General features: G+C 45.2%; 1 protein-coding gene across 1 annotated transcript; it reads right to left on the bottom strand.

Annotated features, from left to right (window-relative positions):
* Nucleotides 1-302,730: 302,730 nt before the first annotated feature.
* On the bottom strand, nucleotides 302,731-950,826 carry LOC146859999 (cysteine repeat modular protein 2-like). Its single transcript, XM_085643761.1, has 16 exons — nucleotides 950,513-950,826; nucleotides 938,420-938,623; nucleotides 920,234-920,302; nucleotides 895,192-895,234; nucleotides 856,091-856,236; nucleotides 843,496-843,690; nucleotides 835,759-835,845; nucleotides 832,823-833,021; nucleotides 823,303-823,526; nucleotides 764,049-764,291; nucleotides 629,188-629,433; nucleotides 625,278-625,473; nucleotides 543,746-543,951; nucleotides 484,087-484,187; nucleotides 425,874-426,045; nucleotides 302,731-304,743 (listed from the first exon to the last, which is right to left on the bottom strand). The coding sequence occupies exons 1-16, from the start codon at nucleotides 950,694-950,696 to the stop codon at nucleotides 304,313-304,315; spliced, it is 2,946 nt and encodes a 981-aa protein (XP_085499887.1). The 5' UTR covers nucleotides 950,697-950,826; the 3' UTR covers nucleotides 302,731-304,312.
* Between the last annotated feature and the right edge of the window lie 202,607 nt (nucleotides 950,827-1,153,433).

Raw genomic sequence — 1,153,433 nt, 5'->3', positions numbered from 1 at the left:
CGGACGTGGTTTCCAGTTTACTACAAATCTATCGGACCCAATGCCTTCCAACTGGCACATACGGTGCTGAAGTCTGGGGGTTCACGAACTGTTCCGAATTACAGAGAGAAGAGAACAGATTTTGCCGGAAAATCTTGGGGGGAGTAATTAGTGCACCAACCACTGTATGCCATAACGAATTAAAACTACACTATGTTGAGGATTTTATAAGAGCCAGACCCGCATTGTTTTGGCTAAGGGACTGGAAAAACCCGGCAGCTTCCCTGTCCCGTGAGATCATCATGGATTGCCTGAATAGCGAGAATGTCGGTTTAATTCCATGGATTAATGCGGTAGAAAAGAGCCTCGTGAGTGTCAACTATGGTCACCTTTTCACACACCCCGATCAGATCGATGGCTCCCACAAAAATCTGGTGAGAAGGGCACTCTATCAGCATTTCCACAAAGAGAGGGAAAGAGTAGATTCCGCGAAATATTCTACAATTAATTACTTACAAATTCAGGAATCATCCCCCGAATTCCCGATGCTACCACAGCCCTATTTACGTAAAAAACTGGGCAGGTGGAATAGGACCTTACTATTCAGATTTAGGGACCGGAGTATTGTAAATCTCATCTGCTTTCCACTGGGTTACGTTAAAAATCTGGAAAAATTAAATTGCCCTTGTGACCATGGTGGAACCCAGAGTATGTTACATTTTATTTTTGGCTGTGGTTTCTACAAGAAATTTACAAGGCATTATTTAATCCCCTACTGTAGAAAATACGACATGACCGATCACAATTATGCTTATAGACACTTTTTAATGCTGGGATCAGATGAATTGATTTTTAGAGTCAGTAATTTTCTTAATGCTATTGTACGTTCACGCAGGTCTCTGGGAATTGATTAATTTTATATTGAGATATGCATTTTCTTGCATTTTAATACACGACTTGCACTAACCTAATGCAATGTAATGTATTTGTCTTGTTTTCATAATATTGAAAGTTATCCTTTCTCTGTGTACCGCCATATATCGTATTCAAGGTGGTTTTGTGCATTGCACAGCAAAAACGGTCATTTGAGTTTTCATTGTTGCTTTTATAAATTATATTTGTAAATGATGAATTGTGGCCCAAAACTGTAGTATTATACGTGTATTTTAACAATTTATTTTGTGCTTTTATGGATGGTTTTTGAAATCCGAATAAAGTCTATTTGAAATTGAATTGAATAGTTCCACCACAAGAAGAAACTGTGCTGCTTTGTTGGCCACATACTAATAAGTACTTCTGTGCAAACCTTGACACGTAGCCTAGCAATCTCTCATTAGTATTAAAGCAAGACAGAACTCTGACTTCATTGACTGATTATTATACAGCTCAAGAGTCACACAGAGTAACACAGGTGATGCTACTCTGAGTGTTTCTCACACTTAAGGTTAGCCACGAAGGGGTTAATAAATACTTTTAAATGCTCTTCAGGAACAGCTTCATAGACTTTAACATAATTTACATCCAGTCTGGCAAGGCTCGGATGCTTCGTGTTGATGAAGGAATGTTTATTGTGATTTTGCTCTCGAAGAAATTGAGACACAGAAAGCTAAAGCGTTGTTTCAGTGTGAGTCAAAGAAAAAAGAAGAATGGGTTTTGATACTGACTCAAAAAAGTGATGGATGAATAAAACTGAATATCAGTATTGAACAGAAAGAAACAGGCAATGTTTGCATCCACAGCCCAATTTGGCGCTCAATATTTCACTGAAAAATTAACACCAAGAAGAACCGATTGTTCTAAAGGGCTGAGTGAAAAACATTCTACATGTTTGAAAAACCCAAATGAAGTGAAGTAAATTCTAGGGCTAACGCTTAGATTTACATAACACTTAAATTACACATAATGGTGCCTATTAACATGTGTGTCTACTAGGTTTAACTCTACACTTTTCAAAAGGAAAACTGCTTCCATATAGAAATGTAAAACATTCACATAAAGCCATTCACTAAAGTCAATAGGTGTAGAAAATAGTAAATGCTGATTGAATCATTCTCATCCTGATATATGAAGTGGATTTCATGGTGAATTATATTTTGACTTAACTCGAATCGAATTACTTTTATAACTTGCCAGTGTTTTAAAGTGGTGTCAAAACCTGCACAGGGTTTTTTTGTAATATGCACTTAACCATATTGGATCTGTGACTAAAGATGTTTCAAGCAGAGTCTTTGTTGTGTATATTTCAGATGCTTGGTAAAGTCGACTAAAAAAACAAAGGTTTTACACCCACTGGAGCAAGGAACGGTATTTCGTCGCTAACTTATAGTGGACTGTGTATTTTTGTGCAGCAAAGTATGTTCCCCTCTTGCATAGTGAAGTTTCAGAAGAGTATTTAGGCAAAAGGGAGTCACAATGCATTTTAAGACGTAAGCCGAGAGAATACTGGCCGTGACTATAGGATACAGGTTTATTGGAGGAGAAAAAGCAGCAGCTAGAACTGGCCTCAGACAAACAGCGATGGCTGATGGAACAATGACCGCCACAACAACGACACTCTTCACAACGACGGCTTAACAACAAATTAGTCTTAACGACAAAAGGTTTTACAAATATATGCCTTTACCACGTTTCCCTTGCCCACGAAAATGTATGCATTTTATAGGTAAGTATAACTATATATATATATATAGGTATTTCATAGGTAAGTACAACTATATATATATATATCCCACACGAAATGAATATGTCGAAGCCCCGATCTGAAGAACACCAGCATTTATTGAAATTTTTAATCGGCAGCATTGATTTCTCTTCCTTACGGATTTCTGCTGTCCCAGCAGGCTTGGTCACAGGTGCGCTAAATTGTACTGCTTAGCGCTGGAGGCTTTAAAACCAAATTAGCACGTGACCTATAGAACAAACATCAGTTCCCCACAATGCTGCCTGTTTACTATTGCAATAAACACTGGTGTTCCCAGATTGGGGCTTCGACATTTCTTTTTATGTGGCATTTGTTAGGCAGGAAGCTCCACACCTGTCTTCACGAAGCCACCCTGCAGGGATGGGGGCCCCCAACTATGGAGCAGTGGCGGCTGGTGATGTTTCAAAGTGGTAGGGCGGCAGGGGAAGGGGCTCAGGGACACATTAAAAAAATCAACACAACCGCATACAAACTCACAAAAGCACACTAACCATAGATCTGTTAAACATAAAATCTCACTATGAACATATTAAACAAAGCCAGACCTAAAAACAGCTACACATGGAAAACAAGCACAGGGACATGCTGTCCTTCACAATCACACTATGGGTGAAGTGTCCCCAGTCACTTAAGCCAGCACTTTCAAAAATATACCTGCCTTGTGTCATAGCAAACACACCAACAGCCCTCTCACAAACATACAAGATTAAGCCATACACACAGTACCCCTAGTCTTTACACGCAACCTTTGTCTCTCAGATGCACATATCCAACACTGCAGTTACTCCAAGAAACGGTAATACACTTAAGCCCTCTTATGGCAGAAATGTTCATGTATTCCACACCCTCCCTCATCTGCACCCAACTTGTGAGTCTGTAGGGCATCAGTTCATGTTCCCCATCGTGAACAAGGGGAAAAATATTCTTCCCTGACAAGAAGCGGTCACAATCTCTAATATAATTCCTAGGAATCATCAGTGGCTTTATCTTTCCATGGCTGTAGCTGTCCTCCAGTGCAGGAGGTGCAGTGACACAGAGGTTCGGACCCTACTGCACGCCAATTGACCACCACATCTTGAATAATTAAAACAGTTGAGTGATAAATTACATAAACCCGAAAAACATTTTACCACTAAATCGCTCCCTCTCTATCCTTTCCTGTGTGGCCTTCTCCGACAACACAACTCAGCACCCTACAGATATGCAGATATACAGATATGAAGCTGAACTTCCCGACTGATATCTGTTTTTAAACTGAAGGTTACATTTTCTCGCTTGACTCAGCCTTTTATTATCCCAAGGTCAATAAATTAAGTTCAATTAATTTGCATAATGCCATTAATCCTGCGACGAAACTTCCTACAGAGTGGGAGCAAGTGTTATAGCAAAACAAATCATTATTTATTCTTATAACACATATTGGTGATGTAGTAACCAGACGAAAATGAATGCATTTAAATAACATTGAAAAAGTATGATTAACTAAAAGAAAATACGGAATGTACATAACTTTCCTAGGGCATAACGCAGTAGTAATATCCCGTGAACCATGTTTAATATTTAATTCTAATAATGCATATTAAGGACATTGTTAACATGCCGACGTCAGCATCTTCAAATCACGGTTCTGACTTCACATTTTTGTCTTTGAATAATACGCAATTAATTTCTATATGGCCTAATTTTCTCGCTGGCAATCAAGGGATTGGTACAATTAATTCCAACACGCACGACGGTCCATGCACTACTTTCCTTGCTGCTCGGTGCAGATCATGAAATCATTTACAATGTGCCAGAAAATGTCTCCTTTCTACCTTCGTATAGGGAATGGTTCAGTCTTTGACCCGTTCCACAGACATGCCCCTTCTATCAGTTCAGTTGGATGTCTCTTCTATGTTTATTGCCTGTGGAATGTATCCCTCGCTATCGTGTATTGGTAGAATATTATTTCTATTGCGCCCTTTCGGTGGAATTTTCCCCATGCTTTGCATTGAGGCCAAGACAACTGTACTTGATTATGGCTTTACTCATACAACTTGGAAAACTCTAGCTATAAAACACAGCGGCAGCCGGCATGCTCGAGGGAAGGGGAGGGGGGTTCGCGGGGGGGGGGGGGGAATAAGGTAACAATAAAATTATAAAATCAAAGATTAAACCTACCTACCTGAGTGGGTGCCGGGGTACCACACCGCCTCCGCTCCAGGCCGGTCACTGGTGAGTCCTCGTGTTCCTGCTGCAGGAAGCAGGCAGCTTCCTGCTTCCCTCCGCTACGCAACGGACGCACTACGCACACCAATCTAAATGCCGATAGGCGCAGCAGGCGAGCGCCCCGGCCGGAACCTTTTCTCTGCATAGAGAAAAAGGGAGAGTGGGTGGTCCTGCTCGAGGGCAGGGGGGGGAGTGGCTTAGCCACTATTGTGGGTATTGACTGTTTGTTCGGCTCAGGGCCGACGGCCAAACAGTCAGTACCCACAACAGTGGGTAAGCCACTCCCCCCCTGCCCGCGAGAAGGACCGCCCACCCTCGCGCCCCCAACCAAGCACAGAGGCACTTCTGCTTTCTCGCAATGCGAGAAGGCAGAAACATAAATAGTCGTTTTTACCGTTTATGTTTCTGTCTTCTCGCACTGCGAGAAAGCAGTGGGGCGACGCCCCCACGCCCTAATGGGGGAGCCGCCACTGCTATGGAGGAATTTCTGTGGGAGGTTCTGCGGTTCTGCACATTAAAAGTATTTGACACAAATTTCCGTGAGTGCTCTCCTTCGTGTCGGCTGACACTGGATCGGTGTGCTGCTGTGGAGTTATATATATATATATATATATATTCAAAAACAAGCGCTCAGCACACGAGGGTGCACTCGGGGGACCACTATTCACCAGCAGGCAGCACGCAGCACTCCAACCCAATGAGTCATGCCTGACGCGTTTCGGTTTGTACCTTAATCATAGGCTGGACTCCGATATCTTGCATTCATGTTGACACTTTATTTAAATGTTTGCCCACCGATAGGCTCCATGGTGAAAAATCCCAAAGCCTGATGGGAAATGTAGTGCCACACAATCTGCCTCGTTGCCCAAATGGGATCAGGTAAGTGTCTGTCCTTCAGCCCTGGGTGGGCCGTGAAGCGCCGCATGTGTCCGCAATCCACGGTATCAGTCTCCCCACTTCTGGCACTAGTCCATTGATGCGCCCGTGGCCCCTCAGCAATTCGAGGGTGGTGCACCCTCCACGCCCGGAGCCGGCGTGAATATCTTCAAAAACAAGCGCTCAGCACACGAGGGTGCACTCAGGGGACCACTATTCACCAGCAGGCAGCACGCAGCACTCCAACCCAATGAGTCGTGCCTGACGCGTTTCGGTTTGTACCTTAATCATAGGCTGGACTCCGATATCTTGCATTCATGTTGACACTTTATTTAAATGTTTGCCCACCGATAGGCTCCATGGTGAAAAATCCCAAAGCCTGATGGGAAATGTAGTGCCACACAATCTGCCTCGTTGCCCAAATGGGATCAGGTAAGTGTCTGTCCTTCAGCCCTGGGTGGGCCGTGAAGCGCCGCATGTGTCCGCAATCCACGGTATCAGTCTCCCCACTTCTGGCGCTAGTCCATTGATGCGCCCGTGGCCCCTCAGCAATTCGAGGGTGGTGCACCCTCCGCGCCCGGAGCCGGCGTGAATATCTTCAAAAACAAGCGCTCAGCACACGAGGGTGCACTCGGGGGACCACTATTCACCAGCAGGCAGCACCCAGCACTCCAACCCAATGAGTCGTGCCTGACGCGTTTCGGTTTGTACCTTAATCATAGGCTGGACTCCGATATCTTGCATTCATGTTGACACTTTATTTAAATGTTTGCCCACCGATAGGCTCCATGGTGAAAAATCCCAAAGCCTGATGGGAAATGTAGTGCCACACAATCTGCCTCGTTGCCCAAATGGGATCAGGTAAGTGTCTGTCCTTCAGCCCAGGGTGGGCCGTGAAGCGCCGCATGTGTCCGCAATCCACGGTATCAGTCTCCCCACTTCTGGCGCTAGTCCATTGATGCGCCCGTGGCCCCTCAGCAATTCGAGGGTGGTGAACCCTCCACGCCCGGAGCCGGCGTGAATATCTTCAAAAACAAGCGCTCAGCACACGAGGGTGCACTCGGGGGACCACTATTCACCAGCAGGCAGCACGCAGCACTCCAACCCAATGAGTCGTGCCTGACGCGTTTCGGTTTGTACCTTAATCATAGGCTGGACTCCGATATCTTGCATTCATGTTGACACTTTATTTAAATGTTTGCCCACCGATAGGCTCCATGGTGAAAAATCCCAAAGCCTGATGGGAAATGTAGTGCCACACAATCTGCCTCGTTGCCCAAATGGGATCAGGTAAGTGTCTGTCCTTCAGCCCTGGGTGGGCCGTGAAGCGCCGCATGTGTCCGCAATCCACGGTATCAGTCTCCCCACTTCTGGCGCTAGTCCATTGATGAGCCCGTGGCCCCTCAGCAATTCGAGGGTGGTGCACCCTCCACGCCCGGAGCCGGCGTGAATATCTTCAAAAACAAGCGCTCAGCACACGAGGGTGCACTCGGGGGACCACTATTCACCAGCAGGCAGCACGCGCACTCCAACCCAATGAGTCGTGCCTGACGCGTTTCGGTTTGTACCTTAATCATAGGCTGGACTCCGATATCTTGCATTCATGTTGACACTTTATTTAAATGTTTGCCCACCGATAGGCTCCATGGTGAAAAATCCCAAAGCCTGATGGGAAATGTAGTGCCACACAATCTGCCTCGTTGCCCAAATGGGATCAGGTAAGTGTCTGTCCTTCAGCCCAGGGTGGGCCGTGAAGCGCCGCATGTGTCCGCAATCCACGGTATCAGTCTCCCCACTTCTGGCGCTAGTCCATTGATGCGCCCGTGGCCCCTCAGCAATTCGAGGGTGGTGCACCCTCCACGCCTGGAGCCGGCGTGAATATCTTCAAAAACAAGCGCTCAGCACACGAGGGTGCACTCGGGGGACCACTATTCACCAGCAGGCAGCACGCAGCACTCCAACCCAATGAGTCGTGCCTGGCGCGTTTCGGTTTGTACCTTAATCATAGGCTGGACTCCGATAACTTGCATTCATGTTGACACTTTATTTAAATGTTTGCCCACCGATAGGCTCCACGGTGAAAATATATATATATATATATTCAATGAAAAAACCAAAGGTTTCACACATGTTATAGTTAGCTGCACATTTCACTCGTAAAAAACCAATGAAATTCCCCCGTTATAGTTAGTTCAGCTAACTATAACTCGCGCGCCCGCAATGCACTACTGATGACGTCACATATTACATCACTCATGACATGGTCACTGACATCACTCATGACATCACTGATGACATCTCAAATGACATCACTGATGACATCACTGATGACATCATCCAGTGATTGTGTGTTTTTCTGAAAATTAAATATGTTTTATATTTATGTATATCTCAAGGTCAATGGAAGAATAAATGGGTATATAAGTGTCTAAATGGATGCTTTTTTTAAAAAAAATTTTTGTGTAACTGACTAATTAAGTGTATCATAGTGAATACATGGCTTACTGAGTAATCTTTAAATATGAAATTATCTGTATCAGTTTCTTACTTTGTGTATAAGTGGCTGCATGGGTTGGTGAGTAGCTACATGAGTGTCTATATAGGTTATTAGTTGGTTTTTTATCAGTATGAGTGTCTGAGTTTCTGTATGGTTCGGTGGGGGGTATTACTTAGTGCATAGGTGCATGAATGAGTGACTCACTGTTTGTATGTGTTGAATACAGCATGTGTGCAGGACTGTATGGGTGGATGAGTGTGTGCATGGGTGTGTTAGTGAGTGAATGACTGTCTCTATAGTGTCTTTATGAGTAACTACATATGTTTTAAACTAGTATATGTGACTATTGGTGTATATAAGTGAGTATATGTGAGAGTGAGAGATTGGAAGAGTTCCTGTATGAATAAGTATGTATTTCTATAAGTTATTGTTTAAAAGAGTAAGTATATGTAAGTTTCTGTAGAAGTAAGTGTGGTGGTGTGTGTATAACTGTATATGCAAGTAAATGGGTGTTTGATTCTTTATTAGCATGAGTGACTATGTGTGTGAGTAACTCTATGGATGAGTGGCGTTGTGTAACAGGATGTATAGGTGTATGAATACATATGATGAGTGAGTACATGTATGAGTGACTGTAGAGGACTGTTGGTGAATGACTGTATGTGTATGTTGTTCTTAGAATTACTGAATAGGTTGTTGTAACTGATATTGATATGTTCATTATTTTGAACATTTTAGTTTCTATTTTTGAATGTGTGTTTCAATGGTTATATTAGGGGAAGAGGAGGTCTGCCACTCTATCACAAGGATGATGTCATCAGTGATGTCATCAGTGATGTCATTTGAGATGTCATCAGTGATGTCATGAGTGATGTCAGTGACCATGTCATGAGTGATGTAATATGTGACGTCATCAGTAGTGCATTGCGGGCGCGCGAGTTATAGTTAGCTGAACTAACTATAACGGGGGAATTTCATTGTTTTTTTACGAGTGAAATGTGCAGCTAACTATAACATGTGTGAAACCTTTGGTTTTTTCATTGAATTTCTAAGGTTTTTTAAATGCTAATTCCTAACTATAACGTGTGTGAAACCCATGGTTTTTTCAGTGAATTTGCAAGGTTTTTTAAATGCTAATTCCTAACTATAACGTGAGTGAAACCCATGGTTTTTTCAGTGAATTTGCAAGGTTTTTTAAATGCTAATTTATTTATTTTTTTTCTTTTTTTTTTACATATTTTTCTTTTAATTTTCTATCCTTTTTTAAAGACTACGGTTAAATTTTAAAAATTCTACAATATGTTTTTTTTTACCATTTTTATAAAATAAACAGGTAAGATTTATTAGTATAAAATTTTTTTTTTTTCCTTTTTTTGAAAAAAAATTTTTTAACGTGCGCGTACGGTAAGCGCACGTCTTGCGTTAATTACGTTAGATTTCTACGCTGTTTGCGTTCATTTACGCAATTTGCGTAGACGCACGTCACACGCGCACAGCGCGTAACGCGTACGCTGCACGCGCACGTTACGCGGAAGTGAAGGGGCGTGCCTGTTTTGCGCATGCGCGCGTGCGTGTGTCTTTTTTACGCGCATGTGTACTTTTGCCGTAAGCGCTCCGTAAGCGCACCGTAAGCGTAACGTACGCGCACGGTAGATCATGTGATCAAGAAACAAGACTTTTGATTGGTTTTTACAACTTTCAGTTCTAGAACTCTCCTACACCACACCCATTCCCCTCATTTCTGCTTGTGATCCCTTAGGAGAAGGAGCTGGGTTGTCTTTGTGATACGATGGCAGAACAGCAGAACTCTTCTGAGAGTGAGGCTAGCAGCACTACCTTGAGGCAGAGAAGGAGGAAACAAAAGACCTCTTTCATATGGGAGTATTTTACTTTTCCAGAGGGCAAGAAAAAGGTAAATGCACCCTTAGTGACTTGTAAGCTGTGTAAGCGTGTACTTTCAAGAGGGAATCCCAACAAGAAGTATTCCTTCGGGAATCACACCATGTTGAGACACCTTAAGGATGTACACAGAAGGACACATGCTCGACATACTGAAGGTAACCCTTCAGTAAGTCAACCAAGCACATCCACAGCAGCTCAGCCTGGACCATCATCTGCAGGGCTGAGTCCATCTTCGGCAGGTCAGGTGAGCCCTTCATCTGTGGGGGGAGCATCTCCTTTTTCTCGTCCTCTGGAAATTAACCCTCGGTTTCTGAGGGTTGAAATACGGTGCGCCACTTGTCATGATCTAATTTGTCATAGGGAGACCAGTATTTCCCTAGTGAACAATAAAATAGATCAGCACATTTGTCGTACCGACTAATATTCCCATTCTTTCTTTCCTCTGTCCCTGCATGAACACAACGGCTCTTTTAAGAGCCAACCTTACCTTTCAACTTTTTTTTATATATTTTGTAAAACTTTTTTTTGATTTTTTTTTTTACCGTACGCGTAATTATTATTTAAAAAAAAACACTAATAATCAATTATCACATTACAAGGTCCTTGAGAGACTACAATGAAAAACTGAAAATGTGATTGTGGAGAAGTGGAAAAAAGGGACCATGAAATTTTTGACTTACCATACCCACTCAAAAAAATATTTATTCATTTAAATTGTTTTTTAATTGCTTTAAAAATGGTTCTAGTTTTCGAAAATGTTCTATCTCAATCTGAAAAAAAAGAAAAAAGTATTAATATTTAATAAAACATTTTATAATACAGTACACATATTTACATATTTTTCCCCAAAAATTTTTGCCTTTTTTTTGCTGTTTTCAGAATATATTGCATTTCACTATAAATTGTGAAAGCAATTGCATTCATCATTTAACAGCGGGCAAAAAAAAAATTAACAATCTCAAAGATTGTTTTAAAAAAGCCCACAATCTCTTTTTGCATAAACATAACTTTATAGAAATGCATAATATTCTTAAAAAATATCATCTAATATCAATACTTATTTCTTTAAAATACCGTCTGACATTTTTGTTTCAGAAGTATAATCACAAAAATATATCTCAAATAACTCCACAATACATCTGGTTCCATTTCCTTTAGGCCAAATAGTAATTTTAAAATTATTTTTTGATTAAATTTCCAATGGTAATCCAATAAAAATCTAAAGTTTAAATTGTACAGATCTCACCGATTGTCTGTAACATTTTGGTTTCCGAAAGATTAATTAATAATTAAATAAGCCCACAATAGAATTGTTTACCTTTCCGCATGGCCAAATAGTAATTTTAAAAATCTTTTTTGAATAAATTTCCAATGGCAATCCAATAACATTCCAAAATTTTAATTGTGCAGATGTTACCGATTTTTTCAAAATTTTTGGTTTTCCAACGTTTCATTAAAAATTGAAAAAGTCCACATTACAATTGGTTACCTTTCCATTAGGCCAAATGATAATTTGTAAAATCATTTTTTTTGAAAATTCCAATGGTAATCCAATAAAATGGTAAAATTGTTTTGTACAGATGTTGCCAAATCTCTCTAAAATTTAGGTTTCAGGAAGATTAGATAGGAATTTGCTAAATCAAAAGGCAAACGTTGCTTAAAAATCAATTGGGAATCATTACACAGTGTCCAGCCTTTTTCACATTTAAAATAAACTGTGTAATGACCAGAAGTTACAGTAGGTCCATCATGGAAAATTATTGCAACTGTTACAAAAGTTTTTCCTGAAATTGATAATTGCTGTCCTGTAAACTTCTTTATTAAAGTATCTAATTTTGAACCATCAGCTTTACAGCGTTGCATCATTAAAATTACATACTGTCCGTATTCCTTTAAAATTAACGTTGAAAACATGTCAGATTGACACTCACTGCATTCCATGCTATGATTAGCATCTTTAACTAATTTAGCAAAAGTGACTGTTTTACTTTCTGGCAATGTTAAATAAATAAACCTTTCAGAATCAACATTAGAGCCACATATATTATAACAGTTTTCACAACTATGTTCCCATTTATAAGAGAGACCAAATACATTTTCAATGGGAACCCCTTCTTCTTCCAGTACCTGAAGAAAAAACATCAAGAATTCCTGTGCGTCTTGCTGTACATTTTGAGAAAACTGTGTTCGTCCTGGACATACATCTAAAAGTTTTCTAATTTCAGTAGCACTTTCTATTTGAGTTTTATCATTACTCAGCTTTTGAAAAAGGAGACTCAACTCAGAACATAATCTTTTTCCCTGATTTACTATTATCTGCTCTTGCACACTTTCCAGATAAAATGCAACATTCAGCACTACATTAGCGTAGCAGTTGACACCAGAGCTATTTTCAAAATGACATCCTATAACCTGTTCTTCATTTTCCTTTTTCTTTTTGCTTGCAATTACATCACTCCTCTTTTTTTTCCTCCTCTCTACATCTTCATTACAGATATTCTCATTTCTCCTTTTACGAGAAACTACACGTTTCTCCAACACAGGATACTGACCTAAATGAGGAGCTTAGCTTCTTCGTAATCTATTATACTCCTTTACACAATTTGTATCAGCACTAACTTTTGAGTCATCAAAGTCTATCATGAATAAACCTGATAATGTTTTCACTCGTGACAAAGCAACATATGCCATACCTTCTTTGAACACAGTTGAACCAATGTTCACAAATGCACAATCTACAGTCAATCCTTGAGACTTGTGAATAGTTACAGCATATGCTAGAGAAAACGGAAACTGCTTCCTACGTACATATAAGTCTTTCACAAGCATGAAACGAACTGAACTACGACAAATGTCTTTAACTTCTTCTATCTGATCAAATTTTATTTTTAAACATTCAATTCCATCTTTTTTTCTGATAATTAATAAAACCCACAACTCTTCCCATAGCTCCATTAACTAAACCTTTTTCAACATCCAAATTTCTCCTTAAAAATACTCTACAGTTCATGCAAACATATAGATTTTTTTCTAATCCAGCTGTTTTGGAAATGTTCTTCTCTAGTGAATCCAATTTATTTTTCAGTGTGCCTGTTAATGTGACAGTAATTCTTCCATCCTCAATTTTGTCCACTGCTTCCAATTTCCTGATATCTTCCTTTTCCAATTTCAAAAGCTCCTCATTGAATATTGAGCATTCACGTAGAGTTGGCATTAAGCAGATGACACTTTTCTTTTCTGCAATGTTCTTGTATATCTTCTCTGCAACTATTTCTTCCTTTGGAAATAAATTATGTAGCAGCCGACTCTGTAATGCTTTCGTGCCAGCTTCAGTGAGTAGTCCAATTCTGATATCTTTCAGAATACTTCCATATTCTTCATCGTTTGCTTGCCTCATATTAGTAGTAAGTTCCTTGTACTCAAAGAAGGACCAAATATTTGCATTACCGATGCTTCCCAATGACTTCTTCGTGTCTTCATGTGTCACAGTATTAAACACTGGTTGTCCTTTAACTGGAGTAAGTTGCAAAAGATCTCCAAAAACTATGATGTGTTTTCCTCCAAATAACACGTCATAGTCTGTCTTCAGAATTTGCTGCATTCTTAAATGCACAAAGGCAAGCATTAAGTTTGATACCATGCTCACCTCATCAATAATGAGAACTTGCATCTTCTTCAATACTCTTGAAACTTCCAAGCATGCTTCTCCAGTTAGCTTGTTGTATTGTATTTTGTTCTCATGCTCCACTGGTAACATTAGCAAACGATGTAAAGTAATTCCTTTTATGTTATATGCTGCTAACCCAGTTGGAGCAGTAACCACACAAGACAAAGTAGAATCCGTTTTTTGCTGTAGGTAGCTTCTGATGACTTTTATAAGGAAACTTTTTCCAGTTCCAGCTTGTCCGCTTACATACATCCTGATTGGATGAAATGATGTGCATGAGCACTCTTTTTTTTCATGTAGAAATCCGTGATCAATTTTGTTTCTGATCTCTTCATAAATTTGTTGCTGCTCTTCGTTCAGTTGTCTTTCCAAATTTTGTAAGTCTATAAATTCTTCTTGAGCTTGATTCATAGCCGTTTCCACTTCATTCATGGCTATTGATGCTTCATTTTCAACGATTGGTTGTCCTAGGGGATCTTGACTGAGTGTTCCTGAACTTTGGCTGTCCTGAGAACTGTCTCTAGCTATTTCTGCTGCAATTGTAGTTTCCTGTTCAATTTCTTCATTTAACATTTGCAGATAAGTTGAGAATGTACTGCATTGTATGCTGTCTTTGCAAGCATTAAAAGAATCTTCATAGCTTTGAAATTCTCCCAGTAGTTCATCCTCTGTACGCCATGGTTTAAACAGCTGTAAAAGAGCCAAGTAGTAAAATTCCTTTTTGTCAGTACTGTCGCAACTCAGCTTCCTGTGATTTATCAAACTTCCTTTTGTTTGCTTCACCAAACATCCTTCCTCACCAATGACTTTATATTTTCCATTGTTGATGTCTTCTGCGGCTTTCCGTGAATAAATGTAGTTCTGCAGCACTTCATAGAGACACATGTTCTCCAGATGATGACTTCTCTTGGGATAATATGTGTCCAACATGTTTGATTTCAAAATATCTGTACTTTCTGGGTCATTCTCGGCCAAATATTCAATTTCTCCAACAGATTTCAGTACCCGATTTCTCATTGCTGCAAGGCCTAAACTTGCCCAAATTATTCTTCTTGATTTCGAGTAGAGACTTGCAGAAGATAACCTATCTGAACATTCGTAGGATCCAATTTCTCGATGCGATAACATCTTCAAACTGAAACTGTACAGCTTCTTACTGACAGTTTTCTCGTGAGAAATCTCTTCCCACATTTCCTTCAATTCTGTTTTTTCTGATTTCGTAATGTAAGACGTTACATATCGAGCAACAGCAATGGAATTGTCAGCTACATACTGTATATCCATGTTAGCATTCCACATGGATAAAATGACTGGGTTGTAGTCATGTATATTTTTTGATTCTTCTTTTCTTTTAAGGTTGTAGGTATTCTTAGGTGATTTTCTTGTGATAGTATGTCTCACAGATGACATAAAACTGTTTACTCTTCCATTTGAAAGAACAGGTCTAGGAAATCCAAATCAACATTTAGTGTAGTATTTATCTTTGCTCTTGTATTTCCGTCGACAGTATTTTCCACACCGATGACTTTGGAAATGTAAAACTTGCTCCTTTAACTTTTTCTCTTCTGTGCTTTTTGGTATAGCACATGTTGCATATTCTTCAATGTAAGATAACACTGCTTCATCAGCATCTGTTCCAAACTTTGGGGCATCCTTGATCCACAACAGCATATGAATATGAGGAGCACCTCTTGCCTGGTACTCTTTTCTCCAAAAGAAATCCACTACTTCTCCTAGAGGTGGATTTATTTTATTGCAGATGAAGGACATCATAGCCTCAAATCTATGATTGAAATATCTGCAAACATTAACCGGATCCAATGAGCACAGTTCTCCTGCTGTCTTGTATTCGATGTTTTTAATGTTTGAATTTGCCTCTCGTAGACAATCCAGTAAATCATCCCAAGCGTACTCAGCACAGCTTAGGGTAACGAACCATGTTGGTGTTCCTAAATTCCGTAACATGCATTTTAATTCACCATGGCGTCTGTACCAATATTCATTTGTCCCACGCTGACAAGCCATCAGATTGATCAGTTGTGTTTCCAAATGATCATCTCAGTGCTGCACTTTCTCCATAAAATCCTTAGCAGACACATTTTGTAAATGTACTCCACTTTTTAAAATGTGATTTACTGCATAAGACAGTGCAGACAAGTCGCTTTCAAATAAAAGATGGAACAAATAAGGAATACTTTGTCGAAATCTGAGATCTTCAGCATATAGTCTTGTAGTCCGATACTCAGAAGCTGGAATCTGTTCCGGACGTTCATCGTATCGTCCTCCTTTTCCTTTAGGAAACAGCTGGGGAAAACATTGAGCTTCCAAGCTCTCCTCCCATACACTCACGGGAGTTCCTTTTGCTTTCTTCATCTGAAACAGATCAATATTGTCTCCCATAACTTCTTTTGAATGAAGAGGATGTATGCTAAAATGTTCATAAATTTCTTCTTCCTTTGACTTGTCCACTTTTTCAATTTGTCCAGTTGGTGTTTCTGTGTCTTCTTGTAAATCTTCTTCTTCTTCTATATAAATTGATTCATACCATTTGTTATTCCTTTTCAAATACAAATTTGCTCTTTGTACTTTCCGTACATCTACCAGCTCCTGCCAAATCTTCTTATTCTTTGTAGGTACACCATTAACCAGAATAATTAATGGTTCAGTTTCCAAAGTATCCGCATCAATAGTTTCCATATTTTTTTTCAAATCCAAGGGCAAATACACCACTCTACCTTTTAAACCTCTCAGTAAATCTGAAGGAGGTAATTTACCAGTTTTGGGCTCCATACGTACTATGGTCTGGAACGGATGAACACATTGAATGAGTATAGACTCATATGTATTTAATTCAGAAAGTTCAGCAGGAATAGCATCCAATTCTAAATTATTATGTACAGCTCTGGTCGGCATTCTATTTTCCTCTAACTTGTTGTAACAGTATTTACAAATACGCTGATCTTCACCCAATTCAAAACAATTTTCAAGAAATATATATGTGGCAAAATCCTTCCACTTATAATTATCTTCATTTTCACTCTTTCTGTAGAGATCAACATTCCTAGTTTGTTTTCTATAATGAGTTCTGCGGCAACAAATACAAGTAATATTTGGTCTTTCATTAGAGATTATTGCAAATTTTGTTATGTGATCATTAAATGTCTTACTTACAGAGGGTTCTACATTCTCTTCCACTTCTTCCTCATTTACTGTGTCCTTTTCTGCACTGTTTTGTTCAGGACCAAAGTAACAAAACTGAATTTCATCAACAACCTTCTCTACATCTGATACCGATCCACGGAACAGAGCCCTATTCAATTCATATAACTTTATTGCTGGACTTTTAGCAAAATACAACCGTCTCACAAACTTTCTCATTTCAGTATGATGAACAGCCAGCATCCTAAAATGATGGAAAACACTATTACACACTTTTCTAGATAGACAAGCCAGAGAATGACCCTGCAAACCAGTATTCTCTCTCACTCTGCATGGATCTAGACTTTGAAGCACCTTAATCTTCTGTTTTACACTTTTTTTACTATATTCTCTTAGAAACTCACGAAATTTATCAATAGATTCCTGACGCACAGTGCAGATACTACTACAATTCCAAGTGTACACTGGGGCTTTAGGACGTCTCCCCATAGCCTCATCCGCCATCACTTGTACCTCATCTCTTGGAACCATTATCTCCTTCTCCATTATGCAACCATTTTTCACTTCGTAAGCACGACCTCTGGTGTCAACTGCATGCAGCAAACTATTACTTTGAAAATAGCTCTCTTCATTAAAAAAAGGTTCACTACTTGAACTATGCATCCATTTTCCTAAAAACACTTTACAAAAGTTTGTTCTGTTCACTACTCTTTTCCTTTTGCTTTGTGATTTCAGTACATTAACCATTTTATCTAATGTACGCATCCTATTCAAAATTAAAATGAATAGTTTCCTTTTTAATTCTAATGCCTTTGCTGCAATGGCTTCAATTTCTTTTTTTCTCTTATAAAACTTAGCCTTTTGCTTATATTTCTTCACATCCTTTATCAAATTGGACTTAACTCTTCTCTGAAACAATTTTCTACGTATCTCTTTAAACGCTGTTTTTCTGTTTAAGTTAATCTTTTCAGTTGCAGAAGCTATATTTGCATTAACTAAATTCTCAATTTTTTCCTCTCCTTTTCTATTGAAAACATTCTTTCCAGTACAGACATTTTGTACATTTTTCCTTTTTTTGAATATGTTCTTTAAAAAAAATTTTGTCTGCTTACCAGAAGATTTTTTCTTTTTCCCAACATGAGCATCTCCAACTAACTTAGGTCCTCCAGTTGTCTTCAAATATAGGTTTTTTTGTGGTCTTTCTTTACTCTGGATTTTGTAGGCATCTTAAATTTTGTTCACTGCTCTTCAGCAATACCTGAAAAAAACTAAAAAAAATTCCTTTATTTTATTTAAATATATTACTACATTTTTTATGTTCTTTAGAAATCTTAAAATACTATAAACCCCTTTCCTATAAATGAATCACAATAACACCTTCACCAATTAAATATCTAAAAACAATTCCTGTGTGCACACAGAGTCATGCTTTGAAATTAGGCAGAAAACGAAATTTCTTTGCCAATTGCAAAGCATACTTTCTACTACTTTTTAGGCAAGTGAAAAGTACTTTTACAGACTGACACATTATGGTTCCACTTTTTAGATTCTTAAAAAAGCACATGTCCAAACTGCTTTTTCAGACCAGCACCATGTGTAACCTGGGTAACTGACTACACTCCAGCAAGGGCAACCAGCCTTAGTGATGCTGAATGTATTTGCATTACTGACTGAAACCTCAAACCCCACTCGCTTGTGAATACTGTGCATGATTCCACAGGGTAAGCAGCTGGGTGTGTGCTAAGAGTGTGCTTCTGCACAAAAAAAATGGCTCCCCCTTTCCATCTAATGCAACTGTGAAATCACCAGAGCAATACGCAATAAATCGCTGCCTGTAATTCCTATTTGCACACAGAGTCATGTTTTCACATTAGTCACAAAATGAAATTTCTTTGCCAATTTGAAAGCATACTTACTACTCTTTTTTTTGGCAAGTGATAAACACTTTTACAGACTGACACATTTTAAACCAACTTTTCAGATTCTTAAAAAAGCACATGTCCAAACTGCTTTTTCAGACCAGCACCATGTGTAACCTGGGTGACTGACTACACTCCAGCAAGGGCAACCAGCCTTAGTGATGCTGAATGTTTTCGCATTACTAACTGAAACCTCAAACCCCACTCGCTTGTGAATACTGTGCATGATTCCACAGGGTAAGCAGCTGGGTGTGTGCTAAGAGTCTGCTTCTGCACCAAAAAATGGCTCCCCCTTTCGATCTAATGCAACTGTGAAATCACCAGAGCAATACGCAATAAATCTCTGCCTGTAATTCCTCTTTGCACACAGAGTCATGTTTTCATATTAGTCACAAAACGAAATTTCTTTGCCATTTTGAAAGCACACTTACTACTCTTTTTTTTGGCAAGTGATAAACACTTTTACAGACTGACACATTTTAAACCAACTTTTCAGATTCTTAAAAAAGCACATGTCCAAACAGCTTTTTCAGACCAGCACCATGTGTAACCTGGGTGACTGACTACACTCCAGCAAGGGCAACCAGCCTTAGTGATGCTGAATGTATTTGCATTACTGACTGAAACCTCAAACCCCACTCGCTTGTGAATACTGTGCATGATTCCACAGGGTAAGCAGCTGAGTGTGTGCTAAGAGTCTGCTTCTGCACCAAAAAATGGCTCCCCCTTTCCATCTAATGCAACTGTGAAATCACCAGAGCAATACGCAATAAATCTCTGCCTGTAATTCCTATTTGCACACAGAGTCATGTTTTCACATTAGTCACAAAACGAAATTTCTTTGCCAATTTGAAAGCACACTTACTACTCTTTTTTTTGGCAAGTGATAAACACTTTTACAGACTGACACATTATGAATCCACTTTTTAGATTCTTAAAAAAGCACATGTCCAAACTGCTTTTTCAGACCAGCACCATGTGTAACCTGGGTAACTGACTACACTCCAGCAAGGGCAACCAGCCTTAGTGATGCTGAATGTATTTGCATTACTGACTGAAACCTCAAACCCCACTCGCTTGTGAATACTGTGCATGATTCCACAGGGTAAGCAGCTGGGTGTGTGCTAAGAGTGTGCTTCTGCACCAAAAAATGACTCCCCCTTTCCATCTAATGCAACTGTGAAATCACCAGAGCAATACGCAATAAATCTCTGCCTGTAATTCCTATTTGCACACAGAGTCATGTTTTCACATTAGTCACAAAACGAAATTTCTTTGCCAATTTGAAAGCACACTTACTACTCTTTTTTTTGGCAAGTGATAAACACTTTTACAGACTGACACATTATGAATCCACTTTTTAGATTCTTAAAAAAGCACATGTCCAAACTGCTTTTTCAGACCAGCACCATGTGTAACCTGGGTAACTGACTACACTCCAGCAAGGGCAACCAGCCTTAGTGATGCTGAATGTATTTGCATTACTGACTGAAACCTCAAACCCCACTCGCTTGTGAATACTGTGCATGATTCCACAGGGTAAGCAGCTGGGTGTGTGCTAAGAGTCTGCTTCTGCACCAAAAAATGGCTCCCCCTTTCCATCTAATGCAACTGTGAAATCACCAGAGCAATACGCAATAAATCTCTGCCTGTAATTCCTATATGCACACAGAGTCATGTTTTCACATTAGTCACAAAACGAAATTTCTTTGCCAATTTGAAAGCACACTTACTACTCTTTTTTTTGGCAAGTGATAAACACTTTTACAGACTGACACATTTTAAACCAACTTTTCAGATTCTTAAAAAAGCACATGTCCAAACAGCTTTTTCAGACCAGCACCATGTGTAACCTGGGTGACTGACTACACTCCAGCAAGGGCAACCAGCCTTAGTGATGCTGAATGTATTTGCATTACTGACTGAAACCTCAAACCCCACTCGCTTGTGAATACTGTGCATGATTCCACAGGGTAAGCAGCTGGGTGTGTGCTAAGAGTCTGCTTCTGCACCAAAAAATGGCTCCCCCTTTCCATCTAATGCAACTGTGAAATCACCAGAGCAATACGCAATAAATCTCTGCCTGTAATTCCTATTTGCACACAGAGTCATGTTTTCACATTAGTCACAAAACGAAATTTCTTTGCCATTTTGAAAGCACACTTACTACTCTTTTTTTTGGCAAGTGATAAACACTTTTACAGTCTGTCACATTTTAAATCCACTTTTCAGATTCTTAAAAAAGCACATGTCCAAACTGCTTTTTCAGACCAGCACCATGTGTAACCTGGGTGACTGCCTACACTCCAGCAAGGGCAACCAGCCTTACTGATGCTGTATGTATTTGCATTACTGAGTCCAACCTCAAACCCTTAAAGTATTCTTTATTTTTACCAGTACACCTTAATTTATCGTGAAAACATAGTCCATATTATTTTACATGTTCCTCACATTTAAATTTCTCCCAAAACAGAAAATAATAAACACAACTTCAACAAAAGGAATTCCATTTCTATTATTCATTTCTTAATTTACCATATACATCCCCTCTCAAACTCTAAACTCACCTTTAAAATTAGTTAGCTGTGAAAGAAATGTGGCACTCAAACAGCAGATTATCAGAGCCAGGATCTCTGTTCTTTACACCTCTCTCCTCTCAGCAGAACCAGATAATGGCAAACTTTCCCTCTCTTTTTCCACACATATACATGTTAATTTCAAATCTCAGTGCTTCCCCCTTTTTTTCAAATGTAATCACACATTTCTATTGGTTGAAAACCAACCCTTTTCCAAAAGTACCCTTCCCCCAACTTGACTTCTGCCTAGTACCCTTCCCCCAACTTGACTTCTGCCTGCTACCATAGCAACAGCTCATTGAACACTGCTGTGTGGAGTTAGGTCAGAAGTTCACCAAACAATGTTTCAATTCCACAGAGCAAGAGTGCTTGACTTTTCAAACCTAACAGCAAATCCATAGTACTGTTCTTTGGTAACACATTTTTCTGTACCAATACAAAACATGCTTCTATTAATTTACACATACAGCCTAGTTTGTATTCTAGAATGGTATGAAACAGCCAATCAGTTCTTTTTTTTATGAAAAAATATGTATGCCTCCATTTCCAAACTGTCTTTCATTTCTTTTTACCATTCTACTGAATTACACCTCCTGAGTGCATCCAGTTCTCCTTTGAAGATGTTCACAGTGTGGATTGTAGGGCACAGCTACGTCTTCTGGAGTGAAAAGTATGCAGAGAAAACAGATATGGTGAGAGACCTTGCTTTGCCAAATGTAGACATTAAATGGATTGGTCAGAGAGGGTTAAAGTGGCACCAATTGATGCCATTGGTGAAATCCTTCATGCAAATCCAACACCCTGACCTCATAATAGTGCACTGTGGTGGCAATGACCTAGGCACTTTGACTGGGGTAGGTCTGGAAATGCTTATGAAGGACACCTTTGCACAACTGTTTTCACTTTTCCCTAAAACTGCCTTTGTGTTTTCTAACATATGCCAAAGGCAAAAATGGAACTGGTCCAATCATTTCTGTCCGCAGATTGACAAAGCAAGAAAGCACGTCAACAAATCTGTTTCTGCTTTCCTCCGTGACTATGGTATGGGTTCCATTTACCACAACAACTTGCGTTACGACATGCAAGACATTTATAGAGGAGATGGTGTGCACTTCAATGATGAAGGGAACAGAGTCTTCCTCTTGAACCTTAGACTCTGCATCGGTACTTACTTGTAGGTACCACTAAAAAATCACTTCATAAACACAACGGCTCTTTTTAGAGCCCCCTAATATCTAAACTTTTAAATCTGCATTTCATTTCTTTTATTTTATTTTTTTTCTACCGTACGCGTACGTTGAGCTTACCGTACGCGTACCCCGCGATTTTTTTTAAAATCAATTTTTTTCTTTGTACTTTTCTGTCCTTCTTTGACCCCCTTACAAATGTTAGGGGGTCTGTAACTCTCTCCCTTGCCCCCTTTTCAAGATATCACTCTTTTTTTTCTGAGTGAAACACACGAAATGGCGGCCGCCGCTTCCTGGTTTCGACCGATTCGAATGTTTACTAAGATCTAAGAGCCAATCAGAATCGCGCTCGCGCACGCCACCGTACGCGTACGGTAAGCGCACCGTAAGCGCACCGTAAGCTGGCTCAGATATATATATTGATTTAAAGGCTATTTTCTCAGAATCTACTGAACAGATTTACACCAAACCTACAAAAGGCACTTCCTTGACCTGAGGACTACCTCTCTGCCAATTTTCAAGTAATTCTGTTCAGCCGTTCGGGCTGTAGCTGTGTCTAAAGGTCCTATGGAAAAATGCATGGGAAAAACGCGTTTTGGGACCCCCCTTTTATCTCAGCCCCCGCTTGACGAATCCCCCCGAGACTTTCAGGGTAGGAGCGGAGCGTAGCGCACCACCTATTTTGAAAAATTCGCGAGGATTCATCGACCGGCGCCAAAGTTATTCAAAATAGAATGTTGCGGATTTCCTATGGAAACGTGGTCCTAACTATAACTACCTACTGGCGACCGCCAGTAGGTAATATATATATATTACCTACATTCTATTTTGAATAACTTTGGCGCCGGTCGACGAATCCTCGCAAATTTTTCAAAATAGGTGGGGCGCTACGCTCCGCTCCTACCCTGAAAGTCTCGGGGGATTCGTCAAGCGGGGGCTGAGATAAAAGAGGGGTCCCAAAACGCGTTTTTCCCATGCATTTTTCCATAGGACCTTTAGACAGGGCTACAGCCCGAACGGCTGAACAGAATTTAATGAAATTTGGCAGAGAGGTAGTCCCCAGGTCAAGGAAGTGCCTTTTGTAGGTTTGGTGTAAATCTGTTCAGTAGATTCTGAGAAAATAGCCTTTAAATCAATATATATATCTGTGGCAGCTTACGGTGCGCTTACCATGCGCTTACCGTAAGCTTACCGTACGCGTACGGTGGCGTGCGCGAGCGCGATTCTGATTGGCTCTTAGATCTTAGTAAACATTCGAGTCGGTCGAAACCAGGAAGCGGCGGCCGCCATTTTCTCTCTCGCTTCCTGAGTTGGGCAGCAAAAACGTACCCCAAATATATGTAAAGAGGCAGTTTCATAAGATCCTAACCACCCAGCATTGATACAGGGGTCCCCAAACCACCCCCAAGCCCAAAAAAAAAAAATTTTTTTTTCGGAAAATCGCCGATTACGCTTACCGTACGCGCACGGTAAAAAATTATAAAAAAAAAAACTATCCACATTCTCCCCACCCCATGTGCAAATGGTGCCCGAAGAATACATTTCACAAAGATGCGCAAAATATGTCCCCCATGTGCGCACGGTGCGCGAAGCGCATCGTGCGTACATGGCCCATCCCGCTTAACGTGGGCACGCGGTGCGCGCAGCGCACCGCGTGACCACTGTGCGTGCACGGCACTAACTGCGTAAAGTGGGTGCGCGGTGCGCGAAGCGCACCGCGTGCTCACTGTGCGCGCACGGTGCGCGAAGCGCACCGTGCGCGCACGGAACGAACTGCGTTAACTGGGCGCGCATGCCACGAATGGCATAAAGTAACTTAGCATTTAAAAAACCTTGCAAATTCACTGAAAAAACCATAGGTTTCACACATGTTATAGTTAGCTGGACATTTTACTGATAAAAAACCAATGAAATTCCCCCGTTATAGTTACTTCAGGCAACTATAACTCACGCGACCGCAATCTTCTGCTGATGACATATGTGTCTTTATGAAAAAAAAATATTTGTAATATATGTAAAGCTAAAATTTAATGGAAGAAGACATGGGCAAATAAGTGTCTAAATACAGTATTAGCATCAGCAGAGGATTGCGGTCGTGTGAGTTATAGTTGCCTGCAGTAACTATAACGGGGGAATTTCATTGGTTTTTTTATCAGTAAAATGTCCAGCTAACTATAACATGTGTGAAACCTATGGTTTTTTCAGTGAATATATATATATATATATATACACACATATGTATTCGCTTCCTTGATGACTTGTCATCTGGAAGGGGTCAGAACAGTCAGCTACTAAGTTTATCAATCAAATAAACCAGAATGAGCTGAATTTACATTTCAGTGGTACCATCAGTAAGGAGCAGGTGGAATTACAAGATCTACAGGTGTTTGAAAGGCAGGGTAAGTTGCAAACACAATTATTTAGAAAATCAACTGCAGGAAATTCCACACTGCATGCTGGCAGTTTTCATCCATCCCAAGTAAAGGCTAGCATCCCCTATGGGGAGCTAGTTAGGCTGAGCAGAAATAGCCTAATTGAAGACTGGAACGTGGGAAAAAACGAGATGTTATACCGTTTCAAAAAACAAGTTTATTCTGACAACATTTTTTAAAACAGCTCTTCAAAAAGTGCAGGCCAAGAATAGGGAAACCATTCTGTTCCAAAAAGAAAATAAAGAACATAGAAAACAACCTAGAGTTAACAGAAAAATCATGCAATGACACTGGTATCTAGTGAGAGGAGATACTAAATTCCCAAATGGGTTGACTGCAGAAGATAATTTATACGCGTTCCTTTAAAGTAAGATGAAATTGATAGAGCTTCCCTCTCTAAGTGATCAACTTGTTGCGTAGCCCATCCCACAGAACTGTTCATCTGCGCAGTTCCCCAGAGACTATTATATTTCTCATATGTTAAGCATGTTAAGCAAGCGAAACGGACTTTACCGTCTGAGCGAGGGAATTGTTTAGGATCAAGTCTGTGCATTTTGGAGTTCTGCGTAGCAGGCGGGGAAACACTCAAGGTGGTCCTTGTATAGACCTGCAGTGGCGACATTTTTAAAGTCCGATTAATAGTGCCGATTGGAAAATTGTTTCCAACTTAGGCCCGTGACGTGTTTTCCTTGTACCCATGCGGCTTGTGGCGCACTGCTGGTGGGACGATGAGGTCCTCTTGTGTCCTGAGGACCTCAGGACCCAAGTGGACTTCATTTTCCGAGCAGTAGTGTGCCAGAAGATTTGATGAGTGGTGTAAAAAGGGGCATAGCCTCGGAACACCTCTCTGCTTAGAAATTAGCATTTAAAAAACCTTTGAAATTCACTGAAAAAACCATAGGTTTCAGTGACGTTATAGTTAGAAATTAGCATTTAAAAAAACATTGAAATTCACTGAAAAATCAATAGGTTTCAGGGACATTATAGTTAGTTGGAACTTTCACTCGTACAAAACCAGAGAAATTCTGCTGTTATACTTAGTTCAGCTAACTAGAACTCACGCCCCCGCAATGCATTGCTGATGACGTTACATATTGCTTCATTCATGACATGGTCAGTGACATCTCTGATGACATCACTGATGACATCTCAAATGACATCACTGGTGACATCATCCAGTGACTGTGTGTTTCTTTAAAGTTTAAATATGTATTATATATATGTCAAGGTGTGTTGAAGAATGTGTGGGTGTATAAGTGTCTGGATGGAGGATTTAGTGAGTGATTACATGTGTCTTACTGAATGCATAAGTTAGTGACTAAACTGTGTGAATGTCTGTATCAGTCTGTCTGTTGTATAAGTTGCTGCATGGGTTGGTCAGTAGCTACATGAGTGTCTATATGGGTTATCGATTGGTTGCCTGTGTGTACTTGTATGGGTGCCTGAGTGTGTGTGTGGGTGGGAGGAAGGTGTGTGACTCTGTGCATAGATGTTTGAGTGGTTGATTCACTGGGTGTATGGGTTCAAGAGTGCATGTGGAAACAGCTGTATGGGTGGGTGAGTGTGTGTATGGGTGTGTTGGTGAGTGAATGGATGTCTCAGTGGTGCATGTCCAAGTAACTACATATGTAAAAGTCAGTGTATGTGAGAGTTGGAGTATATAAATGACTATGCGTGAGAGTCAGTGATTTTGAGAGTGGCTTTATGGATGAGTGTGTACTTGTATCAGTGATTATATAAGAGAGTAAGTATGCGTTTGTTTCTGTTTGAATAAGTGATGTGGTGTGTGTATAACTGTATAGGTGAGTAAAGGGAAATGTGATTGATTCTTTGCATGACTGACTAGGTGCGTGAGTAACTCTGGATGAGTGGTGGTGTGTGAGTGTCTGTATATGTGTATGAGTGCATATGATAGTGTTGTATTGATGAGTGACTGCATGTATGTATGAGTGATTGTATGGGTGAATGAGTGGATGTGTGTGTAGACCTAAGAATTAGTGAGTGCGTATGTAGTAACTGGTATTGGTGTGTCGATGGTTTCGAAAATGGTAGTCTGTATTTTACAGTTGGTGTATCAAAGGTTACATTAGGGTGTGAGGAGATGCATCAGATTTTCACATGGATGATGTCATCAGTGATGTCATTTGAGATATCATCAGTGATGTCATCATTGATGTCACTGACCATGTCATGAATGATGTAATATGTGATGTCATCAGCAGTGCATTGCGGGGGTGCGAGTTATAGTTAGCTGAAATAACTATAACGGCGGAATTTCTCTGGTTTTGTAAGAGTGAAATGTCCAACTAACTATAACGTCCCTGAAACCTATGTTTTTTTCTGTGAATATATATATATACATACACATACATATATATGTGTGTGTGTGTGTGTGTGTGTGTGTGTGTATATATATATATATGTATGGTCATATATATATATATCAATTCACTGAAAAAACCATAGGGGCGTTATAGTTAGCTGGACTTTTCACTCGTACAAAACCATTGAAATTCCCCCGTTATACTTAGTTCAGCATGAGTGACTATGTGTGTGAGTAACTCTATGGATGAGTGGCGTTGTGTAACAGGATGTAAAGGTGTATGAGTACATATGATGAGTGAGTACATGTATGAGTGACTGTATAGGACTGTTGGTGAATGAGTGGATATGTATGTGGATCTTAGAATTACTGAATAGGTTGTTGGAACTGGTATTGGTATGTCCATTGTTTTGAAAATGTTAGTTTCTATTTTTGAATGTGTGTGTCAAAGGTTATGTTAGGGTGAGAAAAGTTCTGCAGCTCTATCACAAGGATGATGTCATCAGTGATGTCATTTGAGATGTCATCAGTGATGTCATGAGTGATGTTACTGACCATGTCATGAGTGATGTAATATGTGATGTCATCAGCAGTGCATTGCGGGCGCGTGAGTTAAAGTTAGCTGAACTAACTATAACGGGGGAATTTCAATGGTTTTGTACGAGTGAAAAGTCCAGCTAACTATAACGCCCCTGAAACCTATGGTTTTTCAGTGAATTTCTAAGGTTTTTTAAATGCTAATTCCTAACTATAACGTGCTTGAAACCTATGGATTTTTCAGTGAATTTCAAAGGTTTTTTAAATGCTAATTTCTAACTATGCCTACAGAGATAGGACATGTGAAGAAAGAAGAAAAAATGCACAGAAAGAAAAAAAAAGAAATGCAGAAAGAAGCAACAGAAGTCCTAAAAGAAGAAGAAAAGTGAAGGAAGAAAGATAACGTGCAGAAAGAACAAACAGAAGAGCAGAAAGAAGCCTTGTTGCAAAATCATCCTGTACCCTCAACTTTTTCAGACGGATACTGGTGGTAACTGAGTCTGACTAACCAGTCCTAGAGCCAGTGCTATGTTAAAAGAAACTTAGAATACAGTGAAAATACCTACGTACACTAGGGAACACTATGTGTTGGGGTCCCACTGTGATTAGCATGACCTCCTTTGTAAGCCCCTAGTATAGAATACGGCAGGGGGATTAAAAATACCTCTTAAAACGCGCCACAGGGCGTGTTTGCACACGTCACCTCAGGCCCCGTCCCCTCCCTTCCCCACGGTGTAAACACGCCCTATGGCCGTTTTTAGTTGGGCGATTAAAGTTCATTTGAATGCTGAGGGTCCCTAGGGTCCAACTAGCCCACTAGGTACCTCCAGTAAGCGCCACAGAGCTGCGTTGCAGAGAGGTGTAAATAGTGGCACGGCCTGGACCACCTCTCTGCAACGCAGCGCAGTGGCGCTTGCTGGAAGCACCTGGTGAGCTAGTTAGCCCCCAGGGGCCCTCAGGATTGAAGGGGAATTATTTCCCCAACTTAAAACCCACCTTAGGGTGTGTTTGCACACGTCACCTCAGGCCCCATCCCCTCCATTCCCCACTGTGTATACACGCCCTGTGGCCATTTTAAGTTGGGAGATTAAGTCCTCTTGAATCCTGAGGGTCCCTAGGGGCAAAATAGCCCACTAGGTACGTCCAGTAAGCGCCATTGCAGAGAGGTGTAAAAAGGGGCACGGCCTGCACCACCTCTCTGCAACGCAGCGCAGTGGCGCTTACTGGAAGCACCTGGTGGGCTAGTTGGCCCCCAGGATCCTTCAGGATTGAAAGGGAATTATTTCCCCAACTTAAAACTCGCCACAGGGCGTGTTTGCACACACCTCAGGCCCCGTCCCCTCCCTTCACCACTGTCTTAAGAGGTACAAGGTCCATAGCGTTGTTGTTTAGTCCTCTATTTCTTACTGTTGAATCTTCAAAAGTGATGAGTCTCTCAGTTTGAATCTCTTGGATTGTAGTTAGAGGAGTACGTCTGCTACATTGGTGGAGTCCACTTGGCCTACTATTCAGTATCGGCCACATAGTGTGGTTTGATCAGGTCGATGGACACAACTCTTTTCTCCTTTTTACCAGCAAGGGGCGGCAAAAGAACTGTTCTTGATCCGTGGATTGCTAGGACAGGTACTGGTTGTCTGTACAAAAGCCCAAACTCCTTCTTATCCTTTTCTCTGACTAGATCCCCAAGCTTTGGGATCCAGACAGGCCTTGCTGGGACGGCCGGATTTTTCTCGTGGTGGTTGGCTTCAGGACCACGTTGCTTTGTTGTTTTCTCAAGTCATTTAAGTCCTGTAAAACAGCCAAACAATCTTTGATATCAAATTGTTTGTTTTCCACCACTGTGCCTTTCATATCTAAGTCCTGAACCAACATTCTAGTCCCAAACAGGACCTCATATGGAGTGACATCCCCTAGAGAACTTCTTGGCAAGTTGTTTAGTGCTCGTTGGACCCCATATAGATGTTTGACCCACCCATCACCTGAACCTAATACCCTAGCTGTTATAGACTGCTTTATGTCCCGTCTTTTTCTTTCCACAACAGAATTTCCCTCAGGATTGAATGGAGAAGAATACCGCAATGCTACGCCCAGACTGGCCATGGCTTCTTTGTAAGCGCTAGAGCTAAACGCAGGACCCTGGTCAGAATGTAGTGTGCCTAATGCGTATGTGCCGATAAAGACTCGCAAATCTTTAATAACAGTTCGAGCGTCAGCCGAGCGCTGAGACCATATCGATAGAATCCTAGACTCAGTGTTTCTGGGATTGCATTCGTCCATGAGGACGCATGTATATCATTAGTCTGATGCTATCTAACAATGGTGTCTGTACTGGGCTGACTACATTGTAGTCAGGTATCTGGTGGCGTTCTATACTGCGATCTCTATTGCATGCTATACTGTTATTGATGAAAATGTGAATGTGAGTATTCATCCCTGGCCACCAGTATATCTCTTTTAACTCTAATATCGTTTTAGAGATCCCTTGATGTATCAGATCCTCTCCCAGATGTGCTTCGTATATCAAAGCTGCTCTACATTCCCTGTTTGGAATTACTTTCTCCCCCACTCCAGAGATTCGAGCAAACGGAACACCATTCGCATCAATTATGTATGAGTGGAAACTTTATAGGTAATGCCGCACCGCTGCCTTTGCTTGTTGCATTGACAGCCAGCAATATTTTGCTGTCTATTTTTGTTTTTGAACGAGTGATTGCAGCTACGGAAGCCGTTTGCACAGCCCCTTTCGTGGCATCATCAGCCAATGAATTCCCTTCAACATGAACGCCATCACGTTGGTGACTCAGCGTGTGTATCACATGAGTGTTTTGTAGTCAGTTTCGCAACTGAACTACTTGTTCCCAAAGCAATTTGTGCTTAATTGTGCCACCTTTTGCATCTTTGAAACCATTTTGAATCCAATTCTGTAAATATTAATTGTAAGATTGAACACAGTAAAAAGAATCGCACACTATTGATGTGGGGAATGCGCGATCCGTGTTTTCAAGTGCCATCTTAAATGCTTGTAGTTCAGCGCGCTGAGCTGTACAGTCTCCTAGAGATTGGGTTTTTGTGACCATTGGTCTGAATTTGCCATCTCGCACGCGACCTTTAACGATAGCACACGCTGCCCTGTAAGCTTGTTTACTCCCCGTAGCGGGTTGTGCAGATCCGTCAGTATAAATTATGAATTCATACTGGTCAAGAGGGAGAATTTCAGTAGGCAGAGGACATTCGTGTTCATATTGCAGGAATGCTTGTGTTTTCAAATATGGATCAAAAACGTATTCAACATCAGTTGCAGCAAGAAAATTAACCCATTGTATCCATCTCGGATGTAAAGCTTTTGCATTTGGAATGCTAGCCTTTGCCACTGCCTCCAGAGCTGGTACAGGAGTCACTATCATAATACGTTTCCCTTGTGCTAGGACTCTTTCTTTTGCTACAGCGGTTTGAACTGCTGTCAGAATTTTTTCTGTAGAAGTGAATTTCATTTCTGCTTGTGTATACAAGTGTGATTTGTATGCAATGGGTACGTTTTCACCTTTGTTAAAAGTTAAATAGGTGAATCCGCACTGACCCGGAATTATTCGGATCACTAAGTTGCATACGTTTACGCATGTTTGCAAGTGTTTCGTTGCTAACATATCTGTTTGGGGTGAACACAAAATTTCAATGTGTTTTTGTGTCCAATGTGTGATTTTAAAAGCAGGTTTGATTAATTCATATAGAGGTTTAACCCTTTCTGCGTAATTTAAAATGTAAGTTCTTCCAAAATTCAGGAAACCTAGAATCAACTGTAAATTCTTCATTGTTTTTGGAGGTTGGAGCAGCGCACACTTTTCTAAAAAGTTGTCTGCCAGGCTTTTGCCTTCACTTGATAGTTCATATCCTAGGAATAGGACATTGAGGTGGGCAATTCTTGACTTTTTAAAGTTGAATTTGTAACCCTCTGAGGCGAAGCCCAATATTATGGTGCTCACCCTGTTCAAGTGAATATCCAGGTCATCGTCTGTTAGATATATGTCATCGACATACGACAATGCCTCGTCATCATAAGTTTGTAGTAACTCTGTTACCCTTGCTGAGAATAACCCCGGGCTGTTTTTGAACCCCTGGGGCATTCGACAGAATTGACGCTGAGTCCCTATTATTGAGAAAGCGGTCAAATATCTGCTTTGTGGTGCAATATTTTGACAAAAGAAACCATTTGAAATGTCTAATGTGGTTTTATATTTTTTACGCACAATGTTATTCAAATCAAATCAAATCAAAATAAGCTTTATTCGGAAAGTTAATTTCAATCCATAAAAGCATATACATTATAGCATAACATACTAAATACATAAAACACAAAGAAGATTTATTCTTTAATGCTGTACTGTGTGCATTTTGCACTGCAAATGTTTTGCAACAAGAATTTAAGTGTCTGTAATCCAAAACTAGACAATAGGAAACAAAGGATTGTTCAATGACGAGGTGCATGTTTCAATCACCCCCTGATATTCAAGTTGATCTAAAATCTCCCTGACCTGTTTTTTAGCTTCTTGCTTAACTGGGTACTGCCTTTGTGCAGTTGGTTGACTTTTTAACTGGATTTTATGGTGAGGTGAGTCCTCATCCCATCCTACATGATTTTTATACAGTGCTGGGGCTTGGGCTACTACCCATTTCCTGGCTAATGTATATTTTAAATGGACTGGAACATGGTTGGAGAAGGCAGGCATAATGATGGCCTTGCCATGTGGGCACTCCCTGACAAATTCTGCAAGAAGTATATCATAACCCCTTGAAAGATGCTCCCAAAAGAGTGCTTTCACTTTTCTTGGTATATGTTTCCCCATCCGGAGTGTTATTTCATATAACCTATGTGGAGAACTAACCCTGGTGTCTACAGTCTCAACTTGTATGTCTTCACTCCACTGTCTCCAGACGTCCCTTCAGGTGAGCTATTGTAACTTCTGCTGCACTGTCCAGCATGGTCTGGGCCCATTCTCCGTTCTGTAGTTGAGTTCTCAGTATTCTCGGCATATCTGACCTTCAGACCTGCTACCTTTTTCTTGGAGAATTGAGGTTTTGCTTTATTTTTCTGAACGTGTTGACCGTCTTTGGACTTCACGCTTTCTTCCTTGTTTTCTGACCGTCCTCTTCTTTCGGATGTCTGTGACAATATATCTGAAAGGTATGAGAGGGACGTGTATCATTATCTTGATATCTGTCAGGTTTTCTCAAATTATCCCTATTCCTGAGGTTGTACCTCCTTTCAGAGGGCTCCTTTTGTGTAGGGATGGGCGGAATTTGCGAAATTGCCTTTCGCTTAATTTCGTGAAACTGCAAAAAATCTCAGCGAACACGCGAAATTTCGCATAGTCGCAGAGATTTTGTGCTGATTAATGCGTTACTGAATTTGACCTTCAACTCGGGCACCTACTTTATTTATATCTGTAAGTGCTTCCTGTTGAGGTTTAATTTTTGTGACAGGAGCATCGTGCCAGAAGGAATCCTGCCCTGCATATTTATCCAAGAAGATGCCACCGTTTTACTTTCTACTGGCTAATCAGTAAGTGCTACCTCGGTGAGTAAATGTTTAGTGCTTTTCCTACACTACAGCTGCGTAAAGGGCCAGAAGAGTTGTCTCCAGCGACCATGTGTGTCTGTAACTTTTGCCACCGCGCCGATGGGCGCCGGGGTCCCTCGAGTGAGCTGTCCATCATAGTGGGGAAAGGGTGGGAAGATGTTGCACACCGCTGGTGTGTGGGCTGGGGCCAAACGGGCAGGGCTTCTATGCAGTTCACATGCCTCTTGTTTATAAAGGTTCAAAGACCGATCAGAGCAGCAGATGAGGAGACAGAACCCCCTGGTTTCAGGAACTACACGGGGATTGCGCTCGAGAAACTCATGGATGCACAGACCTCCATCAAGGATTACAGCAAACTGTTGACGGTAGATATGGGGAAAAAGCACACATGCCTAGCCTCCACCATGCTCACGAATCTTTTGTGCTGATTAATGCGTTACTGAATTTGACCTTCAACTCGTGCACCTGCTTTATTTATATCTGTAAGTGCTTCCTGTTGAGGTTTAATGACAGGAGCATCGTGCAAGAATGAATCCTGCCCTGCATATTTCCGTTCCACCGCGGATCTTAGAAATTTTGACATTTTCGCGTTCCGCGCGGAAAGCGAAAATGTCAAAATTTCGCAATATCCGCGAGCGGAACGGAAATTGTCGCCCACCCTTACTTTTGTGGAGGAGACCTGCCTCGGAAATGAGAACGCTTCTCTTTGGAATTCTGTTTGCTATTTTCCCACTTCTTTTTAGAAGAGGTAGGAGTGTTTTTAGTAAAGGACCTATCAGGACTTTCAGACAGTTGTGGTTTTACTGGTTTCCCTCCCAGACTGTCACTGCCCAATTTCTCATAGGATTTGTCAATTATTCTGGCTAGTTCTTGAGGTTGTTCTTTTACATCAAATTCCCTTAGTTTCTGGCGGATCGCCACCGATGCTGCTTCTCCTTTAATATTAGATAATATTATTGCTGACACCTGGTCGAAATTTTTAAGTAACTTCATACCTAAATTCAGAACAGGCTCTGCCCCGTATTCATTTTGAATCTGTTTCAGGACATCAGGCATTACCGCCATTGACGGAACACCATGTGTTTTTGTGTAGATTGCAGCAAAGACTGTGCCCCAAGACGGGAAGTCTTCCAGATGTGGTGTGTTCCCCATTGGTAAACAAATTGTTAAAATTCTGTGTTTTTTAAAAGGGGTAGTATTAGGAAATACTGCTCCGATGTGAGTTATTTTCTGAGCTAACCAGAATGGAGTTTGTTCGCGTTTTGCAGGTAATTTACCCATGACTGAATGTAAAGTCTGTGGAGTAATTTTTAGTGTATTCCCTTGATAAGGGGCTGGATTTGGAATTGTTAATGGTTGTTGGACTGTGAAAGTCCGCATGACATATTGAACCAATTGTCTATATATCTTGATCAACTCCTTGAGTTGAGCAAGTAAATCTATGTCTGACATAGTTTCAATGTCAGGATGAGGTGTGTAGCCGGCTAATGTAATGTTTTAGGGCGCCTTTAAACCAGAGCTCATGCTCCTGGTATGTGAGTGGAATTTCAATATCCTTGAAAGAAATATATTCCTCAGGTGGTTCATCTTCATTGTAGAAGTGAAACAAGTGTGTTACTGGATTTGATTCTGAGAATACTATCCGTGAATAGAATACCTCTGTTTGGTGAGATTCATGTGCCTCTATCACAAAAACTGCTCTGCCACCACTTGGTGTCAGACCATGTTTTATAAGTTTTAGAGTGATGGCTCTCCTTAAACTTGGTGGGATGTGTATAACACCCAACTCGTCTTCATTAAGACCTGTAAGGTCAGCCATAGCTTGAACGTTGTCGACGACAGCATCTCCGGTGTCGGACATTGTTTATGAAAAATTGCAGAGCAAGTTTCATGGAAACAAAGATAAGGTGCACAATATTTTGGAACTCTGAACCCTTCAATGTTGAACAAAACCAAACAGCTAATACATAGGACTTTCGCCCTACTCAGCTATGGCGGATATTATCTCTACACACTCCAGACGTCTTCTGGAGTTTTATAGTAGTGGGTCTCTGAGAAAAGCACGACTGAGTTACTTCAGTCTCTAGCATTAAATTAGTGCCTTACCAAACCGTTGGGCGCCATGTAGTGTAGTTCCTATATCCCTGATAGGCTCTGTGCATTGAAATAACATACACTATAGATTTGACATAGGACTAAGGTCAGTATGTCTCTATCGAGTATATTAAACTTAATTACTTGTGTGTACCAGCTAACTCAGGGGTCACTAGAAACTTGTCAAATATACAAGAAGGGATTAGTCTCTGACAACCGCATAAACATGACAACTTTGTTTCCCTTTAGAATCGGAACAGTCTCAGAATCGTGGAAACAATAGATAACAGTTTCACTCAGTCAATCATGCATGCTTCGTTTCTACAGAGTTGCACAGAAATAGAGAGGCGGGTGTTTCAATAAAAGGGTTTATTGAACAGTCTTATTTCTCATGCAAGAGATATGAATTGCTTTAATCGTAAGACAGGCTGCGACGTACAATATGTACGAGGTTAGCAGTAAGATAAAATAATACTGCAATGGCATGGTTTATAGCTATGACATATATTAATCAAAATACATACATAAATAACATAATGCTCAAATGTGATACTCATCTGATGCTTCTAAATTGTTCTACCTCAGTGTACCTAACACAAGTGCAGTACAAGGTTTGAAGTAGGTGCTACTTCTAAAGTATAGCTAGCTATATTTTAGTTTAGCCAAGAGTTGCCAAAAGTTTCTCTAAGTTCTAGTCAGCTCCATACCTGAGAATGAGAGATGTTGGAATCTCTTTTCTAGACTCAATAGTCTAACCCCCTGCAAGGGAAGTCAGAGAGCACTGGAGCTGGATTCTCTGCGAGGAGGATGACAGCGTCTGGTCAGTGCATCAGGCTGGAACTCGATCTCCTTCCGAACTTGCCGTGGCAAACCGTGTAGTCTAGGTTGGATCGAATCCTCCGGGAACCGCAATTTGCCAAGGCAAGTGCTGGTATATTTATACCTTGAAGGTGTCTAGGAATGCCAGGATTGACGTAAAAGTCGGGCAGAGGAACGTCATGATTGAACCCCTAAGGAATAGATGTTCATGCATACTTAATGATTTCTTGGAGAAATCAATATTCAAGCTGGGGGAAATTCCTTAAGGCTTAAGGGTCTGGTTTTCCAAGAAATCGTTGTGACGTGGATGGACGGATGTAGGTGGCCATGCCTGTATTTGGTTTGTACGGACAATGTCTAAATAAGGGCCAGATTTCTATGTCCAAATAAGGGCAATGTTAATTGTACCTATATAAGGGCATAAATCGATATACCTATAAACGGAATCTAAATCTACAAACAACAAAACGACCTGCTACACCCACCTTTCATCACCATGCTGAAATCAGTACGCTGTCGGGCATGTCACAGACAGTACTTTGTGGCCCCCGGGGAAATGTTTGCAAGGACCCATGTGCTAATGTCTAATGAGAACTCTTCAGCGGTTTACATAGGAGTGATGGTTTACAGGGGTTATATGAGTGCGCTGCACAGTGCTGTCCGTGTATCTTAGTCTGAACAGATTTCACAATTTATTTGCTTTATTTTGCTAAATGGGACTTACAATCTTTCAGAGTTTTCAATGATTTATTTATTATAGGTCAGCTGCCTGTATGTGTGCTGTTGTGCAGAATGATTCAGTGCCAGTCAGAGCGGAAGACTCCCTTGATGTCATTATTCAAATCTTGGAGGTGGTACTGAGATGAAGAGAACATTTGTTGGTTAGGAGTAAGAGGCGGAGAGTTCAGAGCTGAAGAGAGAAGGGATAGAGCTTTGGAGCTGTATACAAATGTAGGTGACCCACAGCATAGGTTTGAGTTACCTTCCCTGGGGCCTCTGTCAGTCGTAAGCTGAGAAAGGGCACAGGCTTCTACAAACAGCCTTCGGGTGAACCAAACGCCCTTACGTATTTGGACACTGCTGGTTAAACGTTGTGGTGTGCGATTGCGAAATTATGAGAAAACTACAGGTACCACAGCAAATGTGGCTGGTTGGCATTGGCGTGTGTGGCCTGGCTTTTTTGGATTTGGTTAAATGTGAATGTGATGTTACATGTGACATGGGCCTTTATACACATGTTATAATTACTACTGTTGGTGCATATAGTGTGTTGGGGTGTATGGCAGAAGTTTAAAGCCTATCTGCCAGACCAGTTTAACAATAACAGAGACCTTGCAGAACACAGGCTATGAGCCTTGCAGAACACTGATCTATCAACTTTCAGATTATGTCTGGTTAATTGTCACGTATTTCCTGCCCTTTTCTGTATCACACGTGAACAATGTAGAGAAAGGAATTTCCACTCCCTGCAGAGGCTCAACAACAAACATCCTCACTCATTTCCATATCAGAGAACTTGCAAGATAAGGTAACGGTGACGCAGACCCCTCCTTGCTGCGGCGACTTCTGTGTAAATAAAAAGTATCAAAGATCCCAGTAACTTGAGTGGGGTAAGGCAGATGGCCTCCTTGATGGAGGGGCGTTGAGAGCTGAAGTTCTGACCTAAGGCCTTATGGCATGAAGGCATGCGTGGTTAAACATTTCTGATGTCAGTGTCTCTTATAAACTACACTGTAATTCTGCTAGGGGTAACATAGATAGGAGTTGTACTAACTGAAATCGCAGACCAAGGAGCAGTCACTTTATTTCTAGCATGTTATTATCTTAAAGATTTCCTATTTACAAGTGACATAATTATGCAAACAATATACTCTAGTTTTACAAGGATCAAGGAACTCATAGCTCTAAGAGTACACTTACACAATTATTAACATGTCCCTTACTATTAATCCTTTCATTCCAAATTGTATCATTCAGATAACAATGAATGCATCTAAAGGGACATGCATTCGGCATTTGCATAGAAATTAATGTCATAAAAGATTTGAAAATGGAGTTATATGCCCCCTAGTTAGTAATGTGGATCCTAAGTAGGATAAGGTTCATGTTAAGCTTGTAGTAAGGGGATACTCTGTCAAAGATTGTATGATTATTCCCTCAATAGAACAATTTCAAGAGACTATAAATGTGAGTGACTTCCTTAATGGGCCTCAAAAATGAGATCGAAATGTGATTTGTCAACACTTCAGTGAGCACTTATGCCGAAATCATCATATTCTGCAAATTATGAAGCCAAATGCTTCAGGGAGATCGAAATTGATATTATGAAAGGTATATTTAGAATAATCAATTGGGACCTTAGAATTTTTAAAGAAAACATGTCTGCATTTAAAATTGTGAAAGAAACATTACAAATTTAAAAAACAAACAGAAATAGTTCAAAGCTATATTTGCAATGCAATCGTTTTACAAGTGCTATAAACCCACAAAGTGCTTTGATAATATGCGAGTCTTATTGTATGAACTGTAAACAATGGGCCAACATTAAAAGAGATTTAGGGCCAGATCTACGACCATTAGATTTAACGCCTCGTAATTTGCAACTGATTGCGAGGCGCTAAATCCAATGTACAACAGTGTCAGAGACACTGTTAGCGATTCAAAATGGGGTCGCAAAATGCGAGGTTCATCAAGATTCATGAGCCACTCGCAATTTGCGACCCCATTGGGAATGGCCAACCTCAGAGGGATGGTGGCCTGCTGGGGTCAGCAGACCACCATGTCTGTAACTGCTTTTCAAAAAAGCTGTTTTTTTTTTTAAATGCAACCCGTTTTCCTTAAAGGAAAACGGGATGCATTTAAAAAAGAAGAAATGAAACGTTTTCGTTTAATTTTCTAAGGGCAGGTAGTGGTCCCTGGGAACACTGCCTGCCCTTAAAAAATATTTTCCCCTGCATTCACAAAGGGGAAGGGGTCCCCTGGGGACTCCCTTCCTGTTTGCAGGTGCTTTACCACCCTTCTGAGAAGGGTGGTAAACTGCGACTGTTTTGCGACCGTAAATGTGGTTGCAAAAGAGTCATACATACCTGGAGGACTCGCTATTGGGAAGGGACACCCTCGGAACCGCCCCTTCCTAATAACGACTCGTTATTCCTATTTTGCGAGTCGCAAATATTTTGCGACTCGCAAAATAGGAATAGTACATGGCCAACTTGTTTTGTGCTGCCACAAAGGGGTCTGAAACCCTTCTGCGACCGCAAAAAATGGTAGAACATCTGGCCCTTAGTGCCATATTTATGACCCGGTTTGCATCGCTCCTGCACAAAGCAAGTGGTGCATGCATTTTTGTGGACCGGCACGCATTTTTCCTCAGCACACTCTGACCAAAGCGAGAGAGAGAGAATAGTACACACGGGGGAAAGAAGGAGAAAGAGAAAGACAGAAAAACCATGGCAAAGGGAGGAAGCAGGGATAAAAAATGAACCAGCAAGAGTGATTTAGAGGCAGAGAGTGTCTGTGGTGGATGAAAGAGGCTTGAGGTGGAATCATGACAACGCAGCCTTGATGTTCAGCAATTCTGACATTCGTCAGTTCCAGGTGTGGGTTTCTGAGAAAAAACTTTGACCTCCAGCACTCTTTGTTTTACAAATTAAGCACTAAACTCTATATCATTTAGTCTTGAAATAGGAATTTGAGTTGTCTCCAATTACACTATTTGAAAGGCCTGGTATCATATATCTTATTTACTGAATGTTTTCTCCTCCCATAAATGGTTTACGCTTCGAGGGGTTGATCAATAAAAAGAGAAATGGGTTGGTGTAGGATTCCATAGTATCTACACTGTCCATTAACAAATGAACCAATATTCCTAAGCAGAGGCAGTGGGATACCTCCTTCGCATGTAAGCAGATTAAATGTAGATATGAATTAGTTCCACCACAAGAAGAAACTTTGCTGCTTTGTTGGCCACATACTAATAAGTACTTCTGTGCAAACCTTGACACGCAGGCTAGCAATCTCTCATTAGTATTAAAGCAAGACAGAACTCTGACTTCAGTGACTGATTATTATACAGCTGAAGAGTCACACAGAGTAACACAGGTGATGCTACTCTGAGTGTTTCTCACACTTAAGGTTAGCCACGAAGGGGTTAATAAATACTTTTAAATGCTCTTCAGGAACAGCTTCATAGACTTTAACATAATTTACATCCAGTCTGGCAAGGCTCGGATGCTTCGTGTTGATGAAGGAATGTTTATTGTGATTTTGCTCTCGAAGAAATTGAGACACAGAAAGCTAAAGCGTTGTTTCAGTGTGAGTCAAAGAAAAAGAAGAAGAATGGGTTTTGATACTGACTCAAAAAAGTGATGGATGAATAAAACTGAATATCAGTATTGAACAGAAAGAAACAGGCAATGTTTGCATCCACAGCCCAATTTGTCGCTCAATATTTCACTGAAAAATTAACACCAAGAAGAACCGATTGTTCTAAAGGGCTGAGGGAAAAACATTCTACATGTTTGAAAAACCCAAATGAAGTGAAGTAAATTCTAGGGCTAACGCTTAGATTTACATAACACTTAAATTACACATAATGGTGCCTATTAACATGTGTGTCTACTAGGTTTAACTCTGCACTTTTCAAAAGGAAAACTGCTTCCATATAGAAATGTAAAACATTCACATAAAGCCATTCACTAAAGTCAATAGGTGTAGAAAATAGTAAATGCTGATTGAATCATTCTCATCCTGATATATGAAGTGGATTTCATGGTGAATTATATTTTGACTTAACTCGAATCGAATTACTCTTATAACTTGCCAGTGTTTTAAAGTGGTGTCAAAACCTGCACAGGGTTTTTTTGTAATTTGCACTTAACCATATTGGATCTGTGACTAAAGATGTTTCAAGCAGAGTCTTTGTTGGGTATATTTCAGATGCTTGGTAAAGTCGACTAAAAAAACAAAAGTTGTACACCCACTGGAGCAAGGAACGGTATTTCGTCGCTAACTTGTAGTGGACTGTGTATTTTTGTGCAGCAAAGTATGTTCCCCTCTTGCATAGTGAAGTTTCAGAAGAGTATTTAGGCAAAAGGGAGTCACAATGCATTTTAAGACATTACCCGAGAGAATACTGGCCGTGACTATAGGATACAGGTTTATTGGAGGAGAAAAAGCAGCAGCTAGAACTGGCCTCAGACAAACAGCGATGGATAATGGAACAATGACCGCCACAACAACGACACTCTTCACAACGACGGCTTAACAACAAATTAGTCTTAACGACAAAAGGTTTTACAACTATATGCCTTTACCACGAATGCCTTTACCACGAAAATGTATGTATTTTATAGGTAAGTATAACAATATATATATATATTCACTGAAAAAACCATAGGTTTCAGGCACGTTATAGTTAGAAATTAGCAGTTAAAAAACCTTAGAATCTCACTGAAAAATCCACTAACCTATGCATTCAGTAAGACACATGTAATCACTCACTTAAACAGTCAGTCACACACCCACTAAATCCTCCTTCCAGACACTTATACACCCACTCATTCTTCAATACACCTTGGCATATATATACTACATATTTAAACTTTAAAGAAGCACACAGTCACTGGATGATGTCACCAGTGATGTCATTTGAGATGTCATCAGTGATGTCATCAGAGATGTCACTGACCATGTCATGAATGATGTAATATGTGATGTCATCAGCAGTGCATTGCGGGGGCGCGAGTTATAGTTAGCTGAAATAACTATAACGGCGGAATTTCTCTGGTTTTGAACGAGTGAAATGTCCAACTAACTATAACGTCCCTGAAACCTATGTTTTTTTCTGTGTATATATATATATATATACATACACATACATATATATGTGTGTGTGTGTGTATATATATATGTATGTATATATATATGTATAAATTCACTGAAAAATACATAGGTTTCAGGGGCATTACAGTTAGCTGGACTTTTCACTCATACAAAACCATTGAAATTCCCCCGTTATAGTTTGTTCAGCTAACTATCCCTTGCGTGCCCGCAATGCACTGCTGATGACATCACATATAACATCACTCATGACATGGCCAGTGACATCACTCATGACATCACTGATGACATCACTGATGAGATCATCCAGTGAATGTGTGTTTTCTGAAAATTAAATATGTGTTATATATGTATATCACAAGGTCGATGGAAGAATAAATGGGCATATAAGTGTCTAAATGGATGATGTTTTAAAACAAATTGATTGTATAGCTGACTGATTAAGTGCATCTTAGTGAATACATGGCTTAGTGAGTAATGTTTAAATATGTAAATCTATGTATCAGTCTCTCACTTTGTGTATAAGTGGCTGCATGGGTTGGTGAGTAGCTACATGAGTGTCTATATAGGTTATTAGTTGGTTTTTTGAGTATCAGTATGAGTGTCTGAGTGTCTGTATGGTTCGGTGGGGGTATTACGAAGTGCATAGATGCATGAATGAGTGACTCACTGTTTGTATATGTTGAAGACAGCATATGTGCAGGACTGTATGGGTGGATGAGTGTGTGGGTGTGTTAGTGAGTGAATGACTGTCTCAATAGTGTCTTTATGAGTAACTACATATGTTTTAAACTAGTATATGTGACTATTGGTGTATGTAAGTGAGTATATGTGAGAGTGAGAGATTGGAAGAGTTCCTGTGTGAATAAGTATGTGTTTCTTTAAGTGATTGTTTAAAAGACTAAGTATGTGTAAGTTTCTGTAGAAGTAAGTGTGGTGGTGTGTGTATTACTGTATATGCAAGTAAATGGATGTTTGATTCTTTATTAGCATGAGTGAATATGTGTGTGAGTAACTCTATGGATGAGTGGCGTTGTGTAACAGGATGTAAAGGTGTATGAGTATATATGAAGAGTGAGTACATGTATGAGTGACAGTATAGGACTGTTGGTGAATGAGTGGATGTGTATATGGATCTTAGAATTACTGAATAGGTTGTTGGAACTGGTATTGGTATGTCCACTGTTTTAGAAATTTTAGTTTCTATTTTTGAATGTGTGTATCAAAGGTTATGTTAAGGTGAGAGGAGGTCTGTCACTCTATCACAAGGATGATGTCATCAGTGATGTCATTTGAGATGTCATCACTGATGTCATGAGTGATGTCACTGACCATGTCATGAGTGATGTAATATGTGACGTCATCAGCAGTGCATTGCGGGCGCGCGAGTTATAGTTAGCTGAACTAACTATAACGGGGGAATTTCAATGGTTTTGTACGAGTGAAAAGTCCAGCTAACTATAACGCCCCTGAAACCTATGTTTTTTTCAGTGAATTTCTAAGGTTTTTTAAATGCTAATTCCTAACTATAACGTGCCTGAAACCTATGGATTTTTCAGTGAATTTCAAAGGTTTTTTAAATGCCGATTTCTAACTATGCCTACAGAGATAGGACATGTGAAGAAAGAAGAAAAAAAGCACAGAAAGAAAAAAAAGAAATGCAGAAAGAAGCAACAGAAGTCCTCAAAGACGAAGAAAAGTGCAGGAAGAAGGATAACGTGCAGAAAGAACAAACAGAAGAGCAGAAAGAAGCCTTGTTGCAAAATCATCCTGTACCCTCAACTTTTTCAGACAGATACTGGTGGTAACTGAGTCTGACTAACCAGTCCTAGAGCCAGTGCTATGTTAAAAGACACTTAGAATACAGTGAAAACACCTACGTACACTAGGGAACACTATGTGTTGGCGTCCCCCTGTGATTAGCATGACCTCCTTTGTAAGCCCCTACTATATAATACGGCAGGGGGATTAAAAATACCTCTTAAAATGCGCCACAGGGCGTGTTTGCACACATCACCTCAGGCCCCGTCCCCTCCCTGCCCCACTGTGTAAACACGCCCTGTGGTCGTTTTTAGTTGGGAGATTAAGTTCATTTGAATCCTGAGGGTCCCTAGGGTCCAACTAGCCCACTAGGTACCTCCAGTAAGCGCCACAGAGCTGCGTTGCAGAGAGGTGTAAAAAGTGGCACGGCCTGGACCACCTCTCTGCAACGCAGCGCAGTGGCGCTTACTGGAAGCACCTGGTGGGCTAGTTAGCCCCCAGGGGCCCTCAGGATTGAAGGGGAATTATTTCCCCAACTTAAAACGCACCATAGGGCGTGTTTGCACACGTCACCTCAGGCCCCGTCCCCTCCCTTCCCCACTGTGTAAACACGCCCTGTGGCCGTTTTAAGTTGGGAGATTAAGTCCCCTTGAATCCTGAGGGTGCCTAGGGGCAAAATAGCCCACTAGTTACGTTCAGTAAGCGCCATTGCATAGAGGTGTAAAAAGGGGCACGGCCTGCACCACCTCTCTGCAACGCAGCGCAGTGGCGCTTACTGGAAGCACCTGGTGGGCTAGTTGGCCCCAGGGTCCCTCAGGATTGAAAGGGAATTATTTCCCCAACTTAAAACGCGCCACAGGGCGTGTTTGCACACGTCACCTCAGGCCCCATCCCCTCCCTTCACCACTGTGTAAACACACCCTGTGGCCGTTCTAAGTTGAGAGATTAAGTCCCCTTGAATCCTAAGGGTCCCTAGGGTACAACTAGCCCACTAGGTACCTCCAGTAAGCACCACAGAGCTGCGTTGCAGAGAGGTGTAAAAAGTGGCACGGCCTGGACCACCTCTCTGCAACGCAGCTCAGTGGTGCTTACTGGAAGCACCTGGTGGGCTAGTTAGCCCCCAGGGACCCTCAGTATTGAAGGGGAATTAATTCCCTAACTTACAACTCGCCAGGGGGCGCGTTTGCAGAGTGCTGCAAGGAGGGGGCGTGGCCTCCGGCGCAATGCCAGTTTTTTATTTATTTTATTTTTTTAAGAAGGGGGGCTGTGTGGCCCTCCTTCTTTTTCTAATTTATTGGCCCTGGGGACCCCATCCCCCAGGGCCTGCCCCCTAATTTCAATTTGGAAGGGGGCCGCGTGGCCCCCCTCCCGAGGCCTTAATCGGCCCCGGGGACCCCAAAACTGGGCATGGCTTTTTTTTTATTTTATTCTTTAGGAGGGGGGCTGCATTGCCCCCCTCCTCAGGCCACTTATGCCCCGGGGCCGGCCTTTGCTTTTTTTTTCTTTAAAAAAAAAAAAATATTTATAGAAACACCTAGGACATGCTGGACAAACCGTACGTACCTATCACCATGACGATTTGCATGATATTCATTAAAAGGTGACTATGCATACAATGAATCCATGTGGAATGTATTTACACCGCTATTGAAGCTCTGACGTGTCTGACGCCCTACCGTGCCTAATCCCGGCCCCCCCGACGGTGGGTACTCTCCAAGTAGACACCTTTGTCGTTTATTTAAACAAACATGGGTAGCTATTGACGGGCACATTTAATACACACGCACACCAAGCCATTCAAAGGGGATTCGACAAAATTCGACCAAAACTATGCAAGAAACCCCCCTCACGGTTAATAAAACACACATCCACCGCCGGATGTGTAATACTTTTTATTCTACTCTCTGGAAAGGAGACGAACCTCACTTTAGAGTCACAGCGTGCTCCTGGCTGAGCCCAATGCTGTGTTACACCCACCAGTTCCCGCCGAGTGCCACACACCTCTGTGTTGTATTCCACCAGCTAGTGCGTATGCTATGACACTCTCTAGCCCATGTGCACTGTAACACCACCCCGTGAATATGTCATACCACACTTGCCTACGCACAGGTTATATTGCCCCATCTAACGTGCCTTCCTTGATGCCTATGTTATAACGCACAGCGCTATGCCATACATATTACAATCTGGGATCCATATCTTTGTCACAGTGCATTTGCAACGTTACACTCCCCAGCACATATTTTATATTACAACTAATACAATGTATTGCATATTATATTTCACGCACCGGTTCATCTTATATCACACTTTTTGGTGCATAGTTTATACCATACACTATATCTAGTTTTCATTTTCAATCGTGCTCTCAGGACTATATTCTATATAACACTGCGTTCACCTACCCTTTTCACGGGCATTACATTTTGCGATGGGGGTGCAGAGTCAGGGGGTGTATCTGCCAAGTGAGCCCGGAGTCACAGTCACAAACGTCCTCTTCTTCCTGAATAAAAGTGAGATTATGCTGCATACTTGTTCATATTTTAAGTAGTTCGCACAGACACACATTTTAAAAACAATAACGTTCCTAATACCTGCCTTCTCTGTACAGTTAGCTTGCTGCCCCATCCACCTTCTCCCTATCCTCTGTTGTCTGAATCCATGGACTAGCCTCCTCCCTCCTGCCATGCATGGTCTGATGTGCTGCCACTGCCCTCCATTTAGCATGATGTACCAGTCCACTCCTGCTGCCCTCCATTGCCCATTTCTATGCCCCATCATTGACCTCCTGCTTAGCCCCTGTACTTAGCTTGCTGCCCCTATTCTCCTTTCCCCTGCCCTCCGATGTCTTTGTGCATGCCCCTGCTCCATCCTTTTTGCCCACCATGTTCCATGGACCTGCCACTCCTATCTACTCTGAGTGCTCTGTTGAGCTGCCACTCCCCTCCCACCTGCCTAGCATTGTCAGATGACTGTAACCTGTCCCTGCCACTTCCACCCTGCCTGTCCACATTCCATCCCCCTATTCCCTTCCTCCTGTCCTCCATGGTCCATTTTACTGCCACACCCTTCTGCCCTCCCTGGTCTGTTATGATGCAACTGCTCCTCCTGCCTGCCCTGCGTGGTCTGTTGTGAGGCCCCTTTCCCTGAACTCTCTTGTCTGTGCCCAGGTCCTGGCCCTCCCTTCTATCCTCCATGGTCCTTTGTGCATGCCCCTGCACCCTCCTTCTTGCCCATCATAGCCATTGTGCTGCCACTAACCCTCCCGCTTGCCATGCATGGTCTTCTGTGCTGCCATGGCCCCTCCCATCTTCCCTGTTTGATCAGCTAGCTGCCCCTGACCCCCTCCCACCTTCCCTCCATGGTCTGTGTGTATGCCACCAAGATGACAACTCATTTTCTGGAAACGCGACACACACCAAATGACTTCAATTGGGTCATTTTGGAGCACGTCAACAATCACCCCAACATGGAAAAACAACTACACGAAAAAGAACAACGCTGGGTGTTTAAACTTCGCTCAGATAACAAGGGTTTAAATGATGATATACCCTGGAGCCAGTTTGCTTGACTATCCCTCCCCTTTTGGGAAATTCACCTAACATACCATTCATATCTACCCTGTGGGGCCCTGTGATACCATGTCTATCACTGTCATCAATTCTCCTTCACCAACTACAGTCTGGCCTAGTAATAAATCTCATTACTAATTCTGACCTGTTTAACTAATCACCGACGTGCAACTGTCGGATTTTTGAATAAAGTTTTGTAATAACCTTTTTTACATACACAATTTGGTATTGGGAATGCCCTGCTATCAAACATTTTTCGGGTTTTGGTTTTTTGGTGACTAGAGCTGGTGCTATTACCAACACTGGTCTCCATTGAATGATCGTTATATAGTTCTGACACATTCAATAATGTTTTTTACCTCAATTACTCCGTCTCTTATCCCTATCCAAGATGGCGGCTCCACTCGCGTACCGGCACCGGAGCCTTTCTCGCTTTCTCTCACTTTCCTTTACAGACGCGCTGGTTGATAAAACAGCTCGGCAGCGAGGACACGCCAGAATGCGGTCCGTGAGGTTTGGCTCCAAATAGGTATTACCGAATGTGGGGTTCGACGTACAAGTAAGTGCTTGCATAGGAGTTAGATCACGACAGCTGTACTTTATGAGGAAACACTCCTTTCCTCTCCTTTTTTTACCACGCAGGGCGAACCTTCATTACGGTGCGCGCCAGTACCCTAATGATCTCAATTACTACCCTTTCATAGATGTACGAGATCGCCACAGCCCCTCCGTTGACCATGAAGCACAGTGTTGCTCTTTATTAAGTATGTTATATGTTCTTTTTGTTGTGTGTTTGTGTGTATGTTGAGTCAGACTTGTCTGTGTTATGAATTTCATTACACTTTTTTAGCACTTCGCCGGCATGGAGTGAATAATTATATCTCTTCTTCACATAGCGGCACATTAGAAAGAGAAGTGTGCGGACACTTGGGTGTAGTGTGCTCACGGTTAAACATTGATTACAGTATTTATAATCAGATATTTTTCCTTATTAATTTTTGTTTCATATCCTACAGACCATTTTCTGACGTACATTACGTATGTATTTTAAAACGCATGCCTTACAATTACGGCATTACACTTTATTGCACCTGATTCAGGTTAACTAGGAGTGGCAAGTTTCTCGACACTGGGCTGGTCCCAGTGTAGTCCTGACGAAGAGCTGGGGAAGCTCGAAACTAGTTGACCAGATCATATGCTAGGCACACCTTTCCATTATAGTTAGGTCTCCTCGGCATATTACCCCGTTTTTAATCTTTTTCAGCTTAGAGCACTAATAAAGTCTATTCTTAGCCCACTAGCTGATTATTTTAATTATCCCACTCCACCACTTTTTCACTCACACTACACATAGTCCACAATTTTTAAGTGCTCCTACGTAACATCGCAAGTCGTAGCACGCCCCAGTCCGTAGAGGACTGGGAGGACCCCTATGATGAAGCATGTCACTGTGGGGAAACCCTGGTGAGTGAGGGGACTAAAGAAAGAGATAATTCTTCCCTTTCTTTCCATTCGCTGTTTTTCAGGATCAAATTGACTTCTGGAACACCTGAGTGTTCTTTCTGGTTAGGTTTTTTGTCTACTTGACTTGTTCAGGTAGTTGTTTTTTAGAAATTGTATTTGTGGAGGGTAAACCTAACCTATAACCTCTACTTCCCCCTTGTTTTTTGACTATGCCATCATAGTCTCACTGTTGCTCTCCATGGTGTGTCTTGCTTCTAGTGCCCATCCTGCCTGACCTCCATGGTCATCTTGCTGCTCCTGTCCTGCCCCCTTGCCCCCAGCCCTCTGTTTCCATGTGCAGACCCCGATTCCCTCCCTCCTGGCTTGTCTGTTCCATTGTAATGCCCCTGATCCGTCCCCCCTGCCCTTTATGGTCTGTTATGCTGCAGCTTTCTCTCCTCTCTGTCCATTATGGTCAGCTAGCTACCATTGCCTCTTTGCTCAAATTGTTTGGACACTAAACGGAGGAGCTTAGCACTGCCAACTGCCGGCTCACCTGTCTCTCACTCGGCGCCCTTCCACCTCTCGGCGCACCCGCTTCGCGGGTGCCCCTTCGCCCGTCTTGAGGAGAGGATCACACCTGACGTTTGCGAGGAGTACTGAGGAGGAAAAGCGGCATCAGGCGTGTGGCTGCAGCAGGGCTGCGAGCGTGCGGGGACTTCAATTCCCAGAAGTCCCTGCTAGACCGACGGAGAGCTTCCGGTCCGCTCTCCCTGCTGGCCCGCCCCCCGCCCTCCTGAGGATTCAAAACACCTGTTTGCCCCATCTAACGTGCCTTCAAAATTATGGTTAGTGCTTTAAAAAACTAAAATGAGGACATAGTTTTGGAGTTTTCAAATAGCGACAAAGAACTTTTAAATTATTTGTAATCTTTATGTTTTTTTATCCAGTTGACCACTTGATTAAATGTTGCACCTAGGGGAGAGGATGTGGTGTTACTTCCAGAGCTGCAGACTTTGCAACTGGGGAACCAGGTTGGAGTTTCTGCTTCAGCTCAACATTCTGTGATTCTGGTCAAATCACTTAATCTCCCCATGTCTACAACCAAAATGAATGTGATCTTGTGTGATGTAACCAATGCTCATTTAAAGCCCTCCAATACCTGACAAGTCTGCACTATATAAAACTGCAAATACAGAAAAAATAAGTGTTTTGCACACTTCTGTCATTGGGCTACATGTGGCCTACATCTGGAAGATATTTGTGCTGCATTTGGGCTCTTTTGTCTCTGGTGGCCATCTTGGGAGATTTATTTGTTATGAAGTTTCCTAATTTCCTCATTTACTGCAGTCTCCTCAGTAGGAAATACTTTCAGTTTTTTACTTTAGTTCCATCAAGAAGGCATTCAGATGTGTCACACATTTGCCGTAAATTCTGAATGTTAGCACTCTAGTTGCTCATTAGATCACTGTAGTAAAGCTACTGCTCACCAGGGAAGTCTGCTGCTGGTATCCAAAGTGCATGTTTCAGTCTGCATATCAGAAGTTTTTAATGAAAAAGAAGAGGATTTGAGAAGTCACTCAAAATGTGCCCTAATTTTTCTTTTTTCAGGACTAATCATCATTTCTATGGCAAAATGAACCCCCTCATTGTGTTCCTTTTTAAATTAAATGTTTTAAGTGTTACCAGTTTATTCCAATCATGATGGCTTCAGGTGTGCCATACTTTTGTCATAAGTAAGACAGTAAGCGCTCTAGTTGTTCTTAAGAACACTCTGGGACATTCTGTCGTAGGGCTATACTTGGGCTACATCTGGGTGATATTTGGGTTACATTTGGGCTCTTTTGTCTCTGGTGGCCATCTTGGGAGATTTATTTGTTATGAAGTTTCCTAATTTCCTCATTTACTGCAGTCTCCTCAGTAGGAAATACTTTCAGTTTTTTACTTTGGTTCCATCAAGAAGGCATTCAGATGTGTCACACATTTGCCATAAATTCTGAATGTTAGCACTCTAGTTGCTCATTAGATCACTGTAGTAAAGCTACTGCTCACCAGGGAAGTCTGCTGCTGGTATTCAAAGTGCATGTTTCAGTCTGCATGTCAGATTTTTTTATGAAATAGAAGAGGATTTGAGAAGTCAAAATGTGCCTTAATTTTTCTTTCTGCAGCACTAATCATAATTTCTATGGCAAAATGAATCCCCTCATTTTGTTCCTTTGTAAATTAAATGTTTTAAGTGTTACCACTTTATTCCAATCAAGATGGCTTCAGGTGTGCCACACGTTTGTCATAAGTAAGAATGTTAGCGCTCTAGTTGTTCGTTAGAACACTCTGGGACATTATGTCTTTGGGCTATACTTGGGCTACATCTGGGTGATATTTGGGCTACATTTGGGCTCTTTTGACTCTGGTGGCCATCTTGGGAGATTTATTTGTTATGAAGTATCCTAATTTCCTCATTTACTGCAGTCTCCTCAGTAGGAAATACTTTCAGTTTTTTACTTTTGTTCCATCAAGAAGACATTCAGATGTGTCACACATTTGCCATAAATTCTGAATGTTAGCTCTCTAGTTGCTCATTAGATCACTGTAGTAAAGCTACTGCTCACCAGGGAAGTCTGCTGCTGGTATCCAAAGTGCATGTTTCAGTCTGCATATCAGAAGTTTTTAATGAAATAGAAAAGGATTTGAGAAGTCACTCAAAATGTGCCCTAATTTTTCTTTTTTCAGCACTAATCATAATTTCTATGGCAAAATGAACCCCCTCATTGTGTTCCTTTTTAAATTAAATGTTTTAAGTGTTACCAGTTTATTCCAATCAAGATGGCTTCAGGTGTGCCATACTTTTGTCATAAGTAAGACAGTAAGCGCTCTAGTTGTTCTTAAGAACACTCTGGGACATTCTGTCGTTGGGCTATACTTGGGCTACATCTGGGTGATATTTGGGTTACATTTGGGCTCTTTTGTCTCTGGTGGCCATCTTGGGAGATTTATTTGTTATGAAGTTTCCTAATTTCCTCCTTTACTGCAGTCTCCTCAGTAGGAAATACTTTCCGTTTTTTACTTTGGTTCCATCAAGAAGGCATTCAGATGTGTCACACATTTGCCATAAATTCTGAATGTTAGCACTCTAGTTGCTCATTAGATCACTGTAGTAAAGCTACTGCTCACCAGGGAAGTCTGCTGCTGGTATTCAAAGTGCATGTTTCAGTCTGCATGTCAGATATTTTTATGAAATAGAAGAGGATTTGAGAAGTCAAAATGTGCCCTAATTTTTCTTTCTGCAGCGCTAATCATAATTTCTATGGCAAAATGACCCCCCTCATTTTGTTCCTTTGTAAATTAAATGTTTTAAGTGTTACCACTTTATTCCAATCAAGATGGCTTCAGGTGTGCCACACTTTTGTCATAAGTAAGACTGTTAGCGCTCTAGTTGTTCGTTAGAACACTCTGGGACATTCTGTCATTGGGCTATACTTGGGCTACATCTGGGTGATATTTGGGCTACATTTGGGCTCTTTTGACTCTGGTGGCCATCTTGGGAGATTTATTTGTTATGAAGTTTCCTAATTTCCTCATTTACTGCAGTCTCCTCAGTAGGAAATACTTTCAGTTTTTGACTTTGGTTCCATCAAGAAGAGAATTCAGATGTGTCACACATTTGCCATAAATTCTGAATGTTAGCTCTCTAGTTGCTCATTAGATCACTGTAGTAAAGCTACTGCTCACCAGGGAAGTCTTCTGCTGGTATCCAAAGTGCATGTTTCAGTCTGCATATCAGAAGTTTTTAATGAAATAGAAGAGGATTTGAGAAGTCACTCAAAATGTGCCCTAATTTTGCTTTTTTCAGCACTAATCATAATTTCTATGGCAAAATGAACCCCCTCTTTGTGTTCCTTTTTAAATTAAATGTTTTAAGAGTTACCACTTTATTCCAATCAAGATGGCTTCAGGTGTGCAATACGTTTGTCATAAGTAGGACTGTTAGCGCTCTAGTTGTTCTTTAGAACACTCTGGGAAGCTGCAGTAGAACACAAAGGATTCAACTGACAGAAAATATGCTCTCAGTTTAGCTTATAGATCACCTTCCAAACCTCTGTGGGAAAAGCATGAGAAAATAGTTTTCTCTCAAACATGATTCATGATATCACAGCAGAAGGCTTTTTCACATGGTAAAATCACCTTAGAAAACACCACAATTCCTAAAATGAGAATGGTACCATCAACAAATGATTTATAATGTAACTAAAGTCTTAAAACCTTCTATTAACTGCAAAGCTTTTTAATGAGGTGCTATCATGTATATTGGTCCCGAGATGGCTGCCAACACTTCTTGGATGAAGTACTGACAGCCAATCAGATCTCACGATGAGATGTGTGGTTAGGCTCCGCCCAGATATATATATCTTTTTAACTCTAATTTTCTCAGGAACTACTGAACGGATTTACACCATTTAAGCAAAAGGCACGAGTCTGAACTGAGGACTACCTCTTTGCCAAATTTGGTGTAATTCCGTTCAGCAGTTCGGACTGTAGCTGCGTCAACAGGTCCTATGGGAAAATGCATGGGGAAAATGCGTTTTGGGCCCCCCGCTTTTTTCTCGGCCCCCGCTTGACGAATCACCGTGAAATTTTCAGGATAGGAACAGACCGGAGCTGGCCAAAAGTTTGGAAAATTCCGCGAAGATTCGTCAATTGGTGCCAACGTTATTCCAAATAGAATGTTGCAGATTTCCTATGGAAAATAGGTTCTAACTATAACTACCTACTGGCGACTGCCAGTAGGTAACAAAGATATATATATATGTAGTACTTACCTGTAAAATGCTTACATTTTCATGGTAGAGGCATGCATGGTAAAGACATATGGGTGGTAAAAATATTGTTTATATAGGTTTTGGGTGAGTATGGGTATCTACACAGAGAGAGATAAAATACACTTAATACTTAGCTTTTTAATACCTACCAACATACTTACATTTACATGTATTTTGTTTTACAACGACTATTCCTTTACCATTCATGCTTTTACAACAAAAGGCATTCCTGGTAAAGGCTAACTCGTAAAAGAATATCAGTGTAAAAACTTGCGTTGTAAAGACATTGTTATAATGGCTTTGTTGTAAAGGCATCTCGTTGTATGGCCTTCGTTGTAAAGGCATCTCGTTGTATGACCTTCGTTGTAAAGGCATCGCGTTGTTCGGCCTTCGTTGTAAAGGCATCTCGTTGTTCGGCCTCCCTTGTAAAGGCAGCCTTCGTTGTAAAGGCATCTCGTTGTTCGGCCTTCCTTGTAAAGGCACCTCGTTGTTTGGCATCCCTTGTAAAGGCATCTCATTGTTCGGCCTTCCTTGTAAAGGCATCTTGTTGTTCGGCCTTCGTTGTAAAGGCATCTCGTTGTTCAGCCTTCGTTGTAAAGGCATCTTGTTGTTCGGCCTCCCTTGTAAAGGCATCTCATTGTTTGGCCTTCCTTGTAAAGGCATCTCATTGTTCGGCCTTCCTTGTAAAGGCATCTCGTTGTTTGGCCTCCCTTGTAAAGGCATCTCATTGTTCGGCCTTCCTTGTAAAGGCATCTCATTGTTCGGCCTTCCTTGTAAAGGCATCTCTTTGTTCAGCCTTCGTTGTAAAGGCATCTCGTTGTTCGGCCTCTCTTGTAAAGGCATCTCGTTGTTCGGCCTTCCTTGTAAAAGCATCTCGTTGTTTGGCCTCCCTTGTAAAGGCATCTCGTTGTTCGGCCTTCCTTGTAAAGGCATCTCGTTGTTCGGCCTTCCTTGTAAAGGCAGCTCGTTGTTCAGCCTTCGTTGTAAAGTCATCTCGTTGTTCAGCCTTCCTTGTAAAGGCATTTCGTTGTTCGGCCTACCTTGTAAAGGCATCTCGTTGTTCGGCCTTCCTTCTAAAGGCATCTCGTTGTCTTGTAAAGGCATCTCGTTGTTCAGCCTTCCTTGTAAAGGCAGCTCGTTGCTTGGCCTTCCTTGTAAAGGCATCTCGTTGTTCTGCCTTCATTGTAAAGGCATCTTGTTGTTCAGCCTTCCTTGTAAAGGCTGTTTCCCGACAAACAGAGACTGAAACCCGATCTCCTGTTGAGAACTAAAATGGGAAGGAATCTCCACGTCCTGCGAGAGCAGTAAGTTTAAAGTATCATTGGTGGTAAGTTGGGGCATGAGATGAGGAATCGCATATTTCTAGCTCCCTATCCTAGTGTTCAACATAGTGCCCAGGAAGAGGGAAAGGGCACGCTACCCCAGCTGCAGGTACTCTTATAACCAGAATTGCCGTCTTGTTCTTGCCAGATGGCCATAATAAAATATTTTAATACTAGGTAATACTGTCTATACCATCAATTACAGGAGAAGGAAACATATTGTTACCCATCATCTGTAGTCTTACACCTTTGCTTTCAGCTCAGTGCAATTATTTCAGTTGTATTAATCTGGGCTTTGCTTTCGTTGCTCCTCCTGCAGGGCTCTCAATGCCTCGCTCCAATGCCTCCCTCACAAGAAATATCTATTCTGAAGACGTAATGTAACCAATGTTGACACTGTCTTGGAATCTTTCATCCCTTTATTAATAGATGCAACGCATTTGTAAAAATTAACTCTACCCTCGGTTTTTGTTGCAAGAGCCCAGGATCTTCCTAGACCTTCTGAAGATTCCGCAACCTCTGAAAGTAAGGTCTCGCAGAATCATGCCCACCTCTCCTCTCTCCGGGTACAGCCAGAGTCATGCTTACTCCGGTATCTGCAGTGCACAAACCTGCACGGTGGAGACGTTAGTCCAGAATTGCTGCCAATGATTACTGAATTAAAACCGGGGTGCAGGGAAGCGGTGACAGGAAGGAGGCACCCAGAGCGAGCCCTGCTCCGTGATGCGGGCCACCACGGAGGAATGTTCCTTTCTACGAGGCTCGCGGCGTGGCTGTGATTGATGCCATTCGAGGGATAAATTCCAAGCCCAAGAGCATACCTCAGAGAAACGTGTGACTGGGTAGGGCGGCTGCCCTTCATTTCTGTACTGGCACGAATAAACAAGCACTGGTAGCTCTAATCGCTCGTGCTATGTCTAGGTGAAAGAGCTTTCTCACTGATTGGCACGCTTGTGAGTTTTTGCATGGACGGGAGAGTGGATGAAAATGAGAAAGCATCAACATCGATTATTAGCAAGAGCAGAAAAAAAAAATTTGTGAGTACGTGCAAGGATAATTAAGAGATGGGTGCGTGGATAAACGTTTTGATCACTGAGTGGATAGATAAATGGTTAAATACATGAGCCGGCTGAGTTTATGAATGCATGATGGATCAGTAAATGAGTGAGTGCTTAGAATGATGCAGCCAGGTTCAGCACTATGACAGGCTGAGGTCACAGAGAGTAGTGGTGACAATAATACAGAAATGCCAAGAATTGACAACATTATACCAATGGAAAGGTTTTTACATAAGTCACCCTGAGATTTGTTGTCGAGAGAAATAGCCACGTTCGACAAATGTTGCTTGAGGTGGCAAATACAATTATGGTATTTATAAATGTAGGTATTAAGATACAAATTCAAATTAATTTACGAGCCAGAATATAGGCCCCTAAAGCAAAATTATGATAACAACTGATGTTTTGGAAATTAAAGTTGAATGTCCTGGGATAGTAGCCCCTGAGAATGGATATAATTGTGACTGAGGGACATATTTTGAAAATTCCCAGGTATTCAGTGACAACAAAATAGAGCTTAAAAGGGAAGATGGTTTTGCCACAGTTTGAAACACCACCAAATTATAGGTGTGAGGGATCCCTACCCTCTGGCAGTCCAGCTCTTACCATCTCTGGGTCGTTCTTGAAAACCTCCCTTGTCTCTTTGAGACTGCAAAACACCTCAATGTGTTTGCCCTGGAGGTGGCGCTGTTTGGTCTCACCATATATTGGTTGGCACTCCATTGCTGAGGGCGCATAAACCTAGCAACTTCCCTGAGTGGGACAACAGCAGCTATGAACAAAGAAATAATGGTGTCAGCCACACACAATATAGCACCAAAAAGCAAGACTCATTTCACAGACTATTATTTCTCCTGCCCTCCAAATTTTAGGACAGACTCTAACTCAGCTAGCCACTTCTTATGGTCTTAAACAAATTGATAAAGGCTCTCAAATGTATAGACACCATAAAGCCCACACACCATATAGCAATCTAACACTTAGTACATGCCCACTGGCAAGGGCCCAATTTACTTTAATGGTTTACCAATGTGTAGGAAACTGGACTTCTTTCCTGATGCCCCCCTTTTTTTGCCACCATTTGAACTACAAGATGCTGCTTTTTTGACTCTGACAGTGCACTGAAGCCTGCTAACCAGACTCCAGTGCCAGTGTTCCTTCCCTGAAAAACAACATTTCTAATTGTAACCCAACTGACAAGAGCTTTAGCACCCTTGTAAGTCCCTGGTAAATGGTACCTCTGGTACCAAGGGCCTTGGTACCAAAGAGGGTCCCTAAGGGCTGCAACATGTCTTATGCGACCCTAAGGGTCCCATACAAAAATCACATGCAGACTGCCATTGCAGAATGCGTGAAAGAGTGCAAACCCTTCTGAAAACACAACTTTGGACACTGCCTGTGTGCAATGCCCATGGACTGCATGCACTATATGGAAGTCACCCCTACAGCAGGACTTAAAAACGCTAAGGCAGGGCGCATTATATTACATGTGAAGACATATCTGCATGAGCTGATGTGCCCCTGTGATGTCTGGTTCTATTACTAGATATTGCAAGTGGGCAGGAAAGCCATCTTAAGTATAAACTGGGCACTGGTCATTACGAGTTCCCCAGCTACATAATAGCTTCATGGAAAATAATGGTGTTTGGCATCAAAAACCTTTTCTTAACAAACCCACATTGATGCCAGTGTTGGACTTACTATACCATGCACCCAAAGGCACCTTAGGTGTGCCCCCTGAAAGCCTACCAGTCCTTTAGTGGGCTGGCTGACTGGTATTGACCAGCCTACCACCACAGATGTTTTTCTGACCCACCTGGAAGTGAGAGCCCACTTTCTCAGAGGATAGAAACAACAGCTGCTCCGAGGGGAAGGTGTTCGCAACTCCTCCAGAAGCATGTCTAGTGTATTAGCATACGAAGCCCAGAAGCTTCAAAGCATCTGCCGCCTTTAATATGTGATCTCGTCTTCCCCCTGACCTGGGAGATGCAATCCCCTGCTCTGGGGCCCATTTGGTACCACAGGAGGCTGGACAATTAGCTAGTCAGAAGGTGTTTCACAGTCACAGGCTGAGCACACCCTTAAGGTGGCCAGCCTGAAGCGGACAGTCAAAGAAGGGCTTCACCATCTTGATTTTGGTGGAATTAGTAACTCTTGGACAGGGTTATGCCCACTCCCCACAGGTAATGGTCATATAGGGGTAGTAGTGACCCCAAAGGTAGGAAGCCCATTGGCTACTACCCATCACCCCTAAATGCCCCTCAAAAAGTATTTAGGTGGCCTCCAGACACTAGGAACGCAGATTCATCTGACTGGAAAAATAAGAGGACAAAGAAGAGGCGAAGAAGCGAGATCTGCGGACTGTTGGTGGACTTTGGCTCAAAACATTGCCGGCCTGCCTGCTCCTGTCCCGACAATCATGACAACCTGACTCGTCCTACAGCTGTGCATCTTACAAAACCCTTGGTGGGCCTCCAGCACTTCACCAAATCAAAAAGTGGAGAAGCACTTCCCTGCAGCCAGCAGGCACAACCCTGCATTGTCTGGTTCACCATTCTGCTGTTCATTGGGTCTACTGATGCACCAGCCATCCAGGAGGAGGTTACTGTGCTCCAGGGGTGCAGATCCATCTCCCCACCAAGTGTGAAGATGCCAGAACCAACCGGAGCCGTCCTGCACCAATTCCTGGGGTACCAGAACCCTTGCAACAATCAAAGCTTGCTTGAGTCCAATCCGGACTCTAACACCAAAACGACTGAACAGCCAACCAGAGACATCAGCATCACAGGGGCCAGCACTGAGAGCGGCCCAACTGTCCTATTTTGTCGCCTTTCTTCTAACCCGACTGAGATCTGTGAGTGCCAGGCTCCACCAACCAAAATCCTCTGCATCCATGTTCCTGAGCCCACAACAACTGATAGTGCCCCTCTGCCCCTCGGTTCCCAGGACACTCACAAACTAAGCCCTCCGTTGAGAGCTCCCGGACTTGTCCTCAAGTCCCCCTCTGCAGCCTGTTTATCGGGGCTCCCTATTTGCCTACGGTATAGCACGCAAGGCTACAAACGTGGCCAGCACCTCTGCACCCAGACACTCCAGGGCAGGTAAGCTCAAAATGCTGGTGGCACTTTAGACCTTGGACCCCTAGCACCTTATGTCCCTAGGGAGAGCCTTGGAATACAATTGCAAATACCTGTATGCAGTGCGTGCCTTTTTCTCCATAGGAAAGCTTCACAGCATAAAAATGCATTTGTGCTACAATTTCTCAATCACCTGTAAAAAGTAATATTTTAAAAAGTACTTACCCAGTTACAAAGTTCTTGGTGTTAAAATATTTCAATAAAAATACTAACTTGTTATTTTTCTAAATTGGTCTCGAATTTCTTCTTGAGAAGTGTGTTTCATATATTGAATCTGTGTGTTCAACAAATGCTTAACACTACCCTCTGATAAGACTAAACTGCGTGTCCATGCTATCAAAAAAGAGAGCATTTGAGATTATTCATTTTTGCCCTGTAAGTCAATAAGGGTTGTGTGAACTTCCTATATAGTGTACTTCGTTTTGGTACACTACATAAAAAGCCTGTTTCCCACACCATGGAATAATTCTTAAAGGACACTCCCCCCTCACTGGACATGGGTATCTATGGATATGTGGTAAATCTCATGTGAAACATATATGCCCTTGGTTATCTGGAAACTAAACAACCAAGGCTTTTGTTTTAATGTTTGATTTTCTATCAGGAAAACCTGATAATAACAAAATTCCCTCCACCTACTGTATGTTTCGCAGGTTGATGAAGACTCTGCCTATTTATTCTGAGCAGGACCAGAGACAAGAATTATGCTTATCTTACTTCCTTTTTAAATTTCCAGCACCAGTTCCAAACATCAATTGTAACCAAAACGAACTACAGTTACAGTGAGAACTCTAGAAAATGGTAAGAAAAAAAAGTAACAATAAACTAATTCGAGCCCTTATTGTCCTTAAAGAGTGGGTGTAAATTCTTTATCCTCCTCTTTCTTTGCTGCTCCTACAGCAGATAAGCACCCTTGCTAGCCTTTTCTGTGAATAATTGAAGTGTTTTATGATCTGTCAAATTATACTACTGCAAAGTGACCCCTTTTTGGGTTGACAGGCTCATGTTACTTTTTGTTGAGACTCAACAGCTGATTACCTCTAAAACTGGGAAACTGCTATCCAGTGACCAGTGTATGTAGCCTCTAAAACCTACTTGAAACCTGATTTGCACTTTTAACCTTCTTATAAAGCCAGAGTATATGGAGCAGAAAAATACCGCTGGCATGGAAAGTTAAGTACCACCTGATGGCCTATTCTGCCAACCAATATAGTGGCAGTGAAAATATGATTTCAGGCATACGCTATACAGCCTGAAATCAGCGGTTTGAACGCTGCTGCCCTAACCTCTCAAAATCACCCTTTTGACAGGTGGAAAAACCTGATTTTAAATATAAAATAAGTCACCTAAGCACACCTTGCTGCCCACATTGTTGAGTGCATAATATTTAAGAGTGGAGTATGTGTGACATTAAGAATAGCATGTTTCCCCAATTACTGGGCGTAGGAAGCTGGTTTTTTATTTAGTATACCAAGAAGAGGTATGTTGTGTAAAGAGCCCAGGTATCCTTTATAAGTGGACAAATGCTCTCTTTAACAATCTCAAGGTGCTCTATTTGTGGTAGTGTGGACGAGCAGCCTTAGGCTTATCAGAGGTGAGTGTTAGACATGTGTTCCATACACAGAGTCAATAAATGATACACACACTCACAAAGGAGATCCACATCAGTTTAGAAAAATAGCATGTATTTTTATATATATATCTATATTAACACCAAGAACTTCGCAATTGGGTAGGTACATTTCAAATTATCATTTTTACAGTTTTTAGCAATGTTAGCAAACTGTGTTTTCACACGGTAAACCTTTCTTATGGAGAGAAGAACATTTACTTCATACAGGTATTTGCTAACAGATTGCAAGGGTCCTCTTTAGGTCGTGAGGTGGTAAAGGGCCAAGGTCCCAAGTTCTACAAGCAGTTTGGTTTTAACTGCCCTGTTGTGTCCAGATGTGAAGGTGAAGAACAGGTTGGTAGCCTTGCGCGCTACACCCTAGGCAAAGTTGAGTGGGGCACCTAGAAATAGGCTGCAAAGGGGATTTAGGGACAAGTCCGGGAGCTTCCAATGGGGGTCCCAGTTTGTGAGGGTTCTGAGAGGAAGTTGGAGAAGTCAGTGTTTGTGGACCCGGGCCAGGAAACTCGGGTGCAGAGAGTTTTAGTTGACTGGCCCTCATGCATCATAGGCAGTCACGGTTCTCGGCCTGGACCTGCAAAGGGGGACAAAGCAGGCAGCTGGGTCACTCTTGGTGCTGGCTTCTGCATAGCTAAAGTCTCTTATCGACTGGTCAGTCTTCGGATTGATAGAGTATGGATTGGAATCTAAACAAGCATTGGTCGCTGCAAGGGGTCCGGTACCCTGGGTATTGGGGCAGGGAGGCTCGTAGGAGTCCTTCCATCTCCAAACTTGGTAAGGAAACAGATCTGACCACTTTCAGTATGCTGCCCTCCTCCTGGGTGGCTACTGTGTTGGTGGATCTGGTAGTCAGCAGCTTCTTGGAACTGGATTTTGTGGTCTATGTCCACAAGATGCGGGGAAGTGGCTCCTCTACTCCAAGCGTGATTACGGTGTGTTTTTGAAGTGCTGGCAACCTTCTGAGGCTTTTTGAGGATGCACAGCTGCAGGGTGAGTCGGGTCTTTGCAATTGATGAGTCTGGAGCGGGAAGGCAGGGTTCTCACATTTTTTGGCTCTTCAGTGTCCTCTTTTTTTGTAGTCAGGAGAATCTGATGCTCTGGTGTCAGGGGTTGGCCTAATTATCAATTTAGGAGTGTTAGGGGAGTAGCAGCTAAGGGGCTCCTTACCTTTGGGATCACTGTGCCCCATTTCCCAGTGTTACTAATTCTACAATAACCTAGATGGCAGAATTTTTCTAGAGTGGGAGACATCAGGCAGCTCACCTCAGAGGTGTGTCTGACCTGAGTGTGCCCCACGCTTCCTTACATAACTAATTTCCCACCTCTCCTGGTGCCAAATTGGCCCCAGGGCAGGGGCTGACATCTCCCAGGTCTGGGGGATGCCAGGGTCGCATATCAAGGTGGCAGAGGCTTTGAAGCCTCTGGACTTGGTATTCTGATTTACACCACCTGCCAGAGCAGGCATTGTTCTGACCTCTGATAGTGGGGCTCTCACCTCATAGGGGTGTCAGAAGCGCATCTGTGGTGTCAGGCTGGACTGTACCAGTCACCCAGCACACAAGAGGACTGGAAGGGTTCAAGGGGTACCTCTAAGGTACCCTCTTGGTGCATGCATTATTAACTCCATCCCTGGAATCAGTGTGGGTTTATTAATATGAGGTGTTTGATACACCTTTGGTTTCAGTGAAGCCATCATGTAGCTGGGGAACTCGTAATCACCAGTTCCCAGTGCATATATTCAAGATGGCTTCCCAGGTCAGTTGCAATGTCCAAGAATTGACTTATATGAAAAAAAGGGGTAGTACGCGCACTTCCTAAAATTTCATAAAGATTTCGAGGTTGTGCCGTGCTCACGGGGTATCACTCTCCGAGATGGAGTGAAAATAAGAACATTGAAAAGCACCCCCACTGATATGGGGTGTGTCCCCCAGGCACTGGCTGATTGCCGCTAATGCGGTTTTTTAATTTCTCCTGGTTAGGTGAAGATGGTTCATCACGAGTTGAGATATTTTCAAGGTAAAGTTTTTATTGTTTTCTATTCATTCATAGAAAAACGGACATCATTGTTATTCCTTGACTGACAAAAGTTCCATTGTAATTCACAATAATCTGATCATTCCCATAATCGATCCCAATGCATTTCGGCAGAGTTTGCCTTCATCAGGGGAGATCTACAAACAATTATATATATAATGAATATACAATATACAACGCTTTTGTTAAACGAGGATATAATACAATATATGTGATTGGATAAATGAAAAAAATGGACAGACGTGAGTTGTTAGACAAGGGTCTAGTGACGATAAAAACATAACATGAAAATATAATAACGGTAAAGTTGAGTGGCTACTGTGATAGTTGTAAAGAGGTATAACCGAGTGCCCGTAAGTAGACGGTAGAAGGTAACAAAGATGGGGTGTGACTAGCGCGTTTGTGATGTTAACAGATAGCAGAAAATAGTTGAGTGTCTTGGGTTGTTATTTCAAAATGATCGCGTCGTAGCGGGTTGTGCCGGTGCTGCGAGTGAGGTGTCGTTCGGTTAATGCGAAGCTGTTAGAGTTACCGTATGGATACAATGTTGCTGGACGTACGAGAAATTAAATTGCATTACGCGCCGATGGTTAAGTGTGTATTCCCCTACTGGGTGTGCCGGTAGAGTTAACGTGTGAAAACTATGTTACTAAACACGCTAGAAAGTTAGTTACATTATGCACCAAGGTTTAAATGCGTATTATCTTACCGTGTATACGGAATTCAGGGGCGTGGATTCAATAGTGAAGTGGTGCTCTGGATTGGTGCGTGGACTTTTAAAAAACGCAGATGTGATCACATGATTCGGGTTAATGGGTCAAAGAGTGAAAACAGACTATATGTTGGTGGTCAATGGTGGTGTGACCTAGAAGAAGGACTGAAAATGTAATGTAGAGGTTAAGATATGTAAAGAAATTACCGTAATTGGAAAAATTAAGAAATGGTAATTAAAACGAGGTAACATGCAATGAAAAAAACGTAAAGTAAGTTTATATCCAGAATTGAGTTTAAGAAAAATATGGGGGGTTGAGAGTGAAAAGGTGAAAACGAAGAAAGAGATTGAATGAAGAAAAAATGTGACATGTTTAAGGGCAGTGACAACATTTCAGAACAGAGCATGGTTTAGGTGAAACAATGTAAATGGATAATGTTACTCTGGATGCTGACATGTTAAAGGTAACAAGAAAATTCTGTGCGATCATTCATTCCTTTAGGCTTCAAGGAGTTCAATAGGTAAATCCAATGGTTTTCTCGTTGTAGGAGGAAGTTGTGGTTGTCTCTCCCTTCTTTTTTCTCGATAGTTTCCAAGATGCAGAATTTTAATTGGCTTACTGAGTGTTTAGCTTCGGTGAAATGTTGGGCAACTGTAGACTTCATTTGTCTGTTTCTTATGTTGGATTTATGTTCGTTTAATCTAACTTTGATTTTTCGTTCGGTTTGACCAACATAAACCATGCCGCATGGGCATTTGAGCATGTATATGACGTTGTTGGTGTCACAGGTGGCTGTTGTTCTGATTTTGATTTTGTGTCCTTTCAGGGGATGTGTTATGTGTGTACCTTTGATGATGTTATGACAGTTATTGCAGTTTAGGCATGGAATTGTGCCTTTTGCTATTTGTTGAATGGTTGGTTGCGTTTGTTGTAAAAGTTCCCCCAAGTTCTTATTTCTTGTAAAAGCGAATATGGGAGTTTCATCAAAAATGTGATTGAAGTCTTGTTCCAATGTGAGGAGTTGCCAATGTTTGCGAATAATTCGTTTGTATGAATTACTCAGAGTTGAATATTTGGAAACTATGGTGATTTGGTTTTTAGGATCTTTGATTTGGGGCTTCAAAAGTTCACTGCGGGTCTTCGTGGATGATCGTTTCCGTGCTTCATGTAATACCTGATCAGGGTATCCTCGAGATTTGAATCTGTTGATTAGGATATCCGTTTGTGTGTTAGATTTGGTTGGGTTGGAAACAATTCTTTTAATCCTGAGCATTTGTGAGTATGGAAGATGTTGTTTGAGGGGTAGAGGGTGGAAGCTGTAAAAGTGAAGAGTATTGTTCCTGTCTGTGGGTTTACGGAAAAGATCTGTTTCAAAGTTAGTGGAAGTTCTGGTGATGTTAACATCCAAAAAGGTGATGGAGTGGGTGCTGGTATGATAGGTGAACTGTATGCGCTGGTCGATGTAGTTAAGTTGTTTCAGTTGCTTTTCGAGGATATCATTAGGGCCGTTCCATATTATGAATATATCGTCTATGAATCTTAGGTAGAGTTTCAGGTGATCTGTCCAGGTTTTTGTGCTCAGGATGTGATCTTCTTCGAACCGATTCATAAAGATATTGGCGTACGCCGGGGCTGCGCAATTACCCATAGAAGTGCCCGTTAGTTGCTGAAACCACTCATTATTGTATTGAAAATAGCTGTGTAGAAGGGTGAATTGCATCAATTCCATTAGAAAAACTTTTAGATCCTGTGGATAGTTAGTTTGTAATAATGCGTGTTCTATTGCTTCCAAACCGGATGAGTGGGGAATGGATGTGTACAGAGTATTCACGTCTACTGTGCATAAGATGATGTTTTCATCATTGTTGATGGTGGTTTGATGTAATTTGGTTAGAAAATCGGTTGTATCCTTGATGAAGGATCTCATGGTGTAGACGCTGGGTTGTAGGTGGCTTCCAACTCAACCACCTTGCCGACCCATCGTAACTACACGAGGAAGCATTCATGAACCAGTGGGCAAATACCTTGACCGCCACCTACAACCCAGCGTCTACACCATGAGATCCTTCATCAAGGATACAACCGATTTTCTAACCAAATTACATCAAACCACCATCAACAATGATGAAAACATCATCTTATGCACAGTAGACGTGAATTCTCTGTACACATCCATTCCCCACTCATCCGGTTTGGAAGCAATAGAACACGCATTATTACAAACTAACTATCCACAGGATCTAAAAGTTTTTCTAATGGAATTGATGCAATTCACCCTTCTACACAGCTATTTTCAATACAATAATGAGTGGTTTCAGCAACTAACGGGCACTTCTATGGGTAATTGCGCAGCCCCGGCGTACGCCAATATCTTTATGAATCGGTTCGAAGAAGATCACATCCTGAGCACAAAAACCTGGACAGATCACCTGAAACTCTACCTAAGATTCATAGACGATATATTCATAATATGGAACGGCCCTAATGATATCCTCGAAAAGCAACTGAAACAACTTAACTACATCGACCAGCGCATACAGTTCACCTATCATACCAGCACCCACTCCATCACCTTTTTGGATGTTAACATCACCAGAACTTCCACTAACTTTGAAACAGATCTTTTCCGTAAACCCACAGACAGGAACAATACTCTTCACTTTTACAGCTTCCACCCTCTACCCCTCAAACAACATCTTCCATACTCACAAATGCTCAGGATTAAAAGAATTGTTTCCAACCCAACCAAATCTAACACACAAACGGATATCCTAATCAACAGATTCAAATCTCGAGGATACCCTGATCAGGTATTACATGAAGCACGGAAACGATCATCCACGAAGACCCGCAGTGAACTTTTGAAGCCCCAAATCAAAGATCCTAAAAACCAAATCACCATAGTTTCCAAATATTCAACTCTGAGTAATTCATACAAACGAATTATTCGCAAACATTGGCAACTCCTCACATTGGAACAAGACTTCAATCACATTTTTGATGAAACTCCCATATTCGCTTTTACAAGAAATAAGAACTTGGGGGAACTTTTACAACAAACGCAACCAACCATTCAACAAATAGCAAAAGGCACAATTCCATGCCTAAACTGCAATAACTGTCATAACATCATCAAAGGTACACACATAACACATCCCCTGAAAGGACACAAAATCAAAATCAGAACAACAGCCACCTGTGACACCAACAACGTCATATACATGCTCAAATGCCCATGCGGCATGGTTTATGTTGGTCAAACCGAACGAAAAATCAAAGTTAGATTAAACGAACATAAATCCAACATAAGAAACAGACAAATGAAGTCTACAGTTGCCCAACATTTCACCGAAGCTAAACACTCAGTAAGCCAATTAAAATTCTGCATCTTGGAAACTATCGAGAAAAAAGAAGGGAGAGACAACCACAACTTCCTCCTACAACGAGAAAACCATTGGATTTACCTATTGAACTCCTTGAAGCCTAAAGGAATGAATGATCGCACAGAATTTTCTTGTTACCTTTAACATGTCAGCATCCAGAGTAACATTATCCATTTACATTGTTTCACCTAAACCATGCTCTGTTCTGAAATGTTGTCACTGCCCTTAAACATGTCACATTTTTTCTTCATTCAATCTCTTTCTTCGTTTTCACCTTTTCACTCTCAACCCCCCATATTTTTCTTAAACTCAATTCTGGATATAAACTTACTTTACGTTTTTTTCATTGCATGTTACCTCGTTTTAATTACCATTTCTTAATTTTTCCAATTACGGTAATTTCTTTACATATCTTAACCTCTACATTACATTTTCAGTCCTTCTTCTAGGTCACACCACCATTGACCACCAACATATAGTCTGTTTTCACTCTTTGACCCATTAACCCGAATCATGTGATCACATCTGCGTTTTTTAAAAGTCCACGCACCAATCCAGAGCACCACTTCACTATTGAATCCACGCCCCTGAATTCCGTATACACGGTAAGATAATACGCATTTAAACCTTGGTGCATAATGTAACTAACTTTCTAGCGTGTTTAGTAACATAGTTTTCACACGTTAACTCTACCGGCACACCCAGTAGGGGAATACACACTTAACCATCGGCGCGTAATGCAATTTAATTTCTCGTACGTCCAGCAACATTGTATCCATACGGTAACTCTAACAGCTTCGCATTAACCGAACGACACCTCACTCGCAGCACCGGCACAACCCGCTACGACGCGATCATTTTGAAATAACAACCCAAGACACTCAACTATTTTCTGCTATCTGTTAACATCACAAACGCGCTAGTCACACCCCATCTTTGTTACCTTCTACCGTCTACTTACGGGCACTCGGTTATACCTCTTTACAACTATCACAGTAGCCACTCAACTTTACCGTTATTATTTTTTCATGTTATGTTTTTATCGTCACTAGACCCTTGTCTAACAACTCACGTCTGTCCATTTTTTTCATTTATCCAATCACATATATTGTATTATATCCTCGTTTAACAAAAGCGTTGTATATTGTATATTCATTATATATATAATTGTTTGTAGATCTCCCCTGATGAAGGCAAACTCTGCCGAAATGCATTGGGATCGATTATGGGAATGATCAGATTATTGTGAATTACAATGGAACTTTTGTCAGTCAAGGAATAACAATGATGTCCGTTTTTCTATGAATGAATAGAAAACAATAAAAACTTTACCTTGAAAATATCTCAACTCGTGATGAACCATCTTCACCTAACCAGGAGAAATTAAAAAACCGCATTAGCGGCAATCAGCCAGTGCCTGGGGGACACACCCCATATCAGTGGGGGTGCTTTTCAAGAATTGACTTAAACATCACATGGGCATATCTACCCATGCAGATATGTCCACACATGTATTATAGTGCATGCCTTATGGCTGTAGGACCTTCTGTAGGGGTGACTTACAAATATTGTATGCAGTGTCTGCGGGCATGGCAAACAGCATGTGTACCAAGTCGTGTTTTCACTTTTGTCTACACCATTTCAAGCAGTCCGCAATAGCAATCTGCATGATTGTGGTTAGGGTAGCACAATACATGCTGCAGCCTCTAAGGACACTCTTTGGGTACTCAAGCCCTAGGTACCAGGGGTACCATTTACTAGGGACTAACAGCCGTGGTAAAGGTTCTTGCAATTGTGAAACAATTTGCAGTTTTAGGAAAAGATATTTGGCACTGGAGACCTGGATAGCAGGAATACCGTGCACTTCTGTCAAAATTACAGAAGATGCCAGGCATAAAATTGGGGGAGACCATGTCAAAAAGGGGCACTTTGCTCCAATGGGCACAAAACTACATTGTCAGTGGTTAAGCTGTGACTATTGGACAGAAAAACTCATAGCATAGATTATGTACTCAAATCTATAACTTTTGACCTTTACAAGCTACAGATGCTATTCAAAGACAAAGGCCCACATGCATCAAAGCAAAAACCGGTCGTAAACGGGCAGATTCTCAGAACCTGCCCCTTTGCGACCGGTATTTTTGCATTTGGGATGCATCATCCCAAATGCAAAAATCGCAATTTAAGTAATCTCTAAATTGCGATTACTTAAATTGCGATTGCATTTAAGGAATCTCAAATTGAGATTCTTTAAATGCAATGCATTAAAGTTAAATTATTAGCGATTTCGCTAATAGGGGGAGCAAATTACCATGAAGTTGAACTTCATGGTAATTTGCAAAAACTTTGAAAAATGCACTAAAGTGCATTTTTCAAAGTTCCATTTTACACACACACATGCCCTTGGGGCATGTGAGTGTGCAAGATGTACTCATATGCAGATTTCAGGGGTGCAACAGGGTGTCCTTTTGACACCCTGGCACCCTTGAAATTGCATGAGCAATTTGCGATTCTCTAATTGAGAATCGCAAATTGAGAAAGTCTTCTCATTCATACCTATGGGCCTCTAGGCCCATAGGAATAAATGGGGAGGTATTCCTTAATTGCGACTCGTAATTTGCGAGTCGCAATTAAGGAATGTTTAGAAATCGCTATTTTGTAAGCGATTTCTACATGCATAGCCTTTTGCTATTCCTTATTAGCGAATCCTTATTTTTCGCTAATAAGGAATCGCAAATGGCATTGTTGATGCATGTGCCAGTTAGTTTTATATCTACTAAATATCCAAACTAATAGGAAATCAGATTTGTAATAAATATATGAGAAATAGAACTTTTAGCAAGTTACCTCTACCATGCCTGAAGCTGCTGGATGCTACTTTGTATTAGCTCTCCAGCAGCTGGCCAGACTGAATTAGGTGTGACAACTGCTACCAGAGCAGAGGCAATGGCCTGGGAGTGGGGAGGTACTTTCTTTCCCTGTCAGGAAGACCAGTAGGGGTGAGTGCAGGAACCTAATTAACTTCACAGGTACCTTCCCTATCACAAGCTAATGTTAGCTTTTGCTCCCATAGTAAGGCTGGTACTAAACATAGTGGGAGGAAAGGTACCCTCAGAACTAGGTCTAAGTAACCACAGAGGAGTTGGCTGCTCATTACCCTGACAACATCTCTAGGTGGGTGCACAGGCTCTGAAAGCTGAGAAAAGAGTTTTCTCATTCTGAATTTTGAAAGTGAGGGGTACTGTGGGATTACTTGCAGTGGGGCAAACAGGAACTGCTGAAAAGTGGGTAGGATTGCCTTCAGGAACTTTTGCCCCATTGGCTCGGGAGCGCCCTAGAATCATCTCCACCCACTAGCCAATGTCAGGCATAGATTTGTCACCCCTAAGGAACCTCCTCAGCATACTCTTTGGACCGGTAGAAGATCAGAAGATAAATGGAACTGCTGCCTGTGACTGAGAGGTACCCTGAAGGACTGGACCTGTTCTCTCTTGTACCCAAGAGAAAGAAGTGGAATCCAAGGGTCTGTTTGCTGACCACTAGTGTGACAGCAGAAACAAATCAAGCTACAAGAGGCCTTTTCCTGCAAATGACCAGTAACAACTGGTCCCTGGGTGGGAAATTGTCTTGTAGTCTCTACCTAAGACCCTGAGAGTCTCTAAGTGCCCCCTGGAGTCCCAGTACCGTAGAAGCATACTGCTGTGGTTGTTTGGGCACCACAGCAAAGCTTGGAAACTTTGAAATACTCATCTTCCAATGCTCAAGAGCTTAAGGTAGACCTGCGGGAAAAAGTATGCCACTGGTAGTTCAACAGCATCAGATTTAACTTCATCCCAGTCAAGCTCCCAGCACCTTGGAAAAAATGACTAAGTCCCATTCTGTGCCAAAACTTAAAACAATTTCAGTGAGAAATCTCAAAAGCTCCAGAAGTCCAGCGGGAACACCATGCTTCAAGTATCTCACCTTCAATTCCACAGCAGTGGCTACAATTTCAGCAGCGGCAAACTGAGGGAAGATTTTTCTTCTCCAATAGTCACTCTCTACATTGGGACTTGGAAAATCTAAACCTTTTGACTTTTAAGCTTTTACTGGGATAAATCCACTTGTTGTGCCTAGCCAATGCTCCTTCGCAGCTAGCCTCAAATCACACCAATGTCCCAGTGTGCCGCCTCCGTAGACTATTATTGCTTTAAGCCTGACTGCTTTGTGTCATATTGCCAGAGATTGAAAAGAGGTTTCTTTTATTTAATTTGTGTGCCATTTAGCAGGTTGTGGCCTTACACATTCATGTAGACACTTGTCCACTCAAAATAATAATCCACTTTCCTGCAGATATATTATATGCTGTCTCTTTATCATGCACGAGCATTCCAAATTGCTTTTTGTCTGGATCCTCCCATAGTGCTGGCACATACCGACCCCCACACCCTGTTCCAGCAGAGGGGAGATGTTGTCAGTCTCTGTGCTTAGCCCATCACTTAGAAAGGTTGTGCACATATACTGAATGGCCACGAAGAAAGCAATTTACTTTCGCTTTCCCATGTGGTGTTTGAATGGGGCACAAAAAACTATACAAGTGGCTATTTTCATTGCACATTTGGCCTTTGAAAAGCAACTTACAAAGCATTAATGTTGGCGCACCTCACTCAAAGATAGTGGTGAGAAATTGGGTTGTTGGTTGACTGTAGTGTGAGCCCTGGTCAAGCAACAGACACAATCGCTTGCAGGGTGAACTACAAAAAGTCACTAAATTAACCTGTTCCTAACCCTGGGTAGCTTGGCACTAAAAGCAGTCAGGCTTAACTTAGAGGTGATGTGTAAAGTACTTACACACAGTAATAAAGTGAAAACACAACACAAGAAAAGTACCCAAAAAATTTAGAAAAATAGAGTACATTTTAATAAATTATTTGACACCAAAACACCAAATTCCAATCAGTGTGACCAGAGTTATGATTTTTTTAAGTTTTAGGGAAAACTAGTGTCTAAAAGATCAAAGCGCCAACCGTGGACATCGAGTCACACGAGCCCAGATCAAAGTTGAAAAATATGGTCAACCACAATGGAGAGCGGTTAGGATACAAAAAGTGGATTCGGCCAGGTCAGCGCTTACCTTCGGACTTAAAAATTCTTGATCAAAATGTTCCTAGACGCAAGTACAGTTCGGATGACAAGCTGTGTCCAAAGATGATGCTTAGGTGTTGTGCATCACCCGTGCTCTAATCTTTCTCAACATGTTGCTGTATTTGTATGTATGGCTTTCCACCTGTGCCCACTTGTGTTTTGTACAGCAGCTTCTCTGGGTGCTGGTGTGAGAGAATGGTGTAACTCACTTCTTGCTCAAAACTGTAAGGTACCTACTGCCGGTTACGCACTGACTGCCCGTTGCATGTATACCAGGCATTAGGAAATACCCCCTCTGAACTACAACTCCCGGCATGCAAAAGCGAGTCACGCCTCACGTGACTCGGACGCGAAGCCGGTTGCAGGGATAAGGGCGGCGGAAGGAAACACCCGCTGCCGATAATTTTGATGGATTGCCCGGAGCAGACTTCTCCTACGGACACTAGGCTTCTGGTCGGTAAGAGTGCGAAAGCACAGGTTTTCGAACCGTCATCTTTGAGGGAGGTTGAGGTGTTCACTAACCTCGCTGACTCTTCCACTTTTGTGATTCCTCTGTGTGCCGAGACCAACCCTGGCGGTCTCTTGCAGAGGAGTAACCGTGTTTCCGGTGCGCTTTTCGAATAGCATACCCCTCTGTTGGAGAGACAAACAACCATAGGTCTCATGCGGGGAGGTACAAGGCGCCTTTCTATATTGCGGGCGTTTGGGGTCATTGGTTTTGAGAGACCTGGAATCCTCAAACCACAGACTGTAAGCGGATTTGTGCAATGTAGTAGCAAAAAAGGAAGACCCGGATTGTTTATATATGACTTGCTGGTGGTATTGTGTTTCTAATAACAAGCACAAGCATAACACAGACTGGATCAGGGCAAGACTGTTATTGTTACTTGGTCCATATTCACTCCTTCACGTTTTCGGTGTCTTTGTTCTCATTATGTGTTTTCTAGGAGAGAGATACCTGAGACGGTGTGCCGCTGCCACGGCCTTGCGTACTTCATGTGCCTGCTTGGTAGGTGTTACAGAGGGAACTAGTGCAAGCATAGTACAGTGTCAGAAATAGCGGGGATTATTTGCCAACATGTGTTCTCTTTTGTTACACTAGTTACATGTCGTGAACCTGCCACCACCGTCTGCTCTCTTCTGTAATTAGGCCTACACCTTCTTTTTCTTTCAGGTGGGTGTGATGGGCTTTGTGCATTATGTATGTTATTGCCTCTTTCCATTGAGTCATACATTGTATTACGCTGTGCTCACGTTGTGCTCTTGTATGCTTCTCTGATCTCCTTCTACGCAGTCCCTACCCTTTCCTTCCCCCGCTCGACTACCCCAACAGTCTGTGTGTCGTTATATGCCAGACTTGGGGCCGTCCAGAGGTGGGCCGCTTTTGAGCATTAACACGATCCTGAGGATTCAGAACGGAGGAGCCTGACAAGAACACAGTGAGAGAACAAAATAAGCATTGGTAATACTAGTAATTGGTGTTTACACAATGAAAATATTTTGGCACTACTCAGAAGAGGGAGAACTTGGGCAGCAGTGTATCTCTCAGAGAGCGAATCTTTCAATGTACCACACTTGATCTACCAGGTTTGTGTGTAGTTTTGTGCGGCATTGATAGAAACTGCGTCTCTAGTTGGCAGAGGTTTGCACCCTGTCCCAGTATGGACTACAATCCTAGTCAGGGTAAGTTAGATACACAACCTAAATTAATCTGTGCTCACCCTCTGGTAGCTTGTTACAGAGCAGGCAGGCATAACGTAAGAGGCAATGTGTAAAGTATTTGTACAACACTTAAATTACAGTAACACAGTGAAAACAAAACAAAAAGACTCACCAGTTTAGACCATTAGAGAATATTTATCTGAGTCAAACAAGACAAAACTTACAAAAATGCAATAAGTAGAAGTCGAGGTACAGATTTTTAAAGATTAAAGCAAAAAACAGTGCTTAGAAGTCAATTGTGCAAAAAGGTTATTTGAGGTCACGCTAGACCGGGGTAAATCCAAACTTCAGGCTGACTGCGATGGAGGGTAGGCTGGCTACAGTACCCACTCAGGGCCTGCTGAAAAAGTACTATTGTATGGAGCAAGCGTCAACGTCAAAGACTCGATGCATGGGTTCCGATTTAGGCAGTCGGGTCAATGTATTGGAGTCGAGCTTCGCAGTTGGTATCACATTGTCGGTGCTGTGTCGAAGCCGGGCCTTGCAGCAGCGACTTCAGATTGGCTTTTTAGTCGTTGTTGAATCTCGCAGTCAGGACCTGTGTCGTTATTGAATCTGCACTGCGTCGCCATCAGAAGCCACTGCATCCGTTCCAATCAGTGCAAAGGCGTGACTGCGTCGATTTTCACAGAAACCCACTTCTGAGCCCCAGGACTGGAGGGGGGCAGCTCAGGCAAAGGTAGAACTCACAGATGGCAGAGTCCATCAGAGTTGCAAGAAGTATTTTGTGACCCTGAGACTTCAGAGAGCAGGAGGCAAGCCAACAAGCCCTTGGAGAAACTTGGTTTCAAGTATGTAGAGAACAGGTCCAGACCTTCTCACTCCTAGGCAAGAGTCAGCAGGGAGCAGGTCAACACAGAAGAACAGGTAGCAAAGTGGCAGTCCCTTCTACAGCACAGCAATCAGCAGGCAGCAAGTCAACACAGCAATGCAGGTAGCAAAGTGGCAGCACCTCCTTCAGCACAGCAGCACTTCTTCCTGGCAGAAAGTCCTTGGTTCCAGCAGAGTTCTCATTTATTGGTATCAGCGGTCCAGTATTTATACCCAAATGAGCATTTGAAGTGGGGGAGACTTCAAAGAGGCCTTTGAAGATCACAAGGTCCTTGCCTATCCTGCCCTGGCTCCAGACTCACTACACGGGGGTATGTAACTCTTTGTGTGGGGACAGGCACAACCTTATACAGGTGCAAGTGTCAGCTCCTCCCTCCCAATCTACCTCAGGAAGGCCCAACAGACTGGTTATGTCTACCAGGATGCAAATGTCACACTCCAGCTCCCTTTGTGTGACTGTCTAAAGGGAATGCACAAAGCCCAGCTGCCACACAGCAACAGATGCGTATTCATAGACTGGCAGAGGCACAGAATGGTTAAAGTAAGAAATTGCCAACTTTTTAAAAGTGGCATTTTCAGACTTACAATTGAAAATATGACTTCACCATCAATTGAGATTTTAAATAGTGAGTCCAGAGACACTCCGAATCTCTATTTTTTCCCAATTGGACATTACACTTAGAAGATGTTTTAAGGCAATCCAGATGTTAACCTATGGGAGAGATAGGCCTAGCAATAGTGTAAAACAAATTTAGAAGTTTCACTACCAAGACATGTCAAACTCAAAAGTACATGTACTACATGTTAAATAAACTGCGGCTGACTTTAGGGATGATTTATATGTAATAAAAGGGAAGGTTTGGGCCTGGAAAGTAGGCTAACTTGCCAGGCTGAATGACAATTTGAACTGACCACACAGGCTCGGCTGTGGCAGGCCTGAGACATGTTTAAAGGCTTCTGAAGTGGGTGGCACAATTAGTGCTACAAGCCCATTACTACAATTTAATTTACAGACCCCGGGCACATATAGGGCACTTTACTAGGGACTTACAAGTAAACTAAATATGCCGATTGTGGATAAGCCAATGTCACCATGTTAAGAATACAGAGCGTATGCACTTTAGCACTGGTTAGCAGTGGTAAAGTGCCCTGACTCCTAAAACCAGCAAAAGTGAAGTCGGCAAAACAGGAGGTCAGAAGGCAAAAAGTCAGGAGAACCACACCAAGGATGCCGGGCCTAACATGCAAGCGCTCATGCTACCTCTCCTGTAAGTGCCCTCTGCATTATAGAAAATGACATTACTGCTGCACACATTATATCAATGTCGTATATAAGTTGCTTGGTAACACCTAGTGGTACTGGCAAGTGCGATTGTGCTGCTGTGACTTTTTCTGCATATTAATGGATTTACCTTATTTGCCACCTATTCCACCCTCTACTGTATAATTTGCTGATTTCTAAAAAACATTTTTTTCAAGCATACTAAAAAAACTCTCGTCACATATGGTGCAGCACAGGGACAGACCATTTGCAAAGGTTAACTGGTCATGCTTTAGTTTTTGATTGGTGTATAGAGGTGTTATAATATTGCTAATGAGAAGTCTTTATCATGACATTGCTGATGTCGCTTTTTGAGGGACTGAGGATGAGTACTTGTTGTTAGCATGAATAAACCTGACATATTTTAAAATTAATTCTGACAGGGTGGAAATGATCAGTCCTTTTTTTGCTAATATTGAGTCCGTTTTGCTTCATCATTTGTGCAAATTCAATGTACAGTACATACAGCTATTGATACAGCAGATCTTTCAAGAGGGCACTGACAGTTCCGAAAATTCCGCTAAATTTCTACTATCCTTTTACGTCAGATCTCTTAAATATTACATTGCCACCTAGGGGCATATGTATGAAAGGAAAAATTAGTCGCAAACGCTGCGAATCGCTAAAAACAGCGTTTGCGGCTGATTTTTCGCAATTTCATATGTATGACACACTTCCACACAGAAAACTAAGAAATCGCTAAATTAGCGATTTCTTAGGCTGCGAAACATGTAAACTGTGATTTTCCGTGCGAATACTCAATTTGCGATTTCTTAGCTTAGCGAAAATCGCTAACAAGAAATCGCAAACTAAGAAATCGCAAGCACATGTATGAAAAAGTCGCAAATTGCGATTTTACGAAATTCGCAATTTAAGAAATCGCTATTAACACCAATTGCATGCAGGTGGTAAACTGGTGCAAGGTACTTAAACCACCCCACAATGCAACAGACCCACCCACAATGGCAGCAATGTTCGTGATAGCCAGGAGGCTGCGTATTCGGGCCCTTGCTCAGAGGAGAATGAGACAGGAACGTATATTCAGGCTGTGCATCACTCTGTTCCAGCACACTGAAGAGGACATCTGTGACAAGTACAGACTGCACCTACAGACCATAATGGACCTGATTGAGGAGCTGAAACCCTACTTGGAGCACCCTACACGCAGGACACAAACAATTCCCACACATGTGCAGGTCCTGTGCTCCCTGCACCTCCTGGCATCAGGGAGTTTTCAACGGGTAATAGCGGAGGTTGGTGGGGTGTCACAGAGTGCACTTTCGCGTTTCTTCCATGCCTTCCTAGATGCAATGCTACAGAGGCTCTCACATCACATTTACTTCCCCACTACCCAACAGGCATTACAGCAAACAAAGCTGGACTTCTACCAGATTGCACGTTTCCCCCACGTCATTGGCTGCATCGACGGGACCCATGTGGCCATCACACCCCCAGCAGCAACTGAATATGTCTACAGGAATCGGAAATGCTACCATTCCCTCAATATACAGATTGTGTGCAACGCAAAGTATCTCATCACAGACATCATACCCAAATACCCCGGCAGTACACATGACTCGTTCATCTTCAGACACAGTGGAATACACAGACGTCTGAGTGCTGGAGAGTTTGGGGAGGGGTACCTGCTAGGTAAATACATGGGACACATCAATACATCCACTACATCACTTGAGGAGGGGGACATTGACTTACCTACTGTGTTTGTGCATGCAGGTGACAGTGCCTATGCAGTGCGCGACTTCATCCTGACCCCATATCTGGATCCTGCAAATGCAAGTGAGAGGAGCTACAACAGGGCACACAGATCTACACGCTGCGTCATTGAGCGTACCTTTGGAATCCTGAAGAGCCGCTTCAGGTGCCTGCATAAAAGTGGAGGCGCACTGCAATACAGCCCTGAGACCTGCTGTAAAATCGTGGCAAGCTGTGCAATGCTACATACCATAACATGGCAATGAGGAAAGGCACGACAATTGATGTGACCGATACAGACACATCGGATGACGAGCGCCCTGCTCCCCCTGCCAGACCTGCAGCAGGAGTTGGGGCAGCTGCTGGATGCCAGAGACGGACAGAGAACACACAAAACTACTTCTAGGTGAGTAATGATGAAATGAGACAACAAAGCTTGATGATGTGTGAAGTGTTTATTCACACTTCACATTAAAGAAATAGCAGCTGTCCCCAGCACATGTTGTGCACACAGTGCAGGTAAGGCACAAGTAATTGTGCAAACAGCATTTTCGGGTTCATGCACCCGTGTTGCAGTGAGTGTCCCCGCACATGTTCACCTCCTTCGGTGACGTCCAGGCTGAGTGCCCACCATGGTGTTCCCTTGGCCTGCACCCTGTCTGGCACTGCGCCGTCTTTCCCCTGGCAAGGTGGGAATGAGGCTGCTCCGACTTGAGGTGTCCTCCCTCTCGGCAGAGGCCATGAGTGCGCTGCCACCAGCATTGGCTGTCTGCAGCTGCTCCACAGCAGTGGTTACCTGCGCAAGCCCTCGGGCAATATCCTGGCAGCAGTGTGCCATCTCGACCTGCATTGTTACGCTTCTGCGTGTGAGGGTGCTGGTGGTGGTGCAGAGGCGGTTCACGGCCTTTGTGTAATTGTGTAGGCGTGCATTGGCACGTCGGCCAGCCCTGTCATTGGCGGCTTGGGTGTGCCTCAAAGTGTCACAGAGCTCATGGATCGCCCCTGCCATGGCCACGAAGCCCTCCCCCATGTTCTTCTGGTCCCTGTGTATGCGGCATAGCTGCCGATTAATTGACCGCAGTGCTTTGCTTTGCAGGCGCTGTTCCTGCAGCATGCTCTGTTCCAGGCCTGAGAACACGGACCCTTCTGCTTCAGTCGCAGTGCTGCTCCTGGGCCTTGATCTGGATGTCTCCTGTGGTCTACTCCTTGGCGTTTGTGTGTCATGAATGGGCATGTGTGACACACCCTGACTCCCCTCTCTCCTGTCGGTGTCATCCCCTGTGGCAGGTAATTCGTCCTCAAATGGAGGCAGTGGGGGCACATGTGCGCGCTTCCTGCGTTGGATTGGCTGCTGCTCAGTGTCATCGCTTGAGTCCGCAGGGTGTGCAGGTTCCTCTCCCTCTGCGCTGTCTTCTTGTGCCATGCCATGTGCTGTGGATGTAAAGGGGACTACATGAGTTTGTGTTATTGTCTGCATGTGGCAATCAATAAAGTTCCTACCGTTTTTTTTGGCTAACCTCTGACACTGTATCATTCACTTATCCCCAACCCACAAGTTGCATTTAATTTCCTTAGTCTCATGGACACACAGTCAGACACAGTACTACGAATCCCATGATGCATTGCTGGGTGTGCTGTAAGACCTGGCCTGGATTGACATTTTGGGAGTTTACTATGCGCATTTGGGGAAGTGTGCATGGGATGGGGAGGAGTGCAGATTGATTTTGCATGCATCTTACCTTGACTGCTGGATGCAGGGTCGGAGCTATCTATGTCAGCCACACCACCAACGCTCTCAGGCAGGAGAGTAGACTCCACGAGCTCCTCATGGGGGGTTGGCTGCTCTGCAGTGGATGGTCCACCTCCAGTCTGATTTGCGTCCTTCAGTCTGGCTGCCACCCTCTCCTTGGACCTCTGGCGCATGTCGTACCACCGCTTGCGCAGCTCTTCGATGGTACGTGTGGTGACTCCCACTGCATTCACCTTATTCTGTATTTCTAGCCAGATTTTCCTCTTCCTCGCCTCGGGGACACGCAGTGCCTTCTTGCCGAAGAGGAGCTCATGGCTGCAGACCATCTCCTCAATGAGGACCTCCTGCTCCTTTTCAGAGAACTTATGTTTTCTCTTCCTTTTCTCTACATCCTTACCCTGCTGTTGTTTGGTGGAATCCATTGCTGGTTGCACTCTCCTGGGATGCCTCCTCACACTCCCCAAGTAGCCTCTGGGTGTGGCTCAGGTGAGCAGGTGCAGGAAATCACTCCAGTTTCCTGTTTGTGATGTCATCAGGCTGCACCTTGCTAGCAGATTCCCGTTTTTGCGATTTCTTAATTAGCGAATTTCGCTATTAAGAAGTCGCAAAACGGGTGTCTGAGAATTATTTGCGATTTTTAAGAAATCGCAATCGCTTTGCAATTCATTTTTTACATCCCGTTTAGCGAATCTGAATTTGCGAATCGCAAAATATCGCAAATTAGGATTCGCTAAACGGGAGTTTGATACATATGCCCCCAAGTGAGGCCCCTCCCCTACACATTTGCAAGGTGAAATACTGTTCTGAAAGCATGTATCTTAGTGGAAAGAAGTGCTACTTCCTGAGGAACATAATCCACCTACCTCACACACACATACCATGTGACCCTCAGCAGTGCAGTCTCTCTTCGCACACAACCAACAGATTGCTTTTACATATGTATGAAACACAAATTGCGATTTAGTAACACGTTACAGAATCACACTTTGTGTTTGCGATTCGGTATTTGGATGGGGCTTGTTTAGGCTGTCCCTTCCAAATACAGAATCCGAATGGGATGAATGAATGTTTGGCGACCAGATTACAGTCACAAAACATTAATAATTTACCGACTCCTTGAAGGAGGTGGTAACCCATTTGCAAATGGGAAGGAGTCCCCAGGGTGCCCCTTCCCCTGCAAGAATGGAAAGCATTTTTTTTAAGAGTAGGCAGTGGTCCCACTGCCAAGTTTCAAAAATGAAAATGCAAAGTTTCATTTTTTCTTTTTAAATGCATCCCGTTTTCCTTTGAGGAAAACAGGCTGCATTTAAAAACAAAAAAGACTGGTTTATTTAAAAGCAATCCCTTCAGCAGGCCACCATCCCTGTGATGGTGTGGATTCCTAATGGCTCGCAAATTGGGACCTACCTCATACATATGCATGTGGTAGGTCTATTTGCGATCCATTAAGAAACGCTAATGAAACTGAAAAGAGTTTCATACATTAAGATAAGTGATTACCTAATTGCGATTCGGAGAAAATCGCAATTAGGTCATCGCTACTTGTAATGATGATACATGTGGCCCCTGATGTTGTGGGGGCAAGGGGTGAGCCAGTATCCCGGTGGGGTTAAGATGGACAGGGGATCTGGAAAGGAAGAGATCTGGAGCACATATGGGCTGGGACTCGGAAAAGAGAGTGAGATTCAGGCCACCAGAGTGGAAAGATGATGGTCATCGCTGAAGATGCTTCAGGGGCCTGGTCTTAGGAGAAGGGACAATACAGCAGGCGTTCCATGCCCACAGTTTTAAAGGCAGCCTGTGCCCACAGTCCCATGGGCCAGAGGTACTAAGCCATCTTGTGATCAAAAACAGGGCAATTTGAAAAATTATCGAATTATCTACCATAAAATGGCTTTTTGATGTTCTCTAAACCATTTTGCAATTCAGTGAAGGCTTGCCAGATCATAAAATGGGTTTAAAAATGGATAGGGATTCACAGCATGGAATGGGTGAATTGATGGTGTCGCTTTCAAATAGTTACTCAGCATCAAAGGAACACCAATGAACGCACGGATGGAGACCTGTTATGGACAAAAGGTCTGAATTCTGATCGTCACATTCCCTGCCTATCAATCAACATTGTGTTTACACTGCTTGTCTCCCTTAAAGGGGCAGTTACTGCTTTTAAAAATAAAACTTTTCTTAGTGAATCCATGGGGCGGAGCATGCAGTGGTCCCCTTGTCCACTCACTAGCGTAGTAAGGATGCCATGGACCCTGGCCCAAGGCAGGAAAGAAAATGGTCCTTTTGAGTGCAGTTGGGATTGTATAGTACAGCAATTAGCAGGGCTCAATGCTCCCTCAGAGCTCTGCACCTGCTGCGCCAGTAGTAGCTACACCTCTGTGTCCAGTGTCTGCTTGTTTCTATGCCATCCAACAGGATTCTAAATGTGGAAGGTGCCAGGTAGCGAAGCTTGCCCTTTGCCAACCAGTTACCAATGCCAATTCAGGGTTTTCCATACACACCTTAGTAACACTTGCAAGTGAAAGCAGCAGCAGCTCGGCCGCTATGGCGGAGGAGCGTTGCCTTGGGGGCGGGGCCTGGAGTGGTGACGGCACTGAGGGGAGTGGTAGTGCACTCCCTTCACTGTGCATGATGGTTTGACCGGCCGTCTCAGGCCGGCCTAATCCCACATGCGCAGGGAACCTCTCTCCAACCCCAGATGCATTGCTGGGGTTGGAGAGAGCAGGCACAGACTCCCAGTCTGTCCTGGAGCGCTAATCCAGGGCGCTAATCCAGGGTGCTCAGTCTAATCCTGAAGCTGCTCTCATGTGAGAGCAGCTTCAGGATTGGCCGCAGGGCATTCTGGGAGCCTGTGCCTGAAGTAGAGGAGTGCAATCAGGGATGCGCCCATCTGAAGGTAAGTTGTTTTTTTTATTATTTTTTATTTTGACACCCCTCCCATCACAACCCCAATGGGGGCCGCAGCTGGGTGAAAGGGATGGCTCATGCTGTGCTAAATGGCGGAGTGTCAGTCAATCATTAGTGCCCAGGCCAGTGCTTAGTTTGCAAAAACCATAAGTGCCAGGGCTCTAGTCAGCAGACCACTGCTGCTTGCACTACCCACTGCGACTGTCAATTACAGTAACAGCATAACTGATAAGTCACACTCCTACAAGTGTGACGATTTTGACATTTTCAGGACCCCAAAGTTTAAAGAATGGCTTTGGCAGCTGGTGTTAGTCCTTCCTAATGTAAATTGAATTAATAAACAACAGTTGTTGTGCTCATCTCTGAATTAAAAAAACAGCACCACCATGTGGCAGACTGAAATAGGTACTGGGGTTGACGATTAAGTGCCAGTGCGAGCACCAGAAACCACCGGCTCAAATTAAAAGCAGCAATGACTGAAAACCTAATCAAGGCTTGTGTCAATTTCTGTAAATAAACATTTCACTCATTACAGCGCAAGTTGCTGAACAGTAGAGAAGAAGGCTTCTACAGTTTGGGTGTTCCTTCTTTGTTACTTGATGGCGGGAAAGAAGTCAAGACAGGCAATGAGACACCTATACATTGGACCCTGCTTCTTACAGCACGTGACACTTCTGCCATTCTAAGCACCGTAAATAATAGGTGTCACTATGCCCCCCAGTGTTATTAGACTCAGTACTGGTACTCTGAGTCCATAAAATCAGTCAGTCTTTAGAATGATGGAAGACTGAGCTACCTTTACTAGAATTCCAACTTGTGTAACGTGCAGATCACAGCAGATGTCAGCAGTGAGCATTAACTCATGAAGCAGCTTTAAAAAAAATGTATTTTAGCTCAGCTGCCTGATGTTGAGATCTGAACCAAACCTGTAAAGAATTCTGCCACAGGGGTTAGGCGGAATGTCTCAGGAACTCCACGTTACAAAAATAACCTTGAGTCGCCACATTCCACCTGCGTAATGAAACATTCAGCCTACTCTTACCTTTGAGGCCGATTACTCGTGTCATAAATGCTAATTACAGTATCTCTGAAAAGCTGAACCATTATGTGATTTCGGCACGCAATTTTCAAAAGGAACCCACTATGCATGCAAATGCCAAGATGAAAGTATATGGTATCCAGGTGCATGGGGGTACAAACCGGCAAAAGTTAACACACACAAAGACTACTTTTATACCTCCTCCTGCTGGATTCACCTCAGAGCGTTTAACTCCGACAAGTAGTCAGTTACTGGGACTCATAACACCATTGAGGGAATACTTTTTCAACAAATGTGAACGTTTCTGAATATTGAGGCTTACTGTTGAGCAAGTGCTTAAAGGTTTTCCTTATCTATCTGAAGCACGAGTTAGGACCCGGGCCGGGGAGGCATACCCGGACCCCATAGAGGCACGGGCAAACCGCCGTCCGGGGGCGGGAGGCCCTCTCCCACCCTCCCCCACATTAGCATGTTTGGCTAGGCCGAAGTGGGGGGCCAGGATTAGCCCCCTTCGGAAAAACAAGTCCCCCCCCAATCAGGGGGCAAGCTAAGGAGTAAGGGGGGGATAAAAGGGGGCACATGGCCCACTGGAGTCACACATCCCTCTCCTCCTTCGGACAAAGGAAGACGAATCCCACCCACACCTAAGAGACGGGCATCGCAGCCACATGGTGGAGGGGTAGCAGAGCAAACCCAACTAAAGTAGGGAAAAAATTAGAAGAACTGACTAGAAGATAGATGGAAGGCTCTCACAGTGTCGTTGGGATGCCGCACGGCAGGGGCACTGAGGGAGCCAAAGGGCTGCAGGCCGCCACAAAATATTAGAGGTAATGCTCCCGCAGGACCCTTGGGATGCCTCACTGCAGAGGTTCAGAAGGAGCAGAAAGCAAAGGACTCAGCCGCAAGAAAGTAGTGTAGAGGCTCAAGAAAGGTCCTTGGGATGCCACACGGCAGGGACCTCTGGGAGAAGGGAGGGCCCACGAAAGGGTACAGGGCGAGCGGGACGGCACTTGCGGCCCGGATAGGTCCAGGCGGACATCCTCCAAATCGGTAGCAAGCTGAAGCCTAGGCCCGTAAATCAGATGCCCCAAAAGGGGTCCCTCTCCTCCCAGGTTATTGAGAGGCTGGGTCAAAAAAATGCGAGTCAATGCTAAAGAGCAAATAAGCAAAGAAGTGACATGGTCTAATAATGCAATATGTACATAACCAGGAACAATGTGATGTAAATACACAAATTGTTGTTTTTTAATAAACTGCGACCTTTTCAGGCACCCAAGAAAGTTGTCCATGGTGTTTTAAGGTAAAAGCACCCAGTTTGGATTGAAAGGATGGGGAAAGCGCGGAAGGGAGAATCGCCACCTGGAGGGGGTTTAGGAACAATGTTGTAATCGGATAATGTGCCAGGATTTCACTTTAAATATTTGCTACGCTTTATCTGTGGCTAGGACACATTCTCCTTCTTCAATCATCTCACGGACCTTTCTTCATTCGCGATTTTGAGTCACACATTTCCAGGATGTGTTCTCAAACATTTATTCAGAAAATAAGACAGGGCAATACCATCCTGATAATATGCGGGCACAAAAACCCCTGACGTGATGGGAGTGTAAGACTTGCTCAAGGCCCATGTGACACATGTTAAGATTTAACAAATAGCTTTTTGAAACAAATGCAGGTCTACGGAACAGGAAAACTACGTTTTTACATATAACTCAATGTCCACAAACTGCTTCAGTCTAGGATTCATGGAAACTTCACATAGGCTACTGTTGGGCTTGGCCCTTTTGCAGGGTTATCCTCAAACCTTTTGCCTTCTTCCTCCTATTTTTCTTGACCTGTTTTTGTTGGCTCTAGTACTCTGGGCACTTTACCAGAGCTAATCAGTGCTAAAGTGCATATGCTCTCCGTGTAATTTGTGATTCTGATCGATTAGCCATGATTGGCATATTTGATTTACTGGTAAGTCCCTAGTAAAGTGCACTGTGTGTGCCCAGGGCCTATAATCAAATGCTTCTAGTGGGCCTGGAGCACTGATTGTGCCACCCACATGATAGCCTGTAAATGTAACTCAGGCCTGCCACTGCAGTGTCTGCAAGGGTAGTTTTACACTGCCATGTCAACCTGGCAAGTGCACCCGCTTGCCAAACCCAAACGTTCCCTTTTACTCCATGTAAAGCACCCCGAGGTAGCCTCAGGGGAAACATGTGGTGTATGTGAAAGGTAGGACATGTGCAAGTGTGTTTTACATGTCCAGATAGTGAAATACTGCCAATTTCGTTTTTTAATATTGCAAGGAATATCTCTCCCATAGGTTATCATGCCTTGTAACATATTACAAGTGCAACTTTCAATTGGGAAGAGATAGAGATTTGGAGCTTGGGCTCTCTGAGCTCAGAATTTTAAATCACATCTGTTAGTGAAGGTGTTTTTTAAACTGTGTGTTTGCAAATGGCACTTTTAGAAAGAGGCCATTTTCTTGCTTTATCATCCTCTGCCTACCTGTGAAATCAACGTTGGTTTAGACTGACAGTGCATTCACTCTAGGCAGTCACACAAAGTGATCTGAGGTATGCCCTGCATATCCTGATTGCCCATCACCAGGCTGATGGGCCTTCCTGAGCTAGAGTGGTGGGAGGAGTTGTCACTGACACCTGAATAGGGCTGTGCCTGGCCTCTCACAATTCTGTTGCCCACCCCCCTGTAGTATGTCTGGAGCCAGGGCAGGGCAAGGCAGGATCTGTGCACTACAAAGACTATCCTTTGAATTATGCCTACTTAAAAGGCCAAAATAGGGATAAGAATTGGGCCTATAACCCCAGACTTTTGGAACACTTCTGATTCAAAAGGAAACTGCAGAGAGGAAGAGCTGGAGTGCAGTCAGGAGGAGAAATGTCCCTTTGCTGTGTTTGCTTTGCTGGGTTGGGTTGGCATGCAGTTGCTGCTTTTGCCTTGGAGAGACTAAGGGACTGGACGTTTGTTTGTGTATCCTGCTTGAGAATATTCTCCAAGGGCGTGTGTGTGCTTGCCTCCTGTTAAAAAGTCTCAGGGCCATCAAAGATGTCACCTGCAGCCCCTGAACTCCTCTCCTGAACTGACTTGCCAAGTGGTGCCAATTCTAGTTTTGGGCCCTTGGAGATGGCCTCTACTGCAGAAAGAGCTGAAAACCCATGCATCGCCCTTCCAGTGCCATGCGGTTAAAAAACGAATACATCTCCACAATGCGGCTGAAAAACACGGCGCAGTGCCTGTTCGCGACCAGAAGAACTGCCACAGCCAAAGTTCGAGCACCGTGTCTCCGACGACCGAGACCCCTGGTTCGACGCAAGCTCTGCTGTACAGATGGAATCGCTGCATCACCGGTCCGTGGCTGGAAGAATCAATGCAGCGCCTGTCTCGCTGCCACTGCATCAACCCCAGCGTGTCCAGACTTCCACGCATGGCACCTGTGCACCAAGTTTCCAACGCATCACCTCCCAGACGAGAACCGTCTTCAGATTTCGACGCATCGCTTCTCCTGTGTGCAACAGAACTGACGCCTCCCTTCCCCTGTTATTCCAGAACTGACACATCGCTGTGTTGTCCGATGCTTCTCTCCATTGCAGCTGTTTTCCATCTTAGAATTTGACGCATTAAAGGTACTTTGTACTAAAATCACCACATTCACAGAGCTTTATGGACAGAATTGCTTAAACCTTTAAAAAGTGAAATTTGAGTTCTGTATGTTGGATTTTGTCATTTTTATCTTGTTTGGTTTAAATAAAGATTGGTTATTTTTCGAAATTGGTGTGGTGTCCGTTTGTAGTGTTTTCACTGTGTTACTCTGTGTAATGTACGCCTGACTAATTGTGCCAAGCTACAAAGGGGATCAGCAGGGGTTATCTTGGTTGTGTAGAGGACCTAGCAACAGGAATTACCACTGGGAATAGAGACGCAGTTGCAGTAATGCCTAGAGGACTAAGAATAAGGAATTGCCACTGGGACCAGAGAAGCAACTGCAGCACTATCTATAAGACTAAGAATGAGGGATTACCACTGGGAACAGAGAAGCTGCTGCAGCACTGTCTAGAGGACTAAGAATGAGGAATTGCCAGTGGAACCAGAGAAGCAGCTGCAGCATTGTCTAAAGGACTTAGAAAGAGGAATTACCACTGGGATCAGAGAAGCAGTTGGAAGCACATTAAAAAAGTAAGGGAGCTATGATGCTGTGCACAATGGGGGAGGGGCAAGTAAGTGTAACCGTCCCAGGACGGTTATCTTTTTACAGAAAGTAGGGGAACTGTTACCCTTAAATTAAAAAAAGTGTGGGCACCTTGAGCCCCTCCTATACTGCCCCCTGGAAGTAAGAAAGCGCTATACACATGTCTTTTAGGTGGTAGTATCGGACAGTAAACAATCCAGCAAAAAAGCTTCCTTCCAAAGCTGCAAACCTAATTGACTGACTACACCAACCTCGAACACAACTAGCAACCCACATGCATAAGTTCACACACTAGGCCACTTAACAGCACCAAGTGGCAATGCAACCGTCAAAGATGTGCTATACCAAAAACAGAATTACATAAGACAAACGTTTGCTAACCAAGCATGCCTGGCCGTTACAAGTTGAAAACTAGTAAATATGCTACAATACCAAACAAGATGTGAAAAATGTCACACAGTTATCCTAATGAATGGTTGGCTGAGAGGAAGCCAGTGATTACATGTTAATTTTAGTTTCTGTTGTGGCTGCAGTCCGTAAACACGAGAACATCTTCAGGCAGCATTGTCTGTCGTCTTCTTTGTATGTGATTAATTCTGCATCCTCTCCCAGGCAGAAACAGAGCCCTCACCAGACCAGCTGCTATTTGTAAGTTGGGTAAATTGGAAGGAGAGGCTGCCGAATGAATTGGTAACAGCAAATGGCCTGAAATGTGAATGATTTTCAAAAAAGCCAGCTTCCACTCAACACTTCTTCCAACGAGAACAGATGTAAGTTAAACAGCTCGAAGGCACTTAACAGGTTGTGTTTCCTCTCCACCTAGAAGGCAAACAAAGATTAGAGGCAGTCAGTTCAAGTTCACTGAACTAGCAAGGCGAGGGGATTTGCAAAGTGTGCCCTTGAATGTAACAATTTAAGGACAGATTGCATCTCGACTTGTCAGAACACAGACACGTCGCTTTCAGGGGAGCACAATACAAAAGGCACCCGCATGACTGGAGGGTGTGGGAACCAGTTTGTTATGCAATTTGCTCAGTTAACAGAGAATGCCTGCAATGTTTTGTTTTCACGTTGTCAGTGCCAAGGCCCTCAGAAAGGGTCGCCGCCCCCAAAACTCGTGCTGCCCAGGGCGATCTGATCCCCTCCACCACTTGCTAGCCGCTGCATGAATGTCACCACTGCAGCTACTGACCCTGTCCCCGCTGTCTGCCCTGATCAGTGAAAGCAAAGTAGGCATTGAAAAGGGCACGGGGCTTCTATAAAAAAACACAACAAAAAATAGCAGTCCTAATGAGTGGTAGGACCGGTCACCCGTTTAAACAAGAAAGTGCGGCCGCCATTAATTTAGTCGGTAAAACATTAATTAAGACGGAAAAAAAAAGAGAAACCGGAGGTGGGCGCACAAAAAAAAAAGTAAAACAACAATAACCACATCGATGCGAGTGACGGAGCGGGTCCGTCATGCGCGTCGGTTGCGCTGTGCGTATGACGGAACCGCTCTGTTATGGCCCCGCCCGCGTAATAGAACCTTCAGCACAGCGCGGTAATCCGCGCCGCGCTGAAGGGGTTAAGGGGAACGTACATTAAAGCGCATGGCAAAACAAAAGGGAAAGTACAGTCGCCCATTAATTAAGACAGTAAAACATTAATTAAGATGGAAAATAAAAGAGAAACCAGAGGTGGGCGAAAAAAAAGTAAAACGACATTAAGGGGAACTTACATAAAAGTGCATGGCAAAACAGACGGGAAAGCGAGGCCGCCATTAATTGAGATGCTAAAACAGTAATTAAGACTTTGGGACCTTCTAAGTGTTTAGTTATCCAGCACAATATCCTTGGTGCAAAAACATCAACTGTTGCATGGCTAAACACTTATAAGGTGGTGATGCAAACACTTGGGGACTGCCTGAATCCATGTGTTTGCATCACTAAAGGTTTTCAGGTGGTGGTCATCAAGGGATGCGGCGAGGCTGGAGAAACTGGAATCCCTCGTCCCTGCATCGTCCAAGGCTCAACTACACACACTAGTTGGAGATGTGGGTACCTGCATACAGATAAAGGACCTGTGTAAGCTAGAGGTGGATATTTTTATCCGCAATTGCTAGAAGACCAGACTGCAGTTGGTCTCGACAATATACATACATGATATAAGTATGGTTTTTGTTTTTCACTTTTTAGCAGAGTGAGAAGACAGTGGTCCTGATGAATGCCATGAACTTTTGGTCACCTGGCAGAAACATGTTGACCCAGTCAGATAGGAAATATCCTTAACCCTATTGTCACACTACTTTTTATCGCATCCATTAGGAAAGTTATTAAAGTTTGGTTTCCTTTTGAGATGTTTTTAAGACACTTTTGATATTATTTTTTGCACTCTGCCCCTCATTCACTGTTTTCATTGGAGTGAATAAAACACCTCATGCTCCTCTCCAGGAGGAGAGTTGTAGCCCACACAGTGCACCTTGCGGGCACTGTGTGCAAGAGGGAACCCAATGATGAAGCATGTCACCCAAGTGAGGGTTCTCTTCTTTAAAAAGCACATGCTCATTGGAAAATCTCTTGAGCTTACGGTTATACACATGGTGATTCAGATTTTTTGTGATTTTTCCATTAGGTACCTGTTGTGAGCAACAGGCAGGATTAAACCTGTTACCATGGTGTGAAGGGGAATGGTGCACCCCACAAGATGACAGGAAAGGAGTTTCTTCTCCATGAAGAAAAAAATTTTGCCTGTAAAAAAAAAAAACACACAAGGTAACAAAAAAAGAAAACACAGACCCAGCCGTCACCTCCACCAGTGCAACCAACAGCACACAATCGCATTACAAAGCATAATCAGGGAACAACGCTGTGTCCCCATCCGTAAGACGAAATTAAAGAACTAAACACACACATCCAAACACAAAGAAAAAACACTCAAACTGAAAAGTAGGGGCAGATTCCCACACTTCCAAACAACTATAAGTGTTTTATCTAAAACTGTTTTAGTCTAGGAGCATCCTGCAACTACAGTAATATTCTCACTGAAATTCCGTAGAGGTTAGTTTGTCAACCTTGGAAGGATGAACACCCGTTACGCCCCTATAAGGACAGAAACAAATCAGCAGCTAGCACTCAACCCGCTGAGATATCTCGTCATTTAAATTGATACAGTGCCATTCTGCGCGAAGCCCGGTCTCCAAGGAAGTTCCCAGTACTGTGCTCGCCTTACCTTACTCCAGCGCGTTATCCAGCTGTAGGTTCCTGTTGCAGTCTTCGTCCATCACCCCATGCGTGCTCCAGCACTCCATGGCCCCCTTACACTCCGGCCCACCCCCTGTTCAGTTCGGACTCAACGGCGGGCGTATTACAGGGGGAGGTGGGCTATCTTCAGTGCCAGATGGCAATGGTCGCATCTGAGAAATCTGAAGGAGGAAGGGAGGCAAAGAAGGGGAAACGGAGGGCGGAATGCCGAGAGGGATGGGAATGAGCTCACAAGCAAACAGAAGGAGAGAGAAACCGAGAAAGAAAGGGGTGAAGAACCGGATTAACCCACTTACTGGGTCTCGGCGGCGGGGTAACCGCCCAAGTCTTTCATACCCTCGATTCTTAGTAAAAGGAGACACAGGAGCCTTCGTCTGCAGGAGGAACCCAGATTTATCCAAATAGCCCGGGCTATGGAACAGAGTCCCAAGCTAGTCAGAGTCAAAACCCAGGAGGCTGCTGATTTACTCCGCAGCTTACAAGCCTTTTATACTTTTTCATTCCAGTCTTTTGGCTGTTAGTCCATTGTTCAATCAGGGCAGTGTTTGCAGTTGATAACCAGATCCAGACGATGTTTGTAGGTGGTGACCTGGTCAAGGCTTGGTACACAAATCATTGTTCACTCAGTGTGATCAAAGCCCGGTCTTTCAGGTCATTGTTTAATCACCCTGATCAAGGCCCAGCAGACAGACCATTGTCCAGATAACCTGATCACGGTGTCAAGGATGTTTACCAGGCTGGGAGCAGGAGATGGAAAACAAATTATTCACCCAGGGCTTGAGTGTCTCATGGCTTTCTGTTGAACTGCAAAGAACAGGGGGGTTGGGTGTGCGACCGTTTCTGGGCAGAAATGCAGGCTGCAAGATGGTTTTTGTCGTGTCAGTTAGAATTTTCCCACGCATCAGCAGAAACGACCAGGTGGGTTGAGTGGAAGTGTTTGACTTGAGATGGCAATGAAAAAACAATGGAGTCTGGGTACAAATTATGCCTATCAGAAGAACACTTTTCCTCAGACCCTCCTTTTGCCATTGAGTGGCAAATACTTTAAGAAATGTCAATGTTCATAAGGCCTTCTGTTTCTTGTTGGAGCATCATCATCAAATTGGTGTTGTGAATGTTAGAGGGTGGAGGTTTGATGGTCTGGACACACATTGTACAGAGCACTGGCAAGCACTGAAAGCACAAACAGCAGGAGACCAGGACAGCTACTCCCAAGGCAAGGAAGATGAGGACCCTCCACCCCCACTGGGAAAGGAGGCCCCAAATCCAGCCTGTGAGGGACCAGTTGTCTTCATCCAGATGAATTTCAGAAGAAAGGCGATGCAGAGTTGCAGACGTTGGATGGCATCGTATACTGTAGGTGCGTTGTCTGGAATGTACACACAACAGTTGGAGCCGATCAATTTACACACACCACCACGATCAGCAAGGATGACGTCAAGGACCAGGCTGTTTTGGAGCGTTATAAGGCGGTCCGCCTGTAGCTCTGCAGTGATGTTGGAGAGGGCACCAGCTGTTACTGTGATGGTGGCCTCAAGGATCCTGGTCAGTCCTCGTATAGCCCGAATGTTCGCCATGGGGCCCCAGAATGGAAGGAAACCTTTAAAGAAGTCCCCGGCTTCCTGGCCTGCTGTATCCTTGGCTGATATGACGCCCCTAAGTGAACAGCGCAGAACGCCCTTCATCAACAGGTGGTAACCTCCATGGGTAGAATATGTTGGTGGAAGGAGGAAGGCCAAATAGCAGGTACCAGACCAGTTACGGGGGAGCCAAGTGTAAGCGGCTGTGCCACAGATGAAATAGGTGTTGGGGGATGCCACCAGCTTTGGAGGAGATGTAGAGTTTAAAGTTTTAGTGATATCACAAGTACTAGTACCAACTTTCTTAATTCCTAGGCCATGGATACAGATACGGCCCTGCACATTTATGACATTCAGAGTGTTTCGTTCATCAGGCAGTAACCTTTGGTGCGGAATCTAGAAAATGTTCGTCGAGTGGTTGAGTTGAATACTACCATCTCACCGAGTTCATCTGGTGGTAGTAGCAATGTGGATGAGCTGGTCGGGCAAAAAGAAGCATTGGCATTGCCAGATCTGTTCTGCCAGAAGTCATCCCGAAATGTCCCAAGGACAGAATTGACAGTACCATTGACAGTGTAGGCCTCCTGCATCAACATCCACCATGCAAGACAAGACCCAGAGATGGAAAAGGGGTAGGGAAAGAATGGGACAGGGTGTATCATGGAATGCGGCATCAGTCCACAAACCCAGCAGTTGGAAGTGTTCATGATCAGCTGATGGTGATGCAACATTTGGATGAAGGTGTTATTGAAGAATTTTGCACGGCGGGGTAATTCGTGGGCTGGTAGCGTGTAATACTGGTGCTCTGCAGGAGTCGGTGTAGGAGTTGGTGACGTAACAGGATGGTAGATTAGTAACAGCCAACCAAGGATAGACAGGATGAGGGAGACAAACAGCGTCACCACGGTGGCCATGAAGCATTTACTATGTCGGAGACTGACATATTGTTTCTGGATTCGGGTGTTTTGGACGGCAGCCATTGTGCTAAGCCAGGTACCTCTAGTGGCTGTCTGATTGGTGGTTGCTTCACTGGGCGCAGGTGCCAAGGGCCCTATGGCGTACCTTAGTCTGACACACCAGCACTACTCTCAGCCGGGGAAGATCACAGCCCTACAGCCTATAGGCACTTGGCGAAGTCAAGGGTAAGCCTTCCCTCGGGGGCGCAAGTTATATCGGTCGGAAGTAGGGACAGTATGGTCAGGAAACAATTGTTCCTGGTGTTGAGCGGAGTTAAGGGATGGTTCCACCCTTCCTTTCAGTATGCTGTCACTCTCTGCTTCCGTAGATGTAGAATTCAGTCTGGCATCGCTGAATGGGACAAACGTCGGGGCTGTTTCTGTTTCTGAGTCTCCTTGTCCTTCCCTCACCCACTGATCATAGGGGAGGGGCAGAGGCACACGCCTGCAGTGAGACGAATGCACCCAATTCTTCTGACCTTCTACTTTCACGGCGGTGCGGGTGGCCAGCAACACCTGACGGGGCTGTGTCCAGCGGGGCTCGAGGCTCTTGGTCCGTTGAAAATTTCTCACTGAGACCCAATCACCAGGTTGGATGACGTGTCCTGGGCCCTCGCTTTTGTCAGGTATGGCCTCATGCGCCTGGTGATAAAGAGTACGAAAGGTATTAGTTAGACTGTACAGATAATCAGTTAATACAGAGTATTCAACATCAGACAGTTTCTTAGGCCGTGGGACACCCCATACATTGGCAGGCCTCCCAAACACAATCTCATGGGGGGATAGCCCTATCCTGGTGTGGGCCATTGTTCTGGTAGACAGTAGGGCCAAGGGCAGAGCATCAACCCAAGGGACACCCGTCTCGGCTACTATTTTGGCCATTTTAGTTTTTAGGATGCCATTGTACACCTCCACTAGACCTGCTGACTGGGCGTGGTTAGCTGCATGACATTTTTGTTTTATACCCAATGCTGTACAGACATACTCCATTATTTGAGCCGTAAAGTGTGTCCCGTTTGTCACTCCAGATCAAGCGGGGCAAACCGAATCGTGGGAGTTTCTCCTTTCATAGCACTTTGGCGGTAGTGATAGCGGTGCAGTCTTCGACGGGGTAGGCCTCCACCCATTGGCTGAAGGTACAGACCACCACCAGGATATACTTCAAATTGTTACACCTGTCCATCTGGATGTAATCCATTTGGAGGACTTCAAAAGGGAAGGTAGGAGGAGAGAATCCTCCCTTAGGAGTAACTGTGCCTTTTCCCAGGTTATACGTAAGGCAAATCATGCATGTTTTGACCAGCCTCTCAGCATATGCTGGTATCTTCCAGTTATACCAGGTAGGTTCCAACAGCTTACATATCCCTTTTGCACTAATGTGAGCAGGACCATGGCCATCGTAACTACTGGTAGCACATGACTGTCAGGTAACATCCATTGTCTTTCCATAGTTGTGCGGACCCAGCAACCATCAATTCCCTCCTTTGCTAATTGCTCCTTCCACACCCTTAGTTCCTCAGGAGTAGAATGGGACTGAATATCAATCACACTCTGTACTGTGTTTTCAACCATGCCCTTGACTGTCACCCACCTAGCAGGACCTCCTACATACATTCCTTCCCTTTTCTTAAGAGCTGTTTGTCTGGCCATCTGGTCAGCCAGGGCATTGCCTTTCCCAACATCATCTGTCACTTTCTTATGGGCCTTACATTTTATGATGGCCACCTTCCTGGGGAGTGTCAGGGAGTCTAACAATCGGTGAATTAGGGGGCCATGTTGAATCTTGGTCCCATGGGAAGTAAGGAAATTCCTTTCTTTCCATCACCTCCCAAAGTTGTGAGCCACTCCAAAGGCATACTGGCTGTCAGTATAAATATTAACTGTTATTTCCTTGCTTAACTCACAGGCTCTAGTGAGGGCCACTAATTCTGCTGCCTGAGCAGAGCACTGCGGAATCTGAGCTGTTTCTACTACTTGCTCCAATGTCGTGAGGGCGTAGGCGGCTGAGGTGTTACCATCTGGCCCTCTGAGACATGATCCATCCACATACAGTGTACCTTCTGGTCTGCTATCGGGGTATCCTGTAAGTCAACCCGTCCCTTCCTCTCCTCCGTCCTCAATATGCAGTCATGTGGGTCTAAGCGGGCATCCTGAGTATCCAGTGGGAGTAATATGGCGGGGTTTAGTACAGTGCATCTCTTGATGTTAATGTGGCTGGCAAAGAGTGTCAATTCATATCCTGTGAGTCGTGCGCTAGTGAGGTACTGTGTCTTGGTGTTATTAAGGAGGGTATCTACAGAATGGGGGACCATCAGAGTCAGGGGGGAGTTTGTGACGATCCCCGCACTCTGACGGACCATGAGGGCGGCCGAAGCGGTCGCCCGTAGTTATCCTGGGAGAGCCCTTGCAACAGGGTTTAAGGTAGCTGAGAAATAGGCACATGGCCGATGGTGACCACCGAACATCTGGGTCAAGACAGCGCATGCACAGCCGTCTGTCTCATGTACAAAAAGAAAAAATTGTTTGCTATAATCAGGAGTTCCGAGGACTGGAGCAGTACACAGAGCCCTCTTCAAATCTTGGAAGGCCTGCGCATGCTCTCTAGTCCATGGAAAGGAACTGTCTGATATGTCTTTAGTCGGGAAGGCAAGAAGAGGTTTGACCATGGCCGAAAAATTAGAAATCCACTGTCTACAGTATGAGGTTAGGCCTATGAAGGCTCGCACCTGCTTTTGTGTTCGTGGGGCCGTCATAGCATTGATAATGGCTACACGATCAGCGGTGAGCTGCCTTCCCTCCTTCGAGAGGAGATGACCTAAATAGGTCACCTTCTCTTGACAAAACTGAAGCTTTTTCAAAGAGACTTTGTGGTTATAGAGGGCAAGGTGGCGTAACAAACAGAGAGTAGCTTCTTTACATGTTGGGGCAGAATTTGCAGCAATGAGGAGGTCATCAACATATTGTAATAGTGTGGAATTATCAGGGAGTTCCAGGGAATCTAGTTGGCTTTTGAGGGCTTGACTATAGATACTGGGGCTCTCAGTGAAACCTTGAGGGGCGCGGCAAAATCTAAAGCTCCGCCCACCAAGGGAGAAACCAAAAAAATGTCTGCTGTCATGATGTATAGGAATACTGAAAAAGGCGTTCTTTAGGTCAATGACAGAGAAATGCGTGGCGTCAGAAGAGACCATCCTTAAGAGGGCTGTAATGTCGGGGACAACAGGGTATTGGAAGATTGTTATTTTGTTAAGGGCTCTCAGGTCAATCACAAATCTGTATATTTTAGGGGGGAGAGCATCTCCATTGGTCTTTTTAAGAACGGGAATAATGGGACTGTTACAGATATTGCCACGTGTTTCCTCCACTACGCCCTTGTCCATCAATTCAGATATTATTGTCAAAAGGGCCATTCCTCCTTCCGCGGGTAGTCGATACTGCTGGAGGCGGGGGAGAAGTGCACCTGGCTGGATGCGTACCACATGAGGGTATTTGTTGAGACACCCCACATCAGTGTCTGATGATGCCGAGAGGGAGGAAGGTAAAGACTGCAACTCTGGCGGGAGGGGACCGGACAGGTACATATAGGAAGCTGCGGTGGGAGAGATTGTTAGGGATACACCTTGGGGACTCCATGATATTGTCGCATACAGAGCTTTCAGTAAATCCATGCCTAACAAGTTTTCACTGCAACCTGTAGTAAGGACCAAGGGAGCGTCAACATGTGCAGGGCCAATATCGAGAAGGAGGGGTTCAGAGACACAGGTGTTCCTGCAAAACCCATGGAGACATTCGTATTGCCAGAAAGGGGTGCCTCCGGGACTGACAGACGTGCAATAGAAGACCTGGTGGCCCCAGTATCCAAAAGAAAATTCTGATCGTTCCCCACAACTGACATTTTAACATACGGGCCCCTTTGATCCATTGGAATTTGCACTCTGGTAATACCCCTTTCCTGGCTGTCCTATGCTTGGTAGGACCCTGTCTCATCAACTTCGTCATAATCATCATTGTAATAAGTGCGTGTGGCTTCGTACCCATCAAACCTATTGACCGGACGCTGCCGGACGGGAGCATCATCCCTGGGCCTGCGTTCTTTATCCTGTGGATGGGGCGGGCCATGGTACCTAGTCAGCCTCCCCTCCCTGGGAGCGCGAGGCCGAGTCTTCCCTGTTCGGATGTTTTCAGCTAACACGGGACACTCATCTATCCAATGGCCGTACCCCTTAGAATAAGCACACTGATCTGTTTGGAGGGCTCCCATATGTTGAGGGCTGGAGGGGGTAGACTGGCGAGCCCTCGGAGGGTGTTGGGGTTGAGATCTGAAATTCCCGCGGGCATCGGGACCTCGGGGAGGGTAAGCCTGCTGCATAAGTGCCTTAGTCTTAAGATCCTTGACCTTCTTACTTTCCTTGTCTCTATCTTCATTCTCCCTATTCTTGTGATATTGTGCCATAACCAAGATACCAGTCATAGTTCGGGCAGACCACGTAATTTCAACTTTCTTAAGCCTGGCGGAGATCTCAGGAAGCAAGTTGCTGACAAACTTATCAACAAACACTGGGCCAGAACCTGGGGTCCGGGGGTCCAAACTACTATGTCACTTGTATTCTGTCTTTAAACGGGTAAAGAAGTCAGCCACATTCTCATCTTTTCGTTGCCTACAGGCGTTTATTTTATCCCAGTTAATGACAGTTTCCGGCAAAAGTGTTTTCATAAACGTTGTTATTTTACCGGGCAAAGTCAGGATGGCAGCTTCTGGTTTAGTCCCTCCTACACTTGGTCAGCCCATTTACCTCCCAATGCCACTTCATGGTCAGTATGTCGAATCTTGTCCCAAATTTCAGTGGGGACAACCGTACCAAAAAGTAAATCTATATCCTCAAGAACGAGAGTACCTGCAGATATCATCTGACCTAATTCTCTGTAAAAGGCAGCCGGATTCTTCCGGGGATCTGGTAGTTGTCCTTTTAACTGCATTACTTCTGACCTTTTCCAGGGAACATGATCCCAAAGCCTGCGCCAGTGTGCCTCAACAGCCCCTCGGCCATTATTTTGGGCATCGGTAAGTGCGTTAACAAAGACAGGGGCTCTCTCATTGGCATAGCTGTTTCTAGAGGGGTGTTGGGAAAAGCAGTCATATCACGGTAAGCCATTAAAGTAGACATGGCGCCAAACATTCCCTCTCCCTGAACATCGCCTCTTTTTATTTGCGACCTAAGGTCCATTAATCCGGTGGGTATCTGCATAAGCGCATTCTCAAATCTTTGCATGACCAGGGTACACATGTATTCAGCCCAGGTGGTCTGTTCCATAATTGTCCACTGAGAAAAGGTGGACCATATTTCTATAAAGGCATAAATATTCCTGTTATTTATCTAACATTCACACTGTTGCCTCTGTAGGTCATTTTCTCGAAGGGACGAAAAGCTGACTGCAGAGCGCAAGGAGGCCAGTCGGGGGGAATTCAACAATTTATATAAATCCTGCTTAACTGTAGACCACGGGGAAATAGGAAAAGGGCGGGTAGGGGTAAAGCCGCAGGGGTTGAGCGGATGGGGACTTGTTGTCATTCCCGCAGCGAGTACAGGGTTAACGGGCGTGGTTGGTGTCATAGGAAAAGTCGGAAGGGTCGGTGTGACAGGGAGAACAGTAAGAGGGGCAGTGGGGGCAGGAGTGGGCGGTGGCAGGGGGACATGCGCGGTGTGAGGCGTCAGGGCAGGGTACATTGGGGCATATGCAGGAGGGCTTTCTAGCATGGTATCAAGCAAGGAATCACCTTCTTCTTCCCCTTCCACATGACCCTTTCCCTTCTCTTCACGAGCTGGATAACACTTTTGTACCCGAGCCCCGTGCTCCCTATCGGCTATTTCTACCGATTTTGTCATTTGATTTTGTAAATTTTCTCTGGCGTGGTCGGCCATTGACATACGCTCCTGTTTTCTTTCTTGAGCCTTCTGCTTTCTAGCTCTCTGCTCTATCTCTTTCCTCCAAAATCGGACAGATTCAAACATAGACGGGCGCGTTTTTCTTTTCATTAATTGTTCCTCTAAATTGGCGAGAACTTGGGAATTAAAGGAGCCATAAAGTGGCCACTGTAATTCCGTGTTACTTTGTTTCGTATATTTTACCCAGAATGAGGAAAACATTATGGCAGAAGGACCATGTTTAACATACATTGTATGGCCAGGGGTCCCTTCTGGAGGAAGCGGACAAGCCGCCTCCAGCTGGGAGTCCTGCGTACACATACAACAACATAATTTCTTGAACTTACTACTGACTGGCATGCTTGTAAACAGATAACAGACACCAGCGGGTTTTAAAAAACTCACCTCGCTTGCTTGGCTTTTGCAAAAGTCAATAACAGCAGAATCATACAGACACCAGCGGGTTTTTAAAAATTCACCTCGCTTGCTTGGCTTTTGCAAAAGTCAATAACAGCTTGGCTTTTGCAAAAGTCAATAACAGAATCATACAGACTTGGTGGATGATCAGTCCACCTTTACCTTACAGGGGTAGTTCTCTTCTGCAGACGTAGGGCTGTGTCCTGCTCCAGAAATTATTTGCTAGGGGACTCCAGCAAATAATGTGGGGCAAGTCGTTCGGCTTACCGGATTGCAAGAATCCCTTGGGTAGGGCGCCTCTGTCGGAGTCTCTCCGTGCACCTCCTCACATCCACCGGGCCTGACCTTCGTGCTCGTGGAGTCCCTGTTCGGGCGCCATTTGAAGAACCTTATTAACCCACTTACTGGGTCTCGGCGGCGGGGAACCGCCCAAGTCTTCCATACCCTCCATACTTAGTAAAAGGAGTCACAGGAGCCTTCGTCTGCAGGAGGAACCCAGATTTATTCAAATAGCCTGGGCTATGGAACAGAGTCCCAAGCTAGTCAGAGTCAAAACCCAGGAGGCTGCTGCTTTACTTCACAGCTTACAAGTCTTTTATACTTTTTCATTCCAGTCTTTTGGCTGTTAGTCCATTGTTCAATCAGGGCAGTGTTTGCAGTTGATAAACAGATCCAGACGATGTTTGTAGGTGGTGACCTGGTCAAGGCTTGGTGCACAAATCATTGTTCACTCAGTGTGATCAAAGCTGGTCTTTCAGGTCATTGTTCACTCAGCTTAATCAAAGCCCGGTCTTTCAGGTCATTGTTTAATCACCCTGATCAAGGCCCAGCAGACAGACCATTGTCCAGATAACCTGATCACGGTGTCAAGGATGTTTACCAGGCTGGGAGCGGGAGATGGAAAACAAATCATTTACCCAGGGCTTGAGTGTCTCATGGCTTTCTGTTGAACTGCAAAGAACAGGGGGGTTGGGTGTGCGACAGTTCCTGGGCAGAAATGCAGGCTGCAAGATGGTTTTTGTCGTGTCAGTTAGAATTTTCCCAGGCATCAGCAGAAACGACCAGGTGCGTCGTGTGGAAGTGTTTGACACAAGATGACAATGAAAAAACAATGGAGTCTCGGTACAAATTATGCCGATCAGAAGAACACTTTTCCTCAGGGGTGTACAAGGACTCCAAGAGAACGGATGAAGGAAGAAGGCAGGAGTGGCGGGGAGGAAACTAAGTGAGCCATGCGAGAATTGTTGGGGGGGAAAGAAGGGTTAGGAAGTAAATAAAAGTAGGGGGAAGGCTGAGAGGGAAATAGGAAATAATAAAGAGGGAAACAAAGAGTCAGAGGAGAAAGTAGCGAGGAAACATGGATTGGGAAAGGTGGGGCAAGTGCCAAAACCATAACTGGGAGAGAGAAACAAATGAAACAATGGCGATAGAAGCAAAAGAAATGAGAATATGAAGGAGCAAGGAAAAATAAATCATGGATAAAGTTAAATAGGAACGCAAAGACGGGGCTAGAAAGGGGGAGATGTCAGAAAGGATGGGGCAATGAGCAAAATACATTGGGAAGGACTGAAAAGGAGGATATAAGAGCTTAGGAAAAAGGAGCACGGGTGGAACATGAAACAAGCATAGGACACGAAAGTCATTGCGTTCTCGATCGCTGTGAAAGCAAAAGTGATCGCGATGACGCAGAAAGGCGTTCCTGTGTGCTGCTGGCTGGCCTAGCACATGGCGGCTGCGCGCGAAGCGCTAGGCCAGCCAGCAGCACTTAAAAACTCACATACGCTGACTCAGCGAGACCTAAAAAACGGGAGGTGTCCTCAGCCTGAGCCCGACACTCACGAGACCGGCCCACCAGAGGAGGGGATGGACAAATATTGCTTCGTGACGGCACATTCTAACAACACCGACATCAGCCTGAAGAGGAAGCAGAAGGAATAAACGGTAATGCAGCATAACAAAAAGAGTTCCACAAACAACAAATAAATACTGAAGGCGTAAGGAAAGGGTACTTTACCGGTGCACCTTAGCCTTCAAAGGAAGTCACATGCCGGCTATTGCAACAAGTTAGGATGCACCAAAGAAGAGCAGCACAAGAATCAACCAATCGTAAGCAGGAGGCTGGAAAAATGTCGGAATATCGATCACAGCAGGTCTTGCAGACAGCACATGTGCTGTAGCTCGACCTAAAAAGGCCAGCGGCAGCTCCCCCTTCCAGCAAGCTAAATAAAAGAAAAACAAAACGATAATAAACCGTTGTTTATTATTGTTTAATATTTTGTCCTGGTGTTTTGGGCGCGGGGCTAGGGTGATAACAGGCACCATAGGAAGTGGTATGCACTGTTACCAGTGCATATGATAGTTTGGCCGGCCGTCTCAGGCCGGGCCAGCCAAACCGTCATGCGCACTTTGCATGTTCTCCATGCAGACTGCATTACAACCTGGGTGGAGAATATCCCATGGCTTTCATTCTCTGGCTGAGTATTAAGTAGCACACATTGGGGAATATTCTCAAGATTGTGCGATAATCATGCCAAAGTCGGTTAACGCAATGTCTCATATCGCCGTCTATGGCGGGAAAATAACTCAGTGTGAACGTCCAATTCACAACACGTCAGTAACATGCGATAGTCTCCCGATAACGCGTCAAATGTCCGCGATAAAGTCACCAAGATGGCTATAAAAATCTAAACCCCAAAGGGAAAAAACTTGCGATGGGCCCAACCGCGATAAAAAAATCAGCGTTAAGCTGCGCCAGGCCTGCAATCCACACACGTCAGACTGGAACAATCACTATAAAAGTAGAAAAAACAATACAAACAAAAGCAACACAACTGCTAAGCACAATGGAGGAAGCTGGAGCAAGTACAGAGGACAACCAGAACCCCACAAGCCCCCTGGAGGCCCAGGCCAGGACCTCGGATCAGGGAAAGGCAAGGACAAGAAGAAGAGGAAGACGCGGTTCAGTCCACAGGAAAACAGGATCCTGATAACGGAGGTGATAGAACACCATCAACTACTGTTCGTCACCTCCACTGTGTCATTAGCAACAAAAAATGGGATATGGCAGTCCATCGTGGACAAGGTGAATGCAGTCGGAGTGCTGAAGAGGACAATGGAAGAGGTCAAGAGGTGCTGGAATGATGTGAAGCGCAAAACCAAGCAGAAACTCGCAAACAACCAGAAGGCAGCAATGCAGACTGGAGGTGGCAGTCCAGCGCCACAGGAGAAGCTGGATGAGATGGAGGAAATGGTGTCCACAGTAAGCAGTGGGGAGACGGTGGCAGGAGTTGGGGGACCGGACACTGCTCAACATGACCTGACACAACAGCAACAGGGTGAGCAACGACCAGGGACTGGGGGAACAGGGGGAGATGTGCAAAATGGCACACATGCACAATTAAGTAGAGCACACTTCACACCCACAATGACTCTGGAGCATGTCCCTGATCCCCTTGGCACACTGCAGCACACCTAAGAACAGCAACTAGGCCCCCGTCGACTATGTGCCTCGAGGGGGCCCATCTCACACACCACCAATCTCACCACCAAACCATGCACATAGGTCAAACCCAGCAATGCGGCGTGTCTGAGAGCAACACTGACAATGCAAGTGACACTGCTTGACGAATAGCATTGCTGCAGTCAATATACCATGAAATGCTGCAAGCAACGACACTGAGGTGGCCCACATCCGTAAAGGAGCGGGTCACACTCTGACACATCCACGTGCACAGACAACACCTGACGTCAACAACACATCTGCGGACAAACCATGCCCCAGATCCCCAACTCCCACCAAGAGACCAGTGTACCCAAGTATGCCACATCTCTGCACTGTAGAAGCACAGAAGTCAAAGGCACACCACATGAAAGGGATAAGGGGCAGCAAATTCAGAGCTGCAGGGGCGACTCTCCCAAGATGCCAAACATACACATAACATGCAGAGCACATCAACATTGACAACAATGTGGTACAAACCGCAACATGTCCAAAACAGAACGGGGACACAACTGGGGCCGCTTGTCTGTAGAAAGGGGCCAGTCACATTTGGCATAGCAGGGAAATGTGATTTGATAATGCACAAGTACAAACACACATCCGTGATGTTGTCGAAATGTCCACTGTCCCGCATCAAATAGGCAGCTCCTCCCAAACAGTCACAATGTACATTGTCATGCAGTCTGTATGCAAACATGTACAATGCGTCAACATACATATGAACACAATGTTAACCTGCATCTCCCCTTCACATTGCAGGGGGAAAGCCAACAACTCCTGCTGAGCAGACCGGACCTCTCTTTTCTGATGATGAAGAGGACCTCCACACCTTCGACACCGACGCCCTACACAAGTACATCAACAGCTACGTCAACTCACCTCCAGGAGCAGGGCAGCCCAGCTGCATCGCTGAGACCCCTCCCCCTGCACCGATCACACAGCAGGCAGCACCCACCACCATGGCTGCCTCCCAGGACCCCCAAGAACAACACATGGCCTTCCAACGCCGTGTGTTGGGGTGCCAGGAGAAGATGGCTGAACTGGTGCGGGTGGGGTTCGACCGCATGGCAGCCAAACTGGATGCCATACGTGGGTGTCTATGTCCCATTAGGGACCACTCACAGTCCGTTACAGACACCCACAGTCCACTCCATGGTCTCCAACAATCCATGGCTGACATCGCTGGAGTACTGACTCAGAGACAAGAACAACTGTCTAGTCAGAGTGGCTCCAGCGATGTCAACAGGGAGTTTGGACACATGCGGAGGATCATGGGAGACATGGAGCGGACGCAGGCGGAAAGAGAAGCTGCGACGGTTGCACACCAGTCAGAGGTAGCTGGGTTCCTGAATGCCCTGAAGACCCTCCTCATGGCATTGCTGCCACAAGGCCTGGCGCGGATATATGCTGCTGCTACCACTCCATCCACATCTACGCCCCCTAAAGTGTCAGTGCCGCACAGTGTGGCAGACATTCCTACTCATGCCCCTGAGGTGTCATTGCCACACAGTGCTGGGGACAGACCACCACCATCCACATGTTTGGCACATGAAACATCAGAGGAAAAAGATGCGGATGAATCTGCCTTGGAATCCGCCATATGGCCTGTTTCTGCTTAGTTCTACCCTCTGTATCATCACCTTCCACTGCCCCGATACACTCTGCGACACTCAACTTGGACCTCGACAGGGACTGACATATTCTGTTTCATTACCAATGACACAGCAATCAGACTTCGAACTGGATTCTTTCTCTTCTGATGAACTTGTCATTCCCTAAAGGACTTTGGCTGGCCCTCCACGCGCCAACAATGTAAAGTGGGGTTTGCATGGCCATATACTGCTCCAGCTACAACACTCCACTGAATGTGCATTAAACATTCATTTTCACACAGATGTGTCATGTCTATGATCATTCAAGTGTGTAAGTATGGATGGATGTAGGGTCAGTGAGTCCCCCTTACGTCCATATTGCTCATGTTGTGGGACTTGAGTCACAGGGTGCAACATTGCCGATTGCGGTCCGTGTGGCGCCGACACTACAACAGAGGCACACACATGAGTTACTTCCTTGTCCAGGCCAGGACGGGACCACGCCCAGTGCCCCGGGGTCATTGTTCACACCCCTACCCTGGACTGGCATACGCCAGGACAGCCCACTCTGCTCACGCTCACAGGGGGGGGGACAACACTACATGTCCCAGGTCTTCCCTGTAGTGATCCGCTGATCACATGTCTAGTTGTCAGCATGCCACAGCCACTCCCTCACGGCTGGTTCACACCCACGCCACACCCATCCAGCACATGCGTCACAGGACATGTGACCCTGCCAATAAAAAGGGATGGGCGCACATGCTGGATGCCATTTCCACTCTCTAGCTGGGTGTATGCATGTGGTTACTATTTATGCATGAGGGACTAGGGCACTACCACATCACATTCCCCACTGCCAGAGGTGACATTATGGCGTCCGCACCACGAGACTCAATCATAAAGGGCCCATGACTTGCATTAAACAAACTTGGTGGCACAGAATACACTGCGGACGGCACGGGCCTACCGCCACAGGACGGTGACTTTCGGTGCACTGAGGTAGCGGCACCTTAAGTGCTGAGTGGGTGTGCAGTCCGCGATGATGCGCTGTCCTGGCGGTCCGGACTGGTAAGGATTTGTGTGTGCCCTGCTGGACCACAGTGTAGGCCTGAGCCAGAGGGCTGCGTGTGCCGACCGCCACGTGGCGTGGCCTCGCGGTTCACAGAGTTCGTGGCACCTATAGGGCTGAGCGGCTGTGCAGCCTGCGATGATGCCGTGTGCACTTATATGTTCTCTGCCATTGCGAAATAAAGACCCAGAATCACGTGTGTGACCTTGTGGCCTGCGGTACAGGGCTGCATGATGTGTAGGCTGCCAAGGTCACGGGCCCCGGGCTTGGAGATTTCACTGGCACGTGGTGAGCCATCTTGGAGACACGCCGGTGGCGGAAGGTGAGCAGTGAGGCCTGTATCCGCCGGGGCGGCACTCTCTCTCCTTCTCTTCCTCTCTCTCTCTCTCCCTCCCTTTCTTTCTCTCTCTCTTTTTCTCTCCCTTGCTCTCTCCCTCTCACTCACTGTCTCTTTCTTTCTCCCTTTCTTTCTTTCTTTCTCTTTCTTTCTTTCTCCCTTTCTTTCTTTCTCTTTCTTTCTCCCTTTCTTTTTCTCTTTTCTTTCTCCCTTTCTTTCTCTCTTTATTTCTCTCTTTATTTCTCTCTTTATTTCTCTCTCTCTCTTTCTCTCTCTCTTTTTCTTTCTCTCTCCCTCTCCCTCTCTTCCTCTCACTCACTCTCACTCTCTCTCTCTCCCTTTCTTTCTCTCTCTCTTTCTCTCTCTGTCTGTCCTTTGATGGGCGCATGACACACCTTCTTATCTTGGATTTTGTCTTGCAGGCTGTGAATTACAGATTGTCCAGAGAAGAACCACCAATACTTCTCCAAATATTTGTTTTGAGTTTATTTGAATAAAATGATTAATATTTGAGTGAATGGTTCTCCTTATTCTGACCACACATGAATGTTGCTTTTTTTCATTGTGCGACATCATGTGAATTGTTTTGTTCATGATTCCATAAGGTTGATGTGAAATATCTTTGTCCGGGGGAGGGGGGGGGGGGGAAGGGGGGGGGGTCATGTGGGTGGTGGCGGTGGGTGTTGTGGCCCTCTTGGGTGTCCGAGCTGCATGATCAGTAGCTCCATGGCATCTGTTGTTCTTCAGGTGTGGCTCTGGGCTGGGCCCCCTTTCATGGTGCAGGTTGTCATCCGACTTCACACCAGGTCAGAGCAGGTGTTACATCCCAGCTGCTAACGCACATTATAGCTTGTTTTGGGATCTTATCGCCAATCTGGCTGGTCGTTAAGAATGTTGCGAAGTAGTGTTGTCGCAGCTTTTTGCATGGGAACGCCTACTCTGCATCTCATTACCGTTAGTTTCCGGTGTCATCTGTGGCGATGTTTTTTGCGGCTACTATCGCAGGGAAACTGGTGATATCAGCTGTTAGCATAGGTTTGTGAATGGGGCGATAACTTTATCGCCACTTTGGCTGCAATAAGGTGCCGATAACTCGGCGATAAGTCCTTGAGAATATGCCCCATAGAACTTACAAAACACCATTTAAAGATTGTTTATGTGTAGGAAGGATACCTTCCTGCACATAAAAAATCTTCCCCTACAACACAGGCACCCTTGCACTATGGTGCATGCGTTGAGGCTAGGCAGCTAAATTTAGCACCAGAGCAGGGGGAAATGCAGGGCTGCACCATATTGTTGTAAATATGGTGCAGCCTTGCGTTTCAGAAGTGGTAGAGTGCAACGTTAAGCTAAGGAGGCTAATGCCGTGCTACGACACTTCTATTGTAAATATGCCCCAAAGGGCCGGAATTATTATCATCACCAAGATATTGTCTCCTGACAGAACTGAAGACCCCCTGTAACATTTCAGTCTGAAAGCAGCTAGTCTGCATCACAGTAAAACATCAACAGTGAGACATAAAAGAGAATCAGCCCAAAGGCAGCTGACGTACAACATAAAATGTCAGCGCTTAATTTAAAAAAATAATAATAATAATAAGTGCTGGGTCCCAAAGTTGTGCTCAGAAACCCGCGGCTGGCGTGTATGGACGGTTGGGGTGCAAAATACCAAGGCTGCATAGTCTTGATTCCACCTCATGCTTATTTAATCCACCACCAAACAGTTTCTGCCTCCTTATCTCACTCTTGCAAGCTCTTTTTCATTACAGTTCTCCGCCTTCACAGTTTTTCCGTCTTTCTCTTCCTCCATCTTCCACCTTTAGTGTTTTTCTTTCGTATTGGGATAAGTTAAGTGCAATTACCAAAAGTGGCTAGGACAGCCAATTCAGATGAAGTAGGTTGATATAGACAGATGAGGGGAAGAGGTGGAATGGGGAGCACATGCATAAATGAAGGAGGGTTTCTGTGTATTTTTTTCCCGTGTGCATCCATACAAGGCATCAGGCACTCTGCAAATCTGAAGAGTGGACGTACAAAATATCGACCTAACGCAATATCGTAGCCAAAATATTGAGAACCAAAACAGCCACAGGTAATTACATATAGGTATGTGTAGGTTTCCTATACTTAACTCCATATCTACCTACCTTGACGAGGTATAAATCGTCAAGGTACGTAGATATGGAGTTAAGAATAGTAAACCTATACTTACCTATATCCAGTTAACTCCTCAATATTTTGCTCCTCTGTATGTTGACTATGATATTCTGGTTGTTGCAATTCCCTACTTGATATTCCAGACTACAACCAGTCTGAAATACACAAATAAAAACAGGCTCCAAGGCTATGGCCAAAAGTTGAAGGTTACATTTTATAACGTAAACACAAGGAGATGATGGACGGGGTGCTGAAACTTTTCAAAAAGAACAATTGATGGACAGACTTGAGAACAATGTCATACATTCACCCCAGTACAGAGATCTGGGCCTAAATTCATCCTTTTTTTGCTCACCATGCCGTTCCAGTTTTCACCCAGCCATATGCAAATCAGTCTTCACCCTGTGCCCAATGGGAACAGTCCAGCCCGAACTGCTAGGCCCGGTCTTTCCATTTTCAGACACTCACCCCCAGTCACTATTAAATCTGGGTAGAATCCATCATTGTTCTTTAGCTCACTTCGCCACACCAGTTCAGACCCAGCCATTTGCAAATCAGTCTTGACCCTGTTCCTCGGGGGAACAATCCAGCCAGAACTGCTAAGCCTGAGACCCCTCATCTGCCAGGCTAGCTTTAATCCAGTGGCAAAGTGAGCAAGGGACCCACGTCTTTATAACGTGTTTGGGTATTTCATTGGGCACCAACATCCAGAAAGGTCTTGTCGCTTTATCCTACCTCCAGTAGCATCATAAAAATACTTTATCAATTGTAATAGATCAGAATACATTGCATAAGGTTTCATTTGACTCTAACATTATATGTTCCATTGAAATTTCATTACCATCTCTCTCACTTGACTTGGCACCACCAATCTCAACAACTCATTCATATCTTCTCAATTCTGTCTTTATGCTTCCAACACCCCTCAGGGAACTTTAAGGGATTCTCACAAATTATGAGAAGCTGGAGTGACAATAGGGGCACAGGAAGCATTAACTCTGTTTGATATTAAAGCCACTCATGAGTCTACATCATCCCGTGGACTTGCGCATATTCTCTTTCTCATACCAATTAAGAAACACTGACTATTGTTTTACACCCATCGTATTTTTAGAATCCTTTAGCTGTTTTCTAAAATAAGGTAAGCACTGTAAATCAGAGGTACCACTTTCTTGTGGTGATAAAAATAACAGGGATCACAAGTGGGAACCTGAGGGTCACCTTAGTAATAAGGAATAAACTGGGGGATCAGTAATTTGGTTCCCATTTCTTCCCAGTATTTGACATTAGGCTCCCTCTGCTTTCACTGGGCAGAGTCTTTGAGAGAGCGTTAAGCGGTAATAAGGAGCTTGAAGGGTTCATGAAAGGATAGCATGAAGGGGTAGTAAAGGGCTTTTAGGGTTCCAAGGAGTTTGTAGGGTTCAGGGTAAGGATAGCGTTAAGGGATGCTAAGGGGTTTTTTGGATTCAGAGAACAGTCATTTGAAATTACAGTTTAAAAAAAAAGTAAATAAGTTATTTTAACTAAGCAAAATATTAGATTTGAAGTAAATTACATATAATATTAGGAAAGTAAAAGAAATAATACATTAAAATTAATTAAATTAGGTTTTGGGCGATGAGGAGCTTAAAATTAAAGTCTCCATGGCCCTGAAACTAGGAATTAGAAAGAAAAACCACTTTTCTCAGAAGGAGTGCCAGGTTAAGGTATTTCTGAAGTTGTTAAAGGAAAGGGATTGAGGAGGTGACTGTAACTGCAATAAAGTAACATATTTCTCCTTACTGCCCTCCTCCCATCTGCGCTTCTGCCAGAGATAACCAACACTACACGCATCTAATTATGAAGGACACATATAGCATTGCAGTTGCATGGGCTTGACTACAGCTCTGTTGTAACACATTATCTAGATTTGATAAAGAACTCTGGCTCACGCAACTTGATAAACAGATAATTACAGCTCCTGAAAGGTAAGCACTTTTTCTCTGGAAGAGCACAACTTCTGCCCAATCAAAACCCCTATGTAGTTCTCCTGATAGATCATTTTTTAGGTTGATCACATAAGGTCTGGCGACAACTGCGCTGCACAGCCAGAATTAAAAATAAGCACTCAGTGAGACAGTGCTTTGCCAAACAAGAAAATGAGCAATGCACTGATAACTCCTCCCGTGATTTACTCACTTTTACACACTTTCAACCCATATTCAGCAATGAAATGACAAGTGTGATCCAGACCATGGGAGTTTCATCAGGTGTTGGCCTTTCTCATGAGAAGCACACAAAAAATATTGATAATATAAATTACTTATTCGCTGAGATAGTCATTTGTGAATCAATACTTACTAGTGCCAATATGAAAGGAAGGCGAGTGAGTACAGTGAAGCCCTAAATATTACATGGCCATTCAAAAGGGCTATGATTAAACAGCATAGCCCTTTCATTAAATGCATTATAAATTACCATTCTTCAGTGAAAAAGGTCACAACAAGTTCACACTCTCTCCAAGAAGACATGCATGCTGCATTTCATGTTGACTAGGAGATTTATCTTTGTTTTATGGTGATGTTAATATGTCTTCTATTTCTTCTATTTCAACAGTGACATTGACAAGACTTGCATATTTGGAAGATAATTATAATCATAATAGCCAACGAAAGCCAAGCCCAGGAGCATCAGTACACCCCATTAGATCGAAACCTTCAGTACAGTAGTTCACAGACATTCATAACAGGACCTAGCTAGCCACTGCTATGGAGAAACCCTCCATCCAGGTCAATACAAACACTTCTCCAGTCCTGCACCTTTGTGCAATAGCCTAATGCATTCTAAGTGCTGTAGTCTTCTTTTGCTTCCATAGAATTACTTAGACTACCATATCTGAAATCAAATATTTGTAGGTGAAAAGTAATGAAATGAAGACAGTGTCCCTAATGTCCTGAAAAGATGTGGTCACCCTAATTGCTACCCAATATAATCTCTCACTAAATATTGCACTTGCCTATCTAACCTTGACAGCCACTATCCAATATCAAATATGACTCACTTCTAAACATATGAAATAAAAACAAATACAATGCCAAGAGTCCATTTTAACTCCAGTCAACAAGTACCAAAGAACCATTCATGTCTATTGTTAGACCTTTCGGCCTTAGGGTGGTCTTTCCTCCAACGTTTTGCCTTCCTCTTTCCATTTTGTGTCACCCACTTAAGTAGCCCTTTAAACTTTTCTCAGACCTGCTAGTGCAGAGCATATTTATGAAGATAAACTGCCACTTCGACCTGGCCCAAGTCTTTCTTTTTAATACATGTAAGACACCCCTAAGGTAGACCCTAAACAGCCCATAGGGCAGGGTGTGTTATCTTTAAAAAGTAGAACATGTACTTTTAGGTTTTACATGTCCTGGTAGTAAATAACTCTCAAATTCATGTTTTACTACAGCAAGGCATATGTCTTAGATAGGATAACATCGGAGTTGCATTATTACATTTTATAAGTGTAAAATGGATATAACTGATTCATGTTCGGTGTCTCTGGAATCCTCCTAATTTAAAATCCTAAAATTGCCATTCTGAAAATTTAAACTGTAGAAAGTTGCCATTTTCTTGCCTTAGCCATTTGGTTCCTGCAGCCTGTCTTTGGTCATGTGACTGGGTGTAGTTGGCAGTTGGGCCTTTGTGTATTCCTCCTATACAGACACACACACACAATGAGAGCTTAGTTGAGACTGGGTGGGCTATTACTAGCAGGATAAGAAGGAAGAGCTGGACCCAGACTCACTTACACCTTAATAGGTGTCTCCACACAAAGGGCCTAAAGACCCTGCTTTGTCACTTCAGCCAACTTAGAGCCAAAGCAGGGGAGGTAGGCATTTCCTGGTACTTCAGAGACACTGTCTAAAAGCTTCTCCAACTTTCCAGAACCAGGCACCAGGGTAAAAAAGGGGACCTCAGACACCAACTCTTCAGTACACTTCTGGACCTGTGCATACTCTGCCAGGAAGAAGAACTGCTGAGCTGCTGAAGGACTGCCACTTTGCTGGACTGCACTCTGCTGGACTACAGCTCTGCTGTGCTGACCTACTGCCCTCTTGGCTGGGTGAGAGGGACTGGACCTGCATCACTTGAACCCAGAGTGACTCCAAGGGCTAGTTGACCGGCCTCCTGATCTGAAGCGTCAGGGACATAACAGCCTTCTGACAACCTTGCACCTGCACCTAGACTCTGCCATCTGTGAGTCTACCCTGCTAAGTGGTGCCACTCCAGTCCTGGACCCTAGGAAGTAGGCCTAAGGTGCTTTCCAGTGGAACCCACAGCGCCACTGCATTCCATGGAACCGACACAACGCCCCGAAGGTGTGGTGCATCCACAGCGCAGATGCTCGCACCGCTCATCGACAGCAGCCTCACTGATGACGGCAGACTCAGCATTGCAGCCTCACAGGTCCTCGGAACCGACACAGCAATCCGACTGTGCATCGCATCCTCAATTCTGAACTTCGCATCGCAAGCCAAGTCAACGGGATTCTCGATGACAACATGAAAGGACCTTGTACTACTGCCTCACCACATCCTGGAACCGACACATCGCTTAGGCTGCGCGACGTAGGTCCTCGCAATGCTCCAGAACCAGGATTTAAGATACTTTTTTCAGCAAGCCTAGCTATGTCCCTGCAGCCGGCCTGCCCTCCATTGCAGTTGGCCTGAACTTGTGACTTTCTACCAGTCGAGCGCAACTAGATATCCACAGTTTGGGCTTTGTGTTTTTGGGCGATATTTTCACTAAAGTCTTTTTAATTGAATATCTCCGTTACCGCTGATTGGATTTTTGTTGTTATGGTCTTCTTTTATTTGTTAAATTTTACACATTTCTCTAATTATGTGTGAACTCCTTTTGTGGTGTATATTACTGTTTTACTGTTTGAAGTGTTGCACAAATAATTTACACATTGCCTCTAAGCAAAGACTGCCTGCTCTGTGCCAAGCTACAAAGGGGGTTGAATGCAGGTTGATTTGGGGTTTGCTTGTGCCTTACCCTGCCAAGGATTGTGGTTGCTGCTTGATCAGGGCTCACAATCCAGGCAAGCAACAACCCGATTTCATACATTCATTTATGGCTCCCAGGACCATACAAATTATAGTGAATCACTAATTCGGATGCACATAATGAACAAGTTACTTACCTTTGGTAATGACTTATCTGATAGACACTCTCTCTACCTGCAGATTCCTTACCATAGAATTATCCCTGGGCGTCAGAATGGATCTTGAACTTTTTTCGTGAGCAGTACCCCTGTGCACCTGTAGGTGGCATCATTCGGAGCTGTGTGTCATAGTGCGCATATTCAGTGCCCAAAGTGATGTGCGCAGTGCCTATACAAGCGACACCCCAGTGCGCTAACGTCAGTTTCTTTTCGTGACTTTCCATGCCAGAATTGTGTAGACACGAAGCGTACTGACCACTGGTGTGTGAAAACTTTGGCCCTGAAAGGGAAAAAGCCTTAAGTCTTTAAATCCATTTGCAGACTAGGGAAGATGGATGGGTTAGTAAGGAATCTGCAGCTAGAGTCTCTACCAGATAAGGTATTACCAAAGGTAAGTAACTTGTTCATTTGATAGAGACTTCTAGCCGATGATTTCTTACATTAGGATTAATACCCAAGCAATACCTCGCCGGAGGTTGGTCTGTGAAAGGATTTCATAGTAAAAATTCCAGCAAAATGCCCATCCCTATGGACCTGACTATATAGGCAGAACTGTGGTAAATGTGTGTGGAGATGCCCATGTTGCTGCCTGGCAGATGTCCAGGACCGCAACTCCACAGCTAATGCAATGATGGCAGCCTTGGCTCTGGTGGAATAAGCACCCAAACTCTCAGGGGGTTGCTTCTTGGCCAGTGCATATCAGATTTTGATACACAGCACGATCCATCAGGAGATGGTCTCCATTTTCTGTATCACCTTCCCATTCTTGGCTCCAGCACACCCCACAAAGAGGTGGTCATCCACCCGGCACTCTTTTGTGCTGTCAAGGTTAGAACGACAACTCTCTTTTCGGGGCCTGCCAGTGGAGTCACTCCTCTTCCTTGGAGGGATGAGGCAGAGTGTAAAAGGTAGGTAGGGTGGTGGACAGTCCTATATAAAATGGAGTGACCCCCTTTGGTAGGAAGGAAGCTCTAGTGCGAAGGACCAGCTTGTTGGGAAAAATGTTGAGGTACGGAGGCTTAGATGACAAAGTCTGGAGCTCACTAAACCTCTGGCCAAAAGTTATTGCCACTAGAAAGGCTGTCTTAATAGTAAGGAGCCTGATAAGACAGTTGTGTAGCGACTCGAAGGGAGCCAATGTAGGCCCTCCTGAGCCATGATGAAGAGTGAAGTTGGGAACAAGTTTTGGAAACCTGTTGAAACATCGACATTAGGGGACTTGACAAATGATGGCTGATCTGGCACCGCCACAAATGCTGAGATAGCAGAAAGATAGCCTTTTAAGGTGCCCAAAGCAGAGCCCTGCTGGGCAAGAGAAAGAATAAATAGAAGTACCTGAGAAAGAAGAGCAGAAAGGGGGTCGACCTGTTTTTCTGCGCACTATGCTACAAACTTTCCCCAATGGTGGCCGTATACCGTGTTGATGGAGGAGTGCCTGGCTGTCAAGCTGAAGTTACAGACTTCGGACGTAGAATCGAAAGCTGTCAACTGTCACTGCTCAATTTTCACATATGAAGCAGAGTATTGCTAGGTGTGGGTGGACAACCCTCCCCTTCTGGTGTGACAGTAGATCCTCCCGAAGGGGCACACTGATCGGAGGACCGATTGACATGTTTAATAGCTCGGAATACCAGACTCTCCAAACCAAGTCCGAAGCCACAAGGATGACTTGGGCCTGGTTGTTCCTGATCTCGTTGAGAACTCTGGGCAGAAGTGGTGTGGGCAGCAGGTCCAGACTGTGAACCCAAACTAGCCTTGGCAATTTGACTGACCAGCTCCTCCCCTGCATGTTGTTACTGGGGGCCGATATACCAGCACCGCTACTAAACTGGCCCCAAGTAACAAAAACGTCCCTCACCGCTGCAATATAGGCCCCCACCCTTGTAGCCTCCCGGGGAAATGCCCGATGCCCACTATGGCCAGTCTGGCCCTGGTGGGCGGAAAGGTTTACAGAAGGCCTGAACTCCACTCTAGATGAAAAGCGTTTCCGAGCCAGAGCCGCCTTAGAAACTCCAGCATGCAGAACTTCTGACATTGCGCGTTCTCAGCATTGGGGAACAAATCTAACCACGGTTCTTCCCACTGCTGAAGGAGACCTTGCACCACCTCTGGATGGAGACGCCATTCAGAATTTGCTAGGAATCTTTGGCTAAGTTCATCTGCTCTGGTGTTCCGTCATCTCGTGAACCACGTGGGAAATGCCCTGACATTCCAGCTATATCCGGATATGCAGAGTCTCTTGACAAAGAGTCCATGATCCCACCCTGCATGTTTGTTGAAGTATCAGATGGCGGTAGTGTTGTCTGTGTGCACCTGCACTAACATTCCTTCAATGCTGGGTAGAAAGGCTGTCAATGGCAGTCGAATTACTTGGCACTCTAACAGGCTTTTTTTTCGTTTACAGATTGTTGTGTTTTTTACGGCGTTTTATATAGCGCAAACTTGAACCTAAGGTATCGGGTATCAGTGCGCTTTACACGAGCACCAGTTGCGTTTACATGAGGACACATTCATTTTTGTTAGGCATGGGGAGATTAAATCATTTGTCCAGAATCATAGGATGATGGCGTCCTTGCCGAGATTCGAACCCGGTTCCCCAGATTTGAGGTCGACCGCCGTAGCTGTTAGGCCAACTCCTCTCCCCACAGGTTGATGTGGAGTCTGGATTTCACCAGAGAATAGAGCCCTCTGATATCCACCTCTCCCAGGTGGCCACCCCAGCCCAGGAGCGAGGCATTTGTCATTACTGTCAGTTCTGGTTGGGGAAGGGAGCGACCCTTGAGCCCACCAGGTAGGTCGCTCCCCCTCCGCACAGCACCACCTGTGTGTCCCTGCCCCAGCTGCCACTGCTGAGGAAGTTTGAGGCCCTCCACCACCCGTAGGCTACTACCTGTGCCTTATCCCTGGTGGCCAGTGGTAGGCCGTAGATTTGTTCATCTTCCGCTCTATTATTTTATTGTATTGCCTGTATTTCATTGTTGTGTCTGTGACTCCTGTTGTTCTGTCTTCCCCCCGCTGCCTGTTCGTGGTCCGTGCCCGTTTTCCTCCCTCTGTTCCCCTCGCTGTCCCCGTGTCTCTGCCCGGTTTTTACTTCGGTACCCCTCGCTGCCCCCATGTCTCTGCCCGGTTTTTCCTTCTGTACCCCTCGCTGCCCCCGTGTCTCTGCCCAGTTTTTCCTTCTGTACCCCTCGCTACCCCCGTGCCTCTAAGCCCGTTTTTGCCTTCTGTTTCTCAGCTGCCCCTGTATTTCTCTGCCCTTTTTGCCTCTGTGTCACTCGTTTTTCCCGTATTTCTGTGCCCTCTTGCCTTCTGTGCCACTCGTTTGTCCTGTAATTCTCTGCCCTTTTTGCCTTCTGTGCCACTCATTTTTCCTGTATTTCTTTGCCCTTTTTGCCTTCTGTGATACTTGTTTTTCCTATATTTCTCTGCCCTTTTTGGCTTCTTTGCCACTCGTTTTTCCTGTATTTCTCTGCCCTTTTTCCCTTCTGTGACACTCGTGTTTCCTGTATTTCTGTGCCCTCTTGCCTTCTGTGCCACTCGTTTTTCCTGCATTTCTCTGCCCTTTTTGCCTTCTGTGACACTCATGTTTCCTGTATTTCTCTGCCCTTTTTGCCTTCTGTGCCACTCGTTTTCCTGTATTTCTGTGCCCTCTTGCCCTCTGTGACACTCGTTTTCCCTCGTTTTTTGTGCCCTTTTGACTTCTGTTCACTTCATCGTCCCCCACCGCCCCTGCCGCTGCGTCCCCTGTGGCCCCACCCCCTGACTGCCTACTGCCCCTTTGCTGCCCACGCCTCCCCCATCTCAGCTGCTCCTCCCTTCCACCTCCCCATATATGCCGTCCGCTGCGCGGTGAGGAGAGCGACCCTCGACCCCACCAGGTAGGTCGCTCCCCCTCCGCACAGCACCGCCTGTGTGTCCCTGCCCCAGCTGCCGCTGCTGCTGAGGAAGTTCGAGGCCCTCCACCACCCGCAGGCTACCACCTGCGCCTCATCCCTGGTGGCCAGTGGTAGGCCATAGGTTTGTTCATCTTCCGCTCTATTGTTTTATTGTATTGCCTGTATTTCATTGTTGTGTCTGTGACTGCTGTTGTTCTCTCTTCCCCACTGCCTCTTCGTGGTCCGTGCCTGTTTTCCTTCCTCTGTTCCCCTCGCTGTCCCCGTGTGTGAGAAGTTGGCCTGATATGTAGTGCTCACTATTCTAGTGATCACTGTGTATCATTCCAAACGACCCTTATTGATGATTGGTTGTAAGTCAACCTTATAGACCAGCTATCCTAGTAGCGTGGATACGAGCAGTCTTAGGCTAAACTCTAGAGGGCGTGTTAAGCCAGCTGTTTACCATCACATATACCCCTTGAACACCAAGTGAAAGGACACCACACAAGTTGTTATGAAAATAAAGGATATTTATTTATAACAAGACTACCCTGGCTCTTTATGAGTCAGGGAGCTAAGCACAATACAAAACTCTTAGGAAAATACTTCTGGTTGCACAATTCACACAAATGCCCGAGGGCACGAAACCATTACACTGCAAGTGGAAGGGGGGAAGCTTAGGAAGTCTAAAGTTACTGATTCCGGAGTGATCCGATCAGTGGGACTAAACGGAAAAGGAACTGGACACTTGTAAAGCGAACCTGCGATGGAGCACCGAAATGCTCGAGTTACCTAGCCCAGAGGCCGCGGCTGTGGAAGGTTCGGCAAGATGTCGGAAGTCCTCGTTGTAGTCTCAGGAGCCTGAAAGAAGAGTTGCTGGCAGGCGACCAGTGTCGATGTTCAGCGAGATCCAAGCCTGGATCAGTGATGAAGGAAACCTGAAAGCAGAGGGGACTCAGTCCTCAACCGCTAGCCAGCGATCGTGTGGGCACCAGGGGGGTACCGGCTGAAGTCACCTCGACCAGGTGAGTGGATGACGTCGGACTCGGCTGTTCCTCGGACCAGGAGGCGCGGCGGCGACCAGGATGGAGGGCGAGCTGTCCCACGCAGGTGTCTGCTGTCGATGATGCTGGGCCCAGGAATGGGGCAGCGGATCTTGGCAGTGGCAAGCCCACGCGGTGGAGTCAAGATGGCGTCTGGAGTGGACCAGGAGGGTCCGTGGTACTCCTCTGTTGAAGGGGAGCAAGAGCCAGTCTGGAGCAACCAGACTAGTGATGAAAAAAACGTGGTGCGTCGTGAAGAGGGCCACAAGCCGGTCGGCAAGTGGTCGAACAACGCGGTGAACAGCAAGGAGCGGAAGGGTCCCCACGCAGATCTCGGGGATGCTGGGGGGGGCAGACTTCGGTGCTGGAGCTGCTCAGGGTTAGGGCGTCTCAACCCTAGGTGCACTCACTCGAGGGTCCCTCGGTGGGCGTGCTAGATAAGCGTCGTGCAGGTCTTGATGATGGCCGGTCCCGCAGGTCTCGTCACACCTACGGCTCTCAGCTGGGCTGATGAGGTAGGTAAAAGGTCAGAGATGGCAGGGAACTCGGGTCTCGTCGAGCTGGGCAGTCTTGATCCGTAGGAGAGACTTACAGCAAACCGCAAGCGCTTAGGTGGTGCCTGCTGGTGCAGGGTGGCTACTCCTTAGCCACAAGGGAGAGTCTTCAGAAATAGTCAAGAGTTCCTTTCGTGGAAAGTAGTTCAAGATTCGGAGTTATCCGATTATCTGATTATCCAAATTGGGAAGGGGGCTCGCTCCTACCTTTATTCTAAGAAAAGGGGCTGGCCCGTGACTAGGTTCTACCTATGGGTGGAGCCAGGAGGGGGGTGGTTACACCCCTATCCTTTGTCCGGCTTCGCCCCAGCTCAGGGACTGGTGTTCCCCCGAAACTGGTTTGAGCCGGGCTATGCACAGTGAGCACCGGGGTGCCACTGGCAATCACCTTCCTTTCAGCCCTGCCTACCTGGGATACACAAACCCTGTCTGGGATGGTGCGAACACCGCCCTCGACAGGAAACCCTTTGTCCAAGCTCCCCTCGCTGGAAGGTCTCCCAGCAGCAGGAGGTCAGACTTGTGTCTGGTGGCAGCATCCATTTTGTGATGCTGAGGCTTGAGTCAACTTTAACCGGGGTTCAAGGTTACTTCCATGTCGTGCCCCTCTAAAAAGGGGGGAATGCTAACCCCGTCGCCAGAACTGGCGAGGGGTTCGTATTCCCATTCGTATGACACCTTTACTCGACATGTGTAGGTGATGCGATGCCAAAGTTAGCAAATAACCGCGAGGATTATAATGCATTTAAAAGTAGTTGGCCCGCGTCACCATGGAACGGCTATTAGGACTTGGTTCCGCAAGCCGTCGACAGGCTCAGCTCGCGCCAGAGCACCGTCCCACATGATTCCCTGCACTCTGCCTTCAGGATTGATAAGGCCTGCCATAGGAGTGACTGATAGGAATCCATGTGTCCATTTTAGGGTTAGGTATAGGAATACTACACCTACAGCAACGGGTGATTACACCACCTTGCCCCAGCTGTCGTGCAGCCAGTTGTGTCAGATTTGGGCGGCCATTCCAGGGGCGGCATAATACATGCTACAGCCCCTGGTAGGCCCTGGGTACACCGATGCCCTGGATACCTGTGGTATGCTGAGACAGGGACTGACAAGGCGGCCCAGTTCCAATTGGTGGATGCACCTAATGTACTTGTGTTTAATTTCGAGAGAGAACAGCTAGGCTGTGGGTCTGTTTGGCAGGCCCACAGCCGGGGAAAGTCATAAACCAATGAAGCAAAAGCAAAAAATCTGGGTGATCATAGGATTGCAGACCCTACTCTCCTACATGACCCCCCCCCAAACTTTGGGACAATAAGCTAACCTTGACCAGGTGAGTCTTCTTGCTCTAAGTGGAAATACCTGGAGAGCCCATCTGCATTGCCATGATCAGTGCCAGGTCTATGCTCCACTGTGAAGTCCATCCCCTGTAGGGAAATGGACCACCTAAGTAGTTTGGGGTTTTCACCCTTCATTTGATTTAGCCACAAGAGGGGCTTATGGTCGGTCTGAATCTTGAAGTGAGTGCCAAACAAGTATGGCCTCAACTTCTTCAGGGCCCAAACCACAGCAAAGGCCTCCCTCTCAATAGCTGACCAATTCTTCTCTCTGGGGGTCAGCCTCCTGCTAATAAAAGCTATGGGCTGGTCATGACCATCAAAATTCAGTTGAGATAGAACAGCTCCCACACCCAGCTCCGAAGCGTCTGTTTGGACAATGAATGGTTTGGAGTAGTCTGGACTCTTTATGATAGGTTCTGTGCACATGGCCTGCTTTAGGTCATCGAATGCCTTCTGACAGCTTGCTGTCCACTGAACGTTTTTTTGGCATCTTTTTACTTGTCAGGTCGTTTAGCGGGGTCACAATGGATCCATAATTTCTGACAAACTTCCGGTAATAACCAGTCAGGCCCAAGAAAGCTCGAACCTGAGTCTGGGTGGTTGGAGGAGCCCAGTCCTGGATGGCCTGTATTTTGCTCTCCAATGGTTGAACCTGGCCTCCACCTACAAGGTGGCCCAGGTATACAACCTGTGTCTGCCCTATCTGGCACTTAGTGGCCTTGATAGTGAGGCCTGCCTTTTGCAGGGCCTCTAACACTTTCCTCAGGTGGACCAGGTGATCCTCCCAGGTGGAGCTAAAGACAGCGATATCGTCCAGATACGCCGCGCAGAAGTCGTCCAACCCAGTGAGAACTCGATTCACCAGCCTTTGGAAGGTGGCAGGTGCATTTTTCAAACCAAAGGGCATTACCACGAACTGATAGTGCCCACCCGGGGTAGAAAATGCTGTTTTGGGCTTGGCCTCCTCAGCTAACCTGATTTGCCAATACCCAGCTGTCAGGTCAAACGTACTTAAGTAGCTGGCCGAAGCCAACCGGTCGATAAGTTCGTCTGATCTTGGTATTGGGTGGGCGTCAGTCTTAGTGACTGCATTGAGACCTCTGTAGTCCACGCAGAACCTCATCTCTTTCTTACCGCCCTGGGTGTGAGGTTTCGGCACGAGAACTACGGGACTAGCCCAGGGGCTGTCCGAGGGTTCAATGACTCCCAGCTCCAACATTTTCTGCACCTCCGTCTTGATGCAGTCTCTGACATGATCAGGTTGCCGATAGATTTTACTCTTTACGGGCAGACTGTCCCCAGTGTCGACCTCATGGGTACACCAATTGGTCTGACTGGGCGTCAGAGAGAACATATGTCGAAAGGATTGAAGAACCTGTTTACAATCCTTTTGTTGATGTCCAGAGAGGCTGCCACAAAAGACAACACCATCTACTGACCCATCGTCAGGGTTCTGAGAGAGCAGGTCCGGGAGAGGGTCACTCTCCTCCTCCTGTCCCTCGTCTGTGGCCATGAGCAAGCCCATGCCCTCCCTGTCGACATATGCCTTGAGCCTGTTTACATGGAGCACCCTGTGGGGGCTCCGGGGAGTTCCCAGGTCTACCAAGTAGGTGACCTCTCCCTTTTGCTCAATGATCGTGTGGGGCCCAGACCATTTGTCTTTGAGTGCTGCCGGGGCCACTGGCTCCAGCACCCACACCTTCTGTCCAGGCTGGTACACAGTCAGGACAGCCTTTTGGTCGTGCCAAGTTTTCTGTAATTCTTGGCTCGCCTCAAGGTTTTTAGATGCCTTTTCCATGTACTCTGCCATCCGCGAGCGGAGACTGAGTACATAGTCCACAATGTTCGATGCCGGCTTTCTGAGAGGTCTCTCCCATCCTTCCTTTACCAAACAAAGGGGTCCCCTTACAGGATGTCCGAACAGAAGCTCAAAAGGGCTGTAGCCAACCCCCTTCTGCGGGACCTCTCTGTAGGCGAACAAGAGGCAGGGTATCAGGACATCCCATCTCCGCCGAAGCTTTTCAGGTAGTCCGTGAATCATCCCTTTTAGGGTCCTGTTGAATCTCTCAACAAGCCCATTGCATTGTGGGTGATAGGGTGTGGTGAACTTGTAGTTGACACCACACTCCTTCCACATTGCAGTCAGATATCCCGACATGAAGTTTGCACCTCTGTCTGAGACGACCTCCTTAGGGAAGCCCACTCTGGAGAACACTCCAAGTAGGGCCCGTGCCACCACAGGTGCTGTAGTGGTCCTAAGTGGAATAGCTTCAGGATACCTGGTGGCGTGGTCCACCACCACCAGTATAAACTTGTGCCCTGATGCTGTCTGGGGTTCCATTGGTCCGACAATGTCGATCCCCACTCGTTCAAAGGGTACCCCCACCACCGGTAGTGGTATGAGGGGGGCCTTTGTCGTGCCACCTGACTTACCACTGGCTTGGCAAGTGACACAGGAGCGGCAAAACTCTTTTGTATCTTCGGACATGTAGGGCCAGTGAAAGTGTGGAACAATTCTGTCCCAAGTCTTATTCTGGCCTAAGTGACCTGCAAGGGGAATCTCGTGGGCCAAGGTAAGAAGGAAACCTCTCAGAGACAAGGGGATGACCAGCCTCCTGGTCGCACCAGGTTTGGGGTCTCTTGCCTCGGAGTACAGGAGTCCATCGTCCCAGTACACTTTGTGGGTACCTGTGGCGTTCCCTGCAGCCTCAGCAGCAGCCTGCTGTCTGAGGGGTTCAAGGGAGGGGCAGTCTAACTGTGCCTTCCCCAGGTCTTCCCTGGAGGGTCCCCCTGAGCCCAGAAACTCAACCTGACCAGGTTCAAGCTCTTTCGGCTCAGTTTCCCTCAGTTCTTTAAGGTCAGCCTCCTCAGAGACTTGATCCACGACCTGGGGCAAGGGGGAAGGCGAAGCCTTACCCTTACTGCTCCTCTTCTTGGAAGGTGTCTGGTCCGTTCTTCCAGGATCCAGCACCTGTTCAGTGGGGCACCTTTTGGCCTGTGACCTGGTCACAGCAAGGACATGTGCTGGCAAGCCTAACATTTCCATGTGAGTCCTCTGCTCCACTTCTGACCATTGTGACGTTTCCAAATCATTGCCCAACAGACATTCTACGGGGAGGTCTGAACTAACCACAACCTTTTTCGGGCCACTTACCCCTCCCCAGGAGAAATCAACAACTGCCATACTGTGATTGGTAGTGACGTTGCTGGCATTGGTCACTAGGTAACTGGTACCTAGCATGATCTGTCCAGGGTCCACAAAGTTAGGCGTCACCATGGTGACACTGGCACAAGTGTCCCTGTAGGCCTGAGTCACTTTTCCATTAATCAAAGGTGTCTGTCTGTATTTGCCCAAAGTATTGGGACTGGCATCAGGGGACATATCCATATCCCCTGTACAGACAAGGACGGCCTGAGTGAGTGTGCCGACTAAGTCGTCACTCCCCTCGGTTCCCAAGGTTAACCCAACTAATGCCTTGTGGAGGCGCACTACCACTGCTGACTGTACTAGGGGGTGCAGGTGCCTTAGGGGCTGCAGTGGCAGGAGTTTGCCCTCCTTTCTTGGTGCACTCACTAAACCAGTGAGTCTTACTTTTACAGTATTGGCACCACCTTTTTGACTGGCCTTCTTGAGTCTTCTTCTTCTGTGAAGCCTGACCCCCACCCTCTTTGGTTTGTTGGGGACCTGTCGAAGACTTCTGGTCATTTTGTTCATTCTTGTTACTACCCTTCTGGTCTGCTTTCTTCTGACCACCCTGGTTCTGATTCTGGTTCTGCTTGACCCTTGTTCTGACCCATCTGTCTGCCTTCTTTCCCAATTCTTGGGGAGAGGTCAGATCCGAGTCGACAAGGTGCTGATGCAACAATTGGTTCTGACAGTTGTTTAAAATCTGTTCTCGCATGATAAGATTGTACAATCCTGTGTAATCAGTAACCTTGCTACCCAGCAACCAGCCTTCCAAAGCCTTAGTGGCACAATCGACAAAGTCAGCCCAATCCTGAGACTGAATTTTCTGGGTGTCCCGGAACAGCACCCGGTACTGTTCCGTGGTTAAGCCGAACCCATCAATCAGTGTGTTCTTCAGGACTTGGTAGTTGTTAGCATCCTCAGCTCTTGTAGTGAGGAGCTTGTCCCTTCCTTTACCTTCAAAGGAAAGCCACAGTATAGCTGCCCACTGACTCGGGGGGACGCACAGGACAGTGCAGGCCCTCTCCAAGGCAGTTATCCACTTGTGGATGTCGTCCCCTTGTTTAAAGGGGGGCACTATTTTACTCAGGTGTCTAGTGTCTATACCCCTGTCTTTCTCTCTATTGAGAATGCTGCCACCAGTGGGATCTAACCCACTTAATTTCTGCTCTCGGGCCAGGGCAAGTCTTTCTTTGGCGAGGGCAAGTTCTTCCCGCTCGATCCTCAGATTGACTTCCCGCATCTTCGTTTCATGCTCCCTTCTCTGAGGGGACGTCATCCCTCTCTGAGAAGATGCCTGAAAGACATGTGTATGAACCGATCTGCCAGAGCCTCTGGAGAGAGACCTAGCTCGTCCGTTCCCAAGGTTAGGCCTGCTTGAGCGTGGGCCCGGGGTTCCCCCAGTCCCATTCTCATGCCTGCTTAAGTTGGTCCTTGTAAGCCTGCCGACTACCACTGGACCCTTGTCTGCCTCGTCTCCTGATAACTCGTCCTCCTCCTCTGTGTGGAGGTCGAGGTCTGGGTCACCGAGGGTTCCCTCTAAGGGAGGCATGTTCCCATCAGCACTGGGGGACCTGTGTTAGAGGACCTCCTAGCATCGTACGCCTCTAAGAGACCTATCAGTATTGCGATGGTAGGGTTAGAACCCTGGTTTAGCTTCCGGGAGGCACACAGTTGTCTCATCTCCTTGAAGCTAAGAGTTGCATATCGTGACACGACCTGTGGAGGGTCACTGACCACTAAGGGAGTCCCTGCAGACTCTCCGTGGACCGACATACTTTTCTAGCGAGGTGTAAGGGTTGCACCTACCTACACTATGGGTTTACCTACTGATCCCTTGCTAAGAGTTGTAGTCAGGGTGTGCTATGCCCTGTTACACTACAACAGCCGGTTCAGTAGAACTCGGAGTATTCTAAGTTAAGTTATATGTACCTGGGTACTTATGTGATCTTTCACTGTGATATTCTTAGGATACGTGTGTGGTAAAACAACAGCAAGCTCAAATCCCAACCGCTGCTCACCAATGTGAGAAGTTGGCCTGATATGTAGTGCTCACTATTCTAGTGATCACTGTGTATCATTCCAAACGACCCTTATTGATGATTGGTTGTAAGTCAACCTTATAGACCAGCTATCCTAGTAGCGTGGATACGAGCAGTCTTAGGCTAAACTCTAGAGGGCGTGTTAAGCCAGCTGTTTACCATCACATATACCCCTTGAACACCAAGTGAAAGGACACCACACAAGTTGTTATGAAAATAAAGGATATTTATTTATAACAAGACTACCCTGGCTCTTTATGAGTCAGGGAGCTAAGCACAATACAAAACTCTTAGGAAAATACTTCTGGTTGCACAATTCACACAAATGCCCGAGGTCACGAAACCATTACACTGCAAGTGGAAGGGGGGAAGCTTAGGAAGTCTAAAGTTACTGATTCCGGAGTGATCCGATCAGTGGGACTAAACGGAAAAGGAACTGGACACTTGTAAAGCGAACCTGCGATGGAGCACCGAAATGCTCGAGTTACCTAGCCCAGAGGCCGCGGCTGTGGAAGGTTCGGCAAGATGTCGGAAGTCCTCGTTGTAGTCTCAGGAGCCTGAAAGAAGAGTTGCTGGCAGGCGACCAGTGTCGATGTTCAGCGAGATCCAAGCCTGGATCAGTGATGAAGGAAACCTGAAAGCAGAGGGGACTCAGTCCTCAACCGCTAGCCAGCGATCGTGTGGGCACCAGGGGGGTACCGGCTGAAGTCACCTCGACCAGGTGAGTGGATGACGTCGGACTCGGCTGTTCCTCGGACCAGGAGGCGCGGCGGCGACCAGGATGGAGGGCGAGCTGTCCCACGCAGGTGTCTGCTGTCGATGATGCTGGGCCCAGGAATGGGGCAGCGGATCTTGGCAGTGGCAAGCCCACGCGGTGGAGTCAAGATGGCGTCTGGAGTGGACCAGGAGGGTCCGTGGTACTCCTCTGTTGAAGGGGAGCAAGAGCCAGTCTGGAGCAACCAGACTAGTGATGAAAAAAACGTGGTGCGTCGTGAAGAGGGCCACAAGCCGGTCGGCAAGTGGTCGAACAACGCGGTGACCAGCAAGGAGCGGAAGGGTCCCCACGCAGATCTCGGGGATGCTGGGGGGGGCAGACTTCGGTGCTGGAGCTGCTCAGGGTTAGGGCTTCTCAACCCTAGGTGCACTCACTCGAGGGTCCCTCGGTGGGCGTGCTAGATAAGCGTCGTGCAGGTCTTGATGATGGCCGGTCCCGCAGGTCTCGTCACACCTACGGCTCTCAGCTGGGCTGATGAGGTAGGTAAAAGGTCAGAGATGGCAGGGAACTCGGGTCTCGTCGAGCTGAGCAGTCTTGATCCGTAGGAGAGACTTACAGCAAACCGCAAGCGCTTAGGTGGTGCCTGCTGGTGCAGGGTGGCTACTCCTTAGCCACAAGGGAGAGTCTTCAGAAATAGTCAAGAGTTCCTTTCGTGGAAAGTAGTTCAAGATTCGGAGTTATCCGATTATCTGATTATCCAAATTGGGAAGGGGGCTCGCTCCTACCTTTATTCTAAGAAAAGGGGCTGGCCCGTGACTAGGTTCTACCTATGGGTGGAGCCAGGAGGGGGGTGGTTACACCCCTATCCTTTGTCCGGCTTCGCCCCAGCTCAGGGACTGGTGTTCCCCCCGAAACTGGTTTGAGCCGGGCTATGCACAGTGAGCACCGGGGTGCCACTGGCAATCACCTTCCTTTCAGCCCTGCCTACCTGGGATACACAAACCCTGTCTGGGATGGTGCGAACACCGCCCTCGACAGGAAACCCTTTGTCCAAGCTCCCCTCGCTGGAAGGTCTCCCAGCAGCAGGAGGTCAGACTTGTGTCTGGTGGCAGCATCCATTTTGTGATGCTGAGGCTTGAGTCAACTTTAACCGGGGTTCAAGGTTACTTCCATGTCGTGCCCCTCTAAAAAGGGGGGAATGCTAACCCAGTCGCCAGAACTGGCGAGGGGTTCGTATTCCCATTCGTATGACACCTTTACTCGACATGTGTAGGTGATGCGATGCCAAAGTTAGCAAATAACCGCGAGGATTATAATGCATTTAAAAGTAGTTGGGCCGCGTCACCATGGAACGGCTATTAGGACTTGGTTCCGCAAGCCGTCGACGGGCTCAGCTCGCGCCAGAGCACCGTCCCACATGATTCCCTGCACTCTGCCTTCAGGATTGATAAGGCCTGCCATAGGAGTGACTGATAGGAATCCATGTGTCCATTTTAGGGTTAGGTATAGGAATACTACACCTACAGCAACGGGTGATTACACCACCTTGCCCCAGCTGTCGTGCAGCCAGTTGTGTCAGATTTGGGCGGCCATTCCAGGGGCGGCATAATACATGCTGCAGCCCCTGGTAGGCCCTGGGTACACCGATGCCCTGGATACCTGTGGTATGCTGAGACAGGGACTGACAAGGCGGCCCAGTTCCAATTGGTGGATGCACCTAATGTACATGTGTTTAATTTCGAGAGAGAACAGCTAGGCTGTGGGTCTGTTTGGCAGGCCCACAGCCGGGTAAAGTCATAAACCAATGAAGCAAAAGCAAAAAATCTGGGTGATCATAGGATTGCAGACCCTACTCTCCTACACCGTGTCTCTGCCCGGTTTTTCTGTGACTGCTGTTGTTCTCTCTTCCCCCGCTGCCTGTTCGTGGTCTGTGCCTGTTTTCCTCCCTCTGTTCCCCTCGCTGTCCCGTGTCTCTGCCCGGTTTTTCCTTCTGCACCCCTCGCTGCCCCCGTGTCTCTGCCCGGTTTTTCCTTCTGTACCCCTCGCTGCCCCTGTGTCTCTGCCCGGTTTTTCCTTCTGTACCCCTCGCTGCCCCCGTGTCTCTGCCCGGTTTTTCCTTCTTTACCCCTCACTGCCCCCGTGCCTCTCCGCCCGTTTTTCCATTCTGTTTCTCAGCTGCCCCTGTATTTCTGTGCCCTCTTGCCTTCTGTGACACTCGTTTTTCCTGTATTGCTCTGCCCTTTTTGCCTTCTGCGACACTCGTTTTTCCTGTGTTTCTCTGCCCTTTTTGCCTTCTGTGACACTTGTTTTTCCTGTGCTTCTCTGCCCTTTTTGCCTTCTGTGACACTAGTTTTTCCCATATTTCTGTGCCCTCTTGCCTTCTGTGACACTCGTTTTTCCTGTATTTCTCTGCCCTTTTTGCCTTCTGTGACACTCTTTTTTCCTGTATTTCTCTGCCCCTTTTGCCTTCTGTGCCACTCGTTTTTCCTGTATTTCTCTGCCCTTTTTGCCTTCTGTGACACTCATTTTCCTGTATTTCTGTGCCCTCTTGCCCTCTGTGACACTCGTTTTCCCAAATTTTTTGTGCTCTTGTTCACTTCGTCGTCCCTCACCGCCCCCGCCGCTGCGTCCCCTGCGTCCCTGCCCCTCTCCCAGCTGCTCCTCCCTCCCACCTCCCCATATATGCCGGCAGTTGCGCGGCTGTGCCGAAGGCGCACGTAAGGCAAGCCCGTCTGCACCCGTCTGCACCTGGACCATGCCCAGCGCAAGAACCCCTGGCCCCCGCACCCGCCACGATGACCACCACCACTACGACGCCAGCACTTTGCACGCTCTCAACTCCGGATGGACCCACACCTGCTTCAAGACCACCCCGAAACGCACACACGGCCCCTTCACCTGCCGGAACTGCAGCTACACCAGCCTCAGACCGACGAACCATCCGCCAAGAAAGACCCCAACCACCTCCGATGCATACTACTGAACACCCGCTCCGCACGCAAACACGCCGTCGAGCTCTGGGACCTGCTCAACACAACATCCCCAGACGTTGTCTTCCTGACAGAGACCTGGCTGAACGACTCCTCCGCATCCTGCATCCTACATCGCCATAGCCATCCCAGACGGCTACAAGATCACCTGCAGAGACCGCACCAACGGAGTCGGAGGAGGAATCGCCATTGTCCACAAGAACAGCATCAGGGTCTCGACTAGCACCGACGATGCGCTCAGCACCGCCGAATACATGCACTTCCAGATCCACACAGACCCTAACTTCAACTTCAGAGGCACCCTCATCTACCTACCAGCCGGACGCTGTCCTCAGTTCAGCGACTCCATCGCCGACTTCATCAGCACGCACGCCCTGACCTCCACCGACTACATCCTCCTCAGAGACCTGCACTTTCACCTTGAGAACAACAACGACAACAACTCCACAACCCTGAACGATAACCTCGCCAACCTCAGACTGAAGAAACTCGAAAGAACGCCCACCCACTCCGCCGGCCACATGCTCGACCCCGTCTTCTCCTCAAGTCCGCACGTCTTCGTCAGCCACACCACCAAACTCCTCTGGACCGACCACCGCTGCATCCAGAAACCCACCACACACCACCGCACCCAAGAGATCCCCCGCCGCTGCTGGAGCAAAATCACAGAAGACCAACTACATGCAAACCTCGCTCTCAGCCCACCCACCGAACCCTCCAACACCGACGACGCTGCCCACAGCCTCAGACGCTGGATCAAGGACTGCGCCAACACCCTCGCCCCGCTGAAGAAACCCCCCACAAGGACACCAGCAAGAGGGCCAGCTGGTTCACCCCAGAACTCTTTGCCTCCAAGCAAGCCTGCCGGAAACTAGAGAAGGAATGGCACAATGAACAAACTCCGGACAGCCACGCAGCACACAGGGACGCCATCCGCAACCACCACCACCTCATCAGGGCTGCCAAGAGGACCTCCTTCAAATACCGCCTCGACAACAACGCACACAATAGTGAGGAGCTCTTCAACATCGTGAAGGAACTCTCCAACCCCAGCTCCAACACCAACGACATCCTGCCGTCGCAAGCCCTGTGTGACTCCCTCACCACCTTCTTCCACGGCAAGATAGCAGACATCCACGACAGCTTCAACACCCAGACAGCCCCAACAGACAGCAACACAACAGACCCTCCGCACACCATACCCACGACCCCCTCGCAGCCTGGGCCAGCGTGAGCATCGATGACACCATCAAGACCATGAGCACAATCCACTCCAGCTCTCCGTCAGACCCATTCCCGCACCACGTCTTCAACAAAGCAAGCAGCTCCATCGCACCCCACCTGCGCAAGGTCATCAACCTCTCCCTCGAGACCGCGACCTTCCCAGAGAGCTGGAAACACGCCGAGATAAACGCCCTACTCAAAAAACCTAAGAGACCTCAAGAACTACCGGCCCATCTCTCTGCTCCCATTCCCAGCCAGGGTCATTGAGAAAATCGTCAACAGACAGCTAACCCGTTACCTCGAAGAAAACAGAATTCTGGACCCTTCCCAGTCAGGGTTCCGCAGCAACCACAGCACCGAGACTGCCCTCATCGCCGCCACCGACGACATCAGGACCCTGCTGGACAATGGTGTTACCGCAGCACTCATTCTCCTAGACCTCTCCACTGCCTTCGACACCGTCTGCCACCGCACACTACGCGCACACCTCCACGCCGCAGGGTTCCGAGACAAGACTCTGGAATGGACCACCTCCTTCCTCTCTGGCAGAACCCAGAGCGTCCGCCTGCCCCCATTCTGTTCCAAAGCCTCCGAGATCATCTGCGGCGTACCCCAGGGATCCTCCCTCAGCCCGACACTGTTCAACATTTACATGGCCCCACTTGCACACGTCGCCCGACAGCACGACCTCAACATAATCTCCTATGCAGACGACACTCAAATGATCCTCTCCCTCACCAAGGACCCCATCACCGCCAAAGCCAACCTCCACGAAGGAATGAAGGCCATCGCCGACTGGATGAAGATCAGCCGCCTGAAGCTGAACTCGGACAAGACGGAGGTCCTCATCCTCAGCTCCAACCCCTCAGCCTGGGACGACTTCTGGTGGCCGATGGCACTGGGGGCAGCCCAGACACCCACCGACCACGCACGCAACCTGGGAATCATCCTCGACTCAATGCTCTCAATGACCAAGCAAGTCAACGCCGTCTCCTCCTCCTGCTTCAATACCCTCCGCATGCTCCGCAAGATCTACAGATGGATCCCGACAGATACAAGAAAGGCAGTCACCCAGGCCCTCGCCAGCAGCAGACTCGACTACGGAAACGCCCTCTACGCGGGAGCCCCGACCAAGCTCATCAAACAACTACAACGCATCCAAAACGCCTCAGCGCGACTGATCCTCGATGTACCACAACATGGCCACATAACACCCCACTTGAGAAACCTGAACTGGCTCCCCGTCAACAAGAGGATATCCTTCAAGCTCCTAATCCACGCACACAAAGCACTCCACAAGACCGGCCCAGCCTACCTCAACAGTCGGCTCTCCTTCTACATCCCAAACCGCCAGCTACGCTCCGCCGACCTCTCACTCACCACCATCCCACGCATCCGAAGAACAACCACCGGCGGGAGATCCTTCTCCCACCTTGCCGTCAAGACATGGAACACCCTCCCACTGAGCCTACGACAGACCCAAGACATGCTGACCTTCGGGAGGATACTCAAGACCTGGCTGTTCGATCAGTAGCGTCCCCCCCAGCGCCTTGAGACACTCGCAGGTATGTAGTGCGCTTTACAAATGATTGATTGATTGATGTCTGCAACTGACGCAGGGCCAATCACAATTTGTTAACCACCACCACCACTGCAGATCTATTTTAGCTCCCGCCAAGATCTAGACCATGTCAGAGAGATTCCCCTGATGCGACGCCTACTGGAACTTCAGGTCCAATTGCAGAGTCCACATACGCCAGCAGGCATGTGTCACAACAAGCAGGATGCAAGAGGCCATGAGTCCAAGCAGCCTCAGAGTCAGTCTCACCAAAATCCAGGATCGAGGCTGAAACATTGGTATTTTCGCCTGAATATCCTGGACTCACTATTCGGGAGGATAAGACCTAAACTGCACGCTGTAGTACACAACAGCTCTGATGAAAGGGAGTTTCTCAGATGGGGTCAGGTGTGACTTCCGCACATTGATAGTGAACCCCAGTGAGTGAAGGAGGACTGCCATAATTATAAAGGTGGGAGATGACTCCAGGGACGAAACCGCCATGAACAGCCAGTCATCGAAATAGGGGAAAACTAGGTACCCCTGATCTCCACAAATGAGCTGGGGTCATCACCATCACGATGATGAGCACCCGAGGGGCTCTGGTAAGGTCAAAGGGGAGCACAGAGAACTGAAGGTGCTTGTGTCCTACTGTGAACCACAGGCAGGGCGGGAATGTGGAAGTATGCATAATGCAAGTCCACCAAGACCAACACTACCATCCAGTTTCCCGGGCAGAGGGCAGGCAGGACTTGAGGGAGCTTGAGCATTTCGAATTTCTTGTATTTCAAGGAGAAATTAAGAGGGTGAAGATTTAAGAATGGATTAAGGCCTCTGTCCTTCTTGGGCAACAGAAAATAGCTGGAATAGCACCCACAACTCACTTCTGATGCTAACAGCATCTTTATGGCTTTCTTCAACAAAAGAGCCGCCACTTTCTGGCATAGTAAGGGAATATGGTCTCCGTCATCCAGTCACAAGAGGTTGGCATGGGTGGGGCAGCCCTTCGGACAATCTGGGGAACCAAGCGGTCAGATGTTATCAACCTCCAGCGGTGCAGGTAGTGGTTTATCCTGCCACCCACTGGGTGCCCAGGATGGTCGGAGGGCAAACTAAAGAGGCTTTGAAGCTGAAGCTGCCGGGGGACTAGTGGAACGGCCCAACCTCTGGCTACCTGAACCACAGGGTCTGTGGTTTCTGCATCCTAAGCCACGCATGGGCTGGGAAACGTGCATGTTGTGGTGGCTGGGTGGGTAGAGATGAAGCTGTTAGCTGCTTCCATGGCCACAAAAGGAGAGAAAGGTGCATAGGGGTTGGTGACAGGCCATAGAAAGGCGCCAGGACCTGGCAGTAGCTCTGCTGTCCCTAAAGCGCTGCAGCATTGAGCCCTCCTTGTCTCAGAAGAGATGGAAGTGATCAAAGGGCATGTCCAGGGGTGAGTCCTGGACATCCCACAAAGAGCCAGTGGTTCTCAACCAGGTGTGGTGCCTTAGGGTCATGGACGAGGAAACCGTTCTACCTAGTGAGTTGGTCATATCCAGACCAAAGCGTATGCTAAACTAACATGTGTGTCTCCCGTCAGCAGTAGGTTGGGAGAGCATGGCGTGGGTATCCCCCAAGACCATAGGCTGCACCTGTGCAACCGCGTCCCAGAGCAAGTGAGAGTATCAGCCCAAAAGGCACAGAGTGTTTACTGACCGCAGTGCCAGGCTGGTGGAAGAAAACATCTTATCCAGGCTCTTGGATAGCAATGGCGGCAGGCAATTGTCCTATTCACAGTAGCCCCTGCTCAGGTTGTCCATGAGGGCTCTATCAAAAGGGAGAAGCTGTCCAGATGGGGACACTCCTAATTGAAGCACCTCCATCAAGATGAATGTCTGACATCCACAAAGGGTACCGTAAGGTCTAGGACCTCAGCCACTCTTCTCACCACCATAGCAATGGAGGCTCCTTCCTTTGTAGCCACAGTAGGAGGAGGGTTGGACCCGGCCTCATGGCGTGGTCCTGAACCCTCCTACCTGACCAGACGGGGGCAGCCCCCACCCTTCGGGGTCTCCCTGGATTGTACCCCGCTACCCGCACCAGCCTTCGCGACGCGGCCCGCCCCGGCCTCAGTCCCAGCGAAGCCCCGACATCGAGGCGCCAAGATCCGACCAAGTGGGGTCAAGTGGCCACTCCACAGATCCCAGAGGAGGAGAGTTTCGATGGGGCCTCCAGCCGTCCCCCGACGCCTGGCTCCGATCGCCCTCCGGCCTCCCTAGGCGCTGGCTCCCCCCCACCGCTGGGTGTCTGGACTCTCTCATCCCGGCCCCTCCGACTCCCCCATGCGCGAGGGTCCAGACATCAAAGGGCTCCAGCCCTATATCTGGGGCAGCCCAAAACTAGGACGGCAGTTGTATCCTGGAGTCAAGAGCCCTGCTGATCGGATCGCGGCTGACCCTACGGAGAGAGACTCATTGCCTGGAACTTGGAACTCGAGCCCTGCTGACTGCGTCGCGGCTCCCCCTTTCTGAGAAGAAGACCCTCCCGGAACATCGGAGCCCTGCTGACCTCGTCGCGGCTCGACCTCGCTGAACTAACCCTCAGAGCCCTGCTGACCTAGTCGCGGCTTGACCTCGCTGAGCTAAACCATCGGAGCCCTGCTGACCTCGTCGCGGCTCGACCTCGCTGAACTAAACCATCGGAGCCCTGCTGACCTCGTCGCGGCTCGACCTCGCAGAAGTAACCATCCGAGCCTGCGGATGACGTCCCGGCTCCCGGAACCCCCCCAGCTCGAGGATTGAGAGCTGGGCGCAGGGTGCTCCCGTACCAGGTCGGTACTGAGACTGTCCCGCTACCCCGTCCCTGAAAGACCCTGAGACTCTTTTGGATCTCTCGATCCGCCTGTAAATATTGCCACAGAAACCTTTAATATCGATAAAGACTTGTGAGAATTGATACCCTTGTTGTGTCCCTTTGTGGTGGTGGGGTTGCTTGGCTGGTACGATCATAGGAGAAGGGCCTCGCTCAGGAGGCTTCTCAGCGAAGCTCGGCTACTTTCCTACGGAACGGTGGCTCTCGGGGTGGTCCGTCCGACACCATCTGACTCCCCGGAGAGCGCCCTTCTAACATTGGTGGCCAGCGGTGCGATCCGAGCCCGACGCAAATCGTACAGCGAGTAACTCACCCACTACCTACCCAGACACAGAGTAACCATGAACAACCAAGAGACCGCTCCAACCGCGGATTTCCAACAAGAACGATTGGAGGAATATACCCATAAGGAACTAAAACAGACAAAGGCATCGCGACCACCGGATTAAACACAAAAGAGGACCTGCAAAAAGCCCTAAAGGCCTGGGTAGAGTCCGAAACGGCCTCCGCCCAGACCGAAGAAAACCCGGTGCCAAACGTGCACCGGCACCAACCGCAGCACCGGCAGATGTGAGAAGAACCAGCATAGAGACCGGCCTCTCCCCGGAAGAGATACGAGAACGGGAGAGGGTCAGGACCCACGAGTTGGAGCTCGCCCGACTCCGCCTGGACGGCGAACTCCTACTAGCCGAAAAGAAATTGGCCCTAGAGCAACTGCGGCTGCAAGAAGAAATAGAGGAGAAAAAGCGGCACCGAGAACTGGAAGAAAGGAGGTTAACCCTCGAGCATGAGCGGGGCCTTAAAGAACTTGAAATTAAGTCCAAAAATGGAGAGACCGGCACCCCCGGAAACAGGGACACCCATCCGCCGGCCGAGGCGAAAGTACATATCCCCAAGGATGTTGTCAAAGAGTACTACAAGAACGACGACATCCAACAATGGTTCAAGGCCTACGAGGTAGCCATGACCGCCCATCGGGTACCCCGGAAAGATTGGGGTGCCGGCCTATGGGGACGGTTCCTCAGCGAAGGCAGAGACACCCTGCTACAGCTCCCAGACGAGGTGATGACCTCTTACGACCATATGAAGGAGGCCCTGCTCACCCGCTACGGTCTCACCTCAGAGATGTACCGCCAGCGCTTCCGGGACTGCAAGAAGCTCCCCGGTACCACCTGGGTGGAATACGTGGACTTTTTCAGCAGAGCCCTGGAAGGTTGGATCAAGGGCAGCAAGGTCACCTCCTACGAACAGCTGTTCAACCTCATTGTATGGGAGCACCTCTCCAACAACTGCTTCGTCGAGCTGAGACAGCACCTCCTCGACAGCAAGCTGACCGAGCCGCGGAAGCTCGCCGCCGAGGCCGATCGATGGGTGAACACCCGGGTCCCTCGGAACTCGATGGGGGAGTACCAACGGAACACCACGGGCCCCCCCCCGCCAGCGGGGCGGAGGAGGAGGATCGAACAGGAACAGAGACTTTCCAGCAGGGCCGCCCCGGAGTTCTCCCCAGGGACCGCCCCCGAACCGCACGTCCCCGTCGCTCGCCCGAAGAGGGGTCCCCCTAGCCCGACCAGGACCTCGGCCGACGGTAACGTGCTACGACTGCCAACAGCCAGGGCACTATGCCAGTGACCCAACCTGCCCCGTGAACCGACGAGCTGGGACCACCGGGCCACCTCCCCGCCAGTTGGCGGCCGCTGCCCTGGGGGAAAGGGGAGAAGAGGAAGAGAACTACGACGCCGGGCCAACCGAGTGGGAACCCGCCGCCATGACCTTAGTATGCCTGGGCAGCCGAGAAATGGTGCCCCGGGCTCCCATCCCGAGCAACACCCAGAAGTACCAACAGTGGGTCACCATTAATGGACGCCGGGCCGAAGCCCTCCGCGACACCGAAGCCAGCGTGACAGCCGGCCGCTGCCACTTGGTGACCCCCGAACAGATCATGCCTAATGTACTGTGCCCCGTCCGGTCGGCAGACAACACCGAGAGCTTGTGCCAGAGGGCCCGGATCCCCTTCGAGTGGGGGGGAGTGTCGGGCATGCTGAAGGTGACCGTCCGTGACGACTCCCCCGTAGACTGCCTCCTTGGGAACGACCTGGAAAGTTCCCCCTGGGCCCACGTCGAGCGCCGAGAGCATCTGGGAATGCTGGGACTGCCCGAGTGGGTCTGCGCAACCACCCGGTCCATGACCGCCCGGGCCATCCAACCGAGCGGAGCTGCTCCCCCCGAAGAGCCGGAGTGGCCCGAGCCGCCACCTCCCTCCGCAGAAGAAGAAACCGACGCCGAGTCCGGGCCGCCAGAACTCGCCCCGGACGAGGTCGCCGCGCTCGGCGACCACCCCGAACTCGCCCAATGGCGCCAAGAAGGTGGCCCCACAAGGGAGCAGTTCCGCCAAGAACAGAAGACTTGCCCCTCCCTCGAAGGGACCCGACAGCAAGCAGCCGCCCAGGCCGCCGGAGATCAGACAGGGACCCACTGGGTCTATTGGGACAATGACCCCCTCTACAGCGAGCAGAAGACCGCAGAATTGGGGGCCAACCGAGTGCTGGTGGTCCCCCTCCGATTCCGGGACTTCCTCCTCAATCTGGCGCATGATGTGCCCCTCGCCGGGCACCTGGGGCAAGACAAAACATACAGCCGCCTGGTGACTCACTTCTACTGGCCCCGAATGTGGAAGGACGTGGACAATCATTGCCGAACCTGCCCGACCTGCCAAGCCAGCGGGAAGAGTGGGGGAAGGGTCAAAGCCCCTCTCCAGCCCTTTCCAATAGTAAACACCCCGTTCGAGCGAGTGGGGACGACATCGTGGGGCCCCTGGCCCCCGAACCTCCCAAGGACATCGCTTCATCCTCGTCCTGGTCGATCATGCCACCCATACCCCGAGGCCATCCCTCTCCGAACAGTGACGGCTCCCGTGGTGGGCCGGGCCTTGATGGGAATCTTCTCCCAAGTGGGTTTCCCCGGGAGGTTGTGAGCGACCAAGGCACAAACGTTATCTCAAAGTATATGCGGTCCCTGTGGCAACAATGCGGGGTCACCTACAAGTTCACCACCCCGTACCACCCCCAGGGGAACGGACTAGTCGAATGATTTAACCGGACGTTGAAGGGAATGATCAAAGGCCTGGAGGAGCCCCTGAGATGCAAATGGGACGTCCTGCTGCCCTGCCTCCTGTTTGCCTATCGGGAGGCCCCGCAAAAGTCTCTGGGGTTCAGCCCCTTCGAACTCCTGTACGGACACCCTGTCCGAGGCCCCCTCAGCCTGGTCAAAGAAGGCTGGGAGACCACCGTCCAAGACGCTCCTCCCGATGTCTACCGGTACCTCCTGACCCTGCGAAACCAAACCCGGAAGTTCAGGGAACTGGCCGAAGCCAACCTCGAGGCCAGCCAGGAGGAAATGAAACGCTGGTATGACCAGAACGCCTCCTCCATCGAGTTTGAGCCAGGCCAGCCGGTCTGGGTCATGTCGCCCGTCGACCCCTGTGCCCTCCAAGACAAATGGACCGGGCCCTTCAAGGTGGTCGAGAAGAAGAGCCCCGTCACCTACCTGGACGACATAGAGTCCCCCAGGAACCCCCTCCAGGTCCTCCACGCCAACAGGCTCAAACCCCACTTTGCCCGAACGGAACTTAGCCTGCTGATGGCTACAGACGATGGGGCCGAAGACGACTCCGAGCCCCTGTCCGACCTCCTGAAAACCTCCGAAAAGGACGGCTCCGTAGAGGGAGTCATCCTCTCCGCCACCCTGACTCCAGAGCAGCGCCAAGATTGTCAAGGGCTACTGCATCACTTCGCTGCTCTCTTCTCCCTCACTCCCGGAGTCACCCGATGGTGCGTCCACGACGTCGACACCGGGGACAGCCCCCCCGTGCGACACAGAGCCTACCGGGTCCCCGAACGGGTGCGGGCCTGCATCCACGCCGAGGTCGCCAAGATGTTGGCCCTGGGGGTCATCGAACCCTCCGACAGTCCCTGGGCCAGCCCCTGTGGTCCTGGTGCCGAAAGCTGACACCCCCGGCACCACCCCGGAGCTCCGGTTTTGCGTGGACTATCGGGGATTAAATGCCGTCACCAAAACCGATGCCCATCCCATTCCTCGGGCAGATGAACTGATCGACCGCCTAGGAGCCGCCCGCTACCTGAGCACCTTTGACCTCACCGCCGGATACTGGCAGATCGGGCTCACCCCAGGCGCCCCAAGAGCGTTCTGCTTTCTCCACCCCCGATGGCCACTACCACTTCCGAGTGATGCCCTTCGGCATGAAAAATGCCCCGGCGACCTTCCAAAGACTGGTGAACAAAGTACTGGCCGGCCCAGAAGCGTTCAGCGCCGCCTACCTGGACGATATTGCGGTGTTCAGCAGCCACTGGGCCGAGCACCTGAGGCACCTCTGGGAGGTCCTGACTGCCCTCCAAAGGGCCGGACTCACCGTAAAAGCCAGCAAGTGTCAGATAGGCCAAGGGTCCGTAACCTATCTGGGACATCAAGTGGGGAGCGGCCATGTGGCTCCCCTCCAGCCAAAGATCGACGCCATCATGGCCTGGGAGCCCCCAACCACCCAAACCGCGGTGAGGGCCTTCCTGGGTCTCACGGGCTATTACAGGCGGTTCATTCAGAACTATGGAAGCATTGTGGGCCCCCTCACGGAGCTCACATCAAAGAAGCAACCAAAGAAGGTGCACTGGACGCCCCTCTGTCAGGCGTCCTTCGAGACCCTCAAGACAGCGATGTGCGCCGCCCCCGTGCTACAAGCCCCCGACTACAGCAAAGAGTTTGTGGTACAGACGGACGCCTCGGAGTACGGAGTCGGGGCTGTCTTGTCCCAAGTGAACTCTGAGGGGATTGACCAGCCGGTGGCCTTCATCAGCTGGCGCCTGCTGCCCCGGGAGCAGAGATGGAGCACCATTGAACGGGAGGCCTTCGCCGTGGTGTGGGCCCTCAAGAAGCTCCGGCCCTACCTCTTCGGCACCCACTTTCGGGTCCAAACCGACCACCGACCCCTGCGGTGGTTAATGCAGATGAGAGGCGAGAACCCGAAGTTGTTGCGATGGTCCATCTCTCTGCAGGGGATGGACTTCACTGTAGACCATCGGCCCGGCACCGACCACACCAACGCCGACAGCCTGTCCCGCTTCTTCCGCCTCGGCGAGGAGAACACCCAAGACGATGGGTGACTCTCCCTGCCTTCAGCTGAGGGGGACGCCTGTTGGACCAGGCCTTGTGGCGTGGTCCCGAACCCTCCTACCCGACCAGACGGGGGCAGCCCCCACCCTTCGGGGTCCCCCTGGATTGTACCCCGCTACCCGCACCAGCCTTCGCGGCACGGCCCGCCACGGCCTCAGTCCCAGCGAAGCCCCGACATCGAGGCGCCAAGATCCGACCAAGGGGGGTCGAGTGGCCACTCCACAGATCCCGGAGGAGGAGAGTTTCGATGGGGCCTCCAGCCGTCCCCCGACGCCTGGCTCCGATCGCCCTCCGGCCTCCCTAGGCGCTAGCTTCCCCCCCCCGCTGGGTGTCTGGACTCTCTCATCCCGGCCCCTCCGACTCCCCCAGGTGCGAGGGTCCGGACATCAAAGGGCTCCAGCCCTATATCTGGGGCAGCCCAAAACCAGGACGGCAGTTGTATCCTGGAGTCAAGAGCCCTGCTGTTCGGATCACGGCTGACCCTATGGAGAGAGACTCATTGCCTGGAACTTGGAACTCGAGCCCTGCTGACTGCGTCGCGGCTCCCCCTTTCTGGAAAGAAGACCCTCCCGGAACATCGGAGCCCTGCTGACCTCGTCGCGGCTCGACCTCGCTGAACTAACCCTCGGAGCCCTGCTGACCTAGTCGCGGCTCGACCTCGCTGAGCTAAACCATCGGAGCCCTGCTGACCTCGTCGCGGCTCGACCTCGCTGAACTAAACCATCGGAGCCCTGCTGACCTCGTCGCGGCTCGACCTCGCAGAAGTAACCATCCGAGCCTGCGGACGACGTCCCGGCTCCCAGAACCCCCCCAGCTCTAGGATTGAGAGCTGGGCGCAGGGTGCTCCCGTACCAGGCCGGTACTGAGACTGTCCCGCTACCCCGTCCCTGAATGACCCTGAGACTCTTTTGGATCCCTCGATCCGCCTGTAAATATTGCCACAGAAACCTGCCTTTAATACCGATAAAGACTTGTGAGAATTGATACCCTTGTTGTGTCCCTTTGTGGTGGTGGGGTTGCTTGGCTGGTACGATCATAGGAGAAGGACCTCGCCCAGGAGGCTTCTCAGCGGCGCTCGGCAACTTTCCTACGGAACGGTGGCTCTCGGGGTGGTCCGTCCGACACCATCTGACTCCCCGGAGAGCGCCCTTCTAACAAGGAGAGTATCTGGGGAGGTGTCCAGAACTCTGGTATTCGCTAGATTCTCACAACAGTTGTCCTCATTGGGGTCTAGGGCTGCAATTTATAAGGATCCAGTGGCTACTAAATCTTCGTCAAGTGCTAGCCTGTAGGAATAGAGCTCAGGCTGCGGCCAGCTCCAGCTGGAGTCAGCATTGGATTACGCCCATCAGGCTCTGTGTTGTAGTTGGGGATAAGAATGTTGCTGGCACAGCCAGTGAGCCCCGGCAGAGCTGGCAACATCAGTAGTGCAGCTGGCACCGGGGCAGGTTGTGGTAGCTTGACCAGCGTTGGTCCAGATTTGTCCAGAGATCCAATGGACCCGGCTGGAGCCTTGGGTGAACCCGCTGAGCAAAACCCAGCAGGGCCTGGGGGCGCACTATAGGGGTTTGAGGTGCATAGCCTCCTAAAGCTCACGAAGTTGGATGGGGGTCCCTCTGGCTCCAGGAAACTTGGGTAGGCACAGAGTTGGCCCAGACACAGGTTGAGCCGCAGAGGCTGTCGTTCCCTCATCTCGTCGGATGACCTCAATGAATGGAGCAAAGTTAAAGACCTCTTCAGATTCATGTTCTTCATCTTTTATGTGACTTACCCAAACGACTTTGACTGTAACAAAGATCGATGGCTCCACGACTGTTCCCGGAACCTTCCTCTCAACCGGAATCAAGACCACTCCCACAAGGCCTTGGGGTGTTTGGTGCAACGATCGACGCAGGTCTTGGCGTGGTGGTTGCGCCCAAGACACTAGAGGCAGACAAGGTGTGGCTCCATCACTGACATTTGCCGTGACAGGCGCCACAGGGCTTGAAACAGCGTCCCTCATTGACATTCGTGCCACACCAGGAGAAAATGTCTCAAAAAATATTTGACTTAAAGGTCAAAAATGGTGATTCAAAAAGTGACTGGGACTAGCTGTCTTCTTTGGCTCAGCACTGGCTGGCGTGCAAAGAAAATAACTGACGTCAGCGCTATGAGGTGGCGCCTATATAGGCACCGCGCTGTTCACTTCTGGTGTGGGCAATAATATACAAGGGGGAGGGCGCTCCCAGGTAGTTGTTGACTGGGATGGAGTTAGAATGTTAAAGGTGTGAGCAATGTTACATGGAGATCTTTACGTGGGCGCCGTGGAGGCTCTCACCTCTGCTTTTCTAGTCAAATTCTGAGGCCCTCATCTTCCTGGCATGCCTCAGATGCACTTTTTGTTTATTTTGTTTAGAGTTTAATACAGCGCTATCTAGACCCGAGAATCAGAGCGCTCTACACGAGCACCAGTTTCATTGCAGATGGACACATTCGTTTTTGTTCGCACAGGGAGATTGAGTGATTTTGCCCAGAATCACAGGATGTGGCGCTTCGTTGCCGAGACTCCAACCCGGTTCCCCAGCTTCGAGGTCGACTGCTCTAGCGGTAAGGATACATCCTCTCTTACATCACTGCTTACGCTGAATGGGCTCAGTATTTGGTTTTCCTTTCAGAATTAAATTCTCCAAGAGGGGCTTTATTCTGAAAAAGAACCTATGAATGGCCTTAATGCACAGTGGCTATGATCCCTTGTCCACATGGAAATTCAGTCAAGGTGAGCCCACCCTCACGGGGCGGAGCAATCATTGCTATGGCCTGGCGGCCCAGTATGTTGGGCACGCCGTCAGATCAAGGGTTTCTGGCTGCAGAGCCAGGGACGGGCTCAGCCCTTTGAACCTCTGTGGTTCCTTATCAATGTAGCGGCGAGCTGCGTGTTTGGTGGGAGAGGCATCTGGCAACTTTAGAATTATGCCCTTAACGCAACCGCGTGTTATACTTATTACACCTGCCTAGGAATATATGAGTTATGTGTGCAAATGCCAACACACCCTAGGGCTATATTGCACAAACTTGGCAGTAGTACAGAAATGAAGACACTGCTCGTTTTACATCCTGCACGTGATGTGGCATAAAGGGGAGAAGGGGTGACATAACAGCCACAGCTGCCGTCTTTGGACCTGGGCAAGCAGGTTCGAGTCTCTAGTTGGCTCAACACCCTGCGAATCTGGACAAATTGCTGAATCTCACCGTCCCTGCCAAAAATGATTGTGTCCGTCTGTAATGTAACTGGTGCTCGTGTAAAGCGCTGCCTGACACTAAGATCGAATTCGCGCTATAAAAAAAAACTGCAACAGCAAAAAATTAAAATCGAACGAACAGACTTTCCTTTGGCCAGTTTTACATGAACATATTGCTTCACTCGGGTAAATTTGAGAAAATTGATTATAGCTTAAACAAGAATTGGCTTTATTATAAATTAGTTTAAGTATGTAAGATAGCTTCTAGCAAAGAAACAACTGATCCCTGAAGAAACGTTTTTAAATAATAAAGCAAACAGATTTTGTATAATTGACATTGCTTTCAGTAACAATGGTGCAAATTGAGGTTGAAGATAAATGACATATTCTCGATTTTAAGACGTGGAATGCTGTCCGTTTCCTTTCCTTATTCATTTTACACTAGAAACAGGACAGCTTAAGTTTGCTTCAGTTCTGCCCCGGCGCCGAAACTTCTGCAAACTTTGGTTGTTCCATTTACTACTACAGAATCGGCAAACGCATTCGCTCCCTTTTGTATGGATGAAAAAATTGTACAATCTAGTCCGGATCCTGACCTGTAATAGACGTGTTATCTGGAGCGTTCTTACGTCAGAGCAGCAGCGCTTCCGTATTTGTTGAATGACTCCAGCATCCTGGAGAGCGAGGGACCCCGCCTCCTCCTACTACCGTCCGTCCATCGTCTGTCTGGCTTCAGTATGTACACTGTGCTTGCCAGAACGAAAAATAAGATTATAGGAAAGTATTAAGAAATACGCATTACAAAAAAGACAGCCAAATCTAACTTTAAGCGTAGGGATCACTGTACATTTCTACACTGTCCAAATATGACATTTCGTGTATTCTAACATGAAGTGTAGACTATTTTTTCTATAGTCCATCGAGCACTGTGAATTATCCACGGTTGTACACATTTAAACTAGCAGAAGAACAGGAAGTCGGTCAGGTGGACAGCCGAGCCCTCTGATAGCCCAGTATTATTATCTTTGCACTGGGACAGACCACTCCTTAGGGACCCACCGTAAACCACGTGACCAATGTGTTCCCACTCATTGAAAAGGAAGAATGGCTAACCTTTCCTGAATCAGAGGAGTTGATGCTCCAGACAGGATCGAGGGTGGGGCTGGGTGGGGGAGAGGGGTAGGGAGTTAAGGGGGAGATTGGGGATATCTCTACCGTCACGACCCCCAATTCTCACTCTGAAGGTATTATCTGGAGTGACCTGTAGGTATCATCCTGAAGAAAGACCTCAAGTGGAAGAAACAGCTTCAAGAACTCCAGATTCAGATCCAGTCTCTCATCAATGTTCAGGCCCAGATTGTATTTCCTTCCTTAACAGGACTGGGGCCAGGACCCCTAGTTACAGGCCAGGAGACAGCGTCTCAAGGAGAAAGTCTCTCTTGGTGATCAGGGGCTCGGTTATAGGAAGGTAGTTTCTATCCATCATGTACATGGCACCAGGCAGGGGTTAAACAGACTCTGACAAACTGACTGTGCCTTGAAGCTCACATGACAGATTAAAGGCCAACATGCATGCAGACTGACCCCCACTCTGGAGCTGAACGCAGGCCCGGCTCCAGGAATTTTTATTTGGGTGGGCCAAGGGTGCATTTGGGTGGGCCACTGCGGGCTCGATTTGTCGCATATATGTCTAGGCAGGCCTGCTTCAGGGCCCTCCTTTATCTCTCCTTAGTCTTACAAGGCTCAGTAAAACGCACTCTTTTCCAAATCTCTTTCTAAATGTTATCACTCTCAAAAAGTGTATTTTTTCTCCATGTAATGTTCCTTTGATGGGAAGAGGAGGTTTCTAAGGTGGTAGTATCAGGCAAGTGACACTTCTCGGGCTGCCTCTGTGCGAGCCTTCATGGAGGATCCCTCTTCATTACTACCTCCACCTGACCCCGGACTCTGCAACGCACTCCCTTGCAGGCTTGATTATCCACTACTCCTCTCCAGTGCACCTTATCTCACAGCTGACCTTGGGCCCTAGCCCCATATCAGGCACCATCAGGCTCCACTTTCATTTTTTCCGGTAAAAACCTTAGTAAAATCACCTTCAAACTTAAAACATTGGATATAGCAGTGAATCTAATTAGCACACGCTTTAAAGTATGTTCCACAGTAGCCCTTATGACCAGACTGCTAATTAAATCAACAAAAAACAGAAAGGCCATGGAAGGGCCGGGTTTAGAGCTGATGTGATGTGTGTATTTTTTGGCGCCTCACCAATAACCTCTTTCTCTGTAAATACCTTTATACCACCTTCCAACAGTGCCCCTCATCCCTCCATTGCCCCCCCTATTGACCTCCTCCTCGGATTCCCTCACTGCCACACACAACAAGTGCCCCTCATCTCCCCATAGCCCCTCCCCCTCATGACCTCCTCTTCAGACTCCCTCACTACCACCCTCCAGCAATGCCCCTCATCTCTCCCTAGCCCCACCCTCCACCCCATGACCTCTTCCTCGGATTCCCTCACTGTCACCCTCCAACAGTACCCCTCATCGCTCCATAGCCCCTCCCACTACCTCCTCCTCGCATTCCCTCACTGCCACCCTGCAACAGTGCCCCTCATCTTTATGTAGCCCATCTCTCATATGAATTTCATTTGTTGTATAGCGCTACTCATATCAGTAAAGTGTGTGTCAGTACTTTACACCACGCACACATTATACAGAGACAATGAATCATACAAGTATGTAAATCAGTCTACAGGGAATGTCACATAAGCCAATGAGGATTACAAGGTGTAGGTATCACATGTCATCCATACCGGTGGGCAGTATATTTTACGAGGGTTTGGTCTGGGGAAACACAACCTTAGGATTTAAAGAGTATTCCATGGGGGTCAGCTTTACTGATAAAAATGTATATCTGCCCAAACATACTCATTTTAGCAACATTAGAATAGTGAAAGACTGGACAAGTTCTAACTATATCACAAAACAAAAAAAGCGAAGTTCTAACTATACCATTCATGTTTGTATGCAGCTCTTTGATGACAGTTCATTGGTCACTGTCCTATGTTACGATTGTAACTCCTGAACTGCAAGTAACACAAGGATCTCTGTGACAAAGGCAGTAACCCACTGAGCTATCCACATAAAATACAGTTCATCTGCATTTAAAAACTACTAACAGACAAAGGATTGCTCTCCAGCAGGATCATTTCTCACCAGCGTTATCTGGGCATCTTTTATTGTCTTATTGTTGTCCTGCGTTGGCCATGATAATGATAAAAACTGTTCAAATGAAGCGCACACGAAGTGTGTGTCCTGCTGGGCCTGTGCAGATTTTAAAAAGAAAAACAAATAGTAACACATTCTCTTACCTACTCCATGAGTCAAACTTTGTGTCACAGCCTGGTGTGATAAGCAGCTGCAGGGGTCAGGAAAGGTGAATAGGAATAAACAAACTTCTTTTCTCCTGCGCTGCATAGAAAAAGAATATCCACGCAGCAGGACAGTAGGTAAAGGTTACCATTGTCAAAGTAAGGATTTGTCGCCTTTCGCCATGTGGAGATGAAGGGGTGAAAAAAATAAACAAAGCCTCGTTAACATGTTAAAGACCTGTGAAGTACTCGGGTGCGGCTGTGATAATCTCAAAAACTGTCTGTGTGTGCGCCGGGAAGCTGTCTCAGCCCGGCGCACGCACACACAGACAGCCCTTGAGCCCAATGGCGTTGCGTGCCTGCCTTCAAGCCCTCACTGCGAGGGCCAAGATTCCTGTTTGGGTGGGCCAGGCTCATGTTTGGGTGGACCTGGCCCACCCGGGCCACCCGCTAGAACCGGGCCTGGCTGAACGTAGAAATTGCTGGTATGTGGGAGCTCTCAGTGAGAACGACTCTACCCAAAGCCTCTGAATCCAGGCCGCTCTAAGCGATCCGGAAGAAGGGCATCGCCGGCATTGAAGGCTACTGATTGTTCCAAAAGGACCAGCGCCCCAGCACTAGGCCTGGGCAAAATTTCCGTTCCACTCGCGGAAATTGCGATCATTTGACATTTTCGCGTTCCGCGGAGAGCGCGAAAATGTCAAAATTTCCGCATTCCGCAGCTTAGCGATAATTTGTTTCTTGCTCGCGCTGTAAAATAATACATTCTCGCGCGATCACCTTACCTGAATCCCCGCGTTCGCTGACAAGTTTTCCCGATCCGGTCGCGTTCTCCACGAGATGTTGGATTGTTGGTAGCCATTTGCGCTGTCTCGCGACAGTTCGCGCCCGCAGTAATGTCATTGGTCGCACGATCACATCTTTCTTCTCGCGATCATGCACCGCAAGAAGAGTGAAAACAAGATGGCCGCGCCCGCGAGCAACCGCATGGGTAAGTTGGCGAGCGACGACCACGCAGAAAATACCGCGAACGGGCGGGAAAAAAACTTCCGCATCTTCGCGATATTTCCGCGTGTTTGCGGAAATTTTTAACATTTTCGCGATTATTTGCGAAAGTCACTTTCGCAAATTCCGCCCACCCCTACCCAGCACCTGCACCATCTACCTCGCGCCTCCGGTCCCCAGGGACAGATAGCACCACCAGGTTGGTGCAGCAGTATGGAAAGGCTGGGAGCGAATCTAATTCAGCAACGTGCTGGACCTGTTCCATCACCATCTTTTCCATAAATCGAGCAGGATTTGGGATCAAGGTGATAGTGTTATAATTCTTTTTAATTAGACAGGAAGAGAGTAGAGTTTCTCAGCAGAGGCTTTAGTGAAACAATTGTCTATTCCTCCTGGACAAGTCTGGACTGCAGTGGTGAGCTGTGAAGCAAGGCCTACTTTTTGCCAGCAAACAAGCCCCGCTTCCAAGATGCTTGCAGGGCAGCTGTTTCTTTGTTCCTCTGGAAACTGGACATGGCTGCTTCAGGAAGAGTGGTAAATGCAGAATGAGTAGCAATAAAGGGTGGGAGGTTCTGCATTCAAGAAAATATTGGGTGGTTTCATAATGGTCTCCTATGAGGTCCTAAGACATGGTAAGACACACGGAAAGACAAATATTGAAGAGATGGCACACAGGACAATGGGAATGACACAGGGTGATTAATAAGTCTGCATTTTCCAGAGTCGGTCGCAGACTAGAGGACGAGCCCACTCGAGAATCTTGGCCTGACTGACATTGAGCTCCGTTGTCTGCAGCAGTGGTTGTTTTGACTCCTCATTATTCATAATAGTTTGCACCCTGCTTGGTTTATCCCTTCACCATTGTTGTTTTTCCTTGTTCGTTTTCTCTTGGTCCTAATGTTTCTTAACCTGTTGTGACGTGTTATCGACCTCCTTATCATTCTGTTTTGTTTATCTTTCCTGTCCAAACTTCCTCTATCCTGGTGCTGCAATGCTCTTCATTTCTGGCTCCTGTGTTGGTTTCGTAGTACATCAGGAACTAGTTACAGTGTACCATCTGCTTGCAGTGGCTAAGTACCAATCTATGGTGTTTACATTCCTTAATTCCCTCCTCCTGTGTGACCCTTAAGTAGTTTGCGTTCTCTAACACTTAGATGGAGACCTGACCATGATAGTTTAGGCTTGAGATATTTAGCATAAGGACTCTGTTGTATCCTGCCCATGTTAATGTTATGCCACTTTCACCACTTGCTCAGCCAGTGGAATGTTGCAGTGATGATGGGCTTAAGAATGTTGAGAGCCTGTGAGTAGAAGTCCCAGTTGAGATTGGGCTGAGCAGCATGCTGGGTGCTCCTGGTGGGGCTGATCTACAGAACATGTAACTAACTAAAATAAAACATCTTGAACTACATCTACCTGCGCGGACCTCATTAATACAGACTCCGGTCCTGATTTTCCAATTACCCACCTGCAGGAGTGTCTCTCGCTCTCTCTCACTACCTTTCATTACTATCCTTGACTTAATTCGAGGAGGTGAATTGGCCTCTATAGGGAGAGAGGGTTCGAAGCACATAGTCTGTGACATCTCCTGCACAATGTTGGGCCTTATATGGCTGCCTGCTTTTGTTCTGCAAAAGTTATAGAGTTTAAGACAAAGGACATGATTACGAGTTTGGCGGTCTCACCGTCATACCGCTGCGGTGGCACTCGCAAGAAGACCGCCGGCTCGATGGTCTCCCACCCGCCGTATTACAAAATTCCCGATGGGCTGGCTATCTCTTGGCGGCGGTGTCCTGACGGAGTGACGTTTCGCTGCTGGAGAGATAGGTAAGTACAACATGTATATTTCTGCAACACATACATATGTTATGTATGTGCCGTAATAAATAAGTAGGTCATGTGTAGTGTATGCTGCATGTTAATTATAACAAATTGCTAGAATGCACTATATAGGAGTAGTGACGGTGAAGCCTACATTTGTATCTGGTAACAACAGGGTTGCAGAGCATCGTGATCTGGCGGCAGCAGCACAGGAGACACCTGGACAACGGCACCTGACACAGATTCCACAGTGGGACCCTGAAAAGAAGTGAGTTTTCCCCTTTTTTGCGCCGTTCCAGCGACTTGTGCATGGTGGTTTTCCTGCCAGGAAAAGCTCGAATGAAGGGCAGATCGCAATCCAGATGGTGGGAACCTTGGCGGGACTGCCTCCAAGTCCCGCTTCTGGCTTTCCTGCAGTCAACGCAGTAGCGGTGGTGGCGGTCTTGTAGCTGATTTCCCTCCAGGATCATAATCGTGCAGTCAGACTGCCAAGGCAGTGGAAGGGAGGACCACCAAAAAAGCGACAGTGGTGCCTTGCCGCCAAACTCGTAATCAGGCCCAAAGCTGTTTTGGTTGGAAGCAAGCATGCTCAGCAGCATACAGAGAGTTTCATTTGGCAATAACTGTAAACAATTATTTAACAGTGTTCAAGGCCTTCCAGATCCTACCTAAGTGATCTATTTATTAGTTTATAGATATTTAATCATCTGCAAAAAGTAACATAATCAATGTTGATACGTGCTTGCTGCTCTGAAGCAATGGTGTAGCTTCAGGGGGTGTGTTTGGGGTGCCCTAATAAATGCAATGTCCACTTGATTATTGGATCCATGGACTCTGAGTTGGGTTTGGTAGTGTCTGTGCTGAGCTTCCCTTTTGGTTTATAAGTACTCACAGAGCAAGTGGTGCCCCCTTAACCTGTTAAGTACTTGTTTCAACAAGACCATTGCTATATCTCGTAAGCACCACATGGCAAAGACCCCAAAAATGTATTAGGCAGCATTGAGGCCTCATGACCCTAACATGATTTGATGCAGAGAAACCTTTCACATACAAATCTATGATTCTTTCCCTTTCAATCCAAACTTGTTTATTTGATCAGGTACTTGGGGGTCTCATACAAATGTCAAAATATATTTGCTGTGATGAAAGGGCTGCAGCAGGCTAAATACCCTAGGTCCCCTGTTCACAATGGTTTTTCTTTTGAGAGGGGAGGGATATGAAATGGGACTAAGCACACAACATCCCCTCTTCTACATCTATGTTTTAGATCAGAAAGTAGTGAAAAGTGTTGCATGTGCTAAGAATTCGAACCCTTCCACGTATCTGTTGATACTTTCCAGCAGACTTTTTTTAGCTGGAAAATTGGACTCTCAAGCATCAAACTGCAAACGTGCATACATATCCTAGCCTTTTTTTTGATAAAAATCAGTTGGAAGGCATCTTTTTGTTTGTAGGAGAGTTAAGTGATGGAAGAGATAACATGCTAGTTACCAAGTGGTTCCAACAATGTTGCTCTCCTCACCTGTTCATCCCAGTCTATACTTAGACGACACATAAATAATCCTGCGTCAAGAACAAAACCTCAACCTGAGGTGCTCTTGCTGCTATAAAAATATACTGTCCCTTTTAAAGAATTGCACTGCTTCTCAGATTTATGTCAAGTCTATATATCAAATACCTAACAAAACAACGGCTCCATAACATACTGCCACAGACAGAAAGACAGAATGACACACAGACACAAATACACTTAATACTGTACCGATTAGGAGGGAATCGAGGGAAGGGAGCGGGGCAGCCATTATCAAGTTAGTTGTTTTTAGCCGCACGCTACTTAATTGGCACTCTGACGCAACCGTGCAGCGAAGGCGCGCCTAAGGCAAGCCCGTCTGTGCCCGTCCATGCTCGGAACGGGTTCTGGGCCAGTACCCCCGGTTCTTTGAAGCCAGAAATACTGGTTTATTCGAAGGAGGACTTTCTGGCTTTGAACCCATCAGGTGAAAAATCGAGATGGCCCTGCGTAACACTTAGGGCAACTCCTAAGGACCCGGCAGCCATCTGTCCTAACTGCCATCTAAATCACCCCCATATTATGTATCACTCCATCAGTCCTTCTGAACGCAAGATAGGAGGGATAAAAAACAGAGCGGGATCAGTCCCCTTAAGGTGTCTACTGCTAAATGAAAGATCCCTGGTTAAGCATAGCACTGAGTGTGCACTGCTTATTGAAGAATACAATATAAAGCTGGCTTTTATAATGGAGTCTTGGTCCGATAAAGCCTCAGGACCAGACTTGGCCAAAGCCACACCTCCGGGTTTCCGGTGTTTCACTCAAGACAGACTGCTTTGATGAGGGGGGAGGACTGACGGTTATATACCATGACTCCCTGCAGCCCTCCGTCCAAACAGCTTCCAACCCGGCCTGTAAAGCACTTTCTTTAGTCTTCTTACCTCTCATCACAATCCTTTTAAGGGCATTCTTCTCTACTGACCTCCCGGCCCTAGAGGCGGTTTTCTTGAGTCCGTCGGAGCTCTATTAGAGGATGGGCTATGCTCGGACTAATTCACGGTGCTGGGGGATTTTAACTTCCTTCTAGAAGCTCTCATCGACCCAGACACAATTAGCCTGGGACAAGTGATGAGTGGGGGGGAACTTAGGCAACTCGTAGAAGGCCCTACCCATGCTGCAGAGCACACCTCAGACGGGATTTTCACCAGCAACTCAAACTTGACCTGCACCGAGGTGCTATCACTTCCCTGGACAGACCACACCGCTATTCAGTTTGAACTGACATGCGCAAACCCCTATTATCACAAGTTAGAGCCCAAAAAAGAGATATAAAGAAGAGCCTGGAGCGCGCATCCAAGATGGTCGCGTGAGCACAGGGCTCCCCGGACCCTCGCTGCTCCTCGGAATTTATCCTGACTTTATCCTGATATGGTTTACGGAAGCTGGAAGATGAAGGCTGGCTGAACACGGATCTCCTTTCAGAAATCGAATCGGACCTGGGAATCCTGATTTATCGTGGTCTGAACTTTTGAGACCCACCCGACGGCGGTGCCCGGTGCGAGGGTGAACGGTGGAGCCGGGGCGTAATCGAACAACAGCGGCTGCAGAACTGTGCCAGTGGCCGCTCCAACATTTTCGGTTTCACTTTTGGACTTCAAAGGGGCTGGACAGCGGAATCGCTTGGAGTGGCTGGGTGTTTCCTTGGCCTCTGCGTGAGGCCTTTGTCTCCGCCTGCTACTAGTGTACCCATTGCCTTTGGTCCCCTCGCACCGCTATACTGCGGACTCTGTTGAGGCGCCCGTCTGCGGTGCCGGTGCCCATTCGACCCTTGATCGACGGTCCCCTTCGGTGAGCGTGGCCCACATGGGGGGCAAAGGGGGCCCCGAGGGGCGTAAGACTAAGGCTTCTCTCCGCGGGAGACCGGTCCAGGCTAACAACATGGACCGCTACACTCATGGCAGAGGGTCCCCTGGAGCGGCCGGTACCCCCCCAGACGACGCCGGTGGTGGCACATCCGTCTCTCCGGAGCTGTCCCTGCAGGACATCATGGGCGCCATTAACGACATCAGGGAGACCATCGCCACGTAGTACGAGGCCTTGGCCCGTAAAATCGACACAGTGGCTATCGATGTCACATTAATTCGGGCGGATCTCTCTAAAACCAACGAGAGGGTTCAAGCGCTCGATGTGCGGACTTCCACCCTCGGTGCGGATGTGTCGGACCTGCAGACCACTCTTGGCGACATCAAGATGGCCAATGATCAGATGGCCCGGCGGCTGGAGGACTTCGAGGGACGAGCCCGACGCAATAACATCCGTGTCATAGGCGTACCGGAGTCCTCCGACAACCACCCGGTTGACCTCCTGATTGAGGAACTCATCCTCCAACAGCTGGCCCCCGCTGGCCTAAGTAAGTTCTTTGCCGTGGAGCGGGCCCATCGAGTTCCGGGCGGTCGGCCGCGGCCGGGGGCCCCCCCGAGGCCTATTGTAGCCAAACTTTTCTACTACAGAGACCGAGATGCGATTCTGCAGGCCTCACGGGTCCACGGCCCGGTTCGTCATGAGAACTCGTCAATTAACTTTTATCCGGACTTCACCCAACTTGTCCAGAAACAGCGGATGGGTTTCCAGGGGGTGAAGCGTCGTCTCCGTGACCTGGGCCTTAAGTACTCTATGCTCTATCCCGCAAAACTCCGAGTGGAACACGAGGAACGGACTGTCTTTTTTGACTCTCCCGCGACTGTGAGTGACTGGCTGGACTCGCTGCCGGACAGGGGTGACCGGCCGGGGCCCTCTGCCGGTCCCGAAGGTGACGGGTCCCCTTTGGAGTGACTTTTGGTCCTTGACTTTGCCATTTTGCACTGTTCGGCTGGGTTTTACTTCTTTTGTTCATTTTGTCTCACTATGACCTGTGTGGGGGGCGGGCGGGGACGGGTCCCTTTCCTCCTCCGGGGTCTTTTCGTAGAATGGGGTTTGTAGGGCGACAGGCACACTGCAAGTTGGGGTGGTTTTTTGGCCCGCAGGGGTGCAGGGTGGGGGGAGTTGGAGTTGGGGGGGGGTTGGGGGGTGGGAGGGGTTGTTTTGATGTGTGTTTTTTGTTTTCAGGGCGAGGTACTGATTTTTGTCCAGTTTTGGGTGCTGCGCTATTGGCTGGGGGACCTTTGATCTACTGGAGGGGATGGGGGGGGAACGGGTTGAGATTGATGTCATGGAACGTCAATGGGTTGGGGGACCGTATCAAGCGGGGTGTTGTGCTGCAGTATTTGCGTCGTCTGGCTCCTGATGTGGTGTTCTTACAGGAGACGCATCTGGTTGGTAATGTTTGTCATGCAATGAACAGGGGGGGATACCGCCTCGTGGCCCATTCTGGTTTCACCACTGGTTCTAGAGGGGTGGGCATTCTCCTGCGATCCTCACTTCCGTTAGAGATCACCAGGGTAGTCCCGGATGATAGAGGGCGCTATGTGGTTTTGACTGGGAGATGGGAGGGGCAGTCACTTTCCTTGGTCTCAGTTTACGTTCCCCCGGGCCTCCAGAACTCCACCTTCTCGGACTTGGGTCGAATGCTGCTTGAACTTCCGGACAGTCTTTTGCTTATGGGCGGGGACTTCAATTCGGTGGTTTCGGGTGACCTGGATCGTCACCCGCCCAGGGCCCTCCCCGCTGCCCAGGCATGGCTTGGCGGACTCTTGGAGACCTTTGGTCTGGTAGATAGTTGGAGATTAATGCATCCGACACAATGTCAGTACACCTTTCACTCTGGGGCGCATGGGAGTCTTTCCAGATTAGACTATTTTCTTATGCCCGCGGCCCAGACTGCCCGGATTCGAGAGGTTAGGCACCTGGCGCGGGGTATCTCTGATCATTCCCCGCTGTGGCTGCTCTTTGACACCGGGTCGCGATCTGCAGGGCGGATCGCTCCCATTAACCCTTGGTACCTGCGAGACCCCACGATTCGCGACAGCTTGGTCAAGTCGATTGACCAATATTTCCTTGAAAACGAGGGGTCGGTGTCGTCCGCAATGTCCCTGTGGGAAGCCTTTAAAACCGTGCTCCGCGGACAAGCCCTCTCCCAGATAGTGGTGGCTAAGAAGCTCAAGAATGAGGCAGTGGTGAAGCTGGAGACTGACATATCGGGGCTGGAGTCGGCCTTGGAGGCGGGTGTCACTCCGGATGGGCTCCATGCCCTCAGCTTGAAGCAGTTTGAATACAGGTCTCTTGTCACCGATGCTGCCAAGACTATGTATAGGGAGCAGCAGGGTAGATTGTATGACGCCGGAGACAAGGCGGGTAAATTGATTGCTTGGCTGGACAGGAAGGAGAGAGTGAATCGTGTGGTCCCGGAGCTTCGGGTCTCGGATGGAGCGTGTGTGACTGAGCCTGGTGAGATTGTGGAGTGTTTTGCTGACCACCTCCGGGCCGTGTACTCCCCGGTGACTGATAGGGATGAGGAAGACTCTCGCCTTCTGCTGCGGGATATTGCCCTGCCCGGCTTGTCCGTCGAGGACCGTGAACAGCTGGACGCCCCCTTGTCTGTTGACGAAATTGCAACTGCGATCCGCTCCCTTCGCTCTGGCAAGGCTATGGGTCCCAACGGCCTGCCTATTGAGTTGTATAAATTGCGCCCGGATAAAATCGCGCCTTTCCTCCGTCGTATGTTCCAGGAGTCCCTCGAAACGGGTTCCCTTCCCGCCGACCAGCGTCTGGCTACTATAGTCGTGATCCCCAAGGATGGTAAGCCACGAGACCGCTGTGCCTCTTACAGGCCTATTTCTCTATTAAATGCCGAGCCTAAGATACTGGCTAAAGTCCTCGCCACTCGCTTGCTGAGCGTTATCTGTGATCTGATCCATCCGGATCAATGCGGCTTCATCCCTCATCGTAATACCGCTCTTAACCTGCGGCGTCTCCACGGTGCCCTCGCTAGGGCGGAGTACCTCTCCGAACCAGCCGTACTGGTTTCTTTAGATGCCACGATGGCCTTTGATACCATCGAGTGGCCATTCCTCTGGGCTGTCCTGACCAAATTCGGCTTTGGGGAGGGATTTCTTGGCTGGGTGAAGCTTCTTTACGCTGGACCAATGGCTCAGGTGGTCGTCAATGGGCGGGTCTCTCAGCCTTTCGCTCTCGGTAGGGGTACGAGGCAGGGGTGCCCGTTGTCCCCTCTGCTCTTTGCTCTCGCCTTGGAACCGCTCGCGGCCTGGCTCCGCTGGGAGCCCTCGAACAGAGGGATCCGGTGGGCCCCGGGCTTCGAGGACCGGGTCTCGTTGTACGCGGATGACATTCTTTTGTATCTCACCTCGCCGCGGCAGTCGCTTAATGTTCTCTTTGATGTCCTTACTTCCTTAGGGAGAAATTCGGGTCTGATGATTAACTGGTCTAAATCTTGCGTGTATCCTATCTCTGGTGGCCCTCCTCTCTTGCCGCCTCGGCTTCCGATCCAACTATCTCTGTCCGGCTTTAAATACCTGGGGGTGTACGTTTCGTTGGACCCGGCGGTTCGCTATGAGCAGAACCTCCTGCTTCCACTTCGGCGTTTGAGGGAGGATACGGCTCGGTGGTGTAAACTGCCCTTGTCCCCGCTTGGTCGCGCAGCTCTGTTTAAAATGATGTCCCTTCCCAGATTCCTTTATGCACTTCAGAACTCCTTCGATGTCATTCCGGTTATCTACTTTCGGGAGGTGGAGAGCCTGCAGAGGAGACTGGTGTGGGACGGGCGGGCGCGTATCGCTCTGGCAAAGCTCACTCTCCCCTGGTACGACGGGGGCATTGCGCTTCCCGACATTAGAAGGTACTATTGGGCCTCCCAACTATCGGCCATTAACCATGCCACGTATGCGCCCGGCTTGAACCCGGCGTATGAGATGGATCAATTTCTGCTTCCCGGCAGTAACTATAATAGGGCGCTTTACTCCCGCTTGGCTGGAAGGACCCTTACGGGCCCTACTAAGATTGCGGTAAGGATCTGGAAGGCAGCTAATGTAGCCATGGGCTGGAGTGAGCGTTTAACGTGTGCTACTCCTTTATTCGCCTCCGACCGATTGGGTAGCCTCTGGACAACGAAAGGCTTTGAGCACTGGGACACGATCGGTATTAGCAGAGTGGGAGACTTATGGGTTAAGGGCGCGGTTAAAACCTTCGCGGCGCTCCAGAGCGAATACGAGCTTACTGAAAGGGAGTTCTTCCGTTATGCCCAGGTTCGGCATGCCCTGCTCTCTGTCTTTGGGGAAAGGACCACGGTCCCGGCTTCTTCGCCCCTCGAGGACCGCGTACTCGATGGTCACGTGCCCGACAGTACTATCTCTCTAATTTATAAAAAACTGATTAATAATTGGGCTGACCTCTTGGTGCGTCTTCGGGAGGCATGGACGGGAGATGGGGTGGAGTTGGACGACGAGGACTGGCAATCCGCACTGTCGTCCCCTAAGGAGGTGGCCATCCCGGCCCGTCTCCGTCTGGTCCAGCTTAAGATTCTCCACCGGGTTTACGTGACGGGTCCCCGTTTGGTTTCGATGGGATTTTCTGACGACGGGCTCTGTAAGCGGGGTTGTGGGCTTAGTGCCACCTTTCTCCACATCCTATGGGAGTGCCGCGAGGTGGCGTAATACTGGCGCCGGGTGCATGAGGTTATGGGACGAGTCACCGGGGTTGCTCTGTTGCCGGAGGTGCGTCGCTGTGTTCTGAATGTGTGGGAGCCCAATGATTATAACGCGGCCCAGACTCGGTGGGCGGCCCTGGGGAACATGATTGCCAAGAGAGATATAGCGCAGCTTTGGGGTTCCCAGCGGCCTCCCACCCTGTCTGTATGGATGGAGAACATGGACTGGTGCATGTTCAGGGAGAAGACTGTGTATGTGGCTCGTGGTAAACCGGGGGCATGGGGCAGAATCTGGGGGCAATGGAATGAGTATCGGGGGAATATCTGTGCTCCCCCCCTGGTGGACACTTCCGAGGTTGCCTTGTCCCCCTGACCCGTGATGGTTCCTTGCGTATTTGGAATATCCGAGTGTAGACCTGGCTCACCCGTGGACCCCCACTGACCTCTTAGTCCTCCTTCCCCTTGACCGCCATCTGGTGGTCGGATGTGAAGTCCCCCTGCTGTAGTCTGACGCCCACTTCATGTCACTACGCCTCGCCTTTTGTTTTTTTTTTTAGTTGTTATTTATGTTAAATGTATGTATCCTGATTCCTTTATATGTAACCGGAGCTTCTGTAATGGGCTGGGCCCCATGGGCCGGTTAATGACTTTAACACTGTGTGATCCTTTTTGATTCTAGCGGCCGGCCCTGGTGGTTGTAGGCCCATGCTTGTATCCTTTTTACTGTTCAATAAAAACTTTTATAAAAAAAAAAATAAAAAAAAAGAAGAGCCTGGAAGGATATCAAAAGCATGGAGTTAGGAGATCTACTCAAGAAAACGACTCGCCCTTTTCTTTCAATAGTAGAGGACGCCACCTCCGCCTACACTGAATGTGTAGAAGCCGCATGCAATAAATTAGCCCCAGCTAAACTATTGACTCCCAAACGCGCCCAACCATCAGCCCGCTGGTTTTTTGGAAGAACTGAGAAAGCAAAAAACACGCTTGTAAACGTTTGGAGCGCGCCTAGAAAAGAGTCTATAATAATGCAGATAAAGAGACCTATAAGCTAAGCTTCACCCTCTACAAGAAATTATTATTTAATACTAAAAGCACACTCTTTACTGAGCAAATCACTTGGACAAAATCCATCTCAAAAGAACTCTTTAAAACAATAACAAAACTAACCGCCCCCAACACCTCCACGAATCAGAGAGATCCTGAACTATGTAAAAACCTTGCCACCTTCTTTCAGCAGAAGGTGGAAGCAATTTTTTGCTTCATTTACATTCACTCAGACAGAGAACACAAGGGCCTCAGCCTAGTACGTGTCCAGTGAATCCAAGTCAACATCGACATTAGACAGCTTCGCATTACTGGAGGTACAAGACTCTATTAAACTCCTGGCTTCCATTCGATCAGGATCTCCATATGACCCCTGTCATGTGTCTGTGATCAAACAAGTCCCAGAGCTCACTGGTACGGCACTTACCCCTTTGTTCAATGCCAGATTCGAATCTGGACAGTTTCCCAAAAGATGGAAGACAGCATCTATTCTCCCGCTGCTTAAAAAGCAACATTTTGATCCCAAGGACAATAATAATTACAGACCTATCTCTCGCCTCCCCCTTCCCGCTAAAATGATTGAAAAAGCAATGAATGCTCAACTCAGCATGTTCCTCCAAGCAAACAATATACTAGACCCAACACAATATGAATTTAGAACAGAGCACAGCACAAATCTGGCCTTGATAAAATCCACAGAGGAAATAAGAGAGGCCCTGGACCAAGGAGGTAACGCGGAACTGATTATGTTGGATCTCTCAGCCGCCTTCGATACGGTCCATCATAATGTTTTGATGGAACGGTTATCAGAAGGCGGGGTACAGGGCAACACCTGGAACCTCCTGAAATCTTTCCTCCCAGAAAGAGTTCAAATGGTGGACCTAGACAAAGATCGCTCTAATCCTTTTTCCCTTCCATGTGGAGTACCACAGGGCTCGTCCCTCATCCCCACACATTTATGTTTACGTGACACCTTTGGCAGGCCTGATAAGATCTTTTGGGTTCCAATTGACATCTTACGCAGACGACACGCAAATAGTGCTGTCACTCCTGCATGGGCAGGAGGTTGAAACAGGAAAAAGATTCCGTGACTGTATGAAAGCCGTCTAAGTGTAGATGTCTTCAAATTGCTTGAAACTCAACTCAAGCAAAACAGAGGTATTTATATTTGGTAACAATATGAACCTCTGGGCGCCTGACTGGTGGCTGGAGGTATTGGGGACCCTCCCCGAACTGACTAGGAAAGCAAAGAACCTGGGGGTTATAGTGGACAACAGCCTCACTTTCGGGGAACAGATCAATGGGGTTGTCTCAACAAGTTTTTTTCATCTTAGAATCATAAGGAAAATAAAGTATTTTCTACCAGCAGTCTCAGGACAGTGGTCACAGCCCCGCTTATGTTGTGGTTGGACTACTGCAATAATCTTTATCTGAATATCCAAAGAAAACATCTAAACAGACTCCAACTCATGCAAAACGCGGCAGCCAGATTGCTGATTGGGACACCTAAGTTTGTCTCGGTTAAGAAAGAATTAAAACAACTACATTGGCTCCCAGTCAAGCAACGGACTCAATTTAAAGCCCTTTGCACTGTTTTTAAGGCCCTCAAGAGAGTTGGCCCCGACCATCTGAAACAGCGGTTTCAATGGTGTGGCGGTGGGTGTTGTGGCCCTGTTGGAGCTCCAAGCTGCATGATTAGTGGCTTCATGGCATCTGTTGGTCTTCAGGTGGGGCTCTGGGCTGGGCTCCCTTGGCTGCTGCCGGTTGTCGTCCGACAATGCACCAGGTCAGAGCAGGTGTTAATTTCCTGCTGCTAACGCGCCTTATCGCCTGTTTTGTGATCTTATCGCCGATCTGGCTGGTCGTTGAGAATGTTGTGGAGTGGTGTTGTCGCTGCATTTTGCACGGGAACACCTACTCTGCATCTCATTAGCGTTAGTTGCCGGGTAATCTGTGGCGATGTTTTTTGCGACTGCTATCGCAGGTAAACTGGTGATATGGGCTGTTAGCACCAGCTTGTGAATGGGGCGATACATTTATTGCGACTTTGGCTGTGCTAAAGTGCCGATAACTCGGCGATAGATCCTTGAGAATATGCCCCAAAGTCTTTATCCACAGGTTCAACAAACTCAACCACATCGTCATCTTTGATTTCCACATCCTTTCTTAAATGATCACCAGAAGGACACAAGTAGGACACAATGTTGTTCCTGGGCAGGAGAACCAACTAAACCAGCTCCTGTTCCCATACTGGATAAATCAATCAGTCATAATATACTTTATTCGGTTAATTAAAACCAACGGAACAAATACACTAAAATCGAAATACACGTAAAACGTTTTTACCTATAAAAACACTTTAAAAATCATCGCAAGAACATGTACAAGAAATAAGTCACAGCATGTGAGTAATAAAAGCATCTCACCCCGGGCAAGAGCATAGCAAAAAACGATTAACCTGCAATTACACATTGCGCCTCTTCCTATTTCTAACTACGGCTACTAAAAGCTAGCAACATTAAAATATTCCAGAGGACTAGGTAACATTTGGAGATAAGCTGGAGCTGGTCTCACTAGCAAAAAGCCTTTTCTTTTAATAATGGTACTAAATAACGTAGCACTAAGCAATAAAGATGGCAAAACATCATAATATGCTAAATATCCTGCGGGGAAAGGTTATCACAGGTACAGGGACCAAATTCATCCACCGTATGCAGCCCCTGAGGTACACCAAGTAACCAGTGTAGGAGATTATGTCTAAACCCTGTTAGAAGGAAACCGTGGTTGGGTAATGTGGTCTCAAATAAATAGGGCTCTACCGATGGATGGGTTTTTAATGAAATATAGGCCAGTACAGTGGATTTAGTGAGCACCCTTACTCTCTCCCTGCACATGATAGACATAAAAATCACTCTTAGCCCAGTTCAAATCTCTCCTAGTGACCCCAATGGGGACACAAACAATTTGGGGTGAACCAGTTTCTCCACTAAGATCCTAATGTAATGGAGCCAGGGAATACTATTGCACTCTACGAGGACAAACAATCTTTGATTATTTTCTGTTTCAGACCCAGATCAGCATTAACCCAGATCCTAATCAAGTGCAACAATGGAGAGAGAGCCACCAGGTCTGAAATGTACCCTATCCCCAACCGTTCATGGGTGATACAGATTCAGGGGCAGATAGGAAATGTCTCAAGAATGTATTCGCCACTACTTGTATCTGCACAGAATCCTTATATCCCCAGCTGTCACTCCCATATCAGGCGATGAAGATGCATTTCGCTTTGTAAACTTTCAGCAGGGCCTGTACTGGTCTGGCCCTCAATCTTTTATCTAAGTAAAGAATGGCAGCTGCAGCTCTTGACAGAATTTCTTTTTGCTTCTCTTAGCGGGACCCACAAATCCCTATCATCAAACAGGACTCCTAAGAAAGGCAAGGTAAATACCCTAGTTATTTCAAGGCCATCCCATCCCCATACTGACTTCTTTGGTGGTTTCTATTTCTCTGACCCATTACCATTGTGTGAGACTTGGAAAAATTGGTACTCAAACCTAGCAAATTCTATGAACGAATTTAGCAAGTGAGGGAGCCCTGCTGCCATCCTACCTAACAGCACTGTGTCATCTGCATAAAGGAGCGCAGGAAATAGCTGGGAGCCCTCCTGGGGAATATCTCTACATGCTTTATATAAGGTTGGCCCCAGGTTGTTAATATATAAAGCAAATAAAAGTGGACCTAATTTACAGCCCTGTTTGACTACCTTATATACATTTAAAGGCGAGGAAAGACTCCCAGTCTGGTTATATCTCACAGCAGCCGTACGGTCCATGTGGTACTCATGCAAAAAATTTACAATTTTGTGATCCACTGCCAAGTTAATCAACAGAAGCCACAATTTGGATCTTTTGACTTGTCAAAAGCAGATGTTAATTCTATAAAGGCCAAGTGCAGTGTGCCTCTCTTAGCTACAGTATGCTTTCCAATAATCAACTGTAAATTAAGGCACTGATCTATAGCCAATTGTAAGTTGGAGATTACATTATATTGCTCCTAGGAGTCGGTCAGTCTAGAGAGGATCACTCTCCCCAGAACCTTAACTACTGACTCAATATGGGAAATAGGTCTGTAGCATTGTGGATCTGCTCTTGCCCCTTTCTTGAATACTTGTATTATAATAGGTCTTGACCAGGATGATGGTAGGCCTGTCAAGCAAGCTGCATTAAAAACAGGTGCTAAAATGTAAGCCCAAATTGAAAGGTTTGACTTATATAAATCAGCAGGGACAGAGTCTGGGCCAGGCAGGTGCTTTGTCCTTTGACATAGTTATAATGGCCTCACACACTGCTTCCTCCGTAAAAGCAGGGTATAATTGCCTCTGGTGGGTGCCGGTATGGGAGTCTTAGGTGCCTGTGAGGGGTTTCCGTATATATGCCCTGAAAGTGAGTTACCCATGTATCGGCAGATATGGTGCAACCAATCGTGCTATTAACGATATCCACAAAGAAAAAACAGTTAACAGCCTCCCTAAACATGCCACTATTTAAAAAAATATCTGCTTGCAGTATATCATCCCACGCTTTCCCTGTAATTTCTTTTTTGGCAGCTGCCAGGGTTTGCTATAGGTTTTCCTTCTCATGGCTATCTTGTTCTTATCCAGCAGAATTTGATTTAGAGCTTTTATTAACTTTTGGGCGCACACCTGGATAAATCAAAAAGTTATCTGAATGCAAATCTATGGGCCAGATGGATCAATACACTGTTTTGCGATTCCCTAATTGCGAATTATTGCGATTCGCAATTAGGAAATCGCAAACCGGCATGCATGCAAGTGTTTTGAACACTTTCTGCAATTCCTAGGGGTTTGCAATGGACCTACCTCATGACTATTAATGAGGTGGGTTGCAATTTGCGACCCCCTAGGAATCGCAAAAGTCACAGAGATGGTGGCCTACTGGGGTCAGCAGACCACCATGTCCGTGATTGCTTTTAAATAAAGAAATCTTTTTTTTTGGTAAAGCAGCCCGTATTCCTTAAAGGAAAATGGGATGCTTTACAAAAATAAAAATGAAACGTTTTCCTTTCATTTTTTTTGTAAGAGCAGGCAGTTTTCCGTGGTAACACTGCCTGCTTAAAATGCTTTTACAAACATTCAAAAAGGGGAAGTGGTCCCTTCCCATTTGCGAATGGGTTACCACCTACTTTAAGTAAGTGGTAAAATGCGAATGTTTTGCGACTGCATTTCGGTCACAAATCATTCCTACATACCGATGCGATTCGGTATTAGGAAGAGACGTCCTGAACACACTCCTTCCTAATAGGGAATCTCAAACCCATTTTGTGATTAATCACAAAATAGGGTTTGCTGCATCTGAAATGCATATTTTGCTTTCGCAAACGAACCGCTTCTGCGAATCAGCCCATTTATGAAGACAAAACTGCTTGATACATCTGCCCCAAAATTCTTTAAAATTGCAGCTTGCTGCTTATGAATGGCTATAAAACTATGGGCCTGATCCCAATGTGGGTCGGGACACCGTTATGGTGGAGGACCCGCCCTACCATAGGTCGACAGTTCCACACAATGAATTACGATCTGACCATAGAAACTCCCATTTCTCAATGGGAGCTTGTGCGGCAAGCAGAAACCGCCTGCAGCACAAGCTCCTATTGATAAATGGGAGTTTGTGAATATCCCTGGACCGTGTGGCAGGCACCATAAGGTTCAGAGGGCACCTATGGTGCCCCCAGGCCCAGGTGAGTAGGGCCAGGGGGAAAGGGGGCATGGCTAGGGACCCCCAATGTCGCTTTCTGACAGCCTTTCCATGTCATAAAAGCCGACATAGAAAGGCTGTCAGAAACCATCATCATAATCCCGACAGCGGAAACACCGTGTCCATAAGGGATTAAGAGGAGTTTCCGACTGACTGGCAGGCTCCATGAGCTTGTCAGAAAGCGTTGGCCGGTTCCTCAGACTGCTGCCTACGACTGCATGCATCGTAATGTGTCGGTCAGACTGCAGCAGTAAATTCCGTTTGGACCGTAACCGACAAGCCGTCGGTTGCGGTCCAAACGGCATCATAATTAGGCCCAAAGATTGCTCCACTGACTTGTCCCATTTAGTAAAGCAGAATTGCATGTAACTTTCTCTATTTTGGCTTGATCACTGCATTTAGAAAGGTCTTTATAATAACTCTACAATGTACTTTTTATGAAAACTGTATCTCCCACAACAAAAAAACACTTCTTTGGTTCTCTTCATCATGTCCAAATAAACCTTTGAGTGTATTTGCTTACTCTCCACTTTTTCATTTAATTCTACGTGATCTTCTATATCATTGGAGCAACTGTGTTTTACTAAAAACTATTAGGTCAACCTGGCTCTCCCGTTATGACCCTCTAGTAAAACAAAACGTGACAATACTCTAGTAGTAAAACGTGTAATACTTTCCCAAAAAGCATTTTAACATCCAATAAGTGATGGTAATCTGAATAACCTTGATCAAAGATCAAGCCATTCAAAGAGGGACTGTATAAAGTATTTTCCAATTACTTTACACCATGGAAGACCAAAAACAGGTGAAAAAATACGAAATGTGTCCCAATGTCTTGTAGCAAGTACCTTAGAACACCTTTCAATTAAAAGACACTGGAGAAAAACTCACAACCTGCTTCTTTGGTTGCATCTGCCACAAACACATAATCGACCCTTAAGATACCTCATGTATCAGAGAATTACAGTGAATGGACTGGAGGAATCTACAGTCACTTTCTCCCAATGATTGTAAGGTAACTTAATAGTGTGCAGTAGATTATTTCTACGCTTCCAGTGCTTGTCAAAATATAAACACATTTTGCAAAGACTGACATGTCTTTGTACCAGTACATCCATACATGGCCACCAGTACAATTTGCATAATAGGCTCAATGCCAGAAAAACTAGCATGCCCTTCATTCGAGATGGCAATCAAGCTTTCATTTGTTCTCTGGGGTCAAAAACACACACTGACTTAGAACAAACTCACATTCCATAGTAAGTTCTGAAGCAACCTGTGCATAACATTTAAATTCCTTTCTCAAATTCCTGACAGGTGGCCTGCCCTCCACAATGGACTTTTTAGCTCACATAAAACAGGCTTATTAAGGGAAGATTCTGTGCACTCCTCACACAAAATATTGCCTTTGCACTCCCTCAAAGCATCAGTCACTGCTGCAGCACACTCCTGCTACTCATCACGCATACTTTATAGTAAATTTATACTCTAATAGTTTTGAAATGAGTTGTATTAATCAGGACAAAGCTCTACCAATGTAATTCCCACCCATCATGTATACCAAAGGTTTATGATTTCTGTACATGACGACTTGAGGACTAAGTACATTATGGATTTGGCGGCCGTTAAACCCCTGTTATGTTGGGTGAAGATTTGGTCTAATGAGGAGGCAGGTTTTAACAGATTAGTAATCCAGGACTGCATCTCACTTAACCAAGCGCTAAAAATCCCATGGTTAAAATATATTAAGGATACCTTTACCGCCTTAAGCAGAGCAGACATGTTCTCTAGACGTGATAATGTGAAGCCACAGGACAAGAATATTATCAAAGAGTTGTTTTTTAAATATGCTACGACTTACCGAGAGGACAAGTAGCTTAGGAAACCCTTGGTTAGAGCGCACGTCCTAGTAAAGTCTGTGCAGGATATGGAGCCTTATTTATCGAGTTTAACAAGTGCATATGATAGATTTTTAATTACTCGTTTTAGTCTCAATCAACTTCACCACCTATTGGCCTCCCCCTTAGGTTTTGTCTCACACATAGAAGATGCAGGTCCCTGTGGCTGCACCACTAGGTCTCCACAGGATACCCTACATTTTGTCTTTCACTGCAAATATTCTACGTACCCTAGACGATTGTTCCTTAAAGGGTTTTTTAAAAGCACTGCGATTCAGGCATACCCGTGTAGCTATACGGCTATACAGCTTTAACCTGATGAATATACACTTTTTTGTGTCACCAACTTTTTAACATCTGCTTTAAGGTCAAGAAATACTGGAGGAGATTGAAGACGTAAGAATAGCTGCGAGTTTGCACCTTGTCATGCTGCTATAAAGTAAATAAATTTTTGATGATAATCGTGGACTCTTTTGTGGTTTTAATTGTAGCACGCTTATGCTGTCTTTTCGTGTCTAGCATCCCTCAGCCATGGTTTGTACAACTTAGATTTATTGTTATTAACTGTTTTTATGTATCCCAATGAGGTTCAGAAAGTGAGCTGTGATCAGCGACATACCGGACAATTTGCGATTTTGCACACTTGGTTGCCATGTATCTAATGAATGAATTTTTATGTTGCTTTTAAACTGTTTCTTTTTCTGGCTGTATATACTGCCAAATGAAGATTATGTTATGTTATGTTGTATAAATTAAAAAGTGTCCCCAATAAGTAAGTTTTAAATTTCGCTAGAGCCTATGCATAAGATAAGGCCTCTTGTTCAACAGTGCTATAGTGTCTCTCAGTGTTTTAGAAAACAATGGTTCGAAAGAGGCCCAAGAGGGTCCATGGTAAATAGTCTCCGTAAAGGGGACAAGGTAACACAGTCGTGATAGATAATTAATATCTTAGGGAGTGATAAGTAATATGCAAAGGGACATATGAATCAAATTAATGTATGTTATTTATTTGTAAGGAATACTCAAGAAACAGGTGCTCACATAAGTAAGTGACAAAGAGCGTGAGGTGAAAAAGTGAGGGTGACTTTGAAACATAAACATCGCATTGACAACCTCTATGAGAACCCCTTAATAATTTTATACAGATTGTAAGGAGTTCTTGTTGTAGGGGGTCGACGGCGTTTCGATCTCAGTTTCGTGAGATCATCTTTAGGACATAGAAATAGTGAGCAATCTGAATATAAGGCTGGGTAGAGCCAGAAAAGTTCCAAAGTTGAAGTAAAGCCGCCACAGGGGGCTATAGCTGAATCCACATGGTAGTCAGCTTGAGGCGAGCCCGTTTGAAGGGTCTATTTGCGCCAATTAAGGGGGGTCCGTGTGAGCTGGGGCCACTTGGTCTGGCGATAACTAGCCAGCGAAGCGTGTTACAGCTGGTCGGGGCTGAGGACGCTGAGTCTGGAATTCATTAAAATTGTCAAAGGCGAAGGTACTGCCTGTCCAGTTACTTAGGGGAAGCGCTGAATAGATCGTCTGGAAGTGGCTCGGAAGAATGAAATGTGCGTCTGCTGGACCGCATCTAAGGCATGAGTTCATGTGTTCTGGATACATTTTGCTTATAATACGTTGGGTTTAAATAAGTTTGATGTATAATAATATATTGTATTAGTTTAAATCTCTCATTGGAACTCACCTGGTTAACTCCCTCATGTATTTTTGTCCACTTTCTGTCTGTCACAGGTTCGCCTATTTATACGTCCCATCTTGCCTGCACAGGGAGGGGCCCCACTGTCTCTCAATTCCCTGTATATATGTGAGACCAACCTGCGACCTCCCGTCATGTAAAGTATTACCCTTAGCACTGAGATGCTAGAAGGCTCCTATGGGAAGGTGGGCCACAGCTCTCGAGCCACTGCTGTAATCTTCCCATGATATAGGAACTGTCCTCTTCCCAACTCGAAGGTTTGCTCAGCCTCCTCTTCAGTTATAAATTGTTTATTACTGTATAGATCTTCAATTGTAAGACAACCTCCCTCCACCCAATTTTTGACGGACATTGAGTCTGCTAACTTTTTAAAGGGTTTTACTACCCACAGTGGCATATTCGGGCATACGTCACATGGTGGACAACCTTCTAGACAGCCGTCTCCCATACCGCCCCTACATGTTGGATGATATATGGATAAGCCCCGGGCACCCCCGCTCCAAGCCTGAGAAGTTCTGGAAGAGTGGTCACACCATGTGTACCCACCAGAAGCTGTTTCTCCCAATAATCATTCTCATCTAACCAGTGAACTTCATGTTGAAGTTGTGTGCCCATATAGTACAGCTCTAATTGCTGCACTTCCATTCCTCCCGCCTCCCAATTTTGTAGGAGTATGTTAAGTTTTACTCGCTTTCATTTGATTCCCCACAACAGTTCAACTATAAGGCTATCTATCTTTGTAAAGTACTGATTTGGGATTCTGTATAGAGAGTGCTGCCTGGCATACAGACATCTCGGCAGATAACCATTTTTATCAGTGCTATTCTCCCCATCGGAGACAAAGGGAGCTCCTTCCAGAATTTTATAGAGTTATTAATACCCTCCACCACCCTCCCTATCTTATTCTCCAGATATGCATAGACTGTGTGTGTCAGACAGACCCCTAGATATCGGACTTTATCAGGCACCCAGGGCAGGCCCACATCAGGCAGTTCACTCTCAGGTTACCATGCCAGGCTCACCATGGGGAATAATTTTGATTTCCTGAGATTGAGGTGAAGGCTGGATAACGCCCTGAATACCTTTAGTTCTCTCATATGGGCCGGTACCGCTCTGTCTGGACATCACATATACACCATTGTATCGTCTGCGTATAGTAAGACCACATGGTTGGTATCTTCCAGTTGAATTCCCCATCTCCCCAATTTGCCCCTTAATGTTGGAGTCAAGGGCTCCGTTGCTATTGCAAATATGAGTGGCCATAGGGGTCAACCTTGGCGGGTGCCTCTTGTTAGTGTAAAGTGTTCTGATACCATCCCCCAGAGTCTCACCGAGCTGTTGGATTGGTGTAGATTAATTGTACCCATTGGACAAATCCCTGCCCCGCAGCCATCTTTCTGAGGGTCACCTTTACTTATTCACATTCTACGGAGTTGAAGGCTTGTTCAATGTCCGGCATTGCTAGTGCGCACTGGTTAGCCTCCAGGCATGGGGAGTGCCACACATGTGCCTATCTCTGCAGGTTGTACATAGTATTCTGCCTTGGGATAAACCCGACTTGGTCAAGGTGTACAAGCTGGGACATGTATGGCAATAACAAGGTCACCAATATTACGCTCAGTATTTTTGAATCAAGATTTAGGAGGGATATCGGCCTATAGGATTCCGGTAGTAGGGGGTTTATATTTGGTTTTAAAATCATAGTCACCACCACCTCCTGCATAGTCCCAGGCAGGGGTCTACTTTCCAGTGCCTCGTTGTAGACTCACAGCAGCCGGTCAGCCAATAATGGGGCAAACTACTGATAAAAGTCAGCCGGAAGCCCATTGCTTCCAGGGCATTTCTCCGGCTTAAATTCTCTGATAGCTACTACGATTTCTACTTTAGTAATTGGTGCCCCGAGGGTGTCCGCGACTTCCTGCTCCAATCCGGGCATCCAGGTTATCCAAGAAATCCCATACTGTATGTTCAGGTGGGGAGAGTTTGTTTTTGCATCCCACCGCAAGTTGTTTAGCTAATTCACCTAAAACTACCCTCTGTGCGCCAGTGGCGGCTGGTGACATTTGAAAGTGGTGAGGTGTAAAAGGTCTGGGTGAGTGGCTGGTGGAGGGCGAGTGCAGGGAGCAAGCCCGACTGCCATAAGGAAGGTTCAGAGGGTTCCCTGCCAGAGAAAATTTTGAAAAAAGTGTGGGCAAATGGTGGATTTATAAGCAAATCTGAGATAATAAAGCAACTTTGAATGACATCAATAAAGAGATTTCGCATGATAATGAAATGTGGTGTGATGACTATTGGGGCTACATACTCATTACATGATAGTGCCGTGAAGAACACTTCTGACTAATACTCTGAGCACATGATAACTCCATGAAGACACACCAGCACTTGTCCTTGGAAAGGAGTGAAATGTCTCCTCAGCAGTAGCCCAAGGGGTAATGTCTGCAACACACATTGATTTATGAGTATATGGGCGCCATAAAGAAGAAGAGTATGGAAACAGGAGCAGTCAAGCAAACACTCCCCGGGAAGAAGTTTCCATCTCAGCAAAAGGCGCAGGAGTGTTACTCAAAATGTGCTCTGAGGAATACTCCTCCTTTCTTTCAAAGCCCTCCGCCCCCTTTACCTGCTACAGACACAATCACCTTTGTAACATGGCTATCAGTGACACACACAGAAAGACAGATCACAAGCAGGTCAACAGTGGCATAAAACGAAACTTTTAAACACTCTGAAATGCAAGATTCTTTCAGTAAAAAAACATAACTTAATAGGCATAAAATGTGCTGGATTTTAGTTTCTTTGAAAAATAACAATAATGCACTATATGAAAAAGGTGGTTCGGACGGTTCCGCTGCGCAGATAAAAAGCTTGCTGTTCTGTTTGAAAGAAGCTTGCAACTGGCAACAGACTTCCACGGGCACTGAGAGCTATTTACAGGATAGGAAATTACTTCAGCAGTAAAATACGATGTACATATTCAGGCCAGCGATTCCACCGCTTTCTATTCCAGCTGAGTTTGTACTTAAAATTAAAGTCTCTGCCAATCATGGTTAATAACGTTACATTATTTTACAACAGTCCAAAAGCCAGCCTGCGATTTCAAGCTGGGACACATGCGTGGACACTCGGGTTAATGTTTAAATATCTTACATTTTAGACACAATGAAAGAAGGAAGGCATTTAAGTCGACCATTTGGCACACTAATTGGGCCCCAGACAGAAAACCTCTCCGCATATCAACACGTCCCTTCCCCGTGGGCCCTAGAACCAAACCTAACTCTGCCTGCGCACCTCGCACTCGGGCCCCACCAAAAAGAGACCCCTTAAGTGGCGCACCTAATGAGACATCGCACCCAGAGGAAGGTGCGCGCTGCACCAAACTTTATTTAGTTGTAAATTAATGCCAAATAATTAATGAACCATTTTTGACTCACCAGTGGACGCAGCTCAATGTGTTGAGCCGTGGCTTCTGAGGTGCGTGTGCTGCGTGGCAGCCAATGCCTCAGGACTGGGCCGGAGAGCGGAAGAGGCCTGGCAAACGCATATGCCTGTCAGCCAATCCAGACGCTGCTCCAGCAGCGCCAGGATTTGGCTTGAGCAGGGATGCTCCCCAATCATTAGGAGACCGGGGGCTGTGGCATGAAGCAACCCTCGCTCTCCTAATGTGCAGGCTAGTGCGCATGTTCAGGCTGGTCGGAAAAATTACCAGCCCAAAACCGAACATGCGCACTCTGTCTTGCTGCTACTCTAGACCACCCTTGCTAAGACAACATGCATTGCAAGCAAGCCTTGCTTGCAATGCATGAACTTGTCCGTCAAACCTTGCTGCCCCACCCCCTTCAGAGCGTTGTGACTGTTTGCTGCTGACTCTTAGGATTCAAGCAAGCCTGGCTGAAGACGGCTGAAATGCCAGAAACCGGTCCTAGGAAGCTTGTTTCCGTTCCAGGGAAGGCATGGTTTGGCAGTTCGTGCTGGACTGTTCCCATGAGGCACAGGGTCAGACTGATTTGCATTTGGCCATGTCTGAACTGGGGTGGCAGAGTAGGCTAAAGAACGGTGATGGATCAAACCCAGATCTGTTGACTGGGTGTGAGTGTTAGATTGGTTCTGATGCTTCGTCCATCACCACCCCCTTTTGTACCGCCTTGTTCGCCATAAGTTGGCAGGGTATGCTCAGACGTGAGTCCCTTGCTCACTTTGCCACTGGATTCAAGCAAGCCTGGCTGAAGACGGCTGAAATGCCAGAAACCGGTCCTAGGAAGCTTGTTTCCATTCCAGGGAAGGCATGGTTTGGCAGTTCGTGCTGGACTGTTCCCATGAGTGGAATAGAAGTGGCCCCAGAGTATAAATGGAGATTTAAGAAAGATCAACAAAAATTGCAACAATTATAAGGCAAAACCATAGTGTTATTTAATCACACTAGGAACAGGCAAATAAATGCATACAGTAAATCACACTATTTACAAATGTGCAGGGACTGTTCCCATGAGGCACAGGGCCAGACTGATTTGCATATGGCCATGTCTGAACTGGGGTGGCAGAGTGGGCTAAAGAACGGTGATGGATCAAGCCCAGATCTGTTGACTGGTTCTGATGCTCCTTCCATCACCACCCCCTTTTGTACCGCTGACTCTTAGTGGGTCAACGCCCAAGCGCTCTAAAGGACGCACCGCCACTACTGTGCGCATACTGTGTCTTTGTCTTTATTTTTTAATTGGAGTATCGCCTTTACTTTGTTCTCCGTTTGTATTAACCTCTCAAGAAGTGCACACGTCGTATCCCCTTCCATTTAGATTTGTTGCCTATAAGCTGTATATGTACATTTTTCCAATCTACGCCATTTGTCTAATAGCTCCTCTCGGACTGTATTCCATCCAACCCAGTTTTGGGGTGTATCGTGTAGGGTCTCTTCCACTTTCTTCAGCTGTCTTTCCTGTGTTTGGATCTCCCTTTCTAGTTGCTGTCATACCCCATATGTTGTTTTCATGTACACCCCCATACGACTACCTTCATAGCTTCCCACTCCGTTGATCTATTAGATGCTGTTTCCCAATTATCCTCAAAATAGTGTTTTATTTATTTATTTATTTATTTATTTGCAGGTTTTTATAGCGCTAGAATCGACTCCAACTGGAGTATCTCTGCGCTTCTGGCGTGAGGGTCCTGTATCCTGTATCAAGAGTGGAACATGCGGAAGGCATTAGATCGCATTTGTGAACAACAGGGTTTTTAGTTGTTTCCTAAACACCAAGTGTTCAGAACAGGAACGAATAGCTACAGGAAGACAGTTCCACAATTTAGGTCCCAGCACTGAAAGTGCCTTACTTCCGTGCCTGGCCTTCTTGGCACGCGGCACTACCAGTAAGTGCCCATTGCTGGATCTGAGTGTTCTAGATGGAATGTATGGGATAAATTTCTTTTCCAAATAAAGTGGACCCTGTCTGTTTAGGCTCTTGTATATTAAGCAGCAAGTATGGCCTCTGAAAGTACTGCAGCATAGGGTGGGTCTATCAGTGACTCTGCACGGAGTCGCCACAATGGAATCATTGGGCGGTCCTCACCACTCTTTGTGATCAGCAAGATCGGCGAATGATCCAACAGATATTGAGGCAGATAGGATAGTCAATCCACCATGCAGACGGATCGGGGGTAAGACAACAGTGATCTAAGCAGCTGAATGTATTAGACGTTGAGGTGTGACAGGAATATACTTTTTCTAATGGGTTACATGCCCTCCATTCATCTTGCAGATGTATGCCCTGCATTATTGTCATCAGCGATCCCAGCATTTGAGGTTTTGTATTATTTCTCGGGGGTCCCTGTCCAGTGGTTCATCAAAAACACAATTAAAATCTCCAGTGAGGATAACTTCCGCTGTCAGGTATGGTGTTGCTGCCTTTATAAGCGCTGGGAAGAAATCAGGGCAATCCGAGTTAGGGCATATATATTCATAATCAGTGCTTAATTTGAGCCGGTGCTTTCCGGTGCTCAGCACCGACACGTAATTGGTTTCCGGTGCTCGGCACCGGCACCTAAATGTCAAGACAATACTCAGAACAGTCTTCCACATGGTGGCGCTGCTCATCTAATTTAGAGATGAGCAGAAGAACGGTTGTTTAGAAATACATTATACATTAAAATACTGCCAATACCTGCCTCCCCAGCCATTCCTTTAGCTTTGGGGACCTGGAATAGTCAGAACTGTCACATTTACATGCAGGAGAGATGATTAGTAATTGTTTTGGCAGCGATAACAAGGGCAATGGGTAATGCAAGTTGCAGTGACCCCCTTGTCAGAGCCCTGGCACCTAATATTTTACAAATTAAGCACTGTTCATAATGCATAATTCCCGTCCCTCCCATTTTCCATGTAAGATGACATATCTTCCTTCTGGGTCTAGCATGTGATGCATATGTTGGAAAGCACCTCTGTGCAAACCCAGAGTATTAAGTGGCAAAGAGCTGTCCTCTCTATCTTTTGAGCACGCTATGGACCGTGCCTCCCCATACATGTGTCTCTTGTAAGTAGGCTATCTCCGTTTTATAACATTTCAGGAAGACATGTACCCAGGGTCTTTTTTCCAAACCTGCTGTACCCCACACATTCCAAGTTATGACCTTCATTGTTTGTGCAGCCATTTGTCAAATGGTACCCTCCTCGTTCCATCCCCCAGTCATGAGAATGCAGATCTCCTAACTCTGATCCCTCTAAGTTTGACTTTGAGACCAGGTTCTTAGACACGATCATGTTAACTTCTCCCAACAATTTAGAACATAATCAACCAAACACCCCCCTCCTCCTGTACAGTCGCGTATATCCTGTACCTGTGTTTGTAATTGCAACAACAACTGGAACGTGCCGCCCCACTAGCCCCAACCATCAACTTTGTCTTTGATCCTCATCTCTAGTTGTTGAATCATGTGGGTGAACTTATGTGTGTCTCTGTACTTTGGTGCTGTGCCAGTGGTCTGGTATCTGGCAGGGTGCGAGGTGATGCCTCATCCTCCCCCTCCAAAGCCCAGCCTCTGATTGGGGGCACCTCCCACAGGCAGTCTGTCTCAAGCATATTACTTTGGGCATATGAATTGCTCCTCTTCCCCACCACTTTCCCCTCTCTGTGAAGACTTAGTCTTTAGTCACTTATCTGTACTTTTTCACTATGCCTCGTCTCTCTCAGTTCATTTATGATCGCTTCTGGTTCCACCAGGTTCTGCTGTGTGTTCTTGTGATGTCTCTACGGACTTAGGCATCGTCTCATGTTCCGAGGCCTGCAATGTCCCGTCCGGGCAGACCCGGATCGATCCCAGGCTGACAGCTCTCCTTTGCTGTTGTTGTTTCATCCTCTGTCGTTCCTGGGTACGTTCTCCGGTCATCGACATTCTGGTTGATTCCGTGGATGGGACCAGGCAGGTCCTTGACTCATCCCTAGTGTCCAGCCATTCACCCGCTTTATTTTCCAAAGAACAGGGTGCGTCCTGCATTCTCCACTCGTAGGTTTGTTGGAAACATGAGACTGTATGTTAAGTTTAAATCCCAAAGCCTCCGCTTGACTGTTATAAACTTTTTCCTTTGGTCCTGGACTCATTGAGTGTAATCCAGGTATATTGAAATGGGAAGACCCTCTTACAACAGCTGACCTCTGGTTCAGGTGGCCTGCAGGATTGCGTTGTGGTCTCTATAATTAAAAAACCTGGTGATGATGGCCCGAGGAGGCGCGCCACGGCGGTGGGGCCAATGCACTGTGTGCTCTTTCCAAATTGAAGAACTTGGAGAGTCGCTTTGGGGCTACCACCTGAGCTATCCAGTCTTCCAGGAAGAGTTCTGTTGAGGGGCCCACCACCTCTTCTGGGAAACCTATAAATCGCAAATTATTCCATCTCAATCGTACTTCAGAATCTTCCACCTTCTCGTCCAGCTGAATGACTTTCTTTTTAAGCTCGACTACTGTGGCACTGAGGTTGCGTATTTCCATTTGTAATGCATCCACGTTGTGCTCTGTGGTGGTCACTCTGTCCGCCCCTTTCTGTAGGTCACACCCCAATAGGTTCACATTGATGGCAACTGCGTCGATTCTATGGACCATATCATCCCTTGTCGATTGAATTGCTTGCAGTATATCAGTCAGCGAGGGGGGGTCTGTGTTTCCCTGTACTATTGGACCCTAACTCTCATTTGCGCCCTCCTTACCATTCTCAGGTCCATGAAGCAGTGGTTGCATACAGTTGGAAATTGTATTGGTTTGTGGCTAGGGTGCTTTTTCTTTCACCACCTTGCTGTATGGAGTCACTTACCATGCCTGTGGGATGTAAGATGGTGGCCCTCAACTCTGTCTCCTGTATTTCTATTCTGTGTGCAGGTTTTCCAAACTTTGGGTTATTTCCCTTCTTCCTTTTAGAGGGACTTCCCAGTATTTATTGGGCTTCCTCTGAGTTCCCGGTTTCTGTTGTCCCTCAGGGAGGGCAGGTCAGGTTTCCTCCACTAATCCCCAGATCCTTTTATTGTGTAAGTCTCTTTTTTTATTTTCTCTTTTATTTATGGGTGCTGTTCATGCTATTTCCCTTAACGGGGCCTTCTCCTGGAGCCACCTTCCTTTCTTGCTGGTCTTCCTCTGGCTCCCTGGCCAGCCGGTTGATTCCGGGTGCCTGCAGCCATCCCATCCTATTCCTCCTGCTGGCTCCTCCCTCTTCGGTACAGGCGGCTTCCTAGCCCTGCTCGCCTTGGTTTTTCTCCAATGTCCCACGTCTCCAGGCAGTGGTCGGGACCTCTCGTCGTCCAAGGCCGCTCACCGGGGCTAGAAGCGCACCCTCAGGTCCCACTGCACTTCTACTGTAGCGCCCTGGCTGCCGAGCCTGCCCGCTGCAGGCCCGCCTGCAAGCCCGGATCAGAGCGGGACCCCAGGCGTCAAACCCTGGCCAGAACGGGTCCACCCAGAATCCCGCGGCCCAGCAACAGCTTCCAGCGTGGTGGGTAGTTTCAGGCTCCTCCTTGTTCTTCACTGTTCTTACCGGTTCCCTCTTAGGTCCAGAGTCTCCAAGATGGCGCCTTCCCAGATCCTCCCGAGGCGTCCTCACAGAGAATGCCATGCTCCACATTTTCTGCACCTTCCTGCTGTTTGTTCTCGTCCGCAGGGTCAGGCGGTATTGCCCTCCGTATTTGAACGACTTTTATTGGCAGGATAATTCAGGATGTGGACAGATTAACAGGCCTCTGAAGGGAGCTCTGACAATTACGTCTATGCGGACATATTGCTAGGCCACACCCCTCACCTATAACCATTTTACCCCTTTGGACAAGGCACATTCTTGAGAGCACTGTGTAAATCTGCTTTTGGGTGTATGCCTTCTGATGAAAAGGTTGGTCCAATATAATCCACAGACTGAATCATAAATTTGTATTTTCCTTAGCTGTCATGTCCCTTACCCTTAAAATCTTTAAAATACATTAAGTTGTGAATCAGTAAAAACCAGGATATCACCTAAATCGTTGTACTCAATTGGCATCAAACAAAAAGACAAAGTGGTCATTAGTTTTTGAAAAACACTTTGCTGCCGAAGCTAAGCCAAAAGAAATGAACGAAGCAAGTTCTTAAGAATCTTCTGATAAGTACGCCAGATGATAGGCTGACTTCAAGTGGAAGTTAATGACAATCAATCTTAGTGTTCCTAATGAAAGAACGAAGTTCTGCACACAAACTGATCTCCCTCATTGTTTCCCTGCAACAACAACAGTGAAAGACCATTCCGCAGAGTTCATATCATCCATGTACAAATATTCAACTACATCTTGTGCTATGTGGTAGCAGGTCAATGTATTCACAGGGCCTTACATGCTTTGTTTTCTCTCATTACTCACCCCACACCCGCTGCTATCACCTAAAATATAATTCCATGTGAGCATTAGTGTAGTATTTGCTGATATTTAGGCCATATTTATAGCGAAGTGGAGGAGCGCGGCGTTAGCCTCCTTGGCATAACGCCAAGCCCTGCCACTTTAGTAACGCAGGGCTGTACCATATTGGTACAGCCCTGCTCTTCCTCCTGTGCTGGCACTAAACTTAGCAGCCTAGCGCCTACGCAGGCACACTTGCACCATAGTGCCAGGATGTCTGCGTTGAGGGGAAGATTGTTTATTTGCAGGAAGGTCTCCCTTCCTGCACATAAACATTTCTAAGTGGCGTTTTGTAACTCTTAGGTGTCCTGCTTAATGCAGCACACATTGAAGTTGCAAAACGTCATTTTTTTGGGATTGTGTATGTGCAGGAAGGGACACCTTATTCTCGTTTTGCCTGTTTAAGACTAGGTTTTCCCTTGTCTTAATTTTGGCGCTGCCTCCTATTTGAGCCACCCTTGTGAATAGGGGGCAGTGTCAAATTAAATGGGTGTTGCGGTGGAACGCTGCAATACCCATTGCTCTCCCCTTTAACGCTAAGTACAGCATGAAAGGATGCCTTATTTACAAGGCAGCGTTAAGCCAACCTGCCTTGTAAATAATGCGAAGCCCCTATCGCCACCTCAATGTCACTTTTGGTGGCGATAGGGGCTTGTAAAAATGCTCCTTAATTACTAAAAACGACAAACATAATAATCCAACTCAGCACATCATAGTGGGTTTTTAGCGAAAGATCAGTAGGAGCTATTGCAGTCCACCCAAACGTCATAAGCTACACTTCTAAATGATACATTTTACCAACCATAAGCCAATATTAAAAGTGAATCTGTAAGTCCCAGAATGCTGTATAGTGTTTGCTAAAAAGCCAGTACTGACTGAAAATTCCACACATGAGGATGATGGGTTAGTAATATTACTGGTAGATGTATCGAAAAGTAGCTCCTTATGGTCCTACTTTATGTCCAGGTCCATTGTAATTATGTGATTGTGCGGCCGTGGCGATTTTTGCATATAGTCCATTATCTGCAGCATAATTTGCAGATTTGTACAAAATTAAATTTTGTTTCTAGGTCACACACTTCAAAAGTTACTAAAAATGCTACAACACGTGTTACTGCGTACTGCAAAGCCCTGTGCAAAGCTGGACTGGTCACCTTTCTGTTGCTTATTGCTATGTGTGGGTGTTAAACTGGTACTAATAGGAGTGATACCAAGTTTTAGACAAGTATTCGCATAGCCAATAGGTCTCGCCTTTGGGAACTTATAAGTGTTTAGCTATGCAACAATTGCATAACTAGATACTTATAAGGTCCCAAAAGCGAGACCTATTGGCTATGCAAAGCGGCCGCGAAAGTGAAAGTGATCGCGATCACGATCAAACATCAAAGTGGCTGTGCGGCCGCAAAAGTGAAAGTAATCGCGGTAAAGCGTGGCGCGCGCGCCCGCGCACATGCACTGTAGCTCTAGGCTGGCCTGGTAGCACTTTTTGGAGCCCTCTCAATAAGTCTCACCAGACCAGCGCATGCGCTGGGTCAGGCGAGACCTAAAAAACGAAATAATGAAGTAATACCATTACAAAATGTGCTGCATTATGGCACATAATTTGCTTTTTCTTGTCACATAAATTACTCCACCCTGCCACATAATTTGGCTCTCTCCTGCCACATAGTTCCAGTGGCCCTGCTTATGTCACAGACAGCAGCTGCAGCAGTCAAGATTTTAACTACTTGCTCTACAATAATCAGACGTTTCCACGATGATCGAATTTAGGGAATTATATTAGTGACAGTGAATAAGCAATTATGAGCGCTGTGTTTTAGGTCAATTCCGTATATGGGCTCATTTATGAAATGCGTATAATTAGATGGACAGAACTGCTTGGGTCTTCTCATGCGAAAGTGTCACTCAAAGTGTCATACATAATGCAATGAAATGTCACACTTAAGCACACTGAAAACATGTAAATGTCACACTTAAGCAATCTGTAAACTTGGCAGCTATGCATTGTATGTGTTCATTAAAAGAACCTTGGAACGCTTGCTTAGTTCTTCACAGAAGGGGTGTGTCAAACGTCAGAGACGTGCGTGTGCGTCAGAGTGAACGTCTGCTTTAATACACGCAGCCGCATCCTGGAATACAGCTCTCCTGGCGTTGTTTGTCTGGTGGACAGTCTTTAAATGTGTGGCCTTTACCAACTGTCCACAGCTCCCCCTTGGGCAGACAAATACAGATCTACGACCAGGGAAACAGAAGCAACTGCAGCAACAATGTAACCAGTGGCACAAAGAAGTCCTCCTTGAAGTCCTCGGTGAGCTATAATCAGTATTGAGTAAAATGTGTTGCCAATCTGTGGTAAATTAAATCTGCAAGGAAAGGACTGTTGATACTAGAGAAGATTTATTGTAGACTGAAAGACCACAAAGACATAAGCGCACTGCAGAGGTTCGGGCTTCCTATTGGTCATGGTTGGCGCTAGTTACAAGCAGTGTTGGAAGCTTCCCAAGGCCCACACTCAGCCCACCAATATGGGACCCCCACAATTGCAGCACAGCCAGGCCACAGTAGCACACAGTCATCTTGTACCCCCTACAGATCCATTCGAGAGAGAGTTCTCTCATCTACATTGAGCCCTCAGGAGGCCCCCAACATCTGGCCCTCGCAGGTATGGTGTAGCACAGCGAGGCCTATGGGAGGGAGGGGGCTCCTCCATGGTTCCAGTTCCAAGGAGACACATTCTGCAGGTTTGTATTACAATCAGGCTTCCTGTCCAGCTGCCCAGTTGGAAGCACCACAGCACACGCATTGCCCTGTAGTTTAGCTCCCCCCAGTTTTTAAACTCTCATATATCTCACTCGCTCCCAGGAGTCTGGCCCCGAGAGCTCTGAATCCTTGACGTATTTGGAGATGCTTCGGGGCTCCAACTCAACTGGGTCAAATCCTTGGTCATTCCAATGGATGAGGACGTGGAGAGGTATTTCTGGCGGGGCAAGCATCCTGGTGAAGTGACTCAGGTTCCGCTATCTGGGATTTTTTGTAAGTGTGGAACCCACTCTTCCCTGGCATCTCAAGCTGAAGTCCCTGGTGGCACACATGAAGGAGGATTTCCAATTTTGAGTGACCCTCCCGTTAGGGCTTTTTGGAAGAGTTGCGCTCTTTAAGATGAAGGTCCTCCTCGCTTCTGGGTACCTAGTGGCATGGTCCGCCAAGACTAGGACAATCCTATTGCCTAAGCCTTACGAAATTATCCCCTACCCATTCTATCCGGATGGTTACACAGTCTCACCTTGTTCATACAGACTTTTTGTATGTGTAAGTGACCGCCCCACATAGCTTTGGACAAGTGTTGTCAGTCCAACAACAACAGTGGGTTTGGCATGGCTGACATAAGGTAATACTATTGAACCACCCAACTATTAGTGATCAATGACTTACTTTACAGGGGGTGGGGTTACCTAGCCTACAAAGCTGAGCTCTCACTTTTGGGTCTGAACAGTATCCTGCACTTACTGTGAGATGGACCAATCTCAAAAGATCTTTCTCCTCCAACAAGAGTGCCAAGATGGGTTGGCACAAGAGGCCCACCCATCTGACGCCACTCTGGAGAGGTGCCTGGCTGTGTCAGGTCTCCCGGCTGGAGGGGTTTGCCAAATGGGACAGGATTAAGACATCACTGTTGGGAGATGTTTGGGCAATGATGTCCTTTCAGAATATGCAATCAACTTTCTCCTTCTCTAACACACAATTTCATAAATATCTCCAGCTGTCGCATGCCCTGGTCATCTATTCTCCCATCCTACAGGATCTGATGGACTTCAGCCCTTTAAAGGCCAAGCTCTTATTGGGCCCACTGGGGAAAGGAGGGATCTCCCAAATTGACATATCCATGATCCTTAACTCACCGAACAGGGTTTCCCTCCTCAAACTCAAGGGGGAGGAATAGGTAGGAGCCCTGGACGATTCAGACTAAAGAGATGCCTGAAAGGCCACCCGCACCCTGGCATTTTTCCTCATGATTCTGTGTCATACAAAAGAACTATCGCCACACTACATATTACACACCTGCAGACTTTAGCAAGTGATCTGCTTGTCATCTACCAGCTGTCATCAACGTACCTCCTCAGATGCCAACTTCTTCCACATGGTTGCAGTCATGCCCAGTAATTGAACGTTATTGGCGATCTATTGAACGTGAGCTAATTTAACTCCCAGGGTTGCTATTCTGGGGTTCCTAGATGATGTGGGGTTCACACAAGCAGAACGTACTCCGATAGGATTGGCCACACTCCTAGGTAAAAGAGACATTGCCCGCCACTGGTCAATTACACAACCACCCACACTCTTGGAGTGGAGGAGGGCAATGGACTGGTCTATCAAGATGGAAGAGCCGATCTACAGAGCATGGGGCTGCCCTTGTAAACAAGCGAAGATATGTGGGTCCTGGTGGGATTATTTGGGCTGTCAGATGGATATGGGACTCTGAGGTATGCTTTGTGAATTATGGACCATAACAGATTTGCTCTGTCTTATTGTGCATTTTGATGATACGCTAGGCCCCAATTGATGGGGATGGGGGTGATGCTCTGATGGGTTGATTTACCTTGCCAAAAATTCAATAAAGTTAGTGATATAAAAAAACTCTCAGATAAAAGCAACTCCCATACCTTCAGCCCTTTATAAGCTGTAAAAGAGTTGCTTGTAGGTAGCTGAGAGGGAAGAGCTGCAGTCCAGGAGGGATCTGAACGAAGCACCTTCAAGAGCATGGGCTTCAATTGAGAAGCAAACAGCCCTGAATGTGCCATGTTACATGCAAATTAGAGGGGCATCGCACATACCTTTTCTGCCCGTGACCCAAAAATGCTTATGGAACTTCCAACCTTTTCCAAAACAAGGATTATCATACTATCCTCCTGGTGGGACTTTGAAACCTGTGGTTTTCATTGTTATTCACCACCATGTATTTTAGAAATAAAAAAGGGGCCACTCATTGTCTGCGTGGTCTCTTCGTTGGCAACAGATTCTTGCAGGACCTTGGACTTCTGGTGCAGAAATCCACTGGCTTCAATGAACTTCAGCATGAGCACAGTGGGCGGATTCCTAGGGCTCCTGCACTCAACACCAGGCTCTCATTGACAAGCAGAAGACCAAGAGATGTACAACCCCACCCTCTGTCTCTCATTGGCTGGATACACTTTGCAAAAACAATTGATTGGCTGTTGAGATCGTTAGCAGTGACAGGCAGCCTGTGTTAGACTTTGCTGTGTCTTGTTTACATTTTCTCAATTGACATGGAGGACAGCAATTACCGCATTCTTTCCTCACCTTTTAAAAGTCACGGGAAGTCGGGCAGACATTAGTAAGTTCTAAGACTACAGCAAAAGCAGTAACCTACCACCTAAATTAGTAGGTCTGTTTGTCTACTAAGATAAATTGTTTAAGTCATGCTGATGGACCAAGAGTGTTGTTATTCCATAAGGATTTTGTTGCTCCTCCACTAGACCTGTCCCATCAACTTTCTATGAAAATTATAATGTAAACAGTAAAGCTCCTTAGGCTTTATAATGAAAAAAGTACACATAGAATTGAGAAACCATAAAGGTTTTCTACAGATTGAAATCATTACAGAAATGATTAGAAGTCAGTCAATTGTTCATTTAAATCAAATATTTGCATGAAGATCAGATTAAAATACAAGTAATGAAATAGCAGAACAAAATATAGGTCAGCTCAATTAAGATTAAATCGTAATCAGATTGACATAGTGTCACCGTCTAAAGATCAAGGAAGAGTGTGTCCAGCTCCCCCACGAGAGGGTTCATTTTATAATGTAACACCGGAAATACACATTCAATACATTTAGGTAATACATTTTCTAAAATCACATTATTCAGCTCTATCCTAAATATTCACATAATGCACTTCCCATCTCTGGTGCTTATCAGACACTTCAATAGTTAGTACAAATGTTGCTACTTAACAAGGACAAGTTCTCATGAGAAATCACTGTAATCACAAAAGGTGACACATTGAGAACATTCAATCTCAATGAAAAAGTGTTTTACAGAGCTCTAAATAAAAGAAGCATGAGTCTGTATCTGGAAAAGGACATTAGATCCCAAACCAGTGTTTACAAGCATTCTTGCTTAACCCTTTTGGTGCTTGCGTCAGCCAATGGCCGACGCAAGCATACATCCCTGGTGCGGCGCACGTCCATTGGCCGTCACCAGGGAGGGCCCCCTTTAAATCTCCGGTGCAAAGCACGGAGATTGTTTTTTTTAAAATTTCCCCTGGGGGAGACACAGAAAGCTTTTTGTGTGGGAAAGTTGTGGGATCACCAGGCTGACACAAATTTCCTACCACCCACCATTTCCCCAGGTCTCCCGATAAAAATGGTGCCTTACTCGTGTGGGAGGGCCAAGTACCCGCGACAGGCAAGGGCTTAAAACGTATTGAGGAGACATCAATATTGCCTATCACAAAACAACCTGGTTTTGCAAGGGGGGTCACCTGGGTTTTTGGCCCTGTGCTCGGCGGCCAGCTAGGGAAACCTACCAAACCCACACATTTCTGCAAACTAGATACCTGGGGGATTCCAGGGAGGTATGGCTTGCGTGGATCCCACAAATTTATCTTACCCAGAATCCCCTGCAAACCTAAAATTTAGCTGGAAAAGTTGTGGAAAAGTTGTGGGATCACCGGGCTGACACAAATTTCCTACCTCCCAGCGTTCCGCCAGGTCTCCCGATAAAAATGGGGCCTCACTTGTGTGGGAGGCCCAAGTACCCACGATAGGCAAGAGCCAAAAATGTTTTGTGATAGGCAATTTTGATGTCTCCTCAATACGTTTTGGGCCCTTGCCTGTCGTGGGTACTGTACAAGGGCTGTATTTTGGCTAATTTCTGGGTCCCCTCTAGGGGAATCCACAAACCCTGGGTACCTTTAGAATCCCCATGATGTTGGAAGAAAAGGACACACATTTGGTGTGGATACCTTATGTGGTCTACAAGTTACAGAGGCCTAAGCACGAACAATCCCAAATAGCCAAAAAAGGGCTCAACACTGGGGGGGGGGGGGACAGAAGGGGAAAGATGACTCATTAGCTAATGTCAGCATGCACCCAATTCCCTCAACATAATGTCTTTATTTCAACCACATGTTAAATTTCTCTTTGTGTTATTGTTATTATGCATACAATCATAAAACTCGGTTGACTGCCTCAGTGGGCCATGATGTGAAAGAACCCCTAGATTCATCACCCCTTTCTTCAAACTGATAATTAAATTCTCTATCGCGGACCGAGCACAAGGACCTTGTTATGAGTTTCTGTCTCCCGTGTAGCACAATTAGTTTCCGTCAGTCTCCCGGTCTTAGCTGCAAACTTGAGACAAGCGCACCACTGTTGTATGTACTGGGTCTGCACCACAACATTGAATTCATATCTGTTGACAGCTTGTGACTCAATCTTCATCTGATGGACCAGTCAAATCACATGGTAGTGGGGAGAATGGGAGGGAGGGACTGACGTCACGTGCACTGAGTGTAACTAGGCATCAGAGATTTTCTTTATTTATTCTGCTAAACACACTAGTAAAACAGCCACAGTTTATAGGATTGTGCTTCCACTGAACTAAGGACCTAGGCACCAAACAAATACCACTATGCACAAAATGTTGTCAAATGTTCTGTGTTTTGTGGTTGTTCAAGAACCAGACTTAATACCACGAAATGCCAATGATGCTCTAAACTTCCATGAAATTATAAATGTTTCTGAAACCCACAGTGAATCTCTTATGCATCCTAAATCCCACCACAGGCAGATATCACGAGCTTCAGTGGAATATTATTCCCTCAGCCCTATCTGCAGCTTCTCGCAACACCCCAGAGAAGTGACAGGAGCTAAATACTGTCACAGCACTGAGACTCAGTCACCGGCCCAGACAATTTGCTTTGGTTGGCACATTGCTGGTCCCTACAGGTGGAGCTCTGAGACGTTTTGAATTTGACTGACTTTGCTTTCAGTGTGGTATTAAGGGACAAGTCTCAGTATGCATTAGTTTAACCCCTCATGAGTGACTCTTGACAGAGTTGCTTAGGGCACGGATGTCTTTTCAGAGTTCAAACCTTATTCAGTTCCTGAGCACAATCACCAGTGTGTCCAAAGCCTGGCTCTTGCTCTGGCCTCATAAAATGTGGTAGAATAATCCAGATGAATCTGTAGGCAGTGTTGCAGCCAGAAAAGCAGTAGCCCACCGGCAGGGGCATTGCTTAGTTCGTGGGATTCAAAGGGCATGAGTCTGAGATTTCCCAACAAGCACTGTACTGTACCCATCAAAAGAGATGTTACAAATATGTTCCTGTTTTATCAATACCTCTGGCCCACTCCCTGAAGAAGCTTAGTGGGAGCAGCACAGGTTTAGAAGCAGTTTCTTTATCATATATGAAATAAAAACATGCAGCACATTTACAATGTCATATTCAGTATGCATATGAAAAAATGTATAATGGTAAAAACGTTCTTGATCATAGAAGGAAAATAGTTTTATATACACCAATGTGCCCAAAAGTTGTTTTCTATCATCATTTTGCCTACGTTCTCCAGTGTCTATTTTTCTGCCTCCCTAACTTGAGCCAGTGGTTTTGATTACGCCTCCCTGAAATAGGCATAACCAGCATCATTTTAGTAATTTCATTTGTTTCATATTAAAGACACTACACCATCTTACCTCGCCTTGAAAATCTCTAAGGGTTTAACATTGGCCATAATTACACATAAGGGAAATTCTTCGGCTTTGCCAAAGTTTCCTTCTTTCACTCGTGGTGACGCCCTAGTGAGTGGCTATCTTTTTCCTGGCTCTAATGCCACCTGCCAGGAAGCTTGCAAAGGCTCGAATGCCACCTGCCAGGAAGCTTGCAACACCATAACAAACCAAAGAGGACGATAGCATTTGCAGCTATATCAGAGCTGGTTTTCCTTGCAAACATGTATTATCGTTTAGCAGGGGGACGATATAGCTGGACCTCAGTGAGGGATACAAATTGGAAAATAATAAAAAATGCATAGAATCCTGTATTGAGAAATTATCACATTGGCAAAGGTTCAGCTCCTCAATTTTATGAAAACCTTTAGGGAACTGCTAGTCGTCAGGAAGAAACACCAATGCAAATTGATAACAGCCCCCAGGTAGGGCTCTTTTGCTGACTTGCCATTAGTTTGATTTATGACCTGTCATGTGTATGATGCTTGACCCTATCAGACACGACCTATGACACTGTCATTTTCTATTTAATGCCCTGTTATATTGATTTATGACCATGTACTGTGAGTTAAAAAGGCAGGATTCAAAGTATATCACACATGTTCTTTGCAAAGCAGGTGCTTGATTGCTGCTTTGGGGCAGAGGGTCTGGCCTGTGAGGGCTGTGCTCCGCTTACTCCCCCTTCGCCCTACTCACCCTGCCGTAATGCATCCCCAGTTAAGTGGCCTGCCTCCGGCACACCGCCTTGCCGTGGTGCCTCCTTAACCAACAAATGTACCCTTTGTATCCACCTTGTCTGCTGTCCAGCACAGCGACGATGCTCTGATGTGGGTGGGTCGAAATATAAAGTTGAGCTGCTTCCAGAAAGTATCCTGCGCTGGGGCAGCACTGTGTTTAGGACCCCCATTCACCTCTGGCAAGCACTGGCAGTCACTCTGGGGGTACACACAATTATTTGGGCTCTCACTGGCCCACTTCTTTAGTGCCAACTTGGGCACGCACTCTCGGCCTGGGGGAAATGGGGGCAACTCCCCCCTTGTTGTTGAGCACGCTGCAGTGGCCAAGCCATACTGTTAAGGTCCACTGCAGTGGTTATGGAGCCAGCCCGTGAGGACCTCTTCGGGGGCGGCCTCTGCTGATCTACCTGCTTAGGTCGATAACTGTTAACCTGACAGCAGAAGCAAGTGAAGACACCGAATAGTGGCAAAAGCGCTACTGTGCGTCCTTGTCAGCCGAGCATGCCCTTTCTTCCTAATGCTTACAGCAGGTATTTCTGGAATCGAAAATCTGTCCTCAGCATTTCTATGTCAAATGAAGATGGGCTGGCAAATGAACCTTCATTATAGTACTTTCTTTCTTTTTTTTAAAATTGTAGAAACCAAAAACTATAATAAAGGCTCTATTGCCATCTGAAGAGAGCCTTCAAAATAAACAGCCTTTCATTACTTACATATGGCTGGCTTGTATGTGGGTACACTGCATTCCTTAGTAAATTAAATCCAGACATATTAGCTATTGAGAGAAGGAAAAAAAATATGATTAACATATTTTGTATTTCATTTTCAATATGAGGGATATGCTACCTGTTTTTTCAGTCATTTGATAACTTTGTTAGGTTTGAGGTTAGCGAAAACCTTTTCATTTCACTAAAATTATATGTATAATATAATTACTTAAAGGGGAGTTCACCCACCTCTCTTCATCCATTGGTCTGTTGTTGTGTTATTCACATTTTACTTCCACCCATTGCAGCATACAGCATGAGGCAGTCGGTCAGCCTACTTAAGCCACTGGTTAACTTCACTTTGAGTGACTGCATTTTGCTCTCTCACAATGAGCACGTCTGTACACTAGGTAGTTCCTTTCAGTGCCAGGGTTTTAGTTTTTACTTTATAAGTACTTTGCCTTTGTGTTTAAGCCTGATGTGATAACAGGGCACTTTTGATGTACAGTCCACATTCCAGCTTTATCAGTTCCTGCCTCCTGCCAACGCTGTTGTACACTCCTTTCATAGGGCCCTTTCTTTACATGACGGCTATTATTTTACTAGTCTGTAAAACTTGTGGTGAACAAAGCCTTTTGAAAAAAAGATAACAGTAATGCAACAGAAGCTCACACAAACTCTGAATGTAAGCTCATGAGTATGCTCTATCTTTGCAACCCTGTGTGTCTTTCTTTCCTTATTGCTTTCTTTCCTCATTGCTTTGTATCTTTTCCTTTTGCTTTCTTTCTTTCCTTCTGCTGGTGTGCACTCTTTCTTCTTTCTTTCTTTCATTTTTTTCTTACCTACCTTCATTTGTTCTTTTTTCGTTGTTTTTCCCACTTTTCTGCTTTCCTTGCCTTCTTTCACTGCCTTCTTTCCTGTCCATTTTTAGGTTTCTTTCTTCTTTTTCCTTCTTTCTTCAGTTTTCCTTCCTTTTTTTCTACATTTTCCTTCCTTCTTCCTTTCATTCTTTGTTCTTTCTTTTCCCTTCGTTCTCTTTTCACCCTTCTTTCTTGCTTTCTTTCCTTCTTTCTCCTTCCTTCTTTTACCTTTTTTCACTTTCCTTTTTTTCTTTCCCTCATTCTTTTTCATTTTCCCTTCTTCTTTTATTTTCCCTATTTCTTTCTTGCCTTATTTCTTTCCTTCTTGCTTTTTTTTCTACTTTGCTACTTGCCTTACTTATTTCTTTCTTTCCTTCTTTCTTTCTTTACTTCTGCCTTTATTGCTTTCTTACTTTGATGAACGCAGGAGGCTAGCAGCCAATGCCAAATTGGCTTTTTCTAGGTGTATGTTAGCGAAGACCTTTTGACTTTACTAAAATTATGTGTAGAACAATTATGTGTTGAAAATTATAGGCCAGGCTTAAACGATTAGGCTGTGGTTGTGTCATTCACATTTTTCTTCCACTCACTCCGGCATGCATCAAGGAGCAAAATGTCAGCCCACTTCTGCCATTGGCTGATTTCACTATGAGCTACGTCAGAAGGGGCACTTCCACACACAAAGTAGTTCCCTTCAGTGCCAGACAGTGTTATGATAATGTGTGCTTTTTAGGACCACAAAAACATTTCTGCCCCAGCCAATGTCTTTCTTTTCCTTCAATTGATGAAGAGCCGGCAGCTTGCAGAACAATAAAGTTTTTCAAAAGCCATGACAAAACAGAACAAGAATTATCGAAAGGCTGGTGGCCAACACCATACCTATTGGCTTTGCAATGCTTGCTTTAAATTGTTATAACTGTAATACTGTAACTGTTGTTGAACACTGTAATACATAGTTTAATTTTCCTTAACTCTTGACAGTCCAAATTATTTGAGGATAAGAAGGTTTGCCACCCTCCTGCCAGAACAATAATGTTTACACAGGGGTTTATGATCCGCATCTGTTAAAGACTAGACACTGAGAAGATCTGTTGTAAACCCTTCTAAATTGCCTAATGGAAGAGTGTCAACCCCCAGTAGTCATAAAACCACCCTGCAAAGAATATTATGTGCAGGGCCACTGGAAATATGTGATTCTGCAGCAGCTTCATTTTCTGAATAATTATGAATTTGGTGCATCTGCCACATAACTCATCACCTGCTGCATAATATAACATTTCCTAGCTGTCGTAACGGAAAGTTTCAATTCTATTCTTCGCTACTGTGAAAATAAAAGTGGAGAAAGATGAGCATAATCCTCACCTTCGGTAAACACATAGAATCTGCAGACTATAACAATGCAGCGACACGTTGATGTACAGTTGAGAGCAGAAAGTCTATAGCTGCATTACGTTACATATTTTGCCTTTTCTTGCTGCATAATTTAGTCACTCTTAATGCATAATTTGGTGCTTCCTTGTCACACAATTCTAATGTACGTCAGTATATGTCAAAGGTGCCAAATGTCTCTTTTAGAGCATCACAGTATGGAGGAAACACTTACAATATTGAAAACACCTCCTAGGGAAATCTTCATAATTAAAAAAAAAAAAAAGATTAAGGTAGTGCTAAAGAAAGCAGTAAGGCCTCAAACTACTCCTGATATTAGGAAGGAGATAAGAGCTAAGTTAGTCAAGAAAAGATCCAGCCAGCAGAGCCGGACTAGTCGTTGCGGCAACGGGCGTGTCTCCGGGATTCTAGAAGGGTGGGGGCCGGTTTTGTTAGTGGGGGCCGGTTTTGCAGCTGTGCGCAATATCCCCTCTTAACAAAAGCAGCAGTGCTTCAAACTTGCAGCCCCACCCTGGGCAATGAAGGCGCCACCTCAGCGCACTGACATCAATTCTTTTAGTTCTGTGCCTGTTAGCACTGATTCGGAGAAAGAGCTACCCCTCTGGCTGTCTTAGACAGACTTTTTTGACATTTTGCCGAATATTTTTAGGGTAAATACTTCCTTCTGATGTGCCGAGGGATGTCTTTGAGGAAGCTGTTATCTTCCTAGTTCAGCCTGTCAGCCTATTCTACCACTGATGGGCACAGTATTTTCTAGTTCAAATAAACATTTTCTACACAATTTTCTGGTGAACTGAAGTTCTACGTACTATAGTCCTTATATTCCATGTATTTACTTTTACAAGACCCTTGTCCTATTGATTTAAGTATATGCTTTTCCATTACAACATTACTTGTGCAGTATGGGTGCAATGGAGTATCAATTTCTTCTACCCTTTATGGACCAATTGAACTTTAATCCATTAACATTTGCGTTAGTGGTACTAATTATAATTTAATATTGACATAGACTTATCTCCTTGTCTCTCTGCATCTGTGACCTTGGGAGTGTGCGAACCTATCATCCCTAATAGTCAATTATCTTAGGCTATTTGTACACTATGGTTGTATCTAATATGTCTTAACCACCCACATACTTAAATGAGGTGGGGGCACCTAATCTACCTTAGAAGCAATGGATAGAGCTGTTTGAATCTTATTGCTGGGGGGGGAGTTCACCTCACTCTGTAAACAGCATATTTTGCTACACAATTTAGGGGTGGAGGTAGTAAAACCTATGACAACATCACAGTATCTTCCCAGGATGATAAGGAGAGTGATGAAGATGAAAATGTATTTCAAGTTACGATAAACAAATTAGAGAAACATTTTGGTAAAAAAATCAAAGCAGTGTTAGAAAGACATACATTTTTTCTAGAGTGCAAGGAAAGGGTGGAAAAGTGAAATCGTACATTGCTGTATTGAAGGGTTTGTCCAATACTTGTTAGTTTGAATGCATAACAGAGTCCCTGATTAGGGATCAATAGGTCATGTGCACAAATAATTCCAAAATTCAAGACAAATTAATAGGTCTCCACCCTGATCTTAAAGAAGCAATTGACATTGTAGAAAGCCAAGAACATACAGCTGACTGCATCAAAAAAATGAAAGAAGGGATTGGTAATATGGAGAAAATAAATGTAATAAACATGATGCCACAAAACAATCGAAATACCAAAATCAAGTAACCAATAGTAGCAAATTAAAATGTTATAGATGTGGGAGCCTTAATCGTCATGCTAATTATTTATCTTGGCAGGCCAGATCAGCAATATGCCACAAATGTAAAAAGACGGACCATTTGCCCAGAGCATGCAAAAATCTAAGTTCCAAACCGGTGTTGTTTGTGGAACAGGATAAACCAGAGGAAACTAAATTAGTATTCCCATCACAGAATGGTACCGATGTATCAAGTTTTCCGTCCTGAAGAACTACTCTTGATAATAAACCTATTACAGTATTTGCGGACTCATGTTTGCCTTATATCCTGGTTGATAAGGAAATGTTTTTGAGAACGATCCCTGATACGCAAAAGAATGTAGACCCCATACTGTTATTGGAAATGACCACCATGGAGATTGGTTTTAAGGGAAGGAACACCGTAGGAAGAATTCATGTTATGGAAAAGTTTCCAACTTATTAGGATGGAGACATCAAAAAGAACTAGGAACCAAACTAGACACCAACAGTCCTGACCAGGTGCTCCTGGTGGATCCTTCTTTATGTGTTAATGATATCTGCAGTGAATTTCCAGAGGTGTTCACAGAGAGGTTAGGGTTATTGAAAGATATTCAATACCTCAATGTTCCACAGCACGCGGGGACCTCAGAAACAATACTATATACCATGACCTATTGTGTTCCCATCGAGGATTCTCTGGACTTCCATACCTCAATGTTACACAGCATGCTGAGGCCTCCGAAACTATATTATATACCATGACCTATTGTATTATCCTGAGAAAAAAAAATGTTGTAAAGGGCTCCGAAACCCTCGGGTTTTGCCAGCGCTATATAAAACTTCTCAATAAATAAATTCAACATTGCGTTAAACTTAAGCCCAAAGCTAAACCTGAGCACACAGAGTTCAACCTACTCTGCACATGATGCATGATCCATTGATGAAAGAACTGGACAGATTGTTAGAGTTGGGAGTAATTGAGCCCATAGAAAGTTCCTAGTGGTTGGCTTCTGTTGGTTTAGCAACTAAACCATCCAGCAAAGATATAAGATTATGTATAGATTTCAGGGATCTCAACAATATCATATGGGTACACAGACACCCCCTACCACAGATTGATGAAGTACTTACTTTTTTTAAAGGTGCAAGTTATTTTTGTGTTCTGGACTTATCCTCTGCATATCACCATGTGGAGTTACATTCTGAGTCACGCCATCTCACTTCTTTTATAACTTCCTTGGGTGCCTTCCAGTACTTATGGATGCAATTTGGCTTAGAGTCTGCTTTCCAAAGGATCATGCAGCACGTACTAAAAGTCATTCCAGGCACATTATGGTTTCAAGATGACCTTCTCATCCACAACAGGGACAAGGAAAATCATTATGAAATGCTTAGGAAGGTGTTAACAGAACTACATAAGCCGGGGCTCACTCTAAAGAAAGAGAAATGTTGATGGGGTGGGTTCCGTATAATATCTTAGGCACACAATTTTTCAAAATGGTATAAAGCCCAATTGAACTTAGTTGAAGCCATTCAAAATACGGTAGCTCCCACCAATACTGATGAACTTATGTACTTTTTAGGGCTATCAGAATAATATTCCAAATTTGTATAGAATTATGCCAGTATTGTGGAACCTTTGCATAACTTGCTAAGGACTAAAAGTCCCTTCATATGTTGTATATAGTGTCAAAGTGCATTCTCACTTGTAAAAGATAAGCCTGGGCGGAGTTTGCGTATCCGCGCTACGTGAACCTATGCGAAGCGGGAAAAATACTCCGCAACGCTGCACGGAGTTCTGTAAGAATGCTGAATTGCTTGTTCAGCATGTTCGCGCATGCTCCTAAGATATTTCAGATGTTCGGCAATGAGGATTGCGTGTTCGTGGGAAATAGCGCGCAAACTTCACCACGCAGTCGCCAATAGGCGCAGTGTAATATAGTACTTCGATTATATATGTTTCTGTATGCTCAATCTGCATTTCCTTTTGACTGCATGTTTCTCTTTGATTGGCACCATGGAGATGGAATGTTACTGATCTGTGTTTAGTCAGTTGCACCTGACTCCTGCTTGCTGATGGATGGGACATTTTATCCTCTGGATTAAACTCATATAATATTTAATTGCACTGATCCTTGGATTTATTTACTTAATTTTACACTGGCGACGAGGATGATCAACTTAACCCTGTGTTTCCAGATGGAAGAAGATTTGTCCCAACATCGCTTTTAAACCAAACTTATATTATATATGTTTATGTATGCACAATCTGCATTTCCTTTTGCCTGCATGTTTCTCTTTGATTGGCACCATGGAGATGGAATGTTACTGATCTGTGTTTAGTCAGTTGCACCTGACTGCTGCTTGCTGATGGATGGGACATTTTATCCTCTGGATTAAACTCATTTAAGATTTCATTGAACTGATCCTTGGATTTATTTACTTAATTTCACACTGGCGATGCCACACCACCTTTTTTGTCTTCACCTGGTGATCCACCCATGAAGTGGCAAAAATGGAAAAAGGTATTTTAAAGGTATGCAAAGGTATGTGGTACCAACTTGAGTGCAGAAAGGAGAACTGCGCTATTATTACATTGTCTGGGTTCCGAAGGTCAGGAAGTCTTTGACCATCTCCCTGATATTGATAATGCAACTTTAAATGAATATGAGATATGTATTACAAAATTAGATAAACACTACCTACCAAAGGTGAGCACTTTTCTAGAGAGATACCATTTTGGCAGAAGAAGTCAAAATGATGGTGTGACTGTGGAAAATTACATCACTGCATTAAGGAAGTTAGGTTCTTCATGTAAATTTGGTGCCTTAATTGAAGAAAGAATTAGAGATCAATTCATGCTTGGCTGTAACATACAAAAAGTTAGAGACGACATTTGGCAAAAGGATGAACCATCTCTAGATGAAGTAATTACAATTGCCAAACAAATAGAGCATTCTCAAAAATGTGTTGAAATCATTACAAAACATGAAAAGAATGGTGGAGTAGTACATGAAGTTAAGTTGGCCTCTAAAGGAAATACCATGAAGAAAAATGTTAAGCACAAGTCTGAGAGTAGTAGTTTCCGTTCATCTCAGGACAATGCCTTTCAACCTAAATGTTTTCGTTGTGGAAATATTGGTCATTTAGCAAATGACAAAAGTGCCCTGCATTGAAAAGCACTTGTGCGAAATGTAAAAAAGTTGGTCATTTCACGAGTGCCTGTCGAACAAAGAAGGCCAAAGCAAAGATATATTTGGTTACCCAAAGTGACTGCACTGGAGATGATTCTGACTCTGACTTTGATTGTGGACAAATAGTCTTGCAGGTTTCTGGTAAAAGTAAAAAAGGACCTTTCGATGTAGTTATGATTGAGGGTAAAGGGACTCATATGCTATTTGATTCTGGTGCAAAAATTTCCATTATATCAAAACAGTTTTATTCCCAGTGCTTAAAAGAAAAAGTTAAAATTGTTAGAGCAGATATCAAACCTCTTGCTTTTGGAGGCGAGCCCATCAAACTTATAGGTTACTTTGAAGGATTGATAGGGTACAAAGGAAGGTTCACTGCTGTTAAAGGTCTATGTTTCTCACAAAGGTGATAGCATATTAAGTTGGTTTCACTAAGAAGACCTTGGTGTCATGCTAGACCCAAATAGCAATCCCCCAATTCTGCTAAAAGAGAACTTCAAAGTGAATTTAGTTGATACCATTAATGACGATGCAGACTATATTTCCAACCTCAAGGCATCGTTTCCGAGTGTTTTCAGCAGTGAACTGGGTTGTCTTCGAGGCTACACACAAAAAATCAAATTAATTTCGGGGGCTGTGCCTGTTTCAAGTAAAGTTCGCAGTGTACCTTTTTCAGTAAAAGATGAAATGCAAAAACAATTAGACAAGTTGAAGTCTGAAGGCATCATAGAGGAAGTTGAAGGGACTCAATGGTTGGCGCCAGTAGTCGCATCACGCAAATCCGATGGAAGTTTGCGCCTATGCATAGATTTAAGAGCATTGAACAAGCAAGTTATTGTTGATAGGTACCAATTTCCGAAATGCTAATGTTACTTAAAGATGCAAGAGTCTTTTCCACTGTAGACCTTAAATCTGCATACCATCAAATATTGTTAGATAAGGATTCCAAAGATTACACCGCCTTTATCACTCCATTTGGTACCTTCAGATTTGTGAGATTACCTTTTGGTTTGGTTTCGGCAGCGTCAGTTTTTCAAAGGGCATTAGAAAAGGTGTTGCAAGATCAAGCTGGTGTGAAAATCTATCAAGACGACGTCTTCATTTTTGGTATTAGTGATGAAGAACATGATTTGAGAGTGAAACAAGTGTTTGAGAAGTTCAGTCAGTTTAACCTCACTGTCAGACTAGACAAGTGCAAATTCAAAAAATCTTCAATTAATTATTTGGGACATACCATTTCGGAGAAAGGTATTGAACCTAAAAAAGAGTTAATTGAAACCATACATAACTTAGCCTCACCAACTAATAAAGATGAGTTAATGAAATTCCTGGGGATGGCCGAATACTACAGTAAATTTGTGAATGGATTTGCTGAGAAAAGTGTTAACATGAGGACTCTGTTATGCAAAGGAGTTGATTGTGATTGGTCTTCACAATGTGAAGAAGAATTTAATACTTTAAAGGCACATTTAAAGAATACCCCAAAGCTGAGAAGTTTTGATCCCGCGTTAAAGTCTGTTTTAATAACAGATGCATGCATGAAAGGTCTTGGAGCAGTACTCCAACAGGAAAAAGGTGACAAAGTAAATGTGATTTTATTTCTTTCTAGAAGTCTAAAAGGAGCAGAACTCAGGTATTCTGTGATAGAAAGAGACGCGCTAGCCGTACATTGGGCCACAAAGAAATTGAAGAATTTACTTTGGGGTACTAAGTTTAGTGTACGGACGGATCATAAACCCTTATGTGAAGTATTTAATAAAAAAGGTATTGATTCCATATCTAGTCGAATATCCAAATGGGTTGTGGCTCTTCAGGCTTATAATTTTAATGTAGAGTATTTGCCTGGTGCGAGAAACTGCATTGTAGATACCCTGTCAAGACTTGTAAGTACTGAAATGCATGAATCTATGGTGGAGGATGACAAGATGGATGAATGGGTGTGTAACATTGAACATGATGGCATAAAGGAAGGAAAGTGGAGAGAGGAGTGCAGAAATGATGAAATCACTAGAGGTTTGTGCACCTTAATCAATAAGGAGTGGAATAAAAAAATCAATGGTGAGTTAGAGAAATACTGGAATGTCAGAAATGCGTTGTCTGAAGTTGATGGCCCTATTTTCAGGGGGTCAAAATTAATTCCTCCTTTGACTCTTCGAGGAGAATTGATTGGGTTAGCCCATAAAGGTCATCAGGGCATGTCCAAAACAAAAGAGAGGTTGAGGCTTAATTACTGGTGGCCAGGGATTGACCTTCAGGTTGAGCGATCAATTAGGGAATGTATACCTTGCACTCTTAGTGAAAAATGTATGAAGCCCAGGGTTCAACCCATGATTATCAGGGAGCGTCCTGAAGGTCCATGGCATGAGTTAGCTTTGGACATATTAGGTCCAGTCACAGGTGATGGGGGCGAAATGTATGTTTTTGTTCTGATAGACATGTTTTCAAGGTGGCCTAAAATCAAGTTTTCTAAATTCCTTGATTCCAAGCATGTTATTTCTTTCTTAAAAGAAATCTTTGCACAAGAAGGTCTACCCGTTGTTTATTAACAGACAATGGGGTACAATTTGTGTCTGTTGAAATGGAAAAGTTTCTGGAAAAGTGTTCCATAAAGCATAAAAAATGTTCACTCTATCATCCGGAAACAAATGGCATGGTGGAACGCTTTGTTTGTGTACTTAACCCATTCAGCGCGGCGCGGATTTCCGCGCCGCGCTGAAGATTCCGTGCGCGGGCGGGGCCATGACGGAGCGGTTCCGTCATGCGCACAGCGCAACCGACGCACATGACGGAACCGCTCCGTCACAAGCGTCGAACGGGTTAAAGAAACAATTTCTATGTCAAAACAGAATGGGTTGGATTGGAAAAAAGAAGTAGAAAGGAAGGTTGAGGTCTATAGGTTCTCACCTCATGCCACGACTGGACATACACCTTTTGATCTTCTTAAAGGAAGACATCCCAACACTCTTGTGGCGCCCTTTTGGGTCAATGATATGGTTTCCAAAAAGGAGAATGTGTCTGAAGATGGGGTTTGGAAACGGAAAGAAAAAGATAAAATTGAGGCACGCAAACTGAGGTTTGATGTTAGGAAAGCAGTTAAAGCCACAGTTGTGAATGTTGGTGACATGGTTATGATGAAAGCCCCTTTCGGACGCAAAGCTTCTGGTTTATGTCAAAGACCGCATAATGTCATCAAAGTTTTAACTAATGCTATTAAGACCGAAGATTCTCGCATATGGAATCTTAATAGGGTTGTGGTTATCAAGAACACTTCTCTCATAGAAAATGGTTTGGAAAATGGTTCCATTATCCATCCAACCTGTAGTGGGTCTTCTACTCCACCCAATCATCATAAGGAAAGGTGTGCCAGAACCAAAACCATGCCTATGAAATTCAAAGATTACATTATGAATAAATAGCTTTGATATTATAGAAGGAAGGTATGTAATATAGTACTTAAATTATATATGTTTCTGTATGCTCAATCTGCATTTCCTTTTGCCTGCATGTTTCTCTTTGATTGGCACCATGGAGATGGAATGTTACTGATCTGTGTTTAGTCAGTTGCACCAGACTCCTGCTTGCTGATGGATGGGACATTTTATCCTCTGGGTTAAACTCATATAATATTTCATTGAACTGATCCTTGGATTTATTTACTTAATTTTACACGCAGCCATCTTGATTTTCTACTGTTCGCATGGTTCTGGGGTCTGTTTTTCATCCCTCTCCAATCTTTTCAATCCTTTGTTTCTTACACTGTTTTTTTAATCTTTTTATTTATTATCTATCCCTCTCTCTACCTAAGTGTATATTTTGCGTTTTATTTCTACTTTTACTGCATTTTTTGTACTGTTTTTCTATTACTTGCTTTTTATTTTTTTTACTTTCCTACTTCTTCTCCTGAATTTATTTTTTACTTCTACATTTGTTTTCTGCCCCCTGCGCCCCAGAACCATGGGTAAGGCTAGAAGGCCAGGGCGAGTGCGACCAGGAGCCGCATTCCTTGCAGAAGAAGGCGCCCATAAGTGGTGCAGCCCCAGGCCCTGTTCTCCGAGGTGGAGGTGGCCGCACTTGTTTTTTTTGTACAGCGCCACCTCCTCTTAACATTGGCAGCAGGCGGCAGTACTGGCTCCGGCTACGGTACCCAGGAGCGTCAGCTTCGGTGGGCGAGGGTGCGCTGAGCAGTGTTTTGCTGCTCTGATGTCCGGCATACCCACAACCAGCTGACTCACCGTTGGTCCTACATCTTTGACCAGGAGCAGGACCTGCTGGACCGGCTACGTGTTGAGGTCGTGGGGCCTGGTGAGTAGCTAATTATAATACTATTGTGTGTTCTGTTCTGTGTTATTGCAAATATACTTTTTTTCGCAAATAGCAAGAATGCTGCTGCATACATGCAGGTAAGTTATGTTTAAAAATCTTATATTATGTGATTGTTATATTTCTAGACACTAGACAGATGCTCGGCCCTACTAATCTTACTTGTTTGCAACTTTGCGCTCGCTTGGGCTCATTATCTAAGAGAGTTTAGAGAACTCAAGTTAGGTAATGCTAGAGAGAGACTCCTTTCCTTTGTCCTGTCACTAAGATAGTGGTGGTAGGTAGGTTGTTTAGTTACTTAGTATTGGTTGGTAATTTTTTAGCGGTCTGCGTGACACGTCCTCCATCACGTGCTGCTGACTCCAGTCCTCCTTAGTAGAACCTTTTGTAGTTTGTTAGTGAGTGAGTAATATAGCGACTCATCAGCACATCAACAGCACCCACCCAACAATTTGGAGTATGCAATATGCAACGCGTCCATCTATGCATTTTTGAGGACTAAAATAAATGGAAAAGTAGACTTACTGAACTTTGGGCCATCAAAGAGGGTTGATTCATTGATGATTTTGAATGAGATTGAAACTTAGAAGAAGCAAATATATTTTTGGGCAATTCATTTCCATTGTCTTTGGAATAGGCTAGGTGGTACTTAGGTTTAGGATTCTGGAATCAGAATGGAACACTGGATTAATAAATAATATCTAGATGGTCCGCAATACTACTAGTCGATCAGATTAGATAGGTCAATTTTATTGCAATTGTTGTTTCCTGCCCAAAAATGTTTTTAGAGCGTTTTAAAAAATATTTTATTTTTGGTGCACACCAATCAATTTTTGTCTCTTTATTATATCTTCCATGATCAGCATCCAGGGGCAAGAAGATGATGGGGTCTGAGGTGGGAGCTGAAGATGCCTCCCAGGGCCAGGATCGCTCCTCTGCCAAGGGTCTGCTGCTGGCCCCAGTAAGTCCTCCTGTTGTTGATATTAATAATTATATTTCCATAACTCTTACTGCGCCTTATTTTTTCTGAACTATTATTTCCATTTCCTAATTCTATTTTTTACCTAATCTTCTTCGATCTATCTGTTTCTAAATTCTTGATATCCCTGCATTATGTACCTACTTAATTATAGTTTTCTAGTGTCTGTTTTCTTTCTTACATCAATCTAACTGCCTCTGACACTGTACTACTATTAGTCTGCCTGCAGCTGGCCCACTTGGCCACTCTTTATTTTTTTAAAGTTTTAAAATTCAGATTCACCAATAGCTCTAGCCACTGTGTCCATTCCTTTGGGTTGTCCTCTTCTTAATCTTGAGAGGCTTTTCGACAATTGCCACTAACAAAACGGCCAACCAGATGTTTTACTATTTTTGATTGGTAAGGACATACTACTGTCTACTCTACTCTAGTACCCGATTTGTACTAGTGATGTATGTGGTGTATGTATGTATTGTATTTTTAATCTTGCTAGTAAAAAATAAATAAATAGGGGGAGGCGTATATGGCAGCTAAAAAATGTGTATTGTTTTTTCTAGGCATACCGACCAGCAGTGCCGGGGCCAGCGGCGGGGCAGGCAACACCAGCCAGGAGGGAGCAGATGCGGAAGCTGCTCCAGAGGTGGGTGACCCAGCATCAGTGGCGGGCGGTGGTAAGTTATACTTATATTCCTTACTTATTAACAATAGTTACACACTCGCTACAAGGGTGTACACTGTACTGTTGAGAGAGACTAAGTTGTTGTGAACAACGGTTGAAGAAGACACCCTTTGCTTACCATTAGGAATAGCATTAGTGGCGGGAGTTGAGTAACTAATGGCCTCTTCTATCTTACTTAAACTCAGCTGGGAAAGTTTTATGAAGAAGACTAAGAATCAGACAACCTTTCAGGATGGGTTGAACGAAAAGCGAAAGAAGGATTGAAGGAGGAAGGACGGGCGACATGTAATATATGACTAGCTGAGAAGGATGCGTGGGATGCATAGGTGGGTGATAGGAATTGGATGCATGGGTGGTTGAAGGATGGGTGGAAGGTGAAAGAAAGGATGCCTGCCTGGGTGGGTGGGTTTAACTGTATGGGTGATAGGAGGAATCCTCCGGGGGTTTCATGGGTCAGACTCAAAGGCAAGCAAGGAAGGACGCATGGATGGTGGTTTAAAAAATAATCACAAATGTATGTTGTTAGTGAAAGGTTTGTTGAGAGATTAGGAAGAATGATAGCCATGTTTACTTTGAATGGATGGATGCCTGGATGGTGTTCTATCATAATAGCATAGTTGGAGACTGTCACTGGATGAAGACAATGTAAAAGAAAAATAAACCGTGCAGCAAAGCCAAGGTGAATAGAAGAGCAATGCAATGATAAATGGAAGAATCGCTGGGAAGAGAAACAAGGACTGTTTTTTTCAAGGTTTTTGATTCAAGATTGTATTTCAGAATACTCCCTTGACTCACAGTAGTTTTCAAGCACAGCATATATATTGTGTATGTATGTACCCATACCCACCCATTATCAAGCACCTCCCTACGACTCTGAGGCCCACTCCCTACCTATGTCATTTTTGACTGTGTAAGCCTTCCATGAGTGGCCTTTCGGCTGCATGGTTACACAATCAATCAATAGTACCTCACGTTGTCCCGCATATAATCAATGATCATTTGGATCAGATATCATATGCCTTGTTATAGTAGTCAGGATGAAAGTGAAATTGAGCAGTTGTCATTGATGTAACAGAGTATGGCCATAATAGAAAAATAATATAATTGTGTAGTTGTGGACTACAGCTGCCCCACCTGCACACAGTAGTAAATAAAAATAACATGAGTCTGCGACACGAGCATGGCTGTCTAGGGCACAAGCTGACTGAGCTGGCATGCATACAACAAGGTTAATTTAGCTAAACAAGAGAGAGAGAAGAAGAATTGTCTACTCCATAGTGCCTAGTAGTAGTAATGCCTGAAACTCCCACAAATGTTAGAGGCAGAGGAAGTGGGAGGATACCACAAATATTATGTACTGTGCTTGCTAGTGCTACTGTGCCGCTATGTGTAGAATTAATTTTGTGTTACTGTTTTGCTAAGAGTATTGGTTACAATTGTATTTTTTTCTTGATATAGCTACTCCTGCTCAACCAAAAGCACAACCAAACAGGAAGGAGTTAGCAGCCATGGCCCGGCGCCAGAAGCTGGAGGCCATCCTAGTTTATGCAGTCTTTAGCTGGACTCAGAAGGGTGTGGGTGAGTGATTTAATGAATTAATTTCCATATTATTAATTATGCATTGTGGATATATTTATACGGCGCACTAGAGGAGAAATCACGAATAGTGAGTTTGATGCACTTGCAGCTGAAGGAAGTACTTGATCTCATCTCTGTTCATTGCCCTGAAGAAATCCTATATTAGGACGAAACGCGTTGGCTTTACTGTATGTGGAGTCATTAGAACTGGACTCTCCTTTTTTTATCTACGCAAAATGAAACTGGAATAAAAAGAAATAATCAAAGAACTATTTGCTTTGGAAATATTTGTCCTGTTGGATTATACTATGCAATGTGGTGCACCTTTGCTTATATATGAAATTTTTAAGTTCCTGATGGAACAAGCACTGTGACAGTGGGTGCTATTCAGCGTGCGCACAGACCCTTGGAAGTATAGAAAGGGATAATATTACTGGAGTGATATCAGGTTTGGTGCTGGCAGTCAGAAGGTTCCACTGTTGTTTCTTATTGTTTATATATTATTAAATGTATTACCTCAGTTTTAAAAAAACATAACAATACAGTGTAGACATTTGTGAGACTTTGACAAAAACAAGGGCTTTAATGGTTGGTGTACTTGTGTACAGGACACTGAGGAAGGATAGGAAAGAAGAACAACGACAAAAATACAAATGTAACGGGCCCAGTTTGGCATTGTGCATCATTTGAGATTCAGCATTCAGGGATCTGCAGCTGAAAATGGATAGAACAATAAGCCAAGAGGAACACAGGAAAGACATGCAGGCCTAATGCAGAAGCACACTGGCTGCCTTCACAAAATTGCCGCCAGCGACATCGCCCGGCCACAACAACAAGACAGAAAAGACAGACAATGCAGGCCTATGGCAAAAGCACACTGGCTGCCTTCACAAAATGGCCGCCAGCCACATGGTCAGTAACTCACAACAACAAGCAGGAGGCCTGCATAAACAATGAACTCAAGCAGGCCTATATGGACACAGACTTTACAAAATGGCCCCTAGCCACACGGGGAGGCTTAGCCAAGGCAAATGCTGGCCTACTATTACAAACACACTCACACACTGACCAGACAAAAGAGGCATGGTAAACAACACAGCTTTAATACAACAATGTGAAAAATGAAAATCCACAGGGCTAAAAACGGTTTGCAAGTTACACAACAACCACACACATCCAACAAAGGCATTTATTTAACACACATGAAAATAGTGAAATACCCCAAAAAACAAATTTGGCATTCAATCCAATGCCATACATGCCCTAAATGATGTTTAGATTATTATTATTATTATTATTTGGAGTTTTATACCGCGCACGGTTACCCTTGGGCATCCCAGCGCTATCAATAGATCGGAGCAGCACCCAGCGCATGACATCTCAAACCGGGAACAGGTGAGTTTTTAATAGTTTGCGGAAACGCAGAGTGTTGGTTTCTGCCCGCAATCTGAGTGGAAGGGAGTTCCAAGCGGAGGCCGTATTCACTGAGAACCTTCTCCCTACGGTACGGGCTCGCCTTACTCTAAAAGACTGGAGAAGAAATTTATGATCAGAGCGAAGAGCCCTTGCTGCTTTATAAGGTTGGATCATGTTCCTCAGGATCGCTGGGCCCTTCCCCTGCAGACTCTTCTGTGCCATGCAGAGTGCTTTAAAGGTTACTCTTTCCCGCATCGGGAGCCAATGCAGTACCATCAATGCTGGTTTAGCAGACTGCCTTCTGGGGACATTAGTTAGCAGTCTGGCCGCTGCATTTTGCACCTGCTGTAACTTCTTGAATGTGGATTCCGGAGCACCCAAGAAGAGTGCATTGCTGTAATCCAGCCTAGAAATGATGAGCCCCTGTATAAGCAACTTACGAGAGGTCTCAGGGAGGAGTGACAGAATCTTGCAGGCTGACCGGAGCATACCAAAACAAACACCAGCGGTCTTTTTGGCGTGTGTTCTAAACGTCAGGTCTTGCTCCAGCCACACCCCCAGGCTCTTAATCTCCTTCTTTGGGCTGGGAAGAGCTCCCATGCAGTCAGGCCAACTACTGGGAGACAGGGAGAAGGAAGACTGACCTAAAATCATAAGCTCGGTCTTAGAGCCGTTCAATTTCAGGGATGAGTTACACATCCACCCAAACACTGCCTCCAGGCAGGAATGAAGCGCCGCTGGTTGCTTCTCTAACTGAGAAAGCCCCACCACCATCTGCGTGTCGTCCGCATAGCTGATGATGTTGAAGCCGAACGGAGACACCACATCCTCCAGGGAGGCCATATATACATTAAATAATGTAGGGCTCAACGACGAGCCCCGGGGAACCCCACACTGGAGGGCGAAAGGGGGAGACTTCTCATTACCTTCCCAAACTTCAAATGACCGTCCTCCTAAAAAGGAGGCAAGCCATCCCAGAGCCATCCCTGTGACACCCAGCCCTTCCAGTCGTTGGAGTAGTACCTGATGATTCACGGTATCAAAGGCCTCACTCAGGTCCAGGAGGTTCACTGCCACTGACCCTCCTGAATCCAGAATGCATCTGGCCTCCTCCACCACGGCCAGAAGGGCGGTGTCTGTGCCCTGTCCAGGCCGGAATCCCGTCTGGGAGTCCCGTAGCCGGCCATTAGCCTCCAAGAAATTCGAAAGTTGGTAGTTAACCAACCTTTCAGCCACCTTACTCACCCCTGGGAGCAGGGAAATCGGCCGAAAATTATCCAAATCAGTAGGGTCAAGGCTCGGCTTCTTCAGGAGGGCTTTCACGACTGCTCCTTTCCATCCAGGTGGCACCACCCCCTGTGAAAGCGACAGGTTAATCAGCTCAGTCACTGGGGCCACAATAGTCGACGCAACCTGTTTTAGATATCGCATCGGGACAGGGTCCTTGGGAGAGCCACTCTTCAATTTCCCAAGCACACTCAGCACTTCCTCCGCAGTCACGGGGCCAAAAAGGTCCAGCTCAGCTGCTCCTACCCTTTGCTGAGCAATTGGCTCTGCTACTGCAGTTGGCTGAGGGAGTGAGCGTAGGATGGTCTCGATTTTAGAGTTGAAGTAAGTAGCCAACTCCCGACATTTTCCTTGGGGATTGTCGTGTATAACCGGTGGGTCGGGGGTTTTTAGCAACTCTTTCATTACTTTAAAAGATTCTCTCGAGGAACAAGTGGCTTTACAGATTCTTTCATTGAAGTATTTGATCTTAGCCTCCCTTATCGCGTTCTTGTATGATCTCATGGCTGAGCGGTAGTTGTTCCTACTTATTATCCCCCAGTCCTTCCTCCACCCCCGTTCCAGCCTTTTACAGCTCTTTCTCAGAGCCCTCAGCTCAGGAGAGTACCATGGGGCCGAGCCCACTCTCTTATTCCTGATGAGCATCTTTTTCTTTGGGAGAATGGCATCTAAGGAGCTACTCAGCCAGGTCTCTAGGCTGGCGTCCGCCACCACCGGGTCAGAGTCCCCATGGGGGCATGTTGATTCTAAGAGGGTCACCCATTTATCCATAGGGAGCCTCGACCAGGCTCTATCCGTCCTGAACGTCCTAAGTGGGGGAAGATCCCAAATCACAGGGGCCCAGCTGAATAAGACCAGGAAATGGTCTGTCCATGGAAGGGCAAGGGGAGGTGGGGCAGTAAGTTGCTCCATATTGGAGAAAATAGGGTCTAGCAAATGACCCTTTTCATGGGTCGCACCTGAGTTGATTCGTCTCATCTGCATAGCACTCAGGTCGCTTTGCAGGTTAGTGGCCGACACGTCCATTGAGTCCTCAAAATGGAGATTCAGATCTCCTAATAGGACAAAGTTCGTCGTAGAGGAAGCTATACAGGTAACGGATTCCATTAATGAGTCGATGAAACCGGCCACTGCCCCCGGGGGGCGATAAACAAGGAGACCTGAGATAGCGACCGTGGGGGACAGCCGAAGGGAAAATTGACAACTTTTGCAGTCCTTAACCCCGGCCTCCTGCGTTTTACAGGTGATCGTATCACGGTACAGAATGGCCATACCCCCTCCCCGTCCTATGGGCCTGTCAAGATGCAAAATAACAAATCCCGGCGGGAGGGCACGGACCATATCTGGGCCGGATGTGGACGTGGTCCATGTCTCCGTTAAAAATAAGACATCAAGGTCCTGGTCCAGAATTAAAGAGTTAATTTCTGTGAAATGACAGGGAAGTGACCTGCAGTTCAGCAGACCGAATGCTAAGTGTTTTCTAGCCTTATGGGTCCCAGGCCATGGAAGACACATCTTGCAACTGACAAAAGGTTGCCCATCCTTCACAAAGTACCCACATGTATCCACTTTAGGAGGACGTAATGACAGGAGGAAAAATTACTGTCCTTTATCAAAAACTCACTTCCTCACATCACTGGCCAAATATAAAATAGCAATTCTCGCCGCAAAAACCACCCATTTCTCTGCAAAAATAACGTCCGCTGAAAATAAACCCAGGGAAATTTTTGGCATAGTGAATGACCTGGCATTCTCAGATCGAACCTTACCCCAAATCCCCCCCTCCCAGCCTCTTTGTGATCAACTTAACGCCTACTTCCTGGATAAGATTGTTACCATCAAGGCCAACATTCCACCACCTTCACCTGCATTCGTTGATCCTTCCCCTCCCACCGTTCAATGCCCTCTCACCTCCATTCCCCCCCTTTCTCAGGAATCATTTCTGGAGATCCTTCCCAAAGTGAAGTCGGGGTCTCCGGCGGATGTCTGCCTGGCACGTATTCTGCAGCAAATTTACTCCTGCTGTTCTGAACCCCCCATCGCCTTCCTCAACAGCTCCCTAGCACAGGGTGTAGTGCCCCCCGCGCTAAAGGCAGCTACTATAGTACCCATTTTGAAGAAACCTGGCGCGGACCCTTCCATCTCGGCCAACTATCGCCCCATCTCCTTGCTGCCCTTCTTGGGCAAGGTGATGGAACGCCACGTCACCGTGGTACTCAGCGCCCATATTGAGACCAATGGGGGGCTGGCATCTCGCCAGGCCGGTTTCCGTCCCAGACATTCGACTGAATCGGTTGTGGTCTCAGTCCTAGACAACCTCAGAAAGGGTATGGATGATAACAAACACCAGGCACTGGTCCTCCTTGACTTGTCCGCCGCCTTTGACACGGTGGACCATACCATCTTACTGTCCCGTGTCAGGGCGGCTGGAATCGGGGGATCAGCCCTGGTTTGGCTCTCCTCCTTTCTGAGGGACCGCACCCAGGCAGTGCGGCTAGGCGTCTTCTCTGCCACTCCCCTCCCTGTCACTTGCGGCGTTCCCCAGGGATCCTCTCTTTCCCCCCTGCTTTTTAATCTCTATATCTTCCCTCTTATCTTCGCGCTTCAGCAGCTGGAGGTCACCGTGTACAACTACGCGGATGATCTCCAGCTCATCTTTGATCTGTCCTCCTCTCCCCTTTCTGTTTCTAATTTCCAGTCTACCATGACATTCATCAGGGACTGGATGAACCACAACCACCTTAAGCTGAACCCGGATAAAACCGAGTTGGTTCTCACCGGTGGTTCATCCAGCCCCTGGAACTCTCTTTTTTGGCCCCCCTCTCTTGGGCCCGCACCTTCCCCCTCAACCACGGTCAAAACACTGGGTGTCAAAATGAATAATCAGCTCACCCTTCACCCACAAATCAGCTCCGTGGTCTCCTCTTGTTTCCTCACTCTCCGCACCATCCGCTCTGTTTCCCGCTTCTTTTCCCCTCAGGCACTCAAGATCATCATGGCCGCCCTGGTGATATCAAAGCTGGATTATGCCAACGCCCTCTATCATGGCATTCCAGCTTACAGCCTGCGAAGACTTCAGTCGATCCAGAACCAGGCGGCCCGGCTGGTTTACGGCCTCCCACGCTATCACCATTCCACCCCCCTTCTCAGGGAGCTTCACTGGCTTCCCGTAAAAGAACGCTCCCTTTTTAAGACGGGCTGCATGGTCTTCCAGGCCCGCCAAGGCACTGCCCCCGCCTTTATCTCTTCTTTAATAAAACCCTATGTTCCCACAAGAGAGCTCCGGTCTTCCTCTAAGTCCCTTCTTCAGATCCCCCGCTTCACACGTAAAAAGTGGGGTGGGGCCAACTTCTCCACCTTGGCACCAACATTCTGGAACTCCCTTCCTGACCATCTCCGTTCTGCTACCCAGTACCTCTCTTTTCGCAAAGATTTAAAAACCTTCCTCTTCAATCAGGCTTTCCCCGCTTAGCTCTTCATTCTTATCACTCTTGTCTTTTCCCTCAGTTGCCGATCCTGCCTACTAGCGCCAAGAAACCGCATGGTGTACGCTGCGCTTTAGAAATGTTTTAAATTAGAATTAAATTAGAAATTAGCTCAGTTGCAGCGTACCAGAGGCGGTTGCCCTGCAAAGATGTCGCAACGGGCATAGTGGCAGGCCCTAGGCCCGGCTGGGCCCGGACGGGCCCAGACGGGCTTTCCTCTGGCGCTCCTCCGGCGCGACGCTGCGCGCGTGCGCTGCGCGCGACCATTTCCTACCCCTAAATAACGTATGGCGAGGGGCGGCGATCCGATCTAGAGCGCTAATCCCGGAAGCGACGTGGGAGCGCTTCCGACCCACACCTAAGATGACGGTCGGGGGTAGGGCGGCGAAAAACACCCAAATGGTGAGTCTAATGCAATAAGTTTTAAGTGCAAGCAATGCGATCGTAGTGGGGAGGCAGTTGGCAATAAAAACACAATTTACCACAGTTTTTTAAAAGCACGAAGATCAACAATCAATAAACAGTTAAAATGCTAAAATGAGGATAGCCACAGACAATATCACGTTTCTAGAGGCAGTGTTAAGGTGACAGTCCTATCTATTGACCAGCCGGACACCAACTACGCCCCCTAAATAGTGTTTGCCAAGGGGCGACGATCCGATCTAGAGCGCTAATCCCGGAAGCGACGTGGGAGCGCTTCCGACCCACACCTAAGATGGCGGTCGGGGGTAGGGTGGCGAAAAACACCCAAATGGTGAGTCTAATGCAATAAGTTTTAAGTGCAAGCAATGCGATCGTAGTGGGGAGGCAGATGGCAATAAAAACACAATTTACCACAGTTTTTTAAAAGCACGAAGATCAACAATCAATAAACAGTTAAAATGCTAAAATGAGGATAGCCACAGACAATATCACGTTTCTAGAGGCAGCGTTAAGGTGACAGTCCTATCTATTGATATAGATTCAACAGACACCACAGAAACAGTTGTTTCATGCACCCATGAGTAACACTAAGCCTACTGGCTGAAAGGTCTATTGGCAGACTATTGGCCGACTATTGAATTAAATAAATATAGCAAATTAAAGTCGGATAAAATGTAGTGAACTGTGCAACATGTTTCCTTTATAAAAGAAGAACAATTACTTACAAACAAACAACTAGGCCCCAATTGAAACTACAGGCCACCCACCACAATACATTTTTTTAAATGATGAAAAGTACAAAAAAATGTAGGTGCAATGCCCCAATCAAACTAACAACACCTATTTTCAAACTTACTTGTGAAATCTCAAATTCAAAAGTCCTCAAATCCAATGATATATGATGCAGCAGACAGAAAGAGGGATCCTTCCAGCTCCAAATCCAAATGAAAAGGGAACAGGAGATGGACAAAGCACTGGGAGGAGCCTGCTGGACAGGAACAGGAAGTTGGAGACTCTGGGGCACTTCTTTCCTCAGTAAAAAAGAAAAAGACCTCCTTCAACAAAAAAGTACAGCCAAATGTCATTCTGAGGAGTTTTTGTAATCCAAATCATCATTACGAGAAGGTTTTGATGCTGCTCGAGAGAGATTCTTCTCCAGATTGTAAATTCTGCGTGTTTGGGATCGCAATCTTCACAAAACTTCTGCCGGGAGTCTGATGGCGCGCCCAAATGACGTGCTCGCGAACGCACACTCTCATGGGAACGTGCGGCCCGCTACCAAATCTCTTGGCACTCACGAACGGATGGGAAATATCAACGGCGATCGCAGACACCCAGTAAGTCGCTCCCGCATTTTGGGTGCACAAACACAAAAAGAACTCTGCTCTGAGTTTTCGGCAACTCCGCGTTTGAGTTCGTGAAACTGACTCGAGCTGACTGGAACGTGTGGAGCTTTAAGGACATAAAAAAAGATTCCTTTGATACTTACCAGTGTTGTCTTCTCTTCGTAATATCAATCTATGAGGCACTATTCCAATGAGGTATTTTAAATTAGAAATTACATTGTTCCTCAAACAATATAGTGAGCACTTTCACGTCTTAAAGGGTTCTTTCGTGCAAGCTCCTACAAAACTTTATTACTGTTCATAAAACAGAAATATACTATCTAGTGTATTTGGTTTAATAGGGGAATGACGCAACCCAATTTAACAATTGTTAGGAGTATCTCTGAAAATTGGACCTTTGCCCAATTTCTTGCAAGAAATTTGCAACTCTTCTTTTGAGTCAATAAAACTAAAACTAAAAGTGAATCTTCTCTTGATTTCGAGAAGAAAAACATTAATGTCCCTCTTTGGAACCTAATGTCAGTTGGGCTACACCCTTGTTCATGCAGGAGGAGGCCCAAGCATGTGTAGGGCTTGGGAGTTCCTGAAACAGAGGAAAACTTTGTTTTTAGATTCCAGAGTTCTTTTTCTTAAACTCTTTTTTATTGGTATTATTCAAATACACAGTTGGATAATACAGCAATAAACGTCACAGTGATACAGCACATAGTTTACAGTTAGCATTCGCTTTCATGGATTACGCCCTAAAAAATAATTACAGGCCTTCAATATTTCTCCATCTTGCTTCCCTTCTGAAGATCATTCTGTTTCTTTGTGTAGCTGGGGCACACACCAGTCCCCTATGCGCATTCCACTTACTCCAAACCTGATCCCATTTCTTGGCTGCCTCTATTCTCATAAACGGTCTTTTCTGACTCTATTGACCCGTACATATCTTGCTCCCATTCCGCCAGTATAGGTGGTTCGCTTATCTCCCCTTTCCATGACATGTTTCGTTTTGCAATAGCAAAACCAAGGATCACCCAAGTTCGTTCCTTACTGTTGAGGTCCGTCGGTCCCCATATATAGAGCTAGCATAGTTTAGGTGTTTGTTGAAGTTCTTTACCACAAACTACATGCAAGTGCACCCCACCCATCCCCAATATTTTTTAATGGTCGCACATTCCCATAATATGTGTTAGAATCTGCCCTCTGTATTACACTGCCTTCTACATGTGGAATCGTCTTTTCATTTCATTTTTGGCAGGGTGTTGCAGGAAAAATAAGTTATCTGAAGGACTTTAAGTTAGATTAATTTTAGTCTAGAGGTTATGGCCGCTTGTCCGGGGGAAGCTTGTGCCTCCTGCCAGTCTTCTTCTTCTAACTCTCCTATATTATCCTGACAATGCTCTTGTAGCTTCAGGAGGGGATCAGGCATGTTATTTAGTAGTTTTCTACATGTCATAGCTAGCGCTTTGCAGTCCAGATGGTCATTCAGTAGTCTGTCCTCTAGTGGTGATGATTCTGGGAGGTCTGCATCCTGCGGGATGGCTGCCTAATTAGTAGGTACCTATACCTCTTGGATTCTGCCATATCAAATTCTCTTCCTATGTCGTCAAATGGTTTGACTGTCCCTTTTGACCATAGGTCTCCCACCCTATGATAGACCAATAATGTCCCATTTATCAAACCCCAAACATTCAATCAATGTACCTAGCCTTTCTGCATCCCATAGTAGCATGGACTGAGTCACTTTATTTTGCCATCTCAACTTTTTTGTTCCTTTGTGGCAATGATTCACAGTTTGTTGTATTGGGCCCGTTAAAAGCTGATGTTTGGAATTCATATATAATGCCTGCTATAGCCTCTAGGGCCCATTAGTTGTTTATCCATCTGGTATGCGGGGTCGGTATGTGAGCCATGTACCCACTGGTTGACCACTGCTAATTGGGCTACCCAGTAGTTTAGTTGAGTTGGTTACTTATAAAGCGTGGGCTGTCACTCCGGAAGGAGCATCCTGGCGCTGTGCGGACAGAAGTTAAGGTAGACACAAGGTAACCCTGAATGAGAGATGGGCAGAAATCATCTGAGGATGCAAAGGTCTTCAAGGCCTTCCTGAACTGTATTTCTGTTTCGATCATCCTTAGGTGTGTTGGCATGAGATTCCAAGCTTTGGTTCCTAATGGCGCCACCGTTTTTCTACCCTTGGTTTTCTACCTGAAGCAAGGGGGTTTAAGGAAGTTAGCAGACGATGATCTGAGAGTCCTGGCCGTAGTGCAGCAGGTAAATCTGGCTGCGAGATAAGTTGGGCCTAGATTTGATGCTGCTCTAAAAGTGATTAGGAGTATCTTGAAGAGAATTCTCCTATGCAGAGGTAGCCAGTGGAGGGTTTTAAGAGCTGCTGAGGCAGAAGACCTGCATGGTAGTTTTGGGACTAGATGAGCCGCCGCATGTTGTACCACTTGAAATCTTTTTAGTATTTGTTTATTTGCACCTGCTAAAAGGCTATTGCAGTAATCTAGTTGTGACAGGATAAGTGCCACCGCAACTTTTCTAGCAGATAGGAGAATAAGGTCGAATAATTTTTTTAGTGTCTTAATTATGTTAAAACAGGTCCCTGCCACCTTCAAGGCGTGCGGTCGGAAAGAGAGTGAGGTGTCAAATTGCACTCTCAGGTTTTTTGCTAATTCGACCGTGTTCGGCGGTGCAGTTGCGCCTTCAAGACACCACAAACTTGGCTTGAAAGGGTTGTCTTTTCCTATCGGGAGAATCTCAGTTTTATCTGTGTTACACCTGAGATGGTTAAGCTTCATCCACTGAATAACCTCTGTTAGGCATGATTTAAAATTGAATTCTGCGTTAGTTGAATCTTTGTCTAATGATAGGATCATATGTGTGTCATCCGCGTATGAAGTTACTTCAATATCAAAAGAGGATATCAAGGAGATGAGATGTATATATTGAATAAGAGATGAGCCCTGGGGCACCCCTGACATAATTGGGCGTTCCTTGGAAAGGAACGTTCCAAGGGTCACTGCTTGCCTACTATTGGTAAGGAATGATCTAATCCAATCCAAGGCAGTATTTGAGATGCCACCGTTCTTTAGCCGTATGAGGAGAATGCCATGTGATATGGTATCAAATGCGGCTGACAAGTCAAGCAAAATCAAAACTACCTTCCTGCCTTTGTCAGCCGTAAATTTTAATGTGTCAGCTATTTTCAGGAGCGCCGATTCTGTTGAGTGCTTGGGGCAGAAACCTGATTGCCTTGGGTGAGGAATCTTGGCAGTTTCAAGGACGTTAGACAGTTCTCTATTCACTAGTTTTTCTGTGATTTTACCCAGTGTAGGTAGCAGTGATATTGGGTGGAGATTTGAGAGATTGGAGGGGTCATTATTTTGTTTCTTTTTCAATGGTTTCCCTATGGCCAACTTTCCATTCTTCTGGGACTATGCCTGTAGATAATGAGGAGTTGACTATCTGGTTAATCACTGGATTGAGAATGTTTATGATTTGGTGGAGGATCATGGGAGGGCACACATTAAGAGGAGAGCCCAATTTACAAGCCAGGATCAGCGCACGTGTATGTTCAAGCGAGACTGTTTCAAGGACTTGGAGTGAAGGAATGATACCAGTGGTGTCAGGCTCTAACTCGGGGTCCATAGGAATCATAGTGAAGTCTTTTTGAATCCTTTCCTCAAAGAAGATCGAAATCTGATCACATAGGGTCTGTGATTGGGGAATTTCTCTACTCAGTGCTTTAGGGTCGGTAAACGATTTTACAATTGAGAAGATGGTGTTCTGATCTTGATGTGCCTCGAGTATCTTGTTTGAATAGTACTCTCTTTTAGCTAGTTTGATGTGTGTATGGTATTGCTTTCTGCTTATTATAAAGGTTTTTTGGTCTGCTGGGTCAGAGACTCGTCTCCACTTGCGCTCCAATTGCTTGCATAAAAGATGTGCTTGAGCTAAGGTGGACGTGTACCAGGGAGCTTGGTGTGATTTATATTTTACTTTCATTTTAGGTGGTTCCAGAGGGGCTAACTCGTTGCTTATTGTAGGCATCCAATTATGGAAGGGTTGTGAGTCTTTCAGAGTTTTGCCCATTAGGACAGGAGTGCAGGCATGAGCGACAGTGGCCAGCTCTGGATTAGAAGCTAATTGCACCCACATGCGCTTTGGGTGTGAGGGGAGTATTTGCTTGGTAGAGTGTTTCATACTTGGCAACTTCATGTCAAAGGGGATACATTTATGGTCTGACCATATCTGAGAGATAGGAGTGCCAACCTTTATCAAGGAGGAGTTGGAGCAGACTCCATCCAGTGTATGGCCTGCCTGGTGTGTTGGGGTATCGACCAATTGGTGCATTCCGTGTGATTCTATTGTCTCGAGGAAGTTGTCCACTCTCAGTTCATTTCTGCCTTCTAAGTTGAGATTGCAGTCTCCTAGGAGCGTAAAATTGGCATATCTGAGCAGGAAGTGGCTTAAAGTGTCTCCTAGTGAATCTAAAAAGGTAGCGCTAGAGCCAGGTGAGCGGTAAATTAAAGGCTCCTGTGAGGGAGAAGGAAGCATTGGTTGTGATGCAGAAGCCGAGGCTTTTTGCACCCTTCAATGAGTCAATGTCAAAGTTTGTGCATTGTAGTGAGTCACGCTAAATGATTGCCAGCCCCCCTCCTCTGTTTTCCTCTTTATCTTTCCTGCAGATTATGTAATTGGGGGGGGGGGGGGGGGTGCTACCGCAATGTCAGCATGGCACCATTCGCTTAACCAGGTTTCGGTGACAAAGAGGAAGTCCATTTATTTGGGAGGGCTATCTCTCCATCGTACCATCCCGTCATAAGTCTATGTATGGCAATTCGTGTGGGTTTCTCATCGCACAGTAATGATCGCATCTCTTTTCTATAGCGGTAAGTAAGTGTCTTGGACAGGGAAAGGTGTGTTTTGCGATAAGGTTCTCCAATGTCGCGTATCATTTTGCAGTCGTTTTAGGGGGCCAAGTAGATTGTGTGTATAGAAAAGGCCAGGATAATTGCAGCATAGATCCCTAAGTAACGGAAACCTTCCTCGGCCACTGTCGCTGCGTAGTCTGGTGGTTTGGACCAGTTGATGGTGTAACTGGAGTATTTCCGAAAATGTGCATGATCCTATTTATGGAAGAATGTGGCGATGCCACATATTGCAGAATATCATCCGCATACAAGGAGATACACCCTTGGATCAGCAGATCTCCTTTTATCTAAGTTGCTAGGGGTTCCAGCAATAATGCAAAAATCAGTGGCGATAGGGGATACCCCTGCCGTGTTCCTCATTTGAGAGGAAAGTTAGATATGTCGATTCACTACTACTTGTGCAAAAGGTTCCGTGCATAGCAGATTAATCCATGCGATGTATTTGGGGCCAAAGTCTAATCGTTCCAGTACTACAAAGGGGTACGGCCATTCAATGGTGTTGAAAGCCATGCGGGCATCTAGTAACAGTTTAGCAGCCTCTTCCTTGATGCTATCCTTCCTGTCGCTTTATGTCCAAAGCATAGTTAGTCACCTCACTGTCTGAGATGGCTATCTGTGCATCCTTCTCAAGGATGTCTTTTTCTAGTTCAATGAGCGCTATCTTCCTGTCTTTTTTGTGCCCGGTCATTAAAGAAAGTGCCTTTCCTTTGGTAACTGTTTTGAATGCTTCCCAAAGGATCTACAGAGATTTTACAGAACCCTCGTTTTCATTAAAATAGTATTCTGTGGTTCAGATTAGATCATCACATATGGTACCTTAGGTACCAAGGGTTTAGGGTGATCGTTATCCGCATCAGTGTTGTGCTACGTGTGTAATGGGCCCATATCAGTGAGTGGCCTAATTTTCCATGAGCATGATGCCGCACATCCTTAAAATAGGGTACTTGGTCCACTAATGTTAGGATGTAATCTATTCATGATTGACTGTTGTGCGCTCCTGAGTGGAAAGTGAATTGTGAAGTGTCTGGAGTGTGCGCTCTCCAGACGTCTGCAAGGCCCATTACCGCCAGGTAGTCTGCCAGGTTAGTGCTGCTCCCCAGTGTGTACCTCGGGGTTTACTATCTTTATGCCCGCATACAGCCATGTTTAAATCTCCCTCTGGTAATTCAAGGATTAATTTGCTCAGTTTAGGTAGGGCCACTTTCTGTAGTGCTGGTGGGATATAGACCGAAAGGATATTAAGTGGTTTTCCTTCCCATGTACCCGTAATTGCTACAAATCTACCCAGTGAGTCTGTCCATAACCTTCTAATTACAAAGGGGAAGCGGCTGCGTAGGAGAATTCCTGTCCCTCTCGAGCCTGTTGTGAAGCCTACATGTGCAACTAATTTATATCCCCATCTCTTTAATGCTTTACATGTGTTACCTACGAGGTGAGTCTTCGGTAGTTAAACTACATCTGGTGTGTATTGTTTGATAAATTGGAGGACTATCCCCCTTTTCAGCTTATCTCCTAGACCATTAACTTTCGAGGAGAGTAATCCGAGAGTAGGTTCCTTAGTGTCAGACAACATCAGGGTTTGAATGTAAGTATTTCTCCTCCCTCCTTCCCAAGTATGGTAGATAGTATGGCAGTAATGATGAGAACGTGATGCATGCTGTTTCCTTCCAGTGGTCCGATTCCACTGCGTGTCAGTTAGTCATTTCTGTGTATAATGCTCCTTAACTATTGAACACAAATTATCACAATTCCCACTCCAACTGGTATAATCAATGGGGATTGTAATTCCAGTAATAATTTGAAGAGTCCCTTCCCCCCTCCCTGCCTGCCTCATAACGGTTCACCAACTGTCGGCCTTCCCAACATTACAGAGTGCCTCTTGTCACTCCCCAACAGAAACTAAGGGGATCTAGGTCTCCCATAGTCTATAGTCCAGTGAGGTAGAGTTCGAATTCTGTGTTTGTAGTTTTTTGACAGAGTTACAAACATTGTCCCAACCATGTAGGTGTTCTCCCCATTATGCAGTCTCCAAACAGCTCCAGATGTGGTGGCGGATTACAGAAGTTGAGCACAATGTCTGGTTGTAGCAGGGCGTCTGTTCGTATGCTATTCACCCTTGTCTAGTTACGCGTTTACATGTGTGTTCTATTGCTGGGTAGCATCTGTGCATTTCTGCCACTTCTTAAGGAGTCTTGCCCATTTTCCGAAGGGGCTTGTGTTTTCAACTGTTCACCAGCCATCTAACCACTCCCAAGTGTCGTCAGGGTTGGAGAAAAACCAGCCGCTGCAAGTAAGAGGAGTGGGGCGGGGAGCCAGCTGGGGGGATTTCGAGAGACGACCACGAGGGAAAATTAATTATGTCTTCCCCTCTGCCTCCACTTTTAACTTAGCTGGAAATAGCATTGTGTTCTTAGGTTATTTGTCTCTGAGTGCTCTTTTGACCTCGAGAAAGATGCGACTTTGCCTATGCACATTTATGGTGAATCTAAGAAGAATGCAATTGTGCTATTTAGGAATTGAACGGTCTCGGGGGGGGGGGGATTGGCGATTGGCTGGTCTGGGTCTCCATCCCGGAACTCGGTGGGCTCTATCGATGGAGAAGTAGTTCGACAATTCACTGGTTTGTAGGTGTTTCAAGATTAACTCCTCAACAAAGAGATCTGTCGCTGGTCCCTCTACCCCTTCGGGTATTCCAATAATTTGAATGTTGTTTCTCCTAGATATACCTTCATACTCATCTAACTTTGTTTCAAATGCATTCGTCTTAGATTGCAAGTCTTTTACTTGATGTTGAAAGAGCAAAGTGTCCACCTTTAGAGTTTTTGACTTGTCTTCCACTTCTTGAACTCTGTTGCCCAGTTTACGTAAATCTGCTTTCATGTTTCTAAAGAGGTGTGGTCTTTGTTAATAGCGGCCATGATGTTGTGCAGTGTTAGTTCATCTTTTCCTGCTGTGGGTTCGGTTGGGTTGCCCACATCATTCTGGCCGTTATGTAAGATGTATTTATCTAGTTTAGTCTGGGGTGTCTCTCGCCCTCCTTTAGTGCCCAACATGGTGTGTTTCTCTGCGTGGGCTGATTGTGGGAAGATCCGGCTAGTATCATTCACACTGATTTTAGGCTGCAGTGTTTTGAAAATTAATTATCGTACTCCGTAGGTGGGTCACTGTCTACTGAACACCATTAGTGCATTGCCTGCGCAGCGCTGTCTGATTTTAGCTCGGACATTAGCGAATAATGGGCCCAGCTTTTGGGAACTCTGCTAGTGTGCGGCCATTTCCTTTCATTGCTAGCCACGCCCCCTCCAAATTTCAGACTCTTGCTGAAAAAAATACACTTGGTGTATCCGACCCATGCTTCATCGTGGTCAGCATGAAATTGGACCTTGGTCCTGGTCTATCGGGACCACTAGCGCATTTGTTTTTCTTGTCTCATTCTTCTACTTAAATCTTTGAAAATTCGTGATGCCATTTCCGCTTATTGGATTGTTTGTTGTTTCAGTGTAATTTGGCTTATTACATTTTCACTTGTTTTATAAATTGGAGTGGGATTTTTTCTAAATGCTTTATACATTTTCGCTAAGTTAAGCCTGTCTGCTCAGTAAGAAACCTGTAAGTGTGGAGCTCAGGTTTAAATCACTAAAACCTTTGACTGCTCAAAACAATATAGTGGTTTTATTACAAGTGATGGACATCAATACACTCCAACTAATAAACCAATTTTATGCGCGCAATCCAGAGGCCCCACTATGCCGCTAACAAAGCATAAAGTGCTTGTTATCTTCATTCTTAACATGTTAAATTTGGCATAAACCTGATTAGCTCATTTACCTTAAAGGCTAAACCCTACTATATGGTACTAAATGTACCCAGGGACTGTAAATGAAACATCCAACTGTCACCTGAGTACTAATGACTCCTTTTTGGAAAGAAATGTATTGCTCCCAGACAGAGGGAAAAGGCCTCTGGGTGTGGGGAGGAAGTGTACCTCCATGATAGGATGGCCTAGAGGCTGTGCCCAGCCACTTCCTGAGCTTCAAAGGATGCCTATCCTGTCACTTACAGATGAAGCTCACACCTAGGCCCATTTCCCTTTTATCTTTCTAGTCAGGCTGGCTCCAAACCCTGGGGGGGGGGGGGGTTATCCTTTCAAGAACTGGTTTAGATGTTGGACAAGCCATCCTGAAAAAAGAATGGACCTACTTGCCTTGACTCGACTCCAGGACCCCAGAAGTGACTCCAAGGGTCAGCTGGCTTTTCATGCTTTCCAGCTGACCAGTCTCAGCTGGACCTGACCTGATACCTTCTGCTGGCCTCTGTGGGAGTGAGTATTGATTCTGGAGAACTGTTCCCAAGGTGCTGGACCCTTAGATGTGATCAGAATGCACTCCGCCTTGCCTAACTGAAAGTCTCACTGGACTCGATGCCAGGTTGCAAGATCCAAAGTTACAACACTTTAAAACATATAAATCACAATCTAAAAATAAACTTTTAGAAATAAATAAAATACTTTTTATTATATTCTCATTTTCTCATAAGAAATGTTACTCATATTTAAATAGTTTTGTTTGTTGTACATTTTCTATTCTTTACCTTTTCTAAACATTTCCTAAATTGTTTTATATACATATTTTCAACATCATTTTAATCAGTTTTTTCAGTATATATTAAATAATTGCATACATTTTATACTATTATTTAATTTTCACTTTAATTTTTTTTTAAAGAAATTCCATTTTTTTTTACATCTTTATTAAGTTTTTTACATTGTGTAATACATTTATTAAATTTTTTTTAATTATTTCCCAATCATTTCTATGCGGAGATAGTCTTTATTTAACTTAATTTAGCAGCCAATTGTTTACCGTTACCTCATTTTTTGTTGTCTATTTGGGTCAATTTTAGCTTTTTTTCCTGGAGGTCGCGGTATGGTGCTACTATTCATCAGAGCAGGTAAGTTCTCTTAAAGATTTGTTTAAGGGTTTTGAGGGTAGGGTAATATAGTGGGAAGTCTAGAGGTTAGCTATAGTGTAGTTTGTGTGTCTTTGTACATTTAGGGCCTAATTACGAGTCTGGTTGTCCTCGGACAACCAGACTCATGGTAGGGCAGCGGTGGCGGTCTTCCGACTGCCACATTATGACCTTGGCAGTTGTGCCGCCCTGGGACCGCCAACACCACCAGGGAACTGCCATTTCCTGGTGGTGGCATGGTGTTCTTGAGGCAGTAATATGCTTGGCAGAACCGCCGAGGTCTCACCAAGCATATTATGACTTTTCTCACTGCCACTGATTTCATGCAGGTAATGTATTTATATTTTTGGAAATGTAATGTGTTTTGCTGGTTTTCTTGTGTATGTTACGGTTTTTGTCTACGACCATGTCCTATGATCATTGAGAGTTACTGGGTTTTTTTTAAACAAATCCCCCTTAGTTTATAATATACCAATATTTTTAATTATTTTGTTTTGCTTTTTTGGGATTTTCACAAGTGTTTCTTTTTTCAAGCACTTTTTTTTCTGGTTCCTAGGTACTTTGGATTGCTTTCTTTATATGTTTGTATTTTTGGGGGGCTTTTTTGTAAATCTTTTTCTGGTTTTTGGTGGATAATTATTTTTACTAAGTTGATAGAGAGCAAAATCTGCAGTACAGTACTGAAAATCATATTTATTTTATTTGTTTTGGGTGTTGGGTGGGAAATGCTAAATGTTATTGTTTGTATAAATATTATGTTATGTATGTGCTGTATTTATTTTATATGATGGATTGAGTTTGTTCTTTGAGCTTGTTGGTTGCTGAGGTTTAGATTTTTCTTGTAAATAATTTATATTTTATTTCTTATCTCAGTTCTTATTTGACATTGGAGTTTTATTAAACCCTTTCAGTGCTCATGACGGAAGGGTTCCGTCATTAACACCAGTGCTCGCGTGCTCATGATGGAACCATTCCATCATGAGTACATGCGCACTAAAACCCTCTGCAGCAAACAGCAGAGGGATTTTCTTTAAAAAAATGTTTGCCTCCAGGAGAGGGGATCGGCCCCTTGGGCAAGGGTCTTTTCTCCCCCCATTTTATTACTGCCATATTTAGTCCCAGGGGCAGAGAGCCCACTAGGCTCTAGGGCTTATGCTGGTTGTTCTATACATAGGGGTGGGGGCTGCCAGGAATTGGCATGCCAATGCCCCCCAGCAAAAAAGAAAATGCCCACAAGCCTCAAATTCAGCTAACAAAACATAATATTTTCCTTGCATTTCTGGCTGGGGTCACCACACCAGCACAAATGTCCTATCACCCAGTGTACCACTTGGTCTCCTGATAAAAATTATACCTCACTTGTGTGGGTGTCTACTGCAGAGTCAGCCTGAAAATGCATATTAAAAAAAAATAACGCTTAGAGCTTGTTGTGCTATCCACTCAATCCCTATGTTTTTGGCCTTTCCAAGTCGCAGACCCTTGGGGCACGCTGGGTGGTAGCTTTTTGTTGCTGGCACGGTAATTCCAGACAGAAATGTGAGGAAAATGTTATTTGTTTTGGCTAAATTTGAGGTTTGCAGGGGATTCTGGGTAAAACAATTTGGGGGGATCCACGCGAAGAAACACCTGCCTGGAATCTTCGAGGTGTCTAGTTTTCAGAAATGTCTGGGTTTGGTAGGTTTCCCTAGATGCCCATTGAGCCTCTGGACCAAAAATGCAGGTGACTCTCTTGCAAAACCAAGTCTTTTTGTGATCGATAATTTTGAAGTCTCCACGGTACATTTTGGCCATAGGCCTAACCACATAGGGAGACGTGGGAGAATGCTGGGTGACTGTAAGTTTGTGGCTCCATGCCAATTCCAAAACTTTCCATGACATAAATGTGAGGAAATTATTATTATTTTTTTACAAAGTTTGGGATTTGCAAGGGATTCTGGGTAACAGAACCTTGTGAGAGCCACACAAGTCACCCCATCCTGGATTTCCCTGGGTGTCTAGTTTTAACAAATGTACAGGTTTGATAGGTTTCCCTAGATGCAGGCTGAGCTAGAGCCCAAAATCCACAGCTAGGCACATTGCAAAAAAAAAGGGTCAGCTTTCTGAGGAAAAAATGTGATGTGCCAACGTTGCGTTTTGGGACATTTCTCTGGAAACCAACTGAGTTCCATTGTCCAACACCAATTCTTCAGGAAAACCCTCCCTGAGAAACACATCTTGAAATAATTTGATGACAGACAAAGAATTCACGTTATTCACAAACCTGACCTCAGGCCATTTTGACATGTAATCAATGAGGACCAAAGCATGCTTGGGAGAACTCCCAATAAGCCCAAAAGGACTGGCAACATCAAATGCCAGTTTGCACAAGGTTGAGTTTTTTACTGCCACGGGATCAACCGGGGAGGGGTGAGTCAACTGAGACTTATCGCTCACAACACAGACGCAGCAGTCAAGAACATAGTGTTCAACATCTCTTTCTAAACCAGGCCACAAAAAATCCTCCCTAACTCTGTGTTTCATGCCACGAATTCCCAGATGACCTTCATGGACTAAATCCAAAATCCTCTTGCGCATGCACACAGGAACCACCAGTAGACTACCTCTCCTTAACACCCCATCAACCACAGATAGCTCCTCACAATCCTTTTGTAAGGAATCAACTCAGAGGGACAATCCTTGTTGTTAGGCCACACTCCAGCTAAAAAGTCGATAACCATTCTGACCTCCGCATCACTTGACATGGCTTGCAACCATTCTTGTTCAGAAAGTGCACCACCCACTGTGTTCTCAAGGGAGCACAGCGGACAAACCATTTCCAAGTCATCAGACGCCAAAACACATTTACCACATGAGAGAGGTAACCTGGATAAACAATCGGCTACATGGTTCTTTGCACCAGCTACATATTCGAGGAGGTACCTAAACTCTTGCAGTCTATACTGCTACTTCGCAATACGTGGCGTAGCTCTCCCACCACCTTTAGTGGTGAAAAGATCAATCAAGGGTTTATGATCAGTCCTTAAAATAAATTCATTTCCGCACAAAAATTCTTGAAGTGTTGAACACCCCACCACAAGGCTAAAGCTTCCTTTTCAAAGGTGGAATAGGTGCTTTCAGCGCCCCTTAATGTTCTTGAAGTTAAAGCAATCATTTCCTCACAAACATCACCTCTCTATTGCATAAGGACCACCCCAAACCCACATTGCTTGCATCAGTACATATGATGCACTGGTCATTATTATGAAACAGTTTAAGAGGACGAGCATGTACAATTTCGTGCCTAATCGATTCAAAATTGTTATTGCAGTCATCATCCCAGACATACTTGACATTCTTTTTCAAAAGATTCCGCATAGATGCTGTTTTGCTAGAAACACTGCTCACAAATTTGGCGTAGTATTCCACCAATACCAAATAAGAGCGGAGCTGGTCCTTGTTAACAGGTGTGGGTGCATTTTGGATAGCCTCAATAATTTGTAATTTGGGTTCCACACCCCTGTGAGAGATATGGTGACAGAGGTTGTCAACACCCTCTTGAAGGAATTTGCATTTATCTATTCTTAATTTCAAGCCACTAGACCTGATGATGCTTAAAACAGGCTTAAACCTGTCATCATTTTCCGACTTAGTTTTACCATGAATCAGAATGTCATCTAGGAAAAACACGACTCCTACAGCGTCCTTGAATAAATTGTTCATCAATCGCTGAAACACTGCAGAAGCTAAGGCAAGACCAATAGACATACATTTGTAATGATAAGTCCCCTCAGGTGTAACAAATGACGTAGGGTGCCTTCAATCTTTGCAAAGTTCAATTTGGTGGTAAACTGAGTAAATGTCCAGGGAAGTGAAAAACCTGGCATCCTCCAAAGTAGCCAACATCTCATTGATATTCGGAAGGGGTTCGCGATCAACCAAGATATTAGAGTTAAGATCTCTCAAATCCACACACATCTTCAGGGATTTATCGAGTTTGTGTGCTAAAACAATGGGGGGCAACCATTCAGAGCCTTCAAAGGGTTCAATTACCTTGCGGAGATTCAAAGGTACTTTGTGCACTTCATGAGCCACAGCTTTAGCACCTTCCTTGAGCACAATACAATGCTGAAATCCAATTAATTTTCCAAGATCACCATTAAACACTTCAGGATAATTTTGTATCCATTTGTCGCTTGACACATGAGTAACCATGCTCACACTGGTTGAACTTGGTGAAAGCAAATTGTAAAATTGATCAATTGCACTTCGGGACACCACCATGTCAGGATGATTAGGGTCTAATATGATGCAAAGGGTGCCCTGCTCATCCCACCCCAACAAATTTGCACCTTTCTTTACCACGTACACAGTCCCAGTAGCCAGGTCCTCACCAAAGGCAAGATTTGCCATAAACTTTCCTAGAACTTCAACTCTCTTACCCTTGTAAGCGAAAAGTCTGATGTTGGATTGTTGCAATTGAACACTATCCAACCCTTCGAAATCCTTCACATTGATGAGTGTATAGGGGAACCAGAATCAGCTAGAAAGCCAATGCACTTCCCATTGACACTAATCCTACATGCAGGAGACCCTGCCATGGAAGATATTTTAACTACACCTTCAGCATGAGAAGATGAAGAAGATAACATCAATAACTCTCAATTCTCGTTAGAGTCAACCATATCTTCTGCAATGGTCTTCACCATCTTTGCAGGACTTTTCTTCAAAGTAACAGCTTTACATATTCAAGCAAAATGACCCTTTTTGCCACATTTGAAATATGTTTGATTTAAAGCGAAACTAAACTTGGCATAACCTAGTTGTGATTTGCTCCCACAATAGAAGCATACAGCTTCCCTTTGCTCAATTTTAGGTTTGGGGCAATGTGTTACAGGACACACACCATTAGTGTTGGACCCCTTCATAGGTTTGAAGTTGGGTTTTGCATTCAACAATTTAACCTCTTCAATGCCCATGACGAGCTGGTCTCGTCATGGGCGGCGGTTGCGCTGTGCCCATGACGAGACCAGCTCGTCATAAACCCCACCCGCTAATGAAACGGCCGGCACAGGGCGGGGAAAGGGGCGGGCACTGAAGGGGTTAACTTCTCCAGGAGAAACAGTCCCACTAATTTTTTTAACTCAAAACTGAGACTGTTCAATATTCCAAGCTACAGAAAGGGCAGTCTCTAAATCAGGATCATCGGAGGACAATAGTTTCTCTTGCATTTTTCCGTTACACGTTTTTCAAATTAATTGATCCCAAATAATTTCCTCCCTGAATTCCCTGTAGTTGCAGGTGACCGCTAGAGTTCTAAGAGCAGCCACAAAGTCATCAATGGACTCACCAGGAATCTGAGCACGTTGTAAAAACTTGTGATGCTCAAGTACAACATTCCTTTTGGGATTAAATCTTTTTTCCAAAGTTTTGACAATGGAAGCATAGTCATCAACAATGAGTGAATCCCCTTCATCACCACCACTCACGTGAGTGCTTACTAGTTCCAAAGGTAATGTTTTTAATATATTCCTACCCTCAGAACCTAAGTTGTATATTAACAAAGCTTTCTTCTTTTTAGAAGTAAAAGTATCTCCATCAGTGGCCTCCAATTAGGCATCAAACATATCTTTCCATTGCTGCCATTGCAGAGGTGGGGTACCTGGCAATTGCAAAAAAGGTGGCGGTGCCAAAACACGATCCATGGCCTTGCATGGGTGAGTTGCCGCCCAATACCCACTGCACAAAATGGCTCCTTACAGCACAGATTTGTCAAAACAGCATACAAAAGTAATTAAGCTTGTAACAATGCTACTACACAGATGTGTGCATGGGAAAAGAAAAAACATTTCAATTGCTTGTTAACAAAGAAACATTACTTTGCTAAACCGGTGTTCAAATAGATGTGTGCATCACCGGATGCACTAATATGCCCCTAGAAAGCAGACACTGTCAAGTAGCACATGAAGAGAAGAAAAAAAATAATTTCCACAAGTATTACCAGTTGGTGTGCGCATCACCGAGGGCGCAAATGAAATGTAGATGAGGCATATACCTGTGATTCATTTTTAAGGTGTGCGCATCACCGAATGCACAAAGTTAACTGGATTCAGCTCCCAATTGAAGTAAATGGGGTTTGTGCATCACCGGATGCGCAGCGTTGGGCAGTAAACCTTGGTGTGGCCTGATTCAAAATGGCCATCGGTGCGTTAGGCATAATTGTCAGCGTCTGATGATGAAGCAGCCCTTCTCGCAAACTGCGCAGATGCAGAAAAACGTCACACGACTTGTGACGACAGCAACAGTCCTCGTCTAGGCAACAGTGAATGCCTAAACGAACCGTCACAACTCCGTGAGAGCAACCACCTTGAAGACACAGCTGGCGCTCAGAGACCACACACAGGATCGCTTCAAACCCCAAAACCACACTTGGGGTTCACGAAGGACTTGATGCTCCATGCCTTACACCAACCAAGGTGCATAACAAGGCAGGCAGAGGAGGATTTCCAGACTGCGAGAAACTCCAGGCCGAATAAGTCGAAGCGAAGCAGGGATACAACATGGCGCAGCTCCTACGCACACCACAGGAGGGGAAACTGAAGGCACCAGACCAACTCGTCACCACTGAAGAGAAGACCACAGGTAGGTTGGGATCAGCTTTATTCCGTCTGGTGACCTCCAGCTCCCGGCATAAACTGCCACTGGCACCGCACTACACATTCCAAAGCAGAACACCCACAAGCCCCCACGAGATCCCACCCCAACACATTCAAACCAGATCCCAACACCTACCCACACAAGTGAGGTGCCATTTTTTATCAGGAGACTTTGGGGAATGCTGGGTCAGTGGAATTTTGTGGATCCTCACAGATTCCAGAAATTTCCATTACACAAATGTGATGAAAATGTGTGTTTTTTGACAAAGTTTGAGGTTTGCAATAGATTCTGGGTAACGGAACCCAGTGAGAGCCACACAAGTAACCTCACCATGGATTTCCCTGAATATTTAGTTTAAAAAGATGTATAGGTTAGCTAGGTTTCCTTAAGTGCTGGCAGAGCTAGGGTCCAAAATTCACAGCTAGGCACACTGCACAAAAAGGGCCAGAATTCACTGGAAAAATGTGATGTATCCACTTCGCGGTTTGGGCTGTTTCCTGTTGCGGGTACTAGGCCTACCAACACAAGTGAGGTACCATTTTTATTGGGAGACTTTGGAAATGTTAGGTGGGTGGAAGTTTGTGGCTCCCCAGAGATTCCAGAACTTTCTATCACAGAAATGTGAGAACAATTATTTTTTTATAACAAAGTTTGAGGTGTCAAAGGGTTCTGATTCTGTGTAACAGAACGTAGTGAGAGCCACACAAGTCACCCAGTCCAGGATTGCCCATGATGTCTAGTTTAAAAAAATGTATAGGTTTGCTAGGTTTCCTTAGGTGTCGGCTGAGCTGGGGTCCAAAATCCACAGCTAGGCACATTGCAAAAAAAAGTGTCAGTTCTCACTGGAAAAATGTGATGTGTTCATGTTGCGTTTTGGGACGTTTCCTGTCACAGGTACTAGGCCGACCCACCCCGAGGTTCCATGTTTTTTAGGAGACTTAGTGGAACATGGAATAGTAGTATAAGTGTTATTACCAATTGACTTTCTTTGCATTTCTGCCTGTTGAATGTAAGACAATGTGCAAAAAAGAAGTCATTTTGAAATATGTCCTCTAATTCACATGCTTGTATAGGTACCCACAATTTCGGAGATGTACAAATAGCCACTGCTTCTAAACTCTCCTTGGTACCTATTTTTCACTCCTTATATTTTACCAAATGAACTGCTATATATCCGGTACACAATGAAAAACCATTGCAAGATGCAGATCAGTTATTGGCTCTGGGAACCTCGGGTTCTTGGTGAACCAACAAGTCCTATATATCTCCACAACCAGAAGGGTCCAGCGGATGTCACAATGTCTTGATTAAAAAAAAATGCCATACTTAGAAAAAGTTACAGGTTAGAACGTTGGCACAAATGGCTGTTTTTTCCAACTCAATTCCAATATTTTTTATTTCAATTGTTAGCTTTAATAGAAAAAACTAGAATGATTTACACAAATTACCCCTTTCTTTATTCAAATTTGTGTCTGCTTTTCAGAAATGTATAGTTCTTCAGGAACCATTATTGCTTTCATAACCATTTCTACCACTAACTGGAAGGGGGTCGAAAGCACAATCAATAGGCGAAATAGGCAATGTCCCAGTAAAATCCCAAAACTGTGTAGAATATTTTGGTTTTCTGTCAAAAGTCTGCCTTTTCCTGAAAGATGGGAATATGGTGATTGCATCACCACAAACCCTTTGTTGATACATTTTGCAGGGAATAAAACAACCGCTTTCTTCTTCAGTACTTCTTTCCCATTTTTCCTAAAAAACACACATTTGCTTTATTTTGGCAAATTTCTCGGTCCCCTCCAGGGGAATCCACAAACCCTGTACCTTTAGAATCCTCAGGGTGTTGGAATAAAAGGACGCAAATTTGGGGTGAACACCTTATATGGACAAAAAGTTACAGAGGCCTCAGTGCGACCTACTCCAAATAGCCAATCAATTGCTTAGCACGGGGTAGAAAGGCCCAACAGCAAAGGGGTTAAGGGTTAGACTGATGAATTCAAATATTAAGCTTTTTTTTATAGAAAAAATTATTTGTAATATTGGTTATTATTATGCTATAACTTTTGGGGAGTTTTGTAGGTTTGTATTCATTTTATAATATGCTTTTGGCTATTATTGCTAAGCAATCTACTACTTTGTTTTTTGTTTAAAAGAGTTTTACTTTAAATTACAGCATGTCATACATTCTTTTGATTTGTTTGCTAAGGTTAGGTACAATTTGGGTAGCAGATTGCTGCATTCGTAGTTGTTGGTAAATCTTTTTGTTATGCTTCTATAAATTTATAGAGTGTAGGTTGGGTTCTGCTTAGTGTGGATTGGTAGGCTTTGTGCCATTCTTACACTGTGTTGTTTGTTTTGGCTTCCTGTGCCAAGGTGTTGTCATAAACATTCCACCATGGTATCAAATTTGCATTGGTGTCTCTGTCCAGAGAAATGCAGTCAGCCAACCCAAGTGTCATCAAAATAATCCATTAGGGGACTTAGTTTATCTTTGTTTTGTTGAAAGAAAGGGGTTTCTATTAATGAATTGTAGTGGTTAGCTACCTCTGTGACAGGGACATAGATTAGTGCTATCATTCTTTTTATTTCACACGCAAATAGGCTGCTTGTAGCATATTCTACACTTATGGCCTTTCTACGATTACGACGGTCCACAGGACCGCTGTACTCGCAGTGGCGGTCTGCCCACTGCCACCATTGGCAAGTTGGCGGATGGCTTCTTCACCACAGGGTTGATCTCGGCATGTTTCCAGTTGTCAGAGAAGGTGGCAGTTTCAATGGAGCAGTTGATGGTGCAGCGAAACTCTGGGGTAATGGGGGTGGCTGCTCTATGGAAGATATGATACGGGCAAGGGTCCAATGGGGTTCCGGAGAGGATGCTGTTCATGGTCTTGAGTGTGTCGTCTGTCGTAAGCAGAGTCCAGTTCAGCAGGATATGTTGGGGTGTGGTGTGGTTGCGTGCGGTGGTGACGGGCGTTGTAGTTGGATCTCGGGTGTTGAAGCTTTCATAGATTTGCCTGATCTTGTGGTGGAAGAAGGTGCTGAGTTTGTTGCAGAGGTATTGGGAGGGTGGGATGTCTGTGATCTATCTGTTGGGGCTGGTAAACTCATTGAGAGTTTTTTGCTGTTGTGTGTGTTGGTGTTGATTCGGTCTTGGAGTGAAGTACTGGGTTTTTAAAACCCAGCGGTGCAGGGGAACACACCCGAAGACTTCGAGTTCTTCCTGTTTCAGACCCACAGAAACACAGAGTCTTCTAGGTGAAGTCAAAGATCGTATTTATTGGCTGCAGACCAATTACAGGTATCCGAGAAGTACAACACAATGTATGTTCTCAGGAGACTGCTTAAACTTACAGAAACAGCCTTCTCCTTATATACAAAATATCATGCTTCAGGCACACATTCCTCGTTTTACGATATGGTCATTCATATGTATTCATTACAAACGAAAAAGCAGAGTCATGATGACCATCCCACATTCCAGTTCAGCCAGCCCACAATTATTTACCCAGCGAGGCTCAGATCCCACATCAGATATCAGCAGACCCCAATAAACACGGGCACCTCCTGTTTGTAAAACAAGCCATAAAGCAGGAAGAGTCAGGTGTGAAAGAGATTAGCCGGAGGCTTGTGTGGGATTAAAAGGCTTTATGGTGTGTCAAACCCTGATGCTAATCACAGGTGGCCGTAGGACGGGGAGCTCGTGAGACCGGACTGACCTGGGGCGGTGGAGCCAAGTCGCATAGGTCACAGAGAAGTCAATAGAAGGCACATATGTTCTGAAGGCCTGTGCTTGTCCTTAATGTGTAGCCTATGTGAGGACAACCATAAAATGGCTACCGCTCGAAAATGGAACCCACGAAGTCGGTGTGTAACATCATATACAAAGTGAATTCATCGATGAAACGTTATGCAAAACGCTTGTACATACTGCATTGGCCATTCGCGGTTCGCTGATACCGGAATAGGCAGGGTAGAGCCATGCCTCCTACGCGGTCCCATATTTTAAAGTACCACAGACCCTCCTTTTGCCCTTACATAGGCAATAACTATACTCATATTAATCCGAGTCCAGGTCTATATTCATAAAGTCATGGAGATGTTGCTGTAGCATCATCCTATTACTTAGCTCGTCCCTCGATACAGGTTTCCTTACACATAATGTAGCACAGAGGCCACATATCACGGGAGCACACTGTACACACAGACAGAGCAGGAAAAGAATGGCTAAGATCATTCCAATGACCATCAGAATTTTCCATCCCCAGGCAGATATCAGTTCCCAGAACCATCCCATCAGTGACCAATCTCCTTTATCCACGTGAATAGATTCGGATATTTTATGCAGTTTGGAGATGGCTTGATAAACTGTTGGAGCGTTATCTGGTATGAAAATGCAACAGCTAGATTGGATGACCTTACATACCCCACCACGGTCTGCAAGCATGACGTCTAGAACCATACGGTTCTGCAAAGTCATGAGGCGATCCGCTTGGAGCTCAGCTGTCAAATTACCAAGGGCACCAGCCGTTACATTAACAGTGGATTCAACCACACGAGTCAGTTGTCTCAGGTTCCTACTATTGACCATCGGTCCCCAAAACGGCAGGAAACCCAAAAAAAAGTCTCCCGCTTCCTGACCGGCAGTATCCTCCTGACTAAAAACGCCTCTCACAACTCTGGTCTTGTGATAATCAGAGGCAGCAGTAAATGTTGGCGGTAGCAAGTTTGCAATATAACATGTGCCCGAGAAATCAGGGGGCAACCATGTATATGCTCGGTCATTGCAAACAAAATATGTACCCTTGGCAGCCAAAAACGCAGGGGAAAATTGTGATGGAAAAGTGTACGTTTCAGTACAGTCACTTTTCCCCAGTTGAGCTCTTGGATTCTGACCATGACCTTGTATACAGAACCGACCTATGTGGGGTACAACCCAAATTGGGGATGAAATTTTCCACTGCCTTTCACCCAGACTAATGCTATACCCCGTCGCGTTCCAACCTACATAAGCTCGTAATTCATCCTTGGGAATAGATGAGTATGCGTCGATATCTCTGCTCATATCAGCAACTCCTTTCATTAAGGCTTTATTATTTGTGCTAGGTCTGATGGAACGCGGTTGTCGCGGGGAGTAGGCTTCTAACGCAAAAAGAAACATAGTCTGGAATGCCCATGACGATCCATTATAGCTAAACAGCAGCACTAGGTATGGGATACCCTTATTAATGGTATGTGGCATTAAACCACACACCCAGCAATTGGTTGTATTCATAACTAGCTGGTGCTGGTGCAGGAGTTGGATAAACGAGTTGTTTACGAACTCAGACCGTCTAGCTTGTTCGTGTTCAGGCAGAGGGTGGAAAGAGTGCAAGGAGACAGTAGGAGGAGGTATAGGCTGTACAGTGGGTGAAAATGGCACTTGAGAGGAGAAGAGTACATAACCTACAGTAAACACCATCATACTAAATAATATAAACAGACATAATAATACAAAACGTTTGCTCTTCATTATTTTACATATTTTCGTCTTAACTAAAGTTCATTTCCTCATCGGGTCTCTCCATCTTGAAAAACTGCATCCTCTAATCGTGCCGCTCGTGGCGGGTGAGTATCTTCTGCTAAGGAGTACGCCTGTCAGTCCAGGGAACGCCCCAGACCAACCAGAACCGTTGACCTAACGTCTTCGGCCTGTACCCCGAAGTCTTGGCACAGCGACTCTGCGGCTGAACCCGGATGGTGGTTCGAAAAATCAAAAATCAAAAAGTCCTTCAGATGGGAGAGCTATAATATCAAAAAATAGTAAGGGAAGGGAATTTTTATTTGTCCATAGGCCTTGGTCTCAAGTTATAGCGGTTTCTGCCAGGTACTGTCTGGTCTTGGAAAAAGAGTTCAGGCTCTGTGGTGTCTATTCGATTTGACGGTGGCACAGCTTCCTGCAAAATATCATCGCTTTCTCGTTCTGAAGTCGTTCCCTTTACACGTGCATCACTAAATGGCACAAGACGGGGGACAGTGTCAGTTTCAGAATCAGCGATACCCTCCTGGACCCACCGGTCATATGGTAGGGGCAAAGGGATCCATTTGCAGTGGGCGCCGTGTATCCAATTCTTTTTCCCTTTCACTCGAACCGCTGATCTTGTCGATAGAAGTACGAGGTGAGGGCCAATCCAACGGGGCTCATTGTTGCTCTTTCGCTGAAAGTTTTTTATAAGCACCCACGAGCCAGGGTCGATAGGGTGTCCTGGAGCTTCAGAGGCCTGGGGCAGAGTATCATGCACCTGTTGGTGTAAAACACGCAATTTAGCCGTCAATTCATACAGATAGTCAAGCAGTACTGGATGTTCGATTTCACTGAATTTTGTCGGGCTTGGCACACCCCATATGTGGGCTGGCCGGCCAAAAATGATCTCATAGGGACTAAGTCCCACTCGTGAATGCACAGTCATTCTTATTGATAGGAGTGCTAAAGGCAGAGCGTCAGGCCATTTAAGACCGGAGCTCGCCTGGATTTTGGCCAATTTAAGTTTCAGAGTGCCATTGTAGCACTCTACTAATCCAGCTGATTGGGGGTGATTTGCAGCGTGGAACTTCTGCTTAATGCCTAATCCCTCACACACATTCTTCATCACTCGACCTACAAATTCACTCCCATTATCACTCCACACCATTCTTGGCATTCCAAACCTAGGGAAAAATTCTTTCACAAGGGCTTTGGCTGTTGATAAAGCAGTGTTGTCTTTTACGGGATATGCTTCTATCCATATTGAAAAAGCGCAAACAATAACCAGTACATATTTCAAATTGTTGCACCTTTCCATGTGGATAAAATCTAGCTGCAAAACCTCAAATGGATATGATGGAGGCGCAAAATGACCAGCTGGAGTCGGGGTTCCCCTACCAGGATTGTATTTCAAACATACCATACAATTCTTGACCACATTCTCTGCACACTTGGGAATTCCAGCGTTCTGCCATACTGGAGCCAACAACTTACAGATTCCTTTCACACTGATATGTGCCATTCCATGTGCCATCGTAACCACTGGAAGCACATATGCATCAGGTAACAACCATCGCCGATGTTCTGACAAATCCACCCAACAACCATTCTCATCCAATTTACCCTTACTTTCTCTCCACATACTCAATTCTTTCTCTGTGGCTTCAGCTTGAAGGGACTTCACACTCTCTATCGTGTCTTCACACATTCCAACATCACAAACCCATCTTGCAGGGCCTGCAACATACATTCGAGTCTTCAAATCTCTTGCTGTTTCTTTCGCGATTTCGTCAGCAAATGCATTACCATGACCAACATCATCGGTGACCTTCTTGTGCGCACTGCATTTCATAATCGCAACTTGTAACGGTAAGGTCAGTGACTCAAGGAGGTCATTCACCAACTGACCATTCTGAATTTTAGCTCCATGCGAAGTCAGGAACCCACGTTCTTTCCATAAGCGCCCAAAACTATGGGCCACGCCAAAGGCGTACTGACTGTCAGTATATATGTTCACTTTCATTCCTTCAGACAACACGCATGCTCTTGTAAGGGCAATTAATTCTGCTGCTTGAGCTGAATTATGTGGTATGCGTGCAGTCTCAACAATCGTGTGCAAAGTCGTGATAGCATATGCAGCAGTCGCATCACCATTCGGAAGCTTGAAGCACGAACCATCCACCCATAAGGTACCATCACACTCAGTTAGGGGAGTATCTTTAAGATCCACTCTCTCTTTCGTCTCTTCATCTGTTCTGAACAGACAATCATGCTGCTCAATCTCATCTATGTCTGCTGGAATCGGCAATAATGTAGCTGGATTCAACGTGTTGCATCTCTTTATGTGTATATGGTTTGCCAACAGTGTCAATTCATACCCTGACAATCGAGCACTAGTTAAGTGCTGTGTCTTGGTCCGGTTTAACAATGTGTCCACAGCATGTGGAACCATTACAATCAATGTGTTATTCATCACTAGTCCAGCAGACTGTCGAATAGACACAGCTGCTGCGGCTGTAGCTCTCAAACAACTTGGCAATGCCCTCGCTACCGGGTCCAAAGTTGATGAAAAATATGCGCATGGACGCGGTCTGTTGCCAAAAGGCTGTGTTAACACTGATAAAGCGCAACCTTCCTTTTCATGAACATACAATGTAGAAGGCTTGCTGTTGTCAGGGGTACCCAACACAGGAGCTGAACATAATGCATTACGCAATTCCCAAAAACTTTTCTGACACTCTTCAGACCATGGGACAGGATTCGGTGTATTTTTACAGGTCAATGCTAACAAAGGTTTTGCCAGCAAAGAAAAACTCGGGATCCAGTGCCTACAGTATGAAGTAATGCCCAAGAAAGCACGCACTTCTCTCTGTGTTCTTGGCACGCTCAATTTTGCAATGGCTTGAATTCTTTCTGGGGTCAGTTTCCTTCCCTTCTTCGATAAGAGATGACCTAAGTAGGTCACTTCTTGTCGACAATATTGCAGTTTTGAGAGAGACATCAAGCTGCGTCTTTAAAGCCTGACTGTATATTGATGGACTTTCACAGTAGCCCTGTGGAGCGCGTTTAAAACGGAAGCTTCGACCTCCTAAACTGAAGCCAAAAATGTCCCTGCTCTCCTCTGCAATTGGGATGCTAAAGAAAGCATTCTTTAAATCGATCACTGAGAACCATGCAGCGGAGGCTGGAATCATAGTTAACAAGGCAGTTATATCAGGGACAACTGGAAACTGTGGCACAACTATTTTATTGACCTCTCTAAGATCAATCACAAACCTGTAAACAGGTGGCTGAGAAGGGTCCGTACGTTTTAAAACAGGTAAAACAGGACTATTGCAAAGGTTGCCTCTTGTCTCTTCAATTACACCCTTTTTAATCAAATCACTGATAATTGCTAACAACGCTTTCTGACCTTCATTGGAGATCTTGTACTGAGGAATGCGTGGCAATCTGACATTGGCCTTTAAAGTGACCACATATGGCGGTATTTCCAAGAGACCCGCATCATTGGGACCAGTAGCCCAAAGGACATCCGGAAGGGATGACAATTCAGGTGGCAATTTATTCTTCGACAAATACATTGGGGAAATCACTTCCTTACCCAATGTAAGTTGTACTCCCGAGGGAGAACAATATAGTGTTGCATGCAATCTTTTTAACAAATCCAACCCTAACAGATTTTCACCACAACCTGTCGTTAGGATGAGGGGTGCTTTTAGCTCACAAGGTCCAACAGAAAGGGACATAGGACTAGAAATCGGGTTCCTAACTGGGGCGCCAGAAAAACCTATTGAAACATTCATTTCGCCAGACAAAGGCGCGCCAGGGAGTTTTGAATGCATTATTGAACTCTTTGCAGCACCAGTATCCAGCAGAAAGGGCTCTGACACACCCGCTGTAGTCACCTTGACATACGGTCCACTCTGATCCACTGGTACTGAAACAACTCCCTCTCTCTGTCTATGGCTGTCCTAGTAATCATTACTTTCCACATTTTCGTCTTCTGCATAATAGTCATTATTATAGTACTGAGCTGTATTACCAGTTGCATTGGCTTGCTGATCAAAGCTATTTATCGTATTTTGAGGCGGAAGAGGACGCGCGTTCTGGGGAACATTTCCACGCCCTCTACCTCTAGGAGCTTGCTGACCACCTCTACCTCTTGCGCCATACGCATTATTAGTACGCTGCAACAATTTAGGACAACTATACTTAAAATGACCTTCTTCTTTACAATACGAACATTGATTGGGACCTACAGGAACATGCGGTTGGGAATACTCGAACCTTTGCATGTTTCTCTGAAACTGTTGAAGTTGCTGATAATTACTCTGGCCACCACGCGGTGGGTAGGCCTGTTGTAACAGAACCTTCGTCTTCAATTCTTTCGTTTTCTTGTCTGCTCTATCCTTCTCATCATTATCCCTATTTTCGTAATACTGTGCAGTAGCCAGTATTTGCGCTGAAGAGGAAACAGCCCAAGAACTCTCTGAATCTTTTAACTTCTTACACAACTCGGGAAGCAAATTATGCACAAATTTATCAACAAATAACCGTTGGCCACCTTCAGTACTCATGTCTTGACCACTGTGGTCGATAAAGGTTTCTTCAAACCTAGTGAAGAAATCAGACACTGTTTCATCTTTCTTCTGTTTGCATGCCGATAGTTTATCCCAATTCACATGCATCGCGGGCATTAAAGTTTTCATGTAGGTAATAATTCTACCAGGGATTTCTGCTACTAGGGGCTCAGGTTTTGCACCACCAACTTGTCTAGTGTCTGCGGCAATGATATTAGCCCATGTTTTACCCAATTCCGCAACGTGATCTACATTACGAATGGATCCCCATAAAGGCTGTGGAACAACATTCCCGAACAACATATCTATATCAGCTAGATTCATGACACACGATTCTGCAGTCTGTGATAACTCCTTATAATATCCTGCAGGGTTTTTACGGGGGTCAGGCAATGTCTGTTTAAGCGCTAAAACTTCAGAACGCTTCCATGGGACATGTACCCAAACACGCTGAAAATGTGGCAGAACAGGTGGAACAGCATTAGCATCACCAGGTCTCCAAACTGGAGGGACCTCACGCATTGGATATTGGTGCGCTTTTACCTTTTTCCCCACAGGGAATTCCTGTTCGAACAATGATTGTTGACAATCATCATTCCTGAAGGACAGTAACGTCGCAACTGCTTTATCTACGTCGGGACCCACAAGTGTACCTTTTCCAAAATCAAATCGCACTCGACACAACTCCTGCGGGTTTGAGTTTGAACCATAATCTTCCAATTCCTCACAGAGGATTTCACACATTTTCTCAAACACATACCTCTGTTTTGGGGCTTCCCATTGGTGAAAAACGTTAACAACTGACTCCAAATCATAGAGTGAAGAAAAACAATCCACCTACATGCCATATGGTCTAATACCTCTTTCTCTCCAGAATCAGGCAGCTGACTACGCAACTGCTTACGTTGTAAACCAGGGGTAATACTAGATGACCCAAAGAGAGGCGACATTAAACTAGTAACTACATTAGCTATTCGTTGTCGTGCAGAAGTAGAGGTTGAGGCGAAAACGGGGGGAAAGACAGAGGGAAGAAAAACGGGTGCGGATACAGGTACAGGGGCAGTGTCAGGAAGAGCGCCAAGGGAGGCAGCTGATGTACTAGGCAAAGTCGCAGGAAGCGCAGGGGAGACAGGTAACGAAATTGGCGGCCCTTGAGAGGGCTGCGCTGTAGGGATAGGAGCCAGATGAGGGGGAGCTGGCGGCTGTGGGAAGGCTTGCGGCACATTAACTGGAGGCTGCACATTTACGAGCTGTGGAGGCGCTGTGGCATTTTGCGCATACGGGGGTGGCGAACTTAGCAAATGGGACATTAGGGAATCTTTCTCTTTCTCTTTTGTCTCATCTTGTGGAAGGGGTGACAAAACTGGGTAACATTTATCGATCCCTAGTTTGCGCTGTCTATGTAACTGCTCATTCATTTGTTCCTCCTCATTATCTTTAAATTGCACAGCTGCTTGCATCATTGACATACCTTTTTCTCTCTTATTCCTTTTTGCTAGCTTAATTTCCTTCTGTTTGGCTTCCTTTCGCCATAGGCGGAAAGAATCAAACATCGGCGGCCGGGCTTTCTTTTTAAATAATTTAACTTCCAAATTATCTAAGATATCTGTATCGAAACTACCATTTTGGGGCCATTTTAAAACACCGTCCTTTCTGGTGTATCAGATCCATACTTCATTATATGCGATGGGGCCCACGCCATGTTTTACATAAAGCTCATAAGTTGGAGTTCCAATTGGAGGAACCGGACACGAATCCTCTAATTGGGAATCCCTTTTACAACCCAAACAAAACAAACTTCCAAATACACTAGAACCAGGCATCTTCGCTCACTAGTCTAGTTTCAAACTTCAAAGGATTATCGAATACGATAATCTCGTGAATACACGAGTCCTCTGGCTTTGGCACTTGCAAGTTCCAAATCAAAGCGATCCCGAAGGATACCAAAAATCCCGAAGGATACCAAACAAACTGGGAGACGCTCCACTTATACTTAACTGAGGTATCGATGATCGATGGCGTCACCAGAAGACTCTCTCAATTGTTTCGCTCTACCAAATCGTCAAGGGTCCAAAACAGGGCGATTAATCAGGGCAGCAGTCCTTCGTAGCCGTCAGGATGCGGAGAACCTCGCAGAAAAGACTTTAGGACCACGTCAACATGCAGGGGTCGATGAATTTCCACACGAAGCTCCTCACGAACCTCTGGCTTGGACCGGTACCGCTGAAATCGCCCCGAGTTGGGCGCCAACTGAAGTACTGGGTTTTTAAATCCCAGCGGTGCAGGGGAACACACCCGAAGGCTTCGAGTTCTTCCTGTTTCAGACCCACAGAAACACAGAGTCTTCTAGGTGAAGTCAAAGATCGTATTTATTGGCTGCAGACCAATTACAGGTATCCGAGAAGTACAACACGATGTATGTTCTCAGGAGACTGCTTAAACTTACAGAAACGGCCTTCTCCTTATATACAAAATATCATGCTTCAGGCACACATTCCTCGTTTTACGATATGGTCATTCATATGTATTCATTACAAACGAAAAGGCAGAGTCATGATGACCATCCCACATTACAGTTCAGCCAGCCCACAATTATTTACCCAACGAGGCTCAGATCCCACATCAGATATCAGCAGACCCCAATAAACATAGGCACCTCCTGTTTGTAAAACAAGCCATAAAGCAGGAAGAGTCAGGTGTGAAAGAGATTAGCCGGAGGCTTGTGTGGGATGAAAAGGCTTTATGGTGTGTCAAACCCTGATGCTAATCACAGGTGGCCGTAGGACGGGGAGCTCGTGAGACCGGACTGACCTGGGGCGGTGGAGCCAAGTCGCATAGGTCACAGAGAAGTCAATAGAAGGCACATGTGTTCTGAAGGCCTGTGCTTGTCCTTAATGTGTAGCCTATGTGAGGGCAACCATAAAATGGCTACCGCTCCAAAATGGAACCCACGAAGTCGGTGTGTAACATCGTATACTAAGTGAATTCATCGATGAAACGTTATGCAAAACGCTTGTACATACTGCATTGGCCATTCGCGGTTCGCTGATACCAGAATAGGCAGGGTAGAGCCATGCCTCCTACGCGGTCCCAAATTTTAAAGTACCACAGGAGGGCCATTTTATTTGTGGTTTTGAAGACAAGGAGGTGTGCGTTGACGATGATTTTGAAGGGTGCATGGGTTTCCGGAATTTTGTTGTTCCTCCATCTCTTCTCGAGTCATCTGCCGGTGTATCTGCACTCGTGGAGGGCAGGAGTGAACCAGCTGACTTTCTTGGAGTGTTGCTTGCCTGGTGTCTTCTTGGAGGGTGCCAGGGTCTTGACACAGTTGGAGAACCATCGGTGAAGGTTGCGTGCTGAGGTGTTGGCATCTGTTAATGTCGGCAGTGTGGTAGTGCTGAGGAAGGCTGTGAGGTGTTCATTGTTGGCCTTGTTTTTGCCATGACAGGGGGTCAGTGAGCATGGTGTTGTAAGGTGGGCATGGTGAAGGTGTAGTGCACGCAGTGGTAGACGGTCCAGAGGAGTTCAGGGGGGTGGCTTTAGGTGATATTCCCAAAGGCGTTGAAGACAGTGTTGAGCGTGTGTCCGGCTGCGTGGGTTGGGGCAGTGACGAGCTGCTTGAGTCCGATGTTGGCAAGGTTCTCCAGAAGGGATGTGGTGTTCTGGTCACTGGGGTTGTCCAGATGGAAGTTGAGGTAGCCGAGTAGGATGTAATCGGTGGACGCAAGAGCCAGGGTTGCTATGTTGTCTACGATAGTAGCGTCGGTGAAGGACATTCAGGGTCCGGTATGCTTGTAGACGAGGGTACTACGGAGGGTGGTGTTAGGATTGGTCTGCAGCTGGAAGTGGAGGTTTTCCATGGTTGTCGTACGGTCATTCAAGTGAGTGGTCAGATGGAGGGTGTACTTGTTGGCAATGGCGATGCCTCCTCCGGGTCAGTCAGTGTGGTCCTTGTGGTTGAGTTTATAGCCATCAGGAATGGCCGTGGCAATGTCCAGAGCAGGGGTTGGTCCAGGTGAAGAAGGCGATGTCGGAAGAGGTGGCGTTGAGGAGATTCCAGATTTTTGTGGAGTATTTGTGGAGGGAGTGCACATTGAGGAGAATGTAGTCAAGCTGGTTGGGTCCACTGTTGGTCAGCTGGGAGGCGAGAGGACTAGCATGTTGGGGTGGGTGAGGGTGTGGCTGCAGTTCCAGCAGGAGAAGGGTCATTGGGTGTCCTTTGGCGACAGGAGGTGGCAGGCAGTGTGGCATCCTGTGTTGAGGGCGAGGAGGGTGCTGACATCATATCAATGGAAGGTCCGAGAGGCAGGCTCCCTGGTGCTGCGCGCAGTCCAAAAGCGGATGGGCACAAACGGGCTTGCCTTTGGTGTGGGCTTACAGCAGTCGTCATTAAGTAGTGTGCGGGGGCCTGGACATCTGGGAGGTGGGAAGGATCAATGGAGGGGGGCTGGGCCGTGGGGGATCGCAGCGGAAAGGGCGGAGAAGAGTGAAGGGTGCAAAAAAACAGGAAAAAGGCAAAAAGCAGAAAAAAGTTAGAAGCAGAAGAACGGCAAAAGTGGCAGAGAAAAGCAGAAAAAGAGAGACAGAAGGGCAGTCATGCAGCAGAGCAGTGACGTTCTACCATTAGACCACCAGGGATGTAGCACAGGCAGCAGCCTGCAGGTGGAGGATGGCCTCGAACTCCTGACCAGAGGGTCGCAGCGTGGGAAGCAGCAGCTACCAGGCAGAGCTGTGCAGCGAAGAAAGCAGTCCTCTAAAAGGTCAGCCGCCACCATTAAGTAGTGTGCGGGCGTATTGGACAGCTGGGAAGCGGGAAATGCAGGAGCGGGAAGGGTCATTGGAGGGGGCGGGGCCAAGGTGGATCGCAGCGTCAAGGGTGATGAAAGCACAAATAAGTAAAGAGTGCAAAAAAAAGGAAAAAGGCAAAAAAACAGAAGAAAATCAAAAGAGGCAGAGAAAAGCAGAAATAGAGAGATAGAAGGGCAGTCAAACAGCAGAGCAGTGACGCTCTGCCACTAGAACACCAGAGTTGAGGTGCAGGCAGGAGACTGTGGGTGGAGGAGGGCCTCAAACTCCTGACCAGAGAGTCAGCAGTAACAACGGGGGCAGCAGCAGCTACTAGGTGGAGCTGTGCAGTGAAGGGAGCAGTTCACCAGAAAGGTCAGTGGACTGCACTTTCACCACGCAGCAGCCGCCATTATGTAGTGTGCGGTGGGCTGGACAGCTGGGAGGCAAGAAATGCGGGAAGGGTAACTCAAGGGGGTCAGGACGTGGGGATTACAGCGATAAGGGCGACGAAGAGTGCAAAAAAAGTGAAGAGTGCAAAACTCTGGATAAAGGCAAAAAAGCAGAAGAAAAGGCAGACGCAGAAGAAAGGCAAAGGAGGCAGAGAAAACAGAAACAGAGAGACGGAAGGGCAGTCACGCAGCAGAGCAGTGATGCTCTACCACTAGACCTTACTTATATATTTTATTGGGGTGAATTAGAAATATTTGAGTGATGTAATATGTTTATTTTTAAATCGAACATGTCTATACAATGTTTTATGTTTATTTTAAATAATTGTGTTACGTAAAAGTTTTTTTTATTTAAAGATTGTCATTATTTTTTAGATAATATTGAAGCTGATAATGCGTGAATCGATATTTTGATATATTATGTGTTTATTTAAAGGTGATGATATTCTTGTTTCCGACATTTGTGTTTTCGATATTAGTAAACATCAATATTTTTAATTATATTTATGTTCTCAAAATTTGTGGTTTTGTTAGTTAAGTATAGGAGGGTGATATTTTTGTTAACAATATTTTTTTTCTGATATTTGTGTGTTTCGTTATTGTATGCACGGATGTTAGTGATCTGGTGCCACACTGCATATAATAGTATATGTGACACGTGCCACTGTGAAAGATAAACCCATGAAAGAAAAACATTGCCTTGGAAAATTGTGGTAAATGTTGATGAAGGAAGCACTAGATGAAGCAGAAAGGCTCCGTACACCGAATAATGTCAGGAAGGAGAAAAGAGCCAATTGAGTATACGGACGATCCAGAGAGGAAAACAGTCCAATCTACTTGAAGGAAAAACAGGGACACAAACGGAAGAATGGCACGAAGAGTGTAACAAAAATCAAGGAACAAATGCATTGTGGTGTATCTTTTATTTTTAAAGCCTACTAAACATGTGTTTCAAGGAGGATCTGACATCACAGAAAGAAACATCCTGGATTGCGATACTTAGACATCCTTCAATGGGCTTACCACCAGCTTTGAAAAGGCTTATTATAGGGTTGAGTTCTGCTTCTTTTCCAGCTCCAGCATTTCACTCAATCTTGAGGAACAAGCCCTGTTTTCACATCCATGCATGCCACACAGAGTTCTTGAGTTCCACTTCTTCCCTTTAAGCTTCGCACTCCACATGTCTCGCAGGAAACCTCTGTGTCACCTGAAAATCGTGTGAAAAGGTCTTCCTCTTTTCATTATGCCATGCGGTCTCAGGTGGGAGTACTGTCCTCTACACTGCTCCTGGTATGAACGTATCACTAACTGATGGCAGAAATGTAAAAGAAGCATACAATATAAAGAATGCAACTTGTACTGAAAGAATTCAAGAGTGTTTCAGTGTTTGAAGTAAATAGTTACATGACACGGTAACTTTATTATTTCATAGTGTAGAGTTAAGGGGGATAGTACCTTTAAAGTTTGATATCGGATGACCCAAAGGTCCTAGAAACTCTTGGCAAATGGCACTATGCTTAGGCCCTTTCAACCCAAGTGAAACTGACTGGGGTCTGAACTTTGGGGTAGATTCTAGGGGTCCACTGGCACAAAGGGCACACCCAAAGACCATGCATGCCAGAAGGGTACTGGATATCTGCATAGCACAGCACCATCAGGGTATCACCAAGTGTGGCTCAGGCTCATTTCCTTTCTTGCCCCGACCAATGAAGGTGGCGATTGCTCAGTCACACACCAAAAGGATGCTGATGGGTACTCTTCAAGAAGGGAGTGTCTCACAAGAATTAACAAGCAAAAGTGGCAAGAGCAATGACGTGTGCTTGCCAGGCAAGCAGAGGTAGAGAAGGCTTCCTGTTTCTCTGTTTTCTAATACTGCTTGGAACTTCCACACAGGATATATCAGTACCAGAGCAGGTCAACTAAAATTAAACTCCACATTTAGGGACCACCATGAAAGTGACCCCACGGGATTGAGTCAATTGAGATCTTTCCAATGCTGAAGGGTTAACATCCTACGGATTAGGAAAATGGGCAGTAGCCCACTCTGAATCACTTCCAGTGCTTCCAAATATGTAAAAAATCCATTTAGTCAGATTGGGGTTAGGAATGAATATAACCCTAACCACAGGCACAAGAAGGGAGATCGATTGTCTGACATCCTGCCCCTGATCCATCGAGCATCCCTAACCCTCTGAACTCTCAGCCAACATCCAAGACTGCACGCTTAGTAGTCCACCACCAGTGGAAATGTTACAGGAGTATTGTGGCTATGCGCACATTAGCATTAGCCCATAGTCCTGGATGTAGAAAGGAATCCTTTCTTCATCAAAGCGCATCAACTTCCTGTCTGCTGATATGGAACTAGAAGGAAAAGAACACTCTTCTGTGAGTTTTATCTACAGATGTAACAAAAAGAAGCATTGGCATGTTGCAGGGCTTCTGTTTAGAAACAGAACCATGCATGGGATCAAAGGACGTCAGTATTTAGGGACTGAATCACCATATCACGTCACTACCTATAGGCCTGAATTCTGACAAGCTCACAGTGCCTTACTTGCCCTCTTAACCTGCCTAGAGTAACATGTAAGCTGGCACCACAGAACACAACACTCTAATGCCCTCAGGGAACCATGGTAACAGGTCTTTACCTTTCGTTCTCTCATTCATACATGTCCATACAAACAGCTGAAAGACAAGAGAGAAGTTTACAATATTTATTTAAACTATTATGCTCTATCATCAAGCAACTGTGCAGCAATTAGGAAACATATGCAACTTAGTAATGCGATTAGCATTATCAGTAGACTGTACACAATCAAAATCACTACCATTGTAAATTATATAATTGTCTAAGTCTGACCTCATTAGGTGAGCACAAATGATATATCACAGATCTCTGGGATTAGAGCTGGGCTCCATACCTGTCATTTGCCATTAGCTGGTCTGCTCTGATTGCGCAAGGCTTGCAAGCTTGTTCTAGGTTCCTTCCTCTGCGAGAAATTTGTCTCTCTATTTTCAAAATGGCAAGTCTCTGCTTATATAAGACCTGCCATTCTAGAAAACAGCACCTGGGTCTCTCTGTTATGTCTATGTGTCAGGTGTGTTATAGACCGACCATGGAGAAAAATAGGGCACAATGTTATTCGACCTTGTACGAAATGTTCAGACTGAATCCCAGAAGAAGAGCTCAATAACAAAAACATGTGCAGCCTATTTCTAAAACAATAATGTGGCACAAACATAAACATGTAACTTCGTAACTTGTGCAAAAGCAAAAGCGGCCTACAACTGACAGTTAGGCTAACATAGGGGAGAACAACTGTGGGCCCTATTACAAACTCACAACACTCTCCTTTGATCGGGACAGTAACGTAACGACTACTAAATAATGAAAAATTACAGTGCAAGATACGAAAATTCAAAGCTTTGCTAATAATCATGTAATAAAAAGTTAGAATGATGAGAAAAAACATAATTCAATTTTGAACAGGTTGCCAAATTTGTCGGCGGTATTCATGATGTCATTTGCAAGTTCAAAAGCCAGTGAATCCAGAACAGATTCTTTCTCCTCAGATTATTATTGTGCGATAGCCCATTGCACAAACTCCAGAGAACAGACATGATTCTCGGTATCAGCTAATGCTGAGAAAGTGGCTGGGTAACCTGCATCCGTGTTATTAGAGCCAGCATTTAGTGATCCATGTGCTTAGGCACGTGTTTCCGCTGAAAGAAGTGGCTCACAGCTCGCATTCTAAAGATGCTGCAGGCCCAAGGGACAACTTTGAAAGTGGGTCACTAATGGACTCATCAAAAGGTCTATATCCACGGGAACCAGCATTGGCAGAGCCAGGAAAATATCTAGTGCCCGTTCAAAGGGGCACCAGAGGGCAGTGAAACTGGGGTTGCACACAGGTAAACCAGGCAAGCCGGAATGACAATGACAAATTGAGGTCTAGTTCCTGGAGCAAGAGGATTCCAAAGAATAGAAGCATGTGTTCATGGGACAGCTGGAGCGATGGTAGTTTCAGTGGGCTTGCAAATGGAACATCCATTAAGGAGGAGCGAAAATAGGACCAGAATGCCGCAATGAGGAATAACAGCTGCTTAAAGACCCCGAACACACTGGAAAAAGGTATTGCATAAAAGCTGGTACTACGCCAAAGATTCCTGGAAGGAACTGACTAAGCCAGAACCGATAACTTTAAAAAAGTGGGCAAGGCCAGCAGTATTTGATGCATTAAAAATACAGTGAACTAATTTACTGAACTGTAAATGGAGGTTGGTGTTTCACAAGGAATTGTATCTCACAGAATGTCCTTGCAACTTGTAATTCAAAGGTTTCTCAAGCAGATATTAGTGCTACATCTTTTTAAAAGAATAGTGCTATGAGTCTGCTTAGCTTGTTGAAATCTGCCTTCAAGGAGGAGCCTAGCGCGCACCCAAGATGGCCGCGTAGGTGCGAGGCTCCCGAGGACCTCCGCGACCTCCTGCATAAATCCTGACCGAATCCTGTCCTAGATGAGGGGACTGTGTTCGTGAACCCGAGCTGAGGTGACGCCCGTTTTCCGTTTTCAATTCGGACTTCGGACACCGGCGGGAGCACCGATTAAGGTTTGCGGCCTTCTCCACACCGGCCCCCCGTACTGGAGTTGTGGGGCGATCCGGCGACAAAGTGAATAACAGCGGCGGGCAGGGCTGGGCGACTCGCGCACCCCGCACTTTCACTTTCGCTTTTGCGCCCTCCTTGCTGCCAGGCGAGGTAGGGTCGCGAAGCGGTGTGCGGTGGTGTGGCCTCGTTGGGGTGCCCTGCCGGCCCGCCGGCTGCGGTCTGTCCTGCGGAGCGGTGGTCGCCCCCCCCCAGAGCCCTTGAACGGGATTGTCTACCCCCTTTTTGAGGAGATTGGCTCGATTTGGGGACCGCGACCATGGCCACAAAACAAGATGGCGACCGGGCTAAGGTGAAGTCGACCCGTCGTGGCGCGGCCCACCAATCCAACAGCATGGACCGCTACACCCTCCAGAAGGGATCTCCAGAAGCGCTGCGTAGGTCCCCTACGGGCCCGGCTGATGCTCCTGCTCTGCCCACGGACCTGACCCTCCGAGACGTCATGGGCGCCATCGCCGAGATGAAGGCCTCGGTGGACCAGCGCTTTGACACTCTGGCGCAGAAGATCGACTCGGTCCTCGTGGACGTGGGCCTCGTGAGAGCCGATTTGTCAAAAACAAATGACCGGGTCGATTCTTTGGCCCACTCTACCTCGGGCCTCACATCTGACGTGGCGGCCCTCCAACAGGAGGTGCGCAGGCTTGGCCAGGCGAGCGCCCTGATGCATCGTCGACTGGAGGATTCCGAGGGTCGGGCCCGGAGAAACAACGTTCGCATTATCGAGGTGCCAGAGGGACGCGAGGCAGAGGCAGCGGATCTGTTTGTGGAGGACTTGGTCCTCACCCATCTTCAGCCTCGGGGGCTGAGTAAATTCTTTGCAGTGGAGCGTGCCCACAGGGTCCCCGGGGGTAGGCCTAAGGCCGGAGCCCCTCCGAGGCCTCTCATCGCCCGGATTTTAAATTTTCGGGACAGGGACGCTATCCTGCAGACTTCCAGGCTACAAGGGCCGGTCAGACTTGACAATATGGATATAAATTTCTATCCTGACTTTACTCCGGCGGTCCAAAAGCAGAGACTGAGCTTTCTCGGTGTCAAACGTCGCCTACGGGACCTGAATCTCAAATATGCGATGCTTTTTCCGGCTAAGCTGAGGGTGGAGGTGGATGGCCGCACGCACTTTTTTGATCGTCCCGAGGCGGCCGGGGACTGGCTGGACACTTTGCCCGGAGATCGGGGCCGGGGTGGTGGGGGGGAGCGGTTGGTGGGGAGGGCCCGCCGGATCAGGACTGAGGGGCTAATGGTAGGCCTTGCTCTGGACTGTGTTATTGTCACCATTGACTGTTAGGGTAAGTTCCCCTCCTGTGGAGGTCGTGTAGGGTCTCTTGGGGGATCTCCCTCCTCCTCTGGGGGACTAGTTAGTTTTCTTTCTATGGGGCGACAGGCACACTGCACTTTGGGGGGGCTGTTTGGGCTCATGCAGGGGTGCAGGGTGGGAGGAGTTCTGTTGGGTTGGGTGGGTTGGGGTGGGGTGTGGTTCGTTTTTACCGCAAGGCAAACCCTTCATTGTATTGGTGTTTTTGAGATGCTCTCTGGGGGACACATGATGGCTTCTGTATGTGATGGGGGGTAGGGACCTGACTTTGTTGTCCTGGAATGTTAACGGACTGGGGGATAGGATTAAGCGGGGTGTGGTCCTGCAATATCTGAAACGGATTTCGTCTGATGTGGTCTTTTTGCAGGAGACACACCTCATTGGTAACTCCTTTTGTGCCATGAATCGATGTGGCTATCGTTTGGTGGCCCACTCGGGCTTCACATCAGGCTCACGAGGGGTGGGCATTATGGTCAAGACCTCGCTCCCGCTAGAAATAGACGAGGTGCGCCATGATGAAAGGGGACGCTACACTGTCTTGGTGGGGAGAATGGAGGGCAAAGTAGTCGTCTTTGTCTCAGTGTACGTCCCACCGGGGTTACAGTCCACCACCTTTGCGGACCTGGGACGCCTCCTGCTTGACCTTCCGGGGGGGCTTCTGGCGGTTGGGGGGGACTTCAATGCGGTGGCCTCTGGGACTATGGATCGCTATCCCCCTAGGGACCTCCCCCGGGCACAAGCGTGGCTGTCTGGCCTTTTGGACACACTGGGATTGGTGGACTGTTGGCGTCTAAAGCATCCCACTCAGCTGCAATACACCTTCCATTCGGGGGCCCATGGTAGCCTTTCGCGGCTTGATCATGTCCTTGTCCCTGCGGCCTATGCCGGGAGAGTGGGGGAGGTGCGCCATCTGGCGCGGGGTATTTCAGATCATTCCCCACTCCTGTTGCACTTTGATGTCTTCCCGAGGGGGGAGGGCAGGGTAGCTCCAATCAATGCCTGGTACCTGCGCGACCCCACTATTCGTGCTGACTTGATTAAATCCTTGCAACGGTATTTTGAGGAGAATGTGGGGTCTGTCCCGTCGGCCATCTCCCCGTGGGAGGCTTTCAATACAGTGATTAGAGGGGAGGCCCTCTCCTTTATTTCCCATGCCCGGAGGCGCGCACAGGAGGAGGTGACCCGGGTGGAGGCCGAAATTACTGAACTGGAGGGTGATCTGGGGAGTGGGGTGACTGACGCTGCGCTGCACGTTCTACACCTTAAGCAGGCGGCCTATAGGTCCCTCGTCACGGAGGCGGCCAGGGGCCTCAGTAGAGAGCAACAGGGGCGATTGTATGATGTGGGTGATAAGGCTGGCAAGTTGATTGCGTGGTTGGATAAGAAGGAGAGAGCTAGTCGTGTGGTCCCGCTGATTGAGAGAATGGATGGTGTACGTGTTACTGAGCCGGAAGGCATTGTCTCTTGCTTTGCGGATTATTTACGCGAGGTATATTCCCCGGTTTCTCCCTGCCCGGAGGAGGATTCCCATGCCCTGCTGCGTGACATCGCTCTGCCCTCCCTCTCAATGGAGGACAGGGAGTTGATGGATGCCGCCCCCACCTCGGACGAAATTGCCCTCGCCATCCGTTCGGTCGCGTCTGGCAAGGCCATGGGCCCGAACGGCATTCCTATCGAGTTGTATAAACTGCGACCGGATGTACTGGCACCCCACCTCCGCGCAATGTTCCTTGCGGCCCACTCGCGGGGCTCCCTCCCGCCGGACCAGCGTCTGGCTACCATCGTGGTTATCCACAAGGAGGGGAGACCGCGAGACCGGGTTACATCCTACCGGCCTATCTCGCTCTTGAACGCGGAGCCTAAAATCCTCGCCAAGGTGCTAGCCAACCGGCTGGTCGGCGTGGTGGGCGATTTGGTCCACCAGGACCAGTCCGGCTTTATTCCCCATCGCAATACGGCCCTTAATCTGCGGCGCTTGCACGGGGTGCTCGCGCGTGTTCCGTTCGTGCGGGAGCCGGCCATCTTGGCGTCCTTGGACGCCACCATGGCGTTCGACACGCTCGAATGGCCCTACATCTGGGCGATGCTGGCGAAATTTGGATTTGGCCCGGGATTCATCAGTTGGGTCAAATTGTTGTACTCGGACCCATTGGCACAGGTGGTGGTGAATGGTCGAGTCTCGGCCCCATTCGTGCTGGGACGGGGCACGCGACAGGGTTGTCCCCTGTCGCCGCTCCTTTTTGCACTGGCCTTGGAACCCCTGGCGGAGTGGCTGCGGTGTCACCCTTCTATCCGTGGTCTCCGTTGGACCCCCGAGTATGAGGACCGCGTGTCCCTCTACGCTGACGATATCCTTTTGTACTTAGCCTCCCCGCGCAAATCGCTGATTGTCCTGGTCGATGTTCTGCGCTCCTTTGGCCGTAATTCAGGCCTTGTCATCAACTGGGCTAAATCCTGTGTCTATGTGCTTTCCGGGGAGGCTCCTGTCCTCCCTCGGGGCTGTCCGATCCAGATTGCCTCGCAGGGATTTCGATACCTGGGGGTCTATATTACGCTGGACCCGGTGGCCCGCTACGAGCGAAATTTGCTTCCCCCCTCCAGCGCTTGAAGGAGGACGCCGTGCGCTGGCGGCGCTTGCCGCTTTCGCCGCTCGGCCGGGCGGCATTGTTCAAGATGATGTCATTGCCGCGCTTTCTGTACGCTCTCCAGAACACTATGGACTTGGTCCCGGCGCGCTACTTCCGTGAGGTGGAAAGCTTACAGCGCCGTCTGTTTTGGGACGGGAGGCCGCGTATAGCCCTGGCAAAATTGACGCTCCCGTGGTACGACGGAGGGATTGCCCTCCCGGATATTAAGCGGTATTACTGGGCCTCCCAGTTAGCTGCAATTAATCACGGCTTCTATGGGCCCGCCCTAAACCCGGCATTTGAAATGGACAAAATGCTTCTGCCCGGTGGCGACTACAATCGAGCGCTCTACACTAGCGTGCCCGATTCCCGCTTGACGGGACCCACGCGTGTCATGGTGCGAGTATGGCACGCGGCTAATGCAGCTATGGGATGGAAGGACCGTTTGACCCGGGCGTCACCGTTGTATGCGTCGGAGAGGCTGGGCTCTTTGTGGACCTCGAAGGGCTTCGAGAGGTGGGACATGATAGGCATCAGTACAGTGGGAGATCTCTGGACGAGGGGAGGATTCAAAACATTCGAGACGCTGCAGGCGGAATTTCAGCTGCAGGGTAGTGAATACTTTCGCTACCTGCAGGTCCGTCACGCACTGGGCTCCGTCTTCCCAGACGTGGCCTCCATCCCGGAGTCCTCCCCCCTGGAGGATAGAGTGCTAGATGGCCACGTTCCGGACAGCACGATCTCCCTCATTTACAAGAAATTGATAAATGACCGCTCGGGCTTACTGACTGGCCTCCGCGAGGCTTGGGTTGCCGATGGGCTGGAGTTGGACGACGAGGACTGGACTTCCGCGGTGGCCTCTCCGAAGGAGGTGGCCATCCCGGCTCGCCTTCGCTTCGTCCAGCTTAAGATACTTCACCGGGTGTATATGACGGGGCCAAGGCTTCTGCGTATGGGCTATGCAGAGGATGGATTGTGTAAGTGTGGGTGTGGTGCTTTGGCGACTTTTTTGCACATTCTGTGGGAATGTCCGAGGGTGGAGCGATTCTGGCGTGGTGTGCATGAGGTCCTGCGAGCGGTTACGCATGTCGCGCTGTTGCCTGAAGCGAGGAGATGCTTGCTGAATGTGTGGGAACCGACCGATTACTCGGTTCCGCAGACGCGATGGGTGACTCTGGGATATATGATAGCTAAACGTGACATTGCTCAATTGTGGGGATCCCAGAGGCCCCCGGCGGTGTCGGCCTGGAAAGAACACATGGATTGGTGCATGTTCCGAGAAAAGGTGGTGTATGTGGCGCGGGGTAAGCCGGGGGCATGGGTGAAGATATGGGGCCCCTGGAACGCCTACCGCGGGGGTATTTGTGAGCCGCCGTTGTTGCCTCCCGCTTCACCAGCTCCATCCCCCTAGTTGACCCCCTCCCTCAGCCCCGGGCACATTGTTCTCCCAGTCCCGGATCCGTTTCCCTTCCCCTCTCTGGATTTCTTTGGATGGTTGGGGTCCCCCACTTGAGGAGCACGTGTCGTCATTCTCGATCGCGGGTTGCCTTGCGGGTGTGGTTTTATGTTGTTGTGTTGTATAAAACGAAACCGTATTGTGGGCTCAGAGTCATGTGGCCCACGTTGTTGATACCTCCTGCTTTATCGTCTCTGCAAAGCCAAGTGCCTCATTGTATGTATGTCATTTGCTTCTGTCACTTTAGCGGCCGTCCGGAAGGTTGTGGGCCCATACCTGTATATATTTGAGATTGCAATAAACGGTTTCAAAAAAAAAAAAAAAGAAATCTGCCCTCAAAGCTGGAATGGAAGGCCACAATGAGCTATCCATACCCCTTTGCGTGGAAGGGAAAAGGACGTTATTACAACAGGTCACAATCTAGGAAACCGATAAAATGTATGGGATCCCAGCTCTCATTCTGTAACAGTCCTGCTAGCTGAACAATAATAGTTTCCATTAGAAAGGACTGTAATTAGTGGGAGTATTGTAGGGTCTGGTGTTCCTTGGACATAACAGGACAAAAACTGTGCTACTGAAGCATTGCAGGCGCCGTGTATGGTCACATGTTTACAAACTAGTGTATGTCCGACAGAAGAGCTGCACTCCTTACCTGTAAGGAAGACCTCTTTGTTGACACGCTCACACTGATACGAAAATGGGAGGGACCATAAATTATTAATGAAGCGGCCCCTAGGAGTTCATATCTATCGGCAGGGAAATGTTTCATGCAAGCTTTGAACTGAAATGTTGAAATTGAGAAAGATATTACACTGTGTGTTAACTAGACAGCAGAAGGTGTTTCTGCTATTGTGTGAATGGGAGCTGTTCTAACGTCTTGAGATGCAAAAGTGTGTATGTGGCATCTTTTGCAGCCATGAGTTGTGGTTTATGTGTCAGATTAAAAGACAGGAAAAGGTGGCTGGAATTAAGATAATGCCAAGGGATGCGTCCATTCTTAAGAGTTTGAAGTGTCCAGCTTAACTGCATGATTGATCTAAGCTGACTTTGTCCATGATACAATGTAGACATGTCACTCTGCATAATATCAATTACAGATGACACAATGTTATTCAAATTATAAATGCGAGAAGACAGTGCATTTTTTAATTTTTTGCAGAGTTTTATATAGCACGAACTTGACCCGAATACAATCAGATATCAGAGCGCCTTACATAGCACCAGTTACGTTACATGAGGACACACATTCATTTTTTTGTTAGGCACGGGGAGATTAAGTGATTTGCCCAGAATCACAGGATGTTTAGCGTCATTACCGAGACTCGAACCCAGTTCCCCCAGGCCCGAGATCGAGCGCCCTAACAGTTAGGCCAACTGCTCTATTAATAGTATTAATACTATTATCAACCATAGCAAGCACTTTATCCAAATTATCTTGATCAATTTGTCTTAAACGTGCGGCAGCTTCCATTGGTGAATACTTCCAAATGTCATTATATGTAGCATAAATAAATCTTTTTGAACATGGAGACTTGGGACCTAATATGAAATGTGACAAGTCCATTTTTCGGACAGGAGAGATAGATGTTGTTTGACTGCAGTGTGGAATGTTCCAACAATTGTTGACACAATTTCCCCACTGAATAGCTGGTAACAATACCTGAATGTTGTGAGTGGGAATATCAGGTGTCAGGTCTGCTTGTCTTAAACCCTAGTGTAGAGTTAAAAAAAATTACGATGACAACCATTTGTGTCCACTGGCCACAATAACCACCCGTAAGGACCTGAAAGTGTGGAATTAAATGTACCGATCTGCAACATACAATTTTGCTATTCCTCAGTGTAATTTGTTAAGTGGTGCCAAAATTGTTAAAATGGGCTATTAAGGAAATATTTGGTGCACTCATGTCTTTCATTTTCGCCAATCCTAGACAAATAGTCTGTTGGACGGAGTCATTTAGAAAAATCATATGTGTTGAAATTAAACAGGCTCGGAACAAGGGTTCCATCCGTTGAACTTGCCACAATTTTCTACCCCAAATGGTCTTCATGTTAATTGTGTCTTTCCAATAATCATAGGCTTTCACAGCTAATTGGGTAACAAACAGGTCTGTATATATTAGCTTAGTTTGTGTAAGCATATATTTCTTTGGTAGTGTACGGACTAATTTGAAATAATTTGATGTCGGGTTCGATTAATTATACCTAGAAAAGTATGTGAATTTATCCATATATATATTTTTTCTTTATCTTTTTATTATCATAACAGAGCAGAAACACATCTTACATTGTCATTATTGCATAAACAACCAAACATCACCACCTCCCACCACAGGGCATCCCAAATGAGCCTTGCCGGGTCACTGTCCTCTTTAGACACGGTTGTTCCGATAGTTCCATCAAATGGTCTCTGAATGGATCATGGAAAGATTTGTTTTACCCAGAGGAGGCGTACATGGGTTCCCCCAAATTCATTCCATTTCTTCCAAATTTCCCCCCACTTTTTGGGGCATCCTCTTTTTACATAGACAGTTTTCTCCACCACCATGCACCAGTCCATATCTCACTTCCAGTCGGAAAACGTGGGGGGGGGGGGGTAGCTCCCCAGCGCTATATTTCTTTTTGCCAGCATAAGACCCAGAGTAACCCAAGTGTGGTCTGCTTGTGCTAGGTTTGTGTACTCCCACACATTTAACAGACACTATTTGGGCGATAGTGTAAGCTGTCTCCCATCACCCCGACATACATGACACTATCTTACGCCAGTAGTCCTAAATCACCTGATATGTCCATATTATATGATAAAACGACCCGCCTCCCCACACACCCTGTTACAGGTTGCATCTGCCCTACGTCCCATTTTCACAAGTGTAGTGCAGGAAAGGTATACCCTATGCAGTATTTTGAGCTGGACTAGTTTGAACAGGGCCCTAATTGCTACTTCCCTCGGGGAGGCTAATGCTTCAGGCCAGTCCTCCTCTTGTAAGTCAGCTATGTCCACTCCGCTCCTTCAGGACTGTAAGCTTGTTTGGTAAGTTGTTAATCAGCTTTCGATAAGTAAGCAAGATTGCCTTACGGGGCAGGTGTTCCTCTAGGAGTCTACATTCCAGAGGTGACGACTCCGGGAGCTCAGTTCCCCGAGGTACTGCTGCCTGTATTACATGACGGATCTGCAAGTAGAAGAAGTACTCCGTCCTTGCCAGTTCATATGTTTTTTGTAAGTGTTCGAATTATACAATTTTTACCCCTGTGTGGAGGTCTCCCAACCTCGAAATTCCTATTAATTCCCACCTAGCGAAACCTTTCCTCAATTCTGAGGTGCCCAGTTGTTGGGATTCCCAAAGTGGTGTGGCTTTGGTGAGACCATCTTTCCACCCCAGTTTGGAGAGTCGAGTGCCAGTGGCAAACTGTCACCACCTTGATGCCCTAAAACGTTAGTCGCCATGGTTCTGTATAGAGCGCGTGGAGACACCCTCTTGGCTGCAGCACCAGCCGGTCCATCTGGTACGCCTTCTCTGTTGACGGTTGATGAACCCATTGGTTCACTGTTGCGAGTTGAGCTGCCCTATAATATGTTTGGATGTGTGGCAAGGCAATCTCCCCGTCATACCAACTATGGGTCAATTTATTGAGGGCGATTCTGGGAGTGCCGCCATTCCACAGGAGGGAGCACACTTCACTATCTATTGAACTGAAATACGAGTCCTGAACTGGGTGGGGCGTATTTTGTAATACGTATAGAAATCTCGGCAGAGCCATCATTTTAAACAGCGCCTCTCTCCTGAGGAGTGAGAGTGGCAGGACTTGCCAGTGGTGAACATCACCTTTAAGACGTTCCAGAGGAGGTTGTAAATTCCGGGCCTGAAAACTCACCTGATCTACTGTTACAAAGATGCCCAGGTATCGAAATCTGTCTATGGCCACCTATGTCTCGCAATCCACAGGCAACTTCGGCCTCTGCCCAGCTAGGACAAATACTACTGACAGCGTAGCTGATGGCATGTCCTGAGTATAGTCCGAACGTGGCGAAGATGTTTAGTATTCTTGCTATGGAGGCTCTGGGGGACGGTACATATAAAAGTATATCGCCAGTGTACAGCGAAATCCTGTCCCCCCAGCACTCTGACCAGCGCAACCCATGTACTTTTGGGTCTTTCTGGATCCATGCCGCCACTAGTTCGAGAACCAACGTGAAGACCAGCGGGGACAGAGGACATTCCTGTCTTGTGCCACGTTGCAGCAGAAATATATGTAACTTCTCACCATTGACCACTACTTGTGCCTGCGGTTCTGCATATAAAAGTCTGAGCCATGATATAAACCGTGGTCCAACTCCCATTCGTTTGAAGACGGCCATCATGTATGGCCACTCGACAGTACCGAAAGCCATCTGCGCATCTAAAGATAGTACCGAGGCATCCTCTGTGATTCTGTGAGCACGCCCCATGACCCCATGAAGACACCTAAGGTTTAGGGAGGAATTTTGACCTGGCATAGATCCGGATTGTCTGGGTGGACCAGGGTCTGGAGTACAGGGAGAAGTGGCTCAGCCAATAGTTTAGCCAGAATCTTTGCTTCAGCATTAAGCAACGTAATGGGCTGGTAAGACGTACATTGGTCCCTAGGTTTTCCCTCTTTATGTATTACAACTATAGTCCCTAGTCGCTGATCTGATGGAAGTATGCCCTTGGTGTTACTCTCCTCAAACATCGTTAGTAAGTGAGGTGCAATCGTCTGCGCTGTAAGTTTGTATAATTCAATTGGGATACCATTTGGTCCCATAGCTTGACCCGATTTTAGGGCTCCAATTGCTTGAGTTATTTCGGCTACTGTTAGGTCATCCTCCAGAGGCTGACATTCTTCCTTTGTCAATATCGGGAGTGAGATATCCCTCAGGAATTCTAGGGAATCCTGTTCAGAATATTTCGTACTTGCGGCGTAAACCTCAGAATAATGGTCTGCGAAGGCCTCTGCAATCTCTACCGAATTTCTAATCTCCCTGGGTCTAAAGACAATCGATGGAACCCACCTATCCGCTCTTTTCCGCTGGTCCAGCCAGGCAAGAAGTTTGCCTGCTTTATCGCCAGTTTCATATATTCGATGCTTTGCATCCTTAGTTTTAGTTCTGGCCTCTTCTGTAACACAGTCCCTATAGTCTTGTTGTTTACGTTTTAACGTGTGCTGTGCTGCATCGTCGTAATTGCTTACGATTTGAAGCTCCAAGTCTAGGATTTCCTGTTGAAGCTGCACAACTGTCGTCCGTTTTTTTTTGTGTCCGTGTATGCGCGAGAGGGCTTTTCCCCTGACCACTGTCTTATATGCTTCCCATTATATCTGTGGCGATGAAACAGTGTTAAAGTTTTCTTGGAAGTAGAGGCTGGTGGTTTCCGCCAGACCCTTTCTAATTTTGGGAACGTTAATGTACCAAGGATTTATTTCCACCGAGCCCCATCCTCGCCCTCCACCCACCTTGTATGTTGTCCAAATGGGAGAGTGGTCCGAGATGCCTCTCGCTAGGTGTCTGACATCAGAAAAGTGGGGGAGGAGTGTGGGGATAGCCATTAAGAAATCTATTCGCGATTGGCTGCCATGTGCTCCTAAGTGAAATGTGTAGCGGGGTTTAGAGATCTCCAGACATCTTTTAGGCCTAAAGCTGACAGGAACTCCACCAATCGTGTTCGCCTGGGGCTTGGCGCCCTAGGAGGCATATGATCCAGTCAGTCACAGCCCGCCATGTTAAAATCTCCTCCCATGTACAAACTGCCCACTAGGAGTTCCAGTATTTGAGCCCCCAGATCTGCAGTGTCGAGTCTCCCAACGTGGGGGGTAGTAGACAGACTGGATATTGATTACTTTGCCTGCCCAAGCCCCCGAGATTGCCACCACACCTCTCGACCCAGACGTGTAACCTGCATGCACCTTTATTTCGTAGCACCAGTGATTCAAGGCCTTACAGCTATTACCCAAAAGATGCGTCGCCTGTAGGAGGACCACATCCGGGGCGTGCCTTTTTAGGAATTGGAGCACGATGTCTCGTTTAACTTTACTTCCTAGCCCATTTACGTTCCAGGACATCAATTTAAATTCAGCCTGCACTTGTTCTGTCATGCGATCCCTGATCTGTATTTCTTATTGACTGTGCAGCTATACTTCACTGGGCGTCTTCCCTCCCATTGCCCTTTCAGATCCCCCATGTGGGACGCAGCGTTGGAAAATAGTATCTGCTCATTCTCTGTTACATAACAAACTGTCAAATGAAAAAACATTAAACAACCCCCCTCCCAGCCCCTTCCCCTACCTCCCCCTACCCTGCAGCCATGCCAGACTGTGTCTCAATTGCCCGCCCTCCCAACTCAGCAACAACCCTGTTGACCCAACCCAACATACAAAACATAGGGAATGTGTACTTGCCCACCAATTCCCTCCCCACCCCTTTACAGTTTTACAGCTAATCTGATCGCCATCGAGTAAAAGCTGTCTTTCCCAGCCGCGCTTCGGTGGATCAATGTCAGATCTGCCCGGGGCACCAAGTCAGGCCCCCGGTGTGTGTATCTCCTCCTTGTCCGGCCACTGGAAAGAAGATCGCCTGGACTCCCTTTATTTCAACAGTTCGTTCTTCATGCGGTCAGCTAAGATACGATGTGCTTACTCACTTTTCCTTGGTCTCGGCTATCCTTTGTCTTGGGAATTTAACAATATATGTTTTCAAGCTCTCTTGTGGGGGAGTGGGGCAATGTTCCCATTGTGTGTAATTAAGATTGGTGCATTGAACTCTGTGCAAATAATGATGTCCATAATGGTGATAACAGAAAATTTTACCGAAATTAGCAGAATTTAAGTACAGATCCTCAGATTTGAAAACAGCTTAATATTCCAGCTCCGAGAGCATGGAGTTTAAAGTTTCAACATTCCAATCATCTGAATGTAACCCAGGTACAATGACATCCATCATAGAAACCCTAAATACCTATGGTATCTGCAGAATCTCTGTAGGAACGAATATATTGAAAGGAACTTTATCGAAAACAATTCCATCAGTTACTGGAACAGCTGAAATATTCATGTGGGACACGTCTCTTTTTAGCTTATATGAAGATGAGTGGGGGGCCAACAACCAGTCATCCAGTTCTGTAGCAGAGCGTTCTGGAAGATAATGGCCATTAATCATCAAGAAAAACCAGTGACAAACCAATTCCACAGGAATAGGAAAACCAAGGAAAGTGTTATCAAAACATGTATCCAAGATGAGACCAGATAGGTGCATTTCAGTAATGAAATGAAAACACAGACCGTTCAAGTGGGGTGTCCAAAACAGAAGAATCATCAAAAGAATCTAAAGAAAAATTCCCATGACCCACATAATGCACAGAAGCAGTTTGCTGAATAACTGGTGCCTCAGGTACCATAACAGGACTGGAAAAATCCAGAATAGGTGGATTCAAAGAAGGTAGATCTGTATATTCGACATCAGTTGCAGAAGATGGAAAAGTAGCATCAGTTCTCATTTAAGTCATATTGCTGGGATTTGTAGTCGATGCAGAGAATAATTGTAGTGCATTCTCCATCCACTCCCCCCAGCTGTAGAAAAACTGCTTCGTGGTGCTCACTAGCTGTGAGGGATTTCCTGTCTGGTAGCAAGAGGTGTTAGGAAACCACCAAGGACTCCTAGTGGCCTACTGTTCAGAATCGCCCACATGATGCAATTTGATGTGATCAATAGAGACAAAATGACTGTCTTTAGAACCAGGAAGCGGTTGTACCTTGAACTCCAAGGACTGGCATGGATAATTGGTATGAGGGACCAAACTCCTTTTTCACTGCTACCTTCTCTCGCATGAGATCCTCAACTTTCAGAATCCAGCTAGAAGGTTCTGGTTTCCTCTTTATTTCTGCAGAGTTAGACATCTTCAACTTCTCATTGGATTGGTTGTCAGAGATGTTTTCTACATTCTGTAAGACGGCACAACGATCATTTATGTCAAAGGGCGTGGCTTATGCTGCAATGTGTGGACCATCAAGGTCGGTAACGTATATATTGATGCCAAAAAGGACCTGCTATGGGGTCCGGCCACCCAGAGATCTTTTAGGGAGATTCTTAAGTGTTTGCTGCACCACATTAAGTGGTGGATACAACTACGCTCTGTACCTAATACTTTAGCTGTTAAGGACTGCTTTAAGTTATGGTTCGTCCTCTCCACAACAGACTTGCCGTTGGGCCAGTATAAGGATAATGCACCTCTACACCCAGGGATACTACCCTGGTACGCTTCAGTGGTGAAAGCCGGACCCTGGTTGGAGTGGAATGTACTGCATGCACAGGTCCCTATAAAGACTTGCAGGTCTTTAATAACAGGGCGAGCGTCACCTGAAAGCTGTGGAAAAACTCAGTGGAAGCTGCAGCAAAATCAACTGCAACTAAGATAAATTTATACGCAGTATCTGAAATTAATAGACCACAGTGGTCCAAATAACTGCAGCCAAAAAGCTTGTTGGAAATTAACAGGTGTGTCTGTGGTGGATGAGTCATGTTGAAAGCTTTAATTTATTGACAAATGTCACAAAACAGGACATATGTATTTTTGGCCTGTTGGTATAAGCCTTGCCACCAATGTTGCTGTTTTCTTTTTGTTAAAGACAAGGGAACCCTAAAAGTTAACCAAGGACCTAGGGAGTCAATTTTTAAGGGAACAATGGTCCTTCTGAGGAGTAATTTAAGAAACCACAGAATAAATATAGAAAGAAAGCAATTCTATATATAAGCTATCCAGCCGGATAGTACAATTTAATGAAAATGAAACGTCAAGAAACAAAATTAGTAAGTAGTGGGATACAGTCCTGTATCCGATTTTACATAAATAAACACAAGGTTGACAATTGACAATTCACAAGGACAATTTTTGAACCAAAAGAACATGAAGCAAAACAGGCGAAACAAAAGGTTGCTTGTACTTCAATATAAAAATTACAACAAGCGTGATAAGTGGTTACACCCGTAACACATAATGATAAAATTGTTAGTGTGTACGGTGTTTTAAGGTGTCGACGACGTTTCGATCCCTATTTGGAATATTGGGATCATCATCAGTACAGTGGTAATGTTGGCCTGAGCAATTTAGAACAACTGGAGAGTCAAACCGATGCGCTCTTCAATGGAGGTGGGGGCCACTAGGTTCAGAGAAGAACAGGCTCCAGTGTAAGACGTACAAGGCAGTGCTTGGTTTCTCCGCTCCGTTCAGATGCGTCGCTGGGGGCATAAGTGGAGTTGACCCGATGCGGTCTTGTTATGGATGATAATCCATGAGAGTCCGTGGACGAGCAAGGAGCGCGCTGGCTCGATGTGTGATGTAGGAGTCATGTTGAAACAGGACATATTTTTTTTTGGCCTGTTGGTATAAGCCTTGCCACCAATGTTGCTGTAGCAGTGAAATTGTGACTGCCACACCGGCATGTGCAGAAGCAACACTCTCTTGTGCAGCTATCACTAAAGCTAGTCTGCAGTCTTGTTTAGGAATCAAACAATTGCCATCTCCTGGAATAGTAACAAAAAGAATGTTTTGTTCACTTATGTGGTACGTATATTTAGATGGACAGCCCTAAGGCAAATGGGTACTGTTCTTGCTAGCTTTAACAGTATCCAATAGTAACAGTAGCAGTCACAACTACAGATTTGGCTGCTTCATCAGGCAGAGAATTCCCTACAAAGTGTGCACCTACACACTGATGACTCAAAGTATGAATAACATGAGCCAGTGGCAACCTGTCTTTGAGATCTGCCACCTTAACCCAAAGCGTTTTATGGTGGATTATGTTGCCTTTAGAATCTTTGAATCCATTCTGCCATCAATAATGTAAATTATCATTAAAGGACTGTTCACAGTAATACGAATCACACTATAAACGTGGGGAATTCAGGATCCATATGTTCTAGTGCATGAAGCAAAGCTTTCAGTTCAGCCAACTATGCAGTACAGTCTCCTAAGGACCGGGTGCAAGTTTTTTGTGGTCGGAAGTTCCCGTCCAACATAACACCAACAACGGTGGCGCATGCCCCGAATATTTCAGATTAAGAACCTATAGCAGGCTAGGCTGAACCATCAGTGTTAATAATATTCTGAGCTCCTGAATTCCTATTGAGTAGTAGATCGCTTGACGATTAATTCGTTCTTCCCGTTATCCGGCCTCCAGAGTTATTCAACTTCCTCGAAGAGAAGCGCAAAAATTGTTCCGTTCCTTATATGCTGCCCATTGAATCAACGGACCTACGCGATTCCTATTGAGCCCCCTTGAATACGGCCAAGTGCCTTTCGTAGCCCCGCCTTGACCAGTGGTTCCGGTACATAACATTGTGGATATACAAGAATAATCAATAGTCCCCAGATAAACTGTCCTGAAGAGACCCCACATCAAGAGGGGTCGAAACGCCGTCGACACTGACAAAGAGAGGGCAAGAAAGATTCATCGTATTACTGGAAGCCTCTCGGTGTTGTTTTTATGACCTTTGGTTTAATTTCACGTAATTTTCAACTTTTAGGCTATGATCACCTCACTGGGTTGCACTGTTTCACTTTTTTCTATTTTGTGCTTGTAGTATAACAATAAAATTGTTACTGTGGTAAGATTGTTAATCACAGTCTTTGAATATGAAATAAACTATATTTACTTCGGCTGAAGTAAATAATCTTTTCAGGGTTCCTTGAGTATCAATCTACAGCTATCTATGTTAATTGATTTTTACAGATCTCAACGTATCTGGAAAGTTCTGTTGATTTAATCAGATGTGAGTACTTTTTGCTCTCTATTGATAAATGTGATATACTTAATAAGTTCCTTGTGGACATTGTTTCTTGCTTTTCACAGTGCTGGTGAGGGGCACACACAAAATCCTTTTGGAGGGGAACTAGCGTCCCCGGGGAATTGTTGGAGCGCCGTGCATAAAGGAACGGCGTTAAGGAGATTCCATGAACAAGGGGTGAAGAGAGAAGTTTTTTGGATTTTCACTCTACGTACTGCCATCATTGGACTTAATGAATACTGTCCTTGGCAGAATGCTTTACTATGAACTCTCTGGCTTCATTCCCTGTCTCTGCAGGTAGTTACTCTTGCTTTTCATTTTTATTTTTGCGTACCATTTTAGCCTTTATCTCACAGTATGAGAGATGTGTTCTCCCTCTCAGACTAGTTTTCAGTTTTTGGTCTTTAACATTTTTTTAATCTTTTTTCACCCTTTGTTTTATCCGATATCCCAATTTATATTCTTTTCATGTTTATATCCCTATAGCTTTTTTTCTTAGTAGTTTTTATTCGTTCCTTGTATATCTTGGACCACCTGTCCCTTTTCTTTAGTCTGTTTTCTATTTCCATCTTCATTTGTATTTTCATTTTCTTTCTTCTGGGAAATCTTGTTCCTTTGGAACTTCTCAGAATCTATGTGTTTTATTATATAGGACCCCATCTCTGCTTTCGTATTATCTTATCTTACTCGTTAGTTCCTACTTTAGAGATACGAACGTTTCGGGTCTCTCTTCTCTCGCATATTCCCAAGATGGCGGCCAACCTTCTACCTTCTAGACGTTGGACCGCTTACGTCCCCCACGTGGTCCTTCAGGTGTAGGTTATTGAATCAGGGACTTAAAGCCTGCTACAGCGTTTACCTCTCTAGGATCCGTGATCAGGCCGTTGTTTCGTTTGGTTCCATACCGCGTACCATCCACAAGTAAGTTAACTAGCGGGAGTTCTTAAACCTTGGCTGTCCGGGTAGCGGGTTTCACTTCATTTATCTGCTCTATTTTTTCATTAGATTGGTGGGCATCCGTTCGTTACTGACCTCACCTCTGAGGCGATGACAACCTTGCATTTACACCGCTACTAAGCCATTTTTTAATCCAACTACAAGTAAGCTTTATTTTTTTATTTTTTATTTTTACTTTGGGTTTGCTCTATTCTATAACATATCTTAGGACCCCTACTTAGTTTTCTGATTATTCCTGCAGGAGTTTCATGCTCGTAACTTATCAGTTTTGGGGGGCGGCTGATCAAATTTGGATTCATCTGATCCTTTCCAAGTGACGAACATCGCGCATATGTTACATTACTCTACGCCATCTATGAGTAAGCCACATTATTTATTATGACCTCTCCTATGGCCCGTTTTCTTTTGTCTGTCTTCATAGTCATATGTTTTGATACTCATCTAGTCGTTTTTTTTCCGTTTAGGATAGGCTTGCTTGTATCCTTTCCAGGCTCAGCAATTGTTCCCTATTCTTCTTTTTTACATCTTCGTTAAACTTCATTTCCTGTGTTAGTTGTGGTTTTCTTTCATACCCACGTTATCCTGTGATTTCTAACTGATTTACTCTTTTAATTGGTTTATTTTATCTATTCCTGTAACGAAACTGTCTCCTAGGAATATCGCTTGTACTGGCTCTGTTACTTTTTTGTCCTATCTTATTGGTCCATTGGAACACTGATAGCTACTCCTCTACTCAGTAGGTAAATATGTGCTTAACTTGTTATCCTTTATTCCACTTGGTTATTTTATTACCTTCAGGATCTCTATTTCAGTCACTTCACATCCCTTCCATTTTTTTGTCTCCATTTCCTAACACTTGGGTGTATTCCTTGGTTTGGTAGTAATCTTCATGTTGTAAATACTCTTTCTTAACTGACTATCAGTGTGCACTTTTTATTTGTCCATTCTGGCACCTTTATCGAGTTCCCTCGTTTGGTGATGGTCTGCTCCTACAGAAATAGATTATTGTGTTTTTTAATTATTATATATCGGCTTATTGTCTGCCTCATTCATTTCTTTCACAGATTTCGTTTTGAGTATGCTCTGGGTTGCCAAGAAGCCCCGTTTTTAAGCCCTGTTCTCCACGTTGGAATTAGTGGACTCTGTGGTCCACCCCGAAACGCGCGTCGGCGCCTGTGTTGTCTACTACTGGCATGAATAATTTGTGCTACTATTGAGATTTGTTTTTCTTTCCTTTTAGGTGGCTTGTTTTTATGTTGTTTTTTGTATATGTCTCATGTGTAGTATTGCAATATATTAAGTTCATTTTTGTGTCATTTGTATGTATAAAAAATTTATTTTGGTTAAATTATTGTTCTCTGTGGGCGTTACTTGGCTTTTTGTCAATGCAAAATATTGAAACTTTTGTTCATTGTACTAGTCCTATTTTTATATATCTGCTCATATAAAAAAAAAGTGTTTAAAAAGTTATTCCTCTATGTCCCTGTGATTGAATGAGGCACTTACTAATTATTTGTGGGAGTTATTACCGACTAAAAAATTTTTTGTTTTTGGGGGGGAGGTTCTGTTATTTCTTATGAAGACTCCACCGAAAAAAGGCCCTGCTAAGGTTACCAGCTATTTCACTACCTGCAAGAAGAAATCGCCACAGGATTGGGCCGACGACGCCATGGCTCTCACCAAGGAGGATCTAATTGTATCCCTCAGGGATTTCAAGCACGAGCTCCGCACAGAGATTAAAGTGGATATCAAATCCTCCATGGATCAATTGTAAGCCGATCTCTCGGCGGAGCAACTGACAATGCTCCAACAGGACCTGGACTCTGTAGGCACACGAGTTCTAGAGGTGTGTGGAAATGTGGATTTTCCTGATCAGTTATGTCCCCTATCTTGGACCCCAACGGTTCTATATGCATGTTACAAGTACATGTATGTTCCCTCCAGTTCCAGTTTCTAAGACGCAAACATATGTGTGTCTACCGTCGACATGTTCTCTGTCAGATCCGCCATCACAGGGTTGGATATTCGATTCCTAAGTATGAAAGGCCACCGACTTTATATGGCTAAGTTACTTCATTTTTACAGTTCAGGCAAGTAGGCCCGATTCTGTCCTCAAGCCTTTCCCTGCTCTCTGTCTCTGACAGCTTCAGCTTGAGCTCGCATCTGTATCCATGAACTTTGTCCTACTCCCTGTGCAGCTAACGGTGCCTGCCTCGGCCAGTTTTCGCCTGTCTGCCAAAAAGTTGTATTTCACCTTCGAATTATCTATTTTGCTCTCCAGCCGATGCATTCCTGTCCAGTGATTTAGGTAAACATTTCCTTTAGCTCACAAGCAAAGGACTCAGCCTTTCCGTCCTCCTGCAAGTGATTCATAGCCCTGTTACCATGGAAAGTTTTCTATCCCTCGCATCTCATATAGACACTTAGACGCTTGTACACGTACACAGTCAGTATAGAATAGATTCTGTCCGAGAGTCTCTTCCTTGTGGATAACATAGTTCTTTAAACATAGGATGTTAGATATGATTTGGGATTAGGTTGACTTGACCCCCAGACTTCTCGTCTCCACATGTAGAGCTAAATGTCAAGTCCCCTTCACCCCCTAGTTGCACGTCAATTACACGTCATGCTGCCGCGCGCGCATCTATGCCAAGTATTATCTTATAGATCCACCTATGTCTGATAATGCAAACCAATCATGTTTCTTTTATTCCTTATTACGCCTAGTTTCGATTATGTCACTGTTTTGTCACTTTTCTTATCAAATGTTACGCCTTCTACATTCGTTTCATTGTAATGTACTTATTATAAAAATACATGTCTGTTAATAAATTATTGTACTTCACTTCCTGAACCCTCGTGGTGACGGAACCTGAAGGCCGCGACTCGAGTCGGCCATTTTGAATGGAATAAAGCCCATTAGAAAACCTCTTATACCACGGATTCTGCCTCTTGTTATTTTGAGCTATTTACTTTATTTTAAGATTCCGTATGAAATTCAGTCCGGTATTTTTATTTACCACATAATGGCGCCCGAACAGGGACACTTTCTCATCTCACGCGCCGGCGGTGCGTTGCAGGCCCGGTCTCCTGCCACAGCTGGACGGACCATAAACGCGTACCAGCAGGATTTCCTGTAAGCTCCCTCCGGTCAAGCGGGGGCGACTGAGGCTGCGATCAACCCAGACGAGGCGGTGAGAAGTGCGAAGTATCCCGACCAGAGCCTAGCTGAGAGAGCAAGATCCGAGGTATACAGAGGCCCACCAGGTTTTCCGAAATCCCGATGTCGAGAGGGTCCGCTGTCCGCAGTTATCGAGTCCTGTCCATTCTCTGAGGCCTTCCGTTTCAAGGAGCTACTCGGTGAGTACCATCGCCGGGGAGGCGTGTTGACGCGCACATAGGTTGTGCCGGTCAAGACGGATTTGGGTACACAAATCCGGTCTGCACTGTTTAGCAGTGTATATGTACTGTTTAGCAGTATATCAAGTATTCCGAAGTATTCAGTTATTGTCAAGAATTCAGCGTGGTGATTAGTTAGGCAGACTGTCATCATTGTCGATCACTGTTATAATGTTTAATGTTTAATGTTTAAAGTATTCAGAAATGTCTTGCATATTGTGGTACGAATGACTGTTCATTGTTCACTGTTCATTTATTGTGTTTTTCGTATTAAGAAAATTCAAGAGTAAGTATCAGATCAGTTGTAAATATGCCGCTCTTCTCGAAGTTAAGACAGATTACTACCAGAAAAGGGGTGCTTGAAGAAGCAGTTCCTATTCCTCCTAGGGACACTCCAGGGCATTTCATGTACCATAAACATGGCTTAGATGCCATATTGTTTCTTGATCTATGGGTAGATTATACCAAGGGATTACCGGAAAGTCAAAGGTGGCCCATAGCGGGAACCTGGGATGCAGAGTGCATCATGAAAGTGGAGGAAGAGTTATGGAAAAGAAAGGTCAGACAGTCACAGAAAGACGCTGTTGAGTTATGGCGTAAAGAATCTCATAGACGAACAGAAAAAGCACGTAGACAAGAAGAGAGGAGTAAAGAAAGTTCAAATAAAGTTCAAGAAAATCTATTAATTGAGGAAGGTATCCGAGTGAAATCAGAACAAGTGAATAGACAAAGAAATGCTCTTATGAATGGTATGTATCCCCTTCTAGCCGAAGGACTACCTAAGGCTGTTACAGAGATGCCAAAAGACTTGCCACCCCCATTATTTCCAATTAAGGTACATCCAAAGGGGCATCCCAGAACCGCAGAAGATGTTTTTCTTTCCTCATATCTAGACGATGCAGCTCCCGAGTATGCTAACGCCACACCACATAGACCGTCTGGCGGAGGGGTTCAACGTCAGGATCAGGTATCTGTCCCCGTGCAACAGCAAGTTCCGACACAAGCGTCGGCAAGCACATCTGTTTCCGCATCTGTCTCCGCAGTCGATCCTATAGGGGTATCGACACCCATAGTTGCTGTGTCACGTTCAACGAATCCATTCACACCCGACGCCCCAGATGGGGCCACGGGAGGTGCTAGCAGTACCTTTACACCACCCAGAATAAATAAACTTGTTTTTCAAGAGTCAGCACATTCACGTACACCTAAATTCGTAAGTGAACGTACGCTTAAAGAACTCCTTGTAAATTGTAGATATGACCCGGTGGTTGGTAAAGAGGACGAAATGGTCCTGGCATCATTACGTATCAGGCGAGCCGCAGAGTATTTAGCGAGGTTACCAGGGATGACTACGCATCTAGATAACATATATCATTTTGTTCAAACAGGACGAGATCCAGGATGTATTAACAGAGCTATGGAATTCCAGAAAGTAGAGATACAGGGGGAACTGTTACGTTTCCTCATAAACTGTGTAATCAGAAATCAAGATCGTCCGGGGGTAGACCCGAATGCAATGCTTATTCTTACAAGATGGAGTCAGAATATATCAGAAGGGAGACACGATAAGCAAAATTGTATAATAGCCATGTGCCGAAAAATCCGTAAAGAAATAGAGCGTATTCATGAAGAAAGATTGGGAACAGACGAGTTTGAGCAAAATGAAGTGTCCGAATCAGGGAATTCCGTAAAACAGTCAGAGACCATAGCCTATGTAGGCAGAGGAAGATCCTGTGAAAATACTAGATGTTTTCCTGATCCAATACATTCTGTATGCCCAAAAAACAGCAGAACGTATCCGACGCCTGTAATAAATCTGAAGTCTCCTGAACATTCGTTTCAAGCCGCAGATAAAATACTACGAGAACGAAGAGGTTACCACCTCCTCGATTCCATGGATGAGCAAGAATTAGCCAGATCAGCCGTTCACTGGATTGACAGTCCTGAAAAATACGGTGATGAGACCGTAGCACACACGTTTTTTAACCTCAGTACAGATGAACAACGTTTAGCTGGAATATATATGATTCAGCAACTCCTCATATTATATAAGAGCCAACATGCTGACCCTGGTCCTTTACCTGATATATTAACGGAACTACTCACGAACAGATGGAGAGGTTCTAGTAACAAGCTAATTAAAGAGATATTAGTGTCACGTAAGCAGTATGTCCTTTTTGTAAATCCAGATTCTCTCTCCTTGCCCCCCAGAGAAAGAGCACCGTACTACATGGATAGACAAAATCCTTTACGGGAAGTGCACCCAATAAAAGGCGAAGACAATGAGTTTCACCGTGTATTTGTTTACACACCCATATCAAAAATGGAATTATTAGAAATGAAAAAGGTAGTACCTAGTCATGACAAAGACCCAGCGGGTTTCCACCGAGAAATTAAAGACATGTTACTGATGGGAGAGTACACCTTTCCTGATATTATGACGATATTAAAGGTGCTTTTGCCTGCTGGCATATATGAAAAACTGAAAGAAAAAGAGTGGGAAGTGGGAGACCAAAAGATAGACTGGACAGCATTAGCAGAGGAAGAAAGGGGCCGAGCTGCAGGTTCAGGGCTCGGGGATAAAGTTAAACTATTACCAGGTTTACTAGTACAGGTACTGCCACGTTTATTAACTACAAAAAAGGAAGATTGGGGTGCAATCACAGCCTGCAAACAAAAGCAAGATGAAGACACAAGCGATTATTATGCTCGATTTGAAAAATGTTTTGGTATAAATAGTGGTATAAAAGCAAGTAGTGACTCATATCCACATTTATTTGTGACAAAATTGGTGGAAAATGCATTGCCTCCAGTGAAGAATAGAATATTGAAATTCGAGAGTACCTGGCAAAGTAACACTCCGTCGCAAATGCTACAAATGTTACAGTATCATCACAATAGAATTAGGGATGAACAAGAACACGAGCATAGACGCATGAAGGATACAAAAATGAAAATGCTAGTTTCTCAGACAGTACCAGCAGATGGTCACAAAAAGGGTGTGACACATTCTGGTGATTCTGCAGTTCCTGTAAAAGGAACCTGCAATTACTGTAAACAACTAGGCCATTATGTACACGATTGTCCAGTCCTGAAACGTAATATAGCTACAGGTATTGCAAAAGAGAGACCACGATTAGTTAGACAAGATCAGAATGAACATGGAGCTATGCAGCATGGACAGTCCATGCCAGTTCAGCAACAGTCCATGCCAGCCTCACAGCAACCCATACAGTTTGTGCCAGCTGCACCACCGTTGCCTGCTACTGCCACACAAACCACAACACGACAAATGTATCAGACTGCACAGTATGAATACCCTGAGTATCAGCGTTACGCATGAACCAGCCTAGAGAGGGAAGTTGACTTACCGCTTATCGAGATTCCTGTAGATCAAGAAGGACCTTATGTACATAGTGAATTATTAGGTCAAGATAGAAAATTCTTACTCGATACAGGGGCAAGTCGAACAACCATAAAACGTAGTGAAGTTCCAGGGGCACCCCTCTCAGGCTCTCAAAATGTTTCCCTTGGTTTTTCAGGAAAACCTATTGTTAATGAAGTATCACAGCCGCTACCACTTACGATAGGACCTTTGACACGAACTACAGATTTATTGCTTACTAAATCATGCCCAGAAAATCTGTTAGGAATTAAAACTCTGAAAGCACTAGGAGCCATAATATGTTGTTCTCCGGAAGGAGTAAGGTTGTTTTTGCGTGATTTTAAAGGTCACTATGTGTCTAGAGACATGGATCCCCGACTACAGACTTTACCAGTACATCTATGGGCACAAGGCCCTACGGATGTTGGCTGCATGAACATTACACCCTATCGAGTTACATTGAAAGCAGGAGTGGTACTACCACGAATGCGACAATACAAGTTACCGCATGATGCTGTAGTGGCTTTGTTGAAAATCATTGATGAGCTAATTGCCCAGGGAGTAGTTGTAGAAACAGACTCCAATGTATGTAATTCACCGATAATTCCGATTCTCAAACGAACTGATCCTACTGCTCCACCAGTGTACCGATTGGTTATTGATTTGCGTGAACTAAACAAGTGTATTGTACCACAATTCCCTGTGGTCCCTGATATATCATCCTTGTTGACAGCAATTGATTCCGAAGCAACATTCTTTACTGTAATTGATCTCAAGAATGCCTTTTTCAGCGTCCCAATAGATCCGGAAAGCCAATACTTGTTCGGATTCAGTTTAAGTGGGCGCAGTTTTAAATTCTCACGCGCTCCCCAAGGATTCACAGAAAGCCCCAGCATCTACAGCCAAGCATTGAAACGAGAACTTGACAGTATCCACATGCCAGTCAATACTGCACTGCTTCAATATGTCGATGATCTGCTGATCACCGCGAGAAGCGAGCCAGAATGTGAAAAAGCTTCTCTGACAGTTTTACATTTCCTAGCCGACAAGGGGCACAAGGTATCCCCTTCTAAGCTGCAATTCTGTGTTTAGCGAGTTATTTATCTTGGTCACTCGCTGTCCAAGGAGGGAAGGCAGCTTACACCAGATCGCATCCAGTTAATTGCTAACATGTCAATACCCCAGACACAAAAGGAGGTGCGAGCTTTCATAGGCCTCACTTCATATTGTAGGCAGTGGATCCCTCAGTACGCATTTCTAGCAAAACCACTCATTCAGTTAACCACACAGGAGGCAGCCACATCGACTGTTCTCCCTTGGACTCAGGAACATACACAAGCTTTTGAAAGCCTAAAGAAAGCTTTATGTCAAGCACCTGTTTTAGCAACACCATGTTATAACAAACATTTTACACTCTTTGTTACAGAACGCGAAGGTACTGCCTTGTCAGTACTCACTCAGGATCAAGCAGGATCATGCAAGCCATGTGCTTATTTTTCCAGTACATTAGATCCCGTAGCTCAGGCTTTGCCTGCATGCCTGAAATCAGTGGCAGCGACAGCTTTAGCAATCAGACAAAGCGATGCCATAGTATTAGGACACCCATTGACAGTTCAAGTACCACATGCAGTAGAGGTTCTTGTGAACCGAACACAAACACAACACTTGACCATAGCAAGACTTACCGGTTATGAACTGACATTGTTTCAACCACACATAGAGATCCGACGGTGTAATACATTGAATCCTGCTACACTATTACCTGTAATTGGAACAGACCCACTAGCTCATGATTGTGTTGAAATCATTGAAATAAAGACGAAACCTAGACAAGACTTGACAGACGTTCCATTGTTAGATCCAGACCTGACGTTGTATGTAGACGGATCATGCATGAGAGCAAGTACAGGAGATTTAGTGGCCGCGTATGCAGTCACAACAGACACTGAAGTTATTGAGACACATTGTATAGATACTCTGTCAGCCCAAGCAGCAGAACTTATTGCTCTAACGCAAGCCTGTATTCAAGCCACAAATAAGAAAGTTAATGTATACACTGACTCACGTTATGCATTCGGAGTTGTACACGACTTCGGCGTGCTGTGGCGAGAGAGAGGTTATCTAACGTCCCATGGTGCCCACATTCAGCACGGGCCCCTCATTCATGCTTTGTTAGATGCAATACATCTACCCACTGCTATATCGATTATGAAATGTAAAGCACACACGAAGGTTACTGATACCATTTCTCAAGGCAATGATTTAGCTGACAGAACAGCTAAACAGACTGCTCAGAATCGCACATTAGACATGACAAAGCCAATAGTTCAGACCCCAACACAGTGTATGACAATTAAGGATCCCGCACTTGACGTAATTGACATACAGACACATGCCACAGCAGAAGAAATAAAGAAGTGGACTGAACTAGGAGGGATCCAGACAGATCAAGGATGGATGACGAAGGAGAAATCTGTATGGTTTCTCCCTGATTCCATGGTTCAAGCCATTATAGCTACAGTTCACAGTCCAGCACATTTAGGAGAGAAGGCTATGCTAGACAGCATTCAGCACATTTGGTTCAACAAACATTTACGAGCAGCAGCTAAACAAAAAGTTCGTACCTGTATGATATGTTGTCAGTTTAATCCAGGAAAGAGTGTTCCCGTAGAGCAGGGTGGATTTCAGCCTCCTGACCATCCTTTTGAAGTCCTCCAGATGGATTATATTCAGATGGAACGTTGTCGAGGATTCAAATATGTCCTCGTAGTTGTCTGCGCTCTCTCCCGTTGGACAGAGGCGTATCCCGTATCAGATTACACTGCCCCGACTACTGCCAAACAGTTAGTTCGAGAATTCTTCCCACGGTACGGTTTACCACGTGTTGTATATTCAGATAACGGCCAGCCTTTCTCATCCGAATTAATGAAACATGTCTCACTCTTGTTGGGATATCAGTGGAAATTCCACTGTGTCCGACACCCCGAGGCAGCAGGTCTCGTAGAAAGACATAACCAGACACTGAAAATCAGACTGTCCAAAATATGTAGAGAGAAAGGTGTCGACTGGATAGTAGCATTACCAGTTGCACTCTTTTACATGAGAATGGTAGCACACTCTAGAACAGGGCTATCCCCGTATGAGGTGATCTTTGGTAGACCACCGAATATGTGGGGGACGCCTATACCCCGTAAAATAACTGACATTGACTGTAACATGCTGACAGATTACTTGGCTTCCTTGATGTCTGCACTACAATCTTCTCGTTCACAGGTAGCTGCAGCCTTTCCCGACAACACTGAGGCGAAACCCCATGACGTTGTTCCGGGTAATCTTGTCTTTGTGAGAAATTTCGACAGGAAAAGTCAACTGGAGCCCAGGTGGAAAGCACCCAAGTTGGTCCTGTTGACCACAAGAACAGCCGTGAAGATCGAGGGACGCAAAGGGTGGATTCATTCAAGTCACGTCAAAAAATTTCATGGACTACCTTCAGATATAGACACTGTGCCCTGCACTCCCTCACAGACTGATTCAAAACTTCCTTTTGTTGAACAGAATGACTCTCAGTACTATAAATTAAAGCTTAGGCCCAAACAGTCGAGCAATTTGATTGTTTAAGTCCTCTCCAAGGTGAAGCGGTTGAATTGTCTCCGACATGTATCCCTTGGACCTGAGTAGAGAAAATACCCGAGAAATGTTGAAACGACAGGCGTATTGTAAATCACTGCGTAGCTACTGTATGAGGACATTATTAATTTTGTTTTTATTGAGTATTTTAGTAATTATTACGAGTGTGATTTTGCACATATATCATCCTATCTCTAGACATGTTTATAATGTTGCTGCAGAACATTCTTTTAGTGACCTACCGCCACATGAATTGTCCTATAGACTTGCGCTGCGCAATAACACCTTCATTAGTATGTTACATCATTCCCATCAGACTAGTAATGCCACCAATTGTTGGGTGTGTGGCCGACTTCCTCCCTATCAGAATAACAAAGGAGTTCTGCCTTTCTTTCCACATCCATTCACACACAATGGCTCCTGTGGAGCATGGTTTAGTTTATTAAATTCCATAGACCCAGACACAGCAGTTTATCAACAACATTGGATATGGGGAAATCTGAATCTAGTTTTATTCAAAGTCTGTCACCCTAATAAGGAGGGTCACCCCAGTAGAACAGGAACTGATTTAGAAAATGAAGTGTATAAATTAGGTAATTTTACGCCTAATCTTATGATTCTGAATGTCAAATCCGAAGTTGAACTAATTCTGCCCACTATGTCAGTATTTCCAGTTAAGGGTGAATTATGTGTAAGAAAAGTTGGTTCCATACATATGGGCCATAGCCAATGCGTTACTACAGTAGAATATAGTGATCAAGGTAAATCTTCATTTAGAGCTTCTCGCCATTCTTACTTCATATGTGGTCAGACGGCATATATGCGTCTGCCTCTAGATTGGGATGGTACCTGTTACATAGCATTCCTTTTGCCACCTGTTTTCCTAGCTCCCCCTGATTATTATCGAAATGTTCATTTAGTACACAATAGAGAGCAAAGAGATCTCCCAGTTGTCGATTATACTGAGACAGCATGGGACAAGTATGTAGATTTCAATAAAGGTATCTTTCCCTATATAGGTACAATATCAAATAGTAAGCTGATACGCAGACTCACCAAGACTCTTGAAGCTGTAGTAAACGAGACTATAGCCGCCCTAGGCAATCTGACAGAGGAACAATCAGTGATGAGAATTGTTGTTCTCCAGAATCGTCTTGTCCTTGACGTCATCCTGGCCGATAGGGGCGGAGCTTGCAGGGTCATCGGATCCAGCTGCTGCATATTCATACCAGAAAATTCGCCATCTGTATATAAAGCTATAACACACCTTCATAAGATTGTAAGCCAGATACACGAAAATCCAGGCACTTGGACGTGGTCCGGGTGGTTTTGGAGTGTGATATCAGCCTGGGGATGGAGAGTTTTATCCTTCCTAGGTATTGGCCTTCTTATGCTCTTCAGTTGTTGTTTATGCCTGCAAGGTGGACCAGCGATTTGTGGTCTGTGTGCCACATCATGCATTCCACATCACAGGTCCCGTTCAGAATGCCGGAAGGAAGAAGAAATGATGCTCCATGAGCAAATCAATGGAATGATGAAGATTGATGTCTCGTGAAGGGCAAGAAGGGGACAAGGAGGGAATGTGGAAATGTGGATTTTCCTGATCAGTTATGTCCCCTATCTTGGACCCCAACGGTTCTATATGCATGTTACAAGTACATGTATGTTCCCTCCAGTTCCAGTTTCTAAGACGCAAACATATGTGTGTCTACCGTCGACATGTTCTCTGTCAGATCCGCCATCACAGGGTTGGATATTCGATTCCTAAGTATGAAAGGCCACCGACTTTATATGGCTAAGTTACTTCATTTTTACAGTTCAGGCAAGTAGGCCCGATTCTGTCCTCAAGCCTTTCCCTGCTCTCTGTCTCTGACAGCTTCAGCTTGAGCTCGCATCTGTATCCATGAACTTTGTCCTACTCCCTGTGCAGCTAACGGTGCCTGCCTCGGCCAGTTTTCGCCTGTCTGCCAAAAAGTTGTATTTCACCTTCGAATTATCTATTTTGCTCTCCAGCCGATGCATTCCTGTCCAGTGATTTAGGTAAACATTTCCTTTAGCTCACAAGCAAAGGACTCAGCCTTTCCGTCCTCCTGCAAGTGATTCATAGCCCTGTTACCATGGAAAGTTTTCTATCCCTCGCATCTCATATAGACACTTAGACGCTTGTACACGTACACAGTCAGTATAGAATAGATTCTGTCCGAGAGTCTCTTCCTTGTGGATAACATAGTTCTTTAAACATAGGATGTTAGATATGATTTGGGATTAGGTTGACTTGACCCCCAGACTTCTCGTCTCCACATGTAGAGCTAAATGTCAAGTCCCCTTCACCCCCTAGTTGCACGTCAATTACACGTCATGCTGCCGCGCGCGCATCTATGCCAAGTATTATCTTATAGATCCACCTATGTCTGATAATGCAAACCAATCATGTTTCTTTTATTCCTTATTACGCCTAGTTTCGATTATGTCACTGTTTTGTCACTTTTCTTATCAAATGTTACGCCTTCTACATTCGTTTCATTGTAATGTACTTATTATAAAAATACATGTCTGTTAATAAATTATTGTACTTCACTTCCTGAACCCTCGTGGTGACGGAACCTGAAGGCCGCGACTCGAGTCGGCCATTTTGAATGGAATAAAGCCCATTAGAAAACCTCTTATACCACGGATTCTGCCTCTTGTTATTTTGAGCTATTTACTTTATTTTAAGATTCCGTATGAAATTCAGTCCGGTATTTTTATTTACCACAGGTGGAGGCGCAAGCTCAAGAACTAGATAAAAGAATATCTGTATCCCATGATAGAATGCAGGAGCTACATACCCAGTTACAATCAGCGCTGCTAAAGACAGAGGATATGGAAAACAGAGCACGAAGAGATAACATCAGGATTAAGGACCTTGAGGAGGGGGCGGAGGGGCCAGACCTTGAGAGGTTTCTTGAGGGTATCTTCGCAGAAGTCCTGGGGGTGAACCAGGTGAAGATTTAGATCGAGCGGGCAGGTGCAGGTGGAGTGCAACTTCGCACTCACAACATTCTGGTGAAACTTCACTCCTTTAAAGTGGAAAAAAGATGAGATCTCTTTCCAGGGCTTTTGCTGTACCCTCTATCAGGATCTGGCACCCTCAACTCTTCTTCGGTGGCAGCAATTTCAACTCCTCACTACAAAACGGACAAAATTAAATATAGATGGACTTACCCTTTTGGTCCGGCCTTCGAATTAAACAATAAAATGAAGCAAGTTATGGAGCTTGAGGAAGGTCTGAAGCTCGTGGGGCTCCCATTGGGTCCAGAAGATCACACAGGAGGCCCTTCCAGTGGGAAAGATAGCAACAAGTCATCGCAGTGGAACGTGAGTTCTAAGGATCATTATTCCAAAGCCAAGAATAATTAAATCTGGAACTCCTGGTGGTAAGGAAATGATGAAAGGAGTCCAACGTGGTTTACAATCTTTACAGAGAGGAGACCTCACCCAGAGGTCAGTGAGAAGACAGGAATCACTTTGAAGTCCCTACCAGCACCTATACTCGAACTCTGCAGTTCTATAAGATGTTTTGCTGATCGATAATTGTTTTTGAGAAACAGCCGGGGCCCCGGACCTGGGACAGACACCTTACATCATGAACCCTATCTTCCAAGACTTTATGGCCAAGGGAGTACAAGCTGCCCGGTGCAAGTTTTGGTTAATTAGTTATGTTAACTGTTGGGGGGAGTTATACGAGGGGCGAAATTTGGTCTCTTAGGGATAGTGGACACGCATTGTCACTGGCTCAAAAAGCATTTTCGAAATCTGAAAAAGCAATGTTTACTTTTTAAGTAGTAAAGTATGGAGGGTTGGTGATTTTCTGGCTTCAGGTCCTGCTTGGGCAGGTGGGGGTTAAGTTGGGACTATGCCGATTGCAATAGCTTTATGGAACGTGAAGGGCTTGAATTCACCCCTCAAATGCTAAAAAGTATGGGAATATCTTTCGAATCACTCCTTTGAGGTGGTGACCCTACAGGAAACACACCTAAAGCGGGAGGAGGAGCTCAGGCTGCACCATAAATGTTATGCCTTAATCTACAGATCCTCAGCGACTACAAAACACAGGGGGGTAGCTTTACTATTTCACAATTCTTTGAAATTTCAACCTGAAGCCATAAAGTCAGACAAGGAGGGGAGGATTATCATGGTGAAAGGATTTTTGAGGGGAAGGCATATGCCCCTAACACAGGCCAGCAGGCGTTCTTGTCTTTCCTTCTCACTATGTTAGGTGGATTTTCTGAAGATCCGACAATATTGATGGGGGATTTCAATCTCATTTGGCACGCAGACATGAAGAGCACCCATCCACATAGAGCTCCCACAGGCAGTCTCCCCAAATCTTTTAAACACTACATACACTCTATGGGTTTATTAGATGCATGGCGGCAATTACACCCCGATACCAAAGACTATTCATTTTTCTCTCATGTCCATCAAACCTATTCGAGATTGGATTATATTTTTATAAGTCAAGGGCTATTGGGGTCCCTCCAAGATGCAAAAATCCTGTCGATCTCTATATATGATCACAGATTTGTCGCAATTAGTTTGAATTGACGCCAAGATGGTACATTCTGGTCGGAATTCTTTCATATAAACCAACCACAGGATACTTCTCCCCTGAATAATTGGGACGCATTCAAGGCAGTCATAAGGGGGAAATGTATGGAGCTTAACACCGCTCTAAACAAGAGAGGGAAGCTTTGGAGGCGGAGCTGGAGGTTGCTGAGAAGGAACACAAACAGAACCCTTCTTACCCGCTACAACGCAAACTGAGTTCCTCAAGGGGGAAAGTGAAAGCAATCTATGCTAACAGAGCAGAGTATACCCTTTTGTGGATGCATCATGTTTCCTATGCACAGAGCAACAAGATAGGTTCCCACCTCGCACGACAGTTGCGGGAAAAGAGAGAAAAAGAGTACATTCAGGGTATAGCGGACTCCAAGGGAATCCTAACGCATGCCGATGAGGACAAGGCAAAAGCCTTTGGGGACTTCTACAAAGAACTGTACACTAGAGAGCACCTTGATGTGGTGGCACATCACCGCTACTTACAGTTGCTTTAGCTTCCACAGGTCTCCCAGACCCGGAATGAAAGCATTATAACCCCATCACAGAGAAGGAGGTGGGAAAGGTGATTGCGGCACTTAAACCTAATAAATCCCTGGGGCCGGATGGCCTGACGGCCAACTTTTACAATGCATCTAAATTTAAGATACCGGCAGTTGTGGCGGGCCTGGATGATGAGAAAGCAATTGACAGGGTAGATTGGGCGTTTCTCTTTCTCACGCAAGAATACTTTGGGTTCGACAAGCCATTCATAGATATAATCAGGGCTAATTGCGCGCACCCGCGCTCCAGAGTACATGTCAACGGGATTAGCTCGGCCCTCTTCTCCCTAGAGAGGGGGACAAGACAGGGCTGCCCGCTCTCGCCACTACTTTTTGCTCTGAGCATAAAACCTTTGGCGCTTCGAGTCTGGGCGGCGGCAGATATCCAAGGTATTTCCTTTGGGGCCAAGGAACATAAGATATCGCTTTTCGCTGATGACGTGTTGTTATCCCTCACTTCCCCTGCACAATCACTACAAGCACTAGAAGGGGAGCTGCGGCACTTTGAGGCAGTGTCGGGCTTTAAAATAAACTTGACAAAGTCATTCATCCTGAACCTCACACTGCCAGAGGGTGAAACCACCAGGCTGATGGAGCTCACATCGCTGCGATGGGCAGAGCATTCACTAAACTTACTGGGCGTCCATTTACCTTCCAGACTGGAAGGCCTATTCAAAACTAACTGTTCCCCGCTTTTGCTTCAAATCCAACATGACCTCAAACGTTGGAAGTCTCTCTTTATATTGTGGTTGAGACGCATCCATGCTATAAAAATGACTGTTCTACCTAAACTGTTATATCTATTCCAGGCCTTACCAATAGACTTGGAGAAGGAGTTCCTGCCCAGACTACGCACTCTCATGATACGTTTTATATGGCAAAACGGCATAGTGCTGCTTCCCTTTTACACACGACGATGTTCAAGAAGCGAGGGGGGGGGGGGCGCTTCCAGACTTTGATCTATATTTTAAAGCCGCTCAGTTAAGAAGTTTGACAGAATGGTCTTAGAGAGAATCCGAAAAGCATTGGTTACACATGAACAGGACAATAGTGGGTAGAACATCTGGGATGTGATATGGAAGCCTAAGAAAGATAGACCACCAAACACATACCTTAGCACCCCCACATGCATTACACTTAAAGTATGGGATGAAGTTTCCAGGGGACAGGATTGGTCCTCATTTTCCTCACCCTATACCCGATCCATTTTAACCCAGAAATTCCCTCTGGCGCTCCACGAGGGACCATTTGATGTCTGGAGTGAGGGAGGGTACCCGATGCTCTCCGACCTATTTCATAATCATGATATCCTAACGTTTGGCAGTTGCCAGAGGGATTTTAACATTCCGCCAAGTGAACACTTTCATTACCTTCAACTTAAACATTCGGCACTACAACCACATGTCCGGGAGGCTGCAACACGAGCGAAGACACCAATAGAGAAATTCGAACATAGGGCGGGCTCAATGAGGGGAGTGATTTCCTTTCGATACAATCTTCTTCTCACTACCACACACACACCGAGACCCAGATACATGCAGACATGCGACCATAGGGCAGGGAGAGAGATCTCAGAAGTAGAGTGGAAGCAACTGTGGAGGGACATGGCCATAGATAACCATTCACTAGATCTGACAGAAGCACACTATAAGATTCTCTTTGATTGGTACCTATATCCTACCAAAATCAAAAAGATCTTCCCAGAGACTTCAGATATGTGCTGGAGGGGATGCGGTCTCTTAGGGGATTTCTGTCACATTTGGTGGGATTGCCCTATGATACCTTCTTTTTAGGAGGAAATTCCATCGCATATAAAGGATATACTTGGATACCCTACTCCAACAACCATGGAGGGTGCCCTGTTAGGATTGAGAGGGCCAGAGCTAGATTACCAAACCAAAGCAGATAGGGTCATTATGGAGGCCTGCTTGGGAGCAGCTAAGATAGTGATTGCAGTGGCCTGGGAAAAAAGGCAGCACCGGTGCTTCACAGTGGCACTCACGCCTCTGGAAGATTCTGACCATGGAAAGGGTGGCGGATATCTTTAGGGATGAGTATAAAAACTTCAAATATAAATGGGGCCCGCTTGTCGCTTATCTGACAAAGGGCCTCCTCCTAGCGGTCTGCCCACATTCACTATGTGATATGCACCGTTTCAGTTTTAGATGAGAGTCGTGGGAACACCCGGCAGGGCCAGCCAACAACGATGGACACATATATTAGACCTAGAGACAAAATACTCGCCAGTTCTACTATTCACCCACTATATGTTCTTTTGTTTGGGGGAAGCAGGGGGACGGAGGGGTGAGGTGGGTGGGGGACATAATATTTTGGGACTGTTTGATAAATTTATCTTGTAAAGGCAGAGGTCATGTACAGAAGAGGTTGAGCCGATTCCCTCATTTATAGAAACTGTAAATTCTTTAGATTGACCTCTAATCAGGGGATATGGTGCTCTTTCTTTGTTAGTTTGAAATGCAGCCATCCTGTTTTTGACTAAAACGCATAATAAAATGAACTTTGAAAAACAAAAGTGCTATAGATACACCCAAGTGCACTCTGCAAGATCCGGATGACTAGGTTTGTGGTATTTATACTTGTATGTAAGAGAGTAAGTCAGTCAGATTGTAAAATTTTGAGTGTTTCTGTGTGTTCTGATGTTCAACGTGAACTGGAGAAAACAGGAGGAATTAAATCATAAAATGTTTTAATGTGTTGTGCATAATCAGAATGTAGGTTCTGCCAGAAGTATGGAATCCTAAAAAGTATTGCAATTTTTAAAACATATTTGGAATTGTGCACACTTCTCCTATCAATGAGGGGCAAGACTCTTATCCTCAGTTGTAAGTTCATTTCCTAAGAAAAGGTCACTTAGAAATGCGATTTCCTAAAGTTGAATGCAGTGATCCTAAAATTATGCAATCCTCTCTGGCCAAGTGTGCGTTTAACCTAATGTCTGAAAAGCAGATATAATTTACGTTAGATCAGAGGTCTTCAAACTTTGTTGCGCTGAGCCCCCCTAAGCTAAATATTTTGAAGTCAGGCCCCCCTCCATAAATTTATGGCAAGGACAGGAAAAGCTGGAGGAGCAGGGCTAAGCACAGAGGTTTGAGCATGTGACACCATTTCAGGGGTACTTTTTCTGCAGCTCATAACCCACAGGAATGTGAAACTTATAAAAGAGTAAATGCTTGAAACAAAAACAGAAATTGACCAACAAACACTACTCCACATAGTTGGGGGAGTTGTGAGCCCCTCACACTCCTGGTCCCCAGTACAACATCAAATGCTTCACTAATGATATATGCATTCCTTAGTAGCAGGCGGTCACATGTTCCTCTTTCACCCCTTTCCCCACTGTGCCTGGCCATCACTGCAGTCTTGACACAGGCTCTATATACCTTTCAGAAAAAATAGCTCCCACATGGTGTCCCTTCTGCAGCAAGGGTTCCCTATGCACTAATGCTAGCAAGGAATATGAGCCCTGATGTCTCTTTTGCAAAGACACCCATGTGCTACCCATGAAACGAACACTTGATGCAAAGTAATTCAAGGCAGCATGTAGTAAGACTTTGTTACTTTGGGAAACTATCCAATGCAAATCCTGACTTGCTTTGGATAGTAAATCCCAAGAAAACACTTTGCATCAGGTTTGCATCCCAAAAGTAACACAAACCTGTTGCAAAGCATTAGTAAATCTTGTCCCTACAGTGGCGCTGCACAGCATTGTATTACATTTGGGTACAATCCAGTGCAAATTGTGATTTGCACTGGATTGTTAATACCAATACACTTTGCGTTAGGTTTGTTTAAAAAAAGTAACACAAACTTCATGCAAAGTCTTTGTAAATCTGAGCCTAAATCATTGCTGCAGCCTGTCTTAAGCTGTGTGTAGTTATATTTTAAAATAATGACACTCACAGTGCTTCCTGCCAAAAACAGGGACCTTGTAGCATTATAAAACAAAATCACTATTCCCCACTGCACCAAGCAGGATTTAATTCTGACTCTCTCACACACACAGACATCTGCAGCAATTGCATTAACCAACTGAGATTTCATCCTTTATGAGTGCCTTTCCCACTACTAATTAATTTGTGTGTGTATCATTTTAAATGCAGTTAACATAAAGTTGAAAAAAAAACATTTAAAACCAACTACTGAATATTTTTTTGTTCTTTGTAGGCCTGTAATTGACCCTCGCAACACACCGACTAACCTCTACCCCATGCCAATTAAAATCACAGTTCCCATGCTTTTTTTTTTTAGCCCTTTGGCTGAGTGTAAATGAAGAGAGCCTTGAAAACGGACAAATAAATGAATACGTTCACGCTTCCAGGCCATCTTCATTTACACTTCTTTTCTGAGACATTTGCGCCCCCCTGAGAATGCCGCCACGGGCCTCCAGGGGTGCGCGCCCCACAGTTTGAAGACATCTGCATTAGATAAAGCGTCACGGTCAATATTATGTAGAATTGACACAATACTGAAGGCACAAAGTTCTGGACTGTTCTTACAGACCATTGCTAAATGGGTGAAGCAATACTGAAATCCAAGGGCGCAAAACGCTGTCCAATCCCTGGTTCAGGCGCAAGATTTTGGCTGGAAAAACATTGGAAATATCCAAGGTCGGTTTTTATTTTTTACGGAATATATCATTTATTAAAGCGGTGCTATGCTTATTTTGTAGAGCAAAAGTGTACATATGACTATTTAAATGTCTGTAGTCTAAGACTATGCTATATGAATGATCCGGTTTTAAGAAAGGAAAAAGACGATTATTCATCGGAGAGACACAGGGTTCAATTACTCCCTGAGACTCCAATTGGAAGAGAATTTCTCTAACTTGTGGCTTAGCATCACCTTTAATTGGGTATTGTGGTTGCACTTGCGGGCTGGACTGTATGGGTATAACATAAGGATAGTCCTTATCCCAGCCAACTTGATTGCGGTATAAAGCTGGGGCCTGTGCAAGTGCCCATTCTTTAGCAGAAGCTTGTTTGACTTCATCAGGGACAAGAACAGAAAATGAAGGACTTTATACATCCTCACCCCAGAGGGATGTTTAAACAAAGATAGGGGGCTAATGGACCTCTGTTAAAATAATGTCATGAAACAAAGTTACATTTTCCCAGAATATTGCTTTTACGGTGTGCTGTATGTCTCCCTCAATTTGTATATCCAAGTCATATAATCTATCTGAAGGGGCTATGCGCCTATCTTGGGTTTCAACTGAAACAAAGGTATCAGTTGTTCTCTGTGCCAAAATCTCCTGGAGATTCTGGTGTACTATAGGATCTTCTGCGGCACTGTTGAGGAGTGTCACCGCCCCAACTCCTGTTCAGGAAGAAGGTTCTCAGGGTTCGTGGCATATTTTGCAGTTAATAGCTGCTTCATACTGAGGAGGTTTTTCCTCCTTCTTTATCTACACGTCATGTGAGCTTTGTGTTTCCCTTTTTGGTTGCATGTGCTCTTGTCTGCACTCAGATCGCCCTCCTCTTTCATAGTGCCTATCAGACGAGTCCTGTAGGGAACAAGGAGAATGTGTATCAGAAATCTGATACCTGTCTGGAGTCTTCATTTTTGTCCAATCCAGAAACTTGTACTGCCTCTCAGAGGGCTCCAGGGGTGAAAAACCTACTCAAGGTTTACCTTTCTGTGATTTTGTTTTATTTATCCCATGGTTTCTTAACAAACTCTTGGTTCTGCATGGCATCCTAACCTTTCCAGAGTTACAAGTAAGCTGGTATCTGAGAACACAACACTCTAGTCCCCCAGGGAACCGTGATAACAGGTCATCACCTTTCGTTCTCTCACTCACACATGTCCATAACAAACAACTGAAAGACACGAGGTAAGTTTACAATATTTATTGAAACTATCGTGCTCTATCATGAAGCAATTATTCTGCAATTAGGAATAACAGTATTGCCTGCCTCATCATTAATAAACAATCAAAGCGTCTCAGATTGCACAAGGTTTGCAAACACATTCTAGGGCCCTTCCTCTGTGAGGCATTTGACTCTCTACTTTCAAAACAACAAGTCTCTGCTTATACGATAAGAACTGTTGTTCTTATAAACAGCAGCTGGTTCCTTTTGTTATGTTTGTGTGTTAGGTGTGTTATTGAATGACTAGAGAAAAAAGCAGGGCACAGTGTTGCTTGACCTTGCACGAAATTTTCAGACTGAATCCCAGCAGAAGAGCTCAATAACAAAAAACACGTGCAGCCTTTTTCTAAAATAATAATGTGGCACAAAAATAAACGTGTAACTTCTTAATCTGTGCAAAGCAAAAGCGGCCCAACAACCGATAATTAGGCTAACACATCTACATAACTACAGTGAGACCTTTAGGGAACTCACGACAGGAAAAGCCAATAGGTTTGGCTTTAATATGACAACACATGTAAACTCAGGCATGTAGAAATGAGGTTTCCACACAAAAGAACCATTTGACAATGCTTGGTAATGGTGGTTGCAATAGTGTGGTATTGGTGGTAGTGCTTCTGATACATTTATAGCAGTATCTGTGCTAGTTTAGTAATGGAGGTGGTATTGATGATGCCAATTTTGATAGTGGTATAGGTGGTATTTGTAGGAGGGTACTGATTAGGGGTGGACAGTACTCACGGAGTTACACTCTGTCTTATTCCACAGAGTTACATGAAGACTCTGTAAGATTCCATGGAGTTCGGCACACAGACAGAAAACAACAGGTTGTGCTGATTTTTAGTGGCAGGAGATTGTTCTATGCTGAAGAATCAGCATGAACGGCACCACGTGGTGCACCAGAGGGTGCTGCATCTTGAGTTGTTTCCGCTGCCATTCCAGTAGATTTTCTACATGAGCAGAAGCTTTCTCGCCATGAACTATCTCGACTGCCCGCATTGGGAAAATCTCACTGGGTGCCCTCCCTCTTCCAAGACGTGCCAGGGAATGCCAATTCTGGCTCGCACTCACAAGTAGGCGGAATATGGCCAGAACTCCGTGAATGGCCAAAACTCTGCCAACACCACCGGCAGAGCAGAATTTATTACCCACCCCTAGTACTGATGGTGGTGGTGGACGTTAATGCTACGTATGGAAGCATTGGTCGCTGTGGTTGTATATTGGTGGTGGTTTTGGCAGTAGTGGCAATGATGGTGCTATTTTTGATGGTGGTACAGGTCTTGGTATTGGAGGTGGTATTCGTTGTGATGTATTGGTAATGTTATTGATCATATTGGTGATGATTTAAGTGCCATTATTGGTGGTATTGGTGATAGTAATGGTGGTATTGGTGGTGGTGCTCTTTGAGGAATTGGTGGTGGTACTTTAGTGTGGAACATTAGTGGGGATCGCATTGGTGGTAATGGTGTGGTATTGGTGGTGTGTTGGAAATTACCATCGTTTGCGTGGTGCCATCCCAGCTATTGCCTCTGGTGTTTTTGCTGACATTAGAACCTGATACTCAGTGGCAAAGTGCATGTGCTCTTCTTTCAACATGATAAAATTGGCATACCCCTGATTGGCATATTTAACTTACTTGTAAGTCTGATACAAAAGTGTATCCAAGAACAGTAAGTTAAATGTAATAAGTAGGTTGCAGCACCTTCTGTCCCATCCACTGCAGTGACAGTGTAAATATAACTGCAGACCTGCCAACTGTAGCCTGGCTGTGCAGGTTTAAACCCTACTGACAGGTTCAAACATTCCTTTTTATATATTTATGTCACCCCTACGAAGCTCTTACTAACCTAAAGGAAGGGTGCATAGTAATTAAACTTAGAGCATGTAGATGTTTAATACCCCACATGTAATACAGAGAAAAATCCCTAAGATGTCCACAGAAGAAAGGCTGACTACTTCATAGGAAAACACTGTGTGACAATATTACCTTTAATAATTGCTACCTTTGGTTTGGAAGCAGCTAGAAATATAATTCAAGGACTCTTTTTAATAGGTATTTCAGATCATCCAATTAAGTGGTAAAATCGAATTTGCAATAATGATTAAGGAAAAGACACTTTAAGAAACTTATTGTTTCATTGTCTAAAGTCTCTGGAGGCCCCTTTGCATTTTTCTTCCACTTATGCCAGATAGTAATTATCATTTTAATAGTTGCAAATTGTTGTAAAATGCTTCCCAAAAGCAAACAGTAGGCTGATCTGAATGGGCAGAGAAGACGCCTCTGAACCTGATGGAATATGCAAGGTGGGGCTGTGAAGATCCTTTTTGACACTGAGGTGCCAAATACTGCTTGACATGTTTACTGGGATTTTTCATGACACTTGGGGTGCACTTCAAAGAGGCCTTCCTTGTCACAGGCAAATTTTAGCTGACACTTGGGCAAGACCCCTCTTTTATCTCTCAACTAGGCAAGCCCCAATCACAGTGGACTATTTTTGACATTACAGGTTCAAATCCTCTTTGACATGTCTACTGGGTTTACATATTACGCTTGGGGCGCACTTCAAAGAAGGAAAATAGGATTCCAAAATAATTCTTGTGCATGAACTGTCTGGTTGCTGAAATCTCAGCTTTTGGTTTACCAAACATCTGTCTCTGAGGATGTTGTGTGTACAGGGGATGCCTCAACCTGGATGTTAGTGTCAGATGCAGGAAGACACTAGGATTACCATAGTACAGCCCCACACACACACACCAGACCTCAGATCCAAAGTTTAGGGTGATCAAAGACTTTCATAACCTTGGAAATACCCAAAGTAGGTATGGTTAGCCACTGGAATCTTAACCCCATTAGTTAAGGGATCATCTCCACAAACTGGGAATGTGCCAGGCATAATATAGCATCTCCAGGCTCCCACTTCAAAACATTTTTGGGACTGTGGAAGAACAGAAGGAGACTGATCCTGGTGTTTGTGACTGGAGAAGAGCCCTGAAGACTGGACCTTCTCTCACTAATATCTAGGAAAAAACAAAGTGGACTTCTAAGGTCATAAGTCTGGTCTCTTCTTTTTTTTTTTTTTTTTTTTGGTGTAAGAATTTTATTGCACTTTTTTTTCACATACAAAACATGCCGAGAATCACCTATATTGCGCCCGCCTACAACTGCAATGGGCCGGCGTCATGCAATCACAGTTTTCTGCAACAGTGCTAGTTGTACACAGCCCATCAGCCGACATCCAGCGGACCGGCGGCGTGTTATCAGATAGTATCCAGTTGTGTGTCAGTGTTCTGCTCGCTGCCTGGTACATCAGTAGTCTTACATTTTTACAGTTTCTTTTTTTGTGTGTTTTTTTGTGTTTTTAACTGAAACTTATCTTAACATTGCATTCCCCAACTTGTAGTTCTCCCCCTGCATCCTTCCCTCTGCATCACGGCATCCTCCCTCCCAAGTGTCAGTACTGTACAATTGTTCGCCCTGTGCTGTCACTTTCAGTCGTTCATTTTACTCAACGTCCGTTTCTGTGTCTGACGTGCCATGTTCAAGCAAATAGGCTCGTAAGTACCCCCAATAGTCTTTGGGCCTAGAGCCGATTGGCAGCTCCTCTTCGTATGTGACGAGCGTGTCTCGACAATACACCATATCTTCAATCCAGCGTTTTACCTCTGGCGCTCTTTTGCTATTCCAGTGAATCGACACCCTTCTTTTAGCTAGCAGTAGCGCAACAGCACAGAATCTACGCCTCAAAGCTCTCAGGTGTGGAGTAATACCCAACAGACAGATCTTCGCTTCACACAGCACGACAACTCCTAGCATTTCGCTCAAAACCTGTGTGACCTGTTCCCAATATCCCGCCACTTTACGACAGTGCCATGCTAGATGCATGAAGTCCACATCCTCTTGACCACACCTGCAACATCTTGAGTCCTCCCTTAAGCCATGTTTGTAAAGCCTCTGAGGTGTGTGGTACACCTGATGCAAATACTTGTAATGTATAATTTTCAAATTCCCGTTGGGTGTCAGCATACCCGTGAGCATGCAAGAGGAATCCCATTCTACATCCGTCAGGGGTTCTGCTAGTCCAGCGCTCCATCTGTCCCTGGCCTTGTGTGTGTTGTTCCCTACCGCCCCTTGTATACTCGCATACAGTTTGGAAACCAGGTGGGACGCTTTGGGTGTAGTCAAAAGTAGTCGCAGGGGTTCAAGGGTAGGCGGTTCTTCCGGATGTGTCGGGTAGTGTTCCCGCAGTGCTCTCTGCAGCCTATAGAAGTTGAAACTGAACAGTGGAGTTGGGTTACTGATGTATTGTAGCTTATCAAGTGTCTGGAATTCGCCATCTGTGTACAAGTCCCCCAATGTGTCTATTCCGGCCCGCCGGAACAGATCCATGCCAACCTTCTCGTGTGTTACCGAGAGGGCTGGGTGATGCGCTAGTGGGAGTGTGGGTGCGTACAGCGGCAGGCAGCCTGCTTCCCTGCCCAATAGTCTCCATGCCTCTGTGGTCGTGTTAACTGTGTTAATATCACGGTCGTGTAGCCTGGTGCGTTTATGTGTGAGCATATTGGCCAAAGGGATCGGGTCAGTGTCGCCTGCCTCCACCGCCACATGTGTCAGGAAGGGCACTTCGTGGTACCAGAAGTGTGCGTACTGCGCCTGAGCGCATAAGTAATATAAGTAGAAGTCTGGTACTTTGAACCCACCCCTTGCATATGGCAATGTCATGGTGCGCAGTTCCATCCTCGCCTGTTTGCCTGCCCACAGTAAACTAAGGACTAGCGTCTTGATATTGCGGAAGACGGTAGCGGGAGGTTTTATTGGGATGTTGTTCAACAAATATAGGAATTTTGGTAGAAGTACCATTTTTACTATCGCAGCCCTGTCCGCCAAGGAAAGTGGAAGTCTGTTCCATTTTTTAATTTTGTCTTCCAGGGCTGCTATCGCCCGCCCGTAGTTCGTCCTGATGACCAATTCAGGGTCTCTGTGGAACCATATTCCCAGATATTTTGTGGGTTCCTCTTGCCACTCTAATGGATAGTCTAATTTGGTCGGTTGTGTGCTGTCTGTCAGCGCCAGTACAAGGGACTTATCCCAGTTTATCTGTAATCCTGCCTGGCGACCGAACTTTATATACTCTCTCAGGAGCGGATTTAGGTGTTGTTCAGGGTGTTTAACATATATCACCATGTCATCCGCGTATAATGAGATATGTATGGGTCGGGAGGGCATTTGAATCGCAGAGTGATGGTAATGTTGCCGGATTTTGCAGGCTAGTGGCTCCAGCACTAAAGCGAAAAGCATCGGCGAGAGTGGGCACCCTTGTCGAGTGCCTCTGCATATTTGTATGGGTTCTGATATGTATCTGTTTACTCTGATGCGTGCCGTCAAGTTTGTGTAGAGCATTGCTATCCATCTCTGAAATATCCACGGGAATCCCATGCGGACCAATACTGCGTGGATAAAGGGCCAGCCAATAGTATCGAACGCTTTAGCAGCGTCTAGTAGCACTGCCACAGCTTTCGTTTCCGGAGCCAGATAATGCGCTAATGCGAACAGTGTGCGGGTGTTGTGTGTGGTGGCCCTGTCTGGGATAAATCCCGACTGATCAGGCCTGATCAACATCGGCATAAGCGGTTTTAGCCTGTCTGCCAGCAGACTAGCTATAATTTTGGTGTCTACATTTAACAATGATAGGGGACGGTATGAGTCACATTTATCTACTTCTTTGCCCGGTTTCAGCAATGCAATGAGCAAGGCTTCCCTCAGTGACGCCGGCAGTGTCTGGGCCTCATGTGCTGCCCCGTACAAGTTTACTAAGTGCGGGGTGAGTAAGTCAGCGTACGCCTTATAAAATTCCGCTACAAAGCCATCCGGCCCCGGCGCTTTGTTGTTAGGTAAGCGCCTAATGGTGTCTGTGACTTCTTCTACCGTTATGGGGCGTTCTAAGTATTTTCTATGTCCATCCGCCAGCCACGCCATCTCTATATCCTCCATGTACTTCAATAATTCAGCCTGTGACGGAGAGGGGTGTGCCTTGTATAGTGTGCCATATGTGTTCATGAATTCTCGCAGTATACCCTTGGTGTCCGTGACCACCTCCCCGGTGCTGGTAGTTATGGACGTGATATTTTGTGATGATTTGCCTGAGCATATCTTTGCGGCCAGTTCCCTGCCGGGTCTACCTCCTTCCCCATATCGTCTCGCAGTAGCTCGTTTAGTCACATATTGCAGCTCGTCAGTTGCAAGTTTAGCATGCTCCGTCAATAGTACCTGGATATCCCCCAAGATTTTGGTGTCTCCCGTCTGGGTGTATGACTGTTCCAGTTTTTGAATGGCCTGTTCACGTGTGTGCAGTTGCCGTCTGAGAACTCTGAGGATGCCTGAGGTTGTACTGAGACAGACTCCCCGGATTGTAGCCTTAAAGGCCTCCCATAACAAACCCGGGTCTTCCGTTGTTGGGCCGTTAAGATCAAAGTAATCCCCTATTGCCTCATGTATGGTAGTAACGTATACTGGGTCTCTCAGTGCCGCTGCGTTAAAACGCCAGGTGAAAGGTGGTGGGTCGTAGTGTGGGACGTCCACTTCCAAAAGCACTGGACTGTGGTCCGATAGTGTGCGGGGTAAGTGTACAACATCTAACACCCATGAGAGTACATCCTGTGTGCCCAGCCAGTAATCTATCCTGGACCAACTGTTGTTCGCCGCGTTTATGTGTGTCGCCGTCGTCACCCCCGGGTTACGCGCCCTCCACAAATCTACCATGTGTAGGTCTTCCATGGCGTCCCGCAACATTGTCCTGGCATTCCCATGTTGTTCCGTAGTGTGTGCTGCTCTATCGAGTGTGTCTTGCATCGCGACATTGAAGTCCCCTCCCCATAGTACGTGAGGCGCCTGCATGTCCGTGATGGTGTGCCATACCTTTCTAAAAAACCCCGGGTCATCCACATTAGGTGTTCACTAATAGGATCTGTTGCCTTCTAATCCTGCCAGCTATTACCACGCTCCGCCCTGCTGTGTCTCTGTGAACGTCGGTAATGTCAAAGCCCGTACCCTTCCTAATCAATATGCTCACTCCCCTGGAGTAAGATGAGTAGCTAGAGTGAGTGACCGATTCGGCCCATTTAGCACCCAGTTTGGAAGTGCCGTCTCGATCTAAATGTGTTTCCTGCAAGAAGACGATGTTAATTCGCATTCTATCAAAATAAGCAAACAGTCGCTTAATTTTCTTTGGGTTGCCCAGACCTCTCACATTCCATGTGAGTAATTTCAGCGAGTCACTACGCGACATGTGTATGTATAGGGTGATGGATTATCCACTTCAGACGTTTAGTCAGGGTTCCATACCGTGTGTGCACAGTTTTATACCCTATAGTATGGGAACGTGACAACGGCATTCGTTGATTGCAAACATTATATACGTGATCGTACATTACCAAGGAGTTCGCCATGCTTCTCAGACACAGAGGCTGCAGTCGGTTAGAATCTAAGTTCCCCACCCTCCCCCCACCCACTTTAGCACCCAAACTTTGCCAAAGCCATCACTGATTTAACTGTAACTGTAACTTTAGTATAGTTAGACTTGAAGTGGGGCGCACCCTCCTGGGGGTGTCGCCAGGTTCACACATCTCCATCCACGTGGTGGATGTGGACAGAAGCTTAATGCATTAATATTGAATAGCTTGCATGTTGCCTTCCGTCCCCTCCCCCACCCCATGCAAGTCCGCAACCGCAACCCTCGGCCCAGCCGCCGATTCGCAAGTTTGCCATGTCCCGTGTGTCCAGCACCTCGCTTTACACTTGCAAGCTTCAGTTTCTGCTGTCTCTCTCAGCTGGATTTCACCTCCCTCTACCGGTGGATCGCCACCACCCAAGGGGCTAGTGTCACCCAGTGTCTCAGGCTGTTGTGCCAGCCCTCCGCGTGCTGCAAGTGCATTGTGTCCCCCATCTTAGACGCAAGTCCATATCCTCCAACTCCTCATTCCCCATGTATTTACTGTACTCACTGCAAGAGGTGACACCTCCGGTGCAACCGATCAACTGTTCCAGGCATGGGGTTTGTCATAGGTTCTTACTCCCGCACTCAGCGGGAGAACAGGGCCGCCCGTCATCTCACTTGGCGCTCAACGTCGCACTGATCGCAGTCCGCCCTGCGACATTCGGCAGCCGATATACATCCACAGCTGGGTGTAGAGTAGTTCTTACCCTTGTCGTCGCGTGCGGTCCAGTGTGCCTAAGAGTTATTCTACGTCGCTGGTTCGATTGGTCCTTTCCTGAGTTTCCCTTCGCTTTCCCAGCTTCTTGATGTATTCCTGTGCCGCCTGCACTGTTGGGAGTATTACCGGCTTACCCGCTGACATGATCTTGAGTTTTGCTGGGTAGAGCATTGCATACCCTAGCCCCATATCTCGTAATTTTTTCTTCACCGGGGCAAATTCCTTGCGCGCCATCTGTACCGCCATAGTGTGGTCTGGGTAAAATTCCAGGTTATTTCCTTGATGCGTAATTTTGCCCATTTCCCTGGCCATCCTGAGTACTGTATCCCTGTCTCTGTAGTTCAACAACCGTGCTATTATCATGCGTGGGGCTGCTCCCGGTTTAGGTGTTGGTGCCAGTGATCTATGAGCCCGCTCAACAAGGAAGACAGGTGAGAGTTTATCAGCCCCGAAGATTTCTCGTAGCAGTGTTTCCACATAGGTCTCCATCTTACCAGTGTTTGTGGACTCTGGCAGGCCAGATATGCGTACGTTATTTCTCCTGGACCTAGCTTCCTGGTCCTCCACCTTCGCTCGCAGAGTGTCCAGCGCTTTATCCTGACCACTGCACGTTTTCAACGCAGCCCTGGAGTCGTCTTCTGCTTTTGATATCCTTTGCTCCGCTTCCGTCAGCCGTCCATCATGCTTCTCAAGCTTCGCCGCCATGGTATCGACCCTCAGCATCACGTTATCCAGTTTGTTGTTCATTTCTTGTAGGCTCTGCTGGATCGCCTTCAGGACAGTCTCCATTCCCGAGCCTTCAGACGCCTCTCGATCACCCTCGGTGTCTGGGGTGGCCGCGTTATTCTTGCCTTGTTTTCTGGTCTCGAACTGTAGCTTGGACTGTTGCTTGTCCGGTTTACCCATGTCAGCCGCTTGTGTCCGGGAGCTTTGGGTGTGCGAGCCAGTGTGTTTCTGGGCTACTGTCACGGTTGTGGCACGGTGGGCAGGTGTTCGGGGTAACAGCAAGGCAGTGGGTCTACCCATCAGCCATCCGTCGGTTGTTGGCAGTTGTACCACTACACACATCACCGTCAGCACTGGCCTCAGCAGCCGACCCAGGCCCCACGCGCCATTACAGCCTTCCACCTGCCGATCTGAGCATGGAGGCTCCTAGGTCCGCCGCCGCGCCCCGTCTCCTGCGATGCAATGAAGCGCCTCGCTCAGTGCCACGAGGTGATGGACGCGCTCCAGTCCGGGGCCGCTGCTTCAGCGTTCAGCTATTCTGCGCTATTGGTTAATGCTTCAGCAGGGACGGGACGCGCACCACTCGCCGGCCGGGGCCATCCTTTCAGCAACACTGTTTTTGCGCCCGTTTCTCCCTCGTAGCTGACGCCTCCACCCAGCCGTGTTAGTATTTGCACTGACGTTTACTGCCCATGTCACATTCCGCCACCAGCCACCTGCCGTGTGTCTCCCGATCCCGAGACTGCGGTGGTCATCTCACCTCACTCGCTCGTGCCGCCCTTCCTCACGGTACCTCGGGTTTGCAATCGAGCACCTCCGCCATCTTGCGATCGCCGGAACGCACGTTATGCGCTAGCGCTTTTCTCATGTACTAGGGCTCACCGCCAGACTGCTCCAGTGCGCCGTTGTCGGCGCCCCGCTTCTGGCACCACAGCAGGTCCGGGTGGTAGAGGGCCGATTGCTAGACGCTCAGGGGCGGCAGCAGTCCCGAGCGGCGGGCGCGGCCATCTTGTAGTGGCTCACGGGTCCCCGTCCACCTTTGGTCGAAAATGTTTGTTTACGCTGCTGTTCCTGCCCCGCAACTGCACTCCCTTAAGCGCCGAGGTCCCCGACTGCCATATTTGTTGTTTCCGCCGCTGTTGGGGTGGTTTAAGGGGGCGAAAGTCCGCTTATTATCTTCCGCCCGGCGGAGCTGCCTTTCTCAGCCAGCCATCCCGCAGTGCGCCCTCTAGCGCCCCAAGTCTGGTCTCTTCTTAAAGCTACAGAAATATAACAAACTACAAGAGGCCTTTTCAGTAGCAACTGGACTTAGACTTGACTCTCTTGTTCGTTTCTGGCTGCCAACCTGTGAGACACTAAGTGCCTCGCCTGAGGACCTGGGGGCTTTAGTAGACTACTTCTGTGGTGGATTGGGACTTAAAAGACTAAAGTCAGAAGTTAAAATATTTTACCAGGATGAATCTGGTTAGTGCAGTAGACCTCCACTCCATCTGAGTCAGCATCAAGTTGCATATAGTTCCTGTTACACCACAACCATTGAATGCCATTGGTATTTTCGCATCTTGGCGCTATCTCTACATAAACTTTAAAAATCATATCTTTAATTCTCCCCAGCGGAGTTTTGTCATTCTGGTATCATTTGATTCTTAAATTGTACTATGGTTTTGTAATTCATTTTGAGATTTGTATTATTTTGCCTTTGAACTACGGTTTGGTACTGCATAAATATTTGACACACATTGCCTCTAAGTTATGCATGGCTGCGCTCTGCCTCAGCTACAATAGTTTTGAGCTCAGGTTAATTTACTCACTTTAGTAGTTCACTCTGGCAAGTATTGTGATTATTTGAGGTAGTTACTCACCTCCCTCAACTAATACTCCCAATTTCCTACATGGTAGTATGGCATCAGTGATTTTTGGTATTTTGGTATTGGTGGTGGTGTAATATGCAAAAAATAATTATATGGCCATGTTAGTGTCAGACTTGCATTCACGTTATGAAAAAATATCCCTAAAATTCCTGCTGCTGTAAACAAAAGAAAACTACTTTCTGTATACAAAGCATATGTTAGATAAATATTTGAATGCAGGCATATCAGATGTTTCTGCAGGGCCCTGGTCAGATATTTCATGCAGAGCCCCACTTAGCATGAACATATTTCTAAGTCTAAAATATTATCCTCCATGTATATAGAAAATATGGTACCTCTGGCATCTGGTGCCATCTTGTGGAATAACAGTATTGTCTGCCTCATCAATAATAAAAAATAAAAATCTATACATTTGTTTTGCAGTAAAAGTACTGGCCCTGAAAAAGCAAAATGTGTGGGGCCTGAAGAATAGTGCCCTCTTGATCCACCCCATCTCATGGTCCTGCTTGAATCTTGACAAAATGTATGATGATCAAATGTCCTTTTAAGAAGATAATAGTCCGTCATGCATTTAATGCAAGCATTCCATAGAATATTACATCACAGAACCAATAGAATGACTGTAAGAAAACATTCTACTTTAAACTGATTTTAGATGCTGTTGACAATGCCACAAGTCAGTGGCTGTAAAAGGCTGATCCTTGTAAGTTAATGGCTGAAGGATGCTGACCAAAGCCCACTTTATGTTTTTTGTAAGCAATAGGTCATGCATAGATCTGCACTGTCAAACCACACCTAGTGACAGTCTTCATTCCCTTTGCCCAAATGTAACTCCGAAATCTGTACGTACCTCCACAGAAATGAAAAAAGTCTACTAAACAATGAACGTGAAACATATTTTTTCTACGTTTTACTTAACTGTTTAGCAGTGCTGGCTCCTCCGATAAGGCGGTGGAGCGTCGCCCACTGCTTTTTGCAGTGTAAAAGAAGGAAAAATAAAATTATACTAACTCGAGGTTATTAACATTTTGGTTTTCCCCATTGCGGTGTCTTTGTGGGGTGGGGCTGTTCTCAGATCAGGGTGAGGAGTGGTTTACACTCCCTATGTGAGCATGAGTGCTTGACTGGCCGTCATGGGTCGCCCAAAACAGTCATGGACACATACTGTGTTGTCCATGCAGGCTACATTATAGCCTGCGTGGAGAACATGCCCACCCCTCCATCCCCTGGCCGAGCGCCGTGTCACGCCGCTCAGACCAATCACACCACTTCATTGCAGCGTTGTGATTGGCAGCAGGGAGCCTCGGAGCCCTGGTTCTTTCTGCTTCCTGTCTCCCCCAAGAAGCCAGGAAGAGGACGTCAGAGAGACGGCGGCCGGCCAGCTGGGATGTAAGTGATTTTTGTTTTTAACCTATATGACCCCGGGCCCCTACCCCCACTATGGCCCACTGCTGCAAACAAGTAGCAGCCGCCGCTGCTGTTTAATCAATTACAAGAACTTAGGGCCTCATTCCAAGTGCCCTAGGTTATACCTGATTGAGTTGGTAACAGGAGTTACTGGCCCCATCAGGAGTAACAATTTTTGCGTTTCCACTGGGGATTTCGACTTCTCAAAGCAACCAAAATCTCTGTGTGAAACTTCAGATGAAAACATGGGAATTGGACCCAAAACATGTTATGGGGGGGTAAACCTTTAGTGTCTATCCTTCCTGTAATAATAATGGGCAAACAAAGGAAATTGCTCATACGTGCTTCTGGGCCACTGATTTTCGGTTTTTCAATGACAAACTTCCCCTTTGCAGAACATGGCACTTGCTTGGCAAAGCTTCATCTCCTTCAGTCGAGCTACAGCAGCTCCACTAAAGACACATAAATCCATGTCTGCTTGACAGGGATCTTATAAATATGGTGGGTATCACCTTCTCGGGGATCAGAGGCCATAGAGTCCACAGAATTGGAGGGTAGGTAGGCCATCCACCATACACTAAAAAATGTCTGTATAATATGCTGTGCATGAGACAAGACATTCTGCAGCTGCAGCCATATATTTCTTCAGTAAAACAATATCCACAGATCGCAATGCATGTTGACATCAACAGATGTCTTGGTACTTAGGGGTGCTGGCTTTGTAGAAATCCAGATCCAAAATAAAAAATTGGTAAAATGCAAAACCCTATCTGTCCCACAGTGCTGGAATGTTGTTATTGGTTCAGATCTCTTGTGAATATTCCATAATCTTTACCAAAGTATATGTTATTCATAAACATAGGAAACACAAAGAGATGATGGACGGAGCACTGAAACTTTTCAGACACTCACCCCCAGTCACAGATCTAGGTTTAATCCATCATCGTTCTTTAGCTCACTTCGCCACCCCAGTTTAGACCCAGCCACATCCAAATCAGTATTGACCCTGTTCTCTATGGGAATAGTCCAGACCGAACTGCCAAGCCAGGTCTTCCCTGGACAAGAAATAAGCATCCTGGGACCCCTTTCAGATTAACTCCCCTCATCAGCCAGGCTAGCTTGAATCCAGTGCAAAATGAGTAAGGGACCCACGTTTGGGCATACCAGGCCAACTTAGGACGAAAAAAGCAAACACAAGGAGATGATGGACGGAGCACTAAAACTTTTCAGACACTCACCCCCAGTCACAGATCTAGGTTTAATCCATCATCGTTCTTTAGCTCACTTCGCCGCCCCAGTTTAGAACCAGCCATATGCAAATTAGTCTTGACCCTATTCTTTATGGGAACAGTCCAGCCCGAACTGCCACGCCTGGTCTTCACTGGACTGGAAACAAGCATCCTGGGTCCGGCTTTGGGGCAACACCCCTCATCAGCCAGGCTAGCTTAAATCCAGTGGCAAAATGAGCAAGGGCCCACGTCTGGGAATACCCTGCAAATTTAGGGTGAACAAAGCAAACACAAGGAGATAATGGACAGAGCACTGAAAGTTTTAAGACACTCACCCCTAGTCACAGATCATAGGGCCTGATTCACAAACAAGTGTGAAAACAACTTTTAACACTTTTGTTTTACTATTTATGAAACGGATGTAATACTAAACCCAGTAATATGTACAAGTTTGAGATTTCACGGTGTACTATTGCACCTGTCATGTGGCTTTTTGAGAAACGTCTATTTCTCCAGTGCTGGATTGTATGTACCATACTTTTCCATACAGCCGAAAGATTAGTTGAATGTGCAAAGACACATTTTTGGTTTATCAGTTTCTTTCTCCATGGGGAAACATTTTCAGCAATGAGAAAACCCTTTCCCTACACCAAGACCAAAGGGTGTTCCATTCCCTTTCCCATCCTGGAATGAGCATAACTGTAAATCCATGACTATGATCCAGCAGCATTTTCTGGGCCCACTTGCTTACCATTGGTCCTCCGATGGACCGTTTCTCTCTGACTGAGAGGTGATGGGAGATGGCATTAATATCAATCAAATCCAATTAACAGTACAACTCATTTGGCTACACAATGAGGACCAGAAACTTCAAAATCAAGTAAAGGGCCATGACTCTTATAACCATGCTAAAGAAATACAAAATAGCCACAGGCAGTTGTAGCCTGTGGAAGAAATTAAGGCAGACTAATATACGGCAAATAAGCAATTCAGTCACAGCAATGCAATAGCTTAAAGGTAATATTTGGTGCTCAGAGAAGAGTCACAAGTTCCGTTGTTTATGCATGAATTAATCTAGACTATCTATCATAGAGTTTCTACTAAAGGATGGTTCAAAAATCTTAAGAGTGTCTAAATCTGAAATTTCCATATAGGAAATGAATATCAACCTGGGGAAAAGTAAGTAGGGAAGGTGTCAGCATTGCAGAAGCTCAGGCAAGAGTCTTTTATGGGTCAGGAAATGTGTTAGCCTAAGCCACACCCAGAAAGAATCAATGTGAGCACAGAGGGCTAAACCTCTCATAGTCCAGGGAATCTATCTGAAGGGATCAGGAAAGTGTCTATCAAGATCGGAAGGGGCATCTACATCTGAAACGAATCTGGAAGAGTTCTGAACTCTAACGGTGTGAACATTGTATTATAACCCACAAAGTCCTCTAGGTAACACACCCTTTGTATGCATCATCAGAGGTCCATTGTTCTCGTTCATTTCTCATGTTAGACTGCAACATCAAGGAAAGGTCTCATACTGGATATTGGAACGACAACTCCTTCTCACACACAATTTAAATAGCAACATTGCTCAACAGGCCTTTCAGTTGACGCTCTGGTTCCCCATGTTCTTTCATCAAGGTCTTATTCTCAGGGTTCTTTCCCCTATTGCTAGTACAGGAATTTGTCTCTTCTACAACTAACAATGCATGTGAATACCTGCAAGAAATGGTACGTTAGCAGAAACTAGATTACAGCCTTTATGCAGCACGGTGAAATACCTAAAGCATTTCCTTAATGGTGCACATATAATGTGTGTGTGCACATTTAAATACAAATTAATATAAGTTTCTAGTGCATTAGATTCACATTACATGAAACATTCAGTAAGACTTTAAAACAATCATGTGTAAGTTTTGTTAAGAACTACATTTAAATCACATATATAAAATATGAATCCACACATTACAAAACAGCGTTTTAAGTGAAATTGCATTCGACGTCTATGAGGATGGTTTCTATGTAGTTTTCTAATCAATAAATGTAATTCAAGTTATTAAAGCACTCATTAAGAAAGTCGAATTTCATCTATATAGAAAGTGCATTATCTACTAAGTAAGTATAGTTTATTAATTTCTCATTAGATTCAGTTACAACACATAATACGAGTACATTCTCTAATCTTACAGTGAATGCACTCTTTAGTAATGATGTCAAGTTCAACACATATTAATCTGTTAAACCACTCAAGAAACGTGCCAAGTGCACACTCATGCCTTGTATCTGTTAAGTATTAGTGACATATAAAGGGTGGCAATTTTGTGCTGTGCCAACTATTTCCCGGGTGGAAAGTGGTTGTATTTTAGTTTGTGAATACCTATTTTGAAGGCGCTCAGAATCTTCCTAGTCAAACCATGCCTTATAGTAGTAGTTAATCAAGTTACCTGCCAGGAATCCATCTCTGAATTCCTGTAAGTGTAAGTAAGCAGCAAGGTATGTTTACGAAGACCTTGTTTAATGAGCCACCGTGCTTTTTTTTTTAAGTGAGATCGCAACCCTTTTCTAGTTCTACAGAGTTAGTTGATCGACCTCTCAACCTATAATTATCAAACACTTTTCCAAACTTGCGTCTTCCGTCCTCACAGAGTCATTACTTTCCACCACCTGAATATGCACACTCAAATATACTTCCTTCAGTCTCATTGTTAAGTTGATAAAGCTCTAATCCAGCAACTCCACACAGATATTCATTCCCTAGACTCACTCCACCCACACTTTGTTTGTACATTACTTTTATTATCCTAGGCCTCCCTTTGCCTGGAACGTTTACCTCTTGCTAGTACTTGAGAGCACTGAGTTGACATCCCATTTTGGTTTGGAAGCAGCTAGAAATAGTTGCCATCACAGAAATAGAGTGAAAAAAGAGAGTTCACCAGAGTGCAATGTGGGAATCTCACTGCCTTAAATGGTCAGTACCATCTGCCTAAGAAAGTGGTTATAACACATTTGACCCCTAACTGTTTTTCTTCATTACATGCGGAGGACACTAAAAAACCCGCTGCAAATCCATCACAATTCCAAAACAACTAAAGTTACCATCGGCGACCTTATTTTATTTGATTAAAATGATAGCTGAGAAAATACACTCTGAATAATTCTGGAAGAGAATAGGTGATCAATATACAATTAAGCAGTATTGTTTTTAACATGGTTTATTGTTTAAAGTACACAAGTTTAAAGGCTCTGCCTTAAAAACAATGTCTGTTTTTAATGTGATTTACATCCCTGGTGCATCCAGTTCCATTATCGGTGTTTCCAGGTTTACAGCCGCCCGCATAATAAAGGGATTCTCTGAACTATTTAAAAATTACAACAGTTTCTCAAGAAAGCTTCACTGAGATTTGGAGGCATTTGTCATAATTATTTAGAAAGATGTGCAGCGGTTCTGCTAATGTCACACAGGCAACAAAGTAATCTGATCTGATGGAGTAAAATCGAAACTTTTTATCCACATAACAACGTAAGACCTCACAAAAGATTGTCTTTTTATAATGCTTCACATTAAACTCGTAATATAGTGCCCCCAAGAGCTACATTTCTCTGCTTAAAATTTCAGAATCTATCAAGTTTAACCTCTTGTGACTGTCATATTTGTATTTATTTAGTTCAGTGCTGTCTAATAAGAGCTGTGCAGCTACTTCATGGCATAGTGAAGGGTGACACTACTTACATTTCATGGTAGGCACAAACTTCGTTTTTATTGTAGTAGTATAATCTCCCATACATTCTAATTTGGCTACGTGTAGCTCACGTAATTTACATTTTTTTATATTCAGAATACATAGCTTTCTCTCAAGGGAGAGTTGGTTTGGCTGGAAATATCCCAATATCGCATGGGAACTGAGCATACCGCGCGCCTTGCACAAGCAATGTTCACCGCGTGACTCACAGAAACTGGACAGTGGATGGTCAAAGCGGAGAGGTAGGTGAGATCAATTTCGCTCGTAAATAAATGGTGAGAATGGAGCTCTTGCTTGTAAAGCACTACAAGAGTCCAAGAGGTTTCAACCCTTGAGGGAATTACATGTGCTACATGAGAAAATGTACATATCATCCCCCTACTACCACTTCAGAGGACTTTCCTATGCTTCCACAAGCTGGTCTGATAAAAAGGCTCTCTTTAATAAATCTTTGGCTTTCAAGTCTCCAGCCCTTTAAATTGTTCCTGCAAAATTGATCTTAATGATGTTATAATAGTTTTTTGTGAATATGTTTATGAATCTGTGGGTTAATCAGAACTTGTTAACTCCGATACTAGTCTGGGTCATAGCATGATATAGTAATTGAGATGAGATTATGACCCTCATAGGATCAAGAATCATCTTGAAATGGGTAGAGATCTGCTATCGAATACGATCAAGTGGTCCAGCAGAAAATGGAAGGAGGCAGCTCTTTCTAAATGATTCCCTTCATTAACAATGGCCTGCATGTAAGAGGTTAAAATCAAGTGTATTTAAGATTAGTATTTAGGTGTAAAATCCTTTTACAGTCTCTCTCTTCGGAGTTGGTTGGGAACGTATTCCCAATACAGTAATATGCGCAACAAAACTATGCCAAAATGGATATTCAAACTAAAACTAGTGTGTATAACACTACAACTGTGTATCATAGGGACCTAAGTGACCCTGGTGATCATGTGTTTCCATTGCTCCAGCTCTTTACAGTCATTCAATGGAGAGCAGTGTGTCAGCAGCAAATTGAGTATATGTGCTAGTAGACTAACATTTTGCCTTATTCAAACATGTGCGCTCATCCTCATTGCCGTCTTCATCATCATTTACTTTGAAACAGTATTTTCTGAACACTCTACCATCTCTGCTACTGTACACTACATCACATTCATCTGGGCTTTCGTCCCCGGCATCATTTCCTTGTGTCATGACCACCTGGTCTTCAACATGTTCGTAGACCGGGATCACTCGCGAATTGCCGTTCAATCTGTCGTAACTCTGATTCCAGCAAAACTTCTTTTTAGATCTGGCTTTCTGTAAAATGAGCCCTCCCATCACCAAAACAAGAAACAAGGTCCCGAGAACTGGTAATATGGTTGAGAAATCTAGCGGTGGTATGGTAGTTTTTGACGTCGGCATGTAACTCTTTTCCAAGGCTGCCTTTTTCGTTTCAGTCTGAGAGACATTCGGACATAATGCTGAAAAGGACCAAAGGAGAAAAAACAGTATTATTTACAGAGCAAAGGCTACATCAAGAGACACTGGTGATAATATAAAAATGCATTTGTAGAGTTGAAAAACTCATGGTTGAAGAAGTTGAGTCTTGATAAAAAGCCTTAGTTTTTAATAATGCTCACACGTATTAGTAGAAGTCTACTCCAATTCAATCAGAAATTGAAATGCCCTCTTAAGGCTCTCTTTTGCCCCATTAAAAGGCTCCAATCATAGTTTGTGCATGAGGATAGCATGCACTCTTTCTTTAGTGCACATAACAGTGAAAATATCAGCTACGCAAATTAGCTTGTTTCTTTATGTTCCTGCTCATCTATGTTATTATATCAAGGAATGCTGAGTTGTGTTTATAGCATGTCCTACTTAACACCACAGTATATGAAGGGCAAAAAATGCGACGGTATTACAGGATAGATGTTTCCTGTCAATATACACTTGTTGACTTTCACAGAGAAAAGGTTAGGTTTGAGAACCTGAATCCATGAACAGAATTTCATGGTGCTCAGTCTTATCAAGCCCAGAGACTTGAAGATGATTTCAGGTCACCTGAGCTAAAAAAAACAGTGACTACAGAAAGTCAAGTCTTCTAGGTGCCTTGGAATCCAAACACAACACTATTTTCTTAGTGATAAAGATATGGTATTCCAGAGAATGAACATCTGTAATTAGCCTTACAGAATATTGGTGTATGAAAGAACCGATTTAAATGAAGGATTTGTTAATGGCTCCACGGGATGTTTTGGTTTCATAATTTATTCAGGGAGTATGACTCAAATTTATCAAGCCACAAGTTATCAGAAGACTTTGTGAATCGGACAGTAGAATAATACCGGCTGCCTTACTTTAAGTGAGTTGTAGAACCGTTCAAATAGTTCAATGTGAGTACAAAAATGTGGACAGAGTAACAGCCCTATTTAATGTGCAATAGTGGGAAGGTGAAGGAGATTGAGCATCATATCATGCCACACAATATTTTAGATGATTAGGAGCATGTATTCTCAAGACATTATCCAATGAAAGAGTATACCAAAGCTGCAAGTGAGATTAATTTAGCCAATAAAAGGAAAGACCTGCAGTTGAAGAGGCTACTGCTAGCTACACTTTCTTTGCAATTTTTGGGGCAGGTGAAATGAGGAGACAAAATTGCAAATAGACTCTTAAGAGAGAATGAAAGAGACCAAGATTTTGAGAACCAGTTGGAGTCACCGGTTGGTGAAACTTTTAACAAAAATTGCCAAAGCCAATAGATTTGTGGTTTGTATTGCATGTGGATTGAGCATGAGCACGTTCTACAAATGTCAAACTATTGGTTTGGCAAAGGCTTGTTTTCCACGGGGCACTGGAAAAATCATGCAGTAAAAAAATAAAAAATGGACGCTGCAGTAAAAAAAGCTTGCTTTCACATCTGTACTTTCTATTTTTCAGTTGGTTTTGTCAGCACTCAATCCCAAGTGATGCAAGGCATCATAGTTGAACAGTAAGTCAACAATAATGTTTCAAGTTAGTTATCATGTTTGCATAAATGGGGTTGTGTTATCTGTGGATGTTGTGCATTTGATGGGTTCCTTGTAGATTATAGCAAGATATATATATATATATAATATATATATATAGATATATATCTATATATAGATATATATATCTATATATAGATATATATATCCAAAAACCAAGTTGCCCTGATGCAAGAACGCCTCCAACTGCAAAGTGCTTTAAAGCCTTTTAATGTCAAACCGGGAAATACAGCTCCGAAACAAATGTTCTCCTTACGCGTTTCAGAGCTCAGAGGCTCCTTCGTCAGAGGATGGCAGCGGATAAAACTGAATTACTCGCAATTACCATTGACTGCATGCAATCTTTTTAAGGCCCCTCCTGGGTCTCTCAGGTGAGTTTCCGGTTTCAGCATGCTGGTTCATGTAGTTCAATACATCGAGTTGTATTACCACAGTGGGCTCAGTTTGATTCAGTGTCCTTTTTAAAATATTAACATCAGCCCCAGTGGGCTCCGGAACAGAGTCTCCGGTTTTATTATGTGACCTTTGCTGTGCCAGAGGCTCCGAAGCCTCCGAAACCTCTGAAACCCCCTTCTCAGCTCCAGGGGTGTGTCGTCCTTCACGGCCAGGCTGCCGTGCATTTAATCCAAAAACCAAGTTGCCCTGATGCAAGAACGCCTCCTCCAACTGCAAAGTACTTTAAAGCCTTTTAATGTCAATCCGGCAAATACAGCTCCAAATTTTTTTCTCTCCTTCGTTTCAGAGCTCGGAGGCTCCTTCGTCAGAGGATGGCAGCTGATAGAACTTAATTACTCGCAAGTACCATTGACTGCATGCAATGTTTTCAAGGCCCCTCCTGGGTCTCTCAGGTGAGTTTCCGGTTTCAGCATGCTGGTACGTGTAGTTCAATACAGATTGCATGCAGTCATTGGCAGTGCTTTAAATGGGGAAAAAAAAGTGCAGGTACTCATCAGATCGAGCTGGGGGCGTGGCAAGGAGGCGGGGCTAGAGGCGGGACTAAGGGTGGGTCTAATGAAAAACATTTGAAGGGCTCAAGAATTTTTGAATGATGACAAATTGCTTCCCTCTGCAATTTATTGTTGATGCCCTTGCATGTATTAAGTTGTACTAGTTGACAGACTATTGAAAGGTATCTATCAGGTTTCCCTTTTTGTCAGAGGCACCTGTATATTAAACAAAACATTAAAAGGTGCAGAGACTTGTTTTAATGAAAATTAATTAAAGGAAAAAAGACTACATCCTAAAATGCAACTTTGACTCGCATCGGATGAAAGGAAGCCATCAGTTGTCATGCTAGTGATCCTGGGAGAAGAAAGTTATCTGGGTTACAGAGCAATAATATTTCACCCTTTCATTCACTTTCAGATACTGTGCCACCCAGATAAATCTAGTCCAAAATTCTGAGGGGCTAGTAAAGGGATGGAGGCACATATAACCATGTACATATGACCACAGTGTCACTGATGATGGTGGTCAGCAGGCCTGCTGTAGCCACGGTTTCTGATATGGGAGGCACCCTGTACCCACATGTGTTTGATGCTCAAACCTTCCCTTAGGCCTGCTCCTTCACCTCAAGTCCAAGGCTTGGCTTCCTCAATAGGGTGCTTTGGGTTCCCTGGTGCTCCCACTCCTACTACGTGGCTCACTTTTTTCATGAATACCAGATACAGCCAGCAGTTGTGTCAACTGGTGATGACCAGTCTGGTGCACCTCATAGCGCAGCGGAACCCTACAGATTTCTAAGCTGCTGTAGTGGAAATTGGGAGGGGCATTGGGAGGGGCAGACATTTGGCACTTCTCGTTCATATCTCTGTACTGCTCACAGCCGCACACTTATGGATGCCTCCGCAGCATTGCAGCAGGAAACACATGCCTGCGATTCCCCGGCTAACCACGATCCTTCCTTCTTTTGACTTCTCTGCTTGATCCCTCCGTCCAGTGCGGGAACATGTGTCCTGGCATGTAGTAGTGTGGGTGGTTCTTAAGCTCCATGCCTGGCCTGAGGGGTCTAGCCCTCTGGCCACATCTGAAATGACAACTACATTCTTGGGACAATATTTACAGTTGTCTGTGTACGACTTTGCCAATTCACTAATTTTACATGGATGGAAATCCATTTTCATATTATACTTTTGTCACAACACACTAGTGGCACTCTGTGGTTGCAGAACTCCCAAGCGGGAGTGCTGGGTGTGCATCCAGAAGAAGGCAGCAAATGAAAGATAAACCACACCTAAAATAGATGGTTTTACTTTATTTAGCTGAAAACTGCAGTTATTTTCCCCAGAAAGTTATGCGAATTTGCATCAATTCGCTATAAAAGGAGGTGAAGGGCTGGATGTAAGTGTCCCTCCCCGAAGGCAGAGAGTCTTTGACATGCAGAAATAAAACAGAAATTCCCCGTTTGTGATTATTGTAGGATGTTAGTAACATTCACTGTTTGGGGAATCTAGTAATTTCTGCATCTGTGGCAGGTAACTGGATATGGGCCTGTCCCGGTATTGTAAGAGCTCTGCCTCCAGACATCCTTCCTTCCAGATGTCGGTGTCAGTCGAAGCCCTGGTCCTCACCCACCTGAATGGAGGCAACTCTCTGCCCATTAGCCTCCTTAACAATATTCAGAAACCCCCAAAAAAACACCTTAACCACTGTAACACTTCCCATCAAGTGCTTGTAGAAGTTGGCCAAATCCACCCACACTGAAGGTATTGTATTGTATTGTAATTGCATTTATATAGCGCTTACTACCCCTGACGAGGCGTCAAAGCGCTTTTTCAGCGAGTAGTGCACTACTCCGGAACCCAAGAAGGATTAGTGTTGCATTAGTATAGTGAAAATCTGAAAGTAATTTGAGTGGTGGATAGGTTAGTCAGTTATTTGGATTCAGATGGATAGCAGAGAGATAGAAGAGGGAAAAAGGTTTGAATTTATATAGCGCTTGTTACCCCTGATGGGGTGTTGAAGCGCTTTTGTTTGGAGAGTAGTACTTATCGGGTTTAAACAACAAAGAAATACCAAAAAGTGTGACTGAGCATGTGTATGACAGCAAAAAAGCGTACTTGACAATCTGGAATAGGCCTCGTTTCTGAGAAATGCTTGATATCAGACACAAGCATTCTGGAAGCAAATCAAAGTGTGATCTTACATCATAGAAATGAATGAGAAACGTTCACCAAGCCATGGGATGTCATGTCTTAGTCGTGTTTGAATGCTTATATTGTTAGCTACATTCAGTGTTTTCTGGTAAATGCGTATTTTTAACTCCGTGCACATTATTCTTCCCCTTCCAGTGTGCCCTAGTAAGGTCTATACTGTGTTTAAGTATTTTGCTAAATCCATTCTTCCTCCAAGTATGCGATCTGAATTCTTATGATTGTTTGTTGAGCCTTTCATTGTTTAACTTTCTTACAAAAAAATGAGTCACATTATGGTAAACTTTATATTAGCTGCTAAAAAAAAAAACACGACTTAAAAATACCACTTTCCCCATAAAATTATTTTTCTATTCAGCTGCCGCCCCGCTGTAGATAACACTCTTTTGGATGACGAGATACTCTCCTACCTCTACCCTCTGATGTCCCTAGCCCTTACTTACTTAGCCCCATGTCCCCTCTGATGCCCCATTTGTCTCTTTACATTTTCAGGTGGTCATGCCACCTTTCATCTTAAATGTCCCCTTGTTCATCTCATCAAATTCCTTCTCTTGCTTTTCTGGGATACCCCTCCCCCATTTAAAATACCAGTCTCTGCCACTGTAGCTGTCGCTCTGTCCTCACACAACAGGCCCCTTCCACCGACCTGTGTCATTCTCGAAAGCCTTGGCTTTCTTGGGACACCTACCCACCCCCGACTCTCATCAGATGATCCCCATCTCATCCATCAGGTGCTTTATTTTAAACCCACTGCCCAGGGCCGGCTTTAGTGCTGGTGGCGCCCTGTGCGACAATGTTTGTTGGCGCCCCCCCCCCCCAATGACCACCTCCACCACGGATTCTCTCACAAGCACCCTTTAACAGTGACCAAGTCACCATAACCACACTCTTTCAGATGCATTGAATTAGTTGTATAGCGCCACTCATACCAGTGTAGGGAGTCCGAGCACTTTGCATCACACACACATTACACAGAGACAATCAATCATACGAGTGTAAATCAGTGTATAGGAAATGTTACTTAAGCCAAAGGACTGAAAGTGTAGGAGTCACATGTCACTCATACTGGTAGGCAGTATAGTTTAAGAGTGCTTGGTGTGGAGAAGCACAAACGCAGAGTCGAAAAAGAAATAGCATAGTTGGGAGTTTTCTTTAATAATAAGAATCGATTTCTAGCCAAATTAACCCTTTTTGCAACATTAATCGATGTTCTAATAATGTATACTTTGCAGTGTGTATGCAGTTCTGGGATGAAAGTTAATAGCTCACTATCCTATATTAGGACTTTAAGTTATAAATTGCAAGTAACAAAAGGATGTCTCTTTTCAAAGCAGTAACCTGCTGATCTGTGTACATCATACGCACTCTGTAATCTATTTGGTACACGTTCTTTGCAGCAGGCACATTAACCCTCTGCACTAACTTCACATAAGTCAAAACCTCAACTATACAAAATACTGATCTCTCTCCAGGAAGATAATTAATCACACGAGTTTTCTTGACATTTATGTAAGGCCTGGTAATTGCAGGCCGAAAGAAACGCTGCAGCAGGTGCTTCAAAACCATAATAAACTTTCAAACAGGGCGCCCCCAGGAAGCCAGCACCCGGTGCGGTGGCACCGGTCGCACCGCCCTAAAGCCGGCCCTGCCACTGCCCCACGCCTGCAGTGTATTCTCAAATATCTTTGCTTGCCCCTTTCTTCTTTCTCAGATAACCCCTCGATTTACTTAGCTGACTGTGCTTATACCCCTTCACTTCTGAAAGCTCTCCTCAGTTGTCCCCTTTTTCACCCGCCAGCTGCTATGCTATCCTCTCCGTCTTTTTCGCACAGAAGAAAGGGAAAGCCAGAGCAAATTGGGATTTTTAAAGAGCTTCCCTTTCTTCCCGCCGCATAGCTTCCTGGCGGGGGAGGTCACACCTGAGGCACAACTAGAGGCAAATTTCGTGTGGGGTGGGGTGTCTGATTCTTCAAGCAAAAGGTAGAGTGGAGGTGCAGGGGCTCTAAGGAGTGAAAAACATCAAAGCCTCGTTAACGAGCAAAAGGTCTTTTAAAGACCTGTGAAGTACTCGGGTGCCGCTCTGTTTGTACCCGGGAAACTGTCTCATCCCGGGCTGCAACACACGAGGGGGGGTGGGGGTGGCGAAGGCCTTTGAGTCCAATGGGCGTTGTGCGCCTGGGTCACACGTTGCTCTGCTTTGGCGCCATGGCGTCACTGCTCTCCTTGTGAAATCACCAATATGGGAGCATGCGCCGCAGTGTAGAAATGCGATGCATGCTCACATGACTTTGTGTGACAGTGAGTACCGGTACTCTATTTAATAACGGAGAAGTGCCGGTACTCTTGGAGGGGGGGGAATAAGTGCCGGTACTCAGTACCGGTGAGTACTGGCCCATTTAAAGCACTGGCATTGGTACTTGCAAGTAATTCAGTTTTTCCAGCTGCCATCCTCTGACGAAGGAGCCTCCGAGCTCTGAAACGTGTAAGGAGAACATTTTTTTTGGAGCTGTATTTGCCGGTCTGACATTAAAAGGCAAATACACTTTGCAGTTGGAGGGGTTTACAACTTGAGGACAGGCTACAACATGTCCCTGTCAGATTTAAGGACAATTTAACTAGGGTTAGGTTTGTAAAGATCAGTGGTAACAGCTTTATAGAAACAATCAATCATATTGTCCGGTGATAATATGGGTGTGATATTTGTGTTTAGACATTTATTACAACAGTGCAATGGTCAAATGTCATGTTTGTACTACTCACACTATGAATCTATTAAATGAAACAGCTCTGGTTCTGATGAAATACCTTTGCATATCCCCAATACACAGAAGGTCTGTATGGCATAAACAATGCATACAGATATGCAGGAACATCACAAGCCACATTAGGGATTCCACCTTCTGTGAGTCAATAATCCTTCCTTATATTTAACCATGGTAATAGATAACTAGGGCTCCCAGTTTTATGTTATTTATAATTTTGTCATTTCCGTCTGTATTTGTCCATATTTATTTTTTGATAATTTTACCTGTATTTATCCATATTTTTTTAAGGTTTTGTGAAAAATTGACCTAAAATGTGTATATTTCTGCATTTATTTAACCAGTTAATGTGCACTCGTGCCTGAACATCTGACAGGTTTAAATGATATATGCACACTCAGTTGTGACTTGTAAGAAAACATGTTAATTTTAGTATCAAGGTTATGCAAATCTACTGCTTTACTAAAATCCCTATTTTTTTAATCCCCTTGCCTGTCAATCCACATAGCTATTGTCCTGGCTGTAATGATTGACAGCATATAGAATCACTCAAAAACAACCCAATGTCCATATTTATCCACATTCAAAAATAAATACAGACAGGATAATAAATGGTTTTCTGTCTGTATTTATCTGTAACAATCAGTAAAAACGGAAAACAGGGAGCCTTATAAATAACATATTACGCCCTGCACAATATTCTATTTACTTTTATGGAGAATGGAGGTCTTGACAAGTTGTTGATACCATAGGGTACAACCATCAAGGTCTCAGGATAACAAACACTTAAAATATTTACAGACCTATTCTTCAACAAATTTAATAGACAGTGGTATAGTTATAGGTTATACGGCGCCTTAGGAACAATTGCACATCTATCAGTTCAGGATAGTATTGAGTTACGGTGTTGTAAGGTGAGGAGAACCACCAACCTCCCCTCAAAGTTGTGGCCAAAGCAAACATAGAAATTCACAAAATCCTCAGCACACGTCTATAGAGTGATATTAAATATCAATGCAAGTATACACAAATAATACACACAGTTTCAGAAATCTTCTCTTTCCTTTATTCTTTCTTTCTGATCAGCCAACACATGTTTTGTCACACAAACTGGGAAATCGTACCGCGACTTTCTCAAGGCTGAGTAAACAATAAATAAACAATGGCCATTGTGACACCATACATACAACTGGTGTGCACAAGCCCAATTTAAATATAAACGTGACGCAATGTGCAAGTGCAAAGGCATGCACATGGTGGACCTATAGTCAATGATGGTGACTTCGTGAGCATCAATTCGTGAAGATAAAACAAACTATTGTGCAAGCATATTTCAAGAGGATCAATTTTGACAGGCTCCTAACTGTACTTTTTGTTGAAGGTACCCCCCTTGGAAGAAATATCACTATGGTGATGCATGTATTTGGCTAGATGTGTGAGATAGTAGTCACCCCTTTGGTCTTTGAGGGCTTTACTTAAGTACTGACGGCAATGAGAGAAGGGTTTGACATACACGGCCCAGGTGTTTCTTTATGGTTTCGATCTTGTGTATTTGTGGCTTGGTCTAGATGCCCTTATACAGTTTCGGGCTTTGTGAGCTTTTTTATTATTAGGTTTTTCTCCATCACCTTGATTTAAAGTTTTTTTTATATGAAATATGCTCGCCCGATAGTTTGTTTTATCTTCGCAAATTGATGCTCACGATATTAAATATCACTCTACAGACGTGCCCTGAGGATTTTGTGAATTTCTATTCCTAAACAACTTACAAGGGTTTGGTTAATGCTTGGCTAATTTGAATAACTTCACGAATCCCTGTGGGTCCATTCAGCCTTGTATCCTTCCTAAGTTGATAAAATCAGTACCAATGAGTTCGGTAACAATAAACCCCTAATTTCCATGGCAGTGAGCTTTACAAATGCATGCCTAATGTTATGCTATAATTACAACTCGTTTACAAGCATTTTAAGGGTATTATGCATGTCCCAGGCCCGGGATGGACCTACTCTGGCCTGAGATAATACATTGTCTGTGCCCCCTATTCCCACCACTTAACAGAAGTATATCCATGCAGTTCCCAGACAGAGATGCTTTAGACCCCTCTCAGGATATCCACATCCCTCGAGCTGTGTGGGATTGTATTGACGTCCGATTAGAGATAACAATGCTCATTTAGATGGAAGGGTGTAGTAGTAAAAAAAAATCTAAAATACCAGATTCTCATCACATTGATAAAGTCATAGAAAGATATCTTTTCCCAAAAAGCACAATATATTGTGCAGGCAGACCAAGGGTAGGGTGGGAAGTCCTAGAGGGGAGATAAGGAAATTACAGCAATAAGATTTTGACTGAGCCTCCCATCTTACCTCCTAGGCCCCTTGAATTCCTTATTTCAATGCTATGAAATTTGTAAAGCGCATAGCTGCCCCAGCAAAGGGGCTTCCCAGCGCCTAGTCCAAAGGACAAGCAGACTGCAACTCTCGGCTTTAAAACAGCAAAGAGAAAAGGGATCCGCATTAGAAAAAAAAGGGTCTTCAGAGTTTACCTGAGCAGAGTGAATGGTTTCTCTATCGAGGGTGTTTGGTGAAACTGCAGGTGCTGGGAACAGTCAGGCTCAGGTAGGTGTGCCAGCTATCACTCTGCAAAGCACTCATTCACAAAATGTTAAGAATGATGCCGCTTTATGGTGGAGGTTCAGTGTTATTACATATTTCTTGAGCAGTAAGCACTCCATTGCTTGCTATTTCTGTCTGTGTAATTGCGGGTTATAATAATGTCATGGCTGGTTCTGGCGCCTACCTTTCACCATGCTGCACGGCCCTCGCACGATGGAGGCGGGGTAAAGACCATTGCGAGCTGCCCCGAGTTTCGAGGGAGGAGAGTTTGACGGATATGAAAATGCCATTTTCCCATTTACAAGACATGTACAAAGCGGATTTTCAAGGTGTGGGCTGGTTATGAGTTAGGTGAGGGCCATGACCCCAGCTGCCGTCTCTTTTTGTTACTTCTGTCAGCAAGTCATGCTTTTGTTAGCTTTTTCGTGTAGGACAGTAGAAAAGACAATTGTATGAACCGCAGGGATGGGCGGGCCTTCATCCTCCAAGTGCCGGGCAATGCCGGAACTTTGAGTGGCGGCCTGGGCGCGGGCTTGTGTGGGGTTTACTTAGTGTTGGATAAAGTAAAGAGATAATATCTACTGGTAACGTCACAACTACGGAAGCCCGTGGAGAGACCCCCGCGGGGTTAACAGTGAGGTAACAAAACGTGAGGGGCCTCCCTGCGACTTACGGAGCTCTCTTTACAAGAGTGCTGATGGCAGGAGCCTGGAACTCCCTCTCTCTCGATCAACTTTGCAGTGAACCCCTTGACAAAGAGACCCTTCCTTGCCTCACAGAAGTAGCATTTCCGGTGCAGTGAGTGGCGCATCAGTTCTACATTAGATCTGGGTGTGGGGCACAGTCCTTCTGGCTGCGGGTGTTTGAGAGTGGATTAAATGGGATCTTGTAGAGCACAAAGATGTAATAGAGCCAGCAGTCTAGTAGCTGGTGAGGGCGGAGCCAGAGGGCAGGGGAAGAGGAGGAGTTACGAGGGGATAGGGCAGTTAGTGAAGGGACCAGATAGGGACAAGAGGTTAGAGAATAAAGCTCCTGGTAAACCATAAAGGTGTCTGTGCTTCTTTGTAGCGCGATGCTACAACTGGCGACGAGGGTGGGATGAATAAGCCCACGCCATTATAGAGCCCAGGAGTGTGGTGAGGAATCGGACCTGCTTGAAGTGATCGATCACCTTGCAGTGTGATCCACGCTGGACGCGTGTCATCCGAATACCACCGGTGAACACAGGAGTCGGGAGCCCACCCCGACCCTGCCTCGTGTCCCAGAGCCAAGAAAAGGTGCCTCGACGTTGGAGACGCTGTCTCTAGAAGCCTGCCAGCAAGCGCCGTTGAGCGCGGTAAAACGGGAGCTGAGAATCGTTGTTGCCGGCTAATCTCACGCCCGATGCGTGAGTTTTGGCATGCTCGGCGCAACAGAAAAGCGGGAAGCTGCAGACGGAGGCGGGAGCCCACCCCGACCTCACCTGAGTGGTCGCTGCGAGGGAGGAGCAGAATTTGAGGTGTGCCACCTGCCACAGATGCCCGCTGGTGAGTCCAGAATGATGAGGGCTGAATGAGTTACGAGAAGAAACCTCGTGTGTCTGCAGTGACGGCGGCCATCTTGGAGTCAGGCAGGCTCTTGAGACAGATCCCTTGATTTTAGGAGAGCGGCCATCTTGGAGTCAGGCACACAGGAGCCTAAACAAGCATTGGCGAGAGCAAGTAAGCACTGGCAAACACAAATAAACAAGCATTGATAAAATGAAATAAACAGGCACTGGCAAGAGGAAATAAACAAGCATTGACAAGAGCAAGCTAGCAGTGGCACGTACAAACGAGCAAGCAGTGACAAGGAGGAATAAACAAGCATTGGCACGAATAAATAAACAAGCATTGGCACGAATAAATAAACAAGCATTGGCGAGAGCACATCACGGAACTAGACTCATCAAGGAAGTGGAAAGAAGACAACGAGGAAATGGCAACATCACCACGACGGAAGCCCCTGGCTGTGGGAGGATCGCACCTGCGAGCCCCGGAATATCTGACCGTGACCACAGGAGGGAGCATGGGCCCCAAGTGGCAGGAGTGGTTAGAGGATTTCGAGGACTATATTGAGGGATCCAAGGTGACGGAAGACGAAGAGAAGTTAATTGCCCTTCGTAATCTCGCAGGCCGAGAAATAAGCAGAATAATAAAGGATCTTCCGCCTGCTGAAACAGGGACGTATGACGATGTGCGGGACGCACTGAACAAAAAATTCCTTCACAAAAGAAATGTCGATTATGAGCGCCATGCATTCCATCAAGCTCGCCAAGGAAAGGAGGAGACGATGTGTGCGTTCATCACTAGGTTGCGACGGCTGTCGAGATACTGCGAGTTCGAAACGTTCTCGCCTGACGCTGCCATCAAATCGCAAATTATAACAGGTTGTCACTCAGAGACACTTAGGCGGCGGTTACTGAGGAAACCCCATGAGTTAGAAGAGATTGAAGACATGACCCGCATATATGATCAAGCGGAGGAACACGCTGCCACCATTGAAACAGGTCACAACATCAGCCATGAGCAAGCGCACCGCGTGCAAGAATGCCCGAGTGGCAGAAGGAAATATTCGTCAGAGAACAACTGGAGGCATAGCACGTCATCTCATCAACGGCGTCCGGAGGATGGGAGAAGGGAGCTCAGGCGTAGAGATGGGAAGACAGAAAGGACGAAGCGATGTTACCGGTGTGGACGTGACTACCCCCATGTGGACACCTGTCCGGCCATAGGCCAACGGTGCAGGAAATGTGGGCGGTCCAATCACTTCGAGGCAATGTGTGGGGACTACCACCGACACAGGCGGAGTGAACCGACGAGGTCATCCCGCTCAGACACTCGGAAACATCACGCACGAGCTGTTCAAGGAGAACTTATGCGGTCCTCAGGCTCATCACATTCCAGCCGGGAATCATGCCGGTCACGTTGGGGACGCCGATCCCCATCGTGGGACTCGAGATCATCTTCCTCCAAAGACTCGATCTACACGGTGGAACACTTGAACCTGATTGCAGACCCTGAGCAACTGAAGAAGTATCCACGCCTAGATATTAGAGTGGGGAATCACGACACCAAATTCATATGGGATAGCGGAGCCTCGCTGAACTATATTCCAAGTACGGAATATGAGAAAATGGTCCCGAAGCCCTCACTAACTTTCGCACCGGTCCGTGTTTTCACGTGGATGTCCAAAACACCACTCCCCTGTCTGGGCAAATTCCACACAACCCTCACCCGTGATGGCATCACCATACCGGCAGTCATACATGTCATCAAAGGGCCGGAAGCCGACTGCCTACTTAGCCTCCCCACTGCGGAGCGTCTGCATCTGGTGGAAGTCTTATTCACAGTCAATAACAGTAAGAACTGTGCTAGCAAGCCTCCCAAATCACCTCCCAAACCGGGGAAGGCGGAGAACACGACTGACCACACGTCCCGCCACCCTCTGCCGTCGTCAGGATCCAAACAATTGATTGATGGGAAGTACATGGACGCCATTCAGGAAGTCACCGCCAAAGACACCATCTTGAAAGATTGCCACCCCTGTCAGTTGACTAGCAAAAGCGATCCACCGGCACCACTACAAATGACCACCCTACCCAGTGGAGCGTGGCAAGAAGTTACCCTAGACTTCCATGGACCGCTGCAGTCTGGAACATATGTGGTCGTCATCATTGACGAATATTCACAATTTCCCATTGCACAAATAACATCGTCTACAAGTGCTTCCTGCACCCTCAAGGTGTTATACGAGATATTTGCAACATGGGGTATTCCCAAGGAAGTCAAAACTGACAATGGGTCGCCATTCAATGGTCACTAGTTCAGTGCTTTCGCGAAATACATGGACTTTGAGCACCGCACAGTGTCACCACTTTGGCCACAAGCGAATGGCCCCATGGAAAGGTTTGTGACTACGCTCAAAATGACATTGCAGCAAGTCACTGCAGGGAGGGGAGAAATGCAAGCAGCTCTGAACGAAGCTCTCAGAGCCTACAGGACAACTCCCCACTCAACCACCGGACAATGTCCTGCGACCCTCATGCTAGGGCGGACAGTGGGAAATCAGTTCCTGAGAAGGGAAGGTGCTCTGCAAGCGGTATCGCCAAATCACATGCACCAGGAACTAGCTGGGACTGACAAGCCTGACAAGGATAGACTGAAACCGTATGCCAAGGCCAAGAGGAGGGCGAGGTCTCCATCCTTGCATGAATGTGATCATGTCTGTGCGAGCCAGGAGCAGCAGGAAAAAACTAATCCTCAAGTCCATGACGAGCCATTAGCAACCATTCAGCACAAAGACACGATGCTGACGGCGGAATCCGAACGATGCAGAATCCCCTGGAACATATCTCACGTCAAGAGGTATTTGCGAGACACAAAAGGACCTGAGGTGAGTCTGACTGACACTTCAGCACCTGAAGAACCTGATCCTAGTGATACGGGGGGCAGAGGTCAGCAGAGTGAGTCCGTGCCGAGCGTGTCCACTGGGAACACATTGTTGCGGACACGGCGCGATATCCAGCCACCCAAGAGACTCATCGAAGAGATGGACTAGAGCACTGTTGCTCTGTTCTTTTATGAAGAAAAGGGGAGATGTAATAGAGCCAGCAGTCTAGTAGCTGGTGAGGGCGGAGCCAGAGGGCAGGGGAAGAGGAGGAGTTACGAGGGGATAGGGCAGTTAGTGAAGGGACCAGATAGGGACAAGAGGTTAGAGAATAAAGCTCCTGGTAAACCATAAAGGTGTCTGTGCTTCTTTGTAGCGCGATGCTACAAAACTAACGCCCGGAGGCTTCAGGGCTTTAGAAGTGACGAGCAGCTGCAACAAAGAACTCATCCAAAGTCATGGGTCTTAAGTGCCTTTCTGAAAGAATACCAGCCCACCATGAGGCTAACAGTCAGAGGGCCCAAAAGTGCTGGTGCAACACTGGAGAATGCACTCACCCGCCCTGTACATCGTGGTGCAGCAGAGAAAGAGAGCCAGGCAGCTGTACCCTGGAATGCACCTAAGCAACAGATTCTGCAGAAGCGTAGGGTCAGTCTCACAGAAAGCTCTTTGACAAAAACAGAGCCTTCTCTTGAATTCGCCTTGAGACCGGTGGCTCCTGCAGTCTACACCGGTCTCTAAGACCATATCATATTGAAGATAGTCAAGGTTAGCTTGATAGGGTCGTGAGGGGAGCAGTATGGTGCTCCCTAGACCTCTGTTTAGGGACAGCTTACACAGTGGTTCAGACATCAGTACCCTATGCTTCTCTGAGCTCCAATTATGACATATATATGATGGCCCACTAATTTATCCCTTTAAGAATAATTGCAAATTACACTATGTACCTGAGTACTACAATCACCCAAAAAGTCACACAAAAAACAACATCCCTTCTAGTAATGCTTTTATACAGCTTTGAAGAGCAACACTGAGCTTTGCTCACTATGGCCATGGTACCTCTGATCTTTATGACGCCGTAGAAGGGATGATGGAGTTGTTGCAGTTTCTAGTTATTATAGATTAGAGCTTGAGATTGGTTGGTTATAGACAGTTCAAATAGAAGAACCCGGAGAACAAGGGTCAGAGCAACAAAGGCTTACACTGGGAATGTTAAGTGGAACCTAGAGGGAAATAAAAAAATGCATAATAGCTGCTCATGGTAGCAAAGGCCCTAATCAAATCAGAAAAAAGTAATAGGATGCTAATGCCCCATACACAGAGAGGTGTAAAATCCCTTCGGAACATGTGAGGGTGGGGATTCTCTTTGGTGCAATGCCCTTCTGCCTTAGTTACTGGCCAACAACCTCCATAACTAACCCTTTTCTAATGAGTGAGAGGGAAACAAAATTACCTGATTCAATACCACCAGAAATAGCAGTTTCTGCAGGCAAAAGTCATTATGCATGCGTAGAATCGAAGGAGGAGGCATGAGGTGGAAGTGGAATGTACCCACAGCAGCAATATGAATGAACGTGTACTGAAAATTATACCTCACAAATATACCTGCAGTAGAGCATTTTAGACCACCACCTGTACAACGCCACTAACTTCTACATCTTTCAGACATGCCAACATCCCCAGCTCAAACCAGGCACATCCTGTGGCAGGAAGTACCGGAATGGGTGAACCCCGCTGACAAGCATGGTGAATATTCTACATAAAGGTGAGTTGACCACAGGTTTAGGGTAAAATGCACCTTGAGTGACTAGGAGATGGAGTCCTTTCTCAGAAGATGAGAACCTGTCTGGTACTGCTGCTTTGACCCTGGAATTGGCTGGCCAGGTCATCATAAATGTCTTCACTGTGGTTGGGCTTAAAGGTGCTAAGACTGGAAGAGCAGAAAGCGTAGGCCGAGGTTAGCATTGACCCTGAGCGTTAGCATTGTTCCCTTACGCCTGGTGAGGCAAGCATGTGATGCACCAGTATTGTGATGAAAGTGAACACAAACGCCTGGACAACCTCTGCAGGGTTATGGAAAGTCAAAATGGGCATTACACATTCCTAAGAATATATCGGCACCCAACGGTAGATTTCTAGATGTTTAGAAACTACAAAAAATTGTTAGCATATTTGCAGCTGTCTCTCCTGTCCAAAATGTGGAGTAGACAGATTTGAAATGCAATACTGTTGCATCACTAGTGCTTTCTGGACTACACATCTTTACCCTGATGCGAGCTGTGTGTGTGATGTCGTTAATCCATATATTAATCGCATTGGGATTTTTAACTGAGGCTGATGTTCCAATGTAGAGCAGTCAAGGGTAACTGTTCCTAAAGGGGAATCCGGCCTATATGGCTACAGGCTCAATGGAGGAAGGAAAAGAGAGAAGAAATTGTGATTATGAAAATAAGTGGGGAAATCCTCAGTTTTGAACAGTTGCCCGCACACAGCTGTGAAGGTGTCATGCATCATCATTGGGAGTTTTTGCTCCTAGTGGGGTCGGCGCTGCAATCCTCACAGGCCCCGCGAGAGGGCTCTTTGGAGGAGATCATATTTTGTTGAACGCAGTAGCGGTGAGTGCGGGTGTGTGGAGTTGGTGCAGAGAGTTAAAAATACCTTGGTATTCCCCAAAAATGTATTTTTATTACTGGGTCCACCATGTATAATACAAACAGCAATCAAACTGTGACCATCCATAAAGGAAGAAGTCAAGTTTGGTTCAAATAGTTTGAATAGTGATAAAAGTCATGGTGTCGACATGCTTCACGCTTTGTTGGTCCGGAAAGGATCCTTGGTATTTCATCAGGACCAGGTTGAATTCAGAAAAGTGTTGATGTGCAAAAGTGATATTATCCCACAAAGTCAGGGAGGAAAAAGCCCTGAATATCAAGTCTTAATCATACTGTTGTAACAGTGCCGAAAAATATTGTTTCAACAATCACCTAAGATTAAGAATCCAACCTTGAAGAGACAGAAAGGAGAGAAAAATCACAACTTAGATAATTCTTAAAGTGCAACTGACATAAGAGATCGATATCCAACAGTAAAAAGAATCCGAGGTTATCTTAAATACGGTCAGTCACTCTCCTCTCAATGTACTAAATAACCTGGGTATGTGAGTGAGGATGTGACATAGGTTATCTCGCTTATTCTTAAATAGTGAAAGAGAGGGTCTCAACTGAGGTAGCAGGCATACGCAGGGTAACCTGAAAGGTGAAGTAAAATGGTAAGGTATTAGGGGCATGGGTAGGAAGATAGTGGTAGACGGGCAAAGTGGAAAAAGGAAGCGTGTTTACCGTAAATAAGAGTTATAAAAGTGCTCACAATGACCCTTAGGAGCATGAGGCAATCCCATCTACCTGCGCCTGCTACAGCTGGAGGAGTCAGACATGTAGTGGTAGTGTGTATTTATCGAGGTGAAGCTTGTTAATTCAGAGGCCGACATCGTCCGGGAAACGGACCAGGGGTCGGATGTGACGTAACCCTCAACGGTGTGTCTATGACACGCTAGGATTTTGTTATGATGGGTGGCAGCCATCTTTGAATGGCGAAGGAGTCCTCAGAAAAGTAGGAATATTTCATAGCTCCATCAAGTTGTAACAAATATACTCTACATAAATTCACTCCAAGTTGAGGAGTCTACTCAAATGGCAGGAGGGAATCACCGGGTTCCTTGTTGATATATTGGGTTCCAATAAGGTCGAGGGGACTCTGGGGGTATATAGAATAATTCAGAGGAGATACAGTGGAGTGCCCAGCCAAATGGAAGTGTTTTGCTAAATGGCATGAGGGACATGCCAGGGCCATAGTTTAAAGACTGAGGTCCTACGAGACTATGAGCGTAGAAACGTGGGGACTCTAGGGGCTAATGTTGGGCTGCAGAGTATAGCAATGTCACTTGGTGTTGTGCAGCCAGGTCACAGAGGGAAAGAAAGAGTATGGGACCTAAAAGGAGATGTCGGAGTCATCGTGACATTTAGTGTATGTTGGAGGTCAAATAAAGGCGTGAGGGTGTACTCAACATAGTTCTGCAAAAGACGGGCTTGAGGAGTGTGGTTCAGGAGGAAAAGACACATGGGAATCACAGGACTGGTGCATTTCAGTGGTGTGCATTCAGACCAAGGAATGTTATCATTCAATCCATGGATGTGTGTTTTAAGTCTAAACACCTATCAGTATTCTCTTGCAAAGAGGGAGATGGAATTCCATTTATCGTCTGCATTAATGATGGTCCACTTCAGGCTATCCACCGTGTTGTTGAACCCAAGAAAGTGAGAACACAACTTTGTGTTGGCCCTTCTGAAGTGGAGTTTTACTATTCTTGTGGTCATCCCTCCATATTTTATACCACAGGGGCATGTAATGAGGTAAATACAGTTTTTTGTATTATAGTTGGTGTTACTTCTCTGCTCCCATGGCCTTTGTAGCCCAATGTGAATAGTCTTTGGTGTTTGGGTAAGGGGACAAACTGTGCAGAACCCACATGTATAATGTCCCTTGACATACGGTTGACTCCATAAAGTGGTCTGGTCTCCCGTGGTGCACTCTGACGTGTATCTACAAGCAGGTCTCGCAAATTGTTTGTGCGCTTGTATGCAAAAAGTGTGTGGGGGGGTGCCTGCCTCAAAGGTGTCCGGAATGGCCCAATGTTTTAAAATGATTTTATGTATTCTATTGGATGCAGGTGTGAAGGTGGTCACACATGTGAGCTTATCCGTGGGTGGTCTGTTTTTAGTCTCCACCAGGCTATCTCTTTGGTCATTCTTGGCTCCTTTGTATGGCTGTTGTATAATTCTGTGACAAAAGTGGCATTCCAAAATGTTAGATATGAGAGTAGAGGCCTGTAGTTCATATTCTTTCATGGTATTACAATTCCTCAGGAGGCAGAGGAATTGGTCGCCTGGTAGGTTATCACGTACAGTCTTCGGATGATGGCTCTCATAGAGTTGTAAGCTATTCCTGTCGTTGGGTTTCATATAGTTAATTGTGAATAACCTGCCTCCTTCTCTTGAAATAAGTAAATCCAGGAAGGGTACAGATTGCTCTGAGATTGTGCTGGTAAACATCAGAAAGGGATTCACCGTGTTAAACCAGTTGCAGAATACCGTGCAGGTATTTTGCTCCCCATGCCAGAAGATGAGGATATTGTCTAAATACCTCCGCCAGGTAAGAGTATTACCTCAGTATGGATTTTCTCCACTGAGGATATGGTTACCCTTAAAAACTGACCTATAAAGGCAGGCATGCCAGACTTGGAGCAAAGGTACTCCCCATAAAAGTGCTCAGCCATTGATGGTAAAGTTTTCCTTTGAACTCGAAGAAATTCTCCTTGAGAGCCAGATCGGCACATTCCATAATTAAGCTGGTCGCTGTCTTGGATGTCCATGACTGGAAGTGCACACAGGACTGGCTAGGCCTTACTATTAATACAGCAAACTTATTTTCATAATCGCAATTTCTTCTCTCTTTTCCTTCCTCCATTGAGCCCGTAGCCAATAGGCCGGATTCCCCTTTAGGAACAGGTACCCTTGAGTAATCTACATATATGTTCTTGGGAGCATGGGAACTGGACCTCTTTTTAATGCTCCCTGCCCTTACTTCTGTGATTTGTAATGATGTTCCAATGCCTATTTATTTACTCATTAAATTTAATGTTTATATTTCAGAAGAAACGCATGAACACACTGGCTCCAAGATCTTCATCTGAGCTGACACAGCAGAAGCACTAAGCTCCACTTTCACCTATCAAAGTTCCATTAAAGGTATCACGAGAACGGTACCCAGGTGATGTGCTGTGGTGTGTGTTTCCCTGGAGAAGATGCAGTACCTAGCGGTAGTGAGCATTCCACCTGCGTAACATTGAAAATGAGCATACTGCCATTTCTTATAACATAGTACTCAATTTGTGTAAGATGAAAATTAGCCCAGCGCTTGACTCCCCAATCCCTGGTAACCCAACCAGTGTTGTATATATGTCCATATGAAATTGAATCCTTGCGATATAAGGAAACACATATTCTCCAACATAATCAAAAGTAGTGTTCGATTGGAAGATTTTTATCCAAATTTGGGCATCAGTCATCACGTAAAATGAGTCAAAATTTCATTTATCAGTTAATTTCTCCAAAGTTCCTGATGACAATTATGTCATCGAAAGAGACAACATTTCTTTTGCGACAACACTGCCTCTTCAAGACCAAAAAACGAGTTTATGGAGCGACTCCGTATAAATCACTCTTCAGTTGCTCCACCCTCATGATACAGGAATCTTACAAAAGTGAATTTTAGAACATCTCTTTTTATACGAAAGATAGATGACCTCAGCCAAATTGTACGGGAATCCGTCTGTGTGATGTGATTGGTCGCTGTGATCCACCTCTGGCTGGATGCCATCTTTCACACACGGTCTCACAGAGACATCATTTATTGGACTTAGGCTAGATCTATAGAACGGCTTTCAGGTCATGCTTAAAAGGTACCAGATTTTCTGTTTCCATTTAAAAAGTAGTACATATGTCACAGTCTGTCCACTCACAAGCCCCACTGCTTTATAGGACAGCTCCACAGGTAAAAGCTGCATCAAAGATTATTCAGTCCACACTGAGATCACAGACCTCTGACTCGTGGGCTCTAGCCAAATAATCGAGGCAGCCACAACACAGGAAACTCCTATGTCATTGCATTAATCTGCTGGAGGAGATTTCCCTGAAGAGGGGCACTGTGGATGGGATGGGTGGCTGGCCCGACCAGTTGTGGTTGCCCACCTACCATTGGACGAGGCTCAACACCACCAGATGTTGCTGCCACTGGAGCTGAATCCACTGCTTGGCCTGAAAGCGGCTATGGCAGTTGGGTCTCGGAGCGGAGCGGAGTGTTCTGGCCTGCCGTATACCAGACCAGCGCAGGGCTTGCAACAATGACTCGTGGGCTCTGGGCGTTGTTCAGGCCATATCCGGACAAGGAAGTGACTGATGCGTGGGTCTCTGTTGTAGTGTCCACGGGACAATGTCAACAAAACGCAATGTCGCACCCTCTGAATTGCATCCCGCAGGTTGAACATCACTGACACAAGGGAAAGCACTGTCCACACATCCATCCACCCATCCATACATGAATGATGTAAGACATGACAAAGTAGTGCGTCACTAGATGTTTATTGGCACATGCAGTGCATTTCTGCAGCTGGAGCGGTACAGGGCAACACCGAGCACACCACACAATATGGGCCCGTGGAGGGCCAGCCAGAGTCCATTCGGCGATGACATGTACTGCAGTAGAGGAAGGGTACAGTCCGCAGTCTGTCCGCCGTGTCATTGTTCGTTGGACAGGATAAGTCAGTCCATGTTGCTGTCCAAGGTGAGTGCATCTGAGTGTATTGGGGACAGTGGAAGGTCATGAGGTGATGTTCGGGACCAAGCAGCAACAAGCCTATTGGCGGGAATGAATGCTATTGCATCCTTCTGATCACAAACCCATCCACGTCCTCGTCCCCGGATGTGTTGCATGCCCCACCTGTGGGTGTTGCTGTTCTGGCTGCGGCACTGTGTGCCACTGACACATCATGGGTGGATAGGCCTGCCGCACTGGGAGGCACTGAAACACCAGGGGGTTGAGATGTGGATGGTGTGGGGGCAGCAGCATTCATCAGTGCCACGCCTTGTAGCGGCGATGCCATGATGTAGACCTGCAGGGCCTGATAGATCCCAGCTACATTTCGCTGATATGCAGCGGTGTCTGCCATCCTTTCCACCTCCATCCGCACCATGTCCTTCATGAGCCTCCGTATGTGAGCCAACTCACGGCTGGCATCGCTGGAGCCACTTTGAGCGGACAGGTGTTCTTCCCTCCGCGTCATGACTCCATCGATGTCAGTCATAGCTCGTTGGAGACCATGGGTCGGACCTAGACACCCAAGGATGGCGTCCAGTTTGGTAGCCATGAGGTCAAAGCCCACCCACACCTGCTCAGTGGGATGGGTATGCCCAGACGTGGATCCCTTGCACACTGTGCCACTGGATTCAAGCTAGCCTGGCTGAAGAATGGTGACATACCCTGAAACTGGTCCCAGGATGCTTGTTTCTGGTCCAGGGAAGACATGGCCTGGCAGTTCGGTCTGGACTGTCCCCATTGGGCACAGGGTTAAGACTGATTTGCATATGGCTGGGTCTAAACTGGGGTGGCGTAGTGGGCAAAAGAACAATGGATTTAACCCAGATCTTTTGAATGGGGGAAAATGTTTGCATTGTCAGCATTCCGTCCATCATTTGTTTGCTGTAACGCTTTTCGCCCTAAGTGGGATGGGTATGCCCAGATGTGGATCCCTTGCTCACTGTGCCGCTGGATTCAAGCTAGCCTGGCCGAAGAAGGGTGACATACCCTGAAACCGGTCCCAGGATGCTTGTTTCCGGTCCAGGGAAGACATGGCCTGGCAGTTCGGTCTGGACTGTCCCCATTGGGCACAGGGTTAAGACTGAGTTGCATATGGCTGGGTCTAAACTGGGGTGGCGTAGTGGGCAAAAGAACGATGGATTTAACCCAGATCTTTTAACTGGGGCAGAATGTTTGCATTGTCAGCATTCCGTCCATCATTTGTTTGCTGTAACGCTGTTCTGGCTGCGGCACTGTGTGCCACTGACACATCAGGTGCTTGGGTGGATAGGCCTGCCGCACTGGGAGGCACTGACACACTAGGGGGCTGAGATGTGGGGGCATTAACATTCATCAGCGCCACGCCTTGTAGCGGCGATGCCATGATGTAGACCTGCAGAGCCTGATAGATCCCAGCTACATTTCGCTGATGGTGGCTGCCATCCTTTCCGCCTCCATCCGCACCATTTCCTCCATGAGCCTCAGTATGTGAGCCAGCTCACGGCTGGCATCGCTGGAGCCACTCTGAGCGGACAAGTGTTCTTCCCTCCGTGTCATGACTCCATCGATGTCAGTCATGGCTCGTTGGAGACCATGGTTCGGGCCTAGACACCCAAAGATGGCGTCCAGTTTGGTAGCCATGAGGTCGAAGCCCACCCGCACCTGCTCAGCCATCTCCCTCTGGCCCTCCAGCACACAGCGTTGCAAGGCCATGTGTTGTTCCTGGGGGTCTTGGGAGAGTGCCGGGGCTGTGGGTGCCTCTTGCTAGGGGGTTTGGGTGGTGGGTGGGATCTCATCAATGTAGCTGGGCTGCCTTGATCCTGGTGGTGACTGGCGGATGAGGTCAATGATGTCTTGGATTGTTTGGGTGTTGATGCTTGTGTTGTCCTCCTCATCATCAGTGAGGAGTGGCTCGGACTGCTCTGCAGGGGGAGTTGACTGTGGCCCAGCGATATGAATGGGAGATGGTGTATTACAATGTGTCCACATGTATGTAGCCGCATGGTACATATTGACACTCAGACAGCATGGCATTGTACATTGTGACAGTTTGTAGATCTGGGCGATGACCCAGGGTCATTGTGGGTGTGCACTGTGCTCTGCTTAAGTGTGCATGTGTGCCAATGTGGCCATCTCCACCCGTCCCCCCAGTACCTGTTGGTCACCCTGTTGCGGTTGTGTTGTGTCCTGTCGAGCAGTGTCCGGTTCCCCCACTTCGGCCAAAGTCTCCACACTGATGACTGTGGACACCAGCTCCTCCATGTCATCCAGCTCCAGCTGTGGCACTGGTCCCCCACCTCCGGTCTGCGTTGCTGCCTTCTGGTTGGCGGAGAGTTTCTCCTTGGTCTTCCGCTTGATGTCATTCCATCGCCTCTTGACCTAATCCATTGCCTGCTTGTGCTCTCCGATGGCATTCACCTTGTCGACTATGTCCTGCCATATTGGTTCCCAGTGACACGTTGGAGGTGACGAAGAGTCGTTGATGGTGTTCCATCACCTTCGTGACTATGATCCTGTTTGCCTGCGGACTGAACTTTGTCTGCCTCGTCTTCTTGTCCTTGCCCTTCCCTGCCCCCGTGGTCCCGGGCTGGTCGTCCGAGGTACTTGTGGGGTTGCGCTTGTCCTCTGCGCCTGCTCCGACTGCCTCTATGGTGCTTGGGTGTGGGTTAGTTTGTGTGTGGGTGTTTTCTCTGCTTTTATGGAGATTTTTCCCACCTACCAGGTGTGTGTTGCAGGCCCAGCGCTGCTTATCGCTGATTTCCTCATCGCGCTTTGGCCCATCGCAGGTTTTTTGGTGTTGTGGTTTGTGTTTGCATCTCCATCGGAGTGGTTTTATAGCAGATATTGTCAGCGGTTTCGGCAGACTATCGCATGCTACCGCCTTGTTGTGAATCCCACGTTGTCACGAGGTTATTTTCCCGCGATGGGCGGCGATATTGAAAGTTGCGTTACGCTACTCTTGCAGTAGTTATCACACGTTCTTGTGAATATACCCCTGAGTTTTAAGTGCCTCTGACAATCCCCACTCCTCTCCCTTACCACTGCTCTTAAGCCCCCCTCATGCCATGCTTCTTATATAATTTATTTTAACATAATATGCCAACCTGATTGTTGCAAAATCTGAAGCCCTGCCTACTTCCCTATCCCCATTTAACTGACCAAGCCGCACCCCTGTTTGGTTGACTGATTAATAGGTGTGGCAATGTGCGGTATTTGTTTACTTTTTCTGTGTCTCATCCCGGCACAATCAACAGCTGTGGTGGTGAGGCCTAAATAGGGGCAGGGGACTCGGATAAATATATTTGGGACACCGACACCATCTTCACCCCTTCCCCTCTAGTAACACCGGTGATTCCCAGTAGAAGAATAGAGCGCCAAGCTTTTATCTGCCTGATAATAGTTTTCAAGGGACAATTGGATTCTTCTGCAAGAGGTATAGAAGTTATTGATGAAAGCAACCTTTTTAAAATACCAGATACTATTCATTCTTGGTCTAGTTCAAAAACAAACAATAAGAAATACAGACCAGCTTTACAATTTAATCTCTTGATTAGGAAGATATCTTTCAAGATGGTGACACTAAAACAAAATATTTGAAAGTGATGACAGGAAACCTCTTTGGCAACCACCCTCACGGATGTCTACGTTTAAATCCAGTCTGTGAGAGAGATCAATCATTCCTGAGGATTGGTTTCACTGGGGCGCGGTGACAAGTATTTTCACCCAAAAAGTTTTTAAACTTGGGGTTTTTATCGACATAGAAAACTTTGGCCTACAAGGCGTTACAGGACTATTAGTGGGCAAGAAACCGTGACAAGTCACACCCTCTGCCATCATCCTCATAAACTTTATTCCACTGATATTTCAGTCATAAAAGAACAGAGCATGAAATACATTAGGGCAATGGTCATAAAAATAAAGCGTACAAGACTAGGAAACATAAACTGCTCTACATGTTCAAAAGGCACACCTTTATAGTAAATGACCATTATATTTCTGAGGATTGGCCATATCTCTTCTCAACAGCTAAAGCACATTTAATAAAATTAGTTACAGAAATAATTATTATAAATTTGGTGCTTGGCAATATATTCTCCTTGTAGCGAAGGCACATTTACTAAAATTACCTTGACCTCTGAGCCAAGGCCAGCACCCTCCCCAGCAGCTCCGCCTTACTGATCACCGCACCAGCACAGCACAGAGACCTTCGGCCGAGCAGGGTTCGAGGCAGCAGTCCGTCCCAGTGCATCACGTCACCTGTGTGCCATCCGTCATCTCCTGCTCCCGCGCTCTCTCTTCAATCCCTCTGCTTCCCCTTCTGAACTGTGTTTTCCTTCTGTTCATTTAATAACGTTTCTCCTCGCTACTGTTTATTTTTTTCCCCTTGCTACTGCCCCTTTTGTCCCGCCGCTGCTGACGCTGCGGCCCCGTCCCCTACTCAGCCCCGCTTCCGTCGCCTGACCTCTGCTCCCACCCCCACCCCTACTTATTGTGACCGGTGCGCAGTCGTGCCTCTGATGCACCTAAGGCAAGCCCGTCCGCACCTGGACCGCACCCAGCGCCAGACCCCTTGGCCCCCGCAAGCACCACAACAACCGATGCCCCTACGACACCAACACCCTCCACGCATTCAATGCCGGCCGATCCTCCACCTGCTTCCAGGCTACCCCGAAGCTCACCCACGGACCCTTCACCTGCTGAAACTGCAGTTACACCAGCCAGCACACACCAGCATGATCTGCCCCTCCCACCAGGGCAGGCCACAACCATCTCAGATGCATACTACTCTGCACCCGCTCAGTCCACAAGCACGCCATCGAACTCTGGGACCTTCTCGACTCATCCTCCCCGGACATCGCCTTCCTGACGGAAACCTGGATGAACGTCTCCTCGGCACCCGACATAGCCATAGCCATCCCGGACTGCTACAAGATCACCCGCAGGGACCGAAACAACAAACCAGGAGGCGGAATCACCATCGTTCACAGAAACACGATCAGAATTTCGACCAACCCCGAAGACTCCCTCAGCATGGCCGAACACCTACACTTCCAGATCCACATCGATCACAACACCACCCTCAGAGGAACCCTCGTCTACAGACATCCGGGACCCCGACCGCAGTTCAGCGACTCCCTCTCCGACCTCATCCAGCACGCACGCCCTCACCTCCACAGACTACATCCTCCTCAGAGACCTGAACTTCCACCTCGAGAATGCCAACAACAGCAACTCCACAACCTGATTGACAACCTCGCCAACCTCAGACTCAAACAGCTCGTTACGACACCCACCCAGTCTGCAGGACACACGCTCGACCCCATCTTCTCCGCCAGCAACCACATCACATTCATCCACACCACTTAACTCCACTGGACCTTCCACCACGGAATCCGCTTCTCTTCTGAGAAACACACCGCGCACAACCATTCGCAACGAATCCCACACTGCAGCTGGAACAAAGTCACCGAAGACCAGCTCATCACCACTAGGGGTGGGCGGAATTTGCAAAATCCACTTTCGCAAATTATCGCGAAAATGTTAAAAATTATCGCAAACACGCGGAAATATCGCGAAGATGCAGAAGTTTTTTTCCCGCATGTTCGCGAGATTTTCTGCATGGTTGCTGTTCGCCAACTTACCCATGTGGTTGCTCGTGGGCGCGGCCATCTTGTTTTCAGTTGTCTCGCGGTGCATGATCGCGAGAAGAAAGACGTGATCGCGCGACGCATGACGTCACTGCGGGCGCGAACTGTCGCGAGACAGCGCAAATGGCTAAAAACAATACAACATCTCATGGAGAACGCGACCGGATCAAGAAAACTTGTCGGCGAACACAGGGATTCAGGTAAGGCGATCGCACGCGCGCGAGAATGTATTATTTTACAGAGCGAGCAAGAAACAAATTATCGCCAAGCTGCGGATAGCGGAAATTTTGACATTATCGCGCTTTCCGCGGAACGCGAAAATGTCAAATTATCGCAATTTCCGTGAACGGAACAAAATTTTAGCCCAGGCCTAATCACCACCCTCGCCCGAGACCATCCATCTGAGCCCACTGACACCAACGCAGTGGCCCACAATTTTAGATAATGGATCGACGACTGCGCCAACACCCTAGCCTCGATCAGGAAACCCTCTAACAGGCGCACCGACACGAGAGCCATCTGGTTCAACGCCAACCTCCAAACTTCCAAGCAGAACTGCCGAAGACTCGAGAAGCAGTGGCGCCACGACTAGACACCAAACAACCACGCAGCCCTCAAGAACGCCAGACACAAGCACCAGCAACTCATTTGATCCGCCAAATGGACCTCCTTCAAGGAACGCATCGACAACAACACACACAACTGCAAAGAGCTCTTCCACATCGTGAAAGGAATCGCCACCACAAGCTCCATCTCCAATGACATTCCGCCGTCGCAAGAACTCTGCGACTCCCTGGCCACCTTCTTCCACCACAAGATCGCAGACCTCCACGACAGCTTCGACACCCAGACACCGATGACAGATGTCAACATCCCCGACCCAACGCCCACCAAACACACCTACCTCTCTCTCCTGGAACAACATCAATGACGAAGACACCATCAAAATCATGAACACCATCCACTCCGGCTCACCTTCCGACCCCTGCCCCCACCACATCTTCAACAAAGCAAGCCCCATCATCACACCCCAACTCCGGAAGATCATCAACAGCTCCTTCAAGACCGCTACCTTCCCAGAGAGCTGGAAAAACGCAGAGATCAACGCCCTACTCAAGAAACCCAAGGCGGACCCAAAGGACCTCAAGAACTTTCGACCTATCTTCCTACTCCCGTTCCCAGCGAAAATCATTGAGAAAATCGCCAACAGACAACTGATCCACTTCCTCGAGGAGAACAACATCCTGGACCCCTCCCAATCCCGTTTCCGCAGCAATCACAGCACCGAAACCGCCCTCATCGCCGCCACCGACGACATGAGGGCCCTGCTAGACAACAGCGACCCTCATCCTCCTGGACCTTTCGGCCACCTTCGACACCGTCTGCCACCAAACCCTGCGCACACGCCTCCACGACACAGAGATCCATGACAAAACCCTGAACTAGATCACCTCCTTCCTCACCGGCAGAACCAAGAGAGTCCGCCTCTCCCTTTCCAATCCAAAGCCACAAGGATCACCTGCGGCGTACCCCAAGGATCATCCCTCAGCCCGACCCTTTTCATCATCTACATAGCACCACTCGCCAATATTGTCCGATCGCACCACCTCAACATCATCTCGCACGCCGACGACACCAAGCTGATCCTCTCTCTCACCAAGGACCCGACCACCGCCAAATTCAACCTCTACGAGGGAATGAAGGCCATCACAGAGTCGATGAAGACCAGCCGTCTGAAACTGAACTCTGACAAGATGGAGGTCCTCATCCTCAGCTCCACCCCCTCTACATGAGGTGACTCCTGGTGGCCAGCCATGCTGGGACCTGCCCCGACACCAACCAACCACGCATTCAACCTGGGGTTCATCCTGGACTCAACGCACTCTATGACCCAGCAAGTCAACGTTATCTCCTCCTCCTGCTTCAAGACCCTCTGCATGCTCCGCAAGATCTACAGATGGATCCTCACTGAAACCAGAAGAACGGTCACCCAAGCCCTTGTCAGCAGCAGGCTGGACTACCTCAACGCCCTCTACGCGGCAACCACTGCTAAACTCCAGAAAAGACTTCAATGCATACAAAACGCCTCCACATGCCTCATCCTCAAAATCCCTCGCCACAGCCACATCACCGCCCACCTAAGAGACCTGCACTGGCTCCCGGTCGACAAGAGGATCACCTTCAAGCTCCTCACCCATGCTCACAAAGCACTCCACAACGCCCAACCAGCATAACTCAACGAACGACTCACCTTCTACACCCTAAACCGCCAGCTTCGCTCCACTGACATCGCCCTCGCCGCTGTCCCATGCATCCGCCGAACGACCACCGGCAGAAGTTCTTTCTCCCACCTCGCGGCCAAGACATGGAACACCCTCCCCATCCACCTGCGACAGACCCAGGACCTACTGACCTTCAGGAGACTCCTCAAGACCTGGCCGTGCGATCAGTAGCTGCTCAACCCCCACCCCCTCTAGCGCCTTGAGACCCTCATGGGTGAGTAGCGTGCTCTACAAATGGATTGATTGATTGATCGTCAAACCAATTTGATGGGTATCCAGTTTTTGCAGTTTGTTTAAAGCTGTCCTATATTGTCTATAATTTGCTGCATGAGAATTGGAACAAGGAAACGCTTCCTAAGAGAAGAGTACAAACTACAAAACAGCGTTAAGGGGGGTTGCAGGGACAGTGAGGGAGATTAGAAATCCAGGAACCCTGACAGGGAACGCTACAAGGAAATGAATTAAATTAAAGCAAAAGCTGGTAAGATAATATCTGTACTCTCCATTGTGAGTTAGTGACAGATAAAACGACAACCCCTTTTAGAAATTCATGGGAAGGTAGTTTAGAGCTGCCTGAGATTGATAAAAACTCTCTGACCGCCTGCTTCTTTCCATTTGTAAAACAGCTCTTTCACCAGTAATAGAGTCTGGATTTAAATAATACCCCTCAATTCCTAAAATACTAAAAATGGATTTGACACACCTGGTGTCTACTCGACAGCTACATTCTGATTGTGCGTTCTGTTGTACATACCTAGTTTGTTTTGTTGCTCACAGAGGATCACACAGCCTTTCGTGCATGGAGACAGTCACAGCCTTTTCTCTGGGAGCACATAATGTTGTACATAGTGCTTGCCCGTTATACTGCTTGTACATAAACCCCTTGACTGCTTCATCTAGATACATGCGTATCATAAAAAGTGTATACTGTAGGATCTTATGACAATAAATATGCACACACAACCTGGGCACAGAATAAAAAGTCAAGAGTACCCCTGGAATGGCTGTAAATATGGCGGATGCATCAAAAAAAGTTTGACGCAGTATTGTGCAGACACCGCGCAGCAAAGGGATTAGGGTATGGATTTTATAGTTTGACATTGTTCTGAATGACGTAGGTTTTCAGTTGGATTCCAGGTAATTCTCATCTGCAGAGACATCTAGCATGGTGATTGGGCCTCAAACCCTTTAGAAACAGGCCCTGACTACGTTTTACTACAGATATCAGACACCAAGTCTTCAGGACACCTCTGGCGTTACAGTATGCTCTGGGTCTTTGGGTGGAGTTCAGTTCAGGTAGTTTCTTTATCCGGCTGGATATTTTGCAAGATCTGTGACCTGGCCTAGACAATTAGCAGCAGTGACCAGTTGCCACTCCCCGAGGTATCTGGCCCAAGAGAATAAACAATGGCAAAAAAATCCTTGAAGGCCTGGGAAGAATTGTACCTTTTAAGGAGGCCACCATCATGTTACAGTTACTCAGAAAGATATTTCTATCATCCCTGATGTCCTGTCTGTACACTACAATATTTCATCCACATTTGAATTCTTGATTATGGTTTGTCAAGTTGTTGGCCATGTTTTTTTCTCAGGTTAATCACAGCTCCCAGGGCTTCTACCCTTCCCAGTCTGTGAATGAAACTCATGTGCTCTGAGGCTTTGGGTACTTGTTTTATTAAAGAAAGTGTCCAAGGCATTCTCATTCCTGTTTGGTACCCCTAATCTTTCTTCTCCCAAGAAGAAGCTAGGCATCCGTTGGGAGTTTATATGGAGCAGAGAGAGAGTCCTAGCTGCAGATGGCAACAGTAAAAATAGAGAATTCTGCTGCTAAAAGGGCCCTGAGGAAAAGAAGTTGGCTATGGAGGAAAGGAGAAAGGCCCATGAACTAAGTCTCAGAGAGCTGCACGTCAGAGACCAGCAACAAGAGTCCAGCAACAATGGTGGAGCAATATGCCAGTGTCAACTGGAAAGAAGAGCGTTCACATGCACAAGGATCTGATTTCTAACTTTATTTAGGGGAGGTAATATAGATTAGTGGTTTGAAGCCTATGAGGTTGTTGTGGAGATGCACAGAGTCCCTGAAGAGGATTGGGGAGCGAGTCTCTGGAGATACAAACCAAGTGAAGGGAGGGATGCCCCGCTGGCCCTAGGAAAGGGGACAGGATGAAGTACCTCTCAACCCCCATGAAGGACACCCTTATCAAAAAGTATGGGCTACCCAGAGAAGTATAAGCAGACGTTTAGGCGCAAGGAGAAGTTGCCCCAATAGTCCTGGGTGGATTATGTAGAATACATATGCAAGGCACTGGATGGTTGGGTGAAAGGCAGTGATTTGAATGATTACTAAGGGCTGTACAATTTATTTGCCAGGGAGCCCATGTTCAACAAACGTTTTACAGAGCTGCACCAACACCCAGTGGATAGTAAGCTCAATGGCCCCAGGGTGCTTGCTAGGCAGGCGGACCACTGGCTCGGCACCAGTATCCACAAGAAGGGAACTGGGAGGGCACCAAGAAGGTTGGTTCAGGTTCCCCCAAAAGAGTGAGGGGAGGTACAGAGTGACACAGACAAGTCCCAGAGTAAGGTGGAGGGAAAGGGATCCAATGTGTCATCTGAAGAAGGAAGAGGGAGGTTCTGGTGGGTGGTGGCCCAGGGCACCCCATTTCCAGCTCCACTGCTTTGATTGTTCCAATTTAGGACACAAGCAAGGGGACTCTATCTGTCCTAAGAAACCACCCACTGGGGGGAATTCTACAGGGGTGGCCAATGTGGCCTGAGGGGAGAAATAGTTCCTGGGAGAGATGGTATAGAATGCCCTAGTTTTCTTCAGATAGGAGACATACTTACAGGGTAGACTTATAATCCCTAAGGGTGGGAGTCATCACTTCCACCAGGTCTTGGTGAATGGGATACCTGTCACTCCTATGAGGGATACTGTTGCCAGTCAGTTGTATGAGAAAATGCTTAGTCAACTATGCTTTAATGTATTTTATTTATAATGGGGGCATCAAAATGTAAATTCTGAAACCCTGATCTAAACTAAATTTGATCATTTTATTGTATCAAACAAAGGAAAATGACCACAAATACATTAATTTCAGTCTATATACAGTTCAATTAGTTTAAAATGTTTTGTCATTGTTGTATAGCAAAACAACCCTAACATTCATTCAACCTACCTCATTCATCCTTCACTATATTTTTAATTATATAGTGTTTCAATATGACATCTTGATTATGGTAAGTTCTTCCTTATTTAATGTACTGAAATTTCAAAATTTGGATCGAACATGGATGATATGTTCTTCTATTGTTCATATGGTGACAATATTGTTCACTTTGATACATTTTTAAACATTTTTTAGCATTATTAAATCAAGTTGTTTTTCCAACTGTGATAATTGTTTAAATTACTTTGTCACATCCGTCATGGCTTTGTGTTCCCATCCCCTACGCGTGTTTCGGCTTAATAGCGTTCCAGGTGGACCACCTTAAGTCCCATTTATATAAATAGATAATCTATGTCTATAGATAGGTTCAAACTCATGTTATGTTACTAATGTGCCACTTATATTCCATATTTACAATAAAACAATTCACATCCATGGGTAAATTCAAATCCATGAGCGTGGAAGATGAAAATAAAAACAAGAACTCAAAGAAATAACCTGGGGAGCCTAAAGGATTAGAAAAAGAGATTAGAAAAAAGTAGCAAAGCTTTCACAACAGTCAAAGACAAATATGATGTATTTTTATTTTTGTTCACCTATGCGGTGACAACTAAGAATAACATAGGGATAGGTGTGTGGCTGTAGATAAGTGAGTGTGGCAGTAGAATCACACGGCCATCACTGACAGCTACCAAATCTTGTAGACTTAAGATAAAATGTTTACCTGATGAATATGGGCAATTCAGGAGTTAGACAATCTCTGATGGGAAGTCTATGAAATACAGTGCCAATGCTCTAATAGGAGAAAACAAATATAACATTAAGGACTTCCTCCACGGATGGGATAAAGATGTAGGGGCATGACCCGCTATGTAGACACCACCTTGTTCCCACTAGCTAGTGTGTATACACTTACCCTAAGAAGATAACAGGCAGAATAAATTCACAATGGGGCCTAATGCGATGGTGTGGAATACGCTCCTGAATAGTGAGAATAAAGTGAGATTTTGGGAGTTGATTTAGTTTCCATCCTACTTTACATGAAGCATGGAGCGTTTAAGTCTCTTACCTGAAAATCAAATGGGGTGGTAAAATAAGGTCTTCTTTGTGAAAATTTGCTCCACTGGCTTGCAAGGAACTATTTTGGGCGTCTCGACGGTTGGGGGCGTGTGCCACAAATACACTAGTGAGTAAGCACCACGTCCCTATTAGGTCACTGGTATGCTAGTTTCACATCGCGTTAATGCATCCAAGATTAAATCTTTCTATTTTTCAGACACACTAGTAAATAGATAGCATGTCACCATCAGGAAATAGGTATAATTACTGCATCCGTCTTGTACTGACTGAAATTGGTGCAAAAGCTAACTTGGCGGCCGCAATTCTTAAGTGCCAGGTGCATCGTATATTATCAGCAGGGTACTGGATTCAAGAATCTCTTCCAGGTTGCCCTCAAAGATGTGTTTATGTTGGCCATGTTTGTTTGGTCTCGTATTTTTAGTAAAAACTTCTAAAGATGACTTAATATTAAAGATGTGATACATGTAAGGGGTGATAGTAGAAAAGCCAGTTGTTCTATTTTCTATTTCTAAAGGGTGATTATTAATATAATGGCTTGATTCAAACTTTGACCTGACCGTAACACTGAAATGAGGAACCGTCAATCAAACACTCAATGATGGCAGCCATGTTGGAGACGAAAAGCTTCATTGACAACCAAGAACATTTAAGGTACCCCGTGGACTAAAGAAGTATATGTGTAAGTCAGATGTATATTACAGGGTATTGGCAATGAGGCATAGTAATAGTTCAGACATGCTGGGGAGAAATATATAGTTTATGTAAAAGAGGATACGTAATGGCTCTTAATTCTTATTAGAACTTTAATGACGATTGCATCTGAATGTCATGGAGCTATGCAGCAAGTCAAACTGTGAGGAAGCCCACATTACATATGTAGCATAATATCATGTCTGAGTAATCTAGGGGCTGCAACACAAGCACTCCATAGTGCAAGTGCAAGATGAAATATTACCAGAGGTTTCCCAGGTATTGTAAATGCTTGTTTATAGTACAATCTGAAGACTGGCTACCTAAAAATGCTGGGTCTCCCTGATTGGGAGGAAAAAGAGGTGATGGCGGATAAAAGTGGGATCAGAGAAATCATATGGTATTATATCTGGTTGCCGGATCCCATGGAATTTCACTATTCATGCCTCTTTTATAAGTATCCAATATAAAAATCCAGAAAACTTCTCTGTTTTTCCTGATTTCTGTACTTAAACAATCTGCCTTCGCATGGATTTTTTCCAAGATTATTCATTGAATATTATTGGGTGTATGTTGCGCCTCTGTGTAATGCTTTACCAGTGGTGCCACTAATTCTTTTGTACATGTGTCTGACCTGTGTTACATCAGCCTGGCAGCCATGGTCTTTGAAGTTTCCACCACATATCCCAATTTGCAGGGGCACAGCAGCAAACATACGATATTGCTAGTTTTGCAGTTTGTGAGTCTTTTCAATGTAACATTGTATCCATTGATGCTCCACTTAGTTGTTTCAATGGCAAAATCACATGCTTTACACACAGTGCATTTGAAGTTTCCTATGGGGAGAGTACTGCTATTTATGGTAGTTTGGATGGCAGGCTTCCTTTGTGTCACACGTGACCTAATGATGTAGTTGTTGAGATTTGTATTCCTCCTATGTGCAAACCCCGGTCTAGGTATATGCTGTTCTCTTTCTCCCTTTGCATTTAGGATATGTCAATGGGTGTTGATTATTTGGCATATCTCCTCATTCATGGTGGGGTAGCTTGTGACAAAAAACAAATTGGGGTGTATGTTTAGGATCACGGTTTCTTAATAAATGCTGTCTATTATAATACCGTATGAATCATGTATTAATCTTTTCGGGTATCTCTCGCTATGAACGACTCTCATCTTGATGGCCCGCAGATCAAAATCAGATAAATTGGTGCAATTCCTGCAGAGATGCAGGAATTGTCCAAATGGGATACTGTTTTTTTTAGATTGTGGGCGGAACTCTCAAAATGTAGTAGTGTATTTCTAGATATGGATTACTGTGTTTGATAGTAATGTCTAGAAATTCTACTTGGTCATTACTGGTAGTTTTGGTGAAATGCATGCTGGTATCGCATAAATTGAGCCACATCACAAATTTGGGAACATCTTCTGGGTTTCCTGTCCATATGAAAAAAATATCATCTATATATCTAGACCAGTGGGTGAAGGATTCATAGAAGTGAGCGATTTCATTATATATGTATTTGGACTCAAATTTGGCCATATATATATTGGCTATAGTGAGGGCACAAGATGCCCCCATACTTACACCTTTGGTCTGCTTAGATAATAGGCCATTGAATTCAAATGTATTTTAATGTAAGATTATACATAGAAAATCTATAATGAATTCTTTGGGACATTCTATGTGGAACTCTTGAATAAACCATTCCACTTCATCAATGGCATCTTCTTGGGGAATGTTACTATATAAGGCCTCCATGTCCATAGTGACCATAGTATCTCTTACTGCATTGAATGTCAGTTGCTCTACCTTTTTGTTCGAGCAAAACAGCGCTTGCGCTGTTGCTTAGCAACTTATTGTATATGCTTTGAAAGTTGGACTCTGACCATTTCTTACCCATTGCTTTCCATTTGTCTCTGTCCACGTCCTTTGCAAATCCTTGGTTGCTACTGGGCAGTTGCTCCTCTTTGTTCCGCCTTTATATTTCCTGTTTCCTCCTAAGAAGCACCAACTAAGTACTGTGTTTTTACACTTACAATATTCATGTCATCCTTCAGGCACTATTTTTCTTCTTGTGTTCCCAGACTCAGCGCAGCACAGCTTCACGTCGGCCACACTTTCCATTGTCCAAACTGTATTTATTTAAAAAAACGATCAGCCTTCCCAAGCTGGAAAACACCAGCTGTTGTTTTCCATCGCTGTAACGCCGCCGGTCGCAAGGTCAATGATTATTTTTTTTAAATATCTTCGGTCAGTTGTTAGGCAAAGCTGCGTTCACGCGAATACAGATAAACACAACAATCAGAAAACTAGCTAGCATTGTTATTGAGAAAACTTTCAAGTTCCACGCCTAGCCAGACCGCTCTGATATTAGAATATTAAAAAACAAGCATTTGCAATGCAATAGGTCTCGCATTTACGCAAGTTTTATCTATTGGCATTGTAAATGACGATGCCTTTTATTTACGTCTTGTTTTTTAAAACATAAATAAAAGGCATTGTCATTTACAATGCTAATAGCTTAAACTCTCGCAAATGTGAGACCTATTGCATTGCAAATGCTTGTCTATCAATCGCAATGAAAATCTGATAAGCAGAAGCTTGCAGACTTGCTTAGTGACCCACTTCTACTTACCAGGGATTTAAAAATAAGTCACTCAGATCTACATGAAGTCTAAGAGAGTGAGGTCTGTAAGGCCAGAGGGTGGGGTTTGTTATGTTCATACGGAGAAAAGGACAGTAGAGGAATCAATGTTTATTATTTTCGTGTTTACACCATGTTTAAATTTTAAAGCTATGAAACAGGGAGTGCAGAAAATATGATCTTTCTCCATCCTTGATTAAATGCAATTTAAAAAAACAATCAAAAGGACTCGATCGATATTTGTGTGGAGTTGTCATTTCAACGAGAACAAGAATCTGTAATTTATTTCAGGTACAGTCAGCAAAGGGGTTCTAACGACTCGGTTTTGGGTTTGTAAAAGTACTGCAGTAGCAAAATGCAACAGACTGCTTTTGCCACTTTTTCTGTACTCCCAATGGAGCGGTAGGGGTAAATTCAGGACTAGGCTTGGCTACTTAAAACAAAGTAAACTGGGAGAGAGGGACTAGGAGAGGGGCAAGGATCGGCTGAAAACACAAGCTGCAAGTGCTTGTGTTTTCAGCCAATCCTTGTTAGTTTGCAAGCACTTAACTGCTGAAAACACAAGTGCTATTTAAATAAACACACACCTTTTCCCCTGCAAGAGTGAAAGTGGCGAAGGCGGGTCTGGGACAGTTGCAGGAGCAACCAGAGGACATGCGCGGCCATGTGTGCTACAGAGGGGGGGACGAAATAAAGGAGGGGATGGGTTGACTAATATGGGGGAAAACAAAAATGCAAACACCATGAAGCCGACGTGCCGCCCAAAGCTAAAAAAATGAAGCATGGCAGCAGAAACCAGGAGAAGTAGTTCATACATTAAAACAGGAGGTGTGGCACATCAATATGCTGACTAGCGGGGTAAACAAAGGTAGAGCAGCTCATGGGAAGGGGAGAGCCCACTGCTGCTACATCTGAGATCCAAAGGAAGAGAGCAAGGTTTAAGAAGTTGAGAGCTGGAGAAGCGGGAGACGCGGGAGGGGGTGGGGGATGGCATGGGAAGATGACATGATTTATTACAAGCGTGCGTTCGGCGGCTGGGATACTTTTTGCGCATGCGTATAATGTAAGGTAGCGCACGCATGTTAATGAGCACTATTTTAAAAAAAAAAACAATTACACTGTGCAAGCGTAACGTGACTGTAGTTAGGCGGTGCTGCTTCCTGAATAAGCGAAAGTTACGTTTTGGGTGAAGAGCCAATAATAAGCCCGCTAACAAAAAATTCCAAAGTTAACTAATGGCAAGCGGCGAAAAATTACCAAGCAATAGGCGGAGTTTCACCATGCATATAGATTACTAAATGTCTCGGAGAGACAGCGCATGTGCGCTGCCTATTCGAGACCTTAAATACAGCACTTAGAAGACGCCCACTTGCGACCTTATTTCCTACCTGGCCACTCATTTCTTAACTAGCCGGATAAAGTTTATCTACTTAGAACATTGTCCATCGATGTCTGGCCATATAGGACAGACGACCCCTGCCCTATACAACCTGCGCAGCCATGTTAGAACGAAAACTTGTGCTTTGCTTTTTGTTTACCTTTTCCACCAATCGGGGCACCAATCTATAAATGAGCTTGCACAACTTACTTCGTTTCTGAGTGACGACTTTAAGAATTACTCTGGGTCGCATACGGTCTTTTTGGGGGAGTTCAGGACTCTCAAAGATATGAGCCATGTCACTGTGTGTTCCTCCGGGTTCATGGCAGCAGATTAGGCTGTAAAACAGATGCAGGGTTTGGTGCTGTATAACCCACATTTGTTCTTGCCTCTGCCTCATTTCTTCTTTTTTTCCCAACAACTTCTGGTTTGTGGCCTGAGCCAGATCGCATAGATATATAAAAAGTTATAAAGCCATAGAAACGTCTAGATGAGGAATAATTTATTTCAAATGCTCGGGTTTAACATGTAGATGAAGCTCAAAACAACGGTTAAATGTTTTCTCGAGAGTGTGCGCTAACAGTAACTTTCACTGTAATAAATAACTCCATGCTGAAAAAATATGATCCTTTAGAAAAAAAAGGTTTAGCCAACTAGCATAGACATGAGCTTTATTTATTTACATGTTTGAAGTAACTTTAATTTTGAAAATGTCCAATCCCACAATGCAATAGGTCTCGCATTTGCAAGAGTTTAAGTGATTGGCATTGTAAATAACAATTCCATTGTATTTATTGGTTTTGAAAATCAACACATCAATAAAAAGCATTGTCATTAACAATGCCAATAGCTCAAACTCTAGCAAATGTGGGACCTATTGCATTGCAAATGCTTGTTTATAATGCCCTGTGTGTCCTGAACATATGACTTGATATTAGGGACATATGGGCAGAGTATAGAGTCCACATATTTTGATAGGGGTTCAGTAAACAACACTATGGTGGGAACTAGAGGTCGGTATGGTGGGTCTTCGCTTTTTTTATGGATTTTTTTAACCGCATACATAGCTGCCATTTTAGGGTTTTGGACATCAAGAATTGCCATTCCTTGTCAGATATGTTGTATTGTCTCAACTCTATTGATGTGATTTCTCCATGGTTTTCTTAGTGCGTGTTGTAGAGTCCATGGCAAGTTCTACATATTGTTCTGGATTATGAAGCATCTCATGCATTTTGGCTACATACTGGGAGGTATCCATGATGACAATGTCTCCACCCTTATCACAGTTTTTGATCGTGCGAGATTTGTTTTACCTTAGCTCTTGTAACGCTGTATCTTCTAATTGATTTAGGTTATAAGTGGGATTAGGGATAAAGCTCATTGTTGTCTTCAGTTTTTTTTTTAAATACCAGATGTTCAAAGATAGTGACTTCAGGGCCCACTTGGTCAAGAGAAGGTACAACACTCGAGGGTGGAGCTAGCCCTGATCTTTTGATGGGCATAATATGATAGTCAGACTGAACCTCAAAAAATGCACGTAACTTGATCTTCCTAAAAAAATCCATAAGGTCTTGAAATATCTCAAATGTATTCAGCCTTGTGTGTAGAATAAAGGATAAGCCTTTCGTGAATAGGTATTGTGTAGAAGAATCCAGTGTATGTGAACTTAAGTTGAAAATAGGTATTAGTTTTAATTCCATCAGTATAGCAGGAGCGCCATTTCAGACGCAGGTCAATCCGGTGGAGCAGGAGCCCCTGTCCATGCTCTTTTGCTTTGAGCCCTTGTCGCCAGCGAACCTGCACTTTCGCCCAGGTCCCTACCAGCTGGCCCCGCGGGAGGAGTCAAGAGCGCAGGAGCGCCATTTCAGACGCGGGTGAAACCGCTGCGCGGTGATGCGCGCACGGACGCCGAGCGGGAGAAGACCGGGCCAAGACGGGCCCGTCTGAGCCCGTCAGAGGACGTTGGAGGACGGGCCCTTTCTCTTGATTCTTTGCTAAATTCCAATGGATTCTGTGCGTATCGAACCGGATCTGATATTCTAGAAGATCTAGAGGTACTGTACTGTTTCTGAATCTGACATTTGAATGACTTAGAGAAACACACGGGGAGCAAATTAGTGGGAAAATGGGGAAAAGGAAAATGCAAACGAGTCAGGCACTACATACGAAAAAAGCAGCAGGAGATGCCCAGCAAACATTACTTTCATACTTGACAGGGGCAATGGGGGCAATCGAGAGGCAGATATCTTCTGTAGAGGAGTCCCTAGAAATTAATACACAAACTGCCTGCGAAATAAATGAAGCAAATGAAACTCAGGCTGTGGTGGTTGTGGCGGAGAGTGATAAAGTTAATAAAACACATAAAAAAGTCCTCAACTCTAATCCACAAGAAAACGGTTCAATACAGCATGTGATAGAGCCGATAGATCAAATCCTATCTAGTGATCAGGATTCCCTCATCCAGCCCCCTCAAAAGCGAACAAAGATGCCATCTAAAAGAACTGAAGTAATAGCAATATCAGACCCTGTAAACGCCACCGTAAATAATACCCCACAGAGAGTAAAAACAACCAAAAGAGTGGTATTGGGGGAAAAAATAACTTTAAAGGTGCCTACAGAAAGAATTGCAGAAAATCTCAGCGGGAGAAAAAATCAATGGCCAAATTAAAAGAACCAGATATTAGAAACCTAACCATCGTAGTACAAAATTTAGACCTCTTTCTTAGAGACTCAATCACAAACATAGAGGGAAGAGTAAAAATGATAGACCATACCCTAGCTAGCCTCTTAGATAGAGTAGCCCCAAATCAATGTCCAATCACCGAGGACGAACGACAAATTGGGATACATAATACAGTAGGGAGTAGTACAACAAAAAATAAGCAGGGCCAACACTCTCAAGATATAGTCGGGCAAATCTAAGTAGGACCCAAGGGAACGAAGGGGATTATCAACGGAGCGTTATCCCCAAGAAAAGTAACAGAAAACCAGAAACAGAAATGGAAACTCACCATACTAGGCAGAATTCTGCCCATAGACAACAGGATATCGAACATATAAAAGAGGCACCTATGGATCACTTATATTTAGATTTACCACCAGCCTGTACCCCTATACAGTAATATTAGCAAATGTCCCCAAATTGCGATTAAATGAAAGCGAAACCTGGGATAGCCTGAGAAATATATCGCTCAACTGGTTAAGTAGCAGAGTAGGTCTAACCCAAGAACTCTTTCTGGAATTTAAAACTGCGAGAAGGATAAAATGGGTAGGGAAAAAGCAGAAATCCCTTCCCGGGGACTGTAACTTCCTAACTTTTAGATCACCAGAACTAGTAAAGAGGATTCTATGGATGGGGGGAACCAGTTCCTTAAACATAGCCATTATAAATATTCTACCATTGGGCTATTTCTATAAGCCAGTAAATATACCCAGGAGAGACGAGACAGGCCAAAATAGAGGGAAAGTCTAGATTACCCCCAAAACAGTTTGACGCAAAATCGCTATGCTCCATTGACCTCCTTAGAGGAGTTAGATTGACTGAGCAAACGCACTAGTGATTTTAGAGATATTGCGATGCTTGTTTCCCCCCCCCTCACCCCCCCACCCCCAAACTGTCAAATCTTAGCCAGGTCCAAGGTAGGAGAAAATAAGATATCCCTATTAGAGGGTTCCAAAACAAACAGCTCTCTTGCTGAGACTACGTTGGTTATAAATGTGATCCCTGAGAAAAATATTAACCCCGATCTAGTAGTACAAGAAAGCAGACAAGGTCTGAGAGAAACGCATAGAGCAGGAAATAAAAAAAGCGTGGAAGTGTTAGTCCCTTCACTAAATGTAATACACACCAGGCTAGTATCCGCAAACGTATCTATTCCGGTGTATAATGACAATCCAATTCAGGGAACTGATATTACACATAGTGTCGCAGTACTTTTCTGGAATATTGCAGGACTTCAGTCTAAACTATCGAATCAGGTCTGGATAAATTTTGTGAAGAAATTTAACATTTTATTTCTACAGGAAACATGGTCCAGGGAAGAACTACACATTGCAGGTTATAAAACTTTTCATACACCAGCCCTTCCATCAACTAGTGGGAGATCAAAGGGCGTATTATGTATCTACGTGTCAATTTTGTTAAGGTTTAACAAAGTATTGTTGACTATTTCCAAACCTAATTATCAAGTACTGAACCTGAAAATGGAAAAGTGTGATACCATAAGCTTGGTCAATTTCTATAATAATGTAAAGAGGGAAAATGTGATAGAGATAATGAAACAGCTTAGAGATGAAATGTTGAACATTTTGAATGATAATAGGGAAGAGATGCTACTAGTTTGGGGGGGTGATTTTAACACTGCTTTATGCCCACATAGCGATGAAGTACTGAGTGGATTAGTAGATGTAAGAGAATGCAACATCTCTCACTTTTCCCATAATTTTACAGGGGGATGCCCTGAATGAAATTTTATTTTTTTCCTAGATATGGGGTTTGTAAACGATATGACCTCCGCACCCACCCCGTTTTCGCAAACGTTTCATGGGAGGGGGCAAACACAATTATAGATTTCATAATAACCCCCAATAGGTCAGCCTCAAGGGTACAAAGCTTTAAAACACATAAAAATGTTATAAGCGATCACTTTCGTCAAAGCGTGGTGATATTGGTGCCAACAAAAGTAAGAAATGTACACTTTGAAAGGACCCTGAAACTACAAGGTTTAGAAATAAACGGTTACTCATTAAAATGGGACCAGGTAGATCCTTCTGTAATAATGAAAGTAGTGATTGAAAATAGTATGGACGACATCCTTATGTGTCTTGAAGAGAATACACCGTCTGAAGACATATTAACGGCATATATGCATATAGCAGACATTATTAGGGATTCATTGAGAAGGGAAATGAAAAAAGGGAAGAGTAAGAAAGAAGGCTGGTTCGATAAGAAATTTACGAGAGCCTATACAAATCTTAAGAATGCCCTACATAGGAAGGAACGGGATAGAAGGAAAATAATTAAATCAAGAAAAATATATAACCAAGTATTAAAATTAAGAAGGAGAGAATTAAAAAGAAAAGCATGGGTTGAGTAAAATAAGGCCAGTATAGAAGGGGGACAGCATAGCCTTTTGGCGGGTGGTAAACTCACCTTTTATGAGACCTGAGACGCCGCCGAGACTGGAAATAGCTATAACTGAAGGCAAATGGGTAGACCATTTCTCCAAAATGTATGCAAAGAAAAATTAACATAGCCACCAGTTAGACTGCCCTGCTGCTTCTAGTCCTACAAATGTGTCCCTCCCGATAAAAATACATTTTGCATTGGAAGAAGTCGAACTTGCATTAAAAGCCAGTGAGGGCGTGAAAGCACCAGGACCTGATGGGGTGCCCATAGACATATTCAAACAAAGCCTGGAGCTCTGGGCACCCCTAATAAAACAGGTACTTGCAGCAGCGTGCAAAATTGGACTAGTGGACTCCTGGTCCGAATCATTAATGGTCCCAATCTTCAAGAAAGGCGATAGACAAAATCCCACAGCATATCGGCCGATTTCCTTATTAGATTCGGTGGGAAAGGTGTTGGGCCGTATTATTATAAACCGCCTCCAGGAATGGGCTGAAGATAATAATGTACTGACCGACTTGCAATATGGATTTAGGGAAGGTTTGGGGACTATAGAACAGGCCCTAAACCTAACAATTTTGATAGAAAAATATACAAAGATAAAAAAAGGGAATCTGTACCTGGCTTTTGTCGAACTCTCCACCGCTTTCGATTGTGTATCCCACAAGAGTTTGTGGTAGATCCTCGAAGCGATGGGAGTCGAACCAGCGCTAATCCAAGTTATAAGGGAGCTATATTCCAATGGCAGAGCGAGGGTAAGGTTTGGACCAAAGAGGAACATACAGTTTCTTTTGCATTAGAGAGGGGGGTGAGACAGGGCTGTGTCCTGAAAGTTGAAAATGCTTGTATCCGCTATGTACTGGCGGTCCCACGATCCACTTCAACCTTTGTTTGCCATACAGAGCTGGGGCTGCAATATTTAACGGACAAAATAAGGGTCGAGCCACTTTTATTGTGGCAACGTATTTGGACTTCATTAAAAACAACCTTTAATCAGAGTGTTCTAAGAGATTCCCTAAAATTGGAGCAAGCCTTAGTTATCAGATGGCTGAAGTACATTAAAGATTTTATGATGGACTTAGGACACCCCGAATTTTTTAACGGCCTGTTAAAGATGAATAATATTTCTAGGAAGGATTTTAAAAAACAATGTATGGCACATCTGGAAGAACTTAGATTTGAAAGCAAAGCCCTTAAGTTGTCGGTCCGCCAAAATCAGATGATTTTATTGTCCGCAAAAATTCAACCGTATCTGACTTACCGCGGATCTGGTTATGATGGATTTGTACTGGTACGCTTCAGACTAGATTCCTTCTACCGCCTAGTCTCATTCCCCACAACAAATGATTTGTCGAAAAATTTAGGACCCTGCCCCTGTGATGGAGTAGCACCCCAATCGACAATCCATATTGTTTTATTCTGTAAATACTATGGGGAATATAGAAAAAGGTGGATCCTTCCAATCTTAAAAATTTGGGGTTTGAGGCAATGTCGCTCGGCCTACCTTGCACTCCAATTTTTGGAAAATGATTGTTATGCAAGAAATATTGCACTATTTTTAAAAGCTGTAATTAAATCTAAGAAACATATATGATTTTTAGGAATGTACTTAAATTATATAAACTGTTTTTAGAATGTAATTTTTATATGGAGAAAGTTTTTTAATGGGAATACGTGAAATACGTGAAAATGAAATAGAATATAATATGACGGGTGCACTTTATAATGAATTGATTTAAAAAAGTGTATTATATATCTGTGTATCTTGCTTTTATGGTTTTTTTACTCGAAAACCGAATAAAGTGAAATTTGAATTTGACAAAAAAATAAAAAACCATCAGTATTGGGCATTTCTCGTGACTCCGCACTGGTTGTGGTTCTGGTATTGGTTGTGAGCCTGTCGGTATTTATTAGGATTCTGTTGATAATTCCCTCTGTATCTGGGTTGAGATCGCGATATCCATTGATTTCTCTGGTTCCCTTGCCTGGCCAAAAAAGGCTGATCTCCACTTGGTCTTGGGAGCATAGCTCTATTGCCTCCCTGATCATTGCAATATGAATTACCCTCGTTATCTGATTCTGAGGTGTCAGAAAAGGTAGTGACTTTAACATGGTTGTCTACTGTAAGATGGTCTATCTCATATAGTTTCTCTCCCTGGTCATAGTAATTTTCTGTTAAGTAAGGATATACTTTTTCTTTGGTGGCAAACCTAATTAGATAATCATAATAGGAGGCCATTTATTTTTCTACTTCTTGAAGTGCCTGACTATTTTTGATCTTATTCTCTATCTCCGGTGCAAGTGAGACCATGGTAGTATAAAGTCTGGGTTCCTAGATCAGTACAACGGGCAGGTGCGTAGGCTAATGCAGACCCAGGGGCAAAACATTATCCTCCCCTTGGCTCTGGTATCCCTAGAATGGGGTGGGGATGTGATCCAGAGGAGGGTCACAGTTAATTCCCAGATGTCGTTTAACTGAATTCTGGGAAATTAGTTTCCACAGGTATAAGAAGAGCTGGTAGGGAGAGCCATCCATGGTGCCCTGAAAGCTCAGGCATCCTGGGGTACTACTCCCACAGGGAGAGTACTGATGCCCTGAGGGAGGGGTAGAGGGAGCAGAGGCTCACCCCTGAATACCGGTCAGCCTCAAGGTGCAGACCCTGGGTTGGAGAACCAGCCTCAGGATACCACCCCTGGACTGGTGGGAAGGAGAGTGGAAGAAGAGTGCCTAACACCTGGGACCGTTGTCCTCCACTCTCAGCATACAGAGCAGACATCAGCCACTGAAGCCCATGGGTGTGAAATGCTGTACAGGTAAAAATGGAATGATATAGCACTTCAACCAATATTGAATGGAGAGGGGTTTATGACTGAGTTAGACACTTTGGCACTCTCAAGTCTGTGGGCTAGGCACCAGGAGTCAGCACTTCTGTATTAACATGAATGATGCTAATGAGGGAATGCTTTTTCCTGTGCACCCACAGGACTTTCAAATCAGAAGCACAATCCCGGTCTGTGCTAGGTCAATGTGAGGTGCCGTGAAATAAAATTTCAATAACTTCATCACCTCATCCGCCTTGTCATGTCTCTCCTTGTCCTTCTGCTCCGGAACATGTAGCACGCAGGCTCCCCTGAGCCAATCACAACACTGCAATGCAGAGTTGTGATCCATCTGTGTGCCATGGTTCGGTGCTCAGACAGGGAATGGGAGCCTGGGCAGGTTCTCCAACTAGGATGTAATGCAGCCTGGGTGGAGGACATGCTAAGTGCGCATGAATGTTTGACCAGCCCGAGGCGGCCAATAAACATTCATGCGCACTTAGGGAGTGTCACAACAGGAATAAATAAAATGATATTTAACATTGAGTTATTATTTTATTTTTCTATACACTGATGAAAAGTAGTGGGGCGACGCTCCTCCGCCTCTGGAAACAAAACTACCCCAGGAATACCTGAACGCCATCATCTCGCAAAAGGCAAATAAATGAACCGGTTTATCACACACATGCAGAACACGAGCTGTCCCTCTCCCAGATGACCCCTCCAAGCTAGTCAAGGATTGAAAAAACATGAAGATCCCACTCCACCCTAAGATGTGATCACATCAGAGATCTACAAACATATCCCGTTGTACAGTTACCATTGAGGTCCTTTTACATAGCGCACACTTGGTCCGAAGGCATTATAGAGTTCCACAGAAGAATAGGTAGTGATACAGTGAAAGACTTACGTCAACAAAATCCAGAGCAGTATTCATATAGCAGAGACTAATGTCATCATAAGCAAAAGGAATGGGGAAATTATAAATTTATATGAATAGTACAGTGCTCAATTACTTAAGCCAGGTGCAGATTTTAGGACATTGTTGGGATAAGCAGAAGAATCTAGGCAAGGAAAGTTGTGAGGGATGCACACCCAAGGGAGGGTATAGGGTGAGCAGAAAACGCAAGAGATGGAGAGGCGGGGAGACTGGGTTAGGAGATGCGGGTAAGGACAAGGAATGAGAAAGAACAGAAAGCATGGAACCAGGTATAAAGTTGTCATACAATGAAGCTAACTGGGTACATGCAGTAGATGTCTCTGAAAGAAGGGTTTTGGCCAGTGTCTGGGATCTTAGAGCCACGCCAGAGCCCCAGCTTGCCACACAAGGAGCTGGTCTGCCTGCCACATATGCCACATCATCTCCAGAGTGTGAGCAGCTGTGTGTGCCATGCAACACTCTGATAAACAGAAGTAGCTTCTGGGATGGGAGTTAGCTGGGTGTTCCCAGGCTGATACAGCTGTGCAATAACATTTTAATTCTTCACGACACAGCCATGAATCACCTATCAGCATGACCAGTTACATCAACGAACGAGCCGTTTTAAGAATGAGATTGGCGTCATTCATATTCATATCTAATGGCTCACCTCGCTTTCCCCCGACTTTGTTTGTGCTGTGACATGCTTGATATCATTGTGCAATCATCTCACACAATGGGCTTATGGCTTGAATTTACGTTGTGGTTTTTAAACTATTTACATTTCAGATAGCGCACTGTGTTGTAATGGACAGAAAAAGCACTGCTTGGAATGTTCTGTTTGTGCAGGTCATAACCATAGATAAGTTCTAAGTAAAAGTACACGAATAAAGGCAACTAAGTGTGTAAGGTTGACTTCTTTTCAACACAAAGTGCGCAGTGCACTGAGCAATGCTTAGCCGCATCACCTGTGTGTTTTGTAGTATATCAAACTGGATACAAGCATCTTGGTTACTTATACCCTGAAGGCTGTGAATTCACTAAAATGCTGGGGCAGGGGGGGACAGTGAACAATAATAGCTGGTATGCATCACACATTTTGACAACTGATGAATCTCTCCCTGTCCCGCTATTTGACCCTCAACAGCATACTATCTGCTACAAAGTCAAGAAGTGGATCACACAGAAAATAATCATACATTAACGTTTTTTGGGGGGTATGTAGAGTTGGAGAGATGTGGAGCATCTACCAACAATTTGTGGATGCCTTTTAGACCTGTTGGCCTTAGGGTGGTCTTCCCCCAAACTTGCGTGCCTCTACCACTACTATTTTTACAGATCTTGTTTTTGCTGGCCTTACGAATTTATGCACTTTATCACTGTTACCTAGTGATAAAGTGCATGTGCTCCATCCTTAAAACAGTAACATTGCCTTATACCCAATTAGCATATTTAATTTACTTTAAAGTCCCTAGTAAAGGAGCACTATCTGAGCTCAGGAACTGTAAATTAAAGGCTACTAGTGGGCCTGCAGCACGGATTGTGCCACCCACTCAAAAAGCACTTTAAACATGTCTCAGGCTGCCATTGCAGCCTGTGTGTGCAGTTTTAAACTGCCATCTTCACTTGGCAAAATTTTGCAGGGCCCAAACCTTCCTCTAAATACTAATAGGTCACGCCTAGGGTAGACCGTGGACACCCCAGAGGGCCTGGTGCCATGTATGTAAAATGATTGGTTGAGGTATAGTGGATATGCTTATATCAATCTGCACATCAATAGTGTCTCCTTATAATTGTATTATGTTAACTCAGATTACTTTGATCAGACGATTAATCGGTGCAACATTGGTGTCTGATGCTCATCCACCCAGAACATCGAATCCTAAATACACAGCAGTGATATAGGTTACAAACAAAACAATGACACCAGAGCACAGCATGTACATATTACTATCATCCTCTATTGTACTGGGACAAAACACAGATGAATCCACATCACTGAGCAGCAAGAGTAGTTATCCATCTTTTCCAATTTATTATTTTCTTTTTGAAAGACAACAGCCGACGCGCGTTTCGCCCCAAAGGGGCTTCCTCAAGGCTCTATTCACGTCTTGTATTATTTGTATAGGATCAGTCAAAAAAGTCGATATATCCTATATTAGATCAGTATAGATGTGTTGAAATCCGAGAAATGCTAAAATTTAAGTCCATGCGCTAAGTTACTCGCAGACATATTTGTATACCAACTTCTTGTTGTTTTTAGACGTAAGCCTTTTCAAAGAGAACCATGATAAGTCCCATCCAAGTATTGTTTGAATATAAAGTCTCTCGTCAAACCAACGACGTATCCACTATACAAATAATACAAGACGTGAATAGAGCCTTGAGGAAGCCCGAAACGCGCGTCGGCTGTTGTCTTTGAAAAAGAAAATAATAAATTGGAAAAGATGGACAACTACTCTTGCTGCTCAGTGATGTGGATTCATCTGTGTTTTGTCCCAATACAATAGAGGATGATAGTAATATGTACATGCTGTGCTCTGGTGCCATGTATGTAAAATGTAGGACATGTACTTTTACGTTTTACATGTCCTCTTATCTTCCTAAATTTGTTCTTCACTACTGCAGGGCCTACTTCTCTCATAGTCTAACATTGGAGTCACCTTATTCCATTTAATAAACTGCAATTTACAAATGAAACAGGTAACCAGTTCCTGTGTTGTGTCTTTGGAGTTGAAATGAAAACATCCTCTCTTATGGTAAAGTCGGATTTTAAATTACAATTTTGAAAATGCCACTTTTAGAAAGTTGACATTTTCCTGTAGTAGCCTGCAGCCTGTTTCTAGGTCACATGACTGGGTGTAGCTGACAGTTGGGTTGTGTGTACTCCTCCTAGACAGCAACACATAATAGGGTGCTTAGGTGTGCCTGGATTGGCAATCCCTGGTTGGATGAGAGGGAGGAGCTTGGTAGAGTCCTACTTACACTGACTAGTCCTGCCTCCACACAAGGGGCTGAATACTCTCTGTAGTTAGTCTGGAGACAGGACAGGGAAGGCAGGGCACCTGTGCACTTAAAAAAAGGAAGCCTTTAGTAGCTTCTCCCTCACTTTAAAGGCATAACTGGGTATACATATTGGCCCTCAGACATCAACCTCAGACAACAACCCTTCAGTACACTTCTGGACCTGTGGATACTCTGCCAGAAAGAAAAACTGCTGTGCTGCTGAAAGGACTGTCACTTTGCTGGACTGCTTGTCTAAAGGACTGCTGCCCTGATGTGGTGACCTGCTGCTTGCTGCCCTCTTGCCTTGGTGAGAAGGACTGGACCTGCATCGCTTGAACCCAGAACCCCAGAGTGACTTTCAACAACCATTCACCTGCACTTGGTCTCTGCTATCTATGAGTTTACTCTGCTTAGTGGTACCACACCAGTCCTGGACCCTCTGAAGAGGGCTTAAGGTGATCTGCTAGCCTCCGTGGATCCAGTTGAACTGATACAGCTCTTCTGCTGCATGGTGCAACCTCAAGCAGAATGGACACATCGTCGCTGCTGCATAGATCGAAACTGTCACAAAGACCTGCATCACCTCCACAGCTTCTTCTGTGCCGCTGCTGCATGATGCATCCTCAGTGTAGGCCCTTGCATCTCTTGTCAACTGCAGCCTCAATGATAAGGCTGGACTCCACATTGCAACCTTACAGCTCCTCAGAACTGACCCTTTGCCTCGACAGTGCGACGCAACCTTGATGTCAGACTTCGCATCGCAAGCCCTCATTGATGGGATCTTTGATGATGACGCAGGACCTTGCATCGCAGCATCACCACACCCTGGAACCGACAAGTCATTTCGGAATCAAAACGCATCTTCGACACAGATCCTCACTCTACTCTGCAACCAGGATTTAAGGAATTTTGTTTAGTGACCCTGTAGTCGGCCCGTGTTCTGTCGTGGTTCACCTGAACATGGGACTTTGTCCTGATCTGGCATGCCCAGATATTCACAGTTGGCGCTTTGTACATTTTGGCACTATTTTCACTAAAATCACTAAACTTGAATTTCTCTGGTTCTACGGATTGGATTTTTGTCATTTTGGTTTTGTTTTAGTTATTAAAAATGACTCTATGTTTCTAATGTCGTATTGTATCCTTTTTTAGTGTGTTTTTACTGTGTTACTGTGTGAAGTGTTGCACAAATACTTTACACAGTGCCGCTAAGTTTAGCCCGACTGCTCAGTGCCAAGCTGCCAAGGGACTGAGCAAAGGTTAATTTGGGGTTTGCTTTTGCCTTACCCTGACAAGGATTGTGGTTGCTGCTTGACCAGGGCTCACACTCCAGTCAACCAACAACCCAATTTCTTACAATGCAACATCCACCATATTTAGCATACCTTCTATTACCACCATGGCACTACTCAGCACTTTAAAGGAAAAGTTCAAAAGCAGGTATCATGCTAAATCTAAATACAGACTGGGGTGGTGCTCGCCTTACCGTCTCCTGTGATGTACACTAGGCACCTCAGAGAGACCTCATCAGGAATTTGCCATGCATTGTGGTTTCCAAGGACACTGTTTTATCTACATAGTGAAGCACAAATGCCATGGCAGCTCCTTATTCATTCACTTTATAATCCCATGCTCAATATGTCATCAAATGGAGTTGCCTAAGTATATGGTTGCCACCCGCTGTACTTTTGCCCTTTTTCCCCTGTCATTTGGCTACTCATTGCTACTGAATGACTGTGCCTTCTCAAACCACTTATTCCCCCTGAAAAGCTGCCAGACATCTGGATGGATGGTTGGCCAACATCCCAATATAGCGAGACAAGTCTTACTGACAATGACACTAGGAGAAGAAACTGTTTTAGACCAATCGTTAGCATTACATAAGGGAACGTGATAGATATGTACGAGTAGAGGGGCGTCAATAGCTATGATATGAGGTATAGAGCTGACAAGAAAACTATGTTCAAGCAGCTTATCATTTGTGCAGGTAGCAAAGGCTTAGATGTTGCAGAGGTGTAGTTTGCAAGCAGTTGGATCAAAGAAGCTCAGGACTATGGTTAATGACTTGAAGTCTCAAGTCGCCATACACTAAGTGATAAGTGGTTGGGGAGGGGAATAAATGAATATACTATGCTAATCAAGTAAAGTTCCAAGATATAAGAAATAAAGTACCCCCTTACCGTACATGATAAGGATATTGCAAGTCTCAGAAGCATCCCATGAACATATAGAGGAATGAGGACCCCAATGTACAGCAGAGGGTACTTTACTCCTTATAATACAGAGTCACAACATAACCCCAACTTCCTACAAACTCCTAAAGACTAATGAATGTGAGAATCACCCAAAATCCAAAACAAGCTTTTGTGGTGGTTCCTGTACGCTTGCTCTTTTCACTTAATAGATACATTCATTATAGTGTCTTCCATATGTCTGCTCCCTCAGTGCTTATGAGCATCTCTGTTTTCTGTGTGTCGACAAGAGTTGCATCCAAATCACGTCTTTTCTGGCATGCAAAGCTTTCTTGCAGAATATATTAATTGAAGGGTGGTTATTGTGGCTTAAGATAATTGCAAAGACTAATCCGTCTTCCCAGTCTGCCTTATTTTCAGCTGGTTGGGATTCTCATAATACTTGTAGGGAATATGACAGCATATGCCTAATCAGGTTTCAAGGCATCAGAACTCCCTGACGGCAGCGGCATGTATTAGATTTACCAATGGTGTAATGCTTGCAAAAGGCATGAAGAGTGTCTCATGCTGCTGCCCTACAAATGTCTGTAATGGGAACTCATCTTTGGAATGCCACCAATGCTGCCTTTGCCTTAGTGGAAAGATCATGAAGCCTCTAAGGAACAGAACTTCTTTAATTTTGGAAGACTTCAAAATGTAAAACACTAGACACCTAGAAATAGTGGCATAAGCCACTTTCCTGCCTGACAAAAGATAGTCATAGTCCATAAATTGATTTTGCCCTTTAGATGTAAATTGTGTGTGTTTTGGAGGAATCTATGTGTACACTTTCTTCAATGAAAAGCATGTGGCGAAGCCTAGAATACACAAAAGATAATTTCTTTACTTAAATTAAACTCAGGACTTTTGGAATGAAGGAAAAATTATCTAAAGCACAATGTTGGCTTTGTGAAGTCAATGGTAGGTTTTTGGATGAAAGATCTTAAAGCTGGCTGATCCTCTTAATGGAGGTGATTAACAACAACAATGCTGGTTTCATGTCAATAAACCTACGTGGCTGGAAGGTATAGGGTTCAAAAGTGTTGTGTCTGAGATAAGTCCTGATGAGTAGGGACTGGTGCTTAGGTTAGCCTAAGTGCCAACTCTTGGAATCTGTGGTTTATTGCATGCTCACATGTTCAGAACCAGGTAGGTAACTCATACTTAATTTTCAACTTTCTAAAGTTGATAAAAATGAGTATCATTTGGCCTGCATATGGAACATTCTCATCAAGGTAAACATTTTAATGGGATTTCGAGTGAATTTAACATTGTTTATTCCCTTGGCAAGCTTATTGCCTCTACTGTACTAGAGAGAAACCTCACCTTTACAGGGGGGGAGGAGGGGAGTGACATAATGATTGATTTTATCTTTGTTCCAACGCTCATTTTCCTCAACATCGCAGACATCACAATACTGCAGAGCTGCTTTAGGAAACATAATCCATTTGTCTAGCCCTATCTGGAACACATGCCATGTGAGAGAACCTGCTAGTGGTTAGCAGCACATGTAAGGTAACTAGGCAGGGAAGAAGGCTCAGGTAGTTCCCGAAAGCTTTAATAGGTCCCCTTATTCTAGCTGTGAAACCAAGTTCCTAATCTGTTTGAGTAGTAAATCCAATCCTTGAGAGATTCTGGTGGTCCTTTATCTCTCATACATTGTATATCCTCCTGGTAGTCTCTGAGCCCAGCTGTGCAATATGGCACCTAAATGGTTTGATAGGGGGTATTACCTGGAAACTGGGAGATGCAAGAACGCAGTAAGAGACGGTGTAGGAAAATGTATTAGAGGCGAGCAGACTAAAATGCAGCGCTAATTTTTGGAGGGAGCCTTATTAAGAACCCACTTTGTGTATCAGATGACACAGTCTAACTTGGCTCACATGTCACTGAATTTTCCATTTCAAGGGAACTCACAGCAGCATTTCCCCTGCAAATGATGGCAGCTTGGAGGAATGTACCTCAAGCTGTTATTAACATTTAACGAAGTTAAGGAGGGCATACAAGGTTTATCCAAGAATGAGGCCCCAGACCTATACATTAATGATATTGAGGTTTGGGCCCTAGTACTGACTCCAACTTTTAATGTGGCAGTCTTGTAGGGTCCTCTACAGTCATGGGCCACCTCCATCATTGCTTCTGTATTTACAAAGGGTGACAGGGGCACCCTCTAATTTTATAGGCCCATTTCACTGATTGACTCTCCTATTTGTTTGGGCTGATATTGCAGTTTTTTCTTTCACTTTATGCACCGGGACTCTGCTAACCAGGCTCCAGTGCATGTGCTATGACCCCTAAAAGTTATAGAAATTGGCTACACCCCTAATAGGCAGATTTAATTCGCCTCTAAGTCCCTAGTACATGAAACACATTGTACACAGGGCCTTAAGTTAAATGTCCCTAGTGGACTTCAGCACAAACTGTGCCATCACTAAAGTAATAATGACAAAAATGACTACACGCCTACCACCAGTAACATAGCTGTACAGGTTTAAACTTTAAATTCGACCTGCCAAAATAACCCCTTTCGACAGGCCTTACCATCCTTTTAAATATTAGTAAGTTATCACAAGTGGGCCATAAATGATCGAAAGGCAGGGTGCATGATATTTAAGAGTACGATATGTAAAAGTTTAATGTTAAACGTCCTTACAATAACAATGCCCGAAAAGCTATTTTCACTGAAGCATGATTACCTATTGCATAGTAAAGCATTGTGATACATGTTTAAGTTAATAAAGCTCCGCCCAGGAAGCAGATACAAAATTAATTCTTGAACTTTAAAAATATTTTTTTACAAATCCAATTGATTGTTAAAGTCAGATTTATAACAAATATTTTACAAAAGGTATTTTTAAAATGTCACCTTCAACCTACCCAAGGCCTCTAGAAGGCAATTTGAATGACCATCCAACTTTCACTTAGGAGCTGTATTGTTCCTTGATGAGATATGAGCTGGTTCCCAGAGCTGATAAAAAGGCATTGGGTATGGGGAGGTATATTGTTCCTCTAACAGGATGACCTGGATGATCTGGGCTGTGGCCATGAACTTAATTAGATTCAAAGTATGCCCACCCTGTCACTGGCAGAAGTAGATCACACCTGGGCTATCCTCCCTTTAGTCTTCCTATTCAGTCAGGCCCCACATCCAGTGGAAAAGGAGCTGCCCCCAGAACTGATTTTGAGTGACCACAGAGGAGGTGTTGCTAATTTCCCTGGCCATACCACTAGGGTGGGCACAGGACTACTGAAAAGGGGAAGTAAGGTTCTGCCATGTCAGATTTAGGTGGAGAGGGGGCTCTGAGATCGTTTGCAGCAGGGCACACAGGAACTGCTGCAAAAGTGGGTAAGGTTATTTCTGGGAAGTTATTTCCCTATTGGTTAGGAAGGGACCAGGAGTCACCCACACCCAAAGACTAGTGCAGGCATAAATGTTGCACCCTCTAGGCACCCGCTTGAGAACACTACTATAACTCTGAAAGACAGAAAAGGACCAACCTGGTCTTCGAATCTAACCTGCGCTTAATCGCAGTCATCCTTAAACATTTCCCTTGTCCCCGTCTAGCATGACCAGTTGTTCACGGTTTGCACTTTTTTGTGCTTTTACGTATAACTTTAAACAATCATAACTTCCTTTATTGGATTTTTGCTGTTTTGGTGTTGTTTTGTTCATTAGAATAGTCTCTGTTTTTATAAATTGGAGTGGCATTTTTGTTGTGATCTGTTGTTGACTCTTAACTGTTTTGGTACTTTTTCACTTTGCATATTTACTTAAGTACATCCAGTCTACTTTGTGCCATAGCCACCAGAGGGTGACTGTAATAGAGCACCCAAATTCAGCGTGAGGTGTAAGTAGGTTCTTTACTTGATGTCCTAGCCTTAGTTGAATCTGTGAAGTGGCCTCGGGTTAGGACAGAGGAAGCAGCAATCAAATATTTAGATGTTGAGACGCTCTTCTCTGCTCATCACCAGTGTAATAAAGCACCCAAATTCAGCTTAGGGTGTGAGTAGATTCCTTATTTGAAGAGCATCCCACCCATAGGTCAGGCAACAATGAGGTCCAGCTACAACTGACTTATAGAACACCTAACATGTCATCACTGGGCGGGAATGCCCTTACATTCTATTTTGCAGCATTTATGTAATTGAAAGCTTTGCCCAAAAGCCTTCATGAAACTCATCAACACACTCTCACAAGCTTGAACATTGAGCTCCTGCATTGCACACAACTGTAACACCTTTATGTAATTCTCTCCAATCATAACAGCAAATACAAAGTTGGGATCTAGTATGATACCTAGGTCCATCTGATGTGGCCAACTCAACACACTAACTCCTTTCACCTGAACATACATCTTCCCATATATCATGTTGGTTTTGAACTTGATCTCAGTTTCAAAATATCCCCTAAGCTCAACAGTCTGACCCCCATAAACTCCAGGATCACATCCAGATCCATCTGTTTGATTTTATCGTTAAGCTCCTTGTCAAATACCTCATCCGAAATTAGTGTAAACCATTCTCCAGAATCAAATAAGGTTTCTACATCTAAATCCCCGGTTGCAACATGATCCTTAGGATGTTTTTTCCTTCTTTGGTGTACAAAGACAATATGCAATCATCATTCAGTTTTACGGATGCTTGAGCAGTGCCTTTGGAGGAACTGCAGCATTTTCCAAAGTGTCCTATCTTGTTGCAGGTTTTACATATAGCTTTCCACACAGGGCATTTTTTAAATGAGGCAAAATGCCCCGAATTCTCATCCGAAAACATACACCTTTGAATTTAGATTGTATGGTTTTGCTTTTACTCTTCTCTTTAACTTTACTCTCATTCTCATTCACTTCAATCTTGCTCACAACAATCTTCTTACCCTTGTCTAACTATTCCACACAAGCTAAGGTGTGCTCTATTTGCTTTACAATGTAAATGACTTCATGCAATGACGGATCATCTTTCACTTGATTTATCAATGCAACACCTCAGAAATAAATTAGTCCCTGAGGCATTTCTCCAGGGCAGAGGTCTTCAAACCTTTTTACTCTGAACACCCCCTAAGCAAAATGTTTTGAGGTCGGGCCCCCCTCCAAAACTTTATGACAAGGATTGAGGGAGCGGGAGGGACATGGCTGCGTGCAAGGAGCAGGGTTTATGAGATGATTTTAGGAATATTTTTTCTATAGCTTATGAATTGCACCAAATATGAGACTTATAAAACAGCAAAAGCATCAAACAAAAACTGATATCCTAAACAAACTGCTCCACATAATTGGGGTGTTGTGAGCCCCTCACACTCTTTGACTCCAATGCAACTATACCTGCTGCACTAATGATAACTGCAGTCCTGAGAATCAGGCTATCTCATTTTCCTTGTTTACCTCTACCCCTCCAGTATGGATCATCACCTCTGTCCTAATGCTTGAAAGGGCAATAAGCTCTGATGCCCCCTTTTTTTTTTAAAGGTAGACCATCATAATTGTGATGCAGTGGGCCCCCCAAATCCCTGGGCCCTAGTCCTGCTGCATCTGCCCCTTTATGATAACCAGCAGTGGCCACTTACACACTTGGCAGCAGTACCAGCTTCACTAATGAATGTCCTTTTTAAAAAACAAAAACACTTATATTGTCCCCTTTTTTGTGGTATCTCTCTGAAGAAGGGGTCTCTGGCCATTTGTAAACATAAAAATGAGTCCGCATACAGTGCTCCCTATTCTGGGCCTTCTCTTTGACAATATCTATGAATCGCGCTCCTTTCCTCTGTCTCCTAGATCATTACTGTGAGGCGCTAGGGATCGAGAAGATTAGGGCTATGCATCTGAATGCAACCCTGCTGGCCTTCTACCTGCCACCCCATGGACCCAGCTTTCACACAAAAACTGCCCCTGAATGGTTAATACTGACTTTGAGATGCCTCTGCCTGAAATCGAAGTGTGGGTGGTAGTGCAGAGAGTTAAAGAAACCATGGAATTATGAGTTTCTGCAGCAGCAGAGTTTTCCACATAATTATCAGTTTACTGCATTTGCTAGATAATCTGCAGATTTCTACAAAAAAATCTTGATTCTAGCTCAAACGGAACAAAAGTTACTTAAAGCGTGACAAGGTGTTCCGGATCAGTGGAAGGCCCTTTGCAAATATTAACTGGTAATCTTGTAGTTGCTTACTGCTGTATTTGGTTGCTACACTGGTACTAATGAGTTGAACTATTTCCCCTGACAGCGTTACCGTGAGTTAAAATGACAAAATAATGAAGTAATGCTAACCGCAAATTGTGGCGCATTGTGCCGCATAATTTACCTTTTCTTGCTGCATAATTTGGTCAAACCTGCCGCATATTGTTGTCCTCTTCAGCTGAATAATTCCAGTGGATCTGCTTAAAGCTTTATGGTGGCAAACACAGGGTAGGTTTTCATGGGTCGTGTCCTATGTACATTTCGTTTACACACTTACGTCAGGGTTGGGTTTTGGGTTATAGACCTATTCACACAGTATACTTCAAATCTCTACACAGGGTGTGGTGTCTTGGGTGTCAGTCCCATGTACATTTTTGGCCACTTGTTGCAAGGTCTTGTTCCTTGTGTGCGTAGCCACCATGTGCCGCACGTTCATCCTACACAGGGTGAGTAGTCGGGTTTCAGTCCCATGTACATTTTTGGCCACTTGTTGCAAGGTGTCTTTCCTTGTGTGCGTAAGCCACCATGTTCTGCACGTTTGTTCTACACAGAGTGTGTTGTCTTGGGTGAAGGTCCCATGTACATTTTTGGCCATTTGTTGCAAGGTTTTGTTCCTTGTGTGCTTAAGCCACCATGTGCCGCACGTTTGTCCTACACAGAGTGTGTTGTCTTGGGTGTCAGTGTGTTATAATAATCTACTTATTGGTTAATTCATCCTCCCTATTGTTGTTCTCTGCTTTGCTGCGCAGCCAATGGTGATGTCATTGTAATGTTCAGAGTGTTTGTGCTTGAGGAAGAATCAGTTGGAGTGGATGGGCTGAGCAGCAAGGAGGCTGCTCCTGGTGGGCCATACTATGGATCTTACCATCTTCCTGTAACCTGTAACTAAAGAAGTAACCTGATGAATAAATCTATAACCTTTATCTACAAGACCTGTCTACGTATCATCCTTCATTGTAACACTGGCGACGAGCGGAAAAGACCCAAGCGTGAAGGAGAGTTTAACACAAGGCCACCAAAGAATTGAAGTGTCACTAGAAACAAAGATGAATTTAAGAAGAAGACATGATGATAAAGAAATTGAAGACTTGAGATGTGAACCTGTATGGAGGAATTGTGCCTGGCAGCCCCACCAGTGTCTATTGGAACAGACAGCCTTCAGCCAGCGCAGTGTACAACACAAGCAATAAGCTGTTTTTATCCTCCAGTGTGGCATCTTAATGTTCTATGCCTGTTGCTATGTACTATAGAATGTTATGATGTAAATAGCAGAGTCTGTTCATTGTTAGCTGAGGACTGTAACCTGAAGCAGCTGCTTGTAGTTGCTGTCCGTGGATGGGATCCTTTCTTAGGAATAAACCTACTATCAACATGAATATGGTGTACCCTCTTTATTACATCCAGATTTAAAAAAGAACCTGTGTATCTGGAAGCATCCTGTGGTATCGGCAATAAATGGACTAGTGTTGGTGAAGAAGTGGTCGGTATGTGTCCAGAAAAGAGGCAATAGCGCAATAAGGATTTAACACGTCGTGTTCTTGGCTGTACAGTGTTTATGATGCCCTGAATATTTTTGGAGGTGAGCCATGTGACTGCACAGAAGTGAATTACGCTGCCTTGGAGTCTAGTGTGCTCTCGCGCTTGTTTTATGGGAGCAGAAATTTCATTACTACTTTGAGTTGGTTTTGTGCTTGTTTAGAAACCCATTCTTATTGCCTGCAATCTACGTGATGCCTGAATAGCTTTATTGCGCTGCTGCTGAGAAGCGGTTCACAACGTTAGGAAAAAATTTTAAATTGGAACTGTTCGCGTGCACTTTACCTGTCTGCGGTAGCACAGTTGTTTCCAGTGACATCTTTGTTGTTTAACACGTCTCCTGTGCTGCCTAGGGACACTCTGCAGCAAGGATGTACGGAGAGCTATCCAGCTCAGTGTTGGCTAAATGCGGCCATCTTAGGTGATGTTCATGCTTTGTCAGACTTCCCATGAAAGGCTTGGAAGTGTCTTCGGAGATCTGGTATACTGTGAGGAGTTTTGGGTGAGAAGTCGCTCACCATGGACTTCTATTTACCATTCTTAAATTACTGCATACAAGTATTATCACGTTTGTTTTGGGGGTTCAAGTAATTTTCCGGATCTTGTGAAGTGTGTGTCATGATGCTGGTTATTTTACGTGTCTCGTTTTGTAGTGAGTAGTTCATGCATTTATTGTCTATTAATATTCGGATGTATGCCATGCTCAATTTGCTACAATGTTTGCCATGTTCTGTCTAAGTGTGTTGTTCTTTATGCTAGGTGGGTTTTGTGGTACCCACTGTGAAGGGGTGAGAGATACACTGTGTGTAGTTGTTTGCCTTGTGTGAGGTGTTTATGACCGTGCGTTGTGTGTTACATTTTTTTGAGTTTCCATGTGTTAGTGGGAATGTATTGGGTTCAAAGATTCCCTGTGATTGTGTTGGGTTTAAAGATACCCTGTTATGGCATGGGTTGAGTCATACCCTTTAGCTTTGGAGGGTTTGGAGTCCTTGGTCCTGCTATGAGTTATGTAAGTGCAGTAGAGGGTTTGGAGTCCCTGGTCCTGCCATGAGTTGTGTAAGTGCAGTAGAGGGTTTGGAGTCCCTGGTCGTACTGTTAGAGTTGTGTCTTGAGTGTGAGGCAAGATGGTGTGAGATATCCGCTGTTTAAGGGTTAGAAGATAATCTGTGTGTAGTTTTGCTTTATTGTGTGGCGAGGTGGGTTGAGAAATGTATTACCCGCTGTTTAGGGGTTGTGAAGATACCCTGTGTGTAGTTTTGCCTCGGTGTGAGGCAAGGTGGGTACCTTGTGGTAGTGAGGTGGTGTGGTACCCACTGTTTGTTGGGTGAGATATTCCTTGTGCTAAGTTGTGTATGGAGTGTGAGTTAACGTGGGTGAGCATCCACTGTTTTGAAGACTGGAACACTTTTACTTGCGTTTTTTTCCCTATTTTTCCTAGATTGGATGGGCATGTAATTTCTGATGAATTTATTGGACATGTTGTATGTGTGTCTTATCATCTTGCATACATTTGATTTTTTATAATCATTATAAGGGGGAGATGTGTTATTAATCTACCTATTGGGTAATGCATCCTCCATATTGTTCTCTGCTTTGCTGCTCAGCCAATGGTGATGCCATTGGAATGTTCAGAGTGTTTGTGCTTGAGGAAGAATCAGTTGGAGTGGATGGGCTGAGCAGCAAGGAGGCTGCTCCTAGTGGGCCATATTATGGACCTTACCATCTCCCTGTAACTGAAGAAGTAACCTGATGAATAAATCTACAAGACCGGTCTACGTACTATCCTTCATTGTAACACAGTCCCATGTACATTTGTGGCCACTTGTTGCAAGGTTTTGTTCCTTGTGTGCAGAAGCCACCATGTGCCGCACGTTCATTTTTGTTGTAGTGGGTATTTTCACTACCTTTCTAAGGGTTTTTTGTCCCTTTGGTCCCTTATTTAGGAGCAAGAATTTGGGTTTCAGTCCCTTTTTCCAGATTTTTTTACAAGATTTTTCTCTTTACATGGAGAGTATTTACATTGTGTTTTAATTCCTATATATTTTTTCTTAAAGGGGGAGGATGGGTATTGTATGTATCTCTCCTTCTTGTGTCGTCCTTTTCCCTCTTGTGATGTGGTTCTTACTCTTCATCCCTGGGTTATAGACCTTGGCTTCTGTGTTATTTGTTGTCTATAGTTTAAAAAAGTTTTTAGTTTAATTATTCTTCTGTTTTATAGGAAGGAGATAATGTAGTACCTTCATATTGTGTTATAATGTTCTATGTTATCTTGTTGCTGGCAGCGCAGCGAGCGTGAGTGTTCTGTGTGGAATATTGGTGTGTGGGCCATGAGTGGAATGCTTGGGTGACTGGTGTGAGTGATGACTGTTGGTGGATGGGCTGAGCAGCTAGCTGGCTGCTCCTGGTGGGGCTGCATTATGTAACTTTACGACCTGCTGTATTGGATCTACTCCACATTATGATCTACTTCAATAAACCTACTTAATCAACATCGTAACAGCGCGGACTATGTTACTGTCATCACTCACAGCAGTCACCCAAGCATTGCACTCATGGCCCACACACCAACATTCCACACAGAACACTCACACTGGATGAGCAGCTAGGAACAAGATAACACAGAACATTATAACACAATATGAAGATACTACAAAAACACACCCTTACTTTGGCACTAAAAAACAAACAAGTTACTTATTAATAATCAAGTCTTCTCCTCAAAGGTTTGCCTATAACTGAAGAATGTGCATAATAGGCAAGAATTGTGCAATATATGTAATGTATAACAGGCCTTTTAGAATACCTCCTGCTGTACAGGGCACAAGAGAAGGCGGCAGGGAACTGGAAATGGCTGATGCAGTGCGGGATCGTTTTTCACATCTCATTTGAGGGAGATAGGAGACAGGTAGTGTTTATGGGGCACATGTGCTGCTGCTACAGTCACAAACTGTGCACAGACTCCACCGTACTCCATGTGCGTTGTTTACATAATTACCCTACACTCGCGCTGGCACTCCAAAGTAGCTTACTTGAAAATTTCCAAAAAGGAAAAACAAAATGTAACTTGAACTTAACCGGTCTTCAATCTTGTATGCAAAAGAAGTAGAGAAGTTCAAATTCCTTGAAAGGCTTGATGTCCTAGCCTTAGTTGAATCTCTGAAGTGGCCTCGGGTTAGGACAGAGGAAGCAGCAATCAAATATTTAGATGTTGAGATGCTCTTCTCTGCTCCTCACCAGTGTAATAAAGCACCCAAATTCAGCTTAGGGTGTAAGTAGGTTCCTTATTTGAAGAACATCCCATCCATAGGTCAGACAACAACCAGGTCCTAACATGTCATCACTGGGCTGGAAGGCCCTTACATTCTACATTCCTTCATTTATATAATTACATTTCCAAGATACCACAGTGAGCTCGAGATTAAATTACTGAAATCTTTAACTGGACCAAGTGTAGTGACATCATTACTAATATTCACATTATTAGGAATGTGAAGATAGAGAAGGCCACAAAATTGTGCACTTTTATGGAGACTACTACAGAAGGTGTATAAGGTAAAGCATAATGGAAAACATCTACCAATTAAAGGAATCAATCTAAATCCCTCAAAAGGCAAGTGGCGATGAATGACAGAACAACACGAAAATGTAAGCGAGTCTTAAAGAGCTAGGCCCTCAATCGTTACAAATTTATATTTACCTTGTTACTTGGTTAATCCTTTCCATCTGACTACATGATAACTAAGCTGTGTTTTGCCTGTCAAAATGTACCGGAAGTACATTTTAAAAACTAGGCTCTCAGGTCCATCCGTGGTAGGAGGAATGAAGACTCATCCATCTAAATTTGACTGGAAGACCTGAAACCCATGGAAGTACCTGAAATTTGTTCTGCATAGGAGCAATAGTTTTGGGAATAATCAGAATAATCATTTTGTGGTTAAGAGATCTCTTAACTTTAGATTAATTCTAATGAAAAAAGAAAGATGGTGGCAGAAATGCCTTAAAAAACTTCCACATAAGAAGCAACCTTTATCCATTCCCAAAAGGGATGTGAACTCTGGCAGAGAATGTTGTTGTTTTGTGGCAAGAAAGGCCTATTTGCAAAAGCTGTAAGTGTGAAGACAGCTAGTAAAACGTTTTGTCCGATCTCCTTATTGAATGAAACATTTATTTACGTTGCACAAAGAATTAAAGTAATTGTTTCCCAAAACATTGGGGCAGTGTAGTCCATGAGGACTTTAACAGCTATCTCCCAAATAAAAAGGAAGTCCTGTAAGTCTAGAAAATGGGAAAAACTTCTAAATAGCGGAGATTCTGATTTATGGCCTGCAGAGTTCAGAGACCACGGCTCTCGTGGCTTGTGCTATTAGCTCTCCAGTTGTACTGTGAAGAATCCAATGAATGAATGAATGACTGAGACGTGCTGGAACCTGAACTGGGCCTGCCTAAAATAGGTTTGATATTTTAGTCAACCAACAAGGAGCCCACATTTTTTTAAAATAATTGCAATTTCTTAGCCTGAATCCTATTCTGAGACGCATAATGAAGCAAAAACCTCACCAAGGCACAATGCATGACATAAATGGACAAGGTCTTCAGTTGTTAGGTTCTAGAAGATCAAAGTTGCCAGCAAAGTTTGCCACATTGAGTTTGTAAATCAATTTACAAGAACAAACATGTTCTGAAAGCGATTAATGTGGGTGTATGGTAATTATGGTACACCTAAGTGTATGCACGGATGATGTAATGTGTGGATAAATTAGTATTTATATAGAGCAAGCCTAGCTTGGCAAAAAAAAAGATAGCAAATATTTTTGAGAGGATACCTTATGAGTGATTCACTCAAATGGAAGAGGCTATATGCAAGTTTCTGTAATCTTGTCTGCTATGTCAATACAGGTTCCCAAACTGTGTTTACGAATACGAGTGATTGGTAAAACAAATAACATGTTGATATTACAAGAGATGTACTGTTGATTTAATAGTGGAAACCTTCTAATACTCAGAAACAGAGACTTTCATGTTTTGTCATGGCTTCAGAAGTGGTGTATTTAGTTTGGGGTTGATGAATTTGAATGGATTAACAAAGTTTTAATGTAGGTCTATGGATGAAATAGATCAGTAACTTTATGCTGGTTTAGCAACCTGTTGGTGAGCATCTATGCTTCTACCAGCTAATCAAACCATGGTCTCTCTTCACAAAGAGATTGTTGGCATCAAACAGTAGCTTATGGCCGAAAATACACATTTTACACCTGCCAGAGACTGCTGGTGGGAGTAAATGAATTTTCTGCTGCAGACGTCTCTGCCACAAGTGAGAAGAAATATGCAGCAGTAAATACCACTCAAGGGTGGGAAATGGGAGTTCCCAGGAAACATAGTTTGCTTTAGAATTTTGAGAACATTTAACAAACATATTTATTTGTGAGCAGACCCAAACGTGAGCAGACCCAAACTCTTCTTCAATCCCTTTACACTCTGGGATTCTGAGATTTACTTCAGCAAGGGTTGGACTAACTCCTCTTCCAAGATGGATAAGGGATCATGCCCAATTTGCCAAGGTTGCCAGTGAAGAGCATTCTCCACAGGGAAACATGTTTCCCCGTGGGCAATGGGATTAGCGCCTTGTGGAAACAGTCACAAGACATCCCTTATAGTATGACTGGAAACCTGTGTCTGGTGATTTATTCCAGATATACAATTGGGAATTTTGGAGACTAGATAAAAACATAAAAGTTCATCCATGTGAAGATGTATATTGCTGTCTGTATTTTTATGTTCGCTTCCTTGCCCATCCTCAGATCAGAAACATTACATGGATGGGGAAATGGCAAGGAAGCTGCCTTGAAGCAGCTGTGGAAAACCAGGTTTTTCCTCCTCACCGGTTTAATATTTTACTTGGCTCTGCAGTGAGATGCGCTGTCAGAAGCAGTTAGCTCACAGTGGCAGGAGACAGTTTCACATATGTGCGCTGTTTAGGCCTCTGCTTGTGCCCTACATGAACAGGGCTGTGACACATTTTTGTAGTTGTCAAGATCTTAGTGGTCTTTTCAATTTCTCAGTGGAAATCAGAAATCCAAACATGCATCTAGCTGCCCTACTAAGGGTTCTTAGGGGTTGGTATATAAGACACCCATGATCTGTTGTTAGGGTCATTGTGTATAAAATGAGCAAACACACACATAAGATGCACCATGCCGCAACTCCTACAGAGCAAGAGGGGGTGTTGAGAGGAGGCAGTCCTAGAGACACAATCAAAAATGACATGCCACTACATACCAGTCGCCTCCTAATCTGGCAGAGCATCAAGCGAATGCCTTGGTGCAATCTATATTCATGGCATAGGACAGATGATAAAGAAACTCACAAGAAGACCCTACGTCTCCAGATTCATCAGGCTCTTCGTAGTTTACTACCCCCCCTCCTTTTTTCAGTGACATCATCTTTAGACTATGGTGGTAGTGATGATGATTGCATGAGTCAAAACTCTGTTCCAATGGGAAGCAGATTTAGAGTGGCATTGCAGTGTATAATCAGTTATTTCTTCTCTAATCTTCAATTACCTCCTGTAAAAGACCAGCCTGGCACAAGCAGTAAATTGTTTAGCTGTTTCGAAGACCCATGATTTCAAAGCTTTCATTAAATTTGGTGATTTGTAATAATTATGTTGACACATACTCATGGAAGAGATTATTACTTACTAGTCGAGTAGATAAGAAAACAGAGGCCGACTTAAAGTGACCTTGTATGGGAATTAATTTAGCGTCACGTGGTGGGATCTACTGAATTTATACATCACAATCATTGGTAAATGACTTTGAGTCATATCCCTAGGCCATTGAAGAGGAGGGAGATAGTTCTCAGTTGTTGACCTTCATGTAATTCCCTAGAAAGCTTCTATTAGATGTGACTATTGATAACATAAAAGCAAATGCAATTCCTACAGGCACTTTGGAATCTACACCTGTAGTTTTGGTGAGAAGAAGGATCATAATAATTGTGTCTCTTCAAAATGATATTTGTGGGTCAAAAGTTATTTTGTGATGAATTTGGTACAGTTCTGCATAAATCAATCGAAAACCAAACTTTAAAGACAAGTGCAAGACATCCATCTAAGGACAGAAAGCCATATGAATGCCCTGTTCAGTGGAACTTTAAGCCCGCTTCCAACCATTACTGCCTTCAACAAAGAGGTCCAGCCAATCTAATATGAAAACTTTAGCAGCCACTTTCAGGGAAAAGTCGACCGCGCTCTGCACTATGCCAGATTTGAGTGGATAGACAGTTGGTGGGAGGTACTAGGCTCTTTTTTCAATATCGACAACTGTCCTTGACCGGCTGCTGAGATCTGCAAGTACTAACATCAAACAATGCATCAACTTCATTGCCACCCCTTGGTACAGGGACCAATAAAAAAAATGGTCTGTTTTGACAAATAGTACAAGTTCTCAGAAAACCAGTCTCTCTGGTTCCAGGTGGAGGAGAGGTCCTTGGATGGTATGGTATTGTATTGCTATTGGAATACAAACTGGGCGCTGCTCTTAAAAACCTAAAGATGTAAGTAATTTTACATTTCGAAATAGAGAAGCTGCAACAAATCCGCAACCTGATAAATATAAGGGAATTCTTAAAATACATCGATCTCAACGATACACATCTTCATGTCCCCATCAGACTCTCTGGCATCAATGGTTTCTAAGATGTTGTGCCAGGAAGTTAAGAAAAAATCAATGGCTTTTACACATTCTCCCTACTGATTGAAATCATCCACTAAAGTGTTTACCAAAGCGTTGACCCCATTGACTACAGTCATTCATAAAGAGGAACTGATGCTTCACCCTCATTAGGACAAACGTCTGACCCCTGCATCATCTCAAGAATAAGCACAACAGAACACCTAGGTGGACAGTTCAATTTTGTGGGTTTCTCACCTTTAAAATGCAACCCGACTTGGTTTTATTTGCCATCTCTCCTGTGCAAAGACTCTGGAGCTACCTAGTGTATCTGCAGGTGCCGGGTTAAAGGGCACCTCTTAAGCAGTGCTTAATTTGTGCCGGTGCTTTCCATGCTTAGCACCGGCACTTATTTATCAGGGCCGGGTCTACATAACACCACTGCAACTCTGACTCTGCACGTCATATGTCAGGCAATGTAAATGTGGGTAGACTAGAGACTACTACATACAGTATCTAAAACTAATTTACCTCCGGCTCAGACTCGGCGCGCGCAGACCGCCCGACTCATTTCATTTATTTCAATGACTATGCGCATTTCAAATGTGTTTTAGGCGGCAGGTGGCGGGCTGTGGCCGTCGGCGTTGCTGCCAATGGGAGGGCTGGGAGACACTCATTGAGCAGGGGGCTGTATTGGGAGTGGAGAGCTGTGCTGTGCGTGCATAGATTTTTTTCAAAGTGCCCCGCCCCAGGCACACCCGCACGCACCGTCCCCGCCGTCGAGTTTAATTTGTTTGCATATTTATATAGCGCAAACTCGACCCAAAGGTATTGGAGCGCTTTATGAGCACCATATTTACATTACATATTCAGGCACGGGGAGATGAAGTGATTTGCCCCGAATCACAGGATGTGGACGCGACCCCGAGGCTCGAACCCTGGTTTTCTGCACCAGAGGTGGCAGCTCTAGCCGACGGACCACAGCCTCTCCCCAGTCGAGTGCAGGCAGCAGCAGGCCTAGGCCGCCTATTGAATAAAGCAAAAACCAAAGGAAATGATGGACAGAGTGTTGAACATTGCCAGCACTCACCCCCAGTCAACTGATCTGGGTTTAATCCATCACCGTTCTTTAGCCCACTCTGCCACCACAGTTCAGACATGGCCATATGCAAATCAGTCTGACCCTGTGCCTCAAGGGAACAGTCCAGCCCGAACTGCCAAGCCATGTCTTCCCTGGACCGGAAACAAGCTTCCTAGGACCGGTTTCTGGCATTTCAGCCGTCTTCAGCCAGGCTTGCTTGAATCCAGTGGCAAAGTAAGCAAGGGACTCACGTCTGAGCATACCCTGCCAACTTATGGCAAACAAAGCAAAAACCAAAGGAAATGATGGACGGAGTGTTGAACATTGCAAGCACTCACCCCCAGTCAACTGATCTGGGTTTAATCCATCACCGTTCTTTAGCCCACCCTGCCACCACAGTTCAGACATGGCCGTATGCAAATCAGTCTGACCCTGTGCCTCAAGGGAACAGTCCAGCCCGAACTGCCAAGCCATGTCTTCCCTGGACCGGAAACAAGCTTCCTAGGACCGGTTTCTGGCATTTCAGCCGTCTTCAGCCAGGCTTGTTTGAATCCAGTGGCAAAGTGAGCAAGGGACTCACGTCTGAGCATATCCTGCTAACTTATGGCGAACAAAGCAAAAACCAAAGGAAATGATGGACGGAGTGTTGAACATTGCAAGCACTCACCCCCAGTCAACTGATCTGGGTTTAATCCATCACCGTTCTTTAGCCCACTCTGCCACCCCAGTTCAGACATGGCCATATGCAAATCAGTCTTACCCTGTGCCTCATGGGAACAGTCCAGCCCGAACTGCCAAGCCATGTCTTCCCAGTTGGCAGGGTATGCCCAGACGTGGGTCCCTTGCTCACTTTGCCACTGGATTCAAGATAGCCTGGCTGATGAGGGTTATGAACCTGAAACCGGTCCCAGGATGCTTGTTTCAGGTCCAGGGAAGACATGGCTTGGCAGTTCGGAGCTAGCTAGAAAAAGCAATGGAGGCATTGAGGATGTGTATCGACTTAAGAGATCTCAATGAGACTATATGGGTTAAAAGGCATCCCCTACCTAAAAGTTCAGAAATGCTGTTTACCCTGAAGGGTACGAAGATTTTTACAACTCCAGATATGTCTGCAGCTTACCCCCAAATTGCTCTGCATCGGAATTCCCATCATTTAACCTAATTTGTGAAACATTATGGGGCTAACCGGTTTAAATGTATGTCGTTTGGATTGAAATCTGCCTTGTCTGTGTTTCAATGCGTGATTAAGGCCATGTTCAAAGGAATAGATAACGTAAAAGTTTACCAAGATGACAGATAATGTTTTGGAGAAGAAGAGAAAGCACATGACCAAACCTTAGTGTTAATATTGTCTATTCTAAAGGAAAAGAGAGTGACTGTGAAATTAAATGTCATTTTGCGGTGGAAAGTATAGACTATTTAGGACATAAATTGTAGGCCAAAGGTGTAGTACTGAAGGAAAGTCTGGTGAAAGCCATTAAGAAATTCCTAGCACTGCAAAGTAAAGATCAGCTGTGTTCCTTTTTTGGCATGTTGGAATGTTTTGCCCATTTTGTTCCTAAGTGTGCAGAGAGGGAGGACACAAGTGATTACTTGGTTTTTAAAGAAAAATTATTGGGTTGTTTGGAGTGAGATGGTGTATAAGGAGTTCAATCTGATAAAGGAGGAGGTAGCAGATGCTAGTCCCCTTAAACCCTTTTGATACAAGTAATCAATGCAGAGTATTCACGGATGTCAGTCAGTATGGGCTTGGAGCAATGTTAATGCAATTACCTTAGGGGAAAGATGAAGATGAATTGTGTTACCTCGCGTGCCTTCCAGGGAGCAGAAAATACCTATTCAGAGTCCGAACAGGAGACGTTAGCCTGTTGGCGGGGCATGGATTATTTTAGGAAATACTTGTGGGGAACTGAGTTTACCATACGTATGGATGTCAAGCCTTTGATTAATTTGTTCACAACAAGGGAAGCCTATAAAGCTACACTAAGGATTGCCAAATGGCATTACAGATTACATGAATTTCAGTTTAAGTTAGAATATATTCCTGGGATAGAGAATGTTTTTGCGGACAGTTTTTCGCATTTAACCGCAAAGACAGAAAAAGGCAAGGAAGAGGTTAACGACAAGGATTTTTGCATACTAGCTTGTATTCCTGCCAATAAAAAAGGGTACGTAAGTAAGGATGAATGGAATGAAGCCATGAAGCAGGATGAAGTACTGCAGGAGTTGCTGGCTGGTTTAATTTAAGAGTGGCCCAAAGGGAAAGTACGTGATTTGTTGAGGGGTTTTAAAGAAGTGTTTTTGGAATTAAGCTTCTCTGAGGGAATTCTTAGGTGGGCAAATCTGTGGGTGATACCTCTAGGAGTGCATGCAAAACTATTGAAGTTGGCACATGAGGATCATATAGGGATGTGGGCAATGGAGAGAAGGCTCAGGGACACCTGTTGGTGGCCAGGAAAAGATATGGAAATGGAGCATTTTTTAAGGGACTGATTGTTTAGAAAAATCTAAAGACTATAGAGCAAACCACCCTACCTTCCTCCACACTGCAGCACTTTACATCATCCATGCTCTATCACCTCATACAAACACCCACAGCTAGGCCACCACACAGTTGCCAATGGTAATTTTAGTAATCCACTAAGACAATTACTAAATAGACCACCAAATTCTCATGGAGCACCTCAAAAGGATTCATAGATCCTTTTTGCCAATGTAATTCACACATGGTAGGTTACAAAATACCCCAACTAAATTTCTTTACCGTCATCTACACCTTGCCATTTTCTCCAACACACCCCAAAACAATCTGAAAAGTAGGGAGTGGATGAGCTCATCAACAAGATACTAAACAGCATTTCCAGTCTCACATTAGATACCCCACAACTTCCTTGAAATACCACATCCAATCACTCAAAACACCATAACCATATATTGTCCACACAGACGAAATGCTCATTTCTATGATGAAGATGACATGGTGACGTGTTTCCTGGATTCCATGGCATACCTCTTCAAGAGCCTGCTTTGCCTGCCCATATCACCTTCCAGACCAACAGCATAAGCGTTATAGCCACCATGAATAGCACACCTGTTTGACTGGCAAGTTAATCTCTGAAAGTTCTTAACTGTCTTCCAGCCGTGACTTCACCAGACTGGGAACAAAGAAATGAAGGAAATTAAGAATCATGAAACGGGTCATTTCCACCTTCACAACCAGGATCCAGAACATCCCTGCAAGCACCACAGCAGCCAGAGCCCTTCTCCAATTCTTGAAGGATGTAAAGACTTCTATTTAAACAAAATATTACATGCTCCATCTCAATACCTCAGATTGTTACTACTCACTACAGTACAGTCTTTCTCCACTTTTCTATATTGTGTTTATTATGCTTTTTTACAACAGCAGAGGTTGATAAAATGCAGTCAAATTGCTTATAACACATGGAGTATCGAAGAGGTACAAAAGCAGCAGTTATCATGAAAACAGGGTGACATACAGTCTTCCTCCATTTTATAAATGGTTGTCGATTCTTAGACCAGGTTTTCCTGTATTTTTGCCTTTACCTCCTGTGTTTTTGCTGTGTGTTGGACTTTGTTTTCCTGGTCTAGATGGTTTGGGCACTGTGCCACTGCTGTTCAGAGCCAAAGTACAAGTGTGCCCTTTGCAAATTATTGTGATGGATTGAGGTTTCCATGATTGGTTTATATGGTTTACTGTTAAGTCACTAGTACAGTGCACTGTGTGTGCTCAGGGACTGTAAACCAAATGCTGCTAGTAGGCTTGCAGCACTGATTGTGCCACCTACACCAGCAGCCTTGCAACAAGGTCTCAGGCTTGCCGTTGCGCTGCCTGTGGGTGGTCTAGTACTGTCATGTCGACCTGGCAAGTGCACTTTACTTGCCAGGCCCTAACCTTCCCTTTTCTTTCATGTTAGTCACCCATAAGGTAGGCCAAAGGTACCCCTGTGGACAGGGTGCAGTGTATGTGAAAGGCAGGACATGCCCTGATGATCTGTGTGCCATGTCCTGATAGTGAAATACTGCCAATTTCATTTTTCACTATTGTAAGGCTATCTGTCCTCATAGCGTGGAATGGGGAGTTTGCTCATAACATCGTATGAGAATTACTGCCCATTCAAACAAGATAGGAAAATAAAGTTTAGTATGCCTGAACTCAAAATGTTAAAATTCATCTTTTAGGGAGGGTGATGTTTACATTCTGTGTTTGGAAATACCACTTTTAGAAAGTAGGTATTTTCTTGCTTAGCCATCCAGTGTGCCTCTGCTAGGATGTGTACTGACTCTCTGGCTTTGGAGTGACGGGGGCTGGGGACATGCAGTGGCTCCAAAGAGTCTGGATGAGTCAGGGCTGGGCTGAATAGACATGGGCTGCATTTAGAGTAGAAGAGGAGATTTCCTTTCACCTTAATGGGCCTGGGCTGCCTTCCACAATGCTGTCTCCACCTCCTGCCAGGAAGCTGCACAAGAGAGGATGGACCTGGTTTTGACTGAGCACAGATCTTCTCTGCCACCGGAGAACAAAGGATTTTTCTGTATAAATATTAGGGACCAGACCCCAGAACTATAGATAACTTCTGGGAATCAAGAGGAACCTTTACCAAGGAGAAGAGCTGGAGAAACTGAAGGAGGAATACTGCCCTTGTGCTGTTTGCTGTCTGGGATTGGCCTGCAGTGGCTACTTTCTGCCAAGGAAAGGGAAATGGACTTTCTTGTTTGCTGTATCCCCTGCTTGAGGAAGATCTCTAAGGGTTTGAAACAGAGCTTGCCTCCTGTTCTGAAGTCTCGGGGACACAAAGACTTCATCACCAGCTCCCCTGAAGTACCTTGCTGGGAGTTCTGACCTGCTAAGTGGTGCCTGCTGTTGTTTTGGACCTCTGGAGGCTGTTTGCCGCTGGGAGCTGGAAAAGTAACACAACTTCGAGAAGCGTGACGCACCTATTTCCGACACATCACTGAAGACATTGTCACAGCTGCATCGAGTGCACCGAATTCCGAAGGCCGAGATCACCACACCGATTCCGAATCAAGCCCTGCTGTGTGGCTACAAGAACCCATGCATTGTCCCAGATCATCGCATCGCATTGAGATGCCAAGTCTGTCGCAGCGTTGGGGGCCGCAGTAAGAAACCGATGCTTCATCTCCCCATGCAGTAAGAAACCGACGCATCACCTCCCCTGGGCAGCAGTAAGAACCGATGCATCACCTCCCCCGAAGCTAGAAACCGACGCATCACCTTCCCTGAGTGTAAGGAACCGTCGCATCACCGTCACTGCTACCCTTTTTGTTGTGTACGCAACGAATCCAAGGTACTTTGTGTGAAAAGTGTTGCATTTGCAATTTGCTTTGAACTGAACTATTTCTACCATTTGAAAGTCGTATTTTTATTACTGTATTGTGGATTTTTGTCTTGTTTGGTTTAGACAAAGATTACTTATTTTTCAAAACTGGTGTTGTGTCCATTTGTAGTGTTTTCACTGTATTACTGTATGTGTTCGCAAATGCTTTAGACACTGCCTCTGAGATAAGCCTCTCTGCTTGTGCCAAGTTACCAAGTGGGTGAGCAGGGGTTATTTTAGAAGTGTATTCCCCTTACCCTATTTGGAAAAAGGGACCTATCTCTGTCAATTAGAGACCCCCATTTCTAACACCGATTATAACTGTGCCAATTGCCCTCTCTTGCCCTTCACTGGACTCACACTATATACACCCATAAATGTGGATCAGCATGCATCCTAACTATACCACCCAATATTTGATGTAGGACTTTTTCATGTCATACATGGAAGCATTGTTTTAATAATAGCTTGACACAGACAGTTGCTGTGTTCCTAGAAGGTTGATACCACATGAAAGACACTCATTCTTTAATTGTCATTTTACAGGCAATGCTGCTTGGGATAGTTACTAAACAGAATCCGGAAGATCTAAATTTAAATGCCCTATCATAATAGTTTTACCTACGGGTCATCTAACAAAGACTATGTCTTTCAAGCAGGGCACAGAACACTTTGAAGTGGATTTGGTAGCCACATTGCCATTTTTGTCTGGGGCAGATGACAGTAGCTTACACCATCCAGGTTCACAAAGCCTGGCCTAGCTATAGCTTTCCCTGACCAACCCAGCTCCGGTATGGAGCCAGACCTAAGAAACTACCACATCCAAGTTGTGGATTGTGGCAATCGTTAGCCTGTGAAATTTGATCAAGCCGAACTCACTAGATGTCAGTGCCATATCAATGACAATTTCTTGGAATCCCAGGAAGCTCAGGGTATGCAGAGATGGGATAGATGAACGTCTTCAAAAATAGACCACTGTGCTGAGTCCAGAGAAGACTGAGATAGTTTTCTTCTGGTGAAGAAACATTCAGTGGACTTCAGTCCTGTTTGGGACATCAAGATGTTTATTGTCCATTGGATTACAGATAACATTGTCGCATGACATTGAGTCAGCAGAACACCAGGTAGAGTTTCTGACATCTGTAGGCAAACGAGATGCCAACCTGGAAGTATCATAAAATAAGTGGTTCCTATGTTTTGTGATAACCTGCATTGATGTTCAGTTCTGGGCTTTTTGTTTTGTTTTTGTTTTGGGCTTGCAACAGCATTACAGTGGTTATCCAATCACCTCCAGCCACAGGCAGCCACATGACACATAAATTGCATATATAAATTACCACGTAGAAAACCTGAGCATTTATTCTAGCAGAAAGGGCCCTGATGATAGACATGGCCAGCGAAGTTTATTTTGTCAATGTCTGCCATATATCTAACAGACTACGACCAAGTGCAGGTTGACACTGTTTATTTCTTCTATCACAGAGGGAGTTATCCCTCCATCCCGCTGTGTTTCAATGAATTTGCATTCACCAGGGAAGGCTCTGAATAAATATTTTCTCTTCCGAGTCTACTCAGCTGCTTTCTGACTTTTAAAGAATGCCTTATTCGCAAAAACATGATAGCTGGATACTGTCCAAGAGGGGCCAAGGGAGCTGCTGTGTACTTTCCCTCCTGTGATAAGGCTGGACAGGCAGGGTGAAAAACATTTTATGGCTCTTAGATACCCACATTGGCCTTAGTTTTCCCTGTTGACGCAGTGGTGACAAAATCTAGGCCGCTCAGTGACCCCATAGTGCTTTCAAGGGTGGCTTGTCTTCAGTTTGATTGTTGTACATGCCAGCAGGAAGGCAAATTAGTGTGAGTACTATGCAGGAATGTTCTCAAGATGTAGGATATTCAGCAGTCCAGAGGCTGCCCACTTCACCCATGTCTTATCTATTAGGGACAGATTGTCAGCTTGGTGCGATTGCCAACTATTGATTACCCATCAGTGTGGCCCTCTATAGAATTGGGAATTTTTGTAATAAGCTTTCTTTTGGGTTTTACCCTTTAGGTTGCAAAAAGAGGGTTGCTGCTGCCAATGCTAAGGCCAGCAGAATGTCATCTTTCATCACAAAGGTGAACTCAAATGCTCATCAATTGTAGGATATTGTCCTTACACCTTTTCTTTTAAAAATAATGTTTATTACTTTGTAAATGAAGGAACAAATGAACAATACTGTCACATTACAACACATCATGGTAGGATGCATACATCAAAAGTTTCACTATGAAACCAATACTACTACTGAAGCTCCATTCTCCCACTTTCACCAGAAGTTCATTCCCTATGATGCAGCCTCACATCCCATATCTTATGCCATTTATGTGGGAAGCCAAGGGTCTTGTATACTGTGCATTTTTTTGCTCCACAAACATCCATCTCACTTGTCAATTTATCCAGTTTAGGGGGATTGAAGGTGATGCAATATCTAGTTATGCAATCAATAGGACCATCGTTAAAGGACAGCGAGCCCACATGTTTTCTGCTCCCTCTCATCCAATACCCATAATAGCGTGAGAAGGGTCCGCTGACATGGCGTAGCCTACAATCTCACCCAGCTTGGTGTGAACAGCCAACCAGTGGCAAGTAATTTTGCGGCTTGTCCAGATGATATGAAAGAAGTCTACATGCTTCTAAGAACAGCATGGACAGGAGGGATATCTCCGTCTCCCTGTTTGGGAAAGTTTAGTGTGGTCATAATGATTCAATTAAAGTACTTAAAGTGAATAGTTCCCAGTTTGACTGATACGTCCCTCAGAATCTTCTGATGCCGCTCCAGTTGCAGTGCCACATCACAGCATTTGGTAAAGTCTCACTTAAATAGGCACAGATGAACTTTCACCAAAGATATTCAGGTTTCACCCATTGTTGTATGTTCAGTCACCTTACAGAGGTCCTGCTGTTAGAAGCAGATTTCTTCAATACCCCCCTGGAATCCTTAATCGCTTGTAGGATTTCCGACATAGGGTAAGCCCTCCTACGGGGACCGATTTTCCCACACCTAAGCCATCACCCCGGGCTGCAGTCGGACTCCCTCAAGCTCTTGTGAACCGGTGGATCTTACCCTGGGAGGCACTCAGCGCCTCTCCACCCTTTTCCATCCTGGCACACCTCTGATTTGGGCTTAAATTGCCAAGCTCAGAAGTTCCACGTCTTCCCAAGGGTGTGAGGGGAAGGAGGGAAGTATGGATAGAGGTACTATAGAATGGAGCAGACCAATTCAAAGAAAGATTGCGTCTTTACGGAGGAGGCTTACAGGTCCAGGACTCTGAAGAATGATCACAGTACCAACCCAGTATCCTGGACTAGGCCATTGCCAGCTCCTACACAGGTATTCAATGTATTAGAGTGCTCCAAACATGAATGCAAACTCTCTTCATATGTGATGGGTTAGGGGGCAAAAGCCTTCCTGTCAGAATAAGCTAATGCATGGTCCTCCGTCAGATTCCTCTTCCTAGTTTCTTGGTAAACTCAGGGGTTGCCCTGAGTAACTGACTACAGTTTATATCCTCAGCAGGGTATAGCTTGAAGGTTGTCGTATTTTGGAACTAATTGGGGCCCCAACTAAGCACATCCCATTCCCCTCTCCTCCAGTACCCACCTGGCAGTACCCCTGCTTGTCTTCAGTGACTCAGGGTGTCAACCTGGCAGTACCCCTCCTTGTCTTCAGTGACTGCTGGGGCCTCTCACATCTCTATTGTGGATGGCAGGCCTCCCTCTTTTCCATCAGAGGGGTATGTGTAGCCCAGAAATCTAGCCATGAGGAGAGGAGGGTGATAAGGTATTCAGTGTTACCTTTACTTCAAGCAGGTAACTCTGGAGCTGAACACATTGCAACTGTCCTTGATAGGCCATGGACCGAGTGGAAACAGACCCTAAGTTTCAGGACTCTGTTTGACAAATTGCTTGAAATTATTACATTATGGGGGCGGGGCCCATGCGCTATTCTTCTCCCTAACTCGAAGGCGGCTCCCACAGCACACTTTGCCTATAGCCAGGGGTGGTCTCTTTAGCGGTCTCTGCATCCAGTCCATTCCACCTGCTCTGCCAGTCTCTGCATTACGGGGGACCACACGGAGTCATTGCGGAGATGCGAAAAAGAAAGAGGTTCGGTGAACCTAGGCTGCTCCGTAGGTCGGTTGCAGCCTCCCGAGGGCCACGAAAAAGTCACCTTGTTTGCACTGTGAGAATGTGACCCACAACTGCTCTCAGCCGGACCCAGTCTAGCATGGCCCTCGTGATCTCAGGCCGTTGTCCACAAACACCCAGTTGCTGTAGGTGCCTGGTCCGAAGACTTCACCAGCATGATCGGCCGCAAGGGGGAGCCAAAGACAGGGTTTGAGAGGGTATGGAGGATATCAATGCTGCAGGATTTTAGGCGGATCTGTGGGGCTTGGTTGGAGCACTAGAAAGTTACACATGCCCACTCCGGCAGCAAAGTCTTTACCCCGTCCTTCTATCTTTTTGTGCAAGAAAATCGTGCTATGCATTCCTTGGATGTACTGCAAACCCTGCTTTGTTACCTACAGAGTATCACATGTTATATTTTTTTTTCTCCACTGTTTGCCACTTATGGTGAGGGATCACACGGATGGAAATCTTCTTCCACTCCCACATGGTCATGGATCAGGTTAACAATTCTTTTGTTTCTGAACAGCCTTTGTTCTAAGAGGGGTGCGTGGCCATGCTACTAAATAAATGGCAGAGTCATGGGCTGATCATTGCGGGGGGTCCCTCCAGGGCATTGATAATATTGCCACTTGAGCCTCTCTGCCCACATTTGCAGGCCACTATAAACTACTCTTGGGTGGCTCTCGTCCATACTCATTTGGAATGGTGTTACTAAGTGCTGGGTTTATTTAATTTTACCCTGCAACATGTATTAAACAGATGCTGCATTCCGCTGATGGGTGGCTGCTGTTTGTTCTTTCTACTATTTAAAATGTTCTTTATCAGTAAAGAATGTGACAGGAAAGTGGAAATGGCTTGCTTACTTGCTAATAATCTACATTACACAAAGCCCAACTTCAGCTCTTTGTCATTACAATCCTACTCCCCTTCACTCCCTATTATATAACCCACCAGTTTGCTTGTAGGTGAAGGGAAAGGAGTTAAAAAACCTTAGCAATGGCAATAGGTCTGACTTATGAATGATAGTGCCTCTTGAGTCATTGCTGGATGTAGACACCCAATAAGTCATTGTAGATGCGCCCTGTCACCCATCTTTGCACGTATGCATCCATTCATCCACAATTCTTGTATTCACTCTCACAATGAGACATAAACTCAAGATGCTACTGTCTAAACATGGATGACAAATGCATGCAATAATTAAACTAAGCATGTGAGCAGGTGTTCATCTTGCATTGGAATTGTAAATATTCATGGACATCATTTAGAACCAATGGGCCTGGCCATCTTGGAATGGTTAACCAAAGTTACACTCTGGACAAGAGCATTTCATAATGGTCAACTGCGTTAGAGGAAGTGGTCATGCAGAATGTGGTGCACTACAGATTAAATGAGTGGCAAGCAAGTGGCCTATTAGCACTGCCTGGAACTATAGTTTCCTCTTAAGAAAAATTAAAATAATAAGAGGAGAAACAAAGAAATGAAAGGGGAACTATATAAAGAGAACACTGAAAACGAAAGGACTGGCCATCCACTCCTTACACTGATACACACTCTCTTGCAGGTGGATGTAAACATGTGATGAGAAAATGCTGTTATTCACAGGGCAAGAGAGTCAATACCTGAAGTGGATTGACCATTACCCCATGCAGTATGCTGTTGTTACACTCAGACAGGCGAGGGCTGACTGATAGACCCTCTACATATCTATATGTATGCATAGTAATCTATATATGGATATGTGTATTATTTAATATTTTTCTTACAAGCTGCTGGCAGATAATTAAGACTGTTAGCCCGTCCATAGAGTTTCTAGCAAGAAATATTACTGTGCAAATCCCCTACCCCTAGGACTGGTTCACAGGGGTAACCAACACCAAGCTCCTTCCACACAAAGGTAATTTGTGAGTTTCCAGCCTTTAACATATCTGTTTCATAACAATACTTTAGATCTAATACCTTCATCATAACTTTTAATAGTACACTTCTGGCATAACGTTTCCAAGTGTACCATCAGTCTTATAGCTATTGTTGTTGGCTTGTCGCCACAATCAACTCAGCCCTACCATACTGAACGTACGTATCCAAACTAGGCATATAAATATACAATTTTACAGTGGGCAAAAACACTACTATCTCTTCTAAAAAAGATCTCACAAGCATTCTTACAGTGCAAATCTTCGATCCCCATGGTTTGTTAGAGGAGATCCACCCAGAAGGAAAGCCCTCGCCTATTATGGTAATCTCTGAGATTCAATGTACAAATTGGCTACTTTTAGGCATCTTAAATACCTAATGACTTTAACACATGCTTTTTAGAATACATTCATTGTACTTTGACAATCAGGCCTATACAATTTAAAAGGTGCTTGTTACCATTAAATGCCCAGACCTACTGTGTTGGGCATAAGCTTTTACTGTAGTGCACATCTTCAATACCCCATGGTTTATCGGATGGTTTACAAACTCAAAAACATGGTTATAGGCTTCAGAACAGTGTAACAACAATCCAGCCTTAAAAGCCTCTTGCCTTTAACACATGCTTTTCACAATAGGTCAGGCCTACTGGCTCTGCCACAATGATTCATAATAAACAGATGAAACATATGGAATACGGAATAACTGTTCACAATAAACTGATAAGGTCCATTGGCTTGACTCCATAACCGACACATTCCTATTCAAGTGCACATAAACTGGCAACCATCATGCACACAGTTAATGGAAACATACAGTTTGCAAAATATTACATAGCTCCTTCTCAATAAGGCCTATCAAGAATCATCACAGTCACAGCCAGCACCCAAACCCTTGCCTACTACTGTAATCTGTGACACTCAATCAATCAATCAGGTGTTTATTAAGCGCAACTACTCACCCGTAAGGGTCTCAAGGCGCTGGGAGGTTGTGGGGTCGCAGGTTCCAGTCCATCAAGGAGGGGGTCTGTCGAAGAGCCAGGTTTTGAGGTTTCTTGCGAAAATGGGGAGCGATGTTATCTGTCTGAGGTGGAGCGGAAGGTCGTTCCAGGCTATGGCCGCACAGAAGGAGAAGGAGCGGCCTCCGGATCTGGTCTTTCTGGTGCGGGGGACCACGGCGTAGGAGAGCTGGCCTGATCATAGGGTCCTTTCGGGTGTGTGGAATTTGATTTGGCTGTTCAGGTATGCTGGTCCGGTGTCGTGGAGGGCCTTGTGAGCGTGGGTTAGCATCTTGAAGGTGACTCTAGCTTCGATGGGGAGCCAGTGGAGTGTGCGCAGGTGCTGTGTGATGTGGCAGTTTCTTGGCAGGTTGAGGACCAGTCTTGCGGCGGCGTTTTGGATGTTCTGTAGCTTGCGGGTGAGGTTTTTATTTATTCCGGCATAGAGTGTGTTGTCGTAGTTGAGCCTGCTGGTGACCAGGGTGTGAGTGATTGTCTCTCTGTGTTCGAGGGGGATCCATTTGAAGGTCTTACATGGGAGGCGGAGGGTGTGGAAGCAGGAGGACGAGACAGAGTTGATCTGGCAGTCCATTTTGTGTTCTGACTCCAGGATGATTCCTAGGTTGCGTGAGTGGTCCGTGGGGGTGGGTGGGCTTCCGAAGGCAGGAACCCACCAGGTGTCGTTCCAGGCGTCGGGGTTTGGGCCCATGATGAGTACTTCCATTTTGTTGGTGTTTAGTTGTAGGCAGCTGTTTTTCATCCATTTAGCGATGGCTTCCATGCCTTCTCGAAAGTTGTGTCTGGCGGTGTTGGGTTCGTTGGATAGGGAGAGAATGAGTTGGGTGTCGTCTGTGTATGACACAATGTTGAGTCTAGGTTCCGACGATGGGGGCAACCGGAGCCAGGTAGACGTTGAAGAGCGTAGGGCTGATGGAGGACCCCTGGGGGACTCCGCAGGTGGTAGGGGTAGGGTCCGAGAGGAAAGGGGAGAGTCTGACCCACTGCATTCTGCTGGAGAGGAAGGAGCGGATTCAGTCGAGGTCCTTGTTTTGGATACCTGCGTCGTGAAGTCTGCATATTAGGGTGCGGTGAGAGACTGCATCGAACGCTGCTGAGAGGTCGAGGAGTATGAGGGCTGCTGTTTCTCCTTTGTCCAGTAAGGTACAGATGTCGTCTGTTGTGGCAAGGAGGGCGGTTTCCGTACTGTGTTTTTTTCTGAAGTCGGATTGGGAGGAGTCGAAGGAAAACAAAAAATGTGAAAACAATCCACTTTTAAAGGCCTACTGCCTTTCACGATAAATAAACCAGGCCTGGTGGTTTTGTCATAACTTTTCAAAATAAGAAGATCAGATCTATGGCATCCAACATAACTTTTCTCAGTGCACCAATCAGGCCTATAACTTCTCTCCATAACTCAGTCCTTCTGTTTGGAGCCTAATCTTTACCAATAAGCAAGCATCGGGCACACAGTCATAAAATTACAAAGGTATATAAAATTACAAGTGACTAAGCAAAATAATGTCCCTCCTAAGCATAATGTCCCTAGCATAACAAGAATTGTCGTGGCGCAAGTCTTCTATATCTGTGGTTTGTCAGAGGGGTAACCAAAACTAAACCACCAGCCTACAACAGCAATCTGTGTGATTCCATGAAACAAATTCCTTCTCTGCAGGCTTTCAAACAGAGTAATGCGATTCTACCCTTAACTGGTGCTAACATTAGGCCTTGGTGGTGAACTCCGCGCAGTTCGCAGAGTTTTCTGCATTCCGCGGAGCACGCGGAGTTCCAAAATACTCCACTCAGCAGAGGGGAGTTCTTTCCTTGCACGTGCTTGCTAATGTTAAGTCGGCAAGCAAGGAAAATCCAACACTAGACCACCTCACAACGAGATTTCTCAACGCGGGCAGTCATGGATGGTGGTGATCACTCGCGTTGGGGAACCATCCGTTCGTATTGAGGAAGCTGCTGCTCAAATAGAAGATCTACTTAAGTGGCTGAAAGAAGCAGCGACCGCTTTTGCTGCGCATGGTTCCGTTCACGCTGATTTTCCTGCGCAGGACAAATTCCCGGCGCTAAAAGTCAGCACGAACGGTGCGACTGAACGCACTCTACCGCTTACGGAACTCAGCAAAGCATGCAGGAGTTTTTTGGTCACTTTATCGTTTTTAGCAAAGTGGAACTCCACCCAGGCCTAGCTAACATATGCTTTTTACAATAAAGATCAATTCACTCTATAGTAACTTTTCATAATTAACAGAAGAGGCCTATTGCCATGATCATTGGGTTGTCACCATAACCAACTCAGCCCTGCTGTATTGTGCATAAGCTTTTCTTTAAGCCAAAAGGTACAATGCAAGCACTCTCTTCAGTGGAGGCACACAACGCCAGCCCAATCAAATTCTGTAATCAAGAAAGCCAACACATGGCTGGAGCCGAAGCCCCATTATCAGTAGTACTCCAGGAGCTCTTTTTTGTCCATCACACAAGGGAAAGTTACAGCTGTGCGGTCAAGCCAGACCAAAAGACAACAGTATGAGAATGAGTATACTTCCTAGGTCTCCAGAGTGGAAGTTTCCATCATGGACTGCGCTGAAGAATTGGATGTACTCCAAAGTAATATGTAGTGAAATGTAATGGCCCCATTACAAGCAGAGGCAGAAAAGCATTCTAAAGCTGAAGCACGTTTTGCGCTGCTGCAGGGTCTTGGAACCTCTGCCCCTGAGCACTAGGATATCTCCAAGGGAACAGCCCGAAGATATCCAAGTGCGCACGCGGGTTTGGCTGGCTGTGGACGGCTGGCCAAACCCACATGCTCACTTTTAGAGCCTGCCTACCACCATGCCACCTTCTGTGTGACGCTTTTGCCAAGCCCTGCTCCGCCCTCGATGCAGTGGGCTGGAAGTAAAAATAAAATGACAATGAAATAGTTTCATTGCCTTTTTTAATTTTTTTTCTTACTGCTGCGTTTTTAGCAGGCGGGTGAAGCTCCTCCGCCACAGCGGAGGAGCCGCACCTGATGGCTGTTCATAATCTTTGCAAATCAGACGTGGTCCATGTTCGACACGTTATGGAAAAGCTATAGGAACTGATGTGTCTATCATGTACCATTAGGTACCTCATCTAAAACATCTGCAATGCAGTGACTTCCATTCTTTGCTGGCACTCTAATGGCATACCAGCAACTTATAAAACTTGGTGCTAGCAGGGTTCCACCATAGAGACAGTGCCCTAAGCGTTAATTTTTAACAGAGAACTATAATTAGCCAACCACCAGAACAGCTGCATCACCCGGCATTTTATGCTTATCTTTAGACACCTCCGGATATCTGCTTATCTACCTACGCTTTGCGTTCCTTCCAGCTTTTTCAAGGTGGGGGAAATGTTTGTCATCACGTGCTGACTTTTGACGCACTTGGCTTCAGCTAGTATTTGCTTTGCAGTTTTAGTTGCTTTTACGTCTCAGGCTGCTGATTGTTTTATGATAGGACAGAAAAAGGGTGTGCAAAATAAACAAGACTATTGCTCCACATCTTTCAACCGTACAAGTCGCAGATAACTGGTAACCACAGTTTAACATAGATTGTGAGAGTACGATTGAGTAGGGCAGTTCCTTGTAACAGTGGTCGTATGTATACACATGGCCTCACACCACTTAAGACTAGGGGCGGTGGCTAGTGTAATAAGTTAAAAGGTACCATAGGCTGCAAGAGGGTCTTCTTGAAACCTGGCTGACTGGCGGTGACTCAGGGTGTTTTTAGGAGGCTGAGGTTTTTACCATCAGTCCCATATGCATTAGTGCTGTGGGTGCAAATAAAGGCCTACAACAGCAATCTGTGTGATTCCATGAAACAAATTCCTTCTCTGCAGGCTTTCAAACAGAGTAATGCGATTCTACCCTTAACTGGTGCTAACATTAGGCCTTGGTGGTGAACTCCGCGCAGTTCGCAGAGTTTTCTGCATTCCGCGGAGCACGCGGAGTTCCAAAATACTCCACTCAGCAGAGGGGAGTTCTTTCCTTGCACGTGCTTGCTAATGTTAAGTCGGCAAGCAAGGAAAATCCAACACTAGACCACCTCACAACGAGATTTCTCAACGCGGGCAGTCATGGATGGTGGTGATCACTCGCGTTGGGGAACCATCCGTTCGTATTGAGGAAGCTGCTGCTCAAATAGAAGATCTACTTAAGTGGCTGAAAGAAGCAGCGACCGCTTTTGCTGCGCATGGTACCGTTCACGCTGATTTTCCTGCGCAGGACAAATTCCCGGCGCTAAAAGTCAGCACGAACGGTGCGACTGAACGCACTCTACCGCTTACGGAACTCAGCAAAGCATGCAGGAGTTTTTTGGTCACTTTATCGTTTTTAGCAAAGTGGAACTCCACCCAGGCCTAGCTAAAATATGCTTTTTACAATAAAGATCAATTCACTCTATAGTAACTTTTCATAATTAACAGAAGAGGCCTATTGCCATGATCATTGGGTTGTCACCATAACCAACTCAGCCCTGCTGTATTGTGCATAAGCTTTTCTTTAAGCCAAAAGGTACAATGCAAGCACTCTCTTCAGTGGAGGCACACAACGCCAGCCCAATCAAATTCTGTAATCAAGAAAGCCAACACATGGCTGGAGCCGAAGCCCCATTATCAGTAGTACTCCAGGAGCTCTTTTTTGTCCATCACACAAGGGAAAGTTACAGCTGTGCGGTCAAGCCAGACCAAAAGACAACAGTATGAGAATAAGTATACTTCCTAGGTCTCCAGAGTGGAAGTTTCCATCATGGACTGCGCTGAAGAATTGTATGTACTCCAAAGTAATATGTAGTGAAATGTAATGGCCCCATTACAAGCAGAGGCAGAAAAGCATTCTAAAGCTGAAGCACGTTTTGCGCTGCTGCAGGGTCTTGGAACCTCTGCCCCTGAGCACTAGGATATCTCCAAGGGAACAGCCCGAAGATATACAAGTGCGCACGCGGGTTTGGCTGGCTGTGGACGGCTGGCCAAACCCACATGCGCACTTTTAGAGCCTGCCTACCACCATGCCACCTTCTGTGTGACGCTTTTGCCAAGCCCTGCTCCGCCCTCGATGCAGTGGGCTGGAAGTAAAAATAAAATGACAATGAAATAGTTTCATTGCCTTTTTTAATTTTTTTTCTTACTGCTGCGTTTTTAGCAGGCGGGTGAAGCTCCTCCGCCACAGCGGAGGAGCCGCACCTGATGGCTGTTCATAATCTTTGAAAATCAGACGTGGTCCATGTTCGACACGTTATGGAAAAGCTATAGGAACTGATGTGTCTATCATGTACCATTAGGTACCTCATCTAAAACATCTGCAATGCAGTGAATTCCATTCTATGCTGGCACTCTAATGGCATACCAGCAACTTATAAAACTTGGTGCTAGCAGGGTTCCACCATAGAGACAGTGCCCTAAGCGTTAATTTTTAACAGAGAACTATAATTAGCCAACCACCAGAACAGCTGCATCACCCGGCATTTTATGCTTATCTTTAGACACCTCCGGATATCTGCTTATCTACCTACGCTTTGCGTTCCTTCCAGCTTTTTCAAGGTGGGGGAAATGTTTGTCATCACGTGCTGACTTTTGACGCACTTGGCTTCAGCTAGTATTTGCTTTGCAGTTTTAGTTGCTTTTACGTCTCAGGCTGCTGATTGTTTTATGATAGGACAGAAAAAGGGTGTGCAAAATAAACAAGACTATTGCTCCACATCTTTCAACCGTACAAGTCGCAGATAACTGGTAACCACAGTTTAACATAGATTGTGAGAGTACGATTGAGTAGGGCAGTTCCTTGTAACAGTGGTCATATGTATACACATGGCCTCACACCACTTAAGACTAGGGGCGGTGGCTAGTGTAATAAGTTAAAAGGTACCATAGGCTGCAAGAGGGTCTTCTTGAAACCTGGCTGACTGGCGGTGACTCAGGGTGTTTTTAGGAGGCTGAGGTTTTTACCATCAGTCCCATATGCATTAGTGCTGTGGGTGCAAATAAAGGCGTGGGGAAGCTCTTTGATGTCTGCAGTGAGGGATTTGATGGACCTGCATGGTCTGAACCGGAGGATTCTTGTCTGTGGCCCGGAATTTGGTCTTTAAGCCATTCAAATGCCTGCTGAACCCTTATGACTATCTTAGCTGTGTGCTGATGATGGAAAGTTCCCAGAGGGAGGAGCATCCCTCTTTACATGTGTGGGTTGGTAGCCCAGCTGTAGTGATAATAATAATGAAGAAATAATCTTTCTTAAAAAGACCTCTCACTCACCAACCTGGTTGGTGACATGCTTCATCATCGAGGTCCCACCCAGATAGCCGAGTGCCATCCGGGTGTGCTGCGACACCTGACTACAGTGGAGCTGGGGTTTTTTGGGGATGAAGGTGAATAGTGAATTTAGATAAAAATTGGCCAGATTTAACCCAATTAAAATAATTTTATTCCAGGGTAATTTGGACAATAGTTAAAAAATAGTGAAGATGCCAAAAAAGATTAAATTGACCTATGGTATCTGATGATAAACAAAAGAGAGTGAAAAAAATATAGTAGGTCTACATGTTTCAACCATTGGCAGCTGTTGCTTTGGTTTTCGTCAGGACCATGAAACGTGACCTGGGTGGTGCACACTCGCTAAGGTGTGCCCTGCCCTCGATCCGTGAATGAAACCTAACCCGCTACTCACGGTTAGGAAAACCTTTCTCCGACTTGTCGAGAGGAAAAATCTGTAATGAAAGACAAACGAACAAAGGACAAGCATACAACACACATAGTCGTCACTCTATTTGTTGAATCAGTGCTCATACTAATTGCCAATAGAGTTCGGTGTGCGTGACACGGACGTGCAGCACTAAACGGACCTCACCAAAGGTGAGGGTGTAGACTCAAACAATCAGTAACACATATAATATAAGCGGTCTGAAGTCACACAACTAAATTAGTAGTGAACGTGAGCCATACACATCAATTCCCTACCCACTCATACGAATAGCAAAGTAGTGGGCGTCAAAGTACTCTGATAAGAGTACAAATGTACCAGTGCACCAGTGTAACCAAGGGTAAAACGGGGAATGTCCCGATAGCCCTGGTAAAAGAGAACCCACGTAAAACTCAAATATAGTGGTGGGTAAAAACACAGCCTCACTCAATGCGGTGGGCGTGCCGCTAAAACGACGAGACTATACAGAACGCTTAGCTTAGTGACAAAGTGAAATAAACCAACGCTCGAAAATGAAAGGGGGGAGAGGGCAAGTGCGCTTACTTAGAGAGCGGAGTTTGCGCACCTCATGGGAGACGAGATCACACAATTTGTAATTTCTAAATGGAGAAAAATAAACATATACAATAGTCACATCAACTTCAAAGCGGTGTTCAGCGCGCTTGGGAAGCCCCTGTGTTACCATCGTACTCACTCAGAAATACAAAACTGCCTACGTTTCTGCCTACTTGTGATCAGTCGAGTCCCCGGTGGAATGGCAGAGACCCGGTAAGAGCCTCTCTTACAGGACGGTATTTCCGGGTCACGTGGTGTGACGCTGGCGTGCAGGCCATGTGATCTACGCGAGTGCGCATAGGGAGTGGAATCATAAAGTTTGACTGAATCTTTCTACGATAAAAAAAGAGGGTTATTTCTGCGTTCGGACAATTGACTCCATAGGATAAAATGAGGGAAAATGACAATAAAGCTGTAGGAACCGCCTTCGTTAAATGGCTCATACTAAACAAGTCTAAAAGTGCTGCCCAATCTAGTCATTGTTTACACCAACCTACTCTCAAATAGATACTCGCTATGAAGGAGCCGGTATTCAGTGAAAGTTGGCATGCAGGTCAAACGGTGTACGTTAGCACGCGGTGACAAGGAGGTGGTAAAGTGAAGTGTAACTCGTTCCTTCCAAGATAGGAGGAGGAGTAACATCTGTGTTGTGACAATAATTGATTAGTTAACTGACACGTTCAAAAAACCTCCATTAAAATGGCTCGGCTTCATGATGACCAAGACGTGCTGCCCAATTATATCACCAATAGACCCAGTCTAAATAGATACTGGTCAAGATCCAAGAGGTCTGCAACAGAACGGTATGGAACAGCCAAGGTATAACAAATGAATCAAGACAGTGAAAAGATGAATCAATGTAACCATGTGAAGAATACATACTCATCTAGTCAATACTGTGTTCCAAGGAATATTATCATTCAGGCCATTGGTGTGAGTTGACAGCCTATACACCCACCTTTGCTCCTTTTCAAAAAGCCTCTGTTGTACATTGTGACCAGATTTTATTTGTTCAATGATAGTCCATCGCATATCATTTGTCGTGTGATTTCTTTCAAGGAAGTGTTCAGTTAGCTTAGTCGTGGCTCTTCTGCATCTGATATTACTGCGATGCTCGCAAATTCTCTGTTTTATTTTCCTTGTTGTCATGCCAACACATCTTAGGTTACACGGGCAATTGATCAGATAGACCACGTTGGTACTATTACAATTCGTGTGTGCTCTCTGGGTCCAAGTCTTACCTTGTTCCAAATCCAAAGTCTTTGTGTTGCTAGTCAGATGGCAGACGCTGCAGTTGCCACACGAATAGTGGCCTACAACGTCTGGCACTCCCCAAGCATTAAGTGCAGTTGGTGGGTTTGCCTTCCCTGTTGTTACTGGGCGGGTGTTCACCAAGGTATCTTTTATACTCCTTGCTTTTTTGAACGAGAACAGGGGCTTTTCCCAGTGCAGGTTGCCAGTGTTAATAATTGACCAATGTTTGTTAATAGACTTCGTCATCATGTTGGACGCTGTATTATATGTTGTTACACAGGTTAGGGGAATTTCATTATCTGGGAGATGTTTATCTTCCAAAAGAATTTCTCTCGGTTGGTTCCTTGCTCGCTTTTGGCACTTGTGGATAATTCTTTCTGGGTAACCTCTTTCAGTGAGTTTGTGTGTCAAATCCATGGCCTGGCATGGTCTTACTACAATTCCTGTGTAATCTCAGAAACTGGCCATAAGGTAAATTCTCCATCAGGGCTCTGGGGTGAAAGCTCTCAAATCTTAACAGATTGTTCTTTGCACTTTCCAAGCGGCCATTCTCTTTCGTGATAACAACATCTAGGAAGATCATCGTCCGGGGGTCCACATTGTGTGTGAACCTGAGGTTGTCATCACAGGTGTTGATCCAGTATAAGAATTCATTCAGGGTTCCTCTCGGTCCTTGCCAGATGGCAAGGACATCATCTATATATCTCTTCCAAAAGATGATATGTGACCGAAAGGGATTGTCATTTGTCAATATGAACTTAGTTTCAAAGTCAAAGACATAGAGCCCCGCTACACTAGGAGCAAAAGTGCTTCCCATCGAAGTGCCCCCGATCTGTAGGAACAGATTCCCTTCGAATTCAAAGAAGTTCCTTTTCAGAGCTAGTCTGGCACATTCTAGTATGAAACTTTTGGGTGTTCTATATGTCCATGATGCCATATCCAGGGCTCTTCTCAGTACTTCCAGGGTGTCATCTTGTGGGATGCTAGTATAGAGACTTTCAATGTCTAGACTAACCAAGATCGTATCTTCATCCACTGTTAAACCCTCGAGCAATTTCAGTAAGTTTTTCGTATCCTGAAGATAAGTGGAAGTCTTCTGTACCAGTTCTTTAAAGAAGAAATCACAGAAACGTGAAAGAGGTTCCAATAGGGATCCGATCCCTGACACAATTGGTCTCCCCGGTGGTGGAATCTTGTCTTTGTGCATCTTAGGGAGGGTGTAAAAATATAGGATTCTCCCTTCGCTATTGGTCAGAAAAGTGGCTTCCTGTCTTGAAATATAGCCCATGTTTTCTCTATGTTCTACCAGAAGACTGATTTCATTACAAGACCGGAGGCTACCATTCTGCATATTTCTTTTAATGCAGACTCCAAGCCGCATACATCATAAAGCAAAAGTTCCAGAACGTTAACAATAATAAAAGGCATGAGACCATAGCAATCTGCCTCTTTTAAATGCGGCTCCAAGCAGATAAGTCCTTTATATTTTCTCGCTACTTCCATTCAGTTTGATAACGTTTAATACTGAATATTTTTTATTAATACTGCCATAACGCTTAATACTGCCTTATAATACTACCTTTTCTTACTTTCTCGATGTGATTATGTCTTTCTAAAACGCACCTGTACTTTGCCTCTATATTCTTCGCTATCCTTCTCTCCTTTCCGGGCATAACTCCCCTACCTTTCTATCCTCTTCCTTCAACTGATCTCCAATTTACGGAGATCGGCTATACCTATTTCCGACTCCTTTCTCAATCTCTTTTAAAAAATAAAAATCTGCGCCTTTTATTTATTCCCATTTCCAGGGGGAGAGCCTCGCCCCAACGATGGCTCTCCCCCTCGTTTCCTCACCCGCTGTTGCGCGTCTTCTGCAACCGTAGCCCTCCGTAAGCGCCGATCCTTGAGCTCCGATTCCTTAACACGGTCAATGCCGCTTTGAGGAATGCACCTTAGCAACGCACGCGTTGCGCAGCCACTCCGCTAAGGTGCATTCCTCCTTTACTCTCTTCGACAAGCTTCTGGCAGTTGAGCCCCCGATCTGAGAAATCCTTCAACCGACACTTCATTTAACTCAGTTCTCCACTCGTTTTGGGCCTCTTAACATCATCCTACACGGAGACTAACTATTATATTACTTAATCCTTTATTAGTCACCCTATATGACTAAAACCCTGCATTTATTTAAACCCTGCATTTATTCATTGCTTGAGATCCTTTACCCAAACTTAATTAAAATAATAAGAATAAATAAAATAATAAAATCAAATAATATATTATAACAAAAAAAAAAAGGGGGTTTCTACAATATCAATACTCCTGGTCATCTCCATAATGTCTGACGTTGAATCTGATGAAGGTAACTCTATACCTGTCATGGACAACGACAAAATTAAAAGCATGATCCACAAAGAAATGAGATCCTGTATGTTTCAAACCCTTTCTAATGCCATAACCTCTAAAAGATCTCATGAATATGATACTACTGAGATCGATCTAACCTTACCTAACGTAGATCTCGGCGAAATAAGGGGGAAAAGACTTAAGAAATATAAAAATATTGATCATGCAACCCTCAAGAGCACTATGGAAGGTCTCAGCACCTCTACTTTTACGGGAGGTCACCGCACCTCAAACTCAATGGGTGTCCTTAGCGGCACAAATTATCAGGGTGTCCCTCGCGGCACAAACTATCGAAGTGCTCATAAAAATGATCTCCAATTTGGAGATGAGGAATTTCAGGATACTGACGACGATTCATCTACCGCCCCAGATGAATATATCCTGGACCTCGACGAAGATGACCAAGAGTTTAATTCACAACCTTTTGAGGAAGAGACACCTTCTACTTCTAATGACAACATTATTGACCCCCTTGGTGAAGAGATGTTTTCTCCCCTCAACTTAAAACACCCTAGGAGTTCCAAATGGTTTCCCCAAGAACACGTTAGTAAGTTCATTAAAAAATGGCTAAGATTTCCTTTAGAAAGAAATACCCGTAACTTATTGAGGGCTGAATGCTCAAGACCCGCAATAAATGACAAAACCTGCCAAACTCCAAACTTGGACCCTGAACTTATCAAATATCTATTCAAACTCGGAAGGGACCCGAGGAAAAGGATGGAAAGATCCCTAAAGGGATGCCAAGACCGGGTCCTTGATATCCTTGGCCCACTAGCCAGGATTATCGACATAGCGGAAGTCAGCCACATTAATGGGACCCCCCTTAATACTGAGTTAATTAGAGGCTTAAGCCAGAGAGCCTTGATTTTATTGGGTAACGCCAATGCCAGCCTTAACTCAGAAAGAAGGAGAGTAGTCCTTAATAAGATCTCCCCTAAACTAAGCGACCTAGCTGATAAAGAACCCTTCCTCAACCCTAGAGGGCTTCTTTTTGGTGAAGACCTTATAAAGACTCTAGGCAAATACGTGTCTACTTTCACGGCCTTAGATAAGGCCCAGCAAAACATGAAAAGGGTTTTTAACACCAACAACCTTTTTGGAAGGGCCGGAAGAAGGGGCCTTCCTTCCGGCCGGTTCAACCGAAGGCCCTACCCTAGATCCAGAGGATATGGTGGAAGAGGGTACCAACCCTCCAACATCCCTCAGTTCTTTCCACAAAGAGGAAGAGGATTTCGATCCAGAAGCTTCAGATCACGCGGTCCCTCCAACGACAGCACCCCTCAAAGTAAGTACAATTTTACACTCTTCCCCTTCCACTCCCCTTCCTACCAAAGTGGGAGGGAGACTCAGATTCTTCCTTCAGAATTGGAAATTAATAACCCAAGACCCATGGGTCTTAAATACCGTGAGGGGATTTATGATAGACTTTACACAAATCCCTTCTCAGACTTTTTTCCCAAGAGATATCCCTCTCACCATAGATCAGGAAAAAATAATAGAAGAGGAGATCTCTTCAATGCTTCAGAAAGGCGCCATCAGAGAAGTACCCTTAGAAATGTTAAGATTCATAAGCACACTCTTTCTTGTGAAGAAAAAAGACAAGGGATGGAGACCCGTAATAAACTTAAGGGAACTCAACAAATACCTTGTCTACAGGCATTTCAAAATGGAAGGTATTCACCTTCTCAGGGATCTACTACTAGAGGAAGATTGGTTAGTCAAATTAGATCTAAAAGATGCTTACTTTACCATCCCTATGGCCAAGTGTCATCAACCCTTCCTACAATTCCTGTGGAAAACCATCTCTTTCAATTCCAAGCTCTCCCCTTCGGTCTATCTTCAGCACCATGGTGTTTTACCAAAGTGATGAGGTCGGTCGCCTCTCCACTAAGGGAAAAGGGTATTCGGATGATCATTTACCTCGAGGATATTCTTATTCTTTCACAAGACCAGTCTCAAATCATTCAAGACCTGAAGACCGTAATAGACCTACTAGAAAACCTGGGTTTCATTATAAACAAAGAAAAGTCTATACTCTCCCCCTCAAGATCTTTGGAATTCCTGGGTTTCACGGTAGACACCACGAAATGTCTCCTTCTTCTTCCCCTGAAAAAAATATCAAAAATCAAGAAAGAGATAAGACATGTTCTGAATCAACAGTTCTTATCCCTAAGAGATCTAGCCAGGTTACTCGGTCTCCTCTCCTCCTCTATCCCAGCTATCTTTCCGGGTCCATTAAACTATCGTGCTCTTCAGAGAATAAAGTTGAAAGCCCTTCGTTCGGGCCTCTGGTACGGAGATCGCGTCTCCCTAGATCAAGAAGCAATTTTAGAACTGAATTGGTGGTTGGAAAACCTGGATGCTTGGAATGGGAAAGCAATATTTGGCTCAACCCCCGAATTTGTCTTAGAATCCGATGCGAGTCTCCATGGCTGGGGTGCCTGTTTCTTAGATCAGAACACGGGTGGAGTCTGGTCTCTGGAAGAATCTTCCCATCATATAAATTTCCTAGAATTGACCGCGGGACTCTATGCCTTAATGAGCTTCAAACATTCGCTTCAAGGGAGATCTGTCATTCTAAAGATGGACAATATGTCCGCAGTTGCATATATAAATCGCCTAGGTGGGACAAAATCTGTAGATCTTTCAAACCTAGCCAAGAAACTTTGGATGTTTTGTCTAGAACACAAGATATCACTAAGAGCCGAATACCTCCCAGGGAAGACAAACACCTCGGCGGATTGGAACTCAAGGTTCCTCCTGGACCACACCGATTGGAAACTCAATCCCTCTGTTTTCAACTCCCTCAACATTACCTGGGGCCCCCTGGAATTAGATCTCTTTGCAAGCAGACTAACTTCCCAACTAAAGAACTACTACAGTTGGATGCCAGACCCGGGGCAGTAAATGCCTTTCTTCAACCCTGGATCGGGACCAACGGTTATGCCTTCCCACCTTTCTCCATGATTCAGAGAGTACTCCAGAAAATCAGACACGAACGCTGTTCCATCGTCCTAATTACTCCCTTCTGGCCCTCCCAGGCCTGGTTCCCCACAACGCTGGAGCTTGCCTACGACCTTCCCTTCCTAATTCCTCCCCTCGGGGACCTCCTTACAGACGTAGACGGTCGAATTCATCCCCTGGTTCATTCTGGGAATCTTAACCTTCTTGCCTGGAGAGTGTCAGGCGATCCAACCATCTCACAGGACTTTCGTCAACAGCTTCTACTCTCCTCGGAGAATCCTGGGCCCCCGGCACTCACTACCGGTATAATAACATCTGGAAATTATGGGTTCGTTGGTGCCTGGAGAGGAACCTGGATTCCGTGGAAGCACCTATTGTTGACATAGTTAACTTCCTCGTGGAACAATTCGAAAGAGGGCTTAGTTATAGATCTATCAATTGTTATAGATCTGCCATCTCCGCTGGACACGCTCTCGTTAATGGTAAAACCATTGGTAAAAATAATATCATTTGTAGAGTTCTCAAAAGTATTAGACTTAGGGGACCTCCTAAACCTAGATATCAATCTCTATGGGATGTGAATTTGATTCTCAATCTCTTCTCCAACTGGCCTGATAATTCTCTCTTGAATAATAAGAATCTTTCTATTAAACTCGCAACCCTTCTTTGCCTAGTTTCTTGCCGTAGGGTCTCGGACGTTAAAGCCCTTGAAATCTCCAATAGATCCTACAACATGTTTGGTGTCAATTTTGATATATTTAGAAGAACCAAGACGATGTCTGACTCTATTTTTTATCCGCGTTTTGACTCATGGCCAAAACTTTGTGTTGTAGATTGTTTGAAAGAGTATGACCACAGAATGAACCCTCTTCGTCCCCCTGACGTAAATCAGCTCCTTATCTCCTTCATTAAACCTCACAAAGCTATCTCCTCTGCTTCTATCGCTAGATGGGTTAAAATTGCTATGAGCTTAGCAGGTGGTATAAATTTAGATTTATTCAAACCCCATTCCATCCGAGGTGCCATGGCCAGTAAGTCCTTCTGGTCCGGAGGTAAGTTGGATGATATTCTCAAAGCCGCCGATTGGTCCAATGCTAGTACCTTCGCTCACCATTATTGCAAACCAATTTCTCACATGTCTAACGTTGTCTTACAAAGCTACCAACATGCATAATGGTAGCCTCCGGTCTTGTAATAAAATTACGATTCTCCTATTACCATGACTAGAGAATCTGGATTTCATTAAAGACACGGAGGCTAACATTATCCCCCCCTCCGCTTCCCTTTGATTCTTTTAACATTTAAAATATATCTTAAGTTCATACTTTTATGATATTTATATACATACATTTCTAATATTTTACAATCAATGTATTGTGAACTGTATTGCTGACTGTCCTTTGTTTTATATATGCCTAACCAAATTTGTTTACTTCCTCACTTCATCCTTCTTTATTCCAGATTTACTTGCATCTTTCTCTTTTTTACAGATAATCTTTCTTAATCTTCAATTTATTGACGCTCGGAGGTTCATCTCTACTGTTCCACTACTTTCACTGATGATTATCGAAGTTATCTACTCCTTTCCTGGAACTTATCCTGCTCTACACTTCATTTAAAAGAGGCAGATTGCTATGATCTCATGCCTTTTATTATTGTTAACGTTTTGGAACTTTTGCTTTATGATGTATGCGGCTTGGAGTCTGCATTAAAAGAAATATGCATAATGTTAGCCTCCGTGTCTTTAATGAAATCCAGATTCTCTAGTCATGGTAATAAGAGAATCGCAATTTCACGTCTTAAAGAGTCAGTGGGGTCTACTCGGATAGGCTGATAGTTCCTGTTGTCAGAAAGTAGTCTTGTGCACTTAGCTTGATAGGCCTTCTTGTCTTGGACCACAACTCCCCCTCCTTGATCTGCCAGCTTGATCACTATGGTGTCACAACTTTTTAAGTTCTTAAGTGCTTGATCTTCCTCTTTACTCATATTAGTAAAAGGTTGTTTCGCAGTGAGATGTTCAATATCTTTGAAAACAGCTTGTTCGAACGCTGCCAACTCTACGGGGGTGGTATGTGGAGGAAGGATGAAAGTGGACTTCATCCGTAGTCCTGTTTCATTGTACTCCTCTGTATTTGTTGTTTTGTCATTTCTTTCAAAAAATGCTTTCAATCTCGACTTCCTAAAGAAGGCTGCCAGTTCACAGTGAAGGTGGAATTTATCCAGACGTGTAGTTGGAACGAATCCGAGTCCCTTATTCAGGACCTTTTCCTCCACTACAGTGAGAGGTCTAGTTGCTAGATTCGTCACTAGACTCTGCTGCTGCTCGGTCCTGGCTGCGGTGCTTGAGTCTTGCTCCTTGTGTTGTTCCCCACCGGGTCGTCTTCCTCCCAATGTACTTGATTCGTGCCTCTTACCCAGAAAGAATTATCCACAAGTGCCAAAAGCGAGCAAGGAACCAACCGAGAGAAATTCTTTTGGAAGATAAACATCTCCCAGATAATTAAATTCCCCTAACCTGTGTAACAACATACAATACAGCGTCCAACATGATGACGAAGTCTATTAACAAACATTGGTCAATTATTAACACTGGCAACCTGCACTGGGAAAAGCCCCTGTTCTCGTTCAAAAAAGCAAGGAGTATAAAAGATACCTTGGTGAACACCCGCCCAGTAACAACAGGGAAGGCAAACCCACCAACTGCACTTAATGCTTGGGGAGTGCCAGACGTTGTAGGCCACTATTCGTGTGGCAACTGCAGCGTCTGCCATCTGACTAGCAACACAAAGACTTTGGATTTGGAACAAGGTAAGACTTGGACCCAGAGAGCACACACGAATTGTAATAATACCAACGTGGTCTATCTGATCAATTGCCCGTGTAACCTAAGATATTTGGCATGACAACAAGGAAAATAAAACAGAGAATTTGTGAGCATCGCAGTAATATCAGATGCAGAAGAGCCACGACTAAGCTAACTGAACACTTCCTTGAAAGAAATCACACGACAAATGATATGCGATGGACTATCATTGAACAAATAAAATCTGGTCATAATGTACAACAGAGGCTTTTTGAAAAGGAGCAAAGGTGGGTGTATAGGCTGTCAACTCACACCAATGGCCTGAATGATAATATTCCTTGGAACACAGTATTGACTAGATGAGTATGTATTCTTCACATGGTTACAGTGATTCATCTTTTCACTGTCTTGATTCATTTGTTATACCTTGGCTGTTCCATACCGTTCTGTTGCAGACCTCATGGATCTTGACCAGTATCTATTTAGACTGGGTCTATTGGTGATATAATTGGGCAGCACGTCTTGGTCATCATGAAGCCGAGCCATTTTAATGGAGGTTTTTTGAACGTGTCAGTTAACTAATCAATTATTGTCACAACACAGATGTTACTCCTCCTCCTATCTTGGAAGGAACGAGTTACACTTCACTTTACCACCTCCTTGTCACCGCGTGCTAACGTACACCGTTTGACCTGCATGCCAGCTTTCACTGAATACCGGCTCCTTCATAGCGAGTATCTATTTGAGAGTAGGTTGGTGTAAACAATGACTAGATTGGGCAGCACTTTTAGACTTGTTTAGTGTTGAGCCATTTAACGAAGGCGGTTCATACAGCTTTATTGTCATTTTCCCTCATTTTATCCTATGGAGTCAATTGTCCTAACACAGAAATAACCATCTTTTTTTTATCGTAGAAAGATTCAGTCAAACTTTATGATTCCACTCCCTATGCGCACTCGCGTAGATCACATGGCCTGCACGCCAGCGTCACACCACGTGACCCGGAAATACCGTCCTGTAAGAGAGGCTCTTACCGGCTCTCTGCCATTCCACCGGGGACTCGACTGATCACAAGTAGGCAGAAACGCGGGCAGTTTTGTATTTCTGAGTGAGTACGATGGTAACACAGGGGCTTCCCAAGCACGCTGAACACCGCTTTGAAGTTGATGTGACTATTGTATATGTTTATTTTTCTCCATCTAGATTTGAAATTACAAATTGTATGATCTCGTCTCCCATGAGGTGCGCAAACTCCGCTCTCTAAGTAAGCGCACTTGCCCTCTCCCCCCTTTCATTTTCGAGCATTGGTTTATTTCACTTTGTCACTAAGCTAAGCGTTCTGTATAGTCACGTCGTTTTAGCGGCACGCCCACCGCATTGAGTGAGGCTGTGTTTTTACCCACCACTACATTTGAGTTTCACGTGGGTTCTCTTTTACCAGGGCTATCGGGACATTCCCCGTTTTACCCTTGGTTACACTGGTGCACTGGTACATTTGTACTCTTATCAGAGTACTTTGACGCCCACTACTTTGCTATTCGTATGAGTGGGTATGGAATTGATGCGTATGGCTCACGTTCACTACTAATTTAGTTGTGTGACTTCAGACCGCTTATATTATATGTGTTACTGATTGTTTGAGTCTACACCCTCACCTTTGGTGAGGTCCGTTTAGTGCTGCACGTCCGTGTCACGCACACCGAACTCTATTGCCAATTAGTATGAGCACTGATTCAACGAATAGAGTGACGACTATGTGTTTTATATCTTTGTCCTTTGTTCGTTTGTCTTTCATTACAGATTTTTCCTTTCGACAAGTCGGAGAAAGGTTTTCCTAACCGTGAGTAGCTGGTTAGGTTTCATTCACGGATCGAGGGCAGGGCACACCTTAGCGAGTGTGCACCACCCAGGTCACGTTTCATGGTCCTGACGAAAACCAAAGCAACAGCTACCTATGGTTGAAACATGTAGACCTACTATATTTTTTTCACTCTCTTTTGTTTATCATCAGATACCATAGGCCAATTTAACCTTTTTTGGCATCTTCACTATTTTTTAACTATTGTCCAAATTACCCTGGAATAAAATTATTTTAATTGGGTTAAATCTGGCCAATTTTTATCTAAATTCACTATTCACCTTCATCCCCAAAAAAACCCAGCTCCACTGTAGTCAGGTGTCGCAGCACACCCGGATGGCACTCGGCTATCTGGGTGGGACCTCGATGATGAAGCATGTCACCAACCAGGTTGGTGAGTGAGAGGTCTTTTTAAGAAAGATAATTTCTTCATCTGCTCCACGTGCCAATATTCTTTAGACAGTTCTCTGTCGATTGGGAGTACTCCCTATTTTTGTTTAAAACTATATTGATTAGGGGACTGGGAGTAACCCCCTCCAATGGTCACCCATTGTGAGAATCCCTTTCTCTCCATTTTGTTCTGAAAGTGATAATAATAATGACACTTTGAATCAGCCCCTTTTGTCATTGGCTTGTTTGGATCAGCTTCAGCTTTATTAACCAATGTTTTTGTCATAGCACGAGTTCAAGCCTCACTCCAGCGTAGCCTCCTATATCACAAAGGATGGCCATCCTAGTCAGGCTGCCTGCATGTCATAAACATATAGCAATTAGGAGATGTGCACCTGCTGATAAATGGGCACTAGATTAGCAGTGAAGACAGCACACCCTTACCGACCTCCACTGTTTGTGACATCAGTACCACGAATACCATGACCAACACCACACCACAAATAACACTATTAATGTCACTACACAACCACCACCAGCATCACCACTATAAAAACTATTTCACTACTAATAACACCATGAAAATGATTACTAATGCCACCATAATACCAAAACCTCTATCGCAAATATCGACGCCACTAAAACCAGCAGGGCCGAACCGGGAGCCCCAAGCAGCCCTGGCAATTTTGTAGGACCAACCCCGGGTGGCGGTTGAGGAGGGGGGGAGAGTTTAAGTGTGAAGCACTGCTGCTTTTGTTACTGGGGGCCGATATTACAGCATCGCTGCAAAACCAGCCCCCAGTAATAAAAAAACGGCACCTACTGCTGCAAAACCGGCCCCACCCTTCCAGGCTCCTGGGAAAACTCCTGATGCCCACTGCGACCAGTCTGGCCCTAAATACCGGTACTATTATCCTCACCACTATACTCCCAGTACCAGCACCATCATCGTTATTACCACTTCCACCAGCAAAATACTAGATAACACCCAATAACACAAGTACCAACAATTATTCAACATGATGCCCAATGCCACATTACCAATACTACCTGTACCAATACCAATACCAATACAACCACTAATTGCAACATATTCAGACATCCTCAATCCAATTAATACCACCAATACTCCTGCAACTGATACCACCAGTAGCCCATCATTAATATTACAGTTGACACCACCATCACCACCACCCCAATATTGCCAATACCCCTCATACGCATTTTAACATTGTCACCATGGCTTCTTAAGATGATTTTCTCCATGTATGCAGACTGTGTGCTATTCATGAAGACTCTTTAATACACATACTGTTTATGTGTGTTAGACCCGACACCTTTGGGTGTTAGTCTCCCAAACATTTTGCCTTCACTCTTATTTTGCTGAACTTGTATTTTTTGGCCTTACAACTTTGTGCACCCTACCACTGCTAACCAGAGAAAGCACTTGCGTTCTCACCTTTAAAAATTGTAAAATTGGCCTACACCCAATTGACACTTTTAATTTACTAATACGTCTCTAGTAAAGCAGTACTACATTTAACCAGTGCCTGTAAATTCAATGCTATTAGTGTGCCTGCAGCATTTCTTGTGCCACTCACAGTAGCTGTTTAAAATATGTCTCCGGCCTGCCATTGCAGCCTGTGTGCAGTTTTCAACTGCCATTTCGACCTGGCAAAATAAACCTTCTGCCAGGCCTAAACCTTCCTTTTTAATACCTATAGGTCACCACCAGTTTAGGCCTTTAACAGCTCACTGGGCAGGGTTTAATATATTTAAAAAGTGGGACATACACTTTTATATTTTAAATGTCCTAGTAGTGAAAAAATCACATTTGTATGGCTTACCTCTCATATAGGCTAACATAGGGTTACCTTCATTAATATTTAATGAGTGACAACTTTTGTTTGGGAACAGGTGGAAATGTCATGTTTGGTGACCAAGGCATTACAAATGAAACCCCCGTTTAATGCTAAAGTCTGATTTTCCGTCTTAATTCTGAAAATGCTACTTACAAAGTGAAGTTGCAATTTTCTTACCCTGACCATTTGATGCCTTCAGCCTGTATTCTGGGTCACATGACTTTGTGTATTTGTCAGTTGGCCTTTGTGTATTCCTTCTAAACAGTATCAAAAACGGGGGGCTTGATGTTGCCAGGATGGGCCATCCTGGCTAGGTGGGAGAGCTGCATCTGCCATCCACCATATTTGCACCTCAAAGGGGCTGCCTCAGCTCACAACAAAGGACTTCCGAAAAATCTACCCTAGACCCCTTGTAGCCAGGGCCGGGGAGAGAAGGAAATTCCAGAACCAGATATAGGGGAAAGTCAAGAAGTTTCTCCTACTTAAAGTGGCTCCAGGTGTAAATATTGGAGCTTCAGACCAACTCTTCAGTACACTCCTGGACCTGCAGAAGACTACAGAAGCACCACTTTGTACTCCAGAGGACTGCCCTGTTGCTTCAGGCCTGTCCTGTTTCTCAGAGTACTGCGCAGCTGCTTTAGGCCTGCCTTGTTTTCCCAGAGGACAACCCTGCTGCTTGAGGCCTGCCTTGCTGCTTGAAGGAGAGAAGACCAACTACTTGAACCCAGAACTACCACAGTAACTCCACGAGTCAGTTGGCTGACCTCCTGTTCTAAGCTATGGGGAATAGGGACACAACCGTGACAGAGGCCTCCCTGCAACTGCCAAGCTGACCTGCTGCAACTACCCTGCCTAAAACTGCAACTGGACCTGCCTTGACCTGTCACTGGATCTGCCTGAGCCCTGATGGCCTCTGCTGGAGTGAGAGCCTGTTTCCGAAGAAGTGCCTCCCCAGGACTTAGACCCTTGGCTGACAACAGTGTAGCTCCTCCTGTGAAATCCCGAAGTTTTGAACTCAGGGCACAGGACCATTAGAAGGTAACGTTTTCAGTGGCACTAACCTGGTTCCAGTATCAGACCCACACTCCACCGCAATTGGCCTGAACTTGGGACTTTGTCCCATACTAGCATGACCAGATACTCACAGTTGGCATTTTCTGCTTCTTGGCACTATTTATACTTAAACATTTAAAATTGCATATCTTCGGTTCTACTGATTTGATTTTTGTCATTTTGGTCTCATTTTATTTACTACACTTCTGTCTATTTTTCTAAAGTGGTTTGGGATTTTTTGTGAGTTGTGTTCTTACTTTATCACTGTTTGTGAGCTTCATAAATACTTAACATAGGGTCTCTAAGCTAAGCCTGGCTGCTTTTGTGTCAAGCTACTAGATGGCTAAGAAATAATGGCTAAAGCGGCTGACTTTGAAGCTGGGGAACCAGGTTCGAGTCTGGCAGGTGGCTCAAGCTCCTATGATTCTGGGCAAATCACGTAATCTCCCCATACCTAAAATGAATGTGTCTGTCTGTAATGCAACTGGTGCTCATGTGAGGCGCTCTGATTCCATCGGGTCGAGTGTGCGCTATATAAAACTGCAAAATAATTAGAAATAGGCATTTAGCACTATGAAGTAAATAAATTTCTGCTGTTAGCACTTTATAAAGGTCTCAAATAAACAAATAACAAGCAATATATATTTTTGCATAAATGAAGGAGTTTTTACTTTTGGGTGGAGAGAATGGTAGTAGGGAGGATACTATAGGACTGGGAATGGTGACGTGTCTTGTGAAGACATGCACCTCAGAGCTGGAGGCCCCATCACTCTTCCATGTGAGGGACTCCCTGTTGTACATTCAATCTATATAAACATCCCAAAAATTGCCATTTTGGTTATGCTACGCATCTGCCTTATTATGAAAGTTACCAATGATTTGCAATAAAATAGTCCAACTCTTGAATACCCTACACTACAAGCACCTGGAATTGTAAATTACCTCTTCGATGGGGCCCATCAAGCATACTTTTTGGCCACAACAGCATCACTTTATCCCCTAAAGGTGTATTTTTAATAGAGCATGCAACAGATTTGCACCTTATCCTCTCATGCATCCATTCTGTTAGCCAGGAAGCTCTTCTCCTGTTATGCCACCCTGATGTATCCTGTCGAATCATGGAATTATCTTCTGTATATAACAGTGTCTGATCCTTGAGCAGAGGAAAGGGAAAACTACTACTAACCAACTTTTCTTCCACATCAGAGACCTGAGAAAAAGGTGAAAACTTACTCATTCCTGGCAGAATCAAAAGCTAAAGTTACCTATCTGGATCCAAGACTAGGGCTTCCATCTCAGGAAGCCATCTTATGCGGCCAACTTGATATATCCGGGTTTAGCGTCCAGTTTAGGGGCTGGTGTCTCAGGCAAGAACACAGTTCATTAGGGCTTCCTGTCTCCACTTGGGATGAGGAGATAATCTTAGAATGGGCTTCTCAGAAGGTTGTAGCTCAGATAGAGAAGAGTTCGTAAAGTTGCTTTTCACTGAAATTATGAAGAGGTTCAGATGGAGTGTTGGGGACTTTTCTTACAGGGTTAAGGGTCAGAAGACAGTAGCTTAGGAAGCACGGACATTTGGGAGTAGTGCCAAATAGAGCACTTCATTTGAGACCCCTGACCTCAGCGGACCTCTGCAAAGGCCAGAGCTCGTAAAGGAAGTGCCAGGAGTGGCAGAGAGCAAGTTCGAGGCCTGAGCTGTGACCCTCGACTACTCCCAAATGACGTCCATGGGAACGCTGTAGCCTAAAAGAAGGATTTTTCCATGTGCAGAGAACCTTAGCTCAGGAGATGCAGAGGGATAGGTTCCTCTTTGATGGGTATGGAAGGCTGCAGCTCAGATGGTTCAGATGGACCTGCTCATTTTACAAGGAGTTTCTTTGTGGATTGGTGGACTCCCTTAAATAGATCCCAGAGAAAAGGTCACTTTGGGGCTTCGTTTTTGAGGTTCGGTTCAAATTACTAAAATCAATACCCCTAATCTCCCCTGAACAGTCTGCCCGGCTGCAACAACTCACTTTATGGTCTGTTTTGTTGGGCACTCTAGGCATCTTGCTGTGAAGTCTCAGAATCACACCCCACTAATATTCTTTGCCTTTCACTCCCCTGCACTCAGAGTGGTTGTTAACCAGAGGCTTAAATAGGTTGACCACCAATAAGTGAAAAGAGGTGGCTGAAAACTCCTTTAGATTATTGTATTGTATTGTATTGTAATTGCATTTGTATAGCGCTTACGACCCCTGACGAGGCGTCGAAGCGCTTTCTTCGGCGAGTAGCACGCTACTCCGGGACCCATAGAGGATTAGTGTTGAATTAGTATAGTGAAACATGCAAGTAAATTTTTAAGTGGTGGATAGGTTAGTCAGTTATTTGGATTCAGAAAGATAGAGATGGATAAAAGAGGAAAAAAGGTTTGTATTGATATAGCGCTTGTTACCCCTGATGGGGTGATTGAAGCACGCTACTCCGGAAACCCATAAAGGATTAGTGGTGAATAAGTATGATGAAATATGAAAGTAATTTGAGTGGTGGATATTAGTCAGTTATTTGTCAGTTATTTGGAGTGAGAAGGATAGCGGAGGGATAGAAGGGGAAGAAAGGTTTGTATTCATATAGCACTTGTTACCCATGATGGGTGTTGAAGTGTTTTTCTGGTGAGTAGCACGCTACTCCGGGTCCCATAAGGAATTAGTGTTGAAAATGAGTATAGTGAAATATAAAGTAATTTCGGTAGTGGAAATGTTATTCAGGTATTTGGATAGAGAAGGGTAGGTGGCGGGATAGAAGAGGGAAAGAGGTTTGTATTTATATAGCACTTGCTACCCCTGATGGGGTTTTGAAGCGCTTTTCTGGCGAGTAGCACACTAATCTGGAACCCATAAGGATTAGTGTTAAATTAGTATGGTGAAACATGAAATTAATTTGAGTGGTGGATAGGTTAGTCAGTTATTTGGATTGAGAAGGGTTGGGGAGGGGTAGAAAAGGGAAAAAAGGTTTGCATTTATATAGCACTTGCAACCCTGATGGGGTGTTGAAATGCTTTATTGGCCAGTAGCACGCTACTCTGGAACCCATAAAGGATTAGTGGTGAGTTAGTATAGTGGAATATGGAATTTGAGAAGTGAACATGTTAGTCTGTTATTTTGATTGAAAAGGATAGAGGAGAGATAGAAGAGTGAAGGACTTTTTTTAAATTATTTCTTTTTTTTAGGTCATATCAGTAGGAGGAGGCTTTGGGATGAGTAAAAAGGGTTTTTGGAGGGGAAGAGTCAGAGGCAAGAGTTTAGAGAGGTTTGTTTTGGGAGATCGGTATAGTAAAAGAGGTGTCAGATGATGCAAGGAGGGGTAGAGTAGGAGAGAGTCTAGAAAGGGTTATTATGCGAATCATAGTAGTGGTATGGGGTTTGGGATAAATGAGAGAGTGGATGTAGAGGATATTTTGATAGATGTATAGGGTGAGAGATAGGGTAGTGCTTTGGAAAGAGTAGTAAAAAGAAGTTTGAGATGAGTCAGAAAGATGGGTTAGAAGATATATAATGAGAGAAGTATAGGGTGAGAAATAGGGTAGTGCATTGGAAATGCAAAATTAGAAGAAAGTGATAAATATATAGATCCATAAGTACATTGAAAGTATATAGATGCATAAAGGAGGTAGGTATATGCACAATAAAGATATTGATAGAGGTACAGGATGAGATATAGGGATGTGCATTGGATATGCTTTTTCGGGAGAAAAGTAACAGACACACAGATCCAAGTACATGGAGGTACATAGATGGACAATGGAAGCAAGTACATGTAGACCAAAGATGATCTACAGAGAGGAGCATGCTAGGCTACTCGAACGATTACGATGTCTCAATTATACCGCGCATTTGGCGCGCACGCATCACATGGGGGACAAGGCTGGGAAATTACTCACTTGGTTGATACGTCAGGATGAGGTGCAGTCACCTGTCACGTCTGTGCGTACGGCAGCTGGAAGCCTAGTGTACACGCAGTGGAACACACACAATACATTTGTGGCTCATTATCAAGGATTGTATTGTCTCGCACGCAGGCCACGACTCAGGAGTTACAGCTTTATTTACATGAGTTGGACCTACCGACGCCCATGCGCGCACAAGGGGAGGACTTGAATGGTCCTCTCCGTGCAGAGGAGATACGGGACAGTATATTCTCCCCAGCAAATGGGAAGTCGCCAGGACCGGACGGCCTGCCGACAGAATTTTATTAAGCCTATGCACATATATTGGAGCCGCAACTGCTACAAGTGTATGAGTCGGCGATGGATGAATCTACGCTCACTGACACACAGAACGAGGCCCTGCTTGTGTCCCTCCTCAAGCCTGAGAAAAAAACCTGAACTACTAGGGTTCTATTGTCCGCTGGCACTGCTGAACACAGACTATAAAATGTTTGCATCTCTCCTCGCTAAGCATCTTTCGCCCTTAGTGCGCTCATTGGTACACCCAGACAAGAACGGTTTTGTACCTACAAGAAAACCTCCGTAGATTTTTTAGGATACAGCAGTATGCGACACAGAGATGGCCCGCTCCGGATGCCTGGTATTAGATCTGGAGAAGGCATTCGACTCCTTGGAATGGCCTCATCTGGCGGCGGTGCAACGCAAATATGAACTAGGCGATCTCTTTCTCACCATGGTATGCCTACTATAGCAGCGCCCCACTGTCCGTGTCCGCACTGGTAGGATTGTGTCTGCTCCTATTAGAGTGAGGAGAGGAACGTGACAGGGATGCCTGTTGTCCCCGCTACTTTTCTCTCTCACCATGGAGCCTGTGGCGATGCTGCTCCACAGAGGAGGGGAGGAGTGGGGCATGCGCCTCGGGGATGGGATGCATGCTGTGTCTCTGTATGCTGACGACCTCTTACTATATGTGCGTGATGTTACTGACATACCCGCGTCCATAGCAAATGAGGTGAGGGTGTTTGAGGAACTGTCGGGACTCCGGGTAAATTGGGCCAAGTCCGGAGTGTATCCCTTTAGTGCGGCAACGCAGAAACTGATGTGGTCATCAACGGTTTGCGGCTCCCGTGGTATCCCACCACCTTTCGATACTTAGGGATCCATATATACCGAACCCCAGATGATTTATTGGAGGGTAATCTGACGAGGGCAATCTCAGCGGTACGAGCACAGGTGCACTTCTGGAGGTTGCTCCCGTTGAACGTCATGAGTCGTGTCACCTTGCTGAAAATGAAAGTCCTTCCCAAACTATTGTATTATTTTTCGTACCTACCGGTCTATGTCCCCACTAAGACTTTCCGTGAATTGGAGCGTCTGTCCCGAGACCTCATATGGAACAAAGGCAGACCCAGAGTCGCGCTGTGGAAGTTATATTCTCCCACTTCTCAGGGAAGGTTGGCCGTTCCCAACCTGGAGTTGTATTACATAGCAGCTCAACTGCAGTGGGTAACGAAGTGGCTTAATGACACTAACCTTGAGGACACGGCGACCTGGCAGCAGCCGTGGACTCATGCCCAAATACATCATTTATTCCACCCGGCTACCCGGACCCCGCGTTCGCTCCAACTCCATCTGGGCCTTTCCCATCAATGCTATAAAAGGGGCTTGTACCTCACCCGTGCGACGCTCCCGTATGCCCCGATAGTACCGCTCTTGAGGACTCCCAGAGGAGAAAGGAGTACTTTTGAAACTGCCCTCCGGCATTGGCGCACAGCGAGAATAGACACTCTGGGTGACTTTTACAAGGACGGCACACTCTTAACATTGCATATTGGGAGTCTATGTCAGGTCCAAGAAGAATAGGGTTACATCACGATTCAGAGATTTAGGACTAATAATGGCCAAGCACATAATTACGAAAAGGTGGAAGCAGGCGAACCCTCCAGAGACGATCAGCTGGACACACTCACATCAGATATGGGCGCAGGCAGAAAGCACAGCACTTCACAGGGAAGAGACGGCGGGGCTCCGTAAATATCCCATAGCGCTACAATGGGACGCCATACTGACAGCTTTTAACACTGCGAGTATAGGGGAGGGCCATCTCACCTAGTCAGCCATTCCATAAGCCGCATGTCGAAGGTCCTGGGGGGCGGGGGACGGGAACATGGAGACCTACACTCACATCTCACTGGATGCCGCCTTGTAGGGTACGCCTGGCGTAGCGTAGTCCTCTACCCATCTTGTGCCGGTGCCTGCACTCCTAGGGCGAGCTCCTAACATTGACACGGGTTTGACCACTGCCCCAGTGTGCTATCCTGTCATACCTCCCACATTCAATAGTCCCATGCTCTGTAATGTAATGACTTTCATAATGGTTGTTATATGGCAGCCTTTTAATTATGTTGTTTATATATTGAAAAGGTTTAACCCCTTGAGTGCCCATGACGAGATGGTCTCGTCATGGGCCGCGGTTGCGCTGTGCCCATGACGAGACTATCTCGTCATGAGCCCCGCCCGCTAATGAAACGCCCGGCACAGGGCGTGGAAAGGGCGGGGCACTCAAGGGGTTAATTTGTTGGGGTATCTGCTTTTATCCTCTTTCTTTTCCTTTAGTACAACTCCCTCGTCGGCCTGTTCTACTGGCCACGTAAGACTGTTTTCAACATTTGCCACTTTCAGGACGATCAGATAAGGGGTGCCTTGATGCTATAGGCAATGTCATTATGTGGTATTGGCACCTTTTTCTCTCCTTTTCTTTTCATTTGGTTGCACTCCTCTCTCTCCACGGGCGATTAAGCAATGTGGGGAGGAATGTAGGGCCCATGATGATGATCGAGAAGACGTTAAGAGAGATAGCCTCTTGATGAAGCGTTTGTGTGTTGTAACGCATCGTAATACGATCTGCTGCAGCTTGAGTAGTTTACCCGCAGCAGTATTGACACAAAAATGCAAGATGTATTTGGAAACACTGATCTTTTTTTATTTGACGTTTTGTTATGTTATGTACCATGAGAAAATGGAAATTTTTTGAAAAGACCAATAAAGATATTAAAACAAAAAAAATGTAGACCAAAGATGATGTTTTTTTTAACAACATATTTATTCTACATGTTTATACAAAGCAATACACAAAGATAGATACATAGCTATAGTGAGAATACATTTTGGGTGGGTATTACTGAATTATAGATATTTTTTGTAAATTCCAAAGGCACGATGAGTTAAAGTGTGGGGGCGATGGGGGGGGGGGCGTGGGGGCTGAGTACAGGAATGCTGTGTTAGGAAATAACCTATGGGTTTAAAAGCACCTACGGCAGAGTTCCTTGTGTGTCCAGCAGGTTTCAGGTACAACAAAAATGTCAAGGTAACCTGGCGAGTAATGCCCCTGCTGGAGAGAGGTCGGAGTTTTGTCTAGTGGCAGTTTCCATTTATGATAAAGTAGTGCAGAGGGTTAACATGCCTACTGCAGCGAACCTGTACCGTGCAGATCGCAGAACAGTATTTATGAGGCTAGCTCAGTGGGCCACTGTTTATGGAGGGTGGTGTGGGACTGAGCGATCTATGTTGTCGCACCGGGTGCCACCAGTGCCAAAGCCGGTTCCTGTCAATAGGTCTAGATTAACGTCAGTCAGACCTAAAAAGACACGTCAACTGATCCGTCCTGTGCGGATGCGCATAACATATTCGTGACACTGACTCACCTCATCTATATATTGTATTAGTATCTCGTTTTTACTAGCCCTTTGGTGCGCGCACTACTTTTCTCGTTTGTTTGAGAGACCAAGTTCACCCAGTTCATCCACCCCCACGGCACCTGCAATTGTTTTACGAATGGAGCGTGCAACGCTGCGGGAAGCAGGAAGCAGGAAGAGGGCGTCTTCTCTAACGACATTACGGAAGCTCCGCTGTGGAATTCCCCTGACGAAAAGGCGTTCCATCTGTTCAGATACCTGTTCAACCATATCACTTCTTAGTTAGCCCAAGGGCAGTAAATAGCATAGATGCTCTGGCCGTAAAAACAGCACGTAGTAACGCACATGGTTGTGTTAACTTTCCTAACAATCCTCAAAGTTAATAACTCACAGTTCCTTCTCATGGCTGTTGCTGTCCTGGCAACATGCAACATCTGGGAAGCAACAGCCCAATTAATTGCGTTACTGCAAATATTGTTCTAAAAGAAGGGAAACAGGGATGCGTGCTGGAACAGGAGGATTCACATATCTAAGAGTATGGTCAGTGGTCCACACGTCGGAATCTTGGCAGGGCCTATCCAGCCCTTCATTCTTCCAACATTGTTGAATTGAGTACCATTACATTGGGTCACTGTATCTACCAGCTACCCGGTGATGTGGAATATGGACAGCTATTCTTTAAAGAAGCCTGCCTCTCGGGGCTGCAGAACCCTACTCCCACGCATTTTTGAGGCAGTGACGTGAGTTGCTATTAATCCTCACCTCTGCTCTGAATTTGCAATTAGGGATTTGACTTATGAGCAGTCAGAACTGCCTCCATCTCTGTGCTGCTTAAATATAATTGCAAAACAGTTAGATGGCGTGTCTCGTGATCCTTAATTTTAGACTACAAGCTGCCAGGTTGAAGTATGCTTTGTTTTATATACATGTTTTTATTGGAGAAAACTCTTATCAGAAAATTGCAGCAGTGGAATTGTTCAAAACTCATTCATTCAATAAGATTCCTGTTATCTATGACCTTGTGAACTACTTGCAAACAGGAACTCGCACTGCCCATGCAAGACAGCCGCCATGACTTCTTCAAAGCGCAGTCTTGTCGGTGGAAACTAGTCTCAAAGTACCCATGTGACTGAAGGTGCCAGGCATTTGAGCAGGTGTGTTTGACTCCAGGGGTTTTGCACCTCACTAACACGTTCCTCTCAATAATAGTCCAAGCTTTGTACATTTGTTTGGACCTCCGAGTAGCCCTTCCCAAATGTATGCAAATCTAGGAGTGCAGAGCATTATGGGTATAGACATTAATATATTGGAGAAGAATGGCCTTATTGGAATTACCCTCGGCTTCTTTGCGTCTATTTGCACTTCTTTCATTTTAGTAATGTGCAGTAATGTGCTGGTGCTTGTGCACAAATAGGTGAGATCGAAGCACGTGCAGTTGTGAAACTCTTTCCTACCTTATATCTCGCAATAGGTGCCTTAAATTCCCTGGGTTCCTCTTATCACACAGTATGTGCTTCTGCAATCCCGTTGGGATGATCGTCTCCTGGGCATCATGGTCAGACGGGGACAAAAATAATGGGTCCAGGTGCCAAAATAAAAGTGGCCCCATTACTAAAAAGCGTGGCACACATTTACAGTCAGAGAATGCTGAATTTGCAAAGACACGCTGTGTGGGCACTGTGCAGGGTACGGGAGACTGCATGAATTTGTGCTCCCAGCAGGCAATGTTTGTGGTAATACCAGGGACAACAGTCACCAGCTGTCCATGAAATAGGCCCACAAACTGCTAAAACTCGGCCCATACCCTGATCTGCTGAACCAGCCCATCGGATGCTGCCTGACTGCCCTATCGGCCAATCTGACCCTGCTGGGCATACGATTCTAGACACCGCTGGCACCTTATATTCCACAAGGGCAACTGGAATTCCAGAGTGTGCAATATTATAGACCTTAACAGTTTTAAACAAACACGCACCCTTCATATTACAACAGAGCACAGTAACACATAAAAACCCTCCACTCAGTACCGCACTGGCATTATTAGAAAGGAATCCAGGCTTCAAGGCCCGCAGAATTTAGAAAAACACAAACACACAGCACATCATTTTAAACGGCAACCAACAGAAGAAAACAAAAACTGTCCCGCTAAAGGAGTCGTCCAAGAAAATAACAAATGTCTTTTTCCCCACTTACCAGCAATTAGTATTTTCAGTGCTTAATTTGAGCCGGTAGCTTCTGGTGCTGGGCACCGGCCTTAATTGTCAACACCCGTGCATGTGACAGTCTGCCACAAGGTGGCACTGTCAGGCTGATTTAGAGATGACCACAATAACAGTTAATTATTAACTAAATATACATAAAAATGACTATTGCCTGCCGCCCAAGCCAATTTTATAGCTTGGGGGCCTGAAATAACCAAATCGTCACACTTGTAGGGGTGCAATGGTTAGTAGAGTTGTGGTGTTACTTTCCTTGGCAGTACTGACAGGGGCAGTGTGTGATGGAAGCTGCAGTGGCTTCCGGAGGAGCGCACTGGCATGTTTTTTTTGTTTTTGTTTTTTACAAAGTAAGCACTGGATGCCTGATTTTTTTTGTGTGATAATGTATGCTTGGGTGTTGTGACCGATTGTGATACCAGTCCCTTTAAACAACAAGTACGAGGCACACAATTAGCCAGAAGCAGTTTAAGGTTCCCATTACGCCAACGCCATTAACGTTTAAGTGTCGGCGGAATTTGCGAAATTGACTTTCGCAAATTATCGCGAAATTGCACAAAATCTCCGCGAGCATGCGAAACTTTCGCGAAGATTCGGAGATTGCTTTTCCCGCCCGTTCGCGATGTGTTTTTGCGTGCTCGCAGGGAAATATATCTCCAACTTGCCCAATGCGGTCGCTAATGGGCGCGGCCATCTTGCTCGCGATGCTTATTTCCTGTTCGCGATCGCAATGACGTGTTCGCGATCGCAAACTCTTGCGGGATAGCGCATCCGGCTACCAACAATCCAACATCTTGTGGTGCGCGCGAACGGATAGGAAAACTTGTCGGCGAATGCAAGGACCCGGTAAGTCGCGACCGCGTGCGCGAGAATGCATTTTTAGGGCGCGAACAAGAAAAATACTTCCGTTTCGCGGCAGGTTGCGAAAGTTTTGACATTTTCGCGCTCTCCGCGGAACGCAAAAATGTCAAAATATCGCAAATTCCACGAGCGGAACGAAATTTACCGCCCAGGCCTATTAATGATACTGTGAAATGCATTGCAGACACAGGCAACACTAACACTCTAAGCATAGGAAACACCAGACCGCAGAACATTCGTAATTAAACAGACCCTCCAGGATTTCGCGATTTCGCGATTTCGCGGCTTGCCGCGAAATCGGCACTTTTGTAAAAATGCCGCGATTTTTACAAAAGTGCCCGCGAAATCGGCACTTTTGTAAAAATGCCGCAATTTTTACAAAAGTGCCTGCGAAATCGCCAATGTACAACTCCTGAAACTAATTGATGATGTTCTGCCCCCACTCCTGTGATGAAAGAATGCCTGTGGCCTCTGTGGATGCTTACATGTATCGTGGTGACTGAGGATGCCCTTGTGTGTACGAAAGATTGTCTGTAAAGATTTGCTTTGGAGACACTAAAGACTATAACAAAGCAGTTATGCAGTGTAAAGGAGTTGGGCAAAAGGGAAAATTGTGTATTAGCTGATGCATAATATGGCAGAGAGCGAAGTGAAGACGCATTCAGATATTTGCAAAAAAAAAAATATAGTGGGATACAAATGTAATTTACCAATAGGTGTAGTTTTGCTAAAATAATAAAAGTGAAATTTGTAGAGCAGCTATTGAGATTAGCACCTGAAAGTTTCATAACAGTATATCGTAGGCGCTTCAAATGCTTGTATTTTACTAATAACATTTCAAACAAGAAGTAAATAGCCGCAAAGCGACACCCAAGGAGCTTTGACATATAAAGGAACTGAGGAAAAAAAGGGGAATTGATTTGCTGAGGATAAAGTAATTTGGAAATTGTACAGCCGGGATTTATTCAGAGGGCTCCTGGCTCGAAGTCTGCATTTTAGCCTATTGACGTCATCTTGTCAGATTAAAGTATGTTCACCTTATAGACTAAACTAGGCCGTCCTTAAAAGGCATATAATTTCAAACAATCCCCAATTAATGTTTACACAATTTAAATTGTGTTTATATTCCGACACTCTGGGACTTTAATGATGCCTTCTATTTGAACAGGTGACAAATAAAATCCCGGTTTCCTACATGTTCCAATAGAAAATTCCAAGACCTGGAATAGTTGGGAGACGGGACTGGAGGTCACAACACTATGGAGCTTATTTACAAGCCCCTTGCGCCATCTTGCCTTGTTCCCATATGTAAAGTGATGTCCCAGCGGCTTGTAAATAAACCCCCTACATTTGTAGAGTCCGCGATCGTTGCTAATGCACGTAGACTTCACAACGGATGGGTCACATAGGCTAGGACCAGGCGTGCAACACCCATTGGACTCACAGGGCTTCAGCCCCCCCCCCCCGTCGTGTGTGGCAGCCCGGGATGAGACACCTTCCCGGGCAAAAAAGCAGCCGCACCCGAGAACTTCACAGGTCTTTAAAAGACCATTTGCATGTTAATGAGGCCTTGCTGTTGTTTCACCCCTTCTAAGAGCCCCTGCAGCTCCACTCTGTCTATTGTTTAAAGTTCAGCCCCCCCCGAAATTTTTGCTCAGCCCCCCCCGAAATTTGGCTCTAGTTGCGCCTCTGGCTAGGACAAATACACGCATTTTAAAAAATGAATTGAAATAACGGATGCTCAGATGCTCACTGCTTTCCTAACTATAATGTTGCTACACATGTCCGAAGATCACACCACGAGGTTACCGATGAAAAGATAAAAGCGAAAACAAATCAGAACTTTTATACAGAGAATATAAATATAATCAAGCAAAAAGAAACACGACAGCGAGAAACTATATTCCTGCTTTAAGCAATCCTTCTTGTATTGTAACCGTATGATTCAAAGCACGCGCTTGATATTTGTGGGACGCGTTTATAAAACCTTTCTTCAGAAATGCCGCAATTTTTACAAAAGTGCCTGCGAAATTGGCAATGTACAACCCCTGAATCTAATCCCGCAGTTGATGATGTTCTGCCCCCACAGGCAGAGGCGCAACTAGAGCCAAATTGCCGGGGGGGGGGGGCTAAGAAAAAACTTCGGGGGGGGGGGGCTGAATCTTTAAGCAATAGGCAGAGTGGAGCTGCAGGGGCTCTTAGACTTTCAGGCGAGAAAAGGGTTAAGGATGTGCCAAACACCGGTCCCGCAATGTGTCAAAAGGTGTGATAACTGCTACCAACCTATACTAAAGCAAATGGAGAATTGCATTTCCAAAGGATAACAGCCTTCACCTGTGGGCTGCTTCCTCTGTTCCATATTCCAGGTTCCCTATCCAAAGTGGAATACTCTGCTAAAAGAGTTTCCATTGATTTAAAGCTGAAAATGAATGATTATGAGTAAAATAAAGTGCCGCAAAAATGCCGCTAAATTTCCATATTTGTGCCGCTAAATTTCCATATTTGTGCCGCTAAATTTGCGAATCCATGCCGCTATATCCTGGGGGGTCTGATTAAAGAGTCAGCTATGTTAAACTAACTTTCTATCACGCAGCTACATGCACCTCTCCGTTGCACTGCTGTGCACATACCATAGATCCTGTACATCTGGCAAAAACTGATACTAATGTTACCCAAAGCACACGCTACTCACATCAGAAAAAAACACAGAGTACCACTCCTCTCTCAGGCTGTATGTTAAGCAAAGCAGCTGAATGATACAAGCATTGCAAAGCCAATAGGTCTCACCTTTGCCACCTTTTGACTATGCCAATGGTTTTTAGGCACGCTGCACAGCATCCTCGTTGTCATTTCAATTTGTAGCCACGCGCACAACGGATGCCTACGTCTACAAAATAAGGCAGTCATCAGACAATAATGTGAGAATCACCAGGAGAGGGGCTGTGCTTCGGCCCACATGTTGGGAGATAGGAGTGCATGTTTTGATTGGGCAGAAGTTGTGTGCTTTTACAAAAAAAGTGCTTGCTCGCCACACGGCAAAGATAATTGTGTGTGTTTATCAAGCTGCCTAAGCTTGAACTTTCAGTGGCACACACAGAAGTCTGGAATACCATTAAACAGTCTTTAACCCCTTCGCCGCGGCACGCCGCCATGCTCGTGACAGAACCACTCCGTCATGAGCCACGGGCGCACTGTGCTCATGACGGAGTGGTTCCGTCACGACTCCGCCCGCTCGCATTATTCGCCCGCACAGGCGGGGAATCAGCGCTGCGTGGGCGGAGCGGCCGCAGTGGCCGCAGCATGACGGAACCACTCCGTCATGAGCACACGGCGCCCGTGGCTCATGACGGAGTGGTTCCGTCATGAGCACACAAGGGGTTAATAACTAGATAATTGTTGTTGTTTTTCTCTGGCAGCCGCACAGATGGGAGGAGGGCAGCCATTAACCTACATCGACTTTTAGGTCTGGCTTTACAGTACAACTGTCACCTGACCTTTTAACTTACACCAATATTATTCTACAGTTCATTGCTTACACACAAATACCAATTAATTCCATTTCTATTTACTTGTAATGGTTCACATTACCATACTAAATTCCTTTAAAGCCATACCTATTGACATTGTTCTATTTAGTTACTAATCCGAGTTGGATCTAAAAAATAAAATAAAAAGCACATGACTAAGAGGCAGGGGGCGGGGAGAAGAACTGGGGAATACGGAGCAACGCAGAGTGCGGGGGAGAGAAGTGCATGACAGACAGGACGAAAACACATGCACTCTCATGAAGTGCTTATAAAAATGTTGACTCCCACAACCCTGCTCCAATTTAGAAAAGAGTTGAAGACACATCTCTTTAAACAACACTATATCATGATGAAGCAACAATCCACACTAGCAGGCAGCATTCGGCTTCCTCTCTAATCACCTTTCCACTGTATCCTTACCTGTGACTCTGAACAGAGCTCTGCTGCCTTTTGGCTATGTTTGTGCTGTAACGGGACCACATCAATACATACATTTCTATGGACGGTTACAGCATCAGGACCACTTACAGAGTACGGCTGGAAAAGCCTAATCAAAGTTACAACCCAAATATCAAACCAACATGACTGAATAACACCTATCTATGGAGGCACAACATGGCAGAATCAACTGCCAAACTCATCAGAGACAAATATATCTAGTACAAAATATGCTATTTTTCTAAAAATGAGGACATTTGTGAATTTACAAAAAGTGTTCACTTATCCCACTTTTTTGCAACCACAATTCATCATTTCCATGTAAACAGGAGAGAATAAATATTTCCCCTCAAAGACCTTGCACCTAATCCCAGGTTGGGATTGAGGGGACATGTTGAAATTGTGCATTTAAACATTGCTTTTGCCTCGCTGCCCACCATTAATCAGAGGCCTTAGGCCACAGACGAATGATGGGCAGATGCCCATTATTCGTTTATGGCCTAAGGCCTCTTATGAATTGCTATAAATGCGGGTTGCTTCCATTCCATTCATACACATAGCTGTATGGCAATATGTTGCTTATGTTTCATGATTCAGGCACAGAACAGCGCTTATAAAGTGTGGCAATACACCCCTCGCTCAGTTGGGTCTGTCCGGCGGTCAGTCCAAGTGTTGTACTGGGGCAACCCTCTGCAGGATCCAGCCCGTAGTAAGCTCTCCATCATCCCCAGATCTTGTAAAACTTACAGGGATGGCCGCTGCTGCGGTAGGTCACTTTTTCTGCTGCCATATAGAGGTCCATCCCCAGTTTCCATTTATGTATGGAGGGTGCCTTTGGTGCTCCCCAGCGCATCGCCACACCCCTCGGAGCCACTACCAGGCCCAGTACTTTCTCTTCATTTTTTTTTTTTAAACATCTGGTTATTAAAGAAATCAAACCTGACTCTTAATTTTTAATCACAACAATTCATGTGGTATTTGCTATTATGACTATGCATATCTTATGCACTAATTTGGCTTAAAATAATGCCTTATAAATAGGCTGGGGTGAATTTATAATTACACTGGAGTAATCAGAGTAATTCCCGTAATTACACATTGCCAAATTACGTGAATATTCCAGCGTGACTAATTCAAAGTAATTTGGGGCAAAAGTCCCATAGCAGGAGTACAGGAACAATGAAGTAAGAGACAGGGAGTGGCTGCTGTCTACTGCTGTTTGTATCCTGTGGTACTTAGTGCTATTTTCTTAGTACAAAATGTATCCTCAGGCCCTGTTTTGGATGCGAGGGTTCATTTTGCACTAAGAAAATAGCGATAAATGCTGAATTACGCTTCTTTTGTAACTATGCATAATTACGAATATTTTCTGTGGCATTTACGAGTAATTACGCTAGAGAGAATTACGCCAGCTACGACCACCCTACTCATAAATTACTAGTCCTTATTTCCAAGAAATTACCCGTGGTCTTCGGGAGGGTATGTCCATTCCGAATGTGCATCTCTTTCAGGAAAGTTGGGGAGAGGTTCATGGGACACAACTTGTCCATTTTCGCATCTGCCTAAGGGAAATCTATAGGGTGTGACAAGGAATAGTCTGGCATGCGTCAAAATACCCTGAAAATTACAACAATTTTAAATCCTACTCAAACTCCGTGCTGAAATGGAGTTTAAGTGGAATATACATATTCCGAGGAATTCCAAGTAGTAATTTTCCTGATCCTAAGTCGTATGAGGAGAAAGTAGATTGTTGGTTTCCAAGTGGTTCAGGGACTCGGCGAGGTTGCCTGAGATGCTGCCATGTCTAAGAGGGCTGAGATGTTGGTAATGTACCTTGACCCTATGACTCTGCCTACAGTATAACGTATTTGTAACATGTTGCCACTCCTGGTCCACCCTTCCTTTCCTGATGTTATGTGTCCAGGTAACCTGGTTGAAAATGTTGAAAATGTTTAGGACTTATGTGAGGGAGAGCCAGTTCACCTCGGTATTTCTATTAATGGAAAAAACTTTACTGTTAGCAGGAAACGGTGTATGTCATTTGGCTGAGTTCCAAGGGTTTTTTAGTTTCTTTATCATTTTTTTTTTGGTTTTACTTTTTTATTTCATTATAGTGTTGGTTGTATTTGTGAACAAAATAAACAAGATCACACAATAGGCCTTGTGGGAGCAAAGGTGGGTAATAGGGGGAGAGACAGATGGTTCCAGCCGGGCCTGCATTGATCTAGGTGATGTGGTGGGCGGTGGGGTGAGTTTTAGGACAGATTGAGTCTAAAGGACAACTGTGTGTATGTGTTAATTGGCTATGCTGCATGATACACTGTGCAATGTTTCACTGGTGGCGGAATCTTAAAATGAAAAAGTCATTTAAAAAATAGACTTGATATCTGGAATGTGTAGCTTTACTTAGCTTCTCACATTGTGGCCTGTTTTTTTTAAAGACTTTTAGAGAATAATTGGTTGCTGTTTTTCACATAGGTTAGTTAGAATGTTTTAAAGTGAGTGTTTTATGTACAATGTACGGAATGTATGCATACATACATACACATGGATGGCAAGAAAGTTTAACGAGATTAAAAAACTCATCTACATAATTTAGATGCAGATTAACCATAATGGAGACAGAAAAAAGACCAACCCTATTTCTCTCCATTGGTTTTAGGGTAGGTTTTATCAATACAGCCTCGAATTGAGGTGCAGTGGGCCCCGCAGACCCTTGGGCACTGCACCTGCTGCACTGTTCATGTCTGCACCCTTGGCTTAGAGTTCCTCAAAAAGACCCCCATATATTTTAAGACATGTACACACCTAGATTTGATCTGCAGAAGCAGCAGTCGGGCCGGTCGGTCTGTGGGTCACAGCAGGGGGCGCACCGCTTCTCTGTGGGGGCCCAGGCCGAGTTTGCTTTGCATACGACGCAGTGCTCCGGGCCAGGGCCGGCGCAGTGTCGGCAGGACGGGTCACACGGTGTGCACTTCTCCTGCAAGACAGACGATTCATCTTAAACAAAAAACATACACTTATTTTGCACATTCATTATTGTCTTGAAAGATTTATCATCAAATGTATTACAGTTCAAAGAGAAACTTTCGCAGGTGTTATTTTAAAAACAACGATGAAAAACGAAATAGAATAACTGTCTGTTGATAATCGTGACGCTCACAGACACTGACATCTCCAAGGTGTGGGGGCACAGTTGGGACCAGTCCCCAGTGCCTATTTGTCCTGGCCCCTCCCCTTTGGGCCCCATCACCACAACTTGAATACCACCTGGCAGATGAAACCCTGACACCACACCTTGCCATACTCATAAATATGTGCAAGGGTCATTCACTGCAAGGCAGCTGGGCCGGACTGGGCGTAGCGGGCGCCGGGCGTTTCCCCGGTGCGCCGCCAGGGTTGGGGCTGGTAATATGCCCCCCTGTAACAAAATCGAACAAAACCGGCACTAGCAAACAGCTCGGCCGCACCCTCCCTCCCCTCCAGGGGGGCTGGCCAAGCAGTTTGCCAGGGCCGGTTTCGGTTCCCAGTCTGGCCCTGCAAGGCAGTGCTTCTTTGAGGTAATCATTATGCTACACGTTACCTTGTAGGACTGTATGTATTTATATGTACGCCCCGAGGTGCTAGAGAGAAGCAGCACTGCTTCCGCTTTAGCACTGCTGCCGGTTTTGTTACAGGTGGCCGATATTGTGGCACTGCTGCAAAACCACCCCCCACCGCTTGCAAACCGACCATCACCCTTCCGGCCCACCAGGAAAACGTCCGGTGCCAGCTACAGCCAGTCCGGCCCTGACCACTAGTATCAAAATGAAAGGTGATCACATATATGTTACAAGTTCCCACACATATAAAACTTGAAACTACGAAGTGGTGGTTGATTCTCTGTGTTTCGAACCACCATGTTGCTCCAACTCTGAGATTTACGAAGTTAGTATTTGTCCGGTCTGGTGGTTCCATGGATTAATGCGTCCACTCTAGATCTCTGTGTTTGATCCCACGCACGGTCGTAGGTTTAAATTCCAGCTGATCTGTTGAGCCTTCCACCATGAACGTCAATTCACTAAAATGCCAGAGGTAGCGGAAGTGATAACACACGTCCTTTGACCTTCAATATCATTCACATACTCGTGCACTCACATACACACATATACACACTAACACACAATCTCTTATGTAAACTCACACTCACCGCAACCTCGCACACAACATACATTTCAAAGCATTTATTTTTTTACTTACCTAAACTGCCAGGGAATAGCATACTCCAGCTAATTGTACTCAATTTACACTAATAGTGAATAATGTTTCATTATTCACTATTAATGTAATAAAAAAAAATCGAGATGAAACAAAGCAAGTAGAGCCCCAACCAACGTCTATAATGACGAGCTGCCCCTGTGCTCCTACCACTGAGTTTTCCCCCTCTGAGGTCAGGGGTCGCAAAGGCAGTGCTAGGTGTCGCAGAGGGAAAAATGGGGGATCACAGCTGCAAACTCTGGTGACCCCCAAATGACGTCCATGCCTTTCACCTTTCCAATGATAGGACAATCACTAGCATGGAGTTGAGTACCAACAACAAACACCTGTCTCTCGCACCAAGAGATCTTCTTCTGGATGAACGTTGCACTCTCCACCTACAAGTCATGTTTATGTTATGCACTAAAGACAATGAGATATGTTCAAAAATGGGTGTCCGGCTCCCTTATGAGCTTGTCCCGGAGCCCCTTATCCCGATAAGGCCCAAGGACAGGTAAGGTTTAGTGTTTGTGAGATGTGTCTCTATGGCAATCCAAGTTTTATTGGACAAACACACGAAGCAGCATGAATGACATCACGTTATATAATTTGCTTGGAGTGGTGCTATTTTATTTTTGGTTTGCGCAAGTAGGTTCGCTGTTTCATTTACCACCAAATTACATTAGTAGGTGGCATGCTCTTTTGCTATGTTTCGTTTTGCAGCAGTCAGTTCAGTTTTGCATCCAAAAATGAATGCTCTGACGGTGTCTGGCATAGGTGCGGTACTGTATCTGGATACCCTGTATGGGATAGTTGGGATATTATGACACTCATTGGAGAAAGACTCATAATATCCCCCACAGAGATCCTTCCCACAGACTCAACATAATGGGTGATAGAAGACGGGTCTTTTCGTGTCCGGGCACCAGTGGCACACATCCAACTAATCGCATTCAGATACTGATCTCGTCCACACTGACCTCCAACACCATGGTCTCTGCTTTCAAGGGCATTGTGCACAATTGCAGTTGAAGCTCAAAACACTGCGTTGAGCCTCAACAATAGCATTGACTCATTATTGTTCACAGAAACTTGGCTAAACAACTTTAACAGACAAAACTAGGCCTTCTCTTCCCCGATTTCCAAAGCTATGCCTCAAAGATGGAGAAAAATGATCACCTTCCAGAAGACAACCGATAAAACTTAAAATAACATCTCCTAAGAGACTTCAATCTACACTGACAAATCTGTCTCACAACTTTTGCTCTTTCTTCTTAACAATGATCTCCTTTCACTATGCTCCTCGCTCACACATGAACTTTCGCCAGCCTAGACCTCATAATGACCAAGCATGATATTCTGAAAATGGAGACTCCGCTCCTTGAAGACTGGCCACATCACTTTGTCTCTTTCTCTTCCTCCTCTCCAAAACAGTGACCAGCTGGCGAATGAAAAGACCACAACAAAGGATTAGAGGCTGCAAAGAAATTGATATGACCATCCTTGTCCCTAATGTCTCCTCCAACCAAAGATCCCAGCTAAATTCTAGAAAAACACTTGCATTTCCTGCTACAATGAAGCATTGACAGAGATCATCAAAGAACTCCCCCTTATAATTTAAGGCGTAAAAATTAAACCCCAAAATTGTTTTTTTAATTGTCTGACCGATGTCTGAGCTTGTCAAACACAATGGTATGAGACTATAATACACAAAACACATATTTGAAGTCAAAACACCATGTTTAGAAGAGAAACAGACTCCAAGAAAATACATACCAGTGAAATATTTATGAATGCAGAACATAAACCCCTCAGCCCCATCTATCCCAAGCAACAAAATAAAACATGGACATTTCTCCTTGTGTTTTGAGAAGGAATTAAAAAAATAATGAACTTTCCCTTACACAATCAAACAATGAAATCACTCATTCTAACCTCCTCTTTGCCATTGTGAAGCTCAAACTCTCTGACTTTCTAAATCCTACACCCATGGCCATCCTTAAAATAGACCTGGAAAATATACCTTTCTCTTACCCCACTCAGTACCAGCGTGATTCATGGCTCACTAATTATTCGGGAAGGAGCTGACTTCCTAAAAATTGGGCAGGTATCACCTCCATTATTAGAAAAAAACAGGAGCAGAACTAAAAGATCTAAACACTCCACCCAGTCTCTAACCTCCTCTTCTAGGCAAAGCATTGGAAGACTGTGGAAGTACAAGTAAAACAATTCATTGTAGAAAATGAGATTTCGAGGCATTGCATTCAGGCTTCAGGTCTGGATGCACCACTGAGGCTGCAATCCTTCATATAACTGGTGATGGATTACATATCCCTGACAAAAGTGACTGCTGCGTTCAATTATTTTGGAGCTGTGATCAGCAGCTGACACGGTCAAACCTACTCTCTCCTAAAAAAACTGATAGAATGAATGGGTCTGAATAGGACAGTACCCAAATAGATGCTTTCTTACATAAAGAAGCATACTCAATAAATAAAAGTTTCTAACTCTATTCCACCCATTTTCCTTCTTCCCGGGGTTCCTAAAGGCTGGATCCTATGGCTCACTCTCCTTGACGCGCACAACAAATCACTAGTTTCTCTCTTGAAACTACAACATCTCCTACTACCTACATACTGACAGCATTCAGTCACATTTGAAAGCTCCCCCCTTTAAAGGCATCTCCTGTCTTGCCAAAATTCTCATCAATATTCCATCTTGGATGTCTGTCCAATATCTTAAAACAAACGCTGTGAAAGCAGAGTTCCTCCTTTTCTTTGCCACAGTATACGCTATTCACATCCACACACGGCTTGACAAACTCAACTCGTTGACTGCAAACCCTAATCATCCATTGAGCCATATATTAGCTATTCACCCTAGACCACGGTACATCAATGAGTGTCCTCCTCCCCCCTCCCCCGCCCAACCAGACTTTTTTATATTCAGCTTCTTGTAAACGAAAGCACGCAGGGGCATATCAGCAACAACCGGCGATAATTATCGCTAAACTCACTTAGCGCTAGGATAATTATCGCCGGCCAGCGTGGTTTTTTATCGCTGAGATAGCGTGCTATTAGCAACGCTTATCTCAAAAGCGATAAAAATCCTAGCGCTAACTGCCAAATGTGAGATTATCGCTGGCAACCCAGCGATAATCCCACGAAGTTTGGCGATAGCTTGCTGATAGGGCCTCACATACTGAGCCATGATATCCACTTTCCATAGGATATCATGGCTAAGTCAGTTTCAAAGCAGGCGTAAGGAAAGTAGCGATAACAGAGGTTATCGCTACTTTTCTTGTCGCTATGATGCTTTGCGTGAGGCTTGATAATAGGAGAAATGTCGCATAGCGACATTTCTCCCGTTATCCTGGGGAGGAACGCCCACTTTGCATCTCATTAGAGATGCGAAGATGGGCGTTAGGAATTCAGGCGCTAAGGCAAGGTTTCACGTAATAGCGTGACCTTGCTGATATAGTGATAAAATTATCGCCGCTTTTTGGCCGAAAACTGCCGCAAAAGCGGCGATAATTTTATATCGCCGCCTTGTAGATATGCCCCTCAGTTGTTTACCCGACTGACTACTGAAAATATGAGGAATGCCAAACAAACAGGGGGGGGCTACTAAACCCCTTGAACAGCTCTCCACACAGTAAGCTAAGGGTGCACAGAAGTGAGTTTACTTATTTGAAACTCTAGTTAAGTTGCAGCACAGAGGGTGTGTCTTGCACTAGAAAGACTGAGACACCATTTCCTTTAGTGATATTATTAAGAAAGAAAGTTTATGCCAAGACAAAAACATTTGGAATTGGATGCATCTAAATTCCAGCACTGATGGATACCTTTAGTTTTTAATTTATAAAAGAATCAGCGACCCAAAGGTTTGCTCAGATGGAAGCACGAGGGAGAACATTCTTAGCAGTGCACAGATCTTTGACCTTATAGTACTGGAGAGGACAGGATCGCTTCTTAGGTCGAGCCTAGACAGAGCACGCACTGTCTACAAGACATGTTGCAATATTTTCTGTGGGCTTTTGGCATGCCCATCTATTGCAATTGGATGTTATCTGTGGCATTCTGAAACAGTGGCTTTTTATTGGTGTTTGTCCCTCCTTTCTGTATCTGTGTCCACCCCATGGCGGCTTCACAAATTGTTTCTTATGGTCGTCCGCAGGCATCCTGCTCAACGTGGTCATGCTCCTTCACAGCGTGCGATGCCCCCTCCTCCCATCTGGGTATGCAGCCTATCCTTTTGTTGGCCATCTCATCGCAATGCAACACTTCCTCATGACACGGCCGTGATCCTCTACACATTCAAGAAACACTTTAGCTCACCCGATTCTGTACGCTTCAGCAAAGTTCAACCATTTACTAATATGGCATTGTTTCATTTCCATTTTTTGTTGTGATATTGTTGAATTTTAATTAGTATTTAATTTGTTAAGATCGGGGAGGGTAGAGGTGACGCCGAGACTCGAACCTGGGTCTGTTAGACCTGGCATCATTGGCGTGGTTCCTCTCAACTCTCCTTATTTTTTATATTAGCTGGATTTAGATGTTCTGGGCGCCGTGCCACTGGTACTCAGTGCCACAGCGCGAATGCTCCCTGTATATAAATGAATTGTATGAATAAGGATAACCATAATGCCTACATCTGTGTAGCCTGTTTCAATAGCGAGTTACCCTCCATTTCACTGTCGCTACTGCGAAACCATCCATTCTCATAGGCCAGAATGGGGCGGTTAAAGATTACTTTCTATCATCCTACCTGTCCCTAGGAACCTAATAGGAACTTCGAGTTTGGTATGTTTGTGCTCAGGACATTGAGGGGCACCTTTTGGTAAGGACCGTTTGCAGGTTACATGTTTTGAAATACCTTTCCTGAAAATGCGGTAGTTTGTTACCTAAGCTTTACTGTAGGCTGTTGCGAGTATGTGTATTGGCCGTCTGGTTTTAGAGCAGTGGGGCCAGCTGGGTCAGACCTGGCTGGAGAGAGGGATCGGTATTCAGAGCATGGGGAGGGGTGACTCTTTGATTCGAGCAGGGCTGCACCTGGCAAGGTGAATGATGGCTCCACCTCCCACTGGGTGTCTGATAGCAGACCCCCTCATTCTGAAAGGGCAGGATGTCGCCTCGTAAACCAAGTGCTCCCCGACCCCACCGAACTGGTTCTGACTGGAGTCAGTGATTTGCGACCTTAGAGAACAAAGACTTTTTAGGTATATAATGCTGCGCTGGAACTTTGTCCAAGTGTGTTCCTTCTGAATGTCAAGATGAAACTCTGTCCGAGGGGACCGATTAAAGGACTTTGAAACTTTCACCAAGCTTGCCGAAGAAACTACCCGAGGGCCTAAATCGAGAGCACCTCCTGCAGAAGTCTCAGGGACATTAGACCTCACCCCGTCAGCCATCGGAATTCCTGTGCGAGGAATCCTACTTGCAGGTGAGGCCTCCGTCGAGTAATCCGGGGCCTCTAGTTCTACTGTGAAGACCGCGGACTGGGCTTTTTAAAATCTTTTTCTAAACCCGAAGCGGGCCAATGCAGCTAAGAGAGAGCTGCCGCCGCTGGGAGCCCGCCTAAACCTGAACCTTTGAAATCTGCTAAAACCGAAGCGGGCCGCTGCAGCTAAAGAAGAGCTGCCGCCGCTGAGAGCCCGCCTAGGCCTGAACCTTTTGCTAAACCTGTGGTGGCCGCTGCAGCTAAGCGAGAGCTGCGGCTGCTGAGAGCCTGCCTAAATCTGCACTTGCAACTCTTCCGCTGGATCCGTGTGGGCCGCCGCCGCTGAGAGAGAGCTGCGGCCGCTGAGAGCCCACCAGAAACGGCACCTCCGAGCCCTTCGCTGAACCTGTGGGGACCGCTGCTACTGAGAGAGAGTTGTAGCCGCCGAGCGTCCACCGCGGTGCCAGCCGGGCTGAGACCATCCTTTGTCCCATGGGCCGCTGCAGCCAAGAAGAGAGCTGTAGCCGCTGAGTGCACGCACCCTTTGCTACTTGGCATCATCGTGATTTGTCCCATGGGCCACTGCAGCCAAGAAGAGAGCCGTTGCCGCTGAGTGCCAACACACTCTTGCTACTTTGCATCATTGTGATTGGTCCTGTGGGCCGCCACAGCTAAGAGAGAGCTGTGGCCGCTGAGCGCCCGCACCATTGGCAAACTTTGCACCCTTGAGATTTGTCCTGTGGGCCGCCGCAGCCGAGAGAGAGCTGCTGCCACGGTGTGCCCTCACCTTGTCCCCCCTTGTTGAGGATTGTTGCTATTGTTCTGTGGGCCGCTGCAGCTAGGAGAGAGCTGCTGCCACTGTGAGGCCACCACGGAGCTGCACCACTAGAGCCATCGCCACCATCAGCCCGGGCTGCCGCAGCCGCGTGCTGCTGCCGCTGAGCGCCCACCTGTCCCCGAGTGCCCGAATCGTTGTGGGTGCACGCTGCCGACCTCAACCTCCAAGACTTGTGGTCGCTGGGAGTCCGCCTGTCACTGACTCAGCTTTTTTGAGAAGCTGCGCGCTGTGGCCCCTTTCAACGACAGGTGGGTGCACGCTGCAGACCTCAACCTCCAAGACCTGTTGTAGTAAGGAATCCCTTAATACGTACATACATTGTTAAGTTAGCATAACCACGTTAGATGTTAGAAAGCCATCTTGCTGCTTTTGCGCACGACACTGCATCTACATGTTATTGTTTAAACAAACTGCTGACTCGCGCTTTGCCTCCCATGAGAGCAATCTGTTTTTACCATCCCGAGCTCTGCGCAGCGACCTTGGTCTGTACATGGTGTAACAAACAGTCTGGGTCGTTAGACAATGCATGTTTTCCACTCCAGGTTGATCGACCCACTATTTAGACATAACACACAGGCAGCTGCGAATACCTGAAAGTTGGTGCTTTTAATATTGCAGACATCATGTTTAATATTCAGACCGAAGACGAGCCTTCCTGCGAGAAGACTTCTGATGCTCCTGTGATGTGATTTCACTAAGCTGATCTTTGAGGTATGGGGTCCCCTGTTCAAGCCTAAGAGACCTTTTATTAGCATAATAATAATATTAGCTTCTTAGTTAAGGGAAGGTGGTAGTATTCACTGTCATTTATAACATGATCACTCCCTTTATATTCTATGGTATTGTAATGATGCTGATGGTTTTGATTATAATCATTTGTCTGCTTGTATTAGCCAAAGTACTGCATCTGAGGACACGTGGTCTATAAAAATAAACTCTTTTTATTTTCACCGTGTCTCTGTTTATTCTTGTTGTGGACTGATGTGAGAATAATATACGAACAGATATTTCCGATTCCCACCATTCCTGAGAGTACACTGAGTCGCTTGTTCTGGGTTGTCTTCTCATTGGGATCGCCGAGCTAAATCTCGGATAACGAATGGGACACTTATGCTAGCCGGATACTGGGTTCTGGGTTCTGAGGTGAGTTTCTGGTACACCACAATTCACTGAGGTCCTGGGGTTCTACGCATAGTTCTGTGTATAAGCAGAATCCCTGCAACATGGCGCACCTAACGTTTGGTCTATGAGTTGAAACGCCTTAGTAGTGCTTATATTAGTCCACAACACCCTCATTCTTGTTTCCGGATAACAAGTCTGACGGATTTAGACCTACCTATTTCTGTTGATATAGGTTGTTTCAAGCTTGATCATTAAAAAGATTATTGAACCCTTGTGCTACTAATTTCTTCGAGTGTAACTTGTCCTTATGGCGGTTGAAATAGCGGCGCACAGTCGGGCAGCTCTGAAACGTCATTTGACGCAGTATGGGGTGCCGGACACTGGTATGAACGTAATCTTTGTGGTAGGAGCCGATGCGGCTCATCCTTACGAGTTGTTTTACTCTTGGGTGACGCTTCCGGCGGTGAGTGAAGACGATAACACTTTTCATACTTACACTGCCACTGCCGTGCCAGCGAACTATACACCGTATAGGACACAAGAAATACCAATCTCTGCTTGGCAGCATCTTATTTGGTTTAATGGCGCCCTTCCCCATGCGGTTATACCGCCGAGAATGGGCCCTTTGTCAATTGCAGGGGCCACTTGGCCGGTACTAGCCGGATATACGCCTCATCCCCGTTACCTAACGGTGCCGGTGGCTGATTTGCGTGTACTGCACGCTGCCCTTATTACAGTACATAGGGCTTTGGTACAGTACGTGTCACGCAATGTGCAGGCGGGGGCACCTGCTGTTGCGGGGCAGCCTACTGACCACCACGCGGTGGTCATTAGTCCTGTTATGGTTAATTCTGTTATGGGCAAGCGCCCCCAAAATAGGGATGATTTCCCTTTTTGGCTTGCTGAAAAATTTTACCAAATAGAAGCGGTTTACCCGAACACATCTCCTGTGGAGAAACACAGGATCCTTACCATTAGTTTGCCTAAAGACTTAGGTGCCAATTACGATCCGGTAAAAAATTTCCCCGTGCGACTCGTATCCGGTCTTTTTACCATACGAATCGTACAAGTGCCGTACGAACTGGCAATCACGATTCGCAAGGGAAAAAGTCCATACGAACCGCATTGGGATTCATTCCCCACACGTCCTCGGGTCGGAAAATGTGTCCGACACGTCCTCGGACGATGTACCGTACAAATGTGAAAGGTGAAGTCCGACCGAGGAATCACGATCCATCCCGTGCGTCCGATCTCACAACCGTATGGAAAAAACACCGTCCGCACCGAACTCCCATTGCAACCATGGAGACATGTGCCCGCATACGCGCCCAACACTCCCCCCCGCCCCCGTACGTCCGACACGTACCCCCGTGTATGTACACCCCCACCCGTGTATGTACACCCCAGTACGTTCGAGTCCTACCCCCACCCCTGTACGTGTCGTACCACCGTCTATGTACACCCCAGTACGTTCGAGTTGTACCCCCACCCCAGTACGTGTCGTACCCCCGTGTACCTACACCCCAGTACGTTCCAGTCGTACCCCCACCCCTGCACGTGTCGTACCCCCGTGTACCTACACCCCAGTACGTTCCAGTCATACCCCCACCCCTGTACGTGTCGTACCACCGTCTATGTACACCCCAGTACGTTCCAGTCGTACCCCCACCCCTGTACGTGTCGTACCCCCGTGTACCTACACCCCAGTACGTTCGAGTCCTACCCCCACCTCTGTACGTGTCGTACCCCCGTGTACCTACACCCCAGTACGTTCCAGTCGTACCCCCACCCCTGTACGTGTCGTACCCCCGTGTACCTACACCCCAGTACGTTCCAGTCGTACCCCCACCCCTGTACGTGTCGTACCCCCGTGTACCTACACCCCAGTATGTTTCAGTCGTACCCCCACCCCTGTTCGTGTCGTACCCCCGTGTACCTACACCCCAGTACATTCGAGTCCTACCCCCACCCCTGTACGTGTCGTACCCCCGTGTACCTACACCCCAGTACGTTCCAGTCGTACCCCCACCCCTGTACGTGTCGTACCCCCGTGTACCTACACCCCAGTACGTTCCAGTCGTACCTGTAATGATTGCGAATGTTCTGCAGGAGCGCCCGGAACCTTGGAGAAAGTCCACCGTCGTCCCCCACGTTCCTCCAACTCTATCAAACACTAGAGTACGAAGGACACGCTGGGGAAAACAGGGAAACAAAACAAGGATAGGTGGGGAAACACAGGCAGGTCTTGAAGGATGATTCTGGCAGCCGAGACAGCAGGCAGGTGTCTGTTCTTATTGGGAAGGAATAAACGAGCCTCTTCTCTGTAACACAAAGGCAGGTACATGAATACAACTACAGCACTACCCTGGAGCTTTCTTTATTTCATTCCCATCCACACACCTACCGGAATTAAGGTCAGCCTCCTGGATATGGCCTACAGGAATAAGTAGGTATACCTCTGCAGGACCCCCTATGTTCGATTCCCAGAGGAGGACTCAGATGCACAATGTGTAAGCCACTTTCAAGCTGAGAACAATAACGATAGGTATTATGAAAGAGGTAAGGGTGTAATTCCTCATATGCGTATACAAGGTGTAGGAAGGTCGCGTACCGTGACTTTAAAGTAGGTAGGTGGAAAACCTAAATCCCTGCTCAATGGTCCTCGCAACAAAATCACCCTAGAATGCCTGATGCGGGTTTAAGAGAACATAGGGTAGGGACAAGTAGGGTATGCGCCAAGGAGGCTCTTGATGTTAGAAGTGGGATGAGAGCACCAAGTCTGACTCCAACGAATGCACAGGACGTGGAGTCGCTCCAACAGAAGGCGTAAACACGATACAAGCCTGAGTCTGGAATAACAGGCTGACACACAACACGACACAACACAAGCCTGATAAGCAAGGGTAGGGCTTAACAGGCTTACATACAACAAAACACAACTTTTAGCCGGAGGGGTACATACTGGAGAGGGAAAATCAACAAAGGAGAAGTACCGGCTAAAGGAAATAACTAACAGCCCACCTCGAACTCCGAGGTAAGGAGGGACGAGTGACGGGATAAACCCCGCACGACTAATTAACAGTTAGACCTTACTTGGGAAGGCAAAACATGCTTGGACGCCTTGGTGGAAGGTGCGTCCACAAGCTTGGCCACTCGGGATGGAAGGAGCGCCTCTAAGATACGCCAGCGGGAAAGGCTGTAGTAATCCCGGAGCCGGGACGCGTCCGAAGCGACTCGTCCACGGCTTCACACTGGCAAACAGGAAATACCGGAAACCGGAAGTCAGGCAACAAGAGACAAAGACGGAACTGGGGCTCTGAGCTAGAACGCGAAGTGGCGTCTGTACGCCCTTCGTCGTTTAAATACCCACTGCACCCAGGGGCCAGACCGCGGGGCATGACAGTACCCCCACCCCTGTACGTGTCGTACCACTGTCTATGTACACTCCAGTACGTTCCAGTCGTACCCCCACCCCTGTACGTGTTGTACCCCCGTGTACCTACACCCCAGTACGTTCGAGTCCTACCCCCACCCCTGTACGTGTCGTACCCCCGTGTACCTACACCCCAGTACATTCCAGTCGTACCCCCACCCCTGTACGTGTCGTACCCCCGTGTACCTACACCCCAGTACGTTCCAGTCATACCCCCACCCCTGTACGTGTCGTACCACCGTCTATGTACACCCCAGTACGTTCCAGTCGTACCCCCACCCCTGTACGTGTCGTACCACCGTCTATGTACACCCCAGTACGTTCCAGTCGTACCCCCACCCCTGTACGTGTCGTACCACTGTCTATGTACACCCCAGTACGTTCCAGTCGTACCCACACCCCTGTACGTGTCGTACCCCCGTGTACCTACACCCCAGTACGTTCCAGTCATACCCCCACCCCTGTACGTGTCGTACCACCGTCTATGTACACCCCAGTACGTTCCAGTCGTACCCCCACCCCTGTACGTGTCGTACCACCGTCTATGTACACCCCAGTACGTTCCAGTCGTACCCCCACCCCTGTACGTGTCGTCCCACCGTCTATGTACACCCCTGTACGTTCCAGTCCTACCCCCACCCCTGTACGTGTCGTACCCCCGTGTACCTACACCCCAGTACGTTCGAGTCCTACCCCCACCCCTGTACGTGTCGTACCCCCGTGTACCTACACCCCAGTACGTTCCAGTCGTACCCCCACCCCTGTACGTGTCGTACCCCCGTGTACCTACACCCCAGTACGTTCCAGTCGCACCCCCAACACAACCTCCTGAGTACGGAGCGCACCCCAGGCCCCAACATCACAACCGCATGTACGAGTCGTACCAAGTCACACACAAGGACAGCACCGTACAACCAAATGGCCCATGTACACACCGTACACACGCTCAAAACGCACGTACACAACCAGGACAAAACAAAACAACACAAGAATACACTATTCGAATGGCACAAAGCCACTAAACATGGCCAACAAACACTAAAAAAACACATTCACTGACCTGCAACTGCCAAAAACAAACAGAGGCCCTAAACACCACCACTCCTTATAACACACCCACCCAAACTTCAAACACAGCCACACCCACCAATGGACCAATAAAAAGGGCCCACACACACAAACCATGAGCCTTTGCAACAGACTCACTGCTGCCAGACACCACAGACAACCTACAGCACCATACTACAAGCTTCACCACACCTTACACTTGCACACCTTCACACAACCACCTTCACAAACACCCCCTCATCACATTCACACACACACACACACCTGCACAACCACCCCCCCCACACCCACAACCATCCACACACCCCCCTCCACCATCCACACACCCCCCCCACCATCCACACCCACACCCCTCACCATGCCCACTACCAAGAATCCAAAGTTCAGTAACCGAGAGTTGGAGGTTCTTGTCGATGAAATCCTCAGAGTCGAGCCACAGCTCTTTGGAACATTGGTCAGAAACACCAGCATGGCAGCTAAAACAGCCATGTGGCAGACCATCATCGATGCTGTGAATGCTGTTGGGGACACCAGAAGGACCAGGCAGGAATGCCAATCCAGGTGGTACGATCTGCGGAGGAGGGTCTGAGCCAAGATGCAGGACGAACACAACCAGGCCAACGCCACTGGAGGAGGGCCCTCCCGCAGACCCGTACACTACCAGCCCTGGGAGGAGAGGGTGATGGCCATACTGCCGGTGGAGGCAGTGGACGGATTAGAAGGACTCCGAGACACGGGTGAGTACACAAACAACGCACCTCACATGGGGGGAACGTCATCCACAACCAAAATCACTAACAGGCACGCAACCACCCCAAGCTATCGCATGACTCAACCACACTCCATGAACACGCACATGCCACTGGCGCCACCATGCCCCATGCACCCAGCTGGACAATGTCAAGTCACAGGCCACAGAAGACAACAACACATGACACGGTAACCCGGATGGCGGGAGGGTGGGCCACAAAATTCACATAGTGCAACTCAGAAGCAGACAACAATGCCCTCTGCCCATATGGCCTAGGTCACAGCCAGACAAACACTGTGTCCCCACACAGGAAAGACTCGCCAGCAAATGGCGGACGCCTTGCATCAACACATGGGGGTGAAGGCACTGTTTTGCACATGACAGCAGCTAATGAACAGCCAACATTGTGAAAGAGTGGCAGCACACACCACCACAGCAGCAGCGCACACACAGACACTACACCCAATGGGTGCCTGGAGATCAGAAACAAACTCACATCAACAAGCCAAGGGCCATTCAAAGATCTGCTAACAGTGTGTGCCCAGGAAGCTGGCCTGAGGTGACAGAGGGTGACACACAGAGGGAGGGAGAGGGGGACACAGAGGGAGGGAGAGGGGGACAGAGAGGGAGGGAGACACAGGGACACGGACAGAGGGAGGAGGCTGACACACGGAGGGAGGGAGAGGGGGACAGAGAGGGAGGGAGAGGGGGACAGAGAGGGAGGGAGAGGGGGACAGAGAGGGAGGGAGAGGGGGACAGAGAGGGAGCGAGACACAGGGAGAGCAAATCAGCCGTGTGGCGTGTGCGAATGTCTGCTCGTCAGCAGGTAGACTGCGTGCATGTAGACAAGGGTGGCCAGTACCAGAACCCCCCCTCTTCTCCATGGCAAAACACAGGGCCATGTCACAACCTGTTCACGAGCACAACGACAGCTACCTGCATCATATAAGTGTGTGGATCCACTCCATGTGCACATGTACAGTGCTACACGGAAGGCGCCAATGCATGGCTCGCCACACCTGCCCACTCCACTGCTGACTGCAGTCACACTTGACGCAGCAAGTGAGACTGTGCCACACATAGCTAAAGGGGCCAAAGTGGTGCCCAAGGGACACACCCATGCACAAGTGCACTGTGAGTGGAATGCAAGACCGATCCTAATTCCAAGAGGAAAAGTGCCAACTTTGAAACTGATGAAACATGGATGTTGCATGGACCAAAATTAACATTGTCTCTCTCACACACAGGTCAACGTCGTGGTTCACCCCCCAACACTGGGGGGGAAGACTCACAGGACCCGGATGTGCAGGAGCCCGATCCCACCGGCAGCGACCACTCTCACCACTCTGTGGACGAGCCCAACCAACCTGGCCCCTCTGGTGTCCAACCACCTGCAGCACCTGCGTCAGGTACAACTGTGCCAACCACCACCCCCACTCCTGCCACATCCCAGGAGACACCCAGGATCCTTGCCCCACCACCACAATGCAGCCAGGCTGGCCAGGAGGGACACGGTGTCCCGGGCACCCAGGAGGAGGCAGGCGACAACGCCAATGCCACCCCTCAGGGGTCCCGGAGACCCGATGTACCCACAAGGGCAGGCCAGGTGCAAGTGGGCAGGGGTGGTGGGAGTGGAGGACGGCGGAGGCGCGAGCCTGACCAGTTGGCTGGGGAACCGGTATTTGCCCATGTCCGTAACATCATGGACACATACCGGCAGGACACCACGGGCATGGCCCAGGTTGTGTCCATCCTCGAGGGGATCAAGACTCAGCAGGCCCAGCAACATGCCTGTCTACTGCAACACCAACGGAGGATGGAGGACAGACAGGCTGAGCAAGTGACGGTGTTCCAGGGGATTCACGATACACTCCGTCGGATGGCCGACAACATGGCCGACCCTCCCTGTGCCAGAAGGCGCAGAACATCACCACCCACAGGGAGGGAGCAGGAGGAGGATGAGGAAACATCCGATGGAGCATCCCAGACGTCGTCACGGCCTGCTTCTGAGGGTCCCCGCAGGAGGGCGGGTCGTCCACGGAAAAGACCGTGAGGGTCGGCGCAACATCACCATCTCCCAGGACACCTGGCCTGGCACCTGGCCCACTGGAGCAACAGCATCACAGCATCAAGAGACATTCTCTGCCACATGGCCCTGCTGGTCACTGTCTGACCAATGTTGACAAAGACTGTGGCATGGACTATGAGGATTTCCAATGGCAAGGACACCAACTCCCCTACTGAACTTTGGATTCCAAACTCCCGGAAAGCCCCTGACTTTATCCCCCCCCCCCACCAAATAATAAATCACACTATGAAGAGAAGATGCCTGCTGGTTGCATTATTACCTTACATGTGTGTTGTAAAGTCTAAACATGCCTGAGTTCTCTTTTGACTTCAACCATCCACACCCTGGGGCCTGAGTCTGGCACAGGACACACGGGTCACAGTGTATTAGGCAAGACAGACATGGAGCACCATACACACCCGTGATGGGCCCAACCAGCTGAGGGGGTGGCCGCACAACCGTGCTGACAGACACATTGAGTACAGCAACAGTTATGCGCAGAGGTCAGGGATCATGTGGAGTGTCCTGGGGGGCACCCAGGTATGTGTAGACAGGTGGCAGAACCATGTCCTGCAAGCTTGAGTCCGGTGGATGCAGAGAATGTGGGCCTGGCCAACGTTGGATGCATGGGGATGGCACATGTCACAATACCCACACAGTCATGGACATCATGCCCACTACACAGTCTCAGCCCACACACACAGCTTGCATCTTGCTACTCGACACATTGACACATAGCCACAATCAGGGAATACCATGCTAGACATGCTGGCTGCACCGTGGCAACACACCAGCATTGACTGAGAAGAGGCACCTTGGAGGCATAGGGACACCTTTATTAGTCATGTTTTCGGGATTGCAGAGGCAACTTGAAGTACACATGAACACATCTTGTGGAGTAACATGTGGGTCCAACACTGGCACCCCCCTTCTGCAGCATAAATGCGTGTTAGCCATGGAACTGGCACACAATTGTCGGCTAACAGCTAAACACCCACAGCTGCTCACGGAGAGCCTGCCATACACCATAGATCCGCTGATGTGGAAGTCCCACACCATGTCAAGCCAATGCTAACCGTATGTGTCCGAGGGCAGTGTCACACACATTGATGCCATCATCACAATCCACAATCCCATCACTGATGACTGTCAACCAGTCAGACCATCTATTCAGGTGTACACAGCTGCATGTCGTGTCCCATGGTGATGCTACATGGCTGCAGAGGAACCAAACATCGACAGGGGCAGTGTGCATACATCGTGACCAACTGCCACACCCAATACACCCCTGATGCATCCCTTACCCTATGGAGACTTCCAAACGTGTCCGTGCCTGTAACGCTGAGTCAGCCCACGATGACGTGTCCATGAGGAATAGCAGTGCCACAACAATGCAACCAGCAGACGGCATGCGCAAGTACCTGGGGAAGAGAGACACACAAGAAGTCAGCCACAAAAAGCACAGCCACTTGCATGTGCATTTACTCGACACATGTATGGATGACAACATGCTAGGTCACAATTATGACTGGGGAAATACAACCATCACTGCCACCATCAATCCAGTGACACACCCACACACACCTCTGACTTACATGCCATACATGCAGGTGGACACACACATCACAACACATGCCACACGTGGACAAATGCGTGCACACTCAGACACTGGTAATCACCACTAAGCAAAGAAGTCGCGTATGAGCCGAGTCCGGATGTCCTCCTGCGGCTCCACATCCTCCACATCACTAGCCCCATTGCCAAGGCCTTCGTCCTCCACGGGTGGATGGTCCTCGTCATGTTGATCCAGGATGAGTGGCACAGCTTTCTCAACTGCCATGTTGTGCAGCATACAGCAGACCATGAAGATTTTGCAGACCTTCGCAGGGGCATATGGGAGGGCGCCGCCGGTCTTGTGGAGGCACCGAAAGCGGCTCTTCAGCAGGCCAAACGTCCTCTCTATCACTCGCCTTGTCCGGCCATGGGCGGTGTTGTAGCGGAGCTGGGCCGGCGTGATGGGGTTGCGGAGAGGTGTGAGCAGCCAAGGCATGTTGGGATAGCCAGCGTCCCCTACATGGGAAGCACATGGACATCGTTAGAACTGGTGAAGCGGTCGTGCTGGTAGGCTATGCAAAATACAGGACAGACAGATTGTACCCACCAACAACACATGCTCTTTCGTTGCGCAGCTGCATCATCATTTCAGGCATCCTGCTACACCTCATGATGTAGGCATCGTGTGCTGATCCTGGAAAACGAGCACAGACATGTGAAATCAACATGTTGGACTGACACACCACAAGGGCATTGATGGAGTGTTAGTGCTTCCGATTGCGGTACGCTACCTCCCGTGCGTGTGGTGGTACCAAAGCTACATGTGTCCCATCTATGGACCCAATGACATGGGGCATCCCTCCCAGGGCATAGAATCCACGCTTGACCGCAGTCAACTGTTCAGGGGTTGGGAACTTGATGAAGTCATCCAGGTGAATCAACATGGCCTCTAAGAAATCATGCAGCACACGGCAGAACATGCTCTGGGACATGCCACCAACATGAGCTATGGTATATTGAAAGGTACCCGTGGCAAGAAAATGTAGGGCAGCCATTACCTTCAGCTGGGGTGTCAGTGCCGTAGGATACCTGTGCTGCGGTTGCAGGTGTGGTGCCAGTCTCGCCGTCAACTCCAGAATCAACGGTTGGGGGAAGCGGTAGCAACGGATGCTGTCATTCTCCCGCATGTCAGCCAAGTCCGGAATTGGTCGGGCAAGAGGCGGCGCTCTGCAGTAATTAGGAAGTGACAAGGAAGAGTGAGTGCACTACGACAACAATTCATATGTACTGAGCACATGTTAATCTGTCAATACACATATGCTACATAGGGAGTCAGGTATGTGCTACATGCCCAGGACACGTATGGCTGCCAGGTGACACTCCTACCAAGACCCAGCTACACACGGAGATTCTGAACCTCCACATGCCATGGCATGGGAATAGCTGTGTCCCAGTGCAAGTGAACAGCCAGACGCAAGACAGGAGTGACATACGCCCACACATCTGCAGAAGTAGGATGCCGATTGCAGAGACTGGTAGCGGAACACTAGAGACACAGGTCACATGACATTACACTAGGACAGCCCACACACCTTGCCATGAAGGTGCACATGTCATGACTCACCACACAATCATTGTGAGGATGCAGACATGTTCTTGTCACGCTACTCCGTGTCCCATGCATACATGTGCACCTCACATCCGATACCACATGTGGCATGGTGTGCGGAACTGTGTGCGATGTCCATCTACACACAGACACATGTTGGTTGCTGCAACAGCTGCAGCTTTTGAGGGTGCTCCAACATCAACCTGATGGGAAGCCCCCACACATACATGACATAGTCACATTGTGCACTGTGGGTAGTGTCAAGGCAGGTGTGGTAACCCCTGTACCGGGCATCAGGGGACACTTCTGTGTGTTGGTGTCCGTGCCATGCCAGTGACGCTCACCCCAAGTGTGCAGTACGACATGCACATATGTCAAAGGAGTCAAGGGCATGCCTGGCACACATTGCACCGTCACACAGTACACCTGTACACATCTCATCATACATCTGGTGCCTTCTCCACTCAGGAGTAATGTTCCACATCACAGCCTGTCACACCTGTGCCCCACACATGTAGTAATGCACAGACGATGCCTTGATGTCCATTCCTGGACAAGTATGTCCATCCATGGACAAGTATGTCCATCCATGGACAAGTATGTCCATCCATGGACAAGTATGTCCGCCCTATTCCTACCTGTGTGCCGCCTATCACCACTGTGATGTGTGAAAACTGGCGTACTGCTGCTAAGAGGGCCTGTGTACGTTCCCAAATCACTATGGGAGTGCTGCCGTATGTGTACCCATCGTGATGGCGAGCGTACAGGCATTTGTACGGTCCGTACCACTACGAGTACGCATACGCAAGAACACCCATAGTGGTAGGGCCGTACGCACGCATGTACGCTCACTATCACTATGGGTCTCCTCGCGTATGCGTACTCGTAGTGGTACGGGCCGTACACACGCATGTACGCTCACTATCACTATGGGTGTCCTCGCGTATGCGTACTCGTAGTGGTACGGGCCGTACACACGCATGTACGCTCACTATCACTATGGGTGTCCTCGCGTATGCGTACTCGTAGTGGTACGGGCCGTACACACGCATGTACGCTCACTATCACTATGGGTGTCCTCGCGTATGCGTACTCGTAGTGGTACGGGCCGTACACACGCATGTATGCTCACTATCACTATGGGTGTCCTCGCGTATGCGTACTCGTAGTAGTACGGGCCGTACACACGCATGTACGCTCACTATCACTACGTGTACGCATACGCGAGGAGACCCATAGTGATAGTGAGCGTACATGCGTGTGTAAGGCCCGTACCACTACGTCTACGCATACGCGAGGAGACCCATAGTGATAGTGAGCATACATGCGTGTGTACGGCCCGTACCACTACGAGTACGCATACGCGAGGACAACCATAGTGATACTGAGCGTACATGCGTGTGTACGGCCCGTACCACTACGAGTACGCATACGCGAGGACACCCATAGTGATAGTGAACGTAGGCACGCGTGTACGGGCCGTTGCAATGCATTTGGGGTGCCCTAGGGCCCCGAAACGCACCGTAACCTGTGTGTGACGCTCCAAATTACATAGGGGACACATGAGGGACAAGTATTTAGGCCTACATGCATGCTGGTTGTCATGGAGACCAAGTTCAAATTTCGAATTTGTTCTGGAAGGTGCACAGCAGAAGTCAGTTGGAATTCTTCTACTTTATTGCAATGTGTTTGTGGGGCTGACATCATGCAGGAGAATGAAACCGATAGAGAACCCACAGACTGCTAGGTTTGAAGGGTTTGGAGGAAACATAGGATGCAAATGTGAGTGACCAATCACTCTGTACTCCTGTGCATGAGATGGGCCAGCAAGGCAGATATAGGCAGCCAGGTCCCATGAGGGAGCACTTGCCTGCACATCTCTGTATTCCACGACCCAGCTGCTGCTACTGATTCCCTGGAACCATGTCAAGGGCTGTGGAGAGGTCACAGCCATTCACCCTGGAGGAGAACATGGCTTTGGTGGATGTAATCCTCCCACGGTACCCCATGCTGTATGGGCGACCAGGTTATCAGGTGAGTGCAGTGTCCACTGCCACAGACTGTGTCCCTTTTTTGTGACTGTGACTTCTGCCATTGTGTCCAGGTGTGACACACATGCTATGTACTGTAGGGGGGGCCCCAGGGGGGGAATGCCTGATGTCTCCCAGCAGTGCCCTGAGACAGGAGGGTGGGTGCGGAGTCCTCCCAGCAGTGCCCTGAGACAGGAGGGGTGGGGGCCTATCACTCCCAGCAGTGCCCTGAGACAGGAGGGTGGGTGCAGAGTCCTCCCAGCAGTGCCCTGAGACAGGAGGGGTGGGGGCCTATCACTCCCAGCAGTGCCCTGAGACAGGAGGGTGGGTGCAGAGTCCTCCCAGCAGTGCCCTGAGACAGGAGGTGTGGGTGCAGAGTCCTCCCAGCAGTGCCCTGAGACAGGAGGGTGGGTGCCTATCACTCCCAGCAGTGCCCTGAGACAGGAGGTGTGGGTGCAGAGTCCTCCCAGCAGTGCCCTGAGACAGGAGGGGTGGGGGCCTATCACTCCCAGCAGTGCCCTGAGACAGGAGGGGTGGGTGCAGAGTCCTCCCAGCAGTGCCCTGAGACAGGAGGGGTGGGTGCAGAGTCCTCCCAGCAGTGCCCTGAGACAGGAGGGGTGGGTGTGATGCACAGTGTGAGCCTGGCTCATTGATTGTGTAGTTGCCCTAATTCCACCTGTGTCCTTTCAATGGCACGTACAGCTATTGGCCTTCCCCCACAGGATCATGTCCCTATGACAAAGTTGCAATGCGTTGGATGCACATTATGCCTTGTTGTAAACAGCAAATGTGTTCTAATCTGTGTCCCCGTGACATGTGCAAGGTGTATTGATGTAGTGTCACTTGTTCATCCTCACAGGTAGACGCCTCTGCCAAGGAGCAGATATGGCTGGACGCCGTCAGCGCCGTGAGGAGTGCGGATGGTCGGAAGCGGCGCCTGTCCCAGGTGAGGAAACGCTGGCAGGATATCCGGTGCTGGACGCGGAGGATCGCACGGGTCCTGCTGGGGGACTCACCTGAGAGCCACAAGAACCGCGGGCGCCGCCGTCTCTCCCACATCCAGAAACGTGTGCTGGCGGTGGTCTTTCCTGACTTGGACAGGCGTCTACAGGAGATGCAGCAGCTGGAAGGGGGTAGGTACATGTGTGTGTTTGTTGTGTTTCACCAGCATTTGTAAGTGCAATGTTCCATGGATACACTTCCAGGGTTTATGGTGCTGTGCAGATCCTGTTCCCCACAGTATTGCAGTATTGCAGTGCAGTGCTCTCCTGCCTCCCTTCCCCTCCTTGCAATGTGTTCCCTGGTCTGTGTGTTGTCACTCCATCACAAGGTTATGTAGCCTGACACCTTCTACAAGTGTACAATGCCTGCAGCATCATGTGTGGGGGTGGTGTGTAACAGGTTTTGTGACCTTGCCTGTGCCCTGTCCAGTTCTGGACTTGTGGGTTCCATGTCAGTTGGCACTAATGCTGAGTCCAGACATGGGAGTTAATCTCTCGAGTGCCAGGCCTTCCAGCAGGCATGTCCCATGTGGTGGCCTGTGACATGATGTGCATGAGTGTGCGTTAGGCATAGTGCAGGGATGTTAGCGTGTGTTGCAGTCATTCCCATTCAGGAGCATGGAGTTGTGTGGCCACTACTGTCCCCAGGGGCATCTTTTCCTAGGTATCATGTGTGTAATCCGAGAATGTCGACAATCTCTGGGTCTACAGCATAGGTTGTGCTCTGTGCCATTGTCCCCTGGCAACATGTATATTGACGTGCGATGTATTACAAGTGTCCACTGTACAGCCTGACCTAATTTTCCTATTACATACTCACGGTGGCCATTGCCTTTGTGTCTTGTTGCAATCATCTGATGCTGCCCATTTGTACATGATAATTTGCACAGCCGCACCTTGGGTAGTTTGTGTGCAATATAGAAGTTTTGCATCACATGTGTATTTCACCCTGACTAAGAGATGTACGTGCTTCCTGTGTCTCCATAGATTTGTCTCATGTAGGGGGTGGGTGGTGCGGGCATGTCCGACATGTCAAGACCTGATATCTCCTTGCTAGGACTGGCCAGTGTGTGATGTTTGCCTGGACATACACTCAAGGTGCAGTGTGCCAGTCAGGGTGGGCATGTTATCAGTATTACCTATGCTGCATGTGCCTCTAGTTCCTGCCTATGGTCCCTGCTCATCCCTATTTGCTGCCACGCTGTGTGGTGCAGATGCAGTGCTGGATTGTCCCCAGGGCCTTGCTCCTCAGTCAAAATTCCATATCATCTCATTTGCTATTGTGTCATGCTCTCCATAGTTTTTCCATGGCATGGTGGGTCAAAAAACTGTGTCTTGCATGCCCTACATATGTACCTTGTTTTGTAGATGTAACTCTTCCTTTGTTTCAGGCTATGCACTGTAACCTACGTAGATTTGACTCATGTGACATATGTATACAGGTGTATGATTACTTTCTGTCTCTTCACCCTGCCCACAGCATCGTCGGGGGACACGGAGGGAGACATGGACACAGACGGCGCGGAGGGACCGAGCACCAGTGCCAGCGGTGACATCGGGGCTGGCACTTCGAGTGGGACTGAGGCGGTGGAGAGTGAACCCGGGGACCTGTCGACTGGCACAACAGAGTATGAAGCTGACGGGCCCGAGGATGATCACTCCGAGTGGGCGGTGGCTGCACCACCATCTGACAGCAGCCCTACATCTGGCACCGCCCCCTCCATTGGCATCAGCCGCCTCCCACGTGCCCGTGTCCCTTCCCAACGTGCCCGGTCACCACATGTCTCCTTCCTGCCAGGGACCGCACCCCCTGCCCCTGTCTCCACTGCTGCCGCCAGTGCTGAGTCTGTGGACATCCAGCGGCAGTTGCAGATTGGTCAGACTGCGATCCTTAATGTCCTCCATGGCCACAGCCAGGTCCTCAACAACATGGAGGCATACTTGGAGGGCATTCATTCATCGCAGGCTGACCAACGCAACTTGCTGAGGTCCATAGACTGACTGCAGCAGTGGGTCTCCTGCAGCGCTACGTCCCACCCCCTACCCCTGCTCCTTCCACAATTCCCACTCCCATGCCTGTCCCACATACACCCAGACGTAAGCATGCACCCACCACAACAGACACAGGCACCACACCAGCAGGGAAGGTCCGCCGCCCACCTGCTGACACGCACACACAGGGTGCAGTAGGCACACCCACTGGGTCGGGGGGCAAACGTGTGACACGCAGCCAGAGTGGGAGTCCGCATTCCACCCAATCCACTCCCTCCAAATCCCCTCCCCTCAGCTCTCCTGGCCACATCTCCCCCAAAGACTCGTTCATGGCCGCTCTGTCCCTGAGCCCCACATTAACACCACCCCGCAAGCGGTCAAGGAAGTCCCCGGTCAGGGTGCTTGAGTCCCCCCCCCCTGTCCACAACCACCCCCAGTGGCGCTGCGACCCATCCCTCTGACCCCCCCCCCTCCTTGGGGCCTGTGGTTCCTTCGGGTGCAGGGGAGTCCCTGGAGGACCTTGCCAAGGTGTGCAGCGAGATCCTAGAATCCACCTTTGGCCCTGCCCCACCCCCTGTGGTGGAGTCCTCCATCCCTGCACCCAATTCTCCTACCCTTTGCCCTCCTGTCCCTGCGGTGCCTGTTCCTTCCCCCCCCCCCCATGATGCCCTCACCCCTGTGGAAGACGACGACTTGTAACTGTGCAGGCAAGCTAGGGGACACGCATCCCACTGTGTCCCCCATCCAGCTGGGACTCCTGGACTGCCCTATGGCCTTTGTTAATATTGGACTTACGTCATACTCGTTTTTTGCTCATGCTGAATAAAGCTATTTATTTTTTGCCCTTGGAACACTCCTGCATTGCTGGCATTGCTGTTGGTGGGGCTGCTACATGGTTGTGGGTGTTGGGCGTGTGTTGGGTGTGTGGGAAATGTAGTAGTGTGCTGCTCATAGGGGGGACCCTGGGATCTGTGTGCCTCACACGGTGTTAGCTACCTTTCTCCATTCATGTAAGCAGTTGCTGCATGTTGCAATTGTCCCAAGGTGTATTCCTTCCTCTGTGTACCCTGACTTCTTCCCTGCAGGGTGTCCCCTGACTTTAGCACAGAGCTGTGTGTCCATTAGCTGGGTGTGTGACCTAGTCCTTCACCTTTGCACATGCATGCTGAGCGATGTCTCCACCTGCATCATTCGTGGCATCCTTGGTAGTCATTGTACTTGTGTATGTGGCCTATTGACATGACTTCATGTGTACATGTTTTCTTTTCTGCGCTATGCATGCGTATACTCCCAGCCTCGCACACATGTGGTACATGTACTGCAGGGTCTTTGTGCACCTGACTGACATTTGTGGGCATGGTATATGTGACTACTCCACCCTTTGCGTTCCATGGGCACTGCTGGGAGTGATGGGCACCCACCTCTCCTGTGTCTGGGCACTGCTGGGAGGTCTCTGCACACACCCCTCCTGTCTCAGGGCACTGCTGGGAGGACTCTGCACCCACCCCTCCTGTGTCTGGGCACTGCTGGGAGGTCTCTGCACACACCCCTCCTGTCTCGGGGCACTGCTGGGAGGACTCTGCACACACCCCTCCTGTCTCAGGGCACTGCTGGGAGGTCTCTGCACACACCCCTCCTGTCTCAGGGCACTGCTGGGAGGACTCTGCACCCACCCCTCCTGTGTCTGGGCACTGCTGGGAGGTCTCTGCACACACCCCTCCTGTCTCAGGGCACTGCTGGGAGGACTCTGCACCCACCCCTCCTGTCTCAGGGCACTGCTGGGAGTGATAGGCCCCCACCCCTCCTGTCTCAGGGCACTGCTGGGAGGACTCTGCACACACCCCTCCTGTGTCTGGGCACTGCTGGGAGGTCTCTGCACACACCCCTCCTGTGTCTGGGCACTGCTGGGAGGTCTCTGCACACACCCCTCCTGTCTCAGGGCACTGCTGGGAGGTCTCTGCACACACCCCTCCTGTCTCAGGGCACTGCTGGGAGGACTCTGCACACACCCCTCCTGTCTCAGGGCACTGCTGGGAGGACTCTGCACCCACCCCTCCTGTCTCAGGGCACTGCTGGGAGTGATAGGCCCCCACCCCTCCTGTCTCAGGGCACTGCTGGGAGGACTCTGCACACACCCCTCCTGTGTCTGGGCACTGCTGGGAGGTCTCTGCACACACCCCTCCTGTCTCAGGGCACTGCTGGGAGGTCTCTGCACACACCCCTCCTGTCTCAGGGCACTGCTGGGAGGACTCTGCACACACCCCTCCTGTGTCTGGGCACTGCTGGGAGGTCTCTGCACACAACCCTCCTGTCTCAGGGCACTGCTGGGAGGTCTCTGCACACACCCCTCCTGTCTCAGGGCACTGCTGGGAGGACTCTGCACACACCCCTCCTGTCTCAGGGCACTGCTGGGCGGACTCTGCACCCACCCCTCCTGTCTCAGGGCACTGCTGGGAGTGATAGGCCCCCACCCCTCCTGTCTCTGGGCACTGCTGGGAGGACTCTGCACCCACCTCTCCTGTGTCTGGGCACTGCTGGGAGGTCTCTGCACCCACCTCTCCTGTGTCTGGGCACTGCTGGGAGGTCTCTGCACACACCCCTCCTGTCTCAGGGCACTGCTGGGAGGACTCTGCACCCACCCCTCCTGTCTCAGGGCACTGCTGGGAGTGATAGGCCCCCACCCCTCCAGTCTCAGGGCACTGCTGGGAGGACTCTGCACACACCCCTCCTGTGTCTGGGCACTGCTGGGAGGTCTCTGCACACACCCCTCCTGTCTCAGGGCACTGCTGGGAGGACTCTGCACACACCCCTCCTGTGTCTGGGCACTGCTGGGATGTCTCTGCACACACCCCTCCTGTCTCAGGGCACTGCTGGGAGGACTCTGCACACACCCCTCCTGTCTCTGGGCACTGCTGGGAGGTCTCTGCACCCACCTCTCCTGTGTCAGGGCACTGCTGGGAGGTCTCTGCACACACCCCTCCTGTCTCAGGGCACTGCTGGGAGGACTCTGCACACACCCCTCCTGTCTCAGGGCACTGCCGGGCGGACTCTGCACCCACCCCTCCTGTCTCAGGGCACTGCTGGGAGTGATAGGCCCCCACCCCTCCTGTCTCTGGGCACTGCTGGGAGGACTCTGCACACACCCCTCCTGTGTCTGGGCACTGCTGGGAGGTCTCTGCACACACCCCTCCTGTCTCAGGGCACTGCTGGGAGGACTCTGCACACACCCCTCCTGTCTCTGGGCACTGCTGGGAGGACTCTGCACACACCCCTCCTGTGTCTGGGCACTGCTGGGAGGACTCTGCACACATCCCTCCTGTCTCAGGGCACTGCTGGGCGGACTCTGCACCCACCCCTCCTGTCTCAGGGCACTGCTGGGAGTGATAGGCCCCCAGCCCTCCTGTCTCTGGGCATTGCTGGGAGGACTCTGCACCCACCTCTCCTGTGTCTGGGCACTGCTGGGAGGTCTCTGCACACACCCCTCCTGTCTCAGGGCACTGCTGGGAGGACTCTGCACACACCCCTCCTGTCTCAGGGCACTGCTGGGCGGACTCTGCACCCACCCCTCCTGTCTCAGGACACTGCTGGGAGTGATAGGCCCCCACCCCTCCTGTCTCTGGGCACTGCTGGGAGGACTCTGCACCCACCTCTCCTGTGTCTGGGCACTGCTGGGAGGTCTCTGCACCCACCTCTCCTGTGTCTGGGCACTGCTGGGAGGTCTCTGCACACACCCCTCCTGTCTCTGGGCACTGCTGGGAGGGCTCTGCACACACCCCTCCTGTCTCAGGGCACTGCTGGGAGGACTCTGCACCCACCTCTCCAATTGCACAATATGTACGCTCATGACATGCACGGATGTGGGTACGCTCCATGCATTCGAGGTGGGGGTACGTGTCGTACTTACACTGTTGGGGTGGGGGTACGCTCCATGCATACGCGGGTGGGGGTACGTGTCGTACATAATACACGGTTGGGGTGGGGGTACGCTCCATACGTACGGGGGTGAGGGTACGGGTCGTACTTACACTGTTGGGGTGGGGGTACGCTCCATGCATACGCGGGTGGGGGTACGGGTCGTACTTACACTGTTGGGGTGGGGAAACGCTCCATACGTACGTGGGTGGGGGTAGGGGTCGTACTTACACTGTTGGGGTGGTGGTACGCTCCATGCATACGGGGTGGGGGTAGGGGTCGTACTTACACTGTTGGGGTGGGGGTACGCTCCATGCATACGGGGTGGGGATAGGGGTCGTACTTACACTGTTGGGGTGGGGGTACGCTCCATGCATTCGAGGTGAGGGTACGGGTCGTACTTACACTGTTGGGGTGGGGGTACGCTCCATACATACGCGGCTGAGGGTACGGGTCGTACTTACACTGTTGGGGTGGGGGTACGCTCCATATGTACGGGGTGGGGATAGGGGTCGTACTTACACTGTTGGGGTGGGGGTACGCTCCATACGTACGCGTGTGAGGGTACGTGTCGTACTTACACTGTTGGGGTGGGGGTACGCTCCATACGTACGCGGGTGGGGGTACGGGTCGTACTTACACTGTTGGGGTGGGGGTACGCTCCATACGTACGCGGGTGGGGGTAGGGTCCGTACATATCCGTCCCCACGCTATGTGATGGTTGTGCGGGCCGTACCCAGGCCTTTGCCACGTTGGTACGAGCCGTCCCGCCTTTGTTGGGGTGACGTGGGTGTGGGCGTGGTACGACTCGTACCCACGCTCTTCAGGCGTGGGTACGGGACGTACATGTCTGGTTGTGTTGCCGGTTCGCGTCGTGACGGACTTCCGTTGTGGCGGTCGCTGGCTTAGCTGGACACGCCCCCACCCCCTCGTAGTGACCAGGGCCTGGGAGTCAGGTATGTCCAGGGCATGTGTGCTGTGTGACTTTGGTGGGGGGTTTGTGGCCTGCCCTGGTCCTGCCACCCCCACCCCACCCCACTTTCCCCCCTCCCTTAGTTGTTCTGACCTTCTGCGGCGTCTGCGTCAGAACCTGTAGAGGAGGTCGACTGCTATGAGGGCCGGGATGACACGTAGGTTCGGGTCCATGTCTGTCCGTCGCGTACGGGTCCTCCTTGTTCGCGTCGTCCTGTGTGTCTGTCGCGTACTGGTCCTCCTTGTTCGCGTCGTCCTGTGTGTCCGTCGCGTACTGGTCCTCCTTGTTCGCGTCGTCCTGTCTGTCCGTCGCGTACTGGTGGTCCTTGTTCGCGTCGTCCTGATTTCCCGGCAGTTTTTGGCAGCCGGAAAATATTCACCGTGCGGGATGACGTCGGTGCGAATCGTAATTCCTGGTTCGTGAATGGCAGGCTGCGAGCGTCCCGACGTCAGGTCGGCGCTTTCCCGGATCGCATTTGTAGGTTTATTTTGTTCGGTCGGGGTTTTTTACGATTCGTACGGAAATGGTGTTCCCGTGCGAATCGTAATTCCATGTTTGTATTTTTTTACGACCGGGTACGCGTCGGACGGAGAATATGCTCTGTCCGACGGTTCGCACCCGGTTTTTACCGGATCGTAATTGGCACCTTAGTCCCCGACATTGATGATTGTGTCAACTGGGGCAAGGTCTTTGCAGCGACTTACTCGCAGTGCTTTGGCACTCCGTCTATGTCGGTACTGCCCTCCGTTATTAAACGTGTTCAAGATAACCACGGTGCGGAGTCTGCGATAGAATTGGGCATGCGGCTCCTCGGACAGTTTGACCTGGTGGCTACCATGATAATGTGTAACCTTAAGGGTGATGCTATGCAATTCCAGGTTCGTAATGAACTGAAGAAGGTTGCTGATGAGGATAAGCCACGGCAAATCATATGTTGTTTTTGAATTCAACCATTTTCCAGACCACCTGTTTCGGATTGGCCACTTCTAAAAAACTGAATTTCCCCTCTGTTCCGGATCTGGGCGCTTACCCAAATTGGGATAACCATACAGACCTATCCCTTCCTGCTTTGCAGTTATTAGTTTCTAATACATCTTTCAATATTTCGAAATTTAGTAGTGACGGATGGTTAATTTGGCAAAGCAGTTCTGATACCTGTCAACGTCGTTTTCTGGGTCTGAAACCGGGGTATACGCAGCAGCGCGTTGACCCTCGGTTTGAGTCCTCTCATACAGTAACTACCTACTCTGTAGGGAAATTATGTTTATCCTGGCTGCGACATTCCACCTTGGCATCTGTCAAAGTTCATTTAGCAAAATTACATGACAAAATAGATTTTAATGATTTTGTTAAAGGTCCTGTGGGTGGCAGATCCAAGAGGTGGGCGTATGCTATTTACAACGAAGTATGGAAATTGTCGCAAATTGAAGCTGCTTCACGATTGAGGGCCATTGATCAGGCAAATATGGAAAAAGTCTTGGCCGTTATAGATAACAGCATTAACACTCTTTCTTCCAGAATTTATACATTAGACAATATTGTTTCTTCAATTGTTGATATTGTACATGATGATATGTCTGTATTGTACCATGGTCAAAACCAGTTGCGTTCTGTTATGCAGTTTGCATGGACATTACAAACGTTAAAGGCAGGAAAGGTCCCCTGGGACTATCTGAATACGACATCCTTATTCCTTCCCTTTAACCTTACTGTAAAGCAACAGTTCATGTCCATGAAAGATGCTACATATTCATTGTTACACATTGAGAAGTTGGAGCCGTTACCTTTCTCTGTAGCGGAATTGAATTCAGCCGTGTGGTTAGTACATGGGTTGATCACGCTCCCTTTCGCGCTTTTTAAGTTTACGTCATGCATGAAACACTATGCCCTGGGTAGATATGAACAGTTGGGTACCGCGTTCCTGCATGAGGTTTGGTCTCTCCCTTTTACGTATAGATGTACAAGAGACGGTACAGAGGTTTACCTGAAAGGTGAGGAGTGTACCTCGACCCCTGATCATTCTGTAGTATGTAGGCACATTCAGTTACACGGTGCATGCAATGTACACGCCCCAAATTTAGCCTGCGTCCTAAAAGGTGTCCCGGTGCCAGTGATTACACCGTCTTTCACGCTGCTGGCAAACGGTAGTTGTTTAATTTTAAATAATGAAGCTTGCTGCGGGATGTTAGTGGGAATCCCGTATATAGTAACTGTATCGCAGAGAGTAGTCTGCTGCAATAATGTTCTATTTCCACCCCCGCATGGGCGGCTGGATGTTTCCATCTGGCCTTCGATTCCGACCTTGAAAGCAGAGTTCAACAAGATGAGCAGAATAAGAGCTCTATTGTCCCAGAAAGAGGTGCCATTGACTTCCTCCCGAGAAACATTTGTCCTTCACGTGGCAAATACGCGCACTGAGGTGCAGGCGCTTTTGAATACTGACCTCCCCCTGCATTTGGAGCTTTGATCCAAACAATCTTCAATGCCTCGTCAACAACTGGCCTGGCTCATTTTTTTAAACTTGTGGGCTCAGGCCTCGTGACCTCCTTCCAAACTGTTTTTGGGGTGATTCCGGCATTTTTTCATTCTATTTTTTCGAGCATCTTTGGCGGTGTCCCGCTGATTCTGGCGCTGGTGGCGGGTGTGCTACTTTTGCTTTTCATAATGCAGAATGGCTGCACTTTCTGTGCCTCACGGCAACCTGCCCCGTCTGCCTCTTCTTCGTGACAGGATGCTTGAATATTATGGTACGCTGCCATTGGCGACTTTGAGCCTGGCGTATGGATCATCCTTCCGGTATTCCTACTTTACCTGCGTACAACCTGTCTTTCACTGCCTAGATTGTCCCTTTGAATGGCCTCTGGATTTGTGCTTGACCAACACGGTGTCTCCGGTGCCGGATTATGATCGACTGATGAGACCCTTAGTGTCTCACGAGTTTGCCTGTTCTGGTGTTCGGATTATGGCCTGTGGTGCGGCGCATGGTATCCTGGGTAATTGGGACATCGCAAGGGCTGCCTATGACTTCCTGGATATGAGTTATTTGGAAGAACACGTTGGTTGCCCTCTGATGGTGCTAGAGGCTCCGCTTATTGAAGAACATGTATGTTCCTTTTCTTTGATTAACTGGATGGCTGAAACTTTTAGTGGCCGTGCCAACGATTTTCTGTTGGAAGCTGTTGCTACGTATGCTGCATACACGTTCAGGGATTGAGTGAACAGTCATCCTTTTTGTTTTTTCTGCCATGTCCTGAACATTACCTGTGACTTTGGATTGCTGGCTAAAGCAGCATTTTTCGATTTTTTTCCTTTCCCTTTTTTGAGGTTTGTTTTTTACTCCCTTTTCGTTTTTCTTGCTTCGAACTTTCTCTGAACTGATTGTTGGTTTCAATTTGAATACGCCTTGTTCTGCTCTGTCGAATTTGAACTCTGCGTTCTCTCATTTCTTCCCTGCTGGTTAGTGCTTCGATCAAGGGAGCATGTAGTAAGGAATCCCTTAATACGTACATACATTGTTAAGTTAGCATAACCACGTTAGATGTTAGAAAGCCATCTTGCTGCTTTTGCGCACGACACTGCATCTACATGTTATTGTTTAAACAAACTGCTGACTTGCGCTTTGCCTCACATGAGAGCAATCTGTTGTTACCATCCCGAGCTCTGCGCAGCGACCTTGGTCTGTACATGGTGTAACAAACAGTCTGGGTCGTTAGACAATGCATGTTTTCCACTCCAGGTTGATCGACCCACTATTTAGCCATAACACACAGGCAGCTGCGAATACCTGAAAGTTGGTGCTTTTAATATTGCAGATATCATGTTTAATATTCAGACCGAAGACGAGCCTTCCTGCGAGAAGACTTCTGATGCTCCTGTGATGTGATTTCACTAAGCTTATCTTTGAGGTATGGGGTCCCCTGTTCAAGCCTAAGAGACCTTTTATTAGCATAATAATAATATTAGCTTCTTAGTTAAGGGAAGGTGGTAGTATCCACTGTCATTTATAACATGATCACTCCCTTTATATTCTATGGTATTGTAACGATGCTGATGGTTTTGATTATAATCATTTGTCTGCTTGTATTAGCCAAAGTACTGCATCTGAGGACACGTGGTCTATAAAAATAAACTCTTTATTTTCACTGTGTCTCTGTTTATTCTTGTTGTGGACTGATGTGAGAATAATATACGAACAGGTATTTCCGATTCCCACCATTCCTGAGAGTTCACTGAGTCGCTTGTTCTGGGTTGTCTTTTCATTGGGATCGCCGAGCTAAATCTCGGATAACGAATGGGACACTTATGCCAGCCGGATACTGGGTTCTGGGTTCTGAGGTGAGTTTCTGGTACACCACAATTCACTGAGGTCCTGGGGTTCTACGCATAGTTCTGTGTATAAGCAGAATCCCTGCAACACTGTGGTCGCTGGGAGTCCGCCTGTCACCCACTCCGCTTCTTCAAGAAGCTGCGCGCTGTGTCCCCTTTCAACGACAGGTAACTGATGTGCACCAGGTTGCGTAGGCCCCGGCCCTGAATTCAGTCTGTGTCAAACTTTGGATGAATACATTATTGTCTTTTTGAGTCCCTATGGGGGGACGTGAATTGTAGTTGTTGAAAAGCTTTAAGAAGTCTTGAGTTAAACTGTTGGATAAAGATAATATTTTTCTATACCTACCCGAGTCGTGTCCCTTTTGTGGTGTCATTGCTGGCTTATTGTACGTGGTCATAAACACTTTACACACCGCCTCTGAGATAGGCCTAACTGCTCGTGCTGCGTTACCACAGGGTTGAGCAGGGGTTGTCAAAGGGGGTAGCCCACTTGCCCTGACTTAGGAAGAAGGGTCCCTATTTGGACAGTGGCGCCAGCTCTGGCTAACTAGAGACCCCCATTTCTAACAGGGTCCCTAGTCCCAAAGTCAGCAGCTCTGTATGTTGAGCCACATTCAGCCTCTCTGCACCAACTATACAGTTTGCTGTGTTTAATGGAAGTATGAATGCGCGGAAATGTGGCATGTTGATTCTATAAAAAACACAAACCACCTAGATAGACTGATTGATGGACAAACAAAGTGTTTTAAAACTGATGCTCATTTCTTTCATAACACTAGATAAATCATGTAAAACACGAGCCTCTGTGATCTCATCTCGTGCCTGGTAATAGGAGACAGGAAGGGTGTGTAAAATGACTGTCTTGCATTATTTATAGGGTTTAATATCTAATAATTGCATGGCCATAAAAATAATGAAGCCCACTCGATGAGTCACACAGTAGGACCCAACCTCTCAGAGGCCATGGAAGTCTGATTTGAATTTTCCGACCAAACATGAAGGGGAGTGGCGTTCAAAGGTGTGAGGTTCAAACTCAATCAGATGAGTGTCTGTTAAACTCAACAGAAACGTTGCAGGTCGTTAAGTTGCAACAAGTGTGATGTGAATTACTTATTAATTGCACAAAGTCCTACATCTGTATCTAGAGCAAACGCAAATCAATATGTATTTTAGTGTACATGTTGGACTTGGCCCTTTTTGCAGGGTCATCCCTAAACTTTTTGCCTTCCTCCTGTATTTTTTCTGACCTGTTGTTGGCTGTTTTATGACTCTGGGCACCTTACCACTGCTGACCAGTGCTAAGGTGCATATGCTCTCCCTATGGTAAAATGTATACATTGATTGGTGTCCATGTTTGGCTTATTGGATTTACTGTCAGTCCCCAGTAAAGTGCACCAGGAGTGCCAGGGCTTGTGAATGCCAATGCTGCTGGTGGGCTTGCAGCGCTGGTTGCGCCACCCACAGAAAGCGGCTTTGTAAAATGTGTCTAGGGTCTGCCACCGCAGACCCTGCGTGCAGTCTGGGACCGTCGCGCTGACTGCGCAAGTGCCCCCACTTGCCAGTCCCTAAACCTTCCCTTACCTACATATTAGCCACCCCTCTGGTAGGCCCACGGGCAGGGTGCATTGTAGGCATAAGGTAGGACATGCCCTGATGTGTGGTGGCATGTCTTAGTAGTGAATTACAGCCATTTTCGTTTTTCACTATTGAAGGCTACCTGCTCTCCATAGGCCAGAATGGGCTGCTGGGATCACGCCAACGCTGTGACCCCAGTGGACTCAGAGAGCGTGGTAGAATGTCAAGTTTAGTATGCCTGAACTCGGAATAATAAAATACTTCTTGTAGTCAAGTTTATTTTAATATCCTGGGTTTGTAAATACTACTTTTAGAAAGTTAGTATTTACTGACCTGACCATCTCAGTCCGCCTCTGCTGTGTGTATGTGTTCTGCCTGGCAACAGTAAGGAGCAGGGTTGGGGAATCCCCAGAGACAGGTTGGCTGCCAGGTATTGGGTAGAGAGGTGACACCTGGATGGGTGGGAGGAGTACACCTTGACTCTTGAATAGACCTGTGCTCTGCCACCACAAAGCCGGCGCCGCCCCCTGTGGGGCGGCTGATGTCTCTGCCCTGCTGCTGAAAGGAAAGAGCAGAGTCACCATAACAAAGTGCTCCAGAACTGGACTGAGCCAGGCCTAGGCCCCCTGGCGCTAAAGAACAAAAGAATCATGGTATAAAAGTAGGAGCCTGGCTCCTAAGAAATCAGAATCCTGTTTACCACAAAGAACCTCTGCCCGACTAGAAGGAGAAGAAGACGCTGGAGGAGCTGGCCTGCTGCTTGCCTTGCTGAGAAAGGAGAGGAAGAGACTATTGAAAAGACTTTGCTACTTTGTGCTTGAACATTCTCCAAGGGCTTGATCTGAGCTTGCCCCCTGAACTGAACCCCAGGACCAGTGGGTTCTCTGTGCTTTTGCTCGTCCTCCAATTCGAGCCGTGTGTGCATCCCGCTGGAAAGAGACTGCGCCCCTCATCGCCCCTCCTAGGGCTGTGACACTCAGAAGCTTGCCTGCCTCAAACCCGTGAGAGCCCCGCTCCGTCCAGAGCCGCTCTCTGTCCCCGGGCCAGGCCGCCTGCATCCCTGTCACTGCCTGCTACTGGAGCGCGCTGACCGCGCTATCCCCCCTCCCGCCGGAAGCCGTCCGACGACTGTGATCTACGCCGGGTCATCCAGCTGCACTGACCGTGCCCTGCGACCCCGCTTCGCTATCCCCGGACATCTCAGGCCGCGCCGCCCCCGCTGTGGAGACCCTCCGGCACCGCCGTGCTAAAGGGTCGCTGGCCGCGCCTGCCTACGTGCCCACACCTGCTGATTGAGGACCCAAGAACACTTCCCAAGCTGAGAGTCGCACCGACCTGTGCCGACTCTCCACATCACGAAAGAAGTTCCAGTATCGGGCTCGGGGCCCGCAACGCCTAATTTCCCCGTTCGCAGGAGCCGATCTCTGTGAGTACTGGAACCACAAGTAACATTTGCAAGAGACTGCAAAGAATCTATTTGAAGCTACGAACAAAGAACATTTGCCTGCTTTACAACCTGGTGGCATAGCGAAAACGTTATTGGTCTTGTGATAAGTCTGCTGAGATATATATACCTATTTTTACATAAAGAAGCGTATTTTTATATATATCCAAGTCTGGTGTCCGTTTCTGGGGGGATTGATGTATTTACTGTGTGTGTGATTATAAGTGCTTAACCAACAACGCCTGAGGAATCGCCTTGGCTGCTCACGCCACGCACCTAGAGGGTGAGCAAGGGTCATTCGCAAGGGGTTATCCTGCGCCCTGACGTGGAGGAGAGGGTTCCTGCTTGACACAAGGGCAACCATGCGCCAACCAGAGATCCCCGACTCTAACATTGTTGGCAGCGGCTGGGATTTCGGATTTGCACTTGTAATTTGCATACAGTGAATTATTAATCACCAGATAGAGAGAGCAGACCAAGTAACGCAGCCACAGGTTTTCATTTTTGAACTTTGTTGAGACATCTGCCATTATTGCAACCATGCCTGGCTCACCCTCCGCTGGAAGAGCACTCTCTGTGATTTCTGGAATGGATGAGGTGGATTGGGAGGGACTGGAAGGCTACACGATAGAGCAATTGAAAGGCTACAGTGTAAAATTCAGAGTTCCCCATGCTGGATTCAAGAGGAAGAACCAGTACCTCAAGGTGTTGAAAGCCTGGAAAGAGTCAAGAGACCCACAGAATGCGGGGGACATCGTTCCACCCGACAACCTTGGGGAGCCCAGCAGAGTCCTGTCGCCAGAGGAGCTGGCAGACAGGGCAGCAGACAGGGCGCATGCGATGGAGATGGCAAAGTTGGCAGGACAAATGGAAATGGAAAAGCAGAAGTTGGCCCTGGAGGCACAACAACGCCAAATGGATCATGATCTAAAAATTAGGGAGTTGGATCTCAAGATCAAGAGTTTAGACCACTCTCCTTCTGGTGGCAGCAATATTGAGTTTTACAGTGCTGAGAGAGTAGTACGCACGCCCAGAGATGAGGCGCCTGACTTGAAGGAGGGGGTTAACATACACCAGGAGGTTCAAGGGCATGAGGTAACTCCAGTAGTGTGCAGTATCCCTGAAGGGAATAGGGTAACTGGCGCAGGTGTTCATAGTCCTAGTGGAGGGAGGGACACTCTACTGACTCTAGCTGAGAGGTACAGGGAGAGGGGTTCCCCCAAAATTGAAGTCCTGGTGGGTGAGTGTGAAGACCGCCCAGAAGAGTGTGGGTTGTGGGACAGAGACAGTCAGATACTGTCTTGCCAGTCTCAGGAGAGTGGTGTGGAGTACGTGTGTGAGGCACTGGATGGTAAGGTGAAGGATAGTTTGGTTAACCCTGCTAGGGGGCTGTGTGATCCAATTGTGGGAGAGCATATTGTAAGTCCCTGTTTTCCAGAGCTATGCCAACACCTGTTGGAGAGTGAGTTCTCTGACCGCAGGGAGCTCACATTGGAGGTAGACCTTTTGGTGGAGTCCAGAGGGTCTGGAAAGGCATTGGGGAGTGATCCCACGATGAGTGGTCCAGGTATCTTCAAACCCAGTATGGTGGAAGTGGCTCAGAGTAGCCCAGCTAGGTCCTGTAATAGTGAGAGGGGTGTAGGGCCTCACGTCCTGTCTGTAAGGGGAAGGAGTGAGAATGGGTTATGTCCCGGTAGTGCCCAACCTCAGTCTCAGAGCTTGGATGGTTCTTTGAGGGAACACCAGGTGGGGAGCCTAGTCTGTCCTGAGGGGCTGCCCGTCGTGCGGGATCCCCTAGTGTCTGGTGAGCTAGGAGTGTCTGTAATCAGACCTCCATCAGTTCTGGTGTCTGGCAGTACCGCTCCAGTTGGGAGGGTGCAGAGGTCCAGATTGAGGGGTGAGAGGGGGAAAGAGTCCCCAGTGGAAGAACCAGTGGGTCAGGGGCCAGCCAGAAGGGCTGCGTCCCCCGTGAGTGACCATGGTGACACCACTTCTGTCCTGGGGGACCTTCAGGCACTGTCAGATGGACAGGGGTCGGGAGATCAGCGCCAGGCAGACTGTCGCACGACACAGGAGTTATGTGTCACCCTCAGGGGGGGCATGCGTGCTCCCTGGGAAGTCCTGGTGCGCCAGGCGAGCGTTCAACCGCATGGGTTGGTCCCAGGGTTGGGAAGCCAGGTTCAGGTGTTGTCTGACCTGGAGGGTGGGACCACTATAATCAGTGTCCTGACCCATGTTGCTTCTGGGGGTACCACGCCAGTTGGGAGTGGGCAGTACTCTGGAAGGGGGTGCAGAGGGAGGGAGTCCTCGCCTCTGACCCCGGCTCAACTGAAGGGTTTAGACCCTAGGTCGGAGGGCCAGGTTCAGGGTGTCCCCCCTGACCTGGACGCCCAGTTGCAGGATAGAACACCTGAACTGGTGGGCGAATTGCGCAGGACACCTGCCCCAGGTGCCCTGGCAATTCTGGAAGGGGGTACCACTCCAGGTGGGAGGGTACAGAGCCCCAAGGAGAAGGACTGGGTGTGGGAGAGGCCACCCCAGTCTGGGGTCCAGCTGCCGGGTACAGTCCTGGGGCTGGTGGGTCAGTGCCAGGATGTCATACCTGACCTGTCAAGGGGGAGGATGGACAAAGGGTGCCAAGCACCTGGGGCTACTGCCCCCCGCCCCCGGGTGCCACAGAGGATTGAGAGCCCTGAGAGGCATACGGCCTGGGTCTCATCCCTGACTACTGTCAGTGGCCACTGTAGCATTTTGCTGTCTGTCTGTTGGGACACACCTGTGGGCCAGTTAAGGTTAGGTGCTACACAGGTGGTGTCCACAGGTGAGGAGAAGGGTTCCCCATGGATTGGCTTGGTGGGCCCTGAGAGTATGGACAGAGGGAGTCCCATAGGTTCAGATTGGCGTAGAAATGGAGTCTGCCCCTGCAGTTGCGGGCCAGGTCCTTGTTCTATCGCCCCAAGCAGGGAAGACCATCACGGTTGTGATTGGTCTACCCTGTGTTTTGGCTGGAAGGGGGTTGTGTTGGACTTGGCCCTTTTTGCAGGGTCATCCCTAAACTTTTTGCCTTCCTCCTGTATTTTTTCTGACCTGTTGTTGGCTGTTTTATGACTCTGGGCACCTTACCACTGCTGACCAGTGCTAAGGTGCATATGCTCTCCCTATGGTAAAATGTATACATTGATTGGTGTCCATGTTTGGCTTATTGGATTTACTGTCAGTCCCCAGTAAAGTGCACCAGGAGTGCCAGGGCTTGTGAATGCCAATGCTGCTGGTGGGCTTGCAGCGCTGGTTGCGCCACCCACAGAAAGCGGCTTTGTAAAATGTGTCTAGGGTTTGCCACCGCAGACCCTGCATGCAGTCTGGGACCGTCGCGCTGACTGCGCAAGTGCCCCCACTTGCCAGTCCCTAAACCTTCCCTTACCTACATATTAGCCACCCCTCTGGTAGGCCCACGGGCAGGGTGCATTGTAGGCATAAGGTAGGACATGCCCTGATGTGTGTGGCATGTCTTAGTAGTGAATTACAGCCATTTTCGTTTTTCACTATTGAAGGCTACCTGCTCGCCATAGGCCAGAATGGGCTGCTGGGATCACGCCAACGCTGTGACCCCAGTGGACTCAGAGAGCGTGGTAGAATGTCAAGTTTAGTATGCCTGAACTCGGAATAATAAAATACTTCTTGTAGTCAAGTTTATTTTAATATCCTGGGTTTGTAAATACTACTTTTAGAAAGTTAGTATTTACTGACCTGACCATCTCAGTCCGCCTCTGCTGTGTGTATGTGTTCTGCCTGGCAACAGTAAGGAGCAGGGTTGGGGAATCCCCAGAGACAGGTTGGCTGCCAGGTATTGGGTAGAGAGGTGACACCTGGATGGGTGGGAGGAGTACACCTTGACTCTTGAATAGACCTGTGCTCTGCCACCACAAAGCCGGCGCCGCCACCTGTGGGGCGGCTGATGTCTCTGCCCTGCTGCTGAAAGGAAAGAGCAGAGTCACCATAACAAAGTGCTCCAGAACTGGACTGAGCCAGGCCTAGGCCCCCTGGCGCTAAAGAACAAAAGAATCATGGTATAAAAGTAGGAGCCTGGCTCCTAAGAAATCAGAATCCTGTTTACCACAAAGAACCTCTGCCCGACTAGAAGGAGAAGAAGACGCTGGAGGAGCTGGCCTGCTGCTTGCCTTGCTGAGAAAGGAGAGGAAGAGACTATTGAAAAGACTTTGCTACTTTGTGCTTGAACATTCTCCAAGGGCTTGATCTGAGCTTGCCCCCTGAACTGAACCCCAGGACCAGTGGGTTCTCTGTGCTTTTGCTCGTCCTCCAATTCGAGCCGTGTGTGCATCCCGCTGGAAAGAGACTGCGCCCCTCATCGCCCCTCCTAGGGCCGTGACACTCAGAAGATTGCCTGCCTCAAACCCGTGAGAGCCCCGCTCCGTCCAGAGCCGCTCTCTGTCCCCGGGCCAGGCCGCCTGCATCCCTGTCACTGCCTGCTACTGGAGCGCGCTGACCGCGCTATCCCCCCTCCCGCCGGAAGCCGTCCGACGACTGTGATCTACGCCGGGTCATCCAGCTGCACTGACCGTGCCCTGCGACCCCGCTTCGCTATCCCCGGACATCTCAGGCCGCGCCGCCCCCGCTGTGGAGACCCTCCTGCACCGCCGTGCTAAAGGGTCGCTGGCCGCGCCTGCCTACGTGCCCACACCTGCTGATTGAGGACCCAAGAACACTTCCCAAGCTGAGAGTCGCACCGAACTGTGCCGACTCTCCACATCACGAAAGAAGTTCCAGTATCGGGCTCGGGGCCCGCAACGCCTTATTTCCCCGTTCGCAGGAGCCGATCTCTGTGAGTACTGGAACCACAAGTAACATTTGCAAGAGACTGCAAAGAATCTATTTGAAGCTACGAACAAAGAACATTTGCCTGCTTTACAACCTGGTGGCATAGCGAAAACGTTATTGGTCTTGTGATAAGTCTGCTGAGATATATATACCTATTTTTACATAAAGAAGCGTATTTTTATATATATCCAAGTCTGGTGTCCGTTTCTGGGGGGATTGATGTATTTACTGTGTGTGTGATTATAAGTGCTTAACCAACAACGCCTGAGGAATCGCCTTGGCTGCTCACGCCTCGCACCTAGAGGGTGAGCAAGGGTCATTCGCAAGGGGTTATCCTGCGCCCTGACGTGGAGGAGAGGGTTCCTGCTTGACACAAGGGCAACCTTGCGCCAACCAGAGATCCCCGACTCTAACAGTACATAAATATATATTCAGAGGCACGTCATAACTATTAGTTCCTCATCATCTTTCTCATCCCAATCTTTACTCTGTGAGGCAAACTGCTGCAAGATACCATATTCATAATTTTTGTAACTCAAAAACGTGTCTCTCCAACCTATCCCCTGGATAAGTTGGCTCTCGTCACTCTTTATAACCCATTTTTTAATCTGGAGTTTATGCCGAGTGTAGAAGGCGCATGCCCATCGATTGCTATTGGTTGTTACCTGTGGCATTCTGAAATGGTGGCTTTTTACTACTGATGTTTGTCCCTCCTTTCTGTGTCGGTTCCCACCCTATGGCAAATTCACTAATTGTTTCTTTTGGCCATCCGCAAGAGTCTATCTCAATGCCGTCATGCTCCTTCACTGTGCGTGATGCCCCCTCCTCCCATCTTGGCAGGCAGTCTAAATATAGCATGTTACTACGCATGTTATTAAATTGCGTTCCGTTACAATTGAATGACTTGCTATGTAATGGTATTGCATACTAACAACACGGTCGTTGTAACAACCACGTTGTAAAAGCACGGCGATGTAATGGCAGCGTTGTAAAAGCTGTTTCCCAGGCAGCCTACTCTTTGGTTGGCCATCCCATCGCAATGCATTCTCATGACACAGTTCACGATCCTCCATGCCTTCAATAAGGGCTTTTGTTCACCCAATTCTGTATGGTTCAGCAAGTTTAACCATGTACTAATATGGCATTGTTTCATTTCCTTTTTTGTTGTGATAATGTTTAATTTTAATTAGTATTTAATTTGTTAAGATCGTGGAGGGGAGAGCAGACATGAGACTTGAACCAGGTCCCCAGTCCCAAAGTCAGCAGCTCTGTGTGTTGCACCACATTCAGCCCCTCTGTCTGTGGTGTGTGATGGCTAAATGCTTATAAGGTCCCAAAGAATTTGCTTCCGCAAAAGCTCCGACTCCCTAGCTTCTCCCGCCGGTTTTTATTATGTGCTGAAATCTGTGCAAATTCCTCAGTCTATCACTAATCCCAGCAGAGTCACTCAGGCAAGAATCTCCTCTGTGTTGCGTGGCACACGCTGCTGTGTCAGCAGACATACTCACCGGACTATTGTGTAGCGCCACACTGCCCACTTCTGAATCCGCTTTCGCCAAAGCTGCAACTCCCCAGCTCCTCCCACCGGTTTTTATTTGAAACAAGGCTATAGTAAAGGACTTCCAAAAATACTGCTGTGCAGTGCATTATATTTGAAACTACTAGTTGTTTTGAAACTGGCATAACAAATACATGTAGTCAACAATATAATTTTAAGCTGTGCCAAATGAGTGTAGTTTGCACTATCCGTAGGCAGCACAGTGATTGGCCTGCTGATGGGATTCAATCACAAAATACTTCAGCTTGCAGAAATGAAATTACTGTCACAGAAGCATGTCATAGGCAGACGCGCAGCCACCCAATCTCAGTAAGCTGCAGATAAGAAAAATGAACAATGCAGGAATAAACACAATTAATGTTGTGACAGCCCACACAATGTGATCAAATCAGCACTGTAGCTGAAAGTGATCAGCTTAATTTATTAAATGCCCCTGGGCAAAATAACGACAGCAGCTGTCATTGGGTATTGGCATTTGACAACGTCATTTCATATCTTGGAAAAAATAATCGCTTGCGAGAAAGTCTATAGATCTCTTGTGTGGGTGTTAGTATGATGAAGATCACGTGACTGCATCATCCAAATTGGTGGTGCAGCCGGAATTTTTCTAACCTTCCTCTTCCTGGTGGTTGTGAGTGCAGTAGGTCATTGAGGCTGTGGCAAATTGGATGACATCAAATTATCTCCAATGTAATGTAAACAAGACAGAAGTTGTGCTCTTCGGGGAAGTAAGAACGCTGTGGACTCCTGATTGGTGGCCATGCGAGCTTGGCCAAGTGCCAGAACCCAAACAGGTAGTAAAAAACCTAGGGGTTCGGCTCGATCGAGAACTTACTTTCAAACAACACGGCAACTGGGTGGTTGGCCAATGTTTCCATGTTATTGGACTCTTACGTAAAGTTTTTCCAATGTTACCAGATTCTGTTAGGAAAACTCTAGTACAGGCGCTAGTTCTGAGTCGCCTGGATTATTGCAATGGACTCTTGCTGTCAGCTAATGAAAGTGTTCTAGCAAGACTCCAGGTGATGCAGAATACGGCTGCGAGGCTTGTGCTGAATGCCCCTTTGAGAACACCGTCCCAGCCTCTCCTGAATAAATTACACTGGCTCCCAGTTCGTAAAAGAATTCATTTTAAAATGTACTGTCTGATCCATAAGAGCCTTCATGGATGTGGACCCCCCTATTGGATGGATAAATTTATTCCTTACAACCCTACCCGCTCACTTAGGTCAAGCAGCCAACTCCTACTGAAAATACCGATTACTAAGAAGGCCAGACAAGGTGGTAAAGCTTTTTCGGTTATCGGATCTACTCTATGGAATACTCTTCCTTTTGAACTTAGGCAATGCCCAGAACATCTAAATTTCAGGAAAAAACTTAAAACTTTCCTATTTTAACAAACTTGAAGGACACACTTTCTGCTACTGCTGATGTCTCTATTTACAGCCTTTCTCTCTTCTTCTTCCTATTTTCTGTCTGTGCGCAGAGATACTCTTAATAGAGTCGATTCTAGCGCGTTATAAACCATAAATAATAATAATAATAATAATTGAGGTTGATTGACAGATGCATGCTTAATGCTTATAGAATAAACCCTTAAAGTATGGTCAACAGGAAATACCTCCACGGAAATATAACCCGATAATATGAACTGTACTGTAATACACAGATGTTGCAATAAACTCAAATAAAATCTAATATTCTAGAAGCAATGCCCTCACCACTATCTATTCACCAGGCCACGTAATTCTACTGAACAACTACACTACATACCACACAATTCAGCCCCACACAATTCCACAACTAACAATTCCAATTCAAATCAAATAATTCCACCACAAACAACATACATTCACTCCACTACAAACAAACAAAAATACCTAAAAAAACAATGCCATTTACAACGCCAATAGCTCTAAATTTCACAAAGGCGAGACCAATTGCATTTCAAATGCTTGTTTAGGTCTGGTGTTAGCCAAATGCTTTTGTTAGTAAGAGCACATATGTTATATACTTTCTTTAGTTAGCCCTGTTCACTAATTGGACAATCACATTTTTCTTCTGCCCGCTTCAGCATATAGCATAGGGACAGTGGGTCAGCTCACTTCAGCCATTGGCTTACGTCACTCTGAGTGACAGCATTCTGCTCTTTCACATAGGGGTCATTTACGATGTCATTCGGAGAGGCTCCGAACAGCATTCGATTAGTCTGAATCAGATTCGGAACTTGCCTTTCCAACTGACTCAGAGACTTTTCCCAAAAACCAATTACGATGGCAAGAAAGCGTTCAAACTGTCCGGCACGGTTCCCAAAGGCACTGCGAAAAACCGAGCTTGTTGGAGCCGAATGGTAGCGGTCTACGGACCGCGTTTCCAGCCGAGGTATTAGGATGTCAGATTCGGACAGCCTTTCCGAATCGGTTGTGCAGACATGGATCGGCTGACGGAATCTAACTTTGGGGGCATTACCAGGCCTTACCAGGTTCCATCCTGCTGCACACTGAGAGGAAAAGAAAACTCGCCCAGTGACCAGGAATAAGAAGCACATCATGTTGTAAAAAAAAACACACAACCGAAAACCCAGCCAGTTGCCAAGCAACTCCACACCAACAGCAGCGTGCTTGTAACACCGGGACGCCACTTCCGCATTCCCAAGCAAATCGCTGGTATGCCCGGAGTGCATGACAGCAGCAGAGTCGGGCCTACTGCAGCCCAGCAAACAAAAGACGCAGGAGAAGGTGAGCACTGGTTCCCAGTACAGCTGGACCAGCAGCACACTCCCAGAAGTGTCCCCACAAAAGGGAGGTTGGAATAGGGGCAGAGCCACATCAAACCAGCAGCCACGATGAACGCCCCCACCCCTCCAGAATGAGCCCGCTGAAGCAGGGCCTCCACCACCAATGAAGAGCCCGCTCCGCAGAGCCTTGCATAAAAGCCCCTTCAGAAAAGGTAAAGGTGCAATCAAGAGCCCGCTGTGCAGGGCCTCCACACCAGGTGTTTGAGAGGGCTTTGGCACGACCTCTCTCCACTTACCTGAAAATCGTGAGAGTCTGCAGTGCAGAACAAAAGAAACTGTAAGTGGGGTGGATTGTGTCTCCTCTTGCACTGGGTCAAGGGTGAAGGAGGTCAGCCATGTGGGGGAGGAATGGGAGGACTAGAGCATAACATTGCTTGGAGGGTTGTGTTGGAGAGCTGAAGCTCGCTGTGTGAATCATGTGGCGAGTAAGACTAACTCCGAGTAATGAAGATTACGGGTAAGTAACCGGGGGATCACTAACATTTCCTCTAAGACAATTTGCAATCAATGAAAACGTCCCCAAATGAGAACTTTATAGCCCTGACCAGAAAATCCTCACTCAACGAGTTAGCTTCTGGCTCGTGCCTAAAACGTTCAGCAGGCTGTTAAATAATTTAAGCCTTTGCAAAAGGCATATTGACGAATTAAAAAGAACCCCTTGTGTATTGTCAAATGCTCCGACCTTGAGAAAAATCTGATATGCAAAGGGAAGAGCCTCATGCAAAATAGCTCCGTCACTTGGCTCACCTCATAGTACATATTGTGCTGAACAACACTCGTGATTCACATAGGAATGTAGTTTGTTGCCTACTTTAGTGGTGGAAAAAACTGAAATGTCCCCTGTTGGAAACAATTTTGACAAGCGGAATGTGGGTCACGTTTCTGCACACCATCACTGGGGGTACTTTGGCATTTCCTCACAAAAGCCAGAGCCGGTCCTAGGATTTTTGGGGCCCTGGGCAGAAAGGTAATGGGAGAGGCCCCCCTAATTTCATATGGCGTGACGTCACATTGATACTATACATTGGCTTAATCCTATGGCGTTGTTAAAGCGATTTTGCATTAAGCAACTTTAATGATGCAATATCAACAGAAACATAAATAATTGCACTGATAAAATAAGTTGAAATATTTTAAAACGATGTTAAGTGTAAATACATTATATTATTCACTCTGGGTGAAAAAACTTGGCCCAGGTTTCTACAAAATATACATCTTTACTCCAGTGTTAACATTTCTTCCAGGCTTGTACGTTGTAATATGTATAGGTATATGGTATTGATTTAGTGGAAACCAGACACATACCCCTTCAATGCCCAGGGTTGGGAGCCCTCTCTTGTGCCTCACAGCATTTGTGTAGTGCTGTGAGGCCAAGTGGAGAGTGTCGTACTTTACTCTTCGGAACCGCGTAGGGGACCAGGCCCTACCCCTGTCTACCTTGGTATTAGCGAACCGCAAATGGTCAATGCGGCATGTACGAGTGCTTTACTCGTCGTTCTAGCCCTGAATGCACTGTGTACACGTTATCCTGCTTCACTACGCGGGTTCCATTTTGGAAGCAGTGGCCATCTTGTCATTGCCCTCACATAGGCTATAATGGAGCAAATACGGGCCTCTCAGTACATGTGCTTTCCCGTGACTTCTCGGTGACCTGGGCAGCTGGCTCCGCTGCCCCGGGTCGAACTGGTCTCACGAGCTCCCCTTCCTCCGTCCACCTGTGATTAGCATCAGGGCTCGACCCATCATAAAACCCTTCTCATCCTACACAAACCCCCGGCTAATCTCTTCCACGCCTGCTTGTTCCTGCTTTATGACTTGTTTCCCAAAACAGGAGATGCTCATGTTTATTGGGGGGTCTACTGACATCTAACGTGGGATCGCAACCTTATTGTGTAAATCATTGTGAGTTGGCCGAACTGGAATGTGGGATGGTCATCATGACTCTGCCTTTTCTTTGTAATGTACACTGTTATATTGCCGTTTCATAAAACTCAGGAATGTATGCTTGAGGCCGGAAAATGCCTATTTAAGATGTAGTCCGTTCCTATGATTTTCAGCAGTCTCCTGAGAACATACACGCTGTTGTACTTCTAGGATACCTGTCATTGGTCTGCAGCCAATAAACGATTCTTTGACTTCACCCAGAAGACTCTGTGTTTCTGTAGGTCCGGAACAGGGTGAAACCCCGAAGTCATAGGGTGTGTGCCCCTGCACCGCTGGGTCTAAAATACCCAGTACTTCAGTTTGGCGCCCAACTCGGGCCGATTTCAGCGGTACCAGTCCAAGCCAGAGGTTCGTGAGGAGCTTCGTGTGGAAATTCCGGAGGAAGGCCGCCACTTCATCGACCCCTGCATGACGACGTGGTCCGAAAGTCTTTTCTGCGAGGTTCTCCGCGTCCCGACGGCTACGAAGGACTGCTGCCCTGATTAATCGACCTGTTTTGGACCCTTGACGAGTTTGAGAGAGCGAAACAATCGAGAGAGTCTTCTGGTGACGTCATCGATCAGCAATATTCAGTTAAGTATAAGTGGAGCGTCTCCCATTTGTTTTGGTATCCCTCGGGATCGTTTGGTTTGATTTGGTAATTGGTGATTTGGTGTTTGCAAACCCCAAAGCCAGAGGATTCGTGTATTCACGAGACTATCGTAATCGATAATCCTTTGACGTTTGGATCTAGACTAGTGAGCGAAGATGCCTGGTTCTAGAATATTTGGTAGATTATTCTGTTTGGGTTGTGGAAAAGATTTCCAGCTGGAAGAATCATGTCTGGTTCCTCCGGTTGGAACTCCAACTTATGAGCTCTATGTAAAACATGGCGTAGGCCCCATTGCATATAACGAAGTGTGGATCCACTACACCAGGAAGGACGGTGTTTTAAAATGGCCCCAAAATGGTAGTTTCGATACCGATATTCTAGATAATTTGGAAATTAAATTGTTTAAGAAGAAAGCCCGGCCGGCGATGTTTGACTCTTTCCGCTTATGGCGGAAGGAAGCCAAACAGAAGGAAATTAAGCTAGCGAAAAAGAATAAAAGAGAGAAAGGTATGTCAGTAATGCAAGCAGCTGTACAATTTAGAGACAATGAGGAGGAGCAGATGAGCGAGCAATTGCACAGGCAGCGTAAGTTAGGGATTGACAAATGTTATCCGGCTTTACCGCACTCTAAGCAAAATGAGTCCGAAGACAAGGAGAAAGATCCCCTAATGTCACACTTGTTGAGTTCGCCACCCCCATATGCCCAAAATGCTACGGCGCCTCCTCAGCTTGTGAATATGCCACCTCCAGTTAATGTATTGCAGGCTTTGCCGCAACCACCACCTGCCGCACAACCGGCTCTTATTAATGTAACGCAGCCCCCTCAAGGGCCGCCAGTTGTGCTTCCAACTGCCCCCGCGCTTCCTGTAACCTTGCCTAATTCACCAGCGGCCTCTCCCAACACTTTTCCTTGCACCACTTCGGTACCTGTTTCTACGTCCTCTTTTCTTCCCTCTGTTTTCCCCCCTGTTTCTGCCTCAGCTTCTCCTTCAGCGCGACAGCGTTTAGCTAATGTGGTTACTTCATTAATGTCGCCTCTCTTTGAGTTGTCTGGTGCGACTCCTGGTTTGCAGCGTAAGCAATTGCGTAGTCAGTTGCCTACCCCTGATGAGAAGAACGTAATAGACAGCATGGCGCGCAGATGGGTCGTTTTCCCTTCATTGTATGATGTGGAATCAATTGTTAATGTCTTCCATCAGTGGGATGCCCCGAAGCAGAGATATGTGTTTGAGAAAATGTGCGAAATTCTCTGTGAGGAATTGGAGGATAGTGGTAGAAATCCGAGGCCACGAGAATTGTGTAGAGTAAGGTCCGATTTTGGAGCTGGTATGATTGTGGACCGCGATATAGATAAAGCAGTTGCGGTTGTACTGTCCTTCAGGAATGATGAATGTCAACAGTCATTGTTCGAACAGGATGTCCCTGTGGGGAGAAAGGAAAAGGTGCGACAATACCCCATGAGAGAAGTTCCCCCGGTATGGAAGGAAGCGGTTGCAGCTGTCGGTGCTAACCCCGCTGTGGCAGCACATTTCCAGCGTGTTTGGGTGCATGTTCCATGGAAGCGTTCTGAGGTGTTAGCGCTTAAACAGTCCTTACCTGATCCCCGTAAAAATCCGGCAGGTTATTATAAAGAATTGTCACAAATGGCAGGATCATGTATTATGAATCTGGCCGACATAGACATGTTGTTTGGTAATGTTGTTCCACAGCCCCTATGGGGGTCAATCCGTAATGCGGATCATGACCAAGAGCTAGGGGATACATGGGCTAACATTATTGCTGCCGATGCAAGACAAACTGGTGGCGCGAAACCTGAGCCTTTAGTGGCTGAACTCCCTTGTAGAATCATCACGTATATGAAGACACTAATGCCAGCAATGCGCGTAAATTGGGACAAGTTATCTGCATGCAAGCAGAAAAAAGATGAGACAGTGTCAGACTTCTTTACTAGGTTTGAGGAAACGTTCATTGATCACAGTGGGCAGGATATGGGTACGGAGGGTGGCCAACGGTTGTTTGTGGATAAGTTTGTGCAGAATTTACTCCCTGACCTGTGTAAAAAGTTGAAAGATTCGGAGAGTTCTTGGGCTGTTTCCTCTTCAGCGCAAATACTGGCTACCGCACAGTATTATGAAAATAGAGATAAAGACGAGAAAGATAGAACAGAGAAGAAAACGAAGGAATTAAAGACAAAGGTCCTTTTGCAGCAGGCCTATCCGCCACGTGGAGGTCAAAATAATTATAGGCAACCCCAAGGTGTCTATCACCAACCCCAACAATTTCAGAACAATCAGCAAATGAATGGGTATTATCAACCACGTGTCCCGGTAGGTCCCAACCAATGTTCATACTGCAAAGAGGAAGGTCATTTTAAATATAGTTGCCCTAAATTAATGCAGCGGAATGGTAATATGTATGGCGCAAGAGGTAGAGGTGGTCAGCAAGCTCCTAGAGGTAGAGGGCGTGGAAGTGTTCCCCAAAATGCGCGTCCTCTGCCGCCTCAGAATACCATTAATAGCTTTGATCAGCAAGCTAACGCGATTGGTAATACGGCACAGTATTATAATAATGATTATTATGCAGAAGATGGTGATGCAGAAAATAATGATTACTAGGACAGCCGTAGACAGAGAGAGGGAGTTGTTTCAGTGCCAGTGGATCAGAGTGGACCGTATGTTGAGGTGACTACAGCAAATGTAACGGAGCCTTTTCTGCTAGACACTGGTGCTGCAAAGAGTTCAATTATGCATTCCAAACTCCCTGGCGCACCTTTGTCTGGCGACATAAATGTTTCAGTAGGTTTTTCTGGCGCCCCTGTTAGGAACCCAATTTCTAGTCCCGTGTCACTTTCTGTTGGACCTTGCGAGCTGAAAGCACCTCTGATTCTGACGACAGGTTGTGGTGAGAATTTGCTGGGACTGGATTTGTTGAAAAGATTGCATGCCACGTTGTATTGTTCTCCTTCGGGAGTACAACTTACATTAGGCAAGAAAGTAATTTCCCCAATGTACTTGTCCAAAAATACAATGCCGCCTGAACTGTCATCCCTTCCGGATGCCCTTTGGGCTACTGGTCCCAATGATGTGGGCCTCTTGGAGATACCGCCATACGTGGTGACTTTAAAGGCTAATGTCAGACTGCCACGTATTCCCCAGTACAAGATCTCTAATGAAGGCCAGAAAGCATTGTTAGACATTGTCCACGACTTCATTGATAAGGGTGTGATTGAAGAAACAAGAGGCAACATTTGCAATAGCCCGATTTTGCCTGTCTTAAAACGAACGGACCTTTCACAGCCTCCTGTTTACAGATTCGTGATTGATCTTAGAGAGGTTAATAAGATTGTTGTGCCACAGTTTCCAGTTGTCCCTGATATAACTGCTTTGTTAACGATGATTCCAGCCTCTGCTGAATGGTTTTCAGTGATCGATTTAAAGAATGCTTTCTTTAGCATTCCAATTGCAGAAGAGAGTAGAGACATTTTCGGGTTTAGTCTGGGAGGCCGAAGCTTCCGCTTCAAACGCGCTCCCCAGGGCTACTGTGAGAGTCCATCTATATACAGTCAAGCTTTGAAAGCACAGCTTGATGCACTTGTTTTACCTAGTGGCGCTATCCTGATTCAGTATGTGGACGATTTACTAATCGCCGCGGATACCGAGGAGATCTGTAAAGAAGCCACATTATCATTGTTGCACCATTTATCCGTTTTTCATCACAAGGTGTCCTTATCTAAGCTGCAATATTGTCGACAAGAAGTGACCTACTTAGGTCATCTCTTATCGAAGGAGGGAAGGAGACTGACCCCAGAAAGAATTCGAGCCATTGCACAGTTGAGTGTGCCAAAGACACAGAGAGAAGTACGTGCTTTCTTGGGCATTACCTCATACTGTAGGCATTGGATCCCTAGTTTCTCCTTGCTGGCAAAACCTTTGTTAGCCTTAACATGCAAAGACACACCGAATCCTATCCCATGGTCTGAAGAGTGCCAGAAAAGTTTTGTGGAACTGCGTAATGCATTGTGTTCGGCCCCTGTGTTAGGTACTCCTGACTACAGTAAACCTTTTACATTGTATGTGCACGAGAAAGATGGATGTGCGTTGTCAGTGTTAACACAGCCTTTTGGCGACAGACCGCGCCCATGCGCGTATTTCTCATCCACTTTGGACCCTGTAGCGAGGGCATTGCCAAGCTGTCTGAGAGCGACAGCTGCTGCAGCGATGTCTATCCGACAATCTGCTGGTCTGGTGATGGACAACACATTGATCGTTATGGTTCCACATGCTGTAGACACATTATTGAATAGAACCAAGACACAACACTTGACTAGTGCACGCCTATCGGGTTACGAACTTACACTGTTAGCGAATCACATACACATAAAGCGATGCAATACACTGAATCCAGCTACGTTGTTGCCGATTCCAGCAGACTCAGATGAGATTGAGCAACATGACTGTCTGTTCAGAACGGAAGAAGAAACGAAAGGAAGAGTGGATCTGAAAGATACTCCCCTGACTGAGTGTGATGGTACTTTGTGGGTAGATGGTTCATGCTTTAAGCTCCCTAATGGTGACACGACTGCTGCATATGCTATCACGACTTTACATACGGTCGTGGAAACTGCACGAGTGCCACATAATTCGGCCCAAGCAGCAGAATTAATCGCCCTCACGAGAGCATGTGTGTTATCTGAAGGAATGAGAGTGAATATATATACAGATAGCCAGTACGCCTTTGGCGTGGCTCATAACTTTGGACGACTGTGGAAGGAGCGTGGGTTCCTGACGTCACATGGAGCTAAAATTCAGAATGGCAAGTTGGTGAATGATCTCCTTGAGTCACTGACCCTACCGTTGCAAGTTGCGATCATGAAATGCAGTGCGCACAGGAAAGTTACAGATGATGTTGGACGTGGGAATGCGTTTGCTGATGAGACCGCGAGAGAAACCGCACAGAATGTGAAGACTAGAATGTATGTTGCAGGCCCCGCAAGATGGGTTAATGATGTAGGAATGTGTGAGAACACAATAGAGAGTGTGAAGTCGCTTCAAGCTGAAGCCACAGAGGAAGAGTTAAGCAAGTGGAGAGAGAGTATGGGTAAGTTGGATGAGAATGGTTGCTGGACTGATCTGACAGAACATAGGCGATGGTTGTTGCCTGACGCGTATGTGCTTCCAGTAGTTACTATGGCGCATGGAATGGCACACATCAGTACGAAAGGTATATGCAAGTTGTTGGCTCCAGTATGGCAGAATGCTGGGATTCCCAAGTGTGCAGAGAATGTGGTCAAGAATTGTATGGTATGTTTGAAGTACAACCCTGGTAGGGGAACCCCAACTCCAGCCGGTCACTTTGCGCCCCCATCATGTCCATTCGAAGTTTTGCAGCTGGACTTTATTCACATGGAAAGATGCAACAACCTGAAATATGTACTAGTGGTTGTTTGTGCTTTCTCAAAATGGTTAGAGGCTTATCCTCTAAAAGATAACACTGCCCTGTCCACAGCCAAAGTCCTTGTGAAAGAGTTCTTCCCCAGGTTTGGAATGCCGAGAGTGGTATGGTGTGATAATGGGAGTGAGTTCGTGGGTAAAGTGATGAAGAATGTATGTGAAGGTTTAGGCATCCAGCAGAAGTTTCACGCTGCAAATCACCCCCAATCAGCTGGATTGGTAGAGCGCTACAATGGAGCCTTAAAGCTCAAGTTGGCTAAAATTCAGGCTAGCACTGGTCTTAAATGGCCTGATGCCCTGCCTCTAGCACTCCTGTCCACCAGAATGACAATACACTCACGAGTGGGACTTAGTCCCTACGAGGTGGTCTTTGGCCGCCCGGCTAATGTATGGGGTGTGCCAAGGCCCACGAAATTCAGTGAGATAGAGCATCCAGTGCTGCTCGATTACCTGTATGATTTGACTGTTAAACTGCGTGTTTTGCACCAACAGGTACATGATACTCTTCCCCAAGCTTCCGAAACTCCTGGACACCCTATCAACCCTGGTACGTGGGTGCTAGTGCGGAACTTCCAGCGCAAGAGCAACGACGAGCCCCGCTGGCTTGGCCCTCATCTTGTTCTACTATCGACAAGGTCAGCGGTGCGAGTGAAAGGGAAGAAGCACTGGGTTCATGGTACCCACTGCAAGGTAGTCCCCTTGCCTTTGCCATATGACCGGTGGGTCAAAGAGGGTATCACCGACTCTGAGACAGACACTGTACTCCGTTTCACACCATTCAGTGATGCACGCCTAAGAGACACAGTTTCAGACCAAGAGAGTGACAATATTCTGCAGGAAGCTGTGCCACCATCGAATCGATTGGACACCACTGAGCCTAAACTTTTGTTTCGAGACCAAACGGCACCTGGCCGTCTACGTTATAATTTGAGACCTAGGCCCATGGACAAATAAAGATTTCCTCACTATTTCCTTTTTGACATTTTTTACTCTCCCATCTGAAAGACTTTCTTGATTTTTTGTTTTTCGAACCACCATCCGGGTTCTGCCGCAGGGTCGCGGTGTCAAGACTTTGGGGTACAGGCCGAAGACGCTAGGTCGACGGTTCTGGTTGGTCTAGGGCGTTTCCCTGGACTGACAGGCGTACTCCTCAGCAGAAGAAACTCACCCGCCGCGAGCGGCCCGAGTAGAGGATGGAGTTTTTTAAGGTGGAGAGATCGATCGAGGAAATGAGCTCTAAAACCAGGATGTGTAGAATTGTAAAAAGTAAATGTTTTGTCTTTTTGTGCCTTTTTATACTGTGTAATATTATGATGTTTATTGTAGGACTTGTGTTCCTCTCCGCTCAAAAGCCTATTGCACCCACTCAACAGCCTACCCCTCTTTCTACTGCCTCCTCTCACTCTTTTCACCCTCTGCCTGAGCACGAACAGACCAGACGATCGGAGTTCGTAAATAACTCGTTTATCCAGCTCTTGCACCAGCACCAGCTAGTAGTGAATACGACCAATTGCTGGGTCTGTGGGTTAATGCCACATACCATTAACAAGGGTATTCCCTACCTGGTGTTGCCGTATAGTTCAAATGGATCATCATGGGCATTCCAGACCATGTTTCTCTATGCTCTGGAGACGTACTCCCCTCGCCAACCGCGTTCCATCAGACCCATCACCAATAATAAGGCTTTGATGAAAGGAGTTGCCGATATGAGTAGGGATATTGACGCATACTCGTCCATTCCCAAAGAAGAGTTGAGACCTTATGTAGGATGGAACGCGACGGGGTATAGTATTAGTCTGGGTGAAAGACAGCGACAAATCTCATCTCCAATCTGGGTCGTACCCCACATGGGTCGGTTCTGCTTACAGGGTAATGGTCAGAACCCTAGGGCTCAACTGGGTAGAAGTGACTGTACCGAAACGTACACTTTCCCGTCACAGTTTTCCCCAGCGTTTCTAGCTGCCAAGGGTACCTATTTCATCTGTAATGACCGAGCATATACATGGTTGCCCCCTGATTTCTCGGGCACATGTTATATTGCGAATCTGCTACCGCCTACCTTCACTGCTGCCTCTGACGAGAGTCGTGAGAGGTGTAATTAGTAAGGAGGACACTGCCGGTCAGGAAGCAGGAGACTTCTTCTTGGGTTTCCTGCCGTTTTGGGGACCTATGGTCAATAGTAGGAACCTGAGACAGCTGACGCGTGTGGTTGAATCCACTATCAATGTAACGGCTGGTGCCCTTAGTAATCTGACAGCTGAGCTCCAAGCGGACCGCCTTATGACTTTACAGAACCGCATGGTCCTAGACGTTATTCTTGCAGACCGCGGTGGGGTATGCAAGGTTATCCAATCCAGTTGCTGCATTTTCATACCAGACAATGCTCCAACGGTGTATCAAGCCATCTCCAAACTCCACAAAATATCTGAATCCATACACGTGGATAAGGGAGATTGGTCACTGGTGGGGTGGTTCTGGGAATTGATATCTGCCTGGGGTTGGAAAGTCCTGATGGTCATTGGAGTGATTTTAGCCATTCTTTTCCTGTTCTGTCTGTGTATACAGTGTGCTCCTGCGATGTGTGGCCTCTGTGCTACCTTATGTGTAAGGAAACCTGTATCGAGAGACGAGCTAAGTAATAGGATGATGCTACAGCAACATCTCCATGACTTTGCGGACATTGACCTAGACTCGGATTAAGATGAGTATAGTGATTGCCTATGTAAGGGCAAAAGGAGGGTCTGTCGTACTTTACTCTTCGGAACCGCGTAGGGGACCAGGCCCTACCCCTGTCTACCTTGGTATTAGCGAACCGCAAATGGTAAATGCGGCATGTACGAGTGCTTTACTCGTCGTTCTAGCCCTGAATGCACTGTGTACACGTTATCCTGCTTCACTACGCGGGTTCCATTTTGGAAGCAGTGGCCATCTTGTCATTGCCCTCACATAGGCTATAATGGAGCAAATACGGGCCTCTCAGTACATGTGCTTTCCCGTGACTTCTCGGTGACCTGGGCAGCTGGCTCCGCTGCCCCGGGTCGAACTGGTCTCACGAGCTCCCCTTCCTCCGTCCACCTGTGATTAGCATCAGGGCTCGACCCATCATAAAACCCTTCTCATCCTACACAAACCCCCGGCTAATCTCTTCCACGCCTGCTTGTTCCTGCTTTATGACTTGTTTCCCAAAACAGGAGATGCTCATGTTTATTGGGGGGTCTACTGACATCTAACGTGGGATCGCAACCTTATTGTGTAAATCATTGTGAGTTGGCCGAACTGGAATGTGGGATGGTCATCATGACTCTGCCTTTTCTTTGTAATGTACACTGTTATATTGCCGTTTCATAAAACTCAGGAATGTATGCTTGAGGCCGGAAAAGGCCTATTTAAGATGTAGTCCGTTCCTATGATTTTCAGCAGTCTCCTGAGAACATACACGCTGTTGTACTTCTAGGATACCTGTCATTGGTCTGCAGCCAATAAACGATTCTTTGACTTCACCCAGAAGACTCTGTGTTTCTGTAGGTCCGGAACAGGGTGAAACCCCGAAGTCATAGGGTGTGTGCCCCTGCACCGCTGGGTCTAAAATACCCAGTACTTCAAGGGGGACCCCCTTAGGCCTCACAGTGATGGTGACCAAGACAACAAATGAGGCACCCTCGTGAGCAGCAGAGACAGTATGGCTGCTGTTTCCTCCACCCTGCCCCTGACCTTCTGTGCAGGGTGTTAATTCTCACCCCCACCTCCACAAACAATCTACCTTGCCCTTTGAACTGGGAGGTGCGAGGCCGAGCTACACCTGGCTGCCAAATAATGCATGGATGGGGTGGTAGGGTGGGCGACACAAGAGGAGCACACAGCGTGGGCAGAAATGCTTGTGAGAAGCGTGCTGTGGGCTGTGACCAACTGATGCGGGACCCCATGTGGGTACGGTAAAGGTGGGGCCCTGGGCAGTAGCCCACAATGCCCATGCCTAGATCCGACCCTGACAGCAGCACAATGGCAAATTACACGTGCAGGTGTACCGACAAGCATTTGTACCGTTAGCCAACCTTTCTTGGCAGAGTACTGTGCTTGCACATTTTTTGTTGGGATAGATTATTTGTTTTACGAATTAGCTTGTTTTTGTATTGTAAATTTTCGGTAATTCATACAAATAACACAATAAATTAATATAATTTCAAGTTGTTCAGCGAAAAAACATCACCAACATTCATTTTGTTTTGAAGTTATGAGGAAATCGCGTTTAAAGTCAATATCCGTTTTCAGTGCCTTCTGGCACTTCTAAGGAAATAGCGCCAGTTTGTGAGAGAAGTCTACTATGCTATGTTGTAAACATAAGTTAAAAAGACAACTCCACAAACCATGAACTTTGCATTAAAATAACTTTGCACACCCTAACATGCTTTGTTTTAAAACTTATTCAATACGGTTAATACCCCCCCTGCTTTGAGATACGGTACTTACATCTCTACTAAGGTAGTACTGTTCTTTACACCGTGGAAAGCAGACGCCATTTTTAAAGTCACTGCCCCAGTCACATGACAAGCATCCCTCCGGTGTAGAGTCTATAAATCAAAGAGACAGTGAAAGACAACTTTCACAATGATTCCAGTGAAAATCAACAGCATATTGGTGCTTCGTTCTTCAGAATTTTAAAATTGCAGTGTCCTGTTGCAAACCTATGGTGATAGCATAATTTCATATTGTTTGTTGATTTCACCCAAATGCAGAGAAATCTTATAGCACATGTTTAAAAACTACAAATGTAACTAGACCTCCCCCGTTATCCAGGTCAGACTCTCTCTCTCTCCAAGAAGCAAATAGCATTACAAATCAAAAGAAGCATTGACAAAACAAATGTCTGGTAACTACAGGCTTCTTCAGCTCTTTATTTCTTTAAAATGTGTGGTTTGAAAAGATAATTTTTGAGAGGACTGATTATCACAGATAGTGGTGCCACAGGAGGAGTTTGTTGAGGGGAGGAAGTAGGTGAAAAGTAGGAAACAGAATTGGAAACACAAATATATTCGATTAATGCATATGTAATGCGTGCTGAAGAGTGGCAGAAGGGTGGAGAACAGTTTGTAGTCATCATAAAAAAACATTGCTGAAATATTTAAAGAACAAAACATATATTAAGTTGCGGAATTACTGAAATTGTAATCGTTTGACGGAATAATGCTATTTCTTCCCCTGTCATACGGCTTATACTTTGTCATGTAAAACTGTGCGCTTGTAGGACAACATAAAAGTCAGTATTGTGTGAGGCTGATTCTGAGCACAACCATAGGATATGTTGGCCTCCGTCCTGCTAGCTCAATGTGCACCATCTGGCAAGCTAACACATTTATTGTGCAACCTCAGAACATGACAACCCTGACACCCCAAGGAAATTGCGGTACAAATGTAGAACCTTTTCATTTGGTTACTTATGTGATTCCTGCAGCGGTATTTGAAAGGTAAGATCCATGACTCGTGTACATATGTTGTTGTGTTGTTGTAAGCAGTATTGGAAGTGAAAACTCAAAAATGTCAGAGAAATAAACCAGTGGATTATCCAATCTGAAGAATATATTTCTGCAACAGTGAATGGTAGTTTCTCTGACTTCTCTATGTGTAAAATAGTGTATATTGCGTTCTTCTTAGCCATGATGGTTTGTTGTCCTGAAAGATTGTAAGGTAAAAACAAGCTAGTGGCATTAAGATGTTTCCATGGAATGCGACCAGCACAAAGTGTCTGTTAAGTCCAACTCAATAACATAATACCCCTAAGCTGTGACTGCCCATGCTGTAAAGAAGACCTGTCTCTCTGTATGATGTCAATTGCAGAGGACACAATGTTACCCAAGGAGTATATCCTAGTGGATAGAGTGGTTATACCATTGCAATTACTGCTGGAGCAATTTCAAAATTTGCCCTGTAAATTTCATGCAGTCTCTTCCTGCTGTGAAACCTTCCACACGACATTGCATAGAGCATACAGAAATTGCTTTCAAAGTGGTTTTCGAGGACGTAACAAAAAGTCCTGTACTCCCATGTCATCACAAAGAAGAGACAAGTGTTGTTTCACCTGAGACAACATGGAATATTTAACCCCTTCGGTGCTCATGACGGAACGGTTCCGTCATGAGCCACGGTTGAGCTGTGCTCATGACGGAACCGTTCCGTCATGACCACGCCCGCGCAAGATTCCGTCAGCACAGCGGCGGAATCTGCGCAGCATGGAAGGGGTTAAGCCAATCAAGGCACAACTCCCCAATGCTTTAGGTTGATATCACCCGAGTGTTGTGTGTGCACGTAGCGTAGGTCAGGCCTACTGATCCTAAACATTTTGGTATTGTCAAGAAAACATGCCTGACATCCATTGGTGTCTAACGACCACATTAACCATCCCTCTAAATTGGTATGTGAAGAATTGTATGTGTCACTGCAATGTATGTTGTCTGTTTCCTTCGTATAATTTGTGAATTTTTGCCAGTTCGCAAACTGTGCAAATGTGGGGATGTTTGGTGCGTGTAAGTGTTTTATCTTGCCCAGGCCAAAACACGATGTTTGCTGCACATTTTTGATTCAGAAAATCATTTGGTATGGCATAAGGCATGCTCTATATAAAACCTCATTCCCCTGATCCTGCCAATCTGTAGTTACCCATATAGATTTTAAATTGACCTTGTCCTTCCAAAAGTCAAACCCGTACAGACAGCTAAGAAATAAAATGCAGAATAAATCAGCTTGGTGCCAGTGAGCATATTTTTTTTTAGCCCTTGAAGGTGTTAGTATATAATAATAGGAATTTGTGTCAGCTGGATTGTGAATATACAAACTTCTGGGTAAACACTTTTGAGCTACACCGTGGTGGTCTAGGGCAGTGTTCCCATTGTGTGCAATTAATACTGCACATGGAGTACTTACTTTATGAAGGAACTGGTAACCATAATGGTGAAAACAGAATATTTCATCATAATTTGCCGTGCCATCATTTCTTCTGAATTAAAAACAGTTGAATGCTGGAAATAATATAGCATTTCCTACACTGTATGAATGTCCCAATCATCGGAGATTGTACTAGGAGTGATGACATCCTTTAAAGAAATCTTAAATACATGTGGAATTTGAAGCATTTCAGTCAGTCCAAATATATCATATGATACATTAGCCCAAACAATTCCATCAGGAACTGGAAGAGCAGAAAGGTTCACCAAGGAAAGGTCTCTTCAGACTTTGTGAGATGAAGAATGGGGAGATAAAACCAAGTTCACCAGTTAAACAGCAAAGCGTTCTGGGAGATAGTGTCCATTAAAAAGCAAGAAAAAGACTGTCCCAAAATCAACCCAATGGAACATGAAAAGTAACGCAATTGTAATCCAAATGTATATCCATGGAGGGATAAAATAGGTCTTTTTCAGCCAAATGTAGTATACAAGCAAACTAACTCTGGGTGATAGTGGTGGTGGGTCAGATGAATTCGAAGAGAAGTCAACATAGTTGACAAAGTAGCCAGAGGATGCAGTCTGTTGCGGTAGCTACCCTCTTTGTCGGTTTGCAGAAGTGCAATCTGGTGTTTCATACATGTTAATTGTATGGTGGTTGTTGATGTAACAGGTAGAAGCAATACTTCAGTGTTAGCTGTCCCCAGCCAGGGAGGAGAAGCTACATCGCTGATCAAAGCGACCAACGGGACTTCCTGTAAAGGAGTGAGAGGAGACAGGTAACTACTCAGTTGTCCGCTTGGACTACAGTGTAGAGCCTGCCACATGATCTGGTTTAATGAGAGATCTATCAACAAAAATCTATTTTTTTTGCGGTCAGCAAGGGGCAGTGAAAGTACAATTCTGGTACCTTCAGCTGCGTGGACAGAGACAGGGGCTCAGTTGGATGGCCAACTTTCTTCTTGTCCACAATCTTCTCCCGGACTTGATCACTGATCTTTTGAATCCAACAAGGAGTTGCTGGTGCTTCCTTCACTTCTCCAGTGGCATTATATTTCTGCTAGACATTGCCCTGGGCTCCTCAGAAGTCATTCAGATCCTGTAAAACATGCAAACATTCATTGATGCCAAATGGTGTTTCTGCCACCACTGTACTGGGACTGTCAAGGTCTGGAACCCTCATCTTAACTCCAAACATGATCTCATAGGGAGTCCGATCACCCAGGTATTTTCTAGACAAATTGTTGAGGGCCCTCTGGACCCCATACAGGTAGTGAACCCAACTGTGACCTGAACCTAATACCCTAGCTTCTAAAGATTGCTTTAAGTTCCTGTTCTCTCTCTCCACTACCGCATTTCCGTTGGGATGAAAAGCTGAGGAGTACCGCACAATCACATCCAGTTTTCCCATGGTGTCTCTGTAATCCCTGAAGGCAAACGCCGAACCCTGCTTCAAATGGAATGTTGCTATGCTAGATGTCCAGATAAAGACTTGCAGATCTTTTATAACAGTTCAGATGTCAGCTGATTGCTGTGGCCAAACACATAGTAATCTAGAGTAGGAATCCACTGCTACCAATATGTATTTGCAAGCCCCATCTGATTGTAAGGGGCAGCAGAGGTACAGATAAGCATAAGTGAGAGGCTTGTCTGAAATCAGCGGAGGTGTTTGTGGTGGGAGAGCTATGGTTGAGTCATTCGTCTGTTGGCAGATATCACATTTAAGGACAAAGTGGTTGGGCTGTTTGTATAAACCTGGCCACCAATAGAGCAGCTGCAATAGTGAAATTGTATCCACCACCCCCGCATGTGTTGATGCTAGGTCCACATGTGCAGCTAGGATTAAATCTAACCTGCGTGCCAAATTAGGTATTACTATCCCCCACTCTGGAAATCTGAGAAAATGGAATGTTATGCGCACTTAACTGGTAGGAGTACTTTGTTGAAAAGCCTTTCGGCAAGTGGGTGCCCTTGTGAGCAGCGTTGACAGCAGTCATGATGTCTCCATCTCGCCTCGTACTTAAATGAGTAATTGCAGTGACTACAGCAGTTTACACTGTTGCTTTTGCAGCTTTGTCAGCCATGGAACTCTCTACAACGTGTATTTTTATACACTGATGACTCAAAGTGTGAATTACATGAACCAGTGGCAAAGGTGCTTTGTGTTTGGCCACCTGTCCCCAAAGCAGCTTGTGCTTAATCATGTACCCTTTGGACTCTCTGAATCCATTCTGGCTCCAATGTTGCAAGTACTCACTGTTAGACTGGACACAATTATATGAATCACACGCTCTAAGTGTGGGGAATCCGGGACCTGTATTCTCAAGTGCTATAATAGAGCTTTCAGTTTGGCCAGCTGCCCTGTGCAGTCACCAAGTGACTGCGTGTAGGTCTTGTGAGGCTGGAATTCTCCATCCTCCATCCTACTCTTAACTGTGGTGCATGCAGCAGAGTAATGGTTCTTTGTCCCTATGGCAAGCTGTGCTAAACCATCAGTATAGATGATATATTCATACTGATCTAGAGGTAGGACTTCTTTAAGCAGCAAATATTCATATCAATATTGCCGGTACGCCTGTGTTTGCAGTGTAGAGTCAAATATGGGATTTGCATCTATTGCTGTAAGAGAGTTGGCCCATTGAATCCATTGTGGATGTAGTGCTTTCCCGTTTGGGATGCTGGCTTTTGGGACAGCCTGTAAGGCTGGAACCAGAGTCATGACAATGATTAGTTTTCCCACAGCCAGTCTGTACTGCTGTCAGAATCTTTTCTGTCGGTTCATAGGGCATTTGTGTATAATTGTGATTTATATGCAATTGGTGCAGTGCCTCCTTCGTGAACGTGACATAGGAGTACTGTGGAAATATGGATTTTTCTGATCAGTTATGTCCCCTATCTTGGACCCCAACGGTTTCATGTATGAATCACAAGTACATGTATGCTCCCTCCAGTTCCAGTTATGAAGACGCAAACCCATGTGCGTCCACCGTTAACATGTCCTCTTTCAGATCCGCCATGAATAGGCCGGATATTCCATTCCTAAGTATGAAAGGCCACCGGCTTTATATGGTTCACTTATGCCATTTTTCAGTCCAGGCAAGTAGGCCCGGATTCTGTCATCAAGCTTTTCTTGCTTTCTGCCTCTGAAGCTCCAGTCTGAGCCTGCATCTGTGACCATGAACTTTGTCTCATTCCCTGCATCAGCCTGTTGCCTGCCAAGAAACTGTATTTTACCTTCGAAATTATCTGTTCCGTTCCCTGCCCGATGCATTCCTGTCTAGTAGTTTAAGTAAACATTCTTCCAGCTACCGAGCAAAGGCCCGGTTTCTCTGTCTTCATGCAAGTAATTCATAGCCCTGTTACTATGGAAGATTCCTGCCCTCGCATCTAGTGTAGACACTTAGACGCTTGTACACGCACTAACAGTCAGTATAGTCAGTATAGAATAAGATTCTACTCTAAGAGACCTCTCTTTTGGATAACATGGTTCTTTAAACATAGGATGTTAGATATGATTTGTGGATTAGGTTGACTTGACCCTCCAGACTTCTGTCGCCACATGTAGAGCTAAATGTCAAGTCCCCTTCACCCCCTAGTCGCACGTCAATCACACGTCATACTGCTGCGCGCGCATCTCTGCCAAGTATTTCTGCTGACATTGCGAAATTATTTCATAGGTCCACCCATATGTGACATCATAACCAATGACGTTTTCCTTGTTACACCCAATTACGCCTCCTTCAGCTACGCATGTGAAATGTTATCTTTGCTATCAATTGTTACGCCTCTTGCATTGGCCTCACTGTAATGCCTATTGTATAAAAGTGAATAATTATCAATAATGTATGTACTTCACTTCCTGAACCTTCGTGGTGATGGAACCTGGAGCAACCGATTATAATCGACCATTGGAATAAAGCCCATTCCGAACCTCTAATACCACGGATTCTGCCTCTTATTTACTGAGCTATTTTATTATGTTTCTGTATCAAATTAAGTCCCGGTAATTAAATTATTTACCACATGAATGGCGCCCGAACAGGGACACTTTCTCATCTCACGCGCCGGTGGTGCGTTGCAGGCCCGGTCTCCTGCCACAGCTGGACGGACAACAACGCGTACCAGCAGGATTTCCTGTATCTCCCTCCGGTCAAGCGGGGGCGACTGAGGCTGCGATCAACACCCAGACGAGGCGGTGAGAAGTGCGAAGTATCCCGACCAGAGCCTAGCTGAGAGAGCAAGATCCGAGGTATACAGAGGCCCACCAGTTTCCGAAGTCCCGAGTCGAGTCCAGTTTCCGAAGTGTTCGAGTCGAGTCCAGTCCGGTTCAAGTTCAGTTCAGTTTCCGAGGCCTTCCGTTCCGAGCTACCCGGTGAGTACCATTACTGGGGAGGCGTTCTGGCGTGCACATAAGTTGTGCCGGTCCAGACGGGTTTGGGTACACAAATCCGGTCTGCACTGTTTCAGCAGTGTATCTGTACTGTTTAGCAGTATATCTAGTATATCAAGTATATAAATTCAGAATAATTCAGTTCAAGTCGAGTATTATGTTTAGTGATTAAGTTTTCCTTAGATCGTCATCATCATTGTTGCTCAGTTAAATGTTAAATGTTAAATGTTTTTAGTACGTTCTGCATATTGTGGTATGAATGACTGTTCATTATTGTGATTACTGTATTAAGTTTGTTCAAGATCAAGTATCAGATCAGTTCTCAATATGCCGCTCTTTTCGAAATTAAGACAGATCACAACTAGAAAAGGGGTACTCGAAGAAGCTGTTCCTATTCCTCCTAGGGACACTCCAGGGTACTTCATGTATCATAAACACGGCTTAGACGCTATATTATTTCTTGATTTATGGGTAGACTACACTAAGGAATTACCAGAAAGTCAGAGGTGGCCCGCGGCTGGGACCTGGGATGCAGAGTGCATCGTGAAAGTAGAGGAAGAATTATGGAAAAAGAAAGCTAGACAATCACAGAAAGACGCCATTGAATTATGGCGTAAAGAATCGTATAGACGTACAGAAAAAGCAAGTAGACAGGAAGAGAAGAGTAAAGAGAATTCAAATGAAGTCCGAGAAAATCTATTAATTGAAGAAGGTGCACGAGTGAAATCAGAACAAGTAGACAGACAAAGACATGCCCTTATGAAGGGTATGTATCCCCTTCTGGCCGAAGGATTACCTAAGGCTACTCCGGGGATACCAAAAGACTTGCCACCCCCATTATTTCCAATAAAGATACATCCCAAGGGGCATCCTAGAACCGCAGAAGATGTTTTTCTTTCCTCATATTTAGATGACGCAGCTCCCGAGTATGCTAACCCCGCCCCACATAGACCGTTGGCCGGGGAGGTTCAACGCCAAGATCCTGTATCTGTATCTCTACAGCACCAAATCCTGACACAAGTTCCGGCAAGCACATCTGTTTCCACATCTGTTCCTACAGCTACTTCCATAGCTGTGTCCACACCTATAGTTGCTGTATCGCGTTCAACTAATCCTTTCACGCCCGATACCCCAGATGGGGCTACGGGAGGTGCTACCAACATTTTTTCTACGCCACCCAGAATAAATAAACTTACTTTTCAAGAATCTGCACATTCACGTACCCCCAAACTCATAAATGCCCGTACGCTTAAGGAACTTCTAATAGATTGTAGATATGACCCTGTGCCCGGAAAAGAGGACGAAATGACCCTGGCATCATTACGTATCAGACGAGCCGCGGTGTATTTAGGGAAGTTACCAGGAATGACTATGCATCTAGATAATATATACCATTTTGTCCAAACAGGGCGAGATTCTGAATGTATTAACAGAGCTATGGAATACCAGAAAGTGGAAATACAGGGGGAACTGTTACGTTTCCTCATAAATTGTGTGATCAGAAATCAAGACCGACCGGGGGTAGACCCGGAAGCAATGCAAATTCTTACCAGATGGAGCCAGAATATATCAGAAGGGAGACATGATATGCAAAACTGTATAATAGCCATGTGCCGAAAGATCCGTAAAGAAATAGAACGCCTACACGAAGAAAGATTAGCGGTAGACCAGTTTGAACAAAATGAGGAGGAGGAAGGATCAGGACTGCCCACAGGACAGTCAGAAACTATAGCCTATGTAGGTAGAGGAAGATCTTGTAATAGTACTAGATGTCTTACTGACCCGATACGTCCGATATGTCTAGAAAATAACAGGAATTTTCAAACACCTATAATAAATATAAGGTCCCCCGAGCATTCGTTCCAAGCCGCTGACAAATTACTGCGAGAACGAAGGGGTTATCATTTTCTCGATTCTATGGATGAACAAGAATTAGCCAGGTCAGCCGTTCGTTGGGTTGACAGTCCCGGAAAGTATGATGATGATACAGTAGCACACACATTTTTGAATCTCACCCCAGATGAACAGCGTTTAGCTGGGATTTATATGATTCAACAACTTCTTATACTATATAAAAGCCAACATTCAGATCCTGGTCCCTTACCTGATATATTGACTGAATTACTCACGAATAGATGGAGAGGTTCAGGTACTAAGCTAATTAAAGAAATACTAGAATCAAGAAAGCAGTACATTCTTTTTATATGCCCAGAACATGTCTCACTGCCCATTAAGGAAAGAACCACGTATTACATGGACAGACAGAATCCCTTACGAGAAGTACACCCAATAAAAGGCGAGGACAATGAGTTTAAACGTGTATTTGTATATACGCCCATATCGAAAATAGAATTGTTAGAAATGAAGAAAGTGGTACCCAGTCATGACAAAGACCCAGCGGGTTTCCACCGAGAAATTAAAGACATGTTACTCATGGGAGAGTATACCTATCCCGACATTATGACCATATTAAAGGTATTGATGCCTGCTGGCATTTATGAAAAACTCAAGGAAAAAGAGTGGGAGGTGGGAGACCAAAAGATAGACTGGACAGCATTAGAAAATGAAGAAAAGGCCCGAGGTCCAGGTTCGGGGCTTGGGGACAAAACTAAAGCACTACCAGGTTTACTAGTACAGGTACTGCCACGTTTATTAACCACGAAAAAGGAAGACTGGGGTGCAATTTCAGCCTGTAAACAAAAGCAAGATGAAGACACTAGTGATTTCTATGCACAATTTGAAAAATGTTTTGGTATAAATAGTGGCATAAAAGCAAGTAGCGAATCATACCCACATCTGTTTGTGACAAAATTAGTTGAAAATTCCTTGCCCCAAGTGAAGAATAGAGTATTAAAATTCGAGAGTACCTGGCAAGGTAACACCCCATCACAAATGTTACAAATGTTACAGTATCATCACAATAGAATTAGAGAGGAACAAGATCATGAACAAAGACGCATGAAAGACACGAAAATGAAAATGCTAGTCTCCCAGACAGTTCCAGCTGAAGGACATAAAAAGGGTACGACACATTCCGGTGATTCAGCAGGACCTGTAAAAGGGACATGCAACTATTGTAAACAACCAGGTCATTATGTACACGATTGTCCAGTCCTGAAGCGTAATATCGCCACAGGTATTACAAAAGAAAGACCACGGCCACTTAGACAGGATCAGAATGAACAAGGAGCCTTGCAGCATGCACAGTCCATGCCAGCTCCACAACAGTCTATACAGTTTGTGCCAGCTGCACCTGCGCTGCCTGTTGCTGCCACGCAAACCACGACACGACAGCTGTACCAGACCGCACAGTATGACTATCCTGATTACCAACGATATGCATGAAACAGCCTAGAGAAGGAAGTTGACTTACCCCTTATCGAGGTCCCTGTAGACCAAGAAGGACCTTATGTACATAGTGAATTATTAGGTCAAGATAGAAAATTTTTACTTGATACAGGGGCAAGTCGAACAACCATAAAACGTAGTGAAGTTCCAGGGGCACCCCTCTCAGGCTCACAGAATATTTCCCTTGGTTTTTCAGGAAAACCTATTGTTAATGAAGTATCACAGCCTCTTCCACTTACGATAGGACCTTTGACCCGAACTACAGATTTATTGCTCACTAAATCCTGTCCAGAAAACTTGTTAGGTATAAAAACACTGAAAGCTCTAGGAGCTATAATATGTTGTTCTCCGGAAGGAGTAAGATTGTTTTTACGTGATTTCAAAGGTCACTATGTGTCTAGAGACATGGATCCCCGACTGCAGACTTTACCTACACATCTATGGGCACAAGGCCCTACTGATGTTGGTTGCATGAATATTACACCATATCGAGTTACACTAAAGGCAGGAGTGGTACTACCACGAATGCGACAATACAAGTTACCACCAGATGCTGTAGTGGCTTTACTACAAATCATTGACGAGCTCATTGCCCAAGGAGTGGTTGTAGAAACAGACTCCAATGTATGTAATTCACCGATAATTCCGATTCTTAAACGAACAGATCCGAAGGCCTCGCCAGTATATCGATTGGTTATTGATTTGCGCGAATTGAACAAATGCATTGTGCCACAATTCCCTGTGGTCCCAGATATCTCGTCATTGCTGACAGCTATTGATTCCGAAGCAACATTCTTTACTGTAATTGATCTCAAAAATGCCTTTTTCAGCGTCCCAATAGATCCGGAAAGCCAATATTTGTTCGGATTTAGTTTAAATGGACGTAGCTTCAAATTCTCACGCGCACCTCAAGGATTTACAGAAAGCCCCAGCATCTATAGCCAAGCACTGAAACGAGAACTCGACAGTATCCACATGCCAGTTAACACTGCCTTGCTTCAATATGTCGATGATCTGCTGATCACCGCTAGAAGCGAACCCGAATGTGAGAAAGCATCACTGACAGTTTTACGATTTCTAGCCGAAAAGGGGCACAAGGTGTCCCCTTCTAAGCTGCAATTCTGTGTCCAGCGAGTTGTTTATCTTGGACACTCGCTGTCCAAGGAGGGAAGGCAGCTTACACCCGACCGCATTCAGTTAATAGCTAACATGCCAATACCCAAGACACAAAAGGAGGTGCGGGCTTTTATAGGCCTCACTTCATATTGTAGGCAGTGGATCCCTCAGTATGCATTTCTAGCAAAACCACTCATTCAGTTGACAACACAGGAGGCAGCCACATCGACTGTTCTCCCTTGGACTCAGGAACATACACAAGCTTTTGAAAGCTTAAAGAAAGCTCTATGCCAAGCACCTGTTTTAGCAACACCATGTTACAGAAAACATTTTACACTCTTTGTTACAGAACGAGAAGGTACTGCTTTGTCAGTACTCACACAGGAACAAGCAGGATCACACAAACCGTGTGCTTATTTTTCTAGTACATTAGATCCCGTAGCTCAGGCTCTGCCTGCGTGCCTGAAATCAGTGGCAGCGACAGCTTTAGCAATCAGACAAAGCGATGCCATAGTGTTAGGACATCCATTGACAGTACAAGTACCACATGCAGTGGAGGTTCTTGTGAATCGAACGCAAACACAACATTTGACTATAGCAAGACTTACAGGGTACGAACTAACACTGTTTCAGCCACATATAGAAATCAGACGTTGTAACACATTGAATCCTGCCACACTTTTACCTGTAAATGGAACAGACCCACTAGCTCATGACTGTATTGATGTTATTACAATCACGACGAAACCCAGACAAGACTTGACAGATGTCCCATTGTCAGACCCAGACCTGACGTTGTATGTAGATGGTTCATGTATGAGAAAAGGTACAGGAGAACTAGTGGCCGCTTACGCAGTCACAACAGACACTGAAATCATTGAAACAAATTGCATAAATACCTTGTCCGCTCAAGCAGCAGAGCTCGTCGCTCTGACACAAGCCTGTATTCAAGCCACAAATAAAAAAGTCAACATATACACTGATTCACGTTATGCATTCGGAGTTGTACATGACTTCGGCGTGCTGTGGCGAGAGAGAGGTTATTTAACTTCTCACGGTGCCCACATTCAGCACGGACCCCTCATTCATGCTTTATTAGATGCAATACATCTACCCACTGCAATATCAATTATGAAATGTAAAGCTCATACGAAAGTTACTGATATCATTTCTCAAGGCAATGATTTAGCTGACAGAACAGCTAAACAGACTGCTCAAACTCAAACATCCGACATGACAAAGACAATAGTCCCGACGCCAACACATTGTATGACGGTTAAAGATCCTACTCTTGACGTAATTGAAATACAGACACATGCTACACCAGAAGAAATAAAGAAATGGACTGAATTAGGAGGGATCCAAACGGATCAAGGATGGTTGATGAAGGAAAAGTCTGTGTGGTTCCTTCCTGATTCAATGGTCCAGGTTATAATTAACACTGTACATAGTCCAGCACATCTAGGAGAAAAAGCTATGCTAGACAGCATTCAACACATTTGGTTCAATAAACATTTACGAGCTGCAGCCAAACAAAAAGTTCGTACCTGTATGATCTGTTGTCAGTTCAACCCAGGAAAAAGCGTTCCCGTAGAACAGGGTGGATTTCAGCCTCCTGATCACCCTTTTGAAGTCCTCCAGATGGATTATATCCAGATGGAACGATGTCGAGGATTCAAATATGTTCTCGTAGTTGTTTGTGCTCTTTCCCGTTGGACGGAGGCATACCCGGTTTCAGATTACACGGCCCGACTACTGCCAAACAGTTAGTTCGAGAATTCTTCCCACGATACGGTTTACCACGTGTTGTTCACTCAGATAATGGCCAGCCGTTCTCATCCGAATTAATGAAACACGTTTCACTTTTGTTAGGCTATCAGTGGAAATTCCACTGTGTCCGACACCCCGAAGCAGCAGGTCTCGTAGAAAGACATAATCAAACTCTGAAAATTAGATTGTCCAAAATATGCAGAGAGAAAGGTGTCGACTGGGTAGTAGCGTTACCAGTTGCACTCTTTTACACAAGAATGGTAGCACACTCTCGAACAGGGCTATCCCCGTATGAAGTGATCTTCGGCAGACCACCAAATATGTGGGGGACACCTATACCACGCAAAATAACTGATATTGACTGTAATATGCTGACAGATTATTTGGCTTCCTTGATGTCTGCACTACAATCTTGTCGTTCACAGGTAGCTGCAGCTTTTCCTGACAACACTGAGGTGAAACCCCATGACGTAATTCCGGGGGATCTCGTTTTAGTGAGGAACTTTGATCGAAAGACTCAGCTGGATCCTAGGTGGAAGTCACCGAAATTGGTCTTGCTCACCACAAGGACAGCCGTGAAGATCGAGGGCAGAAAAGGCTGGATACATTCAAGTCATATCAAGAAATTTCATGGACTACCATCGGACGTAAACACCACACCTTGTGTGTCTTCACCCATTGACTCAAAACTTCCTTTTGTTGAAAAGAGAAATTCCGAACTTTATAAACTAAAACTCAGGTCCAATCAGTCAAGCAATTTGATTGTTTAAGTCCTCTCCGAGGTGAAGCGGTTGAATTGTCTCTGACATGTATCCCTTGGACCTGAATAGAGAATGCACCCGAAAAATGTTGAAACGACAGGCATACTGTAAATCACTGCGTAGTCATTGTACAGTGACGTTATTAATTTTGTTTTCCTTAAGTCTTTTAATAATTACTGCAAGTATATTGTTGCATATATATTATCCTATTTTTAGACACGTTTATAATGTTACTGCTGAACATTCTTTTAGTGAATTACCTCCGCTTGAGTTGTCTTATAGATTTGCGCTGCGCAATAACACGTTTATTAATATGTTACATCATTCCCATCAGGTTAGCAATGCTAAAAATTGTTGGATATGTGGCCGACTCCCTCCCTATCAGAATTATAAAGGAATTCTACCTCTCTTTCCATACCCGTTGACACACAACGGCTCCTGTGGAGCATGGTTTAGCTTAATCAATTCCCTAGATTCGAATTCTGCAGTTTATCAAGATAACTGGGTATGGGGAAATTTGAATTTAGTTTTACTTAAGGTCTGCTATCCTAACAAGGAGGGATTTCCCCAGAGAACAGGAACTGATCTCGAAAATGAAGTGTATGGATTAGGTAATTTTACGCTTAATCTTATGATCCTAAATGTCGAATCCGAAGCTACTCCAATTTTGCCCGCTATGTCAATATTTCCAGTAAAAGGTGAATTATGTGTAAGAAAGAATGGTTCCATACATATGGGCCATAGTAGATGCACCACTGTAGTAGAATTTAGTGATCAAGGCAAGTCTACATTTAGAGCTTCCCGCCATTCCTATTTCATATGTGGTCAGACGGCATATGTACGTTTGCCTCTAGATTGGGATGGTACCTGCTACATTGGATTTCTTTTGCCGCCTGTTTTTCTAGCTCCTCCTGATTATCACAGAAATACTCATTTAGTATATACTAGAGTAAGGAGAGATCTCCCGATAGTCGATTACACTGAAACAGCATGGGAAAAATACACAGATTTCAATAAAGGTCTCTTTCCCTATATAGGTACAGTTACTAATAGTAAGCTGATACGTAGATTAACCAGAACCCTTGAAGCAGTAGTGAACGAAACTATTTCCGCCTTAGGCAATTTAACAGAAGAGCAGTCTGCTATGCGGATTGTTGTGCTTCAAAATCGTCTTGTCCTTGACGTCATCCTGGCCGATAGGGGCGGAGCTTGTAGGGTCATCGGATCAAGTTGTTGCATTTTCATACCAGAAAATTCGCCATCTGTATATAAAGCCATAACTCGCCTTCATAAGATTGTAAGCCAGATACACCAGAATCCAGGCACCTGGACTTGGTCCGGTTGGTTTTGGAATGTATTATCTACCTTTGGATGGAAGGTCCTATCCTTCCTAGGTATTGGCTTTCTCATACTATTCAGTTGCTGTCTATGCCTACAATGTGGACCAGCGATTTGTGGTCTGTGTGCCACATCGTGTGTCCCATCACCAAGATTTCATTCGTCCCAGAAGAAAAAAGAAGAACAAATGATGCTATATGAACAGATCAATGGATTGATGAAGATTGATATCTCTTGACGGGCAAGTAGGGGACAAGGAGGGAATGTGGAAATATGGATTTTTCTGATCAGTTATGTCCCCTATCTTGGACCCCAACGGTTTCATGTATGAATCACAAGTACATGTATGCTCCCTCCAGTTCCAGTTATGAAGACGCAAACCCATGTGCGTCCACCGTCAACATGTCCTCTTTCAGATCCGCCATGAATAGGCCGGATATTCCATTCCTAAGTATGAAAGGCCACCGGCTTTATATGGTTCACTTATGCCATTTTTCAGTCCAGGCAAGTAGGCCCGGATTCTGTCATCAAGCTTTTCTTGCTTTCTGCCTCTGAAGCTCCAGTCTGAGCCTGCATCTGTGACCATGAACTTTGTCTCATTCCCTGCGCGGCTCACGAAGCCTGACATCAGCCTGTTGCCTGCCAAGAAACTGTATTTTACCTTCGAAATTATCTGCTCCGTTCCCTGCCCGATGCATTCCTGTCTAGTAGTTTAAGTAAACATTCTTCCAGCTACCGAGCAAAGGCCCGGTTTCTCTGTCTTCATGCAAGTAATTCATAGCCCTGTTACTATGGAAGATTCCTGCCCTCGCATCTAGTGTAGACACTTAGACGCTTGTACACGCACTAACAGTCAGTATAGTCAGTATAGAATAAGATTCTACTCTAAGAGACCTCTCTTTTGGATAACATGGTTCTTTAAACATAGGATGTTAGATATGATTTGTGGATTAGGTTGACTTGACCCTCCAGACTTCTGTCGCCACATGTAGAGCTAAATGTCAAGTCCCCTTCACCCCCTAGTCGCACGTCAATCACACGTCATACTGCTGCGCGCGCATCTCTGCCAAGTATTTCTGCTGACATTGCGAAATTATTTCATAGGTCCACCCATATGTGACATCATAACCAATGACGTTTTCCTTGTTACACCCAATTACGCCTCCTTCAGCTACGCATGTGAAATGTTATCTTTGCTATCAATTGTTACGCCTCTTGCATTGGCCTCACTGTAATGCCTATTGTATAAAAGTGAATAATTATCAATAATGTATGTACTTCACTTCCTGAACCTTCGTGGTGATGGAACCTGGAGCAACCGATTATAATCGACCATTGGAATAAAGCCCATTCCGAACCTCTAATACCACGGATTCTGCCTCTTATTTACTGAGCTATTTTATTATGTTTCTGTATCAAATTAAGTCCCGGTAATTAAATTATTTACCACATGAATGGCGCCCGAACAGGGACACTTTCTCATCTCACGCGCCGGTGGTGCGTTGCAGGCCCGGTCTCCTGCCACAGCTGGACGGACAACAACGCGTACCAGCAGGATTTCCTGTATCTCCCTCCGGTCAAGCGGGGGCGACTGAGGCTGCGATCAACACCCAGACGAGGCGGTGAGAAGTGCGAAGTATCCCGACCAGAGCCTAGCTGGGAGAGCAAGATCCGAGGTATACAGAGGCCCACCAGTTTCCGAAGTCCCGAGTCGAGTCCAGTTTCCGAAGTGTTCGAGTCGAGTCCAGTCCGGTTCAAGTTCAGTTCAGTTTCCGAGGCCTTCCGTTCCGAGCTACCCGGTGAGTACCATTACTGGGGAGGCGTTCTGGCGTGCACATAAGTTGTGCCGGTCCAGACGGGTTTGGGTACACAAATCCGGTCTGCACTGTTTCAGCAGTGTATCTGTACTGTTTAGCAGTATATCTAGTATATCAAGTATATAAATTCAGAATAATTCAGTTCAAGTCGAGTATCAAGTATTTCTGCTGACATTGCGAAATTATTTCATAGGTCCACCCATATGTGACATCATAACCAATGACGTTTTCCTTGTTACACCCAATTACGCCTCCTTCAGCTACGCATGTGAAATGTTATCTTTGCTATCAATTGTTACGCCTCTTGCATTGGCCTCACTGTAATGCCTATTGTATAAAAGTGAATAATTATCAATAATGTATGTACTTCACTTCCTGAACCTTCGTGGTGATGGAACCTGGAGCAACCGATTATAATCGACCATTGGAATAAAGCCCATTCCGAACCTCTAATACCACGGATTCTGCCTCTTATTTACTGAGCTATTTTATTATGTTTCTGTATCAAATTAAGTCCCGGTAATTAAATTATTTACCACAGTACCCTGAGGCTCCCACAATTACACGGATGTATACATATGTAAGTGTTTTGAAACTAGCATGTCAGCTTGTACTTAACATAAAACCTGTGTGTGTTCAGTTGTCCAATGTGTACTTGAAAAGTCTGGAGGAATCAAGTCGTAGAACGGTTTTACCCGCTCTGCGTAGTATTGAAGGTATGGTCTGACAAAATGTAGAAAACCCAGTATTGATTGGTGTTTCTTCAGTGTGTTTGGTGGTTGTAAAATTGCACACTTCTTTAGGAATCATATCGCAAGACTTCTGCCTTTACTTAACAACTCATATCCGAAAAATAGAACATTGAGATGGGCAATTTTAGATTTTTTTAAATTGGATTTGTAGTCTATGTGAGCAAATCCCCAAACTAAGCGTTCTACTATTGCCAAATGTGCTGAAAGGTCATCATCCATTAGCTATATGCTATCGACAAAGGACAATGCCTGGTCATCAAATTCTTGCAAAAGTTCTGTAACCCGGGCTGAAAACCACCATGGGCTGTTCTTATACCCTTTGAGGCAATTGAAAGAGCTGTTTTTGAGACTCAGGCGCACTAAATGAGGTCAAGTACCTGCTCTCAGGCTCTATATTCTATCAGAAAAAACACTTAAAATGTCCAAAGTGATTTTGTATGTTTTACACACTGTGTTATTCGTTGGTCGAGCGCTGTGTGCGTTTTGTACAGCAAATGTGCATGTAGTGGCGTAAAAGTGGGTGCAATCTAAGACTACAGTATATGAATGGTCTCGTTTCATTACTGAAAACAAAGGACTATTCATTTTATTTTATTTTTTTTAAATATTTATTGGTTTTTCTTTTTTTTTGTTCCATATTTGTCCATTTTCATATAACACATGGCAAGACAGATATGTCAACAACATTGTACCAGTAGTACATTACAATATCTCAACAGTACTATCATAAATCGTCAATAATATCGCAGAACGTTTTTCAATGTGTGTTAGCACACCAGTGTGCTACTAATAGGTCGCTTCTTACAACATCTGTGCGATTACCCGTCCTCCACACCATCCCACAGTGTCTAATCGACGTTGAAGAAAGGATTTGACAAAAGAGGGAAGGGGGAGTCGCCAATATCTTTTGACACATTATGGAAGAACTACCTAAACATTAGCAAATGGTAAAGATAGGCTCATATGGCCAATGCATTGGGCCGATGAGTGTATGCGTCCCAAAGTAAAAGGAATACGGAGATACTTACACACACCAATAAAGTAAAGAAAAAAAGAAGAAAAAAAAATTCAGTCGGAATAGCCTTTACAGTACTGGGTGTGGGTCTGTGTAGTGTATTAGTCACAAAATGCTAATATACTAGGGTGAAGCTCGGACTCGTGTGGGTGTTGGGGGCCGGTGTCAAGAGGGGGGTGCCGGGACAGAAGGGGGGCAGGGGTTCGTTGAAGCAGATCTACTGTACAATGGGGTGTGTCCGTCCGCTGCCATCCTCTAGCTCCCTGCCTCCCGAGGCCTGCAGCAGGTGTATTATGTGACTGCTGGTTGGGTGCCTACGCCTTCCCCGGTGGTTCCATTGCTGAATGCTGTAAGTATGGTGTCCCGGTGTTGCGCTATAGGATATTTGCGGAGCCCCGCCGTTTCCTCCCTATGCAATTCTGTGCTCTCTGCATGTGCCCATATCTTAAGTGAGCCCGTCCAACTGATTATCTCTGGGGGGTCTGCCTGCCTCCACCGCTTTGTTATTAAGCGTTTGCAACTATTAGTCCTAAGTCTCTGAACCGTGAGGTAACTCTGTTTTTGTTGGACCTAACATAGACCCCTAGAATGCAGATCTCCCACGTGCGTGGCAAGGACGTGTCGGTGCAGGTCACCAATGCTGCAGCAACGTCTCGCCAGTAACGGTGGAGGGAGGCGCAGGACCACTGCATGTGGAGCAGATCTGCGTCGAGCTGCTGACAACAAAGACATTCAGATGTAGCAATCTTAAAATATCTGTTTACTTTGTCAGGAGAAAGATATGCCCTTTGTAATATGTAAGTCTGTATTAGCCTGAATTTAGAGCTTCTTGGTATATAAGTAGTACCAGCTAAGATGGTTGCCCATTCCTGGTCTGTCCAGGGTTGGCCTCTATCAGCTTCCCAGCGGGCACGGAGCGCCAACACTGTTTCAGCGTGTGTGTGAGCAAGGCCGTCACCAGCCAGTGCACTATGTGTGATCCTGCCCCCATTACGTGTAGATACTGCAGCAGCAGGTGTGTCGGCGGTTCAGTCGTCAAATAGCCCAAGAATACCGATAGGGCTCGTATAAGAGAGGCATGTAGGAGAAATTGCCCAGTAGGTAAGTCAGTGTCCTCCGCTAGTGCCTCGAACGTTAAGAGGGCGCCGTCTCTGTAAAAGTCAACCAGAGTTTCTACACCCACTGCGTGCCAGTGCCTAAGAACGACTTCGGAAGTACCCGTGTTCCCTCTGGGCATCCCCAAGAGCGGTAATATCAGGGCATATGGGAGCGTCTCACACATAAGATATAAGCTCCTTTTGTAACATCTATGCGCTAGACCCAGATGCAGTTGGAGCAGACGGGGGGACCTGGCAGCTGGATGGAATAGGTGAGATAATTGAGCGTGAGTCCACAGTTGCTGCAAGGTTGCCGTTTCATCCAGAGCAGTGCCATTGAGCCACCTCGTCACCCACTGCAGCTGAGCTGCTTTGTAGTACAGTTCCAGATTGGGAACAGCTAGCCCTCCCTGGGAGGTGGGAGCATACAGCTTCCACAACGCAACTCTGGGTCTGCCTTTGTTCCAAATAAGGTCTCGGGACATACGCTCCAGTTCACAGAAAAGCCTGGTAGGGACATAAACTGGGAGGTTAGAGAAATAGTACAGTAACTTTGGTAGGACAATCATTTTGAGCAGGGTAACTCGGCTCATGACATTTAACAGCAGTGACTTCCAGAAATGCACCGAAGCCCGTATTGCTGAAATTGCCCTAATCAAATTGCCCTCCAACAGATCATCTGGAGTCCGATAGATGTGGATTCCCAGATAACGAAAGGTGGTGGGGTACCACGGGAGCCTCGAACCATTAATGAATACATCGGGGTACACTCCGGACTTGGCCCAATTGACCCGGAGGCCCGACATTTCTTCAAACACCCTCAGCACCTCCGCTATAGATGTAGGTATGGCAGTGACATCACGCACATAGAACAGTAAGTCGTCGGCATAGAGAGACACGGCGTGCGTCCCATCCCCCAATTGTATTCCTCATTCCTCACCACTACTGCGGAGTAGCATAGCAACTGGCTCCATGGCTAAAGAGAAATGGAGCAGGGACAACGGACAACCCTGGCGGGTTCCTCTTCTCACTCTAATGGGGGCAGACATAAGCCTGCCGGTGCAGACGCGAACTGTAGGGTGCTGATACAGCAACTGGACCATGTTTGAAAAAGGCAGCACCCAGCTCATACTTGCACAGCACCGCCGCCAGGTAGGGCCACTCCAGAGAATCGAAGGCCTTCTCCAGGTCCAGTACCAGGCACCCGGAGCAGGGCCAACTAAGTGTCGCATACTGCTGTATTTAAAAAAATCTGATGAGATTGAGCGAGGTATTCCTAGTGGGTACAAAACCGTTCTGGTCTGGGTGCACCAATGTCTTCACCAGGGGCGAGAGACGCTTCGCAAGTAGGGATGCGAATATTTTGTAGTCAGTATTAAGGAGCGCTAGTGGACGGTAGGAGCCGAGCGATTCAGGATTTTTGTCAGGCTTGAGGAGGGACACTAGCAGGGCCTCATTTTGCGAATCAGTAAGTGTGGATTCCTCTATCGCCAGCTCGTACACCTGTAGCAGCCTTGGCACCAATATATGCGCGTAAGCTTTATAGAATTCGGTTGGCAGGTAATCCGGTCCCGGCGATTTCCCATTTGCCAATGAGAATAGGCTGTCCCGTATTTCCTCCGCTAGAAGAGGCCTATTTAATTCGTCCCGTTGTGTGCGTGTAGGGTTCTGCAGCTCCATCCCGTCTAAATAAAGTTGTAGTTCCATGGTCGTGCCCCGTGCACGAGACACGCATAATCCCTGGTAATGAGCCACAAACGCGTTGTGTATGTCCCGCTGCGTGTAAAGTACGTCTCCGACCACTGTACGTATAGAGGTAACTGGAGATTGTGTTTCATCTTGGCATACAAGTGTGGTAAATAATTTAATTACCGGAACTTAATTTGATGCGGAAAATCTATAACAATAGCTCAGTAAAATAAGAGGCAGAATCCGTGGTATTAGAGGTTCGGAACGGGCTTTATTCCATAATCAATTTAAATCGATGAGCTCCAGATTCCATCACCACGAAGGTTCAGGAAGTGAAGACCGTACTTTATTGATAGGTAATCATTTTTATACAATAGGCATTACAGTGAAACAAATGGAGGAGGCGTAACAATTGATAGTAAAGATAAAACATACATGCGTAGCAAAAGTGGGTGTAACTGGGCGTAACTAAAGAACGTCATCAGGTATGATGTCATAATAGGGTGGTTCCATGAAAGAATTTCGCAATGTCAGCAGAAATACTTGGCAGAAATGCGCGCGCAGCAGCATGACGTGTGATTGACGTGCAACTAGGGGGTGAAGGGGACTTGACATTTAGCTCTACATGTGGCGACAGAAGTCTGGAGGGTCAAGTCAACTTAATCCCAAATCATATCTAACATCCTATGTTTAAAGAACTATGTTATCCAAAAGAGAGGCCTTCTTGGAGTAGAATCTTATTCTATACTGACTATACTGACTGTTAGTGTGTGTACAAGCGTCTAAGTGTCTACACTAGATGCGAGGGCAGGAATCTTCCATAGTAACAGGGCTATGAATTACTGGCATAATGACAGAGAAGCCGGGCCTTTGCTCGGTAGCTGGAAGAATGTTTACTTAAACTACTAGACAGGAATGCATTGGGTAGGGAGCGGAGCAGATAATTTCGAAGGTGAAATACAGTTTTTGGCAGGCAACAGGCTGATGTCAGGCACCGTTAGCTGCGCAGAGAATGAGGACAAAGTTCATGGATACAGATGCGAGCTCAGACTGAAGCTTTCAGAGGCAGAAGGCAGGAAAAGCTTGATGGCAGAATCAGGGCCTACGTGCCTGGACTGTAAAATGGCATAAGTGAACCATATAAAGCCGGTGGCCTTTCATACTTAGGAATGGAATATCCGGCCCATTCATGGCGAATGGAAAAGAGGACATGTTGGCGGTGGACACACATGTGTTTGCGTCTTCATAACTGGAACTGGAGGGAACATACATGTACTCGTGATTTATACATGAAACCGTTGGGGTCCAAGATAGGGGACATAACTGACCAGAAAAATCCATATTTCCACATTCCCTCCTTGTCCCCTACTTGCCCGTCAAGAGATATCAATCTTCATTAATCCATCGATCTGTTCATATAGCATCATTTGTTCTTCTTTCTTCTTCCGTGATGAATGAAATCTTGGTGGTGGAATACACGATGTGGCACACAGACCACAGATCGCTGGTCCACATTGTAGACATAGAGAGCAACTGAATAATATGAGGAAGCCAATACCTAGGAAGGATAGGACCTTCCATCCAAAGGTAGATAATACACTCCAAAACCAACCGGACCAAGTCCAGGTGCCTGGATTCTGGTGTATCTGGCTTACAATCTTATGAAGGCGAGTTATGGCTTTATATACAGATGGCGAATTTTCTGGTATGAAAATGCAACAACTTGATCCGATGACCCTACAAGCTCCGCCCCTATCGGCCAGGATGACGTCAAGGACAAGACGATTTTGAAGCACAACAATCCGCATAGCAGACTGCTCTTCTGTTAAATTGCCTAAGGCGGAAATAGTTTCGTTCACTACTGCTTCAAGGGTTCTGGTTAATCTACGTATCAGCTTACTATTGGTAACTGTACCTATATAGGGAAAGAGACCTTTATTGAAATCTGTGTATTTTTCCCAGGCTGTCTCAGTGTAATCGACTATTGGGAGATCTCTCCTTTCTCTATTATGTACTAAATGAGTATTTCTGTGATAATCAGGAGGAGCTAGGAAAACAGGTGGCAAAAGGAATCCGATGTAGCAGGTACCATCCCAATCTAGTGGCAAACGTATGTATGCCGTCTGACCACATATGAAGTAGGAATGGCGGGAAGCTCTAAATGTAGACTTGCCTTGATCACTAAATTCTATTACAGTGGTGCATCTACTATGGCCCATATGTATGGAACCATTCTTTCTTACACATAATTTACCTTTTACTGGAAATACTGACATGGCGGGCAAAATTGGAGTAGCTTCGGATTCGACATTCAGGATCATGAGATTAAGCGTAAAATTACCTAATCCATACACTTCATTTTCTAAATCAGTTCCTGTTCTTTTGGGAAGTCCCTCCTTGTTGGGGTGACAGACTTTGAGTAAAACTAAGTTCAGATTTCCCCATACCCAGTTTTTCTGGTAAACTGCAGAATTCGAATCTAGGTAATTAATTAAACTAAACCATGCTCCACAGGAGCCGTTGTGTGTGAACGGGTATGGAAAGAGAGGTAGAATTCCTTTATAGTTCTGATAGGGAGGGAGTCGGCCACATATCCAACAATTTGTAGCATTGCTAACCTGATGGGAATGATGTAACATACTAATAAAAGTGTTATTGCGCAGCGCAAATCTATAAGACAATTCATGCGGAGGTAATTCACTAAAAGAATGTTCAGCAGTAACATTGTAAACATGTCTAGAAATAGGATAATATGTGTGCAACAATATACTTGCAGTAATTACTAAAAGACTTAAGGAAAACAAAATTAATAACGTCACTGTGCAATGACTACGCAGTGATTTACAGTACGCATGTCGTTTCAGCTTTATCCTTTTGTTTCTTTCTCTGTACAGGTCTAAGGGATACATGTCAGAGACAAATTCGACCGCTTCACCTTGGAGAGGACTTAAACAATCAAATTGCCTGACTTGTTAGACCTAAGTTTTAGTTTGTATTGTTCATGGGTATTCAATTCAACCAAAGGAAGTTTTGAGTCACTCGGGGAAGACACGCAAAGTGTGTCGTTTACGTCTGACGGTAGTCCATGAAATTTCTTGATATGACTTGAATGTATCCAGCCTTTTCGTCCTTCGATCTTTACGGCTGTCCTCGTCGTTAGCAGTACGAGCTGAGGCGACTTCCACCTAGGATCCAGCTGAGACTTCCGATCAAAGTTCCTCACTAGAACTAAATCCCCTGGAATTACGTCATGGGGTTTCACCTCGGTGTTGTCGGGAAAGGCTGCAGCTACCTGTGAACGACAAGATTGTAGTGCAGACATCAAGGAAGCCAAGTAATCTGTCAGCATATTACAGTCAATATCAGTTATTTTGCGTGGTATAGGCGTCCCCCACATATTTGGTGGTCTACCGAAGATCACCTCATAAGGGGATAGCCCTGTTCGAGAGTGTGCTACCATTCTCATGTAGAAGAGTGCAACGGGTAAGGCTACTACCCAGTCGACACCTTTCTCTCTACAAATTTTGGACAATCTAATTTTCAGGGTCTGGTTATGTCGTTCCACGAGACCTGCTGCCTCGGGGTGTCGGACAGAGTGAAACTTCCACTGATAGCCTAAAAAAAGTGAAACGTGTTTCATTAATTCGGATGAGAACGGCTGGCCGTTATCTGAGTAGACAACACGTGGTAAACCGTACCGTGGGAAGAATTCTCGAACTAACTGTTTGGCAGTAGTCGGGGCAGTGTAATCTGAAACCGGGTATGCCTCTGTCCAACGGGAAAGAGCACAGACAACTACGAGAACATATTTGAATCCTCGACATCGTTCCATCTGGATATAATCCATCTGGAGGACTTCAAAAGGGTGATCAGGAGGCTGAAATCCACCCTGTTCTACGGGAATGCTTTTACCTGGGTTAAACTGACAACAGATCATACAGGTACGGACTTTTTGTTTAGCTGCTGCTCGTAAATGTTTGTTGAACCAAATGTGTTGGATGCTGTCTAGCATAGCTTTTTCTCCTAGATGTGCTGGACTATGTACAGTGTTAATAACGACTTGGACCATTGAATCAGGAAGGAACCACACAGATTTTTCCTTCGTCATCCATCCTTGATCCGTTCGGATCCCTCCTAATTCAGTCCATTTCTTTATTTCGTCTGGAGTAGCATGTGTCTGTATGTCAATTACGTCAAGAGCGGGATCCTTAACCATCATGCAATGTGTTGGTGTCGGGACTATTGTCTTTGTCATGTCGGATGTTTGAGTTTGAGCAGTCTGTTTAGCTGTTCTGTCAGCTAGATCATTGCCTTGAGAAATGATATCAGTAACTTTCGTATGAGCTTTACATTTCATAATTGATATTGCAGTGGGTAAATGTATTGCATCTAATAAGGCATGAATAAGGGGTCCGTGCTGAATGTGGGCACCGTGAGAAGTTAAATAACCTCTCTCTCGCCACAGCACGCCGAAGTCATGTACAACTCCGAATGCATAACGTGAATCAGTGTATATGTTGACTTTTTTATTTGTGGCTTGAATACAGGCTTGTGTCAGAGCGATGAGCTCTGCTGCTTGAGCGGACAAGGTATTTATGCAATTTGTTTCAATGATTTCAGTGTCTGTTGTGACTGCGTAAGCGGCCACTAGCTCTCCTGTACTTGTTCTCATACATGAACCATCTACATACAACGTCAGGTCTGGGTCTGACAATGGGACGTCTGTCAAGTCTTGTCTGGGTTTCGTCGTGATAGTGATAACTTCAATACAATCATGTGCAAGTGGGTCTGTTCCATTTATAGGTAACAGTGTGGCAGGATTCAATGTACTACAACGTCTGATTTCTATATGTGGCTGAAACAACGTTAATTCGTAACCAGTAAGTCGTGCTATGGTCAAGTGTTGTGTTTGTGTGCGGTTCAAGAGAACCTCCACTGCATGTGGTACTTGTACTGTCAATGGATGCCCTAATACTATGGCATCGCTTTGTCTGATTGCTAAAGCTGTTGCTGCCACTGATTTCAGGCACGCAGGCAACGCCTGAGCTACGGGATCTAATGTACTAGAAAAATAAGCACATGGTTTGTGTGATCCTGCTTGTTCCTGTGTGAGTACTGATAAGGCAGTACCTTCGCGTTCTGTAACGAAGAGTGTAAACTGTTTATTGTAACATGGTGTTGCTAAAACAGGTGCTTGGCATAAGGCTTTCTTTAGGCTTTCAAAAGCTTGTGTATGTTCCTGAGTCCAAGGGAGAACAGTCGATGTGGCTGCCTCCTGTGTTGTCAATTGAATGAGTGGTTTTGCTAGAAATGCATACTGAGGGATCCACTGCCTACAATATGAAGTGAGGCCTATGAAAGCCCGCACCTCCTTTTGTGTCTTGGGTATCGGCATATTAGCAATTAGCTGGATGCGATCTGGTGTAAGCTGCCTTCCCTCCTTGGACAGCGAGTGACCGAGGTAAACAACTCGCTGGACACAGAATTGCAGCTTAGAAGGGGACACCTTGTGCCCCTTTTCGGCCAAAAATTGTAATACCGTCAGTGAGGCTTTCTCACATTCAGGTTCGCTTCTAGCGGTGATCAGCAGATCATCGACATATTGAAGCAGGGCAGTGTTGACTGGCATGTGGATACTGTCGAGTTCTCGTTTCAGTGCTTGGCTATAAATGCTGGGGCTTTCTGTAAATCCTTGAGGTGCGCGTGTGAATTTAAAGCTTCGTCCATTTAAACTAAATCCGAACAAGTATTGGCTTTCCGGATCTATTGGGACGCTGAAAAAGGCATTCTTGAGATCAATTACAGTAAAGAATGTTGCTTCGGAATCAATGGCTGTCAGTAATGAAGAAATGTCTGGGACTACGGGGTATTGTGGTACTATGCATTTATTTAATTCGCGCAGATCAATAACCAATCGATATACTGGCGGGGCTGTTGGATCGGTTCGTTTAAGAATCGGAATTATCGGTGAATTACATACATTGGAGTCAGTTTCCACAACCACTCCTTGGGTAATAAGCTCGTCAATGATTTGTAGTAAAGCCACTACAGCATCTGGGGGTAACTTGTATTGTCGCATTCGTGGAAGCACCACTCCTGCCTTTAGTGTGACTCGATATGGTGTAATGTTCATGCAACCAACATCTGTAGGGCCTTGTGCCCATAAATGTGTCGGTAAAGTCTGTAGTCGGTGATCCATGTCTCGGGACACGTAGTGCCCTTTGAAATCACGTAAAAACAATCTTACTCCTTCCGGAGAACAACATATAATAGCTCCTAGAGCTTTCAAAGTTTTTATGCCTAACAAGTTTTCTGGACATGATTTAGTAAGTAATAAATCTGTAGTTCGTGTCAAGGGACCAATCGTAAGTGGAAGAGGCTGTGTTACTTCGTTAATGATAGGTTTTCCTGAAAAACCAAGGGAAATATTCTGTGTGCCTGAGAGGGGTGCCCCTGGAACTTCACTACGTTTTATTGTTGTTCGGCTTGCCCCTGTATCAAGTAAGAATTTTCTATCTTGACCTAATAGTTCACTGTGTACATAAGGTCCTTCTTGATCTACAGGGACCTCAATAAGGGGTAAGCCAACTTCCCTCTCTAGGCTGTTTCATGAGTATCGTTGGTAATCAGGATAGTCATACTGTGCGGTCTGATACATCTGTCGGGTCGTTGTTTGTGTGGCAGCAATAGGCTGCGGTGGTGGAGCTGGCATAGACTGTTGCGGAGCTGGCATGGACTGTGCATGCTGCGGAGCTCCTTGTTGGTTCTGATCCTGTCTAATTGGTCGTGGTCTTTCTTTTGCGTTACCTATGGCAATATTATGTTTTAAAACTGGACAATCGTGTACATAATGACCTGGCTGTTTACAATAGTTGCACGTCCCTTTTACAGGACCTGTTGAAACACTGGACTGTGTTATACCCTTCTTATGACCGTCAGTTGGTACTGTCTGGGAAACTAGCATTTTCATTTTCGTGTCTTTCATGCGTCTATGTTCATGTTCTTGTTCTTCTCTAATTCTATTGTGATGGTACTGTAGCATTTGTAACATTTGTGACGGAGTGTTACCTTGCCAGGTACTCTCGAACTTCAATACTCTATTCTTAACTTGGGGCAAGGCATTTTCAACTAACTTTGTCACAAACAGATGTGGATACGACTCGCTACTTGCTTTTATTCCACTATTTATACCAAAACATTTCTCAAATCGGGAATAGAAATCACTAGTGTCTTCATCTGATTTTTGTTTACAGGCTGATATTGCACCCCAGTCTTCCTTTTTCGTAGTTAATAAACGTGGCAGTACCTGTACTAGTAAACCTGGTAGTGCTTTGATCTTGTCCCCGAGCCCTGAACCTGGACCTCGAGCTTTTTCTTCGTTTTCTAATGCTGTCCAATCTATCTTCTGGTCTCCCACCTCCCAATCCTTTTCCTTGAGTTTTTCGTAAATGCCCGCAGGCATTAATACCTTCAATATTGTCATAATGTCGGGGTAGGTATATTCTCCCATGAGTAACATATCTTTAATTTCACGATGGAAACCTGCTGGGTCTTTATCATGACTGGGTACCACTTTCTTCATTTCTAATAGTTCTATTTTAGATATGGGTGTGTATACAAACACACGTTTAAACTCATTGTCATCACCCTTTATCGGGTGCACTTCGCGTAAGGGATTCTGTCTATCCATGTAATACGTCGTTCTTTCCTTGATGGGCAGTGAGACATGTTCGGGGCATACAAAAAGGATGTACTGCTTTCTGAATTCTAGTATTTCTCCAATTAACTTAGTACCGGAACCTCTCCATTTATTCGTGAGTAATTCAGTCAATATATCAGGTAAGGGACCAGGATCGGAGTGTTGGCTTTTATATAATATAAGGAGTTGTTGAATCATATAGATACCAGCTAAACGCTGTTCATCTGGGGCGAGGTTTAAAAACGTATGTACTAGTGTATCATCACCATATTTTCCAGGACTATCAACCCAGTGAACGGCTGACCTGGCTAATTCTTGTTCGTCCATAGAATCGAGTATATGATAACCCCTTCGTTCTCGGAGTAATTTGTCAGCGGCTTGGAATGAATGTTCGGGGGACCTTATATTTATTATAGGAGTTTGGAATTTTCTGTTATTATCTGAACGTATCGGACATGTCGGATCAGTAAAGCATCTAGTATTATTGCAAGATCTTCCTCTACCTACATATGCCATAGTTTCTAACTGTCCTGTGGGTAGTTCTAATTCTTCCTCGTCCTCTATTTGTTCTGGTTCGTCTACTGCTAATCTTTCCTCGTGTATTCGTTCTATTTCTTTGCGGATCTTTCGGCTCATAGCTACTATGCATGATCGTTTATCATGTCTCCCCTCTGATATATTCTTACCCCATGTGGTAAGAATTTGCATTTCTTCCGGATTTACCCCTGGTTGATCTTGATTTCTGATCGCACAGTTTATGAGGAAACGTAACAGTTCCCCCTGTATTTCCACCTTTTGATACTCCATGGCTCTGTTAATACTCTCAGGGTCTCGCCCTGATTGAACAAAATGATATATATTTTCTAAATGGGCAGTCATTCCTGGTAGCTTCCCTAAATATATTGCAGCTCGTCGGATACGTAATGATGCCAGCATCATTTCGACCCTTTTCCGGGCACTGGGTCATATCTACAATCTATTAGAAGTTCCTTGAGCGTGCTGGGAGTTACTAGTTTGGGCGTACGTTGGTGGGCTATTTCTTGAAAGGAAAGTTTATTTGTCCTGGGTGGCGTAGAAAAAATGCTTGATGTACCTCCGGTAGCACCACCTGGGGTGCTGGATGTGAAAGGATTCGTTGAACGAGATATAGCAACCATAGGTGTGGATGCGGATGTAGAAACAGATGTGCTTGCCGGAACTTGTGTCGTGGTTTGCTGTTGCAGAGGAGGAGGGTCTTGGCGTTGAACCCCCTCGGCAGGCGGTCTATGTGGCGCAGCATTAGCATACTCGGGAGCTGCGTCGTCTAAATAAGAGGAAAGAAAAACATCTTCTGCGGATCTGGGATGCCCTTTGGGATGTACTTTTATCGGAAACAATGGGGGTGGCAAGTCTTTTGGTATTTCCGGAGTAGCCTTAGGTAGTCCTTCGGCCAGAAGAGGATACATACCATTCACAAGGGCATTTCTTTGTCTGTCTGTTTGTTCTGACTTTACTCGAGTACCTTCTTCAATTAATACACTTTCTCGAACTTTATTTGAATTCTCCTTACTCTTCTCTTCCTGTCTACGTGCTTTTTCTGTACGTCTATATGATTCTTTACGCCATAATTCAATGGCATCTTTCTGTGACTGTCTAGCTTTCTTTTTCCATAATTCTTCCTCTACTTTCACGATGCAGTCTGCATCCCAGGTCCCAGCTGCGGGCCACCTCTGACTTTCTGGTAATTCCTTGGTGTAGTCTACCCATAGATCAAGAAATAATATGGCGTCTAGGCCATGTTTATGATACATGAAGTACCCTGGAGTGTCCCTAGGAGGAATGGGAACAGCTTCTTCGAGTACCCCTTTTCTAGTTGTGATCTGTCTTAATTTCGAAAAGAGCGGCATATTGAGAACTGATCTGATCTGATACCTAATTTTGAACAACTTTAATACCATAAAACACAATAATGAACAGTCATTCACACCACAATATACAGAACGTATTTAAAAACATTTTAACATTTAACATTTAATGAATAAACAATGATGGTCATTTAGGGAACTAGTCACTAAGCATAATACTCGATACTAACTCGATACTAACTGGATAAATTCTGAATTATATACTAGACATACTTGATATACTGCTAAACAGTACAGATACACTGCTGAAACAGTGCAGACCGGATTTGTGTACCCAAACCCGTCTTGACCGGCACAACCTATGTGCACGTCAGAACGCCTCCCCGATAATGGTACTCACCGGGTAGCTCGGAACGGAAGGCCTCGGAACTGAACTGAACTTGAACCGGACTGGACTCGACTCGGAACTTCGGAAACTTCGGAAACTGGTGGGCCTCTGTATACCTCGGATCTTGCTCTCTCAGCTAGGCTCTGGTCGGGATACTTCGCACTTCTCACCGCCTCGTCTGGGTGTTGATCGCAGCCTCAGTTACCCCCGCTCGGCAGGAGGGAGATACAGGAAATCCTGTGGGTACGCGTTGTTGTCCGTCCAGCTGTGACAGGAGACCGGGCCTGCAACGCACCGCCGGCGCGTGAGATGAGAAAGTGTCCCTGTTCGGGCGCCATTCATGTGGTAAATAATTTAATTACCGGAACTTAATTTGATGCGGAAAATCTATAACAATAGCTCAGTAAAATAAGAGGCAGAATCCGTGGTATTAGAGGTTCGGAACGGGCTTTATTCCATAATCAATTTAAATCGATGAGCTCCAGATTCCATCACCACGAAGGTTCAGGAAGTGAAGACCGTACTTTATTGATAGGTAATCATTTTTATACAATAGGCATTACAGTGAAACAAATGGAGGAGGCGTAACAATTGATAGTAAAGATAAAACATACATGCGTAGCAAAAGTGGGTGTAACTGGGCGTAACTAAAGAACGTCATCAGGTATGATGTCATAATAGGGTGGTTCCATGAAAGAATTTCGCAATGTCAGCAGAAATACTTGGCAGAAATGCGCGCGCAGCAGCATGACGTGTGATTGACGTGCAACTAGGGGGTGAAGGGGACTTGACATTTAGCTCTACATGTGGCGACAGAAGTCTGGAGGGTCAAGTCAACCTAATCCCAAATCATATCTAACATCCTATGTTTAAAGAACTATGTTATCCAAAAGAGAGGCCTTCTTGGAGTAGAATCTTATTCTATACTGACTATACTGACTGTTAGTGTGTGTACAAGCGTCTAAGTGTCTACACTAGATGCGAGGGCAGGAATCTTCCATAGTAACAGGGCTATGAATTACTGGCATAATGACAGAGAAGCCGGGCCTTTGCTCGGTAGCTGGAAGAATGTTTACTTAAACTACTAGACAGGAATGCATTGGGTAGGGAGCGGAGCAGATAATTTCGAAGGTGAAATACAGTTTTTGGCAGGCAACAGGCTGATGTCAGGCACCGTTAGCTGCGCAGAGAATGAGGACAAAGTTCATGGATACAGATGCGAGCTCAGACTGAAGCTTTCAGAGGCAGAAGGCAGGAAAAGCTTGATGGCAGAATCAGGGCCTACTTGCCTGGACTGTAAAATGGCATAAGTGAACCATATAAAGCCGGTGGCCTTTCATACTTAGGAATGGAATATCCGGCCCATTCATGGCGAATGGAAAAGAGGACATGTTGGCGGTGGACACACATGTGTTTGCGTCTTCATAACTGGAACTGGAGGGAACATACATGTACTCGTGATTTATACATGAAACCGTTGGGGTCCAAGATAGGGGACATAACTGACCAGAAAAATCCATATTTCCAAACAAGCCATATGAGTAATTTCCCAGCCTTGTCCCCCATATGGTGTGTTTACGCCGAATGGGCGGCGTAATTGAGACAGCGTAGCCGTTCGAGTAATCTGGCATGTTCCTCCCTATAGCTATCAAGCCGGCCCCGGGATCCCTCCAGCACAACCTGCTCCACGGTCGCCAGCCTCCTCTCCAAGGTGGTGAGTTCTTTTTCTAGCTGTACCCTAATGCCCGCCTGTGCACCCAGACAATGTTCCCGCACTACAACCTTAAGGGCATCCCACTCAAGCAGGGGCGACAAAGCCATTCCCGCATTTTCCTCAAAATATTGTGCCACAGTATTGGCCAATAGATCTCGGAAAGGCGCATCAAGTAAGACGTCAGGCTGAAGTCGCCACGTAGGTATCGGTGGCACGGTGGCCTCCCATTGCAATTCTACCATATGAGGATTGTGATCCGAGTGTGTCCACCCCATGTAATAGGAACCAGACAAGCTCGAGAGCAGGTCATTCGACACCATAATGCAATCCAAACGCATATGGAGGCCATGCACTCCCGAGTAATATGAATACACCCTGTCTTGTGGGTTGTGGTGATGCCATGCGTCAGATAGACACCAATGCGCGACCCACTGGTTTAGTGCTTCCGCAGCCGCGTGTGTGACTGTGCCGGGCAGGAGAGGGTAGGAAAGATCCAGCGACACATCTTGGACACTATTATGAACATCATGCCAACCAGCCAATTTGAGGGAAACCGCGTCCAGAAAGGCCGCTTGCTCTGTGTTAGGCGCATACAATGATGCCAAAACAATCTGCCTCCCATCTAAAACACCTCTGACTAGAACATATCTACCCTCCGCATCTATGCAGGAGTCTATCACCCAGAAAGGAGTCCCTGGTCTGACCCACACCAGCACCCCACGTGCATATGCTGAGTAGCCTGTCGCATACACTTGTCCCCTCCAGCGCCTATGCAGCCGCCCCTACTTCTGACTTCTGCAAGTGTGTTTCCTGTAATAGTGCCACTTGAACGTGATGACGCTTAAGATAGGAGTAAATAAGATATCTACGAGATGGACTATGAATGCCTCTCACATTCCAGGTCCCAATCTTGATAGGTGCCATATCATTGGAGAGCAAGCAGTGTACGTGACCCAGTCAGGCCTAAGAATGGGGTAGGAGAACTCGTGGCACGTGTGCATGATCCCAGAGGCCACTCCCCAGTGTTTTGCAATGTCATAGGTGCCCCATCCCAGTACGTAGCATTTGATATACAGAACAATAAAACAAATGGCAGCATTAATAAACAAAAAAACAAAACCGTACAGGCTGCGACACAGCTCGCATCCATTCAAACCTAAAAGGAATACCAAAAGGGCGAGTGTGCAACAGGCAATCGTCCAAACTATGTATGTAACCATCTTACAATCCACGTCTAGGGGGGTGAAATATGTGGTATAGCCTATGAATTTCTGGGAGAAAGAAGAGTCCCCCCAGGGTTCCCTGCAATGAACTAAATATGATCCCATCAGTGTGATGCCCACCAGAAGCCCCCCGTGACATCCACCAGAGGAGAAAGACCGTGAGGTGTCATTAGCCATTAGTAAAGTGCCACCCCAGTGCTACCCAAAACAAATAGAGCAGGTGGGTACGGTACCGTGAGGCACCAGGGGCTGCAGCGGTGTACACAGCAAACATCACATAACCTTACATAACGTCCAACCATATACTTGCATGAGACGTCCCTGGAGACAGAATGGGTCTGACAGAATAAAACAACCTCAGGCATCAAACTATATCGTCGGCAGTCTGTGGAGTAACATTCTGCAGTTTGTAAGAGTCCTGCGTGGTGTGGGGGTCATCTGAGAGGTCCTCAGCATCGCTGTCATGGTCTTGCTGACTGGGAACAGATTCACTCTCCTCCACGAGCAACCCGCTGATACTGGCTACAGCCTGAAGGGCACCCCGCTGACCGCGCAACACCTGGGCAAGATCCGGGCCCGACAGCTGTGAGGGTGGTAGTTGCCTCAGCCTTTTCCCCTGGAGCCGATGACATTGGGAAGTCGCACCATTTGCAGCGGTCTTTGCGTGATCAGGTAGAAGCACAACCTCCGAAGGGGAGTAGGTGTCAAGCCAACCCTCGGCCTCTTCAGAGGTAGGGAAGAAGTGTGTCTTACCCTTTGCCACCACTTGCAGGCGTGCCGGAAATAACTGAGAATATTTTAAATCGTATTGTCTGAGGCGTCTCTTCACTGTCATGTAAGAATGTCTATGCCTTTGCACAGGAATCGTATAATCAGGGAAGAACATTACTTTTTGGTTGTCTACTTGGATGTCACGTAACTTCCTGGTTTCCAGAAAGATTATGTCTCTGTCCCTGTAATTCAGCAGTCTGATCAGGAGTGGTCGAGTGTTGGACCCTGATGGCAAGGGTTTGGTCGGCACCCGATGCGCCCTCTCCACAACAAAATGTGGGGACAGGGCTCCATCTGGCAGGAGGGTACGTAACCAAGATTACGCATAAGAGACCGGATTCCTCCCCTCCTTTCCCTCCGGTAGCCCACCACGTGCACATTGTTGCGCCGGGCCTGACCTTCTGCATCCTCCGCCCTGTCTTCAAGAAAATCCACTCGATTGAGGAGTTGGTGTATGTGCTTATCCGCTGCCCGGGCCTGCGGGGACACATCCGTCATTGTGGTTTCCAGTGCTGTTGTTCGGTCCGCCAACTTGTGGTGGTCGGCGTGGAGAAGCGTGAGTTCAATGATAGCTTTATCAATTTTGCCCTCAAGGGCAGTACGGGTGTTGTTCAGGGTCTCTCCCAGTCTCTCCACAGCAGCCAAGACCGCATCCAATTTGCCAGACAGAGCAGCCGGAGACTCTGCTTCCGCCATCGTTCCCGCCTTGGAACGCGTTTGTGGAGGTGGGGCGGGGGTATCCGACACGTTCATTCTGCCCTGCCAACCTCGCGACATCTAACCAGGTGTGATTTCAGGTCAAGCCTGGTGTGCCGAGATCATCTTCAATGTCGATGGGTCAGCCAGCCACTGGTGAGTTCACACTCCCACATTCTTTCCCACCAGTCGCGCAGGTCGCCACAAGCAGCTCAGTGCTAGAGGTTGAGGCACAAGACCCAGTTGTGGGGCAACACAGTGGGGGCCAAGTCACGGGTGTATCGCTCAGCACCCGCACTTCTGCTGGGCTCTCACTTACTGGTTCTGGGGCTCCCCCACGGCCACAGGGCACACCAGGCCACCGGGGACACGGCCTGGTCACTCGCCGTCTCCCAAGCTGGGGTCCTGCAAGCGCTACAGGTGGCCTCCGTCTTGCTCACTGGCACAGTTATTCTCAGTAATGAGGCCCAAGGTTCAGTCACATGCCTCAAGGAAGCACCGATAGTCCGCAGCGCCAGCTGCCTTCACCAGCGCAGTTCCAGCGTGGTTCCGGTGCGGCTCTGTGCAATTCCTCCCCCTCCACCAAGGCTCACCGGCTGGAGAATAGGGCAGGATCTCCCGGGCCTCCGAAGAAGAGCAGCAGGCCTCCAACAGCATCCGTCTCAGCTGCCTTTACCAGCGCAGCACCAGGGCGGTTCCGGCGCGACGCTCCGCAAGGCCGCACCCTCCACCAAGGCTCACCGACAGGGAAGCAGGATAGAATTCCCCCGGGCCTCCAAAGAAGGTCAGCAGGCCTCCGGCTGTGTCCGTCCCAGCAGCGCGCTACCGGAGGGCAGGTGTAGCGTTCCAGGCGGAGGCCACCATTCGCGAGTGCGTCCTATCACTGGGCCTGGTGGGTGGAGCCAATCCCCCAGCTCATGTAGGGAGGTTCACCGGCTCAGCTGCTTCTCACCGGGCAGCAGCAAAGGTGGCAGGTCCCGGCGCGGATAGCGCCACACAATTGCCCCAGAAATCTCATCGAGGCTGGAGTACAGGCACAGCAAGCGGTGAGTACGTTTTTAACTTTGGCAGAGCCCGTATTGGCAGAGAATGGGAGCCAACTCGGGGAGACTCCAACGGAGCTTTAAACAAGCACGTCTGCCTCCATAGCCAGTGTAGCCACGCCCCAAACAAAGGACTATTCATAGGGGAGATGCACATTTCTATTACACCATGGTATTCAAGTTGTGGGAGAATCAGTCTAACTTGTTTTTTAGACTAGTTTTTAATGTGGTATTGTCTTTGCGTTTGACGGGTTGACCTAAAAGGTATGATGTGATAAGGGGATCCATCATTCCACCTCACATTGTTGAAGTATAATACCAGAGCTTGCACTGTGGCCCACTCCTTGGCGTACAAATGTTTTACTGCACCTGGGTCAGGGTCAGAGAAAGATTGTAATATTACCATATCTCTGTTGGGGCAGTCCATAGTAAAATCTAGTGGCTAATCCTTTTCTGCCAAGAAAATGTCACAGCTGAATGACATATCCTCTCAGAAGAGAACATGTATTGGGCATTGGATATCCCCCTCCATTTGTAGTTGCATTTCATATAATCGATGCGCAACTCTCACTCTCCTATCCGGTATTTCCACCTGGATATAGTCACTCATTTCTACTGCCGCCAGACACTCCTTAAGAAAACGGCCAACTTTCGTGACTTCTGCAGCTCTGTCCAGAATAGTCAGAGTCTACTCCCCATTCAGAAGCAGTGTCCTCAATATCCGTGGCATGCTTGACTTTGATGCAAGCCGCCGCCTTATTTTTTAACTGAGGCTAGGACTGATTTTGTTTGTCTTCCTGTTTTATAAAGTCAGATGAGAGTTATGAGTCCTCTTTTGGTTTAGCGTACTTCACTGATCTGCGCTCCTAGTGTCCCCCTCTCTCCAAGCGGTTTTCGGATGAATCCTGGAAGGAACCAGAGAAGCGTATATTAGTATCCTGATACCTGTCAGACGTTTTAATGGTACCACAGTTAAGCAAATTATAGCATTTTTCAGTGTCTTCCTGTTGAGGAGATCCACCCCGTATTTTGGGTTTTCCTTTATTTTTCTTATTGTCACACTTCTTAGAAGATTCCAGTGTTGGCTTTGAGCTATCCTTTTCAGAATTACCCTTAATTTATGGTTTACTAGGTCTGGCTACCCAATTATCTCTACCTATTGTGGCATAGGTTTACTCAATAATTTTTGGTAATTTGTGCTCCAGGTCTCCCAGAGCCAAATTTCTGAGTTGCTGCAGTACGGCTAATGCTGCTACTTAATCTTTAATGAAACTTAACATTATGGCAGATACTGCAGAAAAGTTGTCCTTCAGTTGTATTCCCAAATTCAGGGCAGGGGCTACCACCTCCTAAAGGCTGATCCCCAGGTGGCGCAATGTTCCACTTGGAAGCCATCCCCATCAGCAAGCATACTGTTAGAATTCTGTGCTTTTCCCGAGGTCGCGTATGGGGAAACACTGCTTCAAGCCGATTTGTTTTTGCGCAATCCAGAATTGAATTCCTCCAGTCAAATGAGAACTTTACTCATTTGCATTGATCGTTTGTGGATTCATTCCAGGTGTAACTAATTGTGATTATGCAGCTTGAGCATATTTCTCATGATAAATTGTGTCGTCTCAGCTTTGACGGAGGAACATGGCGGCCGCTGACTGAACGTCCGCGGGTGCTCCTCTCCGGGCTTCGGGTTTTTGGGCCGTAATGGTCTGTTTTTGAGGCAAAATTAATTTATCCTGGTAATCCCCCGTATCGGTCTTCAAAATATGGTCTGGTCCCCTGCAAACAGGAACCCTTGTTATTACTTACCGGAGCCTGTTTTCCTGATGACGCCTCTGGCTGCTGCGACGGCAGACCTGGTGCGGATAGTCTGTTTTCGACTTTCCGACTCCGGCTCCAGTGTGTGTGGTGGGGCCGGACGGCGCAGAGGCTGGGCTGTCCTTGAGTCCCCGGTGAGGAGGAATGCCCGAGTTGGAGGTGGGGAAACGCGGCGGATGTACTGAGACGGAGCGGGCGGCTCCCTGTACCGTCGTGTCCCAGTCCTGATGGTGCTTTTGGTCCGGATTTTCCTTGTTTTACTGAGGAACAGGTAGAGAGGATTGGGACAGGGTGCTGGAGGGGCTGGCGAGGATATCAGGCTGGAGTGAGTGCGGTGTGCTTCCTAGAAGATTCCTGGCCATTCAGCTTGTCGGTGGGAGACATCCCCGAGTGTAGAAGGGATTATCTTAGGTATGTTTAAGAACGAACTACCCCTGCTCGTTCCCAGCAATAGAGACAGCAATAGGAACAGTACATTGGAAAAAGCAGAGGGGGTTATTCTAGGAGAAATTCTCCCTGAATGTATGGAGAATAGGATCCCTGTGCAAGAGGGTGCTTCTCCCCCTAAACTTACCAGATACTCATTAAGGGCTAGGGCGGCACATTTAGTCTCTAATAAATTGATCACCCACTCGATTTTCCCACAGAGAGCCCCCCCCCCCCAGTGGCGGAGATCAACATCTCGACCAGGAAGGAGAAACATATTAAGCAGGAGGGGATTTTTGGGGTCTCAGAGGCACCTGTTACTTTCCCAAAACCTCAAAGGGGTAAGGTGAAACTAAAAGAAAAGAAATTGGTGGGTACTAAAGTAAGAACTACGCCCTCATTGAAATCCTACTATCAGGTTATGTCTAAGACGTCTTCAGAAATGAACCCCCGACCTCAATTACAAACCTCTGTTAGCCCTAAAGTGCTACCTTTACCAGAGTCCACTGTGTCCCATTTGCCCGTTTCCGCTCCCTCCTCCTCCCCCCCGAAAGAGAGGAAAGGGCCAATATTGGAGGCTATTGACTGTAAGCAGAACAGTATACACAGGGAAAATTTTCTATCGGAGCCAAAAGGATTAGTTAATTTGGCAGAATGTACTGAAGATGAAGAAGTACATCCAGCTATTACCCTTGTTAATGGGTACTCTATTTTGGATCAGCAGAAAGAGGATGATCAGGGGCTCGTCCAGCTACAGGGAACGCAACAAGTTCAAGGCCGGGAGGAAGGGAATGGAATGGACAAGCAAGAACTATTAGAGCAATTAATAGGGGAACAAAATAAAGGAAAGGTAAAAGGACAACCGGAGGATCCGAGTTGTTCCACTAGCCAGTACTACAAAGGCTCAACTCCCCTTCCTATGGAAATAAAGGCCGCTCCAATTCCAAGCTCTCACTCATTGGCTGATATCCTCTTGGCGCTGAAAGACGAAATGGCAAATAGATTTACAGTTTCTGAGGCAAACCAAGCTGACCTAGCGAATAGATTCTTGGTCTCCGAGGCAAATCAGGCTGCCATTCGATCTTCGTGTGAGTTGTTGGCCCAGAAATTGGAACTAGTAACCGCAAGGACAGATGCAATTGAGGAGGAAATTCCCAAGATTAAGAACATAATGGAGGCCACCACAGCACAATTGGAAAAAATATCTATCCAGAACAAAGATCTTAAAGACGACCTTGAGAGGTTAGAGAACCATTCAAGAAAAAATAATTTGAAAATTTTGAACATTCCTGAAGCAATAGAGGGAGACGATATCAAGAGTTTTCAGATCTCCTTATTGAAGCGCACTGTATTAAAAGATCACACTGGTATAGATTTGAGCTATGAAATCCAGAGAGTTCATAGAGACCCATTCAAAAGAAATCCGGGTCGGTTGAAACCCCGAAAAATGTTGGTCAACTTCTTATCCTATTCAGTGAAAGAACAGATTTTATCTGCTGCCCTAAAGGAAGGTGCTATCCCCTCGCCATTTGAAGACCAGTCTTCTTTTTCCTTTTTTATAAGATCAGACATTTCCCACATAACAGCGGAAAGGCAATGGGAACTGGGGAAAAGACTATTGGAATTGAATGGGTTGGGGGCGAAGGCTCAACTAAGGTTTCCAGCTACATTGCGGGTTGTGTGGAATAATCACATGTACATGATTCGCTCATCACAAGAAGTTGACACCTTAATTGCAAAAATTCAGCACGACAAACAGGGAGCTCCGTGAGTGGGAAGGGTAGGAACTCATTGTGATGCCTCAGTTAAGTCAAGCTGTTAGTTAATGAACAATGTTGCCCGGAGAGGGGAGTAGCCCGAACAGGCATTTGCCCTTTGGAAGGTAGGGTTCCTCAGGGCATAAGGGGGTTAGGGGATCACAAGGGGTTAGGGAGGGAAGGGGGGGAGGGAGGGAAGGGGGGGAGGGAGGGCGGGGGAGTAGTGAGGCACAGGGTGGCAGGAAAAATGGTTAAAAAAAATTCTCATCTCACCGACTATTTAGATCTAATCGTAAGTGTTACATGTTAACTAGAGAATCCATCTCGGAAGGATAAAAGAAAAGGGGGGTAGTAAGATCCAAGTTATTTCATGGAATATAAATGGTTTAAGATGTCCCAGAAGACAAAGATTGATTTTTAAATATCTAGAGATGTTACCAGTTCAGGTTTGCTTATTGCAGGAAACTCACCTAAACCAAGAAGAGTCTAGGAGTATTTTCTCCAAACTCCAGTGGATACAATCTTTTTGCCACTCTCAACAAACAATGAACTGCCATGGGGTGGCAATTTTGGTCAAGAGGGGACTTTCCTGTGAAATAAAATCTGTCTTAACAGACCAAACAGGAAGATGGATCATCGCCCAGTTGGATTTTGGAGAGGAAAAGTTTACCTGTTCTTCCTTCTACGGCCCCAACGTGGACGATCCCTCCTTCCTGGTTAAATCACAGGATAATCTTATCTCAGTATCTCCCCCCTTATTGTGGAAGGTGATTTCAATGTGCGGCTTGACCCGGTGAACGATAGGTCTAATCAGAGTCATTCCATAAGCTCTCCGAGATCTCGAAGGGTCCTGAAAAAACTCTTACTAAATATTAACTTGGTGGATGTATGGAGATCTAAGATGGGTAGTGCGCAGGGCTTTACTTTTCATAGTAAAAAGTATCATCATTCAGCCAGGATAGATTATGTCCTGATAAATAAAGAGGCCCTGGACAGGATCCTTAATATCTCCATTCCTCCAAGTTATCTTTCAGACCATGCACCGCTACTCTTGCAATACTCTATGAGTAATCCACGTCTGCAATCAAGGTGGACCCTGAATAGAGTATTCTTTTCAGATTCAGGGATTATTCAGGCAATCAAAGAGGCTACTACTGAATTTTTTGCATTTAATATAGGCTCCGCCTCAATAGATCAGGTTTGGGAGGCATATAAAGCTAATTTGAGAGGGGTGCTAGGTAGTCAAATAGGAAATAAAAATAAAAAAAAGATTCGGGAATTACAGTCATTAGAGTTAAGAATATCTGCCCTCGAAAAAGAAAGGAATCTCATTAATCAAGAAAACACTAGGGATTCGGACGAACTAGAAAAGGAACTCAAGAATGCTAGACAGAATCTTAGGATATTTTACGATGGAAAATGTAAGGCTCAGTGGCAGGCACGGAATATGGAGAACTTCGAATATGGGGAAAGAGACGGAGCATTTTTGGCCTGGAAAGCTAGGTTAGATCGGGCAAAAAATGATATAAATGAACTTATCATAGATAGCGAGGGTACTAAATCAAGTAAGCATGAAGAAATGCAGGATTGTCTTCGGTCTCTTTTCTCAAAGCTGTATGGTGAGGACATAACTCCTTCTATTATTATTATTATTATTATTATTATATAAAATTTGTAACGCGCGCAGTTACCCAGGGGCATCCCGGCGCTGTGAACACAGACGCGAAAGGCTCTTACTCAGTCCTACACTGGGAATAAGTGTGTTTTAAGTAGTTTCCTGAAGTGCAGGATATTGGGCTCAGCGCGGATCTTAAGGGGCAAGGAATTCCAGTGTGACGCTACTTGCACCGAGAAGCGTCGGCCCCCGGAGCGAGCTCTTTTTACTCTTGTAGTCTGCATCAGATGTCTTTGATCCGAGCGCAGTGGGCGTGTGGACTTGTAGGGGCGTGCCATAGAAGACAGAATAGAAGGGCCCCTGCCGTACAAGATTTTATGGGCCGTACATAGCGCCTTGAATTTCACCCGCTCCTTAACAGGGAGCCAGTGGAGCGCTTTCAGGGCGGGGGCAGCTGATTGTCTACGTGGCACTTCCATTAACACCCTCGCTGCTGCATTCTGCACCTGCTGAAGGGTTTTGAAAGTTGCTTCTGGGGCGCCCAAAAATAGTGCGTTCCCGAAGTCAAGCCGCGACAAGATTAGGACGCGAATCAAAAGCTTCCTGGAAGAGTTAGGGAGCAGAGGTAGCACTTTGCGAGCAGAACGCAGCAAGCCAAAGCATACCCCCGCGGTTTTCCTAGCATGGGTCCTGAAGGATAGATCTTCCTCCAACCAAACCCCCAAGCTCTTGATTTCCTTCTTGGGGGATGGTGGATCACCCAGGGACCGCGGCCAGCAACTGGTAATGAGAGAGGGACAGGCCTTGCCCAGCACCATCAGCTCAGTCTTGTCACCGTTGAGCTTCAACGCGGACTGAGACATCCAGCGATGGACATTGAAGAGACAGTCATGAAGGACTTCGGGGTGTTCTTCCAGCTGGGTGAGGCCCACAACCAGCTGCGTATCATCAGCATAGCTGATGATCTTCACTCCTGAGGGGGAGACCACTCTTTCAAGGGGAGCCATATAGGTGTTAAATAAGGTAGGGCTCAAAGAGGAGCCCTGCGGGACTCCACATTGAAGAGGGAACAAGGTGGACTGTTCTCCCCCTTCCCAGACTTGATAGGACCGGTCTGAGAGGAAGGATTTCAACCATTCAAGGGCCATCCCTTTAACACCCACCTCTGCCAGCCGTTGGAGTAGCACCTGATGGTTAACGGTGTCAAAGGCCGCGCTCAAGTCCAGGAGGATCACTGCCACTGACCCCCCTGAGTCGAGAATGCTCCTTGCTTCCTCCACCACTGCCAGTAAGGCTGTATCTGTCCCCTGACCAGGGCGAAAACCCGTCTGGGAATCCCCGAGCAAATGGTGGTCTTCAAGATGGCAAGAAAGTTGGTAATTGACCAGCTTTTCTGCAACTTTAGAAAAACCGGGCAGGAGTGAAATGGGCCTAAAATTGGCCAGGTTAGACGGATCTAGTCCCGGTTTCTTCAAAAGTGCTTTGACAACAGCGGCTTTCCACCTTTGAGGCACTATTCCTTGTGCAAGCGAAAGATTAATAAGATCCGCAAGCGGAGTGGAAAGAACATTTGCCACCTGTTTAAGGGATTTCATAGGCGCCGGGTCACTTGGAGACCCACTCTTCATCTTTTTCAGGACCTTTTCGACCTCCTCCTCTGAGAAGGGGCCGAACGATAGCAGCTCAGCGGGACTTATTGTTGAACTGATGTCCATTTCCACGCTCTGCAACATCGCTGGCAGTGAGGACAGAATCTTTTCGATTTTCAAGTGAAAAAACTTGGCGAGCTCCTCACATTTCTCCTGCGGGTCGTCATAGACAACTGGGGGAGCCGGGGCCTTCAGCAGCTCTTTAAAGATCTTGAAAGATTCCCCTGGGGAATTGCTAGCCTTCTCGATCCGAACACTAAAAAAGTTCTTTTTAGCCTCCTTCAAAGCCACCTTGTACTTCCTCATCCCTGCCTTGTAATCATTCCGATTTTCGTCGGTCCGCTCTCTTCTCCAAGCGCGTTCTAATCTTTTGCATGAAGTTCTGAGAACCCTAAGTTCGGGCGTATACCAAGGGGCAGAGCCAACTCTTCTTTCTCTGAGAGGCCTCCTCTTTTTCGGGATCAAGGAGTCCAAGGTGTTAGTGATCCAATTACCCACCTGCTGGTCCGCCATAGTGGGGTCGGTAGCAGGGGGAGGACAAGTTCTTGCTAACTCGGCTGCCCATCTTCCCACAGGCAGCCTCGACCAGATACGTTCCACAGTATGCCGTTGAGGTACCGGGTCTCTCCCTTTCACCCACTGCCAATTAAAGGGAACCATATGGTGGTCAGTCCAGGGAAGAGCCAAGGGATGTAGGGCAAGCAGATTTATTGAATTCGCAAAAATAACATCTAGCTGATGGCCTCTCTCATGGGTGGCGCCGACGTTAACAAGGTGAAGGTCCAGTGCACCCAGCATGCCTTGTAAGTCTCTCGCCCATCTATCATGAGGGTCATCAAAATGCACGTTCAGGTCTCCGATAACTATAAAATTGGATGATGCCGCGGCTAAAGGTATGACTGCTTCAATAAAAGAGTCTACAAAGTTACCCATAGTATCAGGGGGCCGGTAAAGAAGGAGGCCTGATATAGAGAAAGTGGGGGATAGTCGCAACACGAATTGGCAGCTTTCTGAATTATTAATGCCGCAATCCACAGCCTTGCACATGAAATTGTCTCTGTATAGGATGGCTACCCCTCCCCCCCTTCCATCAGGCCTGTCCTGATGAAATATGAGGTATCCTGATGGAAGGGCTTTTACAATATCCGGACCAGAGCTAGAGGTTAACCAAGTTTCAGTAAGAAACAACACATCCAGCTTATGGTCAATGATCAAAGAGTGGATTTCAGTGGCATGACAGGGTATGGACCTACAGTTAAGCAGCGCCATGGATAACAGTGTTTGGTCCCTGGTTACACGGGCCGCACCACAGAGGGCACAGTTCAAATAGGGGGTACCCTCTACCCATCGATAGCCACAACCCAAACATCTAGGGGCCTGTAGTGACATCAGATCATTCCTCGTGTACCTGATCCTAGGACCCGTGCGTTGTACAGGAATGAGCAGATTACCGTGCCCTGAGCCCGGCTGAGCGCGGACGGGCGCAGACGGGCTGGACTCAGGCGCGACTCCGGCGCAGGTCCGGCGCGTCCGCTGCCCGCGTCCGCTGCGCGGAAGCATGCCTAACCGTTTAAGTAGAGCGACTAGAGCGCTCGTCCAATCGCGCCCAACCCAAGATGGCCGCCAACTGCAGCAACCCGGGACCCGGTAAGCTTAGCCTCGAGGACGGCCAAGCACCCCTGGGAAGCGAGGAGGAATAATAAAGGTGCTAGTGTAACTTTTAAATAATATCAGCCCAAAAGGTGTGCTAATCTGGCTCGAGGGGGGGGGGGGGACGGACACAAAGGGAAAATCTATATAGCAGTAGTAATATTAAAATGTTTAAAAGTTTTAAGATTAAAAAGGAGCGACCGCTCGGGAGCAGCCTTAAGCGTCTGTGAAGATAATCGCCTGCTATGAAAAATAGCCCCTCCTTAAGTAGAGCGACTAGAGCGCTCGTCCAATCGCGCCCAACCCAAGATGGCCGCCAACTGCAGCAACCCGGGACCCGGTAAGCTTAGCCTCGAGGACGGCCAAGCACCCCTGGGAAGCGAGGAGGAATAATAAAGGTGCTAGTGTAACTTTTAAATAATATCAGCCCAAAAGGTGTGCTAATCTGGCTCGAGGGGGGGGGGGGACGGACACAAAGGGAAAATCTATATAGCAGTAGTAATATTAAAATGTTTAAAAGTTTTAAGATTTAAAAAGGAGCGACCGCTCGGGAGCAGCCTTAAGCGTCTGTGAAGATAAACAGAAGCAATTAGTTTATGGTTAAGGGATAAGTCCCTACCCGTGTTAACTGAAGCCGCAAAAGATCTGTTAGAAGCGCCTATCTCTATTGAGGAGGTAAGGGTTCAAATTAAGAGGGCAAAAAATAACAAAGCGGCCGGTCTTGACTCTCTCCCTAATGAAGTCTATAAATTGTTAGTAAATGAACTCTTGCCTATTCTCCACACACTTTTTAACTCAGTCTATAGCACCTCCGGGGTGGTACCTAGATCTTGGAAAGAGGCCATAATAGTCTTAATACTGAAACCTGGGAAGGATCCCCTGGCAGCAGACTCCTATTGACCAATCTCCCTGCTGAATGCCGACTATAAGGTCTTCATGGGCATTTTATCAGGGAGACTGGCCAAATTGGCACCAAGCTTAATAAATATTGACCAGAAAGGCTTTATGGTCGGGAGATCTATCCAAGAGCAAACCCAAATATTGATCGGGAGTATTGACTTGGCAGAGATTAGAGGTGATCTCTTAGCGGTAATGGCCTTAGACGCTGCTAAAGCTTTCGATCGAGTATGTTGGACTTACCTATGGGGGGCTTTAGAGACTGCAGGTATGGGCCCGATATTTGTCCAGACCCTAAAAAGTTGTTATGTTGGGGCATCGGCGAAAATCTTGCTAAATGGCTCTTTGATCCCTAGTTTCGAAATACGGAGAGGAACAAAAGGCAGGGATGTCCTCTGTCTCCTCTTTTGTTCAATATATACATTGAACCTTTGGCACAGATGATTAGGCTGGATAATGGCATAAGTCCATTTGAATCACAAGATTACCATTGTAAAATCGCACTCTACGCCGATGATATCATCATCTACACTAGTGACCCCAATATTGCCATCCCCCGGATTGAGATATTGTTACAGGAGTTCGGCTTATTGTCAGGATATCTAGTTAATTCAGATAAAACCGAAATTATGTGTTGGAACACAGCATATAGGCAAGGCCCTGAGAGTAGGAAGTTCAAATATCTAGGGATAAAAATAGTGAAGTATCTGAAGAAAATACCTAGCTTAAATCTGGTCAAAATTGATAAATTGTGTTGTGTGTTCTGACTAGATCTGTGTATAGTTAACTCTGGTCTGGTGCTGTTAGATTTGCGAAGTCTGGGTATGGTGTGTATCTGGCTAAGACCGACCATGTTGCTCCCTCATTCTAAAGGGAACCTAGTAAAACATTGTTGTTTGTATGTGGTAGGGCGCCTTCAAATCACTTTTGATGTTCCTGGTATGTTAGTGGTGTTTCTAGTGCTTTGTAAGCTGTGTAGTTGATAGGAACTGCAGCTACAGTGTAAGCATTATAAATAAGGGTGGGCGCAGTGCTCCGCTCCGCCCGCGGAGTGTGCGTAGTACTGCCCACTTCGCGCTTCGCAAAATAGGCGTAGCAGGGGCAGACTACGCACAACCCGCGGCGGAGCAGACTTGCCCACCGCCCACCTCCCTTCCGCCCTCATTTTACAATTACTTATAAACAATACATAAAGAAAATTACTTACCTGAGCTGCCGCATCCCGGGGCTCCATCTTGCTGCTTCCTGGATAGCTTCTTCCTCACGAATGCGCATGCGCTGGTGCGCATTCGTGAGGAAGAAGCTATCCAGGAAGCAGCAAGATGGAGCGTAGTGGGGCTACGCGAAGTGTGCGGGTGGGCGTAGATTTGCCCCCACTCCGTAATGCTTCACGTAGCCGTACTACGCCCACTACGCACAGGGCTGATTATAAAGTATTGTTAATGGATTGCTAATGGGAATGTAACCCATTAATAGAATACCTCTGTCCTGAATGATTCTTGGGCCTCAACCACGAAGGTAACGTTTCCCCTCGCAAGGAGTGATCTATGTTGTTGCAGCATCCGAGTAACCACATGCCTGCAGTTAACTGGTATGTTAATCACTGCTTCATCATTGTCAGCCACATAAATATGTGGATTTCAGAGAGGGTACCTCTAGGGCATGGGTACTCGCAAACATTTCCCAGAGGGCCACAAAGGACTGTCTGTGGAATGCCCGAGGGCCGCACCGATGCAGCAGGGTGAAGGTCAAGGTGATGAAAGGTGGGCGTAGCAGGTGGGTGTAGCAGATGCACGGTGTGGACAACAAACTGAGGCTTCACGTGACTTCTGTCTGCCACTAACGCTCCATTCTCATGCTCTCAGAATTAAAGTCAAAGCACCACTCAGACATTTTAATAAAATGAACTCTTCGCAAACTTCAAGAAAGTGTTTCATGTTTTTACATGTTTAGTGCAAGAGATCTTTAAAACTAAAGTTGTTCCTAAAGTTAAGTTGTCCAGGACACCTTCTTTTTTTCTGTACCGTTACTTTAGTTAACATGTCAATAAAGGAAACCTGTTTATTTTACAGCTTTCTGAATTTTCCTGCAGTCAAGTGAAGAGTAGCCCAGTGCTGCTGTTCACCAGGGGGCCACAATTAAAGGTCAGGAGGGCCACAAGCGGCCACCCGGCCCGTAATTAGAGTATCCCTGCTCTAGTGGTTAATCCTTTAAAAAGTTGAAGTTTGAATGAGGTCCACCCAGAAGGTTTGGAGCCCCCCTGAAGGTTTGAGGAACCCCCTTGCCGCAGGGCTTGCGTCACGCCTCTGCTGACATTGTAAAGGGCACAGGTGTGAAGCTGCACACTAGAATGTATACCAGATGCTATACTAAGTGTGGTCTCGTTAAATATTTGCTGTGTTTTTGTCTGTCTTATGTCTTTTAGTAAATCACTGAAAGCTTAGAATGTGGAACAAGAAAGCAACAAGGTGATTGTTAGATGTTTGTACATATAATAGTGTAGAGTTGTGCCAGTTTTGCAATGTGCAGAGTCTGGGATCCATGCAATTGAACTGTGATGGAGCGTTGGCAAGGTACATCCATTTACAATTGAGTGCATCTTGCACTTTCTCTTTATTTTATGTTTTAGCAGATGGTGTGAGATGAGCTTCTGGACCCACTTTTAGAATTATTTTAGAAGATCTAACCGGCTCAAGGAATCGCTGAACACAAGAGTGTGAGTTTGGTGGTCTTAAAATATGAGTTGACAAGCCAGAGAAACGTCATACATTTTATTGTGTGCCACCGGGTGTTGTTCTTGGGTGTTACTCCTATTTTTAGGTTTCACCTGCATAGCGCTTGTGATGTGCTTGTGCAATCTATTGCTTTTAATATAAATTTTAAAAGAGGCTTGCATCCCGCCCCCTCACTTTCCTGGCTTTTCATTGGTTTCTGTGCTTGCCACTTACTTTTCCTCCATTTCTATTTGCTGTAGCATATTTTCCTGCATTTTCCAATGCGTGTTCCTCGTCTGCTTCTCTTATCAGTTTCCCGTAGCTGAAATACAGTTAACATCCGCTCTGGTGGAACTATTTTTTCAAAATGTTTTGCCTCTTTCTGCTTTTTTGTCTTGCAGCACATTTATATAACGCAACTTATCACCCGGAGCGATTCAGGGCCTAATTTACAAGAAAGTAACGCAGTGCCATGCCGCAAGCCATTTGGTTGCGCCGCGCTGTGTCACTTCCAAAGCACAAGGATGCGTTCTATTCACAACAATATGATATATCCCCAACCTTTCCCTTGTGCTGGCGCACAATTAGCTGCCATGCGCCAACGCAGGCACCCTTGCACCATGGTGCAGGGTACGTGTGTTGTGAGGACGATTGTTTTTGTGCAGGAAGGTGTGCCTTCCTGCACAAAAACAATCACAAGAGGTGGGTTCCTCTTTCTATGTGAGCTGCAGAATGCAGCACCCATTGAAAGAGGAAAAAACGAGGAGAAATAAAAGTGCTTCTCCTTGTTGCACCTCCTTACACCTCCCTTGAGGAGGCGTAGGATTCTGACGCATTCCCAGTTTTACAAAACGTTGTAAATCTGGGAATGTGGCAGAATCCATAGGTGTTGCGTGGGAACACCCACAGCAACACCCATGGCATGCCCCTTTCGTGCAAAGTGCTGTATTAAAAGAGCTGTTTTTTTACAAGGCCACAAAAAGCCACACAGGATGGCTTTACATGGCCTTGTTAATATGGTTTTATAATAAACAACAGGAGCATAAACCCATAAACCTCGCTGAGACTGGGGTAATAGTGTAAGAAACAACAATTATTCTCAACTGGTAACATTCAACATAGACAGATAAATTGCATGTACAAGACATTACAGTTAGAATAAGGAAGACTCTGAAAGAATTAGATTGAGAAATGTCATAATGTATTAGATCAAAAAGTTTACAAAGGGACATACAATAATGTAAATGAACAAGATAATGGAACAGTTGTAACAGCACTGTATGCAAAATCAATGTCGCATAAGAACAACCTGAACTTGTACTTGGTGCTTAAAGTGTATGCGACACGGAGATGGCGACGCAAGTGACAAGGTGAGATCAGCAGAGGACGGCGCAAAGTGCAGTGAAGGTGAAGTTTAGAATAATATGTACAAAGGTTCTGAATTCAATTTCTTTACAATAGAAGTAATTAAATATTCATTTTCAAGAACCATAAGGCCATCAATTAAGCTGAGGAGTCGACTGCGTTTCGATCCGATCAAATTAGGATCATCATCAGGACTGGGCTGTAATATTCAAGACAGTGCTGTACAAGAAAAAGAGGGAAGGGTGTGAGATAAGAGATAAGGGAAAGGACCAAGAAATGGGGTGGACTAGTCGCTAAAGGACAAGGAAGGCCCTAGTATTGGAGTCTTAGAAAAGAAGATCAGGGCCAGTCAAAGGGTGTTAATGTCAGGTAATTAGAGTACATACGAGAGGGACCAATTGAGGAAAAAGAGGTGGGGGGGAGGGAAGGGGGGAGGGAAATTAAGGGAAAGGGGGGGTAGGGAAAGGTAGAGGAAAGACAAGGACATCTGGTATCGGTTACCTGTAGACATGAATCAATCTTAAATAAGGAAAATCACTAGAGAGTACGGTTCAGTGAAAGTCTGTAGAAAAAGGAAAATGAAAAATTTGCGATTACAGAAAAAGGGGGAGAGACAAGGCTATAGTGGAAACAGAAAAAGCCAAATACCTGGACCAATTGGACATGTTCCAGAGAAGGAAAAGCGACGTGATTAAGAGGTTCTACAAAGACAAGGGAATAACAATTAGCGAAGGGCGAATATAAGGAAGGGAGGCGTGGAGGGGTAATCAATGAAGGATGGCAAGTTAATGAAGGTCGTTAATTGCAGCAACCTCTAAGTCAGGAATAGAGAAGGTTCATACATGAACAAGTCGAGGGTAATACTCGTGGATAATAGGGGCAGCCAAAGCGCAATGAATGCAACAATTCTAGAAAGGGGAACAACGGGAAAACGTCAGAAGGAACTGACAATTAGTATGTTTAGTGGGGAGGGAACTGAGTTGTTGGAGTGAAAGGGGTAAACTATTACCTTAATTCCATAAATTCGGCATCATACTTAGTCGGCGCTATAAAAGCGCGAGGTATCCTGACAAACTGAAAATAAAAATTAAACCTGGGTCAGACTTAGCTGGAATGAACCAACATACGGGGGATGTAAAGGCCAGCAAACAAAAATAAAAATGAATTACCTAGTAAATAGAGCGTCAGGGAAGGCATCTAAGTCACCCAGAGTCCGGCGACCTGAGTAATCGACGGGAACGAGTCAGAACATCAATACAGGAAAAGGGGCGTGGCTACGACGTAAAATTACGTCCGAGTGAGAGGTGAAGTGAATAGAACTGGAAAAAAGAACGGGGAGAGGAACATGGAAGTGAAGAGAAGCAATGTGGAACAGATTCAAAATTAGAAAATTATAAAGGAGCAATTTGTTGTGCAATTGAAAGACAATAAATTTAAACACAATACAGATAAGGGGCAATAATTTACGTCACAGGACATGTGAATAAGCATTGACAACATCGCCAGTAAAACCAGGGATAACAATCTTAATGACGAAAAAACAGAAATAATGAATTCTTCGATAGTTAAAAAACAAGGCATCAGTTATACATGAAAAATTAAATAACATATACAGTTATTCATAAATTATGAAACAAAGGGGGGTGGGGGAAAGGCTAGAGAAAGGGACAGAATAGTAGAAAGTCCACTTAATGTAGTCAATGTTGGAGACAGAGGTAAGAAGATATGGGAATCATTTAAAGACAGAGGGTTCAGAGCAGAATGGTACTATTCCATTCATCAATGGTATTCAACCCAGCATTCACAGAATTGCAAATGGTCATCCATTTGGATTTGCTTTTGTTAAGCAGTTATTTCATATTACCACCTCTTACGGGTAGTGTGGGCTGTTCAATCACTTGCCAAACAATATCTGTGGGATTGTGGCCTTTTTCCAAGTAATGGCTCACCAATGGAGCAGTCAATATTTTACAGTGTATTCGGCTTTTATGTTGTATGATGCGCTGTTTTATCATTTGAGTTGTCTGTCCGATATAGGTAAGGTCACAGGGGCACCTAATTGCGTAGACCACGTTGGGAGACCTACAGTTCGTCATGGTTTTAAGCATATAGGTTCTAGTGCCTGTTTTGAACTCCTTTGTATTTTGTGTCAAGTCACAGACTGAACAGTTTTGACATTTATAATGTCCAGTGATGGGGGGAAGGCCCCAGGCCGAGGAAATGGTGTTGGTGTCAGATGATTTGGTTGGCCAAGTTATAGCATGAACCAAGTGTGTAGCTAGATTTTTACCCCGTTGGTAAGAAAAAAGGGGAAGTTCTTTAAAAGAGTCCAACTGTCTGAGTACAGACCAGTTTCGTTTGATGATTTTGGAGACCATATGTCTACATGGACTGAATTTTGAGACAAATGGAAATCAAGACATGTTTTGTATAGGTTGTGGAGTGAGAAGGACTTCACGTGGGCAGTACCACGCTCTTTTGCGTGCTCTGGTCAAAAGGCGTTTGGGATATCCTCTGTCTGCCAATTTTTGTAATAGGACATCTGACTCTTGAAAATAGTCTTTTCGCCACTTACAATTCCTACGAATCCGTAGGAATTGTCCATAGGGGAGACCATCACGGAGAGCACGAGGATGATAACTCGAGTAATGAAGAAGAGTGTTCCGTTCCGTGGGTTTTCGATAAAGACGAGTGCCGATAATGCCCTCCTCCGCATGTATAGTGACGTCCAGGAAGGGTAAATCATTATATTTAGCCTCGACTGTGAAGTTAAGATGTTGCTGGGACTGATTAAGCCAGATCATGAATTGATCAAGGGTATCGGCAGTGCCTCTCCACAGGACCAAGATGTCGTCGATATAGCGACGCCAGAGAGAAATACAGTCAAGGAATGGATTGTTACAAGTGAGAATATGGGTTTTCTCCAAGTTGTGTACATAAAGAATCGTGAACTTTGGGGCAAAGCAAGCGCCCATGGAGACACCTTTAATTTACAAATAAAAGGAGTCGCGATATAGAAAATAGTTGTTCTCCAATGCAATCTTGAGTAAATCCATTACAAAGTCTGTGGGGATCAACCACGGGCGCGGTCTCGAATCAAGGAGATCTCTTATAACTTGAAGTCCCTCGGAATGGGGAATATTTGTGTAAAGAGATTCGATGTCTAAGCCTGCCATGATTTCGGAATTGTTGTCAAATGGTCTATTCTCAATTGTAACAATGAGATCCATCGTATCTTTTATGTAAGTATCGGTAATGGGTACAAACTCTTTAACCCCTTCGACGCGCATGACGGAACGGTTCCGTCATGCACGTCGGTTGCGCTGTGCGCATGACGGAACCGTTCCGTCATGGACCCGCCCGCGCACGGAACCTTCAGCGTGGCGCGGAAATCCGCGCCGCGCTGAAGGGGTTAATAATGGCATCGATATATTTGCCTAATGGTTCTAAAATAGAACCACAACCTGACACGATGGGACGGCCAGGTGGATTCGTGGAGTTCTTATGAATTTTGGGAAGTATATAGATGACTGGTGTCCGGGGAAATTTATTGTTTAGAAAGTTAAACTCTTTAGCAGATATGATGTTGAGGGCTTTAGCTTGCCCAGTCATTGCTAATATTTTATCTCTAAGAGCAGGTAGAGGATCCTTGGTCAATTGTAGATAATGGTTTTTGTTAGAGAGTTGTCGTCTTATTTCCAAGTCATATTTGTGATTGTCCATGAGTACTATGCCCCCACCCTTGTCAGCTGGTTTGATAATTAGTTCAGAGTTATTGGCAAGGTTTTTGAGGGCTTGTTTTTCAGATAGGGATATGTTATATGGAACATATTCGAACCGAGTTTCTAGGTCAACTACATCTTGTAGGACTAGATGTTCAAACGCTAAAATATCAGCAGGCATGGAAGCAGAAGGGGGATTAAAGCTAGAAGGGGGATGAAACCGTGGGACCGAGCTGTTGGAATCACAAGGTTCATCCGAAAAGAACTGTTTTAGTCTTATACAACGGAAGAATGTTAGTAGATTGCACTGTACATCAAGAAAATTTGTACGTTCAGTTGGTACAAAACTAAGTCCTTTACTAAGTATCTGAGTTTCATCATGTGAGAGGATGTGATTAGATAAATTGAAAATGGGTATGGTCAGTGGATCTTGTGAATTGCAGTTACTGGTAGGCATAGCTGGAGTCATTGAGGGGGTCCCCATTGATAATACCTGTTGCGGGTTTGTCTCCCGCCTGAGTATTGGTGTTGGTACTGGCGATTGTTTCGTGGCCGTGATTGGGTTTGGCCGTGGCTTGGCCCTAAAAAACCAGGTGGTAAAATGGGTTGTGGTCTTTGGGCTGATCCACTGATGTTGGAGGTACTGGCTCCGTCCGAGTCCTCCAAAGAGGTATTGGAGGAATCAGAAAAGGTAACGCGCTAATTATTACGCGATCTGCCCTAAGTACGTTTTCTGAGTGGGGTATATGGAGTGTTGTAAAATTCCTCCCGGAGATAAGGGTAGGTATTGTCAACACTGTAAAATTTGATATCCCTCTGTATTTTAGTGACTTTTTTATTCAACTCAAAGGTATTAAAGGTAGAGATGGTGGCACTAATTTTTTCAAGAAGGTTTTTTGCCTCTGTACAAGAGGTGTCTGTTAATATCAGTTTCTCAATTTCAGCAATTTCCTCAAGTTCCTCGAGGAGGGCATTATCGGCACTCGTCTTTATCGAAAACCCACGGAACGGAACACTCTTCTTCATTACTCGAGTTATCATCCTCGTGCTCTCCGTGATGGTCTCCCCTATGGACAATTCCTACGGATTCGTAGGAATTGTAAGTGGCGAAAAGACTATTTTCAAGAGTCAGATGTCCTATTACAAAAATTGGCAGACAGAGGATATCCCAAACGCCTTTTGACCAGAGCACGCAAAAGAGCGTGGTACTGCCCACATGAAGTCCTTCTCACTCCACAACCTAAACAAAACATGTCTCGAATTCCATTTGTCTCAAAATTCAGTCCATGTAGCCATATGGTCTCCAAAATCATCAAACGAAACTAGTCTGTACTCAGACAGTTGGACTCTTTTAAAGAACTTCCCCTTTTTTCTTACCAACGGGGTAAAAATCTAGCTACACACTTGGTTCATGCTATAACTTGGCCAACCAAATCATCTGACACCAACACCATTTCCTCGGCCTGGGGCCTTCCCCCCATCACTGGACATTATAAATGTCAAAACTGTTCAGTCTGTGACTTGACACAAAATACAAAGGAGTTCAAAACAGGCACTAGAACCTATATGCTTAAAACCATGACGAACTGTAGGTCCCCCAACATGGTCTACGCAATTAGGTGCCCCTGTGACCTTGCCTATATCGGACAGACAACTCAAATGATAAAACAGCGCATCATACAACATAAAAGCCGAATACACTGTAAAATATTGACTGCTCCATTGGTGAGCCATTACTTGGAAAAAGGCCACAATCCCACAGATATTGTTTGGCAAGTGATTGAACAGCCCACACTACCCGTAAGAGGCGGTAATATGAAATTACTGCTTAACAAAAGCGAATCCAAATGGATGACCATTTGCAATTCTGTGAACGCTGGGTTGAATACCATTGATGAATGGAATAGTACCATTCTGCTCTGAACCCTCCGTCTTTAAATGATTCCCATATCTTCTTACCTCTGTCTCCAACATTGACTACATTAAGTGGACTTTCTACTATTCTGTCCCTTTCCCTAGCCTTTACCCCCCCCTTTTTTCATAATTTATGAATAACTGTATATATTATTTAATTTTTCATGTATAACTGATGCCTTGTTATTTAACTTTCGAAGAATTCATTATTTCTGTTTTTTCGTCATTGAGATTGTTATCCCTGGTTTTACTGGCGATGTTGGCAATGCTTATTCACATGTCCTGTGACGTAAATTATTGCCCCTTATCTGTATTGTGTTTAAATTTATTGTCTTTCAATTGCACAACGAATTGCTCCTTTATAATTTTCTAATTTTGAATCTGTTCCACATTGCTTCTCTTCACTTCCATGTTCCTCTCCCCGTTCTTTTTTCCAGTTCTATTCACTTCACCTCTCACTCGGACGTAATTTTACATCGTAGCCATGCCCCATTTCCTGTATTGATGTTCTGACTCGTTCCCGTCCATTACTCAGGACGCCGTACTCCGGGTGACTTAGATGCCTTCCCTGACGCTCTATTTACTAGGTAATTCATTTTTATTTTTGTTTGCTGGCCTTTACATCCCCCGTATGTTGGTTCATTCCAGCTAAGTCTGACCCAGGTTTAATTTTTATTTTCAGTTTGTCAGGATACCTCGCGCTTTTATAGCGCCGACTAAGTATGAGGCCAAATTTATGGAATTAAGGTAATAGTTTACCCCTTTCACTCCAACAACTCAGTTCCCTCCCCTCTAAACATACTAATTGTCAGTTCCTTCTGACGTTTCCCGTTGATCCCCTTTCTAGAATTGCTGCATTCGTTGCGCTTTGGCTGCCCCCATTATCCACAAGAATTACCCTCGACTTGTTCAGGTATGAACCTTCTCTATTCCAGACTTAGAGGTTGCTGCAATTAACGACCTTAATTAACTCGCCATCCTTCATTGATTACCCCTCCACGCCTCCCTTCCTTATATTCGCCCTTCGCTAATTGTTATTCCCTTGTCTTTGTAGAACCTCTTAATCACGTCGCTTTTCCTTCTCTGGAACATGTCCAATTGGTCCACGTCCAGGTATTTGGCTTTTTCTGTTTCCACTATAGCCTTGTCTCTCCCCCTTTTTCTGTAATCGCAAATTTTTCATTTTCCTTTTTCTACAGACTTTCACTTTCTCTAGTGATTTTCCTTATTGAAGATTGATTCATGTCTACAGGTAACCGATACCAGATGTCCTTGTCTTTACTCTACCTTTCCCTACCCCCCCTTTCCCTTAATTTCCCCCCCCCCTTCCCTCCCCCCTCCACCTCTCTTTCCTCAATTGGGCCCTCTCCTATGCACTCTAATTACCTGACATTAACACCCTTTGACTGGCCCTGATCTTCTTTTCTAAGACTCCAATACTAGGGCCTTCCTTGTCCTTTAGCGACTAGTCCACCCCATTTCTTGCTCCTTTCCCTTATCTCACACTCTTCCCTCTTTTTCTTGTACAGCACTGTCTTGAATATTACAGCCCAGTCCTGATGATGATCCTAATTTGATCGGATCGAAACGCCGTCGACTCCTCAGCTTAATTGATGGCCTTATGGTTCTTTAAAATGAATATTTAATTACTTCTATTGTAAAGAAATTGAATTCATAACCTTTGTACATATTATTCTAAACTTCACCTTCACTTCACTTTGCGCCGTCCTCTGCTGATCTCACCTTGTCACTTGCGTCGCCGTCTCTGTGTCACGTACACTTTAAGCACCAAGTACAAGTCCAGGTTGTTCTTATGCGTCATTGATTTTGCCTACAGTGCTGTTACAACTGTTCCATTATCTTGTTCATTTACATTATTGTATGTCCCTTTGTAAACTTTTTGATCTAATACATTATGACTTTTCTCAATCTAATTCTTTCAGAGTCTTCCTTATTCTAACTGTAATGTCTTGCACATGCAATTTATATGTCTGTGTTGAATGTTACCAGTTGAGAATAATTGTTGTTTCTTATACTTGTTAATATGGAGCACCACACTGGGTTTCCGGTGCATCAAAGAAAGTGATGCACCGGTGGCGCAAGGGGCTTGTAAATATAACCTTATGGAATTTTACCAAAATCACAGGATGTTACGCCGCCGAGACTCGACCTGGGATCCACAGCTCTCGAGTCAGCAGCTCTGCCCGCTAGCCACATCCTCTCACCTTCTGTGATACTTTTCAGGGAGCTCTTTCCTAAGTCCCTTTGTCCCTGATGAGCTTAGCGAAAAACAGCTTGCAATGTTTAGGTGTACCTGTGCCCTGTGTGCAGATGGAGTACGTGTCATCATATGCCTTGTGTGGTTTTGCTACCCTGTATTTTGTGTGGTTGAGCAGTTTATGAGCATATGCAATATTTGATCATGCTGTCTTAGTTGAGTTTCGATTACCGATACCTAGAATTAGGAGCAAGCGAGTTGGACAGTGCTCATCACAACACTTTACTTTTATTCAGGCAATTTTACATTTCTCTTACACATAGTTACATCCTGAGACAACGCCCGAGGAGTGGTTTCCCCAGAATCACGTGACATTTGTCTGTCATAGATGAGTCTGAAGTCTTGTCATGTGACGTCTGAGGTCGCGATTAGAAGCCAGGTCTGTGGGCCCAAGATCAGACACCAGGACTCGGATTGTGTGCAATGATATGACTCTAGCAGAGACACTTACATTTTCAAAGTAATTAGGACTGGGTTCGTCAGCCGGAGGAATAGTAAAATCACTTTGAGTTTTCAGAATGTTCTAAAAAGAAGGCAACCAATGGGTATTGAAATTTGTGATATGAAAATATTCCTAATACACGTTCATTTTGGATGTCCGAAAACTCGAGCGAATTTTATTCTTGGATGGTCGCCTAGCTTAACCTTAAAATAATTTTGCATCCCGTGCCTATATAAGATTTAAGAGAAATGTTTCCATCTCATGAGGACATTTTCTCCAAGGATGCAAGGGGATGTCTACGATTTAATTATTTTTAGGCATATAATATAATGTTTATAAATACCTTAGTAGGTCTATTGTGATTTAACTAGATAAAATGAAAAGGTACCACATCTGCCATAGAAAGAAGACCTAAAAATAAAGGCAAACTATTTAATAAAAAATATAAAGAATACACCCAAGCACATGAAATGTTAACTCACCTTTACAAGTTTTGCAGCTCGGATGACACTGTTTGCATAGTTGCTGCTGTTGGTAGAATCGCTCTGGACATTGATTGAGACACTGGTTGGTGCCATCCAGTTGCAGAGTGTTTGGGGGACACGTCATACATTCCCCCGGCTGAGGGCCGGAGCACATCTGGCATGAAGGGTGACATTTTTCACAGCGGTCGGATCCTCTGTAATACCTATAACAGGGGCAGCAAAAGCAATGGTTCGTTAAAGAGTAACACATAATTCCAATTTGAGTGTGAAGATTTCCAGAGAAATCATTTTCACAATCCCTGCTCAGGGCAGGCCAATCTAAGGCTGTGGCTGATTGGTCCTGGTATTATTCCTGCCACCGTATCAATGTCACAAGAATACAGGAATGGACGAATTAAAAGTGAAAATAGAACACACCATCAATCTTCGACAACTATCACAAGTGGCACCAACAGGACTATGGAGTACTCCATGCATATCTTCCCCACTTACATCTGTTTATTAGGTTTCACCTGCACAGTGCATGTGCTGTGCTAGAGCAAATCTTGTATTTTTAGGTTGCACCTGCACTTCCCTCGCGCTGTGCTTGTGAAATCTCTTGCATTTAATATAAGCTTAAAAGGGTGCTCTTATCAGTTCCCTTAGCCAAATTACTGTTCTCATTCGCTATTGGGTGGAACTTGTATTCTGTGCTCATTCGCTATTGGGTGGAATTTTTTTTTTGTTAACTTCCCCTGGCTGCACCCATTTACAATACTTCTACTAAAGCTGGTCACACTGTCAAGATAAGTTCTCTTCCCACGGAAAAGTTAGACAGCTTCTAACAGTGTTTGGAATGCTTGCTTTTTGTTACTTAGTTGTGTAAAGCAAATGCTTTAGCCTTTTTGGGGCATTTCCTATTCATGACTCAGTACTTTTCCTTGCACTTTGTAGGCATTATTGAATTTATTTTGTCAATTTAATCTATTTGGTCAATATGATCAAATTCCAAATGTGGTAATAAACATTACACGTTAAAGATAAAGCTAATATATACAAGAACCAAACAGGCAGCCTACAGTGCAGTTACCTTACGGACAACAGGGTCATGATTTGAATGGTGCAGCAGCACCGGGCCCAAAAGTTGTAAAAACTCCTCCAATATTGCTATATTTGACTACTAGACAGGCAGTCACATTTGCAGTTACCTTGCAGTTAAAAGGGACTTGATTTGAGTAGTGCAGCAGGTGCAGTGGCACCAGGTCCAAAAGATCAAGGGACCCCACTAAACCCAGATTATTGCGAACATTTAAAACTAAACAGGCAGGCATAAGTGCAGTTACCTTGCAGACAACAGGGTAATAATTTCAATGGTGCAGTGACATCAGGACCAAAAGCTCTAGGCACCCTACTAAACACCTAAAATTGTTATATTTTACTACTAAAAAGGCAGACACAATTGCAGTTATCTTGTAGTCAAAAAGGGCTTTATTTTAATGGTGAGGCGGGTGCAGTGGCACCATGACCAAAAGCTCCAGGCACTCCACTAACACATAATATTGCTATCTTTTTTTATTCCTAAACAGGCAGTCACAAGAGCAGTTACCTTGCAGACAACAGGGTCCTAATTTGAATGGTGCAGCAAGTACAGTGGCACAGGGCCTAAAAGTTGTCCGAACTCCTCTAAACACCTAATATTGCTATATTTTACTACTATACAGGCGGACACATTTGCAGTTATCTTGCTGTTATAAGGGGCTTGATTTTAACTTGTGCAGCGATTGCAGTGGCACCGGGGCCAAAAGCTGTCGGGACCCCACTAAATGTTGAATATTGCAAAATTTTACTAATAAACGGAGAGTCAAAAGTGCAGTTATCTAGCAGGTACTAGGGCCATGATTTCAATCTTTCTGCAGGTGCATTTGCACCGTGCCAAATGTTGTCAGAACTCTTCTAAACATCAAATATTGCTATATTTAACTACTGAATAAGCATTCGCAAGTGCAGTTACCTTGCAGGCACTAGGGTCATGATTTCAATGGTGCAGTGACACTTGGGCCCAAAGCTCTAGGAACCGTTTTCTAAACACAAAATATTGTGAAAATTTTTACTACTAAACAGGTAGTCATAAGTGCTGTTACCTTACAGGCAATAGGGTCATGATTTGAATGGAGCAGCAGGTGCAGTGGCACCAGGGCCAGAAGTTGTCATAACTCCTATAAACACCAAATATTGCTATATTTTACGACTAAACCAGCAGCCACAAATGCAGTTATCTTGCAGGCACTAGGGGCACTGGGCCCAAAAGTTGTCAGAACTCCTCAGATCACATAAAATTGCTATTACATCAATTAATTCCATTATTTCCCTCTTTCATATCATTTTCCAAAGCTTTGCTATTAAATATCTGCACTATACCACTAGTAGCAGCACAATATTTTGCCTTTTTCTACATAAACAAGTCATAACACGTTAAGAGACTTTCTGTAACATATTGTGCAACTACTCAGCAAGCTAAAACTTACAACAAAAAACGGTTTATTTTTAATCACATAGGCGAAACCTAATGCATTAGGGGATTCTACCTCAATGTGTCATGCCGGACAAGGATAACGGAAGGAATGACCCTTATACATAGTTATTATGCAGAAGATGGTAATCCTGCTGTGATTCTAAGAATCTTCATGCATAATTAATGAGGCTAGTTTTCAGGGAAAACAAACCGACATCTTATGCAGCGCTTAACTAGGTTAAGGGTTAATACCAACACCAGTTATGTAGCGTAATGGTACGGTAAATGTAGGTCAAAGGTTGGGAGAATATTCAGGCCTATATTGGGGTCCCCTATGAAATATAACACCCACTCCTCCGACATACTAAAAAGGGAAAGCCCTTCTAAACAAGTACGTAAACATTGTTAAAAAGGCATTTAAAAATGCTTAAAGTTCTTAAAATCCCTAAAAATAAATTCTAATAGTCCTTTAAAATATGTTCATATATATTGTCTGAGCCACTAAGTATGTCTGAAAGCCATGTAGCTCAGTCATATTTTAGAAAAGAAAAAAACATTTTGTTTAAAATTCCAATTTTTTTTTTTTTTTAAAAGCTGGATTTTTCCTAGCACACAGAGAGCCAAATGTTTATGTGTCCTGTGTGGGAGACGCAACATCACTGCTGCTTGCTTCGCAGATGAGGTCCGTGTAACACCTCACAGATAAGGTCAATTGAGCAAAGATGATCTTCCTCAGTCGATGCTGGGGCAACGTTTGCAGTATCCAAAGCCTGTGTGCCTGTGGTAGAGCCTGTATCCAATCCAACAGGAGCTAAAGCATCCTATGGTGGCTCTAAGGATGCCGACATCAACATTGGAATATGCTGGTTACACTGCAGTACATGGGCCGTTAACGGGTCAAGCAATGCATCCACATCCGGTGGCGCAACTGATGGAAGTGTTAGACAGAGGTCCAACACGCATTCTTGTCCGCAGAATAGGCAGCGGAGAACAGGCAGAACGAAGTCAATCCAGCCTGGTCGAAATGATAGGAACCAAGACGTGCTTAGCAAGTCGAGGTGGGCCAAGATGGAGTAGCATGCGATCACGGTAACGACGTTCGAAGAGTGTTTTTTCCATTTCCTTGGTGACTTGCACGTCCATTGCGTAGCAAAAAAATTTAACTCAGGATTCCCGCAATCAGTAGCAGGATTAGTGGAAGCTCTCCCAAAATGCTTCAGAATAAGGAGTGTATGGAAGCTGGACTCACTCCGAACTACTGCCTGAAAGGTGCTTAACAGTCCACAAACTATGGTCTTAAATAGGTGTACTATACCCTTCATATCAGACATTTTAAAGATACGTTGTACCATTTCTCCGAAATGGAAAGGGCAATTTGTTTGTACCAGTGCCTGTAACTCAGTGGATGACCTTGCAACCTGGAGATCAAATGTCTCTCAGGCTGACGTTAAGGGCATATCTTTCTGTAAAAGCATGGTTTTCATTTGGCTCAGAGTATCAAACCGTATAAAGAAAACCTTCAATGAAGGCCATAACGGTGCCTCCCTGACTGTGCAGGTCAGTGGAAACAATACTTGCATCCAACAAGTAACCCTGGAACTTACAGTGACAAGATATGAAATGCCTGGAAGCATCCTACAACAACCTTGATCATTCAGCATTAAATAACTCCCAATCGAGAGCAGCCTGAATACTGGATTAATCATGGCAGCTTGAGAACCTTTCAAGTGACGGCAGCTTGAGAACCTTTCAAGTGACAGGATAAGTTAGCTACTGAACCAATTCAGGTCCAGTGAAGCATAATGTCCTGGCAAATAAGTGATCCACTCAAAGAAATCTCACAGTCTGTACCACTGAGAAACACTCCAGTGTCCCAGTTCCTGCATCTAAATCTATACGGTAATTCCCAAGATTCATGGATGAATTCCCTACCCATTGCTTCATACCTGCCTACCTGGTGGTGTTCTAGGCAATATTGAAACTTGAAAGTTCTTACTGGCAATGTTATATGGCCGTGAATTAACCATTCGGTGGACGGTGACTCTGCCACAGTAAAATCTAGGCATAACTTCCCAACACTGTATGATGTCACCACCCCCAGATGTTCTCGTTGTACATAGCGTAAGTCAGGCTTATGGATACTAAACCCTTCGGTGGTACCCCTGAATCTTGACTGACACCTATTAGTGTTGATAGGCCAAACTAACCATCCCTTCCAATTGGGGTCTGTTGAATTGTATGAAATGCCCTGCATAATGTCATCTAGTGTACTCACACAATTTTCTGTGTAAATTTGATAATCTGTGAAGAGTGAAAACAAGGAATGCGAGGTGTGTCCAAGTCCTTAATCTTAGCTAACCCAAGACAGAAAGTCTGTTGCACAGTGTTGTTCTGGAAAATCCTTTGTTGTGGTATGAGGCATGCTCTAAATAGTGCATCAGTTCTCTGAACCGGTCATTCATTAGTCCCTCAGACTGTTTTTATGTCTATAGTGTCTTTCCACAAGCCAAAACCCTGTTAAGACAGTTGGGCAATAAAGGATGCTGAATATATCTGTTTTGTGTTAGTGAGCATACTTTTCTTTGCAGATAAAGGTGCAAGCATATTATAATATGTGCGTCGGTCTGATGTATAACATTCAGAAAAATAAGCAAACTTTTGTGCAAACGTTTGTGAACTACCTTTCAGTGGTGTTGGGAAATATTCCCATTGGTGGTATGCAAAAACATTATGTGGTGCACTCGTTTTATGCAAAAAAAGATGACCATCGTGTTGATAACAGTTCATTTCATTGAAATCAGAAGAGTCATCAAACATTTCATTTGTTGAAAATGCTGAAGATGGTTCTAAATTAGACAACATATTATTCACAGTGTCAAAATCCCATTTGTCAGAATATGTACTTGAGGTGGTGATATAATTTAGCGAAATTTTAAATACAGGTGGTACTTGTAAAAGTTCTGTAGGACAAAATACATCATATGAAACCCTGTCAGGAACTGGAACCGCTGTAATGTTCACATAGGAGAGGTCTCTGTTCACAATGAGATGACATATGAGGTTTCAGCACCAAGTTCACATTAGATACTGTAGAGCATTCTGGGAGACAGTGTCCATTCACGATAAAGAAAAATCCAGTCAATAAACCTATCAAAAATAGTAGGAACTGTATTCCTGTTATTATCCAGAGCAGTAGCCATGGTGAAACGAGGTACGTCTTTTTCAGAAAAATGTAAAAATTATAACGTTGTTTTTTTGTGGGAAACTGGAGGTTCACTTGGATCCAGAAAAAAAGTGTTTAAATCGATGAAGTAGCAAGATGCAGTTCGTTCTATCTTCGGTAACTCAGCAGGTTTTGTTGAACTTGCAGTTGTCTCTTGAAGAGGCATATTGATGTAAATGTCGGTGTTAGGCCGAATTGATATTTGTGTTTCACTTGGATTTTGTTGTTCTGTTTCAATAGGCACGAGTTACACTTTATTGTTGTTAACTCCATTACTTCGTATTGTAGACTCTTCGAATGTTATAAGACTTTCTGTCTGAACTGCTTGTATGGTAGCGAGAGGAGAGCAGTGGCCACCTAGGAGCCCACGTGGCAAGCTATTTAGGATCGGCCACATAGTGCGGTTGGATCAGATCAATTGAGACAAATCTCTTCTCCTTTTTGCCGGCCAGAGGTGGAAGAAGTACTGTTCTTGTTCCTTTGACAGCCAGGACAGGTACAGGCTTTCTGTACAGTGGCCCAAATTCTTTCTAGTCCACAATCTTTTCTCTGACCAGATCCCTGACTTTTGGGATCCAGGCAGGTCTTGCCGTTACTGATTTCACTTCCCCAGTCGCAGTGCATTTTACTTGCACGTTGCTTTGTAGTGCCCAGAATTCATTAAGATCCTGTAAAACAGCCAAACATTTATCGATATCAAAAGATTTTTCTTCCACTCCTATGCTTTCCTGATCGAGATCAGTACCCACATTTTTGTCCCAAATAGGAACTCGTAACGGGTGATGCCTCCTAGGGAACTTCGTGGCATATTATTTAGTTCCCTCTGGCTCCATGTAGGTGACTACCATCCAAACCTAATAATCTTGCTGTGAAAGAATGCTTTAAGTCCCGATTTCTGCTCTCCACGACCGAATTTCCCTTGTGATGGTACAGAGAGGAGTATCGCAATGCAGCACTCAGACTTCCCATGGCTTCCTTGTAAGCCCTAGAGCTAAACGTGGGGCCACAGTCAGAGTGTAATGTGACAACTGCGTATGTCCCTATAAAGACTTGCAAATCTTTTATAACAGTTTGAGCGTCAGCTGAGTGCTGAGACCAAACCCACAGAAATCTAGATCATAAATCCACAGCCACCAAGATGTACTTGTAAGCCCCGTCAGATTGTAAGGGGCCGCAGTGGTCCAAACAGACACAAGCGAGAGGTCTGTCCGATATCAGTAATGGTGTTTCAATCAATCAATCAATCAACCAGGGAATTGTAAGCGCGCTACTCACCCGTGAGGGTCTTATTGGCACTGGGGGGAGGAGGGGGAGAAGGTCCGCATTTCTGTTTATCCGAAGAGCCAGTTCTCGAGGGTCTTCCTAAAGGTGTTCAGGGAGGGGGTGCATCTGATGTCTGCCGGTAGCTCGTTCCAGGTCATGGCTGCAATGTGAGAGAAGGATCTTCCACCTGCTCTGGCGATGCGCAGGGTTTCTGCCAGTACGAGGTTGAAAGATTGGAGGTTTCTTTTGAGTACGTGGAAGCTGATTCTGTCATTGAGGTATTTGGGTCCGTTGTGTAGGCATTTGTAGGCATGAGTGAGGATTTTGAAAGTGACTCTTTTCTCCATGGGGAGCCAGTGGAGACTTCGTAGGTGTTGGCTGATGTGTTTGTGTCGGGGGATGCTGAGGACGAGTCTGGCAGCTGTTTTGTATTGTCTGGAGTTTGCGAAGTAGGGACTTGTTGATGCCGGTGTAGAGTGCATTTCCATAGTCCAGTCTGCTGGTGATGAGTGCGTGGGTGACCGTCTTCCTTGACTCAGGGGGGATCCACTTGAAGGTCTTGCGGAGGATGCAGAGGGTGTTGAAGCAGCTGGAGATGACGGCGTTGACCTGTTGGTTCATGTGAGTGATGAGTCGAGTACGATGCCCAGGTTCTTGGTGTGGTCTGAGGGGGTAGGTGGGCTTCCGAGGGCAGTCAACCACCAGGTGCTGTCCCATGCAGAAGGGGTGGTACTGAGGACGAGGACTTCTGTCTTCTCGGCATTGAGCTTCAGGCCGCTGTTCATCATCCAGACTGCGACATCTTGCATTCCTTTCTGCAAGTTGAGTTTGGCAGTGGTGGGGTCTATTGTGAGGGAGAGGATGAGTTGGATGTCATCGGCGTAAGATATGATGTTGAGGTCGTGTTGTTGGACGATGGCTGCGAGGGGGGCCATGTAGATGTTGAAGAGGGTGGTGATGAACCCGGTGGGACTCCACAGGTGATTGTCGTGCGGTTGGAGTCTAATCCTTTGGCTTCTTCCAGTGAGGAATGATCAGATTCAGTCCAGGGCTGTTCCTTGTATGCCTGCGTCGTGTAGTCTTGCGACTAGTGTGCGGTGGGAGACGATGTCGAAGGCCGTTGATAGGTCGAGTAGGATGAGGGCTGCAGAGTGGCCTTGGTCCAGGAGGGTGCGAATGTCGTATGTGGCAGCGAGTAGGGCAGTCTCTGTGCTGTGGTTGCTTCGGAATCCGGATTGGGACGGGTCAAGGACGGCGTGTTGCAGGGATTCTGCTTATACACAGAACTATGCGAAGAACCCCAGGACCTCAGTGAATTGTGGTGTACCAGAAACTCACCTCAGAACCCAGAACCCAGTATCCGGCTAGCATAAGTGTCCCATTCGTTATCCGAGATTTAGCTCGGCAGTCCCAATGAATAGACAACCCAGAACAAGCGACTCAGTGTACTCTCAGGAATGGTGGGAATCGGAAATACCTGTTCGTATATTATTCTCACATCAGTCCACAACAAGAATCAACAGAGACACGGTGTAAATAAAAAGAGTTTATTTTTATAGACCACGTGTCCTAAGATGCAGTACTTTGGCTAATACAAGCAGACAAATGATTAAAATCAAAACCATCAGCATCGTTACAATACCATAGAATATAAAAGGGGTAATCATGTTATAATGACAGTGGATACTACCACCTTCCCTTTACTAAGAAGCTAATATTATTATTAGTCTAATAGAAGGTCTCTTAGGCTTGAATAGGGGACCCCATACCTCAAAGATCAGCTTAGTGAAATCACATCACAGGAGCATCAGGAGTCTTCTCGCAGGAAGGCTCATCTTCGGTCTGAATATTAATTATGATGTCTGCAATATTAAAAGCACCAACTTTCAGGTATTTGCAGCTGCCCGTGTGTTATGGCTAAATAGTGGGTCGATCAACCTAGAGTAGAAAACATGCATTGTGTAACAACCCAGACTGTTTGTCACATCATGTACAGACCAAGGTCGCTGCGCAGAGCTCGGGATGGTAACAACAGATTGCTCTCGTGTGAGGCAAGGCTCGAGTCAGCAGTTTGTTTAAGGAATAACATGTAAACGCAGTGTCGTGCGCAAAAGCAGCAAGATGGCTTTCTAACATCTAACGTGGTTATGCTAACTTAACAATTTATGTACGTATTAAGGGAATCCTTACTACATGCCCCCTTGATCGAAGCACTATCCAATAGGCAAGAAAAATAAAGAACGCAGAGTTCGGTATCGACAGAGCAGAACAAGGCGTACTCAATTTAAAAGTTTCACGCGAGGGCAAAGCCGAAAAAACGAAAAATGAAAAAAAGGGAGAAAAACCCTAATAAAAAAAAAAAAACCTCAAACATATAAGGGTTAGAGAAAAATTAAAAGGACATCCTGCGCCGGGTAGCAGTCCAGAGGCACAGGATGTGGAGTAAAAAGAAAGCGGACGACTGTACAGTTAATCCATGAACGTATATGCCGCATATGTGGCAACTGCTTCCAACAAGAAATCGTTTGCAGAGTCACTAAAAGTCTCAGCCATCCAATTAAGTAAAGAAAAGGAACAAACATGTTCTTCAATAAGCGGAGCCCCTAACACAATCAGAGGGCACCCAAACTGATCCTCCAGATAGCTCATAGCTAAGAAGTCGTAGGCAGCCCTTGCGATGTCCCAATTACCCAGGATACCATGCGCCGCACCACAGGCCATAATCCGGACACCAGAACAGGCAAACTCGTGAGACACTAAGGGCCTCATCAGTCGATCGAAATCCGGCACCGGAGACACCGTGTTGGTCAAGCACAAATCCAGAGGCCATTCAAAGGGACAATCTAGGCAGTGAAAAACAGGTTGCACGCAGGTGAAGTAGGAATACCGGAAGGATAATCCATATGCCAGGCTCAAAGTCGCCAACGGCAGCGTACCATAATAGTCAAGCATCCTGTCACGAAGAAGATGCAGACGGGACAGGCTGTCGTGTGGCACAGAAAGAGCAGCCATTCCGTAGTATGAAAAGTAAAAGCAGCACACCTGCCACCAGCGCCAGAATCAGCGGAACACCTCCAAAGACGCTCGAGAAAATAGAATGGAAAAATGCCGGAATCACACCAAAAATAGTTTGGAAAGAGGTCACGAGGCCTGAGCCCACAAGTTTAAAAAAATGAGCCAGGCCGGTTGTGGACGAGGCATTGAAAATTGTTTGGATCAAAGCTCCAAAATGCAGGGGGAGGTCAGTATTTAAAAGCGCCTGTACCTCAGTGCGCGTATTTGCTACGTGAAGGACAAATGTTTCACGGGAGGAAGTTAATGGCACCTCCTTTTGGGACAATAGCGCCCTTATTCTGCTCATCTTGTTGAACTCTGCTTTCAAGGTCGGAATCGAAGGCCAGATGGAAACATCCAGCCGCCCATGCGGGGGAGGAAATAGAACATTATTGCAGCAGACAACCCTCTGCGTTACAGTTACTATATATGGGATTCCCACTAACATCCCGCAGCAAGCTTCATTATTTAAAATTAAATAACTACCGTTTGCAAGCAGCGTGAAAGAGGGCGTAATCACTGGCACTGGGACACCTTTTAGAACACAGGCCAAATTTGGGGCTTGTACATTGCAAGCACCGTGCAACTGAATGTGCCTACATACCAAGGAATGATCTGGTGTCGTGGTACATTCCTCACCCTTCAGATAAACCTCAGTATCGTCTCTAGTACATCTATACGTAAAGGGGAGGGACCAAACCTCATGTATGAAAGCGGTACCCAGCTGTTCATATCTACCCAGTGCATAATGTTTCATACAAGACGTAAACTTAAAAAGCGCAAAAGGTAAAGTGATCAACCCGTGGATTAACCACGTGGCCGAATTGAGTTCCGCCACAGAGAAAGGTAACGGCTCCAATTTTTCAATATGTAACAATGAATATGTAGCATCCTTCATGGACATGAACCGCTGCTTCTCAGTAAGGTTAACCTCTTCAGTGCCCATGACGAGCTGGACTCGTCATGGGCCGCGGTAGCGCTGTGCCCATGACGAGTCCAGCTCGTCATAGACCCCGCCCGCTAATGCAACGGCCGGCACAGGGCGGGGAAAGGGGCGGGCACTGAAGGGGTTAAAGGGAAGGAATAAAGATGTAGTATTCAAATAGTCCCAAGGGACCCTCCCTGCCTTTAACGTCTGCAATGTCCATGCAAACTGCATAACAGAACGCAACTGGTTTTGACCATGATACAACACAGACATATCATCATGTACAATATCAACAACTGAAGAAACAATATTATCTAACGTATAAATTCGCCAAGAGAGAGTGTTAATGCTGTTATCTATAACGGCTAATACCTTTTCCATATTTGCTTGGTCAATAGCTCTCAATCTGGAAGCCGCCTCAATTTGCGACAATTTCCATACTTCGTTGTAAATAGCATATGCCCACCTTTTGGTTCTGCCACCCACAGGACCTTTAACAAAATCATTCAAATCTATTTTGTCATGTAATTTTGATAAATGAACTTTGACAGATGCCAAGGTGGAATGTCGCAGCCAGGACTGACAATATTTCCCTACAGAGTATGTAGTTACTGTGTGTGACGACTCAAACCTAGGGTCTACGCGTTCCTGGGTATACCCTGGTTTCAGTCCTAGAAAACGACGTTGACAGGTATCAGAACTGCTTTGCCAGATTAACCATCCCTCACTACTAAATTTTGAAATATTGAAAGATGTATTTGAAACCCATGACTGCAAAGCAGGAAGGGACAGATCTGTGTGGTTATCCCAATTTGGGTAAGCGCCCAGATCCGGCATAGAAGGTGAATTTAGTTTTTTAGAAGTAGCCAATCCGAAACAGGTGGTTTGGAAGATGGTTGAATTCAAAAACAACATATGATTTGGTATTAGACAGTCACGGTGTAAAGCTTCAGTTCCCTGAACCTGCCACGGTTTGGAACCCCAAACCGACTTAAGATCAATAGTAGCCTTCCATAGATCATAACCCTTGATTGACAACTCATCCATAAAGGACCTAGAATAAAGTAATTTGGTGTGTGTCAGTCTAACCTTTGAGGCAGACTCAGGCATAACCTTAAAATAGAAGGACGCCGGGTCGGAAACACTGAAATCAGTAAAATAAGTATATTTCTCAACTAATGTAGGTGAACTGCCAAAAGAGGGTGTAGGACAGTGTTCCCATTGGGTAAAATTTACAAAATTCCTAAATGTATTTGCTTTATGCAGGAAGTGATGTTCATAATGCTGAAAACAATACTGTTCCGCATAGTTAGCCGCATTTTCATATAAATCTTCAGCATCAAAAGCGGCATAATATTTCAAATCTGAAAACAGTGCTTCAATGGCGTGAACATCCCAATCATCAGAACGTATGTTCTGCTTAACCACATCACCCATAGAAACACGAAATACATTAGGTACATTAATGACCTCTGTAGGCCCATGAATTTGAAATTTAACAGCATCCCACGCGATTCCATCCAAGACGGGCCAGGCAGTAATATTCACAAAAGTCTGGTCCCTTTTCATGATGTGGGACGAGGAGTGGGGAGCCAAAGTTCCATTAATAAGTCTAATTGTAGATCTCTCTTTGAGATAGTGGCCATCCACGAGACGGAAAAACACTATCACGAATCCAATCGACATAAACAAAAAAACACTGAAAAGCAACAGCCAGATATATGTCCAAGGGGCAACCAAAAAGTGTCTTTTAAACCAACTAGCAAAAACAGCAATGTTCGAAGGGGGAGTGGCGGGCAATGAATTAGTGTCAAAGGAGAAACTGGACTGGTCAAGCGCCGTAGATTGTAAAACGGGAGAGTGATCATTTGTAGGATAAGCATACTCAGTCTCGTCTGGCAGACCACCAGCCGGTGGTAGTAACAGGGGATCAGTAACAGACCGCATCTCGATGGCAACATCAGACAAGGTGTTAGAAGCAGGAACCAACATTGAATTTCTTTGCATCGTCTGGCATGAAACTGCTGGAGTCAGACTAAGAAGTATCGGCCACTCGCTGAAGTTTGACATTGTCAATAGAGATGTACCTGTTTTCTTTTCGACCAGGAAGTGGAGGTAAAATGACTGTTCTTGTACCCTGCACTCCAAGCACTGGAACTGGTGCACGATAAGAGGGGCCGAACTCCTTCTTGTTCTCCACCTTCTCACGGACCAGATCTCCAACTCGGGGTAGCCAGCCGACTACCGGAATCTGAACCTCAGCTTCAGATGTGGAGGGCAAGTGTTCCTTCGAAAGAGTGTCTCTGGCTTCTTGTAGAGTCTGCAAAACAGCACAGTGATCATCTACGTCAAAGGGTGTGGTCGACGCCGCCATGTCTAGACCATCAAGGTCTGGGACAAACATTCTGATTCCGAAGAGCATCATGTATGGGGTCCGCCCACCCAGAGACCTTCTAGGGAGATTATTAAGTGCACGTTGGACGTTATACAAATGGGCTAGCCAGTTCCGGCCTGTGCCTAAAACACGTGCTGTCAATGATTGCTTTAAGTCACGGTTCATTCGCTCCACCACACTATTACCCTCAGGTCGGTAGGGGGACGAAAATTTGACTTGGACCCCCAAATTTCTCATAGCCTCCTTGTAAGCCTTAGAGGTGAACGCAGGGCCCTGATCAGAATGGAAGGTACCACACGCAAAAGTTCCCACAAAGACACGCAAATCCCTGATGACAGTCCGTGAGTCAGCACTCCTTTGTGGCCATACCCAGAGAAAACGTGTGCACGAATCCACTGCAACCAAGATATACTTGTACGCAGTATCAGAAGAAAAAGGACCGCAGTGATCTAAATAAACACAACCAAATGGTTTATTAGATATGTACAACTGTGTCTGTGGTGGGCGCGCAACAGAGGAAGGTTTAATCTGCTGGCAAATGTCACAATCAAGTACAGAAGCGCGCGCTTGTTTATATAAACCAAACCACCAGTAACGTTGTTGTAACAGAGATATAGTAGCGGACACGCCGGCGTGGGCTGACGCCAACCCCTCGTGCGCTGCTAATATCAGAGCTGGTCTGCAGTCTGCGTTGGGAATAATTCTGTCACCAACGTTGTTAATCCTCACTAACGGGACGTTATCAGGACTTAAATGATAAAAATAACGAGAAGGAAAACCCTTCGGGTAATCACTTCCCTTCTCTGTAGCAGCAATAGCTGCCAAGATGTCATCATCAATCTTACTTTTGGATCTTGTAACTGCTGCCACTAAGTATGTAGCCACTGCGGTTTTTGCTGCCTCGTCAGCTAAGCTGTTACTGACAGCATGGACACCAAGTCGTTGGTGACCAAGAGTGTGAATAACATTCACAAGAGGGAGACGTTCTTTAAAGTCTGCCACTCGAACCCAAAGCGTTTTATGCTTAATTGTGCTACCTTTGGTATCTCGATAATCATTTTGAGACCAGAAGTGTAAGTTATCATTGTAGGACTGGACACAATAAAAAGAGTCACTTACTATAAGAGTCGTGACTCGGGGATCAGCAAACTCCAGTGCAAGCACCAGAGCCCGAAGCTCCGCCAATTGCGCGGTACAATCACCCAATGACTGCGTATGCACTGCATCAGATTGGAATTCACCATTTACGAATGTACCTACGACAATTGCGCAAGCCGCAGAATAAGCGTGCTTTGATCCAATCGCGGGCTGCGCCGAGCCGTCAGTGTATATGACACAATGGTATTCTTCGAGCGGGCGCAAAGACAGAGGAGCCGGATGAATGAATTCATATCGCAAGTACTCTTGAGTCTGTAATGAGGCGTCAAAGATATAAGTGACATCTGGCGACGTCAGAGTTGTGGCCCATTGTATCCACCGTGGATGCAAAGCTTTAGAATTAGGTACACTTGCTTTAGTCACTGCCTCCAGGGCAGGATACGGTGTTACAACCAGAATCTGTTTCCCATGCGACAGTGCGCGCTCCTTAAGGTTCGCCATCTGTACAGCAGTCAGGACTTTCTCGACTGTGGAAAAACGTAATTCAGCAGAGGTGTACAAGTGTGATTTATACGCAATGGGGACTGTATCGCCCTCATTAAACGTCAAATACGTGAAACCCACGGCGCCTGGTACTATTCTTATTACCAGGTTAGTGCGGTTATCACACGTCAGCAAGTACTGTGAAGCAAGAAGATCAGCCTGTAAAGACTGTAAAATAGCAGAGTGTTCTAGCTGCCAGCTAGACTTCGAAAAAGAAGGTTGTACCAAGGCGTATAACGGCTTGATACGCTGGGCATAATCAGGAATATACGTACGTCCGAAATTCAGAAAGCCCAGCAGAGATTGTAATTTTTTCAGCGTTGTAGGAGCACGCAAGCATGCGCACTTCTCTAGAAAGTGGGGAGCAAGTCCCTTACCCTCATTGTTGAGCTCGTAGCCCAAAAACAACACAGTATATTCCGCGATGTGTGACTTCGCAAAATTGAATTTGTAGCCATAGTCAGCAAAACTCACTATAATATTGTCGACTCGAGACAGATGTGGCATCAGCTCATCATCCGTGAGGTAGATATCGTCAACATAGGAGTATGCGTCGGGGTCTATTCTTTCTAAGAGAGAAACCACTCGAGCGGAGAAGACGCCAGGGCTATTTTTGTAGCCCATGGCTAATCTCGTAAATTGTTTTTGCTTGCCGCCCGAAGTAAACGCCGTCCACTGGCTACTCAGTGTGGACAGGTTGTGGCTAAAAAAGCCATTGGAAATGTCAAGTGTCGTTTTAAATCTTTTACGCACGAGACTGTCGACAAGAGCCGAGCTGTGTGTATTTTGTACCGCGCAGGTCCGGCAATGGGAGTTTAGGTGCCGGTAATCCAAAACTAAACGGTACGAGCCGTCAGGCTTCGTTACAGTGAATAAAGGGTTATTCATAGGGGACACACAAGTTTCAATAACACCCTGATATTCCAATTGTTCAAGGATCGCCGCGACGTGTGGCCTAGCTTCACGACGCATGGGATATTGGGGTTGAGGCTGGGGCATAGACCGCAATGGAATCTCAGGGCAGGGGGACAACCGGTCCCATCCCACCTGAGTACGATACACCGCCGGCGCAAGCGCCAGCGCCCACTCCTCAGCGTACACTTCAGCCTGGTCCTTAGGCACTGTGTGCGCAAAGGACGGGAGGATTACTTCCTCCCCTCTAGGAGCTTCTAAAATGAAGGCTGGGGGCCAATCTGCCTCCGCTAGGAGGATATCATAGGTGGTAGTCAGATTATCCCAAAAAATCCCCTTTATTGTACGTTGTATGTCACCCTCAATTAATAAGACTATTTCATAAAGTCTGTCAGGGGGAGCCATTCTGGTGTCAGCTGTTTCAACAGTAACCATGATATCAGTTGCTGTCGCCGCCAGAAATGGACGCAGAGCTTGACGGACTATGGTAATTTCCGCCGCGCTGTCCAGTAGCGTCAGCGCCCATGTCCGGTTCCGAAGCTGTGTCCGCACTATCTGAGGCATACCTCGCCGTCAGAGCAGCCACTTTCTTCTTCTGAAACGGGGGTCTTTGTCGTGCAAATTCGTCCTGCTTGCCTTTTCCCTCAGTCTGTCGGGGCTGGTCACGTGTTTGCAGAGCACCCCGACCTTTGCCACCGCCTCCGGATTGTGAAGCCGATGTTTCCTGTGAAGAACGAGGAGAACGTTGTTCAGAAACCTGAAATCTATCAGGAGACTTAATAGTAGCACGATCACGTAGATCATAAGTGCGTTCACTACCTGACTGAACGGGAGAGGCAGGCCGAGAGCCCTGTTTCTGCTGCTGCTTTCCCTGTTGTTTCGACCGCCAATTCTGTTGCTGAAAGACTGGACGGTCATCCTTACCAGAGGCTTCCGCCTTACCCAGCTGCTTAATATCGGGAATTTTGACTACAGGCTTAACTCCTAAAGAGCTACGACCCAAATCTCTGTACGCACACGAGATTATTTTCGCAAATTCCAGCGGCTTATCCTCCTCAGCAACTTTCTTCAGTTCATTACGAACTTGGAACTGCAACGCATCACCCTTAAGGTTACCCATTATCATGGTAGCCACCAGGTCAAACTGTCCGAGGAGCCGCATTCCTAATTCTATCGCAGACTCCGCACCGTGGTTGTCTTGAACACGTTTAATAACGGAGGGCAGCATCATCATAGACGGAGTGCCAAAGCACTGCGCGTACGTCGCTGCAAAGACCTTGCCCCAGTTTACACAATCATCCACGTCGGGGACCAAGTCTTTAGGCAAACTAATGGTAAGGATCCTGTGTTTCTCCACAGGAGATGTATTCGGGTATACCGCTTCTATCTGGTCAAATTTTTCAGCAAGCCAAAAGGGGAAATCATCCCTAGTTTGGGGGCGCTTGCCCATAACAGAATTAACCATAACAGGACTAATGACCACCGAGTGGTGGTCAGTAGGTTGTCCCGCAACAGCAGGCACCCCCGCCTGCATATTGCGCGACACGTACTGTACTAACGCCCTATAGACCGTAATAAGGGCAGTGTGCAGTACACGCAATTCAGCCACCGGCACTGTGAGGTAACGGGGATGAGGCGTAAATCCGGCTAGTACCGGCCAAGTGGCCCCGGCAATTGATAAAGGGCCCATTCTCGGCGGTATAACCACATGGGGAAGGGCGCCATTAAACCAAATAAGATGCTGCCAAGCAGATATTGGTATTTCTTGTGTCCTATACGGTACATAGTTCGCTGGCACGGCAGTCGCAGTGTAAGAATGAAAGGTATTATCATTCGCACTCACTGCCGGAATCGTCACCCAAGAGTAGAACAACTCATATGGATATGCCGCATCGGCTCCCACCACAAAGATGACGTTCATGCCAGTGTCCGGCACCCCATACTGCGTCAAATTACGTTTCAGAGCTGCACGGCTATGCGCCGCAATATCTACCGCCATAAGGACAAGCTACACTTAAAGTAATCAGTAGCACAAGGGTTCAATAACCTTTTTAATGATCAAGCTTGAAGGAACCTATATCAAAAGAACTAGGTAGGTATTAAATCCGTCAGACTTGTTATCCGGAAACAAGACTGAGGGTGTTGTGGACTAATGTAAGCACTACTAAGGCGTTTCAACTCATAGACCAAACGTTAGGTGCGCCATGTTGCAGGGATTCTGCTTATACACAGAACTATGCGAAGAACCCCAGGACCTCAGTGAATTGTGGTGTACCAGAAACTCACCTCAGAACCCAGAACCCAGTATCCGGCTAGCATAAGTGTCCCATTCGTTATCCGAGATTTAGCTCGGCGGTCTCAATGAATAGACAACTCAGAACAAGCGACTCAGTGTACTCTCAGGAATGGTGGGAATCGGAAATACCTGTTCGTATATTATTCTCACATCAGTCCACAACAAGAATCAACAGAGACACGGTGTAAATAAAAAGAGTTTATTTTTATAGACCACGTGTCCTAAGATGCAGTACTTTGGCTAATACAAGCAGACAAATGATTAAAATCAAAACCATCAGCATCGTTACAATAAAATAGAATATAAAAGGGGTAATCATGTTATAATGACAGTGGATACTACCACTTTCCCTTTACTAAGAAGCTAATATTATTATTAGTCTAATAGAAGGTCTCTTAGGCTTGAATAGGGGACCCCATACCTCAAAGATCAGCTTAGTGAAATCACATCACAGGAGCATCAGGAGTCTTCTCGCAGGAAGGCTCGTCTTCAGTCTGAATATTAATTATGATGTCTGCAATATTAAAAGCACCAACTTTCAGGTATTTGCAGCTGCCCGTGTGTTATGGCTAAATAGTGGGTCGATCAACCTAGAGTAGAAAACATGCATTGTGTAACAACCCAGACTGTTTGTCACATCATGTACAGACCAAGGTCGCTGCGCAGAGCTCGGGATGGTAACAACAGATTGCTCTCGTGTGAGACAAGGCTCGAGTCAGCAGTTTGTTTAAGGAATAACATGTAAACGCAGTGTCGTGCGCAAAAGCAGCAAGATGGCTTTCTAACATCTAACGTGGTTATGCTAACTTTACAATGTATGTACGTATTAAGGGAATCCTTACTACAGGCGTTCTCTTCAATGAATCATGTCAGTTTCCTGTTGACTGTTTTCTCTGTCACTTTGGCTGGGAAGGGAAGGAGCGAGATGGGCCGATAGTTCTTGATGTCAGCTGTGAGCTTCTTGAGCAGGGGCCTGACTTCTGTGCGCTTCCAGTCATCTGGGAATGTGCCTGTTTTGAAGATGGTGTTGATGGTGCGTTGCAGTTCAGGTGCGATGGTGGTTGCGGCTCTGTGGTAGATGTGAGGGGGCAGCGGTCAGTGGGGGCCCCCAAGTGGATGCTTTTCATGGTTGAGGTGGTGTCTTCGGCCATGATCGGTGTCCAGTTGGAGATGGTGGGCTGGCTGGTGCTTCTGGGGAGCGGGGGCCGTCTGTGGCACCTGGTGGATGGTTGATGAAGTTGTCTTAGAGGTTTTTGATCTTGAGGTGGAAATAGGTTCCAAGCTTGTCGCAGAGGTCTTGGAATGGGGTGCTGTCTGTGGCTTCACTGCGTGGTTTGGTGAATTCTTGAATGACACCGAAAAGTTCCTTGGAGTTGGTGCAGTTGGCCAGGATTTTGATGTGGATGAAGTTCCTCTTGGTGGCTCTGATCTGGTTGTGGTAGTCCTTCATGGCGTCCTTGTAGGTGGTGTGGTTTTCGGTTGTCTTGGTGCTTCTCCTGTTCTTCTCCAGGCATCTGCAGGTGAGTCTGGCTTCTTCGAGAGCGGTGGTGAACCAGGCGGCTTTCCTGGGGCATGGTCTGTCGCGGTTGCGTAGTGGGGCGAGCTCGTCTGCGCAGTTGGAGATCCAGGTGTGGAGTACTCTGGCTGTGTCGTTTGCGTCGGTTGCCCAGGTGTGGTTGTCTCAAGTGAGGGTGGAGTTAAGTTGCTCATCTGTAACCTTGCTCCAGTTCCTTCGTGGTGGGTGTGGGGCTGGTTTGGGTGCCTTCGGTTTGTTGATGGCGAAGTGTACGCAGTGGTGGTCAGTCCATGGCAGCTGCTCTATGTGACTGAATTGGACGCTGTTTCCTGCCGCAAAGATGGGGTCGAGGGTGTGTCCTGCTCTGTGGGTCGGTGTGTTGATGAGTTGTTTAAGTCCGATGCTGGTAAGGTTGTCACAAAGGATAGTGGAGTTGGGGTCGCTGGGGTTCTCGAGGTGGAAGTTCAAGTCTCCAATTACTATGTAGTTTGTTGAGGCGATGGCGTAGGGTGCTATGAAGTCGGTGATAGTGGTGGCGAAGGGTGTTCGGGGGCTGGGGGGGCTGTAGGCGAGGGTTACCTTAGAGTGTGGCTTGGTGGGTGGTCTGGATCTGGAAGTGCAGGTGTTCGGCGGAGGGGAAGGTTTTGCTGGAGGTGGTGAGGCGGAGGGTGTTCTTGTGGGCGATGGCGAAGCCCCCTCCTGGGTGCTTGGGGCGGTCTTGTATCCATCTGGGATGGCGGTGCTGATGTCAGAGGGCGGAGGAGGCGTTGGTCCAGGTTTCTGTGAAGAAGGCAATGTCGGGTGGGAGAGAGTCGAGTAGGTTCCAGATTTCCATGGCGTGTTTGTGTACGGAGCGTACATTGAGGAGGATGCATTTTAGGGTGTCGCCGGTGCTGGCGTCGGAGGTGATGAAGGCCGGGGTAGCGGTGAGGGTCTGGCAGCAGTAGAGGCAGGAGAACTGGCCGTGGGTCATGTTCGGCGAGGCCTGTTGGCATTCTGTAAGTCTTTCAGGGTTGAGTGCGAGGAGGGTGGTGGTGTCGTAGCGATGGGTAGTGGGAGGTCCAGGGATCCTGGCACTGGCTGTTGTCAGTTTTGGAAAAGGGGGTGGTGATGGACAGAGTTTCTGAATGATGCAGAATACTCTTACCAAGTCAAGAGATCATGGTTTTAATCCATCACCGTTTTTTAGCTCACTGCACCATCCCAGCTCAGAACCTGGCTACATGCAAATTAGTCTGTTCCTGTCCCAGTGCATGATGGGAACAGGGCAAACCAAACTACCAAGCCAATTCTTATACTGGGAAGGAAACAAGCTTCCGGGGACCGGTTTCTGGCATCAAAGCCTTCGTCAGCCCGGCTTGCTTGAATCCTGATGGTGCAATGAGCAAGGGACTCACGTCTGAGTATACCCTCCCACACTGAGTGTGGATAAAATCAATTTTGGAAAAGGGGGTGGTGATGGACAGAGTTTCTGAATGATGCAGAATACTCTTACCAAGTCAAGAGATCATGGTTTTAATCCATCACCGTTTTTTAGCTCACTGCATCATCCCAGCTCAGAACCTGGCTACATGCAAATTAGTCTGTTCCTGTCCCAGTGCATGATGGGAACAGGGCAAACCAAACTACCAAGCCAATTCTTATACTGGGAAGGAAACAAGCTTCCGGGGACCGGTTTCTGGCATCACAGCCTTCGTCAGCCCGGCTTGCTTGAATCCTGATGGTGCAATGAGCAAGGGACTCACGTCTGAGTATACCCTCCCACACTGAGTGTGGATAAAATCAATTTTGGAAAAGGGGGTGGTGATGGACAGAGTTTCTGAATGATGCAGAATACTCTTACCAAGTCAAGAGATCATGGTTTTAATCCATCACCGTTTTTTAGCTCACTGCACCATCCCAGCTCAGAACCTGGCTACATGCAAATTAGTCTGTTCCTGTCCCAGTGCATGATGGGAACAAGGCAAACCAAACTGGCTGTTGTCAGGTCATGGACGGGCGCAGACAGGCATGCCTTTGGCCCACCGGTGGTGTGCCCGCTGCTCCGCCGGCACAGCGGGCGCCAGCTGGTGTTTGTGGTGGGCGTGCTATGGTCAAACTCTTCATCTGCTGACAGATGTCGTACTTAAGTACAAACACTTTCTTATGTTTGGTTAGACCTGGCCACCAACAGCATTGTTTTAGTAATTAAACAGTTACTGCAACTGTTTAATTACTAAAACAACCCCTGTGTGTGCAGATACCAGACCCTCCCGTGCAGCTAGAATTAAACCTAACCTGCGATCCATGTTTGGTATTACTCTATCCCCCACTCCTGGAATCTGAGCATACAGAATATTTTTTGCATCTAACTTGTAGGAGTTACTTGAGTGGAAAGCCTTTCAGTAAGGCTGTGCTGTTTTTACGTGAAGCAATGACAGCTACCATAATCTGTCCCTCTATTTTCGTACTAGAACGAGTGTTTGCAGCAACGGCGGCAGTTCGTACTGCCCCCTTTGCTGCTTCATCTGCCACTGAATTCCCTTCAATGTGACCGCCATCAAGTTGATGACTCCGCGTGTGTATCGTGTGAGGCAAATGCAAAAGCTTCATGAAAGGGTTTCAATGCTTTTGCATTTGACTCGTGAGGGACATCTAGTAACGACTAGTGGAACTGCAGCTTGATGTAATAATAACTTCAATGCTTTTGCATTTGACTCGTGAGGGACATCTAGTAACGACTAGTTGAACTGCAGCTCTTTTTAGAATTATTTTGATATTGGACACTATAATATTCACTGCCCACTGCTAATCTCGTCCCATAATGCTTTGCAGGGCCTTTGGTTGGAATTGTATTTTTGCCCATAACTGTGCTTAGGTTGGTCCTAGGAGGAAGGGACCACCACTGAATCTTTCACCAGCATGATATGCTCTTTGTGTTCAAGGCATCTGCTTGGTCCTCCCCCTAGGTAAGGGGGGACCCCAAAATCATCACCTCTCTCATTGCCTAATATTTTCATTCACAGTTCACTGGTTATATGCTTTTTAGCATGTAAAATTGCTTTATCAAAGCATTTGTGGGTATTGTTGATATTGCTGCAACACTACGTGTTGTAGCACAGTTTTTGCACTGTGCTACGTGCATTTTGTGTAGTGTATAGTAGTGTAAACTAAGCTTGCTCGAAGCGTAGTACTACGCCCAGGTTTAATTTCAGCATGTGACAGTGGCCCCAGTGGTGTTACGCAGCAATATGGCTGGTCGGTACCTTCAAGCGAACATCCTGCTGCTATTATTGATCGCACCAGCACCCTAACGCTTTCAATTTTGGTTCATGCACAACCACTTTGTTAAAACAAAATGTTAGTTCAGGGTATAGATGTTTCTATCTGCGCTTGTATCTGACTTGAGTTTTGATAAATTGTGAACTTTCTGAATCCCTGTGTGTTTCTCAACATGTGACAGTGACTTACGTGTTAGGCAATACTGTCGGATGGCTCTCTCAAATGAACGTTTTGCAGCTATTATCTATTGCACTAGCACTTTTCCACTGTCGATTTGGGGACTTGCACTGGCACTTTGTTGCAACTAAACGTTAGTTCACTTTATCGTATCGCGATGTACTTACTCGTGAGTGTTTTTCTAACTGACTCGAGATTTGACCATTGTCAAACCCTTAAAACCGGATGTGCTTTTTAATATGTGACAGTGGCTATGGTGTTATGCAATATTTTGGGACGGCACTTTCAAATTTACATCACGCTGCACTGATCTTGTGCACTAGCACTTTACCGCGTACATTTCGGATTTTTACATCTGTACTTTGTTATAACAAAATGCCTGTTTTACATTCATCGTGATGTTTTTACCGGTGAGTGTATTTCTATTTGATACCCTTGTATGTGTTTTAAATAGCTGAAATGGTTTTAACTAACCACACAGAAATTGAAATAAATATACATGTCATTTTTCCTTTCCATTATAATACTTACTGTGGCTCAAGAACACAGTTATAATTATATCACATTCTCTAAGAACTCCTTTTGGATTGCGCCTTCAGCACCATATTATGGTCATGCGCTTTCTGTACTGCAGATTGATAGCAAAACATTTATGATATAAACAACAGAATCTGTGCAATTACTTTTCCTAATAATGTAACTGAATAGTTTAAGGCGCTGCATTCAAGTTGCATTATAATCTGTAGTCGTTAGTTCCAATCCTCTTTCTTGCAGTATCTGCAGGTTCTGTGTTTTTAAATATTATTTAAAATGCTGCAGATGTTTCTGTTGAGGAATTTGGCATTCAACAATTAAAATCTGTTTAAAAAGTTGCTAATTGAGATAGTTTAATTTCCCTTTTCATTAAAAGACTTACTGTGGCTAAAGAAGATCATGCTTACTGCACATAATTGCTATCAGGGAGTACCTTTGCCAATTCTAGATGGTTGCCGCAAATGTGTCCCTCTGTAACTATCATTTTTACATCTTTTCTTAAGGCATAATAAAACTAATTCAAAGATAGCCCTTACAGCTGTGCACAGATTCATGAGACCATCTACAAGATGAAACAAGCATTGGCATTGCCAATAGGTCTCGCCTTTGGGACCTTATAAGTGTTTAACCATGCAACAGTTAATGTTGGTGCACCAAGAATATTGTGCTGCATAACTAAATACTTATAAGGTCTCAAAAGTGAGACCTATTGGCTATGCCAATGCTTGTTTATTCTAAGCCTCAAGCAAACGTAAATTCACTGCACATTGGAGCTCGCATCCTGCAAGAAATCTGTGCGCAACTTCACAAACATGCCCCAGCGCGACAATTCTTACATGCTTTTAATTAAAACTGCATGTACATCTGTTTGTATTTACACACTCACCTATCGCATGCAGCAATGCGCCCCCATACTGTACGTCGGAGTAAATCCATGTCCGTGTATGACAGTTCATGGTGAGCTGTTCATGTGAGAATATTGTTCCGGGTTACTGTAGGCACATCCTGGCCTCCGAGTGGCAGTACATTCCTGCCTACATGTGGCAGTACGTGTGTTTGTAAGTGACAGTACATTTGTATTAACACGGTGTAGTAATTTTTCTGTGTTTGGAAATCGGTTCCTGTTTGTATACTGAAGTATATTTCCTATAGCTGTAAGTGATTCAGTACTTGGCGTACGTAAGATCTGTGTACTTGTGATGTGATTTCTGTGCTTTGTCTTACCATTGCAGCAGAGGGGGTTCGGCGCCTGCTGTATGTGAGCGCTGTGTCTCTTTATCACTATAGCAAAGGCGGTTCAGTGTCTCCTGTAGGTGAACTCCATGTGCCTTATGCGAGCACCATGCCTGCTGTCATCATCACTATATAAGAGGCTGTGCAGTGCCTGCTGTAGGTGAGCTCTGTGTCTGGTACATATGTGCTTTCTGTTACAATACCCTAGGTAGTGCTGTGTCTTTTGTAAATGAGCTCGTTGTCTTCGTTTATCCTGTGTCTGCTCTAGGAGTGTACACAAGGGTGTCCATACCCTGCCCCATCACACTAGTGAATACCGCGACCGAGTCCCTGAGTTTTGTGTTGGTGGGCGCAACTTTTTCTTCTGTTTTGCAACCAGCGAGATAGGTCATGATTCTGCTGTACTGAAATGGGCGATTGGAGAAAAAAACTCCCGGTCAATTAAACCAAGCACAAGCGCGCGTGCCTCGCGAGGCAGCAGGGGGAGGGGAGAGAGGAGGGGGCCTGCGCGATTGCCTTGCGGGAGCGACCAGCAAGGCGCAATAATTGATAACATATGGCGCCAGCTGCTCGCTCCTGCAAGTGAATCGCCAGACATGCACGTGTTGCCATTGGAAGCTATGTAACGCGTGCACGTTTTTGCCAGGAAAGCTGTGCCAGTTACTAAAGGTCTCTTTCCTAAGCAGCGCATGCAAGCTGCGTAGGCGAGACCTAAAAAGCAGTGTCAAATCTAATGTACATCACAGGAGAAACCTATTTGTTTTGCCAATGCTTGTTTTTATAAACTTGCTACTGTCTTGGTAGGGGGGTGCACCTCTTCAGCATCTATTCAACAATCAGTAAATTAAAGGTGACATGTCACTGCACAACCAGACGTAGCATAGTTTTTAGTATCTTTTGGTTCATTTGAGCTAGTACATTTTGGGGTACATTCACAAGAACGTGTGATAACTACCGCAAGAGTAGCTTAACACAACTCTCAACAGCACAGCCTATCGCGTGAAAATTACGCCGTGCCAACCAAGTATTCACAACACGGCGGTAGCATGCGATAGTCACCAGATAACGCATCAAATGTCCGCGTTAAAATCAACGCCACGCCGCAAAAATGAGAAACGCAAACAATCATGCGATGAGGCCAATCGCGGTACAAAAAGCAGCGAAAACCAGCCACAGGCCTGCAAATCCCACGCGTCTGGCGGGAAAATGCACCATAAAAACCACAGAAACAACACACCAGAAACAAGCCAAAGCGCGTAGCAACATGGATGCTCCCTGACCGAGTGCAGAGGCCAATGCGAACCCCACATCCCCCACAGACCTCCAGCAAGGAACAACGGGGGCGGCTGAGGAGAAGAGGGAGAGGAAGACGGGGTGCAGTCCACAGCCAAACCAGATCAGCGTCACGGAGGAGACAGAACACTACCAGCAACTGACCCACAAGTAGACCACCTGGAATGCAGTCGGAGTGCCGAGGAGGCCAATCGAGGAGGTCAAGAGGAGCTGGCATGATATGACAACCTAAATCAGGCACACACTCACTGCCAACAGGAAGGCTGCAACAGCGACAGGAGTTGGCAGTCCTGCGCAACAGGAGGAGCTGGAGGAAACCGCGGCCACAGTTATCAGTGTGGAGACGGTGCAAGGAGTAGGGAGTACGGACACAGCTCGAGAAGACCCGACACAACAACAGGGTGAATAACGACCAGAGACTGGGAGGACGGGGGAGATGGGCACAATGTCACACATGCACAACGAGATGGAGCACACTGCACACCCACAATTACCCTGGATCATGTCCCTGATCCCTTTGGCACACTGCAGCACACACACATAGCAAGAACAGCACACCCACATTGACAACAACGTGGTACAATGCGCAAAGCCGACACTGCAGAACAGAGGACACAACTGGCTCCGCACACGCACAGAAACATGCCTACTACATCTGAAAGAGCAGGAAACTGTGAAATGGAAATGTTCGTGTATGACCTCACATCCATCATGTAGTCCAAATGTACACTGTCCCGCAGCAGTATTCTGCACCGCCCAAACAGTCACAATGTACATTGTCATACAGTCTGCATGTAAACCAGAACAATGCGCCAACATACATGTCAACACAATGTCAACATGCATCTCCCCTTCACATTGCAGAGGGGCACACAACGCATCCAGCAGAGCACAGAAGACAACACATCTGTGATGCCGGAGAGGACCACCACACCTTCGACACCGACATCCTGCAACAGCCCATGGATATCCCACGCAACCCACCACCAGGACCCGGGCAGCCAAGCTACCTAGAGGAGAACACAGAGCCTGCAACAGACCACACAGCAGGAAGCACCCGCAAGTACAGCTGGCTCACAACACTTCACCCACCCTCCCATGGCACCCTAATGCCATGTGTCAGTACGCCAAAAGGAGGTGGCCGAACAGGTGTGGGTGGGGTCTGAACCCATGGAAGGTGAACTAGATCACATACGTTGGTGTCTATTACCCTTCAGGGACCACTTATACCCCACATTCACAGTACAGAACCACGCCTAGGGGCACACAAATAGCAGTCACACACCCACGTTGGCTCTGCGTACGACGGCCCAGGCCACTCCCCTTACGAATTGAGTGGGTGACGACAAAGCTACATGTCCAAGCTCTAAACCGCTGCCTACGGTGACATGTCTGAATCCGCTGTACACAGCACAATGTAATGTTGTAGGGCCCAGGGCTCTCATGCATACAACAAGACCACAGGGACACACGCAGATATTATGTTAAACTGGCTACGGGCACGTGCGCCCGGCCCCTTTATTGGCAGGGCCACATGTACAGTGACGCCTGTGCTGGATGTGTGGGGTGAGTGTAAGCTAGCCCGCATGGAGTGCTTGGTGCTGGCAACCACTTGAACAGTGGACACCAGTGCAATGGAAACTGAAAACACCTGCATAACAGAGTCAACTGCTTAGCAACATGGAGGGAGCCGAAGAAAGTCCAGAGGACACTCAACATGCAAACAGAAGTATCCGTGAGTTGCAGTGCACTGAGGTTGGGGCACTAGAGCTGAGCAAGCTCATGTGAAGAAAAAGTCTCGGATTGTGTCCCTTCGAGATATTCCTGATGCAGATGCAGTGGGGTGTGTTAGACCTGCATCATCTACTTCATCAACGTCCCAGGTCACCCACACTGCTTGAAGTGACATTGCTGCGCAACCTCTGCACAGCACAAAACTCAATCAGCAACGGACGATGGCTTGCGGTGCACTGAGTTAGTGGTACCTGGAGTGCCGAGCAGGGTATCAGTCCGATGATGGCATCCACGAAAGGTGTGAGCAACTCCGTAAGTCTGTCAGGACCACCGTTTCGACTCTGGCAGATGGCGGTTGGAGGTGGTCCTGGTGGTAGTGGCGTGTGCCTCCTGCCGTGATGCGACGTCAGGGCCGGTCAGGACTTGATTTGATGTGTGAGCCCTGGTGGACTGTAGTTGAGGCTGGAGGCAGCGGACAGCGCAGGGCCAAAGACACATGGCGTTGATGACCCCAAGGTCATCGCCTCAGTGGCCATCCAATATCTCAGAAGGAGGGGTCCTGGACCTGACCAGCACAGAGTTAGTGGCCCCGGATGCACAGTGGCCGGCACAGGCACCCTGCCACGGGCCGGTGACTTGCGGTGCACTGAGGTAGGTACACGCACAGTGAGCGGGTCCTCATCGATGCTGAAGGTGAATGTGGCGGAGGCTTGCGGGGGACAGAGGATGGTGTCCTCCATGGCATGATGCGGAAGGTCTGATGTTATCCGAAAGCAGCAAATGGTGGAGTGGAAAGCGACAGCCTCGTTTTCACCACCAATTCGGTATCAGCTACATGAGGATGAAAACTACCCCCTAGTCCATAGACTCATACGCCACCAATGTATGACCAGTGAGTGTCCATGAATGTCGGCGAACAGACTTAGTGGTACCGGGGCTGAGAGGGGATGCAGTCTGCGATGATGCCGGTACACTGATTTGAACTCCGCCATCGCTAAATCAAGACTCTGTGACCTACTGGAATCCAGTGTAGCCCGTAGGCAGCGGTCAGCAGTGGCCCACAGCCACGTGTCATTGGCTCGCGATGCACAGAGTTAGTGATACCAAGGTAGGTGTCGGTAGTGTTCGATCACCTCCGTAACGATGATCCTATTCCCTCCGGACTGCAACGCGCCATCCTCTTACGCCTCTCCTTGCGTGCGATGATATGTATTCTGACTTTGAATAATCAATGTTCAGTTCCAATTCTGTGACCTACTCGTGCGCAGCGTAGGCCGAGGGCAGTAGTCCGCGGAGCCCCACAGACACGTGTGGTTGTAATGCTATGCACAGACTTGGTGGCAAGTCTGTGCATAACATTACAACCACATGTGTCTGTGGGGCTACGCGGACTAATGCCCTCGGCCAATGCTGCGCCCGAGTAGGTCACAGAATGGAGTACAGTGACATAAAATCTGCCTTAAATAATGTTCACTGCCATGGTGTAATCAAGACTCAGTTTCAAATGTGTGACCTACTTGTCCGTAGTGTAGGCCGAAGTCAGCAGTAGAGTACGTCAACGAGAAAGGAGTAAAGCGGGCCTGTGTCGTGGAGGCCGTGATGGTCCGAGGAGGTTGCCAGTGTCGCGGGCCTCGGGCTTGGGGCTCGCGCCGGCACGTGGTGGACCCTCTGTGACACACGCCCTTTGTCAGCAGGTGATCAGTGAGGCCTGGCTGTACAGGGGCAGGCCTGACAGGTTCGGGGCCCAGCGGGCCGGGGTATGGCAGGTGCACAGGATCGCAGGCAACTCCGCTCAAGAGGACGGCGTTGGCCTCCTGGCGGGGTAAGAGGCGCCGCCCTGGCAGATACATTGGGCATTCCGGAAGAGGATCACGCCCAGGGCTACGTGCTTTTTATTCACACCCCTAGGCTGGCCTGGCATACTTCGCTCACGCTTACGGGGGGGACGTAACAGGCAACATTTCCACAAACTTCCCCACTGACTGGGGCAACATGGTTGAGTCCACTGCCCAGTACACTCCATACACCAGCGGTGTATGTCACCATGGATATGGGTGTGTTATGCATACTGCGGTCTGTCCAGCACATCGCCTCCACTCTTGGCATTGTGTACTTTCCTAATCATGGTTCTCCTGCCACCTTCACACATGCCTGGTTCCCACCTCTCCCCACATTCCACTATTGTGTGGCTGAGATGCCATGCCGTTGATGGCTCATGTTCATGGCTTGCCCAGGTTACCATTGTAAGTTGTTCTTTCGTGTCTGGTGGGCGGGCATGTTGTTTTGAATGTATGTGATTTTGTGACGTGTGCATTGCCAGAGTTGTGAGTTGCATGGTTGTGGAGTTGAGGTGTGTGAGGTGTTCATTTGGTTCTTGGCAACGGGCAGTGCATTCCCATTGGTGCCATACTGGAAGTGCTGGTTGATGATGGACTGTCGCAGGATGATGGAATCATGAACACTGGCTGGGTATTTGGCGACGACGTTGGTGGAGATTCCACGGTGTTCGGATGTTGCCTGCACATTGATGTGAGACGTGCGCTTTCTGTTGCAGTGATTGTATGCTGTGTCACCAGGGGGCACAAGTAGGACATGTGTGCTGTGGATTGCCCCAAACACGTGCGTGCATCCAGCTATGGAGTATGGTCCTTGCTTGGTCTCTAGAGGATCCTGCGCATTGTGGTGGACGTATAGATACTGTGGTACCAGGCTGATGATGGCATCCAGGACAGGTGTGAGGGACTTGGATGCGGCTGGCTGTGAGACTCCTCCGACTCTGGCGGGTGTTGGTTGGGGGGTACCAGAGGCCAACAGGTGCAGCACAGCCAGCAGCTTGGTGTGGGGTGGGATGTTGGTTGTCCACTGTGTTGGTGCCATCGGTCTGTTGGGCGATGATGGTCAGGGTGCGTAGGATGGTTGTCCTTTTGAGCCTGTAGGCGGCAATGACGTTCCCAGGTGTTGGGTCTGTGATGTTGGTGCTTTTTCAGCAGGTCGCTATCTTTGTCTGCGCTGCCTCAGTGTAGGTCTGGGCGGGGGTTGAGAGGGTTTGGGGGGGTCCTGGGGGTGGTGTCGGTGGTTGTTGTTGCCCTATTGTGGCTCCGGGCTACATGTTTAGTTGCCCGGGTGCATATGTTGTACTTCATGTTTGGCTCTGGGCTGTGCTCCCTTGTCTGTTGCCGGTTGTTGCCTGACTTTGCACCAGGTCAGAGCAGGTGTTAATTTCCTGCTGCTAACGCGCCTTATTGCATGTTTCGTGATCTTATCACCGATTTGGCTGGTCGTTGAGAATGTTGTGGAGTGGTGTTGTCACGGCTTTTTGCTTGGGAATGCCTACTCTGCCTCTCATTAGCGATAGTTGTCGGGGTCATCTGCGACGATGTTTTTTGCGGATGCTATCGCCGGAAAACTGGTGATATGGGCTGTTGGCACCAGCTTGTGAATGGGGTGATGAATTTATCGCGACTTTGGCTGCGCTAATGTGCGATTAACTCGGGATATATCCTTGTGAATATGCCCCTTTGTTTTCAAAGAATGTGCATATTAAGCATAAAATAATAGATTACGTGGCAAGTGAAGAGTGAGAAACTGTGTTACTTGTTGAGAGGGGTGAAACCCTATTCAGGCAGCAATTAAAATTCTTGTCAGGGTGAAACAAAATCAAACCCCAAATTACCCTGTGCCTAGCCCGCTGGTAGCTTGGCACAAAAGCAGTCAGACTTTACTTAGAGGATATGTATAAAGTATTAATGCAGCACACCAACAATAATATAGTGAAAACACAAAACAAGAAAAATCCCACACCAATTCAGACAATTAGAGTAAAATGTAATAACTTACTTGATGCCAAAATGCAAAAAACCTAATCAGTAGAACCAGTGATATGCAATTTTAAAGGTTTTGAAGAAATCAAGTGCTAAGATGCAAACAGCGGCAGCTGCGGTTATCTGGTCGTGGTAGACCGGGTTAAAGTCACAAGCGCCGACCATGAGGGAGGGTGGTTCGGATACAGGACTGAGTTCAGTCCACTGACAAAAGTACCATGTGGCATGGGCTTCAAGATGCAGAGTGTTTGCAACAAGCGTAGTGTGCCAGGATACAGGAGTCGTTGATGAGGTGTTATGATGCGAGGTCCAGTGTTGAGAGACATCATGCAGTGGTGGAGTTGATAAAGCTGTTGATTGGAGCTTGCATTGCAAGGTCTTGGTTCGTCGTCAAGGAGGCAGTCAATGGGAGTTTGCAAGGACTGGTGCTGAGCTGTGTCGGCAATGAAGATAAGATTGGTTGTGCTTTGCTGATGCTGGCATCAAGCTGGATCATCATCGAAGAAGCTTCCTGGGGTTGCAGAGCCTTGCTCTGTGATGCATCTGCATCAATGACAACAGGTCTGGAACTGATCTGAAGAGTTTCGTCTGACGGTCCACTATTAATACCTGCTGGCCAGTATATGTATTAAAAAGGGAGTTTTAGCCCTGGCAAGTTTATTTTGTTAAGTCTAATTAGCAGAGCAGAACTGCCAATAGGCTGCATGGCAGACCTGAAACATGTTTAAAAAGGCTACTTAAGTAGGTGGCACAATAAGTACTGCAGGCCCACTAGTAACATTTAATTTTCAGGCCCTGGGTACATGTAGTACCGCTTTACTAGGGACTTACAAGTAAATTAAATAGGTTAAATGGTTGTACGCCAATTTTACCATGTTAAAGCAAAAGCAGTTTAGCACTGGTTAGCAGTGGTATAGTGCAGAGAGTCCTAAAAGCCAACGAAAACGGGTTCAGAAGACAGGAAGATGGATGCAAAACATTTGAGGATGACCTTTCAGAGAGTGCCAACACTCAGTAGATACATAATTATCCGGGACATGCAACAGGTACAGAATCACATAATTCCATTCGCCCTGCAGATATTTACACAAGGTAGACAACAAGTGGGATTGAATCAACCCTCATTTTAACCTTTAGCAAAATGTGCTGCCCATCGTGTTTAGGACCAGCCATGGCTAGAACAAAACATTCCAGAAACCCGCACTGAGGCTGTTCCACCCAAGTCTGAACTCGCAAATCCAGATGCCAGCTCCAGGGACCACCGAGGATCAGGTAAATTGACTACTAGGAGCATCTCATGAGGAGGTTTGAAGAGTCTCAAGTTCATACACATAAGTCAGAACTTCTCGGATTGAATGCATGACTTTAGACAGCATAAACCAAAAAAAGAGAGAGGTGATCCCTAATCATGATTCCAAATTCTACTGTCTGCTTTGCACATTACTTTGGAGATATTCCAGGTATATGTGTTGATATTAAACACTTCAAACACACAAAAACAGGTCCATGGTTTTTGTGTTGTTACTGAAGAGAGAGGTTTGCCAGAGTGTTGTATTGTATTCTCTTCATCCTCACCTGTGCTTCTAACACACTAGGAGTATATGTTCTACCCACACAGCCGGAGGAAATTAATTAATCAAAACGAGAGAAGGACTCATAGTAAATCAATTATCGGTAAGCATATATGGCCAGATGTACGAACATTCACATTAGTGAGTCGCAAATTGCGTCAAATTGCGACTCGCAAAAGTGAATGTACAACAGTGTCTCAGACACTGTTTGAGATTCCCAATGGGGTCGCAAATTGCAGGACTCATTATTATTCATGAGGTAGTCGCAATTTGCGACCCCATTAGGAACGGCTAGCACTCACAGGGTTGGTGGCCTGCTGGGGTTAGCAGACCACCATGTCTGAGACTGCTTTTTTAATGAAGCAGTTATTTTTTTATTTAAATGCAGGCCGTTTTCCTTAAGTGAAAACGGGAAGCATTTAAAAAAGAAAAATGAAACTTTTCAGTTTCATTTTTAAGGGCAAGCAGTGGTCCCCGGGACCACTGCCTGCTCTTAAAAAAATAATTTTGCACCCAATTATTAAGGGGAAGGGGTCCCGTGGGGACCCCTTCCCATTTGCGAGTGGCTTGCTATCCTTTTGAAAAGGGTGGTAAACTGCAAGTGTTTTGCGACTCAGTTACCCAGTTACCAGTACTTGCCCAAATCCTTGACTGTGTCCCAGACATAGACCTGTACAGTCCCTGACAGAGTGACCAAGCCACATTTCCAGGCTTACTTCTGAGGTTTCTTTTAACTCAGTTAGCTACCATTTTTCTGATAGATTTGTGTGTGAAATTATTGAAGGTGTGTCATAATGAAAGATTTAAGAAAGAAAGCACCAGTGCTCCATTTAAGTTTGTGCAGGGCAATTCCCCAGTTCCCAACAATGAAAGGAATTAAATGGCCGATTTCGATGCAGCCCATAAAGGCTCCGACCAATGTCTGGGCCGCATCGTAATCTGCCCCTCGGTTTACTTTCCGACCACCGCATTACAACGCTGGCGGTCGAAAACTAAACTGGCCGGCCATTCCGGCTGGCGTCCAACTCAAGGAGCCCGTTGGCCAGTCGGTACCGGCTCGTAATCCAAAGGGCGGGCCTTTCCGTCCTTGGGATAATGATGCACGGTTTCCTGCATGGTTTCCATGCTGGCCTGTCCGACATGGAAACCATGTCGGAAAGCGCGTTTGGGGGCCACCAGCAGGGCCCATTTGGGTGCCCGGCCTATGGTTGGGGGCCAAAGGGGCATCTATGGTGTCCCCCTGTTGATCCCTGCACCCCAGAAGGTGCCTGCTACGGGATGCAGGGATGAACAACACCTCCCACTTCTCTATGGGAGCATGTATTATGGCCAGTTTATGGCTGTAATGCATGCCCTCATAGGGAAATGTAGGAATGTAACCGAACAGTGTTCGGTTGCATCGTAAATAGGCAGTCGGGACTGCCAACCAGAGGTCGGTCGGTCCCAGGACCGAGACGGTGTCAGGAGGACTTAGGGTCGCCTGACATTGTAATTAGCCCCTAAGTGTCTAGTTTAAGATTTGAGGATTATTACCCTAGTCCTGAAACAAAGAATCTTCTTATGAGAAATTGACATTTACATTCAGAATATTTTGCTTATTGGCTCTCAAACACCTCTTTGCCAGATCCTATGTCAGCGTTGCAAAAGGAGAACAATACCTTACACTATTTGCTGATCAAGCGTTCTGATTCTCGCATGTCTGTTGGAAGTAGTTATAAAACAGACAAAGAAACGGCAGATGTATTCGTACCCTCTGTTTTCCATTCAAATGATATAGCCCAGTCTTGTGACCCAGTAAAGATCACAGTTCCTGAATCTAAAGGAACAATGTTTAATACTAAATTCAAAGTAAACAATAATCAGTTTAACAAAATTGAGAAAAGACCTCATAGAACACAGGTGTCTAATAGCCAGTTTGAACAAAATCCAAGGTGTAGCTCTGTTGCGAAGTTGCCAAGGCTACCACTGTCCTTGTAGAAAAAGATTTACAATTGTCACAGGATATAATCAAATCTAGGATTCTGGAATTACAATAAGAAAATAAACTTATTCAGACTCTGTAAAAAAAACTATAACCCGGAGTTCTAGTGGGAATCTAAAATCGTGGTGCAAGCTACATTGCAGCGTCTATGTAAACCTCCTTAGAAATAGAGAATGAAACCTTATGCTCTCTTTTGCAGTCCCCTCAGATGTGGTCTAGTGATTGTGTGAATAAACTGTGGCTCATAACCCATATTCCACTCAGAATAGACATGGTACCTTATCTCAAAGTACAGTTAATGAAAGTATTTGTTTAAATTCTGAATTTTCCACCACCTCTGATGTTTTGTCTTCTAGTACTAAATTGCTTATAGGCTCTACATCCGAGTTGTGCCCCTCCACTTTTCAGGAACCCCGGATGCCTGGAAAAACCCTAAATATTTATTTGCTTTCTCTTCCTGGTATGGAGATCAGTTCCACTCCGGGGGTATCAAATAGGCCATTGACGTACAGACAAAACCTGAACCAGTGCCCCATATAATCTCTGATGTGACAACATCCTGTGACTCAGTCCACGCTCTTGATCCAACTGCTGTGAATGAAGCCAACCTCCTCACTGAGAAGGAACAAAATCCTGACCCTGAAAAGTAAGGAAAAAATAGTACTCTATGCTCTGATGCATCTGTATCACCTTGTAATGCAGAAGAAATTGAAAAAATATCCTATGACCAAGAAATCTCTGACCTATTTCCTCCGACTAAGAGATGTGAACAGCCAAAAGGTAAAGGTAGTTTGATCAACAGAGACTCTAAGATAAGCACTAGTCCTAGCCATCCTGAAGAAAGAGATTCAGAGTGTTTTAATGTTACAAAGAAAGGTGAAGATGTCACTACTGACAACAGGGAGTCCACTGTTCATGATGAGCTACTAGCATTCCCAAAATTTAAAGTGTGTCATCCTTGTGCCTTTCAGCCTTCCACTTGTCTTCTTACAGAGTCTCCAGAGTCCTCAGCTGGTTGCTGCTTTCAGAGTCTCCACAGTCCTCAGCCGGCATGCTACCTTTACAGCGAGAGTCCTCAGCCGGCCTGCTGCTTTTTGAGCTTCATCCCGCAGCCTGCCTATCACTTGAGCCCGAGGTTGCAGCCTGCCTGTCGCCTGAGGCCACAGCCTGTCTGTCACCTGAGCCAGAGGCTGCAGAATGCCTGCCATCTGAGCCTGCAGTTTGCCTGCCGCCTGAGCCTGTAGTCTACCTGCCATAAGTACCAGAGCCTGCAGAATGCCTGCCTTCAGAGCCCAAGCCCTCAGCTCACCTACATGCAAAGCCAGAGTCTCCTTAAAGGCTGTTTACAGAGCCAGAGCCTCCTAAAAAGCTGCTTACAGAGGGAGCCTTATACAACTCTGTTTATAGAACCAGAGCCTCCTAAAAAGCTGTTTACAGAGCCTCCTAAAGGACTGTTTACTGAGTCAGGTCCTCCTAACAGCCTGTTCACAGAGCCAGAGATTCCAAAGAGCCTGCCTACAGAGCCAGAACCTCCAACCAGCCTGCGCACAGAACTGGAGCCTCCAGCCTGCCATCCTTCAGAGTCAGAGTCTCCAGCCTGTTTACCTTCAGAACCTGAGCTTCCAGCCTCACTGCCTTCTGACACCAAGCTCCTAGCTTGCCTGCCTTCGGACCTTGAGCCTCTATCTTGCCTGATTTTTTACCCTGTGCTTCCAGGTTACAAGCCTTTAGGCGTCTCAGCATGTATACATTTAGAGGCTGAACCTCCAGCCTCAGAGACAAAATTCTCAATATGTAAGCCTCCAGGGCCTGGGTCTCCTGCATACCTGCTGCCAGAGTCTCCTGCATATGAGTCTGCTGTATGTTTTTCTCCAGGGCCAGAGCCTCAGTTGTGCTTCCCATTACCTCCTTTGTCTTCAGCCAGCCTGCCTTTGACCCTGTGCCTCCTTCCAATTTGTTATTTAAATTTGACCCTACAATCAACTTGCCTTCGTTTACAGAGGGCTAATCAAGCCTACCAGCATCTGGACTTCAAACACCTTTGATTCAGGCTTCATGAATTCACATGTGGCTGGCTGCTGCTTGCCTGCTCACACCTGATGTATGTGATAATTGTGAGCTCTTTTAAGCCCCAGATAATTTCAGACCAGTGTTAGTCATTGTAGCCATGTACCGGTGAGACCAATCCTTGTTTCCTGAGCTTTTGATATCCTTGTTTCCTGAGCTTTTGATAACCTTGTTTCCTGAGCTTTTGATATTCCTTGATTCCTGAGCTATAGCTATTGTAGTTCCTGAACTGCAGTGTTACCTTGATCCCTGAGCTAAAGTTATTCCTTGTTTCTGTTCCTAACTGCAGTGCTCTCTGGACTCCTTAATTCCTGTGCTGTAGCTATTTCTCGTTAATGAACTAGCAATGCCTTCAGTGTTTCCTTGAATTCTGTTTCTGAGCTGTAACCATTCCTTGTTCCTGAATTAGCACCGTCTTCAGTGTTATCTTGGCCCCGGATCCTTAGTTATCCCTTGCTTTCTCAATTAGTACTAATTTATGCAGCAATTAATCCGCTCACCTGTATTTCCTTCTTCCCAGTTCCTGGTTTCCTTCCAATTATCTCTGTTTCAGTCTCTAGTTTGGCGTCTTCCTGTTCTACTGTCTTGCTTCCTAGTTTCCTTGTATGTTTGCTTGCTTTCTGCCAAGTTCCTTGTTCCCTTTACTTCTATGCACTCCTCCTTGCTAGCTCTTTGTCTATTGTAGCTGTGTATTTAGTTCTAAGCCCTTGCTGTTACTGCCTTGCATGTTCCTGTTTAGTCACAGGATCCCTTAGCAAAGCTGACAAACTAGGTGGCATTTCTTGTCTACTGTGACTATTGTCTTTGAGTTACATTTATAACATCATTATAGGTATCAGCTTCACAGACCCTGCCTTTGCATGTGTATCCAAAATATGGGTATTCACAGCCAGTATCTGTAACCCCAATTGTGGGTGAGGACCTTACTGAGCTTCAGTCTTACTGTGTGGAGCTCCTGAGTGCTTTACAACACATTCCCTTCATTGTTAATGTTGGTATACATATATGTCTTGCACGTCTGTCCACGGTGTAGTTATTCTGAATGCTAAATCGCCTCATGAGTGCCTTTTCATTCTGAGTCTTAGGCATCTTGTTCCCTTGCGCTGGCTTCCCCTTTGAATCCCTTTTTTCTTCTGGCTCTCTGTGTGATCCTGGACACTGCTGTGCTCCGCTTTCTACTTTCGCTTTCAACCCAGTTACCAGTCCTTGCCCAAGTCCCTGACTGTGTCTCAGATATATTCCTGGACAGTCCCTGACAGATAAAGAGGAATACGCACTTCTTCGCACCAAGCAGAAGTACTAGGCAAGGGGCAAAAAACCTGGGCAACTACTCGCCTATTCAATGAGGGCCCAAGTACAAAGAAGTAGAATAAGCCAAATCCAAGGGTTATCTGGGCAGAACTCACACAGCAGCATTCGAGCACTTTTACACTGACCTATATGCTGCAGACACGCTAAACTCCACCAAAGACGTGACTTACTTTGCTGGTGTGCCTAACTTGTGCCTACGGGGAAATGACACATTCCTACTAAGAAAAAGACATTCAAGAGGACAAAGTCCTCTCGGCCATAACCAGACTCCAGACGGGCAAAGTACCAGGGCAAGACAAATTAATTCCAGGCTTTTACAAGTTATTCACCATCCAACTAATACCTATTCTCGTCCGCCTCTAAAAGTCCTTTCGAGACATGGAAACCCTCACTGACACAATGAGGGAAGCAATCATTACCATGATTACCAAACCTGAGAGAGATCCCACCCTGTGCACATTCTATTTCCATGCAGAATTTTGACACAAAGATCTTTGTGGGCATAATTCCAGCTATTCTCAACCCTTATTTGCAAGGGCAGGTCAATCCAGACCAAAACAGTATTATACCTGAGAGAAGTTGTAGTGATAACACGAAAAGGCTCTTACACCTCATTGATAAAGTGGGCCGCCTCCGGGCCCTCACACTACTTATGTCAAGTGATGCGTAAAAGGCATTCAGTCATGTGCACTGGCCATTTCTCCAGACAGTACTAGACAGGGTAGGCCTGGGCGCTTGATTCCAGAAAAGGATATGGTGCAGCTACACTAGGCCCACAAAGCAGGTGAGAGTTTATGGTCCGATCTAACGTACGATCTTCATAGCAAGGTGCACGAGTTAGGGGTGTCCGCTATAGCCTCTCTTATTTGCTCTAAAAATGAAGCCCCTAGCAGAGAGGATATCAACAAACACTGAGATCAAGGGAATCTATATAGGCCACCAAGGGCATAAAAAAGCACTCTATGCAAACGATTTCATGGTCACTCTCACCCAACCATACACCTACCTGCCTTCACTCATGAACACGCTTGAGGTGCTTGGCAGTGTTTCAGGCTTCAAAGTTAATATGCACAAGTCATAGGCCTGCAACCTCACTTTACCCCAGAGTGACAAAACACAGCAGGGCAACTTAGTGGGTGCCATACCCAGGCCTCAAAATATGACCATCAGTAGAAAAAATAGCAGAACACAACTAAACTGACCCAATAGTGCCAGCTCACTACAGACCTGGAAAAGTGTGAACTTCTTCTGATTGGGCAGGATAACCACAATCAAATTGACCCTCCTTCCCATGATCCTTCATTTATGCAAATCCCCTTGCTGCAGCTACTTCTACGTCATTTTTTGGGGGCGATTTTTATATAGTGCTAACTTGACCCAAAGGTGGTAGAGCACTTTACATGAGCACCAGTTGCGTTACAGATGGACACATTCATTTTTTATTGGGCATGGGGAGATTAAGTGATTTGCCCAGAATCACAGGATGTTGGGCGTCCCTGCCGAGACTCAAACCAGGTTCCCAGCTTCGAGGCCAACCGCTCTAGCCATTAGGCCACATACTAATGTAGCATCTGATCGAAACATAATTTGGACGGTGATAAGCCATGCATATCCAGGAAATGGGCCTATCTATCAGTAGTGGAGGAACGCCTTGACATCCCTCAGTTAACCAACTACTACTAAGCAGCCCAAATGTGATAGTTACTTGAGTGGAATAGGCAACTCACGGAAAGTATTGGTGCTTCATCGATGAAATTATTTCTAGGGTTCACATATAGAAAATCTCCTGGCTCCCTAAAAAAGACCACCTGCTAGGGGTCTATATTTCGTCGGTCACATAGGCGACAATTGGGACATGAGAGAGAGACAAATCTTTCAAGAACGTGTCCACACAAATCTCACCATACATGCCCATCATAGAGAATCCTGATTTATAACCGCCATGCAGGGTACCGCATTCCTTCCATGGCATGAGTCTAACTGTAAATTAATTGGGGACCTCTCTGACCACCTAGTCACAATGGTGTTCACACAAATTCAATCCAGCTAAGGCATGCCGATCAATACTGGCACCACACCGCTAATAAAAAACTGGGTCACACACCCCCTAGCCTGCCCAATGCCAGCAAGCTCCTCACTCACTTCAAGAAATGGCTCCTCCCCTGCCACAATGACAAAGGCCTTCTCTCAGTCAGTTACACCATCCTGAACATACCCACAGATCCCAACAACCCCCCAGCTTAGAGAGGGTGGGAATATGAACAGGGACGCGCCTTTACTCCCAAGGAATGGACAGACATCCTTTATAGGACCCGCACTGTTTCTTACAACACAGCAGGAAAAGAAACCATTCATACTACTGGTATAATACCCCAGCCAGATTCGCTAAATGGAAACCTAATAGCGACGATGGCTGCTGTCGCAATTGTAACCATGCAGAGATGTTGACTTACCTTCTTTGGCAGTGCCCCAAACATAAAAGGTATTAGGAAGATGTACTGAAAGACATCAATGAAATGAATGCAACAGATATCTCCAACCTCCATAGGTGTATACTACTGGGGCTACCCTAATGCTTTGACTTACTATATTCCACAAAAGAAAAGGCCATTACCTTAATGCTTTGTGCGGCTAAACAAGTTACCTTGTCCAAGTGGGCTACAAACTTAACGTCTACACATGTAGACTGGCTGCATAAACTGTGGGACCTTTGACATGGGAAAATTAATGGCCTACATAGAAAATAAGCTACCACACTTCGATAAAACATGGAGCCCATTCTTCCAGTTCATAACGAGGAACTTCCTAGAACCTTAGTGCCTACTATACTTGCAAGCGCTTCGACTAATAATTGTAATTGCATTTATATAGCGCTTACTACCCCGACGAGGCGTTAAACCGCTTTTTTGGCGAGTAGCACGCTACTCCAGAACCCAAAAAGGGTTAGTGGTGAATTAGTATAGTGAAATATGAAAATTAATTTGAGTGGTGGATATGTTAGTCTGTTATTTGGATTGAAAAGGATAGTGGAGGGCTAGAAGAGGGAGGGGTTTGCTTTTATATAGCGCTATGTCACCCTGATGAGGTGTTATAACACATTTTGGTGAGTAGCATGCTGGTCCGGAACCCCAAAAGGATTAGTGGTGAATTAGTATAGTGAAATATGAAATTTATTTTAGCAGTGGACATGATAGTTCGTTATTTGGATTGTAAAGAATAATGGAGGGGTAGAAGAGGATAGGGTTTGAATTTATATAGCGCTTGGTACCCCTGATGAGGTCTTGAATCGCTTTTCGGTGAGTAGCATGCTACTCTGAATACCAAAAGGATAAGTGGTGAATTAGAATAGGGAAATATTAAATTAATTTGAACGTTGGACATGTTAGTCTGTTATTTGGATTGAAAAAGGAAAGTGGAGGGATAAAAGAGGGAATGATTTGTATTTATATAGCGCTTGCTACCTCTGATGAGGTGTTAAAGCACTTTTCGGCAGGTGGCATGTTACTCCGGTACCCAAAGAAAAGAGTGTATGCGATGTGTGAGAGGGGATGAACAAGAGTTAAGAGTGTTTGTATTAGATTTAATTGCTAAAAGAGGTAATATGTGCAATGCATTAGAGTGTAAGTGTTGTGTGGTTGTGCCATTGAGGTAAAAAGAAGAGGAGGATGTTGGTGGTTGAAAAGATGGAAGGCCGAGCATAGATTGTTGGAAACAAAAAGGTGTCTGTTAGGAGTAATTAGAGCAGGGAGTGTGTGTCTGGATGGGATATAGTTAGGTATGGTGTGGATTTGGGTTCTGTTCGTGATGAGTGGAGCAGAGAGAATGAACGGACCAGACTAGTGAAAGCAGACCCCAGCCAATTTGACTCACTTGGATGCCCAACCTGGACTTTCGCACACTCCCTAGGTCCACCGGACTTTCAATTGCCCATATGTTACTCCTCCCTCCCCAAACCCTCCCTATACTTTACGTCACCGCCCAGCCTTTGGATGTAGGTGAGAGTCAGAACAAAATAAATAAAAACAGATTTGAACCATTACATGTAACCTCTTTATGCCTAGAATAGAGCATTTTAAATGCTAATTGGTTGCAAACTATTGAATTGATTTACACCAAAGCAAGCAAGACACTTCCTTGAGTGAAATTCTATTTACATGCCACGTTTCACCTGTTTTTTCGGTATAAAGGAGCAAATTATCATATAGTATTTAAAATGGGAAATGTCACTTTTAAGACCCCTATCTTATGTTTATGTAAACTAAAGCTAACTAGATAAACTCAGGGTCCTGGACACTTTCATCTGTGATGTCATCCATGTTGTTATTTAAGATGTCATCGGTTGTCATCAACTGCTCTCTGAGGTTATATGTAGGGTCAGTGATGTCACATGTAAGGTCATAAGCCGTGCATAACTGGGTGCGGCTCTTGGAAAGGTGCTGTTCTAAGCTATCTCTGCTCTTGGCTGTTCCTGCAGGCACTTCTTGTACTCTGTCTCATCCTTCTATCTTAGGTGGCATCTCATGGTGAAAGTACTCAAGGAGAACAGCACTCGGTGGCTATAGCTTTGCTTCTGCTCACATAGCTTGTACATGAACGTGACAAATTTATCAAATTTATTTATTTGGTTTAGTTCTCTACTGAGAACAACAAATAAGAGGATTAAAAACGATAAGATTACATTTATAATTAGAAGAATTGTGAACGTTCATCCTAATACAAGTTTATAAAAAAAATTAAAAATGTAAACAGATTATAACATACAAGTTCATTGGGAGGTGATTTAAGAAGAGAAATCAAACTCTGTACACTTGTAGAATTACACTTTGATTGAATTGGTTTTAAAATCCGCTTTCTAGCAACAACTACTGTGGAGTTAGGACAGACAAACAAAATGTGCATCAGGTCTTGAACTCCTCCATTACAAAGGTCACATAAGTTACTGGCATTATTGCTATTTGTCCATTTACAAGTAAAAGATTTGAAAGGGAGGATCCCAAACCGAAGTAAAATCATGCATCGCCGGGCGCAGTAAAAGTAAGATATTGTTGCCTTTGTTTAAATTCAATTGACTCAGCATATACCTTATAACATTGCAATTTTGTACAGTGCTGGAAATCAAGATCAATAGCTTATCCTTGGAGTCAAATGTTTTAGAAAGAGTTTCAAATGTGCCGGTGTCCAGTTTTTCAGCAGATCAACTGTACATTCTGACAACTTCAGTGCAAACACTAAGTTTCGATGAAAGACGTATTTTGAGGATCCTTGGTCAAAGATTTCCGATTTTAGTAGAGCTCTTAAAGTACCTTGTTCAGAATGTAAGATGTTATACGCCCATCGAATATTGCTAGTGATTCCTCTAGCATATGTACTAGTTAGAGAAAACTCGAGGCGCAGGGCTTGCGTGGGTACAGCTTGAGGCACTTTGGTTAATGTCCGAAGAATCTGGCTTTCTTTGAGTTGTATTGGTTGCCATTGACTTATAGGAATATGCTCGAGAGCATATGAAAGAACAGGTGGAATCTTGATATTAAAAACCTGTAAAAGGGATGAAAAGTGCCTGTGCCCGGTAGAGGAGTATAATCGTTGAAGCGCCCCAGCATGAACATCAGCTTTGTAGGCCAAGTGCTGCAGATGGGAATAATTTTTTTAAGTTTGAGAAAAAATACGACTACCGAAAAGAGTAGTGACCCCTGTCTTGCCTGATGGTCGTATCATGATTTCTTTCCTCACATTTATCTTGTATAAGTTTTTTAAATACACTTCCCATTCCCTTGGAGGGACTGGCGAGGCTTTTAAAGGTTTTTTAGTGCCGGTTTCTTTCGCAATAAGAGTCCAATATTGATGTATTTTGTTATGTTTAGCCGCAATCTGAATGTCCATCCATTTTATATCCTAATGCACTTTTCTTTGCTTTTCTTTCGCCCTCCGGTAGCGATTTGTAAGTGTTTTAATTTCCTGTTGTCTACTGTCGGAGAAATGTATGAAATTGTGCCCGAATTAATTTGTTGAGTATTAATGCATTTTTGTCAAAATTTTTCTTTCATGATTTCTTAATTGAGAGCTTCGCTGATTAAGGGAATCTTGCATAAATTTCACGAGATTCTTTAAAGCGACTTCAAAATTTGTTATTGGATCTGTGGGATGTATACTCTCAAGTATTTGCACAAATGCCTTTACTATGTTGATGTTATCGAGTGCTCTCATGTTCCAGGTGAGACGTCCTTGCACCTGGTTCACCAGTGCAGGATTTTGTGGCTATATGTTATAACCCGTAGAGCTGGATTTCACTATTAGACCTGTTGTGAGATTAAGAATTGTGTGGTCGCTTCCCTGGTTGAAGTTGATGCTTAGGTATACTATCTTCCTGAACAAATCCTGGCTACATATCATGTAGTCTAATATTGAGGAGTTAAATATACCTTTTCTTGTACTTGTTGCCGGTATGTCTCCTTCTATGTTACCATTTAAGATAACTCCGTTAAAAGCTGGTAGCGAGGAGAGTATTATTTTCCCCCGTTTATCTGCTTTGATCCCTGGAGGAACAAATGGTGTTGAAATTGACAGGGCCTCAACGTGTAATCCGTATTCCCATTTATCCAGTAAATCATTGGAAATTTTCCCGTTAAAGTCTCCTGTTAGGAAGACTGACGGGAATCCTTGGCTTTCTACCACCACTCCCAATTCCTCAAATATTTCACACATACGGAAATCCAATTTAGAGCCAGGGGGAATATATAGGTTGAAAATAAGTAAGTCATTTGGGGTGTCTACTGGCTCCTTCCGACACTTAAGCTTTATACATTGGCTGTTTATTGATTTCATGGGGATGATTTCCTGATCCCATAAGAAATCTTTGCTTAGAAGTACTGCGATTCCGCCTTTGGCGTGTCCCCGGCTGACTGGTTCCGCTGGGATGTCATTTACAATATATTTGTCTAGATAAAAAGTTGTAGATGACCATGTTTCCTGGAGTTCCACAATCCGTGGGTCATCTTCCAGGATCTTTGCAAATTTCTCCTGGGTTTTCCCTGCAATATTCCAGGAGGTAATGCTCAGGCCTTGGTTAAAAAGGGAGTATTTTTGCCCTTCCCTGTTTATTACCATTTAGTTTCTCCACAATCCAGGATCAGTGCTTTACATCTGTTTTTAGCTCCTCCTTAGGAATGGGTTTCTTCCAAATCCTTCTTTCACCTTTCCTGATTGAGATGGTTAAGTTTTCATTAGTAATGTTAGTCGAGTCAGAGTAACCGCTGTGGTCTTGTGGAGGTGAGTGATTTTTCACATCTTTAATTTCTTTGGGATTGTTCTGATTGTCGAATCCCTTATGATCAACTGCTACGACATCGTGTCCATTTTTAAACAAAGTTTCTCTTTCCTTTAAAATAATTCCCGGAATCACCGGAGACCAAAACTCCATTACAGCCACCATGATTTCGGACTTTGGCGGAAAGACTACTAATTTTATCTCTGTACTTGAAAAAGTGTGTAACACGTGTAACTTTTGAATAAGATTCGTAATTCTCTCCCGGTTGAGTGGATCATTCCCTGATGGGAATAGAACTGTGAACTCCAAGATACGTGAGTGAGTCTGCAGTTCGTATGGGGTCCGTGGCTGTTCTGTCGATTGAGTGGACACTGGATGGGAAAGTTTATTGCAACTTAAGGCAGTGGAGAAGCTAACTGCCAGGGGGTTTAAGACATTAACGATCTCTTTTGATTGTGTGTGCTCCGTGATGTTCTGATTTGAGTTATTTTTCAAGGATTTATCTTGTTCAGATGTTTGAAGATCGGGAGATGAAGATTTTGGAAACTTTAACAATCGTGGTTTTTGTTTCACGAGTCTCCTTGTTATTCTTTTCTTCTGCCTTTTCTTTGTGTTCTTGTTAGTTCTCCTTTCCTTTTTAGATAAAACTGTATCCGAGAGGAGTGGGGCTGGAGATTCGGGAGATTTTCTTCTTTTTTTGATTTCAGTTGTCAGAGATTTATTAGTTTGGTCGGCTGCGACTTTGGAATTGGTCTGATTAAAAATTGGGTAATATGAATTGACCTGGTTTGAGACTTTATCGTTATCTGATTCCTTAAAAAGTTTGTTAAGCGAAAACGTTTGAGTGTTCTCCGACTTTTTCTGTGATACTTTATGCTTACTCCTCCCCGTTTGAGTTGATGTATGCTTCATCTTTAGTAATACATCTTCATTTGACGGGGTATCTTTGCGATTAGGGAGATTAGCCTCAGTTTTTCCTATTTCTTTTCGAGGTGGTGACTGGCAGATGCATTGCTGTTTCCTTTTTTTATCTACAAGATATTGCAACATACCTATTTGCTTGTCCAACATCTGATCTGAGTTATCCATCATGTTCCCCGAGAGGGTAAGAATTGATTCTAAAAAAAATTGTAGAGAAAATAAAGAATTTGATACCGGTGTATGGCCATTTGGAGATTGTAAATGCATTGTGGAGAGAAATTCTGGTGATAGAGAGAGATTCCCTAGTGAAGTTGATATTTTTTGGGGGGTACTATTTGTAATTGTCAAGTGATCCTTCATCTCTCTAGGCATTTGGCTCGAGAGAGAAACGTTAATGTCTGGTAGAGTAAAGTCTGTTGCAGGAATTTGTTGTAAGTTATGTTCCAATAAAAGTGATGATGTTATTCCCTGATCCTGCAATGCTTCTGTATTTACCAGTTCTTGAACAGCGGAGTTACTGACTTTATGTCCCTTAAGGTATTTTTGACTTTCACTTAGATCGGTCAGGAGCACTTCATGGGTGCTTCCGACGTCTGTGCACTTACTTGATCTTTAGGGTCAGTTCCTTGTTCAATATGATTTATTTTTGGAAAGAATTCTGTAATTTCAATGTTCCCCGCCATGTGCCCTATATGGACCTTCTTGCATGCATTTTTGCGTATGGCTTGCTGTGTTCTGAGTCTTTTCATAAAGATCGTACGAGATCTTAATTTTTTGTAAGTCATCCTAGGTTAAGTGTTTGTAGTAACTACTTGTTGGGGACTTGAGATACTTAGTGGTCTTTTAGCTAATAATGAGTACAGTGGTTAAACTAGTTATTAAACTTGATAGAGAGTAACCCGAGGGAGAATAATTGGCGGGTTAAACTTAAAATGGCAAGGTGTGCTGAGATGTTAAATAACTAACTTCACCACTCGCTCACCTGGTTCTCAAATAGAGCATTGTACTCAATTGTACTCAATAGAGCTTTGTACTCAATTGCCATGGGCCTGTGTGGCCATCCGAAACCTTCCAAAATCGAGTTAACCAATGGTCAATCCGGGCGAGCAATATCACAACCAGGTCTCTTCAGTACAGCAAAAGTCAAACCGGAGAGGACACGCATGCGGTACACAGCTGCACAGTATTTCGCATTAACGCACCCACCGTAAATCAACGGGAGCCACTTAGGCCGCGAAACCACAGCAGTCCTCGCTCGGCGTCCTCACCGACCCAACCGGCGGCTGGCACGGACGGCACCGCAGAGACCGTGGCAGCCGGGCTCCAATCTGCACTCTCTCACAGGGGCCCTCCCTGCTGTGCAGTCAATCAAGAAGCTTCACCAGCTTTGCTCCACTGGCCGCCCACAGCCCTCTGCACCCTGCGCACCGTCCTCCGCTCTCCGCCGCCTCCTCCGATGCCCTCAGGAACCTACTGTCCCAGGGCTGCCTCAGCTGCCTCGCGGACCACCAATAGCCAACCAGCAAACGGCAACAGCTGCGGCAACCGGCAAACGGTCTTGGTCGCAACGAGTGGCTTTGGGCTTTGGGTGATTTCAGATGGTTTTCGGTAAGTTTTCGGCAGCTGGACGGGCTGGATGGGCGGCCGGCTGCTCACCACAGGACACGAAAGACAGCAGAGCACAGCATGAATGTGCCAGCATTCAGTATTTTTTTCCACACAGTCGATAGAACTACTCTTATTTTACCATTATAGGCAAATTCGAAAAATGCCTTTTCAGTGGAAAGTCTGTATGAATCATAACTACAGAGGAGGAAGGGATGGGATATGGTGGGAGAGAGATTTCTGGGAAATATTTTCTGTATTTCACAGGAATAACATGCAGCTTCTCAAAAGATATGACAGAGTGAAATATGCAAAATAGGTCCAGAAAGACAGGGTTGCTCTGTAGGGCACTGAAAGCAACGCCTGAATATGTGTCTCATGCATATTGATATAACTCTCGATGCCAGAAAAGATCAATCAGTCCCGGTTGGCGGGACAATGTTTTTGCAGCATCCTATCAGAAACGATCCATGTAAAATTGTCTTCGCATTATATTCTCTCTTTCCGCACAATTAAACATGTTCTAAATATAAGCTTCTATTTTCAGTCATTGTTTGATGATGATATGACACAATCCGGCTGCCCTTGCTCCATGAGTAGTTTGCTATGAAAATTAGACTAATTACTGATAAAATAGCAATGATCACCCAGGTCTGAACATGCAAAAATGCTAGTCATGCAATCATGATTCAATAAAATGTAATCTATCTATCTATCTATCTATCTATCTATCTATCTATCTATCTATCTATCTATCTATCTATCTATCTATCTATCTATCTATCTATCTATCTATCTATCTATCTATCTATCTATCTATCTATCTATCGCCACACAGTACCACAACAGAAAACCACATTCCCAAAATGTTGTTTGCATTCTTTCCTTAAAATGCTACTTTATTTTCACATATTACAAATAATAAAGCAAAACCTTACATAAAATCACACTTTAAATAGTAAATCATTATCTGTTCCCTCACAGAAAAACAGAAATTTCTCCAAATATTGACAGATATACCCCTAATTCAGGAAATAAAGAATGTAACTTAAACTGAGTTTAATGTAAAAATACTGAAACTTAGAAGTACTTATTTTTTACTGCATCATGCGATGTACACAATAAATAATGGATAATATATTTTATGTTCCTGTAATGTCATCTCATTGGTCTGATGTCATTATTACACCTTTCAGCCATCGGTCGTCTCATGGTTTAATATGTGAAAAAAAAAAGAGGCATTGATACACATTTATTGGTAGAGGCTGGAAAGTTTGGAAGACTGGGAGCTGGAAGATTACCAAAGAATTTAGACCAGTAATCTCCACATAGTAGAATCAAAGTCCAGGGTTGAATGATACACTGCTGGAGAACTTTGGGTAGCTGCTGTACAAAAGGCCATTTCACCCTGTGTCCATTACCTGGCAACATTTTGCGTATTTGCATTGGTGTTCCGATGTCACTGTAGTTCACATGTGCCCTCCGTGCCCTGTATTTTAGTTTTTTTCTCCATCTTGGTTCCCGCAGAACCCTTTCTTTAAGTTACTCATACCGTACCTTACACCAGTGTACTAATATTTGGAACCATGGCACCTTTTTGCTGTTTTCCATCACTTGCAGTTTCAGCATTCAGCAATCACCCACTACCTTCAGAGACTAGTAAGCTGTATTCAATTGACGGGTTAATGTTTCACCTAGAATGCTGGTTTTAAGACATTGGGCTTTTGGTTGAAGGAGGTGTTGGAAACGGGTAGCGTGGTGCAGAGCGGGTGGGCCAAACTCTGGAGGAAATGTGCAAAGCATCCACGCAGTACACACAGGCGACACACAAGGCACACTACAAAAAGAGACACTACACTGGTTTAGGTAAAAATAACTTTTGTATTGTCCAAACACAGTATGCCAGGTAATCTCTACACTGCGCCAACTGGTGTTCGGTTCAAATTTACAGGGGGGGAATTAAATACAGGGCAGGGCCAATCGGGCCCCTGCCGGAATCATTGCGATTTAGAAGACAATAAAAATAAGTCCATCACTTCAAACCTGCAAGAAAATCATCAGGGCATAACATTAAGCAATCGCCCGGAACACCTGCAATAAAAACATCATGGTATCCCCATATGCATCACCACTATGAGTGACCCCTGAGCCTGAGGCAGAAATTAAGGCAGGCAGTTCATTGACACATCAAAACCTGGCATCTAAAACTAGCGCTGTACATAGCAAATCCACAGCGCCCCACATAGAGCCTTCCAACATAGCGCTGCACATAGCACGGCAACAGCGCTTCAAAACATGGCAGTTGACATAACGCTGCACATAGCAACTCAAAAGCGCTTAAAATGTGGCACTTGACATAGCGCTGCCCATAGCACGGCAATAGCGCTTTAAAACCCAACCTTTAACATAGCGCTGCACATAGCAAGGCAATAGCGCGTTAAAACAGTGCATTTACCATAGCGCTGCACAAAGCAAGGCACTAGCACTCAGAGCATGGCAAATAAACATAGCGCTGCACCTGGAAAATCAACAGCGCTTCAAATAGGGCATGTTAATGGAGCGTTGCACATAGCATAACATTAGGCCCAAAATCAAAGCTCTAACCCTGGCATTTAATTATAGTCCTCAGCATTTCAGTAGGTCAGGGCATCCAAGGGGGGCCTTAAGCATGTCCCCTCCTTACAGTCACCATCTCGGCAGTCGGTATGAGGCCCAATTCATGCCTCCTCCGGGGGGTTCACTTAGCCCGTCCGTAGGCAAGCCGGCCCTCCGGGGCTGTAAACCAGTACTTCAACCCGTTGCAGCTGCCCGCTGTCAGGTGGGGCAGCTGTGCAGGCTCCTGGCACCAGGGGCGGGCACCGGCAATGTACCCCGTTGCCCCCCCTCCTCCACTACCAGTCCCACACGACGTTAGAGTCCCACTCACCGGCTCACTGAAGGGCTCCTGACGTCTTCACCCGGGCAGTGGGGGCAGGCGCCGACAATGCGCCTCGGGACCCTAACCTTCCGCCTCTCTGCTACAAACGCGGGGCTCTCTTCAGTGCAGGAGAGCCCCGTCGGCCGCTGCAGCGCCTCGCCGGACTTCATCCGCTTCACCTGGGCCCCCTCCTGGGACCCGGGACTTCTTCCGCGGGGCTCTCCTCACAGGCGAGAGCCCCACCCAGATTCCGGCGATACTCGGGGCTCTCCTCACCTCACGGGGAGCCCCCACCGTCACTTGGGCACTTCCTCGCCGGGGGGGAGGCGGGGTAGGCACCCGCTCTCCCCGGACTTCTCCAACCGGCGTCCTCCGGTCTCGGCCCTGTCTTCCGGGCGGCTTCCTGGCGTTATGGGGCCGCGGCCGATGACGCGGCCGGCGCCCCGGTTGCTGGGCAACGCGTACTCGCGCGGCCCAGGCCCAGTACCTCCTCCAAACAGCGCCCGGGCGGCGGCGGTGATTTCGTCAGTTTCTCTTCCTTGCGGAGGCAATACGGGGTAGGCTCCCGTTTTTTTAAGGGGAGCGTCAATACGGGGTAGGCTCCCGTTGAATTGGCATCATAACCACGGGGTGGGCTCCCGCTGGTATAAACACAAACACCGCATGGCGGCACACACACGGGGTGGGCTCCCGATGTTGTGAATAAGCGCCGAGGCAGTTGGCACTCGCGCCGACGGGCGGTATCATGCGGGGTGGGCTCCCGCTGGTGTCGATTTACCAATAATATGGCGAAAGCACAGGGGAGTGGACAGACAGCGCCCTCCAGCAGAACACAGTCACTTCAGATGTAGCGCTCACCAGATATAGCGCTCTCCTTCCTCCCTGCCAGCAGCTTGTAAATATCACTCTCTCTTTGCAGGCGGCTTGTAAATAGCGCTCTCTGGTTCCTGCCCCTTGGTTGAGGGTTTCTTGAGGGGGGGGAGTTGCATTGGTGGCTGCAGGCAGACTAATAAGTCTCTGCCTGTCGTCCCTGGGTTCTCCTCTCGCCGGGCCAGATCAGTGGGTTAGTTCAGGATCCCTCACTCACTTAAAAGGCAGCACCTAAGCCCTGTCACTTTTAGAGGCATAGGTCCCTGACTAAACCCTACCGCCTAAAACTCCTGCGAAGGCTTCTCCAGGTCTGCGTTGCCCCAACTATCGCTTTCCCTCGCCCTGGGGACAGTAGATGGGGGTAGATAGGCTCAGGGCCCAGCACACAGGCCCATGTGGTGGTAACCCCTGGCAGCAGGTCCCCTCTCTCTCAGGTCCACCCTCTGACTGAGCACATGGCAACCCAGCTCCACCCTTTATACGCCCCTCACCCCACCTTCCAGACAGTGCCAGAAGCTTCTAGAAGCATCTGGGGAAACTGGCTCTAACTGGCCTAGGGGGAGGTGTAGAGCACCCTGGGTGCCAGGCTTCCCTCCAAAAGCTGGGGTTGCTGGGAAATAACCACTAGACTGTTAACCCAGCTTAGTCAAACGGCGCAACCACACAGCTATGGCATCCATTTTAAGTTATGTGTTTAAAATGGGGAAACTCAGTCTGTGTGCATTATCACACAGCATTCAATCTTCGCATATACTCATCATGCGATTTCCCAGAAGAAGCGAAAAATTTTGGGAAAAAGGGCCAAGTCCAACAGGAGGTTTAACCCTTCTCAAGTAGCAAACACAAATCTTCTCAGGGTGAAGTCACAAGCAAACCCTTAATCAACCTGTGTTCAACCCTCTGGTAGCTTCCCACAAAGCAGTCAGGCTTAACTCAGAGGCAATGTGTAAAGTATTTGAAAACTCACCCCAAAATGAACCAACACCAGTTAAAAAAAAAGAGTATTTTTTAATAAATACATAACTACCAAACTCAAACATCAAATTCAGTAGAACCAGAGATATTACATTTTAAAGATATTAGTTTAAATATCGCCAAAAGGCATACTGTGCAAATTGTGGATATCAGGTCGTGCTGGACTGGGACAAAGTCACAAGTTGAGGCCAACCGCAATGGAGCATGAGCAGGCTACAGGTAACAAGTTAGACCCCCTGAACACAGTACTTTCAATCCTGGCTTGCAGAGCCTTGAAAGGATCCATGTCAAAGATGCGCTGCATAGTCGAAGCGATTCATCGATTCTGATATGCGGCGAAGCTGTGGTATGAGGTCCTGTTGCGTTGTTGTCAAAGATCCTGTCGACTATAGCTTGTGATGGGAATTCCAGTGTCGGGAATGCGTCACACAGTCGTGGCGATGCATCGGATCCAAGGACCTACAAGGCTACGACGCGGAGTCCGTCGTCATTGACAAGGCGGGCCATTTTACAAAACAAATTAGCATTTTTGGGACTCAGATGAGTTACCAAAGGGCATTGTACCCCATAAACCATGAGTGATCTACCGTAGGAGCACCACGATGAAAGAGACTATGTCCTAGTCCTGGCTGCCGGTGAAACCAGATGGTTTTTTCATCTGAGGGAATTGCTCAGTATGCCATTTTGGAAAGAATAGAATCACCAAATTCTTCTATAACACACAAACAGAATACACCAAAAGATCTTTTATGAATCGTAACACGGTCTTTACAATTTATATAATTGATGTGCATGCGGGAAGGTTTATATTGGAAGCCGCACGAGACAGCTAAAAATACGAATACAGGAGCATGGAGGGCAATCAAGCATCGGGATAAAAAATATCCATTGACAATGCATATACATCAGAATCATCCCACCAACACACAGATCTGGTTTCATGGGACTGAGCAAATCAGTAATAATGAAAGGGGTGGGAACAGGGAACAACTCCTAAGACAGACAGAAGCCAAATGGATATGTAGGTCAGGAAATGTCTCATAATGATTTAATACGAATCATGAGTTTTATCACTTTCTATGAAATGGTGTTTAATCTGTAACATTGACTGATTGATATAAAAATTGTGTATATTGACATGTTTAACTTGCAAGAAACATGAAGAGATGCATTGTTAGAGTATGTTTCCTACTTTTGATATCCCAAGCCACAAAATAAAAGGGACAGAGTTTGCGTGGGTAAGATCACATGCACAAAATAATGCTTTTAGTAAGTCTCATAACTATATAAACTATACATGAATAGAAATCATGAGTTCCATCACATTCAATGAAGTGGGGTTTTCATCTGTCACATGGATAGGACTACATAAAGAATTTCTTTGATGATTATGTGTATAAACTTGTAAGGAATATGAAGGGATGTAATATCCGAGTATGTTTCTGATTTTCTTTATCCTAAGACACAACGTATGTGTGACCAAGTTTAATTGAGTAAGATCCCATACCGTAAATAATGTCTTTAGTAATAATAATAACCTTGTACATTATGTTTACCAACATTTTGTACACGTTTACAATGGATTTGGGGTTGTGGAATTACCCGTTCTAGGATCTCGGCCTTTATAATGATATTTTTTAAATCCAGTGGGCCACTATAGACTGGTGCTCAAACTATCTTTGTGGAACTTTCCAACACACTCTAACTCAATTGAATGGTGGTAAGCTCCAAAACGAAAGTGCAGCATGGAATTAGATAGTTTTGACTACGTTTCTCGCTACTATAGACAGAAATTATGTGAATTGTTGTGCAGCGATTAACTAATTGCAAATGAGAGTAAATGGAACTACGTTCAACATGAATTGTCACATGTTGACAATGGGCTGCTATAGTTGATAGAACTATAGACAGTAGGAACCGTTTGCAAATTGCACATCGTAAGATGACGGCCATTTGTCAACAATGCCACTGCTCATGTACTATGCAGGTGAGAGCAATCAGCGGGACTTTAAATATCGCTGTGACGGTAGCACGAGTCCTTTGACTCAGCAGCACACACAAGTCGCCGTTCACTGTAAATAAAGTAAGAACTTATTTCTTATCGGCAACTTCAGTTAATGTTGCGTGTGCCATACATGAGTGAAAGTAGAGACAGACTAAGTGTTAGAATATGAACTCCTTTGGATGTTCGAGTATTTGAAAAACAAACTTAATTTAGAGGAGGCCTTCCAGTTAGGGAGGATACTATGTACACATAGCATCTTGTTTGTACGGTAACCGCACGTGTATGACTTAGATTTATTTTGTCACCTACACCAAAAACTTTACATTTGAAATCTAATACTGGGTGCATATTTAAAGGAGGCTTGGGGCTTCATTAACCGCAGAATAGACAGACTACATTTTATGGTAAAAATGTTCTCGACTGAAATATTTGGGTATGGGTTTTCTCACAGCCACCGTGATTCTGATGTGGCTGCAGTGCATAACACTCACTTCACAAATTTGCATCTAGCAGAGAGCATGTGCCAGTACCGTATAATCATGATAATTAATGATGTAAAGAATGCCCCAGACGAAATGAGGCGATTAAATGTCTAAAGTGATAATGATGTTTCTGTCTTGTGAGGGTAGTGGGGAGTCTAACATTTGGATATGTGGTACAAGACGGATAGTATTGATGTCATAGCCATACCATTTGTTTACCATTTACACAGATTAGGATGTCAACAGAGACCTGAGATGTGCACTCTGAGACACCGACATCTGCCTTAAAAGGAGAAACACTGACGTATGGATAAGGAGGTATATTCATTGATAATTATCTCGAATAAATCATGAGTAATATTTATCTTAAAAAAAATAGCTCAAGTAACAAGTGTTGAAAAAAAATTCTATTTTAGAATTTACTTTTAACGGGTTTGCTTGTCCAGTCGGAGTAATTAGAACATGGTTACTTGGCTAGACTTACATGATCGAATAACTAATCAAGGCACCCTATATTGTGGGTTTGTTTCAAATTGGTATAATCATGTTACACCTTTTTTACAATTAGGGATGAGTAATTGAATTGATTATGTTGTAATAAATGGTTAGCCAACTTAAGTAGAGTCTTTCTAGAGAAATTATCATTGATATTGAATCAGAAATTCTGTGAATTCTCACTAAATATTTACAAAGTATAGTTGACCCTACTGAAAAGAACTGTATATAGAAATCAAATTTAAGTATGAATATAAAAAGAATAAATGAGCATGGTAATGAAGGGACAGGACTATGATTACTTGAATGCATAGTATCACCTAAGGTATAGGAAGATCTGGATTAAATGTAAAAAATGTATGAGTATGCATATGAATTAATGATCCCCCCAAGAAACTTGGAGTCAAGAATGTTCGATGTATGATTTGCTCCGAGTTGCTGGCCTTGCATCATAAGTAAGTGTTGCTTTGTGAGAAATGTAGTAGTTGGAGAATGGGTTGCACACAAATTTTTAAATGAGGAGGCCAGAATCCAACTTAAGCTGGCTTGCATCACTCACAAGGCTTTAAACTCCAATTCCACTGCTTTTCTCGCCCAGAAACTCGTAATATCCGGAGAAGCCAGAAACTCCCGGTCCGCTAGAGATCTCCTGCTCCAACCAGCACTCTTGTGAAAAAAAAAAGTACAATCGGGCCTTCTCTGGGGCCGCACCAAGAATTTGGAGCTCACTCCCGCCTGCTATTAGAAGAATTCCATCTCTGGCTCGCTTCAAAAAGGAGGCCAAAACATTCCTAAGGGGCAAATTCCTCTGCTAGCTCTTGCATTACAGTCACCTCAGTGACTATGTTCTACCTCCCATCACGGCCTCACCATGGGTTTTCCGGAAGATTTCCACCCCACACCTCTGGGCATCCCACCCTGGGATCTGAGACCGCTTGTCTCTTGTAAGATGTAGCTACCTGTTTTTATCTCAAATGTATACTCCCTGGGATATGAGACCGTTTGTGTCTGGTAAAAAGTATCTATCTATGTTTTCCCTAATGTATATACTCCTCCTTAGTCTCTTGTATACCTCATGTCAATCCTGTAAGGCGCTCTGATACCCTTGCGGGTCTAGTTCGCACTCTATAAAACACAGAAAATAAATAAATAAATAACATGTGGTGAACTATTGTCACCGAACTTGTGTGAGGATTGCCAATATGTAATTGGGCAATTTCATTAAGGGGAATACCCCTGTAAGGAAGATAGGCAGACTGTTCTTCCTGATCAGAGCACCACATCAGTGTAACTAAATTCACTATATGTGATAGGTGCGAGTTCTCCTACCCCAGTCTCGCTATTTGTAAATCACTAAAAAAGGTCTGTAGTTTAGAAATGTCATGTAATAAATTTAGATAGAGTATCAAACTTTAAGGCAGAAAGTCTTTGTGCTGTGGGCATGCTGCAATGCTGACAGAAGATGTTTTTATATGATGCATATGGGATGAAAAACAAGATGCAAGACAGAAAACAAAACTGTGTAAATTGAGCAAAGCAGGGCAATACAATATTATATGACTTCCTATTTCAATTTCATTATTAGAAAAGTGGCATATCCTATGTCCAGGTAACTGGACCCACAAACCACAGACTTCAGGTGTTGGAACATTTTCCACTCCCTCAGGCCACAACCCAAAAAGACAAACTTATATCACATCCCATAGGAAATTTCTCAACCAACATCCCCTCACCCCTCTCCTCAATATCCTAATACTTCCCTCAAACTATAACATTTCAAGCACAACCTCAAAATAAACAGATGCACTAGTTACCACAAAAGTAAACACGGAACATGATCAATCTCCCCAACTACTGCCTCATCACCCACCAGCGTTTCAAAAGAAAAGACGTAGAAATCAGTTACCATTCAATTTCAGGATCACATCTGCAAGAGCAACCTTCTCTGAGATTTTCAGCGAGGCTTCAGTCCATACTACAGCACACAGATGGCTTCTTTTCAGGTAGTCAAGAATGCCCTCATGAACACCAGCAAGAATGACTCCTGATCCTGTTCAGCCTTACCAAAGCCTTAGACACAATCAACCATAAACTACTGATAAATAGGTATTGATAGAAACTCACGTGCCTAGTCTAGAGATGGTCCAGGAGTGGCTCAATTCCTGTCTCCCCAACGCCTACTAATTCGTACATTATAGAACATCCAGGTCTCAGAAATGACTCATTTCCTGCAAAGTGCTTCAAGGCTTAATCCCCTTGATGAATATGTTCAATCTTTAGATAGAAGTCACACCGCTCACCAAAAACACCATCAAGATCCATCAATACACTGACAAGATTAAACTTAAATGCTATAACTTCTCCACTGGCTATGACACTCAGCAACTCAAAAACCTTCCTCAATGTCATTGAGAAATGGATGGGCAGCACTTATTTAATGCTCAATCCAACTGAGATCAAATTCCCTCTGTTCGTGAACCTCAACAAACGGCCATAAAGCCAGGCAGGGAGGTCTGAAATGAACCTCGGCAGCTTGCCTCCTCGACTGACAGCAAACTCTAAATCACTTGAATTCATCTTTGATATTGACCTCTTTTTCAAACAACACATCACCAGAACACTCAAAGTCATCACCAATGAAGAAAATGGAGAAGTGGCAAGTCCTTAATGAACTCGTGGTCGTTATATTTACTTCCATCCAATAATATATACATGGTTCTCTATTGTCTAATTAGCATGCAATGGCAAATGTCAGAGTTTTTATTAAACAAATGCAACCAAATATTCAAAAGTTCTTAATTAAGCTAACACTAGTAAATATTCAAAATCCGGTGTAAGTAAGACCCTCTGAGGTAGACATGATCCACTTATTGCTGACTTTATTCACATTCATTTTTTTAGAGCACAGGTTTTACGGCCGAGCTTACCCACAAAGATGGCAAGGTGCCCTCCCAGGTCAGCAACTGATTCCCTAAAGACAGATGTTCTACTTTCTCAAATACAATTGAGAAAATTATGATTGCAGTCAAGGACACCACCATTCACCTCTGGAATCCTGCGTGTACAATCTCAATAATTTAAGCTTATCAACCGAGCCAAGGAACTGAACTCTCGCAGGAAAACTGAAGCCCATCATTGGCTCCAAGTAACATCTGACCACAGGCCAGGACTAAGGATATAGAGGGCTTACTAATACTTCTTTGTAGCACATTTTAATAATCAGTATCAAATGATTTTCTCATCATAACGTCTTAGCTTACGGTGCATGTAATATTTTCAGCTCCATAAAGATAACAAAATCCAATCACTCAAACATCTCTTTGAAGGGATCTATGTAATCAACTATAATTTTTTCAAGCAAATTAGACATTTATTATTTCAATATTTGGGATTGAAAAATATGGCCTAAGTAATTCAGGGCTCAATTCTTTAAAAATCGGTAACTCTGCACCTGTAGTATTACAACATCAGACACCCCTCCCCTTAATGTAATGGAGGGGAAACAAAGCTGTCACTTCACAGGTACTTAAGAGAGTCCCGCATTAAACTTTGTCCAGTCCCTGTATATAAGAGGTATGCCTGCACTGTAAGAATGCCATATTTGTTGGTCTGTTTCAGTAATTACACAAATAATTTAAATACAACTATTTTGTTTGATTTCTTTTATAGTGGTACTCAAACTGGATCCAGGGTGTGAGACCTCTTTACAGCATGTGTGTGTAAATCAATGTACAGGATACGTCATGTAAGATATTGAGGGTTATAAGGTGTAGGAGTCACGCTCTTTATAGCTCACTGTGCTATATCAGACAGATTACATTTTATTGCATCTGCAAGTTACATAATGCGCTTTGCAGGAGACATATAAATGCTTTATGCTACGTTGATTCACAATTGGGATCACAAATCACAGGTCTCTCCAGCAAGCACGTTAACCTCTAGAGTTATTTTACCAGTTAGGGGGCCGATCATGATGACTGTGGGAATGCCACCAACAGCGTGTCGGTGGCAGTCCCACCGTCATCAGGACCATGTTATCCGGGCGGATAGTTGGCGTTCAGAAAGACCGACCACTATACATGCTCCTTGAGCCCCCTAGTGCGTCGGAGGAGAATCATGTCCCTTTCCACCTGCCATTTGATGGCGGGTAAGCTGTGCGTTTTGGGAGGCACCTATGGTGCCCCCCTACATATCCCGGCACAATGTGGCAGGCACCACATGATGCCTGCCACTTAGTGCAAGGATATGTCAGGTGTCCCTTTTTTGCATTGCGGTGTGTGCTGCACCCAGTAGCACCCGCTGCAATGCAAAACATAGGCATTGCGACTGCCGCGGTGACTGTCGCATCGTAATGCCTCTGTCAGGACCGCCGACAGCCTTTCGGTTGGTCCCGTTTTTGATAATCAGCCCCTTAGTTGGCACCAAAAGATCTCTGCAGCAGGTGTCTTAACCCCATTAGATATTTTAAAATGCAGACTTTGCAACCAATTAGACAGAACAGTTGTACTGCCACATTTCTCCTTGTTGCTAATTTCTTTGTGGCAAGGTTTAAATAACATGAATGTTTAAGTTGAGGCCCAGATTTTGATTCCTGGTTGTCACTTTATTGGCACAACTGCGTCGCAAAATTTCGTTTAAATATTGTAATGTACTCTATGTATTCATGATAGACAGGCTAAACATGTGTGAGGTCTTCAGTGATGCTATGTGCGATGTTACATGTTGTGATATCACACAGTGTGATGTCACACGCCACGATGTTACTTGCATATTGCCAAACTCGGTTAGTCCCCTCACTTTGTTTTTTAAGGACTTTTACCCTGGGTATAAGTAATGTAGGTGATTGGACACAAACAAAGCCTTGACTTTGACAAAGGCAACAACATGTATATGCATGTATGTACATACACACACATATATATATATATATATATAAATATATATATATATATATATACATAAAAATATATGGATTATAAATACATATATATTATCATTCAACAAACAATTTAGATAACACATGCAGCACAGTGCTTACCCAGTGGGGCAGTGAAGAATGATCAATGATCAAGATCCCTGTGGGATCGGAACGCGTCATGCTGGTGATGTGGTGCAAGGCATCAGAATAAACTCTACTGCACGTACCCGTGGTCCGTCCTCCGTTCTTGAAACGCCGAGGGAAGAAACGGCATAAGGAGTTTGCTTTATATATATATACATATATATATATATATATATATATATATATATATATATATATATATATATATATATATATTCACTGAAAAAACCAAAGGTTTCAGGGGCGTTATAGTTAGGAATTGGCATTTAAAAAACCTTAGAAATTCACTGGAAAAACCATAGGTTTCAGGGGTGTTATAGTTAGCTGGACATTTCCCTCGTACAAAAACCTAGAAATTCCCCTGTTACAGTTAGTTCAGCTAACTATAACTCGTGCCCCCGCAATGCACTGCTGATGACGTCACATATTACATCACTCATGACATGGTCAGTGACATCACTGATGACATCTCAAATAACGCGACGTTTACGCGCTTCCGCGATGCATCATCTGCATCTATGACGCGGTAGCTGCGTGGATCCCGCGAAATATTTAACATTTAAAAATACATATATATGTATTTCATGTGAATATTAATTGAAGACAAACTCTAAACTAGTCTCAAAACTAATATTTTTACATCTAATCATATAATTTTTTTTAATTCAATTTCGCGGATGCGCGCTGGGTGCGTGCTGCGTACGCGCACGGTGCGCGGATCCCATGTGACCTGAAAAAAAAGAGATTTGATTGGTTCATTACACTTCCTCTTCTAACTATTGAAAGACCCCACCCATTTCAATCATTCTTCTTTGTCCTTCTTTAGAGCACCATCTCTTTGGAGAGAAGAAGATTTTTTAGACTAAGTTTACACTTAGCTCTAACTTTTTTCAACCAAAAATGGCTTCAGGGCAGCAGGCATCACCTGCATCTCCTCATACTTCTGAGGATGTATTTTTGGAGGAGGCACCACCCAAAGAACGTTTTTCTTCAGTGGTGTGGAAATTTTTTACTTTTCCCGAGGGGCAGAATAAGACCAATGCCACCTTGGTCACGTGCAAGATTTGCAAAAAAGAGTGCTGTCACAAGGGGATCCTAACAAGAAATACTCGTGCTGCACGGCAAGTATGATGAAGCACCTGAGGAGCCTTCATCCAAACAATCTTGCACGACAAGAGTGCAAACGGATGAGAAACACTCCTGCTCCTGCGCCTTCCACCTCATCGCAGCTGAGCACATCAAGAGTGCATCCATCAGCCCAAACCTTGGACATCCGTCCTCAATTTAAATTTTTAAAAGTGCTCTGCACTAAGTGCAATAAGACTTTGTGCTATGGTGAGCAGTCGATCGATCTGATCTGCCGCCGGCAAGAAAGTCACATTTGCTAGTTTTTTTTTTATTGTTCCCTGAAGTTCATTGTTTGGTTTCTCCTGTTTTGTTTTTTGTTTTTTTTTTGCAGAAAAACCAAAAAAATTTAAAAATTGTTCAGAAAACACCCAAAAAATTATAAAAGAAGAAAGAAGAAAAAAAATAAGTTCTTGTAAAAACTAACTTTCCTGGTTTAAAAAAAGAGCTAAATTTCTTGGTTAGTGTTAGTTTAGATGAATGTATGTGTAGTACGTAATTGACTGAATGAATGCATTGTAGCGTATGGTGAATGTATAAGTGCAGAACTATGAGGAAGTGCTGCAGCATCACACAGTAACCTCTTTAACTGCAGTGTGCTGTAGTACTTCCAAAGCACAGGGATGCAACATATGTACATAAATATGTTGCAAATCTATGCTTCTGTCTGCACGGCTGCTTAAACTGCAGCCATGTGGTGACACAGGCACCCTTGCACCATAGTGCAAGGATATCTGTGTCATGTGCTGTTTGTTTTTCTACAGGAAGACACACCTTCCTGCACAAAAACATTGAGAAAATGTATCTTTCTCCTTCAATGTATGCTGAACATTTCAGCATGAATTGAAGATATAAAAATGTGGATAAATTAAAACAATTCTCCTTGTTGTGCTTTCCTACACCAATTTTAGAATGGTGCAACATTCACACACATATCGAGATTTATGATTTCTGATAAATCTAGACATGTGTCTTGTTCTATGAGTATTAAGTGCAATCATGCACAACAACACTTATAGAACACCCTTTCAACACAAAGTGGTCTGCATGATGAGGTTGTATTTACATGGAGTATAAAAAGTGCACAGAGTGCCTTTTCCTCTCTTTGTAAATATGAAAGAGTATCTTACACAATAACTATGTTACAAAAAGTGACGTATTTCCGTTGTTAAAATTCCTTGCGAATGATAAAAGGTAAGCACAGAGTTTTGTCTGCAAAGATGTTAAAAGAAGAATGATTGAAATAATTGCGGTTCTTCAATAGCTAAAATAAGAAATATTATGAACCCCTCAAATCTCTTTTTTTGCAGGTCACATGATATCTGATTATGGTCAGATTTCAAAACTACATAGGTATAAACAGAGTGTTTTTAGAAACATGTTTCAACTTTGTAGCTTCTTGCAGACCTCCTCATTCTGCATATTGAGACTTAGTTAAACTTACCTTCACAGTAATAGGAATAAAAAATGGTACACATTTCTTTCATATTTTCATTCCAATCTAAATTCATAAAAATTGCTTATTTTAACATTTGGATCTGTGAAAGAAAAGGAAAATAAAATTATAACATGTAATAATACATTTTTTACAACACAGCATAATTGCCACAAAGTAGTTTTTTTGCCTTTTTTGCTGTTCTCAGAATATATTAAATTTCACTAAAAATAGTGATTTCAATCGTACTCATCACTTAACAGCAGGCAAAAAAAAAACAATCTCAAAGATTGTTAAAAAAAAAAAACAACATGCTATTCTCAAAAACAAAAACAAGATACAAATCACAGATATATAAAATGCATACAGCTAACAAAGTTTAAATTACAAAAACTGTAAATGTTGTCGCTTTAAAATATTCACCGAATCTAAGGATGAATTTTTGGAGGATGCACCACGCCCACAACGTTTTCCTTCAGTGGTGTGGAAATTTTCTACTTTTCTCGAGGGGCTAACAAAGACCAATGCCACCTTCGTCACGCGCAAGATTTGCAAAAGAGTTCTGTTACGAGGGGATCCTAACAAAAAATACTAATGCGGCACAGCAAGTATGATGAAACACCTAAGGACCCTTCATCCAAACAATCTTGCACGAGAAGAGTGCAAACAGATGAGAAACACTCCTGTTCTGTATCTGTAAAAAAGAATCACAAATAAATGTATATTAATAACTTTCACATTTTTACTATTCCATTACTGTACAAACACATTTTATATAAAAACTGACTAAGAAACTATAGTCCTGAACCACAAGTGTGACGATGGTTAAAACACTACATGCATAGTGCATACTACTTTGAAGCAGTTCATGCCCTAAAGCCTACCTCACTAAAAGACTACATGCTAACTGACTAAATGATTACAGTACTATAAGGAGACACACTGGGTGAGTGACAGGGTGTTTGCTAGAAGTGAATGAATAGTAACTAGGGAATTGAAGGTGTGAAAGACAACTGTGTAGGTGATTAGAGGACTGCATCCATACTGCATAGACATTTAAAGCAGTCCATGTGCTAAGGCCTGGCTCACTGTAGGACTACTTGGGTACTGACTGAATGATTAGAGTACAGCAAGGAGAGTGCCTAGGTGAGTTTATAAGTGGTAGGCTTTTCGCACACGGAATGGATTAGTACTTGGTACTGAATGGGTCACTAGAGGAGTGCAAAGGGAGTGACAGGATGTTTGCTGGACTGTATGGATACTGACTAGGGAATTGAAAGTGTGAAAGACAAGTGTCTAGGTGGTTAGAACACTGCATACATAGTGGATAGGGGTTTGAAGCAGTCCATGTGCTAAGGCCTAGCTCAGTGCATGAATACTTAGGCAATGACTGAATGATTAGAGTACTCCAAAGATAGTATCTTGGTGAATTTAGAAGTGTTTGGGTTTTGGCACAGTGAATGGATTAGTACATGATGCTGAATGGGTCACTAGAGGACTGCAAAGGGAGTTACAGGGTGTTTCCTGGAAGTGTATGGATACTGACTAGCGAATTGAAAATGTGAAAGATTTATAGTATGTTAGCAGACTGCATGCATACTGCATAGACATTTGAAACAATCTATGTGGTAATGTATGGTTCACAACATGAGTACTTGGAAATTGACTAAATCATCAGACTACTGCTAGGTTAGTGCCTGGGTAAAACTTTCAAATTTTCAGTTCTGGCACAGTGAACAGAATAGTACATGGTACTGCACTTTAGCTGTCAAACCCTGACTCATTTTATCAATGCATAAGCAAAGAATAGCTTCTAAAGCTACTAAAACTTGACAACATGACCGATTTTAAAACAGTTATCTGTCATCAAATACACTATGTTACCAAATGCTTCTCTCACAATCCTTACCCAAATGTACACAGACTCACAGTGTGATTTTAGACAAGCAAACAACACTATCCCTAGAAGCTTACCAAAACTCATTCACTACTGTGCAAGGGGTAAGGAGACTACACACAATCTACATATTAAAGTACAGCACATTAGTGTCAAAGCATAACTTATTTTATCAATGCATAAGCAAAGACTGGCTTCTAATGCTACTAAAACTTGACAACATGACAGGTTTTAAAACAGTTATCTGTCAGCAAATACACGATGTTACCAAATGCTTCTCTCACAGTGGTTCCCAAATGCACACATACTCACTGTGTGATTCTAGACAAACAACACTATCCCTTGCACTATACCAAAACACATTTCTTCATCTAGAAGAAGTACTACATTTTAGTATAGAAACATAACATAACTCATTTCACAAATTCATAAACAATGACTGGTTTCTAATTCTACCAAAATATAAAAACAGCACAGTTATCTGTCTGCAAACACATGAAAAACACAAATGCTTATTACAGAATGGTTTCTACATGCACACACACTGTTAATAAGATTGTAGAGAAAAAAAGTACTCCCTACACTTTAGCAGGAGAAATACATTAGTCTGATTAAAATCAAAATAGTCTATATACATCCCCTCACAATTAAGTAACTCACCTTTCAAGTTGTTTTGTAGATTAAGAAGTATATCAGTCACTCACCATATTTTCTTTTACAGAATCTCTGCACTGTGCACCTCTCAGCAAAAACAAAGAATGGAAAGGTGTCCCTTTCATTTTCCACACATATACATGTAAACATCAAATCACAATCCTTCACACATAAACTCAAAAGCAAACACACATTTCTATTAGTTAAACATTTCAACCCTTTCCAACTGAAATACATTTCAACCCTTCCCCCAATCTGCCTTCTGCCTGTTACCATAGACACAGGTCATGGAACACTGCACTGAGCACACAGGTCACAAGTTCAGCACACAATGTTGCTAAACAAGACAGGAAGTGTGCTTGACTTTTCAACATATCAGCTTATCATATATAATGTTCCTTACAATCTGTTTTAGTCAACCAATAAGAATCATACCTTTAAAAAACAGAAATATACACCCTACCTTTCAGTGTAGAAAGTAGTCATACAACCAATGATTTCTTGTCTTTTTTCAAAAAAATTACCGTTGATCCGCGCACCCAACGCGAGAGAATCCGTGCACCCAACGCAATAGGAAGCGCGCACCGTGCGCGCATTTCGCCGTTTTTTTTTTTTTAAAGGGGACCCCAGGAGCACCTCTAGAGGGTCAGAGTATTTCCACTCTGCCCCCTTTATATGTTTTACACACTTATTCACCTTGCTTCTTCAGCCATGCTTCTACCGAGGCAGAAAATGGCCGCCAACAGTTCCTGGTTTCGAATGTAGACAGACACTCGACAGCCAATTAGCATTCAGCACGTGATCGGGAGGGTGCGCGCTTGGTTCGGGGAGGGTACGCTTACGGTGCGGGTAGGGTCCGCGGATCCTCCCCGGCCATAGATATTTATGTACTTTTAACTCTAATTTTCTCAGGAACTATTAAACGGATTCACCCCATTTATGCAAAAGGCAAAAGTCTGAACTGAGGACTACCTCTTTGCCAAATTTTATGTCATTCCGTTCAGCGGTTCGGGCTGTAGCTGCGACAACAGATCCTATGAGAAATTGCATGGGGAAAACGTGTTTTGGGACCCCCCTTTTTTCTCAGCCCCCGCTTGATGAATCACCACGAAACTTTCAGGGTAGGAGCGGAGCGGAGCAGGCCAAAACTTTGGAAAATTTCGCAAGGATTCGTCGACCGGCGCCAGACTTATTGGGAATAGAATGTTGCGGATTTCCTATGGAAAATAGGTCCTAAGTATAACTACCTACTGGCGACCGCTAGTAGGTAATATATATATATATATATATATATATATATATATATATATATATATATATATATATATATATATATATTCACTGAAAAAACCATAGGTTTCACACATGTTATAGTTAGCTGGACATTTCACTCGTAAGAAACCATTGAAATTCGCCCGTTATAGTTAGTTCAGCTAACTATAACTTGCGCGACCGCAATCCACTGCTGATGACGTCACATATTATATCACTCATGACATGGTCAGTGACATCACTCATGACATCACTGATGACATCTCAAATGACATCACTGATGACATCACTGATGACATCATCCAGTGAATATGTGTCTTTCTGAAAAATAAATATTTTTTATATATGTATATCTAAAGGTTAATGGAAGAATAAATGGGTAAATAAGTGTCTAAATGGATGTTTTTTTTTGTAAAATTAATTGTATAACTGACTTATTAACAGTATCTTAGTGAATACAAGTATTAGTGAGTAATGTTCAAATATTTAAATATCTGTATCAGTGTCTCACTTTGTGTATAAGTGGCTGCATGGGTTGGTGAATAGCTACATGAGTGTGTATATGGGCTATTAGTTCGTTTTTAGAGTATCAGTATGAGTGTCTGTATGGTTCAGTGGGGGATGTTACTTAGCGTATGGATGCATGAATGAGTGACTCACTGTTTGTATGTATTTTGAAGACAGTATGTGAGCAGGACAGTATGGGTGGATGAGTGTGTGTATGGGTGAGTAAGAGAGTGAATGACTGTCTCAATAGTGTCTTTATGAGTAAATCCATATGTTTTGAACTAGTATATGTGAGTATTGATGTATATAAGTGAGGCTATATGAGAGTGAGAGATTGGAAGAGTTCCTGTATAAATAAGTTTGTGTTTCTATAAGTGATTGTTTAAGAGAGTAAGTATGTGTATGTTTCTGTAGAAGTAAGTGTACTGGTGTGTGTATAGCTGTATATGCAAGTAAATGGATGTTTATTTGCATGTGTGAGTATGTGTGTGAGTAACTCTATGTATGTGTGTAGGTGTGTAACAGGATGTATAGGTGTATGAGTACATATGATGACTGAGTACATGTATGAGTGACTATATAGAAGTGTTGATGAATGAGTGGATGCGTATGTAGATTTTGGAATTACTGAATAGGTTGTTCTAACTGGTATTGGTATCTCTATAGTTTTCAAAACTTTAGTTTGTATTTTTCAATGTGTGTATCAAAGTTTATATTCGGATAAGAGGAGGTCTGCCACTCTTACACAAGGATGATGTCATCAGTGATGTCATTTGAGATGTCATCAGTGATGTCATGAGTGATGTCACTGACCATGTCATGAGTGATGTAATATGTGACGTCATCAGCAGTGGATTGCGGTCGCGCGAGTTATAGTTAGCTGAACTAACTATAACGGGGGAATTTCAATGTTTTTTTACGAGTGAAATGTCCAGCTAACTATAACATGTGTGAAACCTATGGTTTTTTCAGTGAATTTGCAAGGTTTTTTAAATGCTAATTCCTAACTATAACGTGTGTGAAACCTATGGTTTTTTAAGTGAATTTGCAAGGTTTTTTAAATGCTAATTTCTAACTATAACGTGTGTGAAACTTCTGTTTTTTTTAGTGAATTTGTAAGGTTTTTTAAATGCTAATTTATCTATGTATTATTATATTTTTAAATGTTTTTTTTTTTTTAAGGGTTTTTCACGGTGCGCGCACGGTGCGCACACCGGCAATTTTTTTTATTAAAGGAAATGTTTTTTTTTTATTTACGAGGTCCTTTAGGGACCCCCTGAGAAGGTCTAGGGGGTCAGGGAATGTCTTCCCTGCCTCCTTTTCATGTTTTAGAAATCGGGTTAAAAGTAATTCATTTCTGATGCGTGCGTGCACCGTGCGCGCACCGGCAATTTTTTTTATTAAACGAAATGGGTTTTTTTGATTTACGAGGTCCTTTAGGGACCCCCTGAGAAGGTCTAGGGGGTCAGGGAGTGTCTTCCCTGCCTCCTTTTCATGTTTTAGAAATCGGGTTAAAAGTAATTCATTTCAGATCCGTGGCGCACGGTGCGCGCATACGTGCGAGCACCGTGCGCGCACGGCAAGTCATGTGATTACGAAACAACACTTTTCATTGGTTCATAGTAGTTTCTGTTCCAGAATCTTCAAACACCACACCCACTCCCCTCACTATTTCGTCTTATTTCCTGGGAGAAGGAGCTGAACAGCTACTCGAGTGAAATCTTACTTGAAAATGGCAGAACAGCAGTCAACTTCAGGGAGAGAGGAGGAGACCTTTGTGGAACCACCAAGGAAGAGCAAACAAAAACACTCTTTCATCTGCAATTATTTCACCTTTCCAGAGGCCCAAAAGAAGGTGAATGCGCCGAAGGTGACATACACTATTTGTGGAAGTGTCTTATCTAAAAACAAACTGAACAACGACTAATGTCTTTAACCTCTTCAATCTGATCAAATTTTATTTTTAAAAATTCAATTCCATCTTTTTTCTGGTAATTAACAAAACCCACAACTTTACCCATAGCTCCATTCACTAAACCTTTTTCTACATTCAAATTACGTCTTAAATTACTCGACAGTTCATACATACATAAAGATTCTTTTCTAAACCAGCTGTTTTCGATATGTTTTTCTCTAGAGAATCCAATTAAGTTTTCAATTTGCCTGTCAATATAATAGCTATTCCTTCATGCTGTATTTTATCCACGGCTTCCATTTTCATAATCTCTTCATTTTCCAATTTCAAAAGTTCTTAATTGAATATAGAGCATTCATGTAGTGTTGGCATTAAGCAGATTACAGTATTTTTTTCTGCAATTTCCTTGTATATTTTCTCTGGAACTATTTGTTCTGTTGGAAACAAATTACATAGCAATCGACTCTGTAAAGCTTTTCTGCCATGTTCTGTGAGTAGTCCAATTCTGATATCTTTGAGAATACTTGCATAATCATCATCATTTGCTTGCCGCATATTGGTAATGAGTTCTTTGTACTCAAAGTATGACCAAATATTCACATTACCTATACTTCCTAATGACTTTTTCGTGTCTTCATGTGCAAGAGTATTAAATACTGGTTGTCCTTTAACTGGAGTGAGCTGCAGTAGATCCCCAAAAACTATAACATGTTTTCCTCCAAATAACACGTCATAGTCTGTCTTTAGAATTTGCTGCATTCTTAAATGCACAAAGGCAAGCATTAAGTTTGATACCATGCTTACCTCATCAATAATGAGAACTTTAATTTTCTTCAACACTCTTGAAACTTCAAAACATGCTTCTCCTGTTAGCTTGTGGTATTCTATTTTGTTCTCATGCTCTACTGGTAACATTAGCAAACGATGTAAGGTAATTCCTTTTATGTTATATGCTGCTAACCCAGTTGGAGCAGTAACAACACAAGACAAAGTTGAATCAGTTTTTTTCTGTAGGTAGCTTCTAATTACTTTAATTAAGAAACTTTTTCCAGTTCCAGCTTGTCCACTCACATACATTCTGATTGGTTCAAATGATGTGCATGAGCACTCTTTATTTTCATGTAGTAATCCATGATCAATTTGTTTTGTGACTTCTTCATAAATTTGTTGTTGTTCATCATTCAGTTGTTGTTCCAAATTTGGTAAATGTATTAAATCTTCCTGAGCTTGATTCATAGCTGTTTCCACTTCAGTCATGGCTATTGCAGCTTCATTTTCTATGATTGGTTGTCCTAGGAGATCTTGACTGAGCGTACCAGAACTTTGACTGTCTTGAGAACTGTCTCTAGCTACTTCAGCTGCAATTGTAGCTTCTTGTTCAATTTCTTCATTTAACATTTGTACATAATTTGTGAGAGTACTGCATTCTATGCTATCTTTACATGCATTAAAAGAATCTTCATAGCTCTGAAAATCTCCAAGTAATTCATCCTCTGAACGCCATGGTTTAAACAGCTGTAAAAGTGCTAAGTAGTAAAATTCCTTTTTGTCAGTAGTGTCGCAACTCAGCTTCCTGTGATTAATCAAACTTCCTTTTGTTTGTTTCACCAAACATCCTTCCTCACCAATGACTTTATATTTTCCATTGTTGCTGTCTTCTGTGGCATTCCGTGTAAAAATTTAGTTCTGCAGCACTTCATAGAGACACATGTTCTCAAGATGATGACTTCTGTTTGGGTAATATGTGTCCAACATATTTGTTTTCAAAATGTCTGTACTTTCTGGTTCGTTCTCTGCTAAATATTCAATTTCTCGAATAGATTTCAGTACCCGATTTCGCATTCCTGCAAGGCCTAAACTTACCCAAATTATTCTTCTGGATTTGGAGTACAGACTTGCAGATAATAACCTATCTGAGCATTCGTATGACCCAATTTCTCGATGCGATAACATCTTTAAACTTGAAACTGTATAGCTTTTTACTGACAGTCTTCTCGTGAGAAATCTCTTCCCACATTTCTTTCAATTCCGTTTTCTCATTTTTAGTGATGTAAGATGTGACATACCGAGTAACAGCAATAGAATTGTCAGCTACATACTGAATATCCATGTTAGCATTCCACATGGATAAAATGACTGGGTTGTAGTCATTTATATATTTTGACTCTTCTTTTCTTCTTAAGTTATAGGTATTTTTCGGAGATTTTCTTGTAATGGTATGTCGCACAGCTGACATAAAACTGTTTACTCTTCCTTTTGAAAGAACAGGTCGTGGAAATCCAAATCGACATTTTGTGTAGAATTTATCTTTACTCTTGTACTTTCGTCGACAGTATTTTCCACACCGATGACTTTGGAAACGTAAAACTTGCTCTTTTAAGTTTTTTTCTTCTGTGCTTTTAGGTATAGCACATGTTGCATATTCTTCAATGAAAGATAAAACTGCATCATCAGAATCTGTTCCAAATTTTGGGGCATCCTTGATCCAAAACAGCATATGAATATGAGGAGCACCTCTTGCTTGGTAGTCTTTTCTCCAAAAGAAATCCACAACTTCTCCAAGAGGTGGATTTTTTTTATTGCAGATGAAGGACATCATAGCCTCAAATCTATGATTGAAATATCTGCAAACATTAACCGGATCCAATGGAGCACAATTCTCCTGCTGTCTTGTATTGGATGTTTTCAATATTTGAATTTGCCTCTCGAAGAAAATCCAGTAAATCATCCCAAGCGTACTCAGCACAGCTTAGGGTAAGGAACCATGTAGGAGTTCCTAAATTCCGTAACATACATTTCAATTCTCCATGGCGTCGGTACCAATATTCATTAGTTCCATGCTGACAAGCCATCAGATTAATCAATTGAGATTCCAAATGATCATCTCGCTGTTGCACTTTGTTCATAAAATCCTTTGCAGACACATTATGTAGATGTACTCCAGTTTTTAAAATGTGATTTACTGCATAAGATAGTGCAGACAAGTCACTTTCAAATAAAAGATGGAACAAATAAGGAATACTTTGACGAAATCTTGGATCTTCTGCATATAATCTTGTAGTCCGATACTCAGAAGCAGGAATCTGTACTGGACGTTCATCATACCGTCCACCTTTTCCTGTAGGAAACAGCTGGGGGAAACAACGAGCTTCCAAGCTCTCCTCCCATACACTCACGGGAGTTCCTTTTGCTTTTTTCATCTGAAACAGATCAATAGTGTTTCCCATAACTTCTTTAGAATGAAGAGGATGTATGCTGAAATGTTCATAAATTTCTTCTTCGTTTGACTTTTTCAATGTGCCCAGTTGGTATTCCTGTGTCTGCTAGTAAAACTTCTTCATCTTCATCCATATAAATTGATTCATAGTACTTATTATTTCTTTTCAAATATAAATTTGCTCTTTGTACTTTTCGTACATCTACTAGCTCCTGCCAAATTTTCTTATTCTTTGTAGGTACACCATTAACCAGAATAACTAATGGTTCAGTTTCCAAACTATCTGCATCAATTGTTTCAATATTTTTTTTCAAATCTAATGGCAAATAGACAACTCTTCCTTTTAAACCTCTTTGTAAATCTGAAGGAGGTAATTTACCTGTTTTGGGCACCATACGAACTATAGTCTGAAACAGATGGACACATTGAATGAGTATAGACTCATACATATTTAAATCACTAAGTTCTGCAGGAATATCAACCAATTCTAAATTATTATGTTCAGCCCTAGCTGGCATTTTATTTTCTTCTAACAGTATTTACAAATACGCTGATCTTCACCCAAATCAAAACAATTTTCCAGAAACAAATATGTAGCAAAATCCTTCCACTCATAATTATTTTCTTTTTCACTTTTTTTTATAGAGATCAACATTCCTTGTTTGAGTTTTATAATGGCTTCTCCGGCAACAAATACAATTAATATTTGGTCTTTCATTAGAGATGATAGTAAATTTTGTCATTTGATCTTCAAACTTTTTACTAACAGTGGGTTCTACATTCTCTTCCACATTTTCTTCAATAACTGTGTCATTTCCTGCACTTTCTTGTTCTGGACCAAAGTAACAAAACTGAATATCATCAGTAACCTTCTCTACATCTGATACAGATCCACGCAACAGAGCACTTTTCAACTCATTTAACTTTAGTGCTGGACTTTTAGCGAAATACAATCTTCTCACAAACTTTCTCATTTCAGTATGATGTACTGCCAGCATCCTAAAATGGTGAAAAACACTTTGACAAACTTTCCTAGAAAGACAAGCCAGAGAATGTCCTTGCAAATCAGTATTCTTTCTCACTCTGCATGGATCTAGTCTTTGAAGCACCTTAATCTTCTGTTTAACACTTTTTTTTACTATATTCTCTTAGAAAGTCACGTAATTTATTAATAGATTCTTGTCGTACAGTACAAATACTACTACAATTCCAAGTGTACACTGGGGCTTTAGGACGTTTCCCCATAACCTCATCAGCTAACACTTCTTCCTCATTTCTTGGAACCATTTTCTCCTTTTCCATTACACAACCATCTTTAACTTCATAACTTCGACCACTGGTGTCAACTGCATGCAGCAAATTATTACTTTGAAGATAAATCTCTTCATTAAAAAATGGTTCAGTAATTGAACTATGCTTCCATTCTCCTAAGAACACATTACAAAAGTTATTTTTTTTCACTACTCGTTTCCTTTTGCTTTTTGACTTCATTACATTGACTATTTTATCTAATGTATGGATCCTGTTCAAAATTAAAATGAATAGTTTTCTTTTTAATTCCAAAGCCTTTGCAACAATTGATTCAATATGTTTCTTTTTCTTATAAAATATTGCTTTCTTCCTATATTTTTTCACATCCTTTAGCAAATTGAACACCACTCTTCTCTGAAACATTTTTTTACGAATGTTTAGAAATTCTGTTTTTCTTTTTAAGTCATTCTTTCTTGCTTCTGATTGTACATTAGCATTTAGTAATTTCTTTCTATTGTCTTGTTGTTTTCTTCTTGAAACACTATTTGCAGTGGATACAGTTTGTACATTTTTTCTATGTTTCAGGATATTTTTTAAAAAATCCTTAGTCTGCTTACCAGAAGACTTTTTCTTTTTTCCAACATGAGGTTCTTCAACTAATTTCTGTTGTCCAGTTGTCTTCAAATATAGATGTTTTTGCTGTTCTTTTCTCTTTCTTGATTTTATAGGCATGTTTAATTTATTTCAGTGTTGTTCAGCAATACCTAAAGGAAATTAAAAAACAAAATACCTTTATGTAATTTAAATATATTACTATATTTTTTTTGAGCTTTTCAAATCCTATCATATGAGCTGCCCCTTTCCTACGAGTGCAAGTCTTACAGAACAAGAGCAACGCGAATTAAATCTCTGACAACAATTCCTGTGTGCAGACAGACTCATGGTGTGATTCTAGGCAGAAAACGATATTTGATTGGCAATTCCAAAGCACATTTACTACTGTGGTAGAGCAAGTCATAATTACTGTAACAGCCTGACACATTTTCCTTATAGTTTAGAGAGGCAGAAAAGAGCACATGTCCTAACAGCTACTTGAGACCATGAGCATGTGGAACCCGGGTGAGTGATTAGACTAGAGCAAAGGAAATGAGCCTTGGTGATGTTGAATGTGTTAGCGTTACACACTGCTATCTGAAATACCACACAGTGCTGAATAGTAAGCATGGGAATGCAGGAGAAGCAGCTACCTGTGTGCTAAGAGTGTGTTTCTGGAGACTGTGTATTGTCAGGTGCAAGAGAGATCTGCATGGACGCTTGCACAACTGCATGAAGACTGCAGAGATGTATGTAAGATCACCTGTGGTAAGGGTTAATTGGAGTTTTGAACATGTAGGAACTACCTCACCCATTGCAGGAGTGGAAGGAAAATCTACCCTGTTGTTTTGAAATGTGTTACCATTTGCCTCTCATCTGTGAAATAGTGATTTGTGCTGAATGCGAACCATCACAGTTCAAGAAAACAAGCTGCCCCTTTCCTACGAGTGCAAGTCTTACAGAACAAGAGCAACACAAATTAAATCTCTGACAACAATTCCTGTGTGCAGACAGACTCAACGTGTGATTCTAGGAAGAAAACGATATTTGATTGGCAATTCCAAAGCACATTTACTACTGTGGTAGAGCAAGTCATAATTACTGTAACAGCCTGACACATTTTCCTTATAGTTTAGAGAGGCAGAAAAGACCACATGTCCTAACAGCTACTTGAGACCATGAGCATGTGAACCTGGGTGAGTGATTAGACTAGAGCAAAGGAAATGAGCCTTGATGATGTTGAATGTGTTAGCGTTACACGCTGCTATCTGAAATACCACACAGTGCTGAATAGTAAACATGGGAGTGCAGGAGAAGCAGCTGCCTGTGTGCTAAGAGTGTGTTTCTGGAGACTGTGTATTGTCAGGTGCAAGAGAGATCTACATGGACGCTTGCACAACTACATGAAGACTGCAGAGATGTATGTAAGAGCACATGTGGTAAAGGTTAATTGGGCTTATGAACATGTAGGAACTACCTCACTCATTACAGTACTGCAAGGAAAATCTACCCTGTTGTTTTCAAATGTGTTGGCTCTCCAGCGGATCCCATGAGCCCTTCCCATTTCATGTCTTCAATGGACTTCTTTTCATCCCCCATGCTGAACATCCTCAACATCTCCTTCGCCACAGGTCTCGTACCCATCGCTTGGAAACAAGCATGGGTATCACCGATAATTAAAAAACCCACCCTGGACCCCACCAAGCCAGAAAACTTTCGGCCCATTTCCCTTCTCCCATGGATGTCCAAAATTGCCGAAACCCATGTAAATGAGTCTCTGTCGAAACACCTGGACAATCATGGAATCCTGGACCCTTCCCAAAATGGCTTCCGTGCAGGCCACAGTACGGAGTCTGCCCTACTAGCTACCTCGGAGCGTCTCCGGATGATTCTAGATGCCGGTCATAGTGCTGCGCTGATTCTCCTCGATCTCAGCGCAGCCTTTGACACGGTATCTCATAACATCCTGCTAGAACGTCTGGAGACTACCGGTGTGACTGGCCCGGCACTTGCATGGTTCCGATCCTTTTTCAAGGATAGATCATTCAAGGTGTCTGCCCCTCCTTACCTCTCTAAACCTCACCCCATCGCTCAGGGGGTTCCACAGGGTTCAGCGCTGAGCCCCTCCCTCTTCAACCTATACGTCCAGCCACTCACGGACGTAGCTAGAGAATGGGGGCTCACGCTTGTATCATACGCGGACGACACCCAGTTGGTTGTCACCCTCTCGGAAAGCCCGTCCGCCATGGCATCCAACTTCAAAGAGGGTATGTCTGCTGTGGCTCGCTGGATGACGGACAACTACCTCCAACTCAACGCCGGAAAAACCGAGGTGCTCCTCCTGGGCCGTAACATCAGCCTTTGGAACGAGCACTGGTGGCCGTCATCCTTAGGCAACACCCCACTCCCCAAAAGCTGTGTGAAAAATCTGGGAGTCTGGGTTGATGCCAACCTTAGTTTCCAATCCCACACAAAAAAGGTGGCAGCCACCTGCATAGGCCTTTTAAGGAACCTCAGGCCCATACTTGGGCTCTTCGATGCCAAGGCCCGCCAGCTCATTATCCAGGCCACCATTCTATCACGCCTGGACTATGCTAATGTCCTCCTGTTGGGAGCTAATAAAGCGGAAACAGCCAGATTCCAACGCATTCAAAATGCGGCAGCTAGAACGCTGGTTGGCCTCCCACGGAGGTGCTCAGCCAGAGCCACCATCCGCAAGCTCCACTGGCTACCCGTGGACCACAGAATCCAATTCAAGGCCTTAGTCATGATCTTTAAGATCGTGAAACTGGGAAGCCCCCCTCTGCTCCGAAGCCTTGTCCAACCCTACGCCCCTGGCCGTGCTCTTCGCTCTACCAACCAACTCCTCCTGTCAATCCCTAGGTTTCGACTTTGCCGAACTGGAGGCCGCTCCTTTGGGGTCCTTGGCCCCAAACTGTGGAACGATCTCCCCCTCAGCATTCGCACTATTGACTCCCTCCCTGCTTTTCGCAAAGCAATTAAGACTCATCTCTTCCCTGCTGCCTAGTTACCCCTCCCCCTCCACCTCAGATTAGTTTGTCTGTTCTTAGCGCCGGGACACCCCTTTGCCGGGGTAGCTGTTGCCCTCTACCAAATCAATCAAATCAAATCAAATTTGCCTCTCATCTGTGAGATGGTGATGTGTGCTGTATGGTAACCATCACAGTTCAAGAAAACGAGCTGCCCCTTTCCTACGAGTGCAAGTCTTACAGAACAAGAGCAACACGAATTAAATCTCTGACAACAATTCCTGTGTGCACACAGACTCATGGTGTGATTCTAGGCAGAAAACGATATTTGATTGGCAATTTCAAAGCACATTTACTACTGTGGTAGAGCAAGTGATAATTACAGTAACAGCCTGGCACATTTTCCTTATACTTTAGAGAGGCAGAAACAAGCACATGTCCTAACAGCTACTTGAGACCATGAGCATGTGGAACCTGGGTGAGTGATTAGACTAGAGCAAAGGAAATGAGCCTTGGTGATGTTGAATGTGTTAGCGTTACACACTGCTATCTGAAATACCACACAGTGCTGAATAGTAAGCATGGTAGTGCAGGAGAAACAGCTGCCTGTGTGCTAAGAGTGTGTTTCTGGAGATTGTGTATTGTCAGGTGCAAGAGAGATCTGCATGGACGCTTACACAACTGCATGAAGACTGCAGAGATGTATGTAAGATCACCTGTGGTAAGGGTTAATTGGAGTTTTGAACATGTAGGAACTACCTCACCCATTGCAGGAGTGGAAGGAAAATCTACCCTGTTGTTTTCAAATGTGTTAGCATTTGTCTCTCATCTGTGAGATAGTGATTTGTGCTGAATGCTAACCATCACAGTTCAAGAAAACAAGCTGCCCCTTTCCTATGAGTGCAAGTCTTACAGAACAAGAGCAACATGAATTAAATCTCTGACAACAATTCCTGTGTGCACACAGACTCATGATGTGATTCTAGGCACAAAACAGTATTCCTGGGTGATACCAGTACACCTTAACTTATGGTGAAGACATACTCCATAATATTTTACAAGTTCAAGGCAGTTAAATATCTTCCAAAACATAAAATGTAAAACACAACTTTTAAAGAAGAAACACATTTCTAATATTTATATCAAAATACACCACATACATCCCCTCTCAAATTCATAACTCACCTTTAAAAATAGTTAGTTGAGAAATAAATGTGCCACTCACACAGCAGATTATCAGAGCCAGAATCTGAGCTGTACTCCTCTCACCAAAACCACTAAATGGCAAAATGTCCCTCTTTTTTTCACACATATACATGTTAAATTCAAATCACATTGCTTCCCACATTTTTTTTAAATGGATACACACATTTCTATTGCTTGCAAATTTCAACCCTTTCCAAATGATTCCTACCCCCAACATGACTTCTGCCTGCTACCATAGCAACAGATCATGGAACACTGGTGTGAGCAGAGAGGTCAGAAGTTCAGCACACAATGTTTCTAATCCAAAGAGCAAGAGTGCTTGACTTTTCAAACCTAACAGCATATCCAAAGTAATCTTCTGTGGGAACACATTTTTCTGAACCAATACAAAACATGCTTTTAAAAATTTAAACATACAGCCTAATATTTAGTGTTGAATGGTCTGAAACAGCCAATGAGCTCCTTTTATTTTAAAAAAAGTATGTAAGCCTCCATTTTACAACTGTGTTTCTTTTCATATTGCCATTCTACTGAAAGACACCTTCTGAGTGCATCCAGATCTCCTTGAAAGATGTTCACAGTGTGGACTGTAGGTCATAGCTATGTCTACTGGAGTGAAAAGTATACAGAAAAAAGAGGTATTGTGAAAGACCTTGCTTTGCCAAATGTAGACATTAAATGGATTGGTCAGAGAGGGTTAAAGTGGCACCAATTAATGCCTTTGTTGAAATCCTTTCTACATCTCCCACAGCTTGACCTTATAATTGTGCACTGTGGTGGAAATGACCTAGGCCCTTTAACTGGGGTAGGTCTGGAAATGCTTGTTAAGGACACCTTTGTGCAATTGATGTCACTTTTTCCACAAACTACCTTTGTATATTCTAATATATGCCAAAGGCAAAAGTGGAACTGGTCCAACCAATATTGTCCGCAGTTTGAGAAAGCAAAACAGCACATCAATAAGTCTGTTTCTGCTTTCCTCAGAGACTATGGTTTGGGTTCTATATACCACAACAACTTGCGTTACAACATGCAAGGCATTTATAGAGGAGACGGTGTTCATTTCACAGATGAAGGGAACAGAGTCTTCCTCTTGAACTTTAGACTCTGCATCGGTACTTACTTGTAGGTACAAAAAAACACTCAATGAACACAACGGCTCTTTTTAGAGCCAACCAACATCTAAACACTTAAACTTGATTTTTTATTCTATTTTTTTTATGATTTTTTTGCCGTCGTGCACGCACAGCGCAATATTTATAATTTTTGTTTTTTTTTGGGGACCTTAGAGGTCTTTCATGGTCCCCCTGAGAAGGCCTAGGGGGTCAGGGACTCTCTACCCTGCCCCCTTTTCACGTTCTCCACTTGTGTTTTTAGCTCACTTCTGCCTCTAAAACTCAAAATGGCGGCTGGGGGGTGCGCGCACCGTTCGCACACCCAGTGATTTTTTTAAAAAAAAAAAAATGTTTTTTTCACCCTTTGGGGTCCTTCAGGGACCCCCTGACAAAGGCTAGGGGGTCAGGAACTCTCTACCCTGCCCCCTTTTCACATTCTCCACCTTTCTTTTTCACTGCCACACACAAAATGGCGTACGACACTTCCTGATTTCGACCGATTCGAATGTTGACTGACATCAAACCACCAATCAGAATTATGCTCGCGCACAGCGCCGGTGCGCGCATATAGATATTTATGTACTTTTAACTGCAATTTTCTCAGGAACTACTGAACAGATTGACACCATATATGCAAAAGGCACATCTCTGACCTGAGGCCTACCTCTTTGCCAAATTTCAAGTAATTCTGTTCAGCCGTTCGGGCTGTACCTTCGACTAAAGGTCCTATGGGAAAATGCATGGGGAAAACGCGTTTTGGGACCCCCCTTTTTTCTCAGCCCCCGCTTGACGAATCACCCCGAGACTTTCAGGGTAGGAGCTGAGCGGAGCGCCCCATTAGTTTTGAAACTTTCACGAAGATAAGTCAACCGGCGCCAAAGCTATTCAAATTAGAATTTTCAGATTTCCTATGGGAACTCGGTCCCAACTATAACTATCTACTGGCTACCGCCAGTAGATAATATTTACATACATAAAAATATATGGATTAAAAATACACATATATCGTCATTCAACAAACAATTCAGATAACACATGCAGCACAGTGCTTACCCAGTGGGGCAGTGAAGGATGCACAGGTGTAACAATTTGTAGTAGCCAGGAGCACAGGTCATGCAGTCTTTGGCAGATCCTCCATTGCATGTTGAACACACAGGATTGCACTTTAGGCAGTAGCCAAGCTCAACACCGTTTGCATCTTCACTTGTGCTATACACCCCTGGAGGACATTCCTTTTCACATGTATTGTCTAAAACATAAGATAAGAAACTGTTAGCAGTATTTAGATAAACAGAGATGCTAAAATCATCCAGTGTTTGGCCCCGAAGGACACCTTTGAACCTTCATTATTTTCTCAATTACCCCCAAAATGTCTCCATCAGCTAGGTCACCCCTGGCTAGCAGCCTTCAGGTTGGGATCCATGTGTCTGTGAGTCGGGGAGGTCATGACCTATGTAACATGCTGAAAATATGTCCTAACATTGCAAACATTTAGAATCGCTAACCCTGTAAACCTATATGAGTCACGGAAAAGGGAATCGTTCACAAGTCTTCAAGTCTTATTCCCACTTGCAAAGTAATTACATCAATGTTACAAAAAATACAGCTTTCCTCGTTGACAGCATGTCATGCATTGCTCAACACAAAGGCAGTGGGGACCCATAGCCCATAGTCTTTTCAGGCACAAACGTAGTCATCTATAGGCACTTGAATTAGCAGACTATTACAAAAGCTATAAGGTGATTGAAGGAATGTCTGATTTCATCTCAGCCACTGGCCATTGCTCAGGGCCGCATTCCATACCACGGTTTTATTGCCCACTGTGCCACTCTAGACAGAGACCCGCTTTATGCAAATCAGTCTTGGTCCTAATCAGACTATTAGGCATTGCTCTCAAAAGACATGTGGATCTTACATGAGTACGTACTAACTCAACCAGGTAATCTTGCAGATGCCTCCAACAAGCCACTCCTTGCATGATAACTAATATACATATGGTCGAATGCTTTGCACTGAGGAACAGTTTTCACACTTTGTATACAGATGATTGCAAACATTGAATCCTTTGTTCGGAGGCATTTTGGCTCAAGATTGCTTCATTGTAAATCAAGGAGAAGGCAATGCTATGAGCACCCTCAATAACCACATCTGTCTCTTCACATTTCCAGCAGAGGAAACCTATTTGTTAATATTTTATGGTGGAAGTAGGTTACAATATTGGCCCAGGGTGTTCAAAACAGTCGCTGAAGCTACACAATCATCTTTAAATGAACATAGTTCTAACTCTTGTTGCTAATGATCGTAACTGCTGATGAGCTAAACTCTTCATACCCAAACACCATGTTGGAATGGAAAAGTCCTCTGCGTGGTAAGATACATGTGCTAAGTGACCATCTGTACGGTTGTCTGGAACCCCAATACCGATTGTTATTTGTCAGAGGAGTACGCAGATCATGCATGTGTGCCATGACACGGATTGCGGTCTTGGTGAACCAGGAGGGGTACCCAATATGCTGTCCTCATAGTGTCGCCTTCACCAGAAGTAAAGCAGCACCGGCTTGGTGGTGACAGTATACTGTGTAGTGATTAGTAGTAGTGAACAGGACCTTTTTACCTTGTGTCACTGGAGTGAGGCCTAAAGGCACATCTATCTTTTTAAATGTTCTGCTGCTGTGTGCTAAACTCTCCCCTGGCCTACATCAGGTAGATGTGAAGCTGCGGGCTGCAATGTGAGGTCCTGCGTTGGGGATGCGTCATGCTACGGTGGTTCCAAAGCGTCTGTGAGGAGATATGTTGCGCTGTGTCAGTTCTGCTCACAGGACCACTGATGGGCTGGCAGAGCACCTCCAGGCCCACTCCCAAGGGTCCTGGACTGGGGTGGCACCTCTTGGTGTGTAAGACTTACAGCACACAAAGGACAGGTGCTGGGTTCAAGGTGGTTGGAGCCTTTTCTGTCCCTGAGGCTCTGATCAGAAGAACAGCCAACTAGTTCTTGGGGTCACTCTGGTGGTCCTGGGTTCAATATGCAGGACCAGTCCTTTTCACTCAGGCAGCAGGGCAGCAGAGCAGCAGTTATTCTTGGAGAGCAGCACAGCAGTCCTTCTGAGTCGTCCAGAGGTTTACAGAAGAGTTGGGTCTGAGAGTCCATTATCTATACCTGTTGGCTACTTTGTAGTAGGTTTACATCTCAAGAGGTGTTTGGAATTTCCTGCTCTCCCTGTCCTGCCCCCAGCTTGTCTGGGGTCACAAATAACTAGTGTAAAAGCCCTTTGTGAGTGTGCAAGTGTGGTAGGTGACAACTCCTCTCCCGCATCAAGTCAGATACGGCCCATCCTACCAACACCTATTCCCCCTTTGTCTCACTGTCTAGGAGCAATACACAAAGGTCAACTGCCAGCTACACTGAGTCATGTGACCTAGGATACAGACTACAGGCACCAAATGGTTGGGACAAGAAGTGCCAACTTTCTAAAAGAGGCATTTTCAGAATTGTGACTTAAAATAAAGGGGATTTTAATTCTTTAGGCACCAAAACTTAACACTCCTACCTGCTCCCAATTGTAAGCTTTCACCTTTTACATGCCCAGCTTTTTAAATACACTGCACTCTTCCCTATGGGCCGTTTAGGGCCTAACCGAGGGGTGACGGATATGTATTAAAAAGGAAAGTTTAGGCCTGGCAAATGTTTTTTTTGTCAGGTTGAAATGGTAGTTTAAAACTGCACACACAGGCTGGAACTATCTTGCCTGAGACATGTTTAAAAGTCTATTTAAGTGGGTGGCACAATGACGTTGCAGGCCCACTAGTAGCATTTAATTCAAGGGCCCCGGGAACTGCATAGCCCTCTCACTCTCCTTATTCTGGACATGGCCAGGACATGTTCTGCTCACATCCCTTTCACTGTTCCTATCCTAGACATGGCCTGGACATGCATTTCTCATAGTCCAATCACTGTCCCTAGTCTGGACTTTGTGTAGGCATGCACAGCTAAGAGCCCATTCGCTGTCTCTATTCGTGGGAATTTAAAGAGTGATCAGTTTATCACTTCCATCTTATATTACCCTTGTGACTCTGAATTCAAACAGGATCACATGGATTAATAACTTTGTTTACTTGTGAGATTACTTCAATTTATAAACTTTCACCCACTTTCCACAGGATAAAAAAAAAGATGACTTCTGGGGAAAACAGGCCAAGAATAAAAAGTGATGAGAGTGCCACTGGCAGAATGCAAAACAGCATGATAACACCTGTATGTAGGACATGGTGAAAAACTGAAAAAAAAAAACCTAGGTTCAGCCAGATACATAGCTGAGATGTTATAAGGGAACATAAGTAGATAATTAATTTAATCACAATAAATCATACTTCTATCAGGTCATCTATTACTTTTCAGTCACGTGGGACTACTTTAGATTGCTGATATCAAAAATGTAAACCATAAAATGTAAACCATAAAATGTAAACCAGCAATCACAGTATTTAAGTAGAATCAGAGCTTTGAAAAATTACCCTCCACAATACCTACAAAAAGTAGATATGTGAATTGAATTGTGTCAACAGGAAAATAATCGCATTCTGCAAGGGGGAGAGGATTTCCTGTTACGCCTGTGATTTATTCGCACCAGAAATTAATTTAGTGAATGAGATTTAAATGAGATTGAAAAGTTAAATCCGGTCATAGACGTAAACGTACACTAATGGCAGAGTTCATTTACCCCCAGGTGTCCTGCAAACGTCTGCCTGCATCTTGAGAACACCCCTTTCAAGTCTCTAGCACTCCTGGATGCAGGACACTACCTCTGGTTGATTTACACCTGCCAGCTCTTTCCAGAGTTTACTGGACTTGAAGGATAACAGTACCAGAGAGGACTGTGAGTGGGGGGAAAACTTGCAACGCATGCCAGTGTCTACTGGTTCCAGGGTGCAATATGTAAGATATTATATAGATTTATATACTCACTATAGAGGTAGAAAGGTAGCGCGCAGGTAAGGCAGTCGTTTCTAGATGGCCCACTGCATGATTCACATGTGGTGTCACACGCCTTGCAGGTGAACAGGTCGTTGTGGAGAAAGGTCTTGGAGGGGCATTCGGCGTCTCCTTGCACACCACACCTCCCAGTGTTGGGATCCAAGGTGAGCCCACGCTGGCACCGGATGCAGTCAGTGGGGTCTGGACCAGAACAGCTGGCACAGGTTCGATCGCATTCTGATAAAGAAGAGAACAGGTATTACTTTTGGAATATCACCCTCACCGCTGGTTACAAGACCCAACGTGCACCTATACCTGCAAGGTTTGAAACAGGCTGTAGGAGAAGCATGTATAAGCAATAGAATGCATGCTGTCAAAGTACAAGGATTTGATTTTTAGAAGCGCTTTGTCAAGCTTTCTGGCCTTAAAGAATTATGCGTAAACAACAGGGCTTGATATAGCGCAAACATCAGTTCAAAGCTTTTCAAATTTTTTACAAGAAGCAAAATACAACAAACATTTTAGGAAAACACTCAAACCAATTTTACTCACACAGTTCTTCCTAAGACTGCAAATAGTACGAAGCTTACGAAGGGCGAGTGAAAAGTCACTTTTTTAATTTTAACATATTTGAGCAAAATATATCTTGACTTGGAAACAGTGACATTCCATTCATCCGGTTTGTAGCTCATTTGTGCTATTAAGGGAGATCAAACATATGTAAACAAGTCTTCGAGTTGTTTGTTTTTGCAGTGTCAAGCAGGCTTTCCTTAGAAAATCTTAGGTGAATCTTTGAAAAAGGTTTAATGGATTGTATTTTTGATTTTTCAGTAGAGAAGAGAAAAGACTTAGGGCCATATGTATGAACACATTTTCCCATAGACACAGAATGGGTAAAACCCTTTGATACATATGGCCCTTAAAGACTTAAGGGTTCATACAAAGATTGACAGCGGCCTGCCAGCTTGGCAGAGACCATGGCCTCTATCATGGCACAAGGCTGTCTGCCACATCAAAAACTCTTAACCTGCCTTTGTGTATACACCCCAAATTATGAACAGAATGCCTACCTCACTAACCTAAACACAGTTTTGTCAGACTGGGTGACATATCCATGAATCATTGGTGGAGATTTTAATTCTATCTTAGATGTCCACTTAGATCGTTCTCATCCCCCGCTAAGAGGAGCGGTTTCCACTAAAAATGCAGATTTTTACATGCATGGGCCACGGGTTGGACTTTGCAAGATGTATGGCGTCTACAACATCCTACTAGTCGGGAATATTCATTCTATTCCCCCCCCCCAACATTAGTTGCACACCAGGATAGACAGAATCTTCAGTTCCATGTCCCTGGTATCCCAGATGTTTGAGTCCACGTGTCTCGATAAGACATTATCCGACCACAACCCGCTTGAAATAATCCTTGCATGGGGGAGGGTACCCACCCCGGTCCCCACTTGGCGGTTTTGGCCACAAACTCTGGAGGACACGGTTTTCCGAGATACATTAGGTACAGCCATTACTAACTATTTCACAGAAAATGATAACTCTTTATCTTCCCGCCTTGTTGAGTGGGATGCTTTTAAATCAGCGATTAGGGGCAAGGCAATAGGGGCAACTGTAGGAGTTCTGCAGGAAATACACAAGAACCTTACCATGGTGGAAGACCCCCTTAATAATTTGGAAAACGCAGCTGTTGCCGATCCGACTAAACAAGCACAGTTACAAGAAGCCAGAATCAAACACGCTGTACTACTCAAACAACTTCACCTGATAGACTACCGTGCATACACTCAGTATTGTCATAAAGAAACAGACAAATCGGGAACCCTTCTGGCGCGCCTTATACGTAATGCTCCCCCCCAGTGCCTATACCAGAAATATCTCTCCCAGATGGTACTGTTGTTCTTACCCAAGCAGAGATTAACCTCGCATTCTGTGCATACTATAAAAACTTATATAGTGTTCCAACTGCTGCATCACATGAACATATAGCAGCCTTTTAGAATAACCTCACACACCCTAAGTGGACAGCAGACGCTCAATTAGAATTAGAAGCTCTTATCACTAAAACTGACATCAAAGAAGCCATCAAGGACCTTCCCAAAAATAAGACCCTGGGTTTAGATGGCCTACCGGCTGAGTTTTACTCGGCATATGCTGAGAAACTGGCCCCGTGCCTAGGGAACCTTTACAAGACGGCCTTGGAGAAGTGTACTCTTCCATTAACAAGTATGCAAGCACTGGTTATCTCTCTCCCCAAAACAAATAGAGATCCCTGTGACATGTCAGGCTACTGCCCCCTTTCATTATCATCTACTGTGTATAAAATACTTGGTAAAATATTGGCCAAACGTCTCCTCCCCTACCTCCCAAAATTGATCCATTTCGATCAATGTGGATTTATACCTGGCCGCAATACATCACTTAATATCAGACGTTTCCATTATATAATGGAAACTGCTGCGGATCTCTCTTGCAAAACTGGGTGTATCTCCCTCGACATGCAACAAGCGTTTGATACACTTAATTGGATGTATATGCCGGCTTCTATGGAGAAATTTGGTATCTCGAGAGATTACTTACAGTGGGCTGAAGTATTATATGCTGCCCCTACGGCCCGGGCAAGGACTGGCTCTCATATTTCTCCTGCTTATTTAATAGCAAGGGGTACTAGGCAGGGACTCTAGTGTCCTGGCACTCGAGCCCCTACTCATTAAGCTCCGCAAAGAGGCCACAGATTTGGGGATTTCAATTAAAAATACAAAAAATGTAGTGTCCACGTATGGGGATGACATTATACTTTTCCTAAAAGACCATACCACAGATTTGAAACCTATCCCGTTAATATTTCAACAATTTGAACAGCTATCCGGCCTGGCAATCAACACAAATAAGCTGCATGCTTTCTATATGCGACCCAGAGACACCACAGACCCAGTTACATTTGGTGCCCTTACCGTAGTGGCAGCCCCACACACTTTTAAGTCTTTGGGTATACAAATATCTAGAACTTCTCATGACATAATAGATGGCAACTTGATGAAAATAATAGGATCACTCCGGATGCAGGTCTCTTTTTGGACTTCGCTGCCATTGTCTGTGATGGACAGAGTGTCCATCTCTAAAATGGCCATGCTCCCTCGGCTCTTATATTTCTTTACTAATATAGTGGTCATGATTCCAGCTCAAATCTTTCGTACACTCCTGTCAGAACTTATTTGGGGTAGGGGACGTAGAAGAGTGAGTCCGGATAAATTACGATTGCGACCTGAAGAGGGAGGCCTTGGTGCTCCTGACTTTCGGGCATACTGCATGGCCAGTCAACTACAATGGTGATCTTACTGGCTCCCAGGACGACATATACATGAAATCGGCTATACACCACAGCTTCTTAACCAGGGTACTCTTCACACACTATTGCTGCTGCACACTAAGATTCCACCCACAGCCCCCACCCCCACTTAAGACAGCGTTAATGTATTGGAAGAAAACATTTCAATACACCAAAAGGGCCTCCCCATATTCTGCTAACATTTCCTTGCTTGGGATACCTTCTGCAACTGGGTGAATCTTGAAAAGAGGTGTGTCCCCATGGACACAAGAAGGTGTGACGATGATTGGAACGCTGTTCATAGAGGGCACTCTAGCCGATCATGATAACTATACCCGCATTCGGGGGGTTCCCCCGACACTGTTTCTCCTCCATGCTACAATCTCTCACTACATTAAACTCCGCTGGTCCCCTACTGGGATCGAACCTCCTACCCATGAGCTAGTTTATGCAATACATCTACTGGGAGAAGGACACCATCTTACCCGTTGGTTATACAGGGGCATCAGGGCACATTTGGGAATACTGCTAACCCCACTCCGAGCTAAATGGTCACTAGAACTGGATAAGGAACTGACGGATAAAGAGTAGGCTTCTATTTTAGAATTCCCTAAGAAAGTATCCCGAAATGCTAAATTCAAATACATACAGTAAATGATTTTGCATAGGGCATATCTCACACCGCACCGCCTAAATAGCATGTACCCAAACGCACTTGTCCTAGCTGTCAGGAGGCAGACGCAGACCAAATCCATATGTTGTGGGGGTGTCCGCGGCTTCGAGTATTTTGGCACACAGTCAGTTATAGAGTGCAGGAGTTCTTTGGCACGGATGTCTGGGCAACAGCAGATAGGTATCTATTGGGACTGCATAAACGCCCCAAAGGGCAGAAGGTCCAGTTCAGATTTGCGGATATGGCTGTACTAATAGCGAAATGTACCATCACCATGAGGTGGAAATCTGCTTCTCCTCCTACGCCACTTTCTTGGCACACAGAACTGACACGTTGGGCTACTGCAGAGAGCGCCATTATTAGGCACGAAGAATTTCGAGGACTGCATAGGATTCCTATCTCTATGGAGTGGGATCAGATGCTGGAAGCCTTTAAAGCCATAGATCCTTTAACTCCTCCGACATCTCAGGTCAGGCCCATACTACTCACACCTCCCACATCTCGATTAGCTACCCCGACTTAACCTGTATAATGTTATATTAATGCTTTTCTCTTAACGCATGGGAGAATATAAATGTGAATGCTTTGTATATATATTTGGCTTTACATGAATGAATACAGTCTTCTGTTATGTTCATGTACTAAACAGGGCGCCAGAGAACCGGGAGGAGGGGGGTAGTTTTCGTTTTACTATATTAGGTTATAGATAACTGTATAAACACAAGTTTTACAATGTTTGGCTGTTTGTCTATACGAGTGATCTGCAAATGTTACATCATATAGGCCGCTGTTTTATCTAAAGTCACTATGTATAAGTAACCTTATTTGTGTTCACAATTTGGTTGTATCATTTGAATGTAGGATTGCTCCTTCAAAAATATTTTTCTTTATTGCGAAACTATGTATTGCATATGCATTAAGAAATATACAAACTCAATAAAATTGTGTTTAAAAAACAGAAAATACCTGCCTTTTTGCTCTCTATACATTCAGTTCACCCACGGATGTAATGGATGCACTGAAGGTTGAAGCAAGTGTTTTTTGCCCCGTTCAGCATTCGTTTTTGTTTTCTGAAACACATTTCCAAAGTGGAAGTTTGCTTCAGAAATCAAAAAAAGACTTTTGGCCCTGGCACTTTTTTTTAACAGACTCACGTGGCGGACCAAGGCTGGATACTTGAGTGATGGTAGTCCTGATCTAAATAGAGCGGGGCTATCACTGTTGTGCCCTGGCGGCCCTGTAGTCCCGCCGACAGAAACCCAGCAGTTCCCTCACCTTTAAATGAGGCACAGGAACCAAGAAGTTGGTGTTATGGGCGTCTGCTGTTTTTAAGCCGGTGCCCTACTTTTGTCAGCCTCCAACAGTGTCACTTGACGTATTTTTGGGCCCCAAACAAGTTTGAAGTTTTTTACACACTGTCTGCTAATTCAAGACCTCATGATGCTAAACAATATTGAATAGAACTTAAACTTCTAAACCTGGGGTCACACAAAAACATCTGAAATATATTTAGCCCCATGTCCCCAAAATCCTTAGAATGACACTTGGCAGAGAGATAAAGATAGAAAGAGGTAGAGGTGAGGAGCAGATTTGGTGACTGAAATATGGTGAGATAGAGAGAAAGATCACTTTCCTAGGGGGCTGCTTAGCAGATGGGGGCCCTGGGCAGTCCGCTGTCCATATCTTAAAACGTCTCTGACCTCCAAGACACTCTTCGTGCAAATTTTATATTAAACTGAAAAGAGACATAAATAACAAGGAACAATCTTCTAAGACAGTGGTGAGTTACACCATTTGAACTGCCAGACTGCTGTCGTAAGTCATGCTGCCTCTCTCTACCTGGAGATGCTTCAGCATAGAAGGCCTGTTGATGTGTTGATCTTCTAGGGCTTCTTCTGCGGTATCTGGTTTCTGTTGATGTGTTGATCTTCTGGTGTTTCTTCTGATGTATCTGTTTGCTACTAATGTGTTGAACGTCTTGTGCTTCTTCTGATGTCTCTGGTTGCTGTTGGCGTTTTGATCTTCTGGTGCTTCTTCTGACATATCTGCTTGCTGTTGACGTGTTGATCTTCCAATGCTTCTTCTGGCGTATATGGTTGCTGTTGAAGTGTCGATGTTCTGGTGCTTCTTCTGACGTATCTGGTTGCTGTTGGCATGTTGATCTTCTGGTGCTTTTTCTAATGTGTCTGGTTGCTGGTCTGGTTATCAGTCTGTTAGTTGTTTTGCTTAATACAAACCCCTGACTTGAAAAATTTCAACTTTACCCAGGGGATTGGGGTGGCATGGGCAATCTCACCATGGCTACAGAGAAAGAAGCTGGCAGGTTCCTACAGGCCACAGGTCACAGATGAGGTATGCCTTCCTAGTAGTAGGCTTACATCAATGGCTGTGCCCCCTTAGGAACGTCATACATTAATTAGATGACTGCAATGAGAACGCCACATGTAGCAGTGGCCAAGCATAGTATTAAGACCCTTACACTATGAAGTTCCAGAAGAGAATTACACCTCCCCCATGCTCTCGAATCTTTAATCCCTTGATTTATCACTTAGGTAAGGGAGGCAGGATAAGGAACTTTTATAATAAACTATGTGTTCTAATGTTTTATGTTTAAATTCATGCACCTGGACTGTCTCTCTAATCAACTTAATTCGCTCACCATATATGGCAACCGACATTTGTGGTTCCATGAACAATTTGGTGCATTTTGTAATGTATTCCTTCTTTTCATCTCGTTCTGAATGTGTTGGTGAGATTTTCCACACATATGCTGGGTCTCACATTATGGTGCCGATTACGATCCGGTAAAAAAATTCCCTGTACGACTCGTATCCGGTCTTTTTACCGTACGAATCGTACAAGTGCCGTACAAACTGCCAAGTACAATTCGCATGGGAAAAAGTCCATACGAATCGCATTGGGAATTATTCCCCACACGTCCTCGCGTCGGAAAATGTGTCCGACACGTCCTCGGACGATTTACCGTACAATTGTGAAAAGTGAAGTCCGACCGCGGAATTACGATCCATCCCGTGCGTCCGATGTTACAACCGTATGGAAAAAACACCGTCCGCACCGAACTCCCATAGCAACCATGGAGACATGTGCCCGCATACGCGCCGACCCCCCCCCAGCCCCCGTACATATGCGCCGACCCCCCCAGCCCCCGTATGTACGTGTCAAACCCCCGTGTATGTACACCCGTGTACGTTCGAGTCGTACCCCCACCCATGTATGTACGGTGCGTACCCCCAGCACGTACCTTTGTACGTGTCGTACCCCCGTGTATGTACACCCGTGTATGTGTCGAACCCCCCGTGTATGTACACCCGTGTACGTGTCGTACCCCCGTGTATGTACACCCGTGTACGTGTCGAACCCCCGTGTATGTACACCCGTGTACGTGTCGTACCCCCCGTGTATGTACACCCGTGTACGTGTCGTACCCCCCGTGTATGTACACCCGTGTACGTGTCGAACCCCCCCGTGTATGTACACCCGTGTACGTGTCGTACCCCCCGTGTATGTACACCCGTGTACGTGTCGAACCCCCCCGTGTATGTACACCCGTGAACGTTCGAGTCGTACCCCCACCCGTGTATGTATGGTGCGTACCCCCAGCGCGTACCCTTGTACGTGTCGTACCCCCCGTGTATGTACACCCGTGTACGTGTCGAACCCCCTGTGTATGTACACCCGTGTACGTGTCATACCCCCCGTGTATGTACACCCGTGTACATGTCGTAACCCCCGTGTATGTACACCCGTGTACGTGTCGAACCCCCCCGTGTATGTACACCCGTGTACGTTCGAGTCGTACCCCCACCCGTGTATGTACAGTGCGTACCCCCAGCGCGTACCCTTGTACGTGTCGAACCCCCCCGTGTATGTACACCCGTGTACATGTCGTACCCCCCGTGTATGTACACCTGTGTACGTGTCGAACCCCCCGTGTATGTACACCCGTGTACGTTTGAGTCGTACCCCCACCCGTGTATGTACGGTGCGTACCCCCAGCGCGTACCCTTGTATGTGTCGTACCCCCCGTGTATGTACACCCGTGTACGTGTCGAACCCCCCGTGTATGTACACCCGTGTACGTGTCGTGCCCCCCCGTGTATGTACACCCGTGTACGTGTCGAACCCCCCGTGTATGTACACCCGTGTACGTGTCGTACCCCCCCGTGTATGTACACCCGTGTACGTGTCGTACCCCCGTGTATGTACACCCGTGTACGTGTCGAACCCCCCGTGTATGTACACCCGTGTACGTGTCGTACCCCCGTGTATGTACACCCGTGTACGTGTCGAACCCCCGTGTATGTACACCCGTGTACGTGTCGTAACCCCCGTGTATGTACACCCGTGTACGTGTCGAACCCCCCGTGTATGTACACCTGTGTACGTTTGAGTCGTACCCCCACCCGTGTATGTACGGTGCGTACCCCCAGCGCGTACCCTTGTACGTGTCGTACCCCCCGTGTATGTACACCCGTGTACGTGTCGAACCCCCCGTGTATGTACACCCATGTACGTTCGAGTCGTACCCCCACCTGTGTATGTACGGTGCGTACTCCCAGCGCGTACCCTTGTACGTGTCGAACCCCCGTGTATGTACACCCGTGTACGTGTCGTACCCCCTGTGTATGTACACCCGTGTACGGGTCGAACCCCCCGTGTATGTACACCCGTGTACGTGTCGTACCCCCGTGTATGTACACCCATGTACGTGTCGTACCCACCCGTGTACGTGTCGAACCCCCCCCGTGTATGTACACCCATGTACGTTCGAGTCGTACCCCCACCCGTGTATGTACGGTGCGTACCCCCAGCACGTACCCTTGTACGTGTCGTACCCCTGTGTATGTACACCCGTGTACGTGTCGAACCCCCCGTGTATGTACACCCGTGTACGTGTCGTACCCCCCATGTATGTACACCCGTGTACGTGTCGTACCCCCCGTGTATGTACACCCGTGTATGTGTCGTACCCCCCCGTGTATGTACACCCGTGTACGTGTCGAACCCCCCGTGTATGTACACCCGTGTACGTTCGAGTCGTACCCCCACCCGTGTATGTACGCTACGCGCTGGGGGTACGCACCGTACATACACGGGTGGGGGTACGACTCGAATGTACACGGGTGTACATACACGGGGGGTTCGACACGTACACGGGTGTACATACACGGGGGTACGACACGTACAGGGGTACGCGCTGGGGGTACGCACCGTACATACACGGGTGGGGGTACGACTCGAACGTACACGGGTGTACATACACGGGGGTTCGACACGTACACGGGTGTACATACACGGGGGGTATGACACGTACACGGGTGTACATACACGGGGGGTACGACATGTACACGGGTGTACATACACGGGGGGGTTCGACACGTACACGGGTGTACATACACGGGGGTATGACACGTACACGGGTGTACATACACGGGGGGTACGACACGTACACGGGTGTACATACACGGGGGGTACGACACGTACACGGGTGTCCATACACGGGGGGTTCGACACGTACACGGGTGTACACACACGGGGGTTCGACACGTACACGGGTGTACATACACGGGGGGTACGACACGTACACTGGTGTACATACACGGGGGTTCGACACGTACACGGGTGTATATACACGGGGGGTTCGACACGTACACGGGTGTACATACACGGGGTTACGACACGTACAAGGGTACGCGCTGGGGGTACGCACCGTACATACACGGGTGGGGGTACGACTCGAACGTACGGGGGCTGGGGGGTATGACTCGAACGTACGGGGGCTGGGGGGGTACGACTCGAATGTACGGGGGCTGGGGGGTACGACTCGAACGTACGGGGGCTGGGGGGGGTCAGCACGTACATACAGGGGCTGGGGGGGTCGGCACGTACATACGAGGGCTGGGGGGGGGTCGGCGCGTACATACGGGGGCGGGGGGGCCACCTACTCCGGACTGCTGTCGGTCCGAATCGTACTTCCTGGGTCGTGAAACGCTGCCTGAAAGCGTCCCGACGTCACGTCGCAGCATTCCCGGATCACATTTGTGCGTATATTTTCGTCGGTTGGTGTTTTTTACGATTCGTACGGAAATGGTGTTTCCGTGCGAATCGTAATTCCATGTTTGTAAAGTTTTCCGACCGGGTACGAGTCGGACGGAGAAAACTCTCCGACCGACGGTTCGTACCCGGTTTTTACCGGATCGTAATCGGCACCTATGTGTGTAACTTCTCATCAACTACTGCATCCATTACATTTTACTTTTTAAATGTCTAATTATGACTTTGAATCAAGCTGAAGCTCGACATTCTCTCAGGCAGCAACTTACAACACAGTTGAAATTGTGAACACGAAGGACAATTGCTGAATTGTAGCATAGCAGCGATGTCATGGGCCCTAGTGCAAATGAGGAAAATGGGCCCCTGACTGCTTGTCCAGCAGTAAAATGAAGGAATAATCAGGGCTCAGAGGGAGCCTCTGCCCCCCCCCCACCCCCAGCCTCCCCTGCTGCATCATTCATTGAACCTTATGCCAGAATATTGTTGTCAGAAATATTGTGGGACGCAAATATTGCGTCAAAAATACAGAAAATACTGTTTGCACACATATCATCCCAATGGGTGCAGAGTTTTATCAATACCATATCATTGGACAGCAAGGAAGGAGGCACACAGAACAAAGACCAAATAGCCGCCTGTGATACTCATTCATTGGCTCCACAAAATGGCCATTGCCACATGGCCAGCAAAAGGGGGTGTTTGGAGAACAAAGCCAAAATGTCTGCCAATGACTACACAATGAAGGACGTATGGAGATAAAAGGCAATATGCTTTCCTAGGACACACACACACTGGTTCACGAATGGCCATCACTACCTCACCATCAAAGTAGGAGGCATGCAAAACGAAGATAATATAGCTGCCCTACCATGTCTGGAGCCCCTTCCTCCCCTTCCACCCAAAAAAAAAAATCGGCATGGAAATGATCGTACAAATATACAACCAAAACATGAATGTGCCTATCCATGGATCTAGGACACCAACAGTAAAGCAGCTCATGTATCCACTGAGACTGAAGACAGGAGGTTAAGGTGATCAAAAGATCAAAATAAGATCAAAATAACCCTCTTCTCCAGGCTTTCCTTAGCACTAACGTATATAACGATAAGTCTTTCCCTGCCAAAGTAATTTTCTCTTTACTGATAGTAGTATTTAACATCTGATTAAAGCAGCGTGGGCTAATGCTAAATAGCCTGCTGGGGCTTTCAGGCAGGGAAAGTATAACTTTTTAAAAGTTAGTTTTCCTGTATACTTATCAAAAATCAAACTTCACAATTGAATTGGATTAAAAGTAAAAGTAGTGGTTGAACCATTAATGTAGCTTATTCCAAACCAAGAATACAGAATTAGAACACCACTTTAGCTTTCTGTTCATAATGACAATTTTAGTCCTAATAGTGAATGCTTTTGGGGCCTAGTCACTGTAGGAACATACAAACATTACATTCTGACTTGTTTTACTTTAAAATACATACCAGGCCTCATATGTGGTAACTTGTTTAAAATTTAAAAGCAGGGTTTCATCTTGCTAAGAAGGGTTATTTTGTTTGCATGCAGGTTTTAAAGCTGCAGCAGTCAGGCTACACATGTGAGCCTGAATCCATGTCTTCTTTGTCAGCCTAGAGAATGGCCCAATTTGTGCTGCAGGTCACAGGTGACATTTAACTTTCTATGTCATTGGTGTATTTTCTTACACCATATAATAAACATGGCCTTATTGGAAAGTAAAGTCTGCCAATAGTGGAACAACTATTCTTGAAATGCTTTATTTGGGTATAAAAATATCCTTAAAAGAACACCTCAAAATTACAGCAGCAATACATGGGACAATAATTATTAAAATCTTCAAATTACTTTAAAAACTTCACTGGTGAGTGAATGATAAATGTGCAAACAACAATGACAGTGACATATAAAATGCATTCGATTTCGGGTCATAACAATCAGCAATAAATGCAATCCAATGTTTAGTAAAGTAACAACAGAATATACAGTGTCGTCAAATAGGATCAATTTTAGCACCATAAAAAGGATTGCAGTGTGATACGGAGTAGCTCCTAAGAGATAGCGTAATGGCGAGCCATTCCCAATACTATCTGAAGGTGCGGTATGCATGTTGTGTAAAGATTGTAAAAGCAATATTTAGAGCTGTGTTATCTGGCATTAATGCTGCAATAATTGCTTGTCTACACGTCCGGATTCCCAGCCTTGTGGAACAACTAATTTAACCCCTTCCATGCGCAGTACGGCCGGGAATCTTCCTGCGCCACAGTGCTCGTGTGCGCAGGACGGCTTTCATTTCAGTGAAACCGAAACTCAAATGAGCCAATAGGCTAATTTTAGTGTCACTTTCTACGTGCTCAGGGGTCAATCACAGCCCCATGAGCATGTAGAAAGTCAGGAGAGGTATCGTTGAAAAGGGGAGAATCTCCCTTTTCCAATGGTACTCTTCCCTAGTGGATCTCGGCTTCAGGAGCACCCTAGGAAGCCGATCCCCAAGCAGGGATCCACCCACTAGGCACTAGCGAGGGGGGAGCGGCCCCTTGAGCAAGATCCTTTGCTCCCCCCAAAATTAATTGGGGAAAAATCAGTCTTTATGCCCCCCTACCCCTGGAGGGCAGAAAGCCCACTAGGTGCCAGGGATTTTTTCCCCATTCATTTAGGGGTGGGGGATGCCCAAGATGGGCATGTCAATGCCCCCAACCCTGCAAAATTACAATCTTTCCCGGGTAGATGGGGTAGATGGGCAGGGGCAGAAAGCCCACTAGATGCCAGGGATTTTCATTTCACTGAATTTAGGGGTGGGGGCTGCCCACTGCAAAATTACAGTCTTTCTGCCCCCCGGGAGCAGATGGGGACAGGAGCCCCCAATCTACCCCTCCGGGGGAGCAGAAAGCCCACTAGATTCCAGGGATTTTTTTTATTGGATTTAGGGGTGGGGTCTGCCTGAGATGGGCATGCCAATGTCCCCACCCCCTGCAAAATTCTACAGTCTTTCTGCCCCACCCCCCTGGGAGGCAGATGGGGGCAGTAGCTCCTGATCTGTCCCCCCGGGGGGGGGGGGGCAGAAAGCCCACTTGGCACCAGGGATTTTTTTTTATTCGTTGTGGTAGGGGCTGCCCCAAATGGGCATCATACCAATGCCCCCACCAAAACAAATTCAACAGCATTTCTGCCTCCCCTAGGATGCAGATGGGGGCAATAGTCCCTAATACTCCTTGGGGGCGGCAGAAAGCCCTCTAGGCAGCAGGTATTTTTTTATATACGTAGGGGTGGGGGCTGCCGAGAATGGGCACCACCAAAAAAGGCTTTTGGCCCCCGGAAGGCAGATCAGGGCAATAGCCCCTTATCTATCCCCCGTGGGGGGCAGAAAGCCCACTAGGCACCAGGGATATGTTAATGGGCATGCCGGTGAGAAGCCCCTTTTTACGCACACATTTTGCCTGCTTCAATTATATTTTTAATCTCATCTGCTCCCAAGCGGGGCAGAAAACCACTAGAAACCCGGGAGAGTTTGTGTGTGTGTGTAAACTAGAGTTTGGCTGATGGTCTGCATGTACTGACCATTGGCTGGCATTTTGCTGGCAGTGGGTGTGGACCTGCACTTGGCTAATGGTGTGGGGGGACTCGCGCTTGATGACAGTGTGTGTAGACTGGCGCCTGCCTGGTGGCGTGCATGGAGTGGCGCTTGGCTGGTGGTGCACGTGGACTGGTGCTTGGCTGGCTGTGTGCATGGATGGTGCTTGACTGCAGGGCCAGACTGGCCATAGTGTGCATTTTCCCGGTGGGCCTTAGGGGTGTGGGCTGGCTTTCTGGCTGTGGGGGGCAGTTTTGTCACTTTGGGCTGGTTTTGCAGCAGTGCTGCAATATCGGGCCGCAGTGACAAAAGCGGAAGCAGTGCTTTTTACTAGCACGTCACCCTCCCTAGGACCGGTCGAGAAGCAATCTGCCAGGGCTGGTTGATGCTCTACTATCCCAGTCCGGCCCTGCTTTGCTGGTGGCGTGCAGGGATGGCGCTTGCATGGAGCAATGCGTGGGTGACGCTTGGCTGCTTGGCTGACTGTATACATTGATAACATTTGACTGGCGGCGTACTTGGATAGCACTTGGCTGGCGGTGTGCATGGATGCCGCTTGGCTGGCGGTGTGCGTGGATGCCACTTGGGTGGTGGTGTGCATGGATGGTGGTGTGCGTGTACGGACCTGTCTGGCGATGTGGCTTGCATAGTTCCCCCAGCGTTTTCTTAACCAGAATCCCCGCAAAAGTCAAATTTACTTACAAAGTCACATTTTCATTACATGTCTATGTGAGTACGTTGTAGGATCACTGCACAGGCACAAATGATACCTCACTTGTGTGGGTTCTCAAAGTAGAGTCAGCCTAAAAACGTATGAACAAACTGCACTTTGGACCCCCCTCAATCTCTACACATTTTTTGCCCTTCCATGTCATAGGCACTTGGCCATCCACACAAGTAAGGTATCATTTTTATCGGGAGACCTGGGGGATGGCTGGATGGTGTGAAATTTGTGTCAGCCCAGTGATCCCACAACTTTCCCTCACAAATGTGAGGTTTGCAGGGGAAGGCAAATGTTGGGGGATCTATGTAAGCCATACCTCCCTTGACTCCCCAGGGTGTCTAGTTTTCAGAAATGTCTGTGTTTGGTAGGGTTCCCTAGATGGCCACCGAGCCCAGGGCCAAAAATCCAGGTGCCCCCCCCCCCCCCTTGTAAAACCAGGTCGTTTTGTGATAGGTAATTTTGATGTCTCCACAATATGTTTTGGGCCCTTCCCTGTCGTGGGCACTTGGCTCACCCAGACAAGTGAGGTACCATTTGTATCGGGAGACTCTGGAGAATGTGGGGTGGGTGGAAGTTTGTGGACCCATGCAGATTCCAGAACTTTCCATCACTGAAATGTGAGGAAAATATGTTGTTTTTTTAAAACAAAGTTTGAGGTTTGCAAGGGATTTGGGGTAACCGAACCTGGTGAGAGTCACACAAGTCACTCCCTCCTGTTTTTTGCTGGGTGTCTAGTCTTCAAAAATGTATAGGTTTGCTAGGTTTCCCTAGGTGCCAGCAGAGCTAGGGCTCAAAATCTACAGCTAAGCACTTTGCAAAAAAAGGGTCAGTTTTCACAGTAAAAATGTGGTGTGTCCATGTTGCGTTTTGGTCCATTTCCTGTCGCTGGCAATAGGTATACCAACACAAGTGAGGGACCATTTTTATCAGGAGACTTTGGGAAATGCGGGGTGGGTGGAAATTTGTGGATCCACACAGATTCCAGAACTTTCCACCACAGAAAGGTGAGGAAAATGTGTTTTTTTGTGACAAAGTTTGAGGTTTGCAAGGGATTCTGGCTAACAGAACCTGGGGAGAATGCCACATAAGTCACCTCATCCTAGATCCTCTGGATGTCTAGGTTTAAAAAATGTATAGGTTTGCTAGGTTTCCCTAGGTGGCGACTGAGCTAGGGTTCAAAATCCACAGCTAGGCACTTTTTTAAAAAAAAAGAGGGTGTTTTCACTGAAAAAAAGTGGTATGTTCACGTTGCGTTTTATGCCTTTTCCTGTCGCGGGCAGTAGGCCAACCCACACAATTGAGGTACCATTTTTATTTGGAGGCTTAGGGGAACTCAGAATTGTAGAACACCTGTTATTTCCTACTGACTTTCTCTGCATTTCTGCCTTCCAAATGTAAAACAATGTATAAAAAACAAGTCACTTTGAAAAATGTCATATAATTCACATGCTCGTATGGGTACCCATAATTTTGGACATGTGCAAATAGCTACTATTCCTAAACTCTACATTTTATTCCTATTTCAGAAATACATAGGTGTCCTTGATACCTATTTTTCACTCTATATTTTACCAAATGGCCTGGCAGCGAAAGAGTTAACAATCTTTTTGAGACTAGAGCACATGCACTGAAGAGTGGACAGCTGTGCAGCAGTGTACAGAGATGAAAAACGCAGCAGCATCACTCAACAAAAAACTGGGGTTACCCACACAGAAAGGAGCATTTTCTCACAGGTGATATGCCATGCCAGCATCCAGATTGTGCTGCTACTGTCAGTCGGGAGGTCTGTGGTTTGTGCTGATTCTTTGGATTTCCACGTATAGAGAAGTAGCTATTACCTTATAACAGCACAGCCACGGCCTAAATAACTATGCTCTAGACAGGCACGCAGTGCCAACCCCTTCAAAATGGTTTTGAGTGGTACCAAACACTGTGCAATCCCAGTTCGGTGCTGCACCTGTTCCAAATGTTAAGAGCCGCCAGTGAATAAGTATCTAATCGATTTCAGTCCGTCGTTTCTAGAGTGTGGCGTGTGTACACACACTCACACACACATTTATTCATGTTCTCTCTCTCTCTCTCTCTCTCGAAAAATTAGAATCCTGCATATACAAACTGCTCAATCCTGATTTGCACAGTTATACACAATTCTTTATATGATATTCTAACAGAGTTGGAAAAAAAACTCATCAAATTAGCTGGATAGAAAAGTAATACAGCAAATATGCAGCGTTGCTGGTAGTCACAGTTTGATCTTTTTCACTTTCAATGCTGTACTCATGGCGCCATCTTGTGTTCAATTTGTGTAGGTAGAATGAAAACGCGTAGTATTCGCAGACGGAGAAAAATGGCAAACGATTATTTCAATGTTAAAGCGGCAAAAATGGGCAAATGCTCTGTTCAGATCATCTACGCCCTGTGAACCCCCTTTCCATTTATTCCATCCCCCGTTCGCAAGACACAAGCATGTGCTCTGGACATCAACCGTGAGGGGGGTCCTCCCACCGCCCTTTCCGCGGGTGATGCTGCGGGGCCTGCCTTACGTTCTCGGGGAGTCCGCTGAGACTGAGACAGAGGCCTGGCTGAACATGACACGTCACCCACTCCTGGTGAGGCCTTTCATCAGATTCTTGTAACTTGACTCCTTCTGTGTATAAATAAAAGCACCCTACAACGACGGCGGTCACAGGCTCAACAATGGCGGCGAGCTGAGATGGAGATGTGATGTAAGTGAGGTGTTACAGCAGAGGACTGGAGGCGTGATGTACAGGGTGAAGTCTTGACTGTTGGAAAAAGAACTAAACATCGGAAAAGCCAAAAGGTCTTACCTATGTAAAAGCTATTGGCTTTGCCAATGTCTTTTAGCTATGTTGTACTGCAACATTGCTGCTGTTCAGAATGGTTAAAAGTTAGTGGCATAGAGCTGAGCTGAGTGGAGTGGAGTGGCATACAACAGAGTACTGCATGTTGACATAGAGTAGAGTGGCGTTGAGTAGACTGGCGTAGAATGGAGTGGTGTAGAATGCAATGGTGTAGAGTGGCAAAGAGTGGAGTGGCGTAAAGTAGACGGTATAAAGTAGAGCAGTGTAGAGTAGAGTGGGATGGACTAGAGAAGAGTGGAGTAGAGTGAATTAGAGTGGAGGGGTGTGGAGTGACTTATAGTAGAATGGAGTAGCAGAGTGGAGTGGGGTAGAATGGCATTGTGTGAAGTTGCGTAGAGTGGAATGGCATAGAGTGGTGTGGAGTACAATAGAGTGGCATAGAGTTTGGTAGACTGGAATAGAGTGCCGTACAATAGCGTGGAGAAGAGTGGTGTGGAGTGGCGCACAGTAGCATAGAGTGGAACGGCGTATAGCGACATAGAGTAGACTAACATAGAGGAAGAGTGGAGAAGAGTAGGGTGAAGTAAATAGAGTGGTGTAGAAAGGAGAGGTGAAAAATGGAGTGGCATAGCCTGGTGTGGCATAGAGTGGCACAGAGTAGTACAGTTGTGAGTGTAACTAAAGTGTCAATAGAGACGGTAGATAGGGTGAAAGCAACATAAATAGGAAATCATATGCCTCTATTAAAGTTGGCAAACATTTTAAATTCAGGAATAATACCAAAACACTTCTAAAATAAACAAAAATAGTGTGTTGTAAAAAGAAGAACGAAAATGAGGAAGAACACATGCATTTATTCCATGCAACAGGGAGGAGCTAACACAAGAATGGAAGGGTAGCTTATGGGAGCAGAGCAATCAAATGATGACAAATGAGAGTGATAGCGAAAACAACTAATGGTATGCTGTGGGTGGGTTGAAATCCCACTGAATTGCAAACAAGATGTCTTGCGGCACAGTGCAAGCGCTGTGCAGACAAGAGCCGAATAGAAGACCCTCCAAGTTCCATTCCCATAAGCAGAACAAGGGAGTTGACACAGTACTACTGTTTCTGGAAGAATAACATTTCCCTGAACCAAGGAAGGGTACAAACAGCACTGAGAATGAAGAAAATACCCAGGGACAAGCAGTGGCGTAGGAAGGGAGGTGCGGTGGGTGCGGCCGCCCTGGGTGTCATCACTGAGGGGGGTGACAAAATGGGAAAAATATGTTTGTTTTAAACACATATTGTTGCCATTTTGTCAAGCCTGGGCTGACGAAAAAATGTCCGCACCGGGTACCACGTGACCTTGCTAAGCCACTGGGGACAAGGTTCTGATATAAGTGCAAGGAAACAGATACAGAGAGTGCTTGCTGCAACCACGTGCTCTGCCTAAGATCAGAAATGGGGTCAGTGCTGGGTGTGATCATTCCAGGAGAAAGACAGAGATGATGTCACCTGAGGACAGCACAGGATGAAGCTTGTACCATGCTGGGTAATTATTAACCCGGAGAGAAGGGGTGCTGCCATAAGCTCTTAGAGTTTGTGTTTCTGCGACTGTGATGCAATAAAGACATGGAACTGCCAGCCGACACTAGTGTAATGCAAAATTATTGGTGGGTGGCTAAGTGTGGGCGCCTCAATGATTTTGGGGCCCCTGAATGGTTAGGGACCCCCCCCCTACCCCCTTCCCCCCCCCCCCCACTACAACGCAGGAGCTTGTGTTATGCCTCTGGGTTGTGAAACAGAAAAAGGCTTTGTGTCATTTGGAGGATGTGGCATTTTCCAGCACTTTTTAAAAATAAATAAATTCCAACTTTCAGTTTTCAATGTTATGCATGTTAGGTGCCACACCACCAGTGGGAAACTAATAGTTTGTTCTGCTCCACATCACAGAGGCTCTGTTGGGAGCAGAAAAAACAATGTGTTCGGTCTCTTGTGCATCTCAAACTTGGGTCAGTCTGAGGAGAAAAGTCTGTTTTTATGGTCTGGCTGGACAGTGCAGCTGTCACCAGACATTATGTGAGAAGAACTACAAGGAGGGGGGTGTTGGCTCCACCCACAAGTTGGTAGTCAGGAGTACAGGACTTGACTGGGCAGAAGTTATGCGCTTGCTCCAGAAACAAGCTTTGTTAAATGCAATAGGTTTTGCCTATGCGAATCATAATGGGCTGTTTTTTGTTGCAAGTTGTAGCTTGGAAGCGAATTTTGGGTACACATTCAATATAGCCAGCGATTTAAAAGAAATGCTCTCCAAACAAATTAGTTCCGCTGTTACATCACTGTATTAATAACTACCCACCCTCCTGCCTCTGCAGGAAACAGAATGAATAAATCAATGGCACTCTTTATTAAAAAGCTACCAAGGGATGAAGCTCACGATTCGAAAACTTCCTGAAACCAATCCTTAATGCCATGACAACATGTGAAAGAAACAAAGAGCCCAATGCTTGATGCCCCCGCCAGCAGTAGTGATGGTCACTTCCATATAATGAAACTATGGCGGTGGTAACAGCAAGAAACATGGTGCCCAAAGCTTCTAACCAAAGGACAAAGAATGAAGCCATAATCTTGGCAGCATTTCTCTCATCACAGACGGCCAAATCAGTGAATGCCTGAAGACAATATTGAAAGTAAAGAGGCAGCCGCACCCTGCACCCAAGTAGGCTAAATGTATGCGGGTGAAAGGCACGCACATGAAGGTGCGGGGTCACTGTACATACAAAGACCGAACAAGGACTGTATTCTATCGCCCCAGTAAGGTACTTAATGGGAGCACAGAAGCGCGCTCTGTTGCAGAAGTGTGAATAATTCATTAAAAAGATGACAGACCTAGTAAGTGATTTCAAGTGAGTAATATGCGAGATGGCCTCACCGCACGGCATCTTGGAAGCTCTGTCAATGACTATGTTTAGCAAAGAGAACAGGTGTTATCATTATCCAACTCAATGGTACTCCTTTTATCCTCCTGGTGATGCAATTACACATAATTTTCTTTTTGCCCTTGTTTGCACAAGCTGTCGTTTGATGTTGTTTTTCACGCACAGCATGGTCACAATTCTTTGATTTGTCTAGCCTTGCGTGGAATCCTAAGAATGTTGGCGCTGTTCTCGGCCAGTTATGAACCCTCCCCACGCATACTTTAACAGGGAGTTGGTATTATGTGCTGCAAATCCGTTTGTGGTGTGCTGAGTTTTGACGGAGACCATGTGACCTACTGGCTACAGTTGGCAGCCACAAAACAGGGGGAACTAGGTTTTATCCCATTTGCCTAAGCAATCATTACATTCTGGTAACTCTCCCTGTGCCTAAAATGTAGTCTGTTTCTGTTCTGAAGCTTCTTATGTACTTAAGCAAGCTTCGTAAATGCAGTCTCTTACTGTTATGTAGCTTCTTATGTTCTTAGACAAGCTTTGTGCTTTGTAAACAGCCAAAAGTGAAATGATCTAATCTCATCTTTCAAGAATTAAAGACAGTCCCTACTTTTCTTCTTGACCAAATTGTGTGACCCTTCGCAAATACTTAATTTCACCCAGTCTCCTTTTTGCTCATTATCGTCTATGAGAGCACCTACAAATATGTGACATCAGGATGAGAGCTGTATTTTATTCACCAGATGCAGAGAAGGTGCCAAATTTATTTTCACCCAGTGCACTTTCTGAGCAAAGGTTGGCTCTGAGGACAGAGGCAGGTATATTTCAGAGTCCACTGGAGTCAAGCTATCCTGCCTGATGAGGGATGAAACCCTGAAACCGGTCCTAGGATGCTTGTTTCCAGTCCAGGGAGGACCTGGCCTGGCAGTTCCGACAGGACTGTTCCCATAGGGAGCATGCTGATTTGCATATGGCTAGGTTCCAACCTGAATTCTGTGAGGAGCAAAAAAACAATGAATTTAGGCCCAAATCTCTGTACAGGGGCGAATATATGACACTGTTCTGTATTCTGTCCATCAATTGTTCTTTTTGCATTTGTCACAGTTAGAAATGGGATTTATGGTTGGCTAGGGCTTGCACCAAAGCCAGGCAGAAACCACCACTCTAGTCAGGGCAAGGGAGTTACACGCTGAAGAAAACTCCTGCTAACCCCCTTGGTAGCTTGGCACGAGCAGTCAGGCTTATCCCAGAGGCAATGTGTAAAGCGTTTGCGCAACACACACACAGCAGCCACACACTAGGTACACTACAAAAGAAACTCCACACAAGGTTATATAACAAGCATTGAAAATGCAATAGGCCTCGCCTTTGATAAAGTTAAAGCCATTTGCTTTGCTAATGGTATTGTATAGCATAGCAAATTGCTTTAACTTAATGAAAGGCGAGACTTATTGCATTTTTAATACTTATTTTCGTTCTGCATCAGGTGCGACCATGGTTGGCTCACTTGTGCTCCTAGAGTAGATGACTACAGGCCCCCGAACACTTCGATCCCAGGGGAAGTCATTTGTGACCATCAACATTTGTATGTATCTAAGTTCACCATGAAGGCACAGTCTCCTGTTTGCGAGCCCAGATTATCTAACAGAAAGGTGGCCAGCATCTCTGTGACCCATCTTTGTTTCTGGCACACCCTGTAAAGGCTTGTGGGCACTGTTAGTGTTGCCTGTTCATTACCACATTGTGAGAAAGTGCCATCTTTCTTGCATGGTATGCCCCCACTTTTTGCTGAATTGCTGAATGTACTTTGACTGAGTGTGCCCTGGGCTCCTGCCAATCAGGTGCCCAGGACCTATGTTCCTTTCCTAAAAGCTGTGCTGAAACCTAAAACCCAAATTGGCAAACACTGGCCACATGTCAGCCCCTGGTAAATGGTACACTAGTTACCCAGGGCCTTGTGACCAGGGAAGGCCTCTAAGGGCTGCAGCACTTATTGTGCCACCCTTAGAGGCCCTGTACCCTGACACAAACACACTGCCCTTGCAGGCTGAGTGTCTAGGTATAGGACAAAACAGAGAGTCGACATGGCACACATCCCTGTGTGCCATGCCCACAACATAAACTGCCCTGGCATACATCAGCCACCCCTCTAGCTGGGTGCCCTATGCCAGTGGTGTGGGTACAGGAGCATGAGCCCTGTGCCGCTACAGTACCCAGGTCCATTCCTGGGCACTGTAAGTGCAGTGCTGCCATTTAAGAGTATATGGTGCTGGAAGATCGTCAAACACGAAATCCACAGCACCATGATGGCTCCACTGAAGACTGAGAAGTTTGGCATCAAACTTCTCAGCACATTAAACCCGCACTGATGACAGTACAGGATTTAATGTACAATGCATGACAGGGGGCATCTTAGAGATGCCCGCTGGACCTAACCTACAATCCATGTCTGGTCTGAGGAGCTGCCTAGGCTGCCACATAGCAGACATGTTGCTGGACCCCTGGGTAGAGAGCCATCCGCTCTCCTGGGCCTGCAACAATGCACATCCTGGGCGAGGTGCTAGGTCTCCTCCCCCAGGATGGGCAGGGGAAGCTTCAAAGGCATGCCGCCTTTGTGAGTTTCTCCAGGCCACTTGCTGTACTCATCAACTGGCCCCTACCGGTTCTAAACCGCCACTCTGGCGGGAAGACTGGCCGGAAACCCCAAGGAAGGACAGGGGCTGTGCCAGCCTCTGCCAACCCCACCCCTCAGGTGAGGGAGGCGAGGTGAAGCACATCCCCGGGCTCACGCCGTCTTGATGATGGGGAGCCCTGCCCAATCAGAACTACGCCATTGCCCCCCTCCCACAGGAGAGTGGCAGGGACCCAGTCAATGTTATCCTATGGAAGAAAAGTGAGTTATCGGCTTTTGGGTAAGTACTTGACTGGCAGAGTTAAGGTCCCTGCCCTTTACCTACATGTAATGCCCCTAAAATTAGTATTTAGGGGCACCCTGAACCTTCCTTCCTCAGATCCAGATTCCGAAACAGCAAATAAGATCAATAAGAAAGAAGACCTGCCGTGCAGCTGCTAATAAGAGGAAGACACCAACTGCTTTGGCCCCAGCCCTACCGGCCTGTCGACCCTCGAACCTGCTCCTGCTAAATCCCGGCATCTCCCGTGGCCAGCAACCTCACAAACCCCGGATGACCTGGCTACCTTGTGGGACTCCCACGAGCAGTGGCACTGCTCAAAGCAAATAACCAACCCCTGGCATCAGCCAGGAACCGCGAACCCTGCACACTCTGCACCTGCCAAGCCTGGCCTGTGCTGGAGTGGACCAAGACCACGAGGACGTCCCCCCGGCGACTGTGACCCTGAATCCGGCACCCAAGGACCCACCTCGTCGCTCCTGACGGCGCCTGCAGCCTCAGAACCAGGGGCAGCCTCGGAACCAGGGACCCCCCCACCACAATCAACAGAGGGTAAGATTTCCCGACACCAAAAGGCACCCCTGCACCTGGCGCCCTGCAGCCCCCTGTGCCCAACTCCTGGGTACCTACCTATCCTCCAACTACCCAACTTACCTCTCAAAGTGTTGGTCGCACCTGAAGAATCTTCATCCCCGAGCTTGCAGCCTTTGTTCGTTCTTGAGCTTCTCCTTTGCAATCCATTGAGCGCCCTGCACCCAGCCTCCCGGCTGCCCCTGGCTGTGCAACCTCTACTCCTACCTACTTCCATTTGCCCTGAGCAAGTGACCAGGAGCCCAGCTCCCACAGCCGCGTGGCCTGCTAGTCAGCAGCCACCAACCAAGGGCCCCATGCCTCCCATAGGATAATATTGGGCCTAACTCACTCTGCACCCGGCTGCCCCTGTGCCGCTGAGGGTGTAACAACTGTACTTACCTGACCCAGGGAGACCCCTTAGTCTATGCCCAGAACCTTAACTCTGCCAGTCGAGTACTTACCCAAAAGCCGATAACTCACTTTTCTTCCATAGGATAACATTGACTGGTTTCACTTGAAATTTCTTCTAAGTGTTGAGTTTCTAAACTTTAAAATATTCACCTAAAATCAACTGAGTAACGAAAATGGAAATACTCACCTGCTATTAGGAGAGATCCCAGTGCTGGATCCTAGTGCCCAGCACTGACCCTGAAAAGTAATTACAAACCATACTTACCGCTAACTAAATTTTCTTCCATAGGAAACCATTGACTGTTTTTCTGTGAAATTTCTTCTAAGTGTCGATTTTTGCAAACTACAAATATTCTTTAAAAATGAGCCTAGGAGCCCAGCACTGGATTACAAAAGTAACGATAGGCTTTTGCCTCAGTGCCTGAATAATATCTGGGAGGGCGCTATGAGACACTCAAACATGCAGTTGTAATGTATGCTGAATATTGGAAATGAAACAAGTCTTTGTTTTCTGCTGACCATTTAGATTCATCTAGTGGACCATCTCTGTAAGAAAGAGCGTGCTCATTTTCTGTTTGGATGCTTAAAGGAACAAAATCATTTGGTCCTGTTTTCAGAACCATTTAATGAACATCAAATTATAAAGGTGACTCACAAGCGACAGCAAGTTGAACTATTAATAGTTTGTTTGCAAACCATAAAGAAGCCAAAAGAAGATTTTTATGTGAAATGGCAAACCAGTCAGGCGAGGAACTTTTTTTCTTCCGTCAAATATTCATACTTTACCGGTAACTTGAACTTTCTCCCATAGGAAACCATTGACTGTTTTTCTGTGAAATTTCTTCTAAGTGTCGATTTTGCAAACTTACAAATATTTGTTAAAAATCGCCTATATAACGTAAACGCATTCTATCAACTGCTTACATGTGGTATATTAGTGCTGGATCCAGGATCCAACACTGAACCCGAAAAAGTAACCATAACCCCACTTACCTGCTAAGTGAATTTCCTCCCGTAGGATAACATTGGTAATTTAATTAGAAAAAGTTTTTGTGTCAACTTTTAAAATACCAAAATGTTGCTTAAAAATCACAACAGTAACTAAAACGTATTTACTCACTTGTTTCCAAGAACTGTCCCAGGACTGAATCTAGGATCCAGTCCTGGAGTTAGAAAAGTAATCCTGAAAGTAATCAATTGCATTCAACTTAAAATTCCCATTAAGCTCAATGTATTATTGTATTTGAAATTGTGTTGTCTATTGCAACAAACTTTAACAATTGCATTCAAAAGTCAATTGCCCATTGCAAAGTATTTAACTAAAGCACCTCATTCTGAGAAAGTATATTTTGATACCTATTGTTGGTTCTAAAATACAACAACCATATATTTTTATATACAAACCATTGGCCTAGAGTTCAGTTCTTGAGTGTGTGAGACCATTTGCTGACTGAGTATGTACAACAAATGCTTTACACTGTCCTCTGATACTGCCTTACTGCTCGACCAAGCTACCACTTTAGAGAGTAAGGTTATATCTAACTTTAGCCTCTGCCAAACCTCTGGGGACTGTGGACTCTGTACACACTGTACCTATTTTGGAACAGTATATACAGAGCCACTTTCCTACACACATTCCTTTGTAATTATGCTATGTGGCTTGCGTCTATTATAAGAACACCTTCTGCAAGCAATGGCTATAAAAAGAATGCAAGACCTACGGCATTGGAAAGAAGTGCCCACCATTGTCCCGGCTGCTTGAAAAGATAAGGCGCGCCGAATGTAAGCGAAGCACATCGTGCCTGTTGTAAGAGAAACTCAAAGAAAAGAGACCATCTCTAAACAGCTTTTGCCTCAGTGTCTGTTTAATATCTGGGAGTGCGCTATGAGACGCTTAAACATGCAGTTGTAATGTATGCTGAATATTGGAAATGAAACAAGGCTTTGTTTTCTGCTGACATTTTAGCTCCATCTAGTGGACCATCTCTGTAAGAAAGAGCGTGCTAATTTTCTGTTCGGATGCTTAAAGGAACAAAATCATTTGGTCCTGTTTTCAGAACCATTTAATGAACATCAAATTATAAAGGTGACTCACAAGCGGCAGCAAGTTGAACTGTGAATAGTTGGTTTGCAAACCAAAAAGAAGCCAAAATAAGATTTTTATGTGAAATGGCAAAACAGTCAGGCGATTCACTTTTTTTCTTTTGTCAAATATTCATTTATTTAGGGGATGGTGACACCACAGAGAGTGGGGTTGGGGGGAGGGGTCTGCTATGTGAAAATAAAAGTACCTGCAAGAGTAGTAAAGAATATGAAGCCCTCTTCGCTGAATGGGGGTGGGAGGCGAGAGCAGCCTGTCCTCCCCGTGAACGCAACAATCAGGAGGGCAGCTTCACATTCCTTTAAATTTCTTCTCAATGAGGGAGAGAGGACAGACGGACGAACAGGAGGATGGTCGAATTTGGGGGGTGGGCAGCAAGAGCAGCCTGTCTTCCCCGTGACCCCGTGAGCTCCGTGCCTGCCTCAAAGTGAAAGAGGATCACTTGTCTTTATAGGGCCATGTGTTTAAACACATGGCCCCATAAAGACAAGAAACCTTTTATGCCAGAAGGAAAGCAGGCGAGCCAGTCCAAGTGGGCCGGCAAAAAAAGCCAAAGGGAGGCAACCTAACACCCTCTTTTTCAATGGGAAGCCAGCATTTAACATAAACGCTGACGCTACCCAATGAAAATGAGGGGCGCGCCTCGAGTCCCCTTCTCCAAACTTAGTTGATTACTATAAGTCTTGAGGCGAGGAGCGCATGCGCTCCAACGCCAGCCGAGACCTAAAAATAGCCTTTGTATTATCTAAAACACATTAGAATCATAATCACACATATACACTGTGCCAACTGGCACCAGGTAACAATTTACGGGGGACTAAATACAGGACAGGGCCAATCGGGCTACTGTCAGAACCATCATAATGCAGGTAGTAACCATAAACCACAACCAGTAACTACTGGTACAATAATGACCTCAGCATTATCACATTAGCATTAGACACCCTCCTAAAATATGATAGCATGACATTAGGCAAAACACATTAGGCCCAGACCTCATTAGCATAAACCCATTACGCCTCACCAGCATAAACACATTATGCAATCACCTCATAAGCATGAACATATTAGCATAAATACCATGGGCATAAACATTGTAACAATCCCAGTAGGCATAGCATCAGGGCCTTGCACTCTACCAACACAGATACCCACCATGACCCCAGGCCAACTCGCCTTTCTCTGGGGCCCAATGCCCCTGTGTCCAGAATGTCGGGGCTTGGCTGCCAATGCAGCAAAATCAGTGTGTGCAAATGAGCTGGGGGCGCGGGGTGCTTCTCACCCCCTCCTGATGAAAAGACATATGCCCCCATGTTGCAGCTGCCCATGCTCTCGCGGTGCAGCTGTGACAGAAATGCGTACTGGCACCAATGTTGCCTCTGGAGCCCCACTCTAAGACTCCTATCATCAATTTGCCAAAGGTTGCAGCTGCCCGCGACTGCGATGCAGCTGTGAAGACAAAACAGCCCTGGCACCAACTGTGCCTCCTTAGCCCCCCTCGCCGGGGCTCCTATGCTGGGCTGGGACTCAGCCTCCTAAAAGAAATCGGCGCAGGCACCACTGGTGCCTGAGGACACAGCTCACGTTCCAGCCCCACTCACCGGGGCTCTGCGCAGGCAGAATCGAAAGGGGTGCCACGGTAGGCACCAACAACACTCAGGCTGCACCCCACTCACCGGGGCTGCTGCTCGGGGACTCCTCCAGTTTTCCTCTTTGGCCGTAGGACTCCTCGCTGCTGGGACAGGCACCGACACAGTGCGGCGGCTGGTCCTGCACTCAGCTGTTCTGAGCCAACACCACAGGGCTCTCCCCAGCTCAAGAGAACCCCGCTCTGCAATCGGCCATTACTTTGCCCATCCTCCGATCGGCACTTCGCTTCCGGTCCCGTCCACAGGCAGGCGGAGGCATCTGACTTCCAGTTTCGGCGGTTGCTCTCTCTGCGGCCGGGAAATGCAGGGAGGGCTCCCGCTTCCCAAGGAGCGCAAATACAGCTGGGTAGGCTCCCGCTTTTAAATCAGCATAAACGGCGGGATGGGCGTCTGCTAAAAGGAAGGCATCCAGAGCGGGGTAGGCTCCCACAACGGACATCACAATGTGGGGTGGGCTCCAGCGCTTCACAGGCAATAACGCAGGGTAGGCTCCCGCTCCAATAAACAGCCAATGCTGGGTGGCCACTGGCTCTTCACGCTGTGCAGTCGAATCCCCAAGCTGGGATGCCCTCCGGACGCTCTGGCAGCCCAGCGCTCCAGAGCACACACGCTCCTCTCTTTCTGGGGATGAACAGATAGCACTCCAGAGGTGCTAAAGTCTCCAAAGATCAGGGGGCACAGCTGGGCCCAGGCAGGCCAGCACACAGGGTCCTCCAGCAGGGAGGCAGTTCCTTGTGGCAGTTCCTCCTGGAGCCCAGCAGCAGAAGGACCCCTCAGCACAGGCACAGCACCAAAAACATGGGGTCTCAACCCCTAGATTTATTCTCAGTTTTCCTTTGTCTGCCCTGGCATAGGGTTAGGATGAACCAGTCCCAACTGGTTCTGTGGGTTTTGGAGCACTCTGTTTACAGGGCTCCTCTTCCCATTTGTCAAGTGGGGGCTCGGTGATCAGACACACCACAGGGGGCGGAGCCAGCATTGTACAGGCTAGGCACAGACCTATTCAGGGACCAGAGACTTCTACTCCCACTACTCCAAATGCAGATGTCCCATTCAACCTAGCCCTGACTCACCCTGCCCCTCCTGGAGCAACACACACGTCACCAGCCCCTGCCACTCCAAAACTAAGCCTGGGCAAAGCACTACGCTACGCTCGCGTAGTTTGTGAAGTTTGCGCTACTTCGCACTACACGAATTGCACGTAGCACAGTGCAAACATGCGTAGCATAGTGTAGCGTAGTGCAGCGGTAATTTTTGCTTGCTCGCGGTCCTCAAAGTCAAGTTGGTGACCGCGAGCAAGCAAAATGACATCCCGGCGAGACTTTTTCCTCGTTCGCGATCAGTAACATCAAGTTGCCGATCACGAGCGTGGGAAATAAACCTCCCGGCGAGATTCTTAACACGGGGAGGTCAGGTTTCTCATTGTGAGTGGTCGCGTATGCTCGCGACCGCTCGCAATGAGAAACTACCAGTCCGCATTGAGAAAGCTGCCGCTCGAGTAAAAATCTACTTGAGCGGCAGAAAACTACAGCTCGCACTGTGCAAGATGCCATTTTCAATGATTGCACAGTGCCGGATCCTTGTCCGCTCTGTGCAATCATTAAAAACGACATCTTGCACAGTGCGAACAGGGTACTATGCAGTTCGCGAAGTGCTACGCGTAGCTCGCGTAGTGCGAAGTGCACTTTGCGTAGCCACGCCCAGGGTTATCCAAAACCAGACATGCAACACACATCAGGCAGACAAATAGCACGCAGAAATGCCAACTTCTAAAAGTGTCATTTCTAAAATGGTTATAATAAATCTGCGCACACCATTGCGTAGCATTTATTATTACTATTCTACACATACCAAACTTGACCACACTGCTCCTCTCATAACAGGAATTACCACTGAAACACTTATCAGGGAATCCCCAATGCATTCCTATGGGAGAGCAGCCTCACAGTAGTGAGAAACCAAAATGGCTGTTTGTCACTACCAGGACATGTCACACACTTAAGGTACATGTCCTACCTTTTACCTACAATGCACCCTGCCCATAGGGCTAGCTAGGGCTCATGCAGTACAAAAGGGGGTCACAGACATGGCACACACTTTAGGTGCCACGTCACAGTGGCAGTTACACTGTGCGCACAGGCCCTGCAATGGCAGAGGCCTGGGATAGGTTTGAAAGGCTACTTTGTAGGGTGGCACAATCAGCGCTGGAAGCCCACCAGTAGCATTTAATTCACCAGCCCTGGGTATATGAGATACCACTTTACAAGGGACTGACAGGTAAATTAAATAGGCCAAACATGTTTAGGCCAATCTTACGATGTTTATCACAGAGAGCACACTCACTTTACACTAGACAGCAGTGCTAAAGTGCCCAGAGTCCTAAAACCTCCAACACCATGTCAGAAAAAAGGCTAGGAGAAAGGCAAAAGGTTTAGGGATGACCCTGCATAAAGGGTCAAGTCCAACAGTCACCCCTAATGGGACAGGTATGCCCATACATGGGTCCTGTGTTCTCCAAGCCACTGAAGTAAAGCTATCCTGGCTGATGAGGGGTGAAACCCCGAAACCGGTCCTAGGATGCTTGTTTCCAGTACAGGGAGGACCTAGCCTAGCAGTTCGGACTGGACTGTTCCCATAAGGAGCAGGGTCAAGACTGATTTGCATATGACTAGGTTCAAACGGGAATGGCATGGGGAGCAAAAAAATGATGGATTTAGGCCCAGATCTCTGTACTAGGGTGAATTTAGGACGCTATTCTGCATTCTGTCCATCAATTGCTCTTTTTGCATTTATCAACCCGAGTGGGACAGGTATGCCCAGACGTGGGTCCCATGGTCTCCATGCCACTTGGGTCAAGCTATCCTGGCTGATGAGGGGTGAAAATCCGAAACCGGTCCTAGGATGCTACTTTCAGTCCAGAGAGGACATGGCCTGGCAGTTCGGAATGTACTGTTTCCATAGGGAACAGGGTCAAGACTGATTTGCATATGTCTGGGTTCAAACTGGAATGGCATGGGGAGAAAAAAAACAATGAATTTAGGCCCAGATCTCTGTACGGGGGTGAATGTATGACACTGTTTTGCATTCTGTCCATCAATTTTTCTTTTTGCATTTGTCACGCCGAGTGGGACGGGTATGCTTAGACGTGGGTCCTGTGCTCTCCATGCCACTGGAGTCAAGCTATCCTGGCTAATGGAGGTTGAAACCCCCAAACTGGTCCTAGGATGCTAGTCGCCAGTCCAAGGAGGACCTGGCCTGGCAGTGCAGGCTGGACTGTTCCCACTGGGCACAGGGGTCAAGACTGATTTGCATATGGCTGGGTTCAAGCTGGAAGGGCATATGGCTGGGTTCAAGCTGGAAGGGCATGGGGAGCAAAAAAACGATGGACTTATGCCCAGATTTCTGTACTGGGGTGAATGTATGACACTGTTCTGCATTCTGTCCATCAATAGTTCTTTTTGCATGTTTATAAACTGTCACTTTTAATAAATGCCTCTTCATTCAGTGATGTAATATGGTGAAATGCATCTGCATGTTAATAAAATACACTTTTTATGGTCTGGCATTGTTGGTAGCCAGGAGTACAGGATTTAATTGGGTAGAGTTTATGTGCTTGCTAAAAAAAAGTCTTCTCGCACTCATATTGGCTTCCAAGGGGTTTCCCCATCACCCAAGATGGCCTCTACATCAAACGTAATGATGTAGCAGCGTCTTGAAGGAAATAAGTGATAAAAAATAAGTTTGGAACCCAAAGCACAGATTAGCCCGGCTGGTTTATTTTCGGGTATCCAGAATGTGGATCTTCTCCACACATTAACATGAGCATAACGGGAAGAGATTGCGGAAGTGAAAAGTTTGTTGGAAGCTGGCATAATTAAAAGAGTTTAGGCATCAGAATAGATTGCTCCTATTGTGGTGGCAAGGAATCCCAATGGAAAGATTTGCCTTTGTGTGGATCTGAGACATCTTAATGAGAATAAAGTGGTAGAAAGGTTTCTCCTTCCCAAAATAAATGAGCTGCTAGCCATGTCTAGGGAGAGTAGATGGTTTTCTACAGTTGATGTACCCTCAGATTAGTTTGCACCAGGTTTGTAAGGATTTAACTGCATTCATGACACTCTCTGGATGTTATAGGTTTGTAAGGACGCTGTTTGGCTTAGCTTCGGTGATTCTTGTCTTCCAAAAATGTATGCATGAACTGTTCAAGGGAAATGTGGGGATATTGTTTTTTCAAGATGATATACTAGTGATGGGGAAGGACAGGGACCAACGTGATGCACGCCTGAAGGAAGTGTTGACAACGTTACAAAAGAATGGGCTGTCAGCAGAGTTTGATAAATGCAAATTCAGAGTGCAATGTGTGATAAATGCAAATTCAGAGTGTAAACATTGTATTATTTGTGTCATGAGGTGGGCAAGAATGGTATAAAACTAAAGAAGGATTTATTGAATATCATTCAGGAAGCAACTACCAATGAAAAAAGAAGACCTTCCTGGGCCTAGCAGAGTTTTGTGAGAAATGTTTCAGAGAAAACTTAAGGAATGAGGCGACTTTTGAAAAGCAGGGTCAAATTTTATTGAACAGCAGGGTTACAGGAAGAAATTGAATCTATCAAGGAAGAGTTGTGCAAAGCTAACCATTTGCATGGATTTAACCCAAATAGTCAGTCATAATAGCTTTATACGACAGATAGTCATAAAAGCTGACCCAAATATCATAGGTATCAATACAACGGATGTGAGTTGCAAGGGGATCGGAGCAGTGCTATCTCAAAAGGCTGTGGCAAAGAAACAACCGTAGTCTTCGCATTCCGTGCATTTTTGCCTGCGAAAGATTGGCATTCAGTGGTTAAAAGGGAAGTATTGCCTGTGGTGTAGCGGTTGGAACACTTCATAAATTTTGTATGGGGTTCGGAGGTGTTCATTGGGTGTTCATGAACCACTGAAAAAATTACTAACCACAGAGGGGTTGTTAACTGCTACACCTAGAATGGCCAGGTATCCATGACCCTTATGGACTATAACTACAGAGCACACTATGTACCAGGCATAAAAAAAGAAAGTGGCAGACTGTCTTAATATACTTCCCTCGCCATTATGCAAAGTAAGTGAATGTAGTTGGGAAGAATTGAAAGTGGCTTGGACGGGTGAGGAAGGAAAGAGTGCCATAACTAAAGAAGAATGGGCGGAAGTTATGAACAATGATATTACGATGCAAAGTGTGAAAGGTTATGTGAGGGAGGGTGAAAAAATTATTGGAAGATTCCCACAAACTTTGAGAGGAATGGAAGGAATTATCTGTATGGGAGGATACATTATTGATGGGAGATAAAAAAAAAGTACCACCTCAAAACATAAGGAACATAATTGTCGAATTGTGCCATTGGGGTAATTTGGGTATTGTTAAGAGTAAGAAAAGAGCGAAGGAAAGATACCGGTGACACAGGATGGATGGAGAGGTGGAATGTGCAGTGAAGCAATGTGTGGAGTGTGTGCAGCTATAGCTTAGGTAATGTTTAGACCACATGTGGTTGAGAGGGAAAGTCCCAATATGGCTTGAGAGACTATTGGGGTGGACATGATGGGTCATGTGGGGAATTAAACCAGTACCCATAATTATGTTTTGGTTGCAGTGGATTATTTTTCAAAGTGGCCGGAGGTGGCCTTTGTAGAAACTGCAAGTGAGGAAAGAGTGCCCGCTTTTTTAGATGAATTATTTCAGAGGGAAGGTATACCCAAGAAGGTAATAACAGATAATGTTCAACAATTCAGAGCTGTAGAGGTCGAATCATTTTTTCAACGCAATGGTGTGGAACAGAAATGTACTTCAGTATATCATCCATAAGGGTATGGTGAAGTTGAGAGATTCAACCGTGTGATTAAGGGTGCTTTACAGATGGCAAGCAGCAAAAGGAAAAAATTGGTATTGAAGGTGAAGAAAATTATTTGGATGTATCACATCACACCAGGAGTAACAGGGTATGGTCAATTCACCGTTATGAGGGGGTAGAGTTCCTTTTACTAAGGATACCCAGGGGTGAATGGAGATTTACAAGCAAGTTAAATGGCCACCAGAAGTGGTAAAACAGAATATCAAGGGTGCTCAGGATAAGTATAACACATACAGTGACAGTACCTCAGGTGCCAAGTATGTGAGACTGCGAGTGGATGACATAGCATATGTGAAGAAACCAGGGAAGTTGAAGAAGGAGGAGAGTACATTTTCTGGCCCTTTGAGAGTAAAGGAAGTGCTTATAAATGCAGCAAGATTGATTGATGTACATGTGTGACACATGAGCAGAATGGCAAAGTTCAGTAAGGTTGGAATGGGAAGTGAGCTGAAAATTAAAAAAAGACGTATGGATGGTTAAGTGATTAGGACACCAAGTTTGATGGAATTGGGGAAGAATGAACCGAGCCGGAGTTTGAATATGTTGAAGGTAGTGGTGGGCAGGAGGATGAAGGTAGAAGGTATGCCATGGACAAAGCAGCAGAAAGCATAAGTGGTCATAATGCTAAGAAACCAGCATATTTGAATGATTATATTGTATGAATAGAAAATGGAATCTGCCATTATTTAATTCCTGCATGCGTATTGTTTTAGTTGTATATATAGATATGTCTATATATACAACTAAGAAACAATACGTATGCAGGAATTAAATAATGGCAGATATATATTATAGATATATGTTTTTGTAATTTTGATTTTGTGTTATTGATTATATTATTTCCATTACTCTTGAATTTTATTTTAAGGAAGGAGATATGTTAGCATATTAAAATATATTCTCACTCACATTAGTGGGAAATTTGTTAAGTATGTTAAAATATATTCTTACACATGTTTCTCAAAATGTTAGAACTTAATTACTTGATAAGGAAAAGGGGGGTGTTCTGTTCTAGTAATCGTATCTCTTGAAAGAGGTAAGAGATTCCCGTTCTAGGCTAGGAGGGTAATGCGATGCGGGGTTTGAATTGTGTTGGAGGGTTGAGGCAGTTGAGACTGCCAGCAAAAGAGGGTTACTGTGCTTTATCGTTACTCCCCAGCAGGGCCGAATAAAGACAAATTACTTACAAATCAGAGGTGTACCACCTCATTATACACCAAGAACAAAAGTCCCCTTTTCTGGTTTGTATCATGGTTGAAAGACACTCGATGTTGAGGGACAATATGCCCTTACATGGGAAGAGTGTGTACACTGAAAGATATCTGTAGCAAATGCAAAAGCTGTCCTTACATTGGATGAGCCTAGGGGTTTAAATATACCTGTTCTTGTGTTTTGGTTCTATGTGTGGCTATTCGATTGGTTGAGTCATGGTTTATTGGTGTATTTTGGCAGTGAATTATTAGTATATTTTGTTTAAATACACAGTTAAACTCGGCTGGCAAAAAGGATGTGATTGGTAGTAGTGTCATAGGGAGGGGAGGCTATTCCGCTAAAGCGGTGGAGAATCGCTCCACTTCTCTCAGAGCAGGAAAAAAAATGATATTGTCATTCTATCATTTTATTTTTCGTAGGTTCGGGGCTGGGTTAGGGCGCATGACTTTTTGGCCAGCCATCAAGGGCTGGCCAAACGCTCATGCGCACTTTGCATGTTCCCTACCAGGCTGTAATGCACAGCCTGGTGGGGGACATGCACACGCTCCCTGTCCCCGTCTGGGTGCCGAACCACGGCACTCAGACCAAACACAAAGATGCATTTCAGCATTGTGATTGGCTAAGGGGATCCTGTGTGCTTCCTGCTTTTGGGACTCGTTGGAGAAGGAGACACGATGGTGGAGAAACGGTCACGGCATCTGTAGGTTGCTAGTGGGTTTTTTTGCATTTCCCCCCCCCCCCGCCCCACTACTCCCACACTCTGCCAGCCGCTACTGGTCATGGGTGCAATTTGAGGGTTATGTTGTTTGATCTTTGCACCGCTTTACTGAGTCAGTGGAAAGGAGGTGTATTTCGTTTATGGTCAAGAGAATTATCTAGTTTGGCTTTTGGTCATTAGCATGTCGTGTATTTTGTGCACCGGTTTCATGAGGGTGTTTATGTGGAGTGCTTCATGTAGTATGACATGCAGATAGAGGGAGGTATGTGGTGTTGTTCTTGCATGCATGACGATGATAATGCTGTTGAATGCTGTATAGCCTGAGGTTCTCTGGCTGTCGTTTGAGAGACAGAGAAACATGGGAAGAGTATGCAGCATCCTATGCCGCCCCTAGTGTGGTTTCTCATCATATTCATACCCCATTTCTTGAGAAAGGTCCACGTTCTAGCTAAAAGCTCAGAACAAATGGACACCAATGAACCATAGCCAGAGGTAAGACCTGTGAACTCGGAGTTGTCCCTTATTATACTTGGCATTGCCCATTTCTAACTGTGGGTTCAGGGTTCATAAACACGAAACAGAAAGTAAATAGGGCACCAAGATTCTGGTTTACTTTCAGCAGTTGCCACTCCTTCCCTTTCTTCTGACAACTCAGCAGCAATAGGCTGCAAAGGGAGTTATGGGTAGAAATAAGTGGCCTACTAACTGCCCTTTTTGGGATCCACACTAAGGTCACCAGGTGACTTCATATCATTAGGGATGCATCACCCAAGTCCAATCTATGCTTGAACAAATCATTGTGCTCTGCTATGGTAGACCAATGGGTTCAATTAAGGTAAACCTGGAGCACAACGTCCTTAATGCAAAATGCTGTTAAATGATAGCACAGGATGCTGCTATCCATGATGACACTAAGTCATCCAATGATCTTAGTCTATAGGTGCATGATCTTACTCCGGCTAACCTTGGCATTTCGGTAAATCAATATCCATGTCAGATTAACTCCACATGCAGGACACATTTATTTGTGCATCATTTCTAAAATTCTGGTACAAAAAATGGTGGCCCTCTTCTAGGATAAAGACTACATTGGCATGTGCACATTACAAAAATGCAACATAAAAATTCCACTGCTTCTGGACACAGAGTCATATCATAAACTGGCAGATGGCTTGTAGGGGTTGGCATTGGTCATGATGACTCCATTCTTTCTTCCCTTCCTGTCCCTGTTCTATCCCTGTTTCTTCTGCTCTTAATCGGTAGAAACTTCAATAACATTAACGTTTTTCTCATGAGACGAGCATTACGGCTACATTTCCTCAGGTGGGTATTTAAAGACTTGTATACTTCTCAGATGCGGATTATTATGCTACAAAACCTTTCAGAAACACACCAGGGGAGGCACCTCTGTAGTGGCGGAGGAACGTTGCACCACTGGTCAGTCAGCAGTTTAACAAAAAATAAAATGACCGCTGACTGATTGAGCCGCTGCAAGCAGTAGAGGGCGGGGCAGGCCTGGAATAGCAGGGAGGAGTGGCAGGCACACTGTAAGTGCGTATGTCTGTTTGGTCGTCCGTCTTAAGCCGGCCAAACAAACATGCGCACTTAGGTTTCTCTAACCCAGCTGTGTTGTACAGTTGGGTTGGAGAAATGTCACAGGTGTCTAGGCACTGTCTGAGCAGCAAACCACGCCGCTCAGATCAATCCTGGCGCTGTTCTCATAGCATGAGAGTAGCTCGGGGATTGGGTTGGGAGCCTGTGTCCGAGTGCATGTTGGGATTTGAGGGGAGCCGGTGAAGTGGACCTAGGCAGCCGGGTACTCAGGTAAGTTTCTTTTAAAAAATTATTATTCGCAGTGCCGCCCCCTCCCCACTTCAGTATTGCTGCAGCCACCACTGCACACAGCCTATTCTATAGATGAGGATCCCCACTGATATGTGTTAAGATGCGCTAGATTAAATGGTGCAGGTACATTTTGGGAAGATCTGGAGAGCAAGAATGTGTCCAAACTGAACGTGAACGGCGAGAAATCTCCACTGATTAAAAGCAAAACAAAATAAAAGAGGTCATATGAGAGCAGCACAATAACCTTAGCTTAAACATTAATGCATTACAGAAACACATAGAAAAATGGAGGATTAATACTGTATTGTTAACTCGTACACCCGCCATCATTGCACAAAGGGAAATGAGACACAATCAATACACCGAATAAAGGTCTCTAAGTTATATGACTGACTGTGAAAGCAGCTGGAGTGATACTGAGTTTTAGTATTAATTGCATGTTTGTTTACTTGTGTTCCTGAAAGAGTTTGAGAGGACTCAATTAGTAGTTTTGTTGTTTAGGTAATGAGGTGTAAAAGAATGCAATTAAATGTCAGCACACCGAATACCAAGGCTGCTATTCATGAATCCACCCCATGCCTCTTCAATCTACTACCAGGCACTCCCTGTCCCTTTATCTCACTCCTGCAGGTTCCTGATTTCTCCCTTTGCCACAGTTTTTCAATATCTCACTTCCTCTGTTTTTCTGCTTTGGTTATTTTTCCCTCTCTTGTTCTCCGTATGGAATGTCATTGTATGTTCATTACCTGCGAATGTACGCAAGATGACTATTGTATGGTGTTGTCAAGTTACAATGTGATTTCATATGTAACCATGATTGGAGTCATTAGTGACCGTATAGATTGTGTAAAGTGATACTGTACGTGTGAAATCATGCTGGACGGTGTTAGGAGTTATGGAAGAACCAGAACTGGTGAATGTTCCAACTTTTTAGGTTTATGTTTCACAACTTTTGACCGCCCAGTACTCTTTTAGCTCGCCTGACTTGTTTCCTCAGTATTTCTTTTTGCTTAATCTTTATAGGTTTGTTGTAAATTAGAATAGTGAAGTTTATAATTTGTATTTATGTGATAGTCACACACATTTAGATAATTTATGTTTGTCTTGCAATTGTGTCCCAGTTATGATTTGATATTATTGCATTGATGGAGCGGGTAGTACTAAATTTTGTATACCCGCCCTATTCTGCATGTTTATACTAATTAGAATAATCAATTAATTATAATACTATTAATGTGTTTCTGTAAAGTTTAACCAACATTACTAATGTACGAAATATACGTGGGATTTGCATTTTGCATGGCTAAAATAATTTGTAATTAACATATGTACGCATACTAATATTAGAAAAATAGAATATTGCATGATATATGTTGCTTTTCTGACGTTATTGTATGTTGCACCAGATGACATCAATGGGTGAATATGAACGCTTTAAATGTCGCCATATGCTAGATAATTACAAGCACATAGGGGAATTAGTGAGGGTTTAACATTTTATTCATTATTTCTATGTTTTAATTAATCTTTGTGTTTCTTTCGCTTAAGTTGTCCTTTGGGCTTAAAATCAAGATGGCCGCCTGACATATTCGACGCGATGGCCACCATTCCACGAGGTTTCAGACAATGTGCGCCTGCGCCAACCCCATGTACCAGTGGCCTCGACATGACCCTAGAATCGATGTGCTCAAGCAAGTGTTTCGACAAAAGACTTTTATAAAAACCGGATGGAACATGTAGGATTATTTGGTACAGCGCCTGCAGGTGGCCCAGAACTCTGCTGCTCGTGCCATTTTTGGCCTTCATAGGCGAGCGCGAGTATCTGGGCTGCTGCAGACGCTCCACTGGCTCCCTATCCGGAAGCGGATTATGTTTAAATCCTTGACGCTGATGCACAAAGCACTCTTTGGCACTGGTGCAAGATATTTGCAATGGAGGTTGTCTTTTTACCGTCCAGCCCGTTCGCTGCGCTCAGATTCCCTCTTTCTGGCCGTGGTGCCACGGGTTAGGAAGGCGCGCACTGGGGGGCGCTCTTTTAGCTTTAAGGCGCCCCAGCTTTGGAATTCGCTTCCGCTGGCTCTACGCAGCTCTGCTAATTTGCTGCAGTTCAGAAAGAGCTTGAAGACCTGGCTTTTTAACCTTTAGGTTTTTCTTTCTCCCCTGTTGCCTTGTGCTCTGCTGTTTGTTTGTTTTGCTGTGTTACACTGAGCTGCCTGTGGAAAGTGCCGGGACACTCCTCTGGAGTAGCCGTGCGCTATATAAACACACTATAACATAACATAACATAACATAACATAACATAACAGGATGACCTAACCTCCTGAATTGTGTGAAACCTCACCGGACGATCCCAACCAACCAATGGGATGAGCCCAAATTCTCTAAATTGTATCTTTTAGACCTTATTTCCATTATAAAAGTGACGTTAGAATAGAGAGGCGCTTGCGTTAATTGCGTGTTTCCTTTGCTGACGGAGACAACGGTGACGCTACGTGACAGCTGCGTTCCTGAATCTTTGACAGACTGAATTGCTGCCCCATTTCTTGATGAACTAAGGACTGGCAACAATCTATGGGCACTGATCGATACTTGCACGTCTCTGGTCCTTGACCCGATCTTTGGGACTGTAGCGTGCTGATGACTATATTTGATGACTTCGAGGATGACCGATAGCCAGAATAGGTAAATATGGTGTTCTGTGATTTGCGTAATGAATAATAAATTTACTAGATGGAACTAAAATTCTTGCATTATTTAGATAAACAAAAATATTGATTAACAAGAAAATGTGTATGCTTTAGCTGGACTAAATCATCAAAATCAAATCAACTAATTGATCCATTGATCACGTGGGAGGAGTATCTTAATGTTTAGGTTTATGATGTGTAGTGATAAAGGTATTAGTGTATAGAAGTGTAAATAATTTTCTCTCTATAGGTTATAAGGTATTCCTTTCATGTCAGCGCTTGGAACACTCATCTCTCCTGTAAGTGCAGACCAGTGAGAAGCGAAGTGTGAATGTTGGTGTTATGGGCCCCACCAATGATTGTAGGAGTGAATGTGTTAATGTGACGAAGGGAGGACATTAGGTACGGGGTTTTGTCCTGATTCCCGTTACCCAGGTTTCCGCGCTGCATCAGTTTTACTGGTAGCAAGATGATGGTTATTATTATTTTGGTTTGGTGATTATTGCTTGTACATAGCTTATTGCTTACTATTGGTTTATGTATTAACACTCTATGTGGAGTAGCGTCAGGTTCTATGTTGTTTGCACGACTTCTGGGAGGTAGGTAGTCGGAAGTTTGTGACAGTTCCGTAGTAGAGCAGAGGTAAGCGCTGCTCTCGGGAAAGACGGAATTGTTGTTGCCCTGTAGGTACACAGGGGAAACGTGTAACGATTGAAGTTGCATGACGCATTGTCTGGGTTCGATTTGGGTTCGATTTGGTAACATCGTCGTGTGTTGCCATTAGGGATATTTTCTGTATGAAAGAAGTGTATGGTAGCAAAGGTCACCTGTGAAATTTTGGTCTTAGGTACCAGGAGTCCAGAAGGAGCTCTGATAACGCTTATCACTGGAAAGGTAATAGGTGTTCCCTAAGCTTGCTAGAAGGATAAAGTAGAGGGAAGTGCTTCTTTATTAACGTTTGTTATAATTCTGTAGTAGGACAGACTGTTCGCTGTTCTCGGGAAAGACAGAATTCTGTGTGAATGTACTACATTTTTCCTTGTGAAAGCGTGTGAATGAAAAGGCATTCAGGTTGATTGTGAAACTCTGGTTTTATTTCTCAGGAGCATTGGGTCTCCAACTTGGTGTTTTAATTCTGGAGAAACGGTTAGCTGATGCTCATTAGAAGGGTAAGGTAGAAGGATGTGCTACTTTATCAACGGAAGTAACGATTCCGTAGTAGGGCAGAGGTAAGCGCTGCTCTCGGGAAAGACGGAATTCTTGTGAGAAAGGTCATTGACTGTCATTTGGTTAGCAAAGCGGACAATGGTGGTGTTTTTATGTCGTTACTAACAGATTTGTAAATCGGAAGAACGTAAAAAGCTTACCAAGAGAATTTTGTAAAGGAGGGGTCAACAGGAGCAGGAGCTGCGGCAGCTGACGTCAGAAAGACCGCGCTGGGATTGGCCAGTCAGCTAGAGACGTAGACGCTCCCGATTGGTGCATTAGTGTACGCTGCGCTAGGAGTGGAGAATTACAGGGTGACGTAGACGCTTCGGATTGGTGCGTTAGTGTGAGTCACGCTACGATTGGTTAAAATAACAAAACAAGACGTAAGGAGAAGACTAGCGATACACGAAAGACGAAATAATGTATTACGATCACCTGAAAAAGAGAAAAAGTTCTGGTTTGCGAAAATCAAGAAATGGTTTAAAAAGGACAAACCGATTGTGACTAGGGAAGGACAGTTGCTTCCTCCGCCGATATCGCCTGCATCCTTCATGGTTGCGAAATACGGACATCATACTTGTATTTGGTTAGACAATTGGGTAAAATACACTAAGAATGACAGAGATTGGGCATTTCCAGAGCATGGTTCATTTAATTTAGCGGTTTTGAGAAATTTGAGAGAAAGAATGATGGACCTAGAACTGAGACCTAGACCGACACAGTTTGAAGCATTGACCGAATGGGAAGATGAAATGCATGACAGAGAGAGACAGAGGAGTGGTGGAAGGTATAAGTACATGTTTGGTAGATATGACACTCATGATGAGAGAATGAGAAGGTGGCGGAATGCGAGTATGACTGAAGGTCTGTTTCCTGTAAGAACTGCTGAAGAAGTTGGAGGTAGAAAATGTACGGAAAAAGACATAAGATAGAATCAAGAGGGTATGGAGTGAATGAATCGGAGGATGATGTTCTTGATGACATGTTTTTTAAAAAACCACCTCCGTATCAACCAGAATCTGAAATGTTGACACCAAGTGCCCCAATGAGAGAACCTTTGCGAATCATTAAGACTGAACCAGTTCCCCAAAAATTACGGAAAAATAATGTACATCAGAGAGATAGAGAGTAAATCAGATGATAAAATGAGTGGTTAAAATTTGGCGGAATTAGCAAAAACAACTTTAGAATTAACTGAAAAGATAAGAGACTTGACTAAAAATTTAGAAGCTGTAACTGTTCCAGTGACTATTGGCCCTGTGATGCCTATTTTCGATAAACAGAAAGATAGTGAACATGGTTTACCAGTTCCTTATAATAGCAATAAACAGCTTGAGAAGCCAAAGCAGAGCCTAAATGAAAATCCATGGAGACAGACAATGAGTATGATCGAACCAAATGTTTCGAGTAACCTATTTATAGGTCCAAATGTAGCGGAAAGACATACAATGACAATGGAATCAATATTAGAGACACAAAGGGACTCAGAACGAAGTAATGTAGAGAAACCAGAAGAATTGAGTGAATGGTTGAGAAGCTCGCAGAGAAAAGGCAAAGAATCCCAATCAATAGATGTGGCCAAATTACGAATGGTACTGGAAGAGTTAATAATAGGAACTATCCCCACAGAGAAATTAAAAACTTATCAGGATGAGGAGTTACTATTTTTGTGCAAAAGTGTAACATGGAGAGCGAAAAATCTGCATGAAAGACTAGAAGAAGTAGCAAATGAAATGGGTATAGATATTAAAAGGGTGAAGGCTTTACAAAAACCATATCGAATAGATTTTACTGAAAAAGATATTGAAAATTTGAACACCACAGGACAGATAAGTCAGATTAAGGAGATAATTATTTTGTTGAGAAAATGGGGTGATGTAGATAAATGGAGAAGCAGGTGGTACCGAAAACGAGATGATGCCTCAGATAAAACATTTGCAGCATTCCCGGTGAGAGAAAAGGAAAAGGTAGTAACAAAATGCCCCATGAGAGAAATTCCAGGAGGAGGATATGTATATGTACCATGGACTAGACAAGATATTTTGTCATTTACAAATGATTTCCCTCGACTACGCGAAAAGCCTGTCGAGTGGTATAGGCAAGTGGACAGATTTGTAAAGTTATCTAAAGTATTATGGATTGATCTGAATAGCCTATTTGACATAATAGTACCAGCAGATTTATGGACAGAGTGTAAGCTTATGATAAATTGGCCAACACAGGAATACCCTAGGGATCAAAAGACAGGAGCCCATGATTCAGAGGTTATAAAGAAATATGAACAGGTTATGACCTTTCTGAAAAATAAAATACCACCTAAAGAAACAGATTGGGTGAAAATTGACAGAACTCATAAGGAAAGCAAGGAGTCGGTACATGCATATTACGAAAGGCTGATTTTGGCCTTTAAACAGTTCAGTGGTGATGAAAATTTGAGTGAAAAGGATTTAAGTCATTTTGTATACAGATTTGTATATGGTCTCCGTCCAGAGATTAGTGAGATGATCAAACAACATACTGTAGATTGGCAAACTAAGAAAATAGATGAAGTATTGAGACATGCAAAATATTTCAGTGTTGAGATTGAAGCAAAACAGCATAAATTAAAAGAGAAAGCTGTGTGGGCACAAGTAAAAGTGGCAGAGAGGCAGGAAGCTCAGTTAGCGGAATAAGCGAATAATACAGGCCCCAGACAAAAATTAATTCCTGGGAAAGGTAAGGGAAATTTTAATATAGAAGAAGCTAAGAAGAAATTCCCATGTCATAATTGATGTAGAGTAGGGCATTGGAAATCCGAGTGTAAATTTCCCCCAAGTACTAACAATGAAAATGCATCATTGAATCCACAGGTGCAGAATGAGGTGAGTGGTCAACTGCAGCGACAGCAGCAGGTTGTTACCCAACAGAATCAGGTGCCAAAACTGCCTTTTCCACAAAGCAAAAACTCACAGAAATACAGTAATGAGACAGGATTCTACAACGAAGAACAGGTAACTAAGTTGCTACGCGCTAGCGCTGTTTCGCAGTATTGGCTACAACGTGATGAGAGCAATTCGGAAGAGGGTTATTGACGGTGCCGAAGGGAGGAAGAAGAGTGCGTACTTGGCGCAACTCTAGAAGTAGACCAGACAGGCCCATTTGTGGATGGGAAGATAAATAATGAAAATATTACTTCCCTAGTCGATACTGGTGCTACTCGATCAACTGTTAGGTCAGCTGATGTTAAGAATCTTCCTCTCTCGGATGAAATGATCCAAGTAGTTGGTGTATCCAACAGACAGATTAAAACTTATCTTACAGAACCAGTGAAAGTTAGCATAGGGAAATTCTCAGAAATGCACCGCTTTGTCGTGTGCGATACAAGGCCTGTGAATTTGTTAGGTAGGGATTTGCTGTGTAAAATGAATTGCACTATATTTTGTACCCCTGATGGGATAGCATTTGAAACTCCTGATGAAGATGTGTTGTATAAAATGACTATGGCAATCAGGGAAAATGAGGTTACTGAAGCTTATGCTGTATTTAACCCTGATGAATTACCTAAAGAATTGAAACAGTCCGTAAAAGCAGACGTTTGGGATTTCACATGAGAAGATGTGGGACTAATGAGAAATGTAGATCCAGTAAAAATAACAGTGAAGGAAGGAGTAAGCTATCCAAATGTCCCTCAATATAAATTGACACCTGAAATAATTGAAGGAGTTACTCCTGTGATTGAAAAGATGATAAAACAGGGCATTCTGGGAGAAATAATGAGTAGTCCATGTAATTCCCCGATTATGGGGCTGAAAAAGCCTAATGGAAAGTTCAGGATAGTGCAAGATTTGAGAAAGATAAACAAAATTGTTGTATCTTGCTGTCCCATTGTACCAAATCCATCTGTGATTTTGTATCAGATTCCCCATGATGCAGAATGGTATACAGTGATTGATCGATACCATGCTTTCTTTTCCATTCCATTGCACCATGACAGTCAGCAGAATTTTGCATTTTGTTTTAGCGAACGTATTTTGGCTTGGTGCCGAATTCCACAGGGGTATACAGAAACCCCCTCAATATTTAATCAGATATTGAAGAAATCCTTAGAGAGTTTAGAAATGCCTGAAAATTCAGTGCTAGTCCGATATATCGACGACCTTCTTGTGGCGTTGAAAACCGGTGAAGCTTGTGAAATAGACACTATAGCCTTGTTGAATCATCTGGCTGATGGAGGACGTAAAGTGTCACCATCAAAATTACAATTTTGCAAGAAAGAAGTACAATATTTGGGCCATAATATTGAAAAAGGAATGAGAAAGATAACAATAAACAGAATCAGGATCATAAAAGGAATGAGAGCTCCCATGACTCAAAGAGAAGTGAGAATGTTTCTTGGAAATGTTGGATATTGTCGCCAGTGGATTAGCAATTGCTCTCTGATTGCAAAGCCTTTGGTACGTTTGACAAGAAGTGATGTGAGAGATCCCATTGATTTGAACAAAGAAGAATTGGCAGCTTTTAAGCAATTGAGAGATGGGTTGTGTGAAGCACCTGCATTAGGTATGCCTGATTATTAAAAGGAATTTGAGTTGTATTGCAGTGAGAGAAATGGATGTGCACACTCTGTTCTAATACAGAAGCATGGAAAACTGAGGAGACCAATTGCATACTTCTCATCAATGCTAGACCAAGTAGCTGTAGCCTTACCTGGGTGCTTGAAAGCAGTGGCTGCTACCTGTCGGAGTTTGGAACAGAGTGAAGGAATTGTGATGGGATATCCTGTGAAAGTGTTTGTACCTCATGATGTGGCAATCCTTTTAACAAGGAGTCGTACTCAGTACATGACACATAGTCGGCTGACTAAGTATGAGTCATATTAGGTGCAACGAACTTAAGTCTTGTGAGATGCTTGAATGTGAATCCTTGAACGTTGCTACCTGATGCTGAGAATGTGGAGGTCAGAGATGAAGCAGATCATGATGTCTGGATGTACTCGATTTCTGTACTAAACCACGTCCTGACATAAAGGATGTACCATTACCAGAAAGTGATTTCGTGATGTTTGTAGATGGGTCTTGCTTGAGAACAGATGATGGAATGTTGAGTGCAGCATATGCAGTATGCACAGTTGCAGCAGTAATGGAAGCATCCTACCTGAAAGGAGTAAAATCGGCCCAGGTAGCTGAACTTGTCGCTTTAACTAGAGCATGTAAGATTGGGAAGAGTGTGAGAGTGACTGTGATAACTGACAGCCAGTACGGATTCGGTGTGGTGAACGATTTCGGCCAGATAGGGCTGCAGAGAGGGCTTTTGACATCAAGTGGAACTCCCATCAAGAATGCTGCGGTGGTTGGGAAATTGCTTGAGGCGATACAGCTGCCTAGGCAATTGGCTGTTGTGAAGTGTGCTGCTCACAGTCAGACTGGTGATTACATCGCCATTGGTAACAAGTACGCCAATGATATGGCTCAATACTGTGCACGTAATCAGAATTCGATAAACAGGGCAAAGGAGAAGGAAGTGATTTCTTGCACCTTGATGTTTACTAACACTGTAGATACCTGGGAAGAAGTAAGGCAATTGCAGGAAGAAGCAGGAAATGAGGAAATGAAGCAGTGGGTAAAAGCAGGATGTGCACCAAGGGAAAAGGATCATGTGTGGGTCTATCGGGATGGAAGACCAGTTATGCCTGATAGCATGATGTCTGCCATGGCACGGATGTATCATGGCCAGGGACACATAGGGAGAGATGCTATGAGCAGGTCGTTCAAGCAGACCTGGTACAATGCAAAATTTAGACTTGTAGCAGAAAGTCTTTGTCAAAGATGCCTTATATGTCAGCAATACAACCCTGGAAGAAAGACAGTAGTGAGCCTAGGAACAATAGGTCGAGAAGGAGGGCCTTTTACCAGAATGCAAGTGGATTTAATTGAGATGCCTCCCTGTAACAGGTTGAGGTTTGTTCTAGTTATGGTCTCTTTATTTTCTAGATGGGTGGAAGCATTCACAACAAGGAGAAATTATGGAATAACAGTGGCAAAATTACTTTTGAGGGAATTTATCCCTAGATTCGGATTCCCAGTAACAATTGAATCAGACCGAGGAAGACATTTCCATAATGAGATCATAAAATTGATTTGTGAAGCATTGAATGTACAACAAAAACTACATTGTGCCTATCGCCCAGAGGCTTCTGGTGTGGTGAAACAGATGAATGGTACTATCAAAAACAGGATAGAGAAAATGTGTTTAGCCACAGGTATGAAATGGCCTGATGTCTTGCCTCTAGTACTCATGACTATTAGATCAATTCCAGACAGAACTACAGGGTTGAGCCCCCATGAAATCATCATGGGTAGAGCAATGCGTCATGTGTTCATACCAGTCAACAAGCTGATGCCTATAACCGATGACATGGTGTTGGATTACTGTAAAAGCCTGGCTGACGCAGTTCATTCTGTGTTTCATCAGGTTGGAGCGGATGCCACCACCCTTGAAAAGAAGCAAGCCCATGATCTGAGCCCAGGGGACTGGGTAAGAATCAAAGTACACAGAAGAAGAAACTGTTTTGTTCTAAGGTGGGGAAAACCACGACAAGTTATTTTAACCACAACAACAGCTGTGAAGTGTGCTGGACTGAAAAACTGGATTCATGCAAGTCACACATTCAGAATTCCAAATCCAGTGGATAGCACAGAAAAAGAATATTTTGACGAATCAGAATCTAATACTGAATCAGATGACGAAGAGACAAAAACAAAAGAAAACCCTGAAAGGGGGGAATCAGAGTCAAATCTAACTTTCGTCCCCAGAAGTATTTCCTTGAGAAAAAGGCTACAGATTTCTGATACCAGCTCAGAATCAGAGACTGAACAAGGAACTCAATGTTATAGAAAAGAAAAAGACAGTGAAAAGACAATTAAAGAAATTACTGAGAGAGAAGTTCCAGATGAAAGATTGAGAGAAATTCAACCTGAAATAACCCATTTAGATGGACAGGTGCCAGATACAGAGAGAGAGGGAAAGATTTCTGCGGAAGACCCCCGAGGAGGTGTAGGGAACTCCAACATCCAGTTAGAGGTAGGGACAAGTAGTCAGCAGGAAGATTGCGTGCCGGAGATTCGAGGAGGGACAGAAGTAGGGAAAACGAAAGAAGTGGTGGAAAAAGAAGCTATTGAAAGTAAAAAGCAAGTTGAAACAGAGTCAGAAGAAAGCGAAGACGAAGTACCTGAAGGTCGAGTTCTAAGAAAGAGAGCTTGGAGAACTGAAAAGAATGATAAAGGAAGTAAACTGAAAAGAGCAGCAAAAGACGACGTTTGGCCGAATAAAATAAAAAGACTGAGATATCGACCGACACGAGTAAATTCACCAAGAACTGAACAAGTGAATGAACTAAAAAGTCAAGAGAAATCAAAAGACGAAGAAATTGTTGTAATTAAAGAAAGCAAAAGAACGAGGAAACCTAACCAGAAGTATAAGTCGCCAGAATGGACGTATGTGGCCCTGTCTGAAGTAAAAGAAGAGGCGGATAGCCATGGAAATCCAGAGGTGATTGTACCGGAAGTGGTTGAGGAGGACAAAGAATCGGAAATCCTGAGAATTATCTTGTCCGATATTGGAGAAGAAGCGGATGTTCAGGACATTCTCTATTCAGATCACAAAGGAAAGGTGAAAGATGATGAGATGCCAAACTGAATACGACAAGGAAGCTGCTAATGGAAAAACAATAAAATACGGGCAAAAAGACAAAAATTGGTAGAACCAAGTAGGTGCTTAGAGCCTTGGGTTAGAAAAACTAGTTGTGAAGTAGAAGAGGCTAAGTCAAAAGACACTGTTCATTTTAACAAAAATGGCAAACACAGATAGTAGAAAAGGTAGATGTATATTTCTGAAAAGATGGTGTAAAATGTGTTGTTTCTAATGCTTCTGTGGAGTGTACTTGCTCTAATGATCTCATTTAAGGTTACTATGGATACAATAGAAGGACATAGTGAAACCAAAACTAATATACAAAAGATTCAAAATGTAGTTCCGACTAGAATAGATAGAAGCTATTTGCATAAAGACAGGTTTATAACTGATTTTTCTAATAATGTATTTTCGAAATTATTGTATGAATATATAAAGACAATGGACGGAAGGGACTGCCACGTTTGTATGCAGTTACCTGCATCTGTATCGGAGGGAGTGACTTATCCCCTCCTTCCAGTAACTTATGGAATAACATGTAGTGTAATAGCTAGTTTATTTTACCAAACAGGGAAGTTAGAGTATTATTTTTCAGATGTAGATAACATATTTTTACAAGTACCATCAATTAACAAGCTAAACAAGGTAAAACCTGCAAAGTTATTAGGTGAATTTTTCTTAGAGACTAAAGAACTAACATTAGAATATATATTTAAAAACAATTTGACTTGCAGTTTAAAGAAAGAAGAAAATAAATTTTTGGATATGGTTGAAGAAAGGAGATCGAAAATGCAAAGGAAGGCATCTGAAGGAAAAGTGGAGAAGACAGTCTGGGATGTAGAAATGGAAAAACACTTGAAAGGAGAAGCTAGTCCAACTATGGCTTTAGATTGGCCTCAGAAGGGAAATTGTGTATTAGAAGGAATCAAACTGCATATGATAATTACTTTGTAGGTAATAGTGAGTGCCATGATACATACCGAATCATGGGTGGATGGGGATTTAAAGGTGGAAATGATCCAGTTTTTCCTGGGTTATACTTTATTTGCGGGAACGAGGCGTATTATCGTTTGCCAGACCATTGGTATGGCACATGTTATGTAGGCCTGGTTTTTCCGAAGATTTTTCATATGGGAAGAGGAGAAGATGGTGTACATAACTTAGGTAGTTATTTAGCATGTAGGAAGAGAGAATCTTGGTCAGAAATTGTGGTTGATATCTTTGGAGCATTGATACCAGCAGTGGGAATATCTCTGAATGCAAACAAAGTTAGAAGGCTTTCAACAGTAGTGGATCGTTTGTCAACAAGCATCGCTGGAGGATTTTTATTGGTAAACACTGAAATGGTTGCCATGCGTGCTATGGTAATGCAGAATCGCCTTACCCTTGATATATTATTGGCAAAGGAGGGTGGAGTCTGTGGGATGCTGAAAGTTCAACATTGTTGTACTTACATTCCAGACGAAAGTAAAGATTTGAAAATTTATATTAAAAATATAACTGAACTGCATGACGAAATTGCACCACTGCACCACTGGTGTTTGGGAAAAGATTGGAAAGAAAATATCTGCTATTAAGAATTTCTTAGTAAACCTAGGTGGTACCTTTTTAGGTAAAATCTTATTTCCATTAACATGTGGGATTTTCCTAGTATTAATATTAAGATTAGGGTGTATTTGTCATAAAAAGAATAAAATTCAGAAAAAGTTAAAAAGAGAAAATGTAAGGAGAAAAGATAAGAAACAAGAGAGGGAATTTGAAGAAATAGAATTAGAAGAAGTTAAGGAAAATATGTATAAGACAGCAAAAAGAAAAGAGACTGGGGAAACTGAGTTATGAATAAAAGCAAGAACTCAAATCGATTCCATAAAAAATAATACAAAATGTTAATGGTGTTGTGATATAATCACCAAAGGGGGGATTGATGGAGCAGATAGTACAAAATTTTGTATACCCCCCCTATTCTGCATTTTTATACTAATTAGAATAATCTATTAATTATAATACTATTAATGTGTTTGTGTGAAGTTTAACCAACATTACTAATGTACGAAATATACGTGGGATTTGCATTTTGCATGGCTAAAATAATTTGTAATTATCATATGTATGCATACTAATACTAGAAAAATAGAATATGCTTTTGTGACATTATTGTATGTTGCACCAGATGACATCAATGGGTGAATATGAACGCTTTAAATGTTGCCATATGCTAGATAATTACAAGCAGATAGGAGAATTAGTGAGGGTTTAACATTTTATTCGTTTTTTCTATGTTTTAATTACTCTTTGTGTTTGTTTCGCTTAAGTTGTCCTTTGGGCCTAAAATCAAGATGGCCACCTGACATACTCGACGCGATGGCCACCATTCCACGGGGTTTCAGACAATGTGCACCTGCGCCAACCCCATGTACCAGTGGCCTCGACATGACCCTAGACTTGATGTGCTCAAGCAAGGTCACGACGGGATGCCTGCCAAGTGTTTCGACAAAAGACTTTTATAAAAACCGGATGGAACATGTAGGATGACCTAACCTCCTGAATTGTGTGAAACCTCACCGGACAATCCCAACCAACCAATGGGATGAGCCCATATTCTCTATATTGTATCTTTTAGACCTTATTTCCATTATAAAAGTGACGTTAGAATACAGAGGCGCTTGCGTTAATTGCGTGTTTCCTTTGCTGATGGGGACGACGGTGACGCTACGTGACAGCTGCGTTCCTGAATCTTTGACAGACTGAATTGCTGCCCAATTTCTTGATGAACTAAGGACTGCCAAAAATCTATGGGCACTGATCGATACTTGCACGTCTCTGGTCCTTGACCCGATCTTTGGGACTGTAGCGTGCTGACGACTATATTTGATGACTTAGAGGACGACCGATAGCCAGAATAGGTAAATATGGTGTTCTGTGATTTGTGTAATGAATAATAAATTTACTAGATGGAACTAAAATTCTTGCATTATTTAGATAAACAAAAATATTGATTAACAAGAAAATGTGTTTGGTCGTTTATTGAAAGGGAGTAGATCAGGATCTTTGAGTATGCTTTAGCTGGACTAAATCATCAAAATCAAATCAACTAATTGATCCATTGATCACGTGGGAGGAGTATCTTAATGTTTAGGTTTATGATGTGTAGTGATAAAGGTATTAGTGCATAAAAGTGTAAATAATGTTCTCTCTATAGGTTATAAGGTATTCCTTTCATGTCAGCACTTGGAACACTCATCTCTCCTGTAAGTGCAGACCAGTGAGAAGCGAAGTGTGAATGTTGGTGATATGGGCCCCACCAATGATTGTAGGATTGAATGTGTTAATGTGATATTTGGTCTGTGACGAAGGGAAGATATTAGGTACGGGGTTTTGTCCTGATTCCCGTTACCCAGGTTTCCACGCTGCATCAGCATCATGTTTGTTATGGTTTTTGTTGTCTACTGATGTTCGCAAGCACAATTAAAAAGCAAGGTATTATCATGAAGGAGTCACTAGAGTTTTTTTAGGCACATTTCCTGCTCTCAGACCACAACGTTGTTAAATATTGCTATGCATAGCTGTTGGATTTTTATGAAGTAATGGAAAGACGCATTTAGTACTAAGTACAGCAGGAAGAAGATGTAGTAGGTAAGGGTTTTCTTTCAGTGAATCAGGGACTTCTTTGTCTAGAGGAAGGCTATATAACGTTTCAGCCAATTAAATACTTCCCTTGTAAGTTGCCGCAAATTCATAAACACTGAAGGTATTCTTTCTCATTGAGCTTGAGGCGGGACTTCACTATTAAGGTCTGTGGGCCTCCAGTTCCGTGTCAACGACCTCTGTACATTTGTTTCCATCAGTTCAAAGTGAAAGCACACTGAAATTGGACTTAGACTTTTCCTAAACACCTCTTTTAAGACGTAATAAATATCTTGATTGAAATTAAAATACCTTTTTTGTATGATTTAAGGGCACAGACTCCTTGAGGAAGTCTACAGGTTCTCTGCTGGCATTCCTACCACCCACAGGGTTTTGAAAGGAGAGCTTTAGGTTGGGAATGGATCACTAGAACTCCAAGGATGAGCCCATATATCTGATGCATTTTTAAAGTATGTTTACTAGTCATGTACACTGTAATAGCCTATTTGAGCCCAGATAGCTGCTAAGTGTTACAATAGGGGAAAACAATATATATATATATATTTTTTAATGTTACCATAGGGGACAACTGTTAGAAATGGGGTTTCTGGTTGGCTGAGATATGCACCCAAGACAGGCAGAACCCACCTCTCTCGTCAGGGTAAGTCAGATACACTAGGAAGATAACATGTGCTCAGTCACCCTTTAGGAGCGTCAGGCATGCAGAGCAAAGTTAAGAGCATTTCTAAAATAGTAAGGCTAAATCCAACTTGACCACTTAAGAGGATTTATCACCACCATTCCAAAGATGTTAACAATGAAGTAGCTACTCCTTCTCAATCTGGAATTACAGTTTAAAATGTAACTCAAGTAATCTCCAATACTAGCCTATGGCAGGAATAGGCCTCACAGCAGTGAAAAACGAAATTAGCGGTTTGTCACTGCTAGGACATGTAAAACTTAAAAGGACATGTCCTGCCTTTTTATTACATAACACACTGCCCTTAGGGTCACATAGGGCCTACCTTACGGGTGATATATGTGTAATAAAAAGGGAAATTTTAAGGTTCGACAAGTGGTTTTAAATGCCAAGTCTAAGTTGCAGTAAACTGCACACACAGTCCAGACAGGTTTGAAAGGCTACTTAAGGGCGGCACAACCAGTGCTGCAGGCCTACTAGTAGTATTTAGATTACAGTCCCTCAGTACATGGGGTACAACTTTCCAAGGGACTTACAGGAAAACTAAATATGCCAATCAGGTATACACCAATGCCACATGTATAGGGGAGAAGCACATGCACTTTAGCACTGGTTTGCAGTGGTAGAAATGCTCAGAGCCCTAAATCCAACAAAAGGATACAGCAATAATGGGAGGCAACAGGCAAAAGGTTGGGGGAAACCCCACCCTAAGGATGACAGGTTTAACACTTGTGCCCCAGCTGAAAGTGGGGAGAACAACCCAACCTCTAGGTAGTTCTCATCACGAAGGCAGGAAAACATGGACTGACCATCAGCATTGGCATGGTCTACTCGTGGTATGTGTTCCACCCTGAATTCCATACCCTGTAGGAAAATGGACCACCTTAACAATTTCGGATTTTCACCCCTCATTTGCATGAGCCACCTGAAGGGCCTGTAGTTTGTATGAATCAGGAAGTGAGTGCCAAACATATATGGCCTAGACCTATTCAGTACCAGACCACAGCAAAAGCTTTTCTTTCTATTGCACTCCACCTCTGTTCCCTGGGGAGTAACCTCATGGAGATCAAAGCTACAGGTTGGTCCAGGCCCTCTTCATTGAGCTCTGAAAGTACTATCCCTATCCCATGCTATGAGACATCTGTCTGAACGATAAACTCCTGGGAGAAGTCAGGGGCCTTGAGCACAGGAGCTGTACCCTTACCTTGCTTCAGAGAGTCAAATGCTTTTTGGCATGCCTTTGTCCAAATCACATTTTTGGGCTGCTTCTTCAAAGTTAGCTCAGTCAAAGGGACCATAATGGTGCCATAACATTTGACAAACCTCCTATTGTACCCAGTGAGGTTCAAGAAGGCCCTTACCTCAGTCTTGGTTTTGTGGGACTGCCAGCCATGATGATTTAGTTCTTGGCCTGAAGGGGTTGCACCTTCCCCTGCCCACCAGGTGTCCCAAGTACAGCACAGACTCCTGCCCTATCTGGCATTTACGGGCCTTGATACTAAGGCCTGCCTGTTGCTGGACCTGAATCACCTCTGGATGGTCCTTCCACAGCTATGTCATCCAAGTATGCAGCTGAGAAGACCTCTAAACCAGCCAGGACCTGGTTCCCCAGCCTCAGAAAGGTGGCCGACGTTCTTTAATTAAAGGGGCATCACCCTAATCTCATAGTGGCCCTCTGGAGTGGAGAAGGCTCAATCTTTTATTGTGATTTGCCAGTACCCTGGTAATTACAAAGGTACTTAAGTACTGGGCAGCCCCTAACATGTCAATGAGCTCATCCGCCCTAGTGATAGGATGAGCATCAGTCTTGGTTACAGAATGTAGCCCTCTGTGATCCACACAGAACCTAGTTCAGTTGTGGTACCCGGTGGGGCAGCTCTTGGTACCAGAACCACAGGATTGGATCAGAGGCTACCGGAGGGTTCTAGCCCCTCTAACTCCAGCCTCTTAGAGACTTTGCTCTTGATGCTGGCCTTCACCTTATCGGACAACCTGTAAGATGTATTTTTGACAGGGAGGTTTTCCCCTGTGTCCATATCATGGATACACAAGGGGGTAATCCCAGGATTAAGGGAGGACAGAGAGGAGTACTGTCCCCACACTTGGTGGCAGTCCCTATGTTGCCTCCCCAGGATGTATATAGCTACATGCTGGCCTTCAGGAACCAAACTAGGCGTTTCAGAAAACTCGCTGAGGCGAATCTGGAAGCCAGCCAGGAGGAGATGAAGCAGTGGTAGAACCAGAATACCACTCTGGTAGAGCTTCAGCCTGGTCAGAAAGTGTGGGTCATGGCCCCAGTGGAGCCCTGTGTGCTCCAGGATAAGTGGACCGGACCATTTGAGGTGGTGGAGCGCAAGAGTCCGGTTACCTACTTGGTGGACTTGCGGTCTCCCAGGAATCCCTTGCGGGTTGAGGAAATATGAATTTTTATGATCAGTTGTGTCCCCTATCTAGACCCCAACGGCTCCATGTACATGCTACAAGTACATGTATGTTCCCTCCACTTCAAGCTATGAAGACGCAAATACAATTGTGTCCAACGTTAATATGTCCTCTTTCAGATCTGCCATGAATGGGTCAGATATTCCGTTCCTAAGTATGCCTTGCCACCGTCTTTATATGGTATACTTTTCACGTTTTCCAGCTCTGGCAAGGTAGGCCCTGAATTCTGCCATCGAGCTTTTCCTGCTTCTGCCTCTGAATGCTCCAACCTGGACCTGCATCTGTATCCATGAACTTTGTCTTACTTCCTGCGCGGCTAACGGTGCCTAGCCCGGCCTGTTGCCTGCCAAAACTGTATTCAGCCTTCAAGTTATCTGCTCCGCTCCTCAAGAAATGCATTCCTGTCTAGTAGCTTAGGTAAACATCTCTCCAGCTGCAGAGCAAAGGGCCCGGCCTCACTGTCTCCGTGCAAGTAATTCATGACTTTCGTTACCATGGTAGGCCCATGCCCCCTCGCATCTCATGTAGACACTTAGACGCTTGTACACGCACTAGCAGTCAGTATAGAATAGACTCTGTCCGAAAAAACCTTTCCTTCCAGATAATATAGTTCCTTAAACACAAGATATTAGATATGATTGGGATTAGGTTGTCCTGACATCCCAGACTTCTGTCTCCTCATGTAGGGCTAAATGTCAAGTTCCCTTCACCCTCTAGTTACACGTCAATCACACGTCATGCGGCTGCGCGCGCATCTCTGCCATATATTTTTGCTGACTTTGCAGGATTCTCTTATGGATCCACCCACTTGTGTCATCATCATAATGACGTTTCTAGTATACGCCTTTGTGCACGCCTATTGTAACGCCTTTTTCATTACGTATGTGTATTCTTATCAGCTGTTACGCCTCCTGCATCTGTCTTTACTGTAATGCATTTTACTATATATATTATAACCTGTCAATAATGTATTGCTGATCCCTTCCTGAACCTTCGTGGTGACGGAACTCGATTGCCTGGTTCGAACCATCATAATTCCTTTGTAAGGAATAAATTCCCTTTTATAACCTCAAATACCACGGATTCTGCCTCTTATTTTTACTGAGTTATTCTTCTTGAATTTTACCGCATAAATTAAGTCTAGGTAATTTAAATTTACCACATAATTGGCGCCCGAACAGGGACACCTCTCACACCCCACGCGCCGGAGGTGCGTTGCAGACCCGGTCTCCTGCCACAGCCGGACGGACAATTACGCGTACCCGCAGGATTTCCTGTATCTCCCTCAGGCCAACGGGGGCGACTGAGGCTGCGATCAACACCCAGACGAGGCGGTGAGGAGTGCGGAGAATCCCGACCAGAGCCTAGCTGAGAGAGCAAGATCCGAGGTATACAGAGGCCCACCAGATTCCGAAGTCCCGAAGTATCTAAGTCACGAGTCGAGTCCAGTCCAGTTTGGTCTAGTCCAGTCCAGACTTCCGAGGCCTTCCGTTCCGTGCTTCCCGGTGAGTACCGTTGCTGGGGACGCATCTAGACGTGCACATTAGTTTGTGCCGGTCAAGACGGGTTTGGGTACACAGACCTGGTCTGCACTGTTTTAGCAGTGTATCTGTACTGTTTAGCAGTACATACAGTATATTTAGTATTATGCAGTTAACTAGTTTTATTCTAATTATTATTGTTCGTTCTAAAATGTTTTGATATGTTTTAAATGTCGTGGTATGAGTGATTGTTTGATCTTCATTATTGTGTTTATTGTAATTATTGTGTTCAAGACCGAGTAAGAATTAAGTAGCAAGGTTCAAGATGCCGTTATTTTCAAAATTAAGACAGATAAAAACTAGAAAAGGGATACTCGAGGAAGCTGTTCCCATTCCACCTAGGGACACCCCAGGGTACTTTATGTACCACAAACATGCCCTAGATGCCGTGTTATATCTTGATCTATGGGTGGACTACACCAAGGATTTAGCAGAGAGTCAGAGATGGCCCGCTACTGGAACATGGGATGCAGATTGCATCATGAGAATAGAAGAAGTATTATGGAAAAAGAAAGCCAGACAGTCACAGAAAGATGCCCTTGAACTATGGCGTAAAGAATCGCATAGACGCACAGAGAAAGCGCCCAGAAAAGAAGAGAAAAGTAGGGAAGATTCAGAAAGAGCCCGAGAAAACATATTAATTGACGAAGGTATCCGAGTAAAAACAGAACAAGTAGACAGACAACGAAACACTCTTATGAATGGTATGTATCCCCTTCTGGCCGAGGGTTTGCCTAAGGCCACCTTGGAGGTACCAAAAGATCTGCTACCTCCATTACTCCCGATTAAAGTACATCCCAAGACCGCAAAGGACATTTTCCTTTCTTCCTATTTAGATGATGCAGCCCCCGAATATGCTAATGGTGCGCAGCCACGCACACCACCTGTTAACGACGCTCAACCCCAAAATCAGCTGCACCCGCCTCCGCAGCAACAAAGTCCTCCTCACGTTCTAAACATTCCATCTGTTTCTACAGTCCTTCCTGCATCCACACTCTCTATCCTACACCCAACAAATCCTTTTGGACTTGGCACCTCAGGAGGTGCGACAGGAGGTTTTTCCACGCCACCGCCAGCAACTAGATTGACTTATAGGGATTTAGCACACCAACGTACACCCCAAAGAGCTAATGACAATATATTAAATGAGCCTCTTACAGATTGTAGATATGATCCAGTGCCAGGTAAACACGACAGAATGTTGCTATCTTCAGTACGTTTACGACGAGCTGCAAACTATTTAATGACGTTACCAGGAATGGTTGAACATCTAGACAAAATATATCGCTTTGTCCAAACAGGGCAAGGTCCTGAAAGTATTGGCGAGGCCATGGAATACCAGAAAGTAGACATGCAAAAATTATTGTTACGCTTTTTCATAAACTGCTTGATCAGAAACAGAGATAGGCCTGAGGTAGATTCGGAGGAAATGCAAGTACTTACCAGATGGGGTCAGAATATAACAGACGGGAAACATGATAAACAGAAGTGTATAGAAGTCATGTGCCGAAGGATCAGAAAAGAAGTAGAACGAATACATGAAAGAAGATTAGAAGCAGATAAAACTGAATCAGAGGAAGAGGAGGAGGAACAGTCAGAAATGAACACAGGACAATTAGAATTACCAGCTAGACAAACGATAGCTTATGTAGGAAAGGGAAGATCTTTTAATAATACAATGCGTCCGATACGTCCAGAATGTAACAGAATTTTTCAAACAGCTATCTCAAATCCAAGGACCCCTGAACACTTATTCCAGGCTACTGATAGGTTACTTCGAGAACGAAGGGGGTACCATGTGCTCGATTCTATGGATGAACAAGAATTAGCCAGGTCAGCAGTACAATGGGCTGACAGTCCTGAAAAATACAGTGATGATGCGCTAGCACACACGTTTCTGAACCTCGCCCCAGACGAACAGCGGTTAGCTAGTATATACATGATACAACATCTCCTTATATTATATAAAGGCCAACACTCCGATCCTGGTCCCCTACCTGATATACTGATAGAACTACTCATGAACAAATGGAGAGGTCTAGGTACCGATCTAATTAAAGTAATTCTAGAATACCGACATAGATATAGTGCCTTTTTGTGTCCAGAACATGATCCAGCTCCTTCCATGGAGAGAAAAACGTATTACATAGACAGACAGAATCCCTTACGCGAAGTACACCCAGTTAGAAATGATGACAATACGTTTAGACGCGTGTTTGTGTACACACCCATAACTAAAATAGAACTATTGGAAATGAAAAAATTAGTGCCCAGCCATGACAAAGATCCAGCAGGTTTTCACCGTGAACTAAAGGACATGTTACTCATGGGTGATTATACCTATCCTGACATTATGAAAATATTGAAAGTATTATTGCCTGCCGGTATTTATGAGAAACTCAAAGAAAAAGAATGGGAAGTGGGAGACCAAAAGATTGATTGGACAGTATTAGAAAACGAAGAAACTGCCCGAACTGCAGGCGTAGGGCTTGGGGAGAGAACAAAAGCATTGCCAGGATTATTAGTACAAGTATTGCCACGTTTATTAACTACGAAAAAGGAAGATTGGGGAGCAATCTCAGCTTGTAAACAGAAACCCGATGAAGACACTAGTGATTTTTATTCCCGATTTGAAAAATGTTTTGGTATTAATAGCGGCCTGAAAGCAAGTAGCGAGTCATATCCACATCTTTTTGTAACAAAACTAGTCGAGAATTCGCTGCCACAGGTTAAAAATAGAGTATTGAAAGTTGAGAGCACTTGGCAAGCTAACACTCCTTCACAAATGTTACAAATGTTACAGTATCACCAGAATAGAATTAGAGAAGAACGAGAACACGAACAAAGACGTATGAAAGACACGAAAATGAAAATGCTCGTCGCCCAGTCAGTTCCAGCCGACGGTCATAAAAAGGGTGCGACACAGTCCAGTAATTCAACGGTTCCTGTTAAAGGGACATGCAACTATTGTAAACAGCCAGGTCATTATATAAACGACTGTGCAGTTCTGAAACATAATATCTCTACGGGTAAAACCAAAGAGAGACCATGTCCGCCTAGACAGGATCAGATCCAACAACAAGCACCTCAACATGTACAGCCTATGCCGGTTCCACAACAGACCGTAGTGGTACCACAGCCACAACCACAGCCACAGCCTATTGCTGCAACACAAAACACGACACAACAGATGTACCAGTATGCACAAAATGACTATCCAGATTATCAGCGCTACACATGAAATAGCCTAGAGAGGGAAGTTGGCTTACCCCTTATTGAGGTTCCTGTAGATCAAGAGGGTCCTTATGTACAGAGTCAAGTATTAGGGAAAGACAGAAAGTTTCTACTTGATACGGGGGCAAGCAGAACAACTATAAGTCACGACGAAGTCCCAGGGGCACCCCTCTCAGGCTCACAAAATATTTCCCTTGGTTTTTCAGGAAAGCCTACTATTAACGAAGTATCGCAACCGCTTGCATTTACAGTTGGTCCCTTGACACGGACTACAGATCTATTGCTTACAAAATCATGCCCAGAAAACTTGTTAGGTATAAAAACATTGAAAGCTCTAGGAGCCATAATATGTTGTTCTCCGGACGGAGTACGACTATTTTTGCGTGACTTTAAAGGTCACTACGTGTCAAGAGACATGGATCACCGGTTACAGAACCTACCCGCACATTTATGGGCAAAAGGCCCCACTGATGTAGGTTGTATGCACATTACACCATATCGAGTCACACTCAAAGCAGGAGTGGTATTACCACGAATGCGACAATACAAGTTACCTCCAGATGCTGTAGTGGCTTTACTGCAAATCATTGACGAGCTCATTGCACAAGGAGTGGTTGTAGAAACCGACTCCAATGTATGTAATTCTCCGATCATTCCGATTCTTAAACAAACTGATCCAAAAGCACCCCCCGTATATCGATTAGTTATTGATCTGCGCGAATTGAATAAATGCATTGTACCACAATATCCCGTGGTCCCAGATATCTCTTCATTACTGACAGCTATTGATTCAGAGGCAACGTTCTTTACTGTAATTGACCTCAAGAACGCCTTCTTTAGCGTCCCAATCGATCCGGAAAGTCAATATTTGTTCGGATTTAGTTTAAATGGACGAAGCTTTAAATTCGCACGCGCACCTCAAGGATTTACAGAAAGTCCTAGCATCTACAGCCAAGCACTGAAAAGACAACTTGACAGTATCCACATGCCAGTTAACACTGCACTGCTTCAGTATGTCGATGATCTGCTGATCACCGCCCGAAGCGAACCCGAATGTGAAAAAGCATTACTGACGGTTTTACATTTTCTGGCCGACAAGGGGCACAAGGTGTCCCCTTCGAAACTGCAATTCTGTGCCCAGCAAGTTGTGTACCTAGGGCACTTGCTGTCCAAATGGGGGAGACAGCTCACACCTGACCGCATTCAGTTAATTGTTAACATGCCACCACCCAAGACACAAAAGGAGGTACGGGCCTTCATAGGCCTCACTTCGTACTGCAGGCAGTGGATTCCCCAATATGCATTTCTAGCAAAACCACTCATTCAGTTGACAACCCAGGAGGCAGCGACATCGACTGTCCTCCCTTGGACTCCAGAACATACACAAGCTTTTGAAGACTTAAAGAAAGCTTTATGCCAAGCACCTGTTTTAGCGACACCATGTTACAGTAAGCCTTTTACACTCTTTGTTACAGAACGTGAAGGTACTGCTTTGTCAGTACTCACTCAGGAACAAGCAGGATCACACAAGCCATGTGCTTACTTTTCTAGCACATTAGATCCCGTAGCTCAAGCTCTTCCTGCGTGCCTGAAATCAGTCGCAGCAACAGCTCTAGCGATCAGACAAAGCGATTCCATAGTATTAGGACATCAATTGACAGTACAAGTACCACACGCAGTAGAGGTTCTCTTGAACCGGACACAAACACAACACTTGACTATAGCACGACTGACAGGTTACGAACTCACATTGTTTCAGCCACACATAGAAATCAGACGTTGTAGTACATTAAATCCTGCCACACTTTGTGGAGAGGTGTGGCTCAATAGGTAGAGACGGCAGAACCGTAAGCAGAGAATTGGCCAGGGACCAGGGTTCAATTCCCGACGCGGCAGGGTCGTGGACCAGGGTCAAAACGGACTTGATAATTCTCGCCTCGGTACCTACTCTAACCAGGAACACACTCGGCAACTCTGGGCATTAAGCTTGCCTCATCTCTACAATGGCCCCCCACAGACGCCAGGGATGCCTGGTTTCACCTTGGAGATACCCAGAAAGGGATCATCTCACAGGGATAGCCAGGACGGGTTCCCCAGCGGTCTACAGCGCCGGGACGCCCCTTTGCTGGGGTAGCTGTGCGCTTTACAAGTCTACAACATTTACTTTTGCCATTAAGTGGAACAGACCCACTGGCACATGATTGTATTGAAGTCATTACTATTACGACAAAACCCCGACAAGACTTGACAGACGTCCCATTACCAGACCCAGACCTGACACTTTATGTGGATGGTTCATGTATGAGAACAAGTACAGGAGAGTTAGTGGCCGCTTATGCAGTCACGACAGACACCGAAGTCATTGAAACAAATTGTATTGACACATTATCAGCGCAAGCAGCAGAGCTTATTGCCCTGACACAAGCCTGTATTCAAGCCAAAAATAGAAAAGTTAACATATACACAGATTCACGTTATGCATTCGGAGTTGTACACGACTTCGGAGTCCTTTGGCGAGAGAGAGGTTATTTGACTTCTCACGGTGCCAACATTCAACACGGTCCCCTTATTCAAGCTCTATTAGATGCAATACATCTACCTACTTCGATATCTATCATGAAGTGCAAAGCCCATACAAAAGTCACCGATATAATTTCCCAGGGTAACGACCTAGCAGACCGAACAGCTAAGCAAACAGCACAGAATAAGACTCATGCAACTAACTTGACAAAGACAATAGTTCCGATGCCGACTCACTGCATGACAGTTAGGGATCCCGCCCTTGATGTAATTGACATACAGACACATGCTACACCAGAGGAAATAAAGAAATGGACGGAATTAGGAGGGATCCAAACAGATCAGGGATGGATGACGAAGGGAAAATCTATATGGTTTCTCCCCGACTCAATGGTTCAAGTTATCATTAACACAATACATAGTCCAGCACATCTAGGAGAAAAAGCTATGTTAGACAGTATTCAACACATTTGGTTCAACAAACACTTACGAGCTGCAGCCAAACAGAAAGTCCGAACTTGTATGATTTGTTGTCAGTTCAATCCAGGTAAAGGCGTACCTGTAGAGCAGGGTGGATTTCAACCTCCCGATCATCCTTTTGAAGTCCTCCAGATGGATTATATCCAGATGGAACGATGTCGAGGATTCAAATATGTCCTCGTAGTTGTATGCGCTCTTTCCCGTTGGACAGAGGCATATCCCGTCTCAGATTACACAGCCCCGACTACTGCCAAACAATTAGTTCGTGAATTCTTCCCACGGTATGGTTTGCCCCGTATCGTGTACTCAGATAATGGCCAGCCGTTCTCATCCGAGCTAATGAAACACATTTCACTCTTGTTAGGCTATCAATGGAAATTCCACTGTGTCCGACATCCCGAGGCAGCAGGTCTCGTGGAACGTCATAATCAGACCCTGAAAATACGACTTTCTAAAATCTGTAGAGAGAAAGGCGTCGACTGGATAGTAGCCTTACCAGTTGCACTCTTTTACATGAGAATGGTAGCACATTCTCGCACAGGGCTATCCCCGTACGAGGTGGTCTTCGGTAGGCCACCAAATATGTGGGGGACGCCTATACCTCGTAAAATCACTGATGTTGATTGTAATATGCTGACAGATTACCTTGCTTCCTTGATGTCTGCACTACAATCTTGCCGTTCACAGGTAGCTGCAGCCTTTCCCGACAACACCGAGGTAAAGCCCCATGAAGTGGTTCCTGGAGACCTAGTTTTCATACGAAACTTCGACAGGAGGAGCCCGTTGGAGCCTCGCTGGCAAACACCAAAACTGGTACTTCTAACGACGAGGACAGCAGTGAAGGTCGAGGGTCGCAAGGGTTGGTTACACTCGAGCCATATCAAGAAATTTCATGGACTACCATCTGATCTGAACTCTCAGCCCTGCCCCCTTCCAGAGACTGATTCAAAACTCCCCCTGGTTGAAAAGACCGAATCACAAGAATACAAACTGAAACTAAGGTCTAGCAAGTCAGACAATTCGATTGTTTAAGTCCTCTCCAAGGTGAATCGGTTGAATTTAGTCTTTGACATGTATCCTCTAGACCGAATTAGAGAGAGAAATAGACAGAAACAGCTCAAGAAACATGCATACTGTAAATCACTTCATAGTCACTGTATAGTGACATTGTTGATTATGTTTTTTCTAAGTCTTTTTATTATTGTTGCGAGTATACTGTTGCACATGTATTATCCTATTTTTAAGCGTGCTTACTCTGCTTATAATGTTACTGTCGAACATTCTTTTAGTGAACTACCTCCACATGAGTTGTCCTATAGATTTGCGCTGCGCAACAACACATTCATTAGTATGTTACATCATTCCCATCAGACCAGCAATGCTACAAATTGTTGGATATGTGGCCGACTCCCTCCCTATCAGAAATATAAAGGAGTTCTGCCTCTCTTTCCGTACCCGTTCACACACAATGGTTCCTGTGGAGCATGGTTTAGTTTGATTAACTCTTTAGATTCAAACACTGTAGTTTACCAGAGCAACTGGGTATGGGGAAACCTGAACTTAGTTTTGCTTAAAGCCTGTTATCCTAACAAGGAGGGACTTCCCAAAAGAACAGGAACTGATCTATAAAATGATGTATATGGATTAGGTAATTTTACACTTAACCTCATGATTCTGAATGTTGAATCCGAAGCTGCACTAGTCTTGCCTGCCATGTCAGTATTACCAGTCAAAGGTGAATTCTGTGTAAGAAAGAATGGTTCAGTACACCTGGGTCATAGTAAATGTACTACTGTGATCGAATTCAGTGATAAAGGCAAGTCAACATTTAGAGCTTCCCGTCATTCCTACTTCATATGTGGTTATACCGCATATATACGTCTACCTCTAGATTGGGATGGTACCTGTTACATTGCATTCCTTCTGCCACCTGTTTTTCTAGCCCCTCCTGATTATCATAGAAATACCAATCTAGTACACCATAGACCCCAGAGAGATATCCCGATTGTAGACTACACTGAAACAGCATGGGAACAATATACAGACTTCAATAAAGGTCTCTTTCCTTACATAGGTGTGGTCTCAAATAGTAAACTGATACGCAGATTAACCAGAACCCTTGAAGCCGTAGTGAATGAAACTACTTCTGCCCTAGGCAACTTAACAGAGGAGCAGTCTGCGATGCGGATTGTTGTTCTCCAAAATCGTCTTGTCCTTGACGTCATCCTAGCCGATAGGGGCGGAGCTTGTAGGGTCATCGGATCAAGTTGCTGTGTTTTCATCCCAGAAAACGCGCCATCCGTATATAAAGCCATAACTCGTCTTCACAAAATTGCAAACCAGATACATCAGAATCCAGGCACCTGGACATGGTCCGGTTGGTTCTGGAGCGTGTTGTCAGCCTGGGGATGGAAAGTCCTATCCTTCCTAGGTATTGGCCTTCTCATAGTATTCAGTTGCTGCCTATGTCTACAATGTGGACCAGCGATTTGCGGCCTGTGTGCCACATCGTGTATTCCACGTTCAAGTTTTCATTCGAAATCACGGAAGAAGAAAGAAGAGCAAATGATGTTACATGAACAGATTGATGGATTCCTGAAGATCGATATTTCATGAAGGGTCCGTAGGGGACAAGGAGGGAATGAGGAAATATGAATTTTTATGATCAGTTGTGTCCCCTATCTAGACCCCAACGGCTCCATGTACATGCTACAAGTACATGTATGTTCCCTCCACTTCAAGCTATGAAGACGCAAATACAATTGTGTCCAACGTTAATATGTCCTCTTTCAGATCTGCCATGAATGGGTCAGATATTCCGTTCCTAAGTATGCCTTGCCACCGTCTTTATATGGTATACTTTTCACGTTTTCCAGCTCTGGCAAGGTAGGCCCTGAATTCTGCCATCGAGCTTTTCCTGCTTCTGCCTCTGAATGCTCCAGCCTGGACCTGCATCTGTATCCATGAACTTTGTCTTACTTCCTGCGCGGCTAACGGTGCCTAGCCCGGCCTGTTGCCTGCCAAAACTGTATTCAGCCTTCAAGTTATCTGCTCCGCTCCTCAAGAAATGCATTCCTGTCTAGTAGCTTAGGTAAACATCTCTCCAGCTGCAGAGCAAAGGGCCCGGCCTCACTGTCTCCGTGCAAGTAATTCATGACTTTCGTTACCATGGTAGGCCCATGCCCCCTCGCATCTCATGTAGACACTTAGACGCTTGTACACGCACTAGCAGTCAGTATAGAATAGACTCTGTCCGAAAAGACCTTTCCTTCCAGATAATATAGTTCCTTAAACACAAGATATTAGATATGATTGGGATTAGGTTGTCCTGACATCCCAGACTTCTGTCTCCTCATGTAGGGCTAAATGTCAAGTTCCCTTCACCCTCTAGTTACACGTCAATCACACGTCATGCGGCTGCGCGCGCATCTCCGCCATATATTTTTGCTGACTTTGCAGGATTCTCTTATGGATCCACCCACTTGTGTCATCATCATAATGACGTTTCTAGTATACGCCTTTGTGCACGCCTATTGTAACGCCTTTTTCATTACGTATGTGTATTCTTATCAGCTGTTACGCCTCCTGCATCTGTCTTTACTGTAATGCATTTTACTATATATATTATAACCTGTCAATAATGTATTGCTGATCCCTTCCTGAACCTTCGTGGTGACGGAACTCGATTGCCTGGTTCGAACCATCATAATTCCTTTGTAAGGAATAAATTCCCTTTTATAACCTCAAATACCACGGATTCTGCCTCTTATTTTTACTGAGTTATTCTTCTTGAATTTTACCGCATAAATTAAGTCTAGGTAATTTAAATTTACCACAGGGTCCTGCATGTCAACCGCCTGAAGCCCCACTTAGAGAGGTCCGAAGTGGGCATGCTCCTAGCAACAGATGCTGGAATAGAGGAGGAGACTGAACCTCTTCCTGACCTCCTGTCTGCAACAGAGCAAGATGGGTTAGTGGATGGAGTAAACCTCTCTTCCACCCTGACCCCTGAGCAACAGAATGACTGTCACCAGTTGCTGGGACAGTTTTCTGACCTGCTCTCCCTGATTCCCAGTGTCACTGATTGGTGAGTCCATGATGTAGACACTGGGGACAGTCCTCCTGTCAAGCACAAAACTTACAGGGTGACTGACAGGGTGAGAGCTTGCATCAAGGAGGAGGTCTCCAAGATGCTTGTGTTAGGGGTGATTGAGTCCTCTAACAGTCCTTTGGCCAGCCCAGTGGTCTTGGTCCCAAAGGCTGCCGCACCGAGTGCACGCCAGAACTGCGGTTCTATGTGGACTACCGAGGGCTCAATTCAGTCCCAGGACTGACACGCACCCCGTCCCCAACGCTGATGAGCTCATTCATTGGTTAGGGGCTGCCCAGTACCTCAGCACGTTTGACTTAACATCTGGGTACTGGCAGATCGCCATGACTGATGGGGCAAGAGGGAGGTCAGCATTCTCCACTCCAGATGGGCACTACCAATTCCCGGTTATGCCCTTTGGGATGAAGAATGCCCCTGCCACCTTTCATAGGTTGGTCAACCAGGTGTTGGTTAGACTGGATGAGTTCAGCGCCGCCTACCTGGATGACACTGCAGTGTTCAGCGCCAGTTGGGAAGAACATCTGCGACACCTCTCGGAAGTGCTGATGGCGCTGCGGAGAGCAGGCCCCACGATCAATGCGTGTAAGTGCCAGATCGGGCAGGGTTCCATGGTGTACTTGGGACACCAGGTGGGGAGCAGCCAGGTGGCGCCCCTACAGCCCAAGATTGACACCATCCTGACTTGGGAACCCCCCTCGACTCAGAGAGAGGTGAGAGCCTTTTTAGGATTCACCGGGTTTTACAGGAGGTTTGTCAAGGGGTATGGCAGCATTGTTGCACACTTGACAGAGCTGACTTCCAGGAAGCAGCCCAAGAGAGTGATTTGGACTGACACCTGTCAGAGATCTTTTGATGGCCTGAAGACTGCCATGTGCACGGCACCCGTGCTCCTGGCACCCAACTTCTCAAAAGAGTTCATTGTGCAAACAGACGCTTCAGAGCATGGTGTGGGGGCTGTTCTATCACAGATTAATAAAGAGGGCCTAGATCAACCTGTAGCCTTCATCAGTAGGAGGTTACTTCCACGGCAACAGAGCTGGAGTGCAATTGAGCGCGAGGCATTTGCTGTGGTCTGGCCACTGAAGAAGTTGAGACCATAATTGTTTGGGACTCACTCCCGGGTTCAGACGGACCACAGGCCCCTCAGATGGTTGATGAGATGAGGGGTGAGAATCCAAAGCTGTTGAGGCGGTCCATTTCCCTACAGGGGATGGATTTTATGGTCGAACACCGCCCTGGTACAGAACACGCCAATGCTGATGGTCTGTCCAGGTTTTTCCGCCTTAGTGATGAGAACTCCCTGGAGGTAGGGTAGTTCTCCCCACATTTCAGCTGGAGGGGACACGTGTTAGACCTGGCACCATTGGCGTGGGTCTCCCTTCCATTTTTTGCTTTTGCCTCATGTGTTTTTGCTGGTTATAGATGCTTTGGGCACTGTGCCACTGCTGTTCAGTGCCGCAGTGCAAGTGCTCCCTATGGTAAATTGATGTATGGATTAGTGACTCCATGATTGGTTTGCTTGGTTTACTTGTCAGACACTAGTACAGTGCACTGCGTGTGCCCAGGGCTTGTAACCAATGCTGCTGGTGGGCTTGCAGCACTGATTGTGCCACCCACCGGAGCAGCTTGTAAAGTGTGTCTCAGGTCTGCCATAGCAGGGCCTGTCTGCAGTCGGGTACTGCCATGTTGACGGAGCAAGTGCACCCACTTCCTAGTCCCTTAACCTTCCCTTTAGTACATATTAGTCACCCCTCTGGTAGGCCAAAGGGCAGGGTGCATTGTAGGTAAAAGGTAGGTCATTCCCTGATGTGTGTGGCATGTCCTGATTGTGAATTACAGCCATTTTCGTTTTTCACTATTGCAAGGCTACCTATTACCCATAGGCCAGAATGGGCAGTTTGATTATTGCATTTTATAATCCTAACTGACTCAGGGAACATGGTAGAAATTCGAGTTTAGTATGCCTGAACTCAGAATGATAAAATACATCTTTTAGTGAAGTTGGTTTTAACATTCTGTGTTTGAAAACACCACTTTTATAAAGTAGGTATTTTCTTGTCTAACCATCCAAACCTGCCTCTGCTAGGCTGTGTATTCCTTGTCTGGAGTTTGAGTGTCAGGGGCTGGGGGATTCCAGGAGACAGGGTGAGTCATCACAAGGCTGAATAGAGCAATCTGCATCTAGATGGGTGGGAGGAGTTGCACCTGGGACCTGAATAGGGCTGGGCCTTCCCTCCACAATGCTGGCTCCACCTCCTGTGGTGTGTCTGATGTCCCTGCCCTGCACTGTGAAAGGAAGGCAGGAGACATGTCAAGAAAGTGCTCCAGGACTGACCAGAACTGGTTTGGACTAGGCAAAGGCCTCTCTGCCTTCAGAGAACAAAGAGAAAAGTAGTATACATATTGGGACCCAGACCCAAGAACTTTAGATCACTTCTGGGAATCAAGACAACCCTTTGCTGAGGAGAAGAACCAGGAAGCTGAAGGAGGAGACTACCCCTGTGCTGTGTGTTTGGGGGTTGGCCTGCAGTGGTTGCTTCATTACCAAGGAGAGGAGAAAAGGACTGAGTGTGCTTTCTATCAACTTGAAGAAGAATCTCCAAGGGCTTGAACTAGAGCTTGCCTCCTGCCAGAAGTCTCAGGGATACAAGACTTCATCAACCAGCTCCCCCCTGAATTCCCTTGTTGGAAATTGAAGTGCCTGCTGTTGTGCTGGGCCTTCTGAGAGATGCAACAATGAGAAGTGTGTCGCCGCCACAGCCGCGGTCATCGCATTGCCGAGGAAGTGAACCGCCACTGTCATCATCGCCGAAGTGCGGCGCATCACCGGAGAAGCGGGACGCCGCCACAGAGGTCATCGTCGAATCACCGGAGAAGCGCGTCGCAGGGCCTGTCACGGCTCCAAAGATCATCGAGTCGCCGCACGGCTGTTGGGCATGCACGCATCACACCAACGTTATTGCATCGCAACCAGGATGCCATTTTGTCGCATCGCACCGGAGAAGAGTATCGCATCGAGGTGCCATCGTGTCTCATCGCACCGGAGAGCAGTAAGAAACCAGCACATCAACTCCCCACACAGTAAGGAAGCGAGCATCAACTCCCCTGCGCAGCAGTAAGGAACCGACGCATCCACTCCCCTGCGTGTAAGGAACCGACGCATCAACTTCCCTGCGACCCTTCTGTTTTCCTTGCGTTACGCATCTAAGGTACATTGAGAGTAAAGCGTTGCATTTACAACTTAGGAGAACTGAGCTAGTTTACAGCATTTTAAAGTCTATTTTTGATACAGTATTGTGGGTTTTTGTCGTTTGGTCTTGTGTTAAGTCTATATAAAAATACTTATTTTTATAATACAACCTGTGTGGTGTCCATTTGTAGTGTTGTCACTGTATTACTGTATGTGTTCACAAATGCTTTACACACTGCCTCTGAGATAAGCCTGCCTGCTCGTGCCAAGCTACCAAAGTGGTGAGCAGGGGTTATTTTAGGAGTGTAGCCCCTTACCCTGACTAGATGCAGGGGTCCCTATTTGTCACAGGTACCGACCTATGCCAACTGAAGACCCCCAAATCTAACAGTGACCATACAGAATATCAAACGGGCTAAAGCCAACTCCTTTCTGTGGTACCTCCCTATAGGAAAACAACGGGCAGGGCAAGAGGATATCCCACTGTTTCCTCAGCTAGGCTTCTGATCATGCCTTTTAGGGTCTTGTTGAATCTCTCAACAAGCCCATTTGTCTGGAGATGGTAAGGGGTGGAGAACGTGTTAGTGACTCCACACTCTTTTCACATGGACTGCATATATGCAGACATAAAGTTTGTGCCCCTGTGACACACAACTTCCTTGGGGAAACCCACTCAGGTAAAAATCCTCATCAGGGCCCATGCCACCACAGGTGCAGTGGTGGTCCTCAGAGGGATTGTCTCTGGGTACAGGGCGGTTTGATCCATCAGAACTAGGATAAACCTGTGACCAGAAGTGTAGAGATCCACAGGCCGAACAATCTCAATGCCCACCCTTTCAAAGGGGGATGCTTGCGACGGGAAGTGGTTCCAGGGGAGCCTTTAGCTTTTTCCTTGTCTTCAAACTAGCCTGGCAGGTCATGCAGGTTCTACAGAACGTTTCCGAGGATGTTCTGACCTTGGCCAAAAGAAATTTGGGGGAAGCCTTGGAAAGGTCTTGTCTTAGCCCAAGTGTCCTGCCAGGGGTATTTTTGAGCCAGCTCCAATAGAAAGGCCCTGTAGTATTAGGGATGCCCAGGCCCCATGTCCCATGCACAGGAACCGTAGGCTCACTGTAAAGGAGGTTGTCCTCCCAGTAAATGTGATAGCGCCCAGAGACATCACCTGTTCACTGGAGGTGCATTCAGGAGCTGGTTTCCCATACCCTCTATATTTCCCCTTTTTAGCAGCTGCCTGGGCCATTGCTCCAGGCTCAAGCCCTTTTTGACTCCCCGCCTGGGCAGCCATGGACCTGTTGTGACACGATTTCACTCAGGCAACCCCAACATCTCCACATGCCTTGAGATCCACTTCTTTTCAGATAGTGTGCTCAAGGTCATTTCCCAACAAACAGTCCACAGGCAAGGCAGGGCTCACAGCAACCTTCAGAAGACCTGAAACCTCCCACCCCACTCAAATGAAAAAAGGTTCACCGGCTAGTGACCCACCCTGTTATCAGACACCACAACCTGGTGGAATGTATTGAGAATCACCTGCTCTGGGGACGCCAGCTTACTGCTTACCAAAATCATGCTGGCACCTGTTTCCCTCAGGGCTGCCTGTCAGGATTCACTGTCTGTTCGCAGGAACATCAGGGACATGAAGCACAATCCACAACTCCTCTAAGCCACCTATTGCACCCAACCAAGTCAAAGTGACAATGGTAACTTGGGGAAGAAGGGTAACAAAACAAGGAATAGGGGTAGAGATCCCTCGTCGATACTCCCAGTGACACAGGACCCATCAGGACGAGGCACGAGGCTATAGGAAGGGAATAAGTACAGAGAATTAGTTAATATGCAGGACTCTTCAGTCTATATCTCCCTTTTAATCTCCTGGTGGTATAGTTTCCTACCTTGCACTAATGAGTCTTAAATCTGTATATCCCTTCCTCTTGGTAATGTGTGAGACTTCTATCAGATTCTGGAATAAACAAAAAAACTAATATTAAGGAATGCAAACCTTGAGAAACAAATGACATGCAAACTTCTGTGTAAAAGTGAAAGCCCCCCTTATGTCACGTCTTGCTTGGTAATTACAAGTCTGACACCACCGCGTAAGAAACAAAAAATAACCTTGTCTTCAGGTATGTCTCTTTTTTCTTTATCATAGGTTCATGAAAGATAAAAGGGACAGATCCCCACAGTGCGAGGAGCAGGATTAGGTAAGTAATCACAAAACTAGTAAATAAAAAGCAGCGCGAAAGCGCTGTTACCGTTAAAGCTTAGAATGCCTTTCTTCTTGTTAGATTGCAGGTTCCCAGAAAATCTTCATAAGGAAGACGCAGCCGAGAATGCCACCGGAACCAGTACCGCTGAGAAAAGCCGCCGTAGGAACACCACTGAGGGAGAGCTGCAGGCGCAAAGAGGAAGACGCCGCAGAGAATGCCACCCGTAACCAGTACCGCCGAGAGAAGGCACCGTAGGAGTGCCATTGCGGGAGAGCTTCAGGTGCGGAGTCACCGTGAAGGAAGACCTGTGAGCAAACGCCGCCCCGAGCGCCGAAACCACCGAAGAGGAGCCGCATCCAGAGGACTCAGGTAAGTTGAAGTGGAGTCTCACGGGATGTCAGGAAGAGCGCGAAGCGTCATCAATCGAGGGAGGCTAGGTTTTAACACACCTGACCTCCCTCCGCACATCCGTCTGGGTGAGCGGCGGCCATATTTGTAGTTCGCCGGGATTGGAACCGGCAATCCCGACATGCCACCCCTTGGCCATTAATGGCGACACCTTGCCTGTACTTGGTAGTATTTGATGGCACATGGATCTTAGGAACCATTTCACTGTTGCCCATGGCCACCAAGGTAAGCAGCCCTGTCACTCCCCATCCCCCCCATTTCCTTTCACAAACTCCTCCCCCAGCGCTATGCTAGCCACCTCTGGGTTCTTACCTCCAGACGGAGGGTGTGCTCTTTCTGAACACGTGGGATCCACTTTATAGTGAAACAACAAAACAGAACTACTGGTCTATGAACGTCAAGACAAAGAAAGACAAAACCACGTGATTTCGAAGTCTGTGCAAACCCACACTCACTAAGACAAAATGAATCCCATCAGCCCACCACAATGGCGGAGCATCGTCATCTGGGAGTAGTTGTAAATTGTGTGACTGGTGTAGCCCACACCTATATAGGGGGACAGCCACACTTCAGTCATTCATAGTTATTACTCCAACCATGGTTATATTGTAATCAGTGGTGCTGATGATTTGCAGTGCAAGAGATTTTTTTATATAAAGAAAAAGTGCAATACAAGTTAAAATTGACTACTAAGACACACATAACTTTAATACACGCTGTCTTAGTGTCAAGATTAAAACCAAATACTGATAGTTTGAAAAAATAACTATCTAAAGCAATAGAGAAACAGGTCTACATGTTTCAGCCATAAAGGTGTCACTAACCAGGCTTTCTTCAGGACCAGATAGAAATTGCGCTACTGCAAATACTGTAAAAAACCGTGCAAAAAATATATTAAACATTAAAATGATTAGTACGATACATCCTACCAGTGTATATGACTCAAGGTTGAGTATTCATATGATTTATCAACGGAGGTGTAATTTCTTCCCCAGCTTTATGTGGGGGTATGCCTCACCTCACCTGGCATCTGCTCAGTGGATGAGGCCCCGCTCTGTCCGTCGGTACCTCACGCTGTAACTAAGCCGCGGGGCCACATCCACTGAGCAGATGCCAGGTGAGGTGAGGCGTACCCCCACGTAAAGATGGGAAAGAAATTACACCTCCGGTGATAAATCATATGAATACTCAACCTTGAGTCATATACACTGGTAGGGTGTATTGTACTAATCATTTTAATGGTTAATATATTTTTTGCACAGTTTTTACAGTATTTGCAGTAGCGTAATTTCTATCTGGTCCTGAAGAAAGCCTGGTTAGTGACATCTTCATGGCTGAAACATGCAGTCCTGTTTCTCTATTGCTTTAGATAGTTATTTTTTCAAACTATCAGTATTTGGTTTTAATCTTGACACTAAGACAGCGTGTATTAAAGTTATTTGTGTCTTAGTAGTCAATTTTAACTTGTATTGCACTTTTTCTTTATATAAAAAAATCTCTTGCACTGCAAATCATCAGCACCACTGATTACAATATAACCATGGTTGGAGTAATAACTATGAATGACTGAAGTGTGGCTGTCCCCCTATATAGGTGTGGGCTACACCAGTCATACAATTTACAACTACTCCCAGATGACGATGCTCCGCCATTGTGTTGGGCTGGTGGGATTCATTTTGTCTTAGTGAGTGTGGGTTTGCACAGACTTCGAAATCACGTGTTTTTGTCTTTCTTTGTCTTGAGGTTCATAGACCGGTAGTTCTGTTTTGTTGTTTCAGTTGTGGATTGGGGATTGGACACTGCCTGGTCCTTAAATACAGTTTCCCTAGGACCCCTTTTTGGATTTTTTGTTTGGTATATCCACTTTATAGTGTCCATACTCACGTGTGAATTGTTTTGGATACTTAAAAGTTATGTCCCCCTTCTTTCTTCGGTTGGGAACCCTGACCACCTTTGTGGGAGTCCCCCGGAGATACCTTCTTGGACACTCTGGTGGTGGCCCAGATATCAGCCTCCTATGCAAGCTTCCTGGAGTCAGTCAGCTTGCTATCCACCAGGTGATAGTGCAGCTCTAGAAAACAACTATCAAGGATGTCCTCCTTCAAAAAAAAATTATACAACCCTTGCTAATCACCAACCTTGCTGCACCTCACCAAGTCCTTTAGTGCCTTACCAGGATAATCCAGAAAATCTACACGTTTGGTGGTGAGTTTGTTACTAGCACGGAAATGTTACCTGTACTTCTCAGATGTCAAACCAAACGTTTTGAGTAAAATGGCCTTCATAGCAGTGTAGCTGGTCTGGCCCGCCACCTCTAATGTAAGTAAGGAAAGTATTTCCACCCTACCCCCACTGTGGGCATCTAATGCCAAAGATTACTCTCCCAGCTCCCTGTGCACTCCTAAAGCCACTTCATAGGCAGCAACCTATTTATCTATGTAATCCCCCAGATTGTGGCTGGGCACCACATCTTTTGGGTTATAAACTCTGGATTCCTGTGAGGACACTGCAGGTATGCTGCCACCATTACCACTGTTGCTGGACCCCGCTTGTAGGGCTCTTATGTCCAGCTCTCTCAGGTTGAGCTCATGGATCATTCTACTTTTCTCTTTGATGTCTTTGAGACCTCGGGGAGAGCAGGGTGCAAGCCAGAAAGCCTTTGGAGTCACTCCGAGTTTAGGCCTGAGTCCTTAACAGGGCAGAGATCAGCACAGCAAAGCAGGGAAGTAGTTCCTCAGAACAGTCTGTCACAGCAGAGTGGCAATCCTTCAGCACAGCAGTCTTTCCTCCAGCAAAGTTTCTTCCAGGTCCAGTAATGTACTGATTTGCTAGGGCCAGAGCCCTGGAACTTATACCCAAAAGTTCCTTTTGATGTAGTGGGTGACTATAAAAGGACTCTCTGAAGTGCATAAGGATCCCTTTCAATCCATCCCTAGCTCCAGACTACAAGTAGAGGGAGTACAGGTTATATTTGTGGCTATCCTGACTAGAGAGGTGAGTTCTGCAGGGCTTGGGTGCATACCTCAGCCGACCAGAAACCCTATGTCTAACAACAATTTTTTTAATAATGTGTTTCTATAAGAAACAACATTTTAATTATTTTTAGAAAAAAGTATACATATTTCGCATATCTGACAGGATTACATTCTCAAGAATGCCTTCTAGAAATCTGTAATTCAAACCTTCAACTAATAACATGGTGGTGAAAACCTGTGTGGTATCCTACACACAAGAGCTTGACCTTGATCTCATTATCAGCCATTGCATAGTACATTACTTTTCAGATGTTTCACTGTGGAAAGTTTGTGTAAGATTTGTCGCTTCTGTAGCGGATCTATGGACAAGAAACACAATTGATTAGTTAGGAGTGAACATCACTAACATTGGGATGGCTCCTGACACAGAGGAGAAACACACTGGGGCAGAGATCATGGAAGAGGGAGAGGATGAGACTGAATTTGGTTTGGATTTTATTTCAATTGCCAACAGTGGGAAGAAATTAAAAGTTACCCATGTTATACGTTTACTGAGTGATCAAACCACAAGTTGTGGCATAACAGCGTTTGCAGTACTACAATGACAAGGCACCACAATGTCAAACAGATTTTTCAACATGAAAAGTAAAAAAGGAGGCCGCGAGGAGGAGCCGACAGGAATATCGCAGTCACCAGGATCACCAAATACATTGGTGGATGACAACATGCCACCTAATGCATGGACTCCTGAAGAAGGTAGGCTGAACAAAAACGACTAATATTTAGCAATCTATTGCATTGGCTGTGGGACATTATGAAGAAGGAAAGCTGAACAAAAACTACATTATTTAGCAATCAATGGCATTGACTGTGGGAAATTATCAGCCTAGGCACAATATAAAACACAATGCGTTCACAGCTCGAGTATGTTCCGCACTGCAAGCCATCAATTCATTTTGTTCTCCAGGCAGTGTCTTAATTTCCTTTACAATTGGTATAAAGTACCCACAATAGTTAAATTGAAATAATATTTTAGTTTCAGTTTGAAAAAATAAAATCTATAAAGAAAAAAACTCAAAAAACAAAAGTATCTTTTTTGAGTTAACTTCAATGGTCAAAAAATAGAACCCTTTCTATCTCCTTGATTTCCTGTTTCCTAAGTAAAAAAAGACCTCCACACTCAAACCTTGCTATTTATTTTTTTACTTCAGCTTTCACTGCTGAAACCACAATCATACAGTATTGTAATTACAAGATTTAATTATAGTCAGTAGTTAGACACTACAGCCTATGCTCAAAACCGCTGTGCACAACAAACATTAAATAAATGTGACTTTTGAGAGTATATATATCCTAAAAGTGATTTATATAACTAATTCTGCCAGATCTTTAAGTTCAGGGCATGTTTGAAGGACACGCCTTGTTGGATAACCTTCAAATGTGTTCAGCAAAGGTTAACCATATGGTACTTGTGGCCAGGCCGAGCGCCCAACCTTCATGGTGGCCAGTTCTCGCAGTGTGAGGCCTTCGGCCATGTATATCATGGGTTAGACACAGGGCCTGACCTGCAGGTAAAATATACATTCCATACACCAGGCATGGACATATAACCAACACTGAGCACTTCCTTTGGCCTTGCAGCATAGGGGTTGAACAGGCCAGGCCTGTGCCCACCTGCCTGTGTAACCATCCAACCCTGCTGTGCAGGCCCTATGCCCACGCTCAGTGACAGTCAGACCGGTGGCCGGTGCAGTAAGGGAAACCGTTCTAGATCATGAAAAGCCTTTTTGAGGTTTGCATATTTTATGAATTCCCTCGCGATAAACGTTAGTGTAAGCACCAAAACTGTAATTAACAAATGAATGGACAAAAACTTCGTTTGGATATGTCTTCATATGGCAGTTTATCATCTTTGAGACTATTATGCGGTTTGTTCCCCTCAACAGATATCTGTTGCCGGTCCATGCGGTGCATGGCTGCTCTGGCGAGATGGGGATCCAGCTCGGAGCATTGTTCTACCCACAATTCCTCAAGAACATTTTGTTCTCATCCAGGTTCCTGGTTTGTACTGCTTTGTTGATTCCTCTGGTGTCTTGCAGGTCACCTCTACTGAACACGTTTTTGTGCTTTGCCCTCAGCTGTCTCCTCATAGTTGAAGTCCCAAAGGAGTATAAACAAGCCATTGTGTAAATAATCTTTCTTGCACTTAGTGGGTTCCCCTGTGGGAATGGGTGAAGAATGTTCAGATGATGATTCTGAATCAGTTTTCTCCTCGATTCGATATTTCTCCTGTGCAAAATACATCATCGTAGCTTTCCTGTTCTACTGGTGCACAAGTGTGAGACATTCCAAACTCTTCTGGTCACTATTGGCTGGCATGGTGGACTCCAACACAAAATGAAGCACCGCATGTGTTTTGTGCTCTATACAAAATGATGGTCAAGTGTAGGCTTTTGTGTTTTTTAATCCAACATGCAATTTTTCAGTTCTGGTAGATGGATATATACATTTTCAACTAATGGTAACATGACTTCCGTTTAAGTTCAACAAAACATCAGCTGGCCATGGCAGAAGTTTGCAGCCTCATATGTACCACACATCTGTGCCTCGGCTCACTGTAAATTCACACCGTAAAGGCCATTTTTAGGTCTCACCTAGCATTGCAGCGCGAATGCGCTGCCATCGCTTTGCGAGGCATGCAGTATATACTGTAGTGTGAAAGCTTCGTGGAAGCTCCACCCACACTCTGCCCATTGGCTTTTGTCTTAAATGCTGCCTTCCGATTGGTTTGAGGCTTGTTGGTCTCTCCTCATTCATCATTTGTATCCTTCCACAGCTATTGGCCCCTTTACTCCTAGCACTATTTTCTTTTAGGCCTCGTCTAGCACTGCAGCGCGCATGCGCTGCCATCGCTTTGCAAAGCATGCAGTATATACTGTGGTGTGGAAGTTTCAAGGAAGCTCTTCCCACTCTCTGCCCATTGGCATTTGTCTTAAATGCTGCCTACCGATTGGTTTGAGGCTTGTTAGTCCCTTCTCATTCTTCATTTGAATCCTTCCATGGCTATTGGCCCCTTTACACCTAACACTATTTTCTTCCCTGTCTCCCCACCCCATCGCCCCTTCCCTCAGTCTGTGACTTTTCAACCTCCCCTGCCCCTCCCCTCCCCACTCTTGTTCGTGTTTTCTTGCCTGCCGGCACTTCCGTTTTCATCTTTATTATTGCCACCTTGAAATATGCGCGTTCAAGATGTGTGCTGTACAAAAACTTCTCTTGCTTAATGAACTAGATTTTAATGTTACTCTAAATATAATAAGACTCTAGGCAACATTTGGGGTATGCATGGCAACTGACGCCTCTTAGTTCACCAATGGCATTGTTGTCGGGCAGGAGGAGTGGCAGTGTTTTAACTCATGCTTAAAACAAGCACTTTTAATAACTTCCTCTCAATTCAGTGCTATAATCTTGTGTACTGAGGTGACGCACTAAAGAAATGCACATTTTTGAATTCTGAAGAGACATTATCGCACATTTACATCATGTTTACTGTATGATTAACATGCCGATCATTTTCACGTCTCGCCCACTGGCTCGTATACGCTTGGCTATTCTTCGGCTGGGTCTACCTGCTAATTAATATATTGGTTTGCGCACCTCTAACAAAGAGAGATGAATGGATACATGACAGTGAGCCTGGTAGATAGTAGAAAAATAGACTGGTGCAGACAAACAGACAAAGTCAGTCTCCACTGCCTCACGTCAGAATCATCACTTTCAATAACCTGGAAATCTGCCGGCAACTCCCGCATGGCCCAACCTCATCCCCCTCACCTAATCTTAGCAGAAGCAGCAGATTCTGAGCTGTGCCCTGCTGGTGCAGAGGAGCACAGAAAAACCAAAGGGGATGATGGACGGAGTGTTGAGCATTGCAAGCACTCACCCCCAGTCAACTGATCTGGGTTTAATCCATCATCATTCTTTAGCTCACTCCGCCACCCCAGTTCAGACATGGCCATATGCAAATCATTCTGACCCTGTGCCTCATGGGAATAGTCCAGCCCGAACTACCAAGCCATGTCTTCCCTGGACCGGAAGCAAGCATCCTGGGACCGGTTTCTGGCTAATCGGCTGTAATCAGCCAGCCTAGCTTGAATCCAGTGGCAAAGTTAGCAAGGGACCCACGTCTGGGCATACCCTGCCAACGTAGGCCAAACAAAGCAAAACCAAAGGGGATGCTGGACGGAGTGTTGAACATTGCAAGCACTCACCCCCAGTCAACTGATCTGGGTTTAATCCATCATCATTCTTTAGCTCACTCCGCCACCCCAGTTCAGACATGGCCATATGCAAATCATTCTGACGCTGTGCCTCATGGGAACAGTCCAGCCCGAACTGCCAAGCCATGTCTTCCCTGGACCGGAAACAAGCATCCTGGGACCGGTTTCTGGCTAATCAGCTGTCATCAGCCAGGCTTGCTTGAATCCAGTGGCAAAGTGAGCAAGGGACCCACGTCTGGGCATACCCTGCCAACGTAGGGCGAACAAAGCAAAACCAAAGGGGATGATGGGCGTAGTGTTGAACATTGCAAGCACTCACCCCCAGTCAACTGATCTGGGTTTAATCCATCATCATTCTTTAGCTCACTCCGCCACCCCAGTTCAGACAAGGCCATATGCAAATCATTCTGACCCTGTGCCTCATGGGAACAGTCCAGTCCGAACTGCCAAGCCATGTCTTCCCAGAGGAGCACAGCACTACCAAAACTACATTTGGACGCATTTGCTCAACTGTAAAATACTCCCTTATATGGGTCATTTAACAACTCGGGGCTTAGGTAACCTACTTTGGATGCTGTGTAAAAGAGTAAATACAAAAATTAATGCAATGAAACTAAGCAACCAGTACTGTCTAAAACACTGTGAAAACTGACACGCGTTCTGGCATTTTGTTTAGTTAATGTCGATTTCCTAATAGATGCAAGTAAAGTACTCTTAATACCGTAATGAAATCTGCACTCTTTTAACTAATAGCACCGGGCGACCTTTGACAACTAGGCAATGAATACATTTTCATGTACCCCCGAAGCCCCGCTGCCCCGCCCCGTTGGCAAACTTCGTTGCCTCCCAGTGTTTTGGCGATAACCAAGATGCAGGATAGTAGGTCAAATAGTCCAGAAAATGTAAGAGAAGCCGGGTGTTGTGTCCCTTTAAGTTAGATGTACATGTGTACCTCGTGCCTACGCGCGAGGAATGTTTTTCACTATGCTTGCTTTCAAAGTAATGTTCCATTCTTCATCCTGGCAATCGGTATTCTTATCAGCGGTTAGCCAGGGAGAAGGACAGAAGGTGGTGTCCTCCGTCGGTGCCTTTATGCTAATAAATACTTGAAACTCATCTTGACTGTGGACTGCATTGCTCAACAAATTTGGCGACGATCTACAAAAGGCATCGACTTACAGAACCCACATTTTCGACTGAATTTTTATTCGATTCAAGTTTTTAGTTTCAAGCATGCAACTTTCAACGGACCTGTTTTTCTCCTGTTCATCGAAGATTTCCATGTTTGTTGGATCTTCACTTCAAGGATTCCGTTTTGGCAGCACCATTTGCTCTTCTTTTTCGACGTTGTGTTCCTAACGGACATGGCACGCTGAATGGGCGGTGTTCCGGGAATTGCTCGGTCTGCCGATCCAGGATTAATTATATAAATTCCGTCAAGTTTCTGAAGTTGCCTGTTTGGAGTGCATCGCGAACGAGTTGGTAAGGCAAGCCTTCCTCGCGGTGATCATCACACACGAGATTTTGGTGCGAGCGCCTAGCGAGTGCCTGAACTAGCTTATTTACTTGTGTAGAGAACGGCAGCACGCTTCATTACGTTTCAACGTTCCCTGGTCATTGGAGTCACGCACAGAAACGTGACACCATTTTGAGTTTACTAGAAGTCAATAATCCAACGTTGCAAATCGGAAGTGGCAATTTCTTTTTCTACACGTTACAGAGCGAATTCATCATCTTTATTCACTGCACCACGACTGGTACTGTACATTTAACTCACTATTGAGTGTTTTCTGGGTTATATTTATTTTTTCTTTCTTTTCCTTTACTATTACTTATTAAAACATTTTTTTACCTCAACATAATATTTCTATTTCAACATGGCTTCACAAAGTTACACTATTCAGCCTCCTCAACCTTTCTGGCCTGCAGGAATCAAGCCTTGTATGAAATGGTTGGACTGGAAGGAATATTTTTTGAATTTCATCAAAACTATTGATGAAGACAACAAAATGTCTGTAGACAGGAAAAAAACTATTTTCTTACATTCTGTTGGTCCTGGAGGGATAAAAGCGTATGATCGTATGCAGAAGGGGGTAGTAAGTGGTGATACTAATGAATTTTTGGCTATTTTGAAAGACTTTGACAATTATTTCGCTCCCAAGGTCTGCATTGGCATTACTAGGTACAAATTTTGTCATAGAAAACAAGAACCTAATGAAACTATCGATGACTACGTATCTGCCCTTAGACTCATTGCAGAAGACTGCAAATTTGATCACTTACAGGATCAATTCATAAGAGACCAAGTGGTCATGCACACCAGGGACCCATCCATTTAGGATCGTTTATGGATCAATGGTGATGTGGAATTAAAGGACATCTTAGCCCTAGAAAGAAAGGCAGAGTTATCCAACCGTAGTGCAAAAGTACTTAAAAAAGAATCTAAAGTGGTCGACAAAACTGAAGTTACTGTTGTGGTAAATATTTCATTACCGGTACTATTTTTTATGCGGTAAAGTCTAGTAAGAATAACTCAGTAAATATAAGAGGCAGAATCCGTGGTATTAGAGGTTCTAAAAGGCTTTATTCCTCTACAAAGGAAATACAATTCGAATTGCAGGCTTCACACTCCATCACCATGAGGGTTCAGGAAGGAAGGCAATACATTATTGACAAGTAATGGTATTTATATGGAAAGCATTACATTAAGACAGATGCAAGAGGCGTAACAGCTGATAATACAGATATAATACACATACGTAATGAAAAAAGGGCGTAAACATAGGTGTAACTAAATACGTCATTAAACATGATGTCACAAGTGGGTGGATCCATGAGAGAATCCTGCAATGTCAGCAGAAATACTTGGCAGAGATGCGCGCGCAGCCGCATGACGTGTGATTGACGTGCAACTAGAGGGTGAAGGGGACTTGACATTTAGCTCTACATGTAGAGACAGAAGTCTGGGGGGTCATGTCAACCTAATCCCAAATCATATCTGATATCTTATGTTTAAAGAACTGTATTATCCAAAAGGAAAAGTCTCTCGGACGGAATCTATTCTATACTGACTGTTAGTGCGTGTACAAGCGTCTAAGTGTCTACATGAGATGCGAGGGGGCAGGAATCTTCCATGGTAACAGGGGCTATGAATTACTTGCATGAGGACAGTGAGGCCTGGCCCTTTGCACGGTAGCTGGAAGAATGTTTACCTAAACTACTAGACAGGAATGCATCGGATGAGGAGCGGAGCAGATAATCTTGAAGGTGAAATACAGTTTTTGGCAGGCAACAGGCTGGATCAGGCACCGTTAGCCGCGCAGGGAGTAGGACAAAGTTCATGGATACAGATGCATGCTCGGACTGGAGCTTTCAGAGGCAGAAGGCAGGAAAAGGCTTGATGGCAGAATTCAGGTCCTACTCGCCTGAATCTGTGAAATGTGGAAAGTGAACCTCATAAAGTCGGTGGCCTTTCATACCTAGGAATGGAATATCTGACCCATTCATGGTGGATCTGATAGAGGACATGTTGACGGTGGACGCACATGTATTTGCGTCTTGCAAAACTGGAACTGGAGGGAACATACATGTACTTATAGCATGCACATGGAGCCGTTGGGGTCTACGATAGGGGACATAACTGATCACAAAATTCATATTTCCTCATTCCCTCCTTGTCCCCTACGGACCCTCAGGAGATATCAATCTTCATCAATCCATCGATCTGTTCATATAGCATCATTTGTTCTTCTTTCTTCTTCCGGGATTTTGAACGAAAACTTGGAGGTGGGATACACGATGTGGCACACAGGCCACAAATCGCTGGCCCACATTGTAGACATAAGCAGCAACTGAATAGTATGAGAAAGCCAATACCTAGGAAGGATAGGATCCTCCATCCCCAGGCTGACAACATGCTCCAGAACCAACCGGACCAAGTCCAGGTGCCTGGGCTCTGGTGTATCTGGCTTATAATCTTATGAAGGCGGGTTATGGCTTTATATACTGACGGTGAATTTTCTGGTATGAAAATGCAGCAACTTGATCCGATGACTCTACAAGCTCCGCCCCTATCGGCCAGGATGACGTCAAGGACAAGACGATTTTGAAGCACAACAATCCGCATAGCAGACTGCTCTTCTGTTAAATTGCCTAAGGCGGAAGTAGTCTCGTTTACTACTGCTTCAAGGGTTCTAGTTAATCTACGTATCAGCTTACTATTAGTGACTGTACCTATATAGGGAAAGAAACATTTATTGAAATCTGTATATTGTTCCCATGCCGTTTCAGTGTAGTCGACAATCGGGAGATCTCTCTGCTGTCTATTGTGTACTAAATGGGTATTTCTGTGATAATCAGGAGGAGCTAGGAAAACAGGTGGCAGAAGGAATGCTATGTAACAGGTACCATCCCAATCTAAAGGTAGACATATATATGCGGTCTGGCCACATATGAAGTAAGAATGACGGGAAGCTCTAAATGTAGATTTGCCTTGATCACTGAATTTTATTACAGTGGTGCATTTACTATGGCCCATGTGTATGGAACCATTCTTTCTTACACATAATTCCCCTTTAACTGGGAATACTGACATAGCGGGCAAGATTGGTGTAGCTTCGGATTCGACATTCAGAATCAGGAGGTTAAGTGTAAAATTACCTAATCCATATACTTCATTTTCTAGATCAGTTCCTGTTCTTTGGGGAAGTCCCTCCTTGTTAGGGTAGCAGACTTTAAGCAAAACCAAGTTCAGGTTTCCCCATACCCAGTTGTCTTGATAAACTGCGAAATTTGAATCTAGGGAATTAATCAAACTAAACCATGCTCCACAGGAGCCATTGTGTGTGAACGGATATGGAAAGAGGGGCAAAACTCCCTTAAAGTTCTGATAAGGAGGGAGTCGGCCACATATCCAACAATTTGTAGCATTGCTGGTCTGATGGGAATGATGTAACATACTAATGAATGTGTTGTTGCGCAGCGCAAATCTATAGGACAACTCATGCAGAGGTAATTCACTAAAAGAATGTTCAGCAGTAACATTATAAGCACGTTTAGAAATAGGGTAATACATACGAAGTAATATACTAGTTATAATGATCAGAAAACTTAGAAAAAACAAAATTAATAGTGTTACTGTGCAATGACTACGAAGCGTTTTACAATACGCATGCTTTTTAAGCTGCATCTGTTGCTTTCTTTCTCTATTCCGGTCTAGAGGATACATGTCAGAGACAAATTCAACCGATTCACCTTGGAGAGGGCTTAAACAATCAAATTGTCTGACTTGCTAGACCTTAATTTCAGTTTATAAAGTTCCGTTTTCGTGGGTTCAACCAAGGGGAGCTTTGAGTCTGTCTGTGAGGAAATGCAGGGTTGAGTGTTCACACTGGACGGTAGTCCATAAAATTTCTTGATATGAATCGAGTGCAACCACCCTTTACGTCCCTCGATCTTCACGGCTGTCCTTGTTGCTAGTAGAACAAGTTTTGGCGATTTCCACCTAGGCTCCAGTTGGGTCTTCCGGTCGAAATTCCGCACTAGGACCAGATCACCTGGAACCACGTCATGGGGCTTCACCTCAGTGTTATCGGGAAAAGCTGCAGCTACCTGTGAACGACAAGATTGTAGTGCAGACATCAAGGAAGCCAGGTAATCTGTCAGCATATTACAGTCAACATCAGTGATTTTGCGAGGTATAGGCGTCCCCCACATATTTGGTGGTCTACCGAAGATCACCTCGTACGGGGATAGCCCTGTTCGAGAATGTGCTACCATTCTCATGTAAAAGAGTGCAACTGGTAAGGCTACTATCCAATTGACACCTTTTTCTCTACATATTTTGGACAATCTAATTTTCAGAGTTTGATTATGGCGTTCCACGAGACCTGCTGCCTCAGGATGTCGGACACAGTGGAATTTCCATTGGTAGCCTAACAAAAGTGAAACGTGTTTCATTAATTCGGATGAGAATGGCTGGCCGTTATCTGAGTATACAACACGTGGCAAACCATATCGTGGGAAGAATTCTCGCACTAGCTGTTTGGCAGTAGTCGGGGCAGTGTAATCTGAAACCGGGTAGGCTTCTGTCCAACGAGAAAGAGCACAGACAACTACGAGAACATATTTGAATCCTCGACATCGTTCCATCTGGATATAATCCATCTGGAGGACTTCAAAAGCATGATCGGGAGGTTGGAATCCACCCTGCTCTACGGGGATGCTTTTACCTGGATTAAACTGACAACATATCATACAGGTACGTACTTTCTGTTTGGCTGCTGCTCGCAAGTGTTTGTTGAACCAAATGTGTTGAATACTGTCTAGCATAGCTTTTTCTCCTAGGTGCGCTGGACTGTGTATTGTGTTAATGATGACTTGAACCATGGAATCGGGAAGAAACCATATAGATTTTTCCTTCGTCATCCATCCTTGATCCGTTTGGATCCCTCCTAATTCAGTCCATTTCTTTATTTCTTCTGGTGTAGCGTGTGTCTGTATGTCAATTATATCAAGGGCGGGATCCTTAACTGTCATGCAATGTGTTGGTGTCGGAACTATTGTCTTTGTCGCGTCAGTTGTATGAGTCTGGTTCTGAGCAGTCTGTTTAGCTGTTCTGTCAGCTAGGTCATTACCCTGAGAAATGATATCGGTAACTTTTGTATGAGCTTTGCATTTCATAATCGATATTGCAGTAGGTAAATGAATCGCATCTAATAGGGCTTGAATGAGGGGTCCATGTTGGATGTGGGCACCGTGAGAAGTTAAATAACCTCTCTCTCGCCACAGCACGCCGAAGTCATGGACGACTCCGAATGCATAACGTGAATCTGTGTATATGTTGACTTTCTTATTTTTGGCTTGAATACAGGCTTGTGTCAGAGCGATGAGCTCTGCTGCTTGAGCTGACAAAATGTTAATACAATTTGTTTCAATGACTTCAGTGTCTGTTGTGACTGCGTAAGCGGCCACTAACTCTCCTGTACTTGTTCTCATACATGAACCATCTACATACAATGTCAAGTCTGGATCTAATAAAGGGATATCTGTCAAGTCTTGTCTGGGTTTTGTCGTAATAGTAATGACTTCAATACAATCATGTGCTAATGGATCTGTTCCATTTACTGGCAAAAGTGTGGCAGGATTTAACGTATTACAACGTCTGATTTCTATGTGTGGCTGAAACAATGTCAATTCGTAACCGGTGAGTCTCGCTATAGTCAAGTGTTGTGTTTGTGTGCGGTTCAAGAGAACCTCTACTGCGTGTGGTACTTGTACTGTCAATTGATGTCCTAACACAATGGCATCGCTTTGTCTGATTGCTAAAGCTGTTGCTGCCACTGATTTCAGGCACGCAGGAAGAGCCTGAGCTACTGGATCTAATGTACTAGAGAAATAAGCACATGGTTTGTGTGATCCTGCTTGTTCCTGAGTGAGTACTGACAAGGCAGAACCTTCGCGTTCTGTAACAAATAGTGTAAACAGTTTATTGTAACATGGTGTTGCTAAAACAGGTGCTTGGCATAAAGCTTTCTTTAAGTTTTCAAAAGCATGTGTATGTTCTTGAGTCCAAGGGAGGACAGTCGGTGTGGCGGCCTCCTGTGTTGTCAACTGGATGAGTGGTTTTGCTAGAAATGCATATTGAGGGATCCACTGCCTACAGTATGAAGTGAGGCCTATAAAAGCCCGCACCCCCTTTTGTGTCTTGGGTGGTGGCATGTTAGCAATTAACTGGATGCGGTCGGGTGTAAGCTGTCTTCCCTCCTTGGACAGCGAGTGCCCAAGGTAGACAACTCGCGGGACACAGAATTGCAGCTTAGAAGGGGACACCTTGTGCCCCTTGTCGGCCAGAAATTTTAAAACCGTCAGTGACGCTGTTTCACATTCAGGTTCGCTTCGGGCGGTGATCAGCAGATCATCGACATATTGAAGCAAGGCAGTGTTAACTGGCATGTGGATACTGTCAAGTTCTCGTTTTAGTGCTTGGCTATAGATGCTGGGGCTTTCTGTAAATCCTTGAGGTGCGCGTGTGAATTTAAAACTTCGTCCATTCAAACTGAATCCGAACAAATATTGACTTTCCGGATCTATTGGGATGCTAAAGAAAGCATTTTTGAGATCAATTACAGTGAAGAACGTTGCTTCTGAATCAATAGCAGTTAGTAATGAAGAGATATCTGGGACCACAGGGTATTGTGGTACAATACATTTATTTAATTCGCGCAGGTCAATAACTAATCGATATACTGGTGATGCTTTTGGATCCGTTCTTTTAAGAATCGGAATTATCGGGGAATTGCATACATTGGAGTCGGTTTCGACAACCACTCCTTGTGCAATGAGTTCGTCAATGATTTGCAGTAAGGCCGCAACAGCATCTGGTGGTAACCTATATTGTCGCATTCGTGGTAGTACTACTCCTGTTTTTAGTGTGACTCGATATGGTGTAATGTTCATGCGACCAACATCAGTGGGGCCTTGTGCCCATAAATGCGTAGGTAAGCTCTGCAGCCGGTGATCCATGTCTCTGGACACGTAGTGACCTTTAAAATCACGTAAAAATAATCGTACTCCTTCCGGAGAACAACATATTATAGCTCCTAGAGCTTTCAATGTTTTTATACCTAACAAGTTTTCTGGACATGATTTAGTAAGCAATAAATCTGTAGTTCGTGTCAATGGACCAACCGTAAGTGGAAGGGGCTGTGTTACGTCATTAATTATAGGTTTTCCTGAGAATCCAAGGGAAATATTTTGTGAGCCTGAGAGGGGTGCCCCTGGAACTTCACTGCGTCGTATAGTTGTTCTGCTTGCCCCTGTATCAAGTAAAAACTTTCTGTCTTCCCCTAATAGTTCACTATGTACATAAGGTCCCTCTTGATCTACAGGAACCTCAATAAGGGGTAAGCCAACTTCCCTCTCTAGGCTATTTCATGTGTATCGCTGATAATCAGGATAATCTGCTTGTGCATACTGGTACATCTGTTGCGTTGTCGCTTGTGTGGCAGCAATGGGCTGCGCTGGTGGTGGTGCTACGGTCTGTTGTGGAGCTGCCTGTTGCGGAGCTAGTTGTTGCGGAGCTGACCTATGTTGTGCATGCTGAGGAATTTGTTGTTGATTCTGATCCTGTCTAGGTGGACGTGGTCTTTCCTGAGTTCTACCCGTGGCGATATTATGTTTCAGAACTGGACAATCGTGTATATAATGACCTTGTTGTTTACAATAGTTACATGTCCCTTTAACTGGACCTGTTGAATCACCCTTTTGGTGACCATCAGCTGGAACTGACTGAGCAACAAGCATTTTCATTTTTGTATCTTTCATACGTCTTTGTTCGTGTTCTTGTTCTTCTCTAATTCTATTGTGGTGATATTGTAACATCTGTAACATCTGTGACGGGGTGTTACCCTGCCAGGTACTCTCAAATTTCAATACTCTATTCTTAACTTGCGGTAGGGAATTTTCAACTAATTTTGTCACAAACAAATGTGGATATGACTCGCTACTTGCTTTTATGCCACTATTTATACCAAAACATTTTTCAAATCGGGAATAGAAATCACTAGTGTCTTCATCTTGCTTTTGTTTACAGGCTGAGATTGCACCCCAGTCCTCCTTTTTCGTAGTTAATAAACGTGGCAGTACCTGCACTAGTAATCCTGGTAGTGCTGTAGTCTTTTCCCCAAGCCCTGCTCCTGCAGCTCGGGCCTTTTCTTCGTTTTCTAATGCTGTCCAATCTATCTTTTGGTCTCCCACCTCCCATTCCTTTTCTTTGAGTTTCTCGTAAACACCGGCAGGCATTAACACTTTCAGTATTTTCATAATGTCGGGGTAGGTATACTCTCCCATGAGTAGCATGTCTTTTATCTCTCGGTGGAAACCTGCTGGATCCTTGTCATGGCTGGGTACTACTTTCTTCATTTCTAATAATTCGATTTTAGTTATAGGCGTGTACACAAACACGCGTGTAAAGTTATTACCTTCACCTCTGATTGGGTGTACTTCGCGTAACGGATTCAGTCTATCTATGTGATACATTTTTCTTCCCATAGTGGGAACTGGAACGTGTTCTGGGCACACGAAAGTTATATACTGGTTTCGAAATTCTAGAATTTCTTTAATCAAATCAGTACCTGAACCTTTCCATTTATTCGTGAGTAATTCGGTCAATATGTCAGGTAAGGGTCCAGGATCGGAGTGTTGACTTTTATATAATATAAGGAGGTGTTGAATCATGTATATACTAGCTAAACGCTGTTCGTCTGGGGCAAGATTCAGAAACGTGTGTGCTAGTGCATCATCACTGTATTTGCTGGGAATGTCAGCCCATTGTACTGCTGACCTGGCCAATTCTTGTTCATCCATGGAATCGAGCATATGGTACCCCCTTCGATCTCGGAGTAATTTATCAGCGGCTTGGAATAGGTGTTCAGGGGACCTTGTATTTAACATAGGGGTTTGAAAATGTCTATTACATTCTGGACGTATCGGACATATCGGATCATTGAAGCCTCTAGTATTATTATGGGGTCTTCCTCTACCTACGTAAGCTATCGTTTCTATTTGTTCTGATTCTTGCTCCTCCTGTCCATCTGATTCAATTCTGTCTGCTTCTCGTCTTTCTTTATGTATTCGTTCTACTTCCTTGCGGATCTTTCGATACATGGCGATTACACACGCCTGTCTATCATGTTTCTCGTCTGATATGTTCTGACCCCATTTGGCAAGTTTTTGCATGGTATCATGATCTGCCCCAGGCCTGTCTTGGTTCCTGATCACGCAGTTTATGAAAAAACGTAGTAGTTGTCTTTGTACATCCACTTTCTGGTACTCCATAGCTTCGTTAATACTTTCTGGGCCTCGCCCTGTTTGGACAAAGTGATATATATTGTCTAGGTGCTCAACCATTCCTGGTATCGTCATTAAATACAATGTAGCCCGTCTTATACGTAGTGATGATATTAGCAATCTGTCCTGTTTACCTGGCACTGGATCGTATCTACAATCCACAAGATGTTCTCTAAACATGTCGGATTTCACTAGATGGGGTGTACGTTGGAGTGCTAAATCTCTAAGGGTCTGTTTATTTCGTGGTGGTGTGGCAAACATGTCTGTCGTACCTCCTGTAGCACCGTCCGAGGTGCTAGGCACGAAAGGATTCGTTGGACGTAAGATAGAAATTGGAGATGCGGGAAAAACAGTAGAAGCGGACGGACCTGTTGGAACTAGTGCAGGAGTTTGCTGCTGCGGAGATACAGACGGATGCTCTTGGTGTTGAACACCATCGGCAAGCGGTGTGTGTGGTATGGTATTAGCATACTCGGGAGCTACGTCATCTAAATAGGAGGAAAGGAAAACGTCCTTTGCTGTTTTAGGATGTGCTTTTGTCGGGAGCAATGGAGGAGTCAAGTCTTTTGGTATTTCCGGGGTAGCCTTAGGTAATCCTTCGGCCAGAAGAGGATACATACCATTCATAAGAGTGTTTCTTTGTCTATCTACTTGTTCCGATTTAACTCGGGTACCTTCCTCTATTAATAAATTTTCTCGGGTTTTATTCGAATTCTCCCTACCTTTCTCTTCCTGTCTGAGCGCCTTTTCTGTACGTCTATATGATTCTTTACGCCATAATTCAATGGCATCTTTCTGTGACTGTCTGGCTTTCTTTTTCCATAATTCTTCTTCTACTCTCATGATGCAGTCTGCATCCCAGGTCCCCGCTGCGGGCCATCTTTGACTCTCTGGTAAATCCTTGGTGTAGTCCACCCATAAATCAAGAAATAACACGGCATCTAGGCCATGCTTATGATACATAAAGTACCCTGGAGTGTCCCTAGGTGGGATGGGAACAGCTTCTTCGAGTACCCCTTTTCTAGTTTTGATCTGTCTTAATTTCGAAAAGAACGGCATTTTTAGATCTGGTTACTTAATCTTAAACAACCTTAATACAAATAAACACAATAATGAACAGTCATTCACACCACAATGTATAGAACGTATTAAAACATTTAATATTTAACATTTAACGAATAATGATGACTAATAAGAAACTAGTTACTGACATAATACTAACACTAAATAATACTTAATTATATGCAAGACATACTAGATATACTGCTAAACAGTACAGATACACTGCTGAAACAGTGCAGACCGGATTTGTGTACCCAAACCCGTCTTGACCGGCACAGACTATGTGCACGTTTAAATGCCTCCCCGGCAATGGTACTCACCGGGTAGCTCGGAACGGAAGGCCTCGGAACTGAACTGAAACTGGACCGGACTGGACTCGACTCGACTGGACTCGGAACTTCGGAACCTGGTGGGCCTCTGTTTACCTCGGATCTTGCTCTCTCAGCTAGGCTCTGGTCGGGATACTTCGCACTTCTCACCGCCTCGTCTGGGTGTTGATCGCAGCCTCAGTCACCTCCGCTTGGCCGGAGGGAGATACAGGAAATCCTGCAGGTACGCGTTTTTGTCCGTTCAGCTGTGGCAGGAGACCGGGCCTGCAACGCACCTCCGGCGCGTGAGATGAGAAAGTGTCCCTGTTCGGGCGCCAATTTATGTGGTAAATATTTCATTACCGGTACTATTTTTTATGCGGTAAAGTCTAGTAAGAATAACTCAGTAAATATAAGAGGCAGAATCCGTGGTATTAGAGGTTCTAAAAGGCTTTATTCCTCTACAAAGGAAATACAATTCGAATTGCAGGCTTCACACTCCATCACCATGAGGGTTCAGGAAGGAAGGCAATACATTATTGACAAGTAATGGTATTTATATGGAAAGCATTACATTAAGACAGATGCAAGAGGCGTAACAGCTGATAATACAGATATAATACACATACGTAATGAAAAAAGGGCGTAAACATAGGTGTAACTAAATACGTCATTAAACATGATGTCACAAGTGGGTGGATCCATGAGAGAATCCTGCAATGTCAGCAGAAATACTTGGCAGAGATGCGCGCGCAGCCGCATGACGTGTGATTGACGTGCAACTAGAGGGTGAAGGGGACTTGACATTTAGCTCTACATGTAGAGACAGAAGTCTGGGGGGTCATGTCAACCTAATCCCAAATCATATCTGATATCTTATGTTTAAAGAACTGTATTATCCAAAAGGAAAAGTCTCTCGGACGGAATCTATTCTATACTGACTGTTAGTGCGTGTACAAGCGTCTAAGTGTCTACATGAGATGCGAGGGGGCAGGAATCTTCCATGGTAACAGGGGCTATGAATTACTTGCATGAGGACAGTGAGGCCTGGCCCTTTGCACGGTAGCTGGAAGAATGTTTACCTAAACTACTAGACAGGAATGCATCGGATGAGAAGCGGAGCAGATAATCTTGAAGGTGAAATACAGTTTTTGGCAGGCAACAGGCTGGATCAGGCACCGTTAGCCGCGCAGGGAGTAGGACAAAGTTCATGGATACAGATGCATGCTCGGACTGGAGCTTTCAGAGGCAGAAGGCAGGAAAAGGCTTGATGGCAGAATTCAGGGCCTACTCGCCTGAATCTGTGAAATGTGGAAAGTGAACCTCATAAAGTCGGTGGCCTTTCATACCTAGGAATGGAATATCTGACCCATTCATGGTGGATCTGATAGAGGACATGTTGACGGTGGACGCACATGTATTTGCGTCTTGCAAAACTGGAACTGGAGGGAACATACATGTACTTATAGCATGCACATGGAGCCGTTGGGGTCTACGATAGGGGACATAACTGATCACAAAATTCATATTTCCTCACTGTCAGTAAAATTAAAGAGAGCCCTTCTGACAAGAATAGAAAGTTTAATTCTAAATTGTTAAAATATGACTCCTCTAAAAAGAATGAAAATTTTAAATGTTATCGCTGTGATAGTAGTTCACATTTAGCTTCTAGTACATTTTGTCCCGCATTGAAACAAAGATGCTCAAATTGTAATGTAGTGGGTCATTATGCCAAAGTATGTCACAAAAAAATGTTTTCCAAGGTGAAATGTGTTGATGGAAATTAAACTAATTCTGATGATGAAGAACATTTAGTCAACAAACTCTCTTCTCATATGATCACAGACACTGAGAATACTGGTAACGGTGATTATGAAGGTAGAGAGTTATTTTTGCTAAATATTATTGATAAGAAACTAGATAACAAAAATAAACCATTGTGCTTAATATCTTTTGTTGGAGTGAATGTTCAAGTATATGCTGATTCCGGATCTCCATACACTATTGTAAATGAAGAGGTTTGGGTAAGCAAATTTGTAGACAAATTAGGAAATGATTTACTTCCACCTGATATCTAGCGTGAAGGTTTCTCAGGAGAGAAGATAGATATGGTAGGTTATCAATCCCTTTTGTTTAGATTCAAAGGAAGAGAAGCATTTGGAAAATTATATGTGTCAAAAAAGGGTCCTTCAGTACTTGGTTGGAAAGATCAAGGAAGTTTAGGCATTATACTCAACCCTAATAGTGATGATCCTGTCATGTTAGATGACAATACAGATTTGTGTAAGGACATTTTGAATTCCTTTCCAAAAGAATTCAGTAAAGAAATTGGCTAAATTACTGATTTTGAACACAGCATAATTTTAAAACCTGATGCTTGTCCAAAAATTCATAAAGTTAGGAACATACCTATTTTATTAAGAAAAGAGGTGGATTTGGAACTTGAGAAACTTGTTAAAGCTGACATAATAGAACCTATTGAATCCTCGCAATGGATTTCTCCGATTGTCGTCGCACGACGCAGTAATAGAAAACTGAGACTTTGTATCGATTTGAGACACCTGAACAACAATATTGTTTTAGACAAGATTCCCCTACCAAAAATTGCTTAGTTTAATTAAGGATGCAAATTGGTTTTGTACCATAGACTTATCTGCTGCATATCATCAGATTCCTCTCACTAATGACAGTAAACCATTAACTGCTTTCATAACTCCTTCAGGGTGCTTTCAGTACAAACGTTTACCCTTTGGGCTTGCCTCTGCTGCGGAAATTTTTCAAAGATTGATGCATCTGCTTTTTAGTAAATTTAGCAAGGTACGATGCTTCCAAGACGATATTCTAGTTTTTGGAAAAGACAGACAGGAACACGATTTAATGCTCAAGGAGGTGTTAAACGTTCTGGAACAAAAAGGTTTAGCTGTTGAACACACTAAATGTAAATTTGCCGTGAAGTCTATTACTTATTTGGGAAATGTCATCAGTGGTGAGGGAGTATCCACAAAGCCTTCTTTGGTGGATTCTGTATTAAACGCTCCTCACCCTAAGAACAAAGATGAAGTACGTTCATTTATTGGGTTAGTGGAGTTCTACTCCAAATTTGTTCACAATTTCTCAAGTAACATTTTTAACATATGCCAATTACTCAAAAACAAGAATAAGTTCAATTGGTCTGTTGAGTGTGATAAAGAATTTGAAGGAATCAAGAAATCAATTTCTGATGCACCAGCCTTAAGTGCTTTTGATCCAGAATTTAAAAATTGTATTACTGTAGATGCAAGCAACAAAGGTTTGGGTGGTGTACTTTCCCAGGTCAATCAGGAGGGAAAGGAATTCATAATTGCTTATGCTTCCCAGGCTCTTTCACCAACTGAAGAAAGGTTTTCGGTAATAGAAAAAGAAACTTTAGCTTGCATCTGGTCTCTTGAACATTTTAGAGCATTTGTATGGGGTAGACCATGCATTCTTCGCACAGATCACAAACCTTTGGTAAAACTCTTGACCACTGAAGGCTTATTCAATGCTTCTCCTAGGATTGCTAGGATGTCATTAAGATTGCAAGACTACATCCACACAATTGTTTATGTCCCTGGTAGGGAGAATGTAGTGGCAGAGTTTTTGTCACATATGCCCACAAACTTGTTAGACAGTTCTCACCATGAATGGGAAAATATTCAAGTTGCATTAGTTCATGATCAAGGCTTACCTAACATTGACAAAAGTGAATGGAAAAGGCTTTATGAGAAGGACGATGTATTGCAGAAAATGTTTATTTTCATTACTAATGGATGGCCATCCTAGAATAGATTGTCAGATGAATTTAGACAATTTTGGGAGGTTCGTGATGAACTTTCTATATCGCATGAGAATATCAGAAGAGGAGACAGATTCATTCCTCCTTCACAAATCAGAGATGATATTATAAAATTGTGTCATGAAGGGCATGGCGGTGTAGTTAAAACCAAGCAGAGGATAAAGCAGTGATATTGGTGGCCGGTCATGGATTTAGCTATTGAGAGGTTCATCAGAAATTGTGTATGGTGTGCCACTTCTGATAAAACACTTGTCACTCTTAGACCGCCTATGGCCGATCCAATAATTCCTAAAGTACCATGGCATACTGTCGCTATGGATATAATGGGACCCATTGGTTCTCAAAACAAATATGTGTTAGCTGTAATTGACCTTTTCTCAAGATGGCCAGTCTTAAAAATTGTTGATAAGGTTAACTCTGAAGAAGTTATAACATTTTTGGAGTGTGTTTTTGTTGGTGAAGGACTTCCTGCACTACTTGTTAGTGACAATGGCGTCCAATTCACTTCAAAAATAGCTAAAAGCTACTTTGATAAAGTGGGAATAAGACATTGTACTACATCATTGTACAACTCAAGTGGAAATGGCATGATTGAACGCTTCAACAGAGTATTGAAGAATGCCATACAATCCGCAATTAGTAACTATAATGATTGGGAGTTGCAATTATTCAAGACCATTTGGATGTATAGGGTTCTCCTCATGATGTTTTAGGGGGATCACCATTTGAGGTCATGAGAGGAAGAACAGTTCGAACTAAATGTAATCCAGAATGGATGTTTGATGTTCACAAACCTTGTGTATCCATGGATGTTCTAAGGTCTAGAATTGAGAACAAGCATTTTAAAAATAAGGAGGTTTATGACCTCAAACAATGTCAAAACATGTGACATTAGCGTGGGTACTTGGGTTAACCCCTTGTGTGCCCATGACGAGCTGGACTCGTCATGGGCCGCGGTTGCGCTGTGCCCATGACGAGTCCAGCTCGTCATAAACCCCGCCCGCTAATGTAACGGCCGGCACAGGGCGGGGAAAGGGCGTGGCACACAAGGGGTTAAAGTAAAAAAACCATGGAAAGTAAAGAAAGGAGAGGGTCAATATTCTGAACCTATGAAAGTCATTAACATTTTTCGCAATGCTGTGCAGTTGAATGATGGAAAAGTATGGAATTTGAAACGCATTGCAATTCTTAAAAGTGAAATTAATTTATACAAAAAAACTGAGGATCCAGCTTTGTCGAGAAAGGCGTCTCAATATTTTATTATTGATGATGACCTTATTTGCAGTGAATCTAGCAGTACCAATACTACTCAGTCCATTGTTCAGGCTGTTACCAGTGTTGATTGTCATGTTGCTGAAGAGTCTTCTGTCGCTGGCACTGGTGACTGCCCCACTGTTGAATCTTCTTTTGTGGAGAGCAGCATGGTTGATACTAGTGTTAGTCATGAAGCTACTGGCACGGTACTTAACAATGGTATTTCAGCAGACACAACCAATGTAATTGATGATGATAATAATGCTACAGCAATTATGAATGACTTAACTAAAATTGCTGGTGAAGGTAACAGTGCTGCAGCAATTACTACTGATATTTGTACTGATAATGTTGGTGATCGATCTGCTCGCACACGCACTAAACCAAAATGGTTAGATGATTATATATGTGATGACCAATCTAATTGAATGGTTTTTTTTTAATTATTTTTTTTAATTATTACTCACATTGTATCTTATTCTTTTGTATTTTGTTAAGGGGGAAGATGTGTTGTGTCCCTTTAAGTTAGATGTACATGTGTACCTCGTGCCTACGCGCGAGGAATGTTTTTCACTATGTTTGCTTTCAAAGTAATGTTCCATTCTTCAGTCGTTCATCCTGGCAACCGGTATTCTTATCAGCGGTTAGCAAGGGAGAAGGACTGAAGGTGGTGTGCTCTGTCGGTGCCTTTATGCTAATAAATACTTGAAACTCATCTTGACTGTGGACTGCATTACTCAACACTGTGGATTCAGATTCACATGCTCCGATCCCGATGTTTAGTCTGTAAGCACTACTTTTATTAATGAGTTTCGCATTATTAAAGCACCACGGTGTATATGTGTGGCGACACTTCACCCATGAGGTACGTACCAAGCAATAGTTGACATAATCCACACTGCGTCTTTTTCAATATATTTATTACGAAATGCAGGACCTTTCCAAGGAATTTTGCACACTATATACATTCACTCCAAAAATAAAACGTGTAGGTAAAAAAGAAATTGCATTTTACAACGTCAATAGCTCTAACTCACAAATGCGAGACCTATTTGCATTGCAAATGCTTGTTAGTCAAGGCACCACCTAACCATATGTTAGTGAGCACAATAAAAGTGCTCATATATATTAAACTCCCTTTTTGATGTGCAGTGTCTGCAAACTCGCTAAGATGTCAGGGGCTAATGCAGTTCTGACAACAAGATCTCTGGTTTGGAGCCTGGGCTTGGACTTCCGGCAGAATCCACCGACCATGCATATAGAAAAAAGAACTCAAAATGTATAGCAACACCTTGTTTTTACCTTGAAGCAATGTTATAAAGGATGCCATGGATCAAGCCATTATTTACCTTGGTCATTTTTACATCACTTAGGTTCACTCCCTTAACCCTAGCCCACAACAGTCTAGCTTTTGTTTTGAAGTTAGACTTTGGACCTAGGGCAAAGTCTTCGACTCCAAAAAATAAAAATAGAGAGATTAGGAAGTCATTAGAAATTCTAGAAGGCCAAGTCTGCAATTGCTTGGGCAGTGGAACCGTATTCTTGCACATGCCAGACTTATCGGATGGTGCCATCATTATTGAGGAATCTTCCAATTCATGGGAATTTTTCACCCATCCACCTAAGGAGATAAAAGTCACTAGAGCTACTAGCATGGTGAGCAAGTGCTTATTCATGGCATTCAGGCCAGTACTCCTTTAAACACCAGCAATGCCCGCTACATGAAGGCCAAGCAGAGCATGAGCACAAAAGAAAAATGTGGAAGAAACAAAGGAAGAGACTGGCCAATACCAGCCAGGAAAATCTACAGCATGGTGGTGCAACAGACCTTCCTAAGCAATGCGGGCGAACAGCAGCACGCAGTTGATCATGGAATATAAAAAATGTCACTCTTTTGCACTGAATTCCAAACTTTCTTTACTTCTTTCCTTTTATTTCTTCACTTAAAGGAACACCATAGTATTCCTTATCCCAGAGGCAATCATTTTTTAAAGCTGGCATAAATGGTGCCAGTGAAAGTGCATGGTGAATTCCTCTGCTAGAGCACAGGGGTTGGCCCCAGGGTCTGGTCTGGCAGTCCCAGTGCCCATGCGCCCTTGTGTCCAAGCCCCACCATACATAGCCTGCAGCCAGGTCCTGTGCTCAAGGCAATTTGTGGCAAACCACACTGCTCTAATGCTTAGGCAGCACCCAATGAAACTGGCTTCAGGCCTTGACCTACAGATGAACAACCACTTTGCTGTGTACAACTAAAGGACCTAAATCCCACCTCCATAAACTAACCCCCACAGCCCATGGCTGAAAGATGAGCGCAGCAGGGTTGAGCGAAGGGGCTGGCATGTCTGTCAGGCTCTACACCAAACATTATGTGCTACCGGGGTTAGTGCGAATGGCCTCACCCGGGTCTTTTCCTTAATCAGCTGCAAGGCCTGGCTGCTCCAGTGACATGGTTTTTAGCTGCGGCCTGTCTTAATGGGCTGAGGGGCCATGCCCCTCAACTTTTGGCTAGTATAAAGAATGTCTATCAGGTTGATGAAAGGTCAGCCTGACATACTTTTAATTTTCAGGCCAGGCAGCCAGGAGCTTAGACATGTGCTAAATGCACAGCCTCCTGGCTACCTGAGCTGAACTTTGCCAAGCTGAAGAAGTCACAGCTCTTGTGGGCGTGATATCTTCAGCCTGGCAAAGCACCTTGATGCCCATCGCCTCGTGACAAGGGGGAGCATCACTGATTTCCTCAGACCTGGGTGCTTCAGTTCTAAGCTGTGAAGTGCCAAAGGCTGAGTGTCAATCACGGACACCTCGTCACTGAGGGGGGTGGGGTCAGCAGTTTCACTATCCCTCATACCGCTATGTGACTAATGAGTGACTGCTGCCTTCCCTCATTGGCTGACCTATTTTTAATGGTTGCGTGCGTGCATGCATGAATATTTGGGAGGGGGTGTTGTGGATGGATGTGTATTTGTGTGTGCATGTGTGACTGCGTGAGTGTGCGTAAGAGATCCCCGCCCGGTAAAAGTACAAGCCACCACATACACTTTATAATGAAAAACACCTACTCATATGTCCAGTTTCCTGCAAAAGACTCCATTGTTGAACTGTCTGTGTTGAAGCAACTCATAATGTCGTCTTAACAAGTCACTGTCCAGTAGACAATGTCCATTTTCATACTAGGACCCTCGCATTCGGACCGGACCCTGCCAGTGCTATATAAAATGTATAAACAATAGCATAGCAGGCATACAATATCACCAAAGTGCTACACATACTCTCATAACATAATAAGCGGAGATTCAATTTCCCAGAGAGGATGATGCTGCCTATTTGCACCTACATTCTCCCCCCTTTTTCACCCCACTCAGGTCCAGCCGCTTCCGTTATAAACGGCAGCCTGAGTGACGGGACAGTCTGAGTTTGAGAGGATATGACGGATATGACGTGGTGAGCGGCCAGGTGCCTCAAGGGCTCGAGCTCCCACGAGCAGTCAGCAGGGTACTGTGTGCTTCTTGAGCCAACTTTCTGTTTACAAACTCGTTACCAGCTCTACTGGTGAAAGAGCCATTCATAGCAAAGAGGGGGTCTGTGGTCCTGCGGACAAAAAACATCCTGGCGTCGGATCTGTTGCAGGAACAGGTGGCAGGCCAGCTCCATGAAAGCAAATCAACTTCCTTCCGACCCATATTTCCTGTTAATGAAGGCGATTAGCTCTGTATTTATTTGAGAAAAAAACGACACTTGGTTTCTGCCGTACAAGAGGCCTTTTGCTTCATACCGAGGAATTTGCCCCCCCAAACTAGTAGTGTGCATATATTTAAGCATCCCATTTACAATAAGGGTGTAGTCGTAAATGTAAATCCTGTTATCGTTAATACAGTAACTCTGAGTGTTTCTGCAAACAGCACACCAATGTAAATTTCCACAAGTTGATTTCAGAGGGTGAAACCTATTTTAAATTACTGGGGAGAAGAAGCCCGGAATATACCAGGACATGCAGGTTTGGGTGTATTAAGCACCGAAACGTTATTCCCAATTTTACAGAGGCGAACTTGGAACAGGGACACATTATCGCATTGTTAAAGTCTAATCCTCTCTCGGTATTGGATGTTGTGGATGTGCAATAATTGGGGCATCCTGGGCCCGAGCAGTCACCAGCGCTCGCTGGCACATCTGTGTGGTGTTTCTTGGTATCATATTTATTCTCGGTTCGTAGCCGCATGCTGCGCTGCTCCTTCATAAACTCTCGTGAGGGCATACCCGAGGTAAGTTTTGTATTTAAACCACCCCTAGGACATGGCTTCAGGAGGACTGCAAATTCTGCGACCTCCCTGGTGAAACCTAGCATTCTGGATAAATAACAATTATGTAGGATTCAGGATTTACCAGGTGTGCAATCTGCCACTCATTCTTCTTTCCCCTATTTGGAATGGGGAGTAAAGCGCTATGAGGGCGTGCAGATCCCTAGATTGACTTTTGCAAACCGCGCTTGTGTCTTGATTGCTCTGCAGATTTGCACCAGATTTGACATGGCCAAAATCAGCAGGCAAAACTCCTAGGCGCGCATTTTGAGCGTTGGTCATAACCGCGGGCGGCTCCTCCATTTGATTTGAGGAGCGTCGCCCCACAAGCCCCAGTGCTGGAAAGTAAAATGGTAATAAAGTTTATTTATTCACTTTTGATTTTTCGACAACCTGTCCCGTCACTAAGTGTCAGGCCGGGAGCGGGGTCCGTGCAGTCGAATGGCAGCAGCAGTGAGCTGTGTGCTTTGAAATAAGCATGTCTCTTTGGCCAGCCATCTTGGGACAGCCAGCCAGACATGTGCATTTTAAACTTCTCTAGCCTAACTGTCTAGACAGCTGGTTTGGAGTAAGCACAGGCCGCCAGTGCTGTTGAGAGCGCTGAGTGAGGCCGCTCTATCCAATCCTGGCGCTGCTCTCATGCTGTGAGAGCAGCACCAGATTTGGAAGTGCAGTTTCCTGGTCCAGAGCTTGAAGAAGACATCCAAGGGAGGAGGACATCGCGCTGCAAGAAAGGAAGGTACGTTTATTATTCTTATTTTGTTTTTGTTGTGCCCCCTGCCCAGTGCTTAATTTGAGCCGGTGCTCAGCACCGGCACTTAATTGGTTTCCGGTGCTCGGCACCGGCACCTAATTGTCAATTTTGCAGGGGTTATTATTTCTTTCAACACATCTTCCCATGTTAACCCAACCAGTGGGGGCCTATCCCCGATGTAAGGTGATGGTAGTTTCAAAGCCTTTAATCTAATCAAAATGATCCACCAGCATCAAGCTATATTTGAACATGATCTCAAAATGTGCAACTGTAGCAAAGCCCGCAGAATGACATGCAGGCATAAAACACGTGATTTCTGCCTCCACTGCAGGAATCTGCATTTCTCCCTTGATTTACAGTGCACATCTGAGGGGGTTCACTCAGCCTTTTACCTTTCCCAGGGCGGCCATTTGATTACCATTGACCACCATTGAGTTGGGTAACAATAAGCATCTGTTATGCACTGCCAAGATGCCCTTGGGGGTGAACATGCATTTTACAAATACATATGTTATATACATAAGAATGACAAAATACGACGGGATATCAAGAATTGAAAGTATCTGAATGGGGTATTAAGAGTCCAACTTTGCAAGAGGCTATCATTATGCTACACTGCAACAGGATATTACAACTGCAACACTGCAATGTGACATAAAAAAAGAAACATCCCAAGGGAGTATATAAAACAAACACAAAGGTGGCAGAGGTACTAATGCATCAGCAAGGGTAAATACGAATGCAACATGTCAAGAAATCGATTTTGTCAGCGTATTAAGATTGCCACATTCCAAGAGGCCAGAACTAAGTTACATTGTAAAGGAAGGGCACATATCAAAATACTCCAAGGAAATTAAGATGGGGAAAGTAACAGATTTGCACAAATGTATTAGCAGGTCCTTCAGCTCTGTTATAAAAGCAGTGCTGCTAATCTTCTTGTGTTAATTTATTTTATTGTTATTTAAAATACCAGATTTGTACTGTGTGGCTACGTCACACAGGCTAATTCAGTGTTCTACCTTCTGTCCATCAGGCCACGTGTGTTATCATCTTTGAAACATTCCCTGCATTTCCAGTCTACCCCCTCATCAGGGAACTCCCTTGCCCATCACAGGGCAAAGAGCAAGGACTGAGGGCGCTGTGATGGGGTTGGTTTTGGAACGAAACAAGTTTTTTATTAAGGGTGGACTTGTGTCAACCGTTGGCGACAATCCTCTACAGTAGGAGGCGGGTGAAAGATCCACAATGGGCCCAGTTTCTGCTGGGGCTGTCGGAGTGTTGGAGCCTTTTGTTGTCTCCCTGCAATGAGGACCCACTATAAAATGTGCACACATTTAATTTACGTCTGGTTCTAGATTCAGTCAACAGAATTTTGGGTGGTTTTACTTTGTTGTTGTTTATCATTTTCAATAGAGCTGTGCCGGGGATTGAGTGCAGAGTTAAAGTTAAAGGGGCCGCCTAGCGAAGAGAAAGGGCAGTTCTCGTTACCAAGCCTTGCATCACTCACACTCACCAATAACAGGGGTTCTAGAATGTTGCTTTGTTGGGTTTGGAGACATATTGTGAAGTCATTCATGCGATGGCACCTTTAGCTTGCTACGGATTCCTTGAAACATCTGGGGGGTATGATATTTGGGTGTTTCACTGGTTGGGTTATTCCTGGTTTCATGATCTTGCCTTTATTGCACTACATGTTAAATGCTGTGTATTTGTTACCTGTGGTTACCCAAGAGTGGGAGGGGGTAGTGCATGTGTCACGCTTCTGATATTTGACACAATTTACAGATGATGTTGCATTATCTGTTCCCCTGAGCCATCAACTCCTTTCTTCATGTTCAGCTGGGATGGGAAGCTTGCTGTACTCTAAGCACTGTGGATGCACTGCTGGAACTAATGGAATGATCAGGACCCGACTGGCTGTAGGAAGGTGGAATCTGACTAATGGTTGCCCCCAACTTTTTGCCTGGTATTTGAGTGGTTTTTGACTAGTCTGGCTGGGATCCTGCTATCCAGGACCCCAGCCTATCTGCTTTCTCCCTAAAACTGATGTGAAGTACCTTAGGTACAAACCAATTGGATGCTGAGGATGCCCTGACAGTCCCTTGTAGATGGTACCCTAGGTACCCAGGGCATGGGTCCCTCAGTGGGCCTACCAGGGCTGCAGCACTTATTGTGCCACCCTGGGACAGCCATACAAACTGACACCACCAGACCACTACTGTAGTCTGGGTAAGGTGGTGCTAGCACCCCTTACAGGGATATAGGTACCCTATATCCAACCCCATTACAACACATGTACTCTCATAGGTCACCCCTATAGCAGGCCTTGCTAATCCTACAGGGCAGGGTGCTGAGATATGTGTGAGGGGGGACCCCTACCTGAGTAGGGCCTCTCTGCAACCCTCATAAAATCAGTGCTGGGTTGTTTGTAGTGTAGCCATACCATATACTCTTAACCGCATTATAAGTCTATCGCGATAGCGTGATAACTTGAGAATGGCTACACAGAAACAAATCGTGTTTGGTGTCAAACATGTAGGAATCGTACCCCCAGTCCAGCCATGGGCATGAGGGCACGATTCCCCCCTGCTAGAGGGGCGATATGGGAAAAGCGGCAGAATTCGGACACCAATTTAAAAGTGCACAAGTAGTACAAAATGGCTACTACCCGCCACCCACATGACTCTGGCTGGCTGTAGCTGGGGAAAACCCCAGCCTCACCAGCTGGACAATAGGGCTCCTGTGGCAGGGAGGTGCTAGCATCTCCCCAGACAGGATATGTGGAGTGGAACAGGGTGGGTGCACCAAATATCCTTTCAGAGTTGCACGTAGGCAGCTGCAGTGCCTTCATTCTGCATACACCGCTTGGAACCGGTTCAGGGGCATCCTGCCCCTCGCCCAGGCGGGAAACACACAAAGGGGAGAGGGTGTAGCCACCCTTTCCCGCCTCACCACTCATTGGTGGGCACTACTCTGGACACTCCCCTAGTCTTGGGGATAAAGGTGAATAACGTGGCCCCAGAGTCTCAGATTAATCTTGAACTTTACAGTCTTGACCTTCGACTTGCTGCTGCCCAGCTGACGGAAGAAATCTCCCTTGGGATAAAGGAGTTATCCCCCTGCTTGGCAGGCACCTGAAACACTGCAAGTGACCCAGTTGGAACTTCGCTGCTCTAACGAACTTCGTCGACTTCCAGCACCCTTGAGGTGGGTTTCCTAAGCATCCCAGAGGCCAGTGAGTGTGCACAGCAAACCTGTGTACCGTGGACTGCGTGGGTGCCGAGATTCCCAATACCCCAGGACACCGGCCACCTCTTGCGTAGCACATGACCCTGACCAGTGGGGAAGTTGTGCTTTGGCCCATTATTGAGCCAACCACCAAGCAGCATCCGTGCCAAAGATCAGCACCCCAGCCCCTTCCGGTGGCCTGTGGGCTCCCTTTTACACACTCCATTTTGCTGCCTTCCGCGGTCCCTTGTCTCTCAACTTGTGGGCCCGAGCAGAGGACAATCTCAACAACTAAGAGTTCCCCTGGTTGCTCCAGGCCTGCTCTACAGTCTCTCCAAAGGAGACCTCTCACAGACCTCGTGGGTCTGCACCAGTAGCCGATTTGTTCATCTTGCGTGGGTTGCGGTTGCCAAGGCTTAGTGGATTCAATCCGGACACTAACACCGCAGCAACCCTCATCCAACGTGGGACAGTCGCCCTCCAGAAGCTGGTCTTCCTTGAAGCCTCCCGGAGCCCGTGGCTGCAGATCCAAGCTACACCTCTTTCCACTTGAAGCACCCGACATTGAAGGGCTCTTTGCTTTGAGCTCCCTGGTCACTGTGCCGTGACCCAGACTCTGTCCCCTCTGCTTTCAGGTTCTTCTCTACAACTTCAATCTTCACGGCATCATCAACGCTTTTGACTAGCAGCACTTTGAACATTTTCCCATTGAAAATCAGCCCGCGACCCGACATCGAAAACAACCTATGCACCCGGCTTCCCTGGGGCAGGTAACAGTGGTACCTCGGTACTCTCGTGCTAGTGGGCTCCTCAAAAGCTTAAGTCTAATGTTTTAACTTTGTTCTCCTGCTAGAAGTGACTTTAATCTGTGTAAATCAAACCGCGACATTCTCCATAGGCTTTAATAGAGATCCCGAGCAGCTATTTCCACTGCACGCGCCTCCCGTGGGTCCCCTTCCTCATAACCTGGGGTGGATTCTTAAGGGGCCAGCGATCCTAAATGCCCTAGGCATTGTCTGTAGAATTGTCATGGTTCTTATACCACTTTTTTGATATATGGTTTGGTTCCCCCCTGGGGCCCTGTGATTCCTGTGCTATTTATTGTGTTTATAAATGCTTGTTTGAATTGTAACTTTGCCACTAGCCTCATAAAGAGACTGTGGGATTCTGTCTAGAATAAATACATATATTTTATATATATACCTGTGTGGGCTACTCTTTCATTTGGTTATTCACGAGGTTATTATGGTAAAACAATAAGCTTAACACTCCTTCAAGACTTAGCCTGAAGGCTGCTCTCCACAGCTACCACTAGGATAGCTTTCTTTAAAGGTTGTCTTAAACCTATCATCAATAAGAGTCGAATTGGACTGGTGCAAGGTGTCCCTATAACTAGGAGACAGCATATGCCACATTTGTGAGCTGAAGCTATACCAAAGCTTGGGGCGCCCCTACTCTGATAGTTCTGCACCTATACTTGAATGAGAATCATTTTTATGGACCATGTACATTCACTGCTGGGCATAGGTGCAAAGAAAATACTTAAAGCAAGAACATATCTGTAAAAGCCGCTCATTTTGATTAATGCAAAACACAGATGGTCACACCTTCCCCCACTAAATAGGACTCACCAGGCGGATGAGGGCTCTAGGCATTTAATGCCAAGAATCTTTATGTGAGGATTGACTTCAAGGCAGCCTTCATCTTGCATCGAGTATACCGAGGGAGTGCCCCAACCAACAACTGAATTCCCATCCAAGGTTCAGTCCAGTGAATATGCCGCAGGTTCCAACCTACCTTGACCAAGGCTTTTGAAAGGGAATCAAAGAATTTTTGGTAAAGTGACATGTAGATTGTTACAATCAGTGATCGTGTCATACATTGTGCCCCCGGGGCGCAACGGGCTTGTGCACCCACTTTAAGCACCCCTGGGTCATAATGGTATTAAAAAAAGGTGTGCAGACACTTGTGCGCACCCTTCTGTATTACACACAGTGCTGGTGCACATGTTGAGCTATCATGGAAGGGGGTCACTTTGCATCTTCACCCACGCCGCAGAGGCAAACATGCTTTTATGAGGCGCACTGGAAGTGTGCCACAAAAAGATGGTTCTCTTAGAGTGCGCCGCCTAAAGGCAACCGTCTGGGAGGGAGAATCGGAGTCCAATGGACCCCTCAAACATTCTCCTGCATGAGGGTGCAGTCACTCACTTCACCCACCTGCAAGGGGAATCTCTAATTCCCCTGAAAAGTGGAGGCGGGTTGCCGCCTGATCAGTGAAACACAGAGTAGCTTTTAAACAGTTGTTCCATATTTCACTTGAATGTGCTACCCTGGGGGCAGCACATGTTCGTGGCTGCCCTAGGGGCAGCGCATTCATTTGAATACGGCGCACTTTCCTTGTTTGCGCAGGACGCACCTTTTGAAAGGTGCGCCATGGCACAAACAGGGAAAGTGCGCCGTATTCGTAATACGGTCCCAGGTGCTCCTCAAATGAATACATTAAATAATTAAACACATAAGCTGTAATTAGATTCTTCTTCTCTATATAATAATGCTCTTTTGAATTGTGATTAGATTATTCTTTTCAATAAAAGAATGATCTTTTCAGTTATACTGTGACAGTGCAAGTAAGGAATCACTGTAGACTTGAAAGCTAGGATTCTAAAAACACGAATAATCCTGCAAAGGTATCATGTTTGCTACTTTTATTTTTTCTATTACAGCAAACTGAACTTTTCTTTTAGCTAATAAGCAGGTAATTCTCGTACTTTTTTGTTAAGCAAAAAAAAAAAAATGAATTGTATAAACCTCAATCAATTTGTGGAGTGAGTCTTTCGATCATTTCAACTTGAATGCGTGTAACCAAAGAAAGGATGTGAGCTGAAACATTTAAATGAAAAAAAATTTGAACAGAGGAAACATTGTCAGAAGATTGCGGATAGAACTAGAGATCCGAAAACGAGTCAGGTTGGGGAACTTTATAAATGAATGTGTCAAACACACATTCAAGAATCTCCGGGTAAAATTAATGGAGCCAAAACCAATAATGTGAAACTATTCTTTAGGGGTGGGCGGAATTTGCGAAATTCACTTTTGCAAATGATCGCGAAAATGTTAAAAATCTCCGCAAACACGCAGAAATATCGCAAAGATGCGGAAGTTTTTTACCTGCCCATTTGCGGTATTTTCTGCGTGGTCGCAGCTTGCCAACTTACCCATGCGGTTGCTCGCGGGTGCGGCCATCTTGTTTTCACTTGTCTCGCGGTGCATGATCGCGAGAAGAAAGACGTGATCGCACAACGAATGACGTTACTGCGGGCGCGAACTTTTGCGAGACAGCGCAAATGGCTACCAACAATCCAACATCTCGTGGAGAACGCGACCGGACCGGGAAAACTTGTCGGCGAACACGGGGATTCAGGTAAGGCGATCGCACGCACGCGAGAATGTATTATTTTACAGCACGAGCAAGCAAAAAATTTCCGGTAAAATGCGGATTGCAGAAATTTTGACATTTTCGCGCTCTCCGCGGAACGCGAAAATGTCAAATTATCGCAATTTCCGCGAGCGGAACGGAATTTTAGCCCAGGCCTACTACTTTTATATGTTGCAGTTGGTAATGGAGAATTACTGAATGAATCTGTGTGTGCGCACTGATATTCACATGTTTTTTATTTCATGCCCTTTATTTGAAGACAATTCACAAGTCCGTGCAATGCCCTCATGTCTTGGAACCCTGATTCAGCCATAAACATGTGTTTAATGCTAAATTGAGATTATACTAGTATTGAGACCAAGGTATCTAAAAACCACAAAAGGACAGCCAGAGCACAGAACAACTAGAAATCAAGAAAGGATGGGTCAAGTAGAAGGGGAGGAGAAGGAAGGGAAGGAAAGGTGAGAACAAAGATTGTGAAAAGATATATGGTTTCAAGCCTATTGAATCTCTAACTTGAACAATAGTACTAAATAAGGCACAACTAAAGAACACATATGTGTTTCTTCTGAGGAGTGACTCAGTTGAATATTTTTTTTATTTATTTGTGGTTTTGTACAGCGCACACTAGACACCAGAGGCAACAGTGCCTTTGCCAGAGATCCATATTAGAACTTTTGCCAACTAGGAGATTATAGTTTTTTTATGATGTGTGAAAGACAGTAATGTAGATAAATTCACGACATTTTCCAAAGTTACGCAGGAAAATTAATATAACTTTTAACAACATGTAAAAGGACAGTACTCTCAATATTTACCACAATTCAAAAAGTGAGGTTGGACTTTAAATGGTTGAATTTAGGCAGTAAGGGGAAAAGTCCAACCTTATTTCTTCTTTTCCTTCAGGGACTTGAGGTTTTGAGGAAAGTGAAAGTTCATGATAGAAGGTGCGCTACTTATGAATAATTTGTTGAAGACATCTTATTTATTAACTTTAGGGTATCCAAGCAAAAGGGCATCCGTGAACCGAACTACTTTTTGACAGGTAGTTTGGCGTCTCGGAGTAGAGAGCTTTCTGGATGATGCAGCCCAGCATCAGGGCACATCTGGTTTTATTCTGGAGCCATTTACAGTAGACCAGGACCAAGGTCATATGATGATATTGCCTGGTTCCTGAAATTAGTCCTGCCGCAGCATGAAGGGCTGCTTCAGGGGAGCAAGATGTAATTTGGTACAGCTGAAAGTAAGGTATTGCTATCGTTCACTCTCCAGAGGACTAGGAACTGGAAAACGTGTTTGCAGACTTTAGTAGATATGAAAGGTTTAATTCTTTATAGGAGCTTGAGCTCAAATTGCCCTGTCTTAGCCACGGTGTTGATGTGGGTTTGATTATTGTGATTCTTGGCCAGATGGAAACCTAATGATTTAGCACAATCAGCAATTGAAGGCCACATTCCATGATGTTGAGCACCGTTAACTAAAAGTGTACCATAGTAGGGAAAATAGAAGGAGAAATCATTAAGAATTCATCCAAGATTAGATTTTTTCTAAGACTTGAGCAAAGAAATCACTGGCTTTTGGCAAGGATACTGTCAGGTTAAGCTGTGTATCCACAAAGAAGTAATAAGAGATTTTAGAGTTTTTTTAAGGGTGCATAGAGGTTCCGTGTGAAAATTTAAGAGGTCGGGTAAGAGCATAGATTCTTGTGTGTACCCGGCTGGAATTATGAAGAGTTGAGGTCGAGTTCAGGATTTTTATGTATTGAAACCATCATAGTACCACTCATCTGTTACTCCTTATTTTGTCAAGAGCGTTTAGTGGTGAGGTTTTGAAGGTTGCAAAGAGGTTGAGTTAAAAATCCAGTAATCACCGTTGTCTAGAGTAAGGAGTGTGTTGTCTTCAATTTGAAACACTGCAGTCTCATCACTGCAAAAAGTTCTATAAGCTAAGTGAAAGTCATCTATGAGATTTTAGGTAAGAATTAAATATTTGAGTTAGCTTTCAACACAACTTTCCAGTACCTTGCCTGGAAATGAATGTTTGATACACAATGATATTTGTTCGAATAGTTGTTTAATTCTTCACAGTCAGACCCTGGCTTTTTCAATAGTTGGTAGTCTTGACCAATTTTAAGTAGTCTGGCAAGATACCCTCAGAGATGAGTTGATTAGGTTGATGCAGAATGGCATCAGGGAGGACAATGGACATAGGTAGTGTATCCGTGTAGTGGGTAGAGAGTCTGAGTTTTTCTATGTTTTGTAGAGATTAGCTACTGAGACTTTTTGGATTTGTTATACGTGGTGGAGGATTTCTGAACCAGTTTCATGGTATCAAAATTAAATGGCCTCCATGTAATGGAAATGCAATCTTGCTGCTAAAGAAAAGGGTAAGTGTTAGAACCGGGATCCCTGGTTGGCTGAGGTAGGTTCCTTAGGCCAAATAGGGACCCACGTTTCCACGTCAGGGAAAGGAAGGTCACCTTCTGAGATAGCCCCCGCTCACCTCCTTGGTAGCTTGGCACGAGCAGCCAGGCTTATCTTCAAGGCAAATGTGTAAAGTATCTGCAACCACACTCAAAGCAATCCAATGATGACACCACAAATAGACTCCACACAAATTTTATAAAAACGAGTATAAATTTTATATAAAAAGATATACGAAAAGACCAAACAATATAAATCCAACGTATGAGTATGTGTAATATTTCTCCTGGCTGGTTGTTAGGCCAGCCAGCCCTTGTAAGTTCTGACGATATTAATGAGCACTTCCAAACATTCCACTGTAATCCTAATATCATGTTATGTAGTACGTAATGCTAGAATCAGGCACTTTTGCAGTGTAACAATAATGCTATGCGTAACGCAACAATCAGGCATGTTTCAATGTAAAAATAATGCAATGTGTAATACAACCACCAGGCACTTTGCAAGGTAAAATAATAGAATGCATTATACAACCATCAGGCACTTTGCAATGTAAAATAATGCAATGCGTAATACAAACATCAGGTACCTAGTTATGCAGAAATAAGGCAATGCGTAATACACTAATCAGGTAGTTCGTTATGCAGAAACAATGCAATGCATCATACGACAATCAGGTAGTTCGTTATGCAGAAATAATGCCATGTGTCATACACTAATCAGGTAGTACGTTATGCAGGAATAATGCACTGCGTAATACACTAATCAGGTACTCCGTTATGCAGAAATGATGCAATGTGTAATACAACAATCAGGTACTCCATTATGCAGAAATAGAATATTGCGTAATACACTCCGGCACCGATCACGGTGCCTTAGGTGGTCTCGCTGCTGCTCCTTCTGACTCGCAGTCAGCCTCTGTCAACAGTTGCCCCCAATACGGGAATGGTGTAACAAAAAGTGCAGCTCCGCACTCTGGCCCCGGTACTGCCACTCCCTTGGCAATACGGGCCGCGATAAGAGCCAGAGCAGAGGCTCGCGCTGCCGGAATGAGAGAGAGGCTTAGAGCATCTCTCTCTGAGCCTGCACCCCGCCCCAGGAGTCGACAACATTACAACATTACCAGGGGAGGGGGGGGGGTGCAAACTCACTCTCCTCGTCCAGCGACTTCGGCCTCCGATGCAATCTTTGTGAATTGGCAACGGTGGGCTCAGGCCTGCGGCTCAGCTCCTCCGGGGCTGCCGGTACGGGCTGCTACTGCTACGAAGATCTCAGGCTGCCACAGGGCACACGCACACAGCGTCGCTGAGACTCCCTTGAGCTTCGGGTGCACGATCATCGGGCACTCCACACGAAGGTCTCACGCTGCACAAAGCACACGCACACCACGTCGATGAGACTCACTTGGATTCCGGTGCACACGAGAACTGGACAATCCTCACAAAGGGTTCAGGCTGCAAAAACACACGCACACTGCGTCGCTGATCCTCGCTTGGACTCCAGGTGCCCAGGATCACAGGGCACTTCTTACGAGGGTCTCAGGCTGCAACAAGCACACACACCCAGATCCACTGAGACTCTCCTGGAAACTTTTGTGTTCCTGAGTTTCCGCCACAGGGAGCCAGCTCACCTCGGGCACTTGGGGATAAGTTACTTCTGGACACAGCACAGCAAAGTCCTTTCAAGCAGGGGGACACAGCACACAGCAAAGTCCCTTTAGCCTTTCCTTGGTTAAAACAGCAAACTGCAGGCCAGCCCCAGAACACACAGCAAGGGTCAGTGCTTTCCTTCAGTCTCTTCAGTTGTTTCTTCCTTGGCAAAGGTTGCTCTTGACCACGAAGTAGCTCCAGTCTTGTTCAATCTTGATCAAGCCATTCTCCAACGTTCAGAGGCTTCAGCTCTCATAGTCATACCCCTCAATGGCTTTGAAGTCTTTGTGTTCAGGGGGCAGTGACCCCTGTTCAATCCAGTTCTGGGTGTCTCCCTGCCAGTGACACCTTCTTCCTTTGATTAGTGGGGGTCTGGATTCTCAATCACTCAGCAAGAGATGGGACAATTGTTTTATAGCAGCAACCCAGGCCTCTTCACCTCTAGGGGCTTCTCCTCCCCCTACACTCCAGATGAAAGTCAGCCTGTTGCTGTCTCACCTTCTCCTCTGGGTCAAGAGATTTCCCAGATCCTATTGCTTTCAAATCCAGACAGTCAATCCACAACCGGGCAGAGACACACAGAAATGTTACAGCACAAAAACCCAGCCACATCTAAAAGAGTGGCTTCTAAACATACAGTGCAAAAACCACCTTCATAAAAAGATGTGGTATTACATTGTGAGTTCAGGCACACTAAACTTCACCTTTCCATCTTGAGCCTTTGGGAAGATAGGCTGGAAAACATATTACACAGCCTTCCCGTTCTATCCTTTGAGCAAGTTGGCCTTTCAACAGTGAAAAACGAAATGGAGATTATTTCACTGTCAGGACATGACACACACCTTAGTACATGTCCTACCTTTCACATGCACTGCACCCTGCCCAAGGGGTACCTTGGACCTACCATAGGGGTGTCTGATGTGCATAGAAATTGAAGGGTACTGTCTGGCAAGTGGGTGCACTTGTCAGAACAACATGGCAGTTTAACAAACTGCGGGCAGGCACTGCAATGGCAGGCCTGAGTTCCCTTTTTAAGGCTACTTGTGTGGGTGGCACAATTAGTGCTGCAGGCCCACTAGTATAATTTGCATTACCAGCCCTGGCATACATAGTGCACTTTACTAGGGACTTTACTAGTAAGGCAAGCATACCCATCATGGACAACCAATTACTATTACACTTTATACAGGGAGCACTTGCACTTTGACACTGTTTAGCAGTGGTAAAATGTCCAAAGCATCTAAGTTGGCAACACAATGTCAGGAAAAAGGTCTAGGGGAAAAGCAAAATGTTTAGGGAACTCGGTTAGACAACGCATGCGCTGTCTCAAAGAGACATATTATATATATTTTTGGGGCTTCAGCCCACCTATTGGCTTCCCATTTGCTGGCTCTATTATCGCTCTCCTATTCTTTCTCTCCATTTGTCCACAGTATGCATGCATCATGCTGCTACTTGTATTTAGCCCTCCCCAGGAGAGGGGACAATTGCTACTATCCATCCACTGCTTCCATTTTAGCAATGTTTCTGGGACTACTTTTTTCTTTCTTGAAGAGCATTGCACACAGAAGCTCATGTTTTCACAGCTCCGATACTATAAACAATCCTGTAATTCTTGTTCTTATCTCCTTGTTGGAAAGTGGGTTATTGGCAGGGGCAAATGTAGGTCTGCCACTGGCAATAAGGCCACTAACCCATGATAGGACTCAGCATAAGTCTTAGAAAATTCTTCCCATGCTCAAGATTTGGCAGCTTGGCTGCCAGCAGGCAGGCTTAACTTCAAAGACAGGTATGTAAAGCATTTAAAAACAACAATTCAGTAAATAATTAAGACAAAACACATATTAAAAATCCAATTTATATAAATAGGAAATATTTTTATCTTTAAAATGACACCAAAATGACAAAAATCCAATGTAGGGAACCGGAGATATGAATTTTTAAAGATGTATCACTTTACAGCACTTAGAAACATAGCACCATGTTGGGATTTCTGGTCACGAATAGATCGGCTCAAAGTCAAAGTTTCAGGCCGACTGTGATGGAGCCCTGAGCGGCTACCCCTCGCGGTAGGTCCTGGTCACAGTTTTTACCTTCGAACTTAGAAACTTTTCTGGAACTTTTTCTCGCGGGGTCCCTCAATGCGCTTCACCAGGGTGAGAGTTTGCCAGCCACGGATTTCTTCTACTCCCGGTTAAACTCTGGAAGTAGGACCTACGGAGCTTTTACCAGGACGAACCTGGATGGCTTGGCTGGCTCGCGGTTTAAGGCAGGTGGCTTGGCTGGCCAGGTTGAGTCGGTCCCCCTATGGAGCTCTTTTCCAAAGTTGCTCCAAAGTTCTCCGAACTACTTCCTGAAGTTCTCCAAAGGGTCCCAAAGTGTCTCAAACTCACTCCAAGGGTCTGGAAGCTCCAAGATGGTCCTTGAAAGTTGAGGATGTCAGTTCCCACAATCCACTTGGACAAAACCCTTACAAATCCACTGGTAATTCTCCAGGATGAGGGTCCTTGGTGGTGATGTTCCAGGTGAGCTCTGTTAACCTGTAGCTTGCAGGGAGTCCACTCTTTGGTTCTTTTAGAGCAAGGTCATCCCCAGGGTTGTAGTTTCAGCTGGTGCAGTCTTCATAGGGCAGGCCTTAGAATTTGCACCCCAACTTCTCAGCATGGCAACGTCTTGCTTTCTTAAGTTTCAAGCAGCAGATCTGAGAGACTCTGCCCCTCTCAGATACTTATTCCAAGTTCTCTGGGTCAAGCAGGAGGTCACTCCTGACCAATGGGAGCAGGGCAACTCCCCAAGTTTATGACCACATCCTGTAGAGTGTGGCATTATTTTGTCCCAGAGTGCACTAAATCCTCCAAATTCATAATGGCTGATTTTCCAGCAGGTGGGTAAGAGCTGGCTAAATACACCCCTAGGATGGCTACTTTCCATAGACTCTCACCCTTGCATCTTTGCATTCCTTTAATAAGCCTCGCTCTGGCTGAGGTGAAAAGTTTAGAGTTGTAAATGACACTGGTTTCTTCCCTCCTCTTTGAAGACCATGGTTTACGACTCCTCCCCCTGCCCTGGCATTCCTGTGTAGAAGCAAACTGCCCTCCCAGAAGAGCTGCTTAACCCCAGGGGCTCTTTATCACCTCTTCAAAGCAGCCTGGCTAATCCATTAAACTCTGACCAATCAGGACAGACCACTGGAAGGCTGAATCTGGACTTACAAACAAGAACGTATTATAACTTCTTGTCTGTACAGTTTGAAAGAAATCCAACAATATCATATTGTTGGATTTATCACTACCATTCTGGGAAGTCTTTGAATGGAAGTTCTATCTTTCTCCTATAAGGAGTGATTCATTAATAACCTATTGCCATGTTAACCTATGTGGCATGGGATTTGCAATGGGAAAAATGACTTGTGACATTTTCCAGCACCAGGACTTACAAAAACCTATTTTATAAGTACTTCGCTTATATCTACAGGACCCCCACCCCATGGGACAACTAGGGGGGACTTTAGGGGCTCTGAATCAGTAGAAATATTGCAGATCCTCCCTCCACAGTGCTCCTAGCATCAAAGTCAAATTTGGGCAGCACTTTATCACAATGTGGGGAGTGAAATGTGAAATTTCATTTAACCCAGGGCATATAAAACTCATTTTATAAGGGTCCACCTTATAAATACCTGACCCCTCCCCCACCCCTGGGACATTTAGGGGAGACCTTAGGGGTTCCTAATATGCCAAAACATTGTAGGTTATCCATTTATAAGTGCCCTAAACACAAATGTTGAGTTTGGGCACAATTTACTTTTTAAAAGCAGTCATGGAACCCAGTGCTGCTTTTAAACAGACATCAGGCTTCAGCAGTGCACACATGCAAGTGCAGAAAAGGCTGCAGGCCTCTAAACTGCCATGCCATACTATGTACTAGGGACTGATAGGTAGCTTCAATCCCCCTGCCCTATTATGTACTAGGGGCTTATATGGTAGGTCATGCCAATCACAGAGGTACCCCAACCCATAGTGTACCCTAGTGTATGTAGGTGTTTTCACAGTATTCTAAGTGTTTTCAGCATAGCGCTGGCCCTGGGCCTGGTTAGAAAAAGCCCAGGGTCAGTCAGAGTTAGTTACCACCAGTACCAGTCAGCAAAAAGTTGGGGGGTGCCCAGGGCACAAGATGACTTTGCAACACTCCTCATATTTTCCATTTGTGCTCCCTATCAACTTCCCCCTCCAGCTGATACATAACACACTCCCTTTGTTTACTACTCTCTCCGTTCGTTCTTTTTGATTTCTTAGTAGCGCAAACTCCACCTGAAGGTATCGTAGTGCTTTACATGAGCACCAGTTGCATTACAAAGTGACACATTCCCAACCACGGAGAAATAACAGGTACAGAGAGATGAAATAATTTACTGAGAAACACAGGATGTTGAGCCTCACTCTGAAACTTGAACCCTGTACCCCAGCTTCAACGTCAGGCGCTTTAGCCCTTACGCCACATTCTCTCCCCTCAAGATCAGCATAAAAAAGCATACAAAATGGCGGACACTCCTTTGGAATGCACCATTAAAATGCCTTCCCATTATGCATTCCAAAGCAGCAACGGCTATCTTTTGTTTTTGTAGTTGTATATATAGTAAACTTGACCAGAAGGCATTGGAGCGGTTGACATTAGCACCCTAAACATTGGCTTTGTAACACTGCAAAAAAAGACCCTAGTTCTCCTTGAAAACCATAGAATTAATCTGTCCGTGTATAAAGGCTGATAGTACTGTTGTTCATTATAAAGTGAAGGTTCCGAAGCTATGTATGTGGCAATACACCCATCCCAAGATGGTGGTCTGTTTAACCCATCTAAAGTTCAAATGAGGTGACCTGCAAGTTGGCGGCAACACTGAGTAAAGATCGAGGCAGTGACAGTCGCAGTGGACATCAATGGTGATGGGGCACCTTATCCGGAGAAATGAGTGAACGGGAAAGGAGTTTAAAGTTGTGCACGAGAAATACTGCAAGCTGTTTTCGTTACAGCTTATCTGCCCCAGATTCCAGCGCTGGCCACGTGAATGTCCCCGAATGAAAGAGCGCTATTAACTATGTAAGCCCATTTACTTAAGACCACCTTTAGTAGCCAAAACACCTAGTCACATATCAACCTCCCAGTTTTCAAATATCCTTTCATATTATGCATCCCATTCTACCTGTCCCTTTCATTGTGTCCTCAGCTGTCCTGCTCAACGTTTCGAGTCTCCAAGAAGGGTGATAGTGGCAAGAGTGGTTTTAAGTCCACTAAAACCGATTAAGGGGAAACTATTTTTGCGGTGTGCTGGTTATAAGTTCACTTTTTCCTATGTTGTTTTGCAGTTACTAGATGCAACATTTCATGGGGCCCATGGGGACAGGCCGGCACTCAGGAGCATTGGCACTTTTTCACTTTACATGCCTCATCTGCTTAGAAAACCTACGCGGAGTAAGCATCAATAATATTGTAATATATTCTTTACTAATGTGCTGCTTATTTTCACAGCCTTCATGCAACCTGACTAATTCACTTTAGCCTAGTTGGTAGTTGCATGTTTTGTTTTATGACATAAAGGGTCTGTTTATGTACAAGGTCAGTTTATTACGATGAGTTGTTGCAGTATAAATTTTATTTGAAATTTATAAAGAGTGGCAATTACCCAAGGGCATCAAAGCGCTGTAGATCACCGTCCGGAAAAGGTCCACCAGTACCCAAGCTTCTGAAGGAGCGTGACACGGAGAATAGCCATGTCTTAAGAGCCTTTCTAAAGGGCAGAAGCTGAGAGATGGCCCTTATAATTAGGGGAAGGGAATTCCAGAGTTTGCTTATGGCCGTTGAAAATGCTCCATTTCTTTTTTTTGGGTTCTCAGACCGTGAGCAACAGTTGAAGAGATGAGCGGAGAGGTCTGCTTGGGGAATGCCAACTGAACATGATTTTTAATCTTTTAGGATATGGAAGATGAAGCTCCTTATGTACCATGCAGAGAGATTTAAAGCTAATGTGCTTATTAATAGGGAGTCAATACAGGGATTCTAGTCCCTTCCCAGCGGACTGCCTTCAGGGAATGTCCAGAAAAAGTCTCACCAATGCATTCTGCACCACTTGCAGTTTATGCTGCCTGATCTTGTTCGTATCCAGGTACAGCGAGTTACAGTAGTCAAGTCTGGACATTACTAGGCAAGAGCTACCTGCTTACGTGCCCGCCGCTGGATAAGTGGAAAGATTTCCTTGAGCATCCTTATATCCAGGTGCAGGTGGAAATAGTACGATTCATTTGGACATTAAAGTTAAGCTCAGTGTCCATCAATACTCCAAGGTTCTTAGCCTTCTTACCCAGAGTAGGACATATCCCTAAGGAATGTGGCCAGCAGTTACTATTCCAACTTGATGTCCCTGTGCCGAATATCATAACTTCTGTGTTGTCCCCATTGAGTTTCAAAAAGTTACATGACATCCATTCTGCCACTTTAGAAATTCAGTCAAAGATGTTCTCTGCTATCGAGCATGAGCCCTTGGGGATTGACACCATGATCTGAGTGTCGTCTGCATAGGACACTACCTCCAGTCCAAAGGAATAAATAACAGCCACTAAAGGTGCCACATAAAGATTAAAAAGCATAGGGCTCAACGATGAGCCCTGCGGTACTCCACAAGGTAAGAACAAGGCCTCCGAGTGGAAGTGCTCTAATTTTACCCTTTGGGATCTTCGACTAAGGAAAGAGGACATGAGGGCTAATGCTTGAAGAGAGATGCCAAGACCTTGGAGTCTGTCCAGCAGCAGTGTTGGTGAGATGGTATTAAATGCTGCTGACAGATCCAGGCGTATCAGCTCCACCCCTAGTCCTTCATCCACCGGGCACCTAATGTAGTCGGTGGTTGATATTATGGCGGTTTCTAGCCCATGGTGTTTCCTAAAACCAAACTGGGAGTCATTAAGCCAAAGATGCTGTTCCACAGTTTCCATCAGCTGGATGTTAAGGTGCATCTCCAAGATCTTTGCTGGAACCGGGAGCAAGGAGATCGGGCAGTAGTGTTACAAACTGTGGGGTCTAGATTAGGTTTGTTTAAAAGAGGCCTAATGATAGCTTGCTTCCAACTACAAGGATGGGATCCGGATAGGATCACATTATTTATTAGTTTACAAAGTGGCTCGGCTATGATGCTGGCCGCCATATGAAGAACTGCTGGAGGGCAGGCTTCTAGAGGTGATCCTGCATGGGTTTCCATGAGATATTTTGCAGCCAGCTTGGGTGAGAGAGTAGAGAAGATGGAGAGACCTTTGGTCTCTAGACTTGATGCAAATGGCATCCCTTGTGCCGTAGTAGTAGGCCAACTGGAAACAATTGGGTGGCTGGACAGTATAAGGTTAGATTTAAAACCTGTATAAATGTCCATGATTTTAGAGTGAAAAAAGGTTGCTAGCTGGTTACAAAAGGCTTGTGAAATCTCTGGCTCTGCTCTGGGTTGAGAGGCTGAAAGCAGGTGTACTAGCCTGAATAGTTTCTTAGCGGAGGATGAATTTTCAATTTCATGGGTGCAATATTTAGACTTTTCTTCCATTAATGTGAGCTTGTATTCCTTGATACTTATCTTATATAGGATTCTTGCCTGATCATCTACAGTTTTTCTTGGAGCCCGCTAGATACGGCAGCAAGCTTGTTTAAGCATCCTAAGTCTTTCATTGTTCCAGGGAGCCGATGGAAAGTGTGAATATTTGCCTTCAAGGGGGCCAGTTTATTTGTTGCAGTTTCCAGCCATGTCGCAAAGGCTTCTGCCTCACTATTGGAGTCCTCAAGAATTACACAGGGTATACTATTTAAAGTACTGGCTAGTGTCTCAGTCCAGAGGGTGAGGAGTTCTATTATTATTAGCTGCTGATGGAGGTAGGAGATAAAAGGCTACTGCGCAATGGTCGAACCAACAGATAGGGATAGTTTTTTGATAAGTAATTCTAATATCATTGGTGAAAATTCCATCAAGAGTGGGGCCCGCCTTATAAGTGGGAGCAGGTACTAGTTGCAACAAACCAAGACTAGCGAGCACCTCGAAGAGGGCTCTAGAATCTTGGTTGTCCGTCTTTTCTAGGTGAAAATTAAGATCACCCAGAATGGTCAACCAGTTTTCCGCTAGTTTAAAATGAAGGGAGTCACACATTTGTAAGTTGAAGCATGAGTCTATCAAATATTTAAACTGTGATTTAAAAACAATTGCCAGACCCCCACCCATACGTCCCACCCTCTGAATGGAGTAATTAGCTGGAATAGCATCAACAAGATAAGGCCTTGAGGCTGTGTTAGCCCAAGTTTCGGTAATGAGGACCCAGTCAGGTTCAGCATCAGCTAGGAAGATAGCAAACTCCAACTTTTGTTTAATAAGGGAGCGAGCATTTAAAAGGAAACCACTATATCTCTCTTTTTTGCCAGTGCTAGGGTTAGCAAGGTTATTTCTAAGTTTCCTGACTTTGTATGGCCTGGGAGAGCTCTTTGTCATAGGGGCAATGAGTAGCCACAAGAGGTACAAGTGCATTGAAAATGTTCATAAAAACTCAGAGGGAAAGATAACACAAGAACAATAGTTTTCACAGTCTCTCAACTTTAACAAGGCTTCCCTCGAGTAGGTAAAGCTGGTAAACTGTTCCCTTTTAAAACAGTCAAAGTCCCGGGATCCGGGCGCAATCCGGGTGCGAAGGGCACAGATGGGCTTGCCTTTGGTGCATCCGCTGCACGTCCACTGCGCGTCCGCGTACACATGGGAGTTGAATAGCAATCCTAGTGCTAAACACTAGACTGCTTACTGAAAGATTCTCCCTCCACTTCGACAGATCGAAAGTGTCTCAGGAGCCTGCCGCCCTCTGTATCAATAGAGCAGAAAATCACCATGATATTTTACTCCATTTTACCACCCCTGTACACTACTCCACTCTACGCTGCTCCACTCTTGACATACTGCTCCACTACACTCTACTCCACTACTCTCTACTCCACTACACTCTATGCCACTTAACTCTGATCTACTCTACTCCAGTCCGTTGTATGCCACTCCACTCCATTTCATTCTACACTCCTCTACTCTATGCCACTCTACTCTTTGACACTTTATCCCACTCCACTTTATGCCCACTCTACGCCAATCCACTCTATGACCCCCTATTCTACGCCACTTTACTGTAGACTGTACTACTCCACTATAAGCTACTTCACGCCACTCCACTCTACAACTTTCCACGATACTCAGTCTATCCTGTTCCATGGAACTCAACTCTATGACACTCCACGACACTCAATCCAACTCCATGCCACTCAACTCTAAGGCACTCCATGACACTCTATCCCACTCCACGCCACTAAACTCTATGACACTCCACTCTACAACATTCTATCCCACTCCAAGCCACTCTACGACACTCTAGTCCATCCTATGGCCCTCCACTCTACAACACTTTACTCCACTCTGCCCCCTCCACTCTACTCTACTCCACTTTCTGCCACACTAATCTATGCCTCCCTTTTCTACTCCATGACACTCTTCTCATGACACTCTATGACCCTCCATCCTACGACCTTCCACTCTACGCCACTATATTCCACTCTACGCCACGACCTTCCACTCTACACCATGACTGTCCACTCTACTACGTGCATGTCTTTATGCTTCTCCTTAATAATCCTTTTTTGGCAGTGATAACACTTGAGTTCACGGCACCACAGAATTCCACATCATGCTACAAAATTCAACACCACACCAAATAATTCCACTCCACAACACACAATACCACTCCACATAATTCCAGTACACTCCCTACCACATAATTACCAGCCACATAATTGCAATGGACACCATGCTACATAATTACACTACAGATAGCTCCACTCAACCCCACACAATTCAATGCCACACAATTCCACAATAAACATTTCCACTCCAGCCCACATAATTCCACTCCATGCCACATACATCCACTCCACCCCATAACATATAACTAAGGGCCATATGTATCAAAATCCTCATTAGCGATTCTCAAATAGCGATTTTTTGCGAATCTCTATTTGAGAATCGCAAAATTCTATGTATGTAAGATTTGCAATAAATTTTGCGAATCCTGCATATTTGTTGGTGGTAATTTGCGATTCCTTAAGGCCAAATTGCACTTTTTGAGTGCTTCTTACATTGCATTTAAGGAATTGCAAAATTTGTGATTCCTTAAATGCAATCGCAAAATTAGGAATCGCAAATTTTGCGATTCCTTATTTTGCACGCAGATTTGCCTCATACATACCACTAAGCTAAATTGCGATCTCAAATGGCGAAATTCTGCGAATTTCGGCATTTGCGATCACAATTTTGCTTGATACATATGGCCCTAAAAGATGCAAACGTTGACAACACCTATAGCTCTCAGATTGCGGAGACCTATTGGCTTTGTCAGTGCTTGTTCGTTCATTGTAAAGATTCTCTAGGCAATCCACCATTTGAGTTCAACTGCTCTAAAGGCACTTCCTCCTTTGGTTCAGTTGTTATGTGAAATATCCTGTGGACTGTTTGGGCTTCTGAGGTTTAAACTTTATTTGATCAGCTTTACCCATGATCCTGGTCAAGTTGTCTATGTATTGACTTGTTAACTCAGTCAAACCTTTGGATGCTAGTATCTCCTGAAGGGATTAATGGATATGGTTCAGTTTGACATCATTGTGGCTTCTCCTCCTTTGTTTGGGCTTTGGTTATCATTCTGGTGCCGATTAAGGTGAAGGTAGGAAATAGTTGTTCGATCAACTAGCAGGACTGGTTCAGCTGTTAGACTTAGGAAAAAACGGCACATCATGATAAATATTTAAAGCGGATCCACTGTGCCTATATGATTATTGTTTTTATTGTTTTCATGCTGGCGTTTTTAACTGTGACCTGTTTTTATTGGGGTGATTTACCGCTATATATGAACTATTGGATGCTAGGGCGTTTAGGTGATGTAATGAACTCTGTCTCTGTAATATTTTTCTTTTTTAGGTCACCCATATTCATCGATGATTTGTATCTTAGATGTTTTTATTGTGTAGTGTATATCGATATATGTATTGTACTTTTATGGTTTTTATTAACCAAATAAAGTGGTTTTGACTGACTGACTGGTTCAGCCTTTAGAGACTTGGTTTTAGGTATCAAAAGGTCAAGAATATTTTTGTATGGATCGGGTAAAAAGTGTTGAGTAAGTCCATTGCGAAGGAAGAATGACAACAGTTGTGAGACACAAGATTTAATCTTCTACGTGCAAGGGAAATTTCCCTTGGGCGATGTGATTTCAAGAGGAAGTTTGTTCTCTAGGTTAAGCTTGGTGACCAGTCCAATTAAGGATTTGATATTTTCAGGTAGGTGGTATACAACAAAGAATTTGGTGGGGATGGTATCAGTTGCTTTCATTTCTATTGAGAGGCATTGGATGGTGGGGCAGACTGCAATGATTGGGAAATGGAGTTGCCCACCAGGTGCGCAGAAGAGGTCAGCCTAGGTGCTGGTGTGGCTTGCCCCTCGGTAATCCCAGGTACTCCCGCTTGTCATCCCTCCTCTTGCCCCACTCACCACCACCACACCACACCATGCAGGGTTGCCATTATGACAATCTCTAGCAGCAGTCTCCTCAGGCAGGAACCTAGGAAGCTTCAAACTCAAGCAAATTGTGCAGCTGAGCAGCAGCTTCCTGGCAGGAGGCAGGCTCAGCCGTTAGTCCTGATTGCCAGCAATGCCAGCCATTGGGCCTTGTTGTTATCCCTGGACTGTCAACCCTGACTGCCAGTTCTCTTCAGTGACCTCCAGTGACTGAGACAAACACTCTGCCTGTTCCCTGCTACAGATGGAGGTAAAGGAAACTTGAAGCAGATGACTTCTTGAAGTAAGTGACTGTAAATCTAACAAACTGTTCTTGCTACCATATGTAGCATTCTGTGCTCGTGCCCCACCTTACACTCCCTCACGCTCTACGCTGCTACATGGGTATTCAGCAGCTCCGCCCTGTAATTCTCGTAAAAGTGGGAGGAGGTGGCAGCACAGTAGTGAGCACTACGGTGTGTACAGTAGGGAGCATAGGAGGGATGGACAAGCGGTTCTCAAGATAAAAAAGCAAGCCGAACAAACCGGGGAGCACGAACCGAGGCGAGCATTCAATGGCATTCCATGGTTAGGCAGTCTTCAATTTAACTCGATCCAACCCAGCTGCATTGGAAATTTAGGACATTTGCTGGCAGCTTGGTAACACTATCCGCCTTTGATGTCTACAACAGAAAGACTACATACCACACCTAGTAGACAAGGCACCAAGAGGCATTTGGAATTTAACATAGCTTTCTCAAAACTTGGAAGCTGCCTCATAGAATTATCATGATGAAGTGTAAAAATGCAACATCAAAGAAAAGAAGAACACATGTAAAAAAAAGTCAACACCTCTGAATTGGATAACTGGTAAGGAACCCTCTACCATGTAACATACTCCACATATAATTGGTTCAGAAACCCTGCAAGAATATGAAAACAGCCACCAGGCACTAAGAAACCAGCCTTGGATAACTCTCCCTCATCTGGCTCTGATGATCCAAGCATCTCTATTTCAACACAAGGTGCTAGCTTAATGTAAACTCCTGGAAATCTAACACAACACCAGTATCATCAGAAGAAAGGTATATATATTTTAATCATAGAACTTGGCTCAACGATTGCCTCATCGGATTTTCTTTCACCAATATCAGCACCAGTGGAATCAAATGCCATCATCTCAATGCCTGCTGCTCAACAACCCTGCACAATCGAAACTCTAGCACAAGTTGATTATAGCTGGAAGGAGGCCGACAAAGCTACATGTATTCATTTTACCCTCCTCTCAGCAGCGAATGTGTAAATGTGGCGATCATATAAATTGGACACTTCGAATATATTTTATATAATAACTACATAATTAACATAACATTAATAATTTCAGAAACCAAATTAAGCATAGTTATTGTGGTTAACACGCTGATGAACTGCACATGTACACAGTAGTGACTGGGAGGGAACGAGAGTGGAGGGGCGGGTGGTGTCGAGGGTACATAATAAAAATAATAAAAACGCTTTCCTCCTCACCGTGTCTCTCCTCCGTCATCTCTCCTCCATATTACCTAGTTGTCTCCCCACGGCCAGAACCAGGAAGCACATAGGCTCCCTCCCCTAAGCCAATAACAACGCTGCAATGCAGCATTGTAATTGGTTCGAGGGCCGTGGTCCAGCACTCAGACGCGGAATGAGAGTCTGGGCATGTTTCTCACCAGGCTGTGTAATGCAGCCTGGTGGGGAGCATGCAAAGTGTGCATGGCTGTTTGACTGGGACAAGAAGGCCGGCCAAACAGTCATGCGCACTTGGAGTATGCAAATCACTCCTCCCCCGGTATCACCATCCCCGCCCTAACCCAGCCACAAACCTACGAAAAATACAATCATAATAACGACGTTATTATTATTATTTTTCATGCTCTGAGAGCAGTGGGGCAACGCTTCTCCGCCTGCTCGTGCACCTGTTGTAGACAAACTTTGCACTGTACCTGACCTACTGAAAATTTTGGTCGACAATTTAAAGAAGGTTAAGGCTTCAAATAAATTTACCGGAGATACTGAACAAATACACTGCTTTGTAAATTATTGATGAATGACTCATATCAACTCTTCACAAAAGGTGTGTTTTTAAAGCATATTCGGAAACATAGTTCCACTTGCTAACTTCTAAGGGAGGCTGGAAGAGAGTTCTAAAGCACAGATACAAGGTAAACAAAGGTACGACCTCCACCTCATGCTCTTTTAAACTTTGGTTATAAACAATATTTTGAATTGGGAAACAACAACCAACTTGTTATCTAATGATTTAAAAGAGAATTGTAACTAGAAAACAGTGGCAAAAGGAGGACATGGCCTGGAATAAATGCACGGTACAGTGCCAATGGGGGGAAAAAGCAAGTCAGATTTTAGAGAGTGCAGTAAGAACCTATAATAAGGTCATGAATGATGCTCAGCAGTGCTACCAGTGTGCTGCTAACACTTGAATCCATATATCCTTGTAAGGCAGGCTTGCTAAGGCATTTCCTTCTCCCGTCCTTTGTCAGTGTACCAAATATATATACCCAACATGAGGAGGAAGCATAAACAGAGGCTGATGTACAAGACAGTAAAGGGGGGACTGATGACTTTGTGTGATAGAAAACAGAAGCTGTTTCTTACTACCTGATGTGTACCATTACCTTGGGGTGTCTATGGCTTACATTAGTGAGTGGCGGTTTAACATTAAGCAGTAAATGATTGACTGGTAAGGTGTGTTGGGTGCTTCAAGCATGTAAATCTCAACCTCAGAGTAGTTGAACGTATCCAGCCTAGGTTGGTGCGCAATACCAATGCTCGCCCAAATCTGACATTGCGTCAGATGCTCACTAATTGAAGCTGTTCTCCCATAAACGCTTTGGTATTGTATTTATACTGCTGCCTGCTTTCTCCTAAACTGTTTCTATGTCAAACCACAGTATTTACCTTCTCCTACCTTCAGCTGCCTCAGAATACTCATTTTTTTCATGACTCTTAAAAGAATGTCTCATTCTTGTCTCAGCTTTCAGTGCTACCTTTGTTTCTCTTTCTTCTTCTATGACTCTTTTAAGCAACCTGGTGGAAGTGTGGGTGAGACCACTTATTTCCACTTGTAGTTGCTGACTAAGGCTTCCCACTTCTAATTCAACAAGTCAGAATCACTGTAGTTGAATCTGCTCTTCGGATTTCAGCAATTTATTTAAGGTAATCTGAGAATGCTCATGTGCAAGCAATCTAAAGCAGCCTTTTAAGGATTATGAAGTGCCAACGTTCTCCGCATGAAGAGAACTATTTCATAGACTATCCTAAATCATTATAAAGTCACTAGAACAATTTTCTATCACCATTCACATGCACTGTTTATGTTTTGTTAATTATGTTAAGTTAAATAGTTTGATTCTGGTTATTTTGCAAACCATGCCACCTCAGTTTGGACCCAGCTTGATGCAAATGAGTCTTGACCCTACTCCAATTGCAACAGTCCAGCCTGAACTGCAAAGCTGGGTCCTCCCTGAAATGGCAAGCAACCCAAGACAGGGTCAAGACTGATTTACATATAGCTGGGTCCAAACTGAGGTGACAGGGCATGCAAAATAACAATGGATTGGGATGCGGCCCGAGTAATTACCAGTGGCTGAGATTAGTTCAAGCATTCCATCTATCACCTTTTTGTGTAGTGTAGATTCACCAAACAGCAGCAGACCCTACTCCTATCGGAACAGTCCAACCCCAACTTTCGAGCCAGGTCCTCCCTGAACCGGAACACAAGCAACCCAGGAGGACCGGTTTTGCCGTAATTATGGGCTCATCAGCCCGATTTAGCTTGGTTCTAGTGATATTGGGACCAATTACCAACAGGGCCGCCCACCTGATTATGAGTTTCCTCATAGTCTGGCGGGTGGTACTTTGGCAATTCCATGGCGGTGCCTTTCAAAAAGTCTCTGCAATGGGAGTGCCAAAGCTCGTTCATGCACGGACCGAAATGCACAATAGTACATTTCTTTCCATGCAGAAACTAGGGGTGCACACATACAGGGGGGCACAACATGTGCCCCCTTGCATGCACCCCCCTGCACAGAGAGTGCAGGAGGCTGCACCAGAGTTACCTTTACCCTTTCCATGGTGGGCTCACCGCCGTGGATAGGGTTGAAGTGAGGAGACTCGTAATATGCTTGGTGGTGCCATGCCACCGACAGAGATCTCGGATCCCTGTCAGTTGCGACGGTCCAGAAATGGTCTGACCATCGTACTCCTAATGTGACCGCCAGACCACTGATGTGACCACCACCGCACCTCCACCACGGGTTCGGTGGTCCCATGGACTTGTAACTGAGGTGACATGGTGTGCAAAATAACAATGGATTGGGATAATTACCTGTGGCTGGGATTAATTCAAGCATTCTATCCATTACCATTTTGTGTACTGTGGATTCACCAAACAGCAGCAGTAGCTTCATTTGTTTCTGCCATTGGCCATGCTGAATAGCAAAATTCTGTAGCACATCACATAGCCAGACTCCACGATGCATACCTGAAGTCTTGCAAGATTGGCCCTTTTGTTGCTAATAGCTCAAGTGTTCAGCCATCTGGGCATAGGCTGCCATAATCTGTAAAGGGACGTGCTAACATGGTGGCCATTTTAAGATCAGGCCAAAGTCCATTCTTTGATCACAGAACATATTAAGTCTAGAGATCGCTGAGGCAAACCTTATAAATATCTTTTTATTGACCTTTACGGTCAGGATTTGATTTAGCAATATTTTGTGAAGTAAATGCAAAACCAAAGAAGACTGTTCCTTGTAGGCCTCCATCTCTGAATTCACAGCCATTCTCAAATATTTGTAGAGGTAATCCTGCAAAAGGGCCTATACATCTCATTGTTTGTTATACAGAATAAGTTGACTACTCTACCAGTGATTCCATTAGTTACACAACTAATGCATAGATGAAAGACCTTAGTTGCTGCTGTTTTAAAATAGATTTAGTAGCTCCCTTCAAAAGTTCAGAAGATTGGTACACATCTAGGAAATGTCAGTTGTGTTACACAGATTCTGCATGCATTACTATCTTCTAGTACACGTCCCATGAACCTGTAACTCCAGTAAAGGCATGTCCATTCACCAAACTCGCAAACATCCCCACCAGTGGTCATGGCTTAAATTATAAAACTTTATCTTTGTGCTCTCGTACCACAGTAAGTATTCTATGTATATAGCTTCCAACTTTCGATTTGCCGGAAGATTGTAAGTGTTCAAGGCTGTTTAGTATTTTTTCAGTCTTGACGTTAGCCACCCTAATGTGGTATCAGCCCGACCTAAATCAGATTTTAACTTTTGTTTAAACAAGGTAAGTAGCATGGAATCACTTCTGATAAACGGGTGTGCAATTTATTTTTGTCAATGCTGCAAGTGACTTTAGCAAACTTGAGGTTATCTTTCTTATTTGCTTAAAAATGTAAATGCTGTTAAACTGAAATAAACATACAAAGTTCGAGTCATTCAGCTTTAATGCTTTGTCTCGTTATATAAAGAAGGCTTCGAGGTTTAACACTGAGTTCAGGATATATAATCTCCGGATATGGATTTGTTTTTACTTAGTCATAGGCCTTGTAAATATGGTCTTCAGTCGGGATCCATCTCCAATAGCTAGCCAAAAATCATATGGCCAATGCAGTAGGATTTCGAGTTTCTAATGAAGTGGACAACCCTATTTAACAGATCATTTGGACCCAATTACGAGTACTTGTGCTCACTCCTCAAAACATGGTAATATTGGCTTATCCCCAATTGTTATATTTAATTTACTCATAAGTCCCTAGCAAAGTGGCACTACATGTGGCCAGGGAATGTAAATAAAATGCTACTAGAGGGTTTGCAGCACTGATTGTTCTACCCACTTAAGTAGCCCTTTTAACATGTCTCAGGCTTGCCACTTCAGAGCCTGTGAGTGAAGTCTTAAACTGCCATTTCGACCGGGCAAAGTAAACTTTTTGCCAGACCAAAACCCTCCCTTTTAAAACAAATAGGTCACGCTTAGGGTAGGACCAGGACAGCCCGAGGGCAAGGTGCAATGTATTTAAAAAGTAGGACATGTACTTTTAAGTTTTACATGTCATAGTAGTGAAAAACTCCTGAATTCGTTTTTTCACTGCAAGGTCTCTCCCATAGGATATCATTGGAGTTGCCTTTTTTCATTTTATAAGTGTAATTTCCAAGTGGAAAGAGATTGCAGGTTCATGTTCGGTGTCTCTGGAATCACAATTTAAAATCCTAACATGATGAAGTCATATTTTAAACTGCAATTCTGAAAATACAGCTTTTAGAAAATTGGCATTTTCTTGCTTTAGCCATTTAGTGCCTGTAGCCTCTCTCTGATCACATGATTGGGTGCAGCTGACAGTATAGCTTGTTGTATTTCTCCTAGACAGCCACACACAATAGGGTGCTTGGGTGTACCTGGATGGAAAAAACAACAGTTGATGGACAGAAGGCAGAACAATATCATATATTCACCCCAGTACAGAGATCTGGGCCCAAATCCATCGTTGTTTTGCTCACCATGCCATTCCAGTTTGAACCCAGCCATATGCAAATCAGTCTTGACCCTGTGCCTCATGGGAACAGTCCAGCCCGAACTGCCAAGCCAGGTCCTCCCTGGACTGGAAACAAGCATCCTAGGACCGGTTTCGGGGTTTCACCCCTCTTCAGCCAGGATAGCTCGATTCTAGTGGCATGGAGAGCATGGGACCCACGTCTGGGCATACCCGTCCCACTCGGGGTGACAAATGCAAAAACAACAGTTGGATGGACAGAATGCAGAACAATGTCACACATTCACCCCAGTACAGAGATCTGGGCCAAAATCCATCGTTTTTTTTGCTCACCATGCCATTCCAGTTTGAACCCAGCCATATGCAAATCAGTCTTGACCCTGTGCCTCATGGTGTACCTGGACGGACCATCACTGGCAGGATGGAAGGGCAGAGCTGGGCACAGCCCCACTTATACTTGAATAGGGTGTGTCCTGGTTCCACAACAAAAAAGGCTGCATACCCCCTGTAGTTAGTCTGGAGCCCAGACAGGGAAGGCAGGATGTCTAGGGACTTCAAAGGGAAATCTACAGAAGCTTCTCCCCCACTTGAAAGGCACAACTGGATATAAATACTGGACCTCAAACACCAGCTCTTCAGTACAATTTTGGACTTATGGATACTCTACCAGGAAGAACTGATGTGCTGCTATAAGGACTGGCACTCTGCTGGACTACTACTCTAAATGAACTGATGAATGGCTGTGCTGACCTGCTGCCCTCTAACCTTGAGAAGAAAGACTGTACCTGCAACATCATCTGGAACCCAAGACCCCAGAGTGACTCCAAGGGCTAATCTGCTGGCCTCCTGATCGGAGTCTCAGGGGTATAAAACGTTCCCCAAACAGCTCCTGGACTCAGCTGCGACGAGTTTCTGACCCCAAGTGGGGCCTCTCACCCATGGTGTGGCTCACAGGCTCTTAAATCAAGTTTTTGGGTTCTATGTGACCATAAGCAGCCCAGTTCACACCAAGACTGCACCGCTCACACCGAAAATCAGCATGAGCCGCCACCAGCTCATCTCTCCCATAGCAGCATTGACAGCCTCTCTGCATCGTCCCTCAAAATCCCCCTCAACACGGTCCCACCGCTGTTATCTGCACAGACCGCGGCTGCAAGCCTACCATTACAGTTGTAGACATGCATGCACATTAAAATGAGTTCTCACTCAGGACACGTGATGTTATGTTATGCAGAATTTGTAGAGCACACTATCACTCGGGAGTGTATCCTGGCACGTTAGTCTTCAAACCGTGCCTGCTGTGAATTTCGAGGAATGCCTAATGACGTGGAATAGTATTCCCATGTCCAAGATTAATGAGGATTCCCTCTCATAAGTCGTGATAGTCTCTTGGAGTAAAATGATCAATTTCTTCTTAAGAGAGAATTAGATTCTTATTCAATCTTGACTATTCTACTGTTGAAGTTCCTTTTTTTTAATTGTCACTTTTACAACTAACTGCAGTTTTTTCACATAGAATTTATTAAAATGCGTGTGGAAGAGGAAATGACACACTCTTTGACCTTCAATGACATCACGAAAAGAAGCTTTGACCTGCCTTTCACCCCTTAACAGCCTTCTCTTTGCTACTGCGCATCTGTGGGAAAGGCTAGAAGTGGAAACTGCACTTCATCCATTCACCTCGAGACCAAGGGTAGCTAGGGCAGGCCAAGGCCTGCCTATCCTTACTGAACATCCATGCTCTTTCAGGAAAGCCTTTCAACTGTCTGTTAAGGACTGGTACATGCACCCTTCATATCCATGCCTGCCAGCTACTGGCCAAGTTGTCCCAAATGACAAGTGCATTTAAAATGCACTGTGTCCAAGATCACAGTGGCGTCGAACGTCTTAACCAAGGCCACATTCATAAATGCTGAGCATCCTGAGGCGTTCTTCTTGCTCAATCTCCCCGGTAAAAACTACCTTTCTCTCCCAACCTGAGGGTGAGGTCTACATTAAAGCACCATCCTACCGAAGCACTAGTACCACCAATCTTTAGTAAAGATGCATAGCCAGGATTTGCATTAAGCTTTGGTGTAAAATGTGAGAGGGAATGAGATAACCATGTTGAGGCTGAGTGCACAATGTAACACCAGGAAACCGTGCCTCAAACACGCATTGTGTCAGCCTGGGCAGTTTCTTCTTCTGCCGTGCCTCCTTTCCCTGCATCATCACGTGAGAACACCTTGATAACATAAATTTGGGGGGTGTGGTGCATAAAAGCAAAATACTATAATGTTACTACAGCTATAGTAACACCCTAAGGCAATGAATAGGGGGCAAAAGACCACTGACTTTCTCTCAGATCACGAATAGTATGGTGGTGAGGACAGAGCTGCTTCTATGTTCATGATTAGAACCTGTCACTTATAACACCTGCCGCTCAATGCGATGGTCTAATTTAATATCACATTTTAAATAAATACACTATTGAATGTTGTAGAGGTTTTATTATTTATGTACTGGACTCTTTCACCCAAGGAATCGTAGGCCCCTCGTGCCACCGCAGGGCATAGCTGCTCATGGTAACCCTGCAGGAGACAGGAGCCGTGACCTAGAGCAGCAACACATCCTTTCAACGTTCAATTTGATCTGCGAGGTTTATTTTTAACGGGTCGAAGCCACACGCAGGAGATGCAGCTGTTCCAGTCTGCAACTGAATTCAAAATCCTGATTTTAAAATATAATTTTCAGAATACTTAAGATGTGGGGCCAATTTCTATGGTGGAAACGCTTGTGATTTTCCTTGTCTCTATGAATATGAAGGAATTGTTTATTCGCTACCCCTGATGCTTAACAAACATTCAGAAGCAAGGCACAAGCAATACAAATGCACAAGGGACATGCACACAAAATAAATGCTTGCAAAAATGGGCTGGCTCACCTTGACATTCCATCACCAAGCGGTTGTAGAAGGTGCCCTGTGGACACTCCTCCAAGCACTCCCCTTGGTACAGCTTGGGGTACGCGGCGGTGCATGATTCACAGTCGTCGTAGGAGATCCCAGAACAGGTTGCACAGTTGAAATAGCAGGGGATGCATTTTCCTTGGTCGAGATCCTCATAATAACCATCAGGACATGTAGCTTTGCAGGTGCCGTTGAGGAGAAGGTAGAGGTAACTGCATTCTATTATAAAAAAAATCTAAGTTAATGGTTACTTGTAAGAAAAGTATCAGGTCTAATCCTGGAAAGAAAAGAATCAGAGATGGAAAATTCCAATGTGAATCACCTTAAAATACGATACAAATTCTAATGCTTAAATTGACATGGATTACTGAGTTACGTTGGCCGAACAAGATTTGTATATGCTGTAGAATGTAAGACTCTGTCCTTTGGATCTTTGTGGTGGCCTAGCTTAATGAGTATATTTGATTTCAATACACCAAATTCACAAAACTAGATTGTATACACTCATCTGAAAAAACATGACCTCAAGGAAAATTGTGTGAAAGTAAATTTGAACAACATCCAAGCCAAGACTTCAAGAGCATCATAGATCAAAACAAACATCTTTATAAATGCAGTACACTTTAGAAAATATGTTTCTGGAAATAAAATAACTCGATGTATAAAATCATTACATTCTAGAAAAGCCTTAAGATGTATTTAAAAATATGCAAATCATTTTATTATATCTAGTTCTCATATCCCTACTCAATTGTTATAATAAAAATGTCTACATCGACAGCTTTCTGTAGTTGACTGATGCATCAAATGCCTTGTGCAAGAACCAGCAATTAGTGTGTAAAGGGCAGGGGAAGGGCACTACGCAGAATTACCATCACTGCTTAAACAATGGAAAGAAAAACTATGTTTTAAGCTCACTTTCTTCTGACCTGGGCTGTCTGAAAATGGACAATCATTAGTCCATTCACAGTGGAGTGTTTGTTTATTGCAACTCTAGAGTTCATTACGAGAAAGGATAGTGTTATTAGAGCTTCTTTTTAATAGACACATTACACTGCTTAACATGCATTTTATAACCAGTTACAAGGTACATATAGAGGTGCTCCAGTTAACTGTTCAGAACATATATTCAACCGCACTATCTGTTTCTTAAAAAGAAGCAAAGACCTAGGATTTAAAACAGGATTCGGGTGGAGCTGTGACCAAAGTATACCTACTGATCGCGATGAAGACACTGCAAACTACCTCAGTATTCTGCGGCTTTTATAGTGGCATAGCCTTTACCCGCTTTCTTCCTTTCATACAGACAGGATCTCCTTGGTGGTGTGTGGCAGAATACTTTAGCTCAGGTATTATACACAATGTGGGTCTCATCCAAATTGAGGTCTATGTCCCACAAGGAGTCCACAGAAGGAAGTAACCATTAGGTTAAAATTTCCTAGAAATCCCAAAACAACTACCAAATACCCCAACTGATCAGACACTTCATGATTTTGCGATTTGCAAACAAATTAGCAAAATGTGAACTTTTGCAAAAATTCAATGCTTTTTACAAAATACCGGCAAAATCTTTTTTTTAAAGTGTTGGACTCTCTTCTTATTGACCCTGCACTGCCATGCTGGGTCAGTAAAGGGCGGGTGGGCTGGAGAGAGGTGTTTGCATTCTCTCTCCTGCTGTGTGTGGCTAGAGCACTAGTTTCCTGGAGGCAAAGCCGGGCTCCAAGAACCTGAAAAGAAAACAAACCTGTACTCACCCTTCCCCTTTCATCTTTTTTCCAGCCCCTTCAACCCACACCGCCTCCCTGCAGTTTTATTCTCCTTGCCATCGCTTGTCACCTTTTCCTAGTTCCCCCCTATGGACAGACCAGCGTGAAATAAATGTTGTTGCAGGGAGGTGTTAAGTAGCCCCGTCTACCCTCCTCCCACCTTACACTGAAATGGGAGGAGGGAAGAGAAGCAACATTAAGAGTTCCCTCCAGCAGAATGTATTATTGTCAAAGAAACAGTACAACAACTTACATCCTGACAATCTCTTTGATTATTGATGCAGCAATGTCGAAGAAAATGCAGCTTCACTCTTGTTTCATCAACTTTAGTGCGGCTTTCGACAATGTGGATAGGGCAAGACTGTGGACGAAGATAGCCCGTTGGGGCATCCCAAATGCTCTCCTAATAATGCTAACGCTTCTACACACAGACACCTGGGTACAGGTGAAATTAGGAACAGGGACGGATCTTTCGAGAAAAGTAAAAACAACGAAAAGCCTTGAACAGGGTGTGTGCTGGCACCCACCCTATTCAATTTATTTATGGCATTTTTGCCACAGACACTTAACTCCTACAATTCTCACGCGCCCAGGCTGGGGGGCACAACTCTGTCCAATCTCCTTTACGCGGACAACGCAATTCTGCTTAGCCATACAGTAGTTGGCTTGCAACATCTCCTCAACGGAATGCGGGACTACGCAGAAGAAAACAACTTGTCAATTAATCTAAAGAAAACTAGGACAATGTCAATTAATAACAAGAGGAAAGGAGTGAGATTCTGGCATCTGGGCGGGACACAAATAGAACCAGCGGTATTTAGGGGTTTACATAGATAAAGAAGGAACATTCGCACGACATCAAGAAGAGATTAAAAGGAAAGGGATGGTGCTAGCACTAACTATGAAAAGCTTAACGTCTAAATTAACAGGTCCAACACTGAGTTCCCTACTGAATATAGCACAGGCTAAAATCCTACCCACCATTACCGACGGTAATGAAGCATTGAGAGGTAGAGATGATAAATTGCTAGACAAAACACTTGTTAAAGCATATAGAACTATGTTTAGCCTTCCAAACTACAGTTCCCCAGAGCACTAAGGTTGGAGTTTGGCCTACTAAAGCAATCATGGGCCAGGTATGGCGCATACATCATCCGCTGGAACAAGATCAGATCATCGGCCCCTAAAACTTTAAATCCGTTCTTATGGCAAGATCTCCAACAGAGGGAGAATTCTAATGCAAGAAGCTACCTTCAGGAGGCTCTGGCAAGCACTGGACTCTTGGCACTCTGGAACATACAGAATCATCATTCAAGAAATTAGTCTGGAAATCTTTGAAAAAACTGTCGTTGGTGGAGGACGAAGCAGCCTTTGCAGCCAGATCGCACGCTTGGATGACTCTAAACAATTACAAAATCTTTTAACTTGGGTTACCCAAAAGCAGAGAAACAAAATTTTTTACAGCTCCGCTTCGTTTGATCCCATGCACCCAGGACCTTCCACCATGGAAGCGGGAGCCAACTTCAACATCTTGTAGCCTGTGCAAAAATGACCAGGGCAACATCACCCATTTATTATACTCCTGCAAGGAGTTGCTACAGGAAAGGCGACAGCTGTTAAAAATCCCCTTTAACCAAAGGGGAATTCTTTCAAGGAGGCAAGCAGTTTTGGCATGCTTTGATCCAGCGACACCACAACTAAACTTCAGATTAGTGGGATTTCTTGTTGTAGCCGATAAAAAAAATGCCATCTTAGACTCAAGCTTCTCCTGGGTTTAGGGGCAGCCCGACAGATCATTATCCCACGCAGGTGGCCGGCTGCTTAAACACCAGTGATTATAGTGTTACTCCAACCAAATCAAGATAGGAGGCTGTTCCAAACAAGGCCGAGCTGGGGAGCACTCACAGAGTGCTCAGATTGGACCTTTAGTAATACATCTTTCTGGACAACAGCACTTCCAGACTGAGCAACGAACTCCGTACTGACTGCATTACTTATACTGGCAGCCATCTGCATGAGTAACAAAGCACTTTTAATCTGTCAGTATTTTAACTGTTCCAAAGTTTTAATTATCTATGGAATTTACAAACGTGTAATTTATATTTTTTATTATGATCCTATTGTTTTAATTGAAATTTGTATTGCAATGGTTTTCAGTAACTATGCAAATGTAATGAAATTCAAATCAAAACTTTTACGCTGGGAGATGTCAGGATGGTGCCAGAGAGAGCGCACATTTTAAATTGTAATCTGTACTCTCTCTTGCATCACACGTCCCCCTTTTCAGCTCGAACTTGCTGCGTGGTGCTATCGCAAATATATAGAAAAGTTTGCTATTTTTGGCTGCAATTTTATAGTTTTGTGACTTCAAAATTAGGAAAACTAGTCCGCGATATTCAGGCGGGGGGGGCGTCTGACTGATGGGCATATTATACATAGTGTTGTCTTGAATATGACTGGGAACAGCAGTTTCATAGTGGTTGTTGAGGTAAAGGTACTGCCCTCCAGACTTCACCTTTGACCCCATATGTAGGAAACCGGGGGTTGATGACAGAGGGAGAGCTCACCAAATAAGGTTCGAAAGGCTTTTATTCCAGCTGGGCGAGTCCTTAAAGGTGCAGATATATGTTCTTATTTTCTCTGGCATGTCCTATGCTCCACCCACCTGGCTGTCTTGAGAAAGTGTGGACCAGCAGAGGATCTGAGTTTAGCCACCCGTCCACTTTTATATCCCTCTGTTGGTGGGCTCCACAGCTGCATGGGTATTGTCCCATTCCAACCTCCCACCTGGAAAGGTAAATCCGCATTCTCCTTATATTGAGAGCGCAACTATCCCCTTTTTCCACATTTGCCATTGTTTTCAAGTCGGCTTGTTTCTCTCATTGGCATGGCACAGCTGTGTCTTTCCTTTTTCCTCTGTGTTCCGTGGTTCTTTGTGGTTTAATTTGCAAGTCAAAAGGACCTATGAGAAACCCAACAGTTTCTGGTCTGTCACAGATTCATGCCTACCGGAGAGATTCTCATGCCCTCCCCACTAGTTTCCTAGGTGGTTGAGGGATCCTTGGACATCATGGTGAGGCTAACGCTTTGGGTTAAATTGGTTTTGGGGCACGCCATGCCACATGCGGGATGGGACCTGGAGCTGAGATGCTTGGCGGCTGGTGTTGGGCAGAACTCTTGGTGGGCTGAGGACTGCTGCATGGCTATACGAGAGTGGCGCATGAACTACCACTGGGCTGTGAAGAAAGGGGCCATGGACTTTCATGGGGATTCCGGGGCTTAATCGTACACAGGTCACTGGCTGCTGTGAGACTAGGTAGGTAGCGGAGTTGGCATCACTGAAATGAACTAACCACAGCTCAAATTATCCTAACTCTGCTAATTGTTAGGGGGAAAAAACAAGTGTATGATATCTCCATTGTGGAACCCGTCGCTGCACAAGAGTGACACATTTTCCTTAGCAGGGCATGTCCGCTGCCTCAGGAGCTCTGTGCATAGTAGCAAATCATTCTCTATGTGAAACCTCCTATATTTAAGGCCCCCCCCTGCAGCAGCTCCGTGCACCAAGAACCTTACTTACCTAACCAAGAACACATTCCCTGGAAAAGGTCTCTCCTGAGGATGAAGAAGTGCATTCCAGGCCATCTGTGTTGTTACATTACATGTCTATCATTTTTGTGTGGGGCTTAATTTCTAAATTGTGGACATGAAACAGAAGTTGCCATGATTATGCCTAATGATCAGCCTCTGACGCCCTGCGGTGTAAACATGTTGTTTTGGGTATTGTTGCTGCTGTCAGTTTGACGCACCACCATTGTCTGACTGATATATTTGTAGCCAATGAAATGTCAGCCCCGTGACATTTCTAACTCATTCGGCTTTATTACGGGTTTTATCTAGCAAAATGCTGAACAGTTGTGGACAAGGTTTAATTAAATGGGAGGCATACAAAGCCACTTGTCTTGTTTATGCAGATTGGCCTACTCCTCTCCCCCACCCGCATCTATACATACAATGGACAAACTGTGTGTCCTCTCTTTCTGAATCTCAGCCTCACACCAATAACGACACATAATTGGCAAGTTGCATGTTGGGATGGAAATGCAAATGAGCACGCAGAACAAATTGCTTTCAATAGTCCTCATTGTGTTTGCTGGCAGTAGTCACCTTGTGCATTTAAGGTATAAAGCTAAAAATAAATGCAATTTACAATGTATTTTTGAAAAAGTCAGACAGGAAGGCACTTTACAAGAGAAGTATCAACATTGTGTGCACAAAGGTATTAGGGACCATGTATTTTATGCTATTGGAATGAACCTTATCATTTGTGTTAAAAAAAATGTGGTAATCACATTGAATTTTTTGGCCCTCAGAACGGGAACGTCATATATTATTTAATCAATAAATAGTTTATTTGGATTATGTGCAATCATAAAAACAACAAAAGCAGCCTTCAATTTAATTAAAAATAATTTCATAAAAGCAATAATATGTATAAATTCATTTTCAACTGAACTAATTACAAACATTGCCTAAAAGTCATGGTCGCCGAAAGAAAACTTGAAGTTACAAAACACTTCAATGGGGAATTTAGCATCAATAAATATGAAAATGTTACTACACAGTTCTCTAGCCCTAGATTTCTAATAACTGGGATTAATAATTCCTTCTAGGCGAATGATAGAATTTACAAGATAAAATTTGTATTAGCCTCAATACGACATCATAGGGGGCAACCTGGAGCACAATACAAAGGAAACTGAATCCGGTCAAAACCAATCAGATATGCTGGTCCATCCCTAGTCAATTTCATATTGGAATGTACAAGGATTTCGCCTTCTCACTCCCTTTTAACTCTAGTAAAGTTACACATTCAGCAGTTATACATTTCAGATCTTTCAATGTCAAGGTAGAAAGGAACTATCTCTGCCATATATACCCTGCTCTATTTAATATACTATCTAATGGATTGTTGTAGAGTGTAAAATTCTCTTTTAGCTGCCATATGACTGCCTGTGTGATGGTCCAGGCAGAATAATTTGAGCAGTTATTGTTTGAACCAATAAGTTTTAGGAACTTTCCTGAATTGTATCAATGAATTGTGACTGCAAAGATTCTAAGGGATAGATTTCTATACTATAGGTGTAGCCTATCAGGTAGCTGTAGCGAACAATAGGGAACAATCACTTATTTCCAGACAGAGACAGGTCGGGTGGAAGGTCTGCAGGACCAGCCTCTGGAGGCTGGGGCACCATACATTGGCATCTCGGGGCAGTAGGGCAGATAGCCTGCCCAATCCCCTTATGCCCCAGCACTATAGCTACTGAATGTACCAGGAGGTAACAGAAAAACACAGACTGCACCTTGCCACACACATTCATTTGTTGAACCACCTTTCATTGCAAAGCAAATGATGTTTGCTTAAAATGTTTAAACCTGACTAAGTAGGCATATGTTTCAATCTACATCTAAATACATATATGTATTACCCAGTGGCCGTCGTCATTGGGTAGTTATAGTAAGGGTTGCTTTTTTATAGACAAAGGTATTTTTTAGTTTGCTAATAACTTTGGCACCGTTTATCAAATCTTCACAAAACTTTCCAAAAAAAGGCAAATTCACTCAACTTCTTCCTGGGAAGTGTCGGGGAGATCGGTCAGGTGGGGGCTGGAGGGGGTTGAAAAAAGCAAATTTCCCCATGCATTTTACATAGACTAATTTTGGCAGCGCTACTGCAAATACCGTACAGTATCCGTCGGGGCCAAAATGTAATAATGGCACAGGGAACCCAATTCCCCTTAACTGTAAGTGACATTAAAAGGAAGGGGGCTGAGAGGGCCCCCCTCCATGAGCATGTGATGGCCTAGGGACCCCATCTTCTGTTGCCAGCTCACTTACTGTGTTCTGGGAAGCCTACTCCCAGACACAGCAGTTTCCTTGCCCGCACTAGCGTGGGCTGGGAAACATGTGTTTGCTCCAGTCTGGTGGGAGGATTTATACATCTTCCAACAAACAGGAGCAAATACTAAGCCTGCTCCTACTCTGTGGGAGATTTAAAAATTCTCCCATCGGCTGGGACCAACTTGTGTTCTGTTTCTCTGCCCATACCGATGAGGGCTGGGAAACAGAACATATTGCTGCCGCCTGGAGGGAGAAAGCATAAGTAGCTACTCCCTCTTGGCGGGAGCAATGCTGGCTTCTGAAACATGCGGTGAGCCGGCTGGGGCCATGGGGGACCTGGGGCTCCCCCTAGGGGTCCCAATGGTTGTGCTTGGTGGGTGCCCCGGGTGGGTATCGAAGCACCCACCCATAAATGATGGAGGCCTCAAGGATGGGTGCGCCGGGGCCAAAGTATGCTTGGTTAGGGCCCCCCTCCCCTTTTTAAAAACAGTTGGCCCAGAGGATGGAGTCCCCGGGACTTAAGAAAGCTCAGGGAGGGGGGCTGGGATAGGGCCTCCGGGGCCCAAAAAGTCTTGGGTAGGAGAGCAACAGGACCCCCTCTCCTTTAAAATGTTATGTGGCCCACCTCCTCAAAGCTTAATAGGCCCCAAGGGCCACATCCCTGGTGTCAACTACAACAACAAAAGGGAAGGGGGAAGTGTAGCCCCCTTCCCCAAGCCTTCTTGAGTCCTTTTCTGGCCCTGGGGACCGAATCTCCCAGGGTCGTATTTGTTTCAAAAAGGGAAGAGGGAGCTTCAGATATAAACAGTTTTAGCATATCTATCTATCTATCTATCTATCTATCTATCTATCTATCTATCTATCTATCTATCTATCTATCTATCTATCTATCTATCTATCTATCTATCTATCTCTCTCTCTCTCTCTCTATCTATCTATCTATCTATCTATCTATCTATCTATCTATCTATCTATCTATCTATCTATCTATCTATCTATCTATCTATCTATCTATCTATCTATCTATCTATCTATCTATCTATCTATCTATCTATCTATCTATCTATCTATCTATCTATCTATCTATCTATCTATCTATCCATCTGCCTCCCAGCCTGCCTGTATGGATGCATGTACGTTTTTGTTCGTGGCACCATCAGTTTTATTTGTGGCCCAATGTGTGCTGACCCTACAATTCACTTTTAGATATGCTCCTGGTGCCATAGGCAGGATGTTGGAAGCACACTGATTAGTCAGAATACATCAACTTGAATATGATAAAGACTTCTATCTTTGGCTGTGGGCTGCAGGGGTTGGTTGGTCGCAGGCCTTGCAACCAATGTCTAACCCTGGGCGTAGTGTGCGTAGCGGGGCTACGCGGAGGTCCACTGAGTTGCAAACATACTCTTGTGAGTTTCTTGCGAGAAATGTGTGGGTGCGCGCGCATGCGCAGTTTTCTGAAGCATTACCGGTATGCAGCCCGGGGACGCCGCAGTAAAGAGGTAAGTGGTTTTAAGTTTATTTTTAATTCCTGTAAACTTACTTCTTAATAGGGGGATGGAGGCATTGGCTGGCCAAATCTACACCAGTGTGCAGAGATTTGCCTTCTCCGTGTTCTCCGTGGAACGTGGAGAAGGCAAATCTCTGCACACTCTGCGGGCAGGGCGGAGGTCTCCGCCCGGGGTTACCAACCTCCTGCCATGCCTGGTAATGGCCGGGGGTTGGGCACCTAAAGTGGGCTAGCTGCAGGGCTCAGCAGCCAAGCCTACACCACACACATCCAAAGGCCATGCAAGGCTCGGAGTTGCCCACCCATGGGTGGGTTGGAGACCGGACCAGACTGCAGGCTAGGCCCTGTGGCCAATCTCAAACCACGCCCGGCCAAAGGCTATGCATCCTGCCCGAGCCACATATGGCCGAACACCATGCTTGGACTGCTGGCCAGGCCCTGTGGCAAACCTCAGGCCAAGCATGTACAAAGGCCTTGATTGGTTGAGTGTTGGGTATACACTAGGGATTGGGTGCAGGGCCTGGCCTGAGGCCATACCCTATGTCCAGCCCCACATGGCACTCGGGCAAAGGCTATGTGTGGTGAAAGTTGAGTATCCACAGAGTTAGGCATACGGCTTTGCTGCATGCCACCTGTTTTCAGCGGGAAAACATGATTTAAAAAATATAAAAAGAAATTCACTGAAAAAATAGAGTGTTTTAGTCACTAATAACTTTGCCACTGTTTGACGAATCCTCATAAAATCTTCAAAGAAAATAGTTCCTTTCTGGAAAGTTTCAGGGTGATCTGTCAACTCAGGGCTAAAAGGGGGAGGGTGAAACATACTTTTCCAATTTTAATTCTCATTGGAAATTTTGACGAGCAATTGGTAATAAATGGATAAACTCAATTGCACCATATTTGGCAGAAAGCTGGAACCTTATTCAGAAAGTGTGCTTTTTGTGATTTGATATAAATCCGTTAAGCCATTTTCACAAAACTCTGCATTTCAGTAGGTGCTTGGGATATGTAATATAACTAGCGCTCATGTATAGTGCTCCAACACCTTCGGTTGCTTGAATAATAGAAAAATGCCTCACAGTCCCTGGGGAGCTGCCATGAATTTGCTTTAAAATTAGAGCTCTGAGAAGAGGAGGACGACGACAGGAAGAGGCAGTGGGGCGGGCATGCGGTGTTATGAACGGTAGTGGGAAGGACGAATGCTGCTCACATTTGTCAGGTAGAGGGGAAATAATGAATAAACAGGGGTGGCATCAGCATCACTTAATCTCTGCGCACCTAAAAAAAAATATTATCCTGACCTTGTGTAACGTAACTGCCGCTTTTGTAAAGTGCTTCTAAACCTTTTGGGCAGTCAAGTTCGGGCTCTATAAAAATGCCCCCACTAGCACTCATGTAATGCACTCCAACCCCTTTGGGTTGCTCAAGTTCACATTATATAAACAAGCATCAGAGAAAATGCAACAGGAGTTGTCCAAGCTTTGCCTGTCACTGTGCTGCAAGGTTGGGCTGCTGAAGATCAGGTGACTGAGGTTTGCTAAAGCAACAAGCAGCAAAGTGGGAGGAGTTTTGGGGAAATCCTTGCACTTTAAAGTCAGAGAAAATTAAACAGGCGTCCTCAAAAACAGCACCTGAGGCACCTGACATTTCATCTCAGCATTTGAACTGGACAGGGAGATTAAGTGACGGGCGTCAAAGCTAAATCACCATAGATGGGCAAACAGTGACACATGCAGGAATCAAAGTAGAACAAAAATCGAAGGAATGAATAAAAAGGCAATGGGTGGGCTGTAAGCCCACAGAGTGAATAGATCATGTATTGAAGAGACAGCTCATGCACTGCCTAGGATCACCTTCTCATTGTATTCTCTAGCAAGGATTCGTCTTATCACAGATTTGTGGATCAAGACCTTAAGGAACAATCACACGTACGGCATTTATCTAACAAACTCCGCCGCTAGAAGAGCTCCGCGTAGCCACGTAGGCTTAGTTACATTATCAATAAGTAGTAGTACAGAAAGAATAGTAATTTAACTTAAGCAGTAGCGTAGTATATATCTTTAAATCTTAGAAATGGTTAGAAATCACATTTACTGGATGATGTCATCAGTGATGTCCTCAGTGTTGTCATCAGTGATGTCACTGACCATATAATGAGAGAAGTCATAAGCAGTGCATTGCAGGGGCATAAGTTTTAGTTAGCTCATGTAACTATAACTGCTGAATTTCTATGGTTTTGTACATGTGCAATCAGAGCCTAACCACAACGTTCCTGTACAGCAAAAACATCCATAAATAATGGATTATAAGAACCTAGCCAGGGAAAAACTGTGGGTTCGCCAAATTTGGGTGAACCTCAACTGTCAATAGAAAAGAGAAACTTTCTTTTCTTGAGTCCCCTCACTCACCCAGGGTTGCCCCTAGGTGACATGCTTCATCATTTAGGCAATCCCAAGCATCTATTGCTTGGGGCGTACTGCGACTTGCCAAGTTACGTAGGAGCACTTGTTATGTGAATATATGTGTAGTGCAGTGTAGGGGGAGTGGTGTTTGTGCTAGTCACTTGTACAAAACCAATTAAATTCAGCACTTAGAGTTACCTGATCTAACTATAATGTACGCCCCCGCAATGCACTGCTTATGACCTCACATATTACGTCACTCATGAGATGGTCAGTGACATCACTGATGACATCTCAAATGAGATAACTGATTACATCATCCACAGAACCACTACCACTCCATACAACCTTTCATACACCCACTCACACTCCCACATAGCCTCTCACATACCCAACCAAAGACCCATACAACTATGATACACACACTAGCTCACCCATACAGCTACTCAAAGACTCACTCACTCACACATTCACTCACAGACCCATACACTCTCTCACACAGCCACTGAGACCCATAGAGCCACTCACACACCCATTCAGCCACTCACATACCCACTCACACAGCCACTCACATAACCACTCACTCAGCCATACAACCACTCAGGCAGCCACTAACTCACTCCTACAGGTACTAATAAAGCTACTCACTCACCCTTGCAGCCACTCACACAGCAGTTCACTCATCCACAAAACCACTTACATACCCATTCACACATGGATACATGCAATCAAGCACCCACTCACTCACCTATACACAGATACTTATTGTGCAAAACAGCCACTCACACACCTACTCACAGACCCATGCAGCTACTCACATACCCATACAACCACTCACATACCAACTCACACACCCACACAGATACTCACTTAACCACTCACTTAGCCATGCAGCCACTCACTCACCCAAACAGCCACTCACACATCAAGTCACTCATCCACACAACCACTTAAATACCCATTGATACAAGCACTCACACACCCACTCACATATACACATATACTTAATGTGCAAAACAGTTACTCACACACCCACTCGCAAACCCATACACCCACTCAAACAGCCACTCACTTACCCATATATCCACTTACACACCCAGTCACTCACCCATAGAGCCATTCATGCAGCCTCTCATTCACCCCTACAGCCAATCACATACACACTCACTCACCAGTACAGACAATCTCACAGGCACTTACTTACTCATACAGCTACTCACACACCCACTTATTCACCCATACAGCCACTCACACACCCATACAGCCACTCAAAACCCACTCCCACACTAATAAAGACAGCCACAGTGCCACTCAGATGACATATATATATATATATATATATATATATATATATATATATATATATATATATATATATATATATATATATATATATATATATATATATATATATATATATATATATATATATATATATATATATATATATAAAAGAGTATCACTCATTAGAAGTACAAAAAGAATAGTAATTAAACTTTTAAAGTAGCTTAGTATATATCTTTAAGTCTCAGAAATGATCACTAAACACTCACTGAATGATGTCATCAGTGATGTCATTTGAGATGTCATCAATGATAACACCATGTCATGAGTGATGTAATATGTAAGGTCATGAGCAATGTGTTGCAGAGGCATACGATCTAGTTAGCTCAGGTAATTACAACTGCTGAATTTCAATACTTTTGTACAAGTGAAATCTCAGCCTAACTATAATGTCCCTGTAACCTTTTTTTTTTTTTAGTGAATATATATATATTTCAACGCACCCGTTTGCAATAAAAACAGGTCACTCAGGCTCACTTAAGGAAGTTTTATTGTGGCATAGGGTAACACGTTTCGACCGTCTCCCTTCATGATTTTCGGGTTTCCCACTTTTCTTTCAAGTCCCATATTTCCACGAATTCTACTTACCCTTTGACTTTGCTGGGAGATCAACACTGTGTTATCTGCATACAGGAATTAATGGAGGGATTTGCTTTTTTTTGGGAGGGTGGTGGGGAGCCGGATTGAATTTTTAATAAAGCTCCTCCTAAACCATTTTTATAAGCAACAAATACACAACTCTGGAATGGTGAGTTAACCCCCCCCCCCCCCAAACACACTACTGCCCACTCATCACCTTGTATGGAGAGATTCATAAATGCCTATTATGAATAAACGTACCACATCTTAGACCTATGAAATTAATCCAATGTGGTGGAGAGGTCGATGAAAGCCATGTTAATTGCTCTATTTTTTATTTTTTATTTTAATCAATTTTGTAAGTTCCATGTAAAAAAGTAAAAAATGCTCCCTCCTATTCAGACCTTCTTTGAAACCCAGCTGTACCTTGATCACAATCTCTTCATTCATTTGCCATACCTGCAAAGTCAGGCATATATAGATAAAGGGAACAAAATTGTATTTAATGTGGGTACATAAATAATCCAAAATTCCGGAACCCAATCATGAGAACCCCAGGGCTCGGACCTTGCCATTTTAATACCACAGAGATATAAGTTATTGGAATGAACATTATACGACAGTTAATAAAATAATGTATTACCAAGGACAAAAGGGGAACATTCGTAAAAAAAAAATCATATGACATTGCTTTTGGCTGGTAAATATATGCCATCATACCAGTCTAAAACCACTGCCCTAGTAAGATCCGTATTTAAGGGCACACACGATGAATTGTTTAATTCACCTCTTCACTGTTTGTACTTTTGTATAGCGGTGCACAAATTGCAACATTAATGAGTGCACATTCAGGTCTGTGATACTTAAAGAATGAATTTGCACGTGTAAATGATTTTACTAAATTTACACTAGGTTTGTGTAATTTTAAGTATTACTAAATGTCCTCACATGGGAGTGTTGTGAGAGTTCCTACGAACGGTGCCTCTGTTGGGGAACATGAGGCAGATGCCTCAGGGAGGCTCTTAGTGCGATATCAGGTAACAACAAAACCATCCAGTAATTGCCCTCTGCTCAGTGGGGGGGCTCTCCAGTCGGATACTGGTATTTGGCCTGGAGCGCGGGCAATTCTTGCTGTGTTCACGTGGGTCCAAAATGGAGACGCCTGCAAACGTTACTGGACGCCAACCAACCCGCAGTGTGGGTATTCCTAAGAGGTTTGCAGGTTGTTTCCCCTGGAACTTTACTTCTGTCACAGCTTGGCAAAAATCAGGTTTTAGCATGAGCATTAGGGCGGCACACACCCTCAGTTGGTAGGGTAAGGACTCTCTCCACATGAACAATGTTTGTAAGTAGATATTAGAACATTGGAATGTTGGAAGCTGAGGTTCTGTAGCGATCCGAGCCCGTGTATTCGGTATCGTAGTACTGACACGATTTTGGTACCAATGAACCGTAAATGATCCATTATATGCATGACAGTGTTTTCGCTGCGCTACGAGCATGAATTCACTGAGAAACAGGGCATTCTGTTGTAAAATCATGACATCCATTTTAGATACGGTACCCATTTTGTTTCTTGCCCTCACATAGTCAATGGACGAGCGATGACCCCGGCAGACTCACCTTGTTAAGGACACATAAGCTCAAGCCCAAGGAAGCTGACGCTGCGTGACTAGGCAGAATCAAGCTGCCTCCCCTGCCTGAGGCCAATCCTGCTATACTAGTTCTCGCGTCCATTGTCCTGATTGAGAGGCCGAATACGGTAGCCATGCCCGTTTACGATCCATAAACATCTCTTATCCTGCTTTTCTATCCCTTGCACCTGGCTCTGCTCCTCTCCTTCTGGGCTTTTACAATGGGGAGGATACGATTTTCATGATGGGGAGGATCGGTCAAAGAATGGAAAACTGACAAGGAGACGTGATCAAATACCGAAAACCTACAACTAATTATTGTTTGATGTCTGTTTATTGTCTGTTTGGGATACCGGATTGGGCATGAAAAATATTCGTGTAATGTTGCCTAAAGACATATTTCGTGTATTTAAGGAGCAACCCACTTCTTGCAATTTGAACAGTCTCGTAGATTCTGTCTTTGTGTGGTTCCTATGACTTCTGTGTCCCTGCAGTAAATAAATCTTGGTCTCTGACGCCACCATCGAGAAGCCCGCGTCTCTGTTTATTTGTGCACCGAGACAGGAAGGAACTCAGGGGTCTTTGGCGACAAACAACGGCCTTGTGCATATTTCTCATCCACATTAGATCCAGTAGCCAGAGCATTGCCAAGTTGTTTGAGAGCTACAGCAGCAGCTGCAGTGTCTATTTGACAGTCTGCTGGACTAGTCATGAACCACATGTTAGTAGTCATGGTTCCACATGCTGTGGATACACTCATGAATCGAACGAAAACTCAACACCTCACCAGTGCTAGACTATCAGGTTATGAGCTGACGCTTTTGGCAAGTCACATTCAGATCAAGCGATGCAACATATTGAATCCAGCAACGCTGTTGCCGACTACTCAAGAGTCGAGTGATTCAGAGCCCCATGATTGTTGTTTTAGAACTGAGGAAGAGACAAAAGGTAGGATTGATTTAAAAGATACTCCGTTACTTGATCCAGATGGCACTTTGTACGTCGATGGGTCATGTTTTAAACTACAGAATGGTGATGTGACGGCCGCATATGCAGTTACGACCTTGAGTACGATTGTTGAGACCGCAAGAGTAAGCCAGAATTCTGCCCAAGCTGCAGAATTAATTGCATTAACAAGAGCGTGTGTTTTAGCTGAGGGAAAGAGAGTGAATGTGTTTACTGATAGCCAATACGCCTTCGGCGTAGCACATAGTTTTGGACGTCTGTGGAAAGAAAGAGGTTTTCTCACGTCCCATGGGACTAAGATCCAACATGGACAGTTAGTCGACGACCTGTTGGAATCTCTGACCCTACCGAATGAAGTTGCGATTGTGAAATGCAGTGCACATCGAAAGATTACGGATGATGTTGGCCGTGGAAATGCGTTTGCTGATGAGGTCGCCAAAGAAACGGCCAAGAACATGATGAGTCGAATGTACGTTGCAACGTCTGCAAGATGGATTGCTGAATCAGGAATGTGTGAGAATACGATTGAAAGTGTGAAAGCAATCCAGAACGAAGCAACTAAAAATGAGAAGAATGAATGGAAGGAGAAAACGGGTAAAATGGATTCAAGTGGATGTTGGGTTGATTTGTCTGAACAGCAGCGTTGGATGTTACCTGATGCGTATGTACTCGCGGTAGTCACGATGGCGCATGGAGCGGCGCACATTAGTTCGAAAGGGATCTGTAAAATGTTAGCTCCAGTATGGAAGAACGATGGAATTACTAAGTGTGCGGAAAGAGTGGTGAAAAATTGTATGATATGCCTGATGCATAATCCTGGCAAGGGAACCCCAACCCCAACTGGTCATTTTGCTCCCCCTTCTTGTCCCTTTGAAGTGATTCAGTTGGATTTTATCCACATGGACAGGTGTAATAATCTCAAATATGTCCTAGTGGTAGTCTGTGCTTTTTCAAGATGGATTGAGGCATATCCGTTAAAGGATAACACTGCTATGTCTACTGCCAAAATCCTCCTCAAAGAGTACTTCCCCAGATATGGTATGCCACGGATTGTTTGGTCGGACAATGGAAGTGAGTTCGTAGGGAAAGTTATGAAGCGTGTGTGTACGGGTCTGGGAATTACCCAGAAATTCCACAGTGCGAATCACCCACAGTCAGCAGGTTTGGTTGAAGGGTACAATGGTACCTTGAAGCTGAAACTTGCTAAAATTCAAGCTTCCACTGGTCTATCTTGGCCAGACGCACTGCCTTTAGCTTTACTGTCCACCAGAGCGACTGTACACTCTCGAGTAGGGCTTAGCCCATATGAGATTGTGTTTGGTCGTCCTGCTAATGTTTGGGGAGTCCCCAGGCCAAAGGAATTCAAACAGATCGAATATCCAATGTTGATTGATTACCTTTTTGACCTGACTGCTAAATTGAGCCTTATTCATCAACAGGTATTCGAATCCTTGCCTAAACTGCCAGAGAGTCCAGGCCACAAGTTGAAACCCGGTGATCAAGTTGTGGTGCGGAATTTTGAACAAACCCGGAACCTCCAGCCAAGATTCGTGGGCCCGTTTCAAGTGCTCCTGGCCACAAGAACTGCTGTACGCCTAGCTGGAAGAAAGAATTGGGTGCATGCTAGCCATACAAAGCGTGTCCCTCTCCCACTCCCCTACGACAACTGGGTTAGACAGGGATTTGGTGTATCCGAGACAGAACCTGTTCCTAGGCTCATCCCCTTCAGTGATGCAGAGTATATAACGGACAAACGAACTGAAACGCAGAACTCTGATACCCCACCAGGAACTGTGCCTTCGAACCCTGAACAGAGTGTTATACAAGGCGAACATTTGTTACCTGTGGACTCGAACATTACTGTACCTGTAGAACAATTGTTTCAAGATCAAACAAGACCCGGAAAGTACAGATATAACCTACGTTCTCACTCTATGAACCAATAACATTGCATAATTACCTTTCTATTTGAAAACTGTTTTGATCTTATCACATTCCATTCAGTCAGGAAGTTCGCTCTATAATTTTTATCCTTTTTATTTTTGTTGTTCTCTCACCTTGCCATCTGGGTTACCGTAGGGTCGTAACGTGTGCCTTGTTTTAACTTGCAGGGAACCAGACACAAGGTCGGTTTCTTCTGTTTATTTTGGGAACTCCCAGGGTAGACAGAGGCAATTTTTAACAGGTACAAACCATCCGTTGCGAACGGTTGTAGAAGATGGAGCTTCCTGAACTGCGACGGGCTAACGTCATAAATGCTCGCAAGACAAAACTGTATGAAATATTGTATAGCAAATGTTTCCTAATGCAATGTGCTCTGACATTTCTGATTGTTTTAATAACTCTGGTAGGCGGAATTATTTTTGGTATCCAACTGATCTTTGCACCCGTTACATCTACAGTATCTCCCCATGTTTCTGTTTCTCCGACTGTTGTTTCTTTTCATTCTTTCCATCCTTTTCCTGCACATGAGCAAGCTCGACGCTCTGAGTTTATAAATAACACTTTCATTCAGCTCTTGCACCAACATCAACTAGTGGTAAACAGAACGAACTGCTGGGTGTGTGGCTTGATACCACATACCATGGACAAGGGTATCCCTTATCTAGTTCTGCCCTTTAGTTATAATGGATCATTCTGGGCATTTCAGACCATGTTCGCTTATGCTCTAGAGACCTATCCCCCACGACCTCCGCGTTCCACTAGGTATAACTCCGCCAATAGAACCTTGGTAAAAGGAATTACTGACATGGTTAGAGACGTCAATAACACTCCGTTTATTCCCAAGGATGAATTGCGAGTTTACATGGGTTGGAATGTTACGGAATATGGCCTTACTTTGGGTGAGAACAAACGTAAAAGCTCGACTCCGATCTGGGTCGTACCCCACCAAGGTCAGGTCTGTTTGCAAGGAAATGGGAGGAATCCGAAAGCTCGACTAGGGAAGAGTGACTGTACCAAAACATACGTTTTCCCGTCACAGTCTTCCCCTGCATTCTTAGCTGCTAAGGGCACCTATTTTGTTTGCAAAGACAGAGCATATACATGGCTACCTGCTGACTTCTCAGGCTCATGTTATATCCCTCAACTATTGCCTCCGACATACACTGCTGCACCGGATTATCACAAAACTAGAGTTGTGAGAGGTGTTCTCAATAAGGAAGACACTGCTGGCCAAGAAGCAGGAGACTTCTTCAAAGGTTTCCTTCCGTTCTGGGGTCCTATGGCCAACAGTAGAAACTTACGTCAACTAACACGGGTAGTTGAATCCACTATTACCGAAACTGCGGGTGCCCTTAGTAACCTGACAGCTGAGCTTCAAGCGGATCGCCTCATGACGTTACAGAATCGTATGGTCCTTGATGTATTACTTGCAGATCGAGGTGGGGTATGTAAGATGATCCAATTGAGTTGCTGTGTTTTTATCCCAGATAATGCGCCAACGGTATATAAGGCCATTTCTAAGTTACACAAAATCTCTGACTCTATTCATGTAGAGGAAGGTAACTGGTCACTAATGGGATGGTTCTGGAGTCTGTTATCTGCATGGGGATGGAAGGTTCTGATAGTCACTGGTGTTGCGTTGGTATTTTTATTCTCATGCTGTCTCGTTGTTCAGTGTGGTCCTGCCTTATGTGGCCTTTGTGTTTCAACATGCGTAAGAAGACCACCTGTTTTTGGAGATACGCCACAAGATAGAATAATGCTCCAGCAACATATCAGTGACCTGATGAACATAGAGATGGACTCTGATATAGAGTAAGTTATTGCCTATGTAAGGGCAAAAGGACGGTCTGAGGTTCTGTAGCGATCCGAGCCCGTGTATTCGGTATCGTAGTACTGACACGATTTTGGTACCAATGAACCGTAAATGATCCATTATATGCATGACAGTGTTTTCGCTGCGCTACGAGCATGAATTCACTGAGAAACAGGGCATTCTGTTGTAAAATCATGGCATCCACTTTAGATACGGTACCCATTTTGTTTCTTGCCCTCACATAGTCAATGGACGAGCGATGACCCCGGCAGAATCACCTTGTTAAGGACACGTAAGCGCAAGCCCGAGGAAGCTGACGCTGCGTGACTAGGCAGAGTCAAGCTGCCTCCCCTGCCTGAGGCCAATCCTGCTATACTAGTTCTCGCGTCCATTGTCCTGATTGAGAGGCCGAATACGGTAGCCATGCCCATTTACGATCCATAAACATCTCTTATCCTGCTTTTCTATCCCTTGCACCTGGCTCTGCTCCTCTCCTTCTGGGCTTTTACAATGGGGAGGATACGATTTTTATGATGGGGAGGATCGGTCAAAGAATGGAAAACTGACGTGATCGAATACCGAAAACCGACAACTTATTATTGTTTGATGTCTGTTTATTGTCTGTTTGGGATACCGGATTGGGCATGAAAAATATTTGTGTAATGTTGCCTAAAGACATATTTCGTGTATTTAAGGAGCAACCCACTTCTTGCAATTTGAACAGTCTCGTAGATTCTGCCTTTGTGTGGTTCCTATGACTTCTGTGTCCCTGCAGTAAATAAATCTTGGTCTCTGACGCCACCATCGAGAAGCCCGCGTCTCTGTTTATTTGTGCACCGAGACAGGAAGGAACTCAGGGGTCTTTGGGTGTTGTTTCCCTGACACCTCTGGACTCTTAAAAGTCCGGAACCTCAAAGCTCCATTGAAAACAATGGAGTGCTCCGGGCTTATAATGGCTGGTATAAGCCCGGAGCTCCAACATTCCAATGTTTCTTTGTTCACAGCTCTGGCTGTGAACAAAGGCTTCAGGGAGCCTGATGGGATTTGAATCCCCTCGCGCTCCCTGAAGGCTTTGTTTTGTTCGAACATTCTGCCCTCTAGTGGCAGAATGTTCTAATAGCCTTCTAGCCCTTCGTAGCAGGGCTATACCGGCTTTTAACCCCTTCCCTGCTCATGACGGAACCACTCCGTCATGAGCCACGGGTGCCGTGTGCTCATGACGGAGTGGTTCCGTCATGCCGCGGCCGTTGGCGGCCACTCCTCCCACGCGGCGCTAATTCCCCGCCTGTGCGGGACATTAGCGCAGTGGGCGGAGTCGTGACGGAACCACTTCGTCATGAGCACAGCTCAACCGTGACTCATGACGGAGTTGCTCCGTCATGAGCACAGCACCACCGCACTGCCCCCAAACCCCCCCCAGCGCTGCGGCGGAATTCCTGCCGCAGCCAAGGGGTTAAAGTCCCTCTGCTTTGTTAAAGTCCCTCGCCTTCGGCTCGGGCCTTTAACGCTGCAGCGGGCCTTTGACAGCCGGTGTAGCCCGCTACGGTGGGCTATAAGGCTATAATAATCTTAGGAGTTCAAAGGCAGCCTGTTACTACATTTATCTGTACAAACTGTAGGTTCTGTTAAGTTTCCGTATGAATACACGTTTACGGGTGTAAGCGGTCCTGGGAAGGATGAGGGTTTCTGAAATTCATGGTCAATTCTAAGTTTGAAGTACAAAATTCGATCAATATGCAAGAGCAAACCTACAGGTGTAGATGTCCTTGAGCACCTCCTGCCGTTTGCTTTAAATACCACTTTATTTTCATTTATTTTCGTTACTGTAATTTTGCTGAGAAATATTGTGCTGATGTTTAACTCAGTGACACCCAAAAAAACGTTTATTTTGAATCAAAACAGTACTTCATTTATGAGAAATGCAAAGGGTCACAGAGATGATTTGCAATATAAATGAGTTAGATGCTGCTGCTTCACAGCATTGAAAACACATCACTGTACTGCTTTCTGGTGCACATATTCTGGATATTTTATGTAAACACATCTAGAGCGCACATTTCTATGTTGTTTTTGCATACTACGACTCGCCTACTTTATCTCTTACCACATATTAACATTAAGAAAGCTGACATATGGTCATTGCTGAGAGCATCTTCCTAAAGGTCAATTTTTCAACCATATATTCCAACAAGGGAAGAGTTACCCATTCAGTCCGGTGCAGAGTGCTCATTCCACTTTCAAGCCCAGTGCCAGCTGTTGTGCGCCATCTGTTGACACTCGGTAACTGTGTGAGGAAAGGCTGCTTGATGTCTGTCGGTGTGCAGAACCAGCTGTGTGTGTTGTGGCAGCTTCCAGTGCTGCTGCCCTTGTACTTCATTTATGTGTGTGTGTGATTTGTGTAAGGGCTTGTGCCTGCTGTTTGTGAAGGATCCTTGAACTCCTGGTGTATCTTCCTGGTTTCATGGACAATAGCCCTGCTGCTGCCCACGTTTGTCTGTTGTGCATGTCAAGGGACCTTGCAAACCCGATCATTCCTAGGCTTGGCCAATTTTGCCCGTTTTGAGCCTGAATAAAAGTAATTCTGTTGGTGCCTGTTCTTTTTGTGAGTGATGCTTGTACCACTCCTACATGGGCTGTGCAGCGGATGTTTGCCCTGCTTTTGTGTACACTGCACCTAGTCTCTTTCTGAGGGAAGTTTGCACTGCAGCCCCTTAGGGTGTCCTTTTCATCAAAGCACAGTGTTCAGCACTCCACCCATGCAAGCTACTCAATACCAGATGTATTTATCTCTTGGAAAAAGCCACTTGAAACATTAGCCACTGATTTTCTTATTTATAGTTACTTGAAAACCGATTAGTTATATTGTGAAACCTTTTTGTAGGCTTCGAAAGTTTGACATACATAATAGTTTGCTATAAAACTGTTCCCAGAGCACCACATACAAGTGATGGGATGAATTTCCACGCTGGCTAGATATTTTCCTCTATTAGTACTTGAAATATAGTCTTGTATGTTACCCAAGCATGAGATAACTGTGCAGGACTGTTCTTGAGTCTCACTTCAAGATTGTAACCTATAGGTTATTGATACCCTGATGTATGCCTTTGCTGTATGTTACCCCTTTTCCTAGTAGCTGCCTATTTCACTTTGCATTAGTTCCAGTTTCTAGTTTGCTTTCGTCTTTTCCACACTTGTTTAGCTTCCAGTTTGCTAGTGTGGCTCCTTACCTGCTTACTGGCTAGTGTTGCCTTTGTTTTCCTTTCTTACCTGTTAAGCACTTCTCCTCTGCAGCTCCCTGTCTCTTGTGGCTTTGTATTCTAGTTCTCCACCCTTGCTCTTACTGTCATGCGTATTCCTATATCAACCCCAGGGTTTGTGGGCACAACTAACATGCCAAAGTGTTGTTTCTTGTTCACCGTTAGTATTGCCATTATGTTACTTTTATAACATCAACATAGGTATCATCTCCATAGACCCTGCTTTTGCATGTATCCTATTTGTGGGAGCTACTATATGTAACAGCAAATGTGGGGGAAGAACATTCTGAGCTTTAGTCTTATCATGTGGAGCTCCTGAGTGCTTTACCCCACATACTCTTTATTGTTAATGTTGTTCTATGTATGTCTTGCAATCCCTGGGTGTTAATTAGGCTAATAGCCTCTTGTGTTATTCTTTCTGAGCTTAGAATCCTTGTTACCTTGTGTAGAGCTTTTCTATTGAATTCTTTTTTTCTGCTAACTCCCTCTGCGATCTTGGGCAGCTCAGTACCCAAAATACTGTTAACCTTATATCCCTTTGTTAGAAATTGGATTTCTGGGTGGCAGAGGAATGCACACTGTCCAAGTAGGAACAACAATCCGAGTCAGGGTAAGTCATACACACACTATAACTTTGCCTGTGCACCCCCTCGGGTATCTTGGCACAGAGCAGGCAGGCCTAACTAAAGGGGCAATTTGTAAAGTATTTGTGCAACACTTTAAGCAATAACACCACATAAGGGCTCCACAGTTTAGGACAATAGATTATATTTTTATACATAAAACAAGACCAAAATGACAAAAATCCAATAAGCAGAAGTCAAGATATGAATTTTGAATTTTGAAAGATTAAAAGTGAAAAAATAGCGCGCTTAGAAGCAATAAACGCCTCTGGGGTTATCGTGTTGTGCTGGATTGGGGCAAAGTCAAGAGGAGCCATGCAAGTCCTACTGTACAAAAATACCTTTATCCTGGTCGCAACAGCCGGGTTTCTCCACGCAGTTGAGTGGATACATCCATCGTCTCTCTCTCTGCAGTGGCGGCGATACGGTGGTTCTGATGCATCGGTTCCTATGGTGATGTGATGGCTCCAAGTACCATGCGCTTGTTCTATTCCAGCAACAGCACAATACATCAATTCTGTTCATGCAGCAGAGGATGCGTCAGTTCCAAAGGTGCTAGCACCTGGATCCACTTGCAATGGACCAGGCACAGGAGCAGGGTGTAAGACTTTGATATCCTTGCGTCTTAAAACAGAGGGCAAGCCAACATGCCCTTGGAGAACGCCCTGCGTTCAAGTAAGGTAGTCCAATTCTTCCTCAGCAGGGCAGAGGATAGCAGGCAGCAGGGCAACACAGAAGAAAAGCAGATCTTCCAGAGCAGCAGTCAATCAGAGTGGTAGTCCTTGTAGCAGCACAACAGTTCCTACTCCTGGTGGAGTTCTTCACAGGACCATTTGGTGGTGTCAGAGACCCGGTACTAATACCCAGTTGTGCCTTTGAAGTGGCGTTGACTTCAAAAAGGGGCTTTGAAGTGCACAGAGGTCCTCCCTACCTGCCCTGGTTCCAGACTTACTCTGGGGGATGAAGGGGGGGTGGAGTATGTAGCCCAGTGTGGGAACAGGACACAGTCTATTCAGGTGTAAGTGTTAGCCCCTCTCTCTAATCCTGCCAGGATGACCCATCAGGATGTGGATGGCCACAGAGTCACACCTAAGCTCTCTTTGTGTGTGGCTGTCTAGATGGAATGCTCAAAGTCCAGCTGTCATCCACCCTAGATGTGAATTGGAGACAGGCTGCAGGTACACAGGGCTAAGAGCAGAAAAATGCCATCTTTCTAAAAGTTGTATTTTTAAATGGGCAGTAATACATTCAAATTTACCAGTAAGGAGGATTTATCACTACTATTTCAATTATATGAAACATGATAGATCTACTCATTCTCAATCAGGATTTACAGCATATACGTGTAATAAGGCATTCTCAAAGTTACCCTATGAGAGGAGTAGGCCTCACAGTAGTGAAAAACAAATTTGGGTGTTTTTGATAAACACAGTGTCCTACCATTTGATTACACAGCACAGTGACATTTGGGCTACCTAAGACCTACCTTAGAGGTGACATATGTGTATTAAAAGGGGAGTATGAGGCTTGGTAAAGGGTTTTACATGCCAAGGTGACATGGCAGTGCAACCAGCACACACAGGCCCTGCATTGGCAGGCCTTAGACATGTTTAAAGTGCTACTTGTGTGGGTGGCACAATCAGTGTTGCATGTCATCCAAGTAAACAGCACTGAAGGCCTCCATACCAGCCAAAATCTGGTTCACCAGCCTCTGGAAGGTGGCAGGGGCATTCTTTAACCCAAAGGGTATCATTTTGAATTAGTAGTAGGCCTTTTGAGTGGAGAAGACTGACCTCTCCTTGGCTGCTTCAGTTAGGGCAATCTGCCAGTACCCTAAAGTAAGGTCAAAGGTACTCAGCGACAGGGCAGCTGCAAACCTATCAATCCGCTCATCAGCCAGGGGGGATGATATGAGCATCAGTCTTGGCGACTGAATTGAGCTCCCTGTAATCTATATAGAACCTTAGTTCTGGTGTAGTGCCTGGTGGGGCAGCCTGTGGTACCAGCACCACAGGGCTGGACCAGGGGCTACTGGAGGGTTCAATCACCCCCAACTACAGCATCTTAGAAACCTCATATTTGGTCCGTTCTTTCACTTTGTCAGACAGCCTGTAAGTGTTATTCTTGTCAGGGAGTCTGTCTCCTGTGACCACATCATGGGTACAGTCTGGTACTGCAGAAGTAAGGGAAAACAGAGAGGAGAACAGTTCCAGTAACTGGTGAGAGTCTCTCTGCCATTCAGAAATCAGGGTAGAGGAGAAGTTCACACCTTCCCCTGACCCATCTTTCTCTTGGGAGGATAAGAGATCAGGGAGAGGTTAACTTTTATCATCCTGCCCTCCATCTGTCACCAGCAGCATTGTGACCTCAGACTTCTCAAAGTGTGGTTTGAGACGGTTGATATGGAGCACCCTCTGTGGGTATCTGGGGGTCTTGAGGTCTACCAGGTAGGTGACCTCCCCCTTCCTCTAAACTATCTAATAGGGCCCTGTCCATCAGTCTTGGTAGGGCCCTGGGTTTCATTGGTTACATCACCCATACTTTCTGCCCAGGCTATAGTTCCATAGGTGTTGTTGTTTGGTCATACCACTGATTCATCACCTCTTTGCTGGCCTCTAAGTTGTCAGAAGTTTGCTTCCACAACTTGGCCATCTGGCTCAGGAAGGCCAGCATGTAGTTAACTACATCATCAGTAGGTTTCCAAGAAGCTTGCTACCATTCCCCCTACTCTAGACTGAGAGGTCTACTTACAGGATGACCATACAGAAGCTCAAAGGGGATAAATCCAACCCCCTTCTGTGGTACCTCTCTGTAAGAAAATGGAAGGCATGGCAAGAGCACATCTCACTTATACCTCAGGGCCTCAGGCAGGCCTTTGATCATGCCTTTGAAGGTCTTGTTGAATATTTCAACAAGCCCATTGGTTTGTGGATGGTAGAGGGTTGAAAACTTGTGAGTAACATATATGTGACTGCATATAAGCAGACATGCAGTTGGTGCCTCAGTCAGACTTCCTTGGGGAATTCCACTCTGGTAAAAATCCCCATTAGGGCCTTAGCCACTGCAGGTACAGTTGCAGTTATCAGATGTATGGCCTCTGGGTATCTTGTGGCATGGTCCACCAGTACCAGGATAAACCTGTTGCCAGAGGCTTTCTGGGGATCAGCAGGCCCTGCAATGCCCTTGTCACCCTTCCAAAGGGAGTGCCAGTGACTGTCAAGGGGAGCCTTCTACTTCTACCCTGTATTCACACTGGCCTGGAAGTTCAAGCAATTCCTACAGAAAGCATCTGGGGAAATCATCTGGGCCAATAAAAGTGGGAGACTAGTCTGGCAAAGGTCTTGTCCTGTCCCAGATGTCCTGCCAGCGGTATCTCATGAGCTAATTCCAGTAGGGAGGCCCTGTAGCATTGGGGAACTACCAGTGCCCTTACTGCCCCATAAACAAGTACCTTAGGCTCACTATACAGGAGGCTTCCTTCTCAGTAAATGTGGTGATTCCCAGAGGCATCACCTGCTGCCTGGGCTTCAGTCTGTTGCCTTATGCCCTCCAGGGTTGGACACGCTCTCTATGCCTTGCAGAACTCCTACCTAGTGGGTCTCCCCTATACTTGCCATCCAGCAAGTTCAGGTTGGTCATCTAGGGAGGCAATTTCCTCCTCAGTGGGCTCTTGGTGGCCTCATTTGGTGCCCCATCCACCTCAGCCGGGAGGCATTCAGGGGCTGATTTTCCATGCCCCCTATCCTTCACCCTATTGGCAGCTGTCTGGGCTATTCTTCCAGGTTCCAGACTTCCTTGATGCCCTTCCTGTTCAGCCATGGACCTGGTGGCAGCACATATCCCCTCAGTCAACCCTAACATTTCAAGGTGTGTCTTGGACTCCACTTTCTTCCAGGTAATGTGCTTATGATCATTCCCTAGCACCCTGCCCACAGGCATGGCAGGGCTAACAGCAACGTTCAGAACACCTGAGATCACCCCACTTAAATGAACAATGGCCACTGGATAGTGACCATCACGGTTGTCACCCACCACAATCTGGTGGAATGCATTGGGTATACCTTGCTCTGGGGCCACAAGCTGACTCCTTATCATATTCATACTGGCTCCTATAGCCCTCAGAGCCTCAGCACCTTGCCCATTGATGACAACCCACTGCCTATTCTTTGCAGTATTGAAAGGCACATGAGTTTAATAGGGACCATCTTAATGTCACCTAGGGACACTAGGGTAACCTTAATGAGCTCCCCCCACTTACCAGGACCAACTCATCCCAAAGCAATAAATATATGCCACCCCTGGTATCTTACCTCCAGAGAGAGGCTGCGATCTTTTTGGGCACTTGGAATCACCCTTGTAATGCTCATACTCGAAGCATGTGGGATTCTTTTTCTGGTGGCCAGATTGGGAATGAGAAACCTGTGAACTATTTTGAGACCCTTGAGAGAACTCCCCCCCCCCTTCCTCATGTGGGAACCCTGAACACTCTTTTGAGAGTCCCCCCCGGATGCCTTCTTTGACATTCTGGTGTTGATCCAGATATCTGCTTCCTCAGCAAGCTTCCTGGAGTCAGTCAGCTTGCTATTAGGCAGGTGTTGGCAAAGCTCTAGTAAACAGATATCTTGCATGTGCTCCTTCAAAATCAAGTTTTACAGCCCAGAACAGACATCAACCTTGCCGCCCCTCACACAGCCCTTCAGTGCCTTGCTAGCATAATCAAGAAAGTCCGCCCATGTTTGTGTAGAGAGTTTGTGGCTGCCCCTGAACCTCTGTCTATACCTCTTAGGGGTCAGCCGTAATGTACTAATAAGGATGGCCTTCAAGGGGGTGTTACTGTGTTTGATCCTCTACCTCTAGTGTGAGGAGTGTGTCCCTCCCCACTGTGGGCATGTTTCTCCACAAGCCACCCCACCAAGACTCCTCAGGAACCATGTGCATCCTTAGAGCCACCTCATAGGCTTAGAACCATTTGTCAATATCATCTCCCACAACAAACCTGGGTAGCAAATCCTTTGGGATGCAAACATACTCTTCTCCAGCGGACACTGCAGGTACACTGCCACCACTACTGCTGGACTCCATTTGCATGGCTTAATGCCCAGCTCTCTAATGATTACCTCATGGGGCATTCTCTTTTCCTCCATGGCTAGCCTTTTTTTTCTCCAGAGCTTGTTCTTTCTCCATTTTCAATTTGGCACTCTCTAGTGTCAACTTTCACTCCTCCTTCTTGGCCTCCAGCTTCTCCGGGGATAGAATCCTAGATGAGACACTGTTCCCTACACATGGGTGGACTTCCAGTCCTGGGAGGATGTCTCCTCCCTCCCCAACAGGTCGCATGTCAGGACCCTCAGGCAGGTTTTGTTCCAATTCCTCCTCAGATCCTGACCCCCTCCTCCTCATTGTTTGTTTGGGTCTGGTGGATTTCTGCCCATGCTCTCAAAGCTGTTTAGAGCTCTACTCTCTTCGCACTCTCTTTGGTGAACAACCTCTTCTCCTGGCAAAATCCCTTGAGCTGGGCCACAGTATAGTTCTCTAGGTTGGTCAGCTCAAACTCCATCATGACAGGTGAGGTCACAGACACAACAGTAAATTTGAATTGAGAAACTTTGAAAAAAATCAAGAAGTGTCAATCATGGAGAATTTACTCAAATTGGTCTAGATATGGAGTAATAGTGTGCACCAAATCACTGTATGGCACTGCACAAACACAATTCATATCCTCACCGCTTATCACAAATGTTTGTAACTGGTTTCTGTTTGGCAGAGGTATGCACTCTGTCCAAGCAGGAACCAAAATTCTAGTCAGGGTAAGTCAGATAGACAGTATAAATTAACCTGTGCTCACCCTCTGATAGTTTGGTACAGAGTAGGCAGGCTTAATTTAAGAGGCAGTATGTAAAGTTTTTGTGCCGCACTTTGAATAGTAACACAGTGAAAACACCACAAAAGACTCCACACCAGTTTAGACAAATAGAATATATTTTTATAAATAAAACAAGACCAAAATGACAAACATCCAATAAGCAGAAGTCAATATATGAATTTTGAAAGATTAAAAGTGAAAAATAGCGGTTAGAAGCAATAAGTGCCTATGGAGTTCTCTGGTCATGCTGGACAGGGGCAAAGCCAAGAGTTCAGGTTGACTACGATTGAGCGTGGGCCAGATATAGGAGCCATGCAAGGCCCATTGAAGAAAAGTACCTTGATCCTGGTCGCAACAGTGAGATGAGGTGTGCAGCCTTGTGATGAGTAGGTGTCGATCCCAAAGTCGAGGTAATGAGTCTATTTTCTCCACGCAATAATGGCAATGCGCCAGTTCCGAAGTCAAAGCGATGGTTCCAAGATGCACTGGTTCTGAAGCTGATGCACCGGGTTTTTCCACACACTTGAGGAGATGCGATCATCTCTCTCTGCAGTGGCTGCGATGCAGTGATTCAGATGCGTGGTTTCCGATGGCGATGCACCGGTTCTGTTCCTGCAACAGCACTGATGCATTGATTCTGCTCATGAAGCAAAAGATGCATTGGTTCCAATGGTGCAAGCACTTGGATCTACTTCCAGTGGGCCAGGTACAGGCACAGGAGCAGGGTGTAAGACTTTGATATCCTTAAAACAGGAGGTAGGCCAGCATGCCCTTGGAAATCACCCTGAGTTCAAGTAAGGTAGTCCAGTTCTTCCTCAGCAGGATAGAGGGTAGCAGGCAGCAGGGCAGCACAGCAGAAAAGTAGCTCTTCCAGAGCAGCATTCCAGCAGAGTGGCAGTCCTTGTAGCAGCACAGCGGTCCTTCCACAGGTCCAGTGGTGTCCGATTTGGTGGGGTCAGAGACCCAGTACTTCGACCCAGTTGTGCCTTTGAAGTGGAGTTCACTTCAAAAGGGGGCTTCAAAGTGCACAGAGGTCCTCCCTCCAAACCCTAGCTCCAGACTCACTCTAAGGGGATATACAGCCCTTTGTATGGGGACAGGATGCAACCTATTCAGGTGTGTCAGCCCCTTCCTCCCACCCTGCTAATGATATCCCGTTGTCCTGACGCTGTTGAGAACTTGTGGGACCCATAAAAACCTACCTGTTGTTCCTCGTGTTTGTTCTGGGTGTTCCTGGCCTCATTTCCTCCCGCCGCCGCCCTGCCAAAAACGCGGCCGCCGAGTGGAGAAAACTACATTACCCAGTCTCCCCAGCTCCGGAGGGCCAATCAGGTGACGCTATTCACGCGCCCGGAGGCGCTTTAAATTCCTGCATACCTCCGGGGGAGCGGGTGTTGTCCTGACGCTGTTGAGAACTTGTGGGACCCATAAAAACCTACCTGTTGTTCCTCGTGTTTGTTCTGGGTGTTCCTGGCCTCATTTCCTCCCGCCGCCGCCCTGCCAAAAACGCGGCCGCCGAGTGGAGAAAACTACATTACCCAGTCTCCCCAGCTCCGGAGGGCCAATCAGGTGACGCTATTCACGCGCCCGGAGGCGCTTTAAATTCCTGCATACCTCCGGGGGAGCGGGTGTTGTCCTGACGCTGTTGAGAACTTGTGGGACCCATAAAAACCTACCTGTTGTTCCTCGTGTTTGTTCTGGGTGTTCCTGGCCTCATTTCCTCCCGCCGCCGCCCTGCCAAAAACGCGGCCGCCGAGTGGAGAAAACTACATTACCCAGTCTCCCCAGCTCCGGAGGGCCAATCAGGTGACGCTATTCACGCGCCCGGAGGCGCTTTAAATTCCTGCATACCTCCCGCGTCGCGGGACAGCGCGCGGGCAGCGCCGGGCGAAGCCCGGGCCAAGGGCGGGCCCGTTTAAGCCCGTTAAAGACCGGGTAAGACTGGACTGGGCCCCCCCTCTTACATTTTAGATAGGTGTTTTTGCTCTGCCATCTTTAATATACACACTAAGTACCATACTAGCGATTTCTGCTTAGTTGACTAGCTCTAGTTTGTATTGTGTACATATCTAGTAGTTGTGATAGGATGCCGAGGGCTTCTAGGAGTAAAACTGCACATGGGGAAGTACAGACATCTGGCCCAATTGACCAGTACATCACCAGGGCAAATGAAGCCATCAACCAAGGCATATCGCTCTTGGAGCGGAGGGTATCTCAGGATTTGGCCTTAGCAAGGCGTTCCTCTATAGGCCCTTTGGCCTTAGCCAAGACACCCACTAGCCCTAGGGACCTTAGACCTCTTATTGAAATCCAGGCTGAAACCCATGGCGTGCCAAATACGGTCGATCTCTCGGCCTCATTGGCTCTTTCGGACATGCACTCAAGCGACGCTCTTGAGAAGACGCCCGATCTTTTTACTAGTTCAAGGCAGGAGCTTCCCACTGTTAATCACTCAAGGGGGAAGAGGGAGGGCGCCATTCCAAAACGGAAGAAGCCTAGGGAGGTGGAAAAATGCAAGGGTAAACCTAAGAAAAAAATACCGCCTATTCGGGTACAAAGCAAAAGCATACCTAATCAGAGTAACCTACCTAATTCAGCCACTGATATAACTGCTCCGCCCACAAACATAACAACTCTTGGTGACCTTGGTAGTTTGGGCGAGGGTTGCAAAGTCTGCGAGGCTAAAAACTTATTTTTATCTAGATTAGAAGAGCTTATCAAAGACTTTATGCAACCCATTGCACTATCCCTTTCTAACATTGAAAAACAGTTATCCTCAATGAATGTTTCCCCTAGGGTCCAGTTGGGCGTTGGGCTGGCTACTCATGAGGAACCGCAACCAACCCCCACAACCTTGAGAACGGAGCGGCCAGTGGCAAATGCACCCTCCCATGTATTAAACACAAGATCAAAGCCACTGCCAGCTCAATTAAAGAAAGTTGTGGAGCCCCCTAAACCCCCCGGCCCTGCCAAAATCTCAGAAAACACACTACTTAAATCCTCAGGGCCAACACACCCTAATGATAATATCAGGGGGGAGCACGGGCACCACATACATTTACCAGCAGACGCAGATCCATATGTTGTGATCCTGACCGGTGTCCCCGAGTTAAGGCCAAAAGCTGAGGAACCAACGTGGGCCTTAAAAAACAAGGTCCAGCATTGGCTCAATACCAACAGACCGCTCCCACCCTCCTGTGGTAGTAGGATCCTAATGGTGCGTAGGGTCCCTTGGGTGGGAAGCGAGAAGAAAACAAGCCAAGGGGACTGCATTATAGTTAATTTTGACAATCCACGTACGGCGGATTATATTTGCCGTCGTGGCATGTGGCCTAAGTACGATGGAATAAAGGTGAGAAGGCTCTCTTCCTTTTATCCTCCCACAAACTATTGGGCCGACATCCCCGATAGGAACATGCCACAAATAAACAACTGGAATATAAGAAGGGAGTGGAGCGATTGGCCGGATTACGAGGGCAGAGACGCAGCTCTCTCTGTTGGCTGGAGAGGTTTACCACTCGCTAACAGATTTAGCTGTTTAGAGGAAGTGGATTGACCATCACCGGGTCCAGTAAATCGCCCTGAGGTCACCGAACATGATAGTCCCAAATTATCCCAGCCCCTAGATAGTTTTGTCTTTGAAAACAGTATTGATTCCACCAAGACTGCCTCATCCCCAAAATTAATTCCTCAAGAAACCCCGCAGGCCTCCGCTCTAAGCCCATGCTCCACTGTGACCACAGGGCATGGGAGCATACCGCCTCAGCTCTCCACTGAGCTTGTGCCCCCTGTTTTATTCACGCCCTCTATTGTCCACCAAAGTGCCCAAAAAAATGTCGTCCAAGATCCTCTTGGTACTCTAAAAATTCTAAGTTGGAATCTTGCTGGCATCCACAGGAAATTATGCCTTCCGGAGTGGAATGCCTTAGTAGAGGCACACACGATCTGTTTATTCCAAGAGACCTGGAGTTTAGAACCTTTACACCGGGTAGGTTATGTCACCTATTTTGTCCCTGCAGTTCTTGCTAGAAATGGGATAGGCCGTCCCTCTGGAGGCCTACTCATTTGGATAAGCATTGCTCTAAATCTTCGTATAGATGCAAAACAAATCAATTGTCCTGACATCCTAGGAATCTCCCTGAGAGGTCCCCAAAGGGGATTTATTCTTGATGTACTTAATGTATATGCCAGAGGTGCTAAGTGTGGCTCTACGTCTCCGACAGTCTCCATTCTTGACACGATATTGAGAGAAAATACAGTTCGAGCTAAAGTTCTGGTCGCGGGCGACTTTAATTGCACCTACGAGCCCCTGATACAGGATGACGCTTCTGACCCGGCTGAGGATGACGAAAGATGGGGCATCCCGTCTTTGGCCATCCCCCCGGTTAAAAAATGGTCTGCAACTGCGATCCAGTTGAATGCTCTAACGCTGGAGTTCGACTTGAGAGCTGCCAATGGCCGCACACGCTCAGATCCTATGGGCGCGGCCACATTTAACAGACCTAACTGCACCTCAAGGATCGACTATATCATGCTAGATTTCTTTCTCTGGGGTTTTGTCCAGGATATGGTCGTTTTGTCTACAGTTGAAAGCGACCATAATTCGCTTTCCTTGTCCCTTAGGAATCCCTGGCCCAACGATAGGATTAAAACATCTCCTAAGGTAGCTAACAAAATCTCTGTCTCCTCTTGTGGGAGACGTTTGAAGTGGAGTTTGGTCTCCAAGGATGAAACCAAACTCAACACTATACACACACTGCTTATTGCCTCACAAATGGAGTTGGACAACAGTGACCCGGCCTTCTCGACCCCTGGCCGGGTCACTTCCATCTTTGAGGAAACCCTTAGGTCTATTGGGAATGTGTTTTCTAAAGAGGAGCATCTGGCCAAGAACAAGGTAACTAGGAACCCTAGGGGGAAACATGACTGGTATACATCTGCCTGTAGACATGCAAAATCACTCTTGATTAAGGCCATCAAAAGTAAAAATCAAGGAGCAATTCAGGGAGCTAGGACATTATATAAGAAAACCCTCGCAAGCGCTAGAAAGGAGTGGGAGCTTGAATACTGGTGCTCCTTAAAAGAGGCCAGCTTGGGGAAAGATCCAAGGCGTTTTTGGGATGCAGTTAGAGCTAAAACAAGACCCGACAGCGAACTCATCACATGCAATATCACAAGTCAAGCATGGGTCGATCATTTTACTAAATTGTATGCTAGCCACACTGGGGATATTCTTGATACTTCCCCCATAGCCACCTCTAATGATGATCTGGTGCGGGGGGTGGCGTCAGCAACTCCCGACCTCCCAATAAGAAGCGTAGACTATGAAATCGACACGTTAGGCACAATCACGACACTCAATGACTGGGGGGTAGGTTTGGCAGATTCTGCTTTTTCGATCAAAGAAGTCGAGTATGCAATTGGTAACATTAGGCCCCAAAAAGCAGCCGGCTTAGATGGTATCCCCGGGGATCTGCTACGTTCGGATATTTCGAATTGGGGCAAATTCATTTGCTGTTTGATCAATGCCATTAGTAGGGGAGCTCCTATTCCGGCATCGTGGAAAGGGGCGGAGGTCGTCCCTATTTTCAAAAAGGGGGCCAGGGACGACCCGTCTAACTATAGACCTATAAGCCTGCTGGATATAACCCAAAAGGTAGTCGGGAAGGTGTTGTTGGTCAGATTATCACAATGGATCGACGAAACCAATATCCTTTCCGACTACCAGGCAGGATTTAGAACAGGCACTGGTACCATTGAACAGACATTTAGATTGTTACTAGTGTATTGGAAGGTGGTGGTCCTAGGCAAGGGCAGTCTTTATCTCGCATTTATCGATTTAAAGACTGCCTTTGATTTGGTACCCAGGGAGACCCTCTGGAGAGTCCTTGCTGACATGGGGGTACCCCACTACTTACTTTTGTTAATTGCAAGGTTGCATGAAAACAACTTTGCCCAGATTAGATGGGGCAGGGATGGAGAGAGAACTAGTAGAATCCCGGTAGAGAGAGGGGTTCGCCAGGGATGTGTTCTAGCCCCCACCCTTTTTTCCTTATATGTGAACGGTGTGGTTGAGCATCTGCTGAACGATCCTTCAGATGAACCATCCCTGGCAGGGGAACGTATCCCTACCCTCCTCTTCGCGGACGACACCCTTTTACTCTCCAAATCCCCTATGGGCCTCCAAAAATTATTAAATAACTTCCAACTCTTTTGCGCTAAACGGGGCCTGGTAATTAACACTGACAAAACGAAATATCTTGTGATGAACCCCCCCAAAAAACTTGTGCGCCCTTTGAAATTAAATGACGTACCTTTGGGGAGGGTGGATGTGTTTGATTACCTAGGGATCCGCTTATCTCATAATATGCAATGGGCCCCCCACTTATGCAAGATGTTGCTAGCCCACAAGAGAGTAACAGGGGCCCTACTGAAGGAACAGCGCTCCTGTGCTATTAGACCTATAGCCCCTGTTATGGAAATTTATGCAGCAAGGGCAGTCAGCTCTGCTCTTTACGGGGCTGAGCTGTGGGGTTCATGCAATATTAGTGAGTTGTCAAGAGCTGAGAGAAAGTTTTGTAGGGCCATCATGTCACTCCCTCAAGGTACTCCAACGACCCCACTGATGCTCGAACTAGGTTGTCGTCCTATTGATGACCTGGCGAAACTTCGCCCTCTACTGCTATGGGCCCGACTATGGCGTGTCCCGGAACTAGCTAAATATGCCAAAGGCCTCTCCGAAGTTATGTCACTCCCGGGATGGCACAAGATAAAGTGGCTGAGCGACATGAAAATCCTCTTGTGCAATCTGGGGCTAAGCGCAGCATGGGAAAACAGGTCTTCCCCACCGAAAGCTACGCTTAAGTCTCTATACTGGAATTGGATTGCGACTCAAAGAAAATTGAACTGTACATTGGGTAGACTCACGGAGGACTTTCTGGAATTCAAGGATCAGCCGATCCGGGAATTGTATCTCGACATTATTGAGAGACCTTTTGATAGATCTCTTTATTTCAAATTTAGGACCGGGACTCTCCCACTTTATGTTTTTACTTCCCGGTGGAATCCCCCTGCCCAGACCACTGAATTTTGTCCTTTTTGTCTATCTAGACAAGAGTCTGTGGCCCATTTTTTATTTGAATGCCCACAGTATGCATACCCAAGAAGAAGATGGCTTAAGCAATTGTGCCGTTCCTTAGGCACTAGGCACTACATTGAGGCGTTACGTATTTTAATGTCTGACTCCCGCCCTCTGTATGCTTGCGCCCTATCAAAATTCCTATCTTGGGCATGGTGCATCAGAAGCAAAAGGCTTAAAGAAATTGTTTAATACGTTCTTAACATCTATTTATGATATGTCTTTCTCTTAATGTGATATTTGGATTTTAACTTAAATGAATTTAAACTCTTTTTTAATTGTAAAGCTTTTATGATATGTTTTTATCGAAATAAAGCCTTTGACTTGACTTGATATCCCATGAGGATGGAGATGGCCACTCAGTCACACCTAAGCTCCATTTGCATGTGACTCTCTAGAGGGAATGCACAAAGTCTAGCAGTCATCCACCCCAGATGTGTATTTGAGACAGGATGAAGGCACACAGGGCTAAGTACAGAACAATTCAATCTTTCAAATAGTTGACTTTTTACAAAGGTTAGTGATAAATGCCACTTTACAGGTTAACAGGATTTATCACTACCACTCCAGTGATATGAAAAATGATAGATCATTCTTTCTCAATCAGGAATTACAGCTTATAAGTGTAATAAGGAATCCTCAATGTTAACTTATGAGAGGGGTAGGCTTCACGGTAGTGAAAAACTAATTTGGTGGTTTTTTACTACCAAGACATGCAAAACTTAAAAGTACATGTCCTGCCTTTTGATTACACAGCACCCTGCCTGATGTACTACCTAGGGCCTACATTATTGGTAACTTATGTGTAGTAAAATGGAAGTTTAAGGCTTGGCGAGGAGTGCTAAATGCCAAGTCATCATGAAGGTGTAAACTGCATGCACTGGCCCTGCAGTGGCAGCTCTGAGACATGTTTAAAGTGCTTCTTGTGTATGTGCACAATCAGTGCTGCAGGGGTGAATGTTTGATTTGTTCTGCATTTTGTCATTTGAGTGTCTTTTGCATTCTCACCCTAAGTGCACCGGGTATGCCCAGATGTGGACCCTGGGCTCACACTGCCACTGGATTCAAGCTAGCCTATCTGATGAGGGGTGATTTCCAAAACTGGTCCTGTGGATGCTGGTTTCTGGTCGAGGAAGGACCTGGCTTCGGGCTGGACTGTTCCCATAAGGAACAGGGTCAAGACTGATATGCATATGGCTGGGTCTAAACTGGGGTGAAATTATGATCAAAAGAAGGATGGATTTAACTCCGATCTCTTGACTGGATTCAAGCAAGCCTGGCTGATGAGGAGTAAGACCCCGAAACTGGTCCCATGATGCTTGTTTCTGGCCCAGGGAAACCTGGCTTGGCAGTTCGGGCTGGACTGTTTCCATGAGAAGCAGGGTCTAGACTGATTTGCATATGTCTGGATCTAAACTGGGGTGGCACGGTGAGCAAAAGAACGATGGGTTTAACCCAGATCTCTTGACTGGGGGTGAATGCTTGATTTGTTCTGCATTTTATCCATCATTTGTGTGTCTTTTGCTTTCTCGCCCTAAGTGTGCCAGTAATGCCTAGACATGGGTCCAAGGCTCACTGTGCCACTGGATTTAAACTAGCCTGGCTGATGAGGGGTAATACCCCATAACTGGTCCCAGGATGCTTGTTTCTGGTCCAGGAAGTACCTGGCTTGGGTGTTCGGGCTGGACTATTCTCATGAGGAACAGGGTTAAGACTGATATGCAAATGGCTGGGTCTAAACTGGGGTGGTATGGTGAGCAAAAGAACAATGGACTTAACCCAGATCTCTTGACTGGATTCAAGCTAGCCTGGCTGATGAGGGGTGATACCTGAAATTTGGCCCCAGGATGCTTGTTTGTGGTCCAGCAAGGACCTGGCTTGTCACTTCGGGCTGGACTGTTCGAGCAGGATCAAGACTGATTTGCATATGGCTGGGTCTAAACTGGGGTGGCATGGTGAGAAAAAGAACAATGGATTTAACCCAGATCTCTTGCCTGGGGCTGAATGTCTGATTTGCTCCGCATTCCATCCATCATTTGTGTGACTATTGCTTTCTCGCCTGAAGTGCACCGGGCATGCCCAGACGTGGGTCCTGGACTCACTGTGCCACTTTATTCAAGCTGTCCTGGCTGTTGAGGGGTTATACCCCGAAACCGGTCCCGGGATGTTCATTTCTGGTCCAGGGAGGAACTGGCTTGGCAGTTCGGGTTGGAGTGTTCCCATGAGGAGCAGGGTCAAGACTGATTTGCATATGGCTGTGTCTAAACTGGGGCACATGGTGAGCAATAGATTTAACCCAGATCTCTTGACTGGGAGTGAATGTTACATTTGTTTCACATTCCGTCCATCATTTGTGTGTCTTTTTCAGACCCACTAGTAGCATTTAATTTCGAGACCTGGGGCACATCTAGTGCAGTCCACTAGGGACTTACAGATACATTAAATATGCCCATTGTGGATAAGTCAATCAAACCATGTTTTAGGGGAGAAGCACATGCACTTTAGCACTGGTTGGCAGTGGTAAAGTGCTTAGAGTCCTATGGCCAACAACAATAATTCTGCAATATTGGAGGAAAGCAGGCAAAACATTTGGAGGAAGTCCACCCTAAGGCTGTCATGTCTAACAACCCAGTCAACAGTCCTTGACGGAGTGCTTATTCCCTGTGAGAGTCCATTTAGTTTCGTAGTTCAGGTACTTGAATGGTCATCCTGCATGTCAGATAAAGGACAGAGAGGTTAATGGTACCTTCAAATGGCAACCTCCTTGTCTTGGCCTACTTGAGCTTGGAAAGGGGTAAGTTGTTTTAAGCCGGGACCTCTGCACTGTTGCACTCCTTTTGACAGCAAACGTTCAGTCGCCCTTTTTTCATTACCCCAAAAGCATTCAATCCACATAATCACTGTTTGCATCCTCTCTCTGTCTGGTATATTAAAATCACCCACACCAATGAATTGTGCTTTCCCCGCTCTTGGGTGGACCCAAAAGACAGGTGTTTGTGAGGTATAAGTTGGCACCTTGGTTTGCTTCTCTGTAACTGCTCAGAATATTTCACATATAGAAAGCTACAGTGGTTCTGTCGGGGGCAACAATCGCTTTACATAAAAAGAGTGAATCAAAGATGTAAACAATTTAAACGTTGTACAGAATCAGAAAAGAGGTCAAATTATTTTTAGAAAATGACATGTACGTTACATGTAGTTGGAAAACAACAACACCGACTATTGAATGTTTGGGAACTTCTTATTTTATATGATTGCAAGGTATATACACATAAATTGATGGTGCTCAGTGAAAGTGGTGCAGTGGATATTATATATACAATGGGAGAGTATGTACAGTTTATCAAGAAGATTAAATACAAGATGGTCAGGATGAGGAAGAACAATGTCTCTGGTGGGCAGCACTTTTGCCTGCTAATTTGAGCCAAGAGACATGTGAAAAGCTGAACCATATATTCGTCAATGTTTCGACCCAGATGATGCACTATTTAAAGGTCATGGCGGGTTTTCTTCAGGACGGGGGAGGTGGGGGGGGGGAGTGGTGGATGGCAGCCAGCTCGCGTTAGCGATGTGACTCAAGAGTGGAGTCTTTGAGTTGCAGCCAGCAAAAATGCAAAGTCTTTAAGTTAACGTAGTCTGGATAGATCTAGTAATCAGTTGCGGATTGGCCGTTGAAGAAAATCCTGTCAAGGAGTACTAATCACACAGCAGTCTACGTGATTAGTACTCCGTGAGAGGATTGAAAACTGGCTAGCAGTTGGGATCGGATTCTAAACCCCCCCGCGGCAGCTGATTTTCTTCAATGGCCAACCGGCAACTGATTAAATATGCATGGGGCCATTTTGTGGCTGTGGCACATTTTCCTGGTTTGCACTGGGCGCACCTTTAAAAAGGTGCGCCCAGAGCAATACAGGAAAATGTGCTGCATTATGGCGAATGTGTTTCCCTCAGGGCAGCCGCGAACTCGCGCTGCCCTGGGGGTAGCGCATTCATGTGAAAAACAGAGCGGCTGCTTTAAAGCCGCTCAGTGTTTTCAAAGTTCAGGTGGCAACCTGCCTACACTTTTGAAGGGAATTAGAGATCCCCTTGAAGGCTGGTGCACTCAGTGACTTCACCCGACTGCAAAGGGAAGGGGTCTATAGGACCCCTCTCCCCTGCCAGAGGGTTACAATCAGGGGGCGCTCAGGCAGTGCTCCATATTCTAGGTGGCGCACTGTCAGTGTGCCTCTTGAGAGCTTCTTTGCCTCTGCGTCCGCGTCTGTAATGCAGTGCGGGCGCAGAGGCAAAGGGCTTTCCTCATTCGCATTGGTCCATGCCCCACTGGAAATGTGGGAACGCTGTCTTGAGGAACCGCTGGTGCTGTATGTGCGCCAGAGATATTCATTGTTACAGAAGGGGACACACAAGCGGAATACTTCCATCATACGGCCCCAGGTCATTCAATGACCTCGAAGCTGGAGTACCGGGTTCGAGGCTCCGCAGAGCTGCTCAACATCCTGTGATTCTGTGCAAATCACCTAATCTGCCCATGCTAAACAAAAATAAATATGTACGTCTGTAACGCAACTGGAGCTCATGTAAAGCACTCCGATACCTTTCGGTCTAGTTTGCTCTATATAAAACAAACAAAAAACGATAGCATCTATGAGTCTCCACATTGAATTCATTAGGGCATGTACGATACTACTTGTATAATACCCATTCCTATCGGGCGCTCCATGGATGGATCATTCTACGCCTATACCAGCAAAATACCCTAAACTATGCTATCCCAGTGTAGATTCTAGGACATATACAATATGGAAGATTGCACCTTCCATATTCATGCCCATTTTCAATATAGTTTTGGTATTTTTACAGCCCAATAAAAACAGGTATCCACATGAACAGCTGCATATTTTCTCACATTTTTATCATATCCCTCACTCAGGTCCAGCTACATACTTAAGCAGTCTCTGTCATCCTTGCACTGCACTAAGAACACCTTGCACATAGGCCACTCCGAGTTCACTGTCTATCCAAATCTAGTATGACACCTAGGGCATGAGCATCTTCTCTCATGCCTTTTCACTTCAAACGCATGTCAAGATGCATGAAACGTCATCATGCACAACATAAAAATATAGTCCTTCAGGCCACCTGAAAATGTTCCATCGACAGCAGTCCCGTGGAAGAGCGTGCTCCCTGACCCCTCATCGACTGTAAGACGTGCTACATAAATTAAATCACAAGACAATACAGTGCCGTGCCATGCCCCGGCAGTGCAGTGGGCTCCCAATGCAATGTTTATCCGAAGCCCCTTGCATGTTCATGCAATTGTCTTACTGGGTATAGTTCGAGTCCAAGCTTATTTTTCGCTTGATATTATGCCGATTAGGCAAAACAAACATTACAACCGGTGCACTCAATTAAAATATTTTTAAAAAATCAGCAATGCTCTACATTTTAAAAGAGATATTAAACACAAGTTACTAAATATTTTAATGACATATCACCACATTTTAGATACTCCTCTGTGAACGATAAAGGACATCTTAAAATAATATAAATATCAGACTACAAAGACATCTACTCATCCAATCTATACTCTTTGATGGGTCAGATCTCAGTTTTGAAATGGGAGCCACAAGTTCGAGATTCCGTCATGAAACCAGAATAGTTTCGAAACAAGTGCCTTCTGCGGTCTTCCATTTGGCATCTATCTGTTTTAAACAAAAAGCAGCAACAACTAGATTCTGTAGTCAGACCACAATCATTTCAAATAAAGTGAAAGATGCGGTTACTTGTAACATATTTTTGAAAGGAAGAAGCAAAGAAAATATTCAATTAGATGGTAATATGCAAAGAGTTTCTACTAAAGGCAAAGTGCAATTTAGCTATGGCACAGAGTGCAGTTGCTGTAACTTCTCTATACTTGTCTTAACAAGTCTTCTTTTGCATATCAATTCCTCAGGTCCTTCGTAGATATAGCATCACCCCCCATTCGACCATAAATAAAAGTAACAAGAAAAGGATTTTCAATAAAAGTAAACAGGACTATATCTAAAGTGCCACGTGCTAACTCCTTGTGCTCCGTGTATATGTCAATTTCCCAGACCTTACATTGCTTCACAAAATCAAAAAATGTACCAAGGAGATAACAGAGTCTTATGTCATCACATCTGTGCAATATGATCAACAGTCCCTTTATTTGGCTGCTCTGCAGTCCTCCATAAAAAAGCAGCATTTTCTTAAATTCTTTTCTAAACGTTGTGCAAAATACCAGCAAATGTGAAAGTAACCGTATTCAATTGGCAAAAGGGACACACATTTGGTATCTCATTCACAATTGCATAGGGCTCTGGGCTGAGCTGACATTTGGAATTAAGTGAAAATGAAGAAATCAAAATGAAAATAAAACATTAGAAGAAACTTATGAAAAGGGATAATGACAAATGCTTCATTTAGGAAATAAGGACAGAAAACATAACACGACTGCTATAACCAGACACATATCAGACATAAATAGAGATGTTTAGTAACAATATATTGACCGTATAGTAGATACCTATAAAGCATACAGATCTACTTGCATTGTGATTCCAAATATAATTGTATTTGTAATAGGATTAATTTTATTAACATCACAAGGCTATTGTCACCAAAAGTAATCTCAGGACCTCATTGTAGTACAGATCACGATTCAAACGTGAGGTAAGTCGGGGGTGTGGCCAAGCTGCCGACCAAGATGGCCGCGTAGCTCTGTAGCTCCGCCGAACTCCCCAAGATCTTAACAATGCACAGGGCTATAAATGCCATCTAAGAGGTGGAACGGATGCTGTGATGAGCTGCGGCATAGACGGGGCCAAGAGGGATGTAAAATCGGCACGAGCATGGGCACGGCTGCTGCCGATCTGGACATAGAATGTGGCCCTCGTGGGACTGGAAGAGGCCACGAGTGAAGGAGGGCTCCACACCCGGCTTGAGAGACATTGTACCTGCCGTGGCCATCTGGGGCTCGCCGAACCTCCGGACCCAACTGACTGAGGAAGCCAGTCACTGGGGAAAGAAGAAGAAGTGCATGCCAGCTGTGATAGATGGGCCCGGATGGGGCCAGAAACAACCAGCACACACAGCGGCTTGAAGAATACAAGATGACGGGAGGAGCGCCTTGCCCCAGCAGGACCCTGTGCCAGGTAAGGTTTCATCCACTCTACACCCGGAGACCCCGTGGTGACAGGGACCACCGGTGAACCTGGGGGCTGGCTGCAGGGCAATGTTGGGCCAGCCTGGCACTGGGAAGGCCTTCCCCTTGGTTTCTCCCTCTCCTACCCTTCTCTGCCTCGACCTCTTGCCTGAATTCATCTGTGCAAATACTGCAGCATAAGCCAATAACGGGAGGCCTGGGATAACTGTGAATCTGGGTCTATAAAACATCGCCATGCTAACGGCCACAACCACCTTCTTGCATAAGGCCCGATCACCGAAGGCGGAGCAGGCACTGACGGATTGGACAGGGAAATTGCCTCCCTGGTGGGGGCTGCACACGAGCCCTGCTGCAGGCACTACTGGAGTAGAGGCCCTTGGAGTGACTATATTTAACTCAGGCGAGTCCCCCAGATTGACTGGATGGCACATCTACTGCTGGGTAAACCTCCCTCTCCCTGGGGGCAGATCACAACTTGCAGGGGGGCGCACCGCTCTGTGTCGCTGTCAGTGGTGCCGGAAAGCCGAGAAACACTCCTAGATTATTCTTCATCTGCTAAGCACAGATACGACCACGGTAGGGCTAGACACTGACCCGTGCCACCCCTTGCACAAAAAAGGAACACATACTCTTCTCCACTGGTCGTTCATGGTCGGCGGCAACCCAAAACACAGCACTAGCTGAATTTCAATAAAGCTAAGCGTGTTAGGGAGGCACCCGGCCCTGAAATGGCAGAGGGCGGAAACCTGCCGGACACCAATACAGTGGCCCCGGCCGGGGCGGAGGCCATTAAGGTGGAGCTTAGAGCAGGCTTCAAGGCCCTAGATACCCGTTTTGAAGCCTTGGATAAACACCTAGACACAATGGGGGCACGCCGGGACTGGCATGAGGAACAGATTGACACGGCGAAGGGAAGGTTGTCGGATCTAGAGGATGGATCAGCCCAGACGACCAAAAGACTGGAATACGTGGAAAAACTGCTAAAGATGGATGCCATGAAAAAAGAGGATTTGGAAGCCAGGATTAGACGCACCAACATCCGCATTCTGGGCATTCCGGAATCTACAAACACAGGACAACTTGATGTATTTGTGGAGCAACTTTTGAATGATCTGTTTGGCCGAGAATCCTTCACTCTGGAGGTTGTGGTGGAGAGGGAGCATCGCACTCTGGAGCCTCACCCGAACCTGGGCTGTCCCACGTGCCGACTAATTGCCCGGCTACTAAATTTCCAAGACAGAGATACAGCACTATGTCTGGAGAGGAAGAGGGGCCCTCTCAGTTAGCAGGGGTCATCGATCTCCCTTTACCCGGACTTCACAGTAATGGTCCAGGATGCCCACCGAAAGTACACTGGAGTAAAAGTCACTCTTCGCAACTTTGGTCTGAAATACTGTATGTTATACCCAGCGCGCCTGAGGGTGGATGTCAACAGGAGGTCATGAATTTTTGCAACCCCGACAGTGGTGCAGGAATTTTTCTGAACCTTCTCCGGGGCACAGGGGATATGCCAAATGACCTCTCCTGAAGGATCGCCCCGAGACTCTAACTCCAGAGTCAGCGCAGACCTGTTTTCTGCCAGCTAACCATCTTGCTTGGGCCCGGTTCAGTGGCTACATCGTAATGGAGTACTGCATCTGATTACGAAAAGGGCATGATCACTCTCAGCGTGCCTAAGACTAAGTACCTAGTGCATGTCATGTAGCCTTCATTATTCATCTTACAGGGAACGGGGAGACGGCGCTGCATCGCTGTCACCCCAGTGTATACTCACCTCATTGTTTGAAAGTTGCATACGTTGCTAAAGTTTCAAATTATGGCAATGCTTTTGGGTATGGGATTTACATGCAGCAATAGGCCTGGGTATGAGTGGGGGGAGGGTGCATTCAGATTGTTTCACAGTCACTTGTTATTCAGAATGTTTCTGATACAGTACAGGTGCTTTTCGACCTGTCCATCCCATGTTTCTCAGTGCAGCAATGATTGAAAAGGACAGGGTCTGCCCTTTCACAGATACTACACTAGTGACCTGGAACATACATGGGCTTAACAATACGCACAAGGGCAAACAGGTACGGCACTATTTACAGAGGCACCAAGTTGGCATTGCCTTTTTACAAGAAACACACCTGTCTAATATGTATGATACTACGCGGTATTTAGCACGTACACTAGAGGGGTCTTTATACTGATTCATAAGCGTGTACCATTCCAGATGATGGCGGTGTGGACTGACTCTCAGGGGCGTTACTTGCTGGTGAAGGGGTGCCTACTAGGAAACACCATACTTCTAGTAAATGTATATGCCCCAAACACTGACAACCCGGAGTTTTATCTGGAACTTCTGGCCCAAATTGACCAATTGGAGGCAGACCAGATATGCATGGGGGGTGACCTTAACCTACTACTTGATCCCCAACACGACAGTACAGCAGATACGCCTGTCGCAAAACCCAGAGCCATACGCATACTAGCAGAGCTAAGGGAAACATATCACTGAACGGTGCTTGGCGCCATCAACACCCCATGCAGGCAGCCTATACACATTACTCAGCACAGCACAACAATTGAACTCGCTTGGATTACCTAGCCTGACACAGTGGATTAATTCTATGCAGCACCTGCCACGCACTTTGTCACTCACCGGTTCTCTTGAGGCTCTTTATCCCCTGGGAAGGCGGGATGGAGCGACAGTGGAGATTTCCTAAAATGGCCCTCCGGGATGAACTGTTTCGATCCGAATTATGATAGGCAATAGTGGAATATTTTAAGCTTAATAAAGGGACGGTGAACTCCTGGGCCACATTATGGGAGGCCTACTCAAGAGGGATCTGTACATCTCAACATGCTGGAATCCTCAAAGATCTACGTCGCACACTGTTCCAATTAGAAAAGAAACTATTAGAGTTAGATCTAACCCAAATGTTGCAGTACCAAACGTCCTGCCTACAGCATCGGGCCGCACTACTGACAGAATATCATGAAGTGGCAGAGTGCAATCCACGGTACTTAGGAAAGTATGCAGTAGCACGGCGATACGGGAAGAGGAAAGACTGGGTTGCACACTTGCACAACTGTTGCAGCCCCCTAAGGGCCAGCCTTACAAAACTGCTCTCCAGCGCCCTGACGGCACATAGATGTCTGACACCCTTGGCATTCAAGGTGAAGTACTTACCAATTATTCCGACCTGTACACATCACTGGTCGCGGCAGACACAGCGGACAGCAACCATTATCTAGACGAAGTGGCCATAGTATGACTGTTCGGCACAATGACAATTCCTTGGAGAGTCTTTCATGGAGGAGAAGATCATCCATCATTAGACGCCATGGATGGATCAAAGACGCCTCAATGGTTTCTCAGGCAGCTTTTATAAAGCATATAAGCATCTGCTTGCCCCGTATCTCATAGAGATCTATCAGGAAGCATTGGGGAATGGCATCCTCCCACTCAACTCCGTGAAGCAGTGATAATACTACTCCCCAAACCAGGAGAAGACCCACTGCAATGCGGTTCTCATCCACCGCTCTCACTGTTAAACTTTGACAATAAAATATTGGCCAAAATGCTAGCCACCCGTTTTTCTTTCTTACTAGTCCAGATAATATCCCCAGCCCAATCCGGGTTCGTCCCACATAAATCCACTGCCATGAACCTGCATAGACTCTTTGCAGTCCATCATAGTATCTCACCCACTGTCCTGGCTGCCGCGGCATTGCTGGATGCTGAAAAAACATTTGATTCCTTGGAATGGCCATTCCTACAGACCACGCTGAGCAGAATGGGGATTCCACTGTGATTTATTTCCCTCATTAAACTAATATATATAAAGCCTACAGTCTACATTTGTTTAAATGGAACGCTGACATCCACTTTCTCTCCTACATGAGGGACGCGGCAGGGGTGCCCACTCTCTTCCCTATTGTTTTAATAGCATTGGATCCCCCCTGGTGTGTCACCTGCGCAGACGTCACCTTCACAGAGGGCTGCAGTTTAAAACTGGCCCGCTCCTAATCACAATATATGCAGACAGTATTATTCTATACGTGCGGCACCCGAGCCACAATCTGGGACCCGTATTTAGAGAAAGAACCAGATATGGTGCCTTGCCTGGACTGCACAAACTGGGACAAATCCGAAATGTTCTCTCTGACATCGGCTCCATGCAGTAGGGATACTGAATTTCCACTAATGTGGTGAGAGGAATTCGTCAAATACCTGGGGATAAATATCAACAGAGAATTGGATTAAATAATACGGCTCAACTACGGACACGCGCTGGAAAAACAGACAAAATGAGTGATGGCTGAGACTGCCCCTAACCATAGCAGGCCGTATAGCTATCATAATGAAAATGGTGTTGCTGACCCAATTTCTTTATCAGTTTCACAATATTCCAATCCCATTGACTAATGCGTTGTTCGCAGCACTTCGTACACTGTTATTGCGATTCACATGGGGTGGAAAACAACCTTGGATCAGCTGGGATACTATGACACTACCATACAAACGCGGAGGCTTTGGGATTCAAAATTTTCCCATATACTACCTGCTAGCCCAGTGCAGTTTTGCTAGACATTAGTCTTACCCAGATCCCAGGATACCGTACGCCAAACCAGAAGTGGACCTCATGGACCCCATCCCGCTAGCCGCAATGCTGCTGGCGGGACTACCTCGCCACCCGCACGATATTCAGACGGTCTCCATGACCAGCTAGGCCTGGGAAAGACTCATTAGGGTAACTGGGGGCCACTTACTAATACTTGGCTGCCCATCACAAAAGAGATCCCTTGTAAAGCGAACGCTGTGGAGGTACTTCTTGAATACTATTGGAGATTTGTTCCCTGACAGGCACGTTTTCTCTCGGACAGAGGACACCCGCTTCTGAAACGCTCCACTGATGGACCAATTTATATTATAGTGGCTGCAGGGAGCTCTTAGGGCTCAGATCCCCAGTTACCCCTTTGAACCGGACGAAATGTCATCCTTGACATTACTCATCAAGGATGCTGGTGGGGACCACATGATGTCCAAACTGTACAAATCATACATAGCACTGCTCCCTGCCAGAGACACAGGAGGGTGCGCTGCGTGGGAATGGGTTCTGGGTCACTCACTATCTGACTTTTAATGGAATCACTGCTGTATGCAGATGTGCATAGTTTCCCTAAACCACCAGCATAAGTAACTACATTTTTAGTTCCTATGGTGTGCATATGTTACACCAATCAAAGTGCACTGGATGGACCCATCCCGTCCACATACATGTCTTAAATGTAACTCTCCATCAGCAGACTTTGCTCATATGACCTGCACTTGCGAAAAACTGGCTAAGTACCGGACAACCATATTGATGGAATTGCCATGCATGACACAACTTGAGCTCACACCCACTCCATTGCAGGCACTGCTGGGGTTTGTACATGACATCCCAAAAACAGCACGATGCTTCATGGCTATATCGCTAATGCTCGCTAAAAGGGAAGTGGCCATACATTGGGGAAGCAGGCACCCACCGGGGCAAAAGGCATGGCTTAATAGCCTAATACACTGTAACATGAATAGTGGCCTTTAAGCACAATTACATATGCCAACATCTAGACCACAAGACATATGGCAACCGCTACATACATACCTACTTGAACTACAGGAATCAACTGACCCACAAGCTGAATATAATGTATAATCACAGTCCCCAAAAGATTGGGAATTAACATAACGTTCACTGCTGAGTAGAAGGCAACTCCTTCAAGCCGCAGGGACGTTGGTCACGCACCCTATAAAATACAACCAGCTGCAGGTTTTTTCTGTATAACATTATATGTAAACAAGGATGGAACTTTACTAACATGTGCAAATTGTAAGTTTGAATATGTACGGTACTTTACTTGCAAAATGGGAAAATAAAGTGTTAAAAAAAATGGGAGGTAAGTCTGTGAGATCCATCAGTGCCCTTAGTTGAGCAAAATCTTATGTAAATGACTTGGAGAAAAATGTATTTTTCAATCCCAGTGGTTTTATAAGAATAAAATTACAACATAAAAAAGATATGTCTGGACGTCACAGACTGAAGAATGCCTTAGTGGATTCTAACAGTGGTTTAACTTACAAAGTATACATTTGAAACTTACACAGAGACATAGTAAGGCAACTGAGGGCCAAATTTAGAGTTTTGCAAACATGGCACTCCCAAAGTGCACTTTGCCACAAATAAAGAGTAGGAAACATGACAGAGTATCCCGTTTGCTAAACCATCAGTCTACCCGCCTTAGTTAGAGATGGGTCTAACATAACATTTCTATCAACAGAGCCCCCTTTGATGGAGCCATCTTTGGCCCGATAGATGGAAAACTGCCACCAACAGTCATACGGAGTAGGGGCCATTGTAGGAAGGACTTCAGGCCACCCACCATATTTGGAGAGTAATGTGGAATTACTTTTTTCCTGTCCCTCACCACCAGGAAAAACCTTGCAGTGAGGGGCAGACAAAAAGCAAGGGCCTCCCATATCCTGGGAGTACTCTTGGAGTGTTGGGGGAATTTGTTTTCTGTTTTCTGAAAGAAACACCCGCTTTGCGACTTTGTTTTTGAAAAACAAAACTTTTTAAAAGTTTGGTGGAGAGCTGTCAAAACCAACTGTGCTTGTCCACCAACCTTTTTGTACATTGAAAGAAACCACCATGATGGATGATCCTTTCAATGTACTGAGACAACTACTGGGCTTGCAGTCATGACTGCATTTGTCAGATAGTAGTCTGTCAGAATGGCAAAAGGTAAGGTCTTCTGCCGCCCTGACAGATGGAGTACTGTCCATCAAATTCTAAATCAGGCCAAACTTCTTTCCTTTGTCTAAACTGGTAGAAATACTGCTGTTAGTTATTTAGACAAAGAGAAACAATGGGCCATCTTTGAAAAGATGCCATCACAATTCTATAGAATACGGAAGATCCATTATGAAGTCAGTAATGAATGTGTGCAATGGCTCAAGAGCCACTGGTAAAGGCTGCAGAAATCCAAAGTTATTAGGAAGTAACAATTTGTTTTGAGCACAAATGGGGCAAACAATGACACCTTCTTGAACATCAGAATTAACTGTAGGCCATCAAAAAGCCAGAAATAACAGAATCAGGACTAATCTGCAGCAAATCAAGCTATAATTCTTTAGTATGGATGAAAATAGCTGGTTGAGTGAAGAAGTGATTCTTGCTTCCTATAGGTTGTGGAGACCAAAACACATCCCGGCCTTGGGGAGAAAGCAATCTCCTTCACAGAAAGCCAGAGATACTTGGAAGCCACATATCTGATCTGGATTCTTTCAACCAAGGCCATCTCCATCAGTATATTGAATGGGAGGGCAATGTACGAGACAGGCAAGACAGCCCAAGTGGAAGTGGAGATAAAAAAATACAACCTTGCCTTCTATGGCATCAGTGAGACCAGATGGACACAGTCTGGACAGATAAGACTGTCTCCAGGAGGAATGCTGCTGTAATCTGGAAACAAGGAAGAGAAACACCAACATACTCTGGAAGTAGAACTGATGCTACCACCAGCAATCAACAGAGCTCGTTTTGGATAGGAAACCCACAGTCCCGGAATTATCACAGTGACCTTCCGCACAAAGCAAAAGAGGATGAACATAAATGTTATCCGGTGCTCTGCACCTATAAATTACATCAAAGAAAAGGAAATACAACAGTTTTGCAACAGACTCTAGTCCATCTTGGCGAAATGCCTTGAGAGAGTGTAAGGTTCTTCTTTTTAATGCTGTAATCCATGTGTAGGATTTGTTGAATGGTGTATATATTTTCAGAGATTAAAAAATCTTTACAGTAAAGAAGCCTGGACCAACCATCATCGTAAGGAATCTGCCCTGTGGTTATTCCAGATTCTATCCAACTGGATTGGCCAGGATGTATCACATTCCTCTCAATAATAGAAAAACAAAATATAATTTGCCTAAATAAAGTTTCATATACTACCAAACAACTTATCCTACCTACATTATGTATTTCATATATCACCTACTTATTGCTCAACCAGCTCATGTTATACCTGAAACAATACCCTATTAAAATCATTTTGTTTTCCAACTCACTGCGACACCAACATATTTTCCATCTTGACTATTTAATTTGAGAACCTTTTCTCCATACTTGGTTTTGTCTAATTCGCTTTCCATCCTCCTTTCTCCCTTGCAACTTGGTATTACTGCCATTCACACATGTTCCCATATGCAATTTCCTATTCTCAGTAATAAACTTTTGATTTCCATCATCAGCTGTCCATAAACATCTGGGCACTTTCACAACTTTGCTCATATTCCAAACATTGCCATCCGATAGCTGCGCTACCTGATTTCCTACCCTAACTAACTTCATGGGAACCGAACGTCTCGATTCACCCGACTTCACCATTCTTCCTTTTCTCGCACGCACCCAATCGCCATTCTCAAGCAGTTGTCGCCGTTTGTCCCCATTGTTTTTTATTTTATTTTGTTCATTCTCATCTATCCATCTTTATCTGACTTGTTTTCCTACACCACTTTTTACTTTGTCTATTATATCAGACATCCACTTCTGATTTAGATTGCAAACAGCCTTCCTGCCTCTCATTTTTTCAAAAGGAGAAATTTCTACTTCAAACCTACATGTGTTCTTGTAACTCCACAATAATTCCTTAATAGTTTGTTGGAAATTTGTCCCGTTAACAATGGGAAGTTGTAATCCTTCCTTCAGCACTCTATCCCACCTTTCCACAATTCCATTACTTTGTGGATAGTAGAGTGAAGTACGTATGTGCTCAATACCATGACCCTCCAAGAATGTCTTCATTTCATTGGAAATTAATTGTACTCCATTATCTGTTACTAAAGATTTTGGAAACCCTTCTCTTTCAAAAACCGCATTCAAAAACTGTATCACTGCTTTTGAAGTAACCTGGTGAACCAATTTTACTTCTGGCCATTCAGACAGCTGATCAAGCAACATGACAGCATATATCTGAAAATTGGCGATACATATGGGGCCAGCTTTCGCACACACCACACAATCTGGATACTGGTGTTTTCTCATACTTAACAGTTTCTGGTGATTGATCACTGATGGTGCACTCAATACAAGATCTGACTTTTTCTTATATGAATCTTTCAATGGCTGGCCACCACAACTCACTCCTAACCCTTCTTTTCATACTGATCATAACAGGATGACCCTTCATGAGCCAAATCTAAAACCATTTGTCTCCAACTTTACGGTACCACGAACGGGAGACATCATTTACATGGCATACGATACATCGCATGCCATTACACCGCGGTCATCGCAAACCATTACAACGCAAGTCATAACAATGACTCGCTGTAGGGGCCAGAAGGTGTTGGATTTGAAGCCCAACACCTTCCTACTGTTGCACAGACTGGAATAGTAAATTATACTATTCCAACATCCAGCGCCCCTACAGCAAGTCATTGTAATGACTCACGTTGTAATGATATGCAAAGTAACAACACGGTCATTGTAACGACCGCGTTGTAATGGCATGTGATGTATCGCATGTGTTGTATTGTAGCATATTCACCACAAGCTGTTCACCACACATCAATATATTATCTTGTTCAGTCAATTCATGAGCAAAATACAGGAAAGGTAAATATCCTTCTTCCAAATCTTTCTTCCTTGGCCATTTTGACTTTATGTATCCTAATACCATTTGAATTTCAGCACTATTTTGACAAGCTGTTTTCCATTGACTCTCTATAATTAATCTTTTGCACACTTCACAAATTGATAAAAATAATTCCATGCCATTATCCTTAATACCATCTTCTTTGTCAAGCTCCTGGGAGCCTTTATGGACAATCTGCAAGAATATTTTTCACTCCTGGAAGGTATTTAACTTTAAAGTGAAATTCGTGCAATTTATGTTGGCACCTGGGAATCCTGGATGTTGTCTTCCCATACCCTTTTGTAGTAAATAAGTCCACCAATGGTCGATGATCCAATCTCACCCTGAATTTAGTAGCATATACATATTTCCGGAAATATTCAATTCCCCACGAGCACGCTAAAGTTTCCTTTTCCAATGCTGAGTATTTAAATTCAGCACCCCTTAATGGCCTGGATGCAAAAGCAATCGTAACTATTCTATGTTTGGGGTTTTGCATTAACACTGCTCCTAAACCAACATTACCAGCATCTGACACAATGATTGAATCATACCTAATGTTCACCGTTGATAAGGTAGGACCTAGCGCTATTTCCGATTTTAATCTCTTAAATTCAGAAACACATTTCTCGTCCCACACAAATTGTTGATTGCTCTTCATCAAATTTCTAATATTCACTGTTTTAGTTGAAAATAAACAAATGAATTTGGCATACTATTCTGCCAAACCTAGAAATTATCTGAGTTGATCCTAATTTTGCGTTTCATGCGCTTCTTCTATTGATCTGACCAAACTACATTTAGGTGAAATACCTTGTTTACTTATACTATGGCTCAAACAATGTACTGACTCCATTTCAAATTTGCATTTCACTCTAGTTAAGGTTAGGGCATTCTCTTGTAATATATTCAATAATGATGAGAGAAGTGGGCGTGGCATCAGACCATCACCCGGTCATGGCCAGGCTAAAGCTAAAGCTGAAGAAAGCATGGATGGTACCAACCACCAATGCCAAGGATATAGCAACACTCTCATAAAAGATGCACAGAAATGGAGTGAATACTCATCAGTAACAAGTTTTGAGTCCTTCAAGAACTAGAGGACGACAAAGACCTAGTAGTAAGTCAGTGGGATAGGATAAAAAAAGAAACAGCTTCATCAGCCTGCCAGGAGATACTGGGCCACAAGAAACTCCAGCATAAACAATGTATCTCCACCGAGACTCTCTGCAAAAATCCAGGAGGGAAAGAAAAAGAAATCTGCAGTCAACACCAAATGAACATTAGCAAAAAAAGCAAAAGCTCAAGGTGAATACACCAACAAGGTAGCAAAGACAAACTGAATAGCAGACAACCAACAATTCATCTATGGTCTTGCCACCGAAGCCCAGGAGGCAGCAAACCATGGAAACTTAAAAAAATTCTACAACATAACAAGGAAACTGTCCAGCAGATACATCCATTCAGAAAAACCTGTTAAAGACAAAGCTGGAAAGACAACAATGGGTAACGAAGGCCAGCAATGAAGATGGTTGGAGCACTTTGAAGAAATGCTAAATCAGCTGGTGCAGCAATATACACCAGGCATACAGCCTGCTGACAAGGACTTGCAATCAACTACAGCAGACCAACCAAGGAAGAAATGCGGCAAACCATCAAACATCTGGGAAACTGGAAGGCAGCGGGACCTGACAACATTCCTGCAGAGGCACTGAAGGCTGACATTGAAACATCAGTAGACATACTCTATCCTATGTTTGGAAGGTTATGGGAAGAGAAAAGGGTGCCATCAGACTGGAAGAAGGGATATCTCTTCGAGATCCCCAAAAAAGGTCACCTGAATAACTGCACAAACTGCAGAGGGATGACGCTATCAACCCCAGGCAAAGTGTTCAACAGAGTCATCCAGAACAGAATGAAGGAATAATTTAACGTTCAGTTGCGTGACTAGCAAGTTGACTTCCACAAAGATAGATCCTGCACAGCCCAGATTGCAGCACTGAGCATCATCATTAAGCAGTCGATGAAATGGAACCCTCCCCCCCCCTCCCCCCGCCACCTTACTCGACTATGAGAAGGCATTAAACAGCCTGGACAGAGAGACCCTTTGGAAACTCCCCCACCAATACGGTGAGCTAGATAAACTTGTAAGAATCATCAGGAGCTCTTACGCGGAAATAGCCTGCAAGATAGCCCATGGAGGATAACTCACAGAAGCCTTCCAAGTGAGGACCAGGGTCTGCCAGGGCTGTTTGCTCTAGCTTTTTTCTTCTTGCTGGCCATAGACTGGATCATGAAGACATCCATTGCAAGGAGAAGAAATGGGAACCAGTGGATGCCTTGGGCACAACTCGACAACTTGGACTTTGAAGGTGACCTGGCCCTATTCTCTCGTACCTATGTACAGATACAAGAGAAGACCGACAATGTGGCAGTCACATCAGCAAAACTTTGGCCTCAACATCCACGGGGAAAAATTAAGATCCTGGAGGCCAACACGGCTATCACAACTGCAGTCACTCTTGCAGGTGATGATCTAGAAGACATTGAGGCATTCACCTACCTGGAGATTGCCATAGACAAGCAGTGTGGCACAGACTCTGACGTCAAAGCAAGAATTGGCAAAGCAAGGTCTGCCTTCATTCAGCTAAAGAAGATCTGGAACACCAAGGTTACCTAATGCTGCAAACCAAGATCAGGCTTTTTAACATCAACATAAAATTGATTCTTCTATATAGAGCAGAAACTTAGAGGACAACAGTGACCACAACTAACCAAGTCCAGTACTTCATCAACATCTGTCTGAGGAAAATCCCCTACATTCTATAGTGAAACACCATCAGCAACAACAACCTATGGCAGCAGACTTTCAAACTCCCTGCTCATGAAGAAAGATTGAAAAGATGCTAGACAGGGCACACCCGCCACAAGCACACATCACACACCACAAGGCAAGCCCTGACCTGGAACCCTCAAGGGAGAAGGAAAAAGGAAGGCCAAAAAACACCTTGTGCCCTTCTGCTTGTAATTTTTTATGACGATCCTCATTCTGCTTGTTGGACAAGCCTAAATCCCTCATCATCTGTCCCCTGATGGGTGCCTTCTCCGCCGCCCACAATGTCAGGGCATATTCGGCAGAACCACTATCGTTCTCCCGGTAAGATTGCACATGGGCTTTAAGCTGTGTCTTGCCTAACAGTGGTTGTATCGAGATAGGTTGAGATGCCAGGGCATGCATATGAGCCGCAACGGACCCAGATCAGCCTCCAGCTGGGTGGTCTGAAAGTGTACCCTCTAAGATTGAGGTCTTACAGAGGCCAGGAAGTAAATGTTGGGTCATCAAGAAAAAAATCCAACTGTGATTGCGTACCATGGACTGGGGGACAAATATGTGTATTCCTGTTCTGTTCTGTTGGACGCAAAAGACGCCATATGTCACGGAGGCCATGATCAACCGGAATATCTCCTAGGATGGCTCTGTTTGCATGATTTATTACATCAATTGGACTGGTGCGGTCTAAGACTGCCTCCCGGGCCAAGTTCCAATCCCCACCTATTAGGATATTAATGGTATCTATCTCCGTCAATAGTTGTGTGAGTTGAAGAAGGAAGGCACACTTCAAACCTGTGGATGCAAACACTGAGCCTATGCATAGAACCTTACCATTAATCTTTTATTTGGCGAACACATAACAACCCTCCGGATCGATCCAACTCTTGGAATAATGTTTTCCGTGGGATAATGTTTTCCGAATCAGGATGGATACACCTCGTTTCTATGGCGTTAGTAAGTCATCTGCCACTCTCAGAGGGCAACAACTGTATATCTCCTTGCTCACCCAATCCCACCAAAGCTTCTCCGCTTCTTCCTTGGTAAAGTGTCTCCACTGGAGAAGGGCTATAACAGATTGTTTATAGTTGAGATAAAACAGCACTTTTTTACACTGGATGTAATGTGTAAGAACATTGATATTCCAAGAAAGAATGTGCAAGGGTGCAGGTGTGGTTATGGAGATTACAAGATTCAAAGAGAGAGTCAAAGGATTATAAGTGCACTGGAATGTTAGTCAGATCCTGTTGGCAGTATACGGGTGATATATATTTCAACTATAGCTCAAGAGATTTGTGTGACAAAATAATTGCACACACATCTTTTGCAGGCTGTCACATCCAATAGAATTTGAATTGATATTCTTTAATAATTTCAGAGGCAACCAAATGATTACCATATATACTTATGATTATCATGCAATTGACAATAATTTTACTTTTAAATTCACCATAGGGGTAAGCACAATAATGTTGGTAGTACAGATAATTACAAAGAAAGGCATATACTTGTCAATATCTACAGTGATGATATATCTCTCTGATATGGTGGGTTCAGGGACCAGAATTTACTTGCCAACAGTGATACAGCATGGCTGACTTCTGGTTATACGTTTTCAGGTGTAGCACATAATATCAAATACTAGTATCATATTCTATGCTGTGTTCACACTCTTTTTAGCTTGTTTGACCTGAGGAGAGGAAAAGACCCGAGTTGATTGTGTGGTGCCGAATATAGTAGACAAAACTTTCACAGAAACGAATGCCTTAAGTGACCATATGTTTTTAAGCTATGTTCTAGTTGTGTAAATTATAAAATGGCATCCACACCTGGAACATGTTAAGCTGCATGGATAGGGTGAAGTTTTAAGCAAAAAGGTTGAGCAGACAATAGAAAAGAACACATTGGCTAGCAGACCCCCTGATAACTGGTGGCTCTATAAGTAAAATGAAACTAAATAAATAGCCGGTATTGGTACTGACTGCACCATACAATAATTTGTTACTAATCACCTTTAGATTGATTTTAATTAATAACATTAAAACATATCTCCCCATAAATGAGGTTAACTTTTAGGGTAATAATGTAAGTGTAAGGTCTAGTGCATTTCTCCATTATTGTCAATGTGCAATTCAATAGATTTGTCATCACAAAGGATGTGTCATTATGGGTTCCTAGTTTTTCTATTTCTTTATTGTTATGTCCTTCATTTCACGTAGCTCCATGGATGTATGGCAGCCACATCATACAAAGTAATAATGTGTTTTTTATATATATATATATAGTGCTATAAACCAAACGTCTGCAGTTTCTTGGAACTGCAAATAGCAGATGTGACAATTAATAATTTTATGGCAGCAGGATCTTAGGAGTATTCAATATGGTTTTACTATATTGTTCAGATCATTAAAAAACAGGTGTCGCAGGGACAGCTGCATATTTTCCCACATTTTCTCTTGCACCACCAATGGGTCCAGATACTGCACGTTTCTGTCGCTTTGCATTATGCTACTGCAAGCATCCTGCGATAATACGATAAAGGGAGGCAGCTGCACAAATACCTCGTTTGTAGAAATAATAACTTGCAAATGTCTGAGTAGATGGAGTGATTCATATACAATTACTGGCTTGGCTGAGATCAGGTCTTGTCATGTGTGTGCATTAATCAACCCTTGACATTGTCTGTGCAAGACGTCCTGTGGTCTAATGCAAACAATAACAACATGAGCATCCATGTCATATCTATGCCATTCATAGATTCAGCAACACGTCTTAGTGGCAGGAAACAAAACGAGGGTAAATTACCTGAGCAGCTGCTCGCGTCATCACAGACATTGCAGTGGGCGGGGCAGCGCTTGCAGATTCCATCTGCATCTGGGTAGTACCTCAGGGAACAGTTCAAAATGCACCTGTTGTTCTCCAGAAGCAGCCCACTTGCACACGACAGACATTTTATTCTACTTTCATCGCAGGTCCAACATGAATTGTCGCATGCCTCACATGAGCCTTCAGAATCCTCAAAGTAACCACTAGAAAAAGAATACAAAAGGGAACAAAACCTTTAATATTCATCATAAAATCATTTATTGTGATATGCAGAACTCAACGCAACGCATTGTCTGCAGCACGATCAATGGTGGCCTGTCCAAATATGTCATGTAGGCATAAGTATGTTGAGGTACCCATTTTGGGTTCCAAAAAGGAGAAAGTAGGGGCCTGATAAAATAAAATGGGGAAATGCAGGAATGGGCAACCATGCCTGCAGCTTAAAATATCCCTGTGAACATACTACATTCATTAAGATGTCCTTATTGAGGAATAGTCAATTAGGAATTAAGAGAGACTACAGGAGGAGATGACACATAAACGTGGGGGAAAGAACAGGGTATATACGTCTTAGCAGAAACTGAAGTTAAAGGAAGACCGGATTGGTTAAGAACTGTAGGAAGAGTCAGAAATTCACCAGTTGAAGTCGGAGAACAAGAGCCACGACTGCAGCACATGCAACGACCTGCAGGCCCTCTTCTAAAATATTCAAGAGATTAATTATTGAATCATTTATGGCCCTGTTTCGGCTCTCCCCCTACTCTCGTTTCCTCACTGCACTGAATTTGTAGCTTGGCTCCCATCTATTCGTACAGTAGTAGGAAGGTTTCTTCTAATTCAATTCACAACAGACATAAAAGAAGTCATATCTTCCAAACATTCAAGGCAGTCTCTCTACTATTTCTATTTTTCAGCAAGTAGAACGTTTAAAATAAATGCTGCACTTTCATGCTTGGGCCTGTGCTCTGTCACCGGACATTAAAGAAACACTGATATTACATGGTTATCTTCCTACTGAAGGGTTTTACTACATGATGCTTCCTTCCCCTGCAGGAAAATGCAGCAGTGTTGTAGTTGAGCCTCCTCTCTCCCTCAGGTATTCGAAAATAATCATAATAATTCGTTTTTATACAGCTTGCCCTACCAATTCAGATATTTCTAAACACTGTCAATAGTAGGTGTTAATAGGTAGTTTAGTGGGCATGAAGAAAATAGTGCACTTCCCCATATACCTTTGAAAATGAACTTAACTCTGGTTTTGGCTCCAAGGCTCTGATGCACAACCCTGTGCTGAGAGTTACAGACAGTACTTAATTTGAGCCGGGGTTTCTGGTGCTCAGACCAGCACTTAATTGTCAGCAACGGATCTAGTGACAGTCCATCACATGGTGGCACTGTCATCTAATTTTGAGATGAGCACAACAGTGTTTAATAAGTTAATATACATTAAAAATTAATAATATCTGCCACTCACGCCATTATTATAGCTTCGGGTGGCCTTGAATAGCCTGAATTGTCAACTTGTAGAGTGCGAGTGTTAGTAGTGGTGTTCGTACTGTCATTGGCGGCGCTGGCAGGAGCAATGCTTGGGGCCGGCTGCAGTGGCTTTCAGAGAAGGGCCCTGGCAGCTACTTTTTTTTTTTTGCTTACAAATTAAGCACTGGTTACAGAACAGTGAAAACATGAAGAGGGGCCCTAGTACCACATGCTTGTACTCCACGTCAACATCAGAGCCAGAAATGTTTAAGGAGGGGACGTGGCAACAGATAAACAAGTGGACACACATATCATTAATGGAACTCCCTTTAAATGGACTTCAATTTAGTGAGTCACAGACTGATGAGGGCGGTTCTTTCCATGGAACTACAAGCCTGCAGCTAAGGGACGTAGATACTAAGTTGCTAAGGTAATATGCAGGAGCCTGACACAGCCTTTGATTTTGGGGGTACACATGCTTAGTTCATGGCAAGCAGAGCACATGCACACTATAAGTGTTGCTGTGTGAAAGTACCCTAGTGAGCACTGCTCCTGTAGCCATGTGGTCTCAGTGGTGGTGGCAGGAGTAGTAGCAGGGAGAAGGTGGGGCAGCGCACTAGTATGAAGCCCCTCATGGCTGACCACTGAAACGCAGGAAAGAGGTGCTGCGATAGCTGGCTCTGGTGATGTTTTGTCTTTAGCAAAGGAAGCTTTTTCTGCAAACCACAAAAATGCCAACTTGGGCAATATTGCAGAGGGCAACTAGAACTTCAAACAAATAATTACTGAATGGGCCAAGGTGGAAATGAGAACAAGCATTTTCAATGCAATAGGGCTCGCATTTGTGAGAGTTAGAGCTATTGGCATTGTAAATGACAGTGTCTTTTACCCATGTGTTTTGGTTGGGATTGGAGTGGATGAACGGGATGTGGAGTGGAATTATGTTGGTTGGATTGGAATTGTTAGTTGTGGAATTGTGTGTGGTGGAATTGTGTGGCGTGAAGTCGATTTGTGTAGTGGAATGTTGTGCAGGTGAATTATGTGTATAGTTATGTAGTACGGAGTGTACTGGACTTATGTGGAGTGGGATTGTGTGCAATAGAGTAACTATGTGAAATGGTATTTTGTGTTGTGGAGTGATATACAGTGGAGTTTAATTACGTGGTGTGCTGTACAATTTTGTGATGTAATTTGGAGATCTGTGGTGTGGATTGTATGTATGTGGTGTGTAATTATGTGGTTAGTAACCCTGGGCGTAGTTCGCGAAGTGGCACTTTGCGAAGCTACGCAAAGTGAAGTTCGCACTACGCAGGCTACGCGTAGCACTTCGCGAACTGCGTAGTACCTTGTTCGCACTGTGCCAGATGTCGTTTTCAATGATTGCACAGTGCGGACAAGCAACCGGCACTGTGCAATCATTGAAAATGGCATCTTGCACAGTGCGAGCTGTAGTTTTCTGCTGCTCGAGTAGATTTTTACTCGAGCTTCAGCTTTCTCAACGCGAACTTGTAGTTTCTCATCGCGAGCGGTCGCGAGCATACGCGACCACTCGCAATGAGAAACCTGACCTCCTCGTGTTGGGAATCTCGCCGGGAGGTTTATTTTCCATGCTCGCGATCGCCAACTTGAAGTTGCTGATCGCGTACAAGGAAAAAGTCTCGCCGGGATGTCATTTTGCTTGCTCCCGGTCGCCAACTTGACGTTGAGGAGCGCGAGCAAGCAAAAAATGACCGCAGCACTACGCAACACTACGCTACGCGTGTTCGCACTGTGCTACGTGCAGTTCGCGTAGTGCGAAGTAGCGTGAACTTCGCAAACTACGCGAGCGTAGCATAGTGCTTTGCCCAGGCTTAGCGGTTAGTTGTTGAATTGTGTGGTGCGCAATGGTAATGTGTAGAGCTGCATTAAGTAAAGTGGAAGAACGGAGGGGCAGGACGAAGGGTATAGCAACATGGAGAAGTGGTGGGTGGGAGAGGAAAGCAGCAACATGTGTAAAAGAAATAGCACTTCAATCAAATAGCACTTTAATTAAGGCACAAGCAAACGGACACCAATTAAATATAATCGATGTGTGCTTGGTCCGTGTGATAGAGAAAGGAAAGGAAGTGACGCATGGCCTCTGCTGTCCATTTAGGATGCAGCAAAGCTGAATGACAGAGACTCCTAATATTGGGTAAGCAATAGACGGGTTTAAGCCCTATATTGTGTACCACAGAGTCTAGCTCTGCGATAGCCTATAATTTGTCAGTTCGAGAAAAGGCTGTAAAGACAACATAAAGAATCGCACAAAATAAATAAATGTGTGCATATTTCTGTTTAAAACAACTCAGCATATAATCCATTAAAAGAGAAACACAATCAAATAAAAATGCTATTGAAAGGGCACAAAGAACATGCAATAATTAAGGCAACCTTTACTAGAAATCATAAAATAAACTATCGCAATTAAAACAAAACAAGCAAGAATGGAGGAGTGGAGGAAAAGGAGACAGCAATGTGAAGAGGTAGTGGGTGAGAGAGGAATGCAGCAATACGTGTAAAAACATAGCACCTTGATCAAATAGCACGTCAATCAAGGCACGAGGGAACGGACACCAATTAAAAGTAATCAATCTGTACTTGGTTCCTGCACCAGAGAAAGGAACACGAGTGTTGCATGGCGTTAGTTTTTCCATTTAGGATGCAGCAAAGCAGAATGATAGAGACTCCAAAAAATGAATAAGCAATGGGCAGTTTGAAAGCCCTATATTGTATAGAACAGAGTCTCAGTGCGACCCTAAAAAAATATAAAGTCAAGTCAAGTCAAAGGCTTTATTTCGATAAAAACATATCATAAAAGCGTAACAGTTAAAAATGGAATAAGTTAATTTCATTTAAAAAAGAAGAAACCTATTTTTACAATAAGGTGCAAAAACAGATCATAAATAATTATTTAAGAATGAATTAAACAATTTCCTTAAGCCTTTTACTTCTGATACGCCATGCCCAAGATAAGAATTTTGCAAGGGCACAAACGTATAATGGGCGAGCATCTGACATTAAAATACGGAGTGCCACAATATAGTGTCTAGTTCCCAAGGAGCGGCACAGTTGCTTAAGCCATCTTTTCCTTGGGAGGGCGTACTCATGGCATTCGAATAAAAAGTGAGCCACAGACTCACGTCTGGATGTGCAAAAAGGGCAAAGATCGGAGGTCTGAGGGAGGGAATTCCATCGTGATGTAAAGCTATAAAGTAGGAGGGTCCCAGTCCTAAACTTAAAATACAAAGCTCTATCAAAGGGGCTCTCGATGATGTCGAGATATAGTTCCCGGATTGGGTGATCCTTAAAATTCAGGAAGTCCTCAGTAAGTCTCCCCAATGATGTGTTCGAGATCCGTTGGGTCGCAATCCAGTTCCAATATAAGAGCTTAAGCGTGGCTTTCGGAGGGGAAGATTTATTTTCCCATGAAGCATTTAGCCCCAGATTATGCAAAAGGGCCTTCATGTCACGCAACCATTTTATCCTATGCCATCCTGGGAGTGACATGATTTCCGAGAGACCTTTGGCATATTTGGCTAGTTCCGGGACCCGCCACAAGCGGGCCCATAGCAATAAAGGACGAAGTTTCGCCAGATCACCGATGGGGCGACAACCAAGATCGAGCATTAATGGGATCGTGGGGGTGCCTTGGGGAAGTGACATAATGACCCTGAAAAACTTCCTCTCTGCTCGTGATAAGTCGCCAGTATCACAAAAGCCCCAGAGCTCGGCACCATAAAGGGCAGAACTGACTGCTCTTGCTGCATAAATATCAATAACGGGGGCTATCGGTCTTATAGCACAGGAGCGCTGCTCCTTCACGAAAGACAAATGCCCACATTAGGAGAAGCCTCCTAATTGAATATGTATATGCAAGTAATTAATTGTATTTTCCTAAAAAGCCATAACATTCATTTTCCTACCATACCCACTAACAAAGTGAAGGTCATAATAACACTAAAAATAAACAATATGAAGCTTCCAAGCCCTGGAGTGAGCTATTAAAATTGCAGCATTTACATATTAAAGTGTTCTGTAACATCAGGTAACAAACTTGTGAGGAAAGGACCTGACTAGCACAATAATGTGAGCAAATCTGCAAAATATAGATTAAACAACAGCTGTGTAGTCCATTCAACTAATGCATGTAAACCTAAAGCACTCTTAAAGTTCCTGGTCCCAACAAGAACCCCAACGTTTCAAGTTCCCCCCCCCAAAATTGTATCTATCTACTTAAAGAAAAACTTTCAAAAAGTATAAAGAAAGGCATAAAGCAGTCGACCCTATTTTTAAAATCTATCAAACACGAATGCTTACCCAAAATAAATATACTGAAGAAAAGAATAATTTGACTGCATAATTCAGTTGTTAAGTTTCCTCCCACTGAGAAATTTGTAACAGAAGTGTTTTTGATTTTCTGTGATGCAAAGACGCTTTAGCCACTGTGTTTGCATATTACACAGCCCTCAAAGTTAAGTCTATGAGAGCAACACATTCCATTTACCCCCATCATGCTCATTGTTGTGTGGTGAACGTGTAACTAAAGAGACCTTCATTTATACTGTTCGACCCTGATGTGCTTATAACTAATATTATTAATTTTAAGGCTAATGAAATCAGTAGAAATAGTCGCTATAGTGTAATACTGTAAGGCAAACTTAAAACTAATACTGAAGACTAGCCTTAAAATTAATATGCAGACCAGTCTTAAGGTGGATAGCTTGTTTCTCTCTTTCTCTCTCTGTTAACCACACAGCCCTGAAGGAGCTGTTGAAGGATAAGTCACACCGAGAGAAAAAGCAAAATCTTCAAGGACAGCGTGAAGTACTCCAGCTTCAGAACGCTTGCCTAATTCCCAACATTCATGCAACTCAAAATATCCCCCAATTAAAGAAAAGCAACTTGCGCAGTCCGACAGTGTGAACTCCCCAGCATCAGAATGCTTGCCTAATTTCTCACATCCATGCAACACAAACTGTCCCACAAAGAAAGAAAAGCAACTTGCACAGTCCTGGCAAGGCCGCCTACAGTAAGGAAACGGAAGTAGACAAGTTACAAAATCCGCTTGTTCGCACTACAGCAGATTTGGGGATTGTGTCCCGAAGAGTGGCCTTCTTAAGGTCAGGCAAGGTGTATTTATTCGTATTGCTATACAATACTTAAACTTACCGGATGGTTAAATCACGTACTTTGTGCCTGAAAACAAAACGGAATGCCAATCAGGTCTAATCTAGCCACTGCCAACATGTGTGCTGTATTGGACTTTACATAATAAAGGAAGCGCCCTAAGCATTGCAGACACCTCATAAATTCAGAAACGATAGCTACGGAATCAGTGTTGGCGCTTCACGGGCAGGCATGGCAATAAAAAAAAACACATGAAAGTGTGGGCGCCGTGCTCAAACAAAGCGTGGCGCCCTTCAGCATGAAAGTGAACAAGCGCGCTCGCCTCGCACGGCAGCAGGGGGAGGGGGCCTGCGCGAATCACTTGCAGGACCGAGCGGCTGGCGCCGCGATAATTGATAGCATATGGTGCCAGCCGCTCGCTCCTGCAAGTGGATTGCCAGACATGCACGCGTTGCCATTGAAGGCAATGGAACGCGTGCACATTTTTGGCTGATAAGCCGAATCGATCGCTAAAGGTCTTTTTGCCTATGCAGCGCATGCGCGCTGCGTAGGTGAGACCTAAAAACGACCCCCTCTCCATTCTCTGCTGGTTGAGTAATACAATATCGCCATAATTGATGTACTCTCTACTGTACATCTCCTGGACCACGATGCCACTGCACCTGCTGCACCACTGATAGCTACATACCTGGAGCCAAACCTAAAAACGTCAGCCCTTCCAAATGGGTGTCTGCCATCGCTCACAGGGTGGTCTAATCTACACCGTGGTTTTGCTGTTGCAAAGCCTGTACCTCACAAGATCACAGGCTTTGTGACTGCGAAAATACAAGATGCATTGCACAAACTGCAAATTGTGAGTTGGAAATTTCTTTTCAACTCCCAAAGAGCACTTTGCCACCCACAAAGAGTACCAAAGGAAAGGGGCAAGTAATTGGCATCATCCTCTTTTAAGCAACTGCAATCTTGATCACAAATCATTGATCTGTTACAGGCTTCCTACATGGGATAGTAAGGTGTTCACAGAGTGGAAGCTGTCCATACCCTTAAACACCGTGGCTTCCAGCACTGGAGAGTATTAGACAACATTCCAGGTGACACTGGAACTCTATCTACTCCTCATAATGCCATTCACTGAATGGCAACTTTTATTGTTTAAGATGAATGTGATGGATGAAGACTGCTGTCTCTTGCAGTCCTATGTCCCCACATTTGCAGCCATTCTCTGGAAGTCACTTAGAGTTTTCTTTAAGTAGACATTTATGTGTTTAATAATAGGAGTCATTTGCAATTGAAAAAAAAGAATAGAATGTGTAAAATTGATTTTATGGCCCAATGCTATCCAGGCCACGACTCAATCTTTGTAAAACTGATTTTTTGGCCTATTGCTATCCAGGCCATAACTCAATATTTGTAAACATGGCTGCTGGCTTTATAATATCATTGTGTGTTTTTATTTTTAATTGACATTGCATGCAGCAAAGTGTGCACCCTTTATTTTGTATGACGTTCTCAATGAACTCTCTGGCGGACCCTCCTCCATTGTTTATGTAACAAGTTTCTTCTGACACTTGGGAGTGACATTAGGTCACAAGGGTCGAATCATATGCATGTAGTGGGATAGTGTTAAGATTATAAGGTTATATGACGTTTTAAAATGCTAAAATGTGATTTGCTAAAATAATCATCCTTTCGGCTCCACCATGCTGACAGTTTATATCCTTTTCTATGGTGAAATTGGCAACATACACCCTCAAATTTGGGTGTGAACCAGATAGTTTTGGGTTTCTGCTAGGGTAGCTGTCCAGATCTCTCTTGGTTTGCTGCTGTTTTGAGATTTTGTCTATTTTTCAGATCTTGCCTAATGCTGTATAAATTCTGACAACCTTCGTGGCAATTGATTGTTACGTCCTTTGATTCAACGAGAAAGGTTCTGTATTTGCATTTAGTATTTTTCTGTATTGCACCTTTAATAGTCCTTCATGGTTTTTCTAAATTAATGATCTCAAACTCACTGTTTTGAGTTGTTCTTTATTATTGACTGTATTTTGAAATGTTGTTTTAGATCTTGTCTTTATGGACACATGGCCTCATCTATTCTTGAGGACAACACTGTCCCCGACCCTGTGTCTGGGAGCTGTGAGGTTTATGACTATTATGAAGGTAATCTAAGTGTGAGTACCCACATCGCAAATGGGCCCCACCTCATAGTATTAATGAGTCAGTAGTTTTTGTGACTTCCTGTAAATTGGCATCTTATGGTGCATCTGTACATCATTGCAGAGCAAAATGAAGGTGGGACCGCAAAGAAGTAAACATGTATAAAAAAACACTCTGAATGTTTTGCCACCATGGTTTTGCAATTTATACACTCTCTCTGGCTGTGGAGGGCTGTCCTCTCTTGCGTGGCTGATAAAATAAAAAAAACGGCTCCGCCCGGCAAGGATCTTTTCACCCATGTACGGTCATAGGATGGGAAACAAAATCACAGCACTGTATGTAGAGTCCTATCTTCCCCAAAAAATATGGTGCCTTCCTTAGAGAGTCTGACCAACATATGGGAATATGTGGGAGATAATGTGGGTTTCTGTAGTACATGTTCATATCATACAAACACACAGACAGACAGATTTTGGACCTAACAAACACAATACAAACACAGATTGACAAACACATCCCAAACCATATTGTTAACCAAGAAACTATTCACATCAGAGCATAGAATAACATAGCAAAACCTAACAAACATCATATTTATCCACAAAAACACCCAGATATATAAATACCAGATCTATTTACTAGTTTGCTAATATTTATTTCCCCCCTCACGTGCTCTTTAAATTCGATAGGCTCTTATGCATGTGCGGTCATTGCCTACTCTGGGCAGTTGAAGAGACAGCGTCCACTGTGCAGAAACAAGCTCTGCCCGTCATTCTTGCACTGTATGCAGTCATCGCTGGAACCGACGCAGCTCTCACAATTCACTGCACATTTCTCACAGGTCTGAGTGAATAGATTCCCAAAATGGCCGACTGGGCAGACTTCCACGCATCTATTGTCCTGATCCAGGAAGAAGCCTGAAAGAAAAATGTGCGAAAAGCATTCATCGGAATTAGGGGATATTATGAAGAGAAGGAGCCATTCAAAAGATGTTGCCCTTACAAAACATATATTATATTCAACAACTAATCAAATACTTTTGTGCTGTTCATTTTTATTTACAAGAATGAGCTCAAACTGTGGATTCAAACACATCTGAATGAACAACTTAATTTCTAATTTCATGAAGAGAGTTACTGTAATCTTTTCCACATACGGAATAAACAAGCATTGGGAAAAGCAATAGGTCTGGCTTTACTTTCCAACTCACTCAAACAAAGGCGTGCACGCAGGCCATTGAGCCCCGTCTTTGCATAACCTCCTCTTTCTATGACTCCTATAACTGTGTCTTATCTTTTAATTCTCTTAGCTTCTAGTCCTACTTTGCACCAGCACTGCAGAATGTCGGCAATAAAGAACAGCTGCATCGTCGCGTTGGGAATTAAAAAATGGCTACAGACAGCGGTGAAATGAATTAAAATAGCACCTGTGAAGCTGCGTACCTTATAGGAGCTACAAAAAGATAATCATGTAGTGTAAATGTGCACTAGATTAGGTTGTTCAATGTTGAAACAAATCAGTTTTCAGTTTTGGGCATGCTACCCTCACCATTTTCTAGCCTAGGGATGCCAGAACGCCAACCAAACAAGCATTTGCAATGCAATAAGTCTCGCATTTTTTAAACTTTGACCTATTGGTATTGTAAATGACAATGTCTTTTATTATTACAGGTTTCTGAAACACATAAATGAAAGGCATTGTTATTTACAATGTCAATAGCTCAAACTCTCTCCAATGCGAGACGATTGCATTGCAGAAGCGTGTTTATTTTCTCTCGAGGGCTCTTGCACTTTATCACGCAAGCTGCCAAATGACATCTGCATGCTTAAATGAGCAGTAGCAGCCCCAGCCTGCCCGTTTGGACATTCCCACTGCCTGCTGCCGAAGAATGGAAAAAGGCTGGAGAGCGCAGTGAAGGTAGAGAAATGAAATGTGTAGGAGGTGGAGTGATTTGTCGAGAATGACACGACCTCCAGCGCAGTGCCGAAGCCGGGCTTGGAATCCAGGCCCCAAAGTCCCTAGAAGCATCTGCTTCAATCCGAAAGAAAGCTGCTAATGAAAGTGTTATGCTTCGTTATTTGAGACGTTACGCCTAACAATACAAGATTATGCAAGAGAGGACTGGGCCTTGTTTGACTGAAATGTAGCCTCTTCCTTCAATGGAAGAAGGATGCGCATGCCTCCATGATAATATGAGCCGCTGCCCTCGACACGGCGGAGAATAATATTCACACTTTAATGACTGTGAATTAATGCCTCTGAATGCGAAAAGGTCACACAACAGGGAGTGCGGAAGCGTATAAATGTAAACCGTTTCACTCATATATATAGTACAACACAGCTATCAAGTTGAATTACTTTAAAACAGTAATTATTTGCGAGAACCTGTGTGCATGCCTTTTTGTTTGTGTCCCCGCCAGGCATCGATTCCAAAGCAAGCAGGAATAGCTTTGGAAAGACACCTAAACATGCTTGACTCCTATCAAAAGAAGCCCAACGCTAGGAAAGGTTAGGGCAATAAATGCGAGCAGCGGCAGAAAGTAACAATCGTAAAGAAGCTGAAGAAATACTTCCTCGCGAGCACATGCCGCATTCAAAGGGCATTTACGTGATTCCCGTGCCAGTGACTTTGCCGCTTTCGACGTTATAGCGTTTGTAACTGGTGGCACTGCTGTTTTTGAATGGTGAGGGCGGGGTCAGGGGGTGTCATGTGGTGCCGGGGACGCAGCAGTATCGGAGAACACAGCACGTCCCATAAAATGAAAGTGAAAGCGCGGTATGCAGCGTTGTTAAAAAGCATTAAATACATCTTTCAAATGTTGAAAACAAAAGCACGGTCACCACTTTACATATTTAGCGGACATAAAACTTTGCACAATGGAGAACATTTCTTTTGTCAATCGGAATCCAATTCTAAGAACTTTGAGTAAGCATTTCACAACAATTTAGGCAATTGAAAAAAAAATATTTAAGTAGACTACATCCAGTGTTGAAAGATTTTGGATTTGGCCCCATTACATTTCATTGTTAGCCTTCAAAAGGGAGCTGTTTTATGCACCTTCCAACATCACTATGGAAAGAACAATATTCATACAATCAAGTTACAATCTAGTGGGGCTATTTACAAAAGTAACTTACAGTAATTTACACATGTAAATTTACTCTTACCCTTTTGGGGAACTTTACTACTTTTGGCTGTTCACCATTTACAAATTTAAAGTTACTCAAAAGTGTAGAGTTACATGTCTCCTCCCCGGAAACAGATGGTGGACCCAAATTTATGAGTGTAAGTTACTACTGTCAAAAAGGAGCTACAGTAGTCCGTCCTGCACCACAAATAGCCAAGCACTGATACTACAACAACCTACCAAAGAAAATAATGGAGTCTGGGTCTGAAAATTGAATACTATAGGAAACAATGTTAAATTAAATTAAACTATTTAAAATTATTTAAAATACCAATACATTTAGTTTAGTGTTTTACTTAAAGTTAAAAGGTTATTAACCCTTTGCCTTAAATGTCTATTAATGTAATGTGAGAAAATTTACATAACTGCATTAAAATATTTTGAAACTTAATTTTAGGATGTGACTGTGCAGCCCTTATGCAAAATTTGGGTGCTAAAATGATAATTTATAAAATATTAAAATTACCAGAATTGCAGGTAAAACAATCCAGAGCCAATGGTCCAAAACAGCTTTGACACGATTCATCACAAACATAACATGTGCTGTCAGTAACTGCAACAGACAAAAAACAACAAACAAGTAGTTGAAAATTCAGTACATCATTGTACTTTTTACATATTTTGGAACAAAACTTCATTTATCCACAGAAATAAATGCAGTGCTGCACATGACTGGGTAGTTCACACACTGATTCGGTATTGCTTTTATTTTAAAGCAAACACAAGGAGGTGATGGACGGAGCGCTGAAACTTTTCAGACACTCACCCCCAGTAACAGATCTGGATTGAATCCATCATCGTTCTTTAGCTCTCTTCGCCACCCCAGTTCAGACCCATCCATATGCAAATCAGTATTGACCCTATTCATCATGGGAATAGTCCAGCACGAACTGCCAAGCCGGGTCTTCCCTGGACCGAAACAAGCATCCTGGGAGCAGTTTCGGAGTAACACCCCCATCGGCCACGCTAGCTTGAATCCACTGGCAGAGTGAGCAAGGGACCCACTTCTGGGCATACTCTGCCAAATTAGGGCGAACAAAGCAAACACAAGGAGATGATGGACGGAGCACTGAAACCTTTCAGACAACCACCCCCAGTCACAGATCTGGGTTGAATCCATCATCGTTCTTTAGCTCACTTCGCCACTCCATTTTATTCACCTTTTGGATCATGATGGAAGTTTATACAGCATCGATGCAAACTGGGTATGAAAGTTCATATCTCTTTAGAGGAGATGATATTGTGGTCATGTTGGTATAACTAATTATTTATAAGAACACTTTTCCAGGTCTGAATATGTAATTCGTACCTGAACATTGTGAATAACACTGGATTTTTTGCCACCACATTTTGCCTTACCAGTGCATCCACTCTTGGAACCATTCACCTATACTTTTATTAACAAGTATCTTTGTAATGCAAGGAGACTGCTTGGGCTGACAACATCTACTGACACTATATGGGGTCGAAACATGCCTGTATTACATTACATACTAGTGTATGTGTGTTCCGGGAGATATTTAAGACACAGATTATGCCACTTCACACTGGAGATGGTGGATGTTGATGGCACTTATGTTGGCAAAAATCTGCCTTCTCCATCATTGGTGTACTTAGACTGTCCCCAAACAACATGAATTGCCAATCAAAATTTTCAGATTAGCCACATAAGAGAGGAACATATACAGGCTCATAATGATCACATCCCCATGTTTGATACAAGCTTGGGGCTTCTTTCTTCACTCTTGTGGCCCATCAGGCAGAGGATATTAACCACCCATTCCATGGCTTCTAGCCAGGGGCGGCTCCTCCAATAGGGCGGAGGACCTTCGTCCCACTGCTTTCGCGCAGAAACATAAAATGGTAATAACTGCTAGTTATTACCATTTTAGGTTTGGTTGCAGGTGGGAGTGTGGGGAGGGCTGCTCTAGAACCAGGGCAGGTGAGGAGTGGTGTGCCCACTCCTGAATGCACAAAGACTGTTTGGCCGGCCCTCTGGGGCCGCCCAAACCAGTCTGCAAACTCTGCTCTTCTCCATGCAGGCTGCAGTGCAGCCAGCATGGAGAACATGGCCGCCCCTTAAGACGCTGGCTGGGTGGCGTCCTGACCAATCACAATGCCGGAGGCAGGAAAACAGGAGATCAGGAGCAGTGAAGACACGGGAGCCGGCCGACGGAAAGGCAAGTTTATTTATTTGTTATTTTTAAATGCGCCCCCAGCGCGACTCCCCCGCCCCCTCCATCCTAGAGCCATGCCGGCTGCGAGTGCCTCTACCTTTAGCAGGTGTACTATTCAATAAACGGTAATATCTCTTTGCCCACACACATCACTCAACCCCTTTACTTCCTCTTGAGAAGAAGGATAATAGGTCCAAAGTATGTTCAACACCCAGTGATGAAGTGTGTGAATTTAACATTACCCACGCAGACACAGTTTGTTAAGGTTCGCTTGTGGGATGCAACATAATGTGCCGAGGTGCCAAAGATAAAGCTTATCAACTCTAACCCTGATATTATATGTCTTCGTATGACAGGAGTATTATTGAGAGTGGGGTGACTGTGATTATTCCTACGTTTATAATTTGATTGGCGTAGACACTATTTAGTCATATCCTGTTGTATGAGAGCAACAACATACTATATGAGGCACTCTGTTGGGTGTACTGCTGTATTTATGTTACAGTTCCTTCTGACTCCTCATCTTTTATCTTCCTTCCTCTGGCATTTTGCTTCTTTTATCCTTCTCCCCATGCCCCCTTATTCTTTCCATCTGTGTATATATGTTATTATAAGACTATGGTTTATTGCACGCCTGACCTACACTGACTGGAGGATCCTTAAAGAGGTCAGCATAGGAGCTATGTTGTTTGGTAATCAAGGGTAATATATAATATGCAGATCAAGGTTGTGTGTAGAAGCCCTGCAGGTTCAACCATAAAAACTGCATTACTCTTGCTTTTTCTTGAAACTTTATTTGGTTTTGTATACTGTGTTAGAAATAGATTTGCCTATATCTGAACTGTGTAACCGTGATAACAAAACGGCGACTAGACACCCAACCACCTTTGATACAGTCACTGAATTACATTTTTGCCTGTGGTTTCGGTTTGCTCTGTGACCTCACCTGATACTTCTTCCCTCTGCACATTGGGAGGCACACTTTGACATCTGCACACCTATGCTTGTTTCACATGCATACTTATAAAATTGTAAACATGGACTAAAGTATGCATGGCTATAAACGTTTTATGCTCTGCACATTGTGTATGGATTCGTTTTGAGGTTTATGTGGGATGCAATTTAATCCCAACTGGTTGGGTCACATCAATCACGAAATATTGAAACTAGAAAATATTAATGGATTTGATGAAATTAGAGAGAGACAGTATTATTGATCTAATGAATTTGCGGTGAATCTCCGTTATCTTTCACCTCCTTAGACCAGGCAGAGGGAATTTCACTCTTTACACCTACTGGAGTAGATATTCAGAAACAGTTCATCCAGGCAGACTGCACTGTAGCCCTGCTGTAGCATGCACTGGAGAGATAGCTGGGTGGATAGCTAGAGCCACTGAACTGCAGTGGTGCAGATGTGTGATCTCTTTGAAAAGGCCAAGTATTGAATGCAGGATGCTCTGCATTTTTTATTGCACATTTTCATTACAAAAAGAACACTTATTAAATGGACATCAATACTTTGGCCCCGATTTAGAGTTCTGAGGAGAGGGTACTCTATTGCAAACACAGCGGAGTACCCTGCCCGCCAAACCCTTCCTCTGCCACCTCATTTGGAGACTGGCGGAACTTAAGGTTTCTGTTGATGGAAGGTCTGGTGGCTCTATTGATAAATTATTTCCTCTAACCACCCAAAGCCCATTGGAGGAAGGTCATTACACCATCTGCCCTACTTAGGGAGGACTGTGCAATGCATTGATTCCTGTTCATAACCGCCAGGAAGAACCTAGCAATGAGGGACAGTAAAAAACAGTAATGACTCCCAGACCCTGGGAGAAAACACACAGGGTGTGGATTTCATTCTTTTTTATTTGTTTTTCTGAATAAACTCCCGCTTTGAGAGTTTGTTTTTGAAATACAAAAAAATTCCAAAAGTTATCGCATTTGACAACCGTCCATCAAGCTTTTAGTGCACTGAAAACAACACAGTGACTGCACACTGGATGCACAGAGATGAGCGCAGGGGCAGTGGCCATCTCTACATCTGGCAGGCAGAGTATCCACAGGATGGCAGGGGGAATGTGTCCCATCAGCCTAATGGACCCTGCTCCATCCGCCAAACTCTAGGTCAGGCCCATGGGTTTAAAAACCCCACTCAGTGTAGGTACTCCAGAGGGAGGGGGAAAGGGAATGGTATTCAACACTCTAGGCATGCCTCGACCTTAAATGACATTTCCTCGGCTGAGGGGTTAAAAATCATGGATGAATGAACCTAGTGTCTGCCTAACAGATCTGCATCCATCCATATACAGATAAAGTTACTATTTCAACATCACCATGTTCATGAGGGTGCCTGTATGTATTTTGTCTGTGACTGTATAAAGATGTGTTTGTGTCAATGAGCATCTGCGTCATCTCTCTGCGAATATGTGCCTGTATCTCATGTTGCCGTTGTGTGAAGAAGTGTCCGAGTCTGTATGCATAACTGTTTTTCTTTTCAAATGTGCGGCTGCCTGCATGTTTGTTGATCTACATGCATGCGTGCCTTGATAGCTGTGCACAGTGGGGCTTTTGTGTACTATGGAGGGAGTTCACGTATGTCATTTGGTATGTGTGCATGAGTGGTGGCCAGTGCTTTAAATGGTCTGGTACTCACCGGTACTGAGTACCGGTACTTCCAAATTTTCCAGCCCTCAGTGCCGGCACTTTTCTATAGTCAGGGAGAGTACCGGTACCCTGATTGATGGCACGGCAGGCTCAGGTTCCGTATCCCCTACCACGCAGGACGGATGCCTTTTGCAGAGACGCTGGTAAAGTCCATAGGCACTCCTTTTGCAATTCCTCACACTGCAGGGGTTTGAGAGGGCTTGGGTCACACGCTGTGATTAACAGAGCAGGGTCTAGCCAGACCTTGCACTGTTGATTAAGCGTGTAACGACCATTCAGCTACAAATGCTTTAGGCACCCCCCCCCCCCCCCCCCCCCCAGCTCCCTCTCCCTCAGGTGCATGAAATAGCCAGGGCTGGGGCTGCACTGGCCAGACTTAAGCAAGTGTCTGTTCAACACAATCATCTACCTTTTCTTTTCATGTTTGGTTTTTACAGCGCAGGAGCTGCTTCCCTTTGTGTGCCCCATCAACTAATTGCTTTATTTACATAACTGCGAGGGACCCATGGGTGTGAAAGTAGCCCTGCCCAAAGAGCAATGCACAGCAGGGAACACCAGCGCTCCAGAGATGACCTCCCGAGACAACTGGCAATGGAGCTGACTAGGGAGGAAACAAGATGATGGACATAGAAGGAAGGGGAGGGAGGGATGTAAAAAGGTGAGGTGACAGCTGAAGTTAGGATTGGCACTTTTTTTTCAGTTAAATGTACCAGATATTTGTTCAGTTGTTGAGTTCAGAGTTCAAAATCTGCTGTATTTCTTGTTAACTTTCATTATCGTTTATAAATATATATGTATGTACACGGAAATACTTTTTCACTTTTGAAGTGATTGAATGATTTATGCTTTTATTTACTGTTATATGTCATATTATGTATCATCATGTCTTGCCCTTAGCCCCGCCCCTAGCCCCGCCCGCTTGACACACCTCTAGCTCATTTTAATGAGTACCTGCACTTATTTTTTTACAATTAAAGCACTGGTGGTGGCAGGTCTGGTGCACTGGATTTAGACATGCTGCTCTATCTGTGGCGTGATACTGTGTTTCTGTATATGTGCACTGTGCAAATTACACATCAACTGGTTTTGGTAACTAAGGCAACAGCTTGCAGTTGAGCAAACACCAATGGTTTTCCTTCATTGACTTCTCCCACAAAGTTGCATCACCGTTCCTCCAATTTGCACCTGCATCACCCTCCCAACAATGGCTTGCCTCCGTTGACTTCAGTCGCCAACACCTTTCACATACCAGCACCTTCCTTCAGTCATGATTTACCCTCTCTTTGCTAGACCTTTGAGCTTTCACATCATCCAACCAACAATGGTTCACCCACATTGACCATTAGCAGTGTACTGCAATATCACACTTCTAACAATCATTCACCTCTACTGACTTCAAAAATATAAAAAAAGTTTGACACCAAAAATATTGGTTTACGTCTTTTGAAATCTATAGCATCACTTTATCACAAACCTTCATTATCGTTGCAAAGATGGCACATCTCTGCAGTGTTAGGGAGTAGGCCCCAAGCACGCTGGGGAATACCACAAGGACAAAGCCGTTTGTTTAGTGGTCTCCAAATTAAAGCAACGCCCGGTTCCCTTGGAGTTTTAGTCCACACGTCTGGCCATATGCCAGGCGCTCTCAATACACCCGCACACAGAGGTCCACAAGTCTGCCCCCCTGTGCGTGACTGACACTGTGGTGTCGCCCAAATCTTTACAACACTACATTCCTCTTATACAACAGGAAACAAAACATCAAACATTAAATGTCAAACATTAAAGGAACACATTACTCTAGTCCATCATTATTATGAACCTTATGACAGTTCTCTTCAGGGTTATCCACAACCACAGCAAAACCGTCCGCTTCTGGTCCCTATACTTCTGAGATGGATAGGGGTTTGGTCGCAACCAGTACCGTCCTTGACCATCTCTGGCGGAGGGATCTGGTGAGGACCCCAGCTGGTCTTTGGCTTCTGCTGATTGCTGCTGGGGTTGTGTTTGGTGCATGTGATGGAAGGACAGGTGAGAGTGCTGGGAACGAAGCTTCTGAGTGAGCATCCCATTTCTGGTTCTGGCTACGGTCTTACTCTTGTGGGTCACTGGATGTGGGTTCTGGTGCAGATCTCGGCGGAATCCTCTTGAATTGGGACACATTCCGTGGGAAGCACTCCATGCCTTTCTGAGCTGTTACTTTCGTGCTATTGACTTTGGTGATGATCCATGGCAGTCTGAATTTTCCCCCGGAGTGGTGATCTTTCACCAACAATTGCTCACCCACTTGGAGGGGAGTCTCTCTCGCAAGCCACTGGGAAGCATACTTGTCGTTATGGAGTCTTCATGAGTCAGATCGGTTTTCAGAGTTAGGTACACTCCCCCGTGCGGGTTAGTGGGGAATGGTGTCCACCATGGACCTTACGAAACACAGCTTGCAGGGGGAAACGCCTGTTGTGGAATGGGGGTGAGTCTGTACTCTCGCAGGAACTGTGACAGGGCATATTCAACACTGGTGCCCTCTGCTACAGTGATCTGAATCACCTTAGTGAGAGTTCTCATCAGAAGTCCCACCTCCCCATTGGCTTGGGGCCACCGGAAGGTTATACAGCAGTGTTTGATGCTTCAGGATCTCAGGTAGTCCGGCTGTTTGGAGCCACTGAAGGTGGGCCCATTGTTGGTGCGGATTTCTGCAAACAGGCCATGTGTGGCCATGAGTTTCTCGAGGTTCAGGACACCTCAGAGGCCAATGTTGTTGCTACAATCTCAACCTTGGGATAGCGTGGATACTAGCGTGTGTGTTCAATTCGGGAGGCTGCCGAAATCCGCGCTAACTCTCTGCCATGGGACACTATGACCTGCCTCTGTCGGGCTGGCTCGTTGCAAGGCAGACTGGGCATTCTCGTACTACCGCTTCCACTTTCTGGTCTAGCCTGAGATACCATACCTTGCTCCTAAGTCTGCTCTTGGACGTCACAATTTGTTTATATTTCACGTTAAGAATGTATCGAGTCAACATGTTTGATCCCATTGTATTCCTTAAGTTATATACCATGTGAAAGTTATATCAACACTGTAAAAACTGCAGATAACAAAAATGCAAATAAAGAAATAAAAAAAATAAAAAAGAGGTTAAACTGAAATGTGAGATGGGGCTAGGAAAGTGTTCCAGTTGTAGAATTAAGAGAGAAGGGTTTTCACCAGATGCAAGCACTGTGGGACTGGCTCATTTGAAGAAATGGTGGACTCCAATCGGAGATGGAGCGAAAATAGAAATATAGACGTAATCCATGAATTACCCTGTATATAATTTGATTTACCATTTAGGTGTTAACTGGGCAAACAATGTGAATTCTACTTACTGTCATAATACCACCCCAGTGAACAGGTAATAATTTCACATAAGCCATATGCAGGTTGTCCTCCACCTGGGCACAAATCACACTCATGGGACGATGGACCATGGCAAGCTTCACAAGAGGAATGGCAAGCTTCGCAGCGTCCGCTGTTCACATCTTGGAAGGTGCCAGTTGGACATGTCTGCACACATGCTGTATCTGCAGGCAAGGAATATATAAACCAGAAAAGTCTCACACAGAGTTATTGTTAAGGTTTAGTTTACATAGGGTGTAATACTCAAGTACATCAATTATATTGATAACATAAATACCAATATGCACTTTATTAATACAGAAGGGAATACATTTGGCTTTCATCTATGTATCAAACTGGACTACTACAATAAGAGACACCGATTAGAATATAGTTCACCAAAACGGACTTCAAAACAGTATTATCGAGAACAAAATTGCCTATACTGTCACTCTGCAAGATACTGAGATCCTTGTCATCTAAAATAAATTACACAAGTCTGCCCATAACACCTTCGAGATTCTTTATCCAGCAATCTCTCAAAATATGAAGCAAAAAACTCCAAACTGAAGCTCATGAGAGAGTACCACAAGACAAACACAGCTGACCAACATCACTGCATGAATGGTATTCTTAAAAACAATGACATTCTTGTCGAACACTACCCCCCCCTCTGGTCAGATTTGCTTTTGAAAAAGCTAAATATTACTGGCCATTCAAAAATTCTATTTCCACTCTGAGCTCTTGGATACCAGTCTTTTTATTTTCATCATCAGAAATTTGAAGACACTGATTTAAGCCTTTCATGAAAACCTGGACCTCTTTGACAGGACCTCTTTCCAGACCCTTACCAAATCTCCTATAAGAACTCTTATCACCTCATCCCACTCCCTTACTCCCTTCCCCACATAGCCCCACATAGCCACCCTCACACTCCTATCCAATTCCCTCCTCAACTGCCAATACCTAACTCAAAGACAGACCTTACCAATTGACAAGAAGATGGAACTGTGAGACATCATAACCCGTAAAAGGGACCATGACTCTTTTCCTCTATTAACCTATCTACAATAACACCTGAAACTGTGACAATAGGGCAAACCCAACCATTTCCTTTCTCTCCCAAACACTACTGCACATCCACAACATTGAGACCACTATATACACCCATCAGATGAACCCTCTTCCTATCGTCATATAGTCAACAATGGTGTGACCCAATTTGTGAATGCTAAGGTATCCTCAGGACTATTCAGTTCAATTTAATTCACGACTATATATTGTAGGGTCAATTCTGAAAAATAGAACACTCATTAGAGTGTTGGCAGTATCGGCAATTTATTTACAAATTCATATGGGTTGATTGTTACTATACCTTCATGGCCAGGGAAAAATGTGGAAAATGTGCTGGTCCTATATATCACAGGTTATCACACAATGGCATACACCATGTCAAACAATCAATGTAATTTATTCTCATGCCACTGCATTTTATTTTTATTTTTAAAAACCTGTTAGACAATTATTATGCATGTGAAGTATTAATCCTATGTACACACAGGAGATTTATGTGGAACTTAGCCTACTACCACGTCAATAGGTGCTCAAGTGGCCATTTTGCTCCAGATGTCAACTGCAGCTATGCAGAGTGCATGAGTTTTAATACAGATATAATTATATCCACTATCATAGTTGATCATTCATTTTTTTATTTTCTGAAACACTAGATTTAAAACATATTTTGTAACCACTGTAATGTAAGGGATTTCCTCACTCTTAAATCATGCATTGAAAACTGAGTTCTAAGGGCGAGCTCTGTTGAGTGGTGGATCGCTGCCACCTTCAGGTTTTCAGGGACCCAAAGGAAGCAGTTGAAGGGCAAATACCGGTCTGCATTATCCAAGTCTTCTCCTGCCCTTGGGTCTCCGCAGACTGGAATGAGAAAGGCAAAGCTGGTGACACTTGCGCCCGAACAGCCTTTGTCTCCATTGCTTGCAGTAGGTACACACCTGTCCTGAGATGGGATTCCTCTCTGTACTGTCAGAGGCTCTGACAGAGGGATATTCAGAACGGTGCCTGCTCTCCTCCCAACCATTGAAATAGGTCATTTGTTGAAATCTTGGCAAGCTCAATTTAGCCGTCCAATCTTCCCAGAAACGTTAGCATCATTTCATTGGACAATAGTAACCTTTGTCATCTCAATTGTGGGACATGACTGCCCCATGAGTCCACCCTCTCTGCACAGCTGAGAGTGCCTCTCAGGATGCATACACAACATAAGACAATAGACAGGGTGGCAATAAATAATGGTGAATAACCAAGTTAATGATAGCTATCCATCAGCAGTTCAAAACTGTTGTAATGTTATTTTTGGGAAAGACCCACATTTTGGGAAAGTCCATAATTTTTGCTTCAGTGAACTCCACAATCATGCAAGTCTACCGGAGGTGAATTATCCTTTTGCTTTTACGTTCAGCAGCAGAACTGGACTCCGATGACGGGGAAACGTATATAATTAATAGTACCTCCATTATGAGTGAGTTTGGTTGCTGCCCCCTCAGCCCTGGCAATGAATGCATCGGTGGTGGTGAAAGAGCATTTATAGCCATGTGCACAGGCATTTTACATGTTCAGCTGTTGGAGGAGGGTTCAACCAGTGCTCTCAGTTCTGTCTTTTCAACATAGCAGGGTGCCCTTCGCATGGCATTCATGAACCCCTGAAAAGTGGGCATATCTGTATTTCGGAACTGAGGAGGCACAAGTGGAGTTGGGCTACTGCTTGCCTGTGTTTCAGTTCATTTATTATATGTATCTGAATAATATTACGTATTGTTATGCTTTGATATATGCATTTTGAGTGTGAACTGTTTTTGCAAATGCTCATTGTCCTTACTTTTAGGAAACATTCTAGAGACAGCCAGCTAGAGCCATAGAGAATCTGGGATGTCATCCTGGAATGTTGATCTGTTATGATGGAAAGCAGAGTGTGAATAAGTTGCTAAGAGGGTAGTCAAAAGCAAAGAGTGGTTCCAAATGGTCTCCCAAAGAGCCTTCTTTCATGAAGTCGCTGGTAGTTTTTGATTTGAAAATCTATCTGGTGCCCTCTCAAGTTAGTTGGGCAATGGGACTTACTGACCGGATTTAGTATAGCCAATCCTTATGTTCATGGGCCACTGTGAGATGGAGATGGAGATGGATTCGTAACCAGATTGCAAGTGAGCCATCAGGATCCTGATATAAGTAGCATTCCGAGAACTTTAAACCCAGCTTGTGAGACAGTAGGCAATAGGTAAGACAGTATAAATGGGAGTGATAATGCTGGTGATGGCTTGCCTCTTTAGAGAGCTAGAGCCACTGACTGCCAAGGTATTGGGAGAGAGTCATATTCAGTCTTACGCAGTCGTAAACAATAGAAAGAGTATGCTTCAGAAAGGTTAGTTTGCCATCATTAAATAGATTGTCATTTGCCCCCAGAGATACTCGACAACAGAGAATCATGTTTTCATAGTAAATGGTGGACCTTTCAGAAAGACCTTAGTCCTGTAGGTTTGTACAGACTCTCTTGCTAGGGCACGCATCTCACTGTACTCATTTTAGGAATTCACTTCCATCCGGACCGCATTGGAGAATAGTTCCATTCCTGTTTAGAATGTAGATAAATCTTTACCGGCTTAAATATTATGCTCTTAAATCTACGTCTTAAAGTAAATAAGAGAAATATCTTATGCCAAAAATATTTCTAATGGTTTGTTTAATAATTTCAGTCCTGTGCTCTAATGTGTGTGGACTAGCATCCATTGCACAGGAGCCATAAAACATCAAAGGAATTGTGGTGAAGAGGTAAAACTTTAGCAGGCAGATGAAACATGAGAAGTGTGTTCCTTTACTGAAAAGGACACCAGATAATGTCCTCAGAGCTGAACAGAACATCAGCTGTGAGTAATGTTTTAGATGTTGCATGGTGATGTCAGAAGGACAGTCAGGTAACCTATAGACTGGTTATACAAGAGGGGTACAATGACCTAATTGATGCTATTAAGAGGAATAAATTGATCAAAGTGATGGTACAAGAGGGATAAAAGGGACTGAATTGAAGGTCATCTTATTCCTAATAGTTAAATGTTTTTAGAGTGTACATAGTTTTACAGATTATAAGTAAACTGAAGGCTAACTGCTACCAGTTAAGAACTGCTATGCATTTAAGTGTTAGTTTAACAGGAGTGTCCATTTCGCTACTACCCATTACCTTGCAGATATGAGAAGGTTGAGGCACAATTCATTTATGCATATAGATTTTAAGAACGAGAAGTCAGCTACCATTAAAGTAATGACTAGTTTCCCAGCATGTTGTGGCATACTAGGTGCTATTTCTCATTTCAAGCAAGAGTAGGTTGACTTATCCATATATGTTCAAAGTAATGAGAACCCTTTGGCTGTTGGTAGCCACAGCACCATGGCAATGCTAATGCTGACAAAGCAGAAAATATTGCTATATAAGAGGTATCTATTCACTTTATGCTATACACTTGCAGTGTTATATTGATGATGTATAGGACGTGAATGGAGGTTGTGTTTGTCGGAATGTGTAGTTCATTGAGTGAATGGTGGGGTTTGTTTAGACGTTGTGTGCATGCTTCACAAGAGGGTTGTTCTCCTATGGGAACGTGACATTGTCAGAGATGATCTTCCAAACCTACTCCTTCTTGTGACCAACCTTCCGCTTTGAAGCCAGATGTACCTTGTCATTCGAAGAGGACACCAGACCAATTTCTTTGTTACAGTAGGATTTCATCTGCTCAAGTGAACCCTAATCACATGCAATGATGATACACCAATGTGTTAATGCTATACCAAGGCACTGGGAACAGATGTTGAGCACTGTAAGATCTTGAATCCGCAGAAACCAGGAAGATCTGGATAATGACAAGCAGACACACTTCTATCATATTGGAGGAATGATAGAATCATTGCAAAAAGGCAGCTATCTTGTTTTATCTAGCTTCTCACCATGGCTGCAAGACTTTATTTTAAAGATTGTCTGGTGAAGATAGATGAACATCTGTTGGGCCGCTGATTTCTTTCTAGAATTGTCTTTGTCTAGGAATCCTTTATGAAGCCTTCCTTCTGTAACCTGAGAAGTGACAGAGAGCTCATCAACCTGCATGATAAGCAGGACCGAACACAAAGAGGAGCTGACCAGATCAAGTTAGACCTGCACAAAACCCAGCTGACTCAAGAATATTCATGGAGGATGTTTCAAATGACTAAGGCTGCTCTTCCTAGCTGGCCATGAAAAGAAAGAACAAAGAACTGGTGCATCTGGGTCATTGATAAAGTTCCATCTACCATTAAATATTGGATATGCACACGGATCTTTGGCATCTCTCTTCCCAATCCCAGAAAAGCGAGCAGGTAGTTAACTTTTACAACATTTGATGCACATAAACGGGAGTCTCATGGCATGGTATATCGTCCCAACTCCTTTTCTGAAAGCATCTTGGAAGTTTAAGAGTTTTGATCACTTTCAACCCAGTCTATGTTAAGATTCAGAATATGTTTCTAATAGATTTTCTTAACGCTGTTAAATAGCAAAATTTTAAAATAATTGTCAGAATGTGTGGAACAGCCTTCTTTTTTTCTTTCTACAGAGTTTTTTATAGCGCAAACTTGACCCGAATCGGGTATCAGAGCGCTTTACATAGCACCAGTTGCGTTACATGAGGACACATAAATTTTTTTTTGTTAGGCATGGGGAGATTAAGTGATTTGCCCAGAACCACAGGATGTTCAGCGTCATTGCCGAGACTCAAACCCAGTTCCCCAGATTCGAGGTCGACCGCCCCAGCCATTAGGCCAACTCCTCTCCCCGAATAGAAAATAGAAAGTTGAAAACAGAGATTATATTTACTGTTTTCCAGGAGCTGGAGACCGTCTCTAGTTTCAACACTGCATTAGAGGCAGTTTTTAAAAGTTGGACACAAAACAGAACATTTGATTGTGGAGTACCTCAGGGCTTATCATTAAGTCCAACACTATTTAACCTGTACATGCGTTCCCTGACACACATCGTCCTTCATTGGGATCTCTATAATCTCATAAGTGTGTGATACACAATTGGTATTTTTTCTCCCTCATATCCAAGACCCTCTTTCCCTTGCTCTTGGCCCCTGCCTAGAGGAAGTAGTCAAATTAACGAACAGCTTGTCCCTAGAACTAAATGGGGATAAAATGGAGCTTATGATCCTTGGCAATCCTTACAATCTTCACACAAGCCTGGGATGGGCGGTCTGCCTTTGCAGCTCAGATTCTGCATAATCTTTCTTGGCACAAGTCAGCCCGGAATGCCCTGATCTCCCGCCAATGACTTCCAGTTGCCCAGAAGATCACATTCAAAGCCCTTTGAATGGCTCCCAGGGCATTCCTCAGCAAAGGCCCCATAATCTCTGGACCCATGATCTCCCTTTATACCCCAAATAGAACTTTGCTATACACCAATGCCTGTTGGGCTGTGGTTCCCTTCATTAAAAGAGGCAGAAAAGGAGGTCGGTCATTCAGATACAAAGTGGACAAACTCTGGAACTCCCTCCCTTTCACTTTGCTGATAGTTAACTTGGAACTCCCATTGTAAAAACTACTAAAGACTTAGCTATTTGACCGTTGCCCTCTCTAGAACTCCCTGGCCAGCCTGTGTCGCACTACTAGCGCTGGGATGCCCTCGGGTAGCTATGCGCTCCACAAATGCTACACAGATAGATAGATTGGAAAACTTAAGTGGAAATTCGAGGAAAGGCCCTTACATCTCCATCTAACTAGGTCCTAATTTTTGTTTTTTGAGTTCTTGGATCTCAAAGAAGACTTAGGACCTTATTATGAGTTTGGCAGTGCGGGAGCGGTACTGCCCTGCTCCTGCACCACCAGACCGACCCGTGTACGCCACCCGCCAGATCACAAAAATATTTGTCACTGGTTGGCAGTTCTTTGGTGGTCCCACGGCAGTGCCCTATAAAAAAGGCCCCTCAATGGGAATGCCAAGGCAAGTTCCTGAAGGGCATGGACTGTCAAGTTCCTGCCCTCAGGAACTGAGAGTGCATGCAGACAGGGGGCACACTGTGTGCCCCCTTGGATGCATCCCCTGGCGTAGAAGCAACATGGGGCCCTTCAGGGTCCCCTTTGTTTTCTCTCCACCACAGTTTTTATGACTGGCTCACTGCCATGAAAATTTTGGCGGAGAGAAAACTTGTAATACACTTCATGGGGCCGCAGCAGCCCTGCCAAACATATTGCGGCCTCAAGACTGCCACAACACTGCCAGGGATTGCGAATCCCTGGCCGCAGCAGCGGTCCCATGCCGGTCCGACCGCCATATGTGCCACCGTGAGGTTGGCAGTCCGATAAGAAGGTCCTTAATCAAGTCCCATTCTTTTTGTTCCCAGTTTGACTTTTAGAATTTAAGTTGAAGCTGGTAGACTTTTCTTAGGTCCTTAACTGACTCTTCTTCCTTCAGATTTAGAGGCATTCTTCTCAGAATTTCCATCAATACCAATTTCTCCTTTGAACATTCATCACCATACCGTTGCAGCTTATTCACATTCACTTTTAGCCGGTTTCTAAGAATTGTATTCTATTGTCTTAGTCAGAGGATCAAACTTATCAGGGCCTCAAAAAAGATGCAAAGCTTCAGTTGCCATCCCTGCATTTTCTATTAGGTTAGTGATCATTTAGCAATTTCCTTGAAGACTTCATCCCAATTCTTGGTGATCAGAGCAGTCAGTTGCAAACTTTTTCTACCATGGCCAGGCATTAGTGCTATATTATGGGATTTCAGATATCTCTCTACTTTATAGTGCATGGTTATGGGACTCTGCATGAGAAGTAATGCAGTTAATGGGTCTAGATTACTTTTGAGTTGTCCTTCCACATGCATGTCAATGACAAGGTGCCATGAGTCAATGCTGATTAAAATATAGCCAATCTGGCTTGCACGATTGTTCACTCTGTAGGTTGTCCTTGCTTCATATAATTTGTCTCTTTAGAGTTTGGAGACCACAAGATACCATCATTCAACTGTTTTCCCTTAGAATCTCTAAAACTTTCAGTTGGGAATTCAGGTATAATGTATACAGTTTCCCGTTTAGTGAGATCATTGAAACATGTGGGTTAATATTAAAGTCGCCACAAACAATTATTTTATGTTTTCAATTTGAGTGATCTCTTTTCTAGTCGATCACAGTTCGATGATTATGGATTCTAGAGCTTTCAAAAACATCCATCTCCCATTTTATTGTTTGAAGGCAGATACACGTTAAAGATTTCGATAATCACATAGGTATTTCCCAGCATAAGGTGCTGTATATTGTTATTTGCCATCAAATTTGCTAGGACCCGAGCAGTAAGTGTGACAAATCCACGTAGTCAATTCTCCTTTTGGTTTAACCTTGAATGGCCTAACTGCTGGAACACAATACAGAGTGAAGCCATCTATTGCCAGATCCTCCATAGCCCACGTTTCCTGGAAGCAACAGATATTGAAGGATTATATAAAGGTAACCCAGTCACTGTCCTGTTTTGTATGGTTTAAACTAGCAATATTCTAGCTTACTAGGGTACCTGGTAATAATTAATCTCATGTAAAAAAGCTATTTGCATTTGCTGGATGTGCATTGGAGCTGTTAGGGCTGTGTCCAGCTAGCCCCAATCATTACTATTTCACCTGCCTTGACCTGGTTGAGGACTCTTGTTTCTTAATAACATGATTTTCTTCTTCCCGATTTGATGGTAAAGGACAACCGTAAAATTAACCAGGTCATTTTTGGTTGCATAATTAGAAAGAGAGCAATTTAACGATCTAAATGACATCTTGGTGTTATGCCTATGGAGCTCTATATTCTGTTTTTCTGCTTGCTCCAGGATCCTGTTGGATGAGTCCTCTGTACTCATGGAGATTTTTATGCCTTACTCAGCAAGTGTATCTTTACCTGCGATGATTGTCTTTGTCAAAACGTAACTTGATTGTAAGCTCTCTATAGGTTCACTTTGTTCACTCAATCTCTTTTCCAAGAATTTCACTGATAAAATATCATCTAAAGATACATTATTCAAGTTTGTTAGTGTATGAATTACTTCAAGAATTTTGCACTATACAGTCATGGCTTCCTCTGGAGGAGTACAATAGTGTACACATAAGTCTGCTATTTCCTCGCGTCAAGCCTTCCACTACTCAGAGGGGCAATTGCTCTAGAAGTGTTGGCATTTCATCTTTCCCAACAAGCTATCTGAGAAGGCACATTTAGACTGTTTAATACATTTGAGGTTCGGCTAGTGTCTGCACAGACCCCCTATTCTTAGTAAAGTCTGAACAATCACCTATGTATTCTTCACCCCGGGACAAAGGTCAGGGTCAGTAAGTGGGTCTTCTTCATCTGACCTTAGAAATGAAGTTACCAGCAATACACTTTTCTCATCAATGTAGTCAACTTTGAATGGCTTTTGTTGTCAAGAATGTCCCTTTGTATCTGTCCTTATCAGCTCCTACTTCCACCAGCCTGGAGACAGCATCATTTTTATAGGTGGCGGTGGATTTTGCATCCTTTTGTTCATATTCAACTATCTTATCCTGGTTAATATCTGAGGATTCAGTCTTTATTTAGTTGACATGCGTTTTTGCTCATTGTCTCATGCACCAGCTGAATTTCTCTGAATAAGAGTTTGGAGTCTACACTTCTTTCTGTATAATAAAACCTCAATTAGGATTCACTTCCACTTCTACTCCAGTCCTACCTCCAGTAGGAGGGGGAGTTGGAGTTTCCGTTGGCTTTGCCTCTGTATAGAGCAGGGGTTTTCTAACAAATGTTTTTTTGTAGTTGTAATTTTTTCCTTAACTTGTTGCTATACTTAGTATTGAGGTATGCTGTGCTCTCTGTTATTGAGGAATCTGTAGTGCCAATTTCTCGTAGGTCTGGTTCAAACTTTAATCCTCTTGTGAACGTATTATGCAAAACTCCTTCCAGTCATTAATTAGTGAGAGGGGGAGGTGGGCTGGTCTTTAAAGTTTTTTTGCAGTCATTTAATATTGTTTGTTCTACCTTAGGGACTTTCTACAGCTTAGACAGTATTGTGTAGTTTCTAAAAATACAACAGGTCTGCGCGTTTGTTGGACAACATAAACTGAGGGTTTGGTGTCTAGACTGAGTCCGGACAACCACACAGGATATGTCAGCCTTTAGACCAGCTAGCTCACAGTGACACTATAAGCCCCCGAACCTTAACCAAGGAGCGAATAGTCTCTGGCAACCATTGAACATGACAACCCTCTACCCATCAGGGATCGTGGAAACAGTACAGTGCTTTCCGCTCAGTCAATCGTGCTCACTTAGTCTCAGAGAGATACATAGAATAAACGATGGGCACGATTTCAATCAGCGTTTACTGAATCAGCGCCGTTCTAGTATAAAACATGTTTGGTACGACAATCAATAGACAGAAGCAAATGTAAGAGATTATAAGCACCAACAGAGAAAACAGTAGATACATTTCTACCATGATGCTCAGCAAGAAATATATGCAGGCATATATAAAAGCAGTAATCTTCGCGTACTCCTCCTAGGCGTACCGTACTTAAGTGTACCTCAATGTTCCTAGCATGAATGTGGGTGTGAAACCAAGAATCCCCAAGGAAAGAGCCAACCCCGTTACCTGACGAGAAAGAATGAATGACCCCATCTTGGTCAGGAGTTGGACACCCCACAAGGCATGTCAGACCGCTGCCTGTTGAAGCCTCAGCATGCAGGGACCTCTGTGTCAGTGTCCACATAGAAGGGTCTCCTCTTGTTACCTAGTTAAGGTGTGGTTCTTTTATATCTAAAAGGTAGCCTCGGGGATCTACCACAATCGATATGTTGTGAGTACGGTTATGTAGATGAGCCCAAATCAATAATTGTAACTATGCAAAGTAGCCCGGTCACCCGAGGATGGAGATGGTGAGGACTTTGTACAGAGTATGTTAATTCTGTTATGTACGTCATGTGCAGTGGCATAAGATATGATGCTAAGAATCCTCATGCACAATGAATAAGGCTAGTTTCAAGGAAACCAATCAACATTTATTCAGCACATAACTGGGTAAAAGGTGATTGCTAGAACTGTTATGCAGAGCAAGGTAGGTAAAATGTAGGTAAAAGGTTGTTTTGCTACTTAGGCCTAGGTTAAGAAACATAACAAAAGGAGTGCTGAATAGTTACAATTGCAGCGGACATCCGGATTTTACTGTATCTGCCACGACATCCTCTAGGCTAAATCTTGAATTACTCCTATGCAGGCTGGATTGTAATATAATTATTGGAGAGATTAGTGTTTGATATCATATTTTAAGGCGCCTCTTGAATTTCCACCATAACCTTCTCAGAGGGTTTAGCACAGTCCTTGCTCTAAGGCCTTTGCTGGACCTAGCTGGGGTTACTGGGCTAGCTGTTATCCTTCATCAGGTCACTTTTGGTGGTGAGGTATGATCAACTGTCCTAAAGGCCTCTCCCATAGAGTTTGCAGGTCTATCATTGTTTGAAGGTAGGGATTCGCTGATACTGTGCCCTTTTTTCCCCATATTTTTCCACTTTTAAAATAAGATGGTATTTTATTCCTGTTTTTAGAGCTTGTGCTCTTTGTATTAGGAATGAAAATAGGAGACAAATCGGTGGAAATAAAGAGTAATTTCTGACTACAGAATGTGCAAACTCCTTTTTTTCCATGTGATAGAGGTTAGGTATGGCTTTGCAATAGTGGTTGTGACTCTTCACAATCGACCAAAATGGTACTAAAGGAGGTGGGTCCCCATTGGTGACAAATTCTTTAGAGAAGCCTTTAGAACTTCTTTCTGCAGTGTAATCATAGCTTATCCTCCATCAGCAGCTGGACCTTGTTTATCTGGTTTGCACACTCTGGGTTTGAGCCATTTGGCTGGCATGATATGATCCAGCAACTTAGCTGGTGACCTCCTCTTTGGCTCCCTTCTCCTTTATACTATGACTGTTTTTACTCCCACTTCTTTACTCTTAAAACCACAAGACAATAAGGATGTAACTATGAAACTTAGTGGTGAAATGTGAAGCTGACAACTATAAAGGCCTGGGATCCCTGAAAATGGTCACTCTGGACACCAGGGACAGACTAGAAAAACACAAGGTTAGCCCAGGAGACCACATATGACTGGCGACTAAAGAACGGATAAAAAATCAGTTTCATGTTTCTGTAGAGCACAATATGATTTATCCCATTCGGGGTTACATCTTCGGTCCACACAGTTTTGCAAACTGAGCTGGACCACAGATTACGTCAGCTCATTTCCCGTGATGCGATATCCTGTTTGAAATGTGATGATGTCGCTTCATGTGATGCCATTATACAAATAAGCATTTTTTAAACATGAAAAATCCTATTTTTTTCAGCTTAGGGAACGTTGTTTATCCAACCTTGAAATAGCTTGATGGATTACCTAATAAATATGCTATAGAGGCATAGAAGTGTAGGATGCAGAATAGACACATGGAATATATTTGGTCTGTTTACATTTTTATTCAGTGATCGTGATCTTACCAAATAAAAAGTAGCTGACTTGACATGATGAGCAGAAGGTTTCATTTTTGCAGTCAAAACAAGATGGCGGGCAGGCAAAGCACAGTTTTCTTCCATCGTCTGCATATGTCTTTTGAGGGCAGTGTCTATAGCATTGATGTCGATATCTATTGAAATAAAGATCACAAGATTTATATCAGATCCATAACATTTGACCTAAACAAATTTAAGTAGGAATAACAGGTGTTATGGTGAGTAAAAAAATAAAGGGATGGGTTGTGCCCCACTAGTTACCAGTGGCTGTGATTAATTGATACATTCCACCACCACTTTTTTGTTTTGGTTTCTCTGTGTGATGGGGATGCACAGATGTGAGTCAACTCCACACTTTCCCACAAGACTCACAGAAAAGGCATAACTAGACTGAAACTGATCTAATGTTCCTTCTGTCCCTGATCAGGAGGATCTGGCAGTTTTGGTTGGACTGTTCCTCTTAGAGCAAGACTGAGGCTAATTTAAGTATGATAAGAACATTGGGATGTTGAGCGCTCCATTGTGGACAATGGAGTGCTCTGGCTTTCTAATGGCCGATAGAAGCCCGAAGAACAACATTCCAATGTTTTTTTAATTTCATAGCTGTTGCTGTGAACAAAGGCCGCCCTCTAGAGGCGGAATGTTTTAATAGCCCTAGAGACCTACGTAGCAGGCTCCTAACGACCATTAATGACCTGTTCACTTGTTGAAGGCCTTCGCCTTCAGCTCAGGCCTTTAACGCTGAAGAGGCTTTTAATAGCCGGTAGAGAATGCTATGGCGGGCTATAAGGCAAAAAGCGTTCCTGTTTGAAGTGTGATGGCAGACAAAAAATGATGGACTGGAAGGCGGCCCCTAATATATACCAGTGGCTGAGACTAATTCAGACATAACAGTCATCCATTTTATTTTCCTGCAGACTGGTTATCCAACCACACATTACATGCTGTATTTTTTTAACTTCAGTCTAGTACAGCAATACAAAAAGCTAATTTACAAGCTCTAGAATCCAATAGCAGTTAAAAAGATTAGTGTTACCTGAACAGGAGTTATGAGTTATCAGGCATACCACCTTGTAGCCCTAGACTGCCCTTTTGTCCCGCTGGTGCTACCCTTACTTCCACAGATTTTCATGGTCATAATGGAAATTGAAGTAATATCACAGTTTACTTTCTGTAGTTTTACTGTTTTTCTTGCTTGTTGTATAAACAGCATCAGCAAATAGGAGATAAGGGCGGAACAAGAGGTTGATCTTGGGATTTCATGATCGGATGTTCACGCAGTACCAGGTCTTCCGAGTCACTTGATGGCTGCAGTAAAACATTGTGCTTTCAAGTTACCTGTGGCATTGTGACTTTGAGGTATGCAGCGGTTGCAGGTTTGTCATATCCAGTGGTATGCTGCCTGCGGAAGATAACAGAGGCCTCTTGCTCTATTTAGCTCTCTAGAGCAGACTAGTCTTCTCCAATGTGAAGCAGCAGTTCTCTAAAGGGATAGTCAGGCTGTGACTGTGGCTCCGTGGTCGGCACCGACTGTGGAGGCAAAGCCCTGCCGACGGTGCCAAGTGGACCTTGTTCCTCTCCCTGTATGGTCTTGTGAGTGGATTTATCTGTGCCTTATCAGGACTGCTGGAGTGGAGGCAACTCAGGACAGAGGGAAGCATAGACCTGTGAAGTGCCTTGTGGTCTAGCGCAAAATGGTGCCAGGAAGTATGATCCTAGTGGACACAGAGGTGAAAGGGATAGGAGTGGAGAAACCATCACTATGTATGGCTGTTTACAACTGAAACTGTAGGCTCTCTAGGGTGTTGCCATTAAGGAGTATGCACCACTTTGGCACATCATGGCAAAGATTATGGGCCCGGAGGAGAATGTGGGTCCTGGTGTGCCTTTGAAGAAGGCTTTGGTTCCTAGCCTGGCGCAACTATTTGAGAAGATTAAGGTAGACTGGGCATGGGGTAGAGAACTGACAGGGTTGTTGCGAGCCTCAGCTTTATCCTTCGGCCTTCTGTGGGCTGGGAGGACCTGTATTGGGGTGGTTGAGAGGCTTAGCATTCTCTAGATCAGTCCTTTACCTTTTCACTAGGCCATGCCTACGGGACATGATTTGTTGGGATTGACAACCATTTGCATACTGCTCTATCATTGTGCACCTTGAGCCTCCTATGATGGTTGCTGGGGGATGATCCTGAGGCACCGGGCCACCTTACCTCACCTGATGATGTTCAAGTATGACTCAGATCTGCTGCTTGTCTACAGGGTGAATTCTGACGACTGGACTGCAACTTACAACACTCTTGAGCACTTTACCTCTTTAGCACTGATTCCCATAGTGCGACAAGAAAGCTTTTGTCACATGACTTTATCTTGTGCTAATGTGCATTACCAACATACTGCTTAAGCCAAGTGTATGATACACACAGTGCACCTGCCCTTTTCAATTCCCTTTCAGCAGAGTTCTTCAGCACCCAAATTCCATGGGTACAACTACAGATAGGGCAAGTAAAGAAGAACAACACAAAGCTAATATTTGGCCAATATGGTTGTCTAATAGGCCAGATGAAGCACCCAAGGCCAAGCCTCGTATTCAATGAGTAGACCCCAAGCACCATGAAGCCTCTCCCAGGAAGTGGTCTTGGCACTGAATAATTCTAGAATAATGTGGAAACTGAAAAGGAATCCCATGAATATTGATTGAAAGTATACCTTTCCTCTTAATATCCAGCTGAGTGGAGACTATATATAACAACGCTGTTGGCTGAATTTGGCGTATCTGTTTTTCTTGCACTGCCTACAGTATGTATGCCCATTGTTTCTGCATTTTGCCTCTTTTTATGCAGTTTGCCATTGTTTAGATGTCAGGATACATGTAGGTGACAGGTAGTTTTTTAGGTCGGCTACATATTAATTTGGGCAGAATGTGGATCATAGAATAGCTTGCCTAATGGGTTTTGCCGTACTAATTAGGTAAATGCGATTGAGGGAAGTGCTTAATGGTGCTAGTATGTTGGATGCTAAACTCATCATACTCAATACTCAATACTCCATCAAACTGAAACGCTACGATCTGGAAAATGAATGGTCTGAAGGGCAATATAAAACTGCCAGAACTAAATACTGCAAGCAGAATGTTTACCACAAGGGATGAAGGCATGTTCTCTCTCTGACTGGCTATGTTACAACAGTATAAGAGCAGTATTGAATAGGCTAAGGGTGCTCTTTTCTTTATCAAAGATCACTAGACAGATGGATTGGTCCTGATAAGACCTGCTGTTTTATTCCATAAGGTCGAAACGATGCAACATCAGGGGTGTTGTTTATGAACATTTTGTGGAACTAAGATTCATGAACTTTTGCTGCACTTTAGCACAAAGAAATTGAAAAACATCTAAAGGATCCTTTTATGTATATATGTTTTAACACACTTATCATTGGATTGAACTGCGCCGTCTGCAATTTCGTGTATAGTCAAACAATCAACCAGGATTCTTATAGAGCATGGCTAATCACCAGTTAGGGTTTCAAGACGCAGGGGTGGGCGGGTTCTGCAGTTCAGCCGAAGAGCCAGTTCAGTCGAAGAGCCAGGTCTTGAGGTCCTTACTGAGGCACTGAAGGTGATTGCCTGAGATATAGAGGAAGAGACTTCCAGGTCTTTGCAGCGAGGTAGTAGAAGCATCCTACTCCGCCGTGGTCTTGCGTATCCATGGGATAGTGACCATGTTGGCAGAGTGGAAGTGTCTGGTGGGAGTGTAGAAGGAGAGGCGGCGGTTGAGGTATGCAGGTCCGATGTTGTAGAGGACCTTGTAGGCTTCCAAGAGGAGCTTGATGGTGATTATTTTGTTAATATCGGTAGCCAGTGGGGGTTTCTCAGGTGACCGGCAATGTGGCTGCGGTTGGGAATGTCCAGGTTAAGTCTTGCGGTGGTGTTCTGGATTTTTTGCAATTTCTTTTGGAGTTTCTGGGTGGTGCAGGCGTAGAGTGAGTTGCCATAATTGAGTTTGCTGCTAACGAGTACCTGGGTGGCTGTCCTTCTGGACTTAGTGGTGATCCACTTAAAGATCTTTCGAGCAGGTGAAGCGTGTGGAAGCAGGAGGATGAGATGGCGTTGATTTGGTGGTTCATTGAGAGCGAGGAGTCAAAGATGATACCGCGTTTACGTGCATGGCCAGTGGGTGTGGACTGACTCTGAGCTCTGCGGGCCACCAGGAGTTGCCCAGGTGGCAGGGGTCATTCCCACGATGAGGAGTTGAGTTTAAGGCAGCTGCCCTTCATCTAGGTGGTGACTGCCTTCATCCCGTTGAGAAAGTTGTTCTTTGTGGCTGTAGGTTCATCGGTGAGAGAGAGAATCAGCTGGGTGTTGTCGGCATAGGAGACAATGTTTAATCCGTGGTTTCGAACGATGGCTGGCAGCTATGCCATGTAGATGTTGAAGAGGGTGGGGCTCAGAGAAGAGTCCTGAGGGACACCGCAGTTGATCTCTGTAGGTTCTGAGGAGAACAGTGGAAGCCTGACTCTCTGGGTTCGGCCGGTGAGGAAAGAGTAGATCCACTCTAAGGCTTTGCTGTGGATTCCGGCATTGTGGAGTCTTGCGTGAAGGGTATAATGGGAGATGGTATAAAAAGTGGCAGCGAGGTCCATGAGGATGAGGCTTGCAGTTTTGCCCCAGCAGAGGAGATTGTGTACGTCATCTGTTGCTGCAAAGGAGTGCAGTCTCGTTGCTGTGGTTGCTTCTAAACCCTGATTGGGAGGTGTCCAAGAAGTGTTTTGTTTTTTCGTTGAAGTTGATGAGTTAGATGTTGATGGCCTTCTCGATGACTTTGGCTGGGAATGGGAGTAGAGAGAAGGGTCTGTAATTCTTGAGGTTTGTCGGGTCGGCAGATGGTTTTTTCAGCAGGGGGTTGATCTCTACGTGTTTCCAGTCTTCAGTTAAGGTGGCGGATTCGATGGAGCAGTTGATGGTGCAGCAGATTCGGGGGGTAATGGGGGCACTGGCAAAATTAGAAGATATGGTGGGGGCAAGGGTGCGAGGGAGCTCCAGAATGGACGGTCTTCATGATCCATAAGGTGTCATCGGTAGAGGGGGTCGTCCAGTTGAGCAGGGTTGGCTGGGATCTGGAGCATTTTGGTGTAGATACAATGTCCTGCATTGCGAAGCTATCGTAGATGCCTGTGATCTTGTGGTGTAGGAAGGTGGTAAGGTTATCACAGATGGCTTGGGAGGGGGGATGTCAGTGATATCCATGCTGTGTTTTTGTGAATTCTTTGATCACGGTGAAGAGTTCTTTGCTGTTGTGTGTGTGCCTAATTCATGTTATTATACTGAAATAATAGTAAATGTATTCTGGTAGTGTCCCTTGTGTGTATTTATTGGGAAGAGTAAATGTATTATGAGAAGAACAGATGACAAGGTAGATATTATTAGAATACACTTGCTGAGGAAACAAAGCTAATGTGCTCATGTTTCAAGTGACCCACCTCATGGGAAATTAATGTAGTAGCAGACATAAGAGGTCTCCTTTATATGACCAGATTACATGTCTACACCCCCACCAGGATCCATAGAGAGGTTATGACTAAAATAGATGGCATTTTGGTTGAAGTCCAGAATTCACTTCACAAAATAAGGGATGATCTTAAAGATGTCATTGATATTAACCAAGACAAGCCAGATATACTAGGCCACACAGGGTTGGAGACATTTGTGAATGCTATGTGTCTGAGTGATTTGTGGTAATTGAGACATGGAAATGATTATCAACACTCCTTTTACTCCAAGGTCTCTGACACATCACCCAGGATAGATTACCTCTGCACACCTTGTGATACTTGTGATCACTGTGAGAAAGTGGCCTCTTTCTGCATGGTTGCCCCCACTTTAAGCTAAATTGCTGATGTGCTTTGACTGAGTGTGCCCTGGGCTCCTGCGTATTAAGGTACCCAGGGCCTATGTTCTTTTCCTAAAACTGCATTGAAGACCAAACCCAATTGGCACTCTCTGGCCACACGTCAGTCCCTGGTAAATGGTACCACAGGTACCCAGGGCACTGTGACCAGGGAAGGCCCCTAAGGGCTGCAGCACTTATTGTCCCACCCACAGAGGCCCTGTACCTTTACACTCAATTCAATTAACTTTATTCGACCTTAACCATTAAGACCATAAAAGTGTGGAAGTCATAGAAACAATCGATGAATATATCTCATTTTCATAGCATAATAATCAGTAATTACAGATAAAACTAGGTAAAAAAAATTGAGTTTAAAAATACAGTATTAAAACAGGTAAATTAATTTAAGATATGAAGGATACATACAAGACAGTACCATCATCAATTAGGGTGCAAACTATGGGCTGATCGATCTCCGATTTACTAAAGCCAAACATAGATAGGACGCAAGGGAGAAACATACATAAAAATCAGGTGGCATTTGAAGGAAAAACATTGCTGGACAACATTGGGCAAATTTATATTTCTGGAATAATGGGTGAATATACCTTTTACGCTCAGTGATATAAAATTTGCAAAAAAATATAAAATGAAGATTGGACTGAGGAGAAGAACCGTCACATGGACATACTGGCAGTTCACTAATTGAATACACTCCTAGGGGAAGCCCAACATACAAGGGATAAGATTTAATCTAAAACGTATTAATACAGATCGGTGGCGCATGTTGGTCACAGCAACCAAGTATGAATTTGGGCCTATAGAAACAGACGGCAATCCCAGGTATAATACTACCATGGTTTTGATGTGTATCTCTTTTTTTCCCTGAACATTCGGAGGCAAGATTTAATTTTAGCTTTGGGAACTTTCTGGCAATTAAGAGGATCATTGTATAATGCTTTTAGGCCCAGATTTACTAATATTTCTCTTACATAATTGAGCCAAGGGGCCTTGTGGGCCTGATCACAATCAAGACAATCCTTAATGATGTTTTGGGTTAGGCCCACCATATCCCTTTGCCAGATTGAAAGCCATAGTAGGACTGGCGCAAGAGATATAATGTCTGTAATTCATGGTAAATTCAGTTTGTGATTCATCGTATAGCTTGAGCAACTATTAGGTAGAGATAATAGTTTTTTATGAAACCATCTTCTAGTCATCGTAGGTGATCAGCCTTCGATATTCCCCAAACTCCAGCTCCATATATTGCTGAAGAAATGGCCTTAGCTGAATACATCTTTTTAATTGGCTCTAATGGCTTACTGCCCAGTTTTTTTTTATAAAGGAGAGAACATAGCCACAGTGCACTTCTCTAGGGCATTGCATCTGTTTAAAAAAATATTTTCCTTTGTCCCCCTACTATTAAAAAGTACACCCAGGTATAAACAGGACTTTGTAATCTCAATTTTGCGTCCCGCAATATAAAGTGAGGGTTTTTTTTTTTGGTTGCTTTCCTACGATCAAAATAAAAGTTTTCGACGCATTCACCTTTAGATGCAAGGAGGCCATTTAAGTCACATAATTATTAATCAGGTTTTGAAGAGCTAAGCCAGTCCTTGCAACTAAAACGGCATCATCAGTGTAATGCAATATGGAGGCCCGTTTTTTATTAATCGTGGGGACATCATCTGCGGGTTGGTCAACTGCTGCTTCAATGCCATTAGTATACAATGGGAACAGGAAGGGGGCAAACACGCACCCCTGCCTGACACCTCTAAGTATAAGGAATGATCTAGTGAATTCGCCCTGGCTACCAAATCTAACACATGCAGTAGATTGGGAATATAATTGATGGATACAAAATATTATATTCTCATCAACCCTCATGTCTCTCAAGATAATCCATAGTCTGCTGTGTAGCACAGAATCGAAAGCTGCCGAAAGGTCCATGAACCCCATGTAAATGGACCGTTATTTAATTTGGGTATATTTAGCTGCAAATAAATTCAGGTTTAGGCACTGATCTAAGGTGCCCATCCCTTTCTTAAAACCATACTGCACCAGTATTAAAATATTTTTTTCCGTCACCCATTCTTCTAATCTGTTTAAAAGCAGACGACCCATTAGTTTTAAAGTACCATCTAGTAGTGAAATAGGTCTATAGTTCTAATGCAGGGACTTATTCCCTTTTTGATGGATTGGCACAATGGTAGTCGTTTTCTATGATGCCAGAGGGCCCGCTATAGTAATTGCATTAAATACATTTGTTAAAAGCGGGACCCAAAGATCAGGGATACAGAGAAGAAATCGACAGGGGCCCCATCCGGGCCTGGGGCTTTAGAGCCACTGCATTGCATCAGGCCACATTTCACTTCTGCCATAGAGAAAACAATGGGGAACATACATCAAACTTCATTTGAACTTTCCTCGTTTGGCGCCAGGTTAAAAAAACCTGAATAATGGTCCACCCATTCACCCTCTCCTACATGGACTTCTAAAGAAGGACCCGCATCTTGGTTTAACTACGGCCCAGAATTTCTTTTAATCTTTTAGCAGTGCTGCGCCATGCAGATTGGCCCAAGCCTCTTCTTTTAATGTTTTCAACCTCAGTCGTCTACACTCCTTATAATGGGTACAGGCAGAAGCAAAACTTCATAACAAAAATAGTAGTACTATAAAGTGAAGACGGGAAAATCAAAAGAATTTTTAATACTGCCCTCACACACTTGGTAGTGTCATGCTTCATCATTGGGCCGCATCATACACCCAGGTGCAGACCAACACACTGGATGGAGCGCAATTTTTTTGAAAGATGAAGGACAGTAGTGAGGGTAGAGTGTAGTAAAGAAAGACAAAAAACACAAAAGTTTTTACTCAAAACATAAAGGAAAATAAATTTTACTCCTGGAAAAACGGGACCAAGAGAGGTGCAGGTATGTTAATAAAACTGCCTAGGTGTTAAACAATAATTCTTTATTAAATGTCAACCTCTGGCAGGATTAAAATTATGATTATGGGGTATTCAGGGAAGGTAACGACCCTTATATCCCCTAATTCATAATTTTAATCCTGCCAGAGGTTGACATTAAATAAAGAATTATTGTTTAACACCTAGGCAGTTTTATTAACATACCTGCACCTCTCTTGGTCCCGTTTTTCCAGGAGTAAAATTTATTTTCCTTTATGTTTTGAGTAAAAACTTTTGTGTTTTTTGTCTTTCTTTACTACACTCTACCCTCACTACTGTCCTTCATCTTTCAAAAAAATTGCACTCCATCCAGTGTGTTGGTCTGCACCTGGGTGTATGATGCGGCCCAATGATGAAGCATGACACTACCAAGTGTGTGAGGGCAGTATTAAAAATTCTTTTGATTTTCCCGTCTTCACTTTATAGTACTACTATTTTTGTTATGAAGTTTTTCTCTGTCGTGTGAGTTTCATATATTGTTAAGGGAGTCAGAGAAGACTCTAAACCCTTGTCTCTCTCTTTTTGTGATACTTACAGGCAGAAGCAACCAATTCTTTGTCTCTTGGTCTCCCTTTTAATACTTTATGTGGATCGCCACGAGCTTTAGTGCAGGCCGTATCAAACCACAGTGGAACCATAGAATACTGTTCCTTATTACATGAGCATAAGTTACTTTCCACTGCCTTAAGCAGAGACACAAAAAGCCTCTACAACAGATGGCGGGTGTTAGAAATGGGATTTCTGGTTGGCTAGGGCTTGCGCCAAAGCCAGGCAGAAACCACCACTCTAGTCAGGGCAAGGAAGTTACACGCCAAAGATAACCCCTGCTCACCCCCTTGGTAGCTTGGCACGAGCAGTCAGGCTTATCTCTGAGGCGATGTGTAAAGCGTTTGCGCGCGCACCCAGCAACAACACCCAAGGCCCACCACAAAGGAAACTCCACACAAGGTATTATATAAAAATAACCTTTGTATTATACCACAACACATTAGATAAGAACACACACTCTACAATGTGCCAACAGGCACGGGCAGAATTTACAAGGGATTATATGTACAGGGCCACATGGACCGCTGTCCGGAATTAGCACTCTTAGAACATAGCACTTAGAACATACTATAGCACAAAATAACATATATAGCACACAACCAGTAACTACTGGTATCAGGTAAGTACCACCTACGCAACCCTAACCACCTTAGGAAAATATTGCGCAGGGAATCAGGACCTCCCTAGCACCACCTGTACTAGGAGAGAAACAACCACCTAAGTATCACAATACCTGTAGGGGTAAACGTACATTACACATGATGCATCACATTCACAGGTGTAGAACAAGGGAAACACATGATGCCTAAAATACATTCAGCGGTGTAAAGCAAAGCACATGACGCATAAACACATTCAGAGGTGCAGGAAGGGAGACAATAACGCCAAACTCACATTAGCCACCACTGTGGCAGTCCCTAGGCCAACTGGCCTTGTCCAGGCTAGGACGCTCTGTTCCAGTCAGGCTGCGCAAGCTGCGCAAGCCAAAAGCGTAAATATCCCAACCTAAACGTTGCAGCTGCCCACTAAGTGCTGGGCAGCTGTAGGAATGCTGGGCACCACTAATATGCCCTGGGACACGAATCCGCCTCTCTCTTGGAGCCTTCGTGGGCTCTGCTAACAATATGTCCCCAAGAGCCTTCGTGGCTCAAGACCAATGTGCCCCGGAGTCCCTCTGGACTCTAACAAAATCTCGCCCCCAACGTTGGAGCGTCAGCGCTCTAAAATACACAGTGGGGGCCAACGTTGGACCGGCCCGCTGCCTTCCGGGGCCACTCTGAGTGCCAAAGAAATGCCACGTTTCACCTGGCAGCCTCACGGGACTCGAGACCCCAATACTTCGCCCCTTCGTCGGAGCCACGGGGCTCAGAAACCAATGCGCCCCGTTTGGAGCCTCACAGGCTCTAACACTACTGCCCCCTTCGTTGGAGAGCGGAGCGAGGCTCTCGGTATCAACGGGCACGCGCCGGAGACGGGGGCCGCCTACAAGCTCAGCCGGTCTGGGACCGGCACCCACGGTACTCGTGCAGAGTCCCCAAGCCCTTCCCTACTCACCGGGCTGTCCTCGGGGGACTCCGCTCCTCTTGTCCGCACTTCCTGGTCGCCGGAGCGCGGGGTGGCCTCCCGCCTGCTCCCTTCCCCAGCGCGACGTCTCTCGGGGCCTGTGAACACGTGGGCCACACCCCCTCCCGCTGAACCACTCACAGCGTGGCAGGGGGATGACGCGGCCGGGAACTCCGGGCTGCGGCGGTGAACTTCGTTCTCTCTACCGTGGCGATGAGGGGGGGGGGGCCCCCTCGGAGTTCACGCCAACAAGCGGGGTGGGCACCCGGCAACGAGCACAGCAACGTCCCTGGCAGGGTGGGCACCTGCCAGGGGTCCTCAGGATCAGCAAAGACGGGGCAAACGCCGGGTGGGCACCGGCTTCCTGAAATAAAGCGCTCACCGCGCTATAAAAGCCCAAACAGCGCGCCCAGCGCTATAAAGTCCAAAGAGCGCTCCCAGGCGCTACCAAGCCAAAAAATGTCCAGCCATAAAGTCTTTCAAGAGCAGGGGGGCAAAGACTGGGCCCAGAGCCAGCTCACAGGACCCTCCAGCAGGGAGGCAGTCCCCAGTGGCGGTCTCTCCTGGCGCCCAGCAGCAGCAGGCCCCCCCTCAAGTGGATCCTGCAAGAGAACAGTTTCTGTGGGGACACAGCCCCATTTTTATACACTAAAACCCTTTGTTCTTGGTTCAGGGTGAGGGGGAAAACCAGTCGCAGCTGGTTGGGGAGCACCCTTGATGTGCTCAGCCCCTCACTCTATTCACTGGCAGGGCTAGGGTCGTCAGTCGCACCACAGGGGGCGGAGCCAGCATTGTGTGGGGAAAGCCCTGCCCTATTCAGGTCCAAGGTGCACTCCTCCCCAGCCATCAGCATGCTAATCTCACACTCACCACTGGGGCAGACCCAACCAGACTCCTGGAGCCAGGCTCACCAGCCAGCTCCAGCCAATCACACGCCAGACACACTGCACACAGAAGTGCCCACTTCTAGAAGTGGCACTTCCACACTAGGTACATGCACGCCGCACACATCATCGCGCAGCATTCAATCACACGAGTCCGCACATACCAAACTCGGGCCTGCACACCCCACGCATCAGGAACTACTAGGGACACATACATTCCCCATGCATTCCTATGGGAGGGCAGGCCTATCTCACCACATGCACTCAGAGTGCGCACGCACTTTACCCTGGGACACAGGGAAAGTGCGCAGAAACGAAAAATCACCACACCAAGTCACCAAAAAAAACAAAAAAAGTTCAGGGGTGAACCTGCCAGAAGGGCCAAGTCCAACACAACCCCCTTCCAGCCAAAACGCAGGGCAGACCAATCACCACTGTGATGGACTTCCCTGCTTGGGGCGATAGATCACGGACGCGGGCCCGCAACTGCAGGGACACCCTCCGGTTCTACGCCACGGTGAACCCATGGAATTCTTTCTAACACCACTGTCTGGACCAACTGGGCTACCCCACTGGTACTCCCAAGCTGTCCGTGGCCAAGACCAGGCCCTAGGCCACCCAGGTGCCACCGGTCCTTGCCTAATCACAGAGTGGGGGGTAGTAACCCCTGGCACATAGCGTCCATTCTCCACTCTTCCTGTCTGCAAGACAGGACTAGACTGCCACTGGTTCTCCAGCCTAGGGTCTACACCCTCAGGCGGACCAGGAGTCTCAGGGAAGGCTCTCCTCCCCCTACCTCTTCTCCTAGGGTTCCTCCTCCTCTGGCGAGGGGTACACCTAGAACGCCATTCCAACCCAGGGTTTAACCCCTCAGGTTGTACCGGGGCCAGAGGTGGGCTCTCCCACCCTCTGCACCCCCTTCCAGAACCCTGCTCCCTACCAACTGGGGCGGTACCTCTGGAAGAAGAACCGGTCGGGACGCTGATTACAGACGTCCCACCCTTCAGGTCAGGCTGATCCCGAACCTGGCCTTCCAACCTCCGGCCTAGAACCTTTGGTGGAATAATCGCCTGGCACTCCAGGACTTTTGGAGATTTACACTCCATCCCCCTGAGGCTATCAAATGACACATATGTCGAGCGACTGTCTGTCTGGCGCTGATCTCCCGTCCCCTGTCCACCTGACAGTGCGCGGAGATCCCCCAGAACAGAAGTGGTGTCCCCATGGTCACTACACGGGATCCTAGTCCAACTGGGTAGTCACTGACCCACTGGCTCTTCCACTGGGCAACTCATCCCCCAATCACTCCTTACGCTGGACTCCTGTACCCTCCCTACCGGAGCGGTACGGCCAGACTCTGGAACCACAGGAGCCCTGTTTACAGGCGCTCTAGGTCCTCTACTCACTAGGAGATCTTCCTCAAATGGGCTAACAGGACAGCCTAGGTCCCCAACTTGGTGTTCCCTCATGAAACCATCCAAGTCCTGAGGCAGGGTTTCGTACGTCTGGGGACCCTCGGTCACCCCCTCACTCCTGCTCCACTGAGCCAGGCAGTGAGCCCCTACATCCTCCTCGCTATCCTGGGACCTAGCTGGGCTACACTGAGCCTCTTCCACCACGCTGGGCTGGAAGATCTCTGAACCACTACTTTTGGAGTCACTCCCTAATGACTCTAGAGAACCCCTAGCACTTTCCCAGCGCTCTGCTTCATCTCCAAGCTCAAATGGTGCAGACAATCCACACCTCAACAGGTGCTGGCGCAACCCCGGCACACAACAACTAAGCAGGTGTTCCTTGAGGACCAGATCACACAGTTTATCATAATCATATCCTGCGGGAACTCTTATCCAATCAAACAGTGCATTCTCACACTCATCCACAAACTCCTCCCAAGACTGGTGAGACAGTTTCCTACTGCCCCTGAATTTCAACCTTAACTCCTCCTCCTGGGAAACAGGTACCAGACTGGGGGGACTGGGATTGGGATTTCCTACACTGGAATCTATATGGCTGCCACCACTGGACTCAACCCTCCCTGGGGAGCCCAGAAAATTAAAACTGCGCGCAGGGGATAGTCTACCCTCCAGAGCTACTTTGCCTCTGGTGGAGTCCCTCTCAGCCTCCTCCATCCTCTCCTGCGCCAAGACCCTCTCAGTCTCTAGCTGTTGCTTCTTGACCTCCAGCTGCGCCATAGCCTGTGCATGCTCTAACCTGAGCTTCTCTAGCGTCAGCTGGTGCTCCCTTTCTTTCCTCCTATCTTCCCACTCCTCTGGGGACAGGGAAAGGATGAGGCGCTGCCTCCTACGCTGGACCCAGCAAGGGACGCCCTACCTATGGGGTCCTCACTCTCTACTGGCGTCCAGGTACTGTCATCTTCTTCCTCCTCTTCTGAAGCTTCAGGGCTCCCCACAGACCCACCACCCTCCAGGTGTGAGGCCCGGGCCCTTTCCATACTGTGCTCAAGATCCCATGGACCCTTTTGCCATAGGACCAGGTGGTCCTGAAGTTCGTACAGAGTGTCGGACTCTCTCTCTGTACGGTACCTTTCTAACTCCTGCCTCTGGCGCCAAGCTAGCTCATAGGGATCACAAGCAGGCTCCATTCTGGCGGACGTTATGGTGAAAAGATTATACAGGGAACCTAGGGGTCTGAGCTTAACACAGGGTACACAATTCACAAAAAGGATTCAGCAAGCTCTCTAACCCAGAGGACTCACACTCACTTGCCTAGTGCCACACACCATCCATCCACACACAACCCTCCCCTCGGACTGGTAAGGCAGTTTCTACCACCCCTGATTCCTCAACCTGACCACAAGTGACACAGGTACCAACTCTGGGCGCAGGGCGGGGGACAAATGTACTGGACACTATTACGCTGCCACCACCGGATCCCACCCTCTGGTGAATCCAGAAAACACAATGCACTTAGGGGATGATCTACCCTCCCGAGCTAGGGACACCTAACTCACAGTGCACAAGAAACACATTTCCACAGAAATGACACTTAACCCCTTCAGTGCCCATGACGAGCTGGACTCGTCATGGGCTGCGGTGGCGCTGTGCCCATGACGAGTCCAGCTCGTCATGAACTCCGCCCGCTAATGGAAGGCGCGGCACTGGGCGGGGAAAGGGGCGGGCATGCAAGGGGTTAAGAACAATTTTGCACAATAATCCCTATACCATGTGACTATCTAAATGCAGAGTTTTGTAGTGAAGCCAGTTGCTGCTGCGGTACAGCGCAAACGCAAGTCCAAATCCCACCGCTGATCACCAACGTTAGAAATGGGATTTCTGGTTGGCTAGGGCTTGCGCCAAAGCCAGGCAGAAACCACCACTCTAGTCAGGGCAAGGAAGTTATACGCCAAAGATAACCCCTGCTCACCCCCTTGGTAGCTTGGCACGAGCAGTCAGGCTTATCTCTGAGGCGATGTGTAAAGCGTTTGCGCGCGCACCCAGCAACAACACCCAAGGCCCACCACAAAGGAAACTCCACACAAGGTATTATATAAAAATAACCTTTGTATTATACCACAACACATTAGATAAGAACACACACTCTACAATGTGCCAACAGGCACGGGCAGAATTTACAAGGGATTATATGTACAGGGGACAGGGCCACATGGACCGCTGTCCGGAATTAGCACTCTTAGAACATAGCACTTAGAACATAGAATTACTATAGCACAAAATAACATATATAGCACACAACCAGTAACTACTGGTATCAGGTAAGTACCACCTACGCAACCCTAACCACCTTAGGAAAATATTGCGCAGGGAATCAGGACCTCCCTAGCACCACCTGTACTAGGAGAGAAACAACCACCTAAGTATCACAATACCTGTAGGGGTAAACGCACATTACACATGATGCATCACATTCAGAGGTGTAGAACAAGGGAAACACATGATGCCTAAAATACATTCAGCGGTGTAAAGCAAAGCACATGACGCATAAACACATTCAGAGGTGCAGGAAGGGAGACAATAACGCCAAACTCACATTAGCCACCACTGTGGCAGTCCCTAGGCCAACTGGCCTTGTCCAGGCTAGGACGCTCTGTTCCAGTCAGGCTGCGCCAGCTGCGCAAGCCAAAAGCGTAAATATCCCAACCTAAACGTTGCAGCTGCCCACTAAGTGCTGGGCAGCTGTAGGAATGCTGGGCACCACTAATATGCCCTGGGACACAAATCCGCCTCTCTCGTGGAGCCTTCGTGGGCTCTGCTAACAATATGTCCCCAAGAGCCTTCGTGGCTCAAGACCAATGTGCCCCGGAGTCCCTCTGGACTCTAACAAAATCTCGCCCCCAACGTTGGAGCGTCAGCGCTCTAAAATACACAGTGGGGGCCAACGTTGGAGCGGCCCGCTGCCTTCCGGGGCCGCTCTGAGTGCCAAAGAAATGCCTCGTTTCACCTGGCAGCCTCACGGGGCTCGAGACCCCAATACTTCGCCCCTTCGTCAGAGCCACGGGGCTCAGAAACCTATGCGCCCCGTTTGGAGCCTCACAGGCTCTAACACTACTACCCCCTTCGTTGGAGAGCGGAGCGAGGCTCTCGGTAGCAACGGGCCCGCGCCGGAGACGGGGGCCGCCTACAAGCTCAGCCGGTCTGGGACCGGCACCCACGGTACTCGTGCGGAGTCCCCAAGCCCTTCCCTACTCACCGGGCTGTCCTCGGGGGACTCCGCTCCTCTTGTCCGCACTTCCTGGTCGCCGGAGCGCGGGGTGGCCTCCCGCCTGCTCCCTTCCCCAGCGCGACGTCTCTCGGGGCCTGTGAACACGTGGGCCACACCCCCTCCCGCTGAACCACTCACAGCGCGGCAGGGGGATGACGCGGCCGGGAACTCCGGGCTGCGGCGGTGAACTTCGTTCTCTCTACCGCGGCGATGAGGGGGGGGGTCCCTCGGAGGTCACGCCAACCAGCGGGGTGGGCACCCGCCAACGAGCACAGCAACGTCCCTGGCAGGGTGGGCACCTGCCAGGGGTCCTCAGGATCAGCAAAGTCGGGGCAAACGCCGGGTGGGCACCGGCTTCCTGAAATAAAGCGCTCACCGCGCTATAAAAGCCCAAACAGCGCGCCCAGCGCTATAAAGTCCAAAGAGCGCTCCCAGGCGCTACCAAGCCAAAAAATGTCCAGCCATAAAGTCTTTCAAGAGCAGGGGGGCAAAGACTGGGCCCAGAGCCAGCTCACAGGACCCTCCAGCAGGGAGGCAGTCCCCAGTGGCGGTCTCTCCTGGCGCCCAGCAGCAGCAGGCCCCCCCTCAAGTGGATCCTGCAAGAGAACAGTTTCTGTGGGGACACAGCCCCATTTTTATACACTAAAACCCTTTGTTCTTGGTTCAGGGTGAGGGGGAAAACCAGTCGCAGCTGGTTGGGGAGCACCCTTGATGTGCTCAGCCCCTCACTCTATTCACTGGCAGGGCTAGGGTCGTCAGTCGCACCACAGGGGGCGGAGCCAGCATTGTGTGGGGAAAGCCCTGCCCTATTCAGGTCCAAGGTGCACTCCTCCCCAGCCATCAGCATGCTAATCTCACACTCACCACTGGGGCAGACCCAACCAGACTCCTGGAGCCAGGCTCACCAGCCAGCTCCAGCCAATCACACGCCAGACACACTGCACACAGAAGTGCCCACTTCTAGAAGTGGCACTTCCTCACTAGGTACATGCACGCCGCACACATCATCGCGCAGCATTCAATCACACGAGTCCGCACATACCAAACTCGGGCCTGCACACCCCACGCATCAGGAACTACTAGGGACACATACATTCCCCATGCATTCCTATGGGAGGGCAGGCCTATCTCACCACATGCACTCAGAGTGCGCACGCACTTTACCCTGGGACACAGGGAAAGTGCGGAGAAACGAAAAATCACCACACCAAGTCACCAAAAAAACTAACAAAGTTCAGGGGTGAACCTGCCAGAAGGGCCAAGTCCAACAGCGGGTCACTATTCAGATCAAGGCAGATTTTAAGTTCCTGCTGGCTGCAGCCATTAGGAACAAATACATCCTTATCTATCTTTGTCCATTTAAGTACAGTACCATTTATTCTAGCTATTATGGGCAATTGCATTCTTCTGTCAAGATGATTAAAAGGCTTATTCCATGGAATCTGGAAGGAAAGTGCAGCTTGATCGCTAAAATTTAAACCATGCATTTCTAACTGATTAAATAAAGGCTTTAAAACAAATGCAACCAACAAAAAATCTAATGTAGAACCATATATGAAATCCCCAAACGTTTTTTCTATGGTGCCCAAGGACTCATCAATTGGGTTAAGTATGACCAAATTTCGCACAATCAGGAGCCTATTTAATTTTTCCCCATAAGGTGTATGTGAGAAGTGTATTGGGACTTCGCCTTCATCATCTATCAGCCCACTTACGGGTTTTAAAATCTTTGGGCAACTATAAATATTAAAATCGCCCAACCAGATTATGTTCATAGGATGATGATGAATAAGTATAACCCTATCGATAGCACCTTCTAATGATTCAATTACCTCTGCCATTTTACCCTTAAAATTATTATTATAAAAATGTGTTATCATGATATCCTCTTCCCCGGGACCACTACACACTATGATATGAAAGTAAATGGACTGTACAGCAGTCTGGTAAATCTGTGTTTCTAATCAGGGTCAATAAAAACCTCCCAGGCTCGACCTGACCGTGATGGAATAGCTGGGGTTTGAATTGAGCGGTATCCATTAATATAAACATCCCCTACTTCCCAGGTTTCCTGCAAACATACTAAATCATAACGGTCTATAACTCTAAGCCAATCATCATTAGTTATCTTCGATCTGAGACCTGCAATTTTCCAGCTCAAAACCTTTACCATGCCTTCCCTTGGGTCCGGGGGGGGTGATTATTCGGCCTGGGCGGTAAATTTCGTTCCGCTCATGAAATTTGCGGAATTTGGGTAATTTCGCATTCCGCTGAGAATGCGAAATTGCCAAAAATTCTGCGATCCATGGCTTCGTGGAATTTTTTGCTTGTTCGCGCTTTCAAAATTCGTGTTTGCGAGATATTTCTCCCAGAGCACGTAAACAGCGTTCGCAAACAGGAAAAAAGCATCGCGAACAGGCGGAAAAAGCAATTCCGCGTGTTCGCGGAACTTTTGCATGCTCGCAGAGATTTTTAACAGTTTCGCTGAGCTTTGCGTAACGCTACTACGCAAATTCTGCCCACCCCTAGTGATTATGTAATGGAGAAATTCTCTCCTTCTGATCGCAATTTTGCACTAAACGCTGTGTTTCCCTATCTGCCTCTTGTCAGTCGCAGGATTCAAGCCCTTCCAGAGCCGCAAATCTATTAACTAGTGGGATTACAGGTATCGGATTCCTTCTCTCCTGGGTAACCAGGGGAGCAGCGGGTGGTTGAGTATCTAATGTAGTGGCCATTCTGCTCTCTGTATGCCTTTTCCCACTGTGGCCTATAGAAGAACCCTAATGGGACAGCGTAAATTTGGGAAGACATGGTGGGAGTGCTAGGGAGTCTATCCAGAAGGTATTTCACAAAGTTTTAGTTATTGAAATTAATAACTATACAGTCCTCCCCATTTGTTTTCAGGGAATAATCCAGGCATTGGACTCCTCTGGCCATAATAATATGATTTGCAAGTAAGGGACGATCATAAGGGTCAATATAATGACTTAATCATCAGTTGCTGGGTTGTTTCTAGCGGCGCCTGATGCAATTTTGGGGTGTTTGTTAGTATAATTACAAATGGGGATGCAGCTGGGGGGAGGTTTAAAGTTAAATTGACATCAATCTTTTGTGTATAAACTCCCTGTCCCTCCTCTGTTATATCCTGGCCCACCCTAGGTTCTTTTGTCATTTCTATTCCTATAGGTATATGTATAGGCTGACAATTAGCTATTAAAGTACCCTGTGTGTTTGTTTCCCGGATGTTTTTGCTGCCCGACACCTGTACCATCATCCCCAGTTGCTTCAATTGCGCTGCTTTCTACCCCTCTGAAGGTGTTGGTGAGGGAGTGTAGTAACCGCGCTATCTCTGTGTGATATGTTATCAGTAGAATGCTTTTTTCATTTGCATGTACAAGTTACACCTCTTGGTTCCTCTGTGTTGGAAGGCGTTCCCCGGGGAGGCTGCGAAATGTGTTCCTGACCACCCTGAGGCCCACCTTTCCCAGAGCTAGGCCGAGCAAGAACAGGGAGGCCCTTCCTGGAAGGGTCTCGTACCTAGGATCGCACACGCTACGCTTACTCTCTTCTTTGGATAGAGGGATACCACACAGTAATTCGTTGTAAGAGAATACACTTTTATCGATGGTTATCAGGGATCTTTATGATCCGGCAGGCAGGCGCAGAATTATTGCCACAAGCGGCAGCGATCTTGTGATGAGGGGTAAAGGGGTAGTGGGACAGTCTTTCAACAGTGTCTCTGCGAGGTATCCGGCGCCCAGCTCTCAATCCTCGAGCTGAGGGGATGTGTTTCTCTCGGCGATCTCTGCCGATTCTCTTGGAGGAGCGGGCCGCGAGTCACTCAGCAGGCACCGGAGGGTCTTAGTTCAGGGAGCCGCGACGGCGTCAGCAGGGCTCAGATGGTTCAGAGTTCGGGGAGCCGCGACAGCGTCAGCAGGGCTCAGATGGTTCAGAGTTCGGGGAGCCGCGACAGCGTCAGCAGGGCTCAGATGGTTCAGAGTTCGGGGAGCCGCGACAGCGTCAGCAGGGCTCAGATGGTTCGGGTAGCGTTCTTCGGTTCGGGGAGCGATCGAGCCGCGACCAAGTCCGCAGGCTCTCGTCAGTCCAGGTCTTCTCTGTCTCCCGTCCCTTCAGCACCCCTTGTTATACTTCCCCTCCTCTTTGAAGTCCGGAGTCCTCGCAGAGAGGGGTCTGGTGCCTGGGGGCGGTGTGTCGGAGTTTTCCCGTAGCTCGGCCCTTTGATCTGTTCAGGTGTGTCCGGGAGGGACTCCAGACGCCCAGCAGGCGAGGCGCCCGCTCACCGGGGGCCTGGTGGTCGATCGAAACCTCCCTCGGGGAAGAGACCAGAGGTGTGACCGGGTCGGCGCCTCTCGGTCTGGTCTGGGTTGGGGGGTTTGCTCTCCCTCGGCCAGGCATGCGTGTTGGGGATCTGGTCGGCCCTCGGGATGTTGGTCCACGGGAGCCGGAAGGCCGTGTCCACGAGGTTCGGCGTGGTTGTTGTGTAACTTGCTGGTCGGGAGGGTCCACGCCACGAGGCTGGTCTCACACGTGCCCCCCCCAGCTGAAAGGCGGGGAAAACTACCCATCCACTTGGGAGTACTCCTCGCTGAAGCGGAAGAATCGGGACAGGCCGTCCGCGTTGGCGTGGTCCGTCCCGGGGCGATGTTCCACAGTGAAATCCATCCCCTGGAGAGAGATGGACCAGCGTAGCAGCTTGGGGTTTTCTCCTCGCATCTGCATCAACCACCGCAGGGGTCGATGATCTGTTTGCACTCGGAAGTGTGTTCCGAACAGGTAGGGCCGTAGCTTTTTGAGGGCCCAGACTACTGCGAACGTCTCTCGTTCAATTGTGCTCCACCGCTGTTCCCGGGGCAGTAACCTTCGGCTGATGAAGGCTATGGGTCGATCTATGCCCTTGTCGTCGAACTGAGAGAGGACTGCCCCGATGCCGTGTTCTGAGGCGTCCGTCTGGACTACAAACTCCCGGGCGTAGTCGGGTGCCTTGAGTACTGGCGCCGCGCACATTGCGGCCTTTAGGGTGTCGAACGCCTTCTGGCAGGAGGGAGTCCAGTGTACCTTCTTGGGGTGTTTTTTGGAGGTTAGTTCTGTGAGGGGGCCTGCGATGCTGCCATAGTTCTTAATAAACCTTCGGTAGTAGCCGGTGAGGCCCAGGAAGGCTCGGACTTCCGTTTGGGTTGCAGGGGGTTCCCAGGACAAGATGGCGTCGATCTTCGGCTGGTGGGGGGCGACCTGCCCACTTCCCACCTGGTGCCCCAGATAGGTTACGGAGCCGTACCCAATTTGACATTTGCTAGCTTTGATGGTGAGGCCGGCCCGGCGCAGAGCCAGCAGGACTTGAAGGAGGTGCTGGAGGTGCTCGGCCCATTGAGAGCTGAAGACCGCTATGTCGTCGAGGTATGCTGCGCTGAACCCCTCTAGTCCGGACAGGACCCTGTTCACCAGCCGCTGGAAGGTGGCCGGGGCATTTTTCATTCCGAACGGCATCACCCTAAAGCGGTAGTGCCCATCCGGGGTGGAGAAGGCGGAGCGCTCCTTGGCTCCCTCGGTGAGGGCAATCTGCCAGTACCCACTGGTCAGGTCGAAGGTGCTGAGGTAGCGAGCGGCCCCAAGTCGGTCAATGAGTTCGTCGGCACGGGGGATCGGGTGAGCGTCCGCTCGGGTGACCGCATTGAGGCCTCGGTAGTCAACGCAAAACCTCAGCTCGGGGGCAACACCCGGGGTCGTTGCTTTCGGAACCAGGACTACCGGGCTGGCCCAGGGGCTGTCGGAGGGTTCGATTACTCCGAGTGCTAACATCTTTGCCACCTCGGTCTGGATGCAGGTTCAGACTCGATCAGGGACCCGGTAGGCCCGATGTCTCACTGGCGGGCTGTCCCCGGTGTTCACGTCGTGGACACACCAGTTGGTGACCCCGGGGGTCAGGGAGAAGAGATCCGCAAACTGCCCTAGTAGCCGGCGGCAGTCGTCGATCTGTTGGGCTGTGAGGGCGGTTGACAGTTTCACTCCCTCCACGGATCCATCGGTTTCTTTCGCCCCCAGGGGGCGGGAAGGGGCTCGGTGTCTTCTTCGGCCCCATCGTCGGTGGCCAGGAGTAAACTTAATTCGGCCCGTACAAAGTGAGGTTTGAGGCGGTTCACGTGGAGAACCCGGAGGGGGTTCCTCGGGGACTGCATATCGATGAGATATGTGACTTGGCTCTTCCTCTCGACCTCCTTGAAGGGCCCAGTCCATTTGTCTTGGAGAGCGCAGGGTCTCACCGGGGCCATGACCCAGACTTGTTGGCCCGGCTGGAACTCGACCAGCGTGGCATTCTGGTCATACCAGCGCTTCATTTCTTCCTGACTGGCTTCGAGGTTTGCTTCTGCGAGTTCTCTGAACTTTCGGGTCTGGTTGCGGAGCGCCAAGATGTATCGGAACACATCCGGGGGGGTCCCCCGGGGGGTTGTTTCCCACCCCTCCTTGACCAGGCTCAGGGGTCCTCGGACGGGGTGCCCATATAGTAGTTCGAATGGGCTGAATCCCAGGGATTTTTGGGGAACCTCCCGGTATGCGAACAGGAGGCATGGGAGGAGGACGTCCCACCTCCGGCGTAGGGGTTCCTCGAGGCCCATGATCATCCCTTTCAGTGTTTTGTTAAAGCGCTCGACTAGTCCGTTTCCTTGGGGGTGGTACGGGGTGGTGAATTTGTACGATACTCCGCACTGCTGCCAGAGGGACTTCATATATCGGGAGATAAAGTTCGTGCCCCGGTCACTCACGACTTCGCGGGGGAACCCCATGCGGGAGAAGATCCCCATCAAGGCCCGGCCCACCACGGGGGCCGTCACGGTGCGGAGAGGGATGGCTTCGGGGTAACGGGTGGCATGATCCACTAGGACGAGGATGAACCGGTGGCCCTGGGCGGTCTTGGGATCCAGCGGCCCCACAATGTCTATTCCTACCCGCTCAAAAGGGGTACTGACGACGGGGAAGGGTTGCAGCGGTGCCTTGCGCTTGCCCCCACTCTTTCCGCTGGCTTGGCACGTGGGGCAGGACTTGCAGTGGGCCTCCACATTTGCTCGCATCTTGGGCCAATAGAAGTGGGTGACGAGTCGTTGGTAGGTCTTATCTTGGCCTAAGGGACCGGCCAGAGGTACATCATGGGCCAGGCCCAGGAGGAGACTTCGGAAGCGTAGGGGTACCACCAGTACCCGGGCCGATCCCAACTCGGCTGACTTCTGTTCGCTGTACAGGAGGCCGTCCTCCCAGTATATCCAGTGGGTGCCAGTCTGGTCGCCTGCTGCTTGGGCCTCGGCCTGTTGTCGGGGTCCGATGAGGGACGGGCAGGTGGATTGTTCTTGGCAGAACTCTTCACGGGAGGGGCCCCCTTCGCAGGGCCACTGGGCCAGTTCTGGCAAGTCCTCGCGGTGGGTCAGAGTTTCGGGGTCGGAAGGCACTGACCCTTCGTCGGGAGCGGTCGGCTCGTCCAGAAGGGGGTCGTTGGCCTCTGGAGGTGTATTCTGGATCTCGGGGGTGGTGGCGGTGTCCAGGGGCCGGGCCTCTTCCCCCTCGGAGGGAGGCGCCCTGAGAGTCATGGAGCGCGTGGTGGCGCATACCCATTCGGGTAGGCCCATCATCTCGAGATGGGCTCTCCGTTCCACTTGTCCCCACGGGGAGTTCTCGAGGTCGTTACCCAGGAGGCAGTCCACGGGCTGGGAGGTTTGGACCGCCACCTTTAACTTGCCGGTGACTCCCCCCCACTCAAAGGGGACTAGGGCCATCCGGCAGAGGCTCTCGGAATTGTCTGAGGATATAACGGGGCAAAAGGCGTCAGGCAGGATCTGGTCTTCGGAGATCAGGTGACAATGGACCGCCGTGACACTCGCCCCTGTGTCCCGGAGGCCCTCGATGCGGTGACCGTTGACCGTCACCTGCTGTCGGTACTTCTTCGTGTTGGCGGGCAGGGACGTTCCGGGGACCATCTCCCGGTCCCCTAGGGAGACCATGGCCATGGCGGCTGGTTCCCCTTCCTCGTGGTCTTCTATCTCTTCCCCCAGGGCTACGGAGGCGATTTGTCGAGCCGGCGGGGTTGTTGTGGCGGTTCGCTGGTACATGGGACATTGAGGGTCGCTGGCATAGTGTCCGGTCTGTTGGCAGCGGAAACAGGTGATCCTTACTCGGGGCCCCGGCCTCCCTGGTGGCCCGGTGCTGGCCGGAGGTGGAGCTGGAAAGGGCGGAGATAGTCCTCTGGGAGGGCTGAGCGGGGGTCCCCCTGGGAGCTCCCGTTGCCGGCCTTGATTCCCTCCGCCCCTCTGGTGGGGGGGTCCCTGACTGTGGCGACCGTAGTCTCCCACGGGGCCCCAGGAGGCCCGGGTGTTCACCCATCGGTCAGCCTCGACGGCCAGTTTTCGAGGGTCTGTGAGCTTGCTGTCCAGGAGGTGCTGGCGTAGCTCTACGAAGCAATTAGCGGACAAGTGTTCCCATGCAATTAGGTCGAACAGCTCCTCAAAGGTGGAGACCTTGCTGCCCTTGATCCACCCGTCCAAGGCCCGGCTGTAGAAGTTCACGTACTCCACCCAGGTGGTACCGGGTATCTCTTTACAGTCTCGAAACCGTTGCCGGTACATTTCCGGGGTGAGCCCATATCTGGCTACAAGAGCCTCTTTCATGTGACTATAGGAGTTCATCACGGTAGAGGGCAGGTCCAGCAGGGTATCTCTTCCCTCGCTCAGGAACCGGCCCCACAGCCCAGCCCCCCAGTCTTTCTGCGGGACTCGGTGGAAGGTCATGGCGACTTCGTAGGCCTTGAACCATTGCTGAATATCGTCATTCTTATAGTATTCTTTTACCACATCCTTGGGGATGTGGACTTTCGGTTCCACGGTGGAGGAGATGGGTTGTGTTCCCGAGGGTTGGGCCCCCTCCTTCCTAGCCTTGAGCTCGATTTCTTTTAGGCTACGTTCGTGCTCTAGTTGGAGTTTTTTTTCGTCGTGCTCTCTCTGTCGTTTCTTTTCCTCTAGTTCCCCTTGTAGGCGTAACTGTTCCACCGCCAGTTTTTTCTCAGCCAGTTTGAGTTCTCCTTCGATTTTCAATTTTGCTAGTTCTAGTTCGTGGTGGCGATCTCTTTCTCGGTCCGCTAGTTCCTCTGGGGATAGGCCCCTCTCGGGGGTGCCGTTCCTCCCCGGGTTGCTTCGTGGTTCGTTGGGGGGTTCTCCTTCTGTTTGTGTCCGGGGAGTTTCCGCCTCGACCCATGTTTTTAATGCCCCCTGGAAGTCTTCTTTCGTGCTTAGTCCGGTGGTAGCGATTCCAAAGTCTTTGCAAAATTGTTTCAGTTCTCGGTGCGTATAATATTCTAACTGGTCCTTTTGGAATGCCGTGCTCGGGTTGGTGCCTGCGGCACCTAGGGAAGTTTCTCCTTCCATTCTTCTTGGTAGTGCGTACGCCGTTCACTGTACGATCTCTAGGTGTTGGCTCGGATCCCGTCGCCTGCCACCAAATGTTGGAAGGCGTTCCCCGGGGAGGCTGCGGAATGTGTTCCTGACCACCCTGAGGCCCACCTTTCCCAGAGCTAGGCCGAGCAAGAACAGGGAGGCCCTTCCTGGAAGGGTCTCGTACCTAGGATCGCACACGCTACGCTTACTCTCTTCTTTGGATAGAGGGACACCACATAGTAATTCGTTGTAAGAGAATACACTTTTATCGATGGTTATCAGGGATCTATATGATCCGGCAGGCAGGTGCAGAATTATTGCCACAAGCGGCAGCGATCTTGTGATGAGGGGTAAAGGGGTAGCGGGACAGTCTTTCAACAGTGTCTCTGCGAGGTATCCGGCGCCCAGCTCTCAATCCTCGAGCTGAGGGGATGTGTTTCTCTCGGCGATCTCTGCCGATTCTCTTGGAGGAGCGGGCCGCGAGTCACTCAGCAGGCACCGGAGGGTCTTAGTTCAGGGAGCCGCGACGGCGTCAGCAGGGCTCAGATGGTTCAGAGTTCGGGGAGCCGCGACAGCGTCAGCAGGGCTCAGATGGTTCAGAGTTCGGGGAGCCGCGACAGCGTCAGCAGGGCTCAGATGGTTCAGAGTTCGGGCAGCCGCGACAGCGTCAGCAGGGCTCAGATGGTTCGGGTAGCGTTCTTCGGTTCGGGGAGCGATCGAGCCGCGACCAAGTCCGCAGGCTCTCGTCAGTCCAGGTCTTCTCTTTCTCCCGTCCCTTCAGCACCCCTTGTTATACTTCCCCTCCTCTTTGAAGTCCGGAGTCCTCGCAGAGAGGGGTCTGGTGCCTGGGGGCGGTGTGTCGGAGTTTTCCCGTCGCTCGGCCCTTTGATCTGTTCAGGTGTGTCCGGGAGGGACTCCAGACGCCCAGCAGGCGAGGTGCCCGCTCACCGGGGGCCTGGTGGTCGATCGAAACCTCCCTCGGGGAAGAGACCAGAGGTGTGACCGGGTCGGCGCCTCTCGGTCTGGTCTGGGTTGGGGGGTTTGCTCTCCCTCGGCCAGGCATGCGTGTTGGGGATCTGGTTGGCCCTCGGGATGTTGGTCCACGGGAGCCGGAAGGCCGTGTCCATGAGGTTCGGCGTGGTTGTTGTGTAACTTGCTGGTCGGGAGGGCCCACGCCACGAGGCCGGTCTCACACTCTGTGAGCCTCTCAATACTCTGAAATGTACTACCCCCCACCCCGATTTCTGATCCGGGCGAGGCGAGCCACGATCTGCTCCAACCTATCAGTGGCTACAAGAGGTGTGAGACAATTCGCTCCAATTCAAAATTAGTTACCACAGGTCCAGATATAGATTTTACGGTAAGTTCTCTTCCTGCCTGCCCCCCCACCCCCGTAACCATTTTAACAGTCTTTGCTGGTCTTGAGGGCCTACCACCCCTCTTTTATTTAGTCTGAGGCTCCTCGGAAGAGTCTTGGGTAGAACAGTCACTAGGTAGTGGTTGGGGGTCCGTACTTATGGCTACATTCAGCGCGCTCAAGCTAGCAGGCACAACAGGCACATCGTGGGAAGAGTCATCAATAGGACCAGATGTCTGTAAAGTCTGTAAAATCTGAGCGCTCACCTCCCCTCCTGATAACCTTCCTTATGCCCTCTCAATCTCTTTTGTTAAAGCGTCAGCCGCTCTCTGCAGAAAAGATTCCAGGGTGTTAACCGCCTCGAGACCCACAACTTTTGGACTTCTGCTTCCCCATATCGCCAGATAACGGCTGTCGCCAAGTGTCCTCCTGCAAAAATCTATGGAGCAACCCATTAGAAGGAAGGGCCCAGCCCAGCCTCCTCTGGGCTCCTCCGGGCTCCTCCCGGATTTGTCCTGGCGCGGTCTCGGTGCGTCCCCACACGCGTCCCATGCCGCGGGCCAGCGTGTGTGTTAAATACGCACTGGCGAGCAAGGTATGCTGGCTGCTGCAGTCCTCTGGGCTCGAGCAGGCGGGCTTGTAATCTCCCCTCCTGGGGAGAAGAACAGATTGTGGCTTTACACCGCGCCGCGGGCCGGCATGTGTGTTAAATACGTGCTGGCGTGTGAGGGATGCTGGGCGCTGTAGTCCTCTGGGCTCGTGCAGGCGTGCTTGTAATCTCCCCTCATGGGGAGAAGAACAGATTGTGGATGTATTACATAGGTACCCAGGGCACTGTGACCAGGGAAGGCCTCTAAGGGCTGCAGCACTTATTGTCCCACCCATTGAGGCCCTGTACCTTTACACTCATACACTGCCTTTGTAGGCTGTGTGTTTTGGTGCAGAACAAAGTGAAGAGGCGACATGGCACACATCCTTGTGTGCCATGCCTACAACCCACTGCCCTGGCATACATCAGCCACCCCTCTAGCTGGGTGCACTATACCAGTGGTAAGGGTACAGGTGCATGAACCCTGTACCCCTACAGTGTCTAAGTCCATCCTTAGACATTGTAAGTGCAGTGCTGCCATTAAGAGCATATAGTGCTGGGAGTATGTCATTACCCACTCCACAGTACCATAATGGCTGCACTGACAACTGAGAAGTTTGGTATCAATCTTCACAGCACATTAAACCCAGACTGATGCCAGTGTGGAATTGAATGAAAAATGCACACAGAGGGCATCTTAGAGATGCCCCCTGAAAAACGACCTACCACTAGTGTCCAGGATGAGTGGCTGCTTTCAGCTGCCACCACCAGACAGGTTTCTGGACACTTGGGTCGAGACCCTGCTGCTCTCGGGGTCTGAAGCAATGCACATCTAGGTCGAGGTGCCAAGCCTCCTCCCCCAGGATGAGCGGGGTCCACGAAGGCGAAGCTTCAAAAGCTTGCCGTCTTTGTGAGCGTGTCCAGGCCTTTTGCTGCTTTCTGCAACTGGTCACCGCCGGTTCTAACCCCCACTTTGGACAGTAGAACCGGCGAGAAAACCAAGTGAGGAAGGGAGGTGTACCCACCTCTGCCAACGCCACCCCTCAGGTGAGGGAGGCAAGGTGAAGCACAACTCTCAGTCCCCGCCATCTTGCAGATGGGGGGACCCAGTCAACCAGGGTGAGGCCTATGCCCCCCTCCAACTAGAGGGTGGCATAATAGGGGTTGTAACCACCCCAGGAAAGGGACCCATTGGTACCAACCTTTTACCTACCTGTAATGCCCCTATATCGAGTATTTAGGGGTACCCCCAAATCTTGCTTCCTCAGACCAGAAACTACAAGAAGAAAAGAAGAAGAAGGACTGAACAGCCATGCCAAAGCTAAGAGGAGGAGGACGCCCACTGACTTGGCCCCAGCCCCACCGGCCTGTCCCCACCTCAAATCTGCAGAAGCGAAACTCCGGTGTGTCCTGCAGCCTCAAGAACCCCAAGGACCTGCCCTGCCTTCATAAGAAAAGACTGTCTGCTGTGAACGCCGGATTCGTTCACCCACAGACTCCAGTTCTGGCAAGGTCCGCGAGTCTGCACTACTCTGCACCAGACACCCACGGCCTGAGTTCGAGTGGCCCAACACCACGAGGAGGTCTCCCTGGTGATCCTGACCCAAGATCTGGGGACCTCTAACCTGCCTCTAGCCTCCAGCTGATGCCTGCAGCCTCGAACCGGAAGGTCCCCCCCAAACGCAACCAGGAGCTGGTAAGAAGAGCTGACCCTAAAAGGCACCCCTGCAGCCGATAACCCATGGCCTTGGGTGGCCCAACCAACGGTGCCTAACTAACCCCCAACATCCCAACTTACCTCTCAAAGTGGTGGTCGCACCCAGAGAACCTTCGTCCCCGAGCCTGCAGTGTGTTTGCAAACCACAGACTCCCCATTGAAAACTACTGGGCGCCCGACGCCAATACAGCACTCTGCACCCGGCCGCCCCAGTGCCGCTGAGGGTGCACCTTTTGTGCTGACTTGAACCCCCATTTGCCCTGAGCTTAAGTCCAGGAGCTTTGCTCCACAACCTTGTGGCCTGCTCGTAAGCCTGGTATCAATCCCTGAACAATTAGGGATCTGAACTTCTGATATGAATCTCTGCAGATGCTGGCCTACATGAACAGTGTCCCGGAGGGATTTAGGGCGAATACAAAGGGGATTGCAATGGACACTGCCAAAATGCACTAATTTGGAGCACAACAAAGCATTTGAGAGACATCTAGTGAGGCTGTGAAAATGACAACATTGGTTATCCTCTGCAGCGAAGCAACCAGATGGACAGACACAGCTGATAATACATAAGGTGCACCATCTATGAAGATGCCGAGATGGCTCTGATCGTTATTTTATACAAAAGGAACTTACATGACTCCTATATAGTTGTCTCCACCTTTGAACAGGTCCTGGAGTAGCTTATAAACCCCAAATGTCTTGATTCTGACAGGATGAGTCTTGAAGACAGCCTTCCCGTGGCAGAAGGTGAGACAGCTATCTAACAATTGCACTCTGGCTATTGGACTTCTATCATTTCTTGAGGATCCAACACTGTAGAATGGAGAGATCTATCATCGCGCATGAGGTCACTCCTGCGACCACTGGTCTTCTAGTGATTCAACATCCATTTTCCCCGAAAGTGTCACAGAGGACTTCTTAGTAGTTGTGATGGTAATTTCTATATATTCTCCTGTACTGGACAAAATTCAAGCCGGAAGAATAAAAAACAATATTCTTGATGCAGAAGTCATAAGAAAAAATTGCTAATCCTCTTTTTTGAGCTAGATAAACGGCTATATTCTATTTTTAATGCAAGCTTTTTCAAGATTATCTTTTTCAAGATTAATGGCTTTTCATTATATACCCACCAAATGAAAGACATATAGATTTCCTTCAAGCGCACAAACATACCGGCCCGGCAGAGGGAATGAGCGCTCATTCATGTCCGTCCGTCGCCTAGAGACCGCGTGGCGTCTAGAGCGCGGCGTGGCCTTATCGGTCCTCTCCAGGCACCCAGCATTCAACAGCGAGAGACACATTGTCCTCTATGACCCTTTACTGGTCGTTAGTTTTGTCAATTTCCTTATCACTGCTGGAATAGTCACATGAAAAGGGAATTTTTCACAGTTTTTCTGTCACTAGCACAAAACGCTAAGAAACTAAATAATTGCATTTCATTTTTGAGTTTAAAACAATGGAACCTATTTTTACAAATGGGAGTGGCAGCAGCAAATAATTTAAACAGCTACCAAAGAAAGAACGGGAGGCTTTCACAGAACGGAAATGCCATCGTCGAGTAGACAGCCCTGCTCTTCAGGATGACTGCATATTTTACACTCTGTGATCCGCCTTATGACTACAAGGGAGGCTCCCAATTTTTAGTTTTGACCGGTTTTCACAGATGGAGACAGAAAACAATGTTTTCCTGCCTGTATTTGTGTTTTTTAAATAGAAAATACAGAAAATAGGTCTTCTTTTCCTTCACTACCTTGCCGTCATTCAGACCAATCTCTGAATAGAGGGACATGGAGATTTAAAACAACATTCTGAAATGTTTTTAATAGACTTTGAATGTGTCTGTGGTAGAAGGCTAATATTTCAAAATGAGTGTGCAAACACACGACAAACATCTATGTTCCAGTGCATGTTTATCAGTTAAATAAATATAGAAACATACTAGTTATGAGTTGCGTTCATGAAACAAAAAACAAATATGGATAATACTAATATGGGCAAATAAATATGAATAAATGCAGACATACGTGTTTAAAAGTTAAACAACCAAAAACGGCAAACCCTAATTACAAGTGCCATAGTACTGCCACAGCACAACTAACAGAACCACCTACATCGCTGCACTCAGACTTGATCACCAGGAAAGAAGAGACACTAAGAATAAAAGCATTAGTGGACCGCATCGAAGGACGCTCCAACAGCTGTTAGGAGATCTTCTCGATCGTCAAGAATTTTCACCTCGCCCTCAGCTACTGTGAACAACATTGCTGCCTCCTAACAACTCTGTAACAACCTATCCCACTTCTACAACTGCAAAAGCAAACACAGGACCTAATGGACAACCCTAACCGGAAACGTCTTAGCAGCAATCATGCGGACAACCCACTCAGGGGCCCCAACGGATCCATGCGCCCACAACATCTACAAACTAGGGAAATCACCAATGCGCTCCAGCCTGACCCACAATATCAACACCTCCATCACGCCCGCCATTTACCCTATTGAATGGAAATTTGTAGAATTCAACTCCCTCCTCAAGAAGCCCACAGCTGATCCAAATCAACTGACCAACTTCTGACAATCTCTTTCCCTATCCAGCCAAAGTGAATGAGAAGTCCCTCAACAAGAAACTCACAACACAACTTGAACTTCACCATCTTCCGGATAATACACAATCAGGATTCTCAAAGAATCACAGGACCGAAACAGCACTCATTGCGGCAACCAACGACATTCAAAACATCCTGGACTGAGGAGAAGCAGCAGCCCTCATCCTGCTCAACCCCTTCACAGCCTTTGACACGGTTTTCCACAACACCCTCATCGGAAGACTCCGTGAGAATGGCATACAAGGATCCGCTCTCAAATGTATCTGGTCCTTCCTCCTGGCAAGTACCCAAAAGGTCAGGTTGCCACCCTGCCCATTAGAGACCAAGAAAGTGATATGCGGTGTCCCAGAGGGATCGTCCCTCAGCCCCACTCTTTTCAACATACACATGACACCGCTCACCAGCAACATCTGATCACAAGACATCATCGTCATCTCCTGTGATGATGAACCCCCATATCATTCTCTCCCAGACGGACAATACAAACACCACCAGAACAAACTTCAACAACTGCATGACCATGGTAGAAAACTGGATGCAAACCAATGGCCTAAAGTTCAACTCTGACCAGGCAGAAGTACTGGTCTTCATCAAGAAGACCCGCCCATGGAATTCCACCTGGTGACTGACTGAGCTTGGACCAACACCCACCCAGCACCTGGATAACCTCATTGGTGTTTAGTGTTATATACAAATTAGCATAACATAACATGATGCAAATTGTCATAACAAAACACACCAAACATTATTTTTCCAAGGTGGAATTTCTGAAAATAGCATACAGAATATAACACTGACCTAATAGAAGGGTTAAAAGTTAAAACCCCCAAAAATGAAGTGCAAAAACATCAAAGAAATTAACTGCCTTAAATACCGTAATGGAGAACCCCAACCTGAACGCTGCCCACACATGGGTGAATTCAACTAAGCACACAAGCCTCAAAATGTATGCTCCAGACCTGCAATTACTCATGGAAACAGGCCTAAACACAACCTCAGCACCTAGAGATCACTAGAGCCATCCCCACTGGATTCAAGATCACCAGGCAAGACCGTTAGCATAAGCCCGGAGGTGCAGTTGCCATCATATTCAACAATGTCATCAGGTGAACCATCTACAAGGACACCCCTACCAGCTACATGGAATGCCTCACATTTAAGATGTGCATCTTAGCCAAAATCTCCCATCACTGACTTAGTGCAACACCAGCACCTCATCCTCCTCGGAGATCTTAACTTTCACCTAGAAGACCACAAGAACACAAACTCTACGGCCCTTCAAGAAAGCCTTGGGACTACCACCTCCAGACCCCCTCCTGCAGCTAGAAAATCATCAGAGAAGATGAGTGAGCTTCCACCATTTTCATGCACTGGCCTGAGCACAACAGAACCCTGCCAAAAACCATCAAGAACCTTTACAGCTGGTTTGCAGCACGTCAACACCCTGGCTCCCCTCAAGCTCAATCTATGGGCAAGAGCCTGACCACAGTCCCGCTGGTACACAGAGGGACTAAGGCTGACAAAACACCACTGCAATCAACTGGAGCAGAAATTAAGAAAGTCAAATCACCACATATAAAGACATCTTCAAATCAGCCCTGAGACGCTTCCACCAGCAGAGACAGCGCTTGCAGATCACATCAACACCGGCAGTAACAGCAGCAAGGAAATCTTAGCCATCATCAAAGATTTCACTGTGCCTTCTGCTGCCTCCACAACATCTCACTCTGACAAGCGCTTTGCCACAAGGTCTCAGAATTCTTCTGTAACAAAATCACCTCCATGTACAGAAACTTTGCCCCTCAATCAGACCATGTCACCATCGCTACGCAACTTCCGAATGTGGTGAAAAACAAACCCTGATCTTGTGACCCACCGTTGCCACAGTCAAAACCGCTATTACTAAGAAAACCAGCCACCCTGGGTCCCCATTTGAACCTTGCCCCTGTAGTGCTAGAGGCACTCTTGTGGTTTGACACCCAGTGTTGACCTTTGACTACCATTATTTTAACTGACTTTAGTGTGTTATTTTATCCTAGCCTGGATGTACGACAGTCCTGCATATGCCTTGCTTCTCTTTCTTGTAATCTTGCTGTCTTTCAGTGGGAGCCGTCAGAAAGTGGGACAGCCTTGCCAAGAATAGAAGGTGTGGAATGTGCATTTCAAAGCTTGAGAGCGAGAGGTGTGTGGAATGTACTCTTTAGATTCGAAGTGCAGTGTTGTGGGCAGTGATGCACACGTGGTCGGTGTTGTACATTGAGAGATGAAGTATATGAATCTATAAGCAGTTGTGCAGAATTGTGCATTGCGTTGTACATGGATGAGAATTATGAAGTTCTTACTATTGGCTTTGACATGGCCTCAGATCATCCTTTTTTCCTGGCTTTGCCTTGCTTCAACTTTTCTGCGTGCACAGCAGTGCTTGCAAGTTGCTTGGGTTATTCACGTTCAAGGATTGTTTTTTGTTTAATGTACTCTGAAAGGCTTTGTGAGCTTCGTCAAGATAGAGGCTGGAACATGCGAGATATGGAGAAGGGGCCGTGAGAACTCTGTCCTGCCGTGGGAATGCTTGCTTGGAACCTGGCCAGTTCTGGTAAGATTCCTCTTGCCCGGGGAGAGGTCTTTCTCGAACCTTCTAGTGTGTTTAAAGAGGAGGGTTGCTGACTCGGAAACCGGGAGTTTGGAATCTGAGTGGGATGGACGCGTCTACCTCAGACAGTGGACCCTGGTTAATGAGGCTCTCAATCACGGCTGTGTACTTCCCCAGTTGGAGATGCAGTGTTTTTGCACCAGGTGATGTATTGAGTTTTAGTTATTGCCATTGTGATGTTTGGCCAGTGGCTTGGATCATTTGAGGTGTTTTCTTTGTGATGTAGGCGTGAGTAGTTGAGGTGCACATTCAAAGTAATCATCTGATGTGTATATATATATGTATATATCTTTGTGATCTCTTGCAGGACGTCCAGTATATTTGCTGGAGTCTTATTCCATATTATTTGATGCTTGTTTATTCATCAGTATTATGCATGCATTATATTTACCAAGTGTGTTATTATTGCTTGCATATAAACATATATATCTCTTTGTATTTTGAACCTTGTGCATTTGGCATCTGGGAAAGCCTTTCTGTTAGAGAGCATTGTGTAAAATAAAACCCCAAGATTCATTCTAAAAGAGAGAGAGTCCTTGCATTTTGTAAAATAAAACCCTTTTCTAAAGGTGCTGTGTTAAAGTCTTTGCTGCGCCGGGTGCTGGGCTACCGTGTGGAACATTCTGTATTATCTGATAGGCGCAAGCAAGACAGCCCCCCACCACAAATTCACCAAAGGACTCCCTCCAATTACCAAAGCACTAATATCTATCCTTAAAGCCTTCATCAACTCAAACACATTCCTGGACACTTGGAAACATCCAGGAAACATGCCCCTGCTCAAGAAACCATCCGCTGGCCCAGCCACCCTTTCCAACTACAGACCTATCACCCTCCTGCTATACTCAGCACAGGTCTTAGAGGAACTAATCAACTAATGCTACACCAAACACCTCAGCAACTACCGGCTCCTCAACACCATGCAGTCCAGATTCAGGCCCAACCACAGTAAAGAAACAGCACTTATTGCCTCCTTAGACACCAATCACAATATCCTTGACAAAGGAGGCATGGCAGTCCTCATTCACTTGGACCTTCCGCAGCATTTGACACGGTCTCATACTACATCATTATCAGGTTCCTGCACAAAATCTGCATCCAAGAACTCGCTCTCCACTAGATCGGCTCCTTCTTAACAGATAGAACCTAAGCTGTCAATATGGCACACCTAGCTCATCTGTCGAGTGTGTTGCGTTCATCGCTCAGCCCCAACCTCTTCATACATGATCACTCTGGATAATGTAATCCGTGCAACATCCTCCCTTACGCCAAAGACATGTAATTCATACTCTCCCTCTCAGACAAGACCCCAGCACTAGAAACACATTTGCCTCCTGCATGACCGAAGTCACTAACTGGATGAAAGCCATCTGTCTCAATCTCAACACCAATACCACCACCACCAATACCACCACCACCAATACCACCACCTCCACCAATACCCCACCACCACCAATACCCCACTACCACAAATACCCCACTACCACAAATACCACGACCACCAATACCATCACCACCTCCAATACTACCAATACCCCCACCAATACCACCACCAATACATCACCACCAATACCACCACCACCACCTCCAATTCCACCACCACCAACTCCAATACCACCAAGACCACCACCAATACCGCCACCACCAATCCAATACCAACAGCACGACTAATAACACCTCCAATATCAATACCACCACCAATACCACCAACTATACCACCTCCAGTACCAATACCACCACCAGCAATACCACCTCAACCACCACCATCACCACCAATACCACCACCACCACCACTAATAACACCACCACCAAGAACACCACCACCACCACCACCAATAACACCACCACCAATACCACCATCACCAATACCACCACCACCAATACCACCATCACCAATACTAATACCACCACCAATACCATCACATATACCACCACCAATACCACCACCACTACCAAAACCACCACCAATACCACCATCAATACCAACACCACCAATACCACTGCCACCAATACCACTGCCACCAATACCACCACCAATACCACCACAACCAATACCACCACAACCAATACCACCACCGCTTCTACTAATACCAATAACACCATCAATACCACCAATACTAATACCACCATCAATACCAATACCACCATCAATACCAATACCACCACCACCAATACCACCACCAATACCACCAGCACCAATACCACCATCACCAATACCACCACCATCAATACAACCACCAATCTGACCACCACCAATACCACCACCAATACACCACCAATACCACCACCAACACCAATACCACCACCAATACCCCCATTACCGCCACCACCAATATCACCACCACCAATACCACCACCACCAATACCACCATCACCACCACTAATACCACCACCAATACCAATACCACCACCAATACCACCACCAGCAATGTCAATACCGCCACTAATACCACCACTAATGCCACCACCACCACCAATACCACTACCACCAACTCAGCGCCTCTCGCTCAATAGTAATAGCAGGGGTACTGTACGAGGCCAGAGCTGCAGCCAAGACCATCCCTCCCTCCCTGCCTGACATAAAGCACAGCCTGCCCTGCACCAGGAGGTGACGTCAGGGCCCTACTACAGCTGGAGTGTTTTTTATTAGGCCAAAGATAGCAATGACATTACGCAATGTCACACTGCACACTCAAATCACGGAGAGGGCAGGAAATAGCCCACCCCTCCCGCTCCTCCTCCTGAGCCGTGACAGTGTAATCACAGAGCAAAAGGTATTGGATCGCCTTGTTAGTGTTTATAGCTCGGATTATGTGTAACTCTCACTTCACAATTTGTGTCTGTGTAATTTACAATGCTTACACATCTTCTTCACTGCACAATTTATCACTACTTTGAAGACGTCGCAGGCCGGTCTCTTCCTCTGATATTTACAATCTAACAAGCGGTCGAGAAGGCCCTTTTTTGCAATGCAATAGGTATCGCATTTGCGAGACTTTAAGCTATTAGCATTGTAAATGACAAAGCCTTTTGGTTAGGTTTTAAAACTCAAAACATAAATAAAAGGCATTGTCATTTGCAACGCCAATAACGCGCGTGAATGCGAGACCTATTTCATTACACATGCTTGTTTTTAAATTCCTGTCGTGCTCTGCAGTCAAGGAAGGCAGATTTCCCAGCTGCCTTCATCTTTATGTGTATGTTGTGTTTAGTACTCTGTCTACAAAGGAGGCAATGCTAGAAAGACATTCATGGAGATAGGGAAGATGGCTGAGAGGGTGTGTGTGACAAACTCTTTTAATTACCTAAGATTTTCTTCAAAGTGTCGTCAGCCACAGACACCTTAAAATTCCCAGACCTACGTGCCTCATTCTCATTTGCAGTAACATCCTTGAGGCGACATTCAGTTATGAGATAATTAGCACTTGGAGATGTGGCCAACACGTGTAACCGAAATAGCGCTGCCTGCTCAACTGGACGCAATGTGCACTTCATTAGGAATATAAGTGATTTCTCGATGCAAGAAAAAACGATCAAATAACTTGTTAAGGTCCCAATTAGGGCAGCTGAGTCCCAGAGATGGAAACTGTGCACTAGAAAAAAACTGTTCTAAGAAAAATGAAGTGTCACGGTTTGCAGTGCAGAATCTTAAAAAGCAAATATCTTCACCTGGGAGTCAGAATGTTCCCATATTAATAAAACACGTACTCAACCCGCAAACAGATACTAGCCTCATGAATAATCTACTGTAAACAGCTTGAATATTTCCCCACTCCAGGGCAGATTTACAGTGTCTCTGTTTCTCCTATGGGGAAAAGGAGACCACATACGACCACGTTTGAATTTCATTTGGCCATTATCTTACTGAACTCATAATGAAAGCTTTTCATAAGATTAAACATGCACTGAAATGAAGGTAATATACAGCAAACACAGGGCCGTCGACATCAATGGTGCAGCAGGGGCAGTGGCACCAGGGCTCAAAGATCTGTGGAGCCCAATGAACCCTAATTATTGTTGTATTTTACTCCTTCAAGGACAGCCAAAGGGACCCTTATAATGTGTGCACTAGTGTCCATAGACTCTTGACATGCCGATGTGTCAGATGCAAAATGGAGCTTGCATTTCACATTTTGTTAAGAATTACAAATCGATTATTTAAGCCATTGACATAAAGCAAAAGTAAAAATAATGGATAACATAAATATGTACTTACAGGAAGTAGCCTTCTAAGCAGCTAGTGCAAAATTCAGGATTGTCTAGGAAACAAAGACAACCATAAGATGTATTTAATGAATTAGCAAAGTAAAAAGAGCATACAGCAAAATAAAAAGGTGCATCATTTCATGTTACTTTGACCAGAGGTGCACATGTTTTAGTTATTTGATTTTTGCAAATATGCTACTTAGGCTAAAGATAGGATGTGGTGATAAATTTTAGTTATACATGAAAGCAGATATTGTATGATTTGTAAAATATTAAAGGCAAACCAACAACTTGGTAAAGAGGCCATGAGATTTGAAACTGCACTCATTAGCAGCAATAAGACACTCACAAGAATGGGGCTCGGTGAAGTTAATGGACTGGTGTACCTGTTCTTAGCAGAGAGTCGCCATTATGTCTCCACAGACGGGTGCTGGAGAGGAGTCAGCGAAACAACTACACGCATGCCAGTACTGATATCAGTTCACCAAAACACACCATAATCACATTACACTTAATATGACCATATTGTTTATTTTTCTTAATTGACATATTTTATCAAAATTATCAGAATGCATTATTCATCTGTTTGAAACATCAATTTGTCACAAAACATTAAACTACACAGAGACACAAAAAAGAACATCAATTACAATAGTATAAAAAGTCAAACAAAAACTCACATAGACAGAACATCAATTTAGATCACCTAATACAAACGTCTTGATTCCTCAGATCTATAAAAATGAAAACCATTTGTGATTTATTGAAACAAATAACACCTTTCAAGCTGGCGTTACAACAGTCTCCTTTTATATTCTTTCCACAAGGGTAATACCAAACAGAGAGGATGTGGTCCGTCGGCTACGCTGCCGACTTTGGTGCTGGAAACCAGAGTTCGAGCCTCGAGGTCGCGTCCACATCCTGTGATTCTGGGCAGATCACTTAATCTCCCCATGCCTGAATGTGTAATGTAAATACGGTGCTCATGTAAAGCGCTCCAATACCTTCGGGTTGAGTTCGCGCTATATAAATATGCCAACAAAAAAACAGTGAGCCAGTTGGGCTTATTACAAACCATCACAGTTGATATTTAAATTAATTCACACCATGAGCCTCAATGATAATGCAGACATAGAACACATGTTTGGTAAAAAATCATTCTACACATTCAACCCTATTGTGTGTCTTTTAGGGTTCTCCCCAGGACTCAGAACAAACACACAATCCGCTCTTTTCTCCAAAATTGTCCTTTCAGTTTGAATTTTCTTTCCAACTTAAATTTAGACCCAACTTCACGATGAGCTAAAACATTATAACGGGAAAGTCCTTCCCATCCATCAAATCCATGACAATGCTTCGTGCTTACGCAACTAATTCACTTCATTTTTAATGGACACCCGATGGGCATGAATCTCTGCGCTGTGGTTTCCTGAAGTGTGTTGCCTGCCGGTATTTAACTCGGTGTTGTACAGGCAATTAATTTTGGGTCTGTTCAGACAATTTCTTCTGGGTATTACGTCATACTTTTCAGCAGAGTAATGAATATATAAGTGAGCTAGCAGAGCATCTTCAGGCCCACTTCCATGTGTCCGTGACAGTGGTGGCACTACTTGGGAGGCAAGACTTCCAGCAGGCAGAGTCCAGGTGCTGGGTTCAAAGTTGTTGGAGTCTTTTCTTTCCCTGGGGGTCTGATCAGAAGGCCAGTCAACTAGCCATTCCTGAAAGCCCTGGCTTAAAGATGCAGGTACAATCCTTATCTCTCATGCAGCAGGGCAGCAGAGTAGCAGTCCTTCTTGCAGAATAGCATAGCAGTCTGAGTCTTCCAAAGGTCCGGAGGTATACTGAAAGTGAAATATTTATACCTGATGCCAGCTTTGAAGTGGGAGAAAGTTATAGAGGTTTTCACCTCCACAGGTGTTTGGAATTTTCTGTATCTCTGCTCTGGCCCTTGCTTGTCTGGGGACACAAAAGACTAGTGTCAAACCCTTTGTGAGTGTGCCCAGGCAGAGTCTTTGTGATGTGCAATCGTGATAGGTGACAGCCACTCCCCCCCCGCCCTTCAAGTCAGAGATGGCCCATCCTCACAACACCTATTCTCCCTTTGTCTCCTAGTCTGGAAGCAATACACAAAGACCAACTGCCAGCTACACCTAGTCATTGGACCCAGATACAGGCTGCAGGCACCAAATGGTTGGGACAAGAAAATGACAACTTTCTGAAAGTACTATTTTCAAAATTGTGACTTAAAATCCAACTTTGCCACAGAAAAGGTGTTTAAATTATAATTCCTTAGACATCAAACTAGACATATTTATCTGCTCCCAATTGAAAACTATCACAACATAAATGTAATAAGGTAGCCCAATGCTAGCCTTTGGAAGCAGTAGTAAAAACAAATTTAATTTAGTATTCCACTACCAGAACATGTAAAACATGAATGTTAATCTTCAATTTTTTAAATACACTGCACTCTGCCCTCTGGGATGTCTGTTTAGGACCTACCCTAGGGATGACTTTTATGTGTTCAAAAGGAACGTTTAGGCCTGCCAAAAGGTTTATTTCACGAAGTCGATATAAGAAATAAAAACTGCACACACCGGCTGCAATGGCAGGCCTATGACATGTCTAAAGGGCTACTTTAGAAGTGGGAGGCACTTTAAGTGCTGTAGGCCCATAGTAACATTTTGTTTACAGGCCCTGGGTACTTGTAGTGCTACTTTACTAGGGACTTACAAGTAGATTTCACATGCCAATTGACTGTAAGCCAATTTTACCATATTTTAGGGAGCGAGCACACACATTTTAGCACTGGGGTAGCAGTAGTAACATGCACAGAGCCTTAAGGTAAAAAAAACATGATCAGCAAATATGGAGGAGTACGGCAAAGCGTTAAGGGGAAGGCCACCCTAAGGCTTACAGGTCTAAGACGTGCTCCCCCCACAGCTGAAAGTGGGGAAACTACACAGATTCCTAAGAGTTCTTATCACTAAGGTGGTAGAACCTGAAGAGACAATGAGCATTAATGTGGCCTGATACAGGACTGTCTTCCACTGTAAAGTCATTTCCTTCAAGGGAGATGGACCACCTCAATAGCTAGCGATTCTCACCTCTCATTTGCATGAGCCATCTGAACATCCTGCTGTCTGTTTCCCAAACAGGAATGCTATCAGCTTCTTCAGTGCCCAGACTACAGCAAAGGCCTCCCTCTCAACAGCACTCCACCTCTGTTCCTGGAGAAGTAACCTTCTGCTTATGAAGGCTACCAATTGGTCTATGTCCTCCTCAATAAACTGTGCTAAGACAGTCCTACACCATGCTCTGAAGCGTTTGTCTGCACAATTAACTCCTTGGAGAAATCAAGAGCCTTGAGTACAGGTGCTGTACACATGGTTTCCCTGAAGGAATCAAAAGCTTTCTGACAGACCTCTGTCCAGATCACCTTTTTTGGGCTGCTTCTTCAAAGTCAGTTCAGTTAAGGGGGCAACAATGGCGCCATATCCCTCAACAAACCTCCTGTAGTATCATGTAAGGTCCAGGAAAGCTCTCACCTCATTCTGAATGTTATGGGGTTGCCAGGCCAGGTAGTCTCAAATCTTGGCCTTCAGCGGCTGCACTTTGCCCCAGCCCACAATGTGGCCCAGATTCACCACTGTACCATGGCAGTTACTGGCTTGATAATCAGGCCTGCCCGCTGCAGGGTCTGAAGCATCTCCAGGAGGTGGTACGGGTGTTCCTCCGATCTAGAGCTGAAGACAGCTATGCAATCTAGGTAGGCAGCACAGAGTTCACCAATCTCGGAAAGGTGGCAGGGGCATTATTTAAGCCAAATGGCATCCTCCTGAATTGGAAGTGGCCCTATGGGTGGAGAATGCAGTCCTCTCTTTTGCCCTTCAGTCAGAGCAATCTGCCAGTACCCTGATGTGAGATCAAAGTAGAGACATTTGGCAGTCCTCAGCCTGTCTATGAGTTCATCAGCTCGGGGGATGGGGTGAGCGTCTGTCTTAGTGACTGAATGAGTCCTCTGTAGTCCTCATAGAACCTCAGATTTGGAGAGGCATCCGGTGGGGCAGCCTTGGATACCAGAACCACAGCTCTGGACCAGGGACTTCTGGAGGGTTTAATCACTCCTGATGCAAGCATCTTGGAGACTTCCTCCTTAATGCTAGCACTCACGTTGTGCAACAGCCTAGTATCTTTATTATGGGCATACAAGAGTGTAAGCCCAGTGGTGAAGGAGAACGAAGAAGAAAACTGCCCCCGAAACTAGTTAAAGACATTCTGCTGTTCTGGGGTCAGATTTGGAGAGATGTTAACACCCTCTATTGACCCCATCATGCTCCGTGGTAGACAGGAGCTCAGGGAGGGGCTCTCTCTACTTTTCCACTCCGTCATCTCTCACCAAGAGCATGGTGACTTCAGACTTCTCAAAGGGTGGACCGAGGCAGTTTATGTGGAGCACCATTGGGGATTTCAGGGGTTCTTGAGGCTCACCAGGTAGGTGGTATCCCCTTTCATCTCAAATGGGACTGTCCAACGATCTAGGCAAGCACTGGCCTCCACAGGCTCCATTACCCACTCCTTCTGGCCAGGCTGAAAGTGCATCAGAGTGGCCTTCTGGCCGTACAAGAGTTTCATTACCTCTTGACCGGCCTCAAGCTCCGCATCTGCTAATGGACAGCCAGCAAGTAGCTGGTGAAATCCTGAGGGGGTTTCCTGGGAGCTTGCTCTCACTCCTCTCTCACAAGGCTAAGAGGTTGCTCAAATGGGTTAAACTCAAAACCCCTTCTCCTGTACTTCCCTGTAGATGAACAGCAGGCATGGTAAGAGGAAGTTCTCACTCCCGCTTCATCTGCATAGGCAGGCCCATTATCCTGCTCTACAGGTTCTTGTTGAATCTCTCAACAATCCTGTTGGTTTGAGGGTGGTAGGGTGTAGTGATCTTGTAGATTACCCCACGCTCATCCCACATGGACTTCATGTATGATGATTTGAAGTTAGTTCCCTTGTCATACACCACTTCTTTGGGGAACCCTATGCGGGTAAAATCATCATTAGAGCCCCACCGAAGGGGCTCTCACCAACCTCAGAGGGATGGCCTCTGGGTATCATGTGGTCCACCAAGACCAGGACCAACCTGTTACCTAAGGCTGTCTTGAGGTCCAAAGGACCAACCATGTTGATGTCCACCTGTTCAAAGGGAGTGCCAATGACAGTCAAGGGAACCTTCAACTCTTTCCCTTTATTACCACTGACCTGGAAGGTTGGATGGAACCTGCTGAATGTGTCTGAGATTGTCTTCACCCTGAGCCAATAGAAGTGGGGAACAAGCCTGGCAAAAGTCTTGCCTGCTCTAGATGTCCTGCCAGGGGGAGATAATGAGCCAACCCCAGTAGGAAGGTCCTGCAACATTGGGGTCCACCCGCACACCAGCTCCCTCAGGAGGACCAGGAACCTAAGGCTCACTGTATAGGAGGTCTTTCTCACAATAGATAAGGTGATCTTTAGAGGTATCACATGCTGCGCGGGCCTAAGCTTGTCGCCTCCAGCCCTCTAGAGTGGTGCACTCTTTCTGTGCCTTGCAGAATTCCTACCGAGTAGGCCTACTCTCAACTTGCCATTCAAAAAGGTCAGGCAGGTCTCCTAGGGTGGCAATATCCTCCCAGTAGACTCAGTGGTGACTACCTTAGGCACCCTGTCAACCTGGACCACAGGAACTTCAGGGGCTAGTTCCCAGCACCTTCTTGGCAGCTGACTGGGCCATTCTTCCAGGCTCCAGGTTTCCTTTAATCCCTCTTGAGCAGCCATGGACCTTGTGGGTCTTTAGACAACAGGCAATCTACAGGTATGGCAGGATTCACAGCTACTTTCAAAGAACTTGAGGACCCCCCCCCCCGACTCCAAGGGAAACACAGCCACTGGGTAGTGACTCCCGCGGTTGTCTGCGACTATGACCTGGTGGAATATATTAGGGTTGGCCTGCTCTGAGGACCCCAGATATCACCTCATGGTAGTCATACTGGCTTCTGTGTCTCTCAGAGCCTTCACTCTGTGTCCATTGATGGTGGCCTACTGCCTTTACTCAAACGTATTTAAAGGCATATGGGCTTTTGGTACCATTTCTCTCTCTCCAATGCGAACTGGAACCGCCTTCTTTCCGAGCGCTTCAGCGGACAACCCAGGTGTCTGACCTCCAGTAGGAGGCTGTGCCCTCTTGGGATGTCTGGTATCGCCATTGGAGTCACCATACTTGTAGCACTCAGAGCACTGGGGGAAAAACCTCCCTGTCTGCTTGTCAAAGAACCCCTTTTTATTTGGTTCACATTGGGACTGGCTACTGTTGTACCGTGGGAATTATGTTATCAGCCTTTAGAGGACTCCTTATTTTTAAGTTAGCTGCCCTTCTTTCTTCTGGTGAGACCCCTGACCACCCTTTTGGTGATTCTCCCTAGATACATTTTTAGACACTCTGGTGCTGACCCAGAGCTTCGCCTCCTTGGGAAGCTACTTAGGATCAGTGAGCTTATTTTCAATCAGGTGCTGGCAGAGCTGTGTAAAATAGAGACTCAACATGTGCTCCATGAGTATCACTTAAAACAATGAAGTGAAATCATCAACTTTGCAGCCCCACACCCAACTATTCAGTACCTTGCTGGCATAATTTAGATAATCCACCCAAGACTGGTTCTGCATCTTTTGGCAGTCCCTGAATCTAATAAGGGTACTTCTCGGGGGTGAGCCCAAACTTGGTGACAAGGATGTTTTTCATTCTAATGTACTACATCTGGTCCATCATTTCCAGTGTAAACAGGGTATCCCTCCCCACTGTAGGCATGTGCTTGTGGAGTGAACCACCCCCAAACTCTTCTATGAACCCAGTGCATCTTAAGGGTCGCATTATAAGCAGAAACCACTTGTCTATGCAGTCCCCTAACACAGTGGTTCCCAAACGTTGACTCCTGAAGACCCATATTGAGTCACTATTGGAAGCCAAGAACCCCAAACAATTGTACGATTTAAATTTCAAACATTAAAACAGTAGTTTGAAAAAAGTAAACACACACTTGTGCACACAAAACAAATACTCTAATCACTAAAGATTTTAATATTTTATATAGAAAGAATTAGCAAAATCGAAAACTTTTAATGGGATGGTTAGTGCTGCATCTCGGCAACTAACTTTTCAATATTTGGTTCAATTTCGCAGTTTGAGGCTCCTGCCAGTGCCAGGCTGGAAACCCAAAGCAGCCCTGGCAAATGTTGTCAGACCAGTCCCAGTACTAAGTGCAGTGAGTGTGTCTGGCCACTGCAGAGCAAACTTTGGAGGGGCTCTCCCACCAAGGAAATTTGGGAAAAAATGGTGCATTCTGCAACACATTTGTCATTATGTATTGAATTGAATTTGTTTTTAAAGCATAGTAAATGATGACCTTACTATGCAACAGTAGAACAATCTTTTTGGGGCTCTTTTATGAATCCTTCACTATCACTCTCCAACAGTGCCTCTCTTCTCTCAATAGTCCCTCTGTCATATGCATTTCATTTTTCTTATAGCATCTCTCATACAAGTGTAGGGTGTCAGAGCACTTTATATCACACACATACAGAGACAATGAATCGTACGTGTGTAAATCGGAGTGTAGAAAATGTTATATTATATAAGGCAAAGGGGACTTTAAGGTGTAGGATTCACGTCATCCATACTGGTGAGCATTTTTTAAGATCGCTTGGTCTGGAGAAGCACAAAATCTTGATACAGAATGTAACATAGGGGTTAGCTTTGGCTTTAATTATAACAGTTTAATTCTACCCAAACAAACCTTTTTGGCAATATGAGGATTATGAAAGACTGGGAAAAAAGATAGCATACTAACTTGTACCATGCAGTTTGCATGCAGCTGTTTGATGGCAAGTCATAGTTTAAGGTGCTAGATTATGATTGTAACTCATAAACTGCACAATAACAAAATAATCTCTGTGACAAAAGCAGCAACCCACTGAGCTATATACTTAAACTACTGATTTTATTTTTAAATGCATGGTACACATTCTTTGCAGCAGGCATATTAACCCTCTGCGCTACCTTAGATGAGTCAAACCTGCTACTGAACAAAACACGCATCTCTTTCCTGCAGGTGCATTAGTCACTGGATTTTATCTTGACACTTTTATAGTTGCCCGAAAACTGCAGATTATTCAAGGAACTTTGAAGTGCTATTAAAACTGTTGCTTGCGGACCCCCTGGAAATGTGTCACGGACCCCTGGGGGTCCGCGGACCACAGATTGGGAAACACTGCCCTAACATATAGCTGGGCACCAGATCTATAGGTATTCAAACTCTGTTGACCTCTTCAGACACTGTGGGTATCCTGCCACTCTTGTTGCTGGACTCTACTTGCCTAGTTCTGATGTCAAGCTCTCTGAGACTCAGATCATATGCCATTCTTCTTTCATCTATGGCTAGTCACTTTTCCTTCAAGGCTCTTTCAGCCTCAGCTTTTTCCCTTGCCAAGGCTCTCTCAGCCTCAGCTTTCTTCTCCTCTATCTTGAGGCTGGCCATCTGCAGTCTGTGTTCCCTTTCAGCCTCCTGCCCACCAGCTCCTCTGGGGACAGGCCTTGTGAAGAAGACACACTGCTCTCTGCTCTGGCAGGAAATTCCAACTCAGAAGGCAAGTCATCTCCCTCCCATGAGTCCTGCATCTCAGGGCTTGCATCCAGGCCCTGCTCTTGCTCCTCCATATCACCCATCTCATTCCCATCTTCTGTTGCTCTCAGCAACTGAATAGTGTCCGCCCATGCCCTCAGAGCTTTCTGAAGCTCCAACTTCTTGGTTGAATGTTTCCTTTCCTTACAGAAGTGATTGAGCATGACCACAGTGAAGCTCTTCAGGATGATAAGCTTGAATTCCATTTCTGCAGGTATGGCCACAGATAGTAAGGTGTAATGAGGATGAATCTGGAAAAAGCTAAAAAAAAAAAAAGTGGCAATCAAGAAAAAATTTTAAAACTCAAATTGGTATCCTATTATTTATCTGGGATTTTTAGTGTAACACAAAATCACTGAATAGCACTGCTCAACTCATCGCTGAACACAGATGTAGAAAATAGGGTTACTGGTTGAAGGAGGTGAAACCTTACTTAAGCAGCAACAACAATTCTTTAGTTTGAACTATTTGCAAACCCCAAACAAACATGTTCTCAACCCACAAGTAGCGTAACACAAAGCAGTCAGGTTTAAGTGTTATTGCGGCACTTCAAACAGTAAAAAAGTGAAAAGACACAGCACAAGAAAAATCTCAAAACAATAGCGTAAAATGTAATAAATTATTTGAGACTAAAGTGACAAAAATCCAAACGGAGAAATGCAATTTCTAATTGAAGTGAAAAACAATGCTTAGAAGTGTCGTACTTTAATATTCGGGACCGCGTAGGGGACAGGGCCCTACCCCTGTCTATCTTGGTATTAACAAACCGCAAATGGTAAATGCGGCATGTACAAGTGCTTTATATATCGTTCTAGCTATGAATGCACTGTGTACACGTTATTCTGCTTCACTACGCGGGTTCCATTTTGGAAGCAGTGGCCATCTTGTCATTGCCCTCACATAGGCTATAATGGAGTAAATACGGGCCTCACAGTACATGGGCTTCTCCTTTGACTTCTCTGTGACCTGGGCAGCTGGCTCTGCTGCCCCAGGTCAAACCGGTCTCACGAGTTCCCTTTCCTCCGTCCACCTGTGATTAGCATCAGGGCTTGACCCGTCATAAAACCCTTTCATTCTATACAATCCTCCGGCTAATCTCTTCCACACCTGCTTGTTCCTGCTTTATGACTTGTTTCTGGGGTCAGACATGCAAAGACACACCGAATCCTATCCCATGGTCTGAAGAGTGCCAGAAAAGTTTTGTGGAATTGCGTAATGCATTATGTTCAGCACCTGTGTTGGGTACCCCTGACTACAGTAAGCCTTTTACATTGTATGTTCACGAGAAAGATGGTTGTGCGTTATCAGTGTTAACACAGCCTTTTGGCGACAGACCGCGCCCATGCGCATATTTTTCATCAACCTTGGACCCTGTAGCGAGGGCATTGCCAAGCTGTCTGAGAGCGACAGCTGCTGCAGCGATGTCAATCCGACAATCTGCTGGTTTGGTAATGGACAATACATTGATTGTTATGGTTCCACACGCAGTAGACACATTATTAAATAGGACCAAGACACAACACTTGACTAGTGCGCGATTATCAGGTTATGAGCTTACACTGTTAGCAAATCACATACACATAAAAAGATGCAATACGCTGAATCCAGCTACATTGTTGCCAATTCCAGCAGACTCAGATGAGATTGAGTAACATGATTGTCTGTTCAGAACAGAAGAAGAGACGAAAGGGAGAGTAGATCTAAAAGATACTCCCCTGACTGAGTGTGATGGCACTTTATGGGTAGATGGTTCATGTTTCAAGCTCCCTAATGGTGACACGACTGCTGCATATGCTATCACGACTTTGCACACGGTCGTGGAAACTGCACGAGTGCCACATAATTCGGCCCAAGCAGCAGAATTAATCGCCCTCACGAGAGCATGTGTGTTATCTGAAGGAATGAGAGTAAATATATACACAGATAGCCAGTACGCCTTTGGCGTGGCTCATAATTTTGGGCGACTGTGGAAGGAGCGTGGGTTCCTGACGTCGCATGGAGCTAAAATTCGGAATGGCAAGTTGGTGAATGATCTCCTTGAGTCACTGACCCTACCGTTGCAAGTTGCGATCATGAAATGCAGTGCACACAGGAAAGTCACAGATGATGTTGGACGTGGGAATGCGTTTGCTGATGAGACCGCGAAAGAAACAGCACAGAATGTGAAGACTGGAATGTATGTTGCAGGCCCCGCAAGATGGGTTAATGATGTGGGAATGTGTGAGAACACAATAGAGAGTGTGAAGTCGCTTCAAGCTGAAGCCACAGAGGAAGAGTTAAGCAAGTGGAGAGAAAGTATGGGTAAGTTGGATGAGAATGGTTGTTGGATTGATCTGACAGAACATAGGCGATGGTTGTTGCCTGATGCATATGTGCTTCCAGTGGTTACTATGGCACATGGAATGGCACATATCAGTACGAAAGGTATATGCAAGTTGTTGGCTCCAGTATGGCAGAATGCTGGGATTCCCAAGTGTGCAGAGAATGTGGTCAAGAATTGCATAGTATGCTTGAAGTACAACCCTGGTAGGGGAACCCCAACTCCAGCTGGTCACTTTGCACCCCCATCATGTCCATTTGAAGTTTTGCAGCTGGACTTTATTCACATGGAAAGATGCAACAACCTGAAATATGTACTGGTGGTTGTTTGTGCTTTCTCAAAATGGATAGAGGCTTATCCTCTGAAAGATAACACTGCCCTATCCACAGCCAAAGCCCTTGTGAAGGAATTTTTCCCTAGGTTTGGGAAGCCAAGAATGGTGTGGTGTGATAATGGAAGTGAGTTTGTGGGTAAAGTGATGAAGAACGTATGTGAAGGGCTAGGGATAAAGCAGAAGTTCCACGCTGCAAATCACCCCCAATCAGCTGGATTAGTAGAACGCTACAATGGAGCCTTAAAGCTCAAGCTGGCCAAAATCCAGGCGAGCACCGGTCTTAAATGGCCTGACGCTCTGCCTTTAGCACTCCTGTCCACCAGAATGACCATACACTCACGAGTGGGACTTAGCCCTTACGAGGTTGTTTTTGGCCGTCCGGCCAACGTATGGGGTGTACCGAGGCCTACGAAGTTCAGTGAGATAGAGCATCCAGTACTGCTTGATTACCTGTATGATTTGACTGTTAAACTGCGTGTTTTGCACCAACAGGTACATGATACTCTCCCTCAAGCCTCTGAAACTCCTGGACACCCTGTCAACCCTGGTACGTGGGTGCTAGTCCGAAATTTCCAGCGCAAGAGCAACGACGAGCCTCGCTGGATCGGCCCTCATCTTGTTCTTCTTTCGACAAGATCAGCAGTGCGAGTAAAAGGGAAGAAACACTGGATCCATGGTACCCACTGCAAAGTAGTCCCCTTGCCTCTGCCATATGACCAGTGGGTCAAGGAGGGTATCGCCGACTCTGAGACGGACACTGTGCCTCGTTTTGTACCATTCAGTGACGCACGCATAAAAGACACAGTTTCAGACCAAGAGAGTGACAATATTCTGCAGGAAGCTGTGCCACCATCAAATCGACTGGACACCACTGAGCCTGAACTTTTGTTTCAAGACCTAACAGCACCTGGCCGTCTCCGCTATACTTTGAGACCTAGGCCCATGGACAAATAAAGATTTCCTCACTATTTCCTTTTTAACATTTTTGCTCTCCCATCTGAAGGACTTTCTTGATTTTTGTTTTTCGAACCACCATCCGGGTTCTGCCGCAGGGTCGCGGTGCCAAGACTTTGGGGTACAGGCCGAAGACGCTAGGTCAACGGTTTTGGTGGGTCTAGGGCGTTTCCCTGGACTGACAGGCGTACTCCTTAGCAGAAGAAACTCATCCACCGCGAGCGGCCCGAGTAGAGGATGGAGTTTTTTAAGATGGAGAGACCGATTGAGGAAATGAACTTTAACGCAAGGATGTGTAGAATTGTAAAAAGTAAATGTTTTGTCTTTTTGTGCCTTTTTACACTGTGTAGCATAATAATGTTTATTGTAGGATTTGTGTTTTTCTCCGCTCAAAAGCCCATTGCACACGGTCAACCGCCTATATCTCCTTCTACCGCCTCCTCTCACTCTTTTCACCCTTTGCCTGAGCACGAACAGACCAGACGATCAGAGTTCGTAAATAACTCGTTTATCCAACTCTCGCACCAGCACCAACTGGTAATGAATACGACCAATTGCTGGGTGTGTGGGTTAATGCCACATACCATTAACAAGGGTATTCCCTACCTAGTGCTGCCGTATAGTTACAATGGATCGTCATGGGCATTCCAGACCATGTTTCTCTATGCTCTAGATACATATTCCCCTCGCCAACCGCGTTCCATCAGACCTATCACCAATAATAAGGCTTTGATAAAAGGAGTTGCCGATATGAGTAGGGATATCGATGCATACTCATCCATTCCCAAAGAAGAGTTGAGACCTTATGTAGGATGGAACGCGACGGGGTATAGTATTAGTCTGGGTGAAAGACAGCGAAAAATCTCATCTCCAATCTGGGTCGTACCCCACATGGGTCGGTTCTGCTTACAGGGTAATGGTCAGAATCCTAGAGCTCAACTGGGAAGGAGTGACTGTACTGAAACGTACACCTTCCCGTCGCAGTTTTCCCCTGCGTTTTTGGCTGCCAAGGGCACATATTTCATCTGTAATGACCGAGCATATACATGGCTGCCCCCTGATTTCTCGGGCACATGTTATATTGCGAACTTGCTACCGCCGACATTTACTGCTGCCTCTGACTATCACAAGACCAGAGTTGTGAGAGGTGTGATTAGTAAGGAGGATACTGCCGGTCAGGAAGCGGGAGACTTCTTCTTGGGTTTCCTGCCGTTTTGGGGACCTATGGTCAATAGTAGGAACCTGAGACAACTGACTCGTGTGGTTGAATCCACTGTCAATGTAACGGCTGGTGCCCTTAGTAATCTGACAGCTGAGCTCCAAGCGGATCGCCTTATGACTCTGCAGAACCGCATGGTTCTAGACGTTATTCTTGCAGACCGCGGTGGGGTATGCAAGGTCATCCAATCCAGTCGCTGCATTTTCATACCAGATAATGCTCCAACAGTGTATCAAGCCATCTCCAAACTCCATAAAATATCTGAATCCATACACGTGGATAAGGGAGATTGGTCACTGGTGGGGTGGTTCTGGGAATTGATATCTGCCTGGGGTTGGAAAGTTCTGATGGTCATTGGAATGATCTTAGCCATTCTTTTCCTGTTCTGTCTGTGCATACAGTGTGCTCCTGCGATATGTGGCCTCTGTGCTACCTTATGTGTAAGGAAACCTGTATCGAGGAACGAACTAAGTAATAGGATGATGCTACAGCAACATCTCCATGACTTTGTGAATATTGACCTAGACTCGGATTAAGATGAGTATAGTGATTGCCTATGTAAGGGCAAAAGTAGGGTCTGTCGTACTTTAATATTCGGGACCGCGTAGGGGACAGGGCCCTACCCCTGTCTATCTTGGTATTAACAAACCGCAAATGGTAAATGCGACATGTACAAGTGCTTTATATATCGTTCTAGCTATGAATGCACTGTGTACACGTTATTCTGCTTCACTACGCGGGTTCCATTTTGGAAGCAGTGGCCATCTTGTCATTGCCCTCACATAGGCTATAATGGAGTAAATACGGGCCTCACAGTACATGGGCTTCTCCTTTGACTTCTCTGTGACCTGGGCAGCTGGCTCTGCTGCCCCAGGTCAAACCGGTCTCACGAGCTCCCCTTCCTCCGTCCACCTGTGATTAGCATCAGGGCTTGACCCGTCATAAAACCCTTTCATTCTATACAATCCCCCGGCTAATCTCTTCCACACCTGCTTGTTCCTGCTTTATGACTTGTTTCCCAAAACAGGAGATGCTCATGTTTATTGGGGGGTCTATTGACATCAAATGTGGGATCTGAACCTTACTGTGTAAATCATTGTGGGCTGGCCGAACTGGAATGTGGGATGGTCATCATGACTCTGCTTTTTCGTTTGTAATGTATACTTATAATGGCCATATCGTAAACCAAGGAATGTGTGCCTGGAGCATGATATTTTGTACTTAAGGAGAAGCCCGTTCCTATGATTTTCAGCAGTCTCCTGAGAACATACACGCTGTTGTACTTCTAGGATACCTGTAATTGGTCTGCAGCCAATAAACGAATCTTTGACTTCACCCAGAAGACTCTGTGTTTCTGTAGGTCTGGAACAGGGTGAACCCAGAAGTCATAGGGTGTGTGCCCCTGCACCGCTGGGACTAAAATACCCAGTACTTCAGAAGTACAAAGCGCCAACTGTGATTATCTGGTCATGCTGAACCGGGACAAAGTCGAAAATGTAGGCTAACCACAAAGGAAGGCTGAACAAAGTACTCCAAATCCTGGTTGTGGAGTGTTGCAAGATCCCGCGTCAAGGATGCATCTCACAGCAGTAGTTCTAATGGACTGCAAGCGGCACTGCAAGGTCATGCTTCAGAGACACGTTGCGCAGTGGCCATTCCAATCAGGCGATCAATGCGATTTGGAATGTGAAATCCTGCGTCGTCGCCGAGAATGCAGTCAATTAAGGCTTGCGATGTGAAGTCCTGTGCCAGCTATATGTCGCTCAGTGTAGTTCCAATGGGGTGCTGCGAGGAGATGTGTCGTGCTGCACCTGTTCTGCACAAGAGACCGCAGCTGAGCTAACAGTGCATCTTCAAGCCTATTTCCAAGGGTCCAGGACTGGGAGGCACCAATTTGGGGGAAAGACTCACAGCAGGCTGAATCCAGGTTCTGTGTTCAAGGTGGAGTGGAGCCTCTTCTGTCCCTGAGTCTTTGATCAGAAAGCTGTCCAACTAGCCCTTGGAGTCACCCTGGTGGTCCTGGGTTCAAGATGCGGGTCCAGTCCTTCTCACTCGGGCAATGGGCAGGAGGGCAACAGAGTAGTAGTCCTTGCAGGGCAGTACAGCAGTCCTACTGAGTCTTACACAGGTCCGTAGGTGTACTGAAGAGTTGATTCTGAGGATCCAATACTTGTACATAGTGGTGGCTTTGAAGTAGGAGAAGGTTCTGGAGGTTTCCTCCCCCAAAGGTGTTTGGGATTTCCTCCCTCTCTGCTCTGGCCCCATCTTGTCTGTAGACACAAAAGACTAGTATCAAACCCATTGTAAGTGTGTTCAGTCAGTCTTTGTGATGTGAAAGTGTAGTAGATGACAACCACTCCCCCAAATCACATCAGAGAAGGCCCGTCCTGCCAACACCTATGCCCCCCTTTGTCTCACTGCCTGGTAGCAATACACAAAGACCAATTGCCAGCAACACCTAGTTATGTGACTTAAGATATAGGCTGCAGGGATCGAAAAGTTAAGACAAGAAAATACCAATTTTAAAAAAGTGCTATTTTCAGAAAGATGACTTTCCATTACAGGGGTTTAAATTAAAATTCTTTAGACACCAAACTCTAAATTACTGTCTGCTATAAATTGATAGTTCTTACTTATTAAATGTAATAATGTAAGCCAATGTTATCCTATGGGAGAGGTAGGCCTTGTGTCGATTCAACAAAATCACAGGGAATAATGCTGGATAGAAACCTAAACATGCAGAAACATATCAGTGCCTCTACAAAAGGAGCACATTTTCAAATAAACACCTTGAGAAAACTGACACACTTTTTGCCCGCAAATGACTTCAAACAGGCAGTGCAAGCCTTAGTAATCCCAAGATTAGAATATGGGTGTGTCACCCCTTGCGGTCTTCCCAGAACAACGACGGCCCCGCTAAGAGCCACAATCAACACAGCGGCTAGACTAATCACAGGCTCCAAAAGAAACTGTCATATCTTCCCGGACCTTAGAGCTCTCAACTGGCTACCCTTCGAGGCAAGAATTCATCTGAAAATCGCTTGTATGACGCACAAGGCCCTACACCACACTACCCCAAGTTATCTAACACAAAAACTGTCACTCTCATGTGGTAACAGATCCACCAGGAGTTCCAAGAATCTTCTTTTGAAACCGCAAAGATTTGCCAAGAAAAAAACATATAAGCGATCCTTCTCAGGAATGGCCTCCAGGATCTGGAATGCCCTACCCCCAGAAATGAGACAGAACTCCTCTACTGCCTTTTTCAAAAAGAAGTGAAATTGATTCTCATGTCTAAGTTTACCTGAAATATTTTATATCCAGATTTTTAGTGACTACCTTGTATTAGACCTCTTGCAACAATATTTGAACTATATTCTCAGGGATAATATGTTTCTAAAGAGTATGGGGCATATTTATAATAACTGACGCATCCCTGCATATCAGCAGGGATGCGCCAGTTATTATGCGCCCCAGCTCCGCCATCATGGATGCGCCGCATTTATAATGCGGCGCACCATGGGGCAAAAACGGCACAGATGCGTCACGCATCTGTGCCGTAAAAGTGGCGCATTGCTGGAGTTGCGTCGCAAGCGCGACGCAGCTCCAGCAATGCTCTGGGGGGCCCTATCTGCACAATGCTGCGTCAATCCTTACGCCTGCTTCAAGCAGGCGCAGGGTTTTGACGCAGCATGGGCTCAAAAGTGACTGACTGAAATCTTGTAGATTTCACTCAGCCACTTTTAGGAGGCGTTCCTGCGCCGGAACGCCCCCACCTGCCCTGGAACGCCTACATGTGGCGCAGGGCTTTACAACGTGACGCATCTCCCAGATGCGTCACGTTGTAAATACCCCGCACCATGGTGCAGGATTTGCACCGCTGCTGCGTCACAAAAGTGACGCAACGGCGGCGTAAATGAGGCGCAAGTCAAACATAAATCTGCCCCTATATATATAACCTTGTAATGTATAGGTTTTCTATTGTTAGCTATTTCTGTGTATTAGACTCAATCAAATATTTTTCTACTCTATTTGTATCAGCTCCTTACATCTTGCTTGTAAAGCGCTCTGATACCCGCAAAGCTCTTGTTCGCGCTATATAAAACTTTCAAAATAAAAAAGTGAAAAACAAACTTAAGAGATTGTCTCTACCTGGACATATAAAACTTAAACATACATATCCAACATCCTAAATACACTGTTCACAGCCCTCTGGGCTATTTAAGGCCTTTCATGTGGAAATGTATTTAAAAGAAAGGTTTAGGCCAGGGGAAAGGTTTATTTTGTCAGGTCCAAATGGCAGTTTAAACTGTACGCACAGGCTACACTAGCAGGGCTGAGGCATGTTTAAAGGGCTACTCAAGTGAGTGGCACAATAAGTGCTCCAGGCTCACTAGTAGCATTTAATTTGCAGGCCCTGCGTACATGTACTTCCACTTTACTAGGGACGTACAAGCAAATTAAACTTTCCTATTGGTTGTAAGCCAATTTTATCAGGTTTCAAGGGGTGAGCACACACACTTAATCACTGGTTAGCAGTGGTAAAGTGCACAGAGTACAAGGCCAACAAAAATTAGATCAGCAAAATTGCAGGAGAAAGGTAAAAGGTTTTGGGAAGACCACCCTAAGGATGACAGGTCTAACACAAGGTTTGTGCTTAGGTTTAAATTATTGACACCTAACTGGTCCTGGTACGGAATTGTGGTATTTTAACTTGGTGAGGAATACCATCCCCTCCAGCTAATGTGTTTTTATTGTGGTATTATACGACTTTGTGCATGGTAATGTATTATGTTCCGTTATATCATTTAGAAATATCAACATTTGTTGCTTCACTTTAACCCAAAGGGAGCACATTCGCGATCCTGTGATGAGTAACCACGTACCTAGTCTACAGTTGTAAAATTACTGCTCCTCCAGATCATCAACTCTTTGAGACACCAATCAGCATAAAATTGTGGCAGTGACTGTTTTAAATTAGCACCTGCGGTGCTCTCTCCACTAATTGGAGGAGATACAGTTTTCATCGACATAGCCAACTTCTGTTTGGGGGCAAACTTTGATGAACCTTTTCCAGTGGATGTGATTGCTTTTCTGGTTACTATTGCCTTTTTTCCTCCTTAGCTGTCCTGATTGCCGGATACTTTGCTAACATATTAGCGTAAGATGCACCATTAGTAGCCCGCTGGAACTATGCTGACCACCTATCACTTTGAAATGCGAGATACTCTGTGTTCCCTACCGAGATGTCATGTGTTCCCTACTGACCAGGATGTTGACCTGAGATGGAAGGTTAGCCCTCCAAAGCTTCCTTGACTATCTAGTAGCTTGTTCAAGTAGTCTATGTCTGGCTCATGGTAGACAACATGAAGTTGAGGATAATAGTGTATGAGTCATTATTATCACTTTAATAGGAACTTAAGAACAGTAAAAACGAAGTCTCGAGTCTCTTGCCCTAACTGCTCTAGACATTTTTATAGCTTTGTTTTTATTCTGAGAATAGCAGAACACTTCCCATTGGTTATAAATCAGAGTTATCCAATAAGTATTGATCACTATGGATTGCTTCTAAGCTGATGTGGAATCTGGTGTTTTTAATATCCATGGAGATGTCATGGGGATATAGCAGAAACGCAAAAAGCACACATCCTCTTTGGCCCCCAGTCGCCCGACTGTTTTTCAGCAGTGGAAGGAAAAATAGAATGATAATAACTGAAAGTTATAATCATTTTATTTTTTCCTGTTGCAGGCTCAGCAGCATTGCCAGACGGGGCGGGGCTGATGTGCTGACAGAGCAATGGAGGGGAGGAGTGGTTTGCACTCCCTAAAGTGAACATGAATGTTTGGCTGGCCCTTTGGGACCAGCCAAACGTTCATGCACACTTAGCATGTTCTCCACCCATCCTAGGTGGAAAACATGCCCAGGGATCCTGTCCCCGTCTAAGTGCCATGGTTTGGCGCTTAGACCAATCACAGCGCTGCTATGCAGCGTTGCGATTGCCTCAGGTGAGCCTCAGCCCTGGTGCTTCCTGTGCCTTGTTCCGGCCAGAGGAGAGACGCGACGAGGAGGACACAGCGAGGGAGGACGCAGTGAGGAGGTAAGTTGGATTTTATTTTTATTTACCCCTCGTCCCCGCCCCCCAGCCTCTCCGCCCTGCCACCACCGATCTGTGCCGGCCACCGCTGTTGGCCCATCTGAGATATTAGGAATTCATTTTATTATTTTCTTCAATTTCAGAAAGCAAAATGAATGGACATCATATTAAAAGTGCAAAAACCTCCCTTCTACTTGTAAAAAATATTTCCTAGGACCTTTCGATATGGTCAATGATCACAGTAGGGTACCACGGTTGATATTTCAATTGCTAATGATTGTGGTAAGACATTTTCAATGAAACATTGCTGCTGGGTTCCTTAGTCAGCCTTCTCTTAGTAGTAGGTGACCTGCCCTACAAAAAACTTTCTGTATCTGCAAATAGCTGATCGTGGTTGAGACTTTCAAATGGCATTTGCTGAAGCGAGACTACCAATGTCTGTTAGGTCCAAGGACTCCTCAACTTCAAAGGATCATTGTAGGTTGCGGTGAGATAGGTGACAGCCACCTAGGAACAATTTGCAAAGGAGAAAAGCCAGTATTTGAAAGATGGTCAGAACAAAGGGTGGCAGGATGGGCAAAGAAGGAGGACAGTAAAGACATTTACTTATAAACAAGGACATGAAAGTGAGACAAGGTAGGGGATTCGGTGTGTACAATGTGTAAAACTGTAGGTAAAAGCATGGGACATAGCGTCTTAGGCAGGTATTCGAGACACTGAGTTTTTAGTGCCTGTGTGCAGTGGAATGAGTGGAGGAAGGGCAGGCTGAATGGAAACAGTCAACAGTAATGGGCCACGGGCCATGTCTTCCTTTAAGGACTTGTTTTCCTTCAGTAAAACCTTCCACCGTGAACAGCCCTGCAGGGCCATGTAAATCTCCAGTGTGATTCGAGACAATATTGTAGCATCCAGACTCAAAAATGATGCATTGGCCCCTGTGCAATGTCAAGCTTGGCAGAGGCTGTAGGGTACGGGCAATGACGCAAAAGGATGCCCACAAGGCTGCCTCGCCACACATGGGTCCGGCCACCTGGATCTCGTCCTTGTGGTGTTGCTCTTAGTTATCTGCGGTGAACTAGTCCCCGGGTGCTGCAGTTTGACCACTAATCAATTGAGGAGTGCGTTTATTGGATGCTTTCTGCAGGCAGTCCGCGTGCAGGTAGAGTACCATGGAAGGTGTAGATCTCTAGGTTACATTTCAGCCCCGAATAGCATTCGGCAGCTCCCAGCAGTGCCCTCCTTCTTCTGGCGCAGCATGCTTGTTGGCTTCTTCGATGAGCAGAAACTATTTGTATTTCCAAGACAAAGAAGGAGAAAGCATGGAAGAGCTACATGCATGGCAGTCGGAGGTGACCATGTTCTCTGTGTTGATGCAAATTCATTCATTCATTACTACATGCATTAAGAAGAGTTGTTCCAAAGAGCACTTTCACACTTTGCACACATTCTCCTCACACACTTAGGGTGGGTGGAAAAAAAGGCTAGTGGGCTTGCCTCTATGGTACAGGGCTCCACTGAGGGTGCACTGGAACTGGGGAGGGGGTAGTCTGAGCTGTCCATGGAATTAGGCAGCACTGGATTACTCAGTCCCCAAGGCTGTGGACACCTAAACCTATTGCCATTTAGTGAATCACTCATGAAAGTCGATTTCTGATTTGCTTAAAGAGGTCTCATGAATAAAAGTGAAGTTGTAGTAACTGTTGAAGTTTAGTTTTATTGAGAAGGCACACATTGGTTAAATAAAAGCATTTTACAACACTTCCCTCTCAGAAGAGAAAAATACACACATTCTTATTGAGTGGCTCACTGGGCATAAACATAACCCTTTCTCAACAACAATAAAAACACTTAATACAATTTTAAAAAGTGTATAACCACCTGGATCGCAAACAGATTATTAAATTAAAATATACAATCAGTATTTCCTGTGATGGGGACCTCGTCAGCCTGCACAGGACCAGATACATTAGCCTGTTGTATACATGGATAGTCCATCTTTAATGTTTTGTTCGAGATCATGGATGGAGTGGTAACATCAACAGCTTTATGCCAGGCCTCGTCCACTCATCCATCATAATCATATCCGTGGTGAGTGGTGTGGTTAAATATGAGTGTTATTACTTTCTGGTGATAGAAACTAAAAACAATTAGTTATAGCTTGCTCTGCACACTTGCTGTTTTTGGTATTAATGGATTGTGAGAGACTAGCCCCTGTATGGCTGAATGCCAATAAGACATTTCAGGATTGGTCTTTACTGTAGTGACGAAAACAATGACAAGAATTGTTACCTGAAACACCAATTCTGCAAGTGCTAGAATTGTTCACTACTCCCTAGTTGCTGGGATGAAAGTCCCAAAACATCTGTGCTCCTGTCCCTTCTCCTCAGATTTCCTAAGTAATGAGTTTTTTTATTTATGGTTTAGTTGGAAGGGCCCCTAATCATAAGGGGCTGTCAAATAGCAGATAGATTTTGGAGTGCCCTTTGATTGGGGAGACCACTGCAATCTTGAATGGGGTAGCCCTCTGCAGCCCCTTTTTTTTAGGTCATGGCAAATGACTGCATTAAATAGTTTCTGAGATGCTGATACAACATCCAGTCAATACCTGCTGACCTCCACATGTAAAATTATTTGCAGACACCTGTGACAAACAGGGCCTCTGCATTTTGTAAGTCTTGCCTATTTTATCCTAAGTAGTCTTAGAGTTGGACTTTGTGCCATCCCCTCCTCACAATTTGATGGCTTTATTGTCCATCCCCATACTTTCCTTCTGCTTAGATGGTTTTTCTCCCATATTTCTGTCTCACTGCGTTTTGATTGGATGAGTTGTATTCTCCTGCTGATGTCATACCTTTTCATTGCAGGAATATCAGAAAAGATCGAAAGTATTGTGCTAGCACAGTACTGTTACTGAGGATTCAGAGTTTATATCCGTCTTTAAGTTAAGAAGAGGTCAGACATGGTGAGTATGGAGATGGGAACGTGGAAGCTAGGCTATTACTCAGTTATGTGTGAGACTTCTAGGGAATTATGGATCTGTGACTTAAAAGGCCTATACAGGCACTGGGTCAGTGGCTGGCAGCCAAAACTATCCTGATTTGTGTTTTTAGTTCTGACATTAGCCAAGACTTCGTGATTTTTAGTAAAAATGAAGTGTATAACATAGTTATAGGGGTTATTCAGAAGACGTCATCCATTAGTCTATTTTGTCATTCACATTTTTCTTCCACCCACTCCAGCCTGTATCTTGGTGCAATAAGTCACCCCACTCCAGCCATTGCCTGACTTCACTGCGAGTAAAGGCAAGCTGCTCTTTCACAAGGAGTACATCCACACAAAATGTGGTAAGCTTCATTGCCAGGAAACACTATGATGATGTGGGCTTTTTTAAAAATATTCTTTGCATACAGCCAATGTTCTTGCCTTGTACACCATATGAGAGACCATGTTTTCCTGTCTTTCTCTGATTCCTCACCTTCTCCTCACCCCATGTTTTCCAACTCCCACCCCACTCTGCCTCTCAATGGTCACTTGCTCCTACAACAACCATGGGTTTGTGGGCTATCAGTGGGCGGCAATCTTAAAACGTTAAATATGAAGAAATATAATTCAAAGATGGCCTGCACAGAAGAGTGGCCATCTCTGATTGGGGTTTCCTAAAATATAATAAAATGCATTCACAGAAGTACATCACACAAATATGGTGGCCATCTTTTAATGTATTTTCCTATATTTATATATCACACATTTAGCTTCCACCTATACGTGTGTGACTGCAGTGGTCATCTTTGAATGGAATGTTATAAAAAGTATGAGTTATTTGAATGCACTAAATATAAAAATATTGTGTACATTGAAAGATGGCTGCCATGAATGTGAGTGCATCCACAGCGGTCATCACTGAATGGGGTTTCTTAAAATATAAGAAAATGCTTTCAAACCTTGCCTCTGTGGAATCAGGCACATTCACCGTAACCATAAAGGGGGTGAAAAGAGAATTGAGTGAGATCTATTGGCTTTGCTATGTATTTTTTAAACTTTTAACTTTGAAATTCCGATTGAATGTTCGAATAAAGGAACCCCAAGTCTCATTTTGAGTATAGAGCAACTGAATATTCAGAAACAATGCCTCATCTTTTCATTGCTGTTATACATTCCTCACACCATTGCCCTCTAATAGCAAGAGTTGCACTCTGCATTGATGACGTAGTAATATCTAAGATCAGCACTGGGAGGGCACCGACGGATTTATCTTCACGGTGCTTCTGGCTCACCACCTGTGAATTCTCTGCATCCACCTCCTGCCTCCCACCTTCATGATCCTATGCCCCCTTTCTGTGGAATCCCTTTATACCAATATCTGCCCCAGATCTTTGTTTAATCTCTTTGAACAAAATCTCAGTCTTCGGCTGATGCATCGACAAGGTGCAGATTTTTAAATTATGTCATATATTTATTGTATTTGTACAAAGCGGACCTACTGCTTCACATAAATATGCACTTAAACATTTGAGGTCTGAGGGACAGGTGTAGAGTCCTGTGGATGACGCGGCATATAGTGACTATCGAATATCCCCGGTTACTACTATGCCTGGGCGGCAAATTCCGTTCCGCTCGCGGAATTTGCAGAATTTCGGTAATTTCGCGGTCTGCGGAGAACGCAAAGTTGCCCAAAATTCTGCTTACCGCGACTTCGCGAAATTTTTCCTTGTTCGCGTTCTCAAAATGCGTGTTCGCGAGATATTTCTCCCCGAGCACGCAAACAGCAACGGTGAACAGGAGAAAAGTATCGCGAACAAGCAATTCCGCATGTTCGCGGAATTTCTGCATGTTCGCTGAGATGTTTTACTGTTTCGCGGAGATTTGCGTAACGCGATTACGCAAATTCCACCCACCCCTAGTCACTACCCTCTGAGCAAGGGCACACCTGACTGCGTGTAAGAAGAACATGCTAAGCATGCTATCAAACCTGCAGCCCTGGCCTGGTTTTCACAGATGCAGAAGTTTCAATCAAAGCGGTCCTGCGTACCTTACTGGTAATAAAACTGAAAAAACCTTTCTATATCTGTGACCTCATGTTCGGAATTTCCAAAGGTGCCTCTGTTACAATGAGTCAAAAAACATATTATGGACTGACTCACAAGCAGCTTATTTCTCACCCAGCTTAGCTAGAGATAGGGGCACAATAAAGCATACAAGTCCCAGAATAAGAACATTTAAAAAATAAGGATGCAAGATTGGACTAGAACAACAACTTGATCATTATCTAGGTGCATTAAGTTAGACCATTTTCAAACGTGCAGTTGTTCCAAGCAGCTCTAGTCTTGTTTTGCCTATATACAGATTGTCAACATTAATTACAGTTCGTCACGGCACGTGTGATTACATATTGCCTGTTTTACTTAATAGTATCCTTGGTAGTACTTACCCGTAGCACAGGTTTTGCATCCAGATTGACAGTCAAAACATTCTCCTGTATTCGGATCCTCCACCTGACCTGGTTTGTAGTAAATGAAAGAAGATGAAATAGCGATTGTGGAATGGACTAATTGTGGCAAACACAATGGAAGCAAACACACAGAGGGAAGTACTATCTGGGGCTTGGCTAGATCATGGGCAGCTATGCTATTACCTTCTGCACTAGTTAACGGAGGAAGAGCCTACAGCACAGTAAACTCTGGTCATATGGTACCACGAACAGCATTGCATTCCCGGCTTCTTAAAGAAGTGGCTACCAGAAGCTGCTGTGAAACATTGATATCCACACACTGGGAATCAGCGAGGCCCTCAATGTTTTCCAGAGTTATTAGCTGTCAAGTAACCCACTCCAATTAAGAACAAGCATTGGCATAGCCAATAGGTCTCGCCTTTGGGACCTTATAAGTGTTTAGCCATGCAACAGTTGCATAACTAAATAATTATAAGGTCCCAAAAGCGAGACCTATTGGCTATGCAAAGCGGCCGTGCGACCGAGAAAGTGAAAGTGATCGCGATCGAATATCAAAGCGGCCGTGCAGCGGTAAAGTAATCACGGTAAAAGCAGCGCGCGCGCCCGTGCACATGCACTGTAGCTCTAGGCTGGCCTGGTAGCACTTTTTGGAGCCCTCTCAATAAGTCTCGCCAGACCAGCGCATGCGCTGGGTCAGGCGAGACCTAAAAAATGAGGCTTGAAGGCTGGTGACTTTTTAAATGCGATGAACATATCAGAAAATAATAATGTGGAGTAAATTGAACAAGAGTATGGTGGATGATGTCATCAATGATGTAATTGAACATGTCATGAGTGATGCAGTATGTGAGGTCATAAGCAGTGTATTGCGAGGTGTAAGCTACAGTTAGCTCAGTAAACTTTAGCTGGAGAATTTCAGTGTTTTTTATTCAAAATAGAAATCTTTGAATACTCAACTGACATTTTAACCTAACTATAACGCCACATTAACCTTTGCGTTTCTCAGTCAATTTCTAGGGCTTTATTTTTTAACAAAAAGTAAGATATTATTTCCAGTTCTAACTATACCTCAGTTGAACCTTTGATTTTTTTGCAATAGCTAGATAAATAATGGGATGGCCCATCCATGTCCGAGGCACAAGTAGGAAGTCTAATTAAAATGGTGGTTTGCCAAATTAACCCATATTGTACTCACCCTACCGGACGGGGCGCCGAAGGCAAACTTGTCTGCGCCCGTCCGTGACTCGACCGCGACCAGCGCCAGGAACCCTGGACTTCCAACCGTCCACTCAACCCCGGAAGACGTGGAGACTGCCAACTGGCCTCACCAAACGCAACCCACGGCCAGTTCTCCGGCCTCCACTACCACCAAACCTTCACAATCACCCCGGCCACCTACACTCTCGATGCCAGCACCGGTGAGACCCTAAGGAGCATCCTCCTCAATGTTCGCTCCGTACACAAACATGCCATAGAAATCTGGAATCTACTCCACTCTCTCTCGCCCGACATCGCCTTCTTCACAGAAACATGGACCAATGCCTCCTCCAACCCCAACAACGCAATTCCGTTCGGATACAAGATCCAGAAGAAGAACCGCCCAAGTCACCCAGGAGGGGGACTCGCCTTCGCCCACAAGAATACCCTCCGCCTCACCACCTCCAGAGAAACCTTGCTCACCGCCCTACACCTGCATTTCCAGGTCCAGACCAGCCCCAACGTCACATTCCGAGGGACCCTCGTCTACAGACCACCTGGTCCCCAGAATCCCTTCGCCACCACCATCACAAAGTTCATCGCATCCCACGACATTGATAGAGCGCCATGTTGTACTGAAAGTTGTAGGGGTGCATCATAATCACTGTTAGTCCGCACCCACATATTAAGGGGATTCATATTAACGTGTGTCTTAGAAATGTGCTACGGAAATCTGCATATAATAGTGTGATTAGAAATGTAATTATATCATGTATGGAGAGCAATGTCGTAGTTAATTGCAATTGTATTTTAGTCAATGCATAATGATTGGTTTTCATGTAATGTGATGCATTAGGTTTAAACATGCACCATATTAAAGTCTGCATGTGTAGTTTGCTTATTCATATATGAAGCATAATGAAATCAATGCTGATAATGTGATTTTAGAAATGTGTGTGTTTGAATTGTGTAAAGGCCTGATCGCATATACGTTTAAGAGAAAGGTCTGTTGATTTCTTATGTTAGCCAAATATTGCAGGCCGAAAATGATTTCCCTTGGTACGGTTTTGAGTTTCAGAGGTGTAGAGAATCTCAGAGGAGTGGAAAGTTACTCGTTCCCATGTGTCTGTTGCAGGTGCAAGGACACCTTGCTCGTTAGTGAAACTAACCCTTTGTTTTAGGAGTTAGGATGGCATGAGAAGCCAATATGGGAGTATACTGGAATGTAGGGATGATATTTTCGGCGGAGAAGGTGTCTGGGACCCAAGGACGAGTGAACCGTCGTTGGAAGGGAGACAAGTTTCTCTGCAAATTTACTGAGAGAAGACCTGGTTGAAGCGGTGTGTCGGGGGGCGTGTTCTACCTTTTTGGGATTTTGAATTAGGGACAGTGCCCCGTGGGTTGAGCAGTTGAGGTTTAGATGGGAAGCTAGAAGGAGCATCTTAGAACCAGCTCTGACTAAGTGAGTTTACTTCTAAGGAAGTCTTCACTTCTGACACCTTTTTACTGTCTTGCCTGGGGGAAATGCTAAGTAGGGATGTCACCTTAGAGGTAGAGTAGGGATAAACTAACACGTTTTCTTTTAGGTTAATGACTTCTAATATTGAGATTGGAGTTGTTATTGCCTGCCTGATGCTCCTTGAATTGACTATTCTTCTTATTTAGAGTCGGATGAGAGTCCTGCGTAGGATCTTCTTTGTATTAGTGCCTATCTATTTTCTTAACCTCATGTTGAGGTGCTTGTATCTGCAATTATTTTTGGCTTCGTGATAAATCCTTAAATTTTGAGATTTGGAGTCAGTGGTCCTTTAGAGTTCAAACCTGATTTTGTTGATTATGTGCTAATATTGGATTTCCTCCCCTCTACACTATTTAGCAGATAAAAAGATCTTGGCGACCTGAGAGGATTCTTGGTGATGGTAAGACAGATAAGAAATCGGGCTTTATCACCATTGTATCAATGAACTACACACTCATCGGAGACCTGAACTTCCACTGCGACAACCCCAATGACCACCACCCTCCACGAAAACAGCCCATGACCTCTGCGACAAACTTGAAAAATACTTTCATCTCAAAATCAAAAACCTCTACGACGACTTCACAAAACACCCACCAGATGCAGGGGCGTAACACAGGCCCCCGCAGCCCCCGCGGTGCGGGGGGCCCCGCGGCTCCAGGGGCCCCCTCAGCGGGAGCCATCAAGCACTACAAATCGTCAGGTATTTGCTAATGAAAAATGGTTACGTGCATGGCAGACGTTCGTTGCACCAGCACCTGGTCCTCGCAGTGGCCTCTTCATATTGGTGCGCGGCGCGCGCGGATGTCTCCGCGGCTGCGCAGTATTCTCCCTTAGGGTGGGGCTGGTCTGGTGACCATTATCATGCGCTTCGCGCAAGCGTGACTGCTGAGGCGAGGCATAACAGAGGCCAAAGTGAGATGACTGAAAGCGAAAGGGACCATGCGGCCGCAGCCCGCAGGCCATAATTGAATTATTTCTGCCCGCAGGTGAGTCTGTCCATGCATCCACGAAGCAAGGGGTCCATGTTAGAGGGTAGGCTGGAATGGGATGCATGGTGGGGCGGGCGGGCGGCCGGGTTTAAAAGTGAAACGTCATATAGGCCTCGGTTCTGCCAAGTGGAGACGGAGACTGTAAAGATTGCTCCAGTGCGAGTTTTTATTCATGAGGAATCGGATTCAAAACTGCCAAAGTTTCAGATTGCTGTGTGTGACATTTTCATAATATCTTTGTAAATATGATTGAAATTTCAACGACTATGCGTGACACTTTGTTACGAGCAAAATTAAGCAATGAAGACAAGGGAAATAGATAAATATCAGAAATTACACAAAGAAACTCCTGTCTCTTAGATGATCGTGTAACTGCTGTAAAGCACCAGAAATGCAAGGGCGCTAACCTGCACATGCCAGGTCATGAGGTCAAACACAAGTGTTAGTCTTACTATATTTAAACTCAGCCAGCACCGGGAGGCAGCAGCAAATACCGGGGCCCGGCTGCGGGCATCAATTTTAAATAATTAAATACTTCCTGCTGCCGCTTGCGCTGACCAGATCCTCCTCAAGCAGCATCACGAAAGTCAGTGATGGTCTACCAACATAACACCAGACCTGTGAGAGCCCAGGAGCCAGAGGCTTCATTAGAGAATGGAAGTAGCTAGAAAGTTTTGTGTGATTGACTACCCGCCATTCGTTCATCATGTTTCACCAGCGGTAGAATGTGAAGCCGCCAAAAGGTCACTGACAGTGGGGTTGGCGCCAGTTCCTTGCTTACCTCCGGCCTCTTCAGGAATCGCGTTGCCCTTTAATTATCCCGATTCGCCCCTGCACTGCCACTCTCTGGTGCATTGGCAACTGCTGGAGGTAGCTATCCATGGGTACTTCGCCAGAGTGACAGGGAGTGGGTTCAAGTGCCTAGCTCCCCAGAAAGTGACTGACACTGTGACACAGTGCCGCAGGCGGTGGTGTGCTGCTCTGGGGGCCAATAGGGGCACAAATTCCGTCATGTGCCTGTCCTGTTCAGAGTTGCCCTGCCGCAGGAACCAGCTGTGCAAGCCCCGCTTCAGCTGCCCCAGCCCTCATCATTAGCTGCTGTAAAGGCAGCTTTGACGTTTGCAGTCATTTCCCTGCTTTACCCTCAGCGTACAGGTGGTCAGACCATTAGTAAAGATGGTGATTAATGCATTTCAATGCGATGATGCGGACCACCACATTAAAACGCGTTACTCTAACGCCTGATGCGTGGTGCTTGGCAGGACTGATGATTGTCACAATCATCATGATTAAAAAATTTGATTTAATGCAGCCACGCAACGGTGCAAAGCCGCAACCATAATCAAAGGTGAGAACATAATATGGGCATCCAGTCTAGAAGTAATGGGCGTCCGTGTAGTCACCAAAGAAACATACCTTACAGCATACATAGATAGGGGCCTGTGCATTGTGACAATTTCTCATGTTTTACCTGATTCACCGAAGCGATAGGTTTACACGATGTAGCTCTACATCTTCCCTTACTGTTCTGGAAAAGGCCTTTCTATATGATTGTTGCATGTTCGCGCTCAGAAAAAACAGAACGTGTAGGGCTGGGATATGTTCAAAGCCTCGTACAACCTTGAAAGTTGGGAATTTTATGTGCACTTTCTTACACTTCTGAGACCACTTGTGCCTAATACATGCCTTTGGTGCCTTGGTGGGCTCTGCGATTGGAATCGCAATCGAAATGTCGCACATCAGCAATCTTAAAAACTTGGCTGCAATGCCACAGGTACGTAGGTACATTGTTTCAAGCGCTTGTTGGCAAATGCAGCCGGCTTTCTGGCAGCCGTGCTTCGTTTGTATCTTGGGGGTAATAATTTAAAACAGGTGGGTCTCTTCTGACAGTCATACTAGCTGTTGGTTTTGCCGTGAGATTACTTACTGCACAGCTCTTGCCTCAGCCTGAGGCTACTGCAGTATGGTGCCTGTCTGTGCACGAGTCAGTGTCACACTTAGGCAGCTAAGATGGATTTGTGTGTTGTAACTATTCACGTGGAGTCCTGGTGCTCCCCTGATGGATTGCTGGCACGGAGGGGGCCCAGTGTGGGCAAAGGTTGGCAATCTTAGGGGCGCCTCTGCAGCAGGCAGCAAACTTGTATTTCATAAAAGCACATGGGAATGTACAGGTTAAGTATCAGGAGGTGTTTTAAATATTCCTTTTACCCCCACATACAACATGGGAGTTTTCATACTGATCATGATGTGTACCACCAGCCATTTCATGTGCTTAAACCGTGTTCCCAGCAGCCCTGTGTTATAAAACACTCCTAATAACTTGACAAAACACACTTCCAACCCATAGGTTGCCAAAAACCTTTGATTTCTGTTTCCCGGCATGAGGTTTCGGCATGTGTTTTTTAACGATGTTTGGCCCCGGAAGTTAGTTTGTATCAAGGTGGTTCTACGTTGCCAGCACTGCGCCCTGTGTATTGCGGTGCAGTCTCTATGCCCTGCAGGTGTGCTTCTTCAAGGATGGCATGGCTTGGAAATGGCCCATTGGCCTCTGTGGAAGGGAAAGACAACACGCACAGTACATGACCATCTACTATACAATGAGAGGCCATACTGTGCCATTCCATGACTGAGTGCCCTTCCATTTCTGGTGCTTTGCACCATTTCTGGTGTTTTACGATCTTCAAGTTTCTTCTTGCTCAAATGGGTGTAATTTTTGATATTTATATGTTTTGATTGTCTTCGTTTCATAATTTTGCTCGCAAGAAAGAGTCACTCATAGTCGTTTAAATGTCACTCATAATTACTCTGAAATTATGAAAATGTCACACATGGCAATCTGAAACCTTGGCAGCTATGCCCGCAGCAGCCCCCGTGTTCCAGCCTCCTGGGGCCCCATCAGTGCTGTAGCGCACACAGGCAGCACTACACTCTCTCGCTGGCATTGGTTGCACCAGTGAGTTGCCTCATAACAGTCCTGCCTCATAAATTAAATGGTGCTTGCCACGTGCGGTGGGTGCAGGTGACCTGAGCTTCCAGGCCCAGCAGCAAGGGGGTTGAAAGCAACTGCCTTGAGGCCAGAGACCATTTGCAGATTTACATACCTTTGTAAACTGGTTACAGAGGCTATCTGGCACATGCATCATCCCAGACTTTTGCGATTCCTTAATTGCGATTTTTAAGGAATCGCAATTAAGGAATTGCAAAAGCCAATGCATGTAGGAATCGCTATAAAAATAGCGATTCCTACAAATTCCTTAATTGCGACTCGCAAATTGCGAGTCACAATTAAGGAATGCCGTCCCATTCATTCCTATGGGCCTCCAGGCCCATAGGAATGAATTGGAGATTGCATGAGCAATTTGCGAGTACCAGTAGGTACTCGCAAATTGCTCATGCAATTTAAAGGTTGCAAGGGTGTCAAAATGACACCCTATTGCACCCCTGAAATTGATCAGTGCACATATGTTGCACACACACATGCTCTAAGGGAATGTGTGTGCGCAACATGAATCTTTGAAAAATGCACAAAAGTGCATTTTTCAAAGTTTCTGCAAATTACCATGAAGTTCAACTTCATGGTAATTTGCTCCCGCTATTAGCGAAATCACTATTTTTTTTCCTTAATGCATTGCATTTAAGGAATCTCAATTTATGATTCCATAAATGCAATTGCAATTTAAGGAATCGCAATTTAGGGATTCCTTAAATTGCAATTTTTGCATTTGGGATGATGCATCCCAAATGCAAAAATACCGGTCGCAAAGGGCAGATTCTGAGCATCTGCCCGTTTGCGACCGGTGTTTGCTTTGATGCATGTGCCCATTAGTTTGTTTCTGGTTCCAGTACCCCCTGGGCCCCCACTCTGCCAATTCCTTACATTTGAAATGTACATTTACTGCTGTAGTGTGAGAATGCATTCCATGAAAAGAAATATAAAGTAAGTTTGCCAAAAGAAAAATGCCAGAAATGTGTTGTTTAAAGAGCCTGGAAAGACCTCATCTTGACACTAAATAGGGTTATAAATAAAGTATGTATTGATTCGTTATGTGACTTTTCTGTCTTTGTTCACTTTAATTATCAGTCATGTATCATTCAGGCAGCCCTAGAACACAATTAAAAGTGCTTTCTATTTATATTTGTTGTTCAAAGTATGCACAGATAAGTGCTGAAAGCTTTAGGTGACTGCTTATTTTTTCCCCGTCTGGGACATCAAAATAATGAGCTGGCGACCCTAATCATAAGACTGGCTGTTTGTTGCAGGATCAGCACATGATTTATTTCCTCCACCCTCGATCCCTGATTAACGCCATAATAGCAATAGTTTAACTTGTATCTGAAATCCCTACGCCGCCATCAATAACATGCTGAGTTACTTAAAGTGTCTGGGAATGCACCCTGCATCAGACAACTCACTCCTAATTCTCGCCCTTCACTTTTACGCTCACCCTGCACTTACAGCAATCACAATGCACTCACGCTGATCACCATGCACTCACACCATTCACCCGCTCACCCTGCACTCACAGTGATAACTCTGCACTCACAATACACTTGCGCTGTTCACCCTGCAGTCACACAAGCACACTACTCACCCTGCACTCATGTCACACTTCACTCACCTGTCCCCCTAACTGCTCAGTCTGCAATCTCATTTAAAAAAGCCCATCACTAACCATGAGTTCTTTCATCCCACTCTGCACTTACATCTGCACCCAAATTCATATGGTCAACTCACTCACCCTGTCGTCACTCCTCTTACCCTACTCTCACACTGTTGCGTCGCTCACTGTGAACTCACATGGGCACTCCTGTCACCCACACAGCGCAGAGTTAATGAGCCTGCTACAAAGAATGTGTACCATGCAGATCACAGAACTGAGTGTGAGTAAACTATGAGTAGTGCTATAAAAAAATTAAATGTTTTTCAGAAAGGTGCTAAAGAGAGATGATGTGCATTGTTGGTGAGTGGTAGTCTGGGAATTCATGGAAAAGGAGGAGGAAGGGCGTGCCAAAAAAGTCTGTCAGATGCCATCCAGAGACTTTTTGAGGCATGGGCAAAGTGGGCTCCGGCCCAGGGCCCCAGATTTTCTGGGGCCCCCTGATAAAACCAGCTCTGTTCTGTAGAGCCTTGCCCTGATGGCATTAAATGATTCTTGAACAGATTGTTTTAAATACATCTTTCCGTCACTTTTTTTCAATATTGGTGATGTGTGTCTATTACAGACATTTTGTAGAGGAATGTTTTGTTTCATGCAAAATCCCTAACATTTTCTTTTGGGTCAAATCAGGACCTCACACATATGAGAAATGGGAGAGCATCACAGACATTATTTGCAATAATATGCTGCTGTGTTACAATATTGAAAACACGCATCACTATCCATGATTATTGCATGTAAACATATTAAGAATTTGGACTAGTGTGTTTGTGCACAGTCTGTGACTCACCCAAAGAGGGCATGAAAGAGCTAAAATAGGATCATAAATTCAAAACTGTTCTTACAGGGGTCCCCAAAATATGTTTGGCGGTTGGCCCCTAATATCCTTAAGATGTTCCTGGTGTCATCTGCGAATATGAGAACCCTAATTACCACATGGGCTGGCACGTCTAGGTCCATGGAAAAGATATTTTGTGCATAATGTTCAGCAAAAAAAAAAGCAAAGGTGCAGAATGTTTAAACTCTGCATAAGTGTTTCTGTGGTGGTGCACAAACAAAAGGGGAGTAATTTGACTAGATAGGTTTGATTTATGTATGCTGCTGCTTGCTGTACTTGTTATTGTTTTACAAGTCACTTTGAAATATTTGCACCTTCATACACAAGCACAGACCAAAAGGTCATTGGTTGACTAAAGTGGTTTGATTTTTGTTTATTGCTGCCTGCTGTACTTGTTACTGTTTTGCTAGTTACTTTGAAATATTTGACACTTCAAAAAGGAAATTGTTAGTTTAAACCAGTTTGATTATTGTATGGTGCTGTAGTTGTTATTGTTTACCAGTTGCTTTGAAATATATGTGCCTTTATGCACACACTAAACGGGGGAATTGTTTGACTAACCTGGCCTCATTTTTGCATACTGCTGGACTTGTTGTTATGCGCTTTGAATGTATTTTCATTATGATGAAAGAAAGAAAGTTAATTGTTTTACTAAACATGCTTGATTTTTGTTTATTGCTGGACTGGTGATTGCTTTATTGTGCACTTTGAAAGTATTTGCACTGTTCTTTTGCTTTACCAACTACAGTTTGTATAGATTGTCATTAGGTACTTGCTGATATGGTTTGTTTTTATTCTACATGCAGTGTTATTTATGGTGTTGCTCGCACATGTCTGTAATATGTGTGCCATAAATCTTGTGTCAATTCTAATTCAGACCCTTCATAGTTTTTCTACAGCCTTAGGTAGTTCCTGAGACAATAGGACCGCTCTTTGGCATTGTTCTGATTGCTGCCGTTCCTGAGACAATAGGATCGCTCCTTGGCATTGTTCTGATTGCTTCCGTTCCTAAGACAATAGGATCGCTCCTTGGCATTGTTCTGATTGCTGCTGTTCCTGAGACAATAGTACTGCTCCTTGGCATTGTTCTGATTGCTGCAGTTTCTGAGACAATAGGACCGCTCCTTGGCATTGTTCAAACTGCTTCCGTTCCTGAGACAATAGGATCGCTCCTTGCATTGTTCTGATTGCTGCCGTTCCTGAGACAATAGGATCGCTCTTTGGCATTTTTCAAATTGATGCCGTTTCTGAGACAATAGGATCACTCCTTGGCATTGTTCTGATTGCTGCCTCAATTAAATAATCTCCTTCTGGCATTATTGTTACAAATGGGGTACCTTATATGTTAAGAGGGTTTCCCATTTTCTAATTAGAACTTTGAGAAAGACTATATAGAGGCATTTCATTTAAATGTTGGAGGTTTCAAATCAAAATATGCCAGATTTTTGGGCGGTGGGGCAAAGTGGTAGGAGGTGAGCCGGGCCGCCGGGTGGGGGCCCCCTCCCTGTGTTTTGCAGGGGGGCCCCCTCAAGTTTCGTTACGCCACTGACCAGATGCCACAGCCGGTCCCACGCCCCTGAGAGACACCAGCCGACCCACCATCTCCAACTGGACACCAATCACCATCGAAGACACCACCTCGACCATGAAAGGCATCCACTTGGGAGCCCCCACCGACACCTGCCCTCCTCACATCTACCACAGAGCCATGGCCACCATCGCACCCGAATTACAATGCACCATCAACACCACCTTCAAAACAGGCACCTTCCCAGATGATTGGAAACGCACAGAAGTCAGACCCCTGCTCAAGAAGCCCACGGCAGACCCCAATGACCGGCGGCCAAAGTCGAAGAGAACGCCATCCTCGACCCATCCCAATCCAGATTCCGAGGCAACCACAGCACCAAGACCGACCTACACGCCGCCCGAGATGACATCCGCAACCTCCTGGACCAGGGCCACTCCGCAACACTCATCCTACTCAACCTATCAGTAGCCTTCGACTCCGTCTCCCACCACACACTAGTCTACAGACTACACGGCACTGGCATACAGGGAACAGCCCTGGAATGGATCCAATCATTCCTCACCTGAAGAAGCCAGAGGATCAGACTGCCACCCTTCCTCTCCGATCCTACGAAAATCACCTGTGGAGTCCCACAAGGTTCGTCTCTGAGTCTGACCCTCTTCAACATCTATATGACCCCCCTCGCTGCCATCGTCTGACAACACGGCCTCAACATCGTATCCTACGCCAACGATACCCAGCTCATACTCTCCCTCACCAAAGACCCCACCACCATCAAACTCAACTTCCAGAAAGGAATGCAAGACGTTGCAGATTGGATGACCAACAGTTGCCTGATACTCAACGCAGAGAAAACAGAAGTCCTCATCCTTGGAACCACCCCCGCAGCATGGGACCACACCTGGTGGGCGAAGCCCCTCGGCAGGCCCACCCACCCCCACAGGCCACGCCAAGAACCTTGGCATTATACTCGACTCATCACTCACCATGAACCGACAGGTCAACGCCGTCACCTCCAGCTACTTCAACACACTCCGAATCCTCTGAAAAACCTTCAAATGGATACCACATGAGTCAAGAAAGTCAGTTACCCACGCACTCATCACCAGCAGACTGGACTATGGAAACGCACTCTACACCAGAATCAACAAGTCCCTACTCCGCAGACTCCAGACAATACAGACACCGCTGCCAGATTCGTCCTAGACATCCCCAAGCACGAACACATCAGCCAACTCCTACAGAGACTCCACTGGCTCCCCGTGGAGAAAAGAGTCACTTTCAAGATCCTCACCCAAGCCTACAAATGCCTACACAACAACGATCCAGAATACCTCAATGACAGAATCAACTTCCACGTAACGAAAAGAAACCTCCGATCTACCAACCTTGCTCTGGCCGAAACCCCGCGCATCCACAGAGCCTGGGCAGGTGGAAGATCCTTCTCCCACATCGCAGCCAAAACCTAGAATGAGCTACCAGCAGACATCAGGCGTGCCCCCTCTCTGAACACCTTCAGGAAGACACTCAAGACCTGGCTCTTCGGCTAAGCAGATCTGCTGACACCCCCCTCAGCGCCTTGAGGCCCTCACAGGTGAGTAGCGCGCTTATAATCCCCCTGATTGATTGACAAGCTCCTCACTCCACAATAAATGGAAAGATCTGTAAAAGTTCCCAATGACTGCTAGTAAGGCCGACTTAACCTTTCATCCTTCCAAGGTCAGTAAATTAAATACTATTACATTGGGTACTAGTAATGCTATTTATTTGCTGTGTGTAGAAATGTCAGATGTCCAGTAGGATGCACTTTATAAAAATGAACTTTAGCACATTATCAAAGACAAGTTTGCGTCTAGCACTTCAAGGGTGAAAAAAGGTGTCAAGATACTTTTATGTGACATGGGTGAGCGAATGGTAGTCTATACTGCACTGTGTCTCATTGCTAGTCTGGAAGTCCTACTAGAGTTGTTTGGGATTTTTCTAATACCCCACATTGGTAAAGGAAAATGGAACAATAGAAAATACAGTAATTTGCGCAGGATCACACAGGGTTGGTGTAAGAAATTGGGTTACTGATTGAGGGAGGTGAAACCCTACTCAAGCAAGAACCACAATGCTTGTCTGGATGAAGTCACAAGGTAACCTTAAATTAACCTGTGCATAACCCCTGGGTAGCTTGGCACAGAGCAGTCAGGCTTAACTCAGAGGCAATGTGTAAAGATTTATGCAACACATCAAACAGCAACACATAGAAAACCCACCACAATAAAATATAGCACACCGCTTTAGTACAATAGAGTAATATCTAATAAATAAAACAAGACCAAAACAACAAAAATCCAATTTCAAAGATTTCAGTGAAAATAGCACCAAAAAGCACAAAGTGCCAACTGTGGATATCTAGTGGTGCAAGACTGGGGCAAAGTCACAAGTTCAGACCAACTACGAAGATCTATAGGGACTAAATTAGGCCGACTGGACAAGAGTACCTTGAATCTTGGCTGTGGAGCCTTGCGAGGTTCCGCGCTGAGGATGTGTTGCTCAGCCAAGGCAATGTGTTGGTTCCATGGTGCTGTGAAGGTGTGATGCAAGGTCTGGTGTCATCGTTGAAGATCCAGTCAAAGACAGCTTGTAATGGGTCATCATCAAGGCTGCCGTCGAGAACAGATTTGTGATGCAAGGTAAGGCTTTGCACAGGCTGCGGTTCCGAAGTGGGCAGCGAGATCGAAGCGGAGTCCTTGCACTGAGAGATACCTCGCAGCAGAGGCAATATATCAGCTCTGCTCGCGTTGTGCTGCGGAGCAGAGGTGATGTGTCAGTTCTGCTAGGTCTACAGATGGGTTGGCAGAGCACATTCAGTTCTCACTTCCAAGGGTCCAGGACTGGGGTGGTACCACTTGGCAGGGTAGGATTCACAGGTGGCAGGGTCCAGGTTCTGGGTTTAATGTTGTTGTAGCCTTCTGTCCCTGAGGCTCTAGTCAGGAAGCCAGCCAACTAACCCTTGGAGTCACTTTGGGTTCCTGGTTTCAACAAATGCAGGCCCAGTCTCTCTCACACAGACAAGAGGGCAACAGGTCAGCACAGCAAGGCAGCAATCCAGCAGGGCAGCAGTCCAGCAGGGCAGCAGTCCAGCAGAGCGGCAGTCCAGCAGAGCGGCAGTCCAGCAGAGCGGCAGTCCAGCAGAGCGGCAGTCCTTTCAGCAACACAGCAGTCCTTCTTCTTGGCACAGTCTAAACCTGCACTCACAGGCTGCAATGGCAGGCCTGAGACATGTTTAGGTTGGTCTACTTAAGTGAGTGGCACAATAAGTGCTGCGGTCCCACTAGTTGCATGTAATTTAAAGGCCCTGAGGGCATATAGTACAGCTTTACTAGGAACATATAAGTAAATTAAATATGCCAATTGGGGATAAGCCGTTACAATGTTTTGAAGAATGAGCACATGCACTTTACCACTGGTCAGCAGTGGATGAATGCGTAAAGGTCTAATGCCAGCAAAAACAAGATTAGCAACAATGGAGGGGGATGGTGAAATATTTAGGGGAAGACCACCCTAAGGCCGACAGGTCTAACACTGAGCCACTATGAAATGCCTCCCAGTTGGCTTCCAAAGTTTGAAACCTCAACCACTCAAGCCTTTTTCACATCTGTGTCAAAATTCACACCTTCACAAATAATCAACACAGTGTACACAAGACCCGGGAGTCCCTTTTAAATGGTTATTTCCAGCAGAAAAAGGCCAGCACTTTAAAAGTTGTCTGATGTACTACTGGAGTGAATATCATGAGGGAGTCAGGATTTTCAACATAAACAATAATTCATGCTGTCTGAGCTCCTCTTTTGGAGAAATTTGCTAAAGATCGGCCACAGAGTGTCAAAGGCATTAGCATACATAAAAGTATTTTTCCTGTAAAGCTTACATGCTAAAATTAAGACAACTTCTTCATTTTAGTGTTCATTCCTATAATGGCCTCAACTATAACCACATAGTCACAATCACAGATTCTGTAATCTAAAATAATTAAAATGGGATGCCCGAACATTTATAAAAGCCATCACATATTTAATCTTGCATCACCCAGATCACTTTGCACAAGAAACAATGGACTTCAAGAGCACTTCAATGCTAAATTGGCGACGAGAAATGCAATCTGTGCCTTACCTGCCACCAAAGGCTGGCTAATTTGCTACAAAACATTCATAGAAAAAAACCTCACAGTTGGTGTGCTCTAAAAAAGTTCGTCCTGGTACCGACCTGTCCCCTCTGTCCCTAGCCTGTGTTAAGCGGCTGAATTCTGTGCGCTGGTAGCCGTGCCTTTAAACAGAATTTACCAGCACAGAAACTCTCTTGGTTCTCTGCCCAAGGCCGGTATCCATGATTCCATTTTCAGCAAGGTTCTGTGTGTGCACCTGGTGCAAAAAGACTCATTAATTTTAAAAAATAGTGTGCCTTTAATTGTCACACCCCCAGGCCCTGGACCACCAAGAGAGCACACCTTCTGGGTAAAGATCTAGCATTCAATCAAATTTGGTGTAATTCTGTTCGGTGCTGTAGCACTGTGTAAAATTTCCTTATATTCCCTATTGAAATTGCATGCAGAAGAACATTTTGGGCCTCTTCCCTTGATCTCAGTCCCCGCTTGAGAGACCACCTCGAAATTTTCATGGAAGTAGCTGAGGTGAATAAACTTTTCTGGGAAAAGTTTAATGTACATTCATGTACATTCATGTAAAGGCACCAAAGTAGTGAAACTTTAACCATTCTTCCTATGGAAATTCTGACTGAACTATAAGTATACAGAGGTGACCTCCATTCATATATAAATATATATTTCAACTACTGGCGGTTGCCAGTAGGTCGTTATAGTTAGGACCTAGTTTCCATAGGAAAATAATTTTTTGACTTGCCTATAACTTTGGTGTCAAAGTAGGTTCAAAGTAGGTTCTGTGTATTATGGAAAGTTTGGGGATGATCCATGGGGATTGAGAAATAGGAGACTGAAATAAGAGTGTGTTTGTAATGTTAATTCCCATAGGAACACGTTGTCAAACCTACAGCCCGAACCACAGGGTGGAATTACACCAGATTTGGCAGAAAGGTAGATGTTGTTACACAGATTGTGCTTTTTTTTTTATTTGGTGCAAATCCGTTTAGTAGCTTTTGTGAAACTAAATCCAAACAATATAGTGATATCCCTTGCCACGGATATTTCGCGATGGTTTCGGAGTGATATTGACATCGCGACGAGTTTAAGGTAAATTGCGAATGCGCCCTCAAACAGGAATGTTCTGTTTGGCTGGAAGAAACCCGAATAGAAAGTTGTGGTGGTTTCACTGCCATAAGAGCATACTCCGGTCTCAAAAGCAAGCAACAGGTGAAATTGCAGAAGTTTGTTGAGTGGGCTCCTCGCATCAGAAATGGTCACCACATCTCCCACCAAGGCATATCTGATGGCAACCTGCTCGTCATACCAAACAGTGACCCCCAGATCTCCTGCCAACACAAAGCTCTAGCGAGGACAATGATCTCCTTGCAGCCAATGCGAAGCTCTGGCTGGGGATCCTGATGTGGTCTTGGATTCAGAGATGGTAAACTCATCACTGGTAAGAACCTGGTCCTTGGTTTATAGCCATTCTCCATCGTGGCTCCCCTTAACTTATGACTTTTGCTGGTCAAGCACGACCAGATACCTGCAAATGGCACCTTGTGATTTTTGGTGCTATTTTCATCTAAAACATTAAAAATTCTTAACTCTGGTTTTACTTATTGAAGTTTACTCTATTTTCCTAAATTGGTTTGGGATTTCTCCTATATTGGGGATTAACTTTATTACTATTTGAGCACCGGATAAATGCTTTACACATAGCCTCTAAGTTAAGCCTGACTGCTTTGTGGCAAGTTACCAGAGGGTAAAGCAGAAGTTTATTTAGTGACTTGCGGTTAACCCTGAATAGGATTGTGTTTAATACTTGAGTAGGGCCATCCTGCCCAACTAATAAATGCATTTCTTACAGTTCGAATACTTAGCAGTTAAGAAAACTGAAGAACCAAAGAGAAAAGTTATATTTGCAGGATCACACGCTTTTGACAGGTGTGTGGTCTTCTAGTTCCATGTCACCCATCTACCCACTAAAACAAATCCTGTTCCTCAGGAGTTAAAGGATTATACACACTAAGAAACATCCATGAAATGGGTTTGGGATGATATAGACGTGCATATCTGTTCTACATAAAATGCATCTTCCTGAACTCAGTTAGCTTTGCAGTGGATAGGAAATCTGGGTGTAGTATTCATTCTGTGATAGGTCAATTGTATTTTCATTTATAGTGGTTCATACCCCTGATGAGGTAAGTGTATAAGTGGTTCGGCTGCACACTAGAATATTGGAGAATGTTTGGTTGAATGATCTTCAGCTGTAGCGTGGCCTATTTGGGAAACATTTTGGTGTCAATCATAACTGACCAGAGTGGTGATTTTATCCTGGTAGGTCGCAACTTTTAAGATCCGTGAGGGATAAAAGAAGGCATGCTTTGCATTAACTTATCATTATCTCTAAAGATAATGGATTTGGTTAAATGGATCCTAATACAGAACAACACAACAAAGTGCTTGAATTAATTTAATCCCTTAAGCACAACCGTGGGTATGAGTACAAGTAAGATAATCACTCGCAATCACAACTCAAATGGAGATCGAATTTAGCAAGCAACCTGATATGCAATGACGTCCTAAACCACAACCTTAATCAGTAGTTCAGTGCAACTGATCCAACCACTCTTGATAAAAGTAAACATTGATAAACCCAGAGCAAGACATAAGGCACACAGAAGTTAGTTTTAGGTGGCACACCTGCTCTAATGGCGGTAGTGCGGGATGAGCAATGGGTTAAAGAACTGCACTCAAGATATTCATGAGCATTTCCATGAGTTTGTTCTAGTACCTTCCCGGCCCTTAGGAACATGATGTCTCTCTCTTTTCTGCATTATCTCCTGAAAATGATAACTAAGGTGTGAGGACCAGCATCTAGGTAGCGAATGAGAGAGAGCGAGTAAAGTGGTAGCATCAGTGGCCAGTCACCTCAGATTACAAACTACACACTGAACCGTTTCATAACTCAAGTTCAATTAAGTATACGATTGGTTATAAAAGTTCAGTTAAATGCATAAATCTACTGAATTCAATCGACTTGTTCTTTTATTGAGTTGTATGGCAAATGAAAGAGTGCGCTGCCAACCTGATCTCCACGAAGACCAACAAAGAGATGATAAGAGTAGCTAAAGAGTCTTTTGAGAGACAGGTAAGCATTTAGAAATACTAGAGAGATGAATAGGACTAGAAATAGAACCACCACGCCATGCAGTGACAGAGGGCATTTCATTACATCATGATCACAATATCATAGAAAAGACAGACTGTGAAGGTGTTTTACCTTCTAAGCATTCACTGAAAGAACAGGCACCATATTGCAGTTTATAATTCTCCTTGCACGTGTCACAAATCTCAACACTGGTGCACAGTTCACAGTTGGGCGTGCAGGGTTCACAGACGTATCGGTCTAGATCCTGGTAGTAACCTCGCGGACAATGCACCTTGCATCGATTGCGATGGAGGAAGCGTTCCATGCCATCTTCCCCTGAGAAAGAAAATACATTAAGTCGTCTGCATAGAATTTATTTCCAAATAGAAGTGAAAAAGAAAAGAAATTCAACTTCCCTAAAACATAGCCATGAGAACCAGACCAGTATTAATCACCTACATGTTGAGTCACTTGGATATTTATTTAAGGGCTTAGCTGTCAAAAGTGCAGCAGAGATAGGGGCACATGGGCACAATAAACCCCAATTATAACCAGCCGTGGCCCGTGCAGGTAAGAGCAATGGGGCGGAGTTTCGATGGACGATGACGAGGGGAAATTAAAAAAATAATTAATTATTTACTACCGCTCCTGCACGGGCCGCAGCTCATTATAACTGTACTTTTCTATCCAAACAGCTGATGGGGAGGTGACCGGGTTGCCATTTTACTTATTGCACCAGGGACAATAGTACTCATTTCTGCTCCATTATATTGAACTTACAAATCAACAGCAGCCTGTTACAGTTAGTAAAAATGGTGAAGGTTTTTTATTAATGGCTTTGCAAAAACGGCCGTGGTGCGTCCTTAAATGCCATATGCCGCTGATGTGTGCATCATGGTCATCGGAGTAATAGTAAATAGTAGCAGGACCGGCTTTACCGCTGGTAGTGCCCAGTGCGACAATGTTGTTGGCGCCCAACCCATCCATGGTGGAGGTGGTTGCCATCTCCACCATGGATTCCCTCACCACCACCACCTTTCAATAGTGCCCCCCAAGTCTCTATACCACCCTGTCTCAGATGCATTTAATTATTCATATAGCGCCACTCATACCAGTGTAGGGTGTAGTAGCACTTTGCATCACACACACACATTACACAGAGACAATCAATCCTACATGTGTATATCAGCGTACAGAAAATGTTACATAAGCCAGAGGACTACAAGGTGTAGGAGTGACATGTCAACCACACTGGTAGGAGTATAGTTTAAGAGTGCTTGGTCTGGCGAAGCACAAACTCAGAATTGAAAACAGATCACCATAGTTGGGGGTTCTCTTTAATAAAAAGAATCTATTTCTACCCAAATGAACCCTTTTTGCAACACTAACCTATGCTCTAATCTATGCTTTGCAGTGTGCATGCAGTTCTTTGATGGCAGTTAATAATTCACTGTTCTATATTAGGATTTTAATTTATAAACTGAAAGTAACAAAGGGATATTTCTTAGAAAAACAGTAACTCAATGATCTATTTACATTATGTGCACTTCATGATCTGCATGGTATACATGTTTTTCAGCAGGCTTATTAACCCCATCTGCTATTTTATGATCAGTCAAACCCTAGACTAAACTAAACTCAGATCTCTCTCCAGGAAGGACATTAATCACATTTATCTTGACATTTTTATTGGTGTTTGGAAATTGTTGGAGGCAAGGAACTGGGCAGCATGTGCTTTAAAAATTAAACAAACTTGCAAACTCGGCGCCCCATGAAGTCAGGGCCTGGTGTAGTGGCACCAGTCTCACTGCCCTAGACCCAGCCTTGAGTAGCAGTAATAATCCGTCGCTTATTATTTTCACCTGCCCCACTCTTTGATCTGCGGTGACTCACTTATACAGGAACAACACTTCCCCTTTGGGAGTATTCTCTGGATTTTAAGTAACTCGTGCATTTAACGTACATGGACTACATTTAAAAATATATATATATATTTCCCATTTCGGAAATCAACTGCAGGGACAGCCGCCTGAGGTGACCTTTTCTATAAGCAGAGCTGAATAATGATCGCCTTCAAAATTTTCATGTAACCCTTCTCTACTTTTCCGCTTTAATCACGCTTCTTGTTTACTTTTGGCACCTCTGCTATGCGATAGAGGAAGTAATAATTTTGCTCACTGTTGGAAATTGCACTTTCTGGAGTGTCACCCCCACACTTTTGGTCTTCCTCCTCCCTTTTTTCTGACCTCAGTTTTGTTTGCTTTAGGACTATGGGCACTTTCCCACTGCTAACCAGTGGTAAAGGATATGTGCACCTTCCCTAAAACATGGTAACATTGGCTTATCCACAATTGGCATATTTAAGTGACTTATAAGTCCCTAGTAAAGTGCATTACATGTACCCAGGACCTGAAAATAAAATGCTACTAGTGGGCCTGCAGCATTGATTGTGCCACCCACTTAAGTAGCACTTCAAACATGTCTCAGGCCTGCCCCTGCAGAGCCTGTTTGCACAGTTTTAACCTGCCATGTGGCCCTGGCAAGTTGACCCTCTTGCCAAGCCCATTCCTTCCTTTTTAATACACATGTCCCCCATAAGGTAGGCCGTAGGCAGCTCCAAGGGCACGATGCAGTGTATTTAAAAAGTAAGGCATGTACTTTAAGTTTTATATGTCTAGGTAGTATAAATGTCTTAAATTCATTTTCACTACTGTAAGGCCTATCTCTCCCATAGGTTAACATTGGAATTGCCCTATTACATTTTATACCTATAATTTGCAATATGGAAAATATGGATATTTCGAGTTTGGTACCTCTGGACTGACAATTTAATATAACAACTTATGGTTAGGTTGGATTTTAAGTTGCAAGTCTGAAAATGTCACTTTTAGGAAACTGCCATTTTCTGTGAGTGTTTGATTGGTTCTGATGCTCCGTCCATCACCACCCCCTTTTGTACTGCTTTGTTCGCCATAAGTTGGCAGGGTATGCTCAGACGTGAGTCCCTTGCTCACTTTGCCACTGGATTCAAGCAAGCCTGGCTGAAGACGGCTGAAATGCCAGAAACCGGTCCTAGGAAGCTTGTTTCCGGTCCAGGGAAGACATGGCTTGGCAGTTCGGGCTGGACTGTTCCCATGAGGCACAGGGTCAGACTGATTTGCATATGGCCATGTCTGAACTGGGGTGGCAGAGTGGGCTAAAGAACGGTGATGGATCAAACCCAGATCTGTTGACTGGGTGTGAGTGTTTGATTGGTTCTGATGCTCCGTCCATCACCACCCCCTTTTGTACTGCTTTGTTCGCCATAAGTTGGCAGGGTATGCTCAGACGTGAGTCCCTTGCTCACTTTGCCACTGGATTCAAGCAAGCCTGGCTGAAGACGGCTGAAATGCCAGAAACCGGTCCTAGGAAGCTTGTTTCCGGTCCAGGGAAGACATGGCTTGGCAGTTCGGGCTGGACTGTTCCCATGAGGCACAGGGTCAGACTGATTTTCATATGGCCATGTCTGAACTGGGGTGGCAGAGTGGGCTAAAGAACGGTGATGGATCAAACCCAGATCTGTTGACTGGGTGTGAGTGTTTGATTGGTTCTGATGCTCCGTCCATCACCACCCCCTTTTGTACTGCTTTGTTCGCCATAAGTTGGCAGGGTATGCTCAGACGTGAGTCCCTTGCTCACTTTGCCACTGGATTCAAGCAAGCCTGGCTGAAGACGGCTGAAATGCCAGAAACCGGTCCTAGGAAGCTTGTTTCCGGTCCAGGGAAGACATGGCTTGGCAGTTCGGGCTGGACTGTTCCCATGAGGCACAGGGTCAGACTGATTTGCATATGGCCATGTCTGAACTGGGGTGGCAGAGTGGGCTAAAGAACGGTGATGGATCAAACCCAGATCTGTTGACTGGGTGTGAGTGTTTGATTGGTTCTGATGCTCCGTCCATCACCACCCCCTTTTGTACTGCTTTGTTCGCCATAAGTTGGCAGGGTATGCTCAGACGTGAGTCCCTTGCTCACTTTGCCACTGGATTCAAGCAAGCCTGGCTGAAGACGGCTGAAATGCCAGAAACCGGTCCTAGGAAGCTTGTTTCCGGTCCAGGGAAGACATGGCTTGGCAGTTCGGGCTGGACTGTTCCCATGAGGCACAGGGTCAGACTGATTTGCATATGGCCATGTCTGAACTGGGGTGGCAGAGTGGGCTAAAGAACGGTGATGGATCAAACCCAGATCTGTTGACTGGGTGTGAGTGTTTGATTGGTTCTGATGCTCCGTCCATCACCACCCCCTTTTGTACTGCTTTGTTCGCCATAAGTTGGCAGGGTATGCTCAGACGTGAGTCCCTTGCTCACTTTGCCACTGGATTCAAGCAAGCCTGGCTGAAGACGGCTGAAATGCCAGAAACCGGTCCTAGGAAGCTTGTTTCCGGTCCAGGGAAGACATGGCTTGGCAGTTCGGGCTGGACTGTTCCCATGAGGCACAGGGTCAGACTGATTTGCATATGGCCATGTCTGAACTGGGGTGGCAGAGTGGGCTAAAGAACGGTGATGGATCAAACCCAGATCTGTTGACTGGGTGTGAGTGTTTGATTGGTTCTGATGCTCCGTCCATCACCACCCCCTTTTGTACTGCTTTGTTCGCCATAAGTTGGCAGGGTATGCTCAGACGTGAGTCCCTTGCTCACTTTGCCACTGGATTCAAGCAAGCCTGGCTGAAGACGGCTGAAATGCCAGAAACCGGTCCTAGGAAGCTTGTTTCCGGTCCAGGGAAGACATGGCTTGGCAGTTCGGGCTGGACTGTTCCCATGAGGCACAGGGTCAGACTGATTTGCATATGGCCATGTCTGAACTGGGGTGGCAGAGTGGGCTAAAGAACGGTGATGGATCAAACCCAGATCTGTTGACTGGGTGTGAGTGTTTGATTGGTTCTGATGCTCCGTCCATCACCACCCCCTTTTGTACTGCTTTGTTCGCCATAAGTTGGCAGGGTATGCTCAGACGTGAGTCCCTTGCTCACTTTGCCACTGGATTCAAGCAAGCCTGGCTGAAGACGGCTGAAATGCCAGAAACCGGTCCTAGGAAGCTTGTTTCCGGTCCAGGGAAGACATGGCTTGGCAGTTCGGGCTGGACTGTTCCCATGAGGCACAGGGTCAGACTGATTTGCATATGGCCATGTCTGAACTGGGGTGGCAGAGTGGGCTAAAGAACGGTGATGGATCAAACCCAGATCTGTTGACTGGGTGTGAGTGTTTGATTGGTTCTGATGCTCCGTCCATCACCACCCCCTTTTGTACTGCTTTGTTCGCCATAAGTTGGCAGGGTATGCTCAGACGTGAGTCCCTTGCTCACTTTGCCACTGGATTCAAGCAAGCCTGGCTGAAGACGGCTGAAATGCCAGAAACCGGTCCTAGGAAGCTTGTTTCCGGTCCAGGGAAGACATGGCTTGGCAGTTCGGGCTGGACTGTTCCCATGAGGCACAGGGTCAGACTGATTTGCATATGGCCATGTCTGAACTGGGGTGGCAGAGTGGGCTAAAGAACGGTGATGGATCAAACCCAGATCTGTTGACTGGGTGTGAGTGTTTGATTGGTTCTGATGCTCCGTCCATCACCACCCCCTTTTGTACTGCTTTGTTCGCCATAAGTTGGCAGGGTATGCTCAGACGTGAGTCCCTTGCTCACTTTGCCACTGGATTCAAGCAAGCCTGGCTGAAGACGGCTGAAATGCCAGAAACCGGTCCTAGGAAGCTTGTTTCCGGTCCAGGGAAGACATGGCTTGGCAGTTCGGGCTGGACTGTTCCCATGAGGCACAGGGTCAGACTGATTTGCATATGGCCATGTCTGAACTGGGGTGGCAGAGTGGGCTAAAGAACGGTGATGGATCAAACCCAGATCTGTTGACTGGGTGTGAGTGTTTGATTGGTTCTGATGCTCCGTCCATCACCACCCCCTTTTGTACTGCTTTGTTCGCCATAAGTTGGCAGGGTATGCTCAGACGTGAGTCCCTTGCTCACTTTGCCACTGGATTCAAGCAAGCCTGGCTGAAGACGGCTGAAATGCCAGAAACCGGTCCTAGGAAGCTTGTTTCCGGTCCAGGGAAGACATGGCTTGGCAGTTCGGGCTGGACTGTTCCCATGAGGCACAGGGTCAGACTGATTTGCATATGGCCATGTCTGAACTGGGGTGGCAGAGTGGGCTAAAGAACGGTGATGGATCAAACCCAGATCTGTTGACTGGGTGTGAGTGTTTGATTGGTTCTGATGCTCCGTCCATCACCACCCCCTTTTGTACGATTTTCTTCCTTTAGGCATTCCGTGTCTCCAGCCTGTATCAGAATGCACGTCTGGGGTGGGTGACAGCTGGGCCTTGTGCATTCCCCCTAGACAGTCACACACAATGGGAGCTTAGGTGTGACTTGATGAGCCTTAACCCCTTCCATGCCAAGGACGTAATGGTTACGTCCTCAGCTGTGGGGCCGGTGTGCTGAGGACGTAACCGTCACATCCTCTGCACACCAGTCGGAAATCCATCAGCTGTAAGCAGAAGAGGGATTCCCTTTTCTTCAGCCTCAGAAGCTGGGGGAAAGTATTCCTAGCTGCCCAAGGCCCTTTTTTTCAGTGGAATGACGATCAGCACGCATGACGAGCCAATGTCATTACATTGAAAGTGAAATGAACCGATGGGCTTATTTCACTTTCACTGCCTTTGTGCTCATGGGGCTATCTTAGTCCCATAAGCACATGCCCCACCTCCGAGCAGTTAGGCAGATGGAAGAGGTATCATTGGAAAGGGAAGAATCTTCCCTTTCCAATGGTACACTTCCCTAGTGGATTGCCGCAGGGCTTTTGCTCCCCCAATATGTTTCGCCAATTCAGTCTTTCTGCCTCCCTTAGGGTGGCGATGGGGGCAATAGCCCCTGATCTGCTTACCCTGGGGGGCAGAAAGCCCACTATGCCCAGGGATTCTTTTTTGGACTATGCAGGGGTGGGGGCTGCCCATATTTGGCATGTCAATGCCCCCACACACCCCCAAATAAAAAAGGGACATGCTTTCTGCCCACCCTGGGGGGCAGAAATGCTACTAGACCCAAGGGATTTTTTCTTTTTAATAAAATGGGGTGGTGGATACCCACAAGAAGCAAGTCCATGCCCCCACCAAAAATAAATTTACACAGAAGTCTTTCTGCCCACCTGAGGAGCTGATAGGCGCACTAGCCCCCGACCTGCTCAACTGGGTGGGCGGGCAGAAAGCTCAATAGGCCCCAGGGATTCTTTTTTGGGGAATATGTAGAGGTCGAGTCTGCCCAGAAAGGACATGTCAATGCCCCCACTCCCAAACAAAAAAGGACAGTCTTTCTGCCCACCCTGGGAGGTAGATGGGGGATACTTACCCCAATCTGCCCCGAGGAGGTGCAGAAAGGCACTAGACGCCAGAGATTTTATTTATAAAAGAGGGGTGGGGGCAGCCCACAATGGGCAAGGTCATTCCCCCATGCAAAATAAATTGCAACAGAAGTCATTAGCCCACGATCTGCCCTCCCCTGGGGGGGCAGAATTGCCACTAGGCCCCCGATCTGCCCTCCCCTGGGGGGCTGAATTGCCACTAGGCACCAGGGATTTTTTTTCTTAGTGTAGGGGTGGGGCTGCCCAGATGGGCATGCTAATGCCATGAGCCTCCATCACCCCAAAAATGGGCACAGTCTTTCTGCCCCCCAGGGGAATATGAGGGAAATAGCCCCTGATATGCCCCCTGGGGTGGGGGACAGAAAGCCCACTAGATACCAGAGACATTTTTTTTCTTTGTGCAGGGATGGGTGCTGCCCAGAATCAGCATGCTGATACCCCCACCTCTCCCCCTCCCAAAATATGGCCACAGTGTTTCTGCCCCACTGGGGGGCAGATGGTGGTTAATACACCCAATCTGCCCCCCCCACACTCCCACGGGAGGGGGCAGAAAGCTCACTAGACACCAGGGATATCTTTATGGGTATGTTAGGCCGTGGCCGCATAGAAAAAAGTTGGTCCCCTTTTTTTTGTGCACACGTTTTGGCCCTTTCTGCTGCCCCACCCACCTTGGTGGCAATTCAGCAATATTTTTAGGCTCATCTCGGACAGTCTGTGTGTACTGTGTACTTCTATTTAGCTGGCTTTGTATTAACTGGTATTTTGCTGATGGTGTGTGTGGACTTGCGCTTAGCTGGCAGTGTGTGTTGACTAGTGCTTGGCTGTCAGTGTGCGTGGAGTGTTGCTTGGCTAGCAGTCTGTGTTGGCTGGCAGTGGGCCTTTACTGTCACTTGACTGGCCAAGTGCGTGGACTGTCACTTGGTTGGCAATTTGTGTGCATGGCACTTGTCTGGCACTGTGCGTGGGTGGTGCTTGGCTGGTTGTGTGCATGGATGGTGTTTGACTGGTGGTGTGTATGGATGACACTTGGCTGGTGGTGTGCGTGGATGGCACTTGGCTGGCGGTGTGCGTGGCTGGCACTTGGCTGGCGGTGTGCGTGGATGGCACTTGGCTGGTGGTCTGCATGGATGGCACTTGGCTGGCGGTGTGCATGAATGGCACTTGGCTGGCGGTGTGCATGGATGGCACTTGGCTGGCAGTGTGTGTGGTTGGCACTTGGCTGGCAGTGTGTGTGGTTGGCACTTGGCAGGTGGTGTGCGTGTATGACGCTTGGCTGGAAGTGTGCATGAATTGCACTTGGCTGGTGGTGTGGGTGGACTGTTACCTGGCTAGTGGTGTGCTGATGGTGTGCATGGAGGGTGCTTGGCTGGCGGTGTGCGTAGATGGCGCCTGGCTGACAGTGTGGCTTGCGTGGATCCGCCAGTGATTTATTACCCAGAATCCTGTGCAAACCTCAAATTTAGCTAAAAAGTTACACTTTTTTCTCATTTCTGTGTGGAAAAGTTGTGGAATCACTGCACCGGCACACAGACCACCACCCAGCGTTCCACTCGGTCTCCTGATAAAAATTATACCTCACTTGTGTGGGTGCCCAAAGCAGAGAAGATAGAAACGTATAAAATGAAAAACTGTATGGGAACAAAAGTGGGTTCAAAAGGGCAGGTTTTTAAATATGTTTTGAGGATGACTCTGCTTTGGGCACCCACACAAGTGAGGTATCATTTTTATCAGAAAGATGAGGGGAACATTGGGTGGTGGGAAATTTGTGCCAGTGCGGTGATCTCTCAACATGCCCACACAGAATTGTGAGGAAATTTTGACTTTTTAGATACATTTTCAGGGGATTCTGGGTAAGAAAATATAGGAAACCATGTAATCAACACATCCCTGGACACCCCCGGGTGCCTAGTTTTCAGAAATGTCTGGGCTTGGTAGGTTTCCCTAGATGGCCGCCAAGCCCTGGACCAAAAACGCAGCATCAACTACAAGCGTACTGGGCTGTTTGTGACACCAAACATGCTTTGCACAACTAGCCCTTAGTTCGAGTTGATCGACTGAAGAGAACCATGGCCACATTCCCAGAATGCAGAGGATTATTAAACAAACAAATCCAGAATTGAAGCACTGAGTCCTTCATGGAACAGAGTCATCAAGGACCTTAGATTATAATGACAGAGAATATATAATTACTAACGATTGAATGAGAAGTCTGTTTGGGTCCACAGGACATCTCAACAAAGACACACTGTGGCAGAGCAATGGAAAATGGTGCTCCGATTACATGGCATACCTGGTGCTCGCAGAACCACATCCCACGAGTCAGGAGAAAGAAGAGCCTTGCTGATGAGGAGGGCACTCACAAACCACGGCAAGATAGGAGGCAACAAGTATCAAACTCACTTTATAGAGGACATCATCAGGGAAAACACTGAGGCTGGAGTTATTATGCATTAACAACTAGCATATGAGAATAAACCATGCATGTACACATCTAGCTCAAAATGCTTATGTACTTCAGGTCAAAATATATTTTAAATGTGCAATATTTTCAATACTTTAACATCAAAAATAATATAGAGACAGGATTTCAATAGAGATATGATAATCGTGCAAAAGAAAATTCAGTTTACATCTATATAAAATCGACATCGACTTTTATTCTTTTCAAAATATCGAACCTGCCGAGCCCTCCTCACTCCTTGCGGCAAACAGACACAGGCCTGGACATGGAACCAGTCCAAAGCTCCTCGGTTTCACAGGTCCTTGTGTGAGTGGCTCGGTGGTGGTGTCTTTTCGATACTGTTCTGGGATTTGTAGTCCCTTGATGTTTTACTCATGTATAGGTCTGGGAAATTTGAGAGGTCTATCAAACCTTCTGTACTATCCATGTCACTTGGAGGTGGGTGGGGACACAAAGGGTGAGTGAAGGGGGGACCCGTCTGTGAGAGCCTGAAGGAAATGTGAGATGTTTGTAAGCGCACTGAAAAACAGTGGGTTCAATTCAAAAAGTTTTTGTTATGAATTTATTTGTGACTTACTCTTTTATTCTTGGCTTACTTCTGAATTTTAGGAGTAAGTCAAAGCAAGGTAGCCCTAGCATCTCCCGTGCTCCAGCTCTATTTGTCTGCTTCCCTATTCCCTTCTGCCCCACCGCCACACAGAAGCACTGCAACTGGCCGCATAGTAATTTGTTCTACTACCTTTCACTACAAAGCAGTGATATTTGTTTATTATGTTCAAGTCTGACTTCCTATGTGTGCGCAAAAAAGAAGCAGAGAACTCTGGTAGTTCAGAAGTTTGGGTCGAGAGCATCTCCTGTATAGAGCACCCTACAACACCTGCGACACTCTGAACCTACTTACCTCAAAAATCTGTTTCTCTAGCAAAGTTTAGAAGTATGGGATGAGCACACTGCTCTCCATGCTGAGCTAGAACAGGACAAAGTATGTTGGCATTTCTGCTGCAAAGTCTTCAAGGGTGCTCCCTTGTGCCTGGACAAAGCAAAACCTCTATGAAGAGCTATAATGATAGTGAAACACGTGCCAGGGATGGCTTTTATTCATTCCAAGTTGCCTTGGATGGTGCTTTACCAATCCAAAGCTGTAATACCGTGCCTGGGGCCAGGGCCGTTTCTAGGTGTTTTGCTGCCCTAGGCGACAATTGAAAAAGCAGCCCCCTCCCTTTTACTACCATCACTCTCTCCCCCTGTCATCCAGTCTAGAAGAATTAATGCATTAGATATTCCCAAACTCATGTTTTTTGCCGCCCTCCCCCTTTTGCTGCCCTAGGCGGCTGCCTAGCCTTGCCTAATGGTAGAAACGGCCCTGCCTGGGGCGGTAACATCATTTTGGTTTTTAACAGCTCGGCACTAATCATATAGTGGAAGACTTTGCTCTAGAAATAGTACCATACATTGTCCCTTTCTAGCTCGGAGTGGGTGGCACTGTGCTAATTCCATGCTTAAACACTTTGCTAGAGAAACCAGACATTTGAGGTGAGCAGATTCGGAGTGTTGCTTGTGTCTTTAGGGTGCTCTATACAGGAGCTGCTCTCCACCTAAACTTGGGAACTACCTAGAATTCTCAGCTTCTTTTTCACATAATTTATGCTACACTTAGCCTGAAAGGGTATATATACATACGCCCATACAAAGTAATTTTCAACATTTCAAACATATATATCACCACAGACTCCTTAAATGGCATGTTCCACGTTTTTGTCCGCCCCTAGTAGCAAATAATTAAATCCAAAAAACATAATGGCGCTCAAAGAGGCTTGTGCTCTATTATTTTATTTAATGAGGTAACACAATCTGGCAACAAGAAAGCCAAAGCATTTCGACTGCGTATTATCTTTCAAGGGCCTCCAAACTTTTCTGTACTGAGAGCTACTTCTGTTTAATGAAACGCATTGAGAGCTACTATTATTATTAGTGCTGTATTTTTAATAGGTATAATAATTCAACCAAACAAAAGCTTTCTGATTCAATATGCTGTGCTGCACACAGGTGAGCTTCTCAGAGGTAGCTCATGAGCCACTAGTTGGAGAATCAAGACCATTTGCTCTCGATATGCGTTTGCTTTTTAATACCAGATTTTGTCAATGCATTCAATAAACTAACAGACCATGAGTCTCTCTGAGTGAAATTGTATTGTATAGATAGCAGTCGCGGCCCGTGCAGATTAGAGCGGTGAGGCCGGGTGGAGGGAGATTTCGATGGACGAATACGATTTTTTTTAAAAAAAATGTTATCTTCCTCGACCGTCGAAATTTGCAGTTTCCAAAGTGACGAGTTCTTTGATGACAAAAGACAAGACAAAGGAAGTTTTCTCACCTATTCCGCACTGTGTGCATTCGAAGGGCTCGTGGCCGCTGCATTCCTCACAGCTCGAGTGGCAGTCCACGCATTGGTTGTTTAGGGCAAACTGCCCGCTTGGGCACCCGAGGCCGGCCGCCTGGCTGCTGAACGGGACCAGAAGGAAGAACAGGTAACAGGCGGCGCGCACGAGACTCCGCATCTTCTCCGACTAGACTCCGAGACTCCTTCGGAATGAGTGTCTCAGATGCTCAGGTGCAGCCCGGCTTCCGGCCAAGAGTGATCGCGGGCAGGCGGCGCAGGTGGGTGCGCAGCGCTCCTCTCACAGCTCTGCGGCAGGTAATCTGAGCATGGAACTGGTTTGGCGGGTTCCTCATCTGGCCATTCCAACAGTAAAGCAGCGCTTTGTTCACATGACTATACAAAGGGGAAAACTTTAGCCCGAGGGCAGGAAAAGGTAATCCATGATTATTCAAAGGGGAAAACTTGAATTCAAATACGAGAGCAGAGCCATTCATCCAGTTCGATTTTGCTCTGTGCAGACCCCACCAAACGACTAAGTTTTTTTAAAAATAAAAACTTATTTACTTGGTTTAACTCCTTCACAACTGTTTTCCTGACAGGTTGCTGCACCCAATAACTGTTGCTGTAGAATTATGTGGTGCATTTTTGTAATGGTTCTTACCACGCAGCCTACACAAAACAACGGTCCCTTTGATCTTAACATAAAGGGTATGTCTAGCTCCTTTATTCTTCTCTTCAACCAGCTTCTTTGTGGGTTTTCATGCTGTGACCTGATTTTTGTTTTTCAAAAGTCTTTGATTTTCCCCAGAGAGGGTTTAGTGCGTAATTCCGTATATTGTGCACGTCCTTGTATTTTAAGTGGTTTATGTTTAATATTCTGTCTCCTAGATTTGCATCTCTAGCCATCCGGCCTTTACTTCGAAAAGAGTTCCCCCGCCCGCCTTTTAGTATCATGCCAATTGGCCGAAAACTGTAAGACCTTAAAAACAGACGGTGTAAGTCTCTCAGAAGAGAGTGAGTGAACTGTGAGATTCCATACCTAGGGGTGAGGGGGGGGGATGTTGTGAGTATTCAAGAAGACCTGACGGAACAACAGCCAGGTTTTACGTGCTTTTTCTGAAGGGAAGACGATGTACGCCGCTGTACAATGGTTTCTGGGGGAAGAGGGAAGTGATAGCTACACAGTGGCATATGCAAGAGAATGGGACACAGCAGCTCCTACTACCACTAGGAAGCACCCTACCACACTGGGGGTTACATGCAAGAGAGGCCCCTAACCCAACCTGGTGGTGCACCTTTCCTCATGCCCATACCCACTTACACCCAGGAGGAATTAGATGGCCCAGTCATCAGTCAAGACAGACTACGCAAGTCGGTAGGCGTTCCCTCCACATGGGTGAAGTTCAAAAGGGTTGTACCCCACACACCTATGGATCAGGTGTCACTGAGGTACTCACCTGTGGTGACTGGAAAACTTACTAACCTTTCCGTGCCTGGCCTCACGATCTAGGACAACCTCCAAAAATATCTAAGAAGGTAAAAATCTTGGAATTCCCATGGACGCCAAACTGTCAATGAATCCACAAGTGTTTAAGGTGGGCAAATCAACCTATCTCATGACGAGAACACTGCAATGCATCTTCCCACACCTAGGATTCCCACACAAGGTTCGAGCTACCGCATCTCTTGTCCTATCAAAACTGGACTATGCAAATGGTCTGTTTTGCGGCTCACCTTTGTCAACTATAAGACTGCAAAGAATTCAGATTGCTGCCGCTAGACCCCAACATGTAAAACCACAAGCACACATCACCCCTGCTTTGAGGGTGCTACACCAGCTATCAGTTGCAAGAAGATCCTCCTTCAAGTTGCGTTTTATCACACACAAAGCAAGCTGTGGCAAGGTAAAACTCATCATCAGGAAGAAAATCAACAAACACATGCAATAAAGTCACCCGCACTCAAGAAGGACTTCCCACCTCATAATTCCTGCATGTAAGAAAAAAAGCACATGGGTGGAACAACTTTCTCTGTTCAGGCAGCAGAACTAGGAATTCCCAACCCACAAATATAGGATCTACACACAACCATCTTCACTTCCGAAGATTAGTCAAAAGCTGCCTCTTACCCACATGACAACTATAGTCGCAACTCAAGAATGCACCACAACATTATACTCAGACATGACAAGCTATACTTCTTGCGGTGTGAAAAAGAGCTGTTATACAAGCACAAGTCATTGTAACTTGAACTGTGCCTCCTGTTATGAAAAGATACATTTATATTAGGGGAAATTGTATGTTACACCACAGGATGCATGTGTATGTAAGATCATGTCATGTTTGCTGCTTCTGTCTACTTATGGGTGCATATGTAGAGGGTTACTCCCGCTACTAATAGCTACAGTAAGTACCATGTGTATACTTAAGTATATATAACATTAATTACGTTATTTGAAAGCATAAAGATGTCTCACATGATAAATGTGGATTGCAGACCATGTAAATATTGCCGTTTCCATGTACATATGGGTATTTATATAGAGGTTAATCAAGCAAACAAAACTTTACCAAGCATCATCTGTATATACATGTATGAATACATTATTTTCATTATGCTTTTAAAAATAAAACAGCAAAAAACCCTTCAGTTTTTCCCATCCCTGCTCCCTCTGGCTCAACTGAAACCTTCTGACTACTATGAACTTCCAAACATCCTTCTCAAACTTTCGCCCTTGCTTTTTAGCCATACCACCCAACTAACAAGCACACACCACCACTACTTACTAAAGAACACACCACTTCCCCTTTTCAAGTGCACTCCTGTCATTCTATCCCTACCCCAAACTCTACTTGACAGACAAGAAATCAAGAGCACAATCCTAATGTAACTAATGCACAAGAAATGACCACAACAAAAAATTGTACTAACCTACTAATGAGTAAATTTGGGTTCTGGAGTAGCATGCTGCTTGCTGCATAAAGCACTTAGAAGCCTCATCAGGTGTTGTAAGCACTATATAAATACATTTACAATTCCAACGGTCAGTCATGTTGCACCTGGTCATGGTGATAATAGTCACCCGTGTTCAAAGAAGTATTGCTCTCGAGGTAACCATATTACCCCACTGAGTATATTACTCGGTAACAGAATCTGTCACTCTAGAGGTTCCCTTATCTCCCACCAGAGTGGCACATTCAGGGGTGCCCCTATCACTTAGTAGAGTTCAGAACTCTGGGAGTAGGCCTATAACCCAACTGCATCTAGTATGCTGGGGGTACCCACTATTGCCCAAAAGATTTCAGATCTCTGGGGGTACCCATCACCCAACAGAGCTCAGTACAACGGGGGTACCCCCTACCATACAGAGGACAGTAGTCTGGGGCTACCCCAGAATCCCTAAAAAAAGATCGGTACTCTGGGGGCACCCCGACCAACTAGCAGATTCCAGCCATCTGGGGGCCCCTATCTCCCATGATCATAGGATTTTTAATCCCTGGGTACCCCATCAGACAACAGAGTTCAGTAGTCTGTTGCTGAGCAGCAGTCAAGCACACATAGAACACTTGTTGGGAACTTGGCACATGCGTCTCCTCCACAGAAATAAATACTGGGTTGGAAGAACAAGCAAATGAGGTGCAGAGTGATACATGGTTACAGCACAGGGAGCTTTGACCCTACACTTAAGTTGTTACCATTGGGAGTGAGAGGTTGAGTATTCCGCCCAGCTTTAAAAAAAAACTTTTGTAAGGTTTGTGATTAATCAACCATCATTTAAGACATGCTTCAGGGTAGGAGTGGGGGCAAAAGAGGTGTTTCAGGAATCAGGAGAACAGAGAGTAAAGAATTCCATTTCTGTGCACATTGCTTCTGTTTGTACAATCTGTAACAAACCAAGTTGCCTTCATGTGGCTCTTCAGAGTGCTGCGTGCAAGTGCCTGAGGGAGTTGGGTGTTATTGCTAGTTGTCCTTCCCAGTGTGACATCCTGTTGCTATTTTTTGTAAAATTATTTTAGTGTAGATGTTGGAAAGTACAGGGAATACAGCTGATGACTGGGCATACTATAACTGACAGTAGGTGAAATGTCACAAAGAACAGGTGAAATTGCTATCAGCAGCTGGAGTGAATGCTTACACTGCTGATTTTGATTATTGGAGCTTGGAGATTGTGGTGGTCCTAGGTATTAAATTCTTCCTACATGCTCAGAACATGAGTTACTTCTATTTGATGTTGATACACTCAATTCTCAAGCCTTGGAGGGATTGTAAGCTGCGTTGGCTTAACTACCATTCAGTCACTTACTATGAACCGGCACTAGATGCCACTGGCACATGCTTAACTCAGTGAGACAGTTTTCTGGAAGTGAATCACTGAGCTTCTTGCCCACCCTATCAAAAAATCACCAGTGCCATCCTTGTCACTTGTTAAGACATGGGCTGCTTAGCACTTGTACTTTCTCAGTAGCAGTACGTCTCGCAGATCTAAGCATGCTTCAACATCCAATACATATTCAACTGTGAGCAGGGTAGAACTTGCTCCAATAACTCGGACTTGTTTAAGTAGGTCAGATCTAGGGCATGCTCACCTCTCACACACAACATACTCCTTTACTCACTCCTCTTAGTATTTGGAAATCCAAGAGATAGGCTTGTTTTAAGCATTTTGTTTGTCCCTTGCCAAATCTCTTTTGTAGTCCTTCATGATCAACATTGTTTTTTCAACTATTTTCCCTTTCAATAGACCCTCCTCATTGTTCTTCACAGAATGTAGGTTTGCCATTTCATAGAGAGCCCACCCTTGCATGTCTCAGATATTACAGCTTTATCATTTCCACCAAAGCACAGAACCATCAGGCCTAAAGCCTCTTAGATTCACTTTGTGTAGTTCATCAACTCCACCCCTTAGTCTCACACCATTATCTTCCCATCAGATGTGCATAATAGCCCATTGAAGAGCAAAGGAAGATTTAGAGTGCCATAAGGAGAATTGGTCAACAGAAAATAGTCCACAAGAGTAATCACTCAACAGAACAGCCAATTGACCATGCCATTAAAACTGTGTTTCCTAACACCTACTTACTTTCCTGAAATGTTCTCTATGCGTAACTTGGACCTTTTCCAAAGGGAGCCGCCAAACTTTAGGTCAAGCCCAGACATGGATCCTGATTTTGCTTTGCCACAGAGTTTCTAGGTGCTCCTCACTGATGAGGCCCAACAAGGCCACAACCATTCTGAGGTTGTTAATTTCTTTTCAAAGGGGAGGCGTCCAAGCAGTCTGGGTTGGACTTTATCTTATGGAGAAGATCAAGGCTGATTTCCATATGATCGGATTACTTCTATGGTAGGTATGGAAATTCACAAAAATGATCGAATGGATTGCTATCCAGAAAAATTCTCAGTAGTTACAATGAAAGCAAGCATCTGAATCCATCACTATAATGCGTACGTCAAATGAGGCCAAACAGCAATCCCATTACCTCCAGGCATAGCATGAGGATGGAGTTTAGGTCCTCTGAGATGAATGTGTGTAGTGACACCTGCCGCGATTCAAAGAGGGTGCTTGACCCCTAATGGCTGCTTAACAACTGCTGCAATTGTTTGGAACCTACAGAAATCTAAACATGAGCATCTTGCCTTTGGAAATGCATGATCCAGGCCGGATAACTGAAGCTTGAAATCACTTATGAAGACATGCTGTGATCCCTCTGGCATGTGGCCATACAATGGACGATGTTATGGTGTAGAATTGTCAAATCTGTGCCTTTTGAACCATGCAGGTTCCTATAAGATAATGCCGTTTTTTGAGACAAAATGTGGTTGTCTTTATGTGCTCTTGGATATAGCAGTATTGCTGTATCAGTGCAATCTACTTGAGTATGCAACCACAAGCTCATTGTAATGCATTTCCTGACTGAAACTATCACAGACAAAGGGACTTGGATTAATAGTGTTATAAAAGTAGGGGATGCTAAGGTTGTTAGTTTTGGGATCATCATCATACAAAAGAAAATAGTTTTCTGTGGAGTTCTGGGCGGCGGCGAAACAAGATGGCTGCTCCTTAGAGCCCCTCCGCAGCACCGAGGAACTGCGATCATGGAGAGACATCTGTATGCTGTTATGCGGCTGCCAGAGCATGGGAAAGCTTGTCGGAGTCCCTCAAGAGCAGAAAGGCAAGTTTTTAGACCTTGAATAGGTCTAGGTACATAACAACTGCTTTCTTTCCTCGGTTCTCGGGGCGCTTTGTGTCCCGTCCGCCATTTTGTGAGCTTGCAGCTCACAATTTACCTCAGATAAAGAAACGCTGGTAAAAACTTTTGGCAGATAAAATTGAATTTAAGGATGATGAAATTGCTGACAGTACCTATCATTTATTAAAAGATTTTTTTGCTCATTGGATGCAGCTTTAAAAAGGAGATGGAATTCTTCTTTTGAGCAGGAAAAGGTGGTTAATGTTTCAATGTGGGCAGAACGTATACAAGTATTGTCACAGTATAAGGTTATTGGAGGGCGCTTAGTGCGGATATTCATTTTTAAAACCCTTTTCTGACCTAATTGGCTGCTTGGTACTTTTCTCTTTTCACTACTGGAACATTCTATTCACCGGCTGCCATTTTGAGAGCCCAGTACTTATTGTCTCCTCAGAATTAATGCTCACACTGCCCAATCAGTAACTCAGTACCAGGACTCATAACTGCTAAATGTAACTATTAACTAACTAGCCATAACTCTTTTTACATTTTTGGTCAATTTTCATACTCTTTGAGATAAGCACATTCAGGTTTTAAGAGCATATTGGCTCACTTTTGTGGCAACTCCTCCTTCCAATAGTTTTTCTTTGGATAGTGCTGCCCTGTTTGGATCATCTAGTCGCATTCTTATTTAAGAGACCTTTAAATAATATGGACCTTCATATATTTTGAATATGGATTACGCGCATTCAAATAAATCTCAAGGGTCTTCTGGTTCGAATGCCAACAGACGCAAAGAATCTGTCAACAACACTAATAAAAGGGTTAAAAAAGATCCTCCCTCTCCAAACAAATCACCTCTACCTTTGAACTTAGAGGATATTATGGTGGAGCTGAGAAATATTTGTCCTTTTATGGTGGATACCACTGCAACGTTTCAGACAATTGAGAAGAAATGGTCTAGTTTGGACTCAAGACTTTTGACGCTGAACAAAAGATTAGTGAGGCGCAGGATGTTGTCCCTAGAGTGGATATTTTATCTAAAGAGGTTGCTCAACTGAAGAAAACATCTGAGGATTTGGAAAATCGAAACAGACGTAACAACCTAAGAATTTACGGTATACCGGAAGGTTCTGAGGGCACTGACATGATCTCTTTTCTGAAGGCTCATATTCCACAAATAGTTAGCCTATCTAAATCTGTAGATGTCAATGTGCATAGGATAGGTCCTCGCACTGGAGTTGTTTCAAACAGACCACGAGGAATCTTTGCCTACTTCCTTTTGTACTCTGATTTAATGGCGAACTTTATAGCAGCTAAGCTTCGTAAACAGATGCTTTGGTCTGGTCCAAAATATTTTTTTAGCCAAGATGTCTCAAAATCCACAGCTAATTGCTGAAAGGAGTTTCTAGACCTCAGACGGTGAACAACCTTTACAACGCAACTGTTACAACGCACTACACTTACAACAAATTTTTTACAACGCAACATCCACTACAACGCATTCCATTACATAGCATGACACTACAACGCATGTTTAAAAACTGCCTTTCCAACGCATTCCATTACATCGCATACTACCTTTACAACGCATACCATTACAACGCAATCCAACACTTACCCTACTGTTGCACCCCCTGGAGTTAGAATAGTAATTTTTACCCCTATAGTATGCGTTGTAATGGTATGCGTTGTAAAGGTAGTATGCGATGTAATGGAATGCGTTGTAAAGGTAGTTTTTAAACATGCGTTGTAGTGTCATGCTATGTAATGGAATGCGTTGTAGTGGATGTTGCGTTGTAAAAAATGCGTTGTAAGTGCATGCGTTGTAAAAGTGTGCGTTGTAACGACATACATCCCCTCTGACCTGCGCTCCGTTCTATGAATGGTCATTACGGTCTTATCCATCCGTGTTTTTTCTAGGGGTGGACGGAATTCGCGTAATTGCGTTACGCAAATCTCCGCGAAACGGTAAAAAATCTCCGCGAACACGCAGAAATTCCGCGAACACGCGGAATTGTTTGTTCACGATGCTTTTTTCCTGTTCGCAATTGCTGTTTGCGTGCTCGAGGAGAAATATCTCGCGGACATGCATTTTGAGAACGCGAACAAGCAAAAATTTCGCGAAATCGCGGAAAGCAGACTTTTGAGCAATTTCGCGTTCTCCGCGGAACGCGAAATTCCGCAAATTCCGCAAATTCCGCGAGCGGAACGGAATTTGCCGCCCAGGCCTAGTTTTTTCAAAGTAACATATAAAGAAAGAAAATTCACCTTTAAGGATCCTGCTGAGCTCAAGAAATGTATCCACAAGCACAGGACAGAAGATATGGAGATTAGTAAAAACGAATTGTTCTCTCTTTCATTCCACAGGTTCTCATTCATTTCTTGTTTGATGTTGCTGTTTTGTTCCCATCGTCTATGCATTTCGTTATCTGTATTCCGGTTGGTTGCATTGTCTACCCGTCGTTTGGTAAGTCCCTTTGCGCTGTGTTGGTTTTGTTCCTGTTTCATTAATTTCCGTCCTTCCTTTTAATTAATGATATTACATCTATTTATTCTCGGTGTTCCTCGTTGGGGTGGTGTCTGTCCTTTTCGTCCCCCCTCTCAACATTATTATCTTTTTGGTTTGTGAAGGTTATGGCTAAAGCCCTATGTCTTTTTGTCATCTTTTTTGCTTCTATATTTCAGAGGAGATGATGTTCTCCTTTTTTTCCTCTTGTCCCTTTTTCACTATGTATCTTTTTTCCTCTTCTATTTTCCTTCCTCTTTTTTCTTCAGCGTATTATAGCGACCTTTTCTATTTAAAAACTGATTTTTGTGGTTCTCCATTATTTTCTACCCGGTCAGACCGGTTTTGGAAAATATGTTGATTATTTGAATTACTTTTTTATCTTTCTCCTCATGTCCTTTCAATTACCAACTTTTATTTCACTTCCTTGCTTATTCATGTTTATCAAGATATGCATTATTTTCTTTCCTTTTTGTTTTTGTTTTCTAAATCCTTTACTTACATTAGGTTTCATCTATATCCTGGTATAACATCCTACATTCTGTTCTCGAAATTCTTTAGCGTTTTTCCTCATGAGTAACTTACGTATTGTATAATGGAATGTCAAAGGTCTTTGTCACCCGGTTAAAAAACAGAGAGGGGCGTGGCTTGGGCACACATGGAGTGAGACGTGTTCCATCGAGTCTCAGCTCCTTCGCATCCCGTAATTGCCTTTTTCCGGGTCACCGGGCCCGCTTCACGACTTGAGACAGCTGGCTAGCTGTAGGGGACCTCCTGGTGACGCTTTCTGCAGCGGGGTCTGGTCAGAGGTTCCGTCCAGACCGGGCTTCCCGGCCGGGACTGGCCCGACCTGCTGCTGCTGCCATTTTGTGAGCCGGCTGCTGCTGCATCTAACCAGGCGCCCGGTGGCCTTATCTGGTGGTGTGGTGTGGTGTGGTGCTGGTTTCGACTGGGAGGTCCTTGATACCCGGGCCTCTGCCGACCTGCTTGGGGCCCCGAAATACGGCTGGAGCCTCCTCTCACACCCGGTGCCTGTGAAGACAAACAGCAGCCCCACTGCTGCCCGCGATGCCTGGCTGTGTGGGCGATCGCCCACCCCCGCATCCTGAGAGTGAATCGAGACAAGGCTGTCTGCTCCGGTGGTGCAGGTACCGGGACGGGGGGATCATTTGTGTGCCGGTGGCTGGAACACTTGGGATACGCCTGGCTCTTCGGCACCAGGCCTGCCCGGCCTGCTTCCTACTGCGGCTTACAACTCTCCGGCCCCTGCTCCACCACTACCAACCTTCCTCTGGGTTCCTAGCCCCAGAATGCGACTCCGGTGGGCGTGCACACTGCGGGGGCCCCTCCACCGACACCTGGCCCGATATTCCTGGTCCCTGCGCTGCTGCCGTTTTGATCTGTGGGGGCCCCGGGGGCCATCCGGACACTGACGGAGCCTGCATTATGCTGGATGCTGCTTCACAGCTTGCGAGGTCCTTGAGGGGGACCCAGTGACTCTCTCTTCCCACTTGGTTTGCGTGCCCACCCCTTCTTGACCTACTTGGCTTGATCTCTGGTCGGGGGCCCCCCTGATTCTGCAGAGTCGCGGTGACGGCCCGTGGGGTGTCTCTGCTTTCTGGTGGGGGTGCTAGCTCCCCATTGCCGCTGATTGGATACTCACCTTACTCTCTAGGAGGTGTGTTTGTCTGTGGCCCTCCCGGCTGTTGGTGACCCCACGCATCTGGAAGCTCTTGGTGACCATCTTTGTCCTCTGTGCTACATGGCATACCATGTAGGCGCTGACTGGTCCACGGTTCCTCTGCTACCTTGCTCCCACCCTTCTCATGCCCTGCCACTGGTGGGAGTACTCTGTTCTTCTTGCGCTGGATCCTTGCCGTTTCTGGTCTTCGCAGACATGCCTCCTAAACATAGAGGTAATAAAGAGGCCGACTCTGCAGCTACCTGCAAGAATCCAGTGACCTCCCTATGGTCCAAAACACCTTCGCATACGCAGGAGGACCCTACTGCTTCTTCGGCATCCTCTGGTTCGTCCGCCCCTTCATCAGGACTTTAAGGCCGGACTGCAGGACATCCGCAGAGAGGTCACTGAGATAGGCGACAGGGTTGATTATCTTGAACGTATGATGGACGCCGGGACTGAGGATCTCGATGGTCTCTAGAAGAAGGTAGATGAACTCGAAGACCAAAATATCACCCTACAGTTGAAGCAGGAGGATTTGGAAAACTGCAGTCGGCGGAACAACCTTCGCATTCGGGGTGTCCGGTTGGGAACGGAAGGGAAAGACATCTTGTCGTACATGGCGGACCTCCTGCATGCCATTTGCGAGGGTGAGTGCACCTCACCACCCATGCTTGATTGTGCACATTGGGTGCCTGGCCCCCGCAACAGCCCTAGCTTTGTCCCAGACATCATCACGAGAGTCCATTTGTTTGCAGACAGAGAAGCCATCCTTCAAAAGGTGCAGGGAGTTCAAGTGGTCTCCTACAATGGGCTCTCCATACAAATCTTTCAAGACCTTGCACCTTCTACACTTCGTCAGAGGAAGGACTTCAAGCCTGTGATGGATAAACTACGGGACCTTGAGATTAAGTATCAAAGGGGGCCATCCCTTTGCTTTGATGTTCACCTGGGAGGGCAGACGGCGAGTTGTTCGGTACTTACAGGAGGCACAGCATCTCCTCCACCTCCATGTAGACTCTGACAATGATGACCTCCCAACCTCTCACACACGCCCTATGGGCACACTCCAGCCAGAATGGCTCCTCCTCGTTCACGGCACCTCTCGAGGGATCCTGAATCGTCGCAAGCCAAACAGGATGTCATCGACCACGTTCGCTCCTTGAGTGCCTCCCTGTCCCTCATGAACTAGCAGCCCTCTGTTCTGTGATGTGCCTTGCTGTGTTACTACCTCAGGCCTGATTCTGATCGGTCTCCCAGCCCGGGCCTGGTGTCTGGATTAACCTTTGCTTTCTTCATTGTTCCACGGGACACTGATGGCGGAGACTCTCCACCTCCTGTGTGTCTGCCGCCCCCCTTTCCTGAGTCCTACAGGAGAGTGACTTCTCCGGAATGGTTCGCCTTCGGGACCCTGGGCCATCCCCAATAGACTTTACATTGACTTGGCCCAGTTGGCCTGTATTTTTCTTTCTTCTTTCTTCCCCTTTCTATCTCCCCTTGTACGGGCTTCTTTCGGATGCGCCCTTGGTAGATGCTGGGTTGTGGTGTTACTCTGGGAGTGTATGGAGGGGCTATTAGCAACTGTGTGGGGTCGGCTGGCCCTTTGCTCCTGTTCTTTATCCACTTTTTTAGCCACTGTTCCTGATAACATATTTTCCTTTCTCCTCTAAGCGTCCCTCGGGGGCTGCTTCCTTCCAGGTATTGGGGGTTGTCTTCCATGGCCTCATTGGGGTGTGCCTGGCTGGATTTGGGGTCTTGCCTGTTCTGAGGTCTGATGGGGTGGCTGGAGCGCGTTATCCTTACTCTCTTGCACCATGACACAAACTGTTACATTCCTCTCTCTTAATGTAAAGGGGCTTAACTTCCCTAACAAGCGTCAACAGGTATGTTGCTATTTACTGCAGCATGACCCTGATATGTTTTTTTTACAGGAGACCCACTTGCTCTCTTCTGACACCCGCCTCATGTCTCACCGTAAATACCCCACACGATTTTGGGCAGGCTCCCCTAGTGGTGTGGTATTTTTTTTTAAATCCGGTTGGTGCACGCCAACCTCCAAATTTGTGGCTGATGAGGGAGGGAGGTATTTTAAGGTTGACATGGTGTGGGGTCGAGGCTCCTGCACTTTTGCCAATGTATATGCCTCCAACCAGAAACAGGATGTGTTCTTGCGTCTACATCTTGGGGCTCTCCCTTGCTGCCTTTCCACCCCTATTGCCCTTGGTGGCAACTTTAATCTGGTTTGGGACCCTGAGCAGGATCGCACTGCGCAGACACACCATGCTGCTGGGGGGATGTCAAAAACAACAGGTGATGGACAGAATGCAGAACAATGTCATACATTCACCCCAGTACAGAGATCTGTGCCTAAATCCATCTTTTTTTTGCTCACAATGGCATTCCAGTTTGAACCCAGCCATATGCAAATCAGTCTTGACCTTGTGCCTCATGGGAACAGTCCAGCCCGAACTGCCAAGCCAGGTCCTCCCTGGACTGGAAACAAGCATCCTAGGACCGGTTGCTGGGGCGATGTCAGCGCCATTAAGGAATGCTATTACCGACTTCGGTTTGGTTGATGCCTGGCGATACCTACACCAGGACTCTTGAGATTACTCTTTTTTTCTCTCACGTTCATCGCTCTTACTCGCGTATTGACTACTTTTTCATTTCGCTTTCTTTGGCCCATGTACTGTGCACCACGTAAATTTCGGATATTTCTACTTCCGACCACGCACATGTTTTGCTTACGCTCCAATCTCCTACTGCCCGTGGAGATCTCCTCCCTCGATAGAGACTGCCCCCCAGGCCCTCTGTGATCTGGTAGATGTGGCGGACATCCGTAAAGAGAGAGAATCCTTTTTTGTGGCCAACTTCTCTTTCTGATACTCCCGGGGATGTCTGTTGGGACGCCTTCAAAGCTACTGCTCGGAGGATTATCACCTCAATCTCCATTGCCTGGACCAGGGAGGCACGTCTCTCGGGATATTACAGACTTGGAGCGCGAGGATCATGTCTGGCCCTCCCTCACTAACAAGCGGCACTTAGCTGCCCTGCGTGGTCAACTGTGCTTACAGCGCACTAACAAGGCCGAGAGGCTTCATGTTAATCTTAAACAAAAACTCTACGTGGGTGGTGATAAGGTTGGTGCGCGCCTGGCATGCTATCTGCGGCTCCAGACTGCCCGATCCCACATTGCAAAATTTAAGCGGCCTGATGGCTCCTGGGCTATCTTGGAGTCGGATAAGGGTCAAGCATTGATGGCCTTTTATACCGATCTTTATGCCTACATTCCTTGTCTGCCGGTGGCGGTCGCGGCGTTCCTAGGCTCCTATCCCTGGGACCCTATTGATCCCTACTTCACGAAGCTACTCGATGACCCCATCTCCCACGAGGAAATTGCTAAGGCATTGAAACAGCTTCTGACAGGCAAAACTCCGGGCCCCAATGGCCTGGCAGTCGCTTTTTATCGGGTCTTTTACCCCCAGTTGCGGGATCACTTGCTCCATCGCTACCCTGATCATTCGGGCCTCTCTCCTACGATGAACGAGGCAGAGGTAGTGCTTGTCCTCAAGTCCGGCAAAGACCCGACCCTGCCAGCTTCTTCCTGCCCCATTGCTTTGTTAAATACCGACGCCAAGATATTCACCAAAATCTTGGCGACCATTTGGAGCCCCACCTTCCGGGCCTTATAGACCCCAATCATGTGGCGTTTACCCGCCTCTGCCAGGGCGCGGACAATATACGAAGGATTGCCCACTTGTTGGAAAAATCGCGTATCAGGGATATCCCGGCCTGCCTGGTCTCCCTTGACGCCGAGAAGGCATTTGATCTCGTGGACTGGTGCTTTCTCCGGACGGTTTTCCAGAAGATCGGCTTGGGACCGGGCTTTATTTCTAAACTGATGGCTCTCTATGCAAAACCTACCACTCGCATCCGGTTCAATGGCTCTACCACTGCTCCCATTTCTATCCACCAAGGCACTCATCAGGGGTGCCCGTTTTCTCCTCTATTATTCGCACTTGTGTTGAGCCCTTAGCTATTGCTATACGCCGTAATTAGAATATACGGGGTATACATATGGGGTCACTGAACATAAAGCTTTTTGCCGATGATCTGCTTCTGTCCCTGTCCTTTCATCGACCTCCCTCCTTGCTGTGGTTAAGCTCTTGAAGTCCTTCGAGGCCGTTTCTGGCTATCGGATTAATCTTGTGAAATCCCATGCTCTTAATCTTGCGCTTCTGGCCTCGGAAGTTCCGGGATTGCAAAACCTGCTCCCGGTACAGTGAACTGACGAGTCGATACACTACTTGGGCCTGGATATGACTCCTCGCTTCTTGGTCCTCCTCTAACTGGCCTAGATATCAGAAATCGATTCGCGACGAGATGCGTCAATGGGAAGGCCTCCCACTGGTGTGGTTAGGGCGCCTTAATGCCGTTAAGATGTCCCTCCTCCCCAAAGTCCTTTACCTGTTCCCTCACCCTCGTAGTGCCTACTTAGCGACTCTGATGAGAACGGTCTTGGAGATATGGGAGAGACTGGTGATTCCCCTTACGACCTTCCCTTCCCCCAATACTCCTCTAACGCAAACCCCTGTGTTCCCCCCTGCCTTGCAGCCCCAGGCTTTTGCGGCTTGGACTATAGAGGGTCGGCGTGTTATCCAGGATTTTTTTCAGGGCTCTACTCTTTGCACCTTTGACCAGTGCAAACAATTCTTCCATCTCACAGATAACGCGCATCTGCAATATTGTCAATTGCGCCATTGGTTCTCTCCCAGAGTGTACTCACGAGAGGTGACTCGACAGCTTAGTCCATTAGAGTCGCTGGTGCATAGACTTGAGGGGTCTCTAGGCCTAATCTCTAAAACCTACTGTCCTTCAACACTCTTGACAGCTTGCGCTTCATGGCTACCAGGTGCGTTGGGCCTCCAATCTGGCTGCTGACATCTCCCCAGAGGAGTAGGATCACTTGTGGAGGGACATCCCTAAGGTGTACCGTAGCATTCTTCAGCGCAAATCTGCATATAAACTGATGACTTGATGGTATTATACCCCTACCCATCTCCATCAGATGTTCCCGAACACTCCTCCGACTGGCTGGCGTTGCCGGACGGATAGAGGGGACTTCCTGCACATTTGGTGGTCTTACCCGGGTCTTACCATGTTCTGGACGGAGGTCCTCCGTCATATCAAGGAGGTGGAGGGTTACCCGTTCCTACTACTCCATCCCTGGCGCTTCTGGGCATCCGACCCAGCACACTAAAGGCCATTAATTCTCCACTTATTGGGAGCGGCGAGACAGTCTGTTGCCTCCTGCTGGAAGTGACCCCACCCTCCTCCTATTGCTGCGTGGTTTCTCCGGCTGTGGGATACCCTATCCCTGGAATTGCTTACGGCCCGCCTCATTCACAATGACACACGCTTTTACTGCATCTTGCGTCCACTTATACAGCATCTCACTAAAACCGAACATTCTCGCTTGATGCCCCATAGACTACGGGCCCTACAATTGTTCGAAGACTCTCTGGAGCCCTTCTCTCGTAGCCGGAGACCGGCCTCCCCGGAGTAACCTCCTTGGTCTGTCAGATGGGACCTCCTGACCTGGCGATTACTGACCTCCACTCTGGGCCTTGGCCTTTCCCCCTCCTCTCTATCTCCTTGGAGCATATTCTCTTGTTACTTTCTCTCTTCTCTTCCCCTCTGGGGGATGCCTTTTTTTGTTGTTTTCTTCTTTTTCTCTCTGTCCTTACTTCCTTCAGGTTCTTTTTTCTGTCTCTTTATTGTTGTATGATGTTTTTTGTTATATTCATACCAAAGTAAACTGATATTGTCGCAGTACGAATTGCATCTTTCTAGTGGGCGGAGGGCCTCACTGTGTTTGGACTTTAATAGTATTGACCAACTGTCTGACTCAGTGGCTGTGTTGCTTTGTTAGCCTTCTATTGGGCAATGGTCCTTTACTGTGCCTCTGCCTTTCAGTCCCTTCCATAGCTATCCCCGTGGGCGTGGCAAGAGCTTTCTTCTTGATGTTATCACTTGTATTCTGAGACGTCACTGTGCCCTCGCTACATTTTTGTTTTGTAGTCTATTGAGCCGGTCCTGTCCCTCTGCAGAGACTCACAGCTGATTGCTTATTTCGTATCCCAACTTTTGTTACCCCCCTGCCCCTGCCTTGTATTTTCTGCGACATGTATACTTTTCTATTTGTTTGAATTCAATAAACATATATTAAACAAAAAAAGAGGGTATAGTCTCACTTATCAAAATTGAACTGTCAAATTGCTTTAGTACAAGAAACTCATCATAAAGACCAAGACATAAAATCTATTAAAAGACAATGAGTGGTGAATGTTTTTAGCTCACCTGCTGTAAATAACAAAAATGGTGTTCTTATATTGTTTCATAAGTCATTAAATATTCAATTGTTAAACAAATTTAAAGATGATGCTGGAAGATGGATTTTATTAGTTGTGAAGATAAATCATACACAGTTTACGATCTGTAATGTATATGGTCCAAATGGAATTGATCTATCATTTTGGAATGATTTTTCTTCCATGTTATCCTCCCACTCATCAGAAAACCTTGTAGTTGGTGGTGATTGCAATCAACTTATGGACCCCTTTCTACACTGCAGCTCTCAGACCAGAAAGCCATATCCGCTAGAGGGTTGGTTGATGTTTGGAGAGCATCACACCCAGATGTTTTGGAATTCACTTTCTTTTCTCCTGTCCATAATTCCCATTCCAGAACAGATTATGTTTTTTACCCCAAATACACTTCAATTTTTAACTCACGCGGATTTACGTTCAATACTCATCTCGGAACACGATCCCGTTATTGTAGACCTTGACTATCCCAGTCCGGTTTTCCCCACTCGGAGATGGAGATTTAACAACTCTCTTCTATTGGATCAACAATTCACAGTTTTCCTACAAGAATTTTTCTTAAACAATCTTCCCTCAGATACACAAATCAATATTATCTGGGATGCTTTTAAAACAACCGCAAGAGGATTTATAATGTACTTTGTAGATATGAAAAAGAAAAGAGCCCTTAGGGATTCCACGCAACTCTTAAAGCAAATTAAGATTTTAGAGCAGGAATACTTCTCTTCCAATAGTAAGGACACGTTGTCTAAACTCATTAAGACCAAACTACAATACAACAATCAAGCCTGAGACAATCCTTCTGACACCCTACTTCGTTTCAATGCAAACATTTATGGGGGTCGGAACAACGCTGGTAAATCATTGGCAAATTACCTTAAAATGAAAAAACAGAAAGCTAAGATTGTGGCCATAACTGACTCAACTGGGGTTCGGCATATTAGCGATTCGAAAATTTTAGAATTCTTCTGTTAGAAATGGGATTTCTGGTTGGCTAAGGCTTGCGCCAAAGCCAGGCAGAAACCACCGCTCTAGTCAGGGCAAGGGAGTTACACGCTGAAGATAACCCCTGCTGACCCCCTTGGTAGCTTGGCACAAGCAGTGAGGCTTGTCTCAGAGGCAATGTGTAAAGTGTTTGCGCAACACACACACAGCAGCGACACACTAGGCACACTACAAAAGAAACTCCACACAAGGTTATATAAGAAAATAGCCTTTGCATTATCATAAACACATTAGAAACATAATCACACAATATACACTATGCCAACTGGCACTAGGTAGTACTTTACAGGGGACTATATACACAATAGGTCCAATCGGGCCACTATCATAACATCATGATTAGGGCAATAAGAAATACTGAGAACTTGCCCATATCAGGAAACACATGGCATGGTATTGCAGTAGACATCCTGTCTAATTACACCCCTGAAAATGTTGTAATCACAATCCCTGAACACATGGGTGCCCCCACCCCTCCTGACACCGGTCAGATATGTACACCAACCTCACAGCATAATGAGGGCATAAATATGAGGCAAGTAGAGTGAGGCAGATAGAATCATCTATACAAAGAGAGTCAAACACATCACGGCAGGGAATGCTGTGACAGCGTCATATCAGGGAATCACTGACTGTAGGTGCACCATGCTTGCCCATTACCGTGCTTCTCATAGGCATTGCACTACCAGGCACCTGCCCATCTACACCGGGAATTGCGCAAGTCACTTCGGTGCTAGTAAAAGCACCCAGGGGAGACCTGCCAATGGCCCCTAAACAAACAAGGCCGTATTCCACTTCACACAGATGCCCCTGAGGGCAGGACGAACATCCTTTATTTGCTCCTGTGGGGCGACCTCCCTGGCCTCCCCCGCTGAGGACAGAAATGTTGGCAACAACAAAAGGTAGATAACAGGGCTCCTCACCGAGGTCTCCTCGCCATGCCCTGCGATTTCCTGACTCCCGTGGCCCACCTCTCTTCTCAGCCGGCCCGCCTTCTCCTCCTCTCGGCGGCTACTGACTCTCCCTCGCTGAGGCACGGGAATGAAGCCCGCCTCCAGCCAGTTCAGAAAACCAGTGGGGCTCTCCTCTTCCGTTTGCGAACTCCGCCCAACCAGGTGTTCTCTTCCGGAACCATGGAAAGCGGGGCACAGCGCTCATCGCGCAAAATACGAAGCGCTCTCCTGCCACAAAATTGCAGACTGACTCTGGCCACGCTCATCACACAGCGGAGCTCATCCGCTCCCCCGTCCTATGCACGGCCTGCCTCGTTGCTTGTGAGGCTCTCCTTTCACCTCAATCAGTCTAGGCTGACACGCGGGGCTCTCCTCGTTCTCCAGAGAGCCCCGCCCGCAACCAGGTAATCCTTGTCAATCCTTCCGCCAGCTTCATCGTGACCTCCTGCAGCCCGGGGTCACTCAGCAGAACACTGGCTGCGCACACCACGGGGAGACAGTGACCGGCTGCCAGGGAGATGGAGAGCAGCACACCAACATGGGGTCACAGCCCCTACATTTATACTTAGTTTTCCTTTGTCTGCCCTGGTACAGGGCTTGGGGAAGCCAGTTAGAACTGGTTCTGGAGCACTCTGTTTACCAGGCTCCTCTTCCCTATTGTTAGGTGGGGGCTCGTCATCAGACACGCCACAGGGGAGCGGAGCCAGTATTCACTAGGGCAGGCACCATCCTATTTAGGGACCTGGGATTTCTCCTCCCACCACTCCAAAAGCAGATGTCCCATTCAGCCTAGCGCTGACTCACCCTGCCCCTCCTGGAGCCACACACCTCACTAGCTCCTGTCACTCAAAAGCCAGACATTCAATTCACATCAGGCAGGCAGACACATACATAGCACACAGAAATACCAACTTCTAAAAGTGGCATTTCAAAAATAGTTATAATAAATCTGCGCATACCATTGCGTAGCATTTATTATTACTATTCCAACCATACTAAACTTGACCACACTGTGCCTCTCATATCGGGAAATACCACTGAAACACTTATCAGGGAATCCCCAATGCCTTCCTATGGGAGGGCAGCCCCACAGTAGTGAGAAACCTAAATGGCTGTTTGTCACTACCAGGACATATCACACACTTAAGGTACATGTCCTATCTTTTACCTACAATGCACCCTGCCCATAGGGCTAGCTAGGGCCTACCTTAGGGGTGACTGACATGTAGAAAAGGGGGGTCATGGACATGGTACACACTTTAGGTGCCACATCACAGCAGCAGTAACACTGCGAGCAATGACCCTGCAATGGCAGAGGCCTGGGATAGGTTTGCAAGGCTACTTTGGTGGGTGGCGCAATCAGCGTTGCAAGCCCATTAGGAGCATTTAATTTACCAGCCCTAGGTATATGCGTTACCACTTTGCAAGGGACTGACAGGTAAATTAAATAGGCCAAACAGGTGTAGACCAATCTTACCATATTTAACACAGAGAGCGCACGTACTTTACACTGGACAGCAGTGTTAAAGTGCCCAGAGTCCTAAAACCACCAACCTCATTTCAGAAAAAAAGCTAGGAGAAAGGCAAAACGTTTAGGGATGACCCCGCAAAAAGGGCCAAGTCCAACAGCTTCTCTGAATATTATACTAATTTATATACACCAGAAACATCTCCATCTAATGAACAATTAGATAGCTTTTTCCAATCAATTCCTAAAAACCCCAATAGTAACATAGATTTATCTTCCCTATACTCCTCTATCTGAACAAGAACTACTAAATGCCATAAATCAGCTCCCCAAAGATAAAACTCCTGGGCCTGACGGCTTTAATGTACGATTTTATTCACATTTTAAACAACTTTTAATTCCCAAGTTATTACTTCTAGTTAATCATTTTTTTAACACAAAACGGACACAAGGCTCCTTCACTCAGGCTATGCTTTGCTTACTTTCTAAGAAAGATAAAGATCTTTCTCATTGTAGCAATTAAAGGCCTATTTCATTAATCAACACAGATTGTAAGATTTGTGCTAAATTACTGGCTCCTCGTATTAATTCTGTTATTCCGGATTTAGTTTATGCATCAGTCAGGTTTTGTGACGGGAAGATCTATTTCAGACAATTGTAGAACTTTCCTTAACATTATTCACCTAGCTGCTAAACACTATCTCTCCCCTGGTTGCCATAACGCTTGATGCCGAGAAGGCTTTGATTGTGTGAATTGGAAATTTATGTTTGGTGCACTGAAATGGCACGGTTTTAGTCCTTATTTTATTCAGTACATTAAGCTATTATATTCTGAACCTTCTACCTCTATTTGGGTTAATGGTAAACAATCCCACTATTTCCCCCTTCATAGAGGTACTAGGCAGGGCTGCCCTCTGTCTCCCCTTTTATTAATTTTATCATTAGAACCCTTTCGGGAAACAAATCACTGATCTCCTACATTTCCCGGTTTTCATTAAAAGAAATCTGAATATAAAATACACAGCATATGCAGATGAGATTTTTTTATTAAATATCCAATCCCACTACATCCTTACCAGAATTTCTTTCTCTAGTAAACTCATACTCCGTTGTTTCAGGTTATGAATTGAATAAGTGAGAAGTCTTCCCGCTAAATAAATATTGTCTTTCTGACATGTTCAAGGATTCTGGTTTCAAATGGATTTCAAGGGTTATTAAATCTCTAGGCATCCTCTATTCCGATAACATTAAGGAAATTATTAAGATTAACCTTAAGGAGGTTATGTCTAAACTTAACGCACTAATAGAAGGATGGTCCCCTTTATTTCTCTCCTGGTGGGGTAGTCTGTCTACAATTAAAATTATGTTGTTACCTATTGTTAATTTCTGTCTGTCAATGCTTCCATTATCTCTTCCTTATACTTTAAAAAAAATCATTAATCGTTCTTTAACTCAATTTTTATGGAACAAACATAAACCTAAAATTGCTTTAACCCGTGTTCAGCAACCTAAAGATTCAGGTGGGGTTAATTTCCTAACTTTAGAACATATGATTCAGCCTTCACATTGAAACATGTTTGCACTTCCCATTCTGACATTCGTACAGACTCATCAACAGTTTGGGGGCGATTAGAACATGCATAATTCCTAACCTTTGCTTTTAAGGAAGTGGTCCATTTCACCCAACCACCAAAAGGTTTTATTTCCCCAATAACCACCCATTCTATTGCTATTATTAAACCTTTGTTCACCTCTTCCAACTCCTCCTCTAAAAATATTTTACAAACCCCATTGTGGTATAATTCTAACATTAAATTAAATAATAGAGGTCTTGGGTGGAAAGAGTGGATAAACAAGGGTATATAACTAATGGACAGTTATTTTCAGGGGGCTCGTTGCTAGATTTTTCTGAGATACAGGATAAATATAGCATATCTACCAAATATGCTTCTCACTTTCAGCGCCTTAAACCTCTTCTACTTCTCTACATATCTCAACAATCTGATATAGCTCCAGACATACAACCTCCTCACTCCCCGAAAGACTTTTCTCTACAATTGAATGCCTCCACCATATATAAATTATTGCTTGGTTCTTCTAATTTGAATACAAAGTCTAAAACAGAGCTCTTATGGGAATCAAAACTACATCAATAATTTTTAATTCACACTGTCTGTGCCAAGATTCATACCTCATCCTGCTTGGCAAGCACTACACAACCATTATATTTATTTTATAATAGAGTATATATCACCCCACGAGCTTATATAAGTTTAAACACTCCTCTACTATGAATTGGTGGTCCTGTCGTCATGATAATAGTGACCTGTTACACATGTCTTTTCAATGCCTGCATGTTAAAAAGCTTTGGTCACAAGTTTGGGATAAACTGAACGAAATGTTATCAGTATGTCTCCCTTTTGATGTCATACACATTTTTGGGGGGGAGCTTCACCCCTTTGGACTTCTCAGCATATGATTGGGAAATTTGTTGATTTGATATTTGCTTTGGCCTTTCAAATAATCCCAACTAATTGGAAAGATACATCTAAAATGGAATCTATTGTGCCATCATCATCATTTGGATCGTGCTCATGCTACCTCTCTTCCTTCAAAGATGAAAAAAGATGTATTATGGTCACCCCTTACTTCATTTCTATCCAGATGTACGACTCAACCTGTATATATGGTGGTTCGTAACTATGAACCTCCTTAAGATCTGTACTATTAATTAATATCCATTTATTATATCACATAGTTGCTAATTGTTCGCTTGTTTAACTAAACATTTCATTATATCTTCCGCTCTCCTTCTTTCTTCCCCCTTTCTTTGCTTAGTCTTTTCTTTCCTTATTGTTTTTCTCCTTTCATCCTTATAAAATAATTAAAATGCATTTGCTTTTGCATTACAGTTATGTATTTCAATTTAACTTTAATATGTTTATAATTCATTACTAAAATAGATGTTTATTCTGTACAATTCTTATACGTTCATTATCTATTTTATATTGTTGAAAAGTTTTATTACCACATTTTACATGTTCATTTATATGCTTGGATTGACCTTCAGATGTATTTTTATCTAATGTAATTGCCTTTTGTTCTTCAATTTCCTTCAATAAAGCATTTTTAAACTTAAAAAAAAAAGGTTTCCTGTGGCCTGTGAACAAAAGTACACATCTATTTATGTCCAGGTCTTCTCTATGGTAATGGTAATTTTGGAGATCTAGATCTATCAAGATTCACTGTGCACAGGCTACAATAAATCATTGTAGCTGTAGCCACAGATCTTGCTCAGAGCACTGGTCTGGGATCTGTTGCTGGCCCAGAATCTGCTGAAATAAGATCTCTAGCACTACATATCTCATGGCCAATGGCTCCAATGTGATGTGTATGGAAAGTCTTTATAAATGCAAACTCGTGGCCTTTTCTTTTAAGAAGTGGGGCTCCGAATGTAGGGCTGCCAATTATGGCATCAAGACCAAAGCGAAGCATCAGTCTCATAGTTAGTATTTCACAGCGGTGCCAGAAGAAGCAGAAAACAAGCCCATATGAGCACTCTTGATGGGCCTCTCATCCATAAAACCTGCCATTGGGCAAACTAACACAAAACAAACATCATGCACAGTGACCCATATGTGTGTATCCTTGTGAGTAATTTGTGTACTCAGTATTATGACGATACATTGGAAAGATTCCTCATGCATATAAAGGTAGAGGCAAACAAAACATGTCCATGGTTCTGGGAACAAAAAAATCTCTTAATTTTCACGCAAGCCCAGACTCTTGATTCAAATCTCTAGGGAACCTTGTGGGTGTAAAGCTGTGGGTCGGATTCTTAATGCAATATTAGTACTGTATTCCCCATTAGTCCACCTACATTGGTTAAGGTTCACAAAGAAGAGTTGGTCTGCTTCAGGAATGAGGAATGCTTTTAGGTAAACAGACAAAAAATAGGGTTTTGTAAAAGACATTGACAGCTCTTGTTTTTGCAGACATCATGTCAGTGACGACTACTGACAGCAGCCTGATTCTCATAATTTCCTATCATCATCTCTCCTTACCAGCACTTTCCTTCTCTCAGCAGTGTGTGCGCATTCATTCGTTTGGCCCTTGGTAGGCATTATTGTCCGATTTCTCTTCTGTCCTGTGCAGCCATTTCTCAGGGTAGGACAGGTATTGGTTTTAATCATTATGTTTGAGGCCATGGTTTCTGCCACACTGTAACAACTACAGCGATATAACAAACTTGAGAGGTCTCCCTGCAACTGTCCAGCTGACCTGCTTGGACTTGCATGTGTTCCTGCCTGAGCCCTGCTGGCCTCTGCATGAGTGCCCCAACAGATGTCCCCAGGCCTAGATCCTTAGTGTGGTCTCAGTTCAACTCCTCCTTGAAGAAAAGGGAGTTTGCGCCAAGATCTTGCTGCCCATGCTAACTGCCAATGCGAAGCTAGGGTGAACCCGCATCTTTGCACTACCGCGACCGTCAATGAGAACTGACAACGTTAGATTTGCACTTCTCACTAGAGCATCAACAGCCCGCATTGACCACCAATGCAAAACTCCAGCAATGACCAACCACAACGCCTTCAGGATCTTCGTGCTACAACGACGAACATCCGCGACACTCTCCTTGCAGCCTCCTCCACCAGGATGGAGCTCTGCGCTGGCCTTTAGAAGGTAACTTTTTCCACGAGACTAACCTAATCCCTGTATCTGGCCCACGCTCCATCGCAGTTGGCCTGCTGCCCTTTAAACTTTCACCTGGTTTCGTGGGACCAGATAATCGCAAGTTACACTGTGTACTTTTTGCATCAGAGAGTGCTTGTGTTCATGTCTTTGTTTCAAAAGGAGTAGGCATGTAATATCCAAGGGTTTATCTATACACTTTACAGAGTTCATCGAGCCCAGATTTATCCAAATTTCCTGCAGCATAGAACAGCAGGACAACTTGCTGTACTGTGCTGCATCAAAGTGATAGGACAGGAATGCCACATATTTACCAAGATATGTTCCATTCCTGCTCTCTCTGTTCTGGTGCACTGAGACCTGCAAAGAGCCACAGTAGGGTATTTGCATATAATGCTTGCTTGATCAGTGTCAGGGTCTTAAGAGCAATTCTAGACTTGTCTAGAAGCCAAAGAAGACAGAGGACTGTCATCATTTGTGTACTGCTGTTCTAGTCATTTGATTCTTTAATAACTGAGGGTGAGGAAAAGATGAGGTGAGACACTATTTAATAGTACAATTCCATAACCGAGCTTGACTCTGATGATGACTTATGCAACTATCACAAGGTCTTACTGTTAGAAGAATGCGTTGATAGACCAACACAGCTTCACATAATAACTTGAAGTGCTCATAACTACATTATCTGAGACTCTGTGGTGATAATGAAGTCAACATATACACCCTGGGGCTTACAATTCTAGGCAGTAGGCATTTATAAGCTGTGCAACACAGTAAGACCTCCTTGTTCACATTGGTAACCATTGGAGTTCATCTGTTCTTAAATGCCACTTGATTATACTCGAGTTATAAAAGCTATGCACTTAAGACCTCCTGATTGCCTATATAATATCTGGACCTGTAGGCACACATGCATATGAAGTTCCTGAGGTTGCTGATCATACATGTTAAACATTAGTAGTGAAACACAGGCACCTGGGAGGATGGTGATGTAGTTACAGCTAGAATCAAACCTCATTAGTGGACATGGTCTGATGGACAGCCAGGAAAGAGGGTAACTAATTACCAGCTACACCTAGTACCTGTGCAATCTCTAGTCATTGGGCAGGATGGCCCAATAATTTGAATGTTTGCCACTGAAACTAGTGGTTGTCTGCAGATCACAGGTTTTAATCCTGGATAGGCCAACTCTGCCTTCTATCCGTCCAAAGATTAGTAGAGAGGTTGTAGTAAAAAAATTGGTAATAGGCATTCCTGATATTCATGCTGCTTAGAAAAGATACAGGTGCATTATTTGTATGATGAAAGGTATTATAAGCAGCAGAGTGATACAACAAACGCAAGCCCATCTAGGCCCTATGAAATGTGTTACATGGCTCTCATTAGGTGAAAGTCTTATTGTGAATCACTGAGCATAATACTCGATTCAAGATGCTCCTGAAATTCCATAGTAACTATACTCTCTCAAGAATTGTAAAGGGAACGGTATAACTGAAATGTGCCGATTAGTGAGGAACAGTAGAAGATCCACAGTCATTGTCCTCAATAAAGTGTGAACCAGTCCTTCCATGATAGATCAAGAGATGCAGCTAAACTAAGAACTCTCAAAGTGATTCCATTAGTCTGAGCCCTTTCCTCCTGGTTCCAATCATTACTCATTACTCATTGAGGAGTGTCCACTTCGTTCACAGATCTACTGAAGTCCTAGTTCTTCTTGAACATAAAAAGCCCAAAATGAAAAGTAAGACCTCCACCTACCAAGGTAGCTAAACGATAACACCCATTCAGGCAATCCTGTAAATTACCAAACATTCTAACTAAAATGGCCTGCATTTGCCGGTTCCTACCTCAATTCTTAGTGACTGGAACAAGGAAGAAAGGACTCGGATTAAAGGAATTAATGCTAAATAATTGTAACTTCACTTCTTAGTCCATCCTCATTCCAGCTATTTCTCCTTGAGGAGTACCCTAGCCGCTGTAAACAATGCAAGCAGCTGGAACTGAGACAAAAAGAACATCATAAGTTTAATGTCATTATACCACAGGAGAAAGTATGCAGTGTCATTAGATTGCAGCCTATATTGCTAAAAACAAGTTCAAACCTCTACCATCTGGTCTAAATTTAACAAACAAGGAGTCCACCCTTCTAAAGGGGGACATGCACACTGAATATATCAAAACATCCCTCTGACATCTAAAAAATGCAGAGTGTCCTGTTCCAAGAGGGGATTGTTACTTGCAAGCTTGCGTAGAATGATCTCTAGATTTAAAAGGAAGGGTGGATGGACCTTGTGAACAAAGGAAAGGCCAAATCTAAGAACCAACTGATTTGGGAAACCTTTTAAGTAGGGAGAGACAAAAAAGCAAACCCATTTCTCGGGGATACACAAAAGCAAACTCATTTCTCTCAACCTTCAGCCACAGTAATAGCCAAAAGTAAGAAAACGTTTGAAGGAAAAAACGTAGCAGAGATAGAAAGATAGAAATCTCAAGGTTTAAAAGGATACTTTTGAAGAGTGTCCAGAACCACTAAATTATCCCAGTCTGGAAATAAGCTCTTCACTAAATGGTGAGAGAGAGAGCAATCTAAACACACAGCTCTAACGACCTACTTTCACCTCCGTGTTCCCTAAAATGACTTAACAACTGACCATTGAAGCATTAAGTTAGCAACTGCTAGGCCTAGAAATAAAACCTACTTGCAATAAATAAAGAATGTTCACTTCATCACAGGCTATCGCATTGATATTATTCTTTTAACTCATTTATAAAATATTGACCAGTGATGAGTTTAAGATTGTAAGGTAGGTTTCCTAGAAGCTTGTACCACCAATTTTCTTGACTGCTCTTTCCGCCGAAGGCCTAACCTTTCAACCTCTCAGCTGTCAAGATTAGACATGACTAGGGGTGTGCAAAAATCATGTAATTTTGTTTTTAGATAATTCCTCAATATTTCAGAAAATTAAGCAAAATTCTGTGTAACTACGCAAAAGGCAAAACTGGCATTTGGCACTATATTTTATCAAGTAATACGTCCTTACTTCCACTTTGCGTGCAAGGAAGCATTTCATGCAAAAAAAAAAAAAAGTGGCACATAATTACATGATGTATTGTAATAGAGTAATTTCTAGAAACAGGTATAATACAAAATTATTGAAATAGCGAATGATTATGCCGACATACCAGACACTTTTCTGTTACCTCAACGTGACAATGGTGTCCAGCTACGAACAATGGACAGAAGAGAAGGAAGATTCGAAAATATCCATTTTGAACCTCCCCCCCCCCCCATTTGATGAAGCAGAGAAAACTATGATGGGTTGGACCAAAAAGGTACAACTATCAACACCTAAGCTTTCTCCATTGACATCCTCATTAAAACCCATTTGAATCAGAGTAAAGGGAGGAAAAGCATAGAGAAACCCTGAGGTCACTGACATGTCAATGCATCTATCACCCTAGCTCTGATTTCTCTTGATCTGGAAACAGACGCAGGACAGAAAGCATTCTCCTTGCAGGCAAAGATATATATCATTGGATAACCATATTTTTTGCAAATCTTTCTGAAAATGAGAGGGTTCAGACAACAGCTCTGGGGTAAATGGAACACCCTTCTGAGCTTGCCTAATGGTATATTGTCTAACCCCTGGTGTGATTGGCATAAAGGGACGATAAGATTTTCCCCTGCTTGTTTATATATGACTTGGTTGCCGTATTCTCTGGAAGAGTTGTAGAAACCAAGGCACCAGGTAAAGAGTGTTTACATTTCGGTGCCTTTTATAGTGTCTCTGCTTAAAATCACCTGAAACAGGAAGTGATTTCATGACCTAAAGCAGCAGGTGCCATCTTGGATTGGGCTCTATTGTGATAACAGTAGTGATCTGATAAGCAAGTGCTCCCATGAGGGAACAAACGTGACTATGAGCCCCCAAAATCCAATTATGGGCTGGAAGTCATAGGCTCTAATTCTCCTGGTGTCCTACTCTTACTGGTACCTGGTACCTGCCAAATAGGGGCAATGGTGATGTGTGCAGATCCTAATCTGTCTAAATCCTCCAAAAGAAGGGAAACCAGCTTTTTGAAATATCAGTCTATTTAAATCCTGTAGATAAATGAATTATTAGCCAATCATCCAGATTCTACTGTAATTCTATCTCATGGTTGTGTAACAATGCCACCAGGAACGAAAGAACCTTCGTAAAAACCCTTGGTGCTGACTTCAGATCGAAAAAATAACACTAATCTGAAATTGGTGTTTATGAACCACAAATCAAAGAAAGCTCTAATGTTCCTTGCAAATCTGAATATGAAGGGATGCATTGTGTGTGTCTAACATAACCATGAACTCATCTGGCTGGATCAATGGGTTTAGCTTCTAGAGGCAAATCATTTTGAAATGTATTGTTGGGACCCAGATTATGTACTGGTCTAAACCCTCCTGGAAAAGAATAGGGGTTTGTATTGTTAAATTCTCCACTGAGAGGTAATGGGCTAATGAAAGTTCTATGCTTGATAAGTGTAATATGTATATCAATACTCAGGAAATATTAATGTTGAGAATGTTAATATATCCTTCCGACTTCCTCTTCCGATCGAAGAAGTGGTGGAGTAAGAAGCACAGGAGTAACAAGTCCAGGACCAATGACCTCACTTCAATTAGAAAGAGTGGGTCAAAGGACAGCAATGCCGTTTCACCACAGACCTTTATTTCTCCTATTTCAATACCTTTAACAGCACCTAAAGACATCCGCAAATTAGCCAGCTCAAGGTCTGTTGAGATCCACATGTTGAGCCCACCATTCGAAATACCGTTATTAGTCGCAATTTCTAAATATATGTTATCAACTGGTGATTCAGCTCATCTGAAAATCACTGTGTAATTATTTGAAAAAGACATGGAATTCAAAGACATAAGAGTTTTAATCAAATCACGAGACATAGGATTATTCACAGTTTGGGGTTAATTAAAAAGCAGTGTCAAAGAAGCAATTTACACAGGTTAGAGCAGTGGATGCGACTAAGCTTATAGCGCACTATCACAATGAACCAATACCTTTTCTTTCGTTTTCCCTTCAAGGCACTCTGAATGACTAACATTAGACTTAATTGATCTCTTTTAAAAAAAATACTTTTTTAGAATTACTATGCTTTAAACACAATCCTTTTATAGACTAGTCTAAAAATTCATTTAATTCACATAGTTTCTAAAAACACACATAACATGTCCATAAAACAAGTTTTTAATTTAGCGGAGGAAAGGTCAAAAGTCCAAAACAAAATGGCTGCTGTACATCATGATTTATTTGATGTATTTATTAAAAAAAGAAGACGGAAACTACCACCACATCATTTTTAGAATTTCTGAATTGATCTAATTCCTTGCACGCCCATTCCCACTTATCTCCTTTATACTTTGAGAAAGAAAGATCCCATCTAAGACACTTTTTAGATGAGCATCTGGCTAATAGGTTTATACGACCATTGAAATCGCCTGCAGCTTCACCCCTTTTCTTTGTTCCTTAAAAAAAGGGGTGAGTTACAGTCTTGTATTTATTATTGAGCTATAAATTATGTGAAAATTAAGAACATATACCTATTGCCATTAATTCAGATTTTATTAGACCAAATTGGAGAGGGGCATATCATTTAATCCAAATAAAATCTGGGGACTAATGGAAGACCACCTTTAAATCTAAGTTTGGTTGTTTCATTATTGTTTATTGTCTTTTGGTGTCTTTAAAACTCCAGCAGCGTATACAAAAATGGCAACAATATTCTTCTTGGATGCTTTTGCATTATGGTTCTGGTATTCACAAGCAACTTAGAGGAACACCTTAAAGACATACAACTGGTTCTCACTGTGAAGACAGAAAAATGCAAATTTCATGCCACTGAAGAAGAGTTTCTTGGTTTTATTATTTCGCCACAGGGCCACAACATGCCAATAGCTAAAGTTGATGCTATCATGAAGTGGCCTACTACACCCACTAATATTTGTGAAGTGTGGAGTATTATATGTTTTGTCAGTTTTTATCTGTGCTTTATTAAATACTTTTTTAAGATGTTTGCTCCATCACATGCCTGCTAAAAAGAGGAGTGAGGTTTCTTTTATCTGTTGTGATAGAAAAAGACATTGTAGGACTGAAAAATAGTTTTACCAGTAAAGCTATTTTTAAACATCCAGATAAAAGTCAAGCATTCTTGGTAGAAGCAGATGCTGTGGTTGCAGTTTCTTTTCTCAGAGATCCAGATACTGGAGAATTGAACCAACCTGCTAATTCTTCTCTAAAGTTAAATTCAGCAGAGGTGCCTGATAATGAATTATTAGCTATAAAACTAACTAGACTTTCAAGCGTGGAGACATCATTTATTGGGGACATGTCACACCGTTGCTGTGATGACAGATGATAGAAATGTAATTCTTAAGCCACAGTAGTGCCGAATCAGTGACCCCAACGAGCAAAGCCTTGCACAAAAGGTATGGTGTGAGATGGTGTTGAAAGGCTGCACTTCAGTTCAATAGGGCTGGTTTTCTTTATCTTCTTTAAAAAGTCTGACATAATAGCACATAATGAGAAGATTGCTTGATCTTTGTAGACCAGTTTGGGGGGAAAAAAACATTTTCTTCATACCAAAATCGTTGTTGCTGTGTTTGTGGCTGATTGTATAACCTGAGCTTGAAACACCATTTTACCTTGTTTACATTGCTGTTAATAGATTTTCAGTTCCAAACAGTAAGGTTTCTTGAATCCTCACTATAATCCCATCTTCACAGCATTGGTTGGCTGTTCTCGGCTCTGATGCATACAAAGTATTATTATTTTTACTTTCATCCTGTAATTGTGCCCTCAAAGCTGCATTCAAGTTTCTGTCTTTCATTCAAGACCGGGGCCACATGAGATAGATTACCCTTTTTGCTTTTGGGGTACTTTTATGTGACCACCCTGGAAGCTAACTGGAATCCCTAAATATTGAGTATGGGGGAAAACAATTAGGATATCAGTAATAATTAAGTCTGATTCAGAACATATACTGTCCAACCTATCACTCACAAAACATGTGTACACCGAAATCTGTTGTTCCTGCCCCATTGAGCATAGAGCCACCATTAAAGCTTTTGTCTCCAAACTATAATCTCTCTGTAGCCATAAGATAAAATCCTCCATTTGATAAAATTCTTATGTTTGGTGACATTTTTAGAAACCTAATTAGCTAACTAACTTGTCATGAAAGTCATTTGACCTGCCCAGGGCCGGTAGATAAATTGCCGAATCAACGGTTAAGTGACTCCTAAATGGGCCTTGGATTAAAACTAAATTGAGACTGACCTGATACATAACCACTAAATCCCCTCCCTCCCTCTTTATTTTATCTCCCTACTATCCTCTAGCACGTGGGAGCTGCTTTGTCCAAATCAGGACCCGACCAGCTCTTTAACCATGACTTGGTTACCAGCAGTATATTCAATGTGTGTATTCTCAATAAGTGAATCTCCTCAGCATGTTGGGGTATTGTTGCGCATTTACCAACATATGTTTAGGCCCATGTGGGGAGGTTGGTTTGCCCACTTGTAGCATTCATTACTTTCTGCTAGGTGGGACTTCTGTTCCCCTTCACTACACCTCATCTAACGGTGTGTTTGTCTACTCCACTTTCCCAGGGAACACATCCCTTACGGATAAAGGTTCTGTTCTCTCCGTATTAAGACCGACATGCAGTTCGCCTGTTTAAATATCCTGCTGATGGGCTCCACATGCTGCCACCAAACAGCTAGACCACCAACTGAACTTCCTTCACAATGGCGGCTCTGCCATTGGACTAAGGTAGAGAGCGCAGAGCAAACGTATCCTCTCCCACTTTTTACACCCACCCGATTTGCAAAACTGGAAAGACGCACTTTTAAAAACTTCAGACCCTCTCCTATCGTTTAATGAGCAGGATCATAAATGAATGTCCCTTCTAAATTTAGGATACTACACACTAAAGTGCCTTCTTCTTCCCTGTGAAGTATATTTAAAACAGCTTAAATTAACTAGACCATAAAACACTTACAGGCAAAATGGCATTAAAAAAAAAGGTTTGCAAACATAAAAAATAGCATCAAATTATTGTAATCAATGGTTTATCTATTGGTTCAATCACTCACTTGTGTACAGTGGTTCCTTCCTGAATCCTTCATTCCAGACGCAAAATACTGTGACTCTAACTAATCCAGAAGTCTGTGTGGTATCTAGTAAACTGGCTATAAATCAGATGAATCTACACCAAAGGAAAATGAGAAACATACACTTCGAAAAGGGATTACTGGCATCCTTCATCATGAGGGTAAACTAGTTTTACCTTTAAGACAAATTGTTGCAAGATCTTCATGTTTCAACCATTAGTTGAACATAGAGGAAGGGAAAAACTGTGCAATTGTTACAGAAGCATTTTTGAAGGGGTCATCTAGAGCAGGATGAAGTCAACACATGCACAAAATATATTAGAGCTAAGCCCAACAAATATAAATCGTATGGCTACTATAAACAGTGGTCGAAGTGGGCGGGATCGGCAGGGCATGGCGTGCCCCTACGCCTTCAGATTTGTAAAATCCGTTCCCACAGGACGGCAAAAATAGCCACGATTTATAGATGAGGCTTGGCGTTTGTGGTCGTCCGAGGACGGTCGGGTGTGCAGAGAAGGAAAAGGATCCTTCTTGCCCAGAGAAGATGAGGACAGTGTCCACTTCTCCTGCTCTGCTGCTGGCACCTGCCCCCTCTCTGTATTCCTCTTATTCCCTCTTTTTCTGTCTTGCTGATAAACGTGACTTCAAGAAACTCTTCTTACCCTCTTTTTCCTTTCCTTTTGTTTATTTGTTCCCTTGTGAAATGGATCCAAAAACAGAAAAACACTTTTGCTTGAAATAATGTTCTATTCCAAAGTGCAGCCAGGGGACAGAGAGAAATAAAAGGTTCAATACATGAAAAAACTCTAAATAATGCAATACAGAGTAGTTGCAAATCGGCCAGATTGATTTTATTCTCACTCAAATTACTTAGCGCCACTTTACAGAGTTTGTCAGTGAAACGCTACTTTTGTTTTCTCGTCTTCTTTGAACAGCATTGTTTAACCCAGGTGGGGACGTGCACCATTCCTGAGGTACTGCAATACCTGGTTGAAGGGTGGATTGCAAAACAAAATGTGTACCACACCTATGTGCTCACGGAAGTGGTCTTTTTAAACCATACTCATTATTTTTTGTAAGGATATACGCAATGCACATGCAAACAAATCCCTTCTGGGCACTGTAGCCATGTCTTTCAGGTAAAAGCACTCACTGATTTCCGAATGAGTGTAAAAGCTTTAAGGTAACCATGTTGTTTGTTGTACCTGCTTACATTTCACATACTTTACCTAATTTTGCATTCCTTTTGAGTGTTTGCTTTTTCCAGGATGTTGTTACTTTTTGTTTTTAGGCAGCATATTCCTCTTGTTTAGTGCATATATTTTGAATTGCGTCGCATCCAGGTGTTTATAGTGGGGGACAATTGGGTTGTGGATGAGCTGAAGGCAGTGCAAGTTTCTCTCAGTGGGGCAGTAAAGAGTTCAGTGTGGGAGAGGATGTGGCACTATGGCCAGAGCTGCTGAATTTGGAACTGGGGAACCAGGTTCAGCCTTCATGACCAGTCGCCCAGACCACTCTCCTGAGAGAGCACATTCCCGTGCTAGACCTTAGAAGCCCTGGTGTCTTAGCACCAGCAGGTGGATCTTAGCCCCTAGCGGTGGCAACTGTGGGTTAACCTTGAAGGCCTGTCCACCACAATCAATTCTGAAGTTTGCCTCCAGTCTTGCGGGCAGGCCTATAAGAAGCACCCTTGAGCGGCAGTGACTATCTCACTGAGGTCACAGGACCATTGAGGCTAGTCTGCCTCACCCTTTGGTACCTCCACTGGCCTTGTTTCAGCTGTAGTAGTGTAACTCACCAGGGATCGGCAATGCAGGATTTGCATGCCACTAAGTTTGAAAACTTCACGGTCTCTCTGCTTCATGAACAAGTACTTTTACATGTGCCACTGCTTTGGGCCACTGGAATTATGCAGCAGTGGAGGAAAAAATTATGCCGCATTGTTGACTAAACTACGCATAAACAAAAAGGCTGCAGCATAATGCAGTATATTTTCTAATACTTTATTATTTTGACATTTTTACACATACTAACAGTCTCTGCAAAGATTTTGCATTATTAGTACTAGTTTAACATACAAATGCAACTGTGAGGAAGGTGTCCAGACAACCTTTGCACAGGGTTGTCCACTTCTCAGCAATACAAGTCACATTTTCTATTAACTTTTGATCCGTTTGAGCTGCAAACAATTTACTACATAAAACTTTATATATAAATAAATTAGTTACAATCATCAGATTATGCAGTTTATGATGTATTTGTGGCAAATATGGCACAGTCATATTATGTGGAAAACATTTGCAAACGAGGATATGTTGCCATTCATGTTTGAACTGCTCTTGTGGAAAAAGGGAGAAGTGCTAATGAAAGAAACTCCATGGCTCGGAGGCAAATGGTTTCCGATTCCAGTATTTGGTACATTCTGTGATTGGAAACGTAACCCACTTTGTGAATGTATCTTAATGTCAATAACTCATATTAAACCTTAACTAAACATGTTTATCCATTGGTTGAACTAAATAATGTAATAAGCTGTAACTGGTCACTGAAATCCCAAACAAATACAACAAATTGGGATGTTTTGCTCTGTAAGGCCACACCTCAGACTCTGCCCACTGACCGAATCCTCTGGTTATTCCCACCCTCTGATCCTCCACCCACAGTTCCCCTACTTTTTATTCCCCACTTCGACCACTGACTATAACCTCTGCCAAAAAAAAACCATCTAATTGGCACACAGTGTGAGTAAATTTTATCACTGTTCTGCCACCAATAGCAGGTTATACAGCTTCATAGAGTGGTTGATCATTTATCAGAGAGGCATGTTGTACCCTTACAAATCCTACCAGCAGTAGAGACTAGCATTTTGAATATGATCTTTTGTGTAAACAGACACACAAGACTCAAGCAAATAAGAAACTCAGAGTAGCTAGCTCATATAAAACGGAGAGAGTGTATGGTTGTCTGCTAAGTATCTGCTCCCTTATGCTAACAAAACATTACAGCCAAATGTATTAGTTATTTTCCCATCTATCAATTGTTGGTCAGGGAGCTTTAAAATTAGATCTACCTAATTTGATTAATGCACATCCTGCATTTCAATTAGCATTGATCCAAACCAGTGGAGTCTGGAACTTGATTCAACAATCCTCCCACACAAATTAAGATACATTTGGAAGCAGAGTAAGAGATTAAGAAAGACTATACTGTAGATATGTGAATGGCGTACATCGATACTTGGTGGACTGAAAGGTGTATGGACAGGAGAATCGGAATTGGGAGCCGAATCAGAATAATAATGCCCTAAGATGATTCTGAGCTTTCTATCTTCGACATCCAGGGAAGAAACCTGGCCTTGGGAGAGGGCCTTGTGGAGAGGGCTCTGGCAGAAGTCATCATAACATCAGAATCAGTATAAACTCAATTCTGATTATGAGACTTAATGTAATAACTGCATATGATAAGGATTTGGAAATCTTCTTCAAGTATTCCCAGCAGACATACTTTTCTTCATTGACACTTACCACTTAATTCACCTCAAGAGAATCAGTTTCCAGAGACTGAAGAAAGGGGTACATCACTGTTGGACAGAGAGACAACAGTACGCCACCAATCACATCTCACTTGCTGTTCTGTTATCAACATTCCATTTTGTTTTGAAGTCTCCATTTGAATATCCCCCTCGCTGCCAACAAGTGAAGCATTGGGACTGGCTTTAGTGGGGTTTAAATGGCTGTGGAAAACATATACTGAGCATGATGTCCTTGCCATGCTTAACCCTTGTCAGCGAAATGTTTTTTTTTTATGCCCGTGCAGATTTTACTAGCCAAACTGTGCCCCGGTCTACCTCCCTCGCCATATATTCGTGCCTAGTGACGTTTTGAGATATATTTAATTTCATCCTCAGCAAAGTCCTGGTACTCTGATAAAATTGTCCGAATATCACCGAGGACAGACATGGTATTCGTCTGCTCATATTCCAGCTCTAGAGCACTTAACCTGCGTTCTTGTTGTGTTAGTTGAGCGCGGATATCCCTGAGAATGCCCGCGTTCACACTAATGCAGGCCCCCCGAATAGTAGCTTTAAAAGCCTCCCACAGCAAGCTAGGATCTTCTGTAGAAGTCTGATTTATATTAAAGTATTCAGTGATCGCCTGCGCTATAGCCTCAGAGTACAGGGGGTCCAGTAACGCTTTGGCGTTAAATCTCCACACATATGGTGGTGGCGTATAATGAGGAATTTCAATGCTTAGCATCACTGGCTTGTGGTCAGACAGGGTTTTAGGCAAATGTTTAATTTGCTTGGTCCAATTTATAATCCCCTCCGTTCCAATCCAATAGTCTATTCGAGACTAACTATTTCTGGCGGTCGAGTGATACGGGGCTTCTCTATGATGCGGGTATCGTGCTCTCCAAATGTCTACCAATTTGGCTGCCGACATAATAGCCTCCATCACAGTTACCACCTGCCTATGCGGCTCCCTAGAGGAGTCTGATCTATCTAGTTGGTCATTTAATGATAAATTTAAATCCCCGCCCCACAGTATTGTTATGTCAGGGAAATCCTCCAGTTTGTTCCACAAGAATTTATAAAACCCATGGTCATCAACATTAGGGCCGTACGTGTTAATTATACCTATGTGGTGTCTGCGAATGTGGATGATTAAGAGAAAAATTGGAATACATGATTAAACATGGAGGAAACATGGCATAAATTATAATGTTAGCCGAAGATGCGCTTCTTAGCTGTGCAATTGGTTTCTGGGGCACAATGTAATGCCCCAGTTAACTATGTTGTCTGCGAAGGAGCCCCACGACAATAATATATCGGCCCATGTTATCAGTCATGGTATGCTCTACTTGAAAGTGTGTACCCTTTTTCACTAAAATCAATACGCGCCTGATGTAGGAAGAGTATGAGGCTGTCAAAGTCGTCTCCGCCCATCTGCCCCCTGTTGCACCGTTAGCAGAGGGGGCTAGGTGTGACTCTTGTAGTAGAGCTATATGTATGTGCATTCTGTCCAGGTACGCGAAAATCTGGCGTATCTTTCTGGGGTTATTCAACCCCCGGACATTCCAGGACAGTAGATTCAGTTGCGAGGGTAGCAAGCTATACATCTGTGGTATTGCTAGCTATTCCTGAGGTATGATCTCCCCGACCAGAGAGGCTCTGGACGTTCACTACGACTGTGAGTAGTTCAATGTCGAAGAATTGGAACCAGTAAGTGCGGGACTTTGTAGTGTCATGCAGTTTAGGAAACCTGTAAAACATGAAACATTCCCCACCCACTTTGGCATCCCAATCATACCAAACCGTACCCATACCAACATTAGTGGGGAAAAAAACAAGAACTGTGTTGGGGAGCACCCACATGGGGGAGATCCGCCGAGGACACGCAACAACATCCACCTAGGCAGATGTGGTCAGGTATTACGTTAACTAGCTGGGTGCATATGTTCGTGCGAAAATAATGCCAAATAACAAAGGAACATTGTCAAATTGTTTGCCATCATCTCAGTCTGTAATGGACCATTCATCTTGTGGCCAGCACATAGTGGCAACAGAATCAACGCCCACATATCACTACGCCCTGCAGCATGGCACCATAGTCTAATAGTAGTGTCCAGCCATCAGGCAAATGCTTCAGTTCTGTAAGTCATTGGAAAAGACCACCCATTAATAGGGTTATAAGCCTGCCAGGTGTGCCACATATTCAGGACTGTCCTCCACACATGCATGCGATGACTTACCGCCAATGGGTGTCTGTTCAAATCTATTACCAGCCCACTCCTGAATCTTTGTAAATGCCAGGCTGCAGGTTACGTTACATAAGAACCGTTCAACAACCGGGGTCCAGGGCTCTGTCGTGAGTCCATCAGAAACGTCCCATCCGGACCGCTCTGTGTTGAAATAGCCAGCAGAAAGTACAGCTTGAGTGCATCACAGACGTGAGTATCCTCTTAATCATGATGCCATCCCAACTGAGCCAAAGCCCTAAGGTCATTTGTGCTGGGCAAGCAGGCCATATGCGAAGATAATCTAATCAGAGTCCTGATCTGTTTCCTTGCTGCCTTGTCTCTTTCTTCTGGTGAGTGTTTTTTTGATGAAATCCTGTGCAGCTTTCGGTGATTGCAGGATGGAGACATGTCCTTCACAGGTCACACGTAATCTGGCCGGGTATAGCATCGTGTACTCAATTCCCATCTCACGTAATTTCTTTTTGACAGAGGCAAACTCCCTCGGAGCAGTTTTTTGTACCACCATGGTGAAGTCCGGATAGAAAACCAGATCATTGCCTTGGTAGTTGATTTGTTGTTTTTCCCGGGCAAGTCTCAAGATGGTGTCACGGTCCCTATAATTTAGAATCTTGGCAATTATGGGTCATGGCAGGGCACCCGGCGGAGCCTTGGGCGCCAACGATCTATGTGCGCGTTCGATGATCAGTACCGGGGAGAGGTTGTCAGCTCCAAATATGTCACGTAACATATTTTCCACATAGGTTTCCAGCCTTCCCGTGTTCGTGCTTTCAGGAATGCCTGCTATGTGGACGTTACTGCGGCGCGATCTGGCCTCCAAATCTTCTGACTTGCTTTGGATCACTTCTAGGATCTTCTCCATACCAGTACACTTGCGCGATGTGTTGTGGGCCTCATCCTCCATCGCAGATATACGTTCCTCCTCTGCATCAAGCCGTTCGCCTTGCTTGTCCAATTTACTCGAAATTCTGTCCACCCTCTGGGTGAGAGAATCCAGTTTCCCATTAATGGCCTGAAGACTTTGCTGTATGGCCTGTAGGGCTGTCTCCATAACTGTGCTGGTGGTCTGCTCCGCATCTATTTCCGTGTCTGAGTGTGCAGTCGCCCCCTTTGGATTGCGCCTGGTGTCAAATGACAGCATCGACTGTTGTTTGTCCGGTTTACCCATAGCAGTGGAATGAAGGAATTGTATTTTCTGACCCTGTTTTGCTGATCCGTCATGGCACCAGGGGATTCAGTGTACGCGGCTCAACACTCCAGATCCCACACCATCAGTCACCGCAATGGCAATGCTTTGCCGTGTAGTTCCAGTTACTTCAGCAGTCCAGTATTGTTGCGCGAAAATTGAATGTGGTACAAATGTGATCAAAGTACCGAATATTGCTGATGAGGTAGGAACATCTTCCGTACACACGCCGTCATGTACAAAGTGTGAGGCAGCAGTTTCGTAGTACAAAGGAATCTCAGAACGCAAGCCTGCTCCTACTTGTAGATTATGGAAATGGGCATCCAGTCATAGCAAAATGCACGCAATCTGTAAAAACCATCACCACGGACGTCTAGTTTGGGGCGCAGCTTCAGTACAGATCACCTGTTCTCACCAAAAGTGCAGGGAACATAACCGATGTCAGATGCCACCCAGAGTGGGAAAACGCCAATCCGAGGCGCCTGTGCTTGTCCTTCAGATCATGAGGCACGCTAAGTGCAGCAATCAAGGCAGGAGCAGGGCATCTCAACAGAAATCTGTACCAGAGGGGTTACTGACTAATATATCTGCAGGCATATGTAGCGGTTGGACATCCGATCAGGACTGTTTGATTACACACCTTCAGTCCCGTACTTATGTGCCAGCAGCGCATTCAGTGCTCGTCTGCCATTTTGCCCGTCCCGCCGGTGCTGCGCTGGGAGCGGTATTTCAGCGGCGTGACAGAGAGCGAAACCAAGACCCCCGGCAAAGCAGCAAGCGCTCAGGTCCGCACAGTTGCAGCGTTCCTCGTTCTTGTCTGATATTTCCAGCTCTTGAGCTCTGCCGGAACAAGCCGCACACGTCTCGCTGTTAGTTCTCATCTCCTGCCGCCATCTTGGGATCGCTGATCACAGTCCCCGCCGTGCCACCATCCAGGTCTGTTTCTTGCCGTGTACCGCTTTGTTTATGGAGTCAGTGTATTCCGCTCATCGCACAACCATTCCGACACATAATGCTGCGTTTTTCAGCAGATTAGAGCACCCAGAAGAGCGTCTAAGTGCCCGATTCTGTCCCTGACCGGCGGAGCAGCTTCAGAGAGCAGCAATTTCACAGCGCGCCCTCTAGCGCCCCTTGCCAGCTAAATGTTTAACAAGGGAGTGCAGTTAATATATTCTCTTGTGTGGACTATTGGTTATTCAAAATCCAGCAAATTGACATAAAAGTAAGTTACTGGATCCGTAGACAAAACCTAAGGCCCCCAAAGCCCTGTTGTTTCCCTAGAGGTGTGGCATTCAATATCGTGTCAGTCGGTGCATTAATTGTTGCCACTAAGCACGGGGATGCAAAAAGACAGAGGAAGGGCCAGGATTCTAAGGCCCATAACGCTCTGTTGTTTCCCTGGAGGCTGGGAAGCCAATATGGCGCCTGCCGGGCGCATTTAACGTTGACACTAAGCCGCGGCCAAGAGTGGGTCAGTTTCTACCCGTTCGCATCAGTATGAGACTGGGCTGGGCCTAGTTCCTTGGCACCTGGTTCTGGGATTGAGTCAGCAAGACACCACCTTATGCATGGGTGAACCACTTCTTGTATTTCTTTGTCATAGCCGGGATCGGGGCGATGAAAGTACCACCCATCCTGAGAACTAGGGAAATGCAGGCCCTAGAAACAAGCCAGTTACAACTATTTGACCTCAGTGATGGGGTCCATCAGCACAGAGCTAAGCCTCGTCAAGGATAGGAAAGATTTTGTCAGAAGACAATCAATTGCCCTTGATAGAGATCACGCAAATTTCATCCCAGGTAATGAGGTCCTGGGTCCCCCGATAGTCAATAGCAGTGTTAACACTAGGCCTAGTTCAGCAGGGCGGCTGTCAGTTTTATATCCTGGCCACACTGGAAACCCTTGTGCTACTTTGGCCCTTAATCTGTATTCTTTAACTGTAATTTCTACAAAACTCAGCCTACCACCACCAAAAAGGAAGAGAAATGTTCTAAATACAACATCTGTGGATGAAGTTGTGGTAAGCCCTACCCCCAGGGCCACAAAAGTGGCTGGTTGCAGTGTCCACAGGAAACACGCCAATACCCTTGGGAAATCTGGTTTAGACAGGCTGACCGACGCAGGAGGCAAATATAAAGGACTATTGTAATAAAAGCATTAATATGATGGAGGGCCTAAAAATGGACTTTTGCACAGCAGTGTCATAGAAGCTGGGAGACTTTTATAGTAAATGAAATGAATTAAAAGCTTCTTTTCAATGTACCAATAATTGTCAGGCTGTCCTATACGGCAAATCACCAAGGATCACTAGTAAGGTTCCTCCAGTTCAATCTATTAGAGGGTTGCCTCAAAAGATATCCAGCTCTGCAAGGTCTCCTCGGGGGAAAACAGGGACGCTATCATCGAAGGGTCATTCTAAATCCACCCAGTTGAATATGGAGGTGTGCATTCATACGAATCGAAGTTGTGAATACACCCAACTTCCCCCTGAATGTTCACCATATGTCATAATTTTGAAGGACATCCCAAAGATACCATCAACAAAGAAGGAGAAGTGGCCTCGGACTACTATCCTGATGCCCATCCTCGCCGATTTTCGAGGTGCAACGTGTGCGAAGACGCGCAGACCGCGCTGCCGCTTTCCCGGAGTCTCAGCCCGCCCGGATGCCCGAGTTCTGGGTGCTTTTGTCCTCTGCACTGAAACCCTGCGCCATTACGGCCTTTGCTGGCCCCCTGGAAGCTCCGCAGTTGCCGGACCAGCTAGCGCTAACCTGAGCCCCGCGGTCCCGATTTCACCTCGCACCACGGATCGTTGCCGGACGAGCCCGGAGAGGGACGGCCGGACACCTTCTGCACCCTGTGCCGGACGGGCTGGAGCTGTGGGGTGGGCCCCGGTGCGGCGGGTCCCCTGCCCCGCTCTGAGGACCGCGCTGTGGGAGGCAGCTGCCCCCTTCACCTATTGCCTAGCCAGCGGCGGAGGGAACCTGCGAGAAGAGAAGCGACTGTTGGCCTTTCCCGTTGCGGCGTAGACCTGAGGGGAATTGACTTCTTGCTACGACCCCCCCCCCGGCCATTGCACCGTATAGCGGCAAAACATGGCGTTTAGTGCCTGCTTGCGGCTGGGGGGCGATACTCCGGTCTCGCCTGCTGCCCACTTCGCCCCCCCTCTTCCGGACACCAGCTCCACGGTGCCGTCCCGGATTGCTGCCGCTGTGGGGGCCCAGCCTCCGCTTACATGCGGCTCCGTTCTGGCTGCCCTGCGGGACTTCCAACTACAGATGTGCGCTGGCCTGCAGGCGCTGAGTGAGCGGTTTGACCCCATACTGTCGGCCGCGGGTCGTGAGCGCACTGTGTGCCATCTACAGGGCGTGGGTCTCCCGGTGCTTTTGTCCGCTTGCGGGGACGCAACGGCGGTGTGTGACTGTGTTACACTGGTGCCTTCACCTGGCGCTCCCGGCGCCCAGGGTACACCGCTCTACACCTCAACTGCGGATGCTTTGTCCCCCTGGTCATGGCTGCCTGCTTCATTGTTGCCTGCCTCACCGCGTCCACTGGACTATCCTGTTGAGAGATGCCTAACGGCTTCGAGGAACCGTTCGCGGTGGCCCACTGCTGACTTTTTGTGGAACTCCTGTACCTTACTTGCCAGGTTTGGATTTTATGTGGTGCAAAGAGGGACCTTAATCGATGGGCGGCGGCCATTTCGTGATCCTACTTCACCATCCTTTCACAAGCGACCATCTTGTTTTTGTTTGTTCGGGACACGGGGCCTTCATGCAGGGGCTGGTTTAATCCCAAGCCCGCGATCGGGCCAGGGCTAGACTGATTTCTATTGTCATGGTTTATGGACGGGCTGGCCTGGGACTGGAACTGTATGTATGTTATGCGCGCACTGTTGCGACTTGTATCCCTTCGCTTACACTGTGGTGCCATGGTATCTTCGCATGCCGTTTTTTGGCGTAGTGGGCTCTCAGTGTGTGGGGGCCATGATTGGCTGATGGTTTGGGGCGCTCTGGTGTCCCGTGGGCTCCTCCCCGCCTTCTTTTCTGTTTTCTTACTTTCTTTCCTCTATTCCTACTTTCTTTCTCCTCTATATTTCGGGTTCATTGGGCGACAGGCACTATGCTGGGGGGGGGGTAGGCCGTAGCCTCCGCATTGGTGTAGGGTGGGGGGGTAATACTCTGTTCTTAATTAGTTCTATGGGCCTTTTTTCCTTTATGTCTCTGCGTTCTACTTTCTTCGATTCGGGGTCCGGGTGTGGGGTGGATCGAGTGGGGGCGGCTCCGGAGGGGTGCGTACTTGCTCATGTGACTATCCTTTTATATTTCTGCACCGCCTCACTGTTTGAGTTTTTACTTCAATTGTTGTTCTTACTGCTGTTGCTGCTCTCCCGTGTGGTGAGGCTATCTTGCGGACTCGAGTCTCCTTTGTTCCTATCCTTCATTGACTTTTTTCTTGATAAAATTATCCAAAAAACTTAAAATTAACCTTCACTTCTCCTTCCCCGGGTGTCAAAGATATCTCCAGCATGTGATCCATAACTTGTTGTTAATCCTGACTGTTGACGCACGGGGGATTTAATGGGGGTATCAGTGCTTCATTGTATCGTGGCCGGCCTGACGGTTGTAGGCCCGTATTTGTTCTTTTAAGATGCACGAATAAAGGTTTTTTAAAAAATAAAAAAAAAAATAAAAAACAAAGAAGGAGAATCATTCTATTCTAAAAAAACAAGACAAACGTTTGACTTAAATCAAACTCCAAATGGGCACTCGACTTAGCATCTGAAATCATAACAGCTAGGAGATTATCCTGGATAGGAAACCATGAAAGGAGTCTCCAAAGGACTGTGTGATCATACATTTTAAGAACCCATTCATTGTGAGTCTTATTCTCCACCATCTTCACTCTTTGTCTTTCTTACCAGGTTCAATAAAATCCTTGCCATTGGGCTATCGTTATAGACCAGGTGTTAAGCTCCTAGACCATCACAGGTTGTCAGCTAGTGTACATATATCAAATGCCCAAACTGTTTACAATGTTGAAACAAGCAACAGTTTTAAAGGCTATGCAACAATGAAAAATCTAAATCAACTTACTGTAGAAGTAACAGTTGGCAGTCCCTCCAGTGGCCTCTGTGAAGGCTAAACATGTTCGCGGGCCCACGGTGGCCCCTGGATGGGTAGTATCTATCTACGATCTCCCCTATCACGCCAACATATTAAAGTGCTTTCAGGGATCTTGCCAGAGATGCTCCCAAAGTTAAATACGCCAATTTGAATACCTCTAATACAAGACTATGGCATCGTTTTCTCCCAGGAGACATGGGCAGTGGGTGATTTAATTTAAATGTTTTTCTTTCATTGTGTAGTCTAGCCAGTCCATCGAGTGCCAGTAGAGCAAAAAGAAGCCTGCGCGTTTTAATCTTTGTTACATTGAAAAAATAAGTGGAAGTAAATTAAATTCATTTGGAAGCCCAGGATGTTTTCATATATTGTTGATACATATTTATTATAAACATTTTAATGTTAGTAGTACCAAAGTCATAGATGATCTTAAAGAAGACATCACTACCTTCTTAGATGGTCCGAAAAAGAGGTCCTTATCCTGTAGACATGGGATTTTAACACCCAAATCTGTCATTTAAGTAACCCAGAAACCTGAGGTTTAGTTGAAATAGAAGGGTCAATGATAACTCACTTCAAGCATGATGCCTATGGTGATGTCCTGAATAACTTAGTAGTTTTAAGAAATCTGGTATTCATTGGTGACTACGGGGCCTCTGATATTATTGTTCCCTCCACCTTTATGGGCGGGGGGTAAATGTAGTAGCATTGATCGTGTGATCACGTTGGCTGATTTGATTCCTCTGCTCTTGGAATGCAATGCTTTAGGCGGCTGTATTAGCGAACATAACCAGCTCATTGCTTCCTTTAGCTTAAATTTGGGGAATAACAGCTCCCCTATGGAGAGACAGGAAAAAAACTATTCAACAAACAAAAAGGGGTCAGGACCTAGTGGGGAAATATTGACAAGGATCAATTCTTGCACAAGAATATTAAAGGCAACCAGTTTGCCATCTCTCTAATTACTACCTTTGATGAGGATCCCAGTAACATCCTAGATGCTTTTAAATCCATGTGCACTTCTATTTCCTTACTATTGTTTATATCCAAACTGCCTAAAACCAAACCTCAACAGGGCTGGGTTAATCATCCCTGCACACCAGCCCATAAACGCCATAAGTTGGCTCTTAGTACTCAACCATGCATAAAGGAAGACAGTCAGGCTGCTAGGCAGGACTATAAAGTCATTTCAGAAAAAGGAAGAGCAAAAGTGAGGAAAAACGCTTGGAAGGATTTAGAAACAGTCAGAAAATTGAAAGATGCTGCTACATTCCGGAAAGTCCTCAATCACCGATTTTTCTGATTATCAAAAACCAACCTTGAACTATTTTATACCAGTCCAGAGCTGGTTGGAACATTTTTCTAACATTTTTGATCCAGATTGTATAGATGCAGAACCAGCAAATTGTGATAAAATATCATACGATCATGATTCTGCCACAGCTCTTAGCTAGTTTATTGATTTTATTGACGTCACAAGGGCTATCACTGTGAGCCCCGCTGGGAAAGCCTTGGGACTGGATGGCATCCCTATGGACCTTTTAAAGGTAAATTTCCACTATGGGCTCCATTGATAACTAACGTAATCAAATCCTCAATAATTGGTCCCTTAGTACCATCTTGGAAAGAAGCAGTTGTGATCACTATTTTTAAAAAGGGGTGTACACATTTTCCTTGATACTAACGCCCCATTTCACAATTAGACAGTACTTGTAAAATTGGAGGCATGGGTGAAGGAACACCAGATTTTGTCATAGGTGTCGTATGGTTTTCACCCTGGCCTGAGCACGTTTCAGCAATGTTTCAACCTCTTCTGCACCATTGACATGGTCCAAGACTCAAAACTCTGCCAATTATGGAAGGGATGGCTTTGATAAAGCACTGATAGACTTGCTGCATTGATTGCACTTTAATACTATGGCTAAAATCCAATATGGACTGAACTGCAAACTCTCCCCTTGAATTAGATCAACCATAGGAGTCTGCCAGGGGTGTGTTCTAGCCCCTTTGTTTTTTTTTTTAGTTTATATAAATGATTTAGAACATTATTTGAGCTTTTCAGGGAAAGATACGGAACAGATTGGAAATCATCAGGTTGTAGTCCCACTATAAGTGGACGCCAAAGTCCTATTAACCAGCACTGCACACACGCTTGAATCTCTGCCAGTCGCTTTTAGTAATTTTATGAATGATTTGGGACTAAAAAAAAATCAGGATAAATCATTTGTCATGCAACTAAGGCCCAAAAAAACTCAAACAAAGAAGTTTCACATTGGTGGAACCATACTAGTCAAAGTGCATCAGTATACATACTTAGCCATCCCTTTTTCCGTCAATATGAACTGGGGCCATCTACTCAAATCTTGGGTGCTCCAATTTCAAAGATCCATTGAGTCTATTTTTAGCTTCACAAGGAAATTGGGCCACAGACCTATGAGGCAGATCATTAGTATCTGCAGTAACAAGATTATCCCATCAGGGAGTTACGGAGAAGAGATCTGGGGTTGTACCTGTGTCGATCTGTTGCAAACGGTAGAGAACCAATTTTTTTTGCTAGTTGCTGGCAGTACCAAAATCTTCCTCTACCTGTATATGCCATTCAGAGGCTGGGACACCTGGGAAATAAAATCAAACTCAGTCCGCAGGTACTGTGGCTGAGGGTGTCGGGCACCCCAAAAGTTCGCTTTTCAAGGCAAATGTTAGTCCACTGTCCCTCACTTGAAAATGTAACCACTATCCCTTGTATGGGGTACATTAAATTAGTTTTCACCACCTTGGGGGATACTAGACTGTTTCTGTAGACCAGAATGTATAGCAGCTGGATCCAAGCATATGGTTGAAATCCTATTTATCAACTATTGATCCAATTTCAGAGCAAGGGAGTCACAGAAAATGAAATCATGCAGTGACCGTTGTCTCATTCATTTATAAACATTTTTATCTAACCCACATGCGTTTTAATACGGGTAATTTCTTAGCCGCATTTCTAACTCGGGGATCTTGGTTTCCAAATCCCCCAACCTGTCTCTGTGATAATGTTTCACAACAAAGCACAGCACACTTGATGTTTTTTGCATACTATATAAGAAGCTCCATCTGAAACGCTTCTTGCCTCCAGTTTTTCTAAATGCAAATATTACACAGCACAAGAAAACTTTCGCTTTTTGCAACAACTAGGTTCCCTATGCACACGTCGTGCTGTAATAAATTATATTGGATGCTACCCATATATAAGGGAGAGATATGGGACATCTGTTTGCTCAAGCGTAATTAAACTCTGCATTTGGTTTATTTTGAGATAACCATGTCATTCTAGATGTTTTTTCTCTTTTACCAGTACTGTACTCTTGCACTTTCATTGCCGGTTGCACTGCGCGGTTTATGCACATGAGACAAGCTAAGATATGAACCAACTGGGCTCTCCATTGTCAAGTGAAATGTATTTATGAACCCAGAACCTTCTAATGGTCTCAAAGTGAGACCGCCGCTGTTAAGTAGGATGCCTTCATTAATCGCTTATATTGTATGTTTGTATTCCAATTGCTATGTGCACCTTAACTCTCTTCATATGATTTAAGATCTTGCTGTGGCATTTTAATTATTAGCAGAATTCAATGTTTTTCCTGCACCGATCTTTGTCTTGTTAACTGATGTTCTTTCTGGATTTCATGGCTTTATCTCAGCCGAATAAAGATGATTTGATTTGAAATCTCTCAACCTCTGCAAGCCAGATCTGTTAAGAGATTTAGAAAGTTTAGGGCTGAGCAATCTGGCTCCTGCAATAGATTCCACTGGTTTGAATAGAGATAGAAAGGGGATTTTTCACACTATTGAAATTTCGCATTAAACTCGGTGTCAATTTTTAAAATATGAAATCCACATTTTCAGGGACACTTTTGAGGTCCATTCTTATGTATGTAGTTCTCCATTTTTTCGGACTTAATCATTGGTGGGGTTTTCTCGATTCTGATACGGTTTAGCTGAAATGCCTTAAAATAAATTCCTAAATGAGCAAATGCCATGAGCATGTCCTGACAACCTCCTTCTTTTGTTGTATTTCAAAACATCAAAATGAAAACTTTAAAAGTATTTTTTTCTTTTTAAATATCATTGAAATTATATTAAAAAAGAGACTCGGGGTTAAGGACTTGTTTATCAAGTGGATTCTGAAGGAAAACTTTTGTCAAATGTGAACCTGTCCTTTCAATAACATCTCCGCTGCTTAAAACAGCCCCCCAGAGTTTTTCTTGGCACTTCCCTGCTTCTGTTGGCCCAGTGCCAGCTGCACTTTCTTGCTTTGTATTCACTGTAAGGGTGATGATGATTAGATATGTCATTTCTTGATTTGTATTTAATTCAGATCAGATTGACTTCAATAAACCACAGAGACCTCTCTCCTGTCTTGTTCAGACACTGCTGGATTCATACATTTTACTGCACAAACTGCAAGTGAAATGCAAAGCACACACCAACGCACATTTTAAGGAGTCACAGCAACGGCTTCCGGTGATGTCACCTGTGCAATGATAGCGACGATGCAAAGCTGATTTAACGCTGATGTTCATGGCAGGCCTATATCTTCCTGGGCATTTGAGGGGCGATATTACACCGGAAGGAGCCCCGTAGGTGGAATGTTTCGCAGCCCCTGCCTTTAGACTCGGAGGTGATGGTAAGGTCCATGGGACACGTCACGTGCGTCCAGGGCACCTTTCTATGAGCCGCTGGTGTTTGCGGGAGATGTTTGAGCACCAGGGGAGCTTCCTTTGAACATCGACACAGGTGGCAGTGGGTGCGTGAAGACAGCATGTAAAGGTGTGCTGCTGTGAACCCTCAGAAGCGAAGATGTGCAGGGGGGGATTCTATCATGAAGAGGGTGATGGGCGCTGTGATCCTACAAAGGAAAGACCACACGGGCGCGCTCAAGAAGAAGCTGTGTTAAAGTTGTTTCAGACTCCGAGCGGTGTCAGAAGTGGACATTGTAATAAAGCAGAAACATCTCCATTACAGCGGTGGCGTTTGCAGCATTGTTTTCTTACTTGAAAATAGAGGTGTGGGAAATTTGTGATTTTGTTTCATCTAAATAGTTACATTTAATTTGAGTGAAACTAAGCACATCATGATAGAAACATATAATTTGTGTGACATTAAGCATATTATGTGAAATACGATGTGTTGACATCTAGACTCATTTTTTTCTGAGAGGTTGTGCTTCACACAGGAATTTATGCAAGACGCAGGCAGAAGACTGCTCCGAGCGGGAAAATTCTTGTTCGCGGAGAAAATATCTTTCAGTCAGACCTTTTCTACTGAATTCACTCTACCGATAGCATAAATTACAGGAAATATGTTGTACGAAATGGCAAAAAATGTCACGGACGTTACTGAGCCTTGGTGAATTTCGCCAGTTACTGTGGCACCGCAAAACACGTCACTATCCTGATTGGAGAAGGTGAGTTATTCTTGGCGCTGGGAGCATTTCTAGACCGGGGCAGGCCTAGGTGGATTTTTTTCTGAAATGAAAATTTCAGGTCTGAGAATAATTTCCAGGAGAAAAAGCTGTATATATTTTCTCCTTGTGACTTTGAGCGTGTGTTTTTTCAATGGTGGTTTCCATATGACCTCACTAACACTGCGTGAAACTGCTGCCTTAAATCCTGTACCATAGAGAGCACACCGACCGCCATCATCACAGAGGGATTCTGAAGATGGCTCCTTAAACCACCCTACAGAACGGAAAGGAACTTCAAACAATATCATTTGCAACATGGGAAGCATCCTTTGTTGAGCTGGTGCTGCCATCTGCAGTCCTGCTGGAGTTTTGTGCCGCGGTTCCTTGTTTGATGGAGTGTTTAAATGCAGGGTAAGATCTGTTGAGGATACCATTATTTAGTTTACGTCCAACTTATGGACATAAGTGACTGGCGGCTGCTAATAGATATATTATATATAGGGGTATGTCTATAAATGTATGTATAAACGTATGAGGTAGTTATACAGCGTAAAGCTAGTTGAAATGCCTTGGACTGTTGCACAAGGTCAAAGGCAAGAATGCAATTGAAGAGTGGTTGGAAGGGAAGGGTAACTGTCTCTGACAGTGGAAGTGGACTTAAGTACTCCATCCAAGAGAACCTGGCCTCTACAAGGGTGGTACCAGTAGGTAGTGAGGCAGAGAAGCAATCTTGCAATTGTCAGATCTTGCATTAGCTCAGGCATGCCTTGAACTGCCGACAAACCATGTAATAAACGCTGTACAATATTGAACTAAAGTACAACCCTGGTGTGACTGCAGATTTATGTAGAAGTGTATCAACAAGAACGGGCTCTGGCTCCCAAATGGAAACTCGCCCTGGCAAAGCAATAGCTGGCAACCTTTCGGCTTTGGCAATACTTCTTTTGTTATGTCATGGTTTTTGCAAAACCTTATAGTTCGGGAAACTGCCAATGCATGGATTCTGTTTGGAAACAGAACTATGGCTGGGATCACAGGATGTCAGAATTTAGGGACTGAGTCACCATACCATATAAGTACCTATGGGCCCAAGTCTGACTGGCTCACAGTGCCTTGCCTGCCCTCCTAATCTTCCCAGAGTAACAGGTAAATTGGCAACTTTGAACACAACTCTCTAGTCCCCAGGGGAACCGTGGAAACAGATCATCTCCTTTCGTTCTCTCATGCAAGTCCATAATAAACAAAGAAAGACACGAGAAAAGTTTACAATATTTATTGAAAGTACTGCTGTCTATTATGAGCCAACTGTACTGCAATCAGAAAACATATCAACTGAACAGAGTAACTAGCATAACGAACAAACTATATGCAACGAAAAAACCGATCATGATAACTTATATGTCTGTCTAAGACTGCCCTCACTAAGTGAGCACAGATCAATATCAGTGATCTCTGCGATTAGCGCCGGACCCCATGTTTGTTATATTTTAGTTAGGTGGTCCGCATCGTAGGTGTAAACTCAGCTTACGCAAGGCTGGTGCCCCCGTTCCAGGACCTTTTCCCTCTGCATGAATCCTCCTCTCTGTTTTTTCAAAGGGCATCTCTCAACTTATCTGATAAGAAGCGCTGTGTTGGAAAACAGCAGCTGCACTTTTGTTGTGTCTATATGTTAGGGGATGTTACTTTATCAAGCACAGAAAAACAGGGCACAATTTTGTTTGACCTTGTATGGAATTTTTCCACTGAACACCAGAAGAAGTGCTGAATAACAATAACATGTGCAGCCTATTTCTAAAATATTATCATTGAACAAAAATAAATGTGTTACGTGTGGCTGTGCAAAGCAAATGTGGCCTACAATATGCCGTTAGGCTAAAATAAGGGGCAACTACAGTGGACCCAAGTAGGAACTCACTACACCCCCTCCTTGGTTGGGAATGGTACTTAGCAACTAGCCAAGCAAATTCAAAGTGATGTGACTAAATAAGTCATGAGAGAAAAAAACAATCACAGTAATATAAAAATGAAAACATGTCAATTTTGAAAATGGTGGGCAAATTTATGGTGAGCCGGAGGCACCTAGAGTTTCTTCTACAAGTTCAATAGTAAGTGAATCCAGACCGTATTCCCTCTCCACAGACAATGACCCCGCAGTTGTCCACTTTAAAAGTTCCGAAGTACAGATATGATCTTCGTTATTAGCTGATGCTGAGGAAGTAGCCTGCTGCCCTGCATCCGTGTTATGAGAGCCAGAGTTCAGTAATCCTGGTGCTAACGCACCCGTCCCCTCCTTGAGAGAGTGGCTCTTACCCTGCCTCTTGAAGCAACCATAAATTCATGGGACAACTCCAAAAATGGGTCATTATAGGACTCCTCATCAGGTCATGTTCACAAGAACCAGCACTTGGAAAGTTAGGCATATATCCAAATCCATTAAAAGGGGCACCACATGAAATGGAACACAAGCAGAACACAGGTTAACCAGACAGATAGGAATCACCATGCAGCATTCAGTTCTTGGAGCAAAGGGATTTCAAAGAGTCACAGCATGTGCTCACTGCACAGCTGGACTGGTGGTTGTTCCAGCAGGCTTTGAAATGGAACATCCATTGTGGAGGAACAAAAATAAGATAAAAATGCTGCAAATGAGGAATTACACCAAAGGGATGCCTCCGAACACACTGAATAAAAGGGAATGTAGAAAGCCCTGTATTACTCAAAAACAATCTTTAGCCAACTCTGAAGTAGAGTAAAAACAAAAACAATGGCACTGAAGGGAACTACCTTGTATGTAGATGTGCTGCTTCTGAAAGAGCATAATGCAGTAACTTCAAGTGAAAATAGACAGTGGCTGAATGAAGTAAGTTGACACAAATCCCCAATGCATGATGCTGAGGCAGGCAGAAGCAGAATGTGAACGACACAGCAACAGACCGATGGCTGAAGTGAGCTGACTGACAGTAAGCATATTATACATGTAAGTTTAGTAAAATCAAAAGGTCTTGGCTATCCCAGACCTAAAAATTTCAGTTGCAGAATCTGGAGACAATGTTATAAATGAAAAATAACACCATCATGTATGACCGATTAGCAGCTCTGCCCAGGCCAATGCTAGTGTTGGACTAGAAGTGAGGATCTTAGACTACAAGGCCAAGGGTGACTTCAGAACGCCAATGTGCCATGGGTGAGCGAGCAACCAACCTCAAACCATAACAGTGACATCACCATTACCTTGACTTTGGCATGACTATCACGCCCCTATCACTGTGACTGAAGTTATAATAGCTAATCTACCAGATCTGGGCTAGCCAATTGGAAGCAATGGCCATGATTGTGCAGTGGGCACATCCATGCCCTGGCAGTCAAGATACTACAAATAACTGGGCAGAGACGCTGCCTGCCTACAATACAGCTCTTCCTAGAAAAAGAAAGTGTGTGACACCGAAAATCATAAGCAAACCATCCTCTTCTCCCTCCTCTCACCCCCTCCCCATTTGAACACTTTAAAGGCTCTTTTTTCTGGCACAGGGCAGGGTGCACGGGTGCGGGCTGGTAAACTTCGCTTTGGCTAAGTCTGGTGAAGTTGTACAGGTTTGTAAAGCTTTTCTGTTTCTAGCTGTGCAGGCAAGGATAATGACTTGGCAGGCCACGCTCACATCTACAGACACTTTTAGCGCAGGTTGAAGACGTGCTGTGTCGTGTCAGACTCGTCGGCTAAAGAATGACGTAAGTACGAAGGTTAGTGACATTTGTCGGCCATATTTCTAGTAAACACTTACATTTCTACAGGGCGTCTGGCCTCTGCACATATGGTACGTGGATCGTTTCCTTTATGTGATTTTTTTTTATAATTGGCGCTTCACATACATGAATTAGACAAAATCCATGGTTTTTAAACATGAGAAATAATTAACTGGCGGGTTTTTATGATATTGATCCAAGTAATAATTTAGACTAGCCTTACTTACCCCTTGGCCCCCAAAGATGTTTTTAGGTTTCACCTACGCAGCGCGCATGCGCCGCTAGGCAAAATGACCTATTCCTATCGCTTCGGCTTTTCGGCCGAACACGTGCACGCGTTCCATTGCCTTCAATGACAACGCGTGCATGTCTGGCGATTTCCTTGCGGGAGCGCGCGGGGCCATATGGTGGCGCCATATGGTCGCATGCTCCCGCAAGGGTATCACGCAGGCCCCCTCCCCCTGCTGCCGCGCGAGCCCTTTAGGTTTTGCCAAGGCTTGTTTTAGTTAGGTGATGTGGCTGACTTTAGGGTTTTAGGTCTCGCCTGACCCAGCCCATGCGCTGGTCTGGCAAGACATTTTGTGAGGGCTCCAAAAAGTGCTACCATGGCCAGCCTAGAGCTACAGTGCATGTGCGCGGGTGCGCGTGCCGTGCTTGATCGCCATTACTTTCACTTTCGCGGCCACACGGCCACTTTGATGTTATTATATTCCACCGCTGGGAGAGCAGGAGTCAGAGATGATGACCCAAGCAGCGGCCCCTGCACATGACGGCAGGTAACAGACTCCCCAGATGCCTCCGTCCTCGCTTTCCTTTCAGGGTGTTGTTACGCATATTGCTTCACAAAGAAACAAATGTCGAAAACTTCATGAGATCTTAGTTACAAAATAAACCGGAGGTAGGCACAGCCATAATTGACATTGCATATGTGCAAAGTTCATATATTCGTATGGCACTGGCCCCATGTTACTCGTAATCCTTTAATTATTTATGGTTTTAGATGGCACCACTTTGCCAGATTATTTTTAACTCAACCCCTTCATGTTAAAAACAAAACTGAGAGCGCCCAGATGGCAGGAGTTGTTTGCTAAAAGGGCAGGGCTCCCTGAAGGCGTAACATATGACACGTGACCGCCTGGCACCTATGACTCTCTTCCATAAAGCAGTGGTGTAAATGGCAATAAATACTTTGGGAACACGCTATCATGTGGTGGGTGAGGTTGGGTAGGACATAGGCCAAGGTTAAGGGTCGGGGGATAGGCAGCATGCATGAGGGCTAGGGAAAGATGATTAAAGTGCACTTTAAACCCTTTATAATTAAAAAGTATTTTTTTTACATTTGGACACAGGGCTGTCATGGGGCTGGAATGACTCTAACTGCCATTGTCACAGTAAAACTCTAGCCAAAGCAAAGTACCAAGTCGCAGTGCAGTGAAACGAACAGTCAGTGGCAGCCGTTAGTCAAGAGCATACTACATGCTGTGACTCGCAGTTTCACTTTCACAAACATTGTTGTGGTGGTGAGAGAACAGGTAAGGAAGAAGACTTTGACCTGGTTTGAAGACAAGTTTAATATCAAGATCAAGGAGCCCATGTCCCACATATCCTGCCTCCATGAAGTCCAATCTGCAACTGACAAATTTGTAGTTGGATACCATGGAGAAAGAATGCTGAGCTTGAGAGGCATCACAAGTAAACTCTTACACGCATAAACACAGAGCGAGGCAAAGCACGTAAGATGAGAGCACAGTTAAATACAACGAAAGTAATAAAGGGCTATGGGCTAAATGTACGACGCATGCATTTTGCGACTCGCAAATTGCATCGTTTTGCGACTTGCAATTTGCGGGTCGCAAAATGCAATGTACGATTCCCAAAGGTGTCGCAAATTGCATGCCTCATCAATAGTCATGAGGCAAGCGCAATTTGCAACCCCATTGGAATGACTAGCACTCCCAGGGATGGTGGCCTGCTGGGGTCAGCAGACCACCATGTCTGGGGCTGCTTTTTAAATAAAGCAGTTTTTTTTTTCAAAATGCAGATCGTTTTCCTTAAAGGAAAACGGGATGCATTTAAAAAAGAAAAATTAAACTTTACAGTTTCATTTTTTAAGGGCAGGCAGTGGTCCCTGGGACCACAGCCTGCTCTTATAAAATATGTTCGCACCCATTCACAAAGGTGAAGGGGTACTCTGGGAACCCCTTTCATTTTGCGAGTGGCTTACCACCCTTTTGAAAAGGGTGATAAAGTGCGAGTGAAAACAATCATGCATTGGTGCAAGACTCACTTTTAGGAAGGGACGCCCTTGGCACGCCCCTTCCGATTAGCGAGTCACAAACAATATTCTGTAACTCGCTAATATATTAGCGACTCACAAAATATTGTTTGTACATGGGGCTGACCTATTTTGAGGTCGCAAACAGGCCAAATTCACGTTTGCGACCGCAAAAAACGGTCGTACATCTGTCCCGATGTCCATGTCTATCACTACATCATCTTCCCCCTTATAAAGCGAAAACAATTGAAACAAGCATTGGCATAGCCAAGAGGTCTCACCTTTGGAACCTTATAAGTATTTAGTTATGCAGTACAATATCCTTGGTGCAACAACATCAACTTTTGCATGGCTAAACACTTCTAAGGTCCCAAAGGCGAGACCTATTGGCTATGCCAATGCTTGTTTTGTTCTCGGCATCCGCATCTTCTAAAGAAAATGATATTAGTCCGGCTTAGTTTATCATTGTTGGCGTCCACCAAGCTGCGGGGTTGGGGGGGGAATGTGTTACAGGGAAGGACGATGCTTGTTTTATTACCTGAAGCAATGGCTGCTTGTTTCAGAGATCACTGAGTCTAAGTACACACTTTTTTTGTATCAGCATGACAGCTGGTGACAAAAACGAACATCATCGCATAATCAAGTTGTTCAAAGCGCCTTTAAAACTCGAAGAACTTTGTCTATTCTCTTGCATCGACTGCCTTCATGGATTTCCATCATACAACTTGTCACGTCTTCTTTGCGCACCGTGCACGACTAAATCCATTTGTATGGCTACAAGCATTTACATACATGTTTACATATTTCCAGTCGTAGAAGTTAAAATTCTCAAATGCTAGTACTAGAGTATATACAGAATTTAGGGTGTTTTAAAATTTGAGGCTGCAAACGCATTACGTGCTAAAAAAAAAGAGAATGTCATGTTGTAAAACAAAAATCAATCCTAAAATTATTCCAATTGCTGTGCACCTGCCGGTGATAGCTCAGCGTGCAAGGAACCCACTGAAGGGCGCCACCCCACCTAGGGGGCGTGGCGCCGTTAGTGGCAACAAAGGGCCGGACAGTGTAGTGTAGGGATCCCTTCCGGGTCGTGTGACCTGGAAGGGGATACCAACCCTTAGAACAGGAAGTGCGTCGGGAAAAAGGCAGGCTGACCCCGGAGGTAATTAACGCTGGCGCGAGGTTTGAAAAGGCAGTGGGACAGTAGCCGCGCCCTCTTTTGTCCACTCTCCTGCTTGGGGTCGGAGGTCGCATCGGAAGTTCCAGCTCGGACCGCGTGCGGCAGCGGCGGACGTGGAGAACGTGCAGACGACTCTAGGGGCAGGTGAGCGGGCCTCACAGTGTGCATTTTGGGGGGGGGAAAAGACATTTTGTGCGATTGTCGGGCATATTGGTTTCCACATGGGGGAACGCCCGAGGGGGCGCCGCGCGCGAGTGCTGGTGTGCGTGGCAATCATGAGGGTGGTCACAGCGTTCAGGTTGTTGATCTTGAGCGGTGCGAGTCGTGGGCACTCTCGGGCTGAGTACGAGTCGTACTGGATCGCTGGCGGAGGTGCTGGCATGTGTGAGCAACGCATGGTGCGGAGAAGGGAAGTCGCGGTAAGCATGCGGTAGAATGATTGTTACATGAAAGTGCGGGCACTCTCAGGCTGAGTACGAGTCGTACTGGATCGCTGGCGGTATGGAACAATGTTTTTGTGCCGAGCCCGTATTTTGAGCCTGAGGTTAGTTACGGCGTACTCGCCGTTAAGGACGAGGTCTACGGGGCTGAGCATGCGCACACGAATGAGCGCAGTTGTTTGTGAGCGTTCCTTAGAGGGACGCGGCTAAGCCGGAGCATACTGTAAATACCGGTGATTGTTACACAGTTAGGAAGGAGGGTGTTAGGTTGGCTTTTTAGCTTGCGAGTACCATCAGGCAGTTATTTAAGCAAATGTGAATGGGACAAAGTTTTAACTATAGAAGGAGGTGCGAGCGCTCAGGTCTGGGACCAGGGGGGTATAATGAGTTAAAAACGCATGGCACAATGGGCAAACAGGTTGCATGTTCCATATTACAATGGGCATTTAAAATGGGAAGGACTAACTTTTTTCTGTTTTATTAAGTGCAGAATGCCGCCAAAACGGGCAAAGAAGGGCAAGGGGGCCCAGGCTAAAAGAGATGATTATCTGGCTTTGACAGAGCTGCTGGAGTTCACGAAGGAGAAAGGAGTCGATTGGGCTCTAAAGACATTAAAGGAAGGGGCAGGAACGGATGCTCAGGAGGAAACAGGGCGGGGCAAGCGAGCTTGGCGCACACCGGAAAGATTTAAAGAGGCGTCAAGGGAAAAGCGTTCCAGAGCGGGGGATTCTCAGGCAGCATCCTCAGGTGAGAAAGGGGTGCTTGAGACAACAGACTTGGTTTCGAACACAGTGCAAGAAAGAAATGTCCCGCCGACAGGTGCAAGTGGGGGAACCAACGCACAAAATAAGATTTCGGAGGTTGGGGTGTCACCCGTTTCAAATGCGGAAACGCCTGGGACACAGATAGCCACGCCTCCAGTGGTCGCACATCCAGGCAGCGGCATAGCGCAAGTGCGGGTTCAGTCTGGGGGGGGTAGCACAATCCCCAAGTGTAGTGGCAGCAACATCACAAGGGCAGGCACTTAATAATTGCCCAGCTAGTGCAATGGTGCCCGCAGCAGCTTACCCTGGGTTTTTAGGGCCAGTAGTTATGGGGCAATCCCCAAGCGTAGTAACGGCGACGCCGCAAGGGCAAATGCTCAGCAATAGCGCAACAGCTGCAGGGGCCTCAGGTAATTCTGTTCAGGGGTCTGTGGGGCCGGTGGTGATGGGGCAGCCCACATTAGCATACAGCCCATTGATTTACGGGTCCGCGTGATGAATACAGGCCCCAGCTAGGCCCGCAGGACACAAGGGTTCGCTCTCCTGCAATGGAATCTATAAGGAAGTTGGCACGGAAACTGCAAAGTACAAAGACAAAGTTTATTAACCCTTAAGGGTGGTCCTACAATCCATACAACACCCTTCAGTATTGCATAGAGTAGCACAAAGAACTTGCGTACACGGTCCCCTTTTATACACAACAGAGGGGTTCATAAGTGGGTGGATACAACATGAGGCAAGGAATGTTACCTTTTATGGACATTTTCGATACAAGATCAATATGTGGGCGGAGCTGACATACTCCTTGAGCCCGCGAAAACATGGTCAAGCAAGGACTAACTGATAACAGATGTGGTCAAGCCTGGGCATGCGCCAGGCGGACAAAGGAACTATTTATAGACTGTTACTAGGCAGATTACAAGAGCAACTAACACGAAGATAGGACTCTTCTCGTGTTGAGCACGTGGAGACATGACAATACAAAATGGAGTCCAGACTTTAGTCAACATAACGAAAGAGACATGTTCTACGGAAGGAGAATTCATGTCTTTAGTAAATGCTTAATCACATCGTGGTTTCAATTTACAACAGACGACCCTTTCAGCATTTACTGAAGACATCCGGTTTGTTAGGATAATCATCGTATATGTCAATTGTCATCATTTCTTCTACTTCTTTAGCTAAACGTTTCTGATAAGCGACATTGGCAATAGCTTTCTTATCGGGAATACAGAATGATACACATAAGGAACAGAGCAAGGGACCACATTGGACACAGATGCAACAAGAAAACAGAACTGCTACAATTATACAGAGACCAGTTAAAACCTTCCAACCCCAAGCAGTGATCAATGCCCAAAACCATCCAGAAAAGGACCAAGTGCCGTTTTCTGTATGGATTTCAGCTGCAATTTTATGCAACCTGTTGATAGCATTATAGACTGACGGCGTGTGGTCAGGGATAAACACACAGCAACTACGTCCGATAATTTTACAAGCTCCACCTCGGTCAGCTAACATAACATCTAACACCATACGATTCTGCAATGCAACAATTCTAGTAATCTGCAATTCTTCCGTAAGATTCCCAAGAGCAGCAGCGGTTTGGTTTGTCACAGCCTCTACCACTCTTGTTAACCTTCGAACTTTCCTACTATTTAGGGCAGCTCCAACGAAGAAAAACAATCCTAAATTAAAATCAATATACTGCTGCAGACTGGTGTCAGTCTGATCCACATCATCAATTGATAGAGTACGTTTATACCTATTTACAGTCACATTATTTAACAACTTCAAATTCTTATGATAGGATGCAGGTGCCAAAAATACAGGAGGCAATAGAAATGCTACATAACATACTCCAGACCAACCGGCTGGCAAACGATAATAACCTTTATTTCCACATACGAAGTATGTATTATGGGATGCTAAGAAAGTACTGTTATTCAACCCGTCGATGTTTAATATGGTAATGCAATCACTAACACCAACAGGAATATAACCCACACTCTGGACACACAGGTCCGCTTGAGCTTGTGCCACTTGAATCACAAATCTGTCTTTTCCCACAGTGTCTCTGGTGTTCGTGAAAATATAAGGAATCGATTCATTGTCTGGTCGATACTCTTCCCATTCCCAAATTGTCCCATTCGCTTGCGGATATCCATCTTTATCCTGATGACACTCTTTATTGAGTCTGAAGAGTAATCGTCCCACTGTGGGTTTCCGAGTGGCAAAAAGCAAAGTGTACCATGCTCTACAAGAGCCATTATGAGAGAAAGGAAGAGGTATGAATGGCGTTCCTCCTTTCTTCTGATGAGCTGGCATCATACCACATATCCAACAGTTCGTAGCATTCGTGGCAACGTGGGTATGATGCAACATCTGGATGAAAGTGTTATTCAAATAAGACTGACGATGCTTCAATTCTTGATACGGAAGGGTATAGAAGTAGTGCTCCTCAGGCACTGGAGTGGTCAACACAAGTAACTCTCGACCATGTGGTTATCCCAACAATAGCTACTGTGAGCATAAAACCTGTTGCACAAAGGATTTACTCTTTCTCCATGTCAGAATAAAAAATCAATATCTTCCTGAAACTAAAAGGTTTGTCAGAACTCTTCCCCTTAGGCAGCGGTCGATTTCTTCACCAACGGGCCAAGACGGGTGTCGCTACACTAATGCAGGGCTGATCCCCCCCCCTTGCCTCATTGGCTCTCCGTTTCACTAACCCAAGGGCCGTTCTGACAACATGTCCCGATACTGAAGGATTCACTTCCTTGGCCTGAGATGATATCGCTTTCCTCCTGGAGTCGCGTGGTCCGGAAAGAGCTCCTCAGTGTCGTTCGGTTTCCCAGCACGGCCTTTCTCTGCAGCCAGAATTTCTCGTTGATCGGCCAATACAGCAGACTCCACCAATCCGGGCGGTACTTTGCGGCAGTGCAGGGAATGGATCCAATTCTTTCTGTTGGAAACTCGCACAGCCGTCCTCGTTGCAAGTAGGACCTGCTCAGGACCAACCCATCTCGGCTCCAAGCTGTTCGTCCTGTCAAAGATTTTTACCATGACATAGTCGCCAGGCCGGAGACTATGTCCTTCACCGGTGGACCGATCAGGGAGCGCCTCCCGGACCTGTTGATGAATAGAAACCAAGTTATCCGTTAACTGCGCCAGATAATCATTCATCATTACACAAGGTACATTATACACAGTCTTAGGTTTTGGTGGACCCCAAATATTCATTGGGCGTCCAAAGACAATCTCGTACGGTGTAAGACCGGTTCGAGAGTGCGGTACCGATCTAATTGACAATAACGCCAGCGGTAAAGCATCTGGCCAAGTCAAAGACGTCGAAGCTTGGATTTTAGCGATCTTGAGCTTCAGTGTACCATTATACTTCTCGACTAGTCCCGCAGATTGAGGGTGAAACACTGCGTGGAACTTCTGGGTGATGCCCAGACCCTTCAAAACATACTTTATAACATCCGCTATAAAGTGGGGTCCGTTATCACTCCACAGAAGTCTACAAACGCCATATCGAGGGAAGAACTCCTTCAACAGCATCTTGGCGGTAGTCATTGCAGTATTGTCTTTCGTAGGGTATGCCTCAACCCATTTGCTAAAGGCACAAACCACTACTAGAACATACTTCAAATTGTTACAGCGCTCAAGCTGGATGTAATCCATCTGCAAAACCTCAAAGGGTGCAGTAGGTGTTACAAATCCTCCTGCTGGAGTTCGAGTACCCTTTCCTGGGTTGTACCTCAGGCAGATCATACAGGTCTGCACCACTCTCTTTGCCGTGCTAGCAATCTCTGGATGCTCCCAGACTTGGGTAAGCAATTTTACAATTGCGGAAGCTCCAACATGTGCTAGCCCATGTGCCATCTGAACCATAGGTTGTACAAAAGCCGTGGGTAATTTCCATCTATCCATCTGCTTATTTCTCCAGCAACCCTCATCATCCAATTCTCCCTCACTGGACCATTGCTCCCGTTCTTTATCAGAAGCGGTCCTCTGTATTTCTCGCACTTCTTCCTTCGCATCATGCCATCTTTCTACTTGCGACTTCACTACATACATGGCAGTAGCACCGGGCTGCATCGCAGTCTCCCGTGCCACCCGGTCTGCTAACGCATTCCCTTCTCCAACTTTATCGACTACTTTCCTATGGGCGCTACATTTAACGATGGCAATTTTCTTCGGATATGTCAATGCAGTTAAAAGATTATGAACTAACTCCCCATGCATTATTTGTACTCCATGTGACGTTAAAAACCCTCTCTCCTTCCAGAGCAGGCCGAAATCGTGCGCTACTCCGAAGGCATACCGGCTATCTGTATAAACATTCACACACAATCCTGTACTGAGCTCACATGCTCGTGTTAATGCTATCAGTTCCGCTGCTTGAGCTGATTTCTGTGGTATGTATGCTGTCTCCACTATTGTTTGCAATGTGGTAATTGCATACGCTGCTGAAGTCGTACCATCTGGTAGCTTCAGGCATGACCCGTCCACCCACAGTTCCCCATCTACATCTGGAAAGGGCGTATCCTGGAGATCAATACGACCCTTTGTTTGTTCCTCAGTCACAAGAATACAATCATGTGCTTTCCGTGCTTCAGACTGAGTCTCGGGGTATGGCAACAATGTGGCCGGATTTAACGTTACGCACCTCTTTAACGTAATATGAGGAGCCAAAAGCGTCAGCTCATATCCCGTTAAACGGGCACTGGTCAAATGCTGCGTCTTTGTCTGATTAAGCAGGGCATCAACAGCATGGGGGACTAATACCAACAGCTTATGAGATAACACAATTCCCTCGCTTTGGCGTATTGACACAGCTGTCGCCGCAACCGAGCGAAAACAACCAGGCAATGCTCGGGCAACAGGATCAAGTACAGCCGAAAAATATGCACAAGGGCGCTGCTTGTCGCCGTGCATCTGCACTAAAACTGATAATGCACATCCATCTTTCTCATGCACATACAGCGAAAAAGGTTTGGTATAATCAGGATTCCCTAACACTGGTGCTGAACAGAGGGCCTGTCGCAATTTCTGGAAGGCAGTGTCACACTCATTCGTCCAAGGAAGCGGAATAGGTGTGTCTTTTGTCAAAAGGGCTAACAATGGCTTAGCTATGTGTGAAAACCCTAGTATCCATTGCCTACAAAACGAAACAAGACCCAAAAATGCACGCACGTCCTTCTGCGTGGACGGCGTCGGCGTATCCAGAATTACTTGGACACGATCTGGTGTGAGTGCACGCCCCTCCTTAGACAAAAGGTGACCCAGATAAGTCACCTTTGGTCTACAGAACTGTAACTTTTTCCGAGATACTTTGTGATTGTGGGATGCCAAAAAGGAAAGCAAAGACAACGTACTCGTTTCACACAACTCCGGAGTGTCGGCCGCCAGCAAGATGTCATCGACATATTGAATGATGGCGACACCCTCGGGCAGAACAAAGGAGTCCAATTGTCTTTTCAAAGCTTGACTGTAAATGCTAGGGCTTTCCGTGTAGCCCTGAGGGATTCTACAAAATCGGTAAGACCTATTATTTAAAGTGAAACCAAAAAGGTATCGACTATCGGGATGAATAGGAATTGAAAAGAAGGCATTTTTCAAATCAATAACTGAAAACGTGGTCGCCGTAGGCGGGACCAAAGTAAGCAACGTCGTGATATCAGAAACCACTGGGTACTGAGGTATCACGATCTTGTTCACTTCTCTCAAGTCAATTATAAACCGATAGACTTTAGCATCCGTATCCTTTTTCAAAATGGGTAGAATCGGGCTATTACAGATGTTATAGGGAACTTCCTCCACTACTCCCACCTTAATCAAATCCTGCACAATCTGTATAAGAGCCTCTTCCCCCTCCTGCGAAATACGATACTGTGGAAGGCGTGGTAACACCGCCCCCTCCTGGACACTAATGTGAACAGGCGGAATCACCATCTGTCCCACATCAGTATCCGAAGTGGCCCACAAAGCACAAGGGAGGGTAGCTAACACAGCATCTTCTGCAACCACACACATCCGTTCAGACCGGGGGTAATTGTCATTTAAGATCACCCGCACTCCAGCAGGGGAGCAGCGGATCGTAGCTCTAAAGTGCTTTAACATATCAAGGCCCATAATGTTGTCCGGCGTGTTCGGGGCAAGCAGAAACGGACAGGGTGCAGAAAAAGAATCAACCTGAAATGTGAGGGGCCGCGAAAGAGGGCTTCGGGAGAGTGTACCATCAAACCCTACCGATGTAACCATTAAGCCAGATGGGGGAGCCCTCGCAACCAATTGTTTAGACAGCGCACTACGAGTCGCTCCTGTATCCACTAGGAACTGATCAGTAGAACCCAAAACCTCAGCTGATACGTAAGGACCCTTCTGATCAACCGGCACCTCAACTGATTCTAACCCCCACCCAACGCATTCCTATGCATGCTGAGAATCATGGTACCCAGAACGGTCAATCCCCGACACTTGATACTGGTTTTGTCGATCGAAAACATTAGGCCTATCTCGTTGCTGCCCGGCAGGGTCAAAACGAGCGTGATCGTTAGAATTCCCTCTAAAAGTCGAGAAACCCCCTCTACCTCTCGGGCCACCCTGATTGTGTCCCTGATGCGAAGCATGCAACGCCGGGCAATCTCTGGCCCAGTGTCCCGATTGCTTACAATACGCACATTGATTCCTATTCAAATCAGATCGGCCCGAGGGAGGACCATAAAATCCTCCCCTACCTCTATTGACACCCCGACGGGGCGGACCATATACTTGCGCTAACATCACCTTCGTTTTTAAATCCTTCGATTTCTTCTCCTCCTGCCCCTTCGCTTCTTGCTCCTGGCGCTCATAGTACTGAGCTATAGTCAGGAGGGCTGTCGGGGTCGCAGTGGACCAAGAACTTTCACTCGCTTTTAGGCGGGCTGCGATCGCCGGTAGTAAATTCGCCACATATTTATCAGCAAAAAGGTGTCGACCCGTATCATCCGTAAGTGACTGACCACTAAAATCATGAAACGTCTCCTCAAAGCGCAACTGATTCATCAACTTTCTGCTTACACGAGGCTAGCATATTCCAGTCAATCTTTTTAGGGGGAATGATTGTCTTCAACTTAGTCAGAATAGCAGCAGGGAGATCTAGGATAAGCTGAGGTGGTTTCTGCGCGGACTTCCTCTCCCTATCCTCATCCTCAAGCTCAGACCACCGAGCCTTAAAAGCGGCAACATCGTCCACCTTCCGCACAGATCGCCACATATCTGGTGGTAAAATAAGGCCAAAGAACAAATCTATATCTGCTAAGGTCATAGTACAAGAATTCAAGGCCCCCTCGACTTCTTCGTAAAAGGCCGCTGGATTCTTGCGGGGATCAGGCAACGCATTCTTTAACGCCATGACGTCAGCCCTGTGCCAGGGAGTATAAACCCAATTATACACAAAATATCCCTTAGCATCGGCGGAGGTAATATCCGAGCTAGTCCCCGCTCCTTTAGGAGGAACATACAAAGGTGCCGCCTCTCGCATTGGTTTAGCATGCACTAGGTCGCTCTTATCTGACTGAGAGGTGGATGAATGGCCATCTCCGGTACGCGAATCCGACTGCTTCTCCTCCTCAGCTTGTTGGCGTGCTTTCTCTTTAAGGTCCCTCACCGCGTCCCGCAACGCAAACAGCCGCCGAACCGCATCAGGCGCCTTAGAGGGAGAAAAAACACCATTACGCAATGCTTTAGCATCTAAGTCCACATCGTCAGGCTCAAAGACACTGGAATATTTCCGGAAAGCAGCAATCACTTCCTCAGAAAAGTGGCCCAAAAAATACAACTTCTCTCTATCCTGCCACAACTCCCAGGAATTCAACAACTCAGCAAGGGATAACTTGCCCTTAAGTGCACGATAGGAAACTTGCCGAAGCTCACCCATTCGCTCAGTCGATAACATGGACCGCGTGTCTACCTTACCCGAACCCGATCCAGAATCTTGTGGCCTCGGGGCAGACGCGCCGACATAAGGAGGCGGAGAACGATCTAATAAATAAAAATCATCGTCATGATTATTAAGGACAGGATAAAGTGACTGACGAACAGCATATTGACCCGAGACTTGCAACCTACGCTCTTTCTCTTGCCTCTCCGTCTGTTCTCTTTCCTCCCGACGCTTTGCTTCCTGCGCTCTCACATGATCATTCTTCCGTTGCTCTTTATCAAACAGCGCTTTCTCACGTTTCTCTCGCTCACGCACTTCCTTCACCCATAATCGCACACATTCAAACATGTCTTGACGAGCACGCCGCTTACACATACACTGTTCCACATACTCAATCTTACGCATATCAAACGACCCATACACCGGCCACCGTAACTCAGGATCCTTTCTGGTATATTTCCTCCATACTGTGCTGTACATTATAAGTATGACAAATTGCAAGATGCCCAATTTTTACACAATGGCTTTATGTCCGGTTTCCGCATCCCATCCTCAGCTACCCCCTCCAATGCTCCCCCGCTTAACCAAAACTCAGTGCTTCAGAACATGGAGGTGGCAGAGCTAAAAATCATGAGAGAAGTTGCCTTGGGGAGGGTGGCGGGACCCTTCAAACAGTTGCCAAAGCCTGATCTGGTATGCTCACCACTAGGGTTAGTACCGAAAAAAGAGAAAGGGAAGTTCCGTTTGATTCACAATTTGTCAAGCCCTCCAGGTTTGTCTGTCAATGACAAGCTTAACCTTGATCTATGCACAGTGCGGTATACAACATTTGACACCGCAATCCAGAAGTTACAGGCGCTAGATGAGGGAGCCTTAATGGCTAAGTCAGATATTGAAGCAGCCTTTCGACTCTTGCCAGTACACCCCGAGGATACCAAGTTCTTGGGTTTTACCTTCAAAGGAGAGTATTTCATTGACCTTTGCATGCCCATGGGCTGTTCAATCGCGTGCGCAGTATTTGAGACTTTCGCCAGGTTCCTGCAACAATTCCTAACAAAAGCTGCATCACATGAGGTGGTGCACTACCTAGATGATTTTTTGTTCTTGGGCCCCCAGGGATCACAGTCATGCAGGAAGGCCCTGCTGGGCTTCCAGCACCTGGCAAAAGCTCTGGGTGTGCCACTGTCCGCAGAGAAGACGGAGGGGCCAACTACTTGCTTAACATTCCTAGGCATCGAAATAGATACTAGAGAAGGAGAATGTAGGCTCCCTCAGTCGAAGGTGACTGCGTTCAAGGCAGCCATCGACGCCTGTTTGGGGACCCGGAAGGTGACGCTGCACCAATTACAGGTTCTGGTGGGACAGTTGAACTTCGCCTTGAGAGTTATATCGATGGGCAGGACCTTCTCTAGGAGTATTGCAAGGGCAATGTCTGGGCTTCGCGCCAAACACCATCGCACTAGGTTGTCAGCAGAGGTAAGGAATGACTTGGCGATTTGGAGAGACTTCTTGGAAAACTTTAATGGGTCTGTCATATGGCAAATGCCGAGTAGCTCCAATGCCGAGTTGGAATTGTTCACAGATGCTGCAGGCAGCGTAGGTTTCGGGGCAGTGTTAGGGCACAAGTGGTGCATGCAGCACTGGCCGGAGGAATGGGCACGGCACGGACTGACACGGAATATCACCTTTTTAGAACTGTTTCCAATCATTGTGGCTCTGCATTTGTGGGGGAACATTCTGGCAAATAGGCATATTGTATTCTGATCTGACAGCATGTCTGTAGTGATGGCAATCAATAATCAGAGAGCGAAATGCACCTGGGTACTGCGCCTTTTGAAGGAACTGGTGTTGCAATGTTTACGGCGCAATGTATTTTTTACTGCTAGGCATGTACCGGGGGTGGATAACTAGGCTGCTGACGCTTTGTCCTGTTTTAAGTTGGCAGAGTTCCGCACCCACTGGCCGCAAGCAGACAGAGAGATGACGAACTTCCCGGCGGGGCTATGGAAGCTTGGTGCCCCACAGCCCCTGAATTGATAACAGCGTCACTGGCCCCCAAGACTAAGTGTATGTATGAGAGATCGTGGAAGTTATATCAGGATTGCTTAAAAGGGGCTGGGATAGTTGAGGTGTTCTCACCGACGAGTGTCTTGGAGTTTATAGTACATCAGAAATCTAGCGGGAAGTCAGTAGCAATGATGAAAAGACAACTGTCGGCAATAGCACTCTATGCCGGGCTAGGGGGTGTGGCAGACCCAACAAAGGATCCGAGGGTGAGGAGAGCTATGAAGGGTTGGGAGCGATTAACACCAGGGGTAAAGGACAGTAGAAGACCCATAGATGTAAGCAGGTTAGTAAATATCCTGGAGATATTGCCCAAGATTTTCTTTTCACCATACGAGACTCAAATATTCAGAGTAGCATACGCATTAGCCTTCTTTGGGGCATTCAGGATTTCAGAATTGCTTCCTGCTTCTAAGGCAGACAGGGAAGGGGGCATACGGTGCAAGGATTTAATTCTGTCAGGGGTAATCCTGCAAGTCAGGGTCCGGAGACAGGTCAATGTTACTGCTGTTCTACGCAAACTCACAACGTGGTTTCATGATGAGAACTCATCCAACTCTGGAGCGCTGCCAGCAGCATCCTTTTAACGGCACTCAAATGTATAGGCCCCAGATCTGTCAACATTACAAATAAAACAAGCATTTGCAATGCAATAGGTGTCGCAATTACGCGAGTTTGAGCTATTGGCATTCTAAACGACAATGCCTTTTTTGTTTTGCTTTTTAAAAACATAAATAAAAGGCATTGTTATTTACAATGCCAATAGCTTAAACTCTAATAAATGCGAGACCTATTGAATTGCAAATGCTTGTTGTATCTGGCTTTCATGCCATTCTAGTTAAAGTACACGAGGTTCTTGAATAAAGGTCCCCGCGCTTTACCACATAAAAAAAAAATAGATATGTGATTTATGGAACATTTTCCGAGGGGAGCATCCCTGCGGGTTTATAATTCTGTATTGTGTGAAATCACGGCGATTCCTTCCAGTGTAGGTTCGTGAAGAAGCGCGTGGATTATTCTGATTAATGAGTAGTTCTCCTAATTAGTCATTATATTCAATTACACTGATTACCTCTGCTAGAGTAGCTAAACTATTGTTTTTCAAAGGTCTTGGCAGATACTGACAGGATAAATTAGGCAGAATTTTAAAACTCACGCTGTGCTTGAGAGTCGGCGGATTCCCAGGAGATGCTCGATTGAATTGCACTGGCTTCAGATGGGGACATTTCACATGACTCCTGCCCTCAGGCCCCCTTTCATGCGCGTGGTGTCACACTTGAGGAGAAGGGATCGTCAGATTCTGAGGGACTTCCACTGATATTAATGAAAGCTCTTCCAAGCATGGATCGATCCCTTGTGGACCAAGATGTGCTCCCTCGGTGCAAACCTTTACTAACATAGAAGAAGGGATGCGCTTGAATGCACTTGGCAAATGGGCAGAATTTATGCATGGCCTGTAATTAAAGGGACACGGAGCTCAATGACAAGGGTTTATGCATCTTTGAATAGTATAACATGTTACAGAAGTGTAAAAGTGTTTCTTCTGCATTATATACCTTTTACGTCAGGCCTTTAAGACTGCTTTGCCTATCTAGCTAGACTAATTTCCTCCCAAAAGCCATACATTTTACACACATATTAAGTGGTCTACAACCATTGACCTATCGAATTGTAGGCCTGGGTGGCAAACTCCGCTCTGTTCGCGGAGTTTGCAGAGTTTTGCGTGCTTCGTGGAGCACACAGAGTTCTGAAAAACACTGCTCCGCTTAGCGGAGTTTTTTCCTCTCTTGCACTCACCAACGTTAAGTTGGGGAGCGGGGTAAATTCAACACTAGATCACCTCAAAGCGAAATTTCTCAACGCAGTCGGTCGTGGATGGTCGCTACCACTAACGTTGAGAAACCTTACGATCGCGTTGCAGAAGCTGCCGCTCTACTCGAACGACAGAAAGATGCAGTGACCTCTTGCGCTGCATTTTGTGTTGTTCAAGCTGATTTTACAGCACGGGACAAACACGCAGCTCTAAAAATCAGTGTGAACAGCGCAACGTAACACACTCTGCAACTTGTGGTACTCTGCATAGTGTGGTGGAGTGTTTTTGTCACTTCGCAGAGTTCTGCTATAGAACTCCGGGGACTCAGCGAAGGCCTGATAAACAGTGATTCAAATTCTGCTTCCACCCACTGCATTACTCACCATGGGACAATCGTCCACCTCACTTTGCCCACTAGCTCCCTTTACTTTGAGTGATTGCACCACCCTGTGCAAATTGTTAATGTGTACTGAAAAATCGCTCCTTCTTCTTTCGTGGCCCATCTGGTTCAAAGTGTGTTTTATTTTATTTACTATTATATTAATTTTTATTACAAGCTATTACATATTCTTGCACTTCAGTTGCCCACTTAAAAAGTGATTTATTTTCCATCTGGTGTTGAAGTGAAGTAGGAGTCTGCAATTTGCTTGGTTAAGTGGTGATTTATTCTTGTCTGTTTTACTAAACATATTAATACAATGCATGGCACAATTGAAAGGCTTAGTATTTGAAGACTATCGTTAGTAAAATAGGCACATTACTAATGTTTTACATTTTTTTTATTCTAAATATATAACAGCCATGTTTAGATGATTCCATGTTTATTTATTTATTTATTTTTGTAGCATATGCATGCAATCAGAAATAAGAAAAAAACACAATGTACCAGTCTGCCAGGGCAGGCGAGACCAATTGACTTTGTCAGTGCTTGTTATGTCTTGCGATCACCACTGTGAAAGTCTTAAACTGCGGCTCACAGCCAGGTAATTTGGAAAGTGCTCTGAGGAAACGGGGCAAGCCTGCTTTTTGCATCGTCTTACTAGTAAAACTGGCAGCTGGTTCTCTCACGATCCCATAAATCATTCCTTACATTTTCTTCTCTGAGAACATCAGTGATTTACTAGGCAATGGGCATCGGTATGAACTGAACTCAGTGCTTGTAAAATGCAGCAGCTCGCCTGGTTGTGATCAATCCAAGGAGGCAACACACTTCTTTAAGCCTGGATAACTTGCATTGGCTGTCGGTGCTTAAAACTAAAAGGGTGCAGCCATGGGGGGGGGCGTGGCCTAGCAGTGCAACATGGCGGACGTGCTCTAGGTAAGCTCTGCCAGCCCATGACATTATCCTGCTTAATTCTACCAGACAATTGTTTCCCAAGCTGATCTTAGCCCTGGATAGAATGTCAGAGTGCAGTGGGGACGCCTGGGCGGGCCCGGATCGCCTGACCTGCTGTGCGGCGTATGCCGGGGCTGGGGCAGCTACCCTGCTATTTGAGTCGCACTCCCTGGTGCCTGCCCCATGGCGCTGTAGGATGGAAGGCGACTGATTGCCAGCTGGGATGGGGGCCTGGTGCTGTTGGGCCAAGTCCGCTGACTGGTGTAGGATGGGGCCGGGGACCCCCACGGTGAGAGAGATCTGTCAGTGCCACAGCTGGAGTTGGAGTTGGGCCACGTGTCTCCTGTGGCTGAGGCAGTGGCTACGTTGGTGGCCAGACCAGCCGGGGCTTCAGGCTTGCGGCAGCTGGCCGTATGAGGATTGCTGGCCGAGAGGGCGAAGCGACGCTCCGCTGGGCCCGGCAGCCGGGACCACAGGATTGCCTGCTTGCGTTCCACTTGGTGGTGGGCAGGTCCTGCTTTGCTCGCTGGTCCCCGGCTGCGTGCATCAAGGCCGTGGGCCTCGAGACGACTATCTGCCCTCCGGTGGGGCCGAGATAAGATGGCGTCGGTGGCTCAGGAGGGGAGGAGCGTGCTAGGGGAGGGGACTTCTCTCCCGACCACAGAGGCTGCCGGGCTCGGTCCCGGTGTGGCTTGTAGCAGGGGGGCCGGCCCTGGCCTGGCCCCCCTGCCCTGGCCCCCCTGCCCTGGCCAATGTGGACGGTGCCACCGGGCCTACATAGAGGGACTAAGCTACGGCGAGGCATACGGGTAGGTCCCTTGTAGATCTTGCCTTGGTTTTAATTGAGCAGACACACCGCAAGGAATAAAGTAGTATTGCTAGTGGTTGTCTAGCTCATTTTTAGATTAGGTGTACTGGGTTTCCTACACCAGATCCCGGCACTCCTTACAGGGTTCACATACACTACATTGAACACATTTTTTGTTTCCTTCTTCTTCACCACTTATTTGATTTATAAGTTGGCAGTTACTAATGATGAGAACCTGAGGATACAGGCGAGTACCAGTCTGTAAACTTCCATGGTGTTACTCCCGTGAGGCACCACCAACTTTTCCTCACCTTTATTCATTTTTAGTTTCTCTTCACATCTGTCGGAGGGCTATACAAGCAGAGACAGCATTAACACTAGGTTTTAAAATGAATTAGTGATTGAGGTCACTCAATGGCAGATGGGAGATACTGATCCACTGTCTTGTCACACAAAAATGTGTGCTTGTGAAAACATATAGTGGACGCCCATAGCAGTTCATACAGTTGACTGAACAGGTCTTTTCTTGTGTTGAAGATCTTGCATATGACCATGACCAAAGATAAGCCCACCGGTACTGCTTCCCAGCAAAGGACGATGGACCAGTTCACTGGGGTCAGGACCGTCGGCATGGACGCAGGAGGAGGTGCCAGCGCATCACCAGATAACGCTGCATTATTGGCTGCAATCACACAAACAGGAGACACACTGGAGGCTACCATCAGAGCAGTGGGCTCAGAAGTGACATTTCTGCGCCAGGACCCTTGCGGTGCGGTTGAGCATCTTACTGAGGTGCAGTCCAGGGTCTCCTGTGTGGAGGATGCGGCCACTACCCTCCAAGCCAGGGTGTCCACCCTTGAAATAACAACCAAGGGCATAGCAAAACTGGTGGAAGACGGGGAGGGATGTGCCAGCAGAAATGATCCCCGCTTCGTGGGCTTTCCTGAAAACTGCGAAGGGAATGACATGGATAAATTCCTGACCGAATGGCAAACCTCATGGATCCTGGCGTACACCCATTCTTCCTGCTTCATAAAAGAGCGCGCACACAGTGTGCTGCTCCAATGGCTTCCCCCGGGGGCTTAACCACGGCCCAATATTGCTAGAATTTTAAATTATTGTGACCGGGACATCCTCCTCAAACAAGCTAAGGCACAGTGTGAGCACCTATTTGAACCCATCGGATCCTTGTGTTCCCCAAATATACTAGAATGGTACAGCACCAACACCAGTCTTTTGAGGCAGCCAAGGCTCGGCTCCGGGATCTGAAACTCTCATAAATGCTCCTGTTCCAAGCCTGATTGCGAGTAGTATATAACTCCTGCACCTTGTTCTTTGACACGCCAGATGGCGTTTTGACATGGACAGACAAAATAAGACACCTGAAGCATACTCTATCACATCGGGACTCAGATTCCTCATCGTGGGAACCTCACCATTTGCAAAATAACCAGAAAGAAAAACATAGGCACTGGTCCCGACCAACATAGCACTCCAGGGCCCGCAACATGGAGCAGGAAGAGGCTCCAAAAGCTGGGGCCTCCAACACTCACAAATGACTTTTTAGGGAAGCTATGTGCAAAGACTCCAGGTTTCTTCCTTTGTCCAAAATGATGTAGTATCTAGGAGTTTCTTGTGGTCTGCAAAGATTGGATGGTACACCTCGACCCTGCCTGCTGACTTTGTGATGGTGGGGTATTTGGGGATCCATTGGATGGTTACTATGTTGACCTCCCATTGGGGTTGGCATGAGACACCATCTGCAACAGATACTTCAGCTGTTTTGACGTATTGGGATAGGGGCTGGGTGTTGGAGCTTGTTTGGGTGTTCGAGGTGTTAAACCTTGCTGTGCTGTCTGTGTTGTACCAGAGTGGTGTCCCCATATCTCAGTGAGATATAAATTATGGCCCCTAGATACAGATGTCGACCCAGGTTGATGGAACCTCCCCAGGCCAGCTTCAGGTGATAAGCCAGAACGTTAGAGGCATGCTTGATTAAGTTAAGTGCGGTGCGATACTCCAGCAGACAAAGTGCATTAAGGCAGACATCTTGTTACTGCAAGAAACGCACCCCATGGGCATAAAAGAAACGTCTCAGGCCCGCTATGGGTATATACACACATTTTATATTGGATTTGCGAGGGAATCTAAGGGCGTTGCTGTCATGATACACCACTAAATTCTGTTCATATTTGCCCAATCATAGGTAGATCCACAGGGTAGATACATCCTGGTTCATGGGACCATTTCTGGGGAACATGTTGTGTGCAGCAGTGTCTAGGCCCCACCTCCTCTTAGTCAAGGCTTTATTGACCGCTTAGTTGATGTCTGGGGGCTTCTACCTGAAGGGCTTGTGGTCATGGGATGTGATTGAACGATGTGCTATGCTCAACCAGACACTGATGGCAAACGTCCGGGATCATGGGAGCATGCAAGCTCTCGACTGAAATCCCTGGTAGATCTGGTGGCCAGGGAGGATACATGGAGGTTCCATCATCCACATGACACAGGATGTACTTACTACTCCCCAGTCCACAAATCCGTCTCTAGGATTGATACAATTTTTGTTCCGCACAGCTACATACATAGAGTACCGGAAGCCACAATAATGGCCCGTGGGCTGTCAGACGACTCCCTGATAGCTGTATGGCTCTTTTATGGCCTGAGTCGAACACAATTTCAGTGGAGGTTCTCCCCATAGCACCTACAGGATCAATCCTATTGGACCCACATTCACAAGGCTCTGATGGAGTACCTTACTCTTGATGTAGAATCTGCCCTTATGTGCTATGGAAGGCGATGAAACCCACCATCCGAGGGGTGAATATCAATTTTTGTGCAGCAAAGCGCGAGTACTGCAAACACAACAAGGCCACCAATACGGCTAGCACCAAGCTCACTAGGAGAGCTTGGCACAGTAGGCGTACTGGAAAGCCATCTAGTACAAAACATTCCTGTTTCGGAGTTGGAAGTAGAGGGATCAGCTAGAAGTTATACTTCTTGGCTAAAATCCAATTTTGCTAAACTAGCTCCTGTTACAGTGGCTAATAAAAATAGAAAAACTCCATCTGCTCCTTGGTTCTCAGGAGCTCTAAGATTAGATAAACAAGCCTGCAGGAAGCAAGAGAAAACTTGGCGGAAAAAATATGATGCAGCTGAAAAAGAGCAGTATAAGCTTATGCTAGCTGATTATAAGAAAAAAATAATTACTGAGAAGAGGCAATTCAAGTAAGGAACTTTTTACGGTCATAAACAATGTGACGACTGTTAAAAAGGATGATCCTGTCAATTGCACTCAAGATTTCTCTAACACACTGGCCCAGGCGTTTAAATCAAAGGTTGATCAAATTTATGATCAATTTGCATCACATACTCCTAACACCACTGGCACAGAACAGGAAGTTAAGATCATAACGCCTTTTTAAAATTTTACTTCCACTTCCCCAGTTCAAATTGCTACCCTTCTCTCAAGGACCAAATCTGGCTCTCTGGATGATCCCTGCCCTCCAAGGATACTCCATAATATTAGCCATATTATTAGTCCCCAGCTATCTGGCATATTTAATCAGATGCTCTCACAAGGAATTTTTCCAACACTGTGGAAACAGGCCTGTATACTACCGCTATTAAAAAAGCCCAGCCTTCATATAACGGATCCGGCCAACTATAGACAGATTGCAAGACTGCCATTGCCTGCAAAAATTCTGGAGAAAATTATAAATATGGAACTTTCCACTTATATTTTAGATAACAAAGTTTTAAACCACAGTCAGTTTGGTTGCAGGTCATGTCACAGCACTGAGACAGTCTTGATTAAGACCACGGAGGAAATTCGCACTGCATTTGATGGCGAGGGTCAGTAGCTCTTATCCTCCTTGACCTGACCGCAGCATTTGATACTGTGGAACACACCTTACTGATAGAACGGCTGAAAACTATTGGTTTGGGAGGAAAGGCCCTGTCGCTTTTAACATCCTTTTTAGCAGATAGAATGCAGACAGTGCAATTATGTGATTTTAAATCTAAACCTTTTATTCTGCCTTGTGGGGTTCCACAGGGCTCTTCGTTGAGCCCTATGCTTTTTAATATTTATGTATCCGAATTCGCACCTCTGATCAGAAGTTTTAATCTTATTCCGAACTCGTATGCCGATGACACCCAATTGGTTATTTCAACTATAGACAAGGATGTCAACCACTCCATCAAACTGCATGATTGCATGGTCTCCTTGAGCAATTGGATGAGTAGGCATTGCTTGAAGCTTAACTCGAGCAAAACCGAGGTGGTGCTATTTGGAAAACTTTCTCCCCTATGGTCACCAGTTTGGTGGCCAAGTACACTGGGCCCCCTTCCTACACCGGTAGTAACAGCTAAAAATTTGCGGGTCATAAAAGATGAGAAGCTTAATTTTAAATCGCAGGTTTCTAAGGTGGTGTCTTCTGCTTTTTTTACAATTAGAACCATGCGTAAAATTGTTCTGTTTATTCCGAAAAGACAAGAAAAACTGTTTTAACCTCCCTGGTTTTATCAAAGTTGGACTACTGAAATACCTTATATACTAACTTACAGTCCAATCAACTTAAAAGATTACAATCGGTACAGAACGCTGCCGCCAGATTGGTGCTAGATGTCCCTAAGCATCAGTCCATTAGGGTTGGGCTACAAGATCTGCATTGGCTGCTAGTCGGCCAACGCGTGAAATTCAAGGCACTTTGTATTGCATATAAGGCACTTTACAGAGAAGGCCCACAATTTTTATGGCACTCTTTCAGCTGGTATTCTTCCAGCATTTCTGACTGTATTGCTTTTTATGCAGACGACATTTTCTCCTTTCTCACAGGCCCACATAAATCGGGCCCCACAATCATGCAGATTATGCGAATCTTTGGAGAAACATCAGGCCTCTATATGAATGTTCGTAAATCGACTACAGGGCCATTGTAGGGGACGCTCTGGAATGGCTGATGGACGGTAGACCTGTTGCAGGCCATGGAGGGTCTGCAATATCTAGGGGTCTTTCTGACATACAACCAAAACATGTTCTGGGACAGTAATCTAAGCATCATGACTGAAAAAGTAAAGACGGAAATTAGATCTTGGACGGGATTGCCACTGTCTCCATACGGGAGGTCTGCAATATTGAAGATGGTCTCTCTCCCGCAATTACTCTATCATCTACAGAACCACCTCTATTCAGTCCTGCTGTTGTGTTTTCCCCAGATTAACAATATGCTGGGTAAGTTTCTTTGGGGGGGCGTAGCAACCTGGCTGGTGCTACGTAGGTGTTTCCAATCCACATATTGCTGTGGCATCGTGGCTGCTGATATTCAATCCTATCACGCAGCCTCGCACCTCCAGGTGCTTAAAGACTGGTGGTACGGATCTAGATACGACCAAACCTATGCTGTAGAGCTCTGGGTATTGGAAGACCCCACTCTGTATTCATACCCAGGATGGGTTGGTGGGTCCGTATTACACATGAGATGCCGCTATGGCGCAATCCGCTGCTGCCCCACTTGGCGGACCTACAGGGCTTTCACGGCTGGGACCAGATAGAGATCTCCTCTATTGGAGATGTCATGCATGGCCTTACTCTCAAATCATTTCAAGTACTAAGAGAAGAATACTCGATGCCCAATCGCCAGTTTTACAAATATCTTCAATTCTGCCACGCATTAACACCATACATAACCATACATAACCAACATTACTACTCTCCCAGATTTTAATCCATTAGAGGACAAGCTTTTGATGGGAGAGCTGAGCGACCACAATATTTTGAAAACATACTAATTTCTCATTACGCACAGCAGCACCACTCTTGAGACCATTAGGACGGTGTGGCAGGTGGACCTGGGCTCCCTCGATAGTGATGATTGGATGGAGGCCCTGGAGTCCTCCCTGGGAGCGGCCATTTCGTCACACCTAAGATTGATTCAATTCAAATACCTGCATAGGGCCTATTATACACGATACAAGATTTGGAGGGCTAAGCTGATAAAATTCCCTGTGTGTCTGCACTGCCGTAATGAGTAGGGCACTTTCCTGCATACGATATGGGCCTGCGAAGCTCTGGATAGGTTCTGGAAAGGAGTGATTGAGTGCCTTGCCGAGGTCCTGGGGTGGGAACTCCCTAGATCTCCCAGACTGACCCTGCTCCATTTTACAGATGAGATCATAGATAAGCAGTAATAGATATAAGCACCATCTTTTATTTTTGGGCCTCACACTTGCTAAACGAGACACAGCTAGATGATGAAGGTCTGATATGCCACCACTGGTGAGTGCCTGGTGGAGGGAGATGGACTTTTTTATATCGGGTTGGCGGTGTCTGTTTTTTGAGCACGGGGATGTCAGCCAAAACATACAAAGATTTGGCAGTGGTAGGCTGACTACCAAGGCATCGCACTAGACCATCCATTGTCGATTGCCAACACCATAGATGTGGAAGTGCTATCCTATGGTTGAGATATGTGATGTATTGTATTGAACCTCACCCGGGTTTATTAGGCACAGTCTAGGACAGATTCAGAGAGGCACAGACTAGCTATATCACAGTGTGTTGTACTGTTTTTCTTTTAACACCAATATGCAATGATATGCCGTGTATGCAATAATATGTACATCTATATGTGGTCCTTCGGGCCGTATGATGGCAAGAAATTATCATTTTTCATGAAAAAAAGAATGCAGCCATGATGGCTCTTTTTGATCATCCCATGTAGATAGGATTAACTGGAAGGCCAGACCTTTGTAGCCCAAGCCTCCTAGCTTTGGAATGTGCTGCATGAAAGTGAGCAATGGCAGGTGACCATTTTGTCTTTCCAAAGAACCAAATTGTAATTGTAATTGTATTTATATATCGCTTACTACCCCTGAAGGGGAGTCAAAAAACTTTTTGGTGAGTAGCATTCTACTCCGGAGCCCAAAAAAGGATTAGTGGTGGATTAGTATAGAGAAAAATGAGTTAATTTGAGCTGTGGACATGTGAGGCTGTAAGTTGGAATTAATAGGATAAGGGAGGGATAGAAGAGGAAAAAGTCTAGAAAGTGTTATTTGGTAGAACATAGTAGTAAAATGAGGTTTGGGATGAGTAAAAGGAGAGATAGATGCCAATGACTGATTTCTTCTCACACAACTGTAATTTCTAACAAGCACCATGCACACCTTCTGATTAATGGTCAGTAATCAGCAAGGAGACTATAGACGAACATGTACTTTAAACTCATCTGACCAAGCATGGATTGGCCATGCTGCCATTTTCACAGTTAGCTCTGGGAGCAGCCGGAGCAGTGAGCTTCTATCACTCAACCACGCCTGTGGAATGGAGTTGAAATTATTTTTTTCCGGAGTTGATATTGGATTTTAGTACCTGCATGTGACATACATTTAACATGGAGCCCTTGGAGTAAGCATGATGATTGCCAAAGTAGGCACCACAAGTGTTGTGCAAAGTATGGAAAACAGGTAAGGAAGTGAAAAATGGCATAAAGTTGCTATTGCCAAGACACGTTCCAGAGAAGATAAGGAGTTAAAGTTAAAATGAGAAATGTACCTTTTGGGCTCCCACTTCTTTTTAGGGCTTGGTTTCATGGATCTGCAAAAAACTTGCCTTAAAGAACTCAAAGATGACATACATTTTTTGCAAGTTTGATGCAGATTGATCACACCAAAATTATTAGGAAAACAGAAAAGCCTTTTTAATGGAAACTGTGATCTACCCATATCTACACGGATGCTATTGTCGCCTGTGTGAGCCATGGTTTGAATGGCTGCTGTGCGAGTTATAAATTATGGACCAAACCATAATTTGCGAATTGCCAACATGTGAACATTCAACTATTGGGATTCATTGAATCGAACAATTTATTATATCCCTCTCAATCAGGCTTCAGGGGATCCAATTCTACAGAGTCAGCATAATTGCTGTCCACGGAAACCTTAAGGCGCTATGCAGATCGAGGGCAAACTGCTGCCCTAATCCTGCTAGATCTTAGTGCAGCCTTCAACACCCTATCCCATGGTCTTCTCTTAAAGTAGTTGTGCAGTGCATTTTTGGAGGCATTGCGCTATGTTGGATTGCCACTTTGCTCCAACTCCACAGCTTCCAAGTAGCTCAGAGACTGTTTATGCCTGAGACAAAACCAATATCACAAGGTGTACCGCAGGGCTCTATTTTATGCCCTACTCTATTCAATGTATACATATGACCCCTACCCGAGATCGTTCAAAGACACAATGTGAAAATTGTGCCATATGTAGACGATGTGCAGCTTATTGTAACACTGGATGATGCTGCATCACAGTTTAAATCATGTCTGGAGGAACTGGCCTCTCGGATGGCTAAGAGCTGTCTTAGACTGAATGTGAATAAAACTGAGGTTCTGATAGTTGGTAAATCCCCTTTTATTTGGACACCAATTTTATTTGGACAGTGGCTTGGTGGCCTGATGCCCTGGGCCATAATCCTGCCCCCAAATCCAAAACCAAAAATCTGGCGTATGTTTCGACTCCAACTTTCCTTTTCAGAGTCAGCTAAGTAGTATTGAGGGGAAATGCATCGGGGTCCTTAAAATCCTGAGGAAGACGCTGGACCTGCTCCCCACAGTGGCAAGGAAAACTATTGTTCAGCTATGGTAGTCTCTACTCAGATAGATAATTGCAACATTTTATACCTTAAAAGTAACTCCAACTGATACAAAATGTGGAAGCACACCTAGTTCTGAATCTTTCTGGAAAGACATTGACTACTGCTAACCCTTGCTTCTCTTCACTGGCTCCCAGTAGAAAAAAGAATCTCCTTCAAAGCCATGTGTTACTGCCACAAAATGATTAATGGCCCCAAATATCTGCTCCCTATGGTGCAACCCTATCTGCCTCCACGTAACTTGTGATCTGCACGGGCCCACCTAGTGAGGGTGCCCCTAGTGCTGAGGACCAGGTTAGGGGCCTGTTCTTTTAGCCCCTTGGTGGCTGAAATCTGGAATTCCCTACCAGTGCATTCGAGAGCTGAACAATCTGAAAAGACCTTCGACTTGGAGTTAAAACCTGGTTGTGTAAGTCACCCTTGATTGCTCTCGGGGAGTTCCCCTATCCGCTCTCCTGTTTTTAACTGGTAGGTCAAGCCCTAGCGCGAGTACACATCGTAAAGTGTAACCAAGGGCCATATTATCAAGAAACGGCGTTAAAATTATCGCCGCTTTAGCGGCAGAAAACTGCCGCTAAAGCGGCGATAATGGGCTTGATAACATGCCGCAGAGAATTCCAATAGAAGCCCATGTTGACACCAGAACATGGGCTTCTATTGGAATTCTCAAGGGCATATTATCAAGCCCATTATCGCCGCTGTAGAGGCAGTTTTCTGCCGCTAAAGCGGCGATAATTTTAACGCCGTTTCTTGATAATATGCCCCCAAGTTCTTCATAAACTGCATTATCATTATTATTAACGTCCATGGGATTCTTTGCTCCTCTACGCATAAAAATCTGCTAAATGGAACTACACCAACGATATTGTGTACATAGAACTTTACTCAAAAAGTGCCATTGCTTTATTTATCGCAAATCCAATCAGTCGTTTTGAAGAAACTAGCAATTAAAAAGTGTTCTGTCTGGGCATGAAGAGTTTAGGTTTTAGCAATATCTGGACTTTCAATCCCCTGGGATTTGCGAATCCAATTAAAATAATAAAGACACACTATGGGACGAGGCAACTTTTTCTTCTATTATCCATTGAGAATTCCTAAATTTGGCTGCGAATATGCAAATCTGCCATGCTCTTATTACTGTCACAGAAAAACTGCTGCTGTGGACACCAGTATCCAACACAATGAACCGAGCACCATGTAGGGAAAAGAAAAAAGGCGGATGGGGGCAAGATGAACATACCTTTACCCTCAGGCATAAGTATGGGGCCCCAGAGATACACCACCACTGGTAATAAAATAAGCTATTAAAAAAATTATATTGCTGGATTCCTGAATCTGGGACTCTGCCTTGGTCTCACAGACATGCCTGGGACACCAGGATTCAGAACCCCTCACCCAAAAATGAAAAAAATGTATTCAGTGCCCCACAGCTGTGCTTGGGAAATAGCCACATGGGGGTTTTGGCTGTCCCATCGCCAGGGCCAGACTTGCCTTAGCGGGCACCGGGCGTCTCCCCGGTGGGCCGCCAGGTGGGGGATGGTTATAGACCACTGGGGGGCCGTTTGTGTTACCAGGGGCAATTGCAATATCGGCACCTAGCAACAGAAGCGGCACAAAGCTTTTGGTACTGCGAGCACCCCATCACCCCTGGGATCACCTAAGATGTTTGCCACGGCCGGTTTCGGTTCCCAGTCTGGCTTTGCCCATCGGATTTAGAGCATGGTCTGGCTGCATTCCAGGGTCTGGTGCGAAACCTGCTGTGCACAGCACAAAGGCTGTGTGCAGCTGGGTTGGCTGATTGCTGTTGGTTGGGCAGAGGGTCAGGCCACCTGCAGTCAACACTCACTGGGTTTTGCCAGAGTCTGTGTGCAGAGGGGGTTGGCCCCCTACCAAGGGTTCTACACCAGGTCTGGCCAAAGGTCAAGCATTGCATCCCACCCCCGCTATTCATAGCCAAAGGCTGTGTGTACAGCTATACCAAATAGATGGTTGGGCACAGGGCCTGGCCATAGCCAGATCCTTCTGGCTAACCCTTACTGTGCATGGCTAAAGGCAAAGTACTGTTTGCATTACAAAAAGGTCAGGGAAACTTTCCAGTGTCAAAAAAAGAAGTTTTGCTCTGGAAAATAAAAAGATTATCAAGACTATGTGCTGCTTAGCGTGACTTTGCAGTGGTGAAATGTCTTGCTGAATCTGCTCTGAAGTGTCCAGACTTTGAGTACATTTTCCATTGATTCAAGATAATTGTTCCTCACACATGCCCTCCTCAGTCATGTTTTCAGCGCCGTCCATCAGTCCTCTGATATCCCTTTGAGATGTGTTTAACTTGTAAATAAATAAGTGCCAGGGCCTTCGTCAGGAGGCCACTGTATTTTGCACCACCAGTTGTCATGCCAGCACTGCCAATAGCAGTCCCAACCATCACCCTCTTACACATGTGACAATTTAAACTATTCCACGCCACCAAAGCTAAAAGAATGGCTTGGGTGGCAAGTATTAGTCAATCAATCAATCAATAACAAGCTTTAATCGGATCATACAAAATGTCCATAAAAGCATACTATAAAATACAATAAAAATTAATTTATAACCAGAAAGAAGCAGCATTATTATATATTTAAAATACACATAATCATTATACAATTATACATATCATAACAAAAATACACTTTATATTGTTTCATAGTTCAAAATTTCTAAGTGAACAAGTTCATTCCTTTGTTTAATTGCCGACATTATATAGCAGTTAACTGCATTACAGGCAAATACATTTTCCAAATTTCGTAAACAGTGAAAAGCGGCTTTATAGGAATACAGGGAATTTTCTTTAAAAATTGGACGTAAAAATTGTTTTCTAATTTCTATATAAAATTTACAAAAAAGTAAAAAGTGAAGGGTACTTTGTTTGGACCTACCATCACATGGACAATTTGGGAGATTGGCACCCTACTTAGCCCTTTTTGGAAAGGCAAAAAAATAATGTAATGTGTTCATCCGTAGTCTGTTTAGGTAGAATCTATGCTGAACATTTATTATAGAAACGAGGTATGGCTGTATACCCTTTACAATTGGCCCCTCAAGATAGGAGACAATGGTTATCTTAGTACTTGAAACCACATCTCTTGACGCAATCCTAGCGTTCAAGAGGCTCCTTTTTAATTCGACCCTACTGATTTTTTGAATATCTTCGGGTTGATTCCAATTCAATGCCAAGTTGCATTCTTCTAGAAGGCTACTAATATAACTTAACCAGGGTATTTTCTTACATCGATCTTGGGATAGATAGTCTAATATAATATCCCTCGTAAAGTGAGTTTCTTCCCTACTCCAGACACGGTGCCACAACTTTAGAGTAGACAAACTAATCAGATCATAAATATATGATGTCCCAGTTTCTGTATGCAAAATAATCGAAGGGGTGGAGGCAGGTATGGCTAACAAACGTCTTAGAAATTTGTTTTCAAGGGTGTGTATCGGCGTCGTATCTGCCTGACCCCATAAGGCTCCCCCATAGCAACTCCCAGTAATACATTTTGCTTCATATAACTTCAGGATCTCCCGTACAGGTTTATTGCCAATTTTATGGGAGAATCTGAAGATAGCCTCAACTAATTTCACAAATTTCATCTTGCATAAAGTTATATGTGTGTCGCAAGTGCCCTTACTGTTAAAAATGATACCTAAATAAGAGAAGGTAGATGTTCTCTCAATCCGTATCCCGTTAATATAGTGAGTTTTAATTTTAATATTCTTTTTACCACAGGACATGACCAAAGTCTTGCTCAGATTGATTTTTAAGGATTTTTCTGTCATAAAACTAGTAAAATTGTCCATTAAAATTTGTAGGCCATTCGCTGTCCTTGAAATTAGGACTGCATCGTCGGCGTACAACAAAAGGAGCGTAGGCCGATTACCAATCTTGGGGACGTCTGCCCCCAAGTTCTGTAATAAAACATCAACACCATTTATATAGAGTGAAAACAAAAGAGGCGCAAGGCTACAGCCCTGTCTAATCCCACGTGTTATGTTAAAGTGCTTTGTGCATTCTCCGTGTATTCCGTAACGTATCTTGGCGGAAAGACGAGCATAGATTTGAGATAAGAAACCAATAATATCCTCGGGGGCACCCATCCCTCCCAGCGTCTCCCATAGCTTTGAATGATTTACCAAGTCAAAAGCACTTGACAAATCAACAAAGCAAAGGTGAAGGCAGCCCTCCCTTGCGGATGTATATTTTCCTATTATTAGTTCTAAATTCAAACATTGTTCAATTGTTCCAACACCTCGTCTAAAGCCATACTGAGCTACAGATAGGATCTTTTTTGCTTCTACCCATTGTTCCAGCCTGGCCAACAACATTCTGCCTATAACTTTAGATGTTGAATCGAGCAAAGATATAGGGCGATAACAACTAGCACTACTCCTATTTCCTTTTTTGAAGATGTGGACTATCAAACATTCCGCCCAGGTGGCAGGTATCACCCCGTCAATTGTAGCATTAAAATAAAAAATTTCTGCAAAACGGGTAACCAAAAATCCATATTACATTTAAATATGTCTATTGGCACCCCGTCGGGGCCAGCCGCTTTACCACTAGCGCTAGTCATTTTTAATGTATATTGAATTAGTAAACAACTGTTGTGCTCATCTCTAAATAAGACAGACTATGCCACCATGTGGCAGACTGTCATAGGTGCTGGTGCTGAAATTTAAGTGCTGGTGCGGAGCTCCAGAAATCGCCGGCTCAATTTAGGCACTGCCTTTGAGTTTAACTGTTATTGTGCAGGAGACCCTAAAGAAGATTGTTTAAACAGTGCTAAATAGAAATTGCCAGTTGTGTCACACTTTCCTCCAACATCAAGATAGACCCCTAGAGTGCATTACATTTCGAATTTATTGAGGAAGTGTTTCTGTCGACTATCTGAAGTGCTATATTGAAACTGTGGGGTTAATAGTCTGTCTATGTGTCAAATATCTCTGTCGTTTCCATTGTCATCCTCTGATTTTCTTGCATGAGGAAAATCATAGAATTGTGTAAAACCAGCGTTTGGGCACCAATCCTCACATTTTGTAGTTTCTGAGCACCTTTACCCAGATAAATGCGGCCTGTTTTTCACAGGCGAAATGTCTGGGGAAAACTCCTACGGCCAGTCTAATCAGGATTTAATCTAAAGTTATAATGAAGACCATTGTGTATTAAATTGCATAGTATTGACTGCTGTGTTACCGTAAGTATATTTTGAAGAGGCTCCCAAATGTAAAAATATTTTTAAAAGGCTCGCACTATTTTTATTTTAATCTTCTTATTTTTTGTAATTTGATTGCAAAGTGAATCCACACTTTGCAAGAACGCTGCATGTTCACATACATTGTGCAACAGCATCCATTTCAAGTAAGTGATGTTCAAAGATTTTTAGCCCATGAATTTTTCATGATGACTCTATTAATCATTCCTAAGAGCACTGCCACTGTAATAGGGCAGTCAATGTAAAGTCATAGGAAGTGCTTCATCTCTTCAGTGTCTGATTATTTCTAAGATCATTTAGCAGAGAAAAAAAGACATCTTGTTCCCCCTTATCGTATTCTGGTAGGAATTAACTACCAGGAAAAGGGCCGGAAACGACTTATCCTAGATGTATGTTTTTGTTTTAGATAAAATAACACGATGGCCAGGCGAGTTTATTCACGAACAGACAATAGTAAGGTGTTCCCTCCTCCATAGCCTGATCAGTGTCATGCATAGGAAGGATGGAAAATGGATCCCTTTCTCGCTGACTTGATAGTAAAAAGCCATTTTTTGAGTGAGCCCATCACACCTCTACGTTCCGGTGCTGCTGCACCTACTGCACCTGCTGCACTATTCATAGTTATGCTCGTCCCCGATAGTTGGGACATGGTTCTCTATCACCGTCTTCCAGGAATTAAGAAAAACATATATCATTCTTATTTTTCCATGATATAAATATGAGTTTATTATTATTCGTAGCGCGCTCAGATCCCATAAAAGGTTTCATGGTGGTAAAACTCAAATTCCGACAACAGGAGGTGATGCAGCATTACAAAAGGAAAGCACGAAAGTTAAGGAAGTAGAGTTACAGGTAGAGAATGCCTACAGAGTTGTGAGAAAGTTCCCTCTTTCTGCATGGTTGCCCCCACTTTTTGCTAAATTGCTGATGTGCTTTGACTGAGTGTGCCCTGGGCTTCTGCTAATCAGGTACTCAGGGCCTATGTTCTTTCCCTAAAACTGCATTGAAGCCTAAACCCAATTTGCATCTCTGGCCACAGGTCAGCCCCTGGTAAATGGTACCACAGGTACCCAGGGCACTGTGACCAGAGAAGGCCTCTAAGGGCTGCAGCACTTATTGTGCCACCCTTAGAGATTGTGTACCCTGACACTCACACACTGCCTTTGCAGGCTGCGTGTTTTGGTGCAGAACAAAGTGAAGAGTCGACATGGCACACATCTCTGTGTGCCATGCCTACAACCCACTGCCGTGGCATAGATCAGTCACCCCTCGTGCTGGGTGCACTATACCAGTGGTGAGGGTACAGGTGCATGAGCCCTGTACCCCTACAGTGTCTAAGTCCATTCTTAGACATTGTAAGTGCAGTGCTCCCTTTAAGAGTATATGCTGCTGGGAGTTTGTCATTCTGAACTCCACAGTACCATAATGGCTACACTGAAAACTGAGAAGTTCTGGTATAAAACTTCTCAGTACATTAAACCCACACTGATGCCAGTGTGGGATTTAATGAAAAATGCACACAGAAGGCATCTGAGAGATGCCTCCTGAAAACGAACCCACCACTAGTGTCCAGGCTGAGTGGCTGCTTTCAGCTGCCACCACCAGACATGTTTCTGGACCCCTGGGTCGAGAGCCTGCTGCTCTCTGGGGCCTGAAACAATGCACATCCTGGGACGGGGTGCCAAGCCTCCTCCTCCAGGATGGGCAGGGTTCACGAAGGGGAGGCTTCAAAGGATTGCTTTCAGCAACTGGTCCCCACTGGTTCTGACCTCCAGTTTGGGCAGAAGAACCGGCGGGAAAAACAAGTGAGGAAAAGAGGTGTGCGCACCTCTGCCAACTCCACCCCTCAGGTGGGGGTGGCGAGGTGAAGCACAACTCCCAGTCTCCGCCATCTTGCAGATGGGGGGACTCAGCCAACCAGGGACATGCTCCCACTGGAGGGTGGCATAATAGGGGGTGTATCCACCCCAGGAAAGGGACCCATTGGTCCCTGCCTTTTACCTACCTGTAACGCCCCTAATTCTAGTATTTAGGGGCACCCCTAAACCTTGATTCCTCAGACAAGAAGAAACTACAAGAAGAAGAAGAAGGACAAAACAGCTGTGCAGCAGCTAACATGAGGAAGACGCCCACTGACTCGGCCCCAGCCCTACCGGCCTGTCTCCCCATCGAACCTGCTCCTGCGAAATCCCGGTGTGTCCTGCAGCCAGCAACCTCGAAAACCCTGGAAGACCTGCCTGGCTTCAAGCACAAAGACTTTGTCTCCCGTGAACACCTGATTTGTTCATCTGCAACTTCTGGCTCCGGCCAGACACCGCGAATCCACCCCCACTCTGCACCCACCCTCCACGGCCAGAGCTCGAGAGGGCAAACACCGCGAGGAGGTCGCCCCCGCGATTTTGACCCACAGTCCGGCCACCCCTGACCTGCCTCATGCCTCCAGCTGAAGCCTGCATCCTTAATCCAGAAAGTCCCCCCAACCGCGACCAGGAGCTGATAAGAAGATCTGACCCCAAAAGGCACCCACGCCCAACGGCCTTCTTTAAAATTGCATAATCTAACAAAAACGATTTTACTTACCTGTTTTCAAGAAATGTCCCAGAGTAGTATCTAGGTATACTACTCTGTGGAAGCGTAGTAATCTCAAAAGTTACTTACCTGCTATTTTACTAAAAAGCCTATTCAAGTCTATGTACTGCATTTACTAAGTATTACATTTCTCTGCATCCATACTGTAAATCAAACCAAAGTGCATATACAATTATCATTCAAACTGTATTTCAATTGCACTACTACTGTAAAGTATCTATTGCTTACCTGTTCCAGGCTTGCTTGGTTCTAGAAAATAAAATAACTAAAAGAATATTTTTATACAAAAACAATTGGTCTGAAGTTCAGTCTTTGAGTGTGTCAATTCATTTGCTGACCGAGTGTGTACAACAAATGCTTAACACTGTCCTCTGATACTGCCTTACTGCTTGACCACACTACCACAAATAGGGAGTGAGCTTCTATCTAACTTTACCTCTGTGTACCTTTGGGGATCCACTGGACTCTGTGCACATTATACATCACTTTGGTATAGTATATACAGGGCCAACTTCCTGCAAGAGTCCTTCTGAATGCCAGGTGGTAATTCATTTTCCAAAGGCAGGGGTATGACACCTGAAAGGGCGACCACCGAAATGTTCCTTTTTTGTGACGTAGGATCTAGGGGAAAAGGACGAGGGCTGGAGATCATCCGACACCAAGGGGCACTGCACAATCCCAGGGAAGGCTGTGTGTGGTCCCAAGAAGAAAGACAGGATGCAGAAAGACCAAAGCCAGGAAGACGGAATTGACCTCTGGATGCACCACTCATGTGCCAGGCCTGGGGAGATTCCAAAAAAACAACGCTCAGGGTACCAGAGTGAGAAGGAATATTATCCTCTTGTCTCCAATATGCACAAGGTAGCTGTTGCATCTATGTGCCATGGAATGTGTACATGTCATGATGAATGTGATGTGTGCGAGAATGACTGTATGATGGCTGGTGTAAGGGCAATAGTTGGTGGTCGTGCTGTGCAAGAAGAGTGGATGCAGCCTGTGAAAGATGATTTGGTGTTGTAGGATGTGTCAGGAGGATGGCCTAGAAAGGGTGCAGGGTCTGATTGTGCCAAGAATTATCATCATTGTTAGACCTGGCATACTTGGTGTGGTTTACCCAGTCTTTTTGCCACTACCTCCTATTTTTTAGGTCTCGCCTGACCCAGCGCATGCGCTGGTCTGGCGAGACTTATTGAGAGGGCTCCAAAAAGTACTACCAGGCCAGCCTAGAGCTACAGTGCATGTGCGCGGGTACGCGCGCCTCGCTTTTCCCGAGATTACTTTCACTTTAGCGGCCGCAGGGCCGCTTTGATATTTGATCGCGATCACTTTCAGTTTTATTCGAACTCGACTTGGCCCGTGCATTTCAACCCTGACCCATGCTTTGCAACTGTACTTCGCTGTCACTGCCCCATTCCTGTCCTTAAAACCAATGTAACCTTACTAACAGGGCGCTTATTAGCACATAACCTTCCCAAAGTATCCAGTGCCCGGGTTCCAGGTGCATAAATGGCGCTCTAATTTGGCAAAAGAACAATATATCGGCTCTTATAAAACACGGACAGTAGGTTAGGGTGCATAGAGTAAGTATACATTGTTTCGCTCCTCACGCGCCGGTGGGATGGATGGCAAACATAGTCGCTATACGCCCATCGCGTTTGCAGCTTTCTTTTCCTCCGTGGTCGGTAAATCGACATACTATATACATTGTGTCATAGTAAAATGGTATTTATAATGCTTAGAAACGGCGTCTTTTTTTAAAAAGCGCTAGTTGTGTTAAAAGCCTTAGACTGCTTTGCGTGTCACCTCAACCCTGCTAGTAGGACCCCCGCTGTTCTAGTACACATTGTGCTCCCAGTGTGTGGTGGCTCCAGACTGTCCCTCCCCAATGCTGCAGTGTCAAACCATTTGCTGGAGCAGCCTTAATTTGAAGGGGGGAGGGGTGGACGGGGGTGGACAGAGTTGCTGCTCGTATGATAATTAAGGGCTGCGCCGATTTGCTGCAGACTAAAGTTTTAATTCAGGGTAAACCGGAGTGCAAACTGACTTCAGACTGGTTATCTTCAAAAACAAACACAGGCATTGTCTCCACTTTACTGATGTGAATAATATAGCTCAATTTAAGGCAAAACTCTGCTCTATTTGCTTTTACATAAGTAATAAGGACGGAGCGAAACCTCTTTAATGCTTTTCACGCGATTACTTTCACTTTCGCGGCCCCACGGCCGCTTGGCATAGCCAATAGGTCTCGCTTTTGGGACCTTATAAGTATTTAGTTATGCACTTATTAAGGTCCCAAAGGCGAGACCTATTGGCTATGCCAATGCTTGTTTTGACTGTATGCTGGACTTCGTTTTTGCTGGGTTTTTTAACTCTGGGCACGTTACGACTGCTGAGCAGTGCTAAAGTGCAAGTGCTTCCTGTGTAAATTGTAATTTAAATTTGTTATCTATGATTGGCATATTTTATTGTCTGGTAAGTCCCTAGGAAAGGGAACTGTGTGTTCCCAGGGCCTGCAGCGCTGATTGTGCCACCCACATGAGAAGCCCTGCAAACATGTCTCAGGCCTGCCACTGCAGTGTCTGCAAGTGCAGTTTTAAACTGCCATGTCGACCAGGTAAGTGCACCCACTTGCCAGGCCCAAACCTTCCCTTTTAGTACATGTAAGGCACCCATAAGATAGGCCCATGGTAGCCCCATGGACAGCATGTAGTGTATGTGAAAGGTAGGACATGTATTAGTGTGTTTTACATGTCCTGATAGTGAATTACTTCCAATTTTGTTTTTCACTATTTTATGGACTACCTATCCAATAGGTTTATCATTAGAGCAACCTTGTAACCCTTTACAAGTGTATCTTTAAATTGGGTAGAGCTAGAGATTTGGAGTTTGGGTTCCCTGAACTCAGGATTTAATAACACATCTTTCTGTGAAGGTGGTTATTAAATTGTGTGTTTGAAAATGCCACTTTTAGAAAGTGGGCATTTGTCTTGCGTTACCATCCTGTGCCTCTGCTTGCCTGAGGAATCCATGTCTGGTTTAGACTTCGAGTTGGGCTGTTTGTGCATTCACTCTAGACAGTAACACAAAGGGACTTGAGGTGTGCTGATGGACCACTCTAGACAGTCACACAAAGGGACTTGAGGTGTGCTGGTGGACCACTCTAGACAGTCACACAAAGGGACCTGAGGTGTGCTGATTGGCCTTCCTGAGCTAGAGTGGTGGGAGGAGTTATCACTGACACCTGAATAGGGCTGTGCCTGTCCTTGCACAATGCTGTCTCCACTCCACTATAGTGTGTCTGGAGCCAGGTCAGGGCAGGGCAGGAACTGTGCACTACAAAGACTATCCTTTGAAGTATGCCTACTTAGAAGGCTTTGCCATAGTCAAGGTGGCTGATGACGAGTGCCTGAGTGATGGTCTTTCTGGTGTTGGCTGGGATCCATCTGAAGATTCTGCGGAGCATGCAAGGGTGTGGAAGAAGGAGGAGGCAACTGAGTTAACTTGTCATTTCAGGATGATGCTGAGTTTGTGTGCACGGTTGGTCGGTGTGGGTCTGAGATCTGCAGGCCAACAGCTGTGGTCCCATGTGGAGGTGTTCTTCCCAAAGATCAATACTTTAGTTTTGTCGGAGTTAAGTTGGAGGCAGTTGTCTTTCATCCATTTGGCTACCTTGGTCATGGCATTGCTGAAGTTTAGTTTTGGGGTCCTCGGTGAGCGAGAGGATCAGTTGAGTGTCATCTGCATAGGAGATTATGTTGAGTCCATGGGATCTTACAATGTCTGTGAGCGGGGTTCATGTAGATGTTGAGTGGTTGAGGGATGATCCTTGTGGTACGCTGCATATGATGTCTTTGGGTGCGGAGATGAAGGGATGCAGTCGGATGCTCTGTGTGCATCCTGTAAGGAAAGAAGGGATCCACTTGAGGGCGTCTTGTCGTATGCCTATGTTTTAGAGTCTGTTAATGAAAGTGTTGTGGTAGACTGTGTCTGTGTCGAACGATGCAGAGAGGTCAAGGAGGATCAAGGCCACCATTTCTCCACGGTCAAGGAGTGTTCTGATATCGCCTGAGGCAGCAATCAGCATGGTCTCAGTGCTGTGGTCGGCACAGAATCCTGATTGAGAGGAGTCCAGTAGGTTGTTTTGTCCCAGGTATTTGGTGAGCAACTGGTTGATGGCTTTCTCGAGAACTTTGGCTGGGTAGGGGACCAGGGGGATCGTACGGTAATTTTTTAGATTGTTGGGGTCAGCGGGGGCTTTCTTTAGCAAGAGTCTGATGTCTGCGTGTTTCCATTTGTCTGGGAAGGTTGCTGTGGAGATGGAGGTGTTGAGGATGCTGGTGAGTTCCATGCTGACTGGGTTTACTGTGAGGCTGTAGAGGTGGTGTGGGCAGGGTTCTGGGGGCACCCCGGAGTGGATGGAAGACATGAGGGTTGAGGTGGTCAGGGTGGTGAGCGGTGACCAGGTGGTGATGGTTTGGCTGGTGTTTGCTGGTTGGTTGAGATTGTGTGGGTTGAAGGTGGCCAAGTGGTGCCAACTCCAGTTCTGGGCCCTTGGAGGTGGTTTTGCTGCTTCAAGAGCTGAAAAATCACGCAATGCCCTTCTGAGTCATTTTATCTTCCGCAAGCATGCAGTCTGGTTGAAAAACCAACTCATTGTCATGGTGCGGCTGAAAAATCGATGAAATGCCTGTTCATGGCTGGATAAAACGCTGCAGCCTGAATCCAGAGCACCATTTCTCCGACGTCCGAGATCCCTTCTCCACCTTCAACGGAAGCCCTGCTGTTCACTGAAGGAATCAATGCATCACCTGCCATCGGCTGAAAGAATCGACGCAATGCTGTTTTGCGGCCGCATCAACCCATCATGCCTGGATTTTCCACATATCGTACCTTTGCCCCAAATTTCCATTGCATTGCCCCCACAGTAAGCAGCCATTTTCAGAATTCGACGCATCGCTTCTCCTTGCAGTAAGGAATCGACGCAGTATTTCCCCTGCATGCAGCAGAACGGATGCTTTCATTCCCTTGGGACTCAAGAATCGATGCTTTGCTGTGTTTTCTGATGCTTCCTTCCTTTGTGCCTGTTTTTTCATCTCGAAACAACTTGTCTAAAAGAAGTCTGTGGCATTGTTACAGCTTTGGATAGCCCTGCTTCTACCCAATCAAGCATTCAAAACGCAAAGAAATCTAAATAGTCTTACTATATCTTTTCATATTAGGATTCAGTCTTTTTATCTATTCATTTTATTACTGCAACTAGAGATGAGCAAATACAATAGCCTTACTGACCAGGGGGCCGATTCACAGAACTAACTTAAGACAAAATCCTAAACTTACTACTTTTGGTATTCACAGAAGTTAGGATTTTGTCTTAAGTTTGTCTTAAGACAAATTTAGGACAGACTTAAGACAGACTTAAGACAGACTTAAGACAGACTTAAGACAGACTTAAGACAAACTTAAGACAAACTTAAGACAAAATCCTAACTTAAGTCTGTCTTAAGTCTGTCTTAAGTCTGTCTTAAGTCAGTCTTAAGTTTGTCTTAAGTCTGTCTTAAGTCTGTCTTAAATTTGTCTTAAGACAAACTTAAGACAAAATCCTAACTTCAGTGAATACCAAAAATAGTAAGTTTAGGATTTTGTCTTAAGTTAGTTCTGTGAATCGGGCCCCAGGAGAGTAGGCTTTTAGAAGCTGGTATGGCCTCCTACAAAGGGCTATAGGGCTATTAGAACATTCTACATCTAATGGACTGAAAGTACTAATTGAAAAAAGACTTCAGTACAACCCAGGGGGGTAATTCCCTCCTAGCCTATCCCAGCTGCTATCTATGTCTAAGCGGTAATTGCCACACACATGGTCACGGCAGTGAACTGTTAAACATATACGGCAAAAATGGACAGCAATAAGTCTCTGAATCTCCCACGGCTCTGGCAAACTTATTTTCCACATTTGACAGAGCTGAGGGAGACAGGACTGGGGAAGAGTCCCCCCTTCCTCCTGCAGAGGCTCTAGTAACACTGAAAGCAACAGAAGGAGCAGAGCAGAAGACTTGCTGTATGCCATCAACCTCTGCCTCTTTCATTCCCCTGTGCGATCAACATTTCCTAGAGAGGCAAGAAGGAAAGACAGAGGCTGCTGATTAGGACATTGGAAAGCCGACAGCAGCGGGCCTATACCAATGTTTACAGTCAACTGCTGTTTAATATTCTTCAATGGAGCTGTTTACATTAAATGTTCTAATGCCTTTTTGCCCTTTTTTGCTCTTAACCTCCAAGGTACACTTACTCTTTGAACTACTATCAAATCTGGTACTTCCCTCAACCCTTGTTCAGCGCGTCTTTTCTCGTCTTCCCACCTAGATGTTTTTGTTGTCCTCATGGAACTATGTAATATCTCCATTTCTTCAGCAGTTGTGCATTGTGACTTGAAAAAACACCCAGTCTTCTGTACTTACCAACCACTGGCCTTTTGCTCTGCTTTTTTTCTGTTAAACATCTGGAAAAGTATAAACGTTCCTAATGCTCCATTTTTTTAATCTGAACATATTTCTGAAAGTTACAATTGAAAATTGGAAGATTGAAGAACAGTAGATGGGGGCAAAGATCTCAGGAGGCAGGCAGGTAAATATGTAGAAATATTTATTACCATATAGATCAGTACAGCAGCTGGATAATAATTTTTATGAGTAACTGATCCATTAAGAGCTTGATGTTATCAGCTCAGTCTTTAGGTAGATTCTCCTGGTTTCTACTGAAAAACTCAAAAACCAGAGGGAGCACACGGCATGGCAAGACATGGCATCAGGAGGCCTAGTGAGAAACACAAATTACAAAAAATCTTCCTCAATTAGCATCAACCAAACACACAATGCTCACTCCTCTACAAAGCAAAACTAATCATAATTTAACCTCACATTTAATCCAATGAAGTCCAAACACTCAAGTACAAATTGCCACAACCAAATCCTTCTCAAGCAACAATACTCAACAATACTCTGTGTCAAAATGCTGCACCCTGTATCATACCTTTTACAGATTGCAACGCTTTTTTGTCTGGGCGACCTAGAGCCAATCAGAGAGACATTCCTCTAATCAGTCTCTTTTAAATCTGCAAATCAGCAACTGCTTCTATACTCAGCCAGCAATCAGCACCTTGCAATACCATGACAGTAGGCTGCACCTTAAATTACAGCTCTGATGCACACTCACCACCCTCAAGTAGTGAAGTTGAACATAGAGTTGGTGATGGCTGCCAAGTATAAAGAATATACTGCTTCAGCAAAGCAACAGGACTTCAAGAGTGAAAAGCAGCAAGTTCCTAAAAAGGCTTTGGTTCAGAAAGTTCACACAGTGGGATGAAGAGTAAGTTAAAATGATTGGAAATCATGTGTATTCTATGGTGGCAACCCTGTATACATTTGTAATTACTGCCATGTTCAAATCCCACTCATGTCACGTGAGATGGGAGATTACCTCTGGTGTGTTCTGTCAGCACAACCCAAGCATTCATGTCTCAGTGTGGCATCCATCTCAGTATGTTTGTTAATAATCAATGAGAACTAGCTCTTCTTTAAGTTGTTTGTATGTCTGTATATAACTTTATAAAACGGATGCATCCAGAATAAGTATGAATAAATGATGAATGCAGAAAAGATATCAAAATAATGTATTCAAGTTAAGGATGTGTAACACAAATAAAGCATCATTGCTGGAAACAACTGATCTTTCTAGTCTACCTGATTAGATAGGTACCCACAATCACCCCCATTTACTCATGACCATACTGAAATTTGCGGAGCTAACCCTTGGGTTACTGACACCTTCAGGGTAATCAATGCTGGCCTGGCCATCTAGATAGCTCTTCTACGGATCTGCTGAGAAGCAGCGGGGCCTCTCCACTGAAACCCCCTCTTTTGCTGCACTTGCGGCCAAAGGCGATGCTCGGAGTCGAACACGGCTACAGCATACAGAGCAAGATGAGGGAGTAATTTACTAGCATTGCAGGCCCTAATGCTGTGAAGGCCATGATGGCTTGTACACTCACTGCCGACCTGCATGGAGAACAATGTGTACGAGACTCCTCCACACGCAGGACACTTATCACTGCAGGTTTGTGTTCTTATTAACAGTCTGCGTGTGACTAATGGCCACATTTAAAATTAATACAATGTGCCACAGCACAATGCCTCCAAACCATCAAGAATGGCAAAAATGAACATTGGAATGATAACTAAGTTTGCTCCTTGGAAACTTTTCCATCCCTTTATAAAGAAACATCTTTCCTAACAAGTTAAAAGTACAAAATCTTCAAACACTTTACCAGGAAAGGATGTTATTCTTTTACCCAAATGCTACACAGAAGTTGCAGACCTGACCTCTTTCCTTTAACTCTTTTTGCCTGTTTCTTAGTCTCTCTCTACTGGCCAGAGCCTCCCCACGCTGCATCTTCCTCACCCCTAACATCCCACCAGCGCTCATCACTTCTCCAGTGGGCACAGCCCCTCCAGCTGTGGCTTCCTCAGCCACGACATCTCGCCAGAACTGAGCGCTTGTGGAATGAGTTACAATATGCATTGGTTGTTGCATACCATAACTGGCGAATTTCAGGGCTTTTTGGAGTTGATGTTCATGGATCCTCAACTAACCTTTAAATAATTTATTTTTTAATCATTTTCTATTTTTTTTAATGATGTATTGCATTCGACTGGCATGACCGAGCTGAATTTGGCCACAAGGACTGTCCTATGAACAGGCCCTGCACCGAAACATCTGTGGGTTGCCAGGAACCAACTCTGGTCGAGCATTCAAGACCTTTTGTATATACTTTGGTATATACTTCTATGTGTATGTACTTTGTGGGCTCTGGAGGTCAGCCCTAGCATTTTTCTTCTTCCGCTTACGGACTTTTTTCTGTTTAACTGTCTTGATAGATAACGACCAGCAGGGGTCAGTAAAATACCAGAATCACTTTAGCATTCTCTAGATTCCAGTCCATAGAAATTGTCTTTCACGAGCACCCGTAGACAATAATTTGTTTTTCAAATCTTGTATTTTCAGTGATATGACTATTGAAGGCCCTGATTTTATATTAAAAACAGAGCTTTGGACTATACCATTTCCCGCTGAAAGGTAATATTTCTCTCCATGTGTTCCCATACCTGGCGTGTCACGCAGTTTGGTGCTTACTTTCCCTCCATGTTAAAGAACAGTTGATGTTTCAGCACCCAGGCTAATGTGCTGCATAGCTAAATACATATAGGTTCCCAAAGGCAAGACCATTTTCATTGCAAATGCTTGATATAGGCAGTACGCGCTGGCTGCAAGGCCTAACCTTCACCCAGACATCTTACATCTGTCTGTGAATCCTACCAGGCTAACAGCTATGTTTTACTTAATAAAAATCGTGATTTTCATGAAAATTGTGCCTTATTCTGAATAGAAACTGATAGGCACATGATCACTATTTTTATGAAAATTGCAAATTTTCGATTCCAGCATAGTTTCTTTCTGCTTCCTTATCCCGGTTCCCATGTCAGTGAGGGGCATCCATCCAGAGGCCTCTCACTTTGCTGAGGCATTTTTTTTTATCAAAAAGAGTTAAAATCACAATATTGTCAAGAACTGCGGTTTTCAAGATGGCAGAAAAAATTGTCTCCCCCTTTTGAGCCAGTTACATTTGATAAAACAAATCAAATACCATATTTGACACCTAATTTATCATATAAATATGCGGATTTCACAAAACATTCTAGCTCAAATGCTATGATGAAAGTAACACAGACAGAGGACATGCTGCATCATGTGCCCTTTAAACTGCACAGTTTACATACCCTTGGATTATGATTTGTTTCTCCCTGCCACATAATCCTCATGACCTTGACAATTGTAAAGCTCTGCAGAGTGGTTTAGGGTATTTGATGAAACCCATATATTACAGGGAGCCATGAAATATTTTATACCTCTGCTTTTAGTTCAATAAAGTCACTCAAACATGTAATAGATGTATAATACATGTTTGAGTGCTTTTATTGCTAAAAATGCAGTGATATAAAACCCCATAACCTTTGACATTCTCTGAAAACACTAGTCTTAAGATCCATTATGAACCTTTGAAGCATATTAAAAACTCTGTAAGTTCTCTGTTCTGCACAGTATATTATGCACTCCTGCCACATAAACTATAATTTGCATACCAAATGACCTCACCCTTGATATGACGGATGCCAATTTCAGATGGCATAAATAATCTAACAAGTGAAATTATATACTACATTACAATTTCCATTGTCAATGAGAAAATTATGAACATATTAGTATTTATGCCATTGAAAAGCGTGGCCCAATAATACACTGTACTAATAAGCACATTGTTAGAATTTATGTTTCTGGTTGGCAGAGGTATCCACCCTGTCCCAGCAGGAACCAGATTCCTAGTCAGAGTAAATCAGTAACACACTTAAAATTAAGATGTACTTTACCTCTGGTAGCTTGGCACAGAGCAGTCAGGCTTAACTTAAGAGGCAATGTGTAAAGTATTTGTGCAACACATCCAACAGTCACACAGTAAAAACACCACAAAAAGACTCAACACCAGTTGAGAAAAACAGAGAATCATTTTATAAATAAAAAAAGATCAAAACACCAAAATTCTAATCAGTAGAAGTTGTGATATGAATTATTATCACAACAAATATCTCAATAAAGATTAAATGAAAAAATTGTGTTTAGAAGCAGTCTGCAGTTAGAGAGTTAATTGATCACATTGGACCGGGACACAGTCAAGAGTTCAGGCAGACTGCAATGGAGCTCGGACCGGATGCAGGAACCACGCAGGATCCGGTGAGCAAAAGTACCTTGATCCTGGTCGCAAACAGTGAGATGCGTTGTGATCCCTGTGCAGTTTGGGGGGATGTGCCAGATTTCTCCATGCAACGGCAGTGATGAGTCAGCACCGTGCACAGCTTCCGAGGTATGGTGGTTCCAAATGCAATGCACTGGGTGTCTCCAAGCAGCAGCCACGATGCATCTGTTCTCAAGTGGTGGTTCCAAACGCGATGCTGCCGTTCCAAGTGCGATGCGCTGATCTGGTTCCCACAATGGTGGTGATGCGTCGGTTCGAATCCGCATAACAGTGTTGATGCGTGGGTTCTATCAGATGCAGCACTCTGAGCTCACATCTAAGGGCCTAGGGCTTAATTGGCACCTATTGGCAGATAAAGATTTACAGAAGACAGAGTCCAGGTGCAGTTTGCAGTTTGAAGAGAAAAGCCTTTGACATCTCTGAGACTTCAGAAAACAGGAGGCAAGTCGACAAACACTTGGAGATACTTAGGTTCTGGGATGTAGAGATGCAGATTCAGTCCTTCTCACTCCCAGGTAAGAGGGCAGCAGGCCAACACTGCAAAGCAGTTCAGCAGAGTGGCAGTCCGTCCAGCAGCACAGCAGTCCTTCTTCCTGGTAGAATATGCTCAGTTCCAGAAGTGTTCGGAGTTGGTTGTGTTAGAGGTCTAGTACTTGTACCCAGTTGTGCCTTTGAAGTGGGAAAACATCAAAGAGATGCCTTTGAAGCACACACGTCCTTTTTCTGTCCTGGCTCCAGACTCACTACAGGGTGGTAGGCAACCCTTTGTGTGGGGACAGGACAAAGCTCTTTCAGGTGTGACCGCTCATCCCTTCTATCCTGCCCAGGGTGGCCCATCAGGATGCAGGTGGCCACTCAGTCACATCTACCCTTCCTTTGTGTGTGGCCATCTAGAGGGAATGCACCAAGCCAGCTGCCACCCATCCCAGACGTGAATTCAGAGACAGGCAGAAGGCACCAATTAGTTACAGTAAGAAAATGCCAACTTTCTAAAAGTGGCATTTTCAGAATTGCAATTTAATATCCAACTTCACCATAAGTTGTGTTTTTCTAATGTAATAAGGCAATCTCAATTATATTTTATGGGAAAGATAGGCCTTGCAGTAGTGAAAAATGAATTTAAGAGTATTTCACTACCAGGGCATGTGAAACTCAAAAGTACATCTCCCACTTTTTAAATTCACTACACCCTGCCCATGGGCTGTCCAGGGCCCACCTTAGGGGTGACCTGTAAGTAATAACAAGCATTGGCATAGCCAATAGGTCTCACCTTTGGGACCTTATAAGTGTTTAGTTATCCAGCACAATATCCTTGGTGCAACAACATCCAGTGTTACATGGCTAAGCACTTATAAGGTCCCAAAGGCGAGACCTATTGGCTATGCCAATGCTTGTTTTGAGTGAGTGGCTCGTGCAGGTATGCCACTGTGAGGTACAGATGCTGCGAGTGCTTTTACAGGAGCCCCTGTGACATTGCGCCTCTTCAAAATGTATCTTGGGTCTGGTGTAATACTTCAAGTCCTTATTCCCGTCTTCTCACACCCAATGCATCCTTAAATGTCCCATGTAAAGCCGGGGTTGACACTCCTATTACCCCTGCCCTCCAGTGACACTTTACCTGTCACGGGTGGTAGTGGTGGTGGACGTGGTGGTGGTGGACGTGGTGGTGGTGGACATGGTGGTGGTGGATGTGGTGGTGGTGGTGGATGTGGTGGTGGTGGACGTGGTGGTGGTGGTGGACATGGAGGACGTGGTGGTGGAGGACATGGTGGAGGACATGGTGGTGGTGGTGGACGTGGTGGTGGATGTGGTGGTGGATGTGATGGTGGTGGTGGACGTGGTGGTGGTGCTGGACATGGACTTGATGGTGGACGTGGACGTGGTGGTGGACATGGTAGTGGTGGTGGACGTGGTGGTGGACCTGGTGGTGGTGGTAGTGAATGTGGTGGTGGTAGTGAACGTGGTGGTGGTGGACGTGGTGGTGGTGGATGTGGTGGTGGACATGGTGGTGGACATGGTGGTGGACATGGTGGTGGTAGATGTGATGGTGGTGGTGGACGTGGTGGTGGTGGAGGACGTGGTGCTGGTGGACATGGTGGTGATAGATGTGGTGTTGGATGTGGTGGTGGATGTGGTGGTGGATGTGGTGGTGGTGGTGGATGTGGTGGACATGGTGATGGACGTGGATGTGGTGGTGGACGTGGATGTGGTGGACGTGGTGGATGATGCGGTGGTGGTGGACGTGATGGTGGTGGACGTGGTGGTGGTGGATGTGGTGGTGGTGGACATGGTGGTGGATGTGGTGGTGGTGGTGGATGTGGTGGTGGACATGGTGGTGGTGGACATGGTGGTAGTGGTGGTGGTGGTGGACGTGGTGGTGGTGGTGGAGGTGGTGATGGTGGACATGGTGGTGAATGTGGTGGTGGTGGACGTGGTGCTGGTGGACGTAGTGGTGGATGTGGTGGTGGTGGTGAATGTGGTGGTGGTGGTGGACGTGGATGTGGTGGTGGTGGAGGATGTGGTGGTAGTGGAAGTGGTGGTGGACGTGGTGGTGGATGTGGTGGTGGTGGTGGACGTGGTGATGGTGGACGTGGTGGTGGATGTGATGGTGGTTGACGTGGTAGTGGAGGATGTGGTGGTAGTGGATGTGGTGGTGGATGTGGTGGTGGTAGTGGACATGGTGGTGGTGATAGACAGGGTGGACGTGGTGGTGGACATGGTGGTGGACGTGGTGGTGGTGATGGTGGACATGGTGGTGGTGGATGTGGTGGCAGTGGTGGACATGGTGGTGGTGGACGTTGGTGGAAGCTTGCAGCCAGTAGTGGTAGACACCACCACTGGCTGCAAGCTTTATTGATGACAATACTAGCTACTCAACAGGAGGGGCCCCTTTAATCTATTAAGCTTGTACGCAGTGGTGGTGGACCAGGCGGGCTCATAACCTGGTATCTTGGATCCATGAAGTTACCACCCACTGGTGGTGTACACAATGGGTATTATTATCCCCTGTGCAGGTGGGCACCTTGACTCTGTGAGGCGTGCACCCAGTGGTGGTTTGTATGCAATACAAACATATTTGCGGCCGGGCACCTTGAGCTTGTGAAGCTTGCTTTCTGTGGTGGTATACTAGACAGGTGGCTCTAGTCCCATGCAGCCACGCCCATTGAGCCTGTGATGGTTGAACTTTGTGGTGGTGTACTGGGTGGGCAGTACTAGTCCCGATGCAGGTGGAACCCTTGAGTGTGTAAAGCTTGCACCTATTGGTGGTGTACAGGGTGGATGGCTCTAGCACCGCTGCATTCTGTGAAGCATTTAGCCACTGGAGGCACACTGGATGGGTAGTACTAGAGCTTCCACAGCCGGGCCTCGTAGGTCCATGAATCTTGCACCCAGTGGTGGCATACTGGGCAGGCAGTACTAGCACCTCCACAGCCGAGCCCCTTGGGTCTGTGAATTGTACCCAGTGGTGGTGTATGGGGCGATTGTACTAGCACCTCAGCACCTGGGGTCTTTTGGGTCCATCAAGCTTACACTCCTTGGTGAAGTACCAGTGGGTGGTACTAGCTCTTTCAAAATGGGCCCCTTGGATCTGTGAAGTTTGCTTTTGGTGGTGGTGGACCGGGTGGGTGATACCAACCTGGTCCCTTGGATTTGTGAAGCCTGCAACCAGAGGTGTTGTACAGGGCGGGCAGAACAAGTCCCACTGCAGTTGGGTCCCTTGAGTCCGCAAAGCCTGCACCCATTGGTTGTGTACAGGGTGGATTGTTTTGGCACCTCTGCAGTCCGTGAAGCTGGGATCTGGTGGTGGCATGCGGAGAGGGGAGTACTAGTACTTCCAAAGCCAGGCCTCTTTGGTCCATGAAGCTTGCAACCAGTGGTGGCATCCTAAATGGGCATTACTATCATCTCCACAGTCGGGCCCTTTGGGTCTGTGAAGTTTGCACCTGGTGATGGTATACAGTGCAGCGGTACTAGCTCCTCAGCACCCAGACCCTTTGGGTCCATGAAACATACACCCAGTGGTGGTGTATGAGTGGGTGGTACTAGCTCCTCCAAAACTGGGCCTGTTCAGTCTATGAATGCTGCTCCTGGTAGTGGTGTACCAGGTGTGTGGAACTTTCACCTCTATAGCCAGGCCCCTTGGGTCCATGAAGCTTGCACACACTGGTGGCGTACCGGGTGGGTGGTGGTAGCTCCTCTGCAGATGGCTCCCTTGAGTCTGTGGAGCTTGAACCCAATGGTAGAGAACTGGGAAGGTGGTACTACTACCCCCTGCAGTGGGGCCTTTTGGGAAGGTGGAACTATTGCCTTCACAGCAGTGTCTCTTGTGTCCGTGAAGCTTGCATATAGTGATGTGTACCAAGCGGGAGGTACTAACTCCTCTTCAGATGGGCTCCTTTTCCAAGAAGCATAGACCCTGTGGTGGTTTACTGGGCAGGCTGTATTAACCTCTCTGTAGCCAAGCTACTTGGGTGGCTGGAACTACTGCCTCTGTAGCTGGGCCCCTTGAAGTAAATGAATCTTGCCACGGATGGTGGAGTACTGGGCGGATGGTACTACCTCCTCTGCAGCTGGGCTTAGCTTTCTACATTTTGCTTCCAGTGGTTATCTATAGAACTCAGGCCTCTGCAGCCAGTCCACTGGAGCCAGGGAAACATGCTCCCTGTGGTGGTACACTAAGGCTTTACTGGCATCTCCAAGGCCAACCACACAGAGCATGTCCTGTGCAATGGCGTTCGTCCACACAGTCTGGTCTATGATCAGACCCTTCTAACAATTTAATATATATATATATATTACCTACTGGAGGTCGCCAGTAGGTAGTTATAGTTAGGACCTAGTTACTATAGGAAAACGGCAACATTCTATTCGCAATATCTTTGGCGCTGATTGACGAATCTTCGTGAAATTTTCAAAGCTAATTCTTTGTTGAGATCAACTCCTATGTTGAAAGGTTGGGGGTGATGCGTGAAGGGGGGGCTGAGAAATAAGGGGGGTCCCAAAACGTGTTTTTTCAATGTTAATTTCTATACAAAACTTTAGACAAGGCTACAGGTCGAACAGGTGAACGGAATGCCCCAAATTTGGAAGTGAGAAGGGTCTTGGTCTAGAAAGCACGCTATTTGGTGTAAATCCGTTCAGTAGTTTTTGAGAACTATCGAAATTTACAGATGTCAATATTCGGGAATTCTGCCATCTGATTGGCTGAGGGCATTACGAGCACGAGCTTGCTGGTGATTGGCTGCGAGCGGTTGCAACTAGGAAGTGTTGGCCGCCATTTTGCGATTCCGTTGAAGTGAGTATGGGGAAAAAAAGTGAGAAAAAAGTGAGAAAGAGGAGGGTAGGAGCACCGTGAGGTTTGTAGGGTGGGTAGGGTGTGCTGTAGACGGAGTGTGAAGCAAATTATTTATTCCTACTGGTGTGAAAGTGCTGTTTTGCCCACTGTGAGATGGTGCTGAGGTGAGGTGCCGGTACAGTCTGGGATGAAACCGTGCGTCTAAACTGTGAGCTGAGTGCTGTAAAGTGATGTGCTCTGGGCGCTGTAGCATAGTGGGCGCTGTAGCATATCTGTGCAGGTGGTGTTAGTATGCGTTTAGAGTATAGCGGGAGTGGGAAGCAAAGTACTTAGTGGTATTGGTATGAAGACTCTAGGATGAAACTGTGAGTGTAAGTCGTGAGTTTCTTGCTGTGAAGTGATGTGCTGTGGGCGCTGTAGGATACTGGCCGCTGTAGCATACCTGTGTAAGTAGTGTTAGTGTGCGTTTATTCTATACAGGGAGTGTGAAACGAACTACTCATCCCTATTGGTCTGAAGAGTGGAATGTAGTGTTTTAGGAAGCAGGAATAAAGGAATAATCGTGAAGAATATAATGCAGAATGTTGCAATTCCAGAGAAGGAAAATGGTCAAATGAGTTGTGTCTAAGATAAAGTGGTTGTGTGTAATAAAGGGATGGAGTTTGAAAATTATATAGAAAGTGTCTTTATTTCAGTGCCATAACTGGACCTACTGGAGCAAGAGCTGGGGTATCCAGCTGATGCAAAGTTGAACCACTTCTGCTGTATTCAAACGTAAGCTCCGGTATCGGTGAATTGTATATTACATGTTACAGTTGCATGTGAAATAAACAATAGCTCTTACACTTGAATGACTCTACATTCTATAAAGAAAATAAAGGCAGGATACGATTAGTACATGTATCGTTTAAGAAAATAAATAAATGAAAAAGAAATTGCAAAATGTAGTCATCAAGCTTTTTATGTACCTTGGCTGTGCTTTTTTGTAACAGAAAATTAACAACAGTAGAATAGTTAGCAATCTGTTGTACAGTAGATTCAATGTGGTGCGTGTCAGAATTGGTACTAGTTCTACCCACATTGGAACTTTGAGGATGAATACAAACATTTTGCTTCCGAGAAGCACATTCAGTACCTTTGTAGTCAAAACATACATTATTGTCTTCAGCTGTTTCAAAAAAACATTCTTGTGTAGAGAGCTAAGGCATCGAGCTTAGACAAACTCCAATTGCTTCTGCTGTAGTCATATCGAAGCTCCTACATCAGTGAATTGCACATTATATGTTACAGTTCTATGTGACCTACAGAATAGCTATTAGACATGAATAAATACATTCTATAATGAAAATAGTTTACGATTACCACACAGTGCCAACCAGTTCCTAAACAAAGTCGCCTTTTTACATTTTTATCGTGATGTTCTGAGCAGAGGTTGACTTTGAGCAAAATTGTGTGAAAGGGATTGTGAATAACAGGCAGGCAGAGAGGTGTGTGAACAAAGAATAGATGTGGTTTCTAAATGGGTGTCTGGTTTAGGTTAATTTTGGTAAAGTAAATAGCGTATTTGCATAGGCCATACATCACCGATTCCTGGTTCGACTGGAGACGTAAGGGGGAATAATGAGGATAGAGTTCAAATGTCTGAGTATACTTAGAAAGTTATTATATCAAAGTCGTAGGATTGAAGTGTATTATAAAAAATGTAAAGGAAAAAATAAAAAAAGATGAAAAAAATCTTCCAGTCCAGAAGTTCTTCAGCTGCTTGAGATGCGCAATGTTCCAAGAGGCTATTGTTGCCATCGTGTGAGAAAAGCAAAGCGATCCAATTCATATCCTCGAAGGGACAGTAATGCTCCTCGAATGTTGGAGCGGTAATTTGAATGGGCAGGAAATTTGTGATGTTGTGAAAGGTCGCACGTTGCAGGAGATCTTTCGTGGTTGCGCAGAAATCCCATTGCGCTGTGATTCCTTTTTGCATTGCATTCGCCATTGCTCCGCTGCCAGAACAATCACGTTCATGGTTTTCAAGATACTCCATTACCTGCTGGATATCTGGAGCGATTGTTGAGATGTTGGCAAGGCATACATCCATTCGCCAGTCGAATGGGCAAGTTTTGCAATCAAACAATGGTTGTACACATATTGCATAAGTGTAGATAAATGCTATGTTGTAACTAGCTCCGATAATAGATAGAGGCAGGCAGCCGAAAAGTTTTTCCTTTTTTTTACAGTATTGATCGGTCTGACACAGTTGTTACCATAGAGAGCATAGCCATTTCTAGAAGTAGGATTAGTAGTAGGATGGCCGCAAAGAGGGTGATAATTATGGGCACTGTTACTGTTATTCCACAGATGATCGAAAGAATGTCTGAATGTAATCTGGTATTAAAAGAAGAACAGTTTGAAAGCGTGTTAGAAGGCTGTAGGAAACCGTGTTAAAAAAGTGTGCCAGACCTTGAGTGTGACGTGTTGAAAATTGTGTAACAATTCACAAAGTGTAATGGGAGATTCGTATTTAAAAGGGAGTGTATTTTACTTGAAGTTTGGGGTATCTGCAGTCGATAAATTTCTTTTGCAGAAGTGAGGGACACTTTTGTTGTAAACAAAAGCGCTTTCAGTTTGGTTCGTTTAATGAAATCTGTTTTCAAAGTAGGGACTGAAGTCCAAGTTGAAGTTTGGGAGTTAGTTGGTGTGGATGGGAATAGACATTGCCACAGGAAGTTACTCGGTTTGAAACAGTAAGGACATACGGTATGCCAGCTCACATTCCGTAGGAGTGCATGTTATTGAGAAGCAGATAACTGCCGCTAGAAAGCTGTGTGAATGTTGGTCTGATTGTGGGAGTTGGAGTCCTTTTAAGAAAGGACGCAAGACTGGGGGCTGTAAGCTTAGAAGGTCCGTGTAGTTGGACATTCTTGGATAGTAATGAATGACTGCTATTGTGGTTACACTTTTCACCTGTGAGAAAAACTTCTGTATGCTCTTTAAAACAGCAATATGTAAATGGGAGAAACCACTGCTCGTGAATAAACGCGCTACTTCATATAATCACATACAACATGACAAACAACATGTACACCTAGCAGACACAACAACACTACGTACTGTGGGAACCATGGCTAGCCATGTACACAAAGCAAACATGGCATGGCACCTCTGCCACACAATGCAGAATGCAGGGAGAGATGGGAGCAAAGTATGTGCGACGGTGGCAAGTAATTCTCGATTATTAAAGTATACAATGCAAACTCTTGAGGGGATGTGCCGGACAGACTTGAGTATGCAGAGCACAGACATGTACATGTCAACATACACTGATGGTCTATTGAGTGAAGTGGACAGTGGACGCAACCATGATAGTGCAGTCAGTAGGGAAAATTACAGAATGGTAGCGCGTACGTGCCGCCCCCCCCACAAATGCTTAGGGAAGTGGGCTGGCTCGCCGTAAGGAAGGCTAACGTAGGGGTATGAATAAAAGGCACATTTCTTTGGGTGTGGCTCACTTCCGGATTGGCGAACGTGTCTGCCAGGTCTGCGCAGCTTACACCGCCACGAGGCTGACGCTGTGAGCGAAGGTGGGTGCGTGAATGATGCTGTCAGCCTACTCAGAAACTATCATGGCCGATGTGACGCATATATATGCCCCACAGTTCACCTTTCGACACCGCTGTATGTGAAAGAGGGCTGACCACGTGCTGGCGGAAGGTCCTGGGCCGAGGTCTGCGAGCTCAGAAGGCTCCTGAAATTAATGCTGGCTACCACGACACAGGCACACAGAGCCCAGCCTGAGGCCCAGGAGCGTAGAGTGCTCTGTATACTACTAACACAGTAGTCAAAGAGGTACCAACAGTGGAACAGTGTTTTGATACCATAGTGGATGATGTTAGAACTGTATCTGAGAGTGGAGATGAAGGAACTCCCTTCGACCAGCTGCAACCAACTGTAGGTCCCAACAGTGGAACGGTGTCTTGATCCCATAATGGACGATGTCCGATATTACCTGCTGCTGAGTTTTCAGAGAACTCCCTCCGTTGAGGTGCATCACACTCTGTGCTTCCGTAGCTAACTGCTGTACAGGATTTTTGGACTTTGTTGACTGCAGTCGGTGGAGTACACTGCGGTACAGCAGGTCCGAACAATGAAACGGGGTCTTGATTCTATGATTGAGGATGTCAGAAGTTAAATGCTGTGATGATATCGGTGTACCCCCTCCGATCAGGTGCAATCAACTCTGGGTCCCAATAGTGGAACGGTGTCTTGATCCCAGAATGGACGATGTCCAATATTACCTGCTACTGAGTTTTCAGGGAACTCCCGCCGTTGAGGTGCATCAGACACTGTGGTTCCATAACTAACTGCTGCACATGATTATAGGGGTTGGCTGATTGCAGTCGGTGGAGTACACCGTGGTACAGCAGGTCCGAACAGTGGAACGGTGTCTTGATATCAAAATGGACGATGTTAGAACTGCATCTAAGAGTGGAGATGGAGGTATTCCCTTTGACCAGCTGCAACCAACTCTGGGTCCCAACAGTGGACCGGTGTCTTGATGCCATAATGGATTATGTTAGAACTGCATCTGAGAGTGGAGATGAAGGTACTCCCTTTGACCAGGTGGAACCAACTCTAGGTTGCAACAGTTGAATGTTGTCTTGATTCCACAATGGAAGATGTCCGATATTACATTCTGCTTAATTTTTACAGAACTCCTTCCGTTGAGGTGGATTAGACTCTGTGCTTCTGTAGTTAACTGCTGCACATGATTATTAGGCATGGTTTATTGCAGTTGCTGGAGTACACAGCGGTACAGCATGTTCGAACAGTGAAACGGGGTCTTAATTCTATGATTGAGGATGTGAGAAGTTAAAGTGTGTGATGATTTTTGTGTATAGCTTCTGATGAAGTGCAACCAACTCTACGTACCAACAGTGGAATGGTGTCTTGATCACACAATGGACAAAGTCTGATATTACCTCTTGCTGGTTTTTCACACAACTCCGTCTGTTGAGGTGCATCAGATTCTGTGCTTCTGTAGTTAAGTGCTGCACATGGTTATTGGGCTTAGTTGACTGGTATTGCTGGAATACACCATGGTAGAGTAGGTCCAAACAGTGAAATGGGGTCTTGATTCTATGATTAAGGATGTCATAAGTTAAAGTCTGTGATGATTTTTGTGTACCCTCTCTGATCAGGTGCAACCAACTCCATGCTTCCGAATCCAACGGTATGTGGCTGTGAGTTGTGAATGACCATTGGATTTGGTGTAGACTGCAGTTTGCAGGGTTCACAATTTAGATTGCGTGGTGATATGTTGATTACAGAATCCAGTAGTTAAGTAATTGGAACGTCTATTGAAACATACACAATACTGTTTTAGTATACTTGCTTCAAGAAGTTTTTTTATATCAGTTGTAGGTTTAGTGAAATGACCAAATTTACCTTGGAGGTCCAAAGAAACAGTGAATAGTGTAGACTGTGGAGAGATGAAATCGCAATTCGAATTGTTTTGATTTATTCATTGTAGTGTTCTCTGTAATTTATGTTGTTTTATTTTGTAAAGAGGGAGTGAGAAAAAGTATTGATGGTTGTGTGTGTGAGTACTGCTTTTAATTAACAATGCAGACAGTAGTGTTCATAATTCAGATTGAGTTGCTATTGTATATGATGCAGTCCTGTAAGAGAAGAGATTGCTGTAGTGTGCTCTGTCTGCACCACTCATACGCATCATTGCAGGCTCCGCACACGTTTTCTTTGCTTCGTGTATTGCAAACTGTAGAGCTCAAGTCAATGCTACGTGACTGTGGGCCCTTGCTGAACGCTCTCTCTCTGGCCTGTACTGCAGACTTCAGTGTTCACATTTGACATTGAGTCGGTACTGTAGATGATGCAGTCCTGTAGGAAAAGACATTGCTCTAGTGTGCTTTGTCTGCACTACTCATACGTATCATTGCGGGCTCTGCACACGTTTTTTTTTAGTTTGTGTATTGCAAACTGTAGAGCTCAAGTGAATGCCATGTGGCTGTGGGCCCTTGTGACCACTCACTCTGGCCTACACTGCAGACAGCAGTGTTCATAATTCAGATTGAGTCAGTATTGCAGATGATGCAGTGTTGATGGCAACAGATATTGCTCCTAGTACGGGCTGTCTACAGCACGCATTATTGGTGGCTGTGCACATGCTGAATGCTTTTGATGTGGTTATGTGAGTGCACTAGAACTGATGGAGCGTTTATGATATAATCTTTTTGTGTATTATTTCAGATCTATTGATTGTGTGTCAGTACACCACAAGTTGTTGTTCTTTTACAATGGAATTAATTCTGTATTATTTCACATCTACTGTCCATACCTGACTGCAGCATAAATTATTGATTCTTTTAATATTGAATCTCTGTGTGTGATCCAATGATTACTGTTGTAGTTGATGCTAGCAGAAACCATTTTCTGAAGGCTGGTTTAGACACACAGACGTCACTGGATATGCTACCATGGTAATAAAAAGGAGTCGAGTGTACGTGCCCGTATCCACTTCCATTATCTATCTGTGTCCATGTGTTCATTATCTATGCATGATACTGTCTCTGGGCCGTACTATATTACGTTGTGTTGAACCATGTTACTTGTGGTATTGGAGAAAATTTTGGTAATGTAACTTTTAGGTGTATGGGTATCATAGGTGGAAGGCTACTTTACAGAGCATGAATATTGATGAAAATGATGGTTGCATGTTGTGTGTAGTGTAAGATATGTGTATATTGTATATTGCAAAAAGTTTTGACCAAAGCTCTCTAAGCAGAAGAGGTGTGTCTCATGAAACGCAGTACAGATATTGACTAAAATGGGTGGCGTTTTCGAACTGTTACAATGGGAAATGTTATGAACTAATTAAATGCTTTTTTTTATGGTTACATGGCAATCGCGCAGCCAGTGCGCAATGAGACCGCACCCGATGTGATTTTGAGAAAATATATTTATTACAATATAAGTTTATTAGAGTTAGAAATATAGAACTGTTTCAAATATTTTTAATTATTGCTTGCTCTCATATACACTTTAAAGTTTTTTAGATATAGTTTTGAGACCAAAAAAATGAGGGAATGGTGTATGCTGCGCGACATCGTACGTCTATGATGTAATAGGGCGTGTCAGCGTGCACTCGTCGCATACGCAACACGCAGCGGGCGCGACCCTATACGTACATGACGTAACGCACGGCTTGGTAGTGCATACCCGTCGAATACCAAAGTAGCAGCTGGCGCGACCTCATCTGTACATGTTGTTACGCAGGATGCAGTGCCACAAACCCGTCGGATACGAAATGCGCATCCTTTAAATGTGGTAGATAGGATTCACGTGTTGATCGAGCTTGGTAAACTACCGGTACGGGACTGTAGTTTTCTCAAAAAATAAAAATAAATAAGATATACATATTTTGTGGGGAAGATATAAAAGATTACATAATTTGTAACGTTTAAAAAACGGATGATAGAGTTGCAAAATATTAAAAAACAATTGGAGAAAATATAGGTTTTATAAATATTAAAATATGAAATTAACATTTCAAAAACCTTAGAAATTCACTGAAAAAAAACATAGGTTTCAGGGACGTTATATTTAGTTGGAAATTTGACTCATCTAAAACCAGAGAAATTCGCCAGTTGTAGTTAGTTGAGCTAACTATAACTTGCGCGCCTTAATTGCACTGCTGATGACGTCACATATTACATCACTCATGACATGGTCAGTGACATCTCAAATGACATCACTCATGACATCACTGATGACATCATCCACGTGATAGTCTGACACACCTCTTCACACTGTAATATAACCTTTGATAGACGCACTCTAAAATCCAGATTACCGTTTTGAAAAGCATAGACACACCAATACCAGATACTAGATATCCGTCCACTAAATCCTATCTATATATTGTGAGCCAGATATACACTGATACAGTCACTCATACAGGGTGTCACTCATCATTACATCAGTATAATCTCCCTCATACACGTATATATACATTTACACAGTGCTACTGATCCATAGAGTTACTCACACATCTATTCAGTCATGCCAAAAATCAATCATACATCCATGTACTCACCTATGCAGATATATACACAGCACCTGCCTTATTTATACACACATCACTTTCCTTATTTATATAGATACTATCACATACTTACTCTCTTATACAATCACTTATACATGTACACATTCGTGTATGTAGACACTCTTGTAATCACTGTCTTTCACGTAGTCAATTATACACCCCAACACTCACATATAGTGTGTAAAAACATATATAGTTACTCACATATATACAACTGAGACATCAATTCACTAATCAACACACCTGTTCACACAGTCAGCTATCTATACAGCCTTTCTGAGATGCACTATTGAATCTATAGAACCAGTGAATCGGCCAATCAGACATGTATGCACAGAGTCAGATACCACCCACACACCCACATAGACAGTCAGACCCCCATACAGATACTCATACAATCAATGAAAAACACATATACACACTGATGTAGCTACTCACCAAACCATGCACCTGCTTACACACCAAGTGAGAGACTAAGAGAGACAGTCACACAGTCTAATCACTAATCTATGCATTCAGTAACATACATTCAATCAGTGACTTATAGAGTCAGTCATGCATCTACTAAATAATGTATTCAGGCCCTTTTACATCGACTTATTCTTGAATAGACCTTGGCATAGATATATAAGAAAAATATTTAAAGTTTACAGAAACACACACTCACTGGATGATGTCATCAGTGATGTCATTTGAGATATCATCAGTGATGTCATGAGTGATGTCACTGACCATGTCATGAGTGATGTGACATCAGCAGTGCATTGCAGGCACGTGAGTTATAGTTAGCTCAACTAACTATAACAAGCGAATTTCTCTAGTTTTATATGAGTCAAATGTCCAACTAACTATAACGTTCCTGAAACCTATGGTTTTTTCAGTGAATTTCTAAGGTTTTTTAAATGCTAATTCTTAACTATAACGTCTGTAAAACCTATGTTTTTTCAGTGAAAAAAAACGAAATATATATATATATATATATATATTTGTGTATATATATATATATATATATATATATATATATATATATATATATATATTACCTACTGGCGGTCGCCAGTAGGTAGTTATAGTTAGGACCCCTTTTCCATAGGAAATCCGCAACATTCTATTTTGAATAACTTTGGCGCCGGTCGATGAATCCTCGCGAATTTCTCAAAATAGGTGGGGCGCTACGCTCCGCTCCTACCCTGAAAGTCTCGGGGGGATACGTCAAGCGGGGGCTGAGATAAAAGGGGGGTCCCAAAACGCGTTTTTCCCATGCATTTTTCCATAGGACCTTTAGAACGAGCTACAGCCCGAACGGCTGAACAGAATTACTAGAAATTTGGCAGAGAGGTAGTCCCTATGTCAAGGAAGTGCCTTTTGTAGGTTTGGTGTAAATCTGTTCAGTAGATTCTGAGAAAGTAGCCTTTAAATCAATATATATATCTGAGCCTGCTTACGGTACGCTTACCGTACGCTTACGGTAAGCTTACGGTACGCGTACGGTGGCGTGCGCGAGCGCGATTCTGATTGGCTGTTAGATCTTAGTAAACATTCGAATCGGCCGAAACCAGGAAGCGGCGGCCGCCATTTTGTGTGTTTCACTCAGAAAAAAAAGAGTGTAAAACAAGAAAAGGGGGCAATGAGGAGAGTTACAGACCCCCTTACATGTGTGAGGGGGTCAAAGAAGGACTGTAAAGTACAAAGAAAACATTTATTGATTTTTAAAAAAAACACGGGGTACGCGTACGGTAAGCTTACGGTAAGCGTACGGTAGAAAAAAAAAATAAAAAAATAAATGAAATTCAGATTTAAGTGTTTAGATATTAGGGGGCTCTAAAAAGAGCCGTTGTGTTTATGAAATGATTTTTTAGTGGTACCTACAAGTAAGTACCGATGCAGAGTCTAAGGTTCAAGAGGAAGACTCTGTTCCCTTCATCATTGAAGTGCACACCATCTCCTCTATAAATGTCTTGCATGTCATAACGCAAGTTGTTGTGGTAAATGGCACCCATACCATAGTCACGGAGGAAAGCAGAAACAGATTTGTTGACGTGCTTTCTTGCTTTGTCAATCTGCGGACAGAAATGATTGGACCAGTTCCATTTTTGCCTTTGGCATATGTTGGAAAACACAAAGGCAGTTTTAGGGAAAAGTGAAAACAGTTGTGCAAAGGTGTCCTTCATAAGCATTTCCAGACCTACCCCAGTCAAAGTGCCTAGGTCATTGCCACCACAGTGCACTATTATGAGGTCAGGGTGTTGGATTTGCATGAAGGATTTCACCAATGGCATCAATTGGTGCCACTTTAACCCTCTCTGACCAATCCATTTAATCTCTACATTTGGCAAAGCAAGGTCTCTCACCATATCTGTTTTCTCTGCAAACTTTTCACTCCAGAAGACATAGCTGTGCCCTACAATCCACACTGTGAACATCTTCAAAGGAGAACTGGATGCACTCAGGAGGTGTCTTTCAGTGGAATGGCAATATGAAAAGAAAGACAGTTTGGAAATGGAGGCATACATATTTTTTTCAAAACAAAAAGAACTGATTGGCTGTTTCATACCATTCTAGAATAAAAACTAGGCTGTATGTGTAAATTAATAGAAGCATGTTTTGTATTGGTACAAAAAAATGTGTTACCAAAGAACAGTAGTATGGATTTGCTGTTAGGTTTGAAAAGTCAAGCACTCTTGCTCTGTGGAATTGAAACATTGTGTGGCGAACTTCTGACCTAACTCCACACAGCAGTGTTCCATGAGCTGTTGCTATGGTAGCAGGCAGAAGTCAAGTTGGGGGAAGGGTACTAGGCAGAAGTCAAGTTGGGGGCAGGGTAGTTTTGGAAAAGGGTTGGTTTTCAACCAATAGAAATGTGTGATTACATTTGAAAAAAAGGGGGAAGCACTGCGATTTGAAACTTACATGTATATGTGTGGAAAAATAGAGGGAAAGTTTGCCATTATCTGGTTCTGCTGAGAGGAGAGAGGTGTAGAGAACAGAGATCCTGGCTCTGATAATCTGCTGTTTGAGTGCCACATTTCTTTCACAACTAACTAATTTTAAAGGTGAGGTTAGAGTTTGCGAGGAGATGTATATGGTAAATTAAGAAATGAATAATAGAAATGGAAATTCTTTTTGTTGAAGTTGCGTTTATCATTTTCTGTTTTGGGAGAAATTTAAATGTGAGGAACATGTAAAATAATATGGACTATGTTTTCACGATAAATTAAGGTGTACTGGAAAAAAAAAGAATAGTTTAAGGGTTTGAGGTTGGACTCAGTAATGCAAATACATTCAGCATCACTAAGGCTGGTTGCCCTTGCTGGAATGTAGGCAGCCACCCAGGTTACACATGGTGGTGGTCTGAAAAAGCAGTTTGGACAAGTGCATTTAAAAAAAACTGAAAAGTGGTTTCATAATGTGTCAGTCTGTAAAAGTGATTTTCACTTGCCAAAAAAAAAGAGCAGTAAGTGTGCATTCAAATTGGCAAAGAAATTTCGTTTTGGGACTAATGTGAAAACATGACTCTGTGTGGAAATAGGAATTACAGGCAGAGATTTATTGCGTTTTTTTCTGGTGATTTCACAGTTGCATTAGTAGGAAAAAGGGGGAGCAATTTTTTGGGGGAAGAAGCAGACTCTTAGCACACACCCATCTGCTTGCCATGTATAATCATGCACAGTATTTACAAGCGAGTGGGGTTTTCAGGTTTCAGTCTGTAATGCAAATACATTCAGCATCACTAAGGCTGGTTGCCCTTGCTGGAATGTAGGCAGCCACCCAGGTTACACATGGTGGTGGTCTGAAAAAGCTGTTTGGACATGGGCTTTTTAAAAAAACTGAAAAGTGGTTTCATAATGTGTCAGTCTGTAAAAGTGATTTTCACTTGCCAAAAAAAAAGAGCAGTAAGTGTGCATTCAAATTGGCAAAGAAATTTCATTTTTTGAGTGGGTATGGTAAGTCAATAATAATAATTGTAGTCTCTCAAGGACCTTGTAATGTGATAATTGATTTTTAGTGTTTTTAAAAAAAAAAAAAAAAAAAGTACGCGCACCGTACGCGTACGGTAAAAAAAAAAAAAAAAAAGGTTTTTAAAAACATATGTAAAAAAAAGATGAAAGATAAGGTTGGCTCTTAAAAGAACCGTTGTGTTCATGCAGGGACAGAGGAAAGAAAGAATGGGAAAATTATTCAAAGCGACAAGTGTGCTGATCTATTTTGTTGTTCACTAGGGAAACACTGGTCTCCCTATGGCAAATTAGATCTTGACAAAAGGCGCATCGAATATCAACCCTCCGAAATCGAGGGTTCATTTTCAGAGGGCCAGCAAAAGGAGATGCTCCCCCCACAGATGAAGGGCTCACCTGACCTGCAGAAGAAGGAGTCAGCTCTGCAGATGATGGTCCAGGCTGAGCTGCTGTGGATGTACTTGCTTGTCTTTCTGAAGAGTTACCTCCAAAAAGATGACCATGTGTCCTTCTGTGTACATCCTTGAGGTGTCTCTTCATGGTATGATTCCCAAAGGAATACTTCCTGTCAGGATTACCTCTTGAAAGTACACGCTGACACAGCTTGCAAGTTACTAAGGGTGCATTCACCTTTTGCTGGCCTTCAGGAAAAGTAAAATAATCCCATACATAAGAGGGCTTTTGTTTCCTCGCTCTCTGCCTCAAAACAGTGCTGCTAGTGCTAGCCTCACTCTCAGAAGAGCTCTGCTGTTCTGCCATCGTATCACAAAGACAACCCAGCTCCTTCTCCTAAGGGATCACAAGCAGAAATGAGAGGAATGGGTGTGGTGTAGGAGAGTTCTAGAACTGAAAGTAGTTTCAACCAATCAAAAGTTGTGTTTCATGATCACATGACCTACCGTACGCTTACGGTACGCTTACGGTACGCTTACGTCAAAAGTGCGCATGCGCGTAAAAAAGACACGCGCTTGCGCGCATGCGCATAACAGACACTATCCGACACTTCCGCGTAACGTGCGCGTGTAGCGTACGCGTGCACGCGTCCCACACGGAGTACGCGCGGCTACGCAAATTGCGTAACTATACGCAAGCGGCGTAGAAAAATTACGGGCGTTGCGTAAACCGTACGCTTACCGTAAGCTTACGGTACGCGTACTAAAAAAATTATAAAAAAAAAAAAAAAGTAATGCAAATAAATTTTACATGTTTATTTTAAAAAATATATTAAAAAAAACATATTAAAGAATTTTAAAAATTTAACCATAGTCTTTATAAAAGGTAAGAAAATTAAAATAAAAAAATGTTAAAAAAAATAGAAGAAAAAAAAAACAATTAGCATTTAAAAAACCTTGCAAATTCACTGAAAAAACCATGGGTTTCACACACGTTATAGTTAGGAATTAGCATTTAAAAAACCTTAGAAATTCAGTGAAAAAACCATAGGTTTCACACACGTTATAGTTAGGAATTAGCATTTAAAAAACCTTAGAAATTCAGTGAAAAAACCATAGGTTTCACACATGTTATAGTTAGCTGGACATTTTACTCGTAAAAAACCAATGAAATTCCCCCGTTATAGTTAGTTCAGCTAACTATAACTCGCGCGCCCGCAATGCACTGCTGATGACGTCACATATTACATCACTCATGACATGCTCAGTGACATCACTCATGACATCACTGATGACATCTCAAATGACATCACTGATGACCTCACTGATGACATCATCCTTGTGATAGAGTAGCAGACCTCCTCTTCCCCTAATAAAACCTTTGATACACACATTCAAAAATAGAGACTAAAATTTACAAAACAATGGACATACCAATAACAGTTACAACAACCTCTTCAGTAATTCTAAGATCCACATACACATCCACTCATTCACCAACAGTCCAATACAGTCACTCATACATGTACTCACTTATCATATGTACTCATACACCTATACATCCTGTTACACAATGCCACTCATCCATAGAGCTACTCACACACATAGTCACTCATGCCAATAAAGAATCAAACATACATTTACTTGCATATACAGTTATACACACACCACCACACTTACTTCTACGGAAACTTACACATACTTAGTCTTTTAAACAATTACTTATAGAAATACATACTTATTCATACAGGAACTCTTTCAATCTCTCACTCTCACATATACTCACATATATAAACCAATAGTCACATATACTAGTTTTAAACATATGTAGTTACTCATAAAGACACTATTGAGACAGTCATTCACTCACTAACACACCCATACACACACTCATCCACCCATGCAGTCCTGCACACATGCTCTGTTCAACACATACAAACAGTGAGTCACTCATTCATGCACCTATGCACTACGTCATACCCCCCACCAAACCATGCAGACACTCATACTGATACTCAAAAAACCAACTAATAACCTATATAGACACCCATGTAGCTACTCTCCAACCCATGCAGCCACTTATACACAAAGTGAGAGACTGATACAGATATTTATATATTTAAACATTACTCACTAAGCCATGTATTCACTATGATACACTTAATCAGTCAGTTACACAATCAATTTTTCAAAAAGAAATCATCCATTTAGACAGTAATATACCCATTTATTCTTCCATCGACCTTGAGATATACATATATAAAACATATTTAATTTTCAGAAAAACACACATTCACTGGATGATGTCATCAGTGAGGTCATCAGTGATGTCATTTGAGATGTCATCAGTGATGTCATGAGTGATGTCACTGACCATGTCATGAGTGATGTAATATGTGACGTCATCAGCAGTGCATTGCGGGCGCGCGAGTTATAGTTAGCTGAACTAACTATAACGGGGGAATTTCATTGGTTTTTTACGAGTAAAATGTCCAGCTAACTATAACATGTGTGAAACCTATGGTTTTTTCACTGAATTTCTAAGGTTTTTTAAATGCTAATTCCTAACTATAACGTGTGTGAAACCTATGGTTTTTTCACTGAATTTCTAAGGTTTTTTAAATGCTAATTCCTAACTATAACGTGTGTGAAACCCATGGTTTTTTCAGTGAATATATATATATATATTATCTACTGACAGTCGCCAGTAGATAGTTATAGTTAGGACCGAGTTCCCATAGGAAATCTGAAAATTCTATTTTGAATAACTTTGGCGCCGGTTGACTTATCTTCGTGAAATTTTCAAAACTAATGGGGCGCTCCGCTCAGCTCTTACCCTGAAAGTCTCGGGGTGATTTGTCAAGCGGGGGCTGAGAAAAAAGGGGGGTCCCAAAACGCGTGTTCCCCATGCATTTTCCCATAGGACCTTTAGTCGAAGGTACAGCCCGAACGGCTGAACAGAATTACTTGAAATTTGGCAAAGAGGTAGTCCTCAGGTCAGGCATGTGCCTTTTGCATATATGGTGTCAATCTGTTCAGTAGTTCCTGAGAAAATTGCAGTTAAAAGTACATAAATATCTATATGCTCACACGGGGCGCGCACCAAATGTCCGCGAGCGTAATTCTGATTGGTGGTTAGATGTCAGTCAACATTCCAATCGGTCGAAATCAGGAAGTGTCGGACGCCATTTTGTGTGTGACAGTGAAAAAGAAAGGTGGAGAACGTGAAAAGGGAGCAGGGTAGAGAGTTCCTGACCCCCTAGCCTTTGTCAGGGGGTCCCTGAAGGACCCCGAAGGGTGAAAAAAACATGTTATTTTTTTTCAAAAAATCGCGGGGTGCGCGCATGGTGCGCGCACCCCCAGCCGACATTTTGAGGTTTAGAGGCAGAAGAGAGCTAAAAACACAAGTGGAGAATGTGAAAAGGGGGCAGGGTAGAGAGTCCATGACCCCCTAGGCCTTCTCAGGGGGACCATGAAAGACCCCTAAGGTCCCCAAAAAAATAATTAATTTTTTATAAATATTGTGCGTGCGCGCATCAGAAATGAATTACTTTTAACCCGATTTCTAAAACATGAAAAGGAGGCAGGGAAGACACTCCCTGACCCCCTAGACCTTCTCAGGGGGTCCCTAAAGGACCTTGTAAATAAAAAAAAAACATTTCGTTTAATAAAAAAAATTGCCGATGCGCGCTCGGTGCACCGCGAAAAACCCTTAAAAAAAACAAAAACATTTTATACTGTTTATAAGTTTATAGAAGATATTAACTATGCTGTTCAACTTTATCCAAATTAAAAAAAAAAGAGCTGAGCCATTCCATATTACAGGATACAGTCAATCTATAACTATATACATAGGTAGTTTATTGTAAAATAAATATATAATAAATATAATAATACATACATAAATTAGCATTTAAAAAACCTTACAAATTCACTAAAAAAACATAGCTTTCACACACGTTATAGTTAGAAATTAGCATTTAAAAAACCATGCAAATTCACTTAAAAAAAACCATAGGTTTCACACACGTTATAGTTAGGAATTAGCATTTAAAAAACCTTGAAAATTCACTGAATAAACTATAGGTTTCACACACGTTATAGTTAGGAATTAGCTTTTAAAAAACCTTGCAAATTCACTGAAGAAACCATAGGTTTCACACACGTTATAGTTAGGAATTAGCATTTAAAAAACCTTGCAAGGACAGGGAGAGTCAGCACAAGGCTGACTAGACCTATCTGCATGAGGAGTGGTGGGCGGAGTAGCACCTGGGCCTGCCTTCCACAATGCTAGGTCCACCTCCTGTGGTGTGTCTGATGACCCTGGCCCACACTGACAAAGGAAGAAGTTGCACACTGGCAGAATGCACCCAGAACTGGTTTGGACTAGGTACAGACACTCTCTGCCTTCAGAGACAAAGGATTTTGGTGTATAAAAAGGGGAACCCAGACCCCAGAACTTTAGATCACTTCTGGGAATAAAGATGACCCTTTGCCAAGGAGAAGAACCAAGGAGGCTGAAGGAGGAGACTGCCCCTGTGCTGTGCTGTGGGTGTGGCCTGCAGTGATTACTTTATTTGCCAATGAAAGGAGAAAAGGAACTTTGTGTGTACTTTTGCAATCTTGAAGAAGAATCTCCAAGGGCTTGAACTGTTCTTGCCTCCTGCCTGAAGTCTCAGGAAAACAAGACTTCACCACCAGCTCCCCTTAATTCCCTTGCTGTGGAATTCTGCCTGCAGAGAGGTGCCGGCTTTTATTTGGGCCCTCTGAGAAGACTGCGAGTTGCTGGAAGCGCGAAGCATCGAGGAGAAGCGTGTCGCCGCTGCAGCAGTTGCCGTTGCATCGCTGAGGAAGCGTGCCGCTGCTGCAGCTGTTCGCCGTCGCATCATCAACGAAGCGTGTCGCATCACCAGAAAAGTGTGTCACTGCCTCAGAGGTCGCCATCTCATCACCGGAAAAGCATGTCGCAGGGCCTGTCGTGGCTCAGAAGTTACCGAGTTCACCGCACGGATGTGGGGGTGCACGCATCACATCCAACGTTATCGCATCAAGATGCCATTTTGTCGCATCACACGGGATCGTCGCATTGCATCGAAGCGCCATCTTGTTGCATCGCACCGGATCACAGTAAGAAACTCACACATCACCTCCTCTCCGGTAAGAAACCGACGCATGTCCTCCCCTGCGCTGCAGTAAGGAACCGACGCATCGCCTCCCCCGAAGCAAGGAACCGATGCATCACCTTCCCTGCGACCCTTTTGTTTGTATTGCGTGATGCATCCAAGGTACTTTTAGAGTAAACTGACGCATTTACCATCTACATTGAACGGAACTATTTCTACCATTTTAAAGTCTATTATTGATTACAGTATTGTGGATTTTTGTCGTTTGGTCTTGGGTTAAGTCTCATAAAGATTACTTATTTTTCTAAACTGGTGTGGTGTCCATGCTTTACACACTGCCTCTGAGATAAGTCTGTCTGCTCACGGCAAGCTACCAAGGGTTGCGCAGGGGTTATTTTAGAAGTGTAGCCCCTTACCGTGACTAGAAGCAAGTGTCCCTATTTGGTCAAAGGTACCTACCTCTTCCAACTAGAGACCCCCCAGTTCCAACAGCTGGTGTCAGGTTCTCGTATGTTTCCGCAGAAGTGACAGGAAACCACAGAGATAATTTCCCATTTCTCCCTTGAACTAGGAAACCCTACAAGTTCAAAGTTTACTGAGCCCGATGGGGCAAAGGGGATAGGAAGAGATAAAACAATTGTTCCTCGCAGACTGCTCTAGGGTGCGACTGTCAACTCAAGCATGGTAATGTTCTTCCTATGAAAAGAGGAAAGAGAAAGTGAGAGACTGCTTTTTGATGTTGTGGAAATAATGAATTAAAAAAGGTTGTACACATATACCTCATTAAACTCCCCTCTCCCTCATGTCGATAGAATCAGAAAATTAGTTTAACAGTCTTTGCTGGTGTTTGTCTAAAAGACATAAAACACATATGTGTGGAACACTAATGATCCTTAACCTAATTATGGTCTTTGTATGCTTCCACCTACGTTAACATTCAGGGCCTCATTACTATGCGACTCGGAAAGCCTTCAACCACAGGTCAGATGCTTTCCGAGTCACATCGTATGTTTCACTTCAGACTGACATATTACAACGCAGGTGGTCGAAAGTGAAACCAGCCGGTCATTCCGGCTGCATTCCGATAGGCTCAAGGAGCCCGTCGGTAGTCAGAGGCCCCACCGTAATCCCTATGGATGGCGTTTCTGCCGTCGGGATTACAATGTCAGTTTTCGGCAGGCTTTCCATGTCAGGCTTTCTGACATGGAAAGTGACTTTGGGGGCCCCTAGCAGGACCCCCTTCTGCTTGTGTCCTCTGGTTGGGGGCCGAGGGGGCACCTAAGGTGCACGCCTGTTAATCCCTGTACCGCGTGGCAGGCACCTTTAGGTTCAGGTGAAGGGATTAACATATTCTCCCATTTCTCTATGAGACCTTGTTCTACGGTCGGTTTACAACCGCAGCACAAGCTCCCATTGGGATATGGGAGTATGCTAACGCACCTTGGATAGCGGAGGGCTAAAATTTACTATTCTCACTCCAATGAGTGCAACAGTAGGTAATGTGTTGGACTGCGGAGGGGTAACATTTACTATTCCCACTCCAATGAGTGCAACAGTAGGGAAAGTGTTGGATATCAGAAGGGTAAAATGACTTTGATATTTTTAAAATTGATATTACGTACCTTAAAATCATTATTCTTGGCATCAATATTCTTGCTAGCAATATTTCCATATCACGATATTCTAGACTTGATATACTGGTATGGCAATATTTCTTACTCAATATTTTGTTGGAATACCACGAAAGATAGGGCCCAAAATCTAACTAATAATGATTGGAGAAAGACACCCATTCCTCTCAGCATGTCTTTATGAATCTAATCCAAAAGATAATCAAAAATACAGGATTGTGTTACTAAAATAGAAACTGTTTTATTCTTAACACTTCCTTATAAGTAGTCCCAACACATAATCTTTCTTTCCTTATGTTGTTTTTATGTCCATAGGTATGACTATACCAACAAGAAACATTAGAGTCTTTGTATCAACACCATACACGATATCATCAGATAAGTATCTCTGAAATAAGCATTATATATAGCGCAGAGCACATTACCCACAACTGTAGATTTGTTAACTCTTTAATGTGCTTTTTCCTCTTTTGTTTGGCAGGTTGTCTTCCGGATCCAATATGCCGAACTACTGTGAGAGCCGCCAGAACACAACGAACAAAAGAACAAAAGAAAGACAGCCAATGCCGAAGGAAACGATACCGCCGCCGAGAATGCTGGTACAGAGTGGAGAGACTTGGTAGCAGAAGGTGAGTAAATCCGATGGCAGGAAGCTGCAGGCAGAAAGAACGGCTAGAACACCAAGCAGCTTCCTGCCGTCCCCGGCGCTTCCTTTATGCTTGTTTGCTCCGCAGCTGCCGCATCCAATAGCTAGATCGCGGCAGGCATGACAGTACACTGCCCCAACAGTGTCCCCTACCGGCTTTCGTTTATGAGGGAACCTTCGATTGAACATATTACACAAACTGGGGGCACATACATGACCAGCAGGCTCCCAAGACAGATCCTCAGGACCATAACCTTTTCAATGAATGAGATAATTAAGTTTTCGGCTGACTCTTTTAGATTCAAGTATAGCTTCCACCTCAAACTCAGGTTCATCATCCACCTCCACGGGCAAAGGTTTGGCAGGTATACGGGTATTAGGTGCTACAGATTTTAAGAAAGAAACATGAAACACAGGATTTATTCATATTGTAGTAGGTAATTCCAGTTTCACAGCAACAGGATTGACTTCCTTGATTATAAACTGAGGTTTAAACTTGCGGGAGCCTTTCACAGCAAAGTTCTGAAATCTCCCCTTCACTGTAATCAGGGCTTGGTCTTCTATGTGAATCAGCATGTTTTTTTAATATATTTCCTTGGCTCTGTCTAAATTATTTTATGCAGTTTGCTGTATGTCATATATATGATCTACCAATTCATGTGCTCCAAGAGTACAAAATGTAAGTGGAGTAGGAAGGAGCACAAAACAAAGATGAAACCCATGATTACAATAGGAAGGAGACATTTGTGTTGGATAATGCATGCCATTATTAAAAGCAAATTCTGCAGCCCACTACTATTCATCCCAATCACTAGCAGTATTCAACAACTGACAATGTAAATATTGTTCAAGGCACTGCTTTACCCTTTCAGTTTGGCCATCTGTCTGGGGATGATGACGGGAAGAAAATCGAACATCTATCTGTTAGGAGATCACCAGTCCGTTCCAGAACTTCGAGACAAATTGAGAGCCCCTGTCTGAAATAATAATGGAAGGAAAGCCATGCATACGTACAGTATTCTGTAAGAAGGCAATAGATAACTCTTTCACAGTAGGTAACCCTTTCATAGGGACAAAATGAGACATTATAGTTAACAGATCCACTACTACTAAAATGGTGGTGTACCCTTGTTCGGTGTTTGGCAGTACTACAAGAAAGTACATAGAAATGGTATGCCAAGGGGCAGGAGGTGTGGGTAAAGGTGTCTGTAACCCTGCAGGCACCTGATGGTAACTTTTGCTTTAGGCACATGTACTACATTCTTGTATGTATTGCTTAGTGTCCTTAGGGAGAGAAGGGCACCAAGAATACCTCCTAAGCAGTTCTACAGTACTCTTTTCACCTGGATGTCCAGTGAGCAAATGTGTATGACATAATTTCATAGCGTGTTGTTGTAAATGAACATTGGGAACAAAAAGACCCCCTTGCGCATTAATTAAATCTTGTACCTTCTGTCCATCATGTGCGGTGAACAGACAGAATATCTAGTTTTTTTCCGAAGTACCATAATATCAAGTTATAAATATTGAGGTACAAGAATATCGACTGCAAGAATATCATGGTGAAGAATATCGACAGTAATTTATGAAATTGCATTTTTTTAATATCGAAGACAGTAATATCGCTTGTAAAAATATTGTTGTTTGATGTTTATATTAGTGTTATGTATTTTAGTATGCATTTAAAAAGTATGTGTTCTATATTTTCAGTTTAAGTATTGTATGTATTTTTAAATATATAAGTATTACATTTTTAGAAGTTATAAAAAAAATGTAAAGTAAATTTTGCATTTTAGTTCTGTAGCGGGTTGTGGGTTTATAGTGGAATAGGGTGGGGACTAATTTATTTATAATTGATCAATTAATCATTTTTAATTAATTAATAAGTATTTATGTTTTTATATTGTTAATTGTGGTAAATAATTTTTTATTAATTAGTTATTCATTGTTTGTTAATCATTAATAACTAATTGGTAAATGTGTAAATTGTGTTAGTTTTTTTCAGGAGTGAGTTGTGGGTTTATAGGGGAGTAGGGTCGGAAGTATTTTATTATTAATTAATGTATTTATATGTTTAAATATTTAATATTTATATATTTTACATTTTATATTGAAAATTGTGGTAAATAATATATTGTTAATTATTTATTAATTGGTTATTAATAATTAATTATTTACTAATTATGTTATTTGTGTCTTTTTGTGTTGTGTGTTGATAGGGGTGTAGGCTGGGAAGTAATTTAATTTCAATATATTTTTTTAATTCTTTAATTATAAAATGTATTTTAAGTTGTTTTATAATGTTAATTGTGTGAATTAAATTATTATTTATTGTTTTTAAATTGCTTGTTAATTTTAATTAATTCATTAGATAAGTATTAATTAATTATGTTAATAGTGTTATGTTTTAGAACATTGGTGGTGTAATTTATAGGGGAATATGGTAGGAGGCAAAAAAAATAACATTGAATGTATTAATTGTTTGTTTATTAATTTTGCTTGAGTGGGAATAGAAAATTATTCCCGTATGCAATCCAACACTTTCCCACTGTTACACTCACTGGAGTGGGAATAGTAATTTTAACCCCTACGCTATCCAACACTTTCCCTACTGTTACACTCACTGGAGTGGGAATAGTAATTTATTCCCCTCTGCTATCCAACACTTTACCTACAATTGCACTTGCTGGAGTGGGAATAGTAATTGTTACCCCTCCGGTATCCAACACTTTCTCTACTGTTGCACTCCCTGGAGTACAAATAGTAAATTATTCCCCTCCGCTTTCCAACACTTTTCCTACTGTTGCATTCACTGGAGTGGGAATAGTAATTGTTACCCCTCGGCTATCCAACACTTTCCCTACTGTTGCATTCCCTGGAGTAGAAATAGTAAATTATTCCCCTCTGCTATCCAACACTTTCCCTACTGTTGCACTCGCTGGAGTGGGAATAGTAATTGTTACCCTTCCGCTATCCAACACTTTCTCTACTGTTGCACTCGTTGGAGTGTGAATAGTAATTTCTACCCCTATGCTATCCAACACTTTCCCTACTTTTGCACTCAACTTCTCAAAAGAGATTATTGTACAAACAGACACTTCAGAGCATGGTGTGGGGGCTGTTCATTCACAAATGAATGAGGAGGGCCTAGACCAACCTGTAGCCTACATCAGTAGGAGGTTACTTCCACGGGAACAGTGGTGGAGTGCAATTGAGTGCGAGGCATTTGCTGTGGTCTGGGCACTGAAGAATTTGAGACCATACTTGTTTGGGACTCACTTCCGGGTTCAGACAGACCACAGGCCGCTCAGATGGCTGATGCAGATGAGGGGTGAGAATCCAAAGCTGTTGAGGTGGTCCATTTCCATACAGGGGATGGACTTTACGGTGGAACACCACCCTGGTACAGATCATGCCACTGCTGATGGTCTGTCCAGATTTTTCCACCTTAGTGAAGAGAACTCCCAAGGGGTGGATAGTTCTCCCCACATTTCAGCTGGAGGGGACACGTGTTAGACCTGGCACCATTGGCATGGGTCTCCCTTCCATTTTTTGCTGTTGCCTCCTGTGTTTTTGCTATGTGTTTTGCTGGTCTAAATGCTTTGGGCACTTTGCCACTGCTATTCAGTGCCAAAGTGCAAGTGCTCCCTATTTTAAATTGTTGCAATGGATTAGTGACTCCATGATTGGCTTATTTGATTTACTTGTCAGACCCTAGTACAGTTCACCATGTGTGCCCAGGGCCTGTAAATCAAATCCTGCTGGTGGGCTTGCAGCACTGGTTGTGCCACCCACAGCTTGTAAAATGTGACTCAGGCCAGCCATTGCAGAGCCTGTGTGCAGCCTGGGGCTGCCATGTCGAGTTGGCAAATGCACCCACTTGCCAGTCCCTAAACCTTCCCTTTTCTACATATTAGTCACCCCTAACGTAGGCCCAAGGGCAGGGTGCATTGTATGTAAAAGGTAGGACATGCCCTGATGTGTGTAGCATGTCCTGATAGTGAATTACAGCCAATTTCGTTTTCCACTATTGCAAGGCTACCAGTTCCCATAGGCCAGAATGGGCATTTTTGATTATAACATCTTATAATCCTAACTGACTCAGGGAACTAGGTAGACATTCGAGTTTAGTATCCCTGAACTCAGAATGATACAATACATTGTTTAGTGAAGTCTTTAACATTCTGTGTTTGAAAATACCACTTTTAGAAAGTAGGTATTTTCTTGCCTAACCATCCAAACCTGCCTCTGCTAGGTTGTGTATTTCATGTCTAGTTTGTGAGTGACAGGGGCTGGGGTGGCTCCAGAAGACAGGGTGAGTCAGCACAAGGCTGAATAGACCTATCTGCATGAGGAGTGGTGGGCAGAGTAGCACCTGGGCCTGCCTTCCACAATGCTGGCTCTACCTCCTGTGGTGTGTCTGATGACCCTCGCCCACACTGACAAAGGAAGAAGTTGCAGACTGGCAGAACTGGTTTGGACTAGGTACAGACACTCTCTGCCTTCAGAAACAAAGGATTTTGGTGTACAAAAAGGGGAACCCAGACCCTAGAACTTTAGATCACTTCTGGAAATCAAGACGACCCTTTGCCAAGAAGAACCAAGGAAGCTGAAGGAGGAGACTGCCCCTGTTCTGTTGGGTTTGGCTTGCAGTGGTTACTTTATTTGCCAAGGAAAGGAGAAAAGGAACTTTGTGTGTACTTTTGCAATCTTGAAGAAGAATCTCTGAGGGCTTGAACTGTGCTTGCCTCCTGCCTGAAGTCTCAGGGATACAAGACTTCACCACCAGCTCTTCTGACTTCCCTTGATGTGGAATTCTGCCTGCAGAGAGGTGCCTGCTGTTGTTTGTGCCCTCTGACAAGACTGCGAGTCGCTGGGAGCTGGAAGCGCGAAGCATCGAGGAGAAGCATGTTGCCGCTGCAGCAGTTGCCATCTGTAATGCTCATATCTCCCCTGGACCAAGGTATGTACCGTCACTTTCCCAGGGAGAGAATATCAGTTCCAAACTTATGGAATATAACATATACACAGAGTTCCAAACTTATGGAATATAACATATACACAGCACTTCCTGAGGTGGGCAAACTTTCAACACTCCCCCAAATGCAAGGCACGAAAACAATATATACACAGCACTTCTCTAGAGCGAGATATAGTTTGCACATCACTTTCCAGGGGTAGAACAACTTCCTATAACACAATTACCTGCTAGAAGGGAATTCACCCATCCTTCTACAACAGAATACTTGGCCAAGAAGAGTCCACACCTCTTGCTTCAAGGAAAAGATGAATTCAAACATATGGAATATATAAATTTATTAACACACTACTTCAATCACGGGCAGGCTGAATATATATTGATCATGGCAGACTCTCACATATCAAATAACTGATTGAAATACACAATCAAAGCAAATATATATGTAGAAATATATATGTATGGATATAAGAATCAGAAAATAAGAAGGAAAGGAAAACATTCAGAAAAGAATCAAGAGACAGTTAGTAGCAGAGACACCTCACCTATTGCTCCATCATTTCACCCCACTTGGCTCAAGGGGAGTCCATTGCTTGAACCGGGTGAAAGCCCAGAGGTGACACCAGCCGCCCCTACTCTTCCGTGACAACACTTCTGTTCCACGGCGTGAATTTCCACCAGGCCAGTGTAGGCTCCCCTTTTTAATACAAATTCAAACACAACGAAGCTTCTAGCAAGCCTCGCCCCCTCGTTCTCATGAGAGCCCGCACCAGCCTGCTCCAAGGCCACTGCATCGGTTGATCAGGCCTTTGCTATGGCTCCGAGACAGACCATGTACATTCCTCTGATAAGTACCAGTTCTCTCTAGTCAGTAAAGTGCGAAAAAACAGGAGAAGAGCAAAACATGCCCTCCCCACCTACTGCTGCTTCGTGCAGGCACAGAAAATAGCTTCAGTCATGAAAATGGAGTTAGTTAAGCCATGCACACAAAGGCCCAAAGCAAGATGGAATCACAAAAGGAAGGATGACATGAAACCATGTCAAAGTCAATAGTCAGCACTGCCATAAATCAAGGTAAAGTCAGAAATCAGAATGACATGAAGCCATGTCAAAGGCAATAGTTCAACACAAAATTCACATAACCCAAAGAACATTATACACTTAATCCCTCAGTATCCAACATTGAGCACATGTGTGCACCATCACCCACAACACTGCACCTCGACATCCCACACCTCCTATTCTTGGCAAGACTATTCTACTAAAAGACAGCAAGATTACAGGACAGAAGAGAAGCAGGCAGATGCAAACCCATCCTACATTAAGGCTAAGGTAACATAACACACTTAAGTCAGTACAAAATGGTGGTGGTCGAGGGTCATCATAGGGTGTCAGACCACAAAAGTGGCTCATTCACTACATTGCACCCCATGACCCTCGATCATCACCATTCACATATGTCAAAAACAAAATATCTTAACTAAAAGCGCAACTATGAATGAATCACTGCATCTCTTAATTGAAAGCGAAACCATTTAAAACTACATTTCTAAATTGAAAGACACAACTACTAAAAAGCACATGTTGAAACAGCAACTCATGTGTTGAAGTGGCTACACAAAAATATATAATTCAAAACAAATCATTACTAAAAAAGCAACTATGATCAAAATACTACATTGCAAAACTGAAAAACTCATCAAAAGTACATGAGAATCACTTTAGAGCAAATAAAGACTGCATTCTCTAAATACATGTAAAAGCAATAACTCAGGTGCATCTAGAAATAGCTCATAGATATCTGGATACATGTTAAATGAATACACAAAATAAATGAATCAAGCTTTTGAATGCTCCTAATGCCCTTAATGGTGAAACTGGAATCTACTGCCAAACTCATATATTGTAGCAACAGCAACAGGTTTTTTTCTCTTCAGTCTCTAACTTAGAAAATATCTACTCTAATTGCAGCAAAGCGTCTCTATTGGTCTCCATCTCTAAAAACAAAAACAGTCCTTCTGTGTGAAAAAACACACAGCCTTCTCCCATCGCGTCTGAACTTCACGTTGATAAAACAGTTCACAGTTCTGGCAAAGCACATCCTGTAGTTCCCTCTTCTTCACTTTTACACAAGCAGTTCCCTGTGTGAAAGACACACAGCCTTCATGCATGTAAAGTCAATCTCACGTGAGGGAAATAATTCTAATTGCAGCACACTCTGCTGATCCCTCCTTGCTTGGAAAGAAGCAGTTCATCTGTGTAGGACACAGCTCTCTGGCATCTATCTTCATCTGTATCTCCTTGACAAAGGAGGACCCCATCCAGTCTGGTTAGCCACAGGACATCAGCCTCCATCAGCCACATGACATCAGCCGCCATCGTCTGGTCTGGCGACACTTCAGCCTTGAGAGGGGAGGGGAGGGAGGGCCCCATTTAAACAGGGGGGAAGGGAGTCCCACTCACACGGGGGAAGGGAGTCCCACCCACACGGGGGGGACTGGGCGAATCTGAAAAAGAAACAAGCATCACTCTTCTTGCAAAAAATATTTTTCAAAAGCACACTTTTTCCGTCTTGCATTTCTGAAAGTACAATATTTTCATTTCTATCTACATTGCTCTCCTCTAGCTCTGGGGAATTGTCTAAGAATTCTACCAACGCTTTAGCCTCTGAATTCTTGATAAAATCTCTTTTTTTCTTTACACAGCAAGAAGGGCTGGGGCAGTCTCCTTCTCTCACTTCTCTTACTGCACCCCTCACAGGTGCTACCCCCCTTCACAAAATCTCTACGGACACCAATTGGCCCCTTGCCAAACATAACAAGCAGAGACTTCTCTGCTGCCTCTAGCTCTCACCTTATCTCCTCCAAGGCCAAAGTGCCCTGCACTCCTGCCAACTTTCGTCTGCTCCTATCTGCTCTGCGACTCTCCTCATGGGGGTGGAGGAAACCTGAGCCTCTGCAAGCCTCCCAAACATCTATCTCCAAGAAGCTGTCTCTGTCTACTGGGGAGAGGAGCTGGGATGACCCCTCCCGTAGGAATTCCTCCTCAGTCTTCACAGAAATCCTGAACTCTTCTCAGCGTTGCTGGATGATCTCACTGCAAGCCTCCCAAACATCTATCTCAAAGAAGCTTTCAAATGAAGCACCAACAGTGTATTTCATTTCTTCCCGTGTGCCAGATTTCTACGTGCACCCACTCCCAGAACAACTCTTTACATGTCTGAGAGGAAAAACAGCTTTAACCTCTCCTGACCTCCAGCAAGACTTCACATTCTTTAATCTGAAAATGCTCCACCATTCTGTCTAAGTAATTCAAGCAAATCCTTAACTATCATTTGTCTACCACCTCCAGAATAAAAAAATAATAATAAAATAAACTATTCTTGGCACTCAGGGGGTATTGATATCAAAAAGAAAAGCATTAGCAATATCAAAAGTCGCATACCAAGTCCCATGGTACTTCTGTAACAATATCTGGGACAGCATCAGTCAAAGAAGGTGTATGTTTGTCCAATTCTCAATAATCAACTGTCATGTGCCAAGAATTATCACATTTGCGCACCAGCTACACAAAATCATTTTAAGCATTAGTGATTGGGGTCACCAAACCTACCTCTATCAAGTCCTGCGCAAACTGCTTTTCTGTCTATATAGGCCATTTAATAACATTGCAATCTCCCATAGGCAAATTACATTTTCTCTAACTCTGTTCTGTCCAGTATCTTTTGGTGAGCAAAAGCACAGAATCATCTGCATTTGTCCAGCATCTGAATTTAAAAGTGACCTTTTCTTTCCCTGCACTTTCCTGTAACTAAAAAGGGCACATTGCTCTTGAATTAACTCACAAAATACATTTTCATATTTCTGAATTAAACACATATCAGAATTATTGTACACAATCTGCTGTTGTTCACATTCAAAATCATATTGTTGCATTTCTCTTTTGAAGCAAAATGTATCATTTACTGTCATGTCTAATTTATGTCCGCAACCGGTGATCGTTAAGTCTAAAACACTGGTCTGTTTACCTCCCTGCACATTCCTTTCTGGCTGAAAAACCTCCTCAGAAGAATTCATTAAAACCGTCTGTTTAGCTTGTAGTCTGACTGCATTCTCTGTTACATTTATCACATCTGAATCATTCTGGCTGGTCAAAGTAAACAGCTTCAGAGCCTGGTACACGTTTAATTCTGTCTTCAAAGATATATTTTCAAACTGGGCATCAACTAGCTCTGTTTTCAACTCACTACGTTGTTTTTGCAAATGCTCACATTGTTGATGCATATTAACCAACACATTTAAAATAACACCGCTATCTCTGTCTAAAATGTCATTAATCTCCTGCTGATTAACACCCTTCATCGCAACTCCGGAGTCTGTAATCTCGGAGGAGTCCCACGTATGCTCTGACATTTTACATTCACTTTGTAACTGAAAACATTTTATATGCATTCCTTAACAAACACTTAAAAGGGATCCAACACTTTCTGCCTAACGTAGCAAGCTATTTTTAAGCACTTTTTACAAAACACACCCAAACACACACCCACACCAATTCTAACTCAGCACAATTAGCTCACTTCACGAGCCAGCACACCATATGGGCTACCCCCATTCAAATAAATCAATTGATATCTAAGAGTCTGCTTTCAAGTTCTAAAAAACATATTTCTTCCCCTTTTAAATCAACGTTCACATCCTGCAACCGACTACGCCAAAATGTAATGCTCAGATCTCCCCTGGACCAAGGTATGTACCGTCACTTTCCCAGGGAGAGAATATCAGTTCCAAACTTATGGAATATAACATATACACAGCACTTCCTAAGGTGGCAAACTTTCAACACTCCCCCAAAGGCAAGGCATGAAAACAATATATACACAGCACTTTTCTAGAGCGAGATATAGTTTGCACATCACTTGCCAGGGGTAGAACAACTTCCTATAACACAATTACCGGCTAGAAGGAAATTCACCCATCCTTCTACAACAGAATACTTGGGCAAGAAGAGTCCACACCTCCTGCTTCAAGGAAAAGACGAATTCAAACATATGGAATATATAAATGTATTAACAAAATACTTCAATCACGGCCAGGCCGAATATATATTGATCATGGCAGACTCTAACATATCCAATAACCGATTGAAATACACAATCAAAGCAAATATATATGTAGAAATATATATGTATGGATATAAGAATCAGAAAATAAGAAGGAAAGGAAAGAAATCAGAAAAGAATCAAGAGACAGTTAGTAGCAGAGACACCTCACCTACTGCTCCATCATTTCACCCCACTTCGCTCAAGGGGTGTCCATTGCTTGAACCGGGTGAAACCTCAGAGGTAACAACAGCCGCCCCCACTCTTCCGTGACAACACGTCTACCCCCACGGCATGAACTTCCACCAGGCCATTGTAGGCTTCCCTTTTTAATACAAATTCAAACACAAGGAAGCTTCTAGCAAGCCTCGCCCCCTCGTTCTCATGAGAGCCCGCACCAGCCATCTCCAAGGCCACTGCATCGGTTGATCAGGCCTTTGCTATGGCTCCGAGACAGACCATGTACATTCCTGATAAGAACCAGTTCTCTCTAGTCAGTAAAGTGCGAAAAAACAGGAGAAGAGCAAAATATGCCCTCCCCACCTACTGCTTCTTCGTGCAGGCGCTGAAAATAGCTTCAGTCATGAAAATGGAGTTAGTTAAGCCATGCACACAAAGGCCCAAAGCAAGATGGAATCAGAAAAGCAAGGATGACATGAAACCATGTCAAAGGCAATAGTCAGCACTGCCATAAAGCAAGGTAAAGTCAGAAATCAGAATGACATGAAGCCATGTCAAAGGCAATAGTTCAGCACATAATTCACATAACCCAAATAACATTATACACTTACTGGCACATGCATCAACAAAGACTTTTGCGATTCCTTAATAGCGATTTTTAAGGAATCGCAATTAAGGAATTGCAAAAGCCTATGCATGTAGGAATCGCTATAAAAATAGCGATTCCTTAAAATTCCTTAATTGCTAGTCGCAAATAGCGAGTAGCAATTAAGGAATGCCGTCCCATTCATTCCTATGGGCCTCCAGGCCCATAGGAATGAATTGGAGATTGCATGAGCAAATTGCGAGTACCAGTAGGTACTCGCAAATTGCTCATGCAATTTCAAGGGTGCAAGGGTGTCAAAATGACACCCTATTGCACCCCTGAAATTGATCTATGCACATATGTTGCACACACACATGCTCTAAGGGCATGTGTGTGCGCAACATGAAACTTTGAAAAATGCACAAAAGTGCATTTTTCAAAGTTTTTACAAATTACCATGAAGTTCAACTTCATGGTAATTTGCTCCCCCTATTAGCGAAATCGCTAATTTTTTAACTTTAATGCATTGCATTTAAGGAATCTCAATTTGGGATTCCTTAAATGCAATCGCAATTTAAGGAATCGCTATTTACAGATTACTTAAATTCCGATTTTTGCATTTGGGATGATGCATCCCAAATGCAAAAATACCGGTCGCAAAGGGGCAGATTCTGCTAATCTGCCCGTTTGCGACCAGTTTTCCCGTTGATGCATCTGGCCCAAAATCCCTCTGTATCCAACATTGAGCACATGTGTGCACCATCACCCACAACATGCACCTCGACATCCCACACCTCCTATTCTTGGCAAGACTATTCTACTAAAAAACAGCAAGATTACAGGACAGAAGAGAAGCAGGCATATGCAAACCCATCCTACATTAAGGCTATGGTAACATAACACACTTAAGTCAGTACAAAATGGTGGTGGTCGAGGGTCATCATAGGGTGTCAGACCACAAAAGTGGCTCATTCACTCCACCGTCGCATCGCTGAAGAAGCGTGCCACCGCTGCAGCTGTTCGCCGTCGCATCATCAACGAAGCGTGTTGCATCACCAGAAAAGCGTGTCACTGCTGCAGAGGTCGCATCACCGGAAAAGCATGTCGCAGGGCCTGTCGTGGCTCAGAAGTTACCGAGTTCGCCGCACGGCTGTAGGGGGTGCACGCATCACATCCAACGTTGTCGCATCGCATCAAGACGCCATTTTGTCGCATCGCACGGGATCGTCGCATCGCCTCGAAGCGCCATCTTGTCGCATCGCACCGGATCACAGTAAGAAACTCACACGTCACCTCCTCTCCGGTAAGGAACCGACGCATCACCTACCCTGCACTGCAGTAAGGAACCGACACATCACCTCCCCCGAAGCAAGGAACCGATGCATCACCTTCCCTGCGACCCTTTTGTTTGTATTGCATGACGCATCCAAAGTACTTTTAGAGTAAACTGTCATATTTACCATCTACATTGAACGGAACTATTTCTACCATTTTAAAGTCTATTTTTGATTACAGTATTGTGGATTTTTGTCGTTTGGTCTTGGGTTAAGTCACGTAAAGATTACTTATTTTTCTAAACTGGTGTGGTGTCCATGCTTTACACACTGCCTCTGAGATAACCCTGTCTGCTCGTGCCAAGCTACCAAGGGGTGCGCAGGGGTTATTTTAGAAGTGTAGCCACTTACCGTGACTAAAAGCAAGGGTCCCTATTTGGTCAAAGGTACCTACCTCTTCCAACTAGAGACCCCCAGTTCCAACAGCTGGTGTCAGGCGGGTCTCACCCCGTATGTTTCCCCAGAAGTGGCAGGAAGCCACAAAGCTAATTCCCTATTTCTCCCTTGAGCTGGGAAACCCTACAAGGTCAAAGTTTACTGAGCCCGATGGGGCAGAGGGGATGGGAAGAGATAAAACAATTTTTCCTTGGAAACTGCTCTAGGGTGCGACTGTCTACTCAAGCACAGTAATGTTCTTCCTATGAAAAGAGGAAAGAGAAAGTGAGAGACTGCTTTTTGATGTTGTGGAAATAATGAATTAAATAAAAGGTCGTACACATATACCTCATTAAACTCCCCTCTCCCTCATGTCGATAGAATCAGAAAAGGAGTTTAACAGTCTTTGCTGGTGTTTGTCTAAAAGACATAAAACACATATGTGAGGAACACTAATGATCATTAACCTAATTATGGTCTTTGTATGCTTCCACCTACGTTAACATTCAGGGCCTCATTACTATGCGACCCGGAAAGCCTTCAACCACAGGTCAGAGGCTTTCCGAGTCACATCGTATGTTTCACTTCAGACTGCCGCATTACAATGCAGGTGGTCGAAAGTGAAACCAGCCGGTCATTCCGGCTGGATTCCGACGGGCTCAGGAAGCCCGTCGGTAGTCGGAGGCCCCACCATAATCCCTATGGATGGCGTTACTGCCGTCGGGATTACAATGTCAGTTTTCGGCAGGCTTTCCATGTCAGGCTTTCTGACATGGAAAGTGACTTTGGGAGCCCCTAGCAGGACACCCTTCTGCCTGTGTCCTCTGGTTGGGGGCCGAGGGGGCACTTAAGGTGCACCCCTGTTAATCCCTGTACCGCGTGGCAGGCACCTTTAGGTTTAGGTGAAGGGATTAAAAGATTCTCCCATTTCGCTATGAGACCTTGTTCTATGGTCGGTTTACAACCGCAGCACAAGCTCCCATTGGGATATGGGAGTATGCTACCACACCTTGGATAGCGGAGGGCTAAAATTTACTATTCCCACTCCAGTCAGTAGAACAGTAGGGAAAGTGTTGGATTGCGGAGGGGTAAAATTTACTATTCTCACTCCAATGTGTTTAACAGTAGGGAATGTGTTGGACTGCGGAGGGGTAACATTTAGTATTCCCACTCCAATGAGTGCAACAGTAGGGAAAGTGTTGGATATCAGAAGGGTAAAAGTACTTTGATATTTCAAAAATTGATATTACTTACCTTAAAATCATTATTCTTGGCATCGATATTCTTGCTAGCAATATTATCATATCACAATATTTTAGACTTGATATTCTGGTATGGCAATATTTCTTACTCAATATTTTGTTGGAATACCACGAAAGATAGGTCCCAAAAGCTAACTATTAATGATTGGAGAAAGACACCCATTCCTCTCAGGATGTCTTTATGAATCTAATCCTAAAGATAATCAAAAATGTAAAACAAAAATACAGGACTGTGTTACTAAAATAGAAACTGTGTTATTCTTAACACTTCCTTATAAGTAGTCCCAAAACATAGGTTCCGATTCCGGCCGCAAAACGAACCGACCGACACGGACCCAGACCGAATACCGACCGACACGGACCAGCGCCATACGACCTGTGCAGTACGATGCAACGCGTGTGAATTACAACCAACACGTACGGAATACAAGCCGTATGACCGAGCCATAGGGATAATAGTGATCCGGCCGGAAAACCAATGCCATTATCACCGACCGACACGAACCCGGAATGAAGCCGACTGACCCGTACCTGCGATGTACGATTTGCGCAGTACGATGCAATGCGACCGACTCGCACGGAGACCAAGCCGAACGACCAACATGCACAGACAACCCGGCACACAAGCAATAGAGACCGACGCGTAACAAACACAGAAGAAAGGCAGCGTGAACGAGGCGGAGAAGCCCGCACGAGACAACAGGCAGCGTCCGTTTCCGTCACATGAACGTCTCCTTCATGCCTACAAAACACAAAGGAAAAAAGATAAAAAAAGGACCAAACAAGCAACGACAAAGCCAATAAATACCCCCAAAAAAACATGGGACAAAGACACACCCACCACTCCAACAATATAAAGCACTACAATCACTACCATCATCCCTCGCAAACAGGAGACACAGCCAGCAACAAACACCAGTACAAAGCAACCACAGACACACTCCCAATTCACCCATCACACAACTCACCCACCATCAGCACCTCGTACAAAAGCACACACACATACACCCAGCAAAACCAACACCAACCCACCATCACTTGCACCCTCACACACACATCCCTCACCACCACCACCCATCACCATGCCCCCAAAGAAGAATCCAAAGTTCACAGATAGTGAATTAGAAGTGCTGGTAGACGAGATCATCAGAGTAGAGCCACATTTGTTTGGTACATTGGTCCAAAGGACCCCCATCTCACAGAAAACCAAGATGTGGGCGAGGATTGTGGACAAGGTGAACACCCAAGCACCAGCAAGGCGCACTAAGGACGATATCCAGAACAGGTGGTATGACGTGCGCAGGAGGGTCAAGAAATTCATCGAAAAAGATCACGCCCTGAGTCAGTGCACCGGCTGAGGCCCTCCTGCCTAACCAGTCTACTTCAGGACCTGGGAGGAGAAGGTGCGGGACATACTACCACCAGAGAGCGTCCACGGCCTAACAGACATCCCAGAGCCTGGTGAGTACACAAATAACATACCCAAGATTGTGTGGCAAGGGGACAGTGAAACCATGCACCGCAAGCAAAGCTACACTAACCAATAGATAATCAGCCCAAGATGTGTATGCCAGTCAGACAAACACAATACCTGCCATCTCATAGTGACTTGGAACTGTGTCATGACATGCACCAACCTACCAACAAATAGAGCAAGCCATTGGCACAAAGCCAAATAGACCCTGCCAGACAGTTTGCCACCACAAACACACCACCTTACAGTGCAGCTGACTGTCTGGAAGGAATAGTGGGGATGCAGGTGAAGTGAGTGTAGCCAAAAGCATGATGGGACCTGTAGTCACAGATAATGCACCCTCTCCTTATTGGCCCATCAAGACCTCCCTGAAACATGCCCACATCACAGGGAGTGGAAAATGACTGACAAAATGGATGACACTGGCTCCTGCTGTGGTAGCACAAGGCCCTGCTAGGGCTTGTGTGCAAATCAGAAGCAGGACATCGCTGAAAGATAACTTGCACGCCCTACAATGGAAACACGTTTCATGATGGGAAGGAGGACTGACAGCCCTGACCATACTTATCAGCATGGGGAGACACACCCCCCTCAACACAAACTCCACACAACTCACCGGGCACAATGCATTGACACACACCTCATTGAAATATCAACAAAAGATACCCCGTTCTGGGTGCTGCTGTGTAAAGCACAGGGGCTCACTTTGGACTTGTAGCCAAACAAACACCAGGATTTCACAGTCAGCCATCTTGCCATTGCTGTCACACCCCCTCACAGGGAAGCAGAGTCAAGAGGGAGGAAGTATGTGCATACTTGGAAGGGGGGTGTAGCCAAGAGTATGATGGGACTCGCAGTCACAGACAACCTACACCCACCCACATGGCTCAGCAAGATCAAACAGAACCATACTCGCCTCACAGGGAGTGGGAAGGGACTGACAAGATGTCTGACACTGGGCTCTGTTGTGGGGAGCTCAAGGCCATGCTGGGAAAGGGCCAACAACAAACATCAGGACTTCATAGTCAGCCATCTTGCCATTGCTGTCACACCCCCTCACAGGGAAGCAGAGTCAAGTGCGAAGAAGTATGTGCATGCTGGGAAGGGGGGTGTAGCCAAGAGTATGATGGGACTCGCAGTCACAGACAACCTACACCCACCCACATGGCCCAGCAAGATCAAACTGAACCATACTCGCCTCACAGGGAGTGGGGAGGGACTGACAAGATGTCTGACACTGGGCTCTGTTGTGGGGAGCTCAAGGCCATGCTGGGAAATGGCCAACAACAAACATCAGGACTTCACAGTCAGCCATCTTGCCATTGCTGTCACACCCCCTCACAGGGAAGCAGAGTCAAGAGGGAGGAAGTATGTGCATGCTGGGAAGAGGGGTGTAGCCAAGAGTATGATGGGACTCGCAGTCACAGACAACCTACACCCACCCACATGGCCCTGCAAGATCAAACTGAACCATACTCGCCTCACAGGGAGTGGGAAGGGACTGACAAGATGTCTGACACTGGGCTCTGTTGTGGGGAGCTGAAGGCTATGCTGGGAAATGGCCAACAACAATATCAAAGTCTGTCCGTGACAAGCTGGGAAAAAGCAGTGTACAGGCAGGCATCTGTTCGAAAAGTAGAAAATGTCATGTTTGTGAACCAACGATGCATGTAGAAACATAAATCACATTGTGTGTCTCTTCCAAACACAGGTGGTGCTGGGCACCCAGCACCAAATGATGAGGATACCCAGTCCCAGACTCTGGTGGACACTGAGCTCTCTGGTCTGACTCTCTCAGTCTCCTCTTCGGATGACAACGACCAACCTGGCCCCTCCGGTGTGAGCCATCATGCAGCACCAGCAGCATCAACATCTGCCCCCCCTGTACCCACGCCTCCAGCATCTGGACACCGACAGGGCACCCCCGCCAACATGGACAGACCAAGGACAATCAACACCCACAGCACAGGGACACAGGACCCCCCGGAAGCTACAGCAAACACCACCAGCAATACCACCCAAGGGGTCCTAGTGTCACCTGTGCATCCCACCGCTGGTCCTGCCCGTGTGGAGAGGGGTGCTGGGAGGGGTGGGAGGCACAGGGTGCACCTTGCAGAGGGGTCTGGACTGCATGATGACCCACACCTGGCACGCATCTTAGATGCGTACCTGGATAGCACCGGAGGATTTGGCCAGGTAGTGGGGATCCTCAAGGACATGCAACACAAGCAGGTCGCCCACCATGCCCGCATGGAGGCCAAGTGGGATGACATTACTGCGGTGGGACATACTACAATGCCTCCGCCAGATCAACACCAACCTGTGTGACCACAACATCTGTCGCAACACCATCTGCCAGCGCCACAGGGAGGGAGGAGGACTCTGGCGGAGAGTCGCCTGCACTGCAGAGGCCTGCACATGAGGATCCCCCCCCCCCCCGGAAGAAGAGGGGTCGCCCAAAGAAGGACATGTGAGAGGCAGATGTCCCAGCACATCCCCCAGGGCCTCTAAACCTGTTCTGGACAATGTCCTTTTTGCGCAACCCGTTCACCTTGTCCAATCGCACACAACTCGCCCACATGACATGGAGGGTTCATGTTGGGCCAATGTATCAGATGACTGTGGACTTTACTCTGGACATTTTGTCTACCAGCACTTCCAACTCCAATGTGAACTTTGGATTCCCAAACCAATGTACAGCACCCACCATCCTGTGCACTTCCCTCACACATGTTTGTAAATAAACTCACCAGTACACCATACTTGCCTCTGTTGTGATTCCAACTTGTCATGTTCAGGGAGATGTCGATCTGCTACACAACACAGTGCATGCTAAATACTGTAACAATGTGACCAAAAGTAAGGTGAGTTATGGGGATGTGACACATGTGAGGGAGATACACCACTATGGCAACACAAACCATACTCACCAAGGCCATGTTATTCATCACACACAATGATGTTGACCTGAAACGCATTGGCATGCACAGACACAACACCAACCCCAGTCAGTGGTAACAAGTCCACAGGTGAGGTAAGCCGATGTCAGTCAGATGTGGGAAGACAGACAACGCACATACCAAAGCGTATCACAGGTTCATTACACATCAGCAACACGTTTATTTCCACACTAGTTGCACGGTAATTCTACGTAACAGTGGACACACGCTCCCAATGTGTTGGAGAATGGAAGTCCAGGGATGTGTGGTACATCAGTTGATGGGAATTGGCAACTTCCACACTGGTGTTGGCTTCTGGGTTTTGGAGGTCAGTGTTGTCCACACAACAGGCAAAATACCCTGGGAAGGACAGACAAGATACAGTCAAAAGCACAGAAGAACAGGAGAGAAATGCAATACACATGCACAAAACATGTTGCAAGACACCTATACAAACACTAGTTAGCAGTACCACCCTATTGTGGAGTACACACCACCTGAATGGACACATCACAGCACGCATCCTGTCAAGTGGCACATAGACACACTCAGACAGCAACAGAGCTGGCACAACACATTCCAGGCCACCTCCATACATTCACATAACAACCCTGGAAACTCACACCGCACCGCCATGTTGTGTAGCATGCAGCAGACAAGGATTATTTTGCACACCTTTGCAGGCTCATATGGGAGGGCCCCTCCGGTCTTGTCCAGGCAGCGAAAGCGGCTTTTCAGGATTCCGAATGTCCGCTCAATCATCCTCCTGCTCCGACCCTGTACCTCATTGTAGTGCAGCTCGGCTGGTGTCACAGGGTTCCTGAGGGGTGTCAGCAACCACGGCATGTTGGGGCATCCGGAGTCACCTACACACACAAAAATGTACAAGTAGCTGAGTTTTGTAGGAGTGCGGAATACAACATTGACAAACACACACAATGAGAAACAGTCAGTACACACCGACAAGCCAGGCATGCTAAGCTGGCATCTGTGACATCAGCGTTGCAATGCGACTACTCCTCATAATGTAAGCATAATGTGCAGCACCAGGGAACCGTGCACACACATGTGTGATAGACATGTCAGCAAGACAGACCACCAGAGCATTGATCGAATGGTAGTGCTTCCTGTTACGGTATGCCTGCTCATGTGCCTGTGGTGGTATCAGGGCAACATGTGCCCATCAATAGATCCGATGACGTTCGGCATCCTCCCCAGTGTATAAAAGGCATCCTTTATTTCAGGGAGTTCAGCTGGGCTCGGGAACTTGATATACAGGTCGAGGAATTGCAACATCCCCTCCAAGATATCGCGTAGCACAAGACTAAACATCGTTTGTGACATCCCACCAGCAGTAGCCACAGTGTACTAGAAGGTACCAGTAGCAAAGAAGTGCAGGGCTGCCATCACCTTCACCTCTGGGGTCAGTGCTGTAGGTTATGTCCGTCCAGGTAGCAGATGTGGCACCAACTGCTCCGCCAACTTCACAATCAGTGGCCTGGTGAAGCGGTACCGTCTGATGCAGTCGCGTTCCTGCATGATTGCAAGGTCTGGGAACGGCCGATAGACAGCTGGTGCCCTGCAGTGCAGACATGCACAAAGGAAGATTGTCAGTACATCCACCCATGTGGCCATGACCACGATCAATATCACATGCTAGTTCATGACATTACACAATGTACTGAGGTTTGTGCTGTTGGTCATGGACACATATGTCACCTACAAGACCACCACCACCTCACATCTCAATTCCACATTTCCACATGAGTCCCATGTAGTGCAATGGCCAATCATTTGGCTGTGTCACCCAACCTATGTGCTGCTGCAACGTTCCAAACACACACCACAGTGACAATTGAGGCCTCAGGTCTCCCAGGCATCACAGATCTTTGCCATGTAGAAACCCAGGCTCCCTGTATTGCCACATCAACACAGCAATGGACATGGCGTAGCACGTACACACCACAAGGCAAGCGTAAATCCCACAGGTAGTGGCCACTGTTGTTCCTGCCGGCCCTACATGTAAGTCTCTTAGACACACACCCCATCAAGGTTGATGCATATGCAACATCGATGTGGAGACTGTCACCCATTGGGAACATTTGATCAGACACATCTGAGACACAACATGCACATCAGTATTGTGGCTACAGGTCTCACTGTGACATACATGCCATCACCCCCAGGACTCAGGGTGTATGTGACCTGTCCTAAACATATCCAACCTGACACTGTGGCCGTGACTCATGCCCATTACTGTCCAACTGCACATCACAGTGGTAATGTGCACAACACACAAAGGATTCTGCCCCCATGTACACGTGCACAGCCTGGGAGTGGCTGCACAAAGTGCCAGCCAAAAAACTAGATGTGGCCCCCAAACACCCAGGGAATGCAGCCTTACATGCCATGGGACACTGTGTGGCCAATGCTGTAGTGTGGTAGGTGTGCACAGGTGTCCCTGGCCAGTATATGTGTGTTGCATCTGTCTAATAGTCACACTAATGAGGTCCGACGTGGGTGACAATGCATACGCATTGCACAGGTCATTTCCGAGCCCTGCGTACGCTTTTTCATTGAATGCAATGAGGTCCGACGCGGGTGACACTGCGTACGCATTGCACGGGTCATGTCCGAGCCGTGCGTACGCTTTGGCATTGAATGCAATGAGGTCCGACGTGGGTGACACTGCGTAGGCATTGGACGGGTTATGTCTGAGCGTTGTGTGTATGCTTTGTCATTGAATGCAATGAGGTCCGACGTGGGTGACTATCATGCATACGCGTCAGACAGGCATGGTCCGAGACAGGCGTACGCTTTGGCCATTGAATCGTATGGAGGGTGCATGTGTATATTCAAAATACGCGTTGTACAGTCAGTTGAACGAGCTGGGCGCACCCATTGGCTCCGGACTGTCATGGAGACGGATGCGGGTTCAAAACTTGTATGAGTTGTGCACTGGAATTTCAGTTGGATGCCTACAACAATGTTGCAATTTCAAGTGTTCCATGGAGGGGAAGATTTGAACGATGCGGAAGGCGTGTACGAGTCGTACTTTTAAATGGATTGGCCAGATTCATAGAGTGCAACCGTGTTGGACCTATCACTTGGGACACATGGCACAGAGTCTGCCTCTGCAGCACAGATATAAGGCTGGCTGGCCCCCAGGGAGCTCACTTGCCTGCACTACATACTACTGGACCACATCCCTGCTACCACTGCTGGTGTCTATGCATCCTCTGGCTCCTGCTATGGCACGTACTCTGGAGAGGGCCCCAGCCTTCACTGAGGAGGAGAACCAGGCCCTGCTGGTCGGGCTCCTACAGCAAGCTCTATGGCAAACCAGGGGAGCAGGTGAGTGTGCAGTCCACTGCCTTCCTAAGTATGCATGTTGTCTGACTAGCAGTACTAGCAGTGTGTACACCAGTGGCAAGCATTCTCACTGACTACTTTCATCCCCCAAAGTGTGTAGATACATGCAATGAATAGTTTTCCTGCTGCTAAAGTGCATTATTGCAAGTTTAAACTATCCAGGCATTGTTAACATGTCAGACATGCAGGTGATTTTTCCTTCCCCATGGTTGCACTACCTGTGCAATTCATTTCCCTTTGTGATGATGACATGTATGTCCAAATGTGTGCTGCACAAATCTGGGGCATGTGTGTTAATGTACTTTTCACTTTGTCATCCTCACAGGTTGATGCCCACCAGAAGCAGAAGATCTGGCTGACCATCGCCCGGGCTGTTCGTTCTGTGGGGGTCTACAAGCGCCGGATCCGCAACTGCCAGAAGAGGTGGCAGGACCTTCGGACTGGACCCGGAGGATAGCTAGAGTCCAGCTGAAGCTGTCACCTCCACGCAGGAGGGGCGGACACTGGACCCTGACTCCCCACATGCTCTGTATTCTGGCGGTGGTCTTCCCGGACCTGGATAGGCAGCTGAAGGCCAGACAGCAGCAGGAAGGGGGTAAGTCCATGCCTGATCTGTGTACTATGTCTGACATGCTAATAGCAGTCTTTTGGCCTGGTCACACTTCCACATTGCGTAGGTCTTGTAGTCCAAAACTCAGGTCCCTCAATTGTGTGATGCACCCTCCTCATCTGTTCCACAGGTGTGGCCCCTCCAGTCTGTTGCTTGTGTCACTAGGGCACTGTGTCCCTGCAGTCAGCTATGCTTCAGCTACCGGTCAGCATCTGTTCCCGTGACTCTGTTGTGTGTTTCATGGGTGGGTCAATTGTTTACACAATACCTGTGATCTGACATGTGATCTGTGTGTGCCCTTGAGATGTGTACCAATTGCTGCTCTGACTCGCAACTTGTGTCTAGGGTATTCCACACAAACTCATCCAGCAGGGAACTCCAATTTTTGGGCCTCAGGAGTATGTATATCAAGTATGTCACACTTGCTTAGCCACCTGACTACTGTCCAGGGCCAAACACTGTTTCACGTAGGACTGGCCAGTCATGCCTCCTCAAGGGCATTTAGAAACACTCTGCAATCCCACTCCTGTGTATGAAATTGCAGGTTGTGCTTAGTGACATGTACCCTCAGGTGTCTGCCTCTGTGTCATTAGGGTGTGGCTTGTTGTTACGTACAGCTGGGGTGTCCATGATTCAGAGGGTCAGCATGACATCTGTGATATGACTGTGAGAGACAAGACCTGTGTGACATATAGGTGTGTGATCATCTGACAGTACACAATGGTGTATGCAACTGTGTCCTTCATGCAGCTGGGTTACATGCATGGCAGACTGTGATGTGTTAATGTACAGGGATTTGTGTTTGCAGAGACTCATATGTATGATTTGCATGATGTGGGGTCTTCTGGGTCCTGGATATGTTGTTTGCATGGGATGGGCAAGTGTGCCGGTCATCTGCAGAGTTAGCTTTGCCCCAGAGCTAGGATTGTGAGTCAGTGACTATTGTTGTTGTCTGGATGCCCTGCCCCTGTGACAGGAGACAGTGTTGACTGACTTTCAGGGCATCATGGTATTTAACTTGCTATGAGTGAGCCTGCATTGTGTTCAAGTGTGCACCATGCACCCCATTGTGGCATTGCCCACCAGGACATGAGAACATCATAGTGTGTGTTGCTGGCATGCATCCCAAGCATGTGAAATGAGTCTCTGCCCACCCATTCATCCGGACACCGATACTGAGTCAGTAGCAAGAGATGTGCTGTATGTACAGTGACATATTCCTACATGTTCACTTGCATTTACAACTAATGTGTGGGTGGTGCATGTTGGCACAATGGGGTGTTAGCATCCAACATGCAACAGACATATGTGTGAAAGTCAAGGAGGGATATGTGTGCCATGGTTGATATTGAGAATGACAATTGTCTTATCCTAAACAGTGTTGGAACTTTGAGCTGTGTTCAGCTGATGATGCCAGGGCTTGCCCTGTGATGTGATGTACTCACTGTGGTGTGTGCAGTCGGTGCAGGTGACTGATGTTGTTCTCTTACTTCCTATTCCTATCCAGATACATCCACGGCCATAGGTAGGGACAGCTCCACGGACCAGGAGGAGTCACATAGCCTTACAGGGACAGAAGGAGAGGAGTCGGGTGGACCCAGTGGCACGGAGGGCGAGTGGAACCACACAGAGGAGTCATCAGCACAATCCCCCCCAGCTGAGGGCCACAGCAGCTCTGAGGACGACTCCCTTGTGGAGGCGGGTGTCAGCAGCCACCAAACCCCAGCTAGTGATGCTGTCCCCGCCACCGCCACCACCACCGCCCCCTTCCCATCGGCTCCCATCCCAGAGGTCCCTGTGGGCTCCCGTGTTCCTTTGTGCCAGGTACCGCACCCCCTGCCCCTGTGTCCCCTGCTGCCCTGAGTGAGGAGTCTGTGGACTTACTTTGACAGATCCATGTAGGGCAGACGTCAATGCTGAAGGTCCTCCATGCACACACAGGTATGTTGACACAACTCGTGTCATTCATGGAGGGCATTTCCTCGGGCATGTCTGCCCTACAGAGGACCAATCAGTCCGTGGCCTCCTCCCTGACGGAAGCAGTGTCCCTCCTCCAACAGTCCCGCACCCCTCCTACCCCTGCACCACCCATGATTCCTAGCATCCTACCTGTCCCAAGCACAGAAACCCCCAAACCAAGGTCTAGACGTGCACACAAGCAAGCGCAGGGGACTGATTCCACACTCACAGGGGTTGGTTTGTAGACACACACACAGTCATCCACAACCACTCCGCAGTCCTCCGAGACCTCTCTCTCCCAGCCCCCTTCCCTTGCCTCACCTGCAACCCCATCCCCTCAGAAGCTCTTCCTCTGTGACCTTGGCCTTTTCCCCACTGACCCTGCAGATCCTGATTACAAGGGAGAGAGGAAGTCCCCACACACAGAGGGGAGTCCCCCTCACACCCGGACACCCTCCCCCAGGCGCAGTCAGACAGAGACCTCCACTCGCAAGTCCCCCCGGCACCAGAAGAGCAAGACCCCCGCCACCACGCAGCTCCAAGGCAAAGTCTCTGTCCTCCATCCCACATGCCACCACTCCAGAGGTTCCCCTGCCACTCCCTGCCCTGGGTTCCCCCACCCACAGATACACCATCCCCAAAATGCTAAGGCGATCCCCCCTAGCACTTGCTCCTCCACACCTGGTCAGACAGTTAGTGCCACTGATGTGGGGACCGTGTCCCCCCCCTGCCCTGCCGACCTCACCTGTCCTCCATTCCACTCCCATGGATGCAGGCACTGCTTTGGAGTCCACGACCACCCCGTCTGACTTGGGCACTGCAGTGGTGAGCCAATCCACTCCATCTGACCTGCCCACTGGAGTTGTGCCGGCACCCACACCATCTGACTTGTGCCCCACAGTTGTGACAGCACCCACCACTTCAGTCAGCTCCACTGCAGTTGCAAGTGTCTCGCCTGCATCCCCCACCTCTTCACTGCCTCCTTCTGCTGCGCCTTGATCCTGTCCCTGCGGTGCCTGGCCTGACCCCATGTATGCCCCTCCGAGGGGATGACCCAGTCCTTAGTAGTGCAGACAAGCAAGGTGTGACAGTTGTCACTCTAATTCACTCCTTGGCATTTGGACATGGACTGGCCATTGGCCTTTTGTTTGCACAGATGTTTAACTTTTAAAATGCTGAATAAAGCTTTTTTCTTTCTCCCTGTGAACTAGATTTAGCTGTACATTATGCTGATGATGTTTAACATGCCCTTGCACCTGTGATGCTTTGTTTACAATGTTGAATACTGATGTGTTGCTGTGAGGTACTCCCTGTGGTCCATGAGATATGTATCCTATTCTGGTGGGTATCCCTGTCATCCTTTGCAGCTACCTGGGTGTGTCAGGATCAACTATTTGTGGACATCTCTCTGTGAGCATTTCATTTGCATGGTCACATCTCTGGCTTGCACCCCTGCACATATGATGTGCTTCCCATTGTCCAATTTGTCACTTCCACATACTTTGTGCTCATCTACACTGGACCTACAGGTGTGGGCATCATTGTAATAGGAGCAACTGGGTCCTCTGTGCAACTTGCTAGACATATGTTTTGGGTATGTGCAGATGACTTAGGGGAGACTCACGTACCCAGGCTGTTGTGACCAGAGCCTTCATTGTGTGGTAACTGATGGCTGACTGACCAAGTGTTCTGCAGACATGCGTGGGACTTGCGGTGAATATGTTTGGCACAGCTGGGCTCCCACAGGAGTTGGGTCCCCTCAAGTAATTGTGTTGCCCAGTGACATGGCCTGGGCCCATAGTGTGTGTTGTATGAGCATGTGTGTGTGTCCACATCCCTGTTCATACACAGACAGTGTTATCTTAATATGTTCCTGTTGTTGATGCTTGCTGAGTGGTACTGGGTTCATCCCACTACTTTTCCAATGGGATACCAGATGTGTGGGTGCATGACACACTACTGTTAATTGGTGTATCATCATTGGGATTTGTCAGTTCTGAGTGGTGATGATGTTGTCAGACACAGATGGGACACAGACAGGGTTCCTCAAGGCACCTGTTTATTTGCTAAATCATGTAGTTGTCCCTAGGTGGTAGTTTTCAGTGATTGAGACATTTGTATGTGTCATCATGTGTGCCTTGCGGTTCTCCTTTGCATCTGCATTGTCCTGGGACTGTGGCAGGGATTCTGAAGGTTACGTGAGCTTGGAGGTCATGGCCATGTACTGCATACTGTGCAGTATGTCTGTCATTCCCCAGGGTTGTAAACTGTCCTTGTGTGATGTGTCTGTGCACCTTAGTTCCTCACAACATTCCTGTGTTTGTCATGCGTGCATGTGCAATGTCACCTGTCCATGTGGGCTTCACAGATACACATTGTTGCAGTTCAGGGTGTGTGGTGTTGAGGGTGGACTGATGTGAATGTTTGCATGGATGGTCCCCTAGCTCCCGTTTGTCCATGGATGAGGGTCCATGCTGAGTGATTTGTGTTTGTGTATGTGTGATGTACGTTTGTGGCACAGGACACGTCTTGGTTTCCCAGTTTGTACGACATCTACCTTTGTCATCACAGTGGAGGTGTCATGCATGCTTGTGTCACCCCAATGTCTGGTCCCTGGGGGTAGTGCTGTTGTGTGTCAGTCTCTTGCTGTGTTCGTTGGTGTTCATTCCAGCTTGTGTCACATGTGTCTGTTGTGCTCCCTCTCATCTCCCAATGCCTTATTACCCACTGAGGGTGTCCCAATGATGGTTTACTTTTGTATGGCACTGTGTCCACATCTGTGTCACTATGGTTCAGACCCCCTCATGTGTTGTGTAGTTGTCTGGGGATACTGTGACACACACACACACACAGGCTGTGTCAGATGTGCAGTGTGAGTTTGCCTGTTTGTGTTTGTTCATCTGCACCAGTGCGTTGATATTGCTCTTGTGGGCCTTTGTCTGGATGCTGTTTCTGTGATTTTGCATGCTGTCCCTGTGAGTCATATCACATCATTGTGCACACTCATCCTGGTTGTTAGGTGCCATTGCTGGCATGGAATGTGAGTTTGTGAGCTCACACCTACAGTGTACACATGTTGTTTTGATTGGGGTGTCTATTTTCGAGATGTGTGCATGCTTGGTGATGGTCATTTCTGCTCTTGTGTCACTGTACACTGTATGCATTGTCAGCCCCCATGTGTGGTTCTTGTCTGCACATGGCCGAGAGTGTGTTATGTTTTCACAGCACTGTTAGCCTCACCACATCTCTGTGTGTATGGGACACAACCACTAGTTTACCCCAGAATTGTTTGATGTGTTGGGAGCAGGGATCATACATGCTGTTTGTTATTTGCAGCTTTGACCATGATGACACTTACCTTTTGGTCACTGTGATGAGGGGTTTAGTCCCCATCACCACAATGCTCAACATCTGCTGCATTTTGGAAGCCCACACTTAACTTCTGTTCTACACAGTGAGGGGGTGTTCTTTTTACATTGCCACAGTGCTATGTTGATGCTTGCCTTGTGTATGTTGCATTCATGTGTTGGTCACACATGTGCTGTTACTTACATTGTATGTTTGCAGCCATAATCACTGTTGTGGGCATTTGTCACAGACTACACTTTGTTGACATGATGTTAGGGGGGATGTATTTTGCGGACATACCTGATGTTGGAGTATGCTGGATGTGTTGCACATCACCCATCCTATGGCTGGGGGTGGCAGGGGTGATGGGCAACATCAGCCCTATGGCTGGGAGTGGCAGGAGTGATGGGCAACATAAGCGCTATGGGTAATAATAATTCACTGCTACCAGATATTTTTAAAGATATACATGTTAAATGCTGGGAAGGACATGGCTTGTCTACCATTGGTGATTTTGTCTGAGATGTGGGTACCTATTCATTTTGTGATAAAAATGAGGTTTGAGCTGCAAAATAGGGAATTCTTTTAATACCCGCGGATAGAAGATTTTTGGAGGAAAAAAGTGGGGCAGTGGGTTTTCCAAGGTTTAGGTGATGGACTAAATTCTTAAGTCTAAGTCCGCGGTGGGTACACTATATAGGATGCTGAATGGTTTGATGTCAGAGGATATGGATAAGCATACTAGATGGTGGCAGGGGTCGCTCCAAATGGAAACGAGAGACAGCAAAGACTCTTTACGCTTGGCTCACTCTGTTTTAATGTTGGCTAATCTACAAATACAGCATTTTAAAACATGGATTAACCTTTATATCACCCCGACAAAGACTGCGAAATGGAGGGGGAGTTGCAGGAACGCACTGTCCGCGGTGTGAGCGTTATGAGGTGGACCTCATACACATGTTTGCCACATGCTCTGGTTTAGATGACCTGAAAAAAGATATTAGTAGAATGCTAGAGACAATGTTGGGGTTGCAAATATCAATTACTCTGCAATTGATTATGTTAGGGGTCGATGAAAATGTGGTGCCACCACATGTGCAGGCTTTTATCTTTATAGGAAAGGCAGTATTAAGGCTTTGTTTGGACGTAGGTTGGCTGAACCCTGCTCTGCCGTCAAGCTATCAGTGGATGGCTCAACATTTAGTTAAGTATCACACAGAAACATCAGTATATGCTCAGAAAGGGTAGAGCGGCAAAGTAAACAGGACTGAAGACATGGGCAACCCCTGAAGACTTGGATTAGGACCATGGGAGGGGTAGGCATGAATGAGAGAAGGGGCAGCAGTGAGTAGTGGGGTATCAGGGGAGTGGCCTGCAAGGTTTGATGAAATGGTATCTACTAGGATAATTAAATGAGGGATAATCCATGATGAAGTTTTGTTCTGTTTTGATGGAATATGTTCCTTTCTGTTCTCCTTGTTTATCTTTGCTATGTACTTAATATTCTCATTGATTGGTGGCCTTTGAAACCTGTATCCATTAAAGAACAAAGATTGATGTATCAGGATTCCTTGGAATGGGATCGCGGGGGGGGGGGCGTTATTATAAAATTGACAAAATCGATAATAAAGATTGTTAAAAAAAACAAAAAACCACAACATATATCTATGAATGCTCTCAAAACCTCATTTATAAAGAGCTGAAAACCAGAGGGAGCATTACTGAGGCCAGAACACGTAGGTGTACATTTACCTTCTTGGTCAATTCAATTTTAGTCTTTATTTCAATCATACTGATCATAAAAGACACACAACATATACATTGTCATGATAAATACATTGCACGTTACCAGCACTTAATGCTAAGCAATGTCATAACAATCATAAATCTAAAAAAAGAACAATTATCATGCAATTTAAAAAATATAAGACCGACGATATACTGTACAAGCCCTAAGAATGGTTTACCTTTCTTTTCATACAAGTGCTAAAACAAATAAAAACATAAAAAATTATTTACACTATGTATAAGTAAGCCAATTCGTTCGACTAAATACAAGAGAATAACAATACATCATACAGTATATTTAAAAATGATCACTGTCAACTGCCACTTTTAAAAAATCAGTGCGTATTCTCCACATCCATCCTAAAAATGTTACTAATGCAATCACATTAGACTCTTGTGTATTGGTTTTCAATATTCATAGTGCAATAGCGCTCAACCTGGTACCCATATTAAAACAGATTAATTTGAACCATTTACTCTGTGGAGAGTTATATTCAGGACATACAAATAATATGTGTGGTACTTTTTCGTCCAATTCATGGCAAAATGAACATTTGCTATCAGACATATTATGCCAGTTTTTAGTAAAGAATTTGACTGGTAATGTACCTACCCTGAGATGATAAAAATAGTTTCCTGTCACTGGGCTTGGTTATAAAGACCCAAAAATGTTCATACATAAGTTCTGGCTTGTATTCCAGAAAATTACTTGTCAATGAACAATTCTTAATTGATCGCACGTTGTTTGCTTTAACCATAGCCCAATATGCCTCCTTAAAAGCTATTTTTGACGGAAACTGGTTGCCCACAAATGGTTCATACCCATATTCACCAGGGAACATTTTACCTTGTTTAACCAGCTAATCTTATGAGACGTATCGGCATCTCTAACATCTTTAAGCGCGTTAGCATAATGTAACAGCTCCGGGGTAGACCACAATCTTCTCCAAAATGCTAATGGTCTAAATCTTGCAACATCTACCAATGTATTACACCCCAGATCAATGTACAAAGGTTTAAGTGGTGTATTTTGGGACAGACCAATAAGGCCCCTCACAAATTTGTTCTGAGCCAGGGCTAATGAAGACAGGTTCTTGAAACCCCAGAGTTCTGCTCCATAGAGAGTGGAGGCTATCACCTTGGTATTATAAATCTTTATTGCTGGGCCTACCGGCTTGGTCTGAGAAAGGCTCTCATTTAATAGGGCTCCTGCCAGTTGGCAATGTTTAAGTGCCAGTAGGTATATCTGGGGACTCCAGTCTAGTTCCTGCCTAAGGTAATTCCAGGGTATGTAAATACATCTGTTTGTTCCAATAACACATTGTTCATAACGACCCTACCCTTGACTGCTTTGTGTTTGTGCAGAACCATAAACTTGGTTTTATCCACATTAATCACTAACTCATGTTCTGTGCAAAAATCCTCAAAGCGACATAATGCTCGCTGCAGCCCCACTTGGGCTTTTGATATAATAAGGGTGTCATCAGCGAACATGTGTATTGGAACCTTTGTACCTGCGAGTGTGAGAGCATCAGCGGGGTAGGATGAAAACTAATTAACCACCCCTTTTATAAATAATGGAAACAAGGTGGAAGCCAGGACGCATCCTTGGCGCAGCCCTTTAGATATTGAGAACCTGGGCGTGATATTACCCTGTGTTCCCCAATGGACCTGTGCAAAATTAAACTCATGCAACTTGACTACAAGCAGCGGCGTAAATAGTACCACCCGCTAGTATTGCAACACGCCAATAGATCATAATAAAACAAAAAACCTGGTCAGTAGTACTTACATGTGACCTGAATCCCGCCTGTAAAGGGGATATTATATTATTTTCTACGATCCATATCTGAATTCTATTTAGCACTAACCTGGCCATAATCTTTTGTGTAGAATCGATTAGACCAATTGGCCTGTAGTTGCTAGGACAGGATCGATCCCCCTTTTTGTATATAGGTAGAGTTTCGGATCCTCGCCAGGAATTGGGGATAGTTGCTCCACTGGCTATCGTGTTTACAAGCAACTGAATGTACTGAAGCCAATTATCTTTATCATGTGTAAACAAGTCTGCCGGAATACAATCAGGGCCTGGAGCCCTACCCCTTGCTGCCGCATTCAGGGCGGATTACACCTCACTCATTGTTAAAAACACTATTGAATCCAACTTGGGTAGTTGGAGGGGGACATCACCACCATCATTAGCCCCAACTGCAAATTGTGCCTCAAAAAAAGAGACCCACTGGTCAGGTGCTACATGGTTTTGAAGTGCCTATTCCACCTTTACCCCACTTTACCAGCTGCCAGAATTTGTACATATTTTTTTCTGTGCAGGCCTGCAGGTGTTCTAGCCACCTTAAATCGTCCCATTCCTTTACAACCAATTCTCAAGATTAATGAGAATGTAGTCAATACGACTACTTCTCATACCATTACAGTAGATGTGGGAACCCAGACGATCTGAGGGTGTTCAACCATTCACTGCTCTAACTCCCCTCTCCAAAGTTAGTGTTTGAGTTGAAGGGCGGCCTCTGTCCATTTCCTAATAGATGGCAATTCCAATAAAGGGATGTCATATTGGGCATCTTCTTCAACACGGAGATTACTATCCTCTTGATCAAGGGGCTCAAACATGGTGTTAAAATCACCTGCTATAACCAGATTATGAGAGCCTCTTGATTTGTCTAAGAAGCTGTCAAGTAGGGAGATTGTCATAGATAATCTACCTCCCACCACGCCTCTCGTGTACACATTAACAACTAGCAGGTGTGGGGGTAGTTTGGACCGTAGTAGAATTACCATAATATCAGGGTTTATCAATCAAAATTTCCTCAATTTTGTAACAGGAGCTCTGCCTAACCTAGTTGGTGAGCCCTCCAGAGGGTCTACCGTTTCGTCCCCCTAATACCGGTTTGGAAACATTTAAATACCCATGGCGATAGACTGGATTAAGTGCCCAGGTTTCCTGGAAAACAAGTATATCTTGAGCCTCTATCAAAGCAGTCCAATCCAATTATGTAATCTTGGAGGACAGACCTGCTATATTCCAGGAAACACGTGCCAACTGAGTGGCATCCTGTATACTGGAAGGGGTACAAGAGCCCACCTCGCTATCTTGTCCCATAACCTGAGTCAATGGTATAGGTACTTGAATGTCACAGGAGCACATTAGGTCTCCCCATGCTTGAGTTTTTGATCTTAAGGGCCCATCAGTAGCATTAACCCTGTCAATGTTACAGCTGGAAAGTGGTCCTATGCTGCTTCTATCTACCCCCCGGGCCTATACTACTTCCATAGATTGTAATAGAGGGAGTGAATTCCTTGAGCATCAATCTATATTTTGTAGAGAAGAAACCTCGTTACAGATTGGAACCGAGCTGTTAGATAATTGATTTATAGAAAATTCTAGCAGATTAAATTTCATCCTGATTTTTGTTGGAATCAGATGCGAGGCCCTTAAGTCGAAGGCCACTAAGTTGTCTACCAAACCAGTGGTAGCGAGTGTAAGACGCACAAAATCAGGTTTTGTTCCGAAGGATGTGTACCTCTACTATATTCTTTGGACTGAGGACAAGAACCTCTTTGCCTAACTTGTATATTCAGAGAAGAAGGCTGCGGGTTAGTTGGGCCAGTATGTAACCGTTTATTGCTAATTGCGCACTTCCCTATGGGGTTGCAATCACTACTTTGTCTATATGCATTATATTTTGATAGGTCTCTTGGTTGAGCAGCAGTCTGACCTACAGTAACTAATTGAGTAGAGCAGATATGTAATTTCAATGTAGTAGAAAGTATATCAATCAAACCCTTAAGTGAGCTGACCTCTTCTATTAGCTGTCTTCTCTGTGCCTTTAAGTCAGCTACCTCGACAATATACTGATCAGTGCATAAATTCTTAAACAGACAGATAGAAGTTGCTGTGTTAACTTTATCCCCTCCCAACCCTTCTATACCCTGGTGATCACAGGATTCTTCGTTCAGATCCAGTAAAGGTGAAAATCTATTTGCGCGCTCTATAGCTATTTCAGAATGTGTAATATTATCTGCATTGACACTTAGGTGCCGATTCCGATCGGGTAAAAAAAATTCCCGTACGACTCGTATCCGTATATTTTTACGTACGAATCGTACAAGTCCCACTGGTGAATTACGATTCGTACGTGAAAAATACATACGAATCGTATCGAGAAAAGGTCTGCAAGACGTACCCGGACAGTTTTACGTACAAATCGTAAAACTGAAGTCCGAGCGCACAAGTATGATCCGTACCGCCCTTCCGAATAGACAAGCGTATGTAAAACGTCCCGTACGTAGCGAACTCTGTACCACTTGTATCCCGGGTAAACTTGTGCCCGGGATACGAGTCGTACAACCCCCCCCTGTATGTCAGCACTGTACCCCCCGTATGTCAGCACCATACACCCCATGTCTGCACCGTACCCCAGCCCCGTACTTGGACGCGCCGTACCCCAGCCCCGTACTTGTACGCACCATACCCCAGCCCCGTACATGGACAAACTGTACCCCAGCACCGTACCCCAGCCCCGTACTTGTGCGCACCGTACCCCAGCCCTGTACTCATACGCACCGTACCCCAGCACCGTACTGGTATGCACCGTACACCAGCCCCGTACTTGTACGCACCGTACTCCAGCACCGTACCCCAGCCCCGTACTTGGACACACCGTACCCCAGCCCCGTACTCGTACGTACCGTACCCCAGCACCATACCCCAGCCCCGTACTTGGATGCACCGTACCCCAGCCCCGTACTTGGACGCACCGTACCCCAGCCCCGTACTTGGATGCACCGTACCCCAGCCCTGTCCCCCAGCATTGCGTATGCACGGATCTTACAACAACATTGCATATGTGAGCACGGTACAACAACATCGCGTATGTAAGCACCTTACATACGCGAAAACGACTCGTACTGAACCAGGACACTGTAAAACAGCACAATGAGGGTCAATTCGACTCACACAACACCACAAAACATGTCTACAGAAGAAAAAACATCAAAATGACTGACCTGGCACATCCAAACAGAGGCCCAAACTCACAACCACCTCTTATAACACACCCACCAAAATTTCAAACTCAGGCACACCCACAAATGGACCAATAAAAAGGGCCCACACACACAAACCATGAGCCTTTGCAACAGACTCACTGCAGCTACAGAGCACACCCCAACAACTGCACCCATACACCTTAACATATAACCCTTCACACAAACTCCTTCACACATACCCCCTTTTCACATTCCCACACACACCTTTCACATTCACACCCACACACCCACAACCATCCACACCCTCACCCCACACCAGTCCCACAGACTAGAATCCAAAGTTCACAAGGGAGGAGCTGGACATCCTTGTCAACGAAGTCATCAGAGTCGAGCCACAGCTCTTGGAACATTGGTCAGACAGACCAGCATAGCCGAAAAAGCACGCCTGTGGCAGAGGATCATCGATAGGGTGAATGCTGTTGCACCCATCAGAAGGACCAGGAATGAATGCCAAGCCAGGTGGTACGATCTGCGGAGGGCAGTCAAGCGGAAAATGAACGAGGACTACGTCCAGAGCAACATCACTGGAGGTGGGCTGCCCTGCTGACCGGTACATTACCATCCCTGGGAGGAGAAGGTGATGGCCCTGCTACCGCCGGTGGGAGTACACAGACTTCAAGGACTTCCAGAGCCTGGTGAGTACACAAACAACTCATGGAACATGGGGGGAATGGCATCCACACCCCAACTACACAAAATGCACGCAACTACCCCCAAGCCCTCACCGGACACAACCACACTCAAAAACAACGCTCATGCCACTAACATGTGTATGCCCCATTCACAAAGCTAGGCCATGCCATGTCCCAGGCTACATGAAGCACTAACCCAAGACTGGATGTCCGGGATGCTGGGAGGGTGGGGCTCACAAAACACATTGTTCAACTCTGAATCAGACACCATTGCCCTCAGCCCATATGGCCCAGGTACATACCTAGGCTGTCCGGTTTTAGGTTTAAACCTATAATAACTGATAAAACCCCACTGAAAGGGAACTAGCCCTCACCAGTGTAAACATATAAACACTGAAAAAACACCTGCACAACCACAAACTAAATGCCATTCAAAGAAAGCAAAAGGAGTGTGAAAGTAATTTTTTTCTTCTTGAGGGGGCCAATTACAATGAAACCTTGTTATACAAGCAAGAAGCAAGAAAGACTGGGCTAACATTATTCTGATTGAGTTTTGTTGTTCAGGGATTTCACTAAAATATTGTTTCTACTTCCTTTTTCAGTTTTGAGGTCTTTAAAGATACAGGGTTTAGAAGCATGTTTAGGTCTTGTTTAATTATTTTATAAACTGTAGAGAATCAGGAAATTTCAAAATCATATTTGATATTTTGGCTTCGTTTAATTCTTTCACTGAGAGGTAAAATAGCTGGTTTCATAAGAATCTATCCCAATATGTACCATCACATTTAGCCACAGTGAATGGGTAAAAACCCTTGATACATCAGCCCCCAGTTTCTAGTGAGTCAGTATTGATAGTAGGTGACTTGCCAGCACCGCAGGCTATAAACATTCAAAGCAAGGTACTGTGAAAAGTATATGTGAAAAAAGTGTGATCAGTAAGCATCTGGGATAGTGGTGAAAACATGACACCAGACTTTTAGAAAACATGGAGCGCAGTGGCACTTGTAATGCCACTGCAAAAAGGTTCTTTCCAAGTTCAACAAAGATTGGAGTGATATTGTTTGTATTTGCAGTGATTCAGCTATGTATATGAAAAAGTTGTGTGATGATCTGTCAAAATCGATACCTGAGCAGAAGTGCTCCCCTGTAAGAGATCCTTGCCACTTATTAGATGGAATGCTGAAAGCATCTTTACAATCTTCAGAGTTAATGAAGAATGCTTTTGACATTTTGGTCCATTCTGGGTTACTGTTTTGTTAGGCTCTGCAACAAAAACACAAATATTTCACATTCTGTACTTTGTGTGGCATCAAAGAAAGAGTCATCCCAAATGTGTCACTTATCTGATGGTTCTCAGTCCAAGGGGCTATGAATGCTATATTATCCATGTGGCAACCGTTTACAGAATTTTTGCTGAGTGATGATGCCACAGGCAAGAAATGTGAGGATCTTTGGTCGCATATTGATAGCGACGTGAAAAAAGTACACTCTACTGCATTCTTTAGATTTTTACAGGAAAACATAACTGCTGTAGTGGACATAATATAAAAACTAGCTTCTGAAAACACCCTTGTCTGCCAAGTGTTCAGCATATTTGGTGTAGATGTGAAACATCTCCTTGAGAGAAGGCTGGGTGACACATTTAGTGACTTGGGAACTGCAACATGTTCCATGTTAGAGTGCTTGCCACTTGGTAAGCAAAGCAATGTTGAAGAGCAACTCAGGAACTTTTATTTTATATTGTATGAGAAATGGCTTGCAACCATGGCATTTGAAGTCAATGAAACCTCACTTTGGTACTCTGTACAAGTTCTAGATCCCTTCCGTAAAGGGGAATTTTCTCTGTAGTTCCAAAAGTGCTGCTTCATTTTTGTCCGCTTCAACAACTCTGAGGGCATAAGATCCCAATTCAACGCTAATGTTGCAGAACCTGACCAGAGAATCGCAATCTTCAGATGCACCAGTATTGGCATGAAAGCTATGTCAGTGACCAGAGTTAGCAAATTGTGTACTGGCTGTTTTGGCGTTGCCTGTCTCAAGTGCCAATGTTGAGAGGGCCTTTTCGCAGATAAAAGCTTACATGGGAAGGAAAGAGTGAGCGCACATGACCAAAGACTCACTGAAGAAATATTGTATGGTGTATTACAGTAAGTTTGATTTGCAAATATTTATTTGGACCTCATACGCACTGTACGTACAAATATACCATGCACTATCAGTGCAGAAAACAAGCAATAATAAAAGCGAAACTTTCCATAAACACCGGAAAAACACTATTTCTGTTGTTTTTAATGGCGCGAAAATGTGTAACCACTGATAACCACTGTTTTTTAAGGTATTGAAATCACTTGAATACACTGAAAAAACCCCACCAGAATTTACCAAAAATAGAAACTGAAAACAGGAAAACCTATACATACCCATGCTCAATGCACAGGGACTGGCAAAGTACTGACAAGGTAGCTGACACTTGGCCCTGCTGTAGGCAGCACAAGGCCCTCCTGTGACCACTGCAAACTCAAACACCAACACAACAAGCTCAGATATCTAGCACAGGAACTCACACTCACTGTCATGGCAGCATGCTCCATTGGGGGGACAGATACATCAACTGGGAGACCCACTGCCAAATCACACTACACCCACTAGCAGGCCCTGTCACACACACCCCTTACACAAGCACACACCCCCGGGGCAGGCAATGGATTTACCCACTCTCACAATGGACATGTGACACAACAAGATCAATCCATAGCCAAAGAAGCATCCAAGCCAAAAATCTACATGTCAAACACTCAGGAGAACATATCAATCTGTCCCCCGAACATACCCATCCACAAGTGAACATTGAGGAGAATGCTAGGCACATACAACTACCTGGAGGAACTGTGACAACTTGAATATGTATGAAACATGGATGTCGCATGAAACAGCATTAACATTGTCTCTCTCTCACACACAGGGCAACCTGATGGATCTCGCCCCAACAATGGGGGTGAAGAATCACAGTCCCAGGCTCGGGAGGAACCTGAGCCCACCGGCAGCAACGCCTCTCAACACTCCCCAGATGACCCCAACCCACCTGGACCCTCTGGTGTCCAAGCCCCTGCAGCACCTGCTTCAGGAACATCTGTGCTAACCACCACCCTCATTCCTGCCACATCACAGGAGACACCCTGGAGCCCTGCCCGCACTGAACAACTGAGCAAGTCTGACCTGGAGGGACAAGGTTCTCCGGGCACCCAGGAGGAGGCAGACAACCCCGCAACTGCCATCCCTCTGGGGTCCCGTAGACCCGATGTGCCCACAGCTGCAGGCCAGGCTCGTGTGGGCAGGGCTGGTGGGATTGGAGGCAGGTGGAGGCGAGAACCTGACCAGCCAGCTGAAGGGACCGGTATGTCACACATACGCAACATCATGGACGCATACCGGCTTGACACCAGGGCCATCAGCCAGGTAGTGGAGACCCTCACAGAGATTAAGAACCAGCAGGCCGAGCAACACGCCAGTCAACAAGAACACCAAGGACGGATGGAGGCAAGACTGGCTGAGCTCCTAGCGGTGCAAACGGACATAAGCTGTTCACTCCGTCGGATCGCCGACAACATGGGCAACCCTCCCTGTGCCACCAGCCAAAGGGAGGGAGGAGGAGGAGGATTCGTCCGACGGAGCGTCCCAAACATCGTCAAGGCCTGCATCTGAGGGTCCCGCGAGGAAGGTGGGCCATCCACGGAAAAGACTGTGAGAGGCAGCGGACCATCCACATTTCCCAGGTCACCTGGCCTGGCACCTGGCCTTCATGCGCAACAGCATCACCTCATTCACTGACATTCTCTGCCACATGGACTTGCTGGTCACAGTCTGACCAATGATGACAAACACTGTGTTCTGGACTCTGATGACTTCAAATGCCAAGGATCCCATCTCCCCCTGTGAACTTTGGATTCTAGGCACACTGTATAGTACCTATTTTTTCCCACAAAACACGCCCCCCACCGAGAATAAAACTACATTTCTTTAATTAGATGTTGCAGTCATTTTGCATGAGTCCACAACATACGTGTGGGAAAATGTCAAACTATGCCTGAGTGTTGAACTAACTCCAGCCATCCATACCCTGGGATCTGAGTCTGGTACAGGACACACATGGGTCACAATGTATCATCCAATACAGACATGGAGCACAATACTCACCCGTGATGGCCTCAAGCTGCTTAGGGGGGGCTTGCAATACTGTGCGGACAGACCAATTTGGAAGAGTATCATTAAGGCGTAGAGGTCATGGCTCATGTGGAGGTTCTCGGGGAGGGAGTCCCAGGTATGTTTGGCCAGGTGGGAGAACTATCTCCTGCATGCTGGAGTTCGGTGGATGTAAAGAATGGTTGCCAGGGCAAGGTTGGATGCACGGAGTTGGCCCAACGGGGTCTTGGATGACAGATGTCCAAGGTTGGTTTGGGGTCTGGGGTTGTGGACTGCCTCCTGAGTTTGGGTGAGGAGTGTGAAGGTCATCCTGCAGCAGACAGTGATCCATTGCAGCTATCTCAGGTGGACGGTGATGTGGCTGGGGCGCGGGATGTTGAAGCTGAGGTGTGCAGATGCACCCTGGATGTGGACAAGTTTTCCGGGAGTTTGGCTGTTCTTGCTCCGTAGAGGGCGGGGCTGTAGTTGACACGGCTGGAGTCGTGGAGCTGGGGGACGGTCTGTCTTGCCTTGGAGTGGATCTATCTGTGGATCATGTGCATCATGCGGAGGGTGTTGCAGCATGAGGTACAGATGCTGGTGAGTTGCATGGCAATTGTGAGTGACGAGTCCATGATGCACACCATCTTGTGTGAGTGGCCACTGGGTGCTGGTGCAGTGCCCTGGCGGGTGGGACACAAGGAGTTGACCCAGCTGTAAAGGGACAATCCTCAGATGATTACCTCAGTCCTGGCCAAGTCCAGCCTCATCAACAGACCTCATGCCTTCTTGAAGGTTGGAACTGGCAATGGCTGTGTCTTTGGTGAGGGTGAGGGTGAGGAGCAGCTGGCTGTCAATGGCATACGAGATGATGATGAGGTTGTGTGCGCATGTGATGGTGGAGAGGGGGGTCATGGACACATTGAAGATTGACACGCTGAGAGATGAGCCCTGGGCCATGTGCCAGATGACGCCACTGCACTACATGCTTAAGGCTTGAGTCCCACTCCCATGGCCTTGCTGGTGAGCTACTTGGTGATTTCATCCTGGTCCATCCCCTGGATACCAGTGTTGGAGATGTGTGAGCTGACAGTGTGTGAGCACATCGTGTATAATGCTGTGGAGAGGTCAAGGGGGGTGGCCTCACCATTGTTGAGCAGGGCAAAGTTCTCGGTGTTGGTGGCAATGATGATGGTTGCAGTGGGGTGATTACTGTGGAAGATGGTCTTGTGCAGGTTGCCTGGAGCTCTTTGCGTGGAGGAAGTTTGTCAGTTGCTCGTTGACTGTCTTCCTGATGACATTTGCTGGCTAGGGAAGCACGGTGATGTTCCTTGAGAGCCTGCGTTCCTGCTGTCCATTGTCTAAGAAGGGCCTTCTGTGAATACCGAAAGTCTTAAAATTAGGATTTTTCTCAGTTTAGTAGTAGTATAGTTAGGACTCCTAACTTTAGGACTCCTAAATGCCTTCTGTGAATACCGAAAGTCTTAAAATTAGGATTTTTCTCAATTTAGTAGTCCTAAGTCTAAAATATGCACCCACCCCTCATATTGCAGGCCACTGCTGGTAGTCATTTACACCCACCCCTCACATGTCTGTCCACTGCTGGGAGTGATATGCACGCACCCCCATGTCTCTGTCCACTGCTGGGAGTCCTCTGCACCCACCCACATATGTCTGTCCACTGCTGGGAGTCCTCTGCACCCACCCCTCACATGTCTGTCCACTGCTGGGAATCCTATGCAGCCACACACCCACCCACCCACCCCCTTGGTGCAGTACACTGCTGTCCTGGGCCTACACACACACCAATATCAAGGTAATATGCTGCACCAGGCCGTAAGCCAACATTCGTGGCGTGTGTACATCTTGTATCCCAAATGTACTGGTGCCGTAGGGGTACGTGTGATACGGACCGTACCCCCACATTCATAGGGTGTGTACGGTCCGTACCACGCGTGCCCCTATGGCCCCAATCCAATAGTGATACGGCCCGTACCCACGCTATGTATGTGTGGGTGCAGTCCGTATCACTATAGAAGTGGTGCCGTAGGAGTACGCGTGGTACGGCCCGTACACACGCTCTGAGAGGGTGTGCATGGTCCGTACCACGCGTACCCCTACGGCACCACTACAATAGTGATACGGACCGTACACACGCTCTGATAGCGTGTGTATGGGCCGTACCACACGTACCCCTACGGCACCACTACTATAGTGATACGGGCCGTACACACGCTCTGAGAGCGTGTGTACGGTCCGTACCACGCGTACCCCTACGGCACCACTACAATAGTGATACAGACCGTACACACGCTCTGAGAGCATGTGTACGGTCCACACCATATGTACCCCTACGGCACCACCACAATAGTGATACGGACCGTACCCATGCTATGGATGTGTGAGTACGGTGCGTATCACTATTGTAGTGTTGCCGTAGGGGTACGCATACATGTCCACTTCCGTTGTTGCGGGACGCAGGGATTGGTGGACACGCCCCCCCGGAGTGACCAGACCCTGAAGGTAATGTATGTCCTCAATATTGTAGGTTTTAATTTGGGTATGGGGTATGTTTCCTGACCCTCACCCCCCCTTGGCCCCTGGGTGTTGTTCTCACCTACTGCGGCGTGTGCGTCGGGTTCGGTGCACCAGGTCGTAGGCTAAGAGGGCCGGGATGACACGTAGGATGGGGTCCATGGCTGTCCGTCGCGTACCAGGGCTCTGTTCTCGCATCGGACTCAGTTTTCAGGCATTTTTTGGCTGATGTAAAAAAATTGCTGTGCGGAGTGACGTAGGGACGATTCGTACTTGCTGGTCCGTAAAACTATGCCTGACTCCGTACGGACGTCGGTGTACGCGCTGTCCAGGATCAGACTCGTAGGTATTTTTTTGCTGTACGGGTTTTGTACGATTTGTACGGAAATGGTATTTCTGAACGAATCGTACTTGCTGGATTGTACGGTGGATTTCCCGGGTACGGTGAATATGCTCCGTACGACGAATCGTACCCGGATTTTACAGGATTGGAATCGGCACCTTAATAGTGTGGGATTATTGTTCACTATATTCAGAGTACCTTTTTGGGATGACGTTGAGTGCCCCTTCGATAAAGATCTTTTAAACATATCTGGGATGGATGGGGAACCACTTGAAAGAGTAGGGAGGGTGGAAAGAGTGGCATTGTGCACATAAGTAGCACTACATTCGGAGCCCAACGGAGCAGATACTAACAACTCCTCACAATCGCTAACTAAATTGTCAATGCGATTCATAACACAGGTATTTTAATGCATGGGTTGTTTAGTTTACTTTTTTGCTTTCTTGCCTTACCCCAGTGTTCCCCCTCCCAGCTTTCCTTTTCCCCATAGCACCCAGTGCTAGGAGTGTTTTATACAATGACAAGAATAGGCTCTGAAACCAGTAAATGAGGTACCACGGTCAAAAACCGCAAATAATACGAGTAATCACAAGGAACTAACAAGGAGGCTTGTTACACTTTAAAGTTTCAAGCAGCCGACCACAGCGTAGGTATTGACTCATAGCTTTAAAGCCTTGTTGTCACCGGCTATAGCAGATAACAAAAGCAGCATCTTGTGGATATCAGAGACTACAGAGGTCCAAATGTCAGGGGAATAGCCCTGTCCTGTCTCCTCCTGACCCAGACGGGCCCGCCCTTAGCCCGGGCTTAGCCCGGGTTCGACCCGGACCCGCCCGCGCGTGTCCCATGCGGCGGGACCCCGCGGACCCTTATGAGCGCCTCCTGGCGCGAAACTGAACATTGACGCATCCCACCAGCGCTTGGCTCTCTGGGACTGGTGGTCCCCTGCTGGCGGTAGTGGACTGGTGGCTGGTGGCACTTGCGAGAGTGAAACAAGGCGGTCTCTCGCACTGCGGTAGCCTACAGGCCCTTTTGAGCACCTCCTGGCGTGAAACTGAACGTTGGCGCATCGCACCGGTGCTTGGCTCTCTGGGACTGGTGGCCTCCTGCTGGCGGTAGTGGACTGGTGGCTGGCAGCACTTGCGGGAGTGAAACAAGGCGGCCCCCTGCGCTGCAGGAGCCCGCGGGCCCTTATGAGCGCCTTCTGGCGCGAATCTGTACGTTGGCGCCTCCCACCGCCGCTTGGCTCTCTGGGACTGGTGGTCCCCTGCTACTGGTACTGGACTGGTGGCTGGTGGCACTTGTGAGAGTGAAACAAGGCGGTCTCTCGCACTGCGGGAGCCTACAGGCCCTTATGAGCGCCTCCGGGCATGAAACTGAACGTTGGTGCCTCGCACCGGTGCTTGGCTCTCTGGGACTGGTGGTCTCCTGTTGGCGGTAGTGGACTGGTGGCTGGCAGCACTTGCGGGAATGAAACAAGGCGGACTCCCGCTCTGCGGGAGCCCACGGGCCCTTATGAGCGCCTCCGGTGCGAAACTGTATGTTGGCGCCACCCATCACCGCTTGGCTCTCTGGGACTGGTGGTCCCCTGCTACTGGTACTGGACTGGTGGCGTTTGCGAGAGTGAAACAAGGCGGTCTCTCGCACTGCGGGAGCCTACAGGCCCTTATGAGCGCCTCCGGCGTGAAACCGAACGTTGGTGCCTCGCACCGGTGCTTGGCTCTCTGGGACTGGTGGTCTCCTGCTGGCGATAGTGAACTGGTGGCTGGCAGCACTTGCGGGAATGAAACAAGGCGGACTCCCACGCTGCAGGAGCCCGTGGACCCTTATGAGCGCCTCCGGCGCGAAACTGAACGTTGGTGCCTCCCATCAGCGCTTGGCTCTCTGGAACTGGTGGTCCCCTGCTGGCGGTAGTGGACTGGTGGCTGGCGGCACTTGCGGGAATGAAACAAGGTGGACTCCTGGTCAATTCATATTCCTGCTACAAGGGATCTGAGCCCCCGCTCCAAATCTATATGACCATCATAAGGTTGATGGGGTGAAAGAGCAGTTGCTTTCACCTTATAAAAAACATCAGAAAGATCATAATAACATAAAGGCAACTTTGGGTTGTTAACTGCCTCACCTCCTTATATGAAGATCTAATTTGCTTACTTTAATTGGCACATGCCTCAGATCACGCCATTTCATGATCACCTCACTTACACTTTACTTATCTTGCTGATTCGTGTTAAACTTTCTTAAGTTCTTTAGTCAATAATAGTACGACTATCTTGTATAAAGCATCTGTATATTGGCACGAATAGTGTGATTTTGGCATCGCATAAGACCGACATAAGCTCATTAGTAGTCTACAATTGCATGGTGATCTTTATAACCATGTGTACACCGGCATATTTAATGTGGCCTAGGCACATGCCACACAGTGTTGCAGGAAACTGATTTTCTGTTCAGTCTTGGTCCTTTTCTTCTATGGTTTTTCCCATGGTTATTTTTATGGCAATTCTGGTCTCTGGCATAGGAAAAGATATGTCATTCCGCACAAACTGGCCCTTTGTCTTGTATGTTTATATAATGTTACACATTTTTGAGATGTGGAATATTAATTGTTTCCTTTTTAGGCTCGGATTCTCTGGTCTACCTAGTTCTGAGAAAGCATTCAATGAATATGCCAAAATGAGTTGACCTATCGGTATGGCAGGAGGAGTTGGACAAGATAAATTGATATTTAATTTGTACAGTTATAAGGAAAAAGTTAAGCGACAGGTGTTCCAGGACTCCCTTGATTTGGTAACGACCTCCGGGTGGATTGGAAGTTGGACTCATTATACAACCACCTTTTGGTAACTAATAATAAGGAAGAAAGGAGGAACAAATAAACAGAGTTGTCCTGTCATTTGCCGGCACTTGGAATGTGTTGGATGTTAGAGTTTTGTTCATGTCACGTGTAATTTCATTTGTTTTTATCTTTGCACCAGAGAGCTACTAAACATGGAATGTATATGGATGCATAGATACCATGTCTAAGTCTACATACTTTGATAATACATATATTTTCATGGTATGTAGAGGTGCATACTAAATCTATACTTACCTGTATGCAATTACATTCTTAATATTTTGGCCACAATATTTTGGTGGCACAATGTGTCTGTATTTATATATCAAAAAAGAGTGGATCACTTGAACCTGTTGTCCAGGGTTTGGTGGTTATCCGGCCGTTCCTTAAAAAACCCTCATTCACGTTTTTAGGTGGATTGTCTGGCGGTATATCTTGGTTCTCCGCCTTGATAACGTGATTGCATCATCATCGGGTTTAGTGTTGTGCTACCTCCACCTGGAGGGAAACCACTGGATATTACAGTAGCGATCAGAGATCAAAAATGGACAAGGTGCTCATGTGTCGTGAAACAGTGGAAGTTAAAAAGGGGATGTTTTCTCATGCTACCTGGACTTTAGTCTTTATTGTTGTCTGGTGCGTGGAAAAAGAATAAAAATAGGGGAGATTGTGCAGCACGGACAGTTAATGTGTCCGCTGTACAGTCAGTCCAATAGGTGGGTCGACATGTTTCAGCTCTTTACGTGCCCAGGAGGGTCAGGTGAGCTTTCATCAGGACCAGGGGGTGTTGTCTTAAAGAAGGATGTTGTCCACTTTAAGGGTGAGGAGTTCGGAATATTATTCACTGATCTCCTAGTTAAAGGTTTAGTTCCTATGGTGAAAAGGAGGACGAATAACAAATGATATGTTGGTGAAATTACTTAAACAACTAATTCTTTCTTAGAGATTCTTTAAAAAGGGGGGTTTCTACCCAGAGTACATGACGAGAAACAAGCAACATGGCAATTCTTTATATACAGTAAGATCTGCAAGGTGAGTTCGAACACGCCGCTGGTTACATAGCAAGTATAGATGGCAAATCTTTGCAATGATATCTGTATGTGTTGTCTAATGGTTTGGTTGAGGGCATTTCAGAGGGGTGATCCTGGTTAGTAAAGGAATAAATTTTTATACGGAAAGTTATACGTAAGGTTATCTCAGAGATACTTTTTGAGTCCTCAACGTAAAACACAAATTCCCATGCGATGTTTGTGTTGAGGGTCATTGTACAATGTGTAGCAAATTGCGGGTTATAAGGGGAAATACTCAGGTGGTTACAGAACAGCAGTGATGACTATGATTTGTCATGTGTACAGATGATAAACACTGGGAAGGGTCTATTATCCATAGATATTGTAAACTTCATGACTACTGATAGTGTACCACTCACATCGATTTTTAACAGAAAATATGGCGGCATACTTGAACGTGCTCATTCATACATTCACTCGATCTGTAAACACACGTTTCTCTCGATATGAAAAAGCAACCGTAGTGGGGCTTCTGAGAACCACTGTTATATTGCATGTTTAGGCAGTACTTCGAGGCTCTATTGGGAACACAGAGAGAGAGACGGCACACAGCATGCGCAGATTATATAGACAGTCATTGCTTGGGTGGCCTTCGTACCTTAAAAGCTCGGATTTCGGGCTTCCTAGGAAGAATGGCAGCGTAGTGAGGCTGTGAGAGGAGGTCAGAGGAGAGGGGGGGGAGAACAAGGTGAGATTTAGAAAAAATAACCAAAGAAGTCTTGAGTTAACGTTACGTGTCTCCGTCTCCAAGGTTTTCTCCATACCGGGAGTTCCGCTCTGCACGACTTGTGCTGACGCTGTCTTCCTGCTTGGTGGAGATTGCCCGGACTCGAACGTTTTTATGCAGTTAAGAGTGAAAAAAGACTATTAATTGGAGCAGCAGCATACAAGGCTGTCGCTTTTCACAGTCTTTACTTGTATAGGCCACTAAAAACAGTGTAAAAAGTGTCGCAAGTATAAATTACCACTACACCTGTTTTGAAAAGACAGATTCTTAGGCAAGGCGTGATTAATGGTAATATTACCAGATTCATAATGAGAATTGTGTTGGCTTGGGGTTTTTTAAGAAATTGTCAATCATTAGGATGCCAATAAAGTTTGATTGAGAAATCGTTTAGGTATCATTATGCGGAGCATCGTATTCCGGCCATAGGGTAAAGTAGTCTTTGACATGTTCACGATACACATAATGAGAATTGTGTTGGCTTGGTGTTTTTTAAGAAATTGTCAATCATTAGGATGCCAATAAAGTTTGTTTGAGAAATCGTTTAGGTATCATTATGCGGAGCATCGTATTCCGGCCATAGGGTAAAGTAGTCTTTGACATGTTCACGATACACTTAACCAGGGGATATCATCGTTCAAACCTGTTATATTTGTTTTTAGACGGTGTACCCATCTTTGTTCTTGTGTAAAGAGACGTTTCTCGACATTTTGTGACCCAGCCACCATAGACTCTATGACTATCCATTTGAGGTCATCAAGCGTATGTGGGTGGTTGATAAAGTGACTGCTCATTTTTACACTGTTTTTAGTGGCCTATACAAGTAAAGACTGTGAAAAGCGACAGCCTTGTATGCTGCTGCTCCAATTAATAGTCTTTTTTCACTCTTAACTGCATAAAAACGTTCGAGTCCGGGCAATCTCCACCAAGCAGGAAGACAGCGTCAGCACAAGTCGTGCAGAGCGGAACTCCCGGTATGGAGAAAACCTTGGAGACGGAGACACGTAACGTTAACTCAAGACTTCTTTGGTTATTTTTTCTAAATCTCACCTTGTTCTCCCCCCCCTCTCCTCTGACCTCCTCTCACAGCCTCACTACGCTGCCATTCTTCCTAGGAAGCCCGAAATCCGAGCTTTTAAGGTACGAAGGCCACCCAAGCAATGACTGTCTATATAATCTGCGCATGCTGTGTGCCGTCTCTCTCTCTGTGTTCCCAATAGAGCCTCGAAGTACTGCCTAAACATGCAATATAACAGTGGTTCTCAGAAGCCCCACTACGGTTGCTTTTTCATATCGAGAGAAACGTGTGTTTACAGATCGAGTGAATGTATGAATGAGCACGTTCAAGTATGCCGCCATATTTTCTGTTAAAAATCGATGTGAGTGGTACACTATCAGTAGTCATGAAGTTTACAATATCTATGGATAATAGACCCTTCCCAGTGTTTATCATCTGTACACATGACAAATCATAGTCATCACTGCTGTTCTGTAACCACCTGAGTATTTCCCCTTATAACCCGCAATTTGCTACACATTGTACAATGACCCTCAACACAAACATCGCATGGGAATTTGTGTTTTACGTTGAGGACTCAAAAAGTATCTCTGAGATAACCTTACGTATAGCTTTCCGTATAAAAATTTATTCCTTTACTAACCAGGATCACCCCTCTGAAATGCCCTCAACCAAACCATTAGACAACACATACAGATATCATTGCAAAGATTTGCCATCTATACTTGCTATGTAACCAGCGGCGTGTTCAAACTCACCTTGCAGATCTTACTGTATATAAAGAATTGCCATGTTGCTTGTTTCTCGTCATGTACTCTGGGTAGAAACCCCCCTTTTTAAAGAATCTCTAAGAAAGAATTAGTTGTTTAAGTAATTTCACCAACATATCATTTGTTATTCGTCCTCCTTTTCACCATAGGAACTAAACCTTTAACTAGGAGATCAGTGAATAATATTCCGAACTCCTCACCCTTAAAGTGGACAACATCCTTCTTTAAGACAACACCCCCTGGTCCTGATGAAAGCTCACCTGACCCTCCTGGGCACGTAAAGAGCTGAAACATGTCGACCCACCTATTGGACTGACTGTACAGCGGACACATTAACTGTCCGTGCTGCACAATCTCCCCTATTTTTATTCTTTTTCCACGCACCAGACAACAATAAAGACTAAAGTCCAGGTAGCATGAGAAAACATCCCCTTTTTAACTTCCACTGTTTCACGACACATGAGCACCTTGTCCATTTTTGATCTCTGATCGCTACTGTAATATCCAGTGGTTTCCCTCCAGGTGGAGGTAGCACAACACTAAACCCGATGATGATGCAATCACGTTATCAAGGCGGAGAACCAAGATATACCGCCAGACAATCCACCTAAAAACGTGAATGAGGGTTTTTTAAGGAACGGCCGGATAACCACCAAACCCTGGACAACAGGTTCAAGTGATCCACTCTTTTTTGATATATAACTACTAATTGGAAGGCGACTGGATCTCGTATCCTTCTTATTCCCTACCAACTGATTAGCCATACAATGTGTCTGTAGTCAATTTTTTTACATGCAACCACATGTAGATAACATGGTAGATTTATTACTATAAAAGTTGGGTTGAAAGTTTTGGATGTGCTAAAGTTGTGTTTAAAAGGACCCAAATTGAAAAGGAGCCTTTTGAAAGAACTTTGGTAAAGTAGTAAATATTTAGGGAAAAGCATATTTGTTCCTCAAACCAACCAGTACACATTTTAAGAGAACAACTGTCGCGAACATACAGATTATCAACAGTAGACACATTAAATGAGTCCAGGATTTTTCCAAACATATTAATGGTACGCAAGACATATTGACCGTCAGACGTAATGTCCATGTATGCCTTAGCAGAAGACACACAAGATAGGTCTGAATGTCACTATGGGTTGTAAGGCCACACTCAGCAAATGTTCAATCCCTCTAAAACTTCAAACAGATGCTGTAAAATAATTTTTAAACAAACTGTTTCAGAGATTACGGAAACAACACTCTATTCATCATTTAGATTATGCACACAGAGGTGAAAAAGCTGTAACTTTTAAGAGTCTAGCAAGGTCTGAAGGCAGGGTAGACAGAGTGAGGAGAATATTGGTAATGGAGCTGCCCAGTGTCACAGAGGGAGTCACAAGGGGAAGGGGATCCAGTGGGGAAGCTCTGCAAAGGAAAAGAAAGTCAAAGCTCAGAAGGTACAGAAATTCCAGAGGCAAATCAGCATTCACAATAACTAATACCCAGTATGTGCAAGGCATACATAAAATAGCATCAACAAATAATGATGTGGGGTGAAGCACTTGAGAGTTTCACACAGTAAGTTCCTCACCCACAATTGTTTTTACAGCAAGTGACTGCAAATATCCACATGTAGGATATATATGCAGAGGCAGGGTCTGGTGAGCTTATACCTTTGGTGATGTTATAAAGGAACATAAAGACAATACTCACAATGGGGAAGACAGACAATCAAGGTTGTTAGATGTGTCCATGCATCCTGGTGCTCACACCGTAACACACAAGGTTGTAACAACAAGGAATACACAAGGAGCAAGAGAGAAGCAGTGCTCAACAAGAAAGAAGGGAAAACAAAGGGAACACTTAGCGGTAAACAAGCAAACAAATCACATTAGGACTGTCAGCTAAGACAACTGGGATAAGGAGTGGAATTACTGGAAATTTTAACTAAGGAAGAGGAAAGGAAGGCCGAAATTTGGAAATTGGTAACTGAAATAGAAGAGGTTCAAGAAAAAAGGATGCACTAAAATTGTGCTACCTCAGAAACCAAGGAAGCACTGCAGAATTATGGTAGTTCAGGGAATAAGGATTAAGCGATGGTCTAGAAATCGGAAATCATCTGTAAACAATGATTTAGCAATAGGCCAGTAGCTAGAAACCTTGTAAACAAAGCGTCAGCCAAAGAGGAACACCAGTACAATGACCATCATTGAAAAGAAACTTAAAGGAGTTCACCAATAATTGCAGGCATCAGGTGTGACTAAGCTAGCACCTATCAGCAATAGGTGTGCTGATTCCTCCACCCATCCTTGGCCTGCAACGGTGGAGATGAATCAGTGTGCAGGGAATTCAAGGAATGGGATGGCCTGGCAGGAAAAATATACAGGGTGTGACAAATCCCAACATGGATCTGTAATGGGAGTTAAATTCAGAACGATTTCCTAGAAGCAGTTAATTAGTATTAATGTATGTCACAAGATCAAGGGTTCTTGAAAATTTAGCCTCTTAGAGGAATCCAGATGAAAAAGATGTGGTCTGCTCTATAAAGAACTTTGGGACTTTGACAAGTTAAAGAACCTGAAGGGGTTGAGGTGTCCCAAAACCCATAGATCATAATGACTTTATTTCTCTCTGATGTGAAACTTAATATTTCACATCGAATAAAATGACATTTAATTTTGTGTTATTCAATAATGCTTTAACATCAAACAAGAAAAAAACACCATACAATGGCTCCTAATTCTACATTAAAACAAAGGTATTGTTTGATGAGACAAGACTCCGGGCCCTATTCACAAAGAGCCTCTGCATTCGTGGCAGAAGCCCCAAAATCATGAGTGCGGGGCCCCTGCCACAACTGTGGGGCCTCCTCCACGGATGCGGAGACCCTTTGTGAATTGGGCCCTCAGGGAATAGTTTCAATAATTGTTTAAACAACACAGATGATTCTTGAGTGAAAGTTCATGCAGCTATTCTATTCATAAAGTCCAAACTATGTGGATGACATTAAATACAGTGCTTTGATCAATATATATACAGGAACATATTGGGGTCTCCACTTTTAACAGAACAATTATCTCTCCATTATTTACTGTATTATGTAATAGAGGTACTCTGAGAGAAATTGGGACTATATGATCTAAGGGTGTTGGTACACCTCAACCCCATAAGTGCTTTGGAGGAATAGCATTCTGGCAAAAATAAAATCGGAAATGAAAAATAAGTTCAGAAAACTGATCCAGAGTCTGGACGTTAGTACATAAACGTAGCAAAAGTTCAGGAAGCCTTGGTTGAATATTGGAAAGTCCCATAGTTAGGCAGCGTGCGCTTTAGTTGTGGGTCCAAGAGCATAGAGATTGAATCCTAACAATAACAGAACAGAATCTTAAAATCTTAAAATGTGTAAATAAGTCACAGCTTAAAACTCATACAAGTTCCTGAACAAACTACAATCATTTATAGATGTTTATACTGCCAGTTACGATTGTACAATCAAAACTACACCACTCAATTCTTTATTTCTATGGAGAACTATGTATGGCTATCATTTCAAGGCAAAAGTTAAGAAAGTTACCTTCATTTAGAACATCAAACTTCAAAAAGAAGGTGATCACATTAGGGTGTCTTAGCTGAAATATGTCTTTGCAAAAGGTTACCAACAGACTTTTAGTGATGAAATATTTACAGGAGCATATAATTACCACTTAAACGATTATGAAGGGGAAGAGGTTACGTGCTTCTGCAGTGAGGAGTTACAAAATGTGCCTGCTGATCCACTCACGATCCACAAGGTTCGAAACATTTTCAAATAAAAAACAAAGTGTCAAACAAACAGGTTTTAGTCAAAGGGCAGGGAGGGCCTAAGAATCTGTTGTGTAGAGGCTGTCTCTCTAAAGGGCATATGAGGATAGGGCTCTCTTTGGAAGAAATACATTTGGAGAAAAGGTATTTTTATATCACCTTACCTTGAAGGACATGTTCACCAACTATCATATTTCTAATTTTACTGTAAAACTGGTAGATCTAAAAGGGGATACGGTGGTTGCATGCAAAGCAATTCATTACCTCTGCACCTAGCATACATTTACTGGAACAGAGGCTAAGTTTGCAATTAAACATGACCAGAAGTTTGAGTTATTCCTGGCAGGATTTTCCCAAAGGTGTTATCCACCGTTCGCAACTGTGATTTATTTATGCCACCGACAAAGCCAGAGCCACCAGTGACACTTATTCAGATTTTCAACTTTTGGATAACGTCAGAGGAAAAGAATACTTTTAGAACTCCCCAGGACTCTACAGAGTTTATTTGCATAGGAAAATTAAGAAGCGTAACAAAATCACTATACCATTAGATCCTACATGAAAAAATATTAACATATTGCATATATTGTGATCTGATAGACATTCAAAGGGTAGGTGATAGCTACTCCCTTTGCTAAGATGTGTACCGAGCAAGGTGGACAATAACACAATTGTTAATAGTCAATGCAATAAGTTCAATTACATACTAATGATTTATGAGAGACACATTAATACCAGGTCCATCTTGATATCTGATGACCATTCCCAGGCAGTGGCCTTTAAAAATGGGAAAGTGATTGTCAAGTTTCACTTAAGACCCATCCCTCTATAGGGAATGTTACGGTAACCAGGGCATATATGGCAGACCCCCATTCTCTCACTGTCCTAATGTTATTATGAAAGATGGTTCACGGACTCTCTTTTAAGCTTGTTTAGAAGAGTTATGCCTTCCTTGATAAAAGGATTTTATATTTCCAAGCTCTATAATAAAGCAGCTGCTGCAATCATCACAAAGGATATAGTGGGCTCTTTTACATCAGCCTTTGCCAAATGCATGAACAAACAGCCTGAAGAGGAAGCCCGATTTGTGAACAAGCAAATGACTAGCACCACGCTCTAGGTAGCCACATTCACAATATAGAAAGGGAGACGTGATATATAAAATAAGATCCACAAGTTGGAAGAGAGTCTCAAATAATGAGAAAAATATGAACTAAGTAAATATTTTTTAAACTCAAAAGCAGTAACTATGTCCTATGTGCATTGAACCACTGGAGAATGCACCAGTTTAAACCTAGCCTTGTTTTCTCTCAAACCAACACAGACCAGCATTGAAAGAAGCTTTTTCATGGATGTCTCACTTCTAGCCACTTTAACTCAGGCACTGGTAGATTTTAGTCAATAGACAATTATCTAGATCTCAGCAAAACTCTGTAGTATTTGATTTGTAAAATCATTTGATTTATAAAATCACAAAAGTAAATAGTATCAACATTGAAGATGAAGTGAAAGTTTTGATGATTTTAATTTAGTAAACATTGCCCCTACGGACCATATATTACTCGAAGTGATAACTTGCATGCCTACAGAGCATATGTTTTACAGTATTTTCCATTACAGCAATGCCTGCCAGATGTGGTGATCACGGTAAATATTTTATTAGTAAAATTTCAAAAGGAGTGTTGTTTAAAAAATAATTTTAACGTATTTAAATAACCTCATAAAAATATGGGTATGAAAACAAATGTTACAACAAAGATGGATATAACCACTTACACGTTTTGTCAGAAGTGTGAAGCAATATTATCTGTGTAGTGCGTTTAAAATAAAATTTGATGTTAAAATCTCAATAATAGCTCTACATTTTTATTCACATTTTAAACATAGATTTTTAACCCCGATGAATAAGGTGTTTTAGGAGGATTGTGTGTTAGCGGCATTTACAAGTCAATGTCTTGGTATACACACACGCACACGCATATATATATATATATATATATACATATATATATATATATATATATATATATATATATATCAAAGCCAGTTCTCTGTCTTGCGACAGAAATTATGAAGCGCAGTCACTCGTAAGTAGAAGTTGTGGCAGTTTTATTATTCAAATCTCATCATGCCCAACGCGTTTCGCCTTAGCATAAGGTTTGTTCACGGGATGTTAGCACAAAAGAAAAAAAGGGCATCTTTTATTTCAATACGCACACAGTTACTTCCTGTTTGTGTTGCAGTGCACTATGGTTAGTGTAGTTCATTATTTAACAAAACTTATAACATTCAAGTTAACTTAGTGAAATAGTGTGATTTTTTCTTTTTTTGTGATATGAGAGCTTGCAACATTTTAGCTTTTTTATGGCATGATATGCTTAATGTCCTTTATTGTTCAATCAGTTCTTTTACTCTCTAGTGAGTATTTATAGTGTTCCTCAATGTTTTTTTGTCATGCTTGATGATGGATCATTTTATTACGCTGTTTTCATCATTGATCTCCAAATATTTATTCAAAAGGATCTTTTTGCCTCTCTGGTGAGTGTTTAGTGAGGAGATGATTGATATTTCCGATCCTGTGTGCTGTTTTAGAGATGCACATAAAGTTCCTCATTTTGATTAAGACCCCTCGGGTCTAAGGTTCTGAATGAGAGTATGTGTTTTGATTCTCTTTGTCTCAGAATTCTCTTACGGTCTCCACCTCTTTCCATTAATGGGATTTGTTCTAAGGCCCAGTATTTTAAGGATTCCCATTTGCCATTGTGATGTACTTCCATGTGCTTTGCTATGGCATTTGTACGATCCTTGTGATTCGTGGCTCTGATGTGTTCAAGGATTTTTTTCTTTACCTCGAAGATCGTGCTTCCTATGTATCGCAATTTGCAGGGGCATTCTACCATGTAGACCACAAAATTACTTTTGAATGTAAGATGTTGTTTTATTTTCCATTTAATGCCATCTCGCATCTCGATCTCTTGTTTATGCTTTGTGATTTTACACACTTTGCAATGTTTGCAAGGCCAGAAGCCTTCTCTTTGTAGCCACGTAGTTACTGGTGCTTGTTGAAAGTGACTATGGACAATTTTATCTCCTATGGTTCTTGCTCGGCGATATGTTATGTTTGGATGGTTGCCAATTATTGATGTTAAAGTCGTGTCCAGTTTGAGAATACCCCAATGTTTTTTTATTATTCTTGTTAGACTCTTGTTTTCTGCACTGTATGTAGTGATTAATCTGATTGCTGTAGAGTTGTTTGATACCTTTGATTTTTGTTCATTTTTAAGTAATGCCCCTCGTTGTTGATTTGAGGCTCTTTGTAAGCTTTTTTCTATTACTTTTTTGGGGTATTTTCGGTTTTGAAACCTATTACTTGTCTCTCTACTATGTTTGATGAATTCGGTTTCGGTTGAACAGTTCCTCCTTAGTCTTAAAAATTCCCCATATGGGATGCTCCATTTTAATGATTGATTATGGAAGCAATCTCCATGTAATATCGCGTTTGTGGATTTTTTTTGCGATGTAATGTGGTTTGTAGGGAATTATTTTCCACGTAGATATTCGTATCCAGGAATGTCACTTGTGTTTTACTGATTTCATACGTGAATTTGAGTTTTGACACATTGTTGTTTAGTTTGTCAAAGTAGTTTTCAAATTCTTGTCCGTGCCATCCCAGATGATTAGGAGGTCATCTATAAAACGCAACCATAAAACTACCTTTTCTAAGAACTCATCATTTTCTGATGCCCACGCCAGTTTTTGTTCGAACCATCCCATAGTTAGATTTGCATAATTGGGGGAGAATGAAAAACCCATGGCACATCCTTTTATTTGTTTATATAGTTGTTTGTTAAATAAAAAGATGTTGTTGTTGAGGCATAAGGATATCATTTCATTTGGCATGATGTTATGTTGGTGGTATTTGCTATTCCTTTTTCCCAAGAAATATTTACATGCCTCTGTTCCGATGGAGTGTTCGATGTTCGTATATAATGAAATCACATCCATCGTGATAAGTTTGAATGTTGGATCTTCCCTTTCCTCTCTGTCCTCTCCTTGTCTTCCTCTTATTCCTCTTCCACGGCCTCTGCCCCCACCTCTTTGTGAGTGACTGTTTTTGCTCTGTTGTTCCAGTGCCATACTCATCTCGGTTAAAAAGTTGGTCTTTTTTCTTCCTGTTGTTACTTGTGGGGTGCCCTCATTTTCACTTACATCCGTGCTAGTGAGTGAATCATAACTTGAGAATTCTTTGTTGGTTATTTCTAGTTGGGCTTTACTTTGCGTGCTTCATATTGTCTCCCAAAAGGGCAGAGGCCGTGGAAGAGTAATAAGAGGAAGACAAGGAGAGGACAAAGAGGAAAGGGAAGAACCGCAAGTAGATACATGGACCAAAGAACGCCTCAGACAACCCAAGAAACAGAACTAGAGGACTCAAAAACTCAAGAACTGAATGTCATCACTCTCAGAAAAAATCTTAACTGAGACTGAAACAGAAGTCCTCACAAAAGGTCTAAACTTCTGCCCAACTACCCACATAGACATCGCCCAAACCAGGATCGACCTGTACAAATATACAAGGAAAATTAAATTAGCCAAAATATACGCGGAAAATACTTCCTTAAAACAACCAGTAAGAACAATACCACCAACCAGTACCCTTTTGGCAGAAGATGTACAAGGTTTAGAAACTTTATTAACAATGGGGGCGGTGACGCCATCACAAGAAACAACAGCAATAACAGAATTAAAGGAGGCACTCTCATCAGGAGGTGCAGGAGAGAGTGGACTGAAACCAAAGTCCAAGTACAATCCAATCTTACCACCAGGCAATAAGGTAGATCTGTTTCATGAAGCCATAACAGAAGAACTTTATAAAATCAGAAACACTAATCTAAAAGACAACTTATCGAAACAGCAAAGAAAATCTCTTAACAACTTACAACAAGACAAATCAATAGAAATTAAACCCGCTGATAAGGGTGGAAATATCATCATCATGGACAAAAGAGATTATGTTTCTGAAGCAAGAAGACAATTAACAGATCTGGAATGTTATGAAGAACTACAGACGGATCCTACAAAAGAAACTCAAGCAAATCTAACCTTGAAATTACAAAATCGGCTCGAAATGGGATTGATAGACAATGAGGAACAAAAATATCTAAGTCGCAGTCATCCAACTCTAGCAACATTCTATTGCTTACCCAAAATCCATAAAAGCAAAGAACATCCTCCTGGAAGACCAATAGTAACTGCCAATAATTCCTTGCTGGAACCCATCTCTAATTATATTGATTATTTTCTCGCACCACTTGTCAAAGACTTCAGCTCTTATCTCAGAGATACCACAGACCTCTTACTAAAACTAGAGGGAATCCATTGGCAGTCAACATTCAAACTTATCACGATGGATGTGATTTCATTATATACGAACATCGAACACTAACTATAACGGGGGAATTTCATTGTTTTTTTGCGAGTAAAATGTCCAGCTAACTATAACGTGTGTGAAACCTCTGGTTTTTTCAGTGAATTTGCAAGGTTTTTTAAATGCTAATTACTAACTATAACGTGTGTGAAACCTATGGTTTTTTTCAGTGAATTTCAATGGTTTTTTAAATGCTAATTTTTTTATTTTATTTTTATATTTTTGAAATATTTCTTTTTAAAAAACTTCCCTATGTATACATTTATATATTATCTGTATCCTTTAATTTGGTGTGGCTTATTTTTTTTTAAAGTTTTATTTAATTTAAAGCATAGTTAATATCTTCTATTAAGTTATGTCCACTTTTTTTTTTTATATAAATTCTTGGGGTGCGCGCACCTAGTACGTTTGCGTACATTTTTCATGAATTCCGGCGAACACAACCAACGCTCCCCACGACCAAACCAACGCCACCACCCTCAACGCCTGGACACCGATCAACCTCGAAGACACCATCAGCACGATGAACTCCATCCACTCCGGTTCCCCAACCGACCCCTGCCCTCACCACATCTTCAACAAGGCCGACGCTGTCATCGCACCCCACCTGCGGGACATCATCAGCACCTTCCTCAACACCGCCACCTTCCCTGAGAGCTGAAAGCACGCCGAACTCAGCGCTCTACTAAAGAAACCAACGGCGGACCCCACCGAACTCAAGAACTACCGCCCCATCTCGCTCCTCCCGTTTCCAGCCAAAGTCATCGAGAAGACCATCAACATGCAACTGGCAGCCTTCCTCGAGACGACTGGTTCCCTCGACCCTTCCCAGTCAGGCTTCCGGGCCAACCACAGCACCGAGACCGCCCTCATCGCTGCCACAGACGACATCCGAACACTGCTGGACAACGGAGAAACAGCGGCCCTCATCCTCCTGGACCTCTCCGCGGCATTCGACACTGTCTGCCACCGCACCCTAGTGCAGCGCCTCAGCAACGTCGGGATCAAGGAGAAGGCACTGGAATGGATCATCTCCTTCCTCACCGGAAGGACACAGAGAGTCCGCCTGCCCCCGTTCAGATCAGAAGCCACGGAAGTCACCTGCGGCGGCCCTCAGGGCTCCTCGCTCAGCCCCACCCTCTTCAATGTCTACATGAGCCCCCTTGCGGCCATCGCACGCCAACACAACCTGAACATCATCTCCTACGCCGATGACACCCAGCTGATCCTCTCCCTGACCAACGACCCCGCCACCGCCAGAGCCAACCTACACGAAGGGATGAAAAACGTGGCCGAGTGGATGACGACCAGCCGCCTGAAACTGAACACAGACAAGACGGAAGTCCTCATCCTGGGCTCCTCACCCTCCGCCTGGGACGACTCCTGGTGGCCCCCCGCCCTGGGCAACGCACCCAAACCGACAGACCACGCACGCAACCTGGGCTTCATCCTGGACTCCTCCCTCTCCATGACCAGACAAGTCAACGCCGTCTCCTCGTCCTGTTTCAACATCCTGCGCATGCTACGTAAGATCTTCCGGTGGATCCCCACCGAGACCAGGAAAACAGTCACCCAGGCCCTCGTCACCAGTCGACTGGACTACGGCAACGCCCTCTACGCCGGTACCACCGCCAAGCTCCAGAAGAGACTCCAGCGGATCCAGAACGCCTCGGCGAGACTCATCCTCGACGTCCCCAGACGAACTCACATCTCCAGACACCTGAGAGACCTGCACTGGCTCCCGATCAACAAAAGAATCACCTTCCGGCTCCTCACCCATGCACACAAAGCCCTACACAACCAAGGCCTGACCTACCTCAACAGCCGCCTCAACTTCTACGCTCCCAAACGCCACCTCCGCTCGACCAGTCTCGCCCTCGCAGCCGTCCCCCGCATCCACAGAGCGACAACAGGAGGTAGATCCTTCTCCCACCTGGCCGCCAAGACTTGGAACGCCCTCCCCACCGAACTACGCCTGACCCAAGACCACCTCTCCTTCAGGAAGAAGCTCAAGACCTGGTTGTTCGAGCAGTAGCGGACCCCCCCCCCCCCCTAGCGCCTTGAGACCCTCCGGGTGAGTAGTGCGCTTTATAAATGCCTATGATTGATACATTATTTACGTACGCATACATACGTATTACTGCACGCTCCTAGTACGCATGCGTACGTACGCACGCTTACGTACGTCGTACGTACTCCACGCGGTATACTTCCGTATACGCGTAGAGTACGCGCGCTGACGTTTACGCATACGCGTGTGCTGCGTATGCGCGTTACGTACGCGCATAGTATGTAAGCACATGCGCGCATACGTGTTCGCGCATGCGTAATTGTACCGTGCTCGCAGGGAGCTTGCTCGGTGCGCGTACCTCGGGGTATGTGATGAATGAAACAACACTTCTAATTGGTTTTCATTACTTTCAGTTTCAGATTGTTTCAACACCACACCCAATCCCCTCATGGCAAGTCATGTGATCCAGAAACATCACTTTTCATTGGTTCAAAGTACTTTCAGTTCCAGATTCTTCCAAAATCACACCCACCCCCCTCATTGTTAGTTCTGATTCCCTAGGAGAAGGAGCTAATCTGTGTGTTGAGATACAATGGCAGAGCAGCAGCCTCCTTCTGAGAGTGAGCAGGACACTCTTGAGAGACAGAGGCACAAAAGAAGGTGAATGCACCAAAGGTCACCTGCAAACTGTGTCAGTGCGTCTTGTCACGTGGGAATCCTAACAAGAAGTATTCTTTTAGTATTCATACTATGACAAGACACGTTGAGAAAATGCATCCAGTGACTTTTCGTCGAGCTTCTGGAGCAAACCCTCCACCTGCTCAACCGACGACATCTGCAGCAGCTCAGCCGAGCACATCTTCGGCAGCTCAGGCAAGCACTTCTTCTGCAGTGGTGCCTTCACCTTCTACCACACCTCTGGATATTCGTCCTTGTTTTTTGAGGATGAGTACTCACTGCATGGATTGTGGTCGTCTTATTACTTTGGGTGAGAGCAGTATTGATCTCATTGAAAGAAAATTTGAGGAGCATCCTTGCGAGAGGCCATAATTTTCTTATATATTTTTTTTTTCGTTTTTCTCTTCCTCTGTCCCTACATTAACTCAAGGGCTCTTTTTAGAGCCACCTAAAATCAAAACACCACAACTTGTTTTTTACAATCTATTTCTCTTTTTTTTTTTTAGAGTGCGCGCACCCAGCGCGCACCCAATGGGTTAAAAAAAAAAAAAAAAAAAACATTTTTTTTTACCTTTACTAAACCTTCAGGAACTCCTTGAGAAAGAGAGGGGAGTGGCAAAGTAATTAAAAAAGAGATGGTGTACATTTCACAGATGAACGTAAGACAGTTTTTCTATTAAACTTTAAACTCTGCAACAGCAAATCCAAAGTAATGTTCAGTGGGAACACATTTTTCTGTACCAATCCAAAACATGCTTTTAAAAATTTAAACATACAGCCTAGTTTTAACTGTAAAATGGTTTAAATCAGCCAATGAGTTCTTTTTATCAAAATAAAGTATGCATGCCTCCATTTTCCAACTGTTTTTCTTTTCATATTGCCATTCTACTGAAAGACACCTTCTGATTGCATCCAGATCTCCTTGAAACATGTTCACAGTGTGGATTGTAGGTCATAGCTATGTCTTCTGGAGTGAAATATTTGCAGAAAAAAGAGGTATGGTGAGAGACCTTGCTTTGCCAAATGTAGACATTAAATGGATTGGTCAGAGAGGGTTAAAGTGGCACCAATTAATGCCTTTGGTGAAAACCTTTCTACATCTCCCACAGCCTAACCTTATTATTGTGCACTGTGATGGAAATGACCTAGGCACTTTAACTGGGGTAGGTCTGGAAATGCTTATTAAGGACACCTTTGTGCAATTGATGTCGATTTTTCCTCAATCTGCCTTTGTATATTCTAACATATGCCAAAGGCAAAAGTGGAACTGGTCCAACCAATTTTGTCCACAGATTGACAAAGCAAGAAAGCACGTCAATAAGTCTGTTTCTGCTTTCCTCAGAGACTATGGTATGGGTTCTATATACCACAACAACTTGCGTTACAACATGCAAGACATTTATAGAGGAGACGGTGTACATTTCAATGATGAAGGGAACAGAGTTTTCCTCTTGAACTTTAGACTCTGCATCGGTACTTACTTGTAGGTACCGAAAAACACTCAATGAACACAAGGGCTCTTTTTAGAGCCACCTAATATATAAACACTTAAAAGTGATTTTTATTTCTTTTTTTTTTAATGTTTTTTTTTCGGGTGAGCGCTGGGTGCGCGCACCTCGTGATGTTTTTTAGGTTTTTTCGGGTACGCGTAGAGTGCGCGCACCTCACGATGTTTTTTAAAAAATTTAAATCTTTTTTTTGCCCTTCGTGGTCCTACTGTGCCCCCCTGACAATGACTAGGGGGTCTACAACTCCCTACCCTGCCTCCTCTTCACGGTCTCCACCTTTCCTTTTTAGTGCAACAGACAAAATGGCGGCCGACACTTCCTGATTTCGACCCATTCAAATGTTTACTGACATCTAACAACCAATCAGAATTACGCTCGCGCACGGCAGGGTGCGTGCACAGGGCTTGCTCAGTACGCGCACGGTACGCGCGTATAGATATTGATATGCTTTTAAATGCTATCTTCTCAAGAAATACTGAACAGATTTACACCAGACCTGCGAAAGGCACTTCCTTGGCCTTATGGCTACCTCACCGCCAAATTTCAAGTAATTCTGTTCAGCCGTTCGGGCTGTAGCTGTGTCTAAAGGTCCTATGGGAAAATGCATGGGGAAAACGCGTTTTGGGACCCCCCTTTTTTCTCGGCCCCCGCTTGACGATTCACCCCGAGACTTTCAGGGTAGGAGCTGAACGGAGCGCCCCATTAGTTTTGAAAATTTCGCGAGGATTCGTCAACCGGCGCCAAAGTTATTCAAAATAGAATTTTCAGATTTCCTATGGAAACATGGTCCTAACTATAACTATCTACTGGCGACCGCCAGTAGATAATATATATATATATATATATATATATATATATATATATATATATATATATATATATATATATATATATATATATATATATATATATATATATATGTTCATTGAAAAAAACAAAGGTTATTTACATCCACATCCATACACTCGCATGTACGGGACATGCACTCGCCTCAACAATTCTATTGTCCCAATATTTTAAGTTATGAGGTTTATTACACCTTGCTGCCGAACTGCCCAGCACGTTGATCACAGGTAAGCAAGATTTGTTTCTGGCATACATTTAAGTGGATAATAATACAACAACATAGAGGACAGACCAACACTGTCGTGTGAGCTCAAGAATTAGAAAAAGGTTTGGCCATCTTTGAATATGTACAGATAGTAAAGAATACATATATAATAACTGCAGGTCCCAACATCCATCAGTGAGAAGCGGCGTGGGTAGCACACCTTATATTAAATTAAGTACAGTAAAATAATCAAATACTTATAAATTAAACAGGAATTGACTGTCATGTCATAACATTGTACAAAATCGCAACTCTGTAACACAAGAGTTACTATCACATCATTCTCCAAGGTGTAAATGGACTTATCTGCCAAAATTTCAAACAATGTTATATATTTCAAAATGCAAACAGTTCATTAACAACATCTTACATATTGTAGTGGTACAGTGAGATGTGGTAATAGTAATGAAATACAGTTACAAATGCAACTGTCAGCAAGCCTCAAAGGTTTCTACATAAAGGGGCCGATTACGAAGCGGTTGGAGCCTTACTGGCCACATCATAATGGGCCGCTCGGTTTACTTTCCGAACCGCCGCATTATGATGCTGGCAGTCGGAAAGTAAACTGGCTGGTCATTCCGGCTGGCTTACGGTAGGCTCATGGAGCCCATCCGCCAATCGGAGCTGACCTGTGATCCCAAAGGGCGGGCCTTTCTGCCCTTGGGATTACTATGCACATTTTCCGACATAGTTTCCATGCCGGCCTGTAGGAAAGTGTGTTTGAGGGCCCATAGCAGGGCCTCCTTGAGAGCGTGGCCTCTGGTTGGGGGCCGAGGGGGTATCTTTGGTGCCCCCCTGTTGATCCATGCACCTTGTGGCAGGCACCTTGGGTGCCTGCAACGGGGTGCAGGGATGAACAGCACCTTCCATTTCCCTATGAGACCATGTATTACGGCCCATAGCGAAATGCAGGAATGTAACTGAACAGTGTTCGGTCACATCCTAATGAAGCAGTCAGGACCGCCGACTGAAGTTTGGTCAGTCCCAGGACCGAGTCGGTGTCAGGCGGAAGCAATTCCGCCCGACATCAAAATCGCCCCCTTAATGTTGGACCATTTAACAAATCTTCTCAATAGGTTCCCAAAAAAAGTTAATTTACCTCAGCTCCTTCCTGAAAAGTTTCAGGGTCATCCATTAAGCCGGGACTGAAAAAAGGGGGCTCCCAGTATGCAAAGTCTCCATTCAATTTACATATAGAAATTTAGACGCTGCTGCAGCCAAAACGCCCTGACAGAATTACAACAATTTGGCCATAAGAACCTACATATTTACTCAGAAACAGTGCTTTTTGTAATTTGGTGTAAATACATTAAGTAGTTTTTAATAAATTAGGGTTCAAAATGTATAAATATCTTGATGGTAGGAATTTTAGGACTATCATGTGTTCGGCTGCACATGGCTAACCTATGCCCAATCCCATGCTGTGCATGGTCCAAGGCCTTTTACAGTGGGGTTGGATAGTTATGCATCATAACAAAAACTTACTTCACGTTTACAAAGCACTATACATTTAATGAAAAAAAAACAAAGGTTAAAGTGATGTTATATTTAGATATGGTAATAATATCTCACTGTATATTTTAAAAAATCTTAGAAATTCACTGAAAAAAACAAATGTGACTGTAACCCGTGACCTCACCGTACACTGCTTATGAACTCACATGTTCTATGAAATCATTTATAACTTCAATACATCTGAAATTACATCTGTGAATTTTCACCTAACTATAACACCACATTTACCTTCGGTCATACGTAGCATGAAGACCATGTGCCCAACCCCTTGCGGGTGGCCATCCACCCGCTGTACATGGCCTTCATCAGTGCATGGTGTTAATTATAGGGCATGGCCTTTGACCTGGCTCTGTGCCCAACCCCCATTGACACTCAAGGCCTCATTGCTCACCAACCCCCATGGTCTTGTAAAGCCCTAAGGCCCGAGCTTGACAACTTTAGCGCATCGCTTGAAGCATTCCATCCATTCATATTTTTTATACCTTAGTGTGTCACCCTACGTGGGAGGGGTATGTCCAGATGTGGGTCCTGTGCACACTGTGCCACTGGGATCAAGCAATACCTGGCTGAAGAGCCCTAACTAGGGTGAAACTGGTCCTGAATTGCTTGTGTTTTAGTTCATGGATGACCTGGCCTGTCAGTTCAGCCTGGAATGTTCCTAATGGCGCATTGGAGCACAGTCAAGACTGATTTGCATATGGCAGGGTCCAACTGTCGTAGAATGGTGTGCAAAATAATGGTGGTCTGGGATATGGACAAAGTAATTGCCAGTGTCTGAGATTAATTCAAGAAATTCATCCATCACTTTTTTTGTGTACTTTTTTTACATACAATTACACAGGCGCTGCACCGGTACCTTCACACAGCTAACAGAAATAAAAATATTCTGGGTCCCCAAAATAGACCGGGGTTTGTGTACCCCTACCCTGCCCCTGCATTTTTAGTTTATTGTTCAGAACACAGGGACTGAGTCCTAAAACTGCGGTCGCAACATGCTCTTTATGTTGCAGCCAGCTAATCAAATCACACGTTTTGTGCTTGTGATACAGATTTATAACTGCATTGCAAGATATCTATCAATTTTGAACCTTACATTTTCAAAAACTACTGAATGGATTTACACCAAATAACAAAAAGTATGCTTCTGTTTCAAGATCAGGGTTTCTGTCAAATGTGGTGTATCTGGGTAACTGTGTCTAACATTCTCATGGGAAATTGCAATTAGAAAACACATTTTGGGACACTCTTTCTTTGTTGGTCCCACTTGATGGATCACCCCAAAGTTTCCAAGAAGGAGCTGAGGTGGATGAACGTTTTTTGGGAAAGGTTTCATGAGGATTTGTAAAGAAAAAGCCAAAGTTATTAGAAAACCAAAAAGTCAATTTCCTATGGAAACCTGGTTCTATCTATTACTACACAGGGTTGACTGTCACAGTCTAATGTAAATATTACATACATATATCAATATATATTGCAACATGTAATTTATTACCATTGTTGAGCGTAGGGTTCGCCCACGAATCACAAGAGGTGAAGCATTGAGTGGCCCAATATGCCCCTTCACACATGTTACACTGCTAATAAATATTATATTATACTCTGCACATCTGCATATAAGTTTGAAACCATGGCCTTTTTGATGTGTATTTGTTTTAACAAAAGATATTTAACCAAAACTAGGATTCAAGTGGGTCAACTTTTTGTTAAGCATGATAAAATAACATTGAGCGGGCCTTGTTAATATTAGGAGGATTGTTTCTCTGTGTTCAATATTTATAACTCTTGGTTTTTAAGTGAATTACACCATTTGTATAAATATGAATTGTACTACAATTTGGCCCATAAGTTCAATTTACTAATATACATTTTAACAAGTTTATAAATCCATTTTATCCACATTCATGCTTATTACATATTTTAAAACATTTTTTTTAAAGTAAGGTATGGTAAATTATGCAATCTTTGTATAAATGCAGTTCACCAAGTCTATCTTTTTTTAAAATTTATTTTCTGGATCCCCAGTCACTTGTGAACACTCAAGTGGCTCTGTGAGAAACTGTGTGGGTGTGAGAGTGGCTATATGGGTGTGCAAGTGGGAGTGGCTGTGTAGGTATGTGAGTAGATGTGTGAGTGGCTGCTTGGGTGTGGGAGTGGATTTGTGGGTCTGTGGGTGAGTGTGAGTGGCTGTATGGGTGTGTGAATGGTTGTGTGGGTGTGTGAGTAAGTGCGAGTAGGTGTGTAGGTCTGTAAGTGGGTGCATATGTATTTTTTAATTAGGGTCTGGTTACACAGGTCCTCCTAAATCTGTTAAAAAAGGTTTGAGACAATATCTTGCCCATGAGGGTCCCTCACAGACCCCTCTACTAGTCCCATGGGGTCAGGGCACCTCTACCTCGACGCTTCTATCCTTTTACATTTCATTTCATCCCCTGGGAACAGTGTCCTGATGCACAAAATGGCAGCCACACATTTCCTCTCAGGTTGTGGCTAGCCAATCACGTCATTGCTGTTGGGTTGTGGATCTGCAAATCAGCCCAGATCCGCAGCAGATTCACGTTTGTAGACATACATAAATCTTTTTACTTTAATAACTTCAAAACTACTGACAGATTTTCACCAAATTACAAAAAGCACAATTTCTGGACCAAGATCTAGCTATTTCCCAAATGTGGTGTAATTCTGTTCAGCGGTTTTATGCTGTAGTTGTGTCTAAAATCCCTATGGGAAATTGCATGAGGAAAACATGCTTTGTGCCCCCCCCTTTTTCACAGTCCCCACTTGTCAGATCACCCCAAAACTTTCCAGACAGCGGCTGAAGTGACTGTCAGACTACTTTTGAACAATTTGTGAAGATTCGTCAAATGGCGCCAAAGTTATTAGCGAACAAAAATCATTTTGGAGTACACAACAAATCTTACAGGAGTTGCCAAGAGCGCAATGGACGTCATTAGTGAACATATGTAAGTATAAGAGATTTAGGGGCACATGCATCAAAGGTAGGAATTGCGAGTCCTTAAAAGCAATTAATAAGGGAATCACTATTAAGGAGTCGCAAATACCTATGTATGTAGGTTTCGCAAAAAAATTGCGATTCCTACATATTCCTTTATAGCGAATTGCAAATTGCGATTCGCTATTAAGGAATGGCTTCCCATTCATTCCTATGGGCCTAGAGGGCCCAAGGAATGAATGGGATTGCATTTGCAATTTGCAAGTAGCAAATAGGTACTCGCAAATTGCGCATGCAAATTCAAGGGTGCAAGGGGGCTGAAATACCACCCTGATGCACCTCCAAAAAAGATAAGTATGCACACGTGGTGCACACACACGTCCTTTATGTGTATGCACCACAATGCACTTTGAAAAATGCATTTTTCAACGGAATTGCAAATTACCATCAACTTGAAGTTGATGGTAACTTGCGATTCCAAATTGCGAAAAAGCAATTTGCAAATACATTATGCATCGCATTTAGTTAATCGCAAAATTTGCGATTACCTATTTTACTAATTGCCATTGGGTTGAGGCATCCCAAATGGCAAAATAAAGGTCGCAAAGGGGCTGATTCTGCGAATGGGCTCATTTGCAACCGGTATTTTGCTTGATGCATGTGGCCCCTAGGGCCTAATTTAGAGTTTGATGGAAAGGTACTCTACCACTAAAGCAGTGGAGTAACCTAATCACCAAAGTACTGTTTGGTCCATATGTTTTTAGCCAGTGGACCATCATGTTTCCAACAGCTGTGCCTCCACTGGCTCAATGGACAGGAAGTGTACTCTGACTGCAGGTACACAAAACCATCAGCGCTTTTTACAGCGGATGATCTGATGTACTTTTTTTCATTTCAGGACTGTCAGAGAATCCCTGGTGTTCCCCATTAGAACGTTTTTTAAATTGCCCCACACTCTGGGAGAAAACTCCCATGGTGTCAGGGTCATTAGTGTTTTATTTTCAAAAACAAACTTCAACTTTAGAAATTTGATTTTTGAAGCAAAAAGGTTTGCTGACATGGCGGCTGCCCAGCACACTTTTAGTGCCTTCAGAGTAGCTGCAAGTGATGGCTCATCAAAAGCCAAAGAGATCTCTGCAGGGCTGGAAGTGATCTCTCAAAATTTTAGACAGAAGTCTAGTCAGGTGGCGGAGGTAATAACCGCAACCTTCGGCGGAGGTGAGGCGTATAGGGGTTAAAAAGTTAAGTATAGCTGGACAGTTGGTCTGGCAGGAGTCCTGCGATACGAAATATTTTTGTTTTAAAGAGCCTTCTGATTGGCTGAGGGAGCTTTTTTCCCCAACGTCTATTTAGATACTGCAATACGAGTGTTGGTACTGAGTGATCCAAGTGGCAAGCCACAACTTTGAAGAAAGTGTTGCTACTGCCATTACAGAACTTGGGGACTTAGTGTCTTGAAATTGTTTTTTTAAAAGAACATAAGGTGGTAGAGGAGTGAGCCCTGACCTTAATGCAAGCCTCTCCAGAGGCCACCTGAGGTTAAAAAGAAAACAATTTTGAGCGGGCATCTTGAACGAAACCGATTGCTGGGGTTCCCTGGTTCCTAGCTCCTACTGATTGTTCGACATTTGGAATATTCTGTCTATATTAGCACTGAGTCGGCGTGGACAACCCATCACAAGGCTGCACAGCTTCAGACATTCATACCCCAAGTTGAAGTTCTATGGAAAGGTTGGGAACCATTGGAGGAAGGACTATGGGCACCTCTGTTGGGGGCCTGGGGTGCCCTTCACCGCGACAGATGCTCCTGGAGGGGGTTCACGGGGTTCTTGGTTATGATGGTTTTAGTTCTTACACGAGCGCAGACACACAAACAAAATCCCGCTATGCTAGGTACTCAGAGTGCGCACATAGACACCAGATGGCTGCACAGGCTTGTGCCCCCCACTTGGGGACCTGACTGTGGTATCATGGAACATCAGGGGATTACTCAACAGAATCAAACAGGGCACTAAGGCTCCTTGCTTGGCCAGGTTTGGATACCACTTAAAATATCATGCTGAGTTCACTAGGGGATCCCGGTGGACAGCTATTCCTATCCACCGTTGTGTCCCTTTCATCTACACGAAGCACTGAGTAGATCTGGGGGGAAGATACAACCTATTATCAGGTACGATATACAGAGAGTACATCAACATTGGCAGTACCGATGCGCCCCCCCCCTTAGGGAATACTTTCGTTGATAACCTCCCAAATGGTTTAAATATTTTGGGAGGAGACTGGAATGACGTTATGTCACCACTAGATAGAAGACGTGGGTCCGACCCAGGCCCCTCAACTGATGCATCTAATTTGTTCCTACTTGCCAACACACTGGGATGGTCAGACATATGGCACGTGTACCACCACGCCGAGCAGAGCTACACTTATATGTCCACCGTCCATAGTTCCCTATCCCAGCTAGACTACCTTTTCACGCCACGCAGCTACATTCCTAGGTTCTCCTAAGTCTGCCACCTCCCTATGGGGTAGTCACATCACTCCCCGGTTACCGTTAAATTCCATACACACTCCCAAAAACTCCCCTTCAGGTGGCGAATATCCCCATGGCATCTCCGGGACCCAGGAATAGCTCGACTTAACGTTGCTTCAGACCCATACAAGGTAACCCTATGGGAAGCTCTAAAGACCACAGTTCGGGGAGTCGATATTAGCAATTGTGCGAATGAGAAACGCAAGCACTCCGCCCAATAGGCCGAACTAGAAGCCCATCATACATCCCTAGAGGCACAATATATTCATGAACCCAACCCCCCCAGCACAATTTGCCCCAAACACAACAACAGATACAACATCTCATTGATAAGGGGAAAGAAATCTGGCTGGCTTCGCAAGACCGGATTTACCAATGGGGGACAATATGCTTAATAGGCTGTGTCAGGTGGCGAGGTCCCCGGTCGCCGTCCCAATTATTCAAGGTGTAGATGGTGTTCCATCTACACCTGCCCCGGATTTTGCACGTTACTTCTCTACATTGTACACGCGACAGGAGCAGCTATCAGAGGCTCTCATCGCAGAGTTCCTTAGAGATATACCCCCACACCCCCCGGAAACGTACCGACCTAGCGCAATGCACCCGGCCCCAATGGATTCACCATGGAATTTCTTCGGTAAGACATATCCACATTAGGCCCTCACTTATAGGCGATGCAAGACGCCCTTGAACAATGCTTGCTACCCCGGGATTGGTGGCATGCCGCTTTGTCCTCTTCCTAAAGCTAGGCTGCCCACTGAAAGATCCATCTTCATATCGTCCCATCTCCCTCATTGACTTTGATACCAAGTTTGTGCAAGGTCTTAGCCGATCGCCTGCAGGCAGGTATACAAGACCTGATCCATCCAGATCAATCTGGCTTTATGCCAAACCGGGCTACCCGCCATAACATTCATCGGGTCCATAACGCCATGGCTGTGGCCCCAGAAGTGGGTCGCCCTGCGGCCATACTATCAGCCGATATTGGCAAGGCATTTGACTCCCTTAGTTGGGAGTACCTTTTCCAACTCCTCGAAGCCGCCAATTTTGGCCCACGCTTCTTAGCATATGTTCGTTTGCTGAATACAAAACTTACTGCCACAATACGCATAGCAGGTCCTCGCTCGGCCCCCTTCCCCACCCGCCGTGGCAAGCAACAGGGCTGGCCCCTGTCTCCACTCCTATTTTTCCTGGCAGTGGAACCCCTGGCGCCGTAGGTATGCAGTGACCCTGTGCTTCGGGGTATTGAGTGGTCACAGTCACGACACGACCATATCGCGCTATATGCAGATGATGTGCTTTTCTTTATGACCGACCCATGGATCTCGGGACCACGTATCCTGCAGATCCTCCGAGGTTTCAGTCAGACCACCGGGCTTCATACAAACCCCTCTAAATCCTTGCTGTTACCGGTGTGCGGTGACCAGAGTAGAGGCACCTGGGCGACCCAATTGACCCACGCGATAGAGGGTATTAAATACTTGGGTGTTTTCGTGACACCTTGCCCAAGGATTTCATGGGCACACAATATAAACTTCTCGCCAGTCTCCGAGATAAGACAACAATATGGTCCTCTCTCCCGCTCTTGCTGTATGGGCGCTCAGTGATTTTTAAAAGGGTCTCTTTACCTAGAATACTTTATCCGCTACATAGCTTCCCGTATCACATACCGCGATCCTGGTTTGCGCAAATAAATGCCATTCATAATAAATTCCTATGTAATGGTGGGGCAGTTCAGGTGGCACTACAAACCTGTGCACAACCAACATATTGCGGTGGCATCGCAACGACGGATCTATATTACTACTACGCTGCCTCCCATTTATTAATCATAAATGAATGGTGGTATAGCTCACCAATGGACCCGGCATTTGCACTGGAGGATCTGGCGATGAAGAGCGTCCCCCTCTTTCGGCTATTATGTAGTACACAGTGCCTAGACTTCCTACCTCATGCTAGCAGAACAGTTGTCCGGCTCTGGAGGTATACAATTGGGCAGATAGGGTGGCAGGTCGCCTCACCTAAGCAACTCCCCTGTGGTACAGTACCCATCTACGCCAGGTGGCAGCTCTAATCTAAAGTTCTTCCAACAGTTACAGGTAGAATTTCAGTTGCACAAGAAGCAATTTTATAAATACCTTCAATTGTGCCATGCTCTTACCCCCATGATTCTCTACCTGGACACCTTGCCAGAGTTTCACCCCCTTGAAGGCTGCCTTCTTATCGGAGACCTGGGTGCACATAAAATCAGACAGATCTATCAGACCTTAACGACGCACACCAGAAAAACATTACACAAGACTAGAAGGGCATGGCAGGACGACATACCAGACTTAACAGATGACGACTGGGCTGAGGCCATAGCTAGCCCCCGGGGCGCAGCCGTGTCTTCTCGATATCGCCTCATCCAATTTAAATACTTACACCGAGTATACTATACACGACTCTGAAGGATGGGGTTCATCCAATCCCCCCAGTGTTTACACTGTGAAAGAGAAGAGGGAACATTCATACATACGGTCTGGAGATGCACATCTCTACCGCCCTCCGGGCATAAAGTCTCAACCTGTCTGGGCAGGGTATTATCCTGGGTTTTCCCATATGACCCAAAACTATTCTTACTACACAGTACTGACAGGATAGGGGGGAATCGGTATAAACAGCACCTGATCTTCCTAGCCCTCACTATTGTTAAGTGCAGCATTGCCCAGTTATGGAAAGGGGCTTTCCCCCGACATTGGGGAAATGGCGAAAAGACCTAGACAGATGCATGGGAGCAGAGATTTCGATATTCCAAGCATGAGGCTGCCTCCAGAAACTTAGGAAAATATGGTCCCGATGGGCAACATATCGGGGTATCGATTTACCTCCCCTTCCCTCTCAGACCCCCTGATGGGAGAATTTCCTCGCACTCCTTTGACCACAACACACCACACATTATACTCCATCATTACCTATATGGGTATTCAACTATACTTTCTAAGATGCACGGGTATTAGAACTGTCTGCGCAAAGTTTTTGTCGATATATATGCAAGTTTTGCAGTTAATAATGTATACAATCTTGGTACATTCAAATCACTTTTGTTTCCAATATGTATATGTAGGGCTGCTTTCCAGACTGTACCATGAAAAGTCAATAAAATATGTTTTAAAAACAAATTGGGTGTGGGTACTTCTGGGGGAACCAGCACAGCCTTCTAGTGAGGTACTGTGGTACTACTGCAGAAGTCACTGTTCAAGCTTGTACCCCATGGATAAGGTTTACTGTGCAAGCTTCCCTAAGGAGACTTGCATGATGTTGTGCTACCATGAAGTCGAAGATTGTATGGTGTGTACTGAGGGCGTACTGTGGTCCCCAAAAACAAATTTAAAAAGGGAGAAGAAAATGCAGGTTGGGAGTTTGGGAGCAGGGCTTGATCAGAGGTCAGGCCCTATGGCCCAAACCCTCCTATAAATGGTCGAAGGCCGTGTGCAACAGGATTTTTACCACCTGTGGGGCGCTGAGTGCATGGCTTGGCTGAAGGGTAGGCCATGCAGCCAACCCCCCACTGCGTGTGGCTGAAGGTGTTGCTTGTAGGTTGTCCAAGTCCATTGAGTGTATGCTCAAGTTGTCATTAGAAATGTCATCAGTGATGCATACGTTAAGCCATAATTACTGCATGACAGAAGGGCAAGTTATAGTTAGCTCAGTAGACTATGACCTGTGTGTTTCAGTGGTTTTTGAACATTAGTTTTTATCTCATTTCAACACCTTACTATTTGTTCATTTCAATTAATTTCTGAGTTTTTTATTGTGAGCTAAAATCGTATTTCAAATTTGGATTTGACTCAAGTCTAAATTTTAAATCACATATGCTGCCGCTATATGAGTATGTATGTGTTAGTTGAGTCATTAGAAAATCCTGCATCTGCTTTAATTTCAGCCCTGAATCACAGTGGATTAAGCTCTGATACTCTCTCAGCTGGACTACTGTAATTCACTGTTGGTGAGTCTTTCAAAATACCTGACTCAGAATGTTCTAGTAGTACAAACTGACTGCAAGGTTGGTCCTGGACTGAATCGCAAAGCATCAATCTCAAATAATTTTCACTGGTGCCACTGGTAGACAATTGCCAGTAAGAGCCTTTTTAAGGCAATCCGCCAATGCCAAAAAGTGCACCATGATCCCAGAAAGGAGAACAATATGTGCTCCCTCTTTGTCTGCCATGTGTCATCACGAACATTGAGATCAGCATCTCAAATACTCTGCCTCCCTTTATACAATAAACTTATAACAGGAGGAAGATTGGTTTTAGTTACCAAGGAAACTCAAAATAAGTAAACGTCAGTGAACAGTGATACAACATTTTCATAAACTCCAGAATTATGAAACACACCCCGAATAGGATAGTACGATCCTCCTCTAAGAAGCTCTAATGCTGTTGGATCTGTCTGCGGCCTTTGATACCAGCTCCCCTTCTCTGCTGATTGAACCCCTACATGAAAGGGGCATTACAGATAGGGCCCTGGCACTGTTGTCCTCCTCCGCTCTCAGAGGGTTCTGCTGAACCAGTACCACTATGATGTCTTCTCTTTGCCATGTGGACCACCGCAGTGCTCATCTCTAAGCCCCACATTATTTTATCTCTCAGTTTCTCCAATTGCCACCTTTATCCACTTCTATGAGCTGCATGCAATATCATACACTGACGACACCCAGTTTAAGGAAGTCAGATTGATAACCACTTACCTGAAGCATGTGACCAGCAGGGGCGATGTACGATGCTAGTAAACCTGTTCCCCCTAATGGTGTTTCATTGGAGTTGATGATGCATAGCTCGATCAAAAGACACCACTTAGGGGAAAGGGAACAAGGGATAAAAGACCAAAGAAAGGAAACAGCTGCAGAGGAGTCAAAAGCGCTGTCCACTGAGGTAAGACAGACGTGGTCCTATTCTCTCTAGGGCAGGTAGCCTGGCAAATGTGCTCTGCAGTAAAACAAAACAAGCACATGCAAACACAGTGTGTTTTCCAAACTTAGTGTTTCAGTGTGTGCCAATTAATAAGACACACTTACAATCCTTACACACAGCAAGCAACCATGGAATAGAGTCATATGAAAGGCATGAGCAGGGCAGAGGAACAGCAATTCGTCAATATGAAAGAAAACAATAGCCAAAAGTACTTAGCTGTGTCTTTATACTATGATTGTGGGATTTTTGGCGGCAAGCAGGGAGTGCCCTGGAGGTTTTCTGTGTCTTGTAGTCCCGGAAGGCATTAAGTTGGTATGCATCACTCGCAGTCACACAGATGGCGGTGGCAGGGAATTCCTACATGGTATTGTGCTTTTGCGACTATTTAACAGGTTCGTAACACGCAGATCATTGTGTCAATCCCTAAGAACTCTGCAGCCACCACACCACATTGTATGTCTGCAGTAGCAGAATGGATGGAAAGAAATTTCCTGAAACTCAATGGTGAGAAAACTGAGTTGTTGCTCTGCAGAACGCATATCTCAATTTTGAAAGATAAATGGTGGCCGGAAACCTTAGTCACCCTGCCTCTTCCAGCCGAGACGGTAAAAAATCTTGTGGTGATTCTAGATAGTGAATACTCTCTTCAAGAACAGGCTAATAACACAGCTTCAACTTGCTTCTGGCTCATAAGAAGGCTAAAGAAAATGTTCCCCTTCATTTCTTTCTTGGCGCAAAAGCAGGTCACTCTGGCACTGGTTATGTTTAGAATCAATTATTGTAAAGCCCTTAATCTGGATTCTAACATAAGCACACAGGCAAAATTACAGATAGAGCATAATGCTCTTTCCAGGGTGATTTTCGACATGCCCAAGCGTCAATCAGCTTCTGCTGGGTTGTGTGAGCTGTACTGGCTCCCCATCAGAAAGCGTATCATGTTCAAGGCTATCTGTATTGGCCATAAGGCTCCCTATCAAGCTAGTCTAGCCAGGCCTTAGGAGATGTTCCATCAGTACATTCCAGGTAGAAATCTCCGCTCAGTCCATCGCAATCTGATTACCCTGCCTAGAGTCCATAAGAAGAGATGGAGGGGCAGAGCCTTCTCAGTCGGCGCAGCCAGACTTTGGAACTTGCTCCCCCAGTCTTGACTTCAATTAAAGGGCACCTGCCTTTCAGAAAGCCATTAAAGACATGGTTGTACAATATATAGGCAGACCTAGAATCATAAGTGTTTGATTTGACGCTAGAAGTGGACTGCTGTGACTACAGCGCCTTGACGCCTATAGGCAATTGCACTTTATAAATATAAATCAAATCAAAATCCTTTCCATCCCAAGTTACAAAAGTAAAGTATAGGAAGTTCCAGATTCTCTGTGTTGGCCCCTTAGTTGTGGAACTCACTTCCTATGAGTATACGGATGACTCCAAATTATATAAAGTTCAGGCAGGCACTCAAAACCTGGCTATTTCAACAAGCCCACAACTAGTGCATTCTCTCATTACAGCAGGTTCTTCTGTTATGTTCTCTTTGGCTATTCAGCGTCATGAAATCTTATTGTGTTCTCTACAAATAACTCTACAAATTACTCTAACATAACATAACATTTCTAAATGTTGGAATGGAATGCCCTTTTCACTGAGATCTCAAACCAATTTCTTACGTTTTTGAAAATAGATAAAGGCTAAGCTATTTGATCAAAATCAGGAATGACTCAAGGAATGCATGTTTCTTTCAAGTCAAGTCACGTCAAGAACAACTTTATTTGGTTTATCTGGACCATAAACGTTTAAGGCAAAATTATCACAGTGTATTTAATAATTACAAAAAATAGATTAAAAGAAGAAGAATTCATAAGATACAAAGAGAATTAATATTCTTTACATACAATAATTACATTAAAACAATGCGGTAGCATATTGGTCATACAAATTCATAAGAGTTTTCGGTCCATAATAATCATTTTAAGGCAGCGTGCTATAAACACCATTCAAAGAAGAAGCACTTCCTTCATAGCGTTTTCTGATAGCCAAAGAAACTTTAATATAATTGGCTACTACAATACAAATATCAGGGGCAGCCAATAAGTGCAAACAAAAAAAAAACCATCAACATATGTGCAGGGACGAATTTTCCTTAATAATGAGATTAAGAATGTTCGCCTCACCGTTTCATATAAAGTGCATGTTAGACTTGGCACCATTGGCATGAGTCTCCCTTCCACTTTTTGCTGTTGCCTCATCTGTTTTTGTTGGTCTAGATGCTTGGGCACTTTGCCACTGCTGATCAGTGCCAAAGTGCTCCCTATTGTAAAATGATGTAATGGATTAGTGATTCCATGATTGGTTATTTGATTTACTTGTCAGACCCTAGTACAGTGCACCATGTGTGCCCAGGGCCTGTAAATCAAATGCTGCTGGTGGGCTTGCAGCACTGATTGTGCCACCCACAGAAGCAGCTTGTAAAATATGGCTCAGGCCTGCCATTGAAGAGCCTGTGTGCAGTGTGGGACTGCCATGTCGACTTGGCAAGTACACCTACT

The sequence above is a fragment of the Triturus cristatus genome, chromosome 3_1, assembly GCF_964204655.1.
Source record: "Triturus cristatus chromosome 3_1, aTriCri1.1, whole genome shotgun sequence".
Lineage (NCBI taxonomy): Eukaryota > Metazoa > Chordata > Amphibia > Caudata > Salamandridae > Triturus > Triturus cristatus.
The sequence above is the reverse complement of the archived record's forward strand: the minus strand, read 5'-3'. Positions and strand labels throughout refer to the sequence as shown.

Excerpts from the sequence above, each read along its gene's own strand:
- LOC146859999 (XM_085643761.1), bottom strand. The coding sequence starts at position 950,696 with ATGCGGAGTCTCGTGCGCGCCGCCTGTTACCTGTTCTTCCTTCTGGTC. Across the intron at positions 920,303-938,419 it reads TTTCAGTGAATGCTTAGAAG|GTCAGGTGGAGGATCCGAAT; the intron begins GTAAAACACCTT and ends ACTACAAACCAG. Across the intron at positions 629,434-764,048 it reads CTTGGTGATGGAATGTCAAG|AATGCGATCGAACCTGTGCC; the intron begins GTGAGCCAGCCC and ends CTTCTTTATCAG.